The sequence below is a fragment of the Nomascus leucogenys genome, chromosome 6, assembly GCF_006542625.1.
Source record: "Nomascus leucogenys isolate Asia chromosome 6, Asia_NLE_v1, whole genome shotgun sequence".
NCBI lineage: Eukaryota > Metazoa > Chordata > Mammalia > Primates > Hylobatidae > Nomascus > Nomascus leucogenys.
Genome location: NC_044386.1, coordinates 75,099,757 through 76,005,317, shown reverse-complemented (window position 1 = coordinate 76,005,317; position 905,561 = coordinate 75,099,757). Strand labels below are relative to the sequence as shown.

The 905,561-nt window shown below is 41.4% G+C and overlaps 2 protein-coding genes, 2 long non-coding RNA genes and 1 pseudogene across 7 annotated transcripts; 2 read left to right on the top strand and 3 right to left on the bottom strand.

Moving 5' to 3' along the window:
* Positions 1-231,296: 231,296 nt before the first annotated feature.
* GABRG3 (gamma-aminobutyric acid type A receptor gamma3 subunit) lies at positions 231,297-794,079 on the bottom strand. Its single transcript, XM_003272775.2, has 10 exons — positions 793,600-794,079; positions 788,061-788,209; positions 740,019-740,086; positions 440,902-441,122; positions 439,064-439,146; positions 291,474-291,611; positions 250,812-250,964; positions 236,961-237,157; positions 236,598-236,657; positions 231,297-231,930 (listed from the first exon to the last, which is right to left on the bottom strand). Exons 1-10 carry the CDS (start codon positions 793,650-793,652, stop codon positions 231,649-231,651), a joined length of 1,404 nt encoding a protein of 467 aa, XP_003272823.1. The 5' UTR covers positions 793,653-794,079; the 3' UTR covers positions 231,297-231,648.
* On the bottom strand, positions 405,304-409,709 carry LOC105739893. The gene is made up of 2 exons (XR_001115862.2): positions 407,352-409,709; positions 405,304-407,035 (listed from the first exon to the last, which is right to left on the bottom strand). It is a non-coding gene; the product is annotated as an uncharacterized LOC105739893 (long non-coding RNA).
* Positions 555,896-556,547, top strand: LOC105739865 (annotated as a pseudogene).
* LOC105739892 lies at positions 597,241-601,005 on the top strand. The gene is made up of 3 exons (XR_001115861.2): positions 597,241-597,635; positions 600,274-600,404; positions 600,515-601,005. It is a non-coding gene; the product is annotated as an uncharacterized LOC105739892 (long non-coding RNA).
* Positions 794,080-812,930: 18,851 nt separating the features above from the next.
* GABRA5 (gamma-aminobutyric acid type A receptor alpha5 subunit) lies at positions 812,931-903,263 on the bottom strand. 4 transcript variants are annotated; one of them, XM_030814462.1, is made up of 11 exons: positions 902,836-903,103; positions 901,428-901,492; positions 900,887-901,046; positions 889,347-889,468; positions 887,099-887,166; positions 886,775-886,995; positions 853,712-853,794; positions 824,791-824,934; positions 822,048-822,200; positions 818,700-818,911; positions 812,931-814,212 (listed from the first exon to the last, which is right to left on the bottom strand). In XM_030814462.1, the coding sequence occupies exons 3-11, from the start codon at positions 900,970-900,972 to the stop codon at positions 813,913-813,915; spliced, it is 1,389 nt and encodes a 462-aa protein (XP_030670322.1). In that variant the 5' UTR covers positions 900,973-901,046; positions 901,428-901,492; positions 902,836-903,103; the 3' UTR covers positions 812,931-813,912. The 4 variants fall into 4 exon arrangements, with proteins under 4 accessions (XP_030670322.1, XP_030670323.1, XP_030670324.1 ...); XM_030814463.1 differs by lacking the exon at positions 902,836-903,103 and adding an exon at positions 903,109-903,263 and having other exon boundaries at positions 812,939-814,212; XM_030814464.1 differs by having other exon boundaries at positions 812,939-814,212; positions 902,802-903,057.
* Positions 903,264-905,561: the final 2,298 nt, after the last annotated feature.

The following is a 905,561-nucleotide window of genomic DNA, read 5'->3' as shown; positions in this document are numbered from 1 at the left end:
ACGAGGATCTGGTCCTGTCTGAGCTTGCATGAGGAGCTGTGCCTTACCTTTGACACATGGCCCCATGCAGGCAACGTGGCAACAGCAGAGTCCATGGGAATCTGAGCCACTTCCTCCTGCAGTGCATGTGTGCCTTCCAGATCTGCTGGGGCCCAGTCTTGTAAATGCAACATACTTCATAACAGAAGATCACTGCACATCTGACTTGATGGTTCAGCGGATCAGATAGCCCTTGGCTTGTAATGCACAGTCCAAGTCCTGTAGTTATTCTGTTTTCCACAATCAGATCTTCAACCTGCACCAAGGCCCAGTGGCAGCCTGGAGCTGCTTTTCTAGAGAAGACTAGTACACTAGTCAGAATAGGAAGGCAGGGACTTCATTCAGATCCTGAGGTTTGCGCTCTGACTCTCCCTCAAGGCTTGCCAGCATCTCCCTACAGTGTCTGTGTCTGCCCTTGGGATATCTGCAGCTGTGCTGTGCTATTTCATAAGGCCCAAGTGGCAGGGCAGCCAGCGTGGCAACCTGGACCTGTGAGCTGCACTTGCTTGCTCTGGTCCACCTTGAACCTTGCAGCCTTGGGAGGTTACCTGCTAATGGGTCAGAGCAGCGAATCCAATATGTCATATGCTGCCTATGAAATTAAAAGTGGACCATCAAGAATTGCATTTTTTTCTTTTTTTTTTTTTGATGATTGGTACAATTGTTTCTCACTTTGTAGGGTAATTTTAAGTCACTCCTAAAATTACCATCAGGATGTTGTATTTCTTTTGTGTTGCCATCTTGGTGTGAGATGGGCAACTTCCTCATGTAATAGGAAACAAACTTGGTAATTCTGATGGTTATTTAACATGACCTCTCTCAGCATTCATTCTGGAGAAGGGGAATAACCATAGGAAGGGTCCACCATTTCATAGGACCAATTATTATGCGGACTTGGCACAAGAATGCACCTGTCACTTGACCAACATAAGCCTCTATTCTGTCTTAAGGACCAGAGGATGTTTTGGGTCTCTGAGAATCAGGGAAAATTTAAAACCATTAGGACCATCTAGATATTTCTTACTGGAATGCAAAAGTCGCCCGATAAATGGCCACAGGTCCCTCTGAGGAAGGTGTGGGAAGAGCAGTAAATGCATCTGTGGGTCTGTTGCAGGATCTTTCTCAAATGCACCTGGCTGACCTCTCTTCAATCAATGACCTGTGAGGCTAGGAACACTCTCAGGTCTGGGAAGCAGCTTGTGTCATTCATCCTTCTTATGATGACTGAAGCTTCTCCCCAGGTCCAGATTCTCTCCAAGTTTCTATGTCAAGCTTCCCATAGAAGCCATTGCTTTGAGCTCTGTGATCCACTTGCCTTTTGGCACAGACCTCTGAAGCATAATGTGGTAACTGTGCCAACCTTGACTATGACAATTAAGCACACCCTTGGTCTTTACCACCTTGGAATCCCATTATTCCCACTGAGAAAAGATAACTTTATTCCATTACTGCCTCTCCTACTGTCAGCAACAGCCTCCAAAGGACAGATATCAAAGACTTCTAAGGACACCGGTGGCTCCCGCAACACTGCATTTATTAATGCTTCAATGCAGGAAGTGTCCACTGGATTCTCTTGCAGGGAATGCTAGGGGACAACTGAGTAGGGGACACATAAAAATCTGAGCCTTTGGACTCCTTTCTCTATATGCCCAGTATTAACCAACTGTGCATATTAATAATGCCTGTTCCAAGTGGTCAAGCTAACACATTAAGTCTCAAACTCCCGGTGAGTGTGCCTGTCCAGGAATTCGGCCCATTCAAGCCTTGTATTTTATCCTCTGGGATGTAATATACTTAGATTCCATTTCCTAAGTGCACTCCAAAGGGGGGTGTAGTTCTGTAACTTTTTCAATAGACAGGTTAATTTGTCTTGAAGGAGACTTTCTACTTCTTTATCCAGGATACGTTAGTATCTTGTAAGAGCCCTGGAGAAAATGATGGGTATTGAGGGATGAATCTTGAGACAAATACACATCAGTTTGTGAGGGAACTGACCAAGGTGCAGTCACTAGATGGCTTTAAGTGGAGAAAAGAGGCATGGGCTTGTGGATCAGAGGGAGATAGAGTGATTCTTCCCACTTAACTCTTGGTCAAGATTGTCTTTGCTAAAGCCTATGCTTGCAAATAAATTTTAGGATAAGCTTGCTTATGCCTATTTTAAAAAACTTGACCTGAGGTGATAGAAATCACACTAAACTTATAATTTGGGAAGAATCGACAATTTTACTATGTTGAACTTTCCATCCCTTGGACATGATATGTCTCTCCATTTATTTAGGTCTCTTTTGGTTTCTTTCATCAACATCTTACAATTTTCAGTGTGCATAACCTGGACAAGTTTTGTTAGATTTATAATTGAGTATTTAATATTCTTTGAAGAGAAAGGTACTGTGTTTTAAATTTCAGTTTCCAAATGTGCATAATTAATGTGTAGAAATGTGATTGATTTGTGTGTGTAGATCCTGTATACCATGGCCTTGCTGAGTTCACTTATTAGTTATAAAATTAAAAAAAATTCCTTGGTATTTTTTATGTAGATCATTATGTCATCTACTAATAGGGACATTTTCATTTCTGCCTTCTCAATCTTTATGCCTTTAATATATATTTTTTGCCTTATTCTGGTGGCTAGAACTCATAAGAAGGAATTTGGCCATTCATTCACTAAGCTAGATCTACTTGCAACAACTTCTTTCAGTCTTTCTTCATTTTAGAAGAGTTTCATTTCACCTTCATTCTTGAAGGAAGTCTTACTGGACATAGCATTCTTAGTTGACAGTTCTTTTCTTTCAGCCCTTGAGAAATGCTCTGTTACTTCCTTGTGCCCATATGTTCTCTAATGAGGAATGTACTGTCATTCAAATTGATTTTCCCTTACAGATAAGTTGTCATTTCTCTCTTGCTGCTTTCAGGAATTTCTTCTTTTTATTTAATATCAGGGATTTGATTATGTTGTGGCTTAGTATGGATTTCTTTGAGTTTATTGTTTTTGAAGTTTTCTCAGTTTTGTGAACTTTAGATTTCTCTTACCAAAATTGGGAAGTTTTCAGTTAACAATTATCCAGATTCTCCTTCAGCCCTATTCTCTTTTTCCTCTTCTAGAACTCCAGTGATACAAATGTTGAATTACAGTCTTTAAGGCTCTGTTCATTTTTTTTTCCAGTATTTTCTCTCTGTGTTCATATTGGATGAATTTTATTGATCTGACCCCAAGTTCACTAATTCTATACTCTGTCATCTCCACTCTACTGTTGAACACGTTCAGCAAGTATTTTATTTTTATTTTATCATTATCGTATTTTTCAGTGCTTAGTTTTCATTTGGTTCATTTATTTATTGCTTATTCATTGCCTATTGAATCATTTTGTAATATAGGCTTTAGAATCCTTGTCATATAATTTGTACAACTAACTTCTCCTAGTGTTGGCATCAGTTGATTGTCTTTTCTTATCCAAGTTCTAATTTTCTGGATCATTGCATGACAGATGATCTATAATTATATACTGGAAAAACTGGCTATTAGGACATTATGGATTATATTTAAAAGTTGTATTTTAGCAAGCAGTTACCCTTTTTAGGTTTGGCACAAAGGTCCTGGTGTACTTTTGTGCACTGCAGCTCCAATGACTGTCTAGTTTTGGGAGCTGATGCCATGCTATTTTGGTCTGCTTGCTTTATTATTGGTGTTGATGCTTCCACTGCTCCCTGCTAATGCTGCTTGAGGATGTGGAGAAAATACCCAGGTCAGGCCACCTGGTGTCTCTAGGAGGAGGGGATCTTCTGACTTGCTCATTTGTTTTGAGGTTCTCCCCCAACTATGGAGCAGTGCCGACCATGAGCATTTCCCAGCCCAGGTAGTTTGGGAGCAGGATATTCCTCATAGGTGCATCCTGGCCTCAGTGACTCTGGGTTGGGGAAGGGATTCATCAGGCTCATTGATGGGAAGAGGAGCACTTATTGTCAGTGGAGATTCAGATTGATCTCCCTAGTTGGTTCTTCTGGGCTCACCTGGTATTGTAGGTGGGACTCGTGTTCAGCTTGAAGGAAGAGAGAGCCCATCTGGGCTGTCTTCTGTAGCTAGGATGGGCCAGGAATCATTCTGGCTGGGTTACCTTCTTCCATTGAGTGGAGGGTGTGGGTGCCCCACCACTATATTTTTCCCTCCTACCCTGGATTCCAAACCAGTTCACCCTCCTCATCCACGTTTCAGAGTTCTCCTTTGGTCATCTCAAGTTTCCAAGATTCATGATTGTACTGAGTGGGGAGCAACAGGCAGAAATAGAACTTTCTGGAAATGTCATCTTTTCCAGATCAAAATTCTCATTTGCTGTTGAGAAAGAACTCATGTGATCAAACGAGAATACTCATTTTTTTAATAGATGTTAAATCTAGATTTAAGATAAGCATAGCATTATTTCTTTAATTTCAAATTGGAGAGAGTTAGTTTTAGGTAAACAGGTACAACTTAAAAACAGTTTTTAGGTAACCTCCCTATTTAATTCTTATATGGGTTCTTTCCATAAAAACTGACTTCTGGGTGATTCTGCACTGAGAACACAGCTCACTGCTCCCCTCAGTCAGTTCCAGGCCGGCCTGCCCACTGCATGGCCTTTGTCACCCTGACACTGGCTCCCCAACATCTAAAACCAGCAGTGTTTTAGTCTGGGTCTTGAAACTGTTGGCTGAACATGCCCAGAACTGGCTGTTATACACCACAATGTCAATTTTCAGCAGCTTCTTACTTTTTCAAAGTAGCTTAGTCCAGAATAAGGAAGACCGATTGAACACTTTCTCACATTTCCGACTTTTACATTTTCTGCAGGACATTTGTTGTGCTGTATATAATCACAGTTCTTCCCATGTCACCATGCCCCAGCAGGGGTCCTTGCCCCATGTGACTGTCACCTCCATACCTCACCTGCACTGGCATGAGGCTGGGGTGGAGTCCCCTCCTCATTGTGTGGTTGGTGGTGGGGGGGACTGGAGGTGCTCACTGAGTCTGTCTGCGTGCCTGTTTCCTGGGCAGTGATCTGATGGTGTTAATTTTCAAGTGGAAGAGACAGTAAGTGAAATTAATACATTCAGGAGTGACAAGTTTTGGGGAAAATGGAGTCAAGTCATTTAAACAGGTTGGTTGGGAGGGAACATCTGAACGGCTGTCTTGAGCCAGGGTTCTTGTCACAACCAGGAGGTCTGTAGCATGAGCAGGATGAGTGAGGGAGGAACCAGGGTCTGATCCCGCCAGACTGTAGGCCAGAGAGGGACTCTGGATCTTAGTGCCTGGGAGAAGCAGCTAAATGGATGGGGATGTGGGAGAGAGGGGAGTACATCTCACTGTCCAAAAATGGGATGCTGTCTCCACTGCTGCATCAAAGGCCAAAGTTGGGTGAGGGAGGAGACTGACTTTAGGCTGTCGCCGTAGGAGAACACCCCAGATCTGAAGAGCAGTGTCGTGGCTGGGGGGTTATCTTGGAATTTTACAGGGATGGTTAACCAGTTGCAGAGGAGTTGACTCACAGTTAGGGTTGTTCCACAGAAGAGGAAGTCTGCATCAGTTTTTGGAATGAGGATTGTTTTTCTTTGTAGTTAAGTAGTCTCAGGGGGAAAAAAGTTTTTTTTTATTTAATTTAATTAATTAATTTATTTATTTATTTATTTTTTAATACACAGTCTTGCTCTGTCACCCAGGCTGGTTGGAGTGCAGTGGCACCATCTTGGCTCAGTGCAACCTCCACTTCCTGGGTTCAAGTAATTCTCCTGTTTCAGCCTCCCAAGTAGCTGGGATTACAGGGATGCCCCATCACTCCCAGCTAATTTAATTTTTGTATTTTTAGTAGAGATGGGGTTTCACCATGTTGGCCAGGCTTGTCTTGAACTCCTGACCCTGTGATCTACCTGCCTTGGCCTCCCAAAGTGCTGAGATTACAGGCATGAGCCACTGCATCCAGCCAAAAAGTTCTAATTTTAATGTTGACGAAGAGTGAAATTCTGTAAAATGTTTAAAGAGGTTTATTCTGAACCAAATATGAGTGACCAAGGCCTGAAGCACAGTCTCAAGAGGTCCTGAGAACATGTGCCCAAGGTGGTTGGGTTAGAGCTTGGTTTTATACATTTTAGAGGGGCAGAAGTTATAAGCAGACATCAAGCAATACATGTAAGGTATACATTGGTTTGGTCCAGAAAGGTGGGACAACTTGAAGCAGGGGGCTTCCAAGTCATAGGTGGATTCAAAGGTTTTCTGATTGGCAATTGGTTGAAAGAATTATTATCTAAAGACCTGGAATGAATCGAAAGGAGTGCTGGGGTTGTGGACATCAAGGTTCTAATTATGTAGGTGAAATCTCTTTGGTAGCTGCCCTTAGATGCTATAGATGGCAAATGTTTCCTATTCAGACCTTTAAAAGGTGCCAGAATCTTAGTTCTCTCCTGGATCAGGAAAAGGCCTGGAAGGGAAGGTGGATTCTCTACACAAAGTAAATTTCCCCCACAAGAGAAAGCATTGCAGGGCCATTTCAAAATATGTCAAAGTGTCAGAGGTGTTCAAACCAGAGCGACTCCATCTTGGGTGAGGGCTAGGGAAATAAGGCTGGGACTTGCTGGTCTGCATTCCCAGAAAGTTAGGTATTTCTAGCCGCTAGAGGTTTACGGCTCAGGGAACAGATTGAGAAGGTTTACTAAACAGATCCAGACTTGGGAGTGCCAGATATCCCAATATCTTGAGAATAAAGGCATTCCTAATTTTGCTTTAAGTATAATAATATTGATTCTTGCAAAACATGGTAATGAAGAAAATTAATCCTTTACTACTAACCCTTGTAGCAGAGCACATCTCCCCATGATCTTTTTTTACCCTATATACATACACATACGAGCATTGTACCTAGGGTGGACACGTTTCCTCCTCTTACTTTCGGAAATGCCCCACTCTGTCTATGGAGTAGCTGCACTTCCAACACTTTACTTTCTTAATAAACTTGCTTTGCTTTGCACTGTGGACTCACCCTGAATTCTTTCTTGCGGGAGATCCAAGAACCCTCTCTTGGGGTCGGGATCGGGACTCCTTTCCTGTAACAAAAGGAGTACATTTTGTGGTAAAATACTGCAGGTTCTTTCAGGGCCTGCTATCTGTCATGTGATGCTGTACTAGAGTCAGGTTGGAATTTGGTCTCTTACTGCTACAAAGGGTCTACTCTGTCAGAATCTCTGGTCAATTGTTCCCGAATTCCAAAGGGAGGAGGGTATCATGAGACATGTCTGACTCAACTTCCCCTCATGGCCTGAATTAGTTTTCCAGGCTTCTTTGGAATGTCTTAGGCCAAGAGAGGGGTCCATCAGTCAGTTGGGTGGGGAAGGGTAGAAGTTTATTTTTTGTTGACATTACCTAATCCGTGGCAGGTAACAGTTTTAATGTTATCTAATCAATCATAAGTTCAACAGCGGGAGGTCAGAGAGTCTGTGTTTGGCTTTGTCAGCTGCATATACGTGGGACCCAGGTAATCCTGTCTCAACAGAGAAACATTCAAATAAAATTCATCCAGCAGCTGAGAATAACTGAATATGGAATGTAAATCTTTACTGGAATTTTATCAGAGAAACCCAAAGGGCCAATGCAAAAACCACAGCACAACTTGTGAAGAGCAAATCCTTTTTCTCTGCCTCTTGCCCCATCACCAGCCCCGCTGGCCTGACCCCTGGCTTTCCCTCCATCTCGTGCCTACAGTTCCCCCATCCAGCCCAGCCTCTTACTTTCTCCATCCCTGCCTGCCCTCATTGTCAATGTCAAGTTCCCACCGTCCTGCTTTTGCTTGCTTTAAATTCAGCAGCTCTTTTCCTGCATGATTTTAATGAATTTATCAACTTTTAAAAGACCACCATCCCCCTCTGCTGGCCCCACCAGGTCTTAGAGACCCAGGCTGAGGGTGCAGAGGGGCTGACACCCCAGATCTTAGTCATTGTTGTTAACTGTCTTTGCCCCTGTTGCCTGCCTGTCTTTGGGGCTAAGGACGCTAAATCGAGGTGCAGGTGTTACTGCAAGAGTGCCTGGGCCAGCTGCGGGCACTGCCCAAACTGACCTTCAGTCTTTCTCACAATACTTTATGGACTCTGCAGTGTAGGAAATCAGTGAGAGGTTTCCTGGGGGGATATGGGTTACAGGGAAGCATTTGTGGCCAGGGAGCAGCTGGTAGACAGTTAAAAGCAGAGACATGGTGGCCAGGTGTGAAGGTGAAAGGCAGGTGCTCAGGACCTGGCTGCAGGAGGGAAGCCGGCTGGCCTCGGGGCAGGGATGCTGGTGAAGGAGCCTGCTGAGAGCCAAGGGCCATCAGCTTCTCCAACTGCACAAGCTGATGGAATGCATTTGCTGTGTGCTATCCGGACACAATCTGCCTGAAGAGCAAGGTATTTGATTGAAACCCACTTGTCCTATGATGGTGGGCTCCGGCTGGGCGCGGTGGCTCACACCTGTAATCCCAGCACTTTGGGAGGCCGAGGCGGGCGGATCATGAGATCAGGAGATCGAGACCATCCTGGCTAACACAGAGAAACCCCGTCTTTACTAAAAATACAAAAAATTAGCCGGGCGTAGTGGGGGGTGCCTGTAGTCCCAGCTACTTGGGAGGCTGAGGCAGGAGAATGGCGTGAACCTGGGAGGCGGAGTTTGCAGTGAGCCGAGGTCACGCCACTGCACTCCAGCCTGGGTGAAAGAGCGAGACTCTGTCTCAAAAAAAAAAAAAAGAAAAGATAAGATGGTGGGCTCCTGGTCTAAGGACAGCAGGCATTTTAGTTGCTGAATTCACTAATTCATGGCCTCCCTGGGCCCCACTGTGTTTCTGGGCCTGACACGTGGGCAGACCATCTATGACATGGACAGAGGTGTGCTGTTGCATTGCTGACACTCCGGAATAAGCTTCCTGGGAAGACAGAGGAGAGCAGGAGCACAATTCCACCAGAAGGCTTCCGGGAGGCTCTCTTCCCTGGTGTTCAATAAGCCCGGATGAGGGACCCTTGATAAGCATGCTAGTTTGCTGGATTGTAGCTGGTGTTCCTCCTGGCAGCCTGAAAGCGACTCCAATAAAGCCTGTCCCTACCCCTTTCTCAGGAGTGTGGCAGTGTCACTGTCCTCTTGCTTGTCTCTGCAGCCATTGGCAGTGCAGCCCTTACAGACTCGTGGCCATGCAGACTGGGATACGTGCCATTCGGATTTCCTCTTGCCAGTAATTGGCAGCTGCACTGGGTGGCCGGGCAGCCAGCTTTTCTGCAGATGCCTTTTGATAAAGTGCCACTGTGAGCCAGGGTACCAGGGTTCTCCCTTCCCAAGCATGTGGGTGCTAAGAAGTGAGATGTGCTATGCAGAGAAGCAGCAGGATCGCAGAGGCAGCCAATGGAGCCCTGCAGAATGTCTACCCTAATGGCATTTTATGCCGTGGATGAATTAAAAACAAGCTTCCTAATTAAGTGCCTAATTGAATACTCAGCCTCCTGAGGTGTGTACAGAAGAAACGGAAGACGGCTTTTGGCCTCCAGGGCCTTTCATTAAGCATTCCATATTTCATCATTTTCTCCCGCTTTCTTCACTCCCCGAGGCCACGGCCACGTGTGCTGCTTCCAGACTCCTCAGAGGGGCCTTATGTATGGTGAGCCCTTAAACAAGCTGTGTGTGGACTAATGCATCATTTCGGATTCTATCATACATATAAAGAGAGTTTGAGATGCCTGAGGGATTCTTTTAGTGACAAAGCCAGATTACAGCCAGTTAGGTTCAAGCTGTTCTCTTGTTTTGCTCTCTTCAGCTCATCCTTTCCTGGTGTTTTGCCCAGCTTGCTTCTGCAGACAATGTGCAGAAAGCTTTAAGGGAAGGTGGCCCGGTGCTGCATCCCCCATTGCCTATGAATCTTACCGGCCTCAGCTCTGCCATCATGCTTCTTCTGCCTCTCAGTCTTCAGCCCGGGATGGGACTCTTGGGGTGGGAGGTGATTGGCTTTTGTCCCCCTCCCACATGGTCCTTCCCTTGATCTATGCACAGTTGGTCTGGGTTGGTCCGATCTTTTGACAAATTCTTGAAGACTGACCTTTCCCCAGCCATGCTGTCTGCTCCAAGTTCCACAGCTGCTTTGCTGTGCATCAACATCACGCTTTAGAGTACTGGGGAATGATGTTTAACTTGCAATCTACAGCCAGAGAGGCCCCATTTGTTTTGTCAGTGCCCACTCTCACCGCCCTTCCACCTTCAAGGCCCAACCAGAAGGCAGGGCATGTGTTCTCTCCTCCCGCCTTGCCCTGGACCTGGCACGGTGCTCTTCTCCTAGACAACACTGAGCACGTGTTGAAATGAACGTATCACCTGCCTCCAAGCAAAGGCATAGCTGCCACAGTTCAGATAAGTCTGCAACGTGTATTTCCTAAAACCATCATTTTCAGCAAAAGAAAATGTCAAGAGGAGGATGTTTAAATCCTTGTCTAAATGTCCAGTCCTTAGAGAAACCAGCTTGGTTAAGTTGCTACTGTTTCAGTGCTGAATTGTTTTGCAAGATGATTAATGTTAATCATGTAACAATAATGAGCAATATGCTATCTAAAACAATTTGTATGACACATTTGAATAAAAGTAATTTGAAACAATTCATAGTGGCATTGTTACACTTTCCTTGAGCTCTGCTTTCCTGGAAACCTCATGGCTAAGAAGCCCCTGTCCCCTCCCTTATCTTTTTATTCCCCAGGAAAAAGCTTACTGCCAAGATCCACCCTTTCCCATGTGACTTACATAAAACCCTGGAATGCCCCTTGTTTATCTGGGATAAGGCCAGGCACAGACCCTCATAAATAATTAGCTGAACTTTGTCCCCACTCTCCAATCTGGACAAAACATTCAGTAACTTGACTTGGCCAACCGTACTCAGGATTCTGTCCCACTGCCAGAGGCAGACCCATCCTTTTTCATGTCCACTGAGAATGGTTTCTGCTTAACCATTGGGTTCACGACACCAGCTCACTCCTTTTACCATATCCTGTTCCTTATAGCCGTGCCTACCCCTCCCTATAAAAGAGAATTCCTTTCCTTCTGGCCTTTGGGACACTTGCAGGTCTGATGGTCAAAGCCTCCCCCATGCAACAGTCCTTCCCCCAATGGCAATGTTTCTTTTGGATACAGTCTCTCCTTGCCTAAATCTGGGTTTGGTTTTTATTTGACAATAGGAATCTTCTATGTGTGTAAGGGACGTGTTTCTCAGAGATCTCCATTTTGAAGTGCCCAGTTGGTGAAGTCGTAGTTATATTTTCATGATCTAAGACAGAGACATTTTGTCTTGGCGAGGGTTAGAGGCCTCCGCCGTAAGCAGGCCTGAGATAAGAGCTGTGCTGTACACAAGGCTGTGCTGGAAAGCCTTGCTGCCCACCCACCCTGCTATTATCCACAGCTTTGGAAATGCCGCTGGGCCTTCAGCTTCCTCTACTCTACTTACTGTTACCAGACTCAGCAAGGGCCCTCCAAGCTTCTTGCAGGTCTGCTCCTCGGGGAGTTAGGTGGGATGGATGAGGAGGAATAGGACCCACTTCAGGAGGCTGGAGACTCATGAGACAAGCATGGGAGCTTCTCCCAGATCTGCTGACTGTGTAAGGACAGAGCAGGGTGCACCTTGGGCTTGGCCGACCCAGCCTGTGCCTATGCCCAGCTCTGCTGGCACGCGGGGAGCAGAGATCGCTGCTTCTTCAGGCAGGATCTGAATTAATCTGCTGATTCCAGTCATCAGGATCAATATTTAATAAGCACTTGTTCACCTGCTTGTCCTCCCCATGAGGTCCTTAGAAATCAAGGACCATGTGTAACTCAACTCTACATTTCCAGCACATGGCAAAATGCCCATACATACTTGCACTGCATGTATTTTTGTTGACTAAATGGATGAATTAGGTTAAGTCACCCTTCATCTCTCCTTCTTCTTCTCTCCTAGTGGAGAGATGACCAGCTGCACGAGTGGACCCAGGAAGGCTTTGATGCCCTTCCCTGACCCTCCCAGGGGTGATGCTCAGGGCTGCAGCCTGTGGCCCCCGGGTTGTGTCTGAATTGGGAGGATGGGCACAGGGGCTGGCCTCTGGTGAAAACTGTAGGGGACCTTTTGATCTTTTTCTGTCCCTCCACAGCCAAGGACACTCAAGCTGGCCCTGCTGGAAATAGGGATCACACCCAAGCACAGGGCTGGTCACAGAGCTCAGAAATGCCACCCTTACTGGCCTTTTATTCTAAACAACATTTCTGAAAGCAGCATATGGGCACAGCACCCTGTGCTGTAAGTCATGTTTATGGAAGCAGATGTAAATGGCAAGGCCATTTATCAACAGAACAGTTTCTCAAGACAGGAAAGTGGAAGACAACATCCAATTCATTTTACTACTCGATCACAAAAAATAACCAGTGTGTAGTTAAACATATACCTTAAACAGTAGCGTGCTGAGGGAAATGGCCTGAAATGCAAATCTCACCTGTACCTCTGCACTCCTGAGTCACGTCCTCTGCTGACAGTGATCTCTGAGACATTTGCCTACTCTTTGGGAGAAGGTGGCTTCTGTAGTTGAGGTAAAAGAGCTCTTCATGGGTGCGTGGAGGGAGATGAGGAAGATATGGGATTTAGGCCTGAGGTAGATCCGGTTGGAGGTAAGAGAATTCATGTGCTTAGAAATCATTAATATTGGCCAGGCGCTGTGGCTCACGCCTGTAATCCCAGCATTTTGGGAGGCCAAGGCAGGTGGATCATCTGAGGTCAGGAGTTCAAGACCTGCCTGGCCAACATGGTGAAACCTCATCTCTACTAAAAATACAAAAATTAGCCAGGCGTGGTGGTGGGCGCCTGTAGTTCCAGCTGCTTGGGAGGCTGAGGCAGGAGAATCTCTTGAACCCGGGAGTTGGAGATTGCAGAGGGCAGAGATCATGCCACTGCACTCCAGCCTGGGTGACAGAGTGAGACTCTGTCTCAAAAAAAAAAAAGAAAGAAATTATTAATATTATCATTGGTAAGTGTAATGATCAGCAGGCAGTCATATCATCGCTGCTTCTCCAAGGAACAACTTAAATCTGGAACTAATACTCAAGCACTGCTATCCCTTATAAAGACAGGGTGACCACGCATCTCAGGATCCTTCCTAGGGGTGGAGTTGACCAAATCATGAGGTAGTCCTCTTTTAGTGTTCTTAAAGGATGCTGCAGGCTGGCAAGGGTCTTTAAGAAATCATTTTCTATCTATTTTTAGGATTTCCCACTTCTCATTTTTCATCATGAAGGCATCTGGAACTAAAGAAAACTCAAGTAGTTCATGTTGACAGGAAAAGGCAAAAGAGGCTCCAAGTGCTAGAAGATGCTGGCGACCTTTCTCTGTCCTGGTTCCACCACTGAGTCAACCTCAGACACACTGTTTGGTCTCTGTGCCTCAGTGTCCCACCTGTAGAGCAGAGTCATTGGACAAGGGGCTGCCGGACTCTTCTTCTAGACTGTCGATATTAAGTTAGATGCTTAACCTTGATGCCTTCGTATTTTTAAATAAACATTTGGTAGATGTACAACATACATAGAGGAAATTATAAATATTTCCCTAGTGAATTTTCACAAAACTCTTACCACCTAGAAGCCCCATTCCCTGTACGCTTTCTGGAAATACTGACTTTTAGCTCTGTAGGTTAGTTGTGTTTGGTGTAGAGCTTTTTTTTTTTTTTTTTTTCCGACAGAGTCTTGCTCTGTCACCCAGGCTGGAGTGCAGTGGCATGATCTCCGCTCACTGCAAGCTCTGCCTCCCGGGTTCACGCCATTCTCCTGCCTCAGCCTCCCGAGTAGCTGGGACTACAGGCACCCGCCATCATGCCCGGCTAATTTTTTGTATTTTTAGTAGGGACGGGGTTTCACCGTGTTAGCCAGGATGGTCTCGATCTCCTGACCTCGTCATCTGCCCGCCTCGGCCTCCCAAAATGCTGGGATTACAGGAGTGAGCCACTGCGCCCGGCCCGAGGTTGAGCTTCTTATAAGTGGAAGCGCACTATGTGGTTTTGCTGTGTGTCAGTCTTGTTTCGCCCCACACGATATTTATGACACTCATCGGTGGTGTTGGCAGGTAGCAGAGTTTGCTCATTTTGATCCTTCAGGTATTCCATTGTGTGAATGTGCCGCCGTTTATTTACCATCTGTGGTTGGTTGGTATTTGGGCTGTTTTTTGTTTCTAGGTCTTATTAATAATTATGCTAAGAACATTCTTGTGCATAGTTTTTGCTTTGTTTTGTTTTTGGTGTATTTCTGGTTGCTATATATCTAGGAATGAAATTTCTCTGCCCTAGAGTGAGCATAGGTTCAAGATTAGTACATAGTTTTCTAAAGAGATTATGTTACTTTATACTCCCACCAGTAGAATATTAGATTCCATGTGCTCCCTGTCCTCAGTAGTACGTGGTGGTGTTAGCATTTTGTTATTAGGCATTCTGGCGGGTGTGTAATAGCACTTCATGACAGTTTCGATGTGCATTTTTCTGGTGACTGATGATGTTGAGCACAGCCTCTTTTGTAAAATGTCTGTCCACAGCTTTTGTCCATTCTCCTATGATGTTGTCTGGCTAATTTGTGGGAGTTCTTTCACTACTCTGGATCAACGACTGCCTTGTTACTCTTTTAATGGCATATTTGATAGCAACAAAAGTTGTTAATTTTAAGGCAGTCCAATTTATGAATCTTTCTTCTTATGATTAGTGCTTTTTGTGTCCTAAGTAAGGAATATTTGCTCACCTCCCAAAACATGGTAATTTCCCATTAGATCTTGTAGAAATTCTACTGTTTGCCTTTTATGTTTAGCTCCACAATCCAGCTAGTCTTATTATTTTTATGTATGGTAGGAGTCAAGATAGCATTTTTTTGGTGTGGATATTCAGTTGACTTTTTATTTAAAAGACTATCTCTTCTCTTTCTGGTCTAGAACAGACTATTCTATTCTATTGACATATTTTGCTATCCTCAAACCAACACTCCCTGTTTTAATAACTGCAGTTTTAGGATGTGTCCAGATATGCTGAGGTGTGAGCCTTCCAACTTTGTCCTTCATTCTCAAGATTGTATTGACTATTTGCCTTTTTCATTTTCATAAATAAATATAATAAATAAATTTTGAATGTTTCTTATTAATTGCTATAAATCTACCTGCTATGATTTTGATTAGAATTGCATTGAATCTACAAATAAATTTGAGAAGAATCATACTCATGGGCATTTATTTAGGCTTTCTTTAGGTTCTCTGAAGATTGATTTGTAGGAGTTCTGTGGAGAGGCCATGCATATTTTTCACTAGATTTATTCCTAATAATTTCATGTTCTTTGAGGCTATTGTAAATGGTATCCTTTAAAAAGTTTTTTTTCTAATTTATTATTGCTGACGTAAACAAAGGTAATTGATTTTTTTGTATGTGTTGGCCCTCTGTCTATAAACTAACTTTGCTAAATTTAATTAATAATTCCCACAATATGTCTGAATGAACTCCTGTAGTTTCCACAGAAGTATGTCATAATAAATAATGGCATTTTAAATTTCTTTTTTTCCAATCTATTCTCTTATCCCATTTCTCAAATTATTGCACTGGTCAGGACTAGACATTTCTATATCATGCCCAAATTCATAGTGAAAGCTTTCAACATTTCATATTTAAATATGATGTTGGCTGTGAATTGTTGTGTATTTAACAGGTAAGAAACTTCTTTCTGGGGAGGATTTTACAGGAGGTGGGAACTTGACTCTGTTTTCTGTGACGACACTTGAGGCCATTATTTCTTTGCTTCAACCAGATTTATTTGTAAACATACTAATGGAATTTGCTAATTGGAAGATAACCAGGGATATTTAGGGGTTGTTATGTAATAAGTCCTTTTATAAGAATGCCTTTAGCAGGATAGACCTGGTTTTTATCTTTCTAGCCCCATGAGACTACTGAAAACTCCATGTAGCTTCCTGGCTTCTCAGCTACTCCATTCTGCTCTGTGTCCTGCCTTTCGGATGCCACCTTAGAGTCCACAAATAAACTGAGGAAAAAGTGTCAGGAAGCCCTAGGTGCCTCCCCCTACTCTTGAAATTTGGAATCCTTGAATTCTGGTCATCTGTTTGTTCTCAACAAAAATATTTTGTCCAACTTTTATATTGTTCTCTGGGGAGAGTCCATCAGGAATAACTTAATTCGCTATTGCAAGAAGCAGGAGTAAATTCTTCTGAAAATGCAAATTTTAGCATATGTAATACACAATTTCAAAATAATGATTTTAATATTTTATGAAAATAATGTGTACACCTATAGTTATTTTTATTATTTTATTTTTAATTAGCAGATCTAATTTTATATTTATCATGTACAGTATGATGCTACAAACTATACGTACATTGTGGATTGACTAAATCTCACTAATTACCATATGTATTACCTTACATAGTTATCATTTCTGTGGTGAGAACACCCAATATCTATTCTTTTTACCAGTGAGTTTTATACTTTCAGATGTTTTCTTGTTACTCATTAGCATCCTTTTCTTTCAGCTTAAACAACTCCCTTGAGCATTTCTTGAAAGATAGGTCTGGTATTGAACTCCCTCAGCTTTTGTCTGGGAAAGTATTCCACCTTACCTCTATTTCTGAAAGACAGTTTTGCTGTGTGCAAGATTCTTGGTTGGCAGGTTTTTTGTTTTCATTTTTTTTGTTGTTTGTTTTTTTCCTTCAGTACTTTTAATATAGCATCTCACTGTCTTGGCCTGTAAGATTTCTGCTGAGAAATCTGCTGCTAGCCATATTATAACTCCTTTATGTTTTATTTGCTTCTTTACTCTTGCTACTTTCTGGATCTTCTCTTTGTCTTTGGTCTTTGACAGTTTGATTATAATATGTCCTGGGTTTGTCTTGTTTTGATGGAATCTAATTGGAGATCTTTGACCTTCCTGTACCTAGTTATTTATATCTTTCTCCAGGTTTGAAAAGTTTTCTGCTATTATTTCTTTAAATATCCTTTCTACCTTTTTCTCTTTCTCCTTTTTTTAGGCTCAGTCATTGGCACTTTATTTTGTCCCTTTGATGATGTCATGTTTCCCTGATTGCTCTTCATCCTTGTGGTCATGTGTTGATATTTGTGCATTTCAAGAAGTAGGAGCTTATTTCAGTCTTTGCAGACTTACTTTCTCTATAAAGCCGTTCAACAGTCAAGCTGTTTAGAGATTTTGAGCTGGTTGTCTGGCATGGTTCTGAAGCCTGGGGCAGCTAGGGCCAATGTGGTGTGGGGGTGGACCTGACTTTTGGTGCCACTGTGGCCAGTGTGGTGCCAGGAGACACTGGAAGCCTAAGGCTGCAATGGCTGTCATGGTGCTGGGGCATGCCCCAAACCCAGGCCTATTATAACCAGCATAATGCTAGGGTGAGCTGGAGGTTGAGCCTGCCTCACAGCCCTGAAGCCCTGCACCTGGACAGGTCTGGAAGCTTAGTTTGCTGGTACTAACCTGGAGTCTGGGTTCATGGGGATCTGTCTGGTGCTGAGTTTTAACTATGACAGGCCCAGTGTTGGGGCCTAAGGCAAAGTCCTGTGCTCACTTTCCTCTCGTTCCCCCAAGAAGACATTATCTCACTCCATGCTGCGCTGATTGAGGTTGGGAAAGGCATGGTGTGGGTAATGTAAAACTGCCCTTCCTACCCTTTTCAATGCATTCTTTCTTATGACTGTGCTACAAACAGGTATCATGATCTCTCAATTTTTTTTTTGTTTGTTTTGCTCTTGAAAAGGTATTTTTGTGCATGAATAGTTGTTCAAATTGATGTTTCTGCAATCACTGGAGAGTGATTGCACTATTCTGCCATTCTGCCATTTGGCTCCACTTCTTTCATATAATTTGTTTTTTTTTTTGATACAGAGCCTCACTCTATCTGGAGTGCAGTGGTGTAATCTTGGCCCACTGCAACCTCTGCCTGCCAGGCTCAGGCAAGTCTCCTGCATCAGCCTGAGTAGCTGGGATTACAGGCGTGTGCCACTATGCCCAGCTAATTTTTGTATTTTTAGTAGAGACGAGGTTTCACCATGTTGGCCAGGCTGGTCTTGAACTCCTGACCTCATGGTACTCCCACCACGGCCTCTCAAAGTGCTGGGATTACAGGTGTGAGCCACTGTACCTGGCTTCTCATATAATTTTAATAATATACTTTAATATGTACTATTTTAAATGATATTTTAATAATAAGTTAATACTTTGAGTGAAGTTAAATGTACATAAAATGTGATGATTTAAAATGGAGACATTCAATTTTATGGCTGTTTTTCATTAATATAAATAAAAAATTAATTATCAATAAATGTTTAGTGAACTCCTACTGCATATCGCGCAGCTTTAGATGCTCAGGACACATCAATGAGCAATACAAAGATCTCTGCTTGTATTTTCAGGTGCAGACACAGAGAATCACACACTAACCCTGTCAGTTTATGGGAAATGCTGGGAGGGCCTGGAGTGGTTCTGATGGGCACAGCCAACTGAGATGGAGAACAGTCCTGTTAGGAAGGGTGGGCAACTTGAGGCCATGAGGCCATGAGCCAGTTTGCCTGAGGGAAGAGCATGCTGGGCCGTGGGTGGCTGACAGACTGACAGCCTGATGTTCAGGATGTACCAGTGTGGGCGGGCTGGAGACAGGGGAGTGACAGACCTGGGGCAGAGGCAGACAAGCCTGAAGACCACAGGGGCGGTGAAATGTGGGCAGTCTGCTGGTTTCTATTACGGGAAGGATGGGACCTTACTTACATTTTCAAAGGAAAAAAATATTCTATCTGAAAGAAGATATGAACTTTAAAAAATCCGAACATCTGAATGTAACCATATCTCATGTCTTTTGAAAGTCTAGATGAACCAAACAAAATTGAGGTATTTTGATGATATTTCAACCAAATTGGATCAGTTCAAAAGAATGTAGGCATTCGTGATCAGCCTTTCATGAGAGATGAGTGCTAATGGATTTGGGGGTCATAGGTTTCTGCCTCTGAGAGTGCTTTTTCTTTCTTGTTTTTGCTTTTCGTTACAAAGTTGTAATTATCCTTTGCCCCAGTTTTCTGTAATGGACAGATGAAAAAGGATGTAAATGGTCAGGGTGAGAATATAAATGGCAATCAAATTGAGTTCTTCCTGTTGGGCAAAACCAAAGCAATAAATGACTATTTCCTTATACCCTATTTTTGTAAGTTATTATCTCCAAAAGGCATGAATGGGCTTTTAGTTTACTAAAACATCTGAGGGAGGAGAAATGCCTGTTTACATGGTGTGTGCAGGAGGGGCCCACAGAAGACTTGTGCTAGTGAGCAGAGTGCTATCCTATCACAGGGCCACCTTGGAGATGTCTGCTGGGAACCAGTGTCACTAGGGAGAACCCAGCCTGCACAGCAATACAGCAGCAAGGACAGACTCCCTGAGGGGCTTGCACCCCCAAACATGCCCTCTCTGCACCCTCCACACTCTGCTGCCATTCCCTTGAATGCAGGGGATTCTAGTCTCTCTTCTTAGTTTTCAGCTGTGAAGTCTTCTGCTGGCAGCCCCTACCTCCTAGTTACCTACCTACCTGGGTCTTCCATCGTGGCTTTGCGAGGACTGTGCCTGCTGTGGTGGGCTGGACCTCACGCGCCACCTTAGATGGTGCCTTCTCAAAGAGTGGCTCTCTTCCATGTCTCCGGGCCCTCCAGGTCTGGTGCACGACAGGTGCTGAAGATAGAAACCAACCATAAACCATTAGTGTGTTTCTGTTTCTTCTTCCTCCACTTTGAGAAGGGAAGATCCCCAGTCCTGGCTATTTTCACAATTTTCATGCATGATGGAATTCATTGTTCTCAAACTCAGGTTCATATTCATTGTTTTCAGGTATAAATTTTGGAGGAAGCTCTTTCACTCTGAAATTAGAAGTGAATACTGTGTATGGCTGATTGCCACTTGAAATAATACCATCTCTTGCCAGCAGGACTGTGTCTCATTAGCAGACCTACTCACTCTACTTCAAGGGCAGCTGTCAAGAGATCCTGTCAGACCCTGGGCTGTGGATATGATACTCCAGGGGTCTCGCCTGAAAGCTGAGCCAAAAGTGATTAAGCCTCTTGGCAGTACTGGAATGGGTTCCACATTTTTGCTTATTGATGGCTTAAATATATGAATGAATATAAGAACCCACACTGGGGATGCTGGTATGTTAAATAGTGTTAACATATGCATCATATTTAAATATGCCCTCAGAATTTTCTGCGTCTATTTAAAGGAGATTCCTTTTTTCTCTCCTGTGAACACATGGCACCTGACGCCTAAACCCTGCTTCATTCCCAGAACTGACTGAAGTCCATTCAGCTGAGGTAATTTAAGTACACCCCCAGGGTCACTGATGGAGCAGGTACAAGAGAGTGAAGAATGAAAGTATAATATTTCTGTAACCCTTCATACCTCATTAAATCAAAGAAAGATGTAGTTCAGCATTTCTATCTATAAATAGCTTAACATTAACATCACAATGTATTCATTTCCTTTGAATTCTTTTTCTCCTTTTACATCCAGGCTGAGGCCAAATCCCACATATGAGAAATCTCTACACCTGCCACAAAACAAAATACCATCAACAGCTCCTTCTCCAAAAGAGATATGTAATTTGAAATATATATATATATATATGTCACAGCTAAAATGGCTGTTCTTGCTTAATAATATTTTTATACAGATAATTTTCTCACTGAGAACTAATAGGTACTATAAATTCAGAGATCCATTATAATTTTATGACAAAGTATATGAGTTTTACGAGATAACTTTTGAAGACTTTGCATGCAAAGCCACCATTGCTTTTTGAATTTTAAGAGAATGTTATAATCAAGTGCAAAATCAAATGAAAGTGAATATGCTTGTGCAAGGTGTTTGCAGGCACCTTACAGCCAGTGTAGTAGCAGCCTGTGACACAGGGTTAAGTCATAGGAACTGAGAATGCCATTCTGCTTAATATGTGGCTACATTTAGGATGACTTTGGCTGCAGGTAATAGAAAACTTAACTTTGATGGATTTCAGAAATAAAAAAATTTATTAACTCACTTAGGGAAAATGCTAAGAAAACACAGGCTTTAGAATTAGTTGATCCATGCATAGCTGAAAAACAGTCTAAAACTCACTCTATTGCTCATCCTGTGTGTCAGTATTCTGCTGTGTTTAGGCTTGGATTGTTTTTGGTGTTGCCCGTCAGTTCAGTTCTCAAAGCTCCTGTGATATAATTAAAAAAAAAAAAATATATATATATATATATTTGGTCTTTGTCCCTGGTTCCTGGCATATAGCTCCTAAAACCCTTGTAATCTGAGGAGTGATTACAGTGTTTTTTTGCATGCTAATGAGGCAAATGGTGACTGAGACCCTAGATAGCTGTAGGATGGAGGCTGGCTGCCAGCAACACCAAGGCGTGATTAGAGGGTTGGAGCTTTCAGCCCAGCCCCCAAACCTTGGGAATGGGGAGGGGCGGGGAGATTGAGCCAATTACCAATGGCCAGTGATTTAATCAATTATGCCTACCCCGTGAAACCTCCATAAAACCCTTAAACAATGGGGTTTGCAGACCTTCTAGTTGGTATGCACATTGGCACACCTGCCAAGGCCAGGGAAGTTCTGTGTACCTTCCTTTCCCAGCGTCTTGAACTATGCATCTCTTCCAAACTGCAGAGGCCAGGGAAGCTCTGTGCACCCCTTCTTCCCCCAGGACCTTACACTATGCATCCCTTCCATTTGGCTGTTCCTGACTTGTATCCTCTATAATTAACTGGCAATGACATATAAAGTGTTTTCCTGATTCTGTGAGTCAGTCTAGCAAATTATCAAACCAGAGGAGGAGCTGTGTGAGCCCCCAGTTTTTAGTAGATTGATTAGAATCATAGGAGGACCAGGACTTGAGACTGGTATCTGAAGTGGGGGTGGTCTTGAGGGACTGAGCCCTTAACCTGTGAGGTCCGCACTAACTCTAGGTAGTTAGTGTTGGAATTGATTGAATTGTTGGACACCTAGTTGTTGTCAGAGAGTTAAATAATTTGTTGGTGTTGGAAAAAGAAACAACCATTTTTGGTGCCAGGAATGTTGTGAGTACACTAGAGTAGAAACACAATAGAGCCCCAATGTCATCTATTTTTTAAGATGTCCTTTAATAGAAGTGTAAATTATAAAACACTAAATGGCTACACTCCAGTTTATAGCTCAGTGAAGTTTTACATATGTCCATTGTGGTAGGCAGAATAATGCCCCAACAAAGAGGTCCACAATTTAATAACAACCACATGAGTCCTTAAAGGCAGAGAACCTAGAGGATTTTTTCTCTCGCCATAGGCAGAGAAAGATGGTAGCATGAGAAGGCTGTGATGCCCCAGTTGCTGGTTCTGAGAGGTAGGGAGACCCTGTTGTTGAGTTCTGCCAACAATTCAAACAGGAAGGAAAGCCATCCGCCTTAGGGCCTCCAGAAAGAAATACTGCCTCCCAGCACCTTGATTTGAGCCTGGTAGTGTAATGAATTGTGGCAATTCACTATAGTAACAACAGACGGCTAATACATATTTTTGGAACCAGGAAGTGAGATGTTGCTGTAATAAACATCTCAAAATATGCAAGTGGCTTTGAAATTGGAAATAGGGAGAGATTGGAAGAATTTTGAGATGACAAAAAGTCTCAATTGCCTTGAGCAGACTATTAGTCAAAAAAAAAAAAAAAAGATAATGACATTGCCCGTGAGGAAACAGAAGAAAGCGAGGGATACAATAGACAAACCTAGGTCTGGCTTAGAGAATATTTAAATTGCCGTGAACAGATTGTTGGTAGAAATAATAGACATTAAAAACACAGCTGGTGAGGACGCAGAAGAAATTAGGGAATGTGGTATTGGATATGGAGGAAAAGGGGGCCAATGGCAGAAAGCTTGCAGGTCTTGCAGGCGTGGAAAGCAGAACCTGTAAGTGATTTCCAAGCCAAGTGTTGAAAGTGCAGTCTGGCTTCTTCTTGCAGAGTGGAAGAGAGAAAAGTTACATTGAGGGAAGAACCATTAAATAAAAAGAAACCAGGACTTGATGGTTTGGAAAACTCTCAGTCCCTCCAGGTTGTAAACGACACTAAAATTCAGAGATTTATTGTCAGAAAAGCATGTTCTAGAAAAAAGGCTGACGGTATGGCTCTACACTTTCTGGAAATATCTTAGGAAGACCAAAAGGGCAGAGTATTCGGTCACACAAAAAGCTCTTTGATGAGGTAAAGAAAGGGACTCACAAATGTCCCAGAACCAGAGAGCTTCTTCCTCTTTCTAACAATGCCCTTAGGAAGCTCAAGGCGTTGTTCCTCAGCCATCTCGGCAAAGGAAAAGTAGAGATGGGATTACCTGGAAAGATCTGTGGGCAAGCCTCTTGTCCAATGAGTGAATCCCCATGATGCACATGTGTGATCCACGAGGTTGCTGAGAATTTCCCATCAGCGGGAACAGTGCCAGCTTGTGCTGAAAGGGATGGAAAGAGCAAAAATGAAAGAAGGCTGGTGGACCCCCAAAATTCTACTGGCAGTAAACAGGCTGATAAAATGACTCAGCTCTGCATCTCATTAAAAAAAAAGGCGGGGGGGTAAGATGATTTAGAGGGTAGAGCTGAGAGCTACAGAGGATTTTTTTTCTTGCCTCAAAACCTAATGGAGTTTTCCCTTCTTGATTTCAAAACTGCTTGGGACCAGTCTTTCCTTCTGTTTCTGAATGCAAATGTCTACAACTGTCCTGCCATTGTATTTTGGAAACAAAACACTTGTTTCTTTAGATTCACAGCCTCACAGTTGAAGGGGAATTTTGCTCCAGGATGGATTATTGTCAGAGTCCTACCCTTGCCTGATTTAGATGATATTTTGGGCTTTTAAGCTGGTGAGATTTAATGAGATAATGGACTTGGAGTTGCTGTGATGAATTGAGATTTTTGGAGACCTTGAGAGGAGGTGAATGCCTTTTGCGTGTGTGAGAGACATACACCTTTGGAAGGCAGACTGCAGCCTGGCATAGCTTCGTCCCCAAAGATGTCCATGTCCTCGTGCCAGGGCCTGTGAATACATTGTCTTAAACAGCAAAGGAGACTTTGCAGATGTGATTAAAGTAAGGATATTGAATTGGGGAGGACACTCTCCGTTTGGGTGTGGGTCTCATCAGTGTCATCTGGTTCTACTCCTACTGGAGCCCCACTACCTCTCCCCTGTGGTGGTGCCTGCAGGACACTGCCCTAGTGTGGCCTTCATGGCAGGCCGTGATCATTTAGAATACTCACTTCACTGTCTGCAGATGAATTCATTTCTTGGTGTTGTCTCTTAGTCAAGCTGTTAGCCTGAGTGCTGGATGATTTTATGCACCTTCACTGTCCTGAGTATTTTTGGGAAGATGTAAGGATATATTCTAACTTAATGAGCTGAGCCGATGTTACCTTGTAGGACTTGCATCTGGGTGCTGTTTTTAAGCCTAAAATCTCCGTGCTTTACACTCCTGCCCCTGCACCTTCAGTGTCCTCTTCTCACTCCATGGCAATCCCTTTGATGAGAGGGTAACATCTGTAATCACATCTCTGAAGTTGGCCTCAGTATCACTGGTTGGAATCACAGTTTTTTTCCAGGTTAAAGTTACCACTTCTGTAACAGCTTTAGTGTGGGTCACAGAAGCAGTAACTGTTGCTGCCCTGTGAGGCCCTAAATTCCTGGACTCTCAGTCGACGTAGAGGCAGCTGTAGGGAGGCTCTCATCCTCAAGGAGACTGTACCACTCCCTGCTCTGCTCCAGCCTGAGCTCAATTCTCTCTTCAGACTTTGCAGAGCAGAGAGGTGTATCTGAGACACCGCCACATGCCTCATTTTCCCATCCTTTTCCCTAGAGTTAGAAGCTTTGTTGCACATGGTGGGCCTTCTAACATCTCATGCCTGTGAGCTTTGCCCTAATGATTTGCCACAACATTTGCCACAGTTTGCAAATGCCTGTGTCTTTGCTACTTGCCTTTAGACTGCCGAGCTGATGCTGCAGGGTTTAGCTTCTGCCATGTGCAGCCCTCTGCTTTCAGGAGGCACATTCTTTACTGTTTAAGATTCGGGTTCCCCTGCATGTAATGGAGATCCATCTCAACAGTGGCTGAGAGAGAGGAAGAACATTTCTTCTTCATGCAATTTTTTGGAAGCAGACAGCCAAGTGCTGGATTCACCTTCTTCTTTTTATTTTATTTTATTTTATTTTATTTTATTTTATTTTATTTTATTTTATTATACTTTAAGTTCTAGGGTACATGTGCACAACGTGCAGGTTTGTTACATATGCCCTGTCTCATTCCTCTGGCTTTCGCTCTGGTCTCTCCTCTTCAGGATGTCCCTAGCAGGACAGAAGTAGCACACATCACTTCCCTTCCACTCCGCTGTCCGAACCCCATCACACGTCCACGTTTGGCCACAGGAGAGCTGGAGAAGATTCTATTTCCGGGTCCATGTGCTGAGCTAAGCATTGTGGTTCCATTACACTACAACCGGAGTCAGGAAACTGCAGCCTAATCCCGCTGCTGCCTCTTTCTTTGTATTGAGAAGGCTGTTTTCATGCAGTTTTAAACAATTTTCTTTTTAACAAGAGGAAGATGTGACACAGACAGCACTGGGCCCATAAAGTCTCAGCTATTTATTTATATTTCTTTATTTATTTTTTGAGACAGAGTCTGGCTTTGTCGCCTAGGCTGGAGTGCAGTGGCGCGATCTTGGCTCACTGCAACCACTGCCTCTCAGGTTCAAGTGATTCTCCTGCCTCAGCCTCCCGAGTAGCTGGAACTACAGGCGTGTGCCACCACACCCAGCTATTTTTCTGTATTTTTGGTATAGACAGGGTTTCACCATGTTGGCCAGGCTGGTCTCGATCTCCTGCCCTCAGGTGATCCACCCGCCTCGGGCTCCCAAAGTGCTGGGATTACAGGCATAAGCCACTGCGCCCAGCAAACTATTTATTATTTGGTAGTTATGATCTAGTATCTTATTACAGCAAGAGTTTGCAGACGCCAGCTCTAGAGAGGGCACAGCTGACAGATGCTGGCAGCCTCTGCCAATGCATGCATTCCACGCACCCAGCTTAACCAGAAGGCCACATGAACTTTTTTTGAGAACCCAACCCACTCTTTTTAAGAAAGCAAGGAAAAAAGCTGACCTTCTTCAAATAAAAGGCAAACAGTGCCCACCCTCTCCTGGCCCCAAAACCTAAGAGAAGGAAGACCCTGCAGGCAGAAGCTCCAGACACCCTGGAGGGAGAGCTCCATTGTTCTCTCTTCCCAAGTGAAAAGTAAGGGCCTTTAAAGAAGCTTCAGAACCTCCCTGATCTGTCCTATTTGTACTTTGCTCCCTTGTTGAGAAAGGTAGGTTTTTTTGTTTGGTGGTTTTGTTTGTTTGTTTTTGCTTTTCAGGGAGTCTCGCTCTTGTTGCCCAGGCTGGAGTGCAGTGGCGCGACCTTGGCCCACTACAACCTCCACCTCCTGGGTTCAAGCGATTCTCCCACCTCAGCCTCCTGGGTAGCTGGGATTACAGGCACCTGCCATCATGCCCAGCTAATTTTTGTAGAGAGGGGGTTTCACCATGTTGGCCAGGCTGATCTTGAACTCCCGACCTCAGGTGATCTGCCCACATTGGCCTCCCAAAGTGCTGGGATTACAGGCATGAGGCACCATGCCCGGTCAAGGAAGGTAGGTCTTGGCCTGCAGTCTATGTCCTGCAGTGATGCCAAATGCCCATGTTGGCATGTGGTCCAGTAAGCAATGGACAGGCACTAGTAAAAGTTCCGCTGTTGATTCCTATATGTGTGGCCCTTCGAGGAATCACCAGCAGTGCTCCTCTGTCTCCCACTGCCTGCTCTGCGGTTGAGCACTTACCTCGGGTGCCTGGCATTTGAACTGTTCTCCCTTCCCTAATCCCTGATCTTGAGGCTTCAACTCTGCTTTGAATTGGCTGAAAGCAAGAGCATAAGTCACAGCTACTTGCCTCAAACAAGAGAACATACGACTTTTTCACAGAACTCTAGGCAGAGACATCCTGGATTTGAGGGCCACTTCTTTCACTAGTAACTCCTGGATAACACTGAGTTCCCGATTGACTTTATCTGAGCGGCAGTTTTCTGATATGTAAATTGGGGTTAAAAAAAAAAAAAGCGTCTCTCACAGAATTGTGCTTTTTCTTGGGAGGCGGGAGAGAATCAGGTATGTATGACTAGGGCCCTAAAGCAGTCAGGGTTCCGGACTCTGATGGAGGTTTCTAGAAGCACAGGGCAGCTGGGAGGGGACTGTGCAGTAATATGGCCAGCACCATTCGCATGAAGCTCCTGGGGTCAGGGGCTTGCTGAGGATGAGCTGTGTCCCTTCAAAAAAGAAATGTTGAAGTCCTAACCCCCAGGACCTCACAAAGGGACAGTATTTGGAGACAGGGTCTTAAAACGGGCAATCTGGTTAAAATGAAGTCCTTAGAATGGCCCTGCATCCAACAGGACTGAGTCCTTATACCAAGGGGAAGTTTGGACACAGAGACCGATGTGAGCAGAGGGGTGATGATTAAGGACACCGGGAGTGCCTCACCTACAAGCCAGGGGCAAAAGGGAGAGGCCCAGGGCTGACTCTCCCTCCCATCCTGGGTAGGAACCACCCCTGCCGACACCCTGATCTCAGCCTTCCAGCCTCCAGAATTGTGAGACAATAAAAGTCGGCTGTGTGAATCCCCCAGTCTGCAGTACCTTGTTACAGCAGCCCTGGCAGACAGACACCTGCACATTTAAAAGACGACCCATGCTGAGGCAGACAGAGCCTCTAGAAAGCTTCTGGCCACCTCTGCCTGTGATTCCAGCTGCAACATCCCCAGAGATCATCCAAGTCATGTGGTTCATGATGCTTAGTTACGGCAGCCCCAGGAAATGAACACAGGGTCCCACTGGGACATAGGAGCTGATGGCAGGCCTGCTGGGAAGAGGCAAGCGTTGAAGAGGAGGCATTGGGAGGAGGAGGTTGTGCACACAGAAGGGAGCCGTGTGAGGCTGTGTCCTGGCTTTGGTTATAAACATGCAATTTCCCATATTCTGCACCTGAGATGTCCCTTCTAGACCAAGGCTTTCAGAATTTACTGCGAACAAGCACCTCAAGATTCTATTGCATCCAAAATGTTGACAAGACAGGACTAAGGTGTAGTCACTGTGACAGGATTTCTGGACTAATGAGGGAGGGGACTATCTACTCACCAAGGATGGTGAGAAAAATGTGAACGAGAGGTTGAAGCCGCCCGGGAAGTTGGCTGCGCCCCTCTTGCTCCTCCCTGGGTGCCTATCTCTGACCTGTCCCCACGTAGGTTCTTCACACTGGTTCCCTCTTCTCTGCCTTCTTGGGGGGGGTGCCCTTCTGTCTCTTGGTCAGATCAGAGCGATGTGGCCTCTCCTGCACTCCTGGGCAGGTTTAGAGTCTGTGAGGATGTGGTTTGTGGGGCATTGATTATGATTTATAAGAGGACGAAAGGAGACCTTGGACTCACACATCAGTGCTCATAACACACGTGTGTTTGGCATGCACACGTCATTTGTTAGCTATTTATTAAATAAATATTAATTGCACTCCTACTATGCTCCAGGCATTATTCTAGGCAAGGTGGAAACAATAGGGAGAAAAAAGTTCCTGCTTTTTGAAGTGGGGGGTAGAGGTGGATAGACCATTACAAAAACACATGTAGGCATAATATTTTAGGTGCTCATAAGGGCTAAGAAATATAAAACAGGGACCAGGCACGGTGGCTCACGCTTGTTAATCCCAACACTTTGGGAGGCTGAGGCGGGCGGATCACCTGAGGTCAGGAGTTCAAGACCAGCCTGGCCAACGTGGTGAAACCCCATCTCTACTAGAAATATAAAAAATTCACCAGGCATGGCAATGCAGGCCTGTAGTCCCAGCTACTCGGGATGCTGAGGCAGGAGAATCGCTTGAGCCAGGGAAGTGGAGGTTGCAGTGAGCCAAGATCATGCCACTGCACTCCAGACTGGGCAAGAGAGAGACTCAGTCTAAAAAAAAATGAAAGAAAGAAGGAAAGAAAGAAAGAAAGAAGGAAAGAAAGAAAGAAGGAAGGAAGGAAGGAAGGGAAGGAAGAGGAAAGAAGAAACAAAGAAAGAAGAAAGAATGAAAAAACAGGTTAAGGAGATAAAAGGTGATAGAGAGGGAGTGGGGACATCATCGTTAGGATCCTGTGGGTTTCCCATAAATACTAAAAGAAATGTAAGCAAGTATTAGATGGCCACTGCTACAACTGAACCAGATTGCCCATACCTGCCTTGCCTTGGGTGCAGGAGAGAGGCACACAGACACAAGGCCGCCAGGTGCGCAGAAGGAAAAGGCCATCTGGCATTTTGGTAACCTCTACTCAGTCATGGAAACCTTGTCACGTGATCTCTGACTGAGCAATTCAAATCCAAGAACTGATACTGAGAAAATGCCCCTGGATATTTGCAAAGACTGATGTGCTAGGGTATTCACAGTCTCTTTATTTACCATAGAAAAGTAGAATACACGACCCAGTCTAAGCTTAGAGGCCAGTACGGCAGATACAGCAGATGCTTTCACTGAACAGCACACATTCTTGCATCCCTACTGAGTTTCAGTAACTACTTGATTCATGGAATTAAATACTCCACAATTATGCTGAATAAGTTCATTTAATGACACGGGCAAATGTCCACACAGCATTAAGTTGAAAGGGCTGGTGAAATTATTGTAGTACAGATCTTGCAATAGATACAAATGTGTCTCCATCAATTTTAGAAGAAATATATCAGTTGCACAGACACAGAGGTCATCTCTTGGATTTTTAAAAAGTGGGTGTGTAGGGAGGCGAAGGTGGGCAGATCACGAGGTCAGGAGATCGAGACCATCCCAGCTAACATGGTGAAACCCTGTCTCTACTAAAAATACAAAAAAAATTAGCCGGGCATGGTGGCGGGCGCCTGTAGTCCCAGCTACTCGGGAGGCTGAGGCAGGAGAATGGCATGAATGGCATGAACCCAGGAGGCAGAGCTTGCAGTTAGCCAAGATAGTGCCACGGCACTCCAGCCTGGGTGACAGAGCAAGACTCCGTCTCAAAAAAAAAAAAAAAAAAAAAAAAAATACTGGGTGTGTAGATAGAAGGAGATTTTCTTCTTGTCACTTCTCCCCCCACCATATTTTCTCTAAAGAACACATTACCTTTTTGATGAAAAAAAAATAAAAAATAAAAAAAGATTCTGTGGGTTTAAAGCAGGAGAGTAAGCATTTTATAAATAAATAAAATTTTTGTCATTTCCACTTACAGATCTGTGTAAATTACAAAAGAATACCACACAAATGTAAACCATGTTTGTTTGGGACTAATGCAACTTGAATTTATAGTTGAGGAATGTGATAATTGTCCTTTGAAAATACTGATTATACTTCAATTTCTATCCGGTTTTCACAAATCATTTTATTACGTGAAGGTAGTAAAGAAGTAGTATTTAACTTTCATTACAGTGAAGTGCAGCTGTTGCTGATTAAAAAACAAAATTTTCTCCTATGATATAATTCTATTTTTAATGTTACTCATTAAAATAATATTGTTCACTTTTCCTCCTGAGTTTTCTGTAGTGTCACGTATAATGTGATGTATTAAAAGTGAAAATTCCATAATTTTCTTGTGGAGGGGTGCAGGATCTCACTCTGTCACCCAGGTTGAAATGCAGTGGCATAATCATGGCTCACTGCAACCTCTGCCTCCTGGGCTCAAGCGATCCTCTTACCTCAGCCTCCCAAAGTGCTGGGAATACAGGCCTGAGCCACTGCACCTGGCTGCAAGTTACATATTTCTTAATAAATGGATTTGAATCAGAAAACTCTTTAAAGAAGCAAAATTTAAAACAAAATAAAAACTCTCTGAAGTTCCCAGAATCAACTAACAAAAAGCACACACAAGTATTTAAAGTATTAAAGCCAGTCAGTAACCAGAAATTTAGCTGCGCAGTGCCAAGTGTACTAGAATGCATGCCGACTGCTGAGGACAGCAGGTGAAATGCGGCTTCCAGCTCACCCTGCTCATCATGTTCATGAACTCACGCAGGGGCTTCCCAGAGGCTTTGGAGGGACTCAGGCTCAGGATTCGCAGGCTCCTTTCTTTGGGAAGTAAACATGGTATGTACAGGTTGCTTGTCAGAGGTGACATGGTGAATAAGAGTGTACTTTTTTTACAATTTTATTGAAGTACTATTGCTGTATAATAAACTCATGTATGCAAAGTATACCGTTTGGTCAATTGTGACATGTGTATACACCTGTGAATTGTCACCATCGTCAAGATAGCAAACATGTCTGTCAGCCCCCAAAGCCTCCTTGTGTGCTCAGGCAACCAACCACTGGTCTAATTTTGTCACTAGAATTTTATATTAATAAAATGATAAGGTATGCATTCATTTTTTGCTCAGCCTAGTGGTTTTGAGATCTATGTTTATATATATGTATATATATAAAAACATATATGTCAATGAATCTATATATTTTTACAGCTTCTTCATAGATGAAGCTATACATAAACATGTAAAAATGCATATATATAAACATAGAAGAATCTCAAAATTACTAGGCTGAGCAAAAAATAAATACATATATATAAATTATATATAAACATATATATAATATATATATATTTATGTGAAACTTGTTTGTTCTGCCTTCCTTCTCCCCCGATTGCTAAGTCCCTCCCTGCCTCCCACCCCTGTCCTTTCTCTCTCCTCTAAGTAGTATTCTAGTGAATGCATAGATCACAATTTGCTTATTCATTCACTCTTAACGGACATTTGGATTTTTATCTTGTTTCAGACTATTACAAAGAAGGATGCGATGCAATGCATATTTGTGTGCACTATGGTTTGAATGTTTGTCCCCCCATCAAGTCATGTTAAAACCTAATCTTCATTGTGGCAATACTTAATACTTTAATTACTTACCTGTGCTTTTTGTTGGTTGATTCTGGGATCCCCAGAGAGTTTAAATTTTGTTAAAATGAAATGCAGAGGGTGAGAAATCTATACCAGTATGTGAGAGGGGAAGGTGTGGGAGAGAATCAGATTAGATGGGGCCATGAAGGTGGGGCATTAGCAGCTTTATACGAGAAGAAAGAGAGACATGAGTGACATCCTCAGTCCTCTTGTCCTGTGATGCCTCTTGCCACATCATGATGCAGCACAGGGCCCCTCACCAGAAGCTGTGCAGATGGGGCCAACCAAGCTTGCACTTCCTGTCCTCCAGAACTGTGAGCCAAAATAAACCTCTTACCCTAATAAATTACTCACTTTGTGGTATTCAATTATAGCAATGCAAAATGGACTAAGACAATGTGGATATGTTTCTGTTTCTCTTGAGTAATACCAAGCAATAGAATGATCAGGCTATGGAAACAGATATAGTATATGTCTAACTTTTTAAGATATTGCTAAACTGTTTTCAAACTATTGTACATTCCCTGCAGCATATATGTGCGTATGAGTGTGCCTACATGTACGTGCATGTATGTGTAGATATATGTGTTATGCACTGAATTGTGGTCCCCCCAAGTTCATATGTTGAAACCCCAGACCCCAGCGGGAAAGCATTTAGGTATTTGGAGCTAGAGCCTTTAAAAAGGTAACTGGGGTTAAATGAGGGTTAAGTGTAGAGTCCTAATTCAATATGACTGGTGTCCTTATAGGAAGAGAGAGAGAGAGAGACCAGGGATGTACTCGCACAGAGACAAGCCCTATGAGGACGCAGCAAGAAGGACTGCAAGGCAATGAAGGAAGACCCAGGAGAAACTAACCCTGAAGACATCTTCGTCCTGGACTTCCAGTATGTTCAAGATCTCAGACTTGAACTCAGTGTTCTCAAGGACATCCTAGTGGGTGTCTATTGCTCGTCTGCTTGAGCAGTAGTATAGGAATTAGCCCTTTAGTTAAATCCCAATATGCTGTGAGCCCTTGCTCATGTCAGAAGTTGGGGCTAGGCCAATACAATGTGAATGCAGTACAATGCAATACAATGTGAATGATACACACTCTTTGGTGAGGGGGATAACCCCATACTCGTGCATTTATAATGTGATTGGAAGGGGGAGAATTTCTCCCTTTTGGTCACGTTATTTCCTATAAGGACTGTTAGAAAATACCTATTATGAGGAATTTTCTGTCTAGTGGTCCAGGCATCTTCTGGAATCTTTGCCACCTGCCTATAAGAAGGTGCCCTTCCCACCACCTCTAGGTAGTATCACCTGACCCATGACTGGGGTGTTGGGCAGGGACAAGGGATGGGAGCAGTGAGGAGTGAGTCTGCAGCTAGAATGATTTTCTTCCAGGAGAGGGAGGAGGATGGGAAGTAACCAAGAATTCCAGATGCTGTGAGAGGGCTCATGTCTGTTTAGTCTAAGGAATGTTATCCTCTTTGGCTCATGAGGTAATAATACATCATTGATCACTGATCAGTTTAAATCCTCTCTCTAGAAGAAAGGTGCACCTTGGCTTCTCAGTTGTCATTTTGCACTATGGAGCCAGTACATTCACACAAGTGTTGGCCAGATGAGGCATCTTCCTAGCAGGCCTGGAGCCATGGCGAGGCTGCAGGGATGACCAGGGTAAACCTGCACAGAGCAAAGCAGTGATTCCACTGCAAACCTGAACGATGCACATCACTGTACCTCCTGCTGTCAGGAATTTAACTGCTGTCGGTGACAGATCACTAACTTTTGACCTTTGCTTGCCATGTTCTTGGGGTCATCCCATACCAATCTATATTTCCCAATTGTTTCCATCCTACTTTTAGTTGGCCTCACAGGCTCAGCTAACTATGGATTAATTGCCACATGTAATAACTCAATACCCCTTCACTCAACATTGACTAAGCATTTTCTATGTAATTGCTAGCCATTGTCCTGATTCCCAGAAAATTATCTAGTCTTTACCCTCAAAGTTGAGTGGAAAAAGACAAGATATCCTCTAGCCCCATCCTTATCAGCAAAGCTGATAATATCTACCCCAATGAAGGTCATCTGTCACAGTTAGTGATTGATGTGGGGTAGAATGTCAATGTCTACCCTGATGAAGGTCATCCATCACAGTTACTGATTGATGTGGCACCATCCTTTATTTTGGTGACATCCTTCTTCCAGGCCTAGCTGTCTGGGAATGAGGCATGAGCCTACCATAACATCAGACAGTCTTTGTTCACAGATGAGGAAATAATCCCCATAAGGTCAGAGCACATGTTCAAAAATGGAAAGCTTTTTAAATGTCCAGGAGCAACTTGTTAATACTATATGGATTTTTGCTTGTTTTAAAGATGATATTTTAACTGAGTGAAAGTAAAAATGCCATATACTAAAGTATGAGGGATGCAGCTAAAGCAGTGCTGAGAGGGACATATATAGCACTAAAAGGCTACATTAGAAAAGAGAAAAGATTTCAAATCAATGGTCCAGATTCCAACTTTGAGAAATTAGAAAAAGAAGAGCAAAAAAATTCAAAGCAAGCAAAAGCAAATAAATAATAGATATTAGAGCAAATATCAATAAAATAAAAAATAGAAAGATGGTATAAAAATAGAAAGATGGTAAAGGAAATCAATAAAACAAAAACGAAATCTAGTCTCCAAAACAGATCAATAACATTGATAAACTTTTAGCGAGATTGACACAGATAAAAAGACAGAAGACACAGATCACAAGTATCAGGAATTAAAGCAGAGTTAGCTCTACAGATCCTGCAGCAATCCAGATGATAATACAGGAATACCATGAACAACCTTCATTCATAAATTCAACAGCTTTAAGGAAGGGAGTCAGTTCTTTGAAAGGCAAAAACTACCCAAAAATCAAACAGCATGAAATAGAAATTTGAAAAACCTATAAATTTGTAATTAAAAGGCTCTTAAAAAGGAAATCACCAGGCCCAGACGATTTCACTGCCAAATTCTGCCAAATATTTAATGAATACTCAACACGAGTTGTCCACAGTCTTTTCAAGAAAGTAGGAGAGGAGGGAATACTTTCCAACCACATTACAAGGCCAGTATTTGCATAATACCAGAACTAGATAAAAACAGTACAAGAAAACTATAGACTGATATTTCTATAAATTTAAACACAAAAACACTCAAAAAAGATTAGCAAATAGAATGTAGCAATATAAAGAATTATACTCCATCGCCAAATGGAACTTATTCCAGGGATGAAAAGTGAGTTAGTTCAATATTTAAAATTAATCAGTGTAGTCTTCTATACCAATAGCCTAAAGAAAAGTAATATCAATTAATATTGAAATAAAATCAATTGATGCAGAAAAATGCAACACCCAGTCATGATAAAAATCTCTCAGCAAAGTAGTAATGGAAGAGAATGGCCTCAACTTCATAAAGAGACTCTACAAAAAGTCTACACTCAATGTGACAAGACTGAATGGTTTCCTCCTAAGATTAAAAACAAAGCAAGGTGTCTGCTATCATCACTCCTATTCAACATAGTACTGAACGTTCTGGGCAGTGAAATAAGTCAAGAAAAAAACACATCATGCAGATTGGAAAGGAAAAAATTAAACTGTCCCTATTTGCAAATAACATGAGGGTCTGTAGAAAAATCCCAACAATCTACAAAAACAAACGCATAAACGAACGATGAACCTCTTTAAACTAATAAGGAAGCTTAACAAGGTTGTAGGATTTAAGAGCAAAGAAGAGCTTAATTGCATTTTTATATGCTAATATATAGAAACTGAGATTAATATTACCATTTAAAGTTGCTCCAAAGAAAATTATGTACTCAGGTATAAATCTAACAAACACGTGCAGAATCTGTATGTTGAAACTTGAAAATTGATGAACGAAATCAAACATCACTTAAATGAATGGAGAGACATGTTACCATGGAGATGGAGAAGGGTGGAGGATGGAAGGGAGAGTATGGCTACAAAGGATGAGCACGAGGAAACCCTGTAGGCATGGCCTAGCTCTGTGACATGACCATTGTGATGGTTACACAACTCTACCCAAGGGATTAAATTCACATAGAGTGAGTTATACACACACACGAGTACATACAAGGCTAGTGAAATACAAATAAGAGCTGTGGATTGTATTACTGTCAATGTCTTGGTTTCAATATTGCACTGTAGTTATATGAGATTTGCCCTGGGGAAATGGGGTAAAGGATCCCCAGGCATTTCTGTATTATTTTTGCAACTTCCTCTTAATCTATAATTTCAAAATAAAACGTTAAAAAATATTAACCCTGTGTGTATCAATACAGAGAGGGGAACACAGACAAAATAAATACAATGGAAAGTTTGGAAGCAGGCCTAGGGGTAATGCCAACCAGCAACAGAGCAGTGCTGCCATTGTATGCTGACATTCAACAAATGACGCTGGAACAGTCGATTCCTCGCTGGGACTCCAAAAGGAAACGGCATCCTGACCTCAAGCCTTGGAGAAAAATTAATCTCACATAGACCCAGTGGATAAAACCAAAATGTTACTTTGATAATCCTTTTTAATCTCTGTTTTCATTAAATACCAGAGTAAAAGTTGTTTGCTTTTCCTCGCTAGTCATGTAAACAAGGCAAGAAACACAAACCAAGTTCGAATTTGGTCCTGTGTATCGTCAGGTTTCTTATACGTTGCCTTTCTATTGTGTAGCTAAAATAAATTGGATTAGGCCACATATAGCAGAGACCCACAATTTCACAAGTTAGACAAGACAGTTTTGTGTTTCATGCATTGGTGCACAGATACGTCACCCTGGGCTGCTGTGGTGTCTGTCCACTCCTACATGGTTCCATCTAGCTTCCTTCTATGCCAGCTTTAAGGCAGCTTTCTGGAATGCCCATATTCTAACCACCAGGTAGGACAGAAATGAGTAATACGGGCTCACCTTCCTTTTCTCTATGGATATGACTCATCCCATTGGTTGGAATTTAGTCAATGAACTCATCAAACTGCAACAGATTCTGGGAAAGTCAATACAGTGCTTGATGGTTTGCACCACTAAACCTAATGCTGTGACTGAAGAATTTGGCAAGCTGACTGGCAGTCTGTGCCACCCAGCAACAGGAATGCACAGAGCACCCCAGTGGTCAGGTTTGCTGAGCTTGTTCCATGTTCAGTAATGAGAAAGCTGGCTGCCGGTGGTAACCACCGAGTCAACTTGGAGTGGCAACTCACATCCTTCTGCATTCAGTTGTTTTTCGTTAGAAAGGTGGGGTTCAAGGTGTTAGTTCCCACTTTCAGCAGTACCAGCATTTAACCATCCTTTTAGTGTCCCTTCTTTCTCTACCCCCGCAATGCTGAATAAAGTCTAGTCGTGTGCTTGGAAGTGGTTCCTTCCAGTGGGTTCTGGGTCTCGCGGACTTTAAAGATAAAGCCGCGAACCGTCGCATTGAGGGTTACAGTTCTTAAACATGGTATGTCAAGAGTTTGTTCCTTCAGCTGTACAGATAGGTCTGGAGTTTCTTTCTTCTGGTGGGTTTGTGGTCTTGCTGATGTCAGAAGTGAAGCCACACACCTTCGCCGTGTTACAGCCCTTAAAGATGGCATGTCCAGAATTGTTCATTCTTCCCACTGAGTTCGTTGTCTCACTGATGTCAGGAATGAAGCCACAGACCATCGTGGTGAGTGTTACAGCTCTTAAAAGTGGCGAGTCCAGAGTTCGTTCCTTTCAGTGGATTCCTGGTCTTTCTGACTTCAGGAGTGAAACTGCATACCCTCACAGTGTTACAGCTCTTAACGGTAGAGCACACCCAAAGAGCAACAGTAGCAAGACCTACTGCAAAGAGCAAAAAAACAAAGACTCCAGCTTTTCAAGCAGTGAGACGAGCCGGTTGTGCTGCTGTGCGGGTGGCCTGCTTTTATTCCCTTATTTGGTCCCACCCACATCCTGCTGATTGGTCCATTTTAGAGTGCTGATTGGTCCGTTTTTGCAGAGTGTTGATTGGTGCATTTACAAACTTTTAGCTAGACACAGAACGCTGATTGGTGTGTTTGCAATCCTTTAGCTAGACATAAAAGTTCTCCAAGTCCCCACCTGACCCAGAAGCCCAGCCGGCTTCACCTGTAAGGGGGGTGGGGGAGGCTAGAGTTTCTCCAAACCCTTCAGGTGATTCTAATTTATGCTAAAATTTGAGATCCACTATAATTACAAAGGAATCATGAAGGGAAGTGTTAGGGGAAAAACAGATTTAGGTTTGTAGGAATTATGTAGTGGAATTCTTAAAAAGTATAGAAATTTAAATGTGATTCTAAAAGAAATAAACAAGATTTTTTGAAGAGACTGGATGTGAGCAATTGAAAAAAAATGTTTATCACTGCTTACTGGGTTACCTGTCTTCTTGTGAACCTGTGACATCCAGAGGTGGCAAAGCCGTGTCCATACTGTTGTTTTCAGTCTCCATAGCACACAGCACATTGCCTGGCATGCAGTAGGCACACAATAATGTGCTAGATGAGTGGATGAAAGAGGAGAACAGAAAGTACATTTTCGTGTCTTTATCAGGGAGACAATCATCAATGTGTGGCCATGAATTTTAAGCATTAGTAAGTCTAAGAAGGAAAAATATCTGTGCTTAAGCTTTTATTTTATAGCAATGGTGACAGGTTTTATATTTAAACACATATAGTACAAGTAGTTGCCCAAAAGTTTGATTGCTTGTCCTACTGAAAATATATGCATTAATTTTTTTTTAATTGCTGCCTGAACTTTAGTGGCTTACACAATGCAAATTTGTTTTCTTAAAGTTATGTGGATTAGAAGTCCAACACTGGCTGCTCCAGGCTAAAACCAAGGTGTTGACAGAGCTGCCTTCCCTTAGGGAGATCTAGGGAAGAATCCATTTCCTTGCTCATTCAGGTTGCTAGCAAAATTCAGATTCCTGTGGTTGTAGGGTTTAGATTAAAGTTTGCATGTTGACAGAGCTGGGGCCATTGCCAACTTTAAAGGTTCCCTGCTTTCTTTGGCTCATGGACCCTCCTCCATCTTTATAGCCAGCATCAGCAGGCTGCCTCCTCTTCCCCGTTACATCTTACTTTGACCACTGCTGAGAAAGACTCTCTCCTAAGGACACATGCGATTAATTGGGCCCACAAAACAATCCAGGATAATATCTCCTCCTCAAATCTTTAATCACATCTGAAAATCCTTTTTGCCGCATAAGGTAACATATTCCCAAAGCCCAAAGAGGAAGACACGGACTCCTCTGAAGGACTATTGTGACTACTGCAGTCTGTCCTCTAGCCTCCAAATATTCACACCTGTCCCAATTGCAAATATACATCCACCCAGTCCCAAGGTTCTCTTAAGTCTTATCCAATTAAAAAATCAACTCAAAATCTAAAAATATTGTTTGAATATCATCAGCTCAAAAGTCTCAGGTATCATTATCTAAATTGTCTAAATTAAGTATGGGTAAGGATCTGGTATGATCCATCTTAGGACAAAATTTCTTTTTATCTGTGAACCTGTTAAACTACAGAAATAAGTTATCTGCTCCCCAGGTACAGTAGGATAAGGGTTATAGACATTCTCATTTAGAGAGGGAGGAAATGGAAGAAATAAAGAAGTCATTGGTTTCAAATCCAGCCAAGGAAAACTCCATTATGTGTCAAGGCTTGGAAACAACCCCGTGTTCCTCAAGCTCCACCTTTTGAGCCTGTGACTCCACCCTCTACACTCTGAGATCTCCCCTTTGAGTTAATCTTTCTTAATGAAAAGTAACTTACATGCTCAGCTGAGTAATTTTATCATCCAGTTTCCTGCCTGTGGCATCTGGAGAGTCCAAGTTGTTCTCTCATGTTCAACAGCTTTTTTTTCTTTTGTGCTTTCCCCAACCCTTTCAGTCCAAGCTGGCACTGTTTCTGCTGATATAGAATTCTCAGGAACCTTGTGTGTCTCCTGTGTATATCATGGTGATTCACTATGTTAGACAAGAAGCGTGTCCACAAATCTTTTCTAGATAATTCCATCTCAATTTTTGGTTTTTGTCGAGATGGCCAAGGGACAATGTTGTTACATTTCCTAGATGCTCTGTAGCTTGATTTAGGGGATCTGTAAGTCTTACCCTTAATGTTTTCAAAGATCCTTTGTGTAACTGAAAACTGACTTTTTGATCTTTCAAAGGTGTTTACCTTAAGCCATTTCTCTAGAGTATGCTTTCATGCTAGTAAATCTTTTAATTTTAATGCATCTCACTGTCCAGACATGCTGAGAATTTCCTACACCATCAAGTTCTAGTTCCTTTTTGTTTAATAGTTCTTCCTTCAATTTATCTATTTCATCTTGCCTTTTACTATAAGCAGCTAGAAAAAAAACAGAACACATCTTTAACATTTTGCCTGAAAATCTCTCTTCTAAATATTTAATTTTATTGTTTACAGGTTCTTCTTGTCACAAAACTGTGACATAATTCAGCTAGGCTTTTTTCCACAGTGTAAGAAGTATTACCTCTCCTCCAATTTCCAATATATATTCTTTACTTCCTTCTGAGCTCTTAACACCAGCACCTTTAATGTCCATTTTTTCTATCAATGGTCTGTTCATGCAGATTTAGGTATTCTCTAAGGTGATTTAGTTTTTCTCTATAATGCTCCTGACTTTCTTCTTAGCCTTCATTGGCAGTATTTAACATTCATGAATAGTCTGTTTAAGACAACTGAGGCTTTTTCTATTATGCTCCTCAAAATTCTTCTCACCTCTGACCAGTATCCAATTTTAAATCCACTTCTGTATAGTTAGGTGTTTGTTATAGACGCATTCCATTTCCAGGCACCATTTCCAGGCACTAATAGCCTGTATGAATCTTCTATTGCTGCCTTGAAAAATAACCACAAACCAAATGGCTTAAAATAATAGAAATTCATTATCTCTCAGTTCTGTGGTCAAAAGTCCAATACTGGTCATATCAAGCTAAAATCAGTGTGTTGGCAGGGTTGCATTCCTTTCTGGAGGCTCAAAAGAAAGACATAATTTTTTATTTTTATTTTTTTTTGGCAGAATTTAGTTGCCTGAAGTTGTAGGACTGAGATACCTCTTTTCTTGTTAGCTGTGAGTTGGGGGTCATTCCCAGTTTCTAAAGGCTTTATGTGATTAGATTAGGCCCATCCAGGACAATCCAGAAAAATTTCCTTCACATAAAGGCCTATAATCTTAGTCACAAGAGCAAATCCCTTTGCCAGGTAACATATTCACAGGTTCTGGGTATTGGGGCATGGACATCTTTAAGCAGCCATTATTCTGCCAAACACAATGCAGTAGGTAAACAGTAGGCATCACTTCTGGGGTCATGTTAGCAAAAATGGCAGAGTGGGTAGCTCTAAGGCTAGCTAGACCCTTCACAGAAACACCGAAATAATGAGAAAATCTGTGAGGATCTACTTTATCCGAATTCTAGAAACTGGTCAAAGACTTACACCAGCCAATTTTGTTTTATTTTCTTTTTTTGAGGCAATATAAAAACAGTAGGAGAGATTTGTGGCATTTTTATTTTCCCTTGTTTTACCTCCCTCACTAGCTGGTCATTGCTCTTGAAGATGGAAGCCAGTGTTTTGACTGTGGGACTCTAGTCATTGGTTTCAGAGGAAACAGAGAAGAACTTTTCTCAATGAATTATCTTTGTTTTGATCTGTCTGGGTGTTACCTGAAGGAATGATGCAATGTGCTTGTCTTTGTTTCCCTTAACTTGGAACTCTCTAAGAGCAGAAAAGTGGCTATGCTGAGAGCATTCCTCAGGAACATTGAAAGGCAAATTAGCCACCTTCTAGTGACTGGGGGAAATACTACATTTCAGGCAAACAAAAGACATACCAAAATCCTGGGATGAAAAGCTTAAAAGAGAGATTTTTTGGCAGATTACAGTATTGAAAACCACCTATGTATTCCAGGTATTTAGAAAGCCACAGGCATGCCCAGGGAAGGAAATAAGCTCAGAAAAGACTCAAGAAGACCCTAAACCTCTACTTCTGGCTGACCTTTAAGGCTGGTGTCAGCAGGTAGTGAAGGCTAACACAGAATTGTAAATGGCTGGGCTCAGCACTGAAAGAGTGTCCAATAAAGAGCCATTCTGCAAACACTCTGAGAGGTTTCTTGTTTTTGCATTTTGTTTTCTGGCTTTAGGCATTCAAAGAATCTCTGTCAAAAACACTAGCTGACTGCAAGCTAGAGGAACAGAGACATCAGAAACTACAAATGGCAAAGAATACAGTCTTTATGTATTAGTCCATTTTCCCACTGCTATAAAGAACTACCTGAGACTGGGTAATTTATAATGAAAAAGGTTTAATTGACTCACAATTCCACATGGCTGGGGAGGCCTCAGGAAACTTACAATCATGGCAGAAGGTGAAGGAGAAGCAAGGCACATCTTATATGGTGGCAGGAGAGAGACAGAGAGTGAGAGGAGAATACTTTTAAACCAACAGATCTCATGAGAACTCACTCACTATCATGGGAACAACATGGGGGAAATATGCCCCCATGATCAAATCACCTCCCACCGGGTCCTTCCCTCAACATGTGGAGATTATAATTCGAGATGAGATTTGGGTGGGGACACAGAGCCAAATCATATCACTTTATAAAAATAGTTTAGAAAAGTTATCAAACAATTATAACCCAAAACAGGGAATAAAAACAAACCCTGAGGAGGGGGAAGAAACTTATTTCCTGAGTTACCGTATTATAATATTTAAAAAGTCCAGTTTTCAACAAAAAGTATGAAGCATACAAGGAAACAAGAAAGCATGCTCTATTTAGAGGAAACATTAAAAGAAATTGTCATGAGGAAGCACAGACATTGGACTTACTAGAAATAAACTTTAAATCAACTGTCTTAAATATGCTGAAAGAGCTAAGAAAATCATGGACAAATAGTAAAGGAAATAAGGAGACTAATGTCTCAATAGATAGATAGAAACTATCAATAAAGACAAGTGGTAAAAAAGGAACCAGTCAGAAATTTTGGAGCTCAAAAGCCCAATAACTGAAATGAAAATTCACTACATACATGTAATGGGAGTATCAGAAGAAGAAAGAATATTGGAAGAAATAATGCTCAAAATTTCCAAATTTGATAAAAGACATGAATTTAAACATCCAAGAAGCTCAACAAACTCCAAGAATGATAAAGAGATCTATGACTGGGTATTTTATAGTTCTGTCAAAAGCAAAAGACAAAGATAATCTTGAATGTCACATGAGAGAAATGACCAGTTACATACAAGGGATCCTCAATAAGATTAACAGAAAAAAACATGGAGGCCAGATGGCAGTGGGGTGGTATTATTTAAAGCATTGAGAGGAAAAATAATCTATCAACTAAGAATGTTATATCTAGCAAAAGTATACTTCAAAAGTGAAGGAGAACTTAATACTATCCCAGAAAATCAAAACCTGAGGGAACTTGTTGCTAGTGGACCTGCCTTATAAGAAATGCTACAAGGAGTACTTGAGGTGTAAATGATGCTAGTTATTAGATGCTTGAGTTACTACACAATAACTCAAATCTATACAAAGAAATAAAGAAGTCTGGTAAAGGTCATTACATAGATAAATATAAAAGCCAACATTATTCTGGATTGTAGCTCCTCTTTGTTTCCTGTATGATTTAAAGGACACATTTATAAAACAATAATTATGAATCTTTGCTAATGGGCACACAATGTATAAAGATGTAATCTGTGACAATGACAACATAAAGGGAGAGGCTGAAGCTGTGTGGGAGCAGATGGGCTGACAGATGCTGAAGGCTTATATTTAATGAGATTTAGTACAAAATTCTGAATTTTTCCAGACTCACAGGGGTGATATTTTGATGAAGTAACAGGAGAGAGAGGGTGTTTGGCATCTCCTTTAGAAGTTATAGCTTATGACACTGTCAAGGCAAAAATTGCACCTGACAAAGTTATAAAGGCAAGAACTAATGTATTCAGACTATTGCAATGGGAATTTTTCAACCCCACTGAAACAACGGACAGGAGGGTTTGTAAGTGGAGGACACTACTAGCGGAAGGTTGATCAGTGGGATGAAGCCTGTACACTGAGGGCTGTCTTGGGTAATATGTAATATCTTAATCTCATTCAGAAATGTCTTGGGCAGAGTCCTGTAACAATGAAAGTAGTGGAGTCTGGTCCACTCTGGCCATGGGTCAGGCTGGCAAAGGCTAAGAAGTGGTTGTGGGTGCCACCTGGGGCAGGAGGTGGGGTGGAGAGTGCCCCAGATTCCCACGCTGGGCTGGTGGCCATGCTGAGGAGCCAGGGCTGGCCTGGGCAGAGAATAACTGGGACCTCCTTAGTCTTGAGCTGCCCCTCTGCCACTGTGAAGAACTTTGCAGTCTTTCTCCTTAGAGTCTGCATTTCCATAAATTTAAGGACTGCCCAGAAAGTCTCCCTGCACCCAGCAATAAGCTGGCAGAGCTGTTCAAGCAGAGAATCAGGCAGGAGAGCAAAAGCGGCTTCTCTGCTCTTTGGAAGCACTGGCAGCACAGCTCTGCCCTGCAGAAGAAGATGAAGAATCTCAGACACATAAACCTTCATTGCCATGGCAGAGGATGAGTCTGAAAGAGGAGGGTGGAGTGCGGTCACATTTACTCTGGCTGGCCCTAACCCTCCCTCCCTGGAAGCCAGCCATGTAGCTAGGCAATCATCCAGACCCACTCAGATGGGGCTTCCAGCAGTCCCTGGTATCGCCTTGGCCATCCTCTAATGCCAGCTAATGAGGGGCAGCCAGTGGAGCACATGGACTGACCCTCTGAATTAACTCACCACTGGGGGACAGCATCTCTGGATAACCTCATCAAGCATTTGAGAACAGCGGCATGATCGAGATGCTATGAAAATGGTTTATCATTTATTCAGTTAGAAATGGGCTTCCATGCTTCAAACATTTATATTTAGATATAAAATTTAGCTTCCAGAAATACCCTGGTAAAAATGTTATTTCAATGCAAACTTTTTTTTTTTTTTGGTAATGCAAGAAACCAAGAAAGATAAAATCAGGTCACAGCTGTCTAGGGCACTAAGGAAACTAATCCAAATAAAATCTACCCTGAGCTTTCATAAAAAACCAAGGGAGGAGGAGGTTTAACTATTACCTACCAATATTACAAACAGCAGTGCATGCATATATTCTCCAAAGACAGGTAGAATGTTCAAATCAGATTGTACATAGTAGCCCAGCTAGAAATTGCCAACTGTCCATCAACAGCAGAATAGATAAATACCCCATGAAACATTCACACAATGGAATAGTGCTGAGTGGTGAAAATAAATGACTCGCAACAAAGACACACACCAATATGGATGAACCTCCAGGCGCAAATAGCACCTACGGTGCAATTCTATTTACAGAAAGTAAGAAAAGAAGCACAGCTGGCCCTGGATATTCAAGTCAGTAGAGAGACAGGCAGGCTGGTGTGTGCCTGTGACCTGGAGGGGGAATGGTGCCAGGTGGGCTGTTTGTGAAGCTGTACAAGATGACCTGTGGTTTGTGCACGTCCTGCCTCACTAGGAAGGTGTAGACAGCCACCTGGCAGGTAGTACAGTGACAGTTTCTGTGATCTGGGCGTGACAGCCACAATTTCTGACCTCCTGTCTCTTGTGGTCTCCATTGGTCACACTGAGATGCATGACAGTCCGCTTAGATTTGATTGGAAATAGAAAATAAGGCACAAGCAATGCCGCATGGGGGCAACATTGCAGGATGGTTTTGGCTGTTCTTCCTACATTTAATGCTACACAAATGAAAATGTTCCATGTGGAATAACAACAACCAGCATCGTGTCCAACTGAGAGTAATTAGATGGGAGAATGTCTGCCAGGTTCAGAGCAGACAAGTCTTGGTTTCCAAACCTAGAAGTCAAATGAAAAACTTCCAGGCCTCAGTGTGTTGAACTCTAAGAAGAAATACGTTTTCTTTTCTTTTAAAAAAATTGTGGTAAAATACAGAAACATACAATTTACCAGTGTAGCCATTTTTCAGTTCCATGGCATTGAGTACATTCACGATGCTGCACAACCATCACTCCACCTGTTTCCAGAACTTCTCCATCTTCCCCAGCGGAAACCCCGAAGAAAGGCATTTCTATAGCCATGCCTCCTTATTCTCTCCCCCGACACTCTCAGCAGCCTGCCTGAAGGAACTTTAAAGGCAAGTCTTTCTCGAGTGCAGTGGAAAGCATTCATTCATTCATAAGTGCATTCATTCTCCTACTCGGCTGGAGAGGGCATTTATAATAGGTCACTATTTATACAGCTTAGACGCAACTTCAAGGAAGTGTTGAATAATTGAAGAAAATTAATTCAGCTATTAAATAGCTTTTATGTATGTTTTAACTTAAAAATTATTTTGCATCCACGATCAAAGCTGATATCTGTGGATGGGAATTTCCAGATAGTTACTCGTGCTTCCATTAAACCTTTGCAGTAGTTTTTAGGAAGGAAAATAATGTTGACAAATTGCAGTAATACAAGTCATACCTTTTATTTTATTTTTAAATCTCAGTCACAAGAAGTAAATAATTTAAAAAAAAGAATAAGAGTTTTCATAAGAAGGGTGCTGTGAAAACCATTCCAGGTAGCTCATGAACTTCTGCAGGTGGCTGGGGCACAGGTAGTGGGTGGGCCATCCTCACAGATTAGCTGTCAGGATGCGACTAAAACATAACCCACTCTTTCAGAATTGTTCATGCTGGCTGGTAGATTTCCCAGTTCTTTAAACCTGGTGAAGGGAGCACACCCTGAGGCTGGCTGAAAGCTGGGTTGCCAAGGCGACAGGCAGCCTCCATGGCCCTGCTCCTCCATGGAGCCCCTCCCTAAGCCAGCTTAATACAGTGGAATACTCGGTTTCCTGGTGCCAGCATGGGCATCTCTGTCTTCCTGAACAGCTGCATGGAACTGGTGTTTCTCACAGAGCATTTGGCCAGGAAAATGCAGACCATGGTGACAAGGAGTTAGAGTTAGTTTGACAGGAAGTTAGTTCATGTTCTGGCCTTAACGACTCTCTAAAGGGATGTGTCAGCTTTCATATCAGACAGAAGGTAGCTTAGAAGAGCTTGTAGGAGGTTGCTATTTAAGCATTAGGAATGGCCAGCCCGTGGGATTCCTGGAGGTTTGTGTATCTCCCTTGCCTGCACAAAAGGCTGTTGGGTCCACCAGGGGCTGTCTAGTCCTGGCCTGTCCTGGAGGAGACAGTGAAAGGGCACCCAGAAGGGAGTAAACAGGTGACACCTGTGCAGAGCTGCCCCAGCTTCTTCTCGGGCTTCTGGAGGTGGTAGGGGGTGCCTATTTCAGGAAACATGGGCTTTGGGCCTGACATAGAGGGTTCCATCCTCCTGCTCTGTGTGATTAGTCCATTCTCATGCTGCTACAAAGAAATACCCAAGACTGGGTAATTTATCAAGGAAAGAGGTTTAATTAACTCATGGTTCCACATGGCTGGGGATGCCTCGGGACACGTACAATCATGGCGGAAGGGGAAGCAAACACGTCTTACGGGGCAGCAGGCGAGAGAGTGAAGGGGGAAGAGCCCCTTATAAAACCATCAGATCTTGTGAGAATTCACTCACTAACATGAGAACAGCATGGGGGAAACTGCCCCCATAATCCAATCACTTCCCTGCCTTGACATGTGTGGATTACAATTCAAGCTGAGATTTGGGTGTGGACACAGAACCAAACCATAGCAGTGGTTAACTGCTTAGAATACAAAAACAAAAGCAAAAACAAACAAAAAACATTGAGCACCCACTTGTCGCTGCAGGCTTTCTGTCTGCATCTTCTCCCTCCAAAATCCCTCAAACCCAGGGAGGTAGGTGCTGTTACTACCTCTACACATGAAGAAACGGAGTCTCAGAGAGATGAGAAATTCTCAAGCAGCAAGCCAGCAGCTGCATTCAAGGCTTCCGCTCCAAATCTGCTTTCAGCACCTCTCGCCCCCTTTCTGGCCCTACGATCTACTGGAAGAAGAAATACCCCTTCCCCTCCTTGCTCGGCACTCTCCTCCCAGTACCCTGGTCTGGATCTGGAGGGAGGAAGTACTCAAGGGGCTGATCCTTAGTGCTGAGCTGTCTCTCCTCTCGTTTGGAGGAGTCCCTCCCAGAACATTCTCTGAGGGCTCTGGAGTCCGTTGTCACTCACCTTCCTTCCACCCTCATCTACCTGTTCCACTACAACATTCATTGTGTGTGCTTGCAATTAATGAGGCTTTTAGTGAGATAATGTTTCTCCCATAACCCAAGGCTTAGGTGGAGTAAAGTCTTGGCTCCAAGACAAGACAGAAGAGTCTTAAGGGGAAGGGTCATGTCTTATGTTTATCTTGCATCCCCAATTCTCAATGAGTTCATTGGCTTGGACAGGCCTTGAGGAAAAAGTCTGTTTTTCACTCAGCCCGTAAATGTAGCTTAAACCCCTGTGGCCGTGACCAGAGGCAGAGGAGGGCACTGAGGACTCTCCTCCCCAGGCTTCCAGGTAGGTGGATCTGGCAGACCTGAGCTGAGGGATGCACGCCCAGTCCTCAGCCCCTCCTCAAGAAGGCTGTGGTGAAGATCAAATGTGCAAAGTGCACGAAGTGGAAAATCCTTAATACACGTATAAATAGCTAATAATTAGGGGGAAAATGTTCTTAAGTCTACTCCAAATAGAAAAGAGGGAAGTTTTCTCTTATCTGCAGGGCACAGTGCCTGGTACCCACTAAACACTCAATGAATGTCAGCTTCATTCTTCTTTCTCCCAACCGAAATGTGTGGCAATGATCTAAGGGAGGGGAAAGATGTTGGGAGGAGGGGTGGGGCCAGGGAAGCAGTGGAAGAGGAGAAAAAGATTAAAGAAGATGAGACGATTGCCTTTTAGAGTCAGGGGAAGCCTTGGGTGACTCATCAATGTTAAAAGGGCCAAAATCCAAATGGGAGGACGTCACCTTGGGATTGTCCAAAGCTCAAGGCGCAGTGGATGGAACAAGGCTTGGTGGGTTTCAGCTCTAGAGCAGCGTAACATTCACCAAATTAAGTCACTCAACCCCTGGGGTCTTTTTGTTTTTCTTCATTCTGAAAATAACAGTATCTGCCCTGTGTGCATCATGGAGCTACTCCGAGATGCCTATTTAACATTTTATGAAATTAGAAGAGATGATAAAAAATTATGATATGATCTGTTGTTGGGAGAGTAAACAGCCGATGGTTTCCACACAACAATTTGGCAAAATACATTAAGGCATTGAAATATGCATCTCCTTTAACCCAGCTAACCACTTCTGAGAACTTCTCCCAGGAAACGATCAGAGGGAGCTAAAGGAATTCTGAGCAAAGATGCTCACAGCCGTATGTCAGTAATAGGGAAAATCTGGAAATAACACATGTCCAACAGAAATCTTACGGTGCTTTAGCCAGTAAGCAACTCTTAAAATGATAAGTGCTTAGTGAAAGAAAAGGACATTCTTCACATAGGGAGTTAAAAAAGCTTTTAGAATCATAGAGTATAATTTAATATTTTCCAAGCATATTCTGAAAGAGGGGCTTCACGATGGCTGACTGGAGCATCTGGCGCTTACCTCCTCCACAAAGAAGAACCAAAATAGCGAGTGGAGAACCACACTCTGAATGGATAATCTAAGCGAGAACTCTGGAATTCAACTGAGAAGTAACAGGCAACACAGGAGGCAAGAGAGGAGAGGGAGATGGTTCAGCCTGTTGGCCAGGATAGGCGGGGAACCTGGAGGGGCTCCCCAGTGTGGGGAAAGAGTAAGTCAGAGACCCTCAGGGGTCTGCAGCCCACCCCAGACCCCTGCAGTCCTAACCAGGGAAGACCCCCTAGGCTCTCGCAGGCCGTGGCACTAATGCAGGGAGCTGCCTGGAGACCGCACCATGGTTTGGATACAGAGAGGGAGCTCACACTGCCTCCCACACACCCTGAGTCCTAAGCAGCTTCCTCACAGCGCCATTTTGAGCAGATAGCCTGGACCACACTGCAGCCAGCCCAGCAGGCCCTCATCTCCACAATGGCAGCCACATCGACATCCCCAGCCTGTAGCCACCACCATTGCTGCCTACTGCAACTGAGAACAAAGCGCGTGCCACCTGCAGCCACCCTGCCGCCCCAGTAGGTTGGGGCTGCTGAACATTTACAAGCGCGCTGAGCACAGGCTATCCTGCCCACAGCTGCTGAAGAGCATGCTCCCCAGCTGCCTGCCCACAGCTGCTGCTCCCAAAAGCACCCCATTCCTCCCCCCAGCAACAGGGCTGCAGGGCAGCTGCTTCCACCTCCACCAGAGCACTGCCCTGGAGGCCTGGGGATCACCCAGCCCCCGCCTAGCACAGCCAGCCCTGCAAGCACCACCGTGGGGACCTGAGGACGGGCTTGCCCTGAACACCCCCGCCAAGGAAACCAGACCCCTATCTCCCAACACATAGAGAAATCAACTCAAGATGGATTAAGGCCTTTAACATAGGACCTATTAGAACAAAACAGAGGAAACATTTCAGGATCTTGGTCTCGGCCAAGGTTTTATGTCTAAGACCTCAAAAGTACAGTAACAGAAACAAAAATAGACAAATGGGACTCTATGAAACTGAAAAGCTTTTGCACAACAAAGGAAACAACAGAATAAAGAGAAGCCCTGTTGAATGGGAGAAAATATTTGCAAACTATTCATCTGACAAAAAACGAATATCCAGAATATACAAAAAACTCAAACACTCAAACAATTCAATGTAATAAAAACCCAAATAATCCAATTAAAAAGTTAGCATAGGACATGAATAAACATTTCTCAAAAGAAGGTGTACAAATGACCAACAGGTATATGAAAAAACGCTCAATGCCAGTAATCAATCAGGCAAATGCAAATGAAACCACCATGAGATGAGATGTCATAGTACAGCAGTCAGAATGGCTAGCATTAAAAAGCAAAAAATTACAAGATACCGGCACAGATTTGAAGAAAAACTCTTATCCAATGTTGGTGGGAGGATAAATTAGTACAGCTACTATGGAAAACAGTAGGAAGATTTCTCAAAAAACTAAAAATAGATCTACCCTATGATCCAGCAACCCCACTAGTGGGTATTTATCCAAAGGAAAGGACATCAGTATAACATAAAGGATCATTGCATCTCCATGACTATCACAGCACTATTCACAACAGCAAATATATAGGATCAACGCAAGTGTCCAACAATGGGTGAATGAGTAAAAACATGTGGAATACTATTCAGCCATAAAAAGTAATGAAATGCTGTCATTTGCAGGAACATGAATGGAACTGGAAGTCATTATGTTAAGTGACATAGGCCAGGCACAGATAGGCAAATACCACATGTTCTCACTCACATGTAGGAGCTAAAAAAGTTGATCTCCTGGAGGTAGAGAGTAAAATGACAGATACCAGAAGCTGAGAAGAGTGTGTGAGTGATAAGGATGAGGGCGAGATACAGAGAGGTTGGTTGATGGGTACAAACATAACAGTAAGGTAGAATGAATAAGTTCAAATGTTCAGTAGCCGAGTAGGGCGACTGTAGGTAACAACAGTGGAGTATAAGTTTCAAAATAGCTAGAAGAGAGCTCTTAAAGTGTTCTCAACACATGGAAACGATAAATACTTGAGGTGATGGACATCCTGAGCACCCTGACTGGATCATTACACATCCTAGGCATGCAGTCAAATATCACAGGTCCCCAATAAGTATGTACGAATATTATGTATCAATAGAAAATAAAAAATACATAAATAAGAATTTGAAGGATATACCTGAAAATATTATAATAGTATTCACCTAGTTGGAATGTGTGATCATACATATCTTATATTTTTTTGCAATGAGTTTATGTCTTTATTTGGGTAGAAACATATACAGAAATCTCTGTACAATATTGCTATTAAAGTAGACAGCCCCACCCAGTAAGGAATTCCCTTTCTGCTATTCCAGATGGACAAGTGTGTAGGTACCTTTTAAAATCACCTTCTATGTCAGGGAGCTCCCTTCCTCCCAGGGCAGCACCCTGTTCCTAGAAGCTTCTGTCCTGTCGCCTGCATTTGTAGTCTCCCTGTGTTGCCGCGCTTCCATCTCCCTGACATACTGGTGCTGCTCCACTGTGGCTCTGCCTTTCCCCCGGCTCCTGGCAGGCAGGCGGGGGTGGCTCGCCCAGCGTCACACTGCAAGCTGACCTCTCTGACCCTCCCAGTCTGTCTCTGTCAAGCTGAGCTTGGACATTGCTTTGAGCACCTGAAATCCCTTGACTCATTTTATCCTCAGACCTCATCTGTGCATTTACATTGTCACCAGTGGCTGTCCAGCCACAGACAGCTTAGCCACTTTGACTGCAGTTTTTGGGGGAGTCAGAGGCACATCTAGTCCTTCCCAAAGTCTCTGCACAAAGTAGACATCCTCTGGTGGGCCCGTCCCCCTGGGTCCCCATCCTTATTGGGTGTGCACCCGATTAGCCATCCCTCTTCCACCTTCTATATCTAGTTTTCCTTCATCCCTCCTCTTTTCTCCCAGATGTGTGTTCTTCCCAGGCATCCATAATCGAGTCACCACCCTCCATGGCTAATAATCTCTTTTTCCTCTTACCAGCAATTAGATTAAAAGACCAGCTGTCCACACCTGGTCACTGTGATCCCCTGTAATTTGGTTTCAGTCTCCAGTGTCCTACTAAAGCCAGTTAGGTCCTTAGTAAAGGCATATTTCAATAGATATTCCTAGAGAGAACAGGGATGCTTGGTCAATGGTGTGCAAGTCCTGTGTGAGATGTGTCTCCCTGTTTTAGGCTGTTCCTGCATTGCTGTAAGGAAACACCTGAGACTGGGTAATACAGAAAGGTTTAATTACCCCATGGTTCTGCAGGCTGTACAAGCATGGCACTCAACTTCCAGGGTGGCCTCAGGGAGGTTGGCAGAAGGCGAAGTGGGAGCAGGCACGTCACAGAGTGAGAGCAGGAGCTACAGAGAGAGTGTAGGCAGGCGTCACGCACTTTTAAACAACCAGATCGCCTGTGAACTCTCATCACCAAGCCGATGTGGTGCTAAGCCATTCCTGAGGGCTCCACCCTCATGACCCAATACCTCCCCCGCCAACCCCAGGCCCCACCTCTAAGAATAGGAATCACATTTCAACATAAGATTTGGTGGGGACACAGATCCAAGCCCTCTCTCCTTGGAGATCTCCAGTGACATGGCATACTGAGAGTATTAGGACGTCCTGTCAAAAGGAAACCTGCTAAGCTCTGCTTGACTGTTTCTCAGCTGACCTTGCCTACAGAGCACTTTCAGCCCTTGGGACATGCATTGCCGTCATGCAGATGGGACCGCCCCTCAGAACCCAGCCTGAAGACGGAGCTTTGACTGCACCAGCCCCACCATGGACCTCTCCTGCTTGAAGTTTTCTTCCTCCTGGGGTTGTCCAGTGAGGTCTCCTTCCTCTCTCAAGATTCAGCTCACATGTCTCACTCTCTGCGAGGCTGAGCAGGTGCCTTCCCTGGGACATGCACCCTTTCTTCGTGGAGCCCTTTGCTTGAGCCCCTGTGACCACAGATGGAGTTCTCCTTGGCAATGACCCGTGCTTTTGCCCTGACCCTGGCTGCCAGGTAGGGATACACAGAGAACCACCGAGCATCCTGTGCCCCACCAATGATGAATGCAGGTGAAAAGGTAGAATGAAATGGCAGATGACCTTAGACAGTGTGAGGAAGAAAGCCAATGGAGTGAAAGGCGGTGGGGGATTCTACTCCTCTCCATGAGGACCTTCCCAGAGGCTTGTCCCCTTCACCTTCTGTCCCAACGCACGTATCTGGACACATTCCTCTGTGACCGACCTTAGGTGCCTGCCCTGGTCTTGCAGGTGTGACATCAAATACTGGTGTGCCTGGGGACATCTGAGGTAATGGGCAGGGAGCTGCCCATTGTGCCTGGGTTTTCCAGGTCATTGAAACACGGGGTCTCATTGTGTGTGTGTAGTATGACTTCTTGAATTACAAACCCAACTGCGTGTGGAAGGGAGGTCTTAATTCTAATGGGGGTGGGAATATCCTAATGGCTGGGTCTGAGGCTTTTGAACAGATTAGCAAATACAGCTGGGCTCTCAGCCTGCAGACCTTTGAAGCACCAGGAAAAATCACACACCCATCACAATATCAAAGGTGCGGAGGAATCACAGCAAGTCTTGGTATTGCTTTTGAAACTCAAGTTTCCTGCAGTCCTCTGGCAGATGCTGTGGCTGCTCTGGCCAAAAGAGATGTCAGCTCCCTGGAGTGCTGGGTGGCCTGGGTGTCACCTGGGCAACCAGTACTTTCTCAATGGCCTGTGTGAGGAGAGCCCGGAGCCTGTGCTGGTGGTGGGGAAGTGGAGTGGGGGAAGGCTGGAAGCTCAGCCTCCGCAGAGCCTGCATTTTTCATGTGGGTGTTTTCTCTTATAATGCCCTCTTCTTTTTCTCAATGAATATTTATTAAGCATTGACTGGATGCCAAGTACAGTTCTCGGTGCTGGGTACACGGCTGTGAAGAAGAAAAGATGCTGTCCTCATTGGGCTTCTGTTCTGCCACGGGAGAACATGATCCGTAACCAACAAGTGGAGATCGTGTGGGCTATTTATGAGAAACAACATATTTCTAACAAAATATGTTTATATATATATCACAGGGACGGGGCGAAGGAGACAAAAGTGGCTACATTTCCGGGTGATTTATAATTTGCAAAGACATTTCACTTTGCAGTGTCTCCTGACACCATTTATTTCTCTGATCTGGAAACTGCCGTCCCAGGTGCAGGCGTCACCCTTCCTCAGGCATATATGCTGAGCTCTGAGCACCCTGGGGCCTCTGTGGGAGCCTGTCCAGGTCTGTGTTGTTGGGTGCTACAGGGCTCACAGCATTTCAAGGGCAGGACAGGTGCACCTTTCATTCACCGGGACATGAAGTGGGAGGCCCCTTCGTGCTTGGGGAGGCACATGATCAAGTGCTACTGGTCCAGGCATGGGCACACAGAGGACATGGAGGTGGCACGGGGTGTGGAGGAGGCCATTGACCCTAGCTTTGTTGGGGTGCTGCCCAGGTTAGTCAGCGGGAGCTTTGGGGAAGACAAGATACCTAAACTGGCAGCTCATCTTGCTTTAGACCAAAGTGAGTCTGTAGCTGGATGGCCCCGGATAGGTAAACAGGAACAGGGCAGCCCTCACAAGTGCACTCTGCTAGACAGCCCAGCCATCTCTGTGGCACCAGCGTGTGGCCTCTTGCCTACCCGCCTAAAGCCTGCCATCACCTCTCTCTCTCTGTATCACCTCTGTGCACTGTGCATTTCTCCAAAGCCACAAGAAGAGCCTCTTAATGCTGAGAGGAAATAGCCAGGGCCTTTGGAAAATGATTCAATGCATGCTCTCCACCCACATGGCTCCTGGCCGATCCCCTCCTGCCCTGGCTTCTTGCTGTGCCTCTCTCCACGCCTGTGTGGGAAAAGCACTTAGCACCATTTTATCTTATTGAGTGTGTTTGTGTGTGTGTGCTCCATGCCGTGTGGCCTGTGTGTGTAGTGTATGTAAGTGTGTGTGCAGGGTGTGTGCCTGCGGTGCATGTGCATGTGGGGTATGTGTGTGTGGGGTATGTGTGTGGGGGGTGTTTATATGTGTTCTATAGTGTGAATCTGTGTGTGTGGTGTTGGTATGTGGTATGGTGTGTGTGTGTTGTGTGTTTGTATGGTGTGTGGTACAGGTGTGGAGTATGGACTATCTTTGGGCTATGATATGGTGTCTGTGTGTATGTGTGTGTGTGGTGTGGGATGGGGTGTGGGGCATACGTGTGTGTGGTGTGGTATGAGTATGCATTTATGTGTGGTATATGTGGTGTATGTGTGTGTGGTGTGTGGTGTGGTGAGTGTGCATTTATGTGTGGTATGTGTGGTGTATGTGTGTGGTGTGTGGTGTGGTGAGTGTGCATTTGTGTGGTATGTGTGGTGTGGTACATGTGTGCATATGTATGTACTGTGCATGTGTTTGTGATGTGTGGTATGTTGGGGGATGTATGTGTGTTTGGGATGTGCGTCATGGTGTTTCTTTTTGCTGGGATCAGGGAAGCAAAGCGAGAGACATTCTGACATTTCCAAATGGCAGCAGTGACTGGCTTACTAGACTTCTTCCAACATTCAGAAAGATGAAAAGAGAAAAACTACACTCTGAAGGCCATTGTTGGTCAGAAACAATCCCATTCAAACAAATTTGTTTTGAAGCATTTTGCTTTTCTCTCCTATAAAATCCTCTAATTATTTTAAGTGAACATCTATTACTTTGTTTGTATTTCAGTTGGATTGGAAGGCAGAATAAGAATATTCTTTTCAAATGACTGTTTCATAGCCAAGCAAACATGTAGACAGCCTCAAAGCAAGAAAAGGTGAATAAACATAAAATATGAAGCTTAAAAGAGATTGGGATTAACCAAAGTAGCATGTCAAACAATGGGGAAGTCACAGTCATCTGAAATCCTCGACCACAGCCTCAGGTCCGTGGTGTTTCTCCCCTATGCTCCCCTGCACATGCTGATTTCTGTGGCTTGGGACTCCCTGCGCTCTGTTCCTCTCAGCAGGCCCCACTCTGCCTCCTCCCTGCAGCCTTCAGCTCTATACCCTCGGTGACACTGATGATCCTTGGCCCCATTAAGCGTCTGGTGGACCTGTGAAGGTGGCTTGTCATAATTCCATTATGTTTATGAGAACTATGGTTTAGTGTCAAATATTTCCTATTTTCCTTTATCTCTAAAATTTGAAACAACCAGCAAGGAACAGTGTCTGCAAACAAACACGGCCGGGCAGTCACGGGGAAGCTTCTTGTTGGGAATAACGCTCAAAATCTTAAGGAAATTGAACACTTAAACAAAGGATTCTTAGCAAAGCAATTTTACTTCTGGGCAGAGGAGTGCTTCTCTTTGGCCAGTTGCCATGAGAGCACACCTGAACAAAGGGGCATGAGAGCCATTATTCTTGATGCAAGTCCTGCCTCTGTACTTTTTCCTCATTGGCTGGGGTTGGGCTTTACAATCTAAACTAATCTTGGTTGGCTAAATATTTGAACTTTTCTTCAGATAAGGTGGGCATATAAGGGAGAGAGGGGAGAGGGGAAGGGATGTCTGCAATGAGCTAGAGAGCTAGTCTTCTTTCCAAATAAGGAAAGGAATCTGAGCTGGTACTGATAAGCCTGGTACGGTGGTGTGTCCGGGCATGTAACAAAGGCAGAAAAAAGAACAAGGAAAAGGGGCGGGGTGGTACTATGAATTAAAGAATAAAGAATTGATCAGGCTATTTGAAGAGAAACCTCATCATATCCCACATTCTTAAAGGGGTTGTGGGCCAGCAAGCAGCATGTTTCTTGACCAGCTATGGACAGAAGCAAAAACTCAATTGTCTTAGTTTGTTTTCTTTTGCTGTATTAGGCCGCTCTTGCATTGCTATAAAGAAATACTTGAGACTGGGTAATTTCTAAAGAAAAGAGGTTGAATTGGCTCACAGTTCTATAGGATTACAGGAAGTATGGTGCTGGGATCTGCTTGGCTTCTGATGAGACCCCAGGAAGCTTACAATCATGGCAGAAGGCAAAGGGAAAGCCGGCGTGCCACATGGCAGGAGCAGGAACAAGTGACAGAGGGTGGGAGATGCCACACACACTTTTTTTTTTTTGAGACAGGTTTTTTTTCGCTCTTGTTGCCCAGGCTGGAGTGCAATGGCGTGATCTTGGCTCACCGCAACCTCTGCCTCCCAAGTTCAAGCGATTCTCCTGCCTCAGCCTCCCGAGTAGCTGGGATTACAGGCATGTGCCACCACGCCCAGATACCACACACTTTTAAACACCTAGATCTCATTAGAACTCACTCACTATCACAAGAACAGCACCACGAGGATTGTGCTAAACCATTCATGAGAAATCCATGCTCCAACCCAATCACCTCCCCCCAGTCCCCACCTCCAACACTGGGGATTGCAATTCATCTTGAGATTTGGGTGGGGATACTTATCTGAAATATATCAGTTGCTTATAACAATACCTGAGACTGGGTAATTTATAAGAAAATAAATTTATTTCTTACAGTTCTGGAGGCTGGGAGTTCCATGGTTGAGGGGTTGCCTTTGGTAAGGGCTCCTTGCTGTGGGGACTCTCTGCAGTCTTGAGGGGGTGCAGGGTGTCATACGGCACAGGGCTAAGTGTGCTAGGTAGGGTCTTTCTTCCCCTTCTTATAAAGCCCCACTTTCATGATAACCCATCAATCCACTAACCCATTAATCTGTTAATCCATCAATGGATTAATCCATTTGCAAGAGCAGAGCCCTCATGATCCAGTCACCTCTCAATACTGCCACATTGGGGATTAAATTTTAACATGCGTTTTGGAGGGGCCAAACTTGCAAACCACAGCATTGATCTTCAGGAGACAATTTGAGGCAGGAATTGGCACTCTCTCTATGAAGGGCCAGAAAGCAAATATTTTAGGCTCTGCAGACCACACATGTCTCCATGGTGACCATTGATTCTGCTGCCACAGTGAGAAAGCATCATAGATGTAAATGAATGGGTGTGGATGTGTTCCTATAAAACTTTATTTGACACTGAAGTTTGAAGTTCATGTAATTTTTATGTGTCACGAAGTATTCTTCTTTTGATGGTTTTTCAACCAGTTGAAAACGTGAAAACCATTCTTAGCTCGAAACTGCATGCCAACAGAGAGGGGCTGGCTTTGGCCCTGAGGAGACATTTGCTGTGCACACTAGAGAACCTGGGAATGCCTTGCCTGCAGCCCTCCCCCGGTGGCCCTAGCCCCTCCCTGGGTGGGGCGCTTTCTTCTCATGTCCCAGACATACAGAGGGCCTCAGTACATGTTCAGAGAACACATGCGTGCTGAACCCTGAGCCTCTCCTGCCTTATCTCTCCCCAGCCAGGAGCGATGCACCAACTTTCCCTCAAGCAGCCTTCCCTTGCTCTTATTTTGGCCAGCCCCTTCCCGGCGGGCACACATGCAGGCTTTCAGGCTGTCCTGTGGGATCACTGCAGGCTCAGTGGGCTACTCACTTACTGTGCGTATTAGCCTAGTGGAAAACTTTAATTCAATTACGTTTTTGCTTGTCTTAACCCAACTGTAGAAACCGAAGTTACACCTGCTCCAGGAAACATTTGCATTTTAGCAAATGTCTTTTAGGCCTTCAAATTGGAGCTAGTGGCCAGGCTAATTAAGGGGTACTTTTTGATAGCTTTATCCACCCTTACAAAAATAAGCTGCTGAAGGTAGCTCCTGAGGCATCTAGAAAGGTAAGCTCTTTTAGCCATTACACTTGGTTCAATGCTCTTCTACCAACTGGCTAGCAGCAAAGTGAAAATCCAGGTGCTAATTATAGACCATTTCTATTTCTGCTGCCAAGAAATGGCTCATCTTTTCACGCTTCATGATGGGAGTGATGGACAACAAAATATTCATCTCTAAAATGCTGATGATGGTTGAGCTAAAAAAAAAAAAGGGGGTTGAGGTGCAAGGCACATTCTGCCTTCTGCCGTGCTTTCTGCCTTTCTCACCTAAAGTCAGGACCCTTTGCAACGCTTGCTCACCAGCTCAGAAAGAAAGCTCAGAGATGGTGGCACCAGAGGTTCTAGAAGCAGACTTCACTTTCCCCACAAATCTAACTTCTTGCGTCTTCCTGCCTTTCGAAAACCTGGAGCAACTTTTGTCTTTGTCTTGTTGCTATATAGGAGTTATGGCTCTTTGTTCCAATACTATTTAAGCAAAGCTCCCCAGCCTTTGCTTGAGGGGGTAAAAGATGCCTTAAGAGATAAATACTTTTTGAACTCTCCAGCATGATGGGTGCAGCGTCCGTTAGTAAGCTTCTGTTGGTTTTTCATTTGTTATTCCAACTTTCGTTTTCAGGATAGTGTCTCAACTAAGAACGTAAAAAGGGAAGGAAAAGAAATTATATTTTCTCCCCTACAAGAGCATGGGCTTTTCTATAGATATTTGGCTAAGAAAATCCCCAGATAATTCCAGCTGGTGTCCAGGGTCTTTGAAGCATCAGTTACCAAACCTGTGGCAGGTGCATCTAGTGCCGTGCTCAACTGTTTCTAATGACCACCCTGTAAGTGTCCTGTGTAAAGGTAGAGAGGCATTGTCTGCATGTGACCAGAGCTCTCACATGAATGACCCAGTGTATTTACATGATTCTTATTTATTTCTAAACACCATTATGATCCTCCTAGAGAAAACTGAACGGAGAGCATAGGCAGCATCTACCCAATGCCACGATGCTCTCATCCACTCACGTGGTTGGGATTGTGTCTGTGTGTGTGTGTGCTAGGATAGCGCCAGCTCTCTGCCTTTTAACCCAGGGGCCAAAAGTGTTTCATTCGTCAGGTGAGAAAGTGCCAAACCCTTGAAGCAAGGTATGGCCATGGCCAATTTCCAGGCATTTGTTTAATGGGTTGCTCTCTGTTCCTTTCCACATCAGGTTATTGTTCATGAGTTGTTTGTGTTTCCAGTGTTTGTCAAAGATTTTACTTATATGTAGTCCAATTCCTATTAGAAAGGGGAAGGAATTTGCTCAGGAAAACACTATGGTGATGCTTGGGATGCAGATGAGCTACAATGGCACAGTCAGCCACAGAGGAGGTCAGCCACAGAGGGGGTCAGCACAGAGGAGGTCAGCCACAGAGGAGGTCAGCCACAGAGGGGGTCAGCACAGAGGAGGTCAGCCATAGAAGTCAGCACAGAGGAGGTCAGCCACAGAGGAGGTCAGCCAAGAGAGGTCAGCACAGAGGGGTCAGCACAGAGGAGGTCAGCCATAGAAGAGGTCAGCACAGAGGAGGTCAGCCACAGAGGAGGTCAGCCATAGAAGAGGTCAGCACAGAGGAGGTCAGCCACAGAGGAGGTCAGCCATAGAAGAGGTCAGCACAGAGGAGGTCAGCCACAGAGGGGGTCAGCCATAGAAGAGGTCAGCACAGAGGAGGTCAGCCACAGAGGGGTCAGCCATAGAAGAGGTCAGCACAGAGGAGGTCAGCCACAGAGGAGGTCAGCCATGGAACAGGTCAGCACAGAGGAGGTCAGCCACAGAGGAGGTCAGCCATGGAACAGGTCAGCACAGAGGAGGTCAGCCACAGAGGAGGTCAGCCACAAAGGAGGTCAGCACAGAGGAGGTCAGCCACAGAGGAGGTCAGCCATGGAAGAGGTCAGCACAGAGGAGGTCAGCCGCAGAGGAGGTCAGCCACATAGGAGGTCAGCCACAGAGGAGGTCAGCTCAGAGGAGGTCAGCACAGAGGAGGTCAGCCACATAGGAGGTCAGCGACACAGGAGGTCAGCCACAGAGGAGGTCAGCACAGAGGAGGTCAGCCACAGAGGAGGCAAATATATTTCTAGGGGAGGAGGAGATTGCAGAATTAATTAATTCTGTAATAAATCAGAAATTGGAGACAGTGGAAGAGAGGGAGAAAGAGATGATTAAGAGAGTTGAAATGGCATTTAGAAGAAGTGTGACCAGTGTGTGATTTAATAGGTATCCCCAGCTCCCAGATCTGTTGTAAAGTATAAAAATTGACTACACATATCAAGGATTTAGGTGATTTTTCTTGTGATGGTGAAGGGGAAATTAAATAAAATCAAAGGAAAGGACAGCATTCCACACCTGGTGAGACAGAGTACAGAAGAGGCAGTGTGTGATCGAGAACTCGGAGGGAGTTTGTGGGAGGGGAAACTGCAAGCTGGGTGTGTGCCTGGCATCTAAAAGCAGAGGGAAAGAGGCCCAGAGTCCAGGTGCTGGCTGAGGGTCACAGCAGAGCTGGCATTAGCAATCCACAGGTGTGTTGGGAAGAGAGGTGACATCTTTCCCCTGCAGCAGGAGTGGGCCAAGGAACCCACTGTATCTCTTCCACTCCCAGGTGGAGGCTGGGCATTTGCTGGGCTGTGCTTTAAGAGCCCCTCTCTGCCATGAGCTTCCTGACATCATTGCATGAGAAATGTCATCCGTCTCTTCAGGAGGAGTCAGGCTTGGCTGTCTGAAACCATCCTCCCCGACATGAGGCAGCATTACCATTGGGATAGGTGGGAGCTGGGCTTGTTTCCTTCCTGCCTCTTCAGCTTCCTTGCTGTCAGGCCCCATTCTCCAGGCTGGTGTCTTGCAGCTGGTCCAGGCCAGGGTATTGCCCAAGGTTGGCAGGGGATCCCCTGGCTCTTGGGGATCCTAGGCACAGCTGTGTAGCCAGCGAACCTCTAGCAATATCCCCACCAAAGGCCTGCTCACCTGGGACAGATCTGTCCTTCCCCAAGGATGTGAAGATTAAGGAATCTCCTAAACAAGAAAAATTCATCTTGGATAGAGGAAGAGGAATCTGCACACTTGAGCAAGCATTCTAACTGTCTGAGGGGGTAAAACGTGGATGAAATTACCAACTGCTATTCCAAATCCACAGAAGAGACAGGGCAAATGAGCCCAAAGGCCGAAAAGAACAAGCCCCAGGGCAGAACGTGTTGACCAGAAAAGTAATTTTCTGCTAAGGGAAGGTCTAGAGATCCTTTAGAACAATGAGGAAGAACACTTGCCGTAATATGTTCTAAGAAGAAGATGTGAACGTCTTGAGTATTGGATGGCACTTTGCAAGGGCAGGGTCGTCAGTTTCCGTGGAGTGCTCATGGCGGGAGATGGCCAGAGGAGAAGACTCACAGAACACAGAGCAAGCCCCATGCCGGCACGGAGACTGCATACACTGCAGCCCTCCACGGAGGATGGCTCGCTCGCTTCCCAGCTGGGACATGATTCCTTCAGACTGGAAATATTTTCAAGAAACTTAAGCAGTAACGTATGAATGTTGAAAAGCCTGCATCTTTGAATAGCTCCAGGTGACATGTGCAGTTGCAACTTACATTTTCTGGTAAATTACAGGAACCCAGATTTTATCATGCCTCCATATTCTGTCTGTATTGTTTTAGGTTTAGTGCAGCCCGAGGCCATCATGAGGCGGATTCCTGGGATTCACATTGTTGTTTATTTTATTCACTGGCACTGAATCCTATTAAAATGCATAAAATCATCTTGAAACCTGACTCTCCTTTCCTCAAGCACTCCAGTGAACTTTTCTACTTAAAATTCATGAAGTAAGAATGAAAATGGTGCATTGCATATTGAGAGTGCTCACTGAAGTCTGAGTGGATACTTGTGGTCAAGCCAGAGAAAAACTGGGAAGCTGGAAGAAAACGCTGTGACCATAGTGGATGGGAAGCCAACCTATCAGTCAATGTAAGATTGGCAATGCGGCAACAAGAAGCAACCCAAACCCAATGGCTCCATGGGGGAAGCAAAAGGCATTTCTCACCCAAACAAAAGTTGTGTTGGGTTTGTGTGACTCTCTAAGATGCTGTTATCTCTGCAGGGATTCAGTGACCCTGTCATGACATTATCTGGAGCATATGCCTTCCTTAGTCAATATGGTGGGGAAGAGATGGCATGGTGAACTATGCAGAAATGATGCACAGTACTTCATCTCACACCTTATCTGTCAAAGTCAATCATATGACACAACAGAGTCTAAAAGAGGGAAAGAAGAAGAGCCCTGGCATGTGCCTGGTGAGCATTACCTGATGTTGGTGAGCATTAGTGATGCCTACTGCACCTTGATAATACAGAGTCATGCTTGTGTGTAAAATGCCATGCAATCCTGATACCACTGTGTGAACTTAGGTCACTTCAGTACCTAGCATACTGAGCAGTATATTGAAGTGGGCAAGTCCTAAACTCGGATTGAAGTAGACGAAGGAAAAGTGATGGCTCCATCATCTATATTAACTGAGAGACTTCAGGCAAGTTACTTAACTTCTCTAGGCTTCCATTTCTAAAATATATAATAAGGATGATAAAAATAGCATTTGCCCCTGAGGGTTCTCATGAGGCTTAAATGAGATGGTGTGTAATGCCAGCCCCACTACCTTCACCCGTCTAGCCCCGGCTGTCTGTGTAGAGTGATGCAGCTGGTTAAGCTCTAGCCCAGTGATTTGTATTTCACATCTGTTACTTGAGAGACCCGAACTCTAGGAAGAACCAGAAATAAATTCTGAAAAAGGACGTTCATACTGGAAAATAGTAGGTGGCTTTTCTAGCTGGGAAATACATAGACAAATAGAACCACAATGGAAGATCACTGGGACAGTCTTGGAATCTTAGACTGTGAGCCTCTGGAGGACAAGCTTGTATCCTTAGTATCTAGAGGAGTGTCTGGAACTGGGAGGCCCATATCTGCCTCTGCACTCGAGTCCCTCTCTGGACCTACTCTGCCTTCTCATTCTCCTGTCGACCCAAGGGTTGACTGGGAAACTTAATTTAATACCACTAGTTGCTGACCATAAAGACAGCTGGTTTGTATTCTTCTAATGTGGAAACTGAATTTTGCTCACCAACCAGTCATTGCTTATGGCAGCTGTAAATACTTAAAGCCTTTCACACACAGGCAAATTCACCCATTTCCCAGGTGTTTATATGGACACCACGACATGCCAGGCATGGGCTAGGGGCTCATGATGTGGAGCAAAATCAATGACCCCATCTCACGGAATTCACAGCCTGGGGGAGGAAGCAGGTGTTTAAATAGAGGATAATACACAAAGAGATTGAGAAATTGTAACTATGATTCTCCAGTCTCCAGAACTGTGAGCAACACATTTCCGTTGCTTATAAGCTGCCCAGTTTACGGAATTTTGTTATAGGAGCCTGAATGGACGAAGACACATATAACACTAGATACAGTGTGATTCAATTCAGTAGCATCTAGATTCTTCTGATCAGGCATGCCTGATAATGCACCTGTACACCCTGTAAACTGTTTCTGACAATGAGCCTTTAATTCATGCATATGCACGTGTTTACAAATTATAAACATATGCTATTGTGACCAGATTTCTCACAAGCAGGAATGTTCCACTGAGTGGGTGGTCTTACCTCCCTAGGATCCAGCACCCCACTCTGGAGAACGCTCCCCTAACAGTGTCCTGCCCAAGTCCGTGTTATTAAACTAGATGGGAGGGGAGGGCATCTGCAGGGATTCTCTGGAAAAGAAGCAGAAGTTGGATTTGTCTCTGTGATTCCTGGGCTGACCAGAAAAGGAAGGGCAAATAGACTCAATGGTCAGTAATGGCCAAAGACCAAAGTGCAGGGATATATGTGAGGTCCAAGACCATGCTTCTGGCCAGACGGGAATGTGGCGGAGGTCCACACTGGTCACACTGTGTGCTGAGGGCCCTGGGATCTGTGGAGAGCAATGAGGTGGCCAGGTAGGGGGTGGCCAGCTCCCTGTACTCTTCCCATCAAAACTGTGTATCCATTTTACCTGTCGAACATCTGCATTTGATGCCATCCTCCCTGGCCAGACACAGCCTAAAGCCCCAGCCTCAGCTCTTGCAGCTGCCCCTGTCCACACCCCCTCCAGCCTCCCAAACTCCTCCAAGTCACGCCCACCTCCCGAACACTTTGAGGTATTTGACTGAATTGATTGAACCCGCACCTGTGCCGGGTAGGTCTATTGATCACTCCAGTTTTACTATTCTGAGCTCAATGCATCTGGCACACTGGACCAGGGTAGGAGGGTCAGAGGGAAGCCCAGGTGCTGGTGCTCTTCCTGGGAGAGCGGGGCTGGGTGGCAGGCCTGGCCTCACACCACCCTCCATGCTGGCAGGACCTGACCACACCCCGTGTACTAGAAATTCACTGTAAGGGCCAAAGGAAAACTTCTCCTTTGCCCTCTGAAGGTTTTCTGAAAATCAACTGACAAAAGACAGATTAGTAGAAGAAAAGATCTACAAAATTTTAACATGCCCAGCATGGGGAATCTCAGGAGAATGATCCCCCAGTAACCCAGTGTGCTGCAGGAACCTATTTACCTTTTCTCATAGGGGAAGGGAAGCTGGGGGAATGAATAGGCGCAATACTCAGACAATGATTCGTACGAACAAAGGTTGTTTTATGCAGATAAATTCCTTTAGGTAGACTCTAAGAGCTTCCCTTGGGAGAATAGATGGTTAAGTCTGTCTAGGAGAAGGGAGGACTCCCAGTCTCTTCTCCTCCTCTGATGGTTGATCTTTCTGGGTTATTTGATAAATCCCTAGGGAGGGGGTTTAAGATAGTTGCATTGTTTTGGAAAGAAGTTTTTTGGTCAAATAAAGAAATTACAGAGGGAGGCCCTCCCTGTGCTTAGGGGTGGAGGACCAGACAAGGTTGGAGGGACTTTGGTTCTGAGGCAGCTTCTAAGGCCTCTCAGCGTCAAAGCACTGGTCCTCAGGGTATCACTTTCTCAGCCCAACACTGCCTTGGTGGATATCTTAGCTCTGCTTCTAAGTAACTTTCTAGCATCTCACAGTTTATGACTGGCTACGAGTGGCCTCTGAAAACACATTGAAAGTTCATAGAGAAGCCCCTCAAATCCACCTGCAGCGGACGCCCCGCTGCATGCCAGTCTTAGGTGTCACTGCAGAAGAGCACAAGAACTTGAGAGCTCTGTACCCTGATGAGAGTGATTTTCCTCCTGGAATAAAGGATTTGTTACAGAGAGCTAGCAGGGCGATGTGAGAAAGCACTATCTGCCAGGTTTGACAGCTAGGTAATTACACATTGGAATTTCAGATTTGGCCTTCACTTGTCTTTCCTTTGAAATTTCCATTGCATTTCCCAGACATTTATTGAGTCCACTTGTCAGCTTAGATGAAAAATACTGCCTACCCATCACTTTCTGATTTTTCCTTTCAGCCAAGACTGAATGCCACTAATGGGCCATTACCTGTAAGTACCGTGAAGGGCAAGCTTGTCCTTGGGAAATAAACCTCTGGTGTGAATTATTCCACCTGCATCTGACCAGCGTCAACACTGATGGACTGTGGAGTGGGTAGTTTTGTATCCATTCAACAGTCTAATTACATTCCATAAATGTTGGTATCCTTTCCTTTGCTATCTCTGCAAATGTAAGTATCTGTAGTTCCTGTTTCTCTTTTCAGCCTGCAGAATATTATTATTTTTTCCCTTTTTTTACAAGCAAGAGCACAAATGAATTTACTAGAGCTGACTGGCTCCAGTTCCTTTGGAACAAATGCTAAGCATAACAGGATCAGACATAAGCAAAAAAATTTTAAAGGATGTTTGATAGAAATGTTTTCAAAATTATGCTGTAAAAACCTAGGTGGAGTTCACAGTTATGGATATAATTTTGTCTGTAGAGGACAGGATCAAGTTTTACAGATGTGTTGATGAAAAGATTAAAACTCTGTAAAATTGAAGAGATGTATTCTGAACCAAATACGAGTGACCCATGGCCTGTGATACAGCCCTCAGGAGATGTTGAGAACACGTGCCTAAGGCGGTCAGGTTACGGCTCGGTTTTATATGCTTTAAAGAGACATAAAGCATCAGTCAGTACATGTAAGGTGTATATCAATTTGGTCTGAAAAGGCAGGAAAACTGGAAGTGGAAGATTCCAGGTCATAGGTAGATTCAAAGGTTTTCTGATTGGCAGTTGGTTGAAAGAGTTAAATTATTGTCTGAAGACTTAGAATCAATAGAAAGGAATGTCTGGGTCAAGATAAGGGTTGTGGAGACCAAGGGTTTATCATGCAGATGAAGCCTCCAGGTAGCCGACTTCAGAGAGAGTAGATTGTGAATGTTTCTTATCAGACTTAAAGAGTCTGTCCCATCAGTAGTTCAAAAAAGGAGGAGGGTATAATGAGGCATGTCTGGCTTCCCTTTCCCCTTATGACCTGAACTAGTTTTTCAGGTTAACTTTGGAATGCCCTTGGCTGAGAAGAGGGGTCTGTTCCTGTTGGGGGGCTTAGATTTTATTTTTGGTTTACAGTTGGGACTTAGGCATATATAAAGAAAATTGGTCTAGCATATGACTGTTTACTCCAATGTCACCTTTATTTATTATGCCTCATGCAACAAGACCTTCTTTTGCAGAGCCTAAGCTCGATCCACAGCAGGCCATGCTGCATGATGCTTGGAAGCTGGGGGGTGTTGATTTCAAAGCTGCTTCCAGGAGAAAAACCACTTTTATGGGACAGAGTGTGAGTATTAGGGGAAAGATGGGTGGAAGTAGGCACAAAGAAGAACACAGGCAGGCATAGGTTGCCAGTGAGGGCTTTGCAGATGCACGTCAACCAGGTGCAAAGCTGGTGAACTTTGTACAGCCATGCCAGCTGAGGCCAGGGAGTTACAGGGCATCTCAGCCCACATGTGGGGACACAGGTGTACACACAGGTTTATATTCTAAACCTGAGTTTCTTACAGGTAACAGTTTCTATGATTATGCTAGCACTTGGGAAAAACAGGAGGTCATAGTGGATTATATTTGTAACCAGAATTTCTTGCAAGTAATTTAGTTTCTGTGAATATGTGCATTAACCTTGAAACAAAAACTGGGGATACAGTTGAATATCATATACTAAGAAAACCTCAGCAATGAGAATTTTTATCTCTTTTCTTCCGTAGGTCCACCTGCTGTTCTTTCTCAGAACAGATGTCAAAGCATCAAAATGAACAATGTTGCGTTAGTTGGGGGTGGTTTGCACCTTCTAAAGTGCCTCGCTTCCGCCTTTCCACCACCTCTTTCTAAAGCCTCCCTCCCCTCACACAAATAGCTGGCTTGATAGTTGATAAGTAAAAAACTTGTAGTTACCTTGAAATTCATAAAGCAGAGGTGTCAGAGTTTACAAAAGACCATAAAACATATGGAAAATTCCTTTTATTCTTGGCACTTGCTATGCTCTACGAAGTTACCTGGAACACTGCATTGGCCAATACTAAACTATTGCTTCTTAGAGAAACACAGGGTCTGGTGCCTGCAAGTCTTTGGTCACAGAATTTTGTCAAGCAGTCAATACATAACCTTTTTTGAGTGTGTTTCTATGGAAAGACACTATATTTAACCTAGAGATACTGTTGATTCATTAAGATTGAGCTCACCGCCAACAGCACTATAACTTGTGCCTGCATGAAGCTTGTCTGACATTTGTATTTTTTCCATGAGGCACATATCAGGCTTGAGCTTAGGAACGCTAGCCAGCACTTCATCCCTATGTTTGGGGCCATTTTAAACAGGAAAATCACTACCAAAAAGCACAAAAGTGCGAGAAACAGGGCACCACGCAGACCATGGAAAGGACATTTTGTTTACAGCAGGAGACAAGAACGCAGGCCTTGCGCTGCCTCAGCTGGGAACGTGCCCACCAGGCAATTCAAATTCTTTGCCATTTTGTGTGTGTCCTCAGAAGACTGTGAAAGTGCTGCCAGCATTGATTTTTGGGGCTACAAATACATCCTAGTGAGCAGGCCAATTTGCAAAGATGGAGTCTGAATATAGTGCATATGACTATATTTATTACTTGCTACCTTAGTCTGAGCTGCTATGACAAAATACTGCTATAACAAAATACCTGAGGCTGGGTAATTTGCAAGAACAGAAATGTATCTCTCACAGCTCTGGGGGCTGTAAAGTTCGAGAAGCAGGTGCCAGAAGGTTTGGTGTCTGGTGAGGGCTGCTTCATCCACGGGGTCCTCTCTCAGCTGCATCCTCACATGGTGGAAGGCGGAGGGGCAGAAAGGGCCTAAGCTGGTTCCCTCCAGCTCTTTCTAAAAAATAAGGTGCTAATGCATGCAGGGCTCCAAACCTAGATGACAGATTGATCGGTACAGCAAACCACCATGGCACATGTATACCTATGTAACAAACCTGCACATTCTGCCCATGTACCTCAGAACTTAAATTAAAATTAAAAAAAAGAAAAAATAATAAGGTGCTAATCCATGTTTGATGGTAGAATCCTTGAGACTTAATCACTTCCCCAAAAGGCCCCACTTCTTAATACTGCCATGACGGGAATTAAGTTTCAACCTGAATTTTGGAGGGGACACCATCACTGAAACCAAAGCACTTGCTAACAACTGATCTTCCTAAAGAGTTTCCAAGAATGTAAGTTCTCTCAAGTGACATAATCAGCGCAAGGTAGTATTTTACTTTGGATGGGGTGGCCTATTTTCATCTCTTTATCAGATAAGCAAATTCTATTTTAGTTCTCATAATTTGAATGGGAGCTGATCCCTCCCAGGGTCTCAGTGATTCAGCCTCTTTGCCGCACACTCATATTTCTGGCCTGAAATTCTTTTGAGGTTGAAGCGGATAGACTAAGTTTCCTCTCTTTTGACTGAAGGATGGAAAAGCTGATGACACACACGCCGGGTGACAGCAGAGCAGCTCAGCACAAGGGCTGAGGCTGGCTGCAGCTCTGATGGGCATGTTCTGGACTTCCGCAAGCTATGGAACCTCCCTGTGCCTCAGTTTATCCACTAGTAAATGGATGGATAATAATGGCACTGTCAATCAGGAATCCAGACTTAGGTAAGGAGAGACTTTATCCAAAAGGACCAATGCCATTGAGGGAGGGGCTGTTGCTGTGGGGGATGCTTCGACCATCAGACCTGCAAGTGTGGCAAAGGCCAGAAAGAAAGGGATTTTCTTTAATAGGAAGGGGTAGGTATGGCTGGAAAGAACAGGATATGGTGAGAGGAGTGAGAGGGTGTTGTGACCCCACAGTTGAGCAGGAAATGTTCTCAGCGGGCATGAAGGAGGGTGGTTCTGCCTCTGTGCGTAGGAGAGAATCCTGACTACAGTTGGCCAAGTCAAATTATTGGACATTTTGTCCAGATTGGTAAGTGGGGACATAGTCCAGCTAATCATTTATGAGGGTCTTATCCAGATAAACAAAGGGGCATTTGAGAGTCTTAGTGAAGTCACAGGGGGAAGGGTAGATCTTTGCAGTAAGCCAGTTCCTGGAACAAAAGGATGAGGGAGAGGCCAGGGGACTTCTTAACCATGAGGTTTCTAGTAGCGCAGAGAAAATTCAAACTTGTCATTGCCTACCTTAAAGGGATGTTTAGAGGATTTAAAATGGATACATGCAAAATGTTCATATTTCTGGGGTATATTAAATTGATATAAGTGCTAGCTCTTATTATTATTACTATAATACTAAGAAGGCACAGGTAGATGAGCAATTCCGACGGGAGCAGTGCAGCGGGAGGGAGGAGGGGACCCTCCCTGGGGGCTGTGGCTCAGACACGTGGGTGAGCAAATGCACAGCCCTGGGACGTGCTGGGATGTCATAAGTACTCGTTAATGGTCATCTGTAAAAAGGTGCTTTGTGAATAGACTCCACTAGACGAGCACTGCTCACTAGAATATTAGCAAATCCATTGCAACTCGCTCACTGCTGGGGTCCTGTCTCTGGTCTACCGACCTGGCAAAAACAGCCCCCACTGCCCTCTGGTGGCGAGCCTGTGTACGAGGTGTGGGGAGGGGAAGCCACAACAGGTAGCAGTTGGGTCAGGGCACCTACAAGTCATTTTTATTTTTAAAGCTCATTTAAAGCATTTATTGTGTTCATTAAAATATATTTTGATAGCCTGGGCAACACAGCGAGACTTCATCTCTAATAAAAATAAAAAAAAATTAACTGGATATGGTGGTGCACGCCTATAGTCCCAGCTGCTCAGGAGGCTGAGGCAGGAGGATCACTTGAGCCTGGGGATTTGAGGCTTCAGCGAACTATGATCAGGCCACTGCACTCCAGCCTGGGTAACAGAGTAAGATGCTCTCACTCCACCACCTCTCTCTCTCTCTTTCTCTCTCTCTCTGTCTCTCTCTCTATATATAGGCTCAAATTGGAGAAGAAAGTGCTAGAAATCCACACCACTTTCTTCTAATGGCATTGCATTTTGAGAGAGAATAGACCAGATACCTAGACTTTAACAACATTCTCAAAGAACAAGCCATGGAAAGGCTGTGTGCGGAGGAGAAAGAACTTCTGTTTGGGTTATATTAGTCTGTTAGAGGTCTGAGCCCTAAACTTATAAAAATTTGACTTTTGAACTGAAAGCAAAAGGAACTTTTATCCATTCACTTCCACAAAAGTATTGCATAGGGTAATCTATGCAATTCTGCAGGATAAAGATTAGCCTGTAGGCCCAATTATCAGAAATTCCTATTACTCCAACAGAAATGTATTGAGTGCCTGTTTTGGAGCCAAAATGTCTTCCCTTCTCTCCCTGGTGCTGTGTTCAGCACAGAACAACTGCATTTGGCAGCTTGACTCCGACAGAGGCCAGTGGCTCCTTAGAGAGCTGAGGCGTTCTGGAGGCGTGTGCACCAAGCTTCTGCTATTCACACTCCTTGGTTCCTCAGAAAGAGAGTGTTCACTTGGAGGAATCAGTGTGCTTTTTGCTTATTGACAGCCTTTCTTCTCTTCTGAATCACTATTTGAACTGATGGTCACTGGAAGACATACTTTTGGGAGGGATATTTGTTTGGAAAAACAGACATAACTCAAACCCTGCAGGCTCTCTGAATCTTTTGGTCCTTGATGAGCGGGTCGCCTGCCAGGCAGCGGGTGCTCCAGCCGCTGTGTTTGTGCCATTTGTATTTGATCAGCTGCTGGGGCGCTTCTCCCTCTGACTGTGTGTGCATGGGGCAGCTCGATTGCTGTTTGGTGTGCCGGGCTCATGGTCTCTTGCCCTCTTGTCTTCTTTTTATAAGCAATTACAGAATCAGAGAGGATAGACGGGTAGATTCCTCCCCTGAAAAGCTGGTTGTGTTCCCAGGCGTCAGGTGAAAGGCTTGTCTTTGGCTGCCGACCCCCAACCCCCACCCCTTCCTGACTCTTCCCTTTGCTTCTCCCCAGCACACATGCATTTTCTCAGGAGGCCCTTCTCACCCAGGATGAACATAATCTAAATAAGAAAACCCACATCCCTTGACAGGCTCTGGTGCTATAGAATTCATACTTTTATCTTTGCCATCTGTCTTGCCTCTCAGGGTCTCAGTTTCATCATCCATAAAATAGGAATAATAGTAACAATAACCACTTCTTAGGAATGTTATGCTGATTTAATAAGATAGTGTATGGAAAGAGCTTAGAAAAGAGTAAGCCCCCACTAAATGCTGGCTGATCACATTATCAGTGAAAGCAGTGCACCCCAGGAAGGCTTTCAGTCTCAAAGTGGACTGCTGCAGAGACATGGCCCCTTGATCTCTATCTCTGCTGGCAGGGCTACAGGCCTTAGGTCAGAGTCCATGTTAAGCAAGGGGACAGAATCCCTGCAGTTCCTCCTGCCACCCTCTTAAAATACTGCACACCTGGTCTCAAGGGGGGCATGGGGTCACAGAGAGAGGGACATTGAAAAAGAGATTGTGAATATAAATTGCAGGTCAGGTGTTCCCCCATATTTAGTGTCCATCTAAGTAATTGGGAGATTGCTTTTTTAAAATAGAAAGGCACAAACTCCTGGCCACAACTCCTGCTGCAGATGGAGGGAGTCTGGGGCCCCAGTAGGATCTGGACGCTGGTGCCGTGCGGTGCTGCTGGCCCTGGAGAGAAAAGACCTGCTTGAGGAAACTGTGCACTGTCTGTGGCTCAGCCTTCCAAGGTATCTAATGCTGGCTCTAAGGGAACCGTTTCACAACTCACTAAGGTGCAGACAACTGACAGCAATGCAGAGAGATGATTCCATTGCAGCCAGGTGAGCTCAGTCCTGTGGAGGCTCCACTGGCTCCCTCCTCACGGCGGAAGTGCCGGGCGTGGTTCCATCTGCACATTCCCCTACATATTCCAGACCTACACATGCATGGGTTCTCTGATTCTCCTTCCTTGTAACTAGTTGTAAGATCTTACCAGCTCTCTCACTGATAATGAATTAAATAAATTTCTTAACATGTTTTATTTGATGAATGTATGTGAATCATGATGTTGCCTTTTTATGAAAGTTAATTTCTAACCAGGCCCTGGAGACCCAGCTCAGGGTGTCAGCACTTGGCCTTCGTGGACACACTAGAACAGGTCTGTTTGAAGCTGTCACTTTATGGATCTGTAAAGAATTCAGGAGAGAGTCCTGCTGTTGGTCAAGTGTGCTGATCCCCAGTCTCTGGGGCGCCAACATTTTGCAGCTCAGCAGCTGGGATATCCTCCTATTCAAGGTGTGTATCTACATCTAAGTGCACAGAGAGGAGGGAGGAGAGGATGAGGACTGCAGAAGATAGCCAGCATCGAACTGCTGAAATACACCCAGCTTCACAGCAGGAGAGTCCGTGCGACTGGACCGGCCTCTGACCTGAATTCAGTTCCAAAACACATGGCTTCTGTAAGATTGAGGAAAAGCCACCCGTAGTTTTGGTTGCTGCAACTTGTCATTGCCTACCTTAAAGGGGTGTTCAGAGGATTAAACATTTTAATGAGTCTTGTCTTCTTGGTGGGCTGCTGGGAAGCTTGGCAAGTGGCTTCCTAGGACTCCCCAGCCAGGCCAGGGTGGGTTGTGATGAAGCTTAGAGGCCAGGATTCCTGCTCCCTGGCTGAGACCCCCAAAAGTCTCCACGGTGAGGATGATCCTGAGTTCACAGTGGAAGTTAGTGGAAGAAGCTTTGTGAGGAGAGTGTGGGCTTTGGAGCTGGGCCTTTGGCTGAGCCTTCAGCCTGAGTGACTGCGGGCTCCTCTTTCGCGTGGGTGCTGTCCCTCTCCCGTGGGCATGTGATGAGCAGTACCACTCCCAGAGCACACGAGTGTGAAGTGTGTGCAGCCAGCGTGACTGTGGACAGGACCTAGCTGATGAGGAAGCTAGTGGGGACTCCCCGACTCTGACCTCAACCTTAGGTAGGCTGCTCTTCACAGGGGAGGAGACCTGGCATGGGTAACCACCACCCAACAGCAGAGGGCAGGAGGATCAAACTGCTTCCAGCAACGTGTGTCCAAGGAGGCTGCAGGAGAGGACACTGAGGGTTGGGGAGATTTGTTTGCCTAATTGTGAGATGTCGCTTGTTGATTTAAGACCTCATTCAAAAGTCACGTTTGGAATGGCTCTTGTCAATGCACAGAACATTGGGGAATCATGAAAAAGAACTGAGCTGAGAAAAATGTCAGGCTAAGAGAAAGTGGAGGAAGACAAACAAGAAGAATCCAGGGAGATGCTGATTGCACCTTAAGGGTTACCTCTGTGTGCTGGAGTGGACACAGGCTGGTGCAGACTCCGGTTCCCAGATCGATCACAGAGCTCATGAAGCAGAAGCAGAGGGGCATGTTGGCAGGGGCGAGGTGGGGCGGTGCTGAGCTGCCCAGGCTCCTCACGCTCAACCCCTCCCTGTCTAGGTAGGAGTTGGTATGCCCCAGGGCAGGGGGAGGTAGGAATCATCCCAGGAGGTTCCAGTGAGCCCATGAGCAGCTCTCCACAGCCCAGGCACAACGACCCTACAGATGCTTTCATGTACTTCTTCAAGCCACAAGATAAACACGTGCGGCTTCTCAGAGTGCTGGGCAGGTGTCAGGCCTCGCGGGGCTGGAGGGAGCTGGAGTGGTGGGGTCTAGGGTCCACAGTGGCTGGAAGTAGCAGCTCAGGAATCTTCAGAAACCTTGGGAAGGGCAGCTGGCCACACAGAGCCAGCAGGTGTCCTTGGCATTTGCCTTACATTCTAGGAGAACAAAGGGCTGCATCTTAATCCAGTGGGGAACTCAAGTGACAGGTTATCCCTGTCCAGCCTCTCTGTCGTAAGGAAGCATTTTCAGCATGAGCGACCCAAGACTCTGGGAACAGCTGGAATTCCATCCTCAGTCTCTGCTGGTCCTGGACCGAGGCCTGTCACCAGGTCACCAGGCCTCAGTGTCCAGAGTTGGGGCATCCCTGAGGAAGGTGACCCTGAGTCAGCAGGTGTGCCGCAGCGCCTTCCAGCACACTCAGCGCTGAGAAGACGGATGGGCTCTGTGTGCACATCACCTGGAACTTGGCAAGGGAGCACTACGAGGGTTTGCGGTCAGCATGGATATTGCTATACTGCTTCACTTAGCATTTGATGAGCGTATATAATCCCCGACCCTTAGTGCGGGAAGCGCCTTCAACAAATACAATTCCAACGTGCTCCCTTTGTGCATGAGGCTGGGAGCAGGCACAGGACTCCGCCAGCTGCTGGAGGACCGCTGTGAGTGTGTGCTGCCAGACCGCCTACTCAGAACCATGCAGGCCTTGTTCTAAAAATGATGGTCCCAGAATGTTGTAGATTAGTGATCTCAGGGACAGGGCTTTCCCTGTGTAAGTATGAGCAGCTTTTCTAAGTGTTTGGAGATCTGCTATTGCATCCTTACACAGCTCTACCGTGTATGGGGAGCAGGGGTATATAACTGATGAATTTTACAATTTAGCAAATTCAGAGGAAAATAACAATTATTGCTATTTACTAAGTGAGTGCTAGGTGTCTGGGACAGTTGTAGCACATTGTACTTTTTACTTAGTTATTTTTATTTTTAGTTGAGATGTAATCATTGTATGTGTCTCTGGGGTACAGGGTGATGTTTCTATGTGTGTATACAATATGTAGTGATCAGTGTGTAGTAATTAGCACATCCATCCCCTCAAACATTTTATCACTGCTTTGTGTTGTGAACATTCAAAAATCCTCTCTTCTAGGTTTCAAAAATATATAATAAATTATAATTAACCACGTTCACCCTCCAGTGGCGCAGGGCAGCAGGACTCATGCCTTCCATCTGGCTGTTATTTGTATTTGTTAAGCAGCCTCTCCCACCCTCCCAGTTGTATTTATTATTTCTTATCCTCACATGGAAGCAGAACAGTGGGTACTATTTCCCTGGCTTGCACTGCCCTGCTTCACACATATCCATGAGAAGTCCAGGTCTCCAGCAGCCATGGAATACGACTGCTCCCATTCACATGGTGCTGGGAATGAGGCATGAGGCACAGGCCAGGTTAGCCTTGAGGACCGGAACATGCAGCTCACATGTGGCTGAATCTGGAGCGAGCTCAGGTGTTCATGTCACCTCTCAAGGTGTCTGTGACTTGTCAAGTTAGTGACAAAAGACCTGGGGCCCAAGGCAACAAAAATACCCATTCTTGATGTAAATTCTACAGGGATCCCATGAGCCATGCAAACCCCTGACGTTTGCAAATGCCATTTAATAACAAACTCTCTGTTTGTCCTTTGTAAAAGATTCAGAAATGGAAAATGACCTTGCTTCTCTGCAAGTGAAGTCGTAAGTGTGCATGGTCCTCTATTTGCTGAATGGTAATAAAATACATCTTCATCCTAAGGGCCTAGCCGCTGCACAGCCTTTTCTGTGAATCCTGATGATTAAGCTTGGAGCCAAAACCCATTTGAGGACAGTCACACTTTGTCTTTGTTTTCCAAAGGGATAAAGCTTATTTGTGGAAACAGACCTTGATCCATTTATCTGGACTGCAGGCTACACAATTACTTTTCTGGTTGGAACACTGTCTGTAAAATGTTCTTAGAATTCTTCTCTGTCTCTATGTCGTGCTCTTGCGTATGTGCCTAGGAAGCATGGTGGGAGACTGGCTGATGCAGTGCTGGAGAAGCTACCGTTGACAGTTCTCAGGGTATAATAGGCAGTGCCAGGAACAAGGGGCTCATATGGAAGGAAGATGGTGTGGACTCTGTCAGGTACTTGGTACCACAATAATGCTGTGAGCCTGCCACCACCAAACCTTGGGCAGTTAACAACGTTTACTTTTCCCCTGCGCCTGAGGCCAGTTGATTCGGGATCTGCAGGTTGGGCCGGGCAGACCCATGTTCAAGGCTTTGCCACATCCATCTGCAAACATCTCATGGCCCAAAGTCATGGCCTGGAGCGGGCTATGCTGTGCCCACAGAGGGGGAAGAGGAAAGGGAGGATGTGACAAAGGGTGTCTTAGACCATTCAACCTGCTATATCAGAACACCGTAGATGGGGCTTCTTATAAACACCTGACATTTATTTCTCACAGTTGTGGAGGCTGGGAAGTCCAGCATCAGGGTGCCAGCCAGCAGACCTGGTATCTGATGAGGGCCCACTTCCTGGTTCCTAGAACAGCTTCCTCCTCATGGCGGAAGGGCCAAGGCCGCGCTCCCGTGACCTCTTTTATAAGGGCACTAATCCCCATTCATGAGGACACTAATCCCACCCTCATGACCCATCACCTCCAAGCGGCCCCACTTCCTAACGCCATCAACTTGGGGGTTAAGATTTCCACATAGGAATTTTGCAGAGACACAAACATTCCATCCATGGCAAAGGGGAACCACAATCCACCATGGCAGCAGGTTAAGACCAAGGCAGAGGCATCCTAGAAAGTGTGTGTGGAGTCAGCCGGCCACAAATGACAGAGGGAATGGGCAGCTGGGCTAACGCTGAGAACGGGCAACTGGCTGAGCAAGGGGCTCTGCCTCACTCACCCAAGCACCGAGGCAGCCATCAAGGCTGGTCTCTGATGAATTCGGTTTCTCTGCCAAGGGAAAGGGCATCAAGATAACTTCTCAGTTCAAAAATAAAAAGCTTGCACCTATATTTTAGGCCAGAGGTTAGCAACATTTGCTTAAGTGGCTGGACAGAAAATATTTTAGGCCTTGTGGGCCCCCTGGTTTCTGCTGCCAGTGCCTGTGCGCTGTTGTCCCTTGTAAGCACCCATGGATGGTGCAGACGCACATGCGTGTGGCTATATGCTGGCAAATGGCATGTACAGAAACAGGCGTCAGCCCGTGAGCCTGGTCTTAGTGACCTCTGTTCAGACCCAAAGATTTCAGAAGCAGGTCAAGCATGATGGCTCACGCCTGTAGTTCCAGCACTTTGGGAGGCCGAAGTGGGAGGATAACTTGAGCTCAGGAGTTTGAGACCAACCTGACCAACATAGCAAGACCTTGTCTCTATAAAAAATTTTAAAAAGTAGCCGGACATCGTGGCACGTGCCTGTAAGTCCCAGCTACTTGCGAGGTTGAGATAAGAGGATTGCCTGGACCTGGGAGGTTGGGGCTGTAGGGAGCTGTGATGACACCACTGCACTCCAGCCTGGGTGACAGAGTGAGACCCTGTCTCAAAAGGAAAAAGAAGACTTCAGAAAAATGTACCTCTCCAAGTGGGGGCAGGGGTAGCTCAGTAAGATCCTCCAAGCAGAGAAAGTGGAGGAAGATTCAAAGCCTGGAGAGTTCGGACTCCTGGGGGGATGGGCTCCTCTCCTGCCCCCAGGAGAGAGTCAGGGGTGAATTAGTTATGCCTAGGGTCTGGAAGCAGCGTGGGCCTTCAGAGCTGAAGACCTGCAGAGAGTCCATCAGGGGAAGTGGACACAGGTGATTAATGACAGCCACACATTTCCGAGAGAAGACATGTTGCAGCAAACAGGTGGGAGTCTCTTCTCCCTGGAGGCAGAGGCCTGGAAACACCCAGAAGGAAGGAAAGACAGACAATCTGGAATGTAAGCGGAAGCCTGAAAACACACCAGTGTCCATGTAGCTCTGGAGGCGGTTTGATTGTTCCTTGTCACTGTTACTATTTACCATTTGATGGATGAGAAGATTGAGATAGAAACGACCTTGAATTATAGGAATGAGACTCATCTTTTTTTTTTTTTTTTTTTGCAAACGGGTATAGCTCTGTAAGTCTCATGAACCACAATGCCACCCATTGATTGGAAAAGGGTGATAAAGGGAGAGGGGAGGCTAATTTTAAGCGGTATCTCCAGGCTTCCACAGAGAAATGTCACCTCTCCGTGTGGTGAGTAAGCCTATGACAAGGTTGGCACATTCTGCACTGGGTGGGAAGATGTGTCTTTTCCCTGCATGTGATGAGGAGGCCTCTGGGATGGGCAGATGGGCTGTCCGTGCAGTACAGGATCACCAGTGCATATGCGTGCATGTGCATGTGTGTGTGTGTGCGCATGTGCATGAGTGTGTGCATGTGTGTGCATGTGCATGTGTGTGCATGCATGTGCATGTGTGTGCATGTATGGGCATGCATGTGCATATGTGTGTGCATACGTGTGCATGTGCATGTGAGCACATGACCATGTGCTCTATTCAATTTAGTATCTGCTCTATGCTTATTATTCTCTGACTTCCAGGAGAGCCTTGTACTTCCTCCATATGCACCCCCACGTACTCTCCCTCACTCTCAGTCTCAAGAAAGGTGAGCGATACTGTTCTGTCATGAAGGTTACCCGGATGAGAAACCGAATATACAAAGTGACAAGGCTGGACTATGTATAACAGTCCAGCTCTACAACCTCTGCAGCAACCAGGCCAGAAAGCCAGACACAGCCTCTGCAGTCAGCAGCCAAGAACAGTCAGGGCTTGATTCACAACCGCCAGCTTCCCTGATTTTTGTACCCTACCCCCAACTCAGGACCAACTGGAGAAAGCCTGCCAATTGCACAGACGCCCGCTTCTAGAGGGCTGCCTCCAGCTTCCCCACACCAACAGCCCCCACTCGGGGTGCACCTGAAGCCTTCCTTCTCTTTTTCCACAATTCGCCTTCCCACTCCTCTGCCTGCCTTTGAGTCTCTGCCAAATGCAGGTGCTGAAGGCTGCTTCCCTTGGTCTCAAAAGCGCTGAATAAATAGCCTCTGCTTGTTCCATTTGGGTGGACTTCGTTTATTTCCACAAAAGGAATCACATGTTAGGGCTCTGGCCAGCAGCTGAAGGTGTGGGAGCCCAGGAAGGATGGGGCTGTCACTGTCCATCTCTCGCTGCTCTTTCTCTCATGCTTTTGGTTTGGGAAGTCATGCATCAGGGATTTGGTTACCAAAAATTTGTAGAAAACTCTCAAATAAATAGTCCCAATCACTGGTGATGCAACTTGATAATTTAATGAACCATGGAGCACATTTTCTATCTGTATCTTTTTTATCTATGTATCAAAAATGTATTTTACTGTTTTCATTTCTGATCAGTTTTAGCCAATCATGTATGATGATATTTGTAACAATGAGAAGATGAAACATCCTACTGCTATCAGCCAATGACTGGCTGGAACAACTGGAGTGCAGAGTTGAGATTCCTCATGTTTCTGGAATCAGAGACACCAAGCCCTGAGTCCTGGCCTGGCAGCTCACTGGGAGTGAGACCATGGGCATGTTTCTTACCCTCTGCAATCCTGCATCCTCCTCGGTAAATGTGCTTATAAAGTGTACCTCCCTTGTGTGGTATTTGTAAGAATTAACTAAAAATAGAGTGGGTAATACATAAAAAACTCTTAATGTAGCAACAGTAGGTATTAGTTGCTGTTACTATTATTATTATCATTGCCCTTGTGTTTGCAAAGAGTTGACTTAGTCATGGATGACTTCCCTGTGCTACTATGAAATGATGCTCTTTGTTTTTTTGTTTGTGTTTTCTATGTGATGCAATTTTGGGATTTGTTTTTAGATGGTCTCAAGAGCAATCATATCAAGAAGTTTTATGATTTGCAAAGCTGAAAATGGTTTTAGGCACATTTGGAAGTAATTGTTCCCCTCTGGAGTGTCTGGAGGTTACAGGGGGTAATGATGTCCCGAACGGACTTTGGGGCAGCTCTTCCAAGATCTTCGCCCCACCCAGGTTCTGATGTACAGATTCATCCTGCTTAGGGGAAGAAGAGTGAGACGGCTCAGTCCAAGCTGCTGCCTGCTTTTTGTGAACACACAATGCTGGCATGTTGTGGGGTCACTTGTCTGTGTCCCGGGGAGCCACGTAAGTCTGGAAAACACTGGCATGCTCTGGGCAGGGACTGGCCTTCCTCACAGTCCATGTATACTGGCAGCACATTTCCTTAGAAGGTCAATGGAAGAAAATGAACCAGAATCCCATAAAGCCTTATAGCTCCAAATAGCTCTTTTAGTTGAGAACACATGCTGGCTTGGAACAAGTCCCTGACACAGTCTGTTCTCTGGGCCTTTCCCGTGACCCTCCACTGTTGACTTTGCCATTAATTATCTGGCTGAAGTACTGATGATCTGTTTTCTCCACTATAAGGGTAATCTTACCCACTCCATTTCTGTACTGTAATCTTTGCAAGGGAGTCACTGTGTGTGGCCCACATTTAAGGGTGGGGAGTTAGGTTCCACGTGCTTGAGGGTGGAACAGCTACATAAGTTATTGGGAACTTTCCTGCACAGGAGATTTGTCTTTTCTCCACTGTTAATTAATCTGTGTAATCCTTCATACCACTATGGCTCCTGGATATTTATTTTAAATATAATCCAACACCATTTTATTGCTCAAATTGTTCCAGCTTTGGCCATGAAGAGCTCTCTTCCAGTTAGCTACTGTGTAGCTTTGACATAACTTCATCTTTTTTTTGTTTTTAAGTCTTTTTAAATTTTCTAGGGCTGCAAGATGCTCCAGGCTCATTTGTACATTTCCTGCTCCAGGCCTATGGCCAGCCATTTTCCAAGGAGCCCTGGTTCCTTTTACTGGAGAACATGATTAGAAACCAAGGTCTGGGCACTAGTTATGCTCATTGCTACTTAGGTGTCATCAAATCTGAGCTTTCTCAGCTGACAGAACAAGGGAATGTGTGTGCGTGTACTAACCATGTGCACACACACATCTATACACACTTCTGTAGCCATTGGTATCTATATTGAAGTAAGCATGAATTCATACTGATGTCGGTGACTCAAATCTGTTGCTACCTACATGGGTCATTCCAGCCTCCCCGCTGCTTATTGGTAACCTCCCCGCTCCATCCTCTACCATCCTTTTACTCAATTGCTCAGTGCAGTAGGTGTGTGCAGTAGAACTGCCAGCCTTTCATGCCAGTGAGTCAGTCCACAGTCCATCGCTTGTTTCCATAACCACGTGCCCCAGTGCTCTGTTTCTGCCTGTGTCCAGGACCCCACACAGCCCAACAAATTTCAAAAGAGGGCAGATCATTATCAACACAACTGTCTTCCAGGTCAGAAATGTGCTGATGAAAACCTCGCGGTTCTTGGCAGTGGCAGTGGCCACTGCTTTCTATTTTGCTGAAAGTTTTACCAAAGTAGTGATGCCGGTTTTTGGTGGTGCCCAGCACAAATGAACCGCATCAGAGATTCATGTGGTGGAGACAGAATAGCTAATGAAGCAGCGTTCTGAGACATACCAGAAGCCATCCAGAACAAAGAAGATGGAGTGAGAATAATTTGCTCAAATGACCAGCGTGTGTAAGTGTCCTGGGTCCTCAGTACATGTTGAATTGACTGTAATAAGCCATCATTCAGAAAACTGCCACAGATAGACCTTCTTTCCCTTTGAACCACTGTCCTCTCCATGTTTCACTTTTCTTTCAAGAATTCTCTCATTAATTCACAATTAATAAGATGGAATTTTTTAAACAAAATTGTAAGCCCATTAAAATCCATTTTCCTGGTAAGACAGTGCGTCAGTGAAATTATCATTTTGGAGGCTGTCAACCAAGGTGAGCTTCTTATGCAATGTCTCATGTCTGTGCCCAAGTCAGAATGCACTGCCTTCATCAGAGGACAATGGGGGCCTGCTCGTGTAAATCCCATCATTGGGGATCAAGGAAGGTTCCTCAGTGTCGAGAGCAGCTCCAGGGAAACCACATCCCACTTAAGTCAGAGGAGAGTTGGTGAGGGCTGCAGAGCAAATGATTCCAAGCACTTTTCACAGCCCCTGTCCAGAGATATGGCTGGCTAGAATCATAATGCTGATTCAAGGAGATTAATTAGATTTTCTCACTTACTTGATGGAGGACTGAGGTGAAGACTATGAATGGTCAGAATGCCACTTATTCAATAGTAAAGGGCACATTACTCTTTTTAGATCAGTTAGGCCTTTTGGGCTCTGTCATGCATCTCATCTCCCTTGGGAAAATTCGACTTTCCTTGATTACACTGGGGCTGCCCACAGTGCCACACCCCACTTGGTCACACGGATCAAGGTGCTCCATTTCAATGGCCAACATGACCCAAGCCAGCCCAATCACAGTCTTGATAGTTTTCAAACTTAAGAGAGTGAAAATGGGCTTTGTCTTTAGGATCATCCTAAATTGGAGGCTGCTGGTGGCCACTGTGCCTGTGGAAGGAAAGAAAGCTAAGAAGGAATCCTAACAGAGAGAAGGAGAAATGAGAGTGAGCATCTTGGTAGGTTTGGGTCTCATTGGTTTGGGATGTTTGCTCCAGGGGAATCAGTGCTTGTTGCAAGTTCTCTACAAACTCTTCTCTTTAGCTTTGCTGATCTTGGCAATTAGGTCTTAAGCAAATAGGGTTTTATTGTGACATTGCTTAATTATACATTTATACGTACATATGTGTATATATATACACACATATACATCTATACACACACAATCTGGAAACCATTCTTATTCACAGTATTAAACAAACAATGGATGACTCCTGCAGTGTGCCAGGCACTGTGCGAGGCCCCAAGGATGCAGTGATAAGGGAAGTATACAGAGTTTCTCCCTCTACTGAACTTGTAAAGACCAGTGGGGGACACGTTTTTAATTATAAAATCAACCCAACTACATAGTTCAAATACAAATTGTTTTTAGTGCTTATGGTCTATTTACCTCAACAGAATGTGTTCAGAGAAGTGTCTGTGAGTATGGATCTTATTTGGTGCTTCTGACCTGGAGTGAAAAGACATCTGCAGTAACGACTTTGTGTTATGTTATCTTTATTTTCATGGTGTCCTTTAAAACTATCCATTGCTTGTTCTGAATACAAGCATGAATTAAATTCTAATGAATACTGACAACTATTTATTACGATTTTTCTATGGCTTAAATTATATAACTATTCAGGGAGAAGATGCTTAGTATAAAATATTGAGTCAGGCAAAATTCTAATCCATATGATCTAATGAAATGAACATAAGTTTGCTATCCTCATTTTAATCAGTACATTCTCTCCTGATTTTTCACATAGAAACATTCATTACACTTACCACTTGTTTCTCATGGGTAGAATGCTGGGACAAACATGTGACTTAGATCTCACAGTCATGTGAATCATAGCTATTATTTACTTGTTATTATCCTTTAGCCATAAGCTACAACTAGTTATTTTGTAAGCTCATCTTGAATGTGAAAACCCAGTGTATACAGTGAATAGTCACATAAGTTCAGTAATTCACCTGTACGATAATTTAATTTGTTTTAATACATGGCTACAGTCTACACTGTGTCAGACTTTATGCTGGTTGCTGTTGTTACTCTCTGGAAACAGCCATGTCTCCAGTTTTGGAAGACCAGTGGGGAAGGCAGCCAGCAACCCCATCATGATGATGAGATGAGAAGTGTGACATCCCACCGGAGCAGATTCCAGGTGGACAGAACTAGTGAAGGGAGCACACGAAGCCCTTGGAAAACGGAAGGCTGAAGCAAAAGCTTGGACTGAGAGTAGGAGGTAGGTAGCTAAGATTCAGGAAAAGACATTTTGTTAGAATAAACCTCTTTGTGGAGATCCAGGGCTAGGGTTAGGGCGAAAGACAGTTGGCATGGCTGCGGCAGACGAAAGGTGTGGAAGAGAGAAAGTCGAAGGGAGGCACTGGCTTTTGTGTCTGAGCTGAGTTAAAGATGTTAGATTCATCTTAAAAGCACATGCAGGGAGTTGATATCCTATATTCATTATCATATATGCATTCTAATTATATGATACATATAATTATGTATAATTTTGAGTGTATGTAATTTTTAGCTCCTCAGCTGTGATCTCTTGACCATAACAATGGCAACAAGCAGTGTCTGACTGTGTTGAGGGTGTGCGAGGCTGAGGCTGAAACTGGATGGTGCCCACAGGGGATGGAAAACAGGCTTGGTTTCAAGGGAAAGTTATGAAAGGGGACCCACAGGGCAAGGAATTGTAGGGAGAGTAAAGGGTGACACCCAACTTTCTGGTGTTGGATGTGAGTAGGTGTATATGTATATATACACACATATATGTGTACATGTGTACACATATGCAAAATCTGGACTTGCCAGCCTCCATAATTGTGAGTCAATTTCTTAAAATAATCTATATCTACATGTCTATACATATGCATATCTGTAGGTGTCATATACATACATACACATTAGTATGTGTAAACATATACATATATATGTGTATATACACACATGCCTGCATATATATGTGTGTAGATAGGTAGATAGATTTACTTTAAGAAATTAGCTCATGCACCTGTGGGGGCTGTTAAGTCCAAATTTTGAAAGGCAGGCTGGAGACCCAAGGATGAATGGATGCTTTGGCTCAGTCTGAAGGTAGCCTGGAAGCAGAATTCCTTTTCCCTCGGACGACCTCAGTCTGTTTCCTCCTAAGGCTTTCGGTTGATTGGATGAGGCCCATCCACATTACAGAAGGGAATCTGCTTTACTCAAAGTTACTAATTTAAGTGTTAGTCTCATTTAAAAAACACCTTCTCAGTGATATCTAGGCTACTGTTTGACCAAATATCTGGGCTCCATTGCCCAGATGGACTGCTGTGGTTTGGAAGTCCAGCTCAGGCCCCACTCCTGGAAACCAGCAGGGCCCTCTCCTTGGCCAGTCCGGGATGAGCCCCAGGAGAGCACTTGAGATGTCAGAGGGAAAAGTCACTACCACACCCTCTCGGATGAAAAGGCAGTCTGAGGAAGTAGAAAGATACTTCTTACACCTGGGGCCTTTCAGTAGCAGACATTCAGATGTCTGATGCCTGCAGCATCAGAGGGAACAGGAAGACTTTGAAATAATGTCAAAGGGAAGGAAATGAAAAATAATGAAGGCCCTCTTCAAACAGAGTTAGGAGAAAGCAATAGTAATCATTACGGAAAATCATCTGTTCACTGTGTAAAATATAAAACACATTTATGTGGGAGACACGTATTACACATTCACATGCACATGCTCAGATAAGGAGTTTGTTTTGTTTAAAATAATGCTACCTTATAGTTACAGCAAGTTTAGATTTAATTGCTCCATTTGGTACCTAACTCAGCTTGCATTCTGGTCAGCAGTGCCTCCGAAGCTGCATTCTGATGAGTTATGTGATGAAGTTACGTTAAAATGAATTTATTTGTTAGAATAAAATCTATCTAGCTATGAAGAAATATTTGGTTTGTGGAAGAAAATAATTGTACCGCATAGCATAGGGGGAGGTCACACAGACATTTTTTTTTTCTTATGCTCCCTGAAAAAGGGAGTAATCAGTAAAAACCCAAAGCAAAAACACACCAGCCACAGATGAGGGCCAGGCGGATGTGGCCGGCAGCTTGCTGATGCTTATGTTTTTTCTGTTTTTCAGGAAGGAAGTTGCTTGTTATTTTGAATAAGCAAGCTTCATGAATAAAATGCTGACCTACTGTCTGCTCTCCACATTGCTACACTGGTTAGCACACCGTAATTGCAAAACACTTTGCTAGAGCCTTTTGCCGAATTTCCCCCAAAAGAGCCAAGTTTTGATTTTTTTTTTTTTTGTCAAGCACATACCCTCTGATTTAGCTGTTCACCATCTTTGCAATCTACTGGGTCTGTGATGTAACCTCTGGCATCTAAGATTCTTCAGGCTTGTTAATAACCACCAGCTATGGCTGAGAGAAAAGCAAGAATGCAAGGTTTGGACAGATAATCGCAATGGAAGGAAGGAGCTGGGAAGATAATTAAAACAATGACATTCTAAGGTAGCTGAAGTTTCCCTTTTATTGAAAATATTTGAGAATCTCTAGGATCTCCAATTTTCTGCTCTCAGTAATTTTTCTCAACAAATTATTCCACTACTGCCTCACAGAAGCATAAACCACTGTCTCAAGTGCTTGGGGAAATCATAAAATTTCAAAAAACAGCCACAATCATTGTTTTAAAAAAAGTATGTTAAAATTAATTTATAGTTAGGTTTACTTTTTACCCTTTATATCAGAAGAGGCCATTTATTATTTATTTATTTCAGAATTATTTCTTTCCTATTTTTATTGTATGTATTTATCACGTACAACATGATGTTTTGAAGTAAGTATACGTTGTGGAATGGCTAAATCAAGCTAAGCATATGCATTACCTCATATGCTTATCTTTTTTTTGTGGTGGGAACACTTAACATCTACTCTCATGTTTGAGTTCCTTATGTATGTTAGAGATTAACTCCTTATCAGATATAGTTTGAAAATACTTTCTACCTTTTGTTGTCTCTCTTAGTAAATTTTCAAGAATACAATACATTGTTATTAACTATAGTCACCATGTTGTACAATGGGGTCTCTTGAATTTATTCCTTCTGTCTAACTGAAATTTTGTATCCTTTGACCAACATCTCTCTAATCCCATTCTACTCTCTACATCTATGAGTTCAGCTTTGTCTATTATACATACAAGTGAGATCATATAGTGTTTGTCTTTCTCTTCCTGGCTTGTTTCAATCCTTCAGTTCCATCCATGTTGTCACAAATGACAAGATTTTCTTCTTTATAAAGGCTGTATAGTTCTTCAACATGTACATGTACTACATTTTAAAAAATCCTTTCATCCATTGGTGGACACTGAGGTTATTTCCATATCTTAGTTTGGAACAGGAATTAAAGGAAATTAAAGAATGTGTAAGCAGAAACTCAGCTGTATGTAAGAAAACCCAATTCCTCCTGAGAAAAAGAAAGAGCTGGAGTCCTTCAAAAATTAACTGCCTGTTTTTCTCTGGCTAGTGAGCCTTATTTCTCCTCCTTTCCCAGGCATTGTGAAGACCCTGTTTCTCTAGCTGTGCAGCTGCAAGGTCACTCAACAGATAAACTCAAGTTGTAAAATATGTTTTTCCTTGAAAAGTAAGAAATGATGTAATGCATGTCTCAATTAATTGAATAACTGTCTTTGTTTCTCACTTCTGTAATATGCTTCCTCCTGCACAGATCTCCCCCTGCCCCATGAAATGCTTAAAAGGTAACTTAACTTTTTGTTCAGGGCTCAGTTCCTTGGATGTTAATCCAACTGGGCCAGTGCACCTAAATAATAAATATCCTCCTGAACCTCGTCAGTCTCTCTGATTCCTTGTCAATCCCACTACAGATTATTGTGAACAATGCTAAAATCAACATGGAATCATAGACATCTCTTCAACATACTGATGTCAATTCCTTTGGATATATACCAGTCGTGGGATTGTTGGATCATATGGTAGTTCTATTTTTAATTGTTGAAGAAACTTCATACTGTTTTCTATAATGGTTGTACTAATTTATGTTCCCACCAACAGTATGCAAAGGTTTCCTTTTCTCTATATACTTGACAGTGACAGAGTAGGGGCACTGTCATCTTGGACAAACACTGTCACTTTAGGTTCCAGCTCCGTTTTTAGCCTCATGAATTTCAAGGAAATCACTTCTCTTCTAACAGCAAGCAGCCAGAAAGAGAGACAGTAAAACACAGATAAGACAGCTGGAGCACAGAGGGAGAGGGGAAAGTCTTTTGAGTAACTGCCAAACTTCACACTCATACAACGGGCCCCAGTAAAACAGTGGGCCCTATTAAGCACATTCCTTTCCCTTTAGGTGCACTAAGATAGGAAAGCAAAAATCAGACTTGGAGGGTATGCCTGCAGCTTCAGGAAAATTTATGGGAACAGACAAAAAACTCTCTCTCCAAGATAAGCATGACAAAGAGGCACAGAAAGAGTCCAAGCCTCTGATAAGCTCTCCTGCCCTGAACCCTTAAAAACTCTTGTTCTGTAAGAGAGAGTGCCTCTGACCTAACTTGGCCAGAAGCCCCTCTCAGGTTTATTCTTCAAAATAAAGCTGTCTTTGACTGAAGCCACTTTTCATGTTTCTTTCCTCTTTCTTTAGTTCTTACAGACAGCACTGGTTGTCTTCCCTTTTTAAAATAATAGAAAATGTAACAAGTGTGAGGTGATATCTCATTATGGTTTTAATTTGCATTTCTCTGAAGATGAGTGATGTTGATTGTTTTTTCAAATACTTTTTGGCCATTTGTATGTCTTCTTTTAAGAAATGTCTATTCAGATCCTTTGCTCCTTTTAAAAAATCAGGTTATTTGTTTTCTTGCTATTGAGTTGTTTGAGTCTCTTATGTATTTTGGATATTAACTCCTTATCGGATATGGTTTGGAAATACTTTTTCCCTTTTGTTGTCTCTTCTCCTTATGGTTGTCTCTTCACTATTGTTTCCTTGGTTCTGCAGAAGATTTTTAGTTTGATGTAATCCCACTTGTCTATTTCACTTTGTTGTCTGTGCTTTGGGGTCAAATAAAAAAAATCCTGGAGGCCAATGTTGTGTAGCTTTCTGTCTATGTTTTCTTCTAGTAGTTTTAGAGCTTCAGATCTTATGTTTAAGTCTTTAGTCCATTTTGAGCTGATTTGTGTATAGTACGAAATAAGTGTCTGATTTCATTCTTCTGCGTGTAGATATCCAGTTTTCCCAACACCATTTATTGAAGAGACTGTCCTTTCCCCACTGTATGTTTGCAACAGTTTTGCCAAAAATTAATAATTAATTGCCTGTAAATGTGTGGATTTATTTCTGGGCTCTCCCATTCTGTCTCATTTATCTATGTTTCTGTGTGTGTGTTTGTGTGTGTGTGTGTGTGTGTGTGTTCTTTTTTTGTGACAAGGTTTTGCTCTGTTGCTCAGGCTAGAATGCAGTGGCAGAATGGCTCACTGTAGCCTCAACCTCCCAGACTCAACTGATCCTCCTGCCCCAGCCTCCTGAGTAGCTGGGACTACAGGTGCACACCATCATACCCGGCTTTTGTGTCTGTTTTTATACCAGTACCATGCTGTTTTGATTACTATAGTTTCATAGCATACTTTGAAGTAGGTGGTGTGATGTCTCTAGCTTTGATCTATTTGCTCAAGATTTCTTTGGCTGTTCAGGGTATTTGGTGGTTGCATATGATTTTTAGGATTGTTTTTTCTATTTCTGTAATAAATATCATTAGAATTTTAATAAAGATCGCACTGAATCTGTAAATTGCTTTGGATAGTACAGGCATTTTGCCAATATACATTCTTCCAATCCATGAACATGGAATAGTCTTTCATTTATTTGTGTCTTATAGAAGAAGCCATTTAGATTTTTTAAAAATTGGACTGTTTCAAAATGTCGAGTTTAAGTAAAATGGCTTTATATGCAGGCTATAGGAACATTTGCAAATAAAAGCCACATAGTTTACTTGTAATAACCAACTTGGATATTATCTGCTGTAGATGCTAGGGACGGCCTACACAGTGTCAGTGACCAAGGGCAGAAGCAGGACCAAGGGGAGAAGATGAGCTCCAGGCTTTTTCTCATATGAGACCATAAGAGAGAGGGCAATGAAATTAGGATGCTAAGATTGTGGAAAAATGAAGAACTCCAAACAATCTAACTTACATTGTGAATACACAAATGTGTTGAAAACTGATCATATACACAGAGTTTAAATATGTTTCCCATTAAAGTTAGATTAGTTCATGTCAACCAGTGCTCATTGACCTCACTCTTCCAGGTAAGGCACTTAAATCTAGGAGGAGCACAGTGCAGCATGTCCCAGCTCCAGCCTTTGCAGATCCTGAGTCTGTCTGTGGGAGGCAGTGGGGCATTAATGGACTCTAACATTGGTCAGCAGCTGCTGCCCTTTGAGGATGGCCTGAAAATTGTACCAGTTCCTCCTATGTCAGCAAGAGAGGTTAGAAAACCATCTAGACAGAGGCAGGGTGCCGGTGTGTGTGTGTGTGTGTGTGTGTCTGCTCAAGTCTTGGCTGCCTTAGAAAGCATTGTCTTTTCGTTGGCATGGGGAGTGTGGGGAAGAGGGCAAGTCAGGGAAATTGACCAAAAAGAACCCAGAATTTTTTGGAGAAAAAGGCTTCCATTGGAGACTCCAGTTCTCTCATATAAGAATCCACATTAGGAAACCCCATGAGAGAGGATCCCTGGTGGTTTTAAAGGGATTCTGCTGGCAGGAAAGGAGGGCAAGGCGCCTGGAGGGAACGTCCTCCGGAGGGAGGAGAGGCAACATACAGGTGATCGCTGGGATCCCCATTCTGAGATTTAGGGAAAAGCAAGCGTAGAATCTGGAGAAGGCAGGGGCAGCTGCTGCAGATGGCCTTCATCTGTGGGGTCAGGAGCACCCTCAATCTAAAAGTTGTCCATCTGGAAAGAGCCATTGTTGCCACCCATGCTGGGGAGTAATGGTCAGCGGGTTGAATTTTTTTCTACCCAGCAGTCATCTCAGTGCGGACTCTAACCGGCTTAGTTCCCTCCCCTGGTGGATCTGGAAGTGCACACGTACTTGGAAGTGGTGACCTTCCTCCTGTGAGTGCACCTCTGTCTTCATTAGCTCCACAGGGATCAGCCCCCTTGGGTGGGTAGGCAATAAAGAAAAAACTAATTACAATTGAGCAATGACTGCTACCATAGTTTGTTGGATATGAATGTAGTTTCCTTAAAAATCCAAAGTTGGAACCATGTTTATTAATTTTGAAAAAAGAGAGCACGTATAATTTTATCCTTAATTGGGTAATTAAGTTCTCACTAACTAAGCAGAGTCTGTCAAGAGGAGATGAGGGATACTTAAACAAATCCTTTGAGACCAACATTAAGAATCACTTTTCTTCTCTGTTCCCATCTCTACTCTTTTGTAAATCCGTTATGATGCTGGTCTGTCTGTGGTGGGAATATCCTCATGTAAAGAGTCAGACTAATGTACTCATACATTTTTAGGTCACACAATTGAGTGGCATTACTTGGCTCCTTGTCCTAAGAAGATTGCTTTGTGCCTGTGATGTGAAAGGAAACACAGCCTTTCCCTTTAGAAACTTGGATGCGACAGGCCCAGTGTAAGTGTGCATGCCTGGAGTTTCCCTAAACAGATAGTACCTTACATGGAGACAGTGTGTAGTCCTGCCTGAGGCACGGAGATCAGGTGTAGGTCACTCTGCTTGCCCTGCAATGACTTTCTCTCTTCCTTTCTCTGTTATATTAATAAAGAGAAATATATATATGTGTGTGTGTACATATATGCACATATGTATATATGTGTGTACATATATGCATATATGTATATATGTGTGTGTATGTGTGTATATATTAATATGTATGTGTGAATATGTATAGATACATATATTCATATGTATATGATACATATACATGTAGATATGTATACATATACCCACATATATAAATATATATAAACCCCATGAGAGAGGATCCTAAGTGCTTTTAAAAGGATTCTGCTAGCAGGAAAGGAGGGCAAGGCGTCTGGACGTCTGGAGGGAAAGTCCTCCGGTGGGAGAAGAAGCAGCATACAGGTGATTGCTGGGAGACCCTATTCTGAGATTCAGGGAAAAGCAAGGGCAGAATCTGGAGAAGGCGGGGCAGCAGCTGCAGATGGCCTTCATCTGTGGGGTCAGGAGCACCCTCAATCTAATCTATGTATATATTAATACATATTTGTGAATATATAGATACATGTATACATATGTATATGATACATATACATGTAAATATGCATGCATATACACATATATAAATATATGCACATATGTATCAATACGTATATATCTATCTACATATACATACATATATTAATATATATGCATACACATATGAAGGAAGAATATATTTCCTTCTTTCTTTTTTCTTTTTTTTTGACTATTTTCCAGTTTTCCAGATTACTTGGCTAGCTTGACTGCAAAGGAGAGTTAATTTGTTTGCTTTTCTGGTGGTGAACTGGTTTCCGATTTGTACCTGTCTTTCTTACTGTTAGACAATAACCATGAAGCCAGACTTCAGACCTCTGGGACTGGGTTGGTCCCCACCCCACTTGCCTAGATGGTTCCAGAATTGACTGGACCAAGATCAATTCCTTTGTCTCACTGCTGCTTAAACTTGAGAACACCTTTTAGTACCACAAGATATCATTGTTTCTTTATTTCCTTTAGGAACAATATTTTTAAAATGATTTCTATTTTTCTGCATATTTAATAGTGACAGCCACATAAAAATAAGAATGCAAGTAGAGAAGGCACAGAGGGTGGCATACATTGCGGGGTGGATGCCTGGTCTGGGCTTCACTTGTGCACTCTCCCCCTCCGACTGTGAAATAGTGAAGGAGAGGGAGTCCTCCCGGATGGAGCCGTCCATGGTGATGGGATTGTGCCTGCAGGGTACTTAAGGCCCTTGTTTAGAGTGATGAAGAAATTACTTCTCAAAATAGACATACAGGTTGTCAGAATCGGCGATCCACGTTGGAAAGAAATTAAGTGAGAGTCTCAATAAATATTATGAGTAAAACTACATGAATCTTAGAGCTAATCATTGAAATAAAAAACTTTTTGGAAATCGTCTTTTTGGAGATTTTGCCATACTGTTGGCTTACAACCCTTTCATTTTGTTTTGTTTCATTTTATTTAAAAATCCATTTATTTTGCTGAGCTGGATACCATGATCTCCTGGTAGAGGTAACAGGGAGAGAAGGACAGCCTGGGTCTCCTCCGGAGGCAGCCATAGGCGCGTGTTTTAAGCCTGCTGGGGATCTTCTCAGCTCTGCTCCTGCGTTTATGCCGCTGCTTCATCAACAGAGGACATTACATATCAATTCTCCACTAGGAAATGAGAGGCTTTCGTTTACACCAATGCTACTTTCCCTTACCATTATAGGCTCAGGCAGTCATTAGTGCCCTAAAATAGTAAACACGAACATCCATGTTCATGTTTTATCCCAACGTTGCCGAGCATCCTCTACTGGCCTCATGTGAAAATGGAGAAAGAGGTTCATGCCCTTATTCTTCTTCCAGTCCACTTCACATTCACCTCAAGATGAATGTTTATTACATGTTTGTTCTTCTAGATAAACATATTTACATCTGCGGTGTTTAGTCAAAGCAAGCCAGGTAAGAGCATTCCGACGATTATCACTGTGTAGCTATTGCTAACAGCAGAGCCGGGAATGCGCCTGGGTTCCAGCTCCTCTCCTGTAGGCCAGGGTCTTGGCGCTTGAGGTGCTGGAAGGAGAATGTTCCAGCCCAGATGGTTTCTTCTTTCACTGCTTCCCATCAATAGCTCACAGTCTAGCAATATCTATGTATTTGTTGGCTGTTTGCATTTTCTCTCCTATAATCTCTGCCTCTGGTTTTTCTTTGGAAACTTTTCTATTGGGTTGATTTATTTTCCTTATTCATGTTATATGTTCTTTATGTAACCTGATTATGTATTCCTCGTGTCTCATTAATTATTCATTTTTTAAGAAATCAGACTTATTCTTCAAAGACTAGTGCTACTTTCCTTCCTGAAAGTCATACAGATGGTCTTCTCGCTTTTCTTCTACATAATTTTTATTTTCATGTTAACTCTGTAATTAATCTGGAATTTACCCTTTAGATGATGTGAGTCAGGAATCTCACTTCATTTTCTCTCCAGATGGGTAGCCAATTTATCTCTCTTTACTGAACAATCTTTCCTTCATGATTTTAGATGACATCTTTATCATATTCATATCAAATTCCTGAATTAATCATAATTCTATTTTTGAGCTATCATGTTCCACTGATCTATGTCAATACTGAGACGCGACAACGTGCTGGCAGCCCTCTCAGCCCTCGCTCTCAGTGCCTCCTTGATCTTGGCGCCCACTCGGGCCCCGCTTGAGGAGCCCTCCAGCCCGCCGCTGCACTGTGGGAGCCCCTTTCTCGGCTGGCCAAGGCCGGAGCCGGCTCCCTCAGCTTGCAGGGAGGTGTGGAGGTACAGCATGGGCGGGAACCGGGGCCGCGCACGGGGCTTGCGGGCCAGCGCCAGTTCCAGGTGGGCGTGGGCTCAGCGGGCCCTGCACTCGGAGCTGCCAGCGGCCCGCAAGCCCCTGGCAGTGAGGGGCTCAGCATCTGGACCAGCAGCTGCTGTGCTCAATTTCTCACTGTGCCTTAGCTGCCTGCCGGGCCAGGCAGGGCTCGGGACCTGCAGCCCGCCATGCCTGAGACTCCCTCTCATCCGTGGGCTCCTGTGCAGCCTGAGTCTCCCCGATGAGCGCCACCCCCTGCTCCACAGCGCCCAGTCCCATTGACTACTCAAGGGCTGAGGAGTGCAGGCACAGGGCGCGGGACTGGCAGGCAGCTCCACCTGCAGCCCGGGTGTGGGATCCACTGGGTGAAGCCAGCTGGGCTCCTGAGTCTGGTGGGGACTTGGAGAACCTTTACGTCTAGCTAAGGGCTTGTAAATACACCAATCAGCACCCTGTGTCTACCTCAGAGTTTGTGAATGCATCAATCAACACTCCTATCTAGCTACTCTGGTGGGGACTTGGAGAACCTTTATGTCTAGCTAAGGGATTGTAAATACACCAGTCGGCACTCTGTATCTAGCTCAAGGTTTGTAAACACACCAATCAGCACCCTGTGTCTAGCTCAGGGATTGTAAATGCACCAATCAGCACCCTGTCAAAATGGACCAATCAGCTCTCTGTAAAATGGACCAATCAGCAGAATGTGTGTGGGGCCAGATAAGAGAGTAAAAGCAGGCTCCCAGAGCCAGCAGTGGCACCCTACTCTCTTCTTCTATGCTGTGGAAAGTTTGTTCTTTCCCTCTTTGCAATGTATCTTGCTGCTGCTCACTCTTTGGGTCTATGCTGCATTTATGAGTTGTAACACTCACCGAGAAGGTCTGCAGCTTCACACCTGAAGCCAGTGAGACCATAAACCCACTGGGAGGAACGAACAACTCCGGACGCACAGTGTTAAGAGCTGTAATACTCACCGTGAAGGTCAGCAAGCTTCACTCCTGAGCCAGTGAGAGCCCAAACTCACCAGAAGGAACAAACTCCGAACACATCCGAACATCAGAAGGAACAAACTCTGGACATGCCTTAAGAACTGTAACACTCACCGTGAGGGTCTGCAGCTTCATTCTTGAAGTCGGTAAAACCAAGAACCCACCAATTCTGGACACAATATTATATTATTTAACTTGTATAGCTCTATAATAGATTTCCATGTGAAGAAATTAAGTTTACCTGCTTTGTTTTAATTTTAATTTTTTATTTTAAATTGACAATTATGTGTACTTATGGGGTACAATGTGATGTTTTATGTATAAACTATAGAAATATTTAATCTGGCTAATATATCCATTACCTTACCAAATTATTACTTTTTGTGTTGAAAATGTTGTAAATCTGTTTTAATAAGTTTGAAGTATACAATACATTATTATTAGCTGTGGTCACCATGCAATGGATCACTAAAGCTTATTTCTCCAGCCTAACTGTAACTTTGCACCCTTTGATCAACATTTTCTTCCCTTTCTCCATTCCACCTTCTCTCCCCCAGCCTCTAGTAACTACCTTCCTATTATGTTTCTGCAAGGTCAGCTTTTTTAGATTCTACAAGTAAGTGAGATTCTACTGTATTTGTCTTTCTGTGCCTGTTTTATTTAACTTAGGATAATGTTCTCCAGTTCCATTCATGTTGTTGCAAATGACAGAATTTCATTCTTTTTAAAGGCTATATAGTAAGCAGTATATAGTATACCAGATTTTCTTTATCAGTTCATCCATTGATGGACACTTGGGTTTTTCCACATCTTGTCTATTGTGAATAATGCTGAGATCACCATGAGAGTGTAGATATCTTTTTGACATGATGATTTCAATTCATTTGGATATATACTTAAAAGTGCGATTGCTATATCTTATGGTCATTCTATTTTTAGTTTTTTAAGGAACCTCCATGCTATTTTCTAAAATGGCTGTACTAACTTACATTCCCACCAACAGTGTACAAGGGTTCTGTTTCTAGCATTACCCTGATACCAAATTCAGACAAGGACACTGTAAGAAAAGAAATATACAGGCCAATATTTCTGATGAACACAGATGCAAAATTCCTCAACAGAATACCAGCAAACCAAATTCAATAGCACATTAAAAAGGCTGTTCACCATGGTCATGGGGATTTATCCCAGGGATGCAAGGATGGTTCAACATACATAAATCAATAAATGTGATACACTGTATGAACAAAATTAAGAACAAAAAACAGATGATTCTCTTAAAAGATGCAGGAAAAGCATTTGACAAAATTTAATCTTCATTCATGTTAACAACTCTCAAAAAATAGGTATGGAAGGAATTTATTTTAACCCAATAAAGGCCATGTATGACAAGTCCACAGTTAACATAATACTCAATGGTGAAAAGTTGAAAGCTTTTCCTCTAAGACAAGGAAGAAGGCAAGGAAGCCCACTCTTCCCACTTCTTTTCAACACAGTACTGGAAGCCCTAGTGCCAGATCACTCAAGTAAGAAAAAGAAATAAAAGACATTCATACAGGAAAGGAAGAAGTGAAAGTTTCTGTTTGCAGATGACATAATCTTGTGTTTAGAAAACTTTAAGACTCCACCAAAAAACTATTAGAACTGATGAACAAATTCATTAAGGTTGCAGGTTAAAAAATCAACATACAAAAATAAGTAGCATTTCTGTACACTAACAATCAACTATCCAAAAATCAAATGAACAATCTCATTTACAATAGAATCAAAAAAGATAAAATAGGAATAAATTTAATCAAGGGGGGTGAAAAATCTGTACAATGAAAATTATAAAATGTTGATGAACAAAATTAAGGAAGACATAAATAAATGGAAAGCTACCCCATGTTTATGAATTGGAAGAACTGACATTGCTAAAATGTTTATACTACCCAAAGCAAGCTGCAGATTCAATGCATTTTTAATAAAAATTCCAATGTCATTTTTCACAGAAATAGAAAAACAAAACATAAAATTTGTATGGAAATAAAAAAGACCCTGAATAGCCAAAGCAATCTTGAACAAAAAGCACAAAGCTGGAGGCATATTGTTTTAATTTATAATGTTGGTTTAGCTATTCTAGCCCACACTCTATACATATATGTTTTAGAATTAGTTCATCAATTTCCATGAAAGATCCTGTAGGGATTTAACCTGGAGTTGCATTGATTTTGTAGATTAGTTTGGGGGGAAATTACATCTTTCTTCTGTATTGCCTCTCCCTGTCCATGAACATAATTGCTTGCTTCATTCACTCAGTTATTCCTAGGTGCCTTCTAGTAAAGTCTTCTAATTTTCTCCATAAAAATTTTCGCATTAGCATATTGAAATTTTGAGAAGAGGAGGACACAAATGCTTAAGAAATCATTAATAAAATGTATTTTCTTATGCAAGTGGTAACTAAATATGCCAATGTAGTAGCTTTGGTCATTTAAAGAAGTGGATAGGTGAGCATTTCTGGAAGGATAATTAGTCTTCAACTTACGGAGTGAAAATATTTGGTCACTTATAATATGTTACCTAACACCTTCCTATGACAGGGATCATCTTCATTCATTTAAGAGAGAAAACTTCCCAGTCTAATGTTGAGGCTGTCCTCAAGTCAGTGTATTACACTTGATAATTTCCATTCACGCTGAATTTAACAAGACTATCTTATTTGTATCTTTTTCACAACAAAGCTTTCCCAAAGAGTGGTCCTATATCTGTTCTTTGCCTTGTTAAAAAATGGAATCCTGTGTGGAATTTTTCTGCTACGTTTGGTTCCATATGTGAGATTTTACTTAATAAACTGATAAGCACGTAAGTGCCAGACACTAATTCTAAGTGCTGCAAAATACACGAAAACCCATTTCATCCTTAAAACAAGTCTGGGAGGCAAGTACTTTTATGATCTCCATTTTGCAAGTGTGGCAGCTGAGGGGCCAGGGGTCTGAGAACTTCTTTGAGGTCACACAGACAGAAAGTGATGAAGTGAAGCTTCACACAGCAGGCAGGCCGCCTCCTCTGCGTGCTGCCTCAATCCCTGAAACGCAGCACATAGTGGAGGACGTGGTGAAATGCCTGAGAATTTCTTTTTCATTTACAGAATAGAAGAGTATATTGATGCTCTTAGGATTTTGAAACTAGAAGAGATCAAAGCACAGATCCTATGCAGCAGCCTGTTTGTTCTATGGCCAAGGCTGTCATCCCCAAAAGAATGCATGGCCGCCCAAGTGAAACAACGGGATCTATTTGTATTTTATGTAGATAAATTGGATTATAAGAAATAATTGGATAAATGCAATATAATGAAAGTAGAACCAAGACACATGCTGATGAATGACAGGAACTTTTTAGAACATTATTTATGTTAAAAATGTCAGAAGATGGGATTAATTAAGGGAAATGGCCAAAACTGTTATCAGGTGGAGTCTAAAGTAGGTACACCTTGAAAATGACTTTTGTTATAGAGAAGGATATGGAACATATTTAGAAATTATACAAAATATAAATGCTAAGAAGTCAATTAAATATATTTTGTTAATTTTTTCTCAAATTAAATGTATTCATTACCTTTGTTTGGATTTTGAAAGAATATTCTTTTATTTTTGAGTCATATCTTTTTTTTAAAAAGACTTAGTGTATGTACAAATGAGTTTCTTCCTATATCAATCTTAATATACCCAGCAGAAGAAATTTTATAACATTGAATGCTGTTTGATTTATTGATTCAGATATTTACTGTGAGGAAGATTGTACCAGGCACTGAACCATAAGGGCTCCAAAATGAATTTAGTAAAGAACTTGATGAAATTATATTTGTATGGGTATATGGGTGGTTCTTTTTGGCTTTCATTGTTATTGTTAATTGATATGTAATAGTTGTACATATGCATGGGGTACAGAGTAATTTTTTTTTTTTTTTTTGAGATGGAGTCTCACTCTGTCACCCAGGCCGGAGTGCAGTGGCACAATCTTGGCTCACTGCAACCTCTGCCTCCTAGGTTTAAGCAATTCTCCTGCCTCAGCCTCCTGAGTAACTGGGATTACAGGCACATGCCATCACACCTGGCTAATTTTTGTATTTTTTTTTTTTTTTTTTAGTAGAGATGGAGTTTTCCCATGTTGGCCAGGCTGGTCTCGAACTCCTGACCTCAGGTGATCCACCTGCCTTGGCCTCCTCCCCAAAGGCTGGTATTACAGGAGTGAGCCACTACAACCAGCCCCAGAGTAATATTTTGACACGTGTGTACAATGTGTAATGATCAAATTACAGTAAACAGTACTTCCATCACCTCGAACATTCATCGTTTCTTTGTTTTGGGAATATTCAAAATCCTCTCTTCTATTTGAAAATAGTCAATCAATTGTTGATTATAGTCACCCTCTAGAACACCAGCAATGATTCTTCCTATCTGTGCTTTTGTACTCATTAACTAAACAAAGGATATTCTTTAGACATCAGCTTTTATCACCTATTAAGATTATAATGATTAACATAATTTACAAATTACATAACATTGAAAATCAATGGCTTGGGGGTCCTAAATATATGTACATAGTCTATCACATAATGTGATTTTAAAAAGAAAATCTTATAATATTTCAGCTATCACTATGTATATATATAACTTACACTCATTTAAAAAAACTATTATCAATTAATTTTCTCTATTTTATATTATAAAATGTATCATGTTTTTAATTGTGGTAAAATATACATAAGATTTACTACCTGAACCATTTGTAAGTGTACAGATGAGTGACAAGTGACATTAAGTGCATTCACAGTGTTATGCAGTGTCACTGCCATCTACCTCCAGAACTCTTACCATCCTGAGCTGAAACTCTGTACCCATTCAACAACTCCCTGTCTCCTCCCCTGCCAGCTTCTGGCAATCACCATTCCACTTTCTGTCTGTATGAATTTGACTGTTCTAGGTACCTCATATAAGTATAATCATACAGTATTTGTCTTTTTGTGACTGGCTTATTTCACTTCGCATAATGTCCTTAGAATAAAACGTAAAACGTACCATTCATAGTATAACATGTTTCAGGATTTCCTTCCTTTTTAAGGCTAAATAACGTTCCATTGTCTGTTATGCCACATTTTATTTATCTATTCATCTGTTAATGGACATTTGGGTTGCTTCCATCTTTCGGCTACTGTGAATAATGCTAATATTGGAACCATCCTTATAAGCTTTATTAAGTTAATAAGGGAAGAAGTGGAGTAGGGGGGCAGGTAGGGGAACAAGAATAAACCCAGCTGGCAGCATACTCAGCATCAATCACTAGGTCAGCTGCTTTCTGACCTGCTTCCTTATAGCTGTTTGCTGCCTGTTGCCCTAGAATCACGTAGACCCTGTAACAAGATTACAATTCCCCTTAACTGCTCTATAAATAACTTGAACATTATGAAATGCTAAGTTTTCCCTTTGAGGATATTCCTTTGGGTCTTTCATACAGATGCAACTACTGATGCCAGCTGGTCTGAAAGGCCCCATGGGAGCTCATTCACCAAAAAAATGCAGTTTCTGCATCCTGATGATTACATTCTCCTTACCCCAACAAATTAATGACCCCAATTTTCCAGCCCCTTGCCCTCCATGATCCCCTTAAAAACCCTAGCCCAGAACTCCTCAATGAGATAGATTTGAGGGTCCCTCCTGTCTCCTCACTCAGCCTCCCTATGATCATTAAACTCTTTCTCTGCTGCAAACCCTGCCGTCTTGGTGTATTGGTGTCTTACTGTGCAGTGGGCATATGGGCCTGTTGGTCCTGTAACAATATGAAGACTGGTGTACAAATGTTTCTTTAGGCCCCTGCTTTTGTGTCTTTTGGGTATATACCTAGAAGTGGAATTGCTGGATCATAAGATAATTCTCTTTTTAATTTTTTGAGGAACCACCATACTGCTTTTCATGGCTGCTGCTCCACTTTACTTTCCCACAAATAATGCATGAGGTTTCCAATTTCTCCACATCCTTACTAACACTACTGTTTTCTACTTTTTTTTGTATAGTAGCCATCCTAACGAATGTGAGGTGGTATCTCATTGTGGTTTTATAAAATATATTATTTTAATCATCTTTGTTTCCTAGCTACCAGACACTCTTAGAAATACTAAAGAAGATAATTCTATAAAATCATTGCATCTTAGCTAGTGTCTTAATGATAGCTTGAAATTCTCTTATTGGGCTAGGCCTTGAATCTAATTGTTTATTCAATTATTATCTAAAGCTCCAGGAGTTCTACCCAGTTTTCTTGGTCCCATGAACCAGACAGTGCTGAGCATTGGGGTAGGCAGAGGTTAAGTTAATGTAGAGTCCACTTCACAAGATGTCCTGTAAGTGTAAGAAGTGATCTCCACTGTTATTTTAGATCACATTTTTGCCTTGGTTCTCTTTAAACAGTCAAAACCAATGGCATACTGATCTGTCACTGCAGCCTTAGGAAGAAACTATACTGTAATTAATTTTAAAAGAAAAGCCAAATGGGCTTATGAATCCATGTGTTTTAAATTGACTAGCATGTTGTGAATAGATTCACCTCCCTAATCTTGAGTTCAGAGCACCCAGGATATATTAGCTAGATTAATAAAAAGGCTGTCTGGCCAGGCGTGGCATTTCACACCTGTAATCCAAGCACCTTGGGAGGCCAAGGCAGATGGATCACCTGAGGTCAGCAGTTTGACACTAGCCTGGCCAACATGGTGAAACTCAGTCTGTTCTAAAAATACAAAAAAGTTAATGGTGCCATGCACTTGTAGTCCCAGCTATTTGGGAGGCTGAGGCTGGAGAACTGCTTGAACTTGGGAGGTGGAGTTTGCAGTGAGCTGAGATTGTGCCAGTGCACTCCAGCCTGGGCAACAGAATGAGACTGCATCTCAAAACAACAAAAAAAATGGCTGCCCAAAATGTGGCATATGTTATTCTGAAGATTTGTATATGTAGGGTTTAGGAAAGTTGTTTTAATGTATATTTTTCTTTTTTTTACTTTAATTTTAATTTTTATTATTATACTTTAGGTTTTAGGGTACATGTGCACAACGTACAGGTTTGTTACATATGTATCCATGTGCCATGTTGATTTCCTGCACCCATTAACTCGTCATTTAGCATTAGGTATATCTCCTAATGCTGTCCCTCCCCACTTCCCCAACCCCACAACAGTCCCCGGAGTGTGATGTTCCCCTTCCTGTGTCCATGAGTTCTCATTGTTCAATTCCCACCTATGAGTGAGAAGATGCGGTGTTTGGTTTTTTGTCCTTGCGATAGTTTACTGAGAATGATGTTTTCCAATTTCATCCATGTCCCTACAAAGGACAGGAACTCATCATTTTTTATGGCTGCATAGTATTCCATGGTGTATATGTGCCACATTTTCTTAATCCAGTCTATCGTTGTTGGACATTTGGGTTGGTTCCAACTCTTTGCTATTGTGAATAGTGCCACAATAAACATACGTGTGCATGTGTCTTTATAGCAGCATGATTTATAGTCCTTTGGGTATATACCCAGTAATGGGATGGCTGGGTCAAATGGTATTTCTAGTTCGAGATCCCTGAGGAATCGCCACACTGACTTCCACAATGGTTGAACTAGTTTACAGTCCCACCAACAGTGTAAAAGTGTTCCTATTTCTCCACATCCTCTCCAGCACCTGTTGTTTCCTGATTTTTTAATGATGGCCATTCTTACTGGTGTGAGATGGTATCTCACTGTGGTTTTGATTTGCATTTCTCTGATGGCCAGTGATGATGAGCATTTCTTCATGTGTTTTTTGGCTGCATAAATGTCTTCTTTTGAGAAGTGTCTGTTCATGTCCTTTGCCCACTTTTTGATGGGGTTGTTTGTTTTTTTCTTGTAAATTTGTTTGAGTACATTGTAGATTCTGGATATTAGCCCTTTGTCAGATGAGTAGGTTGTAAAACTTTTCTCCCATTCTGTAGGTTGCCTGTTTGCTCTTATGGTAGTTTCTTTTGCTGTGCAGAAGCTCTTTAGTTTAATTAGATCCCATTTGTCAATTTTGGCTTTTGTTACCATTGCTTTTGGTGTTTTAGACATGAAGTCCTTGCCCATGCCTATGTCCTGAATGGTATTGCCTAGGTTTTCTTGTAGGATTTTAATGGTTTTAGGTCTAACATTTAAGTCTTTAATCCATCTTGAATTAATTTTTGTATAAGGTGTAAGGAAGGGATCCAGTTTCAGCTTTCTACATACGGCTAGCCAGTTTTCCCAGCACCATTTATTAAATAGGGAATCCTTTCCCCATTTCTTGTTTTTGTCAGGTTTGTCAAAGATCAGATAGTTGTAGATATGCGGCATTATTTCTGAGGGCTTTGTTCTGTTCCATTGGTCTATGTCTCTGTTGTGGTACCAGTACCATGCTGTTTTGGTTACTGTAGCCTTGTAGTATAGTTTGAAGTCAGGTACTGTGATGCCTCCAGCTTTGTTCTTTTGGCTTAGGATTGACTTGGCGATGCGGGCTCTTTTTTGATTCCATATGAACTTTAAAGTAGTTTTTTCCAATTCTGTGAAGAAAGTCATTGGTAGCTTGATGGGAATGGCATTGAATCTATAAATTACCTTGGGCAGTATGGCCATTTTCACGATATTGATTCTTCCAACCCATGAGCATGGAATGTTCTTCCATGTGTTTGTATCCTCTTTGATTTCATTGAGCAGTGGTTTGTAGTTCTCCTTGAAGAGGTCCTTCACATCCCTTGTACGTTGGATTCCTAGGTATTTTATTCTCTTTGAAGCAATTGTGAATGGGAGTTCACTCATGATTTGGCTCTCTGTTTGTCTGTGATTGGTGTACAAGAATGCTTGTGATTTTTGTACATTGATTTTGTATCCTGAGACTTTGCTGAAGTTGTTAATCAGCTTAAGGAGATTTTGGGCTGAGACAATGGGGTTTTCTAGATATACAATCATGTCATCTGCAAACAGGGACAATTTGACTTCCTCTTTTCCTAATTGGATACCCTTTATTTCCTTCTCCTGCCTGATTGCTCTGGCCAGAACTTCCAGCACTATGTTGAATAGGAGCAGTGAGAGAGGGCATCCCTGTCTTGTGCCAGTTTTCAAAGGGAATGCTTCCAGTTTTTGCCTATTCAGTATGATATTGGCTGTGGGTTTGTCATAGGTAGCTCTTATTATTTTGAGATACGTCCCATCAATACCTAATTTATTGAGAGTTTTTAGCATGAAGTGTTGTTGAATTTTGTCAAAGGCCTTTGCTGCATCTATTGAGATAATCATGTGGTTTTTGTCTTTGGTTCTGTTTATATGCTGGATTACATTTATTGATTTGCATATGTTGAACCAGCCTTGCATCCCAGGGATGTAGACCACTTGATTATGGTGGATAAGCTTTTTGATGTGCTGCTGGATTCGGTTTGCCCGTATTTTACTGAGGATTTTTGCATCAATGTTCATCAAGGATATTGGTCTGAAATTCTCTTTTTTGGTTCTGTCTCTGCCAGGCTTTGGTATCAGGATGATGCTGGCTTCATAAAATGTGTTAGGGAGGATTCCCTCTTTTTCTATGGGTTGGAATAGTTTCAGAAGGAATGGTACCAGTTCCTCCTTGTACCTCTGGTAGAATTCGGCTGTGAATCCATCAGGTCCTGGACTCTTTTTCGTTGGTAAGCTATTGATTATTGCCACAATTTCAGAGCCTGTTATTGGTATATTCAGAGATTCACCTTCTTCCTGGTTTAGTCTTGGGTGGGTGTATTTGTCGAGGAATTTATCCATTTCTTCTAGATTTTCTAGTGTATTTGCATAGAGGTGTTTGTAGTATTCTCTGATGGTGGATTGTATTTCTGTGGGATCGGTGGTGATATCCCCTTTTGCATTTTTTATTGCATCTATTTGATTCTTCTCTCTTTTCTTCTTTATTAGTCTTGCTAGCGGTCTATCAATTTTGTGGATCTTTTCAAAAAACCAGCAAAACCTTTCAAAAAATTAATGAATCCAGGAGCTGGTTTTAATGTATATTTTTCAGTCTCGGGTTTTAAAAGGGACTGTCATGAAATGCTGACTGGTTTTGAAATGTTTGCCAATAATTACTTGAACTCTATGGATTATTATATCTGTATTCAGTAAGTTAGGAAAACCAAAGGGCAGAAAGTGGTGAAGGGAGAATAAGCCATGGATATTTATTTTTTGTTCTATGTGCTGTTTCCATTTTATGGTTTCAAAAATAAAAGTACCAAAAATAAACAGAGTGTATGTGGCTGATGCACTGTTTTCTTGAAATGACAATCAAAAATGTCATGCTGATTGCCAGGAAGACAACAGCTGTTCTGAATCTGCACATCCTTATCCACTACGCAGCTGTCACTCAGGCCCCGGGGGGCATGCAGGGGAGTCCTGAGTTCTCCTGCCTTCCTGAATAATAACGGCTGCACAGTATGGAGGGCAGAGAGCTACAGGTTTGAGATTCCTTGGTATTAAAGGTTGTATTTTTCTGTTAAAAAATCTATTTTTATACTAATGTGAATATTCAATTTTACAAAACAGCGTGTATTACCTAGGTGATACTGGAGCTATTTTTTTTCTTTTTCTTTCTTTTTGTTTTTGTTTTTGAGGTGGAGTCTCACTCTGTTGCCAGGCTGGAGTACAGTGGCATGATCTCGGCTCACTGCAACCTCTGCCTCCTGGGTTCAAGTGATTCTCCTGCCTCAGCCTCCTGAGCAGCTGAGACTACAGGTGTGCACCACCATGCCCAGCTAATTTTTGTATTTTTAGTAGAGATGTGGTTTCACAATGCTGGCCAGGATGGTCTCAATCTCTTGACTTAGTGATCTGCCTGCCTTGGCCTCCCAAAGTGCTGGGATTACAGGCGTGAGCCACCACACCTGGCCTAGCTTTTTTCTTCTTTCTATTTTATCTTGGAAAGTAGGAGAAATGATTAGATCACTAAGTAAAATGCCATTTTCCCCAGGAGAAGTGAAAGTTGGGCCTGACCTCCTCCATGCCCACTTCAGAGCCTCCAGGATCATTTGGTACCATGGTAAGTGCCAGGAACAGTTAGGGAAGTCAGAGATGGAGATTTGACCTCAGTCTGGCCGTTATGTACCAGCCACTCACATCTGTTTCCCCATCAATAATCCAGGAACAGTAACAGTATTGAAGAAGGTGTGGTGGGATACAGAGGGAGGGTGGAGGCCTTTCCTTCAGTGGGCGCTTGGCAAACACTGTTTTCTTGTGTATTTGGGGAGATCCACTGTCCTCTGCAGGACTCTTACCCACAGGGACCTGATGTGCTAGGCATCCTTCCTGCCTGGCTCTCTTTCTCTCTCCCAGGCCTTCCCAGCCCCTTCTTTTCCTGAGACCTCCCTCTTTGGGGACATGGTCCTTGACTATAGTCACATAGCAGTCACAAATGAGCAGAGTGGAAACCCTGACCCAGGGCTTGAGTGACTCTGAGTGACAGCAGTGGTTCCAAGGCCTCTGTTCTCTTTCCTGTCTTTGTAGTCACAACAAACACAGAGCATTCCTGGGTGCGATATTTCCCCTCTCCAAGCTGCTGTGTCTGTGAGGACAGGACCCTCAAAGCACCTTGTTCAGTTCTGGACACTGGACGCTCAATTAATAAAAAATTGTGATTGGATTAATAAGGATGTCTGGTTTTGTAAGAGTTAAAGGGGAAGTGGAGTTCAAAAATGTTAAAATACTTTTTTCCCCCTTTGGCCAAAGCCCTGCTTCTAATACCCAAGAAATCCATCTGGCCATGTTTCTATGAAGGATGCTTTTGTTAAGGCTGAGTCCTAATCTTGAAAAAATAGGGCAGGAGAAATAGACACATATTTAGGCGAACAAATATTAAAGGTGTGAAGTCCTGGGTTCAGGTCCCGGGTCTGTAGCTCTAGGTCTTCCACATACATCTTTGTGATCATAAATAAGTCAAGAAAACTTCTAAGCATGTGTTTGCATATTGAAGGAAGAACGGTGGCCAGGGAGGCTGGTTTTACTGCTTCAAAGAGATGATGCAGAATGAAGCCTTTTGGAGTGTGAAGCATTGCAGATGAATGTGAGGGATGATTAAGGGTATCAATCACGGGCCCTGCTCCTGACGGGAAGATGTGACCTGAGGCGAGAGGTTTGCTGTGGCCATAATCCTCATTCCGTGACTCTGTGACTGAAGGAACATTTCAGCTCAGCAGGAAGCCAGAGTTTTATCCACATGGCCGGTGGCGGGGACTGTGAGGCCAACCACCACGAAGGGCTTGATTTGTTAAGATCTGGGTTTCTGATGAATCACTGAAGGGAGCTGGAACCACATTGGGTACGGAGAGCTCTATTGTTTCATGAAAGTCTTGGATGTGCCTGTGATTTCCCGCACAGTGTAATCTTAAAATAGGTATTTATTAGTTTTTCCCTTGTCTTTGTACATAAAGGACTGTGTTCTAAATTGGAAAAAGCTAATATGCGCTTAATGAGATTGCTTGGGGGATTGCACACCATGCCATGAAATGTTTTAATGGAGTGTTCAGGCGAGTCAGCCATAAGATCTCTCACTTCTCTGTAATCAAGAAAGCTGCCAGGTGCAAACAAACATGAAGACTGCAAAGAACGAACAAGAACAGGAAGAAAACTGCATTGTATTCGATGAAAGCATCTTATACATTGAGGTATTTGTTGGGATGCCAGGAGTGCTTAGATAAATGCTCATAAGAGAATCATGTATTGCTGACCTGTATTCAAATAAACACCTTTGATTGATTGATTTGTGATGGTATTTTTTCCAATTTTTTTGTCCTCAGCACTTTGTAATCACCTTTAAATATATTTGGGAGTTTTAAGGAGATGATGTGATAGAAAAGATTAGAGAGAGAATTCCATGCTTATTTTTAATCAGCATCTGCAGTGGGTCATACAAGTGCTGACTTCCACCTTGAGCAGCGCAAGGCACTTGGCACATGTACAAAGAACCCCAGGTGGGGCCATCTACAGGGTCCTTGTCTCACTGTGATGCGTTAGGGTTGGAAGCCTTTTCCCTTTGCTCACATACTTTCTTCCCAAAGGAACTACATTTTTGTGCAACTGGCCATTGATCTAAAGATTAAAAGAAAAATAAAAGCACTAATCTTGACAAAAATAGTTCCTGCAGGAGAGACACACTGGCCATAATACTTCTTGAACATTGAAAATTAATCCTACAAACTCCAGCTGGGAGCTCAACTGGTTTCTGTGCACAGAGAGCTCACATCTTCAGGGATCAAGTTCAAACTGCTTGCATTTATTATGCAAATTTATATTGTGGCCTTGGCCTTGATTTTAAAAGAAGAGGAGGTTGCTAATTAAAGCAAAAGTCTTAGTGAGAAAGCAGGGCCAATTAAATTTATATACAGCAAATGAAACATCCATGTCTAGCTATATCTTAAAAAAAAACCCAACAATCCAGAATTCAAGAATGTTAAGATATGACATGGAAAACTCCATACACCTTTGAGACAAATTACACAACGATCAGCTTCACACTGAGCACATCCACCTTGTTTCCAGCATGGCCGATCTTCCTCTTGATACCTCACTTTCTCCATCAGCCACCCCATGGTCAGCCCTCAACACCTGAGGCTCAAAGCTCAGACCTATCTTTGAAACTACATTTTCCCATCTCTCCAAATGTCAGCAGTTGCCTTAAGTCTATTCTCCTTTCGAGTTTTAAGAAAAATGATGAAAAGTTCTGAAAATACCACATGAACTTGAGGTGTTTGTAAATGAGGCTATTCAGAGCTCAAGCAAGAAAATTGAAATGGTTTGATGATGACAACACCAAACAAGAGTTTGATTGAAATGAAGCTTGAAAATTTATTTAATCCAGGTCCTGGTTTTACAGGAAATGACCAAATAAATTTTTTTAAATAAAAAAGAATAAAAGACCAAAATGCCAGCCAGAGAGAGGTAAGAGCTAAGAAAGTGGGGCCAAAGGAGGTGAAGAGGGAGAGCTGGAAGTGATCTCAGGTCATAGGAAGAGTTGGGGTTTTAGGGAGGAGGAGCAAAGCTGCTGGCAGCCCACTGCCTCCTGGACAGAGAGGAGGGGTCCCTGAGGGGCGGCCACAGCCCAGGGGAGCAGGGATCCCACTCACAGAATGACACATGCTGGTGCATCTCACTTGGCAGGAGGACCCCCACCAGGTCTCCCTGCTGAGGTGCTGAGAGACTTCCCAACAAGCTAGTATGAACATTCAAAATAAGACAAAAGAATTAGAAGAAAGCATACCCTAAAGATATGAGGGACTATCACATACCATGAGAAAGGGTCCCTTAGCAAAACAAACACAAGAATTGACACCTAAGGGGACAGAGGTGACAGGCTCCACAGAAGACACATCCTGTTGTTCTCATGGACAGATGGTCAGTGATGTTGAGCTTTTTTTGATATGTTTGTTGGCCACATAAATGTCTTCTTTTCAGAAGTGTCTGCTCATGTCCTTTGACAATGGGATTTTTTTTTCTTATAAATTTGTTTAAGTTCCTCATAGATTCTGGTTATTAAACCTTTGTCAGATGGATAGATTACAAACATTTTTTCCCATTCTGTAGGTTGTCTCTTAACTCTAGTGATAGCTTCTTTTGCTCTGCAGAAGGTCTTTAGTTCAATTAGATCCCATTTGTCAGTTTTTGCTTTTGCTGCAATTGCTTTTGATGTTTTCATCATGAAATCTTTGCCTGTGCCTATGTCCTGAATGGTATTGCCTAGATTTTCTTCTACAGTTTTTATTGTTTTGTATTTAACTCTTTAAATCATCTTTAATTAGTTTTTGTATAAGGTGTAAGTAAGGGGTCCAGTTTCAATTTTATTAAAAAGGGAACCCTTTCTCCATTGCTTGTTTTTGTCAGGTTTGTTGAAGATCAGATGGTTGTAGATCTTTGGTCTTCTTTCTGAGATCTCTATTCTGTACCATTGGTCTGTATGTCTGATTTTGTACTAATACCATGCTGTTTTGGTTACTGTAGCCTTGTAGTATAGTTTGGCATTGGGTAGAGTGATGCCTCCAGCTTTGCTCTTTTTGCTTAGGATTGTCTTGGTTATGTGGGCTCATTTTTGCTTCCATATGAATTTTAAAGTAGTTTTTTTCTAATTCTGTAAAGAATGTCAATGGTAGTTTAATAGGAAGAGCACTGGCTCTATAAATTACTTTGGGCAGTATGGCCATTTTCACTATGTTGATTCTTCCTATCCATGAGCATGGAATGTTTTTCCATTTGTTTGTGTCCTCTCTGTTTTCCTTGAGCAGTGGTTTGTACTTCTTCTTGAAGAGGTCCTTCCACTTCCCTTGTTAGCTGTATTCCTAGGTGTTTTATTCTTTTTGTATCAATCGTGAATTGCAATTCATTCACGATTTCACTCTCTGCTTGTGTATTGTTGGTATACAGAAATGCTTGTTATTTTTGCACATTGATTTTGTATCCTGAGAATTTGCTGAAGTTGCTTATCAGCTTAAGAAGCTTTTGGGCAGAGATGATGGGATTTTCTAGATATAGGATCATGTCATCTGCAAGCAGAGACAGTTTGACTTCCTCTCCTCCTATTCAAATATGTTTTATTTCTTTCTCTTGCCTCATTGCCCTTGCCAGGGCTTCCAATACTATGTTGAATAGGAGTGGTGCAAGAGGGCATCCTTGTCTTTGCTGGTTTTCAAGTTGAATGCTTCCAGCTTTGGCTGATTCATCATCATATTAACTATGGGTTAGTCATAAATAGCTCTTATTATTTTGAGGTAAGTTCCAGCAATACCTAGTTTATTGAGAGTTTTTTTTTTAACATGAAAGGATATTGAATTTTATTGAAGGCCGTTTCTTCTGCGTCTATTGAGATAATCTTGTGGTTTTGTCTTTAGTTCTATTTATTACATTTATTGATTAACATATATTGAACCAGCCTTGCATACCAGGGATGAAGCCAACTTGATTATGGTGGACAAGATTTTGATTTTCTGTTGGATTCAATTTGTCAGTATTTTATTGAGAATTTTTGCATCCAAGTTTATCAGGGATATTGGCCTGCTGTTTTCCTTTTTTGTTGTATCTTTGCTAGGTTTTGGTATCAGGATGATGCTGGCCTCATAAGAAGTCCCTCCTTTTCAGTAGTTTGGAATAGTTTCAAAAGAAATGCTACCAGCTTCTCTTTGTACCTCTAGTAGAATTCAGCTGTAAATCCATCTGGTCCTGGGCTTTTTTTTGGTTGGTAGGCTATTTATTACTGCCTCAATTTCAGAACTTGATATTGGTCTATTCAGGGATTCAACTTCTTCCTGGTTCAGTCTTGGGAGGAAGTATGTGTCCAGGAATGTATCTATTTCTTCTAGATTTTCTAGTTTATTTGCATAGAGCTGTTTATGGTACTCTCTGATGGTTGTTTTTGTATTTCTGTGGGGTCAGTGGTGATATCCCTTTATCATTTTTATTGCACCTGTTTGATTCTTCTCTCTTTTCTTCTTTATTGGTCTAGTTAGCAGTCTATGTATTTGATTAATGTTTTCAAAAAAGCAGCTCTTGGATTCATTGATTTTTTTAAGGGGTTTTTTGTGTCTCTATCTCTCTCAGTTCCACTCTGATCTTGGTTATTGCTTGTCTTCTGCTAGCTTTGGGGTTTGTTTGCTCTTGGTTCTCTACAACATTTAGTTGTAATGTTGGGTATCAATTTGAGATCTTTCTAGCTTTTTGATGTGGGCATTTAGTGCTATAAATTTCCTTCTTAGCTCTGCTTTAGCTATGTCCCAGAGATGCTAGTACATTGTCTCTTTGTTCTCATTGGTGTCAAAGCACTTCTTGATTTCTGCCTTTACTTCGTTATTTACCCAGGAGTCATTCAGGAGCAGGTTGTTCAATTTTCATGTAGTTGTGTGGTTTTGAGTGAGTTTCTTAATCACAAGTTCTAATTTGATTGTGCTGTGGTCTGAAAGACTTTGTTTTCATTTCAGTTCTTTTGCATTTGCTGGAGTATTTTATTTCCAATTATGTGATTGATTTTAGAGTAAGTGTCATGTGGCGCCGAGAAGAACGTATATTCTGTTGTTTTTGGGTGGAGAGTTCTGTAGATATTTATTAGGTTTACTTGATCCAGAGCTGTTCAAGTCCTGAATATCCTTGTTAATTTTCTGTCTTGATGATCTGTTTAATATTGACAGTGGGGTGTTAAAGTCTCCCACTATTATTGTGTGGGAGTCTAAATCTCTTTGTAGGTCTCTAAGAACTTGTTTTATGAATCTGGGTGTTCCTGTATTGGGTGCATATATATTTAGGATAGTTAGCTCTTCCTGTTGAATTGATCCCTTTACCATCACATGATGCCCTTGGTCTTTTTTGATCTTTGTTGGTTTAAAGTCTGTTTTGTCAGAAACTAGGATTGCAACCCCTGCTTTTTTCTCCTTTCCATTTGTTTGGTAAATTTTTCTTCATTCCTTTATATTGAGCCTATGTGTGTCTTTGCATGTGAGATGGGTCTCTTGAATAGGGCACACTAGTGGGTCTTGACTTTATCCGGCTTGCCGTTCTGTGTCTTTTATTTGGGGCATTTAGCCCATTTACATTTAAGGTTAATATTGTTATGTGTGAATTTGATCCTATCATCATGATGCTAGCTGGCTGTTTTCAGACTTGTTGATGTAGTTGCTTCATAGTGTCATTGGTCTTTGTATTTCAGTGTGTTTTTGCAGTTCTGGTAACGGTTTTTCCTTTCCATATTTAGTGCTTCCTTCAGGAGCTCTTGCAATGCAGGCCTGTTCGTGGTGAATTCCCTCACTTGTCTGAAAAGGATTTTATTTCTCCTTCACTTATGAAACTTAGTTTGGCCAGATATGAAATTCTGGGTTGGAAATTCCTTTCTTTAAGAATGTTGAATATTTGCCCCAATCTCTTCTGGCTTGTAGGATTTCTGCTGGGAGGTCTGCTGTTAGTCTGATGGGCTTCCCTTTGTAGGTGACCTGGCTTTTCTCTCTGGCTGCCTTTAATATTTTTTCCTTCATTTTGACCTTGGGGCTGAACTTCTCCTGGAGTATCTTACTGGGGTTTTCTGGATTTCCTGAATTTGAATGTTGGCCTGTCTTGTTAGGCTGGGGAAGTTCTCTTGGATGATATCCTGATGTATGTTTTCCAACTTGATTCCATTCTCCCCATCTCTTTCAGGTACCCCAATCAATTGTAGGTTCAGTCTTTTTACATAATCCCATAGTTCTTGGAGGTGTTGTTCATTCTTTGTTCTCTAGTCTTGTCTGCCTGTCTTATTTTAGCAAGATAGTCTTCAAGCTCTGAAATAGTTTCCTCTGCTTGGTCTATTCAATTATTGTTATTTGTGATTGTATTGTAAAGTTCTCATATTGTGTCTTTCAGTTCCATCAGGTCATTTATGTTCCTCTTTAAACTCGTTATTCTGGTTAACAGCTCCTATAATGTTTTATCATGGTTCTTAGCTTCTTTGCATTAGGTTAGGACATGCTCCTTTAGTTCAGTGAATTTCCTTATTACCCACCTGCTGAAGCCTACTTCTATCAATTCATCCATCTCAGCCTCTGTCCAGTTCTGTGCTCTTGCTGGAGAGGTGTTGAGATCATTTGCATGAGAAGAGGCACTCTGGCTTTTTGAGTTTTCAGCATTTTTTTCTTATTTCTCATCTTTGTGAGTTTATCTAATTTTGATCTTTGAGGCTGCTGACCTTTGGATGGGGTTTTTGTGGGGATTTTTTTTGTTGATGCTGTTGTTGTTGTTGCTTTTTGTTTGTTTTTCTTGTAATAGTCAAGTCTCTCTTCTGCAGGGCTGCCGTGGTTTGCTAGAGGTCCACTCCAGACCGTATTCACTTGGGTCCTTCCCGCATCTGGAGATGTCACCAGTGGAGGCTGCAGAACAGCAAAGGTGGCTTCCTGCTCCTTCTTCTGGGATCTCTGTTCCAGAGAGGTGCCGGCCTGATGCCAGTGGGAATGCTCCTGTATATGGTGTCTGGAAACCCCTGGCTCACCCAGTCAGGAGGCACGGGATCCGGGACTCACTTAAATAAGCACTCTGGCTGCCCCTTGGCAGAGGGGGTGCACTGTGCTGGAGGGAATTCCACTCGTCCGGACTGGCTGGGCTCCTCAGAGCCAGCAGGGGGAAAGACTAAGTCTGCTGGTCATTGGAGACCACGGCCACCCCTTTCCCCCAGAGCTCAGTCCCAGGGAGATCAAAGTTCTGTCCCTAAACCCCTGGTTGGAGTTGCTGAAATTCCGGCATGGAGGCCCCGCCCAGTGAGGAGGGATAGGTCAGGGTCCTGTCTAAAGAGACAGTCTGGCCATGATCTGCCACAGTGGCTGTGCTGGCTGTGGGGAATTCCTCCCGGGTCCAAACCATCCAGTCTCCCTGGTGCCGGCAGGGGAAAAACAGCTGATTGGACCTGCAGTGATGGCAGCCGCCCCTCCCCGGGTAGCTCAATGGTCTTAGGCAGCAGCACATGCAGAAGCAGTGATGACGGTCGCCTCTCCCCCAAGGGGCTCAGTGGTTTTTGGCAGCAGCAGATGCAGATGCAGTGATAATAGCGGCTGCCCCTCCCCCGTCTTAGGCAGTTTCCAGCCAAGTGGCCGCTGAGAATCTGCACAGCTCTATGCTTGGAACCTAAGGCCCTGGTGGCGTGGGCTCACTAGGCGGAACTCCTGATCCGCGGGTTGCACAGATCCGTGGAAAAAAGATTTCCGGGCTGGGTAGTGCCGTCACTCACTGCCTCCCTTGGCTGAGGGTGGGAGTTTCCCTTTCCCTATGTGGCTCCCAGTGGGGCCATTGCACCACCGTGCTTTTCCTCGCTCTCCGTGGGTCGCGCCAACTGCCTAGTCATTCCTGGTGATAGAATCTGGATACCTCGGTTGCCGGTGCAGGATTTGCACACTGTTTTTGTTCTTTTCCATGGGAACCTCGCATCTCAGCTGTTTCCAGTCAGCCGTCTTAGTCCCTCATCCTTAGTGATTTTATTGTTCACTTTTAGAATTTACATTTCATTCTTTAGCATAGTTTGGAGTTCTACGCTCCACTTCAGAATATTTTTAAGTTCTTTTGATATTTTAATTTTAGTTAATTGAAAGCCAGTATCTCATAACTCAATTTCCTAAATCCCTTGGATGTTTTTCTCTTTCTCTTGATTCTCTTGGATTAGTGACATATTTGATATTTCTGTATGCCTAATTGTATTTCTTTATTGTTTCTTTACTCGTTACTTTTCATTTGGTTATAATTTCAGACTTACAAAGAAGCTGTAATTAGAGTACAAATAACTGAATAGCCATCACACAGACACGCCATTTTGCCCCAGTTGTTTCATTAGTTTCCTTCTCTTTCTTCACGTGTGTGTCACGACATAATTTTATCCTATGTACTTCGTATATGCTTTTTTTTTTTTTTTGAGATGGGGTCTTGCTCTGTCGCCCAGGCTGGAGTGAAGTGGCGCAATCTTGGCTCTCTGCAGCCTCTGTCTCCCAGGTTCAAGCAATTCTCCCACCTCAGACTCCCCAGTAGCTGGGATTACAGAGGCATGCCACCACGCCTGGCTAATTTTTGCATTTTTAGTAGAGACGGGGTTTCACCATGTTGGCCAGCCTGGTCTTGAACTCCCGACCTCAGGTGATCTACCCACCTCAGCCTCCCAAAGTGCTGGGATTACAGACATGAGCCACTGCACCTGGCTGGTATATGCTTTTTTCTAAAGCTTGGAACTCCTATTACAACTAATGAGGAGTAGCAGAATTAGTCCCCTAGTCAACCTTACAGACACTTTATGCCAGAACATTGAAATAAATGTATTGATATGTGTTTACAGGGCCACTGTAAAAATGACCACGAAATGAAGAGTAGAATACATCTTCCAGGATGGATAACTGAGAATGCATCTTTACTGGCTTCCACATTCAGATGTGGAATTGAGTATAGAGTAGAAAGTCCGAAAAGCATATGCATTGATTTTTCTTTTAAAATGTTCTTCGTGCCTGACACTAAGGTTGTGTCTATGTCGGTTAGCTGAATAGCAATAGCTAGGTAATAGTGTTTACTTTTGCTCATAGTGACACTGTGATTTTTTAAAATCATGATCAATTAGCTTTCCTGATTGACTTACAGTGGAGAGGGTTGCTCCTGAAGTGGCATGGGATTATGAACAAAAAGGAATGGAATCTAAATCAGGGCTAGTTGATACTGTGGGCAGTATTGACACCATCCAAGTATTTCCTGACAAGTTTTATGAGATAAAACAATTAAATCGGTATATTAAATTGTCCTTTTGCATTCACCCAGTTTCTCTTTCTTATAACCAAGAAACTATGGAAATATGAAATAGGACAGCTTTCTGAGGCTGTGGTCTGTCCCTGTGGTCTGACACTTGTGTCTCTCTTAGGCTGGCTCTGAGCTACATTTTCCCCTCACCACACAGCTCCCGCAGAACCTTCTGAGATTAACCATTAAGCAATGAAGACAAATGTGCAAATGTGTATCAGTATTACCTAATTTAAAGTCAAGGAGAAGGAGTTTAAACACTGAAGTGAGTATAAAATGTATACACTGTGCACAAACTGTAACAGGACTAAGTATACTCATTACATGCCCCTGAACATCTTGGAAATCTCTTCATCCCAAAGGTACACAGCAAGCTACTGTATAAAAGCAGGAATATGTCATTTATCTTTGAACTTTGAAAATCAGAGTGTAGCATGAATTTTTGTTTCAAATGGGTTTTGTCAAGAATATGTGCATAAAATTGTTAAAGAAATAAAGATTAACTTCAATCAATTAAAATGTAAGGTTCAATGAAGCAAAAATTATTTTTAATAAAGTTAAAAAAAACTGTGATGAGTTTTGAAGTACTGTTTTGAATTCAATTGCAATCTCTACAACCTATGCAGTCTCCATAGGGAGCCCCTTTGTGCTCTCTCCATCGCCTTCCTTCCTTCTGTTTTCCTTTCTCTCTTCCGCTTCCTTCCCACACACCTTCCTTTCCTTCTTTGATTCCTCAAACATGAATTAGTCACTTAAAATATCCCAGGTCCCTGGGCAGGAAGGGCTTGTGTATCTGTGTTATAGGTGGGGTTGGGGGTGGGCAGATAGAGAAGATTAAACAAAAATGAGAAGGAAAATTAAAAGGTGAGTTCAATAATCTGTCATCACAGAGATGCCTGGCAGTGTGGAATATGTTTGCCATAGAATGCTCAGTTTTGTAGCAACCCAAAGTCAAATATATAAATGCCTTAGTGATTGCAATGAAAATTAGCAACGTTTTATAAAAATAAAATATACAGGCTGTCAAGAAATGTAAGTTAGTGTATAAAATTGAAAGTAAGTTTTCTTAAAGACAAATGAAATTGACATTAACAAAAGACCCTCTGTTAATTGGTTAAATGTCCCACAAGGGCAAAGCTTGTGTCTGAATCCTCAGTCCTGTTGAGTATCTGACTTGGGCTGGGATTCCACTAACAATCACTGAAGGGGAGTTACATGGGGAGATATGGTACCCATGGAATGCTTTTTTTTAGTATTTTTAATAGGATAACTTTAAATTTTGCTTAGCTCATCAAACCATCATCTTTAGATTACTCAGTGTACATAGAAGAGGAAGTAAAAAGTGATTTAATTTCATTATAACTAAGATGCAGATCAGGAGGTAAATCTATTGTCAAAAAAATACACAAATTCAGCATGTAATCTTGAGTATGTTGCCTGTCAACGTGACAAGGAATGATAATTTTTTTTTTTTTTTGAGATCGAGTTTTGCTCTTGACACCCAGGCTGGAGTGCAATGGTGTGATCTTGGCTCACTGCAACCTCCACCTCCTGGGTTCAAGAGATTCTCCTGCCTCAGCCTTCTGAGTAGCTGGGATTACAGGCTCCTACCATGATGCTCAGCTAATTTTTGTATTTTTAGTTGAGACAGGCTTTTACCATGTTGGCCAGGCTGGTCTCAAACTCCTGACCTTAGGTGATCCCCCCACCTCTGCCTCCCAAAGTGCTGGGATTACAGGAATGAGCCCCTGTGCCTGGCCAGGAATGATAATTTTAAAAGCGGCAAAATGTTGGAGGTTTAGATATAGGACTCTTGCATCTGACATGATGGAAGGAACACGAGAATTGGAAAACCAAGATCTAAGTGTCTTTTGGAATTGAAAATTTAAAACAGAACTTCTAAACCCTGAAACAATATTTATTCTGAGTGCAATGCCTTCTAGGTTCAATGCCCTCATTTTATATTTTATTTCATTACAAAAATTCTAACCCAGGAGACATAAGATAAAAAAATTATATATATTTTTACTTTATAAAACTTAAAGCTACAGTAGGCAAAAAATAAGATAAATAAAATTTTAAAGATTAAACAAAGGAGAGAAATAGTCACAACTCATCTCAGAGAGCGCTCCATCCTTATTATATAAAGATCCCCAAGAAATCAATAAGATGACAAAAATCAAAATCCCATGCAGAATTGATCAAAGTATAGACAATTGAAGGAAATATAAATGACTGATGAATATATACTTATTAATTAATAAAGATATATGGCCCAAGAATATATAAAGATATATTAATGAATCAAAACTGTACAAAATGCCATACTAGTTTAAACAATAGAGTGTCAAAAACCCTAAAGTATGATAAACAATCTTTTCCACAGGCTACTGTGAAACAGGCACACTCATACTTTATAAGGGGGAACTTGGTAATATCTATCAAAAATGAACGTATGTATATATATTGACCCAGAAATCCTACTTCTGGAAATTTATCCTAAGATGCATGTATCTATAAAAGCATAAATACAAAATAATGCATTACAGTGTTATTTATAAGAGCAAATGACTGGTAACAGCCCAGATGTCCATCAGTAAGAGCCAGGTTAAGTAAGTTATGGAACAATGATAATATGAAATGTCACACATTTAAAGAAAATGAGCATCTTCTGATATTAAAAAGTACAAGGATGTTCAGGAAGTAACCATTGAAGGAAGCAAAGTGGGTAACATAGGACCCTTTTAGAAGAAAAAGAGGGGGAGGACAGGGAGGAAATGGTATTCACATTTGCTTAAAAAGTTCTAGGGAAAGTGAAAGAAAAATATATCAGTGGTTTCCTGTGGAAGCATAGAAGGAGAAAAAACATCGAGGGTAAATGTTTCCCCCATATATATTTACATTGACTTTTGAACTGTGTATTTCCTACTGAAAATTTTGATTAAATATTTTAGAAAATGAGAAGAGAAGTACGATGGGACCAGTACTGAATTAAATCAACAAAATGAATGTGTAGAGTCTTCTACCCCTACTGGAAATGAGTTCTCGGTGTGTCTTCATGCTATCTTACATCCAGTGATTAAACCATCCAAATAGAGTACATGATTCACAGCTGACATAACTATTTCTAGTTTAAAGAGAGGAGCAAGTCACCTCCAATAGTTAGGAATAGAAAGAAGATAAAAATCAATAGCTTACCAACCAAAAAGAGTCCAGGACCTGATGGATTCACAGCCGAATTCTACCAGAGGTACAAGGAGGAACTGGTACCATTCCTTCTGAAACTATCGCCATCAATAGAAAAAGAGGGAATCCTCCCTAACACATTTTATGAGGCCAGCATCATCCTGATACCAAAGCCTGGCAGAGACACAACAAAAAAAAAGAGAATTTCAGACCAATATCCTTGATGAACATTGATGCAAAAATCCTCAATAAAATATTGGCAAACTGAATCCAGCAGCACATCAAAAAGCTTATCCACCATGATCAAGTGGGCTTCATCCCTGGGATGCAAGGCTGGTTCAACATACCCAAATCAATAAATGTAATCCAGCATATAAACAGAACCAAGGACAAAAACCACATGATTATCTCAATAGATGCAGCAAAGGCCTTTGACAAAATTCAACAACACTTCATGCTAAAAACTCTCAATAAATTAGGTATTGATGGGACATATCTCAAAATAATAAGAGCTATCTATGACAAACCTACAGCCAATATCATACTGAATGGGCAAAAACTGGAAGCATTCTCTTTGAAAACTGGCACAAGATAGGGATGTCCTCTCTCACCACTCCTATTCAACATAGTGTTGGAAGTTCTGGCCAGGGCAATCAGGCAGGAGAAGGAAATAAAGGGTATTCAATTAGGAAAAGAGGAAGTCAGACTGTCCCTGATTGCAGATGACATGATTGTATATCTAGAAAACCCCATTGTCTCAGCCCAAAATCTCCTTAAGCTGATTAGCAACTTCAGCAAAGTCTCAGGATACAAAATCAATGTACAAAAATCACAAGCATTCTTGTACACCAATCACAGACAAACAGAGAGCCAAATCATGAGTGAACTCCCATTCACAATTGCTTCAAAGAGAATAAAATACCTAGGAATCCAACTTACAAGGGACGTGAAGGACCTCTTCAAGGAGAACTACAAACCACTGCTCAATGAAATCAAAGAGGATACAAACACATGGAAGAACATTCCATGCTCATGGGTTGGAAGAATCAATATCGTGAAAATGGCCATACTGCCCAAGGTAATTTATAGATTCAATGCCATCCCCATCAAGCTACCAATGACTTTCTTCACAGAATTGGAAAAAACTACTTTAAAGTTCATATGGAACCAAAAAAGAGCCCGCATCGCCAAGTCAATCCTAAGCCAAAAGAACAAAGCTGGAGGCATCACACTACCTGACTTCAAACTATACTACAAGGCTACAGTAACCAAAACAGCATGGTACTGGTACCAAAACAGAGACATAGATCAATGGAGCAGAACAGAGCCCTCAGAAATAATGCCGCATATCTACAACTGTCTGATCTTTGACAAATCTGACAAAAACAAGCAATGGGAAAAGGATTCCCTATTTAATAAATGGTGCTAGGAAAACTGGCTAGCCATATGTAGAAAGCTGAAACTGGATCCCTTCCTTACACCTTATACAAAAATTAATTCAAGATGGATTAAAGACTTACATGTTAGACCTAAAACCATTAAAATCCTACAAGAAAACCTAGGCAATACCATTCAGGACATAGTCATGGGCAAGTACTTCATGTATAAAACACCAAAAGCAATGGCAACAAAAGCCAAAATTGACAAATGGGATCTCATTAAACTAAAGAGCTTCTGCACAGCAAAAGAAACTACCATCAGAGTGAACAGGCAACCTACAGAATGGGAGAAAATTTTCACAACCTACTCATCTGACAAAGGGCTAATATCCAGAATCTACAATGAACTCAAACAAATTTACAAGAAAAAAACAGACAACCCCATCAAAAAGTGGGCAAAGAACATGAACAGACACTTCTCAAAAGAAGACATTTATGCAGCCAAAAAACATATGCAAAAATGCTCATCATCACTGGCCATCAGAGAAATGCAAATCAAAACCACAGTGAGATACCATCTCACACCAGTTAGAATGGCCATCATTCAAAAGTCAGGAAACAACAGGTGCTGGAGAGGATGTGGAGAAATAGGAACACTTTTACACTGTTGGTGGGACTGTAAACTAGTTCAACCATTGTGGAAGTCAGTGTGGCGATTCCTCAGGGATCTAGAACTAGAAATACCATTTGACCCAGCCATCCCATTACTGGGTATATACCCAAAGGACTATAAATCATGCTGCTATAAAGACACAGGCACACGTATGTTTATTGCGGCACTATTCACAATAGCAAAGACTTGGAACCAACCCAAATGTCCAACAACGATAGACTGGATTAAGAAAATGTGGCATATATACACCATGGAATACTATGCAGCCGTAAAAAATGATGAGTTCATGTCCTTTGTAGGGACATGGATGAAACTGGAAACCATCATTCTCAGTAAAGTATCGCAAGAACAAAAAAAACAAACGCCACATGTTCTCACTCATAGGTGGGAATTGAACAATGAGAACACATGGACACAGGAAAGGGAACATCACACTCTGGGGACTGTTGTGGGGTGGGTGGAGTGGGGAGGGACAGCATTAGGAGATACACCTAATGCTAAATGACGAGTTAATGGGTGCAGCACACCAACATGGCACATGGATAGATATGTAACAAACCTGCACAGTGTGCACATGTACCCTAAAACTTAAAATATAATAATAAAAAAAAGAAAAAAAAAGAAAAATGCAAAAGAAAAAAAAAAAGAAAGAAGATAATCAAATGTAGAGATCAGTCCTCTCAGCAACATTTTACAGTAGGCATAGGGATCTTTCTCATAAAATCCCTCTGGGGTACATTGAGCAAAAGAAGCTGTTTGGAGAACATGAAATTATATAAAATGGCTATGTGGCTCTTGCATGATCCAGTCAAGGGTGTCCAATATTTTGGCTTCTCTCGGCCCCATTGGAAGAAAGAGGATTTTCTTGGGCTGCACATAACATACACTAACGATAGCTGATGAGCTAAAGAAAGGAAATTGCAAAGAAAAAATCTCATAATATTTTAAAGTTTACGAATTGATGTTGGGCCACAATCACAAACGTCCTGGGTTGCATGCAGCCCATGGGCCACGGGCTGGATAAGCATGATCCAGTCTAATTAGATAGACTAGACTAACGTAGCATATTAGAGATAGGTTTTAGTTGGTTAGAGGAATGAGAGGTTTGCCAGTCTTTCAGGCAAACCTTCATAATTATGGTTTTTCACTGCCAGGATTTTGAGAACTGCTAACCACAGCAGATTTACAATCACATTCCTTCACAGGATGTATTTGAGTCCCAGAGTCTCTATTGTCATCATCCTGTTGTGAAAAGCAAGGCTGCTCACATGGACTGCGGGAGACGTGGGTAGAGGCAAACCCTGTCTTGGATGATTATAGTTATTCTTTACCCCCTGGAGTCCCCTGTGTTTTCTCTAGCAAAGACTTGCTGTAACTAGTCTTGTTGTGAATATTCTTCCTGACATTCATTCCACTTGTCATACTGAGGGGTCTGTGGCCACATTCCCTAGATTTGCATATGTTCTTTACCCTATTTGGCCATTTAGAATAACCAGAATTTATTATTTCAAAACATTATCCCTTAAAAATAAATGTAAAAATGTAGCTAGGGCCGGGTGGTAGCTCACGCCTGTAATCCCAGCACTTTGGGAGGCTGGAGCTGGAGGCATCACACTACCTGACTTCAAACTGTACTACAAGGCTACAGTTTGGATCACTCGAAGCAAGGAGTTTGAGAACAGCCTGGCCAAAATGGCGAAATCCTGTCTCTACTGAAAATACAAAAATTAGCTGGGCATGGTGGCACATGCCTGTAGTCCCAGCTACTCGGGAGGCTGAGGTACAAGAATTGCTTGAACTTGGGAGGCGGAGACTGCAGTGAGCCAAGATCACGCCGTTGCACTTCAGCCTGGGGCACAGAGCGAGACTCTGTCTCATAACCAAAAACAGAAAAAACCCTGAAGCTAGTCATTTGATATTGAACCAAGAATGAATCAGTGCAAAGCCTGAAACTTGCTGGACCTGAAATCTAAATTTTTGATTAAAAATTTAGTGGAGGACGAAATTAATGTAGCATATTAGAAAAAATTCTCAACTTCCAAAGTTAAGGAAGAAACACAGAAATAATATTGTGAAATATTTCCGTGGCATGTAGTCCTCATCTTATTTTATGTAATGTTTAATATTAATAATATTTCTTTCATTCTCCTTACAAAACATAACATTATATGCTAGTTTCTAGCCTGATAAGATTTTAAATACTCACTCTTTCATTCAATGCATAGGGAATTTTGATCAGGCTATTTAATAAATTAATGATATTATTTCTGATTTGTACATTTGAGTCTTAGTTACTTTTGATCAAAAATTGAACATTAGATTTATGCATGAGCACACACCTACCAAAAACATTATGCTTTTTATGACACTATTCACTTCCTAAAAAATTTATGATTGTACTACATAAATAATAAGTATTAAGAAAGAATATATTAATATACTACCCTGTATTCTGATTTCCTTACTTAGTATTATCACTCTATTTCTTCTTCTTAGACTTGTCTAGGGCTCTGACGCTATTCCTCACTCATTCCTGTATTCATTAAACATTCACATGTTCTAGACACTGTTAAAGGATTCTGAAGGGTGCTGAAGGATTCAGTGAGCAATCTACCTACCTTTACGGACCTTGAAATTCTAACTGAGGAACATAAAGAGTAAATAAATAAATATATCAATAAGGGCTATAAGAAAAAACAGAGGAAAATAAGAGGAAGGCGTGTGGCGGGTAGTTACTGGAGGCTGTTTTAGAACAATCGTCACAGAAGACCTCTTTACAGCAATAACGTTTAAACGGAGAGCTGGAAGAGATACTGGCCAGCCACAAGTTTGGGGAGAAGGCATTCCAAAGAGCACAGCAAGTGTGAAAAAGCTGAGATAGAAAGGAGCTTGCTGTGTTACAGGAACAGCAAGCAAGGCCGCGTAGAAGGAAGGGTGTGAAACTCCACGGGAGTTGATATTTGTGCAGCGTAGTATGGAATGCCATGGCCTGATGAACCTGATTGAAACAGTATTCTGCATATTCTATGGAGAATTACAAGTAAGAAGCGGGTGGTGGAAGGAGGAAGGACAGTTTGAAGGCCGCTGCACTGATACAGGTGACACCCGGCGGGGCTTACGCTAGGGTGGTAGCAGGAGCGGTGGCAGGAAATACCCTGAGTCAGATGTGCTTGGGATTCAGAACTGGCCAAGGAGCCAACGGAATGTGCGTGTGAGGTGTGAGGGGAGCGGCCGCTGGAGCAGCCCCAGGGCTCAGCGGAAGGTGCAAGTGGCAGCACTGGTTGAGATGGGGACTAGAAATGCTCTTTTGAAAATTTAAAATCCTGTTTCAGTCATGTTCGGCGTGTACACATTTCTCTTATTAGCCCTGCTAAAGAGTCTTTGATATTATTAATTTTTCAGAGATCTAATTTTTAAATGTATTTTTCTACCATATGCCACCTTTTAATTCACTTTTACTCTTTATTATTTCATTCATTCAATTTAATTAAAGAGATTTAATTTGATCTTTTTCTAGTTTCCAGTTTCTGAGGTGTAATCTGAGATAACTGATTTTATAACTTCATTTTCAATAAAATACTTGCACACTTTATAATATACAATTTTCAAGAATCGAGACAAACACAAAGATATTAATTGAATACATTAATGAATTACCAATGATTGGTGAATGAGATCTGGAGATTAAAGAGAATAAATAAATAACTCAATTTTTAAAAGGAGGAAATAAAGATAAACAAGACCAAATTATTGTCCTCAAGAAAAAACTCTAGTGAGTGAAACTGACAAGTAAGTAGATCATTATGATTAAAACAGAGATACGTAAAAGTTAATATAAGATCAAAGAGAAAAGTACTTTAATGGTCTTCAGAAAGGAAGTTTCCTTTATAACATCTATTTAAAAAATCCACTCAATTTTAATTTTTCATCAGCAAATATTTATTAAGCATGTACCGTGGTTTAGAAACTGCTAGCTGACAACTTGTGGTATTTGTATTATTGTTCCTAAATATTTGCTCCCTTTTCCTGTAAGAGCATTATACATCTCCACTCAGTTCTTCTGCTCTGTTTCTTCTGTCTTGGGAATGACCTATCCCAAGGATGGGCTTTTTTTTTTTTTTTTTTTTTTTTCTGAGAGGGAGTCTTGCTGTGTCACCCAGGCTGGAGTGCAGTGGCATGATCTCGGCTCACTGCAAGCTCCACCTCCTGGGTTCACGCCATTCTCCTGCCTCAGCCTCCTAAGTAGCTGGGACTACAGGTGCCTGCCACCACACCTGGCTAATTTTTTGTATTTTTAGGAGAGACGGGGTTTCACCATGTTAGCCAGGATGGTCTCGATGTCCTGACCTTGTGATCTGCGCGCCTTGGCCTCCCAAAATGCTGGGATTACAGGGGTGAACCACCGCACCCAGCCAGGAGGGGCTTTTTAATCACATTACTTACTTCAGCCTGGTCCCAGAGTGAGCAGACATGAATCAGATGCTCAGCCTCCAACAGACCACAGCCAACATGTAACATGGCCTTAAAGAGACTTTGTTGATGTAAGCCCCAAACCACCAGCACCACTGACAATGACAACAGCCTCACTTTAATTTCTAATATGAGCAACTAAACTGTACATTTTCTTTTAAGCAGAGTTCAATCATAGAGGCAGAACCACTAGAAAATACACGCACAGCACACACAGACATCTCTCTCTCTGTCTCTCTCACTCTCCCTCTCTCTGTGTGTATGTGTGTGATTTGACCATACTCTGTCATGGGAGCTGGTTAAACAGCATCACTTCTGATCTAATGCTGAAGCCTGCATTCCAAAGGGCAGGCAGGCAGGCAGCCGGTCCACAAAGGGAGTTGGGGGTCAGTGGGAGAGCTCAAGAGCAAGCTGAAACAACAGGCACAGTCCGGGGCCCCATGAGGATGACCTGAACCCCAGTCTGTTCTTGCTGTTTCTGTTCATCATGGGTACTGTGCTGCAGAAGCCAGGGCCCTTTGTCATGGAGCTGAATACACACTTGGTGCAGGAGTCAGAGAAGCTGGAGGACCACCCAGGGAAGGGAAAGCAATTGCGGGCCCAGTACTGCTTCAGGACAACGAGGTGCTTCTGCATATCAGCAACAGCAGGCCTGAGCCACCAAAGGGGTGCTTCTTTTGTGCCCTTGTTGACTAAGGAGAAACATACAGGGAAGGAAATTCTGATCAAGGTAGACACATTACAGGTTGCAAAGTTACCACAAGCTGCATCCCACTAACTTTGATATACTGTTCTTTGATAATCATTCAGTTTGAAATATGTTTTCCCTTGTGAATTATTCTTTGGAATAACGGTTATTTGGAGTGTGTGCACGCGTGTGTGTGTGTGTGTCAGAGAGAGAGAGAGTTTAATTTCCAAGTATAGGGATACTTTTAGCTACCTGATTTAATCTTACTTGTTTTTAGTGCCTAGTTGTGGTCAGATAGCTTATTCCTTAAATTTCAATTATTTGGTGTTTATTGTGATATATTTTATGCCTTGACAAATGGTTGGTTTTAGTTAATGATCCATGTACACATGAAAAAACTGTGGTTTCTGCAAGAGTGGGTTGTACTCTTCTGTAAATGTAAATTAGGTCAACTTAGTTGATACTGCTATACAAGTCTCCTATATATTTATTGCTTTATTTTTTCTATTTGTGTTATCAATGATTAAGAAAGAGTTATTTAAATATGCATCTATGATTGTGGACCTGCTTGTATCTCACTTTAGTTTATAATTTTTAAAACTCTGTTATTTGCCAAATAAATATTTATCATTTTTATAAATTTTTGATGAAATGCCCCTTTTAACATTGGGAAACATCAATTTTCATTTCTTTGAATATTCTTTGTCCTAAAGTGTATTTTGTCAATACAAGTATAATAACATATATAAGCTTTCTTATGGTTTCTGTATACATGGTATATATTTCCCATTCTTTTTATTTTAACCATTTTGTGTATTTATATTTAAGGTGTATTTCATATAAATTTTAATCATTGGATCTTGCATTTTTATCCAGTGTGACAACTCCAGCCTTTTACTTTGATTTTTGTCCATTGACATTTAATGTTGTTATTGATACGAGTACATTTAATTCTAATATTTTGTCATTTGTTTTCTATTTTCCTTTCTCTTTTTGTTCCTCTATTGATGCTTTTCTAACTTCTATGGTTAATCCATTATTTTTGTAGCTTCTTAGCTGTACATCCATTCACTATTTTTTTCTAATGGCAAACAATTAATATCCTAGTCTAGCCAAAGTGTATAATTAGTGTCAATATTGTGCTCTTTCTCACTTTATACCTGGGACTTTACACTTTATGTTTTCTTACTTTGTTTCCTAACATTGTTCTATCCCCACTTTCCACTTCTTGCTTCACTTCTACCCAGTTTACACCATATTCTTCCTATTTTATAATCTGGTAATCATAAAATGGTGTAATTCCATTCACTTTCTTCCTTTCTTGTTTTTTCTTCCATTTTTTTCCTGTAATTTTTATTCAATATTCACTAGAAGCCTGTCCTAGCATTGTTATTGATTTGATTTCAATTGTCAATTGTCTTTTAAGAAAATTATAAGAAAAAGTTATCGTTTTATATTTATTTAACTTATTGTTTCCTGTTTCCAGTACTCTTTTTTTCCTTCCTGCAAACTGAAGTTTTTCTTCTTTCTGAAAAATCTCCCTTGGCATTTTTTTTTTGTACCAGATTTGCTGGTAATGTATTTTCTCAACTTCCATTTATCTGAAAGTTTCCCTATTTTCGTTTTGCTTCTAAAGGATATTTTAATTGGATATAGAATTCAGAGTTAATGATCACTTTTCTTTAACAGGTTAAATAAGTTATTCTATTGTTTCCTAGCTTCCATTGCTTCTAAGAAGTCAGCTGTGATTCCTCTGATGTGTGTTTTCTCTCTGGTAATTTCAAGATTTTCTCCTTTTCTCTTCTTTCTTTCTTACTTCTCTTTCTTTCTTTTGCTCTCTCTTTTTTTTCCCTTCTTTCCTGCCTTCCTTCCTTCTTGCTTACATGCAAATATAATCCCCAAATGAGAAAATAATGAAAATAGGTCAGAAAGTGACATTGTATGCTAGTGTTATTCAGTGTATGTTAGTATTATTTAGTATATTAGCAAAATTTCTATTGTTTTACATATCCCTAGGTTCTGCTCTTTTTTCTTCAACTTCTCTCTTCTTCAGAATGAAAAATTTTCCATTCACCTGTATTCAAATTTATTGACTTGTTATCCCCAACCTGTGGTTAAGTTTATTCAATGAATTTTTAAAAAAATTTTAAATATTGTCTTTTTTAGTTGAAGAAGTTTAAATAGGTATTTTTTCATAATATTCATTTATTTCCTGAGATGATCTCAGGACAGTTTCTACTGACTGCTTTATTTATGTGTTGTTTTAATATGGGCTATATATTTCTGTTTCTTTGCATTGCTAGTAATTTTTAATTATAGCTGGATATTTTGCATGATATGTTGCAGACTCTAATTTTTTAAGAAAATCCTTTCAAGAATTTTTATGTTGAATTACAAAGCAGTTCAGTTACTGGCTGGTGTCCTCAAACTTTTGTTGACTTAGTTTTATGCTTTGTTAGCAGAAAACCTGTGGAAAGACTCAAGAATTTCCCTCAAGTATTTCCAAATTTCCCTTGTCTTGATGGGATTCAGCCTCCAAATCGTCTCCCTTATGGATCTTGTCCGTTTTGTTATTACATTTTGTTAAGATGGTTTTAGACTCTAGAGCAGTCTTCAAACTATGTTCCTTACTCCTAAGGCATGCACTTGCTGATGTTACTGCTTGATTATCAGTATATTAGCAAACTATTGACAAGGTCACTGTATTGAGGCTGTGCCAGAACCCCAATATCTTCCAACATTGCTAGACTCATAGTATCACCATTACTTTTCCAATCCCATAGCAACTGCTCTCTGGTAGCCTCGGGGTGTCTTGTATATCCCAGCTTTCAACCAAGGGCTCATAATGACCTTCACACAGGCTTTTCACCATCCCCTTGTGCAGTTCCATCTTCTCACTACTGTGTCCAGTGTCTGCCTCTATTCTGATTCTTGCATCCTCCATTCAGCATAACTAACATGCTTTGCTTGGATTTTAGCTTTTGTACCAGGTTTGGAAATTTGTCCCCAGGCAGAAAACTGGACCGATTGTGGGCTCACATCTAGAGTTTACTTTCTTTCATATTTTTTTCGGGTTTTCTGGTCATTTTCCATGTAGAGTAAGTCTAGTATAAGTTACTCCATTATAGGTAATAACAGAAGTCTTGACCATTTTCTGATTTTAGTATTATTTCATTCTATATATTCTGAAATTTTGAATTAGATTTTATCTTTATCCCATGAGTTTAAGAGAAGATTTTCTTTTTCCATTGATGGTGGCCTTTTTTGCGGTGAGACTGAAAGTTAAACTATCATTTCATCATGTTGTAATCAGAAAATGTCTTTGCCATTTCTACTTTTAGAATTTATTGAGGTTCATTTTTTGTGGCCTACTATTTGCACGTTTTCTGACAGTTTCATGAGCATTTGAAAAGAAGGCCTATTTGTGTTTACAGGATAAAGCATTAATCATATAGCAATAATAACTACCTAATTATCTTATTTAGGTCTTGTATAATTACCTTTTTTTATCCACTTGAACAGCTATTCATTGAAAGAAGCAAAATACAGTCACCTATTTTTAATTTTTTTCTATTTCACTTTATATCTTCTACAGTTTTTGAATTATGAACACTAATGAATGTTATTTGGCACGTGACCATTAATCTTCACTGTAAATTGCACAGTTTAGCATCATAAAGTGTTGCCTTTGTTTCACTTAAGTGTTCTTTTTAAATTGCATTCAAGTATTTAAAGTATTAGAATAAAAAAAGCTACCTCTTACTTTCTTTTTATTTTCCTGGAATACCTTTGCTCATTTATTTAAGTCCATATGTTTTCTTTTATTTTTTACCTTTAATTTTTATGTGTATATGTGTCCTATTTCTGATAAACAGGAGATTTGAATTTTTGTTGTAGTGATTAACTAGCTAATTATTACTTGGAAACATACTATCATTAGGTTCTTACTTCTTTAATTTGGTGTTTCTTAATAGGAGTTCTACTGGCTTTTATGAAAAGAAACATTTGTCATTGTGCAAGAATGTCACATGCATTGCAAGATATTTAGCATTCTTTTCCTTTACCAGTAAATGTCAATAATAAACCCCAGTTATTGTGATTATCAAAAACATCCCTGTGATAATCAAATTTCTCTAAGGGAGTAGTATTCTTCTTGGTTAAGAAATATTCCCTTAGAAAACATGTAGCAATTTCTTCCTTTACTCCCATCATCTATTTTGCTAGTTTAAACACATATTTGCTATTTTTTTTACTCTCAACTATATTTATGACTCTATTATTGTTTTATCAGCTGTTGGATCCTGACTATTAAAAGTGAGGAAGCCATACTATGTTCCATGTTCTTTGCTCCTTTCCCTCATCACTTTTGTTAATTATATTATTTCTACACTATTAAGATTAAGAACATTGTGTTGTATTCTAGAACCATAACCCTTATTACAATTGTTTTTATCTCAGTATCATAAATATTAATATATTCTATTCAATGCCCATGCCTGCCTTTTTGCCCTAATTTTTCAAGTTATCTCTTGGGTATAACATTCAAAAAGTACTCAAGAAAATACTACTTCCCAGAGTAGTTTACCTTTGTATTTGTATTTAAAAGACAGTTTGCTGGATAGAAACTGTCTGGGTTATATTTTTTAGAAATTCTGCAGGTGTTTCTTCACTCTGCCCCACTGTTGCTATGGACAGTTTGCTGGGTAGAAACTGTCTGGGTTATATTTTTTGGAAATTCTGCAGGTGTTTCTTCACTCTGCCCCACTGTTGCTATGGACAGTTTGCTGGGTAGAAACTGTCTGGGTTATATTTTTTGGAAATTCTGCAGGTGCTTCTTCACTCTGCCCCACTGTTGCTATGGAAGTCTGAGGTTTTGCTTTGTTTTTCTTTGCTTTTAGCTTCTCTGTTTAGCGGCTTCTTATCTTTGAATTTGCATAGCATTGATTTTATCTATCTTAAGATGGACTTTTCTAGGTTATTATTTTTCCTGGACAAGGTGTATCCTTTAATTTGTAGACGCGTATTTTCTCTTAAATTATTTATTTAAGTATTTGTTCAGCTTCATATATTTTTTTTAGCATGACTTTATTGGTGAACATATTTAGTCCCTAAGTGTCATATTTATTATTTGTTCTAATCTTTTTAATCTGTTCATTTACACTTCATTGGTTTGCCTTCCTCATTTCTGTTCTCTGTGTCAAGGGTGGCAAAATTGTCTGTAAAGGGTTGGTGGGTAAATGTAGGCTTTGTAGACACATGTAGTCTCTGCATGCATTCCTCTTTGTGTTTTATTCGTTTTTATGAATGATTTGAAGCCATTCATTGCTCATGGGCCCCACAGCAGCTGGGCGGGCGGATTTGCTCCCCAGGCTGTGCTTGCTGAGCCTTGCTCTGCATTTTTAGCAGTGACTCTGTTTTGCATTCGCCAGTTGCATTTTCCTTTATGGGATAAATTTAGTTTCTTTTTAAAACTTCTTTAATGAGTGCTGCCAACTTACCCTGCATATCGTTTTGTTTTCTTTCCTGAACTTTTTTTTAAAAAAATCATTGTTCTGTGCTCTTGCAAGATAGAGGTGATTAATTCACTCTGCTTTTAAATTTCAGAGTTTATTTTTCATAATCGTTATCAGTTCTGTGGAAACATTTTTTTGGTGAGATTTTTCAACTGCCATTTGGTGGCCCAGTTCCTCCCCACAGCCTCTCTTGTTTTTATAGAACATCTGTGTAGATTATTTTCTAGGTCCTCTATGTTTGCCCATATTTGAGGAAGGCCCACATTTGTAGGGCCTATTCCCAGGGTACAACACAAAGGAGAGGAAACAGAATTGTATTTCAGTCTAGCAGGGATTGTCTTTATTACCTTATTATTGTTGTTTGTTTGTGTATGTGAGATTGTAGTCTTTATTTCCTCCAGGCTAGTAGAAATAGACACCTACGATACTGATACTGAGTGCCTCTTCTCACCTGCTAAGGGGACTTTCTCTGTGCCTCCCTATTTAGATTTCCTCCTCTGCTTACTGGAATCAAATTAAGCCCAGGACAGTTCTTGCTGGCAGCCTGTGCTTCCATCCCAGCTGGGCAGACGTGGGTTTAGGTGTTTCCCCCTTGTCACCAAGACAGGCACTCTGCAAACGTCTCTGCAGCTCTGTAGCTCAAGGCCTGCCTCCACGCCTTCCCTCCGTCTGTCTGACCGCCTTCCCTCTGTCTTCGCCCTGGCTGCTCCTCAGCATGTTTTCTGGTGTTCAGGTTTTGCTCCTTCTTTGAAGGCAGAGATTGTGATTTTGCCTCTTGATCTCCTTATCACTTTTAAGAAATTCCCAGATAATAAAAAATAGAAACTGCTTTATGCACCTGTCTTCTATCTGAAATACTCCTTAACCATTTTAACAGAATTCATTTTACTACTGTCTACAGATTGTCCTATTCTTTCACTTCCTGGGTGTGTGATTCCACTGTTACTTTCCTTGAGTTCATGGCTATTGTTTTGGGCAGCAGTTGTTTTTCCTGAATTTTGGAAGTTTCCTTATAGCATGGCTTGATTTAATTTTGCCAGAACTCTAAATGATCAGCTGGTTAATCTCCAGCCTTTACGCCAATTGCTCACTTTGCAATTCTTGTGTTACATGAGCACTATAAATCTGGTCTCAAAATCCCCTGTAGGTTTAGAATGAAATTTATTGCTTATGATTTTTTTCCTAGCCCATAGCAAGATGAAAAACTTCCACTGGCATTTTATTCTGTTAGCTGATGGTATTTCTAGGTTTTATTTTATGAAAATGTGCAACCCTTTGAGGTTGCTAGGTATAAAATGTCTGATCATGGGCAGTTTAACTTGCAGTACTAGGAAAGGCAGGAGAAGAGAGAAAATTGGTTTTAAAGCAGAACTGCAATTAAACAGTTCCTAAAACAGATCTGCAATTAGTCTTTCTGCTCATTCCTTCTCTTCAGCTTCCCCTGAGTAAGGCTATGCCAATTATTCACATCTCCCTGACTCACATTCAGACTCAGTGGCTCAGGGCTTTCATAGCTGAAGGGTTGTGATAAAATAGTTCACAGGTTTAATTTTGCTACTGTGAAGAAAGTAAAATGGCAAATAAATCACCAAAGGAATTCAGGAGTTTTATTTTGTAATTATGGTGTCTAAAAAACATTTTGCAGCTTTGTGCTACTTAATATCAGAAACTAGAGGAATTCTGCTTCTGTGGATTAAGGAAGTGTCTGAAACCTGGACATTCAGTTGTATCGCACCATCATAGTGGAACTACCCATTCTATCTTTATGGTAATATATGCAAATGAGATTTTACATTGAACCTGAGAAAATTTAAAATTTTCTGCATGGAAATGAAAAAAACAAAGGCATAGGAAGATCTAAACATAGGTAAACATGTGTATGGACCTCAGTTATAACTAAATCACTTGCAGCACTAAAATGATTATTTCATTAGATTGAGGTCTATTTTTATTGGTGTAATGATGACTTCTGCATACCCCTTTGGACATTTTACAAATGCACTAGTAAATTGAGCTGTGTAGGAGGCCCTTTGATGATGCTTATAAAAGATTGCCTCTATGTTTGCATTCGAGCCTTTTAAGTAAAGTAGTTCAATAACAATTAAGACTCAAGGCAATTTTGAGGCACAGAGAACAGTTATTTCATTTGTACGTCTATAAATTTTCTTTCTTTTTCTTTTTCCTCACTTCTGCTAGCATTACCGAAACTATTTTGCTACATTTTTGCATCCAAGGGAGCAGAATACAAGAAAAATAATTTATTCACCAAGTCTCTGCTGAAACATTTTCACAGAGAAAGCAGGGGACATGGAGTGTGGAATGGTGATCTTCATGGTCTCGACTTCTTAGCCTGGGCAGTCAGTTAGTGGAGGCATTGCATGCATACCACAGAGAGACATTCCCATTCTAGAGCCTGAAAGAACCTGATGGAACTTCTGGAGCAGGAGGATGGAGACATCTAAGGTCTTCACAGTAGATTGTCTTTTTATACCTAGAAAGGAAATAATCACATTCTGTGAGTCACTGCTCCATTGTGTCATCACAACTGGATACAGTGACACTTGATTGGAGGAGGTATAAATGAAGGGGTAGGATTCATAAGCTATATTTTTACATTTTAAATTTTTGATGCATTCCTAATGTTTTACCTATTTATAGGGTGCATGTGGTATTTTGTTACATGCATGGAATTTGTAATGACGATGTCAGGATATTTGAGGTATCCATCACTTTGTATTTACCATTTCTATGTGTTGGGAACAGTTCAAGTACTCTCTTGCAGCAATTTTGAAATATACAGTACATTGTTGTTAACCATAGTCACTCCACTCTGCTGTTGAACAATATAATTTAAAATGATTCCAAGTAATCTCCATGGAGTTATTTAAAATGGAACTAAAGCAACTTAGTTGGTAGGAGAGAAGCAGCATGATGAGGACTAGCATTAGTGAGTTAAGTAGGAAGCCACAAAATGGGCCATTTGGAAACACAGTCATTTCCTTTGACAATCATCATGTATACTTGCTGAGCAAATTTTGTTTGACTTTTAATGTAATGATCTAAAACTCAAGTACTATTCTGGAGATGGAAACAGAAAGCAAGGTTATTTATTAATCTTATTAATCGGGTTTTGTTTTCCCCCCAAGGTGGTTTGCTTTAGGGGCAAATGTTATTCAACCAAAGGGATGTTTTCAGAAGGTCTGGAAATTTTGTTCTTACTATTTGACCATAACTTGAATCATGTGGCAAGTTTCAGGAGGCTTAGAATTTTTGTTAGAAGGAATACAAATCTAATTAGGATTTCCCAAGGAAACCAGAGGTATGTTGCCTCTGTTATTGCCTGGTCATATTGCATTCACTCAATTGCTGTACATCATCTGTCTTACTTATAGTGTTGTAAATTACTTGAGGGAAGAAATGATGTTGCGACATTCTTTGCTATCTCTTCATGCACTTCATAGTGTATAGCATGGAGTAAGTTTTCAATAAACTTAAAAAAAATAAAATAACGAATGAGTGAATATAAAAGTGTTTCATATAAATTAAAGAGCAGCCATCTTTCTACCATAGCATTAAAATGGGAAGTCTTTCCTAGTACTCTTGGGAATTTTAATCTCTCTTCACAATAGTCAACTGTGCAAAGGAGAGAATATTCAATAAGACTCCGTAGTTCTTCACACCAAAGAATATTTTCTTTCACATAGAAAAGATTACCTAGATTTTAGGTACTGCCATTACATGTAATACTGTTAGTTTCCTATTTAACATGCTATTTTAAGAAAAAGCTTTTGGAAAAAAAATTTAACCTGTAAAATGGGAGACAGTTTGTTTGCAGCTGTGCCCGTCTTTGGTATTTCAATATCAGCACCTGGTGGGTCAGAAGGAGATGACACATCTAGCTGTAAGCTGAAGTTTGTATGGTGCACCAAGGAGGGATTCTGAAGGTATATAATTTCAGAATGAGTTTATTTTACCCTGAAGGAGAAAACTGAAGATTCCAAGAGGAAAGTAATGCTGTGGCTTTGCTAATTAAGCCGTATGTGTGGAGTTGGACTTGAAGAAGGTGTGGGCAGCAAGGAAGTTGTTCCTCTAAATAAATATATGTGTGAGAGAGAGACAGCAACCATTTCAGTTGTTCCCTCCAAATTAAGTTAATTGTTGCTAACAAATGTGGCACCTGCTTACTCACTACATAAGGCACTCTATAAAATAAAAATACATGCTTCCAACCTTTGAGAAGTAAAAAAGAAAGATTCTAGAAGGATCCTTGGAATAGGGCGACCTGAACACAGATGGCAACCTTTTCTCTCTTGCTCCTCCTCCCTGCGGGCAGATTCAACAAGGGAACCAGTGTGGCATCTGGGAGGGCTTGGATTGGGAATGGGGATCTGAAGGCTCATTCGAATCCACTGAAAGGGAGAGCAGGTGCAGGGGATGGTATTTGAAGTACTGGTGGGGATAGAGAAAAGTGACAAAGAGCAAGTGAGCGGCAGAGAGTCGCCTGTGCCTGTGCGGGAGGCTGGGGTGGAAACAGCCATGCGGCTGCTCCCCTCCACCTCAGCACAGGGCTTGGGTTTGCAGAGAGAGGCGGACCTGCCTGGAGCGTTCCTCTAAGGCTCTCCTGGAGGGCAAGCTGGAGTAGGGGGGAAGTCTCATGAAGAGGTTTACTTCAAGATGCAATCATTGAACTGTGCAGCCTGTTTCTTTTTTATTTGTATATTTTATAATAAAAATGTTTATAAAAGAAAAATGAAGAGTTATGGCAGATTAGGCTCCTTATATGACATACAGCAATTTGTAATGTTACAAATATGATTTGCTTATAATGAGCAAATCAACTCTTTATGGAAATGTATGTTTTAAAATTGGATGCAAATGTCTGAAATTTTATTTCCAAAATAATTTGAGTTGATAAAAAGTCTTGGTTAGCTGCCACTCTTCTGCACTCCCCTAATATCCTATATGTCTAGCATGGCACTTATTACATTGTCTAATAATTAATTGTTATAAATAAACTTTTAATTTTAGCACACTTTAGTATTTACAGAAAAGCTGAAATATTAGAGAGGTTTTTATAGTCTACATCCAATTTCCCCTATTACCAACATTTAACATTAGTTTGATACATTCGTCACAACCAATGAACCAATATTGACACATTATTATTAACTAAGTCCACGTGCTGTTTGGATTATCTTAGTTTTTACACAATGTTCTTTTCTTATCTTAAAATCCCATTTAGGATAACACATTATTACATTGAGTCACTTTGTCTTCTTGGGCACTGTTAGACTATCATAATTTCTTAGACTTTCCTTGTCTTTGAAGACCTTGACAGTTTTGAGGAGTATTAGACAAAAAAAATTTTTTTTTGAGACAGAGTCTTGCTCTGTCGCCCAGGCTGGAGTGCAATGGTGCGATCTCGGCTCACTGCAAGGTCCGCCTCCCTGGTTGATGCCATTCTCCTGCCTCAGCCTCCCAAGCAGCTGGGACTACAGGCGCCCGCCACCACGCCTGGCTAATTTTTTGTATTTTTAGTAGAGACAGGGTTTCACCATGTTAGCCAGGATGGTCTCGATCTCCTGACCTCGTGATCTGCCTGCCTCAGCCTCCCAAAGTGCTGGGATTACAGGTGTGAGCCACCACACCCCGCCTTAGACAAATAGGATGTTCCTCAATTTGAGTTTGTCTGATTCCTTTACTTATGAGTACAGTGAGGTTATGGGGTGTATGGAGGGTGACCACAGAGGTGAGCTGTCACTCTCTTCCCAACCTGTCAGGGATACACATGGTCATTGGGACTGGTTGCTGGTGATGCTGCCCTGAATTACCTGGCTGGGGTGGTATTTGCCAGGTTTTTCCATTGTAAGCTTACCTGCCCCCAGCCTTTCCATACCGTATGCCATGAAATGAATGCCCTATGCAAAGTCCACACTGAAAGCGTGGGGAGTCATGCTCCACCTCCTTGAAGGGAGAGTATCTATATAAATCATTTGAAATTCTACAAAAGCCAATAAGCTATTTTCCCCCATGTATTTATTTCCTCACTTATGTATATCAAGATGGACTTTTGAATGTTTATTTTATACTTTAGGCTATAATCGAATACTACGTTATGTTGTTGCTCAAATTGTTCAGATTTGATTCCCATTGAAAGGTGATTCTGGATGGCTCCTGTGTTATCTTGACAAAACGTATCATTTTGTACTTGAGCACTTTCTTGCTTTCTGGAACTGCATGATACTGCAGGCTTATCTTGTATATTTTCTGCCCCTGCCCTAGATTCAGCCATTTCCAAGTCCTGGCTCCCCCGCCTTTTTTTTTTGGAAAAAGGAATCAACAACTAAGTTCTAGGTGCTAGGTGTGCTTGTTGCTGCTAGGGTGTTGTTGCTCCTAAGCCATCTCAGCAGAAAGCACACATCTGTGTACTAACACATTTACACATATGCATCTATAATTATTTCTAGGTGTACCCATCTGTATTGATATTAAGCAAAACATGAGTTCATAATGACGTCACCAACTCTAATCTAGGACACATAGCTTCTTCTAGGTCTTCTTTGTTAATCTGTAACCACCCACACCAACAGTGAGAAACCTGGCTCCCCTTGCCACCACATTCTACTGATTTATTCAATCCCTTTATATAAATACAACAGTTTTAGAATTGTTAACCTGTACTCCTATGAGAAATGACTTTGCCAACTAGAGTACAGTGCTTATGGCAGTTTATTTTGTCTTTCATCTCATAGTCATCACTCATATTCAGATTTGCTTAGGCCAGCAACTCTTCTCCACATCCTCTTCAGGGAGGTTATGGCATACATTTTAAATACATTTTGATTCTTTTGTTACAGTCTGCATTCAATTCTGGTATTCCCTGCCAGTCGAGTTGACTTTGATATCATTTATGTGCATAGAAGTTTCCTGTTTGTGTTATAAAGTTCTATGGGTTTTTACGAGCGGATGGTGTCACATATCCAACAATAAAGTCCCACACAAAATAGTTTCATAGCCCTAAACATCCCCTGTGCTTTAAACATTTATATTCCGTTGTCCCCAATTGTCAGGCCCCTAAATACTGAACTGCTTTCTGTCTCCATAAGTTTCCCTTTTTCAAGATATCATATAAATGGAATCATACAATATGTGGCATTTTCAGACTGGCTTCTTCTATTTAGCAGTTTGCATTTAAGAGTCATTCATGTTTTTTTAAATTGCATAGATTGTTATTTCTTTTTTCTTTTAAATCACTGAATAGTACTTCTGCATTGTATGTGTATACCACAGTTTGCTTATCCATTTACTTGCTGATGGACATTTTGGTAGTTTCCAGGTTGGTGATTTTGAATATAGCTGCTATAAACATTAGTGTGCAGAGTTTTATTTACAGTCTAACTGTGTGGACTGCAGTTGCTGGATTATATGATAAAACTTTGTTTAGCTTTGCAAGAAACTCTTAAGAGTCCTTCAAAAAAGACTGTAACATTTTGTATTCCACCAGCAATGAATGAGAGTTCCTGTTACTCTGAATCTTGACCAGCAACTGGTATTGCCAGTTTTTTTAATACAAAATTTAACTGTTATAATATATGTAGAGGAGTAATCCATTGCTGTTTTAAATTCCATTTCTTTAATGAGAAATTATGTTGAGTTGCTTTCCATCTGCTTGTTTGCCATCTATATGTATATTATTTGAGGAGTTTTTCTTTTTTTTTTTTTTGGAGTGTTTCTCTGTCGCACAGGCTGGAGTGCAATGGCGTGATCTCAGCTCACTGCAACCTTCGCCTCTTGGGTTCAAGTGATTCTCCTGCTTCAGCCTCCCGAGTAGCTGGGATTATAGGTACCTGCCAAAAATTGCTCGGCTAACTTTTGTATTTTTAGTAGAGACGAGGTTTTATGATATTGGCCAGGCTGGTCTCAAACTCTTGACCTTAGGTGATCCACCTGCCTCAGCCTCCCAAAGTGCTAGGATTACAGGCTTGAGTCACTGGGCCTGGTCTTTGATGAGTTTTTGTTCAGATCTTTTGCCCAGAATTTAACTGGGTTGCTTGTTCAGTTAGTTGAGTTTTACAAATTCTTTGTATAATGTGGATATGGGTCAGTTATGTAGTTTGAAAATATTATCTCCTAGTCTATGGCTTATCTTTTCATTTTCTTAACAGTATCTTTCAAAAAGCAAAAATTTTAAATTAAGTTCCAACTATTAAATTTTTTCTTCATTGATCATGCTTTTGGCATTCTGTCTAAAACTTCGTCACAGAAAGTAAGGTCACACAAATTCTTCTCTCTTTTCTTTTAGAATTTCTATAGCTTTATATTTTACATATAAGTATACAATCAACTTTGAGTAAATTTTTGTCTAAGATGTTAGGTCATTGTCTAGGTTTATCTTTTTGCATTCGGACATCCAATTGTGCAGGCAGCATTTGTGAGAAGACTATCTTTTATCACCGAGTTACATTTGCATTTTTGTCAAAAATCAAATGGCTAGATTTTCCTGGGTCTATTTCTAAGCTTTCTGTTCCACTGCTATATTTTAAGATTATTTTCCCAGTACCATAGTGTCATGGTTAATGTAGTTTTCTACTAAATCTTGATCAGATAGTTTCAGTCTTCCAACTTTGTTCTTTTTTCAGTATTTTATTGGCTATTCTCAGTCCTTTGTGTTTCTATATAATTTTATAAAAAGTTTTTTAATGTCTACAAAACCCAAAACATCCTGGGATTTAGAAGGAATTGGGTTGAGTCAGTAGGTTAAATTGGGGAGCACTGACATTTTAATATAGTAAGACTTTGAACATAGAATATCTCTCCATTTATTTATATCTTTGTTTGCCTTTACGAGGGTTTTGTTGTTTTCTGTATATAGATTTTATAAACATTTTCTTAAATTTATACTCCAGTATTTCTTTTCGGTGTTATTATAAGTGTTTTTAAACATTTCAAATTCTAAAAGCATTAATTTTTCTCCATTAAGAATATTAATTATAGGTTTAAAAAATACTCATCATTGTGTTAAGGAAATTCCCTTCTAGTCACAGTTTTCTAGTTTTGCTCATAAAAAGGTATTGAACTTTGTTGAATTTTTAATGGATTAATTAATATAATAATATAATTTTTAAAATTTAGCCTGATAAAATCATGAGTTACATTGATTAACTTAAAAATAAAGAACAAACTTTGTGCCCTTGGCATGAACTTTGTTTGATCGTGATGTGTTATCCTTTTCAAATATTGCTTAAACAGTGTTGCTAATATTTTATTAAAAATTTTTATGTCAAAAAAAGAATTCTTGTGTCTATGTTCACTAGAGATTGGTCTATAGTTTTCTTTTTTTGTAATGGCTTTATCTGGTTTTGTCATTAGGACATTTCAGTGTTCAAAAAATAAATTGGCAATTGTTTCGTCTTCTATTTTCTGGAAAAAATTGTGGTGATTTTGTATTGCTTCTTTCTTAAATATTTGCTTAAGTTTCCCAAGTAAAAGAAAATGATCCTAGTGATTTATTTTTGAAAGGTTTTAAACTACTAACTACATTTCTTTAATAGATAAATGGCTATTAATATTATCTATTTCTGATAGAGTAAGTTTTGATAATTTGTATATTACAAGGAATTGGTGTACTTTATCTACATTATCCAATTTGTAATCAGAGAATTGATCAATTATTTCCCTTATCATTTTCATGTCCATTGAATCTGTAGTGACAATTGGCAATTTGTGTCATCTTCTTGGTAAGCCCAATTAGAGGTTTATTAATATTATTGATATTTTCAAAGAACTGCCTTAGGTTTCATTGATTTCATCTGTTGTTTTTATGTTTTTAATTTAACTTACATATTATCTGATTTTTATAATTTATTTTCTCCTATTTGCTTTAAGTTTAATTTGTTCTTGTTTCTTTTGTTTACTGATGTTAAAGCTTACATTATTTGTTTTAGATATTTCTCGTTTATCCTCTAAACACTTTATTGTTCTTTTCATTTTTATTTTAAATAAATAAATACAAGGCCAGACACAGTGGCTCATGTCTGTAATCCCAGCACTTTGGGAGGCTGAGGTGGGTGGATCACCTGAGGTCAGGAGTTCGAGACCAGCCTGACCAACATGGAGAAACCCCATCTCTATTAAAAAAAAAAAAAAATTAGCCAGGTGTGGTGCGCATGCCTGTAATCCCAGCTACCCGGGAGGCTGAGGCAGGAGAATCGCTTGAACCTGGGAGGCAGAGATTGTGGTGAGCTGAGATTGTGCCTATGCACCCCAGCCTGAATAACAAGAATGAAACTCTGTCTCAAAAAAGAAAAATTGATACAAAATAATTGTACATATCTCTGGGGTACATAATAATGTTTCAATACATACAACGAATAGTGATTAGATTAGAGTAATTAGCATAGCCATCAGTCATCTCAAACATTTATCATTTTTGTGTTAAGAACATTGAATATTTTCTCTTCTATTTGAAAAAATATATATTATTGTTAATTGCTGTATCTCATAAATATTGATGAGTTTATTTTAATTTCACTGAAAATTTAAAAAATTTTCTCTTGCAACATCTTCCTTGACTTATAGGTTACTTAGAAGTATGTTGTTTAATTTCTAAATATTTGAGGATTGTTGTAATGTCTTTTCATTGTTGATTTCTATTTTAATTCTGTTGTGGTCTGAGAATGTACTTTGTATAACTTCTGTTTGAAATTTGTCAAGGTATATTTTGTAGCCCAGAATATAGTCTATCATGGTAAATATTCTATGCCTGCTTGAGAAGAATGTACATCCTGTTGTTGTCAGATGGAGTGTTCTATAAATTTCTGTTATTGACAGTGTTGTTCAAGTCATCTATATCCTTACTGATTTTCTGCCTGCCTTATTTTTTCAGTTAGTGACAGAGAAGAGTTGAAGTTTCCAAATGTAAAATAGATTTGTTCATTTTCCCTTTCAATTCTATTAGTTTTTGCCTTGTTAATATTTTAGTTATTTTAAAATATTAAAATATTATTTATTTTAATGCTCTGTTTTTAGATGAATTAACACTTTGGATTGATGTCTTCTTGAAAATTGACTTCACCATTATGTAATGTCACTCTTTATCTCTGATATTCTTAGCTGTTCTGAAGTCTACTTTTTCCAAAATTAATATATCTAATTCATTTTTCTTTTGATTAGTGTTAGCATGGTACATCTTTCTCTTTTCCTTAACTTTTAACCTGTTTCTTTTAGACAATATGTACTTGTTTTTATATTATTTAATCTGGCGATATCTATCTTTAGACTGGTGTCTTAATAGCAACCACATTTAAAGTGGTTGCAATTATAGTTGTATTAAAATGTCATCCTAATAACCATTTTGGATTTACTGCACTTGCTCTTTCCTTTTTTTCTGTCTTCTCTAGCATTGATTTTTTTTTTGATATCACCTCTCTTGGCATATACTATATACATATGTTTAAATATTTTAATTTTTAAAAATGTTAAAGATTGCCACAGATTCTGCATTAGTGTTTTTATTGTAACTATTTTTTAATATCTTTCTAATTTTGGTTTGTATTTCCACTTTCCCAAAATGTTGTTTAATGCAAACTTTTCTCCAACTTTTCATGTGGAAGACCCCTTTAAATTTTGTTGTTAATTTTAGAATTATTGCATTGGATCGACAGAATAATGGTGTTTTTAAAGTTTCTGCTTCATAGAACTTACCATTTCTTTCTTTATGACTTAATATGTCAGGGTTCAGCAAACTACAAACCTTATTCCAGATTCATCCACTGACTGTTTTGTATGACTTGTGAACTAAAAAAGAAATTTGTACGTTTTTAAATAAAATTTTTTAAACTAAAAGAATAGTATTTCAAGATGTGAAAGTATAGGAAATTCAAATTTTAATGTTTATAAATTAAATCTTTTTGGAACACAGTCATATTCCTTTTTGTGTTATGTATGGCTGCTTTTGTGTGACAGCAGCAGAGTTGCAACAGTCTATTGCCCATGAAGCCTGAAATATTTACTGCTTGATCTTTTATAGAAAAAGTATGCTGATGCCTGTAACGTGAGTTGGGTTCTGGGGAATGTTATGTGTGTTTAAGAAAAAGTTGTATTTTCTTGTATCAAGGTGCAAAATGTAAGATAAAATTATGTTGTTTATGTATTATATCATTGCTGGTTTTTGTTCACTTGATCTGTCTCATTTTGAGGGTGGTATGGCAAAGTCTACTCTTGTTATTTTGTTTCTATCTGTGTCTCCTTACATCTCCTACAAGTTTCCACCTTGTATTGGTGGTTGCTATGTTACTTGGTGCACAAATATTCATAATTATTATATTGTTATTGTGAATTATGGTTTTTAACATTAAAAGGTGTGTGTGTGTGTGTGTGTGTGTGTGCATAGCCAGTGCTTTTGGTTTGTATTGCAGTTTTTCTTCTTTCATGTTTATACCTTTTTTTGTTTCCATTAGCTTGAAATAAATTCAACATTCTTTTACTTACGTTTTATTTATTTTTCATTTACATATAATTTCAAACATACAGAATAGGTTTAGGAATAGTACCAAGAAGCCCTGCTGGACATTGGCATTTGTTTTCTACATATAAATAATCTAAAATCTGCTGTGCTTTCTTTCTCTTCAACTCATGTTGAAGCTGTGAGGTTTAAATGGTGTTATTTATTCTCCCTGTGATCTGTGTGGACTTTTTGAAAGATATATGGAGATCTTTTGCTTTAGGCAGCCAAAATTACTCTGGTCTCCTATAAGTGTCTAATTGTGTCCTTTTTAAATTAAAAAAATACATAAAAATTTAAAGACTATATTAAGGCAAAATAATGAATATTATATTTATTATAATTCTGTTTTTTAAGCAATTATTTAGATTGTTATGGCATGTATGAAGTCTGTTTAATATTTAGATATTTAATTCAATTTAATCCACAAGTGCTATAAAATTTTATTTAGTAATTATTCCCACCTCTTTAGGATGAATTAAAAGCAGAATGTCAATTTCACCACCTCAGATTTTACAAAGAAAACAAACATCAAAATCATGTTTCACACATCCATGGCAACTTATTTTTGATCCAAACATAATAAAGAAAAAAAATAGCTACTCAAACTATCCAATGATCCAACTAAGATGATATATTTTAAAGTAATATCAAAAAAGGCTATTCCTCATAAGTTTAAATCTGTGGAACATATGAAAATGTTTAATTTCCCAGTAGTTGAAGATAAATTGGTTTTGAAATATGCCCTAGGTACTAATCCTTGAAAGATAGTCTCTTCCAAAAACGATGTGACTAAAATATTTTCTGAATTACATTCTGCTGTGAATCAAAACATTTGTGACATTTTATGAGTAAATTTAAAGTAATTATCTGTTTGGTATCCTAGGTTCTTAGTTTAGTGATGCAGGCGTCCAACAGTGATTTTCCTACAGTATTATGACAAACCATTGCAGCATGACTACTCAAATTTGTCATAATAATATTGTAACTATAATTAACTTTGATGTATTTCTTTCTTTCATTTTTTTTTTCTTTGAGACAGAGTCTTGATCTGTCCCCCATGCTGGATGGAGTGTGGTGGCGTGATCTCGGCTCACTGCAAGCTCCGCCTCCTGGTTCACACCATTCTCCTGCCTCAGCCTCCCGAGTAGCTGGGACTACAGGCACCCGCCACCATACCTGGCTAATGTTTTGTATTTTTAGTAGAGACGGGGTTTCACCGTGTTAACCAGGATGGTCTTGATCTGACCTTGTGATCTGCCTGCCTCGGCCTCCCAAAGTGCTAGGATTACAGGCGTGAGCCACCGCGCCCGGCCTGTATTTATTTCTATATCCCAAAATTCATTTCCTAAAAGTTACAGTTGGCTTTGGCTTTGTCCATGGAAATTTGATTTTTAACACATGGCCATTAAGAATAGGCCAGAAACCAGGATTTAGTGCACTGCTAAATGGTCCCCTTGGCTTATCAGATTCATGGCACCCATTGTGCTGTCATTAAATGTTGTCTTTGGAGGCGAGGATGAGTCCCCTCATGCTGAGGGCAGCTGTGGCATGGTGAGCACGGTGCCTGCTGGGTTGCTGGCCCAGCATGTGCTGAGGTGAGTCACCACACCTCTTTGAACCTGATTGTTCTCATCTGTCTACTGGTGGATTTGAATTTTAAAGACAGTTTATGATTTCATATCATCTAACATTCTGTTCTTCTCTGATTGAACCAAAGCTTACACATTGTGGAAAGAGTTATCACAAAAGTTCCTATTATTATGCTTTTCTTTATCACAAACTTAGAATGAGCTATTGAATAATTAATAAGAACTGGGTATATATTTGCTGCTTCCTTTGCTACTGTCTCTTTTATGTGTCAGTAGAGACTTTAAATAATTACTATCTATGAAAATATTCACTTGTTCACAATCAGTTAAGGTGAAAAAATTGAACATTTGTTTTTACTCATTAGAATGACAAAGATTAAATATCATTGGCATAATATTGAGGTGAGAAGTAATAGAAATTTTAATACCTGTTTGTGAAATGTGAATTTGTCAAATATTTATGTAAAAATTTGTATCAAAATAGAAAAATTTTACATTCTGAGCAACTAAGCAATTAGTTCATGGAAAAAATTGTTAAAATAAAAAAAAAAGAATTAGGAGCTTCCAATTAGCTGATCACCTGGAGGTACCTGGAGGGTGGTACCTGGGGAGGGCACAGGAAATCCAGGCATCTTCCCCCATATATCACCCTCTGCATCTCTTCATCTGTGTCCTTGAAAACCCTGAGCCAGGAGTCATGGCAGCCAAGCCCAAGCTCTACTACTTTCGTGGTAGTGAGAGGTGAAGGCAGCTGGACTTCTGGGTCGGATGGGAACTCAGAGAACTTTTCTGTATTACAAGAGGATTGTAAAATGCACCAATTAGCACTCTGTGGCAAACTAGACGTTTTTAAAATGTGCCAATCAGTGCTCTGTAAAAACGCACCAATCAGTGCTCTGTGGCTAGCTAGAGGTTTGTAAAGTGGACCAATCAGCACTTTGTAAAATGGACCAATCAGCACTCTGTAAAATGGACCAATCAGCAGAATGTGGGCAGGGACAAATAAGAGAATAAAAGCTGGCCACTCCAGCCAGCAGTGGCAAACTGCAGGGTGGAGGCTTTGTTCTTTGCTGTGTACAATAAATCTTCTTTGGGTCGGCACCTCCTTTGAGAAACGTAACACTCACCGCAAAGGTCCGTGGCTCTGTTCTTGAATTCAGCCAGACCACAAACGCACTGGAAGGAATCAACTACGGACACAGTAGGGGCAAGATGGAGTAGATCTGCCAGCCGCAGATGAAGTGGAGTTTGAAGAACGTCTTGAAACAAGAATATAGAAAATTGCAAAAGGACGAACGCCTGCATTTTGGCCAAGTGTCTTTGTTGAAGTTGGTGGAATGACGCTGACACAGGATAGAGCCATCCTCAACTGCCTTGCTGCAAAGTCCACTTTACATGGGAAGGGCCTGGTGTGCAGGCTGATGACACCCTGATGGTGGCGGTGCTGGCTGCATTCTGACTGCCCCAGGAAAAAGAGGAGCAACTTGTTTTAATTGTGATAAAAGACAAAACCTGGGATTGGTCTGTCTTTGAAAAATTTTCAAAGGACACAGGTAAGACTTTCTCATTGGCAACGAATTCATCTGGGGGGACAAAACTGTTAGAAGCTGTTTTAATGGTGGAAGAACTCAATGCTTCTATTGTTTCTGACTTTCCTCTGCTAAAGTCGCTTATCTTTTATTTTATTTCGTTTTATTTCATATATTTAAGACAGGGTCTTGCTCTGTTGCCCAAGCTGCAGCATAGTGGTGCAATCAGTTATAGTTCACTGTAAATTCTCACTCCTGGGCTCAGTTGATCCTCCTGCTTCACCCTCCCAAAGCTCTGGGATTACAGATGTGAGCCACCAACCCCAGCTAAAAAACAGTTTCACAGTAGTAGTATCTGATTATGTTTTCTGTTGGAAGACCCACCTCTTTTGAAGCTAAAACATGTATTGACAATATCTTTCTGGAGTCAGTTCATTATTATAAATCCCTAATCAGCATTTTAATGGCTACATAGTATTCTAATGTTTGTAGAAAGTGTAATTAACCTCTTAATGTTGAGTATTGTTTGTGCATAGAATGCTTTGGTTAAACAGAAGATGTTCCCTGAAAGGATAGAGCATTTTGCTTTGGTTCTATAATTATGCATGATTTCAAATTTCTTTTACTTCTCTCAATCGTGCTGGGCCATTAATTATTGACAAATTGTACATATTCATGGGCTACATAGTGATGTTTCAATACATATAATGTATGGTGATCAGATCAGGGTGGTTAGCATATCGACCGTCTGAAACATCGATCACTTCTTTGTGATGGGAACATTCAATATCCTCCTTGTAGCTAATGGAAACTCTACATTAAACTATAGTCAACCTGCAGTGCTATAGAATGCTAGAACTTATTCCTCCTACCTAGCTGTATTGGGCCATTATTATATTTAAAAATTTTTAAATAAATCCATAAGTAGATCTTTACTTTGAGATTTAATACTGTTAGTTTACTAGATGTGTGCTGTTTATGGTAGAACCAAGAAGGGCAGGCTCCTAATGTCCTGATACCTTGGTTTCTCACAGTGATGAAAACAAATGATACTTAGGATAGTATGGTGGCCTGAAAGCAATTTTTTAAAGATGGAAAATAACATCAGAGGTGAGGTGTTAAGCTCTTTTTCCTCTCTTTTTTTTTTTTTTTTTTTTTTTACAGTAGCACTTTAGTAGAAATTTAGAACCAAGGTTAATAGACTTTCTGTATTTGATGATTTTATCTCTCATTGCAGCACTTATTCCTATAGGTGTTAAAATGAAAATTTCCTTAAAATAACAATACTGATAATGGCCACTCTTGTTAGAAATCTTTATTTAAAGCATTTTCTGAAGGTCATTTGGATGCTAATTTGTGTTACACAGAACAATAAGCAGGGCCAAGGGGAGTTCAGGGACACATTATTTTGGGTAGTGATGCACTGAACAAATAGAAAGTTATTTTTTTCTTTTTAGGAGGATTCTTACATGTCTCTTTAATGCTCATGAGCACTGAAAATCTCTAAAAGAAGCATGTATTTTGGAGGGTTTCCCACATAGTTTGGCTATGCCCTTCCCCATTTTTGGAGGCTATTGAGAACCAATGTTACAAAAAATCGGCTTGAGGAATGCTGCTGGGGGCCAGGTATTTTGTATTGTGATGGTTAACATTGAGTATAAACTTGATTGGACTGAAGGATGCAAAATATTAATCCTGGGTGTGTCTGTGAGGGTGCTGCCAAAGGAGATGAACATTTGAGTCAGTGGACCCAGAGAGGCAGACCCACCCTCAGTCTGGGTGGGCACCATCTAATCAGCTGCCAGTGCAGCCAGAATAAAAGCAGGTGGAAGAACGTCAAAAGACTAGACTGGTTTAGCCTCCCAGCCTACAGCCTTCTCCCGCGCTGGGTGCTTCCTGCTCTCTAACATTGGACTCCAAGTTCTTCAGCTTTCGGACTGGGACTGGCTTCCTTGCTCCTCAGCTTGCAGGGGGCTTATTGTGGGACCTCACCTTGTGATTGTGTGAGTCAGTAATCTTTAATAAACTCCCATTTACATATATATCTGTCCTGTTCTGTCCCTCTAGAGAAGCTTGGCTAATACATGTATCTTGGAGCAATTCTCGTGAATAGGCCCCTGATAATTTAAACCTAGCAGCGTTTCTCCATCTTGATCCTTGGGTTTTGAACCAGGTACATCTCCACAGTGGAAACTGCCCAGTGTGGTGCAGGATGTTCAACAGCATTCCTGTCCACTACCCTCTAGTTGTCAGGAGCATGCTCCCAGTTTTACATCCCAAAATGTCTCCAGGCATTGCCAAATGCACTCCAGGTGACAAAGCTGTCCTAGGTTGAGAACCACACAGACACCTGGGAAACATGTAGGTCCAATTTGGATCCACATACAGGGGAAGTCAAGTTTGGTTGAAAGACTCCTGAACTGTTGGGCAAAAAATGTGTTCCAGGCCAGACTCCTCTTTGTGTTACTAGGAGGTCAAATGGCTTCTATTATCTCAGATTTGACAATGTTCTCTAGCCGATGGGTATGGTAGCAATGGCTCCTCTGACTGGGCCGTGAGCAGGGATGAGATCACAGTACATGTGATGTCCTTTAAACCATAAAACCAGACTTGAGACAGAAAATGATTGATTTTTAAAGATGTTATCCTTAAATGATGCACAGCTTTAAGTTCTAAGGAAATTAATATCACATTGTGTTTTCTCCTGCTTGGGCTTGGCAGCCCAAGAATTCCATTTTGGAATTGAGATTCTCCTCTTAGAGCTGGCAAGATAAGGACAAATCACACATGCTCCAATAAATACAGCCTTGAATTTTGAAAGGAAAGGGAACCTTTAGGGATGACAGCTTTCAAAGGGTGGAAAAGAGGCGTGACCTCCAGCCATCCACAAGGACATGACACTATTGCTAGGAATGTGTGCATAAGTTAAGACTCATGTTAATTATTAGAATACAATCTGTTTGTGTTCAGAATTAGGTAAGATTGTCTGTCATGTTTCTGACATAATGCAAAATCATAAAGAGTGATTACCAGTGGGCAAAGACTCTGAGTGGGGATTGGAGAAGCAAAAACAATCCCACTAGAGGAGAGACTATCTGAAACTCTAGGGAGGTATAAGAGTTTTCACGTTTATAACAAGGGATCTGAATTGTTAAAAACTGTTTTAAGTTCCGCTTCCAAAAAATGGAGTAGAAATTCTTTTCTCTAGTCCTCCTCCTAAGGACAGTAAACATAAGAAGAATGAATGATAAAGGAAGACAGATCAGTAAGGGAATTTGAAGAATAATAGCACACCAATGAGTTCCCTGAGCTTCATTTTACCTCTTGTATCCCAAGGCCATACCCTGGTGAAGCCAGCAACCCAGAAACCCCAATGAGCATAGACCACACACACACACACACCCACACACACACACACCCACACACACACCCCTGCTGTCTCTAGCAAGAGGACTAGGAAAAAGGGGAACCTAGCAAGACAGAAAACGTTAAGACAATAAGTGTTCTGCTCCAGCCAACACCACAGACAAACTATGGCCCTACCACAGCCCACACCAGCAAAAGCTTATGGGCGGCCTTGATTTCTACCTGCAAGAGGCTGTAATGAGGGGCCCCAATCCCCCACCATGGTGTGTCAAAGAAGGTCACATAGGGAGCTAGGGCACTGATCCTTTGCCAGCTGGAAACGAACATCCCCCACTCCACACAACCCGTACATATACAGAATGTTGGTAGAGACCATGTAGGGGCCATAGCTACCACCTCATCTGGCAGTAATGAGGGATTCCCATGACATAAATGTTAGATCTTTTACTGGGCCTTTGCATAGGTTCCTAGGCACTGTTCATTTTTCTTCTCTTTTGTTTTCTCTGCTGTCTGCATTAGGTAATTCTGTTGTTCTATCTTCAAGTCTTCTGATTCTCTCTTCGGTCTCCTCCATTCTGCCTTTGAATTCATTCACCAAGCTGCTTATTTTGGTTGTGGTTTTCATTTCTGAAATTCTACTTAGTTTATCTTTAAGTCTTCTCTTTTTTCGCTGAGGCGTTCTGTGTTTTTGTTTTTGTGTGCTTCAAGCATGTTTACAACTGCTCATGGAAGTATTTTTATGATCCTGCATTTTTCCTTTATCAGAAGGTTCTAACATCTCTGTCATCTCAGCCTTGGCATCAACTGGTGGTCTCTTGTCATTCAATATGAGATCTTCTGGGTTCTTAGTATGAAAAATAATTTTCAATGGAAACCTAGACATATTCAGTGCCTTGAGTTAGGTCTGGGCAATCTGTAAAATTAATCTGTAGTATTCTTGATGGTTATGATGCTCAGCCAGATCTGGAACCCTAATGTTGGTTCTTTGGGTTTTTCAAAGCTCTAAATCCATGAGATGGGGTGTTCATCACTTTCTTCCATGTCTTGCAAGTACCAATTTTATTTATAAGGCCCAGCTTTTTAGGTTTGCAATACTTAGAGTGTGTGACACATAGCAAATTCTCAAGGAAGACCTGTAATTGGTGAATTAATTCATCTCCCTCTGAGAGGCTCAGACAAATAAGATAAGGGGTTGAGTGGATCCAGGATGAATCCCAGTGCCCTTCTTCCTTTGGCTGTTGTCTTAGTCCATTTAGTATTGTTATTATAGAATAGCTGAGGCTGGGTAATTTGTAAAGAAAATAGGTTTATTTACCTCATGATTCTGCAGGCTGGGAAGTTCAAGGGCATGGCCCTGGCTTCTGGCAAGGGCTTTTGTGCTGCATCACAATATGGCAGAGAAGGTCCAAGGGGAAGTGAACACTTGTGAGGAAGCAAAAACCGAGGGGAATCCTGGCTTTATAACAACCCACTCTGGTGTGAGTTAATCCATTCTTAGGAAAGAATGGAGATTATTTCTCCTGCTATTCATCTGCCTCCATCCCCCTGACTGTCTTTCCTGGTTGCTGACTGTCTATTCACATTTAAAATGGTAATATTGCCTTTTTAGCCCACTTGTTCACTGGGCTCAAAGCTACAAAGCTCCTTTTCTGAAGACAAGTAAGCCTGCTTCTCAAGAGGATCCGAAATTCTCCCTGGCATGAATATGTTCCACCGTTATGCAAAAGGGTTCCTTTTGAAACCAAGATGAATTTTTAAAAATGCAGATACAAATATATACCTGGAATTCAAAACAGAAATACAAGTCCAATATCAAAAAAATTTAACGTCACAATATTTCACATACACACTCTGTAATTGCATTTTCAAAGTTTACTTGGCTTGTCATGGATATTTATTCTTCCACATAATTTTAGTGTAAGTGTTTTCAGTTTCTCAAGAATTCCAGCTGTGAGTTTTTATTACTATTATATTACATTTATAGAATAATTTGAGAATAAATAACATTTTTATAACTTTAAGTAAAAGCTTAAGACTTGAGGTGGCTTTGTGCTTGATGGGCCTAGGGACAATTGACAAGTGTTGTGTGTTCCAGGGAAGCAGAAAACACTTTGCCTAAGTGTGCAGATTGACATTAGGGAGGCCATAAATAGAGTTCAGTTCTTTCAGTAAAACCTCAGACAGAGCTTATGGAAACAGAAAGCTGCGACTATTCCTAACGCTTTCAAGTCTTCTTCACATCTCAGGAAGTCGCAGCTGGGCACACTCTGCTGTGCTGGAGAGAGCTCTTGCTGTCTCTGCCTGGCTCAACACCAAGGCTCAGTGCCCCGTGCACACAATACACATGCATACCCTATGCAAGCTCGCAGTCAGAGGCCACTCCTCTGCCCTCTCATTGTGCAAATACCTCCTTGTTTCCCATGCACCAAGTTAAGATGCCTCAGTGTTTGCCTCTTGCTGTCCCACCCTGAGGCCCCTGGGCACCCTGTCTTCCTCCTCTTAGGTAATTTTCTTATTTCCCTGCATCAGCCAGCCTCCCTGAGGGACCACAGCTCCACTGGTTATGGTCAGTTTCCCTGATGCAACCACCCTGCGTGGATCCACGCCAGCTAACTCATGGCCCAGCCAGTGCACCTCCAGCTTGGGTTTCAGCCTCGAAGTTGTTTCAACCTGGTTTTGTCATGTCAGCCTTCCCACCACAGGGCCTTTGCATGTGCTGATCCTCCTTCTGTTCCCATCTGGCTGTGCTTCATTCTCTCTCACATCCTGAGGTCTCAGCTGGGACAGTGGCACCTTGCCGATCTCCTAGACAGGGTCCATCCTCTGATGGCAAGACTTCAGGGTCTTATATCTCTCTGTGTCAATTGCCATGGTTGGGGTTGTACTTGTGTTTCTGTTATTATTTTATTGAGTCCATAAGTGATGGGCTCTCCGAGGGCAGGAGCTAGGCTGCTCTGCTGGCCATCATGGCCTCGGTGCCCAGCACACTCTGGGGAAGGTGCACAGTGCAGGCCACATGGCGTTCACATGGGAGTCCTGGTGTGCATGCCCCTGGGAAGAAGTCACCTTGGAATGCTCCCCCCACTCCCAATAGGAGGGCACTGACATTGCTCTGCATTCTTTTTTATGTATTGACTTTACTTCTGTCAGTGCATTGGTGTCTCTGCTGAGGTCCCCTTGCTTGAGGCCAAAAACCTCAGGACTCCCCTGAGACCCTCCTGGGGTCCCTCAGCTAGCCCCGCCCCTGCCAGGCCAGCTCCCCGTGAGCACATGTATATCCCTGTAATTGGCCTGTGAGAAGGAATGCCGCTCCCTGCTTATGACAGTGTCCCTAGGCGTGTAGTAAGTGCTCAGCTACCCCTGGGAAAGAAAATAAGAGAGTCAAGAAAAGGGACCTTCTGGGAGGCCGTTTGAGGCTGGTAACCAGCTGACAGCATTCCCTCTCCTGGACCAGGAGGCCAGGAAGTCTACCTGAGTAGAGGATGCCATCGGCCTGCATCACGGGCAAGGAACCCAGAAATTCACAACTGTTGTTGGAGCTAAGAAAACTATCAGGCATGTCCAAGCTGGTTGGCTTCCTTTGGTATGGAAATGCATGTGCATATTACCCTAATCTTAAACTCTAATTTTTTAATTTTTATTTTTTGGGCTAAGCAATAGGAATTTATTGCCTTCCAGTTCCGGAGCCTGGAAGTCCAAGATCAAGTTGTCGCCAAGGTTGGTTCCTTCTGAGGGCTGCAAAGGCAAAACTGTCCCAGGCTTCCTTCCTAGTTTCCTTTTTGTTTTTTTGTTTTTAATTGGTGCATAATATTTGTACATTTCTATGGGATATAGTGTGAGGTTTTGATACATGTATATGTTATGTCATGATTATAATATTTAGCATAATCATTACCTCGACATTTTCCTTTGTGACGAGAATATTCAGAATCTTCTTCTGTTGAAATACGCACTGTAACACTACTTTCTATGGTCACCGTGCTGTGCCATAGAACACTGGAACTTACTCCTCCCATCTTCCCATCTAACTGTACTTGTGTACGTGTTCACCAATCTCTCTCCCCATTGTCTCCTCTGCCTACCCTTCTGGGCCTCCGGTAACCCATATTCTACCCTGTCCGTCTATGAGCTCAGTGTTTATAGATTCCACAAGTGAGTGAGGATATGGAGTGTTTGTCATTCTGTGCCTGGCTTATTCCGCTTGACAGAATGTCCTCCTGGTTCATCCATGTTGCTGCAGATGACGAGATTTCATTTTTTTTAATGGCTGAGTAGTATCCATTGTGTATACACGCCACATATACTCTATGTTGAAAGCTTTTTGTAGATACGAGCTAGCTGTAAACCATGTCTCTGGCTTCAATCCCTCCTGGCGGCTGCTGCAAGGTGTTGGTCCTGATGTGCTGTGTTCCCTTCATGACACTGCAGGTGTCCAGAGGCTCACAGTGAGCCCGGGACGTGTGTTGCATGTCAAGCTTTCTGTTCCCATTATTGCTCCATTAGCTCTCTCTGGGTCCCCATGTACCCCCGTAGCTACTCCCCTTGTGTGGCACTTACCTTTTCATGGTCCCCTTTTACAGAGTTTTCCTTGGCTGCCAATGGGGAAGAAATACTGCATTTCCTTCCCTTGTTCACTTGGCTTGAGGCAGAGCACTGGCCTCTGGGAGCTGCGCTTCCCTCCCAGTCCTCTCGAATTGCCACTCCACCATGGCCTGGTGGAGTGACAGGGAAAATGACATTCAAGGTGGCAGCAGCAGCACTCTCCTTTACTTTTCCAATTAACACTGTACCGTTGTCTAGTGGAACAAGAGGGACATGAATCAAGGGCTTAGCACGTTGCCGGGCAGGCACGTGATCCTCTCTGCAGCAGCAAACTGATGACTGCGATTGGCTCTGGACATGCTGGTCCTGCTTCTGACTGGAGGCGTGAGGCCTGCAGGAGCATGCATGGTGTTGAAAGGGGAAGGAGCCGTCTTTGACTGGCTCGTTTTAAGAAGCCAGTACTTGCCGAAACAGTATTTTGCTCATTTTTTGCTGAGCCCTGTTGTGTTGAGATCCATAAATAATCATGCTGTGGCTCTCACTTCTATACTGACCACTTCTGCTCCCCACTGGGAAGTGGAGTGTGGCAGCAGATTAGGTAACAGATTTTAGCCTTGGTGCCCAGGATAGTGATCCTCACTGAGCCCACCCTGGTCAGGCACGCCTGATTGTTTCAGGCCCTCTGCTCACCCAGACACAGGCCATGAAAGCTTGGTTAATGATTGTCCAATTGACCCCTACTGCTGCAGCTGTACTGTGAATTCAAGGCTAATTATCTTCCTGCTGCAGAGGAAATGCTGATGGAATATGGACATTTTGCAAGGATATTGGTTTTATGCATTGTAGCAACAGCTTGAAAGATATTGGTTTTTTCCTCAATTGTAGCCTGCTCTGAATATAATTTGGCAAAGCCTTCCTCAAATGCACTCCTCTGTGTATGCAGTTAAATCTATAGTTATATCTGGAGGGCTTAAGTGTGGTTTAAGGCTCCAATTAGTATTGTGTGCTGTCTTGATACCTGGTAAAACCAGGAGGAGCTTGTATGGCCTCACTGCAAAGTCTGCTTCCTACTCTGCTCCCATGGATAAGTTCTCAAAGCTAAACAATCCAGCTTATCTCGGGGACCAGGCACCACCCTCCTCATCGCTGCGTAGCGAGCTTCAGCTCCCTGCAGCCCATGGAATTATTCAAACAAGCCCATCACATCCTCCCATGGGAACTAGGGTCCCCTAGCCCTCCTGTTACAACAAAGCCTGCCTCCCACAGCCCCTGGTGGTCCACTCTGTTCCCAAGAGCAATCCGCATCTGGCTGTGCACGGTAAGTGGTGTCTCCCACGCTCTGGGATGTGTGTATGTGACTAATAAACTGCTGTCTGTCTCTTGTGTCCAGGGTTAGTGTCCTGGATCCAGCCATCCCCATAACCCTAGAATGGGAATCTCCTCCTTCATGAGGTAACAAGTAGATGATCAAAAGGATGGCCCACCCATTCCCAAGGAGGCTTGGTCAGCTTTTACTAGCTTTTCCTGGCTATGCAACCAATCTGTGTTACAGTGAAGGCCTCCTGGGATGGGCCCACCAATGGCTGATGGACTTGTGCTTTGGCCCACGTGGCCTTGTGCTGTCTGTCAGATGTTATCTCTTTCCCCCCATCGTAAAGTGCTGTCATCCCCAAGGCTAGGACGCTAGTTAATGGATGCCACCGCAGTGTGATGTGCAACCGGGCTCATCCAGTGTGTGGCAGGTGATCAACACCTGCACCGGACTTAACATGTGTGTCCCTCCAAAACCTGTACGTTGAAATCCTAACCTTCAAGGTGATGGTATTAGGAGGTGGGGTCTTTGGGTGGTGATTAGGTCATGAGGATGAAGCCCCCAAAATGGAATTACTGCCCCTATGTCAGGAACAGAGAGCTCTGTGGCTCTGACCACTGTGTGAGGACACAGTGAGAAGGTGCCATTCTGTGAACCAGGCAGTCCGCACTCACCAGACACCGAATCTGCCAGCCCCTTGACTGTGAACCTGCCAGCCTCATGAACTATGAGGAATACATTTTTGTTGTTTGTAATCCCCCTGGTCTATTGCATTTTGTTATAGCAGCTGAATAGACTAAGACAGCACCCAAACCGGTCATCACTTGAGCCCCACTTATCATGGTCTGGTTAAGCTCTCTGGGTATGCGTTTAGCCTCATGGAGGCTTTGAACAACATACAGTGTCTGTGATTGTGCACCCCACAACAGGCCGGGGAGGGCCCTTTCTGAGGTTTGAAGATGGACTGGAATCACCACCCCAGGGAGAGTTTAGTATGGCCCCCTGGTTGTTGTTCAAGTAAGACCCTGCTAGTCTTCTGCTTCTCCTTCTATTGTTCATGTTCTCCTGACCCCCAGGGATACTGAGGTATACCTCCATGTCAGTCCATGGTCCAGCACTGATGATGAAAAAGGCTGGGGAGCATGTAGTAACCAGCTGTTCTCTCAACCTCAAAGATCCAGCCAGTATGCCCAGGCTTCGTGCAGCATTGCTACTCCCCAGCATGTCTAAGGGTTAACCGTGAGATCACGGGACTGATGGCCACCACCTGTGTCATAGATAAAAAGGTCACACTGGATGTGGACCTCAAGCCCAGGGATATTCACTGACCTTCCTGGAGAAAGAAGTGGGCCATCAGGACATCAGAGCTCTCCCATAACCACCCAGAAATCCTCAGTGCAAGTGATTTGGAGGAAGGCAGAAACCAAAAACTGTGATAAACCATTAAATTAATAGAAATGTCCACAATTTAGTTCAATTGGAAATCTGACATTTTCTAAAAGAATTTATAAAACAAGGCAATAGAAGGGCACCATTGATTTTTGCACTGCTACAACAGAAGTTCTTAATTAATTTTAACATCTGCTAAAATGTACCAATTGACATGTTATGTACTTTTTAAAACCACCTGCCAAACTGTTTTCCACAGTGGTTGCACCATTTCGTGTTTCCACCAGCAATGTCCGAAGGATCCCATTCCTCTGCATCCTCGCCAGCATTTGGTGGTGTCACTCTTTTTCATTTCTGTCATTCTGATAGATGTTCTGGCATCCAGTAAGAAGGAACAAGAGTCTCAGGTCCCCCTGAATGCCTGTCTTTGCATTCACTGGCTCTGATTCAGTCATATGGTTATCCTTGAAGCAATTCAGTCTCCAGTCTTGAGTGCACATGGGCTGAGAGTCAAGGTGCATTTCTTTTCCCAGAGGAAAATATGAATATGATTCTCAGGAAATGAATGAATGCTGAAGGCCAAGGAACAAAACAAACAGAAAAACATAGGTTTTTTTCTACCACACCCAGTTTACAACATCCCTCACTGAGTGCTGTTGTAAAGGGCTTAGTCTCTAGTGGATGTGCTGAACCATACGCAATCCTGGAATTGGGAAACACAGAATGCCCTGGCCGCTTGAGGTGCTGGGATAGCTTCTGGGGAGGCAGGTGATAAGAACTTAGTCTAGCTTCTACCATGGAGAAATCATCAGGCCCATCAGCGAGACAGAGAGGAGAACGGGCCCCAGGGAGGTGCTTTTTGATTTGATGATGAGGGTGCCTTCCAGAATGGCTTCCTTCTGATGACAGATTGAATATGTGCAGCTGGAGTCTCTACATGTGTGTGACTGTCCAGGTACATTTCCCAACAGTTTCTTACATTGAAAAAATCATTTAAACTCTTAATATTCTCACCAGCTTCAGATCATCTTGTTCCTCTGAAGTTTTTAGTTTCTTTACTGATGTGGCCAAAAATAATGATGGATTCATATAGAGTGACCAATAGTTCATATGCTTTTGTCACTTTTAAGGGGATATGTTGTCATCGTGTCTTCGTCTGAAAATTACCTTCCTGAGAGATTGTTTAGAAAAATTCAGGCTCCAGATTCTGGCCAGAAATGTTTATTGTGTGTTTCATTTATTTTATTTATAAGACTGTTTGTCTTTTACAGAAACAGCTCAGATGAGTCCCTCGGACTCAACTTACATGGCCAACTAGTCACAGCCTCCACAGGGAGTCGGCTTGTTAATTCAGTGTTAGCCACTGGAAGCATGCGAGCACATGCAACTCACAGCAGTGGTTATTTTGAGACTTCTGAGTGAATTTAGTTGAAACTCCTTGAGCCTCAGGGGGATTTTTTTTTCAAACTGTGATGAGACTAAAGAAGTTGTTTCAATTTTCAACAACAACCCACTAGAGAAAAGATGTTTCCTACAATCTTGAATTAGATTTGTCAAATCCAGCAAGTCCTGGGAGAAGTGTTCAGTTACACCTATTTGAGAGTTACTAGGACGCTCTCCAGGATTACAATATGTGTTCCTTAAACTGGATTCTCTAAAGGGAGGTGAGCAGCTCTGTACTTTGAGATGGCCCTTAGAGGAAACGAATGCAAATCTAGGTACTTGATTTGTGGGTATGGTTAACTAGTCAAGGGTGCACCTACCCTATTCATGAAAAGAAAGGGAAGTTAGGGAATTGCCATTTGTACACAGATGGTGTTTTGCTCTGTACCTGATGCATTGCTTGGGTGTTCAGGAAAGGAACAGGATAGGCTATTAAAGCCTGCATTTCCTGTCTCAGAGTATGCTAAACACCTTGGTTTCTACCACCAACCATAGATAGTTCTCCTCTACTATAAACATACATTCAACCCTGTGAATAATAAAACTATGCATATAATCTATCCCCAGTTTCTGACACAAGGCTCCTAAAACCCTTGTAGATAGGGATATCAGGAGAATCTTTTGTTCTAATATTTGGTTTTTGAAGCCAGTTCCTGGCACGGATCTCCCAAATCCCTTGAAATTTCCTGGGTGACTGGAGCATCTCTTGTTCTTTTTCCTCTTTCTTTTTTTTTTTCAAATGGAATGTTGCTCTTGTTGCCCAGGCTGGAGTGCAATGGCACAATCTTGGCTCACTGCAACCTGCACCTCCTGGATTCAAGTGATTCTCTTGCCTCAGCCTCCCGAATAGCTGGGATTACAGGCATGCGCCACCATGCCCAACTAATTTTGTATTTTTAGTAGAGATGGGGTTTCTCCATGTTGGTCAGGCTGGTCTCGAACTCCAGACCTCAGGAGGTGATCTGCCTACCTTGGCCTCCCAAAGTGGTGGGATTACTGACATGAGCCACCATACCCGGCCACATCTCTTGTTCTTAGGCAACTCTTCATGGTTCCTGGATAGGGACTGGTCACCAGAAAGTCCAAGCCATGATTAGAAGCTTGGAGCTTTCAATTTCCTCCTTCCACCATCCTCAGGGAAAGGGAGAAACATGGAGGTTGAGTCAATAATCAGTCATACCTACGTGATGAAGCCTCCATAAGAATCCCTGAACAATGGGATTCTGGGGGCTTTGGGGATGCTGCAGACATCCACATATTGTGAGGTGGTCATGCACCCCAACTCCACTGGGACAGAGATTCCTGTGCTTGGAACCCTTCCAAACCTCACCCTGTGTATCTCTTCACCTAGCTGTTGATTGGCAAGCTCTATAATAAACCAATAATAGTAATGTTTCCCTGAGTTCAGTGAGCCTCTATAGCAAATTATCAGACATCAAGTGGATGCTGTGGGGACCTCTGACTTGTAGGCAAGTCAGACAGAAGTTGTAGGTAGCCTAGGGGCAGGAGATAGCACCAGAATTGAGTTAAACTGTAGGACGCCCTGCCGGTGTCCACAGAGAATTGAGGAATTGCTTGGTTTGGCAGATACTTACGTAACTGATGTCAGATGTGACGTATGGAGAGTGCAGAGAATATACTAAGAGGAGGAAATGATTTACTTTTTTCCTCTATACACACCCAAAACCATTATCTGTGCTGAAACTCAGACACTGCCTGCTCATGCCTGCCTGGGTGTGGGTGGTCATACTGAATGCCCCAGTGGCATTCAGCAGCCACTGCAATGCTGGAGACGCAAGCATGTCCTGCCTGTCCTGATTGTTGGAAAGATTGCTCTTCCTCACGTGCTTGCCTTTCCCTCGTACTCTCTAGCAAACTCCCTTCACTCGCCAGCCCACCCCTCACCTCAACTTTATCCTGCTTCCTGCTTGCACATCGGCTTCCCCCTCTACTCTCCTCTCTCTCCTCATTCTGGCAACTCTTAACTGGCACCATTCACCTCTCATGGAAACAGACATGGACTTTAGAAGTCCTCAGGCACTTGGCATAATGCAGGTAAGTCTATTTCTGTTTAGCTTTTGCCCAAGAGAGGCGAAGCACCATCTTTCAACACAGTCAGGAAATCCAATGGAAACCAACACAGAGTGACTCTTAAAATACATTCACCCTTGGGTCTTGGATTGAGCTATGCTCTTTCTCCTTTCCTCCTCTGGCTTAGCACTATCCTGTGTCTTCATCACCCACAACAGCACCGTGGGCACCAGACTGAGCTGCCCTGATGCTCACCTGACATGTGTGCACTGCCTTTAGAGGTGCCCTTGAATACTGCTGAGAGCTGAGAATGCTTTAGAGAAAAACAGTGCTTTCATACCATCAATTGGACTGGGACTGTGGACAGGTCTCACTGTGTTGTGGGTCTTTGGAGTTCTTTTTTACAGAGAAGCAGCCTCACTGAGGTTTCAACTTTCTTAATCTCAAGATGCCTTTGTTGATTACATTTTCTTGCCACAGTCAGTGTTGTTAGCAATATGGTTTCAGTTTCCTTTGGGTAGCTTCTCTGGGCATATGTGGATGATATCTGTGATTATGCTTGACATTAAAAAATCTGGCATCAAATTATGTACATTTTGACAAGCAGTTGACATTCTAACTCTGACATCAGATTTCGCAAAGAGAGCTTTAAAAATATTCTAATATAAGACAAGCACCATCAGGTTAGTCTGAGCCTGGGCATGAGCCTAAAGCAAAACTCAATGCTGTGTGAATGGGAGCTGTCCAAGGTCTCCAACTGGAGCTGTGGCCCTTGCTCTTTTATGGGGTGGTTGTGGAGATGCGGAGCTGGGCTGGAGAACAAACATGAGGTCTCTCTTCACACACAGCCTTGACAGCAACATCCTCACTAGAATCTCAAGGGATTTGTCTTGCTTCCCTGATTACTTATACTCTGGGAATTTGCCTCTATCCTTTCTTTGGAAGTTTAAGGGTTCTGTCATTGAATATACGTTTGCCTTTGTGAGTGGCATGTAGTTTTTCATGATGATACTCAAAGGCTACTGAAAGGCTTGACTGCATGTTGGTATAATTTTGTCAGATAAGCATGTTACCGTCATGCTAAGAAGGGTGAAGCAATACCCTACCAGCCTTTGCCTGCCTTGAGAAGTGCAACAAGCCCAGTGAATATCCAGTAGAGCACCCCCTTTTCCTTTTTATGTGGATCTCCTCCCCTGTTCCTTTTTCACTCAAACTTTGGAGTAAGGATATTAGAAAATGTCCGTGGCAGAGACTGGTTAGTCATTCACTAGAGCCTCTGATGCTGGGTACACAAGACTGGGTTTTAGTGCTTCCCTTGAGATGTGGCTGAGTTCGGATCTGTGAAATGCAGGACAAAGGGATGTGCATCAACTTCAGGAATAACCCATGAAAATTACCCACTAATTTTCATTCTTTCTCCTAATATAGGTGCAGATTGTTCTCCACTTGCCCCATTAGGTTGATCCTGCACCCTGCTGTGTGTGGGAGGCTGACATTTAGACTGCATCACTGGGTTTCCTTGCATGCTGGCTTCAGGGTGGATTCAGCCAGTGGGCATCAGCAGGAAACTGTGGGTTGGTATAGAGATAAAGATGTCAGGCTGATCTGATCTTGCCTGACTGTGGGTCTGGCAGTGGCTATGTTCCTCTATGGCCACAGCTCCTGTTGGATAGGTCTCCATGGCTCCAGCTCTCCCCAGCCTCTGGTGAAAACACTTCCTCCTCTTGTCGCTCCAAGCCAAAATTGTCATTGTCCTAACTGTTGCTATGCCTGGGCATCCCTCAGCTTTATCATCCCTTATGGAAGCATTATTTGTACTTAGGCCTTATAAACTGCTTTTCCAACCAACTATCTGCACTTGGATGTTTTATGGGTACCATCTGTTTCTTGCCCAGATCCTGATTTATACAGTAATTGGAATGAGGAGTAGCCCCAGAAATACATCCTCAGGAGGAGACTCCAGAATTGGGTTGTTGACATATCTGGTGAGTGGTCACAGGATATTTTTGCTGGGGGAAAGACATGCTGGGGATTCGCCGTGTGCAGTGGGGTGCTGGAAGTGGCCAGGCCAGGGCAGCCCAGTGCACAGTAGCTGTTGTGATAATGGAGGGTCTGCAGTCATGGGCCCACCTGCTGCTGACAGTTCCAGAGAGCTATGACAATTTAAGCCAAGCTTAACAATTGAACACCTGACTTAAGGCAAAACAGGAATTGTGAAGAAACCCTCACAGAGGCCACAAAGGAATACTGTACCTCCTACAGCCAGAGCAGGTGTGGCTGAAGCTCAGGCCCAAGGCAGAGAGTTGGAACCAGTCCCCTTTTTTACAGTAGAGACCATGATTGAAAAGGAGCAGGACCTTAGGCTTAAGATGGGGACAATTGGAAAAACAGATGAAATCTTTGACCTCTATTCCTGGAATGTCTTTGCTGCAGAAGTAGCCTTGTCTCTTTGATCAGGGAAGCCAACATTCCATTCCACACTGCTTATCACTGCAAACAAGGTGGAGCATGTAATGTGTCAAAAGATGGGGAAACAAAAACAAGAGTGAGATTATGCTCATCTAGCATGAAGGGAAGGAAGGAGGCCAGTGGCAGCTTATGCTTTTTGATCTGAATCAAATGGCAGTGTAGAAAAGAAGACCCAGGAACCAAAGACACATCTCTCTCAGAATTGCCAGTTCAAGCATGGAAATTCTGGGGCTATCGACAATGATCATTATTGATCTACAGCCAATATCTCCAAAATCGTGTCTTCTCAATATCACCTTCTGACGCTTAGCTGTATGTGACATCTGCTCTCTGCAGAGCTTCACTACTCATCTTAGGGTTTAAAGGCATTACCTCTGCCCTTGGAGTACATGGTACTAGTGGAAGAAGTGAGATGCACAGGTTCAGACGTGCTGTGGAGCTGGTATAATAGTACCAGTGGCGAGGAAGTCTTTTCTGGCTGCCTTATCTGGGAGTGGTTTCGCTCTGCTCCAGAACTTGTGCTAGTGGCACTCATTTTTCATCCTAGCATGGAAAGAAGGTTTCTGCTGTCAGCAGTCAAATCTCTCCAATGCAAACCTCTGCTTCACATGGAAGGCAATAGTCCCTTAGCAGAATGACATCCACTTATAATTACCGACATGGAACAAAGGCTGAGCTGTGCTAATACGATGTTCCATGAAGAGTATAAGCTGGAGTCTGAGTATGGGTGTGTGAGTGTGTAAGAATGTGTGAATGAGCGTGTGTGAATGAGTGTGAGAGTGAGTGTGTGAATAAGTGTGTGAATGAGTGTGTGATGGTTTGTGTGTCTATGAGAGCATGTGAGTGTAAACGTATGTGTGAGTGGAGTGTGACTGTGTGTATTAGTGTGTGTGTGTGTGAGCAGAGTGTGTGTTTACTCAACAATATGGAAAATACAGTTATGTATGAGTAATGGTTTTTGAGGGTGAGTTTTACACAATTCTTAGTTTTCTTAGCAGCAGCATGAATTTGCCACCTGTGCTTGTACTACTTTATATCACAACAAGCGATTAATGTTACTTTCACTTTGAAAATAAAAAGAAGAAACCTGCATCTTTCCCATGCTGGGTTTCTGCAGCTGTGTGCCACCTGGCGATGCCTCAGAGGTGGCCCGCCGCAGGAGGCCACCCCAGCTGCTCTGTGCAGAAGTCAGGGACACAAGCCTGCAGACACTCGCTGCTTCTCCAATGAGGAGGTGGCTGGTATTGTGTCCGACGGGGAGACAGTCCTTTTTCACCCACCTAGGAGGCCTTCTGATGCTTGAGGACAACAGAGAGTGTATCTGGTCTCATTCTTTGCACCATCAGGGTTGGCACAGAGGATGGCACAGGGTGCATGTCCAAAAAATGCCTCGATGCAACCCCTGCCGCCTTGTCGCAGAGCCCTCGTATTGTTGAGGGATGGGTGAGCAATGGGGAGCTGGAAAGATAAAGGAAACAGGAGTTATTGAACGACTAAAGATAAAAATGAGGAAAGAAATTAAGAAAACGATGAAAAGGACCAAAGTTTGCTCTCCAAACAGCACATCAAATGTGAGGGCCTCCTTTGATGCCCTCACATTTAAATATGCTCTAATAGCTTCGTTAAAAAACAAAATAACTAGAATACATATTGGTGCTTTCACTTGTAGGCTAGCAGGGAATTTTGCTAACATGAGAGGAAAGTAACAGTTTGTTTTATGTTTGCCTGGACGGTTAATCTCCACACTCTTCCTTCATCTATGGCTATCCTTTCTGAGTATAAAATAGAGGGATGATACAGTATAAAACATACAGAATTTAATAAGGAAAATGAAAATTTTTGTATTTCCACAACTCAGTTATAATATGTACATATAATATTTTCTATATTTTACATGCAGAGTCTGCATTCTCTGTCTAATTTTGCGTCTATCTTTTTTTGAAACAACATAAAAGGATTATTTTACTGAGCATTACAAAAGAAGAGTAAACATTATCATAAATTTTAAACAAAACTTTCCTAACTATATCATATTTTAGTTCTGTGACTATAATTTATTAAAGCATTTTCCTGTTGGGAGGATTTTAAATAGTTATTTGCATTTTAAAATAATGCAACGAATATTAAAACATTTTGCTTTTTTTAAAAACAGATTCTCAGAAGTAAAATTATGGCTCTCAAAATCATATAAATATTTTTATGATTAGGAAAGTTATATTATTTATATTACGATAGTTGATACAAATTGCCAAATTGCCTTCAAATAGTTTGCAGCATTCATTCAGGATACTACCAACAAATATTTGAGTATCTCCTTTGTGTTAGACACTGAGCTAAGTAGCAGAAATACAATTGTGAACAAACACAGAAATAGTACCTGCTTTAAAAGTGCTGACAAGCTAATGAGAAAGACTGAAATTGAACAAATAGCCCTGCAGAAATGAGTCTCACTGCCCGAGCTGTCTTGCAAGAGATAAAAGTGTGGTCCCGCCTCTCCTAACCCCAAGCCTTTCTTGGTGGAAGTTAAGAGGATTACCTAAGATCTGAGTCTTTGCAGCAGTCCCATCCCCTGAGGAGGTGTGGTCCCTGCTGCCCTCGGTTAGGAGGGGATGATTCCTGGCTGCCCCTCATCCTCGCGGGCCTGGTCTCACAGGGAAGCCCAGGCCAGCCTTCCCACTCCTTTTCACCATAGGGCTCTAGGCAGCCCTTTCTGAATCCTAGCCCTCCACCCTCTTCTAACCCTGAAGCCCTTCCGCTGTACCTGCTGGAGTTCCTGGTCCGCCGGTATCTATGTTTTATTCACCCAAACTGTTTCTCTGAAGATTCTCTTCACCTTTTTGTGAGAATGAACACTCCCCCACCCTGACCCTACCCTCAGGAGAACCTGCTTCTCCTATGGCAGTCACTAATCCAGTGGTGGCTGATGCTTCTCCCCGCGCTGGGGTGCGGGGGTCACAGGTGTCCTTGTTGCAGTTCGTGGCTAATTTTCTCCCTCCTAGGAGCCTCCACTCTGCAACTCTTGCTCTCAGGCGAGGAAACCCACTGCTTCATTTCTGCAACAAGGAGTCTCACTCAGTCCTTGTAAACTTTATCTCTGGCTCACTGTCATTCACTTCAAAACTATTCTTGTCATTATTTTATTTGCTTCCAAACGTATCTATTATTCTATATTTAACTAGCTGGACAAAAGCTGTACCAAGAAAACAAAAGCATAAGAAAGCTGGCAAGGCTATTTAAAAATCAAATAAAAGAGACCTCAAGTCAGGGAGTATTATCAAAGATAGAGACATTTTATAGTGAGGAAAGGGTCAATTTTATCAGGAAGACATTGCGAATATAAATATACATGCACTTAACCACAGAGTTTCAAAATGTAAAGAGCAAAAGCTAACAGAAATGAAAGGAGAAATTCACAAACCCAATTAATAGTAAAGATTTTAACATCTTCTGTCAGACACCTACAGAATCAATAGACCAATGTGTTCGTTAAAATGTGGATATGAACAGCACAGTCAGCCCCCTTGATGGATTGGATACTCGTAAAAAAATACTGACCCCTCAAATTGCGGATCAAGTGCTTTCTTCCCAGTGCACGTGGTTCACCAAGATAGACTTGGTAAAGTTAGAAAGATTGAAACCAGTCCGGGTGCGGTGGCTGACGCCTGTAATCCCAGCAATTTGGGAGGCCAAGGAGGGCGGATCATGAGGTCAGGAGATCAAGACCATCCTGGCTAACACGGTGAAACCCCGTCTCTACTAAAAATACAAAAAATTAGCCGGGCGAGGTGGCGGGCGCCTGTAGTCCCAGCTACTCGGGAGGCTGAGCCAGGAGAATGGCATGAACCCAGGAGGCGGAGCTTGCAGTGAGCCGAGATTGCGCCACTGCACTCTAGCCTGGCAACAGAGCGAGACTCTGTCTCAAAAAAAAAAAAAAAGAAAGATTGAAACCATACAGTGTGTCTTTTCTGCTCACAGTGAAATTAAATTAGAAATCTGTCACAATAAGGTATTTAGAAAAGCACCAAAAATTAGAAAAGAAATGAGACTGTATTTTGAACTGAGTGATAATGAAAATATATAAAAATCTGTTGATATGATAAAGCAATGTTCACAGAGAAATTCAAAGCTTTAAACACTTGTATTAGAGCATGAATCTGCGAGTTAGAAAAGAGAGAAGCATAGTGAAAACAAAGCCAAACCTGATTAATTTAAAATAGCAACAAAACTGATTGGTACCTTTCTAGGCAGATAAATAAGAAGAGAAACACGGATTGCCTATCAGGAATGAAAGAGAGCCTAAAGACACAGCAAACATAATAAGCAAATATTAAGAAAAACTTTATAGCAACATCGTGAAAACTTAGATGATATAGGCAAATTCCTTTATAAATACAGCTGAACAAAGCTAATACAAGATATTAGAGAAAATACGAATATCTCTGTTAATTAAAGGATTTGAAATCATTATGAAAATTCTCCCCACAAACACACTACAGGCCCAGAGAGTTTCGCTGGTAAATTTTACCACATATTAAAAGAAGGAATAGAACGGATTTTACACAGATACGTTCAGCGGTAGCAAAACATTTCCTAACTCATTTTATGAAGCCAAAACAAATAACCCTATTACCAAAAACCGAGACAGACATTGTAAAAATTAAAGTTTTAGAAAAAAATCCCTCATAAACCTAGACACAAAAATATTTAACAAAGCAATAGCATATTGGATTTAGAAACATGTAAATGGATATTGCCTCATGATCAGCCAAGTAGGGTGGTTCCCAGGAGTACAGGTTCAACACTGAAAAATTTGTCAGTCTAGTTTGCCATAATAAAAAAAATGGCAAAAACACTTCTATGACCAATTTTAAGGGAGCATAAAAGCATTTAAAAGGAATTCAACAACCCAGCCAGGCGCAGTGGCTCATGCCTGTAATCCTAGCACTTTGGGAGGTTGAGGTAGGCGGATCACTTGAGGTCAGGAGTTTGAGACCAGCCTGGCCAACATGGTGAGACCCTGTCTCTACTAAAAATATAGACATTAGCTGGGCATGGTGGCACATGACTGTAGTTCCAGCTACTTGTTAGGCTGAGGCAGGAGAATTGCTTAAGCCCAGGAGGCGGAGGTTGTAGTGAGCCAAGATTGTGCCACTGCACTCTGTCCTAGCCTGGGCAACAGAGCCAGATTTCGTCTAAAAAAAAAAATTTAGCAACCCATTCATGACACAAACACGTAGCAAACTAGCAATAGATGGGCACCATCATTAAGATGTAGGGCATCTACAAAAGTCCTACTGGCAACATCACACTTTATGTTGAAATAGCAACACTTTCCATCTGAAGGATGGAAGAAAAAGAAAGAACACTTCACGTCATCACTTCCGTATTGTACTGAAGCACTCGCCTTTGAAACAGAGTGAGCAATCAAAGGCATAAAGCTTGGACAGAAAGAAGAAAACTGTTTCTGTTTGCTAAAGGCATGATTATTTTGTGGTAAAATTTAATAACTTGAAGTTTTGATCATATTTAAGTTTACAATTCAGTGGCATTAAGTCCATTTATAATGTTGTGTAATCATTGCCAGTGTCTATTTCCAGAACATGTCCATCACCCAACACAGAAACTCTGTAACCATTAAAAAATCACTCCCAATTTCTCCCACCCTCCCGCCCCTGGTAACCTCTATTCTTTCTGTCTCTATGAATGTGCTTATCCTGACATCTTGTATAAGTGGAATCATATGATGTTTGGCCTTCTGTGTTTGGCTTATTTCACTGAGTATAATGCCTTCAAGGTTCATCATGTTGTAGCATGTGTCAGAATTGTCTTCTTTATATACATAAATAATATTCCATTGTGAGAAATAGATATATATCTGGCTATTTTTCTACCCCCCAGGAGCCTCCACTCTGCAACGCTTGCTCTCAGGAGAGGAAACCCACTGCTTCATTTCTGCAACAGCGACTCTCAGTCCTTGTAAACTTTATCTCATATATATGGATGATATAGGTAGTATATATAATGGATAAGCAAAATGTGATATATATTATATATCACCTGCTGATGGGGATTTTGGTTGTTGATACCTTATGGCTATTGTGAATAATGCTGCTATGAAGATGGACATAAAAATGTCTGTTTTCAATTATTTGGGTATACTTCTGGGTTTTATGATAATTCTAAGTTGAACATCTCACACACCTGTCAGCAGAGGATAGGGCTTCGAATTTCTCCACATCCTTGGCAACACTTGTTTTCCATTTTTTGTTTGTATTTTTTTGATAATAGTCATCCTACTGGGTGCAAAGTGATTTCTCATTATGGTTTTAATTGCATTTCTCTAATGACTAATGATGCTAAGTGTATTTCCCTGTGCTTATTGGTCATTTGTATAACTTTGGAGAAATGTCTGTTCAAGTCCTTTGTTCACTTTTAAACTTTTTTTATTATTGTTGCTCAGTTGTAGGAGTTCTTTGTATATTCTAGATATTAATCTCTTACTGGATATATGATTTGAAACCATTTTCTTTCATTCTGTGGGTTGTATTTTCACTCACCTGATAGTGTCCTTTGGTGCACAAAAGTTCTTAATTTGAATGAAATCCAGTTAATCTATTTTTGTTGTTTTTGTCTGTGTTTTTGGTGTCATTTTGAGGAAATCATCACCAAAACCAACGCTGTAAATATCTGTCTGTGTGTTTTCTACTAAAAGTTAGTTTTAGCTGTTCAATTTAGGTCTTTGATCCATTTTGAGTTAATTTTTGTATATGGTACAAAGTAAGGCCCCAACTTCTTTTGTAGGTGGACATTGTTTTTCCTGCACCATTGTTGAACAGACTGTCCTTTCCCTGTTAAATGGTCTTGTGGTCTTGCCAAAAATGAAATGTGAAGGTTTACTTCTGAGCTATTTTATTCTGTTGCTGCCGTATGTATCTGTCCTAATGTCAATAATCACACTATTTTGATTAGCTTTGTAGTAAATTTTGAAAACAGGAAGTGTGAGTCTGAACTTTGTTCTTTTTCAAGATTGTTTTGGCAATTCTGGGCCCCTTGAGATTCCATATGAATTTTAGGATGGGTTTTCCTATTTCTTCAAAACGTACCATTGGGATTTTGCTAAGGAATGCACTTAGTATGTAAATATCTTTTGGCAATATGGTCATTTTGATAATGTTAAGTCTTCCAGTCCGTGAACAAGGAATGTGTTTCTATTTATTTAGATTGTCTTTAATTTCTTCTAGCAATGTTTTGTAGTTTTTGGTGTACAAAATGGCATTTCTTGGGTTTCACTTCCTTGGTTAAATTTATTCCTATTTTATTCTTGTTTGATGCTGTTGTAAATGAAATTGTTTTCTTGATTTCTTTTTCATATTGTTCATTGCTAGTGTAAGAAATACAACTAATTTTGGCATGTTGATTTTGTATCCTGCAACTTTGCTGAATTTATCAGCTGTATAAGTTTTTGTACATACTTCCTTATGTGCAAAATAAGGACTTTGGATCTGATAGTTACTGATGTCCTTCTAAGCATGAAAATTCCGTGATCTATGCTTAATTTATAAAAGACATTTCTACTTTTTTAAATTTTAAAACTCATAGCTGTGCTTTGCTTTTAATTTGATTTTAAGTCTGCGATCTGGGATGCAATTCCAATAGCAACATTGTTTGCCAGGGAGGAAGTGGTCCAGATTCCAGCAGGCATAATAAACACTCAGTTCACAGGAATTCGAAAACACCAGTGTCATATTCTAGCAGCTAACATTTGTCATATAATATGTACAATATATGTTACATATAGTAAATCCTACATCTTAACTAGATTTATAACTTTTTCATTCTAAAACTTTATGTCATAACAGCTAACATTGCTTTATATATACACCAGATTTTGAAAACATACTTGTTTTTGACTAATTGAATAAAATTTAATGTATTCCTAGCTAAATCCAGCTGACATCAGCAACTCATTTGAGACAGAATCCAAATGAGGTGTGATGTAACTTCATGAATAGAACGAGAGAGCTACTCTGCAGAGGAAATGGAATGGGTAACACACCAGTGGACTGGAGGAATTGCTGCCAACACTTTACAGGCAAGACCATGAAAGATGGAAAATGGATTCTCTAATTCTTCCCATTAACATTCAGACTGCCACCTATAGAGGTAAGAAAAAGGCAATTGTTTACTTTGATGGGATTTAAAATGCCAGTGGCCACTTTAAACCATATTGGTAGGCCTGCTTTTTAAAGATTGGTTTATATTGATGTTAACAATTTTGTTTTATAATTTGTTATATGCTTCACTGCCTTCTTTTGAAGTGGGAAGATGAAATTTTCTCTTATAGATGACAAAAGCATCAGATGCATAAAGATGAGTCTGCTGCAAATCAGTGAAACATGACAATTGATCTTACCATTGTAGGCTTCAGGACTACTTATGGTGCAGAATCAGAGGCACAGCTGTAACTATTCGGGAATAAAATAGGGTCCATTGGCAGAGGGCTATGAGAAGAAGGGAGGAAGGGATATCGCAGATGGCAGGTGGATGGGCATGCTCTATGCCCTGCTAATTTTTATCCTTGTCTTTGGCAGAAGGGTCATTTTAGGTTTTACTCCTCCCTTATTTGTGTGTGTGTGTGCACGCACGTGTGCACGTGCATGCACATGTGTATATTTCACTGTGTTGTAAATTTCAAGTTCTATAAGTGGAAAGTGGCATGCTTGTTTTTGATGAGGCTTTCATATTTTGGTGAGTATGCCTACCTCATGCAACTGACCTCCTGATTGTTCTTAAGAAAACAACTTCTACTGAGATCTAATTATATCTTATCTTCAAAGAGAGGCTTTTTGTTGCCTTTCTTTTTCTTTTTTTGTCAAGCCTATTTCTTGGGTTCACTTCAATCCTACGCAGAACAAAATACCCGGAGACACTGGAGAGATGTACTTAATGGTGGTGAAGAGCATCTGCCTATGTGTGCACGCTCCCAGGTAGGACAGCACACCCCAGCTGCGGGTGCCTTGCCCTGAGCATCCTCATGTCTCCATCAGAACAATGGAACCCATGTTGACTGGGTGTTCCCACATGGAAGTACTCGGCCTTTTTATGTCTTAGGCGATGCACCCAATGTGTTTTTCTTACCACACACAAAAACAGTTGGTACATCTTTTCCTAATAGTTCTTTTCCCTTGTGCTTAAAACAATACATTGTTTTTCCACAGTGAACCTCTAGAAACCTGAGCCAGGTTTTTGTCTTGATTTTTTGTCTTTGCAGATAAGAAAAAAGAAGACTTAGAAGATGGGAGAAAATTATCCTTTTTCTAGATAAAAATTACCCTAAAATGTCAATTTTTCCAAATAATCAGCAAAAACAAGTTGCTGAAATAATTGACACTCTTGACTAGAACAGAGTAGCTATCTGCACTGATTAGTCCTGTGTCACTAATACATGCATGGACCCACACAATTTGAGACATTAACCAGTCTTTTATTCACCTAACGAATTGTCTGCCTTCATTTGAGTCTGGAGTCATGGAGTTGCTATTAACCCCAGATGATACCAGCGTAGAAGAACTCTCAGAGTTTAGGATCAAGAACACATGGTTTGGGTGAAAGCAATAGTTAATTTATTATTACTAAAAATATCTAGATGTATATTTGGAATCATTTTTACAATCTAGCATAATCTATTTTTGCATCAATTAGAAAAATAATTCACCTTCAAAAGGGGAACAATTTTTTTTAAAAAAGAGTCTTGAAGGGTGTGATGGTTAATTTCATGTGACTACCTGATGAGGCTAAGGGATGCCCAGATAGTTGGTAAAACATTCTTTCAAGGAGTGTCTATGAGGCTGTTTCTGCAAGAGGTTAGCAACTGAGTTGGTGGACTGAGTGAAGAAAATCACCCTCACCAGTGTGGGTGGGCATCATGCAGTCCCCTGAGGGCTCCAGTAGAACAAAAAGGCAGAGGAAGAGTGAATTTTCTCTTTCTGTCTTGAGCTAGGACATCTGTCTTCTACCTTTGGCCCTCAGCACCCCAGATTCTCAGGCCTTTGGACTTAAAACTGAATTATACTACCAGCTTTCCTCACTCTCCAGTTTGCAGATGGCAGAGCGTGGGACTTTTCAGCTTTCGTAACTGTGTGAACCCACTCTCATAATAAGTCTCCTTTTGTATATTTATATACAGTTGACCCTTGAACAACATGGGGTTTGAACTGCACTTATACACAGATTGCTTTTAATGAATGTAGTTGGCCCTCTGTATCCACAGGCTCTGCATCTCCAACCAAATGTGGATTGAAAATATAGCATTTTTTGGGATGCAAACTTGAGGATATGGAGGGCTGATTTTATGTATGTGGGTTCTCCAGGGCTGACCATGGGACTAGAGTATGCATAGATTGTTGTATCTGTAAGGTGGGTCCTGGAACCAACCCCCTGCAGATACCAAGAGAAGACTGTATATGCTGTTGGTTCTGTTCTCTGGAGAAATCTGGCTAATATAGGAAAGGAGAACTTTGGAACCCAAGAGAGGGTTGGATTTGCCCCTTTTCTACTTTGAATTTCAGAAGGCATTAATGGCCTATGTCGCATCACTACAGAGTCTGGAGCACATAAATATGGCTGCATGAAAGGTCATGGTCTCAGCTCCCCTTTGGTTTATAGAGTCAAGAAGGGCCCCAGGTAAGATCTGGACTTCAGTGGGACACAAAGAGAGCTGGTGCACTGAGGCCATGATGAAGGGCTTCTGTTAAAAAACATGGGATGAAAGGTCTGCACTGGTAGGGGTGAGGATGAGCTCCAGGTTCCTGCACCCCAAGTGCTGGAGGTGAGTGTGGACCACTGTGCGCTGGCTGCTGCTGGTGTGAAGAGGGCCCCACATAGTCTGGCCATGACCAGACAAGATACGTCAGTAAAACTGTGCAAGAGTCCCCTTGGCACCAAGGAGAAGAGTCCCACATGTGGCCACAGTTACATAAGGACAAGAAGTGTAGAATCGACATCAGGGGTAATGTGGGTGGGAGGACGTCCAGAGGGCCAAGGGTCACTTTGAGACTGTGTTTAAACTGAAATTAACCAGTACATCCTTACATTGTTACTGAGTTCACCTGGCAATCATGATGGTTATACTCCTGCCCTAGGCAGCTGCAGGCCTGGAGTCACGCAATCATCACAGTTTTGCCAAACTGAAGTTCCATTTCTGTACCCTTGCTTCTGTGACTATGTTGGTTGTTAGGTGCTGTGCCACCACCACTGCTTCTAAGAATGCATACTCGGAGTATGTCTGCGTGGCTGGTCCTAATGCTAGGCATAGTCTGCTTTCCCTCATGAAGATGCTTGATTCTAGTCTTGAGATTGAAAGCTGCCATTTAGTCCTAAGAATAATTGTCAGATTGATGCAAACAGCAAAGACATCACAGTCTGTGTGCTTCTAGGATCAAGATAAGATTTAAAAACAGATGAATTCTGAGAGAACCAGCTCTGTCCCCACCTTAACCTTCCATTTACCTTATCCCTAGACCAATGAGGTTACCCCCAAGCTTGAGAGGAAAGACAGAGTTGGGAAGATGTTGGGGAGGGTCCCTCTGTGGACCATATCCTGGTAAGCAGGGTAAAACCCTGGTATGACTTAGTAATGCTAACTGCTCTAATAGATAAAGCCCTCAGCCTCAATGACCTGACATGACTGGGTTTATTTCTTGCTTAAATGCTGCATTCAGTGTGGACTATTACAGGGTAGTTTTTGGCACTCAGCCTCCTTGTCTGAGGTTCTGTCCTGTCCTGTAGTGATGAGGACATGGTGTCCTCCTCTCTGTTTCCTCATGTTGCCTGCATGTGGGAAGGGAATGAAATATGGCACATGAGAAATGTCTATGGGCCTGGATGGCAGCAATTCTGTTCATGTTCCTGTGGCCACATAACCACTCCTCTTACAAGCTCTGTGCCTAGAATAATGAGAGGAGTTTGGAGAACACTTGGCAAGTCCCTGCTAGACCTCATTACACGTCTGGAAATCTGACAAAAGAGGAGCTTCCTGTATTATGGGGTCATGGAGAGGAAGTGGCAGCTCAGGTCCTGAGTTCACTGTAGTTGTCTGGCTTTGTTTCTGGGTTTTCTATTGTGTTCCATTTGTCTATGTGTTCGTTTTTTATGCCAGTACCATGCTCTTTTGGTTACTATAACTCTAGTATAATTTGAAGTCAGGTAATGTGATTCCTCCAGTTTTGTTCCTTTTGCTCAGGATAGCTTTGGCTGTTCTGGGTCTTTTATCGGTCCATATAAACTTAAGGATTGTTTTTTCCATTTCTGTGAAGAATGTCATTGGTATTTTGATAGGGATTGTATTGAATCTGTAGATTGCTTTGGGTAGATGGGGCATTTTAACAAAATTGATTCTCTTGATCCATGAACATGGAATACCTCTTGATTCTTTGTATCCTCTGCAATTTCTTTCATCAGTGTTTTATAGTTTCCATTGTGGAGAACTTTCACTTCTTTGGTTAAGTTAATTCTTAGGTATTTAATTTTATTTTTGGCTACTATAAATGGGATTACTATTTGATTTCTTTTTCCTATTGTTCATTGTAGCATATAGAAATGCTACTACTGATTTTTGTATGTTGATTTCATATCTTGCAACTTTACTGAATTTGTTTATTAGTTCTAATAGCTTTTTGGTGGAATCGTTAGGTTTTTTCAAATATAAGATCATATCATCTGTAAACATGGATAATTTGACTTCTTCTTTCCAATTTGAATGCTCACTCTTTCTCTTGTCTGATTGCTCTAAGACTTCCAGTACTGTGTTGAATAACATCAGTGAAAGCTGGCATCTTTCTCATGTTCCAGATCTAAGAGGAAAAAGGCTTTCAGTTTCCCCCCATTCTGTATATACTAGCTGTGGGTCTGTCATATATGGCTTTTATTATGTTGAGGTATGTTTCTTCTATACCCAGTTTTTTGAGGGTTTTTATCATGAAGGGATGTTGAACTTTATCAAATGCTTTTTCAGCATCAATTGAAATAAATGATCTTTTGGTATTTGTCCTTCATTCTGTTGATATTATGTATCGCATTGACTGATCTGAGTGGTTGATTGTATTTATTACACTAATAGTAGATTGCATCTTACACATGAATTATGATCGAAATAATCCTGTGAAGTAAAAGTCATGTTCAAATTTTTCTTTAATAATTCTTTATATCACCATTAAATCACCAAAACACAAATCAAATCTTAGATGCTTAAAAGTCAATATATTTATAAAAACCGAAATTGACAAAACTAATATTAAGCACAGGATAACAAATAATGAATTTGCTCATTGGCTTATTACTTCATTTGAAAGTTGTATAACAGCCGGGCTCAGTGGCTCATGCCTGTTATCCCAGCAGTTTGGAGGCTGAGGTGAAGCACCTCAAGTGAGCCAGATCACTTGAGGTCAGGAGCTCAAGACTAGCCTGGGCAACATGGTGAGACCCCATCTCTACTAAAAACACAAAATTAGCTAGGCGTGGTGGTGCATGCCTGTAATCCCAGCTACTCAGGAGGCAAGGCTGGAGAATCGCTTGACCCTGGGAGGCAGAGGTTGCAGTGACCTGAGTTTGTGCCATTGCATTCCAGCCTGGGTGACAAGAGTCGAAACTCCATTTCAAAACAAACAAACAAACAAAAAAAGAGCAAAAAAGAAAGTTGTATGACATATGACTACATACACTATAAGATTAAGAATCATAATTCAACCATAATTAAATCTTGCAAGTTCCTAACAATTGGCAGGCATTGTGTGAATTATTATCTTGAGACAGACATATAGACATATGAGATAAACATGTGAGATACACATCCTTACATTCACATGTATTTTTATTCTAAGGTCTGTAACCCATCTATTATTTATGATCAGCAAATCATTAATTGAATCACTAGTCAAAACTTTCAGTCAAATATTTTAATCAAGTTTTTTTTATTGTTGTTAAGGGATCTATAGAGTGTCAAAAAGATGTTTATAATCACAGTGTGGCTTGGAGGAAAATAAGCCCAGCAGTGAGATTCTATTTTGTTAGTCTTTCAGCAACCATGTCAACATGCCAGTAGGCCCAGCTAATTGAACGTCGGTTAAATAAACAGAGCATTAGTTTGAGAGGAAGTGTCCTCTGAGTACATTCTATTCATTTTTGCTAACTACAGATTGACACAGCCTTTGGAGGTCACATTGTTGGTTGAGAGATGGTGGGAACAACCAACCATTCTGAGTGGCTTTTCTTTGGTCCTCAGGCAATTTCTGAGGGCTTCATATCAGAGCCTTTGCTTCTTGCAGTGACTCCTCACCACCTTCCATCCGTTGTACGTGTCTCTGACTCCCTCAGAACCATCTTCATGATCTTCTCCTTTCCAGAAAGATGGTGGGACTGGAAACTTCAGTAACCCAAACTTCAATGGCAGTAACAGGCACTTAACATCAGTGACTTAGGCCTGGAATATGATGGCAATCTAGAAAACAGAGTGCTAAACAATTGTGTGAGACCACCCAGAGAAATGCTCCATGGACATAAAGAAGACGGAGAGCTTGGGTCAAGCCTGGCAAGTACACAAGAGATGATCTGTGCTGGGGCAGCCCCTTGTCCACCCACTTCCTTATGTGTCCTGCAGGCAGCCCCCACCGAATTCTCTCAGGACTGTGCTGGGGCCGTTGCTCCAGGTTGACCATGAGTGGACAGAAGGACCCTCAAAACTTTGCTCCCATTGCTCTGGTCCTAGCTTCAATATTATCTCGGCTCACCTGGCCTTCCAAATGTAAGAAAGCAAGAGGGAAGTGACTTGAATCATAGACAAAGGCATTTTGGTCACTAAAGTACAATGATCCCATTGGAAATCAATAATTAGTGGTCTAGTGTTTTTCTTTTAGACTCTTAGGAGGTTGGTTATAGTGAAATAATTTTTCTGGACCCAATAAATTCTGGGACACTGAGGGGCTGAAAAACAGGTCCTGAATGAGGCTGAGTGCCCAAAGCAACTTCTTTTAGCATAAAAAGCAGGTTGTTTTATTTTCATTACCCAGACAATTCCCTCAACCTTCTTCTGTAAGCATTGCCTTTATTAATAAGGGCCAATTATTCTACAAGTATAACAGATGGGAATGTGGGAAAGTTTCCTAGAGTCACTGTAGTTTGTGTCAAGAAACATTTCAAGGAATTGACTTTGAAGATCTAATTGGCTTTTATGAGTGGTTTCATGGACCAGGCAGCATCTCCTGTATGAAACAAAAAGGTGTTCTCGAAGCTGAGCACAGCGGGTGGGCTTCATAGACAGAAAAGATTGAAGAAAGCAGAAACAAGGAAGAAAAAACAGCTTGTTCATTTTAAAGTGGCTTTCCTGGTATGGGTTAAAGCAGAGGAAATTCCTTGTCAGGCCTGCTCCTGTTGACTGGGGGTCTTTTGATGGGTTGCTGGGACTCTCCTGTTTTTTGGAAAACTGGCCCATTTCTAAATTCAGTTTAATTGTGTGGCACTTAGCATGAGTGGACTCCATTCTGGTTTGGTCTGGTCTGCGGGGGGCCTAATGCAGGAGGATAGTCAAAACAATGTCCTCTCACAAACTTTAACATTTGTTACCTCATTTACCTTGCTCCCTAAATGTGCCATTTCTTCTAATTTCAAATGTGTTCTTATAATCCTACAAAGTGATCAGTTAATCTTTTAAAAAAGTCTATACACTTGAGGGACTGAAAATAAACCTCACTGTGTTTTCAAACCTTTGACCTGTGACTCCCTTCCCAGTGGAAGGTTGTTCTTCATATATATACCAGATATTTGGGAAATGAGTTCTAGCAAACAAAACCTCATCTGGGAATTACTGAAATAATAATGTAAGATCTAGAAAATCATTAGGATTTGCAATCAGATGAACCAAACATATCAGGAGGAAGAGATTCATAGGGGCAAGCCACAGGGCCCGGTTTCTGAGTCCTGAAGGAACTATTTGATTTGGCAAACGGCTGTGACCACAGAGTCAGGTGGACGCATGCCAGGGACCCAGGTGCGGGTGAGATCTGAGGCGCTCCGCGGCTCCCAGCCTGGGGCCCGGGTTTCAGCTCCCGCCTAAGGAGCACCGCTTAAGGAGCGACCACCGAGTGCCCGCTGCACCTGGCATCCTTCTAGGCACTGGGCACACTAAGAGTGTGGTGGAGACAGATAAGCGGTTGCAATTTTTAATGAAGTGGTTTGGGAAGACCTCAGAAAAAGGGGACTCCTGAACAGAGACCAAGGAGGGGAAGGAGGGGCGGGGGGGCTCGGCATGATTGGAGTGGAGTGGGGGTTGTAGGGAAGTGCACGTGAGCCCCAGGGAGGAAGGGTATACGAGGGGCGGTGGGGCCCTGCCAGGAAGGGTGTGGGCCTGTGCCAAAGTGCCTGCCCAGTGGTGCAGAAAGCTCTTTGGGGGCTTTGCAATAACAAGACTGCGGGGAGGAAGGGACAGAAGCTTGTTTAGAGGTGGGGTGAGGCAGCCAGGGCTTTTTTAAATAAAAATTAATACCAGGAGGAAATGGAGCCAGAAAAGTAAGTCCCTCGGTGACAAGGTGGAGCAGCAGGTGCCTGGCACCCCACACACGCTAGGGCCTCCGAAAAGCCCCGACCCGCCGCAGCGCCACCTGTGACCCGGAGGCCACCAGCTCCCAGAATAGGCTGTTTCACCCATCCCTGCCTCTGTTTTCCTTCAGTGAAACGGACTAAAGTAAAGCCTAGCTCGGGAGATTATTCTGAGGACCCCACGGGGATCGCTAAGCCGACGGCTTAGAGCCATTGCTCTAATTCAATGATTAAGCCCGACGGGACAACTAAATCATTGAAAGACCTTACAGTGAATTTTATTGACATAGGGAGTCATTTACCTCCGCGTTGCAACCAAAGGGCCTGCAGCTTTAGGCTGGCTGCGTCCCAGAACCTTAGTGGCCCTGCCGAGTGGAATAGGGCAAGGGGGAGCTGCCGCCAGGAGAGCTGGGCCCCTGCACACACATCCTGTGTCAGCGCTCTCTTGCAAAGCAGAACAGCCGTGCAGCATGGCGCTCAAAGCCCAGGCCCTCCCAGAGAAGGCTGAGACCTTTCTATGCTTTTCCCACACACACACCTTCAGGCTGCCATTCACAAGAGCCAGAAGTCCCACCTGAGTTGGTGGGTCCAAGAAGAACCAAAGCTGAGGTCACGTTTGATGAAAACACCTATCTCACAGTCTCCTGGGTTTACTAAGCAGTGATAACAAGCACAGGTTTATAAGACAAAATCTCAAAGGAGAAATGAAGAGTAGGTTAGTGGGAAATGTAACGTGCACGCCAGGATTTTCATTCATTTTTGTTTGATTTCCTGAGGAATTTAAATCAGTGTCACTACATGCTAAAGTGTGTTTGCGGAGTGTCAAAAGTATTCAGGATGTTAGATGTGTTCAACCAAGTGAATGTCCATTGATGCTTTGACTGAAGTGACTGAATTCCCTAAATATTAATCTTAAGGTTGCCTATTTGCTTCAGACAGGGCTTGACCTTCTCTTAGCATATAGATATGTAGATCACTAAAAAGCATGTAGAACCAAGACAGATCTATTTGCAGAATAAAATATGGAATAAGTAATTTTTCTATCTCCATAATAATCTCTACAATAACGTCAGATAAAGTGAAGTTCAGAGCCAGGAAAATTACCAGGGATAAAGGTGGTCATTGCATAATGATAAAAAGGTAAATTTACCAGGAAGACACAAAAATCCTAGAAGTGTATGCACCTAACAACAGGTCAAGAACATGAAGGTAGAGCTGAAAGGTGAAATAGACAAATCCACAATTATAATCGGGACACTTCACCTCTCCTCAATCAGTAATTACAAAATCAGTAAGCTTATAGAAAAACTAAATTATACCATCAATCAACTGGGTCCCATGAACATGTGTGGAAAACCCCATCCAACTGCAGAACACATTTTCCTTTCAAAAGCTCATGGAACACATTTTAGGATAGTGCATAACCCAGATAGATCATAAAACAAAATTTTAAAATAATTGAAATCCTACAAAGCATGTTTTCTGACCATAGTGGAATTAAACAAATATGGATAACAGTAAGAAATTTGGAAAATTTCCTTATACTCTAAAATTAAACAACATACTTTAAAAAATTTACAAGCCAAAAGAAATTAGTAATTATTTTGATCTAAATGAAGGTGAAAATATAACATCAATATTTGTGGAATGCACCTATTACAGTGTTTAGAGGGGAGTTTATAGCATTAAATGCTTATTGATAAAGAAGAAAAAACTCAAATCAACAAAATTTTCACCTTAAGAAATGAGGAAAAAAGAATAAAAGAAATCCAAAGTAAGCAGAAGAAAGGAGTGATAGAGATAAAACAGAAATCTATGAACCTAGAATAAAATAAATATAAAAATTATTAAAAGCAATTTCTTTAAAAAGGTCAAAACAATTGATAAACCTCAAAAAGAGAGAGAGTGAGAAAAAACAAAAATTACCAGTATCAGCAAGGATATCACTATAATCTCCATAGATAACAAGAAATGTTATTAGTATCCCTTACTATTGTCTTCATTGTTTATTAAACAATTTGCCACTGCACTCCAGCCTGGACAACAGAGTGACATCCTGTTTCAACAAACAAAAACAACACAAACAACAGAAAATAAAAGAAAAAAGAAATAACAAAAATTCTATATCTATTTCCAGTAAATGAAAAACACTTCCCAATTCATTTTATGTCTAATATCAAAATTAAAGAAGGATGATTGTTTATTAAACAATGCAGACAATAGGGAAATACAAAAGCACTATGTACATTCATTTGATAATTATTTAAAAGCTGAAAACTACCAAAACTCATTCATAAAAAGACCAAAAAACTGTCTAGTTTTATATCTGCTCAATAAATTGAATTCGTAATTAAAGACCTTCATAAGAAAAAAATCCCAGGTCTGTGCAGTTTTATTAGTGAATTACATCAAACATTTAAAAAAGAAATAATAGGCCGGGTGTGGTGCTCACGTCTATTAACCCAGCATTTTGGGAGGCTGAGGCAGGCGGATTGCTTGAGCCTAACAGTGCAAGACTAGCCTGGACATCCTGGTGAAATCCTGTCTCTGCATAAAGGAGAAAAATTAGCCAGGCATGGTGGTGCATGCCTGTGGTCCCAGCTGCTCGAGAGGCTGAGGTGAAAGCCTCAATTACACCCAGGAGGTGGAGGTTGCAGTGAGCCAAGATCATGCCACTACACTCCATCCTTGATGACAGAGTGAGTCCCTGTCTCAACAAACAAGCAAACACACACACACACAAAATAAAAAATAAAAAAGAACAGAAAATCTATATTTATTTTCCAGTAAGTGGAAAAGGAAACACTTCCCAATTCATTTTATGTCTGATATCAAAATTAAAGAAAGATGATTAAAGAGAACTATACTCGACTATCCCCCATAAACACAGGCACAAAAATACACAAGAAAATAGCATATCAAGTACAGCAATGTATTGAAAAATGTAATACATTATGATCAACTGGGATTAATTTCAGGAACACAAGGCCAATTTGATATCTAGAAATCAATCGGTAAAAGCCATCATATTAATAGATCAAAGAAGCAAAACCACTTGATCATATTAGTTGACACAGAACAGGCATTGACAATTTCAACATCCATTCAAGGGTAAAAACTGTCAGCAAACTGGAAAAGAAGGGAAAGAACATCTTTAACCTGATAAAGGGCATCTATGAGAAAAAAACAACAGTAGAGCAGATGTTATACTTAATGGTAAGGAAATGAATGTTTACTCCCTATGATCAGGAACAAGGCAAGGATGTCTGCTCTGACCACTTCTATTTAATATTGTACTGAAAATCCTCGCTGTGCAATACAATAAGGAAAAAGAAAAGACAGATTGGAAAGGACAAAAGAAATCCCTATTTGTAGATGACATAATTCTTTACATAGAGAATGACAAAGAATCTGCCAAAAAGATCCTGGAACAGCCAAAAAACAGTGAGTTTAACAAGGTAATTGGAAACTGAAATTTTTAAAAAGTGTCATGTGTGGGCCGCTATAATCCCTGCTACTCTGGAGGCTGAGGCAGGAGAATCGCTTGAACCTGGGAGGTGGTGGTTGCAGTGAGCCGAGGCTGTGCCACTGCACTCCAGCCTGGGTGACAAAGCAAGGCTCCATCTCCAAAAAAAAAAAAAAAAAGCCATGTTTAATAACTTCAAAAATATTTATGTGTAAATCTAATACAGCATGTATATGCTGAAACTACACCATGCTAATGAAAGAAATCAAATTGCTAAATAAATGAATAGTGTATTGTGCTCATGATTTGGAAGGCTCATACCTACATCAGTGGAATGGAATACAGTCCAGAAGGAGAGTCATACAACCATGGTCAATTGATATTTTTTATAAATATTGAAAACAATCAAAGGCAATAAAACATTGTTTTCAACAAACGTTGGAACAACTGGACATCCATATTCCAAAAAAAAAAAGAACCTCAACTACTTCACACTCTCTATAAAAACTAAAAATGGAGCACATCTAAATGCAAAATGTAGAAGCATAAACACTTTTTTTTTTTTTTTAAAGAGAACAGGAGACCATTTACCTTACCTTGGGTTAGTTAGGTAAAGAGTTCTTAGGCATGTTACCAAAAGCATAATTCATAAAAGTAAAAATGATAAATGAGACTTTATATACATAAAAATGTTTGTTTTTCAAAATGCAGTTGAGGGAATAAAAAGCTGTAGCTTGGGAGAAAACGTTTGCCCAGCATATATTTGATAAAGTAGCTCTATCCAGAATATAGAAAGACCATTCAAAACTCAATAATAAGAAAACAAATACCCAATTAAAACATGGGCAAAAGACTGGAAAAGGCACTTCACCAAAGAAGATAACCTGAGTAACAAAGAAGAACATGCTCAATATTATTAGTCAGGAGAGAAATGCAAGTTAAAATCAAGATGAGATAACACTGTGAAATTAGAATGGATAAAATGTAAAAGATTGGTGGTACCAAGTGTTGTCAAAGATGTAAATGTAAATGTAAAATGGTTTAATTCTTTGGGAAGTTTGGCAGTCTCTTAAAGATTTAAACATATACCTACCATATGATCCATTTCACTCTTATCTATCCAAGGGAACAAAAAACATACATTTGTGCAAAGACTGTACACAGATATTCATAGCAGCTTTATTTGTAATAGCCTCAAACTGGAAACAACCTAAATTTCCATCAACAGAAAAATGGATAAACAAATTTTGCTATGTTCTTTCACTAAAAGAGAAAGAACTGTCGATACAACAAGAATGAATATTTATCTGAGTGAAAGAAGTTAAAAAAAAGCAATACATTCGATATGATTTTATTTGCATCAAACTCTAGAAAATGCAAACTAATTTACAGTGACAAAAAGGAGATCAGTGGTTGCTTGTGGACAAGTGGTTTGGGGATAGGTAGGAGGAAACTTCTAGAAATAATAGATTCATTTTCCATCTCGATTGTGGTGATAGTGTGTGATTACAAAAGTGAAAATATTAAAGTATACATTTTAAATATATGCCAGGTATTGCATGTCAGTTAGACTGTGATATAACTGTTATTTAAAAAAGTATGTGGATTTCTAGTAAGACAAGGTCCTGAAATTTCTGGAATCTGCCTAGGCTATCTTTAAGGAATGGAAGAGGAAGTTCATCAAAGCATGGTGCCCTCCCTCCCGGGGAGCTCTCCAGGCTGAACACACACGAAGGTGTGCAGTTCTGAGCTCGCAGCTGCCCCATCCTCAGGACCCCAGGGGCGAGATGTAAACAACGAGCCAGGCTCACCTAATTGCAGTGAACATGAAAATAACAAAACAGCCCATACTAACCTGAGTAATCCATTCTGGGTTTTGAAGGATTTGTCTCTATACTGTTAATAGTAGCTAGAGCACTGCCATCTCTTAGATGTAGCAAAAATCAATCAATCAATTTATTTTAAATGGATTTGGATTTGCTGCTTTCAGAACAGGAAATTTAGTTTTATTTAAATAAAATTATCTAACATTTAAGAACTCATTCTGTTAATCAGAGAATTTGAATGTTACAATTCTGGCTGTATTTCACAAAGCAGTTGCAAATCCAGCCAGAGACAATGCAGGTGTTAGATCAGTGCCAAGCCCAGCCTTGAGTAGGATCAGCTCTGGACTGGAGCCGCCTCAGAGCAGCGCCCGGGCTCGTCTTGCCCACTGGCACATTGGCCATGCCCGGACCTTCATGAGGTAAAGGGAAGAGGTTGGTTGAAGAAGACTCCACAGAGCACAGTGGACAGGGACTGGGATGTCATCAGATGATGGGGACATAGTCTTTACATGCACCCTTCCAATGTCGCCGGCTTGATTTTCATTCTCTCAATGAAAAAAAAAGGCAAAGAGCAGAAGTTTTTTATTCTGATGAAATCAAACAAATTATCATTTGTTTCTCTTTATGAACCACACTTTCAGTGTCATTTCTGAGAAATCTTTATCTAAATCAAAGTTAGAAAGGTGTTTCTTCTATGTTTTCCTTGAGAAGTTTTATAATTTTAGGATTTACATCTTGGTCCTAATCTATCTTGCATTCATTTTGTGTATGGTGCAAGAATGTGGATCCAAGTTCATGTTTTTCTGTTGTTTTTTAAAATTCTTGATGACATTTCTTTAAAAGATTATCCTTTGTTTCTGAATTGCCTTTATACTTTTGTCAAAAATTCGTTGTCTGACTATGTGTAGGTCTATTCTCAACTCTCTTCTGTTCCATTATCTATTTGTTTTTTTTTTTTTTTTTTTTTTTTTTGAACTGTCTCTGTCCCAGGTGGAGTGCAGTGGCGCATTCGGTCATGCAGCTCGCCCCGGTCACGCCATTCCTGCTCAGCTCTCTGAGTAGCTGGACTACAGGCCCGCCACGCCGGCTATTTTTTTTTTTTTAGTAGACGGGTTTCACTTGTCTCGATCTCCTGACTCGTGATCCACCCCTCGCTCCAAGTGCTGGTTACAGCTATTTTGTTTTGATGCTAGTCCCACTAAGTCTTCATTGCTTAATAGTCTTGAAATTGGGTAATGTTAGTCCTCCAAGATTCTTCTTCATCAGAAGTGTTTTGCCTGTTTCACATTTGCAGCAACCTGGAGGGAACTGAAGACTATTATTGTAAGTGAAGTAACCCAGGAATGGAAAACCAAACATCGTATGTTCTCACTCATAATTGGGAGCTAAGCTATCAGGCAGCAAAGGCATAAGAATGATACAATGGACTTTAGGGACTCCAGGGAAAGGGTGGGAGGAGGGTGAGGGATAAAAGATTATACTGCTTGGGTGATGGGTACACAAAATCTCAGAAATCACCATTAAATAACTTATTTATGTAACCAAACACCACCTGTTCCCCAAAAACCTATTGAAATTCATACATACATACATACATACATACATACATACATAAAAGAAGTGTTTCTGCTTGTAGTTCTAGCCACTTCTGCTTTATATATTTTGAAGCTCTATTATTAGGTACATAAACATTTAAGACTGTTTTGTCCACTTGATGAACTGATTCCTTTATCAAGATAAAATGACTTTAATTATCCACGGTGATATTATAATCAAGTAGCTTAGTTTCAAAATGCATTTTAGGCTGGGTGTGGTGGCTCACGCCCATAATCCCAGCGCTTTGGGAGGACAAGGTGGGCTGATAACTGGAGGTTAGGAGCTCTAGACCAGCCTGGGCAACATGGTGAAATCCCGTCTACTAAAAATACAAAATTAGCTGGGTGTGGTGGTGCATGCCTGTAGTCCCAGCTACTTGGAAGGCTGAGGTATGAGAATTGTCCGAACCAGGGAGGCAGAGGTTGCAGTGAGACGAGATGGTACCACTGCTCTCCAGCCTGGGAGACAGAGTAAGAAAAAAATTTAAAAAGTTTTTTCTTCTCTGTAGTCTTTGTGTTGAAATATACTTTGAAACTCTGTTTTCATCCCTTCCCATCAGACACTCCTTACACTGTGCTGGCTTATGTATTTATGTACTTGCTTAGAAATTCCAGAGGCTAATTATGCAATGAACCTTAGAGACCCAGCTGCAGAATTCTCCCCCATCTAGAGATTACCCCAGACGGTTACTCCACAACCTGACCATTGTGGAGATGGTGCCAGCCCACACTCTGGGTGGACAATAACTCAAAATAGCCGTCGGAACAAGACACACAGACCCTGTATCCTGCACCACTCTTGCATGTTTCTCATACCAAGTTTTCTTTCTTAAACCCCTTTCTCAGGCCAACATTTGAAATGGTCCTTTGGAGGCATGAGCCTGGCCCTTTCCCAGTTGCTAGCATTTGATTACCAAAACTGCTTTCCTTTCACTGCATCTCGCTTCTTGTATTTTGGCTTCTGGGCAGCAAGCAGCCAGACTGGCATTCAGCTACAGTATTTCTCGCCCTGAAACCTGCTTCAACTGATGGTAATATAGCCACTCCAACTTTCTCATGATTAGTTTGAGAAGAATTTCTCACTTTTTTGCTTTTGTCCTATTTGTGTCTTAATATTTAAAATGTCTTTCTTGGAGCTAACCTACAGTGTGACTTGCTATTTACCCACACCGACAAACTCTGCCTTGACTGGAGTATTTACACTGCTTGCATCTCTGTGCTCTGTCCTCTGCACTCCAGCTGTCTAGTCTCCTGGACTCAGCAAAGCCTCTTCCACTGTGGGACCAGACATGGGTCCACCTCGGCCCTCCTTCCCTGCACTTTAACCAGGAAACTCTCTCAAGGTACCAAACTGGAGCAATCACAGGGCTCACCTTGTCTGCTTCTCATCTCTTAGAGATTACTGTCCCTCATTTTCTGATGTGCAAGCTCTTGAAAACTTGTTCAAATATTCTCTCTCTCTCTCTTTTTTCTTGAGATGGAGTTTCACTCTCGTCACCTAGGCTGGAGTGCAGTGGCACGATCTCGGTTCACCACAACCTCTGCTTCCTGGGTTCAAGTGATTCTGCCTCAGCCTCCTGAGTAGCTGGAATTACAGGCATGCGCCACCACACCTGGCTAATATTGTATTTTTAGTAGAGATGGTGTTTCTCCATGTTGGTCAGGCTGGTCTCAAACTCCCAACCTCAGTTGATCTGCCTGCCTCGGCCTCCCAAAGTGCTGGGATTACAGGCGTGAGCCACCGTGCCCACCCCATCTCATTTTTTTATGTCAGGTACAAGAGTAAATTTTGTTCCTGTTACTCCATCTTGTCAATGAAACAGAAGTTCCTCCATGATGATTTAAAATGCTATTCTCCTTTCCACATTGGATCAAGTCCAAGGACTTGAAAGGGAAGAGGGCTTCTCTGCCTTTGAGTTTTTCCTCCCCTCTGTTTCTGGGTTCTTCCCCTTTTGCTCATTGAATCAGTGAGTAGGGAGATCGGGAAGTGTTTTTCTTAGCTGGAGGCAGCTGCAAAGGTTCTCCGTGGTCATTCTTGGTGACTCATCCTCTCAGATGCTTACTTGGGTTTCAGCCTTCCCCAGCCGATAAGAACGCTTCCCGTCTCTCCTTCCCTCTTTTTCCTCCCCTTTGCAGAGGAATGGGGGTAATGGCAGGGATGGCAGGGCCAGTTCAGCAGATTCTTAATAAGAATGGGATGTGTCTGAATTCAGGGTGTGGGAGACGTGGTCTTCTTCATCCTTGGCTTAAATTCCCACTTCCCAACCCTGGAACAAGGGTGGCAGTTCTCACTTAGAGTCATTTCACCCACCCTCCCTTGCCAAGGGACACTGGGCAATGTCTGGAGACAACTGTGGCTGGCACACTTGGGAGTGGCTGCTGCTAACATCCAGTGGGAGGAAGCCAGGGGTGTCACTAAACACCCTACAAAGGACAGGGCAGCTCCCCACAAGCAAAGTGTCAGGAGTGCCCAGGTTGAGAGCTCCTGGGTGCCGGGAGTCGTTCCAGACAACATCCCTTCATACGTAGATTTCTTCTCTCTGCTATATTGTGGTTTTTATATTCTTGATGCTTGGCACATAGTAGTGGTTATTTGTTCACTAGATATTTATGTAGTTACTAACATACATCAGAAACCAAGGCTCAACTTGAAAAACAAAGAACTGGTCCAAAACACACCAGAACTGAGGCCACTCTGTCAGCTGGTACTGACTACACCACTTCCCCCTAAATCTCAGCAGTAGCTAATAGTCACGAAGGAGAATACGGGGAGAAGATGTTGTGTGGTGGAGCTTTCCAGTTCACTAGGCCTTGTGCAGGGAGAGGGCTTCTGAATTCAGCACTGAGATAAGTGCCAGATCAGGCGGTACCCATATGCCACCTTGAAAACTACAGTTTTATGGAGAAAAATTCAACTTAAAGACTCAGTGTGGACACATCAGCACCCATACACTGTGCGTGTGTGTCAGCTGTGCTTCCTTCTGTACACATAAGAGGACACAATGGGGTTGTGTCCTCCCTGGCCCCTGCACTGTGGGATGGCAGCTCGACCTGACACAGTGGCCAGAGGAGAGCACTGAGTGGGGGGCGGGGGCAGGTGGTGGCTCTGTGGGGCTGTGTGCATGGGTCTTCCCCCTGTGCTCCTAATTCTACTCATTCCATCCGTGCAGGGTTGGGTGGGGCATCTCTGAGACAAAGGGAAGGGGCCGATGCCTGATAAAGACAGAAGAGATTAGGGCAATGCCAATAACTTAATATGGAGAGCAGCAGCCCTTTTTGCTTTCCCATGCACAATCTCATTAGAGCCTTAAAACTCCTATCCAGTGTCCTATGGGAAACTGAATTCAGGAGGGGTCAGCAAGAATCCAACGTTATCTGTCTGTAAGAAAGAGTCGGGCCAGAACCCAGGACCCACCTGTGCATACAGATGACATCTGTCCCAGGTTGTGGGGTCCTTTGGCACAGGTTTCCCGGCTGCACTCAGAATGAGTCAGGGTCTGTCATCTCTGTATTGTTAGATACCATAAAACCAGTTCTGTAGGCAAGAAATTTACTGCAGGATTCTCAATTTTGTCTGTAACCCTGAACTGCCAATCTTTTCTTCCCATGAGAAATTAACAGAAAAGAAGAAGACTGTGTAGCAGATCAAAAGGTATTTTTACAAATGATGTGAAAGCTGAGGCACAAAACGAGTCTTTATTACAATTTTCAGACACAGTCTCCTTGGGTGAGATTCCTTTCATTTATCCCTCTCTTGCTCTCAGAACTTTAATGAAAGGAGGGAGGAATGGGAAAGGAGTGCAGTGCCACTAAACAGGGCTTTGAACTTCAGGATCCCTTGGCTGCTAAAATGAACCAAGGGATAAGATGCTCCCTGCCTGTGCTAGTGCAATCGCAGCTCAAGAACATCACTCCAACCACAGCTTATCTCCCAGGAGGCTCGGAAAATTAGACTTAGCAATGGAGGAGTATCGCAAGCCAGGGTAAAGTACACAAAGGGATGGGAGGTTTACGATTTGCTGCCAACACAGTAAGCAGCAAGCATTTTGTTTTGCATAGTGTTTAGCATTTCATGACTTCTAAATTTACTGGCAGGGATTAATATTTTAAACATTTTCTTGTATCGTGAATGGACATAGGGTTCATTTTTTGCATGTTTATTGAACATAGCACTGTGCCAGGTGATTTTGGATACCCAAAGATGAATCAATGTGGGCTCTTCATTCCTGGAATGCCCAGCCCTGTAAATGATATCTGATGAGTCCTATGTTGCTCTTCTCCCCAACACACACGCCTGCCGACAGAAGCCCCAGTCCCTGCAGGGACCCATCCTTTTGGTCAAAATTTCCTCGCCAGTAAGGTGAGGGAAATGGGTTTAGGAGGTGGCTATTATGGCATGTGTAGCAGATCACTTCCCTGACCCCTCTCTGGCCTGGAGGGTAAATATGAGTTTGAGTCCCAGATGGACTGGAGCCATTGTTGATAACCCCAAAGTGGGTTTTTGGATGCTGCTCCTAACATATGTTCCTGCCTTAGAAAACAAACCAGATACTATGTTTGATTTATTTCTGAAATGTCTGGTAGGTAGCAGCAGTGGTGCTGGTGGTGAACTTGGAAAAGTTTATGGTAGGAAGATCTTGAGCTCTCCAGGCCACCAGGGTAGTTCACTCACCAAATTTTGGAAATGCCCTAACAGGACATGGTTAGGTAACTAAAATGTAAAGCAGAAAGTGTTAATTGACACAGGACAGATACTCATAAATTGTTGTAGGAATTAAGCTGGGGAGATTACTCATGCTGAAGAAATTCCACACTGGTTGTGACCTCCAAGTAGAGCCTTAAAGTGGGGATAGGAATTGAACATGTCCTGATTGACAGTGAGGAAGTGCTCTCCAAGCCAGAGAAACAATATCAACAGAGACATTCATGTTGGGAAATGAAAACCATGTAAAAAATGGCTAATGTTTAGTTTGATTGGAATATAGATGACAGAACAAGGGATTACATGGGAATTAGAATTTTTTTTAAGTTGTAAATGAATATTTAATTTAGAAAGGAAATCACAATAATTTATAAATTTTAAAAAACTGACAATATCAAACATTCCAAAAGAATACAATATTTTTATAACTGCCTGACCCACCTCTATAATATTATCTTACCAATTTTTTGGTTGCATAACATTTGACCATATCTTATGATGACAATTTTTATAATCTTATTTTCCATAGAGAGATTATTTATAAAGCTAAATCTGTCATCCTATAGCATTTTTGGTCAATATTTATTTACCATTGATAGGTGGGAAAATTTCTTTCCATTTTATAATTCTTAATATGAAAGTCATGTAAATTTTAAGATCATCAAATTTGAGAAAGAATCTATCAAGTTTCTTTCATATATGAGCAATTAAATATCAGGGAAATTCAAATTTTCTTCTACAAGAAATAATTTCAAATCATCTTTAAACTGACTACACATTTTAATCTGTTTATTGTTGATGCCTGTTGTGATACCATGAGTTCTACATCCTCTTCTTTGTTCTATATCCTTTACTTTGGTGACAGTATATTGTGTCGTCAGCAATACTTTTAAATCTTACTGGAATATGTTTGGATGATGCATTATCTCTTCATTAATTAGATTATCAACTAACCCAAGGGAGTGCATTTATTACTTGTATTCAAAATTTATCTCTTCACATTGATAAACTATTGTATTTGTTATGATCTGAACACTTTTTTGTTATAATTCACTTCTCAATCTTTTTTTTCACCTCAAAATGTATTAGACTTTATTTTTTTTTGTATTGGAAGTATCTTTATTACAGTGCCATAAACACTAATCCATAATGAGATATATACACACTTCTTTTTTTTTCCTTTTTTATTTTTTAATTTTTAAAATTTTTTTAGCATTGGTTGTGTGCTTTCTTTTTTTTATAATTATTATTATTATACTTTAAGTTTTAGGGTACATGTGCACAATGTGCAGGTTTGTTACATATGTATCATGTGCCATGTTGGTGTGCTACACCCGTTAACTCGTCGTTTAGCATTAGGTATATCTCCTAATGCTGTCCCTCCCCCCTCCCCCAACCCCACAACAGTCCCTCGAGTGTGATGTTCCCCTTCCTGTGTCCATGCGTTCTCATTGTTCAATTCCCACCTATGAGTGAGAACATACGGTGTTTGGTTTTTTGTCCTTGCAATAGTTTACTGAGAATGATGGTTTCCAGTTTCATCCATGTCCCTACAGAGGACATGAACTCATCATTTTTTATGGCTGCATAGTATTCTATGGTGTATATGTGCCACATTTTCTTAATCCAGTCTATCGTTGTTGGACATTTGGGTAGGTTCCAAGACTTTGCTATTGTGAATAGTGCCACAGTAAACATACGTGTGCATGTGTCTTTATAGCAGCATGACTTATAGTCCTTTGGGTATATACCCAGTAATGGGATGGCTGGGTCAAATGGTATTTCTAGTTCTAGATCCCTGAGGAATCGCCACACTGACTTCCACAATGGTTGAACTAGTTTACAGTCCCACCAACAGTGTAAAAGTGTTCCTATTTCTCCACATCCTCTCCAGCACCTGTTGTTTCCTGACTTTTTAATGATCGCCATTCTAACTGGTGTGAGATGGTATCTCTCTGTGGTTTTGATTTGCATTTCTCTGATGGCCAGTGATGATGAGCATTTTTCATTTGTTTTTTGGCTGCATAAATGTCTTCTTTTGAGAAGTGTCTGTTCATATCCTTCACCCACTTTTTGATGGGGTTGTTTTTTTCTTGTAAATTTGAGTTCATTGTAGATTCTGGATATTAGCCCTTTGTCAGATAAGTAGGTTGCGAAAATTTTCTCCCATTCTGTAGGTTGCCTGTTCACTCTGATGGTAGTTTCTTTTGCTGTGCAGAAGCTCTTTAGTTTAATTAGATCCCATTTGTCAATTTTGGCTTTTGTTGCCATTGCTTTTGGTGCTTTAGACATGAAGTCCTAGCCCATGCCTATGTCCTAAATGGTATTGCCTAGGTTTTCTTCTAGGGTTTTTATGGTTTTAGGTCTAACATGTAAGTCTTTAATCCATCTTGAATTAATTTTTGTATAGGTGTAAGGAAGGGATCCAGTTTCAGCTTTCTACATGTGGCTAGCCAGTTTTCCCAGCACCATTTATTAAATAGGGAATCCTTTCCCCATTGCTTGTTTTTGTCAGGTTTGTCAAAGATCAGATAGTTGTAGATATGCAGCATTATTTGTGAGGGCTCTGTTCTGTTCCATTGGTCTATATCTCTGTTTTGGTACCAGTACGATGCTGTTTTGGTTACTGTAGCCTTGTAGTATAGTTTGAAGTCAGGTAGCATGATGCCTCCAGTTTTGTTCTTTTGGCTTAGGATTGACTTGGAGATGTGGGCTCTTTTTGGTTCCATATGAACTTTAAAGTAGTTTTTTCCAATTCTGTAAAGAAAGTCACTGGTAGCTTGATGGGGATGGCACTGAATCTATAAATTACCTTGGGCAGTATGGCCATTTTCACGATATTGATTCTTCCAACCCATGAGCATGGAATGTTCTTCCATTTGTTTGTGTCCTCTTTTATTTCATTGAGCAGTGGTTTGTAGTTCTCCTTGAAGAGGTCCTTCACATCCCTGGTAAGTTGGATTCCTAGATATTTTATTCTGTTTGAAGCAGTTGTGAATGGGAGTTCACTCATGATTTGGCTCTCTGTTTGTCTGTTGTTGGTGTATAAGAATGCTTGTGATTTTTGCACATTGATTTTGTATCCTGAGACTTTGCTGAAGTTGCTTATCAGCTTAAGGAGATTTTGGGCTGAGATGATGGGGTTTTCTAGATATACAATCATGTCATCTGCAAACAGGGACAATTTCACTTCCTCTTTCCTAATTGAATGCCCTTTATTTCCTTCTCCTGCCTGATTGCCCTGGTCAGAGCTTCCAACACTATGTTGAATAAGAGTGGTGAGAGAGGGCGTCCCTGTCTTGTGCCAGTTTTCAAAGGGAATGTTTCCAGTTTTTGCCCATTCAGTATGATATTGGCTGTGGATTTGTCATAGATAGATTATTTTGAGATACTTCCCATCAGTCCTAATTTATTGAGAGTTTTTAGCATGAATGGTTGTTGAATTTTGTCAAAGGCCTTTTCTGCATCTATTGAGATAATCATGTGGTTTTTGTCTTTGGTTCTGTTTATATGCTGGATTACGTTTATTGATTTTCGTATGTTGAACCAGCCTTGCATCCCAGGGATGAAGCCCACTTGATCATGGTGGATAAGCTTTTTGATGTGCTGCTGGATTCGGTTTGCCAGTATTTTACTGAGGATTTTTGCATCAATGTTCATCAAGGATATTGGTCTAAAATTCTCTTTTTTTGTTGTGTCTCTGCCCGGCTTTGGTATCAGGATGATGCTGGCCTCATAAAATGTGTTAGGGAGGATTCCCTCTTTTTCTATTGATTGGAATAGTTTCAGAAGGAATGGTACCAGTTCCTCCTTGTACCTCTGGTAGAATTCGGCTGTGAATCCATCAGGTCTTGGACTCTTTTTGGTTGGTAAGCTATTGATTATTGCCACAATTTCAGAGCCTGCTATTGGTCTATTCAGAGATTCAACTTCTTCCTGATTTAGTCTTGGGAGGGTGTATATGTCGAGGAATTTATCCATTTCTTCTAGATTTTCTAGTTTATTTGCGTAGAGGTGTTTATAGTATTCTCTGATGGTAGATTGTATTTCTGTGGGATCAGTGGTGATATCCCCTTTTTCATTTTTTATTGCATCTATTTGATTCTTCTCTCTTTTCTTCTTTATTAGTCTTGCTAGCGGTCTATCAATTTTGTGGATCTTTTCAAAAAACCAGCTCCTGAATTGATTGATTTTTGAAGGATTTTTTGTGTCTCTATTTCCTTCAGTTCTGCTCTGATCTTAGTTATTTCTTGCCTTCTGCTAGCTTTTGAATGTGCTTGCTCTTGCTTCTCTAGTTCTTTTAATTGTGATGTTAGGGTGTCAATTTTAGATCTTTCCTGCTTTCTCTTGTGGGCATTTAGTGCTATAAATTTCCCTCTACACACTGCTTTGAATGTGTCCCAGAGATTCTGGTATGTTGTGTCTTTGTTCTCGTGGGTTTCAAAGAACATCTTTATTCCTGCCTTCATTTTGTTATGTACCCAGTAGTCATTCAGGAGCAGGTTGTTCAGTTTCCATGTAGTTCAGCAGTTTTGAGTGAGTCTCTTAATCATGAGTTCTAGTTTGATTGCACTGTGATCTGACAGACAGTTTGTTATAATTTCTGTTCTTTTACATTTGCTGAGGAGTGCTTTACTTCCAACTATGTGGTCAATTTTCGAATAGGTGTGGTGTGGTGCTGAAAAGAATGTATATTCTGTTGATTTGGGGTGGAGAGTTCTGTAGATGTCTATTAGGTCCGTTTGGTGCAGAGCTGAGTTCAATTCCTGGATATCCTTGTTAACTTTCTGTCTCTTTGATCTGTCTAATGTTGACAGTGGTGTGTTGAAGTCTCCCATTATTATTGTGTGGGAGTCTAAGTCTCTTTGTAGGTCACTCAGGACTTGCTTTATGAATCTGGGTGCTCCTGTATTGGGTGCATATATATTTAGTATAGTTAGTTCTTCCTGTTGAATTGATCCCTTTACCATTGTGTAATGGCCTTCTTTGTCTCTTTTGATCTTTGTTGGTTTAATGTCTTTTTTATCAGAGACTAGGATTGCAACCCCTGCCTTTTTCTGTTTTCCATTTGCTTGGTAGCCTATGTGTGTCTCTGTACGTGAGATGGGTTTCCTGAATACAGCACACTGATAGGTCTTGCCTCCTTATCCAGTTTGCCAGTCTGTGCCTTTTAATTGGAGCATTTAGCCCATTTACATTTAAGGTTAGTACTGTTATGTGTGAATTTGATCCTGTCATTATGATATTAGTTGGTTATTTTGCTCATTAGTTAATGCAGTTTCTTCCTAGCCTTGGTAGTCTTTACGATTTGGCATGTTTTTGCGGTGGCTGGTACCGGTTGTTCCTTTCCATGTTTAGTGCTTCCTTCAGGAGCTCTTTTAGGGCAGGCCTGGTGGTGACAAAATCTCTCAGCATTTGCTTGTCTGTAAAGGATTTTATTTTTCCTTCACTTATGAAGCTTAGTTTGGCTGGATATGAAATTCTGGGTTGAAAATTCTTTTCTTTAAGGTTATTGAATATTCGCCCCCACTGTCTTTTGGCTTGTACAGTTTCTGCCAAGAGATCAACTGTTAGTCTGATAGGCTTCCTTTTGTGGGTAACCCGACCTTTCTCTCTGGCTGCCCTTAACATTTTTTCCTTCATTTCAACTTTGGTGTATCTGACAATTATGTCTTGGAGTTGCTCTTCTTGAGGAGTATCTTTGTGGCATTCTCTGTATTTCCTGAATTTGAATGTTGGCCTGCCTTGCTAGATTGGGGAAGTTCTCCTGGATAATATCCTGCAGAGTGTTTTCCAACTTGGTTCCATTCTCTCCATCACTTTCAGGTAAACCAATCAGACATAGATTTGGTCTTTTCACATAGTCCCATGTTTCTGAGAGGCTTTGTTCATTTCTTTTTATTCTTTTTTCTCTAAACTTCTCTTCATGCTTCATTTCATTCATTTCGTCTACTGTCGCTGATACCCTTTCTCCTAGTTGATCGCATCGGTTACTGAGGCTTGTGCATTTGTCACGTAGTTCTCATGCCATTATTTTCAGCTCCATCAGGTACTTTAAGGACTTCTCTGCATTGGTTATTCTAGTTATCCCTTCATCTAATTTTTTTCAAAATTTTTAACTTCTTTGCCATTGGTTCTGACTTCCTCCTTTAGCTCAGAGTAGTTTGATCTTCTGAAGTCTTCTTCTCTCAACTCGTCAAAGTCATTCTCTGTCCAGCTTTGTTCTGTTGCTGGTGAGGAGCTGCGTTCCTTTGGAGGAGGAGAGGTGCTCTGATTTTTAGAGTTTCCAGTTTTTCTGCTCTGTTTTTTCCCCATTTTTGTGATTTTATCTACCTTTGGTCTTTGATGATGGTGACGTACAGAAGGGTTTTTGGTGTGGATGTCCTTTCTGTTTGTTAGTTTTCCTTCTAACAGTCAGGACCCTCAGCTGCAGGTCTGTTGGCGTTTACTGGAGGTCCCTCCACACCCTGTTTTCCTGGATATCAGCAGCGGTGGCTGCAGAACAGTGGATATTGGTGAACCGCAAATGCTGCTGCCTGATCATTCCTCTGGAAGTTTTGTCTCAGAGGAGTACCTGGCTATGTGAGGTGTCAGTCCACCCCTACTTGGGGGTGCCTCCCAGTTAGGCTACTGGGGGGTCAGGGACCCACTTGAGGAGGCAGTCTGCCGGTTCTCAGATCTCAAACTGCATGCTGGGAGAACCACTACTCTCTTCAAAGCTGTCCGACAGGGACATTCAAGTCTGCAGAGGTTATTGCTGTCTTTTGTTTGTCTGTGCCGTGTCCCCAGAGGTGGAGCCTACAGAGGCAGGCAGGCCTCCTTGAGCTGTGGTGGGCTCCACCCAGTTCGAGCTTCCCGACCGATTTGTTTACCTACCCACCCTTGGCAATGACGGGTGCCCCTCCCCCAGTCTTGCTGCCACCTTGCACTTTGATCTCAGACTGCTGTGCTAGAAGTGAGAGAGACTCCCTGGGCGTAAGACCTTCTGAGTCAGGTGCGGGACATAATCTCCTGGTGTGCCATTTGTTAAGCCCGTTGGAAGAGCGCAGTATTAGGGTGGGAGTGACCCAATTTTCCAGGTGCCATCTGTCACCCCTTTCTTTGACTAGGAAAGGGAATTCCCTGACCCCTTGCACTTCCTGGGTGAGGCGATGCCTCGCCCTGCTTCAGCTCATGCACAGTGCACTGCACCCAACGTCCTGTGCCTGCTGTCTGGCACTCCCCAGTGAGACAAACCTGGTACCTCAGTTGGAAATGCAGAAATCACCCATCTTCTGCATCACTCATGCTGGGAGCTGTAGACTGGAGCTGTTCCTATTTGGCCATCTTGGCTCCACCTGGGAATTATAATTTTTGAAACAAGACTGGTGTCAGATTATGGGAAACCTTAAACACCAAAGTAAGAAAATAGAGGTCATCCTTTAGTCAAAGAGAATTAATAAAAACAGAGCAATGGCAATATATGATGTTTTTAAATTTTTTTTTTTTGATGGTGAACTTTCAAAGGAATCTTCAATGAAAGTTCTATAAGTAGCTGTTGTGGTAAAACAAACAAACAAACACACACACACCATCCCCCAGTTCCTGTAAAACAGATATCATCTTATAGTGAATCATAATTCTAGTGTCAATTCTAGCCTGACACCTACCCTACCTGAGGCACTAGGTCTCCTGCTGAAGAGAACCCTAAGATATAATTTACCACTATGAAAATTAATGTCAAGTCACCCTTGGTTCTGGCCTTGCAATCCAGGCTTGATGAATATACCAAAACAAGATATAGATACCATAGTAAAGTAGTAATATCTGTTATAAAAATAGATGCAAAAAATCCTAAACAAAATATTAGCCAATTCAATCCAACAATATATCCACAGGGAAAGAACATCACTTGGACTCATTAGAGAGATGTAGAGGCAATTAGAATTGAAGTTCCAAGAATGTGGAGAGAAGAAAAGCTTATTGAAATGACACAATCCTTATACACACTATTTCTCTCCTTGGAACATGAGCAGAGGGCAGGAATCTGAAAAGACAGGGTAGAGGATAGATTCTGGAAGCCAGGAAGCCTCAATACTCTTTGGCAGTTACTCAAGATAGCCAGATCATGAGTAGCTAAGGTCTCATAGAGAAGGGTACTTCAGAGAAATAAGCACTATCTTTTGCTCTAAGATTTTCTTAAAAGCATCTGCTGATTCATAAGCTTCACAGGATGAGAAGCCCAAAAACAACAACAACAACAACAACAGAGAAATGAGATTAAAAGCTGTGTGGAGCTTTCAGCAATCATTGTGTGGGGAGAGAAAAAACTGAAGTTTAGTGTCCTCTACATAGAAGTCTCCCTGGTAAACATCTCAGGCTCTCATATGAATCCCTTGAAGGCTTCATCTTAGAATTGAGAATAAAATAAATGTAGACCAGGCATTAAAAAATCTGAAAGAGATCTGAGGTCAGGTTATGCCTGTTTAAGTTGAGGAGATCAATCTATCCTACACCAGCTATTTGTGGAAGATAGAATGAATCCTTTCTTAAAACATAATGATATCTAGAGCCTCTATAGTCCTCCATGAAGAATTTCTGTCATATAATCTGGTATATAGTATGTATGCCAAGAAATTGACAAAGATGACAAAACAGACAATAAAAACAGGCCCACAGATGATATTAACTTGATTTTTAAAGTAATTTTAATTATAAATACCAAAAAAACTAGTGAGCAAGAAGGAAAATATCAATAGAGAACTATAATCTGCCAAACAGAATAAAAGAGAATTTCTAGAACTGAAAGTAAGAACATATGTTTTAAACAGGAGATTATAAATACCAGAAGAAATAACTAGAGAAATGGAATGATGTGTCAAGAGAAAATGTTCATACAGAAGCATAAAGGACATTTTAAACTGTGGAAAATAGGAGAAAAAACAGAAGAAGCATATTCAACATAGGGTAGAGATCTAAATTATTTGTAATTAAAGGCCTAGCAGACAGTAGCAAAAAATGGGGTAGGTAAAATAATTGAAGAGATACTGGTTGAGAGTTTTCAAAACTGATGAATGACATCAAATCTCAGATTCAAGAATTTCTAAGAAAGCCAGCTTGGGTAAATGCAAATAATCACTCCTGGACATATCAAAGTTAAACTAATGAAAACTAAACCACAAAGAACGAAGTTAAAACAGCCCAAAGAAAAAGAAAAAAAAATGCCTTTAAAGGAGCAACAGTAAGACTGACTACAGACATCTCCAGAAAACAATAGAAACCACAATACAATGGAATCAACAGGGGGTATTGAGACAATTACATGTACATATGCAAAACTGTAAACGTCAATCCCTACCTTGCATTATATAGAAAATTAACTAAAAATAGTTCAAAAGTGAAAATGTAAAACTGAAATCTATAAAACTTCTAAAGAAAACATAAGAGACAGTCACTTATGCAACTATTTCTTAGACTCAACACTAAAAGCATGGTCCATAAGGGAAAAATATATATAAATTGAATTGTATCAGAGCTATGAACCTCTGCTCTTTGTAAAACACTGCTAAAATAATGAAAATCTGGCTAGGCATGGTGGCTCATGCCTGTAATCCCAGTGCTTTGGGAGGCCAAGCCAGGAGAGCACTTAAAACCAGGAGTTTGAGATCAGCTTGGGCAACACAGAGAGACCACCATCTCTACACAAAAAAGTTTTAAAAATTTGCCTGTAGTCCCAGTTACTACTAGGAGGCAGAGGCAGGAGGATTGTTTGAGCCCAGAAATTAGAGGTTACAGTGAGCTGTGGTTGTGCCATTGCAGTTCAGCCTGGGTGAGAAAGTAAGATCCTGCCTCAGAAAAAAAAAAGAAAAAAGGAAATGAATGAAAATCTGAGGCATACACAGAAAATGTTTACATATTATATATTCAACAAAGGTTTGTATCCAAAATACATAAAGAACTCTCAATTCTCAATCACATAAAAACAACCCAATTTAAAAAATGGGCAAAGAACTTGAACAGACTTTTTACCAAAGAGGATATAATTATGGCAAATAAGCATACAAATAGCTGTTAAATAGCATTAGCCATTATGGAAATGCAAATTAAAAACATGAGATACCACCACACATCAATTAGAATGGCTAGAATAAAAAAGACTGAAATATGAAGGACTGGCGTGGATGTGATGTGTGGAATGTTCATAAGTTTTTGGTGGGAATGAAAACTGCTACAGTGACTGTGAAAAATAGTTTTTCAGTATTTTATAAATTCAAACATAAACTTAAAATTCTGCTCCTGGATAGAGAAATGAAAATTTATGTTTCACACAAAGCCTGCACATGAATATTCACAGCAGCTTTATTTGTAATAGTTGAAAACTGGAAATGATCCAAATGTCTATCAATGGATGGTTGGGTAAACAGACTGAGATATATTTATACAAGGCACTATTACTCATAAATAAAAGGAATAGACTGTTGATACATGCAATAACCCAGAGGAAGCCATTATGCTGAGTGAAAGACACTAATTTTAAAAGGTTACATAATGCACAATTGCATTTATATGACATTCTTGAAAAGACAAACCTATAGGAATAGAGAACTGATCACATACATTAACTACAGAGGAAAATGGGAAATAATTTAGGAGACTTTTAATACAAATTATGCAAACCAAAAGGCAATGGAGTGAGAATTTCAAAGTGCTGAAAGTAAAAAGCTGTCAACCCAGAATTCTATATGCCACAAAAATATTTTCCCCAAATAAAGGAGAAATAAAGAGTTTCTTGGAGAAACAAAAATGGAAAGAATTCATAGCTAGCGTACTCCATTGCCAGGAAATTACAGGGCATTTTTCAGGCAGAAAGAATTGGTATCAGATTAAAAATTAGATCTACACACATAAATAAACAGCACTGAGAATGGAATAATTAAAGTTGATTTTTTTAACTTTTAATTGGTCCAAAAGATAATGAACTCTAAAACAAAAATAGGAGAAATGTATTGTGTATTCATAGTACATGTAAGAGCACACTATCTGACAGAAAGGATAAGAGGGTAGAATTTGGAAGATTTTGCTGTAAGTTTCTTAAAGTATATGGGAAGTAGCATAATATTATTTAAAGTTAGACTCTGATTAAAGATGTATATTGTAAATCTGAGGGCAAACACTAAAAGTAAAAGTTTTTAAAGAGCAATTCAATAGAGTATATAAAATGAAATCATAAAAAGGTGTTAAACACCTCATGGCAGAAAATTTGTTTAAATAAAGAAAATACGAATCTAGTATACAATTACTAGCAAGATGGTAGTTTTAAATTTAACCATTTCAAGAATAAATGTGAATGTTCTAAACACAGCATTTAAAAGACAGAAATCATCATATTAGATACAAAAGTATGACCCAACTATATGCTTTCTACAAAAAAACCCACTTTGAATATAAAGGCATAAATAAGTTAAAAATAAAAGGAGAGATAAATATATAAAATGGAGACATGAACCTAAAGAAGGCTGGAGTATCCATGCTAATTTAAGCAAGGCAGATTTTAGAACAGAAATCATTAAGGAAAATAGAGGACATTAACTAAAGATAAAGGTATCAATTCTACAGACTAGCATTACCCATATACCATAATGAACAAAGACATTACTATAAAAGAATAGTCCAATATCCCTTGTGAGCATAGATGCAAGCCTCAGTAAAATATTAGAAAATAGTGTCTGGCAATACATAAAAATAGAACACACTATGACTAAGTGGGCTTCTTCTCAGGAATGCAAGACTGGTTCAACATTCTACATTAAAATGTAATGTGTCATTAACAAACTAAAGAAAAAAAATCTGATCACTTCAAAAGATGCAGAAAAAGCAAACAAGATAATTTAATATACATTCATGATAAAAACTCTCAACAAACTGGAAACAGAAAGCAACTTTCTTAACCTCATAAACACAGTTGACCAAAGAAAAACAACAATCCTACAGCTAGCATAATACTAAAATTATGAGAGACTAAAGTCTTTCCCTCTGATAATTAGAACAAAGCAAGATTGTCCTTTCTTACCACTCCCACTCAACATCCCAAGATAAGTTCTAACCAGTTCAATAAGGTACCCAAGAGATGTAAAAGGAATACACATGGAAAAATCAAGAAAAAAAACTGTATCTATTCAGTTGTTTATACACTGTATACAGAACTCTAAGGTAGCCACAAAAAAAGCTCCTAGAACTAATAAGTGAAATTATCAAGGTTATTATACAAGGAATTTGAAATTTAAAATACAATACAATTAGCAGTAGCACCAAAATAAAAATACTTCTGTATAAATCTCATCAAGTATTAACAAAAACTGAATAGATAACTGAAATCCTCTTCCCAAAGTGAGCTTCAGGTCCAGGTGGCTTCTCCAATGAAATCTTACAAAGTGTCAAGATAGAAATAATTCCAATTACTCTCAACTCCTGGAGGATAGAAAAAAGAAACATTTCCTAATTCACTTTATGAAGTCAACATAATTTTGCCATCATAATATGACAAGAACATTATAAGAAAGGAAAAAGCAATATGATAAGGGTGGGGAAGTATTGTAGAGGAAAAAATAAAGTTACGATTTTTCACCACAGACATCTGGTTTCTGCAGAAGTCCAAGGAGTCTAAGCCAAGTGTCAGAAAAATTAAATTAACTCAGCCATGTCATTGGATTTAGGATGAATAAAAAAGTCAACTTTTCTCGTGTACTGACAACAAATGCTTATAAAATAAAATGCAATCCCATTTACCATAACAACAAAAATCTTATCTAGCTAGGAATATATCCAATAAAATGTGCATGAGATTCTACACACAAAACTACAAAAGACTGTTGAGAGATATTAAGTTTCACAGGAAACCCTATTTATTGACTATAAGATTCAATATTGTAAAGATATCAGTTCTCCATAAGATCATAATAGTCGGCCAGGCGCTGTGGCTCACCCCTGTAATCCCAGCACTTTGGGAGGTCAAGGCGGGCGGATCACGAGGTCAGGATATCGAGACCATCCTGGCTAACACAGTGAAACCCCGTCTCTACTAAAAAAATACAAAAAATTAGCCGGGTGTAGTTGCAGGCGCCTGTAGTCCCAGCTAATCGGGAGGCTGAGGCAGGAGAATGGCGTGAACCTGGGAGGCGGAGCTTGCAGTGAGCCGAGATTGTGCCACTGCACTCCAGCCTGGGTGACAGAGCAAGACTCCGTCTCAAAAAATAAAAGATCATAATAGTCGATACAATTGCAATAAAAATCCCAGCATTTTTTTTTTGTAGAAATTGACTAAATTACATTTGAAAATATGAAGGGCCAAGAACACCCAAGATGATCCTGTGGAGTCTTGCACATGTCTGTTCTTTTCATCTTCTAAGGGACAACACTCCCAACTTTGTTTTGGGTGATGGTGTCCCTAGCTAGAGGTGACCACCAGACATGGTTCTCATGGATGAGTTGTAAACATGTCACTAGTCAGGCTGCTGGGAAAATTTTCAATGTGGCAGATTTGGCTGGGAGCAGTGGGTCATGCCTGCAATCCCAACACTTTGGGAGGCAGAGGCAGGAGGATCACTTGAGGCCAAGAGTTTGAGACCAGACTGGGCAACATAGTGAGATGCCCTCTCTAAAAAAAACTTAAAAAAACAAATTGGGTGTGGTGGCACATGCCTGTTGTCATAGCTACTCAGGAGGCTGAGGCAAAAAGATGGCTTGAGACCTTGAGGTAAAGGATGCAGTCAACTGTTATTGTGCCATTGCGCTGCAGCCTGGGTGACAGAGGGAGACTCTATTTCAAAAAAAAAAAAGAAAGAAAAGAAAAAAAAGGTGGCAGATTTTGTTGATAAGAGGTTTTTTCCTTTTTTCTTGCCTGAAATGTGAAGGTGAAGTGAATGAGAATGAGGTGAAACAGTGGATAAAAGTCATATACAGAGCATGACTGAGTGGAATAGGAAAAGAAGCCCCAGTCTCCAGAAGCATTTTGCAGCTGCTGCAGCTACCCTGGAGTCCCAACCTCCAGACTTCGTGTCCTTTGTGAAGAATATTACATCCATTTGCTTTATCCACCATAGTTAGTTCCCTGTTACTGACAGCTGAAGGCAATTCCTATCAGATAAGAAGTTCAATTTTTAAAATTAGATGTATTATAGTTATTTATAATTCCACATGAAGTGATGATTTGTCAGGAGGACAGACATGAAACACTTTCATGGTGAGAAAATGACTCCGTAACTCTCCTTCCCTACCCAGGTGGCCTTGGACAAGTCTAACCAGTTTGTGGCTCACTCTCATCATCTTAGAATTAGGAGTGTGACAGACATTATTTCATAGGTTTGAGGTAAGGATTAAGTAAGTTAATGTCACAAGTGCTTGGAGCGCTGATTTATCCTCTATCTGCCCCTGTAAGGGCAGAGATTTTTGTTTTGTTCATTGTAGTTTAGTACACAGTAAGTACTCCTTAAATGTGCATAATATTGAGTAGATGAATGAATAAATGTTATTTCTAGACTAAAAATAGAACTACCATTAGATCCAGCAATCCCACTATGGAGCATGTAACTCCCCCAAAAAAGAAATCATTGTATCAAAAAGACACCTGCACTCATATATTCATTGCACACTCTTCTCAATAGCAAAGTCATGAGTCATGGAACTAATATAAGTATCCATCAGTGGTTGACTGCATAAAGAAAACGTGGCATATATACATCATGGAATACTATGCAGCCATAAAAATGAATGAAATCATGTCCCTTTCAGCAACATGGATGGAGCTGGAGGCTATTTTCCTAAGTGAACTAGTGCAGGAACAGAAAAACAAATACTGCATATTCTCACTTATAAGTGAGAGCAAACACTGGGTACACATGGACATAAAGATAGAAAGAATAGACACTGGGGACTTCAGAAGCAGGGAGGCGGGAGGAGGTCAGGGGCTGAGAAATTGCCGATCAGGTACAATGTTTACTAGTTAGATAATGGCTATACTCGAAGGCTAATCCCCACCACTTCACAGTATACCCACGTAACAAACATGCACATGTACTCCACTGCATCTAAAATACAATAAAGCATTTATAAAATGAATACTTTTGGGTACAAATAAAGCTTCATGCATACTCTTCCTTTGTTATATTAGTAGTAAGAGCCAGAGTGTATGCAGTATACTTAACATTAGTGTGCAGTGCCGTTTACTCCCTTCCCTGTGAAGTATTTTGGGAAGGCTTTGGGAGTGTGGATGTCATGTATTTTGTGGTAGGATGGTATTCAGGCCCAGCAGCTAGGATAGAAATGTCTTGACACATTGGATGTGGCATCTTCTACTTTCAGAAGACTCAGAAGTAATAGCCATTTTTCATCCTGTGTCATTTACTGAGCCTCCCTATTTACCTAAGTTTTCTGAGAAAGGCTGAGGCTGAGGGCAAGAGGCGAGTGACACTTGTGACTATTCCTAGGGTCCTCCAGGCAGCTCTGGTGACATTCAGGGGCTTCAGGGGACCCAATAAGAGATCTCGAGGGAGGATTGTTAGTCACAAGTCTTAGACGAATTATTTCTAAAATACAAATTATACTTAGTGGCTTAAGCTGAATTTTGAGGTCTCCATCCTTCAGGATCAGTCAGAAGAGGCCGCCAATGGCTTCTCTGTGAGTAGAGTTATCATAGTTGAAGACAAGAGGGTGCACGTTGTCCACTCACACCTGCTCTGCTTTGCACACCTGCCTCCAGGTCAGGGCAAGAGCAAACGGGGAGAGCTGGCAGATGTGTCATTCCCCCATTTCCGGGGTATGTGGAACAGCCAGTACACTAGGAAAATAACCGGACTCCCCAGATCCTTTTCTCCTGCAAATAAGACCCACAAAATCAGTTTTATGTCCACTTTGCCTTTCTCCTAAGCCTTCTTCATAAAGACTCCATTCTCTTAAGTAGCATCCGTCTAGGACTGCTGTGCATGTGTTTATTGGATGTACCTAAGGGACACCTTTGAAAAAGAACATTCCCCATTTCCACAGAAAACAGTGCTCTCCAGCCTTGAGTCTTGCTTCCAAAAGTGTATAGGTGCAGTTGTTGGGAAGAAGCAGGAAGTCCAGATCAGAGGCTTTGATCTTGATGGACTCATCCACTCAAGCTTCTACTCACTCAAGGTACTGGGTGCTGCGGATATGCCAGGTGCTGCTCCTGGGATCCTGCCACAAGGAGGATGGCTGTGGTCTCAGGGCCTCTGGTGCAGTGAACTGTCTTCCTTTTCATCCCTGAAGCATCTCTCTAGCGCATTCTCTCAGACCTGCAGTCAGGCTGGACAGCTCTGGCGTGCAGAGCTGTCCCACCTCCTCGGTGTGCTCACAGAGGAGAGCTGCACATGTTTTCTAGGGGGGCTCCTGCCAGTCTTCTGCGTTCTAGGTGGTCTCTGTGAATTGAGTCTTGGAGGTTAAAGCAGTGCACCTCATGTAAGGTTGCTGCAGTGCTGGCATGATTCACACACAGCTGCTGGAGGCCCTTGGCTTTATGAGTCTTGAGGGTGATTTCAGGGGACCAGTTGCCTGGGGTTGTTCCCATCACTGTCTGGGGGATGACAATTTGATCTCTCAGAATCAAAACTGAGAGATATTAAAGAATGATATAAATAATACAGGGGGTACTACCTTTTCATACCTCAAACTAGGTAGGAATATTAATTTTCATTCTCATTTTTCTTGAATTAGATGATGTATTTTTAATACACTCCTGAAGCTTGTGTAAAAAACTTGGACAAGTATTAGGAAGTGCCATGAGCTCCATCTGTACGAGCATAATTTTTTCTCCTTGATTTATCTAGTTTATATTTTGGAGGCAAAGAAAAGAGGTGTGAGCTCTGACCCTCTGACTAGCTGAGCAGGCTCAGGTAAGCCGCTGAGCCTTCCTTGGCTGAGTTGCCCCATGCATAACATTGGGATCCATCACTTATTCAGCACACATTTATGCAGAGCCAGACCTGTACCTGTACTGTGAGAGGTCCTGAGGAGTCAGTGATGTCTATGAAACAACCCTGCTTTTCCTTGGTCCCAGCACAGAAGCAGTATGGCCGGTGGCGGCAGAGGTGTTCCCACGTGTGGACATGTACAGAGGCCGAGGTGGGCCTGACTGGGAGAGCTGCCTGAGTAGGAGAGAGGATCTTTTGTTGCTGCTTCCTAACCTATCCAAGTTGGTGCATGGTACAAATCAGCTAATGCAGGGAAACATTTTATTTACTTATTTATTTTGGTCTTTAAAAAATCATGGTAAAATATACAAAGCCTAAAATGTACCATCTTAACCATCTATAAGTGTACAGTTCAGTAGTGTTGACATTGTTGTGCAGCTGATCTCCATAACTCTTTTCATCTTGCAAAACAAAAACTCTGTACCCATTAATCGCTAACTCCCCAGCCCCTGGTAATCTGAATGCTACTTTCTCTCTCTATGAATTGGGCCACTCTAGGGACTTCACATAAGTGGAATCCTACAGGAATAGCCCTTTCATAACTGGATTCTTTCACTTAGCATCACGTTTTCAAGTTTCATCCATGTAGTAGCACATGTCAGAATTTCCTTCCTCTTGGCAGCTGAATCCGATTCCACTGTATATATATATACCACATCTTGTTCAACCATTCATTCACTGATGGACACTTGGATTGTTCTACCTTTTGGTTATTGTGAATATCTCTACTATGACCATGGTGTATAGGGAAGCATTTTAAAAAGCAAAGACTACAAATAGGTTGCTTATTATTATCTCACAGTCTTATAAAAACTGACTTTCTCAAAGGTAGGGTTCACCCATATGTTGCTTCAATTTTTTTCCTGGAACTATTGAACTATTCTCTGGCCTGCATGCATATTTTTAAGTCAGGGAACAGCACCAACAGTCTTATGGGGGAAATAAACAACAACATGTAATTATGAATGAATGGCTTCCATGGAAGGGGAACGGTGGTGTGGAGGACTTGTAATAAGAACTTAGCCCAGCCTGGGCACCTGTGATGAGAAAAGGTCAAGGGACCTTCCCTATAAATGTGAGGTTTCACTCCAGGCCTACAGGCTGGGATCTGGGGCAACAAGCAATACTGATTGACATATGTATTAGTCCATTCTTGCATTGCTATAAAGAAATGCCCGAGACTGGGTAATTTATAAGGAAAAGGGGTTTAACTGGCTCACAGTTCTGCAGGCTGTGCAGGAAGCATCATGGCTTCTGTTTCTGGGGAAGCCTTGGGAAACTGACAGTCTTGGTAAAAGATGAAGAGGGAGCCAGCACTTCGCATGGCTGGAGCAGGAGGAAGAGAGAGAGAGAGGCGGCTGGTGCTGCACACTTTTAAACAAGCAGATCTCATGAAAAGTCACTCAGTCACGGTCACGAGAACAGCACCTAGGAGATGGTGCTAACCCTCTCATAAGAACTCTGCCCCCATGATCCAATCACCTCCCACCTGTCTCATCTCCAGCCCTGGGGATTACAATGTGACATGAGAATTTGGTGGGGACACAGATCCAAACCATATCGGTACATTCATTCATCCATCAGTGGCTACTTGCTAGAGTCCCAGGCCCTGCCTTCCCATAACTGGCATTATCTACATAAAGGCTGTACTCAGGGAAAGGTACTGAGGGTGTTAAGGAGGGTTGGTCCATGTGTCTAGGCCACCTGGGCATGCTAATTGGGGCTCATCTGGAGGAGACGCAAACTCCTCCTATCTTCCTGACAGGTTAGAGGGAGGGCCGTCCTCTCCCCGACTCAGCTGTCAGGCCGTCCTTTCCCCTGGTGACTGGGAGCAAAGCCAGGGCAAAGGGATTTCCTTGGAAGTTGCCATTTCAAATAGATGTCTTCCAGGTCCTTGTGGAGACAGTTCTGGGTGATAGAAGATTTACATTCTCAAGGGCAGATGAAGAATGTATAATTGCAACCTTTCTAAAGTAACTGCCCTATGGTGAGGTTTAGGGGCCTCTCTGCATATCACTAGGTTTTGGTTGGAACAAATACTAAATTTTGTTGGGACAAATAAATGCTGGAAGCATTGAGTTTTCACTTGCAGGTATTTTAAGGGGGGGCTGTGAACATCCCAAGGACATAGCCTCATGCTGCTAAAAGCCATGCTGGTGTTTGGTGAAATGGTTTCGTGCAGAGGTTTGGATGGAGTCACTATGTGTCCACAGTTCTTTTGCAGTTCTGAGGTGTCCTCAGTGTTTAAATTCCACCACTCAGTCATCAAGTGAAAAGCAAAAAGAAGGAAAAATTCTTCTTAAGGCTGGTGTATGTGTGTGTACACGTGTGTGTGCACCCATATGTATGTGTGTGCATGTGTGTTTTTTTCATGAGACAACTCCATAGAATATTTCATGAGTGAAGGAATTTGGTATTTCCAAACTCTGTGCCTAGTATATTTTACCTAGTGTCTGAGTTTGCTACAGCCAATCTTTACATTTGGAGAGAAAAGTAAAAAGAACCGAGAAAAGTAAAAAGAACCAAGAAAAGTACCAAAGGTATCAGGTACACGCCCCAGAGTCACACTCCCAGGGAAGGTGTATTTCCTCTGGAACGCTGCCTAGCCCTGTCAATCAACAATGGCAGGGCAGTAACAGCGGTGTCCAACGTGCATGGCATGCTTTCTGTGTGTGAGGCCCTGTCCTGTTGACCCAATGTGCGTTACCTCTTGTCATCCAGGGTTTCTCCGTTACCATGCCCGTTCATCACATTGACAGAAGGACAGAGAGGCCAACTTAAATAGCATTCACGGTTCGCCACCCTTCTCTGTTCAGTTTTCCTATCCTATAAAGGAGCGTATCCATTAAATCCTTAGCAGAGCTCCTCAGGCAGAGGCAGCCGCTGGTGCAATTCCCTGATGCTCCCCACACAGTTTGCAAAGTATGGAACTCTCAGCTCTCAGCATCTTTCTCTTCTCTTACATATGTCTAAATATATTATTTATTTATATTTTAGAGACGGAGCCTTGCTTTGTGGCCCAAGCTAGAGAGCACTGGTACCTTCTTAGCTCACTACAGCCTCAAACTTCTGTGCTCAAGTGAGCCTCTTGCCTCAGCCTCCTGAGCAGCTGGGACTATAGGTGTGCACCACCACGTCTGGCTAACTTTTTTATTTTTATTTTTGTAGAGACAGGTTCTCCCTATGTTGCCCAGGCTGGTCTTGAACTCCTGACCTCAAACGATTCTCCCCTCTTGACCTCCCAAAGTGCTGAGATTATAGCTGTAAGCCACCATGGCCAGCCTAAATATCTGTATGCCTCTTCATTTATTAGAGAAATCCTAATCTCATTTGTACAGAGTGAAGCCAAAATTTCACCAATGTATAATATCCATTATAAAAGTATTCTACAGGAACTTCCCCCAGCAAATAAAAAACACTGAATGATGTTTTTAGGTGAAATGGTTAATATTTACATGCCTCTTTGCACCTAGCTTGCAGGAGGTTTGGAATGAGATCAGCTAGTCTGTTTCTCATTACCCATGGAGCACCCGTGAACCAGTGACAAGTTTGGGCTCATAACAGTGCAGGTCAGATGTGTTCTAAATGCAATATGATTTTTGCTCAAGATTTTCGAGAGCTCAGAGACATACCTGACATCCCCACATCAAAGACCTTAGCTTTATTGAGGCCCTGAGCGCCCTTGTCCTGGGGTCATGGTGTGTGTTATTAGCCCTAGCTGGGTTGAGTTTTAATATGAATTTCCATTTTTTTTTTCCTCCTTATGTGTTTACTTTCCTGATGGTTCACAAATAAAACGAGTAGGAAAGGAGGCACTGAGAATCATAAAACTGATTCCGCTGATATGGGTCTTAAGCCTGGAAGAGTTTATTATCTGTTGCACCTACTTGTGCTCTGGCCGTGTGGGACTTCTTTCTATCCCATTTGTTTTTAAGGGAGAATTACAATAACCAAGGTATGAAATTTTGTTTTTTCTAGAGAATATGTTTGGTGGATAATTTAGAAATAAGGCAAAAAGCAACCTGCTCTGGGGAAGATATTTGAAGTTCCAGAACACCCTTCTGTTTATCTTCTGGGATAATTTTCCCCCATGCCTCTCGTGTGGAGCACAAGATGTTCTGTGTCTGGTGGATTCGGTGGCAGTGAGTTTGTCAGCGAGCTCATTGTTTGACAGATGGAAAGGTTTTCCCTAGAGAAATAATGTGGATCCTCAATCCTGCCAATGCTGCCTAACAGAGCTTGGTTTGTGAATGAAGATCACATTAGGCCCACACTCACAGGCGCTCAGATCTCTTAGTAACCCTGGACTTTTACCCAATCAATCATCAATGTAACAGTTACTGCCTGGGCTTCCTAATGTATTGGTGCAGGTGATGCAAGTGCCGAGTTTGATCTGAATTTCATCTCAGCCTCAACTATCTGTAAACAGGGCTGTCTTATATGCATTCTGAGGTTTACGTATTCCTTGTGTGCTTACAGAATTTTCAAGATAGTTCTTAGGACTTGGAACTTGAGATATATACAGGAAGTAGGGGATCTGAATTTGAAATGTGTTATCATGCTATGAAATCATTATTTTAATCACTGTTAAATTTGAGGTGACATGCATGGAAATGTCTGGCAAATTTTAATCAAATTGGAGTCTTTTAATTTCCACTGACCTTGAAAGTTACCCTAAGACTAAACTATTTGAAGACAATTTTAAATTGGCACAAGCAGTGCCTCTTACATTTTAATGTATCTGCAAATGTCGATCAACTTCAGTGCGTCTGGATGGGCCCATTCTGCATTTCCAATGTCAGGCACTGTGATGCTGCGGGTCCCCCACAGACCAGGCAGTGTGCATTTGATCTACAGCGATTTCTGATATTGCCTTCTGACATTTGAATTGCACAGCTTCACCCTTTAATTCTGTGTACCTACATGGCAGGGGCCTTCGCTCACCAAAATCCATGTTCTCTTCTTCCTGGGGATGCCGTTTTCCAGCCTCCTCTCCAGTGAGCCAGGAGTGACTGTGGCCACAGCCTCCTCGGTTCTGGCTGATGAAAAGTTGCCTTTTCAGGCCTAGCCCACACACTGCTTCCACAAGGAACCCTCTCGTCCTCCCTTCCCCATCTGCTGGACACGGCAAAGAAAGGGAAACCTGAGTGTCTGCATGGTGGGTGGGGCCGGGGCTGTCTGCTGATAAGTTCCTGACTGTGAGGTGAGAAAACTGGATGATGTGAAACCCCTGAGATTTCAGAGATTATTTGTTGTATTAGCCTACCCTGGCCAATACAGCCTGCAAGGCTAGACTGCTGAATTTCAGGATTATATTGCTTACCAAGAACACTTCTTATTTCAATCTAATTTCAAGATGCTTTCTCAATTACCTATCTAGTTGATTGATGTGTACCCTCATTTAAAGGGGAGGAGCTTGGAGATTCACTCAGATTCATACCTCCCTTTGGCTCCCTCTTCACTTCCTCCCAGTCCAGTTAGGCCCATGGTTCCCGAGTGCATGTTCTTGGGTCCTGCTCCAGATCTAACAAATCAGACTCTCTTCTTAGAGGCGCTTAGGATCCTAACTTTAGCTGCAGGTGTCATGCTTTTCAGCAACTACGTTTTGGAAATCAGGGATTAGGCACAATGGCTGTGTAATGGAAGGAAAAAATGGATTGAAAATGACTAGCTTTTTAAACTTTTTGTTTTTAAAAGGGCTTTTCTTTTACAGAAAAATTATTATTCCCCTCAGGTTTGAATTTTCTCTCTTGTTTGGTTTATTCAGTTATTTTTCCCCTTTGGAAAAAAATCTGTAGGAGTAAAGTTTTCTTTTAAATTTATTTTTATTTTTATTTTTTTTTGAGACAGAGTCTTGCTCTGTCGCCCAGGCTGGAGTGCAGTAGCGTGATCTTGCCTCATTGCAACCTCCACCTCCTGGGTTCAAGTGATTCTCCTGTCTCAGCCTCCCGAGTAGCTGGGATTACAGGTGCACACCACCATGCCCGGCTAATTTTTGCATTTTTGGTAGAGTCGAGGTTTCACCATGTTGCTCAGGCTGGTCTTGAACTCCTGACTTCGTGATCTGCCCGCCTCAGCCTCCCGAAGTGCTGGGATTACAGGCATGAGCCACTACTCCGCCAGAGTTAAACTCTTAAAATTTAACTTTCCATCACCAAGTAATTTGAACATTTTTGCATTTTGCTTTAAAAATGCCTAATACTGCTTCTTGTTGGGCCTGGTGTGTTGAAGTAAAATAAAATGAAAACCAGGCCTGAAAAATCCTTGAGTGGACAAATTAGGTCAGGCCTCATATGTGACCCTAACCCTGCTTGATTTCAAAAACACAAGGAAAACTTAACTTGGGCTAATTCTCGTAAATGCCTGTATTAAAGAAAAAAGGAATCTGGCCGAGTGTAGTGGTTTGTCTCTGTAATTCCAGCAGTTTTGGAGGCTGAGGCTGGGAGGCCAGGAACTCAGGACCAGCCTGGGCAACACAGAGAGACCTCATATCTACAAACATAAAAACAAAAGAAATCAGCCGGCCGTGCTAATTTTACAGGTGCACACCTGTAGCCCCAGCAACTCAGGAGGCTGATGCAGGAGGATGGCTTGAGCCCAGGATCTCGAGGCTGCAGTGAGCTAAGAAGGTGCCATTGCACTCCATTCTGGGTGACAGAGTGAGACCCTGTTTCTAAAATAAATGTTTAAAAAAAAAACTTAAGCTCAAACCTTAACAAGGAGCAAACTCAAATTATATAACTAGGAACTTTCCAATGGGATAGACTAAGTAAGGCAATCTTGTAACTGTAGTTAATCAAACATTTCCTTGATTTGATTTACCTCCTGTTGGTCTCACAAAAGCCTCTCCCTTGGGTTCCTCAGTGGGGCTGCCAAACTACTTCTGGTTCGAAGTTGTCTGATTCATGAAACACTACCCACTCAAATAAACTCTAAAATTATTGTGCCTCGGTTTACCTTTTTAACAGGTGTATGCAGTTGGGTGCTGATACCCATGTTTGCTACTTCACCCGCCTGCAGTGGTTTTCTGCTCCCTTTTGGGTATATATGGTGAGGAGACTTACGCTTTATTCAAATCTGTGTGGCGTGGTTGAAGGTGGTGGGTGTGACAGGTCAGATTCAAGTGAGTGGCCAGAAACCTTGACAGCTCTCTTTTTGATGAGTCACCCTTTGTTAACACCGGAACTCCTCTGACACGTACGTCTTTGGCCTTTTATTTCCATTCTGTTGGTCCTCCGTGGATTACAGCCATCACTATTAGAAAATATGACTTACCTGACTGGAGAGTTGTGGGTGTATTTTTGTGTTGATTGTACATTGCTATTTAAACATTCACCTCCAGTAAAAGTACGTGTTTCTAGGCCATTAAGAAACCTATGAGAACACCCGAAATTCTGGTTTAACTGGCAATGTTATGTGGTCTGCCATGGCAATGAAGAGGCCCTCTGTAAACATACCTGTGCTGTGTGGACAGGAAAGGCAAATTTACACGTGGAATACTTATCTGTTCTGAAGAGGAAGAACCACTTAACCGCCAGAGCAAGGATGCAAAGTGCTCAATGCAATGAAACTGCAGCCAGGCAGATAGCTAGTGTCCTAGAGAATGGGGCTGCATCAGAGCTACAGCGTTCATGCCTCTGGGTAAACACGCTCTGAGCTCTCCTCGGTCCCTAGGGCTTACTATAGTCATTGAAGGTCAGGTCATACCACCTGGCCCTGCGACTCCCAGGTTTGATGATTCCTGCTGGAACCACAGATCCCAGGTTCACGGTGGCACCTCCCATGGTGGCATCATCTGCAACCTGCTACAGAGCTTTGGTGGTTGCTCATGAATGCCTTCCTCAGACTCTAGGTGGTGTGGGGGATACTCCTGAGTCCCCCACCTATGTTCAAATGAGGTGCACTTGGGAAACCCACCCTGACATCCCTGTTTTCCACAAACTTAGCCTTTCCCCTTACAGAGTATCTGAGGGGCTGGCACCTCATTTTCTTTGGCTGTAGGCAACTGGAAATCCAAGTTTCAGCAGTCACTTTACCTGAACAAACAGTTCATCATAAACCTTGAAAACAAAGATGAGGTTTTTTTTCTTTTTTTATTATACTTTAAGTTCCAGGGTACATGTGTACAATGTGCAGGTTTGTTACATACGTATATATGTGCCATGTTGGTGTGCTGCACGCATTAACTCGTCATTTACATTAGGTATATCTCCTAATGCTATCCCTCCCCCTCCCCCCACCCCACGACAGGCCCGGGTGTGTGATGTTCCCCACCCTGTGTCCAGGCGTTCTCATTGTTCAATTCCCACCTATGAGTGAGAACACGTGGTGTTGGTTTTCTGTCCTTGTGATAGTTTGCTTTAGTTTTCAAGGTTCCAGTGTTGTTTAATCCCCTTATACATAAATGCAGTCACACCAGCTTTAAAGTTGGTCCTTTCTGGTTCTAACACCCTTAAAATAAATTCCCATGTATGCCCCCAGGCTCTTGCCAATACAGATATTACAATATTGCAACCTCTTCAGTGCACCTCCTGGGAACAGACCTTGGGGTGCTCCTTCCAGGCTGTGCATGGATGTGACCTTGTTTAGGGCCTGCGATAATGGGTGGATGGTGCTGTTCTTGGAAATAGTGTACCTTGGAAATCAAGCTCAAATCTATCTCCCTGTGCTGGCTTCAAGGTAGTATTTTTACTAGGAATGTTTCAGGAGCTGGTTTCTGAGGTTAGGAGGTGACTGGTAGAAGGAAAGGGGAGGTCTGAGAAGTCCCTGGACATGGGCATTTATCTCTTCATGTTACCCCGTGGGTCACATGTGCACATCCGGGGGGAGTTAGTATGAAACGTGATGGAATGAGGCTGTTGTGTCGCCAGCCTCATTCTGTGCAGACTCTAGTTGGCCGTATTGGTTCCAACGGACTTCAGCAAAGTTTTATCTCATGAGCGTTTCAGCAGGTTGTTTCTTTTCTTACCTGCCACCCTGCAAGCTCAAGAATTTCTGTTAGCTACTGGTTTCTTTAACTCTTTGGGACACAGTTTCAGTTCCAACCTGGCTATGAGTACAGTCAGGCCCTTGGCATGATTTGCAGTCTCCACTGCTCTACTTCTGTGCAAGAGATCGCTCCATCCCTCACTTACAAATCAAGCAGCCCAGCCAGAGAGCCTTCTGTGTGTGACTTTTCCTTGAAAGGAGCTTGCTGATTTCTGTGGGTCCTGAACAAACACAGCTGACCTCATTGTGCCATTTGTGCACATTTGTAAGATATCACTTTGAAAGTGATATCTTCCGGCCGGGCGTGGTGGCTCACGCCTGTAGTCCCAGCACTTTGGGAGGCTGAGGCAGGCGGATCACAAGGTCAGGAGATCGAGACCATCCTGGTTAACACGGTGAAACCCCGTCTCTACTAAAAATATAAAAAATTAGCCGGGCGTGGTGGTGGGCGCCTGTAGTCCCAGCTACTCGGGAGGCTGGGGCAGGAGAATGGCATCAACCCGGGAGGCGGAGCTTGCAGTGAGCCGAGATTGCGCCACTGCACTCCAGCCTGGGCGACAGAGCCAGACTCTGTCACAAAAAAAAAAAAAAAAGAAAGAAAGTTGTATCTTCCCCCCCACCAAAAAAGTGGGTTTAAATTAACTAAAAAGTGAATGTCTGCCATATTAATTTTCTCCGAAGTTCACTCCACAGTCCCAAGGTTTTGGAGACATGCACTGGCAGAGTGTAGCAGCTCAGCACAGGAGTCTCGAGGTGTTTGAAGTTACATTTCCAGCGTTTCAGTCCTTTTACTGCTTTTTTCTAGGTTTAGAAAATTGGGCAAGTCTCCATTTTCTCATCAATAAAATTGTGGTAAGACGAATACCCTCTTTATACAGTACTCTCAGGACTGAATGATTCAGTGTGTGCCAAGTTCTTAGCACGAGGTCAACCCTCAATAAGCATCAGCTGTTGTTTTAATGTACCTCTGGAAGGGCCTGCAGCTTTGGTCACAAAGCAGGGCGAAGGTGGCGGTTCTAGCAAGGGGAGGGAATGAATGAACATAAAATGTTCACTGTTGTTCAAGCCCAGATTAAAGCAATCCAAGAAGGAATTGCTGCGAGCGCCAAAATAGATACTTCCCAGTGGCCCGATGTCAGAAAATCCTCTTTTAGGGCTGAGGGCTCCCACAGAATCAGCCAGAGGCTGCAAAAAATGTCTCATAGTCCCCCCACCCCCACCCCCTTGTGTAAGTGCAGTGCCCATCCCGGAGGGGTGATTGTGTTGAAGTCATGGGTGAGCTAGGGGACCTGGAATTGTTTGTTTTTATTAAAATGTGTTTCAGCCAGGTGCGGTGGTTCACGCCTGTAATCCCAGCACTTTGGGAGGCCGAGGCTGGTGGATCACGAGGTCAGGAGTTCAAGAGCAGCCTGGCCAAGATGGTGAAACCCCGTCTCTACCAAAAATACAAAAATTAGCTGGGTGTGGTGGCGGGCACCTGTAATCCCAGCTACTGGGGAGGCTGAGGCAGAGAATTGCTTGAACCAGGGAGGCGGAGGTTGCAGTGAGCCAAGATCGGGCCAGTGCACTCCAGCCTGGGCGACAAAGGGAGACTCCGTCTAAAACAAAAAAAAAAAAAAAAGAAAAAAAAATAGACCAAAGGACAGTACATAAAATTCTCTAATGTGTACTGTCTGCGGTGGTGGTGGTCACCGTCGATTTTCCGTTTGTCTGTGACAGTGTGCCCTTACTTTAACGTGAGACTGCGGCATCTTCTCCAGGAGCCACTGTTAGGACTTCAGGGTGTCCAGCCCCGCTTCCAGATGCGTTGATGGCGGGTCCCAGAACCCTTCCCCCCACGATTTAATCCGCTCCCCAGCTGCAGGTGTGGCCTGGAGGCTGGCACCTGCCACCTGGCTTGGCTGGAGCAGTGTCCGGCTCTCCAAGGGTGACTTGGGTGTCTCTGTTCATGGAGTTTTGCAAGAGTGGAGGAGGGCGTTTCCCTTAGAAAAGCCACTTGTACCCTTCCTGCCAGAGAAAAGTCACTCCCCGACCCCCATTTGCAGAATCTGCCCCTGGGCTGGGCTTCCCAGAGGTAAGCATCTGAGAGGGGCAGTTGGGTCACACCCCTGCGGGCATCAGGGCTCCGTGCAACACAGCGCCCTTGACCCCATCCCGCACACTCCCAGTCGGCCAGGCCACCCAAACCAGAAAGACGTCCACTTCCGGCTCAGGTATTTCTGACAACATGTGCATTTATTTGTATTAGAAGTACAAACGTAGGAATCCAAATACAAATACAGAGGGCGGCCCAGCCACGAGGCCCAGCTGAGGGCGCGGCGGGGACGGGACGCACGAAGCGGGGCGCGGCGCCGCCCGTGTCGCCAAGGCACGTAGGGCGCCGGTGCGCCCTCATTTCACTAGGACACCACGAGCCGCACGGATAGCGGGGAGCCACGTCCTCTGCGGAGGGGAGGAGGGCGGCGGGACCTCGGGACCGCCCGGAGCCAGGGCCTCCAATCCCTCGTGGGACGACAGGGACAGGGACACACGGGCTACTGGAGGCCACTTGGTGAGGGCGGGGACCCTGCTGGGGCGGGAGGCGCACGCACTGGGGCAGGGCGCGGCCCTCTCGGGGCCAAGCGCATCCACACCGGTGCACTATAAGATGATTCCAAAATGTCAGATTCTGGAATCTCCAGGCCTACCTCCCATCTGGACGACAATGGCTTCACAGGCAGGAAGGATTCCATGGGAACAGAGAGCAGTCCGCGCCTCTCTCCATCCCTTCCTGCCTGGGCCATCTCCCAGGACCCCCCCTGACAGTTTCACTTCCCACACAGGCTTCACAGAGAGAGGACCCTGCCCGCGCCCTGGCTGCTTCAAGCCCGACCTGACGCCTTCCTGTGACCTGCGAATACGACTTCCTAGACAAGAGTGGGGATGGCTGTTTGCCATCTAAATCTTGAAAACTACTTTTGGCTTATCGGGTCAACTTGACCAGAATGCACGAATGATCAAGGAGTCGCCCAGGTGTGCACCCAGGTCACAACAGTGATGCTCACGGGCTCTCCAAAGGAGGCAAGCTTGTGTGGAGGCCAGAGGGACTCCTGATCAGGTAGTGAAGCTGGATTTCTTTTTCTTTTCTCGGAAAGAACGTGATCCCACTTTGTCAGGAAATGTACAGATTGCCACTTTCTCTCTCTCCCTCTGTCCTCTCTTTCTCCCTCTCCCTTGCTCCTTTTTATCCTAACCAGAGGCTTAGTAAGCTAATACGCTATCGCTAGAAAACTGCGCTCCTTTCTACTTGTTTCAGCTAAATTTGGGGTGATGGGTAGAGTGACACACATTATTAATAAGTTGTTTCAGTTTTACCACTGTACGTACAGACACAAATACACAGACCACTGCATGTAAACACAAGATGGCCTCTTGCTCCTAACCACACAGAGGTCTGATCCCTGAAAATAATTACTCTCCCAAAGCTTTCACAGAAAATTCACTCCTAAACAACGAACCTTTTGCTCAGTACAGGAGCTGCACGTAAAGGAAAACACGTTGTGTAGTTGTACAAACTTGTTAGCAGGTAAAGTTGGTTCACTAGCACAAAATTAGCCATATCAAATGTCAAGAATGATGGACAGTGTCTTTTAGACTGTTTTAATAAAATAGTTATTCTAAACAGAGATCATATAATAGTAAGCACTATACATTTCATGAATATATTTTGCCTGTGACTATTTCTATTCAAAGTAAAAATGCCAGGATAAGTTAGGGGGAAACAAAGCCTAGACTCAAATTAGATGATAAGAAGCACAGTGATTGTCTTTTTGAGCTCACAAAATTTGCAGTTTCCAAAGATGCATGTATTTTAGTGAAAAAGGGTAGTTGTCAGACAATTCAAATGTTATCTTTACGAAAAGGAATAAAATAGCCGACTAAGGTAAAAATGGAAAAAAAAAAGCAATCAACAAACAACAATTGAATGGAATGTTCTTCTAAATAGTAATTTGAAATTCTGATTGAGGCAGGGCAGGCAGGACTGCTGGGGAACACAGCAGTTCTGGAAATGTTTTAGGCAAGCAAAATTTTGGAGTGGGATCTGTATACTTAATGTTTAAACTCAAATGAAACTTTTTCACTTTTTCCACAATGTAAGTTCTGATTTCGTTATAGTTCAGAAAAGGCTCTAAGCCTTTGTGTTGAATCAATAGCTGAGTACTAGTAGCAACATGGAAGAGGACAACGAGGGTGATGATGGTGATGATGTAGCATCATTTACTTCACCTAAAAACCTTTCATATTGCCAGGCACGGTGGCTCACGCTTGTAATCCCAGCACTTTGGGAGGCTGAGGCGGGCGGATCACAAGGTCAGGAGATCGAGACCACGGTGAAACCCTGTCTCTACTAAAAAATACGAAAAAATTAGCTGGGCGTGGTGGCAGGTGCTTGTAGTCCCAGCTACTCAGGAGCCTGAGGCAGGAGAATGGCGTGAACCCAGGAGGCGGAGCTTGCAGTGAGCCGAGATTGCACCACTGCACTCCAGCCTGGGCGACAGAGCAAGACTCCGTCTCAAAAAAAAAAAAAAAAAAAAAAAAAAAAAACCTTTCATATTTGGTGATAATTTAGAACTTGAGGGAGCAAGTTATGTGCATCTTTTGCCACATTACTTATTTTTTAATTACATTGGAAGCAATCTTTAATTGCTTAAGAATGCAAAATTTTTTCTTTTTTTCTTCTCTGTAGCTCCCAAGACCACCCCGGAGGTGCATGGACTAGCAGACGTGGCAGGCTGGCTCAGGGTGGACTGGGTCTGCCAAGGCTACATAGAGGAGTGGGTACCCTGATCTCCCCATCAGAGTGACAGAAGTGCTGCCCTGTGCAGTGGGGGGTCTTCACTCATTAACAAAATTGACATTGAAAATCCTTCCTGTTACAAATATAAACAATATTTTATAAAAACCTGTTGTAAGAAAGCCTAACCAAATCAAAGCAGTCATCATTTGCTCCTGAAAATTAGAAGCTGGCAGTGGGTTAGGACTTCTACTTAAGGTGTTTCCAATAATCTTTTATAAATTCAAAGTCAAGCACTATCCTTTCGAATAGACCTTAGATTAGAGAAGCAGCTTTGAGTTCCAAGAAAGTGCTGTGGGCGGGCACAGGCACATGTTCCCACACATGCGTGCTAATGAATCCAGTTGTAAAACTCCAGTCCACCCAAAAGGAAAATCCTGTGCACGGTCATGCCCTTGCCAGGGGCGATTCCACCTGCCCTTCCAGAGGCTTCAGACTTCCGGGTGAAAATTCAGCCCATCTCAGGTGGAAAGGGGATGCTGGCACCTTCCCACTGCCTTGCCATAATGAACTTCCCACTTACTGGCATCAGTCCTGATTATCACCATGTCCCTAAAGTGACAACTTAGCTCCAGGGTCCACAGGTTCCTTTCCCAAAGATTTGGGAGTCTATTTTACACATTGCTATGTATTGGAAAGACGTTTAACAACAAATGGACATTTCAATTGTTTTTTAAAAAGTGGCTAGTGACAATGTTGTCATTTTGAGAAGACTGACATCTTGGGGACTGCAATAATTGTGCTGTGGGCTCGCTCATGTATCCTTAGATACCTAAGAAACACATATTTAAGAAAATACAAATTGGATGTATTGGGTACATACACATCATTCACCGGGATGGAACTTCAGTAAGCGAGGCAACTGGGAGAAATCAGAGTCTAAGCCCCTCACAGGAAGTGTAAATGTTCCTTTCTCATGAAAATCAAACAAGGAACCCTGAATAACTAGAAAAGAGAAGAGAAAATGTAGCAGCTACCTGCTCAGTCTGGGGGATTTAATTATTGGCAATCAATGTTCTTTCCAACCTGTTCAATTTAAACTGTTCAGCAGACACAGAGGCTCTGGCTTCCCTGCAGGAACCATTATCATCCTCACATTGTGTAGCCTGCTCACCGGCTGGAAAAACCCTGTGTGTGTTTACAAATGTGAAAAGTGAAGTGGTGAAAGTAGGTGATTATCTCGATTGTTCAAGCAAAGCAATTTACGTTCACCTCAATAACCCGAATGCTACATTCAAATCATGTTTCTTTTGGAAGTGGTGTGTGTGTGTGAACATATGTTTTGTCTGCCTAATTATTTTCTAGCTCATGCTCTTGTATAACCTAATCTGAAAAGCCCACTTGGTTAACTCAAAACATTGAAAACTTGTCAGTGACTGATTGTTCCACTAGTTTTTCAGCACTGATTTATTTAAGTTCGTCTAAAATTTGGCTTTTATAAGTAAGCAGGGCAATAAAAGGTATAAGGAGTTTTATTGACAACAGTAAAACCCAAAGCATTATTCAGCTAGGTGGCATTAAAAAAGTAAATATAGGCTGGGCGCAGTGGCTCATGCCTGTAATCCTAGCACTTTGGGAGGCCAAGGCGGGTGGATCACCTGAAGGTCAGGAGTTCGAGACCAGCCTGGCCAACATGGTGAAAGCCCATCTCTACTAAAAATATAAAAAATTAGCCAGATGTGCTGGCGGGTGCCTGTAATCCCAGCTACTCGGGAAGCTGAGGCAAGAGAATTGCTTGAACCCGAGAGGTGGAGGTCTCAGTGAGCCGAGATTGCACCACTGCACTCCAGCCTGGGCAACAAGAGTAAAACTTCATCTCAAAATAAATAAATAAATTAAATAAATAAATAAAAATAAATATAAAGAAAGTCTCCCTTTTGGCCTTAATACAACTAGATCAAGCTGATATCCTGAAATTGCTAGCTTGTAATCAGTAGAAATTTTAAAAGGAGGAATGGAAATGCCCTAATCTCTAGTCTTCAAAACTATTAGACATTAAGAAAAAGAAAGCCAAGTTTTTATTCTTCCAGAAATACTGAATGGCTGAGTTCTTACCCGATCATCTCAAAACACACACATTTTCTCCCTATAATGATAGAGATCTATTTTTATAATAAAAGATAAGTCAACAAGGGATCAGCGATGCAGGTGTCATTTATCCTGAAGTATTATTTGTTGGTTCTTTGATGTGATTATACAGAGAACACAAACATAGAGGCACTGCTAAACTCTCTGAACCCGAATGTTTTTCTCCAGGACAATTTGAGAAAAAAAATAGGTACAGATTACGCACTTTCTCAATTTTGGGAAATTTGAAGGGGGCTCAGCAGAATATTGTAAATTTAACACTTTCAATGTATTCGTAATCTGGTTCTTTTCCCCTTATTTCCAGAACCTTTCTGAATATCTGTTAAATGATAGTGTTCTAAAGTCTAAGGTGGACAGTGTTTCAGTACAAATAGAACTTAATGTTTCAATGTATATTTACATCAGATTATGTGGATCTCAAGCGATTCTTTTTTTTTTTTTTACAGAAATTGCAGATGAAATTTCTTATGGGTAGGGTTTAAAATCACTCAGGAAAAGCACTCTAAAAGAGTTGTAAGATCATGGAGTGAATTCAAAGCGCTTTGTGCCTTGAGAGCACTGAACTGATACGGTGATAAGAATAATGGTTGGAGACCAGGTATAATTCTTCAAGTCTCAAAGGAAATCACAGAAAATTTCCATTTTGGCAGCTGAGATAAAAATGATGAAGGAAGAAGAGGTTTTGCCTGTTTTGTGTTCTAGCCCTTTAGATAGAGTGGCTCATTGCTTCCTAGTTGTGGGGAGCTGGAGTCAATGCAGAGGGGGTTACCGGCCCCTCTCCTGTTGCTTCCAGAGTGTGGTTATATTGCAGAACAATGAAGCAACATGCCTGCAAACTTACTGCAGCAAGCTATCACCAGGTAAAATGATTTGATGTGAAGTTTCTATAGAGACACTCATCCCCATCAGGGCTGTGTTGCTGACATTTTAGATTGGCCCCAATTTCCCTTATATAGAGTGAAAATGCTTTGCTCTTGAGGACAAGCATTTTCTCAGTCAAAGAGCCTGCAAAACTTTTGTACTTAATTGATTTGATGTAAAATTAAGGGTAAGACTGTTTGGCACATAAAGAAATGAAATCCTATTTCCATCCATTCACAAAAGATAAATAAAACTAGGCATGAAATATAGCTGACTGCAGGAAATGGAAAAATCTTAAAAGATGTGTATTATTTGAGCTTTCTGTTTCATTTTAAGGCATATTTTGGGTAAATTGGGGGCAGTATTGGCTGGGTCCAGAGTAAATTATACTAACTTTGTCCTTCTCTGTCTGGTATGTAGGGAGTCTCTGTTCTGGTAGGTGGTGTTGGGACTTTGCAGAAGCTGAAGCTTTCTAGGCTCTGAAGAGACATTTTTCTCCAATTCCATTAATGTGAAATGCCTTTTCTTTGCTTTTCCCCCACCCAGTATGCAGCTTAAAAGACAGTCACAGTTTTAAGTGTGATCCACAGTGGTCAGAAATTTGGATTCCATGTCAAAATACAGAACTGTCATCTCCTCAACTTAGAGTATTTCTGAAAGTGAGGAACACAGTAGCACCTTTGGAATGCAGATCACTCAGACAACTTCCACCCCAAATATTTCCCAATTCTGCATGCAAAGCAAGCTGGGGCTTAGCTGTGCGGAACAGCCTTGCACCTTGTGCCCACACACGTCCCTCCTGATCAGGCATCCTGGCAAAGACAGTCTTTAGTGAAAGAAAGTGTACTTCCCTCCCACTCTCCCCACACTGCTCCTCTCCTTCCTCTGGACAGTAAACACGTACATGATTAAAAAGCCCCTGAGCTCTGCACCTCACCAAGGCACATGCATCTCTCCCTCATTGTGGACTGAAAAGGCTCATCTCAGGAGTTGAGACTGATATGGAGAACTTGAATCATGCAAGCCTGCAGAGAACCTGGCATGACATGCTCTTAGGGGGTGCTTTAGCTCTTTTTATTCAGATCCCCTAGTGGGTAGCCTGCTGTATATGCAGGAATCCACACTATGATGCTCAGTTAGTGAAATCCATTGGACTTTCTTGAGATGAAGGTTCTCCTTCCTAGAAAAGGAGTGCTGAACTCGTCTGTTTTGATCAGGAGGGCTGCTGAGGTTGGGAAAAAGAGAATGGCTGGATTCAGAAAACTGAGGTTATTGGTGTATTTATCCTACATGTAAAATTTCAGGAGGGTTGCTAACAATATCCAAATGTTGAGTGGTTTTGAAACACAAGGCATCAGTAAAATTCTTTTAAGGTAAAATTGAACAAATCCATGTTATAAAAAGTTGTTTTAGGTTATTTTCCTCTCAATAAGAATTTTTCTAGAAAATTCAGTTCTCTCCAGAACTTCTTTTACAATGTAGCAGGTTGCAGTTCTTCAGCTTGTTAGAAATTACACATTCATAAGGTTGGACATTGTGTCTTAAGACTGCCCTTGGGCCACCTTCCCTTGGCACTCAGTGCTGTGGTGTGACCTGGATTCCTTTGGTCAGGGTCCCTGCAGAATACCTCTGCCAAGGCTGGGGGTTGCTTATGCATGACAGACAGAACTAGAGTACCAGAGTGTGAAATTCTCCAATAGAGGAGACATTGCATCTAAGACGATATTTTCAACCTGTTTCTCCACAAATATTCTTTTATTTTTAAAACCGAATTTGCTAAATTGAAGCCAATTGGCTTGTGGCTTATGTAGCAACTACCAAATCAAAAGACAGAGAGTTGACAGGGAGAGAAACAATGGGTTTGAATGTCTCACGCTGTATAGACTCTATCTTTGGAAATTCAGTCATCATATATCGATATCTTTGCATCCATTTAATATGCAACAATCTTAATAGGAATAAGCAGATGAATCTAATTTCACTTTTTCTGGCCTCTTCTGTGCCCATCCTCTTCTGTGTCTGGCATACATCCAGGAAATATTGTGAAATTGATACTTTTCTATACTTTCTCTGCAAAATATTTTACTTTTCTGAGTAATTATGGTATGCACAATAGACAATTTTTAAAATTATGGTTTCTAGGTGAAATGAATTCGGTTTTCTGTGTGAGAAGGATGAGAAGCACAGAGATTCTGTTTCCAAATTTTAATAATGCCAAAGCATTATTAACTAACTGGTAGGACTTGTGTTTTGCCTATTGGTGAGAAGTTTCAAAACAGTCTTCTGCAGTTCACACTGGCATCCAGTTATAACAAAGAACTAACAGCAAGAAGCAAGTTGGTTTTGTGTTATAAAAATATCAAAAGAGTATTGATTTGGGGGGATATTTTTTCTTTGGGATTTTGCTATGTATCCAAATTTCAAAGTATAAAATAATCTTGTTCATCAAAATACGTACTTGATGATCACCATTGCCCATTTTTTTGCATCTAAAGTTGGTTTGAGTTGAAAATTAATATTCGCTAATTTTCTTTTTTTAAATTTTGGCTGGGCATGGTGGCTCATGCCTGTAATCCTAGCACTTTGGGAGGCTGAGGCGGGCAGATCACCTGAGGTCAGGAGTTCGAGACCAGCCAGGCCAACATGGTGAAACCCCGACTCTACTAAAAAATAAAATAAAATAAAAAAATTAGCCGGGTGTGGTAGCGCACGCCTGTAGTCCCAGCCACTCAGGAAGCTGAGGCAGGAGAATCGCTTGAACATGGGAGGCAGAGGTTGCAGTGAGCTGGGATCGTGCCACTGCACTCCAGCCTGGCCAGGTGACAGAGCGTGACTCTGTCTCAAAAAAATAAAATAAAAATAAAAATAAAATTTTACCTACATGTCTTTCACACTCTGGTGTGAAAGATAACAGGTTGTGTTCACTGTATACCTTTCTTTCCAAAATGAAGACAATTACTGAACCCATAATAACATAAGCTGGACACATACTCTGGGGTTGAGCCTTGGTCTAGTAAAAAACAGCTCTTATGGTGAAATGTTGTTGAACTAGTCCAAGAACCCAAAGTTCAAATATTGGTGACTCTCAGTAAGTTGGAATAAAGTAATAACCTTCTGATGTTCAGAGATAATCATCTTTGACCCCAACAACATGAGCATTTTGAAAATCTTATTTTCTCCTCCAATGGAAACTGTAGACAATGCGAGTGCACTCTCCCCAGGCCTAGAACGAGGTTATTAGGTAAAGGGGTGCCAGCTAGTGACGATGGTGCTGGAGCCAGACAGGCCACAGAGAAAGGAGACTGGGGTTGGAACCCACTGCTGTTCACACTGGAGCACAGAGAGCCCAGGCTGAGCCAGCAGGAGTGGGTCTCAGCCAGGGGTGATTCAACAATTGTGAGTGCTACTACACCCAGGGCTGTGAAGGAAAGATACAGAAGGACTACGGGCCTGAGAGCATCTCAGAATTCACTTGCACATTTTACAGATTTCTTTGCAAGGGTAATCAGCAGCTGCTTCCAACATCCAAAAACCATCCAGAAACAACACCAAGCTACAATTCGGTAGGGATTAGCAAGAATATTACTTTAAAACTCAATTAGCATGTGTGTGTGTGTATGTATGTATGTGTGTGTGTAAAATACATAATAGAAACCTTTGCCGGGTACTTCCTGTGTTGCTGAAAGGTCATTTATAACAAGATACACTGAGCAGTGTCCTTCCTTGCTACTCCCGATTGGTCACTACTGGTCTGGGGGCGACGGAAGGTCGAGTATGTACCAAATGGTTTTCACTCTTCATTCTGAGCAACACTTAGAGATACAAGTATCCGACCCAGTAGACCAGGTTAAAGAGCAGGAAGGACGTGGGGAAAAAGACCCGGGAGTACGAATCCAGCTCCAAGATGTCTATGTGAATACGCCCTTTTCTCCAGGATCCTGATTTACATTCTTCATAGCAGCAGAAGAAGCTCTGACAGTCTTTGCCATCCAGACACTCATAGACACAGGTATCTTCAAATTCCTGCCAGTAAACGGAATTGTTTAAAGTGATCATTGCAGGTGGTGGTGGCCTCATGTCCAGGAGGGAATAGTTCTGCAGGCAAGAAGAATGACACAACAACCATCGTAAAATGCAATAAAAACACCCTGAGGTGTATGAAGCAGTAGGTCCATATTACATCTGTCTTCTATAGATAAAGAGGATGCATGGGCATGCCCATCCCCCACTATACCCCCACGCTGGAGAGAGTTGAGAGAGTTGGTCTTTTTTGTTTTGTTTTTTGTTTTTTGTTTTAAGGAGCAGAGAGTTTAACAGGCAAGAAGGAAGGAAGAAGAAAGGAAAGAAGGAAGAAAGGAAGAAGCTTTCCTGTACAGAGACAGAGGGAGGGGGGCTCCAAAGCTGAGAGAGGAGACCCCCAGTCTTTTCAATCCTTGCAATTCTAACGCAAGGAAAATTGCATGCAGTTTCAAATCTTGTATTTCCCGGATTATTAATGAAGAAGGTTAAGCATATTTTCAAATGTGTATTAGTCATTTGAAGTCCCTATTCTGCCTATTTTTCTGTGGATTTGTAGTAAGTATGGACATATATTTATCCCTTAAATGTGAAACAGTATGTATATTGAAGTGGGGAGAGACAAATATGTTACTTTTTTCTAATTAGTGAATAGTAAAAGGTATGACTTGCAGGAATGATGAGAGGATCTTCATGTCCCATGTGATTCTGGTGAATGTGAGCTTTCAGTGTGAGGTGGCTGGACACTGCTTACCATCTCAAGAAGCATAACCAAAAATGTGCCCACCTACGATGCTTGCTTTTCTACCTCCCAAGCCCTCCTCCTGCAATGGAAAAGTCCAAGTGGGGCAGATAAAGGAGAGAGAACAACATACTATTCACTCCTAAATGAGAAGAATCATTCCTAACCCTGAGACATGGCTGCAAATAGACTTGTCAATTCTTCAGACAGAGGCTGAGCTCTTCTAAAAACCTATGAAGTGTGCACTACATTGAATTCCGTTAAGGGGATACATTTCTAAATTGGACTGAATAATGGAAGAGAACTAAAAAGCATGTCTGCCTGTCTGCTTTGGTTTCATCTGTGCTGGTTGATCTGAGATGGGCATGCCAATGGCAGCCATGGAGGCTGACACCAAGGAGGAGGTGGAGAGGCAACCCTTCTCAGTGGGCTTCCTGGTGAGGGCCTTTGCCTGGGTGTGGCACATTGCTGGGACAGAGGCAATTCAGAATTCATTAGAAAGCATCGTGACAACCTCTTATACTTTCATCCAAAAATACGATTCCAAGAAGACATGGCACTGCTTTCCCTCCTACTTTTGGCCCTCAATTTGATTGGACATGCTCATAGTCATGGGGTCATAAATTGGGGAGGGGTGGAAGTGTCGATCAGGCACTCAGACAATACTTGCAGCCTTTGGTGGGTTCTTGTAAATGCGAAGCATCTGTGTGTGAGGACAGACCTAAATTAGCAGGATGGCCTGGACCACATGTTCACAGGGCGTTGCTTGCTCCTCACACGTGTGGCCACCTCCCTCTGCTACCAGTGGGGCCTCATGGTTTGGCTGCCCACCCTCCTCCTCCTTCACAATCCTGATGAGTAGGCAGAAATAAAAGTCCCGCTGTCTCTATGGGCCTAATGTGGACACGTCTCTTCTAGGTTAATGTTTTTTGTCCCGAGTGGGTGTAAACATCACCAAGGGTTTGCTAAAACATAGCAGTTCCCTGCCTCTACCCCACTGCATTGAAGGGATCTGCCTCTTTTTGACAACCTCCAGTTGAAAGATCTGCCTTTATTAACAAACAATTGCAATAAAGGTTTCTTACACGTGTGCTTTCACAGTGATCAGCCATTCATCCACTCATTGCTTCATGCCTCTGTGTAGTCCCTTGCTATGTGGATGGAACTGGGGGCTATCGGAGACATAGAGGAGAAGTCTGGCTGTTTGCAAGGCAGGGCAGCCACACAGGAAGATTCTGACTTAGACTGGGAGGCAGAAGGCTCTGCTGATGTGGGGATGGCTCACCAGAGATCTAAAGGGCAACCCTTGGAGGCCACAGGCAGGACAGCAGGGTGGTTTCTGGAGCAAGAGAAACCTCCATTTCACTTCATTTAGGGAACCAAAAAACACCTGGAGATCGTTATTTACAATAGTGATCATAGTTCACTGCTTTGAAGTGAAACAAATTCCATTTTATAAGTTTGAAGCAAAATGTAAGATGTTAAGAACCATAAACAGCTTATGAACTTCTTTACTTGCCTCCTTTTCATTTGTCATGAAAATTTCAAACTGTGCCCAAGATAGAGATTTTAATTAATGATTCCCCAAAGTCCTCTTTGGCCCAGCTGGGTCCCTGACTCCCTCCTCTTTTGTCTGTGTGTATAGCGCAGCCCCATGAGTGTCTCGGAGCACCGTGCTTCCTGGGCACATGTGAAGTTCCTCAGCCTTGCATTTGACACATTAGGAAAGGGGCACAGAGCAATTGGAACAGCTTGCCCCAGGCCACACCTGTGACTCTCACGGAGCCTGGCCCCTGGCCCTCATCACTCAGAGGCTGCTCATTTCTGTTGCTTCGTGTTGGTAACGGTGGCTCCTTCACTAGCATAAGGCTGCAGACCGATGTTTCAGAGTAGAGTTGGGAAGTTGACAGTTTGCACTCAACAGAGGACAGACTTCCTTTCTCTTCGGCTTAGCTTTATTCCTGTTACAGGTCTCTCTGGTTGTGTCTTCTCACCAGGCCTGGCACCCTTTCTGTCTGTGAGCTATTTCTCTTTGTACTTCCTTTAAGGTCATTAAACTTTCCCACTTTCTCTTTTTATTTTTTTTTAATTTTCTGCTCATTTTGTGATAATATCTTTTTCTCTCTGTGTTAAAGGATTTTTTTCTTCTTTTGGCAGCATCATTTCTGTACTAAAGAGGTCAATGTTTCTTTCCTTCTTTCAACACCCCGGTCCTGGCTATGTGTAATGATGTGCACCCTTCCCCTCTTCTCTGTGTTTTGGTCCCACGCCATTTGGAAGCATTTGCTGGCAAAATCTGTATGTTCTCTGTAGCTCCCCGCAGCTGTAACAGTGATTTGCCCACTAACGTTCTGGAAGAACTATCATGATCCACACTTGCAGAGTGCAGACAACTATGTAGTCTCCTGACAATGGGCTGGAAGTGCGCTGCATATGAGGTCCTGATTAGCAAGTAGCAAACCACCTGGCCCTGCATATGAGGTCCTGATTAGCAAGTAGCAAACCACCTGGCCCTGCATATGAGGTCCTGATTAACAAGTAGCAAACCACCTGCGGCTTATAGGTGGGCTTGAAACATTCGATTTAATTAGTAAATTGTAATTAGTATACATATGTATAAAGGAATAAAAATCATTATTTTAAATAAAAGTTGTTATATGATAAAAGTTGTAGTTCACATCATTAATTTAAAAATATTTTCTCGATTTTTCAATAAAACTACACTCTAACCTCTAGCCAAAATAAATTCAGACTTGTTAATAGTTAAATGTAACAAATTTGTTTTTAAATTGTCAAACCTTGGTCAATATTTACAGGGCTTAATTTATCCACACTAATTTCCTCATTTGTAGAAAGGTTTGTTGTGAGAATAAAGTGAGTTGATACATGAAAGCACAGAGAACATATTGTCAAGCATAGTGCTCAAAAGAAAGTGAGTGGGGTCATGTCATTTTGAGGGTAGGAAGGACCTTCCAAAGCAGAACACAAGAAGCAGAAACTACAAAAGAAAACACTGACAGATTTGACCACATGAAACAAAATAATCTGCATAGAGAAAGGCACAAAATAGAATAGTGGCAATGCTGCCAATTCAAGTTGGAATAAAAACTACATGACAAACATTAATATCATGAATATATCCTATATGTGACTATATAAATTATATATTTTATAAAATATAATTTATATAATATGTAACATATACACCACTGTCAGATTGCTACTTTAAAATACTAACGAAAGTTTAAAAATATTCAAAAGCAATTCACAAAAATGGAAATGCAAATCAAAAATAAGAGAGTGACAATATTGTCAATAGTCAAAGAAATGCCAATGAGAAAAGTCTGCAGAGCTCGTATTCCTGCTTGACTATCAAATAACGCAGGGAAAGTTGGGGATGAGGTGTCTGGAATTGCTGATAGAGCTGGTGGAGTGCCATTTGGCAAAGACCATGTGACCCCTCTGCCCAAACATTCTGCTCCTAGGAATTTATAACCAAGTAAACTGGTAGTGATAAGGATGTAAATGCAAGTGAAAAATGTGGATAAGCCCAGTCAGTGTCCTGCCAAGATTGCTTGTGCATCAATCATGAGCGTATGATATGATCATTAAAATGATCCTATAAAATAATATTTGTGGCACAAAACAAGTACATATAAGTACATATTTTTGAGTTATAAAAGAGGCTATAAAACAATATAAAGATCATAATTCAGTTTTGCTAAAATGCATGTACCTATATTATTTGAATGGCTAAGAGTCAGAACTATATATGCCATACATTAATCCCCATGTAGAAGGATTATGATTACTTTTCTCCTCTAATTTCCAAATTGTCAAAGTTGGATTTTTAACCTAACACTAAACACATTTTTGAAGTCAGCATGTGCATCACTCATTGGTCTTCAATACACGCATGCATCAACAGCAATCTATCTTTCAAATGCAATCTTAGTTTAGTGAAAGTTCTCAGAAATATTGGCACCTGCAATGCTATACATACGGAGGGGGCTTGTAGGCTTATTCGCTCAGGAATCCATCTTGAGGAATCTGGATGTAGTAACTAAAAGAAAAGAAGAAAAAATAACTAGGAAACTGTCATGAACATTTGCATCTAAGATCACTCTTAAGAGCAATCTTTAGGGTATGACTAAACCAAACCACCTCACTGGTAGGTGACACCAGAGATGTTTTAGAGTCACATTCACATCTTCAGAATCCCTGTCTGGTTTTGAAAAGTCTTGTTGAATTGGGTATTTAAATCATGCTTTATACGATCCTTAGGAATACAACAGCATTTAAGCACACACTCATCTCAAACAGCGCCCCCATTACCTCCCGGAGAACCTTTGCTACTGCAGCTCACCGATGTTGTCTTCTTCGTGGTGGTCGGTTTTCTACAGCTGGAATAGTAGTTGAGGGTAGCATACTCCATCAGCGCCGCGAAGACAAACAGGAAGCACACGGTCACAAAGAGGTCCATGGCGGTCACGTAGGACACGCGTGGCAAGGAATTCCTGGCAATGGTGCTCAGGGTGGTCATGGTCAGCACCGTGGTGATACCTGAACAGGGGACAGATAGCATGTTGTAAAAGGGTGCAACACGCAACAGGAATCCCAGACGGTCACCCACATCCCTCCACCCCAGCACGGCTGCCTTACAGGAATCCCTGATGCTGCATACCTCATGTAATGTTACTTTGAATTTTAATATCCATACAATTTTAGAAGCAATGTTTCAATGAAATTTCTAATTATAGTCTTCACAATAACATTAAAGTGCCTGAATCAAATAAACACCTTTCAACTCATTCAGTAATTCTCTCTCATTGTTGGACATTTTGCCTTTTAAGCAATTTTTAACATAGACGCTCTTTTTGCAGTCCTATATATTCCCTGCTGTTCCACATCTCACACTTCTGCCCAGCTAAATCCTTTTATTTCTGACTTCTTCTCACCTCCCCAGTTTGAAAACCCTCACTATTCTTGAAGACCCGGCTCCAGCACCACTCTTGCCCTCCAGGCAGAGCTGACAACATGCACATCTGCAGTATCCCTGTACCTTCTATGTATCTCAGCTTTTTTTGTTTTCATTATCACTGGGAATCGCATATGTCTTTACATATCTGTCTCCTAGATAGATTGTGTGGTCTTTAAGACAAAAACAGTCTCTTACTTGTCTTTGTTTGCCTGTCCCCCAGCACGGATGCTAGCACATTTGAGGCATTTAAATGAATGCTTTACATCGAATGAATCAATTAATTGGTAATACTCAATGTTGGTTTGACTTCGACTATTTCATATGCATGGGTCAACACTGGATGTTTAATCAAATATTGTGGAAAACATTCAGAAAAGAGACACAGACACACATGAGATGGATAGCTTAGAAGGGAAAAATGAAAAAAGACATGGAGACTATTGAACATAAGAATAAAATGAAGAAGAGCGATTATCATGTGAAATAGGCTAAGACTGACTCTCCCGGGTCTCCCCAAGAAATCAGGACCTGTCAGAACTACTAGACAGGGAAGGTTAGTGACCCCAGATTCATGGGCCCCAGAATTACAGGAATCTGAATTTTAACAGTCACCACCTCTGTAGCTCAATGGGGCTAGAGTAAAATATCTGCATCGCAGTACTAGTCAGAGGATAGGTACACAGGACAGATGAGGACACATTACTTTCCACCTTTGCTGCAGCAACAAAGCCTCTGTTTAGTTCCTCCCTGCACCTGCTCAGGGCAGTTCTGCCAGGGCCCGGTGGAGAATGGGTCTCAAAGCACGGGGTGGACAGCTTGTAGAGGTGTAAAGAATATCACCTGAAAATCCAAGCCCTCCACCTTGCTCTGGGCCTTCTCAGCATTTGGCCATGAGGAGTCACTTACCATCTTTGAATCAGTTGCCTTAACTTGTGCAGTGAAAATAGAATGCCAGGCACTCTTTAATACAGGTGGTAAAATTTCATGTAAAAATGCTGTGTAAACTGGAAAAGTCTATACTTATGTCAGATGTAGTTTTATGGACAAAGCTCTTTTGAAAAAATTATTTTATTTTATTTATATTTTTTAAATTCTATGGAACATGTACAGAATGTGCATGTTTATTACATAGATAAACGTGTGCCATGGTGATTTGCTGCACCTATCAACCCATCACCTAGGTATTAAGCCCAGCATGCATTAGCTCTTTTCCCTAATGTTCTCCCCCAGGGAATACTATGCAGCCATAAAAAAGAATGAGATCATGTCCTTTGCAGGGACATGGATGAAGCTGGAAGCCATTATCCTCTTTTAATAAACATCCAATTCAACTTTTAAAAATGTGACCACATCATTTCTAAGAAGTTCAAAATCTTAGTTTTTATTTCAATAAAAATACAAACTGTTTGTGTCTTCAATTTCCATAGACCTTGTCCATCAGTTGTCATGAGTGGCCTGTATTCCAGATGTAGACAGTGGCCATGTGCTTTATCCTCCCCACTTCCACCCCCACCCTGAAACTATACAGTGCTGAAGAAAAATAAGCCTTAGGCATTTCTATTTAGTTCAGGGATCTAAGCTACCTAGTAAGGAAAAGTGCTCTGCAAAAACACCTGTTGGCGTGACTTCCTCTTCGGGGAAAGCACAAAGGAGTTCCGGAAGGTTATCTCAGCTGAATCTAGTACACATAGGATGCTTTGGGGATGATTCTGGTCTCACAGAATCCTAGAACAACTTTCTTCTTGGCTTTGGAGGGATGAGTGAATATAAATCCTGGCATCTTACTACAGTCAGAAGTAAACCTCCTAATTTAAACACAAACTAAAATAACACGTTTTGATGTTGGCTTTTTTTTTTTTTCATTCAGCACAATGCCCTTGACACATTTAAATTGCTGCTTCATCAATAGTTTGTTCTTTCCTACTGCTGAGTAGTATTTCACGGTTTGGGTGTTCCATAGTTTCGTTAGCCTTTCACTTGTTGAGGGATATTTTGGTTCTTTCCAGTTCTTGGTGATTACATGAACATTCATGTCAGTGTAACAGTATCACCCTATTTCAAGTGACTTTCTTGGAGACACATTGTAGCTGGATCATGCTTTATTTTTTTAATCCTCTCTGCTAATTTCTGTTTTTTTTACTGGTATGTTCCAGCAATTTACATTGAATGTAGTTATTAATATTTAAGATGTAACTCTCCCATTTTATATTGTGTTTCCTGTTTGTTTGTTCCTTTATAACATCTTGTTTTCTTTTTCCCGCCTTCCCATGGGTTATCTCAACATATTTTAGAATTTGATTTTGCTTTATCCTACAGTGTTTTTGAAGCACGTCACTCTTTATAGCCTTTTTAGTGGTTCCTCCAGTATTATAAATACATAATTTATCATATTTAACATTTTACCAGTTTGAATGAAATGTAGAAACTTTATTTCCCCTTACTCTTCCTTGATTTTAATATAATTGTCTTAAATATTTCCTTTAATTAGTTTAGTAATTACATCAAGTAGCATTATGATTTTTTGCTTCAACCATTGTAATTTAGAAAACTCAAAAGACAAAGGAAAGTCCATTTTACTTGCCCATATTTTCATTTTCTGTATTTTTTTCTTCATTTCTTTTGTTAAAAATTTATTATCATTTTCTATTTCAAGAAATTCTGTTAGCCATCAATTTAGGGGACATCTGCTAGTGACAAATTCTCTTTGTTCTACTTTGTCCGAGAATGGATTTCTCCTTTATCCTTAAATGATACTCTCATTGGATATAGAATTCTGGGTTGACTATTATTTCCATTCAGCATTAAAAAATGCTGTGCCACTTCCTCCTTGCCTCCTTGGTTTGGATGAGAAATCCATTGTCATTCAATTTGTTTTTTCTATATAGGCAAGGTGACGTTTCTTTGCTACTCTCAAGAATTTTTCTTCCATTTTTTAGAGTTTGATTATGATGTGTCTTTACCTAACATTCTTTGGATTTAACCTATTTGGGATTAATACAGCTTCGTGGATCTCTAGATTTATGCCTTTTGGCAAGTTCGAGAATTTTTTTTTTATTAAATTCCATTTTTGTTTTAGATTTAGGGGGTACATGTGCAGGTCTGTTACAAGGGTATTTTGCATAATGCTGAAGTTTGGGCTTCTATAGATCCTGTCACCCAGATAGTGAACATAGGATCCAATAGAACATTTTTCATTTTTATTTATTTTATTATTATTATTATTATTATTATTATTATTATACTTTAAGTTTTAGGGTACATGTGCACAATGTGCAGGTTTGTTACATATGTATACATGTGCCATGTTGGTGTGCTGCACCCATTAACTCGTCATTTAGCATTAGGTATATCTCCTAATGCTGTCCCTCCCCCCTCCTCCCACCCCACAACAGTCCCCAGAGTGTGATGTTCCCCTTCCTGTGTCCATGTGTTCTCATTGTTCAATTCCCACCTATGAGTGAGAACATGTGGTGTTTGGTTTTTTGTCCTTGCAATAGTTTACTGAGAATGATGGTTTCCAGTTTCATCCATGTCCCTACAAAGGACATGAACTCATCATTTTTTATGGCTGCATAGTATTCCATGGTGTATATGTGCCACATTTTCTTAATCCAGTCTATCGTTGTTGGACATTTGGGTTGGTTCCAAGTCTTTGCTATTGTGAATAGTGCCGCAACAAACATACGTGTGCATGTGTCTTTATAGCAGCATGATTTATAGTCCTTTGGGTATATACCCAGTAATGGGATGGCTGGGTCAAATGGTATTTCTAGTTCTAGATCCCTGAGGAATCGCCACACTGACTTCCACAATGGTTGAACTAGTTTATAGTCCCACCAACAGTGTAAAAGTGTTCCTATTTCTCCACATCCTCTCCAGCACCTGTTGTTTCCTGACTTTTTAATGATCACCATTCTAACTGATGTGAGATGGTATCTCATTGTGGTTTTGATTTGCATTTCTCTGATGGCCAGTGATGATGAGCATTTTTTCATGTGTTTTTTTGGCTGCATAAATGTCTTCTTTTGAGACGTGTCTGTTCATGTCCTTTGCCCACTTTTTGATGGAGTTGTTTGTTTTTTTCTTGTAAATTTGTTTGAGTTCATTGTAGATTCTGGATATTAGCCCTTTGTCAGATGAGTAGGTTGCGAAAATTTTCTCCCATTCTGTAGGTTGCCTGTTCACTCTGATGGTAGTTTCTTTTGCTGTGCAGAAGCTCTTTAGTTTAATTAGATCCCATTCTTCAATTTTGGCTTTTGTTGCCATTGCTTTTGGTGTTTTAGACATGAAGTCCTAGCCCATGCCTATGTCTTAATTGGTATTGCCTAGGTTTTCTTCTAGGGTTTTTATGGTTTTAGGTCTAACATGTAAGTCTTTAATCCATCTTGAATTAATTTTTGTATAAGGTGTAAGGAAGGGATCCAGTTTCAGCTTTCTACATATGGCTAGCCAGTTTTCCCAGCACCATTTATTAAATAGGGAATCCTTTTCCCATTGCTTGTTTTTGTCAGGTTTGTCAAAGATCAGATAGTTGTAGATATGCGGCATTATTTCTGAGGGCTCTGTTCTGATCCATTGATCTATGTCTCTGTTGTTGTACCAGTACCATGCTGTTTTGGTTACTGTAGCTTTGTAGTACAGTCTGAAGTCAGGTAGTGCGATGCCTCCAGCTTTGTTCTTTTGGCTTAGGATTGACTTGGCGATGTGGGATCTTTTTTGGTTCCATATGAACTTTAAAGTAGTTTTTTCCAATTCTGTGAAGAAAGTCATTGGTAGCTTGATGGGGATGGCACTGAATCTATAAATTACCTTGGGCAGTATGGCCATTTTCATGATATTGATTCTTCCAACCCATGAGCATGGAATGTTCTTCCATTTGTTTGTATCCTCTTTTATTTCATTGAGCAGTGGTTTGTAGCTCTCATTGAAGACGTCCTTCACATCCCTTGTAAGTTGGATTCCTAGGTATTTTATTCTCTTTGAAGCAATTGTGAATGGGAGTTCACTCATGATTTGGCTCTCTGTTTGTCCGTGATTGGTATACAAGAATGCTTGTGATTTTTGTACATTGATTTTGTATCCTAAGACTTTGCTGAAGTTGCTTATCAGCTTCAGGAGATTTTGGGCTGAGACAATGAGGTTTTCTAGATATACAATCATATCATCTGCAAACAGGGACAATTTGACTTCCTCTTTTCCTGATTGAATACCCTATATTTCCTTCTCCTGCCTGATTGCCCTGTCCAGAACTTCCAGCACTATGTTGAATAGGAGTGGTGAGAGAGGGCATCCCTGTCTTGTGCCAGTTTTCAAAGGGAATGTTTCCAGTTTTTGCCCATTCAGTATGATATTGGCTGCGGGTTTGTCATAGATAGCTCTTATGATTTTGAGATACGTCCCATCAATACCTGATTTATTGACAGTTTTTAGCATGAAGGGTTGAATTTTGTTAAAGGCCTTTTCTGCATCTATTGAGATAATCATGTGGTTTTCGTTTTTGGTTCTGTTTATATGCCGGATTACATTTATTGATTTGCTTATGTTGAACCAGCCTTGCATCCCAGGGATGAAGCCCACTTGATCATGGTGGATAGGCTTTTCGATGTGCTGCTGGATTCAGCTTGCCAGTATTTTATTGAGGATTTTTGCATCAATGTTCATCAAGGATATTGGTCTGAAATTCTCTTTTCTCGTTGTTTCTCTGCCCGGCTTTGGTATCAGAATGATGCTGGCCTCATAAAATGTGTTAGGGAGGATTCCCTCTTTTTCTTTGGATTGGAATAGTTTCAGAAGGAATGGTACCAGTTCCTCCTTGTACCTCTGGTAGAATTCGGCTGTGAATCCATCAGGTCCTGGACTCTTTTTTGTTGGTAAGCTATTGATTATTGCCACAATTTCAGAGCCTGTTATTGGTCTATTCAGAGATTCAACTCCTTCCTGGTTTAGTCTTGGGAGGGTGTATTTGTCAAGGAATTTATCCATTTCTTCTAGATTTTCTAGTTTATTTGCATAGAGCTGTTTGTAGTATTCTCTGATGGTAGATTGTATTTCTGTGGGATCAGTGGTGATATCCCCTTTACCATTTTTCATTGCATCTATTTCATTCTTCTCTCTTTTATTCTTTATTAGTCTTGCTAGCGGTCTATCAATTTGTTGATCTTTTGAAAAAACTAGCTCCTGGATTCATTAATTTTTTGAAGGGTTTTTTGTGTCTCTATTTCCTTCAGTTCTCCTCTGATCTTAGTTATTTCTTGCCTTCTGTTAGCTTTTCAATGTGTTTGCTCTTGCTTCTCTAGTTCTTTTGTGATGTTAGGGTGTCAATTTTGGATCTTTCCTGCTTTCTCTTGTGGGCATTTAGTGCTATAAATTTCCCTCTACACACTGCTGTGAATGTGTCTCAGAGATTCTGGTATGTTGTGTCTTTGTTCTCGTTGGTTTCAAAGAACATCTTTATTTCTGCCTTCATTTCGTTATGTACCCAGTAGTCATTCAGGAGCAGGTTGTTCAGTTTCCATGTAGTTGAGCAGTTTCGAGTGAGTTTCTTGATCCTGAGTTCTAGTTTGATTGCACTGTGGTCTGAGAGACAGTTTGTTATAATTTCTGTTCTTTTACATTTGCTGAGGAGAGCTTTACTTCCAACTATGTGGTCAATTTTGGAATAGGTGTGGTGTGGTGCTGAAAAAAGTGTATATTCTGTTGATTTGGGGTGTAGAGTTCTGTAGATGTCTATTAGGTCTGCTTGGTGCAGAGCTAAGTTCAATTCCTGGATATCCTTGTTAACTTTCTGTGTTGTTGATCTGTCTGATGTTGATAGTAGGGTGTTAAAATCTCCTATTATTATTGTGTGGGAGTTTAAGTCTCTTTGTAGGTCACTCAGGACTTGCTTTATGAATCTGGGTGCTCCTGTATTGGGTGCATATATATTTAGGAAAGTTAGCTCTTCTTGTTGAATTGATCCCTTTACCATTATGTAATGGCCTTCTTTGTCTCTTTTGATCTTTGTTGGTTTAAAGTCTATTTTATCAGGATTGCAACCCCTGCCTTTTTTTGTTTTCCATTTGCTTGGTAGATCTTCCTCCATCCCTTTATTTTGAGTCTATGTGTGTCTCTGCACGTGAGATGGGTTTCCTGAATACAGCACACTGATGGGTCTTGACTCCTTATCCAATTTGCCAGTCTGTGTCTTTTAATTGGAGCATTTAGCCCATTTACATTTAAAGTTAATATGGTTATGTGTGAATTTGATCCTGTCATTATGATGTTAATCGGTTATTTTGCTCGTTAGTTGATGCAGTTTCTTCCTAGTCTTAATGGTCTTTACAATTTGGCATGTTTTTGCAATTTCTGGTACCGGTTGTTTCTTTCCATGTTTAGTGCTTCCTTCAGGAGCTCTTTTAGGGCAGGCCTGGTGGTGACAAAATCTCTCAGCATTTGCTTGTCTGTAAAGTATTTTATTTCTCCTTCACTTATGAAGCTTAGTTTGGCTGGATATGAAATTCTGGGTTGAAAATTCTTTTCTTTGAGAATGTTGAATATTGGCCCCCACTCTCTTCTGGCTTGTAGAGTTTCTGCCGAGAGATCAGCTGTTAGTCTGATGGGCTTCCCTTTGTGGGTAACCCGACCTTTCTCTCTGGCTGCCCTTAACATTTTTTCCTTCATTTCAACTTTGGTGAATCTGACAATTATGTGTCTTGGAGTTCCTCTTCTCGAGGAGTATCTTTGTGGCATTCTCTGTATTTCCTGAATCTGAATGTTGGCCTGCTTTGCTAGATTGGGGAAGTTCTCCTGGATAATATCTTGCAGAGTGTTTTCCAACTTGGTTCCATTCTCCCCGTCACTTTCAGGTATACCAATCAGACGTAGGTTTGGTCTTTTCACATAGTCCCATATTTCTTGGAGGCTTTGTTCATTTCTTTTTATTCTTTTTTCTCTAAACTTCTCTTCTCGCTTCATTTCATTCATTTCATCTTCCATTGCTGATACCCTTTCTTCTAGTTGATCGCATTGGTTACCGAGACTTCTGCAATCTTCATGTAGTTCTCGAAACTTGGCTTTCAGCTCCATCAGCTCCTTTAAGCCCTTCTCTGCATTGGTTATCTTAGTTATGCATTCATCTATTTTTTTTTCAAAGTTTTTAACTTCCTTGCCATTGGTTTGAATTTCCTCCCATAGCGCGGAGTAGTTTGATTGTCCGAAGCCTTCTTCTCTCAACTCGTCAAAGTCATTCTCTGTCCAGCTTTGCTCTGTTGCTGGTGAGGAACTGCATTCCTTTGGAGGAGGAGAGCTGCTCTGCTTTTTAGAATTTCCAGTTTTTCTGCTCTGTTTTTTCCCCATCTTTGTGGTTTTATCTACTTTTGGTCTTTGATGATGGTGATGTACAGATGAGTTTTTGGTGTGGGTGTCCTTTCTGTTTGTTAGTTTTCCTTCTACCAGACAGGACCCTCAGCTATACGTGTGTTGGAGTTTGCTAGAGTTCCACTCCAGACCCTGTTTTGCTGGGTGTCAGCAGCGATGGCTGCAGAACAGTGGATTTTTGTGAACCACAAATTCAGCTGTCTGATTGTTTCTCTGGAAGTTTTGTCTAAGAGGAGTACCTGGCCGAGTGAGGTGTCAGTCTGTCCCTACTGGGGGGTGCCTCCCAGTTAGGCTGTTTTGGGGTCAGGGACCCACTTTAGGAGGCAGTCTGCCCATTCTCAGATCTCCAGCTGCGTGCTGGGAGAACCACTACTCTCTTCAAAGCTGTCAGACAGGGACATTTAAGACTGCAGAGGTTCCTGCTGTCTTTTTGTTTGTCTGTGCCCTGCCCCCAGAGGTGGAGCCTATAGAGGCAAGCAGGCCTTCTTGAGCTGTGGTGGTCCCTACCCAGTTCGCGCTTCCTAGCTGCTTTGCTTACCTAAGCAAGCCTGGGCAATGGCGGGCGCCCCTCCCCCAGCCTCACTGCTCCCTTGCAGTTTGATCTCAGACTGCTGTGCTAGCAATCAGCGAGACCTCGTGGGCGTAGGACCCTCCGATCCAGGTGCGGGGCACAATCTCCTGGTGTGCCGTTTTCCAAGCCCATTGGAAAAGTGCAGTATTAGGGTGGGAGTGACCCGATTTTCCAGGTGCCGTCTGTTACCCCTTTCTTTGACTAGGAAAGGGAACTCCCTGACCCCTTGTGCTTCCCAAGTGAGGCAATGCCTCGCCCTGCTTTGGCTCGCGCACGGTGCGCTGCACTGACTGTCCTGCACCCACTGTTTGGCACTCCCTAGTGAGATGAACCCGGTACCTCAGATGGAAATGCAGAAATCACCCATCTTCTGCGTCGCTCACGCTGGGAGCTGTAGACTGGAGCTGTTCCTATTCGGCCATCTTGGCTCCACCTAAATTTGAGAATTTTTTATCCATTGTTTCTTTAAATACTTTTTTTTTAGCTCCATTTTGTTTCTCTTTTTCTGGAACTTCAATGACAGAGATGTTGGATCATTTCCCTCTCCAACATTTGTGTCAACATTTGGAGATATCCCTAAACTCAGTTGATTATTATTTTTTTCAATATATTTCCTCTCTGTTCTCAGATTGGCTAATTTTTGTTGTTCTATCTCATGGTTCACTGATTCTTTCCTCTGTCTTATCTTCTTTTGTTAAGCACATCCAGTGAGTTTTTCATTTTGGCATTGTATTTTTCAGTTCTAAAAATTTCACTGAGTTCTTTATATCCTCTATTTCTTTGTGGAGCTTTTCTATTTTTTCATTTAGTTGAAGCAAGTGTGCATTTGCTCATTGAAGCACATTTACGACTGATATTTTAAAATCCTAGTCAGATAATTCTAACAACTGTGTCATCTTGATATTGGCATTTTCTTTTTGATATGATGAGTGATATTTTATTGTATCCTGCACATTTCTGGTACAATTTTATCAGACTAAAATATTATATAGAAAATCTTTAAAGTAACCATACTTACAACATATTTAGAACAAAAAATTAATATAAAGATTAATAAGTTAAATTAAAATTTCTGCACATCAAATGCATAAAAAGAGGAGAAAGATGCTATTCATTGGAAAAAATGTATTTATGTTATATAAATACAAAACCACAAATCTTCATGTTTCATTTTATCTAATAACATGAAATATCTATTCAAGTGTGTTTTCATGTCAGAAATGTTTGAAAGTTTTCCTCACCTAAGATTCACTTTCTGGTCTGAGAAATCTTCATCTAATCTAATATTATAATCCTAACATTTTTCTAGAAATTTAACATTTCTAGTTTTACCATTTGAGTATAATCCATTTTAAGTAATATTTTGTGTATAGCAGGAGGTGGATATTGAAATTCACTTGCATGATGTAATTATTAGGTGCAGAGTTCTATAATATCCAGTAGCTCAGAGACATTGATATTGTTGTTCAGATCTTCCATTCCTTTACTGGCTTTTTGTTTGTTGACTGGTTTAATCACTTAAATAAGTGGACAAATGTGCTTGTTTGTGTACACTGCTGATAGAAGTATATTTAAATATCAAACTGTGATTGATTTTAAAAATTTATCCTCTTCTCAGTTTTTGTTGTTTTTAATATGAAGCTCTAATACTAGGTACAGGCACATTTATGAATGTCTTGTCTTTCGGTTGAATTTATCCTTTTATTATTATCATATGCTCCTATTTATTTCTACATTGAATTCTTAGCTATGGTTTTTATTATATTTTCATACATTTTAACAGATTACAATAAGATTTCTTAACATATCTACTTAGAATTTTTTTAGAATTACTTCACTCATTTTTATACCACATAGGAACATAGTTCCATATGTCCCCCAACCTCATTGCTATTTATGGCTTATATTTTATTTTTTCTTACGTCATAAGTCACATCTTGCAATATTATTATTTTGACTTTAATTGAAAGAATAAAAATAGAAAACTAGCTTTTTTTAACTTTACCACATACTTACCATTTCTGATGTTTTTCATTACTTCTTGTAAATCCATTTTTCTATTTATTATTTCTATTAACCTAATTAGCTTGCTTTAGAATTTTCACTATGGTTTTAGATTTTCTGTGACAAATTAGCACAGATTTTGTTTATCTAAAAAAATCTTCATTCTGATGAAATTTTTGAAGTATATTTTCTCTGGATATAGAATTTCAATACTTTAAAGATGGCAATTAATTATCTTCTGGTCTCCATTATTGCACATGAAGAATCAGTCAGTCATATTTTTGCTCATCCACATGACAGGACATTTTTATTTATCTTCTTTCAAGTATTCTGTTTATTTTTGATTGTCATCATTTGAACTATGATGGTTTTCCTTGTATTTATCTTGCTTGTATCTCACTAAGCTATTTGAATTTGTAGGCTGATGTTTTTCACCAAACATTGGAATTTCTTAACCACACATTTTCAAAAATATTTGTCCTCATTCTTTTTCTCTTCTTATTCTGATTTTAACTATCACCTCAGTTATAGTCAGTTATAGTTATGTTATGCATATTCATATTGTATCACAGATCACTGGGACTTCTTTCTTTTTAATCTTTTTATTCCTTTGTTCTTCAGATTAGATAAATTTCATCTGGTGGTCTTCAATTTTATATAAACTTTTATTTCTGCCATCTTCAATCTGCTCTTAAGTCTAGTTAGTGAATTTTTCAATCAAGATATTATACATTTCATTCTAGAATTTCTTTTTATATACTTTCTGTGATGAGATAACCCATCTATTCATTAATTAAAATCATACTGTCCTTTAAGTCTTCATTGTTATAATAGCTATAGTTAAAGTCCATGCCTACTGAGTCAGCAATAGACTTCTCTTTGCTTTTTATTTAATCCTTCTTTCTTTGTAATCATGGGCAACATTTTTCTACATCTTAGAATGTCTAATATGTTCTTATTATAACTCCTTATAATGTAAAGAGTCTGCACTATATTATCTTTTTAAGAAGCCCTTTGAATTCTTCTGACAAACAGTTAATTTACTGATGGTTCTCCTTGATCTTGTTATTGCTTGGTTCAGGCTTCATTAAAGGACATCTAGAGTACCCCCTTTATTTCTAGGCACAGACTTTTTGGTTTCTAAACTAAACATCTTATTGTTAATAAAGTTCCTCAATTCTTCTGGCTATAAATTTATTATCTGACTGCACCATGAAATTCTAGCTTCTGTGTCTTGAGCCCAGAACAACTATTCTCTGTAGGATTTTCATAGTCTCAAGTTGTACAAACATAGTTATATATTAACATTACTTTGAAGCTTATCTTTAGATGTCTCGTGTACAGTGACATCTAATATATGTAACTATGAAGCCATAACCCCAAGGGTTAGTCACTAAATCTGTGTTGATTTGCCTATAATTCTACCATGTATTTTCTATAAGCATGCAAAACTAGTATAGATAGAGGATATTACAGGCTAATTAATCTCTTGGCATCTGGTCTACCCAGGCCCAGTGCTTTGTTCTTGAACAAACAAATTTAAAAAACACAGAGAAATAACAATGCAAATATGAGAGATGTTGCAGAAATTTGAAACTGAGGCAGCTTCCTCTTTTCTATAGGAACTTTTTTTAGGGGAAAACCATCTCTATATTCAGTCTTATATATTACCTGCCTTTGAAAAATCAAAACATCGAAAGTTAAGCAAAATTCCTGTCAGAAAGAAAAACTGACATAATACATGTTGCACAGTTCTAAAACTACTGAAAGTTAGTGTTTTATTAAGAAGATTTTGGGAACCAGAGAAAAGTTCATGAAAAGACTGAGTTTTAGTGTGTGCTCACAGCTGAAAAGAATGATCATTTTCTCATTTGCTGGTAAAGTTGCTATAAACAAGCAGAGCTTCAATTATTGATCAACTATTTTTACCAATACTATATCTTCAGTCCTCAGAGGTGTGTGGCAAATTCTGTTTCCTGACATTAACATAGGGGGACTTTTAATTTGACAGGTTCTGGGATGTGCCTGTGTTTTTGTGATCATATCAGCCTGTGATACAGGATACTATCACAATGGATTTACTGTGAATCTCCTACCCCATCTTGATTTAAGTGACGCACATAGAATCCCATTGTGAGAAAGAACAGTCTTGCTTGGCTTCTTAAGAGAAAATTCTAAGCACGGTCCAAGACACCCTCAAATGAGATCATTCACATTTAAATAGTCTTTTACATTGAAGGTATTTTTTATGAATGCTTCTATATTAAAATTACGCAAATTTATGGAAGAGATTTTTTGAAACTCACCTAATGCTGTCCTTGCTGGTGTAGCATCTTTTTTGATCCAAAATGACACCCAAGATAAAACCACAGTCAGTATACAAGGAATGTATGTCTGAATAGTGAAGTATCCCATTCTTCTACTCAATTCAAAATATATAGTCATGACAACATAATCACCTGTAATAAAATATTGTCAAAATTAAGACAACTTTGATGGGTCAAAAATAATTCAGGAAAATAATTTATAATTTATTTTGTTAAGTGAATGACTTGGATAAAAATGCACAACTACAACAACATCAAATCAGGAAATGGATCAAAATGCTGGTTTTTTAAAACTTAATTTTCCTAGTATCCATGGCTGTACCAGGCATTTAATCAGTCAGTGTAAAGGGCACAAAATGAACATATTCACGGATAGAGTGAAAACACGTGCAGATCTCTTCCACGACAGGCCATGAGTTGATGAGCTATTATTGCTTGAGTCCTCTCATAGGTTGTACGACTAAATTCAAGAGTAACAGGTAAACTCAACCCTCAAACAGACCCAGGGTCATTTTAAGGGATGCTTTTCCAATAATAACAAAGCTATCATATCTTACATAAACTTGTGCAACCATTTTATATTTTTATTTATTTATATCATTAAGTTTTGCTTATCAACTTTGCACTTTGTTTTAATTAATGTATGTATATTTATCTGATCCTTTTGTAACTCCAGGACTTAAGCTGTGCCAACCCAGAAACAAACAGGAGTAATCATTTCCTGACATTCCACTCTCTTCTACCAAAGCACAGCCACACCATAAATAAGTTGGGAACAATGTAGATGTGACTAGAGATTCCATAAGATCCCCTAGGGGCCCCAAAGACGGTGCATGATTAATACATTGTACATTTTCTCCCCAAAGCATCTCCATTCATTTCTTGTCTAAGGCCACCTCTTGCTGAGATTATCTCCTCATCCTCATCCTCCCCATTTGAATCCTCCACCCCTTTAGGCTGCTAGATTCAGCCATCCAGTACCTGAAATCCACCATGGCCAGAACTGAACTATCACCTTCCCCGTGCCAATACCTGCTCTTCTTTCAGGTCCATCTCTCACTTGTTCAAAGAGGAAACCAAAAAGCCACCTCTGACTCCTCCTTTTCTCTTCTCAATGGTTCTATACGATCCATTGCTCTCAAATCCTTTCCCCATCTAGTCCAAGCTACCACATTCTGCCATAGATCCAAGCTTGTCTCCTAATGACCAGTCCTTTTGGCTCTAAATCATTCTACCTACTGCCATCAAAAGGAACTTTGTAAAACACAAGTATCATTTTAGCCTTCTCCTTATTAGCTGCCCTTGCACAACTGTGACACTTTTATGTGGTCCACATCATTCTGCATTAAACACGCCTTGCCCTGTGCTCTCTACACTCTTGGCATCTGGTCTACCCAGGGCCTCAGACTTGCCAAAACCCTTTCCCACACCCCTCTGAATTCCTTCCCATCTGCATAGCATGCTCTTCTATCTGCATAGCATGCTCTTCTTTTTATTTCCCCAGCATCTAGATAGTTCCTATTCACTCACTTAGCTTAAAAATCACTTAGTTCCCCAGGAAATCTTCCCTGACACCTTCCCATAAATTGTGATGGATTTGTTTCTATAATTACTGATACAATATCTATCTTAAAACCAATAAACTGGTTGGTTTATAGAATATGTCTCTCTTGTTTACCAATGTTGGCTAACAATAAGAAATTAATTAATATGTGCCGAATGAAAAGACTATCACTGAAGTCCCATTTTTTTTTTTTTTTTTTTGAGACAGAGTTTCACTCTTGTCACCCAGGCTAGAGTGCAATGGCACAATCTTGGCTCACTGCAACCTCCGCCTCCCAGGTTCAAGCAATTCTCTTGCCTCAGTCTTTCAAGTAGCTGAGATTACAGGCATGTGCCACCACGTCTGGCTAATTCTTTTTTTTTTTTTTTTTTTTGTATTTTTAGTAGAGATGGGGTTTCACCATGTTGATCAGGCTGGTCTCGAACACCTGACCTCAGGTGATCCACCTGCCTTGGCCTCCTAAAGTGCTGGGATTACAGGCGTGAGCCACCACGCCCAGCCTGAAGTCCCATTTTTACTTAAAAGATTGACAGGGAGATGGTATTGGGCTCAGATGAAAACTATGCTCCCAATAAATTAGAATTTTTTGCAGGATGAAATACTCTGTTGTAGCAATATTTAGAGTTGTTGATAGAAACATCAACTTTGATACCATTTACCAAGAAACATTTAAAAATTTAAACAAATTAGTATTTCAGTACAAAGGAATTAGGATGATTAGCCTGAAGCAATAAAAGAGCACAAGTATATATTTTAAAGTAATGTGAATGCCAAAATTACATCATTTCCTAAGGAAATGTGATTTGAATTATGTGTGATTCTTAATGTCTATTAATTTTTTGCATAAAATTGCAATCAAAACCCTAGAGGAATAAACAAGCTAACATACAGAAAAACAAAGCATAATAAATCACCCTAGGAGTTATGCACAGTCCAAATGGAACATCCAAAGAGTAATTTCATTTATCAGCATTGCAGGTTACTGACAAGATAAACAGAAAGACAACTCCGGACAAGATACACAATTTATTACAGCAAATCCACCTGCTTTCTCCCTGCCTGGGGTGAGAGGGGCTCCCCATGCCTGTGCTCAGTATACTCCCTTGCCTAATTCAGAAGTCTACCTGGGCATCCATGGTTATTAGCTTCCATGGTCATCCTACTGAGGCTCTGCCTTTCCCAGACATGGGTGCTTTGCAGGAGGGAGGCAGTAGCACCAGTGAAAGTCCCAGTGTTTGGTGCATGACTGCAGGTATACACAATATGGAGGTGTGCACGATACTGGCAATGACGGAGGAGGCAGCATCAGACAAAGTCCCAGTGCCGGGCACATGCATGGAGGACTGCACGATACTGGCAATGATGGAGGAGGTGGCACTAGTCAAAGTCCCAGTGCTGGGCGCATGCATGGAGGTGTGCACCATGTTGGGAATGATGGAGGAGGCAGCATGAGACAAAGTCCCAGTGCTGGGAGCATGACTGGAGCTGTGCATGATGCTGGCAACGATGGAGAAGGCAGCAGCACCAGTCAAAGTCCCAGTGCTGGGGGCATGCATGGAGGAGTGCACAATGCTGGGAATGATGGAGGAGGCAGCACCAAAGTCCCAGTGCTGGGAGCATGCATGGAGGTGGGCACGATGCTGTCAGTGGTGGAGGAGGCAGCAGAATGATCCATGAAGACGACTTCTTCCTCAGCTCACATTCAGAGGAAAGTCAGGACCTGAAACTTGTTATTTCCAATCCCAAATATTTGTTTTATTTATTTCATTAGGCAGCAATCCATTCTCAATAATTGCTTTTTTGCATTCAACATAGAAATAAAATTTGCCCCAGGATGATGTTTTGAAACATCACAGTGGACTAGTTGGGGCTTTTCTATTTACTTATTTATTCATTTATTTTAGAGTTAGTAAGTTCCATATCTGGTAGTTCCCACCACCAGAGAGAGACTGACACGCATTTATTTGCTCTCAGTGATTCCACATTCACATTCTCAGAAAGCCTCTGACAGGGTCAATTTCAGACAGGTCAGAATCAGAAATATAAAACCAGTGGTGTAGAAGATTGTATTGGCTTAGGTTAGATTGCTGCCCATCTTCGACAAATCAACTTCAACTGAGGCAGGTTCAGGTAAGAACATGGCAGCTCCCAGGTTGGCCGTGGAAGGAGGAGCAGTTCCCAGAAGATGGGGCTTTATCCCCAGAAGAAAGATAGGTTGACGGGTAGGGATAACAGAGGTAATCTGGCTTGGAAACACCAAAGGAAGTAAGTGTACAAATTTTCTTTGTCGTATCATTTAATGACTCTATATTGAAGTATATTTCCATGTTTCTCAGAGAACATAAAATTATTCTTTATTCACACTTCATACAATTAATTTATTGTAAAATACAAGGACATGGTACATTTAAAGAACTTTTTCTTCATTTTACTAAACTTTATGTTTGCAAAATTATTATTTTAATGAATCAGTAGGTAGATCATAAATTATTATTGAAAAAGGAAGTTGGTAGGGGTGTTATTTTTTTTTCTGAAAATGCTAACGAGCTGCTAGATAACATCTTGTGGGCCACATTAATAAAATACCAAATATATAAGCAAATTTACAATTTTTAAATTCTAGGTTTCTGTTTTGAAATTTGACAGCAACATAGCATCTTATGCTTTAAAAGTCCAGTCGAGTTTCAGAAAGAGATCTTCACAGAAAATTGAAAAAAGGAAAACCCTTTACAGAATGTATTTCTAATGTATGAGCTCTAAAGATGTTCCCACCTGAATTTATCATCCCATTTAATTGGTAAGATTGGAAGTTCATACAGATATTTTCAATACTCCAACTCCTCTATGGACTAGATGAATCTTTTGTAATTGCATTATCCCCAGAGTATACCATTTCAAAACCATTATTTACTCATGTCATACATACCACATTTCTTTATTGCATCTCTGGCACCAAAAACATCCTTTGAGTCTCCTTTAAACGTTGTTATTTCCCTCCATCTCCTCTCCTTCTCATGGCCAACTCTTCCCCCATCCTCCCAACCCCACCAACTTACAGATACATCCAGCCTGGTTTCCTTTCAAAATTGCCTAAGCGTAATACTCTCTGAAAAGCCACCTGAGGCCTGGAGATTAGCAAGCAATGCTCAGCCAAAAAGCCTAATGTTCGCCATCTTATTCTTCAAGTTTTCCCTGAGGTGACTTGTCTTTTTCTTCTCTTTATTACATTTATTTATAAAAAGAAGTTCCAGCCGGTCTCAGTGGCTCAACCTGTAATTCCAGCAATTTGGGAAGCTGGGTTAGGTGGATAACCCGAGGTCAGGAGTTCAAAACCCGCCTGGCCAACATGGTGAAACTCCATCTCTACTAAAAATACAAAAAGTTAGTTGGGTGTGGTGGTGGACGCCTGTAATCCCAGCTACTCAGGAGGCTGAGGCAGGAAATCTCTTGAACCTGGGAGGCAGAGGTTGCAGTGAGCTGAGATAGTGCCACTGCATTCCAGCCTGGGAAATGAGAGCAAAACTCCGTCTCAAAAAACAAAAAAAAACTAAGACATTAAAAAAGAAGTTCCTAATTTTAGGGAAATTAAATTTATCAACCTTTTATTTTACCATTCATACCATTTGTGTCATTCTTGAGAATTTGTTCCTTAACCCAGGACCATCAAGTTTCCTTATACAAGTTTTGCTTTTCTCCCAGTTTTCCTTCTACGCAATTACTTCTTCTCCAATTCAAGTTTTCTGAATTCTGTGATTAGTGGCTGCACCATCATTTATTGCCACTTCCGGTCATCTGCAGGCCCACCTCTCTTTTATTTGTGTGTTCGTATCTGTATGAATCTGTGTGTGCGTTTTGATTCCGACACATAACCACACTGTCTTAATCAGCATAACTGTGGCAGACACATGCTGAAGTGACCCCAGTTAGTCATATATTGTTCCCTCCTTGTGAGTGCGGGCAAAACCTGATTTGGTTTCACGTAATGGATCAACTCCCTTGATTGAATTTCTTTATATGGCAAAGATGAATAAATTTTGCAAATGTAATTAAGACCCAAAATCTGTTGATTTCAAGTTAATCAAAGAAAGATTATTCTGGGTGACCCTGACTTAATCAGGTGAAAAATATTAAAAGAAAGACTGAGCCTTTCACGAAGAGAGAGACTGTCCTCTGGTCTCTACAGCTGCAAATAATAATTCTGTCAACAACTTGAGTTTGGAAATTGATTCTTCCACAGTCAAGTCTCCAGATGAGAATGAAGCTCAGCCAACTCCTTAATTGCAGCCCTAAGAGCCTAAGCAAAGTTCCCCGCTAAGCCACACCTAATTCATAGAAATTATAAGGTCATAAATGTGTTTTGTTTTAAACTACTAAGTTTGTGGCAATTTGTTAAACTGAAATGGAAAACTAGTACAATAGCATTGGTCACAAGTAGAGAAGCTGCCAATCTTTGTATTCTTCTCCATGGATGCCTTGGCTCTTCTTGTGTCTTTGTGCTTAGAAAATTGTAGAATCAGTTTGAAAATTTTTCATAAACACTGTTGGTATTTTGATTGGAATAAATTATGCATCCTCATTTATTTAGATAATCAGCGTAGCTGCCTGAAAGTACAGCAGTTAAGAAAAAGTTTTTGTCATCATGAAGTTTTAGCTATTTCAATTTGCATATCCTTCAATGAAATATTGAATTACTTCCATAAAGCTTTGGCAAATCTTTTGTCAGATTTAGTTCTTGATATATATATATTTCTGTTGCTATGGATGATGTATTTAAATTAAATTAAATTAAATTACATTTATATTTAAGTTCGTGTTTTAATTTTTTTCTTTCTTCCTGATTTGTTATAACTTTATTAACATGTGTTTCGTGTCCTGTTTTCCTGGGACCTGGTTGGCAGATTCATGTCTTCCTTCATTTCAGGATTTTTTTTCCAATACAGCCTTTAAACATTTTGTTCTATTTGTTTTATTCTTTTCCTCGTCTCACAAACATTAATTATGTGTTTGTGAGCACTCTGTTTGATTTATACATCTATCATTTTTTTCTTACTATTCACTGTTTGAGTGCATTCCTCAGTATTACTAAACCTGTTCTTCATGCTCCTGACAATATTATCAGCAGATTAGATTCTGTAACAGCTACTTGTAATGTGGCTTTCATTTTTTTTTTTTTTTTTTTTTTTGAGATGGAGTCTTGCTCTGTCTCCCAGGCTGGAGTGCAGTGGCGCCATCTTGGTTCACTGCAAGCTCCGCCTCCCAGGTTCACGCCATTCTCCTGCCTCAGCCTCCCGAGTAGCTGGGACTACAGGTGCCCACCACCATGCCTGGCTAATTTTTTTGTATTTTTAGTAGAGACAAGGTATCACCGTGTTAGCCAGGATGGTCTCAATCTCTTGACCTCGTGATCTGCTCGCCTCAGCCTCCCAAAGTGATGATATTACAGGCGTGAGCTACTGCGCCCGGCCGTGGCTTTCATTTTTTATGATTTTATTTCTTCTCCTTCCCTCCCCCCAATATCCCCTGGCCTGCTTGATATCTCCTCTCATCTTTTCATCTCTGTCTATGTTTCTTTTATCCTCTTTTGAGTGACTTCAGTTTTGAGCTAAAATTTTCTTCACTTGGTCCAAGATCATAGGGAAGTATTTGTTTGCAATGTTCTTAATATACATGTCCTCCATTAGCATTTGTAGTGTTTTACGTTTTGTCTTTCTTTGGAATCTCTGCATGGGTCCCATTTGCATTTCTAACTCAAGTTGACAGGGGGCACTTTTTGGAGGTCAGCCCTAGGGTATGAATAGTACCTGCAGAGGTCAACTCAGCACAAATGGGTTGTCTCAGCAGGTTTCTAGAGCCCTTGGCCATCTACTCCCCTGGGCTTTGCCCTTGAGCAGTGTATCTGAGCCCCGTTTGTGAGTTCTTTTCTTCTCCGCAACCTCCCTATGTGAGTGTGCCAGTGGCTCAGCCTGGAGACCTTCTCCCTTCTATTCTTCAATTTTCTAGAGGATCTCAACTAGTTCCAGGAGTTTAAATACTATCAGGGCTTCACACAGTGTTGACTAATTTTGGGAACTTTAGACTCATCTACCCTTGCATCATCTCAATGTGTCCATACAGATATAACAGGCATTTCAAAATCAACAGGCCACGTTGAGCCCTGCTTCTCCTGCCTCCTGCTCTGTAACAAGCAGCTCCACTTGCAGTGTACTGTGCTCAACAAACACTCACTCTGTCCTTCTAGTTGCTCTGACCTTCAACCTCACAGTCAGCCTTTCTTCTTCTCTTATCCTCACATTATATATTTACTCCATAAAAATGCATTAAACATGCTCAGATTCCAACCACATTTTACTACTCTAATGCACCAATGACATCACACTTGATTATTGTAATAATAATACAATATATTATTATTGCAATATAATAATAATTGTAATCATTGCTTAACTTGTCCTTCTGCAGATTATTTTCTATCTAACAGCCAACACAATCCTTTTAAAATAGGGGTCAAATCAAGCCTTTCCATGCTCACTCCAGGAACTTTCTATCTCATTGAGATTAATACTAAGAGCGTGGCTTGGACTACAAACTCCTTCATGGTTTGGGCTCCCTCCCAGTCAAGGAAACAGCTCTTGCCCCACTGTCCCTTCTGCTATCCCCCACACACTTGATCTTGCTCCCTTGCTCTTGCATTTCCAGTTGCTAGAACGTTCCTCCCACAAATCTCCAGTGTTGCTTACTTCCTCACTGACTCAGTTGTCCAAATATGACTCTATTAGATTATTGACTACCTGTGTAAAGTAAGAATGGCTTGCCATTGGAGACACAATGGATCTATGAACAGTGGGAATCTGTTACCCCTTTCCCTGCTCTGTTTCTCTCTGTAGCACTTACCCTCTCGAAATATATGAGATATATATTTACTTGTTTATCATCTATTCCCTCTACTCCATAGAATACAAGTTACATGATGACACTTTGCCCCTTTTTTTTTTTTTTTTGCTTCCTGAGCTCTTGTAGGCCTTCTGTGAATGTTTGTTCAATGATCTTTTAATCTTCTCATCATCGTACCTCCTGGGATTTTGCGTTGAGCAGTCTATCAGTGTGAATTTAAACAGATCTTTATAAGCTACAGGGGTAGGTACAGTGATTTAGTGTTTCCTTTTCCATGGTTAGTAGCAGTATACCTAATCTCTTTTCTAACTGATGTATTAATTGCCTAATTCATGGAATAGGCCTGTCCCTATGATGCCTTCTTCAGCATCACCAACACCTCCCTTTCGCTATCAGAGGGGACATGGCTCGGGGATGCTCCTTTAGACTGCATCCTCCTTGCCCCAGCCAGCTCTCACACACATATACACAGTGTTAGGTAGGTCAGAAGTTTCTTGAAGGGCCCATCTATTTTTTACAAAACTCTGCACCTTACAAAATAATTGTAGATAATTCCATGTGTTTTTAGTGCTTCTGTTAATTTAGTCACAAATTTACCTTGCTCCTTTTATTCCTTGTATTGGCAGATTTGTGGTTACTTCCTACAGTCAATGATAATTATTTTTTCTTCATTTTATTTTCACTTTTGTTTCGGCATTCTATTGTTTCCAAAGAGGAATATGTGGTAAAAATCTTCTCTATTCCACACTACATCATTTTTAAAAGAAGAATCACACAATATTTTTATTTATATAAAGAGTTGAGTTTATACCCATATCCTTACCATTCACTTTTATGACCACTAAAAGAAAAAAATATTTAAAGTATTACATATTTTGAAACAAAAAGTGCTAATTTTTATTACAATCAGTTTTTAACTTCATGCCTGTAATCGTGTTTAACCATAAAGTAATGGATAGTTTTTAGAAGAAGTAATTCTTGGCCAAATTGAGGTATACATATAATGTAAAAAGTTAATTAGTTAATATGATTGTCTACAAATGAGGTGCTGGAGGAAACTTTAGGATAATTACAGGCACCACCAAATATAATATAATTCAGTAACTTTATTCAGCTAGAAATTTCTACCTAATCACCAAATGCTGAGTCCTGGGTGGCATGAAAATATGAAGCCTCTGGTTGCCACGGGGATAAGGGTTTCTCATGCTCTTGCCAGTTTCTTATCCAGAAACACCACCATCTTTTTAAAGGGAGGATCAAGGAGAATCCTGAGCAAGCCTCCCCATGGGGCTGCCTGGGAGAGGATGACAGAACTCATTGGGAGAACTCCACCCACGTCCACATCACTGTGTCCCCTGTGAAGCAAATGTCTCAGTACACAGGGGGAAGGGCAACAAAAACTGGTGCAACAGGGGAATGGTGGAAATCTACTGCAGCTGTGTGTGTGTGACTGGAAAATCAAGCAAGCACTACCCCTGGGGGAGAGATGGCAGTATTTTTGGGCCCAATATTACATCTGGAGAAGGCATAGGAACACTTGTGAAGGTCACACTCTAAGAACTAGGTTTACAAATCATGCCTAAGACTAAGCCTTACTCCAAACATTGATAACATCTCACCATCTCTTGATCCAACCACCCACACACAACAAGCATAGAATGAAAACAGCAGTGTAGTCCAGGTGGTGACTGCAAGAGACAGATGTTCCCTGGGAAGAGTGCAAGGGGAAGAGTCAAAACTGAGCCACAGGACCTGGAGTCAAGCAGATAGTCAACTTCAAACCTGGCTTAACTTCTAACTACGTAAGCAAGAACCCTCACACTAAAAGCAGAGCAAAATGAAAGGCATGCTTATTTCTAAGCATACACAAAATTTATCTGAGTATCTACTATTCTATAAAACATGTCTAGCTTCCAAATAAAATTATAGGACATATAAAAACCAAAAATAGCAGCCTGAAAAGGCAAAATAATTACTAAGAACAGAACCAGATAGGAAAGAGGGTATTTAAATAATTATTTAATATGTTAATGGCTCTAATGGAGAAATAGGCAACATGCAAGACCAAAGAGGTGACTTGGTCAATCAGTGGAAATTAGCATAATGGAAATTAGCAGATCAATGGAAATTATAAGAAAGAATCTAATGGAAGTACAAGAAATCAAAAATGTAGTAAGAGCCAAAGAAAGACCCAGTGAGCTTTACTATAGGTGCGTAGAAATTAGCCAATCTAAAACAAAAAGAGAAATATGAGTTAAAAAATCAGGACAGAGAAACCAAGAGCTGTGAAAAAATAACAAACTGTCTAATATACATATTATTTGAATTCCAAAAGAAGAGAAAACAATATATTTGAAGAAATAATGGCTGAGAATTTTGCAAAATAATGACAGACACCAAAGTACAAATCCAAGAAGCTCAAATATCAGCCAGAATCAAAAGAAAACAAACAAATAACAAACCCCCCAACTACAAATATCATATTAAACGTGTTGAAAACCAGATACAAAGGGAACATTTTGGAAGCAGCCAAGGGAAAAAAAGATACATTTTTGTTTTTTGCTTTTTCCCTCACCAGAGGAGCAAAAGGGTAAGATTTACAGCAGACTTCTCTTCAGAAATCATGCCAGAAAGAAGACAATGGAATAAAATCTTTAGGTTTCTGAAAGAAAAAGTAAACCCACAGTGAAATTCAGTAAAAACACTTTCCAAAAGTGAAATAGACATAAACACTTTCTCAGAAAAATAAAAACGGAATTCAGCCGGGCACGGTGGCTCAAGCCTATAATCCCAGCACTTTAGGAGGCCAAGGCGGGCGGATCAGGAGGTCAGGAGATTGAAAGCATCCTGGCTAACCCGGTGAAACCCCGTCTCTACTAAAAATACAAAGAAACAAAATTAGCTGGGCGTGGTGGTGGGTGCCTATGGTCCCAGCTACTCGGGAGGCTGGGGTGAGAGAATGGCGTGAACCTGGGAGGCAGAGTTTGTAGTGAGCCGAGATCACGCCACTGCACTCCAGCTGGGTGATAGAGCGAGACTCCATCTCAACAACAACAACAACAACAGCAACAAAAACAAAACAAAAAAAACCTGAGAGAATTCATTGGCAGAAGATCTAATCAACGAGAAATGGAAAGGAAGTTCTTCAGAGATAGGGAATATAATATATTCAGAAATTTGCATACATGCAAAGAAATGAAGAGTGTTGGAAATGTAATAAATGAGTGTATTTATGCTTTGGTAATATTGACTTTAAAAGTTAACTGTTTAAAGCAAAAGCATACAATATATTTTATGTTTATAGCATAAGAAAAAATGAAATGCATAATAGCAATTATATAAGAGATGGAAGAAAGTAATAGGGAATATACTGTTAAAAGGTTTTTATACTACATATGTATCAGCATAATACTATTTGGAGGTCAACTCAGATTATTTAAAACTAAAAAGTTTTAAAAGATTGTTATACACAATAAGTCTAAACAGAAAACAAAATGGGAGCATTGTTAATTAAATGTAATGAAAGCAGCAAGAGGGAAAAGGAAACAACAGCTGGAAGACGTTTTTACAAATGAGAGTGAGATCGCATATTTTAATCTAACCTTATCAATAATCACTTTATATGTTAATGATCTAAACATCCCAGATGAAACACACAGATTGTCAGCTTGGATAAAAATCAAGACTAAACTATGTGCTGCATAAAAGCCACTTTAAGTATAAAGGCATATTTAGATTAAAAGTTAAAAAATAGAGAAAGGAGGCCGGGCGTGGTGGCTCACACTTGTAATCTCAGCACTTTGGGAGGCCGAGGCGGGCAGATCATGAGGTCAGGAGATCGAGACCATGATGAAACCCCGTCTCTACTAAAAATACAAAAAAAAAAAAATTAGCCGGGCGTGGTGGTGGGCACCTGTAGTCCCAGCTACTTGGAGAGGCTGAGGCAGGAGAATGGTGTGAACCCGGGAGACGGAGCTTGCAGTGAGCTGAGATTGCGCCACTGCACTCCAGCCTGGGCAACAGAGCAAGACTCCGTCTCAAAAAAAAAAAAAAAAAATAGAGAGAAAGGAATACCATGCAACATTAAGCAAAAGAAAGCTAGAGTAGTTATATGAACAGAGTAGACTTCAGAACAAAGGTTATTTTTAGGAATAAAGAGGAATGTTACATAATGATAAAGGGATGGATTCTCTAACAGAACATAATTTTTAATGTGTATATACTTATCAACAGAGATTCAAAATATATGATGTAAAAACTGACAGATCTGAAAAAAGAGATACAAAGAAATAAATATAGTTGGAAAATTTAATAATCTTTTCTAAGTGATTGAAAGGACAAATAAACAGAAAATATGTAAGGATATGGAAGTCTCGAACAATCATATCAACCAGTTTGACATTATTTATAATTATATAATACTCCAGGCAACAAAACAGCAGAATACATATTCTTCTGAAATACGTATAGAATGTTCGGCAAAACAGAATATATTCTGGGCCACAAACCAAAGCTTAACATATTTATTTATTTATTTATTTTATTTCTTATTTTTATTTTTTGAGATGAAGTCTCACTCTGTCACCCAAGCTGTAGTGCAGTGGCAGGATCTTGGCTCACTGCAGCCTCTGCCTCCCGGGTTCAAGCCATTCTCCTACCTCAGCCTCCTGAGTAGCTGAGACTACAGGCTCACACCACCACGCCCGGCTAATTTTTGTATTTTTAGTAGATATGGGGTTTCACCACGTTGGCCAGGCTGGTCTTGAACTCCTGACCTCAGGTAGTTCACCTGCCTCAGCCTGAAAAGTGCTGGGATTACAGGTGTGAGCCATCGTGCTGGGCCAAAACTTAACATATTTAAAAGAATATAAATCATACAAAGTAAGTCCTTAGACTATAGTACAAATAAACTAAAAATAAGTAACAGAAAGATAACTAGAGGTTTTCCAAATATTTTATAATTAAACAACACATGTGTAGGATTTTATAGGTCAGGAAGAAAATCTCGGGAAATTAAAATTTTTTTTTTTTTGGATACAGAGTCTCGCTCTTTCACCCAGGCTGGAGTGCAGTGGCGCGATCTCGGCTCACTGCAAACTCCGCCTCCCGGGTTCACACCATTCTCCTGCCTCAGCCTCTCTGAGTAGCTGGGACTACAGGCACCCGCCACCACGCCCGGCTAATTTTTTGTATTTTTAGTAGAGACGGGGTTTCACCGTGGTCTTGATCTCCTGACCTCGTGATCCGCCCGCCTCGGCCTCCCAAAGTGCTGGGATTACAAGCGTGAGCCACTGCGCCTGGCCTAAAAATATTTTGAACTGAAAATTAAAATACAATTTATGAAAATTGTGTAATACAAGTAAAAACTGCTTAGATGGACATTTACAGCATTAAATGCTTATATTGCAAAGAATAAAAGACCCTTGAATCAGTAATCTAAGCTACCACCTTAAGAAACTAGAAAATAAATAGCAACTTTAGTGAATAAAAATCAGAGAAATGAAAAAAATTAAGATTATAAACGAAGTTAGTGAAATTTACAAGAAAAAAACTCCAAAAGTTGCTTTTTCAAAAAGTAAATAAAATTAATGTATAGTTTTTCTACTGCCACATTAACAATTGATTGCAGATGTAGTGTTTTAAGAAAACACCCATTATTATGTCACAGTTCCATGGGTCAGTCGTCCAAGCATGATATTACTACATTCTCTCCTTAGGGTCGCAAAAGGGTGAAATCCATACACCAGCAGGGCTGCATTCTTTTCTGGGGGCTCTAGGGAAAAATCTCCTTCTAGTATCATTCAGGTTTTTGCAGAATTCAGCTCCTTTGGCTTCAAGATTGAGTCCCTTCGTTCTCCACTGTCTGTCGGCCAGTGGTTGCACTCAGCTCCCCCTTCCTTTCCATATGGCAGTGTTCTTAATTAAGCCAGCAAGACCATGTCCAATTCTTCTGGTGCCTCAACTCTCTCAGTTCCCCTTCTGGAACCAGTCACAGAAGATGCATTTGTAAAGGGCTTGTATAATCAAGTAAAGCCCACCCAGATGATTTCCATGTCTTAAATTCAACCGTGTCATATAAATAACTTAGTCATGGGAGTCAAATCCATCAAGCTCACAGTGTGGAAGATTATGTAGCAGGCGGGAAATCCTGGAGGCCATTTTAGAATTCTCCCCATTGCAACTGATAAACCTCTAGAGAGTCCGAGCAAGAGAAAGAGATAAGACACAAATTACCAATATCAGGAATGAAGGCGGGGGGGCAACATTATGGGATGGTAAAGGAACAATGCTGAATGCATAACACCATGCCAATAATTCTACAACTTGGGTGAAATGAAGATATCCCCTGAAAAACACAAACTATTAAGACTCACTCAAGAAGAAATAAATAACCTGAATAAACCTATATCTATTAAGTTAAATTTTAATCTTTCTAAAAAATACCATTCAAATCACAGAAGGCTTCAATAGCAAATTATACCAAGGATCTAAGAAAGAAATAGCACCAATTCTATACAATTTTTTTTCTCAGAAAATAGAACAAAAGGGAACTATACTCAACTTACTCTATTAGGCCTTAATAGCAAAACCAGACACAAGTATTTTCTGAAAACCACAGGCTAATATACTTAATTAATGTAGATACAAAAATCATCAACAGAATAATAGCAAATTGAATCTAGCTAAACACACACACACCACATGACAGGAATACAAGGCTGGTGACATTCAAAAATCAATCAATATAACTCAACATATTAACACACTAAATAGGAAACATGATTATTTAGAAAATGTAAAAAAAATTTTGATAAATTGAAACATCCATTTATAATTAAAAGCTTCTAGCAAACTAGGAATAGAAAGGAACAGCATTAACCAATAAAGAACATCTACAGAAATACTACAGCTAATATTATCTCCTTAATTGATTACAGGCTAGACTTAGTGGCTCACTACTAACAAGTAGAAAATTGCAAAGAAAATATTGTAATTTTACAGTGGCGAAATCTGGCAGACAGCACTTTAACCAAGTGATCAAGGTTAACATCACCAGTAATAAGTTATACTGGCATCATGTAATCCCTATGTGATACAATGAGAAGTGTCTAACATGAGAAAACAGACAAGACCAAGTTGAGGACATTCTACAAAATATTTCACCAGTAGTGATCAAAAGTGTCAAGGTCATAAAAAACAAATTATCATAGATTTGAAGAGATTAAAGAGATATGAAAACTAAATGCAATGTGGTATCAAGAATTGGATCCTAGAACAGAAAAAATACATTAGTGGAAAAACTGGTCAAGTCTGAATAGAGACTGTAGTTTAACTAAGAGTATTGTGCCCATGCTAATTTTTTAGTTTTGATAACCTTGCTGTGGAAAAGTAAAATATTAACATTAAGGGAAAGTAAATGTAAATAAATGTAAATAAATTCTCTTGTAAATCAAAAATTATTTCGAAGGAGAAATTTTTAAAAACCTGTTAACTTGTAAGCTTATACTCGGCAAATATATGTTCAAAGAATGAAGGCAAAATAAAGACTTCCTAGACTTGAAGGCTGAATTGATCACTAGCAAGCCCACAGTACAATAAATGTTAGAGGAAATCTTTGTTGGGGCAGGGGTGGGGGAAGAAAAAAAAAGACACCAAATGGAAATCTGGATCCACACAAATGAAATGTCAGTCTTGGAAATGGTAACTACATTGGGAAATAAAGTTTATTTTCATTCTATTTAAATCTCTTTAACAAAAATATTAACTATGTAGTATGATATTTAACATACGCAAAAGTAAAATGTATAATCACAATAGGACAAAGTTTGGGATGGAGAAATATAAGTTTACTCTTGTAAAATTCTTACATCATACATAAAGTGGCAAAATATTTAAGGGTACCCTGTGATAAGTTCAAGATGTATACAATAAGCTCTAAAATAAACTGCTAAAATAACAAGTCAAAAAGTTTTATCTCAAAAGGTAACTATGAAGATAAAATGGCATCATAAAATATGTTCAATCAATATGAAAGAAGGTAGAAGAAGAGGAAGAATGTGAACAAAAAATAGACAAGAAGTAGAGGGGAAAAAGAACAAAAGATGAGAAAAAGAGGAGAAATAGAACAAAAAAGGAGGATCACAGATTAAAACCAAAAGTGTCAATAATTACATCAAATATAAATTGTGCAAATACTCAAATTAAGTCATAGTTTTTCAATTTGGATATATAAGCAAGATCCAACTACAGGTTACCTATAAGAAAAAAAGTTTAATAATAAAGACAATAATAGATTAAAATTAAAAGGATTAAATAAAAGTTTTACTGTACTAATAATAATCAAAGGAAGCTCAAGAGCCTATATTAATCTCGAAGTAGATTTTAGAGCAAAGAACACCATAAGAGATAAAGAAGTTCATTTCCTAATGAAAAAGGGTCAGTGGCACAAGATAAATAATCACCCCAAACATTCATGCACCTAATAATAGAGCTTCCAAATTCATGAAATAAAAATGGACAGAATTGCAAGGAGAAATAGATGAATCTACAATTATGCTTAGTGATTTCAGTACTTCTCTCTCAATAAATGCTTGAACATGCAGACAGGAAATAAGTGAGAATACAAAAGATTTGAACAACACTAGAAATCAACTTGACCTAAGTTGCATTTATAGAACACTACCCAATGTCAGCAGAGTACACATTCTTGGTATGTGCACATCAAATAGACTGTATTCTGAGCCTTGGGATAAGCCAAATTATTGTACATTCAATAACTTGGACAAATCTCCAGAAGATTATTCTGAGTGAAAAAAAGGAAAAAAAAAGCCAAATCCAAAAGTTCCATTTTATATGATTCCATTGATACAGGATTCTTGAAATGGAGAGCAGATTAGGGGTGCAGAGAGTTAAAGAGGGTGTGAAGGTGGGAGCAAAGTGGGTGTGGCATAAAAGGTCTCAATGAGAGGCCCATGTGGTGATCGAAATGTTTTGTATCTTGACTGGATTCATGCCTGTATTATGGTTGTGGTGGTCCCCTTTCCCCCAAAGCATTACTATAACATTGTGAAATATATATTTGGCTTCATCCCTGTTTTCTGTCACGCAACCCCAAAAATCCTTCGCATCTCCCAGGTGATGCCGATTTTGTGTGCTAATAATTGACTGATGGCGGGCAGCCCCTAGGCACCTTCAGGATGGAGCTAGTCACTTGAAAGACCAAGGCAGGATTAGAAGGCTGGGACTTTCAGCCTCACTCCCCAACCTCTAGGGAGAGGAGAAAGCTGAAAGTTAAGTTGATCACCAATGGCCATCGGTTTAACCAGCCATGCCTATGTAATAAAGTCTCTGTAAGAGGTCCCAAAGGACAGGGTTCTGAGCACTTCCAGATGGTGGAACATGTGGAGGCTGACGGGAACAGGAACGAGAACTCACCCACGTGCAGATGCAGGTGGCACACCCCAACTCCATGGGGAGGGAAGCTCCTGCCCTGAGACCCTTCCAGACCTCGCCCTACGTATCTCTTCATCAGCCTGGTTATTTGTATCCTGTGAAATATCCTTTGTAATAAATTAGTAATCTGAAATAAGTATTTCCCTGAGTTCTGTGAGCCATTCCAGAAAATTGATCAAACCCAAAGACGGGGCTGTGAGAACCCCAACTTGAAGCCCGTTGGTCAGAAGCTCTGGAGGCCTGGACTTGAGACTAGTGTCTTAAGTGTGGGGTGGTTTTAAGGACTGAGCCCTCAACCTTTGGGATTTGATGCTATCTCCAGGTAGAGAGTGTTAGAATTGTATAGGAGGACACCCAGCTGGTGTCCCCGGCAGAACTGATTGCATGCTTGAGATATGGGGAAAAAAGCCACACATTTGGTCACAGAAATCTGTATTGATTGTTGCTGTTGAGTGACAGAATAGGATAAAGCACTTTGAGTGTGTGTTTTTCCAGACACAATTACCACTGGGGCAACTGAATAAAGGGTGCGTGGGATCTCAGTATTTTTTCTTACAACTAAATTTCAATATAAAATCATTTTTAAATAAAATCATTAAACAGCCTATGGATCAAACAATAAATCAACATATAAGCTACAAAGTATTATTCACTGAATAAAAATGATACTGAATATAAACACTGAATGAAAATAAACTTAGTTAACATGATCCATGGTTGTAATTTAGACTTCATGTTAAATTTGATTTGCTTCTTTGACCTAAGCCATCTAATTTTTATTATCTACACATTACACACTGTCCTACCTTGAGCTTGACCTTACTTTTAGAGTGTTCTGATGCTAGTGACTGTGGCTTCGGTCCTGGGAGGACTCACCTTGTTACTTGGCCCCTATGGGTTGAGACCACTGAAAGCTAATGTTTGAGAATACTTCAACATGGGTATGCAAGACTCATGGGGGAGGAAGCAAGTGCTGTCCCCTAAAAGCTGTCATTGTCTCAATATCACATCCCACACTCTTGTCCTGCTTGTAGGTGATTCCAGTATAACAAACCAGAGGTGTACCTGAAATGAAAACTCTTTGTTTCTCATCCCTAAGTGTTCAAAGGTGCTTGCACACAACCAAACGAGACAGAACTTGGACTCAGCTATAAATACCTGAAGGATGCAGAAGATGAGGAGAGCCAGGCTGAGATGTTTCATGAGCATATTTTCCTTTGTATAAATCTGTTCAGATCGTGTGTCCTAAGGCTTCGGGATTTTTCACGGGTGATGGAATCCATTCAACTCAAGAATGAGAGATGAGCTGTCACTCAGGAGGCCTGACTTAAATACAGTAGATTGCAGGAGAATGAGCTCACTTGGAATGGAACTCATTATATCTGGGAGAAGGGTTTAAAACGTCTCTGAGGTGACTGACATTGAGGCTCTAAAAGGCAGCCTCGAGGACTAGCCTGATGCTCGTTTCATCCCATAACTATCTGCAGGGAATATTCCAGGAAGACTTGTAGAGCTTGCTTAGAAAAGAGTCTGTTCTGGTTACATCACTGTGGTTGATGTCTGTGCTCTTCAGGGACAAAGGTGCTAATCTGCTTCTACCATGCATTTCAACATTTAGAAACATACATTACTTTGGCTGGGCGCAGTGGCTCACGCCTGTAATCCTAGCACTTTGGGAGGCCAAGGCGGGCAGATCAGGAGGTCAGGAGATCGAGACCATCCTGGCTAACATGGTGAAACCCTGTCTCTATTAAAAATACAAAAAATTAGCTGGGCATGGTGGCGGGCGCCTGTAGTCCCAGCTACTCGGGAGGCTGAGGCAGAATGGTGTGAACCCGGGAAGTGGAGCTTGCAGTGAGCCGAGATCGTGCCACTGCACTCCAGCCTGGGGACAGAGTGAGACTGTGTCTCAAAAAAAAAAAAAAAAAAAAAAGAAACATACATTACTTCTTATTTTTCTCAGACAGCCTCCCCAGGCTAAATCTAAGGTCATCTTTTACCTTTCCATTTCCTCTTATATAAGATTCTTGGGTTAATTTTTTTTAACAGCAAATACAAATTACACCTGCAGGTCACTAAAAATATTAGAAACTTAGTGATCTGATGAATGCAGATGATCAGACTGTGGTACTGAACACTGCAAAGTTTGCACTCACTTAACTGATACAACAGGGGAATGTATCCTGAAGTAAAAATAAATGAGAACATGGAGTAGGCTGGATACATTTTTAGGACTAAATTAGCAGGTGGGGCTTAGGGAAGATCCCAACAGGAAAGGCGTCTTAGGGGCTGGGAATATAAGGGCCTGCTTTATTTAGCACATGTTTACGTAATGTCTGGCTGGTGCTGGGCCTTTGCCCACAGATCCATTCCTCACCTCTCTCTTGCACCACTCTGTACCTTTCGAAGACTGACAGGTGTGGCTGTTTCTGCAGCTCCCCAGTGCATGGCTAAGGGGAGTCCCGGTGGGAAACGTAGCTGGCAGCGTGGAGCAGGAGGGAAGTCAGGGCGGTTCTCCTCCCCTTCTGCCTTGGGCTGTGTGTTGGGTGCTGTCTTGGCTTCTGGGAGCTGCTGTGAACCAGGCCTCTAGCAACAGTGCCTGCTGCCTCTGTCCTACCAGGCTGGGCATGAGGGTGCTTCCATCCTTGATCATCTCTGGGGTATCTCACTATCCCCTGTTTGTCTTCCCTGCCCTTCAGTTCAGCCTTGAATTCCCTGCATTCAATTTCCTCGTGCTCATTTCCTGGTCACTCTCTGCCCAGCTCAAATCAGCTGATACGTAAGGTCCACTCCCCACGCAGAAAGAAATGAGCTTGCTTCTCTGAGTGCTGCTCTTCCGTGCCTCCTTGCTCTGTGTGTCCCAAACACTGACCCTCTTTTTGCAGCAGGGACACACTGTGCATCCTCTGCCAGGGGACTTGGCTCTCAAGCAGCCCAGCCGCCCAGAGTCACCTGTTCCACCAGGTCCGAGGCAGCCTTTGCCTGGCAAGCTCCTCCCATCCTTTGGGTCTCGGTTTCAAGGTCTCTTTCTTGATTCCTGGGGTGAGCTCAGGCTCCCCTATCCACATCTGCTTACAGAGAATTCTGCCTGTGGGCTTTCCTCGGCTCATCAGAATTGTGACTTTGTACCTATCTGTGACACTGTTCGATTAATGTTCATCCTCCCGACAGTGAGAGCTGGGCCTGTGTTTCCTTCACTCACTGATTCATTGTCAGTGCCTAGCAAGAGACATTACCTATACCAGGTGATTATGCAATATCAGGCATAAATGAATGGAATGCTGGATCCCCGCTTCAGTTGGCAGCCACATGGATAAATAGGTTAAGGGAGACATGACCTAAGTAGGAACTGCTGTGGACTCGGGTCTCCCTGCCTTTCTCACCCTTTCGCATATTCTCAGCACCTGCTGACTTTCTGACGTGCCTTGCAGATTCAAATGCAACTGTGTTGTTCTCTTTGCCTATCAGAATTGCCTGTGTGTTTGGTCACGCATCATCAAAACTCATATTCTGTAAAGCAGAGTAAGTCTAGCACGATACTTAGACACACAGCCACAGGGACTGTACTGCCTGGATTTTGGCTGTGTCCAATTTCTGTTCCACTTTCCTCATCAGTGAAAGGGGAATAATAACAGTATCCATGTCTCTTACTGTTTTTGAGAAGAAATCATAAACGTAAAGCCCCCAGAACAGGGCCTAAGCCATGGGAAGTATCAGCACATGTTAGCTTTGTTTTTAAAATATGCTGAAGTTGTAGACATTGTGTGACACTTTTCAGGCTTTTCAGAATGAGGTGAGTGAAATTTATGATTTGTATCAAATTCCTTCAGTAAGAGCTACGAGCTTAATTGATGCTCATGCTTACGGCTTATCAAATATTCTCAGAACTGTACTGCCTCTTACTCCGACATAAACATTTCCATTAAAACAATAGCTTTATATCAAAAGGGAGTTGGCTGTTGAAAACAAATGCAAGCCTAATCCTCAGACTGGGGCTGGACTTTTTTTTAATTGAGTGTCCTCTCTTCAGGGACTGCATCGTTTATAGTCAGTGATTTGTCTTGCTATGTGGCGCTATTGTTTCAATAATGGGAGATCTGAATGGGCAGGAGGGCGTTAGGAGGCCAATCTCCGCATGCACTGCATTTTGTTTCCTGAGACTCCTTCTGGGGAATTTTTTGTCTGAGATCAATTAGTGCTTAGAATAAGAACAAAGAACCACTTAATTGATCTGGGTTTTCAATATCCTAGAATTAGTCTTATATCTTTGTATCAAATTAAATCCTGAATATTCTAAGAACTGTTTTAATTTGTAATTATAAATATGACAAATGCATACCCCAAGGAATATGGGGTTGGTTATCTTGGGATGCCGAAAACACCGCCCTTAGCACCACTGTAACTGACGAGGTCTGCTCCATGAGAAAGTACTGATTAACAGATATCTTCTTACCAAATTACAGCCAAAGGCTGGACTAAGCACAGCCATATCACGCAAAAGGCGATGCTTGTCGTGGGAGTCAGAGACAAGCCTTCTGGACAGAGTGGCGGACAGTCACAGTGATCACCATGAAAACTAAAGCTGCCATCTTTCTGATAAGACTTATGATTCAGCTTTCCAGGAAGTTGGAGTCAAAGATGAACCCATATCTGGCCGGGCGTGGTGGCTCACACCTGTAATCCCAGCACTTTGGGAGGCTGAGGTGGGTGGATTACCTGAGGTGAGGAGTTTGAGACCAGCCTGGCCTCAAATAGCCTGGCCTCACGGTGAACCCTGTCTCTACTAAAAAAACAAAAAATTAGCCGGGAATGGTGGCATGCACCTATAGTCGCAGCTACTCGGGAGGCTGGGGCGGGAAAATCGCTTGAACCTGGGAGGCGAAGGTTGCAGTGAGCCGACATCACACCACTGCACTCCAGCCTGGGAGACAGAGTGGGACTTTGTCTCAAAAAATAAATTAATTAATTAATTTAAAAAAAAAGATGAACACATCTAATGGAATTGGAGTTGGATGTCACACACAATGACGAAAGAAGTAAAGGAGAAAATGTTACGCAGAAGAAAATAAAAACAAATGTTACAATCAATCACAAAGCTTTAAAATCAGAAAGAAACAAAGAATTTAGAAGCAGAGAGGAGAGTTCTCAGCTTTCTCCCGAGAAGCCAGACTAGCTATGGAAAGGCAAAGTGTAGTGTAAAAGCAGCAAACACTAGTCTCACAGTCTGAAGGAAGAAAGGAACAGACACTCCATGCCAGGTGGTGGAGGGAAGGAAGGAAGGAAAGAGGGAGAAGGAAAGAAACAGAAGGAAGGGAACATGGGTAGGCATGTCACATATATGACAAATCAAGACATAAATCCTAAGAAAACATAACTCAGAGAAAAGGAAAGTGACTTCCCTGAGTTTATTCACACAGTAGCATAAGAAAAGAAGTGAATAATTTATAAAAATAATTATTTAAAATGAGATAATGAAACAACAGAATGAGACAAACAGGATATCCTGATTGCAGACCTAAGTCAACAAACTTAGAATCAAAAACCTGTTGCAGATGATTACCTTTGTCAGAAACATTGAGGAATGAAAAAGACAATGGTGAAGTTTCAATAATGGACCTGGAAGAAATCATTGTGAATGTAGCACACACAGGGGAAAATGGAATTAAAGCCATTAGAAGTAAGACAAAAATATGAAAGCCAGAAAGGCAATCCAATCTAAATTACCTGGTGTTCATAGGGTAGGAAACACTCATATGAAACACACAACATATCAAAAAAATCATACATAAAACTCTACCTTAATCAAAGAAATAGGAACACCAAATCTGCCAATTAAAATAATACATACTTTTCTGAACTCTGAATCATTTTCACATGTAAGCTTTTTTAAAATAAAATTTTCTCATTTAAGAATAAAGAAATTTAGGCATTCAGTAAAATAAGGCACATTTTTTCCAAGGTGAAAGCATGAGTTTGGCCTCCAAGTTCTCCAAAACGATAATCAAGGCCTGAAGACACTAGAATAATGTCTATAAGATATTGTGGGAGAGACACTGTGACTCAGTCAAGGTATAATTAAAGAATCAATACATGGGCAGACATTCTCAAAAGGAAACAAATTCCGGAATACAGCACCCATGAGTCTTTCGTAAGAGAAATTACTTAAAAATAAATCCCACCCAAGTTAAGAACTCAGAAAGGAAGGAAGTATTATATCAGGAAGCACAGTAATTGCTGAATTCACTTAAATATAAACCAGTGCAAAACAACCTTGGAAAACAGAATTTTAAAAGATAACTTGGCATTTATAGAACCTAACAATGAAAAAGTAATAATATAAGCACTAACTAGCCATGAGAGGGATATTGATGAGAGGAAATCTGAGAGTGACCGTGTCTGTGGGAAAGAGGACAGCAGCCTCCCGTGTCTGGGCGCTGGACTGGTGCAATGGGCCAGGGCTTGGTGCTGCTGAGACCCTGCCTGGCACTCAGACAGACTTGGTGTTTTCCTTTTGAGCATAAAATTTTCACAGAACATCATCATTAGACAAGGATATTTTGTGACCCTGATATATCAAGACCAAAAGAAGACCACTTTATCTAAACAGAGACAAAGCATAAACATTGTCTAAGCCAAAAGAATCACCAAACATTTTCCTACATCCTGCCTATGCGAGTGGCTGCTGCTCCTCTACTGATTACAGACTCAGCCTTGGCCTCGTCTTCCCTTTTAGATATGATTTATTATGATACCCAAGCATACAATTACCTCTTTTTTGGACATTCGCTTTGAGAAGATGAAGTCTACATACTTTACCCTATCCACTAAGCTAAATAAAACTAATAAACCTACATATTTATATGAAATAATCATAACACTTTGAAATGTGGAGAAGACCAGCTAGGGACTTTGGGACCCGAGGAAAGACATGAAGATTATTTCCCTGGGTTGTCTTTTTGCATCACACAACCCAGAATAGGGGCTGAAAAAGCCAGCAACCTGGGAGCACCAACAAGTACAGACAATGTCCAACAAAGGCTGATTCTCCCTAGGTAAAGACACAAGAAAGTGGCAGCCTCACACAACAGAACACTTTAGACAATAACCACTTGATTCCAGCCACACATCCTAGAAAAAGCCTGTGGCCTCAGCCTCACTCACTCCTGCCAAGGCCAAATAAGGAAGCTAGGCTTGCCCAGTGTTCTGTTGTAATGTGTTCCCCCACTCCTCCACTACGGCAGCATGAGAGAAGGTCAAGAGAGGACCCAAGACTTCCATACCTGCCAGGTGGCCATGAGCGCTTCTGGCACAGTGTCAAATCCAAACCCCTCCAAGCCAGAGTGGCATCAGCAGAGGCTTAGTGCAGAAATCAAATTCCTACCTCTGCCCAGAAAGACCAAGGAGCACCTTACCCATGGAGTATCACTGAAGGCCAAGTAGGTAACCTGGACTTCTACCCCCACCTGCAAGTAAGGAGACAATGTCCCTCTCCTCCTCACTAGAGCAGTGTCAAAAGAGGCTTCATACAACATTTTAGAAAGATTCACAGCCAATAGTAAAACATCCAAAATGTCCAGCTTTCAATAAAAAACAGTTTGCTACACAGAGAATAAGAAATTGACAATCAACAGATGCCAGCACCAGGGTGACAAAGATGTGAGGAATTTTACATGAATTTTTAAAGTCGCCATCAAAAAATGCTTTCACAAGAGATTACAAACGCTTTGGAAACAAATAGAGACTCTCAGCAAAGGTATAGGAGACACAAAAATAATCAAATGAAATTTTAAAATTGAAATGTACGATAAACAAAACTAAAAATTCAATGGATGAGATCAACAGAACACAGGGGAGATCAGTGGAAAGAATTATACAACAGACTTTCCTTGTCTTGAGTCTTCTAATTTATGTTGATAGTTGAAGCAAATATTATAAAACTGTTCAATGTGGTTCTAAATGTATGTGTATCCAAGAGAACTCAAATCAGGGTCTCAAAGAGATATTTGCATACCCATGTTCACAACAGCATCATTCACAATAGCCAAGAGGTGGAATCATCTCAAATATCCATCAAAGCATGAATGAATTTTAAAAATATGGCATATACTTACAATGGAATATTATGCAACCTTAGAAAAGAAGAAAATCCTGTCACATGGCTACAACATGGATGAACCTCCAGGACATTATGCTAAGTGAAATAAGCCAGCCACAAAGGGACAAATACGTATGATGCCACTTATATGAAGTATCTAAAGTCGTCAAAGTCATAGAAAGAGAAGGTAGTAAGGTGGTTCCCATGGGCTGGGGGGAGGAGGAATTACTGTTTAGTGGCTATAGAAGATGTAAAATGAGATGTGGCTTCTACACTAAAATTAAACTGATAAAATGTCCATACTAGTAGAGTGTGAAATAAAAGACATCAAACTGTGTGGGATACAGCTAAAGAAGTGCTTAATGAGAGTTTTATAGCACTAAATGTACACTTCAGGAAAGAGGAAAAGTCTGAAATCAATAATCTAAACTCCCACTTTTAGAAACCAGAAAAACAAGAACAAAATAAACCCAAATCAAGTGGAATAAGGGAAACAATAAAGAACAGAAATTAATGGAATTGATGACTCAGAATGATAAAGAAGAAAAACAAGAAACAAAGAGATGATTCTCCAAACTATCAATAAGATTAACAAACCACTAGGAGAACTGGCCCCCCAAAAAAGATATAGCAAATTACCAATATTGGAAATAAAACAGAAAACTACAGATCTTGTAAGGACATCAGAGGGATAATCAGGGAATAGTATAACAACTTCTCAAACATAAATGTGGCTTATATGAAATAAACCAATTTATAGGAAAGGACAAACTGCCCTAGTTCACTTAATATAAAATAAGGCATTTGGATAGTCTTATAATCATTAAGTAAATTGAATTCATAATTTTAAAATTCCCGACAAAAAATCTTCAGTCCCAGATTATTTCCTAGAGAATCCTACCAAATGTTTAAAAAAGAATTAACACCAATTCTACACGAACTCTTCCAGGACATATGAGAGGAGGGAACACTTCTCTCTTCATTTTATGAGGCCAGAATTACTCTCATAAATATTAATTAAAAACTCTTAACAAAATATTAACAAGTATTATCAAATTGACACAATATTAATATTGAATTGATAATATTAATGTTGTATTGTTAATATTAACAATATTAATATTTTGTTAAGAATTTTGCATTAATATTTATGAGAGTAGTTATACCTTCAGTAATTTATAGACGTAATTATTTACAGTGACCAAATGAGATTTATTCCAGGGATTTCAGGTTGATTCAATATTTGAAAATCGATCAATGCAACCCACAATATTAACAAAGAAAAAATCATATGATCACATCAAATGGTAAAGAAAAAGTAGACAAAATTCAACATCCATTCTTTTATAAAACCAGAATAACCACGGCTTCCTGATAAAATCCAGTCGAGAGCCAAGCCTTAGTCCCTCAAACCTTCCATCCAAACACTTAAGACCTACAATAATTCCTTTATTTCCCTCTTACTGAGGTGTCCCATGGTTCCCCATGATATGTGTTCTTTCACTGCAACAAGTAATCATCCCAATCAATCAACTGTCAGTGTGTTCTTAACAATCTCTGGCTGGAAGGTATTGGCGTTACTTCATTTTTCATAGTGTTGAGACTATTGATTCTGTCTAAAATTGAAGAATATAGCTAATAATTACTCTATCTCTGAATCTTTTAAAAATGTTTCTCTTAACTTCAGAGCAATCTTTCAGATAATAATATATTTCTATCTCTGAATCTTTAAAATTGTTTTTCTTAACTTCAGAGCAATCTTTCAGAAAATAATATATTTGTTGATAAAAAAACCCACTTGTTTGAAGTTTTAATTCCTCTATTTTCTTTTTTTATTCTAATAGAATCCAAAAAAATCCTATTTACTTTTTAAAATAACATTAATTGTACAAAATTGTTATCAAACATTGCTACATTTTCTGTCTGCATATTGGTCTATGAATCTGTCTGTGTGAATTCATTGAAGATTGTTTTGAAAGACATCTACCTAATATTAGCTGTGATTTTTACTAGGAGATAGAATTTAAGTTTTTTTAAAAAAAATTCTCATGTTTATACTTTTCCCCACTTTTGAGGTTTTTTTAAAAATATGAAATCAAGTCTATTGTATGAAAAAGAGTATGTCTCATGTTAAAACAAAACTCTGGAAACATATGTACCAAGATATTAACAAAGACTGGTGGAGATGGAGATTTGTTGTTTTCTTCTATGTATTTTTCTGTGATTTTGAAGATTTTTTAAAGCAAAATTTTAAATCATTTGGAATATGCATCAATAATTTAAGAAGAAAAGCAGTATGAAGACATGAGAGAAAAGCCACCACTACAATTTTGTCTCAAGGGTATTTTTTATTTTGGTGCATATCCACACCCCAATACAAACACATAAAACAATATAGAAGATTTTATACAACTATTTTTACCTAACATTATATTATGAGCATTTTCTTTTTCAAAATGACTAAATCTTTCTTAGTCTTCTTATTCAATACAAATTGCCCTTTTTCTTAGGGGCTGTTGAACAGCTTGTGAATTGAAGACACAGAATCTCATAGATGGCAGACAAGCTAAACAGGAAGTGCAGAGCCTAAGGCCAGCCTTTACATGCACAAAGCGAGTGCACAGATGTCGGTCAGTGGTTCTCTCATCAACACAAAGAACAACATGAATATATATGTCTTGAACAAATAGATGTTCTACTTTATTAAAGCAAATCTACTTATGAAACAAACAACATCACTGCATGGAATCAGCAGTTATTTGAAGATTGATTCCCTAGAATACACTGGGGCCTCCAGCTTAGTTAAAATAGCAGAAAGAAAAAGAAGCCCTGTGCTAGGCAGAGGCTGGGACAGGGCTTCCAGACTCAACTGCTCTCTCTCCTTAGACTTGCCCCGGATCCCACAGCCAGGGCTGGCAGCTGCTGCAGTCACCCTGGGCTGCATGCCTAGCCATCTTATGATGTCCTGGGAGCAGCGCATTAACTTCACATCATCTTCAGATTCTTTTGAAGTGAGACTTAAACCAAGACCAAAGCATGCTTTTCATGCTCCTTTTATCTGTGACTTTATTACAGAAGAAATAAAGAGCAGTTGGAATGTGCCCTCTCTTTCTACTTGACACATACTCAGGGAACTATGATGAATTCCAAGCCAAGTCTGTGGCTCTAAGTCCTCATTAGAATTGGGGGCTGGCTAGCTACTTTTTAAAAAGAGACTTTGTTCTAAGTTGAGCATAATTAGTCCTGACAAATGGGCTAATCACAACGCTGTGCAATTCTGGATAAACTCCAAACCTCTACAGCTTTTTGTTTTGTATTGATAAAACAAAGGCTTTTGGTATGAAAGACCAATAAATTACCCCAACATGGTTTGATAACAAGGCTTTGATAAATAAAATTACACAAGTCATATGGGATATGACTAAAAAATAAATTCTGTAAATAACAGTAGCATTGGGCACATGGGGTAACAAGAAGAAAATTTAGAGCTATGCAAACTGCCTAAATAGCCCACATATTTGAAGTATGACTACAGGGAGTAACAGAGGTGACTTTCAATGTCCTTGTAATTCTTACTTCAGTGAGGCTTTTCCTCAGACTCTGTGGCTTCTTTTTGTTTGTCTGTTTTTTGTTCTGATCACACTTTTTTACTGGTAATTACTTCTTTGAGGAATAGACATTTAAGCATTACATGGACATATAATTTTTACATTTTATTGTCCTTATACTTAAATTTTACCATAAAATACTAACTGAACACAAGTACATACTGGTCTTACTGCCAATCAGCAGATGTTTGAAATCCAAAGATTAATGGATGGATAGCTTAAAGGAAGTAATAAAACAAATATTAACTGTAGAATCTAGGTGGCAGTAGAATTTTTTGGTTTCTGTATGATGACACATGAGGTGATACTCAAGGAAATCCCCTATGGACAGGAAGGGAGATGTAAACTTTGAGTTGTCATTACAAGGAAAACCCTAGCCAGGACTGGACTGGGCTGCCTGTCTGAGGCTGGGAGGTGCTTGGCTGCTAGCATAGCTGACTGTGTGGCTTCTTGAATTACGAATTTTTCTTCCCTGGGAAGAGTAAGTAGGTTGACTGAACGAATGTTTGGATTCCCTCTGGGAAGGGGAGCCCCGAGGCCACTGAAGGCAGGGGCCGCAGTGTGGGGCTGACGCTGTGCCACTGAGGGCTGAGGAAGCTGGGCTTGTGTGCTTCCACCCAGACCAGTGTGAGCATCTCAGCAGCACAGCGAGGAAGGAGGGCATGAGAGCGCCCCTGCCAAGGGCCAGGTGCTTGCAAAACGACTGCATTCCTGCATTCCTCTCATGTGTGGTGTTCTGATAAATGGAGTGAGTCTTCTCCTGGTTTAGAGCAAATCAAAAGGAGAAGGTGAACTACTAAGTCCAATGTAGTATGACTCCGACGACAGACATCTTCAATGGCCACAGAAATGGGGCAAGAACAGTGTGAAGCGGGGGTGGTGGTGGGGGTGGCGGCAGGACAAGGGCCACACGTGGGGCCACACAATTCCCATGCTCCTGTCTCTGTCAGTTGTTTAGCAAATGAGTCTAAAAGATAAATATATCTTTATTTGTTATGGAGAGCGAAGTGGGAACCGAGCAACATCCGAAGAGCAGTGCTGTTGTCCAGGGAAAGTTGGGGTCTGGAAGGAACTATTTTGGGTACATTCAAAATTTCCTGCACAGAAGTGTCTGATCAGTGACAACCAGTTGAAATAGAACCATTAAGAAAAGTTTCATTGGACAAAGAGGAAACGCACCCAGGTTATCTAATTGACGGCTACTGTGATAATAATGGCAAAGAGAGATTGACCCTGGCTGGCAAAAGCTTCGTTATCTCAGGAAACAGGCCTGCATTTCTTCAGATTCTATGTTGATTAAGATGGAAAATGGATGTCTGGCCAAGAGTCTTCAGGTGAGCTGGATGGACATCACCTATGTAAGCTCCTGACTCCCCAGGGGACTCCTAAGGAATCAATTCCCCACCTAGGCAGCCAGCCTCCAAATAGGTCCACGGCATCCCTTGTCTGCACAGAAGCAGTGTGGACTTTTAAAATCTGAATCCTGCTGAAAGCATTCAGTATTTTCATAGAAAACAAATTTGTGGTAAGCTACATGCCTGTGTGAGTCTATAAAAATAAATATCAACCAACTAAAATCAATCTGCTCTGCCCCTTTCAAAAATTTTGGTTCATATATTTGTATCCATATGGCAAAACTAGGCTTATCTGAAAAGTACATAAATGGTGTTGGGAAAACTGGCTAGCCATATGCAGAAAACTGAAAATAGACCCCTTCCTTACACCTTATATAAAAACTAACTCAAGATACATTAAAGACTTAAACATAAGACCTAAAACCATAAGAACCCTAGAAGAAAACCTAGGAAATACCATTCAGGACATAGGCATGGGCAAAGACATCATGACTAAAACACCAAAAGCAATGGCAACAAAAGCCAAAATTGACAAATGGGATCTAATTAAACTAAAGAGCTTCTGCGCAGCAAAAGAAACTATCATCAGAATGAACATGTGACCTACAGAATGGGAGGAAATTCTTGCAATCTATCCATCTGACAAAGGGCTAATATCCAGAATCTACAAAGAACTTAAACAAATTTACAGGAATAAAACAAACAACCCCATCAAAAAGTAGGTGAAGGATATGAACAGACACTTCTTAAAAGAAGACATTTATGCAGCCAACAAACATGAAAACAAGCTCATCGTCACTGGTCATTAGAGAAATGCAAATCAAGACCACAATGAGATACCCTCTCATTTCAGTTAGAATAGTGATCATTAAAAAGTCAGGAAACAACAGATGCTGGAGAGGATGTGGAGAAATAGGAAAGCTTTTACACTGTTGGTGGGAGTGTAAATTGGTTCAACCATTGTGGAAGACTGGTGATTCCTCAAGATCCAGAACCAGAAATACCATTTGACCTAGCAATCCCATAACTGGGTATATAACCAAAGGATTATAAATCATTCTACTATAAAGACACAAACACACATATGTTTATTGCAGCACAATTCACAATAGCAAAGACTTGTAACCAACCCAAATGCCCATCAATGATAGACTGGATAAAGAAAATGTGGCACATATACACCATGGAATAATATGCAGCCATAAAAAATGATGAGTTCATGTCCTTTGCAGGGACATGGATGAAGCTGGAAACCATCATTCTCAGCAAACTAGCATAAGAACAGAAAACCAAACACCGCATGTTCTCACTCATAAGTAGGAGTTGAACAATGAGAACACATGGACACAGGGCAGGGAACATCACACACCAGAGCCTGTCGGGGAGTGGGGGGATAGGGGAGGATAGCATTAGGAGAAATACCTAATGTAGATGACAGGCTGATGGGTGCAGCAAACCACCATGGCATGTGTATACCTATGTAACAAACCTGCAGGTTCTGCACATGTATCCCAGAACTTAAAGTAAAATAAAAAAAAAATTTTAAAGTCCATTGTTGGATAAATCTTAAATAATGAAACTATTAATATAAACAGGAGTGAAGTGTAGCTACTAAAATATCAAAACAATATCTTCACTCCTATGTCTCCTTAATGCTTCCATATTAATTTTTCTAAGATGACAACTAAATATTTGCAAAAGGATATGTTTAACCTTTAGACTCATTTGCTAAACAAATTAAGGGTCATTTTCTCTTCCAAACATTCATGTACTTTTTTTGAGCTAATTATTTTGCTAGCTCCCTGGGATACCAACAGGTGGATTCATTGGGAAACGTATAAAATGAATGCCAGACAATGATTGCTGTCTGCTTTCAAGCTCATCAATCCTCACAAGGTCCTTATCTCTGAGGCCGGCACTAGAATTGTCCTCCCCATTTTGCAGATGAGGAAACTGTGTCTCAGAAGTAAGACAATGCATCCAAGATGACAGATCTTATGAGTGCAGGCCTGGAATTTAAACCCAGGTAGGATGGCTCCAGCATCACATTCTCAACCTCTGTCTTCCAAGTCCTCCTTGGTTACAATCACAGTACAATGCTATGTGCTAAGTGTCACTATGGGGCAAAATCAGGGCATTATGGAAGTAAATGGCTGTCAACCTGTCTTGGCCTTTGAGGGACGTGGGAGCGGCTCCTGAAAATGGCCTCCTGGAGGAATGACATCAATGCTTAAAAGCCCAGGGACTACTAAGTTATCCAGGTGGGCTGGGAGGGTATGGGAGTGTGGCATGAGCGCTTGCTAGGATGTGGGCAGGAACGAGTGCTCCAGGAGCTTCAGCTCAGGCGTCAAGGGCTGTTTGGCTTTTATCCAGTGCAGGTTTCTCCTGGCGCATTCTACAGCGCCGCGCTCTACAGCTATCTCGAGGCTACAGGATGGCTCGCCCTCGCATTTCATGAACTAAGATACTTTTAAGATTCAGTTTGTCATTTGCGTCATGGGATAGTGGCCTAACTACCTTAAAGGGTTGTAGTGTCATCAAAAGAGCATGTAAAACAATGAGTGATCCTAAGCATCTTCAGCATGGCGATATTTCAGAGAAACCGTTTCCAGAGCCCTAAATCTCAACAATAATGTACTTTTATAGATAATTTTAAATCATCCTACTCTCTTATGTGATAGTACAGATTTAAGACTTTCCTTCTGATCAAATATTGGAAGCAGTAATATAATTCCATAATGGAAAAATGATGATATAAAATATCATCCACGCCAGGGGATATGCTGTTTGGTATATATAGTCCAACACTGGATAGATAAATAAAATGTTCCGGAAACCAGGAGTCAGACACAGGAAGTCAAATTAACTCTTTGTGGCACTGACATCATGAAAAAGCCACTGGCCTCAGAATGAGAGGGTCTAATGCTAGCTACAGTACATATTGTGTGGACCGCTGAAGGCCATGCCTGAGATCTTGCTGAGACTGGTTCCTCATCTATAAATAAAGATATTGGCCCATGTCCTACGTTGCTCAAAGTATACAGTGAAAGCCAAATAAAAAACATAAAATGCTCTTACATAGAAATATTACTGTCTTCATATATTAAATGTTATAATTTATTCAGGTCCCATGGAAGGAGTAATTAATTAAATCTGATTTTAAAAGAACAAACATATTTAGATATGATTTGTATCACAGGATTTCAATTTTCTTAGCAGACGAGCAGTTCATTAGACCAAGAAGAGGTTTTTTCCGCATTTCCTGTCTCAATTAGAGATGGAGGATGACTCACAGTGGGTTTGAAAGATTTTTCACTCAATCTTGTGAACAAAGATACTGATGCTATTTTTAAAATTATGACTTTCAAACCCAGACTGATATATTACCCAGATTGCATTCAGAAAAATATGACAAAAAGCCAAGAAGAAACCACTTTTGGAGTTTTTTCTACAAGAGCTATTTAAACATATATTCCTATTTGCATTCAAGATATAAATCTCACTATAGCATCCTGTTGGAGCATGTCTCATTGAATAAAATGCTGGCAGCTGGTTTAGTGGATGATTACTAAAGAAAGACAATGCGTAAATCTCTCAATTCTCCCTCACAGGAACTACATGGAGTTAATAATAATAGGCAATATTTGTACATATATACTGCAATTATGTACTTGGCATGTATTCATTCACTTAAATTCACAATACCCATATAAAGGAGAAGGCAGTTTCCCTCTCACTTATGAGAGGAGTGCTTGGATGGGTCAAAGGAATTGCCCAAGGTCACATAGCAGGTAAGTGGTACAGATATGTTCAAGCATAGTGTTGTCTGACTCTAGCACCAGAGCTCCTGCCCTCTGTGCTCCCTCCCTCCTAGTGGGCACTGCCGGAGGAAATATATGTATTTTTTAATTAGCTGGAGTGTTAAACACACAGTATCAAAAACTTCATATATAGAATACTTTTTTTGAGTTTGGAGAATTACTTACAGAAGCTTCTACACGTAAAGACTGAATCAACTTCAAAAATATCAGATGTCCACATCAAGCCATGCGGCTTTTGCCATAGCCATGCGAGAGCAGCCTTTCTCCTGACTGTTTTGACTTTAATAACTAGTCTCTGGGGAAGCCTATTTGTGGTCCTATAATAAACCAGGCACCAGAGGGAAAGCTCCTAGTGCAATTAATCTGGAGCCCCAGGCTTCTTCCTTGATCTCTTCCTCTGACATCAGGGAGCCTTTGCTAGGATCTCTTCCACTAAAAAGCCGCTTCTAAGCGTGCTCTGAGGCTGGCCTGAGCGCCCTTCAGCTCGCCGTAAGTATGCCCACTGCGAAGTAGCCTTCACATATCCAGTCCTATCTCACAAAACCTGCTGTGGGTGAGAAAAAAACGCTGCACATTCTACCCAAATTATTTTAGACAACTGGACTCAGGTTCAAATAGGCATTACGGGCAGCCTTGATATAGCAAAGACGTGGATTAACCTGCAAATGTAATAAAGGTTTTACACAAGGGAGAGAAGCAGCTTGCTGTAGAGATCATAGAGTCAATCTCTTTCGCTCTTCCTGTTTTTCTTTAGCCCCAAAACATCATTATTTCACCATTATTTTTATTGGCCTTTTTATAGAAAATTCTCTGTTCCTTTTCACATTTGGAATTCCATTGTCTTCTGGTTGCCATGATTTCTGGTAAAAAGTCAGATACCTGTGTTATTTTTGGGTTTTGATCATTTGGCAACAGTGCATTTTTTGTATGAAAATCTACAATAAAAAATTTAGTATCCTTCAAGGGGAGCTCATCATTCTCTTTTCCAGGCCAAAGATTGGGACTAATCACCTTAATGCCATCAGGGGCTGGGCTGACTGAAGGCTGAGCTGTAGTTTGACAGGTTTTTCAGTCTATTTTGCACTTGCTATACAGATAACTCCAGGGGCTCTAGCTCCAGTGGCATGTTCACCGTGACGCCCCCTCCTCGTGCATCCTCAGTGATGCTCTTTCCTTATCTTGCCCTCCCTGATAGAGTCTGCTTTTCAGACCCTTTCTCCTCGTTTTCTTCACTTTCTTCTTTTCACAGTTTTGAAATTTAGAAAATGTCTGGAGTATAGAGTCCATTTGCCTTTCCTTCCTTTCTCTCTGAGATAATGGCTCATATGTATTTGAATTATTGACTTTCACTGATGAGCCAACCCAAGAGGATAACTTTCCATAGCCACCTTCTTTCCAGACTCGTAAAGTGGATTTTCATAGAATCATATGCAGGGCACATAGGATCACCATGTATAATCACTGACCATGTTCACCAATCACCTGGCCGAGTGGTGTTCACCAGACGTTATCCTCTGTACATCTCCTTCCTTTGTCTCCTCCTGCGCTCTTTGGAAGAAAGTCACCAGGTGCAGCCCACAATTAAAGAGTGGGGGCTATGCCCTACCTTCTTGAGGGAATAACATCCACATAAATCATGTGAAATTCTGCATGAGGGATTTGTCTGTGTCCTCCCATGTATGTATGTATTTATTCAATCATTTATTTGCATCACTGTGGCCTCATGGATATTTATTTTATTCTTGGGTTATAATCCAATACTACTGTATTTATCTTGCTACTCACATTTTTAGCTTTGACCATTGTGGTATCTTTTAGTTGGCGTCTGTTGATATAGCCCCATGATTTTGTGGGTAGGCGGGTGGGTATGAGGTGAATGTTTAGCATGTCTTAGTTTCTGGAACTGCAAGATTCTCTAGGCTCATCTTGTATATTCCCTGCTGCAGCCTCACAATCTGCCACTTCTCCAAGGAGCCCTGGTTCCTTTAATTGGAGAATGATATTAGAAACCAAGATCTGGGCACTAAGGGTACTTATTGGTCCTGCAGTGTTGTTGCTCCTAGGACTTCTCAGATGACAGAGCAGGAAATACATGTGTGTGTATCAACTCATACATGTATGCATATCCATATATATTTAGCTCTTTTTAATTAATAGCATTTAATGAAAACCAAAGCTGAACATCTTGCCATCAGCCTGTTTCCGATAATTCCAAGGTACACTTCCTTGAATTCACTGCAGGTTATTCTCAGTGATGGTATGCCTACAGATATTTTAAATTATCAGAATAAAAAAATGTAGGAGGTTTACTTCTTATTGCAATTGGTAGATGGATATAGATATATAGAAGAGATAACAAAAAGTCTCTGACTTGCTGAGCACAGTGGCTCACACCTGTAATCCCAGCACTTTGGGAGGCCCAGATGGGTGGACCACCTGAGTTCAGGAGTTCGAGACCAGCCTGGCCAACATGGTGAAACCCCGTCTCTACTAAAAATAAAAAAAAATTAGCCAGGCGTGGTGGCAGGAGCCTGTAATCCCAGCTACTTGAGTGGCTGAGGCAGGAGAATTGCTTGAACCTAGGAGGGGGAGGTCACAGTGAGTCGAGATTGTGCCATTGCACTCCAGCGTGGGTAGCAAGAGTGAAACTCCGTCTCAAAAAAAAGAAAAAAAGGTCTCTGATTTTTATTATGCATGGTGGCCTTTGGCTAGTGCAAGGGAAAGGTCAGCTGCAATTGTCCTTGGAGAATAGTTGAGGAAGGCATAAAGACTGCAGAGAGACTGTTCAAGACCATCAGTAACATAACAAAGCACACTGCTGTGCCAGTCAGAAGTCTTAGTAGACTAAGCTGTGATCCGATATGAATGTGATTTCTATACCATCCACCAGCTGTACTCATTAAGTTAGCCTAGCCCAATGCCTTCCAAACTTCATCATCATCAGATTCACCTGGAGGGGGAACACTGACACCTGCAAATAAGTCCAAGACACTTGGACTCACTAGGAAGTCCAAGTAAAAAGGATGTGTCTGGGACAAAGAGAACGTCTCATTTCCCAATGCAATTGAAATGCTACTCCTCATAAAGTGCTAAACTTTCTGGGTTACTGCCACAGGTTAAGTTGTATTCACCTGAAGATGTTAGAGTCCTAACCGATGGTACCTGTGAACATGACCTTATCTGGAAATAGAGACTTCGAAAATGGTTAAGTTGAGGTCATGAAGGCAGGGCTAATCCAATATGACTGCTGTTTCTATAGAAAGGAAATGCAGACACAGGGATCGACACCTCCAGGGAGAAGACAACAGAACAGAATTCACTTCCTTGAATTCGCTGCAGGTTAGAAGGACATGGAGAGAATACTACCTGCAAGCCAACGAGAGAGGCCTGGAGCAGATCCTTCCTTCACGGCACTTGGAAGATGCCAAGCCTGCCATCTTGATTTTAGACTTCCAGCCTCCAGAACTGAGAGACAACACGTTGTTTCTGTTGTTTGAGCCACACAGTTGGTAGAATTGTTAAAGTAGCTCCAGGAAACTAATTCAGTGACTAATGTTTTTGAACAGTCTTTGTGCATTTTAAATAAACATATTTGATATATTACATCCAAGTCTCAGAATGTCATAAATAATATTTTTGATATTTATGTTATCCCAATAGAGAAAAATGGGTCCAGTCAAACGCAGCTGTTTAGGGCTGTGCCCAAAGTATGGCGGGGCCAGAGTGGCCACAGTGAGAGGATGGTGGGAGGCCATAATGGACACAGACCACCTCACAGAGCCTGGACTCGGCAATGCACCTGCATCTGCACGTCACATCTCATTCTCCTGATTCTGAGGTTTCCCAAAGTGTTTCCATTTCACAGATAAGTTCCCTAGCAGAATTATTTACATAAGCTTGAAAACTTGGCACAATCATATCCATCCTTTTCAAACTTTACAACGACTTGTGAGAACCAAGTAGACAGTGTTGCAAATGCTTTAGTGTTCTTGGAAAAAGGGGATTATGTAAGTAAGTGTTATTGCCATAGTCATAATGTTGAGTTAGGAGACTGAGAAACAAGGAATAACATTTGCCTATAAAAAGGCATTTATCTGAGAAGGATCCTTTAAAATGCCAACACAGCCCCATGGGTGATCCTCCACATTGTGAAAACGTCAATCACATTTAGCAAGCAATGGTGTTTCGTGAATATTCATTAAACAGTGAACTGTTGATACCTGAATTGATGCTGGATATGGCCTGAAAAGCACACACACAACAACACACCCCAGCTGCAGGCAGGGCGTGATTTCTCATGCTTGTGGGCTCCAGCTACCATGCGTCCGTCACGAGCATATGAAATGGGAATTTTTTATTATCCAAAGGACATTTTCCTTACAAGTGTAATTATACAAAAGATTGAATATGGTTGTAAAACTTATTAAAAATATGACTTTAGAGATCGATTATAATTTCTTTAAGAGCCACAGTAACACCTAGCACAAGAATTGTTCAGACTGTTGCCTCAAATCTGTTGTCTCCTTCTATTTACCACTTTTCTGAGCTAGTATTTGCTTGCAATCAGTTTCAAAATCCCCTGAGTCAGTTGGGTTCAGCTTAACTTTGCATTTCCTTTTGTTTTGAGAACACCAGGAAAGGAGAAGCAGTGGCCTTTGGGATTTAAATGCTAGAGCAGTCCTCCCTGCTGCTTGGTGACTCCCTTCAGGCGGCCTTAGACCCCAAAGGTCTGCTGGTGCTTGCAGCCTCTAAGACAGGGAATTACATTACTAAGGTAGGTGCGTCTTAATTGGGAGCAAGCATCCCAAAACGTTTCCCTTTGCGCTGCCTCCACAGTTCATTTAAATAAATTGTGGTGTTCCATTATTTAACATTGTCATTGTTTAATATTTAAACACAGATCCCATTTCTCAAATTTTCCACCATGACACTCACAGAGAATCTTTTGTTTTTCTCCCTTAATCAGGTAACTTTTTCAGGACTTTTCTTGATGTGTCAATAACTCTCTATTTTACAGTTGTACCAAGAATTAAGACTGGGCTTTAAAGATATTTACCATTAATTCTCAAAACTGGCATCTTAATCTAGTCACCCATAAAATAAATTATTAGATAATTTTAAGAGCCAACAAATTCTTCATACTAACAAATAATATCAGTAGAAAAGCTGACTCTACCCCCATCTGCAACCCACACCCTACCAAAAGAAAATCAGTTGTGAAATAGTGGACCCTAGGAATAATTAAATACCCAAACCAAAAAACAACGTAAGACATAAGACAAAAAGCAAAACAAAACACATTCACATATATTCATAGGCAGAACAACTCTTTTTATTTAATTACAGGATTTTGAATATGCATATAATGATCACTTCATAAAATCAAATTGGTAGGTAATTATTTTCAATCATTGAAAAAGAAACTCAAAGATAAAACTTAGAGTAAATAAAAGGAATTGAAACTCAAAGGACATATCACACCAGCTTCTTTTGTGTGTGGGTTCTCAATAATATTTGATTCTTCTTATGTATGTGGAAATTTGCAGAACTGTCCCCATCAGCAAAATTGGTTTGTGTAAATATGGTCAGTAGTGAGTTAGGTTAAGTTTATAGCTAGGTTTATAGACATTATGCAAACACAGCCTGGATTCAAAAATATGAATTATTTCTAACATCCCTCTCCTATACCAATTAAAACATGAAAACATAGTTTCACTTTGAATCACTTGTTTTGTCTCAAATATCACTTATGTATCATGGTTGCCCAAAAGGCTTGTACAGTAAGGATATGACTGCATATGGCCTTAGGCCTCTCTGGCTTTTGAGAGCTGTGCGTCTTTCAGTAAATTCCTACCTGCAGATGTTGTCACGATTTCTGTGGTGTTTCTGAGGCCCATGAAGTCAAACTGATAGAGCCGCCATGATTTCTGGTCAGCTGCCTCCACTGAATTTTTTCTCCATCTATAAATCATTTCTTCTTTGGGATAGCCATCTAAAAACACAGAGCAAACATTAGCACTTGAAGGTACACATTTACAAATCATTAAAGTGAAAATTATAATTCTGATCAATGAATAGGAGTGAAACTTTTAGGCCATATGTGCTCTCTCAGTTTTCCTCCAAGACACAGAAACTTGAAAAATGAATGGCTAAATGCCACCTAATCCAGCTGTAGATCTTCACGAATGGCCAGGCGCTCCACTGCATAGGCCTGGCCACTGACAACACACAGGGAGTGATGTCTTCATTTCTTTAACCTTGGAGAGCCGCAGCTGTCATCGGCCTTCAAGGAGTGGAGGTGCTTGTCAATGGCTCCTAGACTCTGAGTCCTTGCCATGCAGATCTAACTACATGGCCCATGCCCATACACCTTCCGCCCTTCCCCAAAATGTAGTCCATCCAGATCTCAGGAAAGAGGAGCTCAGTAAGGTAATCACTCCAGGATTTGATAGACCCGTTCTCCTATCAGTCTCCATCTTTGATAGGTGAATGTTGACCTGCTTCAGGGACCCCTTCTCATGTGGTTAATTACTCCAGGAAGGGTAAGACTAGCGTTTCTGCTGCCTGGGGCCCAGGTTGGTGACTGCTTAGATCATGACATCAGGCAGGTGCTCTGTCCCGCTCCTGCGGGCACTGTCACCAGGGCTCCCTGAGCCAGAGCTGGCTATTTGCCAGATGCCTGCTTTTCTGCCTGCATCTGTGCTCCTGGATTCCCCACTTCTGAACCATGCTTGGGACAACACCATCCCCACTTTGCTGGAGCTCTTTGACCTGGTGCACCTACTCTCTTTTTACTGCCTGATCGGCAGGCTCGGCAGCTGTGTCTGCCTCACAGGGCGTGCCCTACTCTCAAAAACAGGTCTAGGCCTTATGTCATTGGCAACACGTGACAGCATTGGCATTCTCAGCCTTCATTGATTCATACAGAGACTGATGGCATGACTCTGGAAGAAATGTATGCACCATCTTGATGAGTTATCCTGAATACTAAAAGCACTGCCTTAGTGCACACATATGTATGCAAACATATTAATAAAGTGGTTGAAATGTGCTGATTAAATATTTAAATCAGTTTGTAAAATTCTTAAAGGCAATCTGCCTTCTTGATATTTTTCCCTCTCTGCCTGACATTGCTGGCTTGGCTCCACCATTGAAAGACTAAAATAAAGCACAGGCATGCCCTGCTTTCTGATTGTGGGTTGCCTGGTGAAATTATTGTCAACACAGCAGGGACACATGCTCTCCCTTAACTTGAAAATGCTAAGCTCAAGGGACCTGGAGCCAGTCTGAAGCATTTCTATGAAGGAATCAAACACTGTACTTGGCCATTGGCCATGTCCCAATTGCTTTCTATTCCCATAATTACAAAAGGTGTTCTATGCTACAATTCTTTCTTTTTAACTTTGTTTTTAAATCACCTTTATTTGAGATATAATGCACATACATAAAATTCACACATTTAATGTGCCCAAATCAGGGTTTTTTCACATATTCTCTGAATGGTGGAACCATCACCCTAATCTAATTTTAGAATATTTTCATCACCAAAATGAACCAGCTGACCAAGTAGTGGTCACTCCCCTTTTCCCCCCTTTTCCTCCCCACATCCACCACCCATCTCACCTAGTCCTAGGCAGTCACTTATATATTGTCTGTCACTACAGTTTGGTCTATTCTGGACATTTTATATAAATGGAATCATATGATATGTGAGCTTCTGTAAATAGCTTATTTCACTTAGCATAATGTGCTCAAAGTTCACTCCTATCGTAGCACACATCAGTAATCCATTCTCATTTATTGCCAAATAATATTTCATTGTACAGATATACCATATTTTGTTTATCCATTCATCAGTTGATAGATCTTTTGGTTGAGTCCATTTTTTCATGATTATGAATGTTGTTATGGGCATTTGTATACAGGATTTTGTGTTGATATATGTTTTCAGTTCTCTTGGTTATATACCTAGGAGTAGAGTTGCTGAGTCTGGGTAACTACATTTAACATATTGAGGAACTGCCAGATTGTCTTCCAAAGTGGCTGGAACATAAAATCCTACAGCAATGTACAAGGGTTTCAATTTCTCCATAGCCTCTGCAACACTTGTTAGTTTCTGTCTTTTTAGTGATAACAATTGTAGCAGGTGTGACGTGGCATATCATCATTGTTTGATTTGTATTTCTCCAATGACTGATAATACTGAGCATATTCTCATGCTTTTGTTGGCCCTATATATGTTTTCTTTGGTGAGGTGTTTGTTGAGATCTTTTGCTGATTTTTTAACTGGGTTGTTTTTATATTGTTGAGTTTTAAGAGTTATTTGTATATTTTGGGTACAAGTCCTTTATCAGATATATGTTTTAAAATATTTTCTCCCTTTCTGTGGTTCATCTTTTCTTTTGAAGCGACTGGAATTTTTTTATTGTGGTAATATACACATAATGTAAAGTGTATCATTTGAATCATTTTTGAGGGCACAATTTGGTGGCATAAAGTACACTCTCAATGGCGTGCAACCACCACTAACATCCATCTCCAGAATTCCTTTTCTTTTCTTTTCTCTTCTTTTCTTTTCTTTCTCTCTCTCTCTCTTCTCTCTCTCTCTCTCTTTCTCTCTCTCTCTCTCTCCTCACTGCAATCTCCACCTCTTGGGTTCACGCCATTCTCCTGCCTCAGCCTCTTGAGTAGCTGGGACTACAGGCACCTGCCACCATGCCCAGCTCATTTTTGTCTTTTGTATTTTTAGTAGAGACGGGGTTTCACCATGTTAGCCAGGATGGTCTTGATCTCCTGACCTTGTGATCTGCCCGCCTTAGCCTCCCAAAGTGCTAGGATTACAGGTGTGAGCCACCGTGCCCGGCCTCCTTTTCTTTTTAAGAGAATTTATTTTTGAGTGTACTTCTAGGTTCACAGCAAAACTGAGTGGAAAGTTCAGAGATTTCCTGCATACCCCCTGCCCCAACACATGCACAGCCTCCCCCATTGTCAATATCCTGCTGCAGAATGGTACATTGGTTACAACTGATTAATCATGTCGTTATTACTAAGAGTCCATAGTTTACCTTAGGGTTCACTTTTGGTGTTGTACGTTCTATGGGTTTGGACAAATGAATAATGACATGTATCCACCACTGTGGTATTGTACAGAGTATCTTTCCTGCCCTACAAATTCCCTGTGCTCCACCTATTCATCCCTCCCTGCCACCCTTCTCCGCAGCAACTACTGATCCTTTTACTGTCTCCATGGTTTTTCTTTTCTAGACTGTCTTAAGGTTGGACTCATATAGTATGTAGCTGTTTCAGGTTTGCTTATTAGTAATATGCATTTAATTTTTTTCCCGTTCTTCATGGCTTAATCGCTCATTTCATTTTAGTGCTCAATAATATTCCATTATCTAGATGTATCACATTTTATTTATTAATTCACCTACTGAAAGCCATCTTGGTTGCTTCTACATTTGGGCAATTATGAATAAAGATGCTACAAACATACAGGTGCAAGTTTTTGTGTGGATGTGACTTGTCTTTTGATTTTTCCTTTGTTTTTGAGGAAAATTTTGCTAGGAATGTAATTATTTGTTGACAGTCATTTCTTTCAACACTCTGAAGGCATGATCTAATATTCTTAATGGCTTCCATGGTTTCTCATTAGAAATCTGCTGCTAATCATATTGTGACTCACTGTAAGTAAATATTGCTTTTCTCTTGCTGTTTTCAAAATGTTCTCTTTGTCTTTAACATTGTTAGTTTGACCATGATGTGTACAGATGTCAATCTCATTAAGTTCGTTGGGATTTGTTGACATTCTTAGATGTATAAATGAATTGTTTTTGTCAAATTTTTGGTCACAATTTTTTCAAGTAATTTTGCCCCTGCTTCTCTTCTCTTTTCCTCTGAGATTCCCATTATGTGTTTGTTGGCATTCTTCTTGATGTGCCACAGGTATATTCATTTCTGTATATTTTTCTTCATTCATTTTTCATTTTGTTCTACTCACTGGATAATCTCCATTGGTCTATCTTCAAGTTTGCTGATCCTTTCTTCTTTGTACTCAGATCTGTTATTATGTCGACCCAGTGATTTCTTTTTATTGCGGTCATTGTATTTTTCAACTCTAGAATTTCTACTGGGTTCTTTTTAACAATTTCTACCTTTTCACTGATATTATCTGTTTGGTGATATCTAGTTGTCATACTTTCCTTTGATTTTTTTTAGGCATGATTTCCTTAAGTTCTTTACACACATTTTTAAAGTGTTTTGTCTGATACATCCAATATCTAGAATTCTTCAATGATAATTTCTATTAATAGCTTTTTCCTTCGTGTGTGGCATGCTTTTCTGTGTCTTTTAAGATTTTGTGATTTTTTTTGTTGCTTTTAGACAATACATTGGAACAACTCTATATCAGATACCTTCCTCCACTCCAGAGTTTGTTGTTGTCCCTGTTTCTGTTGTTTTTCTTCTTGCCACTTATTTGCTAAGTGACTCTCCTGGACTAATTTTATAGATTATGTGTTTGCTGTAGTAGCCATTGAGTTCTTTGCTGGCTTTTTGTGGTTGTTGTTGTTGTTGCTTTTATGTTCTTTTGAGCCTGGTCTCCTTTGGTTCACCTTGGTTCACTATAATGTAGTGGTCATCCAATAATCAGCCACAATATTTCCTCAAATTCCTTGCCCCTACTTCTTCCTACCTTTGTCATCATCACTGTCATCATCACTATAATCATCACCACTACATCACTATTAACATTATCACCACCTCTATCATCATCACCATCACAATCATCATTACCATCATCACCATCACCATCATAATCATCATTATCATCATCACCATCACCACCACCACCATTACTATCACCATTATTGTCACCATCACGATCATCAATACCATCATCACCATCACCACTACCATTATTACTATCACCATCATCACCATCACCACCAACATGATTACTATCACCAACAGCATCACTATCACCATCACAATCATCATTACCATCATCACCATCACCACCACCATTATTACTATCACCAATATCAACACCATCACTACCACTGTTACTATCATCATATCATCATCATCACCACTATCACCATCATGATGACCATCATCATCAACAATGTCATCATCACCATCAGCACTACTATTATCATCACCATCATCATCACAATCATCACCATCATCATCACAGTAATCATCACCATATCACGGTCCATATAACTGTATTTATAGTCTATGAACTATTCCAAGGGCTTTCTATATAGTAAGTCTCACAACAGTTCTAATGACATAGACATTACTGTCTCCATTCTACAGATAAGAAAGCTGAGGCACTGAGGCACTAAGTTATGTACATAAGGAAGAGGCAGAGTATAAGGTTAGGATGTATGACTCTAGTGTCCATCCCTTCACCTTCCTCTGCACAACACTGGTCTCCATCTGTTCTTCTGATTGTCATGTTCCCCAAATCCAAGTTCCTCAACTTAGAAAGATTTTTTGTGAGATGGAGTCATACTCTGTTGCCCAGGTTGGAGTGCACTGACACGATCTCAGCTCACTGCAACCTCCAACCTCCAGGTTCAAGCGATTCTCCTGCCTCAGCCTCCTGAGTAGCTGGGATTACAGGTGCCTGCCACCATGCCCGGCTAATGTTTGTATTTTCAGTAGAGACGGGGTTTCACCATGTTGGTCAGGCTGGTCTCAAACTCCTGACCTCATGATCTGCCTGCCTCAGCCTCCCAAAGTGCTGGGATTACAGGTGTGAACCAGCCAGCCACCCTTTTTATAAATCCACTTTTCTCAAGAGTAGAGAGGTGATTGTTTCCAAACTGCTTATTGTCTTGACCTTTATGGAAATACAGGTAATGTTTCAAAACAACACTAAAATTATCAGTCATTTAAAATACAGCCTGTCTTCCATAGTTTTCTCAAAGACTTAATAGAAACACTTTTGTTCTTTGTAGGGCTTTTTATAAAACACTTCCTACTCTTGAGAAGGCTTCAGAGTCCCCAAATCAAGGTCGTGAATGCTTTTGATCAGAGATTGACATGCCACTAAGCTAATGAAACTGGGACCACAGAGCCCTTGCTTGCAGGGGCCCTTCCAAAGCGCTGGAGGGACACAACAGCTTTTTTTGTGGATAATTTTGAATCATTAGAAAAGACCTCCTGTCCCATTTGTTTCCTCTCTTGGTATTTTTTGTTGGATGTTTGACATACTGAATTTTAACATTCTTATATTAAATTCATCATTAATTTTTATATTTATCTTTGTATTTATGTTTAAGTAATACTTCCCTGAAACATGCTCAGATATTTTTATATTTCATTTGTTAGTCATTCTGAAATTATTTTGGTCCGGGCCTTTCTACTGACTGCCAATTGTGTATATTTGTGATATTAACAAATACTACTTGTCACCAAATTTTTAAAGAAGAAAATGCCTGTGGTTAGGAAAATGAAGTCTTCATATCAGGTAATTCCTAATCTGCTCCATCAGTCTGTCTGTCTAGCCTCATGTGGTGGTGGTGTGGCTGTAGTCAGCCCTGAGGGCATGGCTGGACCTGTTCAGGCCCACTCCCTGGCTCCTGGGATGGAGAAGTCCCTCTTCAGGGCCTCTGTGTAAAGCCTATGAAACAAGGCATTTCCTGATTTTTGAACCTAGAAACCAATATTAAGAAAACTTTAACACAGACAAGACAGAGTTTAACCCTTACATATACTTTGTGTTTTCATGGTTGCCTTGTGTTTTCATGAAAGTGAAGGGATACTGTTTTTAACTATTAGTTCTTTCACACACATCATGAGATAACAGCCTAATTCCTAAATTATCAGTTTGAGTGTAATATTCACTACAGCATCCCAGAGAAATCACAGTTCTAGTCATAATCATAGATTCTTTTGGAAACCTGATAAATTTCATTTATTACCTGACTTATCAACCTATGATAAAAATATGAAAGCCACTTCTTTTTTCTTAAATAATAATAAAATATACAAAGTTAGGCATTTGAAAAAACTAAAAACTGATCAGCCAGCTTATTAAATGTAATACTTCATAGATTAAGTAAAAGTATCAATGATTTTTGGATCAGACATTTATCATTTCAGTGGTTGGTCAAATCTGTCACAAAGGTAATCATTTCTAACTATCTACTAACACATTCAGCCTTAGTCAACACACTACTGCACAATTACATAGCATTTTCCCCTGTAAAAAATTGCACTTTACTAGTTCTAATTCTCAATGACAGGTGTATTTCTCCCCTTTTCCATATTTTCGAATTTCCTTGCAAATCAATTTGGGTCCTATAGAAGAAACATATAAGGGCTGCAAAAAGAGGGCAAGTATGCGAAAGTACCAGGCCAATGGGTATGCAGGGAATTCTACCAAACCTTTAACATTCAGATGCTGTTAGTGCCATTTCATCCAGCCCAGAGAGTAGGAAATGCAAGAAAAATATGTAATTATATTTTTATATAATGAGTATTACAATGATATACAACCTAATAATGAATGCATAAGAAAAGCATTCTTGCTTAAAAATATGAATGTAAAATCTCACATAAAGTGATAGTTAACGGAATCTATCAGCACATTCTTTTAATACATTAATACATTATGATCTAACAGGATTTACGCAGGAATGAGAGTAGAAATTCATAAGTATAATCCATCATACATTCATCTCCATAGAAAGCAAAACATATTTGATAAAATGCAGTGTATGTTTGTGTTAAGAACACTGATTAAGCTAAAATTTAAAAGATATTTCATATATATGTCAACATATATGTATACATATATACATACATATATATATATATATGTAGAGACAGAGAGAGAGAGTACGTATGTTCCTAAGATCCAATAACTTAATAGGAAAATAGAGTTCCTTTTCCTTTTAAAATTGAAAGCAAGATAATATCCATTGCCTTCCTTACTATTTGTCATTACGTTGTACATATTAGTTAACATACTCTTAGGAAAGTAAATAAATAAATATATAAAACAATTAGAGGCTACAGACTAGAAAGCAACATATGTTGCCAGGAGCGGTGGCTCACACCTGTAATCCCAGGGCTTTGGGAGGCCAAGGTGGGCAGGTCATTTGAGGTCAGGAGTTCAAGACCAGCCTGGCCAACATGGTGAAACATCATCTCCACTAAAAATACAAAAATTAGCAGGGCATGGTGGTGTGTGCCTGTAGTCCCAGCTACTCAGGAGGTTGAGGCTGGAGAATTGCTTGAACCCGGGAAGCAGAGGTTGCAGTGAGCTGAGATTGCGCCACTGCACTCCAGCCTCGGCAATAGAGTGAGACTCCATTTTCAAAAAAGAAAGAAAGAAAAGAAAAGAAATGTTTACATATCCAGAAGACAGAAAGGAATTAATTAATAAACTAGTAGAAATATTTTCCTAAATTATCATAAAATACCCAGGCATAAACTTAACAAAAAAACATTCAAATCCTATGAGAGGAAGTTCGTAAGTTGCTACTGAGCCAAACATAGATTAAAGAAATTTAAAGACACACCATATTCTTGCATAGGAAGACTGTATGACATACAACAGAAAGATGGTGATTCTCTCCAAGTTTAATTATGAATTTCATGTGATCTCAATAAGAATATTATTAACTTTTTTCTGTTTCCAAAATTGATGATAAATTTTATTCATAAGAACAATCAAGCAAGAATGGCCAGGAGAAGTACAGTGAGTGGGTCTAGCTTTTCGTAGGTTATTAACTATTATAAAACTCTACACTAAACCTATTGTGTATTGGTGCTAGACTGAGCAAAGAAACAGGAAAGATGAAAATTCTCTTGGGATTAGTTTATGATGAAGGTGGTTACTTAAATTAGTAGGAGGAAGAAGGTGTTTATGATCAGTGGAAGCCATATGAGAAAAAATCAATTTGGATCCATTCTTACATCACATATGATAATAAATTCTGAAACCACATTTGCAAAAATTATAACAGCAAGAACATTATGATAGGGAAACAGATATGACCTAACTGACTCCACCTTGCCTTTAACCTCCAAGCTGCCTGTGTTCACCTGGGCATGGGCTAAAATAACTGGGGAAAATTTAGCCTTTCCCAAAACTAAACTGCCTTTATGAAACTAATGAAAGACCACAAGTTTAGGATTTTGAGAGGGGCCTGAATTCTACTAAGATGTAGGTGTAGTTAAATGATAACCAGGCATTGTCTGGAGGTCACAAGATTTGTAACTTCAACTACTCCTGTAAATAACATCACTGTAGTGGAACCTAAGATTGGCCCTTTGAGATGTCTTTTCAGACTTTTGCATTTCTGATGCCTGGATGACTCCACTGGGACCAGCCACTCTTCTGGTGCCCACACCCAGAAGCGGACTCAGCCTAGGAGGACCACTTTCCACACCCCTATGATTTCATTCCCAACTAATCAGCAGCACCCATTCCCTAGCCCCCACCCCCTAAACTGTCTTTAAAAAACTCTGGCCTCTAAATTTTGGGAGAGGCTGATCTGAGTAATAATAAAACTCTGGTCTCTTGTTCAGCGGGTTCTGTGTGGATTAAAATTAAACTCTTTCTCTAATGCAATTCCTCTGTCTTGATAAATCAACTCTACCTGGGATGCAGGCAAGATGAACCCACTGGGCAGTTACAATTCCAAATGGATCAGGGATCTAAATATTAAACAAACAAACAAAAAACAGCCATATACTAGAATTTGAGAAATATGAATAAATTCCTTTATAGCTTTGGCTTTGGAAAAACTTTTCTAGCAATGACTCAAAATCTAGAGGCAATTAAAAACTATACTTACAAAATTGTCTACATGAAAAAAATGATTTAAAAAAAGCATGGCAAAAAGTACCCTATAAGAAAAGTAAAAATGGCAAATAACAATTTGGGGAAAACAGAGTTAATATGTAACAGGAAAAGGACTAATTATGCTAATAAAGAATGATTTATAGGCACAAGAAAAATAAGACCAAAAATCCAATAGGATGAACAGGTAAAAACTGCGAATAAACAGTTAACAAAGGAAGAAATAAAAATGGCCCATAAGCCAATAAAAAAAAAAAGACACCCTCACACCTGCAATCTTAGCACTTTGGGAGGCTGAGGTGAGTGGATTGCCTGAGCTCAGGAGTTCGAGACCAGCATAGGCAACACGGTGAAACCCCATCTCTACTAAAATACAAAAAAAAAAAAAAATAGCTGGGCATGGCACCGTGCACCTGTAATCTCAGTTACTTGGGAGGCTGAGGCAGGAGAACTGCTTGAACCCGGGAGGTGGAGGTTGCAGTGAGCCAAGATCACGCCATTACAGAGCAACACTCCGTCTCAAGTAAAAAAAAAAAAAAGACAGAGAGAGAGAAACAAAGAAAAAAGAAAAAGAAAAAAAAGACACCCAAATTCACTCCTAATAAGAGAAATGCAAGGTACTGGGCACCAACAAATCACACTGAAATTTGATAAGTAAAGGGAAAGAATTAAGCATTTTCCCTCATTTTCCCTATCTTTCCTGTATATACTGAATTTCAGGCTAAATAAGTACTGATGTGCAAGTTTTTTCAATAGACAAATCACTAACAAATGCAGGAGGAATGATAGAATTAAAATATGCCACTTCACAGCCTCTGATGAATCTGGGAGCACCAGAGGCCAAGGCTGTTACCCACTGAAGAGTCTGTCTTACGTCGTCAAGGCAGCAGGACCAGACATTATGTCCTTTCCATTGTAAGGCAAAGAATTATACAGGGCTACCTATGATATGTTCTTATCCAAAGAGTTCAACTTGAAGCTAAGCAAAGTTCTAGAATTAACTACTGGTTTATAGAAAATGTGGGGGATAGAGAAACACCGTACATGACACCATGAGAATATAGTCAGCCAAACCTAGGATGTGTGAGATTTGATGGGCAAAATGGCCTAGTTTCTGCCCAAATAAATAGAAGGAATTTTTATTGATTAAAAGAGACTTGAGGCTGGGCACGGTGACTCACGTCTGTAATTCCAGCACTTTGGGAGGCCGAGGTAGGCAGATCACCAGGAGTTCGAGACCAGCCTGATCAACATGGTAAAAGCCCATATCTACTAAAAATACAAAAATTAGTCCGGTGTGGTGGTGGGCACCTGTAATCCCACTTATTTGGGAGCCTGAGGCAGGAGAATCGCTTGAACCTAAGGGGCAGAGGTTGCAAAGAGCCGAGATTGCGCCACTGCACTCTAGCCTGTGCAACAGAGCAAGACTCCGTCTCCAAAAAAAGTAAAGTAAAATAAAAAAGAAACGAGACTTGAGAGAAATATTAGCAGGATGTGATGTGTAGATCTTGACTGGTACTGCTTCAAACAAGCCAAATGTAAAAAAGACAACTGCAGAAATGGCACGTGGGCTGAGTGTTCTATGACAGTAAGGAACCCACACTAACTTTGTGTAATTATGACATTGGATTAACAGAGGCATGTCTGTTAGATGTAGCTAATGAAGCACAGCAGTCCCCTGCAGTAGCCTCCATGGGGGATATGTTCTAATACCCTCAGTGGATGCTGGAAACCATGGATAGTGCTGAATCTACTGCCGTTGGTTGTAAGGTGTTTCTATTTATATCTTCCGCCTACACATTTAATGCCTTATTCATCTCAACTAAGAATTTATCATGCACTGTGGCTGTAACTTTTGCAGTTTGAGGTGCAACAGCAATACTAGCACAAATTTCTTTTTCATTGTTCACAATTTCATGAATAGAAGATTTTTTTTTACTGTAGATATTAACAACCACAGCATATGATTTTTTTTTTCTTTTATTAAGCTGGTAACTTTCATCTTTTCTCTTAAAGGAAGCACTTCATGGCTTCTCTTTGGCATATCCAAATTGCCAGCATCACTACTCTTGAACTTTGGGATCATTAAGTCAAATAAAAATTATACTTGAACACAAGCACTGTGATACTGAGACATAATAATACAGTGAGGAGTAATACAGTGTGGTCACAAGAGAATAGAAAATCCAGGCAGTAGTTTCACATCATGAGCAAAAGGAAACTTGCAATAGCTGCAGATGCTATGAGCTGATAAGACCCTGAAATACCAGGATGTGGACCAAACTGGCTAAGAGCAACTGGATCCATCATGGCACTGAATTTGACCTAGGTTTCCCCTAGGACCTCATTATCAACTCATTAACACAGTAAACCACACAACCACCAACCCCATGACAGTTCCAGGAACACCCATATTTGTTGTAAAAATGGGTGGCACCACAGTTCTGAGAAGTCTCCACCTTTTTCCAGGAATATTCCACCACTTGGCTAAAGAAATCCATAAAGACAAAAGCCCCAAACCCCATGGCATGACTTTCTCTTGAGTATGCCACATTCCCCTTTCTTGAGTGTGTACTTTTCACCTTGTGATAAATCTCTGTACTTTCACTGTATTCTGACTCATCCTTGAATTCCTTCTCATGATGGTGTCAAGAGCCTGGACACCGGCAGTGGTGGAGGTCCCACAGGCGTATGGGGACCTCGCCTGACCCGCTGGTATCAATACTGTGATCGTTGATTTGATAACTGTACCAAAGTGACTAATGGGTGGACAGTGTGTACACTGTGGATACCCTGGAGAAAGGGACGATTCGCATCCTGGGTGGGATGGAACTGGATGGTAAGAGACTTCATCACACTACTTACTGTGGTGCCCAATGTAAAACTTATGAATTGTTTATTTCTGGAATTTTCTGTTTAGCATTTTTGGACCCAGGTTGACTGAAGGTAAGTGAAACTGCAGAAAGCAAAACCTGGATTAGGGGAGATGACTACATTTCTAGGAAAATCCATACAATGTACCATTTACTTTAAAGAACTCTTTCACAAATATGAGAGGAGATACATGCAGCCAAAATAGAAGAAAGTTGATGTGGAATAACTGGCACATGAGGTTTCATTGCACTCTTTTATCCATAAAAAATAGAACTAAAGGCTATATTTAGCCAATGAAATAGCTGTTTTAATGCTCAAAAAGTTTATCAACATAAAACAACATAGGCAGGCCCCAAACAGCAGTACCTGCAATCTTAGGCCCTGGATTCAGACTCCGTCCTGTACTCACAAGCTGTAAGACTATGATCCCATTAAGTAATTCAAGACCTTTCTAGATCTCAGACCCCCTATCTGTGAACTGTAGAGAATGTGGACGGGACTCCCACCTCCTAAAAGTGCAGTGGTACTGAAGATGGCATGTAACTATATGCTATGGTCTGAACATCCGTGTCCCTCCCACAAATTCATACATTGAAGTCCTAATCCCCAATGTGACGGTATTTGAAGGTGGGGCATTCGGGAGGTTAATGAGGCCATGAGAGTGATCAGATGGGATTAGTGCCATTATAATCAGATATATGAAACAGATGATGTTTCTCCCCCCGTGTGAGGACCCAGCCAGGGTGCACATCTGCAGGCCAGGAAGAGGGCTCTCACCAGACACCGGGTCTGCTGATACCCAGATCATGGTACTTCCCCACCTCCAGAACTGTGAGAAATGCACATTGGTGGTTTAAGCCACCCAGTTTTTGGGTTTTTGTTATAATAGCCCCAGATTACTAAGATGCTATATAAAATGCACAGCAGTCTTCCAGGCCAGTCATTACTGAGTTGATGTTAACTGTAGTGTTTATTGTGCTGCCAAAAAATACAAAAATTACATCCCTTACCCAAAATACCATATTAAAAAGTTCTTTTCCCTTTTCAGTGGGCTCTCTGGAAAGCTGTCCCTCTATGGGTCTCCAGCCTTTGGCTGCTAAAGGGGGTGGTGGAGAGGCTTGGAGAGCAGCAGTCACCCCACTGCCACCATGCTTACCCTTGGGGTCCCTGCCTGTTTTCTCTGCCACTTTCCTCCTGTCTCTGTGCTTCCAACTAGGATACAACGGTTTAAGACGAGCAGCAGCCTCAGAGAAAAATTACACTGTGCACAGCCTTTGGTCTACAGAAGAGTGATATTTGTTTTGAATGATGAGTGTTAAGTGGTAGCTTCCCGGTATGTTGCATTTGACCTACTTTGAGAAATGTTTAGAAGGAAAAGAAGACAAGCATTGATTTAAAAGATGCAATATCAAGCTGTTCCAAATTTATTTTTGTTTCTGCGCAATAAGAAATAAATTCTGCTTTGGAAATTGGGATCATTTTCTTGTCTGCAGTTGTTAATGTGTCCAAGTATAATAATAATTTTACTGATGCTATGAACAATGCTATTTTCCCCATGCATATGTCACACTAATGTCCCAGGGCTTGGAATTGACTCAGGGGAATCATCAGTTACAAATTTACCACTGTTGGGGGTAGGAGGCTCTAGAGATTAAGAGACATTGTAGATTATACTGACTATTCTGTGGTCTTCTGTGGAATATTGTAGAGTCTGCTGCTGGGTCACAAGCCGTTCGCCCACTGTTCAGAAACTATGCCAGACTCTTTTTAAATTTCTTCAGAGATTTCTCAACTCAGTGCGGTCTGGCATTCAGTGTTTTTCATTATGAAATAAGGGGCCTTGAATTGAAGCCTACAGGTTGTTTAGCCTCAGCTCCTTGTTTACCAGGTTTCTAGATATTAACCAACCCACTCCATCCCTTGGGGCTTTATCTTTTTAAAATATAACAGGGTGGTCTACAGCCAACACTGGGTCTTTAGAATCAGTTCAGTGGATCATGTCCAGCATTTTAAAATGAAATACAGTAGAATACAAAAGAACATATCAGAAGGCATCATGCAGAGTGCCAGTAAATATTATTTTGTGTTATTTTCACTATGTGTCTATAACTGTATGTATCCTTGTTGTGGAATGGAAAATGTATTTTCCAGAGAGACTTGGTGTGAGCCATTGAAAGAGACTACCTAGAGGTGAATTTGCAAACTCAGTGCAGGGAGGATAAATGAGAGACTGGGTGACTGGAATGAAGTGTAAGCACCACAGGGACCAGGAGCCACTGCCCTAGGCAAAGCAGTGTCCCTCCTCTCTGGAAAGAATCTGCCTATGGTCACAAAATCATCTGGCCTTTCAAAAAGAGGCAGAAATAGGGAATTCTGTATAAAATCTCTTGACTTTTAAATGTTGGCCACTGACTCATCTTTTAAAAAACAAGCAAAGTGTGTCCTTGGAACGGATGCTGCATTGTGGGGCATCAGTTGGCACAAAGGAAAGGTTTTCCAATTGTGTTCCCTGAGGAAAAGCAGCTGGGCTGGTAGGAAGGGGTTAGTCACGCAGAGACCTTAGGCTTGTATCCATTTTCATGTAACTTTTCAGGATTTCAGTAGCTTTAAAAATGTGAAAACGCAAGTCTAGACATGCTTACACGTTACTCTCTTTAGTAATTCTCCGAAGAGTGTCACTGATCCTTGGTCCCATCAAATGAGAGAAAAATGGGCTCCGCTGAGGCAAGTGGGCTGACGTGGCAAGGGGAGACCCCCCCCCACCAGCAGCTGAGAGAGGCAGCAGCTTGATTACCCTTGACCCGTGCAGGCTGGGGAAACATTCACGGGCTCTGTGCCTGGAAGCATGTGCCTCCTTAAGTCCTCTGAGGTTTACTGCCTTGGTAGTTGTGAAAATTAAGCTATTCATAAAGACTTACATATTTATTAATTTGAAATTGTTAGCTTTGTACAATTTTAATAATCCACAAGATTAAAAAAAAGTCATCGCAAATTTAAAAGAGTGCTGGCACAGAATGAGAGAAAATATTTCCAAATCATGTATCTGATAAGATATTTTCACCCAGAATATATGAAGAACTTTCACACGTCAACAATACAAAGACAAATAGTCCATTTAAAAATGGGCAAAGAATTTAAATAGAATTTTTTAAAGGAAGATATACAAATGGGTAATATGCATGAAAAGATGTTTAGCATCATTAGTCACCAAGAGATGCAAATAAATAGCACAAGATATCACTTCATACCCGCTAGGATGGCTAGAATTTTAACAAGGAAAGTACAGTGTTTGAGGGGTTGGGGAAAATTGGAACCCTCATACAGTGCAGGTGGGAACGTAAAATGGTGAAGCCACTTTGGAAAGCCATTTCACAGTTCTCTAAAATGTTAAATGCAGAGTTACCATAGGACCCAGAAATTCCAGTCCTATGTGTACACAATCACACCAAAACTTGTACATGAAAGTTTATAGCAGCAATAGTCATAATAGCCAAAAAGTGGAAATAACCCAATAGGTACCAGTGGAAGAATGGGTAAAGAAAACCACATAATGTATGGTTCACTTTATATAAAATGTCCAGAATAGGCAAGTTTGGAGGAGCAGAAAATAGATCAGTGGTTGCCTGGGACTGGGAGGAAGGGGATAGGGGGTAACTGCTTAATGGGTACAGGGTTTCATTTTGGGGTGATGACAATGTTATCAAATTACGAAGTGATAATAGTTGAGCAATTCTGTGAATATACTAAACACTGCTGAACTGTACACCTTTATGCCAAGGTATAAAATTGGTGCATTTTATGGTATGTGAAATATATCTCAATAAAGCAGTCATTTAAAAAAACCTGGAGTGGTATGAAAATGCGGAGTGCTAGTGCTCCCACAGCTGTTTAGGGGGCCACGATGCATGGGTGACACCAGCTCGTTTTCTCACTTGCACACCCACACACAGCTGCTCATGTGTGACGTGAACAATGATGCCCTATGGGAGGGGCACGTGGGTTTGCTGGTCCTGTCTGAACTGAGCCCACTACCTAAGAGAAGAGCAAAGAGAGAAGTTGGAGTGATGTAGTGAACATCTAGCTTTAAGGAGCGACAGAACAGCTGTCAGCCTCCCTCTGCACAGTGCTTCTAAATTGCCAAGCTTTTCATGGCACCCCCAAAGGAGCAGTGTCTGGACTCGGCTCTGTGTCTCCAGGAGAAGGCACAGCTGTGAAATGCACACACTTCTGAGCTCACATCCTCAACATGGACCCAGCCCACCCCCACAGAAGAAGGTGCTTGGGAGGCCACTGGGAAAGGGGCAGGGCTGGTCACACAGCATGGTTTCAATATCTCACTTTTGCAAATTGTGCTAGGGCCTCTCCCAGGGTCTTGGAATCAGCCGTGTGAATGAGGGTCAGGGAGTTTCAGCTTTCATCTTCACAGTCATCAGCTTCTGGCTCACTGTTAAAGATCCATACTTCGGTGATACCAAAAAATAACACAAATAATTTTAAAGAAAAATTGGAATTCTGATTGAAATATTTACATACCAAATTAGTGATGGGAGGTCAGACATCTTTGCAATATCAAATATTTCCTGTCAAGAATATATGCCTATCTTATAGGACTTGTTTCACATTCTTCAATAGAATTTTAACAATTTTCTTTTTATACATCCTGAGTCTTAGAACATATGTTTGCTTTTGCTTTCCTTTTTTTGTCTAATATAAAGAGGTGTTTTATTTACATTTTTATACAGTTTGTAATGCAAATAAAATCTGTTAAACCTTATGTATTAATTTTGAATCAAGCTCACTTCAAAACATATATTAATTTTAATAATTTTAGTAGCATGCATTTTTTTCAAGATATCTGATCATATCATCTGTAAACAATAATATTAACTTTTACAATATTTGTGGTGCTTATTTTTATTTCCTTCACGTATCACTAAAGCAGAGACAATGTTCCTGATACGTGCCATGTGTTTTACATCCAATATTTCTCTTTTTAATACATATTTAGTGTTTTTATTGAAATAGGTCACTGAATCGTATTTTTAAAGTTTCAATGTGTTTATTTAACAAATTATTTTGAAAGATATTCTAACGTTGCATTATTGTCATCTTTCTGGAATCATAGTATGCCAGTTTGGGGATAAATGCTGAATTAAGCAGACAGTATATTAATCTTTGCAGATTTAGTAGGATACTAAATTGTGCTGTGCCATGTATTTCACATTGTAACCCAAAAGTTATTTAAAAACCCTCTATATCAGGTGATAGGAGAAGTTAACACTGGAATAAAACACGTTATTTCAACTTACAATTTTAATTAGAATAATAAACATTGGTTTCTTAAAAGTTTGGTAGAACTTATCTCTAATACTATATATAAGACTAGGGCCTTGAAATAATATACACAGAATATTATACATTATATATACACAGAAAAGCACTATTTATTGAAGTACACTTATATATACACAGAAAAGAACACGAATCAAAAGTACTCAGCTTGATTGATTTACAAAGTGTGATATGTCCACATACCCAGCACTCTAGTCAGGAGCAGAACACTACAGACCCCAAAAGCCCCTTAGATCCCGTCTACCTTAATTACCTCCTCCCAAGAGAAACCAAAATCTTATTCTCAGCCACATGAACCGCCCTGATAAAACAGGAGCCCTCTGGCCTCCTCCCTTCTCTGAATCACAATCCTATGCCACAGATAACCAACAGCCTAACCAATCCTTCCATTTTCAAATATATTGCTCTAAGGTTCTTACATATTTCTTTTGTGGTTTTTAAATGAGTATCATTTCTGTGTTCTTTCATATTTTAGACATTTCTGTTTTACTTTTCTCTATCAAATCTGCTGGGGCTTGGCTTTTATTTAGCTTCCTTCCAAACCCAGAGTTCCGGTTGTTTATTGGTTTTGCTCTGTTTCCATTTTATTCAGTTCCTGGCACATTTCTAAATGCTGCAGAAACTACATGAATATAGTAAGGTCCCTGCTCTCCTGGGCTTATCCTCAGGGGACAAGATTGCACATAGGCAGATGCTGATAAGCTTAGAGTGCAGGCAGGGGATGAGGGGGGTGGGAGTGAGGAGCCTGCTCAGAGGGGAGGTGATCCAAAAATTCCCTATAAGACCTGGAAGGAGATGAGGACTTTTCCAGGAAACCCTCAAAGACTGTGAGCAAGGGGCTGGGTGTGCTTTAGGAAGAACGAGGAAGACAACTGAGCAAGGGCAGATGAGAGAAAGCGGTGAATTAGGAGAACTGGTTCTAGAAGCAGCAATTGGCCAAGAAGCATAGCAGACAATGAGCATGTTCACCAAGAATCCAAGAGTCAGGGAAATGAAAATAAAAACAACTGAGGTTCACTTTTCTCGTGAGATGGGCAATTTTTAACACATGTATTGAAACATCCAGTGTAGACAAAAGTGGTGAAAAAGAAGTCTCTATACACTGTTTTTGGCTCTAATATTGAATGCAAAATCATGGTGAGAGGTGAAGCCAGCTGGGCTTATGGGTCTGGCGGGGACTTGGGGAATTTTTCTGTCTAGCTAAAGGATTATAAACGCACCAATCAGTGCTCTGTGTCTAGCTAAAGGTTTGTAATGCACCAATCAGCACTCTGTAAAAATGGACCAATCAGCGCTCTGTAAAATGGACCAATCAGCTCTCTGTAAAATGGACCAATCAGCAGGATGTGGGTGGGGCCAAATAAGGGAATAAAAGCTGGCCACCAGTGCCAGCATTGGCAACCTGCTAGAGTTGTTTTCCATGGTGTGGAAGCTTTGTTGTTTCTCTTCGCAATAAATCTTGCTGCTGCTCATTTTTTGGGTAGGCACTATCTTTAAGAGCTGTAACACTCACCAGGGGGTCTGAGGCTTCATTCTTAGTCAGCGAAACCAAGAACCCCCCCAGAAGGAACCAATTATGGACACAATGGCATAGAATGCAGCACTATCCAACTAGTCAGTGTTTGTAAACTTTGATTTGTGAAATTTGCGTGACAGAAATACAGTGCCAGCAAAAAAGAAAATGTAATAAAAATAACACACACTTGTGGGTTGCTGTGCTATTTTTGACAGCTTGAATGAAGGCAGGAATTCTGCATCCTATGGGAGAGGATGCTGCCATTAATTAGGAAGCAGCAGCACTGCGCTGAGTGGGAAAGGCAGCTGCCGCACTTCTTGAACTGCGGGACACCACGTGGTGAGGAGTGAGTGAGTTCATCTTAGCAAAAACGATCTCGTGTGTAGAAGTGCGAGAGTAGGTACGGTTGTATAAGTTTGCATGAGCAAACAGATGTACAGGAACAAGCAGAGACCTGTTTTAGGGCCTGCCAAACCTACAAAGCACGGCAATAAACAAAAATCTTGAGTCCCTTTGCGGGAAATTCCAGGCACCTAGCTACCTAGCCCTGCGAATAAGCAACCTGATGGAAGGAACCTGGACCCCCACCAAATGCGTGGGCTGGAAGGCAGACCTCAGGGACAGAAGCTGGGGGCTGCACTCTGACTCTGCTCTTAGTTCTTAATTTCTTCTTGAGGGGCCTGGAGGTAGTCATGATCTCGGGCCAGATCTTAATATTCCTTTCTGTCCACCCCAGATTTTTTAGACAAAGTTTCACTTCTTTAGCCGACTGCAAATCAGAGAGTCTCTGAATCCACATCTGACCTGTAAGCTTCTGCTTCAAGATACACTCCTGCCTGTTCAGGCCAAACCAGCATGTAATCTCCATGTATTATGTACTGACTTGCAGTTTTGCCTGTAACTTCCGCTTCCCTGAAATTTACCCCTGCCTTTAAAAACTCCTGCTCACAATCCATTGAGGAGGTCAGGTCTTTAGTGTGAGCTGCCTGGTTCTCCTTGCGGGGCACCCTGCAAATAAACACCCTCCTTTCTCCTGCAGCAAAACTTCAATGTCTGTGTTTGGCCTCAGTGCACCTGCCAAGCAGACCCCAGTTTGGCTCAGTCACACCAACCATGGCTCAGCCTTCAGCAGGGACACGGGTAGCATGAAGAGGAGTGGAAAGTTTTTACTCTGCTTTTAGACTTTGTTTGAATGGTTGCAGTATGCAACTTACCACAAAAAAGCCTTGAAATTTTTGTTGTTGTTGTTGGACAAAAATATTAACAACTGTGATGTATTTGAGGTTTCTGGCTATAATACTATTATAATACTTAAATTTATTCAAAGGTTAGCATTTAGGTAAACTCAATCTTCAGGAATGCAGCTGTGGCTTCAGAGACGTGGCCTTCGAGTAATGACAACAGTAATAATGCAGTCCAATTCCATTCAAAGGCCCACCATTACGACATAGAGGGGCTCCTGTAAGTCAGCCAACCACACTCACCTTTCCCTCACTCTCAAAATCCAGAAACAACCGACTATAAATAAATGAAGAAAAATGCAAGTTCAACTCTTGGATGATAATGAAAAGTTACACTCACTAGCAAGAAACGAGAGGGAAAAACTTCTGAAAATTGAACCAAAAGGAGATGTATATCAGTCTGAGGTATTTAAATTTACTTACAAGGAAGTGTGTGTGTGTGCGCATGCACACACGTGTGCAACTATGAAATTGCAAAGACCGTCTAATGACCAATGTTGAAATTTTCACTTTGATCAAGTTTCACTATGCTAATTATGTTTTTTTTATAGTTTCCTTTTTCTTTTTTAAAAAATATTTTGCCAGGGTTATTGAGATACAATTTACATTAGTATAATCATCCTTTTCAGGTATACAATTAGATATGTTTTTTAAAATTTTATTTTACTGCAGCAAGAACACTTAACATGAGCACATGAGATCTGCCTCTTAGCAGACTGTTAAGCGTGTAATTCAGTAGTGTTACAGACAGGCACAATGCTGTTTCCCAGTTTCATTTTGCCTTTATGGAGGTAGAGGATGACATGGTTTGGGTGATGATACCCTAGAGATGAATTTTTCTTTCCTTTTGGAAAACTCCTGAATTGTCACCTGTGCCACTTGAGGCACACAGCTGTCCATGCATGTGGTGATGTGTGCTCACCTTGATGCTCAGGGACTCCCAGCAGCAGGAACACAAGACTCACCTGTATGGGACCGAGCCTGCCAAGGCTCTGTTTCTCACCAGGAGAGCAGCATTTTGGAAAGACATAGTCCTCTAAGGCATCACACATCACATCTAAACCTTGTTGAGACAGAGGGCAGGAAACAATCTGCTTTTGAGGTTCACAAACACATGCTGAAGGGAGAAGTATTTTTGGGGAAAGGTGGAGAGAGAAGACTTATGGGTGTTGGAAGAATCGAAGAGAAGACTTAAGGGTGTTGGAAGAATCGAGCAATGATGCATGCAGAGGATGGGGCACACCAGAGCCAGAGAGGAAGAGAATGTGCTGGAGACGGGACAGAGACACTGACCAATGGGCCCAGGGCCTGATGCCGACTGCACCCACTCCTACATACCCAGGGCCACAGGAGCCCGAGCTCCTCTACAAGACTGGGCAGATGAGGCTCTCATCATTGCAATTGCAGCCTCTGCTATAGTAATCTGCAGCCATTTTTATCTAGCTAGCTCACATTAGAAATTGCCTCTGGAAAATAAGCCTGGATTTTTCTCCTTTTGGTTATTTTTTTGTCAGAGGCATATGGAGAAAGTGAGCCCTGCTCAGTTCACAGAGCCTTCCCTAAGAGGGACACGTTATTGCCACCCAATCTCTGATTTGAAGGCTCCACCAGGCATTGATTGCCTCTCAGCCGGATAATGAGATGGAGCTTGCATCTCCTCAAATTGCGAGGCAGCTGTGGATACCTCTCCAGACTTGACGAGCTTGTGAACAGGGATGCAATTTCAGGGAAAGATGATTACATTCCCAGTAACCAAGGCTGTATTAAATTAGGCCATTTCGACTATTTCAATCAGGGTGAGAATTGGCTAGACACATGCACGTCACCAGTCAAAAAGTACTATTATTAAATGGCCTTGCATTTCCTTCCCCTAAAGTGTAATGAAGATAAACAGCGTCAAGGCCAATACAATTCACGAGGATGGAGCGATGTCATATTACGTGTCAGTTAGCAGCTTTGAAGAATAGGAGAGACACTTCTCCTACAAGCCGCCTTTTCGCAATCTGCGGGTGCTTTCGGTGAAGATGTGGCCTGGATGTGTGCACACTGTGTGTGCACCAGTGTCCAGCGTGTGCCACACAGCTGACCAATACAGGGAGGGGGGCTGAGACAGGTGGGGACTCAGAGGAGAGGAGAGAACCCAGAGTGGGGGCGCTTGAGCATAGTTCCTGCACCGTCCAAGGAGTTCACGACAAAAGCAGATGGTCACAGGCTGTTTCTGCCTCCTCTTTCAGCTACATCAATAAGGTCCCACGAGAGACCCCAAAGCCCTGGAGCCTGGAAGCTTTGTTTAAAGATGTGGAGGCAGGAGAACACTCCAGTTGAAAGCTGACGGTTTCCCTGAGTGGGAGTCACTGCACAGGTGCTTTGACAAACACATTCTGTCCTTTAGAGCCCCTTGTGAAACACAGGCAGAAAAAGCAGTGGGTACTCGTTATACCACTGGCCAGAAAACATGGCGACTGCAACCGTCAGGTTGGAGTAAGGAAGGCTGGACCAGGCGTCTAGGCTGATGTGAGGCTGCAGACTCCAAGGAGGCAGCCCGTCCTAGAGAGGGCAGGGCTGGTACAGTGGATTAATCCTGGCCAAGCCACTTTAGATACGGGGCAGGGAACGTGTCCGTATCTAATCGCAGGTCCTCCTCTGCCAAGTGTGAATCTCTTCATTTAAAGCCCAGATCCATTGCTGTGTTAAAAGATTGTTTGTCTCAAGAAAGAAATGTGCCCAAGAAGATTATCAGTGAACAAAGATAGAGAAGGATGTAGGAAAAACGGAACAGGTAGCCTTTGGATGGATGTAGGTCTGAAGGTGATGTTTCTACAAAGGCAAAAGACAAAACGTCAAATGCTAGCAAGGACTTAGTCCAAATATCTTCCAAGCCTCCTTCCTGTGAAATGCAAGTAGAAAGGAAATGCCTTCTTTCCGCCACTCCACCGGCCCTGCACTGTACATCTGTAGGAGTGTGGGCAGTTCTTGCAGCTTTGCAGTCACTCCCAGTCCAGCTGCATGCCACCACTGTGGTCTCTAATGAATGCTACAACTCCCCACCCTCCACTCACACCCACCATGTTGGTGTCAAACTGCCTGAGAAAGAGAGGCCTGTGGCTCCCCTCCTTCAGCTCCTTCCACCTCCACACCTCTGCTGTCACAGGTCCTTCTGAGGTCGGCGTGGTAGGTGGAGCTCGGGAAAGTGGGGCTGGTAGGACGGCCACTGTGCCTGTGCCTTGGGGCTGGCTCCTTGACCCCTGGGCAGCACTGCAGGTGCCTGTGGTAGGGGGGCCCTTCTTCCTGCTGCTGCAGGTGGCAACCCTTCTGAGGACTTTGGGCTCCTCCTGGCACAGGCAGCAAGCCTCCTAGTGAGGGGCCCTGATCAAGGATTAAGGAGCAGGCTCTCTTCTAGGCCCACAAGTATCTAAGACCCAGGGGACGGTAGGTCCCATCACCCAGTACAGCCTGCCTATTTCCCCCGCTATGAGCCCTGCAGTCCCCAAACTCCAGGGCAGCCTGGTCACTGTTTCCAGATTGGCCATTCCTTGGGAAGGCATCCTCCTTCCTTTGTCTGTGGGAGGGGAGGGAATGCTGAACCTCTGCATTCTCGAGCCGCCGGTGGACTCCTGGCCTCTTCTTGTAAAATGTGCAGCAGGAGCTGAACTACATGCATCACAGTCCCTCTCCGGATCCTTCCTGGGGGGGCCCAGTGCCTTTATTTGGGGTGTGAATGTTCTCACAGGGCCCCTAAGGATGCCAGGGGACTCACACTTCACCTCCTGCACACCATGCTGGTCACTCAGCGACTCTTGGGAATTAGCAGTTGACCCAATGTTTTCACAGACATTCTCTCATCTGTGGGTGTCATGACCAACCATTGTCCTACAGTTCTTGAGATCTACAGAGGATGGCAGCTGTCATGGGAAGGGATAAGACTTGAGGCCTGGGTTTCTACCTGTCCAGGGCAGTAGACGTGACAGCCCAGGCCCAAGCAGGCAGGGAGGTGACCACTGGGAGGTCCAACAGCAGTTACTGGCACCTGGTCATAGTGAGTCAGAAAACAGAATCACCTGCAGGACCAGAAGCAGTGCAGGACCATAGTCACCCAGTTCAGGGCAGGTCTCAATCATAGAAAGCTAAGGGTGGGCCCCAGATGTCAGAACACACTGGGGTAAGATGGCTGTGGACTGTCAACCACAGGCTTCTCAAATCTGTGTCCAGTGACCAGGCTTATCCTAGAGTCTGGACACAGGCAAAATGGGACAGTGACCAGAGCCCCAGGGGTCCCAGAACTGGAGGCAAAGCACCTTCAGAAAGTGTTTACACACACCACACACACGACACACACTCACAAACCACCCACGGCATACATATACCATGCACATATATACAAATGCACACACATATAGCACACATACACACCACACACAAACTCACAAACCACACATAGCATACACACACCATGCACATATACACAAATGCACACACACAGCACATGTATCACACACATACCATGCAAACTCACAAATCACACATGGCATACATACCATGCACATATACACAAATGCACACACACATAGCACACATACACCCCACGCAAACTCACAAACCACACACGGCATACACACACCATGCACATATATGCAAATGCACAGATGCACAGCACACATACACAATAGTAGATTAAAGGGCGGAAGGTGTAAGGTTTTGCAGCAGCCAGAGCTGACTTAGTCTTGAGGCTGTTTACCAGCCCCCCCATGCTGCTAGCCCACAGGACCATGATAGCCAGGAGTGTCAGCAGTGTATCACCGTCTAAGACCTCACAAAGTCAAGATTCTGTCAAGGGAAAATGACTTCAATGAAAAGAATATTCTCTTTAGACAGTTTCAGGCCCCAGGAAGAACATTATTAAAATGATAATGAAAAATGTTTACTGAGCTATCTTAAGATGCCACAGTAAATGGGAATGATGCCTATGTTTATTGAAGTCAAATGAATGCACGTATAGCTAACTGCCTGAAGGGAGAGAAAAAGAGATGAATAACGACCGTGTAACATGCCAGGCATTGTGGTTCATACAAGATTTGGTACAGAACTGAATGAACTCATTATTGCTTCCTGCGGGGGTTACTGCTTGCAATTTTCTACTTTGTCAACGTACGTATGTGTTGACACTAAAAGTTTCTTTGCAAGAGGCAGAAATGAGCGCTTTTCCAAATGTGGACAAGGATGACTTGCAAAGGACTGAAATGCATGAATGGAATACCCATCATAATACAGCAGCTGCTTTGTTTCTGTGGCCTTACTGTTCCAGGTAGCTAAAAAACAAAATGTGATGTGTGGGTTTCACCTTTCTGAATCCTGCCAGCATAAAAGAAATGGCATTACATCAGCAGCACTGGGCGTCAGGATGGTGATGCATTACTGAGTCATGAGGCGCCTTGGACTCTGGGACCATATCATTCACTCTGCTGGAGAGATAGTCACACCCAGGTCACCAGGGTGGTCAACGACCTTTCTACCATGTGTTTCAGTTTAGAAGCAACGTTATTAAAAGTCCATTACTCAACTTTCCTGCATGTAGACCTCTACTATCAAATCTCCCAGGACAGCCTTGTAAATGCTTAGATAAGGCATGGGCTTATGATGCTTTGTGGCTTTTCTCCCATTTCTGTGCAGGCAGAGGGACAGACTACAGAATCCATTCATGTCCATGTTGGACCACATGCTTCATTTTTCTGAAGTGTACAAGGAAATGGTGTATAATTCTTGAGAAAATATTAAAGGCATACCAAAAGGCATATCTTAAAGACAGGCACATACTGGAGTCACATAAACAAAGGTACAACCCCAAATTGACCCTGTGCAAGACTTCTTCCTCTACCTTCTGGGTGAGCCTGCTCAGTGTGGCAGCTGCCTCTGTGGAACTACCTCCCAGTGTGGACGTGGAGTGGACTGCAGAGCTCTCTAGCCTTAAGATAGGGCCACGGAGGGAAGCACACAGGCACAGCCAAGAAACAGTTAAAGGCACAATGGGAATGCTGGACAAGGGAATGGGGGGAAGGGCTTAAGAAGTTGGCTGAGTGCTGTGGCTCATGCCTGTGATACCAGCAATTTGGGAGGCCGAGGCGGGCAGATCACCTGTGGTCAGGAGTGGAAGACCAGCCTGGGCAGCATGGTGAAACCCTGTCACTACTAAAAATACAAAAATTTGCCAGACGTGGTGGCGGACGCCTGTAATCCCAGCTACTCAGGAGGCTGAAGCAGGAGAATTGCTTGAATCTGGGAGGTGGAGGTTGCAGTGAGCCAAGATCGCGCCATTGCACTCCAGCCTAGGCAACAGAGCGAAACTCTGTCTAAACAAACCAACAAAAAAAGAATAAAGTCTGTGCCATTGTGCATTTAAAATCCTTTGAAGGATGCTGTGAGATTTCAAAGGTTACTGAGATAATTAAGTGAATATGCTTTAACTTCAAGACACATGCAACTATTCTATTCCTGAGTATATGAATAATATGCATTTTCATATTTTTCTAGCTTTATATAATTGACAAATAAATATTGTATATATTTAAGGTGCACAACTTGAGATTTTGATATACATTGCAAAATGATTCCCATAATTAAGCTAATTAACATATCCATCACTTCCCATAGTTACCTTTGTGTGTGAGTATGTGTGTGTAAGGAGAATGCTTAATATCTAGTCTCTTAGAAATTCCAGGTGTACATTATTGCTAACTACAGTCATGGTGCTGTACATTACATCTCAGAACTAACCCTGCATAACTGAAGCTTTGTACAGTTTGACCAACATTTTCTCACATTCCCTGCCCTCAGCCCTTGGCAACCACTATTCTAATCTCTGCTTCTAGGAGTTGGACTCTTTCAGATTCCACATATAAACGAGGTCATGCAATACTTGTCTTTCTGTGGCTGGCTTATTTTACTTAGCATAATGTCCTTCAGGTTCATCCCATGTTGCTGCAAATGACAGGATTTCCTTCCTTTTTAAGACTGAATAGTATTCCTGTGTCTGTGTGTGCATAGACATTTCTTCATCCATTCATATGTGTATGAACACTTAGGGTGACCTTGGTTATTGTGAATAATGCTGCTGCAATTAACATGGAATTGCAGCTATCTCTTTAGCCTACTGATTGCACTGCCTTTGGATATAAAGTGGACTCTTGCACGACATGGGTTTGAACTGCACAAGTGCACTTACACGTGGATTTTAGTCTGTCTCTGTCATCCCTGAGACAGCCAGACCAACCCTTCCTCTTCTTCCTCCCCCTCAGCCTACTCAATGGGAAGACAATGAGGATGAAGACCTCTATGATGATCCACTTACTTCCACTTTCTAGTTTTCTTAACAACATTTTCTTTTCTCTAGCTTATTTTATGGTAAGAATACAGTATATAATGCATATAACAAATGAAATGTGTGTTAATCGACTGTTTTTGTTATAGGTAGGGCTCTCAGTCAACAGTAGGCTGTTAGGAGTCAAGTTTCTGGGAAGTCAAAAGCTATACATGGACTTTCCACTGTGGGGATATTGGCCCCCACAATCCCCATGTTGTTTAAGGGTCAACTCTATATTGGGATTGCTGGATCATATGACAGTTCTACTTTTAGTATTTTGAGGAACCACCATACTGTTTTCCATCATGGCTGTATCAATTTACAATCCCACCAACAGTGTGCAATGGTTCCCTTTTCTTCACATGCTCACCAACACTTGTTATCTTTTGCCTTTTGGATAACAGCCATTCTAACAGGCGTGAGGTGATATCTCATTGAGGTTTAGATTTGCATTTCCCTGACAATTAGTGATGTTGGCTGTTTTTCATATGCCTGTTGGCCATTTGGATGTCTGCTTTTGAGAAATGTTTAGGTCCTGCGCACTTTTGTTCAACTTAAAAATTTTCTTCCAATTTGACATTATTTTAGGCTTAAGAAAAGTTGTAAGAATAGTACAAAGATCTCTCAGATAACAAGCAGATCACCAAATATTATTACAACATTTTACTACATTTGTACTATCCCTTTCTCTCTCAATCCCTCTCCACCAGATATGCTTATATTTTCTCCATCAGTCAAGTTGCAGCCGTGTGTCCCTTGGCCCATTTTTAATTGTTTTTGTTGTTGAATTCCTTTCATATTTTGGATATCAACTTCTTATCAGGTGTGTAGTTTGCAGATATTTTCCCCCAATCTATAGATTTTCTTTGACTTTGTTGATTGTTTCCTTTGCTGTGCAGGCTTTTAGTTTGACATAATCCCAGTTGTTTATAGTTGCTTTTGTTGCCTGTGCTTTTGGGTTCATATTTAAAACATTATCACACAGATTAATGTCATGGAGTTTTCCCCACTTGTTTTCTTCCAGAAATTTATAGTTTCAGTTCTTACCTTTAAGATTTTAATCCATTTTGAGTTAATTTTTGTATATGGTGTGAGATAAGGGTCCAATTTCATTCTTTTGCATATGTCTATACAGTTTTCCCAATATCGTTTATTGAAGAGACTGTCCTTTCCCCATTTCATGTTCTTGTCATCTTTGTAAAAAATTAATTGACCACAAATGCATAAATTTATTTCTGAGTTCTCTATTCTGTTCCATTGGTTTGTGTTTCTGTTTTTGTGTCAGTATTGTGCTATTTTTTAGACTGTAACTTTATAATATAACTTGAAATCAAGAAGTATGATGCCTCCAACTTTGTTGTTCTTTATCAGAATTGTTCTGGATATTTGGGATCTTTTGTGGTTCCATATAAGTTTTAGGATTTTTTTTTCTATTTCTGAGAAACATGTCATTGAAATTTTGATTGGGATTACACTGAATCACTTTGGGTGATCACTTTGGGTAGTATGAACGTTTTGACAATATTAATGCTTCCAATCCATGAACATGGGGTATTTTTCATTTATTTGTGTCTTCTTTAATTTCTTTCATGAATAGTTTATAGTTTTCAGTTTGGCTACATTTATCCCTACTATTTTTGATGCTATTTTAAACAAGACTGTTTTCTTAATATCCTTTTCAGATAGTCCATTGCCAATGTATGGAAAGGCAACTGATTTTTGCATGTTGATTTTCTGCCTCACAACTGTTCTGAATTTATTGGAGACTAGGGTTTTCTATATATAAGATCATGTCATTTGCAACCTGAGACATTTTTAGTTCTTTTTTTCAGAAGATTTGGATGCCCCGACCCCCGCCCCCTCCTTTTTTTTATTGCCTTATTGCTCTGGCTAGGACTTCCTATGTTGAACTGAAGTGGCAAGAGTGGACATCCTTGTCTTGTTCCTGGTCTTACAGGAAAAGCCTTCAGCCTTTCACCATTGAGTGTAATAACTGTGGGCTAGTCATATATGATCTTTATTATTTTGAGGTACATTTTTTTCTACACCTAATTTGTTGAGTTTTTTCATGAAAATATGTTGAATTTTTGGCAAATGCTTTTTCTGCATCTGTTGAGATGATCATAAGGTTTTTATCCTTTGTTTTGTTAATGTGATGTATCACGTGGATTGATTTGCATGTACTGAACCATCCTTGCAGCCCTGGGATAAGTCCCACTTGCTCATGGTGTAGGATCTCTTTAAGGTGCTGTGAAATTCATTTGGCTAGTCCTTTGTTGAGGATTTTTGCTTCTGTGTTCATCGGGGATGTTGGCCTGTCAGTTTTTCTTTGTATTTTCATATTTTGAAGCAACATATGCGGTAGATTAAACATGAAAAGAATGACGGCAGGAGAGGAAGTTGCAAAAGACATAGGTTTTTCTTGTGTGGGGAGGGTGTCAGGCCTATGAAACTCCACCCCTACAAGTGTGTGTCTGCCAGAAAACAACTCTGTTCTTGTGGAGCGGGCAGTTTCTCTGGAATCTCCATTTATAAACTGAACATTTATCCAGGCTTTCTCCAGTGCAAAATGACAGATAGCAGGGTGAGTTTACAAAATCATGTTTCATTTATTGTGAATAGTGTCATATGTACCCCTATAGAAAAAGTACATAAACTTACCAGCACTTTCATATACCTTAAGAAGTGCATCCCATTTTCTACTAAGAGAGTGCAGCAAGAATTTGAGAACACAAGATTATTTCTAATTGAACTTCACACAAATTGAATTGATGAACTTTACATGAATTGACTGCTGTACGACTCACTATGTAGGTGTTTTAATATTCTTAGAGTCAGCCTTCATTGTCATTAACCATGCCAACACCCTAGTACATGTGGATAACTTTTCTTTTACTACTCACGTAAACAGACTCATTCTTCTGGAGTTGGAGCCAACATAGCAATTAAATATTTCTCATTTTGTTTCTCACTATTTTAACCAGATTGTCTGACTCACCTTGGGCAGCATGGAGGAATCTCAAAATAATGAAACTCTTTTCTGGCTTAACTATTATCACAAAATGTAGACATTTTTTACAACTTCCTATTTTCATGGCATTTATCATCTTAACTTCAAAATGGAGATTTTTATAAAAATTAGAATTCATTATTTCAACCTGATAGAATGGCTTGTCCAAAATAGGGGTCAGAGGATAAGGAAACCTTCTGCAGAGCTGGGCTCTTGCTGATTGAATTCTCTGTGCTTCACCAGCCTTCCTTAGAGAGGTCAGGAGTGATGCTACAGAGGTGCCTGGATGCGGGAAGAGGTGGCTTGGCTGGAGCATGAGGAAGTGTGGGGAGCTGTAACATTCCAGTGCGAGTATGCACAGGCAGAGCTCTGTTGGAAAGGCTACAGCTCCCAGAACACTCCTTTCCTTCACTTATTGGTGCAGGGAGGCACCTATTTCAGAAGAAAAGCAGGGCAAGGATGAGGGATCAGCATGAAAAGAAAGGAAGTCAGACCATGTATCTGTCATGAACACATTTTGGAGAGGGCACCCACTCTACTCTCCTCTTGGATTCCAATACACTATTACACTGGAGGCTCTTAAAAGATTGATAGTAAAGAAACTTACTAAATTTATTATCCAGCTGTTTCCTGAGTCTGGCTGAAAGAACTGTGAAAGACAATTTGGGAAATCCCTGACCTAGACCATACAATAAGGTGGCTACTTTTAAATAATTTTTATCTGCTTTTTTTAAATAACTTCGTAACTTATTTTGTGTGTGTGTGTGCACACATACACACATGTACAGGCATGGCACTCCTACGTGAAATGTTTTCTGTAGTTACGTATTTTCTGCTTTTTGTGTAGTTTTGTAGGTTCCTTGAGGCAATCCTTTCAACCAACAAACATACATTTTCTGAATATCTTCCTTGTGGAATCTATGACATAGGGCATAACAGAAATCCCTACCTTTTCTTTGTAATACTTTCCCTGGCAAGGATTACATAGTGTGCATTCATCAAAACTTGCCAAACTGATTTGAATCAAGTTTCTTTAAAACATAGAATATAGTATCATCACATCCCAGTGCCATGTAAGTGTGCTCATATTCTATTTTTCAGGCATAATTATGTGAATAATTATGTCATGAGTGGTATTCACATGAAATGAGTTGCATTTACATGTGATTCCTCCTTGTATTCTTTCATGCCATGTCTTCTACTTCCTGGGAAATGGTGCCTTCCAGATCCAGCCCCAGTCACGTGAATTTCAGATCCCATTTGTGCCCTCCATGTCCGTTGGGAAAGGGGATGGACAATTATTTCAGTGTGTCTAAAACCAAGTTTGTTCTCTTTTATAACAAAATTGTCTTTCTTTCACTATCCCTTGGGTAAATATATTACAATTTTCTCAGACATGCAGGTAAAAAGTATCAGTTGTCACCCATTTGTCCTTTTTTTAAAAAAATGTGTTTGGTGTTTTACTAAATGCATGGCGCCTTAATAACAAATGTAAGTTCCCCTATCTTTCTATGCTACCAGAGACCTAACTTTGTTTTTTTTAATATTTATTTATGTATTTTATCTTATTATACTTTGAGTTCTGGGATACATGTGCAGAACGTACAGGTTTGCTACATAGGTATACATGTGCCATGGTGGTTTGCTGCACCCATCAACCTGTCATCTACCTAGGTATTTTTCCTAACACTATCTCTCCCTCAGCCCCCTTACCCCTGACAGGCCCTGGTATGTGATGTTCCCCACCCTGTGTCTATGTGTTCTCATTGTTCAACTCCCACTTATGAGTGAGAACATGCAGTGTTTGGTTTTCTGTTCCTGTGTTGGTCTGCTGAGAATGATGGTTTCCAGCTTCATCCATGTCCCTGCAAAGGACATGAACTCATCCTTTTTTATGGCTGCATAGTATTCCATGGTGTATATGTGCCACATTTTCTTTATCCAGTCCTTTTATCTCATCATCAGCATGTGTAGGTCTGTGTCGAATCTGTCTCCATCTGCTCAGCCCTGTCGTCTCTGGCTTAGTTCAGACCCTCCCTAACTCTACTCTGGACAACAGCAGTCTTCTCATTTCTCACTATAATTATGGCATCTCCCCACTTGGACGCTTCAAGTTTATTCACCTTAAAAATCCCTGATTATACAATTTTTGTGACTAAAACCCTCAGTGACTGCCCATTTCCCATAGCATAAATGTCCCCTTGCTAAGTGAGGCCACCAGGCCTGTGAGTATGTCTGCCTACATGCCCAGTCTCAGCCATGCTCAACTCCTTTCCCTGGGGTGCCACAGGTTAGTCTGATGCTTCTGGGACATGCCTGTCTCTTTTGACTCTTATTTTGCCCATAATTATGTCTCCGGTTGGAATGGGAACCTTCTTCCCAAGCCTTGCCTTACTCCTCCACATACAATTAGTTGTTCCATCCTCTGTGCTGCTGGAACATTTTGTGCACATTGGGATTGTTGCCCTTGTCTACCAGATGTTAATATTTTGCAGGTGTGTCTTCCCACATAGGCTTTGTGTGGGGTTCATCCCTAGCCCCTCAATGCATAGTACTGCCCCTGGTGCATGGGAGGAGCATCAGAAAGGGTGGGAAAGCTAACTCTGTGTGGAGGAGTAAGGCACAATGTGTGGGAGTCGGTGCGGGCATGAGTATATGTGTGTGAATGTGTGTGGGTGGTGTGTGTGTATTCTCACAGAATGCCATATTTCTAGCTTCCTTTGTGCCTTTTTAAACTGAGCCTCAACGGAGGGCCACTGATTCCCTTGGATTCAGAAAGTCTTTCTGTCTCTAAAAGGGTCATCCATCTTAGTAATACCTGAGCACACCTGTCCAATGAGATCAACAAGAATCCCCAAATTGTATTTATATAAACAACAATACCATCCAAAAATAAAATTAAGAAAACAATTCCAGTTACAATAGTCTCAAAAAGAATAAAATACATAAGATTAATTAAACAAAATAAGTAAAAATTTATACTCTGGAAACTACAAAATATTTTTAAAGAAATTAAAGACCTAAATAAATGAAAAGGTATACTATGTTCATTGATCAGAAGATTTAATATTGTTAAGATGACAATACTACTCAAACTAGTCTACAGATATGATGCAATTTATATGAAAAGCTTAGCTGACTCTTGTGTAGACATAGACAAGATTATTCTAAAATTCAGATGAAAATGCAAGAGACCCAGAATAGCTAAAACAATCTTGAAAAAGAAGAATGAAGTTGAAGAATTCACAATTCTCTTATTTCCAAACCTAGTGGTAAAGTAAGAGTCATTAAAGAAGTGGTACTGAAATCAGGATAGAAATATAGATCAACAAAATAGAATTGAGAGTTTACAAATAAATTCTCATATTTACAGCCAATTAGTTCCTACAAAGGGTCCCAAGACTATTTGATAGGAAAAAAAAAAGTCTTTTCAACAAATGGTGCTGGCACAATTGGATATCCACATGCTAAAAAGAATGAAACTGTACCACTTCATCTCACCATATGCAAATATGAACTCAAAATGGGACATAACTGGTACTGCAAAACTTTCAGAATAAAACACAGCAATAAGTCTCAGGTTTAAAAAAGCCTCTTAGATATGATACCAAAGATATAAATATAAAAATATACTTCATTAAATTTTAAACTTTTGCACCTCAAAAATTATCATTAAGAAAGAGAAAAATGATGCTCAGAATGGGAGCAAGTGTTTGCAAACCACATCATCTGATAAGGGACTTCTATATAGGACATATTTTAAACCACTACAACTTAGTAATAAAAGACAAATAGTACAATTTTAAAATGGTCAGCAGATGGGAATAGATAATTTTTCCAAAGAAGATGTACAGGAGGCCAATAAACACATAAAAAGATGCTCAACATCAATGACTACGTAGGGAATTTAAATCAAAACCACAAAGTGATGCCACTTCACACTTACCAGGATGGCTCTAATAAAAATCAAAAATGAAAACTGCTCATGAGGAGGTGGATAAATTGCTGGTGGGTATGTAAAATCATATAGCTACTTTGGAAGACAGTCTGGCAGTTCCTCAAGAGATTAAGCAAAGAGATACTGTATGACCCAGCAGTTTCACTTCTAGCCAAGGTAAAATAAAAACATGTCTACATAAAATCTTGAACATGGCTGGGCGTGGTGGCTCACACATGTAATCCCAGCACTTTGGGAGGCCGAGGCAGGTGGATCACCTGAGGTCAGGAGTTCGAGACCAGCCTGGCCAACATGGCAAAACCTCATCTCTACTAAAAATACAAAAAAGTAGCCAGGCATGGTGGTAGGCGCCTGTAATCCCATCTACTTGGGAGGCTGAGGCAGGAGAATTGCTTGAACCCAGGAGGTGGAGGTTGCAGTGAGCCAAGATTGCATGATTGCACTGCAGCCTGGGTGACTCTGTCTCAAAAAAAAAAAAAATCTTGAACATGAATGTTCTTGACAATATTATTCATATAGGATTAAAGCTGGCTTTGGAAATGTGCATCACTTGATGAATGAGCAAACTTCTAAAGTATAAAAGATACTGTGTATCTCCCAATAGAGAGTGAAAGTAGACTGACGAAATATAATCTATTCAAAAGAAAGTAGGAAGAGAATAAAAGAGGAGAAAAAGCAAAGTGGAGCAAATTAAAAATTTGATAGTAAGCTGGCAGATTTAAGTCCAAACATATTAGATATATTAAAAAGGACTAATAGCTATCATTAAAAGACAAAGATTACCAGACTGAACATTGAGAAATCCTGAAAATCAACAATATACTATTTTCAAGAAACATATTTAAAACATAAAGATACAGAAACTTTGAAGTCCAGTGAAGGTAAAAAATATATCATGACATCATTAACCAAAATAAAGCATGCGTACCCATATTAGCATTACAATATATGGACTTTAAGAGAAAATAAATAATATTTAATAGTGGTTAAATATTTTAATTTGGGGCAGTTAACGATAATTCTAAATTTGCATAAACCTCCATGGACAAAATCACATGTAGAAATAGAGAAATCCTCAATCATTTTGGAAGATTTTTATATACTTTTTGAATAAATAGACAAAAAAATCACTACATAGTAAGAAAATTTGAAAAACATGATTGATGAAGTTGATCCCACTTCCTTAGAATTCAGAAAAATAACAGTAAATTCTTTCACTCAGAAAGTTAACATGAAAAGTCAACTGTTTCCAACAAATTTTGTGAGGATAGCATTGCCATGATACTAGAACCAGATAATGATATTTCGAGAAAGGAAACTTGACATGAACACTTCAACAAAATATTAACTATCCGAATCTAGCAATAAATGATAGCATTAAATGATAATGTATAATCACCAAGTGATTACCCCACGAAATTATTATAACATTTGTAGATTAATAGATACGTTTTACCTTATTAACAGAGTAAAAGAGAAAACAGTATGATCATCTCAATAGATGAGGTAAAAGCATTTCCCAAAATTTCCCACTGGTTCATTATAAAACCTCCAGGAAAATTTAAAATAGAAGAAATTTCTTCAACTTGATAAAGGGCACCTAACAAAACCCTCCAACTAATATCACACTTAATGAGGAAAGGCTCCCAAAGTTTCCTCTAAGATCATGAATAAGAGAAGGATATCTTCTCTTGCCACTCTCATTCAGCGTTATGCTGGACATTCTAGAAAGTTCAATCGGACACGGAGAAGAAATAAAATACAGGCATTTTGGAAAAGAAGAAGCAAAACATAATCCTGTATGTAGAACATATTTAATTTATCTATAAAAGGCTACTTAAATTTATGTGACAGCTTAGCAATGGCACAGGTACAAGGTCAGTAAACAGAATATTAGCAATACATGATTTAAAATGAAATGTAAAGTGCAATACCACTTACAGTTGTAATAAGCATGAAAATTTTATGGATAATTTTAACAGAATGTGTGGTGCAAGACCTGTACACTGAAAACTGTTTAGAAAAATTAAAGAATACCTAACTAAGTAAAGAGATATACCAACGTAGTACATGGAAAGACTCATTGCTTTTGAATTCTCAATTCTTTGCAAATTGGCCTATTAATTTAATGCTGGCTCCTTCTGAGGTCTCTCTCCCTGGCTTGAAGACGGTCGTCTTCCTCCTAGGTCCTCACAGGGTCTTCCCTTTGGGTATATCGGTGTCCTAATCTCTTAAAAGGACACCAGCTTTATTGGATTAGGGCCCACGCTCATCACCTCATTTTAACTTAATTTCCTCTCTAAAGAGTCTACCTCCAAAATATAGTCACATTCTGAGGTACTGGGGGTTAGGGCTTCAACACAGGGATTTGGGAGACAGACCGCATTGCAGCCCATAACCCACTTTATTTGGGGAAGGCCAAGCTCTGGTGCCATAAAGGGCCCTGTCCCCCTCTGACGGCACACAGAGCAGCCTCATTGGAAGGCTCTGGCACTGGGCAGCGGATCTGCCTTGCTTGAGCCGATGCACTGACTTCTTGAAGTTCTGCCCCTTGGAAGAAAATGATTGTATGTGTGGACTATTTTTCTCTATTCCTCTGAAATATAAAAATGTTATTAGAATTGACACCCTCACCATTTCAACTTCTCTGTATAAAGGGGTCAGATTGCAGAAAAAGTTGAAAAAATAAGTTTGAAGTTCCTCGTAGGAGGAAGAAAACTAGAAGCCAAGGCAGAATATGTGGAAGAGATCACTCGAATGGTTTCCAAAGTGCGCTTTGCATAAGGGGACCAGGTGTGGGATCTAGCTGCCAGGGTGCCTGGTTTTGTCCAGGTGGCTTGATGAGTAGCCTGGACTAGGATGCATGTATGTTGGGCGCCCTTAGTGGGTTCCTCTCCCCAGGGCCCCTTTGTGCCTCCCGGAGCAGCAGAGCTGTGGAGCACATATCTGCGTGTGCTATGAAGTGGTCATGTGCATGAGAGTGCATTCTGTCACTCCTTTGGTCCATCTCTCAGCCAGCTCCTCCTCAGCACTGTCAGGCATTGCCCATCTTCCTGAGGCTGTGGGTATAGAGTGTATCCCTCTTGTGGAGCTCTCGGGGGAAAGTGATGTGTATAAGCCACTTTAGATGAAGGGGAGCTGACCTAGCTGAATCCTGGCTATGGGGCCTGGCTAGGGAGTACGAGGCTGAGACCAAGAGCCCGGCCTGGTGCATCACCTGTGCCCTCTGCCAAGGCTGGGTGTGGACTTGCCCCCAAGCTCCCAACAGCCCCAGGAACTCAGATCTCCCAAACCCTCAGCTCCTGGCAGGTCTATGGGAGGGAGGAACATTGGGGACTGGGCTTCTCTGAGCCTGGCCATGCTTCAATAGGTCTTAGCCTTGGGTTCCAGGTGTCCCCTAGTGTAAGCCCCACCGCTGCTTTTTTATAAAGGGGTCTGTGGCAACATAATTTGGGAAATCTGCACATTATGCTCTCCAACATTCACAGCTGGTGCGAGTAATCCTGAAGTAGCAAACCTTGTTGAAATGTGTTGATTCCAGTGGTTGCCAAGCCTGATCACAAGCTTTAAAAAAACATAACATTAAATCTGTGAGTGTCATGGGAACCACTCTGTAGACTGTGTGGGCATGCCTGCTTCTACCCAGGAGGTCAAGGCTCAGAGAAGAAAGCACAGGTGAAAGGTCTCAGTGGTGGCCCTGGCTGGCCTGTCCTGCCTCCCCCAACCCCCCTGATTTGAACAAGCTCTCAGGGTAGATTGGAAGACCCCAAGATTTTCCAGATCAGGTTTTGGTTCTCATCAGAGTGAATGAAGATGGGTCTGCAGGAATTGCTCTGTGATGCCAGGAGAGGAGAAGAGACATGATTGATCACCATGCTCCTCTTGGGACTGTGCATTGGGAATACCTGATTGCTCTGCAGTGGGAGATTCAGGGACACAGACAGTTAGGTATCTTTCCAGGGCTGCTCTTCATGCCAAACATGAAGAAACAAAACCATCTCAAAAGCTGTTCTGTGCTTTGCTGGCTAAATCTAGAGCCAAGCAATACAATACCTGCCATATGGTTTACAAGGATCAATAACTTAACATGATAAATTTAGGATGACACAATATATTCCCCACAAGAGATTTAATCCTACAGCGGGTACAGGAAATTGACAATGCACAAATGCTCTAAAGTATTCCATTCCTTTGAAAAAGAAAATCACAGCAATATTTCAGAAGTCATGCAAAGTGGATGCTTGAAATAAATGCTCAAGACAAATTAGAAGTATCTGCCCTATTTTTTGCTGTACCTTCGTATCATAATTTTAAAAACCAACAACAACCCCCTGGTCTTTTTTTCTCACTTGGGCCTCTGAGATAGAGATAGGGATGGGATGGCATGTTTTGAACTGAAACAGACTGTGGAGATCCCTCTCTGTGATGAGTAGCAACTTAAAAGTTGAGGTCCTTTATACCAAGGCAGGATTATCTCTAATCTCATGCCCTCTGTGCTAAAATCTGTGGTTTACCCCATGGGTATACTATTTACATCATCAGTTAACTTCCATTGTAGGACAGCTTTCAGTAATGGAATAATTAATCGAATAATTATGATCTAGTCTTAACTATGTTCCATTTATATTGCCTTTAAGGAGTAACTCTAATTCCATCCTTGCCTTGGACAAAAATGAATCTCTCATCTCAGCTACTTTAACTGTAAAATAGAGAAGGAATATTACAAATGCAGACCTCATTGGTGTGATACAAGGATTAGGTGATAATGAATATTTAGTATGGTTGATCGTGCCTGGCCCAGGAAAGGCCCTGCCTCAATATTAGCTGTTATAGTAACAAAGATTCACACAGGCCTATGAATGTTTAGCCAAGAGAAGTGCCACCAACAGATGGACTTTGATATTCCAGATGGTATCAGGTACATTCCAATGCCCATGAAAAAGCTAATGATGAGTACTACTGAAAAGGAATTTGGGAGCCAGAAGGTGCGAATGGTTCACCAATATGCCTAGCTTGGTGGAGAAAAAAGGTTCACTGATGAAGACCTCAAATATATACACGTGAATCGCAGGGGTCACAAAAATGTTATCTAGGCAGGTAGAGCTTTTTAGCATGAAGTATCACAATGGCTCAGGAATATCCTCCGCAGTCGGTTTGTTCCCATGTACAATGCGGAAAGATCTTTCATGGTTATTCTATGAGTTAAGATGGTGCATTGCCCTGTCAGGGAAAGCCCAGAGGAATTTTTGAGATTGGTGGGGATGGAGGAAAGGGTGGCAGGGCCGGTGCCTGGAGAGATCAGCACCACGAAGCACTGTGTGCGCAGATGCCCAGGACGAGTGGGGATCTGGAGAGAAGTGGGACGGGCAGAGGGAGACACTTCAGTCACACAGTGCACCATTCAGGGATGTGCACACAGGCCACAGACAGGCACAATCCATACATGACAGAGGTCTAACACATGCTGTGTCACCACATGCAGTGAGGGATACAGAGGCATGGGAACGCAATAAGGTCTCTGGTGCCAGATCACACGTGTTACGCCCTGCGGGTTATACTGGTGCCTTCTACCCCTAAATGATGAGATTTATCACCTGGACTAATAACCCAGTGATCTGTCTGGAAATAGAGTTGGGAGATCCCAAATTCCAGTTGCAATCTCAGAGAGAAATAAACAGAATGTGCCTGCAGCTATGATGGCTAGAACTGTGTTGTGTGCTATGTACACTGTCTTGAGCAAGACCATGTGGAAACAGCACAGCTAGCAGAGGGTCCAGAGACAGCAAAGGCCTAGGGCAAGAGACTGCCACTGTCCAGCCAGCCCCGGGAGGATCATAGACCACAATATACACACGGACCCCCGTGGGAATCACTATTTTTGGTGTCAGTTCATAAACACCTGAAAAATGGTGTAGGGAATGATTCTGAGGTAGTGTTTGTCTGTAGGGGGACAGATGATCAACATCAATCTGCAGTAAGATGACTTGTGTTTTGGTTTCTCATTTCAAACAGTGTATCATCTACTGGAAATGAGAGTTACATGCTTTAGCCCAATGTAATCATATAATCAAGTGTTTTCAATGAGACTTTTCGCTTCCACCATCCACCCATCTCTCCTTTGTCCAGCTCTACTTTTTAACCAGAAAATGCAATTTTCCTCTCATGCTGTTGAGAAGAAAGTCGCACCCCAAGGGCCTGACTTGGGGGAGTATTGTGATTACTATGATTCATCTCCTGTTTGGAGGAGTTCCTGTTAGCATCAAGATCAACCACAGGAAATGGAGGCTGCTGGTTCTGACCTTGGAGGAGGCCCTTGCATTAGAAGTAGAGAGGAGGAGGAGAAAGTTAACAGTACAAACAAGGTGGCTTTTCCTGTTGGCCTCTTTCCCCAGGTATTCAGCTCTCCCCAGGCTTTCTCCACCGAATGCTGTGTGCACTCTGAACATGCTCCCAGCACTCAGTCTGAAATTCCAGCACTGGGCTGGGAAGTGCTCCCCGGAGCGGAGCAGAGCAGAGTCAGAGCCACCAGGGAGACAACAGACACCTGGCTCCTCCAGGTGAGGCTGAGAAAGCTGCATGGTGCACTGGGCCAAGCACCCTGGCTGGGTGTCACGGTCCACTTGTTATAGAAAATCACAATGTACTCATGATGATTCTTGAGATTCAACAGTGGCTGTTTTGAAGAAAAACGTAGCTCTTGGCGTTCTCTTGGTGATTCATCTTCTGGAAGTGTGCATCAGGCGGTAAAAGAGATCTCCAAGGCAGAAGGACGCCCGGAGGAGCAGGAGGCGGGCTCCCGGCAGTCTCCTATTCTGAAGGCGATGCTGGCATGCAGAGAGACGTGTTTGCACAAATGTGGGCTCTGAGCAGACGGCAGCCCTCCCCTGCCTCAAGCAGAGATGTGGGGTGACTGTTCCAGAGCTGGAAGCATTTCGTAGTTTTCCCAAGTTCACTCCGACTTCGTAGGCAATGCCAGCCTATGTATTACCATTAGAAAGTTAGCACAGGACTTCAAGGTATTTATTTACTTTGACTTTTAAGTATTATTTACTTTTTATGAAATTCTTCATAAAAATGTAAAATGCACATAAAATTGTTAGCAAGCAGCTTTAAATTTAGCTAAGCTATTAAGAAAATTCTAAACAGGTCTCTGGTGAATGATAAAATTACTAGAAGTAAAAAATTCCAGTGCCAGTTAAGTAATCCCACGCTGTTTTCAGAAGAGTGGAACCTGGCTGGCTTCTGACTTAGCGTACTGAAATCCTGTTCATGCAGGAAGACTATCTCCTTCAGCAGCCCATCTTGGATCCCTGGAGCTTCCGATATCTTTTGGATATTTGTCCCCTCCAAATCTCATGTTGAAATCTGATCCCCAATGTTGGGGCCTGCTGGAAGGTGTTTGGGTCGTGGGATGGATCCCTCATGAATGTCTTGGTGCCCTCCTGTCAGTGATGAGCGAGTTCTGGCTGGTTGTTTAAAGAGCCTGGAACCTCCTCCTCTCTCTTGCTTCTTTTCTCACCATGGGATCTCTGCACACGTGGACCCCTCTTACCTTCTGCTATAAGTGGAAGCTCCCTGAGGCCCTCAGCAGAGGCAGATGCTGGTGCCATGCTTCCTGTATAGCCTGCATAACCATGAGCCAAATAAACCTTCTTAAAAAATAAATCACCCAGCCTCAGGTATTCTCTTACAGCAACACGAATGGATGAAAACACCTACGTAGGCCCAGATCCTGTGTTTACTTCTGCATCTTCTCCACCCTGGCAGCTTCGCTGAGTAGCAGTGACCATGTCCAGTTTTCTCCACTGCGTGTCTAGGTTTTGTTGTGGGCCGGGACATAATGGGTGCTCTATACATATACGCAGAACAAAAGAATGACCGGAAAAAAATGCTTCTACTGGAAGTGAGCAGGGACAAGGAGTAGAGGGAATCTGAAAGTAGAAAAAGATCTGTGGAAGAAAAAGCCATTTTCCTCTGTTCTAAGTGAAATGGAATTCCAACCAATCTATTTTCCAGATAATAAAGAAATTTGTTTGTACCAAAAATACCAACATAAAATAAAATTTAATTTTACTCCGTTTGTTAATTAGAGACATGTTTAGGGGTTCTGTGTTCAGCAACTCTAAAACATATAACCTTGTTTGCCAAATAAATTGAATCATGTGAGCAGAGAGCAGGTTCACTTTAAAAGTTTGATTTTTGATTATTTTTCAATTTTTCTAGGCAGCTACACTTTTAACAGGTTAGCATGTGTGTGTGTGACAAATTTAAAAGACGCTTGGTGATAACCAACATTATCCAAGCTAAGCCATTAGAACATGGAAACAAACAAATATCACTGCTGATGTCCTGATGAGAATGTGGGCTCTCTCTCTCTCTCTCTCTCTCTCTGTCTATTTTTCGGAGGAGTCTCACTTTGTCACCCAGGCTGGAGTGCAGTGGCATAATCATAGCTCACTGCAGCATTGAACTCCTGGGCTCAAGCAGTCCTCCCACCTCAGCCTTCTGCATAGCTGGGACCACAGGTGTACGCCACCAAGCCTGGCTTGCCCCTGGTTTTTTTCTCCCAACCCTCTGAATGTTCTCTGTTCTTTTCTTGCCATCCCTTGCACTGCTCTTTTTGGCCAGTCCATGCTGGGGAGCCCAGCCATGGTCTTGGTTGCTTTGATCTGCACTAGGAGCCACATTCAGTCCCATGGCTTTAATTCCTAAAGATGTGTGGACAATCACCACATTTGTATTTTTCCTTCAGACTCTTCCAGCCCTCCAGGTTAATCTACCAGTGAGTAACTCAGCATCTCCACTTGTATGTTTAACAAGAGTAACCATGTTACTATGTCCAACATGTTTGACATTGCCCCTCAAACCTATCTACCATCTCAGTAAACAGTAACCGTACATGTCTGGTGTTGAAGCAAAAAGTGAAGGTGCAGTATTTTTTATTCATCTCCTCTGTAACACCCATCTCTTATTTTCCATGGACTGAATGTTTGCATCCCTCCAAAATTCATATGCTGAAACCCGAATTCCCAGTGGTATTTGGAGGTGTTACCTTTGGGAGGTGACAAAGTCATGAGGATGCAGCCCCTTCCCCCCAAAGTGGGATTAGTGCCCTTATTATAAGAAGAGACAGAAAGCTTGTTTCCTTTCTCTGAAGACAGCCATTAGCAAACCAGGAAGTGGGCCCTCACCAGACATCTAATATGCTGGTGCCTTGATCTTGAACTTCCCAGCCTCCAGAATTGTGAGAAATGAATATTTGTTGTTTAAGCTCCCCAGTCTGTGGTATTCTACTGTAGCAGCCCGAGCTGATGAAGATACTCATCAGCAATTGCCATCAGGACTAATCCCCATATCTATATTGAATCTTGTCACTGCTCTCCATCTCTACTGCACTATGCTAGTTGAACAAAGTCCCATCACCTGGTACTGGTAACACCACTCTGGCCTCTCCCTGACCCTGTGCCATTCCCAGAGCCCAGGCAATAGAGCAGCCAGAGGCAAGTTGGATCCTGCTTTCCCCACCTCATACCTGATACAGGGGAGGGGTCACAGGACTGTTTATGGAATTTCTAATAAATGTTTAAAGAATGGCTAATGGACATAGCTTAGAGGCATGAAGCCTATAAATTCTGGATGCTAGCCTCTCTCTGGGTTTAGAATAATCACTTTAGTAGGCCTCAGTGGTAATTCCAATACCGTAAACTTAAGTTACTTGACCCAGATAAGATAAGGAGAGACTAGCATAAATACTTTAATAGTTAAAATACACCCTTTATTCATTCCTCATACACTCAACCTATTTATTGAGCACCTATATTCTGGTGGTCAGAGACAGATAATTTAAAAACAGCAATAATTCTCAATGGTAGAATGTCCAAGCCCAGAAGCAGGGCCAGTGCACTATGGCTGTGTGCAAAATCTGGTCTCCACTCATTTTTTGTAAATAAAGTTTTATTAAAACAGAGCAACACACATTTATTTATTTACACATGCACTACAATGGCAGAGTTGAGTAGTTGCAAGAGAGACCATACGGCCCAAAAAGGCTTAAAAAAGTAAATAATAATATTTACTATTTTACCATTTGTAGACGCTTGCAAAACTCTGCTAGAGGGAAAAACAAAATAGTATAAAAGGGGGAAGAGACTACACTGTGGGGTCATGGCAGGATATTGATCCATTATATAGGGTGATGGGGAAGGCCCTTAGGACAAGGAAAACGTCCAGAAGAGACCTGCAAAAGTGGGGCACAGGTCCTGCATATGCAAGGGAAGAGTGGTCCAGAAAGAGAGGGGAGTGAGCACAAAGGCCTGGCACAGAGAGAGCTTGGCATGTTGCGTGAACAGCCGGGATATCAGGGCTTCTTGGCCTGTTGGATTGGAGAGAAGTGGAAAGATGAGAGCAGGAAGGAAACTGAAGTAAATGCATAGATGGACACATGGCTAACCTTCAGGTGAACTCCAGCTACTTGCCAAAGGGGAATTATTAAGACAGGATGCAGGAAGATATCCTTCCTCCTGTTAGACGTCAAAGAAGACCCTCTGAACCAGAGCCGCCAGAGGGGAGGCCGTGCTCCTTCCACTCCCTACCTACTCTATGCCTCATACTGCTGCTCTGGCCAGGTGTTCACTGCCCTCAATGGCCAGTGGCACCGGCTCTGATGGAATATGAAGGGACTGTTGTTATTTCTACAGACTTATACTTTATTTGGGTAAGTTATATTATGTGCTATCATTTGTTTTCATTTTAAGAGGTAGTCAACATGAATTAGATTATTTCTGCATTCTGGATTTGCTAATTATATATATATATATAATGTATATTTATTATGAATTATTTTATGTAAAAGATGAAATGTTTCAAATCATTCCCTGTTCACTACATATTATAAAGGCCAAAAAGGCTGAAGAGATGGAACCCAGGTGATCGATGGTATAGTACAGACCTCTTTGTGTAAGTTAAACGTTTCTTTTGCTCTGTGCTTGAATTCTGCCAGTTTTCAAAGGACAAGTTATTTTTTAGAATTTTATTTGACAAAATGATTATCCATAAATGTTCATTGTCCCACCATTTTCACAGCCACAAACACAAACTTAAAACACACTAAATGAATCTGCTGTTAACATCTGCATCAATATGCTGTGCATTATTCTGGGTCACTTATAATGTATGTGAATATAGTGTCACTCCAGCAATTTCCATGTTTATTAAAAAGCTTTAGTAAAGCCAAAATCAACTGCATGAAATTTGCTATACAAATATATTTCCTGGTCAGATCACGGCCTTTCCACAGCAGCACTGACATGGATAACTAATGAGGGAAAATGTTACAAATAAAAGGGCTCGTTTAAGGTCCTATAAGAATTGTGTTGCCTAAACATTTGGGAGGAAGTAAACATTTGCTAAAAATTTATTAATCTTAGCTTTTTAGTGTTTGTAAAAAGGACACAAGGTCAACTTGAAATTCACCTTTTTCAGAAAGTTTGAGAGTCTAGTAATGATTTATGACTGTGATTCCCCAGAAGGTTCAGAGTCAGCATCTTTGGAGGCAGGTGGCCTGTGAGGATTTCCACATGCCTTGTACTGATTTATTCAGCAGTCACTTTCCATAGTGATAGAGCAATTGTTTGCCATATGAACCATATTGACATACATACAATACTAGCCCTAAACTCAAGGAGAGCTACATGGCATCTGTTGAATTAGGGGATCATTTTGATTAATTAGATTTAAAAAGAGCCACCAGAGGGGAAGCTCTTCCAGAATGACAGAGTAAGGACCTCTGAAAATCCACTCCTCCATAAAGGCAAAGAGAACATTAGCAAAAAATATCAAAATCAACCTTTTCGGAACTCTGAAAATTAGCCAAGTCCAGGCAACAGCCAAAGGAGAATGTCCAGGGGAATGTGGACAGCCTCTAAAAGCTGACAAGGAAAGGCATCTCCTAGAACCTATTGAAGAAACACAGGTTTCCTGTCATGTTGATTTTAGCCTAGTAAGAGCCATTTTCAATTCCTGGCCACCCGAACTGAAGATAATAAATTTGTGTTGTTTTAAGCCACTGAGTTTTTGGTAGTTTGTTACAGCAGTAACATGAAATTAACACATATTTGGTACCTGGAGTGGGGTTCTGCCTTTGGGCATGGGCAAAAACTAGAAGCATTTTGAGGACCATGTTAGAAAAAGCCTAGATTGGCCTGGAAAGATTTTTAGTACCAATATGGTCACTAGCAACTCTGGTAATGAGGACTCAGAGGAAGTGAAGAGCACAGTAGAGAAAATCTACATCATCTTGGAGTATATATAAATCATCGTAAACACATTCTTTGTAGAAATATTGGTGGTGAGGGTGCAGAAAGAGATGAAGAACATGTTCTTGGAAACTGGAGGAAAAGACTTCTTGCTGTACAGTGGCAGGAAGCTTAGCAGAACTGTGTTAGACTGTCATGTGGAATGCAGAATTTGTAAACAATGAGTTGTATATTTAGGTGAGGAGATTTCCAAGCACAGTTGGAAAGAAGCAACCTGTTGAAGGAGCAACCTGGTTTCTTCTTGATGCCAATAGCAAAATGTGACAGGAAAGAGATACATTGAGGAGATAAACTGCTAAGCAAAAAGAAACCAGGATTTCATGATATGAGAAATTTTCACCACATCCAGATTACTAAAGATGCTAAATTTAGGAAATGCAGTCATAAAAATGTGTTCTGGAAAAAACTGAGACTGTGGCTGGACTATCCTTTGTACCTTCTAAACATCAAAAGGTAGAATATTCAGTCACATAGAGGCCTCTCTGAGGTGATCAGGCATGTGACTCTTGGATCCACTCAGCCATCTCAGCTAATGAAAGAACACTAGACAGAAATTCAAATCCACAGAGAAATAAAGAGCACCAAGGCTCTCTGAGGGGTAAATGTAAAAGACAGTGTAAATGCATTCTGTTTGTAACACTTTTCTTTTCCTGTCTAACTTGAAAGGCAACTACATAAAGTAATAATTACATAAATGTGTTTATGGGCTTATAATGTACAGATAAGTGATTTCTATATAATTAATAGCATGAAGGTAGGATGAAGGAAAGCAGCTAGCCATATCAAAACAAAGCTTGTATATACTATACTGTCAAAATTAAGTCAATATTAATCCCAACTACATTAAGATGTTAATTAGCCTAACAGACATATATAGAAATCATCACCAAACAATAATAACACAATACACATCATTCTCAAGCACACATGGAATATCCTACAGGATGAGCCATAGACTAGGCCATAAAATAAGCTTTGATAAATGTAAAATTATTGAGAACATGCTATGTATGCTCTCCAACCACAATGGAATGAAATTAGAAGTTAATAATAGGAATAAATTTGGGAAATACACAAAAAATGTGGAAATTAAATACTACACTCCTAAAGAATAAAAGGTCAAAGAAGAAATCCCAAGGGGGAAAAAGAAATACTTTTAAACAAGAGCGTGAATGCAAGGTTGGTTTAATATGTGAAAATCAGCTGCTATAATACACTCTTAATAGAATAAAGGATAAAAATAACATTATCATCTCAAGAGATTCACAACAAGCTCAGCAAAACAAACACACATTCATGAAAAAAGCAGTCAGGAGATATGGAATAGAAGGTACTTTCCTCACAGTGATAAAGGGTGTCTACAAAACCTCACAGCTAGCAGCAAATGGAATGGTGCAAAACGGAATCCTTCCCCCTTCCAACAAGGCAAAATGCATGCTCTCAACACTTTTATTCAAAACTGAACAACAGGTTTAATACAAGGCAATTAAGCATGAAAATGAAATAAGAGACATGCATATGGAAAGGAAGAAATAAAACAATCTCTATTTATAGGGAGCATAATATCATATACAGAAATTCCTAATGAATCCACAGAAAAACGATTAGAATAAAAAAGTTGCTATAAAGACACATGCACACGTATGTTTATTGCGGCACTATTCACAATAGCAAAGACTTGGAACCAACCCAAATGTCCAACAATGATAGACTGGATTAAGAAAATGTGGCACATATACACCATAGAATACTATGCAGCCATAAAAAATGATGAGCTCATGTCCTTTGTAGGGACATGGATGAAACTGGAAAACATCATTCTCAGTAAACTATCGCAAGGACAAAAAACCAAACACCGCATGTTCTCACTCATAGGTGGGAATTGAACAATGAGAACTCATGGACACAGGAAGGGGAACATCACACTCCAGGGACTGTTGTGGGGTGGGGGGAGGGGGGAGGGACAGCATTAGGAGATATACCTAATGCTAAATGACGAGTTAGTGGGTGCAGGAAATCAACATGGCACATGGATACATATGTAACAAACCTGCACATTGTGCTCATGTACCCTAAAACCTAAAGTATAATAAAAAAAAAAAGTTCAGTAAAGCTGCAGTTCACAAGGTCAAAATACAAAAATAAATTATATTTCTATATAGTAGCAATGAAAAATCTGAAAGGCAAGTTACAAAAATGATTCAATTTTTAAAACTTCCAGATGGCACTCACTTTCCAGAAACTGGAAATCTGATTCCAAAGTTCATACGGAAATTCAAAGGACCCAGATTAGCCAAAACGATCTTGAAAAAGAAAAATAACATTGGAGGACTCAAACATCCCAATTTCCAATCTTACTAAAGAGCTTCAGTAATAAAAATAGTGCGCTACTGTCATAAGGATAGATGGATAGACAAGTAAAACAGAATTGAGAGTCCAGAAATAAACCCTTATACTTCTGATTGATTGATTGATTGAGACAGACACTTGCTCTGTCACCCAAGCTGGAGCACAGTGCAGCGATCTCGGCTTACTGCAACCTCTGCCTCTTGGGTTCAAATGATCTTCCTGCCTCAGCCTCTTGAGTAGCTGGGATTACAGGTGCCTGCCACCACACCTGGCTAATCTTTGTATTTTTAGTAGAGACGGGGTTTTGGCATGTTGGCCAGGCTGGTCATGAACTCCTGGCCTCAGGTGATCCACCTGCCTTGGCCTCCCAAAGTGCTGGGATTATAGGTGTGAGCCACTGTGCCCAGCCTAGTCAATTCATTTTTGACAAGGGTGCCAAGACAACTAATTGGGCAAAATAGTAGTCATTTAAACAAATGTTGCTGTGACAATGGGATATGCGCATGCAAACAAATGAAGTTATACCTCTTTCTCTCATCATATGCAAAAATTAATTCAAAATGGATCATATGCCTAGATGCCAGTGTTAAAATTATCAAACCCTTAGAAGAAGAATTAGAAATAAAACTTCATGATCTTCACTAGACAATGGAATTTTAGATGATACACCAAAAGCAAAAACAAGAGAAAAAAGAAGGTCAAATTAAATTTAATTTATAATTCATGTGTTTGTGATTCAAAGGATACCATTAGTAAGTGGAAAGTCAACACACAGAATACAAGAAACTATTTATTTACCATACAATATGATAAGGGAGTTGCATCCAGTATGTGTAAAGATATTTTACAACTCAACAATAAAAATGATAACCCAATTGAAAAATGGGCAGAGGATTTGAGTAGACATCTCTTCAAAGGATATATATGAATGGCCAACAAGCATCTAAAGAGATGCTCAACATCATTAGTTATTAGAAACATTAGAAACATCTAAAGAGATGCTCAACATCATTAGTCATTGAAAATCAATCACCGTGAAATAAATACCACTGCATACTCACTGGAATGCCTAAAATAGAAACGACAGGCAATACCAAGGTGGTGAGGATGTGGAGAAACTGAAACCCCCTTACACTGCTCGTGGCCTTGCAAAATGGTGAAGCCACTGGTAACTTCTCAAAATGTAGACATAGTGTTTCCATAGGACCACAGAATTCTCCTGTTAGGTATAAGCCCAACAGCACTAAATAAATAATCAAAACCTGCACATGAATTTTCATAGCAACATTATTTATAGGACCAAAATGTAAAAACAATCCAAATGTCCATCAGCCAAAGAATAGATCCATGGCTAATCACATTGTGGTATATCCATGCGATGGAATATTACTCAGCAATACAAAGGAATGCGGTACTAATACAAGCTATGAGGTAGACAAACCATGAAAACATTATTCTAAGTGAAAGAGGGCAGTCACAAAAGGCCATATATCACATCATCCATTTAGACAAAGTATCTGAAGGAAGCAAATTCAAGTACCAAGCATGATTGCCAGGATCTGGGGAAAGAGAATGGGAAGTTAATATGTATACTGGGCTTATTTTTAGGGTGATGAAAATATTCTAAAGTTAGACAGTGGTGACAGTTGCAGAATTCTGTGAATATGCTAAAAATTACTGAACTGCATACTTTAAAATGATGAAATTTATGGCATGTGAATTATATCTCATTAAAGTTGTGACTTGAAAATGAGTCATCAGACTACCAGGTTATGGGAGACTTAGAGCCCAGTCCAAGCCCTGCTGCTAACTCTGAAGGACTCATCGCCATGTAAGCCTACCCAAGGTCAGTCATGAATATATTGTCTCCATGTAGAACATGGAAAGGTCAGACAAGGGCATCGCCATTCCTTCCATTTCTCAAGACTATAGTAATATGAATGATTTATCTCCAAATCTTTACAATACACAACACATACAATAGTTGTGTTTTGAAACTATTAGTGTGGTCAAGTAATTCTCACTCCTAGGTTTCAATTTCTAAGTAAATGAAACAATTAGGAGACTCAGTGAGATCTGTCATTCTAGATTGCAAAGATCTATTTGAACCTTATCTATGTGTATGAAACTATATCTCTTAAAATATATTCATCAGTATGTTTTCTGAACATGGCAAAGAATGTGGCTTCACAGATTTGTACCTGACTTTCCTCCCTGAATTGTAAACTCTGAGAGGTTTAGACAAAATGTAAGCATGTCACCATTTAGTTATAGGAAATCCATTTGCAAACTGACACAAATTTAAATTGACCTAATTTTTTTTCCCTCAGCTCCAGATTCTTGTTTGTTTGTGTGCTTTTTCATTCAAGACACCTAATACCACATGCCCTCCTTGCTGTCAGCTAGCAAAATGAACTAGGCCTGTGGTGAAGGAAGACTTCCCCCCATTAAGTTTGTCTCTGCTTCGTTTTTGTCTGGTGGACAAATTAGAAAATATCAGGTTAAACTGGGAGGGACAACCCCCAAATAATGAACAAGAAGGGTTCAGCTTCTTACATATGTTATTTTTGAAAATTACACAAATTCCCCAAATAATAAAAAAAGTGTCAACAAATTGGCAGAAGATTGTGCATGGTCTCACTGAAGGTTAGCTCCTTCTCTTGCCCACTTAATTCACATTCATGTGAAAACCAGTGGGAGCTGGGGTTCAGCTTATATTCTGTCAAATAGTTCCAGACAGGGAAATAGTACATTCAGGATGAAAATAACCCTTGGCGATATATCTCTGGTGTGAATTACATGACAGTACTCTTAATCATGCTTCTCAGCTATATTTTCACACTTAGTGGGAACTGTGCATGTTATAATCACATTCCCTGGTAACAGTTTTCAAATTGAAGCCCTACCCAGCATCCTAAAACTCACATTTTAAGGGATTATTTGCTCAAGTCTTTAAAATTGCACAGTCCAGGAGCAGTGTCTCATGCCTGTAATCCCAGCACTTTTGGAGGCCAATGCAGGAGGATTGCTTGAGGCCAGGAGTTTGAAACCAGCCTGGGCAACATGGCGAGACCCCATCTCTACAAAAGAAAAATTTAAAAAAAATTAGCCAGGCATGGTGGCATGTGCTGTAATCTCAGCACTTTAGGAGGTGGAGGAGAAGGATTGCTTGAGCCCAGGAGTTCAAGGGTGGAGTGAGTGATGTTTGCACCACTGCACTCCAGCCTGGCAGACAAAGCAAGTCTGTGTCTCAAAAATAAATAAATAAGTAAAATACATAAAATTGCAGAGAAGTTGAAATTAACAAGCCACTCCAGAGGATGGGAGGGATGTATCTTGATTTATGAAAATATTCAGGCATGTATGACAAGAATAAAATTTCCAACATACTGAAGAGAAAAAAATGAACTACTTAATCCCTGTGCTTGATTCCAATTTTTTCTGCAAGAATTTGTAATTTGGAACAAATGATTAAATGAGAACCGAACAAGAGGTAGGACTTTGAATTCAAATCTTGTAAATGACATTTGTTAGATATAGATCTGGGGCCAGCTGCTTGCCACATGCCTAGTAATAATAACAAGGAAAATAATAGAAGCATTAATTATATACTTCTTCTGTGTCAGGCCTACGTGAAGCTGTTTATATGGTGTACTCTGTTTAAACTATATCATAGCAGAAGGTAGGATAATTCCCCATTTTACAAAGGGCTTAGAAAAGTGAAATATCTGATCTAAATGGAGGAGGCGGAACCTGAACACAGACTTTCTAATAGCAAACTCTTGGCAGCCACACTGCACTGTTTATTGCCAACTTCATTAGGCTTTAGGTTCCTTATCTACAAAATGGACTGGAAAATACATACCTCAAATTTTTTAAGATCAGATAAGATTGTGTATATAGAAAGTGCTTTTGGATGAATTAGGATGAGGCATTTAAAATTACTGCACATTAAATATTAAAGGATTAAAACTCAATTACTATAAAACACAATTATAAAATGATATTGTTGCATAACACCATCATAAATCCTATATAAAGGACCATATTTAGTCTCACACATTTGGATCATTTCCCAGAAGACAGAATATTGAAACAATAGAATTTTATTTCCTTTTCTAATGGAGCCCAAACATCAGATGCTTGGTTGTCATTCAGAGCTCTTCAAAAAACACGAATGCTACTAAATGCTAATATAACAGGCCTGATTCCAGATGGCCTGGAAAATTTATGGGACTGAAAGCATTGTGCAGTGCAAGCCACAACCAGAGAAGCAGCAGAGGAACCCTGGAGAACCTTCAGAACAGCTTTCTTTTGAAATTTCTTTTAGAGACAGAGTCTGGCTCTGTGACCCAGGATGGAGTGAAGGGCAGCATCATACCTCACTGCAGCCTCAGGCTCAAATGATCCTCCTGCCTGAGCCTCCTGAGTAGCTGGGACTATAGGTGTGCACCACTGTGCCCAACTAAAATTTTTTTTTATTTTTTATTTATTTATTTTGGTAGATATGAGGTCTTATTATGTTGTCCAGGCTGATCTTGAACTCCTAGCCTCAAGCCATCCACCTTCTTGACTCCCAAAGTGCTGGGATTACTGTCATGAGACACCACGCCTGGCCAAGAAAGGCTTTGTCTTTTCTTTCTGTCATTTTTATAATTCGGCACGTGTGTTTCGTACCTCATGGCTTTGGCTGAGTTAGAGGTTGCCACTGGATTTCCCATGGGACTACCTGGCATACGTCCTCAGCTTGGACACCAGGCTTCTGCAAAGTTATGTCTTTGGAAGTGTTAAAATAACTAACTCTTTTTTTCCTTCATGCCCTTTTGTGTGGGCAAACCCAGCCAAGCACATTATAAACGGGGCTTAACAAAATGAGGCCTGCTTTATTAGGTGTGCAGGGTCAAAGGAGATGAGTTTGTCTCTTTTTTTCCACTGCCCATTTTCATCATCAGCTCTTCTCTTTCTGTGGGGAGGAGGCACTTGGTGATAGACTCTTCATCTTGGACCAGAGCTCTGATATCCTTAGTTCCTTGCAGAAATTCTGACATTTTTACTCTAGGAGAGGAATCTTCAGGTATATCTGAGTATTTGAATTCAGTATTCAAATTGGTGCAAACTCAGACTGTGCTAATGAGTGATTGTTCTATAACATTCTCCATTGCCATTGTAGCCAGATGGGAGAGTGTACTTACCACACTCTATCAGCCTCTTCACGGTTAAGTCAAGCTCTTTTCAAAAAGTGAAGCACTTTCTTGTGTGTTTAACAAATCAAAGTTTCAAACATTGAATAAAAGAAGAAAATTTAGAAGAGAGTTATATCGAATTTACTAAGAATAGTCCATTCCAGGCCTAAACCTTCATACCAATTACACAACAACAATTACATTCTCCAAGGAGAAGTAATAAGAAAAGATTCTCTCAAAAGCCTTATTTGCACCAACTTAGGAACAACTTTTAAGTAGCTGATGCAAGAATAAATAGATTTTAGGCTTTATGAAATACAAAGTTTGAGGGTTCCATCATCACTTCTTTTTTTTTTTGAGACGGAGTCTCGCTCTGTCGACCAGGCTGGCGTGCAGTGGCGTGATCTCGGCTCACTGCAAACTCTGCCTCCAGGGTTCATGCCATTCTCCTGCCTCAGCCTCCGGAGTAGCTGGGACTACAGGCGCCCGCCACCATGTCCGTCTCCTTTTTTTTTTTTTTTTTTTTTTGGATATTTTTAGTAGAGACACGGTTTCACCACGTTAGCCAGGGTGGTCTCGATCTCCTGACCTCGTGATCCACCTGCCTCGGCCTCCCAATGGCCACCATCACTTCTGACACTAACTGCAAGGTCAGGGATCCCCAAGAGCATCCCCAGGTTTACAATTCACTAGAAGGACTCAGAACTCAGTCAAGCCACTTATACTCATCGTTAGAGTCTATACAGCAAAAAATGCAGACTACAATCAGCCCAGGGGACAAGTACATACGGCAGGGTCCAGCAGTCAACAAGCCAGGGGCCTCCAGCTGTCCTCTCCCAGGGGAGTTGTGTGGACAGCTCTTACTTCTCTCAGCAAGACGTATGAAAAGACGGCTGGAGTATTGCCAATCAGGGAAGCTCACCTGGGCCTTGATGTCCAGAGATTCCACTGGAGATTTGTCTTGGAGACGTGGTCAAGTGCAAATGTGACTGGTTTAGTCTTAGCCCCTCCAGAGGTCAAGCTGATACCGCATGGCCCTAGGCCCCTGCTATGCTCTGAATGTGCCCCCATAGTTCATATGCTGAAATGTAATCACCAATGTGATATTATTAACAGGTGAAACCTGGCCAGGCGCGGTGGTTCACGCCTGTAATCCCAGCACTTTGGGAGGCCAAGATGGGCAGATTACCTGAAGTCAGGAGTTCGAGACCAGCCTGGCCAACATGGTGAAACCCCGTCTCTACTAAAAATACAAAAATTAGCCAGGTGTGGTGGCAGGCGTCTGTAGTCCCAGCTACTCGGGAGGCTGAGGCAGGAGAATCGCTTAAACCTGGGAGGTGGAGGTTGCAGTGAGCTGAGATCATGCCATTGCACTCCAGCCTGGGTGACAAGAGTGAGACTCTGTCTAAAAAAAAAAAAAAGGTGAAACCTTAGGAGGTGATTAAGTCATGAGAGTAGATCTCTCATGAATGGGATTAATGCCCTTATGAAAGAGGTACAAGGGAGCTGTCTCCCTCCCATCTGCCTTCCGCCCCTGCCATGTGAGGACACAGCAGCTAGGCACCATCTAGAAGTGGAAAGGGCAGCCCTCAGTAGACACTGCACCTGCTGTCACCTTGATCTTGGACTTCCTAGCCTCCTTAACTATGAGAAAGAATTCTGTTATGTATAAATTACCCAGTCTTGGGTATTTTGTTATAACAGCACAAATGAACTAAGACAGCCCTAGCTACAAATCACACTATTTGCATAGACTATATGGTGTGACCCAAGACCCCATCATAGATCACATTGTTAGCATAAACTAGTTGAAGTGGCCCAGGGACCCCAGGTAAGCAAAGACGTTCTCATCAAGCAGGACATTCCAAGAGTTTAGAGATTACCTTCCAGGAGCTTGGGGCAAAGGTTTGCTCCTTTCTTTGGGCAAAGTTAACTCTTTCCTGCAGGAGAATACACTAGCATAGTAAGTTGAGCACTACTGACATTTATTGTCTGTATATTATGTTTCAACTTTATGCTGAAAAATTCATGCCAATTAACTCACTTAGCACTTAACTGCATATGATAGCTACTATCATCAATCCTATTTTGCAAATAAGAAAATGGAAGTTGGGTGTGGTGGCTCACACTTGTAATTTCAGTACTTTGGGGGAACAGCTGGGAGGATTGCTTGAGTCCAGGAGTTTGAGATCAGACAGGGCAACATAATGAGACGTCAGCTCTACAAAAAAAAAAAAGAAAAAAAAAAGCCAGGTGTTGTGGTGCAAGACTGTAGTCCCAGCTACTCAGGAGGCTGAAGTGGGAGGATCATTTGGACTCAGGAGGTCGAGGCTGCAGTGAGTCATGATTGTGCCACTGTACTCAAGCTTTGGCGACAGAACAAGACCCTAAAACCCCATCTCAAAAAAAAAAAGAAGAAAGAAAATGGAGATGTAAATAGGTTGCTCAAATTCTCACAGATCATAATAAAATGTTGAGTCCAGATTTGATATTAGACTGCATAATGCTCCTTTCCCTACATATAGGAACTCACTGTGAACTGATGTCTAAAGCATCATTGATAACACAAGCTTAAGGAAAGAGTTAACAGAGCAGGTCTCATTTCTCTGTATTGGTGTGTCTTTAAGGAAGCCTGAAAGCATGACTGATTCTTGCCCAAGGCCTGGGAATTTGGCTCTCCAGAGGTTGTTTTTTTTTTATCATAACGACCATTTTTTTTATATATATATATACCTGGGACAATGAACCATGCCATTCCAACTTGTCAGGATTCCTTTGCACAAGCATCACTCTTGATGATGTACACTTGGTTTCACTGTTGGAGTCCTGAATTTCAGTTACACTGGCTGGTCATATAGTAAGATGTGTCTCTGTGACCAGCCCTTTATAAAAGCCCTGGATCCCCAGGTTCACACTGGCTTCCCTGAACTCATGCTAGAGAGAAAGCACTCCTGTGTGGCCCAGGATAGGGGCAGTCTTAGAAGCCAGTGCTTGGCCACTTTGGACTCCATTCAATGCATCTTTCCCAGTTGCTCTTGCTCTGTATCCCTTGGCTACAATAAACCTTAGCCGTGAGTGTAACCTGCTTTTTTGCCTTGTGAGTTCTCCTAGTGAATCAGCACACCTGTGGGTGGTCTTGAGCCCCTCAAACAAGATTAAACCCATGCAGTCTTCTCTCTAAAGTCACTGATTTTTGTCACATTATTGATATCAATGTTGAACATTTTATGCCTCAAAAAACAAACAGTATGACAAAGAAACCCAGTGGGGGAAAGTAACACTAGAAAAGATGAACGTTTTAGTGTCCTAAAAAACTCAGTGTTGACAGAGAGATAACCCACTCCCATGGATGCCTCAGAACACTCAGTATTGGTGGATACGAAGCCCACTCCCATGGATGTCTTAGAGTACTCAGTATTGATGGATTTATAGCCCACTCTTGTGGATGCCTTAGAACACTCAGTACTGGTGGATATGCAGCCCCCTCCCATGGATATCTTAGAACACTCAGTATTGGTGGATACACAGCCCACTCTCATGGATATCTTAGAACACCCAGTATTGGTGGATACGCAGCCCACTCTCATGGATTTCTTAGAACACTCAGTATTGGTGGATACACAGCCCACTCTCATGGATATCTTAGAACACCCAGTATTGGTGGATATGCAGCCCCCTCCCATGGATATCTTAGAACACTCAGTATTGGTGGATACACAGCCCACTCTCATGGATATCTTAGAACACCCAGTATTGGTGGATATGCAGCCCACTCTCATGGATATCTTAGAACACTCAGTATTGGTGGATACGCAGCCCACTCTCATGGATATCTTAGAACACCCAGTATTGGTGGATATGCAGCCCACTCTCATGGATATCTTAGAACACTCAGTATTGGTGGATACACAGCCCACTCTCATGGATATCTTAGAACACTCAGTATTGGTGGATAGCAGCCCACTTCCATGGATATCTTAGAACACTCAGTATTGGTAGATAGCAGCCCACTCCCATGGATATCTTAGAACACTCAGTATTGGTGGATACACAGCCCACTCTCATGGATATCTTAGAACACCCAGTATTGATGGATACGCAGCCCACTCAGTATTTGTGGATTTATAGCCCACTCCCATGGATGCCTTAGAACACTCAGTATTGGTGGATACGCAGCCCACTCCCATGGATATCTTAGAACACTCAGTATTGGTGGATCTACAGCCCACTCCCATGGACGCCTTAGAATATTCAGTATTGTTGGATATGCAGCTCACTCCATGGATGCCTTAGAACACTCAATATTAGTGGATATGCGACACACTTACATGGATGCTTCTTTGGGGAATATTGTATAGGTTAAAACTGGGCAAATTTTCTCTTCCACAATGTTTTCGAATGATGGAAACAGAATGGGATGAAGACTGTCCATTGATATAAATAGTAAGTCATTATTTTTCCTCTTTGGGAGTTACTCCTCTGTCCTCAAAGCTAATTCAATGTGTGGGCCTTCTTTCTGATGAGCACCAGGGAATTGAGACGTTCTTCTTGGCCTTGACTATCAACTCAGCAGTGGTGAGCAGCATGTGTCATCGGTCGAGGAGCCAGTATCCAGGGAAACCAGTCTTCAGATGCAGTGTGTGCCCTTCACAAGGGACTCAGAAGGTGAGCACCTGAACACAGACTTTTCTATGCTTTTCCACAAAATTTAAGAGCTTGTTTTTTTTTGTTTTAAATTCGAGTGGAACAAAACAAGGCTCATTAACTTTTCTGGATGAGCAAAGAGTGTAAGAAGGTGTCAAATATCCACAAGCCCTGAGCACATTTACTTATCACACAGAACTGTTTCTTCTTTTGTGTATTTCCTTGGCACTACTTTTATTTCTTAACTAAACATTTTAGTATTTCTTTGTCACATAGTTTTGTGAATGAAAATGTGAGAAACTATAAATTTAGTCAAAGTATCCTGCCTGCACCTCTTTAACAATCACCAGCTTCTTACCATTGACTCACTTATTACCGTTTCCAGATTTATGGAGGTATAATTACAAATAAAAGTTACATACTTTTAAGGTGTAAAACTTGACGTTTTGATATACGTACACACTGTGAAAAGATCACCACAATCAAACTAATTAACATGTCCATCATCTCACATGGTTACTAGATTTTTTGTGTGTGCGGTGAGAACTCTTAAGATCTACTCTCTTGGCAAATTCCAGGTGTGCAATAGGCATTATTAACCATAGTCACTAGGTCTCCAGAACATACTCATCTCGCATAACTGAAACGTTGAACTCTTCAACAAACATCTCCCCATTTCTTTCACACTCCAAGTTCAACTGTTTTACATTTCACTTATAAATGAGATCATACAGTATTTGTCTTTCTGTGTCTGGATTATTTCACTTATTTGGCTACATTTGATAGCATATTTTCTTCTTTTTCCTGCATTTTCTTAGTGAGATTTATATTATTTTAATAATTTAAAAATCTGTCTTTCATTCTGTTTGAGAAACCTAACTGAAAGGCTATTCAGAGGAAAAAGAAAGAAGTTGAGAGAAGGAGTATTCTTAAAAAAGGATTTGCACGGCGGGTCTACCCTCTAGAGAAATGCTGCATTGAAGTAGTTGATTGTTTTTCTTTTGTTTTCAAGGAAAGAAAACAACCCTTGGTGTTCTTCACAGCCTTGGCTATTACACCCAGAATGGTAACACCCCAGTGTTTAAGTTAGTGGAAAAGAGATTATGATTTTTTTAAAAAAATCAAACATTTGAAATACATGTCTCTTGGAGTGTTTTAAAGACATCAAAGAAATGCTGCTCTTCCAGTCTATCCTATAAATTTTTGTCAGAAAGTTCCCAACCCATTTGTCAGAAGAGCAACTTGATATGTTGCAATTCTAAACATCAGTGATCAAAGTTCAACATGGTTTTGAGCCACCCTTCTGCTACTTGAGTGTGAAATGGGACTGGAATCTTGCTGACTACCTGCTAACCATCTCTTACCTTAAAGCTATATTTTCTCCTTTAGTGAAAATCATAATGGGGCCATCTTTATGTTTAAGTGGACAAAGCTTCCCATGTGGTGTTCATGATTTGGCTATGGAGGAGTTATTGAAAGTCTCAATAATTCTCCCTGTTTAGTACCTTGCTTCCTACGACACTCGGAGGCTCCATCCTTTGGTAACAGCAACTTGTATTTCCTCTTGTGAGCACAAATAACTCTAGGCTAGGCACCCAGGAGTGAAGAGCAGCATCCAGAGACCATGTGGAACCATTTATTCCTTAATGCTCATCAGTTTAACACAAAAAGACTATGCTAGACAATTGAGATGTCTTAAAAGGAACAGGGGACAAAACATGAAAAACAAAGTTAGAAGAACCAAAGGTCAAAATATCAAAAAGCCTGAGGGCCAGGTGGTCATGAAAGCTGTGGCGTGGGTACCTGGAAAGTTGGGAATTGGTCAAGGACAGGACCATTGAGAAGGCCAGCGGGCACTGTAGAGCCAGAGCTGGAAGATGCAGGAGGTGCAGGAGCCCTTCGTGTTTAGGCAGAAGGCAAATCAGACTGTGATTAAATGAGCCCTTCTCCCTTTCCAAGGATGAAGACCTATTGTACCAATGTGGCAGTTGAAAAATGAATTGCAACACAATGAGATATATTCACGTTAGGAAAGGGGCAGTACCTGTGCATTCAGAATTGGAACTATAGGTGTAACATTACTGTTGATAGAGGCATCTCCTGCCGCGGTCCACTCAGCCTGAGCTGCCAGCCCGCCTAGCTTCTGCAAAGCCCCGAGTTGTCATGGCAACCACTTCCTGAGACTTGACACTCATGCCTGCAGACTCTGGGTCCTGACTTAAATAATTTTATTTTTTTAAAAGGCATAAATTGATAGCGCAATAAAATCTGGTTTAAAGATTGCTTCCATTTGTGCCACAATTGCTCGGAGGTTCCCCTTCCCCCAGGTTGAAAAAGAAAACATTTTATTTTAGGTAAAAACAATGCCTTTAAAAATTATTATTCACATGTTTACCAAGTAATTCCTTAATGCACTCTTTCTCTAGAAGCTAATGGGGGATATGGGACTCTCTGGGGCTTACTCTGCTGCACAAGCAAAAGCCTCACCGGTGGGGGCCATTGGAATGTGCCTGTGGCCGGGAGTGGCTCTGCTGCACAGTGGCAGCTGAATCAGTGACATCCTCAGAGTCAGGGCTGGTGCCTGTCTCTGTGGAGGACACCATTGCTGCACCCTTGCTGCTTTCAGGTAACTCCCTCCTCACATTATGAATGGAGGAGCTCAGGTGCAAAGGGGTCAAGGAAGAGTCTGGGGGGCCAGGCCTGCTTCTTGAGGCCACGCACCTCTCCTCCTGGACAGCCTTGCTGTGTTTTGTTTCTTAGTGTGAAATTCATTCCCAGGAGATTGCTCCTTCCCTTCCCATTTCCCCCTCACTACATCAGAGCAACACCATCTTCCAGCTCTGCTGCTATGGCCTGGAGTGCTTCTTGTTGGAGCCGCACTGGGCTCACGGGGTCCCCTGGCCGGTCATCAGGCCTCCCTCCTTCATATTCATCTGAGGCAGGGCTGCCGCCTTCCTCTGTTTCTCCTGTGAGCATTCAGTGCTTTATAGGAGTTGCTTTTGCTCATGCTGGATCTTCAGTGGGGGCCAACCCACAGCATCTCAGGCACATCTCCTGAGCCTCTGCAGGTGACGGACCTTTCCCACTCACCATATTGTCTGATCCTCGCAAAAGCCCTACAGGAAATAGGATGATCCGAGTATAGGCAAGAGCCTAGGCTCAAGGAAGCTAAGGGACTAGTCCAAGGGTAGTCACTAGGAGATGGGGAGATGGCTTTAGCCCATGCCACAGCTTGTCAAGTGTGCACCAAGCCACCAGCCACCTCACATCAGTGACAGGCACCTGGCAGGTCTGATACAAAGGGAAGCCCTGTCCAGTCTTCGCACTGGAATAAGGGGAAAAAGGAAAAATACACTTGACCCAAGATGATCTTGTTGCTGAAATGACAGAGGTAGAGACCCCATCAGAGATTGTGGCAGTAACCAGAGTGAAGGAGCATTTGAGGGAGCTTGTGGGGAAATAGATTGACACGAGAGAAGATGGACACACTGTGAAGGTCGATGAGCTGTGGACCTGAGGGCACCTGGACCCCGGGTGACGGAAGGATGGATGTGGGGAGAAGCAGAAGTGACTTTTAGAGATGGAAAACATGACCTGCTAGCAGAAAACTGCACCCAGCACCCAGCCAAAGCTGTGGAGCTGGAGAGAGAAACACCAACAGAGGCAGGAGAAGGAGGCTTGGGAGCCATCAGTCACCTAGAGGTCATCGAAAATACATAGGCCAGATGCTGTCTATTTTAAGAGGGATGAGTGTCACCCACATTAAGTCATCTCAAGAACATCAACTAAGAAGTATCCTGATGGGGCCAGAAATCTCAATTTTAAGATAATTAGAAACATCTCTGGGCTCTACCCACTGCATACCAGCAGCACCCATAGCTCCTGGGCCAGAAATCTCAATTTTAAGATAATTAGCAACATCCCTGGGCTCTACCCACTGCATACCAGCAGCACCCAGAGCTCCCAACTGTGACAACCAAAAATATCTTCAGATACTTCCATATGTTCTTTGGGACAGTAATATCCCCTCCAGCTAAGAACTACTGCTCTAGAGAATTCCATTAAAGGGTTGATTACTTTATTTTATTAAATAGCCACCCTTTATTGAACATTTAAGTCATTTCCAATGATTCTTTGTGATTAGCAGCTTTGGATATACTTACCTCTTATTATTTATATACATTCCTAGAAAGAGAATTGTGAAAAACAGGTAAAAAGCTGAGCAAACTGAAAATCAGTAACTCTTCTTGGATTCCCAAGAGAAGTGAGGTCACAGGGCAAAACCACCATCCTTGAAATAGACAGGCTGATTGGCACATAGGAAGAATCGCAATTTACCGGGGCAGAAACCCACAAGCTAAAACCTCTGTGGGAACTAGCGCCAGGGCAGGGAAAACTGAACCACAATTGATGGACTTGCTGGAGGCTCAGAGTGGAAGATTCTGAGAGAGAGAAACTCCAGGGGGACTCAGCCATCGAAAACCCCCTCACTTTTGTGAGTTTTACCTCCCGAAGCTCTACCTTATTCTTACAGTGAATATCAGATAGGAGGCCCCTCATGCTCTGGCAGAAGGAGAGGAAAAGGAACCATTTTGAAATATGCCACAGCATCCGGTTCTTCTTAGCAAAGGCTGCCCTCGGCAGATACTGTTCAAACAGAGCCTAACCTGCTGGGGTCTTATCAGAGCCCTACTGATCTGAGGACAGGGAAATACTCAACTCCAGCCCACCAAAGGCCATGCATCCCACCTAAGTAGGGAAATTCTCAGTCAAGTGGCACAGGCTCATTAAAAGGCTGAGACCCAATCACAGGACTAGATGAAGTTTCCCCACCCACATCTTACCACCACATGATTAGAGGCCTGTTTACAGCAGTCTCTCTTAACCGGTACATCCTGTCTGACTATGAAGAAAAAAGTACAAGACATTCTAATAGGCACAGTTTGACGTGTAAGCGAAAAAGTATCTGAGACAGGTCTCAACCAATGTAGGAGTTTACTTTGCCCAAGTTAAGGATATTCCTGAGACAGATGCCTGTACCTTTCTTTGAAGATGATTTTGAGGGCTTCAACATTTGAATGGGAAAAGTGGGCCAGAAAGTGGGGGGGGTATGGTAATCCATATGTTGCAAGAGGAAAGGAGCAGGTAGGGGAATACTCAATTATGTATTTATCTCATGCTCAGTAAGGTGACCATAGAGTAGCTACCTGTGAAGATCTTTAACCTTTTATCTGTGGCTATCTGCTTAGGACAAAAGGAAAGGCTCTTTCTTGCATGGCCCCACTTTCAGCTTAATCTTTCTTTTGGCAGAGTGGATTGGGGTCTTAAGTTTTCCTTTCACAGAAGAAACAGAGCAAGCGTCAGAATGAGACTCAGCTATGGAAGGGCTATTAGAATTGCTAGATCAGGAATTTATTTTTTTAAATGTCAGTAGGTTTTTGGGGAACAGGTGGTGTTTGGTTACATGGACAAGTTTTTTAGTGGGCATTTCGGAGATGGTGGCGCATTCATTACCTGAGTAGTGTGCACTCGTCCGCCCCCACGCTTTCCCCCGGTCCCCAGAGTCCATTATATCATTCTTATTTAGGAATGTAAAACTACGATGATGAATATGCTAAGAGATCTAATGGATAAAGTAGACAACATGCAAGAACAGATAGGCAATATAAGCAGAGAGATGGAAATTCTAAGAAAGAACCAAAAAAAAAATGCTCCAGACCCAAAGCACTGTCAGAGCCATGAGAAATGCCTTCAGGGGTTCACTAGAGATGCACACAGCTCAGGAGAACCATCTCTGAGCTTGAGGAGATAGAAATAGAAAACTTTAAAACTGCAAAGCAAAGAGAAAAAAACAGAAATAATGGAACAGAATATTCTTGAATATGCATAATGGGAATATGAGGAGAAAGAGAAAGGAAAAGACAACATCTTTAATACTTATTTAAAATGAATTTACTTTTTAATACTAATTTTGATAATCAAATTAAAATATTGACTTGATAATTTACCCAAATTAATGTCAGATACGAAACCACAGATCCAGGAAGCTCAGAGGACCTCAAGCAGGATAAATGCCAAAAGTAAAAATTTCACCTGAACAGATCACTTTCATACTCCCGAAAATCAAAGATAAAGAAAAAATCCTGAAAGAAGCCAACGGAAAGGGAATTGCTATTATTCTGAAGACTTTGACACCTATTTTAGAGAGCTAGGAGGGCAGGGTCGCCCAAGCTTCTGAAAAACACGGGGCAGGCAAATGACGATAAAGCAAAGACATTTCAGCAGGAGAATGTCGGAGACACTCTGGACAGTAGATGGTCAGAGTCTCTGACATGGGACATGACAGCTCATGAGAGGGTGGTCTCTGTGATGCCGGATAACTGAGTCACAACCATCCGGTTAAGCAAAACTACGCAGAACATGCCAACAAATTCAACGTATTAAATGGATTAAGTGAATGCTTCCTCAGTACCAAGTCCTCCCCAGTCCCTGGATTTCCTTTGAGTTCCCCATCTGTAAATGCTTGTTTCATTTATTTAAAATAAGCAGCAGGACCCTCCCACTTAAAGCATCACAATAGGTAAAGTCTGGGCCTCTTCCAGACTTGGAAAAAATCCATCTCCCAATGAAACCCCTCCAGGCTGTTGAGAAAGTCATGGCTCACTAGAATAAACAGTAGGCTGCCCACAGAGGTGACCTGAGAGCACAATAACAGCACGGAAGAAAGAGGCAGATGATGGCAAGAAGAGCCAGAAAGGGAGAAACCATGAGGGCTTTGGGACATTCATGAACCAGCAAGATAACATGAACTGATCCCAAGGGGAGAGAAGAGGTAGAAATAAAATGTTTACATCATTTGCTTTAAAAATATTACACATACTTATTCCATAAAGTTTAGGCAGCTTGAGAATAAAACTTCAGTTCAGTAGAGGTTACCTAGTGTTTGAATCAGTAATTCCACATAAGCACTGAAATCTACAATTCCTTCACAATTAAAAAGAAAGGCTCTGAGCATTAACATCTCTAAGGAATTCCACCTTGCACATTTTATCCATACAAATTTAATTTTCTAGAATAAATCAGAGACCTAACAGATGCCTAGTAGAGCACTTTATTCAAATTAGTCCTTCTAAACATGAACATTAATTAACTGAAAATATTTGAGAGAAAAATAGGAATGTAGAAAAATTGGTATCTCATTTCTTCTTTCCAAACCAAAGAAATAGTTGTTCGAAAGATGAAAAGGGTGCATCCTGAGTTAGACATAACTGCAAAATTACAGCCTTGGATGAATAAATAATTTTATTCTGTGAGCAAGCTTCAGCAGCTGGGACTTACATTCTCAGCTCCCTCTGCAATTCTCCGTCTTAAAATCAACCACAACTTATACACACTGATCTGAATGCAGTTTTAAAAATAAGGGCCCAATTAAATGTGAAAGTATGCATTTAAGTTATCTACCCAAATGTGATTTAAGCTGTAACCACAACTTGAAAATAATGATGTTTTGTGTGCTACATTAAGCACAGGTGACAGCTCATTTCTAATGTTATCACACACGTTGTTTTTTCTTTTCAAAATACGCTGTTTTCCCCCTAAACTATGCAATCTGCATATAATTGTAAATCTTTCTCTAATATCTCTAATTCTAGTGAAGTTTGTTGTCCTCTAATTGACCTTATTAACCTTGGTCAAGCTTTTCTTCTACATTTTTTGCCTTAACTAATGGCAAATTTGAGATGTATAGTCTTAAAATAAAATGATATGGTAGACTTGTAATTACTTCATCGAATATACTTTAATCATGAATTACTGTAAATGAAAATCTCCTGTAACTGTACATTATTATCTATAAAACTTTTTTAAACACTGCTAAAATGGATAAAGTATGATTTATAATCTATTTATTGGCTCATTTGCTATTTGTTCTAAAGAGATTATGCATCTTTTCATTTTTTTGGTTGCTTTGACTTGAAAAAATAAATATAAAACAAATTTAGACAAAACACATTAAAAATAACTTTGTAATTAATTATATTTATTTCCACAGCGATTTGCAATAAACAGGAAGCAAAGAAAACCGTTACTTTACTGTGAATTGTTTTAAGAGAGCAAATATATCATTTGTAACTGGACATGCAAGGTTAAAATTTGGAGTAAAAAATACTGAAACAAAAATAACACATTAATTTTTTATTTCCTTAAGGGAAGTCATAATATTTGTTTTTTTCCTTCAAAGAAATGATTGATGATACAAAATCCTAGTCCTTTACTGAGCTGTTACAGGAGGAAAGATGAAAGCCAGCTCAAATACAAAGCCCTGCAGGATGGCTTTGCATTAGAATGCTCAGCACAAAGGTCTAAGACCACGCTGCCTCTTCCATGTTCAAGTGTGTGAGAGCTGCCAAGAACATCTGATTTCCTCTTCCCATTTTTACCACCTACCTCTAATCCATGAGCTTAGTTCACTGATTTATGTTCTGTGAATGGATGACACAATACAAACACGCTTTATTTATTTAGGACAGAGTCAAAGAACAATCTGAACGAGTATCAGATAATTCTGCTGACTGAAAGTAGGCCAATTCAAAAAGGTTACATCTGGTATCATACCATTTATATATGGTCGAAATGCCAAAATTATAGAAATAGAGAACAAATTAGTGATTTCCAGGGGTCAAGGACAGGAGGGAGTGAATGTGGCTAAAAAAAGGGCAGCATGAGTGATCCTTACAATGGTGGAAATGTTCAGTGTCTTGACTCTATCAGTGTCAATGTTTTGGTATTGTACTATCCTTTTGCAGGATGTTACCACTGGGGGAAATGAGGGAAGGGAACGTGGAAGCTCCTGTATTATTTCTTACGGTTGCGTGTGACTCTACAGTTATCTCAAAATATAAAGTTTAATTAGGAAACTTGCATGACTGAAAAAAGTGAATGAGAAATGCAGACTCAGAAAAATAAAAAGTTAGGGAATAAAATGGCAGCAGACCTGCCCAGAAATAAATATAAGAAGTTCTTCAAGCAGAAGAAAAATTAAAAAAGTAACATAATGCAAAATTAAACCTACGTAAAGAAAGAAAGAGCATTGGACAAAGAAGAAATTAAGGTAAAGTAAAATCTTTTATTTTTCTTATTCACAATTGATCTAAAATGTAACTGTTCAAAGTGATAATAGTAATAATGTACTGGGTGTAGCCATCAGTACATAAAGAACAAGAGGGAGAAGCTGAGGATACGCCGGGAAAAGGCATCTGAAGTACATGTTAAATGGTATGGTGTTATTTGAAGGGGAGCTTAGTTTATTTAATATGTATATTGTAAATCCTATGGCAACCACTTAAAAACACAGGAATATATTGAGAGAAGCAAAAAACTGAGTAATATAAAAGCCTTTGAAATTCCCCCTCCATAAAAGCAATAAGAATACTGGTAACAGCAACAACAAAAGTTAAAATCAAATTATTCAGAACTTTGAAAATTAACCAGACACTTGGAACAGTTGAAGCAGAGTTCATTCAGGAAGAATAGCTGGATCTCAGTAACGCAAGGAAGCTATGGGGTATTAAATATTTTAAGTTGGTCAGTTCTCATTCCCCATTTCTCATTTCTGTGACAGCCTTGAATTGAGGAACTTTATAACTATGGTAACCATGAAAACCAGCAGCCTAGCAACAAGTAGTGGGGGCAGAATGGGTTAGGAGCTTTGGAGGATTGTCTGGCCTCTTTACTCTGTCAGAAAACCTCGTTCATAGGGTTTATTTTTATTTGACCTGAATCAGAGCTTGTTCAGTGAAGAAAGCCATATCCACAGAGTGTTTGTCCAAAACTACTAACCACAGTCATTTAACATCCTGGATGCCTGAGGTGGTGATGCTAGTCGGGCAAGCAAGAGGCTGGTGAAAATCCTTAAATAAATACCACGGAGGATTGAGATTGTAAATACAGTGCTTCGAAAAGCTCTAACATCTAACTGAAGATCTATAAGGGCATACTCATGTGCAGGGCTGTAGGCATGCCCAGAAAAGGCACAAACGGTCCTAATGTCTCATCTCTGATGGATCTTCAATCTCTGTGAAAGACGAACTTTAGAATGAAGGTTAAGGCAGGCTTGTAAACTATCTGCCAAAGCACTGAAAGCATTCCAACACACACACACAAACACACACACACGAGCGCGCGCACGCATGCTCTCTCTCTCTCTTTCACCAACCTGCTCAACAAAGTGCTAAAGGAAAAAGACTGCTAACCAAGAATTCTACAGTCAGCAAAAATAGCTTTGGAAAAAAATGAAGGAGAAATTAAGACATTCTCAGATAACTAAAACTGAGAGAATGTCACTAGTAAACCTTCTCTACAGGAAATACTAAAGGTTAAATAAAAGGATACTAGACAGTACCTTGGATTCACCAGAAGGAAATTGTCAAACGTCAGTCAATACAAAATAAGTAATCTGAATACTACTCTATTACACAAATTAAATATACAATTTTTAAACCTTCTGGAAAAGAAGCCTTCATGCTCTGACAGCTTTAACGGAGGTTTCACCAAATATTAGCATCAATTCTAACAATATTTGTCAAAAACAAATAAGGATGAAATAGTTCCCACAATATTTTATAAGGTTAATATCACCTAAATACCAAGGTAAACTAAAAAAGTACAAAAAAACTACCGTATCTTTTATAAATTGAGATGAAAAATGATTTTAAAAAATAGTAAATTGAATCTAGCCATTTGTTAAAAGGACTATACAACCCCAAAATGGGATTTATTCTAGCAATGATTAAATATCAATGTTATCCACCATAACAACAGACTAAAGAAGAAAAACATGATCTTATCTTTGATAGATAAATGCTTCTGACAAGATTTAATATCTACTTATAACTGAAACTCTTAGAAAATTAGGAATAGAGAAAAACATTCTTGGTTTTATAAATAAAATATTTCATCTAACATCACACTTCATAGTAGAAGACTAAGTGCTTCATCCCCAATATCAGGACCAAGGCAAAGATGTTCATTCTTACCACTCTAGCACAGTACAGGAAGTTTTAGCCAGTACAGTCAGGCATAAAAAGGAAATCAAAGTCGTATGGATTGGAAAGAAAGAAAGAAAACACTCTCTAATTGTCTACATATAAAATCCCCAAAAATCTATATAAAAAAACTAACTTCTAGAACTAATGAAGAAGTTCAGCAAGGTCATAAGATACAAGATCAACACATAAAAATCAGTCATTTTTTCTACATATTTTTTTACATACTAATAAATATATAAATAATGGAGAGATGCACGGTGTTCCTGTTTTGGAAGACTCAGTACAACAAATATGTCAATTCTCCTTGGTTCCTTATAAAATTCCGGCTAGAGTTTTTTGGTACATAAGATAAGCTATTCCAAAAGTTATAAGGAAATGTAGAGGAATTTGACTAGCTAAAACAATTTCAAAAAAGAATTAAAATAGGGGGAAGCACTCTACCTGATGTTAAGATTAATTATATAGCTACAGTAATTGAGACAGTTTACTATTGGTGGAGGGTACATACACAGATCAATGAAACAGAACAGAGACTCCATAAGTAGATTCAAATATGTCTAAGCGATTTTTTTTTTTTACAAAGGAACAAAACCAAGTCAATGGAGGAAGGATAGCTTTCTCAACAAATGGTGCTTGAAAAATTGGACATTCATAGCCCCCGCACCAAACCTTAATCTATATTGCATGCCATGCACAAAAGTTAATTCAAAATAGATTTAAATATAAAACTATAAAAATTTTGGAAAAACATGGGAATAAGTCTTTCAGACAACAGTCTAGAGAATGAGTTTTTAGGTATGATATCAAAAGCAAGATCCATAAAAGAAAAAAATGTTAAGTTGGATTTCATCAACATTAAAATTTTGCTCTGTCAAAAACCCTGGTATTAGGATAAAAAGATAAGCTACAAACATATTTAGAAAAAATATAGAAAGGACCAGAAAAGGTGGGTCTGGAAATATTCCCATTGTGTAGAAATCCATTTAATTGGCTTAATACTTTAAACATTAAAGTATTTAATGTTTTTGTAAAGTTGTATAATACATACTGTACAATATGACTTATGGAACCTTAAAATATCTTCGAGCTTGATAATGGGGCAAAAAATCACTGCACCACCTAAGGTCTTAAAGTGCATTACCAGCAGAAGCTGAAAAGAAGGCAATGGGTCCAGTTTCCTGTCTTTTTTGAATGTTTATCTTATAATATGTGCAGGCAAACAGACTTAGCGACATCTGGAAGTCTGAAGGCAGTTAGGGCTCAGCAGGTGCCTTGAGGAGGAGAAATTCTATTGTCCTTTGCAGTCACTGCGAAGGAGAAAACACCACACTGGAAATCTCTGGAATTCCAAAACGTGGCAGACCCGTGGCCCTCACAGCTATTACCGCTGCATTTCTCACCTTCTTACCTGCTTTGGCCCTGGGGTTTGTTTGTGTCAATGTTCATTTCTTCATGATAATAGGATCCATAGGTCCATTAATAGTTGGAAATAATTTCAGAACTATAAAGCAGCCATTCCTGCCTCTCTTGAGGGATTTTGAGACCTGGTTTCTGGTTGCAGCTCAGCAAACAAATAGCTGCACGATCACTGGCTTTTCATTAATTTTCTGGAAGCAGTGTTCTCAACTATAATTTCATTTATATGTATCACTAATATTCAATACATCTGGGAGCTTTTACTAAAAACACAGATTCCAAGGCCCCAGGGCAGTCCTCTTAAAATACAACTTCTGAGACTTGGCAGAAAGTCCCTGGAACGTGCATTTAATAATTTTCCAGTGTTTCTGATATTTACCATTGTTATAGAACCACTGGTATAAGATTCCACCCAGATCTACTAGCCTAAGATTTTTTTTTAAGATTTTATTTTTTAGAGCAGTTTTCGGGTCACAGTAAAATTGAGAGGAAGTTGCAGAGATACCTCATGCATGGCCTCCCTATTACCAACATCCCACACCAGAGTGGTGCATTTACTACCACATTGTTGTCACACAAAGTCCATGGTTCACAGTAGGGTTCACCCTTGGTGTGTACCTGCTATGGATTTGGACAAACGTATGGCATATATCCATATTTTATATTTAATATTATATTGCATATTTAATGTTATACAGAGTAGTTTCAATGCCCAAAAAATCCTCTGGGCTCCACCTATTCATCCACTTTGCTCCTACCTTGCTCCCATCCCCTGGCAACCATTGTTCTCTGTACAGTCGCCATAGCTTTATCTTTTCCAGAATGCCATATAGTTAGAATCATACAGTTATAGCCCTTTCAGTTGGCTTCTTTCACTTAGTAATATGCATCTAATTTTTCACCCATGTTTTTCTATGGCTTGATGGCTCATTTATTAATAGCCCTGAATAATATTCCATTGTCTGGGTGTACCAAAGTTGACTTATTCATTTACCAACTGAATAACATCTTGGTTGTTTCCAAGTGTTGGTAATTATGAATAAAGCTGCCACAAACATCCATGTGCAGGCTTTTGGGTAGACATGTTTTCAGTTCCTTTGGGCAAATACCAAGGAGTGTGACTGCTGTGTCACATGGTAAGGGTATGTTTAGTTTTGTAAGAAGCTGCCAAACTGTCTCCAAAGTGTGCTACCATTGTGCATTTCCATCAGCAATGCATAAGAGTTTCTGCTGCTCCATATCCTTGTCAGCATTTGCTGGAGTCAGTGTTCTGGATTTTGCCCATTCCAGTAGGTGTGTAGTAAGTGGCAGTTAATTATTTTTTTAATAAACATTTGCTTTAGAGCCGAGCGTGGTGGCTCACACCTGTAATCCCAGCAATTTGGGAGGCCAAGTTGGGTGGATCACTTGAGGCTGGAGTTCAAGACCAGTCTGACCAACATGGTAAAACTAAAACTACAAAATTAGCCAGCCGTGGTCACGCGTGCCCATAATCGCAGCTACTCCCAAGGGTGAGGCAGGAGAATTGCTTGAACCTAGGAGGCAGAGGTTGCAATGAGCTGAGATTGTGCCACTGCACTCCAGCCTGGGTGACAGAGCCACAGTCTGTCTCAAAACAACACCACCACCAAAAAAAAAAAAAGGAAAATAAAAAAATTGCTTTAGAATAATATCAGATTTACAGAAAAGTTTCAAACATGGTACGGAGTTCCCATCTACGTTTGACCCTTTCCGCCCTATTGTTAATCTTCCATTACCCTGGTACATTGACAAAACTAACAAACTACATTGGTGTACTACTCTTTAATAGCTCCAGACTTACCGAGTTTTGCTAGTACCCTCTTGCCGTTCCAGAATTCAGCCTTGGATCCCACTACGATTATCTGTGATCTCTCCTTAGTTTCCTCTAATCTGTGACAGTTTCTTAATCGTGCCTTGTTTTTGACGACCTTGACAGTTTTGAGGAGTACTGGTCAGGTACCCCGTTAAATATCCTCAATCTGGTTTTGCCTGATGTTTTCTTGTGGCTAAACATGTGCATGAGTGTTTTAGGGGCTACCACAGAGGTGATGTGCTATTCTCAACACATCATATCACGCTGTCCACATGGCTAACCACTGGTGAGGGTCACCTTGATCACTTGGATGCCATCAAGTTTGTCAGGTCTCACCATTGTAAAGATATTTTATTTCCCCCATTTCATATTCTAGTCTTAAAAAAAATCATTAAGTCCAGCCCACACTCATGTGGGAATGGCGTGGGGTTAAGCTCCACCTCCTAGCAAGAAGTATCTACAGAAATTATTTTGAATTCTTCTGACAGGAATACTTGTGTTTCTTCCCTCCCCATTTATTTATATATTCAATCTTTATATCTGTATGGACTCATGTATATTTTATTTTGGGGGCTAAATTTCAATAAATTTAATTATCAATTTTTTTGAGATGGAGGTCTCAACACATTGCCCAGATTGGTCTCAAACGCATGGGTTCAAGCAATCCTCCTGCCTCAGCTTCCCATGTAGCTGGGATTACAGGTGCACACCACTGGGCTGGCTTCATTATTAATTTGTTGTTCAAACTGTTTGGCCATTGGGAGCTCTTTTATTTCTTTTATGTGCCCCATCCTTGTGTCTTTTAACATTTTCTTACTTCCTGGCACTACAGGATGCTCCATTTGCCTACATTTTCCTCTATTTTCCCTATATTCCCTCCCCTAGTCCTAGAATCAGCCATTTCTTAAAGGAGTCCTGGTTTATTTTATTAGAAAATCATATTTAGAGACCAAGACGAGGGTGCTGGGTGTACTCATTGCTACTGGGCTGTTGCCACTTTAAAACCCTCTCAGCACACAAACACACACACATACAGAAAAAAATCAACCATTATTTATCAATTCCCCTACAGATGAACATTTGGATTCTCATAAATTCTTCACTAGCAAAAGAGGTATTGCAATGAACATTTTTAGAAATGTCTTCTTGAATGCATAAGTGAAATTTTTCTTGTATATTTGTCTAAAAGTAGAATTGTTTGGACATAGAGGATGTACACCATCAGCTTTACCAATTACCCGTAATGATTTTCCAACTGTCAGTGTAAAGCAATCTTTGACCCCCCACACTTAACAAATACTTCATATTTAGTGGGATCTTTAAAATGTTTCCAATCTAACATGCATGACATGCCATCTCGTTTTTGTGTACATTTACAATTATTTCTTTAATAACAAATGAGGCTGAGCAACATATCATTATCTACTGATCATGGATTTAATGGTCATAGAGATATTTTCTTACATATGTGTTAGTTAATGTTTCTATTTTATTCATATTTATGTTTTTAATCAACCTGGAATTGATTTCTAGGTAATGTGCATAGGGATCCTATTTTATTTTATGTTCTATACAGAAAAAAGTAATGTCCTACAATTATATACCAAACAACGCATCTTTTCATCATGTTTTCAATGCAACTTTAGAATAACAGGTTTCTGGGGAAGCATCATTGTGTCTTAGGATCTCTATTCCATTTGGTTTGTCCATTTGCTTATTCTTCTATCAATATCACACTTGCTCTTTTGCTCTCAAAGTATAAGCTATTCTTGACTCTGTTTTGATGCAAACCACACCCTGACTTGTGAGAACATACCAGTGTAAGAATCTAGGGGGCGTGGCAGAGCAAGAAGAGCCATGCCATTTACACAAAGAACGTGCCTCCCGCATCCCACACAGCTGAGACAGGCCAAGAGCACAAGGGCTCCTCACCAGTCAGAGTCAGGAGAGGACACTGATGGGCATGGTTTGTTGCCTTTGCTGGACAGTGGTCTCAAAAGCCCTCAGAGAAGATACATGTGGCCACCCTGGATGACTACCTGTCACACAGTCCCAAGTGGGGAGATCCAACATCCTGAGGCCAGTGGCAGTGGGTGCCCCAAGTAGAGAATGCCCACTGCTACCCCTGTGTCAGCATCATTTTTGTGGCCCAAGCTCATGCCAGTGAGCAGAAAATGTCCATTAACCAGACAGTCCTCCCAGACCAGGCCGGGCCCCAGGCCCAGGGCCCCAGGATGATCACGTAGGCACAAGCTCCAGAGCTATGTGGGGTATCTGGTTGACCCCCATGTATAAACAGAGAGCAAAGAGCCAGGGGCCAGATGGGTGCATCCCAGGCTCAGGGAGCCCAGTGAGACAGCACTGACATGCTGCAGGTCACAGCTACCAGGGAGGAACTTAGACAATTTCAAAGTAGGCATTGCCAGCCCAGCTAGCCCAGGTACCAGAGAAGGACTCAAAAGTTTTGAAGAAAGCACTCCAAAGTATGCAGACTCCTGGGGTAGGAGGCCCGATAGGTTTTTTTCTTCAGACAGAGTCTCACTCTGTCGCCCAAGCTGGAGTGCAGTGGCACCATCTCAGCTCACTGCAAGCTCCGCCTCCCAGTTTCACGCCATTCTCCTGCCTCAGCCTCCCAAGTAGCTGGGACTACAGGCGCCTGCCACCACACGTGGCTACTTTTTTATATTTTTAGTAGAGATGGGGTTTCACCATGTTAGCCAGGATGGTCTTGATCTCCTGACCTCGTGATCCGTCCACCTTGGCCTCCCAAAGTGCTGGGATTACAGGCATGAGCCACCGAGCCTGGCCTTTTTTTTTTTTTTAACTGAGTCTGGCTTTGTCACCAGGCTTAAGTGCAGTGGTGCGATCTCAGCTCACTGCAATCTCTACCTCCCCGGTTCAAGTGATTCTCCTGCCTCAGCCTCCTGAGTAGCTGGGATTACAGGCACACACTAACATACCTAGCTAATTTTTGATTTTTAGTAGAGATGGGGTTTCACCATGTTGACCAGGCTGGTCTTTATCTCCTGACCTCGTGATCTGCCCGCCTCGGCCTCCCAAAGTGCTGGGATTACAGACGTGAGCCACCAAGCCTGGCCAGGAGTTCTTTAAAAGCATTTTGAATTCACTCTGTTGTCTTTTGAATTCCATCTTCTGAGTTGAGAAGTAACTCTCAATGTAATGACTGCACCTTGGAAGGAAATTAGTGTTTTGTCTCTAGGTGCTTTCAATAATTTTCTGTTGGGTCTGATTTTCAGCTGATTACCTAGGTGTGTTTAAGTGTCTTTTAATCACATTCTTATTCACCCTGATTGGAGTTTATAGGGGTATGGAATTTTTGATTTGGTGTCTTTCATCCATTTTGAAAATTTCTCAGCTCTCATTGCTTCCAACATCATCACTCTCTCATTTTCTTCCTTTTTCTGAACTCCAATTACATACGCCTGGCTCCTTGGTAAAAGAGCATTGCCTGATTGGTACTTCTGCTTCTATATTTTCCATCCTTTAACTTTTCAACATTTTTTTTGGTCATTTTATTCTGGCCAATCTTCTACTTCACTAATTCTCTCTTCAAAGTTCTTGAATTTCAGTCTTAATTTTTTTCTTTTATAATTTACTTTATTGTTCCTAGTTCACTGTTTCTTTATTGTTTATTGTTTCTAGTTCACTGTTCAAATTTATATCTTATCTTTTACTTACTTGAACATTCTAGTGATGGTTCTTTGGCAGTCTGATTGATAACTGCTTTATCAAATAGGCCGGACCGCAAGACCCCGGGATGATCACATAGGTACACGCTCTAGACCTATGTGAGGCATTTGGTTGACCCCATGTATAGGCAGGAGGATAGAAAGAAAAGAGCCAGTGGCCAGATATGGGCATCCCATCACAGTTGTCCTTGTGAATCAGTTTCTATTTATTTCTTGTTCTCCTCTTGTTAGTTGCTTATGGTATATTTTCTCCTTCTCTGTCTGTGCATTTTCTATTAACCCCAGATATTGAATATGAAAATTTGTAAACATAATTTGGGGCTTAAGACAAGAATACTTTGGAGAGGATTTGCATTTCATTCTGGGTACCTAGGAGCACAAGCTCTCCTGGATCCACTTAATCTGATTTTAAGATTGACATAATTTAGTGCTGGGCTTCCAATCCTGGAAGGGCCAGGATATCTCTAGTTTATCCTTACTCCCAGGATATATTTCTTGAGGATTCCTATGCCAAATAAGTAGTGTTTGCCAGGCTGACCCCTTGGTGGGCCTTAGGCTCATTTTGTCCTTAGATTCACAAGGCTGTCAAATGATCTCCTTAGCTCTTAACCCTCTCAGATGCTTAAAATGCTGATATCCATAGAGGAGGGCTGGCCCCAAATGGCCATCTTTCTGTTTATTCCTTTCCCTGAACTTGACCCCTTAAGTCTTCAATATCCTGTTAGCATTCTGAAATATTCAAGCATTTTTTTCGTCTGTCTTCAGAGAGGTTTATCTGAATTATATAGTCCACTATTACCAGACTCTGAAATACCCATCACATCTACAAATTTTCTTTGGTTAGATGTCTTTTGTAAGTAGATTGGAAGAGGGATTGGCTTTAATATTATTCATTCAATTGTAAGCACTTAAATTAATGCCTAAAATTTCGCCCCTGTATATCTTTTCTTCTTTATGAAGCATTGCCCTTTTTCTGTGTGACTATTTTAAAATAAAATTATCACTGTAATAATGGGGTTACCAGCTATGTTTTTAAAAATCCCTGACAGTGTCAAAATTCTTCTTTCTCAGTGTTTGGGCTTGTGGCCAATTGTCTGCATTAGGGCAGACACAGACCTATTAAGATTTCATTCAAGGGAATGAATACAATATGTTGAAAAGACATGATTCTCCTCTTTAAAAAATATTATTATCCTTTGCTTATTTTTATTTGGTCAATAATGAACACAGGATAATGAAGAAGAATTTGTAAATTCCATATGGGATATTTTCTCATCTTAAGCTTTATGAATCTTGGCATTGCACAACTCCTTAGAGAACACAGTTAATCTACAGTCCAGCTGGACAATCTAACTATGGTCACGAGAGCATGGAAGAAGGTCAAGACGTGAACCTGGCATTACTTACAAGCAGACATGAAATAAAGTTAGAATGTCACAGCGGTAAGGGAGTGAAAGAGTGAAATAACTGCAAGAGAGGGAGAAATTTAAATATCTACATAATTATCTGTAAACTTAGGAAGAAGTTGAATGCGATCCAGAATCTACATTGAAAAAGTTCACATTTTCAAATATTGTTTTGGATAAAGCCTGAAAATATTCAAGTACCAGTGAAATACCTTAGGGATGAGGCGCTTAATTTTGTTTGCACCTTGGGGCCTTTTTGCAATCTGATAATGCCAATAGAACCCTGGTTTTTAAAGGAATAAAATAAAATACATATGGTAATTAAGGAATACAATCACATTGATGTAAACGATAATCCTACTAATACACTTTTCCAATCCAGTAACATATGTGCCTCTCTGGTGATGCATTAAATAAAACATCTACCAGTGAGCTAAATATTTACTAGAATTTTGATGTAGTAAGGAACGAAAATGGCACTTTGAAATTCCTGCAATCATTGTAATATGATGTGAGAAAATCTGTTATTTTTATTAAGGAACCGCTGTAGTTTGTGCTTCATTCAAAATTGAAAGTCATGCTAAATTTCAGTTAGAGGTTAGTGGAAATAAAAATGAAATTCTCTTTACATCTAGGTTCAAAGATTCCCCCCAAATTCTGTCTATGGACTACTTGCGGAAGAGAAGATCCATGAAACGGGAGACTGTTTTGTCTCCCGTTGTGATTTCTGTAGTTGAGTGGGCCAGGTCTGAGGTTAAATACATCTTTGTTGCTTAGAGGATACACGTCCCTATACTAATGCACGTTAAATCAGCCAGCCATAGACAATGATGACAATACCAGTGAAATTTAGAATAGGAAGTTCTCTTTGAGCCAGTCAATTTCCTCTTAGTCTGATAAGCTCATCTGGAGCTTGGAACACTCCACGTATAACTAATTTGAAAAAGCACAAAATCTGCACATCCTCATCTAGTGGTGAGGAATAATGGGGTTATACAGCTCTAAACTCATTTAAAATTCTGGACTTGTCTCTCCTACATGACTAGTTCTAAGAAAATGAAGTGCTTTCTTAAATATCATTTAAAACAAATAAACGTGTGAATGGAAGAGTAATAAAGCGAAAGGAACTAATCAATTTTTAACATCAAAGAATAGTATCTTATTCAATGGTAAGGAAGGCAGCATTTTAGTCATCTTAAGACAGTATTTTAAAGCAGATAAATTAATTGGAAACTTTCGTACATGACTGCAAAGTGCTTTGCTAAAGCATGGCAAAATAAATACAAAATGTGAGGTATCTTGCAAAAAAATCTTAAATTGTAAAACTCTAAAACTTATTTATTCTCACAACATAGTTTAAGAAAGAAGGCCCTGAAAGAACATTTAAAAAATATAACGGTGAGCATTCATTTTAGCATTCTAATAGCTACCAATTATTAGGAAGAGGAAAAAGAAATGTTAAAACTCTCAATATCTGGCTTTTGTATAGAAGAAAAACATCATCTGAAAAATTAGGCATTAGCTTCAGACAAATCCCTTCACAGCAAAGTGATAAAAGATTTAAAATTTATGTGTAGCCTTGAAAATAGAGAATAAAAACAAAAATAAAATGAGCATGCAATAGACACCAGTTTTGATCACCCACATAGAATGATATTTACAAGAATATAACTCCTGCTTATATTTAACCAGCAAGCAAGTCCAGACTCATCTGCTCTGGACTTGAGTTTCGAAAGCGCATCTTAGTAAAATGCGGGTATTTAACTTCTGAATCAACGCTGATCTTTTCTGTCTTTGTGTGAAGATCTAGGTCTACTGTCATCATTCAGAGGAAATAATTTTAATAGTCTTGAGGTAGAAAATTGAAGACATTTTAACAAAATGGACCAAATGCTGAGAGTCAGCCACTCAAATAGCAAGTACAGAAAACAGTTTAAGTTGAATCTAAAATAAAATACTCTCCTTCCTAACTAAGGGCTCCAAGGTCAAGCACAGTAGTCAGTCTCTTTAGAAAACATACTTCCAAGTCAAAGGTTTCTACGAATGTCAAAGCTTAAGCTTGTGCCTTTTGATATATTAATTGGAAACGCACTATGGTTTGAACAAATGTTACTAGGTATGTCTGGGGAAAGCAAAGGAATTACAAAGGAACCGTTGCCATGTAATTAAATAAGGCACTTGAATACTGATTAACCGCAGGGATTGGAGGCCGTTATTACGCATCTTAAGCACAGGTTTGAGTCCAGCAGAGAAAGCACGTGTTCATTTCTGCAGCAACCAGAGGGCCCTTTCTTTCCTGTTTCAATGGGCAGAACTGACATCCATTTATTTTTCCATTTTTAGTTGAATCACTCCATTTTGTTTTCAGGGTCTTCTCAAAGAGTTTCTGAAGGGACTCAGAGGAAGTGTTCAGTAGAAAGCCCGTTATTAATAAATCAACTTACTATAATTTTGGGTAATAACACATGTTAGCTGATGAGGGGCTATGCCATTGTTTTAGCTTTTGAGCCCATTGTTCTCTTTTCATTTAGATTTGTGGATGAGAGGAAAGGTCTGCCATGCTAAATTTTCAGTTAAGACTAAAGCTCATAAACAGGTGCTCTGACAGTGGGAAGCTTCAACTCACAATGTAGAAAACAAACTGCTGCCTTGCTGTGAGGAGTCCAAGCATGCTCTGTACTTGCTACTCAAACTTCCCCTTCCAGGCTCTTGCTAATAGTGTGTCTTCTGCCTGATCTGCTTTCTTGTTTACCTCTGACGATGCAGGTTTTATCTGTAGTTCAAGGACTACTGCATTCTATCTTCGGAAAAATTAAGCAAATAGTTAGGTACACGTTGGCCAGTCAGCAAGCCCGTTTCTGAACTCAAATATTACTTAATTATACAATGTCTTTCATTGTGCTATAATAGAGGGGGTGTGTGTGTGTGTGTGTGTGTGTGTGCGTGTGTGCGCGCGCGCTTGTCATCTCCCCTACCCAAACATATGGAAAGACTTCTTTGAATTCAGGAGCCTTACTTTCTACACTTCCACTACACCACATTGGTAGAAAATCAGTATATATTTGTGATTTTCAGCTCAAATTACTTTTTAAAAAACAAGATAGGTATATATGAATATTTTCTTCAAAGGACTTATCACAATTTGCACACATGCACACACAAAAACACATGTATGAATACATATATTCGTGATTTCCCAATAAATCTTTATAAATTAAAAGTACAATATGTCATATGAGAGTAAATAAGTCAATTTAATAAGCATGGTTTTCATTATGGCAATAACATATTACCTACTTCTTCAGCTCCACCTCTGAAAACTTACAAATTGAAATATATCATCTTTAAGTATGTATGTGTCAGGCACGATGTAAGGCCTTGCCATCCAGAAACTGTTGTTCATGCAAAGGTCATTCCCAGGCTTTTTTATAAATGACTTTGACATATATATGATACAGACATTAAGTCTTTGACCCAAATTTATAAATGGTATAGATTATATACTAAAATTTCAGAGAAGAGCCAGGCACGGTGGCTCACACCTGTAATCCCAGCACTTTGGGAGGCCGAGGTGGGAGGATCATGAGGTCAGGAGATCGAGACCATCCTGGCTAATATGGTGAAACCCCATCTCTACTAAAAATACAAAAAATTAGCCAGGCGTGGTGGCAGGCGCCTGTAGTCCCAGCTACTCGGGAGGCTGAGGCAGGAGAATGGCGTGAACCTGGGAGGTGGAGCTTGCAGTGAGCCAAGATCGCACCACTGCACTCCAGCCTGGGCTACAGAGCAAGACTCCGTCTCGGAAAAAAAAAAAAAAATTTCAGAGAAGAAAATGCCTTGGAATTTGAGATGAGGATTAAGTGTGATACTATAAACACCAAGAAAAATGCCTGCACACAAAAATCCTCTCTTCGTATTAGCTACATGCCAATTACTACCAGCAGAAATGGGAGGCAGGAGGAGAGTTTAGAAATGGTCAGGGACAAACCACAGATGAGCAGAGGTGGAGGCAAATTTAAGAGCAAGGTGAATTTAAAAATCCGAGGGAATATGTCCTCAATCTGGCAGAGGAAGTATGGTGTGGTACATGAAGGGGGCAAAATGAATAGACTAAGAAAGGAAGGTTACAAGAGAGTTTAAAGTAAAGTTAATTACATAAGGTGGGTCCTAATGATGGTGAATATTGCCTGAAAGCCAAGTAGAGGCAGTTGGACATGGCAAATCAGAAAATATAGAGAAATTGCAAGTTCTAGATCAAATAACAAATTGTTAGAGAACTGTAGATTTCCATAGGTATCATTTCCCTATGTATCAAGATTGTAGAAATAAACAAGTTAGTCAAAACTAAAATTGCAGTCGTTCTGGTCTTTAGCTTTACAAAATCAAGTCAGCATATTGTTACTCTGGCCAGCTCTTTGCACCCCTCCCCTCTTCTATGTAGGCATATGTTTCACCTGTAATACAGTCAGATTCATTTGTTGAAGTATGAACTTCATCTTTGTACTTACACTCCGGCAGATTTTTTTAAAGTTTATGTACCATAAAAATATATTTTTTTGTTGTACAGTTCTATTGGGTTTGACAAATGCATAGTCTTGTGTTCACCACTTCGATACCATGACTCCCTACATTTTCCCATGCTACCTCTTCATTGATAATACCTCTCCCCATTTTCCAGCCCCAGGTAACCACCAATCTCTTTTTTCTCCTATAATTTTGCCTTTCTCAGAGGAATGTAAATAAAATCATACAATATGTAGTTTTTGGTCTTCCTTCATTTTTAGATTCATCTATTTTTGTTGCATGAATCAAGAGTTTTTTTTTAAGTCATCTTATTATATGGAAGTACAGCAGTTTGTTTATCAATTAATTAGTTGAAGGAAATCTGGAGGGCTTTCAAATTTTGGCAATTATGAATAAAGCAGCTCTCACTTTTTATGTACAAGTCTGTTGTGTGAGACATGAGTTTCCATTTCCTAGAAATGAGAATGCTGGTAATACTGTAGGTGTATGTTTTACTTTGTGTAACCTGATAAACTATTTTCTAAAGTCGCTATACCATTTGCTTTCCAGAGGAAATGTGTAAGAGCTCAGTTGTTCCACCACATCCTCACCAGCATTTATTCTGCAATTTTTCAAAAGACATTCTAATAGGTGCGTATTGGTACTGCAATATAGTTTTAATTCACCATTCTCTAATGATTATGTTGAGCATATTTTCATACGCATATCTGACATTTATATACCTTTTTTGGGAAAGTGTCTGTTTAACTCTGTTACCATTTTTTTATTGGGTTGCTTGTTTTCTTATTGTTGACTTTTGAGTGTTCCTTACATACTCTGGATACAAGCTCTGTTCAAATGAAATTTGCAATGATTCTCTTCCAGTATGTAATTTGTCTTCATAATCTCTTAACAGTAACTATGGCAGAGCAAAAGACTTTAGCAAGTACAGGCTCAGCATGTTGGCTCATGCCTGTAATCCCAGCACTTTGGGAGGAGGAGGCAGGCAGTTTGCTTGAGGGCCAGGGGTTCGAGACCAGCCTGGGCAAATGTCAAAACGCTGTCTCTACAAAAAAATAACAAAATTAGCCAGGCATGGTGATGTGCACTTGTGGTCCCAGCTACGCAGGAGGCTGAGGTGGGAGGATCCCTTGAGCCTGGGAGGTTGAGGCTGCAGTGAGCCATGATCTTGCCACTGCACTCCAGCCTGGGTGACACAGTGAGACCCTGTCTCAAAAAAAATGTCCAGTTTATCTATTGTCTTTCCATTTATAGGTCACGTTTTTGGTGCAGTATCTAAGAAATGCTTGTCCAACACAAATGAAGCAGACTTTGTCCTATATTTTCCTCTAGAAATATTTGTTTACATTTAGGTCATAATCCCTTTTTAGTTACTCTTGTGTAAGGTGTTAGGTGTATATCTAGGTTCATTTTTTTATTATGGATGTCCAATTCTTATAGGACTATTTGTTGAAAAGACTATCTCTTCTCTTGAACTTTTGTTGAAATTCAGATGACTGTGTTAGTATGGGTTAATTTCTAGATTCTCAATTCTGTTCCATAGAGCTATGTATCTACACTATTGACAATAAGACTTTCATGATTACTGTAGCTTTATAGTAATAGGTAAAATTAGGTAGTGTTAGTCTTCGATATTTGTTCTTTTTTTCCAAAATTGTTTTAGATATTATAGTCTCTCTGCCTTTCCTGCTAAATTTTAGAATTAGTTTGTTAATATGTACAAGTCTTCCAGTCTCATCAAATGAGGGATTGCAATAAAAAGATAGAAATTACATACAAGGACCAAACAGACATTCTGTGATTGAAAAGTATAATATAGCAATTGAAAATCCACAAGAAAGATTCAACAGCAGATTTGATCTGACAGAATAAAGAACCAGGAAAATGTAAATTTTAAGATAGGTCAATTGAGATGACCAGTCTGGGGAAACAGATAGAAAGAATAAGAAAAATGAACAGAGCCTCAGAGACTGGGAGACACCATCAATTGTATAAACACATGCATAATGGGAACTCCAGAAGGAGAGGGCAGAGGGGAAAGGTCACAAAGATAGCTGGAAGAAATAATGACCTCATACTTTCTAAAGATAATATAAAAAGTTAATCAGCAAATCCAAGAGGCCTGACAAATTCCAAATAAAATAAAAAACTCAATGAACTCCACACCTAAGCACATAATAGTCAAGCTGACAGAAGACAATGACAAAGCAAGCAAGAAAAAAAAATCTCATAGTACAAGGGCTCAACAACAAGATCAAAAGCTGACTTGTCATGAAAAATAATGGAAGTCAAAAGGAAATGGGATGATATATTTAACATTGTCATGAGAAAAAGATTGTCAACCAAGAATTTTGTATTTAGTAAAATTACCCTTCAAAAACAAAGGCAAAATTAAGACATTCCCAGGTTTTAAAAACTGAGAGCATCCATCATTAACACACCTGCTTTACAAGAAATTCTAGAGTCTTTTGGCTAAAATGAAAAAACAAATGGATAGACAGAGTAATCAGAAGTCATACAACAAATAAAGAACCCTGGTAAATATAATTACATAGGTAAATATAAAAGACAATGCCAATGTACTTTAATAAAAATTTTCTACTTCCCTAGGGATCAAAATACAACTGAATAAACCAAATGTTATTAAACTGTGCTTATATACTTATGATACATAAATATGTAATTTATATGACAATAATAAATATAAAAGGGGATAAACTTTGAAGCAATATTTCTGTAAGCTACTAAAATAAAGTTAGTATTAATTTGAACTGGATTGCTTTATGGTGATGATTATAATCTTCAGGGAAAACACTAAGAGCATAATTTTTTAATGTAGTAAAAGAAACAGCAAGGAAATTAAAGTGTACTCTAGAGAACACATATTTAATACACAAGAAGGCAGTGAGAGGAACAAAAATGACCTAACACATACAGAAAACAAATATAAAAACCCCAGTTGTAAATCTTACCTTATCTGTCATTACATTAAATATTAAAAAATAAAATAATACAGTTGAAAGGCACAGATAGGCAGAATAGATTAAAACAAGAACACGATCAGACTATATGCTGTCTATGAGAGATTCACTTTAGACTGAAAGATACACATAGGTTCAAATACTTAGGCTGAAACCCTAACCCTAATCCAATAATGATAATTTATTATCTTACAGATTTGTAGGTCAAAAGTCTGGCATTGATCGTAAGCCCATTCAGTAATGGACTGAAATCAAGGTATCAGCAGGGTTGCCATTCTGTTCCTTTCTATTCCATCTTGCCAGAGGCAGAAGATGCCACTCCACAGTATATGCTCAACAGAAAGGACTGCATATAATAATCAGAAGATATAGTCAAGAATGAATTGCAGCTTCATTGGTAATACCTGAAACCACTACACATTTTCTGGCCTTAAAAAAATTAAGCAAGTGGGTGGTAAATGGAAAGCCAGGATTCTATCTGTTGAAGTGAAAGTTTACAGATAAACAAGGGAGGAGGCTATAATGATCCATGATGTAACTGATTAAATATAGATATAGAAGGGTATACAGAGAAGTATTTATAGATATGTTTATATGTATTTATAGATATGTTTATATGTATATGGTCATTATACACATATATATTCTCTTGCTTTGGAAGCTGAGAGGGCTTAGAAGCAACAGCACTCCAGTATAAATGAACTTCCTTCACACCCATGTCCTGATTCTTTTCTTTCCTTTTTTTTTTTTTTTTTGGAGACGGAGTCTCGCTCTGTCACCCAGGCTGGAGTGCAGTGGCGGGATCTCGGCTCACTGCAAGCTCCACCTCCCAGGTTCACACCATTCTCCTGCCTCAGCCTCCCGAGTAGCTGGGACTACAGGCACCCGCCACCACGCCTGGCTAATTTTTTGTATTTTTAGTAGAGACAGGGTTTCACCGTGTTGCCAGGATGGTCTTAATCTCCTGACCTCGTGATCCGTTTGCCTGGGCCTCCCAAAGTGCTTGGATTATAGGTGTGAGCCACTGCACCCAGCCCACATCCGGATTTCTAATACCATTCTCTACTGAAATGAACCGGGGCTCTTAGAAATGGCTAGTTCTAGGATTGGAGAAAAAAACAGAATATAAGTGTGGAATATCTTGTAATGCCAGAATGTAAGAAAGAAAATGTAATTAAAAAAATATAATCATGCTGGGTATGTCAAAGGAACAAAGGAGCTAACAGAATGTGCTCCCAGTGGCCAATGCTGGAGCAATTTGAGTAACAAAATAAATACAGTAATGTTGGGTTATAGCCCAGAGTATAAAATAAACATCCAGGAGTCTCTACTGACAGAAGCAAATGCTTGAGTCAATTGATAAATGAGGGAGAAGGACAAATTTACCTTTCAGAATTCCAAGTGATTTATGTAGTTTTCCCTCCAGGAGGTATAGAATAATGCCCTAGTCCTTTAAGTGTGAGTTGCACATAGTGACTTCCTTCTAAAGTATGCAGAATACTGCATGAAGAAGGGAATAACTTTACAGGGAAGCAACATGGCAGACACCACCTCAGCCAGGTAGATTAAGGTTATCATCAAAGGTGACAAGTTGCACTGATAGTATGATGAGAACTATACTTAACCTATGTGGTCTTCCTCTCAAAAACCCATAACCCCAGACTATGGATAATAAAAACATTGTACAATTCCCAATTGAGGTGCATTCTAAAAAATATGTGATCAGTCATCCCCAAAAATGTCAGGGTCATCAAAAACAATGTAAGTCTGAGAAACTGTTGTAGCCAAGGAGGACATGACAGCTAAATGCAATGTGGTATCTTGGACAGGATGCTAGAACAGAGAAAGGGTAGTAGATGAAAAGGATGGAATATGAACAAAGCGTGGAGGCTAGTTAATATATCAATACTGGGTTATGAATCTTGATAAATGTATGGTACTAAATGTAAGATGTTAACAGTGGGGATAATGGGGATGTGGTATGTGGAAATGCTGTGCTGTCTTCACAATGTTTCTATAAACCAGAAACTATTCTAAAATACAAAGATTATTTTTTAAAAAATTTAAAGACAGTGGTATATGTCACAGCAAATGTATGTACCAGGACTCAGAATTAATTTTTCACACCAAATTTCAGCACATGATTCTCATCCAAGCTGCTAATATATGTGTGTAGTAAATGCATGGACAGTGTCCACACTCCCCTGCCCTTCTCCTGAGTTCATGCTGATTGAGCTATGTGATTAGTGAACAACACTGCCAAGAGAATGGGTTGAGATCGTATCACCGTGTTTTAAACAAAGAATTTAAAATAATTACTGTGGACATGAAAAGAGAAGCCTGGTCCAGTTTTGATTGTGTTTACACCCAAAAATCAAAGCTATAAGGTGAAAGGAAAATACGATTTTTCTTCCTTTTCCTCATAACAATCCTCTGAAATCAGGGGAGTTTTTAATCCTATTTTTTGCAAAACAGAGGCCCCCATGTTTCCCAGGTCACGGATCTGATCAGTGGCAGCCAAGGCCTGTACTTTGAGTTGCATATTAGCACGAATACAGGGAAGGTGTTAGAACAGTTCCTAGTAAGGAGGTATTCTAACATCGGCATAAAATATTATTATTATTTTTGTTACTACCTGAAAATGAAGTGCAGAACTGAGCTCTGAAGTCTTTTGTAGCTCTACATTACCACTTCTCTAAATATATGAAATCACAAGCAAACCTAAACCTGCACTTTGGGATGTGTCTCCTGGACTAAGAGAGTTGCTCTGATGTCTTAGCATTCAGATTCAAAGTTGTCTAGATGCCATTTATGTAAACCCATTTCCTGTAATAGGATATTACTTTATAAGTGTAATAGAACTATAATAAAGTCTATAAAATACTAAAAGAGAAGCTATTTTTCTATTTTACAAAGGCTGCTGAATAGTATGTGAACATTTATTCTCTGATTCACCTGACGCATCTCCATCAGGTGCCATTGTAACCTGAGGGATTGTGTCTATTTTTTTGAGATGGAGTCTCCATCTGTCACCCAGGCTAGAGTGCAATGGTGTGATCTTGGCTCACCGCAACCCCTGTCTCCCAGGCTCAAGCAGTTCTCCTGCCTCAGCCTCCTAGTAGCTGGGATTACAGGCACGTGCCACCACACTTGGCTAATTTTTGTATTTTTAGTAGAGATGGCATTGCACCATGTTGGCCAGGCTGGTCTCGAACTCCTGACCTCAAGTGATCCACCTGCCTCGTCCTCCCAAAGTGCTGGGATTACAGGCATGAGCCACCATGCCCGGCCTGATTGTGTCTTTTGATCAGAATGCCGTCCATAGACTTCCTAGAAGCGATGAGAGACTCTCCACACAGACCCTAAAGCCCTGATATAGAATTTCTTCATTTCTCCTTCCTGCGCTACCTAGAAGGCCAAAGATGGAGTGATCTCTGGTTCTGACCAGACTCACCACAGGACACCAACATAGATGGGAGGGACGTGCTGAAGAGTCAAGAGGGCAGACAATGTGCAACCCAGTGCTCCCTGGGCTTGCCCTGACAAAATGACTCCCATGATCCACGACCCATGTTTCTGTTGCTGGGCACTATGGACTATTGGTCTCACGGAGGAGTGCTATGCTGTTAAATAATATTCTGATAAGTTCTTGTGTATTTCATCAAAACAGGCAAAATCATGTCAACAGTTTGAAGTCTAGTGCTTCAGAAGAAAAAAAATATTAAACTTTTTTTTGGCTTGTTCATTCTTAACTTGCATATGATAAATTGTAAGCTGTTGACAGTTTACCACGTATTTCTGGTGAAGTCAAATTTAATTTCTACAGAACAACTAATGTTAACAGTAAATAACAGTGGTTTGTTTTCTCAATTTTGAGTGGCGTAATATATCAAAGAAGCAAAATCAATTTGAGGTGTTATGATTTGTGAAGCATTATTCACTTAAAAATGTATTGCTCAATATCTGTTCTGACTTTACCATAATGCTCATTTGATTTTTTAAAAGTTATAACAAAACAAATAACAAACATCTCACTTGGAGCATCATGGGAAACTTATACCCTTAACACTGGCGTTGATGTTTGTAAACATTCTTTAATAAATTCATGGCACACAAAAATTTAGCCTAAGAGGTGAGATAGAATATATTCTTTGTCCTCAAATAATTATTTGCCTATTTCCTTAACTTTATGACAGTTTTTATGCCCTGCAGGCAGTTTTACGCCCGCATATTTTGCACTGCTTTTACATCCAACCATAAAAGAAAGTACACCATAACATGTTCTTTTCAATTATTTTACTTTTTTAAATTTGTTAAAGGAAGTGATGAAAAGCAAATACTTGGTTGGTTTGTTAAGCATTTTACCAAATATAAGTTGATGTGTTAACTTGAAGGGTCATTTGAATTACGTGCTCTGAGTAGATGTGACGGATTGTTGTTCTGTAGGGTCATATTACATATGTCTATTTTACCAATCAGAGTTAGATTGTGGGATGTACTAGAAGCAAGAAGACGTTACTTGAAAACATCAGGCATGTATGTTGAGTGGCGATGTGTTGGCAGTGAACACCATTTTTCTGAGGAGTACTCCAACAACATACTTTATTTATCAAAATAACCCATTTCACCGCAGATAACAGTGGTGGTGCTGGTACAAAATTTGGTTGAAAAAGCTTTCATTTACATGAGCATCTGGTGTGTTCTCTGTGGTGCAGGAAAAATTTAAATGAAATCTGCACTGGATATCAAGTTACGTTCACAAAGATTACATTGATCTACGCTATCATAAAACTACCCCTTTCCACACAGACTTACCACTGGATACTTTCAAACCATTTATTTTCTGTGAAACTCATAGTTTAATATGGCAACTCTCTGTAGCTTCTGCTGCTTTCATGTGTATTTTCTATTTTAATGAGATGGAATTGATTTTTCTGTTAACTTTCTATTCGGATCTTTCTTGTGTGTAAATTTCCCATTTACATTATATACACACTTCCCTGTTGCATTGTGTGTTTTACTGATTCATGTTGTTGGTATCGATTTGTGGGACTGCTCTGTTTAGCAGGAACACTATGTGTTAGGATACTTTCAGTTACAAGTCATACAATCTAATGTAAATTAAACTTATGCAGAAAAAATAAAAGCTAATATATTGGATTGTATAACTAGCAAAATTAGAACCAGGCATGGGTTAAGGCGAGGAAAAATTCAGGTATCTGTCTCTCTCTCTCACTCTCTCTTCCTCTCTCCACCTTCATTTCTTAGCTCTGCTTTCTTCCATGGGGTCTTAACTCACAGGCAGACTCTCCAGAAGGTTTTCTATTTTGTGCACCGATCTGTTTCTTGGGGCCCATGGTATTTAGTTGGTGCACTCTCTGATGAGTCTGTCTGGACTCACTCCACACACTTCTACTGCAGACAGGTCATTAACAGACCTGTTTTCATGCATTGTGGGGTAAGATAACACAGCCAATCATCTACCATCCCAGCACCCCACAGCTCTTTGAGTGACTTTTCCTAAACATTGCCAAGGACCGATTCTGTGGTCCTGCTCCTGGAGAATGCTATCAATGGTACTGAATGGCTTTTCTGAAACCTTGTTAAAAATGAGCCTTCTTAGCCTTTCCTGTGCTGCAAATCCATCAGCAATATTTGAATCACAGCCAAAACAATTCTGCGTTTACATCTTATCCCCTTCCTTCCTTCCTCTCCCTCCCTCCTTTCCTTCCTTCCTTCCTTCCTTTCCCTCCCTCCCTCCTTTCCTTCCTTCCTTTCTTCCTCCCTTCCTTCCCCTCCCTCCCTCCTTTCCTTCCTTCCTTTCTTCCTTCCTTCCTTCCCCTCCCTCCCTCCTTTCCTTCCTTCCTTTCCCTCCCTCCTTTCCTTCCTTCCTTTCTTCCTTCCTTCCCCTCCCTCCCTCCTTTCCTTCCTTCCCCCCTTCCTTCCTTCCCCTCCCTCCTTCTTTTCCTTCCTTCTTTCCTTCCCCTCCCTCCCTCCTTCCCTTCCTTCTTTCCTTCCCCTCCCTCCCTCCTTCTCTCCTTCCCTCCCTCCCTCCTTCCCTCCTTCCCTCCTTCCTTCCTTCCTTCCTTCCTTCCTTCCTTCCTTCCCCTCCCTCCCTCCTTCCTCTCTTCTCTTTTCTTTCCTTCCCTTCCTCTCTCCCTCTCTCCCTTCCTCTCTCCCTCTCTCCCTCCCTCCCTCCTTCTTTCTCAGCACTGCAGAGTGCACTGACTTCGTACTGTCATGAGCAGAGGTGACATTTGGCCCCCTCCCTGCTGGGGTCTGTGGAGACTGGGGGACAGAGGACTGCCTGTGATCCCCACTGCACACTAAACTAAGCAAACAACAGCAAAGAGTCTCTGCTTCCATCTCTTCACTGCCACCTAAAAAGGAGGAATCTGGAAGAAAACATATTCATACATGTGTATCAAGTCCTGGAGATACACCAAATGAAACCAAACAGAATTAACAAAAAAAGCTTGGAGAAATGAACTAGAACATGGAATACTCCCTAATTACAAATGGCCTCTGGGTACTGCAAACTAGGGCAGGTCAAAATAGTGTTGAATAGGCTTTGAACATAAAATTAACTTCAAATAACAGCCCACAAAAGTAGGCCAGAATGTGCACTTGAAAACTAACCCATTTATTTCTTGCTAAAACAATAGATTTAAATACCACAGTCTCATAATTTCATACTCAAAATGTCCAGAATACAATACAGAATGACTCATCAAATAAAAAAATGTGAATTACAACAGGAATTAGAAATCAGCAGACATCCTTCAGTTCTGCTCTGATTTTAGTTATTTCTAGCCTTCTGCTAGCTTTTGAATGTGTTTGCTCTTGCTCTTCTAGTTCTTTTAATTGTGATGTTAGGGTGTCAATTTTGGATCTTTCCTGCTTTCTCTTGTGGGCATTTAGTGCTATAAATAACACAGCCTGGGGATATCAGAATACAGAGTTGCCACAATATATTATCTAAAATATGCAGTTTTCAACAAAACTTATGAAACATTAAAAGAAACAGGAAAGTGTAACCCATGCATAGGGGGAAAGTCATTCAATAGAAACGCTCTTTGAGAGGGTCCAGATGTTGGGCTTAACAGACAAAGACTACAAAGAGGCATTATAAATATACTCAAAAAATTGATGGAAACTATGCTTGCAGAATTAAGGGAAATGTGATGATGGTTCACCAGATAGAGACTGTCAATAAAGAACAGAATGACGAAAATGAATCAAATGAAAATTCTGGATTTGAAAGGACAGTAAATAAAATCAGAAATTTACTGGAGGGACTCAAGAGCAGATTTGAGCTGACAGAAGAAATAATCGGTGAACTTAATGATCATTCAGTAAAGATTATCCACTCTCAAGACCAGCAGAAAGAAAAAATGAAGAAAAATAAACACAGCTTCAGAGACCTGTGGGACGTCAGTTAGTGCTTCAACACAGGTGAAATGGTAGTATCAGAACAAGAGGAGAGACGTGAAGGAGAGAAAATATGTTCTAAAAAATCATGGTTGAAAACTTTCGAAATTTGATTCAAACCTCAATCTGCATGTCCATTAAGCTTAAGAAACTCCAAAGTAGGAGAAACACAATGCAATGCACACCTAGACACAAGATAGTCAAATTGTTCAAAGACAAAGACAAAAAAGTAGTCTATGATGATAGAAACAATACAGTTGCCTCAGGGCTGTGAGAAATTCGAGTGCAAAGTGTTTTAAAATGTGGCTGGGCACAGTGGCTCATGCCTGTAATCCTAGCACTTTGGGAGGCTGAGGCCAGTGGATCACCTGAGGCCAGGAGTTCAAGACTAGCCTGGCCAACATAGCAAAACTCCATCTCTACTAAAAATGCAAAAACTAGCCAGGTATGGTGGCACATACCTGTAATCCCAGCTACTTGGGAGGCTGAGGCAGGAGAATCGCTTGAACCCAGGGGGTGGAGGTTGCAGTGAGCCAAGATTGCACCACTGTACTCCAGCCTGGGTGACAGAGTGGGACACTGTCTCAAAAAAAAAAAAAAAAGTGTTTAAAAATGCAAGTTTTACTATTATTCAGTTATGACGAGACCAATAAATCAAGATGTGATTGTCAATGAAAAGACTGCTACTCATGGTTTTTAAGAGAATAGGGCACACCACGACATTGGGCAGTCAGAGGAGAGGAGGAAAACGTGGGTAAGGCCCTTTACTGTGGTTTCCATGGGAGAGAACAGGCAAAGAAGAATAAACAGTTTATAATTCCCAGTTTTAATAATTTCACTGGGCTCTGGGACGGGGCTGTCCCCAGTTTCCCTGGAGTGATTAGTAACTGAATAATGACCCGAGTGTGAGAACCCTGTGATAGCTCTACAAAGAAGGAGGTTGAGGTGTGGGCTTCTGATTAGTTGGTCTGCGTGAGAAGCATGCTCCTGAGAAAGTTTTTTACTAATTCGTAAGAATTAGCTAAATAACCCTAGGAGGGGTGACCACTCCAGAGTCAGGAAAGCCCCATGATGTCAAAGCATCAGAATGAAAAGACCTGTTGCATGAAAGGGCAGGAGGAACACTTTCGGGATAATAAAAATATTCTATATATTTTTTGGATGGTGGTTACACAGATGTATGCAAGTATGAAAATACATTAAACTGAATATCTAAGATATGTGCATTGTACTATATACCAATTATACTCTAATCAAAACATCAAATACAAATATAAATATAAATCAAGAGAAGTGATCTGATGTATGATAAAAAAATAAGATCTATACTGGAAAGTTATTATTAGGCTCAAATACCACATATTGAAAGTTTCCAATGAAGACTTTGATACATATTATGAGTTTAACATTTTAGTGCCATTTCTATTACTTGTATTATTAACAAGACTTCTCTTTTGCACCACTTTTTCCTATTTAACATTAATCTGTAATTCAGACTTGTGTTGATGATCTAAGGCTCAGAACATTACTAAATAATTAATCAGGACCAAGCATCAGGGCAATTTTTTGATTCTCTAATATTCAGAATTCACCTAGAACATTAATTAAACTCTTCTGTCAATTAAATTGACTCAGACATCCCCTTTCTCAAGCACTTGTGTGTGTGTGCATGTGTATTTCACTTTTTACTTGCATTTGTTCTTAGTAGTTTTCAAAAGTCCTTCTATTAAAATGCTCTCTTTTACTTTCACAGCAAGCAGGTGGGTTTGTGACAGGATGACTGGAATCATTTCACTTAATGCAATTCCTGAGTCTCATTTCCTAGGCTTGTACTAGATTTTAATGTTCTGAGAATTTTTTCCAGTCGCACATGATATGCATTTAATCAAGGAAAGCTCCAGAACTTGGAAGCCTGAGCCATCTTCTCACTGCTTGCAATGATGCTGTATCCTGGGTATTTTCTGTTGCAGGGATGACTTGACTTCGGGTCTCACAATTTAGACATATAGTCACCATTAGATGTGTACACAGCATTGAGCTGACATGTTTGCATTTCTATTGAGTAATATTAAACACTTCCCATTTGTTGAACAAATTATAATTAATTAACGGAAAAATAGCAGAAGAAATCTATTGTGGAAAGTCTGTCATGTAGTCCTTAATTATAGCTTGTTTCTAAAGAAATCCGGAAGAACAGTCAATAAAAATATCAGTTGTTTGGCCTCCACCAACATTCCACCACTGAATGCATCACTCTGCTTTGTGACAATACGAAAGCGAACATGGAATTTTGCTGTTATCATACACTTTGTTTTATTATATACAAGTTACTTTATTTTCAAGCTTTTAAGCACTTATAAAAAGATACACATTATTTTTTGGAATTAACACGTTTTTCTGAAAATAAACAATGAAGAAAATGACATGCATGTTTGTATAATGCTTCACACTCAGTGAGCTTTTACAAGGCAAAAGTCATTTTTTTTCTCCTTTAGACTTTGTATCTTCCTCTCATAAACACTAGGTGACCCATGTTCTGGTTGGCTTGACACTGTTGACCAGATGGCTGAAAATATTTCATCTAATGTTGTATTTCACTGACAATTTTTTTTTAATGAGACAAATACTGGACTGGACAGATGACTGGGAAACTAGCATACATCAGAATTTTTATGGGCAATTAAATGAATGAATTTTCAGACAGGAACACTGAGGCATAAATGAGTTGCCCAAAGCCACAGCCTAGACATGCAGTCTCCTAGTTTCTATGGGGCATATCTCAGGAGCACAAGACAGGGCTCTATAAAAATAAGCATAGCCTATTTGGTGAACTAGATTCAACAAGCAAAAGAATGGCCTTTGGTAATTTGATAGAAAAAAGAACAGACTTAATATTCTCATGACAAACAAGTAATAGCACAAACTCAAAATTAAGGTACTATCCTCAGATGAAGACAATTATACCTTGGCTAAGAAAGATCTTAAAGACAGCATGGTCAGTTGTTTCCAGGATCCAGTCCCTAGTGCATCAGCACAGCTCACGGACTCCTGGGCTGCTTTCTCCTCATCTCACTAGCCCCTTAATACATAAGTGTTCTATCAATCACTTTTCTTCTCCCTTCACTTACCCCTAGGTGATTTCAACCAGTTCAAGGCTTTAAAAGTCTATTCCTTGTTTATGACTTCCAAATTTATATTTGGACCTCTGCACTGAATTTAAGATTAATATATCCAAGCACACTCAACATTTTCCCGATGCTGTCTGCCAAACACTTCAACTATTCCCCAAGCACAGCTCCAGATGTTCCCCTAATCGTTCCACCAAAACCAACTCCTCCCACGGTGGTCCTCATCTCTGTAAACAACAATTTGATACTATGACTCCTCTCTCTGCTCATACCACATACTCAGTCCCTCGTCAAATAGCATCCACTATATGCTTAACATATCCAAAATCCAAAAACACCCCACCACTTCTGAAACACACTAGTGCAAACCACCATCATCTCTTCCTTCTGTTGGTCTCCCTGCATGTACTCTTGTGCTCCTCCCATTTATTTTCCATACAATTGTCAGAGTAAACCTTTCAAAGCATGAATCAAGTCACGCCTCTTTTGTGTTCAAAGCTCTCCAGTGGCTCCCATTTTCACTCCAAGTGAAAGCCATATGGTGCCCTCCAGCTGTTCCTTGACTCTTCTGAGTATTTTCTGCCTTAGAACTTTTACTTGTTTTTTCCCTTGCCCTGAAGGCTCTTGTCACTTAATTAACTTAGCTGTCACTGCCTTATTTCAAAGAGCCATCTCCCTTCAATGACATCTCAATATATATTCCCTAAATTTTTCTCCATATATCTTGTCTCCATCTGGTAGACTGTATATTTTACATGCTTGCTTTTAACTTTTAGCTAACCTAGAATATGGCATCAACATGCAAGGAAGTTAGAAGTTTTTGGCCATTTGATTTATTGCTGCATTTCCAATGCCTGGAAGAGTACCTAGCACATTAGAGACTCAATAAATTTGAAGTGAATGGAGTGTAGAAGCTTAGAGAGGGATCATCTAGCTGTTGCTTGATCTTTAATGAAGTTTTATCAATGCAACTCTAATTTCAAAAATCACAGAATCTGGAAGCAATAATAATAACTACATTTAACATTTGATAAATTATATTCTAAGATAACAAGTTCCTCATGCTACTCTTGTAATTGGGGCATGGAGAGGCAAGAGGCAGATTTATACAGGTGAAAAGCTTATAAATTAATCATACTTCCATCCACTCAACCCAAATTATGAACCCTGAAATTCATCTCAGCCTCCCATTCTCTCATCCCCACATCCAAGCACACATATTGTTGAGGGAAAAAGCTGAAATCATCAGCTTGGGTCCTACGTATAAGAAAGTGTCAGGAAACCAAAAAGGAGGAGGACTTCTGGTTTCCAGTCCTGGCATATATGGAGCTTGAAAGTCTTCACTCTCATTCTCACTGAAAAATCAAAAACTCGTCTTAGATCCATCAAAGAATTCAGGTCACAAGGCAAATCACTGCTTCCAAAACTGGAGAGACAGATAGGTGGATACAGAGAATCACAACTTATTGGAGCAGAAGCCCACAAGCAGGAATCTCTTCTGCAGCCAGCACTGGGGTGAGAAAACCTAAACTGTAATGGACAAATTGCTGGAGACTCAGTAGGGACAAAAATCAGAGTTAAAAATTCCAAGGAGTCCAGTCTTGGGGGAGTCCCCCTACTTTCATGAATTTTACTTCCACAAGCTCTATATGGTTCTCACAGTAAAGATCAGAGAAAAATCCCATCATGCCTTCAGAAGGAGGAGGGAATAAGGAACCATTTTGAAATATGCTGAGAGCATTCTGTTCTTAATGAGGCCTATCCTCAAGTAAACTGTTTCACCGTCATCTCACTGGCTGGGGCTTTATCAGAGCCAAAACAAGTTGGAGAAAGAGAAACACTCAACTCGAGCCCCCTCTAGCCTTCCTGTCTCATTTAAATATGGGGGGAACAATGGAGAATTGTTTATGAAGGTCACAGCCCAGGAACACAGGCTTGACAAAAGACTGAGACCTACCAGTAGGAACACAGAGGCCGGGCGCGGTGGCTCACACCTGTAATCCTAGCACTTTGGGAGGCCGAGGCAGGTGGATCATGAGGTCAGGAGATCGAGACCATCCTGGCTAACACGGTGAAACCCCGTCTCTACTAAAAATATAAACAATTAGCCAGGCGTGGTGGCAGGCACCTGTAGTCCCAGCTACTCGGGAGGCTGAGGCAGGAGAATGGCGTGAACCCGGGAGGCGGAGCCTGCAGTGAGCCAAGATCACGCCACTGCACTCCAGCCTGGGTGACACAGCGAGACTCGCCATCTCAAAAAAAAACACACACAGAACACTTCTCCCGCCGTGGCCCCTGACCACCACATCCTGTAAAACAACAGGGGGATATGATGGAAGGAATTACATGACTCAGACCTTATTAAGACCAACTCTCTAGGGAAACCCAAAGATAGCAGGGGAGACCAAACAAGGACACCAGAGAAAATGTTAGTCTCTGACATCTATAGCTGCAGCTAACTGCAAAAATAAAACCTAATTCCTAGCAAGGTAAACATAAAACCTCACAATAAAGACTAATTTACTTTCACTCCTTTTACAAATACACCATGTCTGTCTCTTAATCAAAAAATTATAAGGCATAGTAAAAGACAAAAAAAAACCCACACAGTTTAAATAAACAGAAAAGACATCATAACCAGGCTCAGATAAAGCAGAGATGTTGGGATTATCAGACCATAAAGTTAAAACAACTATGATTAATATGCTAAAGGATCTAATGGGAAAAGTGGACAACATGTAAAAACAGATGGATAATGCAAACAGAAACCTGGTAACTCTAAGACAGAATTAAAAGGAAAGGTTAGTGGTCAAAAATAGTGTATCAAAAATGGAAAATGTCCCTGATAGGTTCATTAATAGACTGGACATGACTGAGAAAAGAGTAAGCTTGAAGAAATGTCAATAGAAATTTTCAAATCTGAAATGTAGAGAAAAAAGAGTTAAGAGGACAGAACATTAAAAAACCACTGGATAATTATAAAATGTATAACACAAATGGGAATACCAGAAGTAAAAAAAGAGATAGGAAAACACAGGAGAAATATTTAAAACTATAATAACTGAGAATTTTCCAAAATTAATGACAGACACCAAATCACAGATTCGGGAATCTCAGAGAACACTGAGCAGCAGGCCCATGATATTCAAACTGCAGTAAATCAAAGACACAAAGAATAGCTTGGAAGAAGCCAGAGAGGGGAAACCACCTTCACTATAGAGAAGCAGAGGTTAAGAGTTCCACTGGACTTCTCTTCAGAAATCAAGGCAGTAAGAAGGGAATGGAGTAAAATATTTATAGTGTTGAAAGAAAAAATCCACCCATTTAGCATTCTGCATCCAGGAAAACTACCCTTCAAAAATGAAGGAGAAATAAAGATTTTGACAAAAATTAAGAAAATTTGTTGGCAACAGACCTGCCTTGCAGGAAATGTTAAAATAAGCTATTCAGAAAGAAGGAAAATGATATAGGTCAGAAACTCAAATCTACACGAAGGAAGGAAGACCACTAGAGAAGGAATGAATGAACATATAATAAAATATTTTATTTTTCTTATTCTTAATTGATCTGACAGATAATAGTTTGTTCAAAATAATAGCAATAAAGAATTTGATGATTATAGCTTATGGATAAAATGAGTGACAGCAACGTAGTAATGGATGGAAGAGGAAAATTGGTAATACTGTTGTAAAGTACTCACACTACCTGTGAAGGGGTATAGTGTTATTTGAAAGTGGATTTAGGTTAGTTGTCACTGTATATTGCAAACTCAAGTACAACCCCTAACAAGGGGAAAAATAAGAATAATTGATATGCTGAAGGAATTAAAAAATGGAATCTTATAAAATTCTCAAAACCAGAAAAGGCAGAAAAGAAAAGGTAGAAACAAACAAGAGATGACATTTGAGAGACTGGGAAAGATTGAATTCTTCGGAACTTTAGGATGAGTGGGCTTATTTAGAAACAAACACAGTAAAAAATTCACACATACAAACATTCACATGTCCACATACATACACATTCATACACAAACATATGCACAGGGAGACAAAATAAAACAGCACTTCTCCTAACACACACAACATGATTTGTTCTTTCTGCTGAGGGCAGTCAGAGAAGACCCACTTCGTCCAGTTCCCTTTCTTTTAATCCCATAATCCCCTCTCCAATCTGTTCACAAATAACTTTCTTTTCTTTACACATCAACTCCAGAGGACAGAGGTTTGCATGATCTGAGTGTAGTTTTCCAGCGAAATGAAATCTCTTTCATAAAGTAAGTGAATTGTTGCCCTGGCCTAAACATTAGCAATGAGACTATGTATCATGATTTAAATAAATCAATATTCGAGCCATCACATAAATAAACTATGGAGCCAAAACATCTATCAGAAATAACCAGACTTGAGCCTTTAAAAAAAATGCATGACATATTAGGTCACTTAGTTGCAAAACTATGAAATTTCAGAATCCATACCTGGATCATACAGTTATAATAAAAATGCCTTCACTTACTCAAATTTGATTTATTCTCAGTGGGTAGATTTGTCCATGCTAAATCCTGGATTATCTATTAGTCACCATTGCCACTCTGATAGATATCAAAAGTCCTGATTATCTAAGTAAGAGGGGGTCAGAGAAGGTGGTCAAGGCCCAGCCACTTCATATCTGGGCCTACTCTAGCCCACAGGAAAAGCAGAGGAGGAAATTGAGTGATTTGGGGAAAGCTGGGAAGGGAGAGGAAATTCGTTGTTTTTTATTTTTTATTTTTTTAAATTTCAACTTTTATTCTAGATATACCTGACATTAGTTGTTTAAAAGGAAATAGAAGAACTCCAGGCAATTTCACTAACTCATAACTCTCACCTGGAGCCTATGCTGATAAATCATGACATCAGCTAAAATTTATTTTTTCCTTCTGTAGGAAGGGTATCATAGTACAAGAGCTTACTATGCACCACTGGGTATTTTGGGGCCAGTTAATCCTCTGTAAAGTTCAAAGTGTATTAAATGGTTTCCAAGTTCCCGTTCCCAGCTCTTAACAATTCAGAGCTGTATGATCACTTACTTGCTATCTGAATTCCCCAAATCTTGTTCTAGCACAAAAGCCTCAAAAGAGTTCAGAACTGGTAAAGGTCAACTAAAATTTGGCTGAATAAGACACGAAAAACCAGGAACAGGCATTATTCTAAAGACTGCATATATACAAGCTTTACAAAGTGTTATATTCACCAAAGGCACCTTTACAGATACATCCATGTAGATGGTGCTGCTCCCTTTGGCATTCATGGCCTGATATGATTTGGCTGTGTCTCTACCCAAATCTCATCTTGAATTCCAATGTGTTGTAGGAGGGACCCAATGGGAGGTGGTTGAATCATGGGGGCAGGTCTTTCCTGTGCTGTTCTTGTGATACTGAATAAGTCTCACAAGATCTGATGGTTTTAAAAACAGGAGTCTCCCCGCACAAGCACTCTTCTCTTGTCTGCCACCACAAGAGACATGCCTTTTACCTTCTGCCAGGATTGTGAGGCCTCCCCAGCCACGTGGAACTGTGAGTCCAATTAAACCTCTTTTTCTTCCCAGTCTCAGGTATGTCTTTATCAACAGCATGAAAACTGACTAAACAGTCAATTGGTACCAGCAGAGTGAGGCACTGCTGAAAAGATACCTGAAAACGTGGAAGTGACTTTAGAAATGGGTGACAGGCAGAGGTTTGAACAGTTTGGAGGGCTCAGAAGAAGACAGGAAAATGTGAAAAAGTTTGGAACTTCCTGGAAACTTGTTGAATAGCTTTGACAAAAATGCTTATAGTGATATGAACGATAAGGTCCAGGCTGAGCTGGTTTCAGATGGAGATGAGAAACTTGTCGGGAATTGGAGCAAACATAACTCCTGTTATATTTTAGCAAAGAGACTAGCAGCATTTTGCCCCTGCCCTAGAGATCTATGGAACTTTGAACTTGAGAGAGCTTATTTAGGGTATCTGGTGGAGAAATTTCTAAGCAGCAAAGCATTCAAGAGGTGAGTTGGGTGCTGTTAAAGGCATTCAGTTTCAAAAGGGAAACAGAGCATAAAAGTTTGGAAAATTTGCAGCCTGACAATGCAACAGAAAAGAAAATCCCATTTTCTGAGGAGAAATTCAACCCAGTGGCAGAAATTTGCATAAGTAATGAGGAGTCGAATGTTAATCCCCAAGACAATGGGGAAAATGTCTCCAGGGCATGTCAGAAACCTTTGAAAGCAGCCCCTCCCATCATAGGCTTGGAGGTCTAGGAGGAAAAAGTGGTTTCACGGGCTGTGCTCAAGGTCCCTGTGGTGTGCAGCCTAGGGACTTGGTGCTCTGCATCCCAGCTGCTCCAGCCATGGCTGAAAGGGGCCAACATAAAGTTCAGGCCATGGCTTCAGAGGGTGCAAGCCTCAATCCTTGGCAGCATCCACATGGTGTTGAGCCTGTGAGGGCACAGAAGTAAAGAATTGAGGTTTGGGAACCTCTGCCTAGATTTTAGAAGAGCTATGGAAACACCTGGATGCCCAGGCAGAAGGTTGCTGTAGGGGTGGGGCCCTCATGGAGAACCTCTACTAGGGTAGTGCAGAAGGGAAATGTGGGGTTGGTCCCTACTGGGGCACTGCCTACTGGAGCTGTGAGAAGAGGGCCATCATCCTCCAAACCCCAGGATGGGAGATCCACTGATGGCTTGCATCGTGCACCAGGAAAAGCCACAGACACTCAATGCCAGCCTGTGAAGGCAACTGGGAGGGAGGCTGTATCCTGCAAAGCCACAAGGGCAGAACTGCCCAAGCCATGGGAATCTACCTCTTGCATGAGCATGACCTGGATGTGAGACATGGAGTCAAAGGAGATTATTTTGGAGCTTTAAGGTTTGACTGCCCCACTGGATTTTGGGCTGCCCCACTTGAATGGGGCCTGCAGCCCCTTTGTTTTGGCCAATTTCTACCATTTGGAATGGCTGTATTTACCCAATGCCTGTACCCCTATTGTATCTAGGAAGTAACTAACTTGCTTTTCATTTTACAGGCTCATAGGCAGAAGGAACTTGCCTTGTCTTGGATGAGACTTTGAACTGTGGACTTTTGAGTTAATGCTGACATGAGTTGAGACTTTCAGGGACTGTTGGGAAGGCATGATTGATTTTGAAATGTGAAGATGAGAGATTTTGGAGGGGCTAGGGGTGGAATGATATGGTTTGGCTGTGTCCCCACCCAAATCTCATTCTGAATTCCCACAATATTGTGGGAGGGATCCGGCAGGAGGTAATTTAATCATGGGGGCAGATCTTTCCTATACTGTTCTCATGAATAAGTCTCACATGACCTGATGGTTTTAAAAATGGGAGTCTCCCTGCACAAGCTCTCTTCGCTTGTCTGCTCCTATGCAAGATATGCCTTTTACCTTCCACCACAATTGTGAAGCCTCCCCAGCCATGTGGAACTGTGAGTCCAGTTAAATCTCTTTTTCTTCCCAGTCTCAAGCATGTCTTTACCAGCAGCATAAAAACGGACTAATACATGGCCCCAGGCCTTATGCCCTCGGCTGTCCCTGCAACTCTCCGTCTGATGCTTTGCTGGGACTTATCAACCAATACCCCAAAGTATGGTGCTTTGGCATAGTGAACTGAAGAAGATACCTCAAGCTCTCTCTGACCTTCCCCTGCTCTCCTGTCTCTCAATCCTCTGTTTATCCAAAACACAGGATGAAGTTGTTCTCTGAAGTTCCCTTGTCTGCCTAAAGGCCAGGCCCCACAGAGAAGAAAAACAATCAACCATTTCTTGTCCCTTCCCTGCATTTACATGAACTGAACTAATATCTCATGAAGGGAGACTGAAGTCTGTCAACACACCTACATACTTTTGTCACAAATAATTGTCTGCTCTGCAGGCCCAACAGATTTTGTCCCAAGCCACTGTTTGTTCTTCAGGACCACTGAATTCCCCTAAAAATCATTTACTACCCACCCCCTCAAAATTATCCACCTTTCTCCATGTCCCTTTCCCCTAAGAAGAGGGTTTATATAACCATCTGTACCCCACTGTGCTGGGGGTCATCAGTCTGTGATTGTCCCCAGGGCACGTTAATAAATTTGCATGCCATTTTTCCTATTCATCTGCCTTTTGTCAGTTGATGTTCATCAAACCTTCCAAGAGCCATGGGGAAGTTTTCCCTTCTCTCCTACAGTTTCCTCCCACTGGAAGTGTCAGGACCTCAGCCAATAATGAACTGAGTTAGAGGACAAACCCTCAGCATCCTCATCCTCCATCAGGATAACTCTGAGGTGTGGTCCACAACATGGTAACCTGCTCCACACACACCTTGGCCTGGCTGTTTCATTTCCTCATTGTCTACCTTTGCTTCCTGGGTCACCTCTCAAATACACTAGTCAGACTCGGTGCTTGCTACAGGTTCTGCTCTGCACAAACCCACACTTAAACAATAGAAATGCACAGACAATACGACTAGGGTGTATGGATAAAATGTTAGTTTATGTGTAACAAGAACAAACTTGAAAACAGGCAAATAAAATATTAGATAGATTCCTAAATTTCAAATTGGAAATACATCAATAGAAAATTCACTGGTGCCGTGTTGCATGCCTATAATCCCAGCACTTTGGAAGGCTGAGGCAGGAGGATTGCTTGAGTCCAGGAGTTCGAGACTAGCCTGGGCAACACTGTGAAAGAGTTGCTACAAAAAATACAAAAATTAGCCAGGCATGGTGGTGCAAACCTGTAACCTTAGCTACTCAGGAGGCTGTTGTGGGAGGATCACCTGAGCCTGAGGAGGTCAAGGTTGCAATGAGCCATGTTCTTGCCACTGCATACCAGTCTGGGTGACACACTGAAGAAAAAGAAAAAAAAAGAAAGAAGAAGAAGAAGAAAAGGAAAGAAAATTCTAGGATACATCAGATTGAACTCCTTTTGACAAACATAATTAAGATTGCATTCATAAAATCGTAAGATTCTAAAAAATCTAAAGAACTTTGGAATCTCCTCTGAGATGAGAAAATAAATAATAAAATAATGAAACATGAAGATATTAGATGGTATTAGAAAGTAGATATTAGATGGTAGCAGATTAATATTACATGGAGATTGTGGCCAACACGTAATAGTGTTTCAGAGAAAAAAAACAAAAAACATCAGCTGACCTGATCAGGAGAACTGATGAGGATTCTCCTTTATTGGTGTTTTCATGATAATTTGAATGTTTATAAATAAAATTATCCATGTTTGAATCATAAATCATTAGGACAGAAAACTTATTTTCTTGGAATAATAGGGTTAACAAAAACAAACACCAAAGTAAGGGCCAGAAGTTGCAAAAGGTCAGATTTTCAAAGTAATTTTTTTTAGTATTTGAATTACCATTAATATAATTAAGTACTGGTAATATTGATTAAGGGCTTTTTAGAATTGGAAAAGCCCTTTTAATAGACATTGTTAAAACTATTGATTCAACCTCCCAAATATAGTGAAGTTACTTGCTAACTTGTAAATTTTTGCCTAGCAGAGATCCAAATAATTTCTGTCTGGCAGAAAAGCTAGGCCGGGAGATTGTGGTTTATTTCCCCGTAGGGATTTACTAGGTTTGTATCTAATACAGCAGTCTCTTCCCCTAATATATCCTTATTCAATTTTCTATAAAAGCCTAGTTCCTCAAATGCTCCTTTAACTGGTATTGTCATTTTACCGAGTTCCTTATTTATTAATGAGTTGATAAAAACACTTGACATGTGTTTATTTTATATTCATAAGAATAATCTCTTTAAATATTTGAAAATTATAATTTAGAAGCATATAATTCAAGTTGGTTATTTCCTAGGTAGAAATACACTCAGGAAGATTAAGCACCTTTTCCTGATTAAGAGTTGGAGCCCAGGCATCCTAAATCCCAGGCTAGGGTCTTTCCAGTACAGGTCACCCTTCTCTCACTGCATTTTAGCAGCATTTGCATGCTGTCTCTTTTACAATACTGTAAAGTAGGCAAGGGAAGTCATGACCATTTTGCAGGTGAAGAAAACTGAACCAGCTGAGAAAATATCTTGCTGGAGGCCACAGCTGAAGTCATTGCCAAGCAGTGTAGCTGACAGGAAGCAAAGCTCACCACCCTATGGCTAATGCCCAAAAGGAGTTCACAGGTACAGTGACAACCACTCAAGGTACAGTGTTCTGGGACTGGGAGAGAGACAGAGGCACCAGGAGGGAAGTGAGTATGAAGAGGCCAGGGAAGTATTCAAAGAGGAGACAGAGTTCGAGCTGGACCATTGAAACAGGCACAATGACAGTAACTCTTTAAATTTAGTGGTGGACTTAAGTTTTAAGAAGGGGACTAAAGCCAGGCACGGTGGCCTAGTACTTTGGAAGGCCAAGGCAAGAGGATCACTTGAGACCAGGAATTTGAGAACAGCTTGGGCAGCAAAGCGAGGCCCCATCTCTACAAAAAATAAAAATGATTTGGACCTGGTGGCATGTGCCTGTAATCCCAGGTCCTTGGGAGGCTGAGGTGAGAGGATTGCTTGACTCCAGGAGTTTGAGACTGCAGTAAGCTATGACTGCTCCACTGCATTCCCGCCTGGGTGACTGAGCGAGACCCTGTTTCTAAAAAAAAAATACATAAATAAATACAAAAAGTTTAAATGAAAATAAAAGTGTTCTATGGCTGTAAGCAGCTCCTTCTTGTAAATAATGTGTAGTTGTTGATCATACTAGGTTATACTGATAAAACAGAAGCAAAACACATATAAATATTATCTTTAGCCCCATCTAAACTTCTGATATTATTTCAAATATTGGTTTTTCCTAAAATTAAAAATTAAGTCGAATAATAGTGATATATATATATCTCGTATGAAACATACATGGCTTAAAGCTTAATGCTGAGTTAATATTTAAGTATAATTTTGTGCAATACGTGAGGTTTTTATTAACTTAATAAAATATTACTAATTATATTCTAAGCCAATTAAAGCAATTAATACTGAACAGCATATGTGTAAAAGCAATTAAAGCCCACAATGAAGTGATATTTACTAGGACTATTTTTTGTTGTTTTATAAAAAGATCCAGCATGTCACTTTGTTTTCAACCTATCTAAATGAATTAACATTATTAAATTGTATGTTGCCCATCATGTTTATGTTCTAATTTTAAATAGTATGATACTTTTGAATATTTAGTGTTATTTTGTGTTTTCTAAAATATGTTTACATAAAATATTAATATATGTGAGATGGCAAATTCATTATAATTGTTTGCACGGAACTGAGATTTAGGGAAATAGATCACCCCTCTCTAATCCTTTTTCCCCCTCACATATACAGACTTGGATGCAAACAAGAAAAGTCAGAATCCATAGAAACGAGTTGCCTTTACAGCTTGTCTGTGGCAGCCAATTATTAACAGCCTTGGAAAATCATTTAACCTTAACTATAAATGATGCCCTTGTATTGTGATTTGCATTATTAACTAGATATGGCCACCTTCAATACCACAAACTACAAGGAAAGAGAGAAGCAGTTATAAAAAGGGTTAGATTTTCCTTCTATCAAAATAGATTCCTGCTTCTAAATAATATTCTTTTTACAGAATGCGATCAGGAATTTCCTTTATGAATTTATATGCATTTCCTCACCAAGGCTGAAAGAGATTAGTGACACATTTACAACTGGGGAACTGCAGACAGGCTGGGAAAACATGACATACAATTCAGAAAAAAAATGTTCACTGTCTCATGGAAAAGAGAGGAAGAAAAATTGTGGCATATTCTATCGTTGGTTGCTAATTTAGTTGGGGAGCAAACATGTTCAGAGAGTGTGGTCTAAACAGCATACCTTTTTTTTTTCCACAAAATGTTGTTTCTAATTCTGGTAAGAGTTTCCAACAGTGGAACTTGGTGTACTGGCCATCAAAGCTGGTTACTATGGGATGATGGTGTAATTGTATAGATTAATGAGGGTACCCAAGTCACTTCAAAATTCAACAGTGGCATACAACCACGTTTGCATGTCTATTTTCCCCTATTATCTTGACCTTCAGTTTGAGAAGGAGCAGGGAGAGCAGTGAGCGTCCCACTTGTGCAGTACAATTTAAATCATAGCTTAGTCAGTTTTGACAAAGTGGCCACGGATCTGCACCCATGTTTTGCCGCTGCTGGAAAAACAGCCCACTCATAGCATCTGCATGCATGGGAAACCCAGATATTTTCTATGTTAAATACAGCAAGAGAGGAATGTGCCAGAGTGCTCACTTCATGTGTCATTCCTAATTATTTTCCAGAAAACTAAAATTCATTGCAGGCTTGTTTTTTTGAAATGTAACTGATGGGGAAAAGACCATGTGATTTCTTTAAATGAGCAGCTAAAGAAGCTGGGACCTGCTCCTCCTCTGAGGTGGTCTGAGATTCCAGGGCAAAACAGGTGCATGTCACAGTGCCTCCCACTAACAGACCAAGTCTGCTGGACCAGGCTCCCAGGGTAGTCCCAGACTCTGCCGCTCAGATCTCAAGTGGAGCCACTAACAAACTGGAGATGATCCAAACAGGTAGGAGACTGGCAGCATTAGGTTGTCTGATGTCCACAGCTGAAACAAAGCAAGGAAGAGCTGCAGAACAAGTACTCCAGGCTAAGTGGCTAGCTGGCCATCTGGCATGTGATTCTTTTCTGGCAACCTGTCCATTGTGCTATCCTCCTTAGATTCCCTTTCTACTCTGCTAAATGCCTAGCTCAAGCCTCATGGTTGTCAAAGCTGAAAGATACTTCAGGATCACCCAGGCAAATACTTCATTTGATAGACGTGGAAACAGAGGACCTGAGATGATAAGTGAGTAACCCCAATATTTAATTCCATGGAAGCATGCTGCTTTCAATGCATTTGCTGCTGAATTCCATTAAAGGCCTATTTTAAAGAATGGCTTTGTTTTTCAAGAACTGAAAGTTTAATTGATTAGGGTGTGCTAAAAGGGGTATGCAATCAGCATCCAACCTACTACACTTCCACATTGGAACTGATGGCCTCACATGAGAAGCTGGTGAGTAAGGGGCAGAGGGAACATCTGTCCTCAGCCTCCCCAAGGTGAGAAAAGAGGACCATGGAGATCTGGGTCCGTGCCCACATCTGAAAGGTTTTTCTTTGTATGAAACCATAATTTTTTTTTTTTTTTTTTTTGAGACGGAGTCTCGCTCCGTCGTCCAGGCTGGAGTGCAGTGGCGCAATCTCAGCTCACTGCAACCTCCACCTCCCGGGTTCATGCCATTCTCCTGCCTCAGCCTCCTGAGTAGCTGGGACCACAGGTGCCCACTACCACGCCCGGCTAATTTTTTGTATTTTTAGTAGAGACAGTGTTTCACCGTGTCAGCCAGGATGGTCTCGATCTCCTGACCTCGTGATCTGCCCGCCTTGGCCTCCCAAAGTGTTGGGATTAGAGGGATGAGCCACCGCGCCTGGCCAATACCATAATTTCATAGTGGAGAGCCCATGTTCATACACCAAAGATATCCCTAGAATATCATCCAATTTTTAGGCAGCATGGCTGCATCATTTCAGGTTGAAGCAGAACTGTCTACAATGGCATTGTTTACAGGTTGGTTCAACCATCATTCCCACCAGAGCTTTCTGGTCAGGCAATTTTCCTCGTTATGCTTCACATTCTCATTAATTGAAAGGTCATTTACATGACATTTGCTCTGGGAGATCTCCTTGTTTTTGTATTCTTTCACCATTCTGTTATTTTGCTGAACTCACTTGCATTATCTAGAACTTTCTGCTAGCTAGCACTCTGAACATCTATGGTATAAAGCTACTGATGTTGGATGAAGTGACTTATGAAGCTTTTAAAATTCAGAAATCCTTTAAATCATCCATGTAATTAAGTTGCTTAGTGCATTTTAGTATTACACATAAGCAAGGTAAAACTAAAAAGCATAAATGCCAGAGGGGATGGTGAACATATAAAACTTTGAAAACAATGAAGGAGAAAGGATGACTTAAACTCAAGTTTCAGAAAATATAGATGACTTATTACCTGACCCTTGACTATCTGTCCAAGGTCATTTCCGAATGTGGTGTTCCTTCGACTTGGCGCTTCATCGGGAGAGGCATCAAGCTTTCCCCTCAATGCCTTCCATTCCCCAATACCTTCCCACACCCAGCAAACTCCATTTACTCAGTGTCTCTACCATAAAGCCTCCCAGACTCCCATGCAGATAGATTTGTTTCTTCCCAAGCATGTCTACTTGTCATTTTCAGTAATTGAAGGATGATGCACCAGGTTCAGAGTGAGCCTGGGTTCCACTCTGTGTGCCCCTGAGGAAGTGACTGCACCCCTGTGCTCAGTGTCCTGCAGAACTGGAGGTAACAATAATGGAACCTACCTTGTGTGGTGTTGTGAGGGTCTATGAAATGCTTCAGAAAACTACAACAATGACCAGGACAGGGACATGCCACACTATGCACCTTGGATAGAATTACTATTCTTGTGTTCTTGTTATAATTATTCATGCTATGCAATAACTTTATAGAAATGTAATTGTCTTCTGAGGGAGACCATAGGTTCTGGGAGGACAGCCCATGCCCAGTTCCATATTCCTCATATCTAGACCTTCTACCCTGCAACAGTTTTGACCAACCACCCTAGCACTCCGTGAGTGCATGTATGTGTGCATGTCCACCTGCTTTGCCCACACACCTCCATCATGTTTCCTGGTGGCAAGCTTTAGGAACGAGTTCAAACTCCAGATGAGAGGTGCCCATACTATCTGTCCCATTCTCCATTACCTGAAACTCACACCTTGATCTTGACCATTGAGCTCTGACCTTTCTCCACTGTGGGAGAAATTAAATGAAGAAAAGAAACAGCCCTTCTCTACGAGACCTACAGCTGGATGGCCCATCCCAGCAGTGCTTTCCCGTCCCATTCCTGGCCATTCTGGGGCCGCAGTGTGAGGTGAGAGGACCAAACCTGAAAGTACCCCAATGAGATGAAGGGGAGATAAGAACAGCATGCTTAGAAAGGAGACAGAGCAGAGAAAGAGATTTCAGAAGAAGACCCTACATCTCCCCTGGGCCCTTTTGACTTTTCCTTCTGTGAAAACATACCTTATCACAGTGGTCCAATTTGACTTCTCTCACATCTAGACTTTTTTGCATGGGTCAACAGAAGGGAAACTGGGGCAGCAATCAAGGTTAATCAGCAAGGACCACATGGCACAGAATAGATACTATAATTAATGCATAATTAGATGACAGATTTAAATAATCAACCATATAAAGTTTAGAAAAGTCATCACATATATTATATGCAATGTTACTCAATTTCACTTTAATATGTACAGATATTCCCTTTGTATCTGAAAGATTTCAAAGGTTGTTTGAAAGCACAGCCCCTTCCCAATCCTGAAATATTCTGTTTCTCTCACTATGCAATGGCCAAGGCACTGTGTTAAAAAAGAATTGTAAAATTGGAGACTCTATGAAGCAACATAAAACACCTTTTAGGAAAAAAAATGTGGTATTCTCCTTCCCTAACCTCATCAAGAATTAGTCAATTGTTTTGAATAATGCAGCTACTATTTTTTGCTTTTGGACACCACATACCTTTATTGGTAGGCTGGTTTCTTTTATTATGACTTTGTCCCACCAGGATAGGTCAAGAGGTGTGTTGGCCTAGAGATGAATGAGGAGGACTGGGATCTTCCACTTAAATGATTAAAATAAATATCTAGGACAACTAGGTCCCAGGTGTTCTCACCAGACAGGAAGAGTGCAGGGTGTCCTTGTCAGGGGAGGGAGGTAGTGTGCAGCTCCAGGAGGGTACGAGGATGGAAACTCCACCTCTGGGAAGGAATCCCAGGGCAGTGGGTCCTGGCTAGTCAGGGAGACCTGCGAAAAGCAGTGGATGTGAGGATGCTTAGTCCTCATAGGTGGAAGGGACACACTGGGGCCTCCTTGGTGCCTCTGGGGGACCCACTGTCCAAGCCACCAGGGGATAGGGAAGTGAGCTGACAGAGGGTCCCGATGCCCCCATGGTAGGAAGCAGGGGCATCACAGAGGTGATACTGAGGAGCAGGCTGCTGCAGGTGCAGATCTGCAGAGACACAGAGGGATGCACAGAAAGAGTGAGGCCAGGTCAGGGTCAAGGTGGGCAGGGGGACATGGGCACATGGACACAAGGTTCTATTATCACCCATAGCAAAATCCAAATTTTAGCAGCCATACAGGTCTACAGTGGATGTAGGAGGAGCTTATGATGAGGGGAGAAAAGGGTGGTTGTTGCAGAGATGAGCAGAGACCTCCTGAACCCGGACCTGTGAGAGGACCAGGACTCTCTCTCACCACCGTGAAGACACAGCTTGGGTTCCTTAACCCAGGATGTTCATAGATGCATCTTAGCCAGAAGAACAGGGCTGAGGCTGGGAGGAGAGCCTCAAAAGACCTACCCCACAGACAGGGAGCTAAGCTAGATCATGGGATTGGATGCTTTTAATTATTGGCAGATCAAAGGCCTGTTCCTAACACACAAGAATCCATGATAATGATGCCCTGTGAAGTTTAGACCAGTCACGGAAATCAAAGATAATGGGATTCCTTTTTCTTTTATTATTTTCACCCAAGAGCCTTAGGGAATATGTCTTTATCCCGCTCCAAAGGATTTTCTCCATATGATGCAGGAAAGAGCCCGGAGTTGGAAGTCTGGAGCCCAACTGGCTGCATGACTGTGGGCTCATCATGGTGTTGGGGCTCCTTCTGCCATCTCCCGAGCCCACAGGCCTGCATGTCCTCTATTTAAACTAGAAGAGCAATTGGTGTCTCATGACAGTGCTTCCATGGATGTCTTTGGATTCTGATGCCTAAACCTGAAAGAAGCTTCACGTCTTCATTTCCACGAACTACAGACGGAAAGGAGACCACTTCGTGTTGCAAACTTTTGTTTTTTCTTCCTCTTCTCATCTGATGCTACTGAAAAGGAATTCCCATAAAGGGGAACCTTCTTCCATTTATGCCTAGAAAAATCAAAATCTGTACATTTGAGGAATAACAACAAGCCCTATAAATCAATTCAAAAATGAACTATTTTATTTATTTATTTTTTTGCATTTGATGCTACTGTCTTTCATGGTATAGTGAAAGCAGCTTAAACTTTAGCATGAGACATGAATTTGATTCTTGGCTTCATCTCCAACAGAAGGGAGGACTTTGCACTCTGGTTCTTTATTTTTTAATGAGAGTAATAATTCCGTCCTCACAGGAACGTTTTGCACACAACCTTCATAGTAATAATCAATTACAGAGAGAAAAATAATGGCAGTGGGGAAATTGGGCAACCTCCCTAATGAGTCATCAAAGTTAACATTACAAGTTAGGGGACGAGTCAGGGTCACCTGTGCCCTGATATGAGCACTGCCAACCTCTCCTCTGGGGTGTTCCTGCTAAAAATGCACAGCCCAGCTCTGACCAGGAGGAAACATTAAAAATTCCTGCAAAATACCTGGTGTGCCCACTACAAAATGTCAGTGTCTTAAAGAGATTGAAGAACCAGGCCAGATTAAAGGACATTTAAAAGAATGGCAAGATACTGAGTTACTTGTTTGTTATCCTAGATTGGATCTTGCACTGGGGACAGGGAAGAGTGGAAGGTTAATGTGTGTGTGTGTGTGTGTGTGTGTGTGTGTGTGTGTGTGTGTCTTAGCTATAAATGCCATAATTGGGACAAATGGTGAAATTTAAATAAGGTCCACAGAATGCTTAGTAGTATTGTATCAGTATAGTTCCCTGATTATTGTAAATGTATTCGTATTACATAAAAGAATATTCTAGCTTTGGGAAATATATGCTAAAGAATTTAGGGGTAAAGAGGTACCATGTCTGCAACTTGCTGTCAAATGGATCAGCAGGAACAAAAATTAAACCAAACCTTATCTGTGTGAGTGTGTGTAGAGAGAGAGGGAACTCCCAAGTTCTCTCACCATCTTTGGGTGGTAAAATATCAACATTTGAGGAATATAAGTGTCTACAAAAATTCTTTGTCCTAGTCTTGCAAGTTTCTTGTAAGCCTGAAATTAAAACAAAAAGGCTAAAAAAGTCACGACACATCTGAGATAAGTAGCAATACTATGTACTACAGGATAATCTTTCTTGTGTAGCAGGCTGGCTGCTTTGTGCTAATTGCATTACTCCTTTAGGATTACCTTTGAGTAGACCAGTAAACCTTCAGTAATGTGTTAGTGATTATGATGTAGCCAGGTTATACAAATCTCTTTAATAATTTGCCCCAAACCAACCCTACTCCAGGAAATCTGACAAAAACCAGTCTGCTCAGCCAGGCACGGTGGCTCACGCCTGTAATCTCAGCACTTGGGAGGCTGAGGTGGGCAGATCACGAGGTCAGGAGATCAAGACCATTCTGGCTAACACGGCGAAACCCCATCTCTACTAAAAATACAAAAATTAGCTGGGCGTGGTGGCGGCACATGCCTGTAGTCCCAGCTACTCAGGAGGCTGAGGCAGGAGAATGGTGTGAACCCGGGAGGCAGAGCTTGCAGTGAGCCGAGATCACACCACTGCACTCCAGCCTGGGTGACAGAGCGAGACTCCATCTCAAAAAAAAGAAAAAAAAAAAAAAAAAACCAGTCTGCTCTCCTCCCCTCCACAGACTGCTGTGACTTACTATGAAGTCTACTCTCAGTTTTGGTGAAAAACCAGAGACACAAAACCACTCGGCAATTCAGAGCAGGGAGGATGTGTGTAACTTTCTTATCTGCGGAGCTGTGCCTTTCCAAATGATATCTGAACAGTATCTCCATTTACGGTCCTGTCTCAATGTTTCAACGTGCCATCCTGTCCTCAAAGAAGAAACACTTTTGCCTCCTGTGATTGCACCACTTGTTATCAGGCAACATAAGAGCTCCCGTCATTACCCAGAGTCTAGCCCGGAGTCATGCAGAGGCGCACCTGCCCTGCAGGGTCCTATTAATGCCCAGTGAGGCACACAGTGCGTAAGCATAATGTGGCCATGTGACTGCTGCACAAATTAAATGTTAGACACAAAAATTGCTGCCTTTCATTTGAAGCAATTTGTCTGTTTCACTTCCGTCTTGAAATATATAAAACCAGAAGGAGGTTTTCATAGTGCAAGCTTGATGTAACAACAAAACTGTGATTTTTAAAATGTTTACTGAACTCACTGTACAATTACATGTACATACCATGATAGCTTGTGTTTCGGTAGTGACTGTCCTCTGTCACAAACCCACTATTTTTCGGTACAAACATCAGCGTCCTGCTCTTCTAAAGGAAGGTCCACTTTGGTTATTTGGACCCAACATATGTGCCCATCAGATCTCACACTCCTGGACCAAAACTCAATGGCTCCAGAAGGCAGGCCATGGATCAGGATGGCCAGAGGGTCAAACGCTGCCACAACCTGGCTGTCTCTCCATTTGCTCATGTCTGAAATTTCGAAGACAGCGCCAGTCCTGCAATGTAAGTCTAGGTCAGAGCTTTTCATGCTGATATCCCCTAGAATAATACCAATAACTCACACGACTGTTTTGAGAGGTGCATGGTTAGATAAATGCAGAGGGGAGGGGAGAAAATGCCCCTCCCAGGTGGAGATGGATACTGACTTGCCCCACTGCCTCGATTTTGGTCTCCCCTGAAGGGCTGTCATGGCTCCTGGTGGCAGGCGTGCTATGGATCAGTTTTTCCCTCTGCTGAATCCTGCACCCTCACTTCCCTAAGCAGGTGACTCCCGAGGGCAATCTCCAGCAGTCCTCTCCATATGGCCCACCAGCTCAGTCCATTAATATTTTCAGGGAACTCAATCCGAATAGCTTCTGTCCCTCTGGCCACACCCTGTCCTCTCTACTTCTATTGTCGATCTTGATGAGTTTCCTTTCTTTGCTCTCCATTCTAGTCTTAAGATTTTCATGATTCCTGTGGCCAGCTGCACCTGGAATCCTCCTGGGTGGGACTTCCTGGTGGCAGGGACTGGCCTCCTTCCCCATTTCTCACCCCTTAACATATAAAGATCTTGCCCAACTTAGACCATGAGAAACTCATGATATTCCTGCTTATTTCATCCGCAAGAAGGAGGGCAGACTCCTCTATGACAGACGGAAATGTGCCTTCAGTGTTTGCGGAGGAGGTCTGAAACGTGGGGATGTGGAGTCCCCTTCCATCAAATAGGGACAGGCTCTTTAGGGGGCCAGAAAGAGCACAAACTCAAGAGGATACAAATTGTAATGAATTATGTACCAGTTTCTAAGCCCTTAAAACTGAAGTTGCAAATGTTTCTATAATTTATATAAATTTACAGTATGGTATTCTTTTCCTAAGTGGTTGCTTATCAATATAATTGCCGTTTTTTGCCTATGTACTTTCTCGTCCCTGGGAATCTTGAAGAATGAAGCATTATGTTTGGCAGATGAACAACTTCTGATGCGCCATTGTTTGGAGAGATGCTCCCTTGAAGAACTGATATCTGGCTCTAAAATCTCAGGTGGACAGCTAAGCCCTAGACAGTTAGAAGCCATGAGAGTAACTTAAACCTGAACATGATGTTGCCTCTGAGTAAAAGGCTCCTGGGGGAGCATCGCAGCATGCTGAGCGGAGTGTTCCTGGTGAAAAATTCCCAGTTCCTTTCATATGGTGAAATAACAGAGAAAAACATTTTTACCATGTGTATATTTTTCATGTTTTGAAACACCGGATACAAAGCCAAAATGCTACATCAAAGGGCTTTCAATGTAGTTTTTTGCTAAAAACTAATCCTTTGAAAACCTCTGCTTTTGCAGAATTATAAGGTCACAGCATTTTGATTTTCATTCTTGGTATCTTCCAAAGAACATCTTCACAGGCTGATTCAAACCTCAGCACCACGTTTAATTAGACAACTGAAACTCCCAGACAAATCTTGCTGGATACTTGCTGCATGCAAAAATTCGCTCTTGGTAGAACCTACCATCTGGATTCTACATGGTCACCTAATTCTGTCACTGAAGTGAAATCAGCTTCCTGGTATTTCTGACCATGAGCAAAACAGACAGATGATAGTAGAAGGTGTCATTTTGCTACCTTTGCTCCTGTGCTTTTAACATTCTGTTCATACATTTTAATTGAGCCAATTTGAGCTCCTGAAAGCATTCAATAGCTTGGGAGAACATCCAGTCTAGCACGAAATTCATGCGAACAAACAACAAATCATCCTGAATGATTAACGTGTGTCATTGTCATCATTAAATACATTGAGTCCAGAACTAGGAAAACATCATGAGCATGTGTGGGCAAGATATACATGTATATATTAATTTTTACCTTGGTTTTTTCTCAAAAGAATAAAAAGGAGGTTTATCAGATTATCTTTAAAGGGACTATTGAACATCAGCTAAATAAATCCTAATATTTAAAGACACGGATTACAATCATTTCAGAAATGTTGAAATTACAGACCTAATGGGAAATCTTGTAATGTGGCTTAATTGACACATCGTGTTCTGTTAGCCTGACTCCAGCTGACAGCCAGATTCAGAAACATAACAGAAAGCAAGTGACATTTCTATAAGAACAGATTAGCCCGAAATAGCTGCTTGTGCTCTCATCCTTAAAGACTGTTGATCACCCACCCTCATTAAATGTTAGTGTGCTTATGCCCGGTCCTGGGAAACTTCCCCCTGGGCTCTGAGCTGAAAGGCGAGGTCTCCAGTCTTCTCTGGCAGGGGAGCTCATAGGGGATGAAAGGCATCCCATCTTACTCCTCTGGTGGTTGCTAAATGCAATTTCATGGGACGTTTACCCAGGAAAATAATACTATTCCTTTCATGCTGTCCTCTGGAATAGAATGTTGTTTGAGGAGAACACCAAGGCAGTCCTGAGTCTCAGGGCCTTAGCATCATCCTGGGAAGAAGCTAATTCAGAATCCCAAGGCCGCACTGGCTTGGTCCTGCCTCCAAGGTACCATTTGGAAAAGAGACCACAGCACCCAAGACCCGGAAATGTGTTATGGTGGCTCACTTGAGAAGGTTTGCTCCAGTGACCACTGCATTCACAACTCCAAGTGCTCTGCTAAATCCTCCACCTCAAAGTGCCACAAAGACACACTCCCTTCACAGTTCCACTGTCACTAAGAAGTACCCTGCTCTCTCGTGCCCCATCCAGCCAGGAGAGCTAAACGCCACAGCCATGATGGACCACAGGCACTGAGGGCCTGCCCCTTGCCAGGGCTGTGCTATGAGTGGTCACAGCTGACTGTGTCTCAGCCTCACATGGGCCCCTCAGTCCTTTCCCATCTCCCTTTCTCATTTGGGGAAACTAAGGCCTCCAGTCAGTCACAGAATAAGTCTGCCAGGCTCACACTGCTCATGAGAGGTGGAGCTCAGCTCAGTTGTGAATGTGAGAGCTGGAACTAAGTCCCCCACTCATGGCCACACAGTGCCATCTGGAAGGCACCATTTCACAGGAATGCAGAGTGCATCCCACAAACTCATCTGGGAGCCAAAGGTTCTTGGGCTGAGAACCTGCGTGAGGCAGACAGGTTAACACTAATGTGGGAACCCTTGAGCTTCTCAAGGTCATCTTTGCAGCAGGAATCCAATTTTGGCAGAAAGGGGCTGCCCTTGCAGATCTTATGTAGTGGCTGCAGGGGAGCAGGAGCAGGCTGGAAGGGGAGTGTCCAACCCAAGGACACACCCAAGAGCAAGGTTCCAAACAGAGGTCAGGCACCTCATCCCGGCCCATCTTGGATTGGGGAATGCTCTTGAGGTCTTCGGACAGCCATGGGTTGTCTGTTAGGAATTATTCTCCATTGGTGATTCATGCTGATAAAATCTCCATCTCTTGCAGTCTCATTAAAGCAAGCACACATTCAGAGAAGTGTGTTTCTGGTGGCCCAAGAGTTTCCCAGGTAAAATACAGGGCTCCATAACTCCCAGATGGAGAGCAGCTGGTTATCCTTGCCCTGGGGATCTCCAACACAGGCCGGGGTTGCAGCCCATTCCACCCGACCTTGTCCAGTCCTCCCTTCTGTCCATGCTTAGAATCCAATGCCTCAGGCAGAGTGGGGCCACCTGAGAGGGCTACTCGTGCTGGATAAACACTGCGTGGGTCTAAGTCTGTTTACAGGGGCTCCCCAGCCATAGCCCTTGGAGAAGCTTCCCTGTCCTGCACAGGGCCTGGATGTCACTGCCTCCCTGTTGAGATTGTCTAGTGAGTCCCACAGTATTTGCTTCTCTTCCTGTAGCACTCCTGACCCAGTGCACTGTGGCCTGAAAATGCTCCATTCTGACTCCTGGAGGCTGGGCTCAGTGTCCCTCTGTCCCCAAACCTTCACACAGGGCTCAAAGTGTAGTTGGCACTCAAAAACCACATGTTCAATTGATGAACAAAGTAGGGAAGTTAAACAAACAAACAAACAACAAAAAAAGCAAGAAAAACATATATGGAAATATGTGTATCGGAACTAAATCAGAGAACTTGAAGGTTTTAAAAAGATGTTCATATAAACTTGGCATGACTTCTCTGGGTTATGTAAGCTTCTGCTTTGAATCTGTCTTACAGCAAGGAAGATGCATGAAAATAGAAGATATCTATGTAACGTTCAAAAACCGCAACATGCCATTTGCCTACAGCGACTTATGGAAACGTTTACAAAAACATTTTGACGGGAATGCATACACTGAGTATGCCAGTCATAAAGGTGCTTTTCTTTTTATTTAATTTTATGTTCTGTTATGTTCTTAATCATGGGGCTAGATTGCAAATGTTTGTTTCCTTAGCTTCAAATCAGAATTTATAGTATCCTGGATGATATATAATTGTACTGTTCATCCTAGCTTTGTTTTATGTTTAACTCAATCAATTTCAAAATAAAGAACTGAATAAATATATCTCTTATCATTAAATTAAGTTTTAGTCACAGACCATTGTGGAAAATACTAAAATCTGAATAAAATCAAACACACCACAAAAAAGAGGGACATAGCAATAAGAGGAATATATTCCATTTTTAATGACATAACATTTTAAGCAAAGCAGCTTGTGCCTGCAAGAGAGCTGGAGGAGCAGAGACGGGCAGGTCTCCCCACTGTAGGGGGGAGGGCACCCCTCCTTCCCACCTGGCCTCAGGCAGCTCAGCCGCCCTGCATGTAGTCAATCTTGCTGCAGTGGGAGAGCCGACAGGGGCCTGAGGCCAGGTGGCCTCCCAAACCTGGATAGGAGAAGGGAGAGGCCTCTTTAGGGGTACCCCTCTGCAGCTTCACCCCCAAAACTTGTGTCCATAAAAGGAGCCTGAAGTGCATGCAGCCACCAGAAGGTGTCACTGCGGCTCTTGCGCTGAGCCTGCGTTCGCCCCGCCGGGTCCTCCCCAGGGAAAGCCTAGATCCTCTTACCAGGACCCCCGGGAGAAGCGGCCTCTGCACTGCCGGGGGCCCACTGAGCGGGCCTTGCACGGAGCTTCAGGGTGCTCAGACCAACAAGCTCCCAGATCACGCAGCAACCAGGCCCTCCTACGTAGGGAGAAAGGCAGAAAAACAAAAAGCCCTTGCTCTTCGGGGGCACACCACTCAGCCCATAGAAAGAGCTTGATCTGTGTGTTTGAATACGGAGCGCATCATTTGTTATGCAGTACTTTCTCTGGGCATTCCTTAAATGTTTGACCTGTCTCTCATTTATCACATATCACGTGCTCCTACACAGCATTCCTTTTTGGATCTCGGTGGAACCTGGCAGGAAGGACGGAATAAGGGGATTCCATCAGACCTGCCAGGTGAGGGCAGAGCCTTCTCCTACTCCTATGTTGGCAAGTAGTGTGTCACCCCTAATCTCACCCTCATGACTTACTGACCATGCCACCAGCCCTTCTCTCTGCACTTCCCTCCCCTTCTTGACTCAGCAGCATTTGCATAGGAATAACGTTTCTTAGAGCTGGGAAGGAAATCCCTTCTGACAGAGAAGCTCCCAGAGCAGATTTGCCAAAGGATTTAAAATGAATCCATAATATTCATCCATAATTATCCCTAAATCTTTGGTGCTGAAGGACAAAGCTCCGTGTATGAAATAGCATTTTCACTCGTAAGAGCAACAAACTATGGTTATTTTCAGACTGGGGTGTTTGGTAGCCATTTTCTTGAAAATGGAGTCTGTCACTTCTAAGAAAACAACTGGCAGTATTTGTTGCCAATACTAAAAGTCGAGATTCCAGTGGAAATTGGAATTTTGAAACACTTGTATCCACCTTCATGAGTCTGACAGCTTCTCAATATTTAAATACTTTTCTAACACAATTGGTTGGGAGACTAATAAATGTGGTTTTTGTAATATCGTGTCAACATTTGGATGATCAGCATAACTATGTGAACCAATATTTTCCAATGCCTGAAGTTACAAATTCATGCATGGGTAAAAGGTACATTTAAAGTACAAGATAAACCAATGTTTTGGAAGGTAACAAGATATGAACAGTTCCTTGACAGAGTTTCAGGTTCCACATTAGAACTAAACTCCAAGAAACTGCTAGTTGTTGAGTTTGATGTGATGTCAAGGAAGAATATGCATGATTATCTGAAAAGTCTAATAAAATCCCCATCCATTTTCCTATCCATCTCAGGGTAAATTTCCTTCACAGAAATTATATCTCGCAACAGACTGAATGCGGAAGCAGATACGAAAATCATCTGTCTTTTATTGAGCCAGACATTAAAGATATTTGCAAAAATGTAAAACAATGTCACTGTCCTTACTAAATTTTCTTTTTGGGGGGTATAATAGAATTATTTTTATAGAAATGTGTCACTTATGTAGGCTTTTTATTATATTTAATCAATAATACATATTTTTAAATGTCTAAGTTGAAATTTTTAATATAGTGAATAATGATAGAGATAATCCACATAAATAAAAGTTTTGGGTGGTGTTCCATAATGTTTAAGAGCCTTGTGTAGGACTGAGAGTATTTCTGCAGTATTTGTGTGCCCATAGACCAGTAGCTTTATATCTTATACTTCGTCAATTTACCCACTTGAATTTCATGGCTGCTAATGTAGATTCTATTGAGACTCAGTGGATCTCAAGAAATTCAGTTACTCACTAGGAATGGTTCCACTGGCAGAATGGGGAGGAAGTGCGAGAAAGGCTAGTCTCTTCTCAGTGTTGGGGAAGACAGAGTGACAGGATGGGTGTTAAACACAATGAGAGGCTCCGTGATCACAAGGGTAATTTTTATATTGGAGTGCAGCCCAATGCAGTCCCCTTTTAGGAGACTAAAAAACTGGGTCTAATTAAACTTCCTACTGTTGGTGATCATTTATTTTTATGACATTCTATTAAGAAAATTTCAAACATACAAAAAAGGTTGAAAGGATTTTATAATGAACACTCATTATAGAATGAACATCACCTAGAATTAATGTGGTGCAATATTTACTTCATTGCTTACCTGCAGACATTAAATAAACCCATGGGGTTATGTGACTCTTGCTGTGGTGTAATTGCATGCATCACTCAACCCTGTATCAAGAAACCCCTTCCATTTCAATGAAATGCAAATCCTAAGCATCATGTTCAAAGTGGGCAGCCTATTGTTTTTGTGTGGGTACGCCAGGATTTATCTAACCCATTTCTGACCGTTGACTCTTTGGGTTGGTTAAACTCTTTACTAATTTGATAAACATTGAGGAGCACCTGTTTTTCCATAACAATGATCCTTTATTTTCCTTCTTAGACTTATAGGATTATATCTAAGAAGCAGAATTCCTCTAGAGTTTCTCCTGTGTATAGTGGCAAGTTCCATCAACAGCTTTTCCTTTGCAAACTGAGCCCATATGTAGATGTTGGGGAAAAGATGGAGATTAGTCTGAAGAGAAGAGCTGAGGGACCATGTTAGCTCCTTTCTGATATCCTGCCATACAGCACATTCTCAAAAAATAGCTGTCAAAGGAACGAATAATGAATGTCGAGGCCCAGTGGGAGATGCAGGCTTATCCCTGGAATCACTGATTGGAAGAATGAGAATCACAGAGTTGCAAGAGGTCAACTTTGGTTACACATGAAGACCTCTCTCCCCACCCCCTCCCCTTCCCTCATATCTTTATTTTTTCTTCCAGGTGACACTGTTTTTTGAAATTATCATGGAAATCAAAGGTGAAGTGTTATTTGTTATAGGACTATAAAATTAATTATGATGAATACACTTTCTGAATCACTGATACTCTTTTTTAAAATAGCAGCTTTATTGAGCTGTAATTCACGTACTATAAAGGTCACCCTTTAAAAGTAGACAATTCGGTGGGTTTCAGTAACAATCTAATTCCAGACCTTTTCCATCACTCCAAAAAACAACCCTATCTGTGCCTTTTAGGTATCATTCCCCATTTCCCAATCCCAACCCCTGGTATTCACTAATATACTTTTTTTCTCTATGAATTTGCCTATTCTAGATATTTCATATAAGTGGAATCATACTGTCCTTTGATGTCTGGCTTTTTCACTTTGCATGGTTTCCAAGTTTATCTATGTTGTAGCATCTGTTTGAATTTCCTTCCTTTTTAAGGCTGAATAATATTCATTGTACGTCCAGACCACATTCTATTTACCTATTCATTAGCGATAGACATCTGGGTTTCCCCCCACTTTTTGTATATTATGAATAATGCTGCTATGCACATTCATGTACAAGTTTTTGTGTAAATACATGTTTTCATGTTTTCCCTGCTATACACCTAACATTTGAATTGCTAGGTTACATGGTAACTCTATGCTTTACTGTTTGAGGAACTGCCAAACTGTTTTCTGAAGTGAACACAACCACCTTACATTTCCACCAGCAAAGTGCTTGCTCTCTATCATCACCAACACTTGTTGTTGTGATATCTTTTGTGTTATAGCCATCCTAGTGGGTGGGAAGTGGCATCTCATATAGGTTTGATTTTACATTTCCCTCATGACCTATGGTGTTAGGCATTTTTGCTTGTGCTGACTGGTCATTTGTATAACTTTTTGGAGAAATGTCTATTTAAACCCTTTGCCCATTTTTAATTAGCTTATGTTTGTTTTTATTGTTGAGTTGCACACTCACATGCTTTAATTCTCCCTCTTTCCGTGGTCTGTTCATTTACAGGAAACATCCATTTGAGGTTACAGACTAAAGATCACTAAGCAGCTCTCATCTGGTGGTACATATTGAGACATGCACAGTCTAAGAGATAAGCAGGTGTGGCTCATCGGAAGGCAGCTGAGACAGACCTTTACCTGCCAGCAATGGCCAAACAGCCTGGGTCTTCCTGGCACCACACAACTGAGTTTTGTTGCCCTCTCATAATTATTGGCAGAGCTCTCTCCTTCTCAATGATCCTCTGATTAGAACCAGAAAGCACATATCACACAGGTCCTGGGCATGAACAGAGAATGGCCTGACATCAAATGTTCATTTAGGAATCTTTAAAAAATCACCCAGACTTCGTACTGAGCATGTGGTGCTGAATGTAGCAGCTGCAGCCACTGACCTTTGGGAACTTTTGTCTAGTTAATGAGACTCTTCCATAAAGTTGTGATAGACATTGAGCTTGTGGGAATTGAATCATACTTTAAATGCATGTGAGATATCCACTCATATAACAGAACCTTACAGTAAACCTGCTTGTTGAGTTCCTACAGTAGTCTCTCTGGTTGTGGCATACTGCTACTGCAACCCACAAAAATCAGAAAACGCATCAGCATTTCTTAAATCTCCTCCTGGTGCTTCTCAGTGCAGCTAAGTGCTCCTGCCCTTCCTCAGGCCCCTGGTGAATGCTCAGCTTTCAAGCCCTGCATCCACACACAGGCAGTGCCACCCACACGGGGACTTGGACTGTTAAGATTGGGGACGGGTGGTGCCCTTGCAGTTACATAGCCATGTAGGCATGGGTCAAGTCATATTCCATTAAGCATAGTCAGAATATTGGAGAAGGATTTGCTTTTGTTGATTAGAAATGATTCAGGGTGTGGCAAGCCCTGCACTCCACTGAGTTCCATCCTGCTCTTCTGAGAAGGTGAGAAGGAGGTACGCAGGGGCTTGCAGCATTCCCATGGTGATAACTGCACAAATGATAACACACAAATGCTGTCAGTTTTCTATGTGTGAAGAGTAGCTCACCATGCTATCTGGGCTTGATAAACTTCATCCTCCTAGTATTACCATAATTTTTCAGGCTATGAGACGAAGGCTTAGAAGGTAAATTCCCCAAAGGCATCCAGCTTCTTAGTCGGTACAGGCCTGGATCTGAGCCAAAGTGATCTGACTGTGCAATCAGCCAGCTACATCAAACCCTTCCTCCCTCCCTTCTTTCTTCCCTCCTGAGCCCTTACAGAGCCAGGCATTGCCCCAGGGGCTGGAAGTGCAGGAGAGAGCAAAGAAAACTCCTTGTCCTTATGGTGCCCCATGGGGTGGGAGAGGCAATGAACACAGAAATTAGACCATGCACAGCATCTCAGAGAAAATGGAGTCCAGGGCTGAGGAGCAGGTACTAGTTTACACAGAAGAATCTGGGGAGACTTCTTGGATATGGTTACTTTGAAGCCAAGATCTGGAGAATGATTGAAAACTACGCACATGTTGGCTGGGCACCATGGCTCACCCCTGTAATCCCAGCACTTTGGGAGGTGAGGTGGGTGGATCACTTAAGGTCAGGAGTTTGGCCAACACGGCAAAACCCTATCTCTGATAAAAATATGAAAATTAGCCAGATGTGGTGGTGCACACCTGTAGTCTCAGCTACTTGGGAGGCTGAGGTAGGAGAATTGCTTGAACCCCGGAGGCAGGGGTTGCAGTGAGCTGAGATCGTGCCATTGCACTCCAGCCTGGGCAACAGAGCGAAATTCCATCTCAAAAATAAATAAACAACTACAAAGAAAGAAAGAAAGAAAACTATGCACATGTCTATGGGAAGAGGGTTTCACCGGTATAAGAGAAGAGCTGCTGCAGGGTCCTGAGGCAGGCATGCCCAGCAAGTGTGGGACACACATGTGCCCTGTGGCTGACCCTATGCAGGAGCAAGCAGAGTGGCTAGGCAGGTACTGGGAAGCCTTGGGGCCATGGTTAGGACTGGCCTTTTGTTCCCAGTGAGATGGAGATTGGTTGCAGGAACACAGCTGACCAGTGTGGCCACTCTGATGAGAACAGTGTGTAGGTGTCCAGGTAGAGGCAAGAGGGAACTGCCAGGGTCCCTACAAAGACAATGAGGGAGGGAATGAAAAACATCAAGGACAATTCTCAGGTCTGCAAAGGAGGAGTTTTTGTGTAATAAAAAGGGAAAGGAACATGAAGGAACACAGAAGTTGGGAGGTTTGTAGACGTCACACTTCAAATACCTAATGAACACCCAACCATCAAACGATCCGCTCCCTTTCAATGGCTCATTGTCAGCAATCGTGATAATAAGATAATGCAGATAGCAATGACTTACCAAGTGAGCATGTGCTGGAGTCTTATTTTATGCCCCCCACAGTCCTATGAGTTAGGTGTTGCTATCCCTGGGTCCCATATTGCACCCTCTGCCTTGCGCCATATCACCCCGTGCATGTGTGTGAAATGTGGGGTGTGGGGAAGACACTGAGCTCCTTTCTCAAGCTCAATCCTAGGGACCAATGGCCAAGACCAATGTCACCCAACGGTTTGGTATGTGGCTGCTGCCTTGGCAGGGGGCTTCCTTGGCCTGCCTCCCCTGGGCAGTGTGGGGTGGTGTGAGCGCCTGTCCCACAGGTCAGACAGAAATAGCACCTGAACAGCAGACGGCACAGTTCCTCATCCAGATACACTGCCGGCCCCTGTGTTCTCATTCCTAGGATCCAATTCTAGAATCTTTTTAGTACTAATTAGAAGACTAACAATCTGCTTGGCTCACCCCGGATTTACATCTTGTGGGATTTCCTGGGTTATTTTTCTAAGCTTCAGCTAACTGAATAAGAGAAATTGGCAGAGATCCCACCCCATCACCCCTTGAAGTGTGTGAGGGATAATCGTGCTCTCCCTGGGTCCTCTTCCTCTCATTACGGGTCTGGATTTACACTGTGAACAGTGAGCGCGAGACGGAGATTAGCTGAACGGTCTGGCAGAATCCCTACATTGCCACGCAGTCTTAAAAGGATCCAAGATACACACACACACACACACCATACACAAACACACACACTATACACACATACACCATACGTACATCATACATACACACACACACCATACACACACACTATACACACATACACCATACACCCACATACACACACACCATACACACACACACTATACACACATACACCATACACACATCATACATACACACACGAACACACCATACACACAAACACATACACTATACACACAAACACCATAAACACATTCATACATACACACACACAAACACACAGAAATACACCATACACACACACAAACACACCATACACACAACACACGCACCATACACACACATACCATACACACACAAACACCATACACACCATACACACATACACCATACACACATACAAACACCATACACACATATACCATACACACACACCATACACACACACATAAAGGCACTCACACATCATACACACATACACCATACACACAAACACAGCACACACACACACACACCATACATATACACCATACACACAAACACACCATACACACAGCATATACGCACAACACACCATACACACGCAAACACCATACACACAAACACACCATCCATACATACTATACACAGACCATACACACACAGACACACCATACACACATGCGCCATACACACACACCATACACAAACACATGCACCATACACACACACCATACACACACACACCATACACACACTATACACACACACACACCATATGCACATAGCCATACCCACAAACACATCATACACACCATACACCAAGTAAATGCATTCACACACCATACACACACACAAACACACACATACGCACACACAGCATACACACACACTATACACACACAAACACACACACCATATGCACATACGCCATACCCACAAACACATCATACACACCATACACACAAGTAAATGCATTCACACACCATACACACACACAAACACACACCATACGCACACACAGCATACACACACGATACACACAAACACACATGACCCCCCACACACACACCATTCACAAGGACAAATACCTGGCTACCTGGCTTGACAAAGGGCTGTGGAGACCCTTTGTCCACCTAGGCCACAAAGCCTGTCTGTCCCCATCTCAGCACTCGCCCCAGGCCAATGCCAGGTGTCTGCCAGGTCCGGGGCTGCTTTCCTCCTCCATGGCTCTGGGGAATTCCTCACCAGGCTCTCTCCCTCTCCTGGGCCCGTCATGCACCATCCATCTTCCAGCGCTGGCCCTGGTGGTGTTGATGCCCTGGACTCCCTCCAGGCTCCCTGGACATAGAGAGGAGGGGGTTTCCACGCTCATCTGGTCATCTGTGGGTAACTGCTCTCCCACGCCTTCCCCATCTGTCCTACCTGCAACTGCACTGTGAACTCCCTGAGGGCAGGAGGCTTCTGCTTATATTGAATGTGTCCATTTTTATTTACTGATATCCACTTGAAAAAACAAAGAAACAATTGGAAAACATCGAGTTGATTTTGAACTTTTAATTCAATAGTTCCTCCCAGTGTTGAGTAGTGAGAACACGTGATGAGAAGTCAGAAGATGTGATTTCCCAACTCACACCAACCACCGGCCAGCTCTGTGGGCCCTATGGAGGCAAATGCAACCTCTCTGGGCCTTCATTTCGCCATGAATGGAAGCGAGTCTCAGAGGAGGTGATCTGTAAGACACCATCAAGCTTGAAACTTTTAAACGTCAGTGATACGCATGAAGAGACAGATTGAAGGCCAAGATGGTGACTGGGAAAGTGAGCAGGGAAGAAAAACACATGATAAGAGTGACAATTTATCTAAATAGAGATTTTGTGTGTACAAAGGGGAAAATTGCAACCCTAACCTGGTAATCTTTTGGCTACTATTTAAGTAGCCAAAAGTGAGTACTGATGGGAAAGTTAGGATTTTTTTTGTTATTGTCATTGAAGAAAAAAAAAAAGACTTTAGGGCAGTAAAGGATGCAGTCAGGTATGACAAAAAGATAAACATGGTTCTGCAACTTTATAGAGAGCCATAAAGGACATGTCCCGGGGAGAGAGAATCCAGTGCAATTGCTTTCCCAAAGTCTAGGTTTCTCTAAATTCACAGGCTCTAGAGGCCTCTCAGTTCTCCTCTGTAATTATTTGATAAACTATGGCTATGGAAAACTTTCCACAAGGCTGCGGAAGCAGACAGGATTCTGTTATCCTAACTAAACAACAGAGAGGTGCCCTTAGGAGGTTTGCAAGGAGGAGGAGACAGAGCAGATGCTTGGCGAGCATGTTCTCCTGCTGGGAGATCCAAGGACAGGGTCGACCCCAGCAGCTTCTGCAGTGTCCCATTGAGAGTGGAAGCCAAGGACACCAACCTTTGTGACTTTTGTGGTTTTCTGTATTTGAGTTAAATAAATTCCCTCTAGATTTTAACCCCTTCTTAATTCAAAAGCGCTCCACATTTTGCCTTCCCTCTATTTTCCACTGCATACTGCTTAGGACTTCCTGGGCAGTTCTATCATTTTCTTGCCCCCAAAACCCCTGCCACCCATTCCCGTGTGTCCAATCCTGACTTTAATAACTTAAAATGTCAACTCTTCCCTGATTTCCCATGACAGAAATAATACCTTCCATCTGAAATGTCAGAGGAAATTTTATTTCCCTTGTCATGGCTTGCATCATTATGTATTAGTATTAGTAGATTATCTGCACTTAATCATTGGAAAGAGGCAAAGTACAGTGGTTAAAAGAATGAGGTCTGGAGCTTGTTTTAGAACCCTGACTACACCCTATGACTCACATAACCTTGAACAAGTTACTTATGCCTGAACCTCAGTATTCCTATCTGAAAAAATGAAGAGAATCATAGTCCTATCACAGTGGGTTATTTTAAAGGCTAAATTAGTTCATTAATACATGAATAAAGCACTTAAAACTGTCTCAGACTAGTAAGTGCTCAATAAATGCTACATACTGTTCTTAACTCTTGGTTAGGTACATGACTCTCTTGACCCTGTTTGGTCCTTGAAGGCAAAGACCAAGCCGCTTGGTTCCTTCATTGCACCAACGTGAGATTCTTACTGCTTCCAATAATGAGTAGAGTATATGACACCAATTTCAGTCAGCAATCTTTGGTTTCAAGTTTTAATGGCACCTGCCTTTGAAAATCTCCAACTCTTTTTTTTGTTTGTTTTTTAGATGGAGTCTTGCTCTGTCACCCAGGCTGGAGTGCAATGGCATGATCTTGGCTCACTGTGACCTCTGCCTCCCGAAATCCTCAGCTCTTAAACATTAACTGTGACTGAAGTGGCATATGCAAGGACTTATGGTATCAAATCTAATATGAAAAAAAGTTTGAAGGTTGTCACACTCATCCTTACAATGAGAAAAAGATGCACTAAATGAAAATCAATGACTTTTCTTGAACCCATCAGAGAACTGCAACCACAGGGCAACCCCCCCTGAAATCTGCAGAGGCAAGTTAATAGAGAGTCACAGCAGGTATCTGTTTACCTGGAGCAGAAGCTGCAGGAGTCATAAGCTGGTAGGAACACTGAAATAATCATTCTGATGAATAATGGAGGCTGAATGTGAAGGGGCATGAGACTGAGAAACTTCTGGGGGACAACCACCTCAAGGGGTCCCCCAGCACTTTCCTGGTGAGCTTTTCTGTCAGGAATCCTATAAGGTACTCAAAGTGAAAATGCAAGAAAGATCCCATATTTTCTCTGGCAGGGCTATCTCAGAATTAATCATTGTGAAATACACCAGAGCATTTGCCATTAAAGTGACCTACTCTAGCAGAGAAAGATCTTTCCAGAGCCTTATCCCTCCCAGTCAAACCTCCTCTAGCCTTACTGTTCCACTTAAGGGAGTGGGCACAGTAAGCAGGGATTAGAGCTTCTAGGAAATAGATTGGGGGGCACAGTAGCTGGGAAAGGGAAAGGAGTAAGGGAGGAAAACCTATGCCACTGAAGAAACTTCTGAAGGCCACAGCCCAGGAAAATAGCTCCACTTAAAGATCAGAGTGCAAATGTAAGATTACAGAACAATCCTCCATTGGCTCCACCCTAAACCACCACAGCCACAGGTCTCCAGGATAGTAAAGTGGATTAATGCTGGAAGCACTGCAAGATGCAGACTCTATGTGAGGAGAAGTACCTAGGGAAGCCCAAAGTCAAAAGAAGAGAAAAACACAATGATGCTAGAAAAATTTTAAGCCTCTGGCACCCAAAGCTACAGTAGACATTAACCACAGCCCAATTCCTAGTCAGACCAACATGAATTCTCATCCTAATGGACTATTTACCTCATGGTGTGTCTAGCTTTAAAGAAAACTATAAGGCATGCCAGAAAGACAAAAACAAACAAACAATAAACAAACAAAAATCAATGTAAAGAGACACAGCCATCATTAGAGCCACATTCCTATATGCCACAGTTGTTGGAATTATTAGACAACCAATTTAAAATTACTGTGATTAATATGTCAAGGGTTCTAATGCAAATAGTAAATAACATGCAAGAACAGTTAGATAATGTAAACAGAGAGCTGGAAACAAGAAGAAGGAAATGACATAAATGAAAAACACTGTAACAGAAATGACGAATGTCCTTGAGCACGAGGGCTCATCGTAGAATTGACACAGCCAAGGAAAGAACAGTGAGCATAAAAATAGGTCAGTTAAACTTCTCAAACAAATAAGAAAAAAAAAACATCAAAAAAAGCAAGACTAGAACATTCATGAACCATGGGACAATTACAAAAGGTGCAATGTACACATAATTGAAATACCAAAAGGAGGAGATAAAAGCAGAAGAAATATTTGAAGTATAAAAACAATGGCCAAGAACCTTCCAAAATTAATGACAGACAAAAAACTATAAAACAGGAAGCCCAGATAACACCAAGATTAAAGTAAATAAAGAGACAAATGTAAAATGCAATTAAAAAGATCACTTGGTCATACCATATTCACACTGCAGGAAGCCAAAACAGTCAATTTAGGAAAAAGCTGGGGAATGAAGGGTGTAAATTTTAACATTTGAGAAAGAAGAACAAGAATTCAAATGTACTTCTCTTCAGAAACTATGCAAGAAGAGTGAGTGAAATATTTAAAATGTTGAAAGAAAAAACTCCAGACTAGAATTCAATATCCAGATAAATTATCCCTCAAAAGCGAAAGATAGAATTTCTTTTTCCTTCTTTCTTTTCTTTCTCTTTCTTTCCTTCTTTCTTTTCTTTCTCTCTCTCTCTTTCTTTCTTTCTTCCTCTCTCTCTCTTTTTTTTTTTTTGAGAGGGAGTCTCACTCTGTCACCTAGGCTGAAGTGCAGCAGTACAATCTTGGCTCATTAAAACCTCCACCTCCCGGGTTCCAAGTGATTCTTGTGCCTCAGCCTCCTGGGTAGCTGGGACTACTGAGTGTGCCACCATGCCCTGCTAATTTTTGTATTTTTAATAGAGATGGGGTTTCACCACATTGGCCAGGCTGGTCTTGAACTCCTGACCTCAGATGATCCGCCTGCCTCAGCCTCCCAAAGTGCTGGGATTACAGGTGTGAGCCATGGTGCCCAGCCAAGAGTTTCTCATACAAACAAAAACTAACGGAATTTGTCAAGAGCAGACCTGCCCTGCAAGAAATGTTAAAAGAATTTAATCAGGCAGAAGAAAAGTGGCGTGCCAGAAACTTAGATCTATATAAAAAAGAAAGGCGTACTAGAGAAAGTATAAAGGAAACAAAATATTGTATTTCTTCTTTTTCTTCATTTTTATAAAGGATAACTTTGTAAAGTAATAATTATAACAGTGTGATTATAACACATGGATAAGTAAAATAAAGGGCAGCAATGTTGCAGGATACAGGATAAAATAATTAGGAATTCTCTATCCAGGTTTGTGTACTACATAAGAAGCAGTATCATATTATTTGCAAGAAGTCTTTGCTCTGTTAAAAATGTAAAATGTGAACTTTAAAGCAACTACTAATATTTTTATAAGAAGTACAACTGATGTGCAAAGACAGAAGTTGAAATGGAATCACATAAAATGCTCAATTAAAACCAGAAAAGGCTAAAAATTGGACAGGAAAACAAAGAACAAATGCAAGCAACGGAAAACATGGCAGATATTAACCCAGCTATATTCATAATCACTTTAAATGCAAATGCTCTAAATATGCCAAATAAAAGACAGAGATTGTCACAGTAGATTAAAATCTTAAAAAACTCCAACTCCATGTTGTCTAAAGAAACTCATTTTAAACATAAAGACTCAGGCAGGTTAAAATGAAAGGGATGGAGAAATATATACCATGCTAACGCTAATCAAAAGTAAGTTAGAAAGCTATATTAATTTCAGACGAAGTGGACATCAGAACAAGGAAGTTTGTCAAGAATAGATAGTGGCCTTACGCAATAAAAGAGGTGTTAATTCTCCAAGAAGACAAAATAATCCTCATCGTGCATGTACCGAACAAAAGAACATTAAAAGACACGAGGTAAAACTAAAAGAATTGAAACAGAAATATGTATATCCACCGTTATATTTAGAGACTTAAACACCCCTCCGAGTAACTACAAAAATTTACTCAGCTACCAAATGGCAGAGATGAGACTCAAATTTAAATGTTAAAAAAATGGTTTCTCAAGTATTAACTAATTGGCAATTAGTTATCAACTAATTGTTTATCAACTATTAACTAATTGGCAATTTCCCAATTAGTTAATCAACCTACAATCAAAGAGAAGCATACTCATTTGTGGCTTGGTATGCTTGATGTTGGTATGCAAATTTCTTAATTTTATAGAATTTGATACAATGATCAAAATAACTTTATTATAAAAATTACATATCCTTACAAAGGTTCTCAGTATTTAATTTAGCTAAATTGAGAGAACATTTCAGATACTAATTTCCATACAATATTAACTTTTCACTGCAACGAGACTTTAGTGAAACTTCTTTAGAAAGACAAGTCAACAGAATGAGCTCGCCTGCAAACTAAATAGCCAAAAAATATTTATATTGACCTTTACAACCTGCATCATGTCTACAGAGACAAAAATAAAAACAAGTCACCACCTCACAGTGCTAAGGTATTAAGATGATCAAGGAAATCCCTCCTTTAAACCAGGCCTGGGCCTTGGCCCCAGTATCTCTGATACCCCATATATGCTAATACAAGAAAGGGTGTGGGGTCAGAATAAGCCTAACTAGGGAGAAAATTCATGCTGCTCCTCACTCCCCAGACCCCTCAGAACAGATCACATTATTCATAAGATGAGGACTGAGATGCTACCCTCGCTAGTTTCTCTGGAAATATAGCCTTCCACACGAGCTGAATGTCCTCCTTTTTATGCAAGCATCGTCCTCAAAGCCATAGTCTCTGCCTTGCTGGCATGGCTCCAACAACAAGGGGTGAAAATGCATAAACTTTTCTGATTTTTTTCCAGATCCTGGTCATCCAAAAAAAGGAAAGGTGCCTAGAAATATAGAAGGCAGTCCATCTGGCACATTTAAACATTACCCAAGTCCTCTGTTCATGCTCCCATAAAAAATAATAATTGGATTGTTTGGCTGTATTCCCAGATAATCACAATCAGTCTAGAATGTGCCTCAACTGTGCCTTTTTTATTTTTTTATTTTGTTTCCTTTTCTTTGAGACATGGCTTTAGAATTTGTTGATGTACCGTGTTCCGAATAGGTAACAGCACACGTCCTCATTAATGAGCTAACCACCCACTTAGTTAAATTGCATTTCCCAAAATGAAGCATTACATGAGTTGCATCATCTTAAGCTATTAATGCAAATGATTTAGCTTAGACAGCCACCTACACATATAAATATCTATTAAGCACCTACTGTGATCGAAACTTTCAGTAGCCCACAGGAGACATGCTCCCTAACTTCCAAAATCAACAAGGCCAAACTTTTTTGAAAATATTGATTGAGTGCATGGAAATAGCAACTTATAATCAAAATACATTGACAGACTTTCTTCCTAGTTACAGTAAGGCTGCAGCAGCCCAGCAGGGGAAAATATTTCACTTCCAGATTTCTTATTTCTATCATTTCATGCTGTTAAATCGGCAACAAAGCACAGGTCTGTTTGAGACACACCTGGCTCATGACTGAGGCACTGCAGGGCCAGCCACAGGGACTTCTGCACGCCAAGACAGTCTCGCCCTGCTAGAGCTGCCACGTGGGAGGAGCCGTTGGCTCCCAGTCCCCCTTCCTCCCTCCCCTTTTTGTTTCTAACTGTGAATGGTCAGATGAGCCCGAGGCACTGAGCAGTACCATCCATGAGCCACTGCGAAGGGCAGGGGAGCTTAAAGGAGAAAAATGTCAAGTTTTAGAGTAGACAGGTAGGGTCTTGGAGATAGTTTTGGTAGCAAGTCTGTTTTGAGAGGTAATTTACTGTATCTTGCTGTCACTTGCTGAGCGCATCCCCTTAGCACTGCCCAGGTGATCCTGGAACCAGCCCTGTACCTTGTGCTTTAAGCTCTGAGCAGAATGGGCAACAACGTGAAGCTTTTCAAGAGTCCAGACTGGGAGGCAGGAGCAGGTGAGGCGGGAGCAACACTCTGCATCCAGCAGTCCCCTGATCCAGGTAGAACTGGAGGAGTCAGGACCCAGGAGGCAGCCTCCCCGCCTTGGTTCACACTGTGGATCAAAGACAAAGCACAGGGGAAAGGAGCTCCAAGAAATCCTACTGCAATTAAATAAGCTGTTTTCGAATAACGTCCACAATGCTCTGATGAAGAATGTTCCAACTTCTGCCCTTGAAAGAGGCATCCTTCCCGTCCCTTAGAAATGCCCTGAGAATCTGCGAACCCTTGCATTTCCACGTTTCTTTTCTCTGGAAGGCCTGTGGCAATGGAAGCAGCAGCGCTGTCCTGTCTGGCATGTGGGTCCATGTTTTTCACTCCTTTATTGAGAAGGCAGTGGCCAGAGTATGAACGGAGATGATAGAGAACGCTGTGGAAGGTGTGATGTGCTAGCAGCAGCCAGAGACACAGGCTGGGGTAGTAAAGAGAACCCTGCACTTGGACAACAAGAGCTGAGTTCACATGGTCGCTCAACCACACACTAGCTGTGTGACCCTGCACCAGCATTTGAATCCTTTCCCTAAGACTCGGTTTTTGCATCTGTAAAAGGAAATTGGTAGGTGGGGGGACCGGGGTCAGAATGTGCTTCCCTGAAGATCAGCAGGAAACACATGCACAGAAGAGGGATCCTCACTGTTCTCTGGCCACTGCTTGGCGCTGGCCCTGTGTCAGCCCAGTGGGAAAGCAGGACATGGCCTTGGGACTGCGGTGACATGGCAGTGGCAGGACTCCGACATGCTCACACTGAGCTTCCCTCGCTGGCATTTACTCCTCTTCCAAATTAATCACCCTGGGAGAATGGAACATTGTCTCTTAAAACTCAGAAAGCCAGGCAACATTCTCAGACAACTCTGACAGCTCTGCAACAGTAGTGACATTTTCCTAATAATTTTTCTGGCTCTAATATGGCTGCAGCCAACACAGTTGTCAGAGATAAACAGCACCACATATTTTTTAATCTTCATCCCAAGTGGCGAGCCAGGGCAGAGCATGCTGCAGCCGTGTACATCTCACACTCCATGGCCTGAGTGTCTTTTGGTTCTGACTGTCCTCCATCAATAACAACAATAATGGGGTAACAATAGCTGTGAGCCCCTTTCTGGCGTGTGATATATTGATCCCGAGAGCTGGCCATTCTGCTCTGCTCAAAGCCTTGCCCCCTGCATGATAGGGACAGATGACCTCATCTCTTCCTGCTTGATGTTCCTCAACTGGGAAGGGTGCTGAAAAAAACAGGGACTTCAAAGTCAAGGTAAGGATGAAACGGGATGATGGGCTGAATGTACCTACGGAAGTGTGCAGGCTCCATGTTCCAGCACTGAGCTCCTTGCAGGCCAGGCGCAGTCATTGGGCTGACTCAGGGCTCCCCTGACACTTGGCTTGGTTCAAGTTTGATTTTTAAAGTTTATAAAAGTTTTCTAAACTTTATTTGAGTGAATACATGCATCATAAACTATAACAAAAACACACAAAGAAGCTAGCAGTTAGCTCTTTTACTCTCTAACACCAATTAATGCTAACTCTTAAAACTTTGACCAGGGCAAAAAAGAAAAAACATAGTTAAAAAGGCAAATAATATTTTTATCACAAAAAAGTACCCTACCATTAAATGTCTTCTCCTACACCATTGCACTAGTAAAATTAATTCTGGAAAGCCACATATAAAAACAAAACAAAACAAAAATCCGGAACTAGATAATACATACTCGGGAGAGTTGCTGACCTGGCTAACTCTTCCGTAGTTTGAAGACGCTTTCAGGCCTCTGAAGTCTGTTTATTTCTTGGCACAGTGTTCCAGCCATCTTGCCCTTCTTTCCCTCCAAAACACACCCCAAAACAAAAGCATGCATCATCGAGTGTCTGTTCTTAAAAAACAGCTTTCAAAAAGCAAATACTGCACAAAAGTACATAACAGAACCGTGAAAGATGTAGCATAGGACTTTTCTCTTCTTAGCAAAGTCGTCCTTGCTTTACATGGTTTCTTTCGTATACTCTCCAGGGTTTGTCTGCCCCATGAGTAAGACAGCACTTTCGGATTACATTGCATGAAAAATAGAAAATGTCTGACTAGTATAAAGCAAGGAGGTGATAACCATGTGATTAGAATTACAATTGCTGCTGAAGCTTTGGTTCCATTTTTATTGACTTCAGTTTTTCCTTTATGGAAGATGTAAGAAACATGAAGGTTTTCTGACCTTGTTATTTTTGCAAAATTTGCCTTTGATAGAGCAAACGTCTCAATAATGCCAAGAACTCTCAGTGGCTCCTTCGAGTTGTTTGTACTATGGAGAGGAGAGTATGGATTACACCCCTGGTTGCATTTTTAACTCAACAGAGAGCTTGCTGTTTGCAATCTTTGCACAGATATATGTACATTGTTGGGTAGATTATTTAAAATGGAGAAGTAAGAAACCCAGTATGAAAGGCTGATGGCTTAGTGAGAGTTTGGCTATTTTCTCTGCCCTTGAAAACCTTGCCTGTGTAGAGTGTGTCTACCACAACTGCGCTTTCTTTCCCCTGGGAATTCCAGAGGCCACAGAGAAACTGTGCAATTACCCCTCACACCCGCTCCTGCCCATGTAGCCACAACATTCCCATAGTTGTACGCTTTCTGGGCTAACTCAAGTGGGAATCTATAACACCTTCACCTAGAGTCCCTTCCATCATCATATAACTTGCTGTCATTCCCACCTTGCAGATAGGGAAAGGGAGGTTTAGAGGGGTTTAGAGAGATGAAGAAGGTTCCCTGACACAAGAAGAGAGGCTAGCTGCTGTGTGATGGAACCTGAGAGATGCTGAAAGTCACCCTCACTGTTCGCCTCCCCAGCCTTCCTGCCCCAATGCCTCCTCCCTCCATCAACTCTGGGATGTTTGAGAAAGGGGCACAATGCCTCCAGGTTCACTGTTACAAGTCATGCAGGTCACCTAAATGGAGTGAGAAGGTCATGACCTTCAAAGTGAGAAGTCCTCTTCTTATTCTCAGAAGCTGGCATCTCTTATCAATGCTGTGATCATGTTCTCAACCTCTCTGAACAAACTATGTCACTAAAGCTGGAATAAAATAACCCACTTCAAGACTGGGCAAAAGGAACCAGTGCAATCCTGTGCACCTGTACAGTGGTTTGCCCTCTGTAGTGAGTTTCCACCAAAGTAAGGAGGTCAGTTATTGAGGGATGATACTAAAGCCCTGTTACTTCACTGTCATCTTAGCAGGAATGCACAGCCAACCTGACTGACTGCATCCAGCAGCCTCCCATTCCACAAGGTGTGCAAGTCTACAGGAATGGGGAGCAAGGACAGGGAGGGGTGGGAGAAGGCAAGGGGTGGAGCATATGAAACAGGCAAAGCAGGAGATGATAAACATCCACCTCACCTGTGGCAGAGGCCTGCCTAGCGTGGTCCTTGATGGGAAGCCTGGTTCCCAGGGCAACAGCTTGATTCTTACTCACAGGTCCAGGATGCTGGACATGCCGCAGAGCTCTCTCTAGCCGATTCCAGAGTTTGTGGATTTAAGAGGATGCGTGAGCATTTAGGACCTTGATGTCTACATGTCTGATAGGCTCCTCCCTCACCTGGGAAGGTGGACTTCCTTTTGGATGTCCACACCCTTACCTATGTGTGAGAGGACACGGGGCCTCTGTGGACACCTTGCAGAAGCTGCCATTTAGAGATTAACTCCTCCAACTAGGAGACAGGACTTTCCTAGTTGGAGTCTCCTAAAGGAGCAGTATGCTCCTTTCCTGCCACAGCAAAAGACACGGGGGAAGGCCCCACCTGTTGGCATGCCCCACCTGGCAGTGGGCCACCTCATTAGTGCACTTAGGCAGCAGGCAGAAGACAAGGAGATTTTGACCTGGCTTATTTTAATACACACACCAGATACAAAGCATTTGGATGAGTAAAGAGTGGTTGATTCTCTCCCTAGGTCACATCAACAAGGGTTTAGAATGAAATACAGTTTGCTGTACTGTATATGCTCTGCAAACAGGAAGAAAGGAGGTATTAGTGCAAACATATACATTTGCTGGTTTGTTTGCACCGCTGCATGGCCAGTCAATATTGCAAAGCCTGATAGCAACATAGATAAATGCAGTTGTCCTGTCCAGTTCAGGCACCTTACTGTCTGGAGGGAACAAAGCTGACCACGAAATGCACATGGTGCCTCCCTGGGGGCACTGAGCACCTAACTAGGAGCATGGTCCTCCTGCGATGCATGGAGAATCTTTCCCCAAGTCAACACTCCACACAGACCTGTGGCCTGGAAGGATGCGAGTGCCATGAACCAGCGTCTGAATCCAACTTAATAGCAATGAACTTAACCTCGGGACCACAGAACCACCACATCAGAGGACTTGATCATCTTAAATCGGTTTCCATTGCCCTTTGGTTTTCTGGCATCTCCTCATAGCAAGTATGTTTAAAAAGAAAGACGGAAAGGATGCCTGGGGTGGGGGGCATCATTGCAGGCAGAAGGAGCAACCAAAGGTCTTTCCAGCACATTTCTGGTTAACAGCACGTCCACAAGAAGTATGTTGATGGATAACTTTTAGGGTACCAGTATCAAAAGCAGCAGGTGATGCGGACATGTGTTTCCATTTCCTGAGGCGGACAGGGCTTGTTTTCCGACTGGCCCCACTCAAGTGCAGCCTGAACTGCTGACCCCACGTTCCCAACCAGCTCGGGCACATGAATTAATAGCAGAATCTCCCCCAAGGAGGAGCCGAACAGTAACAAACAATGACTAGTATTTCTTAGCTTTAAGACTCCCCTCGCTCCATATTTAGTGCTGAATTATTTATTAATAACAGTCCTAGTTGATTCAGAGGCAGCATTGCGCTTGAAGGTATTTTTCTCCCCTTCTCTAGCCTGCGTTCCATTAGTGAATGTATAGGAAGGGGTTTAGAGAAGCATGGGTGGTTTGGAACTTTTTGAATCACAAGGCTTATTTGTGTGTGAGAGATTTAGTTTATGCACATACAAATACACGCATATTTGCATAGATTTTATGGCTTTTTTTAGGTTAGTCAAGACATCTCATAGTTGGATTTCAAATCTGGAACTGAGAGACTAGAGAGTGCAGAGCATGTATAAAGAAAGATGCTGGAAATAAACAGGGAGAAAAAATGGGAAAAGAGGAATGAAGAACATGACTGATACTAAACAAAACCTAGGGTTTTGAAGATGTGCATCTTGTGTGAAGACCTCTGCGTGGGTCTCAGACTGTGCTTTCCAGCAGCACGGTGGCCTTGAGTGGCAAAAGGCTACTGAGCTGTGAAATGTGGCTACTCTACACTGAAGTGTGCTGTCATAAAACACACACTGGTGTCTACGACTTAGCATAAAAATATCTCAGGCTATTTTATTAAAATAGCTCATTGATAATTTTTCATATTGATTGCATAGCAAAATGATAATATTCTGTATAGACTGTATTGAATAAAATGTAGTAAAATTAACTCCACCTGTTCCTTTTTGCTTTTTATAATGAGAATCCTAGAAAATCTAAAATTGTATCGGTGGCTTGCATTGTATTTCAATCAGACAGCTATGATTTAAGAAATATCATAAAAGGTACAAGAAGTGTTCATCTGAAAAGGAAGACATTTAGAACTAAGCAGACCACGATGCTACTCAGGGAATAAGAGGGAAGTGTCTGCAAGTTTGAAAGAGAAGCAGAGCAGAGGAAAACCAATACAGATCACCTTGTAGAGTATTGTCATTTTAATAATATTTAGTATTTCAGTTCAAGAACACAAGATGCTTTTCTACTTATTTAGGTCTTCTTTCATTTTTTAAATAACAGAAGACAGTTAACAACCCCACCTTAGCTCTCACTTCCTGCTTATTTTGAGAATGTTATATAAATGGGATCCCACATATGTGACCTTTGGAGACTGGCATTCTTCACTCAGCTTCGAATGCTGTTGCAGACCAAGTTGTTGCATATATGAGTGATTTGTTCATTTTCTTGCTGAGTAGTCATCCATTTTAAGGATGTACAAACAGTTTGTTTAACCATTAACCACTGAAGAACATGAGGGTTGTTTCTGGTTTGAGGCTATTGAGAATAGTGCTACTATGAATATGTATAGATAGATTTTTGTGTCAACATAACTATTCATTTCCCTAAGATAAATGCCCAAGCTTGCAATCACTAGGTCATATGGTAAGTACAGTTTTAGTTTAATAAGACATTTCTGTACTATTTTCTACAGTGACTGTGTCATTCTACATTCCCACCAGCAGTGTATCCAGGTTTTCCACATCCTTGCCAGGGTTTGATGTTGCCACTATTTTTTTTATTTTAGCCATTCTAATAGGTATGTAGTGATAGCTCACTGTGGTTTTAATTTACATTTACTATTAATAATCGCTGATGACATTGAACATCTTTTCACATGCAGATTTTCCATGTAAATATCACCTTTGGTCAAATGACTATGGCTTCTACCAATTTCTTTCTTTTTTTTTTTTTAGACTGAGTTTTGCTTTTGTTTCCCAGGCTGGAGTGCAATGACACGATCTTGGCTTACTGCAAACTCCACCTCCCAGGTTCAAGCAATTCTCCTGCCTCAGCCTTCCGAGTAGCTGAGATTACAGGCATGCACCACCACACCTGGCTAATTTTTTTTTTTTTTTTTGGTAGAGTTGGGGTTTCACCATGTTGTTCAGGCTTGTCTCGAACTGCTGACCTCGGGTGATCCACCCGCCTCAGCCTCCCAAAGTGCGGGGATTACAGACGTGAGCTACCGCACCCAGCCTGTCTTTTACCCATTTCTAACTGGATTGTTTTGTTGTTGTTCAGTTTTTAGTATGCATTTTAAAAATGTGATTTAAAAATCCATAATGTAAAATGTATCACTTTAACACCATTTTCAGTGTACAACTCAGTCATAGTAAGTACATTCCCAATGGTGGGCAGCAATCGCCACTCTATTTCCAGAACCTGTAGGTCCTCCCACACAGAAGCTCTGTGCTCCCCTTGTTCTCTCCTCCCCACATTCCCTGGTCCCCTCCACTCTGCTTTCTCTCTCTATGAATCTGCCTGTTCTAGATACCTCATGGAGGTGCAGGCATAGAGTACTCATCCCTTTTTTGTTGGCCTTATTCGACTTAAATGATGTTTCCAAAGGCATAGCATGCATCTGAACATCCCTGGTATGGCATGTATTAAAACATCCTTAGTCATTAGGGAAATGCAAATCAAAATCATAATGAGCTACAACTTCTCATCCACTAGGATGGCTGTTATCAATAAAAAGGGAAAAGATAGTAAGTGTTGGTGAGGATGTGAAGAGACTAAGATCTTTGTGCATTGCTGGTGAAAATGTAAAGTGGTGCAGCTGCTATGAAAAACAGGTTGTCATTTCCTCAGAGAATTAAATATAGAATTATTATATAGTCCAGCAATTCCACTTCTAGGAATATACCCATAAGAACTGAAAGCTAGGACTCAAGCAAGGTCTTGTCTACCAATGGGTATAGCAGTCACAACAGTCAAAAGGGGTCTTGTCTACCAATGGGTATAGCAGTCACGACAGTCAAAAGGGGTCTTGTCTACCAATGGGTATAGCAGTCACAACAGTCAAAAGGTGAAAGCAAGCCAAGTGCCCATCAGAATATGAACAAACAAATCATGGTATTGCATATAATACTGTTCAGTCATAAAAAGAAATTATTTAAGAGTTATTTATATATCACAGATTCAAGCCTTATCAGATTTCTGGTTTGCAAGTGTTTTCTCCCAGCCTAATTTGCCTTTTCAACCTCATGACAAGCTTTTGGTAGACCAAAAGTTTTCACTTTTGACAAGGTCCCATTTATCACTTTTTTTCGGGTGGGGGGGGGGTCATGCTTTCAGTGTCAAGTATAAACACTCTTTGTTAGCCTTAGTTCATGAATATTTTTTCCTATGTATTTTTTCTAATATATTGTGTTTTTATGTTGATTTTAGGGCCTCAATTCATTTGGAATTAACTATCGTATAAGTTCAAGCTTATTTTTTTGCCCATAGATATCCAACTGAACTTCAGAAATCATTTACTTGTTGTTTGATAGAGTAATGATATATGCTACTTGCATACTTCTCATAACATAGCATTTTAAAGATAAGGTTCAAGACATGCTAACAGCGGCAGTGCCATGCATTAGTGTGACCAGTGTCCCAGGATTTAACATTGCACAATAAAGGGTCAACAGTGGGGCACTAATTATTTTACTGTTGAAAGTTTAATTAAAGGAATGGCATCTCAACTTTGGGATTTTAATCTAGTACAAGGAGTACAAATTCTGGATCATATAGTAGCAATATGTCTACTTCTGTAAGAGATGACCCAGCTGTCTTCCAAAGGGGCTGTGACACTGTGCATCCCCCCAGCGATGAGTGAGAGTTCCTGTTGCCCCACATCCTCACCGCATTCAAGGTTACCAGTGTTTCAGATTTTTGCCATTCCAATAGGTATATAACTGTGTACATCCAGTTTTGCTCTTATAAGATCTTTCATACTGTTGCTGAACATGAATTTGATCCTGCCACTCCCTGATTTTCAGATATGATAACTTTTCTTTGCTCATGCATTGAAAGTGCCACTTTCTGACACTATATATAAGACTGTCCAGCCCCTGGCTCCTACATTCACTCTGACCACCCATCACTACCACAACACACCAGAAATAGGGAAATAGATGTGGTTGGTCACAGAAACCATTTTTACTACTATGTCAGATTTCTTGCTAGTACTTTATGCTCATTGCCAACTAATTCCAGAAAGGCATTCACTTTCACATATTTCCCTGGGTACGTGTGAATTGTCTTTAAGAATTTAAATTATTTTATTTCTATAAAAATCTTTTTAAAACAATTTATACAAGCACTTTTCTTTCTGGCAGTATTGTGTAAGTCCATGTGCACATAATCCCCTCCTGGAATTGAGCACTTAAAAGGCTCTGTGAATGATTTAAACACATTTTTACAGTATGACAGAACGAGGGAAGCTATTACAGAAAGAAATAAGGTTTCCAGTGAGAACGCGTGCATGGTGTGCAGAGCTCTGCTGGTCTCTGCGGATCTGGACCTGGGCCTCCATGGGCCCCACACATGCGAGGAGCAGAAGCAAAAGTAAAATAAGTGATGAACATATTTTACATTTGAAGGTTCAGGGAAAAACCTATAACGTTCAATGAAGAAAGCCACAAAAACTTCTATATGAGATTTCATCAGATTTGTTTGTCATGTTCCATATGCAATTTTATTTATTTATTTATTTATTTTATTTATTTATTTATTTTGAGACAGAGTCTCACTCTGTCACCCAGGCTGGAGTGCAGTGGTGTGATCTCAACTCACCACAACCTCTGCTTCCCAGGTTCAAGCAATTCTCCTGCCTCAGCCTCCTGAGTAGCTGGGACTACAGGCGCCTGCCACCATGCCTGGCTAATTTTTTGTATTTTTAGTAGAGACAGGGTTTCACCGTGTTAGCCAGGATGATCTTGATCTCCTGACCTCGTGATCTGCCCACCTTGGCCTCCCAAAGTGCTGGGATTATAGGCGTGAGCCACCACGCCCGGCCCCATATGCAATTTTAAAGAAAGCCAATACAATAAATTGAATTCTTATGATTCATACATAAGTACTTGTGATTAATTCATTTAAAATGTCCCATTGTAAATTCATTCACCAAATATCTTTCCATTTTGATTTTAACTTAAAAATTGTATAAATAGATTTGATATTTGATATTCCTTTTATATGTACTCTTATACTAAGCAGTTGATGTTGTCTTTAAGAACTTGTAAAGGATTACTTGTTAACTGTGATATCTACCATAGTAAAATGTTGGAAGATAAAATACTATGAAAAATTAAATCATCTTACAATGGTTCAAAGAGACAAATATAAGTAAAATTAAAGAAAAATTTGTATCTTTCTACTTGGTAGACAAATCACCTTGCTTTAAGATAATGTTAAATCAGCTGGGCACAGTGGCTCACATCTGTAGTCCCAGCACTTTGGGAGGCCGAGGTGGGTGGATCACCTGAGGTCAGGAGTTCGAGATTAGCCTGACCAACATGGTGAAACCCTGTCTCTACTAAAAATACAAAAATTAGCTGGGTGTGGTAGCACGTGCCTATAGTCCCAGCTATCAGGAGGCTGAGGCAGGAGAATCACTTGAATCCCGGGAGGCAGAGGTTGCTCAGTCTCAATAAATAAATAAATAAATAAATAAATAAAAATTAAAAATAAATTAAAAAAAGATAATGTTAAATCTAAAATATTACACAGGAATTTTGTATACTTCCAAATAGTATGCACAGCTCATTAGCATAAGGGTCTTTGGTAAATCAATGGTTCATCAGTTTCTGAATCCTTCCATGTCAATGGTCAAGTTGCTCACAGCCTTATCGAGATCACCTATTTTGTAACATGGCTCCTATGTGACAAGGTCTAGAGTGAAAATGCCCAGATGGTCAATACTGAAACCATCATCAGTTTTCTCTGTGTGTGCAGGGACACTGTGATCAATCGCATGACTGTTTGACAGAAGCAGCACCAGGCTAAGCATCCCTCACACAGCATGCACACCCCAGGCCGGGACTGGTACTCACAGCTGGAGAAAATCAGCGGGCAGGAGTGCTCGTCCATGGGGAAGTTGTGCAGCTGCAGCTGGCACTCGGCATTGATGGTGAGCCTGCAAAAAAGCCAAGTGTCAGTCTAGCTCAGCACACAGCACAGGGCAAGGCCGGCGGCCATTATGGCACCCCATGTGGGGATGGAGAGGGCTGTTCCGTCACCCAGGGCAGCACGTGCGGCTCACTCTTGGCCCAGGAACCATTCACGGTGAGACTGTGCTGTGTTGCTTTCATGTTGGGTTATTTTGTTTTGCTTTTAACTATCAGCGGCACAGAGAATTCCAGTTAGTAAAATTCCAACCGTGTCTAGAAATACACGCCAAGTCAGAGAGGAGACAAAACCAACTGTTGTTTTATAAGTTGTTGTTTTCAATCTGTTTGAATTAAATCCTTCCTCCATTTGGAAACTGGTGTGTTTATCTAAACAGCTATTATGCCAAATTAATGCACGCATCGGGGGGATTTCCTGGACAACTGCCCCCTATTTCACTAGGCAGGTGGTGGCTCTGCCAAATGGGGGCCCTGCATCCTCCCAGGGCAGCAGCCCCATACTTCAGTGTCTACACGGGGTCCCAGAACTGGCCGGGTCTTCGCCCTGGCTTGCCGAGGCTCCATGTCATGTCAGAGTCTCCGGTGTATGGCTTCACAACTGATGAGGAGACAACTTCTGCAAACTCCAGCTCTCAACGTTTTTCATCAGCACAGTTCCCAGCTGTGGCTTTTTTTTTTTTTTTTTTTTTTTTTTTTTGCTGTAATTGTTCTCTCCCTGGCAAAATGAGGATTTCCCTGAAACTTTAACGCTCTCTCACTGTCTGCTTATTTTAATGTCCATCTGTGCCTGTGTGTGTGCTGTGGACATTTATTTAATGTGAGGAATCAGATTTCTCCTTGTGGGAATTCTCAGTATGCACACAGCTTTCATTCTCAGGATGGATGAGCTAAGCTAGCAGGGATGGGTAAGGAGAGTAAAGTGACAGGGGTCAAGCCCTGAGGCAGAAAGAGCAGAGCAGGGAGATGTAGCCACAGAGCCGGTGCAAGAAGGAGCCCTGTGCCCCGGGGCAGTGAGAGTGAACCCGTTAGAGCAAAGCCTAGATGCACCCAGGGCTTCTGAGCCGTCAGGAAGAAGGGAGTGCAGTGCCCTCTGGAGCAGCACCACCCGCTCAGAGGACATTGCTGGAGGGACTGTCCAGTCCCTGTGCTGGGCGAGCAGACAGGAGTGCAGAGGGCCCATCATTGCTAGTGCTGTGTTGCTGTGTGTTCAGTTAGACTCTGACCATCCTGGCGGAGAGACCTGGGAGAGACAGGCTCCCAGTGGTGACTGTGGGTGAGTCAGTTCCCTTCTTGGAAGCTCAGTTTCCCTTACCTCTCTGGGTTTTGTCGAAGACTTCCCTGACTCCAGGAGGACACACTCCAGGGGAGCTGCCACTTCCCTTAGGGATGTGCTGGGAAAGGGGCTGACTCTGCCCCTCTTCCTTGTGGTCTCAGATTTACTCTAATTACATTTGTTGATTAGTGTACCAAGACATCTGTATTTTTCTAGGGGAGAGGGCCCATGGTGTAAGTCTATTAGGAGTAACTTTCACAGCCTACTTCCAGCAGAAATGGATTCTGAAGAAATGAGCTTATATTCTCTGTGGATCATCAGTATGCCTTTATTTTTACATATGAGGGCAAACTTTCTCAGGATGCTGTAGTATGTCACAAGTGAAAGAGAATAGACTTAGAGATGAAAATAGGGTCTCATTCCTACAATGATTCAAATTAAGGATCCCATTTTAAACCAGGAGTAATCAAAGGTTGACGCAGCATCTTACCTCAAAGTGTAAAGGATTTTCCCGTCATTCCAAATCCGGAGGAGCTGATTGGGTGTAGTGATCCAGTGAGCCTCTGCGGTTTTAGAATTGCGGAAGATGGTGTCTGGGATCCAGATTAACCCCACCATGTTGCTGTTCAGAGTAAGAATTTTCATTGTGCTGTTGAATCGAAGGCGACTATCTGTCCAGGTCTGAGCAAAAAATATGTCAATTTGGTATTCCTGAAACAGAGCAGAAGGAGAGACAAGGCAGTTCTATTAATAAATGTTCTGTATAATTTGTTCTCTTTGTCAAATGTTCTGTGTTCTCTCCATGTTGACATCCTCACCTCCCCAATTCTCTTTCTGATAGACACTGGTTCAACATGGCAAGCACTCAGTGAATGATGAGCAATATTATTTGTCAACAGTATAGTAACCTTATGTGACATACTATAAATCTTAAGTTCCAATAAATATATGAAGTGTGAAGAGGGGCTAAGAGAGACAGTAGAATCTATTTCAGGGTGTGGAGGCAAACCCTAGGCTCACAAGTCCAAGCCTTGACAGGTGGCAGGACCTACTGGAGCCTCTGTTCTCTGATCTATAGAATGGGGAACATAATAGTGTCCACCTCCTCAAGGTGTTACGAAGATAAAAGGAAGTGATTAAATGAGCACCCTTAGTGCCTGGCAGAGAGCAAGTGATCCATTCATATTCATTCATATAATAATTATGACTATTTGTACTTGAGTCTTCTCAAACAACAAAAAGCAAAACAAAAAGAAAAGTAAGAAATAAAATACAACAAAGAACTGTAGAGAGGACGGCCACCCAAGCCAAATGCCGACTCCAAGAGCAGGCTGAAGAGGTACAAATTACAGAGGCAAAGGCCCAGGGTTGAAGTCACTGCAGTATTCACAGTGCCCCGTAAGACTTTGCTGCAGCCATCAAATGGTTAGGATAGGACTGATTCTATCCTAGGGGCACTCTAGGAGACCCCAAGAAGTGCCTGTAGACTGGGCTGCCTCAGAGGCCACTCCCCTCATCCCAGTTTAAGGAATTATTTTAGGTTCATGGTAAGAAGGATGTCGAGGCTGATTTTAAGGGATTTTTATATCTTTCATAATTTTTGTTATGTATTAGATATTATAAATGTGTTACTTTTGCAGAGTCTGAATTTTGTGATTCTCAACAAATCCCACATTTACCCTTTCCATTGAGTTTCCCATGAAAGAATCTTTCTGTGATAGGTAATTCAATTTCAGATTTATAATTCAACTGGTCTTTCATTAACTAATGCATTCATTCATCATTTCTTTGCTTCACTGAGTATGCCAGGCTTTTCAAAGCAAGGAAGACCCAACACTGTGCCAACAAGAAACCCCCTCCCTCCTAGAGCTTATATTCTATCCAGGGAAGACAGGGCTTAAATAAATATGCTGGTGGTCATTTACACCACACACAAAAATAAGGCTGGTGTATTACTAAGGATTCAAGTAGGGGAAACAAAAGGTATCCAGGCATCCAGCATAGGAGGAGTTATGGAACAGGCAATGTCAGTCTTGCATAAGCATTTGCGTAGTTGGGGGAGCAAACGGCAGGAAAGCAGCAGCTGGGAGCAGGTTCTCAGGGAGCTTTTCCAGAAGCCTCTCGAGGCTCAGCAGCCATGGCAGGTCACGTGTGGCATCTCAGCAACCAGATGGACCCTCCCAGGTCCATGTGTCTGTTTGAATGTGCCCTTGGGGATGAATGACCTCAGCCTCATTCCTGCCTTCCGAAACATGGCATGCCTCTCACTGACAGACTCTGAACCCAGAGCCACACAGTGAAGGTGTGTGTGTAAGTGTGTGTGTGAGTGTGTGCATGTGTGTGCTTCTGTCATATAACCTAGCATGTGCTGACTGATACAAAAATAGGGTCCAAAGAGTGGTGAAATGAAACGAAAGCAGGTAGCATTGATGCTTAGGGCTCAGGAATGTGGGACTGGAGGCCAAATGCCTGGTGTCATGCATGGGTGAAACCTCTAATGGGATGGAATCTGTCTAAGGAGCGGGTAGCTCTCTGGGCAGAGGTTGGAAAAGGAATGGTAATTAGCATGTGTTGACTGCTATCCTCTGTGGTTGGTAAGTTATCACAGGAAGGAAATTATCTCCAAAAGAACCCGGTGGTTTGAAAGCTGTTATAAAGAGGAAAGAAAGACAAGGCACACTTGGGGTCTGGCGAGGCTGGGAGAGGCAAGGGCCTCTTGTCCTCATCTCTACAGCAGAACATCAAGAACAACTTGCAGTGCCAAAGTCCACTGAAACAACCTAGCAGAAATAATCATACCCATTGCTAAAGCCTCTAAATGGATTAGGCTGCCACCCAGTAACGTCTTTAATTATGCAAATATGGCTCAAGGGAAAGAAACTAAGGTGTGGCCCTTCCACTGAAGGCTGTAGGGCCCAGATACCTATACTTTAGAGAGAAAGGCTCAGAGTAAAGCCGGGGAGAGGGAGAGGTAGTGGCCTGCAGAAGCAAAGATGCACAGCAGCTCTTGGCATTGCACAGAGAAAGAACTCTGAATGCGGCTGTGCACATGTGAAGCTGGCCTCAGGTAGAAAGTTGGCTCGGTTTTAAGGAAGTTCTGCCAAAGGAACCACAAGTCAGGAAGAAAAATGACTACTTGAGATTGAATGGTACCGTTGCCTGCCTGTCTTTCATGGGCAAACGGCAGCCTCTGCTTGGACCCCAAAGGAGGTGTATTATCCAATGCCCACTTTACCATGGCAAAAATGGTTAATGGAAAAAGAATACATTCCCAGACAATGGAGGCAAGAGTCAGAGGGAAAACATACCTCAGGAGCCCCACCCTAGGGAAAGAATTAGAGCTGAATCTAAGAAAAACCTTACCTCCGGGAACCCAGCCCATCAGGATCTGCCCAGTGGGGACTTAGGCTGGCCCTTTTCCACCTACGTACATACACTGCAAGTGTGGAGTGGGAGGGAGGTCAGATAGGTCTTCTTCTTAGTTTACAGGTCAGTGGATCAAAGAAAACCACATCCAGACTTGATGTCTCTACCAGGACAGGTATACACATATATACATAACCTTGACCTTGGGCCAGGACAAGGTTGACCTTTTGAGTTGCCTCCCTTGAAGATGGGAGAAGTGTATTTTTCTCTGATGAGAAAGACAGAAGCTAATATTCAGTGGCTAAATACAGATCATGATAGTCATTGGTGCTGTTTGCCGAATACCGCAGCTTCCCTGATTGCAGGCATGTGATAGAACTGTTGTTCCCCGTTTGGGGCTGGGTGTGGCCACATCACTCATGATAAAGTGAAACACAAGCAGAGTGGTGCGTGGCACTCCTCGGAGGGCCCTGGAAGAGCCCATGTGGGACCTGCTCACCCATTCAGGCCCTGAGAGACTGTGTGGAGCAGAGCTCTGCTGACTCACATGAACCACGTGCCCTGGGTGAGAAGCATCCAGAGCAGTTTGTCAGAGGAGTCCATCCAGACTGATAGAGTGGGGAAGGAGGGAAAGGGTGCTGGGGTGTGCAGGTGCTAGGGACATGGGAAGGCCATACAGAAGCCAAGATCTCAGTGAGGTATAGCGTGAGCCAGGCATATAGATGGTGGAGCAGCAAGTTCAAAGGCATCCCTGCAGAACGGACTGTGAGCTGACAGCTGCCTTCCCTCCATCCTGGCAGGATTTGGGCTTAACGATGATTTCTGACTAAAATGTGTAATAGGCTGTATTTGCACAGAGAACACACTCAATACTTTAACTAAAATTCAGTATGTGAGAATGGTCAGGGAGGCATATATGGGCATTTTTAAGTTTTACTCCATTCTTTCTTTGAACACTGGTTTACTGGATTGAGGAATGAGACGAGAAGGATGAAAATGTCCTCCCAAGCATATCCAAGGCCCACCAATGCGATAAAAAATGTCAAAGTAACCAATATTCTCTACAAAAGCCCCATCTGAATTTTGGAAAGAATCTGAAATTGTTCAAAGCTTTTTGTTTGTTTAACCTAAGTATAACAGAGAAATTGAAGCTCAGAAAACTTGAAGAATTTTACCAACATTACTCAATATGTCAAAAATATTTTGAATTACAGGACCCTCCACTAACAATTTCTGAATGAGCCTTTTTATTCTATACCCAAGGTAAGGCAAAGAGTGACTGGCAAACAGGGCCCTCTTGTTCACCCTTTTTCTCCTTATCTTCTCTCTCCATCCCCATTAAGGAGCAGTTTGTGCCCCTTCCCCATAAAGCACTTTAAGATGCAGTATGAGATTGGGAGAACACAGAGCTGGATGGAAGGCGTGTTCTAGCATCCCTCCCAGGAGGCACAGGCACATTCTGTGCCAGGCGCCTGGATTCCTGACACAGAGACAGTGACCACCCTTCCTTCCAAGGATAAACTGAGGCCTAAGACATCGAGTAACTTTCATCCAGTCACACAACTACTAAGTAACAATTATTCTAAACTGCAGCCCCAATCCACTTCCCTGGATGCGACTGAGAGGGGCCACAGCAGCGGAGTCTGGGTGTTAGACTCGGGGCGTGTGGAAGAACCCCAGAGCAGAAGTGTCCTCCACATTTACACTGTTCATAAACTGTGTGACATCATTTACATTCCTTAGTCTCAGTCTCCTCATACGTACAATGCCAGTGTTGGATTGGATTAAATGTAATGACTCTTCGACTCTAAAATTTTACATTTCCATATCCCTGCCTAGAGTTAGCCTTTCCCTCTTGAAACTAATTTTCCACTTTTTTCTCATTTCTCTATCTTACTTTTGCAAGAAGAACATGATGGGATGACTTCTTCCTATGTCCCATCTTCCATTCTTGGAAGGACTTTCATAGGTCTGAATTCTGCACACAGTATTCGAGAACCATCCATGAGGTGGAGGCTTGCAGAGCAAGGCGGGAATCCCCACCCCCGTCCCACACAAGATCGTACTCTTTCCCTGTAGCAGAGGGGATCATCCTACAGTGTTCTGGGTGCAAGCTCTTCTTCATTCTGAAATCTTGCCATGAACTCCACTTTAAGACAGAGTAAGGCTGTGCATAGTGTGCATGTTTTATTGTGTCTACATTTGACTAAATGTTGAAGAAACACTTCCCACCCACAGAGAAATATTTTTATTTCTCTCATAAACTTACTTTGTAATGGCATTAATCATCCTTCCTTTTTGCAAAGAAAAAAAATTCTTACAATGTCTATCTGAAAATAAAGATTCTATATAATTCCTTAATGCTATGAAATTAATGTGTCTGAAATACTAACAGATGAAACTTGTGCAGACCCTCCAATGTAAATCATCAGGCTGGTGAACAGCCCAGGTTCATGATTTGTTTCAGTCACTGCAGAGCTCAATAATTTCCAAATAAGCCATGAATTACCACGACACGTGGAGCATTTTAAGAAAACAGAAGAAAAATTATGCTTCTTCACAATATCCGTCTGTAACTTCTAGAAAATTTGGAAATTATTTCCTCACACTTTTCCCCCTTCCTTTATTAAAGATGAGGACCAAATGAAAAAAAGGAGATTAGAGCAGGATGGGAACCTTGAGATTCTGATTGCAGGAGACACTTGCTGGGGGACAAAGCCTCTTTCCCCCTATTGGGCCTCAGCTCGTTAGCTGGAGTTAGATAAACAAATCAGGGAAAGAAGCCACTGGCTGTTTTCTTTACAAAATGGTAGTAATAGGCCTTTGCCAATTAAAGGTTGTTCAGGTTTCTTATCTAACAATGTATAATGCAGTGATTAGAGTAAAACCATTTTTATTTCTTCCTTCTCAGGTATGGAAGCATAACTCAAATATATGTTTTTTGTTTCTTGCAGGTGTTATTTATTCGGTTGTCCTGGGAAACATGGCTTTGAAGGTGGGCTTCCCTCTCTCCCTGGGTGCCTGTCCCTGCTTCACAGGCACAAGGGTTTTCCCAAGGTCTGGCCACCTGGTTGAGCATTCTCCCCAGCTTAGCCCAGGCGCCTCCCTTATTAAGGGTCCTTTGTGGGGCACTGTGCTAGATTTACATAAAGACTAACACCCCTGAGGACAGGTGCACCTCGGGGTCTGCTGCACCCTTTGAAGGCCCCGCACCAGGGGAGGGCAGACACCTGCAGACAAGGAGGCCCTGTTGGTGAGACGGGAGCTCTGTGCTGGAGGCCACATCTGGTCCCCAGACCACCAAGCTGAAGTTGGAAAGATGAGGGGTGCAGCAGTCAGAGAGACACATCAGAGCCCAGAGGACCAAGGCCGCTCCAAGGAGGGCAAGTTGTGAAGGGTTAGTGACAGGCCCGGGGAAGCATAGCAGGGAGTGACGCCCTGTTGTCACAGAGGGGCACGTGGCTTCCCTGAGGAGGCCATGTCAGTCACCTGATGTTAATGCAACCCAGGCCCTTTTTAGGAAAAGAATGCAAAATTATAACATTAATACAAATTATTAATATGAATTATGAAAAATCAGTATTTGTTTCTAATGAGAAAAATGTCATAAATATTTTAAAATATTTAAAATACCACAAAAATCACATCTAAAAGGAATAGATCTTATTTTTGTTAATCTGATCACCGGCCCTCCTTCATCACACTCACCTGCCCTGCATCTTTTGGCTGCAAGCTCTTTGATGACGACTTTCCATGACAATGATTTAATAACATTATTTTTTAGGAGCAAGACTCAGAATATATTTACTTCCTCCAGCACGAGGAAGCAGAATTACGTTATAAATAATTTTTAGAAGTTGACTTAAACTTGTGGCATTATTGGAAATAGGACCCGCATGTTTAGGATTCTGCAGTGTGGAAAAAGCCTCAGGTTTCTTTTGTGTAAAGTTTGGGGCTCCCATACACGAGCCGTGAGCTCCACGTTTCTCCTTCATGCCACCCACACCTCTGGAGCCCTAGACCTTTGAGAGACAATAACATCAGGGTGCACTTCATCCTAGACAGAAGTCGCCGTGCCCCATATTCCACTAACCTTGTTTGGAAAGCGTCCCCTTAGCCGGGTGATAATCACCTGCCCTTAATAAAAGGAGCAGGTGACAGGGGACGTCAGAGGAGAGAAAGACAGCAGCCTTGTATAAAACATCTTGCACTTGTAAATATCACAAGCAGTAAAAGACCAAGTGAACACACAGCTATGACCTTCCCCAAGACCTGGGAGAAGGCTTCTGCTAGTGAGGGGTCCTCGGGCTTTACCTTTACAGGCTCTATGGTAACTTCGCCTCTGGCTAGGAGGCCCTGGGAACTGGGTGATGCTAGCAGACCTGGGCCAGGACCCCCTGGTGGAAGCAGGTGCCCCTCGCACGTTGCTATAGACATCCTGCCTTTTCTCGGTTTCCTTTCTTGTGTAGCAATCCTCCCTCTGCCCTCTCCAACCCACTGACTGCTTTCAGATTCGCATCCCATTGGATGCTATATTCTCCAACTATATTCAACTATATATGCTGCTATTCAAAAATGTATCATGGCTACCCAGAGCCTACAGAATTACGGTTAATATTCTTTGCATGACACTCAAGGCTCTGTGTATCGTGCTTGCTTACAGACCAACCCGTTACTATAGCCACCATCGTGCACGCATTGGCGCAACCTCCCGGCACAGACCTCCCTTCCTCCCCGTCCCATTTGTGCTCTGCCCATGCCTGGACGCCCTCTTATCCAGCCTCATCCGGTCCTCTCCATCCTCCCGTCTGCCATCTTCCCGTGGCATTGGCATATTTGCTGACAGCCTGCCCTTCCTCATGGTATTACTCATTATTTTTTCTCCTTATGTTAACACTCTATGTCTTCAACTGCCGTATCACAATTATCCGCATATTCTGCATAGAGACTGCCCCACCACAGTGCTGGTCAGTAGTGACCTGTGTTGGTAATAACTTGCACTTATTACAAATTACTAGGAGTCAGTCCACATTCCAAATAATTGACATATCCCCACTCTACCCAATGTTCACAACAATATGAATATCCCCATTCTACAGACAGGAACTAAGAAGAGCCATCCATCCACATCATCAAGAGAGCAGTGACCGAGGCTCACTGGAGCCCTTGTTGGTTTCAGACATTTTTTTTTTCCCCTGGCTTTACTGAGCTAGAATTGACAAATAAAAATTCTCTGTGTTCAAGGTGCACGATGTACTGATTTGACATACGTGTACATTGTGAAATCATTACCACAATCAAGCTAATTAACACATCCATCACCTCACAGTTGCCTTTTTTTTTTTATGGTGGTGAGAACATTTATGATCTACCCTCTTAGCCAGTTATAAGTATACAATATTGTTAGCAGATTTCAAGTACACAATACAGCATTCTCTATAGGCTCCCTGCTGTACATTAGGCCTGCGGAACTTAACTGCAAGTCTGGACCACTGACCAACATCTCCTTATTTCCTCTGTTCCCAGGTCCTGGTAACCACGCTTCTGTGCTCCGGTCCAAATGGTTTCCAATGACTGTACTCAGCAATAGTCAAAGGCTCGCCTTGGACCCTTAGACCCCCAGAGAGGAGGAGGGAGGCAGGAGGCGGAGCTCTGCCCTTAGTACTAGCCCCAATTCCTGGAACTACTTGCCTGGGATCCACAGCTAGAAACAGTGTGAAGAGGACATATTGCAAACATCTGAATTCCCTCCAGGAAAAACAAAACAAAACAAAACAACAGTAAATGCACTGGTTCGAAACCTGACTTGAGGATCCGCAATGTTCCCTGGGCACAATTGGCCCTAGGGATGGGCTGGAATTTCTGACTGTATCAGAAGCAGATGCTTTAGCTGCTGGACTGAGGCCTCCCCTTAGTGATTCAGAGCATCATCACATGGTATCCCAAGGTAGCTCTACTGGACGGAGGTGGGACTCACAGTCTTTCCCCCACCTCCCTGGCAGGGTGTAAGTCCCATCTGAGGGGACCCTTAGTATTAATGATGAGTATTACTGATGAGGTTAAAGAAGTAAATCTCTTTGGGACATAGTTTTACACAAGGCCTTATAAAGGTAATAGTGGAAGGAGAAAAAAAATGATGTGGCTTTCCTGTGCCTGAAGAAAATGATTCCAATTCCACACTGGGTTATATTTTAATATTTAAACACACAGGCTCCCAGGAGCTCCTGCTATGAGTGCCGTTCCAGAGTGCTCATAAGTGTGCCCTGCCACCCAAAAGGGAATCATGAGAGCATTAGAATGGTGCTGGTTTACTCTAATACTCTATAAGGGAAGCGGTAGCAGCTGCTTTACAGAAGCACGGTTTTTATTGTATGTAATTTAGGGTTTTTGTAGCCTTGAAGAATGGGTATGGGTTCTTTATCCTATCAACAATGGCAAAAACTCGGGATTCCACACTTCAGAGTGTTCCGTGTTTTGAATGCAGTGAGTGTTTGCTGTATTGAGGATGTGTTAACAGTGGCAGATTTAAATTGCATGAGCTAAGGATGTGCAGAAGTCTTTCCAAGCCTTTCTTGCTTGCAGGGTCTAAATCAGGAAAATGATGCCCTATCTGGGATGTCTTGAAAAAAACCTCTCAATCACTTTTTTATTTTTTAGCTCCAAAAGGTTTGATTTTTCCATGAGAAAATTATTTACGTCATTCTAAATGCTTCACCAGCGTGAAGTTGGTCACAGTCGGTGACCATCCCAAGTTAAATCACATTGCCAAATCACGTTTTACCCTCAGACTGAAATGTTCTTTTAAAAAAAATATTTAGACTGAACATGCTTAGCCTTGCCTTGTGACACCGGCCAGTTTTCCAAAGATGAGGATGGGCCTCCTAGTGAGGCCTCTCAAACACAAAGCCCCTCTGAAGGAAGTCTGGCTGAGTCCGGCTGATGAAGAAGAAACTGAGAGAAAGAGAAACAGTGGCCATCACAGGAAATGGCAGCAGCAGGTTCCCAGGCTTGCATACTAGAAGGCCACGACTACACTGGTAAAAACAAACAGGATTAGCTTGAGCTGCTCCTCAGAGGAGACGCTGTTGACGTTTCTCCCCAGCAGTCCCTGCCATGGAATTGGGGGGCAGTGTCAACTGGCTGCAAGTCCTGTGGAAGATGGCACCCTGGGGAGGCCACCGTGGAGAGGGTACAGGAGTCAGAGTTGCCATGCCAGGCTAAGAGGACAGAAACATAGAAGGAATGCGAGCTGGCATGGACTGAAAGGAAGAGGGGTGGAAATACACAAGGAGAGGCCAGGAAAATTATTATAAAGATGGAGAGGAGGTCCAAAGGGCACCAGAGTTCAACACCACTTACCTAGAAAGACAAATGGATCAACTAAGCAGTGCAAACCATGAATTCAGGGATTAGGTTTAGCAAAAGTGAGAAGGTTTTTCTGTATCGACAATAGACAGTACTTCGTAACCTCACAAGACACTGCTGAGACTTTGTTAATCTTCCTCTCACTAAAATTTTCAGATTCTCTGCAAATATTTAAGAAGGGCATTTAATTTGGAAACTGAAATGAAACTGGAATGAAAAAAAACCAAAATCTACCATTTTCTCACATAAACTAATGGAGATTAAAAGCACCATTTAATGAAACCACATTCTTAGTTTCACAGCCATAGCCTTGATAGAAGAATGTCATGCTGGAAACTCCATCCATGTAAAATGAACCAAATTCCTCATCATTCAGGGGAATTTCTCCCACATAAAAAATGTTCATAAGTTAAAAGCATAGAGTATACTCTTGAACTATAATCTTAAACACTTTAAATCATGAGCAGTTGACATTTATTGTGCAGTTACTATATTATTTGGTGGGTATTATTTCTTTAATCTGACCAATGACCTTGTGAGGTAGTCTTCGTGACTTCCCAATTTTCTATCCAAAGATGGTGTCAAGAAAGACGCCTTTTCTTTTCAACTTGAAGACAGTTTAACCATTTTTGCATTTTTTATGTTTGCTGAAAATAGCATTTAATTATAAAGCAGAATAAGGAAATGAAATTTACAAGTACAATAGAAGGAAAATAGCGTTCAAAGTTGTCAAGTTGCATCAGACAAACGCTTACAAAAAGAACTCATGCCAGGTTATGTTAATAACGTAGAATGCTGCATCTACAAAGACCAAGAGATGGATATTTTCAAAGATACAAAGTAGCTTGAGCTACAAAAGGAGAAATGAACATCAAAAACAGAAGTAAATGAATATATACTTGTATAAGCTATATATAGGCTTCATAGGAAATCGTCACATAAATCTAAGAACATTTTAATTATTTGCAAATTGTGAACAGTTGTATAATGAATGCATCTCATAAAAAGGGTATTACCAAAATTATTTTAAAGTGCAAGATTTCATACGGTATTCATGCTGTGAATAAAAATAATGTTGCTTGTGTCTGTCACTGTAAGAGGAAGAATGCCTTTGAAGAAAATTCTTAGTGTTCAGGGTCCAATTTGCCAAGGTCCAATTACCCAAGACTAACATTCATGATAATGGGAATATGTCTATATAATACGTTTTCCTAAAGTGTCTCCAAACACATCACTGTATTTTTTGCCAGGACCTTCTACTGCAATGGTTACATATACATGAAACATCATACATTTCAAAAACTGCGATGAGTCTTCCAGATTTGTAGTTCTGTATTTAATGTGTATATTTTGTCCTACTCAAGAGAGTTCTGGCTTCTCTGATTGCTAAAGGCATTACATTATTTAACCTATGATTTATCTAGACACTGTAAAGTAAGCACTCAGCACAATTTTGAAGTAGTTCACTAAAAGAAAAGTCTCAATGACATGCTAATCTGTTATCACTTACAGATGTTGCACATAACTTCACCTTGTAGTTTGCTTTTCTTCAATTCTTTTTAAAATAACAGACATTATTGATTTTAATAAAGTCCAATTTCTCACTCATTCACCTTATAGGTAGTGGTTTTGAAAAATTTTATTTTACTGTGGTAGGTACACTTAACATGAGGTCTACTGTCTTAACAAATTTTAAGCATATGATACACTTTTTAAGTGTTGTTAAATACAATGACAGTGTTGTACAATAGATCTAGAGAACTTATTCATCTTTTATAATTGAGACTTTATGCTCATTGATTAGAAATTTTCCATTTCTCCTTCCCTGCAGCCCCTGGCAACAACCATTGCTCTCTCTGATTACATTAGTGTAATTATTTTAAATAACTCATATAAATGGAATCATGCTATAACTATTTTTCTGTGACTGTGTTATTTCATTTAGATGATGTTCTTAAGGTTCACTGTGTTGTCACATAGTGCAGAATTTTCTTCTTTTTTAAAGGTTAAATAATTCCATTGAATGTATATACCACATACTCTTTAGCCATCTGCCAATGGACATCACGTTGTTTTCATATCTTGGTTATTCCTACTGGTGCAACAACCACTGGAGTGCTAAGATATCTTTGAAAGACCCTCATTTCAATGCTTCTGGATAAATAGCCAAAGCTGGAATTGCTGGATTGTATGGTAGTTCTATTTTTAATTTTTGAGGAATCTCCATACTGTTTTCCATAGTGGCTATATTATTCTGCATTCCCCCAACAGTGTACAAAGGCTCCAATTTCTCCACATCCTTGCCAACTCTTGCTGACTTCTGAATTTTTGATAATAGCCATTTTAACAGATGTGAAGTGATAACTCCTTGCGATCTTGATTTGCATTTCCCTGATGATTAGTGACGTTGAACATCTTTTCATATACCTGTTGGCAATGTGTATGTCTTCTTGGGAGAAATGTATAGTCAAGACTTTATCCCATTTTTAAATCAGTTTATTAATATTGTATGTATCAAATTGTAGGACTTCACTATAGGTTGCCTTTTCACTCTGTTGATCATTTCCTTTGTTGTGCAAAAGCTTATTAGTTTGATGTAATCCCATTTACTTATTTCTGATTTTCATTATTGAGCTTCTTTTTTCTTTCTTTTCTTAGTCTAGCTAAAGGTTTGTCAATTTTGTTTATCTTTTTAAAACTCTCTTAGTTTTGTGGATTTTTTCTATTGTTTTTCTATTCTTTGTTTATTTATCCTCTAATCTTTATTTCCTTCCTTCTACTAGTTTTGGCTCTAGTTTGTTATTCTTCTAGCGCATTGAGATGTAAAGTTAGGTTGTTTACTTCAGATATTTCTTCCTTTTTAATGTAGGTGTTTATTTGTTTATTACTAAAGACTTCCCTCACAGTATTGCTTTCCCCATATCCCATAAGTATTGGTATGTTATGCTTTTGTTTCATTGGTCCCAAGGTATTTTCTAACTTACTTTTTGATTTCTTCTTTGACCTATTGCTTGTTCAGAATTATTCATTTTAATATATTTATGATTTTACATTTTCCTTCTGCTACTGATGTGACTTCATTTCATTGTGGTTGGAAAATATATTTGGTGTGATTTCATTCTTCTCAATTTGTTGAGACTTGCTTTGTAATTTAACATGTGATCTATCCTGGGGAACGTTTTAAGTGCACTTGAGAAGAATGTAGATTCTGCTGCTGTTGGGTGGAATGTTCTGTACATTTGTGTTAGGTCCATTTGATTTATAGTGTTTAAGTCTACTATTCCTTTGTTGACTTTCTGTCTGGTTGGTCTATCCAGTATTGAAAGTGGGGTGCTAAAGTCTCCTACTATTATGTATTTCTATCGGTGTCTCCCTTCAGTTCCATCAATGTTTGCTTCATGTATTTCGGTGCGCTGATGTTGGGTGTATATATATATATATGTTTCTGATGAATTGACTCTTTTATCATTACATTACAGCCATCTTTGTGTCTTGCAGCCACTTTTGAATTAGTCTATTTTGCTTGATATAAAGGTAGCCACCCCTGCTCTCTTTTGGTTGCCATTTGCATGGAGTTTTTTTTTTTTTCCACCGTTCATTCTCAGCCTATATATGTCTTTAAATATAAAGTGAGTCCATTACATCCATTTATATTGTGGACCCATAAACATATTTTTAGTTATAGTTATTTTATACTTTTTTAAACTTTTAGACTAGAATTAAAAGTGATTTACCCACCATTATTACAATAATAGTCTATATTTGTCTATATCTTTACTTATACTAATGAGATTTTTTTACTTTCTTATGTTATAATGTTGCTGTTTAGTGTCTTTTGGCTTCATCTTTAAGGTATTAACATTTCCGGTAAGGCAGGCCTAGTAGTGATGAAATTTCTCAGCTTTTGAACATCTTCACCTCTCCCTCATTTTTAAAGGGCAGTTTTGCCAGGCATAGTATCCTTGGCTTCCAGTTCTTTTAGTACTCTGAATATATCATCTGAATCCCTTTTGGGCTGTAAGGTTTCTGCTGGAAACTCCACTCACAGTTTTATGGGGGTGTCCTTGTGTGTGACAACTTGCTTTTCTCTTGCTGCTTTTCAAAATTCTTTTTTTCTGACTTTTGGCAATTTGATTATAATGTATCTCAGTATGCACTTTTGGGATTCATTTTATTTAGTGTCATTTGGGTTTCCTGGATCTAGACCATTTCTATCTTCAGATTTAGAAAAAAATTAGCTACTGTTTCTTTGAATATGCTTTCTGGTCTTTCTCTTTCTCTTCTTCCAGGATTCTCACAATCCATGATCTGCTTGATAATGTCTTTTAAATCTTTGAAGCTTTCTTTACTCTTTTTTATTCTTTTCTTATTTTTTGCTCCTATGACTGAATAATCTTCAGTGACCTGTCTTCATGTTCACTGTTTCTATCTTCTGCTTGATCTACTCTGCTATTAAGCCCCTCAAGTGAATTTTTCAGCTCAGTTATTATTCTTCAGCTCTACAATGTCTATTTGGTATTTTATATTTTCTGTGTGTTGAAAATTCTCACTTTATTCATTAATTGTTCTCCTTACCCTGGTGAGCATCTTTATAATAGTTATTCTAAATTTTTTTCAGGCAAATCATGCACCTCCATTTCATTAAGGTCAATTTTTGGAAATTTATTTTTTTCCATTGTATGGGAAATATTACCCTGTTTCTTCATTTTCCTTGACTCTCTGTGTTGTCTGCACATTAGATAAGACAGCTACCTCTCCCAATATTCACAGACTAGCCTCATACAAAAGACCCTTATAATCAGCCCAAGCAGAGATTTTGGGAGCCTCTCCGACCTTTGTGTTAGTCCAACCTGTTTTCTCGGTTTTAAGCAGCCCCTAGGCATCTAGAATATACTGTGTCCCATCGGTGCTCTGAGAACAAGCAAGACATAAGTCAGTTCCTCAGGCCACCTCCAGAAAAGTTGAATCATTGGATTCCCTGTCTAACTTTTTTTCCCCTTCCCAGGGAGAAACTGACATTTGGGTTTTTGTGTGTGTGTTTTTTATTGTTGTTGTTTTGTTTTGTTTTGTTTTTTAGCTATTTGGTCTGCATCAAGCTGGAGGGAAGGCTGTGGCGACTAGCTGCATATTAGATCAAATTGTCATCTCTGTTCTCACTTACTTGCAGGTGGCTAGATTATGCAGGTGCATCAGCCCTCTGAGACAGGCTAGACAGAAGCCCGTCCTCCAGGTATCTCCCAGCAAAGTGGGGCTCTGGATGCATAGTTCATCTCTTTCCCTCCCCAAGGAAAATCTGGGAGCTGGGGGTTTCCTTGCAATTACAAGGCACAGTGCCAAGGGCAGGGATTATGGCAAGAGGGTGTCTTAAATTTCCCTACTGACTTTGATGTGGGTAGTTTTGTGCTCACCTAGGGTGCAGGAGCCTCTCAGGTAGTTTGTGCATTCTGGACTTCACAGGAAATTTGTCCTTGCTTTGTTGCTGAATTGGTGAGATCACAGGGTGGAAGGAGGGTCCAGGGCTTCCTATTCTGTCATCTTGCTCAGGAAAGACTCATGTGAATAGTGCTTTTAAAATCCTATTAAATTCTATCTCTGAAGTCAACAAAATAGGCCTGCTTATTTATGTTCAGAAGTTTTCTTGCCTTTTATATTTAAATCTATAATCTACTACAATTGGGTGTTGTGTGAAGTAGAGGACAAGTTTTCTCTTCTTCTCATAAGAGCATCCAGTTACTCCAACACTACTCATTCACAGGACTATGTTTCCTCACTGCTCTGCCTGCCATGCTTGTCACCAACCTAATGTGTATATACGCTTGGCTTTGTTCTAGACTCTCATCAGTTGCACTGACTTTTATTGTACCCTTATTTCAGTACCACTATCCTTCTCATTGTAGCCTTCTAATAAACATTGATATCCAGTGAAGCAAGTTCTTCAAACTTCTTTTTATTCAGAAGTGCATTAGCCATTTCTGGTCATCTACATATTATATACATTTTAGGATCAGGTTGTAAATTTTCACAAAAAATGAAAACCATTGAAATTGTGATAGGGAGTTGCATTGACTCTGCAGATCAGTTTATGGATAATTGTCTTGTTTCCAGTACAGAGTCTTCTAAACCATAAATGTAGATATGCTGACCTTTATTTAGGTCTCTTTTAATTTCTCTCATTAATGGTTTATAGTTAACTGTATAGAATAATACACATCTTTTACTAGATTTTTCTTAGACATTTAATGTTTTTGATGCTAGTGAAAATAGTATCTTTTAAGTTTTATTTTTATATCATACATTAACTTTTTCCATTGATGTATCATGCATGACATTCCATAAATTTTAGACACATGTATATATTTGTGTAGCTATCAACATAATCACGACACACAATAGTTCTATCACCCACCGCCCAAAACTCCCTTCTGCTATCCTTTTGTCATTGCCCCTTCCCTACCCATAACTGCTGCCAACCACTGATCAGTTCTCCAGCCTTATACTTTTCTGTGTGTGAGTGGATTCTTTTTGTTGGGAGGGAATAGAATATACATGGAATACTATAGTGTCAACATTTTGTGTGTGGCTTCATTCCCTAGCATAATGCCTTTGAGATTTGTCCAAGCTGTTACATATATTAAAAGTTCATTATTTTTTATAAATATTACGCCATTGTTTAGTTGTGTCACAGTTTGTTTATCCATCCATCACATTAAGGACATTTGGGTGGTATTCAGGTTTTAGCACTTATTAGTAAAGCTGCTATAAATATTAATGTACAGGTTTTTATGTGGAAATAAATTTTTCATCTCTCTAGCCTGAATATCCAGAAATGGACCACTGGGTTATATTTTAGAACAGATTAGCATTTATAAGAAAATGTCAAACTGTTTCCCACAGTGATTGTACAATTTTGTATTTCAACCTGCAATTTACAAAATTTCAAGTTATTCCACATCTATTACTTTCCTTGCTCTTGTCAGCAATTTTTATTGAAGTTAAAATAGGTGTGTAGCACTATCATGTCATGGTTTTAATTTGCATTTCCCTAATAGCTAAGAATGTTAAACATCTTTTAATGTGCCTATTTGTCATCCTTATATCCTCTTTGGTGAAGTGTTTGTTCATGCCGTTTACCAAGTTTTTTGTTTAAGGTATTTAAGTCAAAGTTCATTTTTTATATGTAGATGTCTAGTTCTTTTTCAAAACTGATTTGCATAGGCTAGTCCCTCTGCCTTTCCAAATACATTGTGAAATATCTTATCCATATCTACAAAAATTCTGCTAAGGTTTAAATTGGTATGTGTGTGTATATATATATATATATATATATATATACACACACACACACACATTTATATATATAAAACACACACAATTCACATACATATGTATGTGTATGTGTATATGTGTGTGTTTAAATATTTATAAACATATGTTTATATTATATATACGCTTATATATATAAACACACACACCACACACACACAATCCATATATAAATTTATGGAGAATTTACATGTTGACATGTTTACTATGTTGGGTCTTCTATTCCTTGAAGACAGTATGACTCTATTTCTTTATTTTTTAAATATCTTTTATTAGAGTTTTTAGTTTTCTATAAACTTACACCGTACTTATTTTGTTACATTTATACCTAAATATTTCAATTCTGGAGTTATTTTAAATGATGTTTTAAAAATTTTCTGTTTTGCAGTCTGCGTTTCTACTGTATAGAAATATACTCGATTAGAGTACCAAAATAATTCAATGGAGAAAAATCGTCTCTTCAACTAATGATGCAGAGACATTGGAATGATACTGGACTGTTGCCTTACACCATATGGAAAATTAGCTCAAAATGTATTAAAAACCTAAAAGTTAGAGATAGTACTATAAAACCCTCATAGTTGTGACACCTAAAGCAAAGCCACCAAAGAAGAAATAGATAAATTAGGCTTTATGAAAATTCTAACTTTTGGTGTATCAAAGAACATATAGTAAGTGAAAAAACAACCCACAGAATGGGAGAAAAAAATGCAAATCATACACCTTGTCAGGTTCTAGTATCCATAATATCAGAATATGTAAAGAACTCTTTCAACTTGTGGTAGACAGAATAATAGTCCCTAAAGATGTCTGTGTCCTAATCCCTGGAATCTGAATACATTACATCACTTGGCAAATAGTACTTTGGATATGATTAAGTTGAAGACCATGAGATGGGAAGATTATCTTGAATTATCTGGGTGGGCCCAATGTAATCACTGAGGCCCATGTAAGAGAAAAACAGTAAGATCAGAGGCAGAGAAGGAGATTTTACAATAAAAACAGAGGTCAGAGTCATGCAGTCATGGATTGGGGAATGTGGGTGGCTTTAAGAGTCAGAAAGTGCCTAGGAATGAATTCTCCCTTTGAGCCTCCAGAACCTCTTCAAGCATCCATTCTAGAACGAATTCTGCTCCACTGACACACTGACTTGAGTCTAGTAAGACCCATTTTGAACTTATGACCTTCACAACTATAAGATAATAAATTGATTTTTTTAAAAAAAGAAATACACCTGATTAATGAGTGCTGATCTTATATCCTGTGATTTACTAACTTCATTTATTAGTTTTGGGAGACTTTTTGTAGATTTCTTGTGATTTTTATATAGAGTGTCATATCTTCCACAAATGGCACTTTTATGTCTCCCTCTCCAATTTGTACACTTTTTATTTTCTTCTTGCCTTTTCCACTGACCAGAACTTCTACTAGGTTGTTTAACAGGAATGTTGAGTTTGCCACTAAGCTTAAGAGAAAAGCATTCAGTGCTGCACAACTAAGTACACTCTTAGCTATTAAGATTTTCCTAGATGCCAATTTTTAGGTTGAGGATGTTCCCTTCTGTTCTAGTTTGCTGCGAGTTTTTATCATGAATAGATGCTGTATTTTGTCAAATGTTTTTTCTGTTTAAATTTCTATGACCGTGCAGCTTTCCTTCTTTAGGTTATTAATATGGTCAATTACATTAATTATTTTCAGAGTACTGAACTAGTCTTGTATTCCTAGTGTAAATTCCACTTGGTGCTTTGTATTACGCTTTTTATATATTGCTGGAATCACTCTGTTAATATAGTTTGTATTTGTGTATATAAATACACACACACACAAATGGATATATGTATATAGATATATGTGTGTGTGTATATATATATATCCATGAAACATATTGCGTAGTTTTCTTTTTTCTTGTCAGATTTTGGTATCAGGTTGATGCCAGCCTCATAAAATGAGTTGGGATATGTTTCCTTTTCTTCCATTTTCTAGAAAAGATTCTATGGAATTAGTCTAATTTCTTTAAATATTTTATTCAATTAACCAGTGAAACCATATTTGGGTCTGGAAGTTTATTTTTCAGATTTTGGGGTAGGTTTTTAAAACATTTTTTTAAACTATGAAATCAAACACTTTAATGGTCATAAGACCATTCTTATGATCTATTTCATCTTGGGTAGGCTTTGATAGCTTGTGTTCCTGGAAGAATTGGTCCATTACATCTAAGTTGTTGAAGTTATTCCCATAGAGGTGTTTCCAGTGCTCCCTTATTATCCTGGAAGGCCTTGTAGTCCCATTTCTTTTCAATTCCTGATACTGGTAATTTGTGTCTTTTTTTTTTTTTAACTTTGTCAGTCTTGAATGCATTTTACAAATATTTTCAAAGAATTAGATTTGATTTCACTAATTTCATCTATTGTTCTTGGTTTTCAATTTCATTGATTTTTACTCTTTATTATTTCCTTAATTTGGCTTGATTTGAGTTTCTTTTACTCTTTGCTTTCCAGTTCTAAAGGTGGAAGCTTAGGTTAGTGATCTGAGGTCTTTCTTCTTTTCTAATATAAACACTTAATGCTATAAATTTCTCTCTAAGCAGTCTTTTAGCTGAGTTCTACAAATTTCATTACGCTGTATTTTTTGTTTTTGCTCATTTCAAAATATTTTCTAATTTCCCTTGAGACTTCCTCTTTGGTCCACGGCATATTTAAAGGTATGTTGTTAAATTTCCATGGGTTTTGATATTTTTCTGTTGTCTGATATTGATTTCTAGTTTAATTGCATTATGATCTGAGATGATACTTTGAATAATTCCAAATGATTTAAACTTTGGAGTTTGTTTTATGACCCAGAAAATATTTTTGTTATGAATGAACTCTGGGCACTTGTGCCTTCTGCTGTTTTTAGGTAGAATGTTCTGTAAAATCAGTTAAATCTGGTTGGTTCATGGCCCTGACTGATTTTTCTATATCTTTGTTGATTTTCTACCTAGTAGATTCATATATTACTGAGGTGTGGATGTTGAAGTCACCAACTTTAACTATGGATACATCTATTTCTGTTTTCAGTTTTGTCTGGTTTTGCTTCATGTATGTTGCATCTCTGTTGTTTGGTGCATATGTATTTAGAACTCATATCTTCTTGGTAAATTTACCCTATTTCTCATTATGTAGTGTAACTGTCCCTGGTAATTTTCTATGCTCTGCAGTTTCCTTTTCTGATAAAACAAGTCAACTCTTCACAATCTGCTTAGAGTGAGTATTCTGCCACTTCATTTGGAATGTATAGCTAATATCTTATAGATTCTGTTACCCTCTCCACTTTATTCTATAGCTGTCTTATACATACATGGAGAATTCCATCAGACACTTTTATGTATTTTTTCCTGTTATATATCAAACATATTTTGAAGAATTTAAATAAAGAATAGTCTATACTTTTTAATATTTTTCATTCTATATATCAAACATATTTTGAAGAATTTCAGTATAAAAGAATATCCTATTTTCTAATACAGCTACCATTTCTCTCACTTTTCCTTCATTTCTGATGCTCCAAGTTTCCTTCTGGTATCATTCTCTGTCTGTTTTAACAGCTTCCTTGTGTAATTTTTAAGGATGGTCAGCCGGCAGCAGATTCCTAGTTTTCCTTCATCTAAGAGTGCCTTTATCCCTGAAGGATATTCTTACTGAATGTAGAAGTCTAGATTGGCAGTTCTTTCCTCTCAGCACTTGAAAAATGCCATGCATCTTCTTTCTGGCCTCCATGGTTTCTGATGAGAAAGCCACCATTATTGAATCACTGTTTCACTATAGGTTATGTGTCATTTTTATCTGACTGCTTTTATATTTTTTGTAAAAAAGTGTAATATGGAATCACCCTATTGAAGTTTGCTTAGCTTCTGAAATCTTTAGGTTCTAGTCATCTACCGAAGTTTGGGAGTTTTCAACTATAATTACCTCAATTTTCTTTAGCATCACATTCGCTTATCCTTCTTCGATGACAAGAACTTTAGATTTTGTCATTTTCCCTTAGGTTCCTCTACCTCTGTTCTTTTTTCCTCAATACTTTTCTCTCTGTTGTCACTTTTGATAATTTCTACTTATCCATCTTAAAGTTCACTTAACTTGATCATATGTCATATATGTCATCTCCATTCCCCCACTGATGTTATCCTACAAGTTTTTTTGTTTGTTTTTGAGATGGAGTTTCCCTCTTGTTGCCCAGGCTGGAGTACAATGGTGCGATCTTGGCTCACCGCAACCTCCACCTCCAAAGTTCAAGCAATTCTCCTGCCTCAGTTTCCCCAGTAGCTGGGATTACAGGCGTGAGCCACCGCGCCCGGCATATCCTACAAGTTTTTGTTGTAGTTATTTCTCCTTTCTAAAATTTCCAGCTGCTCCTTTTCTTAATCTCAATTTCTTTGCTGATAACTTCTGTTTTTAACATTTGTTGAAATAATAATCCAGGATTTTTGTTTTTTTGTTTTTTGTTTTTTGTTTTTTTTTTTTGCTTACTTATTTATTTTGAGATGGAGTTTTGCTCTTGTTGCCCAGGCTGGAATGCAATGGCGTGATCTCAGCTCACTGCAACTTCCACCTCCCAAGTTCAAGCAATTCTCCTGCCTCAGCCTCCCAAGTAGCTGGGATTACAGGCATGCATCACCACTAATTTTTGTATTTTTAGTAGAGACGGGGTTTCACCATGTTGGTCAGACTGGTCTCCAATTCCTGACCTCAACTGATCTGCCGGCCTCGGCTTCCCAAAGTTCTGGGATTACAGGTGTGAGTGACCGTGCCTGGCCTGCATGTTTTTAAAAATACGTGCCTTCATTCTTTGTAAGATAATTCCAACATATACTTCATATTGGCATGGGTGTCTGTTGATTGTCTGTTCTCATAGGAGTTGAAATGTCCATGGGTCTCCATATGCCAAGTAATTTTGGATTGTATTCTTCACATTTTAAATGTTACATCATAAGACTGTTTTTCTTAAATTCTGTAGAAAATGTTGATATTTTCGTTTTCAGCCAACAACTAACTGATCTGGTTCACACTGCAGGTTCAGTGGTGTTCTGTGGTTCCAATAGAAGCTGTATGTAAGAGTTTGAAAGCTTTGTGTGCTCCTCAGATTTATTCCACATGTTTCTGGAACCTAGGCAGCTGTCTATCAATTATGTTAGTTCTCAAAGTCTTTGATATGCTAAGCATAACTAGATCTAGACATACACAAGCCAAGACAAGCCTGGAATATATAAACAATTTTTATGGAGTCATTTTCTTGACCTCTTTTCTTTCTGCAAGCTACCTAGTACTTTTTTATTCTCTGGCATGTGTTTTTGGGCCTCTGGCTAGAAACTTGGGGCTCTCATTACCCCCTCTCTGTCACACACTCCCATATCCTTTCTCAAGTGAGGAAAGATGCAGAGAGAAAAGCCAGCCTGCAGTCCTAGGAATGCAGCCCCACCTACTGGAGAGGAGGTCCGTCTGTCTCAGAGTTTCGTGTTTCTGGGTTCCAGATGCAGCAACAGCCATCACCTGAGTGGAATTGATTCCCTGGGGACTCAACTTTGAGGGAATGGAGGAAATGGGAGATTTAAATATCCTCTAAGGATTAGGAGTGTTTGGTTCCAACTCCCCAGCCAGAACTAGAGGGCTTACATTAGAACTCTCACTGCTTGCAAAACAGTGCCAACTTTCAGATTTCAAGCTGTGTTGAGTTCAAATCAAGAAGTAATGAAGGAGAAATAATGTAAATTCATTGATGATTTGGCAGTACTTCAATTTCTGGTGTTCTTCACCAATCCACCTGCTATTGTTTAATTTTTGGTGTCTTCAAATAGCTTTTCCAGGCATTATGGCCATGGGCCATGGTGTTTTTTTGTTTGTTTTGTTTTTGTTTTTGTTTTTTCTGAGATGGAGTTTTGCTCTTGTCGCCCAAGGTGGAATGCAGTGGTGCAATCTTGACTCACTGCAACCTGTGCCTCCTAGGTTCAAGTGATTCTCCTACCTCAGCCTCCTGAGTAGCTGGGATTACAGGCACCTGCCACCACACCCAGCTAGTTTCTGTATTTTCAGTAAAGAAGGGGTTTCACCATGTTGAACATGCTGGTCTCGAACTCCTGACCTCAGGTGATCCATCTGCCTTGGCCTCTCAAAGTGCTAGGATTACAGATGTGAGCCACCATGTGGCCATGTTTTATGTCTTATAAAGTGGGAGATAAAAATGAAGCATTTTTTGTTGTTGTTGTTCATTTAACCCAAACAGGAACTTATTTTTTGCTGCTGAATAAAAAACATTGATCCTGAACATATTAATTATATGGTCAGGAACCTGAAAAACTTATTCCTTTTTAAAAGCAGAGTCTAGTAGATTTTCTATGTACACAATTATTAATTTCTAATGTAATTCCCTTGTGCTTGGAGACTATGCGTTGCATGTTCTCAATCCTTTTAAATGTATTGAGGCCAATTTTATGGCCTAACATATGGTCTTTCCCATAGAATATTCCATGTGTTCCTGAGAAGAATGTGTATTTTGCTGTTGTTGGGTGGAGTGTTTTAGTAACGATTGTTAGGTACAGTTGGTTTATAGTGTTGTTCAAGTCTTCTATTTCCTTACTGATTTCTGTTTTTTCTATCCATTATAGAAAGTGAGGGTATTGAAATCTGTGCATATTATTGTTGAATTGTCTATTTATCCCTTCACTTCTCTAATTTTTTGCTTTAGGTATTTTAGGACTGTGTTATTAGGCTCATGTAAGTTAGATCTTCTTGACAGGTTGACCCTCTTATCATTATGTAATGTCTTCATTTATCTCCAGTAATATCTATTTTTCTTGAAGTCTATTTTGTTTGAATGAGTATAGTCACTTCGGCTCCCTAATGCTTGCTGTTTGCAGCATTATGTGAAAGGAAATAAAAACTTAGGACTCTAATTCACACTGCCAAAAAGAAATAAATTAAGCTGAAAATAGCAATCCCACTACTGGGTATACACCCAAAGGATTATAAATCATTCTACTATGAAGACACATGGACATGTATGTTCATTGCAGCACTGTTCACAATGGCAGACTTGGAACCAACCCAAATGCCCATCAATGATAGACTGGATAAAGAAAATGTGGCACATATACACCATGGGATACTATGCAGCCATAAAAAAGGATGAGTTCATGTCCTTTGCAGGGACATGGATGAAGCTGGAAACCATCACTCTCAGCAAACTAACACAAGAGCAGAAAACCAAACACCGCATGTTCTCACTCATAAGCGGGAGTTGAACAAGAACACATGGACACAGGGAGGGGAACATCACACACAGGGGCCTGTTGGGGAGTGGGGGACTAGGGGAGGGATAGCATTAGGAGAAATACCTAATGTAGATGACAGGTTGATGGGTGCAGCAAACCACCACGGCACATATATACCTATGTAACAAACCTGCACGTTCTGCACATGTACCCTAGAACTTAAGGTATAATTAAGAAAAATAAAGGATTGGAAATACAAAAAAAATTAAACTAAAAAATTAAGCTTAAAATTGAGTCATGCAAGAAGCTACCTTTCCGTTTGTTTCTAAGCAAGTACCTACAAATAAAAGGTTAAATATCCCCACAGTTAGCCACGCTATGCTCACCTTATCTTATGTAAAGTGCTGATTTACTGAGTACCTGACGAATACATAATTGACTATTCCCCTACCTGCTCCTTTTCTCTTGTGACATATGGATTACTGTAACCTCCCTCTTGCCCCTCCAGCCCACTTTTCCTTTTCAAATGTTGAAGCCCTCAAAATCATCTTTGGAGAAAGGCATAAACCTTTCTCCCAGGCACGTCCTTGATTTTGGCAAGATAAACTTCTAAACTGATAGAGACCTGCTTCAGATACTCTCTGGTTTACACATGGTATATCTTTCTTCATCCTTTACTTTCAGCCTAGATTCCTGAATCTAATGTGTGCCTGCTATAGACAACATCTTAGAGGGTCTTTTTATTTTTATTCAATCTGATAATCTCTGCCTTTGACTAGATTGTTTAATTCATTCACATTTGTTATTCATAGGGTTCAATATACATCTACCATTTGCTTTTTACATCATTCATTTGTTTTTATTCTTTTGCTCCTTTACTTACTTCTTTTGGATTAAGTGGATATTTTCTAATGTAACGTTTGAGGATCTATAATGATTTTTATGTATTTAAAAAATTATACTATTAGTAGTTGTTTTGGGATTTCAATACACATGTTACCCTTTAAAATATATTTTTAATTTATTCCAATTTATTCAAGTGGAATATAGAACTTTACTCCTATATAACACTATTCCCCCTCCCCAATTTTCTTTGCTATTATTGTTATAGTATAAAACTTATATATGTTACAAACTCAACACATTGTTACAATTATTATTTTATATAATCTATGTTTTTAAATATCTGAAAGAAGAAAGGAAAGCAACTATATAGTCATGCATTGCTTAACATTCTAAGAAATGCATTGTTCAGCAAATCTGTTGCTGTGTGAACATCATAGAGTGTACTTACACAAACCTAGAATGGTATAGCCTTCTACAAACCTAGGTTATGTGGTATAGCCTGTTGCTCCTAGCTTACAAACTGGCATTGCATGTTCCTGTCCTGAATATTCTAAGCAACTGTAACACAATGTTAAGCATTTGTATATGTAAACATAAAAAATGTATGGTAAAAATACAGCATAAAAGATAAAAAATGCTACACCTGTATAGGGCATTGACCACGAATGGTGCTTGCAGAACTTGAAGTAGCCCTGGGTGAGTCAGTGAGTGAGTGGTGAGTGAATGTGAAGGCCAGGACATCCCTGTACACTACCGTAGACTTTAGAAACAGTGTACACTTAGAGGCTACACTAAATGTATAAAATATATTTTTATTTATTCAATAATTAACCTTAGCTAATTGTAACACTTTGACTTTATAAACTTTTTTTGACTTTTTGACTCCTTTGTAATATCTAGCTTAAAATGCAAACATATGTACTACTGTACAAAAACAATTTATTTCTCTACATTCTTATTCTATAAGCTTTCTTCTATTTTAAAAGTTTTTAGTCTTTTTTACCTTTTAAACTTTTTTGTTAAAAACTAAGACACAAACACATACATTAGCCTAGGCCTACACAGGGTCAGGATTTTCCATATCACTGTCTTCCAACTCCACATCTTGTCCCACTGGAAGGTCTTAGGGGCAACAGCACACATGGAGCCGTCATCTCCTATGATAACAGCACCTTCTTCTGGATACCTGGACCTGCCTGAGACTGTCTTATAATGAACTTTAAAAAAAAAAAAAAAAAAGTAGAAGGAGTACATTTTACAACAAAGATAAAAAGTATAGTAAAGCAAATATATAAACTAGTAACCTAGTCATTTATTATTATTATGAAGTCTCAGGTACTGTGCATAATTGCCTGAGCTATACTTTTACAGCAGCGCAGTAGGTTTGTTTGCACCAGCATCACCACCAACACCGTGTAATGCTTTGAGCTACAACATTACAATGACTATGCTATCAGCAGGCGATAGGAATTCTTCATTTCCATCATAATCTTACGGGACCACCGTCACATATGTGGTCCACTGTTGACTGAAACATCGTTATGTAGCACATGACTATTTGTATGTATAGAATTTATTATATTAACCATCTTGCTTACCATTTCTGATTCTTTTCATTTACTCCTATGGAGTCAAGTTAACACCCAGTGTCAATAATCCTACTCAAATACAGTTGTTCCCAGCCACTTCCTTGTCTTATTGTATATGACATTTCTATATGTTATAACCATAACACAATTCTATACATATTGTTTTATGAAACTTCTTTTTAAGTCAGTTAAAAGAAAAAGAAGAAGAAATATGCAAGTATCCTGCATTTCATAACTACATAATCACCTTTACTCATGCCTTTGCCTCTTTCATGTGGATTTAAATTACTGTCTAGGGTCACTTGCTTTCAGCCTGAAGAATGTCCTTTAGTATTTCTCATAAGGCAGGTCTTCAAGTCAGGTGCAGCTGAGAGGACAGAGGTTCCATCTCCACCCAGGTCCTGCTCACCAAGGGCAAGAGCTCTACTCCTGGCATGGAAGGCCGAGAATGAGGGCCCCACTGACCCCTGCCACAATTCACTTGTAGGACGAAGGTTCCACACCAGGAAAGGCAAGGCTAGAAGATTAGGGGCTACCATTTCCCCCAGTGCCAGCTCATAGAGCAGAGAGAGTCATTCTGGGAAAAGCAGAATGCTACTGTCTCCACCCCAGCTCCTTTGAAGTGGCATAGATCACACTTACCCTTTCCCCCTTTTAGGAGTGGGACTCAGGGTGCATCTATTTCTATTCCACTTTTACTCCTTGGCTGTAGACTCTGAGAGTTACAACCTGAAGTTTGCAGACTTTACCAGACGCCCTCTGGGAGGGGCTTGCACTCTAATTTTTGTCCCTCATGCCTGTAGGCCTGCCTAGAACTTCTGCTGTGAGTCTCAGCATATTGTTAACAGCTTATTTTCAAAGTCTGAAGATGCTCCTAAAATAGCATGGCCCTAACTGCCTGGCTACCCATTGAGAATATTTTTTTATCACTTGAATCTTTGTTCCAAAAGTTTTCACAGCCATCTCTAATCTCAAGCAGGATTTTGACCGTTTGTCCAGCCCTTGTGGTTACCTTCACTGGGTCCCTTGTTCTGATCTCCCTCGTTTGCCATTATCAGAGGCAGAAGCCCAGCCCGTGCTTTTGAAATGGTTACGGGAGAGTTGAGGTCTAGCAAATCTCAAAACCTAATGACAGTTAAATAAGGCTTTAGACCAATTAAAGTGAGAGGAGTAGGAAGATGCAAGGCAACCATGTACTTTCCCACTCCAAGCTGGAGTATCATTCTAATATTAAGAACTGGAAAGGAGGGCGAAATAATAAAATTTAATTTTAAAACTTACTCTGTCTCACTTTGGGTGAAAATCCAGCAGTGACTTTTGATGGGTTTCTCTTTAGGGACACTTTGCTTTCAGATTAGTTCTAGAAAGCTTCTTCTTTCATCCACCATGAATGGAACTCTTTTCCCCCAGAATTTTCTCAAGATTGGGTGAACTGATGCCCTGGAATCTGACCAGTGCTTCATTTGTCCTTTGAGAATTGCACCTGGCCAGGTCTCCTTCCTCTTTGGGCAGCTATTCTGACCATTCTGGGTCCTGATGAGGGCGCACTGAGGGTGTGTCTTCTCTATTCCAGAATAAATTCTGTTGCACCTTTTCTTCTTACAAACATCCAGATCAGGGTGTAGGAGGGCTAGAACAGCGGCTGGCAAATTAGGACTGGTTTCTGAAAGATTCTACAGACCACAGTCAGAAGTGAGAGAGGTCACTGAAAAGAATGTGCCCTGTGTTTACAGATGTGATTTTCAGAATGACCTGAGGGCGTGTTAAGACACAGGCTGCTGTGCCTCACCCTCCAGAGTGCTAGATTATGGAAGTCCCAGCTACAGCCTGAGAATCTGCTTTCTAGCAAGCTTCCTGGTAATGCCAGTGCTGCTGAGTCCAAAGACAACCCTGTAAGAATCACTGCACTGGAACAAGTGAGCAAAAAATGACATTGGTGAACAATTGTCCAAGGTGGGGAAAAGAGGCCAGGTGTGGTGGCTCACGTCTGTAATCCCAGCAGTTTGGGAGGCTGATGCAGGAGGATCCCTTGACCCAAGAGCTTGAGACCAGCCTGGGCAACATGGCTAAACACTGTCTCACCCAAAAATACAAAAATTAGCTGGGCATGGTGGTGCACACCTGTGGTCCCAGCTACCTGGGAAGATGAGATGGGAGGATTGCTTGGGCCCAGGAGGCAGAGGCTGCAGTGAGCCATGATGGAGCCACTTTACTCCAGCCTGGGTGAGAGCCTGTCTCAAAAAAAAGAAAGAAAGAAAAGAAAAGAAAAGGTAGCAGGATACAGATAACAGATGACAGGGATCTGGGTTCTGTCCTGGACTTGCTGCAATCTGGGCATGTGATATTGTCCTCTCCCTTCTTACTAGAATGCTCTTCCCAGAACACTGGGATGGCTGAATCCCTCAAATGTTTCACACTTAATGGAGCCAATTCTGACATCCTCATTTGAATCACAATCCCACCTTTCAACTCTAAATCCTGCTTATTTTGTTTTACCATCTGTCACATGCACAGACATAGCCTATACTTTTCTTATTTATAATCTTTAATTTTTATGGCCTATGATTTCCCTTGAGAATGTAGCTCCCTGGAGATAGGGATTCCTGTCTGTTTAGATCACTGATGTGTATTTCCCAGGAATGGAAAGTAGTATCTGGCCTGTAGTAGATACTCGATAAATATGTGCACAAATGAATACCTTTTAACATTTCATTTGCAAGTTGAATATGCATAATCCCTAAAGTGCCTTCCAGCTCTCCAGTTTTGTTTGTTTTGTTTGTTTGAGACAGAATCTCACTCTGTCGCCCAGGCTGGAGTACAGTGGCATGATCCTGGCTCACTGCAACCTCTGTGCCTCCCAGGTTCAAGTGATTCTCTTGCTTCAGTCTCCCAAGTAGCTGGGATTACAGGCATGCGCTACCACACCTGGCTATTTTTTTTTTTTTTTTTTTTTTTTTTTTTGTATTTTTAGTAGAGACAGGGTTTCGTCATGTTGGCCAGGCTGGTCTCCAACTCCTGGCCTCAAGTGATCCCTCAAAGTGCTGGGATTACAGGCGTGAGCCACCTCGCCTGGCCCCAGCTCTCAATTCTTAACCTCTAATTGTTCTCTCTGCATTCCCTCCAGCATTTACTCCCAATAAACACTGTTGCATCAATTATATTTTTTCTTTTTTATCAGATCTTTGTTATATAATGTTGCAATTCCATTCAGATTCCCTCCATTAATTCTAAATCTAGTTCTATTTATATCACTTCTCCAATTTCTACTTATTCTACATCTCACACTCATCCTCCATCATCTTTGGTAGAAATAAATTAAGGAAATTTCCTCTGAATTTCACAACAAACAAATGGCAACATTAGAAGTAGCAGACAGTAATCCCTTAGCTTCCAAAGGTGTCAGGCATGCAAGTTCACTGCATCGCCCCAGGAACCTTCGTGGCATTTTCAATGAATGCAGTTTCCCTATCTTATGCTTTAAGCTATTAGTTCAGGATCAGGGCTTTCTATATATCTCCTCCTGTAATATTATTAAAGACTAACATCAATATCATTAGGTACAGAAAAGTGTAGTCTACCCACGATCAGCAGATCTCCCGGTTGCTATGAAAATAGTCCTGATTTCTTTTCCCTTTGTCCTTTGTCTGAAATCTCTTCTGTTTGCTGCTGTGATAGAAACAGTCTGCATCCTGGTAGCTATAGTGACAACTTCGGAAAAGTTGCTTTTCACATTGTTGCTTCTCCCCCATCTGTCTGCTCAGACACAGTCCTCATTTCAGCTAACTCAAGTGAATTATTATTATTTTTTGTTTTGTTTTGTTTTATGCTAATAGAGAAAGATGCCCATTATACTTTATTTGAATAGAGAAAGTTCCAGAAAAAAATTATGGTACAATTCTATTTTTGTATCATCTATAGTATGATTATATATATATGTGCATAATATGTGTTTATACATAATTAAAATAGAAAATTTCCAGAATGATACATAAAAACTCTTAAAAGTTGCTATATTCGGGATATCTGAATTAGGGGAAGGATTTTTTTTTTCATTTTTTTTTAAATTATACCTTAGGTTCTGGGGTACATGTGCAGAACGTGCAGTTTTGTTCCATAGGTATACACGTGTCATGGTGGTTTGCTGCACCCATCAACCTGTTGCCTATATTAGGTATTTCTCCTAATGCTATCCCTCTGCTAGCCCCCCAACCCCCGACAGGCCCTGGTGTGTAATGTTCCCCTCCCTGTGTCCATGTGCACTATTCACAATAGCAAAGACTTGAAACCAATCCAAATGCCCATCAATGATAGACTGGATAAAGAAAATGTGGCACATATACACCATGGAATACTATGCAGCCATAAAAAAGGATGAGTTCATGTCTTTTGCAGGGACATGGATGAAGCTGGAAATCATTCTCAGCAAACTAATACAAGAACAGAAATCCAAACACCACGTGTTCTCACTCATAAGTGGGAGTTGAACAGTGAGTTATTATTTAGCAACAATTATGAGCAGGTAACCTGTTCTATCCTTGTGTGCAAATGTCCCAATGACACTTCAAGAGTCAGTTATGTGGGGAGGCACTACCCTTTCTCTCTCACACACATACATCTGATGAATACCCAAATTTATTGAACATAGAAGAAAAACACTAGGCTCTTCTCTCTATCGGAGAGCTGATCCAACAGTGTGTAGACGCATACGTGTGTAGTCAAACCATGTGGGTTCCCAATTTCCACTCTGCCACTGAGGACGTATATGTTTGTTCTTCAATTCACTTTAAAGAAGTTCAATGATTTTGACAAAATTTGGAATATGAACTCTAAAAAGACAAGATACCCATTTTCTTTAAACTGTTTTCATTAAGAAACTTCTGAAGTGGACTGTATAGCTCAGCTTTTCATCTTGAAATTAAATAGAAACTAGTGTTTAAAATAAGCACATCTGCTGCCACTTTGATGGATTTTGGTGGGACTCAGTTACACGAGGAGTGACCATAGATGGGAATGATTATAACGATTAATGTTTAGCACAAAAGCCAAGGTTACGCTAATATTTCATTCAAGCACAGGACAGATATTAACATACAAAGCATAATGACTCAAGAACAACCTACAGTGAATTTAAAATAACATTCTTAAAATATAAGTGATATCTAAAGTTACATAGAAAACCATATTTATCCCCAAATCCAAAGCCATTAACCATTGATCTACTTTGATAAGTATGAGTTATGTCTAACTTTAGAATACTCAGTTATGAAATGTTGCTGAACATCTTGGAAACGTTTAGTACAAGCAGCTTGGCAAAGAAAACACACACACACTCCATGTATAAAATTATCTGTGAATATGATCCTTTCTATAATTACTGAAAGCGGTGTTACAAGAAAATATGAGCACTTCCGTTGTTATTGGGGCACTTATAATTCATTGTACAATTCAGTAAACTCTAAATGCATTTTCCATGCCTTATTATTTATTTTCTTAATATTAAACAAACTTTTATAAGAGTTTTAGATTTACAGAAAAATTACAGTGGTGCTAAACAGTTAAATATTCCACACCTACTTTTTTGTGTTATTAACATATTACATTAGTATGTTATATGTGTTACAATTGATGGACCAGTATTTTCACACTGTAGTATGATTAACTACAGTGTATACTTTATCCAGATTTCCTTAGTTTTTCCCTAATATTGTTTTCACTTTTGGATTTCGCCCAGGACACCAGATCACATTTAGCCATCATGTCCCCCTTAGGCTCCTCTTGGTTGTGACAGTTTCTTAGACTTTCTTTGTTCTTGATGACCTTGACAGTTTTGAGGGGTACTAGTCAGGACTTTTGTAGAATGTCCTTCAACTGTGATATTTCTGTTGTTTCCCTCGTGATTAGATTGGTGTTATGGTCCTGGGGGGATACACAGAGGTGCAGTGGTGCTCTCATCGTATCATAGCAAGAGTACAAGTGGTCACCATGATTTAGCACTGCTGATGTCACCCTTGATCATCTGGATAAGATCATATTTGCCAGCTTGGTCCACTGTAAAGTCACTTTTTTGCCCCTTTCACATATTCTATTCTTTAAAAGAAAATCATTTTAGTGAGCCCACACTCAATTGTGTGTGTGGATGGGGCAGTTAAGCTCTATCTCTTAGCAGGAAATACCTACATAAATCATTTGAAATTTTTCTGTATATAAGATTTGCTTCTTCTAATGTCTTATTCAATCTTTTATTTATATCTGTTCATCAATATTTATTTTATATTTTGGCTTATAATCCAATATTACTTTATGTATTTTATGGCTGAAAATCTTCAAGCTTTTTGAAGGGAGGTCTCTCAGCTGGCTCCGACATACCTCCATCAGTGCATTTTCTGTTTTGTTTTGTTTTAGCACGTCCTTGCTTTCTGGCAATAGAAGGTATTAAAGAGTCTTCTGATATATTTCCTTCTCCAGTGACAGAATCAGCTCTTTCTCCAAGGGGCTCTAGTTCCTTTTATTAGAGATTGGGATTATAAAACAATATCTGGGTACTAGGTATACTTGCTACCACTGGAGACTCATTATTCCCGGCCAAAACAAGGAAATTATGTGTGTGTATTAGTCCATGTATATACACATATCTACAAATATTTCTATACGTAATCATCTATATCTATATTAGGCTAAATGTGAGCTCATACTGATGTCTCCAACTCTAAATCATTAACACATACATAATTCCAGCCTCCTCCCCTTGTTTATCTGTAAACTCTCATTCCAACTGTGGGAAACCCACATCCCACCATCTTCCACTCATTCACTTAATTCTTGTATACTGTACAATGGTATCAGAATTGTTAGACCATAGCTCCATGGATACAACTTGATCAATAGAGCACAGTGCTTATGTACAGTCCTAGATTCTTTGTCTTGACTCTTACAGATGACACTCATTTATAGATAGTTAGGGCAGCAGGTTTTCCCCTGCCCCCATCACTGAGATTGTTTCATTTGTAAATAGTTAAGATTATTTTGTCATATTCCACATTCATTATAGGGCAACTTAACAGAATAATATAGATGACAAGGTAAAGTGCCAGAAACTCAAAGACAGATCATCCAGTTTGAAGAATAAAAAAAATAAAAATAAAAATATACAGAGGATCAGGGACTTGTTAGATTTAAACATTAGTGTAATTGGATTCTCAGAAAAAAAAAAAGAGTAGAGGCATAGAATGGGCAGAAAGCGATGAAGAAATAACGTACAAATACAAACCTAAATGGATAAAGGAAAAAAGTTACAGATTTGAGATGCACAGGAAACCTAAGCAAGACAAATATGAAGAAGATCTTGTCTAGGTATATCATAATCAAACAGGTGAAAACCACAGACAAAATCTCAAACACAGTAACAAATAAAAGACATTATATATACACAGAGGAGTAATGATTTCACTGAATACTGATTTCACCTTGAAGTTATGGAAGAAGATATTGGAACATTTTTCAAGTGCAGAAAGAAAACTCTTAACCAAGAATTCTATACGCAGTGAATATATCCTTCTAAAGTTAGTGTAAAACAAAGGCCTTTCAGAGAAGAGAACTAAAAGGCCTTTCAGAGAAGAGAACTAAAAGAATTCATTGCCAAGAGACTTGCACTACAGGAAATGATGAAAGTTCTTCAGGCTCAAGGAAAATGACATTATGTGGAAACTTGGAAGAGCTTCAGAACTGGTACATAACTGGTGTAAATAAGATCATTAATATTTTAAGTTTTTCCTCTTAATTTCTTTTTTTTTTTTTTGAGACGGAGTTTTGCTCTTGTCGCCCAGGCTGGAGTGCAATGGCACAATCTCAGCTCACTGCAACCTCTGCCTCCTGGGTTCAAGTGATTCTCCTGCCTCAGCGTCTGGGATTACAACTGCTCCCCATCACTCACATTAATGCCTGAGCTCCGCCTCCTGTCAGATCAGTGGGAGCATTAGATTCTCATAGGAGCATGAACCCTATTGTGAATCACACGTGCAAGGGATCTAGGTTGCACTCTCCTTATGAGAATCTAATGCCTGATGATCTGTCACTGTCTCCTATCACCTCCAGATGGGACCATCTAGTTGCAGGGAAACCAACTCAGGGCTCCCACTGATTCTACATTATGATGAGTTGTATAATTATTTCATTATATATTATAATATAACAATAATAGAAATAAAGTACACAATGAATGTAATATGCTTGAATCATCCTGAAACCATCCCTTGCCCCCCGGTCTGCGGAAAAATTGTCTTCCACAAAATGGGTTCCTGGTGCCAAAAAAGATGAAAACCATGAAGACCACTGATGTAACATATTCACAGGTTCTGGAGATTGAGAAGTAGACATGTCTGGGGGCCCATTATTCTGCCTTCCACAGATAATAAGGCAAAATTCCTAAATAAAATACTTTTATCAAAACTAACAGTGTATAAGACACAACAAATCGGCCAGGCATGGTGGCTCACACCTGTAATCCTGGCACTTTGGGAGGCCGAGGCAGGCAGATCACGAGGTCAGGAGATCGAGACCATCCTGGCTAACACAGTGAAACCTGTCTCTCTACTAAAAATATAAAAAATTAGCTGGGCGTGGTGGCGGGTGCCTGTAGTCCCAGCTACTTGGGAGGCTGAGGCAGGAGAATGGTATGAACCCAGGAGGCGGAGCTTGCAGTGAGCCGAGATCATGCCACTGCACTCCAGCCTGGCCGACAGAGCGAGACTCTGTCTCAAAAAAAAAAAAAAAAAAAAAGATACAACAAATCATCTTGAATGAATAGATATTATCCCAAGACTGTAGGTTAACTCAACATCAGAAATTATAAAGGAGAAAGGCTGTAGGAGATCCTCAATAGCTCAAGAAAAACCTTCCTTCATTCATAGTAAACATTAAGACTCATTCATAATAAAATATTTAGTTGAAATGGTATAATTATAAGGTATAGAAGTATATCACATTATGCTCCAAAGTAATTTGCCAATTTTCATTTCTTTCAGGAAGATATAGGAGTTCCTATTTTTGTATAGCCTCACACAATATTTGGTATTGTCAGATTTTTAGGATTTGCAATCTAATAAATCAATTATTATTTCATCGTTAATCTCTGAATACTGGATCACTGTTTAGTAATGGGTTTCTTTTTTCTTTTTGATTCAGTTTAACTCTTCTCCAAATCCCTTGTGCATACCTTTGGCCCATTTTTCTGATGTTCTGTCATTTTGTTTCCTTAGGTGATTTAAAGGACTTTTTAATATTTTCTGAATAATAATTCTTCCTATGTACATTTTATGTAAGCAACAGGGGTGCAAAATATACACAAAAAATGTGCTGAAGGCACATTCACAATGGTAACTGGGGGCTTCAACACCTCATTTTCAAAAAGAATAGAACTACTAGGTAGAAAAATGAAGGTATGGAATAACTGGACAAAACCATCAACCAACAAGATTTAAATGTTATTTCTAGAACACTCCACTTAACAATAGCAGCATACAATGCCATGGAGCTGTATATCATGGAGCCACGGATCACTTCAGTCGCCTATTACACGCCCAGTTCTAGACCGACGCTGTGGAAGGATCTGGAGGGAGAGGGTAGGGCAGCCCGGAGCGGGCGTGGAACTAAGACTTGCAGGGACATGTCTAAAAAGGAGGGGCTCTCCCTGCCACAGGTAATTGGTCCACTCATCAAAATTATAACGTTTCTGTTCTTCACCAAGGTACTCCTTATATTTCTACTACTTGATGTGAGATTTTATATTTATTAGTAGTAATTCAAAACTTCTTTTCTAAAAGCACTTGAGCTCTCTAAACTCTGAATTATTGATGCTTCTTGTCCATTTTCCCAAACACTAAAAATACAAATTGTACCATTTCTATGTAAGGTTGTTTATATTTGATTTCTCTAATTATTGGGAAGATTTAATTCCAACACTACTCTCCTTTTGCTACCATTCCCTTCTCTTCCATCGTTGCTTTCTCTCCACATTTGACCGACTTCCTTTTTCTCTATCCCTATCCCAAGTCACAGTCTCAAGAAGTCCCTGTATCACTCCTTGAAGGAAGAAGATGAAGCTGTTGGAAGCTTTCCAAGTGGAAAGTGGAAGAGACAAAGGAGTCGGCCCTGGAAAAAGAAAATGGCCCAGATTCCAGGACCTTCGAAACTGAACCATCATCACCTGCTTCATGCTGGAGAGAACTGGCTACCTCATTTACCTTTGTAAATCCTACAGCAGGTCAAACAGTGCCCTGCATGTAAAGGCTTGATGCTCCATACGTATCAGTACATATCCGTACGTATCAGTTCATTTTCATGGAAGAATTCAGAAAATGCTTGATGAGTGAATGAAAGTTGAATGCACAGCTCATTTCATTTGCACTTTTGCCTGGTGTGTAAAGTATAAGATTAATTTCATGTTCTGTGATCGATCCCCATGACTACTTATTTTTTAATGGATTATTTCTAAGTAGGATCCCCATCTAATTAATTCATCAAATATTTATGAAGATCTTACGATGGGCCAAGCACTGTGTCACTGATACAGAGGTGAGTGAGATGCACTCTCATTGGTCATCATATGCCGAGTGCAGCAACAGAGAGGAAGGAACTGCTACTTGAGCAGAAGTAAGGTGGAGGTCTGCTGACACAGTTCACTTCCTGCCCAGTGTGAGCCAGTCTGCCTTGTGGATGTCAGAGACAATGGGATCCATTTCCCCACCACAGGCCTTAATTTTACTCAAGAAGATAAAGATTCTGTAGTCAGAAACAGGACCATGAAAAAAGCTGGAATAGCTCACTGTCTAATGGCAATGCCTCTGTCATCCTAATATTAACGGCTTATGCTAACAGACTTGACATCTCCTCCATATCACTTGATGTTTTATATTACACTTAGTAGTAACTACTATATTTATTTTTCTATTTGTTATCACTTTTATTGAATGTCTATGATAATTCAAGCACGATATACAATTTCAGATACTTAAAAAAGTTCACTAAATTCTGACAAAATTTTTGTCAGGACATTGTAATTCCACTTTTCTGATGGAACAATGAGGTTCAGGGGAGTTAAATGACTTTTCCTCGCTTTTGGTCCTTGGGCAGACAGCTGGTCCTCTACCTCGCCCTTGGACCCAAGATTACAGATAAGGTGACTTTTTTGGGCAAAGAACACACACACACACACACACACACACACACACACACACACACACACACCTGAAAGCTCAGCAAATTTATCTAGGGAAGATGCAAACTGCAGCTACCACATTATACAAAACATATTATAGAAAAACTTCAGTCTAAAATTCTGGAAACTACACCAGCTGAGCTGGGTAGGAAGGAGCAGGTTGATCTGCTCTGAGATTCACCCATCACAAAATCTCCAAGGCAACTACGACTCATAGTTCTTAGGCTTCAGTGGAAACACTCTTTATTATATCCAAAGTAAAAGAAACCCTCAGAACAAATTTAAGGAAATAATACAGGCATTAGACCAAAAGCCTGGGATTCATCTCTAGTTAGATCTAATCTCTGCTTTCAAGAAGTTTCTTTCCTCTTTCTCACCTCCGAAAGAGGAAAGAAAATATGTATATAATTTCCATAGGTTGATTTCTCACTTGAGCAGCCTCTCTCCTCAAGGCTGTTAGAAACACAGATACAAGTGTTTTTGCTTTCATCATTATGGCCTGGAGCAAAGTTGAGGAAAGAAGCAACAGTCCTGTCTGTAGATCGCTGGTCAAATTATCTAGTTTATAGGCCAGTAATAAGTTATGTTCTGTCTCCATGGAAACTCTTGTCAAATCTTGCTTATCTGGACTCTGAGGATTTTTAGACTTATCCAAATGCCCACAGCTTTCTCTTGGTCTTGAACTCTTGCTAGTTTCCAGGCTCTTTCAACAATAAAAAAAGGGGTGAAGATGCCATTTCCTCTGGTTCTGTGGAGAGTGTGTGTGTGTGTGAGAGAGAGAGAGAGTGTGTGTGAGACAGAGAAAGGTAGGTTACACAAAGAAAATGTTGTGGTATTCTTAAGTATATAGATGATACTTTTATTTTTCTTCTCTATCAAATCCTGTTTCTATTTTTTCATGCCACTGATATCAAGGGTCACTTGGCAAATATTCGGGGAATTTCTAAAGTTAAGTCTTAGAATTTTACAAACAAGTTTAATTCCCAATGAAGTACATCCTAAATTTTCTTCTAAATATTTTTTCTGTGATTCATAACATCAAATAAAGTAACTTACCTTTTACAATAAGCCCCAGTTGTTAATAGAAAGGAAGAGAATACCTGTACTGCTTAGTTTGTCATTTATTTTATGAGGTCACAAACTTTTAATTCTGAGTCGAAGTCTAATTTAAGTCTGTACTTCTAATTCTACATCTCTGAGTTTTCCTCTCTCTCAGTCCTTGGTTACAGAGCCTGTACTCTGCCTCCCCCTTGGACCCCAGGTTACAGATGAGGTGACTTCTTTGGGCAAAGAAGAAAGTCTAAGTCTCTACTTCTAAGTCTCTGAGTTTTCCTCTCTTAGAAAAGAGACTCAGAACTTTTAATTCTGGAGAAGATGAAATAGACTTATCTATTTTTATATCCCCTATGAAGTATAGCTAAAACCCTGGATATTACACTCATAATTTGTGAAAGATGACCCTGAAAGGTAAGAAGAAGAAGGCAGATGGGCTAGAGATCCAAGGACTCAAAAACCAACATTGCTGTGAGTCTCCTGAATTTCCTTTATGCCTCATATGCCTCAAACAGAGTGCTGGGGAAGCCTGTAAACTAGAGATGCTCCTGGGCACAGACAATAAAATCCCTGAGCGAAGACTGCTCTCCTGCCAAAGGACTGGGAAAAAATAGCCTACCAAGATAGACCACCTTTTTTTTTGACGGAGTCTTGGTCTGTTGCCTGGGCTGGAGTGCAGCTGCACGCCATCTCTGCTCACTGCAACTGTGGCCTCCCGGGTTCAAGTGATTCTCCTGCCTCAGCCTCCCAGATAGCTGGGATTACAGGCACGCACCATCAAGCCTGGCTAATTTTTGTATTTATAGTAGAGATGGCGTTTCACCATGTTGGCCAGGCTGGTCTTGAACTCCTGACCTCAGGTGATCCACCCTCCTCGGCCTCCCAAATTGCTGGGATTACCGGCATGAGCCACCGCGCCCGGCCAAGATAGACAACTTTTGCTAGTAGACATCCTACTCCATCAAAACACCAGAAGAAAATTCATGTCCCACCCCAACACCATCAACAAATGCTTGGCAGTGACAAAGTGTCCCAACCCCTTCATGGTGCTGGCAGAGACCAAGTGGGAATCTTGGACTTGGAGCTCCATCCAGCAGTAGGAGAAGCCCTCCACCTTGCCAAGAGGATGACGTGGGTGGGGGGTGAATGTGCAGCCTGAATTTCCACTGTAACTCAGCACAACAAAGCACCCTGCTCCCTTGCAGTGGAGTGTCATCTATATACTTAAGATAGATCATCTATATACTTGAGAATAGCAGGACTTTCTCAGGTGTCAGAGGGAGCCAAGGGTAGCCTGAACCATCTCCACCACCTACTGTTAGGAATGCCACTCCCTACCTGGGGCCAGTGAGGCTAGGGGGGTGTCCAGCCAGCATGATTTTAGCGGAGGACTGATGAAGTAGAAGATCCAGTTTCATCACATAATACTCAGGATAAAATTGAAAATCACTCATGCTACCAAACCAGGTAGATGCTATCTCATGCTATCTCAACTTGAATGGAAAAAGATAATCAACAGAAGCCAACAACCAGATGACAAGACATTAGAATGATCTGACAAGAATTTTAAAGCATGTATGTAGAGGAAATATTTAATTGCTCCAGTGAGCAATTCAGAACTCGATGGACACAAATGAAAAAATGAAAACTCGCATACACAAAAAAACCTATGATACAAAGTAGAACCAAATGGAAATGTTAGAACTGAAAAAGACAGTAACTATTACTTTAAAACCTTACTAAATGGGCTTAATAGAAGAATGGATGTGAGAGAGGAAGCAATCAATAAACCAAAGCTAGAGCAAGAGAAATTACCCAATGTTAACGACAGAGGAAAGATACTGGGGAAATAAGAAGAGCAGGGCCTCGGGGACTTGTGGCCTCTGTGACAAAAGATACGACATTCACATCATTAGAGTCAAGAAAGGAGAGAAGAAAGAAAACAAAACAGAAGGTTACTCAATTAAACTTCCGAATTTAGGCAACAGACATTAGCCTACAGTTAAAGAAGCTGAGCAAACCCCAAACAGGCTAACCCCAAAGTAATCCATATCAAGACACATTAAAATCAAGCTTCTGAAAACCAAAACCAAGGGAGAATATTGAAAGCAGCTGAAGAGAAACAAACACTCATGGGGAGCAATGATTTGGATGATAACAGGTTTCTCATCAGAAACACGAAGGCCAGAAGGAAAAGGTATGGCATTTCCAATGCTAACAGAAAATAAATGCCCATACCCAGAATTCTGTGCACAGCAAATAACGTCTTTAGGAATGAAGGTCAAAACAAAACATTTGCAAATGAAGGAACAGTGAGAAAATTGCTTGCCAGCTTAATAAAATGTATCAAACAGAAAGGGAATAATAAAAGTAAAAAATTTAGAACATGAAAATTAAGAAGAAACAGTAGAAAGAGTGAAAATATGGGTAAATATAATAATTATTTCCTCTTCAGTTTTTAAAAAAATATATTTGAGTATTAAAAATTATAATATTGTCTGCTGTATTATCCTATGTATGTAGAGGATATATTTAAGACAAACATTGTATAAAAGAAGGGAATAAATTCAAATTTATCCTAATTAAAGTAATATTTCTATATTTAAATCAAAGTAGGAAAAGTACAGTGTGCGAAAAATACAAAGTACCAACAGATTTTGAAAAGTTGTATACGTATCATGTATCACCCAGAGAAACCATTTAAAAAACTATACAAAAAGATATACCCACTAAAAACTATAGGTAAATCAAAGTGTAACTGTAAAAAAAAATTAACCACAGGAAAATGAAACAGAAATAAAAAACAGAGAGATGCTATCCTTTCAATTTTTCTGTATACCTAAAATTGTCCTGAAAAGATGAAGTCTATTTATTTTTAATCTGGGAAAACGGGCAAAGGTGGGAAAAACAAAAAAGCAAGTGATAAAATAGCAGAGGGAAGGCTTAGCACATACATAGCTACATTAAATATAATGATCTGAATACACCAAATCCAAGATATTGGTAGAATGCATTTAAAAGCATGCTGTCAGCCGGGCGCGGTGGCTCACGCCTGTAATCCCAGCACTTTGGGAGGCCGAGGCGGGCGGACCACGAGGTCAGGAGATCGAGACCATCCTGGCTAACACGGTGGAACCCTGTCTCTACTAAAAATACAAAATATTAGCCGGGCGTGGTGGCGGGCGCCTGTAGTCCCAGCTACTCGGGAGGCTAAGGCAGGAGAATAGCGTGAACCCCGGGGGGCAGAGCCTGCAGTGAGCTGAGATCGCGCCACTGCACTCCAGCCTGGGCGACAGCAAGACTCTGTCTCAAAAAAAAAAAAGCATGCTGTCTACAAGAAACTCCATGAAATATAAAAATATAGGTAGAGTGAAAGTAAAAGGATAATAAGGATATATCATGCAAGCATTAATCAACAGAAAAGCATAAGATAAAGTAGATTTCAGAGCAAAGAGAATTACCAAGGTCAGAGAGGAACATTACCTAAGGATAAAATAGTCAAACTATCCAGAAGACACAGCAATCTTAAGGTATATACATAAACGGCATAGATTCAAATATATGAAACAAAAACTGATAAAACTGAAAAGAGAAATAGACACATCCGCTGTTATAGTTGGAGGCTTTAACACCCCTCTCTCAACTTTGACAGAAAAATTAGTCAAAAAATGAGTGAGAATATAAAAGGGTTAGACAATATAATTAATGAACAGGCTTAAATTGGCATTTGTAGAATTTACCATCAGCAACAAAAGATATTCTTTTCATGCAGCCATCAAACATTTACCCACATAAACCGTATCCTAGACACTAAAACAAACCTCAACAAATTTAAAAGAATTGAAACCATACAGAGTTTGTTTTCTGATCCTAACAGATTCAAACTGAAATGTAATTACAGAAAGATTACAAGAAAGTTTCCTAACATTTGGAAATTATAAAACATACTTCTAAATAACTTATGGGTCAAAGTAGAAGTCAAAGAAAATAAAATACATTCAACGGAATGAAAATAAATATAAAACATATCAAAATGTGTGAGATGCAGCTAATTCAGTGCTAAGAGGAAACAGTGTAGCACAAAATGTTCATACTAAAAAACAAGATTCTGTGGCCATACCGCCCTGAACATTTCCAATCTAGTCTGATCTCAGAAGCTAAGCACGGTCTGGCCTGGTCAGCACTTGAATAGGAGACTGCCTGGGAACACCAGGTGCTATAGGCTTAAATTTTAAAATTGTTTTTAAAACATTTTAAACTTTTATATTCATTTTATTTAAAAACAAAAGCATTTTTTAAAAGAGGAAAGAAAAACATTCTCATATCAATAATCTAAGCTCCTACCTTAGGAAAAAAGAATAGCAAAATTTTTCCAAAGAAAATATAAAAATCATAGCAGAAATCAATGAAATTAGAAAGAAAGAAGTAATGGAAAAAAATCAGTAGGGGAAAATATGAACTAATTAAAAAAAATCACTAGTTCTATCAAAGGAATTTCATTTCAGGAATGCAATATAAATAACCTGTTACAGTTTCCAATCACTGTAAAATATGAAATATATAGCTTTAAAAATGACAATATATAGGATCTATATGCTGAAACTACAAAACATGAATTTTAAAAATCAAAGATATAAACAGAAAGACATCCTTTTTTCATGGATTGGAAGAGTCAATATTTCAGATGTTATTGCTCTAATCATAACCCTAACCTGTTAGTTTAATATAATATCTACCCAAATCCCATAGCTATAAAAATGTATTCTAAATTCATATAGAAAGGCAAATAAATCAGAGTAGCTAAAAAAAATTTTTTAACAGAAGAATAAGTAGTAGTTTATTACTTTACCTGACTATAAGACTTATACATACAACTACAGTAATCAAGACCGTGTGGTACTAGCAGAAGAACAGAAACATCAGTCAATGAAACAGAATAGAGAATCCAGAAATAGACCCATGAAAGCATAACCACCTGACTTTCAACAAAAGTGCAAAAGCAATTCGTTTGAAGAAAGAGAATCTTTTCAATTTATGGTGCTGGAGCACTTGGATATCCATAGGGAAAAAAAATGAACCTAAAACTAAGTCTCATACTTTACACAAAAATTAATTCAAAATTGATCATGGACTTAAAAGCAAAATGTAAAACTATGAAACTCTGAGAAGAAAACCTAAGAGAAAATCTTCAAGATGTTTAGCAAGCTGAAGAGCTATTCTACATGAAATCCAAAACACAATGCATAAAAGGAAAAAAATCAATAAATCAGGATTTCAAAATTTAAAATCTTTGCTCTCCAAAACCCTGTTAAGAGGAAGAAAAGACAGTCTACAAATTAAGAGAAAATAGTTGACAAAGACCACATACCTAGAATATATAAGGAGCTCTCAAAACCCAACTGTACAAAAACAAACAATTCACTTAGAAAATGAGCAGAAGAAACTAACTGACATTTCACAAAAGAGGAGATACTGATGGCAAATAAGCATATAACTTCATTAACCTTAGTTCTGGAAAGGCAAATTAAAGCCATAAACTTAGAAAGGAAACAGAACGTAACAGCACAGGCTGGAGAGGAGGCACAGAACTCAGATTTCTCCTGCATTGCTACCGGGAATGTAAAATGATCCAGTCACTCTGGGAAACAGCTTGGTAGTTACTGCAAAAAACAAAACAAAACAAAACAAAAGCAAACACACAAAACTCAACATACGCTTACCATATTACACAGAAATTACGCTCTTGGCTTTTATCTCAGAGAAATGAAAACTTATGCCCATACAAAAACCTATACACAGCAGCTTTCTCATAATCACAATATCCAAAATAACACCAATGGCCTTAAAGGAGTGAGTGGTTAAACAAACTATTGGGCATGCATACCAGGCAATACTCTTCAGGGTTAAAAAGGAACAAACTATTGATACACATAAGTTGGAGAGATGTCAAGGGAATTATGCTGAGTGAGGAAAGGCAATCTCAGAGCAATACCTACTGTACAATTCGATTCAAAACCCACTCTTGGAGCACACATTAGTGGTGTCCGGGATTAGGGATGGGGGGTGGCATGGGTGTGGCTGTAAAGGAACAGCCAAGAAGATATTCTTCCTGAGATCCTCGTGGTGACAAGACAGTTCTGTGTCTTCTCTGTAGTGGTGGTTACAGGCACCAGACATATAGTAAAAACGCACCGAGGCCAGGCTCACACCTGTAATTTCAGCATTTGGGGAGGCCGAGGCGGGCAGATCACAAGGTCAGGAGTTTGAGACCAGCCTGGTCAATATGGTGAAACCTCACCTCTACTAAAAATACAAAAATTAGCCGGGCATGGTGGCGCATGCCTGTAGTCCCAGCTACTCAGGAGGCTAAGGCAGAAGAATTGCTTGAACCCGGGATGAGGAGGTTGCAGTGAGTGGAGATCATGCCACTTTACTCCAGCCTGGGCGACACAGTGAGACTCCATTTCAAAAAAAAAAAAAATGCACCGAGCTATATACAGACACACACAAATGAGTGTGTATAAAGCTGGTGAAATCTGAATGAGGTTTGTGAATTGTGCCAATGCCAGTGTCCTGGTTTGGCTATTGTTACTATAGTTATTATGATAGATACGGCCCCTGAGGGAAGTGGGGTAAATAGTACCCAGACCTTTCAATACTATTTTTTCAAATTCCTCTTAAACTATAATAATATAAAAATTTAAAGTTAAAGAAATACAAAAATAACGGTTTAATGGCCTCTAAATTTCTTCCTTTTTTATTGTTGAACAGTAGCAGATTTAATTGCAGTTATTCAGAATTACAGTAATTAGAATTAAGGTCAAAGTCTTTTGTAATCTTTATAGGTACTGCTGTGAAGCAGAGAATAAGGAGAAAAAGTAGAGAAAAAGGCTGAATCCATTGCAGTCACCAATGTCAGTTTATCAATAGCTCATTATATAATTATGAGTTTTATGTCCTGGAACAATGAACATCTGGGAATATTTTTATACTGATTCCACTAATTATGGCTATCAATCTCCTCCAGTTAGGCATCACTGATTCTCAGAAGTCATCAAGGAATTTAAGGTAACTAATTACAAGCTCTGTCTTCATAATTAAACAATATAAACTAGTTTGTACTCAAATGTCTATACCCTGCAATATTACATAGTTATTAGGGAGCGGGTAAACAATGAACAAAGCAGATAAGGGAGAGAAGGCTGGAAAACAGCAGGTGACCGTCTGTCACACTTTTGCATGACCGCTCATAGAAATCCTCTTCTGTAATGTTCATTTTCTTTACCCCTTTCTCAAAGAACTGCCTTTCTGGATTTCATCAAGAAAATAAAATGAAGTTGTTTGCAAGACGTCTCTCTGTTGCCAGCCTAAACGTGGACCTGCCCTCATCGCCAACCTTCCTAACAGATTCTCTCCTCCTTCCCTGCCACAGGCAAGGATGTCAGCCCCTGGCTGCAGACCTCTATCTCACTCTGGCTTTCCCTTCTTGAGCATCTTATTAGTTACCAAGTTCTGATTTTTTTCTTCCTTTACTTTCATCCAAACAACCCACAAACTTCTCCCAGATAGCCAATCAATCAAACTCCCATTTCTATTTTAGCTTGGAAGAAGAAGTGGTATAGAATAGAAGTGTTTGTACTACCCTCATAAAACATGTGATCCCAATGGCATAGAATGACATCTACCCAAGCTACATAAAATACGTGTCTCACAATCCAAATTTGGAGCCTGCTTCGACTTTGCTTTGTCCAAATGTTTTCCTTACCCCTTTAATGCATTGTGTGGACCAGGCATTTCCTGTTTTGAGATGCTACGAGCAAGAAGGCAACACAGACCTGCACCATGCCACTCTTGTTCCCTTCTGATTAATGAACTATAAAACAAAATTCCTTAAAAAAAAGCTAATCATTCCCATTCCCAACTCTCTTAGTAACTCAGCCCAGCCTTATTTATTTCTTAATAATTTAAAATTATCATACAGTACACTGAAGCTTTACTGTGCATGAAGTGCTGTTCTGGGTGCTTGGCAGCATCTCATTTAATCCATGAAATATTCTAGTCTGAAAGAACAGACAACGGACAATGGCCAGACCACAGATGACCACAGAACTCTGAGTTCTGCAGCAAACAGCCTGGGAAACTAAACCACCACCTTTGCATCATTGGCACAGCATATTCGGGATCTGTCAATAACTGAAGCTCCCCTAATTTGTGCTGCCATTTCCAACTCAGAACCAACCTGAAAAAGCCAAATATGTTCCCCAAATCCATCACAAAGAATGCCTGGCTTTTTGTCAGCCTGTGCCAGCTTCCTCATGCTAACAGCTTCCTACCAGGGCCCACCCAAAGCCTTCCCTTCTTCTACCACAGAGCCTTCCCACCCCGCCTGCTCTTAAGTCTCTGCCAATGCAAGAGATGGTGGCTGATCTCCCTTACTAAAGCAACTCTGAATGAACAGCCTCTGCTTGTTCTCATTTGGGGGGCTCTTATTTGTTCCCACAAGTCCTATGGTCCTGCAGGATCATGCATATCTTTTTCAGATGCAGAGACTGATGTGCAGTGAACAGAAACCTGCAGAAGGTCATTATTGCCCAACAGTATCTCTCTGCCACTCCAGTCTCAGAGCCCCCCACTTTCTCCCACCTCCTTGTGCTCATTGTCATTTGCTCTCACTATTAAATAATGCCATAAGCCTCCTCATTGGACCTGCAGTCATGGAAATCAGGGGCTAATGTTTACATTTCTCTTGGTGACTTTAATTTAAATGATTAGAGTGTTTCCTTTTGTCATAGGAAAAGGAATGCGAAACCCGGCCACACACTGGGGACAACTGATCATTTGTCCGTTCTTAACAAGAAGATACATTTTCTCCTATGCCAAAACAGACAGAGGAAGAGTGATGAGCACTGGGAACCATCAGAAATTCAGCCCAGTATTTGCGGGAACTGACCTGGCTGATCTGGCTGATGAAGTCTGAGACAAGTATCCCAAGAGGGGGATGAACTTTCCTGGACATTGCTCATTAAACACCATTTTCTCCATTCAATTCCCATAGGTCCTGACTGAGTAGGACCAGTTTAAAAGCTCTATCTCAACAAAATGTTTAAGATACTAAAAATCTTGTTATTTTACAATATTTAAAGTATTTGCTATATGAAAGCCTGTCTTACCCCTCGCCAGAAGGGGATAAAACTACATATATAACTCAAAGGGATAGCAGGTAGATATAGAAAGAACCATGAAATTTTGAACAATAATACTTAGGTATTCACCAAAAGCTCAAGGTTACTTGACAACCTGGGGACTTTTAAAATGCATAGACTGCAAATCTACTTAATATTTGAGACTGTCACATGCATGGCTGAGTTCATTAATGCCCCTCATCATGGATAAAATCCTTACATTTTATTGTTGCTTAAATCCTAGAGGTCACAGTTAAGCAAATTCACTATGTTCAGGCAGCATGCTGTGGCTCCAAGTTCAGGTTATTGCAGCTCTAATTCTATCCTCTTGCCCTTACTAGACTTCAGTTTAGAAACTCTCGGCATTTCTATGGCATTGATCTTTATGTCTACCAAAAACACTTTACTAACTTAAGAACTGGTGGAAAATGCACAATATTTACATTAAAAAATCTCTCATAAGGTGGTGCCTTAAGACTAATTTATTTTTTAATGAAAATGCTATTACTTGCCATGACTCATTACAGTGCCATTTTAGGTAGGATGATATAATAATTGTTTGGGCATTAAAAGTAAGCAAAGCACTATGCATGTATAACGTCTGTGTTATGTAAGTAGGAAGGATGGTAAATCGGATGAGGGTAGAAGTGCTCCATGGAGGAGTAGGTGAGTCTTGAGGGCTGCTATGGTTTGGATATGGTTTGTTGGTCCCCACCAAAACTCATGTTGAAATTTCATCCCCAATGTGGTGGTGTGGAAAGATGGGGCCCACAGGAGGTGTTTGGGCCATTGGGCTGGGTACAGTTCTCATGGTAGTGAGTGAGTTCTTGCTGTGGTGAGGCTGGACTGGTTCTTGAGAGAGTGGATTGTTGTAAAGCAGGACAGCCCTTGGATTTGGTGCCTGTTTGTACCTGTCCACTTCCGCTTTGACCTTCCCTGCCATGTTATGACAAGACACAAAAGCTCCTGCCAAAAGCCAGGACCATACCCTTGAACTTCTCAGCCTGCGGAAGCTCAACAAGCCTCTTTTCTTTATAAATTACCCAGCCTCAGGTGTTGTGTTATAGCAACACTAAACAAACTAAGACAAAAAAGCAAATACCACAGTCTTTGGGTAGCTCAGCAGCAGGACAAGCAGTCGGACCATGGAATGGCACATGGATTGTCACTTCCAGTCACTACTCTGTCCTTGATCCTATACAATACATAAGTGAAGGCTGTGTCCTCCTGGAATGCTTATGCCTCTTTCTCCAGAGCATCATGACCGCCATGTTGTAAGCAAGCTCAGGCAGCCTATGGAAGGATCCACTCGATCAGGAGCTGAGGTCTCACACCAACAACCACATGGGCGAGCCTGGGAGGAGATCCTCCTTGAGCTGAACCTTTAGAAGGGAGCTTGACTGTAACCGCTTCAGAATCCAAGAGCTAGAACCACCTAGCTAGGCTACTCATGAATTCCTGAACCCCAGACATTGAAAGATCCCATTTGTTGTTTTGAGCTAAGTTTGGGTGCAATGTATTATACAACAATAGATAACAAATATGCCAGATAAGAAAGTCTGGGAAATGTGATTAGGATTATACTTGGGAAAATGTTTCAGTCATTCAAATGTGTATTATACTGATACTATGAACGAGGCACTGCACCAGGCACTGAGATACAGCAGTTGACTAGGCAGATAATCCTGTTACCTGTCTTATGTTCAGGTGACTGTACTTCCTTATCTCCCATGCAACACAGAATAAGACTAACCATTTCTTGCCAGTGGACTGAGAACAGCTCATGAAACTTCTGTGCCTTGAGCCATCAGCTTCCTCTTCTATGCTCCCTTTGTTCTTGCTACCAACTGAAGATAGACTCGGCCTAGTTTCAACCATGCAGAACATGCTAATGTCTTGGTAGTGATGGATCAAAACATGTTAGAAAACTGGATTTCTGATTTATAAGAGCAGAGTCACTCCACTGACCTGATGGCTCAAAGCAGGCCCATTACATGAAATAATAAAAATAAACTTCTAAGTTTTTTAAGCCCGACTGTTCAGTTTCTTTGCTGTAGCCCGAACCTTAGTGACAAAATTTATAATCCAAAAGAAAAATGTATTAGACACATGATTGAAATAAACTGTATACAGTTACTCCAAAAAATGTAGCATCTTTCATGTATCAGATAGAATCCCAAGACAATTCTACTTTGGGCTTAGAGGACACATTTCTCTATCATTTTTACTCCTTGTATTTTTTTTATCATTGTAGAATAAGAGTCAATAAACTATGGCCAAATCTAGCCCACCACCTATTTTGGTAAATAAAGTTTTATTGGAACACAGCCACACTCATTTGTTCACGTGTAGTCGATAGTTGCTTTTGCACAAGTGCAGGGGTGAGTGGCAGCAATAGACCAAATATTTACTCTATGACCTTTTATACTATACGACAGAATCTTTCAATGCCTGTTGTAGGGTATATGTTTCAATGGTAAAATATTTTAGTGAAAACACTTTTCTATTAGCTCATTATTAAAACTCATAATGTCTACTTGTCCTGATTCTATTTTGAATCTCTGAGCAGCCAGGGATTTTTTCTGTTACTTTTTTGAAGGAAAAAAAATAAAACAAGCAATGTCTTTTTGAAGCACTCTTCTTTCTGAATGAGAGCAAAGCACGCCCCTACCAGGGTTCTGCTCCCTTCAGAGGTGGCTAGGATGGTGCACTGTGGGCTGTAGCCACACTAATTAGTCTCTAACTCTTGTCTTGGGGTGGATGATTCAGCCCTGACTTAGCAGCCAGACTTTCAAAAAATACAAAAACACTCTTTGGAACAGCTTAGAGTAGGTGCAGTCATAGACACCTCTTTGCAGAGGTCTTTGAAAACACCACTGTACTATACTGTTACAGACATACCATGGATCTAAGATCAGTGACAACATAAAGCCCACTCGGGTATCTCACAGAGCCCACACTGTGTGTCACTTAGCAATATGACACAACCCCGCCTGGGGGTTCCAACCCTGGCCCAGTGATGACTGAGTCTTTGTGACAGTGGAACCTAAACACTCTGGGTGCCCAAGAGACAAGGCCACCTCAGCACAGATGCAACTGCAATGAACCTTAAAGCTCACCCTTGTGAGAATAGCTAAAACTCCTTTTGTGAAGGAAACAACTGGTAACCCACAGGGAATGAATACAGTATAAGAAAGAGGGAAGAAATCCACCAGTCTCTGAGGACAGTCTGGATGGAAACCCTGCCCAGGGCATCTGACACCTGACTGTATCTGGCCCGTGCCAGCAGCTGCTCCCCACTTCCCTCTTGTGAGAGTGCCACTGAACAAACTGCCTGTGCACAGGCGGGGCCTGAGACTCCCCTCAAGGAGAGTCAGAGGGAAGGCGAATAGTGGCCTCTGGGGAAACTGGTTAACTAGAACCACCCAGGGCCCCAGAATGCACAAGCTCCCAGGGGATACTTATGCAATTAAGACACCCCAGTTTAAGTTAGATGTGAACCTCAACAGTAGTTAGTATGATGGAAAAGACAGGTTTTAACAGCAAAGCTTCCTCCAGACCTCCCCGTCACCTGCCTACGCGTCCCTGACCGCTCTCCTCTCTCCTGATCTAAGGTGCATTGGCTCTTGGCGCAGGCAGTCCCTCTGGCGCTGTGCCAGCCACCACACACCCGCTCCCACACGGTTCCCAGGGGAGGCTGTAAGAGTAGGTACTTACAGATAGCTTATTTTCCTGCCGTGTTTGTGACTGACTGACTCTAGGTTGCACACCCAGCAGCCATCCTCTTCTGTACCGCTCACCCCAGCTTCTCGGGAGATCTCCTGAACGGCGTAGCCTGGGGGCTCCGGGGCGTGGCCTGTTGCTCTGAGGGCATGGCCTGAGCTCCGAGGGCGTGGTCTAGGCCTCATTCATCTGCAGCACCTGGCATACCAGCTTGCGCAGCTCCCTGCTTAGGACCCATGGAAAGCAGTGAGCACGAGGAGGCCAGAGTGCGGGCGGCAGCGAGAGGCACCCGCGGAGGCAGTTCTCGCGGAAGAGCCACACACACCTCAAAGGTTTGTCACAGGGCTGGAGAATGGGTCAGGATGTCGGGACAAGCCCTTTCAGCGCGCAGGGCAAGTGGAGGGAGCACTCACTTGTGGAAGACCCTTTCTCCCTTGTCCTCTCGGGTACTCCTTGTTGTCCGCAGGACCTCCTGGCATGGGAGGACAGAGGGACAGAGAGCTAAACTCCTGTAGGGTTAGCGCTTCACCTTTCTGCTCAGGCTTCCATATCTCAGTCCTTAAAGTTATTGTAAAATCACAACAAATAACAATCCTCACCACCCAGGACCTTGAATTCATCCATTGAATTTCCTCTACTGTTTCTTCCTGGCCACCCATCCCCCCAAAGAATGGCCTGAGTTAATCCATTCCCCTTATAATGTTTGGTCCTGGATAGTGAATCATGGTGCATCACCTTTTTAAAAATTACATTTTAATTTATGATTGACATGAAATAATGTTACACATTTATGAGGTAAGGGTGATCTTTCAGTGCATGTATAAGCTGTATAATGATCAAATCAGGATCGTGACCATATCTATCACTTCAGCCATTTCTTTTTGGTGATAACTCTTAGAGTTACATCTCTAACACTCTTGAAATATGCACTCCATTGTTATTTGCTGTAGTCACCCCACTGGGTCACAGAATGCCAGAACTTATTCCTTCTAACTGTAACTTTGTACCCGTGGAACAACCTCTCCAATTTCTCCCTGCCCTCCCTAGCCTCTGATAACCACGATTCTTCTCTCAACTTGTGTGAAATCAACTTGTATAGACTCCACGTATGAGTGACATCAGGCAGTATTAATATTTCTGTGCAGGGCTTACTTCACTTAATATCTTTCAGTAGAACTTTTCCTCTCCATCTGTCTGGCTACGATTTCTGAGTTGAACAAACAGGGCCGCATGACCAGCTGTTGAGGGACTCTACTAAACAAACTGGCATGGTCAAGCTCCACACCGACACCAACGTTCGTATTTTAAAGACATAAGGCACACACACAAAAATCAATTATCAGACATCTACACACCTCCTCTTCATGGCTTTTTTTCTCCTGCAACAGAGACATTTCTAGATCCTAAGCCCAAACACAGATCATTCATAATATTAACGGAGAAAAACTTGATTCATTTTTCTAAGAGTTGTATTATTATTGTCACCATTTTAATCTTACTCTACACCTGCTATTTTGGGTTCTATCTAGAACACTCATTATCTATTCCTGACTTCCCTTTTGCAATGGACTTGAATTTCTTTGAATTTTGGGTAGAAAGGGAATCACTTCTCTATAAGAGGACATAGCAGAAGTATTCAAATTTCAATGTTTCAATAATATAGCTAATATTAGTGAATATTATAGTTAATATTAGTAAAATATTTTCCAAGACTCTTAAAACTTAATATAGGCATATATATTTGTAACAGACATGTAGATAGACAGACATGGATATATATATGAAAATTAACAATGAAAGATCATTCGGCTGCCCATCACCACTCCCGCTGACCCAGTGATGCCTTTTGATACATGATCCTCAGGCTGATTTCAAGCTGATTTACATTTTAGCCCATAAATGTACTCGTGTCACCTATTAATGTCAGGACTACACAGGGCCTGAGACACAAAAGATGAAATATAAATGCTGTGGCTTGCTTTCAAGGGCTTTAGAGTCTTGTAGTGACATAGATTTGTGAAAATTCATTTAAAATATGAAGCTTGCTGGGAGGAAGATATGTAGAAAATGCAGTGGAAACACAAGAGCGAGAACACAGTGTGGGGAAGTGATGGTTAGAGGATACAACTTTGAGCTGATGCTTGAAATTAGGATAGGAACTTTCTGGGAAGATGTGGAATTAGAGGCCATGCTAGGAAAAGAACAGCACACACAGAAAGCACAGGGTTATAAGAAAAACACGTCATGTGGAATTAGTGAATCAGGGGATGGTGGGCAGGTCCAGGGGGCCTAAGGGAGGTACAGGATAAAGTAGGCCAATAGAAACTTTTTAAAGTATTGGTTACAAATTAAAGTTGTGTAGATACTACACTGAAATCACGGATACCATCGAGGAGTTCTGGGTGAGGCCAACTGCCCTGGCAGGAGGATGACAGATTGGTTAGGGGGCAGTGGAGAGGCGATGCAGGAGTCCAGCTGAGAGGCATGCCTGCTGGACACTGGCAGAAGTGAAGGATGTGATTTATGCTTCTGGCCAAGATGAAGGATGAAGGATTAGATATACTCTCCTGCCTGAAATAACTACAAAAAATGAACAAGATAAATGAAACAAGAGATTTGCAAGACAGACCCTAGGCAACAGTGTACGAGGTTCAGTGATCCCTGAGAAATGAAAATCAAAGGAGGTGACCCCTATGATTGTCCCAGCTAACTGGCTTAGAAGAGTTTCTGGGTCTTAGTGCGAGAAAGGAACACCCAGGGGGAAGCCAAGAGGACTCCTTGAGGTGAAGAAATGAAGCTGAGAGTCTGGGAAGACCAAGTTGGGTAGAGTTTGCAAGGCAGAGTATTAGAAGACAGAACTGCACAGAGATAAAATATTTGAAATGAATTTGAAAAACACAACATAACAAAATATGCAGAATGTATCTAAACCAGAACTGGTAGAAAATACATTGCACTAAAGGCAATATTAAAGACAGATCTTAAATCAATCACCTCAGCTTTCACCTTAAGAAACTGGAAAAAGAAAAGCAAATTGATACCACATCTGCCTCCAAAAAATAGAAGAAAGGAAATATAAAAATCAGGGTAAAAATTAATGAAATTTAAAAAATGAGAAAATCAATTGAACTAAAAGCTGGTTATTTGAGATTAATAAAATTGACAAATCTATATCCAGACTGAGCAGGAAAAAGAGAAGACAAATTAGTTGTATCAAAAACCAGAAGAGGTGACATTACCATAGATTCTACTTATATTAAGAGGATATTTTAAAGAAATTTATGACAATAAGTTGGTATCTGAAGTGACATGGACATATTCCGTAAAAGACACAAATGGCCAAATTGCACTGAAGAAATAGATAATCTGAGTATCTTTATATCTATGTTAAAATTGAAATTTCAGTAAAAATTCTTCCCATAAAAAAACTCCATGTCAAGATGACTTCACTAGCGAATGTACTAACCATATCAGTAAAAAATAAAACCTACTCTCTACACACCTCCCAGAAAACTGCAAAGGAGGGACTACATCCCAACTCATTATAAATGAGGCCAGGATTACCCTGATATCAAAACCAGAAAAAGACACTGCAAGAAAAGAAAACTACAGAGAAATATCCCTCATTAGGGATAGAAGCAATTTTTTTAAAAATAGTATCGAATCCAACAATACATAAAAAGGAAGATGCATCATGATCAAGTGAGGTTTAATGCAGGAATGTAAGGTTGGCCTAGGATCTGCTCATCAGTTAATGTAATTCACTGCAATAATTTAAGTAATCATATTAATAAACTAAAAAAGGAAAGCATATAATCATATCAATAGATGCAGAAAAAGAATTTGTTAAAATTCATCTATTTTTGTGTTAAAAAAACCTCTCAGTAAACTAGAAATAGAAGAGAACTTCCTTAATCAGATAAATGGCATCTATAAATTCCTTGAGCTCAGCTTGGGCAATATAGTGAGAGCCCCTCTTTACAAAAAATTCTTAAGATTAGTTGGACTTGGTGGCCTCTGTAGTCTCAGCTGCTTGGGAGGCTGATGTGGGAGGATTGCTTGAGCCTGGGAGGTTGAGACTGCAGTGAACTGTGATTGTGCCACTACACTCCAGCCTGGGCAAGAGAGCAAGACACAGTCTCAAAGAAAAAAAAAAAATCCTTGAGCTAACATGATACTCTAAAGGTAAAAGACAGCCAGGCGCAGTGGCTCACGCCTGTAATCCCAACACTTTGGGAGGCTGAGGCGGGCAGATCATCTGAGGTTGGCAGTTCATGACCAGCCTGGCCAACATGGTGAAACCCTGTCACTACTAAAAATACAAAAATTAGCCAGGCATGGTGGGGCATGCCTGTAATCTCAGCTACTTGGGAGGCTGACGCAAGAGAATTGCTTGAACCCAGGAGGAGGAGGTTGCAGTGGGCCAAGATCGCGCCATTGCACTCTAGCCTGGGCGACAAGAGCAAAACTGTCTCAAAAAAAAAAAAAAAAAAGAAAAGACTAGATGTTTTCCCCCTAAGATCAGGAACAATATAAGGATATCTGCTCTCCATCTGTTAAACTTTTATATTGAAGGTTCTAGCCAATGTAATAACACATGAAAAAATAAAGAAATAGAAGACATATAGATTGGGCAGGAAGAAGTACAAGTGTAGTTATTCATAGATGATATAATTACTTATGCAAACTATAAAGAAAGGCATTAGCAAAGTTTCAGGATACAATACAAATATACAAAAATAAATTGTATGTCTATATACTAGCCACAAACAATTAGAAGTTCAAATAAAAAAATACCATTTATAATACCATCAAAAATGTAAAATACATGAGCATAAATCTGGCAGAAGATGTAAAACATATGTACATTGAAACCACATAGCATTACTGGGATAAATTTTAAAAGACTGGAATAAATGGAGAAATAGACTGTGTTTGTATGTCAGAAGACTCAATATTGAGAGCTAATTCTCCCAAATAATAGATTTGATACATTCCTAATCAAAATCCCAGCAGGACATTTTTTAGAAATTGACAGGCTATTTCTAAAATTTTTGTAGGAATGCAAAGCACCTAAAACAGTCAAAGTAACTTTGAAAGAGAAGAACAAATGTGCAGGATCAAAATCTGATTTCAAGGTTTATTAGAAAGCTACAGTAATCCAGACAGTGCGATAAAGACAAACAGACTGATCGATGGAACAGAACAAAGTCCATAAAACCAATTTTTTGACAAAGGTAAAAACCAATGCAGAAGATAATCTTCAGCATAAAATACTGAAAGATGGGATATCCATAAGCAGAAAAAAAAAAGAATTCCAATCCATACTTCACATTGCATACAAATATTATCTCAAAATGAAAGATTGATGTAAATGTAAAATTGAAAACTAAAACTTCAAGAAAAAAAATCAGGTCCGGGTGTGATGGCTCACGCCTGTAATCCCAACACTTTGGGAGGCTGAGGCGGGCAGATCACCTGAGGTCGGCAGTTTGAGACCAGCCTGACCAACATGGAGAAAACCCATCTCTTCTAAAAATATAAAATTAGCCGGGCATGGTGGCACATGCCTGTAATCCTAGTTACTTGAGAGGCTGAGGCAGGAGAATTGCTTGAACCCGGGAGGTGGATGTTGCGGTGAGCCGAGATCGTGCCACTGCACTCCAGCCTGGGCAACAACAGTGAAGGTCAGTCTCAAAAAAAAAAAAAAAAAAAAAAAAAAAAAAAAAAAAAAAAAAAAAAAACAAAAAAACAAAACAAAAAAACCAGGAGAAAATCTTCTTGACCTTGTATTTGGTGATGAGTTTTTAGATAAAACACCAAAAGCATGATCCATGAAAATAAAACAATTGGTAAACTGGACTTCATCAAAATTGAAAACTTCTGCTTTTCAAAAGACACGGCTAAGAGAATGAAAAGGCAAGCTGCAGACTGAGAGAAAGTATTTGCAACGTCCATACTTGACAAAAGACTGGTAGCTGCAATGGAAGTGCTCCTTCAAATCGTGTTTCCTAGTTGGGACCAGCATGGTCCTTGAAGACCTGTGTGTCTGTTCATGTAACTCCCTGCCTAATGCTTTCAGTGCTTCCCTTTGCTCCGATGTGAAGCCCAGGGAATCTGGGTCGTCTTCCACCTGTCTCTATTGCTATGTCTCAGGTGCCCGCCTTTTGCTGTCTGTTAGAAATAAGGCTTGGAGTTTTAAGGAAAAATGACTATTTAGATAAAGGATTTTTAGCAAAATTATTTTTGTGTAGAAGGGTGTTTTTTGTATGGCTGGTTGTTATGAGAGTATTTAGAACAAAGGAGAATAGAAGTTTTTATTTTTAATGTGACTTTTGTTTTTGTGCTTTATTTTCAATTGACATTGGCTTTTATACTATAGAAGTGACTGGGGGCAGGCTTAGGGTCAGTAGAGGTAGAGGTAGTAATAGAAATAAGGATAGGGTTGTATTGGTGAGATCAGCAATTAGGGAGAGTGGGATTTTTGGTAAAATGGAGGAGGGGCTTTAGATTGATGTAAACTTTTTTGTAGAGGTTTAACTTTGGTATGGGGTGGTTTAAAGGATGTAGTTTTAATTATTATAAGGTTGTTAGGCTGTGGGAGTAAAGGAACGGTGTTTTGGTTGTAGATAATTATAATGGTGAGAACTAGGGTTAATTGTAGAAATTAGAGGAATAGGGTAGAGATATTTATTTGAAGAAGTTGGTTGTTTTTGTTTTTTTAAATTTTTATAAGGTATAAAAGATAAGTATTAAGAAGAATGGTTTGGGGTGAGTTAGACTCAGTTATATTAATAATGAATTCGTAATAGAGTGAGGAAAGAGGGAGAGACAATATAAAAGGTATAAAAGAATTAAGAATTAAGTTTTTTTTGTTTTAATTTGGTAGGGCTTGACTTTGGAATAATGGCTTATAATTTTGAAGGGGATGGTGGTTTTTTGACTTAGGTGTGGTGAGTTTACTTTTTTGTTGTTGTTTGGAATGTAGTTTTAGTACTTAGGAGTATTTGTAAGGTTTTTTTTTAAAGCTGGTTTGAGGGTTTTTTAATAAATTTTTTGACAAGGATGTGATTTTTAGGTTGGTGTTGATGTGTTGGGAGCTTTAGGGGTAGTGTTTGTGTTAGGATACTTTGTTTTAAGAGAAAAGAAAGTAGACTAAGTATATAGGTTTTGAGGAACTGATATTTGGTTTTAAATGTAGGGACATTAGTAGTACAATGTAAATAATGCAGTTCATATAGTATTTTATAAGGGGATAAACTGACATCTTTTTGAGGGGCAGTTTTGATTTTTAATAAGGCAGTGGGGAAGCATTTAGTTTAGGGTAATTGGGTTTTTAGGACTAATTTGGTTAGTTTGGTTAGGACTAATTTGGTTAGATTTTTAGAGTTTGATATTTTTATTTTTTTATTTTTATTTTATTTTTATATTTTATTTTTTGAAAAGGATGGATGCTAAGGGATATGGTACTTTTATTTTATGTTTAGTATTTGGGCTAATCTCACACTCTCTCACCATTTCTTCAGTTTCTCCAGAGGCCGCTGTCTGTTTCTTCTGGCCTCTAGATCCTCCCTCTGCTGTTACTTCTGATGTGAATCCTGCCCTCTCCTCTGTGCCCTTCCCTTGCCCAGCAGTCTCTCAGTTCAAGGGAGCAGCCCTTCCCATCCCCTACTATGGCATGTCTCCCTGGTGTATGTTCTCAAAGCATCCTGTACTTCTCTTTTCCAGCACTTTTCTTTCTTTTTTTTTTTTTTTTTTTTTTTTTTTTTTTTTTTTGACGGAGTCTTGCTCTTTCGCCCAGGCCGGACTGCAGTGGCACGATCTCGGCTCACTGCAAGCTCCGCCTCCCAGGTTCACGCCATTCTCCTGCCTCAGCCTCCCTAGTAGCTGGGACTACAGGCGTTTTACCACTGCAGTTTATTAAGCGATAGTCTGTCTGGTGCTTGTCTAAACATGGGACCATGTGCACTGTCTCAGCCTGCAGCATGACCCCACACATAAAAAGAATTCACAAATACGTGTTTAAGAAATCATAACTGAACACCATTAACTATGCAGAGATGAGTCTTAGGCATAGCATTTGGGGTTTATAAATTTAAGTTTAAAAATTTTCCCACAGATAGATGGAAAGAAAACGAATGTTTTAAATATTTTGGGTTCCATCTGCACATCAGACACTCCCATCTGCTCCTAAAATGGCTAATCACAGGTCTCATCTGCTTATTTGAGAAAGTGTTTGACAAGTTCAAATCTCTTAATGTGGGGAAATATCCTAGTATCAGTCGTTTCCGTCATAGAAGGAACAGACAGAGGAAATTAGGACCTGGTGACTTCAGCAGAAAACAGCATTACATATTGCAGGTTAATTTTCTCAGGACTTAACAGTTTACAGATGACTGACCACGGTGGTTGAGATCAATGGATCACTAAACTCTGGAAAACAAGATTCTGGCTGTAATACCACATTTCTGTGCTAAATTTAAATCATCTTTGTTTCTCCATATAAGCTCTAGTGGTAAATTTCTCATCGATTTCTTTCCGAGAAGTTTATGGTCACTGTCACCTTGTCATGACTGCTGATGCAGCACCAGCGTTCTGCATTATCTGTGACAGCCCCTGGCATTGACCTAAGTTGGTTTTGATGGTTCCCTTTCCAAAGTGGAATTTATTTAATATTTATCCTGGTCTACAATGGGAATGAGAGTCCGGTTGATTCAAAACCAGTAGCTCTCACCTGTGCCAAATCAATATAGTAATCAGTGGAGAAAATATGTGTTTCTCTCTTGTAGAACATAGCACTAGGCATAGTGAAGAAAGAAAGAGAAAACATATAAGTTAGTGCACTCTCTGTTATCTCAAAATTATTTGCTAATTTTAAAAAATGTATTTATCTTGTGTGGAAAGTGGCACTGAGCAGAATAAACAGAGACAAGGCATATAATTACGTGGACTCCATTTTCTCAAAATCATTTGCAAATTTTAAAAAGAACCTTAATTCAATAGATTTCTTCTAAGTCATGTAATTGTCTTCTGATTCTACATATGCTTCCCTATAAAGTTCTCCAATTGTCAAAGACAGTATCTACACCAGGTAAAGACACCGTCTCACTTCAAATGAGTAAGAATGACAAACATGTGATGGAAACCTGTGAGTTTCCTCAATACTCAGATGGGGTGGGTGCAGCAATGAGAAAGGTGACCCAGGTATCATCCTCTGATGCTGTAGAACTGGGTCCTGAGAAGAAACTGTTCACTGCAGAAGGGGAGTGGAGAAAGGAATCACTAAGGCCCTCAGTGGTGATGAGCTCTACACATCCTGTTGCATTCTTGCATTGGACATAGCACTCTTACCATTAGCAATGTGGAGAGGGATCTTGTTTAAAGACACCCAGGATCACTGGGTAGAAGAGTCCACAGACTACCTCCAGCTTAGACCTCAAAACAGCAAACAGACGCAAACGCGTGGGAGGGCCCATTAAACGCCGAGGCACTCAGCTCCCCTTGCCTAGTGCATGTGACCTTTCCTTCTCCTTCAGGGACACACGGTCTCCTGCCATCGCCTTAGCAAGGATGCCCAGATGCGGGACGTTTATCATTACCTTCTGCTCTAACGAAGGAAGTCTGGAAGGGAAAGAATTTGAGAGAGCATGGCTGGCTGGAAGGCATGATGGAATCTTTCCTTGGGGATTCGTTGGAAGAGAGGGAGAAAGAAACCATAAAGAGTAAAGCCATTTAGTGAAGAGGCTTTGGGCATACATCAGATGCAGCCGAAATGGAACCCATAGGCTTACAGGGAAAATAAGGGAAGAAACAGTATTATTGGCCTAAACTCTCAGATATAAACATAAAGAGTGGAGGCATTTTTATTCCAGTAGAAGTGTAACAATGTGTAACAACCCAAACAAACAATAGCATGCTTTGTTTGGGTTGAAATAAACTTTTCAATAATCTTGCAAGGTAAGAAGTTGCTTCCACAAATGGAAATACGCCAGGGAAGGTTTATGTGAAGAAGAAAGGAAAGGGATAGTTTTTACTCATAAGCTCTTTGTTAACAAAAATGTCAGTTTGATGAATATCAAATGTATTTTACATGTTTTAAAAATATTTTACATATTCGATTACATACCTTCATATTCAATTACATATACATATATTAAATATATATATATATATATGAATACTGTAGTACATAAGGGTGTGTGATGGGGATTAACCCCATCACATCTCACCAACCCAAATCCCTCCATCTCGAGCAGAGACAGTGGCACTGGGGGGATTGGGGAGAGGTTCATTCTTTCCACTCTTTCCAGTCCTGACGGGTAACTTCAGATCTCTAGGGAATACCTTCTCATTAAAACACATCTTGATTTATCAATTTTAGACTCCAATACATCAAACAAGTCCTCCCAATATGGCTATAAGACTATTAGTTATATTGGTTACCTTTGTAACTTTAAATAATCTACCTCCAACCATTTCCTTCTTCTAGAGACACCTTGATTCCTAGTGCCATAGAATAAGCTGACCTTTGCTCCCATCCTTTCCTCCCATTCCTCAGATCCTAATTTCTGTCATTTATAAACACAATTAAAGTTTGCATATTTGTTTTTAATGTTGAAAATCAATAAATAATTATCATGATTGTGACTATGCAATGTATACTTTTTTAAACCCACAAAACAAGTAGAATACTACTGTAGAATACCATTGTGTCCTTGTATTTCCATGCATCCTGTGCGTTTCCCCGTGATTTCCTCTTTCTGTCCTGTGCTGCCCCATGTCATACCTCTCAGTGCACACCTGCCTCGTCCCAGAACCTCGCTCCTGCTTCTGACCACATCAGCCCATTAGGACAAGTTCTCTAGCCTGCCACCCAGCAAGACCTGGGGCCCCTTATCAGGCCCCTATGTTGGCCTCCCTGTTTCCTGGATCCAGTGTCTTTCTTGACATTTGATTTATCATGCCATTTTGCTGGAAGGAGGCCAACTGTCTGAGTCCTTGAACATACAATTGTCCCTCAGTATATGTGGTGGATGGGTTCCAGGACCCCATAGACACCAAAATCTACAGATGCTCAAGTCCCTGAGATAAAAATGGCATGGTATTTGAATCTAACCTATGCACACCCTCCAGCATAATTTAAATCATCTCTAGATTAGATTACTCACACTACCTAATACAATGCAAATGTTACACAAATAGTTGTTACACTGTGTTGTTTTACTTGTACTGTTTTATTTATTGTTTTTTAAAATATTTTTTATTTACGATTGGTTGAATCCTTGGAATGCAGAACTTGCAGATAAAGACCTACTGTTTACAGGTGTCTTTATTTTACCATGCACCATGTTATAGACTGAATTTTGCCCTCTAAAATTCATATGCTGAAGTCCTATGCCCCCATGTGACTGTGTTTAGAGAGAGAGCCTTTAACAAGGTGATTAAGGTTAAATGAGGTGGTAAGAGTGGGCCCTAATCCAACAGGACTGATGTCCTCATCCGAAAAAAGAGATGGCAACTGCCTGAGTAAGAAGAGGCCATGTGAGGACACAGCAAGCAGCATCTGCAAGCCAAGGAGAGAGGCCTCAGGGGAAGCCAGCCCTGCCCACACTTTGATCCTGGACTCCCAGCCTCCAGAATGGAGAAAATACATCTCCATTGTTTAAGCCCCACTGTCTGTGGTACTTAGTTACAGCAGCCCGGGCAGACTAAGACAACACATGATAGACAGGAGTCCCGAGGATGGAAATTAGGACAAAACGTTATTTTTCTGGAGAAGTTTCAACACATCTTCCCAGGCCCTTTGTCTTGTAACATCCAGCGTCATTGAGGAAGATTCTCAATCTATCTAATTATCTTTCCATTCACAGCTGACTTTGATCCCTGGGGTTGCAAAATTTTACAGACAGGTGTTGCGGTACAAATTTCTGTTTTTCTAGCCATTGAATTTGGCATTTGATCTTCCCCATATGTGGATTCCCCACTCCACCTGCCTTCCACCTTCCAAGATATTTCACATAATACCTTGTCTCCATTGTAAATGAAGTGCCATTTATTACCTCATTCAATGGAAAGGATGGTGGAAAGAGAGACGAATATGCACCTTCCCTCTCTGTCTGCCCAGTGAAGAGACTTATTGACAAGTTAACCCTCAGAAGGCCAAGAGCTCCTCTCAACTTAACTCTTACTACCAATAGAAGGGTGTGGAGGGGCTGGGAACTCAAAGAAACTAGGACCTTGCTGCCCTGGAATTGGTGAAAGTAAGGAAATAATGATTTCTTTGCATCTCAAGTAGACACATTCTCAAGGCTTTGAGACAACAGGAGAGCCTGTAAAGCTATGTCCTGACTACAATAAGTAGAAAAAAGGAGGTTCTGCAGAAAGCCTCCACTCTGCTTACCCTACCAAAGGACATCCCCAAGACAGAGAAGGACGGAGCCCAACAGCACAAAGCTGCACCTCCAAACTGGCAGGGGAGTGAGTGGCAGATGTCAGGAAGCTAAAGCCTCCTGATAGGCTGAGTAGTCACCACATGACCCAGCAATGCCACTACTTCCTTTAACCAAAGGAAGGGAAATCAGTACATCAGAGATACCTCAGCCCCATGGTTACTGCAGCACTACTCACAATAATCAAGACAGAATCAACTTAAGTGACCAAACAGACGAATAAAGAAAATGTGGTGTATACATGGAATACTATTCAGCCATAAAAAAGAATAAAACCCTATCAATTTTAGCAACATGGATGAGTCTGGAGTTCATTATGTTAAGCAAAATGTCAAGCTCAGATAAATACCATGTTTTCATGTAAATGTGGAAGCTAAAAGGAAATGTGAGCTCACAGAAGTAGGATGTAAACTGAGTATTAGAGGCTGGGAAGGGGTGTTGAGGAGAGAAGAAGTTGGCTATTGGATACAAAACTATGGCCAGATAAGAGGAATGAGTTCCAGTGTTCTGCAGCACTGTAGGATGAATACGATTAACTATAACTTACTGTACATTTTCAAAAAGCTAGAAGAGAGGATTGTGAATGTTCCTACTACAAAGATATGATAAATATTTGAGGTGGTGGATATGCTAATTACCCTGATTTGATCATTGCATACTGTATGCATGTATGGGAATATCACACTGTGTCCTGTAAATATGTACAGTAATTACATGTCAACTAGAAATAAAAGGGCAAAGAAAGTGCTAAGCAAAAGAGTCTTCTTTTGCTTTGGTCTCAGAGCAAGCCAAAGGAAGCATCAGGCTGGCAGCGCATCCCGAGAAGGCCAGGAGGGTGCGGTGTGTGCCCCAGGGCTCACACTCAGCTATGCGGAGGGTGCAGAGCCTCTGGAAAATGGTCCCTCATGCTGCGTGGGTCACTCAGAACCAGGAGTTACAGAGGAGCCATTTCTCAGGCTGCAAACAAGGTGAACCTGGAAACTAGAGAGGGGAGGAGAGACAGAGGTGGATGGTCCAGGCACTTTTTAAAATATCATGCTTTCATTACTATTATTTATGTTGGGCATTAAAATTACCATGATACTGAAATAAGGTAATAAGGTATAGCTTTATATGCCTAATCCTGTTTGCATCCACTAAACATGGGTGCCTGGGGTCACCTCCCCACTTAGGCTGCCCTCAGAAATTGCAATTTTCCCTTACAATGTCCTCGTGAGGCCATGGCCACCCCTCAGCCCATCGTTACCCATTAGCAAGGACAGCAGGGCGTTTCCAAGGAAACTGTGGGGAATCCACAAATCACTTGATTGTTCTTTAAATATAAATAGCATTTTCCCTTTTGAACTATGAAGTCTTATAACTTTATTAACTAACATAAGAAAGACCTCAGGCTGGGCACAAGGCTCACGTCTATAATCCCAACACTTTGAGAGGCAGAGGTGGGAGGATCACTGGAGCCCAGGAGTTCAAGACAAGTCTGAGGAACATAGCAGGACCTCATCTCTATAAAAAGTTAAAAAAAAAAAATAGCCACATGTGGTGGTGCATGCACACAGTCCCAGCTACTTGGGAGACTGAGGCTGGAGCCCTGCAGTGAGCTACGATCATGCCACTGCACCCCAGCCTGGGCAACAGAGCAAAACCATGTGTCTAAAATTTTTTTAAAATTACAAAATCCTCTCAGTTTTCCAGAACTGGAAATGGTAGGTACAGCTTCTTCAATAAATGGTTCTGGGAAAACTAAATATCCCCATGCAAAGAATAAAACTAGATGGACCCTTGTACTGTAAATGAAAATCAACTCAGAAATATCTTACAGACTTCAATGTAAAACCTGAAACTATAGAACTTCTAGGAGAAAACAGGGAAAAAGCTCCATGACATTGGTCTGGGCAGTGATTTTTTTTGAAAATGATCCCAAAAGCACAGACAATAAAGGCAAACATAGACAAATGAGATTTCACCCAACTAAAGGACATAATCAACAGAGACAACCTACAGAATGTGGGAAAATATTTGCAAATTGTATATCCAATAAGGGATTAATACCCTAAATATACAAGGAACCCAATTCAATAGCAAGAAAACAAACTGATTTTAAAAAGGACAAAGGACCTAAAGAGCCATCTCTCAAAAACAAACAAAAAAATGGCCAACAGGTTTATTAAAAAATGATCCATACCACTAATCATCCAAGAAATGCAAATTAAAACCACAACAAGGTATCACTTCACAGTTAGAATGATTATGATCAAAACGACAAAAGATAATTCTTGGCAAGGATGTGGAGAAAAGGGAACCCTAGTGCATTGCTGATGGGAATGTAAATTAGTATAGCCATTAGAAAAAAACAGCATGGAGGTTCCTCACAAAATCAAAAATTGAACTGCCATATGATCCAGCAATCCCACTGCTGGGTATCTATCCAAAGAAATGACATCAGTATGTCCAGGAGACGTCTGCAGACCCGTGCTTTGCAGCAGTATTCACAATATGACATGGACCTAAGGGCCCTTCAAAGTGTAGCAGTGGAATAGCAAAAGAACTAACATAACTCACTCCATTTTTGTTTAAGGGGTCTTCATCCATTCCTGCGCATAGGATAGGATAATCTTAGAGCACTGAGGTAACAGGCAAAACCAGCAATCATGTAGTTTTTAAAACTAACCTGGGGTTAAAGAAGACCTATGTAAACAACTGACCACGTTTTGTTAATGATTTATAGAAGCAAAGACTGCCCTGACCAAGGACAAAGGAGTTCCCACCCTCCTCAGAACCTTGCTGGCACCCCCAAATGTCTGAGGTCATTGGTCACATCTTGATCCCAGCCCCCTTCTCTTCTCCCCGCCCCCCTACCCTTAACATAAGAGCCTAAAATTTCTTTGTTTTTGTTTTTTTTCTTTTTTTCTTTTTTTTGAGATGGAATCTCACTCTGTCACCCAGGCTGGAGTGCAGTGGCACAATCTCGGCTCACTGCAAGCTCTGCCTCCTGGGTTCACGCCATTCTCCTGCCTCAGCCTCCCAAGTAGCTGGGACTACAGGTGCCCTCCACTGCACCCGGCTAATTTTTTGTATTCTTAGTAGAGACGGGTTTCACCATGTTAGCCAGGATGGTCTCCATCTCCTGACCTCCTGATCTGCCCACCTTGGCCTCCCAAAGTGCTGGGATTACAGGCGTGAGCCACCGCACCCGGCCCCTCTGTCCTCTCTTTCTAGGTTACATCTCCTCTGACCCTCTTGCCTCCCTCTTACAAAGACCCTGGTGATTGGATTGGGCCCACATGAAGAATCCAGTATAACCTCCCCATCCCAAAATCCATAACTCAATCACATTTACAAAATCTCTTTTGCCATGTAAAATAACATAGACACAGGTTCTGGGAATTAAGAAGTGAACATCTTTGGTGGAGAGAGGGGGTCATTATTCTGCCTTCCACACTCACTAACAATGGGCAAAAAGTCACTAAACACATGCTCTTCCTGTTTCTAGGGAGTTTTTGGCATCTTCAAAGCCAATTTGGAAGAAAGGTGCTGTGCATCCCCAGAAGCTGCCCACCCTGAAGGCAGCAGACCTGGCTACCAGCCTGGCTCTGCCCTCAGCAGATGTATCATCCACTGCTCCTGTGAGCTGAAGTTCAGAAATCAGCATTCCCAAGGTCTGGGAGGATGCATGTGATAAAATACATAAGGTGCTTCCTGGAGCTGAATAAGTACCAGGATTTAAAAGAGTGAGAACAGATCATCAATACATTTCCAAAAAAAAAAAGGAAAGATGAAAATGGAATACAAGTTGCCATTTGAAAAGATATTGGTAAAAGGAATGGTCTGAAACAGAATGGTAACTGTGAGAACAGGCAGCACCCAAACACCTATTTAGTTCTGTTTTGTCCCTGAGTAAACTAAGAGTGAAACAAGATCTGAGAATCCTAACAACTCTGATCACTGCCACAGTCTGGGTCCTACAGAACTGGCATGTGGCAAGGGTTCTACATGCTATGGAAGTCTGTTAGAGAATCATCCAACGGCACTGACTATACCACCCTTGGTGTTGGAGCTTGGGACTCTTGATTTCACAGGACATTCTCGAGGAGGAATCCAGCCCAGGGAGTAAGAGGCAGAAGGGTGGATCCACAGGCTCCTGCTCCCGCTGCCCCAGGTTTGCCTGAGGATGAGCCGTGTGGGGAGGAGTGCAAACTGTTGCCTGCTCAGCATCAATAGTGAAGCCCACAGGAGGCAGCCGCTGTCAGGCAGCCCTGGGAGCAGGAAGGAGTCTGCGCAGAGACAGGATCTTTGCAGGGGCTGGGCCTGGACAAACTGCAAAGGCCTGAGCAGAGGGATCAGAGCCCAGAGTGGCCGTGGGAGGCATCTGGTGCAGGGGGGTATCAGGGCCGGCTGTGGGTACACCTCCCAATTCTGTCTCAGAGCACCCCAGGCAGCTCACCTCTTATTCCATGTCTGTCTGTCTGTCTGTCTGTGTCTGTCTCTCTCTCTCTCAATAAAGCTCTAGCTATTTGTCTCCCTGCTCCCTGACTTTGTGCCTGCCCAACTGTGATCTATTTCCACAGAGCAGTGCTAGACCTCGGTGTTTGTGTCCCCCCCAAATTCATACATTGAAATCTATCTCCTAAAGTGATGGTTTTAGAAGAAGGAAGGGCCTTTGGGAGCTCTCACAAATGGGATCTGCACTCTTATGACAGAGGCTCCTGAGAGCGCCTTGTCCTTTCCATCATGTGAGGTTACAGTGAGAAAACGGCCATCTATAAACCAGGAGGTGGGCCCTCATCACGCACTGAATCTGCCAGCACCTTGATCTTGCACTTCCCTGCTTCCAAAACTGTGAGAGATAAGTTTCTGTTGTGTATAAGATACCCCATTTGTAGTATGTTGTTACTGCAGCCCAAACAGACTAAGACAAGCAACCACAGAGAAGATCCATACAAGCTAGAAAATGCAACTCCCTTAACTAAACAACACAGTAGCTTACTCAGAAGAACAGGTGAGAACCCTCCTGTGTGACATGCTCCATCTGACCACGTCTCTCCCCTGCGCCTTCTTAAGAGTCCCTGGCCTCTCCCTGGCCCTGCCTCCCCTCCTCTGGAAACCTCGCAGCCTGGTTCTTTCCTCCCCAGCCTGCGTCCCCACCTGGCATATCTCCAGGGGTGCCTGTTAGTGTGTGGAGCCGCTGAAGGCCAGGGACCTGCATTGTTGCCAGTGCATTCCAGGGCTGGGTTTCTGCAGCTATTTGAAGAATCCAAAAACTACAGAAAAACAAGTTCTGCATAGAAACTCAGAGATTCTTCAAAGCAAGGTTATTACAGTCAGTAATTTGGAAAATTAATTTCAAGCATGAGATCAGGTCACTTCTTTCATTATGGGGAAGAAATGTCAATTGGAGAGTGACATAACCTCTGAGGATGACTCTGTTTAAACCAGGAAATTTAAAATATCACCAGCCAGTCACTCATTCCTCTCCTCAATGTGAAATTGAGCTACTGGGAGAAGCTGAAAATAAAGGAACCAAAACTCAGCTCACGGTAAAATGGAAATTATTCCTTCCCATTCCATTATATTGCAAAAGACAACCCGGCTGGCACAGTGGCAGATGAAGGCCTGAGCCCCTGACTTGCCAGGGAGATCAAGAAGAGAGTTTTGCCTTTTCCATCGAGGGAAGCTCCTGCGGAATGGGAAAGGGCTGTGGGCGTCTGAACTCTCAGAGCCTGATGCAGCCACTCTGCCCCTGTGCCCACCTTCCCAGAGGATGCTTAAGCCAGAGGGAGGCTCTTGCCTTTAAAATGCATTTCATAACTTACAGCAGAAGGCATCAATACTCCCAGGGACAGGAAACCCTCAGGTTAATTTCCCCAGGTGGGGAGTTCTCCTGTGGCAGTCAGATTCTCAAAGCCATAAGGAGACAAATCGGCCAGCTGAGTGGACAGCTCGGGGAGGGAAGAGCAGGCAGCCTCCATCCTAAGGCAGAATGAGAGGGGACAGGAAAGGGTGGCAGCCACCATGACCCTGCAATCCAGCCTCAGGCCCCTCCCAGCACCCCAGGGCTGGGGTGTGGAGCTACTCTGGCCATTCTTGCACAAGTCAATCCATTCCCTAAATGCCCAAACCCTCCCACGTGAAAAAGATGGGTCTATGATTTGATGTGTCCAGCCTTTGTGGTGCCTTCTTAGGGAGTTCCTTACTGGGAGACAGACACACCCTCCAGCAGTGGATCCAGGAGCCCGGTGACTACATGAGCGACACTGAGAACTGTTCTGTGTTCCTTCTGTGAGCCTGCCATAGGCAGCATCGATTCGGCCTGGTGTCTAAACGCACGAGGCGCAGCCCGGAGCAGTGACCTCAAAACCATCTGAGACCTGGGCTGGTGTTGGGGCCAAGGCTCTTTTTTAGTCAAAGCAAATGGACCTCAAGTAAGCTGTCACAGCCCTTGAAGACACATGGCCAGATTACAACAAAGCCGGTGTTGAAGACTAACAAATGGATTACAGTTTAGAATTTTAAATCACTAGACAGTGTGCTGTGCAATTATTTGTAACAAAATCCTCCAGACACAGACCTTTTGATCCTGAGTTTCTTTATCCATAAGATGATGAGGTTGGATTATCTCAGAAATCTCTTCCAGATTCAATATTCTGCCTGGGGTCAGACCTGCAGGTGGGAGGTGCCCTCTCTCACTAAGTCAAATTCCCAGCCAAAAGGGAAGTCGGCCCCAGGAGGCCCCACAGATGTCTTCAATTTCTGCCGTAACTCAGAATCCTGAGGTTTAAGGAAGCTGTAGAAATTCCTCAGAGGACCAGTGGGTTTAACAGATGGCGTTAGTATTCCCTGGCTGGGGTGGGGCGGATGCATCATGTTCTGACCGACCTGGACAATCTGGTCTCCTCTATGCTGAGCCTTGAACCTTCACAGGACACTGTGTGGCTCCTAGCATGGCATGCACACAGCCACCCACATACAGGACATCCCGCTTAGAGATGGGGAGGTAGTGCTGACACAGAAGGACTGCCCAGCCTGGGGTCTGGGAGCAGGGGAGGACCTAGGGGAGCCAGACACCGGGGGCCACATCTGAACGCAACTCCTCGGACAGGGCATCATGGACACAGAGAGACACATCGGTGAGAACGAGGGCCGGTGAGGAGGCGAGGCCAGGCAGGCCCGCGGCCACCCCGTCTCTCAGGCATCACCCTCATGTCCCCCGATTTCACAATCACCCTCATGTCCCCCAATTTCACAAACAGCTGAGTCAGGCACTAGGGAGGGTGAGGGAGATGTCAAGTCTCATTTTCACAAATAATGACAGATCCCCTCAGTGCCATCTTTTTCCAGGGAGCACATCTGCACTGAATCTGCATGCATCATTTCAGCCCCCAAGGCCCGGCAGGTGAGTCCCCACAGGCTCACAGGGCTCTTACTGCACAGCCCTGCAGAGGAGCCACATTTGACTGTGGCAAGGACAAGGACGCAGGCCCGGGCTATCAGAAGCGGCAGAGCCAGAAGGAGGGGGTAGGACCCAGCAGAGAAAGCCTCCAGCCCCCTCTGTCCTGGCTTTGTTTTCCATCTGAACCCTGTGTGCCCTCAGGTGAACCTGCATTTCCCCCTACAGAACCAACTCTACTTGTGCACTGTGTAGACACAAAGGCTACACAGTTACTTTTTTTAGAAGAAAATAAACCAAAACCTCACCCAAATGCTTGCATTGTGAAGAAAAGCCCATTCCAATGAACTTAGGGTGCACTAAATAATATTTAATATTTGATTAGGATTTCTTTAAAATGCACTGTAATTTATCTGTCGATTTCAAGTCAAAATGGTACTACTTATATGTATGAAGAATACACTTTTTAAATAAAATGGCCAATGAGATAAAACAAAAATGCAAATACGTGTGTCCAAGGGAGATTTGACTCTCCATGTATTCTACACTGTCCAAGTTTCCTGGGCTCCCTTTGCATCTCAGAGCAGAAGATATCTGAAGGAGTGTTTCCCTTCTTCCAACCTGTCTGGGAAAACCCTGGCTGACCGTCACCTTGGAAATCAGGTGTCTGTTGCTTGGGATCTGTTCATGAAGGAAGGATCTGGAAGCAGAAGCTGAAATGAAACAGGCACAGCTGACGACAAGAGGCAGGAACTAAGTTCAAGACCTCACAGCAGAGGAAATCTGGGCCGAGGAAAGACATTCTCTCTTAGGGGAACTTTAGAAAACAGCCGAGCAGAATCAGAACAACAAGGTTGACCTTCCCGGTCACTAGTGCACAGATAACAGAATGAGCCAGGCAGCAGGCGTGGCTGTCGATTCACATCAGAGCTATCAGCATGGGAAAATCAGTGGCGCGTTCTCTGCGACCTGCAAGTGTGGACTGCGCTGTGATGGCGAGCAGTTTGTAAAGTGTGGCTGAAGGTCCACTTCTCCCTGGGCCTCCTGAAGGCAAGACAGGGAAGAAGGAACAATACAGAGAAGCGCTGCACCCAGTGGGTGCTGCCCAGGTGCCGGCCAGGAGGAGCAGGTGCCCTCCACCTCCTCTCCTTGCCACCCTGGTGGCCTCGGCCTCTGCACTCTTCCCACCTCCGACTTAATTGACTAAGAAAATGTGTGAGGTATTTAGCTCTTGTCATGGGCACTGTCTAAAGTAGCGCTTCCTGAGGCCAGTCACGGTGGCTCATGCCTGTGATCCCAGCACTTTGGGAGGCCGAGGTGGGCGGATCACTTGATGTCAGGAGTTCGGGACTAGCCCGGCCAACATGGTGAAACCCCGTCTCTACTAGAAATACAAAAATTAGCTGGGCATGGTGGCACACAACTACAGTCTCAGCTACTAGGGAGGCTGAGGCAGGAGAATCGCTTGAGCCCAGGAGGCAGAGGTTGCAGTGAGCCAAGGTCACACCACTCCAGCCTGGACGACAGAGTGAGACTCCTTTTCAAAAAAAAGCGGGGCTTTCTGCAAGGCTAGAAATGTGGGCATAAAACACGTGACTGGTTAGCACTTGGAATGCAGCCAGTGCCGCTGAGGAAGTGAATGCTTGACTTTATTTACCTTTAACTTGATTAAATGTAAGCAGCCTCCTGTGACTAGCATGTGGCACTGGACAGCATGGGTCTGGAGGTGATCAGAGCTTACTCTCCAGGTAGCAGGGAGCAGCTTTCAAGGGAGGAGCTGATGGTGCTCCTCTAGGGGTTTCGGTGCAGGGAGTGTGGCAGGTGCACAGGCATCACAGTTCCTGAACTCACACGTGGCCGGCCAGTCCAGCAGAGGCGACAGAGCACGTGATGGGGACTGGTGAGGGGGCTTTGGAGGGGAGGGAAAAGAACAGACAGGAGGATGGAGGACACACAGACACAATGCTGACATTCCCCTCCCACCTGTGCGTGCTGACTCAGCCCACCCCATAGACTTCAGTGCCTTCTCCAGGCTGCCCTGAACTGAGGCTGCCAGCAATTTCCTGCCCCTCCACACCCAACCCACTCCACCTCCACACATTATGATAATGTAATTATCTTAATGCACCTAATTGAATTATGAAGAAACTTCCTTCTGGATGGCTAGCTAAGTGAAGTATCATTGATTTCTTTTTGCCATTCCTCCCCCACGGTGTCTGGTAAAAGGTTTTGCAGCTTGGGTTGAAGGAATTGGAATGATTTTCATAAAGTGATATCCTTTTAAGTCAAATTCTCTCTTTAATACATTTACTCACTCATCCCTTCTGCATGGCTGAACTCACACTCTGTCACACTGTTGAGGGGCTCGGGGCACAGCAGGTCCTACTTAATTCAACCAGGAGCCAAGAAAACAAGAAAAGCTACAGTGCATCCAGTGGTGAGCACAGAACCTTATGAAGCAGATGTCGTAACCAGGGACAGCTGCCCATTTGGCTGGGACAGTACTCTCTGGAAGTTTAGGAAGGTACTTTATCTGTCATTGATAAAACAGAGATGGTCTCATTTGGGACTCAGGGGTCACGCTGCTCTGCAAGGCCCAGGTGAGGCGGGGGCCCCCGACCTGGAAGGGTGCGCAGCCAGGACTGCGGTGGAAATCTGGGGGCTTCTGGGATGCGTGAGAGGAACAGGGGATGTGCCCAGCCCCGCGTTTTCATGCCAGCTGTCATCTGGTTTTGGTCCTTGGCCTGTTCTTGGCCACGCCGAGGAGCAGCCTCCCCGGAGCACCGCGCACTCATCTGGGTGGCCGGGACACAAGTTCCAGCATCACTCACTGCCTCCCACAGCCGCATCACCTGAGTCCAGTTGCTTCAACAGCCCACATCACCCAGGTCATGTGTTGAATATTCCTTTGTATGCACTGTCGCTAGTTATTCCGACCATTTAACTAAACTCTGTGTCCTTTCTCCTCGGGGCAAACAGTGGGTCTCCCTTGCTTGACATCCGCCCAGGGCAGGGACTGTCTTGGGGTCCTCAGCCTCCGGGGCCAGTCGCTGAGGGCTTCACGTTAAAAGGATCCCCCATTCATGGTGCAGCCCCAGGTGACAGCTTCCACAGCTCCACCCCTCTTCAAGAGCCACAGAAGCTTCTCTCTCTCTCTCTCTCTGTGTTTGTGTGTGTGTGTGTGTGTTTGTGTGTGTGTGTGTGTGTGTGTGTGTTTTCCTTCTCACTTAAAACTCTTCCATTTTTAGGTCATTGCTGGGATCATGAAAACTTTACAGATCACTGATTTGAATATTTTAAGGCATTCTTAGTACCAAGAAGGTGACAAGACCCACATGCCAGACCTTTATGTGGGCAGTACAGCACAGGTACACAGACTGACAGAGCATTTAACTTCTGCCAATATGGGATGTTGGAAAATACTCATATTTTGTGCCTGAGATGTGTGTGCTGTGTCCTGGAATTTTACTGTAGTTCTTTGCCTGGCCTTTTTATACCAGTGGCTGAGTAATAAGTAATCCAATCATTGTACATGGTATATTCAGCTCTGACCAAGTAGCCATAGGACTAGTGGGAGGCCAGAGGTCAACAGAGGCAGACAGCCCTGCGGACCCATCAGCCACACTGGAAACAAGCATGTGGCTGTGAGCCCTGGGAACAGGGATCTACCAAAATGGGGTTATCAGAGAAGCCCCTTCCAGGGCACCTGCTCCTAGGAGGACGGGAGGTCCTTTTGAAAGCAGTGAGATTAAAACAGAATCTAGAGCAGCACTTCCATGTGTAAGAGAAACTGCAGGCAAGACAGGCCACCCGTCCAGAGGACCACACAGCCACACTAAGAGTTAGAAAATAAGGAGGTGGAAACTCCTTGGCCAATTATCTGAAGAAGTGTTCTGCAGAGTTAATGGGAGGAAAAATAAGTAGAAACACAGTGATAATGGAGTCACTTCTGTCTCTACGTTCTCTCTGCATGTCTGGTATTGGACATCTGCTTATGTGTAGCCATGTGCTATGGTTTGGCTGTCTCCCCACCCAAATCTCATCTTGAATTGTGGCTCCCATAATTCCCATGTGTTGTGAAAGGGACCCAGTGGGAGATAATTGAATCATGGGGGCAGTTTCCCCCATACTGTTCTCATGGTGGTGAATAAGTCTCATGAAATCTGATGGTTTGATAAGGGGAATCTTGTTTTACTTTGCTCTCATTCTCTCTCTTGCTGCCACCATGTGAAATGTGCCTTTCACCCTCTGCCATGATTTTGAGGCCTCCGCAGCCACGTAAGACTGTAAGTCCAATAAACCTCTTTCTTTTTTAATTTGCCCAGTCTCCGGTATGTCTTTACCAGCAGCACGAAAACGGACTAATACACCACGTTACAGCAGTGGGGGCTCCTTTCTGTCTCTTAAAATACACAGCCTTTCCTTTCCTGGTAGAGTTGGGGTAGCATTTTGAGAAGATCTCTCAGAATAAGCATGCCATTCAGGGGTGCTCTGCATCAGATGGCATCTGGAAATGTTACAGAGCACAGTGTGGCTGCAGCCACACCAGGTCAGGTCTAGGAAACAGATGACTGTTCTTGGAGGTACCAGGAGAGAAAATGTGGTCAAGCAAGGCCACCTGAGAGGGGCTTTGCAGGGCTGGGGCTGGAAGAGAGTGGCAGGAGCACTAAGCCCGAGGGTTAGAGGGGCAAGGACTCACAAGGAGAAGAGTCACCTTTATGAGTGGTTTTTAAAGATGAGTGGGCTAGGCACGGTGGCTCATGCCTATAATCTCAGCACTTTGGGAGGCCAAAGTGGGAGGACTGCTTGAGGCCAGGAGTTTGAGACCAGCCTGGGGAACATAGTGAGATACCATCTCTACCTACAAATTTAAAAATTAGCTCAGCATAGTGGTGTACACCTGCAGTCCCAGTTACTCAGGAAGCTGAGAAAGGAGAATTGCTTGCACCCAGATTGTGCCACTGCACTTCAGCCTGGGTGGAAGAGAGGAACATTGTTTATAAAAATAAAAAGATAGGAGTATGTACATGTGTACATTTATTCGAATATGAACACACATGCAACATATGCAATCATCAAGCACAAGAAACATTTGCAAATCACAACACTACTTACATGTTCTTCCATTCAGGTCACACTGTTTTTGTTATGGTGCTGCCTTTCAATATTTATACAAACAGGAGAAATTTTCTTCCATGGCAGGTCCTTGCAAGTTACCACTTAATAATCAGATCATGATAACCACAATATTTATCCACATAGCTCTGTGGTTATTTTAATTCAAGGCAACTACTGATGCTAGATTCGAAATCCTAGTGTTAGGAGCCAGAGTAATCCCTTAATTAGAACATTTGCCCAAATTTGATATTACTTAAAGCCAACATAAAAAAAAAATTAAGCTAAGAAAGGTTTTCTGGGTACTTTCCTTAAAGGAAAAGTTTTGTAGATAATGTTTTATTTTACAAATGTCTTACACATTTGTAACAAAATGATACATAACATTTAGAGAATGAAAACTACCTTATACTAGACCTATACATTTATCTTTGCATATTGACTTCCATTTGGAAATGGAATAAGTATATATGTAGAAAGTAATTATTCATAAAAAGACCACATGATTCAGCAACATTCTCCTTTCTAGTCCAATTTGTTTCCTCCATGTAAAGAATATACCATATTGTCTTGGGATTAAAAGTTTCCTGAATATATTTACATTTATATATTTATTTTATTTTAAAAAGAGAGAGAGAAAGAGACTGTATCCACATGTCATCAGGTTCCTGGAGCTCGAATACAATTTGGATATCTGCCTCCTCCAAATCTCATGTTGAAATGTGATCTGCAGTGTTGGACACGAGGCCTGGTGGGAGGTGTTTTGGTTGTGGGGCAGATCCCTCATGAGTGCCTAGCAGTGATGAGTTCACATGGCAGCTGGCTGTTTAAAAGAGCATGGCTTCTCTCTTGCTCCCTTTCTTGCCATGAGACTCATCTGCTCCCCTCTTCGCCTCTACCAAGATTAAGTGCTGCCTGAGGTCCTGACCAGAAGCAGATGCTGGTGTCTCCCTTGTACAACCTACAGAACCGTGAGCCAAATAAACCTGTTTTCTTTTTGTTTTGTTTTGTTTTGTTGTTGTTGTTTTGAGATGGAGTCTCACACTGTCACCCAGACTGCAGTGCACTGCAACCTCCGCCTCCCGGGTTCAAGTGATTCTCCTGCCTCAGCCTCTTGAGTAGCTGGAATTACAGGCACCAGCCACCATGCCCAGCTAATTTTTTGTGGTTTTAGTAGAGACAGGGTTTCACCATGTTGGCCGGGCTGGTTTCGAACTCCTGACCTCGTGATTCATCTGCCTTGGCCTCCCAAAGTGCTGGGATTACAGGCGTGAGCCACCACGCCTGGCCTATTTTATTTATACATTACCCAGTCTCAGGTATTCCTTAATAGCGGTGCGAAACAGACTAACACAATATCCAGCACATATTTTGGCTGACTTTTGAAGATAGATTTTAGGAAAATCTAATTTTTAGCTAAATGATTCTCAATAATTTCAACAACTCATTAATATATTTGCTCTCATATAACTAATACCATTTATCAAAAATTAATTAAGCACTAGACATTAATGTTACAACTTTTATCAGTCTTATTTCATCAAATCCACACTGCCCTATGAAGTCTTTCGTAAGTGAGAAAGCAGGCCCCTTGAAAAACTTGGTGTTTCCAAATGGCTGGGCTGTTTCACCAGCTTTTTCGGTCACTCACTCTGGCTGGCACCTGCTACCTGTCCAGAATCATCACCTTCCAAGGCCTGGCCATGCCTCACCTCCCCCTCTCCCACACCGCAGCAGAGGAGGGCAGTCCTCCTCTGTGGGACTGGGCTCCATCAGTCAAAGCAATGCATCCCTGTAGGATGTCCCACAGGACTGAGGAGGAGGGTCCAGCGCTATCACCTCATCCCCACGACCCGTGGGATGTCTGCAGAAGGCAGAAACCCCCACAAACTTTCACTCACTTCTTCAGGAGCAAGGGGCCTGTGGAAATTTTTAAACACCTACACCAGCCATGACCACCCCATACACACTGTTGCTAAATTTTAAAAATGAAATTTTAATTTTCAAAACAATTTAAAAAGAAAAATAACCCTCATTTAAAAGAAAAAATTAAGGGAATAATTTAATGTAAATATTTTAATTTAATTAATTAATTTTGAGACAGGGTCTCACTCTGTTGCCAGGCTGGAGTGCAGTGGCACAGTCACAGCTCACTGCAGCCTCAAACTCCTGGGCTCAAGTGATCCTCCCACCTCAGCCTCCTGAGTAGCTGGGACTACAGGAACATGCCACAACCACAATGTCCAGCTAAGATTTAAATATTTATTTAAAAGGGATTTTTATTCAAATGATATTGTAATTCAAAAATACTGCACATATCCAATACACATGTGCAGCAAGTTAAACAAGCATCAAATGGACTAAACGCAACAGACCTATCTAGGTTGAAGCCATGTTACATGATGGGGCATGATATGTTCTCTGTTAGCAAAGCGCTGTGTGGTTCTGAAGATGTCCTGAACCTCAGCACCTCCTGAGGGAGGTGCTCCTAGCATGCTCACCAGGCAGGGCTCTGTTGCCTTTTTACCCCTTCTTTGCAGTGAGCCTCCTGGGACCTCTGCCCTCTGCCCATCCTTGCCCATACCTTGCTATGGTGCTGACTCTGTGGGCTGTAATAGACCTGTTAACATATTTCATTCCACATGTAAACCACACCTCCTACAGCTCAGTGACCACCTCTCTTTCATTTTCATTTTCCAAGCCCTGGTACACAGCCTAGCCTCAGGATGTTTAAAAAAGATGACTGGGGGATAGGAGACGCTATGTTTTCAATCTTACCTCTTAAATGTCTTCACATCCATATGCTCTTCATCTCCAAGCAGGCTAAGAGATGATGTCTTCTACTCCCTCTAAATCTTTCCACAGTGACCAGGAACCAGTATTTGCACACCCTATACTTAGTAAATATTTTAAATGCTTTTCTAATTTCCTTAACCCCATTGATCAATTTCAGATTAAGCAAAACTAAAATAAATAAACAAGTAGAAACAACAAATAAACACTGAGTGCATAAGGTTCAAAAAAACTTCCATTTACTGGAAAAACCATGATTGGGGTCTTGTTTTCTTAAAATTTTCTGCCATGAATTTTAAGAAGATGCCCTTTAAACCTTATTAGCATTAACTGATGTTGAATTGGTATTAACAAAATGAATATACAAATAGACAATGGCCAAACCATATAGAAAGACAGAACTCTGAGCAACAACCTTTGCAGCAACCAGCCCAGGAGGCAAAACCACACACTCTGCAAACAGCCCAAAATATTCTCAACTTGGTCAATAACTGCCAGCTTCCATCATTTTTGCCTTTGCTTCCAATTTAAGAACAACCCCAGGGAGCCAAATATGCCCCCTAACCAATCCCACGGGAATGCCCTCTTCTGTTTGCCTCCAGCGTCCCCTGCAAGCAGGGCACACCTGAAGCATGATGTGTTCAGGTGTGCGTGAAGATATGCCTTCTTTCTTCCCCATCCCCTGCCTACATTTGAGTCTCTGCCAAATGCAAGTGAGATTGGCTGACCCCTTGATACAGCAAGTTCCCAATCAAACATAACATTTGCTTGTTTTCTTTTGGGTGTTATTTTCAGTGTTCACGATGGTAACATTAGAGTGTCTTCCTTCTTGCATCTACATGGAAAACACACACCCTGCCTCTTATCTAGCATTTTATTTTTCTAGTGATTATAAGAAGGGGGTTGTATTATGAGTATTTTTTTTTTTTTTTTTTTTTTTTTGAGATGGAGTCTCGCTCTGTCACCCAGGCTGGAGTGCAGTGGCATGATCTCGGCTCACTGCAAGCTCCGCCTCCCGGGTTCACGCCATTCTCCTGCCTCAGCCTCTCTGAGTAGCTGGGACTACAGGCGCCTGCCACCACGCCCAGCTAATTTTTTTTTGTATTTTTAGTAGAGACGGGGTTTCACCGTGGTCTTGATCTCCTGACCTCATGATCCGCCCGCCTCGGCCTCCCAAAGTGCTGGGATTACAAGCGTGAGCCACCACGCCCGGCCGAGTATTCTTTATCACTGGAGGCAGAAGATATTTGTGAAGCTGACCTGATTGGCTACTGAAGTCTGTAACTCCTATCAGAGATCAAAACGCTACAGGTTGTAATCATCTATGGTGACTCTGACCATACACCCCACCTTGGATTTATGCAGCTGCATTGTCTCTTATTAATGGATGTTGAGGAAAAATCCGAACATAGTCACAAATAAATTAAATATGTCCTAAGAGCTTCAATTCATTCATTGATTCTTTCAATTAATATTTATAACCCAACCAATATTTATGTGCCAATCTCTCTGAGAGACATGAAAAAATGGCTCTATTTTAAGTGTTTAGAATAATCTCATAGTTATCAAACAGCAAATTACCCCAAATTAAATATTTGTCACCCATGCATTCTTCTCTTGAGACTCTTTCTCCACTCTTTAGCAAATGCTAGCCTGAACTGCACTATTCTTCATCCTATTCTGTCAAATCAAGACTTAACACGTACCCACTCTCAGTTTCAACTGAATAGAACGTAAATTGAGCACGGGCTTGATAAATACATTGGATTCTGGAAGTATCTTTGTCCTGACTGGGAACTATTAGCAATGAATTTGTTCACAGGAAATGAGATGTTAAGCTCATTTTTTAGAAAATCAAAGTAATATGAGTAACTTTTAATTTCTATGTAAATCAGGGACCACTCAGGCAAGACCTAACTGGATTGTCCCTAGTTAATTAATAATTTGGTTAGAGACAACCTGTCTTCATCACAAATACTCAAAGATTTTAAAAATAACTATTCTGTGCCCAGAGCAATTAAACTAATGTCACAGCACAGTAGAGACACCTGGTTGCCTCTCATTAACCCCTCCATCCTTATAAGGGAACTCTTACAAAACATGTCCAACTTAGAGAACAGCATCTCCCAGCCACCTCTGCAGCTTGGTGCAGCCACACATCTGAGTTTTTGCTAAAAAGATTGCTTACTGTATAGGATTTCTGTGAGTCATTCTCACACCCTTCCTCATTCCTGCTGTCTGAAATGCTGGTGCAGCAGTTGCCAGGCAAACCAGGCATCTCGTGCTGGAGGATGGAAGCAATTCAGGACACAGCAGAGCTCTGAGGGAGAAACCTGGGTCCCAGTGGTTTTATGAAGCTGTCATATCAGCTGAACATCCTCTGGAAGAATAACCACTTGTATGGTTAAGCCACTGATAGTCAGTCTCTGTTACTATTTGTCAAATTCAATTCTTAACTTATATACAGAATTCACATACAGTAATATTGAATCTAGTTTTAGCTCTTGTCAAAAGTAAAGAGGTTTTTATGAGAAAAACTAAAAGAACACATTCAAAGTCAATAATGTCATATGACAGTGAAAGAGACATAGCGTGAGAAGAAATCTGGCTCACCTGAATTATTCACCTTGGAAAAGACAGATGTTCAATTTAATTATAGGATGTTTGTGGACTACTAACTATGCACTAGAATAGTGGCTGATGTGTGTCAGAAATTAAATAGTGCATGAAAGAGAACATTTAAATGGAAAGTGAATTTTTAGATGCAGCATCCAAACATTCTTAATGACAACACAGTCCTGTCGCTGAATGCCTGGTTTGCATGCTAAATGTGAGGGTGTGCTGAAAACCTGTTGCTCGAGGAAGTGTGACATTCACCGCCACACAAATAGCATACTTCCTAGAAAGGAGTCGCACTCTTTTACCCAGAATAAGGATGGAAATAAGGCCATTGCTGCTGTAAGTCCTTTACTGCTTTGTATAACAGTTCTAGAAACTGTTGCCAAATTTCTAAACTTGGTCAATTAAGAAGGTAAGAATACAGGAGGAAACAAAGAAAATAATGCTGCCACTAACTTTTATTCCATGGAGAGATACAGGTTTCCCATTCTCTCACACTCACACTGACACAAACACCTCATGACCAATGACCTGTTGTGACCTCAGGTACCATATAGCATGTGGAAATTTGTTGACCTTGAAAAGACTTTAAAATACATAATTCATGGTTGCCTCTTCAGGAAGATCTAATCCAATCATTTTTACTGTGTGTTAAAACACTTATTGTCGCATCCTTTCCTATGGATGCTTGAGATAATCTGGAATTATCTCAGGGGTTGTTGAGAGTGGCAGGAAGAGAGGCAGGGGTTGATGGAGATGGTAGGGCTTTATCTTGTTCCAACTTCAGTAAGAACATTTCAATTTTTATCAGGATTCCATGTGAAATGTGAAATTTTATTTGAGAAAAAGATTCAGGGTGTAAAATAAATGAACAAAAAACAAACATCATGATCCTGGGGACACACAATGGTATCAACTAATCACGTTCAGTTAAGTGTTGAAACCTACATTTCACACATTATTTTATCATAATAATAGAAAATATGCTTAAGTCTGTGTGAAAAGTTATTGATCAGATCTAAAAGAAAAAATGTTAAATGTCAGGGTTCTATCTGAAAAGCATCCAGTATCTAAGCTTAGACTCCTATTAATGCATTTAAACAGATGCTTTGTTGTTCTTTGTGGAGAAAATTAAGTCATAATTCCCTTTTATATTTTAATGTTATTAGGAATAATGTAATAAATATTATAAATGATTTATTTTGGTAATTCAAAAGAAAGCAAAATCATTTCATTGTTCTTATGCACATTTAATGAGATGGTATGAGACTTATAACATATTAACTAATTGTGATGTAACTTCCCCAAATCATATAATCAACAACTTGGATGGGGTTGTCATTTGCAGAACTTGATATGATGCCTCACTGAGTCAGCAAGCAAGGCTCCTACCTTCTCTAACTGGTCTTCTTAGCCTCCAGCACTGTGGACTAGCTCCCACCTCCAGGGCTCTGAGCGCTCACGTGTGTACCCCAACTCTGCCCTTCACTCTAAGGACCACACCTGCTGCTTTCACTATAGCAAGATAATGAGCTGAGTCTAGTTCATTTTTTAAAATTATAGAATGATCTTAACAACATTGAGGGGGCTCAGAAAGAGAGTCATGATGATCATTTTAATAGAGCAAGTGGGAGATCCCAGTGGGTTTGTCTGGGCTGCCATACTGAAGTTTAAAATTCGGGGAAATGACTAAGTAATTGATGACACTAACTAATTAGGCATTTTCATAAACGTTTCAAAGCATCAGTACTAAATGACTGAATTTAACATCCGCTGCATAACCAATCATTACTAGTATTATAATAAGGATATGGTAATTTATCATAATACAATTAGCTGGAGGTCCAAGCATATAAATTAGTACTGCTTTATAATGTTAAGAGATCTTAGATAACTGCCATGAAGGCTTAAGGCAATGACAATTCTTATACTAGAGCAGTTTATAAATGGCTGTCGACTATCATTTACTTTTTAGGATAACTGAGAATACATTTTTAGAAAAATGGCAGAAACCAATATATTTAAGCAGATGGGAAGATTTTTCATCCTTTAGAACTAAATACATCTTTATACAACTTGGGAAAAATTTTTATCAATAACATACATAATTTCTGAAGCATCTCATGAACACTTAATAGATGTTTATTATTTAAACCAATGCTCTAAATTTCGTATTAAAAAAAGAAATATTTAAAATTAGCCTATCAAATTCAGGCACATCTTTGTGTTTAAAAGTATATACATGTTCAGAGGTACAAGGCTAGAAAATGCAAAGATAATCCTAAGCTTTATAAAGACTTTTACTACTAAAGAGCTTATGCTTTCTTTGAAAGAATCAATATTTAGTGAATATTCTTCTGTGAAAGTTGTCAGAATCAAAATAGAATCACTAATGTTGAGAAAACCTTGACAAACACAGCCAGGGAAGGCCACGAAGAGAGGGTTCTCACACTTGTATGCCTCATAACAAAAAAAGACTCCATACAAAACACAGCCCTGGACAAAGGCCACTGCAACTTTAGACAAAAAAATACTTCTTCAAGGACATCTGCCAAGCAACTGCCCGTCTAAACCTCAGACTGGTGTCACCCTTTTCTTCATCTTCGTATCCAAAAGTGATTATTGCAAAATCACTACGTAATCTTCCTAATTTTTTTCCCTTAAAAATCTTTGTCCTCCTTTTCCTCTCACTACCCTTGAAATCTGCTTTCATTTCTCTGGTTTATTGCCCATGTATACAAGAGGCATACCTGCCAATAAACACACACCTAGTTTACTATGGCAAGCGTATTCCCATTGTAATGCTTCATTCCCACATAAATGCCTTTTCTTTTAGAGAGACTCGCTCTGTTATTTAGGCTGACACTTCCGCATGCCGAATTTTGGTTTCTGTTTGTTTATTTTGTTTGATTGTTGGGATACTAAGAATAGTGACATATGTGGAAGCGTTTGAAGCAATCCTAACCCTGGGTTAGTATAGCACAATAGCAATGCTGGCTGTTCTTTGGAAATTCAGATAAATTAAACTCATGTAAGTTACTGCTAACTCTAGGGAATTTTACTTTGCCTTGTCATAGAAAACAAACTCTTAAGTGACTGAGAAGTTCAAAAATATCCAACTCCTTTGCAACAAGAAAGAAAACGGGAACATATGCAGAATTAACAAGTAATAATTATTTAGTCAATTACGTGTCACACACAGACCTAAGACATGTCTATACAACTTAGGCAAAGTTTGTATAGAAATGTGGGGGCTGTCATCCATCCCTTTCCCTCTTATTTTCCTCCTGTTACAGAATAGAGAAAGTGGGACACAGTAGACAATTTAGTAAGATTCTCATCCAGATCTATGTAACTCCACAATATCCTCCAGGGCCTCCCATGTGTCCTCCCTAATAACGTGAAATAGCTGCGGTGATGACGCACTGCGCCCCCCGCGGCTCCCTCCAGCTAAGGCAGCCCTGGATGCTGGGTGCGGGGTGAGGCAGGCTGCCGGGCAAGCTTCCTCCTCCGGCCAGTGGGCATTCCGAGGGCCCACGGTCAGACAACACTGTCTCTCCCAACTGTATCCACTTAAACACATCAAACAACTGTAAGTTCAGTGACTGCTTCCTAGGGAAGCATACATTCCTCATCCTGACGTCTCATTTATCACATAACTGATAGGAAACAGAAATGAAAGAAAAACGAAGTGAGAATCTGCCACCGCTGCTGTCTGTGAGACACAGAACCTCAAGATGATCCCATCACACTAGGTCCAGTATGAAGGCCTAAACGCTTCATCTTCCAAACGGTGAATGGAAACAAGGTCTAAATTAACTCTTCTTCTCACCTTCTCCTTCTTTCCTTCTTCCCAGACATAATAACAGTATTACAGCATTCATCAGGGCATGCAGAGTCTAAGCATAACAGGTGTAAATATAATTAAATTTACAGACACATATTATCCACTTAATCCTCATAGAGACCCTATAAATTTGGTGCTTCCTGCCTGGCTGTAAAGTTAGTTGAATGGGCCGTGGCATCCCAAGTCCCAATAAGCAAGGACACAAGCCGGGTGGGAAGAGGTGCCTCCCACAGCCAGACATCCTAACAAAGCTTTATGTTGTGGGTGCAGCTGGCAGGAAGTAACTTGTTAAGCTGATTTAAAACTATACACTGTTGCTTCTCTTTTGAAAATCACATCCAGTTTAATACATTACTTTGCACTTATTCTGTGACACCATTTGCTTCTTGTAGCCGTGGTCACCTTTCCTAACTTATCCCTGTCCCTGTGTGTCTTTTGAGCCCATGGAGTTGTTTTCTGTGCCTCTCGGGGCAGGTCAAGGTCCTGCTGCCCAACTGTGTGGCAGTGGTGACTGCCGGCTGCTGGTGTGAGGTCCAGCTCAGCCTCTTCTCAGCTCAGCATCCTGATCCCACAGCCCAGGACTGGACACATTTCAAAGGTCTTGGAAAAACAAGAAGGATGATTTCCCATCTGTTCTAGTTTGCATGACTCCAGAACAATTGGGTCATGTTTCTTTTAAAATCCATACTTACATATCTGACCTCTTTAAGTCCCTCTGTGTTCTAGGTCTTCACTCATACTGGTGTCCTGAAACTCTGCTCGTGCGTCAGCACTAGATTTAAATAACCCATTCTGTATCTCCTCTTCCAGAGAAGTGATAAATATGTCTGAAGGAGGCTCTCACCCTCACAGCCATTCTAGGCTTCATGTTCTCTTGAATTCTCTTCATTTGCACAGGTTATGAAATAAATTTGAAATGGCTGAATGATTCAGAGTGCGTCAAATGAGTGTCAACTGAAGAATCTCAAGGTCCATCCATTTGGAAAGGAGAGCTTGATTTCATACGGGTGGCTGTCCTGCAGGCTGGGAAGCGTAACCTCCAGCACAAGCCCAGAGCAAGTCCTTCAAGGGAGGGGTAAAGGGAGCAGGAATGTCTGCTGAGTGGGGGGATGGATATGTATCTTCAGTAAGCTATTGGAGGAATCATGAATATTGATAAAACAAACACATGTACAGTTGCGCTTCATGCCTCTTCATGGGACCCATGTTAAAAAAAATGGCAGGTGTTCGCATGATCCGAGGATACAGTTTTTGGCCCTCTGATGTCAAACGGTGAAGCAGAGGACAAGAAACCCTCACTGTGCAACCTCCCTAGGCTGGTCAGAGCCACTCTGTGGCTGGTGGTCTCTAATCAGGAACGGGTGCATTGTGAAACTGGTGGGTTGTCACGCTGAGCCTGTAAAGAGGGAGGCGGAGTCTGATCCTGGCCTCAGATGACTGGCTAAAGGTGATAAAGGGATAAGTGGTTCATTTCTTGTTTTCCAGAGCTGGTTTCTGCTCCCTCCTTAGAGAGAATTCTGGTGAAAGGTTACTGAGAAAGGGTACACTGAGGCGTGTCCCACTTCCTGTCCCGTCATGGCCGGGAACTCAGCTTCTAAGGTTTCTCTCGGCCAACGGGGGGTCAGGGGGTCCATTCAGTGGGCTGGGGACCTTAGGATTTGACGTTTGTTTCTCAGAAGCTTAGCTCTGCTCCTCAGTCTCCCTCCACTGCTGTGCAAGTAGACCCTGGGAGACTGAGGGACTTCACTCATGTAGCGCTGAGCACATCAGAGTCCCCACAGGGATGAGCAGGCGTCCTCCTGAGATGCTTCCATGTATGCTGGACACGGTTTACAGCAAAGTGTTCTGGGTCTGTACCATGGATCTGACGGGGCTCAGGACACACAGCCAAAAATATATATAACTAGGAGACCAGAATATGCTACCCCAAAATATGTCTCTTTCATATAAGGATTATTTTGAGCAAGTGCAGACCCAGAAGAAGCTCTGCAAAGTGATCTTTTGTAGACAAATTTACTTCTATCAAGGAAAACCATTAGTAAGGGTGTGTCCATCTCTGCAGCAGGAAGAGGAGGAGGACTTTTCATCATCTTAATCACTAGAGACTCATCAGTGGAGAGGTCTGTAGAGCAAACCTCTGCATCTGTTTCTCATTTTCCCAGTGCTTTCCCAAGCCACCTTAACTGGATTTTTCCTCTACAATGTTCTTTGTTTCAGAGAACAATGGTATTTGAGCCTGAAGTCTAAGATATTTCTTTGAGCACTACCCTTGAGATCCGCTTTCATTTCTCTGGTTTATTGCCCATGTATACAAGAGGCATACCTGCCAATAAACTTCTGTTTTCTCTTATTAATCTGTCTTTGGTTACAGGCAGTCCCAGCTAAGAACTCATGAAGGATGGAGGAGAAAATTATGTTTCCTTCTTTAGGGATCCAAACCCAGCCCCAGGAAGACAAAATTCCCACCCACACCTCAGCTTTCCACATGCCAGTTTTAAGAAATAAGTCTAAATTGAACGACGGTTTGTAAAGATAAGTACATAATCTCACAAACACAATGAGCCATGTGGAGCAAATGATGGAGTCACTGAGAGATAACCCTGGAAATCTCCCCTGACCATCTAAGAAAGCCTGAGGATTTGCTGGGCTGTGGCGGTTCACCTGTGAACTAGGTTCACCTATGACCTCTAAATTCCCGTCTCTCAGAGGTGAACAAACCATCTTCTGTGCAGGGATAGGTATACTGACACCTTTTTCTGGTTTGGGGGACATTATGTTTTATTTCTTAAAAAAAATGTGGAAAGAGTTTAAATTACAATTTCATTTTTTGACTAGCTTTTAAGACAAAACAAAATCAAGGACATCTGGAGCTTCCAGTGGGGGCCTCTTTGAGTTACAACTAGATTCCTTAGGGGTATGAAGGCATTTCTTTCTCATTACATGGGTAGAAAGGGGCTCAAAACAGCCTCCCACGCCCTCAGCCAACAGGCCAGAAATGTGGCTATTTGGAGAGTGGACCAGACCACAGAAGACTGTTTATTCATGTCCCTCCACTCTGACAGCACCCCCTCTTTCCCTCACACTGGGTATCTCAGCTGCTGCAGGAGCCCAGGTGGCCCCTCTCACCATCTGGGCAGCAAGTCCTTTACAACACAGGCCTGCTTTGGAGTAGATCCCTTTGCTTCCTAATTTTTATGTCATTCATGAGAGAGGGCCACTGGACAGGAGTCAAAATCTTTAGTCATCCATAAGAGAAGCCACTTCAATATAAAGATTTCACTGCTGAACAAATAAATCCTGTAACAGAGACACCTACTTAGTAACTAAAAGGTGATCATCCCAGGGCACATTAGTCCAGCACCAGTACGCAGGAGTAGGTGGCTCAGAGCACCGCGGTCTCCAGAACCGAGAATGTGTCCCCTCCTCATGTGTGTGATAAAGAAGAGGAGAAAGGCAGATCACACAGCTTGCCTATTACACAACAGGCAGGGAGCGGAGCTTACAGGACCTGCTGACATGTCTAAGCATCACAGCAACCCTAGGAAGGAAGTGTTATTGTTATTTCCATTGTACAGATGAGAAGACGGAGGCCCAGAGACTCTAAATGCACCTCCAAAGATAACCAGTCAAACACACGGCAGGGCTGAGATGGGGCTCCTGAGAAGGGCCCGAAGCTACATGTCTGCTCTCTGGATCATGGTCCTGGCCAGGGAGCCTCCTCTGGGAGTCTGCAGCACTGGCTTCTGTGGGCTGTAGGAGGCTTGTTTTTATTTCCAAAAACTAAGAATCCAGCAACCAAATGTCACAGGACTAGACAGAATAGAATTAGACAGAATAGAGGTAGTTGGTTCTAAATGATTTTTGGTTTCCTTTTCAACATAATTACAGAATTTTATTCCTTATTTTTTAATCTCCTTAGACTAACAGGAAAAAAAGGAAGAAAGTCTTGGGGATATTTCTCTCTAAAGCTCCTTGTCCCATAGGTGATTGAATTAGAAATGCTTGGTTCACAAAATGTAAAGAGGGAAAAAATGCCATACTGTAAATTGAAATAATTTGACCCACATAATTAGGTATAAAATATAAAATTAATATAGAATACATAATTCACATGATGTGTAATAGCTTTGCTGTTTATAGAAAACACACAAAACCTGAATGAGGACAAACTTTCAACCCTACTTTCTATTGGTATCCTCATTCGGGTTCCCTGATGGTTTGTATAGGCGTCTGGTATCTTTTGTAGAAAAATGTTCATGTAGTGGGTTCACTTAGTCACATATACTGCTATCTACTAAATGTTCGTGTCCTCCCAAAATTCGTGTCTTGAAAGTCGACTCCCCAAGGTGATGGCTTTATGAGGTGGGGCCTCTGGGAGGAAATTAGGTCATGAGGGTGGAGCCTTCATGATGAGATTAGTGCCTCATGAAGAGAGGAAGAGAGATGCCTGCATCCTGAGAGGACACAAGGAGAAGGTGGCCTTCTGCACACCCAGAGGGGCCTCACCAAGAACCCAACCAGACTGGCCCACTGACCTTGGCCTTCCAGCCTCCAGAACCATGAGAAGTCAACATCTGTTGCTTGCAAGCCCCCACTCTATCCTGAATTACCTTCCACTCCAGGGACAAGGTATTCTGTTAGAGCATCCTGAGCTGACTAAGACAGACACCCTGGTCCACTTTTTCATGCTCGCTAGAAAGGTTTTCATGCTCGTTAGAAAGGTTCCACTAAATAAAAACACTGGAAATTTAAATAAAATAGAAGCCTAACACACAGGTGTGTGGGCACAAAGCAAAATACAAACACAGACCCTGTCCTCCAGGAGGCCCTCCCCACCCTCTCCCCAGTGAGCCAAGGCTCTCACATGACCAAGCCTCTGGGTGGGAGCAGCTTCCAACACAAGTGATCAGGGGTCTCCAGAACCCAAGCCCCCATCTCTTCCACTCCAGGGACAAGAGGAGGTGCCCGGGGCCTGCATGCCACTCAGCTGGACTGATGCCCACAGTAGCCTGCCTGCTTCTGGCTGTGCTTCCTGGCAGCCCTGCCCCTCCTGACCACAGCCTCTGAGGGAGTGAGGACGTGAGTGGCTCTCCAAGCTCATTTCCTCTGGACAGGTAGTAGAAGAGATCATGGGAGCAAATTTAACCACCATGGGCCTGACTATTTCATCTTATTTTGGAAGGAATGTTTAATAAACATTTTTAGTGAAAAATGTTAATTAGTAGAAAATTATTTGAATTCATAATGTATTTTGGCTCCAAACATATTAATCAAGAAAAGGAGAATAACGGCCTCACCTTTTTCAGCCAGGCCTTCTTGTCTCCTGTCCCCCAAGTCAAGACTGAATGATTAAAAGCAGAATTGTAGGGAATAGCCTCTAGTCCCAGCACTCAGAACATAGTCTGGCAGGAGAACAGCTGCCCCAATTTACCCCAAGGCACTGAAGTATCCCGGGTCTCTTCCTTGGTCCTAACTGATGGCTACATTCAATCCAGTGAGTTGTCCACATGCTAACTTTATTCATGGAGACATGGGTTCTGGGACGAGGCAAGAAGGAGGCTCCAGGTGGATGCCCGGGTAAGATGACGGCTGCTCACACCACACTCACCTTGACTGCAGTTCAGACCAGACGCATGCAGAGTGGGTTACTTTAAGCATCTACTGAATTCAATATGAGTCAGGTTCATTCTCCTTTATTGTACTGAGTTATTATAATCTGCCCTCAATTCATATTCCAGGTGGTTAAACACCATTTTTAAGCTCAAAGTTATACTGAATTATGACATACAATTTCCTGCAATAAAATTGAATTTTACTCCATTTAACATGGTACAATTATTATAATAAAACAGGCAATGTTTCCATTTTTCCTGAAAAAATTAATCTAAAATTGTTCTGCTTCTTGTAGATCATTTTCATATATTAAAAACGTATTTTTGCCAGAATTGGAAGAGCTGGGAGAGCCTACTCATGTCTTCACTGGTATGATATGATTTATTGTACAGTCAGCTTTATTATTTACTTGGGTGAAAATTGGATTTTTGTATGAGAAAATCTTATGAACCTCAGGTAAATGACAGTAGCATTACAACTTCTCCATCTATTGTTTAGATCAGACAATGAAATATAAAAAATCTTTAAGTTAAAAAAATTTAATATGTTTCACAATGTTTAGATAATTGGACCATTCTTTCCTTCATATAACTGTGGAAAAATCAATACTATTTAGATATTCTCTGTCTACCAAGCAAAACCTAAAAGTGTTACCATATCAAACAAATGAATAAATAAAAAGGAAAATGACAATAAGTTAAATCCTCTATTTTCAATTCCACAGCCAGGATATGAGGGATTTTCTAGGATGTCAGCCTTGACCAACCCCTGCCTTTCATCTCCAAAAGACATTTTCTGGGAGTCACCAACGTTGGGTTTTCAAACCCACATTCATGAATTATAGCAGATAATCCAATGACATTCAGAAATTGACAGGTGATTTCCCTCAGGTCTAAAATCTCCTTGGATTGGACCAAGCCCTCTTCTGCCTCTTGCTCCTCTTCTCCCTACCCCGCTCACAACACTTTTATCAGAGGAGCCTCAAGGAATGTTCTGCAAAGAAAACCTTGCTGCTCAAGCAGCCTGCAAAGTCATCCATGTTACTGTGACTTAGTTATCATTAGTTTAACTACGGTTATATTATTATGCTGAGCATATGTCATTGAACATATAGAACTGTTACAGGATTTTTTGAAAATGTAAATGTTTGGAAAATACTTTGAAATACAAAGGCAACTTTATAAGTTCTTGGTTTATTGATACAATAGCTCCAGTGTATCACTTGTATGTATGTACCTAAAAACAAAGGTTTGAGATATGGATATTTGATATTTCCTATAGAATATTTAAGTGTTTTAAAAATTTTTCTCTTTTCTTGAATTTCCTTTAATACTAGGAAGAAAGCACACACACACACACACACACACACATATTTTACTGTTTTAAACTTGGCTCAACCACTTAAAATATAGTTTAACAATGACATTCACTATTCAAAGGACAAAACAATAGCCCAGATTTTAGCTGCTCCTCACCCTGCTGCATGGTACTTTGCAGCCAGTTCTTAATGACACGCTATAACAGAATGGTAAACTCAGAGCTGTAATTTGTAAAATTTATTTTTAGACACTTAAATTTCTATTTCTGAGCTAAGTCGTTTGGTGGCTTAATACCAAAAGTAAAAATAAATAAATAAGTAGATCACAATAGAAGCATTTCCCATTTTCAAATGGCAGCTATTCCAAAGAGGGTAGGGTAATTATTTTCTTCACTCTTAAAGGATGAAATGAAACAGAGGAAACCTATTCACCCAAACCATCAGCAAATGGTTTAAAATAAAGCATATGCAAACTTTACAAACATATACAAATTATAAAAGCCTATGCTTCATTTTGCATATAGAACACATATTTCTAGGGAAAAAATCTATAATTAAAAAATAACAGTAACAGGAGTAACATCTAATACAGAAAGTAAGAACAGCAATGAATTAATTGTGCCCTCTGGGGTCTGAGCACATAAAGGGTATGTCTTCCATACCCCTCCTCGGCCGTCTATCGTGACATTCTGACAGGTAGAAAATAGTCAAAATATGTGGAAATAAACTAATTTTTTAAAAACCAGGTAGTTTGATCTGTAGATCAAGTTCAGGTGATTATCATTATAGTGCATCTCAGAATCATTCTACAGGTTTGGTTCAATTTATATGAAGTTCAGAATTTTATATTATTACAACTAAACTGAGAGTCAAATCAGAAAGGCAATCCCATTTACAATTGCCACACATGCACTAAATAAAATACCTAGGAATATAGCTAACCAGGGAAGTGAAAGATCTCTATGATGAGAACTACAAAACACTTTTTAAAGAAATCAGAGAAGACACAAACAAATGAAAAACTTCCCATGCTCATGGATAGGAAGAATCAATATTAAAATGTCCATAGTGTCCAAAGCAATTTACAGATTCAAGGCTATTCTTACCAAACTGACAACAACATTCTTCACAGAACTAGAAAAAAATATTTTAAAATGTATATGGAACCAAAAAAAAGCCTGAATAGCTGAGGCAATCCTAAGGAAAAAGAACAAAGCTGGAGGAATCATGTTACCTGACTTCAAACTATACTACAAGGCCACAGTGACAAAAACAGCATGGTACTGGTACAAAAACAGGCACGTAGCCGGGTGCAGAGGCTCAGACCTGTAATCCCAGCACTTTGGGAGGCCGAGGCAGGCAGACCACCTGAGGTCAGGAGTTAGAGACCAGCCTGGCCAACATGGTGAAACCCTGTCTCTACTAAAAATGCAAAAATTAGCCGGGCGTGGTGATGCACCCCTGTAATCCCATCTATTCGGGAGGCTGAGGTGGGAGAATTGCTTGAACCCGGGTGGTGGAAGTTGCAGTGAGCTGAGATCACGCCACTGCACTCCAGCCTGAGTGACAGAGTGAGACCCCCTTCTCAAAAAACAAACAAACAAGAACAACACACACACACAAAAAAAAAACCTAGGCACATAGACCAATGAAACAGAATAGAGAGCCCAGAAATAAGGCTGGCTGCACATCTGTAACATCTGATTTTTAACAAAGCTGAAAAAAACAAGCCATGGGGGAAACTCCCTATGCAATAAATGATGTTGAGATAACTGGCTAGCCATATGCAGAAGATTGAAGCTGAACTCCCTTCCTTATATCATATACAAGAATCAACTCAAGATGGATTAAAGACTTAAATGTAAAACCCAAAACTATAGCAACCCTGGAAGACAACCTAGGCAATACCACCTTGGACATAGGAACAGGCAAAGAGTTTGTGACAAAGACACCAAAAACAATTGCAACAAAGGCAAAAATTGACAAATGTGATCTAATTAAACTTAAGAGCTTCTGCACGGCAAAAGGACATATCAACAGATTAAACAGACAACCTACAGAATAGAAGAAAATATTTGCAAACTATGCATCTGACAAAGGTCTAATATCTACCATCTGTAAGGAACTTAATCAAATTTACAAGAGAAAAACAAAAAACCCCATTAAAAAGTGGGCAAAGGACATGAACAGACACTTCTCAAAAGAAGACATACATGCAGCCAACATGAAAAAAAGCTCAACATCACTGATTATTACAGAAACGCAAATCAAAACCACAATGAGATATCATCTCACAGCAGTAAGAATGGCTATCAGTAAAAAGTCAAAAAATGACAGATGCTGGCAAGGTTGCAGAGAAAGGGAACCCTTATACACTGTTGGTGGGAGCATAAATTAGTTCAACCATTCTGGAAAGCAATAGGGGGATTCCTCAAAGAGCTAAAAGCAGAATGACCATTCAACGCAGCAATCCCATTACTGGGTATATACCCAGAGGAATATAAATCATTCCACCATAAAGACACATGCATGTGTGTGTTCACTGCAGCGCTGTTCACAATAGCAAAGACATGAAATCAACCTAAATGCCCATCAACGGTAGACTGGATACAGAGAATGTGGTACATATATACTATGGAATATTATGCAGCCATAAAAAAGAATAAGAACATGTCTTTTGCAGGAACATGGATGGAGCTGGAGGCTACCATTCTTAGCAAACTAGCACAGGAACAGAAAACCAGATACCGTATGTTCTCATTTATAAGTGGGAGCTAAATGATGAGAACTCATGAACATGAAGAAGGAAACAACAGATACTGGGGTGTGCTCAAGGCAGGAGGGAGGAGGAAGAGGAGCAGAAAAGATAACTATTGGGAACTGAGCTTAATACCTGGGTGATGTATTAATATGTACAACAAACCCCCAGGACATGTGTTTATCTATGTAACAAATCTTCACATGTACCCCCAAACCTAAAATAAAAATTAAAATAACAAAATTATGTATTATTTAATTGGTGCTAAAATGTTTTATTTTACATTTAGCGTGTTTTCACAGGCACTAAGCATTATCCTTTAGTTAACCCTTTTGAGCATTTAAAAATTTTAAAACATGCACTAAGACAATTAAAAATATTTGTTCCTAATTATGAGCAAAAATAAAACCAGCAGTTTCATGTGATGTATCAAGATTATGAAGAAAAACATGCTGGGTAGGCTGGCATATTCCAATAATTGCCTTAGCATCTGTTATTTTTCAAAAGTAGTTATGGTGGAATAAGGTTTCCCAAAATTTCCTTATTTCCATGGGTAAAATCTAGTAATTAAATTTTGTAGATAAAAAAATTGCCATGGTTGTTTTCTTTTTTTTTTTCTTTTAGAAATAGAGTTTCACTGTCACCCAGACTGGAGTCTTGAACTCCTGGGCTCAAGCAATCCTCCTGCCTCAGCCTTCCAAATAGCTAGGACTACAGGAGCATGCCACCACAGCCAGATAATTTAAAAAATATATATTTTATTACATTTTTTTTTTTGAGACAGAATCTCACTCTGTTGACCAGGCTGCAGTGCAGTGGCACTATCATGACTCACTGCAGCCTCAACGTCCTAAGGCTCAGGTGATCCTCCCCACTCAGCCTCCCGAGTAGCCAGGACTACAGGTGCACACCACCACGCCCAGGCCCAGGTAACTTTTCTGTTTTTGGAGGAGACAGGGTTTCGCCATGTTGTCCAGACTTGTCTCAAACCGAACTCCTGGGTTCAAGTGATCCTCCTACCTTGGCCTCCCAAAGTCCTGGGATTACAGGCATGAGCTACCAAGCCTGGCCTGTTTTTATTTCTTAATTAATTCTGTGATTACTACATGTTCTGATTTCTGTTAACGAACTTGATACCTTAGTGTTAAATCAACAACATTCTATGTAAGTTAACATCGAAGGACACTTAGAGCCCCCACCTTACAGGCCGCTGGCTGTTTTTGCACCTCATGTGAGACATGGTTTACTTTCCTTGTTCTTTCAGTTTTTTTTTCCTGATATCAACGTTTTATTAAAGGAGAATAAAATGTTCTTTGGGGATAAATAGTACTGCTTTAGGAGGCAGAGACCTGGCTTTTCATTTCTTTTCTGAAAGTGAGGGACAATGCATCCTAGGCCAAGTCCCTCTGGGCTTCATTTGTTCCAGAGGGTAAAGTGAGTACTAGACAAGATGCTGGCTATGGCCAAAGGGACAAGGTGCCTGCCAAGAAGTGGGGAGCATTCCTCTGTCCCCATCTCTCAGGCCCAGAGGGGGATCTGCTGGTCAAGGGAGTTATGTGCCCGTCACTCCAGGAACCAGAGACCTGGTGAATGCACTGGCTGAAAATGGCAGCCAACTGCCCCGCATAGTGCCTGTTTGCTGGGGGAAGCACCGGTGGCTCCTCTGAAGCCCGGGGCATCCAGATGGCAGCCCACAAGTCGCCACTGAGTGGTGGCTCAGGCCGGGAGCAGGAGCTGTGCAGGGTTCTCCTCTCCACACATCCACTTTGGCCAGCTTGCCCGGGGCCCAGCCAGTGTCCTGCGTCAGCATGGGCCACGTCGTCTCTGAAGCTGGGTGAGGATACTGCGGTCCCACCGCCTCTACTGAGTGGCCGCGATTTGCTTTGGCCTGGACCAAGCTCACCGGGAGCACAAAGTTCACGTCATCCTCCCTGACCACGCTCAGTCCCTGAGAGCACATCGTCTGTGTCAGCAGCACCTGAGCCTGTCCCTTGAGTTCCTGGATGCTGCAGTGAGAGGTATAGATGTGTGCCCTGACAGTCGCCTGAGGGCATCACCAGGGTGCCTGTGCATCCACACCCAGGACTGCCGGGTCCTCATCCCTGGGTGCTCTATTCTCACCCCTCTGCCAGCTCAGGGCCCTACTGACTTTCAGCCCCTCTCTGCCCTGGCCTCAACCTCTTGCCTATTTGCATCAACTCATGCCTGCCTGGCACGTCCCAGCACCAAATGCATCCATGTGCCATTTCTGCGCCTGTGCCTGCCTGCAAGACACATCCAGAGAAATAAATGCACAGAAGTGGTCATCATTTCCAAAGGGAGCCCCTAATCTGCCAATCATCTTAGTCACAGGATCTGGGTCTCTCATCTGGGCTCCTCCTCCTTCCCTAGAAGCTCCAGCCATGTGGAGTCTGTCCTCAGGGCTCCCTCTCCATCCACAGCAGCCCACATGCACTTCCTATGGGCACCAGCTCTCTCAGTACCCTATTCTGATGGAGGACTTCTGGAAGACCAGGGCAGGTGGAGGGCAGTTGTTAGAGGGCAGCTGCCAACTTCAGATACATTTTACTAGACAGGCTACAAAGTCCCTCACACCATTCCTGGGCTGTGCCCTCAATAGCCTGGTGGTGGGTAGGGAAGCAGGATTCCATGCTTGCCTCTTCATCCCTCTGGGTGGAAGGCAGGTGGGAAGGGTAGAGGGAATGAACAACCCAAATGTCCAGCATTTTTCACTTAGAGTCTTCTTCAGACAGGAATGAAAAACATCATAAATCTTGATCTACAGGTAAACTTATTCCAACTTTATAAGTAAAATCTTCAGACTAAACAACTGGTAGTCCACCCTAGGCACGGGCTCCGATTCTGCTACCTGCCCGCCTCCAGGTGGGCGGAGGGGCGGTGGCGGCTCCAATTCTGCTACCTGTGGGGTGGTGTCTGGGAAACGAAGGCAACTGTGCTTTAGTTTACAGGCACTGTCATAGGAAGGACAAGAGGAGACAGCTTTCAGGTATATCTGCTGTTTTCAATTAAAAGTATAAAAGCCTGTGTACTACATTGTGATTATTTTAAGTCAGTCAACAGAATTAAGATAATTCAGTTAGGAAGAACAAATCATTTGATTATTAATCACCAAATAAATGTGATGACCACACCCTGGAGGAAGGAAGAATGAACCCCAGTCTTTGTCAGAGCAGCAGAATGAGGTGGAAGCTTCCAAGGAGGGTGAAGACTCTCCTCACCCCAGGCAGTGCGTGGCACCAGAGGCGTCCACCATTCCCAGCAACTGAGTGACCATGTTCAGCTCCCCTCCTGGAAGGAAACCTAGGGTCCCATTAAATAATGTTTCCTACAGAAACGGCTATGAAATGCTTAGCCTTGTGAATGAAAGAGGAGCTCCATTAAGCTCCCAAATAGCACTGCCAGAATGATAGATGGAATACACTAACATTATCCTACATGCACAGCATGCAAGAAAGCTTCATTGCAGGGATGTGAAAATAATCAAATCTGTTACTTCTTAACCTTTCCATCTTAAATACCTGAGAGATCAAATACATTCTCATCATAAGCCGTGACTGTGGCAATTCCTTGCTAGGACAGTGAAAAGCATTGCAAGAAGAACCTGTTGAAATCCAGTCCACTTGCATTCAGGTAAGGAAACTGAGGCACAGAGAGGATGCCTTGCATGACGTCACCCTGGGCTTTAACACAGACAACTCGAGGCTACCCCATTAGCCAGCACTGCCAGTGCAGGTTGGAGAAAGGGCAGGCCCAGGTGAGGACCTGCTTCCTGGGTAGCTGTGAGGGTCAGGTAGCACTAGACATTATTTAGGTTCTCAAAGAACCACTTCCTATGCAGCTGGTAAGGCTGGCTAACACTACTCAGCATCTCAGGCCTTCTAAGAAAATGGTTCTGCACTTACAGAAACTAAAATCCAGATTTAAATTTAGCAGCTTGGTGAAAACATGATCTTTTTCTTTGAAAAATGTTTTACTTCTTAGGTGCTGGTACACACGGAGAGCACCGGGGATGCAAACATGCGGCACCGCCAAACCCCTGGCCTCACCAAAGCCCACACCACCATGCAAGGAGCAGCCGGGGAGGATGGAGGCCACTCAGAGTTCAGTCCACAGCCTCCACGTACTCCACCTGGTACTTCCTCGGAGCTCAGTCCACACCCTCTGGGTACCCCACCCAGGTGCCCGGCTTCTCACCTGCACCTTCCCCTCTCCAGCTCCAGTGGGAGAAAGGGACTAAAGGGAGGGCAGACATACAGTGTTAAGGAACAGCACACCTTACACCCAGACGGGTTCTGAAATTTATCTCAAAGAAATGATCCAAAATATAGAAGAGATGGTAGAGGCAAGTGTTCTGTAACACAAAAAGGGGGGCAATCAGTGTGCCTGCAATGAAGATGTGGGTCAGGAGGGTCAGGGGCAGCACTCACCGGGTTCACCTGAGTGTTGCCCAGCAGGGGAGGCAAGAGCACAGTGAGTGTGAAGTGTGGTATGGGGGACAAGGTACTAGACACCTTTCCACACCCATCCGTCTGTCCAGCATCATCATCTGCACATCTAGTATTTTAAACATTTTTACAAACCCTACAGAAATGTGAGAAGTGGCTGTGTTAGGGTAGTAAGATTGTGAATCCTTTAAATATTATTTTCTTCATATTCTATTTTTTTAATGCCTTTCTGAAGTTGGCCCAAGTGTCCCACAGAAATATTTATGGGTTTTTAAGTAAACATAGAAATTGACCCTCTGGTCTTAAAACTTGAAGCTTACATTTGTCTCATCTGAGCTCCTTCCTCAGGAAATCCACCCTCTAACAAAGAACTGAAACTTATCAGATTGCCCTGTCCAGGCAATGAGACACCAGACCCTTCATCCATCATGATTGCCTCCTTACCCCTCCCCTAATTGCTTCCCCATCCCCACACATAGCTACATCCCTTCCCCAGGATTTATATATAAGCCCCCAAGTTTAGTTGTGGAGAAGATGGATTTGAGACTCATTCTTCCTGTTGGCATCACCTGAATATAAAGCCTTCCTCCCTGGCAATACTTGTTGTCTCAGCAATTGGCTTTCTGTGCAGCAAGCAAGGGACCTAGACAGAGTCCCTGGCCTTTTGGTAACATTTCTATTATTTCAGTAGAAAAAGTATATTCTAATTATTAACTGCTCTCAGATTTTGACACAATAAATAAAATATTACAGTTGTTGATAAGAGAATTTCATCAGGGCTGACCCACATTAATATTGGATTAAAATGAAATGCTATAAAGATACAAATGGATGTTACATCTTTAAATTATTCACAGCCTCACTTTTCATCCTTTTAAAATGAATGAACCATGACTTTGGATTATACCATATCTATCCTCAGAAAAGTAAATAAGAATCAACAAAACATGTGAACAAAGGAAGAAGTGGGAGAATCTCTTATGCTTGAAAGTTGATTGTTTTCATTCCACTCCGGCCTCTGGATGTCCAAGTATGGCCAGGATTCTGAAGTGAGACTGTGTGGAGAATTAAGGCATGGCTACTCTGTGTGTTCCAGGGCTGTGGGAACCATTCCCAGGAGAGTGCACCCACTGGACAGCAGCCAGTAGTCTCCCAGGAACACTGCAGTGGCCACAGCTGGAATCAGAGGACCATGATCTCTGGTTTGTAATGAGTCACGTAGCGCATCTAATTCAATGTAAGAATTCACTCCAAGACTTCTTAAGGTCTTAATCGTATTCATGGGCACAGAGCTCCTCTCTTGGGGTTGTGCATTCTGTCCTTTGCCATTTCTAGTTCTTAGGTCATTGTTTACACTCAGAGACTAAGTGACTAAGTTCCTGCAATATGCACCCATGACTCAAGTACCTGAGTCGAAGTACTTGAAATCCAAAGTCCACGTCCTCTACTAATTCACTTTAGAAAATAAGGAGTTTGCTTATAGATCTTTTGCAGAAAGTTCCAGCATGAAGTCCAAGGTCCAAGAGGAATCATATTTCATATTAATAGTAATTATAGCTAATACTTATTTGGTATTAAGTATCTCTCAGGTACTCTTCTAAGCACTTTGGATCCCTATAAAACAACTTCTCCTGTTCCCCCATTTTGCGTATGGGTGCACTGCTGCCTCAGTTGGCATTGCCCGTAAGTGATGGAGCCAGCATTCAAGCCTGTGCAGCTGGCTGGGACGTCTCTGGCTGCTGACCCTCAACTGTGAAAGAGGAGAGGGGTGATTCCACCCAGGTGTAGCACTCACAAAGCAGAGAGCCATTTGGGGCATCTTCTGTGGAAGAACGTGCTAGAGATTTAAGGGACTAAGGTTCTCCAGGAAGAAAATGAGGAGGGAAGAGATAATGGGATTGAGGGAAATTTGCCTTTTGAAAGGCAGAAAGAATATATTAAAGATTTTTTAAAATAATGTAGAACTTCAGCTCAGGAAAACCAAAAGCACCTGCTATCCTCAAACTAAATGGATTTCAATCATGTAACCCATTTGGGGACAATCATATGAACTCCTAGTGCATGGCTTTACCAAAAAAGTATAGATAGAAAACAGCATCTTCATCATCTTTATTTGCCATCTGGATGAACAACGTCATTTTGTTGACCTTAAATTTTGAGTTCTTGAGAAACACAGGAAAGAAACATTTTATGAAACTAAAACAGGCTACCTTGATCCAGACAAATACAGGAGAAATTATTAAGGGCCATTTAGACATTCTAGAAAACAGCTACTTGGTTGTAACAAGACAAAATTCACAGAGACAACTGGAAATACAATTTAGATCAAATGTTAGATAGATAAGCCATGGGAGCCCCCACAGCCTTTGCACCCCAAGGGACTCTCCAGGTCTCTCTGAGAGACCACCTTGAGAATGGCATCACTTATAGCATGTTCTGATTCCGCTCAATTAGTCCTATAAGCTTGAACAATTTCCTCCCTGAATCTCATTTATTCAGGACATCATAATATTTTTTGAGTAAAAGACAGAAAAAAGAAAGAAAGAAAAGAAAAAAGAAACAATTCCAGGTGCATCCAATGGAAAGGTTGAATAATGCTTTGCACTATTATCCATTCTAAAGATGGAACTGAATACTTGATCTGAGATTTCTGATTACAGTTAATGAAGATGTTGAAAAAGGGCAGAGATCGCCCTTAGGGCCCTGCCACCCCACCCTCAGCATGGAAATAAAGGAAAAATCTTGAATCCTCAAGTTCTGAGTCCCTTCCAGGGAAATTCCAGGCACCCAGTGACCCCAGAGAAGTAAATCGGCAACCCAATAGGCAAGAAGACAGTAGGAACTTAAACAATGGTCTCCAAACAGGTTAGAGTTGCAGATGTTCTAGGGACTCTATAGAACATCTTAGCATATGTTCTTGAGTTGTTTTTCAGAAACCCAGGCCCCTACCAGACGGAAAATGCCCACTGCTATCACGTCTAACAGACCTCAGATAAGGGGGAAATGGGACTGAATTCTGACCATGTTCTTTGTTCTAAATTTCTTCCTGAGGAGCCTAAAGAAGGTCACCCCTACAGGCCACACTGTGGCTTACCCTGGTGACCTGACTCTGGTATAACACCACATGACAATCACCAGGGTTCCTTATCCTAACTACCATATGTTAAGGTCAGCCCTTAACATTCCTTTCTGCTCACCTCAAATCTTTTAGATAAAGCCTTGGTTCCTTAACCAACTATAAATAAAAGAATCTCAATCTATCTATGACCTATAAACTCCCACTTCAAGATACCCCACCTTTTTAGGCCAAACCAATGTACAACCTCCATGTATTGATATAAAATTTTGCCTGTAAATTCTGCTTTCCTGAAATGTACCCTGCCTTTAAAAACTCCTGCTTGTAAGCCATCAAGAAGGTCAGGTTATGTGTGAGCTGCCCACCCTCCTTGTTGGGTGCCCTGTGATAAATGCCTCTCTCTTGCTGCGAATCCCAGTGACAGTATTTGGTCTTGTCTGCGTGCTGGGCGAGCCGACCCAAGTTCAGTTTGGTGACAAGAAGAAGCATCCCCTACTAACTAGTAAAATGACCACGCTCCTCTATTGCTGGTGAAGAATAAGGAGTCGTTCTTATGAAAAACAGTTGCACAAGTCCCTGCAAATACAGACACTGATATAATTAATGCGTTTCTGAAAACATGTATTAAGTAAATCATACTAATTGTAGGCAGATGTTTTATAGGCAAGGCGAGGAGGGAACAGGCATTCAGTTTTCTGGACTCTGTAACCACTGATGCTCCAGTCCCTGGTGGCGCTCCCCATTAGGCAAACCCAACAGTGGCCAGCCAGCAAGAGTCTGGGGGCTGCAGCTGGGAGGTTGGGCGCTGTCTGCCTGGTGGGTACAGAGGTGCTGGGCACAGGTGGGGAGGACTAAGGAGGGTGTGGACAGAGGGGTGGGATGCTACATCCAGGGCCACAGGATCCATGGACATGAGCACTGTCCTCGTCCTGCCCTCCCTGAGTTGCCCCATCACAGGTGCAGGAGCTGGAATGGGGGGTGGAAAGAGGCAGACCCACAGAATGTGTCTCACTCAGTTCCACAACTTAAAAACCATAAAGGGAATGGAGATTCTCTTGCCCAGACCTTATCTGACTCAGAGTAAGGGAGGGATTTAGCCCAAATTGGACTCTGCCTACCTTGGAGGAGCACAAACAGTGGTCCCAAACTAAAACCCAGCCCACCCCGAGGCCAGCCCGCCCTGAGGCCAAGAGCACTGCACACATGAAAATACTGGCTTCTCTACAGTGTAGAGCAATAGAAATAGAAAATAATATGGCACAGGGTCCCCTTGGGACTTGAAATCTGCGAGAGAGAATGATAACTAACCAAGAGATAGCATATCAAAGACTCTGGAGTCTCAGGGGAAGAAGCTAGGACTTGGGGCTGTAGCCAGAAGAGAAGGCCAGGTCAGAGCACGCATGGTTCCACTGGGAGATTGGTGGAGAGAACGCTGGCCCGCCCAGACCCCAGTATGGCCAGGGTCGTCAGGGAGAGAGGAGACCAGGGGGATTTGCATCCATTTGTTCATTTCCTCATTACTCTGCAATTCACAATAATGGAAGCTAACTTCCTCTCCATGTGTGAATGTGAATGGATGCAGGGCTTTTATCATACTATGGGGTGAGGGAAGGCAGACTCCTCTGGAAGGTGACCTGGCCATGGTCACCACCCGTTACCATCAGTCGCAGCAGTTCAAACTCAATGACGTCTGACTCCTGAGCACTATGCTAAACCTCACTTCCTTATATGAAAAACCCAGCACATAAGATTTGCACTGAGGGTAGGAATGAGATGTGAGAATCACTCTCAGAGCTCGGCCTCAGCAGGGACAGGAGGCATCCAGCCAGGACACCATACTCAACTGAGTCAGACAGATGGGAACCGAGTGGAGACGCTGAGCAACTGAAACACAAGCAGTAGCAGCCCTGGGACATAAGCCTCCATCACTGCTGAGTAAAGGGGTTCAGAAGACATCACCCCAAAATATGTCACTTTGGGATGTGGATTATTTTGAGCAAAAGGCCATTGAGAATCAACAAGTGCAGAAAGATGCCTTCTCAGAATTCCCCTTTTCTGGGTAAGAGCATAAAATTCTAAGAAATGAGGATTGCCATAAATCCCCTCTCAAGGGAGTTTTATGCCACGAATAAGACAAAACGTTGACAACAGGGCTGGGTGCTTTTGTCACACCTGTGACTCTAACACTTTGGGAGGCTGAGGCTGGACAGCCTGGGCAACATGGTGAGACCTCATCTTTAACAAATATTAAACATAGAAAAAAATTAGGCAGGCATGGTAGCACACATCTGTAGGTAGTCCCAGCTTCTTGGGAGGCTGAGGTGGGAGGATCACTTGAGCCTGGAGGGTGGAGGCTACACCGAGCTGTAATCGCAGTGTTGCACTCCAGCCTGGGTGACAGCGCAGGAAGCTCCCCTGCAGTTCGGAGAAGTGGGGAGGTTCCCAAGTTCAGGTCACCTCCGAAGGCGACAGACTGGCCCTGGTTCTCTTCTGCCTCCCTACCCTGTCCCTGCGGCTGCTTTGCAGTTTACCCTCCTCCCCTCAATAACCAGCTCAGGGAGAGGCAGGACAGCTGCCCCGCTGGGAAGAAGGCACCTGTGGTGACTTGGCCTGTGTCTAACCTCAGGGGGTGCCCACACGTGGCCTTGCCAGGAGAGGACAGCCAAGCCCTCTTTTTGACATTATGTGTGTCTATGTTGAGAGTAGAATGTTTTGCTTTCCTTCATCCCTCTGTGTGTGCCAGTGACTCAAATCATAGTGAGAGTGCACTTAACTATGATACTTGGTGTGTAAAATACAAAGCACTACATGGAGTAAGAAAGGGTGAGATGCAAAATTTTGAGGCCACAGCCCGAGCAGGATCCTGGAAGCTCCCTGCCGGGCTGGGCAGAGCTTTCATTTCTAGAACCTGGGGCAGATCCCAGAGGACAATCAAAACGGACAAGACCATGAGAAGGTCCCATGTAGGGCCAGGAAGCCAGGGCAGTGGGGCCAGTGTCTCAGAATCATGATACCCACTGGTGGGTGAAAAGAAACAGAGAAACATCAAGCTGTCCATCAGATACCTAGAGCAGTGTTGGCTGGGGCTTCACTTCCAGTCCACTGATCATATTACAAAGGGCCATAGCAGACACTCAAAAATTCCTTAATTGAAATGAATTGGTCAGAAATAATGGCAAGTTTAAAGCCTGGAAGATCACACCGGTAGAAACAGAAAAGGCATTCATCACAGCATGAGCTCAGCTTTGAGTTCCATTGAAATTTGGTGACTAACGATTGATTCCCCGGAGAGTGTTTCAGAAATGTGTGGTGGATTTGCCTTAAAAACATAGGGATGGAGGTAAATGTCAGAATAAGCTGAGGATGTGCCTTGGTCATAAAGATGCTTTGCCTCTGCACTGCACCCAGGGCAATGGTCCTATCTTGCAGATGTAGCTGTGGAATGCCCACTCCCAGCAGCTCTGCAGAGTGAACCCTGTGCACAGAGGTGCTGGTCTGGGCTAGCTGCCTCTTTCCCATGATCACTGTCTCTAAGGGTTACCACTTGTGGCAGATCCTATATTTTATTTTTTTAAAGCTAGGTATACTTCATCTTTGCTCATCAATTTATCACTGACTGCATTACCTGATTTGCATTTTCAACCTGAGTTTGCAGAGGGCCTTGCACCCGAATTTGGTCTGCAATGCCCACAAAGGCAGCCCAGGCTCCACCTCCTTAGTTCTTGCCATCTACAGGATGGCTACTCTCTGCTCTGGGCAACATGCTGCAACTGAGCAAATGCTCCATTAGAACACAGTGAGGCAGAGAACTTTGCAGAGTCTCCTTGATAGCATGCAGGTTTATCCCAGACAATTCCTTCCATTCATTAAGCGACACATAAATGGTACTGAAGCCACCCTTCACCTCTTCTGGGCCAGCAAGCACAGCTCAGAAAAAGACATGTGTATGGATTATTTGTAAATTGCACACCTAATTATAGGTAACAACATGCACATATTCACCAGTGCCCAAAGAACTACTTGGAGGGAGAGGACATGGCTTAGTCAAATCCAACCCCGGGACTACAAAGGCACAGCAAAGCTTATGACATCACACAGGGTCACTGTCCACATTCATCCAGCACAAACTGGTCATGGCATGACCCACACCCCTGACTCGAGCAATCAGAATGCCCTGGTCTTCATCCTGTCATTCATACCTGAGAAATGGACTTCAAGCCTCCCATGCAAGTTTTGCAAATGTGTTTAATAATGGGTTCAGCTAAGAAGAGGAAAACAGCCTTTGCCATCCTAAGACAAAGGTGTCTTAGGATCCTTGCAACGTTCAGGAAGAGGTTAGAACAATCTATTAAGGTTAGACGTAGAGCCTAAATTGGGTCAGAGCTTGCAGACAGTGTAACTGCAGGGTAGCATAGATAAGGTTAAATGGCAAGAATGGGGTGCATCTGGGACAGCCCTTCCTTCTGGCCCTTGGGAAGTGCACTGGAAAGTACAGGAAGAGGGCTTGCCAAGGGAGATGTAACATGTTTTTGAGGGCAGCAAAGTCAGAGCACCCAACAGTTATCAAGAGAAAGAGAAGCCAGGGAGTTCAGGGGCTGTGGGGGCAAGGGGCCCCCATCACCCTGCCAAGAGCCTCCCTGACTCCTCTTCCTCCTTCAGAGTTCTCACTTCCCCCTGCAAGGAGTGATCTAAAACATGCCAGCTGCTTCTTTTTAAAGGCATATTGGAGGAATATGACATAGAGTAAAAATTAGCTAAGAAACTGGCAGACTTATCTAGGACAAAAGAAAAAGAAATGAAGGCCATGGAAAGAAATGCAAAACATAAATCTGCAATCTGGCCATCCTCATAGTGTGTGTGCATTTACACAATACCAACAACGATACTAATAGCCACAGGGTTCCATGCAGCTCATTTTAATAGCTAATTACAGGATTTGGACCTTTTGGGTTTTGTTATGTTTCAGTTTGTTTTTCGAAGAACAGACTGGCAGAGAAGGAGCTTTACTCTCCCTGAAGCTCTCCAAAGAAGGAGATGAGTCTCACCCTCATGAGGGCCTGCACAAACCCTCAATACCCTGCAATGTTGTTTCAATACCAGTGACCAGGATTCTCAAAGGCTATTTGATGAAATGAGTCAAGCTTCCTACCAAAAAAAAAATGTGGATATGAGAGTTTCAGTTAGATTTGTGGCTAAATTTGTTTAGAAATTTTTGAATTAAAGGAAGCTAGAAGATAAGGCACCTGTATTTAACCTTCTAATTCATTTAGAAATGTATAGAAAGTATACAGAATTTTTTTTAATAACAAGATTCAGCTTTTTTCTTCATATGTAGTTTACCCAAAACTGAAAAGTTAAGTCAGGGGCTATCGCCCTAAATGCCTACATTGTTTTTGTTTGAGTATTTAACTGTAAACCTTGCCTTTAGGAAAAGGGAGCAGGGCTCAAGCGGAGAGGAGGATCTGTCCCCAGCATACCTGATGCAGCCATCATGGCCATTACAGGGGCCTTGCCGGCATCTCATGGCCATCTCCTCAAGTAAGTAGCTTTGCATCTAATCTCAGAATGTTCATTTCACATTCTGTGGTTAAAAACACTGCTGTTGCTATGACTACCATTACTACATAACTGGCAACCCCCACCTGTTTAACAAGCAATGACGATGCCTTTTGTCTTCATAGCAACCCTATAGAATGAATCCTGACATTGAGCCCATCAGAGATAAGCTGGCTCCGAGAGGTGAGGTGACTTCTCCAGATTGCCTCAGTTAGCAAGACTGAGACTCAATCACACAACTTAGTTATGCCAAAGTCTGTGATTTTACCTGTTAAAAAATACTGCTCTACTTCACCAAATCAATGGTCAATAATAGACTGTTTCCTTGGAAGCACTCCATAATAAACTTTGGAAACTCTGAGATTCCCCCTTCGCTGAAACTCACCTCCAATCCCAGGTTGCAAACAAGCAAACACACCCGCTCCACGTTCCTGCCTGTGCAGCTTTCATCATAAGTGTGGAGCTGAATATGTGGAGCAGTGGAGTTTGAAGGCCAGTATAGTGGTGAAACATGACACGATTGAAACAAAGTTCCAAAAGGTGCTCACTGAGCTTTGGAAATATAACTTCATGGGAATTATTTCCTTTAAGAAGCTCTGTGCATAAGTGTTACAGTTTATGGGAGGCTGTTGTTTTGGATGAGCCCCTGCACCAGGCCCCAGCATCTCAGAACAAACCAGGATGGCCTCACTCATGTTCCACATAATCCAACTGAGCTTTGAAACAGGCCAGTTTTCAAAAATCCCCAAGAGGTTCTAGTTTATCTGAGTTAACGTAATAACGAAGTCTCCTGTGTTTTAACGCTATGAGGAAAGTAACTGAAATGACCAGTCCACTCTTTGCTCCCTGTTTCTGCTTTCTTCAGCCCTTTTGTGCCTAGGAAGCCAACCTCATCAGCTCAGTTCATCTGAACACTTACTCTGTTTAACAGAATGAGGAGCTTCTCAATTCTAGAACTGCAAATAAAAGCCAATTAATCTTTAAACTAAATTGGTGGTAATTCTATTTTGACATAACCATGAAGAGAAGCTGAAATTATGTGAAGCCTCCCACCAGTGGTGACTAGTTGTCTCTTGTCCCATACCAGGCAGTTGTACTTCTCCTTTTTGTCACTGAGGATATTTGGACGCCTCCTCCCCTGGTGGTCCTTAGTCACATCTCTAAGCTAAACATGTACCTTCAGACATTTGACCCAAATACATTTTCTTATGTAATACAGCATTAGAGTAGACTGAAGTAAAGACAGTGTACAACTAGAGAGGAATTGTTAAAGCATGAATGGCCAGGAGACATTGGAGGGTGGATGGATAAACACAATGTGGCATGTGGTATATCTACACAGTAGAATATTATTCAGCCTTCAAAAGGAAGAACCTTCTGACACATGCAACAACATGGATGAGCCTTGAGGACATGATGCTGAGTAAAATAAGTCAGTCACAAAAGGATAAATACCATAAGATTCCACTGGTATGAGGTCCCTAGAATGACCCCAGAATGGTCAAAGTCATAGAGACCGAAAGGAGAACAGTTGTTGCCAAGGTCAAGGGGAGGGAAACGGAGTTGGTGATTCGTGAATACAGTTTCAGCGTGGGAAGATGAAAAGGTCCTAGAGATGGGCAGTGGTGATGGTTGTACAACAACGTGAATGTGCTTCACACTACTGAATGGTCCCATGAAAATGGCTAAGATGGTACGGTGGATGTGTATTTCGCCACAAAAAAAAAATGAGCATGAGGATTTTCTTTAAAATCTCATTCTGACAGAAGAAAATGACATCTCAAAAAATAATAGTGTAAAGGATTTCCTAAAAGAAACTTACCCCATAACTAGGGCTTCAGTTAAAAATTATTTCCCCAAATACTGAGTGGATATGCTGTAAACAAAGCCAAGATTTCAACCTATCATTTAAGCCTACTGAAAGTGAGGTGAAGAACTGAGGAAGCTGGGCCAAATGTCAGCTACTTGATCATTTAAATGCCTTATAATTGAGCTGAAACACCTGGAACAATGTCAGATTCCTGAGTCCCTGTCAGTAGATTACACATATGCCACTGTTTGTCCCTCAGACACTACTGCTTCTGTAATCACTTGTCTTCCCCTTTAGGTCCTGGGAAGACAGGTGTATACAGTTACACTGATTTGTTTTCTCTAGACTTGACATCAGCTTGAAAACAACTGCAGTTTATAGACCAATTTTCCTTTCATCCCTTGGGTCTAGCCACCATAGCCTCTGCTCTATTTTTCAAAGGAAACAGAGCCAAAACTGAAGGGATATTTTCCGAGTCTAATAAGAAATTCTTCTTCACCACAGCTGGGTCAGCCTCCAGGCTCTTACAGATGACCCTCAAGTGATCTGCAACAGCAAACAAGAACGAGTTTCTCAGGGGCTGGGCATGGTAACTCATCTAGAAATAAGTTAGATGTGGTTCCATCCTCTAGGAGAATATACTCAATGTAGTAGTTTTTGCAGATAAATGATAGTAATTCATGCAAGCTCATGAATATATAGTAAGTCCTGCAGAAAAGCACAAAAGCACAATTCTAGGTGGGAGGATGGAACTGGCTCCACAGAGAGGTGGACTTGGACTTGGATAACTTTTATCATACTGCACAGAATGCTTAGGGGTGGTTAGCAGGCTAGTCTAGCTAGCCTCAAAAAAGTTGTAATTCTAAATTGTACTATCAATTCAGTAAAAGGAAAACCATTTTAGCTTAAGCTGTTAGTCATTTTGCAATGTATCTGTGTATAGCTGCAGAGCAATAGTCCTCAAACTTAATTAAGCATGACTATAATATAAAAGGATACATTTTAAAAAACTGTATCTGGTTTAGAAGTATTTAAATTCAGTTACTCTTAAGTGTATTTGTTTTTAGGATGGGGCAGCTCCATGCTTCACGGATGATTTGTTTCCTAAGCAGTCCTTCTCTCTTACATCAAACGTCTTGTTGTCTTGTTGATTCCATTGTAAATGGCTTCACAGTTACTGTTGAATGTTTCATTTCTATAATAATGTTTTGTAGGTTGTTAAATAATAAATCATGGCACTGCTTCTGTGATCTAGCAACAGAGTGGGTAACAGCAGGAAAGCTAGAGGCAGATCCACTCCTGGAGGGCCTTGGGTGGGATCCAGGACACACTCATACGATGAGGACATTCAAGAAGCTGGCCTGCCAAGCAGCAGTGTTTCCTCATTGGTTCACTCTTTTCCACGTCTTTTTCTACCTCTAGCTCCTACAATGACAAAAATCTACTCCTTTACAGGCTAAGACATGCTCTGATAATTCTAATATTTCTCTACCCCCTCTTTTATTTCTACTTTCTGGAAAACAGTAAAATGGTCCTTAAGGAGACACCCTAATTGTGTATCTTCTAAGACATTTAGAGAGACCTATGTAGAGAGGAAATGGAGAAAATATTTCCTGGCAACAGGCCTTCTGATCCACTCTAACAACCCTTGTCAAGCAAAGTGCTCACACAGTGCCAGCCCACTTGGCTCCTCCCAGTGGAGGCTGTGTCCCCAAAGGGGCATCCTCGAATCTTCATGAGGTATTCTTTTCAGAGCTGTGGGAATGCCACACCTCCCACCCTGCTGACACTTGACTTCCAAAATGGCAGTGTTTAAACATTCAACACAAACCATCACTGAGTGCATGTTCTGCTGTCCACATACACTCTGAGAATACACACTAGTCTCCATTTATCAGGGGCAGTAGACATGGTGTTTGTCAGGGTGGGCAATGCTCTGGAAGTGCAATTGTGTATCAATTTGGGGTTGTCATGTGAGCACATGTGTGCGCATGTGTATGTGTGTGCATGCAAATGTGCGTATGTGATGGAAAGAGAATGCACACACTGCAGGCAGCTCAAAGCCGGGAGGACAATAGCAGGATGTGCCCTTGAAAACTACATGAGTCAAAAGGCGAAAATCTCCCACATGCAGGAAAATGTGTTCATGAATACTCATCTAAACTCACTTATTTCAGCATCTGTAAAACAGAGACTGTGCGTGTGGTCTGAAATACGGAGATAAAAGTTCCAAAGGAGTTACAGTTGTTCTTGGTGTTGAGGAGGAATGGGGGCCCTTTTCTCTGAGGTGGCTGCCTGTCCACATTCACCTGACCCTTGGAGGTCCCTTCAAAGGAAAGCCACCTGCTTTGGAAGCTTTCAGCATCCTGCTTCAACACCCCATAGTTATGGTCCAAACTGTGTTCCCCCAAATTCATATGTTGAAATCCTAACCCCCAAAGTGACTGACTTTGGAGGTGAAGCCCTTAAAAAGGTAACTTGGGTTAAATAAAGTCATCAGGGTGGGCCCTGACCCTATATAACTGATGTCCTTATGAGAAGGAGATCAGGACACGAAGAGGGACACCATGGATGCACGTGCGGAGGAAAGACCGTGTGAGGACACAGCAAGAAGGTGGCTGTCTGCAGGCCAAGGAGAGAGGTCTCAGAAGACACCAACCTGGCTGACATCTTGATCTTGGACTTCCTGCCTCCAGCACTGTGAAACAGGAGATGTGTGCTGTCTGAGCCCCCAGTCTGTGGCATTATCTTACAGCTGCCCAGCCACCAGCAAATTCCCCTTCCTAGGGTTCCTGTGGCCTTGCTCTGGGGGCCTCCAGAAACAGCTGCCTGTGTAAGACCGGGAGGCCCGCCCACCTGGGCACGGCCCAGCACCCAAGGGAATGGGCTCATGTGTGGTGCCCCTGCTGGGTGCTGGGGCCTTTCCTTGTCTTGAGGGCAGCCCTGACCCAGGTTTCTGGCTTCAGAGGCATCTTCCTCTTACATTGCTTGTGTAGACCAAAACTGTTAAGAAGCACCGGCCGGGCCGAGATAGCGCCACTGCACTCCAGCCTGGGCAACAGAGGGAGACTCCGTCTCAAAAAAAAAGAAAGAAAGAAAGAAAAAGCATTTCCCAGGGCTTAAGAACACTGCTTCCCATTGCCCAGAAAGGGGCCATCATCTGCGTGCTGCTCAGAACCACTCTTCATTTGGCCTGGCTGGCCTGAACTCCTTCTTTGGATGACAGGACTCTCCATTCTGTTTTGGACAGCAAGTGGGTGCTGTGAGTGATGGCCAATGACCAAGACAATGATGCAAATGTTCCAAAATCCCTCCCAGACACAGATCTGCATTTCAGCCACGGTGAGCTGTGTGTGCCCTGAGCAGCCGCGCTGGCCTCTGTCTCCATTTGCATGTGGGGAGGAAGCATCAGCAACAAGGTCTGCCAGGCTCAGGGAATCAATGGCTCTGTGAACTTGGGTGAGTTTCTTGTCTTCTTTTTTTTATCAGTTCCTTTGTATACAAATGTGAAATTATATGTGTGGCCACGGTTGCTCTGCAGTGTCCTCCAAAAATTCAGATCAGATTATATTAGTTTCTTTGCATAGAATCCGTCTATGACATCCCACTGACCTCGAGATTAATTTCTGGCTCTTAGCAGCACTCATTCATTCATTCACTTAACAAACATTGATCTCCTATGACGTACCAGGCATTAATTTATTTGGTAGGAAAACTTCAGTGAATTAAAAAGGATGAAAGGGCCTGCCAGACTCCCCCTTGCTGGTTCCTGCACAGCATGCCCGGCCCCACTGCTGCTGTGACAGGCCCTTTTGAATGCTCCATGAAAGATCTCAATGACCTGCTCTCAGATAGCAGTGGCTGCTACAACCTCCCAAGCCAGCCCTGCAGTGAGGTCACCCTGAGGATTTACATGGGCAACACATCTGTGGCTCAGGATATCCCCAAGCTTCAGAAACTGGGCAGTATTCATCTCCTGAACACCACTGACGGCAGGTCTTTCATGCACATAAACAATGCCAACTTCTCCAAGGACTCTGGCATCACCTACCTGGGCATCAAGACCATTGAAGTGCAGGAGTTCAACCTCAGCACCTACTTTGAAAGGGCTACAGACTTCACTGACCAGGCCTTGGCTCCAAAGAATGGCCAGGTGCTCGTCCAGTTCTGGGAAGTTTACAGCCATCTCCAGCTCTAGTTATCATGTACCTCATGATTGTCAGAAGTTGGCCATCAAGTCCATCCTGAGTATCATGAGGCAGAACTGTGAGATCAGCCCCAATGATGGGTTCCTGGCTCAGCTTTGCCATCTCAATGACAAACTAGCCAAGGAGGGGAAGGTGAAACCCTGGGGTGCCCCTACCACCTTTGCTCAAGAGGTTCAGTGGGAGAGGCCCTGGTTGAAGGTATCCCGCGACACTGTACCCTGATCCCAGCATCACGAGTCACTTACCCTCAAGTCTGTCTCAACAAGCCCTGGGCCAATTCCCTACATGAAGCTTGCTAAGGAGGGCATCCTTGCTCCCTGGTTGTCCTGTTTCTGTAACTTATGATGTCTTTTCCCTGAAGTGGGGACTCAAAGAGGGAAGTCCTATAGCCTGCACGATTCTCAGTGGCCAGGGCAGGAGGTCTGCAGAAATGTAAGGCCTGGGATGTGCACAGGGGCCCCTCATGATTGCCCTTCCCAAACCCTTGGATACTCTCCTGAATGAAAACCTCAGCACCTTGAGCACTAGCAAAGGAGCTGTGCAAACACAGGCTGCTCTCCTTACCACATCTGTGCCCCCCTGGTGTCCCCCACAGCTTTCCACGTGATGTGCAGAGATATTGCTGTCACATCATAAGGTCTGAAGCTTGTCCACTGACAATCCATCAGTTGTCAGTGGACAGAATTTTCCACTAGAGGCTGTATTTTAATTATTTCCTTAGGATTAATGGTACCTACACAAAGAAGCCCTTCGGTGGGCAACAAATTTTCCTGAAGGACTCTCCTAAATTCAGAAAGCTTTCAAAATGTGAATCTCTGGAAGGCTTGAGTTCGGAATCCACTGCTTTGGATTATTTCCCTTAGACCTATCTCAGTCGCTTCATTTGTGAGAAAAGCTAAGTCTTGGACATGGTTATATTTTTCCTTTTTAGAAAACAAGGTGTTGAAGTCCGCCTATTTAAAATCCCCACCATTTGCAAAATTTCAAGGGTTTTGTCCTGAATTACAGTGTTGATGAGCCCAAGGCACTCATGCTAGGTGCTTTATTTCTTGGTTGCTAGTCCAAGAACAGAAGGAGGAGATAAACCACTGACACTATAAAGCAACTACACAATCAAGTAAGTCTACATAACCACCAGCTAACAACATGATGACAGGATCAAATCTGCACATATTGTTATTAATCTTAAATGTAAATGGGCTAAACACCCCACTCAAAAGGCATAGCGTGGCATCCTGGATAAAGAAGCAAAAGCCAACAGTATGCTATCTTCAAGAGACCTCTCACATGCAGTGACGCCCATAGGCTCGAAGTAAAGGGATGGAGAAAAATCTATCAGACAAACAGAAAACAAAAAAAAAGCACCAGTTGCTATTATTATTTCAGACAAAACAGACTTTAAACCAACAATGATCAAAAGGACAAAGAAGGGTATTACCTAATAATAAAGGGTTCCATTCAATAAAAACACTTAACTATCCTAAATATATATGCACCCAACACTGGAGCACCCAGACTCATAAAACAAGTTTGTAGAGACTAACAAAATCACTTAGATAACCGCACAAAATAATAGTGAAATAATTCAACCCCCAACTGACAGTATTAGACCTATAATCAAGGCAGAATACTAACGAAGATACTCGGGATAAAAATTCGACACTTGATCAAATGGACCTAAAAGACATCTACAGAACACTGCACCCAATAACAGAATATACATTCTTCTCATATGCACATGCCACATACTCTAAAATTTACCATATGCTAAGCCCATAAAGCAATTCTCAACAAATTCCAAAAAATGAAATCATACCAGCCACACTTTCAGACCACAGCACAATAAAAATAGAAATAAATACCAAGAAAGTCTCTCAAAACCATACAATTAGATGGAAATTAAATAATCTGCCCCCGAATGACTTTTGGGTAAAGAAGGAAATTAAAACAGAAATCAAGAAATTCTTTGAAACTAATGAAAACAAAAATACAACATGCCAGATCTCTGGAACACAGCTAAAGCACTGTTAAGAGGAAAGTTTATAGTGCTAAATGTGCACATCGAAAAGTTAGAAAGATCTCAAATTAACAACCTAACATCACACCTAGAGGAACTAGAAAAACAAGAGTAAACTAATTCCAAAGCTAGCAGAAGAAAGGAAATAACCAAAATCAGAGCTGAAATGAACGAAATGGAGATGAGAAAACCTTACAAAAGATCAATAAAAATAAAAGGTGGTTCTTTGAAAGAATAAGTAACATTGACAGACAAGTAGCTAGACTAATTTTTAAAAAGATCCAAAAACACACAATCAGAAATGACAAAGGAGACATTACCACCAACCATAAAGAAATTCAAAAAACCCTCAGAGTCTATTATGAACACCTCTATGTACACAAACTAGAAAATCTAGAAGAAATGGATAAATTCCTGGAAACATATAACCTCCCAAGATTGAACCAGGAAGAAACTGAAACCTGAATTGACCAATAACAAGTTCCAAAATTGAAACAGTAATAAAAAAAAAAAACCTACCAACCACAAAAAGCCCTGGCCCAAATGAATTCAGAGCTGAATTTTACCAGATATGTAAAGACTAGCTTATACTATTTCTATGGAAACTATTCCAAAAAAATCAAGGAGGAAGGATTCCTCCCTAACTCATTCTATGAGGTCAGCATCATTCTGACACCAAAACCAGGCAGATACAGCAACAACAACAAAAAGAACACTTCAGGCCAATATGCCTGATGAACATAGATGAAAAATCAACAAAATACTAGCACACCAAATCCAGTAGCACATCAAAAAGCTAATCCTCTACAATCAAGTATGCTTTATTCCTGGGATGCAACATGGCTTCAACATATGCAAATCAATAAATGTGATTCATCACATAAATAGAACTAAAAACAAAAAGCACATCATCCTCTCAATAGAGACAGAAAAAAACTTTCTGTAAAATTCAACATGCCTTCTTGTTAAAAATCCTCAACAAACTAGGCATTGAAGGAACATATCTCAAAATAATAAGAGCCATCTATGACACATCCACAGCCAAAATCACATAGAATGGGTAAAAGCTGGAAGCAATCCTCTGGAAAACCAGAACAAGACAAGCATACCTTCCCTCACCACCGTTATTCAACATACTACTGGAAGTCCTAGATAGAGCAATAAGGCAAGAGAAAGAAATAAAAGGCATAGAAAAAAAAGACATACAAATAGGAAGAAAAAAATTTGAACTATCATTTTCACAGACTATATGATTCTATACCTAGAAAATGCCATTGTTTCTGCCCAAAGACTCATAGATCTAATAAACAACTTCATCAAAGTTTCAGGATACAAAAATCAATGTACAAAAAATCAGTAGCATTTCTATACACCAATAACACTCATGCTGAGAGCCAAATAAAGAATGCAATCTCATTCACAATGGCCACAAAAAGAAAGGCAAATGTAGAAATATAGCTAGACAACGAGGTGAAAGATCTCTACAATGAGAATTATAAAACACTGGTGAAAGAAATCAGAGATAACACAAACAAATGAAAAAACATTCTATGTTCATGGGTGGGAAGACTCAATATTGTTAAAATGGCTATACTGCCCAAAGCAATTTACAGATTCAATGCCATTTCTATCAAACTACCAATAACATTTTTTTTCACAGAATTAGAAAAAACTATTCTAAAATTCATTTGGAACCAAAAAGAGTCTGAATAGCCAAAGCAATCCTAAGCAAAAAGAACAAAGCTGGAAGCATCACACTGTCTCTTCAAACTATACTATAACTCTAAGTAAAGCAGCATGGTACTGGTACAAAAACAGACAGACCAATGCAACAAGATAGAGAACCCAGAAATAAAGCTGCACACCTACAACCATCTGATCTTCAACAAAGCTGACAATGACAAGCAATAGGGAAAGCACTCTCTATTCAATAAATGGTGTTGGGATAACTGGCTAGCCACATGCAGAAGATTGAAACTGGACCCCTTTGTTTCACCACATATAAAAATCAACCCAAGATAGATTAAAGACTTAAATATAAAACCCAAAACTATATAAACTCTAGAAGAAAACCTAAGAAATACTGTACTGGACATGGACTGTAGCAAAGACTTCATGACAAAGACTTGAAAAGCAATTGTGACAAAAAAATTGACAAGTGAGACTTAATTAAACTAAAGAATTTATGTACAGCAAAAGAAACTGTCAACAGAGTAAACAGATAACCTACATAATGGGAGAAAATATTCACAAACTATACACCTGACAAAGGCCTAACTTTCAGAAACTTAAGTTCCTTAATAGGGAACTTAATCAAATCAACAAGAAAAAAACAAACAACTCCATTAAAAAATGTTCAAGGGATATATGAACAGACACCTCTCAAAAGAAGACATGCATGTGGCCAACAAGCATATAGAAAAATGCTCAATATCACTACTCGTTAGGGAAATGCAAATCAAAACCACAATGAGATACCACCTCACACCTGTCAGATTGGTTGTTATTAAAAAGTCAAAACAGTAACAGATGCTGGTAAGGTTGCAAAGAAAAGAGAACACATATACTACTGGGGAATGTAAATTAGTTCAGACACTGTAGAGAGCTTTCTGGAGATTTCTCAAAGAACTTAAAACAGACTATAATTCGACCCAACAATCCCATTACTGGGTATAGACCCAAAGAAAAAATAAATCATTCTACCATAAAGATACATGCATGTGCTTGTTCATCGCAGCACTATTCACAATGCCAAAAACATGGAATCAACCTAGATGCTTAACAGCGGACTGGATAAAGAAAAAGTGGTACGTACATATCATGGAATACCTGCAGCTATAAAAAAGAATGAAATCATGTCCTTTGCAGCAGCATAGATGGAGCTGGAGGCCATTATCCTAAGTGAATTAACTCAGGAACAGAAAACTGCTGTTACTGTGTGTTATCACTTATAAGTGGGGGCTAACATTGAGTACACATGGACACAAAGAAGGGAACAACAGACACTGGGGCTTACTTGAGGATGGAGGGTGGGAGGAAGGTGAGAACTGAAAAACTACCTGTTGGGTACTATGCTGATTCCTTGGGTGACAAAATTATTTATACACCAAATCCCTGTAACATGCAATTTACCCATGTAACAAACCTGCACATGTGCCCTTTGAATAATAAAATAAAAGTTGGAAAGGTAAAACAGTTCCATACAGATTAAAGACTTAGTGGTAAAAAATTAGAACAATAAATACTTTAGAAGACAACCTAGTAGAAGTACTGTGTAACCGTTAGGAGAAGGATACCCTATTAGTCAAGATAGGATATATGAGGGGAAATGAACATATTTTACCACGTAAAAACTAAAAATTTTGTATGATCATAAAGGAAATGAGAGACTGAGGAAATAACTTCACAAAATACATAACAGATAGAGAATAAATGTTCATAATAGTCAAAGAGCAGCTCCCTGATAATAAAACCATATAAAAAAGAAAAGAGGCATATGGGTAAGAATATGATATGCAATTCATGGAAGATGAATTCAAATGACCAATTAACATAAGAAATAATGCTGAAAAAAGCCAAAAAATGCAAAATAAAGCAATAATATGACACCAGTTTTTCACTGATAAAACTGGAACATCTTAAAATAATGCCAACTGCTGGTGAAGATGTAGGGAAATGGTCACATTTATACAGTGCTGGTGGGAATGTGAATTACCACATCTCTCCTGGAAAGCAACCTGCCAATCTATTCAAATTTACAAATGTGCTTCCACCCAGCAATGCAAATGCCATAAATACCTTCTACAGAGACACACAATATAATACAAACAAAGATGTTTTGTGTAGCATTACTTGTAGTGGGGAAAACTGAAAGCAGGTAGCCATTATAAAGAATGAATGATTTCTGTGTCTGTTGACCTGAAGGATTGACCAAGATGTATTGTTAAGTGAAATAGAAAAAAAAAATGAATGTATAGAAAAATATCTTTAATAAGAATCTAACCTTATAAAAAGGAAACAAAAAATATATATGGGTATATGTCTTTGTATAGGATTATATGATTATAGAGAAATGTATGAAAGGGTATACATTGGGTTACTTCCATTGGTCCTCTTGGAGAAGACAAAAAGTTAGAAGATGGAAGCAGAGAGGAGATGGGGAAAGGAAGTAAAAAGGTGATAGCAAAATGAAAATTGCCAACGAAATGATGCTGAATATACCTGTATGATGGTATTTGTGTTTACATTTTTGCTCTTTTAATGAATTAAACTTACTACAAACTTGTCTTTTTTACAGAAATCAGCTCTCAGATTTTCTGTTTCCTGATGTGCAAATTGCTACTTTTAACTTCATGTTTACTCTCTGCCATTCAATTTAGTTAAGTATATTCTGTATCATTTTAAGAACATATAATATCACATTTTTATCTGTATCTAAATTGTTTACTTTTATATCTACAATTATTTAGAATTATAAGTTCATTATTGTTCCAACTATAAACAGCACTAAAAGGGGAATAAAAGGATATAAGACCAGAGACCCACATCCTCTGTGATTTAAACCCCACGTGGCTTGGCTGAAGCCAGCTCCTACACACCCTATAGGGATGCTGTGTAATAGCACCTCCTCTTTGGACTAATCCAGCTCTCAAGGTGTAAGTGTTACAGCCCCTTAATGGAAATTTCCACTGCTTCTCCTCAGCTCACACTCCCTCCTCCCTCCCTCTCACTTTCCCTCCCTTATTTCCCTGTTTTCCTCCTCATCCTCCTTTTCCTTCTCTTTCTCCCTCTCTTCTCTCTCTCCTCTGTCTTCTTCTCTCTCTTCTCTCTCTCTGTGGTTCTCTCTCTCTCATACACACACACACACCCACCCCTCACCCCTCATGCCCCACCAGGATCGGATGTTGAGCTCTGTCCGCCAACCTCCCTGTGTTCACCTCTGCTGAGTATCTGTATGTCTAACTCTCTCCCTGACCTGTCCATACTTGAGGGGTGCGAAGCTGTGTCCTACAGCTGTATATTCCGAGGACTCAGCACACTCCCAGAACTCAACAGGTGCTCAACAGAGAATGGTTTCTTTTTAAAGTCTTCTTGAGAAATCAAAGCAGACACCATTAGCCAAGCAGACAAGGGCTAAACACAAATATTCTGCTCTATGTCTTTCCCCCACTCTGCATTTGTTTGGATTAATGGAGACTATTCCAGAGGCAGGGCATGGAGAAGGCTGAGTATCTGTACACAGAATGCAGACATGCTGTTCTTTGTGTCTCATGAAGTATGGATGAGCTAAAAAGCTGGAGACAGCTCAAAGCAGTCGGGAGGGTAGGCAGCCTCAATAAAAAATTTATAGTGAAGAAAATCTCGAGACCTTAAATAAGGACTTCTGTCAGGAGTGAAGACTGTAACCAATGGGCAGCACAGCTGGGCTCGAGTCCACCCCGAGGCCAGCTTTTGTGAGTAAAATGTTATTGGTACATCACCATACCCATCATTGCACATGTGAAAGCTACAGCTGCTTTCACTGCCTGGCCGTAGTAGGTACCATAGAAATCCGCTGGTCTACACATCTCAAGGATTTATTATCTAGCCCCTTACAGAAAAACTTTGCCAATATCCTCCTCTAAGAGGTGAAAAGGGTCACTTTGCCTGTGCCAGAAAATGAGCTCCGTGAAGGAGGGGTCTGTCCTCGCTGTATTCAGTAATGTGTCTGGGGCACCTGGAGAGGCGAGGTTGCACGCAGCACCTAACACAGGGAAGGAACAGCCTGCATTCTTGATTCAAAGGCCCACCCAGGAAACACATAGATGATGTTCTCGTTTTACTTCATGTAAAACTCCCAAAAGGAAGCATATATTTTAAGAGTGAAGAATGAGAAGGCAGTGTTTCTAATATGGCTCATGGAATTCCACCTCTGTAATAGCCAGAAGATTTAGGGTGAGTGTGTGACAGCCATGCCTGTTCCCACATAAACTAAATTTAAAGTTAACAGGTCAACAGCTGCACACAGGCAATGTCAGTCAATAAACATTACTGGTCTATACCCCCCTACAACTTATTTGTTTTAGTGGCCACAGAGCAGCTGGTAAACAATCCTACTTGTTGCTTTGTTTTACTTTTTGTTTGGAAGAGTCAGAGGCAAAGCTATAGGATTCTGGAAAGAAAGGAAGGAAAGAAGGAAGAGAGGAAGGGAGGGAGAAAGTAAGGAGGAAGGAAAGGAGAAAACTAGGAAGAGAGGAGTAGAGGGAGGAAGGAAGGGAAAGGGAGAAGGATGACGGGAAAGAGAAGGATGAAGGGAAAGAGAGAAGGATGAAGGGAAAGAGAAATGGGTGAAGAGAAAGAGGGAAGGAAGGAAGCAGGGAGAGGGGAAGAAAGAAAAAAAAAGACAAAACAAAATACAAACCAGCCACAAAAATTTAAAGGGTAAGTTTCTTAGTCCATTTTGCATTGCTATAAAGAAATATCTGAGACTGGGTAATTAATACGAAAAAAACGTTTATTTGGTTTATGGTTCTACAAGGCACTGGCATCTGCTTGGCTTCTGGTGAGGCCTTGGGAAACTTTTACTCATGGTGGAAAGGAAGGGGGAGCAAGCACATCACCTGGTGAGAGAGGGAGCAAGAGAGACGCCAGGCTCTTCTAATTAACCAGCTCTCTCGTAAACTCATAGAACAAGAATTCACCCATTACCACTGGGAGGATACCAAGCCCTTCATGAGGGATCCACCTCCATGACCCAAACACCTCCCATGAGGCCCCTGGGGATCACATTCAGCATGAGATTTGGAAGGGACAAATATCCAAACTACACCAGTGGGTATTTCACTTTGGGCTAGAGTCCTCACCCTCCCAGTGGGGAACACATTCTCTTTCGCTCACACTCCATCAAATGGGAATCAAGATAATACTAGCATTGAGAAATATTCTGGGAAATGTTGTTTTGTTGCAGTAAGGAACAAATTTATTTAAAAGAATAGTGCATCACTTCCAGGACCAGACTCATATAATGGCTATCCTAACAACACAATAAAAAACAAAACAGTCTGTCAACATGTGGTTCTTTTGTTCCAGTAACCTTTGGCTCTATTTATCCTTAATTCTTTTGTTTATATATACTTAAGTTCTAGGATACATGTGCAGAATGTGAAGGTTTGTTACACATGTACACATATGCCATGGTGGTTTGCTGCACCCATCAACCCGTCATCTACATTAGGTATTTCTCCTAATGCTATCCCTCGCTTTGTCCCCCAACCCCTAAAAGGCCCCAGTGTGTGATGTTCCCCTCTCTGTGCCCATAGGTTCTCATTGTTCAACTCCCACTTTTGAGTGAGAACATGCGATGTTTAGTTTTCTGTTCCTTTGTTAGTCTGCTGAGAATGATGGTTTCCAGCTTCATCCATGTCCCTGCAAAGGACATAAACTACATTCTTTTTATGGCTGCACAGTATTCCATGGTGTATATATGCCACATTTTCTTTATCCAGTCTATAATTGATGGACATTTGGGTTGGTTCCAAGTCTTTGCTATTGTGAATAGTGCTGCAATAAACATACGTGTGCATGTATCTTTATAGCAGAATGATTTATAATACTTTGGGTATATGCCCAGTAATGGGATTGCTGGGTCAAATGGTATTTCTGCTTCTAGATCCTTGAGGAATCACCACACTGTCTTCCACAATGGTTGAACTAATTTACACTCCCACCAACAGCGTAAAAGCGTTCCTATTTCTCCACATCCTCTGCAGCATCTATTATTTCCTGACTTTTTAATGATCACCATTCTAACTGGCATGAGATGGTATCTCATTGTGGTTTTGATTTGCATTTCTCTAATGACCAGTGATGATGATCTTTTTTTCATATGTTTTTTGGCCACATAAATGTCTTCTTTTGAGAAGTGTCTGTTCATATCCTTCGCACACATTTTGATGGGGATTTTTCTTGTAAATTTGTTTAAGTTCCTTGTAGATTCTGGATATTAGCACTTTGTCAGATGGATAGACTGCAAAATTTTTCTCCCATTCTGTAGGTTGCCTGTTCACTCTAATGATAGTTTCTTTTGCTGTGCAGAAGCTCTTTAGTTTAATTAGATACCATTTGTCAATTTTGGCTTTTGTTGCCATTGCTTTTGGTGTTTTAGTCATGAAGTCTTTGCCCATGCCTGTGTCCTGAATGGTATTACCTAGGAGCTGGCTTTTTGAAAAGATTGACGAAATAGATAGACCGCTAGCCAGACTAACAAAGAAGAAAAGAGAGAAGAATCAAATAGACACAAGAAAAATAATAAAGGGTATATCACTACTAATCCCACAGAAATACAAACTACCATCAGAGAATACTATAAACACTTCTACACAAATAAACTAGAAAATCTAGAAGAAATGGATAAATTCCTGGATACATACACCCTCCCAAGCCTAAACCAGGAAGAAGTCGAATCCCTGAATAGACCAATAACAAGTTCTGAAATTGAGGCAGTAATTAATAGCCTACCAACCAAAAAAAGCCCAGGACCAGACAGATTAACAGCCAGATTCTACCAGAGGTACAAACAGGAGCTGGTACCATTCCTTCTAACACTATGCCAAGCAATATTTATCCTTAATTCCTTCTTTTGAGACAGTTTACAAAAAAATGCAAGTGTGACGTTTACTTCTAAATGCACCGCTCAACATCACCCCAACCCTAAGCACATCAACCCTGAAGGCCACTGCCTCCAGGGCTCATGCAGTGGCTCTCTCATTCACATGGTACTGATGATTAAAAAAAAAAATAGCAGTTAAAGGAAATAGAGTGGGGGCTTAAGTTGCTATGGAGAGTGCCATTAGTATTCTCAAAAAGCCCTTCCGTGAACACAAACTTCTTGCTCACATAATGGATCAAAAAGGCAAGTTTCATCATGAAAGCTGTTTGGGGCAGAAGCGGGTAGCTAACATTGAATTTTAAATGAAAAGTATATTTCAGTCTTTGGTCTAGAATTTTCATGTAAGTACAGATGCTCCTTGACTTCTGATGGAGATATGTCCCGATAAATCCATCATAAGTCCAAAGTATCAGGAATCCAAAATGCATTTAGTACACCAATAAACCCATGATTAAATAAAAAAAAATCACAATTCAAATCAGCATAAATCAGGGCCTGTCTGTAGATACCTGGGAGGAACGAGAAGGATGGTTCCATCCATTCCTTCTCACACCCTGTGCTTTTACTGTTGCAGAGCATGACATCTGCCTTTTATTACTTAATAGCTGTGTGCTCCTGGGCTACTTGTTTCACCTCACTGGGCCTCACTCTAAAGCATGGCAATAATACTAAATACTGGCAACAGCAGCAACTGCATTAACCTACTGAATGCTCACTGTGCACAGCACCTCATGCTGAGAGCTCTTATGCATTACCTTCTTTAGGCTTCACAACAATCCTGAGGCTACTGCCCATATTTCAGGAGGAAGAGCTATGATCCAGATGGGATTTACACCTGGGGCTGACAACCGCAGAGCCCGAAGTCTTAACTTCTTTGTGCATCTGTTACTTCATTGGATTATCATGAAGATTAATTAAATGTTGTCTATTAGGACATAGCACAGTGCCTGCCACAGAAGATCCAAGTAGGAATTATTATTAAATTACATAATAAGGTCTTCCTATAAATATACTGATCTGTGAGGTTTTCACTTTAAAAACAGAAAAGGCGGAGAGGCAGTTGAGAGCATATTTTAGAAACAAGAGCCCTTAATTCCCTGGGGAGGAGGTTATACATAATTTGATAGGCAATAAAAAGACACTTTGGCATTTTAAGCAAAGAAATGGCAAGGCTGAGCCCTGGGAGAGCTCCCAGCAGCTCACAGTGAGCACAGTTTGAGCAGACAGCAAGTCGGGCAAGGGCCTGGAGAGAAACAGCAGGAACAGGAGGGCTCTGGGAGGGCTGAGGGGAGCAGGGGAGCAAGGTCTTGGTGATACTCAAACATGAAGGATGCCTAACACTGGTATAAGGAAGAGGGTGTTATTTATAAGAAGAGGAAATCAGACAAAAGAGCTGACCAGGAATGTATAAGCAGGGCTAGGATGGAGCTGAAATGCCACTGGACTCATCTGCAATGAGATGTCGGGTTACTGCTCCACTCTTGCAAGGGTGGTGTCAGTGGGGCTGAAGGGACGCTGAGCATTCACTGCCATGTGGCCTTCCAACTACACCTCCACAGGGAGATGCCTGTGAAAAAAGTATATACAGAATCCAGAGTCTCATAATATAATATCCCAAATCTTCGGTCTACAATAGAAAATTACTCATCATGCTGGCTGGGTGCGGTGGCTGGGTGCGGTGGCTGATGGCTGTAATCCCAGCACCTTGGGAGGCTGAGACAGGCAGATCACTTGAGGACAGGAGTTTGAGACCAGCCTGGCCAAAATAGTGAAACCCCGTCTCTACTAAAAATACAAAAATTAGCCAGGCATGGTGGTGGGCACCTGTAATCCCAGCTACACAGGAGGCTGAGGCAGGAGAATCACTTAAACCTGGGAGGCGGAGGTTGCAGTGAGCTGAGATCATGCCACTACACTCCAGCCTGGAGAACAGAGTGAGACTCTTTCTCAAAAACAAAAACAAAGACAAAACAAAACAAAACAAACAAACAAAAACATGGCCAGGCATGGTGGCTCACCCAGCAATTTGGGAGGCCAAGGCAGGCAGATCATGAGGTCAAGAGATTGAGACCATCCTGGCCTACATGGTGAAAACCTGTCTCTACTAAAAATTCAAAAATCAGCTGGGCATGGTGGTGCATGCCCGTAGTCCCAGCTACTCAGGAGGCTGAGGCAGGAGAATTGCTTGAACCTGGGAGGCAAAGGTTGCAGTGAGCTGAGACTGCACCACTGCACTCCAGCCTGGTGACAGAGCGAGACAGACAGACAGACAGACAGAGAGAAAGAGAGAGAGAGAGAGAGAAAACAAATTACTCATCATGCCCAGAACCAGAAAGTCACAAGATATATGGAAAAGAAGATCGACAGATGCCAACATCAAGATGATACAGATGCTGAAACTGTCGGGAAAGGATTTTAAAGCAGTTGTCATAAAAATGCTTCAACAAGCAGTTATTTATTCTCTTGAAAGAAATTCCTAAAAGAAGAAAAAGCTCAGAAAATAACTAAATGAAAATTGTAGTAAAATATGGTAAACACAATTTTTAAAAACTCACTGGATGAGCTTAATAGTGAGGATGCCACAAAACAGACTGTATAGAATTGAGGACAGATTAAAATAATTTTACCTAATCTAAACCACAAAGACAAAGTAGATTGTAAAATAAAGAATAAACAAACAAACAAACATTCTCAGGGAACTAATATGACAATTTCAAAAGAGTTAATTTTTATACTGTCAGAATCTTGGAAGGAAAAGAGAGAGAGGATTGAAACACTATTGGAAGTATTGGAAGAAATAACGGCAGAAAACTTCTGAAACTTGGTGAAACATATAAGCCTACGTATTCAAGAGGCTAAGCAAACCTCGAGTAAAATAAACGCAACAAAATCCATACCCAGAAATATCATCATAAAAAATAAGGTAAAAAACATTAAAAGCAGCCAGAGAGAAATAACACATTGCACATAGGTTTAAAAAATGCAAATGATAACACACTTCTCATCTAAAACCATGAATGCTAGAAGGAAATTAGACAATATATTTCAAGTGCTGAAAGTAAAGAGCTGTCAACTATGAATTCTACATTCAGTAGAAATAGCTCCAGAAATAAAGGACAAATAAAAACACTCTCAGCCAAAGAACTATCAAGCAAATTTGTGCCTAGGAAATATCCCTTAAGGAGTTGCTAAAGGAAGTTCTCTAAACTGAAAGGACATGACAATAAAGGTTGGTTTGGAACTTCAGAAAAGATAGAAGAGTATGGAAATATGTAAGAGTAAGGATAAAAATATAATTGACAATCCATCTTTACATGAGTTTCTTAAACAGTATTTGATGGTTGAATCATAACACCATCTGATGTTGTGCTCAATGTATATATAGGAAATACCTAAGATAATTACATTCAAAAGGCAAGGAGAAACTAGGGAACTAAATGAAAGTAAAGTTTCTACACATTAGTTAATGTGGTAAAACATTGAGACTGTTATAAGTTAATTATGTATGTATTTATTCCCACAGTAACCATGAAGAAAACCATACAAAACAAAATATTGAAAGACATTATAAATAAATTAAGATTAAATTCTAAAAACTATTCAAGTAATCCATGTGAAAACAAGTAAAAAGAAACCGGAATGAGAGACAGAGAAAACAAATATTATAATGGCAACTAGAATGCAAGTATCTCCTAATATATTAATAATTACCTTAAATGTAAACAGCTTAAATAACGTCGAAGCTGAGAGCCAAATCAATAAAACAATCCCATTTACGATAGCCACAAAAAGAATAAAATATCCAGGAATATAGCTAACTAGGGAAGTACTAAAGCTCTACAAGGAGAACAACAAAACACTGATGAAAGAAATCAAAGATGACACAAACAAATGGACAAACATTCCATGCTCATGGATTGGAAAAATCAGTATCATTAAAATGGTCATACTGCTCAAAGTGATTTACAGATTCAACACTATTCCTATCAAACTACCAATGCCATTTTCGTCACAGAATTAGATAAATAACTCTAGGCCTGGTGCGGTGGCTCACGCCTATAATCCCAGCACTTTGGGAGGCCGAGGCGGGTGGATCATGAGGTCAGGAGATCGAGACCATCCTGGCTAACATGGTGAAACTCCATCTCTCCTAAAAATACAAAAAATTAGCCGGGCGAGGTGGCGGGCGCCTGTAGTCCCAGCTACTCGGGAGGCTGAGGCAGGAGAATGGCGTGAACCCCCGGGGGGCAGAGCCTGCAGTGAGTCGAGATCGTGCCACTGCACTCCAGCCTGGGCAACAGCGAGACTCCGTCTCAAAAAAAATAAATAAAAATAAAAATAAAATTCTAAAATTCATATGGAATCAAAAAAGGGCCTGAATAGCCAAAGCAATCCTAAGCAAAAATCACATTACCCAACTTTAAACTATACTACAAGGCTACAGTAACCAAAATGCATGGTACTGGTATGAAAACAGACTCATAGACCTATAGAACAGAATAGAGAACCAGAAATAAAGCTCCTCACCTACAACCATTTAATCTTCGACAAAGCCAATGATAAGAAGCAATGGAAAAAGGACTCTGTATTCAATAAATAGTGCTGGGATAACTGGTCTGCCAGCCACATGCAGCAGATTGAAACTGGACCCCTATTTATCACCACATATAAAAATCAACTCAAGATGGATTAAAGTCTTAAATGTAAGACCTCAAACTATAAAAATCCCAGAGGAAAACCTAGGAAATGTCCTTCTCAATATCAACCGTGGCAAAGAATTGAATGGCTTAGTCCTCAAAAGCAATTGCAACAACAAAATAAAATTGACAAGTGAAACCTAATTAAAGACCTTCTGCACAGCAAGAGAAACTATCAAGGGAGTAAACAGACAATGTATGGAATGGGAAATCAACAAACAAAATATAAATAACCCCATTAAAAAATGGGCAAAGATTAAGAACAGACACTTTGTAAAAGAAGACAACAAACATGTGAAAAAATGTCCAACATCACTAGTAATCAAAGAAACGCAAATCAAAACCACAATGAGATACTATCTCATAACAACCAGAATGGCTTTTGTTAAAACATCAGAAAATAAGAGATGTTGGCAAGGCTGCAGAGAAAAGGGAATATTGTTGGTGAAAATGTTAGTTCAGCCACTGCGAAGGGCAGGTTAGAGATTTCTCAAAGGACTAAAAACAGCAGAACTACCATTATACCCAGCAATCCCATTACTGGATATATACCCAAAGGAAAATAAATCATGCTACCAAAAAGACATATATGATGCACCCATATGTTTATCGCAGCACTATTCACGATAGCAATGACAGGGAGTCAACTTACGTATCCATCAGCACCTAGATTGGATAAAGAAAATGTGGTACATATATACCATATAATACTATGCAACCACAAAAAATAATGAAGTCATGTCCCTTGAACAACATGGATGCAGCTGGAGGCCATTATCCTAAGTGACCTAAGGCAGAAACAGAAAACCAAATACCACATGTTCTTACATATAAGTAAGAGGACACATGGACATAAAGATGGGGTCAATAGACCCTGGAGACTACTTGAGGAAAGACGGAGTGGGCCAAGAGCTGAAAAGCTACCTATTGGGTACTGTGCTCGTTACCTGGGTGACAGATTGATTCATACTCCAACCCAGCATCACACAGTATACCTTTGTTACCAACCTGCACATGTATCCTGATTCTACAATAAAATTTGAAAAAAAAAAAAAAAAAAAAGATTTAAATACGACATTTAAGGACAGATTTTAAAAACCTTGATGCAACTGCATATAGTTTATAAGAAATTCACATCAAATTCAACAGTGTAGAATCTTCAGTGTAAGTAGGTTGAAAGTAAAAGTATGAAAAAATATATAAAATTAATTTTAAGAAAAAGCAGAAGTGTCTATATTAGTATTTCATAAAGTAAACATCAGAGAAAAAAATTACTAGTGACACAAATGGACATTAAATAATAATAAAAAGATATTCCACTAGGAAGACATAACAATCTCAAATATGTATGTACCAAACAAAAGCATCAAAATACATGAAGCAAAAACTAATAGGCCTGAAGAAGAAAGATACAAATTTATAGCTATCATTGAGAACATCAAAACCTTACTTAAGCAACTGACAGAACCATTAGACAGAATATTATCAAGAACACTAATCTGACCTACTCAATCCACCAATGGAATCTAATTGACATATACCGAAAACTCTACCCAATAACATTGGAATCCACATTTTCTCCCAACATATGTAAAATATTTACCAAGATATTCCATATCCTGCAGCATAAAATAAATCTCAAGAATTTTAAAGTAACTGAAAACACATGAAGGAAGTATGTTCTTTGACCATAACGAGTCAAAAGAGAAACAAAGAAGAGAAAGACAAAAGAGAAATATCCAAACACATGAAAATTAAATAACATACTTCAAAATAATCTATGGGTGAAGAACATATGCCAAAGGAAAAATTTTAAAAGTACACAGAACTGAATGAAAGTGAATATATAACATATCAAAATATGTGGGATGCAGCTAAAGCATTGTTGAGAGAGAAATTCATAGCTGTAAAGGCTTATATTAGGAAAGAGGAAAGGTCTCAAATCAATAATTTAAATTATTATGTCAAGCAACACGAAAAAGAAGAGCAAAATAAACCTAAAGTCAGCAAAAGGAAGGAAATAATGAAAATAAGAACAAAAATTAATGAAACTGAAAACAGAAAACAATAGAGGAAAAACCAAAGAAACAAAATGCTGGTTCTTCAAATCAATGCAAACAATAAACATCTAACAAGAATTACAAAGGAAAAAAAAAAAAAAGACACAAATCGCCAAATGTCAGGAGTGAAACAGAGGATCTTGCTACACCTCTCACAGCCATTAAAAGGATAATGGTGGCGACCATATAGAATATTACACTCAGAAATTTGCCAGTTAAAAAGAAGTGGACCAATTCTTCAACATCCACAAACTGCCAAAATTCAAACTACATTAAACACAACCTGTATGGTCCCACAACCATTAAATAAATTGGATCCATAATTTAAAAGCTTCCTCAAAATAAGTGTTTGAACTCAGATGGTTTCACTGGAGAATTTTACCAAACATTTCAAGATTTATTAACAACAACAATTTTATATAATTTCTTCCATTATTTGTGTTTGGTGCTTCCTTTAAAGTAAAAATTCTGCCTCCTCCACCAGAGCATAAGCTTCATGAGACCAACAACTATATCTATATTTTCAGTTGCCAGTCTAGAAGATGAGAATATGCCACCCCAAAATGTGCTGTTTTGGCATAAATATTACTTTGAGCTGAAGGCAATCGAGAAGAATCCGGATACAGGAAAATCTCTCTGCCCTCTCCCTTTTTGCCTGAAAACAGGATGTAAATGTTCAGAAATGTCCCTGTTACCCTTTCTGTCAGGGAGAGGAAAGGGTAACCACTGAAAACAACTTGATATCCTTCTCAGCCTGGAGACAGCAGCAGAGGCATCTGCATGACAAACCTTCCTAGCCTTGATCTATCATTAGTTCCCCATTTGTTTTCCTTCCCATAATTTGCCTTCCCTAAAAATTCAAGGTCCTTTATCTTTGTCTTGTCACTTCTCTAAAACGTTATTGTTCATTGTGAAGATGTTATATAAGTTGGAGTTCTAAGCCACCTCAGTGAGAATGACTTGCTCCCTGGCTGTCTCCCATGTGTATATGAAATACACATGTTAATAAACTCCTGTTTTTCTCTTGTTAATGTCTTTTGTTACAGTAGTCCTCAGGTAAGAGTTAATTACTCAGAATGGTAGAGGGAAAGTGCCTGGCATAGAGTTAGTGATGAATAAATGTGAGGTGATGAATAACCATGCATAGGAAAATCCCTCAGAGAACATCCTAGAGTACTATGCGCAAACATATGCATTTAAAACACATAGATTAAATATATATTAAATTTGTCTGATTAATATACTTAAAATTGTTAACAGAGCTTGCCTGAAAGGAACAGAACAAGATTATGTGGATGAGTAAGAGAGGGAAAAATTCCTCTTGCATAACATACCTCTCTGCTCTTTATACTTATTTTTAATTGGAACTGTATGCTTGTGCATTACTTCTGAAACTCCAATGTTTGTTTATTAAAATAATTCGAAGAAGAATATAATGCATGCTTCAATAGGCAAACAGCCTTCAATAGTTTTTTAAGGTCCAGTGCTATTTCAATCACCTCTTCACCTCCTTCAAAATAATACTTTTGTTAATTAAATGTGCAGTGTGGTGGATGAAATCATGGAGTCTGGATCCACGCTGCCTGGCTTTCAATCAGCTCCCGACGCAGCTGTGCAACGTCAGGCAGGCTACTCCATCACTCCTTCTCTCCCTTTTCACTGCCAGCAGCTCATGGCCAGGAGCTAAACATAAGCTGCAAAGTCAAGCCTAATGCTTTGTTTTGTTTTATTTTCTCCTTTCCAGTTGTTCTGTGGCCTAGGGAGAGTAAGATAGCTTTTTTATATTGTATTCAGATACACAACAACATGATCAGATACATATTAGAAAGAAAATAAACCATGTTTGTCACCCACTAAATTCTGGCTGATTATTTCACTGCCTGTTCATAGGAAAAAAAAATTGAAAAAAAAAAGTTATCTGTAAAATAATATTTCACAAATTAGACATCAAGGATTTAAAGAAAACAACCACCTAAGACTCTTCTCACTAAGATGAATTGATCACTCTTCACTAAAAGCTAAAAATGATTCGTAAAAGCAGAAGTTTTATGCTCTTGCTATTGTTTTCGCTCTATTTGGCTTGATCTCACCCACAGACAACATCCTCAGCTATCAAAGGATGATTTTGCAGGTTTCCCGTAAACACTGGTTTCCATTAGCGGCCTGCACCAGCAGCAGCTCGTCTCGGCCAAATGGACATCCTGTTCGTTAGGTCATTGAGCCTCCACACCGCCTGGCCCCGAATAGAAGCCCTTTCAATTCCCAGCAGTTGCAAATTCAGCGAGCGCACAGCACATCCAATGGAGCACTTGACTTCAGCACAAATCTCTGCTTGGCGGCCCTGTGGGGAGTGCTTTTCTATGCACCAGCCTTTCAGCTAAGCACCCCCTCCTGTCATCTCATTCAACTCTCAGGACCACACTGGGCACAGAGAATCATTACCTCCATTTTATACACCAGGAGCGGAAGCCCAGGGGTGTCCAATTCTAAAGTCACTGCTTTCACATGGCGGGTTCACATTCAAACACAGTCAGCTTGATTTCCTGCTACATGCTTTTAAACATCATTTACAAAAATCATACAGCCCAGCCAAACCTGTACAATCCATGGATGTAGCTGCCAAAGTCTTTAGTATTTGAGAGTAATTTCTTAGGTCCATGGCATTTTATCACCTGTAATTTTGAATAAATACTGTACACATTTGAATAACAACCTAACACGATGAGTGAGTAAGAGTGAATTACCTAGGTCCCAGCCACCCCTGCTTCCCAGGCACCTGCCTGCATTTCAGCATAGAACATGTGGCCTAAAGGTCAGCTGGAGAAACTGTAGACAGTGACTTCCACCAGGGACTATCCCCAGAGCTGATGTGAAATTGATGTCTTGGAATCTGCATTTGTACTGGCTCCAGCACATCACTCTAACATCTGTGTCTACAATCAACTTTGTGGCTTTCTACTTACTACTAACCCTCAATGGGGTTGCATTTTGTTTTCAGTTACATTCATATTATATTATTATAATATTATTATATTATATATATTATATAGCATATTATAGTAGAAATTATAGTAGAAATGCTATGTTACAGTGGTGTTTGGTAGTTTGAAGAATTCACAATGATTTCTCATGTACAGAATTGGATGAGAAAGATTGCTAAGTATCTGGTAGAGTTTGACAGGAATAAAAAAAGCCCGGAAACATCTTAGCTATGATCTTATAATCTGAAAATGGCCAGAATTCCTCACTTCTGAGCGTTGGGATCTTTTCTTCATTGCTGTTTTCCTACCATCACTCAACAGGAATGCTTACATGCAGTAGCCACTCAAAGGGTGTATATTAAGTGGAGGAATAAGTATTTGCCATAGATACATAACAGAAAGAGAAACAACTGCTTCCACAAAGACGTGGGCAGGATGTACGTGTAGAGTCAGATGGCATATAGCGTAGAACAAATAAAGGGAGAAATTCATTCAGACAGTAATCTTCAAACCTATTTTCCAGGTCCTAACATCAGCCTGATGCCCTAAGCATTGTGGCTCTGTGCAGTCACAAGTCTGTATTACAGCCTTTCCCATCTGCAGCATCCCCAGCCATTTGTATTAGGATAGAAATCTCATACAAATCTTCCCCTAAAACAAGAGTCTTGGTTGAGCCTCTACCAAATAAAGGTGTGCATGGGTAAGAGAACTACCTCTTGTTTTTCTCTCCCTGGTGGCAAATTTCTAGAATGAAGGACTTTGGGGTTTGACAAGAGACAGCCTGGGGAGTATTGATTCTAGATCCTCTGCAGACAATTACCCTACTGCCTGTGCTCATGGGCAGCTAGCATTGGTCCTTCCCCATGTAGAAAGTCTGCTTGCCACAAACTGTTCCTCCCCACAGGTGCCTGCATGCAATGCCTGCAGCCTTGCATGCTGAGAGCCACAGAGGTTTCATGGACACATATTTATTTATTCAAGGTCAGCCCTTCAACCCTTTAGGCCTTTACTGCCCTGTGCCATCTCATGAAGTTGTGAACTATGGCCCTCCTAAGAAATCAGCACAATTCAGCAGCTGAATGTAACACCCAAAGTGAGAGGGGTTTTCAACCCTAAAATACTAAACTGGAATGATAATCCTATGTTAGATTGGTTAGTCCAAGCCTCCAGCCTTAAGTAGACATAAGACAGTGGCTACATGGGGTATATATGCTGATAGTGACAAAATGTGAGTGGATAAGAGCATTAGTCAGTGGATTTAGGGCCAGGAGGTATCAAGTAGAAATTAGGAAAATAATGAAAGAAAATAGGTTTCTGTTTTTCAATTATTGCTAGAACTGACCTGGGGTGCACATGTGTACAAACACACACAGACAGACACACACATGGCGCAATGTGTAGGTTCACCTTAGAAACAGAATCTGAGTTGGGGTAAAGTTGAGTGAATCAGGATGACATGGTTAGAGCAATGAGTTGAACCTGATGGTATACATGGAGCAGGGTTTGTTGAGGGAAGCGCAGCAGTCGGTGCTTCCTGATTAATCTAGTGCAAGGATAGGGTAGGCGGAGAGTCCCGAGTGTGACAATGGATGCACAATGTGACCTCAGGATGCAAATGCACTGCCTCAAAGCACATGGCAGTCATAACCTGAAGAATTCTACAGCTGCTCTTCTTGTTCAATCTCATTTTTTTTCCTTTCACTCAAGCCATTTGCCCGTTTACTCTAGTTGCTATTGTGACCAGAATGTACATCTACTCCCTCTTCTACATCAGTGGTTTACAAACTTTACTTAGACCGTGCTAAGGTCCTTCAGAAAAAGTGTGTGTTCATTATGGGCAAGCTCAGTTTATGTCTCTCACCCCCAGGGCTTGGACAACTTTGTGAGCTCTGTGATTGGTAAAACAAGTGCAATGAGCCCCATGGTCTCCTGGGGAAGGCCGAGACTCACAGAGATGTTCGATCAGGCAGTGGCTCTGCAGAAGGCCGTTTAGCCACTTCCGTGTAACCATGAGTGTGCAAAACGTACTGCCAGAGAGAAGTGTTGCAGCTCTTCAGAGCCACATCCAGCCTCATCTAGGAGGCGATGAACTGTGAATCAAGAGAACAATCTGGTAACAGGGCACAAACATTCAGCTTATTTTATGCACACAAGGCCCAAAAGGACCCCATTGTCTCTCTTCTACGCAGCTCTCCTCCCTTTAATCATTATAGTTTTCTCCCAAAGACCCAGTGCATCTTTGGCTTCCATCTTTCCCACAGCATTCAAAATTCACACCAGGAAAAGACACAGAACAGATGGCAACAAATAGAGAATCAAACAAAACTTCTGAAGATACAAGATGAATGGACCCCTGGCAGGACAACAGAACTCGAGGGTTCTGTGCATCTTTGTAGTCTGGAAATGAGTGAATTCTGAACAATTTGAAACTGGAAACTGCTCACTTGGGTAATTCTCGCTTAAAGTTTTCATACTCTACCAATGGGGAAAATGATAAATTTCTCAGAGCCAGACTAAGCATAAAGCCAGCGAAATTGTATCACAAAAATCAGGAAGATTTTATGCAAACAAGGTAAATAAGCAATTACAAAACTGAGGGCATCATTATCAACAAAAATAGAAAAAGCACAACATACCTTATTTTCAATGTGGCTAATGTGCTATTCTCACGGACACATATGATAAAGTGCATTGGCCATGTGTGGGAAATTGTTACAGCTGCTCCTGAGGGGAAGGGGGATTGTTTGAAATGGCAAATCATGGCAGTGTACTGATGATAGGAGTAAGTAATATTTCTGATACAGCCATTGATTGGAATTTCTGAAGAGGATTTTCATAATTTCTGACTTGTAAGCTTCCATGAGTTTTCTTTATTTGTTTTATTGGGGATAGAAAACTATAACCCAAAATGAAGGCTCCAAAAAGAAAAGTTTTTCTCTGACCTTCTCCTGCTCTTCTCTCAGTCCCATTCTCCTCTGAGGCTGCCATAGAAACAAGAATCCCTATTCCCCAAGGCAGGTCATAGAACCAGAACCTGTTTTCCTACAAAGCCAGCCATAAACCCTAAAAAGTATTTTGTACCTCTCCCTCTGCCCTATCTGTGTAAACTCTGGCCATAAAGAAATTATCTCCCCTACTTTGTTTGACTGTAGGTCATCAGACCCCCATTCCAGAGAGGGGCCTGCCTCATTCCCAGAAAAGAGGAATATGTTTTCAGAGAACCCAAGAAGAATCTAGACCCATAGGCCTTGCTGTATTTTCCCACTCAGTCTATGACCATTAGCTTACACTTTTTATCATATTTCTACACAACTGTCCATATTTTGCTGAAACTAATTATAAAAACAGACAATCTCCCCCGTGTCACTGGGTCTTCAGTCTGAAGGTTATTGTGTATACATGTGAAATAAATGTGTATGTCTTTTCTCCTATTAACCTTCCTTTTGTGAACGACTTTTCAGCAAACCTTCAGACAGCCAAAGAGAAGGCTCTGCCTTGGCCCCGTAGAGTTCATTTACCAAGAGCAAGTATTAAATGAGTCAATAATACTTATCACTTTTGGAGAACCTGTGATATGCCAAGCATGGCTTTCCATGATTTGTTTAAGATAATCTTTTCAGCATCCTTGCAGAGTTTTTGTCAAGAGATTGAAATGCACGTCAGAGTTGCTAAGGAGCATCCCATGACTAGCGAACTGCAAAAACTAGTCAGACAACCAGGTAGGTTTGACTCACACAACCAAACCACCAACTCTTTCCACACAATACTCCATTAGCCCAAGAGTTAATAACTTGGATACAGTTGACAAAAATTCTCTTCTTGACCAAACTTTAGTCAGGCTCCTGAACCTTTTCCCCAACAAAGCCCACCTGTGCACACTCCTGTGCAATCCAGTATTGACAAGAATCCTCCACCTGGGTATCTGACCCCTCTCAATACCTGATTGAGCTCCCCATCCCCCATCCCCCAGGGGATGTCTTATCACCCTGGCCTGCTTCTGGCAAGAGTCCTGCTAGGTGGGTTTAGGCAGGATCTCCCTTCCCCTTGAAGTTTCTTCTTAGTAATTTTTCCATCCTCTGACCACCACTCAGCTCATTGGCTATAAATTCCTACTTGCCCATGCTGTGTCCAGAGTTGAGCCCAGTTCTACTCTGAGGCTTCTTTTCCCTTACTGCAACAGCCCTAAATAAAATCTGTTTTTATTGCTTTCACTACTGCCCAGCTCTGGTTTTCTTTGACACAGTCTCTGAAGCTATTTTGCTACCTTATTTAAAATCAAACAGTTGAAATTGTCTTTGTAAAAATTATAACAGCAAGAGAAATCAAACTCAGTTAACTCCATCTTGCTTCTAACCTCACAAGATAACTGCCCTTGTTCACTCCTGAGCATAGGCCAAACTAACTATGAGAGGAACTTAGTTTATAACTTAACTTTGAAGCAAGAATGATAACAGTCCCTTCCCAAAACTGACCCCCTCTGGGGGCTAAAACCACCTTTGTAAGACTAACGAAAGGCCAAAGTTAGGATTACAGGGCTTGAATACTGCTAAAATATAGGCACAGTAAAATGATAAGCTGCCCTTGTCCCCTAGCTTGCTATTCTATAATTGCTTACCACTCAAGAGTCATGTAGCTGGAGGTCACAAGATTTTTAGCTTCCCCAATTGCTCCTTTAGATAACAACACTATCGTAAAACCTAAGACTGGTTTTGAGGTATTTCTCAGACTTTTGCATTTAGGCAACCAACTGACTTCCCCTGGACCTGTGACTCATACCAAGGATCTGATTCAACCAGTCCTATGACCTGCTGCCCAAGAAACTGACTCAGCACACAAAGACAGTGTTGCCAATCCTGTGACTTCATCTCCAACCAATCAGCAGTACCTATTCTCTAGCCCCCTGCACATCAAGTTATCCTTAAAAATCCTAGCCTCTGAGTTCTTGGGGAGAAAGATTATAAAAATCTCTCTTGTCCTCCCACTGAATAGCCTTGCAATAATTAAACTCTTTCTCTCTATTGCAACAGTGCTGTCTCAGTGTATTGGCTTTTCTATGCAGTGGGCAAGAACCTGTTGGGTGGTTACACAGTGAGTTTAGCATCTCATCTCTAGCATTTTCCAAGCTCTCTTTCCAGCACACAATAGTAAGTGCAGATAGCTGGGCTGCCTATCCCCAGCTCCCTCAGCTCCCCACCCTATGGCATGCCCTAAGTCTTTTTCAACTCTAGACACTTCCTTCAGAAGCCCCCATGCCAGCCTCTATCAATGCTACTGTCCTATGATGCCTGGCTAGCGCAAGGGTAACAAAGCCCAGAACCTTCATACAAGTTCTGGAACTTGGACCTTCTGGTCACCTCTTCTGGGCAGCCTTCCTGACTTTCTAAGGCAGAGTCAATCACTAGAAATGTTTAAAGTGACAACTGTTATTCTTAGCACAAGATCACTCATGCCTTTACTTGCAGTTCCTTATACTCCATAACTGCTAGTACTCCTCATGTTTTATTATCACGATTCATTAACACTTGTGTCTCCTTGAAAGCAGAGTCCTAAGCTTAAGATCCTTTGGCATAACCTAGAACAATACTAAGCTATTCAGTAAACACTGGTTCAGAAAATGAGTGGTTAGAAAAGAAATACTATTACTTTTATTGAACTCAGCTTTTTGGTGCTAATAAGCACAATAGCCCCTAGAGCACTCATCTTGCACTAGTGCTTTGTGGGAGCATGGATTTAGAAAGAGGTGGAACTCTTAAAATAAAGGCATAAAAAGGGATGAGTGGTTTAAGTTAGCATGGGAAATGCTGAAGGCTAGCTCTTTGAAAAATTCACATTATACATTAGCATAATAAAAGCTGTATGGTCTCTTAAAGTTAAAAAAAGGAACTGGTTTAATTTTCATTAGCATTCAAATGTGAGCTATAGAATGCATTTTTGGCTTGTTTTCTACTCTTTTTTTCAGCATACTGTTTACATAGGCCAGAATCCCAGCTTGATGCCCTATGCCTTTTTAAAGCAAAGTAGCTGATCTGACTCTCTAAGCCTTTTCTGGTGCATAATTTGCCCCAGGCCTGCTGCCCAGGCCTCTCTGAGGAGGCTCTGCAGGCTGATCAGAGGAAGGAACAATGTCTCTTTTCCTTCATTGTAACCAGCACTTACAGGTGAACTAGAATGTTTAAAGCAACAACTGAATTATTCTTAGCACAAAAGTCAGAATGCATTGTGCAGGGGAAAGAATGCAGGTGTCTGCTCTCCAGGGCAATCTCAAGGGATGTCTGGAGTACTGTGGGCCCATTTGCCATTCTTCTTACCATTTACCATTTGCTTTGTTTTATTGTCTCCAATGGGAATGCCAGTAATGTCCCCGTGAGAGCCTCATGTCTAGCTCTTGTCTAATCAGACTGCTTTTAGTTAAAGACAATATTATTGGGCAATGGAATCAGAGTGGCTGCAGTGTTTCTGAATTTTCCCAAATTCTTACTGCAAGTCAAACAGATTAACAGGATAACATGGAAAACCTATGGATGATATATTTAGAAACAAACAAACAAAAAAGTATCAGGAAACCCCCCGATCCCACAAATACTGGTAGTGTGGCCATAGCACTTACTTCAGTGAGCCCTGCAAGCGGTTAGCACCAAGGTGTCAGGGCTGTGGATGACGCAAGGGACACCTGAGCCCCACAGACTGTCCACAAACACATACCCCTTAACCAGGGGCAATAAGACAGCATGTGGTGACAAGGCTGGGGGAGTCCTGCAGGCTCCACATTGCAGGTGGAGGTAGGACCTTCCTCGAGCAGGGCAGAAGCCCTGGGGTAAGGTAGACAGCCAGTGCCCTGGGTGGGAGGGGTGCACAGGAAGCACATGCCAGGGAGACCTCACAACAGCAAAACCCACCATCCCCAGAAGAAGGTCCCACGGAAGGCCAAGAGACACAGGATTAGGGGCCAATCTTGGTCCTGATTGGTTTTAAACAATATGTATTTCCTAGCTCTGAGCAATGGAAGGTTCTAGAAACTGTGACAACCTAATAGCAATGCCCACGTGCCCATGTGTCGATGCCCAAGGTGTCAGATAGTATTTTCTAAATACCATTCCCCACTGAGAGGGGCAGAGCCCCTTAGAGGATCAACCTATTCTAGGGCTTGGTAAAGAAATGTACAGAAATGCTGGGACACCATGTGATGCCTGAGGACCACTAAGGAGAGGTCAAAAGTCATGAAAGCCAACTTGCAGGGGCTTCCGTTAGCCAAAGATAGGACAATCTGAGAATCACACAGAGTAATGATGGTATCTGATTAAAATGCATTGAAAACATAAGGACCTACAAGTTTATAATGACAGTCAACAAGATGTGAGAGACAGAGAGAGAGGCAGTCACTGGTCCACACTGGAGATAACTAGGGCACTACCCACTCAGCAAATATAAAGGGAAAGATTTCAGCATTTATCCTCCCTTTCCTGTACAATAGGCTTTCTGGGGGAACCAAATAGTTCTAATTGATGAGGGAAAGCTGCTTTGTACCAAAGGATTCTAGCTATTAAAAGAGGAAGAAATGGCCTGTGATGAGTTACAACATACAAAATGCAGAAAATGTGGGGAACAGAACAAGTTAAATGATACCATGAGAAAGCAAGCAGACAAATCTTTTGAACAAATCAATGCTTGAGAATCAAGGACATGTCTCAAAAGACATGTGGGTATCACCAAATGCACTGGACAGTCTGATACTAACTTAAACAAAGCAACCACACAACGGTTTTTGGATATGGGCTAGGTAAGACACGATGCCAGAGAAATACTGCTAATTGTGGTGGTAGTATAATAACCTTGCCACTCATTTTTTTTTAAGTCCATATTTTTTAGCAATGAATTTTCAAGTATGTAGGAGCAAAATGATAAGAGGCCTGGGTTGGCATTAAAATATTTCACCATCAAAAATATCAAAAGGTGCAAAAAAATCTTGATAGCTATTGAATCAGATGATGGATAAACAGAGTTTTATTATACTGTTTTCTTTGATGTTGTAGGTGTTTAAACATTTTATCTTCTTTTTTTTATTTTCAGAGACAGAGTCTCACTCTGCTGCCCAGGATGAAGTGCAGTGTCATGATCACAGATCACTGTAACTTCTAACTCTTGGGCTCAATTGATGCTCCTGCTTCAGCCTCCTAAGTAGCTGGTACTACAGGTGCAAGCCACCATGCCACACTAATGTTTAATTTTTTTTTTTTTTTTTTTGCAGCGATAGTATTGTGCTCTGTTGCCCAGGCTTCTCCTGCACTCTTTTCCAGTGATCCTCCTGCTTTGGCCTCTCAAAGCACTGGGATTACAGACATGAGGCACCACACCTGGTCTAAATGTTTCCTAATAAAATTTTCTTACAAATGTTACAGCAAGGAAAAAAGTACTCCAAATATACATATTTATAATTAGGTACAATTGAAAAGTAAACTCTTAAAATATTTTGGAGCGAGGAATGCTACTCAGAATCTCTCTCTCTTTCTCAATAAAACTAAATCAACCCATATCCAGATGGCTTAGAATCATTAACCAAGGAGGAGGTATAATGAGTATGTAAGTTTGAGTTACTTTCTCCGTGCCACAGCCCTGTTAGGATGCAATAGTTCTTTGCTATACGGCTAATGGGACTCTAATTGCATACATTTCTCTGCATCTATAAAGTAGATCACACCCAGAACATTTTGAAATAAATTAGGTAGGTAAAACACAACAAGAAGAAAGCCCTGACAGATCAACTTTGGAGCTAGAAAATGATTCTAGACTTTTAGAATGGAGTGTTAAGATGCACTGTCACAGGAGATGAATCTAACCATTTGATGAGGTGCAGCCCTCCTAATCCCAGAGTGAGGTTTGCAGGAAGGAGTGTTTGTTTAAGTGCATTCACAGATGAATGAGTGGAATTCAGGCCACCCAAATGACGCAGGGTACAAATTGCTGCTGGCAGCCTCGTTTGTGTGGTTCACTCAGGGTGGCTGTTCTCAGACCCACTAATTAATCCTGGATCACAGTTGGCCCGAGAGGAATGAGCCCCCTCCTTCCAGGTGCACAGACCTGGATGATGATGCTGTCTATGGAGTGGAGGCCCTTCTCAGAAGTTGAGAATACCAAGAATAACCCTGGATACCTGGAAGGGCAGGAAGGCACCTGCCCTGGGTAACGGGGTCTGCAGTCATATTTAACTTGACTAAAAGGGATTCAGTGGCCACTTCTGGCTCACTGTGGACTAAGGTTGCAAGTGCATGTTGGCTGTATCTATTAACTACCTGGACACTGCTGGAGGTGATGACCAGGTCTTTTCCTGCAGCTAGAGGAGAGAGGAGATCAGGTAATGATGTTCTGAGTGCCGAACAGCCAGTGGAAGTGGGCAGCAGAGTGTTGCAGAGGAGTTTAATTTGTAAAAGTGCAGTATACGAATTTGAGGATAAATAATCCCATTCATACACATCAAGTGAAGGGCTCAGAGCCAAGGAAGAAGGAATGGGTGGTGGCGGGAGTCAGGGGTGGGATCAGCGTAGAGCCCAGTCCTGACAATCCCCAGAGGACCTCTAGAGCCAAGAAAGCCACTAAGTGACAAGCACACTAAGAACTAAGGAGCCTTCCAAGATTTCAAAAGGGCTACTCCAAGGACCTGTGCAAAGCTTCACTTATCATAACACTTCCTTCCATGCACCTGTCCACACTGTCCTAGCCCCATCATATCACATTTTTGCTCTACGTATACACTCTTCTCCTTTGAGCACTGCTGTGGGTTGAATGTCCTGTCAAAACTCATGTTGAAATTTAATTCCCATTGTAATGGTATTAAGAGGCATGGCTTTTAAGAGGTTATCAGGCAAATGGATTCATGCCATGATCATGGAACAGGTCAGTTATCACAAGAGCAAGCTCCTGATAAAAGGTAAGTTTGGCCCCATTTTTCTGTCTTGCATGCTTATTCGGCATGTGATGCCTTCCACCTCGGGAGGACTCTCACCAGATGCCAGCACCATGCTCTTGGACTTTCCAACCTCCAAAAACCAAAAGCCAAACAGACAGCTTTTCCTTATAAATTACCCAGTCTGCATATTCTATTACAGTCATAGAAAATTAGGTAAGACAGACACCTTGGAAGCTAAAATCTCCCTTATTCATAGTTCCTCACTGCATATAGAAAGGCAGTGCCTGGCTCAAGCAGGCACCACACATATGTATCTTGGTTGGCCTAAGACCTAGGTAACATCTCTAAGAATATATACACACACTAGACAGAAACAGACAAAAGCTACAGTGTCAGGTAGCAAGAGAAGGAATATATTTTTCTTTCTATTATGTTCCTAATTGTTGGTATAGCATCTCTCTCTCTCTCTCTCTCTCTCTCTATATATATATATATATATATATACACACACACACACACATATATGTTAGACATGCACACACACACAATCTGGGGAGAAAAGTGATAACATGGCATATGTCTTGGGCACTTCCAAGTGACTCAATGTAGTGACTCAGTGAGGGCATCTATGTAAGACAATGTTCCTTTATTTCTAGCTTTTACATTGGTAGGCCAGGGGAAATAAAAACATAATTTTCATTTACTACTAAGAGACAAGGTGAAATAAAGTAAAAGGATTCCATGATTAAAAATTCGATGCAGATATTCAAAGCTATAATTCATTTCTTAACTAGGGGCCTGGATTCTACAAGCCTGATGTTTTATTAGTCCTACCAGGTGTACGGACCATATTTTAGCAGAAACATTTGATGCCCAGGCTTTCACCCCACCCCCAGCCCCTGCTGAGCGGTGAACCTGAGCATCATGGCTGTGAGACACCAGTCCTCTCCTCCCGTCCCCAGCATCCTCAGCCAGCACCAGACAGTGCCCCGCTCCCTGCTTTTCTGTCACCTGATGAATCGTCTGAGTCAGCTAAGAGCGAGTGCTAAAAGCCCAATCTGGAAGGGACAGACTTGAAAGTAGTAATTATATATTTTCAATTTGAAAATTGCTTGAGATGAGAGATTTAAAATCTATTTGGGGATGCATAAATAATACACTGGTAATTGGCACATTTTTACATCAGCCTTTCCATTTTAAACACTCAGGACAACTAAGGAAAAGTGCTACGAAAATAAAAATGAGATCATGTATTTCTTGCCCACATCTTATTTGTTACATTCTTTACATGATTCACATGGTTCATAGAACACACCTCCACTGTCATGTTCTCAAAATAATTGAGAGCACTGATACCTCCACTGGGAAACTGATGGACTGAACTTATTAACTGAGGCATTTGGTCTGTTCACACTTGATATAATTACTGATATGTTTCTGTCTGTCTTTCATCTTGCTATTTTTTTCTTCTCTTTGTTCCATCTGTTTTTGTTCTGTCTTCTTCTCGTTTTCTTTTGGATCAGTTGAGCATTTTAGAGTTTCTACTTTATCTCCCTTATTGACTCTTAAGCTTTACCTCACAGTGTTGTTTTTAATGGTGGCTCTAGGGTTCATAATATATATACATATGTATGCACAGACACATATACACATATATATATATACATGTATATATTTATCAGTATCTATTACAAAAGAATATCTTGTGTGTATATTATATGGTCTAAGTGATTTACAACAGTATGTTTTCATTTTCCCTCCCTTGTCCTCTGGGCTATTGCTGTCACACATGTCATTTCTACACATGTTATAAACTCAATTATTTTTGCTTTAGATGGCCAAACATCTTTTAAAGAAATGAAGGAATGGACAAAATTTACCCATATGTCTGCATTTGTCTGAGCTCTCCACTCCAGTAGACTCCAGTTTCCATCCAAGGTATAATTTTCCTTCAATCTGAAGAAGTTTGACTGTTTCTTGTAATGCAGTTCTGCTAGTGATGAATTCTCTCATTTGTTAATCATAAAATAGCTTTATCTGACCTTTATTTTTAAAAGGTATTTTCCCGGATATAGGATTTTTGTTGGTAAGATTTCTTTCCTCTCTCTCTCTTCCTCTTCCGTCAGTACTTAGGATGTTTTTCCATTGTTTTTGGTCTGCAATATCTGTGATAGCAGAAGCATCTTTTCACTAACATTCCCTTTCCTCTGTGTAATGTCTTTCTTTCCCTCTGGCTGCTTTTGGATTTTTTTCTTTGTCTTTCGGTAATTTGAGTATGATGTTCCCAGTTTTCAAGAACTGTGAGCAATAAATGTCCTTTGTCCAAGCCTCCCTGTCCGTGGTATTCTGTTACGGCAGCCTGAGCCTGCCGAGATGGAGTGGCCGGGAGGGCTGCTATCTAAAGAGGCTGCGCTATGCTGTTGCTGGCCATCGACTGCAGCTCCTCTTGTGTGTGACCTCCATGGGAAATGTCGGCAGCACAGTTTTGATCACATCCCCATCACCATGGCCTCCCCTCAGATGGTTCCCATAGCTTTCGGCACTCACCAGGCCCAAACGATCTATCCCTAACCTACCTTTCCAGACCCACCTACCAGCATGCTTCTGGTCTCTCCCCCTCCTTTCACTCACTGGCCTTCCATCAGTTCCTCCAATGGGCCATGCTTCCCCAGCCTCACACCTTTGCAAGGTATTCCTCCTCCCTCCCCAGGAAGTGCTCTTCCACTCCCAAGTACAATTCACTTGCTCAACTCCTGATATTCCTCCAGGTTCCAACACACGCAGCACTTACCCAGGGAAGGCTACTCTGCCTTTACTAATCAGATAAATTCTCCCATTGTACATTTCATGGCATCTGTCTGTAGCACTGACCATTATCAACAAGTATGTTTTCTGTGAATATGAGACTAGTGGCTCTTCCCTGCACTTGTCTTGCTCCACAAAGAAAAGTGCCCATGTCTATTTTGCTCACCATTGCACTCCCAGCCCTTGGCACAGTACTTGGCCCACATGCCTATTGTGTGCTCAGCTATCAATTCTAATAGACTAATTAACAAAGAGCAAGAAGGACCTGACTGCCAAACACATTAGGTCACGGGGCTGCACGGCTCTCCCCTCAGGCCCGGGCTTAATTCCTCTGCAAGAACTTGGCTAGAATGGTTTTCTCAGTCCTTTCAGTCTGCTATGACAAGTAACATGGACTGGGTGACTTATAAACAACAGAAATTTATTTTGCATCGCTCTGAAGGCTGAGAAGTCCAAGATTAAGATACCAGCAGATTTGGTGTCTGGTGAGGACCCACTTCCTGGTTCACAGACCACATCTTCTTGCTGTGTCCCCACACGGTCGAAGGGGTAAGGTGTCTTTTTGAAGTTTCTTTTTGAGGGAAATAATCCCATTCACGAAGGGTCCCCACTGGGACCTACCACCTCCCAAAGGTCTCACCTCCTACCACGTCACCTTAGGTGATACTGTGTTGATGGGCTGATTCTGGATTGATAGTTCATTATGTTGACAGGCTTTATGGTGTGAACTTTTTTAGGGGGGTGTCACAAACATTCGGACTATACAGGAGTCCAAAGAAAAAACAGGAGAAACTTCTTATCTAAACAACTGAACTTTGTGCCTTTCACAGGGGGACTTGCTTAATGACGGCGTGTGTTCAGACGTGTGGGGTGACCGCCTGCTGGGGAGTGGTGGAGGGAATTTAGGTATTGAATGAGAGCTTCAACATGATAAAAATGAGAGCTTCAATCTGATTGAATGAGAGCTTCAACCTTCAAATGCTCACACCGCATGAGCACATTCTCAACTCTGGCTGCTCCCCCATGACATCAAGTGGTTTTGGACATCAAGTCATGTATTGGGAGATGTCTGTTTTCCTTTTTTTTTTTTTTAAACTGAGCTTCTTTAGAAAGGCTCTCAGAGATCACTCACAACAGCTTTATGACCAAGTGCTGCTTTTCCCATAAAGAAAAGGGGTGTCCCCTGAGTCACCTTCCTATGGCTACACAGCTGGTGTTAGAGTGAGATTTGGGCCAGGTCCCTCCATCACTCCTGCTCTCCTAGCGGGCATCTGACTGCGAGGGAGCCTCTTCTGCAGTCCCAGGTGCCAGGGCCTGTGCTCCTGCACACTGTGCAGGGTAACAGTACCAGGGATGGCCTTGATCGCACCTCCACCCCCACTGCCACGGGGTGCAGCCGCTCCTTCCCTATGGACCCTGGCAGCCGATGCAGTGCGATCAGAGAGAGTCATTCTCTTCCCAGTTGGAAGCTTTTGTCCCGGTGTGCACCTTACCAGGCTTGAGGATGGAGGGGAGGCCTGCAGAGCTGGGAGGCCTAGCTGGAGTGAGGACGCCGGAGGAGGAGCAGCTGTTTCCTCCACTTTGTCTTTCCTCTGGGGCACTCCAGGTGGGCGCCCTTGAGAGGGGTCTCATTTTTGAGCTCCAGCTAGTAGTAGGTGGAAGGATTTATGTTATCCTAAAAATCTGATTAGTTTTAGCCTCTGTTAACTAAGAACAATAGCCTCACTCTGGGCTACCCACTACATGCAGGCGGTGCTGAAGCAGGCAGTGAGCACCGCTAAGCTGAGCCTAGCCAGGACGTCTTGGTTTTAATTTTGGTTTTTGCACCTCGGCTTTTTCTCTACGTGGGATGGCAATGTCCACCCTGCCTTTCTCACGGGAGCTACAGCAGGTAAGTCCAGGGACAGAAAGCAATTTTCAAATGGCCAAGTGCTTTAAATGACAAAAGACAAATGTACTTTTTACTTTAGCAGATGTGGAAAAAGAGGAAAAGAATCAGGGGGCCCATGACAGAGGAAGCCCAGGGGACCTCGGGCATGGGCTATCTGCAGTCATCCCTTCAGCCATTCACCCAGCCAACAGGCACGAAGCACAGAGATTAAGCTTTGAGTGTGCAGTAGCCAGGGACACAGGCATGAGAAGACAGCCCCTGCTCTATGTGAGGGCCTGGAGAGAGGGCCTGATAGCTAAAGAAGTATTTGCTCAGAAGAGCTGAGCAAAATTAGTGCAGGTCACACTGAGCAGGAGAGTTAAACCCAGGGAGAATAAGGCTCCGTTTCTCTTCAGTTTTCAATAAAGAGTCTTGTTGCAACATGCAGTCCTCGGAGGTGACAAGGGAGTGGGTTTCAGGCCAGAAGAGACATCCTATCATCTCCTTAAAATATGTGCTAAGGAACTCAGTGCTTTGTCTTTGCGTTGAGACATGCACCCTGCAGTATAATGGATTTCTTTGCTGCACTGGGTAAAATTGTGATTTTATTTGCATAAACTATTTGTAATAATAAGTGGAGTGTCTTCATTCCCTAGGAAACAGCAGGAGCTGTTTGCTTTGCCACCCCAATCCTAGTTTCTTGCAGGAAGCTGGAACATCACAGGTGTGGCTGGTGCCTGCTGGTGTAGGGGGTGGGCTGTGAGGCATGGGGGCTGAAAGGCATCATTCCACACACGGCCTTCATGCATGGGCCAAGCCAGGGGCACAGGCAGGGGCCTCCCTGCAAGACCTTTATCACCCTGGAGGCTCCCCTGAAGAGTCCTCAAGCCAGGAAGAAGGAGAGAGAAACACCTTCACTCTTCCTACAAAATAACAAACCACTCTCAAACCCAAAGAAGAAGGTGTTGTCCACATTAGGGCATTTCTTAAATTGATTTTTTAAAAGAGCAAATCAATAATAAAATGGAATTAATGGTGATATTCTATTTGCAATCAGTTGAGATACTATAAGAAAAATTGTTCAAAGAAAAGAAGAATATACTTCTTTTTGTACTTTTCCCCTCTGTTATTTCTGAATATTATCTGAATATTAGTTGAGAAAGTTCACTATCTCATATGGAGATGGATATGGATGCATTTTCCATCCAATTTCCTTCTAAAATAAAAGGTGTGTCTGTCCCTGTTACTACTCTGCAAGCTTCGCATTGCCTAAAGACGTAATCAGAGCCACCAAGAAAGGCTCAGAAGGCTCACTGTGCTGGTTTGCTGCATCCCACCCCATCTCACTCTCTGGTATCTTGCTCTCCCCTGCTTTGTAGCTTTGCATGTCTTCTTAAATCTCTCGCCTCTTGGACTTATGCCATGCTCACCCCTCCCTAGAAAACAGCCACTCCTCCAATACTGAGGTTGCCTTTTCTTCCTCTAGGGCTAGCAACCACCTCCTCCTTTGTGACAGGTATGACGGGTGCCCCAGACAGGTGCCATTTCACTGTCATTAGCATCCTCTGCTGGCCTGATCCTCCCCTCACTGATTGGTGAGCTCCCTAAGGACCAGCAGTTTATACTGGTTTTCACAGGCATGACATGTGCATGGCAGACTTAAATTATTGTGTGAGGACAGAACTGTAGAAAGAGAGGAAGAGAGGGGAGACAGAATGCTAGAGCACATATGTTAAAGAGAAAGCAAGCAGAAGTCATACACTTGGGAGATTGAGAAGGAAAGGCAGAAGGAGCTCAGGATGCTAACACTGGAAAAGAACATCTTTGGAGAACGTAAGAACAATCTTCAAATATTTGAAGGGTTTTAAGGTAGATAAAGCATGACAAGAACTAGAACCTGGATTGACCAGTGAAAGAGTGAGGACATTTTCACGCAGAATTTTCCAGCATTTCAATGGTCAAAGATGCTCTGACACAGAGGCTTTGTCATGGAGGTCATTGTGCCCTTGGTGGAGACCAGCGCCTGGGCAGAGGTGGAATGCTGGGTTAGGTGACCTCGCCAGCACTGCCCAACACTGGAAGTCTAATTGTCGGTAAACATACCACCAGTAACAAGGTACTCTGGCATGAAGCCCTACTCCATCTGCCTTATATCAGGCAAAAAGGAAAGAAAATTATCTGGGAGAAGAAACTAAATAGCCCTGAATGGTTGATCTCAAGAACCATCAGTTTTTGGTATGTCAAATTCTAAATTCTATATTTTTTTCAAGTTTCACTAGTAAAAATATTCAGAAGCACTTTTGCCATCCTAAATGTCTCAGACAAGACTTACATGAATGCTTTGAAAAAAGTTCTTATCCAAGATTGATTACTGATCTGCTTTTGGAACTGGCTTTCTAAACACTTCATGAAGCAACATCGCTTGATACAAGAGACATCACTTTCCACTGAGAGGAGCCCACCTGTATTAATATCACTTCCTTATTTTGCAAAGAACTAATGAATGTGTACAGATTATGATGAAAAGATCCCCTTTCAAAACAGTAGTCAGTGCAATACTTGATACTTAATGTCTAAAATGATTTCATCAATGTGATATTACAGCCACAAAAGGTTCGATGTAAATCTCATCATGATAGAGCAATCAGATATTGCAGAATACGGGACATTTTACCTGTCTAACAGATAACTGCCCTGGAATCTTCAGGAAAGTAAATGCCATGACAAATACATCAAATTGAATAGGAGGGTGCCAATCTAGAACAAAAGAGCCTGAAGAGACACAACAAGTAAAAATGTCAAGGGTGAAGCTTTGATTGCTGGATCAAACCAACACAGCTATGAAAGATCTTTCAGCTGCAACTGAGAACCCAGTAGTAGTATTTGTCTTGTGTGCTAATACTAACACTAATGTGCTAATACCAATTACAGTAACATTAGGGGTAGTAGTATTTTTGGACTGTAGATTTGATACTAAATGACAACTCTGATGTACTGTATTGTGAGTATGTGGGGGAATGTTTTCATTCTTAGGTGGTACACGTGAAATATTCAGGGCTAACATGTAATGTCTGCAACTTATTTTCAAAGGATTGGCAAAAGAGAAGCTGTGTTTCTATGTGTGCATGTGTTTGGAGAGACAGTAAATATGGTAAAGGATAACAATTAGTTAATCTAGGTGAAGAGTAAATAGGTGTCTATTATACTATTCTTCAGCTTTTCTTTACATTTGAATATTTTCCAAGCAAAAGTGGGAAAACAATTTTGGAATGTTTATGTGTGAAACATTCTAATTTATTCTATGTGTAATGACAATAAAATTTGCTTGTAAACATAGACATGGGTCCCTCTGACATTTCCTTCTTTTCATCCCCCCGTAACTGAATTAGTCTGCTCCTAAGGTGCAGGTGAGTGCCAGCAGCACCCCTCATAGGCTCTCACAGCCCCTGCATGGGAGAGGTGCCAAGAAGACCTGCACGTTCCCTGCCACACAGAACTGTTCCCTTCGTGGAATGGTTAAGACAAGCAAGCCCACTCGCGCATGGTAGGCAGTGATGCTTACATTAGGAGAGATAAGTTCACAAAAGTTTTTGGGGACACTCAAGAGGTTTGGAAAATTGAAATCACTCAGGCTGGAGAATAAAAGAGAGTGAGAGATGAAAAATGGAGTGCGGATATGGCCACCATGCTGAGAAGCACTGACTTACGTATTTATGAGACAGGGTCTCACTGGAGTACAGTGGCACAATCGTAGGCTCCCTGTAACCTCAAACTCCTGGGTTCAACCAATCTTCTGGTCTCAGCCTATTATCTATTTGATCCTAGTAACAGCCCAAGAGATTGCAGCTGTTTTTCTAAAATGAAATGCTCCATGTGATCACATGGAGGTTATGAGATTTGCCTACAATCTTAGTAGGTGACCCCACTCTGGAGCCAGGGCAACATAGCAAGACCCTGTCTATACAAAAAAAAAACAGGAAAATTAGCTGGGCATAGTGATATGTGCCTGCCGTCCTAGCTACTCGGGAGGCTGAGGCTAAGTTGCCCAGGCTGAACTCAAGTCCTGCCCTCAAGAAATCCTCCCTCCTTGGTTTTCCAAAGTGTTGGAACTACAGGCATGAGCCACGGTGCCCAGCCTAGATTTAATTTACAGGGCAGTAGGAGTCTCTGAGGATACTGAGTAGAGATGAGACATGGTGAGAGGTGTGCTTCAGCAGAGTTCACCTGGGACCAGGCTTGGTAGGCAGGTAGATCAGAGGAGCTGAGAGGTAATGTGGGGAACAGCCACATGGGATGCTGAGACTGGCGAGGGCAAGAAGAGGTAGAGTGAAAGTGATGGCCACCAGCCCAGGCTCCAGAGCTGGGTCACCTACTAAGATTGTAGGTGAATCTTGTAACCTCCACGTGATCATGTGGAGCTCTTCATCTTAGAAAAACAGCTGCAGTCCCTTGGGTTGCTACTAAGATCAAATAAGTAAGAAGATTTCAAGGTTTTGAATTCTAAAAACAATGATATTGCCTTACCCTTATGTGTGCAAGCTAATTTTCTGCTGGTCCCTTATCCCAACTGTGAATGCAGAACCCTCATATCTCCTGCCAATGTTTCTTCAGCTCATCAGCTATATCTAGGGGCATCAGAGGATGCTTCACACATGCTAAGGAGCAGGCCCAGTCCAGTCTCTGGCCAGTCACCCTGTGATGCCCATTTTCTTTCCCTATTCCAATTCTAGAAAACCCTAGGTACTCCCTTTTCCATTTGGCGTGTTTCTCCATTGAATACCATTGATATTCATTACTGCTAGGTACTGCACCTGATCTGGCCCCTACCTACCACGTCAAAAAGGTGCCACTACCATTCCATGTAGCCCAAGAGGACCAAAGCTGCACAGTGGCCAGTGGCACAGGGAGGAGACATTCACTTTATCCTTTTGTACAGACCCATATCTAAGAAGGCCAAAAGTATGGCTGCTTTACCATGTCAATACCTTACCATGATTTCAGTGAAACAGTTTTAGCTTTCCCCTTACCACCTCCTTCTCAGGTACCCAAGGAGAGAACAGAGTACCAAATGCTACACTCAGAGTGATCCCTAACTCTGTGGACCAAAGCTTTGCTAATGAATCAAGTTCACTGTCCTTGGGTTGGCTCTCTCCCAGGAAATTCCTCAGTATGTCATAATATACAATTCTTCCTATAACCTTAATTTTTTCCTAAGCATCCCCAGATATTTTGGGTCAGATGGGACAACTTCAGTACTAGTAATCTGTAAACAGTCTTAGAGAATCATTATCAGTTTTATTGCATAAATTTTCCCTTCACTTTTACAAATAAAATTATAGTGTATGTGTAAAGTTTATTTCTATGCATATATTTTTAAGTTCCTTAAAGACAGGGAGGATATCTTTTATCTTTGTTTCCCTTAAAGAGCCTGTCATTTGGTAGCACACAATAATGGCAGGTGCATTAGGTTTCATATCCTTTAGTTTATAGAAGCAGTGATATATTAACTACAGTATCACCTTCCTGGTCTTTAAGATTCTGCACATGCTTTAAACTAATTTTTCTAATACGTGTTCCTGTAGCAACTAGATATCAGTATGAAGAGATAAACATGAACCTTGACTCCTACCTCATTCCACAAGTAAAAATTAATGTGAGGTGAATTATAGACCAAAATGTGAATGCTAATATACTCAAAATGCTAAAGTATTCAAATTTAAAGAAAAAAGCAAATACAAATGTATATGACTTTTAAATAAGCAAATAACTTGTAAATAGGACATCAAAAACACTAAACATAAAAGAAAAAACATTGGCAAGCAAATTGACCTTCTTTAAGAGCTTTTCTTAATCAAAAAGCATCACCAAAAAGGTATGCAGACATTGTAAAAGATGGAGGTTTCCTAAGTTCAGGGTTCCTCCACTGTGGCACAAACTGGTTGGCTGTTTCACACTGCCCCCATGGAACTTGGGGGGCAAGGAGAACAGAGGCAAACATGAAGCTCACAATGCCTGCTGTGACATCAATGCCTACTGTGTAACAATGTCCTTTGTCTCTGACCCAGGCATCTCTTGTCTTCTTCCAGAAACCATGACACTATGGCAGGCCAACTTACTAGCTTTCAAGTAAGGTAACATCTCAGACCATCACAGGTTTTGACAGGGGAAACTCTGAAGGACCACAGGAGTTGGAGGTTCCATGTATCTCTAAGTAGTAACATACAATGGGTCCAAAAGAGAAGAAAGAGAACTCAAGATTCCTGAGCCACAGAGCTGTTGATTGGAGGCTGATTCAGAGAGACCCTGGATTCGGTGACATACAGAAACAACAGGTGGGTGCACCAGCCCCTTTCCTTGACAGGCCCCCAGCATTTTGTCTGTAGGTTTGCAACTTTCCAGGCAACAAATTAATAGAAAAAAAAAATCTTCCATCTGAGGAAATTAACAAGCCAAAGTAAAAAGACCTGGAAATACTAACAAGCAGTACTTCTCTGAAATTCCCAGTTTTCATCCTAATATGAGGCCCATAGAGAACTTCCAACCAGCCATGAGTGCTTCATATCTACTTATTAATGACAGGCCAGTAGGGAAATGCTCTATCATGAATGATGTACTCCAAAACAAACACAAGTAATGTGAGACCAGAAGAAAACTTCCATAAACTATGGTTAAGATCCTCCGAAAGAGAAAAAAAAAAGTTACTGGGTCATTGAAATAACAGAAGGATGCTGTAAAAAAGAAACATCCTAAGTATTAGAAAGATCCTTCAGAAATTAAAAGAAAAATCAGTAGCTGGAAGGTAAATTTGAAGGGATTTCCCCAAAACTAGTGTAAAACCAGAGAAGTCTTATAAAAGAGAAAAGTAGTAACATAAAAGAATTATCAAAGAAATAATACCAAACAATCTCAATAATCAAATGACTTGACTTTACATATAGTTAAGACTTGCCTAGTCCATGGCATATGAAAAGAAAATCAGGATACTACCATTTGAAATTCCAGAATAAAAGGGGGAAGACCTTTCTGGTTGTGGCTGAGGATAAAGGGGGTTGGGGCAAGAAGCAGCTCACAATCAGACTGACCTAAGGAAAGATGGCCCAGAACTCACCCACAAGCAGTGGATCAATGTTTGCACAACTCTCAGGGGAAATTATTTTCTACCCATTCACAAAGTTACCTTCCGTGCAACATTCCTCAGAAGATTCCTGGAGAATATTCTCCACCAAAGTAAGGAAGCAGAATGACCAAGACTGGGAAGACCTGGTCAGGAACCAGGGAATCCACTCAGGAAAAAGCAGGACAGTCTTTCAGTATGACAGTGAGGGGTTCAGGTGGGCCGCTGCGGCAGGCAGCCCTGTGGGAATGGGAGGGAGGGCAATCCGAGTCTGTGGCCATGGAGGTTGGCTAAAGCTTTCCAACCCATGGAGAGGGCTGTTTGCTTCCATCAGAGCTGCCAACAAAACACTACAGTGCTTGGATGTCAGACATTATTTTCTTTTAAAGGGAGTTAATTGCCTTCTGAACAAACATAATCTATGCGACCTCCTCCCCAAAAGGTAAGCAGGTCACACTAGGACATTCTGCAAAGTTCAGTAATTACATGACTGTAACATTGTAAGCAGGGAATGGGTATCTGACCAAATCTTGGTTCATGATTGTTTTGGAAGGTGAGCAGGGGAACAAAAGGGGAAAAGGGGTAGACTGTAAGAGAGGGAAAGTCTAGTGTTTCCGGGAGGCAGCAATGTAGCTGAGAATGAATAATCAAGTGTTCATATAAGGATATTACTAGGAACATGATGGAAAATAAGAGAAGAAATCCCTTAAAGAATGGAAACTGAACCCAGGTTCAGGCAGGATGGAGGGAGCTGCACTTTTTTTTTTTTTTTTGATAGAGTCTCACTCTATTGCCCAGGCTGAAGTGCACTGGCACAATCTCAGATCACTGCAACCTACACCTCCCAGGTTCAAGCGATTCTCATGCCTCAGTCTCCCCAGTAGCTGGGATTACAGGTGCATGCCAGCATACTTGGCCAAATTTTGTAATTTTAGTAGAGATGGGGTTTTGCCATGTTGGTCAGATTGGTCTTGAACTCCTAAGCTCAAGTGATTCACCTGCCTCGTACTTCCAAAGTGCTGGGATTATAGGCGTGAACCACCATGCCCGGCCTGTATTTTTCTTTTTGAGTCTTTTAGTATTATCTTATTCTTTTAACCATAAAAATTAAATTGCTTAGATAAATATAAATTTTATAGTAGAACATGGAAGAGGAGGGCGTGGAGGAAGAGGGAGGAGGAAATAAAAAATAAAGTCTTTGGTAGGTGCCATAAGCAAAGTGAGCGGTTTGGAGAGAACACTGCACATGACTTCCTGACTACAATGGCCTGTGGCTGATGAAGTACAGCACTTTGGTGGAAAAAGGTGGGCAGTGTGTGTGGGTGAGGAATATGACGGCTTTAAAGACAACACCTTTCAAACTAGAGTGAAATGAGAGACCATTCTCTAAATAAATATTCAGGTGGTAATTTGCCATATGAAAAATTTCAGCTGTAAGATGTGTTAACCTAATAAGGAGGTATTCCCCACATGACATGGTTTATCATGGAAATAATAAAGGTTTTATTTTTCCTTTTTTAATATTTGACAATAATGCCATTTACTTGTTATTAAATTTTTAACTTAGCTACATAGCAGTTTATTCTAACCCTTGGCACATTATTTAAAAAGAAACTCATCCCAGGTCCATGGTGAAGATAAAATAATTTGTCTCTCTCAGATAGAAATCTTATGAAAACAAGTATGATTATTGTAATTCCCTTTAATTACTGCTATAATTGCGCAAAATCTTTAACATAAAGCAAATGTAAACAGCATTTATAGGTATAATTTCAGAGTAAATGAAAAATCACTTTGAAATAAACATGGAATAAGGGAAAATCATCTTTAACAGTCACTTCTTCATGGACTCTCAGGTACAGGATCAGTTTGCGTTTTAATTGATGGGCTCAGCACCAAATGACAGACTTGACACATCCACCCCCACCATGGATGCTGTCCGTCCTCTGTTGCACAATGTCCTTCAGTGTCTAATTTACAGATCCAGGTATATTTTATCTTCCTCCTATTTCTCTGTCCTGGTGTAATTTACCCTAAATCAACCAGGCCATTTTCCATGTATTAAATAGCTTTCAACTCAGGTCTTACTCCTCGCAGCTGTATTTCCCCTTCCACCTGCATCCCTGAAGTTCCTCCCACCTGAAAACTTCACCTGACCCAAGAAAGCAAAGGAAAAAACCCGGAGAGCCAGCTCATGGTCTGGTTCAGTTTAACAGCCAGGAGCCAGAGCCCGCGTACTAGAAGTGGAAGCCCAGGAAGTACTTGTGAGCTAAGAACGTAAGAACGCCACCCACTTCATTCAGGAAAGTGAGGCAGGATTCCATGCAGTGTGAATGAGTGCACATGGAACAAGCAGGTTATCATTTATATTCAGCAAGGGACCTCCATGGACAGGACATTTGGGGAGCTGCTATCAAACACCAGAACTTCTGACACTGTGCACACAGTCTTATATTCTGCCTTATCTGTTGTGATATCTCACTACAGTAATGATTATGATGATGAGCACTTATGCGTTGATATTGCAATATGTCTGCGTAAGAACTATCGCTAAGGCAGGTTATATTATTACCCTCGGTGTACAGGTAAGGAGGTTAGACTGATAACTTACCTGGTGTCACAGAGGTAGTAATGGCCAAACTAGAGTTGGAACCTGTCTGCCTACTATCCAAGCTCAGGATTGACTTGAGTACGAGGGTACGTATCTTACATGCTTTGTAAAGTTCAGGTTGATAACAAAATACGTGAAAGGCAGGGGTATAGACAAGAGGGAGCATATGAAATACAGGAAGAGCCTAAAGGAATTCAAGTCTATTATTTTTAATCCACTGCTGTCAAATGACAAACGATTACTGGCTTTTCTTCAGCTTATGATTCCTGTATTCGAATCCTGAAAAACTTACATTTCATATATTACCAACTATTATGGGGAAAACTATCACATGGGAATAAAGCTCCAGTGCCCTAAGGATTTGTTTAACTCTAGATAAATATGACGAGTTTGCAAACTATAATTTTTAAAAAGAATTCAGTCTTTTTCTTCTCCCAAATATAAGTTTCCAATCTTCCATTCCAGACATGCAGCAATTGAATTCAAGTCATCTGTGTTTCATTTTTTATAGTGCAATACTCTCTACCTGCAAGTGCAAATAATTTTTCCAATAACATATTCTTCTATTCCACTTCAGAAATATGATTCTTTCTCTGTTGGACTTGGGGCTGGGGGAGGGAGTCTTCATCTCCTGCAACTCTGCTTTTAGAAAATAATGTCATTCTACACATAAGTCAGAGGCAGGCAGGAAAATGATGGAAAGAAATGACTTGTCAGGTGTGGATTTCTTCAAAGCATGAACTGCTTAGAAATCAGTGGTGGCAAATAAGCCTGTAAAAAACAGGAAAACACTCCACACCATTGAATTCTATCTGTAATTCTGTCTGTAAGTTCCAAATGTTCATGGCCCTATTGCTGAACAAAAATCTGACTGCTGATCACTTTCAGAGTAAAAGCTGGAAAACAAATTCATCTTCTACCAAAATCAAAAATTTCTCTTGTCAAGAAAAGAGTGAGCTGAGGAAAATTTTTTTAAATATAAATCCATTTCATTTTGGTAAGATGGAAGAGACATACTTGTCTCTACTTTTCTTGCTAAATGCAACTAAAATCCCTGGATATTACATGTAAAACAATCATACTAAGACTGAGAATTAGACAAAAGGCAGACCAGTTAGGGCATCAGGACCCAAGGATGACATGGTAGCGAGTATCTTGGGCTTTCTTTGCTTTTCTTTTCATTCCAGATTTGGAAATGAAAAAGCTAAAAACTCAGACACGCCAATGCATGGGAATTTTAAAAATTCTCAACAGAAGCCTGCTCTCTCTAGTTAAAGGACAAGTAAAGGGTCATCCTAACAAGACAGAATACTTTTCTTTCTTTCTTTCTTTTTTTTTTTTGAGACAGAGTCTCGCTCTGTCACTCAGGCTGGAGTGCAGTGGCTCGAACTCGGCTCACTGCAAGCTCCACCTCCTGGGTTCACACCATTCTCCTGCCTCAGCCTCCCAAGTAACTGGGACTACAGGTGCCCATCACCATGCCCGGCTAATTTTTTGTATTTTTAGTAGAGACAGGGTTTCACCGTGTTAGCCAGGATGGTCTCAATCTCTTGACCTCGTGATCCGCCTGCCTCAGCCTCCCAAAGTGCGGGATCACAGGCATGAGCCACTGTGCCTGGCCATGACAGAATACTTTTAAACAATAACCACTCTTTTCTAGCTGAACAGAATAGATAAAATGGTGGACCTGGCCTCACTCACAAAAGCTGAGTAAGAAGCCCTGAATTCTACCCTTACTGGGCCACAATAAAGCATCCATCCCTCAACTAAGGTAGTTTCAGAGAGTGCTGATGAGGGAGACAGGAGTTGGATTTCCTCTAAACAGCAATGAGCTTCCTCTCCTAATGATATAGTTGGAGAACACATGGAAGCAGGTACTTGTACCCGTCTAGCCAGCGCAATATCTGCAGGGGCATAGAGGAAAGCTAGAACTCCCTCCCTATCCAGAGATGATTAGGAGACAGCCTCCAAGGGTCAATAGACCCAAGGACAGAACCTGGACTTCTATAGCAACCTGGAAGTGATTAACTCCAACCCCCTTTCCACCAGAGTGCTGTTGCAGAAAGCCAAAACAGCTTAAATAAGATAGACTGTTGCATAAAATAATATCTGAAATGTTCAGTTTTCAACTGAAAAACATTCAGCCCATTCTACCAAGAACCAGAAAGATCTCAAACTGAAGGAAAAAAGAAAATCAGTTGACATCTATACCAAGAAGACAAAGATGTTACAATTATGTGGCAAAGATTTTAAAAAATAATAAAAGATAAAAGCAGCCATCACAAAAATGTTTCAACAAGCAATTACTAATATGCTTGAGACAAATGAAAAAATAAAAAGGCTCAGCAAAGAAACAAACTCTCAGTAGAAGACATAAAGAAGACCCCAGTGAAAATCTTAGCACTAAAAAATTTGATGACAAAAATAATTTTTAAAAACCTTCACTGGTGCATTCAGCAGCAGAATTGAGGAAAGAGGAAAGAATTAGTGGAACTTAATATAAAACAATAGAAACTGCACAATCTAAAAAACCAGCAAGAAAACAGACTGAAAAAATAAACAGAGCCTCAGAGAGACCAGTCAGACAAAAGATCTAGTATTAGTGTCATGGAAGTCCAGGAAGAATGGAAAGAGAGTAAGGATAAAAAAGTACTCAAAGATTGACAGAAAGTGTGTCAATTACAGGAGAATTCTACCAAATATTAAAAATATAATTAATACAAATTATATACAATCTCTTCCAGAAAATAGATAAGGAAGGAACATTGCTAAATTTAATTAATTTTATGAAGCCCCATCATCCTGATATCAAAATAATATAGACAAGGACAAAAAAAGTATAAACCAATATTCCTCATGAATATATGTGCATAAACCTTAAAGATACATATTAACAAACAGAATTCAGGAACATATAAAAATAATTATATACAATGACCACATGCGGTTTATTCCAAGGATTCCTGGCCGGTGCAATACTCAAAAATCAATCAATATAATCTTCCACATTAACAGGCTCAAGAAGAAAAATAACACGATTGGATAAGTCACAATGCAGAGCAAGTATCAAACAAAATGCAACACCCATTCTCAGTAAAACCTCTCAGCAAACTGAACAGAGGAGAACTTCCTCAACTTGATAAACATCTACAACATACAGTTAACATTTCAGGTAATGGTGAGTTACTGAATATTTCCCCCCTTGAGCTCAGTAGCAATTCAGAGATGCCCACTCTCAACTCTCATTCATCATAGTACTAGAAGATCTAGCCAGTGTAAGAAGGGAAGAGAAAGAAATAAAAGGCACTGAAAAAGATTCTCTGCTTGACCAAAAGTTAGTCAGCCTGAAGATACAGGGCTACTAAAAGACAGATTTGATCATAAGATAATATAACTTTCCCCTCTCGCTACACCATACCACATATCAACAGGGCTCCACTATAATAAATAACATTAGCTGACAGCTGAAAGACCTGCAAGGTGCAGATTCTATACAAGGAGGGATTCTTAAGGAAGCTAAAAGACAGGAAGGGGAGGCAAAAATAAAGAACTTGGAGTTCCTGTTACATATACTGCAGCAAATACTAAGCACAGCCCAACTCCTAGTAAGGTTAACATAAAGCCTCACACAAATAGCCTATTTACCTCACTTCCTGTTACTGATGTATGTCTTCCTTTCATCTAAAATTTACAAGTGATGTCAAAAGGCAAGAAAAAAGACAATCTGAAGAGAGAAAGCAAACATCAGAGTAGAATGATTCGGATATGACACAGATTTTGGAATTATCAGAGAATTTAAAATAGCTACAATTAATATAAGGGACTCTAAATAAGTACACAACACACTAGAACAGATGGGTAACGTAAGTAAACTTCAGAACACCAAAGAATAAGAGAAAATACTGAAAGAAGCCAGGAAACGGAAAAAATATACATGTTGAGAAGATACATGTTGAAAATTACAAAATGCTCATGAAAGAAATCAAAGAAGATCTAAATAAAAAGATATTCCATGTTCATGGATTAGAAGATTAAACATCGTAAAGATGTCTTTCCAAACTAATGTGTAAGTTTAACACAAATTGCATAAAAATTACTTAAAAATATGTCATCTATAGAGCTACAATTATTCTAAAACTTATAGGTAAAAGCAAAGTACCTAAAACAATGCTGAAAAAGAAGAGTGCAGGAGGAATCACTCTACCAGATATTACAGCCTATCGTATAGCTACAGTAACCGACATTGTGTGGTATTGTCAGGGGGATACACACATAGATCAATGGAACAGAATAGAGAACCTAGAAATTGCCTACACAAAAATAGCTAAGTGGTTTCTTATAAAGATGCAAAGACAACTCAATGAAAAAAAGATAATCTCAATAACTATCTGAAATAATCAGATATTCATAAGCAAAAATGTGAACCTTGACTTACACCTGAGATCTTACACAAAAATTAACTCAGGCCAGGCACTGTGGCTCACGCCTGTAATCCCAGTACTTTGGGAGGCCGAGGCAGGCAGATCACAAGGTCAGGAGATCAAGACCATCCTGGTCTAACTCAGTGAAACCCCGTCTCTATTAAAAATACAAAAAAATTAGGTGGGCGTGGTGGCAGGTGCCTGTGGTCCCAGCTACTCGGGAGGCTGAGGCAGGAGAATGGCATGAACCCGGGAGGTGGAGGTTGCAGTGAGCTGAGATCACGCCACTGCACTCCAGCCTGGGCGACAGAGCGAGACTCCATCTCAAAAAAAAAAAAAAATTAACTAAAAAAGGATCATAGATTTAAATGTAAAACTATACAAGAAAAATTGAATTGTAGGATGCTCCACTGGTGTCAAATGATTGCTGAAAAGCACTTAAGGAAATCATATCTGAAATATGCAAAGAACAAAATGATTTTTCATGTTGTAAAAAATCCAATTAGAAAAAGGACAAAAGATATGAAAAGACATTTAATACTGATGAGAAATCAAAGAAGATCTAAAATCACTGAAAGATGCTTTTTATGACTTCAGCAACTCAGCATAATACAGATATGCATTCTCTGCAAATTGATAGACAGGTTTAATAAAAATTCTATCAAAATTCCAGCAAGATTTCTGTAGAAACAGAGAAGATTATGCTAAAGTGCATATGGAGATGAAAAAGAACAGGAATAGCAAAACCAATTTTTTTTAATTTTTAAAAAGTAAAGTTGGAAGAATTAATTTACCTAATTCAAGAATTTTTAATAACTATGGTAAACGAAACCTTGTGGTACTGGTGGAGGAAAACAATAGATAAATAAAACAGAATAGAGAACCCAGAAAGACCTCCATCCCCAAATATATGGCCAACCCATTTTTGACAAAGGTGTAAAAGGGATTTCATGGAGGAAACATAGTCTTTTCAGCAAATTGTGCTGGAAAAATTGGACATTTATTTTTAAAAAAGATTAACCTTGACCTATATCAAAAAGTAATTCAAAATGTATCACAGAATTAATAAAACTATAAAACCTTTGGGAAAACTACGGGAGAAAATATTTGCAATTTAGACCTATAAAAAAGGGTCTACTTCTCTAAAAGCATGACCCACAAAAAGATCAGTTGTCAGGTTAGACTTTATCAAAATTGAAAAATTTGCTGTATGAAAAACTTCGCTAACAGGATGTCAAGACAAGCTACAGACTGGAGAAAAATATTTGCAAACCACATATCCAACAAAGGATTAGGTACCTAGAATAGATAAAGTGTCCTCAGAACTCAACAGAAGGCCAAAAAGGGCTTCAACCAAGGTGTTGTCCAGACAGTGCTCCTTCTGGAGGCACTAGGGGAAAATCAGTTTCCTTGCCTTTTCTGGTTTTAGAGGCCTCCTGCAGTCCTTGAGTGAGGGTCTCCTTCTTCCATTTGGGTTGAGTTAATCTAACACAGAATCACTCTGGCCTCTGCTTTCTTTTTCACGTCTATTTTTCTGACTCTCCCTTTCCCCGATAAACACCCTTGTGATACGTTAGGTCAACCAAGAAATTCAGGGTAATGTTTCCATCTCAAGATTCTTAACCAAATCACACCTTCAAAGTCTTTTTTTCCATATAACGCAAGACATTCACAGGTTCTGATGATCAGATCATGAACATCTTTAGGAAGGTTATTATTCTGCCCAGCATACTACAGAATACTACTCACAATAAAAAGTAACCATCTATTGATATTCACAATAACCTGGATCAATATCCAGAGAAAGATGTTGATTAAAAAAAAAAGTCCCAAAAGGTGGCAGTCTGTGTGATTCCCTTTGTGTCATATTCTTTAATTAACAAAATTATAAAAATGGAGGACAGATTAGTGGTTGCCAGGAGTTAAGTAGGGAGTGAGAGCATGAGGGAAATGTGTGTGGTCATAAAAGGGCAACATGACAGATCCTGCAGTGAACAGGATCTATCTGTCTTTACCAATGTCAACATCCTAGTTGTGACACTGTAGTACAGTTTTGCAAGATGTCATTATTGAGAGACAGTGGGTAAAGGCTACAGAGGAATCCCTGTATTATTTTTTGCTTCTGTATATAAAGCTATAGCTATCCCAAAATAAAATGTTTAATTTTAAAAAACCCTTCTCAGCTATCTTGGGAAAATCAGTAAATTTGGAAATGAGATGTTCTGCAGGATTTCTTCATCATTACCTGAGAATCCAGTAAAATCCCTGCTAAACTCCTCCCTCTGAGAACTCACAGTCAATTCAGCAGCTTGACCAAATTCCCTCTTCTGTGAAGTGCCTGTTCCTTTCCAGGTATCCACCCCATCCCCCTGCTACTAAAGATTGCACTTACAGAGTCAGAAGAGTGGGCTGTAAGTAGTCAGGCTGGAAAACTCAGGTCCCTCATCTGCACTCTGCCAGTAACGAGTTGTGTGAGGTACTTACTAATGGTGAAGTGCACAGGTAATTCACAAAGCACCTTCTCATGAGTGAGTAGGAGTTACATGGAAAATGGCAAGGGTTAGTAGTGAAATCATTTTGTATTTTCACTGGGATTAACGTAGTTGATAGAAGTTGTTGTGACTGCTCTAGAGAAGAACAAATGTGTTTTAATAGCATTTCCAAAATTATTTGACAATGGAACCTGGCCAGCCCACCTTCACATTTTTTTCATGGAAACATCTTGTTAACCATTGCCTATGGAATACATTTTGAGAAATGCTGAACTAGATAAAATAAAGATACGTTAATACTGTTTTATAGTATACATGCATTTTTTAATTCTTAAAGTAATAATTGGTTGTAAAATATTCAAACATTACACAAGCACAATAAGGTTCAAAATGAAAACACCCATTTGCCACTCCCCAGAGGAAACTGACTTTAATGGTTTGGTGTAAACAGGTTCACATTTTTTCCTCTGTATTTAAAAATACATCACTTTTATAATCAGAACAAAAAATAAATGTGATAAAAAGAAAAGAAGGTCAACCCTTCCTATTGCCAAAAGAAACATCTAAATGATGGTTGTATCACATCTGGATACCTTCAGGAAGGAGGAGTAAGGGGTAGTTATTGAGTTTCTAACATTATCTCAGGTTACTCTTGTAAGAAAGATATTACACTTATTTTACACACAATAAATCTGAAAATCAGAGATTAACCTACTTGCCCAAGATCACACAGTAGTAATAAATGTCTGCTTAGTATTATATGTTAAATTCTAAACCAAGTGCTTAAAACTTTATCCTTTTGAGTATTTATGGCTAGCTTCTCAGGTAGGTGCTGTCCGGATGGTGCTTATCCTTGTTTCAAATGAAACTGAAGCCTAGAGGGAAGCAAGACTATTTTTCCCCAGTAAATTATCTTGAGACCTTGTCAAAAATCAAGGTTTTGGCAGGGTTGTGCTCCTTCCAGAGGTTCTACGAGAGAATCTGAGATGTGATACAACCATAAATGTAAGAGTTTATTTCTGGATGTTCAATTCTATTCCATTTATGCATATGCCTATTGTTATACCAGTATCACATTGTCTTGACTGCAGTAGTTTTGCAGTAGATTCAGAAAATGCAAATTGTCAATCCTCCAACTTTGTTCTTTTGCAAGATTGTTTTTGCTATTCTGGATTGCTTGCAATCTCCGTACACATTTTTGGAGTAGCTTGTCAATTTCTCCAAAAAAAGGAGGCTGAGATTTTGACAGGGATTCTACTGAATCTAGATCAACTTAGAGCTATTACCATCTTCACAATGTTAAGTCTTCCAATCCATGAACATGAGTTGTCTTTCCATTTATTTAGATTTTTAATTTCTTTTAAGAATATTTTAGTTCCTAGTATACAAGTCTTATACTTATTTTGTTAAAATTATTCCTGAATATTTTAACATTTTCACATGTCCTTCTGGCACTCTCTCTATATATATATATGCCTAGTAGAGTAAATAGAGAGTCATAGGTCTCTGAGACTGTTGACTTTTCTTCATTTTTAAAATTTAGGTTGCTGAGACTGGATAATCTCAATCGACCTAACTTTATGTTAACTGATGCTCTCTTCTGTCACTTCACATCTGCTGTTGAATACCTTTAGTGAATTTTTCACTTCAAATATGGTATGTTTCAACTCTAGAATTTTATTTTGATTCATTTTTATATGCTATTTTTTTTTTACAATCTCCATTTGGTGAGAGGTCTTTCTTACTTCTTTTTAGTTCTTTATACATAGTTTTCTTAGTCTGTAGAATGTTCTTAAGGTAACTGATTTAAAGTCCTTGTCTAGGAAGTCCAATGACTGAACTTGCTCATGGACAGTTTCTATTGACTGTTTTTTCCCTGTATATGGTTCATTCCTTATTTTTCCTTGGTTTGTCTCACAATGTTTGGTTGGAAACAGAACATTTCAAGTAACATAATGTGGCAAATCTTGTGGTATCAAATTCCTTTTTCTCCCAGGGTTTGTCGTTGCTGTTTCTTGTTGCTATATTTGTTTCTGTTTGTTTGTTAATAGCTTTTCTGAACTAATTCTGTAAAGGCTGTATTCTTTGTTATCTGTGGCTACTGACATCTTAGCTACGTTAGTGGTTGGGCAGAAATTTTCTTAAATGCCTAGAAGTAATAAATCTCCCAGCCTTTGCCAAGTTGCTCTGCATGTCCTTTTCGGGAATACACCTTCAATTCTCAAGTAGGTATGTTAACAATTCTTTATTAGCATTCACTTAGCATTCCAAGGTCAGTCATAAGTGAGAGCACAGGGCCTTCTCAGGTATTTTCTGGGTATGCATATGACACTGGGCATGCCCAAAGCCCTGCACATATGCCATATATGTCAACTTCTAGATTCCCAGGAATATGTTCCATCTTTTCAAAGGCCTCTTATGCACATCTCACTCCTTAGCTTTTCCTTTGAATTTTTTGGTGAGCTTTCTCTCCCCCACGTTGTATTGCCATCTCAGGCAGGTGTTGTGACAACTAGTTTTCAACAAGTACTCCTGAAGAAAAGACTATTTGTACTGGGAGAGCTCTGATTTAGGTCAAATAAAGACATGCCCTTTGAATGGTGGTTTCCTGGGAACTACCAGACAATTTGAATAATGACAATTCTCTAAGAATGTTGCTTTAGGGGAACTACAAACCCATGCTGCCTCCTCCAGGGGCTATTAGGCTGCTGATTTTCAGCATGATCTGTGGGCTGCTGGTTTTCAAGGATATCTCAGAGCTGGGGAGGGGATCATGAAAGTGAGGCAAGTTAAGATGCCACACAGTCAGTGTTCTTCCCAGGGACTGAGATATTTTACTTGAATAAATGCTACTTAGATTATTGCAAGCCTTTAGTTAATTTCCAAATTTTTGAAAGGATGATTTGCCAATTGTTGTCAGCATTGTTACTGCTTTTTTGGAGGAGTATCTTAATTATGGGGGTCTTGACTCCGCTATTCTTCTTACCAACTGTTAGAGTTCTTAATATTTCATAAAGCTTGTTAATGGCAATCTGGGTTGTGTTAAAATGTCTTCCAAAAAGTAACAAAATATTGCCTTATCTTTTATTTGAGAAATAAATTTCCCCTTTTCTAGTTATTTCTCTACACTACGAGGGTGTATTTATCTTCATCATGCCAAATCTCATGGTCAACAAATTTATGAATTGACTGACAGAGGGACATATAAACATCCAAATCAGTTTTTTAAAAGAACCCAATGCTGGTTAGCAATCCAAGTTGTTACTTTAGAAAGGGTCATTTCAAAGTGGATCATATAACATTTTACATTATTGTTATGGTCACTCCCCACAAAACATCCTTCCAGCTTTAGCAGAATGTTAGTCATTTTTCAAGTCTATAGAAAAGATATACTCGGCATCATCTCAAATGCTGTTGTGAAATATCATCCTGTCACCTGGGCTTTTCCATTTATTGAGAATGTATGACTTGATTTGCTTTTCTCTGCTAGCATGAAAGATTCTTTGGTAAAATTTTCATTTGATAAATAAAATAAATGTCAACCTGTGAGAATAACTGACAAGCATTGCTGAGACAAATCTATTATTTAGGGCAGGGTTGCACTACACTCTCTTGTTGCTTCTTATAAGAAACCCCGCCAGATATGGTACTTCACACCTGTTATCCCAGTGCTTAAAGAGGCTGAGGCAGGAGTATTGCTTGAGCCCAAGAGTTCTAGACCAGCCTACACAACACAACGAGACCCCAATCCCTACAAAAAATTTAAAAATTATCCAGGCGTGGTGGCACATGCCTGTAGTCCCAGCTACTTAGGAGGCTGAAGTGGGAGGATCCCTTGAGCCCAGAAGATCAAGGCTGCAATAAACTATGATTGTGCTACTGCACTTCAGTGCAGTGAGACAGAGTGAGACACTGACTGTAAAATAAATAAATACATAAATAAATCCAAATAATCTTAACTATCAGCTGCAGCAGCTCATGCTTGTAATCTTAGCATTTTGGAAGGCTGAGGCAGGCAGATCACTTGAGCCCAGGAGTTTGAGACCAGCCTGGGCAACATGGCAAAACCTCATCTCTACAAATACTATAAAAATTAGCCAGATGTGGTAGCTCATGCCTGTAGTCCCACCAGCTACTGGGAAGGCTGAGGTAGGAGGGTCACTTGAGGAGCCATGGTCACACCACTGCACTCCAGTCTGGGCAACAGACAAGATCCTGTCTCAAAAAAAAAAAAAAAAAAAAGCCAAGCAAACAAACAAACAAATCCTCAGTAACCCCTGTGAACATGAAGGGATAAACTGAAGTGATAAAGCACACTGGTGTGTAGGGAAGACTGACTTGCCCAAAACACTGCCATTTAAATTTGACCAAGGGGAAGAGTCATGCACGGTAAACTCATTTGAAGTGTCCATGGTTTGGCTCTGTGTCCCCACCCAGATCTCATCTTGAACTGTACTCCCACAATTCCCACGTGTTGTGGGAGGGACCTGGTGGGAGATAACTGAATCATGGGGGTGGTTTTTCCTATACTGTTTTCATGGTAGTGAGTAAGTCTCACGAGATCTGATGGTTTGATCAGGGGTTTCCACTTTTGCATCTTCCTCATCATTTCTTTCTTTGCCAACTGCCATCCATGTAAGATGGGACTCGATCCTCCTTGCCTTCTGCCATGATTATGAGGCTTCCCCAGCCACGTGGAACTGTAAGTCCAATTAAACCTCTTCAGTTTGTAAATCCCCAGTCTCAGGCATGTCTTTATCAGCAGCGTGAAAACGGCCTAATACATTGTTCTTCTCTTAGAGTATTTATCAGAACAAAATATAATAAATGAATAAGTTATCAATGAAAAATGGAAAAATTATATGGATTTTACACAGAGTTAAACTAGAGTTCTATTATGAAATTATAAATTGTGAAATACTGAATGTAAATTCAAATTAAAAAGAGGACATCTGAAATACTTTTAAAATCAAGATGAATGTGTAAAAATTTTCCACTCACTTTTCTCAAAAAATATCAAAGAAAAGAAAAAGGATTATAAACTGAAATAAAACTAGAAATATTTAAAACCCATTAAAATACATGAAGACAGAAAGCAATGGCAAAGACAGAGGAGAGATGGGTGAGCACACAGCAGAAACAGCCAACAAGCCAAGGAAAGGCAGTGCATCATCGAAAACAGGTCCCCAAAAGAGAAAAACAGACTGATTCTTCTGTAGTCCTATTGCTGGGTTTTCAGTCGGGTCTTCATTCACTGTATCCTGAATGGTGCACACATGTTGTTCAGGATCAGCAGGATCAGAGAGACACATTTTTTATTAAATACTTTATGGTAAATAAGAAGTTTGTTAACTGCCACTCCCCTCCCTCTTTGCCATAGACCTTATCCCTAGGGTGACACCAAGTCATTTATCCTACATGAGCAGCTGGACACCTCAGAGGTGCAGGACAAAGAAAATTGATTTTTCTTTGCTTATGAATAGGAAGAGGGCAGCTTTCCTTTGCATCTCCTGAAGGAGTCTCCTAGAAGATGCAATAGACCTGAGTCCTAAATCCAGTCTTTTGATGTGTGAATAAAATCTCGCAGGAGCCAGAGAGCCCTAGAAATATCTCCAATGTTTCCAGTTCCTTCCTCCTTGAAATGTGAATACCTAGAAAAACAGACATTCCAATCTTCCTGGCACCTTAGAGCTTAACCTAGGATCTAGTCTGGGCTGTATAACAATTTGGTCCTTTTTGTGGAAATAAGAGATGTCTTTCTGTCTTTTCAGATCAAAGCAAATAACTAGACAAAGAGGTCTAATTCTTATGGTATGTGAGGGCTGCTTCTCAGTGAACTAGGGCTTTCTACAGGAATAATAATCTATTCTCCCACAATCACAAAGGCTAATGTCAAAAGCTGAGCTTCTATCCACCACTATTCCACCCAAAACACTAACTCTAAGGCAGGGCATCTGAACCCACTTTTCTGCATAGGGAACCACAGAACAACAATAACAAAAAAGCAACCATACAAAGACTGACAATCTTGGACTCTACCATGAGAAAATATGAAGGACGACAGCTAACCTTACAGTAAAGCGCTCTCTGACACACAAGCATTTTAACGTTTTCAGTCCCTCACTCTTAAATATAAATGAGATGTCAAAAATCAGAGAATCAGAACCATGAAACAGACAACAAAATCAATAGATGAATAAACAACATACAGTGCAGAAGAAAATATTAAAATAACTACAATTAATATTCTCAAAAAGATGAAAGTCAATGCATACATAAAACAAGAATAAGACACTATTATGAAGGAGCAATCAGAGACCAAGAAAATAAGTCTCGGAATGTATATAATAAGAAATATTATTAAAGTTCAATATAAATTTTAAATTAAAGTTGGGGAAATTCCCCAGAAGGTAAAACAAAATTTAAAAAAAACCTAAAGGACTAATAAATAGAATATTAGCTGATGGTCCAATCCCAGTTCATGTCAGTTCTAGAAAGGAGGGGAAAATGGGAATAAAATAATAAACTATCAATTACTGAGATTAAAAACACTCAAACTCAAATTTCTTTTGATATTCTCTAACTCCACAACAATGAACACAGAAGACTTCTGTGCCCAAATGTGTGGGGATTTCTCCCCATCAACAAGCAAGCAAGCAACCCACAATGGACACCAGCTGGGTGTCCTCTAATTCAATTATGACACTGTCCACCTGGAGATAGCGTCAGACCTCATGGGTTGAGGGCTCAGTCCCCAAGATTGCCCCGCACCTGCCACCAGTCACAAGTCCAGGCCCTCAGCCAGCTTCAAGTTAGGAGTCCCACAACCCCCTATTTGTGTTTGGTTAATGTGCTAGAACAGCTCACAGAACTCAGTGAAACTTACCTTTACTGGTCTATTATAAAGAATATTACAAAATATCCATGTAAAGTGACGCACAGGGCAAGGCCTGTGGGAGGAGGTAGAGCTTCCGAGCCCTCCCTGGCGCCTCCCTCCAAGGCCCTGCACATCCTCACCTGTCCGGAAGCTCTCTGAACCCAGTCCTTTTGGGTTTTTATGGAAACTTCACTATGTGGGTATGATTGATTAAACCACTGGCCATTGGTGATCAGCTTAACCTTCAGTCCCTTTCTGCTCCCCAGTGGTTGGGGGTGGGGCTAAAAGTCCCAACCCTCTAGTCCTGCCTTGATCTTTCTGGTTACCAGCCCCATCCTAAATCTACCTAGGGACTGTCATTAGCATACAAAAGACATTTCTTGGGAGAGTCTAAGGATTTGGGGAGTTGTATGCCAGGAAACAGGGTCATAGACCAAATATATATTTTATAGTATTACAAATAATGTTTAAAAGTTCAGATATAGAATTTCTGGGAAAAAATTTCAGAAAAAGTAAGTACCTGTGAGAGTTAATTTTAGGTGTCAACTTGACTGGATTACTGATGCCCAGATAGCTGGGAAAGCATTCCTTCTGAGTGTGTCTGTGAGGGTGTTTCTGAAAGAAAGTGGCATTTGAATCAATGAATGGAGAAAGGATGATCCCCATCACCTGATGTGGGCAGGCACCATCCATTCTGCTGAGGGCCCAGATAGAACAAAAAGGCAAAGGAAAAGCAAATTCTCTCTCTCTCTCTCTCTCTCTCCTGAAGCTTCTTTTCTTACAGTTGAACATTAGAATGCCAGGTTCTCTGGCCTGTGGACTCCAGGACTTGCACCATCCCCTCTCTGCACCCCCCAAACCAGCCGCAGTTTCTGAAGCCTGCAGCCTTGGACTGAGAGTAACATCATCAGCTTCCCTGGGTCTAAGGCCTTCAGGCTTGGACTATGCCATGCTCTGGGCCTCCCCAGTCCTCCAGCTTGCAGGCAGCACAACATGGGACTTCTCAGCCTCCATAATCCTGCGAACCAGTTCTCATATACCTCTCTGTCTGTCTGTCTGTCTGTCTGTCTATCTATCCACCCATCCCCTATTGGGTATTCCTCTCTGGAGAACCCTGAGTTATACAGTACCCAAGACAGAAAAAAGCTCCTAAAATGCTCAAGAAAGTGAATGAAAAAAAAACATTTCTATCCACATTGTAATAAAATTTTGGAACACCAGGAATTAAGAAAAGTTCCCAAAGCCTCCAGAGAGAAGAAAAACAAGACAATGGATAATTATTCAGAATGACAGAGGACTCACAACAGGCAAAACCAAAAGACAATGGAACTATGCCTTCAGAATCCTGAGGGATAATAATTTTCCACCCTACAATGGAACATAACACAGGATGAGGAAAGCCTGGGATTGGCACCAAGGATGTCCAACACATCAGGGTGAAGGGAGGTATCCAAATGAAGGCAGCCAGCAGGGCACTCCAAGTGCACAGGAAGCAGGACAGGCTTAAAAGAGGGAAGGATAATCCACATGCAGAACTCATGTGTAAAGAACTCTGTGGAGACATACTTTACAAACTTTTGGGGGCTGTAGGAAGATTTAGTGATGCATTCCAAGAACACTGGGGAAAAAGTGCCCATTTTTGAGTCCAAGGAAAAACAGAGTTTGATAAGTAAGGATGTTATATTACACTTGGGCTATATATTATATCACAGCCCAAGAGTGAACCATATTTACATGGTCAGAAGAAAAAGCCTTCATTTGTGTTTATCCAGTTTAGATGTAGTTACTAGGAGGGGTGTAAAAAGGAGCATGACTAACCCACAGTCCCCAGCAATCCTTAAAGAAGACAAATTGTTTGTGTCTAAAGTTGGATCAGAAGAGAAGAATATGCAGATTATTCTGAACTACAGACATAAATATCAGAATAAATAGCTGAAAAGGCTGAAAGTGGTTGCCACTGGGAAATAGGATTAAGGAAATTATAATATTCTTGTTGTTGTTATGCTTTAAAATATTTACAAATAATATAGGGCAGGAATAACAAGTTAAATGAGCAAAAAGTAAAATTTAGAAAATGTAAACATATTTTTGAAAGTGCTGTTGCACCACCTTCTTTGATGGGTGCATGGGTGTCAAATCCTAACAAAAGACTTTGTCACAGCCCCTGGAGAGGCAGATCAACAAGTAGAAGGGAAAACCTTTACTTACCTTAAACAAAAATAAAAGTAACCTTTGCCCACCCACCACCACCAAAAGAAAGGGGAGAAAGACAAGAAGTCACCTGAGCATTTGCCACAGAATATCTACCGCTTTATGAAAGGAAAAACTATATGTGCCTTGCATGTAGCCACAAAGTCCTACAATTAGAGACAAGTCCTGTGAACTCTGTGTTTGAAAACAGAGATAAATTAGGGAGTCAGTGTTATGAAACAGTTGGTCACACGACTTTTCTCAGTATTAATGCATGTTATACATTAGGCTTCATTGTCCAGACAGTATGTACGCAGGGTGTGTGGAAGACCTAATACGAAATGGACACTGATCTAATTCTTAAAAGAAAAATCACATCATGTGATTTTTTTCACAGGTGTATTTTGACATTTGGAAAGGGAATCTTGCCAGCATTTATTTGGAGACTTTTTCATCAACTGCTTCTGTTGGTCACAATTCTATCACGAGTTTCCTCAAGCTCTGTTCTTATAGAGAAAGCCTCCTTTGTTTGTCCAGGAGCCTTGATTTGGCACCCACCGTGTGCTTGGCCACGTGTAATTCATTGGAGACAGTGGTAGGGATGAATCTGTCGAGTTCACGGACTAGGAGAGAGATGCAAAGACAGCTCTCAATAGATGCTACGGAGGAGTACTGAAAGACTAACCGTGGGAGTGTGGGGCCAGGGCTCAGAAAAGGCTTCCTGGGGTATTGATGACTGCATCTTGAGGATGACAAGCAGGGATGCTGCCCAGGCAAAGGCCCAGGGCATTAAGATAACAGGGAATATTTTATAGGCAGGTGCGAGTCAGCCAGCTCCTCAGGATGCTGGGCCAGAGCAGCGATAGCTGGGGCTTGATTCAGGTAAGGAAGCATCTCGTCCATCCTGGTGGGTGTCAGGCTCTTCTCTTGAAGAAGAGGCAAGTGGGAGTCATTACAGTATTTAATGGAGGCAGGGGCAACAGGAGGGAGTCCCGTAGGTTAGGGCTGTGGCAGTCATCAGAGAAATGTGAGGTGCGGAGTGCGGGCTCCCTGGGAGCATTCAGGTGCTGGAATTGTGAGATGTTGTGACCTATCACTTGAGTTGGATGACGAGGAATCTAAGATTAATTCATACTTTCTAGGCTGGGGAGTAAATTTAGAATACTATATCCAAGAGAACATAATTGGGAAATGCTATTTTTTATTCTTAAAAAAAAAGTTTCCCCATTTCCACATAATCAGAATTCAAGGCAGCTGCCCTATGATCACATTACGGGAGATCATCCACTGGAGAAACGGTCTCTGTTATCCACAGCTGATCCCACCCCTGAAACACGATCACCCCAGCCCTCACACTTTTAAACAGAAGCTGGTAAGACACAGAAGATACATGGATTGAGCACAGCCACCTTCCACCCTCTAAAGTTAAAACCTACACTTTATCTGAATCTGCTTTCAATTATGTTCAGACATAATTTAGGGGTATTAGAACATGCAGTCAAAAAAATCTCTTGAAAATTACTCTTTCAAAGCTTATATATGTCAATTTTACATTCCATGTTGGCCATTATAGAACTCAGTTCCAAATTTTCACTCTTTGAAAACCAATCTAAATGATTCCCTGGTGCAGAAATCATTCTGACAAGTATAGCTCTTCAGAGCCTCAAAAAGAATAAAATGTTTAATCACTGCATTCATATTTAATTCATGTTCATAGCACCCCTTTCACAAGGTATGCTGGAACTCAAAGGATGGAGCCTACCACTACACTTCCTTCAGGACATTAAGGAGCTGTGGACTCCCTGCCACCCCTCGTGGTGCTGTCAGCTCTTCACAGCTCCCATTAGAGGGAAGGGAGGAACTGAGCTTTCTGAGCATCCATTTTGGGTACAACCCTGTGCTTTCTGTCCCTTATCTGTTTTTTGTTGTTTTGTTTTTTTGTTTTGTTTTGTTTTGTTTTTGAGACAAAGTCTGGCTCTGTCGCCCAGGCTGGAGTGCAGTGGCATGATCTCAGCTCACTGCATCCTCCTCCTTCCAGGTTTGAGTGATTCTCCTGCCTCAGCCTCCTGAGTAGCTGGGATTATAGGCGCACACCACTATGACTGGCTAATTTTTGTGTTTTTAGTAGAGATGAGGTTTCACCATATTGGCCAGGCTGGTCTGGACCTCCTGACCTCGTGACCCACCTGCCTCGGGCTCCCAAAGTGCTAGGATTACAGGCTTAAGCCACTGCGCCTGGCCTCCCTTATCTCCTTTAACTCTCACAAGAACCCTCAAGTCAGTGCTAAAAATTTGACATCAATTGCCCTAGCTCATACAACCAGCATGCTTTGAGACATGTTCTGTCTGATCCATCCAAATGATCACCCTTAAATATCTACACTAAGTACTGGATAGTGGAGCTACTTTGAAAGATCTGCTAAACAAATCAGGACTGGCCACAGAATTCCCCTGGCTGCTTATGAGAACAGACTGCTTTGAAGAATATAGGAACAGCCACTTAGGAAATTAGCCCTCATATGTTCATTCAAAGAAGCTCTACCTGGCCACACTGGCTCTTATTCTCAAAGCTATTAATGAGTTCTGCCTGATTAAGATCAGTTCCTCATTCCTTTAATTAAGTAGGAACACACACACACATGCCATATATCAATCCCATCTATCAAAACTAGTGAAATTTACCATGACAGAAAAGAGGCATCGCTGCCTACATAAGCATTTCTCTTTACTATAGCTAAAAACACACGTTTGCTTATCAGTATAATAGATGTTAGAATAAAAGTTTTCAGAAGAGACTACTGATCTCCCTTTGTGTGGTGTCTAAAAGTCCCATATTATCATTCAAGGTCATAACTGTTCTCTTTGCACTTTGTAAAGCTGACTCTAACGGGGCAACACCTTAGTGCACTCCTGGAAATTTGTATCTAACTTTTTTAGTCAATGGAGGACCAGCCCTGTAAGATTTGGAAGTGCAACACAGAAGCTCCAGGAAGGATCCGTAGCTTCAGGGGAATTTTGATTCTCTCAGAGAGAACATTCTTCTTTCATAATATCATCTGCTTTGGAAAGAGTATTCAATTCCACAATGCCAACAATGATTGCATAGTATCTCTGTGGAGGGCAAGACCAACATGAGCAGCAGAAGCCCTGGAGGGCTTCCTGGAGGAGGTGACTATAGCGACACCTTCAAAAACCATGACGACATGCACCTGGGTCATTCTGAGGAGGACAGTGAACATTAAGAGAGGAGGGAAGTGAAAGGAGAAGCCAGGCATGGGTGGGACTAAGCCAGAGCCCAGTGTGGTGACCATAGGGCCTCAGCAGTGCTAGGTAGACAGCGGGGTGTCACACTGCAGAGCCCCCAGAAGCCAAATAGAGGAAGCTAACCTTGAATAGAGCAGAGAGTCACCATGGTGGTCATCTTGAATAGGAGGGTGTTTCTAAAAAAGGGAGGTTTGGGGATTGCCCTGACAGAAAATTGGAGATGGGGGAGGCTCTTTTAATATGGTGAGGACAAGGAGTGGCTGCAACTGAAGCATGTCTAGGACAAGGGCTGTTTTGTCTCTTGCACAAATCCTGTGTTTAGTACCTGCAATCTGCTCACTAATAAAGTGTATGCTTAAGTTAATGACATCTATTTTTAACCCTGGTCTCAGGCCAATCATGTTCATAGCCAAGGCCATTTCCTAACATTCGTAACTCCCTAAAGAATAAAATGAAGGAAGTGTAAGATCATTCTTTCTGATGCCTATGGACAAGCTCAGTGACGTGAAATTGGCTTTCCCTTTGGTGGTGGGAGGTAAATAGCAAAGCAGTTAATTACAGAGAGACCTTAAGAATCAGGAGCCATGGTGCTACATGATAATCTTTTTGGTTCATAAGTAAAATATTCTTGATTTTTCTGCAATTATAAAATTCAAAAAGTCCAAAGAACTTCAAATGTTTAATCCTCTGTGAGAACTGTTTTACCCACCAAGGTGTGTGGATCTTGATGAACTGTGAAATCCAAAAAGTGTGTACTGTAAGATGAACATAGACATTTACACCAACAAGAATGATTTGTCATGTTGAAGTTAACAGCCCAATTGCATTTGCAGCTTGTAACAATTTGCTCTCCATCTTTGCACGTGACAAATTCAATTAACTTGTCACAAATTGCCTAATCAAGAAAAACTTCATTGTCATAAGAACTAATAAAAAGCTCTCCCAGAGAAATTCATATTTGGATTTTAGAAAGCAAATTAAATATTTGGAAGCAGAGCAACCAGCCTTTTGTCAGTACAAAAACATGTCAGTAGGAGCCTGTTTCAAAGGTGGAAATGCATAAAACAGAAAAAAAGGAAAGGGAAATTCATAGCTCAGGATTGAGCCATAAGTAATCCACAGGCTGCCTCACCAGCCCCTTGGGCAATGGCTACAGGAAGTCACTCTATGACTCTGAAATGGGCGTGTAACACCACACAGGAGTGGGAGTCTCCATTAATAATACATAACTGACTAGAAAAGGCATGTGGAAGTGGAGAACCCAAACATTCATAGGTATTAATTCAGGACACATGTTTAAAAAATGAATCTATTATTTAAAAACATCTTAACTTCTCAATAGGCTGGTAGAAAAAAAGTAGTATTTTCTAATAGAAAGCCAGCTGTATGTTAAGATGGAAGGATGATCATATTCACTTTTCTCTTCTCTATAGTTTAGGGAAAAAAATCTCAATAATAGAATAAAACTATAAATCTAAAGCAGAAAAAAGCTAAAAAAAAATCACAAATATGTGGAAATAAACAACATACTCTTAAACAACCAATAGGTCCCAGAAAAAAAATATCGTAAGAGAAATTAGAAAATATCTTGAGGTAAATGAAAATTAAAACACCACATACAAAAAATTATAGAACAGAATAAAAGCAATGCTAAGAAGGAAATTTAGAGATGTAAATGCTTACATTAAAAAGAAGAAAGATGTCACATCAATAATCTAAGTTTACACTCTAAGGAATTGGAAAAAGAAAAATGAACTAACCCCAAAGCTAGCAAAGGAAGAAAATAATAAAGATTAGAGCACAGATAAATGAAATAAGAAATAGAAAAAAGTCAACAAAATAAGAGTTGATTCTTTGAAAAAATTAACAAAATTGATAAACTTTTACCTATACTGACTAATAAATGAAGAAAATGCATGTAACTAAACTCAGCAATGAAAGACGAAAGAAGAGACATTACAACCAATTTTAATGAAATAAAAAGGATTATAAGGAAATACTAAAAAAAATGCACACCAATAAAGAGAAAACCCAGATGAAACAGAAAACTTCTGGAAACGTACAACCTTTCAAAGTTGAATCAGTAAGAAAAAGAAAATGAGCCACAAAAAAAAAACAAAAACAACAACAAAAAAAACCTGTAACTACTGGGAAGACTGAATCAGTAATCACAAACCTCCAAACAAGGAAAAGCCCAGGAACAGATGGCTTCACAGGAGAATTTTCTTCAATAAATTGTGCTCTGAAAACTGGATAATCACAGGCAGAATAATAAAACTAGACCCCTTTCACCTTATACAACCAACAACTCAAATGGATTAAATAAACATTTAAATGTAAGACCTGAAACTATGAAACTACTAGAAGAAAATATAGGAGAAATGCTACATGACATTGGTCTGGGGAATGATTTTTTTAGATAAAATTTCAAAAGCACAGGCAACAAAAGCAAAAATAGACAAACTGGATTATATCAAACTAAAAAGATTCTGTACACAAAGGAAATAATTAGCAGAGTTAAGACACAACCTACAGAATGGAAGAAAATATTTGCAAATTATACATCTGACAAGGGGTTAATATCCAGAATTTATAAGAAACTTGAACAACTCAGTATCAAAAATATAAATAATCCAACTTAAAATTGGTCAAAAGACCTGAATATACATTTCTCAAAAGAAGACATGAAAATGGCCAAATACATATTTTTAAAATGCTCAACATCTCTAATCATCAGGGAAATGAAAATCAAAACCACAATAAGATATCACCTTACCCCAATTATCAAAAAGACAAAAAATAACAAATACTGGTGAGGATGTGGAGAAAGGAGAACCGCTGATAGGGCAGAAATGTAAATTAGTACAGGTATAACAGAAAACAGTATGGCTGTTCCTCAAAAAAATAAAAATAGAACTGCATTTTACCCTGTAAGTATGTATAACAATTATATGCCCATCAAAAATAAAACTTTAAAAAAATTAAAGAAGAATTAATACCAATTATCCTCAGATGCTTCAAAATATTGAAGAGGAGGGAATACTTCCAAACTCATTATATGAGGTTGGGTTTATCCTGACACCAACACCAAACAAAGACACTCTAAGAAGACAAAACTGCAAAACAATATCCTTTATGACTACTGATACAAGAATCCTGAATGAAATACTATCAAACAGAACTGAGCAACACGTTAAAAGGACCACAGAGCTTGAAAAAGTATGGTTTGTTCCTGGAAAATAAGGATAGTTTGACATAAAAAAATCAATCAGTGCAATAAACCAAATTAACAGAATGAAGAAAAAAAAGCACATGATCATCTCAATTGATGCAGAAAAAGTATATGACAAACTTCAACACTCTTTCATGAAAAAAAGCACTCAAAGACTCAGAATAGAAGATAACTAATGCACCACAATAAAAGCCATATATAAAAACCCACTGCCAACATCACATTCAATAGTGAATGACTGAAAGCTTTTCCTCTAAAATCACGGACAGGACAAGAACGCCCACTTTACCACTTCTATTGAATGTAGTATTGGAATTTCTAGCCACAGTAATTAGGAAAGAAAAGAAAATGAAAAGGCATACAAATTGGAAAGGAAGATGTAAAATTATGTCTTTTCATAGACGTGATTTTATATGTAGAAAAGCCTAAAGATTTCACACCAAAAACAAAAAAACAAAAAAACAAAGAAAAAAACCTGTTACGACTAACAAATGAATTAAGTAAAGTTACAGGACAGTATATAAAGTCAACACCCCCAAATCAGTTATATTTTCATGTAACAAAGAACAATCTATAAAGAAAATTAAGAAACAATTCCATTTACAATAGTACCAAAAAGAATAAGACACTCAAATAAACTGAACCAATGGACAACAGATGTGTATGCTGAAAGAAATTAAGGAAGATACCAAAAAATGGAAAGATTCTGTGTTTACAGATCGAAAGATCTAATATTGTTAAGATATCAATACTACCCAAAGTGATCTACAGTTTTCATGTAACCTCTATTAAAATTCCCATGATATTTTTGCAGACATTGAAAAGAAAATCCTAGAATTAATATAGAAATTTGAAAGACTCCAAATATCCAAAACAGTCTTAAAGAAGAACAAAGTTGGGGGTCTCATACTTCCTGATTTCAAAACTTACTACAAAGTTACAGTAATCAAAAAAGTATGGTAATTATATAAAGACAGATATCTAGACCAGTGGAACAAAGAGCCCAGAAATAACGCCACGCAAATATGGTCAAATGATTTTTGACAAAGGTTCCAAGACCATTAAATGGAGAATGGACAGTCTTTCCACAAGGGTGTTGAAAAAACTGGATATCCAGAAGCAAAAGGATGAAGTTGGGACTTTATCTTACACCACATACAAAAATTGATTCAAATTTTAACAAAGACCTACATATACCAGCTAAAACTTAACTGTTAGATGAAAACCAAGGGGAAAAGCTTCATGTCATTAAATTTGGCAATTATTTCTTGAATATGACACGAGAACACAAGCAACAAAAGAAAAAAATAGATAAATTGGACTATATCAAAATCAATTTTTATGCATCAAAAGTCCCTATCAACAAAGTGAAAAGACAACATATAGCATGTGAGAAAATATTTACATATTATTACATATCTGATAATGGGTTAATATCCAGAATATATAAATAACTACAACAGAACAACTATTTAAACAACAACAACAACCTGATTTAAACTGGACAAACGACTTGAATAGGTATTTCTCCAAAGAAGATACAGAAATGGCCAATAAACACATGTAAGTTTGTGCAGTATCACTAGTTACTAGGAAAATGCAAATCAAAACCACAATGAGACACCACTTCACACCCATTAGAATGGCTGTTATGAAAAAAAACAAAACAAAACAGAAACTAACAAGTGTTGACGAGGATGTGGAGAAATTGGCATTTCTTTGCACTGCTGATAACAAAGTAAAATGGCATAGCCACTATGGAAAACAGTATGGGAGTTCCTCAGAAAAATATAAATCATCATATGACCGCAATTTTACTTCCAGGTGTACACCCGAAAGAATTGAAAGCAGGGACTCAGGCAGATATTTGTGTACACATAATAGCATTATTCACAATAACAAGAAGGTGGAAGCAACCCAGGTGTCCATCTAAGATTGAATAGTTAAATAAAATATGGCATATACACATAATGAATATTATTCATCTTTAAAAAGGAAGGAAATGCTAAGACATGAATGAACCTTGAAGACATTAATGCTAAATGTAATTAAACAGTAGCAAAAGGACAGATGCTGTACGATTACACTATATAAAGTACCTTGAGTAATCAGATTCATAGAGACAGAAAGTAGAATGTGGTTGCCAGGGACTGGGGGATGCAAGGACTGGGGAGTCACTGTTTAAAGGAGGTAAAATTTCAGTTTTAGAAGATGAAAATTTCTTTGGCTGAACAGTGGTGATAATAGCACAACAATCTGAATGTTCTTAATGACACTGAACTATACCCTCAAAATGATACATTTTATATTACATGCATACTATACATGTTCTATGTTATGTATATTTTTACCCTCCCCAAATTTCCCAAACCTCCAATATTGACTTAAATTATTTTTAGTTTTATATAAATATGTGGAAACTTAAAAGTAGATATAAATTCCATATCTTCTAATTCTCACATCACTGGTAAATTACATTTCATAAATAAAATTCAAAACTGAAAATCAATTAAAAATATCCAATTGACCTCAAATAATGAGACACACGGTATCATCCTGCTGGCAGGTAACTGCAGCCTGCAATAGGAATAGTAGGAGAACCCCAGAAATTGTCACTTGTCTAGAGCCAGAGGGCTCTGCAAAGAAGTCACTTCAGTTCTGGACTCGGCTTTCTATCTCTGCCTTCTTCCCATGGTTGTGGAGAAGTTCTAACAAAAGAACTGTGTCAAATTGTTCTGCTTTACAAATGCTCAGCATTGCACTTATTTCATCAATGCCCCATCCAAATAATATAAAATATCAGCAACGTGTCAGTGAAAGTGACAACACACTCTGTGAACAGTCACACACTAGAAGGGAAGCCACACTAGCTACAGCTCAACCTCAGGATTATATGGGCTTCAAGGCGTGGGCAGATGACTCGCTCAATGGATCTCCCCAAAACTAAGCCTTCTGGACAATTATTTTAAATAATTCCGGTACCTGAGATAAGTCTTAAAGCACTGACTCATGGGTTGATCATGCATGAAGGGAGACATGTGTGGTGAATCTGTGGCATCCAGCACCCTCCACAAGGTAGAGCGACACACAGCACACAGCACCACAGCAGCCACAAGCTCTCCTCCACCAGATATGGACGCCAAGCACTATTCGCAATAACAAACCACATTTTATCTTTTTTGTAGAGACAGGGTCTCACTATGTTGCCCAGGCTGATTTTGAATTCCTGGCCTCAAGCCATCCTCCCTCCTGGGCCTCCCAAAGTGCTGGGATTACAAGCGTGAGCCGCCATCCCTGGCCTCAAACCACATGTTAAAGGATGAAAGGTTTCCCTTTATATGTCATGAGATGTGTCCATTTTATCGCCTTCCATACTCAGGTCACATTTCCTGCTTCTCACTTTGTAATCTCTTATCCACTGAGGAGACGCTTTATCACCAGCACCCATGTGGCTGGCTCACAGGACAGAGCAGCTGTCCAGGCTCATCTCCACCCTCCACACCTACCAGTGGGGGGTCTCTATTCTTACTGCCCACTGTGTGCTGTCCAAATCTGCCAAGGCCAAATGCTATTTTTGTTGTAAACATGTGTATTGTTATTTAAAACATAGATGAAGTATGAGTTTTGTTTTTTAAAGAATGATTCTTGCTTTGAACGCTAAGTTGATGACTTGGGGAAAAAGTGAATAATGGGGTCACCAAAACAAACACTGCTTAAGCACGTGTTGGCCATGCGGGTATAAAGGTGTGGGGGCTGGCATTCTGTTCGTTGGTATCTTTAAGTTCTCCCTCCACCCTGAAATGCAGAAATTAGAATTCACAGAAGAAGCTGTGCTTTCTGCCTAAAAGCAGACATGATTTCCAAGGAGACCCCAGAGATTTTTCACTTTCTCCAAGTGGAACCCTGTCCACATTAAACAGCTCCCACTCCCCACCCCTCAGCCCCTGGCAACCACCATTCTACTTTCTGTCTCTGTGAATTTGACCACTCTAAGTATTTCATAAAAGTAGAATCATATGGAATTTGTTTTTCTGACTGGCTTATTTTACTTAGCATAATGTTCTCAAGGTTCATGCGTATTATAGCACATGTAAGAATTTCCTTTTTCGGGCTGAATCATATTCCATTCTATATATCTATCATATTTTAACTATTCATCCATCAGTGAGCACTTGGGTTGCATCCAAGTTTTAATTACTGTGAACAATGCTGCTAGGAACATGGGTATACACAGATGTGTTCAGGACCCTGTTTTTAATTCTTTTGTATATACACTTAGAAGTGGAATTGCTGAAACCACTTGATTTTTAGGATCAACTTTTTCTTTTAATGCCCTGCCAAATGCAATCAATACCAAGCAATGTATACTATTAAAAATCTATTTTCCAATCTCTCCACTGGCCATGAGGTCTGTAGGTGCCTGACCTGCCTTCCAAGTTATTGCCCCTGAGACCGAATGCTACCTCACTACATGCCAGGGTCACCGTGTCCTCTGCCTACTCAGGGCTCCATCACCATCGCTGTCACCTGAAGCCAATGCTGCATATTTCAGGTTTTGGGTCATTATACCATCCATCCCTAGCACCTGTCTCCAATCCATCATGGCGGGCTAAACTAATCTATGGCAAAAGGCAGTGCTGCAAGGTCAGAGGCCTCAAACAACAACATTATTGCCCAGTGGCTCAGTGCTGTTCCATCCTCACCGTGGATTTGCTCCACTTTGGGGAGATGACTCACCACAGCAGAGGGCAGGGGAACTCAGAAAGGCCTCGCCCCAGGCTCAGGCCTGGAAGTGACACCCATCGCTTCCATGGAAAACCCATGGCCTCCCCCAGCCAGCTGGCCATGGCGCACCACAGTGCAGCCACAGCCACAGCCAGGAAGTGCCCTCCTGAAGATGGTCAGAAGTCAGAGGCCTGGAAGCACTCTGAGAACAGTAGTGATGCTACTGTCGGTGGGAAAGATTGAGGACTGAACGCAAGTCAAATGTTACAGTGGATTCACCAAGTCAGACAAGACCTAATCGGGAGTCCCTCCCCTGCCTATATGCTGGGTAACTTTGACTAAGTTACTGAGCCTCTCCGTGCCCCAGTTTTCTCATCTGTAAATTAAGGTGATAATATGATTTATCTTTAGGATATTTGTGGGGATCCAATAAGACAATATATATAAAGTGTTTAGTAAAGAAAGTGTAAAATAAAGAAGCCCTGTTCTCTCAACTTGCTACTCACTGGTTTAATGTCATGCTGCTGGTTGCTGTAACCATGTGAGATTGTGTCTCTCCGATCTCCCCATGGATTTGGGCTAAGGGAAGACACATTTAATTGCACTGTGATCTGCAATCACTGTGTCTAATCATCATCTCTGCTGAGTCGCACGCATAAGGCAGTTCTTCCTTTTTACCAGAACATGCCATTTGGAAGCTCATAATAGATCGTATTATCTGCCCTCATTCTATTAAGAGGCATTTGGCTACAAAGTTGAAGATGGTGTTTCATTCGGTGTTTGCAATAGTCCCAAGCAGACTTGAGGATAAGTGCCACAGCGCACACAGCCCAGCCTTGTGGCAGACAGCAGCTGGTTGCTATGTGGTGCATGGCTGCTATCTCTGTTTCCCTCTGAGAGATATTCTCCCTTTCTGGGACACAGCGCTCCTGCAAAGAATACTAATATCTAATACCTAATGCTAATATTGAACAAAGTTAATAGCTAATGTCTAACAATCCTAATATCTAATTTTTTTCCTTTATCTTTGGTCGACACATAAAATTGTACATGTTTATGGAATACATAGTGATACTTCAATATATGTATATAATATATAATGATCAAATCCTGGTAAGTAGCATAACCGTCACCTCAAATACTTATCAGTTGTGCTGTGAACACTCAAAATTCTCTTTTAGCTTCTTGAAAATATGCAATAAATTACTGCTAACAATACTTGCCCTGCAGCACTCATTCCTATTTGGCTATAACTTTGTGTGCATTAACCAACCTCTCCCCACCCTCTCCTCCTCCCTTCCCTTCTCAGCCTCTAATAAACCTCTATTCTCCTCTCTGCTTCTGAAAGCTCAAGTTTTTTCTTTAGCTCCCACATATAAGTGAGACCATGCAATATTTATCTTTCTGTGACAACGTTATTTCTTTACCTATCTTTGAATTACCTTCCACTATACAACAGTGGCTACAAAAAACAGTGATAGATTTCATTTGAAATATTTCTTTTTTTACTAATAAAATGTCTTTCGGCATATCATCACACTACATCTCTTTGGTTTGAGAAATACAATTAAATTAAGATGTTTTGGAAATGCAACTGGCTGCTGTCATTAAAAGCCAAAGTCTGGTGAACATCTGGGGAGAAATAATCCCACACAGTAGTAAGCAAGCAGGAAGAATAGAACCAGAGTGCGCTGAGGTTTTTAAGAAATCAGTAGCCATAATTAGAGTGAATGTAATATAACACATCAAACAGGTAGTCTCAGCAGCACTGCTGAAAAACAAAAAGGTTGGGCAAGCTTTCAAAGTCTATTTTTTCAAAGGAACCAGAACAGCTCCTCCAGGGTTTTATAAGCAGAGATAACCTTTACGGGAGCCTTAACTGAGGCAACAAGCTGGTGCCTGGGGTGAGCTGGCTCAAGCACCCACAACTGTTGTCCCCAGGGTCTACTGAGCCTTCTCCCTACTCCCCTGCTTCCCTGGTAGAGCTGTTATCTAAAGCCAAGAAGCACTGAGTCAGGCTCTGAAAGACTGAGGCATTGCCAGGAAGCCGTGATGATTAATCAATGATAACAGGACTGCAGCAATGACCTATTGTCAAGACTCTGTCATGGGCATCATTGTCTCTCCCTCCATTTCCCCGGATCACACCATAAATTAGGGCAAGGCCATCTGTCTCACCTGCATGGAAAAAGGGCTCTGCTCCAGATGCTAGGAGGAGAGGTGGTTTGGTCATGCAGCCTGGACTGAGAGCCCAGCAGCAGGGCCACTGGCCTTCATTTCCCACCTGTGAAGTGAGTGTAATCAGACCTCACAGGGCTGCCCTGAAGATCCTAGAAGATTAAGTACAGCAGAACTAGATACAATGTGGTAAAGGGAATTTCTTACCACTGTTGTTCCAATGATCCCCTTCCACAAGTTATATTTATTGGGTAACACTATGCTTTACAATATCCAGAAGTGTCTATTTCAGTAGAAATCATGGACATTGCATTTGTTCCCAGGCTCTAAGAGGACATCCACACAGACCATTCTTCTATGATCTTAACGTGAGTTAAACTGCTGAGGGTCGACCTACTCACCGCTGCCCTCCAAACACCCCTTTATCAATCTGGAATTTAATTCACCCCACTAAAGCCTAGGCTTCCAAGGCAGGGCTATCTGAGTCAGCAGGGAAGGCTCCGGCCACCAGGGTGTCCAGAAAATGTCTAGTGAGTGGTGAATGGCCTTTCCCAGAACAGGCCCAAAAGCCAGCTTCCTTAACCCCTTGAGTGACCTCAGGGACTGCTGTGCCTCCACAGTGGCCTCGGCTTCCCCTTCTGCTTACCTCCCTGGTTCGAGTCCTGCTGTACACAGCAGCAACGCCTCCATTATCATCCTTGTGTGTGTATTTCACCCCACTCAGCACCAGGCGTTTGAGAGCAGGGGCTGGAATGGGAGTCACTTTTATCACTCCCACTGTGCTAATCACTCGGGACGCCACTGGGACTGTGGGTCATACGCACCCATCATTTTCCAATGGGCTAGAACAAAGAATATGCACTGAGATGTCTATGCCAGTCCATTTGCGCTGCTATGGCTGATTAACTTATAAACAACAGAAATGTATTGCTTACAGTTCTAGAGGCTGGGAAGTCTAAGATCAAGGCTCCAGCAGATGAGGTATCTGGTGAAGGCCTGTTCCTCATAGAGAGTGCCTGCTGTGTCCTCTCATGCTGGAAGGAGTGAGGGAGTTCCCACAGGCCTCTTTTATAAGCACACTACTCCCATTCATAATGGCTCCAACCTCAGGACCTAATCACCTCCCAAAGGCCCCACTTCCTAGTACTATCATCTTGGGGGTTACATTTCTATATACTAATTTTGCAGGGACACAGACATTCAGACCATAGCAATGTCCAAGAGCCAAAAAGATATCTGATACCTACATATTGGCACACCTATTTTACCCATCAGCATATTCCAACCTTCAATTAAAGTTTCACTGACAAAGAGAAAGAGTGATTTCACAGATGCCCTATTAGGCAAAATTAGCATGTGAGGGTAATATGCTTCTTAGAAAAAGATGGAAAGGGAGAGGGAAAAAGGGAATCCCCTGAGCTCCACACCATCACTGCCAGCCAGGCCCATCTTTACCCTTCATCTTACTAGAGGTGGGCCAGATTGGCTTTGGGGACCACCTTAACATTCTTGAAACAATTTCCCGGCTTGCTTTCCATGCTAAACACAGCCTCTTTTCCAAATACCAAAATGAGCTACACGGGAAAGTGAGTGAAGCTCTCTGGGTGAAGGGGGTCTCCGCTGCTTTACTAAGCTTCAAGTGCAATCATCACCTAATTATCTACTTTGTGGAGTATGAGGCAGTAGCTAAAGTCATACCAAGGCATCTACTGACACCGTTGGTATAAAGCTTTCAATTGGAGGCCATGAAGCCAGCCCAGCCTTGCGTGCAGTGCAGGGACCTTCTCAGGGCACAGGCTGTCTGCACCTCCATTCTGTAGGAGTGGGATCTCCCTGAAATCATGTTGCATTGCTTTTCTCTCTCAATTGCTTTTATTTTTTACCAAGTGCAAAGCAGAGTCATAGGGATAATTCCTCCACACATGGAATAATTTGTGGCAGACTGGTTAACAACAGTGCAGATGCTGGGTTTGAACCCATTTCTAGCTGTGGGAACCTGAACAAGTTATATCATGTTTCTTTGCTTCACTTTCTTCAACTGTTAAAGAAGATAATAATAGCTTCTATCACAGAGTTGGTCTGATAATCCCATGGCACACTGCATATAAAAACAGTACAGCGTTGAGCACAAAAATGTTTGTATCTATATTATTTGGCCAACAGATCTTTAAAACATTTTTTCATTTTTAATTTTTGTGGGTACACAGTAGGTGTATATATTTATGGGGTACATGAGATGTTTTGATACAGGCATGCAATGTATAATAATCACATAATGGAGAACGGGGTATCCATCCCCTCAAGGCTTTATCCTCTGTGTTACAAACAATCCAATCACACTCTTTCAGTTATTTTAAAATGTACAATTATTTTTGACTAAAGTTACCCTCTTGTGCTATCAAATATTAGGTCTTATTCATTCTTTCTAACTATTTTTTGTATCCATTAGCCATCCCCACTTCCCCGCTCCATCCCCACTACCCTTCCCGGCCTCTGGTAACCATCCTTCTACTCTCTATCTCCATGAGTTCCACTGTTTTGATGTTCAGATCCCACAAATAACTGAGAACCTGTGGTGTTTGTCTTTCTGTGCCTGGCTTATTTCACTTAGTATAATGATCTCCAGTTCCACCCATGCTGTTGCAAATAACAGAATCTCACTCTTTTTTATTAGCCAAACAGATCTTATAGACTCAACCTTTTAAGGTTATGTATAATATTGTGGTGGAAACACACTGCCCGAGTTCATACACTGGCTCAACTATTTTCTAGCGTTATGACCTTGGGCAAATTACATATCCTTTCTAAGTATGTAAAGAGCTTGGAACAGTAGGTGGCACAGCATTTAGAGGGGTGCACAGCATCACTGGCTGGCTGAACAGTCCCAGGCACAGCCTCTACACAGTCACTGTTAGTCACATTAGCTGCACAACCCAGAGTCACTATGCAGTTATGCATATAGCTATTGACTGAATAACTTAGGCGCCATCTGCTCAAAGGGAAATTAGACATGATGGAACCAGGGTGGTATCACCAAAGGGAAGCTGAGCCCCTCTTTAAGGCTCTCATCTCTGAAGCTGTTAGGTACGAATATGAGCACTCTCTAAGGGCAAAGGCATCTGGAGCCTGTGAACATCTACCTTACAGCAATCATGAACATCTCAGTTCAGCTTCAAAGACTGACCCCAAACACAAACTCCATTCTGCTGGTGAGAAAATTAACCAGCTTCCAGAATAACCAGACATTTGATTCCTTACCTGGTTCCCGTCACGGGGCTGACGTATGCAGTGCACCAGAGCCATAAGCTACTCTGTAAGAACACCACCCTCTCATTGTCTAAAAGAATTTTGCTAGCTAGAGATAATAAATGAAGTGAAAATGTAATCCAAAAATTGAATGGCATTCCTTCCCCAAGGCAGCAGACTCTCTGAATGCCAGGCTGTGGATGACCTCAGATTACTTACTTTGTTATTTTAAGGTCAACTAAGTTTGGCACATGCTTGAGCAAAAATTGATTTTTAAAATGAGCAAAGCCTCCCAAGAGTACTGAGATATTAACAACTGGGGAGATTAGCTGACATTTTTATGACAATGAAGCTAAAATCTCAGGCTGCCTTTGACCCAGGTGATATCTATATTATGTGAGACACGGTCAAATAACTTAGAGATTTTAATACATTTCCTATAAGTCAACCTTCTGATAACAAGAAGATGGACTTCAAGAATTGGCCTCAGCCAAAGGGGTGTTGGTTGGCAACGACAACCAGCAGCCTGCTTACTGGGAGCCCAGTCCAGGAGCGCCTATAGACAAGCAGAAGGCCCACACACAATTAGACCTTGATAATTACTTATTACTTTTTATCACTCCATAATTACTAATTACTTTATCAGGGGCCAAAGATAAAATATCATGACCTTCCCTACAATCACTGGCAAAAGCAATAGCCAGAATTCTACAAGCAATGAGGTCAACAAGAGTATGCATCCCTAAGGAAAGAAGTAACATCACACATAGACCAGGAGTTATAAAAACACAAATGTCACCAGAGGCCAGCCAGATAACACAAATAATTGAAGCACCTAGATGTGTGAAAAGCACCTATGCATGCAAGACAATAAGCAGCAGCAACATACAATAAGAAAGGATTGTGAGGAGATGAGTAGCAATGCAACTGCTCAGAGCAAGCAGCTATTTCTCAGCTCACACTGATACTGGTCACGTAAAAGCAGATCTGGCATGTAAAAGCAGATCTGGCATCAGGCTTCCTAAGATCTGGGGACACGTGGAGTTTTAATATGAAATTTCCTGACATTTCCTGTTAGCAGTGAATTCAGTTGTTTAAATATTATTGTCACCGACGAACTTAAAGGAATCTTCCATGATCCCCACCTCCTGGTGTTCACACGTTCATTTAATCCCCACCTCTTGAGTATGAGCAGGACCTGTGGCTTGCTTCCAACCAATAAAGTACAGCAAAGTGACAAACGTCACTCCCATGATCCCGTTACATTGCACAGGACTCTGCCTTGCTAGCAGATGTGCTCTAGGGGCTCTCCTTGCTACCTTAATGAAGTGAGCAGCTGTGCTGGGAATGCCCATGTGCCAAGGAAATAGAGATGGCTTCTTGGAACTGTGGCACCTCTGGGAGCTGAAAGCAGTGGCTGGGAGCTGTGATAAGCCTCCAGATGACTTTCCATACGAACCCAAGGACCTCAGTCCTGAAATCACAAGAATATGAATTCTATGAATGACCTGAGTGAAGCACGTTCATCCCCATTTGAGACTCTAGATGACAACACGGCCCAAGGACACCATAACTTCAGCCTCATTAGACCTTAACCAAAGAATTCATTGAAGACATGCCCAGACTCCTGACCTGCAGAAATCATGAGGCAGTAAGTGTATGTGGCTTTACACCACCGTGCTCCCCTGTTACACAGCAGTAGATAACTATCATCATGCAAACCAAACTAACCACATCTACAGGACATATTTCACCATAAACATGTAGGACTGAAAAAGTTGTATCTTTTCCTTAACCATTGCAAGGTTCATGGCTGAAACTCTTATAACAAAAGACAGATTATCAAGAAAAACATACAAATGTATTTAGTATAAGATTTATGTTACACCGGAGCCTTCATAAACGAAGACCCAAACAAACAGGGAAAATGGTGTATGTTTATGCTTGGGTCTGATGAAGAGTGGACAGTTGCATAGAGGTGTGATTGGATGAAAGGAGGTGTAATCTGACAATGAGGAAACAGGGAGAACTTAGCAAGTTCTGTGTGTTCAGATTCTTCTTGGTGTCTCTAAGTTTCATACCTTTCTTCAGGGTACAGGGAGGTACAGGGAGAATACCACTGGGATGAGGGTCTTATGATAGTAGAAGATCAGAAAATTATTTTATGGCCTGCTTCAGGGAAGAATGGTAGGAGAACGTCTGTGAGTGACCTTCCTGCTTCTGTTGTTCCCTCAAAGGCCAGGGTGCCATATTTTGGGGCAGTGTGTACTGATCCCCTCAGTCAACTAGGTTGCAACATTTGGTGTATTCCATCAAACCTGACATCAGTATTTGCCAAAATTATAAAACTCTTTGGCTCAAGACTCCAAAGCATCTAAAGAAAACAGAAGAACCTGGAAAGTCATAATAATACATCAGTGGTAAATATAGCAAATAGTACATGAAGGGTATGGTTTCTAAATTTCATATCCTCATTAGTGAATCAGCAGAATGACTGAGACATAACCCTAGATTTTCCTATGACATTTGGTAAAATTTTATGTTATCATTTTTATTCAGACTGCACCAGTGTGGTCTACATGATAAGACAAACAGCTTCAGAGTGGAACTCTTAAGGCACTAGGTGATTCACAAATTGAACCGAGTCAGATGCACCGTAGTTGTATGTTAAGTACATGCACAAATGACACTAATGGACAGTGCTACCATGGCACGTCTCAGTCATCTGCCCTGGTGCTGTTCTTTTTGCAATATCAGAATTAGTAACTTAAAACAGAGGGCCTGGATACCAAATTCATGAGTGACATGTTGTTTGGAGGGAAAACAAGCAGGTTGAAACGCCATGTTAGTCAATGCCATCATCCTTATCTCATGTACCATATAACACGTACACATAAGCCATGCTGCCAGCAGTCCCTTCCCTCTGTTCCAGGCCTTGGAGAACCATGGTCAATTTTGAGAAGTACCACAAATTAGAGTCATCTGGAGAATTTGACCAAGCATGGAGGCATGTTTGACACTCAATAAATTATTACTAAAGAATTACATTATAGACTGACTTAATGGATAGACTATAAACTAAAGTGTTGAAGAATGGTCTGGAAAGATGAAGCCTTGAAACTGATAAGAGAAGAGGTCGTGAGAGGGACAATGTGCCATTGTATCATTCTGGTTCCGTACATTGGTTAAGTACAGGAGCCAGACTGCTTGGGTTCAAATCTAGGTCTTACACCTGCATGTTATGTTACTTACCCCCTTTACACTTAAGTTTCCTTATTTGTAAAATAAAGATCAGAATATCAGCCCCTTTCTCTAGAGGGCATTCTTGAAGAGCCAATGTATAAGCACATTCAGTGGGCTTAGAAAGAGGTAGAGGACACAGCAGCACTTATCGGCATTATTGGTTATTATTGTTGTCATTATTATTTAAATTATTTTTCATTAGTTAAAGAGCTAGTAAGAAGTAGGCTTAGTCTGAATCATTTCAGAGGTCAGAAATAGTATTAGTGGATGAAGAAAAACTTTCTAATAATCTGAGCAGCCCTGAAATGGGAATGTTCTGAAGAACACCTCACCTCTGGAAATCTGCCAATCATTTTCTATGATGTTTTTGAGAGAGTTCATATGAAAACATACTTTATTTGTCTCAGTGACTCAACAATTCAAGTGCTCCTCACAGGAGTCCCTTTGACCCAACCCTACCCCAAAATGGTACCAGAGGACCACTGTGTGTGTCTTGGGAGAACCCTGGGATAATATGACTCGTTTAGGCTACACAGAGAGGACTCAATTCTCTGTGGTCTGCTAATATCTGCACCTAAGAAACTTTGAGTATTGTTCTGCTTCAGAGGAGAAGACTTCAAACTGAAATTTAGTGTTCAGATTCACAGAGTAGGGGGTGGGAAAGACATTTACATATGTAAGACAAGAATAAAGTTTCAAAGAAAATACTTCAATGAAATGAGATTTCTTTTTAAAAAGGAAGTTCAAGGTAAGAAACAAAGGCTTTGGGCTCTAAAGCCAAACTGTCTGGGGTTGAAATTGTTTCCTTCCCTTATTAGCTTTGTGACCTTGAGCTATTGTTTAACATCCTTCTGCCTGAATTTGCTTAACCAAAATTCAGGACAGTAATAGAACCTATCTCAGATGGCTGTTGTGAGGATTAAATGGTGTCTTTTTGTGTGTACTGATGTAACACGATACCTGAGACTGGGTAATTTATGAATAATATAAATGTATTTCTCATGGTTCTGGAGGTGGGGAAGTCCAAGATCAAGGTGATGGTGGATTCAGTGTCTGGTGAGGACAGCTCTCTGCTTCCAAGATGGCGTCTCTTGATGCACCCTCACAGGGAGGAAGGCATGAATGCTGTGTCTGTCCTCACATGGCAGAAGAGGTAGAAGGGCAAAAAGGCCAAATTCTGTGTGAAGCCTCTTTTATGAGAACCTTAATCCCATTCACAGGAAAGGAGCCCTCATGACCCAATCACCTCCTTAAGGCCCCCTCTTAATACTATTGCATTGGAGATGAAGTCTCAACATGAATTTTAGAGAAATACAAACACTGAAACCATAGTAAATGGTGGCTGTTTCTTCTTTTCCTCCTCACTTTTCTTCCTCTTCTTTTTCTTAGTATAAAAGCAGTTGTCATAGTAGAAGTGGTAGTACTAGTATTATTTTGCTAGAATCTTTCCTTATTCCTGGCATTTTGCCTTGGATGACATAAGTAGATAGTGGATGTTTCTAGTGTTTTTGCCATTAAGGAATGCAAGATAAAATGATATAGAACAAACACCAGGCATATATGAGAAAAAAAATACTAAAAGTCAAATCATAAAGGCTATTATCATATCTGTTACGGAAAAAATGAAGAAGGAACAATGACCAAAACTTTCTCTTTGACCAAACTTTAGTCAGCCTCCTCTGAGTCCAGCTAGGCTCCTTCTTTGGGCATGCCCCAGGGGCCCAAGTGTAGCATGAATCCTAAGTCAGTTTAGCCAGAACTCCTCACCCTTGACATCTGATGACATTCTCTATCCTCCATCCCCTGGGTGACATCTGGCCACCATGGCCTGCCTTCAGCAGGTTGGTTGAGGTTGGTTTAGCCAGAATCTCTTTAACTCTGATGTTTCCCCTTAGTAATTTTCCCTCCACTGGATCCCACACTCTGTTCCTTGGATATAAATTCTCACTTTTCCTTGTTATATTTGGAGTTGAGCCCAAGTTCTGCACTGAGGGCTTCATATTCCTACTGCAACAGCGTCTTGAGTAAAATCTGATTTTACCCCTTCATTGTCTAAGCTCTGGTTTTCATTTGACAGGAGTCATCATTAAATCCTGTTTACAAGATGTGTATGTAATTGTCATGATTTGAAAATTGAGAATTTTGAAAGTTTTACTGTGTTCATAAATGCATGAAAGAATTTTGGTACATTCCAATGAAAATAAATGTTGATTTAGAATATATATTGAGATAATATGAAGTTCAAAGGTATGTTGGGAGGACTGGTTCCAGCAGGCCTGTAATTAGCCTCAGCTGCTGGACTGAAATAAGAAATGTACTTGCACAGTCCTAGCACCTAGTAAAGGCATGAAACATAATCATTGGCAATACTGATGGCAAACACAGATCCAAGGAGTTTTGGGGGATTCGTACCAACTTTTCAGCATTATTTATTGATGAGAAATGCAGAAGTATCTGCTGTTTGGGTTGGATGTGTGGCAGGAAAATGCCCATGTGATCAGGAGAGTACTAAAACATCCTGACCACATTCTGCCCTAAGCTCCCTGGGTCCAGCGTGTTCTGTGCACTGGTCAACGGTTCCTGATCTCAGAGCAGCGGTGTTTCCATAAGGCCAAATGGAGCTCGCAGCTGGACCCAGAGGGAGCCTTTAACTGCCGTGGATATTCTTTCTTTAACACTGCTGCTGAATTGAAACCTTTTCCTGCAATAAACCATGGCTTTGTAAGCATGGTTGTTTGGGGTCCTCTGAGGCTTCTTAGAAATAGAATCCTGCCTAACTGCCACCATTAGTGAAAAAGGATAGCCTACTTACAAAAAAAAAATTACAGAAGTAGCTCACTTCCCTTTATTTCATTTTTATTTACAACTATTTCTTGGCTGTGATAATATGAAAGTAAAGATAAATTTTAACAGCAAGAAAGTTATCAACATTTATCTAAAAATTAATATTTCCAGAATTCAAGGACCAATAGCATCTATTGAGAGACTTAGCTCAGGTAATAATGATAATAAATGTCTTTGCAATGAAACCTGCAAATGCTAATTACATCTGCGAGTTCCATGTGATGGTATACTTCCAACAGCAAATAGAATAATCTTTCTGTGCTAGAATGGAAGGGGTTTAATGAAAAAAAAAAAGAATGATAACTCCTTTGGGTGAGCATTCTCTTATGCCTTCAATATATCTGCACCTTTCATTATCTAGTCAGTTAACTTTGTCTTCTGCTTTCAATTTTAAGTCACTGTCTTCATTCATGAGCTAAAACTATGCAGAAAACACAGCAGGGTGTTTAATTAATGCTCACTCAGCTACTTTCATGACTATTTTTCAAGTCAACATTTTAAAATTATTCTGGAGAATACAGCAAAGAGCACTTCAGAATTCAAACAATCGCTACTTCTTGGTATGGTTATACTGGGACTGTTATGCATGTGTTATGGATTAAAGCAAATAAAGAATTAAGTCAGTGAACTGGAATTTCCAACCATGGAAGAGAGAATGCACAGCTAGAAGACTGAGGAAGTTAGGTAAGATCAGGTAATCCTGAATTTGAATTAAAGTATCATGGTGAGCTCATGATGTATTATAGCTTAAAAATATATATTTTCTACAACATTCCACTGAAAAATCTTAGAAACAATGTCTACTGTAATGGCAATCAGTACCCTAGAGGATCCAGAAAGCAGTCTCTAAATACTATTTGGTAGAAAAGGAAACCAGGGACCTTTGAATAACTGGTCATTCTATGTTTGAGCCAAGAAATGTATGAGATAAGCCTAGAGCATCTTTTATAACAGACTGCAAATAATCTACTAAAAACTATTGAAAGTATATCCAAGGCCGGGAGCGGTGGCTCACGCCTGTAATCCCAGCACTTTGGGAGGCTGAGGCGGGCGGATCACAAGGTCAGGAGATCAAGACCATCCTGGCTAACACGGTGAAACCCCGTTTCTACTAAAAATACAAAAAATTAGCCAGGCGTGGTGGCAGGTGCCTGTAGTCCCAGCTACTCGGGAGGCTGAGGCAGGAGAATGGCATGAACCCAGGAGGCGGAGCTTGCAGTGAGCCGAGATTGCGCCACTGCACTCCAGCCTGGGCAACAGAACAAGACTCCGACTCAAAAAAAAAAAAAAGTATATCCAAAGGTCTTGGAAATAAAATAAATTTTAATTTCTGCCCACTGGCAAAAGAAAGAATAAGGTTTAGTAAGAATAAGTGCAATGGATTGAAATCTATCAAATATGTTTACCTCTTGCCTTTAGAAAGGTATTTTTTAAATATGTTGGTCATTTTTGCAAAATAATGAGCTGGTTCCCTAGCATCACTCAAACTAGTAAGTAAAGGGGAAAGACTCAAGTATTTGTCCACCTTTTCCTCTACAAATTACACCTTAGGGCATCCAGGCAATCAAGCAGTCTTAGGTTTATCCCTATAGAAGTATCACATCCCCACCTGCGATTAAACATACTTCAGTCATGTAGGAGGCTATGTTCCAGGTCAGATTTTAAATTTTTAATAAAACTTATTTCACTTAAAAGTGAATACCTGAAGAGACCCATTGCTCAAAGCAGGAAGTTGGGGTCCTTGGGTGGAAGGTATAAAGAACTGACCAATGAAGAAGCTAGGGGCACTCTGCTGCAAATGTATAATGACCGTGCAGAGGCCTTTAAGCTCCACAGTGCATATCCTCTACAGGCATGAAAGCCCTGATGGACAATGACCAGAGCATCACCCCAGCCCTCCACCTGGGTCACTACACCACTGCAGTTTCTGCATTCCCCATCCGGTAACTCTTTCTTTGGTATTCTATGTCATGACATGATTTGGATTCACTTGTCATATACATGGCTATCAAGTAAGTCTACGAGCAGAGCAGAAAGGGGGTCACTAGAGAACTAAAAAGAAAAAATTAACACAAAAACAGAAAATACAAAAATTAGTGGGTGTGGTGGGGGGGTGCCAGTAGTCCCAGCTACTCAAGAGGCTGAGGCTGGAGAATTGCTTGAACCCAGGAGGTGGAGGTTGAAGTGAGCTGAGATTGTACCACAGCACTCCAGCCTGGGCAACAGAGTGAGACCCCATATGGGAAAGAAAAATCAATGAAATAAGTAAATGCTGAAGATATGGGGTTAAGGGGAAAATAAAAAAGAAATTAAAGAGGACATCCAGAATCTGCTCATACATATATTGAGAGCTAGGATGTTGTTACTCCTGCTTTACAACAAGAAAAAGCTGGATAAATTGAAAATCACTGACCTTTCTAAATCCATCAGAGAATTGAAGTCACCGGAAAACATTGTTACCCTAAAATCTGGAGAGATGGGTTCATCCTGAGAGACACTGCAAAGATCTGCTTGCTTGGAGCAGAATTCACAGGGGCCATAAAATGACGGGAATTGAAATGATGACTTGCTGGAGGCTGACTGTGGACTAGCTTGAGAGTCAGAAAACACTGTGGGCCCCTGCCTCAAGGGAGATCCTACACTTTACTGAACTTTTCTTCAAGTGTTCCACCAGTTTCTAATGGTAAGGATCCAAAATAGATCCCCTCCTGGTCCTGGCAGAGGAATGGGGAGAGTAACTGTTGTGAAACATTCACAGAAACTTCTCCATGAAAAGGTCTACTCTCCTGGGGAAATCACTTTGCAAGAGCTGAACCGTGAAAATCCATCCCACCCTGGGGAATGGAGGTTGGGGGTAAAACTATCACTAGAGTAGGCACAGAAACACTTAGGAAGCTCACAGCCCTGAGATGCAGACCTGCTACAAGACAAATTTAAGCAGAAAAGTACAGAATGCTCCCTCTACCCCATACACAGCCCCTGTACCAAGGCAGCTCCACTATAGCAGAGGGTTACAACTACAAGGCGTAGATGCTCTCTGAAGAACAGTACACAGGAGAGACCCAAATCCAAAGGGGAAGACAAAAATGAGGACACTAGAGGGCTGTGAAACTCTGCTACTTACAGATACAACACACAGGAAACAAAACCTGCTGCCAGCAGTCTAGCGAGAAACCTCACCCTACAGGCCTATTGACCTTGGATCCTATTACCCAACACATCATGTCTGGATTTCAGTAAAAAAGTACAAGGCACACCAACAGGCAAGAAAAACACAGTCTGAAAGGACAAACCATCATCAGAACCAGAATCAGACATGACAGAAGTGTTGGGAATAGTAGACAGGGAATTTGAAGTAACTATGATTATGCTAAGGACTCTCAGGGAAAAAGCAGAGGACATGCAAGAGCAAAGGAAGCAAAATGAAAATTCTAAAAATGAATCAAAAGCAGATACTAAAAAAACACATGCATGAGAAAAATGAAGAATGCTTCTGAAAAGTTCATGAGTAGACTCAAAACCGATGAGGAAAGAATCAGTGAACATTAACATAAGTAAATAGAAACTTCACAGACTGAAACAGAAAGAGGGAAAAGAAAGAAATTAAACTGGAATAGAACACCCAAGAACTATGAGGCAATATCATATATTAATATAACACATGCATCATTTGAACACCAGTAGGAGAATAAAGAGAGAATGAAGCAGAAGGAATATTTGAAGTAATAATAGTAAGAACTTTCCAAAAGTAGTGACAGACACCAAATCACAGATACAGAAAGCTCATCAAACACCAAGCAGGAAAAATACCAAAAATAACCCACTTGGACATTTCATACTCAAACTGCAAAAAACAAAGGCAAATGGAATATCCTGATAGAAGCCACGGATGGGTTGGGGTGGGGAACACCACACCTATAGAGAAGTGTGAGTTTAGGAATTACAGTGGATGTCTCATCAGAAATTATGCAAGCAAGAAGACAGTGAAGGAAAATATTTAAATTGTTCAAAGAAAAAAAAACTCACCAACTTAGAATTCTACATCCAGTGAAACTGTGCTTCCAAAAATGAAAGAGAAATAAAGCCTTTCTCAGACAAACAAAAATTGCGGGAATTTGCTGTGAGCATACCTGCTCTACAAAAAATGTTAAAAAAAAAAAGTTCTACAAGCAGAAGAATTACATAGGTCAGAAACTCAGAGCTACATAAAAAGAGAAAGAACATCAGAGAAGCAATAAGTGGAGGTAAAATAAAAAATCTTTTGTTTACTATTTTAAATTGCTCTAAAATATAACTTTGAAACAATAACAGTAACAATGTATTAGTATATAGATAAGTTAAATTAACAACAGTAATGTATGAGACATAGGAAGGAGAAATAGGGAATAGACTGTTACAAGGTACCTGGTTTATACATGGTGCAGAATAGTGTTATTTGAAGTTAATTTGGCATTATTTTAAGCCATGTATTGGAAACACTAGGACTATTAACAAATTAAAAATAAGCATAAATGATACGCTTAAAAAAAGATAAATGAAATCATATAAAAAGCTCAGTTAAACCAAAGGAAACAAAGAGAGAAAAAGAGATAAAAATCAAATGCAATGAAAACAGTTAAAAGATTTTTGATACATAGCTAAATATATTAATAATCATTTTAAACATGAACGGTCTGAACACACCAATTAATGGACAGAGATAGACAAAGTGGATATAAACACAAACAAAGAAACAAAAAACCCAGACCCAGCTAAATGCTGTTTTTAAGAAAACCATTTTATTTTATTTATTTATTTATTTATTTATTTATTTATTTATTTATTTACTAGAGACAGAGTCTCACTCTGTTGCCCAGGCTAGAGTGCAGTGGCATGATCTCCACTCACTACAACCTCTGTCTCCCAGGTTCAAGTGATTTTCCTGCCTCAGCCTCCCGAGTAGCTGGGACCACAGACGCGTGCCACCACGTCCAGCTAATTGTTGTACTTTTAGTAGAGACAGGTTTTGCCATGTTGGCCAGGCTAGTCTCAAACTCCTGAGTCCGGGTAATTCGCCCGCCTCAGCCTCCCAAAATGCTGGGATTATAGGCCATGAGCCACTGCGTCCGGCTGAGAAAACCATTTTAAATATGACAACTCCGAGTATTTAAAAGTAAAAGGATGGCAAAACTATAGAGACAGGAAAACAATCATTGGTTGCCAGGGATTTGTCAGAAGGAAGGGATGCCTAGGTAGAACACAGGGGATCAGAGGCAATGAAACTATTCTGTATGATACTGTAACAGTAGACACATATCATTATACATTCGTCAAAGCCTATAGAATGTAAAACACAGAGTGAACCCTAAGGTAAACTATAAACTTTAGTTAACAAAATGCATTAATAGTGACTTATCAGTTGTACCAGATCAACTAACCACACTAATAGTAAGAGAAACAGCATGTAGTGGGAGAAGGACTCTATGGGAACTGTCTGTAAACTCTGCTCAATTTTTCTGTAACCCTAAAAACTGCTCCAAAAAATAAAATCTATTAATTAGAAAGATTATATATCCAAAGAAAGACTGTGGGGTAAGGATATGCTCTGCAACCTTAATTGACAAAAATCTAAATGAGTAACATTGGAGGAATATTTAAATAAACTCTGGTACATACATACAATAGAATGTTGTGCACAAATGCTCATAATATAGGTGGAAAAGAGAAACGAAGCTAAGAGATCTCTTAGCTGCTTTCTCTCCCTTTCTGCCTATTTTATTATGAGCATTTCTCTATGCCAATAAGGTACATAATGCTAACTTTAATCAAAGGAAAGCTGGAATAGCCTTATTAATTACAGAAAATCAGGTTTCAGAACAAAAAAAGTTATTAGAAATGAGGAGGATCATTCCATCATGATAAAGGGGTCAATTCTCCAAGGAGACAGAATTATCTTAAATGTGTAGAAACCTAAATACCAGGGTATCAAAATAAACGAAGGAAAAACTACTAGCAATGAAAGGAGGAACAGAGACATCCACTATTCTAGGTAGATTCGACTACATCACTAATTGACAGACAAAGCAGGCAGAAAACCAGTAAGGATATAAATGACCTGGACAGCACTATCCACCAATTTGATCTGACTGACAGTTATCTAATACTCCATCCAACAACAGAACAAGCCCTCTTCCCAAGTCTCATGCAACATCCAGCAGCATAGACCATGCACTGGACCATAATGTATATCTTAATAGACCATGCACTGAACCATAATGTACATCTTAACACACAAGAACAGAAATCATACAAAGTCTATTCTCAGTCTATGATGGAATTAAAATAAAAATCAATGACTAATAGGTAGCTGGCAAATTAATATTTCAAAATTAAACAACATACTCTGCAATAACCTATAAATCACAGAATAAGTCTCGAGAAATTTAAAAGTAATCTGAACTAATTAAAAACAAATAAAGATCAAAATTTGTCAGTCAAAATTAAAGCAGTGCTGAGAGGAAAACTGGTAGCATTAAACAAATGTATTAGAAAAGCATCAAAATTCCTAAGCTCCTACTTTAGAGAACTAGAGAATGAAAAAGAAAATTAGGCCTAAAACAAACATATGAAAGGAGGTGATAAAAATTAAGAGTATAAAACAATGGAATTGAAAAGAAAATAGAGAAAATCAACATAACCAAAAGCTAGTTCTTTGAAAAGATCAATAAAATTGATGAACTTCTTGCCAGTTTAACCAAGAAAAAAAATGAAGACACAAATTATCAACATCAGAAATGAAAGAGGGGTTATTACTAATCACCCACGAACATTAAAAGAAGGGAATACTATATAAAATTCTATGCAAATTTGATAAATTGTTAATAAAACTATATCAACAAATTTAATAATTAGTTGAAATGAACCAATTCTTTGAAAGACACAAACTACTAAAACTCACTCAAAGGGCAATAGTCAACCTGAACAGCATTATATTTATTGAAGACATTGCATTAGTGATTAAATGCCATCCATAGAGAAAAAAACAACAAAGCCCAGATTACTTCACTGGCAAATTCTATCAAACATCTGTTAGGAAGAAATAATACCAATACTCTATAAACTGTTCCAGAAAATTGAATTAGAGATAACTTTTCCAGTTAATTTTATGAGGCCAGCATTACCCTAATAAAAAAAAAATAAAAACAGTACAAAAAAAGAAAACTAGAGATCCATGTTTTTCATAAAGCTACATGCCAAAAACATTAAAAATATTAAATCCAGGAATACATAAATGTTATCACAAGCAAGGAGGCTTCATTTCCCAAATGCATAGCTGGTTCAATATTTATAAATCAATCAATGTAAATCACCATATGAGTAAGTCAAATAAGAAAAACCATACGATTCTACCCATTGATGCAGACAAGCCCCTTGACAACACTGAATACTCATTCATGAAGATCACCTCAAGAAACCAGAAATACAGGGCAACATTCTCAATATAATAAAAGTAATACATAAAAATCCTACACCTAACATCGTATTTAATGGTAAGAGACTGAAATCTTTTCCCCAAAGACTAGGAATATTTAATGGTAGGAGACTGAAAGCTTTTCCCCTAAGACTAGGAATATTTAATGGTAAGAAATTGAAAGCTTTTCTCCTAAGACTAAGAATAGAGCGAGGATGATTTTTTTCTCTACCTCTCTCCAATATCTTACTGGAAAGCCTAGCTAGTGCTAGTTCTCATTTCTAAAAGGAATGTGTAAAATTGAAGAGACTGTATGGAATTGTTTTGTGAAGCTATCTAGGCCAGGATATTTCCTTGGCAGACTACTACAACTATAAATTAAATTCCTTTAATGAGTATAGGGCTAGATTGTTTATTGAACCCTGATAGAGTTTTAGTAGTTGGCAGTTTTTGAGGAACTAGTCCATTTCTTCAAACTACTGAATTCATGAGCATAAAATTATTCAGTGTTCCCTTTTTATCTTTTCAATAGCTGCAGACCTATAGTGATATCCCTCATTTCATTCCAATAATGGTGATTTGCATCATCTCTGCTTTTATTTTTGTCAGTCCTGCTAAATCTTATCAATTGTATTGACTTTTTGAAGATCCAGCTTTTTGTTTCATTTATTTTCTCTATTGTTCTATTTTCATTTGCATTAGTTTCTGCTTTTATCTTTAGTATTGTCTTCCTTCTGCCTGCTTTGGATTCATCTTGCTTTTCTTTTTCTATTTTCTGGAAGTTAAAAACTTAGATCCCTTTGAAATCTTTCCTCATTTCTTTCTTTCCTTCATTCCCTCTTTTTTTCCTTTCTTTCCTGCAGAACTGCTCAGAATATTTTTTAAATAATTTTATTGTATATACTTAATGTATACAATGTGATGTTATGGGATACATATAGATAATAAAATGGTTACTATAGTGAAGCAAATTAACAAATCTATCATCTTACATAGTTACCCTTTTTGTTTTGTTTCTGTAGCAAGAGCAGCTAAAATCTACTTATTTCCCAGGAATGCCAAATACAGTACAATTTTATTATCTCGTGTTATGCCTTAGACGTCTAGAAACTTGATCATCCTACACATTTCTACTTTGTATCCTCTGACATACACATCCCTATTTCCTTCTCAGGACCCACCGCTGGTAACCATTGTTTTATTTTCTGTTTCTGTATAGTTGACTGAATTTATACATTGCATATATAAGTGAGATCATGCAAACTTTTCCTTTCTGTATCTGGCTTATTTCACTTCGCATAATATCCTCCAGGTTTATTCATGTTGTGGCAAATGGCAGGATCTCTTCTTTTTTAAAGTCTGAATAATATTCCATTGTATATACACACCACAGTTTATTTATCCATTTGTCCATCCATAGACACTTAGGTTGTTTCCATATCTTGGCTATTGTGAATACGCTATAATGAGCATGGGAAAGCAGATATATATGAAGTGGTGATTTCATTTTGTCCCAGAAGAGAGGTCATATAGTAGTTCTATTTTTAATTTTGTTAAAAATCAGCATACTGCTTTCCATAATAACTGCACCAATCTACATTTCACCAACAGTGTACAAGGTTCCCTTTTCTCCATACCCCCACCAATATCTGTTGTCTTTTGTTGTCTTTTGGCTTTTTGATAACCTCCATCCTAAAACGTTCTGTTAATGATTTCTAGTCTGATTACATGATGGTTGCAGAACAAATTCTTTATGATTTCAATTATCTTAAATTTTCTGAGATTTGTTTTGTGACCCAAGATACAGTATATCTCAATGAACATTCTATAAGCACTTGAAAAAATGTGTATTCTGCTGTTGTTGGGTGGAGTATTCCATACATGTAACCTAGATCTTGTTGGTTGATTGGCTGATCAAATCTGCTTGACAATTCAGGAAGTATATACTACTATACCTTTTCCAAGTATAATTATAGATTTATACATTTCTTCTTCCAGTTTCATCAGTTTTTGCTTCATGTATTTTGAGGCTCTGTTGCTTGATATATACACATTTAGGATCACTGTGTCTTCCTGGTGAATCGATCCTTTTATCATTATGTAATGTTCCTCTTCATATCTAATAGTTTTCTTACTCTGAATTTCACATCATTGAATGTTACCATAGCTTCTCCTGCTTTTAAAATTTTAATTAATATTTACATGGTACATCTTTTTCCATTCTTTTACTTTCAACTTTCAACCTACCTATGTTATTTAAATTTTAGTGGGATTCTTGTAAACAGCATATAGTTGAGTCATTTGAAATGTTTTAATGTTTTAATCCACTCTGCCAATCTCTACTTTTTGCTTGGTGTATTTTGATTATTTACACTTAAAGTGATTATTGACATGTTAGGGCTTTTATGTCTGCCATTTAATATCAAATTATTCTATCTATTTCCTCTGGTTCTCCCAATTCTTTTAAAAGGTTTGAAAAATGTATAGTTCCATGTAGACAACAGTGGAGAGAAATTCTCTGATTTGTTACCACGGCTTTCTCTGTCTTGTGTGATCCCAGTGTATTTCACTGTATTGCACAGTCTGTCTTTGATTCAGCTGAGGAAGCAAACAGCACCCGGGGCTTTTGTTCCTACCTAGGCAGATCAGCTCATTTAAAGTATCATGAGGCAAAAGAAAAAGTTATGGGCAAAACACCCACTGAGGCCAGGCGACCTAAGCCATGCCTCGTTGATGTCTGTGGAACAAATGCATAGCATGTCACTAGACATACCATATATCAGTGTTTCCTTGGGAGTGAGTGAGTGAATGAGAGAAGAGTTTCAATAAAACCCATACACAAAACTACAACCAACCAATAAACAAACACAAATTCTTAAAGTCCACATCCTACTAAGACTGGATAGGGAGCATCTACATTCATACTCAAAATCACGTGCCACTTTGGCCATGACTGACTCATGCCATGCCTCTGGAAGGCAACAGCACTTGGTCGATTTAACTTCATCTGTCCTGGCTCGTACCACTGATTCAGCCAATTGCCATGAGCAGAAATGAGAAAACGTGATATAGAAATAAAACTAGTGAAATTGTTTTAAGGTAGAATAGCTAAACATCCTAAAAATAGAAGCTAATATTTTTAAGTGATTTCACATTTCATTAAATTTTCTCTTCTTGAAACACTAAAAGGCAAGGGACATTTCATTTTCTATAACCTCGATAAACAAGTAAGTTACAATGAAACTACCTCAAGTTGGTAATTTCCAAATATTGAACAGCACAGCTCCATAAGGTTCTGGCTGGGCCAGCCTTTTGTTCATGAATACAAGGGCTTATTTATCTTCCCACTAACTATTAAAGAAAATCCTCACCGTGGGAAACAGATATGTCAAAAGAGCATTTACAAGGCAGTCATTTGAAAGGTGTATAATTATATACCTGAAGGCATTTATAAGAGCAGCTAGAAAAATGTGGGTGGATATGCCCCAAGCTATTGATATTGGTCACCTTGGGTGGGTGAGAGAGAACAAGGAATGGAAAGGCAAATTCATTGTCTTTAATAAGCCATTGTATTGTATGCTTGTTACAATGGATGTGTAAAATGTTTGTAATCTTAAAAGTGAAAAAACACTTGAAGGGAAAGGGGAGGGGTTAATTTTGCTTTTCTCTTCTCCGTGCTCCCTAACCAAGCTTTGGTATTTATAAAGGTGGTTCTGTTGCTTCTGACTCCCTGCAGCTGCGGGGGCAACCCTGTACTGTCTGGTGCCAGCAGGCTGGCCACCCTAGTTGGACCTGCTGTGGACCCTGGATGGACCTGCTGTGGGCCCTGGGTGAACCTGCTGTGGGGATGCCCAGGGGTCAGTGGTTCAGACACTCCTACTTTAACTGTGCCTGGGGAGTGGCATTTCACTTGAGCCTCCAACTGCAAAGGGTTTAACTTTTAAACACTACTAACACCTGAACAAAATAGGGAGTCATTCCTGAGGAGTGGGTTGTCAGTACAGGGAAAATATGTATACGTCAAAAAAGAGGTAAGGCTTCTGGGCAGGCCCAGAACCTTCCAAGAGCACCTGTGGAGCATGGTGGAGTGTGTTGCTCCAGCATCAATTTCATACAGATCACAATACCTGTTAAATCTTCCAAATTCACTGAGAGCTAAGAAAGACTATGATTAAGACTAGTTTCATAATTCACAAACCTGAATGCTGAAGGCATAATCCAAGCTTTCAACTTTTTACAGGATAATAATCCAAAACAGTTAAAGAAAGTATTCATTAGAAATACAGCTACATCATTTTTATCAGTGGCGGTTTTATTTGTTCTCCCTGGAATTTTCAATATTTAAGACATGGTTAGTTTTTAATGCAGGTAGTACTTGGGGGAGTACTATGGAAGAAAAGGTATCAACACATACAAATTATATACTTATGTCGATAAATAAGATATTAACCACACATATGACATTTAGTGGGTATTAAAATCTATTATTTGTTAGTACTTTTACTAGGAGAAGTAAGCTCACAGTTATATGGTGGAAATACTGTAATTCAACCCATAGCATCGTATTCCTGAAGCACCTAGTGAAGAAAGCAACTTGTTTATAGTTATGTGACCATGGAATAATCTTCAGCCAAAGATTCCATACATTTACCAAATAGACTTTAAGTAACAAATGCAGTCCCCATGACCATAATATAAAATCCTCTCACTCAGTGAGCCAAAAGCACAGAGTTGTCACCAAGCACGATTTTATAAAAATTTAATATTAGTGTTATGATCTGTTGTTATTATTACTATAGAGCCCAGGCATTTATCTGAACACCTCTCATAAGAAGAAACAGGCCTCCTAATCAGTTTTTAGAGCCCAGTTTGAGTTTCTAGCTCCCTCGTGGAAATCCTGATTAGTTATTTCCAAATCCTCAAAGAAAGAAGCATGTCATAACAAAAACCAAACTCATTTCTAAGACTGTGTAGAACACGGCAATTTTCAGAATTTTATGTTCTTAAGACTGAAATGAATTGACTGGCTCTCCCAGCTCCTAACATTGGCAGCAGCCCATGTGTGTAATGGGACTCCCGGGCCTTGCTGAAACACAGAGCTCAGGAGTACTGATCCACTTTGGAAGACATCCCACATCAGGGGAGTCCACGATGGCATGGCTTGGTTCATAAGGACGTAGAGAGGCCAGACGTGGTACATCTTTAATATTTCATTTTTAGTTGATTTTTGTATAGGGTGTGAGGTTAAAGTCTCGGGCAAGCTTGTCCAACTGGTGGCCCATAGGCCACATGAGCCCAGGATGGCTTTGAATGCAGCCCAACACAAATTCATAAGCTTTCTTAAAACATTATGATATTTTTTTCAGAATTTTTTTTTTTTAGCTCATCAGCTATCGTTACTATTAGTGTGTTTTATGTATGGTCTAAGACAATGTGTGGTCTTCCAGTGTGGCCCAGGGAAGCCGAGAGATTGGACACCCCTGGTCTAGGGTGTTGTTTTGTTTTTGTTTTGTCTATGGATGCCCAGTTGTTCCAGTGCCTTCTTCCTCCATTGAAGTGCTCTTGCACTTTTGTCAGTAAACAGGTCGATGTAATTGCATGGGTTCATTTCTAGATTCTCCATTCAGATCTATGCGTCTACTCCTCTGCCATACCACACTGTCTTGATTATGTAGCTATATAATATAGCTTGAAATCAGACAGACTAATTCCTCCAATTTCATTCTTCTTTTTCAAACTTGTTTCAGCTATTCTAAGTCTTGTACTGTTCTGTGAAAATTTTCAAATAAGCTTGTCTGGATTTTGGTAGGAATTGCATTAAAACTTCAGATCAAGTAAGGAAACATGGACATCTTTACTATGTTAAATCTTCCAATCCATGAACAAATACATCTCTCCATTTACTTAAGGCTTCTCTGCTTTCTTTCATTTGTGTTTTATAATTTTCAGCATATATTAATAGATTCTGTACCTGTTTGTTAGATTTATACCTAAGTATTTCATTTGTTGAAGCAACTGTAAAAACTATTATGTTTTTAATTTTGGTTTTCACATGATTTTTGTTATTATATACAAATGTAACTGAATTTGCGTGATAATCTTTTATCCAGAGACCTTGCTAACTCATGAGTCCTAGGAGTATCTGGTAGATTCCTGGTGATTTTCATGTAGATAATCAGCTTGTCTGTAAATCAGTACACTTATTTTACTCTTGCCAATCTACTTGCGTTTTATTGCTTATTCTTGCCACATGCAGGCGCTAGGACTTCCATTGCGACATTGAAAACGACAGTGAAACCACACATCCCTGACTTGTTCCTGGTCCTCAGTCTTTCACCAGCAAGTTTGATGCTAGCTGTAGTTCTGCGCGCATTTTGTAGATGCTTAGTATCAAGCTGAGGAAGTTTTCCCCTATTCTTAGTTTGCTGAGAGTTTTTATCATGAATAAGTATTATATTTTATCAAATACATTTTTGCATCAAATGATATAGTTGTATGATTTTTTTTCTTTTGCCTGTAATATGGTGAACCACACAGATTGATTTTGAAAGCTGAATTAACCTTCTATACCTGAAAGAAATCCCACCTGGTCATGATGTATAATTCTTTTCAACTTTGCAGGACTCTATTTGCTAATATTTGTTGAGGAGTTTTGCATGTAAGTTCATGAAAGAAACTGCTCTGTTGTTTTTCTTTTTTATGCTGTCTTTATCTGGTTTCGGTATCAGGTAATATTAGCTTCATAAAAATTGATGGGGAATGTTTCCTCCTCTTCTGCTTTCTGGAAGAGATTTTGTAAAATTGGTGTTAATTCTTCTTTAGCTGACTGGTAAAATTCTCCAGTTATACCATACAAAACTCAAGATTTCTTTTTTGGGAACATTAATTACTAATTCAATTACTTAATCAGTAGGAGAATATTCAGGTTTCCACTCCTTTTATTGGTAGACAGTGGATTTTAAAAAAACTGGTCCATTAATTCTGATTTTTTTTTTTTTTTTTTTTTTTTTTTTTTGAGACAGGGTCTTGCTCTGTCACCCAGGCTGGAGTGCAGTGGCACGATCTTGGCTCACTGCAACCTCCACCTCCTGGGTTCAAGCCATTCTCCTGCCTCAGCCTCCCCAGTAGCCGAGATTATAGGCATGCACCACCACATCCAGTTAATTTTTTTGTATTTTTAGTACAGACGGGGTTTCACCATGTTGGCCAGGCTGGTCTCAAACTCTTGGCCTCATGATCTGCCCACTTCGGCCTCTCAAAGTGCTGAGATTACAGACATGAGCCACCGTGCCCGGCCAATTCTGATTTTTAGAATAATATCAAATGTATTAGTTAAAAGTCTATTATAGTATTCTCAACTTATCCCTTTAGTGGCTGTAGAATCTACAGTGATAGACCATGTTTCATTGCTAACATTGATGATTGGTGTTTTTTGTGTTTTCCTCCCCTTTGTTTCTCATTCTTCTATTTCTCTTATCTTTCCAGGGATTCTTGAACATTTTATGGGATTTTTTTTTATTTATAATGTTTTTAGTATATTACTTGTACAGTTTTCTTTGTGGTTGCTCTGGATATTACAACATGAATACATAAATGTTAGGGGCTGAATTGTGTCCCTCCAAAATTCAAATGTTGAAGTCCTAGCCCCCAGCACTTTACAGTGTCATTGGATTTGGAGATTGGGTCTTTAAAGAGGTAATGATGTTAAAATGAGGCTATTAGGGTAGGTTCTAATCTAATACAAAAAGAAAAATCATAAGAAAAGAAAACTTGAACACAGGCACAAACAAACAGGGGAAACCATGCGAAGACACAGGAAGACAACAGCCACCTAGGAGCCAAGGAGAGAGGCCTCGGAAGACACCAAACCTGATGATCTTGGACTTCCAGCCTCCAGAATGGTGAGAAAATAATGTGCCCAGGCTGTGGTGCTTGGTTATGGCAGCCCAAGCAAGTAACGCAACAACTTACCACAGTCTACTGTCATCAGAGTGGCTTAGCACTTTGAGTGAAGTGTAGAAAACTTACTTCCATTTAGGTCCTTTCACTGTCCTCATTATTTAGATGTAATTGTCTAAGTATTTTCTCTGCATACTACATATTTTGCCCGATAATTACAACATCTCATTCATCTTGCTGTTGGCAAAACTCATTTCATTCTCTTATTCAAGGGTGTCTTTCCTGTTTTGCTGTAATTCAAGTGAGTTTTGATCATATCCTCGGCACTTTGGACATATTATGGGACTGGGGCTAACTCATCATGTGTTGTCCCTTAAGTCCCAAGGTCCCCAGGCAATCCGCCTTCTTCTTTTCCTGTGCTGGCTTGTTTTGTCATGACCAGCGACTTTTGGTCCTAAGAGGAAACCAAGAGCAAAGGGGTAGCTCCATCTTGACTGGCACTAGAAGACTCTCTGGTATGACACATTTTATCTAGTATATTGAGGGTTTTTATGTCTCTGGAACCATTTATTTTTGTCATTTTCCATATGATAATTTGCCACATATAAATTCTGCAAGAATTTCTAATTTACTTGAACAAGTAGAGACTTTGCTTGTCCTACTAGACTTAGGAGACTTTCAGTACCAAATCCTGGAATAGGTTTAGGGAAGGCTCAAACTCCTTAAAATAATCTTGATGACAACTTTGTCAAACTTCTTATTTAAAAACAAACAAAATATTTCCTCTTCCTAATGCCCAAGTCAAGTTGGCTTTAAAAAAAGGAGAACATATCTTCAAAATTAGGTCCTGAGATATTGACATTCATTTTTTTTGTGTATTTTGTTGTTGTTGTTGTTGGTTTTTGAGACAGAGTGTCTGTCTGTCACACAGGCTGCAGTGCAGCGGTGCACTCTCAGCTCACTGCAACCTCTGCCTCCCAGGTTCAAGCAATTCTCCTGTCTCAGCCTCCCGAGTAGCTGGAACTACAGGTGCCTGCCACAATGCCTGGCTAATTTTTGTATTTTAGTAGAGATGGTGTTTCACCATGTTGGTCACGCTGGTCTTGAACTCCTGACCTCAGGTGATCCACTTGCCTTGGCCTCTCAAAGTGCTGGGATTACAGACGTGAGCCACCACACCTGGCTAACATTCAGTCTTTTTTAAAAGACTGAATGTTCTCTTCCTGTGTTCTCAGAGCATATTAACAAAAATTTAAAATACTAAAATTGTGATAACTCCAAATCATTCAGGCATAACTCTTTCTGTATGTTACCCAGGACTTTGTTGTTACAGTTTCCTTTTTTTTTCTTTTAATTCCTTCTCTTCTTATAACACATCTGATAAAAAAAAGAGTAATAGATTTAAGAAGAAAAAATATTAGCTAATAATGACAGCAGGCTTGCAAAATTATCATAATGTCATTTATCGTGGATATCCTTATTCTCCAGGGCAGCACTTCTCAAATCCTTGACAGTACGACATTTTGGGCCAGATAATTCCTGCATATTCAGGCTGTTGAGTGGCCTGCTTGGCCTTGACCCGCTCACTGCCAGTAGCACACCTTCCCCAGGCTGCAGCAGCAGAACACCCCCGGTCACTCAGTGGGGACTGGGTAGGTGGGAGACAGAATCGCACCAGTTAAGTGTCTCTGCGGTAGGGTGAACAGAAAATTTAGAGAATATTATAATTAAAGCTGCAATCCTGAAAGACAAAAATGATTGGGAGTGGTTGGAAAAAGGAAGGAGAGACAAGAAGAAAGAAAAAGAGAGAAAAAAAAGAAAAGAAGTAAAGGAGGGAGGGAAGGAGGGAAGGAGAGAGGGTAAAAATAACTGAATAAAATTTTTCTATGCCTCAGGAAAAGTTGTGAATGAGGTGAGCTGTGTCTGCAGGGAAGATACTCTTTCTTCCTAAGCCCAGAGAAATAGGGCCCTCTTTCTAAGCCCCAAGTACCCAGGGTCCCCAGGAGCCCACACTCTTGCCTCAAAGCATCTGCAGCCTTTCTGGGCAGCTTCCTCTGACTTTCCATTTCTTACATGCCCAGCAGCGGGCCAGCATCTCCAAGTATATGCCCACCAGAGCTCAAAGTCTGGTAGAAGGAACTGACACTAGAAACGCATTCAAGGCCGGGCACGGTGGCTCACACCTGTAATCCCAGCACTTTGGGAGGCCAAAGTGGGAGGATCACCTGAGGTCAGGAGTTTGAGACCAGCCTGGCCAACATGGTAAAACCCTGTCTCTATTAAAAATACAAAAAAAAAAAAAGAAAAATAGCCGGGTATGGTTCCTTTAATCCCAGCTACTTAGGAGGCTGAGGCAGGAGTACTGCTTGAACCCAGGAGGCGGAGGTTGCAGTGAGCCGAGATTGGGCCACTACACTCTAGCCTGGGCAACACAGTGAGACTCATTCTCACAAAAAAACAAAAAAGAAAGAAGAGAAAAGAAAAGAATCACATTTGTATGGTTCACAAGTGCTTTCATGTAGAGCTGGACACATACAGCAATAGAAAAACAACAACAAATACAAAAAGAAGGTGGACAGGATCCAAAACTTTTCCCTTTTCTAACCCAGTGTGAATTTATTAATTATTTAGAAACTGGTTCCAGATTTGAAAAACATATGCAAACAGAAGTTAGTATCTTATAGTTATTGGTTCCTCCCAGAAGATACAAAAATGAAATGTATACACAGAGCTACTGACAATGAGAAGGTAAATGCTGGTTCTAATTTCATGCCTTGTGCAGAGATCCTTGTCCTAAGACAATTCGAGTTTCCAGCTCAGCAGCACTGGCTTCAAAGTCCAAAGATGAATAAGCTGTGAGCACAAAGGTGAGCAATTAACTAATCATCTCTCTGCTGAAAGATACAATTTTTTCTGATCTGCAAAATACAACAGAGGAACAATGATTCATATGGTTGACCAGATGTCTGTGGACATGTTTTCTCCCCTTACTGCACCAGATGCTCCTGAAGGGCAGAAACTTCCTCTGATGAAACTCAGAATCCTCAGCAGCGCTGAGCCTGGAACCCCTACACAGTTGTGCTCAATAAATATTTGCTAAACTAAATGACAAACATGAGGAAAAGACACGCAGAAACCAGAACCCTGCTTTGTGTGACGGTGCCCACTGTGAATCGTGAAAGAACAATTTGTCATGAGGTAGTATGAGCTGACTGGCTATATTTTGCTGGGAACTGTACGTGATGAATTGGAGCATTTCCAAATGCAGGGATCTGCAGCCTGCCAGGCTGACCATATGGTGGCTGTTGATGAGATGCGATAATCCAGGTTGGGCTGAACTGCTGGAAATGGAAGAGTTGTTGTGGGTGCCCAGGAAGGGAAGGCGGGTCCTGGGGGAAATCCTGCAGCCAGGAGGAGCTCAGTTTCTGCATGCAGAGAAGGGATCAGGCATCCGTGTCTGAAAACGCGTTGGTGTGGAAGAGGAAGTCAGAAGAGGCAGAGCCAGGAGGAAGGCACATGCTTCCCGGACCAGGTCTCTCCTCCTGCGCTCCACTGGGAGGACACTAAAGTCCCAGCCTCTCACTGCTTGGAGCACAACATCCAAAGAGAAAAATCTAAGTTCAGTGAAAGAATAGGGAGCAGATGATACTTGTCTCCTCTCCCATGCTGTGGCATCATTCTCTGCTAGAAAGTGATGAGTATACACTCGGTTATGAAAACTGTTTACAAATAATTAAATTATGAGAGACAACCATGTGTAATGCCGTGAGGAAGGAGTTCACTGTGAGATACCACACCTTCCAGCACATTCGCCAGCATCTACATGGAGATGGAGACCTACGCAAGGGAAATCACTGTGATGAGAAAGCATGTGTTTCCCACACCTGTCGCAAGAAAGTATATGGGGTGTGTCTTGATTTCCCGAACTCTCTTTTATCATCACAGAAGCATGTGTGTGCCTGCATATGCATTTACCAATTCTTATACCACAGTGAAGTTCTGTAATCCATGCACTTTTGCCAAAACAACCATATAAATGCCTTCATTCAACAGAGTTGCCAAGAACCAGCCACACGGGTGCCTGAGCCGTTTGCTGCTGACATGACGGTGACAAGACAGTCTAAGTCCAAAGTGCTTGTGGAATTTGTTATTGAAATGTCATTTTTAAAAAAACTGACAATGGGAGACATCAATGTGGTGACAATCCAGTCCTGTTCATTTGCAGAGATGCCTGTCTCTCAGAGGGTGGAGAGCATAATAGGGTTATACATTGAGGCAGAGCTTTGAGGTATAGCTGTAAAGAAAAGAAACTATGGTGTAGACACAGATAATTATGTGTCTTGTGCATAAAACAGGCTAGAAAATGCTATTCCCAGTGTAAATTGTGTGTTTATTTTCACAATATATATATTTGGAAAACTATATACTAAAATTTAAATGGTAATATCTAGGATTTTTTCTTCTTTGTGCTTTGCTATATTTTTAAATTTCAACAATAAATATCTGTTTGTAGTCAGAAAAACAAATCTTTTTAGTGTAGCATAAACACAAGGTGACATAATGCTCTCAGGCCCAATTCCATCAAGGGAAGGCTCTCCCTGCTCCCTGCAGAACTGCTTCCCTCTACTTATGTTTCCTGAGTCCCAGGAATCTGTGCCTCCTCAGGCCCAGAAGCTTTTCTTAGAATCCAGGAAGGTCAATCCCATCTGTATGGCCATACTCCAAACACATTAAAACAAGATCATATATTATCTGGGGCTGAGACTGGGAGACACTGCTTTCTAGACCAAGTACACTGCAAATATGGAGGCAGATAATTTTTTAAGAAGGCAGCTGGTGCAATAAAAAGCTACAGAGCCTGATAGTCCTCATCTGGAAACCCTCATCACCTCAAATGCCTTGGGCCATGCACTCCGGCTTTCTGACCCCTGGTCTCCAAAGGAGTAACGAGGAAATAATGCTCACCCCTGCAGCCTCTGAAGGCTTTACTGCTGTGGCCTTCACTCTAAAATGGAAAAGGCAAGCACCTGGGTCCTTGGCACAGAACCCAGGAAGGGACTCATGGAAACAGCCAGCTTAATTCAGGTCTGTGGGCTGTATGGAGCAAATACTCGCAGCCACTAAGGGTAACTGTATGCTTCTCCCATGTGCCAAAGACTGTGCAATGTGATCTGCATGCATAAAACCAACGTCAGGTGTCAGAACAATGGCAGGAGGACAAATACTGCTAATACCATCTTTATTTTTTAAGTGAATGGTCATGGGCCTGAGAAGGTGTCCGTCCCATGGCACTGGCCTTGAAACCAGGTATTCTGACCAAACTGTGAGCCACTATGCTCTGTGCCTCCCAGCATGAAGTAAGGCATGAACCCATTTACACGCTGAAGGGACCTCGACATTTAAAAAGGTGCAATAGTGTCAACGCCTTCTGAAGTTCCTTTTTTAGGGCTCTTTATGTCACTCTCTGACTAACAGAGTATCCATCATACTGGAAACTGGGTTTCTATTTTGAGTGCCCAAATATTGTTGCCAAAATTTTCCAGCCTGTTATCTAAAATTTTTAAAAATAATAATTTTAAGGGCCTTTCTTTTAACAAACATCATAGCTACGACCATACATAATCTTTCTGTATGTCCAATAGAAGGGTCAACATTAGAAGTCAAGAGAATGCACACTCAGGACTGGGCCTTGTGTATATGAACAGCAGAGTCCCCGACTCCAGCATTGAGCTGCAGGGCTTAGCAGCTCATAACAAACAATACTTACGATGTCATGACAGCTGACTCTCAGAGAGCACCAGTGGACTGTTCAGTGCTTCATACACTTTTCTCAGAACTCCTGACTATTATCATCATCATCCCCATTGCACAGATGGGAAAACCAATGAGGAGGGCATGTAAGGGTCTGCTCACTGTCATGTAGTAAGTGTCAGAGCCTGAGTCAGCCTGGCTGCACCCCTCCACTTCATCACAGCTCTCCTGCCTCCACCTCACCAACCCGGCCACATGTGACATTGGTCTGCTCCGTTCTCATTTTTACACTCCCTTCCTCACTAGCTTCAAGCCTCAGGTGCCAGGGACACAATGCTCACGCACTCTCTGAGTGAGCACCCACTCCAGAGGAGATCCTCTCTCTCATCCCAATGGCTGCCTGTCTAGAGGAGTCCATGGGGTAGGGTTCAGTGACTGGGGATGTGTGCCAGGAAAACACATTAGAGAAGGAGGCCCCTTCTCAATTCCCTTTCAGCTGCACCATGCAGGAATCTACAAACTCAGCTACCAGACCAGGTCTAGTAAAAACCCAAGGAGAAGACCCTGTGGATGGAGATCTTGGTAATTATGTGGGGCTGCAGGGGGGGACACTCTTCTGGGAGGGAGAGAGCTGCTGTTTGATGGACTTCTGTGAATTCCATTCCCTAATTTTGTAAAAGGAAGACATTGAGCAAGTCATCTCAAAGGTCTCGCCCTTCCTGTTCTGAAAACTCTGTAATTCAACTTGCATACAAAGGAAACACATATTTGATAAGCACACCTATTTTTCAATGGCTGGCCTGCCTGTTATTTTCTCCAGCACTAAATTACCCGAGATTAAGCACAGTCAGCTGCATGGCAGCCCGCACGAACAGGGCAACATGACACAGACCCTCCAGAGCATCCACTGGTTGCTGCAAACACAGGAACAATCATTACATGCGAGTGCTGTGGGTCCTTACACAGCAGCTACCTGACAGCAAACAACTGTCGGAGGCAGGCAGGACCAGACAGTGAGGTCTCAGACAATGGGAGATGAGAGCAGAGAGATGAACATGGACACATAAAAATAGGATAACAGAGAAATAAAACATGAAAGACACGCCCTGCCTCATTTGCATTTATTTGGAAATGCGCACACACAAAGAAACATTCTTTATAAGACTCAAATCTGGGAGACCATCCCCTCTAAAGATTCCCCAGTTCTGTCAGAAAGGAAGTCAAAAACTAGTAAACCGAGTCATAACAGAATGACATGACTGGTGTGATCCAGACACAGAAGCCCGGGGTGAATGGGACATCAGAGGGTGCTTCCTGTAGAGGGCCAGGTGAGAGAGGAAAATGATGAGACTCTTTAAACTCCACAGTAAAAGAACTGTTGTTTCATAAAACAGTGAGTGTGTAAGAAAAGTTTAATAGGTGTGACATCAGCAAAAGTGGTGGAGCAGGGACCTCTGGGGTGTTCCTCCTAAGAAATGCTGAAAAACTTGACAAAAACTGGCAGAATCAACCTTACCAGCATGCCAAAAGATAGCCACAGGAATGTTTGCCACCGAAACACGGCAGGAGAACACTGCAGGATTTTAGCTTGCCGTAGCTCTGCCCCACGATGCAGTACAGCAGCTGTCTTGAATAGGGCAGGCCGAGTTGCCCATGTGGACATTTCTGGAAAGAGCAGAGTGGATCTTATACCCAAGGAACCAGGTTTGATGGTTTTGACCTGACAGGGGTTTCCCTGGAAAGACGTATGCAGGGAACTGACTCACAAACAAAATGGAAAATCCAAACAGATCTAAAACAGCGAGGTTGAATCAGTGATCAAAACTTTCCAGCAAAGAAAAGCCCACGATCAGATAGCTTTTCTGGGAATCCTACCAAATATTTAAAGAAGAATCAACACCAGTCCTTCTCAAACTCTTCCAAAAATAGAAGAGGAGGAAACTTCTAACTCTTTCTATGAGGTCATCATTACAAAGCCAAGAAAAGACATCACAAGAAAAGAAAACTATAGAACAATATCCCCTATGAATATATATGCAAAAATCTTTAACACAATGCTAGCAAACTGAATCCAGTAGCATTTAAGGGATTATACATCATGATCAAGTGGGATTTATCCCAGAAATGCAACAGTCATTCAGTATACAAAAAAATTAATGCAATACATCACATTAACAGAATAAAGAGAAAAACAAAATGATCAATTGATATCAAAAAAGGAACTCACGAAATACAGTATCTGTTAATGATGAAAAATTAACTCAATAAACTAGAAACAGAACTTCCTCAACATGATGAAAAGTATGTATTAGAAATCTGCAGCTGACATCATACTCAATGACAAGACTGCACCCTTTCTCCCTTAAGAGCAGGAACGAGACAAGTATGCCCTCTTTTGCAACAGTTTACTGAAGTTCAAGCCAGAGCAATTAGGCAAGAAAAATAAGTAAAAGGCATCCAAATGGTAAAGGAAGAAATAAAACTATCTTTACTTACATATGATACGCCCTTATATGTAGAAAATATAAGAACACACCCACAGTTAGAGCTAATAGACAAATTCAGCAGTGTTGCAGGATACAAAATCAACTCATCAAAAATCAGTTGCACCGATTTCATATGCCAGCAATAGAAAGCCTGAAGAGGAAATACACTAGCAATAAGCAAAAGTAGGAAAACTATTTCATTTACAATAGAGTCAAAAATACTTAGGGATAATTTTAGCCAAAGAAGTACAAGTCTTGTATACTGAAAATTATCAAATGTTGAAACATTTTTTTTAAAACACAAATAAGTGGAAAGACATCCTAGATTCATTAGTAAAATGCAAATCAAAAACACAATCACATACCTCCTCACAGCCACTAGGATGACCATGAAACTAAAATAAAATAAGTGTTGTAGAGGATGTGGAGGAATTGGAACCCTCATAGGTTGCTGGTGGAACTGTAAAACGGTGCAGCTGCTATAGAAAATACTTTGGCAGTTTCTCAATCAGTTAAACATAGAATTCCCATATGACCCACAATTCCACTCCTAAACGCAGGTGCTGCTCAGCTTACAATGGGGTTACCTACGGATAACCCACCATATGCTGAAAATACTTTAAGTAAAATATACATATAATACAACTAATCTACGAAACATCATAGCTTAGTCTAGCCTACCTTAAACATGCCCAGAGCTCTTTATTAGCCTACAGTTGGACAAAATAATCTAACACAAAACGTACTTTATAATAAAGTGTTGAATATCACATGTAATTTATTGAAAGTGAAAAATAGTATGGTTATGTGGGTACTCAAAAGTACGGTTTCTACTGAGCGTGTAGTGCTCTCACTCCATTGTAAAGTCAAAAAAATCTTAAGTCAGGGACTACCTGTCTATACACAAAAGAACTGAAAACAGGTGTTCAAACAAAAACTTGTACACCGATGTTCATAGCAGTTCTATTTAAAATGGCCAAAAGGTGAAAACAACTAAAACGCCCATCAACAGATAAATGGACACACACAATGTAGTATATCCATATAGTGGAATATTATTAAGCCATGGAAAGGAATAAAGTACTGACACAGGGTACAGCACGGATGAACCTTGACAACATGATGCTGAGTGAAAGAAGCTAGTCACAAGAGGGAGGCCACATGACGTATGATTTCACTCACATGCAATATTCAGAACGAACAAATGCACAGAGGCAGAAAGCAGATGAGTGTTTGCCTTCCTGGCAAGATGTCCTCCCTTCGCATGTCCACAGCCTTCCTGCATGATCTGCCACTGTGCCCTGTGCTCGGGGGTCTCCAATCCAAGAGCCTCTCTCCCCCTCCTACCCTGAGGCCTGGCAGGGGCTGCTACTACGGTCACACACGGTAAAGTCCTGTGCAAACACATGCTTGTCTCTGAACTGCCTTTCAACTCTGAGTCTGGTTCCAGGGCTATGGACCCCGGATGTACCCTAGAGTCACCCGGGGAGGTGACTGAACCATACTAATGCCAGCCTGCCCTAGAGACTAGACTTAGAATGTGGACAAGAAGCCTCTGGTGTGCTCCCCACAGAGGACACTGCAGCCTGCAACCTCTTTCCAAAGTGTCTATACCATGGGGACTGCAGGCAGCAGGTCCACCTCGCTCCTCCCAGTTGCCTGCGGACGGGCTGCCCTCTCCAATCTAAGGGAATCTCGCGCTCTGTGGATTCCGCAGCTAATTCCCCAATGCTTGGCCACCGTTCTGCCTTCCCTGGGCTCCTCCTGACCCCAAGGCCCTGCTTTCTGTCCATTCTTTGCACCCACAAGTCTGGTCTTTCTAGGGTCCTTCCTCCCCTATGGCCCCAGCTCTTATCTTCCTGAGAATGTGCCTTGCTCCTGGTCATTGCCCAGGCCTTGAGAACCAACATTCTGCTCTCGGACGCCCTGCTCAGGGCTCCAGAGCCCGGCGCCAGCCAGCCTGACACCTCCAGGCTCTCCCGTGTTCATCGGGCTTCGATGCCCTGGACCCGGCACAGCCCCATTCCCCTCCTTCCCAGCCAAGGCTGTGATCCTCCCCATGTGTCTCCCCCATGGTTCACCCCGTCTCCCTTCAGAGTCCTCTACTGCAAAGTGCAGCACCGCTTCCTCGGGCACTCACATGGCTTGGCTCTGGGACCCCACCCAAATCTCACCTCCAATTGTGAGGGGCCTGGTGAGAGGTGACTGGATTGTTGGGGCAGTTTCCCCCATGCTGCTCTCCATAGTGAGTTCTCAGGAGCTCTGGTTGTTTACCTCCTCAGGTGCTCGCTCTCTCTTGGCCACGTGACGAAGAAGCCTGCTTCCCCCTCGCCTTCCACCACTATTGGGAGTTTCCGAGGCCTCCCAGTCAGGCTGTTAGGCCTGCAGAACTGTGAGCCAATGAAACTTCTTTTCTTCATAAGTTGCCCAGTCTCAGATAGTTCTTCATAGCAGTGTGGGAACTGGCGCCAGCACAAGGACCCCACCTTTAGCCACCACCTCCCACTCCTGCCTCGCGCCCGTGCCCGCCCCCGCGCCCGCGCCCGCCCCCCCGCGCCCGCCCCCAGCACTCCCAGAACGCACCGCGGCGCCCGTCTAAGAAACTTGCCCGCCGGCAAGGCTGCCTCTCCAGACCCACTCACACCGTCAGCTGCTTCAGGCCTCTCCACACACATGCGTGCACACACACACACAACCACGGCACATCACACACACACATACACACTGCAGCACACCACAAACACCACAGCGTATCACACACACACTCATATACACATGCACACACACAACCATAGCACATCACACACAGAGACATGCACATGCACACACACTCCACAGCACACACCACACACCACAGCACATCACACACACACCACAGCACGCCACACTCACACATGCACACACACACATACCCCACAGCACACCACACACCCCACAGCACATTACACACAAACACATACACATGCACACACACATAGTCCACACACATACATGCACTCCACAGCACACTGCAATCTCACACATGCTCGCACTCACATACATTCCACAGCACATCACACACATGCATGCATAACACACACATACACTGACATACACATGCACACACTCCACACACCACACATAATCACACTCATATACACACATCACACATTCATACCCACACGTGCCTACATATACACACACCACACACTACAGCACACCAGAGACACAAGTACATGTACACACCACACACATACATGTACACTCCCCCATACACTCATATATTCCACAGCACACCACATACACACAGACGCATGCACAGCACACACAATCTCACGCATTCGCCTACATGCATACACACATTCACCCTGACATGCACACACCTCAGGCCCTCTTTATTTCCTTTTCCTGCTTTACTTTTCCGCAAAGACTTTATCATCATGTGACATGTTTACATGTCCTTTTTAAAAGTCATATTGGCTCACACTTTCAAGTGTCAGCTCTGTGAGTGCACAGATATTGTTCTGTGAACCGCTGTGCTGCCAGCACCCCGAAGCGGTCTGACACAAGTAAGCTGTCAATAAATGCTCAGTGAACCACTCGTCCTACAGAGCTCAGAAGAACACAAACTCTGGACCCCAGAGTGAAGCGTGCAGGCCGGGATTCCACTCAGGCCCCTGCCCCGACACCAAGTCCCCAGAGGTCAAGGCTCCCATGCCCTAGCATGGCATAGACACGCCCCGCTGCACCTCACTGAGCAGCAGCCTCACTTGATGTCAAGTGTAGTTTCGATCAGCTCAAACTCCCTCACTGCTGAAGACGCAGACTGGAAGGGGCCTCCCAGGTCATGTCACCCATCTCTCAGTCTCCAGTCACTCCAGCCAAGCACGGGGGCTGGCCCCATGCAACGTGTACTGTGATGGCTCATGAAGCAAGAACCCAAAGATGTGATTTGGGCACTGCGTGTTTTCTTTGGCCTGCAGACACTTTCTGGAAACGGAAGTCCGGGCTCCCCAGAGGGGTTCCTTTCCCTGTCCCTGCCCTTGTCCTGCACCCAGCTATGGACAGAACCACAGAGACAATGGCCCACAGGGACGACCTGAAGGCAAGTGCTTCACTCAGCAGGCCTCAGAGAAGCCATGACAGCATCTCAGAGAGAGCCTCCAGAACTCAAAACTCTCCCCACCAGAAACTGCTACAAACAAAACATTTTCAATCTGACAGAAATAAATCAGCAAATCCAGACAAACCCGAATGTTTTTTGCATGCTTTACCTAAGCAGCAGCAATTCAAATAAACCGCCCATTGAAAAAATGCGTGTGGAACTAACCTAAATGTATATCTTATAAAGCTTTTAATACAATAACTTCATTTTTGTTCAATTTCCTTTCCATGTTGACATTAATTACAGTTTTGATGACTTTCCATTGTATTGGACTTTCCAATTTGAAAAGTGCTATCATACACATTATTCTTTGGATTTTCAATACATTCTGGCAGGGAAGGCAGGGTAGTAACTACAGCACTCATTTTCAGAGATAAAGCTGGACTTCCCAGTCTAAGCTCAGTGACATGCCTGAGTGACACAGACATGGATCTGGAACTGCACCTCCCCCACAACCCATGCTGCTTTTGTAAATGCGCAGAACTCTGACCTGCTCTGTCCCCAGTAGGAGCAGGCTGCTCACAGATGAAGAGAGGTTCTTTCTTCCACCGGTGACCCCTCCACCTCCTGCACCTAGGGAATATTTTATGAATTGTTGCCTGGCATATCGGATCCACAAATATTCATTTATCTGACTCCTTACTCCCTCTACTTCATGTCCTTTACAAAAAAAAAAACAAAACTCCAAAAGGTTCAATTTTGTTAAACTGTATGTAATATTTAATCTTAAAAACCAAGGAAAGTTTAGAAGCTGAAAGTTTAAAACAGGAAGTTCTTACATTGAGCTCTGCCATATATAATGCAAATTTGGAGTTGGTTTTAAGTTCTTCAATGAAATGTTTAAAATATTAGTTACTATAAAGTACATGGGTCACTATTCTGAATTTAAAAGCAGGATATATCCAAATAGCACAGATGATCATTGTAGATTTGCAGATCATAGGAAGGATTTCAATATACTAAAATAATATGCTAGGTAGAAAAAATAAGCTGAACAATTTTGATTGTATTTTAAAATTAGCATTTTGATATTTTCAAATTAACTGAAGCTTGCTACCTCCCTCCAATGCAGGCCTGTGTTGTTTCATTCAATCTCTCCGTATCACAGGTCATAAACAAAAAAAAGTTTGTTATTGATCACCAGATTAGCAATTTTTAAGTTAAAATAATGGATGTTATGCAGTGATTGTCAGAGGGAAAACAGCAACCTTCTACACTGTTGATGGGAGTAATTTGAGACAATATTTTTCAAATTTTTTAAAGTGAAATTTCACAGTAACTATACAAATATAAGTGCATAGACCTTGAAAACAGCAATTGAATTTCTAGGTACACATCCCAGAGAAATATTCCTAAAAGTATTTAAGGGTGCCTGTGTAAATATATTTCCAACTGATTTGTTTGGAGAAAAGCTGAAGACACCATCAATAGCACACTGGTTAAAAAATAGCTGGTGTACCAGTGCTATAGGTTATTTTGCATCAATCAGAATGAGGCAGATCTATTAAGTGTGAAAGGTGATATATTATGATGCAAAAAATTACAAATAACTAGATTACAGCCTAGAGATGTGACATCCCACGAGGTCAGACTCCCCTCCTCTCCAGCACTTCCTCCATGGTTCTCACACGGATGTCAGAATGACCGTTCACACCAGCCTTGAAACGAAACCCTTATTTTCCCTCTTATGTGGTGCGTGATACTCTCATTCAAACATGTACCTGCTGAGTATCAAATAAGCCTGAAGTGCTTCTTGACTAATTCTGCCAAAAGTCACTTCTATGAATTGCTGAGATCAGAGGTCCTTCAACTACTGTAAAAGTCACAGGGCCTGTGGAAGTGGCTCCTAGGGCTGGCACTCACACAGACAAGAAGACGCAGTGTCAGAAGGAGAACTACCTTTTATGTTGATCCCATCTGTTTGCGGCAGCTCAGGAAGCAGCTCTTCAGAGAGAGTGGCACCCTCCTGGACACCCTGGCCTCGGGCTTCTGCAGCAATGGAGGTCAGTAGTCAGCTGCTGAATCTGGGTAAGACTAGCGTAAAGTCTGCTCCATGTGGCTGAGGACTGTTTTCCTACGCCGTACCCAATTTGCTAATTCATTGGTCCCCATGACTAAAACAGACATACTTAGTTAACTACTGACTATGATAGTTAAAGACTGATGAGCATTCATCAGTCTTTCCAGAAGGTTCTCTGACTCTTGTGCCATCCAGCCCCAGGCTAGCCTGAAGTGCCCAGGTTCACATTCATGGTTCTACCACCAGGACCGGTCTTCTCAGTGTTTGCTTATTTGTCTCACTACAAAAGCACCTTGGGCTAAAGACTGAGGCAATCTCCATCATATCTCAACATTCTGGCTGAGGGTCAGCAGAATAACCTCCATTTCCCATTTGGAGGCACCTTGCCAGGTGGAGACACAAACACTAAGAATTTTGTCTTTTCTAAAAATAAGAAACATGCCTGGAAAACTTAGAAGGAAAAATAAAAAAGAGGTTGTGACCAAAGGTCTAAGAGAGACACAGAACCGCAGGATTTCAGAGGCACCTGGGATAATCTCGAAAGGCTCAAGGACAAGACGGTATTTGAGTCTGGACTGAAAGAATCAACATTCCATCAGTTTATTTGAGCAGTTCAGCTGGAGGATGGAGCGTGAGCAAAGTGGTTGAGGCAAGACAGGGCCTAGATGAGATGAAACGTTTGCCTACTGGGACCCAGGGTTCTCAGGTGGGGTGAGGCCTGAAGCTGAGTCTCTCCACTGTGCCCCCAGCCCAGACACCAAACCAGGCTTCCCTGCACACACTTTTGCTGTGGATGATGTGGTGACAAGTCATAGGTGGACTGTGATCATGTAGACAGGGAAAGGTTGGCAGCTTACCTTCACAGCATGTCAACGAGGAGGCTTATTGAATAAATATAAAGAAAGAGAAGTGTGGGAAACAATCACTTATTTAAACACTGCTCATGGGTATTTAAAACACCCATGCCCCACATACATGGTGAACACATACTGCAGATGGTACCTGGGGCTTTGTGACACTGTTTGGAAAGAATGATCCATATGTAGATTTCGACATCCTTCATGAGGCCATGGTTTTTGGCCTTTGCATATAACTGCAGGCACTTGGAAGTCATGGGAATTAATTGAAAATAGAAAAGTTGGCTGGGCGCGGTGCTTCACGCCTGTAATCTCAGCACTTTGGGAGGCCGAGGCAGGTGGATCCCGAGATCAGGAGATCGAGACCATCCTGGCCAATATGGTGAAACCCCATCTCTACTAAAAACGTAAAAATTAGCCAGGCATGGTGGTGTGTGCCTGTAATCCCAGCTATTCGGGAGGCTGAGGCAGGATAATTGCTTGAATCCCGGTGGCGGAGGTTGCAGTGAACAGAGATCGCGCCACTACACTCCAGCCTTGGCGACAGAACTCAAAAAAAAAAAAAAAAAAAAAAAGGCCAATAGCTCTTACTTTTCAGGAAACCAAATTTTGCCACTTGTCAGTTCAGATGACTAAAATTTTGATGCCGCCTCCTTTCTAAATGAAAGTCAGGAAAAAAATGGTCTCAGCCTTTGTTACTACAGCATTTGTTAATGCTTGTCTGCAAGTATCATTTGAGTCATAAAAACTGCCTCTATTTTTCTCTGCCTCATTTGTGTTATGCTAACAAGCCTAGAGCTTGTAAGTTATCATTAAAAACATGAAAATGTATTTTATATACTTTAGGCTGGTTTGATCTTTACCTTATATGATAAAATATAATGATGAAACAAACTGCACTACACAGACACACAGACAGGCTTTATATAGCACAAAATAAGAAAACTTGTAGTCCTGAGAATTCCTTAGTAGAAGCCAAGATGCAGGGAGTTCAGGGAGGCTCACCTCTTGCGGCAGAACAGGCACAAGTGACAGAGAAGCGGGAGCAGGTCCCTCAGCGAACAGAGCTCTAGCAAGCGTCAGTGTTCCTGCTGCTGTCCTGGCTGGTCTTCATTCACCAAGCCAGGGTCTACTGCGGCTTTCATTGCAGAGGACTTTAAAAGGCATCTGTGGTTCCTGGCAGTCATTTATTATCCTACTGTTCATAAACTAAATGAGTTTGCTTTCTTTATCCTTTCCACATCAATCACGTTCTGCAAATACGGAATGACTCTGTGGTTTTACCGTGATCTTGAATACTCCACAACATCGTTCTTCAGTTGTGCGGGTGGGACATAGACCCAACCCTTGCCCAAGTGGCTTCAAATCAGGTTCCATTTAATGCAGGGTACCCCTTGTCATGATTCCTGTCATAACATTCCTGATCTGAAACCTTGCCTGCAGACATTTTTTTGTCTCATTATGTTTAAAATTTAGCTATGAATGCTGATGAATGTCATACAAGCTCATGCATTCCCCGGATAAATGCAAGGTTATGCATTCGTGGCATTCTGGAATCTTTCTTCTACAATTATACCTGCAACTTCATTTCCTTTCATGAAAAGCAGGAGAGAGGCTTCATGTGAAATTGGGTGGTTTTTCAGGTCAGAGGTCAAATGCACTGTGAGTTATTTTTCCACAGTGTTTTTGTGCCTGACACTTGTTGTCCCTGTGAATCAGCAGACAGGACTGCCTCTGTCATCTCAGGGAGGACACAGCCACAGGGTTAGGGCCATGTCTGAACACACCTCCACCAGAAGCGGGCAAGGGAATCTTGACCACAGAGCTTCTCATGATGACAGTGAAGCATTTTATTTGTAATGCGATGTGACTGTGTGCCTTGCTTCAACACTAAACATTCACCAGGATGTGTTCAGATAAACACTCTCACTTAAGCACTCTCTGGGTCCCCAAGAGAACTCTCACTGAAGATTAAAACTCAATTCAGTGAAATGTAACCAGTTAACAGCCACTGGAGGGATCTACCACACCAGGAAATATAACTCCAAGAGCCTCCTTTCTATTGAAAATCGATGTCATACCCATATGGGAAAAGCATGAGCATCTGCAGTATGTCTCCTGGGGAATGGGGTCGACCACAGCAGCTGGGTTCAGTCACAGGCTCTCAGCCGCTGGCTCTGGGAAGCCCATGTTGTTGGTATCATAGTGGCATGGGAGGGGACTCAGTCCTGCCTGCCACTCAGTGTTTACTCCAGCTCCCTTCCCTCCTGGCCCATGGAGTAGGTCAGTGATCCATACTACATGCGGTAACATCCATTTGGGGCCAGCCTCCTCTGCTGCACCCACACGCTGATAAGACATAGCTGTGCAGCCAAGAACTCCTCAAACAATGAACATATTTTTCAATCAATGAATGTGTTTTTATTCAAGAATAAATGAGTGAATATTTAATAATATTCAATAATTTATTTATTAATATTTAATAAATTTCAAATGAATGTTTAATAAAAGTACAATAGTTAAGGAAACTACTAATTCTACCAGAATATGTATTATAATTCATCAGTTTCCCAACCCAAAGCAGTCTAATCTAGTAGGGGAAGCATTCAGCAAAACATGAGAATTAAAAGACCCTAGTTCTATCAGTATGTATCTGGCATCCTTGTAGCCTCTGGGCCCCAGCTTTCTAATTTGCAAGCTACCTGTTTGTGGGCAGCAGCATCTATACCTGTTAGCTTTTACTATAATCAACACTCACTGGCTTAAAGCAACAGCCGTTTATTACTGCTCAGGAGTCTCCAGGTCAACTCGTGGTCCTGCCGACGTGGGCCAGGCTTAGCCAATGTGGGCTCAACTCACTCAGCTGTGTGCCCTCAGCCACCCATTAGGGACCATTTCACCTAAGAGGACCTGAGTGGGGTGGCCCATCTCTTCTCCAAGAGGTCTCTATCCCCCTCCCCACCACCACCCCCACCAGCAGGCTAGCTTGCCTGGTTTCCATGGTGGTTAGAAGGGTTCCAAGCAAGTCACTGGGAACCACAAGGCCTTTGCCTCCCAGGCTTGGTGAGGGCTAACTAGCACCAGCTTCTCTTGTTGGAAGCAAGTCCCAAGGCCAGAAAGAGACTTGCCTCTGGATGGGAGAGATTGGAAAATCACACTGTAGAAGAATATGGACACACAGAGGGCCATAACTGTGGCCACTGCTTATAAGCAATCTCTTATGGTGTCTTATCACTCATTCTCTGGTGTGTGTTCCTGGACTATTTCTTTTTTTAAAACTTTTTAATTTCATTTCATTTTGTTTTTAGAGACAGGGTCTCGCTATGTTGCCCAGGCTGGTCTCAAACTCCTAGCCTCAAGTGATCCTTCCACCTTGGCCTCCTGAATAGCTTGGAATACACCTGCAAGCCATCATGCCAGCTTAATCAGAATGACTATAAATCATGTTTCATTTTCTGGTTTTTGGTTTTTTAGAGATGAAGTCTTGTTCTGTCACCCAGGCTGGAGTGGCTCACTGCAGACTTGAACTCCCGGGCTTAAGTGATCCTGCCAACTCAGTCTCCCAAGTAGTTGGGATTACAGGCACACACCACCATATTCAGCTAATTTATATTTATTTATTTACTTATTAGAGACAGGTTCTTGCTACATTGTTCAGGCTGGCCTTGAACTCTTGGGCTCAAGTGATCCTCCTGCCTCAGTTTCCCCAGTAGCTGGGACTACAAGTGCATGCCACCATGCCTGACTTTCTAGACTATTTCTGTAGCAAGATGGCCCCTTGCTACAGAAATGGTTTAGGGAGCCTTGAGGCAACCTTAGAGAGGACGCATCTACTCTAGGAAGATGACTTTCTTCCAAATGGACTTGGCTTCTTGGAGATATTGGCAGATCAGCTGGCATTTCCCCTGATCCCTAGAGATGATGCCTAGCCTGAGCCAGCCCTCAAAAACTCCACCTCTGCATACTGAGTGAGCTGGGAGTGATGTTGGGAGGATACCTTTCTTCCAGGAAGACAATCAAAAGAAAAGCAAACCTGAGAAAGTGCGGACTGATTTTTATTTAATTCTCCACTAACTTGTCCTTAGCCATTAGAGGTCTTAATGATGCTATGTCTGAGGCTCTCATGATCCAGTTTTCAGAACTGTTTTGGGACAGTGTTGGAGACTGTATGTTCAATTTACCTTGCTTTATAGCAAAGTGATGGCAATGTTATTATTTTTTTAATTCTGTCCATGAATAGAAGGCCCAAGGCTGGGTCTCACTGGTGAGAACCATCAAGCTTCCTGCCAGACTCCCTCAGGGGTTCTTGAAACAGCTCCACTTCTATTTGTCCCTTTTATCCAAGCTGCTTGATAGATTGTTAGCTCTCGCCAAGACTTACATCAATCCTGCAGTGAAATCTCACCCACTCCCAACACACACACTCCACACCGCATCTTCTAAATTCACTCTATTTGTGGTTTCTGTATGAAAATCACAATGATCATCTGTTCTGCAAACACGTGTGCTTCCCTGCTCCTGTCATCCTTTAAATCCTATTATACTTAATTTTTAAAAGTATTCTGACTTCCAAAAGTTCCTCAATATTGTATAAAACAAAATTATTTGCCTTTTTTGGCACTATCTTGTTGCTTCTCTACTCTTTACATATGCAGGCTCCTTTAGCAACTCCTGGCTCTTTGATTAGGGATATTCATGAAGCCTCCCTGAGCACTGTACATGTCTCCCGAGGTGCTGCAGCCTTGCTCACACCTGGCCATGCCTGAAGTCCAAAACAAGTCATCAGCTGGGCCACACTCTTTCCACAGGGTCTGGGGGAAACAGTTCTATGCCTTCTCTCAGCTTCTGGTGTTGCCAGCAATCCTTGCACTTCTTGGCCTACAGATGCATCACTCTAGTCTCTGCCCCCATGGACATGAGTCCTTCTACCCTGGGTGTTTTTCTGTCTCTTGTCTTCTTATAAGAGGAGTTATAATGGATTAAGGCCCCATTCTACTAGTCCTGTGTGACCTCATCTTAAGTAAGTACATCTGCAATGACCCCATTCCAAATAAGGTCATATTCTGAGGTTCCAGGAAGGATATGCATTGCAGGGGGACAGCCTCCAACCCAACACTGACCACTTTACTGGCCAGCCAATGTTTATTGAGCCCTTAATATGGTCCTCATGTGAAAGACACTTCAAGCATGGTCTCCTTTCATCCTGAAAACGAAGGAATCAAGAAGACACTCTTATTATCCCCTCTTTACAGACGAGGAGCCCCTGGGCAGTGACCAGTGACAGCTGGTGTTACATCTACAGAGAGGTGCTTCCACTCTCATAGCCTTGGTACCCTGTGCCTGGCATATGTTTCCATTTCTCTACTGCAGTTTCATCTGACATCTACAGATTTCCCAATATGCTGTGGTTAAGGCATGTTTTTCCTTTCATAAAAACCAATTTTTCCATAGAATATAGAAGAGCTAAAAACTTGGTTTTTCAAAGTTAGAAGTAAGTGATCAAAACCCCAAATAATAAAGCAAAAACAAGGTATACTAGGGTCCCCCAAAGAAACGGAACCAAAAGGATGTTGAGAAAGAGAGATTTATTGGAAGGAACTGGCTCACACAATTATAAATCTGGCGCCTGACTGACTGACTGACAGTGTCATTTAGAGGAGGTCAGCCTTTCATTTTTCTGTCCGGCCCTTTAACAGATCAAATGAGGCCCACTCACATTGGGGAAGCCTAGTCTACTGACTCAATTGTTAATCTCATATAAAAACACCCTCACAAACACATGCAGAATAATATTTGACCAACTATCCGTCACTCCATGGCCCAGTAAAGCTGACATATAACACTGACGATCACGCAAGGAAAGCCCGGTCTGTGTGTCCACCAGCATCACGGAGGGCGCCAGGGAAACAGAAACATGGCACATGTTTCAGACCCTGAAGCCACCTCCCCTGAACCCCCGGCGGGGAGGCTGAGGCATGGCTGGGGTGCACAATAGCTCCCCTGATATTTGCTGGGCTGTGATGATGCTCAGAACCGCCCTCCACAGTGGCCCAATCTTAGTGCTAACTTTTTGGTCCTCATAGGACTCAGCCTTAAATATTGTTTAGGACAAGAGAGAAAAAAGTCCTTCCTTTCATTTCCAGAGTAATCTGCAGCTGAATAAGAGGAGAGAGATCAGGGGAGCATTACAAAACCTGGCAAATCACTTGCCATCTCAGAAAATGGTTGCTTCCATCTTTACCCAATTTTCTCAAAACATTCTGGAAATCGACAGAGTGATGGGGAAGAAGGCTCGCACGGGGTCTGGGGAAGATGTTCCTTTTCCTGCTGGCTGCCTTTTACCCACAAAGGTCAGCACAGAAAGCAATCAATTAAGCCATAAGGGGCATTTGCAAATTAGTCTCCATTTGTCTTGGCATTTCTAAAGATAATGCACCCCAGAATAGAACAGAACAGAAAAAAAAATGAGAGAGTAAGAGTCCAGCTGCTCTGGAAAATGCAGCTGGCTGGAAGGATCCTAACAAGCCGGTGTGTGGCTCCACAAACCCTGGGTGCATGGGGACCTGGTAATCCTAATTGTCATCTGAAAAAAGCCTGTATGAAACAGAGACAGGCAAGCACGGTTGGAACCGCTCTACTAATGAAACACAACCACAAACACGCTGCAACACAGTGATCCCTAGAGAGGCCGGGCATGCAGGGCGCTCCCTAGAAACTCTCTCCTCCACGAACACCCAGCCTCTATCTTGCTAAGACTGCCCATGGTTTGGCCTCACTGGTCTGTTCAGGAAAATTGCAGAGGAAGACAGATAGGTCAAGCATGAAACTTTGGCAGCGTTACAGAATCCAAACTCAAAGGCTATTGAGGGATCATCAGAGGGCAGCCTTGGGTTGGGGCAGGTCACCTGAATGCTCAGAAACCAATGTCTTCACTTTTCATAAGGAAGATACATTAGCTTCCTGTGGCTGCCATGGCAAAATACCACAAACGTGGTTGGTAAAAGCAACACAATGTTTTTTCTCTCACAGCTCTGGACACCAGAAATCCTAAATCAAAGTGTTGGCAGGGCCACGCTCCCTCCTGAGCTCTGGGGCAGAATCATTCCCCATTCTTCCAGCTTCTGATGGCCTCTGGTTTCTGCTGACTTGTGGCAGTGTCACTCCTGCCCTGCCTTATCTTCTCTTCTGTCCACCTCTCTCTGCCTCCCTCCTAAGAACACTCATCTTTGGATTAGGGCCCCCTAGGAAGTCCAGGATGATCTTGAGACAGTTGGCTCACTGGGCACGGCGGCTCATGCCTGTAATCCCAACACTTTGGGAGGCTGAAGTGGGTGGATCACGAAGTCAGGAGATCGAGAACATCCTGGCCAACATGGTGAAACCCTGTCTCTACTAAAAATACAAAAAAATTAGCTGGGTGTGGTGCTGCACGCCTATAGTCCCAGCTACTCGGGAGGCTGAGGCAGGAGAATTGCTTGAACCCAGGAGGTGGAGGTTGCAGTGAGCCGAGATCATGCCATTGCACTCCAGCCTGGGCAACAGAGTAAGACTCTATCTCAAAAAAAAAAAAAAAAAAGACAGTTGGCTCAATCTCATCAGCAAAGGCTCTTTTATAAACATGTCAGCTGCTGCAGCTTCCAGGGATTTGGCATGGATGTTATGGGGGACATCACTTTCCACCTGCCAAAGGACTGGGGAGAAGGTCTAGACCTGTCAAGTTCTGCCATTCTGTCAACCAGTGAAAACAAAGTGCTTGGTGCCAGGGCTCTTGCTGAAACTACTGATGACAGAAAAGAATGCAGCGGTCTACAAGATGAACACTCAGGGCCAAAGACCTGCAAGCTCAAGACTGTGAGGAAGCCCCCAAAATGACTCTGCAACCCTCATTGCAGGGACACACAGAAACTCACGTGCTGTGTGAATACTAGCAGCACTTCCATTCCATGACTCTCACTGTGGAAAGGACCAGCACATGGTAGAACAGACACATAGTATCTGGATGACAATTCCTTAAATCAGGACCTTTACACTGGGTTCCCCTGGACTGGAATCCTTCACATTCCTCATGATCTGACAGAAGACTTGGCCTTCAAGCACAAATCTCACCCCCACCAGGAAGCCATCCTGATACCTCCATAGAAAATCCACCTCTTCCTCAACAAAATGACTTACACATCCTCTGAGGTGCAAAGCTCACATTGCCTTATGACATGGATTTTTTTTAATGGTCTAAATGATATGACTTTGAACATCTCCTCTAGCTTGCTTTCTGGGTTTTGGATTGTTTGACTCTTTCAGGTCCCGTGAATTATTCAGAGGGCAGTATGAATTTCTTATACAAACAATACAGAAAGAGTTCTCGGCTGACTGTACAAAGCCTTCAGCTCTAGGGTTTGCCTTCATTTTTGCACTAGATTGAGGATAAATTTTATAACTTATTATTGCATAGTCCAGCACTGAGCTCCTGCAATGTGGTAGGCATCATCCCTGATGCTAGGATGCCAGAATAAACCAAGATTCCATTTCCCTTCTCAAGAAACCATAGCGCAGCTCAACCAATGTAAAGCCTCCACACGTAACCATTTGCAAATAAAATGTCTTTGTTTAAAAAGCTTCAATACGCCTTAAAATTAGCATAAACCTATTCCACTAAATACCATGAGATGTTTTGCTCAATAAAAGAGGGAAGCCTTTCAGTTAAATAATTTTCACCTAATCTCAAGAATTATTAAGTCAGTTATATTACTCTAAACAAATGAGAAAAAAATCACAAACAGCTAAGTGAAATTCTAAAAAATTGTTTTTGAAAATCGTGTTCACATTTTAATTGAAGTTGATTGGTTTTTATTCATATATCAGTATCAATAAAAATGTCCTTCAACCTCACCTTTGAATGTAAGCTGTTAGGTCTGACCGCAACTATTACTTAAAACTGATGAAAATGAGTACATGTTCTCATCATTCAAACACAGTGGCTCCTCCAGGAACTTTGGAATAAAGCCTCCATGTAATGTCCAAACTCTTTAAAAACCAACCCCAACATTTCAGCTTCACCTCCTTCTATTCACTTTCCACCTGTGCCATCCATTCACTCCCTACACACACATTCCTGATGTGTTACACTAAATCCTACATTTGAACACCCGCTCCACCAGTTAGTGTCAGACACTAATGGATGTGAACTCCAATTTTATTATTTGTGAGGTAAGGATAATAATAGTTGCTTCAATCTTCTAAAAAAAAAAAAAAAGTAAATGCTATGGAATATATTCACACACAGCAGGTTCTTGATAAAGGTTCCAGGATGGGCTGAAATTAGGGCCACCTCCTGGTACTCAAGCCTTGGGCAGTCCCATCCTCTAAGGAAGGGACAAGAGTCCAAGCTTGGCTTGCAGAGGGCCCAGCCAAGCCGAGCTTGGACTCCTGTCCCTTGCACTGAGCGTGGGTAGCATGTGAGACACGCTTCTAGCCAGCAGCACAGGAGGAAGTGGCCACATGTCACTCCCGTGATTATGACTGTGATATCCACCTTGCTGGAACACTGTCTCTCTTGCTGGCTCTGACGAAACACAGCCTTGTTAGAAAAGCCCACGTGGTAGTCTCCGGCCAACAGTCAGTAAGAAACTGATATGGTTTGGCTCTGTGTCCTCACCCAAATCTCACCATGAATTGTACTCCTATAATTTCCCCATGTTGTGGGAGGGACCCAGTGGCAGATAATTGAAACATGGGGGCAGTTTCCTCAATACTGTTCTCCTGGTAGTGAATTAAGTCTCAAGAGATCTGATGGTTTTATTAGGGTTTCCCCTTTTGTGTCTTCCTCATTCTCTCTTTGCCTGCCATCCATGTAAGATGGGACTTGCTCCTCCTTGCCTTCCACCATGATTGTGAGGCTTCCCCAGCCTCGTGGAACTGTAAGTCCAATTAAACCTCTTTCTTTTGTAAATTGCCCAGTCTTTATCAGCAGCATGAAAACAAACTAATGCAGAAACTAAGGCCGTCTGCTGATGTGAGGAAATGCATGTGAACAACCACCATGAGGGCTTGGCAGTGATCCTTCCTCAGTTGAGCCTTCAGATGGAAACCCAGCCAGGGCCGACAGCCCAATCTCCACCTTGCAGAGGGCCCAGCCAAGCCAAGCTTGGACTCTTGTCCCTTGGAATATGTGAGCTAATCCACGTGTGTTATCTTAGCCACTGAGCTTGTGGAGACATTATTAAATAGCAATAGCTAACTAGTTCACAAGGTGAGTTCAGTCAAACATGGATTTGTGCAAAAGCAGAAATAAACAGTAGAAGAAAAGGGAATCCAGGAATGTGCATCTGGGGCTATATGATAGGAGGCAGAATTATAAAGGACTTTAAACTACAAAAGCCTGTTGAGAATTCCCAGTCAAAGCTGGTGGCAGCACTTCATTAATGACCAGGTGAAGATGTCATCTTTAAGCCAAGCTTCTTGTTTCATCTGCCTTGGACACAGCCACTATGAAGCAGAAGCAAATGGCACATGGGGTGGCAACCCTGAGGCATGCTGCTGACACACCTCACTGGAGGTCCTGGAGGACCATGGACAAGAAAGACCCTGCAGAAGAACAGCCAGTGCCACGGGTCCCCTCCTCTTCCAGGCAGACATGCTGCAGGACATCTGCCAGGCAGGATCTCATGAGGCTGCATTCCTGAAGGCTGTGTGAACTCCTCTATTCCCTTTCCAGAAGGGAGTTTTTAGGGAGAATTCTGCCTCTGCTTCCCTATCATGCTTTGGATGGGTGTGCTGGGAGCCCTCAATCCCTGGACACATCAAGTCACCCCACACTCAATAGACTGCTCAGGTATCCGGGTCCCTGGGCTGGATGCAGCACTGGACAGGAACTTGTTTTTGTTTGTTTGTTGTTTGTTTGTTGCTAGTTTGGTAGTAAATGTACTTGGCCTACATGTGGAAAATAGGGTTAGCCTGACTATCTGCTGGCCAGAGCAGTGGGCCGTGGCAGGGATGGCCAGCCATATCCCAGAATTCCACATTTTCCACTCCACAGGGAACCACTTCTCCTGGGAATCAACTTTCTGGGCTGCCTTGCAGTTGAGGGAGTCCACAGGCACAGAGAAGTGTGGCACTTCTGAGCCTGGCCCACAGTGCCTCTGGCAAACGCCCCTTCCACCTCGTGGTGGGTGGCATGGAAACAACCCCAGGGCACCTTGGGAGCCAGGGGCTGAGGAAAGCGAAGTCCTTGTCAGCCTTCTCCCTCAGACCGGCTTGGAGACGCACTGCCCCCGACCTGTTCCTTCCGCAGTAAGTAACTTGCGCAAGAAATGGACTGATGTCATTTGAGTCACTGTACCCTCTGGAGTGTATCTGTCACAACAATTAGCATGCCCTAATAAAATGAATCCTACAGGCTGACATGAAGTGAGATGAAATGTCCCGAGAGAGGTGGTATCTGAAGCTATTTTGAGCATCCTCTAGAATCTTGGACTAAGATGAATACCTGGGTGGTTACAAATGAAGGAAAAAGGAAATGAAGGAATGAAGAAAAAGAAGGGTGTTTCATGGAGAAGGAGGTAGGATGCTGAAGACAAAGTTGATCTACCTCACAATGTTACCGAGTGGACTGGGGACACAGAGAGGAATTCCATTCGTAATATGAAAAAATAAATAATGTATTTCCTTGCAGGCTTGAGTTTTCAGACCATGAGAACACTCACAAGGAGAGCAGGCAGCCTTCAGGACCTTCAGGAGCAGGAGGAAGCTGTCATTATGAAAGCATGATTGGAGGTGGGGTACTGCGAAAGGCTCTTACTTTTAAGGGCAGGATGAGAAAATCAAGGCTGTAGGAACTGCAATAGCTAACTAATCGGATGAGCTCTTTGTGCCGCTTTGCTTATGGTTTAAATACCGTCTGATTTAGTAGGAAATGACCTGATCTATCATCCAGACCCTAAGGCTGGCCAATGAGCATAGAAGATTCTGGAGTTTCATTTGTGTGAATGGTACAGCCTGAGAGGAGCTGTGGAGACTGTTTTTTTCTTATCCCCACAACTGTGAAAGAGGAAAGTAATCAACTAATCAAGTAATTACTGCTCACCAGAAAAGCTGTCTTAGTACGCTTGAATACAATGTTCAAGCTTAAGATACACTTTAAGAAGGTAATACCTTAACAACCCAAATTCAGAGTAAATATCCATATCTGACTACAAACATTACAATTTTGACATCTCTAGAAAATAGGTCTTCAGCATATCTCCAGTTGATATTGCTTTATCGCTGAGGGAGAAAACCCCAGCCTCACCGTACTACAGCTGGAGAGAGCCGCCAGGTGCATTTGCTGCACCTGTGCTGGCCTTCCCATGGTGTGCAGACTGCCCCAGTCAGGAAAAGCAATCACGTCTGTGGACACGGTAGTGAAAGGTAGACATCTGTCAAGCTGGAGAGCTCTATCAGGACAGGTGCACCAGCTTCCCTAATAGGGGCACTCAGGTTTGCCATGTCATTGCTGCATTTACCAGCAAAAGCAACAAAGCGGGTGTGGGGCAGGTATGTCAGATAGTGTGCAATTAGCACGGGCCCTCCTCTAGCCTCACCTCGAATCAGTGCTGTCCGAGGTGACTGGACTCAGAGGGAAGACAGGAGAAGGGGGTAGGGTCGCAAAAGGGTAGAAATGCCCCCTCCTTGGCCTCTACATGCAACACAATGCCACCAAACACCACTGGCTCCTGGCAGCTTTGGCCCCAAAGGGTCAAAATGACAATATCAACACAGTTATAACCCAGGGACCAGGGGTTGTGACTTAAACACACAGGACACCTCCTACTTTGCATTCTCTCTCCTCTAAATGGTTGCCTAGGATACGAGGGAGCCCAGATTTTGAAAAACAACACAGACACCGATTGCAAGCTCGGACTTCCTCCTAGTTATTCAGATGAACAGGGAATTAGAAAGCAGCCACCAAGCAGGTTCGCCCAGCGCTTCAGGAGGTCCTTAGACTGGAGAGGACCTCGCAGTCCCATCTGCACCTGAAAAGCGGAGCTGGGTTCAGCCAGCCACGGGGAGGCTCTGAGGGGCTACCTTTGAACACAAAGGAGTGAATTGGGTAGTTCTCATTTTCTAAATTCAGAATAAGATGTGACTGTCCATCACTGAAACACTTACTTTAGTGATTCATTTCCAAGATTCCTATTTTCTAAACAAATCACCCGACCAGTGCACTCCATTTCTGGCTTCCCAAATGCCTTTAGGGTCACTGCTTGCTCAGGGCCAAGAAGAAATACATTCCAAGTTTTTCATTTATACAAATTGTCATAAACCTTAACATTTCACCAAATCCTCTACTTCAATCTCTAAAGCAAAAAAGGGCAAAAATATGAACTGACCAAATATTCTTCCAAATGTTGGTGACAAGCATAATTCCATTCTTACGGGTGCAAGAGAAGAAATTTTACTGATGTGAAACTTACATTCACAAGATTTTTCTATGAGTTTCACTCATACTGTGGAGTGCAGTCGGATTGAACAGAGGAGGGAAGCCTGGCATAATGGAATGTTCTATGTGGTCACAGTCCCTCTGAATGATGAAAACAGACATTCTCAACTTGGCATATGGTCATAACCTCTTGATAATGTTCCAGAACAGTTCCTGGGTCACACCAAATGCGCATCCTACCAATGGGAAGCAATATCCCTATTTGATTATCTGTCTCTTTGTATATGGCACTGAAGATACACAGAAAGGTCCGAACTGCATTCAGGCTGTTGCAGTTGTTTTGCAGACAAGATGACCTAAGTGGAATCTGGGCACTTGCCCTCTCCTCACATGGGGGAGGACTCCCCTCCAGGAGCATTGGATAGCCATCTTCTTCTTCCTTGGTTTTCTGTTTTTTCACAACACACAATTCTCTCCTTCCTTTCTCTAATTCACTTCTCTTCCTGCCTCTTCTGGGAAGAGCAGCTTGCATTGTCTTCCAATGGAAATGATAGAATTACCAGCATGAGCACAGACAGAATGGTATTTGGAAAAAGCACCGTTCCACAATGTACTGTTGCAAGATCCACAGGCACTACTGAAAGCTCTCTGTGCCCATTCTCCAGTGGATATTAACGACCAAGGCATTTGATTTTTGCATGTGTTTCAACATGGGTATTTATACTCTAAAAACTGATGAGCTGAATATTACTTCTAAATAAGTTCTACTTTTCCTGATAATACTAGTGATGATTCCAGATTGTGTAACATTTGGAAGATCCAGTAAAGTATACAGGTGGAAATGTAAATCATAGTTTAAATAATAATCCTGTTTCTTATAATAACGGCAGTTAACATTTTAGTTTATACTTTGCTAGCCTTTCCCTTTCATATTTACACATAAACACACTCTGACCCTTATATGCACACAGTGAAAGAGAGGAGATGGATGTGTGCGCACAGTTTTGATTCCTGCGTGAGCCTCTCTGACAGTATACAGTTACCTGACACACAGTAGAACTGTAGAAGTGCACGACATTTTAGAGCTTTTTCATGTAACTCATTCATTGTGGGCCCACAGTAATTGAGACAGGAGACACAGAGAGGCTTTCAGGGTGACCCAGCTGCCTAGAGGGATGTAGTGTGCCTCTATGTCCAGTGCTCCCTCCACTATGCCATGAATGTCTAGAACAAGTGTCTAATCCCAAATTTATACTTGACCTTAGAAAATTCACAAATATAAAACCCTGGAAGTATTACTCATTGTTAAGAAGCACTGAGCAGCTTGAGGGTTCTGTGAGCAGACCCATGGCTCAAGGGCACACTGCACCCATGCAGCTGCCTTGTGGCACAGAACCGCAAGCTCACAAAACAAGAACAAGGGCAAAATGATTTGACCCAGAGTATACATGCCTTCTCTTAGTTATTTCTCTCCCTTGGCATTTAGGGTCCCATTTGCAAGGTGGGGAAACAAAGTCCCACTTAAAATTAGCAGTTCCTGCGATGATGCCTGAGTGGTGTGCTTGCTGGGAAACAGCGGCATGTGGTACCCAGATCAGGAGGTATCATCTCTCTCAGAAGGTTCAGGGAGACTGGGAGAGCAAGAGATTATGGAGCTCTGATTAAACAAAATGCCCTCACTACAGTTCCCAGGCAAATGTTTTTCACTTTCGTTTTTGAAGAAGATACAACTCACCCCCTTCAGTCTTTCTCTTTGCAACTGCACTGCATGTTTATCACAGACTCCCTGTCACATCTATGACTAGCTAAGAGGCCCTGCCAGTGCATCATGTAAGGAAATGAGGCATTTTTCCAAGTATCAATCCATGCCTCTCAGCTCTGAATTCACCCTTCATTGCCTGTTTTGTGAAAATGGATCTGGGCCCTACAAATATATTTCTTTTGCCAACTGGAAGTAAGCTTTGTCAGCAGAGGATGCTGAAGAAACATTGCCAAAAGTTTCCTTCTTGTTTCTGCAGTGCTGTCTGAGCAGACACCTGCAGCCAGACCCCTGCCGCCCATACAGTTCCCAGTGCCCAGTTCCCACAGTGCACAGGACCTTTCCAGCTCCAGGCTCCTCCAGCACACAGCATTTCTGCAATGCTCTGCTCCTGCAGCGCGGGTGGCTCCTCCAGCCGCAGGCTCCTGCAGCAGTTTCCCCGGTGCCCAGCTCCTGCAGTGTGAGCATCTCCCCCAGCACCTGGCTCCTCTGCTACACAGCAGTGGTTATGCTTGGCAGCCAGCAGCTTCCACCAGTACCTTCCTCAGTTGATGTTTCAGTGGAGTAATTCCCCAGTGAGACATCTTCCTGTGAGCAGATCTCTCTGGCAGCTTGGAGGGTAGATTTCTGGCAGGTTTCATGGGTGCAGCTCTGCAGCAACCCCTCTGCCATCCACCGAGCCATGGCCATGATCCTTCCCTGGGTATCTATTTCTTTTCAATGTGCTCCTTTTCTCTGCTATTCCTGTATTCTTCTGTGCCCTCTACTTACTAGTCAAGCCTTCTCTATTCCAATACCCATTAGTAATTCTCTATATTAAACTTTTCATGTTCAAAGTATGACGCAGCTTCCCTCTTCTGATCTGATCCTGACAGATCCAGGCATAAAGCTGTTACATCTCCTGCTTGCAAGCAAGAGTCACCAACCCTAGCTGACTTAGAACAGAAAAGAGATTAGCACAGGATAGCTGGGTGTTCACAAAATAAAGCGGAGCCCTGAACAGCCAGGCTTGGAAGGCAGAGCCGCCTGAGCAGACCTAAAGTTCCAGATGCCTAAGCTGATGGGCTCAGCCTCCCCGAAATCGGGGCCTGAAATGGGATGAGTCAGGACAGGGAAGGGGAGTAGAGAAAGGATGAAAAGCTAATGATGTGGTCTCAGCTGGAGGCAGCTGCAGCCTAGCCCACAGGGGTGCTCTGGAGCACCAAGGATCACAGAATCACCCCATCTGCAGCAAAGGCCCTGGGTCTGACCTGGCTGTCCACCAACCTGGGGAGCATGGGACAAAACCTTCTGGGTAAGGTGGCTCCATGTTATCTGGAAAGGGGAAGTGGTGAGCCCTTAGCAGGAACACAGCTGTGGCTCCCTCCATCATACATCATGAGAGGGGACATAGAAGGGGGCGGGTGGATGGGGAGTGAGGCGAAGTCCATGTACCACCCAGCCCTGCCCCGCCAGCTGCACAGTGAAACACAGACATGAACTTCCAGGAGAAGGCGGAGAGCTGATGCCCTGCCTGCTGGCTTTTATCTGGGTGACCCCAGGTCCACTCGGCTCCTGGTGCCAAGCCTTCACAAGCCTCAGATGCTCCCACTGGAGGGACAGGAGAGCATCACACAACAAAATGCTCCTTCCACTGCAAAGGTGTGGCCACAGGGAGGCTGGGCAGGGCTGTGCTATGTTTTGATGTGTGTATGTGATTTAAAACCCAGGAATCGTGCAATCCTGTACTTGCTGATATTTGTATTTTTCTTGGCTAGGGAGAAGCTAATAGTCACATTAGCCCTCAAAGTCCTGTTTGTGCTGAAGTAGTATGTAGTTGTGGTTTCTGTTTGCCTCACCCTTGACATTCTATTTCTCAACATTACAGACAGCAGCAGTGTATCTATGTGATATTCTAAAGAAATACAAATTTCTTCACTCCTAGAACTTGAAGGATTTAACGGGACAAAATCAGGAAAGGGATTATTCTTGAAGCATGCAAATGAACAAGATACCACTTTTCAAGATAGAACGGAATGGGCGTCCAGGAAAAGTGACCTACATATGACCTCCTGAATGCCGATCAGGCTCTGGCCTCTGTCTGTGGTCAGCCCACCCATTCTGTAATGCCCACTCTCAGACTAAGAGGTCTTTCCCTGCACCTCTGGATACCACCTGTTTTTCTGAAAGTCCTTCCGGTGGCCTGAGGTCTACTTTTAAATGCTCCATTTCAATGGGGCCTATTTTTCTTTTTCTTCCAGGCATATTTAAAATCATAGCATAAACCATGTGTTGGCATCTCATTGAAAGCAGTCCCAATTGTTTCTAAGTTAGGAGCTCTTTCTTGTCTCAGGTTTGGACCAGCCAGTCTTCCAGACCATTCAACAGCAACGCTGAAACAGCCCTATCCCTCCAAAAGACATAAATACAGAAAAAACGGCCACACGACTTCAAGAATATGCAGAAATGGATGGAATAACTACAACAGGTGATGACTTTGATGCTTAAAAGATACACTGTTAGTATTGAGTGAGGTTTGTATGAACGTAACTATATCATAGTAAGTACTGTTAGCTCTATCAGGGCTTAGAAAAAAAGGAGTATCGGAGATGTCTGAAATATCCTGAATATAAATGACCAAAGGATGTTTTCCAGAAATCTAATTTTTAATCATTGCAAACAGCCAATGTCATTTAGCTGATTTATTTCAGCTATCATTGAGCAACAGTATAGGAGTATGATCATGCAAAATCAGTCATTTTCTCAGAATAGGAGGCAAATGCCATCTTCCTGCAGAGAATGTTTTTCCCATTAAAAGTATAAATCCAAGTTGACATGTCTAAATTGACCAGGATTTTCTCTGTTTGGAAACCGAAGTCCATGCAGTGTTGCAGCTGTCTAGTTAAATTCCCCGGAGAGGAATCCAATGGAGATCAAGGCTGAAAGAACACTCAGGTTATTTTTCCATTATTTTTCAAAAAGCAGCAAGTAAAGTGCGGTGTCCTATTGGGCAGCATTTTGGTTGTTCGGTGGCGGCAAGGTGACCCCAGTGACTGCCGGAAGGCTGCTCAGCAGGCAGCTAAGGTCTCTTCTCTTGTAAGTTCTTTGCAAACGAAAGTCTTATGCTACACATCTTTTATCAAAACAACGCAAAGCACACAGAGATTATTGGAGTTGACTCCACATTTCCTTGTAAATGTTCTGGTCCAAACCCAGGGGATATTGGGAATGGAAGGAAGAGAGACCCACTGGCTATTCACAGCAGCTTCTCCGGGGACCAAGAGAGAGAGAAATTGGGCTCCTGTGTCCTCACCACCGGGAAACATCCGACCAACCAGGGAAAAACACATTCTTGGAATTCTGCCTTCAATTCTTGCAATAATAATGTAACAGCCTCAGATCCTTTCCAGTTTTTAGACATGAAGATGACTGTCTAGCAGCAGGTTTTGCTGAATCCCCAGCACAGAAGCAACAGCCAAGTCCTACTTAAACGTTTCATTGTGCAGATCATAAAGCAGAACCAAATTCCTGCATCCATTTGTTCACTTAGTATTCATTCATTCATTCATTCATTCATCCACTCGTTATGGTGAGTGAAAAGTAGACCGCCATAAACAGCCTCTCCTCCAGAGTGTCCCCATTAAGAGTGGCAGCCAACGTGAGACTGGTCACCAGCTTCCAAGGAAGCAATGGGTGCCTCAAAGAGAGGGTACAGGAACCCACCACATGGCACCTGCACCTTCTCAGGAAAAATGATGACGTCAGCCTCTTTACTGGTGACTCTATTGGAGGAACAAAATTTAACTGACTAAAATTAGTGTCTCAGTTGTATATTTATTAAAAAAGAATACCATTTGACACACTTTTAAAGATGTTTAGATGGTCATGAAGAGAAGGTGGGACTCAGTCCTCATTTTTCAGTGCACCATCAATAACCAGTCATGTATGGCTAGAAAATCAAAGTATTGCAAACACACAGGATGGTGTGCAGAGGCCCTGAGACCTGAAAGCACCTGCGGACACCCTGCTCTGATGAGAAGGCCCAAATGAGGCCCTCCTGTGGGTTGCGTGCTGCACGCTCATTCTTTAAATAACACTTTGGTCCCCCGGCTGAGATGAAAGGAGAGTGGATGAAGGATGATGGAAGCAGTAAGGCAACCCCACCCCATTATTTAGCATGCTTCCTGAAACACAGGGGCTAGAGGACAGTGAACAAAGAGTCAGCTGCCCACCTGAGCCCTAATCCCTCAACAAGACCACCCAACCAAGCCAGACAAAGGCCAGAAAGCCCAGCGCTCCCTTTCCTGAGGAGTCAGTGGGCTGGGGCTCCTGAGAACGGGTGAGATTCATGGATGAAGAGAAGGGTCAGAAACGCTGCACCAAGCTCCAGTTTCACATGACTCCAGCGCAACCACAGGCCTTACCGCCGGGCCTGGAGGGACTCTCACACCTGATGGTCAAGACCTGATTCAGGCTGAAACATTTCACTTCTCTAACCAGAGTGACGTGTGGCCATCTGCTTCTCACACCTCATGCTAGCCAACACTGCCAGTATCCAGTATCAAAGGTGTGTTTTCCACCCTGCGCCCTTCCGGGGAGAGGCTGCGGGCTTCCTTTGTACCTCTGCCCTGCACTCTCTGCCACCCCACTAGGTGTCCAGTTCCTTCCATTTCTCTCTCCAAACCCAAGGGATCATTTGCTTCTTGAGATAAACACATTAAACGAATCTACTGCATCTCCAAAAACAGTTGCTTGGTTGATCATTTCTCTGATCGGGGACAGCACCTAGAGGGCAGTAAGGGATGGACTGTGTGGGTTTCACGTCAACCCTGAAATGACACCCATGTCAGGAAAGGAGGCAAAAGGAGAAGGGGTGTGGGGAAGTGGGTGAGCAGGCTGGGCGGCCAGCAGGTCTTTCCTGCCTCCCAGAACAGCTTGCATTGCTCATTCTGACCTGGGGGACTCTGCAAGGGGGGACTCTGTGCTCATTGCAAAGACAGCAGTGATTGACGACAGGCTGCAGGGCAACCCCACCTGGCCTGAGCTGGCTCATTCCTAAGGTGCTGTCTTAGGCCATTCTCGCAAGGCTATAAAGAAATATCTGAGACTGGGTGATTTAGAAGAAAAGAGGTTTAACTGCTCACAGTTCTGCAGGCTGTACAGGAAGAATCTGCTTCTAGGGAGGGCTCAGGAAGCTTCCTTTCAGTCACGGGCAGAAGGCGCATCACATGGTCAGGGCAGAGCAAGCCAGGGAAACAGGGGGCCACACAATCTTAAACAACCAGATCTGGTGCAAACTCAGAGCTAGAGCTCACTCATCAGCAAGGGGATGGCCCAAGCCGTTCGTGAGGGATCCGCCCCATGATCCAGATACCTCCCACCAGGCCCCACCTCCGAGATTGAGGATCGCATTTTAACAGAGATCTGGAGGGGACAAACATCCAAACTATATCAGGCACTCCACAAGGTTTGCCAAAGACACCTGCGGATCTGGATCTCCACCTGAAAACGTTCACCCGAAGACACTCCTGTGTGTCTCTGCGGCGCAGGCAGGGATAACACTGAAAGGGAAGTTATGTTGGTCGGCTGCTTTCCACCTTTGTCATGGCTCCAATTTTGTCCTCACCTTGCAACAGTTTAGTCGGGCTTAGGCAAGGGTGTAATTAAAACTACACATTTCATCCTTTGAGCTCATTCCTCATTGGGGGGAAAAATGCATCATGCATCACCTGCTGTTTACATTTTGCAGTGCAAAATGACGTCTCAGGACATTGAACCATGATACAGGAATTTCTTTTCTATTGAAAGGATCAGCAAATATTAGTGCCAGAAAGATCCCAGATATATTTTGGCCAAATCCACTTATTTTACAAATAAAGTAATAGCTCCAAAGAAATTAACTTGTTAAATTTCCCTTTTAGGATTTACTTTATCTTTTAAACACATCCTTTACAGTTCAATAAAAATTAATGGAGCATTAACTAGTAAGTACTAACACTCTACACCTGGCCCTCGTGGCACCTACACAGGAACATAAAACATCTGGTTAAAGGATTGTTCACAGTAAAAACTATCCCTGCTCTCAAGCTAAAGATTGACATACTCAGTGTTTTTTGTTTGTTTTTTGTTTTTGTTGGTTTGTTTGTTTTTTGAAACAGAGTCTCTCTCTGTCGCCCGGGCTGCAGTGTAATGGCAGGATCTTAGCTCACTGCAACCTCTGTCTCCCAGGTTCAAGCGATTCTCCTGCCTCAGCCTCCTGAGTAGCTGGGATTACAGGCACCTGCCATCATGCCCGGCTAATTTGTTTTTTTTTTTTTTTTTTAAGTAGAGATGGAGTTTCACCATGTTGGCCAGGCTGGTCTTGAACTCCTGACCTCAGGTGATCTGCCCGCCTCAGCCTCCTGAAGTGTTGGGATTACAGGCATGAGCCACCACACCCAGCCAATACTCAGTCTTTTAAAAGTGGTCAGGGTGAACTCACCAGCACCCGCGTGCCCACGTGCACATATAAGCACAGCGGAGCCAGCTCCCTCTCCTGTGACTCCACATCCACGGATTCTGGCTCCAAAGGGGAGTCCCCGTTTGCACAGCCAATAGTCCCCTGGGACCTGGCCAGGTCTGGAAACTCTATCATAGGCACTCTCATGGGACAGGAAGACTCAGAGAACATGACAGCTGCCGTCAGCTGCCCGGAAGGCAGCCCGTGATGGTGTATGACAGAGATTCTGTAGCACTCCAGAAGGCAAAGTATAGGGTCAGTGGACAGAAGGAAGGAGGAGGCCCATTTCAGCTTCCTAAGAAGCATCTGTTAGTCATAGGAACTGTTCAAACATGGAAGTGCCTCCTAGGGAAAATGCCAGAGCAGAGGGTAGGCAGTGCCTCTCAGGAGTGCAGCAGGATTTCCGCACGGGGCGGGAGAGGGGTGCTGAGGCTTCCACCAGGCCCAGATACCCTTTAAAATCCATCTGGCTTGCTACTGGAATGCAATTTATTCAAGGTTATCAACTAAGTTGGGGTCAAAGCTGGCACTGCAGTCAGCAGGGAAAACGCTTTTTTTCTCTTTGGTGGGGAACAGGGAGATAGAAGATAGGGAGACTTACCCCATCAATCAACTTGAGCATTTTCTTTGAAACCAGTAAATCTCTACTGCTTGTGACTGGCATGTGGGAACATCACTCATACGTACATGGATGAAACTTGAGACAGTTTAAATCATAATCTGGAGTGTTTTATGCAGCTGAACAGTTTGTTTTCTAGTGAAAGGGCAAAATATGACATTTAATTTTAACCAAAAAAAAAAAAGAGCAGTTACCTCAATGGAGCATTGTTTTGTTACAATAGACTTATTAAAAACCCTAATCAGCTAGATGGCCAGCGTTCAGAATCCACGCAGCCCCATATACAGCGTGAGAGCAGACAGTGCGGCGTTCTCATGCCGTTAGCCACTGGGGTGTCCTCGATCGAGTGATGCAAGGACACCCTTCACTGCACCAGTGATGTAAGAGCAGACACCTGATGAACACGGCCATGAACACACGTAAAAGTACACAATAAACTCTCAACCAATTGGCCTTTCACTTCTTACCAGCATACACAACACCTGTCTATATGTTTACCTTACTGGGAGAAGAAAATATCAAATACAGGCAAGCAATGGCAATTGCCTCGTTCTTCATAGACTCCTGTTTTGTATGATGACCTTCTCATCTTTTACATTCAAAATGTGCTACTTATGGCCTCACTGAGGCAAATTGTATGGAGGTATGGCCATCACCCTATTAAGTAAACTAGAGAGTATTTGGTGGCATTTAGTGATTCCAAAAAAAAACTCAGAGACCTATTAGGACCATAGAGAAGAAACAATGGAACTATTTGTAGTCAGACCTGCTAGGAGACATAAGAGCTGAAGAGAGAAATATAAAAACTAGACCAAAGCCATCATTCCCTTTACAGAGGGGAGGAAGTGTTGTGGCTATTTTCAAGCACATAAAATAATCAGTGAAATGGCAAAGGAAGAAAGGTTCCTCCTTCCTTACACCCTACAGCTCCGTCTCTGTATTTCCACTTAGACATGATTCCTGCTGCCTCATATTTGATTTTCCTTTTGGGCAGGGACTCATCAGAAATAGTCTCTGCATCATCCCCACGCCACTTAACACTTCACACAGAATGATTCCATCAAGTTCACTGAATGGCATGGACTCACGAAAGCATGCATCCGTTGACATTCTCGAAGTCTCAGGGAACTTCTGAAGCTGAGCTGAGTCCTTACAAGCAGGGATTGCTTTGCAGCATGTGATAATGACACAGTCTGTTAGTTCCAAGAGCCTGTGGGGCCATCAGAAGTTTCCCAGAGCAGTTTCCGGAGCAGCATGCCACATCTTTGTGCACCAACCTGCAAAGGGAAGCTCCAACCCTGCTCAGGGGCCAGGGTGGCCAAGGAGGAATAGCACCAACAGGCCAGTAGGCTGCATTCAAATAGATGCCACCCCACCCTTTCTTGCTGCAAAATAAAACCAAAGTTCACATTGGACAAAGATGCATAATGGTCTTAGACAATCTCTCCTCCTGGAAAAGCTCTTGACAATAAGCAGGTAGATATAAAAATGTTAAAAACCAACTGGATTTTAAACTCCTCTTACTGTCACATAAATCAAAATGCACATTTTAAAATAATGTAGTTGCCATTTTTCCTCATCTCTTGGTTTATGACCACATTGTGGAAAGTCTAGTATTTAATTTTATAACTAAAGGTTATAATTAATTTCTACTTAAGGTTATAATTAATTTCTACTTAAGAGAAGAAAATCTAGAAAGAGAACACTGTTCTTTCTTCAATAAGCTTTGACTGCACAGAGGTAGCAGGAATGGCCACCTTTTGCTACAATGGAATACAGATCCTTAAGCAAAGAACACTCCCAGCTCCCTGGTGATTGGTGCAGACATTTCTATTCTCAGTGGTGCCACCTAGTGGTCAATAATCCAACTGTGTCTTTGTTCAGAGTGAAGCACCATTGTCCACCAGGACCCAGACCTATGCCCGTGGCAGCAAACCCTTTCACTCTGCTTCACTTGCCTTCATGCCATCTCAGGACCACAGTGTTGGAACACATGTCTCCTCTCTTGGACATCTAACATAGGAATGAAAAACAGTGTATGTCAAATGCCTTTAGGTTTCTTAACAGCGTAAGAGATGAACAGAGTTATATACTTGATTTAGAACTATATCTCCAATTCAATATTTATTCATCCAAATTTTCAAATTGGAATAAAAATGTTACAACAGCTATCAATAGAAACTTGGAAATTATAGCCAATATAGTATCTCATAACTGGGATTCAGCTTATAAAATAACAGAACTGTGATCGAGACTGCTATTTGTCCATCAAAATCCGTTTTGCCAATTTTCTATAACAGAAGGGTTATTGTACATTTCAAAATAGCCAGAAGACAAGATGGCCAAATAGGAACAGCTCCGGTCTACAGCTCCCAGCCTGAGCGACACAGAAGATGGGTGATTTCTGCATTTCTGTTTGAGGTACCGGTTTCATCTCACTAGGGAGTGCCAAACAGTGGGTGCAGGACAGTCGGTGAAGCACACTGTGCACGAGCCAAAGCAGGGTGAGGCATTGCCTCACTCGGGAAGTGCAAGGGGTCAGGGAGTTCCCTTTCCTAGTCAAAGAAAGGGGTAAGAGACGGCACCTGGAAAATCGGATCACTCCCACCCTAATACTGCGCTTTTCCAACGGGCCTGGAAAACGGAACACCAGGAGATTGTGTCCCGCACCTGGCTCGGAAGGTCCTATGCCTACGGAGTCTCGCTGATTGCTAGCACAGCAGTCTGAGATCAAACTGCAAAGCCGCAGCGAGGCTGGGGGAGGGGCGCCCGCCATTGCCCAGGCTTGCTTAGGTAAACAAAGCAGCCAGGAAGCTCGAACTGGGTGGAGCCCACCACAGCTCAAGGAGGCCTGCCTGCCTCTGTAGGCTCCACCTCTGGGGGCAGGGCAGAGACAAACATAAATTCAGCAGGATTCTCTGCAGACTTAAATGTCCCTGTCTGACTGACAGCTTTGAAGAGAGTAGTGGTTCTCCCAGCACATAGCTGGAGATCTGAGAACGGACAGACTGCCTCCTAAAGTGGGTCCCTCACCCCCGAGCAGCCTAACTGGGAGGCACCCCCCAGTAGGGACAGACTGACACCTCACTTGGCTGGGTACTCCTCTGAGACAAAACTTCCAGAGGAACTATCAGACAGCTGAATTTGTGGTCTCACGAAAATCTGCTGTTCTGCAGCCACCGCTGCTGACACCCAGCCAAACAGGGTCTGGAGTGGACCTCTAGTAAACTCCAACAGACCTGCAGCTGAGGGTCCTGTCTGGTAGAAGGAAAACTAACAAACAGAAAGGACATCCACACCAAAAACCCATCTGTACATCACCATCATCAAAGACCAAAAGTAGATAAAACCACAAAGATGGGGAAAAAACAGAGCAGAAAAACTGGAAACTCTAAAAAGCAGAGGACCTCTCCTCCTCCAAAGGAACGCAGTTCCTCACCAGCAACGGAACAAAGCTGGATGGAGGATGACTTTGACGAGTTGAGAGAAGAAGGCTTCAGACGATCAAACTACCCCGAGCTACGGGAGGAAATTCAAAACAATAGCAAAGAAGTTAAAAACTTTGAAAAAAAATTAGACGAATGGATAACTAGAATAACCAATGGAGAGAAGGGCGTAAGGGAGCTGATGGAGCTGAAAGCCAAGTATCGAGAACTACGCGAAGATTGCAGAAGCCTCGGTAGCAGATGCGATCAACTGGAAGAAAGGGTATCGCTCATGGAAGATGAAATGAATGAAATGAAGCGAGAAGGGGAGTTTAGAGAAAAAAGAATAAAAAGAAATGAACAAAGCCTCCAAGAAATTTGGGACTATGTGAAAAGACCAAACCTACATCTGATTGGTGTACCTGAAAATGATGGGGAGAATGGAACCAAGTTGGAAAACACTCTGCAAGATATTATACAAGAGAACTTCCCCAATCTAGCAAGGCAGGCCAACATTCAGATTCAGGAAATACAGAGAACGCCACAGAGATACTCCTCGAGAAGAGCAACTCCAAGACACGTAATTGTCAGATTCACCAAAGTTGAAATGAAGGAAAAAATGTTAAGGGCAGCCAGAGAGAAAGGTCAGGTTACCCACAAAGGGAAGCCCATAAGACTAACAGCTGATCTCTCGACAGAAACTCTACAAGCCAGAAGAGAGTGGGGGCCGATATTCAACATTCTTAAAGAAAAGAATTTTCAACACAGAATTTCATATCTAGCCAAACTAAGCTTCACAAGTGAAGGAGAAATAAAATACTTTACAGACAAGCAAACGCTGAGTGATTTTGTCACCATCAGGCCTGCCCTAAAAGAGCTCCTGAAGGAAGCACTAAACATGGAAAGGAACAACAGGTACCAGCCACGGCAAAAACATGCCAAATTGTAAAGACCATCGAAGCTAGGAAGAAACTGCATCAACTAACGAGCAAAATAACCAACTAACATCATAATGACAGGATCAGATTCACACATAACAATATTAACTTTAAATGTAAATGGGCTAAATGCTCCAATTAGAAGACACAGACTGGCAAACCGGATAAGGAGTCAGGACCCATCAGTGTGCTGTATTCGGGAAACCCATTTTATGTGCAGAGACACACATAGACTCAAAATAAAGGGATGGAGGAAGATCTGTCAAGCAAATGGAAAACAAAAAAAAGGCAGGGGTTGCAATCCTAGTCTCTGATAAAATAGACTTTAAACCAACAAAGATCAAAAGAGACAAAGAAGGCCATTACATAATGGTAAAGGGATCAATTCAACAAGAAGAGCTAACTATCCTAAATATAAGTGCACCCAACACAGGAGCACCCAGATTCATAAAGCAAGTCCTGAGTGACCTACAAAGGGACTTAAACTCCCACACAATAATAATGGGAGATTTTAACAACCCACTGTCAACATTAGACAGATCAATGAGACAGAAAGTTAACAAGGATATCCAGGATTTGAACTCAGCTCTGCACAAAGTGGACCTAATAGACATCTACAGAACTTTCCACCCCAAATCAACAGAATATACATTTTTTTCAGCACCATACCACACCTATTCCAAAATTGACCACATAGTTGGAAGTAAAGCTCTCCTCAGCAAATGTAAAAGAACAGAAATTCTAACAAACTGTCTCTCAGACCACAGTGCAATCAAACTAGAACTCAGGATTAAGAAACTCACTCAAAACCACTCAACTACATGGAAACTGAACAACCTGCTCCTGAATGACTATTGGGTACATAATGAAATGAAGGCAGAAATAAAGATGTTCTTTGAAACCAACGAGAACAAAGACACAACATACCAGAATCTCTGGGATACATTCAAAGCAGTGTGTAGAGGGAAATTTATAGCACTAAATGCCCACAAGAGAAAGCAGGAAAGATCCAAAATTGACACCCTAACATCACAATTAAAAGAACTAGAAAAGCAAGAGCAAACACATTCAAAAGCTAGCAGAAGGCTAGAAATAACTAAATTCCGAGCAGAACTGAAGGAAATAGAGACACAGAAAACCCTTCAAAAAATTAATGAATCCAGGAGCTGGTTTTTTGAAAAGATCAACAAAATTGATAGACCGCTAGCAAGACTAATAAAGAAGAAAAGAGAGAAGAATCAAATAGATGCAATAAAAAATGAAAAAGGGGATATCACCACCATCCCACAGAAATACAATCTACCATCAGAGAATACTACAAACACCTCTATGCAAATAAACTAGAAAATCTAGAAGAAATGGATAAATTCCTCGACAAATACACCCTCCCAAGACTAAACCAGGAAGAAGTTGAATCTCTGAATAAACCAATAACAGGATCTGAAATTGTGGCAATAATCAATAGCTTCCCAACCAAAAAGAGTCCAGGACCTGATGGATTCACAGCCGAATTCTACCAGAGGTAGAAGGAGGAACTGGTACCATTCCTTCTGAAACTATTCCAATCGATAGAAAAAGAGGGAATCCTCCCTAACATATTTTATGAAGCCAGCATCATCCTGATACCAAAGCCTGGCAGAGACAGAACCAAAAAAGAGAATTTCAGACCAATATCCTTGATGAACACTGATGCAAAAATCCTCAATAAAATACTGGCAAACTGAATCCAGCAGCACATCAAAAAGCTTATACACCATGATCAAGTGGGCTTCATCCCTGGGATGCAAGGCTGGTGCAACATACCCAAATCAATAAATGTAATCCAGCATATAAACAGAACCAAAACAAAAACCACATGATTATCTCAATAGATGCAGAAAAGGCCTTTGACAAAATTCAACAACGCTTCATGCTAAAAACTCTCAATAAATTAGGTATTGATGGGACGTATCTCAAAATAATAAGAGCTATCTATGACAAACCCACAGCCAATATCATACTGAATGGGCAAAAACTGGAAGCATTCCCTTTGAAAACTGGCACAAGATAGGGATGCCCTCTCTCACCACTCCTATTCAACATAGTGTTGGAAGTTCTGGCCAGGGCAATCAGGCAGGAGAAGGAAATAAAGGGTATTCAATTAGGAAAAGAGGAAGTCAAATTGTCCCTGTTTGCAGATGACATGACTGTATGTCTAGAAAACCCCATTGTCTCAGCCCAAAATCTCCTTAAGCTGATTAGCAACTTCAGCAAAGTCTCAGGATACAAAATCAATGTACAAAAATCACAAGCATTCTTGTACACCAATCACAGACAAACAGAGAGCCAAATCATGAGTGAACTCCCATTCACAATTGCTTCAAAGAGAATAAAATACCTAGGAATCCAACTTACAAGGGATGTGAAGGACCTCTTCACGGAGAACTACAGACCACTGCTCAATGAAATAAAAGAGGATACAAACACATGGAAGAACGTTCCCTGCTCATGGGTTGGAAGAATCAATATCATGAAAATGGCCATACTGCCCAAGGTAATTTATAGATTCAATGCCATCCCCATCAAGCTACCAATGACTTTCTTCACAGAATTGGGAAAAACTACTTTAAAGTTCATATGGAACCAAAAAAGAGCCCGCATCGCCAAGTCAATCCTAAGCCAAAAGAACAAAGCTGGAGGCATCACGCTACCTGACTTCAAACTATACTACAAGGCTACAGTAACCAAAACAGCATGGTACTGGTGCCACAACAGAGACATAGATCAATGGAACAAAACAGAGTCCTCAGAAATGATGCCACATATCTACAACTATCTGATCTTTGACAAACCTGACAAAAACAAGAAATGGGGAAAGGATTCCCTATTTAATAAATGGTGCTGGGAAAACTGGCTAGCCATATGTAGAAAGCTGAAACTGGATCCCTTCCTTCCACCTTATACAAAAATTAATTCAAGATGGATTAAAGACTTAAATGTTAGACCTAAAACCATTGAAATCCTACAAGAAAACCTAGGCAATACCATTCAGGACATAGGCGTGGGCAAGGACTTCATGTCTAAAACACCAAAAGCAATGGCAACAAAAGCCAAAATTGACAAATGGGATCTAATTAAACTAAAGAGCTTCTGCACAGCAAAAGAAACTACCATCAGAGTGAACAGGCAACCTACAGAATGGGAGAAAATTGTTGCAACCTACTCATCTGACAAAGGGCTAATATCCAGATCTACAATGAACTCAAACAAATTTCCAAGAAAAAAACAAACAACCCCATCAAAAAGTGGGTGAAGGACATGAACAGACACTTCTCAAAAGAAGACATTTATGCAGCCAAAAAACACATGAAAAAATGCTCATCATCACTGGCCATCAGAGAAATGCAAATCAAAACCACAGTGAGATACCATCTCACACCAGTTAGAATGGCCATCATTCAAAAGTCAGGAAACAACAGGTGCTGGAGAGGATGTGGAGAAACAGGAACACTTTTCCACTGTTGGTGGGACTGTAAACTAGTTCAACCATTGTGGAAGTCAGTGTGGCGATTCCTCAGGGATCTAGAACTAGAAATACCATTTGACCCAGCCATCCCATTACTGGGTATATACCCAAAGGACTATAAATCATGCTGCTATAAAGACACATGCACACGTATGTTTACTGCCGCACTATTCACAATAGCAAAGAATTGGAACCAACCCAAATGTCCAACAACAATAGAATGGATGAAGAAAATGTGGCACATATACACCATGGAATACTATGCAGCCATAAAAAATGATGAGTTCATATCCTTTGTAGGGACATGGATGAAACTGGAAAACATCATTCTTAGTAAACTATCACAAGGACAAAAAACCAAACACCGCATGTTCTCACTCATAGGTGGGAATTGAACAATGAGAACTCATGGACACAGGAAGGGGACCATCACACTCCGGGGACTGTTGTGGGGTGGGCGGAGGGGGAGGGACAGCATTAGGAGATATACCTAATGCTAAATGACGAGTTAATGGGTGCAGCAAAACAACATGGCACATGGATACATATGTAACAAACCTGCACATTGTGCACATGTACCCTAAAACCTAAAGTATAATAATAAAAAAATTTAAAAAAAAACAAAATAGCCAGAAGAGAATAATTCGAATGTTCCTAGCATAAAGAAATATTAAGGTGATAAATATCCCACTTACCCTGATTTGATCTTTACACATTATATGGATGTATCAATTTATCATATGTACTCCAAAAATATGTACATCTATTATGTGTCAATAAGAAATATTCTAAAATAAAAAAAAAAACAGAAGGGTTGCCGGTGGGAGCATGGTGTCTGCCAGGTGGAAATCCCACTTCCAAACCACCTGCAGCTGGCTGTGTCCCCAAGACTCAGCTCTCCCCAAGGGAAATGTAGAGAGCAGTAGGGGTGCCCTTCAGGCTTTCCTGCTGGCTAGAAAGAGCATGTACGGCAACCTCTGCAGCCTCATGTTGGGAGTGACGGAGCCTCCATTGTCTTCTGCTTCCCTGAATGGTAGAAGGCATCAGGGAAGCCTGCCAGCCTGAAATGCTCACTTCAGAGTTATTATATGAAGAATTTCCATATTTTCCAATTCAGTGAATTAGTATGAGTCTCCTGTTACAGCAGCTTAGCATTCCCCAAATGGCAAATCAAGGTCTAAAATTGTTTTAATAGTGGCCACAGGATTCAAAGTTCATTTGTGTATAGGGTTCATTAGTGGTTTTATTGGTGACGATGGTTGCGTTTAGTCTAAGAGCTTTTCAGAAATATGTACTATAGCAACACAAAAATAGTTAAGAAGCAAGTTTACTTTATACAATATGGCATAGTTTTATAGACAGTGCTAATCACTTATCAGTTTTGATGAGGCCCGCGAACTTACTGGTTTCTAATAGACTAAATCGGTCTTAAGCACTGTATGGGTAAAGTCACAGCAAATCTCTAATCTCTAATTGTTTAAAGATGGTGGCTCCTGGTTTCCAATATGGCAATTTGACTTTGAAAAAAAAAAAGTACTTTCACAGATTGCAACAAATCAAAACAATGACCAGACACCTGACATATAGCCAGACAGTTGGGAATTTATAAATTAACTTCCCAAACTTCAAAGATGCTGCAACTTCTGGCTAAGCAAGAAATACCTCATTTCCTGTTCAACAGGCTTCCAACACTGAGTCAAACAGAGCAATCAGATGATTCAGACCTCTGCTGAGTGGCCCTAATGGACGCCTCCAAAACTTACAATGAAAAGCATACTCAAAAATCTCTACCCTCGTCTACACTGCTCAGCAAGACTCTGCCGTCTGTAATTCTGAGCGCCGCTGTGCGGAGATAGCCTGGTGTGGACTCTTGTCCCTATCATCTCCATTCTCAGATGCAGCGTAAACGGGAACACCTGGACTTCCTTGGCGAAATCAGTGCTTCTCTTATTTTGTCCCTGCATATTTAAGATCCTTGTGTTCTGATGCGTTATCATAGTGAGTCATCACAGGAGTCCAGTCAGACAGGACTTTAAAATTCAAGTCTGGCTCTGCAAATGGAGCAGATGAGCATGGAATGCAGCCTCGCCACCCAACCGCTGGCAAAGCCCGTATGCTTCCTCGGCTTTGGGAACTGTTGGCAGATTCGCTGTGAGTGTGAGTATACAAGCCGCCTCCCAGTGGACAGACAGTGCACTCTCATGTCCTGTAAGAAGCCCAGCTGCAGAGGCCAGAGCACACGTCCTCTCAAGTTGCAATGGGAATGGGCTGTCATGACTTTACTTCTGGTCGTGGATATGCATGGAAACTTCCTTTATTTCTTCATCACTGGGACCTCTTTGAGGCAAGTAAACATGGCTTTTCTAGGTCTCAATTAAATGGCAAATGTCCTGAACTACACCTATTCCACCTGCCAGTATGATAAATTTCCAAAGAATAAGTACATGGTAAGATTCCTGGAAAACAACACCAGCTTTTACTTAGGAAACGCCTGAAGGACATGAGCAATGGGAGCCCTGAGGGTGGCCTCGTGGCCAGGACTCCTCTCTCCATCACCAGCGCCCTCCACAGCCCAGAGGCCTTTCCAGGGGGCCCAGACATGTCTAATAGGATCGTGCAGCCCCGTAGATGTATAAGGCACAGGAAACTGAGCAGACCTCAAACCACCCCATGACATTCTCTGAAATTCTTTTGTTTTAATAAATCTCAGACACTGTACTTGTCATTTACCATTTTCTCCTAAAAATCAGAGGCAAAAATCACCTTAAGTGTTGATGTCTTCTTGTAAGCTGGTTTCAGAAAACATTCTCTACTGAAACTACAGGTGCAGAAACGGTTTAATCCCATAAAAATTATGTTCTGTGACTTTTGTCCTGGCCAGATTGGAAAACTTCTTTATTGAAGTTGTCAGCCATGATAGGCACAAGAAGCAGAGGAGTTTCCTGTGTGTGAGTTAGGAAGAAAGATCCACCCTTGGAAAAAACAACCAGCTAAAAATCTGGTGACCAAAAAAATGGAATGAAGGGCTAAAAGCTTCAAGAAGGGGCTGGGGTTAGGGGTCCTGGCCACTGCTGGAAGGTTTATTTCTCCACCTGGACAATGGACATGAGAGCAATGTCTACTCCACACCCTGTCTCTGAATCCTTCCCTTGATAATAAGCAGGGAAGAGTATAGAGTCTGAACAAGAGGAGATAGGAGACAGGGACAACATTTTTCGTTAAGGACGACCCAAGCACATACTGTACACAGAGGAAATAGATGATGAGCACGTGCTTTTTCCTGATCACAGCCTTGGGTCTCAGGAGAAATCAGTGAAGAATCCAGAACAACGTGCTGGAGCCATTCTTAAAAAGCTACCCTACAAATGAGTTCCATTAATTGCAGAATAAATCAACAACTCTAATGAAAACATTCATCCACCACCTCTCCCAACCTCATGTCCACTGGTTTTCTGTTTGCAGTGGAAGCCACTGTGGGGGGTCTTGTGAACTTCCCACTCAGTCCGAGCTTGGAGTACCAACAGCAGGATCTGAGCTCCTTCCGGTGGAGACTTCTCACAAACACTCTCCACACACCCGTTTCATTCTCCCACCAACACTGGACAACACTTCTCACTTCTTTCCACAGCTTTTTCCAGCACCGCATGATCACTTTTTAGAACATTCTTGCAAATTCTCAGGCTGGTTGTCTGGTGTTAATTTTCATTTCAGGACCTAAAACCATGCCTGACTCAAAGAAAGGGTTCAATCTCTCAATATATATTTGCTAAATGAATTACTCTTTGGTCACTGACTTTATCATTGTTTTGTATGTTTATTTTCTTTTTTCTTTTTCTTTTTTTTTTTTTTTTGGAGACAGGGTCTCACTCTGTCAACCAGGCTGGAGTACAGTGGCACAATCACAGCTCACTGCAGCCTCAGTCCCCCCCAGCCTCAAGTGATCCTCCCACCTCAGCCTCCCAAGTAGCTGGGACTACAGGTGTGCACCACCATACCTGGCTAATTATTTTGTATTTTTTGTAGAAATGGGTTTTCTCCATGTTGCCCAGGCTGACCTTGAACTCCTGGACTCAAGTAACCCACCACTTCAGCCTCCCAAAGTGCTAGGATTACAGGTTTGAGCCACTGCATCCAGCCTGTACATTTATTTTCTGTTTGTGACTATTTGTGATTCTTCTCCTCCTGCAAATTTTTAAAAAATATTACCTTGAGTTGATCATTGCAGAATGTATACCTGTATCAAAGTGTCACACTGTACCTCATCAATATGTGCATTTATTATTTGCCAATTAAAATAATATAAAACTCTTTAAAAATTAAAAACCATATATTTCCCTAGTATTTCTGGGATGATATTTTTTTCTCAATGACTTTTGAGGATGCTTTTGCTTTGTTCTCAAACCTTTGATAATCTCCATCATTACTGGTTGGGTATCCCTTATCTGAAATGCATGGGACCAGAAGTGTTTCAGATTTCAGATTATTTCATATTTGAAAATATTTCCATATATATAATGAAATATCTTAAAAATGGAAACCAAGTATAAACAGGAATTCATTTATGTTTCATACACACCTTATGCATGTAGCCTGAAGGTAATTTTATTATTCCCGTGGGGATGCTGAAAACACCGTGTGTTCTGCGCCAGCGTTTGGCTGTGACCTGCCATGTGAGGTCAGGTGTGGGATTTTCTATTTGTTGCATCAGGTCAGTGCTCACAAAGCTTTGGATTTTGGAGCCTTCTGGATTTCCGATTTTCAGATTTGGGATACTCCACCTGTATCTAAGTCTTCCATTGTCTCCTTTTGACTTCCTAAATAAATACTCATATCATTAGCAAATAATGATAGCTTTACAACTAATTTCCCCAAGTTACAGATGTAACAAGTTCAGGTTATTTTTTTGTACTGATTGGTCTTTCCATCCTTCTTAAGATGTTACAGGGGTGAAAGCCCGGGACATGCCAGCAAGCTGCTCTAGTGTGGGACACGGAGCCTCTATCACAGGCTGCTCCAGTGTGGGACACGGAGTCTCTATTATACAGCCTTCTTTTGTTTGGGGGGCTAGTTGTTGTTGCTGCTGCTGCTGTTTTTCACAATCCTTTAAGAATGTAAAGACTATTATTAGCTGACAAGTCGTTTAAAAAAAAAAAAAAAAAAAAAAAAAAAAAAAAACAGGTCTTGGCCCCTGGGCCGTAACTTACAAACTTTGCCCAGTTTCACTCTCAGGTTTGACGCTCTTGCTCTGTGGCTGACAACCATTCCACCAAGGGTCCACTCAGAGTCCCCCTCAAAATGAGGACAGTAACTTAGACTTTTGTAGTCGATCTTAATGAAGACAAGTAGTTCCCCGCTGGTCTCACGGCTTCAGTGTGGTGCACAGCAGCTGTTTCTTCCTACTCGATACAGAGCTCATCTCACAACCTGAAGCCCCCGGATCTGCTGAGTGTCCTTTCAGAGTAATAGCTGCTTTTGGAGCACCATCCCTGGCATCAAGAATGATCTGTAGCCATTCCATCTGACGGATCTGCAGCTCTGCGTTGTCCTGTCCAGATTTCTGTATGGGAGTCAGGGCGGAACCACAAAATAAACAGATGTGTTTCCACCTTTCTTGTAACACTCAGTCGAGTCTTACAGCCTTGGGAGTGTTGCTTCTGAAAAAATCTGAAAAACATGACTTTGGCTCTGGAACCTTTTTTGGAGGAAATTCTTTGATAACTTTTACAATTTTTTCCAGTGTTGCTTATTTCCTTCTTCCTTATTTCTATTTTTATTTTAGATTCAGGGGGTACATGTGCAGGTTTGTTCCCTGGATACATTTTGTGATGCTGAGGTTTGGACTTTGATCGGTCCCATCTCCCAGGTAGTGAGCACAGAACCCAACAGCTAGTTTTTCAGTCCTTGGCACCCTCACACCCTCCCTCCTTTTTTCTTTTTTTTTTTCTTTTTGAGATGGAGTTTGGCTCTTTCACCCAGGCTGGAGTGTAGTGGTACGATCTTGGCTCACTGCAACCTCCGCCTCCCAGGCTCAAGTGATTCTCCCACTTCAGCCTCCTGAGTAGCTGGGATTATAGGTGTGTGCTATTTTTTTAGTAGAGATGGGGTTTCACCAGGCTGGCCAGGCTGGTCTTGAACTCCTGACCTCAGGTGATCCACCTGCCTCAGTCAAAGTGCTGGGATTAGAGGCGTGAGCCGCCGTGCCCGGCCCCTCCCTCCTTTTGAAGTCCCCAGTGTCTATTGCCATCTTTATGTCCATGTGTATCCAAAATTTAGCTTCCACTTATAAGTGATGACATGTAGTATTTCATTTTTGTTTCTGCATTAATTCGCTTAGGATCATGGCCTCCACCTTCCCATCCATATTGCTGCAAAGGATATGCCTTCATTCTTTTTTAATGGCCGCACAGTATTTCATGGTGTATATTTACCACATTTTCTTTTTTCTGTCAACCATTTATGGGCACTTGGGTTCATTCCATGTCTTTGCTATTGTGAACAGTGGTGCAGTGAACATACAAGTGCATATGTCTTTTTGGTAGAATGATTTATTTTCCACTGGGTATATACTAGGTAATGGGATTGCTAGTTCTGTCTTTACTTCTTTGAGAAATCTCCAAAATGCACTCCACAATGGCTGAACCAATTTACCTTCTCACCAACAGTGTATAAGTGTTCCCTTTTCTCTGCAGCCTCTCCAACCCTGTTAGCTTTTAACTTTTTAGTAATAACTCTTCTGACTGGCGTGAGATGGTTTCTCACTGTGGTTTTGATTTGCACTTCTCTAATGATTAGTGATGTTGAGGATTTTTTCATTTGTTGATCACTTGTATGTCTTCTTTTGAGAAGTATCTGTCCATGTTCTTTACTCACTTTCTAGTGGGGTTGTTTTTGTTTGTTGATTTAAGTTTCTTGTAGATTCTGGACATTAGGCCTCCATTAGAAGCGTAGTGAATATTTTCTCCCACTCTGTAGGTTGTCCATTTACTCTGTTGATAGTTTCTGTTGCTGTGCAGAAGTTCTTTAGTTATTTGGTCCCACTGTCAATTTTTGTTTTTGTTGCAATTGCTTTTGAGGACTTAGCCATAAATTCTTTGCCAAAGCCAATATCCAGAAGGGTATTTCCTAGGTTTTCTTCTAGGATTTTGTTATTTTGATGTCTTACATTTAAGCCTTTAATCCACCTTGAGTTAATTTTTGTATATGGTGATATGTAGGGTCCAGTTTCATTCTTCCGCATGTGGCTAGCCTGTTTTCCCAGCACTATTTACTGAACAGAAAGTCCTTTCCCTATTGCTTATTTTTATCAATTTTTTCAAAGATCAGTTGGTTGTATGTGTGTTGCTTTATTTCTGGGTTATCTACTCTATTCCACTTGCCCGTATGTCTGTTTTTGTGCCAGTACCATGCTATTTTGGTTAATGTAGTCTTGTAGTATAGTATGAAATTGTGTTTCCCTCTTCTTTTGATCCAGGTTAATCTTTCTCCCAAATTGTCCACTGTATCTAGACTTTTTAAACTATGAGCATAGCTCTACATTAGGTATTTTAATCATCTGCTAATCCATTTGCTGGATCTTCTTGCTCATTTGTTTTTGTTTGCCTTGATACTAGATTTCGTGTGTTTTAGAAGCAGTAGGAGGGAAGTGGCCTGCCATCATGGACCTTCACAGGCACTGTGGCATTTTCATCAAGGAGTTACAGGAGGAATGAAGGGCCTTATGCTTAGATTTTCTGTGATTATCCAGGCCTAACACTCCACACTGGCCCACAGAATGCCAAGTTTTTCTACCTCCTGTGCCACACCCCGAGGCCCCACTGGCCACTGGCTATGGTGCCACCACCTGAGGGCTGAGTCCTTTCTCTGATCTGGTCACCATGTGAGGCACGGGAGTGACAGCACCCCCCAAGGTGATCAGAGGTGTCGTGATCAACATAACTCAGCACCCTCAAGAGATAAAGACAGACCAGTCCCCACCAGAAATTTCATGGGGGTGGGACAGGGAACACACCATCCTTCTACCAGATATGGCATTCTTCCTCTTAGATCAGGGGGCCCCAACCCCCAATCTGTGGCCGGGTATCGGTCCAAGGCCTGTTAGGAACTGGGCCACACAGCAGGCGGTGAGAGGTGGGCGAGCAAGAGGAGCTTCATCTGTATTTATAGCCGCTGCCCATCACTCACATTACTGAGCTCCGCCTCCTGTCAGATCAGTGGCAGCATTAGATTCTCACAGGAGCACGAACCCTACTGTGAACTGCACATGCAAGGGATCTAGGTTGCACACTCCTTATGAGAATCTAATGCCTGATGATCTGTCACACCTCCCATCACCCCCAGATGGGACCATCTAATTGCTAGAAAACAAGCTCAGGGCTCCCACTGATTCTACATGATGGTGAGTTGTATAAGTCGTATACTTATTTCACTGTATATTACAATATAATTTTAATAGAAGTAGACTGCACAATAAATGTAATGCACTTGAATCATCCTGAAACCCCCCAGCCCTGGTCTGTGGAAAAACTGTCTTCCATGAAACCAGTCCCTGGTGCCAAAAAGGTTGGGGACTGCTGTCTTAGATAGTATCTTCCTGCTGTGTCCCCACACAGAGGAAGGGACAAGAGTTCTCTGAGGTCCCTTTTATAAAGACACTAATCCCATGTGTGGGGCCTCCACCCTTTTGACTTAATCCCCTTCCCAAAGGACACACCTCCTAATATCACCACCTTGGGAGTTAGGATTTCAACAGATGAGTCCACAACATATACTATTCATCAACATGTGTACCCATTATAAATAATGGCTAATTCACTATAGTTTATCTTCTGGATGGACATTGATGGATAGATGCATTTTGCAGGGACATGACCTCAATAAAAAAATAAAATCAATAAAACAGCATTTCTTCTGAGATTCTAAATTGCCAGTAAATTTAGGTCAGGTCTAATCATTACCTAAAATGACTGAAATCAGGAGAGTCAACAATTGTAGCTTGTCTAGATTCTTTCACTTTGGAATGAAAGTCTATAGAATTTAAGCAAATGTAAAAAACAACTGCACTATGGTCATCTAATAAATACACAGAATTTGTGGACTGAGTCCTATTGCCTCAAGTTATCTGGTTACACCTAGCATTGTAGTGACTTTTATGTGTTAGAGCTAACAGCAATATAAATTTGACCATATTTGGATCATTTTCCTCTTACCATATGAAATGGATAAATCTCTTCCTCTCATGAGTTTAAAAACTACATAATTTGCAATAGCAGGACCATGATATTAAACATCATATTATAAGCAAAATAGGTACAGCTATTGGTAATAAATTGTAATGCTTAATGTATAGTAATCAGTGGTATTACTGTATGACTACTATAAGTAATTTCCTTGTAATTACAGATAATTAGTTTATAACTTAAGAAACAGTTAATAATATTGTAATTAAATTTAAAGTTTATAAAAATAACTTACTGTCATCCACTTGGAAATAAAATACTCAAGAATAAAAACAGCCCCCTCCAGAAGGCTGAATCTTAATAACTCAGCTGCTTCTACATTACTGAGTTTAGGTATTCGAGGGAATCTCGTTCTACTGGGCAAATAAGGGCTTTACAGCTTTACTGTTAGTAAAACCCAGAGATCCTCCTAAGATCCCCTGAGATGCTGTCTTGTCCTAGGAACGGCAGAACGAACGGCAAGGCAATGGTGTGTGGCTGCCCCGCCACCTCCCAGGTGGAGGGAGTTGGCTGGAAACCTGAACAGCCCTGCTGTGCCTGTGAGAAAGGGACAGTAATTTCACCCACCCTCGGGAAGCAGGGAAGAATGCAGTTTGGGGTCACCAGGGGGCCCCAGGGATAGAGTTTCAGGCATGAGCACAGAAGGAGGAAACAGCTCAAAGCAAATGCCTTCCTTCATACAGGAAGTAAAATATTGTGTCTTTTCCCTACAGCTAATCTCTGTGTGTGTCATCAAAGAACATGTGGAGACTATCTCAGTCCATGCCCAATATAGAGACTAAATCTCACTTTAGAATTTGCATATACATAGGTATCAGAACGGGATGTACCAGAGATTAAATTTAAATCTTCTTCCTCTACCAAAAAGCCGTGTGTTTCCCCTCTGCTTTTGGAAAGGCCCATCTCAGAACAGAATAGAGAAACCCACTTATTATAGGTCTTATTCAACATATTTCAGAAAACATCACAGGCATTTGATGTACTATCTAATTAATCCACAATCAGCCCGTCCACAAGAGGGTTTAACAAATACAAAAACAGAGGCCCAGGGAGGGCACACAGGTGTCCTGCTGTCACACAGGTGGATATGACCTTTCATCCCCGCTCACTGTGCCCCTCCCAGAGCCCTGCTCTTGTCCTGGTCTAGCAGCGTGCACGCATCACTCATCCTTTCTTACTCTTCTTTCAGGGAGTTAACTATGAGCTACTGCACTAAACACATCTACCCGTTTATGCATTTCTGATGTAATTCTTAAATATATTTGATAGGTGTTTTTATTGTGCCTGCTTTTCAAATAAGGGAAATGAAAAGTGTCATGTTCAGTACTTGGGAGGGAGCATTTGAGCCCGGGTTTGCCTTATTCCATGACTATGATCACCAGCATCCCTGCTGGGTGTGTGACTTTCATTTCTACGGTCGGTCCCCAGCTCAGGGGAGTGATTGGTAAGGCTGCTGGGAAGAAATTGAGCTCCCAAGTTAGAAGCTGTAAGATTAGAAACTGGAAGAAACTAATACAAACAGTGTGAAGCACAGACAGCTAGCAGGTGCTCCAGGAAGATAGTGAAATTCTAAGACCGTATGAGAATTTAAATAAATGAAGCTCTGATTTGTGCGACTGTAGTCTGTGGACCCATGTAACGTGAAAGCAGGAACAACCTGAAGGCAAAGACACATCAGCAGCTGGGCTGCCTACATAATTTGTGGGGCCCAGCACAAAATAAAAATGCAGGGCTCCTTAATCAAAAACGGTTATGCACATCAAGAGAGAGACACCAGAGCATTAAACCCAACCCTGCATGTGCAGGAGATGCATGCTCATGCAGCCACCCTGCCCGAAGGCAGCTCAGCACTTCCTGGGAATCTCTGAGCTTGCAAAGCTGCATCTTTCTCTAGTATCCGAGTACTGACTTCCTCTAACAGGCTGTGCATCCAAGGCTCACAGAGCCCCATAGCGTGGTGGGCAGCAGGCCCCAGGGGACCCCCAAACACCTGGAGGAAAGTCAGGACCTGGCTGTCACAGAAGGATCAAACTTCCATCCATTTGCAGGGGGCAGGAAGGAAGGAGAGGGAGATACAGTCAGAGATGGTCAGGGTTAGGAGAACCAGGGCCCGGCGGCGCCTTGGACTCTGAGCTGAGGTTGCCACGACCTGGCACAGAAGCCACATGATGGTGACATATATTTAATCCCCACATCTCTCGGGAGAGATTTAAGTTTAAGGAAATTTCAAATGGTCATTGAAGACATCTTTCTTTTTGAAGGAAATTGACAATGCCTGCCCTCCCGTGGGCAGCTGATTGATGTTATGATTTGATGCTATTAGTTCCAGTGGCAGTTTCAGGGGACCGAAACCTGCCTGTTTTTCTCAGACACCTAAGATCTTCGTAAGACCATGGGGGACGGGTGGAAGAGCGAAGCCCCAGCCGCCTGCCTGCAGGCCCTATGGAGGGACTGAGGTCGGCTCCTGGGGCTTTGGGCTCCTCTGCTGAGTTCCCAGCTGGCTCCTGTTGCCGGGGCCAGATGAACTCCCTGTTTCCGAACAGATCCATGTCTAGTCTGCTTGTGAAGTCGGCCAGGAGCCTGGCACCCGGAGCTTGCATTTGCCCAGAGATTCTGTCTGGACGTTCTGGATCAGAGGGTGGGCTGGCACACAAACCATGTCAGTGGCACCTCTGAGGGAAAGGAAGCCTGGGCCTCCACACCCTCTTCAGAGTAAACGAGCACATGAGAGGCACACAGCCTGCTCCAAGGACAGTGGGGTGCAGTCCTCTGGCAGGCATGGGGCCCCTGTACTCACCCCCCTGCAGCACCCCTTGCTGCAGCCTCTCCCCAGGCTGGAGCAGGATGGAACCCCCTCCAGACTCCCTGAGCCATGGCGGCCCTCCCTCACCAACTATGTGTGTTGTACCTTGCCTGGATGCAAACGACCTATTCTCAATGCATTTTCTGAGACCCCTGCTCATCTGATTCTCTCGTTTTCTGTAATTCAGTTATTTCACAAATTAAATTTTTATCTGGGTTCAAAATATTTAGCAAAATGACCACCTGTTAAAACTTAATAGATCCAAATAAAGATAAAGTGCACAATTAAAGGTTGTCTCCTAGACTGAGGTAATCCATCCTGATTCCATTTTTAGCCCAGAAATAAATTCACACTGCCTCTCCCAGATCGGCAAAGTTGGCAGCAGCCCAATAGCAAAGACAGTATCATTTTCAGCTTGTCCTTTTAAAATCGACCTGACCATGAGTCTCAGACACTAAAAATTAACTGTTTTATAAGGAGGCTTACAAGGTATAAATTTGAAAAACTTTTTAAACTGTGCATTGCCAAATATTTCTCAAGTATTAAAAATCCCCTTTCTTATTCACTAAACAAAGTGGATACAAAGGGAACATCCCTTGACTTTTAGCTGAAGTTTTTCACATGCAACAGATTCATGAGAACCAAGAATCATAAACACATATCTTATTTTCATAATTAACTATGATATGACATTAGGGCTCCCTGTAAGCCAGGCCATGGGCACATATTTTCAATCAAAATGATAGTCAGTGCCCATGAATTACAGGAATGGAGGTGCTGGGCCTCATCTTATTCAGTGATTGTACAGATAATTATGAGACCTGCGAGGGTGACATGTTTCCCTTACCAAACATGCATAGTGCACCCTGGACTGCTAATTCTCCAATAATGTTAGCAGTATGATAATTGTAAGACTGGGAAGTCTCGGGGAATATGGAACATTTGGCCAGAATGTTCCTTCAGAACACAGCGGCCTGAAGATACCCTATATGTTGGATTTAAAATGAGTATGTGGTGGTTTATCTCTGGAGAGGAAACCAGCATGAAAAATTATGCAACAACCAGCTGAGCAAGCAACTGACACCATATGGTCCCACTGCAGACATTATCTTACGTCGTCTTTCACCATCCCAGAGTATTAAAGAACAGAGTCATTCAAGAGACATTTTAAATAAATAATAAAACTGATAAAACAAGAAAGAAGTACAGTGGCAATAACACTTCATTTGATAACATCACTTTGTCTGAAAACATCAAATTCCTCTAAGTGTTTGAGAGTCGCAGATGTGCCTGATTATATTCTACCTCCAAAAGAAAAGCTGAAAGACAATGGCAAAATGAACATTCTCTTCCTCTTCAAGAGTGGACTGACTGACATTTTAAAGGTGTGTGCCTATTTTCAGACCTCCAAAAAAGATACCTCACATATCCAAAAGGGATGTAACACCAACATGCTGTGACTTTGAAACTGGAGTTTAACGAATTTGCTATCGATACATGACAGAGCAACAGAAGTGGGAAGCTGTGAATGAAAGATGGACGAGCCAGGAAGGGATGCGCACAGCACTAACGATACGGGAGACTGACCACACAGCGATCAGCACAGGCAAGGGAAGACCCGTGGCTGTCTTCATGCAGCTGGAGAATACAGGAGTGAGCCAGGGAGACACTGAGCAAGCAGAAAAAACTTTAAGAAGTATATAAGGGGCCAGGCGTGGTGGCTCACGCCAGTAATCCTAGCACTTTGGGAGGCCGAGGCAGGCAGATCACCTGAGGTCAGGAGTTCAAGACTAGCCTGACCAACATGGAGAAACCAGTCTCTACTAAAAATACAAAAAAAAAATTAGCCAGGTGTGGTGGTGCATGCCTGTAATCCCAGCTACTCAGGAGGCTAGGGCAGGACAATCCCTTGAACCCGGGAGACGGAGGTTGCTGTGAGCTGAGATCGTGCCATTGCACTCCAGCCTCGGCAACAAGAGTGAAACTCCATCTCAAAAAAATAAAAAATAAAAAAATAAAAAGAAGTATGTAAGGATTCAAGGGCATCCCTTCCCTCGCCCTTCACACTTCCATGATGCTTCCCTCGGAACTCGGAGCTCTCTGCAGTTCTCACGTCTGCCCACATCCTCCTCTGGCACAGCAAACATAATTAGTATCACCATGTGCAGGTGAAGAGGCTGAGCCAGTGTTTCTCCATGCATTTAGAACTCATTGGCCCCTGCATGAGGACTTGGTTTTGCTGCAAAGTGAAGACAAATGGCCCTGCAGAGACCACACTGCCTCCAGAGGAGAGACCTGGGCACGGGCATTGACCGCTGTCTCACTGCACTTGGTTCCCTGTCTCCAAAAAGACATTGTGGGCTCCATGAGGACAAAATGAGGTAATGTGTGCAAACCGGCACACATTGAAACTCAGTGGATATTAGTTCCTTTCTCTTTCGCCTTCCATGAGCGGGCACCTGCTTCTGATAAAGCGAGGCAGGGCAACTGCTGATGCCCCTTGATGCCCAGCAATTTCAGCAGATTTATGGTTTTGCGCTCTAGCTGAGAGCTGAGAGCTGCTTAAATTGATTGTTGCCAAAGCATATATCAATTCCTTCATTCTAGATAGTTTATCTCGCAGTAGATGCTAGGCGCACACCAGAAAGGGAAAACAGATAAAGAGACACTATTGGGTTGTGTGCAAACCAATAATGACAGAGCATAAGGAAGTGACCTTCTGGAGTTTGTTCCCCCGGTTAGAGAAGTGGGTATGTTCTACCCTCATGTGAGTTTTGGGGTGTGCTGTGCGGCACCTAGCACAAGGCCTTTGCACCTGCCACTCCGTCCTGTTCAGGATAACCTGAAATCACCCCTTCGCCTGGCTGACCTCTGCTCAGCCCTCTGGGGTCATAAGCTCCTCAGGGAATTCTCCGATAAGTCTGATCTAGGCCATGCTCCTTGATATATAATGCAGCTTCAGAGCTTCTCATTCCACTTCTGAAATCACTCCTCTGACTTCTATAATAATCCATCTCAGTAGTTATGTGAATTAATGACTACCTGCATCTTCTAGGCTTTATTTTATGGGTATTCCAATTTAAGATTACTTTTTAGTATTGACTGTTAGACTGCTGTTAAATCAAACTAAATTTGGGCTTTAGAGGCCTCCATACCAGCTGTGTGTAATAAGCTCCAATCTAACTCAGTATGTAAATAAATTGAAAGGCTAACTTATGAGTACGCTTCTGTAACAAATAACTGAGTCTCAGCCAATCACAGCCGCCAAGCTTCAGCCAGTCACAGGCGGCCAACTGGTTAAACCAGGTTCAAATAAGGCCACACTGAGTGGCAACCAATGGAGCTGTTTCTGTCTCTCATTTCCTTTTCTCTGTCCATTAACATTGTTTGACTACTTTTTGGTTGTAGTAACAGACTTTCTGAACCTATTCTGATTCTAGGGACTGCCCCCTTCATGACTCACCCTTTGCTCAGTTAAACTCTGTTAATTTAATTTGTCTAAAGGTTTTCTTTTAACACTGGCATTGTACTTTACCATTATGTATTAAAAGGTTTTGCTTTTCTTTATTCATGCAAATATTTTATCTTAATATTTTTGCAATGGTATATTTAATATCAACATTTGATTTCAAAATGTGAAAATTATAAGTATTTTGACAACAATGGATATCAACAAGTTTGCATTTTGACATCTATTTATATTTTCTTTTAGTCAATACCTATTGATAGCTTCAATTTGCCTAAAAATATCAAAACCGTATTTAGGGCAAGAACAGAAATCACCTTAATTTCAGAAACCATGTCTGGTTTTACTTCTAGAACAGTGACTGGCACAAAATAAGTGTGTGGTCTTCAGCTTCCAAAACAGCTCCTGAATATCTCCCCTCCTGACATTCGGGCTTTGAGTATATCCTCCCAGCGCACAAGGGCTGGGCCTAGTGATGTGTTCCTAACCAACAGATATGGCCCAAGTGACATGACATCACTTCCAAGGTTAGATTATAAAAACATCCTCCCCTCCCCTCTCCTCTCTCGCCTCCCTTGATCCTTCCTCCCTCTCTCCCTCTCTCCAATAAAGCCAGTTTCCCAGTGGAGGGGCCCTTGTGGCAGGAACTGAGCCAGGCCAGGCAAAGGCCACGGGGGAGTTGAGACTCTCAGCCCCACAGCCTGAGAGGAGCTGCATCCTGCTGGCAGCCAGGAGACAGCTCTGGAAGCAGCTTCTTCCGGGCCCAGCCTCAGGAGGACTGCAGGCCCAGCACTGCTGCAGACTGCGGGGCATTCTGAAGTGGAGGAGCCAGCTAAGCTCTGCCCAAATTCCTGACCATATAAACTGCGAGGTAAAAGATGTGTCATGTGAAGCCACGAAGCACTGGGGTACTTCGTTACACAGCAATAGGTAACTAACTCACACTGTTAAAAGACAAAAATCAGGACAATTCTAGAATCAAGCAATGCCTCATTCCATGAGACAGAATGAGTGTTCCAGCGAGCTGAGCAGAGGAGGGGGCTCTGTGGGCAGAAAAGGGCTGAAGGAAGCAGAAACATGGGAAAAACAGCAGATCAGCCATCCCAAAGTTATTCTCCTTGTTGGGTTAAAACAGAGGGGACTTCCTATGATACCAGCTCAGGTGAGCTGGCCCCTTCTGATGGGCTGCTGTGCTTCTCTGCCTTGGAAAATGCCTGTTTCAGAGTTCAGTTTGCTGATGTAGAACATGAGTGAGTTGGTTCTGAGCTGGTCGGGTCTGCCAATGCCTAGTGCAGAAGCTCAGTCTAAACCTATGGTCTCCTATAAACTCTTTAGCAATCCTTAATTGCACACTCCTAGCCTGATGGATAAATACAATATTTATATCAAAGCAACAGTGGGGGAATGTGGTGTTGTTCTGAGTTGTAGGAAAACCAAGGGTCCCACCAAATTCCATCTAGTCAACAATTTTGCATGGGCTTTGTGAAGGAAGGCTTTACTGAAGAGATGGAGGGTAATAGAATGGGGCTGGAAAGATGGGAGTCACTTCACCAGGTGGGGAAGAGCTTCCGGACACAGGAAGGAGCACGAACAAGTTAGGTTCATATGGAACAAGACAGTTATTGAGCATCTGATCAGGGCTGGTCGTGGAGCCCGTGGCTGGAGAAAGGGATACAAGGCCCCCACACTTGACAGCTTATGACTGAGTGCAACATGCAAGCCTCAAGACAGGACAGTGACAACAGCATCTCCAACTGTCTGGCACCTGTCTGCACACGCTTCCTGGCCACACCACGGGGAGGCCCTGGCCCCACCGAGAGTGATGCAGAAAGCTTCCCAGGACAGGCCAGCCTAACTCAGGCTTTTGGACCAGATGGTGAGAGTCTTCCAGGCAGCTGAGCATTCCCACGGGAGGGAGCAGCACCACCCAGGGGCAGAGCCCCAAGGGCATGCGGAGAGACTGACACCCAGGCACCGGGAGTTTGGAGTTGAGCCTGGAAGCCAAGGGAGCATGAAGCAAGGGGCGGGTCCCACAGAACTGCACCAGCGAGTGTGGTGCTATGTGCGGGGCACGGTGGAGGGCAGGGGAGGAGCCAGGAACAGCACCCAGGGAGGGTGAGCCAGCTGCAACCACCGCACTGCACCAGGGAGGCAACGGGCATCTTCTGAAGGTGGCAGCAGAGGGCCGCCAGGCCCCTTGGCCCGTTCTGGAGAGCGACTTGGCAGCAGTGTGGAAGAGGGAAGGAGCAGGATGCGTCCAAGTCAGCGAGCAGCAGGAGGGCTGCAGCATTCCGGTGAGGGCCCTCAGGTGGCAGGGGAGGCTCCAGCTCCCTCCTCCCAATCGCATCCCTGAAGCTCCAACTTTCATTCATTTCATATAATTGGCTCCTGTGTAAGTCTTTAGAGGAACGAAGGGTGGGGATTCAGGAGCTTCTCAACCGGGATTCTCTGGTCTAGGGGACAAACGCTGCTGAGAGGGGATGCAGACGGGACCCATATGGGCAGCTGCTTGCATCCAGCCAGGCCACAGTATCCTGTGTCCTCACACGCAAATCTGGCCTTTGGAGAACCTCGTTCATGGAGGTCAGCTTGGGCTCCCTGCTTTAGTTTCCACTGAAGAAATCAAGTCACACAAAACAAGGCCTAAAAGAGGAGACCTGCATTGCACGTAGAACAGGAATGTTTGGAAGGATGCCACCCTTCCTTCATCCGCATGAAGACCTCTCAGAGGTCTCACCCCCCACCTCAAGTACCAGAACACCTCAACCAGGGAGGGACCGCAAAGGCCTCGCCCTGCAGGCCCCGAAGTCCTGGGACTGATGGCACTTCTCCTCGTGCTGTGCCTTCCTGGAGGCTTAGAGAGGAGTTCGGAGCTCACACTGCATGCTGGTAGGTTCACCGGCCAACACATCTTGTGACCGGACACACGCAGAAAGTCAAAGACACAAGATCAAAGATGATTCCAAGTGTTTCTGGCTTTGATGATTGGCAAATGTAGTAAATGAACACACTACGAACAATATGGAAACCAAAAAGGGGAAGTTTATTTAGAAGAATGAGTTAAGATGTTCAATTAAGAATTTACTGAGTGAGAAGTATTCACTGGATAGCCACACCATGAGATCTAGGAAGATGGTAGAAATTATGTCTGCAGCATAGGTTTAAAAAGGTTTAGGTTGGCTGGGCGTGGTGGCTCACACCTGTAATTCCAGCACTTTGAAAGGCCAAGGCAGGAAGATTGCTTGAGCTCAGGAGTTTGAGACCAGCTGGGCAACATGGGAAAACCCTATCTCTATCAAAAATACAAAAATTAGCTGAGAATTGTGGCTTGTGCCTGTGGTCCCAGCTACTTGGGAGGCTGAGGCAAGAGGATCGCTTGAGCCTGGGAGGAGGAGGTTGCAATGAGCCAAGATTGCACCTCTGTGCTCCAGCCTAGGTGACACAGAGTGACCCTGACTCAAAAAAAAAAAAAAAAAAGTTTAGGTTAAAAAGCACACATAAACTAAACAAGACGCTAAAATTACAGGAGTTTTATAATAAGCATCGTGAATGGTGCATATAACATCTAAAGTTGTCTCTTTTCAGTGGTTTTTGGTTCATTCAACATTGCAAAAGAGAGAAAAAAAATTTCAGTAAATATGGTCTACCAATGCTGTTTGAATGTTGGGTATTGGAAGAGTTTTCTCCCCACACCAGCACACCTCACAGAGAGGCCAGAGCCTACTCTTCACAGAAACAGGGTCTTGCTCATCAGTTTTATCATGATAGAGTCGTTCAGAACAATTTCAGAAGGAGAAGAAAGGAGAACCAACTTCATATGGTCCCTTCTTATCACGTGTAAATTCCTTTCCAATGCTTAAACCTTAATTGCTTTCCTCATTTAAATGTCTTTCTCAAAATCTCTAACGTGTAACTTCGCAGCCAAAAACGAGAGAAAAGAGAAAGGAAAACAGTATTTTAATACTTTCTTTGATAACTCTAATTCATTTTCCCTGCACAGTTCCAAGGACGCATCTATCTTTAGACTGCTGTATTATGAGAGAGGATGGGAGAGATGAGAGCATCGAGAAACAAAAGGTGAGTGCAACTCACTGGCAAAATTGATTGTTGGTAGGAAATTTTAAAAGACTTTCTTCTGTATTATAAAATCAAATTTTCCTTTTGTGTCACAGACTCATGGAATCATAGGACATTCGCCTTGGATGAGAACAGAGAGGCCACCCCATGTGTGTATTTCCCCACCCCATTCAACCCCCAGCAACTCACTTTTCTCTGGACACACCCAGAGACTTGGGAGCAGTCAGCTATGCCCTATGGGAAGCACAGGAGCTGCCTGCCTGCTTGCAATGACCAGCCATTTGATTTGCCTGCTCTGTACCCTGGCTGCATCTCAAGGTCTCTTCAAGGGACAAAGAAGTTACAGTCAGGGTGGTTTCTGTGGACGGAAGCCTGGCAGCTCAGCACCTGTCATGGGCCACCCTGAACACAGCAAGTGGAAATGCGTCCTCTGGACCCCCACCTGCCTGGGACACTCACCTCATCCTGACAGGCCCAGCCCTTCTCTGCCATGCCGTGCTGCGAGGCACCACCAATTGTCAAGATGTAGGCCGAAGGGCAGCTGCCCAGGCCAATGGAGACTTGGGGAAGGTGAAGAAAGGAGAACCAAGAATTAAGTGGGATGGATAGAGCAGAAAAGGGAAGAAAAGTGTCCCAGCAAGGAGGAACTTCCTGGGAAGATGAAATAAGAGGCGGATTCTCCTCGGTGAGTGGCTGCATAAGTCTAGGGCAGCTCCATAGTAAGATTCCAGGGGCACTAGGGGTGGACGGACCATCAACGCAACCTCAATGGCGGACTGCGGGGTGACAGCGAGGGGCACCTCCTGCACACCAACAGGGTCTGGTATTTACTTTAGCAAAGGCCTCAGGAATACAGTTCTGCCTCATAAAAGACTAGGGAATGCTGACAAAAGAAAGTTCTGTGCTTTCCTGACAGCTGCATGCACTGTCAGGAAACAGTGGGTCCTACTTAGAGTTGAGTTGGAAAATGGATTCATGGGCTGAAGAATGAAACGATGCTGTGAAGCACTCTCCTTGTGGCGTCTTCGTAACACTTCATGTTTGTGGAGCTGGCGGTCACTGGATTCGGCTTCCTCCCAATGCAGAGTTTCCTTACACAAAACTGCTGAGCAGCACACAGGGACCTAAGGCCACTCCATGGTGCAGCCGGCAAAGAAATGACAGGGCCACCAGGCCGGCTGCACTCCTGTACCTTCCTCTCTTATTCAGTGCAGAAAGCCCAGTGTTCCTGTAGCAGGCAGCCCCATGGTCTAGCTCGGTCTAGCTCCACATCCTGTCCTCAATATGACAAAGATCCTGTGCTTGGCCAGTCTTTAGTCAGGCCCTGATCCTTCTCCTAGGCCCATTAGCAAGAAGCCCAGCTAAGTCAGTCTGGCAAGAATTCCCCACGGAACCATGCTGACCTGCCTTCAGCAGGAACCCCTTTACGCTGGTTCAGCCAGAACTGCCCGCAGACTTGGCATCTCCTCTGAGTAACTTTCCACCCACTGACCCTCTGCTCCTTGGCCATCATGCCCACTCTTCCCTGCTCTATTTGTAAAGGAGCCCAGCCCAGCTCTTCACTGGAGTCTCTTTTTCCCTTTGCAATAGTCCTGAATAAAATGTGCCATCACTGATTTGATTTCTGCTGGCTCTGCTTTTCTTTGATAAGGCACCACCTTACTCATGGCACACATCTCCTCAGGCTCCACCCGAGAGGGGAGAGTGGCATACCTTTCCCTCTCTCAGGAGATCAGTTTCTTCCTGACAGTTCTTTGCTGACATTCCCATGGCCGAGCTCCGGCTCTTCTGCTGTCACTCTGACATCCCCAACTCCCCAACGCACTTGCCCTCTACCCTCTGCCTTTCTGGGGCAGGGCTCCCTGCACCCCTGAGGGGCCACACTGCATGGTTCCCACGTGCCCCAGGCCACGAGAGCTTGGTTGATCCTGGAGAATGTGAGGATGTCATTCACAAAGTGGGAAAGGTATCGACACAGCCTGTGCCACTTTCCCAGCTTTTCAGGCTCTGCCAACCCTAACACAGGGCAAGAAAGCCGGCAGTGTCCAGAAGAGTGTGGTGCCAGGGAAGAATGTGATGAGCAGCACCAGTGTCCATAGGTGGTGGGCACACCTGCCATGGGACAGGAGAGGCGAGAAACTCATCGAACTCCCAGGCTTGGAATTTGATGCCTCAAAACAATGCCTGGGCTTGGGGAGTAATAAGACCTTGGTACAGAAGGACATGACTGAGAGACTCTATAGACATGAAGGAACGTTGTCCCTCACAATTTATGTCCCCTGCACCATGTGAAGACACACAGAAAGTACCACAGAAGCAGACAGCAGCCCTCACCATACACTGCACCTGCTGGTGCCTTGATCTTGGACTTCCCAGTCTTAGAATTGTGTGCAATAAATGCCTGCAGTATGTAAATTACCCAGTCTAAGGTATTTGTTATAGCGGCCAACCGGACTGAGATGGGGCTGTTCTAGGACTAGTCACAGAGCATGGACCAGGACCCGACCGAGACAGCTCTCGACCTTGCTAAGCAGCCACACACAGAGGGATGCTGCAGGCTCCTCCCCGCATCTGCCGGCCAGAGCCTGACTGGGACTCTGCATGCTGGGGACGGAGTGAGGGCAAGCCTCCCAGGGAAGCAGCCTCCCAGGCAAGCAGCAAGTCGGTGGCACGTGGAAAGTAGGAATCTGACAGAGCAGGAGCACTATGATCTCAGACAAACACCATCACTTTAAACTCCAGCTCCCTTTCTAGACTCCTGCATTTCAAGGAAATCACTTCTCTTCTAACTACCAGCAGCCAGAAAGAGCAGACAGTAAAACACAGATAAGACCACTCGGGCACAGACAGATGTGGGAGGAAAGTCTCTTGCATAACTGCCAAACTTCACCCTCATCCAATAGGTCCCAGTAAAACAGTGGCCCTTAATAAGCACCTTCCTTTCCCTTCAGGTGCACTAAGATAGGGAAGCTAAAAGCAGACTCAGGGGATATGCCTGCAGCTGCAGAAAGATGTATGGGAAGAGAAAACAACTCTCCCTCCCAGATAACCACAACAAAGAGACACAAAAGCAGTCCAAGCCTCTGATAAACTCTCCCACCCTGAATCCTTACAAACTCTTAGTCTGTAAGAGAGAGTGCCTCTGACCTAACTCAGCCAGTCTCTCAGGTTTATTTAAAATAAACCTGTCCCTATTGACTGTCGAGCCACCCTTTGTGTTTCTCTCCTCTTTCTTCAATTCTTACAGAATGTCTTATATAGGGACAGGACCTGCGAAATGTAGGCTAGGCCTGTGTTAGTGCTACTGCTGGGCTGCTGTGGTAATGCAGCACCACTGCCCGGGGCTCACACAACAGATGTGTATTCTCTCCGGGTTCTAGAGGGTGGAAGGCCGAGATCAAGGTGTCAGCAGGGCTGGTGCTCTCTGGGGGCTGTGAGGGAGAAGCTGCTCCAGGGCTCTGCCCCAGCTTCTGGTATTTGCTGGTATCTTTGGTGTTCCTTGGCTTATAGAGGATCACCCCGATCTCTGTCTCCTTCTTCACCTAGCGTTCTCCCTGTCAGCATGTGAGTCCTCTCCAAATCTCCCCTCTTCATAAAGACATCAGTCATACTGCAGTAGGGGCCACCCTTCTCCAGAATGACCTTAATGAATTACATCTGCAATGACCCCATTTCCAAATAAAGTCACATTCTAAGGAATTGGAGGATGGAACTCAACCTATACCTTTTGTGGGGGACATAATTCAACATATGAAAGGCTCTGTCAACAAGATTCATAGCTGTATTCTACTGTCTCCAAGGAACTGAGGTCAGGGAAGGCTGGCCTTTCAACCCCTCACATAGTCAGTCTACGGCATTATTAGTATTATTATTATTTTTGAGACGGAGTCTTGTTCTGTCGCCCAGGCTGGAGTGAAATGGTGAGATCTCAGCTCACTGCAACCTCCGCCTCCCAGGTTCAAGCAATTCTCCTGCCTCAGCCTCCTGAGTAGCTGAGATTATAGGTGCATGCCACGAAGCCCAGCTAATTTTTGTATTTCTAGTAGAGATGGTGTTTCACCATGTTGGTCAGGCTGGTCTCCAATTCCTGACCTTATGATCCACCCACCTCAGCTTCCCAAAGTCCTGGGATTACAGGCGTGAGCCACCATGCCCGGCCGGCATTTAAAAGTGAAACACATTACACAATTTCCCTGCTTAGTACCTTGCATAGGCTTCTTCCTGAGCCCAGAACAAAATGCAGGCCCCTCACACTGGTCTGCAGGGCTCCCCTGTGGTCTGGCGCCTAGGAGCTCTCATGTCCAAGCCTTCTCCCCTCTCCTGCCCGGCCCAAATCCCATGCAAGGAAACCTTCATGGTGTGGCCACACCCAGGAGTTTAATTTCTTTATAAAACTTTCCACACTTTGAAATAACAGTGTGCATGTTTGTTTATTCGATGTCTTACCTCAAAGAAACTGAAGCCTCATGAATACCACAGTTTTATTAATTCCCTTCACTGCTGTGTTCCCATTACCTGCTTCAGCATCTTGCACATAGCAGGTGCTCAGTCATATTTATCGGATTAGCAAATGCTGTTAGGATGTGAGTCACTCTTGACTTCTCCCACTCCTCAATGCATATGTGCATTCAATCATGTCTTGGAGGTTATATTTCTCAAATCCACAGCCTCTTCTGCAGCCCATTGCAAATCTTCAGACTCAGAACTCACCATTTCTCACCCTGGAATTTCACATTTCCCCTCACATCTCTGTAACTCAGCCTTTCCAGCCCCCACCGCCATCCTCCACAGTGCTGCGCAAGGGGCTTCTGTGAAAGATGCACGTCACCACCCACCATAAGGCCCATAACGGTGCCTCGTCCTGTCCTTCCCCAATCCCGCTGTCCACGCACACCCGGCCATGGCAAGCTCCACGTGGCTCCCTGTCTCTAGCCAAGTGGGGCCTGTGCAGGGGCTTGCAGGAAACCCGTCAAGGTGAAACGGGAGAGTTTCTTCAAATGTGCTAATAGGGGGCCCAATTCAACAGCCCCAGATTTTCGCAAAAGGAGTTTTGTGGAAAATAAAGATGGTGCTCTTGTCAGAGGTACATTATGCAGCTCATATTGTGAAGAATGAGGAAAATCAATTGTGAAATATCCAATCGAAGTACAGAAGTTCAAGATGAAAGGAAAATAAGAAGCTATTCACACATCTGAAGGAGGCAGTGCATGAGATCGCCGCTAACAAAGATCTGGTGTCTTATCATGATTACTGACATCTCAGTGTCCCTAAATCACTGAAAAGTTCCCATTCATTCCTACAATGGGCAACACCCCATCCTACCAGGTGGCATCTCTAATGACATTTTGTATAAAATGATGAGACGTTCTAAGATACCAGAGGACAGAGAAAAGAGGACACAGAGTGTGAGTTTAAAATTAAGCAGTTTTACACGTCAAACGTGCCTTTTGGCCAAGCCCACCCAGGTTCCCTTCTTCTTCCAGGGATGGAGACATGTGCGTGGTGGTCCTTTCATCTTCCAGATGGACGGCCTGTGAACTCTCAGAGGAGTCTCCTAAGCTGCGTCACTCCATTACCCGTGAGCTTGGGTGCTGACAGCCATGGCCTCATAGGTTTAATGTCAAGATTGCATCCTCAAAACAGCAGAAGCCCTGGACACAGTGTTAGCTAAGACTACTGGAGCAAAAGAAGCCTACTAACTAAGGAAATTGTGACCTGAAGACAGTAGTATGCAGGCATGTAGAGCACGATGTGTTCACACAGAAAACAGACTAGCGGGCATGCACGTGAGAGGCAGAGGGAGATAAGGACTGCTATCCATTCACTCACTTGACACATATTTACAAGGGCCTCTGGACTGGATGCTTGGGGTAAGTAAGTGACCAAAAAGACATGTGGGCCTTGGTCCAGGGCTCATGGGCATCTGCCACACAAGACTCGATGGATCGCAGGCTCGAAAGCCTTTAAGTGTCATCTTCTTTTTTGTTCTTGGAGATTTTTTTTTTTTTAATTTGCAGAGATCATTCCCACATACCTTGTGTGGCTCCTCCAGGGTAGGACTCTATTGTTTTACTTACTAACATGTATATCTTAAATATTATTGTTCCTATTGTTATTAGTGTGGGAAGAGTTATTCTTCCAGTGATGAAACAAATCTTGAACACACACACTTAATGTGCAAAGGTATTATTTTTCACTTATTTTTTTAAATAAAATAAAACAAATAAATAACACACTGACCATGTGGCCACGGGCAGACTTCTTAATTTGCCCCAACATAAAATGAGAGCATTAAGAGAACTGGCCCTGAGTTACACGCATGGCCTGAATCTTCAATGATGGACTATTCTCTAACTCTGCAGAAAGAGGACGACAGGAGATCCACAAAGCCAGAGGAGATGTATGCTTTTTGCGAATAGAAAACATCAAATTAAGGCATCAACACAGGCATATACGTTTTCATACAGGGCAAGCTGTGTATGCTTTTCACATGGAGAAGTCATGGTGAGTTAGATGGTATCCCTCACATTTTAAGGTGGATGACAATGATCTGGAGATCCTGTTAAAATGCAGATTCTGATTCAAGGAGATCTGGGGTTTGGCATGATTCTCTGCATTTCTAACAAGCTTGCCAGTAATGCCAATTCCTCAGGTCCAAAGGCCATGAACACTGAGAGAAGAATTCATGGATGACATAAAACTGAAAGTGTCACAAAATTTACAGGTTGTAATATAATAGCAAGAATAGCAACAATCCTTTTGAACATTTACTATATACTATATTAATGCATAAAACCACAAAAAAATATATGACAGCAATAAAATTTTTTCATTTTTCAAGTGGAAAATGAAATATTGTTCATTTTATAAAATAATATGAAAACCACATATAAGACCATCATCCTCTTAAACAACTGAAAAGGGCCACATGCTTTTTTCATCTAAAGCTAATATTGCTAAAAGAAATACATTATTCGTACCCTTTAGTGTCGTTCAAAGCATCACTGTTTTATAGAAAAAACCTGAAAACAATGAACCCTAGAAAATCCTCTTATTCTCTAAACTGAAGGCAGTTCAGGAGGTTACTAAAGCAACAACAACAAAAATCTCCCAGTCAGATTGTATCTGCTTTGACTCTGCTCCAACTTACTTCCTTGCTAGCTATCCAGAATCAATTCAGAATCAATCCTTATTCCACCTAAACTTAAATTTCCAAATCAAGGATGCATGGCTAGGATAGGATACCTTGCAGTAGACTGGCACTCTCACTAAGAGCAAGCAAGAAAGCTAAGCAAAAATCCATAGGAAGAAGCCAAAAACAGAGGCAGCAGGCTCATCATGGTAAACATTTCCTGCACGCCACTTCCCCCCAGAACTTGTCTTCTGCTGACAGGGCACGTAATGTGAAAACCTGGACAGACAGAATAAAAACCTGGCAGAGCCTGAGGGAAAAACTGGTCAAAGAGTCAAAAAAGGAGGGGCCACAATTTCAGGGAATATGAATGTCAGAGAAGAAAGCCAACCAATACTGGTTATCTCCTCGTCGTATTTACTGACTAAGTTGTACAACATAAGAGGTTAAAAAACAATCGTAGAAGATGGCCGAATAGGAACAGCTCCGGTCTACAGCTCCCAGCGTGAGCAACACAAAAGATGGGTGATTTCTGCATTTCCATCTGAGGTACCGGGTTCATCTCACTAGGGAGTGCCAAACAGTGGGTGCAGGACAGTCAGTGCAGCGCACTGGGCGCGAGCCAAAGCAGAGCGAGGCATTGCCTCACTCAGGAAGCGCAAGGGGTCAGGGAGTTCCCTTTCTTAGTCAAAGAAAGGGGTGACAGATGGCACCCGGAAAATTGGGTCACTCCCACCCTAATACCGTGCTTTTCCAACGGGCTTAGAAAACAGCACACCAGGAGATTGTGTCCTGCACCTGGCTCGGAGGGTCCTACGCCCACGGAGTCTCGCTGATTGCTAGCACAGCAATTTGAGATCAAACTGCAAGGCGGCAGTGAGGCTGGGGGAGGGGTGCCCGCCATTGCCCAGGATTGCTTAGGTAAACAAAGCAGCCAGGAAGCTCGAACTGGGTGGAGCCCACCACAGCTCAAGGAGGCCTGCCTGCCTCTGTAGGCTCCACCTCTGGGGGCAGGGCACAGACAAACAAAAAGTCAGCAGTAACCTCTGTAGACTAAAATGTCCCTGTCTGACAGCTTTGAAGAGAGTAGGGGTTCTCCCAGCACGCAGCTGGAGATCTGAGAACAGGCAGACTGCCTCCTAAAGTGGGTCCCTCACCCCCGAGCAGCCTAAGTGGGAGGCATCCTCCAGTAGGGACAGACTGACACCTCACTCGGCCGGGTACTCCTCTGAGACAAAACTTCCAGAGGAACAATCAGACAGCTGAATTTGTGGTTCACAAAAATCCACTGTTCTGCAGCCACCGCTGCTGACACCCAGCCAAACAGGGTCTGGAGTGGACCTCTAGCAAACTCCAACAGACATGCAGCTGAGGGCCCTGTCTGGTAGAAGGAAAACTAACAAACAGAAAGGACATCCACACCAAAAACCCATCTGTACATCACCATCATCAAAGACCAAAAGTAGAAAAAACTACAAAGATGGGGAGAAAACAGAGCAGAAAAACTGGAAACTCTAAAAAGCAGAGCACCTCTCCTCCTCCAAAGGAACGCAGTTCCTCACCAGCAACGGAACAAAGCTGGACAGAGAATGACTTTGACGAGCTGAGAGAAGAAGGCTTCAGACGATCAAACTACTCTGAGCTACAGGAGGAAATTCAAACCAATGGCAAAGAAGTTAAAAACTTTGAAAAAAAATTAGACGAATGTTTAACTAAAATAACCAATGCAGAGAAGTGCTTAAAGGAGCTGATGGAGCTGAAAGCCAAGTTTCGAGAACTATGTGAAGAATGCAGAAGCCTCAGTAGCTGATGTGATCAACTGGAAGAAAGGGTATCAGTGATGGAAGATGAAATGAATGAAATGAAATGAAAAGGGAAGTTTAGAGAAAAAAGAATAAAAAGAAACAAACAAAGCCTCCAAGAAACATGGGACTATGTGAAAAGACCAAATCTACGTCAGATTGGTGTACCTGAAAGTGATGGGGAGAATGGAACCAAGTTGGAAAACACTCTGCAAGATATTATCCAGGAGAACTTCCCCAATCTAGGAAGGCAGGCCAATATTCAGATTCAGGAAATACAGAGAACGCCACAAAGATACTCCTGAAGAAGAGCAACTCCAAGACACATAATTGTCAGATTCACCAAAGTTGAAACGAAGGAAAAAATGTTAAGGGCAGCCAGAGAGAAAGGTCGGATTACCCACAAAGGGAAGCCCATCAGACTAACAGCTGATCTCTAAGCAGAAACTCTACAAGCCAGAAGAGAGTGGGGGCTGATATTCACCATTCTTAAAGAAAAGAATTTTCAACCCAGAATTTCACATCCAGCCAAACTAAGTTTCACAAGTGAAGGAGAAATAAAATACTTTACATACAAGCAAATGCTGAGAGATTTTGTCATCACCAGGTCTGCCCTAAAAGAGTTCCTGAAGGAAGCACTAAACATGGAAGGGAACAACCGGTACCAGCCACTGCAAAAACATGCCAAATTGTAAAGACCATCGAGGCTAGGAAGAAACTGCATCAACTAATGAGCAAAATAACCAGCTAACATCATAATGACAGGATCAAATTCACACATGACAATATTAACTTTAAATGTAAATGGGCTAAATGCTCCAATTAGAAGACAGAGACTGGCAAATTGGATAAGGAGTCAGGACCCATCAGTGTGCTGTATTCAGGAGACCCATCTCACACGCAGAGACACACATAGACTCAAAATAAAGGGATGGAGGAAGATCTACCAAGCAAATGGAAAACAAAAAAAGGCAGGGGTTGCAATCCTAGTCTCTGATAAAATAGACTGTAAACCAACAAAGATCAAAAGAGAAAAAGAAGGCCATTACATGATGGTAAAGGGATCAATTCAACAAGAAGAGCTAACTATCTTACAAATATATGCATCCAATACAGGAGCACCCAGATTCATAAAGCAACTCCTGAGTGACCTACAAAGAGACTTAGACTCCTACACAATAATAATGGGAGATTTTAACAACCCACTGTCAACATTAGATCAATGAGACAGAAAGTTAACAAGATACCCAGGAATTGAACTCAGCTCTGCACCAAGTGGAACTAATAGACATCCACAGAGCTCTCCACCCCAAATCAACAGAATATACATTTTTTTCAGCACCATACCACACCTATTCCAAAATTGACCACATAGTTGGAAGTAAAGCTCTCCTCAGCAAATGTAAAAGAACAGAAATTATAACAAACTGTCTCTCAGACCACAGTGCAATCAAACTAGAACTCAGGATTAAGAAACTCACTCAAAACCACTCAACTACATGGAAACTGAACAACCTGCTCCTGAATGACTACATGGTACATAATGAAATGAGGGCAGAAATAAAGATGTTCTTTCAAACCAACGAGAACAAAGACACAACATACCAGAACCTCTGGGACACATTCAAAGCGGTGTGTAGAGGGAAATTTATAGCACTAAATGCCCACAAGAGAAAGCAGGAAACATCCAAAATTGACACCCTAACATCACAATTAAAAGAACTAGAAAAGCAAGAGCAAACACATTCAAAAGCTAGCAGAAGGCAAGAAATAACTAAAATCAGAGCAGAACTGAAGGAAATAGAGACACAAAAACCCTTCAAAAAATTAATGAATCCAGGAGCTGGTTTTTTGAAAAGATCAACAAAATTGATAGACTGCTAGCAAGACTAATAAAGAAGAAGAGAGAGAAGAATCACATAGATGCAATAAAAAATGATAAAGGGGATATCACCACCGATCCCACAGAAATACAATCTACCATCAGAGAAAACTACAAACACCTCTATGCAAAAAACTAGAAAATCTAGAAGAAATGGATAAATTCCTCGACAAATACACCCTCCCAAGACTAAACCAGGAAGAATCTCTGAATAGACCAATAACAGGCTCTGAAATTGTGGCAATACTCAATATCTTACCAACCAAAAAGAGTCCAGGACCTGATGGATTCACAGCCAAATTCTAACAGAGGTACAAGGAGGAACTGGTACCATTCCTTCTGAAACTATTCCAATCAATAGAAAAAGAGAGAATCCTCCCTAACACATCTTATGAGGCCAGCGTCATCCTGATACCAAAGCCTGGCAGAGACACAACCAAAAAAGAGAATTTCAGACCAATATCCTTGACGAACATTGATGCAAATGTCCTCAGTAAAATACTGGCAAACCGAATCCAGCAGCACATCAAAAAGCTTATCCACCATGATCAAGTGGGTTTCAGCCCTGGGATGCAAGGCTGGTTCAACATATGCAAATCAATAAATGTAATCCAGCATATAAACAGAACCAAAGACAAAAACCACATGATTATCTCAATAGATGCAGAAAAGGCCTTTGAAAAAATTCAACAACATTTCATGCCAAAAACTCTCAATAAATTAGGTATTGATGGGACGTGTCTCAAAATAATAAGAACTATCTATGACAAACCCACAGCCAATATCACACTGAATGGGCAAAAACTGGAAGCATTCCCTTTGAAAACTGGAACAAGACAGGGATGTCCTCTCTCACCACTTCTATTCAACATGGTGTTGGAAGTTCTGGCCAGGGCAATCAGGCAGGAGAAGGAAATAAAGGGTATTCAATTAGGAAAAGAGGAAGTCAAATTGTCCCTGTTTGCAGATGACATGATTGTATATCTAGAAAACCCCATTGTCTCAGCCCAAAATCTCCTCAAGCTGATAAGCAACTTCAGCAAAGTCTTAGGATACAAAATCAATGTACAAAAATCACAAGCATTCTTATACACCAATAACAGACAAACAGAGAGCCAAATCATGAGTGAACTCCCATTCACAATTGCTTCAAAGAGAATAAAATACCTAGGAATCCAACTTACAAGGGATGTGAAGGACCTCTTCATGGAGAACTACAAACCACTGCTCAATGAAATAAAAGAGGATACAAACAAATGGAAGAACATTCCATGCTCATGGGTTAGAAGAATCAATATCATGAAAATGGCCATACTGGCTAAGGTAATTTATAGATTCAATGCCATCCCCATCAAGCTACCAATGACTTTCTTCACAGAATTGGAAAAAACTACTTTAAAGTTCATATGGAATCAAAAAAGAGCCTGCATCGCCAAGTCAATCCTAACCCAAAAGAACAAAGCTGGAGGCATCACAGTACCTGACTTCAAACTATACTACAAGGCTACAGTAACCAAAACAGCATGGTACTGATACCAAAACAGAGACATAGATCAATGGAACAGAACAGAGCCCTCAGAAATAATGCCGCATATCTACAACTATCTGATCTTTAACAAACCTGACAAAAACAAGAAATGGGGAAAGGATTCCCTATTTAATAAATGGTGCTGGGAAAACTGGCTAGCCATATGTAGAAAGCTGAAACTAGATCCCTTCCTTACACCTTATACAAAAATTAATTCAAGATGGATTAAAGACTCACATGTTAGACCTAAAACCATAAAAACCCTAGAAGAAAACCTAGGCAATACCATTCAGGACATAGGCATGGGCAAGGACTTCATGTCTAAAACATCAAAAGCAATGGCAACAAAAGCCAAAATTGACAAATGGGATCTAATTAAACTAAAGAGCTTCTGCACAGCAAAAGAAACTACCATCAGAGTGAACAGGCAACCTACAGAATGGGAGAAAATTTTCACAACCTACTCATCTGACAAAGGGCTAATATCCAGAATCTACAATGAACTCAAACAAATTTACAAGAAAAAAACAAACAACCCCATCAAAAAGTGGGTGAAGGGCATGAACAGACACTTCTCAAAAGAAGACATTTATGCAGCCAAAAAATACATGAGAAAATGCTCATCATCACTGGCCATCAGAGAAATGCAAATCAAAACCACAATGAGATACCATCTCACACTAGTTAGAATGGCCATCATTAAGAAGTCAGGAAACAACAGGTGCTGGAGAGGATGTGGAGAAATAGGAACACTTTTACACTGTTGGTGGGACTGTAAACTAGTTCAACCATGTGGAAGTCAGTGTGGTGATTCCTCAGGGATCTAGAACTAGAAATACCATTTGTCCCAGCCATCCCATTACTGAGTATATACCCAAAGGACTATAAATCATGCTGCTATAAAGACACATGCACACGTATGTTTACTGTGGCACTATTCGCAATAGCAAAGACTTGGAACCAACCCAAATGTCCAACAATGATAGAATGGATGAAGAAAATGTGGCACATATACACCATGGAATATTATGCAGCCATAAAAATGATGAGTTCATGTCCTTTGTAGGGACATGGATGAAACTGGAAACCATCATTCTCAGTAAACTATCGCAAGGACAAAAAACCAAACACCGCATGTTCTCACTCATAGGTGAGAATTGAACAATGAGAACTCATGGACACAGGAAGGGGAACATCACCCTCCGGGGACTGTTGTGGGGTGAGGGGAGGAGGGGGGGACAGCATTAGGAGATATACCTAATGCTAAATGACGAGCTAATGGGTGCAGCAAACCAACATGGCACATGGATACATATGTAACAAACCTGCACATTGTGCACATGTACCCTAAAACCTCAAGTATAATAATTAAAAAAAATTGTAAAAATGGCTTAAAAAGAAGGGCTGTATTTTCAGCCATTTTTTGGTGTTGACACATTCCAGGCCCTCAGTTGGGACCTCTGGGGAACGATGCAGAAAGGTAAGGGAACCAAAGCCCAGTGGAGCCTCTGCAAGGCCAGCTCAGACCTACAGAGAGGCAAGGGAAAAACCACCCAATGCCTCTACAAATCTTTGTACACAATGAAAATCATCAGGTGATATGGTTTCGATGTTTCATCCCCTCCAAATCTCATGTTAAAATGTGATTCCCTTGTTGGATGTGGGGCCTGGTGGGAGGTGTTTGCATCATAGACATGGATCCCTCATGAATGGCTTAGTGCTGTGCTCATGGTAATGAGTGAGTTCTCACTGTTAGTTCACAAGAGATCTGGTTGTTTAAAAGAGGCTGGCACCTCCTCCCTCTCTCTCTTGCTCCCTCTCACCATTGACAAGCTGGCTCCTCCTTCACCTCTGCCATGATTGGAAGCTTCCTGAGGCTCTCATCAGAAGCAGATGCTGGTGCCGTGCTTGTACAGCCAGCAGAACTGTGAACCAAATAAACCTCTTTTCTTTATAAATTGCCCAGTCTCAGATATTCCTTTACAGCAATACAAACAGACTAATGCATCAGGCATACCAAGTAATAGAAAGAAGCAAGAAAACAGACATTAGAAATGGAACCAGAGATGGCAGCAGGGACTTCATGGCTAATGTGTTCCAGAAAACAGATTGCAAGATGGAGAATCTCACCAGAGAACTAACATACATTAGAAAGAATCAAATTAAAATTTTCGAACTGAAAACATAATAACTGAAATCAAGAACTCAATAGACAGACAGCTTTAAAAGATCACAGGACAGAGATGAAGAGTGACTTCATATGCCGAAAGATGGAGTGCAAAGGAAGAAATAAAAAACAGCACAAGCATAAAAGCAAGTGGGACCTGGGAGAAGCATGTAACCTTCACATGACCAGAGTCCTAGAATGGTGCCAAAACAATATTTAAGAAATAATGGCCACTGTTTTTCAAACACTGCTGAAAGTTATCAAACTACAGATGCAAAAACTGCTATGAACTTCACGCAGGAGGAATGCAAAGAAAAACAAAACATGGTCAGGGGCATCATGGTGCTTCAGCAGTCACTTATTTTAAACTTTCCTGAGTTTAGATGACTCCAAAAGAGTTCCACAAAGCAACAGGTCATCCTCCAGTAGTGACCAAATGGAATTTACCTTCCACAGGCCCTAATCAGGACTTGGTATCCTGACTTCACTTCTTAAAGCTTCAGCCACAGTGGAATGGAGCAGAGATAAGGTTGAGAGGCCTCATGTGTTCTCTTATTTCTCTGGCTGCATGTCATCTTTTCAGTTTTAAATGTGTAGGTTATCTATCATATAATATAATTCTGGTGATGTTGGACCTGTCCCATAATCCACAGAGCCATCTCATTAATTTCTGGTAACACATGGTCACGCTATAGTCACATCACACTGGCTCACTACAAGTCTTAGATTTCCTCAGATGAATTAGTATCAGTACTTTTTAAAATGAAGGAAAAAAGCCATCCTACAAGGCTGACTATTGTATAATTTGAAGTATATGACACTTAGGAAAAAGCAAAACTATGGAAACAGTAAAATTATCAGTGGTTGCCAGCGTCTGGGGAGAGGAAAGGATAAACAGGTGGAGCACAGAGGATTTAAGGGTAGTGCCACTGTTCTTAAGATACTATAGTGGCAGATACATGGCATTAGACATTTGTCGGAATCCATAAAATAAACAACACCAAGAGTGAATCCTAATATAAGCCGTAGGCTTTGAATGATAAACATGGATTAAGGTGCATTCATCCATTGTAACAAATACAATACACTAATGCAAGATGTTAATAATAATGTGTTGTGTGTGTTGTGTGTGTGTGTGTCTCTGTGTGTGTAGAGGAAAATATACAGGGGAACTCTACTTTCTGCTTAATTTTTATGTAAACCTAAAAATGCTCAAAAAATAAAATTTATTAATTTAATTCTTTAAAAAAAAAACACAGAAAAGCAATCGTAACACTGAGCCCTTTATGTCTGGAGTTCCATGTTAAGGCTGTGACCCTACAGGTATGTACAGCTGCTGTGTGTCCATATTGACTAGGAAACAAAGCCAGGGCTTTGTTGCCAAGCAGGTCACACTCAGAACCTTGCTCTAAGATCTCCTCCACAAGCTCCCACTTACTGGACACAAACAAGCAGAAAGGTCAATATCTTCTCCACTATGGTCCTGTGAAGATTAAAGGATTTGGGGTCAATAGCACAGAGTAAGTGTCAGAACATTGGTTTTCTTCTTTGCTTTCCTAAAAGGCTGCTTGAAGTGGATATTCTCAAAAATAAACTCACAAGCTCCCTTGCATGCAGCTTTCCTGGTGTGGAAACAAACCACGCACACTTTCTAGGATGAATGCTACACATTTAGGTATGTTGCAGCGACAAAGGCAGAGGATGATATGGAAGCTTCATGTAAAGGAACATTCCCCTGGTCCCGTTTCTAATCTCGATAACTAGAAAAAGCATAAACAGCTCCAGGATAAACAAGACAAATATAATCTATTAAACAATAGATTGAGACACAACTTCATTTCCACTCAACAGAAGGAATGGCTGAGGTGGAATCTTCAGTGTTAATAATATCAATAAAAGGCAGAAAGTGTGAGAGAAGGAGGAAGAAGAGGAAGGAGAAGGTGAAATAGTCATTGCTCCCTGTTTCATTGATTGTTAAATGACTATTTGGACAAGAAGCCATAATTTTACCAGGCTTGACCTTTACGGTCAAACCCCCAATACAAATTTACATCCTTAAACCCTGTCTGCACCTCTAAATTGTGCTTCTTCTCATCCTGTATTCTTTGATTGTCTTAGTCTTTCTTATATTCTTTTTTATTGCTAACTCAATCCCCAATACCCACCTACACCGTCAGTTCTCTACTTTTAAATTTCTATTATTTTTCCTAAGATCTGTGTTTCATTTTTAAGCCCTTTACTTCTTTTAAAATTGCCTTGTTTGGTTGCACAGACATAGCGGGTCTACGTGATGCGCTCGGCAATGTGAGATGCCCTTATTATTCTGGCGTCCCAGCAAAGCATTCCCAGCGCAAAGGGAAGAAACACTCATTCTTCCAGAAGTGGTTCCCGAGGCCCCTGCCTCCTGAGGGCTTTGAAACTTCCCTCATGCCAGCCAGAGCCTGCCAGCTCCGGGCTGCTTAGAAGGGAACCTACCTCCACTCTGGCACTTAGCTCATCCACAGACTCGCCCCACCAAAGCAGGCCTTGGTTCATCGTGTCTCACCTTCACCCACCGCGATGCCTCACATTAGTCGGATGGCAAATGTGCGTGAAGGAACAGAGAGAGACACACAGCAACTCACCCAAGGAGAACATGGGAATTAAACATGTAAATGCGCATGTGTGTGCGTGTGTGTGCCTGTGTGTGTGCGTGTGATGCGTGTGTACACGTGTATGTGTGTGTGTGCCTGTGTGTGTGCGTGTGGTGTGTGTGCACACGCGTACGTGTGTGTGCCTGTGTGTGTGCATGAGTGTGTGCATGTGTGCATGCGTGTGTGTGTGTGCCTTTCAAACAAATCCTTGCCTGCCCTCTATGCTTTGCTGAGCTGAGGTAGGCTAGTAGTACGTTGTGTCTTCCTCAGGAAATCAGACTCCAGAATGGCCTAGACAGTGCCATCCCTGCTGTGCGCTGACTACGGCCTCGGCACTCTTTGCAGAGGAAAGCACTTGCTAGCATTCGGCTTCCCCAGGGCTGCGTGCCAGCTGCTTCCGACTCACACAGCAGCAGGCAGCCACACTGGCTCCCCACCCCTTCGGTAGGGTAGAGAGCCATGCTAGAAAGAAAACCAACTGGACTAAATGAAGTTTCAAAATATTCAGGGCAAGTTTTACAAATGAGAGAGTTAATAGAAAAAAGCTTTCTACTCCACATCCTGCCACAGCTCAGCCTTGGAAACCTGCTGTGTCAGCCTCCAGATGAGCAGGACGCTGTGTACACGTGTTTTCCTCCTGGGCCCAGGGCTTACAATGCCCCTGGCCATTCTAAGGTTGTTTCTCACCCCACAGGGAAGGATCAGAGTTCATGATTTCAAGTCCCTAATGTGAGCTCTGCATCACCATGTAGTTTTTGTTTTTTTCAGAGAGAGAGGGGTCTGACTAGCGATCTTAATGGAATTTTTTTTTTTTTTTTTTTTGAGATGAAGTCTAGCTCTGTCGCCCAGGCTGGAGTGCAGTGGCTCGATCTTGGCTCACTGCAACCTCCGCCTCCCGGATTCAAGCGATTCTTCTGCCTCAGCCTCTCGAGTAGCTGGGACTACAGGCGCCCGCCACCATGCCCAGCTGATTTTTTGTATTTTTAGTAGAGATGGGGTTTCATCATGTTGACCAGGCTGGTCTCAAACTCCTGACCTCGTGATCTGCCTGCCTCAGCCTCCCAAAGTGCTGGGATTACAGGCGTGAGCCACCGCGCCTGGCCTGGATTTGAACTAATCTCATGAAATATGACCTGCTCAGATCTCTGATGGGAAAACGTTTTCACAGTTTCCAAATGCAGGGATCTGTTTTGGAGGAAGAGAAGGCTGAGGTCCAACTCTTAACTGCAGCTTCAGGGCCTTGGTCACAGCTGCCCCTGTGTGCTCCTCCAGGCATCTCTCCACACATCACTCCCTCGTCCCCAGCTGTGTGATGCACTCTGTCCTCCTGTGTTACCAAGGACCTTCAAACTTTATCCCACCTAGCAAACTCTTGCCTATCTGTCAAATTTCAGATGAAGAGGACCTCACTGGAGAAATCCCTTCCACTCCTGCAGCAGGGCCGTATCACCCTGAAGGAGCCTGTCACTCACTCGGCCTCCTTCTCTGCAGCCCGTGATTTCCACATGAAAATTCCCGTAGATTCCAATAACAAAGCCTAACACGAGGCACAAAGTAAATTCTAAAGTTATAGGCCTGCAGGAAAATCCCTCTATATGCAAATGCAATTGACTTCCTGAAATAATTCTGTAACCCAATAGCCAGGAAGGCACTTCTTCGAGTGTTAGACATAAATACATGTTAGACATAAAGGTGTTGAATAAACGGTTGTGGAACAAATGCAAGAAAATAAAACTCCAGAACAAGAAACATACATAAGAAAGGGGTACTCTATGCAGTCAACTGAATAATGATATATCAGGAAAAGGGAATATTACATTCACAACTTGATTTTAATATACAGCCATCTGCAGCACATAGGTTGTGTGAAATAATTCTCCTTTGTTCATTCCACTTCTTTGCTCCAGTTTAGGGATGATATGGAGATTTTTTAAGTGAATCACCCACAAATATAACTTTACTCCTGCATGGAACCCTTATATCACCAGAGAAAAGAACACTTTTAAAATCTGGCAATGAAAAGAAATGATTTTGCTACTAATTTTGGAGGGGTTATTTCCATCCACAGAACACTGCAATGAAAAGAAGACATTTAAGTCAGCATTTTGGCAATTCCCCTCCCTCGGCCTCACATGTCTCCCCAAATCAGGAGCAAATGTGCAGCAGGGAGCACAGGCAGGACCTCCACAGGCGCAGGCAGGAGCTCCTGACAACGCTTGAGGCTGCAATTGCCAGGCCTGCGCAGGGATCCTAGGTAGTCCTGTTAACCCCTTGCGGGCAGGTGGACTGTGGCCTTCAGCCCACCACAGATGGCTCTCACCCTAATGTATTCCAATACCCCCACACTTGCTTCATAGCCAGGCACTTTTGCACAGGGAAGGGCTTCTTTCACATCCAGTAGTTCTTGAGCTGAATTTGCTTATAAGCCTGTGGGAATACCCTACTCGGGGAAAGCACATATTTGATCCCATACTAAAAAGCAGAGGCAGTTTATTTACTCTCAAAGTCCAAACTGAAGACAAAAGTATAATCTGAGTGATCTTGAATCCTTTCCTAAGAAACACTATAAAAGACAGGTCTCTTGGATGTTGAAAGAAGAAACTAAAAGTCAAAATGCTACTACTGTCACAAGCTCTATTTCTTCATTTCTTTTTTACCATTTTCAATATTCCAATCAGTGCTACAGATTTAAGAAGTCAGTGTGAGTTTTAAACTTGCATGATAAATCTCAAACAGAAATCCACAATGAGAATGTAACAAGAAGAGGTGCAACAGCCGTTAGATCAGAAAATAAAGGAGCTTCTTACCATGTTTATTGATGACACGGGACCAATGCTGTTAACATAAATGTCAACGTCAATTACGGTCGGTTTTACTGTGGAGAAAAATACATGTATGTTAATATTTCGTGCCGGAGAAAGACAGAGGAGAGCACATTCAAGTCCTAAAGTCTCATACATAGCATCACAAGGACATGTTGGAAACACACATGGGCAGAGCTTTCTTTGGGACTTCTCTTGTAATTATAAGTCAAGCCCTGCCTGCCTTTCTTTTCAAAATTCTTGAAGGATGAGAGATTCTTTCTTGTATCTTTTCAGTTCTATCTAGGAAAATAGAATATTTATACACTGCAAGTTGCCAGTCATGGAAGACTATAAAGATATACCGTAACATTACTTAAGCTGATTTTTATGGCAAAGATAGGAGATATAAGGTGAGCTACTGCATGAGTAATTTAATGTCAAAGTTTTGCTATAAAGCTCAACACAAGAGAGAAGCAATGTCAGTGACATTGTTGGGTTATGTGTCCACCACATAGCTGTCAAGCTATCTTTCCAAAGCAAAGCCACTCAAGGCAAAGTTCTAGTGAGACTATACGCCAATAAAAAATGAGAAATATCATTTATTGTTATCAATATGACTTAAAGATACATATACGCACATACATCAGAGTTTAAATCCAACTCAAAACACAATGGAAGGTTAATAAGTCAAAGAATTACTGTTTCAACTATGAAGGCATAACATTTATATAATCACAGGTTGATCTCTCTAACGCCATATGTCAGAGGCTGCCCTGGCTCATTTGGCTTTAAGGGAAACCAGTTTCTCTTTTGATGGCAGCAAAAGAACTGAGCAAGCCCGATCATGAGACAGCTGAGCCCACGGACCTCTGAGTCGGGGGCTGATGTCCTCTGAAAGGAGGACATTCCTTCACCCTGCACTCAGTGACTGACAAAGGACGGGACAGAGCCAATTCCAGAAAATTTCTGCCCAGGAGGAATATGAACAAGACTCCTGAACCTTTCCCCATGAAACAGACTGTTTCTATAGAAACAAGAGTGTAGTCTATGCAATTATGTCAATGTGCTTCCTTCAATTGTGCTGAAGAACTGAACATTCACAAAGGGAATTCCACACTCTACTTCTGAAACAATGAATGGCAGCTCTGAGCTCTCAGTCTCGTAAAATTGCACATCCACTGGTCTGTGCCCTAGGCAGCGATCCCCAGACCTTCACGTAATGAAAACAATGACAATGAATTTGAGCCAACTCCTACAACGTCCATCAGTACAGCCAAGTCATGTGAGCTGCAAGAGCGGTTGGCATTTTGGAAAATGCCCCAACACAATTCCATGCACTGTGTATATGGTGCTTAAGTCTCATAAAAGGAGTAGTCTTCATTTTACACTCAGCTCTGCTAACTACCATGGAAATTAGGTAGCATCTTTCTTCAAATTATTGGATTCAACAAGTGTTCCATCTCCAAACACTGCGAAACCTTTGATTATGCTTATACCAAAGGGTGTTCAGTCAGTCGGTTAAGGACCTGCTTTTAGCGAGAGAGTTTTCTGGTTGTTTCATACAACTTATTAGACTTTGGGCTTCCAGAGTTTTTTATATCATTAAATTAAAAGAACCAACAAACATAAAGCTTTAACAGCTTGCAGTGAGAAGCGGCAAGTGTAATAAGTGCAACAGTGCCATGAAGGGTGTAAGAGATAAGAGTTTACAATAAGTGTGCACACACACATACACTCGCAAAATGCCAAGGAAAATGAAAAGCTTTTAGTGGATGCTTTTTTTTTTTTTTTTTTGAGACAGGGTCTTGCTTTGTCTCGCATGGTGGAGTGCAATGGCGCAATCTCAGCTCACTGCAACCTCCACCTCCCAAGTTCAAGCGATTCTCCTGACTCAGCCTCCCAAGTAGCTGGGATTACAGGCGCCCGCCACCACGCCCAGCTAATTTTGTAATTTTAGTAGAGACGGGGTTTCACTATGTTAGCCAGGTTGGTCTCGAACTCCTGACCTCAAGTGATCTGCCCACCTCAGCCTCCCAAAGTGCTGGGATTACAGGCATGAGCCACCGTGCCCGGCCAGTAGATGCTCTTTTAAGCTGAGTCATGCTAATGTAAATGAAGCATTAGAATAGTAGCTCTGACAGTAGAAGCCAGGAAGGAGATTGGCCACAGGCAGCTCAGGGTTTATAATTCAAAGACTCAAGACTAAGCCCTGACAAATGATCTTCCACAAAGTTGCCAAGACCGTTCAATGAGGGAATGGACAGTCTTTTCAACCAACAGTCTTGGGAAAACTGGATATCCACAGGCAAAAGAATGAAGTTGGACCCTTACCTTACGCCATAAACAAAAATTAACTCAAAATGGACTTGAGACTTAACTGTAAGGTCTAAAACTACAAAACCATCAGAAGAAAACATGGTGGAAAGCTTATTGACATTGGATTTAACAACAATCTCTTGGATACAATACCAGAAGATCAGGCAACAAAAGAAAAATAAATGAATTTGACTATAACAAAATTTAAAACTTCTGTGCATATAGGGCACAACAGAGTAAAAAGACAACCCACTGAGTGGGAGAAAATATTTGCAAATTGTATCTCTGATAAGTGGTTAATATCCAGAACACATAAAGAACTCCTAGAACTCAACAACAAAAACAAACTAACCTGATTTAAATGGCAAAATAACGTAAATAGACATTTCCCCCAAGAAGATATACAAACGGACAATAAGCACATGAAAACATTATTAGTTATTAGAGAACTGCAAATCAAAACCACAAAATAACACCTTACACCCATTCGGACGGCTACTATTAAAAACAAATAAACAAACAACAATAAAAGCAACAGAAAATAACAAGTGCCAGCCTGGATATGAAGAAATTAGAATCTTGTGCACTGTTTGTAGGAAGAAAAATGATATACTCACTGTGGAAAATAGTAGAGTGATTCCTCAAAAAACTAAAAATACAATTACCATATGATCCAGTAGTTCCACTTCTGAGTATACACCCAAAGGAATTAAAAGGAGGGGCTCAAACAGATTGAACAGCTATGCTAATAATATTATTCACAATAGCCAAAAGGTAGAAACAATTCGAGTGCTCATTGACAAATGAACGGATTTAAAAAAGGTAGCATACATAGACAATGGAATATTATTTTGCCTTAAAGCAGAAGGATATTGTCGTACTGAGCTGGCTTCTCAAAACTCCAAGAAGTTTCTCTCTAAAACCAGACTTATGACAGCATGATTTACTTTAGAAAAATTGAGGAGAGGAAAAAAAAGGGTAGAAAAAAAGACAGAGAAGTTGTGCTTGGCTCAGCATGGGTTCATAGGGCATGGGTTCTTCAGTCATCTACCAGGGGAAGGTGGCAGGGCAGGAAGGCATCCCAGAGGAATGAGCCTATGGATTTATACAGAGCCCCAGAGCATGGAGGTGGCAGGCATCCAGGGCCACAAGGACCAGCAGTCAAAGTCACTTAGTTCTTTCTGAGTTGAGTCTTTTGATTAATACCTCTTACAAAAAGATAGTTCTCATGAAAATTTTTAAACTTATTGTATTTTATTACTTATTTATTTTGAGGCAGGGTCTTGTTCTGTTGCCAACGCTGCAGTGCAGTGGTGCAATCATGGCTCACTGCAGCCTGGACCTCCTGGGCTCAGGCAATCCTCCCATCTCAGCCTCCTAAGTAACTAGGACCACAGGCGCACACAACATATCAGGCTAATTTTTTAAATTTTTTGCAGAAACAGGGTCTCGCTATGTTGCCCAGGCTGGTCTTGAACTTCCAGATTCAAACAGCCTTTCCACTTGGGCCTCCCAAAGTGCTGAGATTACAGGTGTGAGCCACTGGGCTCAGCCACTCACATAAATTTCGAGTAAGTGTCTGGCGTATTTTAGGGAAATTAACTTAACATACAGTAGTGGAGAAGAAAAGATGTATTTGCTTTCTCTGAATCCCTACCTTATATGATTACTTCCTATTTTTAGGTCATGGGCACCTTTTAGCACCCTCAACAAGAAAAGCTGGTCGTTGGAAGGCAGGTCTGTGTGATTTACCCTCACCCTTCCCACAGCATCTGGCACTGTAGGTGACCCCTGGATGTTGCATAACTATGGTTCGTAAAAATTGCAGTTGTAAAGTTATAATTACTTAACTTTACATGTTAAATGCTCATGAGCTTGCCAACTGCAACACGAAAAAATATGTTCTTTTCTCTTTTAATTTTTCTTATTGATACATAACAGATGTACATATTTTTAGGACACGTGTTAATTTAATACATTTATATAGTCTATAAAGATCAAATCAGTGTAACTGGAATATCCATTGCCTTAAATATTTGTCTTTTCTTTGTGCTAGGAACATCTGAATTATTCTTTTTCAGTTATTTTGAAATGTACGATAGATCATTATAAACAACAGTCACCTTACTGATTATCTAGCACTGTCTTACTTTTGAAAGAGAATAATTTTTAAATGTCCCCTAGAACATGATGACGATTACAAGCTGACTCAAGTAGTCAAGTGGGCAAAGAGCTGATAAAAGATCATCTGAGACAAAGATGTTCCTAAAAATAATCATCTGTTACAACAAAAATTATATTACCTCCAATGGAGAGGAAAAAGTAGAGAGTGACATTGCGAGAGCAAATGAAACCATGAATATTCATTCATAAACAAGCGAGAGATAGAAAACAACAGGCCGGGCACAGTGGCTCAAGCCAGTAATCCCAGCACTTCGAGAGGCCGAGACAGGCAGATCATGAGGTCAGGAGATCGAGACCATCCTGGCTAACACTGTGAAACCCCGTCTCTACTAAAAATAGAAAAAATTAGCCGGGCGTGGTGGTGGGCGCCTGTGGTCCCAGCTACTCGGGAGGCTGAGGCAAGAGAATGGCCTGAACCCGGGAGGCGGAGCTTGCAGTGAGCCGAGATTGGGCCACTGCACTCCAGCCTGGGCGACAGAGCGAGACTCCATCTCAGAAAAAAGAAAGAAAAAAAAAGAAAACAATAGAAACAGAGCTTCCAACAGTCAAGCTACAGAACCAATAGGTGTTTACAGGGACAAAAAGGTGAAGGGGGAAGAGGTCTATGTGTTTACAGCTGTCCATGCAAGGGAATCCCTAAAGAGCTGCCCCAGACCAGCAGTGGGGATGAGGCATGGAGACCCTAAGGAATTTTGAGCAGACGTGTCAAGTGAGGCGACATACCCATGGAGGATGCAGCCTGGCTGCAGAGGGGCTCAGCTGCTCACCAGCTCTGTCATCTCGAAAAGTTTCTTCAGATCTCTGTGCCTCAGTTCCCCTATATGGAAGAGAGGCTGAAAACAGAACCTAATTCAAGATGAGGGTGGAGGGCCAGGCTGTTACACAGTAAATAGTGGGTGCTCAGTAAATTTTTAGCTATGGTTGTTAAGGCCCCTGGAATTAAACGCAGAATAGAATGCCAAAATATTGCATTTGCTGCCTTTCAAATAATGTTTATGTTTAAAAATCACCCTGGGCACTTAAGTTTCTATTTTTTCATGAAAAGAGTAAATATGATGTAAGTATTTAAATATCAGCACATGAATTTTCAGAAGATGAATAAATAACATTAACTCTCATGCCCCCAACGCATAAAAGGCTCTTCCAATAACTGGGAACCTCCCTTCCATCTTTCCTGCCTATGGGGACAAGAGTGGGGAACAGGGGCTCATCTGTCCCTTTCCTTTTCCTAAACTAAGAGTCCCACTGAACACGATGTATTAGGCAGAGGATCCCCCACATCCCATCACCAACCTTCCTTCAGTTCTGCCTTCTCTCCCTCTGCTAATGTCCACAGATGAAGGATGATAAGATTTATTACATGGCACTGTGATAAGCACTTTGCATTTAATCAGTATGCAGTAGCATTCCTGTTCCCATTTTACAGACAGGAAGTTAAAATAGGAGTGAGGAGTGACTTAACTGGGATTCTGCAGCTTCACCAAAGCAGAGAATCTGGGGTTCCACCCTCAAGCTCCTGGAGTTTTCTATTTTGGTAGTGAGGCTTCAAGAGACTCTAGGCCAGGCGCAGTGGCTCACGCCTGTAATCCCAGCACTTTGGGAGGCCGAGGCGGAGGGATCACGAGGTCAGGAGATTGAGACCATCCTGGCTAACATGGTGAAACCCCGTCTCTACTAAAAATCCAAAAAAAAATTAGCCGGGCGTGTTGGCGGGCATCTGTAGTCCCAGCTGTTCGGGAGGCTGAGGCAGGAGAATGGCATGAACCCGGGAGGCAGAGCTTGCAGTGAGCCCAGATAGCGCCACAGCACTCCAGCCTGGGTGACAGAGCAAGACTCGTCTCAAAAAAAAAAAAAAAAAAAAAAGAGAGAGAGACTCTAGGGAACAAATACTTCAATGGGATTAGTACTGTTTTTTATCATCATCATCATCATCATCATCATCATCATCATCATGATTATCGTGACAAATAATCTTTCAAGAATTTTTTAAACACAAATTCACTGTCTCTGAGGATTATATTAAACCTATCCATAGCATCTCAGTGAAGATTTGTTTTCAAATGCTTTTTTTCTAACTTAGAGAATACTATTATGGGGACTAAGTGGAAGAATTTGGGTAAAAAGTACATGGGATAAGCAAACTTGGTCAATATTGCAGCTTTGCCAATACTCTGAGTCCATGCAAAAATGTTTTCTATAACTTAGTACTGGAGCCCTGAGATGGTAAAGTCACTATCACAGGTCCCATTCCAGCTCAGTTAAGGTCCTATTTGGCCAATTTACTTGGCTCAGACCCTTAAATATAGGGTTTACAGCTAATCCTATTTCCATTAATCCCAGAACTATAGATGTCAACACCAAAGCCCTCACTCCTTTCCCAAACACCCTTTAAATATGTGATCTCAAGGAGGCCAGCAAGAGTTGACAAAGATAAAGATAAGGTTATTGTCATTTCACTGTGGGTCAGATATGATAAGTAACATGGAAGGAGGCAAACAGTGGCATTCTACATTTTTGCACATTCATATAAAATATACTACTAAAAGACCTTGAGAATTCCTATTCTTAAAAGAATAAAAACACTGGTGTTAAGTTCAGAACCACAAATCCATCAGAGCTCTGATGGGTAGGTGCTCGAAAGCTCAGATCTAAATTTCCACCTCCTGAAAGGGTTTGATGATAAGAATATAAGAGAATTGAGGAAGGCATCTGCCGAGTCTAGTAATGTTATAAATTTGACTCTAAAGTAGCCATATGGCCTTAAGAAAGTCACTTAAATTTGATGGGGCTCATTTTCTCCATCTATAAACTGAATATTTGAAGTAAGTTCTTTTTCCAACCACGAATTCTGTTCATTATAACAGAAAAGATAAGTTTTTAACAACTCCCTTCATAATAGCAGCTTCTCCCTTCCACCATCTGGCAGGGAATGCGGAACCGCACTGACCAGCAGAGCTGTCAGTTCAGAGCAGATGTGAAGGGCTAACTGCACTATGCCTTTAACAAAGAGAGCACCGAGGATGGTATGAAAATCCTCAGTGCTTGACAAACCTCACTGTACCTGAGTGACATGAACAAAGTGACATCAGCAAGATGGCAGAGTAGGAAGCCCCAAACCCTACTTTCCACGTGAAGCCACTGACTTAACCACACGATACAGACCAACTGCCTCTGTGAGAAAACTAGAATACAATTCAGAGGTCTCTGCAGCACCCCTGGCCAGTGCAAAGCCAACCACATAGAAGTCCCTGTAGGAAAATTCCTGGCACATACGTGCCAGAGTGCCTCCCCCCAACTACCATAGGGTGTGTTCAGGAGGACATTCCCAACTTCTCCCTGAGGAAAGAAAGAAAAGAGTAGAATATTTTCAACATTTTGACTTTTTGTGGGGCTGCCCAAGGGACTGGTTTCTGTGTTCTCTGAATTTAAGTGCTTAGAGGAACATGGTGGCAGGTTGGTGGACTCAGAACAGAGGCAATGAACAGGCCTTGTTCTACCACCAGAGTCTGCAGTACCAAGGAACGACAGTAGGGAGAGTGCCAGTACCTCAGTTTGCTACACCACCAAAGAAACTGCAGTACCACAAACAGACATCAGAGGGAGCCCCTGAGTAGAAAGCAACACATCCTTCCATTATTAATTTGGTGGAAAAGTAATTGCGGTTCTTGGAAATTACTTTTGCACCAACCTAATACATTAAGTGTGCAAGTCCGGGGAGTACACATCCCCAGAAAAGGCTTTAGAGGTCTCCAGAGTCTCTGGCCATGCTGATTGGTGAAAGTCCTTCCTGCATGAAACCAGACCACAAAGACTGGGCCCAAGGTAACAAATTAAATATCCTGAAACTAACCCTAAAGGCATGGGAATATATGAATTAGCAGATAAATAATTCAAAATAACTGTCGTAAGGATGTCAATGACATAAAAGAAGGCACAGATGGAAAAAACTAATGAAATTTTTAAAAATGAACAAAATGATAATATCAGAAAAGAGACAGAAACTAAGAAGAAGAAGCAAACATAACTACTAGGAGTGGGGAATATATTAAGCGAATTTAAAAATTCACGAGAAGTACTCAATAGCAGACTTGATCAGATAGAAGAAAGAACCAGTAAATTCAAGAACGGGACTTTTTAAATTATCAAGACAAAGAAGCAAAAACAAAAAAAAAGGAGTGAAGCAAAGTGGAGAGAGCCTAAGGGACTTATGGTAGAGCGTTGAGCAGAATAACATATGCATTATGGGAATTTAAAAGGAAGAAAGGGGGAAACAGACTATTTGAAGAAATAATGGCTGAAAACTTCCCAAATCTGAGGAAAGAAATGGACATACATAATCAAGAAGCTAAAAGAACCATAAGCAGGATAAAAATAAAGAGATCTACAAAGGGACACATCATAATCCAACTGTCAAAAGTCACAGACAATGAGAATCTTGAAAGCAGAAAGAGAAAAGTGACTCATCGTGTACAAGGGAGCTTGTATTAGATTATAACCTCATTTCTCAGCAGAAATCTTGCAGGACAGAATGAAGTTGGACAATATATTCAAAATGCTGAAAGGAAAAAAAACATCAACCCAGAATACTTAAGACTTGTTAAGACAAGTCTTAACACATTAAGAATATTTAAATTATTCAAAGTATTTTATTTGACCACAATGGAATGAAACAAGAAATAAACAGCAGAAGAAATATAATTTTTATATGCAATTGAAGTTATCAGTTTAAAAGAGATTGTTATATTTCATGTAATGGTAACCAGGAAGAAAATATCTATAGAATATACTCAAAGGAAAATCAAAAGGGAATCAAAACATGTCACTCAAAAAAATCAAACACGGCTGGGCACAGTGGCTCACACCTGTAATCCCAGCACTTTGGGAGTCCAAGGCAGGGGGATCACGAGGTCAGGAGATCGAGACCATCCTGGCTAACATGGTGAAACCCCGTCTCCACTAAAAATACAAAAAAACTTGGCCAGGCATGGTGGCGGGTGCCTGTAGTCCCAGCTACTCGGGAGGCTGAGGCAGGAGAATGGCATGAACCCGGGAGGCAGAGCTTGCAGTGAGCCGAGATTGCACCACTGCACTCCAGCCTGGGTGACAGAGTGAGACTCTACCTCAAAAAAAAAATCAAACACAAAAGAAAGTGAGTGGCAAGAGAAGAAAGGAGGGGCAGAAAATTATAACAAATCCAGAAAAAATAATTAACAAAATGGCAACAGTAAGTCCTTCCCCATCAGTAATTACTTTCTAAGTAAATGGATTACAGCCCTAATTAAAATATATAGATTGACTAAATGGATTTTAAAAAGATCAAAGAACATGCTGTCCATAAGAGACTCACTTTAGATCTAAGGACATACATAGGTTAAAAGTGAAAGGATGAGAAAAGATATTCTATGCAAATGGGAACCTAAACAAAGCAAGTGTGACTATATTTGTATTGGACAAAAGAGATTTTCAGTCAAAAACTGTCACAAGACATAAAGAAGATTGTTATTCAGTAATAAAAGGGTCCATTAACAACCATAAATATATATACACCTAACATTAGAGTTCCCAAATTTATAAGGTAAACATTGGCAGAGCTGAAGCGACAACTAGACAGCAGCACAATAATAGTAGGAGACTTCAATATCTCACTTTCAGTTATATAAAGAACCAGACAGAAGATAAGGCAAGAAACAGAGGACTTGAGCAACACTACAAACCAACTGGACCTAACAGAAGTATTCAGAACACTCCACCCAACAACAGCAAAACACACCTTCTCCTCAAGTGCAAATAGACATTCTCAAAGATAGAAGACATGTTAGTCCACAAAACAAGTTTTACCACATTTGAGATTTAAATAACTCAAAGTACAATAGAATGAAACAAATCAACAGGAAAGCAAAACAGGAAAATTCACAAATATATGGAAATTGAATAATTTACTCTTAAACAACCAAAGGGTCAAAGGAGAAATCACAAGGGAACTTAGAAAATATATGGAGACAAATAAAGAAAACTCAACATATCAAAACTTATGGGCTACAACAAAAGTAGTACAAAGGAAGAAATTTATAGCAGTAAAGACGTACATTAAAAAAGGAGGAAAACCCTCAAATCAACAATCTAAGTTTACACCCTCAAAAAACTAGAAAAAAATATAATTAAAGAAATGTAGCTGAAGAAAGCAAATAATACAAATTGTACAGATAAATGAAATAGGAAATAGAAAATAGAAAAAAATCAACAAAACCAAGAGCTGATTCTTCAAAAAGATCAATGAAATGTATAAACCCTTAGCTAGACTAAGAAAAAAATGAGAGAAGACTCAAATAACTATACTTAAAAATGAAAGAATGTTACAACTGATGTCACAAAAATAAGAAGAGTTGTGAGACTATTATGAATAATTGTATGCCAACAAACTTGATAAACTGGAAGAAATAAATATCCTTAGAAGCATATAACCTACCAAGACTCATTTATGAAACAGTAAAAACTCTTGGCCAGGCACAGTGGCTCACATCTGTAATCCCAGCACTTTGGGAGGCCAAGACAAGTGAATCGCTTGAGCCCAGGAGTTAAAGACCAGCCTGAACAATATGGCAAAACTCCCTAGCTACAAAAAATACAAAAATTAGCCAGGAGAGGTGGTGCACATCTGTGGTCCCAGCTACTCAAAAGATTGAGGTGGAAAGATCACATGAGCCCAGTGAGGTCAAGACTACATACAGTGAGCCATGATCATGCCACTGCACTCCAGCCTAGGTGAGAGAGTGAGACCCTGTCTCAGGAAAAAAAAAAAAAAATTCTTAAGCGATCTCTAACTACTAAGGAGACTGAATCAGTAACAAAAACTTCCTATCACTGAAAAGCTCAAGACCAGATGGCTTCACCAGGGATTCGACCAAACATTTAAAGAAGAATAAACACTAATCCTTCTTAAAGTCTGCCAAAACAAATAAAGAGGAGGAATACTTCCAAACTCATTCTATAAGGCCAGCATTCCCCTGATAGCAAAGGCAGGCAAAGTCAAAAGAAAAGAATAGACCAATATCCTTGACTAATTTTGATGACAAATCCTCAACAAAATACTAGAAAATAGAATTCAACAGCACTTTAAAACTGTTATACATAATGGCCAAGTGGGATTTATTCCTGAAGTGCAAGGATGGTTCAACATACCAAAAAAATCAGTCAATATATTATGCTATATTAACAGAATGAATTTTTAAAAATGCACATTCTCAATTGATCCAGAAAAACTATCTGACAAAATTCAACAGCCTTTCATTAGAAAAAGCACTCAATACCATAGGAATAGAGGGAAACTATCTTAACATAATAAAGGCCACACATAAAAAGCCCACAGCTAACCTCATCCTCGATGGCTAAAAGCTTTTTTCTAAGATTAGGAACAAGAGATGAATGCTTGCGTTCACTGCTTCTATCCAACATAGTACTGGAAGAAATTCTGCTCAAAAAGAGATAAAACCATCCAAATTGGGAAGGAACTGTACTATTTTCTCTATTCACAGACAACATGATCTTAGATGTAGAAAACTCTAAAAATTGCACATGCACACACACAAATGTTAAAACTAATAAATTCAGCAAAGATGTTGAATATAAAATGAACACTCAAAAGTCAGTTGTGTTTGTATACATTAACAACAACAAAAAAAGAAGTTAATGAAACAATTCCATTTACAATAGCATTAAAAATAATAAAATACCTTGGAATAAACTCAGCTAAAGAGGCAAAGGACTTATACACCAAAAACTACAAAACATTGTTTGTAGAAATTAAGGAAAACACCAGTAAATAAAAAGACATCTTGCTTTCACAGATTAGAAGGCCTACTACTGTTAAGATGTCAATCCTATTCAAAGCAATCTACAGATTCTATATAATTCCAATGCAAATGCCAATGGCATTTTTGCCAGAAATAGAAAAGCCAATTCTAAAATTATATGGAGTCTCAAGGGACCCCAAATAGCCAAAACAATCTTGGGGAAAAAAAAGAAAGTTGGAGGTCTGACACTTCCTAGTTTGAAAACTTACTACAAAATCAAACAGCGTGATACTGGTATAAAGACAGATATATAAACCAACGGAACAGAATAGAGAGCCCATACTTAAATCCTTGCATAAAGTAGCCAGATGAATTTCAACAATGATGCCAAGACTACAAAATGAGAAAAGGACAGTCTCTATAAATGATGCAGGGACAATTGTATCTCCATATGCAAAAGAATGAAGTTAGCACTCTTACTATATATCATATACAAAATTTAACTCAAAATGGATCAAAAGCCTAAATATGAGACCAAAAACTATAAAACGTCTATGAGAAAACAGTGGAAAAGATCATTATATTGAATTTGGTAATAATTTCTTGGATATGACAGTAAAAGCTCAGGAAACAGATGCAAAAATAGACAAATGGACTACATTAAACTTAAAAACTCCTGCACATCACAACAGCCAAGACGTAGAAGGAACAGAAATGTCAATCAACAGGTGAATGAAAAAAGAATATGCGGCATATACATACAATATGGTTCAGCCTTAAAAAATAAAGAAATCCTGTCATGTTCTACTAGGTGGATGAATTTTGAGGACATCATGTTAAGTGAAATAAGCCAATCATAAAAGGACAAATATGTTAAGATTCCACTCATATGAAGTATCTTAAAGTAGTCAGAAATCCACATGTGAAGTTCTATGATTCTATTACAGCTGATAAGCCTAACTACTACAAAATATTTTATTTTTCACTGAATTATTTCAAATTTCTTTCACCTTCCAACCTATTTTTACAATTCAAACATTTCCAGTATTATAAATTGTTTGAAGGGTTTTATTAATATGTACCTTTTAACAGCCTCCCTTCTAGTGTAAGTGGTAAGTAAATCTTGTTTTTGCCTTTCTGCTTATCACTATTCATTCAACGAATAATTAGTGGATGATTGCTGAGCTAGACAGAGTTCTAATGTCTGAGGACAGAGCATAATCAAGACATAAAGTCTCCACTTTCATAGCATTTAAATCACAGTGCGTGAAACAGAGATTAAACAAGTAAACCAATCAATAAACCAGCTGTTTTTTATAGTTACGAGTACTATGAAAGGAATAAAACCAGGTACTGAGATAAAGATTGACTATGGTGTGGGAAAGAGAGCCTACCTTGGATATGGTGATTCACTCCCCATATCCATTCCTTCCTATAGAGTTAATACAGCCTTGAAAAAGCACACAACCCAGTAACATCTAATGTGTTACAAAGAGAATATATATATATAATGCATCCCACAAAAAGATATTGAGATTTTAAAATATATCTGTAAAGATTATAGTCAAGGATTTCCCAAAAGTGATGAAAGACATCAAATCACAGATCTGAGCACTTCATCAAACTCCACGAATGATAAACATTATGAAAACCATGCCTGGGCACATCATTATCAAACTGCTGAAAAGTTAATAAAGAAACAAGTCTTAAGATGAGCCCAACAAAAGGTACATTGCATAAATAACAAAAATAGTTAAGATCATGGCTGACACCTTATAAGAAACAATAGAAATTAAAAAACAATGGTGTGAGATTTTTTCAAGTACTGAAAGAAAAAAATATTAGCCTATAATTCTGTACCCCCAAAAAAGACCTTCAAAAATCAAGATGAAATAAACATCTTCACACAGAAAAATAATAGAGAATTCATCTCCATCTGATCTGCAGTATTCAAAATATTTTAAAATATTCTTTACACTATTAATAAATTATAGCATATGGAAGCTTGGATCTACAAGAAGGAACAAAGAGCAGCAGAAAAAGTAAGCTATTTAGTTGTCCACCACTATTGAACTCAGTGAAAATGTGTTAAGAGTCTATATGTGAGAACTTCAAGAATCTTGACAGAATAGCCATGCACCTCAATTTTCCAGAGGTGAATTAGAATTGTAGATCTTTTTTTCTTTTTTTTTTTTTTTTTTTTTTTTTTTTGAGATGGAGTCTCGCTCTGTTGCCCAGGCTGGAGTGCAGTGGCGCCATCTTGGCTCACTGCAACCTCCGCCTCCTAGGTTCACGCCATTCTCCTGCCTCGGCCTCCCAAGTAGCTGGGACTACAGGCGCCCCACAACACGCCTGGCTAATTTTTTGTATTTTTTAGTAGAGACAGGGTTTCACTGTGTTAGCCAGGATGGTCTCGATCTCCTGACCTTCTGATCTGCCTGCCTCAGCCTCCCAAAGTGCTAGGATTACAGGCGTGAGCCACCGTGCCCAGCCTAGAATTGTAGATTAAGTAGTATCCTGATCTAGGCTAAACTAGCAGATTGGAAAACATATTTTAATACATGAGGATGAGGGTTGAAGCTACAAAGCCTGGTGTTACTATCAAATAAAATACTGTATAAAATGAAGACACTGAAAGATTACTTATTGAAAGGCCCGGAATCTGGGTGATGGGAGGAGGAAGAGAAACTAGGAAGGGGACAGTGAGAGAGAAGATATTTCACTGAAGCAGAGACAGAAATGCGTCCTTCTGAAGAAAGTGTCAAAGTTGTACACAGCACAATAAAGATAAAGAACATTTCTGAAAATCCCAAGAGAGTTGCAGCATTGAAAAAGTAGATGCTGTGGTCAGAATTTAGAGTAAGAATAAGAATCTCAGTGTTTGCCTGGGAGCAGTGGCTCACACCTGTAATCCCAGCACTTTGGGAGGCCGAGGCAGGCAGATCACTCGAGGTCAGGAGTTCGAGACCAGCCAGTTTGAGTCCAGCCTGTTTAACATGGTGAAACCCTGACTCTACTAAAAATACAAGAATTAGCCGGGCATGGTGGTGCAGGTCTGTAATCCCAGCTACTCCAGAGGCTGAGGCAGGAGAATCGCTGGAACCTGGGAGGCAGAGCTTGTGGTGAGCCAAAATTGCGCCATTGCACTCCACCCCGGACGACAAAGTGAGACTCCATATCAAAAACAAAACAAACAAACCAACCAAAAAAAAAAAAAAACCTCAGTGTTTAAGCATCTGTGAGTTATGTTATGTCAAGGACCAGATCTGGGGATGATAGTGGAATGGCAAAGGCAATGGAGATTAAGCTCTTTCAAACTGAGCATGTCCCACATCTAGGACAACAAGGAGTTTGGGATATGGGTGTGTTTTTAAATAGAGAAGAACAGAGATGAGAAAGGGGAGAGGGAAATGTGTGAAGTGAAGCTCAAAGGAGGCAAGAGCTTCAAGAGAGAAGGTGGAAAATGGTGTGGAAATGACTTGAGAGCATGAAGCTGGCCAGTCCCAACTTAATCTAACCCTGCTATTTTCCAAGAGCCAAACTGATGTTACCCTGGATCTTCTCTTAAATTTAGGAATGCCTGGGGCTATTGTTTTGACCAAAGTGAAGTTATCTCAGTTGTTCTAGGTAAAAGAATCAAGCAAAGTTACTAGATTTCTAGAATATTTAATTAGCTGCTTACCCTGATTGCTAAAGTTATCACCCTGTTCATTCTGTGGCCTGGGCGTTCCTTGATGAAGAATCTTTCAGGTGAAAGCATAAACAGAGAGAGGACAAAATTCCTAGGAAAGTGCCTATGGAGGAGGGGTGTCACGCAGCTCCGGGTATCCAACAAATTACCCTAGATCCCAAGCTCTCAGCCTAGGTATGTGACATATCAGCCTTGTGTGCAACACCTTAGCTTAGGTATATGCAACCCCAGCTCTACAAAAACTACAAAAATTAGCCGGGCTTGGTGGTATGCGCCTGTAGTCCCAGCTACTTTGGAGGCTGAGGAGGGAGGATCACTTGAGCCCCCGAGGCAGAGGTTGCAGTAAGCCATGATCACACCACTGCACTCCATCCTGGATGACAGAGTGAGAGCCTGTCAAAAAAAATAAGAAGAAGAAAGAAGAATGAAGAAAGAAGCAGAAGCAGAAAAAAGAGGAGGAGGAGGAAGACGAGGAGGAGGAGGAGAAAAGGAAGAGGAAGAGGAAGAAGTTGCCTGAGGAATCTAGGACTCCCACTTTAAGAATGCTTTACATCTTAGGAGAGATGGTCAGTTCTGTGCTGGGGCATGTGTGTGATCACTGTAGGATGGCCAGCCCTTCCTGGCTGCCCTTTTGAATCTGGCTCCAAATTTGGATTGGTGATACTGATTGGGCCTCAAAAGGCATTCATTGCCTTGAGGATGAGAACTGTCCTAATGTAGGCATTGTTAGCTTTCCCTGAGCATTTAGAACATGAGTATGGTCTTAGCAGTAGGCTCACTAGGTAAAGTCCTAGGCAAACAAATACATATTAAGAGCTGAAAAATACTGGAAATCTTTCTCAGCCTTCCCCAAATTTCTTCCTTACCTGGCTAGAACTTTTGCTTGTTTATCTAAATATGTAAATATGCATGTATGTATATATTGGATCCTATATATACACAGTTTTTTCAATCGTCATGTGTCCTCTAATAAAAATGCAAATATCTTGGTAGGGCTAGTACTTTCCAGTCTATATAACCAGCTCAGTAAGGGGACATCAGAACAAAACTGAGAAGAAAAGCAAAAAGATTCCCAAGACCAACCCACCCTATTACAACATTGACAGCTCGCTCTACACGGTTTGCTATCAGTATTCAAGCTCTCTCAATTTGGAATTCTTTATGTCAACCTAGAGGAGCCGGCAGCAGTCCAGTGTGCACCTGTGGAGTATGTGTCGATGCTCGGGGCAGCTGAAGAGTGAGCTGGGGACGCAGTGTCTTCCAGACAGCACCGTGAGCAGAAGTCTGAGCTCAGCCTAGGACTGTCAGAGCCTACCGTCCTGTCCCCCACACTTCCTTCCCTCTCCTTGCTCTACATCCTCGCCCCATCCCACCCCTACCTCTCTTCTCTGGAAACATTCCTCACCCATGGGGGCTGCAGCTGAACTGAGAATGGGAACAGATTCTGGATTTTCTTCTGACCCAGCCCCTAGTGAGATGAAATTGAAAAGGCCAACTGACACCCATCATCGCCTCAGCTGAGCTTTACCCCAGAGCAGTGCTGCAGAGATATCCGCTCATGGCAACCCTGAAAGTGAGCAGTGGCTGCTCTGCGGGTGCCACTTACTAGATTAATGTTCTCTCCTTTCCTTTCCTTCCAACATAAAAAAAATGAGGGGTGTGCCCTTTTGCAGGGGGATGGTAGGGATTGGTCAGGGGAGAATGTTAAAAAAAAGCTGCCAGCACCCAATGTTTAGACAAGTAATATGGGAATTTAAGAAAACAGCCAGATTAATCAATTTTATTTACAGAGGCCACACAGGCCTGCCAACTTCTAGCACAGCAGAGTACCCCAGATTCAATTCTCAACTGTATCTCTGAGTGATTGTCAGCCAAAAGATTCCTATTCCATCTATATTTGGAAGAACTGTTCATCATATTTTTGGAATGAAAATTATGGGCATGTGCACATTTTTTGAGTGATAAGAAAAAGTCACCTGAACCTGCAATACAAATATTCAGAATATGAGACTATTGAGAGTTATTCTTTTTAGCCATGTGGGTTCATGTTTAACCTTCCAGATTAACAGCATAAACTAATGCCAAATATTTAGTGATTACGTTCTAACACATTTGAGTAGGTTAATACATACTTACATATTTTCAACACTGATTCTGGATGTGAATTTTTCTGTTATTATTTTAATGCACATAAAATATAATTATTTAGCTGAATTAATTTTAAAAGGCCCATATGCTGGGAACACTTAAGGCTAATTTCAATTCAATACCAGTTACCTGTCATATGTAACAGTAGCTGTAGTATGTTTAGTAATAGTCTGTATTACACTCCAGAAAGAGAAGATGGACAGTGGATAACATATACTGAACAAAGATTTCATGATGAATACATCAAAAGCAATTGCAAAAAAAGTAAAAATTGACAAAATGGACCTAATTAGACTAAAGAGCTTCTGCAATAGTAAAAGAAACTATCAACAGAGTAAACAACCTACAGAATGGATGAAAATATTTGCAAACTATGCATCGAATAAAAGTCCAATATCCAGAATCTATAAGGAAATTAAACAAACCAGCAAGCAAAAACAAAAAAAACCCCATCAATAATGGGTAAAAGACATGAAACAGACACTTCTCAAAAGAAGACATATATGCAGTATATGAAAAAATGCTCAACATCACTGGTCATTAGAGAAATGCAAATCAAAACCACAATGAGATACCATCTCACACCAGTCAGAATGGCTATTATTAGGAAGCCAAAAAAATAACAGATGCTGGTGAGGTTGTAGAGAAAAAGGAATGCTTATCCACTGCTGATGGGAATGTAAATTAGTTCAGCCACTGTGGAAAGTAGTACGGCGATTTCTCAAAGAACTTAAAACAGAGCAAACATTTGCCCCAACAATCCTATTATTGGGTATACACCCAAAGGAATACAAATCATTCTATAAAGAAACACGCAAGCGGGCCAGCACAGTGGCTCACACCTATAATCCCTTTGAGAGGCTGACACAGGCTGACTTGAGCTCAGGAGTTCGAGACCAGCCTGGGCAACATGGTGAGACCCCTTCCCTACTAAAAATATGAAAAATTAGCCAGGGATGGTGGTGCATACCTGTGGTCCCAACTGCTCAAGAGGCTGAGATGGGAGGATCGCTTGAGCCTGGAGAGCAGAGGCTGCAGTGAGCCAAGATTATGCCACTGCACTCCAGCCAGGATGACAGAACAAGACCCTGTCTCAAAAAAAAAGACACATGTACATGTATGTTCATTGCAGCACCATTCACGATAGCAAAGATATGGAATCAAACTAAATGCCCATCAACTCTGGATTGGTGGTGTGTGCATGTGGTCCCAGCAATTCAGGAGGCTGAGCTGGGAGGATTACTTGAGTCCAGGAGTTCGAGGCTGCTGTAAGCCAGATTGTGCCACTACACTCCAGCCTGGGCAACAGAGCAAGACCCTATATCAAAAAAAAAAAAAAAAGAACGAGATCATGTCCCTTACAACAACATAGAGTTGGAGGCCATTATCCTAAGTGAACTAATGCAGGAACAAAAAACCAAATATTGCATGTTCTCACTTACAAGTGGGAGCTAAGCACTGAGTACACATAGACAAAAAGAAAGGAAAAACAGACACCAGGCCTATTTGAACGTGGAGGTGAAAGGAAGGTGAGAATCAAAAAACTACCTATCGGCTACTATGCTTATTACCTGGGTGATGAAATAATCTGGACACACCAAATCCCCATGACATGAAATTTACCTACATGACAAACCTACATCTGTACCCCTGAAGCTAAAATAAAAGTTGGAAGAGGGCCGGGCGCAGTCGCTCACGCCTGTAATCCCAGCACTTTGGGAGGCCAAGGTGGGCAGATCACTTGAGCCCAAGAGTTTGAGACCAGCCTGGGCAACATGTCAAGACCCCATCTCTGCTAAAAATACAAAAATTAGCCAGGCATGGTGGCGGGCACCTGTAGCCCCAGCTACTCGGGAGGCTGAGTCACGAGAATTGCTTGAACCCAGGAGGCAGAGGTTGCAATGAGCTGAGATAGCGCCACTACACTCCAACCCAGATGACAAAGCAAGACCTTGTCTCAAAAACAAACAAACAAAAAAAGTCAGAAGACAAAAAAAAAACCTAGAAATGTAAAAAAAAGTTTTATTGAAGAAACTTTTTCCAGATTTTGCTTTGAGAAAATATATGTCTAGATAAAGTCCACAAACACTGGTCCAGATGAGAGTCAATAACTACATATAAGACCAAATGATGTTATTCTCATTTACCCTTTCTCTTATTCATTACATTCAAAGTTTTGCCTAGAACTGATAAAAGGCTGGTAAGATTTTGAGATGGTCACTCTGATGCACTGCTGGTGAACATATATATCAAGTTAATTTATATGGAAAGTTTGCATCCTTTGGACAAGTAGTTCCACTTCCAAAGGTACAAATTAGGGAAAAACTGTCATGGTAAATTGAAATTGGCCACAAACTCTACCACCAAGGGTAGACTCTACTTGATCTAGGTCAGACTTGCAGCTTGCTTTGACTAATAGAATATCATAAAAGTGATGCTGTATGAATTCTGAACAAGACTTGCTTCTAGTCTCATCCAAATTCCGACTGCTCCTATATGAATAAGCTCACACTAGACACCCTGAGACAGAGCAAGCCCCTGTCTCAAAATTAAAAGAGTGAGATTCTGTCCTTTGCAGCAATATGGACAGAGCTGAAGCTTTTTCCAGTTCTAGATCAAAGCCTTGAGCACAATGAATAAGAGAAAGGGTAAAGGAGGATAACATGATTTGGTCTCCTATATAGTAATTGACTCAAACTTAAAAGTTTGTTTAAGGTCTCACAATTTCTTTTTAACTTAAAAATAAAAATAATATCTAAAGAAAAAAATGAAATGCTGCACTCAAAGCACACTGCTTCATTAAGATATTTAACAATTCAAAGCTGGGCGTGGTGGCATGCTCTGTAGTCCCAGCTACTCGGGAGGCTGAGGCAGGAGAATTGCTTGAACCCGGGAGGCGGAGGTTGCAGTAAGCCGAGATTGCACCACTGCACTCCAGCCTGGTGACAGAGAGAGACTCCATCTCAAAAATAAATAAATAAATAAATAAATAAATAAATAAATAAAATAAGATATTTAACAATTTAAATATTGAGGGAAAATGTTAAATAGTTTAGACAAATACTGCCATGATCCTGCTACTAAAATTTCTAAAACTGTTATACCACCTGTACCCCCAATCACTTACAGAAAAATAAAATAAAATAAAATAGAAATCAGAATGGTATGCTTAAGTAGGAAGTGCTATCTTTGAATGACCACCTGGAGAGGCCCAGCTATTCTTGCCTTTCCAGTCACCCCGCTGAGGCCCAGATGGGCCAATGGAGCAACTGAGCACCATCCAGCCAGTCCTCCAACTGCCTGTAGACACATTAGGTGTGTCCAACCCAGCTGACTCCCGCTCACAATGCCAATCCACACAGTCATCAGTGGTAGGCCAGTGAATCTTCAGGCGGTTTATTTTATAGCAATATGTAACTAATACAAATGTCAAATGCAGGTAAAAAATTTCTGCATTGGTGTTGTTTATCATAATGAAAATTTTAAGACCAAATAAATGTCCGACAACTGGGAAACATAAAACAATCAAGATGCAGTTTAAAAACTATTTCATGACACTTAAATACCAATGATATAATGCTATGTGAGAAAAACTAAATTCTGTAATTTATAAATGTAATAGAAGCTTGAAGAAAACATATTTAAATATTCACATGTGATAGTTTCTGGGTAGGGGCATGTGGTTTTTGTTTTGTTTTGTTTTATTTATTGTATTATTTTATTTAATTTTTGAGTCAGGGTCTCATTCTGTTACCCAGGCTGGAATACAGTGATGCAATTATAGCTCACTGTAACCTCAAACTCCTGGGCTCAGGCAGTCCTCCCACCTCAGCCTCCCAAGTAGCTGGGACCATAGGCACACACCACCAGATCTGGCTATCTCTTTCTCTCTTTCTCTTTTTCCTTCTTTCCTTCCTTTCTTCCTTCTTTCCTTCCTTCCTTTCTTTTGTTTCTTTTCTTTTCTTTCTTTTTTTTTTTTGAGAGACATGGTCTCACTATGTTTCCCAGGCTGTTCTCAAACTCCTGGCCTTAAAGCAATCCTACTGCCCTGGCCTCCCAAAGTGCTCAGATGATAGACATGAGCCACCATGCCCAGCTGCATTGCTTTTATTTCTAGTTTTTATACTATTCCGCACATCCCACATTTTTACAGCATAAATTTCTTAGCTTAAAAATAAAAATAATATCTAAAGAAAAAAATGAAATGTTGCACTAAAAGCAGAACTGCTTCATTAAGATATTTAACAAATTAAAATGTTGAGAGAAAATGTTAAATAGTTTAGACAAATACCACCATGATCCTGCTGCTAAAATTTCTAAAACTATTTGTGAAATCAGAATGTATGCTGAGAAAGGAAGTGCTATCTTTGAAGAATAGCTTGCTGCCAGGAAAGTGTGGATGATTCAGGCACTGAATTGGTGTCCTGGACAACACTGGAAAATCCCCCTGTGGGCCAGTGAGCCCTGACACAAAACACTACTGTGTGTCCTTAGAGTGCGAGTTCAATCAGCAGCCTTCGGCAAATTGTATTACAGTTATACAATGAGTGATGTAATGGCTGGAAAGTTTTAAATAGTTTAGTAAAATGCTGACTATTTTTGAAGTCTATTTGTTGTTGGAAGAAGGTTGAGTTCACTAGTAGGAATATTTTAAAAGTTGAAGCTTCTCATTGTTGTGGTTGACTCAGGTAAAAATGGTTTCCTATGTAATCACTTTAAAATTTATATAACCACACATACAGTAGTTATCACACTATATCTTCATCTACATCGTAATACCCAAACAATCCCTAAACACTGTAGTTTGCACTGACCATATCTTTAAAAAAAAAGAGTGAGTTATCGGAACCTCTCTTCAAGAAAAGTCCCCTTCTGCCATCTGTTCCTAAAATCAGCTAGTGGTCAATTGATTAATCCAGATTCAAGGACTGCCTTGGAGGAAACAAACCACTGGAGAAAGGTCATATGACCTCACTATTTCCATTCTTTCCACAACCTAGCAGTGGCTGGTTTGGATACATACAGTGGTGGGCACAAAGCTAATATGACTCTACCTATACTCCTAACAACTGCACATCCCTGCCCTGTGACAAACATGACCTAATAAAGGGTATCCCAGTGAAACCACAGCTAAAGGGAAGCAAGTAAGTCCTCCTGCTACTCCCAATCTAAGAAGTAGCTCCTCAAACTCAGTGTCTAGAAGAAATTCAACATCCACAAATGCTAACCTGCAGAGAAGCAGCCATCACTGGCCTACAACTGATGATCGTGCGGAGTGGCATTGTGTGCGGGAGTCAGCTCAGTTGGACACACCTAATGTGTCTACAGACAGTTGGAGGACTGGCTGGATGGTGCTCAGTGGCTCCACTGGCCCACCTGGGCCTCAGAGGGGTGACAGGAAAGGCAAGAATAGCTTGTGACATCAAACTCAGCCAGAAGAAAGAACACTTCTGCTCTACATTCAAGGTGGAGTAACTGGAACTGGGTTTACTTTTTCACTTGAAACAATCAAAAATCAGACAAACTATATGAAACAATGTTTTTCAAGACACTCTATATCAGGCAATGAAGGACAGTGGTTACTGAGGCTGCAAACATGCAAAATTAGCCCTAGAATTGCCCCAACTTAGGGCCTTGAAAGAGTTTCTAGCCTATGGCTCATGACATGGAGACCTGTAAAGGTCCTCGCTTGGGTAATCAGTGCATGTGTGTGAGAAGACTACCTGTAACCATCCAAAAACCATCCATAAGGATGAAGAATGGTTTCCAGTCTGCCCATATGACTGGGAACAGGATCTGTTCTCAACAGCTAGAGTGGAAATAGTCAAAATTCTCAGGGCTTTTATATTAGTCCATTCTTGCATTGCTATAAAGAAATATCTGAGCCTGGACAATTTATGAAGAAAAGATGTTCAACTGGCTCATGGTTAAACATTTAATGGTTTAACGGTTCTGCAGGCTGTGCTGGAAGCATGGTGCTGGCACCTGCTCAGCTTCTAAGGAAGCTCTGGAAACTTACAATCATGGAAGAAGGCAAAGGGGGAGCAAGCACTGTCACATGGCCAGAGCAGGAGCAAGGTGGTGGTGGGGGCAGATGACACACACTGGTAAACAACCAGATCACATGAGAACACACTCACTATCACAACAGCAGTACAAATGGGGATAGTGTTAAACCATTCATGAGCAACTGCCCCCATGATCCATCCATATCTCCATTTGGGTGGAGATACAGAACTAAGGCATACCAGCTTTGGGTAGAGTACTGAGGAAAATCTTGACTCAGTAGTGGGGAGTAATTAGCCCTAGAGTCTGCCAGAACACTTCTCCAGATCTGCCTAACAAACCTAAACCACAAGATTCAAAGAATCAAGTTGCTTCCAACTAACTCAACTATACACCAAAATGATACTCAAGAATATCTATAGGAATATAAAAATATCAAGCAGTCAACAAGATAAAATTCACAATGTCCAAAATGTCAACAAAGATTAGTAGTCATGCAAAGAAGCTGGAAAAACACAATCATAATGAGAAGAATAATCAGTCAATCAAAATTCATCCAGGCTGATACAAATGCTAGAATTAGATTAGCAAAACAGACGTGGAGCAAGTATTAGAATTAGAAGCAAAGATAATTAGAGTCATTAACTGTATTCCATATGTTGAAAAAATTTTAAAAACAGGGATATTCAAATAGTAGAGGCATGAAAAGATATAAACAAGACCTAAATCAAACTTCTAGAGATAAAAACTAAGATATCTGAGATAACAAAAAATACTAGAAAAGATTAACTGTAGGTTAGACATGACAGTAGAAAAGAATAGTGAACTTGAAGATACAGCAATAAAATCTAAAATAAAACTTAAGTAAAAGAAAAATATTTAATGGAAAGAGCATCAACAAGCTGTAGATCAACTTCAGACACCATAAAATATGTGCAGTTGGGGCCTTTAAAGAGGAAACAGATGGAAGAACCAGAAAAATATACATTTGAGGAAATAATGATTGAAATTTTTAATATTTAATGAAAAGTACGAACCCAAAAATCTAAGCAGCTCAAGACCCCTAAGTATTTGTCATACTTAGGGAAAATACCAAGAATACTACCCCAAGGCACATTATAATCAAAATGCTCAAACCCAGTAGTAAGGAGAAGAACTTAAAATAATTCACAGGGGGGAAAAACACATGAAACACAAAGGAACAAAGATACCTATGACAGCAGATTCTTCATCAGAAACAATGCAGGTGAAATACAGTGGATTTCAATGTCCTTAAAGTATAACCATCCTTCAGTATTGGTGGGGGATTGGTTCCTGAACCCCTATATCCTGTCTATATCAAAATCCATGAGTTCTTAATTCTCATATATAAAATGACATGGTATCTGAATATAACCTATGCATATCATCCATTGTATAAATTATTTCTGGATTACTTATAATACCTAATACAATGTAAACGCTATGTAAATAGTCACTACATTCTATTGCTTTATTACTTGTATTCTTTTTATTGTATATTTTTATTTTTCATTGTGTTTTTTTTTTTCAAATATTTTCTATCCGTGGTTGGTTTAATCCATGGATGCAGAACCCATGGATATGGAAGGGCCAACTGACAGGTCAAACAAGTGGATAACCCAGAATTCCACATCAAAAACAAAGGCAAGGGATAGGACTTCCAGAATGACAAAATGAGGAGCTTGGCAGACTCTCTTTTAAATAAAGAGCCAGTTAACTGAAGAACATTATTTTTTTAAAGCATTTAAAATCCCTGGAAATTGTTTTAAGGGTATACAGCAAAGGAAGAAACATTCAATCAAAAAACTTTACTAAGTCATTGTGAGGACAATGAGAGCCTGTGGCATTTGAGCCACAAAATATTCCCTCTTCCTCAACCCTAGATTCATTTTATAAAACTCAAATCTGATACTCTGTGTTGGGTAAGTTAGGTCTAGACAGCAGAGCCTCCCACTTCTCTGGGCTCTGAGTCTAAGATAATGATTTCACTCTAGAAGGGGCTGGTCACCAGTGTTTCTCACTCTCTCCAGCCCCATTTCTTAGAAGTTCTATTCCAGCTGGGCACGGTCTAGAGAACTGATGTTCCTTTTCTCCACCAAGGCTTTCCTCATAGTTAGGGAGAGTTTATTCCAGGTGCTCTCACCTTGTTTACTTGAAGAGTGGGGGTTCCATGCCGGAAAGAACAAGCCAAGATCAGGGGTTACCACCAGCACCACCCCCCAGTGCCTGTTGTGCAGCAGAGATATCACTCTGGGAGTATTGGGCTGCTGTCCCAGACCCTGGCATTATATACTGGCATGGGGATTCTGCCCAGAAGAAGAAGAATGCCATAAGGATTAAGAACTCTGGACAAGGCCGGGCGCAGTGGCTTGTAATCCCAGCACTTTGGGAGGCCGAGGGGGGCGGATCACGAGGTCAGGAGATCAAGACCACGGTGAAATCCCGTCTCTACTAAAAATACAAAAAAATTAGCCGGGCATGGTGGCGGGCGCCTGTAGTCCCAGCTACTCGGAGAGGCTGAGGAAGGAGAATGGCGTGAGCCCGGGAGGCGGAGCTTGCAGTGAGCCGAGATTGTGCCACTGCACTCCAACCTGGTCGACAGAGCGAGACTCCGTCTCAAAAAAAAAAAAAAAAAAGAACTCTGGACGAGGAGGATGGCATCATTTGGAACAAAGTGTGGAGAATTCCATGCCTAAATTGTGTTGTTGAAAACAACGAAGCTCTTGATGGAGAGCAATCAAGAAGCCGCTCTTAGATTTACAATACTAGTAACAAAAAGCAAAGCAGTAGGGTAACCAGAAATTTAACAGACAGAACCAGAGAAAGAAGCAATCACAAAAAGCTCTCCTGGAATCACAGTCAACACTGGGCATCAGAAATTCTGTGCACAGGCACTAAGTTATACTCACCCAGGAGCAACTGGAGAAAAACACAAGGTAGCCTGAAAACATTTCCCAAGCCACAAATACATCAATAAAGACTGTAAATCTCACTAGGGCTTAAACACAACTGCTGACCAAATACTGGATGAACAATAAGTTACCCTGACCCAGAAGCAATTCCTAAGGGAACTAGGCTTTAAATAAAATTACTTGCATCTCCCATGGTCTGAGAGACTATACATAACTAAGGCTGTAACATATCAGGAATGAGAAGGAGGAAAAATCCAAGCTACTAGTCCCCAGCTGAACATGGGATAAAAGGTAAAATTCCTAAATTGTGATAACAGACTCCAAGACACACAGATATCCATTGATAAAGAGAAAAACCTAACTGGCTAAAGCAACTTATGGACAAACATTGGCCAATAAGCGGAAGATAACGCTGACTTAGGCAAGAGGCAACACTAGGTAGCTAGGCTAAAAAATGAATATAAGGAGGAAGAAATCTGAGCAAATACATCTGAAGTTGCCTTCTCTGGGGGAAGTAGACTTCTCGGGATTAATACAGGTAAATTATTAAACAAATAAAGGAACAAGCAAACAAAATCAATGTAAATGTTGGAAGGGTGGAGAATTATTATCTAGAGTTGTTATGATATATTTTTTCAATGTCAAAGTTTTTTTGAAATATGAGAAAGGCAAATAAATGGGTAAGTATGATTCATACACAGGAAAAAAAGAACAGCAGGCAATAGAAACTACTCTTGAGGGGTCCTAGATGTTGCCCTTAACAAAGATGTCAAAAGAGCCATTATAAATTAATGGGTTCAAAGAACTCAAGGAAACCATATCTAAAGAATTAAATGAATATATGATAACAAAATTTTATGAAATAGATAATATCAGTAAAGAGATAGAAATAAGAGGAACCAAATGGAAATTCCAGAATGAAAAAGTACAATAATCAAAATGAAAAATTCACAGGAGAGATTCAACAGTAGATTTGAGCTGGCAGAAGAAAGGATCATCAAACTTGTGGATAAATCAATACAGAGAGTGAAATCTGAAACAGAGAGAAAAAAGAATGATGAAAAACTAACAGAGATTCAGAGAGATGTGTGGTGCTATTAAATACACCAGTATATACATAATTGGACTGCCAGAGGAAGGAGGTTAAATAAAGGGTCAGAAATTCCAAGGGAAGAAAAACACAAAGAAACCCATACCTAGATACAACATAGTCAAAAATATTGAAACTCAAAGAGAAAATCTTGGAAGCCGCAAGAGGAAAACAATTTATGACATACAAGAGAGGCTCAACTGACTTATTATCAAAACAATGGAAGCCAGAAGACAATGCTACTGCATATTCAAAGTGATTAATATAAAAAAACTATCTCTCAAAAATAATTATAACATTCCCACATTAAAGAAAAAAGAAGGGAAACACAGAGAATGTGTTGCTAACACACCTGCATTACAAGAAACACTAAGGAAGTTCTTTATGCTGAAAGCCAGTGACCACAAACAATAATCCAAATTTAAACAAAAAAAACAAAAAGCCCTAATAAAGATAATTATATAGATTGTCATAAAAGATAATATAATTGCATGAATCTTCTCAACTAACTTAAAAGTCAATTGCATTAAAAAGTACATGTATAATTACACTGTTGGGCCTATAACAAGTAATATATTTAACAATAATAAAATATATTTAACTACATATATCTAACAATAACAAAAGACAAGTAACATATTTAATAATAACGGCACAAGGATGTGAGTAAGAATACAGCTGCATTGGAGCAGATAATGACCCCAGATGGTAACTCTAATTCACAGGAAGACATGATACATCATAAATGATAAATAAATATGCTATTTAAATGGTGCATATAAAAAAGACATAAGGTTGTATAACTAATGTGAAAATACATTTTTAGGTTTGTAATATATTGAGATGTAATATGTATGACAGCATAAAAGGGGTGAATTAACAGAGGTATCTAGAGTAAATTTCTATGTTCAATTGGAATTAAGTTTGTGTAATCTAAGATATATATTGTTAAGAGTAGCAAAAATTTCAATGACATGTATATTGCCGTAGGCTTGCTAACGACAAGCCTACTATTATAGGCTTCTCTTGCTGATTCCAAAACAGCTTTTAATCATTAAACCAAAATCTTCTACTAGAAAACATCCACTTAACAAAAAAAAAAAGATGTTAAACCAGAAACAGAGGAACAAAAATATTTGAGACATATAGAGAAAAAAAGCAAAACATCAGATTAAGTCTAACCATATTAGCAATAATATTCAAGACAAATTGATTAAATAATATAATGCGTAGAAATTATGAGAATGGTTATAAAAACAAGATCCAACACCATGTTGTCTAGGGGAGACACATTCTAAATTCAAAAATACAAATAGTTTAAAATGCAAAAGATGGAAAAAGATATACAATGCAAACACTGAACATAAAAGATATAAGCTAGCTATACTAACATTAGATAAAATACACCTTAAACTGAAAATGCTACTAGAAAATAAAGAGAAATATTTCATATTGATAAACAGCCTATGTATTGGGACGTATAATAAATGTAAATATTTATGTACCTAACAACTCAGCCCAAAATAACATAAAGAAAAAGCTGACATAATTGAAAGGAGAAACAGATAATTTAATATGCAATAATTGGAGACTTTAATTCTCCACTTTCAGTAATGGAGCAATTAGACAGAAGATCAACAAGAAAACAGAAGATTTAACAAAACTATAAAACGATGAGACTTACCAGACTTCTGTAGAACACTCCATCCAATAACGGCAAAATAAACATTTTTCTTAAGTGCACATAGAACATTTTAGGGGATGGAGCATATGCTAAGCCATAAAACAAGCCTCAATAAATTTTAAAAGCCTGAAATCGTGTGAAGTCTCTTCTCCAACCGCAAGGGAGTTATATTAGAAATCAATAACAGAAGGAAATGTGGTAAATTAACAAAAGTGTGGAAAATGAAGAACACACTCAAATAATCAATGAGCAAGAAGACCCCATCTAAAGGTACAAAACTCACTGATAATAGCAAGCACACAGAAAAACACAGAATAGTATAACACTAACTGTGGTGTGGAAACCACTCTTGCTCTTAAATAGAAAGAATAACTGATGAACCAATAAAAAATAATAACTACAACCTTCGAAGACATAGACAGTACAATAATATATAACAAAAGTTATATATATATATATATATATAAAAACTATATAACTTTAACAAAAGTTAAAAAGTGGGCAGACAAAGTTAAAGTGTAGAGTTTTTATTAGTTTTCTTTTCGCATGCATTTTTTTTTACAATCAGTGGTGAGTTATCATCAGTTTCAAATAATGAGTTATAAGAGTATTTGCAAGCCTCATGGTAACCTCAAATCAAAAAACATAAAACGAATACACAAAGAATAGGAAGAAATTAAAGCAAACCATCAGAGAAAACCATCACTAAAAGAAATACAGGAAAGAAAGGAAGACTGCAAAAAACCGAGAATATCAATAACAAAAAAGCAGAAGTAAGTCCCTACTTAGCAATAATCACATTGAATGTAAATGGACTAAACTTTCCAATCAAAAGACATAGAGGGCTGAATGGATGGGGAAAAAAAAGACCCAATGATCTGATCTGTTGCCTATAAGAAACACACTTCACCTATAAAGATGCATATAGACTGAAAATAAAGGGATGGGAAAAGATATTCCGGGCCAATGGAAACCTAAAAAGCAGCAGGAGCAGCTATACCAGAAGAAACAGATTTCAAGACAAAAACTATGAGAAGAGACAAAAAAAGATCATTATCAATGATAAAGGGTTTGATTCAGCAAGAGGACATAATAATTTTAAATATATATGCACCCAACACTGGAGCACACAGACATATATATAGCAAATATTATTAGAGCTAAAGAGAGAAACAGACAATAGCACAATAATAGCTGGAGACTTCAATGCTCCATTTTCAACACTTGAAAGATCTCCCAGACAGAAAATCAACAAAGAAACACTCGTCTTAACCTGCACTATAGAACAAATGGACCTAATAGATATTTACAGAACACTGCACTCAATGGCTGCAGAAAACACATTTTTCTCCTCAACACACGGATCATGCTCAAGGGTATACCATATGTTATGTCATAAAACATGTCTTAAAACAGTCAAAAAATTAAAATAATATCAAACATGTTTTCCAACTGCAATGAAATAAAACTATAAATAATAATGAGGAATTTTGAAAACTATATGAACAAACGGAAATGAAACAATATGGCCCTGAAAGATTAGTGGGTCAATGAGGAAATTAAGAAGAAAGTTGAAAAACTTCTTGAACCAAATGATAATGGAAACACAACATACCAAAGTCTATGGGAAACAGCAAAATTAGTACTAAGAGGGAAATTTATAGCTGTAAGTGCCTACATCAAAAAGAAGAAAAACTTCAAATATGTAACCTAGTGATGCATCTCTAAAGAACTAGAAAATCAAGAGTAAACCAAACTCCAAATAAGTAGAAGAAAAGAAATAATAAAGATCAGAGCAGATATAAAAGAATTTGAAGTGAAAACAATACAAAAGATCAATGAAACAAAAAGTTGGTCTTTTTGAAAAGATAAACAAAATTGACAAACCTTTAGCCAGACTAAGAAAAAAAGAGAGATGACCCAAATAAGTAACACTGGAAATGAAGGAGACATTACAACTGATACTGCAGAAATTTAAAGGATCATTAGTGTCTGCTATGATCAACTATATGTGAATAAATTTGAAAATCTAGAAGAAATGAATAAATTCCTAGATACGTACAACCTACCAAGATTGAACTATGAAGAAATCCAAAACCTGAACAGACCAATAAAAAGTAATAAGATCAAAGACATAACAAAAATTATCCCAGTAAATAAAAGCCTGGGAACTGATGTCTTTACTGCTGAATTCTACCAAATATTTAAATAATTAATAGCAATCCTACTCAAACTGTTACTAAAAATAGAGGGGATACTTCCAAATTCACTCTATAAAGTCAATATTACCTTGATACCAAAACCAAATAAAGGCACATCAAAAAAAAGAAAACTACAGGCCAATATCTCTGATGGATATTGATGCAAAAATACTCAACAAAATACAAACAAACAGAATTCAACAATGAATTTAGATGATCACTCATCATGTCCAAGTGGGATTTGTCCCAGGAATGCAAGGAGGGTTCAACATACATAAATCAATCAATGTGATATATCATATCGACATAACAAAGGACAAAAAAAATATGATCACTTCATGCTGAAAAAGCATCTGATAAAGTTTAATATCACTACATGATAATCCTCAAAAAACTGGGTGTAGAAGGAACAGATCTCAACATAATAAAAGCTGTATATGACAGACCCGCAGCTAGTATCATACTGAATGGGGAAAAAACTGAAAGCCTCTCCTCTAAGATCTGGAACATAACAAGGATGCCTACTTACGCCACTGTTATTCTACATAGTACTTGAAGTCCTACCTAAAGCAATTAGAGAAGAGAAATAAATAAAAACATCCGAATTGGAAAAGAAGTTATCAAATTATCCTGGTGTAAAGATGATATGATCTTATATTTGGAAAAAACTAAAGATTCCACAAGAAAATCATTAGAACTGACAAATTTAGTTAAGTTGCAGGATACAGTTTAACATACAAAAATCAGTAGCATCTCTATATGCCAAGTGAACAATATAAGAAAGAAATTTTAGGCTGGGCGCAGTGGCTCATGCCTGTAATCCCAGCACTTTGGGAGGCCAAAGTGGGAGGATCACGAGGTCAGGAAATCGAGACCATCCTAGCTAACACGGTGAAACCCCGTCTCTACTAAAAGTACGAAAAAATTAGCCGGGCATGGTGGCGGGCACCTGTAGTCCCAGCTACTCAGGAGGCGGAGGCAGGAGAATGGCGTGAACCCAGGAGGTGGAGATTGCAGTGAGCCCAGATCGTGCCACTGCACTCCAGCCTGGGCGACAGAGCGAGACTCCATCTCAAAAAAAAAAAAGAAAGAAAAGAAAAGAAATTTTAAAAGTAATCCCATTTACAATAGCTACACATAAAATTAAATACCCAGGAATTAACCAAAGATGTGAAAGATCTCTGTAATAAAAACTATAAAACACTGATGAAAAAAGTGAAGAGGATATCAAAAAATGGAAAGATATTTTATGTTCATGGATTTGAAGAATCAATATTGTTAAAATGTCTATACTACCCAAAACAATCTAAAAATTGAATGCAATCGCTATCAAAATACCAATGACAGTTTTCACAGAAATAAAATTTTAAAAAACTATCCTAAAATGTATATGGAATCACAAAAGACCCAAAATAGTCAAAGCTATCCCAGGAAAAAAAAGAAATTGCACGAATCATATTACCTGACTTCAAATTACATTACAAGGCTATAGTAACAAAAACAGCATGGCAGTGGCATAAAAACAGACATGTAGACCAATGGAACAGAATAGAGGACCTGGAAACAAATCCATACACCTACACAGAACTCATTTTTGACAAAGGTGCTGAGAATATACACTGGGAGAAAGAGTGTCTTCAATAAATGGTGCTAGAAAAACTTGATATTCATATGCAGAAGAATGAAACTTGGCCCCATCGCTTGCCTTAACAAAAATCTCATCGTGTAATACCAGCACTTTGAGAGGCCAAGGCAAGTGGATCACGAGGTCAGGAGTTCAAGACCAGCCTGGCCAACATGGTGAAACCCCATCTCTATTGAAAATACAAAAATTAGCCAGGTCTGGTGGCACATGCCTGTAGTCCCAGCTACTCGGGAGGCTGAGGCAAAAGAATCACTTGAACCCGGGAGGCGGAGGTTTCAGTGAGCCAAGATTGCACCACTGCACTCCAGCCTGGGTGATAGAGCAAGACTCTGTCTAAAAAAAAAAAAAAAAAAAAATCAAAATGGATTAAAGGCTTCAATCTGAGACCTCGAAATATGAAACTACTACAAGTACTACAAGAAAACACTGGGGAAACTCTCTAGGGCACTGGTCTGAGCAAAAATTTCCTGAGTAATAGCCCACAAGCAAGGCAACTAAAACAAAAATGGACAAATGAGATCATGTCACATTAAAAAGCTTCTGCATAGCAAAGCAAACAATCAACAAAGAACAAAGTAAAGAGACAACTGACAGATGGGAGAAAATATTTGCAAACTATCCATCTGACAAGAGATTAATAACCAGAATATATAATGAGCTCACATAAACATTATAGGAAAAAATCTAATAATCTGATTTTTAAATGGGCAAAAGATTCTAATAGACATTTCTCAAAAGAAGATATACAAATGGCAAACAGGCATATGAGAAGATGCTCAACATCACTGATAATCAGAGAAATGCAAATCAAAACTATGAGACATCATCTCACCCCAGTTAAAACGGCTTTTATCCAAAAGTCAAGCAATAACAAATGCTGGCAAGGATGTGGAGAAAAGGAAACCCTTGTGCACTGTTGGTGGAAATGTAGATTAATAAATCAATATAGAGAACATTTTGGAAGTGTTTCAAAAAACTAAAAACAGAGCTACCATATGATCCAGCAATTCCACTACTGGGTATATACCCAAAATAAAAGAAATCAGTACATGGAAGAGATATCTTCATTCTGATGTTTGTTGCAGCACTGTTCACAATAGCCAAGATTTGGAAGCAACGTAAGTGTCCATTGACAGATGAATAGATAAAGAAAATGCAGTGCATATACATAAGGTAATACTATTCAGCTATTAAAAAATGAGATCCTGTCATTTGCAATGCCATAGATAGAACTGGAGATCATTAAGTGAAATAAGCCAGGCACAGAAAGACAAACATTGCATGTTCTCACTTATTTGTGGGATCTAAAATCAAAACAATTGAACTCACGGACATAGAGACTAGAAGGATGGTTGCCAAAGGCTGGGAACAGTAGTGAGGACGAGGGAAAGGTTGGGATGGTTAATGAATAGAAAAGAATAGTTAGAAAGAATGAACAAGACCTAGTATTTGATAGCACAATAGGGGAACTATAGTCAAAAATAATTTAATTGTACATTTTAAAATAACTAAAAGCATATAGCTGAATTCTTTGTAACATAAAAGATAAATGCTTGAGGGGATGGATACCCAATTTTCCTCGATGTGATTATTATGCATTGCATGCTTGTACCAAAATGTCTCATGTACCTCATAAGCATAAATACCTACTATGCACCCACAAAAATTAAAAATAAAAAAATTAAATAAAATCAGTCAAAAACTAAATCATCCAGCAATTCCACTCTTACATGTATATCTAAGAAAAATAAAAACATTTATCCATGTAAAACTTATATACATATATTCATAGCATCATTATTCAGAATATCCACTATTGAAAAACAAAATGCCTATTTAATGTTATCAGTATTAACTGATGAAGAGACAAACAAAACACAAACACAGAATATGATTTGGCAACTAAGAGAACAAGATGAAAGAAGTACTGATACATGCTATCACACTGATAAACCTTGAAAACATTTAAGAAACTAGTCACCTATTCTAATGGTTCCATTTATATCAAACGTACATTACAGGGAAATCTATAGTGATAGAAATTAGATTATTGGTTACCAAGGGCTCAAAGAGGAGTGGCAAGGATAATGTGGAGTGTCTACCCCGAGTGAGCAGCTTTCTCCTTTTTGCAGAGATGAAGATGTTCTAAACCTAAATTATGGCTGCACAATATTGTGAATATACTAAAAGCCACTGGATTGTGCACTATAGCTGGATGAATTTTATGGTATATGAATTATATTTCAATGAAAATGTTTTCACATAGGCAAAATAAAAATATTTTCAGCCATATTGAAAGGGTATAATATTAATTGAAGGTAGACTGTGATAAGTTAAAAATGTATACAATACTATAAATCTTTAATGCAACCACTAAAATAACAATAAAAAATTGTAGTTATGGCTAATTAGGAAAATAAAGGAAGACAATTATAAAAAGACAAGAAAGGAGCAAAAAAAGAAAGAAAACAAATAAAAAGATCATAAACTGAAATCAAACTGCATCAACAGCGACAGTAAATATAAATGGTCTAAAGACTCCAATTTAAAGACAGAGATTATTGGATTGGGCTTTTTTTTAAAGGCAAGATTCACCTATATGCCATCTACAAGAAACGCATTTTAAACACAAAGACAAACATAGGTTAAAAGTAAAAGGATGGAAAGACGTATATACCATACTAACACTAGTCAAAGAAAAGCTGAAGTGGCTATTTTAACATCTGACAAAGTAGATTTCATAGCAAAGAATGTTGCTAGGTATAAAGACTTTCATTATACAATGATATAGTGGTCAATTAATTAAGAAAACATAAAAATCCTAAATGCATTTACCCCTGGTAATAATGCTTCAAAATTCATGACTCAAACACTGATAGAACTAAAGAAAAATACAGCTACAGTTATTGCTAGAAATATCAAGATTTCACTCTTGGTAACTAATAGAAATAGCTAGAAAAGCAGCAAGTAGACTTTAACAAAAGTATAAACCAACTTCACCTAATTTGTCTCATTTATGAAACAACTCCATCTAACAACAGCAGAATATACATTCTTTCCAAGTACACAGCATGAGAGACCATATTCTGTGCCATAATACAGCTCTCAATAAGCTTAAAAGGATTTATGTTATTCAGAGTATGTTCTTTAAGCACAGTGTAGTTAAATTAGAAATCAATAACTGAATGATATCTGGAATAACCTCAAATTTGAAAAATAAATACCACACTAAATACTCCATTGGTCAAAGAAGAAATCGAAAAGAAAATTAAGAGCTTTTTTTACTGAATGTCAGTGAAATTAAAACACTGAAATCTGTAGGATGCTAATAAAGTAATACACAGGAGGAAATTAATAACACTAAATATGAAAATTAGAAAAGAACGTCTCAAATCAATGCCTTCGTCTTCCACCTCAAAACTAGAAAAACAACACATGAAACACGAAGTAAGCAGAAGAATGGTTATCAAAATGGAAATCAAGGAACTAAAAAACGGAAAAACTATTCGGATTCAGTAATTCTTGGGGTTGGGCTCTGACTTCTAGCTCTTCCGGCGGTTCTGACGTAATGCCGGGTTTGTGAACTGTTGGGCTAGATGTCCTTTAGAATCCCTTCATACCATGATATCCTAGGAAACTATGATCTTGCGTCTACATTGGTGCCTGAACTATGGATTATGAGAACGATAATCTGATCACTATAGGCACAGTAATACTTCATAAGAGGATCGGTAAGATATCTTGGATATGGATGTTAATTACAGACTGATGAAATGCAGACAGCTGAACTGAAAGTTCAATGTAAGGCAAAGCATTTACGACAGTAAAGTTGTCTAAGGGCTCTATTCTGGTACTCATAAACCAACCCGAAACAGAAGCCGAAGCACTGTGTGGAGCTGGGAAGTATGGAAGGCACCTGACACCCCCTGTCATCTTATGAATTATGGCGCGATCTTGGCTCATTGCAAGCTCCACCTCCCGGGTTCACGCCATTCTCCTGCCTCATCCTCCCGAGTAGCTGGGGACTACAGGCGCCTGCCACCACCCCCAACCAATTCTTTTGTATTTTTAGTAGAGACGGGGTTTCACCGTGTTAGCCAGGATAGTCTCGATCTCCTGACCTCATGATCCACCCACCTCGGCCTCCCAAAGTGCATTACCTGTAATTCTTACAGCAGGACTTGGATATAGGTTTAATTATCTCGTTTAGAGACAGAAACCCACGGTCCAGTGAGGCTGTCTCTTTCACTCTGAAACCTGCTGGTAACTGGTGGGAGAACTCATTATGTGAGTCCAGATCTTTTCTCACTCAAACACTTTCTAATCCACATTGCTCAATTTCTGGAGCAGTAATGAATAAACATAAGAAACAGATCATGTGTTATTCTATGAACTGAGCTGAATATTCAAATCAAGACCAGTCACTAGATTATAACCTCAGAACATGTCACCTGAGTTATTTGCCAAACAGCATATAAGAAAAAATAAAATACTTAGATGCTGAAACCTCATTATATATTCCCTATTTTTGAAATCCAGCACATTTTTTTTTTTTTTTTTTTTTTGAGACAGAGTCTGGCTCTGTCCCCCAGGCTGGAGTGCAGTGGCACCATCTCGGCTCACTGCAAGATCCGCCTCCCGGGTTCATGCCATTCTCCTGCCTCAGCCTCCCGAGTAGCTGGGACTACAGGCGCCCGCCACCACGCCCTGCTAATTTTTTTGTATTTTTAGTAGAGACAGGGTTTCACTATGTTGGCCAGGATGGTCTCGAACTCCTGACCTCGTGATCCGCCCACCTCAGCCTCCCAAAGTGCTAGGATTACAGGCTTGAGCCACCGCACCCGGCCCAGCACATATTTTTAATGAACTGTGAAGTGCATGGGTGGGCTCCAACACAGCACTGTCTCACACGGAGCTTTACCTCGATAGGGGTGGCATGATGCAATCCTATGTGCCCAGGTGTGTGTGTGAAGGGTCAGCTGCCCAAAGTGGTGAGGAAGAGGTGGGGAAAGTTCAGCCGCCAACATGTGTTAAGCTGAGGTCTGAACCCGGCGGCCTTTGGATGTCTACTTAGTCTCTCCTGGAGATGACAGGTATAATTTCTCTACAAAATTTATTCTCCACCTCCCTTATGCATTTGAATTAACTTTGTGAGAGAATCAGTTAACTAACTCTACAGTAATAGCTTTTACTTCAAGCACAGCAATTAAGAATGTCTGTTTCCTCTCCTCCTACATCTGTTCCGAGAGTGGAGTGAATACATTTGAATTATTTTCTGGATATACAGTAATTGCTGGTAAATGACAAGTCGTTCGTCTGCACGGTGGGCTGTGGATTTCAGGTGAGGACTGGCCAGGCTGAACTACATGAACAGCTGACACAGTTACCAGATGTGCATGAAGAAGGAAAAGGTTGGTTTGATTCATTGAGTCAGAGGGGTGGTCCAGCAGGCAGCCACCAGCCTGGGGCACCTAGATGGTGAGTCGTCAGGACAGAGTGGATTGAGGGACCCCAAGATATCCCACACTCTACCTCCAACTCCCACTTCCTTCACCTACACTGTGGCATTTGTACTTTACTACTTTGGATTAAAACATTGTGTCTCCTATTTTTCTTAAAATATGGAAACAATCAGGATGAAGGACTATTGTATGCCTTCATTATCAATCATAATATCTTAATCATACATCTGGTTCTTTGTACGGCCCTTCATACACTCCAAAATTCACTCAAACAGGGCGTTCCAACATAATCTCTCAAAACCTGTGGCAGGGCATAGCGAGGTTATTCCATTTATACCAAGACCAGCTCAGAAAAATGCAGGTGGGGTGCTTCATCTGCTTTCGACTGGCTAATCCAATCCTCTCGGAGGTGGCCCATCTGTGACCAGTGCTCCCTCAGCTTCCAGCCTAGAGTTCTATGGCAACTCAACTGTGCTTATAATTTTTCACTGAAAGACATCAAGGAGCTGCATAAGAAGACTTGTTTAAAAATTATACTTCAAGGCCCACATTTTATTGCTTTTAGTTGTTTTAAAACCTAGTATCTGCAACAAAACTAACTCCTGACCTATTTGGGGGACACAGCCCCACTCTTCAGTCATTTTCTGTTTCAGCTTCCTCATCTAGGAATGGGCAGGGATTCCTCTCGCACTGCCCAGCAAGGAGTTGTATGCATCATCTCAGCTATTCTGAGTCAGTGCTCGGTGTCATGTCCAGCCTGGAAAGCTGGAAGAAAGCAAGCCCTGGTGGCACCTTTCTCCAGTGTTCCTGCCCAGGTGGGGTGTGTGGGCAGCCCCAGCACAGGAGGAGGCTGGAATCTCCTGCCATGGGCTGCAGCCATAACACACCTCACCTCCTCACCATGCAACCAGCTTCAGCAGATACTGAATATTCTTATTCCATATTTAGCAGAAGTTTCAACTGAACTGGGAAAATACATTTTAGGAAAGCCCGGAACAGAAGTTCGGATATGCAAACACTCGAGGAAGCCCTCTAGCTGTTGATATGGCCAAGAGAAGATGATTCAGATGTTTTGCCTGGATTCAGTGAACCTATCGGTCAGCATTGCCCAGGACTCCACAGAGTGTCTATTCACCTTTAAAAGCCAATATGTAACCTTCTGTTTTTCCCAGCATGACCATATTTGGCACAGATTGATTGCCCACATACTGGGGAGGGAATCTGTATTCTCTAATCATCTGTTTTCAGTAGAGTGGTTCAAGTTTCTTGAAACCCTGAAGGAAGTGAACTTCACCTAGGTCATTTCCTTTTCGTGATTTTCTTATTAAAAGGTTTATCCTCCTCCAGCCTTTCCCAGCTCACATGACAAGATCTGTTCCGAGATAAGTAACACCCTACATCACCCTGAACCAGCTAAAGACAGGGCTGAAGCTTTCCTTAAAATGATGGATAAAGAAGGGGAACTAAAACAGATACATCCATAATTTAGAAGTTAGCTGAGAAGAAATAATGTCTAGGAGAGTAGTCATTATTTTTAAAACATAATGATCACAATTTGTATTATGAAAACTAATTAGAGGATTCCATGCAGATTTGTTACTTCCACGCAACATGAACGAACGAGTCTATTAAATCCCATCTATTTGTTGTTAAAAATAACAGTGATGCACAATTGTTTCCTGATGACGGATTGCTCTGCTGCAGTTGGACCACATATGTTGGGAGATGCCAACATACATGGATGCCTCTATAGTTAGGAATTGGAAACTGTGCCTTAGGGGGGAGAAAAAGACCAGTCCTCAGCTGTACAATGTGGAAAGTACACAACAATGTTGTAGAAACTGTTCACGTCACACCATACCACATTATCTTCAAGACAGGCCTTCAAAATGTATTATCCTTGTTTCAAAGATGAAAAAACTGATGCTAGAAGAAACCACCACCACAGTGGGGAGGTGGGGAAGAGGCATGAAATGAGGGAAGGCTTCCTGTAGGGGGCGACAACAAGGCTCGAAGACAGGCATGGTGATCTCAGCACAGACGGGAAAAACTGGCCAGGACAGCAGCAAAATCAAGGGTCCAGAGGAATAAAACAGGAGGTCTAGCGTCCCTGAAGTACCAGGCACATGATTCACAGAGTCAGGAAATGATAGTGGAGAAGTAGAAAAGAAACAGATACTAGTTTGAGGCTCGAGGCTTGTCTCTTTATGTCTTTTTAAAATTATTTTCCTCTTAGAGACAGGTTCTTGCACCATCGGTAGATGGTAAGCCTGGTAAGGCTGGAGCCCAGTAGCACAGTCATAGCTCACTGCAGCCTTGAACTCCTGGACTCAAGTCATCCTCCTGCCTCAGCCTCCTGAGTAGCTGGGACCACAGGCATGTGCCACCACACCTGGCTATTTATTATTATTGTTGTTGTAGAGAGAAGGTCTCTATGTTTCTCAGGCTGGTCTTGAACTCCTGGGCTCAAGCAATCTTCCTGCCTCAGCTTTCCATCCTTATGTCATTTTTAAGGGGCTTGGTCTTTATCTGAGAAACAAAGTGCAACTTTCAAGAGTTTCAAATTAAACAGATTAATTTAGACCAAAGTGGGAGTGCCCCTATCTACTCTGAAGTGCTATCTGGAGTCCCCTTCCTTGTCTCTCGCCATCAGAAGATCGCAAGTGTGGAGAACCTCCCGGGGGCTCCCAGGGTGTGCCACGGTCAGGGATGTAAAGGAGGTGAGCAACAAGCTGGCCTCTCCCACAAACTAATAGTAAATCCACGTACAGCACATTATGTACATATAAGTTCACTGCACCTTGATGAGGGATGAGAAGGCCTGATGGTTATAGCAAATTAAATTGGCTAGATTTGAAAAAAAAAAAAGTCATGAGAAAAGAAAAGGGATTCAGATGTTTATAGGAAGTTATCTTTTAAAGCAGAGCCCTTCTGAGCCATGAAAGAAAATGGTTTCTAATTCAGTATCTTTTACCAGGAGAGCTGTTCTTGGGCAGTGACTCTGTTTTCTGATTGAATATCATCAAGTTGCTGGGTTCTGCCAATGACACATGATTTAGCATTTAAACGTGACACGCAGACAAGTCGTAATTTGTCCCAGTGATCATGGGTGCTTTCATCAGCCCCCTCTACTGCCCCAAGGACCGGACGATGATCGTGGTGGAACGTTAAAGTCGCGAAACCAAAGAGGAGCATCCTACCTCATGACTTTATGTTTAGTTGTTTGTTAAAAATCTTTTCACTCACAAAGCACAGAGCATGTTCTCACATGTGATGATGACTTATGACGACTAAATGACAGGATTCCTTAGGGGAGTTGCCTTCTTTGAAATGAACATTTGTTCTTGGTGTGTACATATGCTGTTTTATTTGGGAAATTCACAATTCCTTGTGTACACAATGGAATAATCTCTAGGATTGTGAATTTTGCTTGCCTATTGCACATGGCATCACCTTGGTATATCTTCTTGCAAGTGCTGCATTGTTGGGGTGCGAGGAATATTTTTGAATAGGCTTGCCTTGAGTTTTCTACAAATAGTGCAATGGTCAAATCATCTTGCTATAGAGCCAGAGAGATCTGGGTTGGAAGCCGAGCTCACCCACCGTCTCCCCATTTGCAATTTTCTACCTCAGGGGATCCATGTGGTGCCCAGTGATACCATGAGGAAGGTGCTTCACTGTAGCCTACCACAGGATACATGAACTTCCAACTGGACTTAGCTTATCCAGAGGGGCAAGGAACCAGTCTCGGGTATCTTTGCTCTCTGACTGAGCAGTGTCTGACAATCAAGGAGGAAATCAGTAATATATTCTAAAGCATCTCTTTCTATATAAATGCAGAATTGCTGCACACTCTTCACACTGGAAAGATTTTCTATCTAATTAGGATGCAAACACTGTGGTGACAATTGAATTTGTGAACTTGTGCAATGGTAATTTAGATATATCACTCACTGAAGAAATATTTTAAAGCTGGAAGGAAAGTTAAGAGTCATTTTAGTCCCTCTCCTTCATTGCATAGGAGAGGCAACTGAGGCATGAAGGATGATATGATTTCTCCAACACTGCACTAGACACGATCTTCAAAGTCTCCCACACTACACACATGGATTTTGAAATTCGATGGCTACTGGAATCAGCATAGTTCTAGGTCCTGCTACAGACATGCTGGAGTCCTGGGCTTGGAAAAATGGAGGGACAGTGTGCCTGGGCAGTGTGAGTGCTAGCAAGCTGTCAGGCAGTGGAGCCTCCTGAAGGAGAAGAAGCAAGCCACGGTCAGGCACATCCTTCTGACGGTGCATCTGCTGCAATCCCCACTTCCCCTTACTGTCACCACAAGGCCGGTGTATGCCTGTACCAGCAATGGTATGTGTCACTTCCCTCCTGGCCAAATATACCACTCCTCTTTTGGGTCAGAATCTACTTTTTAATCTATCAATTGTCAATCTATTAAAATAATCAATAGAAAACTAGACAGAAAATAGGCAAGGATATAGAACTGAACAACACTATCAGACAACAGGATGCAGTCCATCCATTGATGGCAGGATGCATACTCTTTACAAGGCCGTGGAGCATTTGCCAAGACAGACCATATCCTGGATGGTAAATCAAACATTAACACATTTAAAAGAATTAAACTCATATAGAGTATATTCTCTGATCATAGTGGAATCAGACTAGAAATCCATAACATATAATAGGAATATGTACAAGTACTTGGAAACTAAAAACACATTCTCTTTTTTTGTACAGAAATGCTCACAGCAGTTTTATTCACAAAAGCCAAAATTTGGAAACAATTCCATTTCAAAACCTAAAACACAATGATCAATCTCCCTCTTCACGAGTAAAATTTGGGAATGTTTCTCAGTTGAAAAATCATGTCCTTGTTGGGATGAAAGTTCTCTATGAGACCAAGCTTGTTTTTTTTTTAAACTTTTATTTTAACTTCAGGGGTACATGTGCAGGTTTCTTATATAGATAAACTCATGTCATGGGGATTTGTTGTACAGATTATTTCATCACCCAGGTAATTAGCTTAGTATCCATTAGTTATATTTGCTGATCCTTTCTCTCCTCCCACCCTCCACCCTCAGATAGACCCCAGTGTCTGCTGTTCCCCTACAAAACAGGCTTCTAAATAATTCATGAGTTAAAGAAAAAAAATCTCAAGGGAAATTAAAAAATACATTGAACTGAATGAAAATGAAAATACAACATACCAAAATTCATGGGATGAAGTTAAAGAAGTACAGAAAGCAAAAGTTCCTTACATAAGAAAAGAATAGTCTCAAATAAAAGAATCTAAGTTCTTTTTTTTTTTTTTTTTTTTTTTTGAGATGGAGGAGTCTTGCTCTGTGGTCCAGGCTGGAGTGCAGTGGCGTAATCTCGGCTCACTGCAACATCTGCCTCCCAGGTTCATGCCATTCTCCTGCCTCAGCCTCCTCAGTAGCTGGGATTACAGGTGCCCGCCACCACCCCCGGCTAATTTTTTTGTATTTTTTAGTAGAGACGGGATTTCACCATGTTAGCCAGGATGGTCTCGATTTCCTGACCTCGTGATCCGCCCACCTCAGCCTCCCAAAGTGCTGGGATTATAGGCATGAGCCACCGCACCCGGCCAAAAGAATCTAAGTTCTACTTCAAAAAGAAGAAAATCAAAATAAACCCAAAGCAAGAAAAATAAAGGAAATAATAAGTATAAAAGCAAAATTGATGTAATTGGGAACAAAAATAATAGAAAAACTATCACACAAAAAGTTCGTTCTTTAAAAAGGCCAACAAAATAAACCTCTAGCAAGACTGACAAAAAGAGGAAGATGACACAAGTTACCAGTATCAGAAATGAAGCAGGGATATTATTATAGGTCCTACAGACATCACAAAAGATTATGAGGGAATATCATGAACAATGCTAAACACATAAATTTGACAATTTTAAAGAAATGGACCAATTTCTTGAAAAAAACCACCACAACTCTAATATGAAAGTGATAATTTGAATAGACTTATTAAGGAAGTGAAAAAACTCCCAGAAAAGAAATCTCCTGGCCCAGAGAGTATCACTGGAGAATTCTATCAAACATTTAAAGAATTAACACCAACCCTTATATAATCTCTTCTAGAAAACAGAAGATGAGGGAATACGTCCCAACCCATTGTATAAAGCTCATATTACCCAAGACTCAAAAAAATAGTCCCTTAAACACAGACATGCAAAAATCCTTAACAAAATATTAGCAAACAGAATTCAGCAATATACAAAAGGAGGTATTATTAAACACCATGACTAAGTGGGATTTACTCCGGGGATGCAATACTGATTCAATATTTGAAAATCAATTAATATAATCCACCATATTGACAGACTAAAGAAAAAAATCATATAATCATACCAATTGATGCAGTAAAAGGAAGTCTTTGGTAAAATTCAATGCCCATTCATGATTTTTTTAAGTATCATGAAACTTTTTTTTAATGTATCAGAATACTAGGAATAGAGAGAACTTTCTCAACTGGATAAAGAACATGTACAAAATACCTCCAGCTAATAACATACTTTATGGGGAAAGACCGAAGGCTTTGCCCCTAAGATCTGGAACAAGGCAGAGATGTCCATTCACACCACTGCTGTTCAACACAGTGCTGGGAGTTCTAGCCAGTGCAACAGGCAAGAAAAAATAAATAAAAGATACCCAGATTGGACAGCAAGAATGAACACTCTCCTTATTTGCAGATGACAATGATGGTGTACATAGAAAATGCCAAGGAACCTACAAAACAAACAAACAAAAAAAGTCCCAAACTTCTATAACTAATAAGTTCAGCAAGTCAGAGAACACATCAACATACCAAAATCAATTGTATTTATGTATATTAGAAATTAACACAGGCAAAATGAAATGTTAAAATACAGTACTATTCGCAATTGCTCCAAAAAACAAAATACTTTGTCATAAATCTAACAAAATACATTCAGGACATACCTCTTGAAAACTAGAAACCACTGACATAAGAACATAAAGAAGATCTAAATAATGAAGAGACCTATCATGTGCATGGATTGGAAGATGCAACATAGTAGAGATGCCAGTTTTTCCAGATTGATATCTACACTTAACAAACTCCTACCAAATCCCAACAGGATTTTTCTGTAGTTACAGAGAAAATTATTCTAAAATTTATATTGAAAAGCATACGAACTATTAGAAGTTAAGATGAGTTAATGTTGAAAAGGAAGAATAAAGAGGTTGACTTACTTGTTCCAATTTGAAGATTTATTATACAGCTATGGTAATAAAAATTGTGGGTATCGACAGAGTGACAGACACACAGATGAAACAGAGCGAAACAGAGAACCAGAAATAACCCACACCAGTCGAGCCAGCTGATTTTTGACAACTTCATAAAAGCAATTCAGTCAAGGAAGGATAGTCTCTCCAACAAATGGTGCTGGAGTAATTGGGCATCCATGGAGGGTGGGGAAAAGAAATTAGATCTAAATCTTACATATTTATTTTACATAAAAATCAAAACAGATAAATTAAAATGTAAAGGATGAAATGATAAAACTTTCAGAAGAACACAAAGGAGAAAATCTTCAAGAGCTAGGGCTTCATGCAGAATTCTTAGACAATACTCTAAAAGCATGCTCCATAAAAGAAAAATCAATAAATTGGATTTCATCAATATTAGAAATTTTTCCTCTGTGAAAGATGCTATTAAAAGGATGAAAAGCAAGCTACGGATTTGACATAAAGGATCATACCTAGGATATACAGAGAACTTTCAATTTCAGCAGTAAAAAAAAAAAGACCAAATAATCCAATTTTTAAAAGGGCAAATAACATGAAGAGACAATTCAATGAGAAGGCTATACTGATGGCAAAATAAATAAATAAATAAATAAATAAATAAATAAATAAATAAATAAAAGAAGAGTTCAGTATCACTAACAATTAGGGAAATGCAAATTAAGACAACAATGAGGTATCAACCTATTAAATATACACCTATTAGAGCGGCTAAAATAAAAAATAGTGAAAATACCAGTTGCTGGTGAGGACACGAAGAAACTGGATCTCTCAGATATTGCTGGTGGAAACCAAAAATAGTGTATCCACTTTGGAAAACAGTTTGACGGTTCCTTAAGCAATTAAACATACTTCTGGCACACAACCCACCAATTGTACTCCTGGGCATTTATCTCAAAAATACAATCTTTTGCTCACATAGAAACCTGTATACAAATGTGCTCAGTCATTTTATTTGCAATAGACAAAAACAGGAAACAATCAAAATGTTCCCCAATAGATGAATGGCTAAAGAAGCTGTGATACACTCATACCACGAACAATTATTCAGCAGTAAAAAAGAACAAACTACTGACACATGTAACAACTTGAATGAATCTCAAAATCATTTTGCTGAATAAAGAAAAGCCAGTCTCAAAAGGTCAATGATTCCATGTATGTGACATTGTCAAAATAACAAAAAATAAATAAAAATAAAATAAAGAACAAATTGAACAAATTTGAGGCTGACAATGGTTAGAAATTTGGGGGGAAGGAAGCAGATGTGACAGTAAAGGGATAGCAAGAGGTGATACAAGATCCACTTTTGGTTGATGAAGGAGTTCTGTATCTTGATTGCAAGGATCATTACATAAGTCTACATGGGATAAAATGACACAGAGCCATGTTCCTGCATGGCACCAATGTCAGTTTCCTGGTTTGGTATCGCACTAAGTTATCTATTGTGTGACAAGTACAGGAAACCTTTCTGCACTATCTTTGCAATACTCTTGGAATTTACAATTACTCAAAAATAAAAACTTCAAAACATATCACTACAGCATATTTTTCTATTAGAATAACAAGAAACAACACTCACTTCCAATATCTGGCCTCAGCTTTTTATCATATTCTCTTAGCAACTTGTTGAGAATAAGAGTCACGTCAGTGTCTTGGGATTTTGGAGCCAAGACCCACTTTTGGTTTGATGATGAATCTTCATATTCATCCTCTTCCACCTTTCTGGACCTGGAGTTATAGCACAAAAATGCGACATATAAGTGGCAGCAATGGCTCTAGGAAGAGCCTAAGTTTGTCGTATCCAAGTACCATGAAATGGGTAGAAAGTCCCCAGTACCCACAGCCCAACCACACATGTGAAAACCTGAAAAATTTTTTTAAAAAGAAAGAAACACAAAATACGAATGATTCCGTAGGAAGAATGCTACTGCTATTAACATGGTATGTTTTTATTAAATGCCAGAAGACCATCCCCTATCCCAGTTAAACTACAGGCAACATGCCAGGGAAACAATACCAGAGGGCCAACCAGCAGGCAACACACCCTTGGATCCACCCTGAGAGGCTGTGAAGGTCAAGGCACAAACCTTCTAGAGGTTTTCCATATGGTGACTGTATCGTGGTGTTTCCACCCTGACCACCAAGACCACATTTTAGCTGAAGGTGAGATTAGCTTTTGCAGAGTGGACTCATTCAAAATAGTTGAGTCTGACTCAGTGCTTCTCTTGGAGGTGGGAATCTGGGGGTCTAGGCACTTGCGCATTGTGAGGGGGTCTGCTTTGCTGGCACTCAGGTTGGAGGCAAGGACAGAGATGTCCACTGGTGACTGGTGAAGACCCTCTGGCAATCTTACACGCCTCGGTCAACACAAACTGATTCATCTCCTGCACAGCAGGCTAACACAGACATGAAGAACTAAGCTTTCTAATACGTCTTCAACATTCTGACTTCTTAGTAAATGAGTCTCAGTGAATGCCTGGGCATCTCTGAGCTTGTTTTGTGCAGGGAGGACCTGGACAGCCTCCTCTCCTGTGTGACACACACTGACAGGAGTGCCTGAATGGAGAGGCCTCAGGATGACCGGCTAGTTTTCCTTTTTTTTTTCTTTTTTCGTTTTGCAGTTTTGGGTTTTTTTTAAAAAAAAAGTTTAGTTTATAATTGGCACACACTTGTACTTGACAAGCTGGTTTTCTCAATGAATGAGGCCGTCTCAACACCATAGTTATTTGGGCTTGAAGAGCAGACAGTCTCTTTCTGCCTTAAAGCAGCATTTCCAGGCAGACTGCCGTTGACCCCAACAAGAAAGCATGTGAAACAAACCAACCTTTTCCTTTCTAGTTTGTCAGTGTGGATGCTTTAATGACTTTTTCTTCACAGAAGAGAATAAAAAGAATTGAAAACTGCACGGAGGCGGATTTGTCCTGACTGGATATGAACTCTTTTCTGTTTAGCTTCCCAGATGGGAGCCAGAATGTTAGTGTCATGTCAGGACACTTGTGCTCTGGGATGTAAGTTTCTTGAACTTAATTTTGAGAATTGCCTAAATTATCTATAATTAACAAGATATTAATTTAAAAAAATAAACTTTCACGATCATTTTTTCTACTTAATTTAGGTCTTCACATATATGCATATGCATACTTATGTAATACATACATGAGTCTTTTAAAGTGTGTTAACTAGCCATAACGTAGACTAGAGGGTTGGCCAGATAGTCTACACCTGGAAGAACATGTACGTAAATGATAGATCTTGACAATGAGTATACGGCATATGTCTCAAAGAATGACTCCCCCACTTACGTTTTTCCTAGGCTGATCTTAAACTGTAATTCTATTTCTTGAGTACCTATTGGCTAGAAGGTTAAATTAAATCATCCATAGAAACTATAAATTGCTATTGATTTTTATGCACATTGGATATTCATGATCGATAGGAATTTTTAAATGTGGGGCACATATTCAGTAAGGAATAAGTTGCATTTCGTTATTTAATAAAGTGAACATTTACAAGTAATACTACAGAATTTTAAATGTTACTCTAAAATAATTCATGTCATCTGGCCGGGTATGGTGGTTCACGCCTGTAATCCCAACACTTTGGGAAGCTAAGGCGGGTGGGTCATCTGAGGTCAGGAGTTCAAGACCAGCCTGGCCAACAGGGTGAAACCCCCTCTCTACTAAAAATACAAAAACATTAGCGGGGCATGGTGGCACATGCCTGTAGTTCTGGCTATTCGGGAGGCTGAGGCAAGAGAATTGCTTGAACCCAGGAGGCAGAGGTTGCAGTGAGCCGAGAAAGTGCCACTGCACTCCAGCCCGGGCAACAGAGCGAGACTCCATCTCAAATAATAATAATAATAATAAATTTAAAAAATAAAATATTTCTTGTCATCAGAAATATTATCAGAAATGTAAATTTTATCATCTTGCACAAATTTTTTAAAACTTAAAGAGCAGGTTGAAGCATTTAGATAGCTGGGAATTAAGCACTGTCCATGGACAGGGCAAATCACTCCAGACCAAGGGCATCTGGGGCAGTGAGGAGAGGCTGGTAGCTCATCTCAGCAGAATCAGGCACAACATGCTCAGGACACTTGGCGACTCAGCCGAGGTGCCTTCCTCCCTCCCTCTGCTGTCTCTGTCTTGGGCATTGTGAGGGGTTCTGCCTCACTCTTCTTCCCCTCCCCTCCGGTTCTCCTCCCCTCTTCTACCCCACCACTACAGAGCCAGACCACAGCCTCCACGCTCTGCCCTTGTCTATGGCCCTGATAATCACATACACACAAACGAAACACAGTAACCAGCTTTTCATCATTCTCTACATACGCAGCCTTAGTTTTTGAAAATTACTTCCAGCTACTTACAGGTATTCTAATAAGCCTAATTCTCCCTCTAGTGGTGATGAGAGGGTTTTCCTGAAATTGCAAGAGCTTCCTCTTTAGAGGCCAGGACAGGTGGCAGTGAGGGGGACCAAGAAAAAGAAAACAGGAACGTTCTCTTCCACCCCTTCGGGAGGCATATCAGGGCCCCAGCTGTGTAGCCTGGTTGGGTAGGCAGTGGGCAGAGTGAGGCTGAGATGCTCTAGGTCCCTGGACAGTGAGCACCCTTCTCCCTCAAATCCTGAAAATGAAATAGAAGCCTCACATTGCTAGTGCCAGACCACCAGGCCCACAGGAAAATCCTTGCTTTGACGAAAATGAAATCTCATCTCAGGGGACCCATTAGAATGTGGATAATACAGAAATATTCTCTTTTCCCTAAATTCTAAGTTATATATAATCTTTATGAGCACTGTTACTTGCATTGTTGGATCCTAAACACCATTACTGCAATTAGCTTTTTCTTAAAAATAAATCAGTTATGTATTGTCATTGTCAAACAACAACTCAACCTTCAGATGTTATTTTCATGTCTTACACCTTAGCTTAAAGCAGAAGGACAGAGAAAAAGTCTGAAGTATTTTTAAGCATCAAAAGGAGTTCCTAAACCTCAGAAAGCAGTGAAGGCATCAACAAGGTCTGAGTGGGAATCACTGCGTTTTATGACACCCATGGGTGTCAAAATGGGGAGCCTCCCCTTCTGGGGAGCTGCTGAGCCATCACCACAAAGCACAGCCATCAGACCCTTATCCAAGGAACTTCCACAGCAGGAAGGAACTCAGAGTGCAAATGAGAACCCCCTCCGAATTCAAAACAGTTTTGAAAGATGACACTGCACATCAGATTATTTCACGTCTGTAAAACCCATTCAGAGAACAAAGACACTTTCAAAGAGGTATATAGCAATAAAGTTAGTATAAAATGTGGATTTTTTAACTGATCTGCAAGCTCTGTTATGAAAGCTGGGGAACCAGCCCAAATAGAGAACAAATGAAAATCATTATGTCTGTCTTAGTAGAATGGAAGGATGAAGAACCCCAAGAGATTTTGTGTATTTTTGGGAATCCCCAGTAACCTGACTGTTTTAAGGCGGAGGCTGAGGTATCTTCCTACTAAGCACATGCAGTAGTCAGTGAGGACAATAGGCAGTGTTTCTTCTAGAATGTTAAGGATCCAGAGACCTAAACAGTTGATTACTGAACCCTGAACGGCTGGTCACTCGTTTGAGTTGGTGGCAATAAAAAGGTGGCAGAGATGTGACTGCCGGCCTCAGCATTATGTCCGGTGCTGTCTGCTTCCCTCTCTGCCTCTAAACAGAGATACAACCAGGAAGAAGCAACCTCAGAAAGCATGTTTCCATTTCTTGCACCAGCTGCCCCTTTAGACAGAAAGAAACTTCAGTTGAAAGGTCCAAGGAGTGCTCTGTCGCTTTGAAAGAGTTGCCTGTGAGTCACCGGTGGAGTCAGCTTCCACACTCAACTCAGCAAAGAGGAGCAGTTGCAAGGGGGAGGGCCAGGGCTTCCTTCCTCAGGGTAAGCACCTCTGCCCAGTCCAGGGGTGAGAACTGGGGGCCCCTTCCTGTTTAGTAGGATTTATTCATGTGTCTTCCTAGCTCCTTGGTAGTTCATAAATATGAATGAAAAGGCAAGGCCTCCTGGCATTGCCTCCTGATGGTGGCCGGGCTTGTGCATGCAAGGATGCCCTCTGATTCTGTAGCTCCCAGACCCAGGAAATGGAGAAGCGTCAAAACAAGAGGGTTTGGGGGATAGGAGCACGCTGAGCTTCCTAGGGTGGGGAAAGAGGTAAAGGCCAGACACTGCTCCGATTTTCAAATAACAGGACAGTCCGCAAGCTCTAGCCAGAAATCCAGCCAGAGAGACAGAATTAAAGAAACTAAACCCAGAATCTCCAGTTGTGTTTACAGCAACAGGGTTTAACCCTTTGGGTCCCACTGTCCTTGGATCCTCATGCGCCCTCTTCATCTCTTCTAGAGTGATTCCAAGCTCCCATTAGCCGGTTGGAGTTCTGGGAGGAAGGTTGCGGAATTTATGGTGAGATAATTTCTTACATTACCAGGCAGGAGCCTTATTATCCATTTCAACATGCGTGCTTTATGGGGGTGGGAGTGCGTGTGTTCCTCTGTGTGAAAGTGGCTGATCTGGAAGGTGTGTGTGTGTGTGTGTTTGCAGGACCTGGGAGGGGAGTCCTCTCACACAAGCAGGGCTTTCTGCTGCCCACCTGGTCCCAAACCCCCGTGCCTGCCTCCAATGCATTAGCTCTTTCCAGCTCGGTCCAAACCAGGCAGTTAGAACCACAGTTCCCAGGTTCTTGGAAATTTCAGAGTGATGGAAATGACAGAGAATGTCAGCCAAAGTGTGTGTGTGTGAGCCCCTGAAACAGCTGAGGTGGGAATTAGGGGTTGGTAAGGAGCCAGAAATGGCCCCTGTCCCCTGATCCTGGTTTTCAAAACCCCTAAAACCACCAGATCCTAAAAGCGTCAGGAGACGAGCCCATTAATCTGAGTCCCCACACTCCCGGCTGCAGAGGAGAAAGCAGATGACCCTGTCCAAGGGAGCTGGGACAGGTGAGGTGCCGGCCGACTTCCCAGTCCCCTCCCGGCCCGCCTTGCCGCAGCCCAGTCGACGGCTGGCGCGCCAGAGACTCCAGCAGACAGCGCCCCCCGCCGCCCTGTAGCCCAGCTTGGGGCCTCCGGGGATGCGGCCCCCGCGCCACTTACCGCGCGTGCAAGCCCGAGAACAGGCAGAGGAGGAGCAGCAGCTTCGGGGCCATGGTGCCGTGGAGCTCTGGGCGCAGGGTCCGGGGCCTTGGCCGGGCGCGGCTTCCTCCAGCGCGGACCTGGTCCCCGCCGGCCCTCTTTGCCCTGGCTTCCTCAGAGGCTGCTGGCCGCGGCGGGCGGGACAGGTGTCTACTCCGGCGCTGGCCGCGCCCCCGCGGGGCGCACGCGGGGCGCACACGGGACGCACACGGGACGCACACGGGACGCCGGGCCACCGCGGCGCGCCGCCCCCGCCCGCGCACTGGCGCCGGTCCGCGCAGCCGGGTGGCGGGAGCAATGGGCGCCGGGGACCCCTGGCGCGGCGCCGCCCACCCCGCCTGGAGCCGCGAGCGGGCGCGGGTGCCCAGGCCGGGGCTGTGTGCGCTGTGCGGTCACCGCGCTGGGAGGTGGGGGCAGCTGGGCGGCTGTCCCCTGGCAGCGCCTCCGAGGCGGTCCCGGCGGGGAGGAGTTTCCCCAATTACACGCCTGACAACGCGCAGGGCGAGGAAGGCGAGGTTTGAATGGACTCGGAGTTTGAGGCCAGGAAGGGGGCGGAGCTCCGAGGGGGAGGGGAGGCTGGGGATCCCGCAGGGAGCCTGAAGAAAGGTCCCCGGCGTTGGCACCTTGAGAGTGAGCCCGCGGTCCGCCTTCCTCCGGCCATTTCTACCCCAGTGCAGGTTTCCTCCAGCGCTCCCTGACCTCCCGTGCCCGCCGTCGCCCAGGGTTGAGACGGTTTGCTGAAAGCAGCCCTTCCATGGCACTCTTCGTGCTAAGTCGGCTGAACTCCTAGGCACTGATAAGATTCTGTGCTTGGAAAGGTGGCTTTCTGCGGGAATATTTGGAAAAAAAATCACCCCAGATTTATGCCTTTCTTACAGAAAAGAGAGACTAACACATAGCAATAAAGAGTAGAGGTGAAAAGGCATGTTAAAGGTAGGAGCTAGGAAGATCCTAAGGCACGAAGCCAAAGACGACGTTCCGTTTGGTGGAAGCATGAGGTGCGCCTCATTGCATGTATTTTCATATTCCAAAAACTGAAAATGGCATTTACACTTTCATTTGTCATAATCATTCAGAAAGTTAGTCTTGCACCATGTAAGTATTGCAATCTCAACAGTGTAGTAAATCCACTAGGAATTTTACATTTCTATCACCCCCAAAAAGTTCTTAGAAAATGTTTTATAACTGCTACTCATAGAATTATGTAAGGGTGTGATAACTGTTTCTTTAATATTGTCAAATAGCTTTGTTCGGCCAGGCACAATGGCCCACGCCGGTAACCCCGGCACTTTGGGATGCCGAGGCAGGCAGATCACTTGAGCCCAGGAGTTCGAGACCAGCCTAGGCAATGTGCAAAAACCCTGTCTCTACAAAAAATAGTAAAGAATTAGCTGGGCATGGTAGCATGGGCCTGTATTCCTCTGGTGTGTTCCCCCTTGTTTCTGGATAGGCATGAAGTGGAGTGGGGTGCAGTTGTTAATGACAATATTGTTTTTCAACAATGGAGCTGTCATCTCCCTGGCATCACCTTTCTGTCTCTGTGAGATGCTGAACTCGCTCAGCCCCCCCCCCCCCGCCCTTTCCAGGACTCTTTCTGGCATTCTCATCCTCCTCTGCCAGCACATCCCTCCTACTTAGGTGCACATGCCCTATAAGGTCCCCTCTTTGATGAACACTCTGAGGCTCCTGCATTCTTCCACCTCCAACACCTGCACCACTCCTTTAGGCTTCAGAGGAATATGAGCCTTTATCATACTCTGCCCTAATCTCTAATTTTCTGTACCAAAATCTGAGCACCTTAAAAATCAATTAGATGATGATTTATTGTTCCTTCATTGCTTACGTCGTCTCCACATAAGAGACTTGAGTCTCACTCTGTCACCCAGGCTGGAGTGCAGTAGTGTCATCTGGACTCACTGCAATCTCCACCTCCCGGGTTCAAGCGATTCTTGTGCCTCATCCTCCTGAGTAGCTGGGATTACAGGCACCCACCACCACGCCTGGCTAATTTTTGTATTTTTAGTACAGATGGGGTTTCACCATGTTGGCCAGGCTCTTCTGGAACTCCTGACTTCAAGTGATCTGCTCGCCTCGGCCTCCAAAAGTGCTGAGATTACAGGCATGAGCCACCGCGCCTGAGTGTGCTGCAAGAATGCTGCAAATAGAAACAATTCTTTTGTGCTTCCCTTCTTAACACAGTAATAGGAACATAAGTAAAAATAACCATCCGACATTGATCACATAACAGGGGCCAGGGCCGACAGGAAGGCTTTACATTGATTAACTCATTTTAACTCTCACAACATTATTTCCGTTTCGCATATAGAGAAAAAGCACAGAGAAGTTAAGTCACTTACCCCAAGATCACACAGCTAGTAGGCGAGGACTGGAGGTTAAAAGCCTGGCAGCTGGCTCCAATGTTTCAGTCCTAATCACTATACCATACTGCCTGCCTGAGTAGGTGCTCAGCTGACATTTGTTGTTGGGCTAGTTGATGAAAGTTTTGGACTCTTTACCATATTATTTATTTTTTGAGCATGAGTTAAAATACTCACAAGTTGTTCATAATAGAAATAGACTGTTACTTGAGTGATTTTGTAAAATATCAGTAAACTAGAAGTGTCCTGAGGTTTGTTTGTTGTTGTTATTATTATTTTTACACTTCAATCAGTGAACAAGAAAATGCAATACTGTTTTTACATCCCTGTGTTCTTTATTCTTTTCCTTTCTTGCATATTTCAACCTGCTATTATGAATGAATGCAAGATAATCCCCTCTGGCCTTTGGAATGCTTTGCTTCATTTATTAGACTGAGTAGGTCAACTTGATACGTCTGAACATTTTACCTTGGAAAGCCCCTCCCCTCTTCCTGGAAGGAAATTTTGTTTTTTAAAGCTAAATGAGCTGAAGCGTTGGGGAAAAATCAAAGCAAGCTTTCTAGGCGTTAAGTGTGAAAGCAAAATGCAAGGTTAAGAATCTTCAAAGGAGAAGCCACAGGCTTTCATGTCGCTCCCTTGCCCGGGTTGACCTGCGGGGGACGCTCTGCGGAGCATGCGCAGTGCGCACTCTCCAAGCCGCCTCAGCCTCTCCATCTTCAGCCCGGGAGAAGCGGGCGGGATTTACACCTTCTCCCCGTAGCTCGCGGGAATAGAAAGGGAAATAAAAAGTAAGTGAAAGCGAGCGCCACCAGAAGACTGGCTCTTAGTCCTAAGAGGTTAGGGTAACGAATCTGTGCTCAAAACCGAAGCGCAGACGTGGCGGTAATGACGGAACAGCTCCAGCCTGGCGCGCTGCTTTGCTCCTGGCTTGGCGCTGGGTCCTCGGCTCTGGAGGTTCTGGGGAAGACCTCGGCCCTCGGCTGCCCGCGGAGCTGCGGGTTGGACTGCACCTCGGCGGGGGCGGCGGGACCCTAGCAGCGTTGCCAGGAAGCGCCTTTCAGATCCCGCGGTGGCGCTCTGCGCCCCGCAGGCCGCGGAGCCACCCCGCTGCCCGCGCGCCCTTCAGCGCGCATCCGCTGCTCCGTGGTTGCCCCAGGTTCTGCTTTGAGAAACATCTCTCTCACTCCCAAAACTGTACTTCTGGGTTACATGATGTTTCGTGGTTTCATATTTTGAAAAAGCGCCTTTCCCTTGTCAATCAAAACAGTACTATCAAGGGATAATGCACACACAACAAAAATGCACCAATCTTAAAAGTATGGCTCAGTGAACTATTTCGCATGTGTTTACCATATGTATATGAATAGCATATGTATAGCACCTGGATTATTATATATAACAAATATGTAATTATGTAATTCCCAGTGGCTGGGCTATCTTCAAGTCAGTGCTGACACTGGGTAACTAACTATTCAGGCTTTGGCCACAGAAGCCTGGTTTTGCCTAGTCTTGCACCTCGCATAGATGTAGTCATGCAGTATTATCCATTTAACCTCCGGCTTCTCTCACTCAGTGCAGTGTCTGTGAGATGTACCCTTATTGCTACATTACCAGTCATTCATTACTTTTTACTGCTGTGCGTGATAGTTCATTGTGTGAATACACCACACGTTATTTATTTGTTCCTATGCCAATGGATTTTTGGGTTGTTTGAAACTTTGGGATGTTATGAATAAAGCTAACATGAATATTCTTGTCTTTCGATGGACATATTTGTTCATTTCTCTTAGTTATCTGACTGAAAATAGGATATCCAGATCACAAGGAAGGCATGAGTTTCGTGACAATAAATATTACTACAGAGATTTCTAAAGCAGTTATATTCATCACGCATTGGCCATGTATGAGTTCTGGTGTATACCCTTGATGAAATGTGGCCTTGCCATTCTTTTTGTCACCATTCTGATATATATATATATATTTTTTCTATTAGACGGAGTCTCGCCCTGTCACCAGGCTGGAGTGCAGTGGCGCGATCTCGGCTCACTGCAACTTCCGCCTCCCGGGTTTGAGCAATCCTCCTGCCTCAGCCTCCCGAGTAGCTGGGACTATAGGCGCGCATCACCACACCCAGCTAATTTTTTTGTATTTTTAGTAGAGACAGGGTTTCATCATATTGGCCAGGATGGTCAATCTTCTACACTTACATCTCTGATCCATTTGAATCACAGTCTTAAGTAATATGTAAAGTATTGTTGTAATTTAAATATTTTCCATCTAACCATCCAGGTCTTCCCATACTACTTATTCAAAAGTTCAACTTTGTCACACTACTCTGAAATACCATAATATCATATGCTAAGTTTCCATGTATACCTGGATCTATTTTTGTATTTCTTTTCAATAGCTAATTAACGAGTAATCTGCTTGTACCACTGTGTTAATTATAAAGATTTTGTGTGTGTTTTAATATCTGGTTGGGATACGGCTAGCTGTTCATCTTATTCAGTATTTTCATGTATTCTTGCATATTTATTCTTCCAAATTAACTTTAATCTCAACATACATAGCTTCAGAAAAAAACACTTTTTCATATTTTATTGGGGTTCTATTACATGGATAAATTAACTGAAGGAGAATCTGCATCTTTATAATATTGAGTTATCCTACACAATGCCAAGGATTACATTTTCTATTTGTTCATAAGCACTTCTCATAGGGTTTCATACTTCTTATTACGTTCATTTGTGAGAATATTATCTATCATTTTGATACTATTTTAAATGGTATTTTCTCTTCCAGTGTCCTCTGATTGCTTATTAATCATGAATATAAGCATCTCTATTATTTTATATAATTTTTATATCCTGCTTGCTTTCTGAATTCTCTTAATATTGTATTAGTTTTGTCACTGGTTCTCCAGTGTTTTCCAGTTTTACTATCATATTATCTGCAAGCAGAAATAGATGTACTTCATCATACCCAATTTTTATGCCCCTAATAAATGTCTTGTGTCTAACTGCAGTGGCTAATGCCTTCTGTAAAAATGATAAAGGCAGGAGATAATAGGCACCCTCTTCCTATTCCAGAGCATCCTGGAAAGGTCTCGTGTGGAGACAGACAGACTGACAGAAGGAGAAAACAGAGGAGATGCCCATACCTTACTATTTTCAGGGTTTTTATAAAAAAATCAAGAATGGGTGTTGAAACTTGTCAGACCCAATGGGAAGCATCAATGTAGAGAAATATTTCATCTCCACAGTAAATTATATTATTGAATTTCTTTCTACTGAATCATTCTACTCCTAAAACTAAATTTGTAAGTTTTCCTTCATTTTGTATGTTTTAGAAAAATTTATTTGGCATCAGAGTGGCATGATCTTTATATGTTTGGTAGAATTTCCCTGTAAAGGCACCTGGGCCCTTTGTCTCTCTCTCTTTCTCTCTCTCTCTCTGTGTGTGTGTGTGTGTGTGTGTGTGTGTGTGTGTGTGTGTGTTGGCGAGTAGAAGTTCCTTGGTAATTTTCTATTTTTTCCATAGCAAATGGCCTCCTTAAGCATTCTATCTATAATGGGGTCAATTTCAGTAGTAAAATATATTTCCCCAAGAAATTCTCCAATATGTATATGTTCTAATTTTTTTGAATAAAGGTGGGTAATTCATCTGTTAGGACTTTTATTTTTACTGTGTCATTTCTTATTTTATTTATATGCCCCATTTTTTCTTAAATGGTTTGTGTATTTCATTTTATTAATCACCAGAGTTTTGATTCATTCATTACATCTCTTGTTTTTATACTCTCTATTTGATCAAATTCTGCTTTTATCTTTATTTTATTTACTTTGTGCTTTTTTTTGGTTTATTTCTAGTTTTTGAGTGGGAAGTTAGTTCATTTTCTTATATTTTTTATTTATATTGATATATGCTTAACAATATGAATATTCTTCTAATATGCTTTAAATGTATCTCATAAACTTTTAAAATCAAGTATTATTCTATTTTTAGTTTATAATTCCACTTTTTAAAAATTGAGAAATAATAACTGGACATATATTTAGGATAAAATGTGATGTTTCCATTTGTATACACATTGTAAAAAGGTTGAATCAAGCTCATTAGCCTATCTACTACCTCACCTGCTGATCATGTTTTGTAGTAAGAACATTTAAAAACTATTTTAGCAGTTTTAAAATACTCAATACATTATTATTAACTATGGTTAATAATAATAGCACACAATGCTGTGCAATAGATCACTAAAACTTTATTTATCCTGTCTGAAACTTTGCACCCTTTGATGAACATCTCCCCTTTCCCTACCCTCACCCCTAGCCTCTGGTAACGGCCGTTCTACTCTCAGCTTCTATGAATTTGTCTCCTTCAGGTTCCATATATAAATGAAAACAAGCAGTATTTGCCTTTCTCCGCCTGGCTTTCTTTAATTAGCATAATGTCCTTTAGGTTCATTCATGTTGTTGCAAGTGACAGAATTTCCTTCTTTTAAAGGCTGTATAGTATTCCACTATGTATATAGACAACATTTTTCAATCCATTTATCCACTAATGGACACTAGGTTGCATTCATTTTTTGGCTATTGAAATAATGCTGCAGTGAACATGGAAGTGCAATGAGCTCTTTGACAGACTGATTTCAGTTTCTTTGCATATATACCCAGAAGTAAGATTGCTGGATGATACTGTAATTTTATGTTTAGTTTTCTGAGGAGCTTCCATACTCTTTTCCCAAAATAGCTATACTAAGTAACATTCCTACCCACAGTGTACCAGGGTTCCCTTTTCTCCACATCCCAACACTTGTTATCTTTTGTCTTTTTGATAATACTCATTCTAACAGGTGTAAATGATATCTTGTTGTTTTAGTTTAAATTTCCTTGATAATGAGAGATATTGAGCAGTTTTTTCATATATCTATCTGTTGCTCATTTGTGTGTCTTCTTTTGAGAAATGTCTGTTCAAGTCCTTCGCTGATTTTTTAATCAGGTTATTTGTTGTCTTGCTATCGAGGTGTTTGAGTTCCTTATATATTTTCAATATTAACCCCCATAGAAAATACTTGAGGTGGGTGTGGTGGCTGAGGCCTGTAATGCTGGGAAGGCTGAGGTGGGTGAATCACTTGAAGCCAGGAGTTCAAGAGCAGCCTGGCCAACATGGTGAAACCCCCATCTCTACTAAAAATATAAAAATTAGCCAGGTGTGGTGGCGTGCACCTATAGCCCCAGCTACTTGGGAGGCTGAGTAGGAGAATTGCTTGAACCAGGGAGGTGGAGGTTGCAGTAAGCCGAGATTATTCCACTGCACTCCAGCCTGGGTGACAGAGCAAGACTCTGTCTCAAAAAAAAAAAAAAAAAAAAAAAAAAAAAAAAAAAAAAAAAAAAAAAAAAAAAAAAAAAAAGAAAGAAAGAAAGAAAGAAAGAAAGAAAGAAAGAAAGAAAATATTTTATTTGCAAATATTTTCTCCCAGTCCATGGGTTTTATCTTTACTCTGCTAGGTTTTTCCTTTGCTGTGCAGAGGCTTTTTAGTATGATACAATCCCATTTGTCTATTTTTGCTTTTCATTGCCTGTGCTTTGTGGTCCTATCAAAAAAATTATTGCCCAGACCAATGTCACAGAGCAATTCCCTTAAATTTTCTTGTACTGTATACAATCAAGGCCATATATGACAAGCCCATAGCTAACATCATACTCAATAGTGAAAAGTTCAAAGCTTTTCCTCTAAGTTCATAAATAAGACATGGATGCTCACTCTTATCACTTTTATTCAGTATAATTCTGGAAGTTCTAGCCATAGCAATTAAGCAAGTAAAGGCATCCAAAAAGTAAAAGAAGAAATAAAATTGTCTTTTTTATTAAAGATTTTCTATGTAGAAAACCCAAAAGACTCCACCAAAAGGTGTTAGAACTGATAAATAAATTCAGTATAGTTACAGGATACAAAATCAACATAAAAAATCAGTAGCATATCTATACACTAACAACAGACTATCCTAAAATAATTACCGAAACAATCCCATTTACAGTACCATCATAAAATAAAATAAAATACTTAGGAGTAAATTTAATCAAAGAGGTGAATGATCTATGTACAGAAATCTATAAAACATTAATGAAAGAAATTATGAATGACACAAATAAAAGGAAAGATGTCCCATGTCCATGGATTGGAGGAATTAATATTATTTAGGTTTCCATACTACCCAAGGCCATCAAAGATTCAATGCAATCCCTATCAAAATTCCAGTGATTTTTTTATAGAAATAGAAAAAAATTCTAAAATTTTTATGGAAGCACAACAGATCCCACATAACCAAAGGAATCTTGAACAAAAAGAATGAAGCTGGAGGCATCATACTACCTGATTTCAAAATACGTTGCAAGACTACAGTAATTTAAGCAGTATGGCACTCACATAAGAACAGATACATAGACCAATGGATAGGGATACAGATAGAGAGCCCAGGAATATACTCACACATGTAGAGTCAATAAATTTTCCATGAAGATATCAAGAACACACAATGAGGAAAGGACAGTCTCTGCAATATATTGTGTTGGAAAAACTAGAAGCCACATGTAGAGGAATGAAACTGGGCTCTTATTTCACACTATGTAGAAAAATCAACTCAAAGTAGATGAAAGACTTAAACATAAGACCTGAAACTATAAAACCATTAAAAGAAAATATAGGGGAAAACTTTTGCTACATTAGTCTGAGCAATGATTTCTTGTATCATAAATTTTTATGTATAATTTCAGATTAAATTTGACTTTTAGAAATTTTATGACATTTTAAAATCTTTATTTTCATCCTTTTGTTATTTAATAGAAGAGATTTTAAATTTCTAGTTGGAAGATACTTTTTTAAAAAGTTGCTTTTATTTGCAATATTATTACTTATGACCAAAGTGTTATTTTATAAAATTTCTATATTATTGGCCTGCGTGGTGGCTTATGCTTGTTATCGAGCACTTTGGGAGGCTGAGGTGGGTGGATTGCTTGAGGCCAGGGAGTTTGAGACCAACCTGGGCAATGTAGTAAAACCCTGTCTCTAACAAAATACAAAAACTAGCCAGTTTCATAACCTGGTCTCAAAAAAAATATATATATATATAATGTCTATATTATGAATGTACCAATAATTTTAATATTGATATATGACCCAGCAAGTGATTAATTTTGTAGATTTTTCATGTGTACTTGAGAATGATAAATGCTTGAGGTGATGGATGCCCCATTTACTCTTATATGATTACTATGCACTGAATGCCTGTATCAAAATATCTCATATACCCCATAAATATATACACACACTATGCCTAATACCAATACAAACGTGAAAGATAAAATAGGAATGGGGCATGGTAGAATTTAAGACTAATTCATTGGAAAATAAAGTGCATGTTTCCTACAATGACCCAATTCAAATTGGTCTAACAGAGGCATTGCAAACTCAAAGGCCTACAGGGTGAGGCAGGCTCCACACTGGAGATGACTAAAGTATGGATTGGACGGGAACTGTAGGGGAACTGTATAATGGATTCCTTGCTAAAGGCAGGATGAGCACAGGTTCTAATTTACTCAAGAGCATTTTAATTTATGCCTGTTGTTCTGATGTAATTATTATTGTTATGATTCTTAAAAGTGTCCTGGTTTGAAAAATAGATTCCTAATTTAATTCCATTGTTTTTTGAGAACATACTTTGTATGATCTCAATCTCTTTAAAATTATTAAGACTTGGTTGGGCACAGTGGCTTATGCCTTTAATACTAGCCCTTTGGGAGGCTGAGGCGGGTGGATTACTTGAGCTCAGGAGTTCAAGACCAGACTGAGCAATATAGTGAGACCCTGTCTCTACAAAAATAAAAATTAAAAAATCAGCTGGGCGTGGTGGTGCATGCCTGTAGTCACTTGAGCCTGGGAGGTCAAGGCTGCAGTAAGCCCTGATCATGCCACTGCACTCCAGCCTGGGTGACAGAGAACAACCCTGACACAAAAAAATCAATATAAAAATAAAATTATTAAGCCTTGTATTATTGCATAAAAAATGCTCTATTCTGGAGAATGGCCTTAAAAAGGATATGTATTCTGCTGCTGTTGGGTGCAGTGTTCCTTAGATGTCAGCAGATCAAGTTGGTTGATAGTGTTCTGTCTTCTACATCCTGGTTGATTCTCCATCTTGTTATCCTACCAACTATTAAGAGTGGAGAATGAAGTTTCCAACTACTATTGTTGTACTGTATATTTCCCCTTTCAATTCCATCAGTTTTTGCTTCATATATTTTGGGCTCTGTTGTTAGGTACACAGATACATATCTGTTTTTAATTGTTATATATTCCAGATAAATTAACTATTCTACCATTATAAAATGTCCTTCTTTGTCTCTAGTAATATTATCTGTATTAAAGTATTTTTTTCTGATATTGGCATAGTCATTCTAGCTGTCTTTCAGTTACTGTCTGCATAGTATATATTTTCCATCCTTTTACTTTCCACTTATTTGTGTCTTTGAATCTAGAATATACCTCTTATTGAAAGTATATGGTTATGTCCTTTTTAATTAATCCAGTCTCACATTCTCTGCCTTTTGATTGGACTGTGTAATGCATTTTCATTTAATTATTGATGTGGTTGAATTTATAGCTGCTGTTTTGCTCTTTGTTTTCTTTGGTGTTATTTTCTAGTACACTATTTTAATTTCTTTGGATTGTTCACCACCTTTTCTTTTACTTATTTTCTTTATAGCTGCTCTGGGGATTAAATATGCATCCTACCTTAAAACAATTTAGAGCCGATTACTACTAACTTAATTTCAAAAGTATATAGAAATTTCCTTCCAATATCATGACTTGTCCTTCTCCAAGGTGATACTATTGTTATACAAATTATGCTTATACCTTCATAATTATTGTTTCATACAATTGTCTTTTAAATTGGTTGAAAGAAGAAAAGAGTAAAAAATTTATTTACATTTTATATTTACCCATGTAATTTCCTTTATGGTTATCTTCCTTTCCTTGTATGAGTTCAAGTTAACATCAATGTATCATTCCTATACACCTTAAAAGACTTCCTTTGGTATTTCTTGTAGAGTAGGGCTGCTATAGATGTATTCTCTCCATTTTTATTTACCTGGGCATGTCTTTATTTAGCTTGTCACTTTGAAGGGTAATTTTGCTCAATATAGAAGTTTTGGTTGATGGTGGGGGGTTCCCTGCTTTGTTTCAGCACTTTGAATATGTTGTCCCACTGCCTTCTGGCCTCCATGGTTTTTTTATGAGAAGTCAGCTGTTATTCTTATTGAGGATCCTTGTATATGATGAATCTCTTCTCTCTTGCTTTCAAGATTCTCTCTCTGTCTTTGGCTTTCAACAGAATAATTACGTTGTATCCAGGTGTGTATCTCTTTAAGCTGACTATACTAAGACCTGGTTGAGCCTCTTGGAAGTGTAAATTAATGTTTTTAATAAATTATGGGAAGTTCAACCATTGTTTCTTATTATTATATATTATATTATTTCTTCTTATTATTATTATTAAACAGCTGATTTAAAGTCTATTTACTAAATCCACCTTCTGGGCACCCTGAGGGCCAGTATCTTTTGATGGTTTTTTTTTTCTTGTATACAAGCTGCACATCCCAATTTCTTTGCACACTTCCTAATAAACTGGAAACACTAGCCATATATTTTAATACTGTTGAAATCTGATCATCCCTTTCTCCCACTGTTTATTGTTGTTGTATTTTGTTGTTGTTGGGGTTAGGCTTTGTTTGTTTACTTTCCTGGACCAGTATGCTAGTGTTTGCATTCCCTATACTGAAGTCTCTGTCTGTTTTCATTTTTAGTCCTGGCTTTATAGGGGTCACCCACATGTTAGCATAGCTTAGGGCAGCTAATGATTGGTCTTTAATTTTCTTGAATGCTTTATGGTAATATGTTTTTCACCCTTTGCCTTGAGGATCTATGTGTAGTTTGGAGCCCGCTTTCAAAGTTTAGGCAGATTAAGTCTTCCTTGTCTTTCACTCTTTGCTTTCACAGGACATCAAGGTCAGCCAGGGATGAGTAAGTAACTAAGACTCTCTCTGCTCTTTCTTGACTGTTCACACGACCCTGCACATACACACAGGCTTTCAGATCCTCAGAAATGTGTCTGAGATTTTTATAGTCCACTGTGAACTAGATCTGATTCCCCAGATCTTCCTTTTACATGTTTGGCTGGTTTCTTTCTTGCCTTAGCTGGCATCACTGCTTTGAAGGCTTCAGTGTTCACCTTCCTCAAGTGATGCTGATCATCATTATCATCAACAATGCTTTGGGAATAAAACTTTCCCATGGAGCTCCAAGTCAGGTCAAATAGTGGCAAAACTCTGGGGATGGGGCATTTTGTAGAGTTCCAAATTAAATCATCCCCCTCTGGTGGCAACAAGGCTTCTGGTCTTCATGGTACCATGCCAAGGAGCTGATAGGGAGATAGGCAAATCTCTAAGTTAAAATGGCGCCTGCCTTCCTGCCTGCCTTCCTGCCTTCCTCCCTCCCTCCCTCCCTTCCTTCTTTCTTTCCTTGCTTCCCTCCTTCCCTCTGTGGCCCAGGCTGGAGTAAACTCCCTGCGTCCGGCTCCCGTGATTCTCCTGCCCTGGCCTGCGGGCTGCCTGGGATTGCCGCCACGCGCCACCACCCCTCCCTGGTTTTTCTCCTTTCGCTGGAGGCGCGGTTTCGCCATGTCGGCCAGGCTGGTCTCCAGCTCCTGACCTCCAGTTCTCTGCCCGCCTCGGCCTCCCGAGGTGCTGGGACTGCAGACGGAAGCTCGCTCATTCGGTGCTCGGTGTTGCCCGGGCTGGAGTGTGGTGGCGTGGTCTTGGCTCGCTGCAGCCTCCGCCTCCCAGCTGCCTGCCTTGGCCTCCCAGGGTGCTGGGATTGCAGCCTCTGCCTGGCCGCCACCCCATCTGGGAGGTGGGGAGCATCTCTGCCTGGCTGCCCATCGTCTGGGTTATGAGGAGCTCCTCTGCCCGGCCGCCCCGTCTGGGAGGTGAGGAGCGCCTCTGCCCAGCCGCCACCCCGTCTAGGATGTGAGGAACATCTCTGCCTGGCCGCCCATCGTCTGGGATGTGAGGAGCGCCTCTGCCCAGCCGCCCATCATCTGGGATGTGAGGAGCGACTCTGCCCGGCCGCCCCGTCTGGGAAGTGAGGAGTGCCTGTGCCCGGCCGCCCCGTCTGGGAAGTGAGGAGCACCTCTGCCCGGCCGCCCCTTCTGGGATGTGAGGAGCGCCTCTGCCCGGCCGCCCCTTCTGGGATGTGAGGAGCGCCTCTGCCCGGCCGCCCCGTCTGGGAAGTGAGGAGGGCCTCTGCCCGGCCGCCCCGTCTGGGAAGTGAGGAGCGCCTCTGCCCGGCCGCCACCCCGTCTAGGAAGTTAGGAACATCTCTGCCTGGCCGCCCATCGTCTGGGATGTGAGGAGCGCCTCTGCCCAGCCGCCCATCGTCTGGGATGTGAGGAGCGCCTGTGCCCGGCCGCCCCATCTGGGAAGTGAGGAGCGCCTCTGCCTGGCCGCCCCTTCTGGGATGTGAGGAGTGCCTCTGCCGGCCGCCCCCTCTGGGAAGTGAGGAGCGCCTCTGCCTGGCCGCCTCACCTGGGAAGTGAGGAGCGCCTCTGCGCAGCCGCCCCGTCTGAGAAGTGAGGAGCACCTCTGCCCGGCTGCCCCTTCTGGGATGTGAGGAGCACTTCTGCCCGGCCGCCCTGTCTGGGAAGTGAGGAGCCCCTCTGCCCGGCCGCCACCCCATCTAGGAAGTGAGGAGCATCTTTGCCCGGCCGCCCCGTCTGGGAAGAAGTGAGGAGCGCCTCTGCCCGGCTGCCCCGTCTGGGATGTGAGGAGCGCCTCTGCCCGGCCGCCCCATCTGGGAAGTGAGGAGCGCCTCTGCGCGGCCGCCCCATCTGGGAAGTGAGGAGCGCTTCTGCCCGGCCGCCCCGTCTGGGAAGTGAGGAGCGCCTCTGCCCTGCTGCCCCTTCTGGGATGTGAGGAGCGCCTCTGCCCAGCCGCCCCGCCACCCCGTCTGGGAAGTGAGGAGGGCCTCTGCGCGGCTGCCCCGTCCGGGAAGTGAGGAGCCCCTCTGCCAGGCCGCCATCCCGTCTAGGAAGTGAGGAGCGTCTCTGCCCGGCCACCCCATCTGGGAAGTGAGGAGCACCTCTGCCTGGCTGCCCCGTCTGGGATGTGGGGAGCGCCTCTGCCCGGCTGCCCCGTCTGGGAGGTCTACCACAGAGGCCAGAAGCAATGTGGGGGCTGGATGTGGTGGCTCACGCCTGTAGTCCCAGTACTCTGGGAGGCTGAGGTGGGTTGATCACTTGAGGCTAGGAGCTCGAGACCAGCCTGGCCAACATGGTGAAACATATGAAAAATACAACTGTCAAACCAACCAACGAACTAAGCGACAACAAAACAGGTCTACCCTGGAGTCATATTCTAATTTTTTCTATTTTCCTCCCTTTCTGATCCTTTATCCCACTTTCTTTTTCTTCCTCTTCCTTCTCCTTCTTCTTTGTCAAATAGAGGATTGAGTTATTATTATTGATCCACACAAAGTCCCTCTCTCATTTATTTTCTTTAATTCCCACCCCCCATTTCTATTCCCCGTCTTCCCATGTGCAACCTTCCTAATATGTTTGATATGCATCTTTTTGTTCTTATGTACTTTTAGAAAATGTTTATTGTTTTGTGTGCAAAAAAATAAAAAAAATAAATAAATAAAATGGCATAGACCTCACTGTTCTTATTGAAGTTCAGTACTGTTTCTTCAGTAAACACTTTTAATTTGTTGTATGCCTTTGGTTTTATTTCCAGAGTTCTGAAATGCCTGCTTTTATATAATCTTGCCAGTGTTCTCATTGCTTTTTGTGGAGAGAGGATTTACTGAGGACCTCAATCCACCACTATGCAAGTCTCACGTCTGAATGATAAATTTACATGGTCACTCAACCTAAAGGAGTAGCCTGTCACTCAAGCCCAGACAATTGTCACCACGTGGGATCATGTCCCTAGTGTTGTTAGGTCAACTATGGATAGGTATGCACAAATCTTTCAAATTCTTATTCTATAAATTCTTAAGAAAGGATTTCCTTTGGGTAGAATATTACCACCAATTTGCAATCCCTACCTGAAGGAGTTTCATCAAATGCAGTCCACCCACTTATCAGGATTCATTTCTTCAGTCAGTTCACATTCATCTAGCTCCTGCTACAGGCCTGGAATAGTGCTGGCTGGTAGGGAGACAATGATAGCATCATGAAGAATGTAGAATAAATTGGACTTAAATGAGTATATTGGATCAATTAGAGCTCACTTCAAATTTTTCCTTCTGAGGTCTTACATTGCAAAATAGAGTGCCTGATCCTTGGTTTATCTGATTTTCAATCTGAACTCAGAAAAGCTAAGTAAACATTTCTTCAGACTTTTTTTCCTTAAATATCTCTTCAGACTTTTATATTAGGGAAATTATGAACAGTAAATATTTTTCAAATCACAAGTTTCCATAAAGAACCCATACTCATTTCAAAACAGGCTACAGAGCATTTGAATTTAGATTAGAGATAGTCTATTGAAAATGACAGCGAAAAACAGATAATCATGTAAATCTTTGATGAAATGAACCTTTTTGCAGACTTCAAAATCATTACCTTATATCACTGCAAACCTGGTAAGTAATTTCAGTGATCAGAGTAATTCATATTCAAATGCTCAACATGTTTGCTCAGGGCACTGATTGTCCCAGATGTGCTAGTATATGGTAAAAAGACATTAAGACTAATTTTTAAATATTTAAAATACTGTTTTCACTGAGTAAACTGTGAAATTTCCAATTTTCCAAAGAAAGGGTTCTTTTTGATTTGAAGTTAGGTCTTACAATGAAGTATGATGTTGATTGAAGACTCAGTGTCACAGTCAGTTATGCTTTCCCTCGAGGCAGATCGCTCCCAAGGCAGTCACATCATCATTCAGGTGGGAGCTCTGGGAGGAGCAATCACATCAAGATCCTTGGCTCTAGTCAATCAGTGCTTCTCTCTCTCTCTCTCTCTCCTTGAAGGGTAGTTGGGGGGAGTGCTACCCTAACAGAGGTCCATTACATTAAGACAGGTTTTGAAGATCACAGAAGCACACCCTTCTTTATATAAGAAGGGGCAAACTTAAAGATCGTGTTTTCAGTGCAAAAAAAAAAAAGTTTCTCTAGGGCATTGTTTATAGATAATCACTCAACCAGGGCTTGAAGCAAGATTTTCCATTTTAGGTTACATTTTTGTTCTAAATCAACTTCCATCTGGAAGCATTCACATGGTATTGTGAGCCCTTGGGTTAGAAATTATGAGGACTAAGATCTAGGCCTGCATGTCCTCCTAACTTTTGATACGATTCTGAGCCAATAGATTAACCTCTTTGGGCTGCAGTATCCCTGTTTATAAAATAGAGGTTACTCATTTAGTGCACCTGCTTCTCATAATTTGTCCTGTAAACCAAGAGTGTCTGACTGAGGCAGGTCTTCATCAATTTAGGAAGTTTATTTTGCCAAGTTTATGGATGCACCCATGACACAGCCTCAGGAGGTTCTGACAACATGTGCCCAAGGTGGTTGGGGCACAGCTTGGTTTTATACATGTTTGGGAAACAGGAGACATCAATCAATATATGTAAGATGCTCACTGGTTTGGTCCGGAAAGGTGGGACAACTCGAAGCGGGGAGAGGGCTTCCAGGTCATAGGTAGACAGGCTGGTTTAGTGAAACAGTAAAGCAAAGGAAGCAATCAGATATGCATTTGTCTCACGTGAGCAGAGGGATGATTTTGAGTTTTGCCTGTCCTTTGTCCACAAGGAACTTCCTTGTGGGCAAATTGTGAGGGAGGTATGTAGCTTCTTATCTTTGTAGCTATCTTATTTAGGAATAAAATGGGAGGCAGGTTTGCCTGAGATAGTTCCCAGTTTCACTTTTCCCTTGCTTTAGTGATTTTGGGGTCTCGAGATTTATTTTCGGTTAACAGTCCCATGAGAGACAAAAAGCATTATTTCTAAGACATGAGCATGACAAGTAGGTCAGAAGATTTACAACCTCCTTGTCAATCTTCAACAGAGGATGTTTGCTGTGCTATTTTAAGTTTGATAGTTACTCCAGAGGCATTTGAACCCAATTATTGTATACAGACACATACTTTTAGGCCAACATTAGTCAAGGCTTTTCCTGGATAGGTCTCTAGATTCCAGAGAAAGTACAGAAGTAATACTGATTAACAACATATTAGAATATTCTCTCTATTTGTGGTGATGTCAAAAGAGATACATTTAAATATCCTTGCTCTAAAAGTAGGGTACTGTAATTTATAGTTATTTTCAGAACTTTTTATTTCTTGCGTTATTATCATTATCCCCGAGGTGATTCTTATTATGTTCTCATTAAAAATAACAAACGCTGAAATATCTACAATACAAAATCAGAAAGTAGAGAGCTAATGTGACCTTTTTCACTAAATATTCATCAGAATTAAGGTTCAGCAGCTTGTAAATGTGGTAGGCATATCTTCAAACTGGAGCTCATTGGAGGTTTTCTGAAATGAAGGCTAGAACTTGTCAAGAAAGCTACTGACACCTGATATGGAAGACATCGTTTTCTACTGTGGCAGGGATTTGAGTTACACACAATGTACATATTTGTCCACACTCAGCAAAGGTACCATTAATACTTGTGCATTTCGCACTAAAAATTTTGCTTCAAAGGAATAAAACGGTAAGCTACTATTGGACTCTAGTTATAATGACATGCATGCTGACATATGGAGTGGGAAATGCATTGCCATCTGAAATTTATTTTGAAATGTGGCAAAAAAAAAGATAGATTGAGGATGGGTGTATTGATGGACAGATAGAGGGAGAGGTGACAGGTGGTGAGGACACCTGTTGCTTACTCTCCTATCGATGGATTGAGATGTTTAAAGAGAGTGTTTATGCATGTAGCCATTTGGACATAATTTACAGTATATTTTTCTCCAAACCACAGCACAAAGCTAAACTCTACAGACTATAGGAGAGGAATGTAACTATATAGTATATGAAAACAGGATCTTCCATTGAGCCTTAAGTTTGTATTTTTTTTTTGGGGGGGGGTTGGAATTTTTGCTGTGGTATAAAAGAAAACACTCTCATTATACAAATATCATCATCATTTATAACAGGGAAATGCTTCCTCATGTGAGCACTGAAGAGCACCTTTTCTGCTGGTCTTTACCCTTCCATTTGTGAAATCCTAAAACCAGTTAATGAAGGGGCAATGCAGGAGTTTAGAACTAGCCTGGGCAATATAGTGAGACCCCTGTCTCTACGAAAAATTTGAAAATTAGCCAGGCATGGTGGTGCATGCCTGTAGTCCCAGCTACTTAGGGGGCTGAGGTGGGAGAATTGCTTTAGCCTATGAGGTTGAGGCTGCAGTGAGCCATTATTGAGCCACTGCACACCAGTCTGGGCAACAGAGCAAGACCCTGTCTCAAAAAAAAAGTGGGGTTGGGGGGAGGGAAATGAAATCTTCCCATATGTAAAGAACCAGGTAGTCACCATGCCCACAACAAACACCCACCTTGAAACACACTCAGAGAAGACTCTATCAAGTAGAGGCCCAAGCAGCACTACACCACTGAGAAATTTGTGATGGGCTATACCTGCTTTTAGCTGTCTACCCTCACTGTGGTATAAGTAAGTTTTCTCTCCAGGTGCTACTCTGTGGAATTAGGTTGGACCAGAGACAAGCCACCAAGTAAAGGTTTTCTTTTGTTTTGCTTCGTTCCCAAGCAATTTCATGATGGGTTCCATTTATGCCACTTTCAGGAAATGAGTCCACCAAAACATGAAATTTTTAAAAAAGAATCCTATATGTCCACAAGATCAGTTCATTTTTTATTTTTTAATGAACATTTAAGATTCATATACAAAAGCTGACAGAGCAGTAAGTCCAGTCATGAAATACATACAAGGAAATAAATGGAAAATAACTCAATTACAATTTCTCACCACTGAAGCACTACACGCTGGCTGCAGGGAGAGGTGGTCGGTGTTTCAGAGACAGCAATCACATGGGCCAATTGCTGAGAATGTCATCAAAACATTGTTTGTTTTAACATCTCCTTTCCTTTCTTGGCTATTGTTCAGGTAGTGGGTGGTGTGGGGTGGGGTAAGAAATGTTTCTTTTTCCTCCCAAAAAATTTAAGCAGTTAATTTTTTTCCTCAGGGAAATATTTTATTTGTGTGTCTAACATATGATGTATTTCTGTTATTAATCTGCCTGCATAAATGTTTGCCTATTCTATTTCTTCGTGTAAGATCATGCAGTACTTTCCTAATTTCAGAACAGTAAGAATTATCAAAGGCAATTCATTTTGTACATAAATGTCCAAGTTTCCTCATAATGAAAAACGTGCTCTTTATGATCTGTTTCTCACAATATAGTTGGTCAAGTAATAATCATGGAGAATTTCCTAAAATATTTATTCGCTGGGAAAATTTGTATGAAATGACATTTGAAGTATAAAAAGCATTGTTAGGTAACACTTGAAGCAGTTAAAAATATACGTATCTTGTTTGTAAACTATCAACGTATGATACTGGGCATCTGAGTGTCAGTCATCGTATCCTGTTTTTCTAGAAAGTTGTTTGCTTGATTTATCAATGGGACATCTTGGAAACATCTGAAGTTACATATAGAAACATCAAGGCAATATTATTTGTACATATTATTAAACATGCAAAAATTTCCTGAAAGACAGTGCTCACATATGGAGAGTCCCTGTGAGCAAGACCTCTCCTTGGTACCATTTCGCTGGAAGTATGGCTGTCTTGGAGTTTGGGAGTGTGGCCAGTTATTTTGGAGAGGCGGCTCCTTTTATCACCGGCTCCCTATTCAAATACGTTGCCCAGTAAACTAAGTTGAAAGTGCCGAACAAGACTGGGAATACGATTCGGGACATTTTGTCAATTTTGCTGATACTGTTGTAAGTCTTTTTGCTTTCAGAAGTCTTCTCTTCAGAGGGTTTTACTGAGACTGAGGTTGTATTTGACGTCCCTGCTGGGGTCTGTTCCTTCGGAATGTTTGGGGGGTGAGACATCTTCCCAGTTGTAAAAGCATTTGTTGACTTATTTAGTATGACTTCACGCTTTTTCTGCAAAATATGATAGGAATGTAAGGACACACCATTTGCAGGCAATGGTCAGCTCACCTTGGAGTTCTAAAGGTCTACCTCTCAAAAGAGAGAAACACCTGTTTAGCCTGGGAGAGGGCCTTCCTCCACTGATGTCTCCAGGTAGCCTGCAGACAGGGCACACATGAGAGCTATGATTGCTATTAAAGTCTGGCAATCCCATAACTGGATATATTCCCAGAGGAATACAGATCATTCTACCATAAAGACACATGCATGAGAATGTTCACTGCAACACTATTCACAATAGCAAAGACATGGAATCAACCTAAATGCCCATCAATGACAGATTGGATAAAGAAAGTGTGGTACATATACACCACGGAATGGTGCAGCCATAAAAAAGATGATGAAAAGAATGAGATCCTGTCTTTTGCAGGAACATGGATGGAGCTGAGGCCATTGTATTTAGTAAACTAACACAGGAACAGAAAACCAAATACCACATGTTCTCACTTACAAGTGGAAGCTGAATGATGAGAACTCATGAACACAAAGAGGGGAACAACAGACATTGGGGTGGAAGGTGGGAGGAGGAAGAGGAGCAGAAAAATAACTATTAGGTACTAGGCTTAGTACCTGGGTGACAAAATGATCTGTATAACAAACTCCCGTGACATGAGTTACCTATACAACAAACCTGCACATGTGCCTCTGAACCTAAAATAAAAGAAAAAAAAGTAAAGTCTGGCATTTCTCAAGATCTTGGCATAAACAGAATTAGGACTTTCCCCCTGCAAGGCACCCATCGCTTCTTTACCTTCAAGTGCACCAGCGGGAAGGAATACGGTGTGTGGATATAAGGGAAGCCCTAAGATGTGGCCTGCTGGGAAGGAGGAAAGGATGCGATTAAACATCATGGTACAGAATGCACTCTTTTGGGAAGGCATCTTCCACCCAGCACAAGGCTTTTGAGAATTGCCCATATTGCTGTGTATATCAGTCGTACCGTCCTTTTTATGGCTGAGTGATGTACCTTTGCATGAATGTGCCACCGTTTGTTTACTCACCTATCGATGGACACCTGGACTGTTTCTAATCTTAACTCTTACGGATTAAGCAGCTATGAACATTCTTGTATACATTTTTGTGAAGATTTTTTTTTTGGATACGAAATTCTAAACAGGTGAGTTACATTATGGTGGAAGAAATAAAGATAGTGGATATGTTTGGAAAGCTGGAGTCAAGCACTGCCTGGGAAGAGACATGGTGAGCTTTCTGGAGGCTGGTGATGTCCTCTACTGTGGCAGGGATTTGAGTTACACACAATGTGCATATTTGTCCACACTCAGCAAAGGTGCCATTAGTATTTGTGCATTTGACACTAAAAATTTTGCTTCAAAGGAATAAAACGGTAAGCTAGTATTGGACTCTAGTTATAATGACATGCATGCTGACATATGGAGTGGGAAATGCATTGCCATCTGAAATTTATTTTGAAATGTAGCAAAAAAAGAGATAAATTGAGGATGGGTGTATTGATGGACAGATGGAGAGGTGACAGGTGGTGAGGACACAGGCATAAGTAAATGTTAACAGCAGACAGGTTTTCACTGTAAACCTCCTTAAACACTGCTGTATGTTTAAAAATGTGCACAGTAAAATGTTAGACAACCTGTGTTCCACTACTAAAGTAATATAGTCTCATTAACTAAAACTTGAAAAACACAAGAGAGTAAAGAAAATAAGTCAACCATTAAGAATAAAGAAAAGATAAAAAGCAGAAAGGCCAAGCGTGGAGCAGGAGTCAGGGGAAACAGGTGAAACAGGTGAACCAAAACCAGGCCAGGGGCAGGGGCATGAGGACCCCCTGGGAAAACCATGTGGCAGCTTGAGGGAGGCGGGCCACACCTTGGAAATTTGATGGCAGTTTTGCCATCCCCGCCTTCCCCACCATCACTGAGAGCTATGCAGATCCGCCAGAAGAAACCCATACATGTGAGTTACTGCTTAGAATGGTTCTATCTCTGGGTGGAACCAAGTGAAGGGCAAGCCCTTTAGAAGATACTGCTCTGTCCTGAGGGTACGCGTTTTTACTGGGAAGGAATGTGCAGTGGGAGTGGGGGCGGGTGGCAGGGAGCACCCGCCTGGGACCCCGCATAGTCACGGCGCTGGTGGTGGAGATTTACACGCGCCCTGGAATCCTCCTTGCCAGAAGGACATGCTCCCCAGCTGCAGGCAGTGTGGCCAGGTGTCCGCTCTTCTGGCAGCCTGAGTTGCAGAGGGCTGTCTGGCCAGAGTCAGGCCTTTCCTGGGGAAATCAGACACATCTGGTGGGCAGCAAGGCAGGATCTAAAGGCCTGGCCACATCCCTGACACAGGGCAACTCCACTGGGCATCTGCTCACACTCCCCAGCGGGTTAGCCTGGGCTTTGCTGGGCCAGTATCATGGTTCGATTTCTTCCTCTCTCAATCTCACTGCCTCCTGTTTCCTTTCCCAAACGTTCACTCCTAAAAACTGCCCTACACCCCAAACTCTGACCCAATGTTTGCTTCTGGAGATCCCAACTTGGAACAATGGTGAACACAGTCTATTTTTTTTAAAGTCCTCTCTACTTCCATGGAACAGTTCACTCGAGTAGGCTGACACTAGGCTGTGGTATTCACACTCATGGCCGGTGTCTGACCGCGGGGTGTGCAGCCTGGATACCTGCAGATGCACCGTGACTTCCAGCATGCAGAGCCTTCCTGGCAGCAGGGGTGGAACCCCCAGTGCCATTGCCTTCCCGGGAACTTGTCTTAACATTCCACAAGCCAGCCCAAGGCACGCTGCTTATTCTAGAAAACCCTTGCTCTCCTCGGATTAGACAATGCAGGTCACTTTCATCCTCTCCATTCAGAATTCAGATCTATGGCGATTGGATCAGCCGCCACAAGAGGCAGAGCGGACATGATGATTGACAGTGTTGGCGACACCCAACAAGAACACCCAGCCACAGGTGTGCTCTCTCCATTCACCCGGGGGCTCAAGTTCCTCCTAGACTCACACGCATGAGCCTGAAAACCTCAGTGACTGCTGGGGACTTCCGGCTCTTCCCTGACCTCAGACCGGGCTCCAGCCCACTATCCATCATGCACCGTCTATGTCCCAGGCAGGTGACAAGCAAGCACCTTCCAGCAACACAGTGCAGGGTGTTGGGAAGCCCCGTCTCCCCAGACTCCATTCTCGTTCCTCCCTGCACAGCACCTTCTCTGGACCCCTGGTCTGCAGGAACAAGTTCAAACGTGTTGACCAAGAACCTCTATCGTCTGAGAACAGCCTGCTCCCAGCCCCCCAGTCCCTAGCACCCAGTGCAGTCAGATCACTCCTGTCCCTCCTCTCGGCCCTCAAAGCATACCCATGCCCGAGGCCCTTCCTCCAGTTTCCCCTTTCCTCCCTTCATGAGAGCACCCAGAAAGGGTCCTGCCAGGCCTTCCTCCAACCCGAGAGCTAGGCTTGGAAGTGGGGCTTCTATGCTGAAACTACAGTGGGGGAGGGGCTCCTGGCACTTGGAAATGGTGAAGGCCCAATGGGCGAGGTCAGGCCAGAACTCCTGACAGCAGAGTCAAACCCTCAGAGCAAGCACAGGGCTGTGGATGGGATGGAAGCAGGTCTCCCAGTGGAACCAGGGCCTCCTGCTCTGCTGTAACTGGCTTGTGGCCCCTGGCTGGGAGGTCGGACTTACACTTCGAGGCCTCTCTAATGCCTTCCAGGACTCCCTTCATGCTGATTTTCCAAAGGACAGATTAAGTTTTACTTTCAGGTCGCCCTGATGGCTCTGACCTCCTGTTCTCTCCGTACAGAGATCTGTGTGTTTGTTTTCTGTGTGGTGAAATTAGCAGTTCACCACATGCTGCTTTATGTACTGTCCATGAATGTTATTCTTATCTCCCCAAGGAAACAGTGCAGCTTGGAATAACATGTTTTCTTCAAATGTTCTTAAGATTTGGGCATAAATCACCTTTAAATACTTGACGGTTCTTTGCTTTGAACAGAGTAATGCTTTCACAACAATTTATGTGCCTGGTGTAAGGGGTTTAAATCATGTACTCAGTGGGGCTTGGGTGTGCTTTGCTGAGAAACTCCTTCCATTACATTGGTGCCCCCTTCTCGACCTGAAGGTCACCTGAAGAGGACACCCTCATGGTGAAATGGGATAAAACGAGTGGAAGAACAGATTCCACAACTAAAACCAGACAAGTCGTCCCTCAAGATGCAGGAGTTACTTCTGCCAAAATAATAGGCTTGAATATAAATAGGCCCAAGCCATTCACATTCCATCACCTCTTGCTGGAGTGAAATTGGACCTGTTGTCAGTAAGACTTGATAAGGGCCTTGAATATAAGGAAAGGAGCATTTGGGGGCTGGCGGGTAGGAAGGAACAGCACCTTGTCTCATGTTTGGATAGAATCAGGCACACTTTCTCTGTCAAGGGGACCTGGAAGAAGGGAGGAGAAACAGTCAGTACCTTGATCTTGGCTGCTTCCAAGGCTTTTTTGCCATCCCAGGCCCAGCCTCTCTTGGTAAAGTAATTGACTGTGGCAAACTCTATCAGTGCTGAGAAGACGAAGGCATAGCACACGGCTATGAACCAGTCCATGGCGGTGGCGTAGGCCACTTTGGGCAGAGAGTTCCTGGCGCTGATGCTGAGGGTCGTCATGGTCAGCACGGTGGTGACCCCTGCGGGGGTCAGGCGGGGCAGAGTGAAAAATGGAAACGGGTCAATGCTGGCACCCAGGACCCCAGTACAACAAGCCCAAAATGATACACACAAAGGGGACTAGTGATTTTTATTTTTATTTTTTTGAGACAGTCTTGCTCTGTCGCCCAGGCTAGAGTGCAGTGGTATGATCTCGGCTCACTGCAAGCTCTGCTTCCCCGGTTCAAGTGATTCTTGTGCCTCAGCTGCCTGAGTAGCTGGGATTACAGGCAGGCATCACCACACTCGGCTAATTTTTGTATTTTTAGTAGAGAAGGGGTTTCGCCATGTTGGCCAGGCTGATCTCGAATTCCTGGCCTCATGCGATCCACCCCCCTCAGCCTCCCAAGGGACTGGTGATTTTAATCCCAGCCTGCGCCTTCCTCTACTGTTTTGCTAACATCTAGCACATTCACAGCACTTAGATAGACGATTGCTGATGTTCTGTGTCTTGATTGTCCCTTCCCTTTAGAATGTGAACTGAGGAGGGCAGGGATTCAGCTCTGATTTTGGCTCCCACTGCCATGAACAAAGCCAGGCAAACAGCCAGTGCTCAACAAAGACGTGTAGAGTGAGTGATGCGTTCCTGCAGCACTAAGGCAAGATCCAAAGCAGAATGACAGTCACATTTCACACCACAGGCAGTAGGTGCCTCCCAGTGATTTACTATGCACCTGGAAGTAGAGGGCTCCCTGCAAACAAGTGAGACAGACTTTCCCCCAACTGCAGACTTGTAAGAGCCAGAGAGCAACAGAAGCGCCATATCTGAATCTGGGTCTGGGCATGTCACTCCCTCAAAGAGGGAACAGTATCCCCTGGAGCCTGCTATGCATGGTGCCTGTGGCCACTAGGAAAACTTTGCAGTGACCACACAGCCAGGCTGGATCCCTGGAAGGGGACATTCCTCAGGACTGGCAGATTATGCACCAGCGACTGGGTCCACTGAGTGTCAGACTCTAGTCTAAGCTGCATTCTGGATGGGTGTCAGTATCCCTGTTTGGCAGGGGGGGGAGCCTGAAGATTTAAAAGTATTTAGTAAGGTGCCCAAGCTCACCAGCAAGGAGACGAGACTAACCACACTGGGAGCCAGGCCTGCTGGACTCTTGCAGTTCACATAGCTTCCACCTGCTAGCCCCGCCTTCTGCATAAGCATGCACCTGTGTGGGCGATGGGGGTGTAACACACCTGCTATTGGTCAAACTGTGGGCCTACAAAATTCATATGTTGAAGTCCTAACCTCCAGTACTCTAGATTACGGCCTTATTTGGAAATACAGTATTTAAAGAAGTAATTAAGTTAAAATGAGGTCACTGGGATTGGCCCTCATCTGCTATGACTGATGCCCTTATAAAATGGGGAACCTTGGAGACAGACATGCACGCAGGGAGCATGCTGTGTGAGGGCTGGAGTGATGCTGCCATGAGCTAAAGAGCTACCCGAGGCCAGGAGACAGGCCAGGAACAGATCCTTCCCTTGCAGGCCTCAGGAGGAGCCAGCCCTGCCAACACCCTGATCCCAGCCTTCCAGCCTCCAGAAGTGTGAGATGATACATTTCTGCTGTTTAAGTCCCCAATGTGTGGGTTCGGTTATGGCAGTCCCAGGAGACCAGCACAGCACCAAGGACATGTAGTATGGCTGGGGCTTCATTCATTGCCATCCTTCACAGCTCTACAAGTACTCAGTGAACGTCATTCCCTGCATGAAATCAACACTTCCAAAGGAATCAATAGAGATCTTTGATTTTTTTTTAGAAATCCAGTTAATCACTGTGTTGAGGGGGAAGTGTTCTGTGCATGATCATAAACTAAGCCTCTTGAGTTTTCTTCTTGGGCCTTTAATATCTTAACGTTCATTGGGAATCTCCCTCCACTCCCCGCCAAAAAACCCGACAATAACAGGCAATACCCTCCCAGCTTTTTTTCTGCCTACCAACTAAATTTCCCCTAAAGAGTTCATCAGGCACATTAACTTGGGGAGCATTGCCTGGTCACCAGCCAACCTCCACACCTTCCTGAAACAATCCTGACGCTCGCTCAGGCTTGGTAAGTGAAGCTGGACTCTTGGCTGGAGGCAGAGTGATGATCAGACGGGAGCACCCCTGTGCCACTCACTCCTGAACTCCCTGAGCTCTTGGCCAGCCTACACCCTGGGGGAGCATTAAGATAAAATGCACGCTAACATTTTCCTGCTTTGGAAAGGAAACTGCAATAGCAAATGCTGATTCATGAATCGTACTTTACAGTTTACAAAGATGTGAGCATCCAAGATCACAACTGACTGGCAAAACGGCCTTTAGTATCTTCCTGAATCTGAGGAAGCTGAGCTTCGAGGTAATTAAGACTCAGACGCTCAACTGTGCCTGCTGGGCCGAGGTACCTCCTGAGTTAGAGCTCTCCCAATTTAGTTTATGTCTTAGGGATGTAAAATGATGCTGCTCTAGATTCTTATCAGGTATATATATTTAATTTATTACTATTGTATCTCATTGATTATTATTTGGTGGTTAATTTTAAAGTGGCAAGCACATTTCAAAGAAAACTGCCTGATAACTTACAAAGTCATACTTGGTGAGAACCAAAAATTCTACAGACTGAGTATCCCTATTTTAAAAATCCGAAACCTGAAATGCTACAAAATCCAAAACTTTTTGGGCACTGACGTAATGCTCAAAGAAAATGCTCCGTGGAGCTCATTTCGGAGTTTCAGATTAGGGATGCTCAACTGGTATCATGCAATTCTTCCAAAATTAAAAAAAAAAAATCTGATATCCAAAACACTTCTGGTCCCAAGCATTTGGGATAAGGAATGCTCAACCTGCATAGCAAAATCTCACATAAAACAGATACATGCTGGCAATGTCGAACCACACAAAAAGGCTTTTCAACAAGGAAATAACTATCAAATAGACCATGTGATATTCCTTAAACCCTTCTTTGGAGAGAAATCCTAAACCCTAATCCTTAACATTAAATTCTTAATTAATTGGTCAATTTGTTTTCCAGGTCACACAACAAAGAGGCAGCACTAGAAGTTTCGTGGAGGTTGTTGCTGTTGCTTCGGGGTGGTTAGCGTCAGTCTCAAAACACCAGTGTCCAGGCCTGGCTTGGGGACACTCACCAAAAACTGTCCTGGCTGGGACTGATTCCCGGTTCAGCCAAAAGGACACCTGTGATAAGATCACGGTCATTATGCAGGGAAGGTAGGTCTGGATGACAAAGTAGCCAATCTTCCTTTTCAGGTGGAAGTGAGCTGTCATGATTGTGTATTCGCCTGCAAATAAGCAAATGACTGCACATCAGTCCCCTAGAGTTTCTGCTTGCTGCATCCAAGGAGTTCACCAGGAGCCTCCCTTCCACTCCCCTGTTGGGTTGGACAAACATTCATTTGTATGATCTGGGAGAAGGAGAGAACATAGGAGGATGCATAAATTTCTCATCAGTCATTTTATAAGTAAGGCTTATGACCCCGGTCTCTGAAGAGCCTTTGATGACGGATGCTCTTCCTGGGGAAAATCAGATTTGTGTGTTTTACTAATCTCCGGTCACAATCTGTGCCTCTCTCCCCCAACTCCCTTGCCTGCTTCTGCAATTAGGATTTCAGGATTTAGCCTCCCCAGATGTAACTCAGGATTTCACAGAGCCCTGCAGAGGGTGGACAGAGTCCCTCCTGTTTCCAGCCTAGAGGCTCCAGGGAGGTGAGACGACCACTCCCACCAGCAGCAGGCCCTGTGCTGGCTGTGTCGCAGGTGCAGGGTGAGATGAAGCAGCTCAGGAGGCCCTGGGTCCTGGCAGCTCATCCCTTCTGCCACGTACCAGCGAGGTGTCGCCTGTTCTCTGAAATCGGGGGCTTTTCCTTGGCGATGCCCCAGTGCCTTCTCTGGATTTGCCTGGCTGTGTGGGAGGCACGAGGAGACCTCCCATTCATTGCTGAGAATGATGCTGTCCTCATGGTGGACTGGTAAGGAGCTGAGGTCGGGGGCTGTGGTCAGGGAGTGTGAGGCCTTCTGGGCCTGTCTTCTTGCTACTTGGGTTTGCCTCACCTTGGGGAGATGGGAAGTGTTCTTTGAGGGGTGGAGGAAGAGCAATTCAAAGAACTTTGGCTGAATTGCGAGGAGTGGATGGTGTGGCTGGAGAGCTGGGATGCACTGTGAACGTGGGGAGAATAGGCTTTGGGGGCTCCATCAGTGCAGCCCCGGTCTGTCTGTCAGAGTAGTGGTCTGCTGCTGCAGGGACTGCATGTTGGGACGTTAGAGTCTGACAGCACAGTTGCAGTGCTTACTGTTGGGATGGAAGCCCACAGCTCAGCAAGGCCCACTGTGGATGCTTCACTGAGTGCCAACTCAAAACATGGCATATGTCGGAGACGAAGGAACCATAGCAATCACATGTGGCAAAAATCTGCCCTCTAACACAAGAGAAGCCAACAATCTCAGCAGTGCCCGGACAAGCCCGTAGTGCAAAAGTGCACTTTCCCCACAGTCCGCAGCAGGTGAGGGAGCAGAGCCGAGAAATGGGCAAAGAAGAGACAGAGGGTATGTTGGTAGCAAGGACTGGATCTCTACTGGTGATCCAAGTCTTTGTCTCCTTAGCACTTGAAGAAGTGAAATGGCATTCTGTTTTACAGTAGGGCTTGAAATTACTCTCTTACTTCTAATTCTTTTGGCGGTAGTTCTTTTCATTTTGTTTTATTTTTGAGTTGAGAGTAGGAAAATTCGGTAGTGTTCGTTTTAAAAGATTGTAAAATGCAAATAGGAGTAGAAATCCCAGTTATTAATATTTAAAGAACTACATGAAATAGCTCCAAACTGGAGCATCCTCCCTCAGCATCGCAATTGCTTACACCAAACTCCTGCTACACTACCTTCCGCTGGCTTGCATAAAACCGGCCGGTTCCCTCTGACTTTCCCTTTAGCATGGTAACCAAATGGTGAACCCATCCTCCCAGACTCTCATATCCCCCAGGGATGCCCAGGGCGCAGCCCCGTGGGTCAACAAGGTGCTGACTGCGTGTGTGTGCACGCAGAAAAGGCTATGCACTAAACGGCCTGTGTGCTCGGCCAGTTGCAAGGGTAGGGGTGCTGACAATCAGCTATGCTGACAGAGAGCTCCCCTGAAAATATTCTCTGGGGCTTAGAGCTCATTCTGCCATCAGGGCCCCCTCCCTCCCTTTAGGCTTTTCTCCAAGGCTGCAGAGGCTCTTTGGAGCTCAAAACCTCCCTTGCTCACGGCACCCCTGGTGATCTTGACCTCTATGGCTGGGCCTTCCTGTCCTGGAGACATCTGGCCACATAACTTGCAGGCTCTGGAGATGCAATGCATCCTGTTTCTTTGGTCTCCTCACCTACTTTGTGTCAGGGGAAGCCAGGCTGGGATCGGGCTATATTGGCCCTGCAGGGCTCAAGCCAGCCCAGGGCACTTGGCATTGAGAGCGTCTGCTTCTTTCTTGTACATTTCAGCTCTCCTCTGTAGGCTGCCTGGTTGTGCTTTCCCAACTTCAACTCCAGGAAAATCTCTGCACTGTTTAAAGCAGGAGGTGGGGGAGCAGGTAACTGGGGGTGTTTGTAGGAAGCTGTCTACCTTTCCTGCCTAGGGGGGTGTTATATAATCAGGTCCACAGCAACTGCCGGCCACAGCTGGTGCCTCTGTGTGCAGCTGCAGGGAGGGGCGGGCTGGGAGGACTCCCTTGGCCAGCTCCCACACAGCTGTGGCCCATGGAGAGCACAGCTGGCCAGGACAGGGTGTGCTTGGCTGCTGTGCATCCTCCTACGTGGCCCCTGCAGAGGGGTGCTGGGAGCAGCGAGCTCTCCGAGGGTGTGGTGTCCTGAGTGTGCTTGGGAGCACAGTGCGTGCCGAGCCCTCACCTGTGCTGGTGCTGATGTTCTCAGTGCCCACCGTCTGCCCCATCAGGTGGTACTGGTTCAGTCTGGAGCCATCTTCTGCCACCACCACCGACTTGGTGGAGCCGTTGGTCCAAACGTAGACGACTTCAGAATTAGGGTAGGCATCTGTGTGAGGAGGGGGCAGAAAGTGACTTAAACATGAAATCATTCCCAGCCTGGAAAACAAAGAAGCTTTTTAAAGTAGCAAGGTAGAGGATGAGAAGGTTTGAAAAGTCAAGGTTCCACGCATAGGGTGGTCGGACCAGGGCAGACGCCACTGCAGTTCGGCTTCTTCCCGTGTCTAAAGGCCTGGGTGCCAGGCTGCTGTCTGGCACTTCCCGGTACATGTGTGTTTCTCTGCAGAGCTCATGGTGGTGCAGCAGGTGAGAACATGGGCTCTGAGACCAGAGTGCCTGGGTCCCTCCAGCTCTGTGATTTTGGCAGGTCAGTTATTCTCTATGCCTCAGTCCCTTCATCATAGAATAGGGTAAAAACAGCAGCCATGTCTGAGGCTCTGGCTATGACTGCATGACCTACGTCAAGATTTACAAGCACATAAAAAATGATGAGTTCATGTCCTTTGTAGGGACATGGATGAAACTGGAAAACATCATTCTCAGTAAACTATCGCAAGGACAAAAAACCAAACACCGCATGTTCTCTCTCATAGGTGGGAATTGAACAATGAGAACTCATGGACACAGGAAGGGGAACATCACACTCCGGGGACTGCTGTGGGGTGGGGGGAGGGGGGAGGGACAGCATTAGGAGATACACCTAATGCTAAATGACGAGTTAATGGGTGCAGGAAATCAACATGGCACATGGATACATATGTAACAAACCTGCACATTGTGCACATGTACCCTAAAACCCTAAAGTATAATAAAAAAAAAAAAAAAAGATTTACAAGCACAGAGCACCTGAAGCAGCGCCCGGCCGCATTCCCTACTCCAAGCCTTCCACTCTGCAACAGGCACTTGCTGTCCACGCCATCCTGGGTGTGAAGGTGGTGTGGCAAGCAGGACCTGCACCCCTGGTGTCACACCTGTGAATATGGTACCTTACTTGGCAAAAGACACTGTGCACATAGAATTCAGGTTCTGGACCTTAATATCAGAAGATTATATGTGATTTTCCCAGGGAGCACAATCTAATCACTTGCCCCCTTAAAAACAGAGAACTTCCCTAATCAGAGAGATTAGAAGCATGACAAAACAGCCCCACTCACCACTGTGGGCTTGAGGATGGGGTAAGGGGGGCCATAAGCCGAGGAGAGTGGGCAACCTCTGAAAGATGTGACTAGGCTGGAATATATGAATCTGGAAGCTTGCAAAGAAGCCCAAAGCTTAGGGCAGTTCTGGGAGTTAGGGACTGTATTAGTCCGTTCTCATGCTGCTGTGAAGAAATACCCAAGACTGGGTAATTTATCAAGAAAAGAGGTTTAATTGACTCACAGCTCCACATGGCTGGGGAGGCCTCAGGAAACGTACAATCATGGCAGAAGGCACCTCTTCACAGGGTGGCAGGAGAGAGAATGAGTGCAAGCAGGGGAAATGCCAGACGCTTATAAAGCCATCAGATCTTGTAAGACTCACTATCACGAGAACAGCATGGGGGAATTGCCCCCATAATCCAATTACCTCTACTAGTCCTGCCCTTGACATGTAGGGATTATTATAATCCAAGGTGAGATTTGGGTGGGGACACAGAGCCAAGCCATATCAGGGGCCATCTGAGAACACAAACATTCATCTAAACAGTATGCAGAGCGCAGGAAACAGTGCTGCCCTCATCAGCTGATGAGGAGCTGACAACTCAGTGCCAAATCTGCTCAAGGATGAAAGGGAAGCAGGGAGGGGAAGAGAAGGAGAGATGCAGGAAGGAGGACATAGGGGTCCTCTGGGAGTTGTAGAGGTCTGAGGGTGGAGGTGCCTCCTGCAAAGACCTGGAGGGAGGCAGACTGAGGATGTGAGACACAATGGGATTTGTGGAGTGTGGAGGCTGTGGCCCACCCATCACTTTCCTCAATGGGACTGGGGACAGCACAGTCACTGATGGCTCCTCCTGGGCTCGAGGCCAAGTGGCATACCAATCCAGGACCAGGGGTACATGCCTGAGCGCTGCCAGCAGGGAGAGATGTGGGGAGGCCGGCTGGGGCCGAGGCCAGCCTGACCTAAGGCCTCGCTGGGTGCAAGTCCTGTGAGCCCCTTTCTCCATGGTTAGGGGGCAGAGGTTGGATGATAATCCTTACCTTACAGTAAGAATCCAATGAAATAATCATTGGAAGGATGAAAGATACCTAGAATCACTGAGTGACATACAATGCATCATCATAATTCACATGATTTGTTTTTCAAACTACTAGTGAATATTAAATGACCTATTGATATTGACGATGTTAATAGCATTAATAAGGACAGCAGCAAGAGACAATGTGGTTGCAGTGCGTCAGCTGGACATCATCAAGTTCTGCTCTCCTCATCACATTAAGAGTGGGAATAAATGACCCCTTGTGTCCATTTCAGCTCCACTGTTCAGCAACCAACACTAAATTCCTCCTCTGTGTCAGCAGTGTGGCATTCAATCTTTTTGCCGGGACAAGAGTAAATGAGGCAATCAGCGTTGCAGTGCCAGCATTTGTCATGATTTAGAGCTCTGGAAAACATAAAGCTCACCCTCTTCTGACCACACATCAGCAGAGCCAGGCAAGAAGGCCTGAAACGTTTTCACTAGCATCGGGCTTGGAAATTCATCACCGTTTTCCTGGAGGCTTCTTCCCCTGGGTTGACCCTGCCTGTCCTCTCCTAGCCTTGCAAATCCTGAGTGAGAGGTGGCAGTGGCACAAACTCTCAAGGTATTTCAGAAACCATGGGTCTTCTGAATAACTACAAAGGAAGTAAGGCAGCATGGGCCTGACACTCACTACCAGGGTGGCCTTGAGCAACCTCTTTGAGCTCTCAGCCTTAATTTTCCCATCTGTAGACTGGGGAAAATAACCCCCATCTCCTAGTTCACTGATGACAAAGTGGGTATGTGAATGTCGAGTATTTAGCACGCACCTGACTCACAGTAGGTACTTCATCAACAGCAGCTATGATGGACATAACCGTGTGGGGAATGATTTTTACTTGGTGTCAAATCCGAAAAGGTCTTTCTACTTTAATTTACTTTCTTATTCTTGGTCCAAAGCAAACTCAGTTTGTGAGTCTCTGGTAAGCTCCAGCAACTGTGTGACTCTGTGTGTTCACTGCCTATGACAATGCAGATTAGAATGTAACAGATTCTTGGAATTTTTGGGATTTGAAAATGTACAGGGTTTGAGTTATCTAAACCCATATCTCTAGGCTTCCCATTCTTTCTTTCTTTTTTTTTTAGACAGTCTCTTTCTATTGCTCAGGCAGGAGTGCAGTGGCATGATCTTGGCTCACTGCAACCTCTGTCTCCTGGGTTCAAGCGATTCTCTCACCTCAGCCTCCTGAGTAGTTGGGATTACAGGTACCTGCCACCATGCCCAGATAATTTTGTATTTTATATATAGACGGGGTTTTGCCATGTTGGCCAGGCTGGTCTTGAAGTCCTAGCCTCAAGCGATACACCCGCCTCGGCCTCCCCTCTCTTTGAAAGCCTGGGTGGGAATGAGCAGAGTAACAGCAGCACAAGACCTTGTCACAGCACCCCAATTAGACCATCTGAAGTCTCCTGAGCTGAACACCAGGTCAGCACCTAACACATCAATGGTAAAACTTTGAAAAACACAAACAGATAAAGACATGTTATCTCTGATGGCCTACTGGACACCCAATATCTCTGCTTTAAATTTGACAGTAAAAATGACATGAGTGGGGTTTGGCCACACCCTTTCCCTTGCTCAAGATCAAATGGGAGATAAGGGGAATAAGCCAATAGGGATGAACAGATAACACGTCTGCCCAGGTACCAATGAAGATACACTCCCATTACTGTGCCACAGTAAAACCTTGCAGAATCACATAGGGTTATGGCCATGACTGGCCTGACAGGGAGAGAGTCAGAGACCATGCTGTTACTATTTGTGAACTTAATGGGCCCAGATCAGGAAAGAAGAAAAAGGACTGTCACTCTCCCAGCAGAAAAGACTGTCTGCCCTGCAGACAGCAGTGAGAAGTAAGGCAGGAGGCCAGCAGTGTTTAGGAAGAAATCCCTTGTGTAACAATTGCTTACCCTTCCCTCACACGCCGATTGGCTTTTTTACCTTCAATTCACCAGCTTCTTCCAATTATTTCCAATTTCCTCATGGAAAACAGTATTTCCCAAGTCATCTGGTCTTAAAATGGAGTGGTTGTCTTTGAATTACGTCCCTCTTTTCCCCTCTACATCCACTTTTCATATCTGGCCACCACCCTGCTCTCTGCTCTCTCACTTCTAACCACTTCATGGGAATTCCCAGCTTTTGGTTTCAGCTCCATGAATAGTGATTTTTGCATATTCTTCGTCTGCTCAACAAACATCACTCACACTGCCTGCTACTTTTTTTTTTTAAGTTCCGGGATACATGTGCAGGATGGGCCTGTTTGTTACATAGGCAAACGTGTGCCATGGTGGTTTGCTGCATCTATCAACCCATCACCTAGGTATTAAGCCCAGCATTCATTAGCTATTTTTCCTGATGCTCTCCCTCCCCCCACTACCTTGCCACAGGCCTCAGTGTGTTATTCCCCACCCTGTGTCCATCTGTTCTCATTGTTCAGCTCCCACTTGTAAGTGAGAACATGCAGTGTTTAATTTTCTGTTCCTGTGTTAGTTTGCTGAGGATGATGGCTTCAGCAAAGGACATGATCTTGTTCCTTTTTATGGCTGCACAGTATTCAATGGTGTATATGTACCACATTTTCCTTATCCAGTCTATCATTGATAGGCATTTGGGTTGATTCCATGTCTTTGCTGTTGCAAATAGTGCAATGAACATATGCGTGCATGTATCTTTGTAATAGAATAATGATTTATTTTCCTTTGTATATACCCAGTTATGGGATTGCTGGGTCAAATGGTATTTCTGGTTCTAGGTCTTTGAGGAATCTCCACACCGTCTTTCAAAATGGTTGAACTAATTTACATTCCCACCAACAGTGTAAAATCATTCCTATTTCTCCACAGTCTCGCCAGCATCTGTTGTTTCTTGACTTTGTAATAATCACCATTCTGACTGGTGTGAGATGGTATCTCATTGTGGTTTTGATTTGCATTTCACTAATGATCAGTGACGTTGAGCTTTTTTTCATGTTTGTTGGCTGCATAAATGTCTTCTTTCGAGAATTGTCTGTTCATGTCCTTTGCCCACTTTTTAATGGGGTTGTTTTTTCCTTGTACATTTGTTTAAGTTGCTTGTAGCTTCTGGATATTAGACAATTGTCAGATGGATAGCTTGCAAAAATGTTCTCCCATTCTGTAGGTTGTCTGTTCACACTGATGATAGTGTCTTTTGCTGTGCAGAAGCAATTTAGTTTAATTAGATCCCATTTGTCAATTTTTGCATTTTTTGAAACTGCTTTTGACATTTTTGTCATAAAATCTTTGTCCATGCCTATATCGTGAATAGCATTGCTATATATTCTTCTAGGGTTTTTATAGTTTTGGGTTTGACATTTAAGTCTTTAATCCATCTTGATTTGATTTTTGTATAAGGGTGTAAGGGAGGGGTCCATTCTCAATTTTCTACATATCCTGCCTGCTACTTTGACTCTTTCATATTTAAGACCCTTCCTGTTTGAGTGGTATGCTATCCTGTCACTTCCCCAGATGACACTTCTCCTTTGTTTCAATAACTTGACAACTGATCAGTGGTCATTTGTGGTTTTTTTCTTTTTTAAAAAAATTTTATATTATACTTTAAGTTTTAGGGTACATGTGCACAATGTGCAGGTTTGTTACATATGTATACATGTGCCATGTTGGTGTGCTGCACCCATTAACTCGTCTTTTAGCATTAGGTATATCTCCTAATGCTATCCCTCCTCCCTCTCCCCACCCCACAACAGTCCCCGATGTGTGATATTCCCCTTCCTGTGTCCATGTGTTCTCACTGTTCAACTCCCACCTATGAGTGAGAACATGTGGTGTTTGGTTTTTTGTCCTTGTGATACTTTGCTGAGAATGATGGTTTCCAGCTTCATCCATGTCCCTACAAAGGACATGAACTCATCGTTTTTTATGGCTGCATAGTATTCCATGGTGTATATGTGCCACATTTTCTTAATCCAGTCTATCGTTGTTGGACATTTGGTTTGGTTCCAAGTCTTTGCTATTGTGAATAGTGCCTCTATAAACATACATGTGCATGTGTCTTTATAGCAGCATGATTTATAATCCTTTGGGTATATACCCGGTAATGGGATGGCTGGGTCAAATGGTATTTCTAGTTCTAGATCCCTGAGGAATCACCACACTGATTTCCACAATGGTTGAACTAGTTTACAGTCCCACCAACTGTGTAAAAGTGTTCCTATTTCTCCATATCCTCTCCAGCACCTGTTGTTTCCTGACTTTTTAATGATCGCCATTCTAACTGGTGTGAGATGGCATCTCATTGTGGTTTTGATTTGCATTTCTCTGATGGCCAGTGATGATGAGCATTTTTGCATGTGTCTTTTGGCTGCATAAATGTCTTCTTTTGAGAAGTGTCTGTTCATATCCTTCACCCATTTTTTGATGGGGTTGTTTGTTTTTTTCTTGTAAATTTGTTTGAGTTCATTGTAGATTCTGGATATTAACCCTTTGTCAGATGAGTAGGTTGCAAAAATTTTCTCCCATTCTGTAGGTTGCCTGTTCACTCTGATGGTAGTTTCTTTTGCTTTGCAGAAGCTCTTTAGTTTAATTAGATCCCATTTGTCAATTTTGGCTTTTGTTGCCATTGCTTTTGATGTTTTAGACATGAAGTCCTTGCCCACGCCTATGGCCTGAATGGTATTGCCTAGGTTTTCTTCTAGGGTTTTTATGGTTTTAGGTCTAACACGTAAGTCTTTAATCCATCTTGAATTAATTTTTGTATAAGGTGGAAGGAAGGGATCTAATTTCAGCTTTCTACATATGGCTAGCCAGTTTTCCCAGCACCATTTATTAAATAGGGAATCCTTTCCCCATTGCTTGTTTTTGTCAGGTTTGTCAAAGATGAGATAGTTGTAGATATGGCGCATTATTTCTGAGGGCGCTGTTCTGTTCCATTGGTCTATATCTCTGTTTTGGTACCAGTACCATGCTGTTTTGGTTACTGTAGCCTTGTAGTATAGTTTGAAGTCAGGTAGCATGATGCCTCCAGCTTTGTTCTTTTGGCTTAGGATTGACTTGGCCATGCGGGCTCTTTGTTGATTCCATATGAAATTTAAAGTAGTTTTTTCCAATTCTGTGAAGAAAGTCATTGGTAGCTTGATGGGGATGGCATTGAAGCTATAAATAACCTTGGGCAGTATGGCCATTTTCACGACATTGATTCTTCCTACCCATGAGCATGGAATGTTCTTCCATTTGTTTGTATCCTCTTTTATTTCATTGAGCAGTGGTTTGTAGTTCTCCATGAAGAGGTCCTTCACATCCCTTGCAAGTTGGATTCCTAGGTATTTTATTCTCTTTGAAGCAATTGTGAATGGGAGTTCACTCATGATTTGGCTCTCTGTTTGTCTGTTATTGGTGTATAAGAATGCTTGTGGTTTTTGCACATTGATTTTGTATCCTGAGACTTTGCTGAAGTTGCTTATCAGCTTAAGGAGATTTTGGGCTGAGACGATGGAGTTTTCTAGATATACAATCATGTCATCTGGAAACAGGGACAATTTGACTTCCTCTTTTCCTAATTGAATGCCCTTTATTTCCTCCTCCTGCTTGATTGCCCTGGCCAGAACTTCCAACACTATGTTGAATAGGAGTGGTGAGAGAGGACATCCCTATCTTGTGCCAGTTTTCAAAGGGAATGCGTCCAGTTTTTGTCCATTCAATATGATATTGGCTGTGGGTTTGTCATAGATAGTTCTTATTATTTTGAGACACGTCCCATCAATACCTAATTTGTTGAGAGTTTTTAGCATGAAGGGTTGTTGAATTTTGTCAATGGCCTTTTCTGCATCTATTGAGATAATCATGTGGTTTTTGTCTTTGGTTCTGTTTACATGCTGGATTACGTTTATTGATTTTCGTATCTTGAACCAACCTTGCATCCCAGGGATGAAGCCCACTTGATCATGGTGGATAAGCTTTTTGATGTGCTGCTGGATTCAGTTTGCCAGTATTTTATTGAGGATTTTTGCATCAATGTTCATCAAGGATATCAGTCTAAAATTCTCTGCCAGGCTTTGGTATTAGGATGATGCTGGCCTCATACAATGAGTTAGGGAGGATTCCCTCTTTTTCTATTGATTGGAATAGTTTCAGAAGAAATGGTACCAGCTCCTCCTTGTACCTCTGGTAGAATTCGGCTGTGAATCCATCTGGTCCTGGACATTTTTTGGTTGGTAAGCTATTAATTATTGCCTCAATTTCAGAGCCTGTTATTGGTCTATTCAGAGATTCAACTCCTTCCTGGTTTAGTCTTGGGAGGGTGTATGTGTCAAGGAATTTATTCATTTCTTCTAGATTTTCTAGTTTTTTTGTATAGAGGTGTTTATAGTATTCTTTCATGGTAGTTTGTATTTCTGTGGGATTGGTGGTGATATCCCCTTTGTCATTTTTTATTGCATCTATTTGATTCTTCTCTCTTTTCTTTTTTATTAGTCTTGCTAGCGGTCTATCAATTTTGTTGATCTTTTCAAAAAACCAGCTCCTGGATTCATTGATTTTTTGAAGGATTTTTTGTGTCTCTATTTCCTTCAGTTCTGCTCTGATCTTAGTTATTTCTTGCCTTCTGCTAGCTTTTGAATGTGTTTGCTCTTGCTTCTCTAGTTCTTTTAATTGTGATGTTAGGGTGTCAATTTTGGATCATTCCTGCTTTCTCTTGTGGGCATTTAGTGCTATAAATTTCCCTCTACACACTGCTTTGAATGTGTCCCAGAGATTCCAGTATGTTGTGTCTTTGTTCTCGTTGGTTTCAAAGAACATCTTTATTTCTGCCTTCATTTTGTTGTGTACCCAATAGTCATTCAGAAGCAGGTTGTTCAGTTTCCATGTAGTTGAGTGGTTTTGAGTGAGTTTCTTAATCCTGAGTTCTAGTTTGATTGCACTGTGGTCTGAGAGACAGTTCATTATAATTTCTGTTCTTTTACATTTGCTGAGGAGTGTTTTACTTCCAACTATGTGGTCAATTTTGGAATAGGTGTGGTGTGGTGCTGAAAAGAATGTATATTCTGTTGATTTGGGGTGGAGAGTTCTGTAGATGTCTATTAGGTCCGCTTGGTGCAGAGCTGAGTTCAATTCCTGGATATCCTTGTTAACTTTCTATCTCGTTGATCTGTCTAATGTTGACAGTGGGGTGTTAAAGTCTCCCATTACTATTGTGTGGGAGTCTAAGTCTCTTTGTAGGTCACTCAGGACTTGCTTTATGAATCTGGGTGCTCCTGTATTGGATGCATATATATTTAGGATAGTTAGCTCTTCTTGTTGAATTGATCCCTTTACCATTATGTAATGGCCTTCTTTGTCTCTTTTGATCTTTGTTGGTTTAAAGTCTGTTTTATCTGAGACCAGGATTGCAACCCCTGCCTTTTTTTGTTTTCCATTTGCTTGGTAGATCTTCCTCCATCCCTTTATTTTGAGCCTATGTGTGTCTCTGCATGTGAGATTGGTCTCCTGAATACAGCATACTGATGGGTCTTGATTCTTTATCCAATTTGCCATTCTGTGTCTTTTAATTGGAGCATTTAGCCCATTTCCATTTAAGGTTAATATTGTTATGTGTTAATTTGATCCTGTCATTATGATGTTAGCTGGTTATTTTGCTCGTTAGTTGATGCAGTTTCTTCCCAGCCTTGATGGTCTTTACAATTTGGCATGTTTTTGCAGTGGCTGGCCCAGTTGTTCCTTTCCATGTTTAGTGCTTCCTTCAGGAACTCTTTTAGGGCAGACCAGGTGATGACAAAATCTCTCAGCATTTGTTTGTCTGTAAAGTATTTTATTTCTCCTTCACTTATGAAGCTTAGTTTGGCTGGGTATGAAATTCTGGGTTAAAAATACTTTTCTTTAAGAATGTTGAATATTGATCCCCACTCTCTTCTGGCTTGTAGAGTTTCTGCTGAGAGATCAGCTGTTAGTCTGATTGGCTTCCCTTTGTGGGTAACCTGACCTTTCTCTCTGGCTGCCCTTAACATTTTTTCCTTCATTTCAACTTTGGTGAATCTGACAATTATGTGTCTTGGAGTTGCTCTTCTCGAGGAGTATCTTTGTTGCGTTCTCTGTATTTCCTGAATATGAATGTTGGCTTGCCTTGCTAGATTGGGGAAGTTTTCCTCGATAATATCCTACAGAGTGTTTTCCAACTTGGTTCCATTCTCCCCGTCACTTTCAGGTACACCAATCAGACATAGATTTGGTCTTTTCATGTAGTCCCGTATTTCTTGGAGGCTTTGTTCATTTATTTTTATTCTTTTTTCTCTAAACTTCTCTTCTTGCTTCATTTCATTCATTTAGTCTTCCATTGCTGATACCCTTTCTTCCAGTTGATTGCATCAGCTACTGAGGCTTGTGCATTCATCACGTAGTTCTTGTGCTGTGGTTTTCAGTTCCATCAGGTCTTTTAAGGACTTCTCTGCATTGGTTATTCTAGTTAGCCATTTGTCTAATTTTTTTTCAAGGTTTTTAACTTCTTTGCCATTGGTTCGAACTTCCTCCTGTAGCTTGGAGTAGTTTGATCTTCTGAAGCCTTCTTCTCTCAACTCGTCAAAGTCATCCTCCGTCCAGCTTTGTTCCGTTGCTGGTGAGGAGCTGTGTTCCTTTGGAGGAGGAGAGGTGGTCTGATTTTTAGAGTTTCCGGTTTTTCTGCTCTGTTTTTTCCCCATCTTTGTGGTTTTATCTACCTTTGGTCTTTGATGATGGTGACGTACAGATGGGTTTTTGGTGTGGATGTCCTTTCTGTTTGTTAGTTTTCCTTCTAACAGTCAGGACCCTCAGCTGCAGGTCTGTTGGAGTTTTCTGGAGGTCCACTCCAGACCCTGTTTGCCTGGGTATCAGCAGCGGTGGCTGCAGAACAGCAGATATTGGTGAACTGCAGATGCTGCTGCCTGATCGTTCCTCTGGAAGTTTTGTCTCAGAGGAGTACCAGGCTGTGAGAGGTGTCAGTCCGCCCCTACTGGGGGGTGCCTCCCAGTTAGGCTACTCAGGGGTCAGGGACCCACTTGAGGAGGCAGTCTGCCCATTCTCAGATCTCAAGCTGTGTGCTGAGAGAACCACTGCTCTCTTCAAAGCTGTCAGATGGGGACATTTAAGTCTGCAGAGGTTACTGCTGCCTTTTGTTTGTCTGTGCCCTGCCCCCAGAGGTGGAGCCTACAGAGGCAGGCAGGCCTCCTTGAGCTGTGATGGGCTCCACCCAGTTCAAGCTTCCCTGACGCTTTGTTTACCTACTCAAGCCTTGGCAATGGCAGGTGCCCGTCCCCCAGCCTTGCTGCCGCCTTGCAGTTTGATCTCAGACTGCTGTGCTAGCAATGAGCGAGGCTCCATGGGCATAGGACCCTCCGAGCCAGTTGCAGGATATAATCTCCTGGTGTGCCGTTTGTTAAGCCCATTGGAAAAGTGCAGTATTAGGGTGGGAGTGACCCGATTTTCCAGGTGCCATCTGTCACCCCTTTCTTTGACTAGGAAAGGGAATTCCCTGACCCCTTGTGCTTCCTGGGTGAGGTGATGCTTCGCCCTGCTTGGGCTCATGCACGGTGCGCTGCACCCACTGTCCAGCACTCCCCAGTGAGATGCACTCACTGTCCAGCACTCCCCAGTGAGATGAACCCAGTACCTCATTTGGAAATGCCTAAATCACCTGTCTTCTGCGTCGCTCATGCTGGGAGCTGTAGACTGGAGCTGTTCCTATTTGGCCATCTTGGCTCCACCCCAGTCATTTGTGTTTTGTTCTGTTTTCCATTATACCTCTTTCTATTCAAATCCTACCAGATTCAGCTCAAAGCATAGTCCTCATAATAAATATTCCCATCTATGAATTCCAAATGGTTTCAACTGCACAAAGACATTTAACCCAATTTTCTAAATGTGCCCATAATGAGCTCCTTGGAAACAGACCATGGTTCATGCTTCTGTGTTCCTCACTGCACCTAGCTGAGTGCTGAATGCTCACACCTGCTATAGACTGAAAGTTGGTGTCTTTCACAAAATTCTTATGTTAAAATCTAATCCTAAATGGAATTGGTCATAAGAGCCTTTGGGAGGTGATTAGGTCATGATGGGAGAGGCCTCATAAAACAGGTCTCAGAGAGACCCCTCAGTCCTACCACCATGTGAGGGCACAATGAGAACATGGCTGTCTGTGAACCAGGAAGCAGATCCTGACCAGACATCAAATCTGCTAGCACCTTGGTCTTGAACTTCCCAGCCTGCAGAACTGTGAGAAATACATTCCTGTTATGTATGAGCTACCCAATATTTGGTATTCTGTTATAGCAGCCTGAATGAACTCAGATAGAAACTGGCAGCCAGGCGTGGTGGCTCGTGCTTGTAATCCCAGCACTTTGGGAGGCCAAGGCGGGTGCATCACTTGAGGTCAGGAGTTCAAGGCCAGCCTGGCCAACATGGTGAAACCCCGTCTCTACCAAAAAAAATACAAAAACTACCTGGGCATTGTGGCAGGTGCCTGTAATCCCAGCTACTCAGGAGACTGAGGCAGGCGAATTGCTTGAACCTGGGAGGTGAAGGTTGCAGTGAGCGAAGATCATGCCACTGCACTCCAGCCTGGGCAACAGAGTGAGACTCTGTCAAAAAAAAAAAGAAAGAAAGAAAGAAAGAGAGACAGAGAGAGAGGAAGGAAGGAAGGAAGGAAGGAAGGCAGAGAAAGAAAGAAAGAAAAGAAAAGAAATTGGCACCAAGAGTGAGGTGCTGCTATAACAAATATCTCGAAATGTGGAAGTGGCTTTGGGACCAGGTTATGGGTAGAGGCTGGAAGAGATGTGTGCTAGAAGAAGCCTACATTTTCATGAATGGACTGTTTGAAGCAACTCTGGTGAGGGCTCAGAAAGAAAAGAGGAGAGTTGTAGAGAAAGTCTCCATTTTCTTAGAGAATATCTAAGCAATCCTGTGCAGAATCTTAGTTGGAATATGGACAGTAAAGGTCATTCCAATGAGGTCTCAGACAAAAAATGAGGAACATGTTATTGGTAACTGGAGGACAGGAGATCCTTGTTACCAAGTGGCAAGGAGCTTGACTGAACCATGTTCGTGTTCTAGTCATAGTTTTTGTGGAAGGCAGAATGAGGAGGAATGAAGTTGAATATTGGCTGAGGAAATATGCTAAACAAAGTGTTGAAGTGACCTGTTTCTCTAATAGCTTATTGTAAAATGGAAGAAGAGGGAAATGACTTAAAGATGGAATTGTTAGTTAAGAAGGAAGCAGGCTGGGCATGGTGGCTCACGCCTGTAATCCCAGCACTTTGGGAGGCCGAGGCAGGCAGGTCACCTGAGGTCAGGAGTTTGTGACCAGCCTGGCCAATATGGTGAAACCCTGTCTCTACTAAAAATACAAAAATTAGCCAGGCGTAGTGGTGGGCACCTGTAATCCCAGCTACTCGGGAGGCTGAAGCAGGAGAATCGCTTGAACCCAGGAGGTGGAGGTTGCAGTGATCGTGCCATTGCACTCCATCCTGAGTGACAAGAGTAAAACTCTGTCTCAAAAAACAAAAAACAAAACAAAAAAAAAAACAAAAGAAGAAGAAGAAAGAAGCAAATTTAAAGATTTGGAAATGTTCAACCAATCTATTTTGAAAGGAATGAGAAAGCCTGTTTGGGAGAGAATACCAGTGGTGGATGTGGCCAAAGGACCATTTAATAAAGACATTCATTAGTCAGCCAGCCAAGAGCTGCTGTGCAAGACAATGGGAGAATGCAAAGGAGGGATGCTGGTACCTGCAGGACGGAGAGGCGCCCTGCCCTGCCCTGCCCTGCTGTGCACTGCCTTACCTCTTGAGCTCTGCTCCCTGCTCTCCAGCACCACACCCCTCAGCCACCTCAGCAGGGGTTCTGGGTGTGGTGAGGGCTGCGCTCAACAGAGCAGAGGGGGCACAATGGCCTCCACCTAGATTTCAAAGCACCAGGCTTCCAAGCACAGCCATTAGGACCCCAGTCCCAGAGAGCTGTGGGGCACAGGCACAAGCTCCTACAGGGGGAGGGGATCCCCAAAGTCATGTGGCCCAATCCTTGCCTGGCAAAACTGCTGGGACACAGACAGCTGCTGCCTCAGAGTCACTGGAAGATAGGGAACTCTTTCCCCATGGGTCTGCAGGGCAGAGCGTGGGTCAAGGAGGGCTAATCTCAAGCTTTAAGGTCTGATGGAACTTGCCCCGCTGGGTTCTGGACTTTCTCTGCAACTCTCACTCCCTTATTCCTTCTGACTTCTTCCTTTTGGAATGGGAATGTCTATCCTGTGCCTGTCCCCATTGTATTTTGGAAGCACACAACTTGTCTGGTCACAGTTTCACAGCTTGAAAAGAATTCTGCCCAAAGATAAATCATATCTTGGGTCTCACCCATATCTGATTTAGATGATATTCAGCTAAGACTTTGGGCTTTAAACTTTTGGACTGAAACCACGTGAGAAGAGCATGAATGTTGGGTGTCCAGGGGAAGAATGTGATAGACTAAATAACTGTGTCCCCCCAAAAATTCATATGTTGAAATCCTCAGCCCTAAGATGATGGCATTAGCAGGTGGGGTATTTGGAGGTGATTAGGTTATAAGGATGGAGCCCTCATGAATGGGAATAATGCCCTTATAAAAGGTGCCCCTGGGAATTCACTCACCCCTTCCACCATGTGAGGGCACAGTGAGATGGTGCTGTCTTAACCACAAAGCAGGCCCTCACCAGACACTGAAACTGTTGGTAACTTGATCCAAAACTTCCCAGCCTCCGGAACTGTGAGAAATAAGTTTCTGGTGTTTTTAAGTCCCTCAATTTATGATATTCTGTTATAACAGCCAAACCAGACTAAAGCAACACTCAGAGTATCTCTTAGATGGTAACTGTCTTAGTTTGCTTGAGTGCCTTCTCATTGTGTCCTCACATTGGCAGAAGGGACGGGACAGCTCTCTGGGACCTCTTTTATAAGAGCACTAATCCCATGCAGAAGGACCCCCAACCCTCATGTCCTAATCATCTCGTAAGGGCCGCACTTCTTAATACACTGGGGATTGGGTTTCAACTCATGATTTGGGGAGGAGCCAAACATTCAGACTCCAGTGACAACCAAGGGTAACTAATGCATCAACGTGATTGTTGAAACAATCTAAATTCAGACACCGCACAGTTAAAACTTCAGTATGTTTCTACAACTGTTGAGACTGTAACGTGTTCACACGAGGCACTCAGAAACCTGTATTCTAGATCATCCACGCTCATCCTGAGTCACTAGAAGCTGGGGATGATGAATGCAACAGCAGGCATAATTCATGTGTCTGAATGGAATAGTAGCTCACTCCAGTGAAATTCACCCCTCATTTCCTGAAATTCTCTCCACTGGATGACTACCAAAGAAGCTTCCAGTTCTAATTTAGTACATATTTTCGTGAATCCAGATGTCATCTCATGGCTTAAGTTAATATTTAATGAATCACTCCACAAATAAAATGAATGACATAATCTAAATATATTTTTTTCCTAAATAGTCTTGTTGTGTTTAAGTATTTGCTTCCGAATGGACACCATGCCATTATCTTTAAGGAATTTCCTTATGGACCAAGAAACGTATTTTTGTAAGCTGAGATTAATTTCAAGATTTGCTGGAATTCTTGAGAGTAGAGATAGCAATAACAGAAATGTCTGCTAATTCAGTTCTGCATTAGAGAAACTAGAGCATGTGGCTCATTAGAATAATGACACATATTGCATTCCTTTGTCTCCTAATAGCAGAGAACTGTTGAATTGAGTAATTTGAAACTCATTATACTATCACATTTAGCCTCTGCATACTCAGATGCCAACGGTATAAGTGAACAAGTTGGCCAAGCATCTATTTTTAGTAAATCTAAAAGATGAAAGACAAGTAAGAAAAAAACTTTGTTGAATAGCAATTCTTCTCTTAAAATTATCATGTGCTGAGCTGAAATCATATAACTGAGGAAAGGTGAAGTGTGTACAGTTTTCTAGCTCTTGGTCAACAGTATACACACAATATATGACATATGAATAAAATCATTCTTATTGTTTTTCATAGTAATAATATTAACAGTAAATATAAATGAATGATCAACCTCTGAAGCAAATCAAATCAATCTTAATAGCAGGCAAATAGGCTGGGCACAGTGGTGCACACCTGTAATCCCAGCACTCTGAGAGGCCGAGGTGGGTGGATCACGAGGTCAGGAGTTCAAGACCAGGCTGCCCAACATAGTGAAACCCCAACTCTACTAAAAACACACACAAAAAAATTAGCTGGGCATGGTGGTGGGCACCTGTAATCCCAGCTAGTTGGGAGGCTGAGGCAGGAGAATCCCTTGAACACGAGAGGGGGAGGTTGCAGTGAGCAGAGATTGTGCCATTTCACTCCAGCCAGGGTGAGAGTGTGAGACTCTGTCTCAAAAAAGAAAAAAAACATAGCAGGCAGATAAAGATAAATTTGACATATGAGTTCAAAATTCCTACTGAGTTCAAGGAGCACTTCTATTGGTCTTACTTCTTATATATAATATGAATCTTATTTTATTTGATTGAATACAGAAAGTGAAGAGTTTTCATTGAATGAGTATTTTAGCTTTGAGTGTGATAAATGATTTAACTGCAGTTTGTTTGTTGTTAAATATGATAATTTAGGAAATAATCAGGTCATCATGTAGTTTTCTTTACCAAAACTTACTTATGTGCTACCTGCCCTGCTCACCAGTAGCATTACATCTGGGTATCACGTTGACTTGAACTTAACCAATGATCAAAAAGATAATCATCTTTGACTTAGAGTGTTTTATTTTTGATCACATCAAAAGCATAATTTTCATATACAAAGAGTGGCATAATTTCAAGTTGTACAACTCCCCTTCCTCTGAGGATGTAAACAAGTAATTTTCTTTCAAAGACATCAATCAATGATTCCCAAATGAAATGCCTCAGGGATCTTCAGAGGGTCCTTTGTTCCAAGTAATGATGTCCCCAGCCACCCCATGGAAGCAAATGATTTAAATAAATCCCAGAGATAGCCCTTTCCATTATACTGGCCCCCTCAAATAAATGTATATCTTAATCTCTGTATATATCTAAAGATCATAGTTTGAAAAAGTTGAATTATTTCCATCTAACCTAACTTTTGGCTCATCACATATAATTCCTCTTCTAATTCCAAAAATCTCTTTGGAATGATGGAAGTAATATAAAATGAAATTCTTGAAATCAAAACATTTTCTGCATCCAGGAATGGCAGAATGTCTGCTATTAGGTAACATCCATTATCTCTAGATATCAGATGAAAAACTACTCCCTGAAAGCCCCAGAGCGACACAAAGACAAGCAGAAATGGACAGGAGTTGCCACTTAGAGGAAGGAAGGGCTTTTCACTTAAGAAGCTGTGGGTCAGCCCTGCAAGGCAGCTGATGCTCAGATAGGACCCCTCCGTCTCCCTTGTTTGAGGAACCTAAAGAAGAGGCTGGAACTATCAAAGCAGCAGCTGGAGAGTGAGGTGCAAAATCCTAGAAGGAAAAGAGCCACAAGGGAGGCCCACAGTGATGTATACAGATGTACATAATCTCTCCCCAGATCTCTAACTCACCCCTCAATTATGCATATGCATGTGGGGAGCATAAGCCTATACCAGCCCAACTCCAGCGCGAGAACCACCTGTGTTTCAAGGCTTGCCTGCCACAGGAAAGACAGAGCTGGGAGTTCACACTCAGCCAAGTTAACTGGCTTAAAAACAAATAAATAAAAATGAACACTTTAAATTTAACAGAATCCCGAGCCTGTACAATATAACCATAAAATATCCAGGAGACAATTCAAAATTATTATACGTAAAAGAAACAGAAAAAAAGGACCTGTGCTCAAGAGAAAATGCAATCAGTGCAGACTAATCCCAATAGGATTCAGATGATGGATTTAGCATCTAAGAATTTCAAAGTAGCTATTATAAATATGCTTAAGAATACAAAAGAGAATATGTAATGCTTTATAACAAAAAATTTCTGTAATAAAAAACTAACAGTAAATCCTAGTAGAGAAATTGAAACTTTAAAAGAATCCAATACAAATGCTAAACCTGATACATATTGTATACTGAATAGCGAATTTATTGTTTAGGCTTAAGAACAGATTGGAAATGACTGAAGAAAGAGTCAGTGAACTTGAGGCACTAAATATAAATTATCCAATATAAAAAATATAGAGGGAAGACAATGGTTAAAAACATGAACACACCCCTAGTGATCCATGGGATTATACGAAAAGGTATAGTACATGTAATTAAAACCTCAGATAAAAAAGAGAAAATGAGACAGAAAAAAAAATATTAGAAGAAAAAATGGTCAAAATGCCTCAAATTTGGTGAAAGACAAATTTAGTCAAGAGGCTAAGTAAACCACAAGAAGTATAAATTAAAATGAAAACAAATCTAGGCGGATTGCCACTTTCAGAAAGATGAAAATGCATTTTCCTCTATTCCTCCCACTAAAAATAAATATCATACATTTATATTTAAAAATAAAAGTGCATATTATACATAAAATAAATGTAGGAAAAGGATGAATGGTAGAAAGAAGCAGGCAGATAGGTCTTGGCACTGAAGGGATGGCGTAGTGGTGACTCTCTGGTTTTCTTCCTGTCTTACACATCCCAGGTTTGGAGATAAAGAAGCTGGCAATTTGGAAACACCAATGGGCACACACAAACGAAAACTGATGCCTGTGCAATCTAGTCACAGGACCAGAAAGGGTGCAACCTAGTAGGACAAGAAACTTTTAGACACTGGCCACTGTACTCCAACCAAGCATCCCAGAAAAAAACGTGGCCCTACCCTATTCCAGGCTAGCAAATGCTGAATAGACAGCTAAGACTTCTGCCCTCACCAGGTGCCCAACCCACTGATGGAGTGACACCAGAGAAGGCCACATAGTAAGGGGGCCAGGACATTCATTCCTGCCAAGCTGCAATGAGGCCCATCCCCTAATGGTAATAAAAGCCATGTGGGAAGCCTGGAGTTTCATCTAAACCGGCAGGGGCAACTCCCTCCTGCTCTTTATGGGAGTCATGTCAGAGGATTAGCAGATGTTCACAACTTTCTCCACCACTTGGCAGTAATGAGGCCATGCATATGGTGTCAGTGAAAGCTATGTGGAAAGTGACAAGTCACCTCAGCTCCTCCCATCTAGGGAATTATCAGTAGAGGCCTAGCATGGATCTGGAAGACTTGTGCACACTAGCATTAACAAGGAATCCCAGGAACTCTTGTATCAATAGAGGCTAAGCTGGAACCTGATTTCTACCCTGACCCAGTGGTAATGAGGCTGTACTGCACCTTCCCCTGACAAAGCAGTGAGAAAAAAAAAAAAAAAGCCTTGTATTATAATATACAGAATATCCAGGTTATGATAGAAAATTATTTGTCAAACCAAGAATGAAGGAGATGAAACTCAATAAAAATAAATCAATAGATGCCAAAGCAGAGATGACAGAGATCAGAATTACTGGACAGAGGCGTTTTTAAAGCAGCCATTGTAAAACGATGCAACGACCAAGTACAAACATGCTGGTAACAAACTTAAAAAATTGAAAGTCTCAACACAGAACAGAAGCTATAGAAAAATAAAAAAAAAACAAATGGAAGTTTTAGAATTAAAAAATAAAATATCCGTCATAAAAAGTTCCTTAGAGGAACAAAATAAGATGGAGGGGAAAAAGGAAAGAATCAGTAAATTGAAGAGACAACGACAGAAATTGTCCAATCTGTAAAACAGAAAGAAAGTAGATGAAAATGAGAGTGTAATAAAAGAGCTGAGATCCATGTCTTGGAGGTCAGGGAAGAACAGAAACAGGCTGGGCCAGAAAGAGTGTTCAAAGAATTAATTCATAAAACTTCCCAAACTTGACCAAAACCTACAGAAACAAGCAAGCACACCAGAAAGGTTATTGGTGTAGACCAATAAACCTATAAATATCATATGCCTACACCAATAAACATCATAGTCAAACTTCTGAACGCTAAAAACAAAGGGAAAAAAAAATCTTTAAGGTAACAAGACAGAAATGAGAACTTACCTATAAATAAAAAAATTTTGAAAGACAGATTTCTCATCAGAAACCTGGAGGCAAGAAGGAAGTGGCACATTTTTCAAGTGCCAAAAGAACTGTCAAAGCTTAATCCCATATCCAGTGAAATATCCTTCAGTAATCAAGGGCGGAAGTCAAGACATTCTTAGATGAATAAAAACTAAGAGAACTTATTGCCAGCACACCTACCCTGAAATGATGGCTAGAGAAAGTTTGCTTAACAGAAAGAGAACCATAAAAGAATGAATCTTGGAACACTGAGAAGGAAAAAAGAACACAGTAAGTAAAAATATGGATAAATATAATAAAATTCCCTTTGTCTATTGAGTTTTCAAAATTAGGTTTGATGGTTCAAGCAAAAAATGCAACACTCTCTGATGTGGTTCAAGATGTATGTAGAGGAAATATTTAAGGCAACTGTGTTATGATTAGGGAAAGGTAAAGGGACGAAAAGGGAGGTAAGGTTTTCATATTTCACTTGAACTGGCAAAATGAGTATACAGTAGACAGTGATAAATTTTGTATATATAAAGTAATACTGGCCAGGCACAGTGGCTCATGCCTGTAATCCCAGAACTTTGGGAAGCTGAGTCTAGAGGATTGCATGAGGCAAAGAGTTTGAGGCTGCAGTGTGCTATGATCACCCCATTGCACTCCAGCCTGGGCAACAAAGCAAGACCCTGTCTCTTTAATTAATTAATTAAGTAAGTAAGTAACACGTAGAAGAGCCACTGAAAAAGCTATACAGCAATGTACACATGATAATATTATAAATAAATCAAAATGGAATAGTAAAAAATGTCCACAGTAAGACAGAAAAAAGAAAACAAAGAAATAAAAACACAGAAAAAGCAGAAAGCCAAAGAAATGGCAGACTTAAGCCTTAACATTTCAATAGTTACATTAAATATAAAGAGTGTAAATATATCAATTAAAAGATAAAGATTGGGAAAGTAAATTTAAAAATCTGAGCTATGCTATTTATAAGAAACTCACTTTTTATATAATGATATATAGAGGCTGAAAGTAAAAACATGAAAAAAATATTTATCATTCAAATATTAATCAAAAGAAAGCAAGACTGGCCACATTGATATCAAGTTATGTGGACTTCAAAGCAGAGAAAAATTTCCAGAGACAGAGAGAAACATTAAATAGTGAAGACAAACAATTGTATATGTGTATGCACCAAATAACACAGCTAAAAAATATGTGTAACAAAAATTGATTAACTTGAAAGTGGAAATAGGCAAATAGACAATTATAGCTGAAGATTTCAGTGCCCCTTTATTAACAACTGATCCACAACAATGAGAGAGAAAATGATCAAGGATAGAGGTGAAGTCAGCACCATCATAATCAAGATAATCTAATCAAAATTTGTAGACAATCCACCCAGCAACCACAAAATACATATACTTTTCAGATGTTCACAGAATAAATATCAAGTAGGCCATATTGTGCATAAAACAATCCTCACAAATTTAAAAGAATTGTAATTATACAGAGGGCATTCTCTGGATACGGTGGAATTAAACTAGAAGACAATGACAGAAAGATAACAGAAAAATCTATAAACAGTTGGAAACTAAATAACATATATCTAAACAATATGTGGGTCAAAGGGAAAGTCTTAAGGGAAATTTAGAAATACATTTAATGGAATGAAAGGAAAATACAATGACTAAAAATTTGAGCAAAACAGCTAAGGTAGTGCTATAGAAACATTTATAGCATTAAATGAGCACACTAGAAGGGAAAAAAGTCTGAAATCAATAACCTAAGTTCCCACCTTGAGAATCTACAAAAAAGAAATGCAAACTAAATGCAAAGCAAGCAAAAGAAAGAAAATAAAAAGATGAAAGCAGAAATCAGTGAAATAAAAAATAGAAAAGCAATAGAGAAATCAATGAAACAAAGAGCTACAAACAATAAGATCAATAAAATTGACAAACCTCTACCAATCTTGCTGAGAGAGTAACACAAATTACCAACGTCAGAAATCAGAGATATCACTACAGACACTGCAGACATCAAGACAGTAGTATAACAACTATGAACACCTCTACACAAATTTAATATAACTTAGATAAAATAAACCAATTTCTCAAAAAACACAATTTACCCAAACTCACCTAATAAGAAGTACATAATTCAAATAGTCTTAAATACTAAGAAAATTTAAATCATAAATATCTCCCTAAACAGTTACCTTCAAGCCCTGGTGATTTCAGTGAAGAATTGTAACAAACATCTTAAATAATCAACACCTATTCTATACAGTATTTTCTAGAAAATAAAAAAGGTGGGAATACTTCCCACTTTATGAAGCCAAGATTACCCTGGCACCAAAACAAAAGATATTATAAAAAATGAATATATATGCAAAAACTCATTTGCAAAATATTATCAAATTGAATTCAACAATACATAAAAATAATTATATGTGATAACCAAATAGAGTTTATTCTAGGGCTGCAAGGCAGGAATGTAACCCACCATTTTAAGTGGCTAAAGAAAACTCACATGATTATATCAACTGATGCAGAAAACGCAGAAAGACAGATTTTCTGAGGGCTGTCTGAGGAACTGGTTTCAGTCTTGCTTGTCTCTGAGTGCTAGTGGGATCCAGCAGACCCTAGATGCCTAGGAGCTGCTTAGAATAAAGAAAGTGAGTTTAACTAGCACCAAGGTTGGAGAGGCCCCCAGAATCTCTGGTAAAGGTGGATTGGTGAAGGTCTTTCCCTGTACAATGCCAGTTTATGAAGATAGGGAGAGGTGAATGTTTTATTTAATATGCACACCAAATACAGAATATAAAGAAATGAGGAACAGGGATATGTGTTCGATAAAATGAAACAAGACAAATCTTCAGAAACTGATCCTAATGAAATGGAGTTATATAATTTATCTGACAGAGAATTCAAAATAACCATCATAAAGATACTTACTGAAAACAATATATGAACAAAGTGAATTTTCAATAAAAAGACAGAAAATATTTTTAAATTACCAGAAGGAAATCATGGAGTTAAAGAATACAATAACAGAACTGAAAAATTCCTCAGAGGGATTCAACAGCAGACTAGATCAATTAGAAGGAAAGATCAATGAGTTCAAAGATAGGCCACTGGAAATTATTCAGTCAGAGGAGCAAAAAGAAGAATGAAGAAGAGAAAAGAAAGCTTAAGAGACTTATGGGACACCAACAAGTGACTAATATGTATACTGAGTTTCAAAAGGAGAAGAGAGAGAGAAAGAACAACAACAACAATAACAAAAGCTTATTTAAAGAAATAATGGCTGAAAATTTTCAAATCTGGGAAAGAAAATGGAGAAACAGATCTAGGAAGTACAGAGGATTCCAAATAAGGCAAACCCAGAAAAATCCACACCAAGACACATTATAAACAAATTGTCAAAAGTCAAAGACAAAGAATTTTCAAAGCTGCCAGAGAGAAGCCACTTGTTATAAACAGTCATGTCATAAGATTATGAATGGATTTTTTTTCATCAGAAATCCTGCAGGACAGCAGAGAATGATAAAACATAATCAAAGTGCTGAAAAAAAAGTATGCCTGGCAGACCTCTCCCTCAAAAATGAAAGCAAGACAAAAACTTTTCCAGAAAAACAAAAGCAGAAAGTATACAAAACCACTAGACCTGACTTTCAAGAAATACTAAAGAGAGTTTTTCAAGTTGAAAGAATGCTAAATAGCAACACAATAGCATGAGAAAGTATAAAACTTGTTGGGAAAGGTAAATACACAGACAAATAAAGAATACTGTATTATTGTAACAATGATAAATGTCACTTTTAATTCTGCTATAAAAGTCAAAAGGCAAAAGTATTAGAAATAATTATAACTAAAAATGTTAATGATGCACAATATAAATGGATGTAAATAAGTGTGTGGGAAATAGTAGTAAAGGTGTAGTCTTTATATGCAATTGATGTTAAGATATTATCATAAGATAGACCGTTATATGTTTAAGATATTTTATGTAAGCTACACAGTAACCACAAAGATAATAACTATAGAAGTTACAGCAAAAAAGAGAAAGAAATTAAAGCATATCAATACAAAAAATTAATGAAGCACAAAGACAGCAGGAGAGTTAAAGAGGAGCCATAGAAATAAAAGACAAACAGAAACAATTACCAAAATGCCAATAGTGAATCCTTCCCAATCAGCATTTACTTTAAATGTAAATGAATTAAACTCCTCAATCAAAAGACACAAGAGAGTTTGAATGGATAAGAAAACAAGATCCAACTCTATTTTTTGTGTTTTTTCTTTCTTTAGACAGGGTGTTACACTATTGCCCAGGCTGGAGTGCAGTGGGGTAAATACGGGTCACCTCAGCCACTGCCTCCTAGGTTCAGGTGATCCTTCTGCCTCAGCCTCCCAAGTATCTGTGACTACAGGCATCCACCACCATGTCCAGCTAATTTAAAACATTTTTTTTTTCTGTAGAGATGGTGTTTTCCCACGTTGCCCAGGCTGGTCTTGAACTCCTGGGCTCAAGCGATCCACTCACCTCAGCCTCCCAAAGTACTGGGATTCCAAAACTCTATTTTGTCTACAAGAAACTCACAGTAGATTTAAGGACACACAGAGACTGAAAATGAAGGGATGGAAAAGGATATCTCATGATAAAGGGCCATGAAAAGAGAGCAGGGGTGGTATATTTACATAAGACAAAATAAATTTAAGTTAAAAACTGTCACAAGAGACAAAGAAGAACAATATATAATGATAAAAAGATTGATTAACCAGAGAGATATAACAAGTATAAGTAAATACGCACCCAATGTAAGAACAACTGAAAATATAATGCAAACATTGACAGAACTGAAGGGAGAAACAGCAGTGCAATAATAGTAGGAGATTTCAATACCTCTCTCTCAGTTATGGATAAAACAACCAGACAGAACGTCAACAAAGAGGTACAGTGGGCTGGAACAACACCAGACATACACAAAACATTTCACCTGCAGCAGAATACACATTCTTCTAAAACACACACAGAACATTCACATTTTATGTCACAAAACAAATGTAATAAATTTAAGAAGACAGAAATTTCCTCCCACATGAAATGAAACCAGAAATCAACAGCAGAAGAAAAACTAGAAAATTCATACATATGTGGAAATTAAACAACACACATTTGTACAACCATTGGGCCAAAGAAGAAATCAAAGGGGAACTTAGAAGATACCTTGAAACAGATAAAAATGAAAATGCAGCATATCAAAACTTATGGTATATAAGAAAAGCAGCACCAAGAGGGAAATTTATAAACAACCTAACTCCTCAAGGAATAGAAAAAGAAGCACAAACTAAGTCTAAATGTAGTAGAAGGAGGAAAATAATAAATATTACAGCAGAAATAAACAAAGTAGGGAATCTAAAAACAATAAAAAAGAACCAGAGAATCAGCAAAGAGTTTGTCCCTTGAAAAAAAATAAAACTGACAAACTTTTATGTAGACTAGGAAAAAAAGAAAAGTCAAATAAATTAGAAATAAAAGGAGACATTGCAACTGATGCCACAGAAATAAAAAGATTTGCAAAAGACAACAATGAACAATTATATGCCAATAAATGGATAATCTAGAAGAAATGGGTAAATTCCTAGATACATACAACCTACTAAGACTGAATCACGAAGAAACAGGAAGTCTAAATAGATCAATAACTAGTAAGGAAGTTGAATCTATAATCAAAAACCTCCCAACAAAGAAAAGCCCAGGACCAGATAGTTCACTAGTGAATTCTACCAAACATTTAAGGAAGAATTAATGCCAATCCTTCTCAAATTCTTCAAAAAAACTAAAGAAGAACAAAGACTCAAACTCATGAGTCCTGCATTACTCTCATATGAAAAGCAGTCAAAAATATTCCAAGAAAAGAAAACAAGAGGCCAATGTCCTTGATGAATATAGATGCCAAATGCCTCAATAAAGTGTCAACAAACTGAATTCAGCAGCACATTAAGAGATTCATATCCAAGCAGAATTTATCTCTGGAATGCAAAGAAGGTCCAACACACGAAAATCAATTAATGTAATACATCATATTAAGAGAATGAAGAACAAAAACCATTTGATCATCTCAGTAGATGCAGAAAAAGTGTTTGACAAAATTCCACGTCCTTTCATGATAAAAATTCTCTATACACAAGGAATAGCAGAAAATTACCTCAATATGATAAATGCCACATATGAAAATCCCACAGTGAATTGCATACTCAATGGTGAAAAACTGACAACTTTTTCTCTAGCATCAGGGACAAGGCAAAGATGCCCACCCACCCTTACCACCTCTATTCAGTATAATACTTTACGACCTAGCCAGAACGATTCAACAAGAAAAGGAAATAAAAGGCATCCAAATCATAAAGGAAAAAGTGAAACTCTCCCTGTCTACAGATGACATGATCTTACATACAGAAAACCCTAAAAACTCTACCAAAAGACTTTTAGAACTTACCAATAAATTCATTAAAGTTTCACAATACAAAATCAACATGAAAAATTAGTTCCATTTCTATATATTAACAATGAACTATCTGAAAAAGAAATTAGAAAAACAATCCCACTTATTATAGCATCAAAAAGAACAAAATACTTATTAAACTTAACCAAGGAGGTGAAAAATCTATACACTGAAAACCACAAAATAGTGATGAAATAAATTAAAGAAAACACAAACAAAGGAAAGACACCACTCATTCATGGATGAAAAACTTAATATTATTAAAATGTCCACAAGTGATCTTTAGATTCAATACAATGCCCATCAAAATTCCAGCAGCAGTTTTTACAGAAATAGGAAAAACAATGTTTAAAATCATATGAAATAACAAAAAACCCCAAATATCCAAAACAATCTTGAGAAAAAAGAGAGCTGGAGGCATTACATGTCCTGATTACAAAATATGTTACAAAGCTACAGCAATTAAAACAGTATGGCATGGGCATAAAGACAGACATAGAGACCAATGGAACAAAATAGAAGGTCCAGAAATCAATCTATGCATATACAGTCAACTGATCTTTGACAAGAGTGCCAAGAATATAAAAATGAGGAAAAGATAGTCTCTTCAACAAGTGGTGTTTCTTTTTAAAGAGGAAAGGAAAATAACTGAAACAATAAGTGTAAAAAAATTAATACTTGGAGAAATAAATATTTCAGGAATTTTTTAAACATTCTAATTGTCACAGTAAGGAAAATGGATTACATTTTCCAGTAAGACATAGAACTTTTCAACTTGGATATATAATGAAACAGGAAACAGAAAAAAAAAAGAGTAGAAAAATATCCCAGGCAAGAATTAAAGAAGAAACTGGTGTGGCAATATTAATATTCGACAAAACTTAGTTCTATAGGCATTACATGGTGAAAGAGAGATGATTTATAGTGATGAGACATGCATCCTGTCAAGAAGCTATAAATATAATGAACTTTTATGGTAATGATGATGATGGGCATTTACTGAACACTTTAACTGGTGTTACTCTGCCAGTTTCAAACATATTATAACAGCCCTCATCTATTTTACAAATGAGGAAAGAGGCTCACACAGTCTAATTAATTTGCCCACAATTACTCAGCAGAGGAGTAGGATAGCCGGGATTCAAACCCACATAGTTTTCATGCTTCATCTCAACGAGAACATTCTGCTTTCAAAGTGAAAACTTCATATAGCATGTGCACAAGTGAAGAGTAAAAAGAAAGATGGAAACTAGATCAGTTTCAAGTCTGCTCCAAATATCTCACATGTAGGGATGATGCTGAAACAATAAGTGTAACAAAATTTAATACTTGGAGAAATAAATATTTCAAGAATATTTTTAAACATTCTAATTGTCACAGTAAAGAAAATGGATTACATTTTCCCGTAAGACACAGAACTTTTCAACTGTCTCAACTGTCAATTCCTCTGTCTAGAATGGCTGGAATCCAGGAATTCCTATTAGAATTGTGTAAGTGTATACCTATAGTATTGTGATATGAATAATTTATTTGTTCAAGCAACACATATTTCCCCAAATGCTGAGGGTTCTGGGTGAGCACTGACTATGAACATGACAGATGAGGCTGTTGCTCTTATGGAACATTCTAGAAGAAGTGAGTCAACACAGCAATGATTGCAGCACAATGAAAAATATCACTGGCTTAGTACTGGGTACTGGTCACCTTTGACAAGGTGACCTGTAATCTGATATGCAAAAACAAAAAAGAAACTGTCTGGTGGAGATCTGAGGAGAAACACCCCCAGAGGGGCACATTCCAGATTGTTCAGTGATGTCACTGGCATTGTCATAGTTTATCCTAATCTGTGATGTATGGCAGGTGTTAATGACCTCATTTTACAGACAAGAAAGCTAGTCTGGGGAGAACAAAACAGTCTCCAGGCTTCTTAAACAGACTGCATCCTATTGTGCTTATGTATATGCAGAACCTAAATTCTTCTGAATAAATGTGGAATTGATCCCCAAAGTATATGTCCAAGGCTCTTACTTGTGAAAATAACTTACAGCTGCCAAATTTCAGAGGGCAAGCGTGCGCATCCATCGGGAAGTCCTCAAGCTGCATGGGGCACTCTGCAGAGATGGTCAAGCTGAAAAATAAAAGATTAAGACCTTTCAACGACTCTCTCACTCTAGCTATTCACTGAGCCACCATCGTGTCCCAGAAAGCCATATAAAGTACTTTTAAAAATTAATGTCTTTTATGAGATTATCTGAACTATCCCCACCAAATTACATAAGTTTGTGTTGTAGGTGAATATCATTCAGAAATAAGGCTTAAATCAAATCTATTCAGCAGTTCGGTGGCTTAGGGTGTGTATCTATACATACATTACTACTTGTAAAACAATTTAAGATGCCTTTAAAAGTTATTTATTCTTTGTTTCCTATCCCTTATTGAGCATTATCATAAAGCTATCCTTGACAAGACTGAAAACATACACATTTTCTAAAATGGCTTATAAGCTCAAAAAATATAAATGTAGAATAAAGGCACATATATTCGTGGAATATGGGAAAATACAGAAAAAGTTTAAGTAATACAATTACAAATATCTACTATTTCACTTATAACTTCTTGTGGTACATTTAGCGCAGAGTTTTCCTACACGCCTAAATTTTGACCAGAACCTGGCTATAACCATTGTGTAATGGGCCAATATGAAAATGTATAGTAAGTGAACCTGTAATATTATAACAATCTTCTGGTACACCCCAATTATTATTTTTTAATCCAGGCCTAGTCTTCCAAATTTTAATATCACCGAGCACTGCCACTGTCACTGGTAACTACAATAATGATGGTAACAAGAGCTGGCATGTCTGTGCCAGGCAGCCTGTGAGGGATTCTACCTGCATTGACTCATCTCACCCTAACAGCACGGGGAGATCTGGTGCTATGACCATCTCAGTTTACAAAGAAGAAAAGCGAGGTGCGGATATTAAGGAATTTGGGGCCTAGAATGCAGAGCTGCTCAGTGGTGGAGCCATGACAATCACCCAGGCTGCCTGGCCCTGGCTGCAGAGGTCCCTGAAAGGCATACACGGCACAGGCAGGGCTGTGTTCTGTAGGAAGTCAGTGCATTCCCAGAGCCACCACACCGTGGTGTTTTCATTTCTCTACCACCTTTGCCAATTACGAATGATTCTAAATTTTATTAATGAGCCTATCTTCTGTTCGTTAGTTTTTCTTTCCATTATTTAAAATAAATGAAATTACATAAAATGAAAGATGAAGATACAAAACGTTCAACTTTGAGTGCATGTTATAATTCTATTTTTAGAGCAAATAATAATTCAAGGTTACATTAGTGCTATTGTTCATTCCTTGTTATATAAGACTGAATGTCGCTGATTAGCCTAGGGTGAGAATCAAAACGTAAACATCCATTTTTGCTTTTACTACTTCCTTCTGTGAAAATAGATTAACTTTTGCTGTTAAATTGGGCACATAATTCACACGGTAATTGCAGACTGAGTAGTCAATGTACGTATTTTCTGAATGAAACTAAAATACATGTCAGTGGAAGGGAGGTCTGTGTCCATCAAAGATAGGAAATCTTCTGTTGCCACAACTTTTGATGGACGGTTTCCCCAAAGATGGAGTGACTTACAGAGGCCTGTGTGTGTAGATGACCTAGAACACAACACAAAAGTCTCACATTCAGGCAAGGAGAGGATTTTTTTTTTTTTTTTTTTGAAACAGTCTTGCTCTGTTGCCCAGGCTGGAGTGCAGTAGCATGATCTTGCCACACCACAATCTCCACCTCCCGGGTTCAAGCAATTCTCCTGCCTCAGCCTCCTGACTAGCTGGGATTATAGGCGCCTGACACTACGCCTGGCTAATTTTTGTATTTTTAGTAGAGATCATGGTTTCACCATGTTGGCCAGGCTGGTCTCAAACTCCTGACCTCAGGTGATCTGCAGGCCTCGACTTCCCAAGGTGCTGGGATTACAGGTGTGAGCCGCCACACCTGCCTGGGAGAGGATTTTTTAAATGATATTCCACACATATTCATAGAATAAGAAAAGAATTATAAACATCTACCACTTCACTTATGATTTCACCTTCATTTAGCCTGAGTTTTTCTACATGTACATATATTTTCTTTTCATTCTTGGTATATAAAAGTCAGTCTTGTTTACATCTAACATTAGAACAGAAGTACTTCCCCTATCACCAAAATCTTTAAACTAGTTCAACCATTGTGGAAGTCAGTGTGGCGATTCCTCAGGGATCTAGAACTAGAAATACCATTTGACCCAGCCATCCCATTACTGGGTATATACCCAAAGGACTATAAATCATGCTGCTATAAAGACACATGCACACGTATGTTTATTGCGGCACTATTCACAATAGCAAAGACTTGGAACCAACCCAAATGTCCAACAACGATAGACTGGATTAAGAAAATGTGGCACATATACACCATGGAATACTATGCAGCCATAAAAAATGATGAGTTCATGTCCTTTGTAGGGACATGGATGAAACTGGAAAACATCATTCTCAGTAAACTATTGCAAGGACAAAAAACCAAACACCACATGTTCTCACTCATAGGTGGGAATTGAACAATGAGAACACATGGACACGGGAAGGGGAACATCACACTCCAGGGACTGTTGTGGGGTGGGGGGAGGGGGGAGGGACAGCATTAGGAGATACACCTAATGCTAAATGACGAGTTAATGGGTGCAGCAAAACAACATGGCACATGGATACATATGTAACAAACCTGCACATTGTGCACACGCACCCTAAAACCCAAAGTATAATAATAAAATAAAATAAAATAAAAAATAAAAAATCATGACATTGAAAGGTTAAATATTTGATTCTAGCATGCATGTGTATGTGTGTGTTTCTGTCTGTGTGTGTAATTATCAATTAGCTGTTGCTGGACTTTTGTATTATTTGACCTGATAAATAACCTGCAATTGACCTCTTCAATCATAAATTATGAAAAAGGGCTGTTATTAGAGACTATGAAATTGGTAAGGTAAATAAAGAAAAAACACTGGAATTAGGAAAATTAGAACTTTTAAAAAGTCGCCTATAAGGATGGCATTCAGCCAACACAAAGGAAAACAGGTTACTTTATATGATTGTTAGCAAATTTAAGCAATTTGTCAAGTGATGCAATACTGGAACAGAGAATCTCAACGGGTCAGATGTGCTCTTGAGGACAAAATCACAATGAGCTCAAAATACCTAGAATTTCCTTAAGAAGGAAGACTTTAGTCGGGAAATAAGAAGTATATACAAAGCTGTAAGATTAGATACATAGCAATAAATGTGAAGACGAGCACACGAGGAAACAGCACTGCGGGAGTTTAGAGAACACTTCTGATAAGGAGAGGCACGCTCTGCGCTGGCCTGTGGCCTCAGCTCAAACAGGAACACGCGGGGCTCACATGGGAGCAGTCTGAGGTGGGGTGGAAGGGAGGGCGTTTCAAGTGACCTGACTGTCTTAGCCCAGCTGTGCTACTGAAGACCTCAACCAGCAGCCCTAGCTCTACTCTTTGAGTCTCCCGACAATGATGCTAACAACCCTATAACCCCATACAGTCTATGCCATCATCAGGGTGGATGTGGAGATGGTTGTCTTCTCTCCAGACACTGCCATGTCTGCCAGTCCCCAGCAGGCACTCAGTTTCCCACTGGGTCTGGAGGCTGCCTAGAAGCCAGTCTATGGGCTGAGTTATTGACAACTTGGAGAGTCCAAGTTACCCCCACCCCCTTGCTCTGTGCTGGCATCCAGCTCCAATCCGCCAGGCCATTGCAGGCACCAGACCTGATGTTTCTGTTGCATGCCCTTACTCTCAGAGCAGACCCCAGGGAAACCTCATCCCAAAGGTCCCGTGAGACACTCTGCCAGCTCCTGGTTTGTTCCTCCTCCTTTCCTGGCTAACACTATGTGTTTATAAAAAGGGACCAGAGCCGTTCCTTCTGCCACGGTGGGCTTCATTCTAGCCATTTGGCACTGAGAACTGCCCACCTTCTGAAAATTACTGCACTGACAATCTTGAAAGATGGCATTCTGACAAGGAATGTACACCAAGGAGCTGGCTTTTAGCATATTGCAGGAGCGTGTGTGTTTGTGTATGTGTGTGTGTGTGTGTGCATGCAGCAAGAGTGGGGGCAGGGAGGGTACACAAACACAGGTGGACAGCATTTAGCTGGATCTAAAAAAGGACACTATTAAAGAAAAAATAACTCCAGTAAAAATGTAAAAAAGACAGTTTTTCTACAATTACCATCTCAATAAATGCTATTATGAGAGCCTTGTGACTTCTCCCAATTTTATAGAGCCCCTTAGAATTAGAATTCTAAACCTCAGGAAAGTATACTTCATCTATGATAGTGTCTCTCCTCTAACACATGAATGTATTATTCAGATAAATCTCTCAGTAAGAACTGTTTCAGCCTCAGTCAGGAAATAAATTTAAATTTTCGATCCCTCTAAACATTTCAAAAATGGCCTATGCTTTTATAATACTCAAAAAGTATCTCTCAGTGAAAGAAAGCCTTCTATTCATGGGGCTCTTGAAATGTGGAATGCCTTGATGTGGAACCAGCTGCCTCCACACAGAGCTGAGATCAAGGCCCCTGTGGAGTGGGTGACTGTCATAGCACAAGAGAGACAGCTAGGTCACCTGCTTGAAACCCTCACTTTTTCGATAAAGAAAATCAAACCCAAAAGGTTAAGAAACTTGACTGTGGAAAGACTTCACCGAATTACTGGAAGAGCCAGGAATCCAGTATTTTTCCAAAGGTCCAATTTTTGTTTCACTTCCAATTTCTGTTAAGACATTCAAGCATTCACTTATTGAAGCATAATGTCCCATTTTTGACGAACATCTTGATTTTAGGATAAAGCAATGGGATTTTTTTTTTTTTTGATGGAGTCTCGCTCTGTCGCTCAGGCTGGAGTGCAGTGGCATGATCTTGGCTCACTGCAATCTCCACCTCACAGGTTCAAGCTATTCTCCTGCCCCAGCCTCCAGAGTAGCTGGAATTACAGGCACCCGCAACCATGCCCACCTAATTTTTGTATTTTTAGTAGAGACAGGCTTTCACCATGTTGGCTAGGATGGTCTCAAACCCCTGACCTTGCGATCCACTTGCCTCAGCCTCCCAAAGTGCTGGGATCACAGGTGTGAGCCACCACGCCCAGTCGGGCATTTTTATAATTTAAGATAATTGCTTCGACTTGGATTTATATCATCGTAATTGAGGGCTAAACTCAAGAAAAAGCTCTCTGCTTGACCAGGAGCAGCTCATAGGTGAAGAGTGCTTTATGATGGGTAAAATGGCCAAATTCTAGAGTAGCTTTGCTATTAACTAATTGTGTGACCTTTGTAAAACTGCCTAACCAATCTGGTCCCGTCTTCTTGTGTGAAAAAAAGAAAAAAAAATTTCTTTTGTTCTCTGAAATAGATAATTGATAGGTATAAAAAGGATAAAAAGGCTTTGGCTATTACCAGTTCAATGACAATGAGGTGATTAAAGAAAGTCTCCAAAATTCTACTAAAATCTTCTTCAAATCGAAGCCTTCCTCATTCTTGTGGAAATCCTGCATCAATGCAGTAGGTGTGATAGTGGCAGGCAAAATGACAGCACTGCAAATATGTCCATGTGCCAATGCACAAAACCCCAAACCTGTGAGTATGCTACCTCACTCAGCAAAAGGGCTTTGCAGATGTGATTTGCTTAAGGATCTTGGGATGGAGAGATAATCCTGGATTCTCCACGTAAGCCCAATACAATCACAAAGGTCCTTCTAAGAGGGAGACAAGAGTGTCAGATTCAGAGAAAGACATGTGATGAGGAAGCAGAGGCCGGTGCAAAGTGGCCAAGAGTCTAAGAATACAAATGTCCTCTAGAAACCGGAAGAGGCAAGAAACAGCCTGTCCCCTAGAGCGTCCAAAAGAAATGCAATCCTGCCAACAGCTTGACTGCAGCCTCCTGGGACCCTTTTTGGAACTACAAGACAATAACTTTATTGTGTTTTAAGCCAAAATTTGTATTTCCTATCGATGCTATGACAAAATGGTGGTCCCCAAAGATGTCCATGTCCTAACTCTTCCTACCTGTCAATATGTTTCCCTTATAGCAAAAAGGACTTTTCAGATGTGGTGAATTTAAAGCTTTAGAGATGGGAGGTTTTCCTGGGTTATCTGGGTGGGACAAATGTCATCATGAGGCCACGTAGAAGAGGAAAATGGGAGTGTCAGAATCAGAGCAGGAAATCTGATGGCAGAAGTGGAAGCAAGAGTGACGCAGGGCCACAAACCAAGGAATCTGGCCCCTCCGGAGGCTGGGAGAAGCAAGGACACAGATTGTCCCCTAGAGAAGCCAGAAGAGAGGCCGCCCTGCCCACAGCTGGATTTCAGACACACAAGACCCATTCCAGACTTCTGGTCTCCAGTGATGTGAGAGAATAAATTTGTGTTGAAAAGCCACTAACTTTGTAGTAATTTGTTAAGCAGCAACAGGAAACTCATACAAGTCTAATGATCAGCAGTTATTGTGCCAAAGAGCAGCCCCATGCATATTTTGAAATCATTTTCACAAAGGTGACAAATAAATTTAGTAATATTAGCCAATTTGTAAGTAGCTCACACCATGTTCACTGCAGTGAAAATTCAGACTTTGATAATGAAATAGACATCTCATGTGAGGCGTCCTAGCTGGGTTGGTTATTGAACAGCGTGCCGTGCCTCAGCTGAAATTACTGGAAACATGACCTCCCTGTGAAGATGCTACCCGTGACTCTCAGGCAATACAGGGAATTTATTTAGGGACACTTGAAATTCAGTATCAACACAGTATCTAAAGATTGATGCTACAGAAAAGAAATAAGGCTTAATTTCATCATGATCTTTGTCTAGTCCTGAGAGGCCTTGTAAAAAACACACCAATGCTTAACTTAGAAAACTTTCTATGTACCAGAGCTGTGCCCATCGGAAAGCCTGCAGGGTTTGGAGATGCAGGGTTTGGCATTCTGCAGCTGGCATGACGGTAGACAATATTCTTCTATTGGGCTGCAGCCTGACTCTGGTGCCTCTGGTGTACTCATAGCTGCAAGTCTGTGCAGGGCTTATTCAGCACGCCAGTAGGGATGCTGCTGGTGGATTTTCACTCTACACCTGAGTCACATCCTTAGCAAGGATGGAAGAGGAGATTCACATCATGCACATGGAGCACAGTTTGTGCTATGAGTGGGGCGTCTTGGAAAGGAAACCCAGCTGTAAGGATTACAGGCCTGTTTCCCTATAACTGACTCAAATCAATATTAGCAAATGAAGAGATACTGATCCAAATAGTCAATTAAAAAGAACTGGCATACATATGCATGCATACAAATGTATACATACATACATATATATTTAATAAGTTACTGATGCTAGCAATACAGGTAGCCTGTTTCTCCTTCAGAAACTTTCCCATGAGCCCTGCCTGATGCCCAAATCCTGCCTGGCTAGACTTTTCTCCCCTGTACTGCTGTGCTCATAAAAATAACTCCAAATTTGTTTATTAAAGAAAAGAATGCACAGATGTATTTGTTTTATTATATGCAATCAGTATCATGATGTACCATATGTGTTATTTGTATACCTGTAGTTAGGCATTGCTTGATTTTCTAGGAACCTAACTTCAGCTTACAATAATATTTCAAGGAAAAATGTATTCTGAAGCTCAGTCAACTATATGAAAATCGAACTTTTGGAACAGAAACGTTGATAAGTCAGGATCAGTGCATGTTGGAACCCAAAGGTCACTGCCAGGTTCAGCAATTTCCTCGCCTTTTTTTCTGACTGTGACATGCGTACTGGTCCCATTCTGTGATGGTTGTAGATCCACTGAAGTTGTGTTTGATCCAGACAAGAACTGCAGACCTAGTTTCTTTCAGTGCCTGGCCATTGTGATTGTCCTGGTTCGCCAGCCTCCTAAGGATCTTTACCTCAGCACTAAGCCTGACCCTGTCAAATCCAAAGCAAGATTTTGCCTGTCATAAGAAATAGATGAGACATCAAGTCCTGCTGTGGGGCAAGAATGGGGAGTAGGCAGCAGAGAGCTAGAAGAATAAAGTGTACATCGACCTATTTTATACATAATAGAATTTAAACTCGGTGAAGGGCAAGCTTGTAAAAATCAACTTAGGGTATTACTGAAATTTTAAAGTCTTTCAAATAAGAATACACTAAAATGATCCACGCTTTGGTTTATATTACTGTAGACTTCCTTGCTTTAAAAAAATCTGCTATTGAGATAACAAAGTGTCTCCTTTTTAAAAATAGATCCAAATTATATGGCTTACTTTGAGTTTGAATTACAGATTTCATGAATTATTTTAAGGCTAATGAATTTCTTTTGTATCCCTGCATGTAGTAAGGAGGTACATGAGACCAACCATCAGAATAATACTGGGCTAAAACTTCTCACTGTGCTTTGCACTATTAGTAGGATCCTCATTCCTCTTTGGCCACTGAAAAAAAGATGTCAGCAATTTCTATTTAGGTTGGGAAAACCAGCATAAGTTTGATAATTTTGAGATGTTAGTATATTTCTTATCCAAAAGAGATATAAAGTATATTGATCTATTTTGATTAACATAGCTGTTGCTTTTTTCTAATGCTCATGTTCTTCAGGAGGACATTGTAATAATTGATGAGAAATGGAATTATTTTTGTTTAATTTGTTACGTGCATCTACACACCCCATAATAAATCTTTGCAACAGATCAAATGTAGGAAAACACACATAAGCCTGAATGATGTTTTAAAAATGCTACAAAAGAGAAACAGCACAAATCCACAAAAAAGATTCTTTCTCACAATAAAATTCAAAGTTTAATTTTAAGAAATTAAAGCATTTATTTCATCATAAAGCTAGGAAAGAAGAGGCTGGGGAAAGGTATACATAAAGAACAAGGGCTGTAAAGCTCCCACTTATACCAGGAAATCTAAGAGGTCACGTGCATTCCCAGGGCTGGACACATACTAAGAAAATACCTAAAAAGACCCAAATTTTCATGTCTGGCTGACCTTCAAACTCCACACAAGAAGAAAGTGAAGTTATAGCAGTGTTGTAAACTATCTCACTAGGCACTGAAAGAGTGTTTTAACATGCACACCGATCCTATCTGCAAAGACTGAGAGAGGCTTTTATTGTTTGTTTTGGTTTTTAAATTGTGGTTTCAGGCATTAAAAATATCTCTGTCAAATCATTAGTTGACCATTGGACTAAGAAAAGAGTGGCCCTGTAGAACAAACAATACAGATTTCACAATATTAGCTCAAAAACTCACCAACCAAGCAAACAACAATAATCACAACAGGCATAAACAAACAAACAAAAGAAATCACTATGGATGTGGGACGATATAACATCCAGAGTCACCACATTATAATAATCAAAATGTCCTGTTTTCAAGAAAAAAAATCAAATACATCAAAGAAACAATGGCCTGTTCAAAGAGAAAAATAAATGAATGAAAACTGTCTCTGAGAACACACAGACATTAGACTTACTAGAAAACGTGTTACATCAACTGTCTTAAATATCAAAGATCTAAAAGAAATAAGAAAACAAAGGAAACCTGGAGAATAATGTCTCAACAAATAGAGAATATAAATAAAAAGAAGTTATAAAAAGAATAAAAAAAATTCTGGAGGTGAAAAAAACAACTGAAGTAAAGAATTCACTAGAGGGTTTCAACAGCAGATTGTTCAGGTAGAAGAAAGATTAAGATTCAGCAAATCTGAAGATAAGTCAAATGAAATTATCCATTCTGAGAAGCAGAAAGAAAAAAAATGAAGAAAAATGAACAGAGTCTAACAGACTAACAAGACACCATCAACAGTATCAAATTATACATAATGGGAGTCCCAGAACAAGAGAAAAAGGAGAAAGGGACAGAAAGCATATTTGAAAAAAATTATGGCTGAAAATGTCCCAAATTGTATGAAGGAAAAGAAACTCAATGAACTTCCAGTAGTATAAATTTAAGAGATCCAGACTGAGATGCATTATAATCAAACTTTCAAAAGCCAAAGATGAAGAAAGAATCTTTAGAGCAGCAAGATAGAAGCAACTTATGCACAAGGGATCCTAAGTAACATAAATAGGTGATTTCTGTCAGAAACCATGGAAGCCCAGAGTGAGTGGGAGGAAATACTAAATGTGCTGAAAGAAACAAAAACTTGTCAAACAAGAATTCTATTTCCAACAAAATGATCCTTCAAAATGAAGAAGAAATTATGATATTCCAGATAAACAGCCGCTGAGGGAGCATTCCAAAATCAGTGTACCCTTCATGTTAAAAGCTCTCAACAAACTATGTACTGAAGGAACATACCTTAAAATAATAAGAGCCATCTATGACAAATCCACAGTCAACATCATTCTGAATGGGCAAAAGCTGGAAGAATTCTCCTTGAAAATTGGCACAAGACAAAAATGCCCTTTCTCACCACTCCTATTCAGTATAGAACTGGAAGTCCTGGCCAGAGCAATCAGGCAAGATAAAGAAATAAAGAGCATCCTAATAGGAAGCGAGGAAGTCAAACTATCCCTGTTTGCAGATGACATGATCCTACATCTAGAAAACCCCACAGTCTCAACCCAAAAGCACCTTCAGCTGATAAATAACTTTAACAAAGTTTCAGGATACAAAATCAACATAAAAAAATCAGCAGCATTCCTACACATCAGGAACAGTCAAGCCAAGAGCCAAATCAGGAATGTAATCCCATTCATGATTACCACAAAAAGAATGAAATACCTAGGAATACAGCTCACCCAGGAGGTGAAAGATCTCTACAATGAGAACTATACAACACTGCTGAAAGAAATCAGAGATAATACAAACAAATGGAAAAACATTCCATGCTCATGGATAGGAAGAATTGATAACACTAAAATGGCCATACTACTGAAAGCAATTTACAGATTCAATGCTATTTCCTATCAACCTACCAATGACATTCTTCACAGCAGTAGGAAAACTATTTTTAAAATTCATATGGAATCAAAAAAGAGCCTGAATAGCCAAGGCAATCCTAAGCAAAAAGAACAAAGCAGGAGACATCATGCTACCCAACTTCAAACTATACTACAGTTGTACAGTAACCAAAACAGCATGGTACTGGTACAAAAATAGCTGCATAGATCAATGGAACAGAACAGAGAGCCCAGAAATAAGGCCACACACCTACAACCATCTGATTTTCAATAAAACTGACAAAAATAAGCAACGGGGAAAGGACTCCTTATAAATGGTGCTGGGATAACTGGTTAGCCATATGCAGAAGATTGAAATTGGACCCCTTTTTTACAACATATACTTAAAAGTATATTAAAGGTGGATTAAAGACTTAAAAGTAAAACCCCAAACTATAAAAACCCTAGAAGACAATCTAGGCAATACCATTCTAGACATAGGAATGGGCAATGATTTCATGATGAAGACAGCAAAAGCAATTGCAACAAAAAGCAAAAATGAACAAATGGGATCTAATTAAACTAAAGAGCTTCTGCACAGCAAAGGGAACTACCAACAGAGTAGGCAGACAACCTACAGAATGGGAGAAAATATCTGCAAAAGTCTAATATGCATCTGACAAAAGTCTAATATCCAGAATCTATAAGGAACTTAAACAAATTTACAAGAAAAAAACAAAACATCCTGTTAAAAAGTGGGCAAAGCATGTGAACAGACACTTTGCAAAAGAAGACATACATGCAGCCAACGAGTATATGAAAAAAAGCTAAATATTACTGATCATTAGAGAAATGCAAATCAAAACTACAATGAAATATCATCTCACACCAGTCAAATGGCTATTACTAAAAGGTCAAAAAATAACAGATGCTGGTGAGGTTGTGAAGAAAGGGGAATGGTTATACAGTGTTGGTGGGAGTGTAAATTAGTTCAACCATTGTGGAAAGTAGTGGGGCAATTCCTCAAAGACCTAGAGGAAGAATATCATTGACCCAGCAATTCTGTTACTGAGTATATACTCAGAAGAATATAAACCAGTCTACTATAAAGACACATGCACACTTACATTCATTACAGCACAATTCACAATACAAAGACAGAGAACCAACCTAAACACCCATCGAAGTTAGAATCGATGAAGAAAATATGATACATATACACCATGGAATACTATGCAGCCATAAAAAAGAAGGTCATGTCCTTTGTGGGGACATGGATGGAGCTGGAGGCCATTATCCTTAGCAAACTGACACAGCAACAGAAAACCAAATACCACATGTTCTCACTTATAAGTGGGAGCTAAATGATGAGAACACATGGATGCAATGAGGGGAACAGCAAACACTGGAGCCTTCTTGAGGATGGAGGGTGGGACGAGGGAGAGGTTCAGGAAAAATAACTATTGGCTACTAGGCTTAATACCAGGGTGACAAAATAATCTATAAACAAACCACTGTGACACAGTTTATCTATATAACAAACCTGCACATGTACCCCTGAACCTAATATGAAAGTTTTAAAAAAACAAAAATCAATTAATGTAATCCATTACATCAACAGGCTAAACAAGAAAAATCACACGTTCATATTAACAGATGCAGAAAAAGCATTTAACAAAATCTAATACCTGTTCATGATAAAAAAACTTTCAATAAACTGGGAATATAGGGGGACTTCCTCAACTCGATTTTTAAAAAATCTACCATAAACCTACAGCTAACATCATACTTAATAGTGAGAAATTAAAAGCTTTCTCACTAAGATCAGGAACAAGGCAAGGATGTCTGCTCTCACTACCCTTTCCACATCATACTGAAAGTTCTAGCTAATGTAATAAGACAAGTAAAGGAAGTAAAATTTATATAGATTAAAGAAAAAAAGAAACAAAATTGCTCTTTAGCACAGATGACATGCTCATCTATGTATAAAATCTGAAAGAATCAACAACAGAAAAGTCCTGGAACTAATACATGAATAGAATAAGCTTGCTGATACAAGGTCAATGTATATAAGTCAATTATTTTATTATATATCAGCAATGAACAAATGAAATTTTAAAGACACAATACAATTTACATTAGCACCCCAAAGTGAAATCTTCAGGTATAAATCTAACAAAATTGGTATATAATATTTAGGGGAAAAACAAGAAAACTCTGATAAAATAAAGAACTAAATGGAGAGAAAGTCCACGTTCTTTCATAGGAATACTCAACATTGTCAAGATTTCAGTTCCTCTCAACTCAATCTACAGATGCTATGCAATGCCAATCAAAATTCAAGCACGTTGTTTTGCGGATATTAACAAACTGATTCTAATATTGATAGGAAGAGGCAAAAGACCCAGAATAGCCATAATGATATTGAGGGAAAAGAACAAAGTCAGAGGACTGACACCACCCAATTCAAGACTTATAAAGCTATAGTAATCAAGAACATGTAGAACTGGTGAAAGAATAGACAACTAGATAAATAGAAGAGAACAGAGTCCAGAAATAGACACCCAAAAATACAGCCAACTGATATTTGACAAGGGAGCAAAAGACCATGCACTGAAGATGAGACAGTCTTTTCAACAAGTGCTGGACCAAATGGGCATGCACGTGTATAAAGATGAATCTAGACACTAACCTTACACCCTTCACAAGAACTAACTCAAAATGGATCACAGATCTAAATGGTAAATGCAAAACTATAAAACTCCTATAACATAAAAGAAAATCTAAATGACTTTGGGTTTGGTGATGACGTTTTAGATGAGATACCAAAAGCACAGTCTGTGAAAGTAAGAATTCATAAGCTGAATTTCATTAAAATTAAACATTTCTGTTCTGTGAAAGACACTGTGAAAAGAATGAAAAGACAAAGACAAGTCACACAGTAGGAGAAAATATTTGCAGAAGGCATATGTGACAAAGGGCTGTTATCCAAAATATTCAAAGAACTCATAAAACTCAATCATAAGAAAACAACCCAATTAAAAAATGATGAAAGACCTTAAACATTTTACTAAAAAAGACATACAGATGACAACTGAGCATATGAAAAGATGCTCCACAACATATGTCATCAGAAAAACACAAATTAAGTCAACATTGAGATATCACTACACATCTCCTAAAATGGCCGAAATCCAGAACACTCCCAACAGTAAACACTGGAGAGGATGTGGAGCAAGAGAAACTTGCTCATTAACTGCTGACGTGAATGCAAATTGGTTCAGTCACTTTGGAAGGCAGCTTGGCAACTTCTTACAAAACTAAACAAACCCTTACTGTATGATCTAGCAATTGTGCTCTTGGTATTTACCCAAAGAAATTGAAAACTTATGTCTACACAAAAGCCTTCACAAGAATGTTTATACCAACCTTATTTATAACTACCAAAACTCGGAAGCAATCAAGATGTCCTTCCATAGATGAATGGATAAACTATAGTATATGCAGATAATGCAGTGTTATGCCAAGGAAACTTAAATGCATTTTACTAAGTGAACTGAGCCAGTTTCAAAATATGACACACAGTATGATTCTAACTCTTTGACATTCTGGGAAAAGGCAAAACTATAAAAGAAGTAAAAAGGTCAGTAGTTGTCAGGGGTTCCAGGGAGAGAGGGATAAAAGTAAGCGGAGCAGAGAGGATTTTTAGAACAGCAAAAATACTCCTGTGATATCATAATGGTGAGTACATGTCATTATAATTTTGTCTGAACACACAGAATGTATGCCACCAAGAGTGAACCCTAATGTAAAGTATGGACTTTGGGTAATAATGATGTGTCAATTTAGGTTCATCAGTTGTAACATATGTGCCACTCTGGTTGGGGATGTGTAAGGAGGGAAGCTATGCATGTGTAGGGACAGGGGTTTATGGAAAATCTCTGTACCATACTCTTAATTTTGTCTGTAAACCTAAAACTGCTCCAGAAAGGAAATTATTTTAAAAATACATTCTAGGCCGGGCGCGGTGGCTCACGCTTGTAATCCCAGCACTTTGGGAGGCCGAGGCGGGTGGATCACGAGGTCAGGAGATCGAGACCACGGTGAAACCCCGTCTCTACTAAAAATACAAAAAAATTAGCCGGGCGTGGTGGCAGGCGCCTGTAGTCCCCAGCTACTCGGAGAGGCTGAGGCAGGAGAATGGCGTGCACCCGGGAGGCGGAGCTTGCAGTGAGCCGAGATTGCGCCACTGCACTCCAGCCTGGGCGACAGAGCGAGACTCCGTCTCAAAAAAAATAAAAATAAAAATAAAAATAAATAAAAAAATAAAAATACATTCTTTAAAAACTGAGGGAATTCGTTGCTATAAGACTTGCCATATAATAAATGCCAAAGAATCCTTTAAGCAGAGATAAAAGGACACAAGAGGATAACTCAAAACCATATCAAGAATAGCAGTAACGGTAGTGATGCAGGAAAATATAAAATCAGTGTGATGATATTTTTGATTTGTAAACTAATTTTTATCCCATATGATTTTAAATATAAATGCATAAAATAATCATTGTAAATCTATGTTAATACACAATTACAAATCTATGTTATACAAACTATGTGTAAAGATACAATTTATGACAATAACAATGGGAGGACAGAGCTACTGGAGCAAAGTTTTTTATATATAACTGAAACTAAGTTGGTTTTAACCCAAACCAGATTGTTATAAATTTAGATGTTAATTTTAATCTGCAGGGTAACCACTAAGAGAATAATTTAAAAATATACAGTAAAAGAAATTACATGAAAATTAAAGTGGTACACTAAAAAAATCAATTAAACACAAAGAAGGAAGAAACGGAAGAACTGTAGAACAAGAAATGAATAAGAAATATAGAAAGCAAATAGAAAAAAGGTAGAAAGTCCTTCCTTTCAGCAATTATATTAAATGTAAATGGACTAAATACTTCAATTAAAAGGCAGGTATTGGCAGAATCGATATAGATATATAAAATAATTCTTTATCATGTACAAGAGACTCATTTTAGTTCCAAAACCATAAAAAAGTCAAAAGTGAAAGGATGAAAAAGGCATTCCATCGAAATCAAAACCAAAGAGAACTTTAAGACAAAATTTGTTGCAAGAGACAAAGATATTACATGATAATAAGTGGCTCTATTCATCAAAATGTATAGAAATTATAAACATACATGAAACTCAAAATGGAAACTCAAAAATATATCGGACAAAACTAACAGACTTCAGAGAAAAATACACTATTCTGTAATATCAGTTGGAGACCTCAATATCCCATTTTCAATAATGAGTAGAATATCTAGAGAGAACACTGACAAGAAGACTTTGACTATACTATAAAGCAACTGGACTTAACAGGCATATATATCAACACTCCATCCAACAAAAGCAGAATACACATTCTTCTCAAGCGCACAGGGAGCATGCCCAGGATAGACAATCTGTTCAACTACAAAACAAATCTCATACTTTAAAAATCTAAAATTATACAAAGTATCTCTTCTGACCAAATGTAATGAAACTAGAAATCAATAACAGAAGGAAAATTGAAACATTCACAAATATGTGGAAATTAAACACATTTCTAAATAACAAATGGGTCAAAGAATAAATCATAATTTTAAAAATTTTGAGGCCAGGAATGGTGGCTTACACCTGTAATCCCAGCACTTTAAGAAGCCAAGGCAGGAGAATTGCTTGAAACCAGCAGTTCCTAACCAGCCCGGGCAATATAGCAAGACCCTGTCTCTACAAAAATAAATTAGCTGGGCATGGTGCCATGTGCCTAACTACTTGGAAGGCTGAGGTGGGAGGATCACTTGAGCCCAGGAGTTCAGGCTGCACTGAGCTATGATGGCACCCTGTTCTTAAAAAAAGAAAAAAATGTTGAAATAAATGAAAACAAAAACCCAAGTTATCAATATTTATGGGACTAGCAAAAGCAGTGCTTGGAGTCACATTTGTAGCTCTGAATGCCTACATTAAAAAAAGAAAAAAGATTTGAACTGATAACTGAACTTTACACATTAAGGAACTAGAAAAAAAAAAGAGCACGCTAAGCCCAAAGGTAACTGAAAAAAGGAAATAAAGATTGGATAAATGAAATGGAGATGAGAAAGCCCTTAGCTTGTTGGGCTTACAGACAGGTCAGAGGGAATGCTGACTGGGGATGTGAAGGCCCACAGGGTCCCTGCCCACAGGTGCCAGTCTTCCATCCTACAGATGTTGCTGCTTTCAATCGCTGGATCTCCTCTTCCACAATTCTGAATGCCTCTGATAACCAATGAATACTTTGAGCTAATATTTATAATGCCATTTAAGCACTTTGTTTTAACAAACCAGACTCTTTCAAATGATGGAACCACATCCCCTCTCTGGGGAGTGGTGAGAAAGGGTGCTTGTTGAAGCGTGTGGGTGAGTGGATAGAAATTTGATGTATAAACTGACATTCAGAAGCCCACCTGAGGGCAGCCTCACTAGCACGACTGTACAGCATCCTCCACTATGCAAATATTTGGTTTACGTTTCCCATGGGCCTTGACTCACTGAGAAGAGGATTTGTTTTTCCATACTTGGAGACTTGACAGCAATTTTCCAACTATCTGCCAATCAGAAGCATTCTTCTCAATTTCTAAGAAAGTGATCTGACCCTAAATCTCTTCTTTCCAGTGCACGTTTCAGCATGCTCCTTTTTCTACCATGGCAACTCATTTTACGTCAGTCTATCATTACCCCTAAGTGGCCAGGCAAATATTCTGGGACCATCTGGAGTTTCTGTGAATGAGGAAATGTTGCAGGTTGTTCTTGCCATCGTTTACATTATTGAGCTCTGAGTTACCAGTCCCCAAGTGTCATAAACTTGGAAAAGGTGCATTATTTTTTAGAAAACAATGTGATAAAATGGGCACTAAAAAGCCCCTCCATGGGTCAGTTGCATCCCCAGGACACGGGATGTTCGACATGTAATGTTGACTGGTCTACTTCTTTTAAGTTAGTGCAGCAAAGAATCAGAGACTTGTGATGAAGGAATTGACATGTAACAGGGAAAGTAACGAGAGGCATCTTGTTCCACCCTCTCTATGATTAAAAGACATTTGAATCCTGAAACTTTAAGTGTTATCAAGGGGGAACTTGTACTCCTGTTGAGTTTGTAAAGAAATGGATTGACACCTTGAGTGTGAAGCTGATGCAGCATATCTGCCGAGTCAGGGCTCTTCATTTGCACAGCACTGGAGCTTCTGTAGTAGTCTGTTGGGGCTGCCATTACAAAGTACCTACAGGCTGGGTGGCTTAAACTACAGACATGTATTTTCCCACAGTTCAGGAGGTAGAAGTCTGAGATCAAGGTGTCAGCAGGGATGGTTCCTTCTGAGGCCTCTGTGCTTGGCTTGCAGATGGCCGTCCTCTCCCGGTGTCCTCGCATGGTCTTCCTTCTGTGGGTGCCTGTGTCCTAATCTTCTCCTCGTTGAATAAGGATCCAGTTACATTGGATGAGGGCCCTTCCTAATGACCTCAAATTCATTTAATTACTTCTTTAGAACCCCTTCTCCAAATGCAGCCACATTCTGACAACTGAGAGGTTAGGACATAAGAATTTGGAAGCAACAAAGGCATGTCACATAGCTGCTTTGGCTGGTTAAAATTCACGCTCATGTATTCGCTATGATAATGGCAGTGAAGGGACCCCTCTTTCCATAGGTGCTGTCATAAATGTGTTGTAAATGTGTTTATATCTAGCGATGTAAAAATCTACATCTCTACATCTCTAAGGTGTAGAGATTTTCTTCTCTACATATTAATTTACACTGCTTAAATTCACATAATAAAACTTTTTGAAAACATACAGAAAAATAAATCACCTGAGGAAATGAAGCAGTGATATAGATACTTGCTGAATCACTTTGGGCCAACTTGGTGATGACTGGGTTAACCACGTGGTAAATTAGCGTCCTTCTGATGTTTAATTCACACTCATTACTACAGCAATTTCTTTTTTCCTTCATATACTCCCTCAGCATCTTTAGGCCAGTGTGTATAATCACACTAGCAGTTCTCATTGTAAAAATAAACCTACCAACTCCTATTTTGGAGTACTATAAATTGAAATAATAAAATTATTGCAAAGTAGTAATTGCTTAACACATGGACCTGGTTAAATTAAAAGATGGAGAAAGTCTTGTGATTGTTTATTTCTAGTAAACATTATTTGTTCTTCCCCTAGAAAAATAAAAACAAATTTGGAAGCAACAGAATTCAGCCCATAGTAATATCCAATTAATTTTAATTTAATTAATTGAAACTCACTGGGTTTCTGGCCTGACAAATGATGGGAGACAGACTGACACAGATCATGAGTAAATGTACTCAAATTAGTTAAATCATGATTGTTGGTCAGAGAGATTTTAAAGCAGGGTTAAAACATTTGAATTTCTGAGAGAAATTATGTCCTATTTCATACACCTCTTTTGTAAAGCTATTTTTGGCTACTTTGCAGAGACACCAATAAATGTTTCTTTGGAGACAACATGAACACACTTACACAAAGACACTTCAGAGCCCTTAAAAAGGAAGAAAATACATTCCAAATCATTGAAGACTCTGTATGATGTCGGGCAAAGGAGCGGTCAGAGGTTGCCCAGCAAGGGAATGACTGAAGGGTGGGAGCAATGGGCACTGATAATGGGGAGGAAGAATGTGCGACCACAGGGTGCAGGGAAGGGTGGAAGGGGATCCGGGCCACTGTGCATGGAGGCAGGGGGAGGCCAGTCCAGCTCTCGGGGAGACTCTGTACCCAGCATGGCCAACAGGAGCTAAATGAATATCTCTGGGCTGGGTGCTGTGAAAAAACTCCTTTTCACTTATATTTTCTTTTTCTTCTTCTTCTCTCTCTCTTTTTTTTTTTTTTTTTTTTTTTTCTGAGACGGAGTCTCCCTCTGTCGCCCAGGCTGAAGTGCAATGGTGCCATCTGGGCTCACTGCAACCTCCGCCTCCCGGGTTCAATCGATTCTCCTGCCTCCGCTTCCCGAGTAGCTGGGATTACAGGCGAGTGCCACCATGCCCGGCTAATTTTTTTGTATTTTTAGTAGAGATGGGGTTTCACCCTGTTGGCCAGGATGGTCTCGATCTCCTGACCTCGTGATCCACCAGCTTCAGCCACCCAAAGTGCTGGGATTACAAGCGTGAACCATGGCGCCCAGCCTCATTTATATTTTCAACAAGACTAGAAGACAGGTACTATTTCTATTCCATAAGGCATGAAGCAGTTGGATAACTTCTCCCAAGTCACACTGTTAGTGGCGATGTTAGGATTGCAACCCAAGCAGAATAGTGGCAGAGCCTGCACAGACACAGAAGTGGAATTACGAATGTCCAAGGTAGTCCACAAGCTACAAATCCTTAACATGGTAAGTCTGGGTGGTCTTTTACGTTGGTCCTGGCATCCATATTCTGAAGGAATAATATTAATAGGAGAGAGAATCTGGCAACAAGGAACCAGCTGTGCCAGGGGCAGCCATCCATGAGGTGGGGGGCCTAAAGGGGGCGGCAGGTGGGGGCAGGACGTGGTGGGCGACCTGCAGCAGTAGCCAGGGGCTAAAAACGAAGGGCTGGTGCCCCCGGGTAGAGAAAGAATGAAAAGGAGCCATCCATACATAAAACCAGCTGGTTAGCAGAGAACCAGGCAGCAGCTCCTGTTTGAGAAGAGCTCTGGGCTCAGTTTCAGACCCCAGCCGGATGCCTAAGAGGGGGCGCCCAAGGAGCCACCGAGAATGAAATCAGGGCTTAGGTGTGCTTTAAACCGTGTCAGAAAATAGAATAGACAGAAGTCGGACCCATGGAAACAAATGAATTTACAGAGAAGATACTCAAGACGGAGACTGGAAGACAAAAACATTGGAGGAACCAGATACTCTGCGGCCGGACTGTGCCTATGGATCCGCGGGGCTTCGGAAAGGTCCCAGAACTGAGTTCCATCACCTGCAAAATAGGGACACCTCCTCCGGTGAGCGCACAACACACCGCCAGGCGCTACACATAACATCATTCCCAGAGCCAGGACAGAGAATACAGGAAATCAAAGGTTCATGCAGCCGAGAATGACGAAGGCCAACGGATTCCCATGAAGGAAACTGAGGGGAAACTTTTGACCAGGAGAAGAGGCCTGACATCATGGGACCAGCTCTTACAAGTAGGTGACAAAGAACAGCCATTGACGCCACAGAAATAGCAAATTGTGTGTGTGGAAGAGGCACAGGCAAGAGCCCGGGGGGAAGGAGGGGCCCGGGATCGTTCCGGGAGCGCTGCCCGCACCATCTCACCTGGGGCCCCACTGGCTGCCCGCGAGGCCGGCAGTGAGAACCGACGCTGGGTGCAGGCGCAGCCTGTTAAGGGGTGGCCCCGGGACACACACCGGCCTCTCTGGAGTCTAGGTTTGGGTTGCTATTCCGGCCTGAAGAAGGAAAAGCATCCCGAGGGAAGTGTAGTGGATACGTGGGAATACGCTTCCCTCCCAGAAGGCTTCCGTTTCCACGTTTGTCCAAGTGAAGGCTGGGCTGCTCGCGGAGTCCAGGCCCAGGTCCGGCGACGTCTGGGCAGAGCTTCTGCCCCGGCCGCCGCGCTCCAGCCTCCGGCCCTTGGCTTTCTCAGGGCAAAGGGCGTCTGGGGAGCACAGGGGGCGCGCGGAGAGAACTGCCTCTCCTCTCTAGTCCTCGACCTAACACTCCCGGAGGCCCAAAGAAACAGTAACCAGCCTTCAAGCAAGAGTCCTTGGAATCTGTCCCCGGCCACCTTTGAGGTCTGATTTCCTGCTGCCCCTTGACCGGCTGCTGCCGCCCCGCGCGCACACACAGGTATCACACCTTGCACTCCGACGCCCCGGTCCATGCTGCTGCCCACGCAGGTCCCCGGGCCCAGCCACTCTACCTTCGCAGCTCGAGCTCACCCCAGACTCCGTGTCCACCTCCTGGTCGCCGGGCCCTGCTCCCCGCACCCCCAGACTCAGCTCCTCGCCCACTCCTGTGCCCCCAGATCCGCCTGTCTCCCCGGCGCCACTCCAGGGTGAGCAGGCCCTGGGCTCCGCAGACAGGGCTCAGTGAAACTGTGAGTGGTAGAAAGGGATGAGCGAGCGGGAAGGACACGAGGCACAGAGGAAGGGGAGCCCAAGGCAGCCGGACCTGCCGCAGTCCTCCCCACCGCTGCTCGCTCCAGATCCACACGCAGGAGGGAGGTCAAGGCCCAGGCCCTGCCCTGCTCATAAAGAACTTAACAAAGGGACCTGAGTAGGGGCAGGCACACACACACCACACACCATACACACCACTCACACACCGTACTATACACACACACACGCCACACACACACCACACACCACACACACACCATACGCACACACACCACACACTACACACACACGGCACACACACACACACACCATACACACACACCACATACCATACACACACACGCCACACACCGTATACACACAATACACACACACTCCACACACTATACACACACACCATACACACGCACCACACACACCACACACGCACACACACTGTACACATACCCACGCTACACACCATACACAAACAAATATACACACACCACACACTACATACACATACCATGCACACACAACACACCATACACATACACCACACCATACACACACACCCCATATAGCCCACACACACGCCACACACCATACACACACATAACACACCATACACACACAACCACCATATACACACACCACACACAACTATGCACACACACCACACACTATACACATACACCATACGCACCACACACACCACACACGCACACACACGCTGTACACACACACGCTACACATCATACACACAAATATACACACACCACACACTACACACACACCACACACACACAACACACACACTACACCATACACATACTCCGTATAGTCCCCCACACGCCACACACCATACACACACACACCACACCATATACACACAACACACCATATACACACACGCCACATACCATACACACAACACACCATACACACACAACACACCATATACACACACGCCATACACCATACATTCACACCATACACACACACACTATACACACACGCCACACACCACATACACACCCCACACACACCACACACCATACACATACAAACACACCATAGGCACACACACTAGACACACACATGCCACACACCATACACCCCCAAACACGCCACACAGCATACACACACAAGACACACCACACTCCATACATACAAACACACCATACACACAACACACTACACACACACGCCACGCACTATACGCCCCCCACGTCCACCACACACCATACAGACTCACACACCACACACACTCACGCATCCATATACACTCACGCATCCATACACACATCACACACATACTACAACCTCATACACACACACACCACACATACCCATACACACCCACACCACACATACCCATACACACCCACACACTAACCTGTCCTCCCCACACAACTTGCTCAGAGGAGCCTCCGGAAGCCGCCCGGACCTCTCCCGCCCCAAGGGGCCCTTCAGATGATTCCAACCCATGATCGTCTTCTCCACGTGTGAATGCTAACGGACAATAACAGCCCCTCTGCTCGGACCTTATTAATATTGCTTGAAGCAATGCAGAAAACTTGAGATCCTATTGAGAAGAAAACTAATTTCAATAATAAAACTTTAGATTAGCAATGCATATTAGTTTCCTGCTAGACGTCATGGTTTATTTGATCATTCAGACTTCCAAAATGCTCTAGAAAAATTGCCTCCGTTAAAACATTGTAGCATAAATACTCTAACTTGCTTCGAAATATTTTAAAGCTTCCCTGTGTCCGCGGACTCGCAGGTCATGTGCGCGCGGCCGGGGAAGGCAGCCCCCCACTGCGGGGCCCCGGGGCGCGGGCTGGGTAGGGCCCGGAGAAGGGCGCCTGGGGCTGCCACAGGGCTGCATTTCCCCGGGGCTGGGTGACGCCGCTGTCCACACTGCCCGCCAGCGCGGAAGCCATCGTTCACAGCCGGCTACCCACTGCTGGGAATGTGGCTGGCACGACGGGGGACCTGGATTATTAATGTTTTTCGACCTTAATTTTAAAGTGTGATAAATGTCTAGTCACCGTTTCAGACAGTGCAAATCATAGGAGTGAAGACCACAAAAACTCCGGATTCCGGGCCAACCGGGAAACACTTTGGACACGGAGGCCTCTGCCAAGTCTTCCTTCTCCAGCAGCATGGGGCATACGCCTAACTATTCTCAGGGTAAACATGGAAATCCTAATGGCATCAGCCTCACGCCTGCCAAGCGGTGGCTGGCTGCTCCGAATTTTCTACCACCCGGTGCGCTTGGCCGACGTTTTTGGGGCATTTGCGCTCAAGGCCAGACAGCGTGCAGATAAGACCATCAGTTTCGGCCTGCTGAAAGGACCACCGTCCGAGCTGAAATGAGCAGAGCGGGTCACTCGGCTCACTTTTCTCCGCTGGCCGGGAAGGGAGGGATGCCTGCAGCAGCACTGTGGCCCTGACTCGGGGCTCTGGTGTCCGGAAGCGCGGTGGTGGGTGCAGGCTGGCTGCGCACCAGGGAGGACCTGGGGCTGAGCGCAGGCTCCCTGCCTCTGAGCAACCTCAAGGGCCGCGCAGACCCGCCAAGCGGCTCGGGAACACTCTGCAGACATGAAGCACTTTGTCTTCCCTGAACGTGCTTCGGTGAATCCGGGGCTTTAACGGGGCTCTAGAACGCCCTCCTGTCAGTCTTCCCCTCGATGCACGAGGCTACGGCGCCACCTCGTGGACATTATTTTCAGTCCCCATGGCTGAATAGCGCGCATAGCTAACTTCCTGTTGCATGCTTGATATATATTCTATCTATGAAAACAGGGAGAGGCCAGGAGGTTTGGCACTTTGACATTATCGATGGGTTAATTGCCATGTAATCATTTTTACCTGTTTCATTTATCTCATCTGTGAAGGGCGATAAAGATACTACCAAATGTTAGGGTGTTATGCAGTTTAAATGGGTTTATATTTCTGAAGCTCTGGTTCCTCTCTCACTAGGATGAGGATGTCTGCAGCCTTTGTGGGGTCAGGACCTAAGAAAGCAAATATGTGCTGGAGATGGTCCATTTGCAAAAGGTGATGTGGTCCTGTGTGAGATGTGTGCCCGCCAGTCCAAAGCATGGCCTGGCCAGACAGAACTGCCTGCAGTGGCTGCAGACTGATGGCCTTCTCAACAGGCCCAGAATATGTCTGGTCACATTTTCAAACCAAATATGCAAGAAATGTGTGCTGAAATGTCCTTATTTGTATGCTGCAAGTACAATTTTTGCAAAAATAAATCTGACTCTTTATTAAACTGGCAGAAACCTAAGCACAGAACATGTCTGTGAACCAGACATTCTCTGGATCTCTTTCCAAGTCCCTCATACTAGAGTCTGGGTGGTGAGATGGCCTCATTTAGGAAAAGGAGATCTCATTCATTCCATTATGGTTCATTCATTCACAAGCACACGTAAGTTCCTCCTGAGTGCCCAGTGCCGGGATGACAGGGAGTATATGGAATTACACAGGACACTTGTATCATACATGTGTCAAACATGATTGAGACATATATGTCCAAAAGACGCTCTGTGGGGAACACAGAACTTCAGCTGGGAAGTCAAAGGCAGTGGGGCCACAGCAGGCTGGTGCGAAGACTCTGTCTTCAGTGACTGAGGACATGAGGGATGGTGTGGGTGCGTGCCTACGGGGAGATCGGCAGGACCAGACAGAGGAAAGGGCAGTGGTGTCCCAGGCAGGCTCCGTGTCTCCAACCTTGGGAACAAGGCTCTATTCAAGTTAAATCAGGACAAGGGAGCTCTGTGAGGCATGTCCCAAAGGGGAAAAAAAAATTGAAGTGACTACAAATCTTGAGATGAATAACTGTTATGTATGGTTTTTAATGGACTGGCTAATTGGATCTCATGTAGCAAAATGGGCAGAAATTTCAGTTCATTTTTATATATAAGGTGCCAGAGAGGGAATAATAGATGGTCTCTACTCTCACTGTCGATGGAAGTGAAACTGGTACTATTTTTCTAGAGAACAGTTTGAAAATTTGTATTGATATCAAAAATTTATGCTTTGTCCAATTCCTGGGATTTGTTCAAAGTATATATGTAGGTGCTTGGACCAGAATGTTATCACAGAGAAAAAAAATAGATGTATCATGAATTTTTTACAGAAATCATATAAACACAGGATAACCACATGATGGGATGTGCTATATCACAAAGTTTCAAAACAAGGTTGAATGACATAGGAAAATGTTTTCAATGCTGTATATTTTAAAATTGTAAAGCTATTCACAAAAGTTTTCAGTGAACGAGGCCACTCAAAAACTGTAGGAGACTACGTGCACATACACACAGACATACACGTACGTATTCATGTATGTCTATACGCAGAGACACATAAACATGATACACACCAAAATATTAACAGTGATTCTCTTTGGTCTTGATGTTATCATAACCATATTCCACACTTGGTAATTTTCTATGTTTTACAAATTTTTAAATCATATTTTGATTCTTGCCAATATAAAATGTGTTACCTTAGAAATTGCAAGTCAGCCAATACATCTGGTTTCATGAAAGGAGCTTTGAACTTGACACTTTGAACTTGACCATGTATAGCTATGCATGCTTGTACATATATACAAACACATCTCAGTGTCTAGTTCAAAACTTCCAGATATATATGTATCCAAGTTACCTATTAATGCTATTTGATAATGACTACCAATCATGAAGCAAAAATGTGACAATGCTGCCTCCAAGTGGTCATTCAAGGAATATGTGTATTTACTAGTCGTTTTCAAATAAGAACGAAACAGACTCTGCAGCTAGCTATACTGCATTGGAAAAGAGAAAAACCAAAACCAACCAACCAGAAAAAAAAAAAAAAAGACAGTGGCTCTAGGAGATTAAAGTATAATTTCCAAGGACTCATGACTACTAAATCACAGTCAGGACCTGAATTTAAGTCAGCCTAACTCCAAAGTCCACAATCTTTTCACTACATCATATTTCCCCAATTCATGAATTAAGCAGTGGTTTCCACTCATGGGGAAAATCTAAATGGAGTGTAAGCAATCATCAAAATATGTCTTCCTTAAAGTAAAAACAGCACAGGGGAATACATAGTGTGCAAAAGAGATGATGCAGAGCGGTATTCAGTGCACGACTGTCTAATGTTATTTTACTCGGTGCAGCATATCTACTACAATGTAAAAATGTCAACATTCTACAATGTTTGCCCAGATCTTTTTATTAAACAGGCACAGGCAAGTGACTTTGGGTGGAGCAGCGGCCAGGTTCTCTGAGCCAGGCAGAACCACGTGGTGCAGGCAGAGCCAGCCTTCTGGGGACTCCCTCCTTGCCTGTTGCAGTCACAAGAGCATACGGCAGGGACTTGCTCTCCTGCCAGGGGCCCAAAGACCAGGGGGACATTCCCTAAGGTGACCCTCACTGTGTGTTCTCACTTAAGTTGGCACTTTTAGAAGATGTGGGAAGATGGCAGATGAAAGGGAGCCATTGCCTCCCAACTCACTTGGTTATTATCTCTATATGCTCTTTATAACTTACATAATGGTGTATGTATGTCAGATCTGGTGTGGTCTCTGAGACAGGTGGCCATCCTGTACTTTAGGCACTTATCTGGAGGGGAGTAGGGACCTGCTGCTATGCAATGATAACCAAAAGCTCTACCTCCCCTCACCCAAGAAAACAATTAAGGGACGGTCATCCATCTGGACCCTAGATGACCTCGGGCCAGTCCCTGGGTTCAACTCCCCTAACCTCTCCAGCCCTGCAAAGGAAGGCTTGGCGGGGAGGAACTGCTCTGAGCTTCCTTGGAGTGACCTGACTGCCCTGCCTAATGGTGGAAGCCTAACTCTGGGCATGGTTCTGTAAAATGGCTCCCTCCATTTGCTGAAAAATGGTCCTCAAAGAAATTGTCAGTACTTTATAGGCAGCCTCTTGAGGACGCAACAGGAGATGTTTGCTGCTCTCTTTGGGCTGATTCTCAGAAGCTACTGAATTTCACTTGTAAAATTCAGTGAATGCATGACCCACTCGTGGTAGGAAGTTCTTCAGAGCCAACATCATGGATAAGTTCCAGAAAAATGCCTCAGGCTCACTGCCAGACATTTGGGGAGCAAACAGCATACATTCCCTTAGCTTTTTTTGAATCTCTTATGTAAAGAATTCTAGCTCGCTCAATTGTGTGTAACTCTGAATACCAATTTAAAGGAATTCAGAAACATGGCAGGGATTTCTCATTTAAAAATCTTATTCAATACAGTTAACCGTAATTTATGTATATTTTCAAAAAGGTAGAAGAGACGGTTTTGAATGTTTACAACACAAAGAAATGGTACATGTTTGAGTTGACGGATATGCTGATCACCCTGATTTGATCATTATACACTGAATACACGTATCAGTCTGTATTTCATCTAGATGTACAATTATTATGGGTCAACTAAAAATAAAAGGGAATTTAAAAATATATATATTTAAGTACAATAACCTGTACGGAGTCACTTTTAAGAAAATGGTAACTGAACTCCTGCAAACATTTCTAGATGTTTGTCTCAGGTTAAAAGGGCATCATGGGGGCTGGGTGCAGTGGCTCACACCTGTAATCCCAGCACTTTGGGAGGCCGAGGCAGGTGGAGGCCGAGGCTGAGGTTAGGAGCTCAAGATCAGCCTGGCCAATATGGTGAAACCCCATCTCTAATTTAAAAATACAAAAATTAGCTGGGCATGGTAGCAAGCACCTGTAATCCCAGCCACTTGGGAGGCTGAGGCAGGAGAATCACTTGAATCCGGGAGGCGGAGGTTGCAGTGAGCCAAGATCATGCCACTGCCCTCCAGCCTGGATGACAGAGCAAAACTCTGTCTCAAAAATAAATAAATAAATAAAAGGCATCATGGAAACCTAGTTTGTTCTACACTTTCATATTCTTGTCTTTTTACTTAGGTCCAACATCTGAAAAAAATTAAAGATGCATTTTTATTTGAAAAATTTACCAGATTTTAATATTTCTTCCAATGTTTGGTATCATAAGTAATATAATAGACACTTTTGTGCATAAAGCTTATTCCATAGTCCTAATTTTTTTTTTTTTTTTTTTTTTTTTTTTGAGACGGAGTCTTGCTCTGTCACCCAGGCTGGAGTGCAGTGGCGCGATCTCGGCTCACTGCAAGCTCCGCCTCCCAGGTTCACGCCGTTCTCCTGCCTCAGCCTCTCCGAGTAGCTGGGACTACAGGCGCCCGCCACCACGGCCGGCTAATTTTTTTGTATTTTTAGTAGAGGCGGGGTTTCACCATGTTAGCCAGGATGGTCTCAATCTCCTGACCTCGTGATCCGCCCGCCTCGGCCTCCCAAAGTGCTGGGATTACAGGCGTGAGCCACCGCGCCTGGCCTCCATAGTCCTAATTATTTCCTTGAGGTGGATACTATGTTGGAATGACTGGATCAAAGTATACCATCGGCTTTCCATGGCTTGACAGTGTGGCGTCTTCCCGACCAGAGGGACCCTGGCACTGAAGTGCTCAACCACCGGGTGATTCGTGCTTTAGTGATTCCTATTTCACCAGTAGTTTGCACAGCTATTTCACCAGCTTTGCTAAATCAATAGGTAAAACTGCTGTAGCATTCTAGCTATAGCTCTATCACATTAAAATTCATAACACTTGGAAGTGGAACTATTTCCACTTTCCAAATGTTGTATATGACTGAAAAAGAAAACTCATTATCAACCTTGCAGCTCATTAGCAGACTCTTCCTCCGCACAAACAGCCACTGATTACCACTGGCAAGTCGCTCTGGTTCTCACCTCTCCTTGGCTCCCTTCTGGGCATGACACTCCCAAAAAGCCACTCTCAATCTAATGATGCTGTGTCCCTCGAATTTTCAAATGTGGTGGATTAAACAAGAACATTGCTCAGAACTGAGCTCAAATTCCTGTGACCTCCTCACTAGCTGTATGATCCTGGGCTGGTTACCAAACACCCCTAAGTCTTACTCTCTCCGTTCATTATGGTCACAGTGTCACCTGGCTGGCAGGGCTGTCTGAGGGCTGAAGGACGCTGTGTCTGTGAAGTCGCCTGCTATACAGACTTAGTAGGCGGCCCCATTCCTGCCTCCACCCCTTGTAAGGAGTGACACTAACTCCGCATCCCGTTCAGGCAACAATGCTTCAGAGGAGAGAGTGTGTCCCATTGTCTTCTAGAATTAAAACTGCATACCTTGGCTGGGCACGGTGGCTCATGCCTGTAATCCCAGCACTTTGGGAGGCCGAGGCCAATGGATCACCTGAGGTCAAGAGATCAAGACCAGCCTGGCCAGTGTAGTGAAACCCCCTCCCTACTAAAAATACAAAAATTAGCCGGGTGTGGTGGCACATGCCTGTAATCCCAGCTACTTGGGAGGCTGAGGCAAGAGAATCGCTCGAACCCGGGAGGCGGAGGTTGCAGTGAGCTGAGATTGCGCCACTGTACTCCAGCCTGACAATGTGACAGAGTGAGACTCCATCTCAAAAACAACAACAACAAACTGCATATATGTCATACACCTTTCAGGCTTTGGACCCAAAGATTAAATTAAGATTAGATTTAATTAGGATGAGAATCAAGATCACTAGTCCGACGAAGACCGGGAGTGTATTTTCATTCCATGAGCAGAACACAGGCATCCCCACAGTAACCAAATCCAGCATTCCTCCCAGCCCTACGTGAACCCCTAGACATCCTCCAACACCTCGGCCTCTGTCTCCACACCTGCTGTCTACACACAGGGCTGAGACTGAATTCGCTTCTCTCCAAACCCTTCCTTTTTCAATGGACTGATGGCTAAGGACTTATTCTCAACCCTTGAAATATTTCTCAGGTTTTCAACAAACCTCTCTACATCAACAAGGTAATGTCCAAGGACACTGATGCTCAAAACTCACATCTCTATCTATGGGCAAACACGTTCAAGATCAATGTGAGGAAAGGCCAAGATGTGTGTGCGAGGCTCACTCATCACAGCTCCTTATTGGGCTGTTACCAGGACAGTCCTGCTGTCAAATAGATTTGGAACTGTGAGACAAGGTAACAAATGTGAGAGAAGCCACTTTTGCTCATTTCCACCTGCCAGCATCATTTCACAAAGCCCCTGATTGTGTCTCCAGAAAGATGCTTTGAAGCTCAAACAGGATAGAGCTCACGCCCCCCACATCTCTTGCCTGAGTCACTACATTATTTTTTTGTTTCTTTATTTTTTTTTTTTTTTTTGAGACAGAGTCTCACTCTGTTGCCCAGGCTGGAGTGCAGTGGCGCCATCTCGGCTCACTGCAGGCTCCGCCTCCCGGGTTCACGCCATTCTCCTCCCTCAGCCTCCTGAGTAGCTGGGACTACAGGCGCCCGCCACCACGCCCGGCTAATTTTTTGTATTTTTTTTAGTAGCGACGGGGTTTCACCGTGTTAGCTAGGATGGTCTCGATCACCTGCCCTCATGATCCTCCCGCCTCGGCCTCCCAAAGTGCTGGGATTACAGGCATGAGCCACTGCGCCCGGCCCTGAGTCACTACATTCTTCACAAGATAAGAGCACCAGTCCTTGCCTTTTCCTACACAGAAGGCGGGTCTGAGGGGATTAGTGATTATGCCTCGGCAAACCATAACCAAATGTACTCTTGCACCCAAGCTGTGATGAGATGTTGCACAGGCTGATTATCCACCACGTGTGCACAGCAGCACGATGAAACGCAGCGCGGAGCCGTTGGCAAACCCTCTCCAAAGGGCGGCTCCCAGGCTACAGGCCTCAGTCTGCCGTCCCTTGTAAGACTTCTGAACAAAATTAACTTTAGTTCTTTAAAAGCTTGATTTTTCCCCCCTTTAATCAACAGGACACAGTGTGTCAGAGTATTCACCAGAACACATACTAGGAAACACAGATCCTCCAAAGATGAGAGCATCAATATTAGTTTCCACTATGATTACTCTCTTAAATACAAAGTTTACTGTGAAAAATTGTAGCAAGATAGAGAAATTCCAATACCTACGCGAAAGGAATGTGCTTCCTTTTTTTAACTTGACTTTACTACTGTTTTTTTCAATTTAAAAAATATTTTCTGAAGCCTACATCCGTAAACCCACTTTGGAAACTTTGAAAAACTCTAAAGGAGTCTTTCTCATTGATCAATTTATTGATTTATCCAAGGCAATGAATAATTCAAAATTTTAAAAATGACTAACCGTCCATTTAAATTATAAATACTAAAACTTAACCTCAACATTGGAATGTTATCCAAGGATGTGAGAAATGGGCTTTTAAAACTTCCAAAGGCTACACAATTGCAACAAAAGAAAATAAAAAATTCCCTTTTTTTTTTTTCTTTTTTCGAGACAGGATCTCACTCTGTCACCCAGGCTGGAGCGCAGTGGTACAATCATGGCTCACTGCAACCTCAAACTCTTGGTCTCAAGCGACCCTCCCACCTCAGCCTCCCAAGTAGCTAGGACCACAGGTGCATGCCTTCTCGCCTGGGTGATTTTTTTTTGGGTAGAAACAGGGTCTCGCTATGTTGCCCAGGCTAATCTCAAACTTCTGGCCTCAAGCCATCCTCCCACCTCAGCCTCCCAGAATGTTGCGATTGCAGGTGTACAGGCATGAGCCACCACGCCCAGTCCTCCTTAGATGTTTAAGTTTTATATAATAATTTTTCCCTATCTGACATTATCCGGGCCATGGTTCTAAAGATGCTCTTGAGCTTGAACCTAATAAACGAGTCCAAATGACAAACGGCCACGGACCTATGGCAGCCCAGGGAAAGAACGTGCAAGAGCGCTGGTGTGGGCAGATGGCAAGGGGAAACCCCCAGCACACAGGCGCTGCCGTCTCAGACCTGTGGTCAGAACAGCTCGGCGGCGCGGCTCTTGCGGCTCTTGCGGCAGGATGGGCAGCCGCGCCTGCCCCGCACCGTCCCTCTGCCCCGCCCGCCCCCGCCCGGCGCTCACCGCATGGTGTAGAGCAGGGTGCCGTCGTCCTCCAGCCGCAGCAGCTTGTTGGGCGTGGTCATGTTGTGCGCGATGGACTTCTTCCCGTTGTGGAAGAACGTGTCTGGGGTCCAGATCTTGCTGGCAAGGAGGTTGTTGAGAGGGAGGCGCTGCATGGGCCCCTTAAACCGAAGCCTTTCATCTTTCCAGCTTTGTCGGAAAAACACGTCTATGGTGTACTCCTAGTGCAAAGGAAGGCACGAGGCAGTCAGAGGGCACGGGGCCTGGGCTGGGGCCTGCGGCGCGGGGTAAGAATTGTCTGCCCAGCCATGCCCCGGGACCTACCATTTCCGTGTCGGACACCGGGCCGAAGCTGGTGACGTAGATGTCGGTCCTCACCTGAGTGATGCGCTCTGAAACACAGACACAGGTCCCTCGGCTGCACCGACTCATCCCGCGCGTCTGTCACACCCTCGTGCTCTCAGTCCATTAATCAGGGTCACCCTCTGCACCCGGGGGCTTTTGCAGTGCGTTTGGTAAATTTGGAGGACTTGACAATTACCAGATGAAATCAAGCTGCTCCCCACTATACCATGAAATGAAATTCCCATCATAGAGAACACAGCTTGGCTCTCCTCCTCCTTCTGCCCCCTGGGGAGCAGTCCTGGAAAGACCTGGGCTGAGGCCTCACTGTGGGGCCTTGGGTTTTGCAAACACCTGAGCTTCCATTTCCTCCTCTGTAAACCTGGAACAATGATGCTAGCCTGGCAGCGCAGAGCCATGCCGTCGCCATAGAGAGGGGCTTTAAAAAGGGTCAGACAATTCAGGATGAGGGGAGCTGACTTTCCAATCAAAGCTGGAGGTCCTGGGTGGTCTCCGGGAAAGGATGTTGAGAATGCGCCCAGTGCGCCCTGAGACAGGAAGGAAGACCCACTTCTCCTTACGTAGTGTTTCGAATTGTTATTATAGAAAGCCCTATCATGGGAGACTGTGATTTCAAACAAAATTATTGGAAATAGGTAAAGCGATAAAAGTGGCTAATAATATTTGGGGGAAAACCTGTGTGGTTCCCTGGGCGCTACCAGGGCCCTGTAAGTCCCCGTGGTCATGAGTAGGAAGCAATTCAAAGTGCAGCCCAGCCCACACCGAGTAACTTCCAGCCACACTGTGGGCCTGCCTCTCCAGCAGCTCGCGCTGTGATGATCGTCTGTCTGCATGGCGTGCATCTGTGCGTGGGCAGGTGTCTGTGTGATGCTGTGTGTTGTATGATGCAGTGTGCCTGTCTCCTCACTGAGATGCCAGCCCCAGCAGGGCGGACCGGGAGGCTTTCCATGGTATCCTCCTACTCTGCAGGACTGGAAGGCAGAGAGGATGAGAGAATACCACAAGCACTGACGGCAGCTTAGGGCTCCTCTAGATGCTCTGACCCTTCTGAGTGTGTTCAAGGGACTGGACTCCTGGGCACACAGGGCAAGGAACATAATTCAGAGGGCAGAGTAAGAGACTGTCAAGGAGCCTGTGGCCAAAAGGCAGAGAGTGGCAACTCATGCTTTAAGTGGATCTCTCTGTTAAAAATGCAAATACTAGGCGGGGCACTGTGGCTCACGCCTGTAATCCCAGCACTTTGGGAGGCCAAGGTGGGTGGATCGCCTGCGGCCTGGAGTTTGAGACCAGCCTGGCCAACATGGTGAAACTCCATCTCTACTAAAAACACAAAAATCAGCTGGGTGTGGTGGTGTGCACCTGTAATCCCAGCTACTCTGGAGTCTGAGGCAGGAGAATCACTGAAACCTGGGAGGCAGAGGTTGCAGTGAGCCGAGATCATGGCATTGCACTCCAGCCTGGGCAACAAGAGTGAAACTCCATCTCAAATTTAAAAAAAATGCAAATACTAGAGAACTAAATTTTTTCCTCCAAGAATGTATTCACTGGAAAGTGTCTACCTCACCTAACCCAACAAGTTCAGACTCCACATCTAAACTGTAGAGCCAAGGGGATTGCACGTGCCTGGAAGCTGCACACAGTTCTTAGCACAACAATGAAGCTGTGCCAGGTGCGCCCTTCAAGAACAATCTACATCAGCTCATTTTTATTGAATTCCATAAAGTCAAAGTAAATACTAGAACTATGGCCATAGTGAAGCATTAAATGCATAACCCATAAAGATATAAAGGATGACTGCATTCCACAGTGGATTTCTGAAAAGGACTCGCATAGATACAAGACTATGAGATTGATTTTATATTATTTCTTAACATAGTGTAATCTCAGCTTTAGTAACACCTGAAAGCTGGTTCCTCCTTAAGTTAACGAGACTAGACATTAAGATTATCTGGGAAGAGGGGATTTTGCAAAGATGCTTTGGGGAGACCACTGCCCCCAGCTTCTTCCACCTAGAAATAACAAAGGATCTTGCGTCTAGAAAATAACAAAGGATGAATGATTCTTGGCAAGAGTGGAACAGCCATCATACCAAAATCCTGGCAGGGAAGCTCTTTTAGGAATTGTTTGAATCAGCGCAAACACAAGCTTGAGACGAGACGTAAGCCCTTCCCGGATCCTTGCTGGGCTCAGCTGAGGAGAGCACACTCACCTCCCAGCCCGGGCCGAAGTCTGTTGTCGTAGCCATCCAAGAGCCCGTCCAAGATCCTGGTAAATATCGTGATGTTGTCATTGGTCTCATCTTTCACTGAACTGGTTGGCATCTGTGAAAAGCTTTCAAAAAGAGAAACAAGAGGAAGCGTTAAAACATATCATTTCTTACAAATTCTTCTCAAGATACAGAAACCAGGGAGTCACGTGGAGGCTTGTCTCCTGAGACGAGGATCTGAGAACACAGCTCCCATACTGCCTAGGGGATTGTTTGGCCTCGACACACCTCAGTTCTCCAACATCCAAGGATACTCTGCTTGGGGCTAGTTATCCAACCACCTAGCCTGAGGCTCAAAGTCTATCATTCTGTGATTCTAAGGAGTTGGTTTATGTCAATATTTTAGCCATTTTTAACAACCAATTAGCCACTGTGCATGGACTGGAAGAGCCTAATCCACTCACAGGGGATTTCAGAAGTTTGGTTTAAACACACAAAAACCAAGTTCTCTTATTGCTAGAGTCCCCTGAACCAGGGGCTGGGGCGTGGAGGGGACGCTGAGAAACTTTCCGAGGTTGCTGTTTCCAAACCTCACTGCATCCTTAGTTGGACTGGGAGCATTTGTGCTGTGAATAATATGCCAGGATTGGAGAGTGAGTGACAGATAGGATGGAGTCTGTGTCATCTCTGGGGTCCTGCCCCTTCAGTGTGTGAGCTCACAGCACATTCTGTAGGACCCAGCGTCACCCAATAAACCCTCAAGAAGAGTGGGCTGAGCCTCAGGGAAGACATAAGAACATTTTTTGTTTGTTCAGTCAAGTTACCCAGATTCCAAAAGCTTATGTAGTATGAGCAGAACAAAACTAGAAACTGCCTTAGCAGATCTAGATAAACTGAGGATGGTATCTGGGGCGACAGAGAGACCACAAGCCCAGAAGACAGCCCCACAGCTGAAGAGCATGGATCCCACCTCAGGTTTCTACAGCTGCTTTCAGATGTGCAAATAGCAACTGGTTTTGAATTACTGAGCACTTGACTGCAAATTTGGCTTCAAGGGGACTTACCAAACTGAAAGCCAGCTGTGGTTCCCAAGAAGGGAGCGCCCTGGGCACTTGGGAGAAGAATATGTGATTCCTGGTACTTCCCTGAAGTGCCCGGCTGTGGGGCCCTAGCTCTGCTTAAAGTGTTTTCTCACCCATGAAAAGGCTGAAATCAGAGCTGAGAGCCACCAGCCATGGAGAGATGCTGAGGTCAGAATCGATGCAGGCCTGCTCCACCCTGTTCTTAAAAGTCAGTCATTTTCATTGATTGCATCTAAGAGATCAATTCTTTGCTGGCCCTAAAGCTATTCCCTTTTGAATTGAATAAGAGAATAAAGAATAAAAGAATAATGCTCTTTTGATCTAATTTTCACATCACCATAAAAATGCACATAGTTGAAGTGCTAACAAGCTAAAATTCATTCCTGTTAGTATGGAGCCCACAGACGTATACTTTTTTAACTCTGTGATTTCATATTTAAAAACATTAAATTCCCCTTTCTCCGACATCCATGGTAGTTGCACACTTCGGAAAGACAAAGCACTAAGCCTAGCATAGCTCCTCCCAGTGAACAGCCTGCTTCTTCAGGGTTTTGCGGGAGGAAAAAAGAAGGTTATATTTTGTACCTGCTCAGTTGTGTAACTATTTATCAAAACAGATCTGGCCTCATGATGCACTTCTCATGGATTTCATAATTGTCATCGAGTTTGCAACTCAATTTTAGACCACGTCCAGGTGCTCAATTTTTGGAAGGTCTTTGCTGTCTCTTCATCTTACCAATTGAGGTACTAGTAGAAAAAGCAGATCTTAATGTTGAAATTAAAGTTTTCTAAGCTACTCCATTCTCTGTTGTGAAAATGTTCCTAAATTGTGTTAGATGGTAACAGCCCTGGCTGTCCAGAGACAAAGGCTTGACTCCATGATTGACCATTTGGAGGCTGTGCAGCCACGTGATGTCTCTGTGAGTATTGTTTTCCGTGGCTCTCTCCAGAAGCGGAGATAAAGACCCACTGCTCTGCCAGTTTTAGGGAAACACCATCCCACTGGGCTCTGAATCCCACTCACAAATACCCTAATCATTTCCCACAGTGACGGAATAGAATGCTATGCTTAAGAATTTCAAAGCTCAGATTCTACTTCTTGATCAAAATTATTTTCGTTAGCTTCAGTATATCTACACACATTTGCACATAATTACACTTTTCTTGGAGGAATTTCAGTGTCTGCCCTTCCCTGCCATAACTGCCTTTTGCATTTATCTGTAGACCTTTCTTTGTATGACGGGCCCATGGCTGGGGATTTGCAGTGTTGTCCTTGCTGGATTAACTGAAGATAGCCTCTAGGAGGGAAGAATCAGATTCTTAAAAAGGTCTGATGATGCCTATCAGGGTAGGAGCAGAGGGTTTTTGTCTTTTGTTTTTTCATGAACTGGAGGCCCTCCTCTGTCCATAGACCATCCTCAAAAATGCTTCATTTGCAGTGCGTGGTTATGAAATACACCGCTTTCACAGCCATGGAGAGAAAGGCCCGTGCTGTATCATAGAAGGCAAATGCTGTGTTTTCTCAGCCCCTGGTGTGTAAGTGCCTTCATAGAGGAGACCTTCACAGATGCCTGGGGAACTGGCTAGCGCCTCTATCAAGTTGCATGATCTTTAAGAACTGCTGCTAGGCTAAGGAGGAATTTCAGCTTCCTTTGTTCCATTTTGGCTCATTGAAAGCACTTGAAAAACAAAATAACACAGAAATCCAGGGCTATGCCTTTGGTGAGCAATAATATGCAGCGTGTGATGGATGAGTCCTACAGGTGGAAACCAAGATGTCCTCAGCCCATAAAGCGCTCACTCCGTTTAGGGTCAGCAGGCAGCCTGGACTAGCCGACACTCCACTTCTGCTTTTCTTAACTGCACTGAGTACAGCCCAGGAGCTCTGCTCATCCTGAGGTCGACCGGAGTCCATGAGTGCTTCAAGGACAAGTAAAGGCCCCGTTCTTTGGGGAAGTGAATTTTTGTGAGCTGAGATTATATCCCTATTACTAGCAACAGTCTTAGACATAACAGAAATACTTGAAAATTTGGTGACTTACCCTTCAATTTTAGTCTGGGTTAATTCACTAGGTTCTCTTAAAATAGGAATTATTTCCTTATATTGAATGCATATTCTCTACAAAACATGTCCCACTTATGCCATATTCTCAGTTCCAACATATTCCTTATTTGGTACTTGAAAGAGTACAAGTTGTGGCGTCACTTCTGGAGAAGAAAAAATCTTTTTGGTACTGTCATTCCACCACGGGTGCTAGTGAAGGCAGTGTGTGATGTGCTTCTTTGTGATGTAATCTTCCTTATATGGATGACTACTTCTGACTTACATTCAGTGAGTTCGATAATGGCAACTGCAGACATATTTTGACTGGAAATTACTTTGGATGTTGAACTGGGCTTTTTTTAAGCTGTAGCTTATCTGTCTTCTTAAATTTTGTTCTTCCCCAGTATTTAATGACTTCTGAAAAATGCCTCTTCTGTTTATTTGTCTGTTACTTTCAGGTAATTAAATGAGTACCTCTAAATGGCACCACTGTGTGATGTTTTCCTCAAATGCCTATTACCCGTCACTTAAGCACCATATTAGAAAAACAACAACAATGTAACAGAAAAACAAAACCAAGATGGACACTGGCTGGACAGTGAGGGTCAATCCCAGGGTTCCAAATAACAGCTTTCCCCTCTTAAGGTGGAAAACATGGACAGGCACCATATTGTTTTATGAGGCTCTGAGTCTGTGCCATGGAACATCATGCTAGAACTCTCTGATATTCCTGCCAAATCCTAAAATCCCCAGTTCTCCCTGCAGCTCCTGAAATCCTACTGAAGTGTATTCCTCACTCTTCATGGAGGTTCTCCATTCTTGCTCTTGGCACTGCTGCCCAACTCAGAATCCTGCTGTCCACAAGGTAAAACCCAAGCCCTATGGCCCCACAGGCCAGAGCCACCTCTCCCACCCTGCCCTCCTTCCTAGATTCAGCCCTGTCCCTCCTCCCAGCCACACTGGGGGTCCTGCATAGGTGATGACACAGTGATGTTCCATCCCATTCCTTACACACATTCTCCCCATTCTCCTGCCATGCCCATCAGCAAGCACATCTGCTCTAATATCACCGCTCTTTCAAAGAGCCTTTCATTCACCCCATATTCCGTTCCCATCACTGCTCCATTCTTTGCCCATCTTCTCCTGAAAACTCACTGGGAGATTTGTCCATATGAGCAACCCCCGCTGCCTCCCCTCCCTTCTCTTGCAACCACTCTTTGCCAGGCCTTCACTACCTGCATCCCAAGGAAGCTTCTCTTCTGGAGGCCAGGAATGAACTCCACATGGCCAAATCTGAAGATCAAGTCTTGGTCCTCAGCTTAGTTGACCTGTGGGCAACATTCCTACAACCCCTTTCCACTTGGCCTCAGGGCACGGCTCTGTCGTCTTTCCCTTTACTTGCCTCTTCCCCTCAGTCTTGCTGCCACTCTTACCTTCCTGACCTCAGAACACAAACATGCCCCAGGGCACAATCCAGACACCCTTTCCTTTCTGTCTGCACTTAACCTCTGACTGTCTCATCCAAACCAGTGGCTTAAATACCTCCCAAAGTATGGAAACACCTCAGGTCCACACCTCCAGCCCAATCCCTCTCTGTCCTCCAGACCTCTACATCCGCTGGGAGACCTAGTGGTGTCTGCAGGGGCTTCCCATACCACCACTGCACCTGTGACCTTCTGTACCCAAACCTCTTCCCTACTACCCTCTCCAGCTCGATCATAGGCAGGTGAACCTGTCGGGTTCTCTAGTAAAATACCTAGGGGTCATCCCTGACTTCTCTCTTTCCTTCATGCCCACAATAACCCATCAACTAATGCTGCTGGCCAAAACAGCCCCTCCCCTGGGCCACTGCAATCACCTCTTCACTGTCCCCACTGAGTCTTGGGTTAACCCCCTCTCACCTCACTCCAGATTCCATTCTATTCTTTCACTCTGCACCCAGAGTGAGCTTCAACGTTTAAGTCACATCATTATCACATCTAAATTGGATCATGTTTCAAACCTACTCAAAACCACTCAGTGGCCCTCTCTGCCCTTCCAGATAAAAGTCAACTGTCCTTCCTGATGCTCCCCTGCATGGCCTATAGCACTTTCGGAATGTGATCCCAACCCCAGCCCTTCCTCCCTGACGACGCTTCCTCCCCGTCTCCCACTTCCTCACACCTGCCCCTCCGCTGTTCCTAACACGTCAAGCATGCACCTGCCACACAGCCTGGGATTCACCCGCCATTCCTCCTGCCAGTTCAGGTTTCTCTGCCAACAGCTTTGCTCACATCCTCACCTCCCTCAGATCTCTGCTCAAGCATCTCTTTCCAGCACACGCACTGTCTCTTACTCTGAATTACTCTTCATAGCAATCATCATAACCTACTGACACTTATTCAATGCACACCAGAGTGTACCCTCCTGGGAGGCAAGCCCCACTCTGCCCCTGCTCTGCTTTGTGCATCTCAGTACCTGGAACAGTGCCTGGTGCATGGTGAGGGCACAGTCCACATTAGTGTAGCTGCAGGGCAACGTCCCCCAGGATGCCCCTTCGAGGGAGACATTGCAGATGTGGACAAGGCAATGACCTTGCTGTGCTCAGGCTGAGGCCAGGCACCATCTCACACTCTGGGTCCAGTAAACCCCAGGAGTCTCCTGGTCACAGAACCCAGAATGGCTTGGTGCACTTAGCATACCCTCCCCTGACACAGACCTGGGCTTGCTTAAGCATTTGGCATAGGTTGGCAATTTATCCTTCATACCAGCCTTGTGATCCTGGACCCATGATTAATCCCACATTGAGATTAGAAACTGAGTTGCAGGCAGGTGAAGTAACTCTTCTGACGTCACACAGAGAGCATGTGGACAGAGATCGAAGCCAGGCAGCTACACTGCCCTCTGTCAAAATGACACTTAATGCCATCCTAAATATTCACCAGTGATCCTGAAACAGGAACCGAACTGACAGTACAGTGATGGCCCAATTGTTCTTGTTAAAACTGAAAATTAACTGGTTCTGTGCTTCATTCACTTTTAGGTTGGCCTTTTGATTTTAAAATAAGTTGTTAAATAAATACAAATAAAATAGAGTTTTCAATGAACTGCTGAAGCCTGTTTCACTGCAGGTCTTACTCTCACTAGCAAATGATCTTTCTCCACAGTATTCCAGTTCACAATCTATATTCCGTGTTGGAGTTTATTCGGGCTGCAGCAGACAATGTTTTCATAGTGGTAACATGTGAGTTCTAGATTAGGATATTCTTTGGTTTCCCATATATAGTCCTCCCCCCATTCCGTCCCTTTTCAGGGCACTATAATAAAAATTAGGACATTCTGGGGCAGGCCCTGCAGTGGAGCGCGCTAGCCCAGCCTGCATTCTCAGGGATCCCTTGCTTTTACCACTTTCAGATGGTGAAACTTGGACACAGTTATCTAAGCTCTAACACCTGAGCTCTTTTCACCTGCAAGTCAAGAATTTTGTGTAAATTAAATATTAAGGAGATATACTTGTATACAGGCTGATAATTACTGTTGCTACCACCAGACTTGTCTGATAAGATTTCTTTTTATTTTTGCTTCTAGTACTTTCCTCTGAAATTTCTCATTAATTAAAATGAGCATCTTATGCAATCTGAACCTTTGTAAAAACCCGAAAGCCCACATGCTCCTTCTCCCCTTGAAGGGAGTCAGTGACTCACTCCCGAGCTGACTGCCAGACAGTCTTGGCGGAGAGCTGCGCTGGCCGAGTCTCCTGCCTGCTCAGTGCCTGCTGAACACGCTGAAGTTTCCTTTATGAAGCAGATAACTGGGAATTATTTTCTTTGGGTACCTTTAAAAACATGTTGGACATTCCCCTATAGCCCTGTTTTAACCACCTACATTTTTTTGCCATGTGCAAGAACTGCCTTTTGGCTCTCCGGGGGTCGCTGAAGCCTTTAGGTGCGCCACCACTTGTGTTCCCGCTCTCTGCTTCAGTGGGCTTTCTGAGTGCTTTTAGAATTGTTACCATAACTGTTTGTCCCAGGCCTCATGAACCCGCAGCTATGGTGCAGGAAGAATTTGTCATCTGGGGATTCACAAGGGAGAACTTTCCGTTTAAAAAGATATCATGAGTACCTGCGTGATTCAGAGAGAATGTACTTTCTGCTCTACTTAAAAGAAGGGAACTGTCCTTGAGTGAGCGTATGGAATGGTTCTCTTCACAAAAACAAAGGTCCACACTGGCACACTTGTGTATATAGATAAAGAAGACTCTATCTGTTCATGTTCAAAAGCCACTTCTGCAAGAACCTACTTTTAATTGCTGCTTATAAAATATTGTTTTCCAAAGTCTATTTGAGTTGCGGCTTCCACATATTAAAATTGTTCAACAGATGTTTTATCAATCAGTAAACCTCCAAAATATATTTAAGACAATAAAATCAATGGACTCAGACTTTACCTTATTATTAAGCTGATAATCCTCAATTTTATCTCACAGTTGTCACTGGTCTATCAGGTCTGATAAAGTATGATTTTCTTAATGATGATAAATTAATTCCAGTTTAAATTTAATGTTATGTATTTTGACATTATATTGGTGCCAATATTGTTTCTGTACTGGTTTTTCTATACTATGTACTTTTGTTTACTGGTCTTACTAAAATAAATATAATGCTTCAAATAATCCCAGGTCATCAAACGTACCTTAGCACAGGGCTGAGTGTCCAAAAAGGGCCTTATTGTATTGTACGCTTGACTCGGTCTCTGTTCCATAAGTTAAAACTAACAGAAGAATTAGAAAGACTATTGAAAATGAGCTACTGGTGACTCCAATCAAATTTAGAATATGACCAAGAGAAGGAGAAGAACACTCATGTAATTCAAAGCAATTTCACGTCAGTTATCCTATATAATCACCAAGTACATTGCACTTAACACATCTATAAATTTTCCAACTGCCAGTGTCACACGTTTCACAAACACTGCATCTCAACTTGGTCCACGCACATAGCCCTACTCTTTTTCTTTTTCCTTCTTCTTCCCTGCCTGATTCTCTAGAGCCCTCCTCACCCTCTGCCAGTTCTCTGGCCTCTCAGGAGTCAGCGCTTCTCTTGTCCTAGAATCAGGTTCAAATTAAACCCTTTGATGCTTCTCCTTTCCCCTTTCTTTTGAACCCAATCACATAAACTCTTTCTTTGGAAGGAAAAGAAACAGAGCTTACCCAGACTCTTTTTTCCCCCCAATCCCCAAGTACTGAAAACTCTCTCCACTCTGAAGCAGGGACTACCTTTTAGAATTATGTTCCCTCTTGTCTAGACTGGTTTGATCCAGACCTACCCTGCAAACTGTGTGCATTCAAGTCAGGGAGCCCAAGAAGTGACAGGGGGCGGAGTCACACAGGAAGCTCCGAGTAAGGACTCCTGACTTCCAAGGTTAGGCATTCATCCTCCCTCCTTCCAAGCTAGAAGATGGGCTAACGGTGCTCAGCTCATACAGTGGCTCCTAGGATTCATCCAAAACCAAAACACGAAACATAAAGACAGGTGCTCCACGTTGTGGTAGCTATTTTTTCAAGATTTAAAGTTAACTAAATATTAGGAAACTTCAATCGGGATTTGACACAATTATTCTTAAGTCCATTTAGATAATATACAAGTCAGAGGAGTCTCCTATAGGAAGGGAAATAAATAGGGGCTTGATGTATTTTATGATGTCTTTTGTGGCTGTTGAAAAACATGCCCTGCTGGCCAGAATGTGTGAACCTGGCTTCCCGCTTTGCTAGAAACCCCACTTCTTCAAAAGCAATTGGGTGCGCAGGGTCAAGAGTGAAAAGTGCTCAAAGAACCTGATGTAAAATTCCTCTTACAAAAATATCTTCTAATATAAATAATCTCATATACCTAAGAAAACTTGTCAGCCAAATACGTTCACTACAGGAAAATTTATAACAGCAAAATCATTCGCTACGTAAACTTCTCCAATTAGGGAAGAAGCTAACACAAGGCACTCTTGCCCTGTCAAATATGCAGCCATTTAAAATAATACATTTTAAAGAAATTGTGATAATGTATTGGATATGAAAAAAGCACAGTGCCAAACTGCACAGCCTGATCCCAACCGTATAAAAAACATGCACAGAAGCAAGGGGAAGTCAGTGCACCAAATGGGAAGCATGGTTGTCTCCGGGTAGTGGAATTAAAGAGCTTCCTTTCATTATCGTATTCTGTATCTCACATATTTGCTGCCGTTAGTCGGTGTTGTTTTATGATACACTACTGGCCATATACCTAAAAGATTAAAAACTGCTCCAACAGTTAATTTTCTGGAAAGTTTGAGGGGTATTCTACCACTTACTCAGTGTTAGCTTTCAGGGACTAAGATACCCCTCTATTTTGAAGATGACCTCAGAAAGCTACAGAACTAAGTAAGAAAGCATACCTGCTTCTTGGGGCTAAACTCCTTATACACATTACTTCCTATTTCAGACCTGCATCTACCAGGGAGTAAAACCATTTCATGCTTATTCAATGCAAATTCATAATACATTTGGCTAAGATTTTCTTTGTTTGTTTGTTTTGTTTCATTTTTGAGACAAAGTCTTGCTCTGTTGCCCAGGCTGGAGTGCAGTGGCATGATCTCGGCTCACGGCAAACTCCACCTCCCAGGTTCAAGCGATTCTCCTGCCTCAGCCTCCCAAGTGGCTGGGATTACAGGCATGTGCCACCATGCCTGGCTAATTTTTGTATTTTTAATAGAGATGGGGTTTCACCATGTCAGCCAGGCTGATCTTGAACTCCTGACCTCAGGGGATCTGCCCCCCGCTCAGCCTCCCAAAGCGCTGGGATTACAAGCATGAGCCATCGCGCCTGGCCTAGCCAAGATAATTTAAAGAAAATACAAGTTTCCAATCCTGACATATTCTTCTCCACCAAAATGCTACCAAATATATGTGGTATATCAAACAAACCAACTACCTAATGCATTAGCTGACAAATTTGAATATTCTGTGTGATTTCACTTATGTACAGATATTTCATTCAGAAGAACATTGTGAACATGCTAGTTTATAGGCTTTGACAGCTGCAGAGAACTTGTAAAGGAAAACCTTCATTTAACAGATAAAAAAAAAATCCCAAGGCATGGGAAGGGAGGCGTCCACTCAAGATAAGCAAGGCAAGAGTCACAGCCAATGCTCTTTCCCAAGGGAATACTTAGAATGGCTCAAAGGGCTGAGACATGCCACACACCTGTTCCCATCAGTGTGGTTAGAGTGCACACACTGCCTGGCTTCTGTTGGTGAGGGACAGGCATCTTCCTTAGCTCAGCTCTGCTGGACAAAGTCTCAGCTGATGGCTCAGGCTTGCACCCAGGTGGATGTGGACTACAGTCCCAATGCTGTCTTCTACCAGCCACTGCACCTGAGCAAGGCCCCCATACCCACCCCTTCCTCTGCACAGAAGAGTCAGAAGAGCAGAAAATGTACAGAGGACAGACAAAAAACATCGTGGTCCTGGGGATGTCCTCTTTCCCCCCGGATGGAAAGGCTGTCTACAGGCTGTTGCCAAGCCACTGTATTCTCCATCTTGTGATAATCTACATAAATGCGGATAGACTGTGAAACCTCTGGACCACATTTTTGCAGCATTAATGCTTGGCAACTTTCATCCTGACATTTAATTTCTTAATTATACACCATCAACTTCAAGTTACAATCCTTTTGATTAACCAGAACAATTCTAGGGCACGGGTCAGAACAGGAACAGCAGCCTCATAAGAACATTCATCCACGATGTCGGTTATCACTAGTTTCATGAAAAAAAAAAAAGGTTAGAGTTGGAATATGGATACTAAAGGCTAAAATGAAAGAGAGGTTACTGGAAATGATAGTGCCAGAACCTCAGGGGTGTCTTTCAGATCTTCAGGCACCTGTGGTTTATGGTGTCTGCACCTGCATTCAGATGGTCACAGTTCTAGGGCCTTGGCTCAGGCCAGGACCACTGTGAGTCCTTTCCAATGCCAAGTAGCATGGGCCTGGCTTTCAAGGCAACTTTGATTGCACAATGGAACCGTGGAGGGCAACTGAAATGCTGGCACTGCCTTGTCTAACAAGCAGTGACTGTCCTTCATGCATGTGAACTCCTGAATCTTGTTTTAACCTGAGTAGGAAGAATCACAGCTGACTCGGATATCATCTTCAGCTTCCATTTCTGAAAACATAATCTGCCTTTTTTTCTCTGACTCACTTCAGAGACCCCACGTGAGGAGCAGCCTTGCTCAGGAAGAAAGCGTGGGTCAGGGCAATGACTCCATTTATTTACAACAAGTGAAGGGCTTGGGACTGCAATGGTGGCAGGCGAGGACTTGCTCAATGGATGTGCTGCTCCCGTAACAGGTCTGAAAGGCACCAGTGTCCCTAACATCATAAAATAAAAGCACAGATGGTAACTTACCCAAAGTGACTGGATAAGTTCATGGAAATACAAAAGAGAAGGAGGTTTTTGATCATGATAAAACCAGAGAACATTCCATTGTCCATTCCCAATAAGAATAGTAGTTGAAGCAGGTGAATATACAGGAATAACTCTTCCCTTCTCCAGCTTGATCTTGAAGCTGAAAAGCACACAAAGCGGGGAAGCACGTGAACATCAACGCTGTTGTGTCACAGTTCCTGGAATCAAATCACACTGCTATCACAACAATCTGCAAAGAAAGGAGCCTGCTGTCCTTCCCCAGGACAGCTGCACACCAGGTATTTTCCACCACCCTCACTGGGCAGTAAGTCGGAGCATAAAACTAAGTAACAAGAGGCTTATTTTTACTTCTACTCAGGTTGCAGAATCATCCTAATTCGTTGTTTTCCACTCAAATACTGTGTTTTGTTTTTTAGTATGTTATCAAATAAACCATTAGTCCAATTATTAAAATAAACGCTGTAGTTATCTGAGCGACTGTATTTTGTATCCATCAAATCCACAAGTGTAGTAATTTTACCTTTCTGAAATATCTGCCACGCCACACGTTCAAAGCCAGCAAGCTACTCCTCTCTCTGCAAGGCACTGAGAAAGTATGTGGAAAGAAGTGGGGAAAAGCACATTTAAGAAACAGGTTTTCTGCAGGATTACAATACTGTGACAACTGCCTATAAAAGAGTGTGGCTACTTTCCCGGCATTCGGTCCCCGTGACTACATAACTTAACCACTGCATCTGTGGAAGTCTCTCCGCTCAGTGCTGGACCCTAATTAATGTATTTGAAATCCAGGCAGACATTGTCCCTGGGCTCAACGACTAACCTTCGTGAAAACACGCATTTCTCAGTATGCGCATAACGCAAATTGGTGCTCACGGGCATCCGAACAGTATGCTTCGAAAAGAAGCATTTTCCCAAGAAGCACCCCCCACCCCCATCCCCCGCAAACTCCGGAATTGAGAGACACAACAGGTACTTCCACCTCGGAAGCGAAGGCCTTCTGCGACTCCTGCCAAGAAGGGCAGGGTGCCATGCGGTGGTCGCCTGGGCGCGTCCTGGGGCTCGTCGCGGGGCCCGGGCCAGAGCCAAGCGGCGAGCACGCGGCGCTGCATGCGGGAAACCCGGGCGGCGCCTCCCGCCGCCCCTCAGCCCCGAGCCAGAGACCCCCAGGAGAGGCTGCGCTCCCACGACCCCCCGAACCCCCACAGAGGCTCACCAGGGCGGGCGCTCCAGGGCAGGTGGGCGCGGGGGCTGCACTGCGGAGCTGCAGCCGGGGTCGCCCTGGCACCCGCGGTCGGCCACCCGCGCGGTCCGCAGCGGCGCGCGGAGGGTCTCCAGCTCCCCGGCCCTCCCCGGCTCGCTCCCGGCTTTCGCAGACCTCCCCGGCTCCTGCCCCCGGTACGAGCCAAGCGCTCCGCCAGGCAGCGCCTTCCTCCTGGGCTGGGAGCGCGCGGTGCAGCGGCGGCTCCGAGTCCCCTGGCCTCGAGCAGCCCGCGCGACACGCGCGCGACACCCCCGCGGGGTCCGAGTCCGCCCCGCGAGCAGCGCCGGGACGCCGCGCGCCTCAGAGCCCCGGGCTGACGCTGGCTTTCTAGGTGGGCGATCTCACCCCTCCGGCTCCCGCGATGGTGGCAGCGGGTGCCCCCCACCCCCAATTGGTCACCGCGCCCTGGTGCCCCGTCCGGCAGGGATGAGCCGCCCGGACCCCGCGCCCTCCCGCGCCCGGCTTCAGCCCCGCAGTCGCCAAGGTAAAGTTTGCGCTCTGGCCTGGCGGCGCGCCCCGCCTGCTCTGCACCTCTCCTCCCCGGCCACGCAGCCTGCCGCTCGGGCGCCCGGAGGAGAGGGGTGCGGACCGAGCCGAGGCCGCAGGTCCTCTTCCCCGCTAGCGTCCTCTTACCCCACTGCCCCGGCCCGGCGCGCCCAGGGCTCACCCTGCGCGCCGGCCCCGGGAGGCGAGCCGTCGGTGAGGATGCATCCTCCTTCTCCTCCGCCTGCTCTCGCCCGGCTGGCAGGCGCGGAAGGCCGGTGCGGCGTCACCGCCCCATGCTGCCAGCGCGAACTTCCCCGGCACTCCCGGCGGAGCGGCTCCTGCGCCCCGCGCTCCCGCCGCCGCCCTGCAGCTCCGCTCCGCGCCGCGCCCGGGGCCGCGCGCCGCCCGCCGCAGAGCCCCCCAGCGCCCCCGGCGCACTCGCGCCCGCTCTCACCTCGCCCGAGCGCCACATGTCGTCTCTGGGCTGGAGGATCGGCCCTCTGCAGAGGTGCTCCGGTAGAGGCCGCCAGACGCTCAGCAAACGCGCCTTCGGCCGAGCTGGGCTGAGGGGGAGGGCGCAGGGCCCACGGCTCGGCCTCAAAGGGGAGAGGCCCTGTTCTGCTGAAGTTTCTTCAGGGCAACAGCATCTTTGGCGCCTCGTGTAGTCACCACCGCCCCCTTGTAGAGCAGGGATGGGAGGGCAGTGTCAGCAGTCGGGTGATAGAGGCCTGGGCTCCAAGAGCTTTGCTCCCTAGAGCCGGCCCCAACGCCTCCCTGCCCAGGCCTGGGTCCTTCCCGGGTGCTCCATGGCACCCCTGTACATGCACATCTCTCAGTCGCTTCTGAAAGAAACTGGCGTGTGGACTTTCCTTTCATCTCACTCATAGACAGGAATGCATTACTACAGGAGGGAAAGCCAGGGTCACATTGGACTCTATTAGAATGAAATCCTTACCTAATGCAGTGTATATCTGGGGGTTTTCTGAAGTTCCATTTCTTGACAACAAGCCGCAGTGGCAACGGGAAAGGGCCAGGAGCCCTGGGGGCTGCAGGTCGGAGAGCGGGTCTGGGGTGACAGGGCGGGATCTCCCCAGCAGGGCTTCCGAGCCACGTGGGGTCACTGCCTCATTAGCCACGTACATGGGGTCTTACTATGGTCATTACATCGGTGTGTCCTCCGTCCTAGTGGTGCAGTTCCTGGGGGATGAGGGTGGCATTAATGACAACTGCGCGGCAGCAGGGCCCCTTCAAACAACACAGGCAAGAGCGCATCGTCTCAGGGTTGCGAGGTCTTGCTTCCTCAGGAGGTGGGGGACTCTCGACTATAACACCCAGTGGAAAACGTTCAAGACTCAAAGGAAAGCCACTGAAAACGTGATGGGGAGGTTTACTTACACCATTGTCCCATTCCTTTTGTGAAACTGCATTATTCATAATCTCTTTTAACAGAATAATGGTAAGTAAAGGCAAATTCTTTTTTTTTTTTTTTTTTTTTTTTTTTTTTTGAGACGGAGTCTTGCTCTGCCGCCCAGGCTGGAGTGCAGTGGCGCCATCTCGGCTCACTGCAAGCTCCGCCTCCCGGGGTTCACGCCATTCTCCTGCCTCAGCCTCTCCGAGTAGCTGGGACTACAGGCGCCCGCCACCACGCCCGGCTAATTTTTTGTATTTTTAGTAGAGACGGGGTTTCACCGTGGTCTCGATCTCCTGACCTCGTGATCCGCCCGCCTCGGCCTCCCAAAGTGCTGGGATTACAAGCGTGAGCCACTGCGCCCGGCCAAAGGCAAATTCTTAACTCCCCTCCGGGAAAGATCTTTGACCTTCCAGTGTAGGAAGCCTCTCATTTTTCCACTTATCTCTAATACAGTGTATTCCAAATCTAAGTTACCTGCTAATACTTCTGCACATTCCAGAAATTCTGAAATTTTCTGAAAAACAAAACTTGTAAATCTATTCCAGGAATAGGACATAAATATGCATAAATGTGCAAATATACAGGAAGTGTTTCTCTGAATATACATTTAGCCACACTATTAAATAACTGTTTCCAGTGGTTCTTCAGGAAATATGAATGAAATAAGATGCTAATTTGAATTTTCTAATTCTAAAATGGATCATTGAACGTATGCATTTCTTCAGTTTCTAATTTCTCAAATGATGTACCACTAGGGTGAAATTCCTTGGTAGACATTAAATTTTAAAAAGTTAACAACATGGTTTTATGATCAGCCTAATATAATTTTCACCTATTAGGTGTTGGAATTCTAACACCTAATACCAGCGACAGCTTCTCTTCTCTCAGGATTAAACAGCATAATGCAAATCAAAGAGTTGGAAGAATTGGTAAATTTAAAACTTCACAGCTTGTCACACAAAGTCATTCAGTGTGAGTGTGCAAAAATAAATGTATATAAACAAGGGATGATTTTTGTATTAGTGAGGGTTATAGACATTAATTCCTAATAATAAAAGAAATGTCAGCTGTAAGTAAATATGTTCTTTTGATGGATTATGTTTAAAAGTTCCATGTTTTATGGTACACTTTCTATCAGCTTTATGTCCACACAACACATATTGTTGAATATATAAAAATCATCTTAAATTAGAGTCATTCTTTAACATTGTATTTCAGCATGTTGCTTAAATTCTTTTCTCTTCCCTGTGATGAAATGGTATGCCACTCCCTCTCCTCCTAGTGTTTATGTAACATAACATAGCCTCACTTTAGATGGACTGCCCTGAGGGGACAGTGAAATCGTAAGGCCCATCAGAACCTTATAGAAACTCACATTGCTAGAAGAGTGCTTACTACCATTTCAATGATTTTTGTTTTACTATAGAATTCTGTATTTGTGCTGAGAAATAATGGGCTATCCGTTGATTCCCATTTGTTCCATTAGCATTTTCTCT

Bases quoted from the DNA above. Each gene is read 5' to 3' on its own strand.
- GABRG3 (XM_003272775.2), bottom strand. From the start codon at position 793,652: ATGGCCCCGAAGCTGCTGCTCCTCCTCTGCCTGTTCTCGGGCTTGCAC. The intron at 236,658-236,960 runs GTGAGCTGCAGT...CTTTTCTTTTAG, and splicing joins CCACGAAGAAGACAACATCG to TTACTACATCCAGATTCCTC. The intron at 231,931-236,597 runs GTATGTATAGCA...TCTTGCCTGCAG, and splicing joins TAAGCCTACAAGCCCCCTCC to AACTATTCCCTCCTGGACAT.
- GABRA5 (XM_030814463.1), bottom strand. From the start codon at position 900,972: ATGGACAATGGAATGTTCTCTGGTTTTATCATGATCAAAAACCTCCTT. The intron at 889,469-900,886 runs GTAAGTTACCAT...TCTTTTTGAAAG, and splicing joins AACTTATCCAGTCACTTTGG to CTTTTCACAGATGCCAACCA. The intron at 853,795-886,774 runs GTGAGCGCCGGG...TTTATTTTTCAG, and splicing joins ACCCTGCTCTACACCATGCG to CTTGACCATCTCTGCAGAGT.